The sequence below is a fragment of the Myotis daubentonii genome, chromosome 8 (assembly GCF_963259705.1).
Source record: "Myotis daubentonii chromosome 8, mMyoDau2.1, whole genome shotgun sequence".
Classification (NCBI taxonomy): Eukaryota; Metazoa; Chordata; class Mammalia; order Chiroptera; family Vespertilionidae; genus Myotis; species Myotis daubentonii.
This window is the reverse complement of record NC_081847.1, coordinates 17,380,414-18,414,957: the sequence shown is the minus strand read 5'-3', so window position 1 is coordinate 18,414,957 and position 1,034,544 is coordinate 17,380,414. Positions and strand designations below refer to the sequence as shown.

Below are 1,034,544 nucleotides of genomic sequence, written 5' to 3'. Positions count from 1 at the left end.
TGGTAATAATAGTAACCATGCATTTGGTGATTGTAGCACATGGATAAGTGAAATGAATGTCAGTAATTCATAAGGCTTGGGAGGGAGGAATTGAAAATATTTTGTTGTATATTACCTTCACTACATGTGAAGTGGTATAGTGTTATTTGAAGGTGGACTTAAGATTAGTTTAAAAATCTAGGGAAATTACTATATGTTTTCTATAAGAAATCCACTTTAAATATAAATACTCTGAAGAGTTAAAAGTAAAGGGATGGAGAAAGATGAACCATGCTTACATTAATCCAAAGAAAGCTGAAGTAGCTATATTAATTTCAAACAAAGCAGACATCTGAACAAGGAGAATTATATGGATAAAGAGGGCCACTGTATAATGATAAATGTGTCAGTTCTCTAAGAATACATAACATTAGATGCATGTAACAACAGATCATCAAAATGAGGCAAAACTGATAGAGCTAAAAAGAGAAATAGACAAATCCACTATAGTCACTGGAGACTTCAACATCTCCCAGTCAGTAATTGATAGGTCAAGCAGGCAGAAAATCAATAAGGATAAAGTTGACCTGAATAGCACTCTTAATCAACTTGATCTAATTGACATTTACTGAACACTCCATCTACCAAAACAGAATACACATTTTTCTCAAGCTCACATGGAACATTTACCAAGATAGACCACATCCTGGCTCATGAAACACACCTTAACAAATTTAAAAGACTAGCAATTTCAGACCACAGTGGAATTAAACTAGGAATCAATAATAACAATACTTGGGAAATCTCTCAAGTAATTAGAGAATAAACAACATGCTTTAAAATAATTCATGGATCAACAAAGTCTTGATAGGAATTTTAAAATATCTTGAACTAAGTGAAAATAAACATGCAACTTATTAAAATTTATGGGAGGAAGTAAAAGCAGTGCTTAGAGGGAAATTTATAGCATTATGTGCATATATAAGAATAGGAGAAAGAGCTAAAATTAAAATATATATATTCATGTCCTCCCCCCCCCCTCCCCCGCCATACACACACACACAAAGTACAAGCAAGAGGTAGCTCCACTGCTTGGAGAGATAATTGCGAAATAATAGTAATAGTGACATCAACAACAATTTGGTGGTGGTGACGATAATGACTGACAGTGATGATGATGGTGATGATGATCACAATGGTGATGATGATGACGGGTGATGTCTCCATAGTGCTCTTTGTGTGCCAGACGCTGTAATAAGCAGTTCTCATGTACTCGGGCATTTAGTACTTAAAATAGCCCTTTGAGGAGAGTACTGTTAGAATCCCCACTTCACAGAGGAGCCACTGAGACACAGAGCCATTAGGTCTCTTGTCCAAGGGTACATAGCAACCAAGAGAAGGAACCAGGGTTTGAATGAGGCCATCTGGCTCCAGAAGAGGCAGAACCATTCAATTCCTGTTCTATCTGCCTTCTCCAGAAGAACAGTGGCTAGAAAAATGTATGTAGACCAGGAATATGAAAGGATAGAAGGGGGAACCTAAGATGCAATTACAGGGTATGCAAGAAATAAAGATGCTTTTTTTGACCTTTGAGCTGTTGTTAAAGTTTGAGAAATTATAGAGGATAGGCCTGCTGCCAGGAGGTTTGTGGGAGATAAATTCTGCACAGGAATTTGCTAGGGGAATGCCACGGGTCTGTGCTCCAGACAGCTCATTCATCAATGTCTTGGATAAAGTCACGCTGATCAAGTGGACTGATTTGTAAAGTGGAAAGGCAAGAGAGCCCTGAGCAATGCCAGAATCTGGAGACCACTTCTAATCTAATCCAATGATTATTTGGGTAAAACAAAACTTGCAAAATTTAAGCAAGACGGAACCTAGGTAAAGAGGAGTTTCTTCGAAAATGAACTTGGGGTTTAGCACACCTCAAGCTGCAAATGAGCTGCAAATGTGATACAGCTGCCGAAACATCTGGTCTGTACCCAGCCTCACTGAAAGGGATCTGTGAGCTAGAGGTGCTCGAGCTGGACACCACATCAGAACACTTTGAAAATTTTAGATGCTTGTACCCTACATCGTGTTGGGGTAGGGCAGAAAGAAAAGCTGAGAAGGAAGGACAAGGATGTGAATATGGTATGGCCATTTGCTAGTTCTTAAAGGAGATCGGGCTCCCATCAGGTTAATGAAACCATGAGGCCAGGAGCAGGAAAAGACAATATTCAAAGGAGGCTGAAGAGATCTTAGAATGGATTGAAAAAGAAAATATCTGTCAATAGCTAACAAGAGGTCATAGAGGGGTGGAGAGAGAGAGAGGGATTAACATAACAGAGGCCACAGCTAGCAATTAAGTGAAGAGATTTTGTGACCTTTAGTAATATCTCATGAACAATGGACTACAGCATTGCTCCTGGTTTTAGGAAGCAAAATAGGAAGAAATTTCAAGGTTGACTGTGAGACCAATATGGACATTAAACAATTTTCAGACATTGGCAGGGAAGAGTCTGGTTATAAATATATATCAACAATGTCATGATTTTGCCATGGATCATCTCCAAGAAACGGAATCGGCCTCCCACACATCAACAGAAGACCGCTAATGGTGTGGTTGGCTATTGTCCCTATGGTGACTAACACTCTAAGAATTAATTAGGACCCAGTGGTTTCTGGATGTTGCATGCCTAGCTGGCTGGAGCAAGTGGGCCCTTAAGTTTATTTAGAGCTTGTGCACTATCTCATTCACACTCACAAACTTGTGAAGTAGGCAGACAGTATATTATGCACATTTTGTGGACGAGGAAACTGGAATTGGGGAGGTTAAGTGGCTTCTCCAACCCAGGCAGCTGCAGAGACAGAACTGGAATTCAAGTCTCATGCTTCCTGGTATCACCAAGGCCTCTGGTTTCTGCTCTGCTGCCTCCCAGGCCAAGGCAGGCGCCCAGAGGTGCTCCTATTTCAGTGGCAGATGCCAGAAGGAAGTGCAGCTGGAGTCCACTTCATCTTGAGTCTTCCTTTCCACACACACTCCCATGCCCAGCCGCACATGATGTTGCTGTTATCGTGTCAGAGCTTCAGTGGTTGCAGGGTCCTGTCCTCCCTTATTGATCAGTTGTCGATTGTGTTGGAAAAAACCCACTGAAAACCTAGAGGCTCATTCTCCCTGGCAGACCCTGAGGACGTGAGGGTTTCTTCCCAGCTCTGCTGCCTCCCTTGACTTCAGAGGCCTCTTCAACACCTTCCCCCGGCGTCCCACAGAGTTTGTACTGGCCACTTCCAAGCAGCAACAGTGGTCAAATGGTGGACCCGCTGGAGAAAGTGGAGCTGCAGATCGGAGACCCAGCACTTTCATTAACCAAATTTCTTGAAGCTACACCTGCAGTATCAGCTTAAGAAGAAGAGTTTGCCTTTATAAGTACAGAAAATGCGTGTTTTCTGAAAACATGGTGGGGCCTCCTGAAAGAAGGCTATGATTCTTTGAAGCCCGACTACAGATTTAGCTGTGGAATAACTCATACTTCTTCACTTTCGATATTTGCACATGTGCCTTCTGTATTGGATAATCTCCAGTAGTTCTGTGTACTCAAAATGATAGTTTTCTTGTTTTTATCTTTCATTTTTGTGAAAGCAGAATACTGTTATTTTTTTTTAAACGTTTTTCTTTTCTATTGATTTCAGAGAGAAAGGGAGAGGGGGAGATAGAAACATCAATGATGAGAGAGAATCGTCCATTGGCTGCTTCCTGCATGCCCCCCACTGGGGATGAGCTCACAACCCAGGCATGTGCCCTGACCAGAGAATTGAATCCTGACCTCCTGGTTCATAGGTGATGCTCAATCACTGAGCCACACGGGCCAGGCCTGATGTTATTTTTGATGCTGGCCAGTATTTGTTTATCTTACATACTTCCTATCTAAACTTTCATAGAATCTTTTATGGAAGTTAATTTTATCAGTAGATAATAATATCACAGAGTTACCAGTAGCAAACTAGGTAGAACATCATTCTATTTGATTTGCAAAAAGATGCCAAGCATGGAAGAGTTTGAAGTTGAGCTTCATTTTATGGACCACGGAAAATAACTTGCAGGTTAGCAATGTTAGATCATGTTCCATTGGGCTAAGTTCCCTAAAACCAACCAACCATTATATCTATCTACTTCCATATTCCCAGCACCTTGCACAATCACTAAAAGTTTGTTAGATAAAATAGTTGACAACATAATTTAAATCTATTTTTTCTTCCTGTTTTTAGCGTGAAGGTTAAAATTGTTTCTCTAGAAAATATTTGAGTCAACCTCATTGAGTTGAAGGAAAACATTCTTATTTTTAAAATGGAGATTTGAACTTTAACTGATGAAAGCTTTTTAAAACAGATGATAAATATGTTTTGCCTTTCTATGGCACTTTTTAAAAAGGCTTTTCAGAAAATGAAAGCATGCCTGGGAAGAATGCATATTTTTTCCCTATTTGTTTAGAAGGTTGACTGGTTCTACAGAAAATACTTCTTGCATTAGATGTTGTTGTATATTTGACTGCTCTCTTTGAAGTGCCTTATCACAGGTATGGCTCTGCACTACTACTTTTGGAGCTTTGTAAGTAACAATTCTAAATTCTACATATAATAATTCTAAAGAAGTTACTTTGTTTTTAATGTATCAAATTTAAATGATGTAATTGTTTTCATATTATTTTACCTTACTGATACTATTCTTTTTTTCCTTGTCTTGCATCTTATGTTTCTCTCTCCCTCTACCCACAACCTCTCTCTGGTTTGTGTCAAGCCAACTAACTTTCTACTATATAACTCTGGACATCTTTGATATGGCATCTTAATTCTTTGTAGATATGGAGATGTGTACAGAACTATATTCAAAAGCTCTACTCTGGGCCTATGAAAGGGGACAAATGAATAGTCAAAGAATAGTTTTGTTTAGCACATTTGGTCATAGTTCTTGATTAATTATTTTAAGTTAAAGATAATACATATGGTATGTTTCTGTACCAAAGAAATGTGTATTTTGATATTAGAAAAATATTTTTCTTATGTCACAAAAACTGCAATTTAAAAATGTACAAAAATAAACTATTCTTTAAAAGCATAAAACCCCATACAAAGCCTTAATGGCTTAAAATAATAATCACTTATTATTTCTCACAATTCTATGGGTCAGAAATCTGGGTAGTTTTTTTGGGAGTCTTGCTTGGGTTCATGCATGTGGTGGTGATCAGCTGATGACTAACTAGCCTGGGGCTGAAGAACCCAAGATGCCCGAACTCTCATGTCTGGATGTTGACGAGACACCTTGGTTCTTCTCCAGTGGCCGCTAACCCTCCTGTAGGCCAGACCAGGCCTTCTCACCGCATGGCAGTCTCAGGGTCCAAGAAGGTGAAGGGGGGAGCTGCAAGCCTAAACTCATGAAACCACACAGCCTCACATTCACCATATTCGATTGGTCAAAATAAGTCAGAAAGCCAGCCCGGATCTCAGGGAAATGCAGAATAGACTCCATGGATGGAGCTTTGAGGCAGGGACAGCAATATCCCATTGCAAAGGGGAATGTGCTCACTGGGGCCATTATTATAATGATCTACCATACGCCATGATCTGGTAAACAAGGATTGACCAAACCATACCCTTAATAGGACAAAGTAAGCCTCTCTGTGACAGCACTTGCATATCAGCTAGTGATCTTCGGTGGCAAACAACAGAAACAGACTCCAGTTAACTTAAACAGAACAGTTGTATATTTAGAAGGGCAACAAAAAGCTCAGACTTGATGGAAGCATTTTACAATGAAACCTCAAAAGTGATAGAAAGAGGGCAGCTCTAGGCATCTTTGAAGCAGGAATTGTTGGACACCCTTTGTAAGGAACTAACCACTGGAATGACTCTGTTCCAGCTGATGCATGCACGCCCTCCTGTGTGTGTGTGTGTGTGTGATGATTCAGTTTCCTGGGGAGCTGATTTGGAGCATGTTACCAGTGCCCAAGTGGGTAGTGGGGCACCTTGATGGATTGGGCCACGTGGAGTGGGGATGGAATAGTATTCCAGAAGAAACGTGCAGAAAGAGGGAGAGGTTCTAGGTAGGCAAAAATGTCAGTTGTCTACTGATTTCTAACCACTTCCTGTGGGAACTTCTTTGAAATGGGGGGGCACCTGATAATGACTTACGTATGAACAAATCATTCTATCTCAATGCCTCTGCTCCCCCCCCATAATTAAAACAATCATTAAAAACCCCTTTCCCTCTCATTCATGAAAATGTATTCTTAGATGAACTTTTGTCCCACTGGACCTAACTTCTTTTTTTAAAAAAATATTTTATAGACTTTTTACAGAGAGAAAGGGAGAGGGATAGAGAGTTAGAAACATCGATGAGAGAGAAACATCGATCAGCTGCCTCCTGCACACCTCCCAACTGAGGATGTGCCCGCAACCAAGGTATATGCCCTTGACCGGAATCGAACCCGGGACCCCCCCAGTCCTCAGGCCGACGCTCTGTCCACTGAGCCAAACCAGTTAGGGCTGGACCTAACTTAAACGCAAGTGTTCCCAAAGAGTCTGTCATTTACTGTTTTATACTCAACATCGTATCTGAGGCATGTTGTCCCCTATGCTGAAAGCAGTCCTCACTTCCCTGCAGGTGACTCCTTTGTCTCAGGCTCTGGTATTGACCATTTCCAATATCCTGCGGGGATTCTTCACCCAAATCCAATGGACTCAACCTGCTCTCACTCCCAAAATATACTATGGTAGCTACCATATAGGGGCTCACTCAGCACAAATTTCCGTCGAGTCTGGAAAGACAAAAGTAACATTTTAAAACCCCTGTGCAGCCTGGGAGCCACACTGGATTGACATCCACCAGGCAGACCCCCCACGTGAGGCAGGAGGGGCAGAAGTGAACCAGGTAAGATGATGGGGCTCTATGGGAATTGTGTGGGTGGCCATGTGGTACTTGCTTTTTCTGGGGCAGCATGGGACCTTCTACTGTCCCATCTTCTGAAGTCATCGGCTGTGGGTGGTGGCCGCAGTGGGGTTCTGATAGAGCATTCCTGTAAGGAAGTTGGACATATCTCCTGGCTGCATTGCTTCTGGCCATGTACCATCCCCCAGGCTTGGTTCCTGTAACTGGGAATTTTGTGAGATACCTAGTGGAATGAACCTTTTCTATTTAAACTAGTTAGAGTGGATTCTGTTGTCTGCAGCTCAGAACCCTGCCTGATAGAAACACGAGCTTCCCAGTGCTGTAGTGTAAATCATGAGCCATACTCTCTTTGTCCCCCACAAAACATGAGCCCTGAATCATTTTGCACTTCCATGGGTAGTATGAGGCATCCAACTGCTTTGTCTTCTTGCAGGCACCTGGTTTTATAAGCACTTTATGGATGCTGCTGAAAGAAACAATGCAATTTTAAATAATATTTCAGTATCAAAATATGACTTTGGATAGAGGACAAGATATTAACACGTTATATACATCTAAAAACCTTTTATTACAGAAAAGAAGTGAAAGTTTTTTATTAACCCTGGCTAGGTCTTTTGAGTTCAACTCCTCACTTTTGTTGACCTATATAGACACAGATGAAAAATTTAGGGACGTCTTTAAGGTATTGTTTGATTTAAACTAGAAAAATCTCTCCAAATTTATAGATGTAGCTTCCCTAATTATTCGGTCTTTTCTTCGTGTGGGTGAATGGACTGTGGACAGAGCGGTCTCATCATTGGTCCAGGACAAGTTTCTTCACATCCCTCAATGCCCTATGAATGGGAGAGGCGACTATGAATAAAATGGTCCAAGTATGGAAGTTCAGTTCCAGGACCAGTAATTTAGTCATCATTTTCATGTTGAATTAGGAGGCACATTCAAAGACAAGAAGCATATGGTTAGCAGCTAATTAATGGCCTTAATGAAATTCTTATCAATTCAGGAGATGGCACTGATTTGAAATCATTGCCAGCTCCCTCTGGTAATAAGTTGTGCTGTGTTGTCCCCACCCATTCCTCAAACTTCCTCCCCAACTCCCCATCTGTTGCAGAACTAGATGAGGCTTTCCACCTACACACCAGCCAAAACGCAAATCTTGTTTGGGTTGGAATCTGACTTCAGGACCCCGACTTCAGTTTTTCATCTACAGGAAATTTTATTGTTTCCTTTTCCAAGACAATGTTCTCAGCACATGATCTTGGACATCCAGAGAACCCTTGACTATCATTATCAGGGTCTTTTGCAAAGAGACTAGGGCCAATGTTGTGTTATGTTCTCTGGTTGGTGCGTGTGTGTGGTAGGGCCGGGGAGAGGCAGAGAGTAAGATAGGTTGGGACGCAGAGGGTGGTGAGTTCATTCATCCCAAAGAACCAAATAAATTACTCCTGGACAGTCCACAATTTCAACATTTTTCTGGTGCCTTTTCTTCCCTCCTTAGTTCTGATGATGGGTTCTGGTGGCGGGAGCAGGGCAGCCCTTGCCGAACTTCTCTTGTGGAAGCGTCTCATGCTCTCTGCCTCTTACACAAGAATTGCATTCGTTATCTTGTGCTGTACTTTTGAGGCTTCTAGAAATAGGATATTTGCTGTAAAGTCTCAGTAGAGGGAATCTCTTCTCCTACTAACAAGAAACCATCAAAAACAGCACCCCATGGGGCTGCACAGTGTCCTTATTGTAAAATGTTAGACTCAGCCTGTGTCCTGGTTTTAACTAACATGCCAGACTATGGGTATGGCTGCAACTCACTCTTCCATGACTGCTACTTGGTCTGGCTTCTCATTTGTGTATGATTCTTAGGTGACAGATTTGATTCCTTTTTGATTCCTCTTCCCATCCAAGGTTTGACCCAGTGTATGTAACACGCCACTCCAAAATGTAGTGGCTTAAATAATACATATTACTTTTAATAGCCTTTATTTTTTAGAGCAGTTTTAGGTTTACAGTAAAATTGAGGTACAGAGATTTTCCATATACCCCTGCTCCCCACACATGCACAGCCTCCCCCAGTATCAACATTCCACACCAAAGTAATACATTTGTTATAATTGATAAACCCACATTGACGTATCATTATCATCCAAAGTCCATAGGTTCACTCTTTGTGTTGTACCTGAGGGTTTGGACAAATGTATAGTGACATGTATCTACCACTATCGTGTCACACAGAGTTGTTTTTCTTCTCTAAAATTCCCCTGTGCTCTGCCTGTTCATTCCTTCCTTCTCCTAAACCCTGGCTCCCACTGATCTTTTCACTGTCCCTGTAGTTCTGTCTTTTCCAGAATGCCATAAAGTTGGAATCATATAGCATGTAGCCTTTTCAGACTGGCCTCTTTCACTTAACAATATGCATTTGAGTTTCCTTCATGTCTTTGCATGGCTTCATAGTTCATTTCCTTTTAGCACTGAATAATATTCCATTGTTTGAATGTACTACAGTTTATTCATCACCTACTGATATATGTGTGTGTGTGTGTGTGTGTGTGTGTGTGTGTGTGTGTGTGTAGAGGATCAGAGGCCACGTGGTGGCTTCCAAATTTTGGCAATTATGAATAAAGCTTTGTACATTTCTGTGCAAGTTTTCATTTGAACATAAGATTTTAATTCATGTGGGTAAATACTAAAGAGCTGATTTCTAGATCATACTGTTAGGTGGTCATCTGTTTAGTTTTGTAAGAAATTGCCAAACTGTCTTCCAGAGTAACTGCACTTGCCCAACTGGTGTGACTCAGTGGTTGAGCGTCGACCCATGAACTAAGAGGTCACTGATTTGATTCCCAGTCAGGGTACATGCCTGGGTTGCAGGCTTAATCCCCAATAAGGGGCTGCAGGAGGCAGCCGTTTGATGTTTTTCTCTTATCGCTGTTTCTTTCTCATTGATATGTCTATCTATCCCTCTCCCGTACTCTCTATAAAAAACACAATAAAAACATTAAACGTTATTTTTTAATTTTAAAAAAGTAACTGTACTGTTATATATACCTACCAACACTGAATGAGAATTCCTGTTGTTCTACAGACTTGCCAGTATTTGGTGTTGTCAGTTTTGGATTTTGGCTATTCTAATAGGTGTGTGGAGGTAGCATATTTTTAATTTCTCAAGATTCTTTGACTTGTCTAGGTAGCTCTTCTGACAGGTGACATGTATCCACCACTATGGTCCCGGAGGATCTCACTTCTATTTCTGGTGCCTTGGCTGGGATGGCTGGAATGGCTGGGATGGCTGGAGCCTTTCTCCATGTGGTTGCTTATCCTCCAGTGAGCTAGCCAAGGCTTCTTTACATGCTGGTAGAGGGATTCCAATAGCAATAGAGGGCATTCCAGCACTTTTCAAGCTTATCTTAAGTTTGGTACAACCCATTGTCTAAAGCAAGTCACATGGCCAGGCCCAAATTAAAGAGATGGAGGAGTTGCAAAATATTGTACCATATTTTCCCCATCGATAGCAATTGGAGACTATGATGTCTAACTCAGCAAGGGAATAATCTCTGACATCACATCAAACCACTCTAAATCCCCACCCCAGGTCACATACAGAGAGCAGTGTCTTCAGTTAGTTCAGGGAAATATTATAGAAAGGGGATTAGATAATTTCATTCTTCCTTTCTGATTACCTGGTTGGTATTATTCCAAAGGGGCAGTCATTTCCTCAGACCTCCCAACCTCTAATGTGCCATAAAAGAAAAGCATTACATTTAGTCTTGTCTTCATTTCTTTATTTAAAAAAAGATTTTTTTAAAAATTGATTTTAGAGAGGAAGGGAGAGGGAGAGACAGAAACATCAATGATGAGAGAGAATCATTGATTGGCTAACTCCTGCATGCCCCCTACTGGGGATCGAGCCTGCAACCCCAGGTATATGCCCTGACTGGGAATTGAACTGAGACCTCCTGGTTCATAGGTCGACGCTCAACCCCTGAGCCACACTGACTGGGCTTGTCTTCATTTCTTAACTGCTGAGAAAGACGTTATTAAGGTTAACAGGTAATAAGTAATCATTCCTTTCCCTTCCATCTTTGGAATCAGTTGAAAAAAACTAGAGATCAAAGTAGTACCTCTGTTGCTGGCTGCTATCAGGCTTCCTGCTTCCTGCTTCCTGCTTCTTCCCCTCAACACAGACTTGGGATGCCCATGGGAAGGGAGGTTGGGTGTGTAGAGCAGGTCCACTCCCCTGGCCAGACAAAAGGAGCATTGTTCTTCTCACCTTTCAGGTCATGGCGGTCAAGACAGAAGGATCAGGGCAGGGATGACACAGGGGAGGGGGCCACCCAGGCTATGGTAGTTGTGGCTCCTTCTCCCTCCAAACCCACCGTCAGCGAGGAGTGAGTGGATGGAAGGTTGCGTGGAAGTTCTCCTCCAGCACTTTCTACTTTGACTTTTGTGTATGTAATTTTTTAATATGCATGTATTTTAAAAACTTTTTGTTGAAGCATAATATAAATATAGAGAACACACGACATGAGAGTATGGCTTAGTACGTTTTCACAAATAACGCTCATGTAACCAGAACCGTGATCAAGAATCAGAAAATTATCAGCTCCCTAGAAGTCATATGGACTCTGTTTTTGTGAGGGGGCCTGACTTCTTTTGCTCAAAATTATGATTGTGAGCTTCACCATGTTGTGTGTATATGTCGATTGTTAATTCTCATTGCTGTTAGTATCCTCCTCTGTAAATACTCTGTACTTTATGGATCCATTCTACCCTTTGATGGTTGTGTGTGTAGTTGCCAAATCTGGCTCGTTAAAATCACTGTAATATGAAAAATAATTTTAAAAAATTCTAATATGTGTCTTTTGTGCAAATATGCAGGTATTTCTGGTTGATATGTCCCTAGAAATATCCCCTGGGGCCCAGTGATTGCACTTCTAGAGACACATCTAATAAAAATGCCTAGCAATTTTCGATACCGAAAACTATTTTCCAAAGTGGAACTGTTTGGTACGCTCACTGGCAGTATTATGAGGATTTTAGTTGCCACCTCCTTGCCTCTTACTACTTTGGAAAAGGCAAAATTCTATAATCTGTTCTATAGGTGAGGGTGAAATACCAAGACAGGCAGAAAATGAGTCCCCCTATCACTGAAATGGGAAGAGTTTTTAAAAATGCATCAATTCATCTTATTTTTGATGCATTTTAAAGTTGCAAACAATTAACAGGTGGGATCTTTATAGGTGCAACAGCGTCCTACGATTAGGAGAGTGATCTATGATCGATCCGACTTTAGAAACTCAAGTCTCACCCAACTCAGTGGAAGAAGGGTTCTGTGGACAAAACATTCCCTCCATGGAAATTGTGACAAAGTACCAATTAGTGACTGTATAAACAAAGTGGGAGTGTTTAACTTTTCAGGAGTGCCGACAATGTGCTCCTTAATTTGAAAATAGGGTACAAAGTGTTAGCAACTGAAGAATAGTAATCAGTCATCACTCACCTTGACATCCCTCCTCTGCATCAGAGGCAAGAGAAGGGATCCTCTCGGCCGCACTTATTCCGGCTTTGGTCTAACTGCTCTGAGAAAGGACAGATGCTCTAATGAGGGGTAGCAGACACTGAAAATATCTGGAGGCCAGGGGAAAACATGCTGACAGCTTTCCCAGCAAGAAGCCTACCTTCCCTCTGAGCTCCTCAGAGCACTTTACGTGCAGAACCCAGCGAGTCTTATTTCCCTTTTGCAAATGGCGGGCAGTGGTGCAGGCAGGCTAAAAAGGCTCACTCGAGACTACATGGGAAACCAAATGTTCATCTCAAAATAGAAACCAAGAGCCCTGGGAAAGGCGGACAGCTTGAGGAGGTCTGTTAATCTCCGAAGCCTTCTGTGTCTTTTCAGACGATAAGCTTTTCCCTCCCCACTACCGACAGGCTGCCACCTCTAACCTCCAGGATATTGTAAAAAGGTGACATTTAACAGTGGAAAATGAAACTCTAATTGACTTCTCCTAAAGCAGAAAAACAAGTGCCCTGGATTCCTTCTCTTGGCCAGGTGTTTGCAATTGTCCTCTCGGGCTTCTACCTCGAGGGAAGCTGCAGAGGCAATGTGGGGCAGTGCACTTGCATTGGTGTAGGAGCATGCTCAAGATTTGTCGTCGCTGCACAGTGGTAGACACGGAGAGGCCCTCCAAGCAGACAGAGGCTTTGGGAAGAGGGTTCTTTCTGGCTCATGTCACTAGCCCCTGGGACCAAAGCAGCCCCCAAATCTCCTCAAGTGATAAAAAGCTGGAGATGATCCCTCCATTTCCTGATCTGGGTGTGTGGAGGCTTGTGATTATTTGGATTAGCTGTGTTACTTGCTTTGTTGTTGTTGTTGTTATTACTACTACTATTATTATTACTTTTAATCCTCACCTGAGGATATTTTTCCATTGATTTTTTAGGGAATAGAAGGGAGAGGGAAAGTCAGAAAGAAATATCGATGTAAGAGAAACACATAAATTGGTTGCCTACATACGCCCCGACCAGGGCCCGGGCTGGGGAGGAGCCTGCAACCAAGGCACGTGACCTTGACCGGAATCGAACCTGGGACCCTTTGGTCCTCAGGCGGACGCTCTATGCACTGAGCCAAACCGGCTAGGGCTGTGTTACTTGCTTTGGCTAATGGATTTTTATCAGAGACAAAGTGAGCAGTCTTGAAACGTAATTGTGCAGGAGGTCTTGCCTTCTTGTGCTGTGGTCATCCTCCTGAGAAGAGCATGCCCCACGGAGCCTGCTGATCAAGGAGGATGAGAGACACGTGGAACCTGGAGGCTAGCTCAGTCTAGATTGCCAATCCCTAGCTTCTCTGCAAACATGTAAGCAAGAAATTCTTACTTATTGTTGTGAGCTACTGAGTTTTGTGGTGGTTTGTTATGAAGTGCATTATGTTATAGCTGACTGATACAGGGCCATTGGAAGAGTTGGTAGAGAGCTTCTTAGTGTGCTGTAGACAAAATTTGCAAAACTGCTCAGCTTGTTGTATAGCAAGTACCTAGTAACTGTGAGAGGAGCTGAGTTTAACGGGGTGATTGCATTTAATATATTTAAAAAAAGAATAGAGTGAACCACATTATGTGTTCTGCATGTCTGGCTTGCCTGTTGATATCTTCCTCTTGTCCTTGTAAGAACATCCAAACCTGTAGAGTTTTTATAAGTGTTTATTTGAGCCCAAATTGATGACAGTTGCCAGGAAGCAAGATCTCAAATGCTAAGGAAAATGACAGTTTGCAGTTTCTTTTATGCATTTGGAATTAAGGGGGGAACTCAGGAAAATTGCATGAGAGTGGGAAAAAGCAAGGAGGGGGATTGGATTTCAGGAATGTTAACAACATTATATGCTCTCCTGGGGGTGGTTATGCCTTTGAGGGGTATGGAAAAGAGGGTCACTTCTGACATTTCAAAGGCATGTTAACCTAGATACACAAGAACAATGGACAGGGCTGGTTTAAAAAGCTTTCACTAAAGGAGTCGTAGGCCTGGGGCATGACTAGTCACCATGACTACTCAGTTAGGAATGTGTGATCAGATCACCCTGTGAGGTTACTTTCTCTTATGTTTATTACAGCACCCCTTTTTTCATCCCCACTCTTAATTGACTATAACTTTTATGAACCCTTTCCTAATGGTTTCTTTGCCAGATTTTCCTTAGTCAGTATGTTGACATCTGTCCATGACTCAGTCCTGGGCTGAACCATGAACACCCATACACCTCCTCCTCCCCTGCCAACCTGGATTCTTCAATGAATATTTAGCTATATTTGTTTTGTTACATGCCTATCCATCCTTCTAGCCATCTTATTTTTTGAAGCATTTCAAAATATGTCTCAGATATTAGTATACTTCACCCCTTTGGTGAATTTTGACAAATGCATATACCCATCACCCCTGAAAGTTTCTTCATGCCTCTTTCCAGTTAATCCATCCCTACACCCCAGGGTAAAGAATATTTTGATTTTTTTCATTATCGATTAGTTTTGCCAGTTTTAGAACTTTATATAAATGGAGTTAGTAATCTTTTGTGTTTTGCTTCTATTTGGCATAATATTTTTGATATTCACCCACAGTGTTGTGTCTATCAGTAAGGATCCTCATTTAAAAAAAATCTTTATTGTTGAAAGTATTACAGATGTCCTCTTTTCCCCCCATTGACCTCTCCCCCCTTACTCTCTCACCTGCCTTCAGCACACTATTGTCTGTGTCTATGGGTTATGCATATACATATATAAGTTCAATGGTTGATCTCTTCCCTCCCCTCTCCTTGCCTCCCCTGCCTTCCCTCAGAGGTTTGACAGTCTGTTGGATATTTCTATGTCTCTGGGTCTACTTTTGTTAATCAGTTTATGTTGTTCATTAGATTCCACATATGAATGAGATCATGTGATACTTACCTTTCTGTGATTGGCTTATTTTGCTTAGCATAATGCTCTCTAGGTCCATCCATGCTGTTGCAAATGGTAAGAATTCTTTATTTTTTACAGCTGCATAGTATTCCATTGTATAGATGTACCACAGTTTTCTAATCCACTCATCTGCTGATGGGCACTTAGGTTGTTTCCAAATCTTAGCTATTGTAAATTGCACTGCTATGAACATAGGGATGCATATATTCTTTCTGATGAATGTTTCTGATTTCTTGGGATATATTCCTAGAAGTGGACTCATTGGGTCAAATCACAGTTCTATTTTTAATTTTTTGAGCCTCCAAACTGAGGCTGCACCAGTCTGCAGTCTCACCAGCAGTGTATGAGAGTTCCCTTATCTCTACATCCTTGCCAGCACTTGTTGTTTGTTGATTTGTTGATGATAACCATTTTAATAGGTGTGAGGTGGTACATCATTGTCATTTTGATTTGCATCTCTCAGATGATTAGTGACTTTGAGCATTTTTTGATATGCCTTTTGGCCTTCTGTATGTCCACTTTGGAGAAGTGTCTATTTAGGTCCTTTGTCCATTTAAAAAAATTGGATTGTTTATCTCCCTTTTGTGAAGTTGTGTGAGTTCCCTATAAATTTTGGAGGTTAACCCCTTATTGGATGTATCATTGACAAATATATTCTCCCATGCAGTGGGCTCTCTTGTTATTTTGTTGATGATTTCTTTTGCTGTGCAGAAGCTTTTTATTTTGATGTAGTCCCATTTGTTTATTTTCTCCATAGTTTCCTTTGCTCTAGGAGATATATCCATAAACATATTGCTATGAGAAATGCCTGAGATTTTACTGTCTATGGTTTCTTCTAGGATTTTTATGGTTTTACATCTTATATTGAAGTCTTTTATCCATTTTGAGTTTATTCTTGTATATGGTGTAAGTTGGTGGTCTAGTTTCATTTTTTCACATATATCTGTCCAATTTTCCCAACACCATTTATTGAAGAAACTATCTTGACTCCATTGTATGCTCTTGCCTCCTTTGTCAAATATTAATTGAGCATAATGGCTTGGGTCAATTTCTGGGCTCTCTGCTCTGTTTCATTGGTCTATATGCCTGTTCTTGTGCCAGTACCATGCTGTTTGGAATGCAGTGGCTTTGTAGTATAACTTGAAATCTGATATTGTGATCTCTCCAACTTTTCTTCTTTTTTCTCAAGATTGTTATGGCTATTTGGGGTCTTTTTTGATTCCATATAAATTTTTGGAATATTTGTCCTAGGTCTGTAAAATATGCCATTGGTATTTTAATGAGAATTGCATTGAATCTATAGATTGCTTTGGGTAGTATGGCCATTTTAATGATGTTAATTCTACCAATCCATGGACATGGTATAGTCTTCCACTTGTGTATATCTTCCTCGATCTCTTTTTTTCAATATCCTGTAGTTTTCCGACTGCAGGTTTTTTTATTTTTACCAAGAATTGTAATTTTTAATTGAATAATTAGACAAGATCTTTTCAGATTCTCTTTACCTCAAAATGTGGGGTTTCTATAATGTGTATACTGTTACAGTAAGTAACCACTGTGAAATAATGTATCTGAACAAACATCTGTCTGAAACAGGCATCTCTCCTGCACATCTATCAGAGATTTTGCCCTTTGGTTGTCACCCTGCCTCCCCCTCCCCACCCCCATGTCTTTTAGAATTGATAAATTTTTCAGAACTGCTGAGAGAATTTACCCAGATTGGCCCTATGGGCACAGGACTTTTGATTTACTGATTTCAGTAAAATGTAGAGGCTGACTGAGCTCTTAAGATAAACTGCTTCTGACTTTTCCCCAAGAGGTCATCTGCAGTGTCTCCTTCACAGACCTCACAACAGTGTGTCCAAACTCAGTTTTGGGAGTGATGGAAAGACTTGGGAAGTTGTCCTTACCTCACTTTGGTTGGGCGACTAGAGTTCATAGCAGTGAGTGGGGGAAAAATGAAAGAAAATAAGAATAAAAATAAGAATAAAGCTACATTTTCCTCCACAATCGCTAAATGCCATTGGATCACTTTAGCCATTAGACTTAGCTTGAGGTTTTAGATTCTTTCTTAAAATCAAAGCCACACTCATTGTGGCTCCTGGCTTTGCTACAAATCAAGTTAGCTAAGCTAGCTCTACATTTCCCAGAATTCCCTTCCCTGCAGCCTTCCACCCAGCAGTGACACAACTCTAGTCTTTCTACCCTGGGAAGGTCTGTGCTGGGAACTGTTACAGCTCCTGGGATAGTCCCTGATCTGCTGGCTCACCTTGTGGGCGTTGGGCAGCATGCAGCTCTTCCTCTAGCCTTTCTGACTCCGGGGCAGGGCTGAGGGCCTACAGGAAGGTCTGCCACATCCCACCACTGTCAGCTTTCCTGACTTCTGGGCCAGGCTGCCCATCCTGCTAGACCAGCACTGGAGCTGTGTAACCAGCTACCATCCACAAATGTACCATATAAGGTCACATCACTATAACAAATGCCATATTCAATGTCATTTTATGTATGTATGTATGTGTGTATGTATGTATGTATGTATTTGAGATAGAAAGAGAGGGAGGTAGACAGAGAAACACTGATTTGTTGTTCCACTTATTTATGCATTGACTGGTTGATTCTTGTATGTGCCCTGACTGGTGATCGAACCTGCAACCTTGGCATATCAGGACAACACTCTAACCAACTGAGCTACACAGCTAGGGCTTCGATGTCCTTCTTAATGCTGTCTCTGTGACTGAATCCAAGTGGGTTCACTCAGTGATAAACATTCTCCTCTACAGAGGATGTGCAGTGTTCCCTGCCGGTTCTTCTCTTTTCCTCCCTAACATCCTTACTTGGTTCCCGGATCCACCCTCCTCAAGCAGCCAGGAGATTCAGGAAAAGCTTGCTGAGCCCAGTAGGAAAGGTGACTCGATGAACCTAAGCCCACCCTGGTGAGGATAATGGGCCCAGTCCTTTCCAAATGAGACGGGGAGGGGTCACTGAAGGGCTTCCAGAGAATAGGCCCTTCGGATAAAGAGATGAGCATGGGAGAAAATGGCTTTATTTTTTTTAAAATTAAATCTTTATTGTTGAAAGTATTACATATGTGAGAAAGTAGCTCTTTTTGTTGCTCTATTGGATGTTGCTCCAAACTACTGCTGCCACAGGGGCCCTGGTCGTGGAAGAACATGTCGCAGGAAGATAAAAGGAAGGGACCTTGGATCATTGAAAACTCATTGAGCTACTCAAGGAAACAAATAGCAGCCAATTTGTCCCTGTTTGCCTGGAACTTTCCACGGTGTTAGCCCCGAAGGTCCTGTGTCTGGGGAAACCCCTTAGTCCTGAGCATGCCCTGTGGTTGGTCACTCTAGCCCTGCCTCAGGACTTTGATGGGAGGTCATTCTCTTGTTTAAGCTGGATGAGTTTTGCCTGTTTTGGGTGCTCATAGCTGAAAGTATTCTCAATGGTATGGGGCAGTTAAAAATGTGCCTTTTGTTTCTGCCAACAGTTATAAAAGAGAGATTCTATCAATTGTTTTGAGTAATGTTAACATCATTTTCATCATAGGCAAGAATAACATACATTTTACCTAATTAAAAAAAGTTAATACTTGGGCATGTGTGTAAGGAAAGATAAATATAGCTGTTCTGTTTTAGGTATTTGCATGTCTTTGTGCCTTTATTTAGCTTTGTCTTAAAATAAGTGCCCTTACATGGGCCAATGATGCCTTTGGAGCCAAGGGAAGGAGAATCTCTGTTTTACATACTTAAAAGTCTCCAGTAAGTTACTGGGATTTTCATATATGTTTGTACATGAGTTTGGTGTGGTTCAGTAACTTTTCCAGAAACAAAGGCTTTCTGGACTTAACACAGTCTTCCTGTGAGTATAGTAGATAATTACACTATTGACCTTTGCCCTTTCCTGTATCTACACTTGTCTTTGCTTGGGCTACTATAACAAAAATGCCAAAAACTGGATGGCTTACTAGTATAAACAACAGAAACTTACTTCTCAGTTTTGGAGGCTGGAAGTCCAAGATCAGGGTGGCAGCATGTTCAGGTTTTGGTGAGAGTCCTATTCCAGGTTTCAGGCTTTGAGTTCTCCTTGTATCCTCACATGGCAGAGATCCAAGAGGCAAAGCAGGCTCTCTCATGAATCTTATAGGGCATTCATGAGGGCTCCACCCTCATGACCTCATATAATCCTAATTACCTCCCAAAGGTCCCGCTTCCTAACACCATCACACGGGGAGGTGGTAGGGTTTCAACATATGAATTTGGTGATTATATTCAATCCATTCTGCCCCTGACTCCCCCAAATTCATATCCTCATATGCAAAGTACATTCATTCCATCCCCAAACCCCCAAATCTTGTTCCAGCATCAACTCTAAAGTTTGAAATCCAAAGTCTTATCTAAATACTAGAGGCCCAGTGCATGAATTCGTGCACAGGTGGGGTCCCTTGTCCTGGCTGTCAGTCGGGAGCATCTTGCCCAGTCCCAATCAGGGCTGATAGGGGCTAGCCAGCTGGGGGGAGGGACCGTGGGAGGTTGGCTGTGGGAGCCCACTGACCACCAGGGGGAAGCTCCTGAGTCAAGCGCCTGCCCCCTAGTGGTCAGTGTGCATCATAGCAACCAGTCAATCAATTCAGTCCACCTGTCATAATGGTCACTTAGGCTTTTATATAAATAGATCATCTAAATCAGATGTGGGTGAGACTCAAGGTATGATTGAGTTATGCTAAGTCAGCTGTGAACCCATGGAGCCCAAACAAGTTATGTACTTTCAAAATACAGTGCCAGGATGGGCATAGGATAAACACTTTCATTGCAAAAAGGAGAAACGGGGAAGAAGGAATGGGGCATGGGTCCCAAGCAAATGTAAAACAGCAAGGCCAACTTTATGAGATGTCAGGCTTGAGCTTCATGTTCTTTGGTGTCATGCTCTGCTCTTCAGCCCCCCTCAGGGGTGGCAGTCCCATCTTCTAGACCTGTTGGGACAGAGGTGCTGGATCTCTAACAGGCAGGATCTTGCCTCAGGGCTGCTCAGTGGCCCCACCCCACAGCTTTGGGCAGATGCCACCTGGCGGGTTGAAGGCAAGGCAGTTGTACTTTTGAACCTAAGGAGGCAGTCTTGGTGACCTCTGAATTACCTTCAGGTTATTCTTTTTTTTTTTTTTTATTGCTTAAAGTATTACAAAGGGTATTACATATGTATCCATTTTATCCCCCCGCCCTAGACAGTCCCCTAGCCTCCCCTATCACCCAGTGTCTTATGTCCATTGGTTATGCTTATATGCATGCATACAAGTCCTTTAGTTGATCTCTTACCCCACTACCTCCTGCCCCCCAACCCTCCCCGGCCTTCCCGCTGCAGTTTGACAATCTGTTTGAGGCAGCTCTGCCTCTGTATCTATTATTGTTCAAAAGTTTATAATGGTCTCTATTGTCCACGAATGAGTGAGATCATGTGGTATTTTTCCTTTATTGACTGGCTTATTTCACTTAGCATAATGCTCTCCAGTTCCATCCATGACGTTGCAAATGGTAAGAGTTCCTTCCTTTTTACAGCAGCATAGTATTCCATCGTGTAGATGTACCACAGTTTTCTAATCCATTCATCTACTGATGGGCACTTAGGCTGTTTCCAGATCTTAGCTATGGTGAATTGTGCTGCTATGAACATAGGGGTGCATATATCCTTTCTGATTGGTGTTTCTGGTTTCTTGGGATATATTCCTAGAAGTGGGATCACAGGGTCAAATGGGAGTTCCATTTTCAGTTTTTTAAGGAAACTCCATACTGTCTTCCATAGTGGCTGCACCAGTCTGCATTCCCACCAGCAGTGCACAAGTGTTCCTTTTTCTCCACAACCTCTCCAGCACTTGTCGTTTGTTGATTTGTTGATGATAGCCAGTCTGACAGGTGTGAGATGGTACCTCATTGCTGTTTTGATTTGCATCTCTCGGATGATTAGTGACTTTGAGCATGTTTTCATATGTCTCTTGGCTTTCTGAATGTCCTCTTTTGAAAGGTGTCTATTTAGGTCCTTTGCCCATTTTTTGATTGGATTGTTTATCTTCCTTTTGTTAAGTTGTATGAGTTCCCTATAAATTTTGGAGATTAGGCCCTTATCAGATATGTCATTGGCAAATATGTTTTCCCACACAGTGGGTTTTCTCGTTGTTTTGTTGATGGTTTCTTTTGCTGTGCAGAAGCTTTTTATTTTGATGTAGTCCCATTTGTTCATTTTTTCTTTAGTTTCAAGTGCCCTAGGAGCTGTATCAGTGAAGAAATTGCTTCGGCATATGTCTGAGATTTTCTTGCCTTTGGATTCTTCTAGAATTTTTATGGTATCCTGTCGTACATTTAAGTCCTTTATCCATTTTGAGTTTATTTTTGTATATGGTGTAAGTTGGTGGTCTAGTTTCATTTTCTTGCATATATCTGTCCAATTTTCCCAACACCATTTATTGAAGAGACTATCTTGGCTCCATTGTATGTTCTTGCCTCCTTTGTCAAATATTAATTGAGCATATTGGTTCGGGCCGATTTCTTCAGGTTATTCTTGTCTTGTCTTGAAGAATGAGCATGTTCTCAGCCAAATAGCTCTATAGCTCAAAATCGCTCAACTAGCTTCTATAAAATCCAAGAAATCTGATGGCCTTCCTACATTCCTTCCTATCTTCTTCCTCTGCAGTTCAAATTGGCAGTTTTCCTTCTGGGGTGGCTAAGTCCATGCATGGTTCACACCCATACTAATTTCACTGTCAATGATAGCTTGCCCACACGTTTAGCGTACTTATTTTTTCAAGTGTGGATAGGCTAAAAAATTTCCAGATCTCTAAGGTCTGATTGCTTTTTACTTAACAATTCTGTCTTTAAGTCATTTATTTCTTCTGCAAATTTTACTATAAGCAGACAGGAAGAGCCAAGTTGCACTTTCAATATTTTGCTTAGAAATCACTTCAGCTAGATATCCAGTTTCATCAATTTAAAGTTCTGCCTTCCACAAAGCCCTAGGACATGAACACAATCTAGTCAAGTTCTTTGCCATTTTGTAATGAGGTTGGCCCTTCCTCCAGTTTCCAACGGCACAATCCTCATTTCTGTCTGAAACCTCATCAGAATGTTTATATTTTTATCAATGTTCTGTTCAGGCTTATTTAGGTTTTCTCTAAGAAGGTTGAAGCTTTCTCCATAGCTCTTTTCTTTCTGAGTTTCTACCAGATTAACCTTTAAAGTTCTGTTTATGGAAATGTAGTGGTTTTTTTTTTCTCTAGCATAAATCTCAAAATTTCTCTGGGTTCTATCCATTACCCAGTTCCTGAGCTGCTTCCACATTTTGTTTTTTATTTTAAAAATATATATTTTTATTGGTTTCAGAGAGGAAGAGAGAGGGAGAGAGAGAGAATCATTGATCAGCTGCCTCCTGCACACCCCACACTGGGGAATGAGCCCGCCCGCAGCCAGGGCATGTGCCCTGACTGGGAATTGAACCATGACCTCCCGGTTCATAGGTCAATGCTCAACCACTGAGCAACACCAGCCGTGCTGCAGTTTTAGATACTTATATAGCAGTACCCCACATCTCAGTACTAATTTTGTGTCTTAGCTCAGGCTTTTATAACAAAAATAGCATAGATGAAGTGGCTTATAAACAATAGGCATTTATCTCTCAGTTCTAGAAGCTGGAAGTCAAAGGTCAGGGTGGCAGTGTGGCTGGGTTGTAGAGAGAGCCCTGTTTCAGATTGCAGGCTGTCAACTCATTGTGTCCTCACATGGTGGAGAGCAAACAGGGTAAACATTCCATCTTGCGACTCTTTAATAAGGGCACTAATCTCATTCACGAGGGCTTTACTCTTATGGCTTCATCTAATCCTAATGACTCCCAAAGGCCACATTTACTAATACCATCATAGTGTGTGTGTGTGTGTGTGTGTGTGTGTGTGTGTGTGTGTTGGAGGGTAGAGTTTCAATAGAGTTTGTGGAGAGAGACAACTTCCAGTGCATAGCAATACCCTTTGCCATGTAGCCTGGTGGTGCCCTCCCGCTCTGACTCTGGGTTTACCCCTGTGATATTATTGGGATAATAGGTATAAGCAGAGGCTGGAAAAAGCACTCATGTAGTTTAGATTGTTTGCTCATGCCCTGCCCCCACCATGACAATGTGCTTAGGTTAGTGTGGGGGAGAACTAGTGTCACATGGCCCAGGCACCCAGCTGACAGTCAGACAACTGCCAGGCTTGTGAGTGAGCCCAGAGGAGACCAGCAGGATCACCAGCTGAATCCATCTTAAATTGCTGGTCCATTAATTCATGAGCTAAAATTAGTGAGTAGAGGGGAGGTTTGTTACACGGCATTGTTGCAGTAATTGATAACGAAGACATCTTTTACCCATCAGGGACAATTTGGAAGGCCTGTAAGAAGGAATTAAATGTCTTGGCTTTTAGGCAATCATACCTTATACAATTTAACTTAGAAGTTATCCACTAATCACCCACTTGGACATGCTTATGTCCTATTCAAAGATAAATGTAACAGTATTATTTTAAGTAATTACGTGTGTCTTTAGACTTTTAGCTTTGTCCGAAAATGCGGTGCTCTCACACATGGACCACATCCCACCAATGGGAGCTGGTCTCTGTTCCACATGTGTAATAGTCTCAAGTTCATTAATTGGGGGCTTTAGGAATAGATTTTTATATGAGTTTGGTGAAATTTGGTGATTAAAGATGGAAGCAACACCCCTTAGAGGCCCATGTAACTTCCTTATAGTGGTTAGGATGCTGATGGAAAATCACATGTGACTATTTAACTTTACTACAACTAAATAAAGTTAATTCAGTTCCTCATCATACTAGCTGTATGTCAAGTACTCAACAGTGGCTAGTGGTTACAGCGCTGGACAGCACAGGTACAGACATTTTAATTATCTCAGAAAATTCTAATGGGCAGTGCTGGCCTCAGTGCTTATTTTCAAATTTCTTATTTACAGAATCTTTTCTGTCTAAACTTCTAGTTTCTGCTGCCCATTTGATTCTGACAGCCTCTCACCCTGTTCCCTCTGGGAAAAACATGTTATTGCTGTCTAGGTTGTTTTATCAAACTCAAGCTAGCCTGTTTTGACACCTACATTGTTAAATATTCTCTTTGTTTATAGGCCACAAAGCTAACCATTGAAGCAGAGTCATTATTTATCACCTGTACGGACAGGGGAGTGTTCATTCCACCAGGGCAGAGAGGTTTGGGAGGGAGGGAGGGCAGCTGGGAGAAACCCTGGTTTGAGTTATAAAAACCCCAACAAAACATGAGGGGACCACAGACACAGGCAACAGGGTAGTGAAGACCTGGGGGGTATGCAGGGTCTGGGAGGAGGGAGTAAAGGGGAGGGGGATGGGAGATATTTGTAATACTATTAACAATGAAAATATATTTAAAAAGAAAAAAAACAAAACAACCCTCCCGCCCCCCCCCCCCAAACACAACACCCAAAACCAAAATAAACAAACCTGAGGTGGGGGTGGGGGGGGGAGGAAGAAGAAACAAAAGCACAAAAAGAGACTATTAGTTAAAATCGTGCTCTATGAGCAGGCTCCCTGAATTTACCCTCCCACCCCACCCCACCCCACCTAGAACTAGCATTTGTTTTGAGGACAGGGCCTTCTCCATTCTCTGGTTTCTTCAAGGAGGGATTTCCCTCCAGAGTGATTTCTCCCCAAATCACTCCCGGACTCTCTTCACCTCTTTACTCGCTTGGTTGAGGTGACTTTTTTGAGTGGCAAGTCTGGGAAGTATAAAGTGAGCTTCTTCGTGCCCAGAATTTCCCCTGTGAGGGCCCCTCCTGACCAGCCTCACACGCAGAACCCTCCCAGGAGGGTGGCTGAGAGGTAGGTGGGTCACTCTGCTTTGCATTGTGGGGTTTAGCTGGCGGCCCACCGGGGTCTCATATAAGTCTTTTGTTTGATCTATGGTTCTATCAGTGATAAAGGCAACATTTTGGTTTCTATCTGCCATTTCTTATCCTATTTCTCAATTTCTTTAGAATTCAAGGAGGGGAGAGAAATGCTGTTTATTGGATGCTCCCACAGACCCCATAGTGCTTTCTGAGGCTGCCCCATGCTCATTTGGGGCTGCACTTGTGCACCTGTCCCCAGTTGAGCATGTGCTTGACCCCCAAGAATTCTTGGATACAAGCATATCCAACTAGATGTTTGTGTAGATTCTACTACATGGTGGTGATGGTGGGCAGGGGACTTGATAGAGGCTGACACAGTTTAAACTGAGGTTTGAATTAAAAACAGAGTTTTGGATAGAATTAGAGGATAGGATACAAAAGCCTAGATCTGGGAAGCTGAAAAAAGTTCAGGAGGGGAGTGTAAAGCTCCCTTCAGCTGGGCTCCTGCAGGGACATGAGAGAAAAGTCTGGAGATAGGGATCACCAGTTGGTGCTATTTCTCTTCACCTCAAAATCACTCAACATCTTTTTTAAATTGAGGTATAATGGACATATAACGTTATTAGTTTCAGGTGCACAACATAATGATTTGAAGTCTAGATAACATCCATTACCATACACAGTTACAAAAAACTATTTGTGTGTGATGAGTCACTGTAGTTTTAATTTGCATGTCCCCAGTGACTAATGAGGTTGAGGACCTTTCCATGTGCATAGTCGCCTTTCATACTGGGATTCCTTTTTAAGTGGAAATACCACTGATAAAAGATAGAAACATGAAGGTGACATGTATGGGTTATGGAACTGTGCTCCCCCCTGACAGTCTAAGGCAGGAGTGACAGACCATTTGGGGACCTATTTGAATAATGTGGAAGGGCCAAACCCTCCCTTGAGGAAAAGCAGATATGGGTGGCGATGGGGCCCATTTTTCTGTGGGTTGCTCACAGTAAACTTACTGGGAAATTGCCTGCCTCTTCTTTTATTAAATCCTCACACCCAGGATATTTTCTCTAGAGAGAGCAGAAGGGAGGGAGGAGGGGGAGAGAGAGAGACACATTGATTGGCTGCCTCCTACATGTGCCCCAACCAGGTCTGGGGAACCTGCAACTGAGGTATGCACCCTGGACCAGGAATTGAACCCTTAACCCTTTGGACTGAGGGCTGACACTCTAACCATTGAGAAAACCAGCTAGGGCTCTTGCCTCTTCACTTTAAAATTTCTATGCAGATATTGTCTATACCTGGCGCTCTCAGAATAGACTTGATTTCGGAGGCCACTGGGTTTTGTTTAACTGCTCCATATTGATAATACCAGCTCATCCATCATGTACCAAAGAAGATGTGCCAAAGTCTTTTTTTAATTTTCTGCATTCCTCCCAGACAGAACAAAGCTATCAGCAACTCCATTTAATGTATCTTCACTTCTTATAACAGCAGTATGGTGAGGGAAGGACACAGGCACCAGCTGGATGGAGCTTCCAATGACCAAATCTGGGGCAATTTGCAAGAAAACAAATAATGAGGATAATAGATTATGACCCACAGAATAAAACAAATATTCACAAGTTCATATTGAAACAAATGCATAATTGAACAAAGAAATGGGGGATAAGGCATAACTCTTCCTTATAGTCGAATTCCAATCATGAAAACTGAAGGGCGTGACAGGAATAGAAAATGACCTTTAGCACACATCACACGGATGGACCATGGGTGGATACAGAAGAGACTGAGCTGAAGTATGATATGAAACAGGATATTTGCAAAGTCTCAAAGTATCTCCCCACAAGATACTTACTCATTACAAAGGGAGAAACAGTAACTACAGTGGAAAAATCTAGTAGATACCACCTTGTCAAGTGATCAAGGTCAACATAACCAGCAATGGGACATATTGACACCACATCCCCCTGACATATTGCACTGAGAAGGGCACAACAGCAATTCAGTGACATTCCTGCCCCAAACTCCTCATTCTAATCATGAGAAAGCATCAGATAGACTAAAAGTGGGGTCTAGAGTGATTCCACCTCTGTTTAGACATTGCTACCCTACTTACTAACTATGTGGCTTTGGGCAAATCATTTCTTCCTGCCTCAGTTTTCTTATTTGTAAAATGGGGACAAAAAGTAGTACCTTCCTCAAAGGGCTGTAATGAGGATTTAAAGATGTTAACACAGCCATGGTCAGTGTGATCAGTGGTTAGAGCATTGGCCCTCGTAGTAAAGAGTCTGGATTCAATTCCTGGTCAAGGGCATGTACCTGGGTTGCAGTTCGATCCTTGTCCCAGTTGGGCGCATGTGGGAGACAGCCAATAGGTATGTCTCTCTTACATCGATGTTTCTTCCTCTCTCTCTCTCTCTTTCCCCAACCTCCTTCCCTTTTACTCTCTCTAAAAATAAATGGAAAATATATCCTTTAGATGAGTTTTACAACTACAAAATGTTAATACATGTACAGTGAGTGCCTGGAACAGTGCCAGAGTAAGGATTATATTATTACCTGCAATTATTATGTTAGACCAGCAGAGTCTTTTGTTCATCTTAGGGATATTTCTTTTTTATTTTTTCCTCCCTCTCACTGTGCTTCTGGAAGCTATCTGATTGATGCAGGCCCTGTGCCGATTCCTTCTCCAACCAGCTCTTTTGCTCTAAAAGCATTTCCCCCTCCACCAGCAGCCAGCTAAAGCCAAACCCAGCACCACAGTCTGTTGCTTGAGGACTACCCACTTTTGAAGGAATCAGAATAACTGCTCTCTCAGCTAAGGTTGCTACTGGGAGACGCCTGCGTTGTAAGGACAGAGCTCGTGTCACCAAAGAACCTTCTGGGGTCAGTTTTCCTTATTCCCAACATGGGGTCCAGACCCTTCTGAGCTTGTGAGACCAATAGCCCTGATTGGTTTAGGGCTTGGTGGTGTGGCTCTGCCTCATAATTACCTGTCTGAGCCCTCACCCCATGTCACATGTTAGCATCTGATGAGCCAATAATACTGCAACACACACAATACAGCCTCATTCCCTGCTTGGGCCTTACCTTTGATGTCACAATCTGACCTGCAGCTATTAATCTGGCCATAGCTGCTCCCAAACCAGATGACTAGGTCAAGAGGACCAGCACAGTAAGATGTGGAAGAGAACTGACCATCAACCCAAGATCAAAGCCGGGGATGGACCTCAGGTGGGTCAGTTCAAGGACCTGGGTTCAGCTCCGAAACCTGCCATGCCACACCCTCTAGAGCTGCCGGAATTCCAGAGCTTCCTTGTGTTTGAGGACATTAGCCAACACATCAAAGAAGCGGGGGCCCAAATGGTAAAGAAAGTGAATGCCATCTTCCAGCTGGACATCACCAAAGATGGGAAGACCATCCTGCAGAGGACCATTGATCTGAAGAATGGCTCTGGGGACATGTATCCAGGATCTGCCAGGCTCCCAGCGGATACCGTCTTCACAATCCCGGAACCTGTCTTTATGGAGTTGGTTTTGGGTAAAATAAACCCTCAGAAGGCTTTCCTTGCCGGCAAGTTCAAAGTAAGTGGCAAAGTTCTGCTTGGCCAAAAGCTGGAGAAGGTTTTCAAAGACTGGGCAAAATGTTAAGCATGAAAAAAATACCAAGAAAATGATCAGAACTTCTCTTCAGTTAAAATGTTGAACGGAAATCATGCTTAAACTGAAGATTAAAAGAAAAAGTATCCAATATTTTTACTCTAATTCTTCCTATTCAAATTTGATTAATTTTCCTGCTAATATGTAAAATTGCAGTGAGGGTTCTAGAGCAGTAAAGAGTATTGGAGTGGTGTATCACTTAAAATCTTTGTCTTTTTCTTTTCTTAGATTCATTTATGTTGAAATATGCTAGGGTAAAAGCCACATGTAGAGAAATGGGTAGTTTTGACAGCTGGATTTAAAAAAAATCCTCACCTAAGGATATGTTTTTTAATTTACAGAGAGAGAGAGAGAGAGAGAGAGGTAAGAGATGTGAGAGAGAAACATGGATTGGTTGCCTCCCGTACTTGCCCCAACTGAGAATCAAAACTGCAACCTAAGTAAGTGCCCTGACTGGGAATTGAACCCACAACCTTTGGTGTGTGGGACGATGCTCCAACCAACTGAACCAGGGTGACAGTTGGATATAAATGGTTCAATGATTGAGTTACTGATTCCTGAGAATTTTTTTTTTTCTTAGTTTGGTGTTTTGGGGAAATAGTGATGACCATCATGGAGTAGGTTTATATTCCAGTTGGTAACTTGGTCTTTGAGGAGATTGACGGAATTCTAAGGGGGTTGCAGAATTCTAAGAGGGTGGGCTCCGCAGCTGTGTGGGTGGAACAAGGCAATAGAGGTGACGGTGTATCATGACTTCTGATGTATTTAATTCTGAGTGAGTCGAAGGGCTTGAAAGGTCACTGTTTCTTAAACTGGAGCATGCATCACATCACCTGAAGGGCTAGTGAAAGCCCAGAGTGCCAGGCCCTGACCAGAGTTTCAACTCTGAAGGTCTGGGCTGGGGAGAATGTCCATGTCTAATAAGTTCCCAGGTGATGTTGATGGGAGCATCCCTGACGAACCCCTGCTCTTCATGCCACAGCTTTCGGTATTGATCGAAACTGTTCTATTCTAGACCAGTTGTCCTTATTTAAAGGCTCTCCCGGAGAGAGACTACATAGCCCTGGTGGGGGCCATTTCTAAAGTGTCAGGAGCTTGTGCACTGAATATTTTACAAAGTTGAAGGTCATCCTGGGAGATTTTCCCCTCTGGAAGCCCACTCCAGATGTTGGGAGGACTGGAATGAAGCTGTCTTCTGATGTAACTTCCTCATGGTTGAGTATGAGTGTCATTTGTTACTGTGTGATCTGTGTGTACCTTTATTTGGTAGGCTAAATATACACAGTGCAGACACTCTGAAACCCACAAGGAAGTTTTATTAAATTGGTCATGCTCAAGCGCATGCCTACCAAATGATCCAGCTATTCCATTCTCAGATATTTTCCCAAGAGGAAAATGTACAAGTACAAAAATCTGTTCATGCTGTCATCGTCCCAAACTGGGAATAAACCACATGTCCATCACAGGTGAATGAATGAACAAATTGTGTTATGTCATACCATGGACTACCACTCAGCAACAAAAAGGAATGAAACACTGATATGTGCACAATAGCACAACTGAATGTCAAAATAATTATGCTAAAAGAAGTCAGAGAAAACCAAGTATGTACAATATGATTCTATTTAAGTAACATAGTAGAAAATGCAAACCCTAGTGACAGGAAAAAGATCAATTGTTGCCAAGAAAAGGGGATGGGAAGTGGGAAGGGTGAGGGGGTTTACAAATGGCCATGAGGTGATGGATAGATTCATTATCTTGATTGTGGTGATGGTTTTATAGGTGTATATAGGTCAAACAGCAAATTGTACACTACGTACACATATGCAGTTTATTAAGTGTCCATATAAGCTCAACAAGGCTGCTTTAAAAATCTGCTGCCCTCCATTCAAAATGAAGGCTTTATAAAGAGGACCTAAAATCCTACCCTTTCGGCACAAGGATCCTCTGACCTCATTATGTGCCTGCCTTTCCAACTCCTTACTGATTTGGGTGGCTCTGCAGAGGCCTTCCTGAGTTCTCCAAGTCAGAAGGAGGCAGAGGGAGGGCTCTGCCAACACAAGATCATCCTCTTAGTGGGAAAGGAAGAGACCTTTTGTTAATTGGCATTCAACCTCATGGCAAGACATTGCTGAGGGTTTGTGAGTGGGGACATGGAGCTCCCCGGTTTCTTTGCTCACCTGGGTCATTATGTAGGTGACCCATGGTGTTCCTGCCAGTGCTCTCGCAGGGCAGCGGTGGGTGTCTCAGAGGCTTTAGACTGATTTTTTGTACTGTTGCGAATGCTTTCTTTGTCTGGCGCAGGCACTCCACTCCAAGCCATGTTTATGAGTATCAGGCAAGGCTGGGCAGGTGTTCAGGATGCTGTTTTTAAGAAGTGGCTTCCCTGAGTGGTTCTATTCATACCATGAGTAGCCCTTGTGAATTGACCCTGAGACATAAGTTGCTTACAGATGGTCGCGATCCCTTTGGCGGTCGAACCACCCTTTCAAAGGGGTCGCCTGAGACCATTCTGCATATCAGATATTTACATTACGATTCATAACAGTAGCAACATTACAGTTATGAAGTAGCAACGAAAATAATTTTATGGTTGGGTCACAACAGGAGGAACTGTATTTAAAGGGCCAGAAGGTTGAGAACCACTGGATTAGAGGGTGGAGCAGAATGGGACGGAGGGCAGGGTTACAGAGGGTCATGCCTGGGCTGTCACCTGACCAAAGGGAGGCCCACCCCATAGGCTGGCCAGTGATCCATTATGACTTGGGACAAAAACATGACCTGGACCAATTAGATTCCTTTCTCAGGAATTTGGAACTGGGAAGCTGAGAGACTGAGCTATATGAGCAGTGGGGTTGGAGTCTGAAAGGCTGGGATGTACAAGGGGTGAGGCAGGTGCTGTGGGGATGGATGGGCAGCTACCATGGTGGTAGCTGAAGAGCAGGAAGAACAGACGCCTTGAATAAGGAGAGAGCGCTGGTTAATTGAGGGAGAAGAGGCCAGACAGACCTTGTGAAACACAACAGAAAACCCCTTTTCGATGAAAAGGATGAAATTGCTTGGTGGGGGATACCATATGAAGTGGATTGTAGAAGCAAACGTAGTTTTGACCCATTGTCAGCACTTCACATCCATGTAAGCACAGGCCATGATTGAGCCACTCTGCACCTTAACTGCCTTGCCTGGAAATGGGGCCAGCAGCCCTTATAACATCAAGTTGTTGGGGATCTTCAAATAGGTCACGTCTGGCATAGTCCATGGGTTTTCCATGAGTGTGAATTCCCTTTCTCTTTTGGATGAGAGAAAGGGAGGACTTTCACTGGCTCCCTACTGTCTCCTGAAAAAGCCATACTCGGCTTTCACAGGGTTCTGGAGACCTTTTGCCTTGTCTCTGACACTCAGTTGATGCCCTAGCCTAGAAGGTCACATATAACTCAAAACACACATCTCTGTCTTACTTGTTCTGCTCAGGGTCGGCCAGCACAGTGTTTATAAAGTTTGAATGAGGATATTTTATGTAAGAATTCAGATTTCTGGGTTCTCTTGAAAAACTGGATTATTTGGCCATACTGAGCTCATATTCTTGCCAGGCAATAGTTTGGGGGACACTCCATTCAGGCCACCCGCACCGCCCATGCTGCCTCTTTGACGCCCAGCCTGGGTCAGTGTGGCCCTCCGTAACTGAGCTTACTGCTGTTCCCCTAGCTGGGTCTGCTTTGCTGGGCCCCATAGGTATTTGCACTCATGACCACAGCTGCCCCTTAGCTAATCTTACTCTCCTCCCTAACTCAACTACCCTGTGTTAGTTTTCCGTTTCTGTGTAACAAATCACCACAGATTTCGTCCCTTAAAACAGCACCTGTTCTTCGTCTCACAGTTGCTGCAGCTCAGAAGTCAGGGTAGGTTCAGCCGGGTTCTCTGCTTTGATCTCACGGCACAGCCTGAAACCAAGGTGTTGGCCTGGCCGGGCTCTCATCTGGGGGGCTGAGGGAAGAATCTGCTTGGAGCTCATTTGAGTTGTAGCCTAATTTACTTCCTCGAGTTTATGGGACTGAGGTCCCGTTTCCTCATTGGTTATGAACCAAGGATTCTCTTTCAGCTCCTTTAAACCATCAACTGGTCATGTGGTTCCTTCACTTGCAAAGCCAGCAATGGCATGTGGGGCTCTTTCTCAGGCTTCAAATGTCTCTGAACTCTTCTGCCTCTACTTCAAAGGACTTGAGTGATTACATGGGGCCAATCAGACAATCCAGGATAATCTCTCATTTTAATGCCAAATGATTAGTCACTTTAATTACATCTGCAAAGTCCCTTTTGCCATGTAAGGGAATGCTGTTGACTGAATAATTATGCCCTCCCCCACCCAATTCATATGCACTCTTTATTCATCATATGAAGATATAGCAAGAAGGTGCCAACTACAAGCCAAGTGCTCTCACCAGAACCTGACCAAGCCATACCCTGATCTCAGACTTGCAGACTCCAGAACCAGAGAAATAAATGCCTGTTGTATAAGATATCAAGTCTAAAGTGTTTTGTTATAACAGCATAAGCTGATTAAGACAGGCAATGCATTCATGGGTGTGCTATATCATCTTATCCGTAGTCCTGGGGGTTGGGGTTAGAATCTTCTTGGGGGCCTTAAATTCTGCCCTCCTGAATCTACTATCTAAATCCCACCTACCCTTTAGGTCCTCCTCCATGAAGCTGCCCGGTTCATTTGTCATCTTCTCCCACAGTTTTTATGCCTCTTTCTCCCAGTGCTCTGATGGTGGGTGGGTATTAAATCTTGGTTTGCCCAGGACAGTCTCATTTTACATTGCTGTCCTGATGTTCAGTTAGTGGTGTCACCTTCCTCAGAAGGGTCTCAGTTTGGATGGCAGGTTATGTGGCTCAGCTATGTACCTCCCAGTGCCAGCATGCTCCCGAGGGCAGGCGTCAGTCAGGACCTTGCCTGGTTTTGCTTTGTCTCATTCTCTCAATGCTTGACATTCACTGTATACTCCACAATTGTTGAGTGAATAAACAAACTCCTTAAATTTTTTTTTTTTAAAAAAACATGCTCATGGAAAACAAATCCAAATAGTACAAAGAAGTATACTGAGAAAATTCAGATTTTCATACTTCTTCTGACCCCCTTCTCCCATTTTTGATCTCATGTCACAGCCTGAAACCGAGGCATTGGCCTGGCTGGGCTTTCATCTGGGGGGTTGAGGGAAGAATCTGCTCTGAGCTCATCTGAGTTGTAGCCTAATTTACTTCCTTGAGTTTATAGAACTGGAAGTCGCCCACAGTTACTGGCTTCTTGTGTGTCCTTCCAGTATCTACTCATGGGCCCCAATGTGCATGTTCCACCTCTCACTTTTTTTTAAGTTGACCACAGATACTATTTTCCACCTTGCATTTTATCTTATTCCAAAAAATTAGGGATATCTTTCCTCTTCCAAGAATGCCTGCCTGAAGGGTCAAAGGGTAGACTTGATTTATACAACAGAAACTTCCCAACTTTCCTGTGTCCTTTAGGGAAAATCTCTTGACAGACTGCTTTATAAGAGGAGGGTGCAAAATAAACCCCTCTTATTTGGAGATGGGATTTATTTCTTCCCCTTGTGAGAGCAGTCCTGCCAGTCCTTGATGTCCCAGGAACATGCCTGTGCCCATGTCTTCTCCTGACTCTCTTGTGCTCTGGGCTTCCATCTGCCCAAGGCCCAACAGAGAGTGCTTGGTGTGATGGGCCTGAGCTGGAGGATTCTGAGGACCCTGCAGACACTGGGATCTTTCCATCTGGGACCCTCAGGGTTGCCTGACATCTGAGATGGAACCTTTGCTTTATGCATAACCTGTGGACACAGAAAATGGGGTGGTGAGGGCTGGGGGGAGGATGGGAGCGGGCTGGAAGAGGTTAATGAGGGAAAAAGAGGACCTATGTAATACTTTCAACAATAAAGATAAAAAAAGACAGACTTCAGACAAATTATTAAAACTTAAAAAAAAGTAGGAATCAACAGATAGAGGTATAGAACAGACACCGAGGTAGGAGAGGGTGAGGCACTCTCCTGGATCCTACTCCACTCACAGGATCCTGTTTCCTCATAGCCATGTATTCTATCATTTGCCTGAAGCACAAAGGAGACAGAAAACCTATCCTGATAAAGGATCTCATCACTCTCCTGTTAGAGGCGCAAGGAATGCTCTCCTGGGAGACTGCTCCCTTCCCCAGTTTTATGTGGGTGTTGATGAAACCCACACTTGCCAGGTTTTATTGTTTTGCTTTTTCGTGGGAGGAGGGAATCAGCTCAAAGTGATGACCGGCCATCAACACCTGGGGCTTAAATGAGGGGCTCTTTCCAGGGACCAACTCAGAGGTGTGGATGCCAGTCCACATGCCGGGCATCCTCTGAAAATAACTCTCCATCTACTATTTGTAGCCTCCTTTACACCTTTGATGGGGACTTGCATCTCTGATTCAGGGGAAAGCACAGGGGAAGTATTGAGTGCAAGGCCTGCGTGCCGTGGTAAGAACTTCCCTCAATGCAGTATTGAAATGTTTGAGCAGTTATTGCCCATCTTCCCTGAGGGGGCTCTGTGCTAAGCATTGAGATGTGATGGTGAATGAAGTACTTCCTCTCAGTCCAGGAAGGCGACTTCCAATTGGACGACAATCCTTACGGCAGGAACCTGGGGTTCAAGAGAAGCTAAAAGCACCTTGAGTCTAGGTTGGTGAAAGGAGCTAGTGGCTGGGCTTGGGACACCACCTCCGCTCAGAAAAAGGCTTAGCTGTGCATCACGGCCTAGAAGAGATGGAGCAAATGGCTCATGGCCCCCTGTACAGGTTTCTCTGAAGTCCCCTGCCTGGATGTAGACAGATCGAAATTCTCGGGCAACTGTTAGGGCCCCCACTTCCTTGCAGCCGATTTCTCCATTCCTCAAATGGGAAACAGGGCAGTCTCAGCTCCTACATGAACCCATTCACACGTGTTTAGGCATGAGGTTCAGGAAGCACCATCAATGATGGCAAGCTTTCGATTCTGGAGGGTTTAAATTAGGGCAGATTTTGGGTTTTTAGTAGTGAACTGCCATATTTCCTTTGTCCATTGACTGATTGATTGGCCCATCTAACAGATATTTATTGAAGATCTATCATATGTTAGGTGTTAATGATATTAAGCTGCTAAATACCAGTTATTTATGAACCAGGATTCGCCCAGGGGTGTGTTCTGGTTGGTTTATCCTTCACCATACTCATTATTTACTTTTTAAAAATATACTTTTATTGATTTCAGAGAGGAAGGGAGAGGAAGAGAGAGATAGAAACATCAATGACGAGAGAGAATAATTGATCGGTTGCCTCGTGCATGCCCCACACTGGGGATCGAGCCCACAACCCAGGCATGTGCCCTGACCGGGAATTGAACCTGGGACCTCCTGGTTCATAGTCAATGCTCAACCACTGAGCCACCGCAGCTGGGCTATTCTCATTATTAAACACCTGGACATCACTGCTGGTCCTAAGTGCTAGGGGACAGTGGCAAGCAAGCTGTGGTTCCTTCTTTCCCGGAACTTTTATTTTCAGATCAGGATATACGTGGGCAGTGAGGAGGAAATAAATGATAAACAAAAAACAAGGTAATTTCAGAAAGTCAGTATTGGCAAAAGGGAAGGCAGCGGAATGTGGCTGAGGAGAACTGGGCAGTCAGGGAAGCGCTCTCTGAGCAGAGGCTGCATGGGACTTGATGCTCCAGAGCAGACCCTGGGGCTCAGCAGTTTACTTGGGTTCGATTCCCAGTCAGGAGTTTAGCCTGTGATGGGTAGAGCTGCCTGCTTTCTCTTTCTCCTCACCAATAAAGAAAAGAGCACGTTTGAGGACATTATTCAGACAAGGGAGTCTCCTACTTTTCAGCTGAGAAAGTTTCTTATCTGAATCCCTGAAGGCCTGCAAATCAGCATTGGAACTTATTATTGGGGGATGTGAGACCAGGCAGGGAAGGGAAGAGATTCAGGGTTTGTAAGTGAGAGGGTTGCTGCACTGGGCAGCTGGGCTCAGTCCCATGGTGTGCGTGCGTGTGTGTGTGTGTGTGTGTGTGTGTGTGTGTGTGTGTGTGTGTCGGGGGGTGCCTTCCAGAGGTGCTGCAGAACACACCTGGAGTTATATCCTTAGGGAAGAGGGAGCTGTGGCATTTTAAAACCAACTCCAGTCAGTGCTGGGGGGAGCGCTGCTCCTGGGTCAGAGGTTGTTGACTCCCAGGCAGAGTGGGCTCCAGGCAGAGAAGGCCCTCAGGCAGCTGAGAGCCGGAGTAGACAGTGAAAGTGAGACCCAAAGGAGGACCATAGGGGGGTTGTGTTCTGGCCACCACAGCAGGGCTCTAATTGGTGGGGACAGCGGGACATTGGCATGAGACCTTGGACCCTGGAACCAGACTGCCTGGGGGTGGGTGTTGCCCCGGCCACTTCCCAGCTGTGGGACCTCAGGCAAGATGCTTTTACTTATTTTTTTGACACACACTTTCCATAGAGAGAAGTCAACAGATCCTAAGGGTGCAGCTCAGCAAACTTTCCCAAACGGAACAAACCCCTGTCACCAGCACCTGGCTCTAGAAATAGCCCATGACCAGCACCCCGGGAACCCCTCTCCTGCCCCCTCCTAGTTACTCTCTCCTGGAGGGTCTCCATTATTTGATTTCTGACATCATAGATTTTAGTTCTCAATTTTTTATTTTCTTCCACTCAGCATTCTCTGAGACTCACGTGTACTGTTGTGTGTGGTTACGCTTCCTTTGTTTCGCTGCCGAGGGGCTCCCATTGTATCTGGATGGTTTCCAGAGTGCTGCAGTTTCAAACAGTGCTGCTGTGAGATGCTTGTCTGTGTGATCAAAGTCCCTTTCTGTCACTTTGCATTTGTTAGCCAAGGTGTGGTGTCTTGCACACAGTAGGTGCTTCATGAATGTTTTTGACGTGGATCAAGAAGTGCGGCAAACCCAGGGGCAGAAAAACAGCCCATGTTGGGGTTGTTGTCTGACTCGCTGGGCCTCTGGCCTGCTCCACAGTTCTGGACTTTGGGCCTGTGGGGGCCCTGACCAGAGTGTGCCAGAGGTTAAAGGCCCATTTGCCATATGCATGCAGGAGGGCAATGACTCCCTTATATAACCTGCGTACGTTAATGTAGCGTGGACGTCACTAATTGGCATGAGGCCTCTTTTCTTTGAGCGTGGATATAAGTTGCCATTGACCAGCCAGTGTGTGTCTGCTTTGTTCATAGTAAAGCATGTCCCACCTACCTGCTGTCACCAGTGTGTTCTTCCAATTTCCTGCACCCAGAGGGGTCAAGGCCCTGGCCGAGGAACTTGCCCCTAATAGGGCCCCACTTGCTGGGTTTTGGAGAGAAACGGACAGCAGGAAGGAAGCCTGCCGAGTGCCCGTGCTCACGCATGTCATGGAGTCCTCACAGGCAGCACCGGCAGATCCTCTCTTTTACTTTCCTTTGGGGGAAAAACACACACCGTTCTTTCAGACCTGTGACTTGCTTAATCACAAGTAACATCTGTCACCTCCTAAAAAAAATCTGCTTTTTACCATGTTGTGGAGCACACTGTTTATATAGCCCAGCCGTGTAATTAAATGGCTGTTTAGTTAACTCTTGAAAAACAGCTGGAGCCTCCCAAAGCCCAGGCAGCTATTTGCAGGCAGCCCGTGATATGGGTGATATGGCGGGGAAGGCGGTCGTTGGGGATGTAACTGCAGGCTTCTGATGGAGGTGGGACCTGGAGGGGCCGCCGTGCTGGGGGCAGGGTGAGCGATCGGGAGAATCCTGTGATGGAGGGCTGCTGGGCCTCCTGGGGCAGCTGTGACGGTCTTTCCCATGGTCTGCCTGGCAGCCTCTGGAACTTTTCCTACTGAGGAAAGGGTTTCCCTTAAAGAACTGATCAGAAAGTGCCTCACCTCAAAGTGGCATTTGTTGTTTTGTAGCCTGAGGAGGTTAAGCGGGGTAATGGTAGATTTTTCTGGAGATGTTCTTGCTTATTTCCAGGGAGTCACATATATTAGTCAGGATTTTAGCCGGTGAAGGCACAAGGGCACAAGGTCAGGGTGGAACTGGGAAGTGAGAATAGGTTTGTTTGACCCCAAATGTCTTATTGAAAGCAGTATAGTGTCTCTGAGCTCTTCCCATAGAATAAAATAGTCAGAGGTGGACAGGACTTTGGAATTCACTCAATCCAGAGTTTGCCCATTTAGAGCTGAATAAACTGAAATTCAGAGAATGCAAGACCATGGTTGCTGTGATTCCATGGACTTCACTAGTTTCCGGGGAAACTGCTGAAGGGAGACCTGAGCTCTGTTTCAAGCTGGTGCTGAGTCTCACAGTGTGACCACCAGGAGGTCACTTGCCCTCGCTGGGCTCCCGTCTTGCCTCTCTGGGGGTATCAGATGAGTTGGATTGGGTGTACTCTCACACTCCTTCCAGCTTCACATTTCTCTAATTCTGATGCCAGTGTCTTCTCATTGAACTACTTCTCATGTCTCTTGGGGAGGCAATTGGGGAGGAAGAAGGGGAGCCAGCTCCGTAAGGGATGGAAATCAGGAATGCAGAAGCAATCATTTTTGTAAAGGAAGTTTAATAAAGGGCAAATAGAAATTTATTTTTCTTTTCTCCTTTTAAAAAAAGAAAGAGCCAGTACCAGAGCTCAAGACAACTGACTGATGAGCTTTGATTGTTTTTCATTACAGAGACTCACTCAGAGATGCTCTCCCGTGTTCATGCCCACACAGCACACAGGACACACAGTGTGCCTACACATCACATCCGCTCTGGCACTCAGGCACACAATGAACTGACATCAGTGAGCTGCTTCGAGGCAGCGAGGCCTGAGCAGGACTCAGGTAGTGGCTTCGATGGGAGTCTGGAGAAATCAGTTCTGTGGGGTTCATGGGCACAGAACCTTGGAAAATTTGCTGAGCAGTCATTGGACAGCTTGGTTGACATAAATTGTCTCCTATTTATGTTTTCTCCATCTTGAGTAGCTCTCATATATGATTAGACATATGGCTTTCTCATCTCTCCCAAATATTCTTTCTGAAGGTGGGTCCAATGTCTTTTTTTTTTTTTGAGCGGCAGTGTGCCATGTACTTACAGCCATGAAAATACTGCACCACAAGCTGTTTGATCACTCTGTGTCTTAAGGTGAAGCTGACTGATTCTCATGGATCTGCAGGTTGACTGTGGGTCTGCTCACCTAGGCTGGGCTGACCTGGCTCTGCTCCTTCCATGTCTCATCCCTTCTTCCTCCTCCTCCTCAGACCAGCAGGCTGGCTTTGCCAGGCATGCTTTTCCCATGGCAACAGTAAGGAGAGTAAACCAGGTTGTGCAAGCCTGTTCCAATCTTGTGCACACATCACTGGGCTAACACCCCACTGACCATAGCGAGTCACATGGCCAAACTGAGGACCAGAAGGTAGGGAAGTGTATTCCATCGTTACAAGTGGGGAAGAGAGTGAAATGTTGGGACAGTAATTATAGTCAGCATCCACTATAATAAAGTATAGGTTGTGGTGGTTTTAAAACATGCAAATTCTTGGACACTCCTCCCATCAAGAGGTAGAATGTAGGTCCCCTCCCTTTAAACCTCCGCAGGCCTTTGTGACTGCCTCGATGAACAGAATGTGGCAGATGTGATGCTGAGGGGCGTCCTAGGCTTCTGCTAGTGTCTCACAGACCCACACTCAGCCCTGCCACCTGGAGGTTGCTGTGTGCAGGAGACTCCATGCGGGGAGACCAGAGAGATGCGGGGAGACTCCAGATTCTTAGTGAGGAGTCCTTGGAGGTGAGCGCAGACACTGAACAAGGACTGCTTAGCCAAGACTGAGCAAAACAAAGGATTGTTCTTGTTTTAAGCCATTGTTTTGGGGTGGCTCCGTATGTGGTATTAGGAAATGGGAAAATCAAGATTACAAGTATTACTGACAAGGAGTGGAATTGCTCTACCACTTGCTGCCTAGTCGGTGAGCTTGGATAAGCCCTATGACCTCTCTGAGCCTCAGCTTCTTTGTCTGTGAAATGGTCTGATGCTGGCCTCATACAGTTGGTGTCAAATTACATCAAACAGGTAGCACAGTCGTGGGTCATGCAGGTGTTCAGTCAGTGTCAATCAAATAAATAACCACTTACTGTTAAATTTGGCTCATAGAGTATGGGAGGAAGAGGGAGAAAGACTGGTTGGGGAGAGACTGGGGATCACAAAATGGGCAAATGGAATGACTGCATAAGAGCTATGGTATAGTCTAGACTACAAAGGATGGCTACCAGGGGCTGTTGAGTGCATTGTGTGTGTATGTCTGCATGCACACACATACACACAATGCATATGCTTCAACTCTTCCTTTTAAAAAAAACAGCTGGCCCTGGCAGGTGTGCTCAGTGGTTGGAGCATCGGCCCATGCACAGAAGGGCCACAGGTTCGATTTCCGGTCAAGGGCACATACCTGGGTTGTAGGCACAATCCCTGGCATCCTGGGTAGGGCGCATGCAGGAGGCAACCAATTGATGTCTCTTTCTCTCATCAAAATTTCTCTCTTTCTCTATCCCTCTCCCTCTCCCTTCCTCCTTCCCTCCCTCCCCTCCTCCCCTCCACCATTTCTAAAAAATCAATGGGAAAAAATATCCCAGGTGAGGATTAACCGCCCCCCCCCACTGCCCCACGCAAAAAAAGGAAGCATATAAGAGAGTCGATCTTAAAAGTCTTCATCAAAAGAAAAAATTTATAACTATATGTGGTGATGGCTGTTAACTAAATGTATTGTGGTGATCAAATCATTATGGTGCACGCCTAAAAGGAATGCAATGTTATATGTCAATTATATCTCAGTAAAACCAATGGGAAGAAAAGGAAGCCTATATCTTTCAAGCCTTGATTGAAGTGTGTGAAATTTGCTTTCGGGGGCTCTCAAGGGAGCGCTTTGTTTTGTTTGCTAAGCTGTATTTCATTAAGTTGTCGTGACAAGCAATATGTAATTTGCTTGGCGCGATGTTTTAGGCAGGCTGATGAAAGTGGAGGCTAATGAATCCGTGTAGTCTCCGTCCTCCAGATCCTGTAGCCAGCCTGCTTCTCTCCAATTTCAGCTACCAAAGAAGTATCCCTTTTAAAAAAACCTTTTCATTGACAAACAGCATACATACATGCAGAAGGTGCACACACATCCTAAGTGTGCGCTCAGTGAATTTTCACAGAATGAACACCCCCATATAACCAGCATCCATGTCAGAAAAAGACTATTCCCAGCACCTCAGACACCCCCTTCATATTCCCTCCTGGTCCTTACCTGGTCTCCCCACTAAGGGAAACCACAATCCCTACTTAAAATAACTTTGTTTCGTTTCCCCAGTTTTTGCTTTTTATATAAACAATCTTACCTTTAGTATGTTTTGTGTCTGGATTTTTCTGCTCAACGTGCTATATACAAAGTGCATGAGTTTCTTGTATATACTTTGGCTCCTTCACCATCTTTGCTATGTTATTTTATGAATATACAGCGATTTATCTATCTATTCTACTGTTGGTAGGTCGTTTCCAGATTTGCTTCCCATCTATCTCCCTATCTCCCCAGTGTGCAGATTATTAAACATTCTTGAAACACTTAAAACATTGACTTACAATCTGATGGCAAATTTGAATGCATTCCCCTCTGGTTGCCCACACTGCCCATGTGTTTTCATTGCCTATTCTGGCCTCTCACTCACTTGGCCGGATTTCAAGGGGCGGATGGTAAAAACCCATTCCCTCAGCTCCTTCACCCTTCTTCTGACCTCTAATGCCTGAATGCCCATGTGTATAATTCCCACAAGAACTAAAAACCGTTGGCTTTGGGCTCCTAGGCTGGTTTTGCAATTCTGGAAAGCTAGCCTTCTTTCTATTCCTGCTTTGAGAGGCCTGCCAAACACATATTTTACTTTCCTCTCGTCCCTTCCCGGCCATGTGCTCCACTGTTGCCGCAGCCACTCTGCAAGTTTCGACGTGGTGTTTTAGACGCTGGAGCATGGGCAGGCCACGGCTACTGTTTGACTGCTTCCTAGAGGAAGTGGCTATCAGGGGCCTGTGATAATAAAACGAGTCCCAGTCTCAGAGCTGTTAGGGTAGGGAAAAACGTCTTAGAATTAATGTAATGCCATAGACCCACAGCGACCTGCGGGTCGGCTCTAAAACTGACCATCCAGAACCCTGACCGTCCAGAAGTCTGCTGCCTCGTCACGGGTTGTAGCCTGTGTCTGAATACTTGGCTTTTCCTCATCTTTCTGAAATATCGTATGTAAACTGATTACATTGCTCCACTCCCCACACCCCGCTAAAGTAAACCTAGTGACGAAACTCTGTCATTTTTCTGGAGCAACAGCCTTCGGACCAGGAGAGCTGTGGATGTGTTAATTGTCTAGTCACGAAACGATTCAACATCAAAGTGGCCCCAAGGAGGGTGAGGCGGTGCTGCCTCCCGTTTCCATCCTGGCCTCCTTCACACTTAGCCTCTGTGCAGGGGGAGCCACGCATCAGGGCTGACGAGAATGAGCCTGTGTCAGAGCAAAGGGTTAATGTTCTGCCTGATTTCCCCAGTTGGCCCAGGGATACACTTTGGCACCAGCGATGGATGCTCTGGTCTTCATTGCTGCTCCATTAAAGTGCTCCCCCGGGACCCCTATAAAAATTTATTTTGTTGGTGTTTTGGACAAGAAGTCCATTCAGAAAAAGAGTCGGCAATTCCCCAGGGGAACTTTACTCTTTATTTTTAATGACTTCGGAGCCTGGAGGTTCAATATTTATCCCCCCTACCCACGACTTTAGAGCTTGCCTGAGAAAGGGCTTGGAGGGTGGAAAGGCGATGGCTTATTTTTCTTTCTGGAGTTTCATAGTGGATGGCTCAGCAGCATCATGGCCAGGCTCTGCCTGCGCTACACATTGGTTCTGGACAATTTTGGTTTCTTAGCAAGCTTTCTGGAGACCATAGGGAGATAGTCACTTTCATGGAGCAGATGGTTTGAACTTTGGAGAGGAAAACAAATGTGAGGCTTGAATAAAAAAAACTGTTCTGCTGAGGTGGAGGGAAGGGTTTTCCTGAAGCCCCTGGAGAGAAGTGAGGTGCAAGAGGAAAGGGAAGGTGGTGGTGTGAGGCTGGAGGATGGCAGGAGACCCAGCTGTGGAAGTTTGAATATTTAATTCCAGTTCTTCCCTCTCCTCCAGGATTGTGTACCTATATTCTCGCCATGGCCTAGTGCAGTGGTTCTCAACCTTGGCTGCACATTAGAATCACCTGGGAATCTTGTGAAAATCCTGATTTCTGGGCCTCATCATTAGTAACAAAGAAACAGAATTTCCGGAGGATGAGGCCCAGAAGTCAGGATTTTCACAAGATTCCCAGGTGATTCTAATGTGCAGCCAAGGTTGAGAACCACTGGCCTAGTGGATGGGGCTGAGTGTTCTCCCCTACCCCTTGACTTTAGGTTTTCCTGTTTAACTTGATTTGGCCAACGGGATATTAGCAGATACGACATGGGTAGAAGTTTGAAATGCTCTTGGGCAGGGATTTTGCTCTGTGTCACACCTCACTTTCAGCCTGGTAAAAACATGCTGGGGGTATTTGTAGGACCAAGGGCCATGAGGAACACACAAAGAACTGAATCCAACCCACAGTTTGTGCCAAGCACACCATCCACGGACATGTGATCAGGGAATACATTCTTATGTTGTATGGCACTGTGCTTTGGGATTCACACAGCACCTGTGGCAAGAGCTAATACAGAAATTATTTTACCCTCACAAAACTTTAGTAAAGTCACTAAACTCATAAAATAACTGAGATAAATGATTTAAAAAAAAACTAGTGAGGGGTTGGGCTTAAGTCTGAATTACAAAGGAGTGTGGAGGGAGAAAGTAGCATTTGGAAGAAAGCTTGGATGAAAGGAGGCCATAGGGAGAGCTTGGAACCTCACATGGACATGGAAATTAGGGCTGGGCAAAGTTTCACCAGCTCCCTGAGAGGTCCAGTTTAAGTAAGAAAGGACATGCAATTATGGACATCTAAAAGTCCAAAACCTACAGGCTGGAATCAGAAAAGAGCTGAAATTGTACTTCAAGTCCTGACAAAATTCTCTCTTGCTTGGGGGAGGGTGATATTTGGTTTATTCAGGCTTCAGCTGGTTGGATGAGACCCATCCACATTATGGAGATAAGCTGCTTTTCTCACAGGGCACCCACTTAAATGTTAATCTCAGGCAAAAACACTCTCACCAAACATCCAGAATAATGTTTGATTACACATCTGGCCAGTGTGACCCAGCCAACTTGTCACACAAAATGAACCATCACAGTGGGCTTTCATTGTTCCCTGGCCCTGAGAAAAAGAGACCCATTGCTCCTTGTTGGCAAGACATTTGACTGAGTGCTTTTATGCACTTCTCTATTGTGCCCAGTGGAAGTGGTGGGGCTATTGTTGAGGAAGTTTTGGGCTGGACCTACTGAATTCACCAAGCTTTGTCACAAATATCATTTCTAACATCCTTACATTTTTTTTCTACTGAGTTACAAGCATATATCCACAATGTGCACATGTCAGTACAGCCTGATGAATTCTCACAAAGTGACCCAGAACATCATGAGCACCCCAGAAGCTCCTCTCGTGTTCCCTTTTAGCCACCACCCACTTCCTAGGGTAACCAATACCCCTCTGAGACCACAGATTCATTTTGCCTGTTGGGTACTTTGTGACAGATGTACTTTTTAAAGATGGCTGCATTAGTATTTTTCACGCCTCTTTTGACAATGTGATGCTGATATTCTTTCACTGAGAGTCAGGGTCTCTTTTCCCTCCCTTTAAATATGTGTGCACCAGTGACTATGGCACAAGGGACACTGTGTGGCTCCTGGGGCTGGGTTATTATAGGCATTACGACCGCTCCCTGATCTGTTTGGGATGCTCACCCTTGGAGCCCAGCCGCATGCAAGTCTATGAGCATGTATTCCAACCATAGCCCCAGAGGAGGTCCCAGCTGACAGCCAGCATCCACCAGCACACAGGTGAGCAAAGAGCCTGCAGATGATGCCGCCTCCAGCTTTCCAGGCTCCTCAGCGGCCTCGGAGTACAGTGGAGATGAGCTGTCCCCTACTGAGCTCTGCCCAAATACAGATTCATGAGCCAAAAAATATTGTTTTTTTAATATTTTTATTGATTTTTTACAGAGAGGAAAGGAGAGAGATAGAGAGTCAGAAACATGGATGAGAGAGAAACATCGATCAGCCGCCTCCTGCACATCCCCCACTGGGGATGTGCCCGCAACCCAGGTACATGCCCTTGACCGGAATCGAACCTGGGACCTTTCAGTCTGCAGACTGACGCTCTATCCACTGAGCCAAACAGGTTTCGGCCCCCCAAAATATTGTTGTTTAAACACACCAACCTTTGGAATCATTTGTTATACAGCAAGAGATAACTAGAAGATAATTTACACAGATGGTATGAGTCCTTTACTGACATTCAGTATTATGTCTGTGCGATTCTTCCATGTTGTTGCATGTAGTTGCATATTGTTCATTTTTATTGCTTTAGAGTACATGATTACATGAACAACATACAATTTACATGTTCATTGTATTGTTGACAGACATTAGTTGTTTCTAGTTCAAGGCTATTAATAAGAGCCAGACATTCTAGTACATGCCATTTGGTAAACAAAGCATGTATTTCTGTTGGGTATGTACCTGGAGTTAGAATTGCTGTGTTATAGAGTACATCTATGTTCTGCTTTCATAGTTACTGTCAAAAGATTGCTAATATTTTTTCTAAAACAAATATTGAAATCACTTTTCCAGACTTGTCTGTGGACTGACCTGGAGTTTAGGGAGGGAGGTGAGATCAGAGGTGTCCTAGTTGTATCTAGAAAAGACTCGAGGTCAGAACTGTTTGACTTATTCGCTCTGTAACCCCAGGGCCTAGGAGACTTGCAAGGAACATAAACTTTAACAGCATCACTTTGCAGAATGGGAGCTTTCTGGTGGAACCTGACCATGAAGAAGCCCTTTGTGAGATTCCTCTCTCTGCTTTCCCTTTGACTTATCTGTGAAGACACAAAAAGTAAAAATTTGGCTTTATCTTTAGAAGCTATCATTGCCACAGTCAAATGAAGTTTCTTTTCTTTTTTCCATGTTCATTGACTGTTTTATTTAATTTTTTTTCAATGTGGTTAATTATATTTATTTATTTATTTATTTTTCTGATGCCATCTTAAATATATATATTTTTTATTGCTTAAAGTATTAAAAAGAGTATTACATATGTCTCCTTTCCCCCCCCACCCCCCACCCTTGACAATCCCCTGGCCTCCCCTACCCCACAGTGTCTTATGTCCATTGGTTATGCTTATATGCATGCATACAAGTCCTTCGGTTGATCTCTTACTACCACCCTCTCCTGCCCCCAACTCTCCCTGGCCTTCCCACTGTAGTTTGACAGTATGTTTGAGGCAGCTCTGCCTCTCTATCTATTTTTGTTCATAAGTTTATAATGGTCTTTATTATCCAAAAATTAGTGAGATCATGTGGTATTTTTCCTTCATTGACTGGCTTATTTCACTTAGTATAATGCTCTCCAGTTCCATCCATGCTGTTGCAAATGGTAAGAGTTCCTTCTTTTTTATAGCAGCATAGTATTCCATCGTGTAGATGTACCACAGTTTTCTAATCCATTCATCTACTGATGGGCACTTAGGCTGTTTCCAGATTCTAGCTATGGTGAATTGTGCTGCTATGAACATATGGGTGCGTATATCTCTTCTAATTGGTCTTTCTGGTTTCTTGGGATATATTCCTAGAAGTGGGATCACAGGGTCTAATGCGAGTTCCATTTTTAGTTTTTTGAGGAAACTCCATACTGTCTTCCATAGTGGCTGCACCAGTCTGCATTCCCACCAGCAGTTCACGAGTGTTCCTTTTCATCCACATCCTCTCGAGCACTTGTCGTATGTTGATTTGTTGATGATAGCCAGTCTGACAGGTGTGAGATGGTACCTCATTATTGTTTTGATTTGCATCTCTCGGATGATTAGTGACTTTGAGCATGTTTTCATATATCTCTTGGCTTTCTGAATGTCCTCTTTTGAAAGGTGTCTATTTAGGTCCTTGGCCCATTTTTTTGATTGGATTGTTTATCTTCCTTTTATTGAGTTGTATGAGTTCCCTATAAATGTTGGAGATTAAACCCTTATCAGTGATAACATTGGCAAATATGTTCTCCCATGTAGTGGGCTTTCTTGTTGTTTTGTTGATGGTTTCTTTTGCTGTGCAGAAGCCTTTTATTTTGATGTAGTCCCATTTGTTTATTTTCTCTTTAGTTTCCAATGCCCTGGGATCTGTATCGGTGAAGAAATTGCTTCGGCATATGTCTGAGATTTTGTTGCCTTTGGATTCTTCTAGTATTTTTATGGTTTCCCGTCGTATATTTAAGTCCTTTATCCATTTTGAGTTTATTTTTGTGTATGGTGTAAGTTGGTGGTCTAGTTTCATTTTCTTGCATGTGTCTGTCCAATTTTCCCAGCACCATTTATTGAAGAGACTATCTTGACTCCATTGTATGTTCTTGCCTCCTTTGTCAAATATTAATTGAGCATATTGGTTGGGGCCGATTTCTGGGCTCTCTATTCTATTCCATTGATCTATATGTCTGTTCTTGTGTCAAATGAAGTTTCTTATAGGTGTTCCATATTAAGAAGATTCCTAACCACAGGCTCTGCCCTCTAAATATCCCAGTGAAAGTAGGAAAAGGCTAAAGTGCCCTTTTATGTGCCCTTTAGTTTACATTCTAAATGAAAATTCAACCCAACAGGTGTAGAACCCTGAATGCACATTTGAAGTGATCACAGTATGAGGAACCATGACCAAGACCACACAGCCCAGGCAAACACAACCATGTCACCATGGCTGCCTGCCCAGTAACAGATGTGAGGACGCCTGGGGCCTTGACTTCAGAGGTGATGAAATGTGAAAAAAAATGTGCATGTTAGAAGTGTGACAACATAGCACTTTGAATATCACTCCCAGCCCCAACCCGATCTATGAGGGCAACTTACCTATGTATCTGGATTGTACGTGCTGACTTTTAACCTCAACTTAGATAATTAAAAATTAACTTGAATATGATTCCTGATTTCTGTTAAGAGCTTGGAATAAGTATTAGGACTTCTCATTGTCTGAATGTCAGAATTTTCAGATAGTCAGATGGTATTTTCTGAGAGGTAACAGGAAGAAGCATTCCTTGTCCCATATCACTGCCATGTCAGAGAGCCCCTGCATGCTCCTAGCAGGGTCTGTACCTTCAGGAATGAGGTCTTGGATATTTGGGTCTGCACATCACTGCTGGGGCTAATGATGTCCATGGAAGCTGCTGAGAGGTTTGAGATGTTGACAAAGGAGAGAGAGAAGAACCTGGGAGAGAGAGAGAGAGAGAGAGAGAGAGAGAGAGAGAGAGAGAGAGAGAGAGGGAGAGGGAGAGGGAGATTGAGAAGAGAGAAGCAATGAGAAAGAAGGGTAGGAAGATGTGAAAGAGGACAGAAAGTGGCACCTCATAAAGATTGGTCAGCACCTCAGTGCATCTCAGTGGGTTGCTCTCATGTACTTCAGTTATATTCCATAAAATAATGAACTTGAAGGGTTCTTATGAGCCTCAGTTTCCAATTTTAGAAAATAATCCCATTTTATTATCATCTACCTCCTTATGTTATTATGAGAATTCATTGAGATGATACCTGTAAGGTCCTTATATCAGCACCTGGGGTAGTGGGGTGGTAAGTGCTTCATTAATGTAGTGAATGTCAAAATTCTACACAGATAGTGATCTAGATGGTAAATAAAAAATCTTCATTTGTGCTGGAAACCAAGATCAACAGTAATTAATATAAATGTGAGGAGTCCGGCAGAAGGCTGGCTGGGACTCCTTTTGATATTCACAGAGTGAATATTTACATTTTATTACCTAGTGCTGACTCAGTGGCCTAAAGCAAACTCCCCCAAAACCTGACAATCTTACTGTTTACTAAACATTACCATTGCTATGTCTGTTTGCATTCCTAAAAGGCAATTGTGTATTCTAGTAAATAAAAGCAACTGGGAAAGGAAACTCAGCGGAACTTGACTGCTATGGTCCAGTCTTCCCCTGACTTCCCCCCATAATTTCAAAATTAATATTTTGTCTTGTGTATCAATTTTTGCATCAGCTCTTTCTCCAAGCCTTTGAACCCAAAAGCCATGCTGGCCGTGGCCTTTCACACATCTGATCAACAAATAACATTTTCCTCTGGAAAATGTTCTCGCTAAAATTTTTCGATGCTACCGCACAATGTAATTGTTGCAAATACGGAGGCATATGAGACATTCTGGAATCCTGCAGAGCCCCAGGGCAGGGCTGGGGCCACCATTTGCCATGGGCAGGGGAGTCTATTGGTCAGAAGCTTATGCTGTGCTGGGGTTCTAATCCCAGCTCTGCCACTTGCCAGCTGCATGACTTTGGGTGAGTTCCATGCCTCTCTGAGCCTCAGTTTCTCATCTGTAAAAGGAAAATGATAACCGTATCCATGAAATAGAGTTGTTGTAAAAGCTAAATATGGTTAGATAGGTGAAAACTTGGCTGGGTCTGGGCACATAGCTAGCACTCAATACTTGGCCATTACATTTGCAGTGGAGGGATAGATCAAAGTCATGTTCATAGGGAACTCTGGTTAAGTGAATGCTGAAAACCATTTATTCCAGGTCAGACCAAAGGGGATGTAATGTGGATTAATACATCTTCCCTGTCCCCCAAACTCAACCCTCATTGCTGATGGCATGTATCAGGATGAGACAGGGGACATATGGCTCATCTTGGGGAGGTTGTAATGAGCACTGAACACGGCTGTCAGGCAGTGGGAGGCAAGCCCTCATGCCAGGATTTGGTCAACGGAGGGCAGCATCTTCTGAAAGATTTGCATCGGGCGAAAGATGAATGTGTTCTGGTTTCCCAAGGTCTGTGTCACCCCAGCAGAGTGTTGCCTAGTTACTTTTATGTCCTTATTTGTCCTATCAAGGGACCATTTATGATTCTTTTGAAGAATGGCTGCTCCCTCCTAGTGTCCTGGTAGCCCCATTCCCACCAGGGAACCAGGAGAGACCAGCAGGTTGTGAGAAAGTAGGAGAGACTCCTGAGAAGGAAGGACCTGGACGTCTGCAGTTGGGTTCTGACTCAGAAGCCACTATCACAGGCTCCACTGTCCATGTGAGATCTCAAGGTCAAGGTGGAGGGAGTGGTTGGGACTGGCCTGCTGCACACAGTAGACCTACAGATGCCCAAAGGGCTTCTCCTTGGCTGCCCCGCATTTGCACCCCCTCCTTTCTTGGTCTGGAGAATGTCCCAGCTTATTTCTCTTGGTGGAATACAGAACTTATCTCCCAAATATACTGGCTTAAAAAAATATGGGATGCCAGTGTTCCCACCCTCCTTTGTAGGCAGGGTGCAGATGTGTGCCTCAGAGCCAGTAAGCTCAGAGCCACCGCCTCCCTGTTCAGACTTTCTTACAATGTGACTTTACACCTCCTCCCATTGAGAGGGGAGTCTGTTTCCAAACCTCTTGCACCTGTTTGATTTGCTTTAGTCAATAGAATGAATGAAAGATGATAGCGGGCCGGTTCTGGGCCTGTGCTTTAAGAGGCCATGCATGCTTCTGCTTGCTTCTTCCACACCTCTGCCTCCACCATGTGATAAGCCAGGGCTGGGGGAGGAGAGCTCTAATGCCCCTGAGCCAGGATGTCCCAGTTGAGGCCCATACATGTGACAGAGCCCAGACAAGATCAGCACAGCCCCTTTGCAGCTGGCTACAGAAGCATGAGGGCATCCAGTTGAGATGAGAACTGCCCAGGTGAGACGAGCTGACATTTCTGACCCACAGACTTATGAGCTAAATAAATGATCATTTAGGGACTTTTTTTTTGCAGAGCTATATCCAATGGATACACTGACCTTTGGGAGGCCCAGCAGTAGCTCCCAAGGGCATGGTGGGTGGGTGGCCATTTGGGTCACATTGGGCTGTTCACAAACTAATCCATCACCAACCTCATTTTTGTTAGGAAGGGCTGAAGAAAACCTCTTTGCTATTGAGCGTAATAAGGGAAAGAGGGAAGTAGCCAAGCAGCTGCTTTGGTCCTCAGCATCGTTATTGGAGCTCAGAGCCGACATTTGTAGTTTCTCTGGTACCACTCCTCTCTCTGCTCTGCTTCCTCTGTCCTGACTCCTCTGTTGCTTTTTCTATAGAAGCAGCTGCTCCCCAGCTTCTGCTATGTCTGTATCTCCAAGCCAATGTTGTTTCACAAAAGGCAACTGCAGAAGCAAAGCATTCCTGTCTCTCCCCTGTTTAGCTGGCTTCGGAGTCATCAGGAAGCAGGGGGAACCCGCCTCCTTGTTGCTCTAAATGAGAAATTAGCAAACACAGTACAATAAAATTGCCTCAAATTGGAAGGATTAACACAAGGATGTGAGATGGATGGGAGCAAAAAAAACACACAAAAAACCCCCCACAAAAAAACCCCCAAAACCATAATCAGGAACAATGGCAGGCGATGAATGAGGGGAAATGAGAGCTCTCTGGCTGGTACTCAGAGCCCAGTCTTGCTATTCCTTCCCCCATAGATCCCTCTCCTCCAGGCTTTCTAGATGGTTTTGTTTATCAAACACTTCCTTGCACTGCTCCCAGCCATAGGGCTGGGTGAGCTCTCAGGGGCAGCAGTCCCCTTGCGCTCTGGGCAGCACAGGCCCATAAGGTTTCTTAAGGAAAGGATGTTGCAAACCCAGGCTGACTCCTGACTGGCTCACGCCTTCTCTCCTAGATGACTTGATTGCTTTTGGAATCCCTACATCCTTTAACTACAAAGTAACCTTAGTGTGAATTCAGTGCAGGAAACAACTTAGGTCGATGTGCCTCTGTTATCGGTCAGGTTGGAGAACTAACAGACTTGTTTTAACCTCAACCCCAAGTTAGAACTAGACTCCTCAAGAGGCAATTTCTCAGGGACTGATAGCAGTTTTGGGGTGGTCTGGTTTCTTGCAGATCTGTGTGACTTGCTTTGGGTGGCCGTGACTATGTTCAAATGATTCAAGTGAGATATCAATGGGTATGCAAAAGCTTTGAGATATACTCAAACTACTCTCTAGAAAGGTTGACACCATGTGGCCCCTCTAAATATGTGTGAGAGAGCTCATTTATCCAGTCCTTCACCAGCACTGGGATCATCATGAAAACGATAGGTGGGAAATGGTACGTCATACTGATTGCATTCTTTGATTACCAGAGAGAATATATTACGTTTGATATTTGTGTTTCTTTTTTTGTACATTGCTTAAGGTTTTTTTTTTTGTTTTGTTTTTGCTTATTTGTCCTTTTATCTTTTGTGTTTTAAAAATGGATATTTAAAGAAACATGCGTTATCTATGATTTTTTAAAAAATGTTTTCATTGATTTCAAGGAGAAGGGAGAGGAATAGAGAAGTAGAAACATCAATGATGAGAGAGAATCATTGATCGGCTGCCTCCTGCACGCCCTGCACTGGGGATTGAACCCCCAATTCCAGCATGTGCCCTTGATCAGAATAAAACCTAGGATCTTTTAGTCCGCAGGCCTACACTCTAGCCACTGAGCTAAACAGGCTAGGGTTTAGCTATAATTTTTATATTGCAGACTATCTACCTGCAGGCAGCACCAATTAAAAGGAAACTTGTTAGTTCAGTTATCTATAATAATAAAAGGGTAATATGCTAATTAGACCAGATGTCCTTCCGATGACCTTCCAGATGAAGCCGGTGCTGAGAGAGAAACCTGGGTCCTGGGTGCCTGCTGGCAGCTGGAGGGAAGCTCAAGTCCTGGGTGCCAGAGGGAAGCTGGTGCCAGCAGCCAGGGGAAGGAAGGTCTACTCTTGCATCAATTTCGTGCATTGAGTCTCTAGTCTTTCAATATTAAAGCTATCAAACAATTGTTTCTCCTGTCACACATCTTTTTTAATTGGTTGCATTTAACATTTAGCTTTGTGTGTATGGGGTATATTTTTGCCATTCAAAAAACTTAAACTTGGCATAATTAGATTTATCTCTTCCTTCGCAGTTTTTTTCTTTCAGTGCATAGGTAAAACTCCTCCAACTAAGATCAGACAGATTTCTACTAATTCTACTGTAGTTTTTTTCTCTTACAGCTAACTCTTGAAGGCAGCTGAAATTTATTCTCACTTTAATTCTAGAAAATAGCATTTAAATGCTTTGATAAAGTCATAGCCTCAAACCTCCTCTTGGCATCAGGAAAATGTTGCCCCTAACCATTGTTGGCATCTTGAGAGGCTGAATGAACTAGAAGTCTGGGCTGCATTGACCCAGGGCATCCTCTGGGGGGAGGGGCCAGGTGGACATGCAATTATCCGTTGGCTCCTTGTTGTCTTTCCAGACCATTTCACCAGACCAAGATCTCAGAGAACTGCTCCAAGCAGGATGACGGTACATTAATCATCCATGCAGAGTAAAAGGCAGCACCATCAATTATGCAAGACCACAGGCACAAACTGGGGTTTTGCCAGGCAAACTGAAACGCTTTTACCCTACCTACAGGGGACTGGCTGTCCCTCCTCTGATGATTGAGGATTGACGTCTGCTTCATGCAGTGACAGTGGCATCTTGGCAGCTCACATTACTGGCACCCAGCTTCTGGGCAAGCAAAAGTTGACTGGCCAGACTCTTTGACAAATAAATATGTCTCTTTCCAGAGAGGAAGTAGGAGCAGGAGAGAAGTGAAGAAGAATCAGCATATGTCCAGTGGAAGGTACATTATTCCTAAGAGAAAGGAGGCTTGAAAACACATCACCTTTGGAAGGGATGCTGGCTAGGGGCTAGTTATAGAGGAGGTTAGTTATATATGAGGAACCAGTTTGCACACCCATGAATCTCTGCTACTACTGAGTCCAGTGACTACGTTCCTTGAATAAGAATGGCTTCATTTTTTTTTCAGGAAAAGGATGATCTGGTTGGTTTTTTAAAAAAAGGCGACAGACATGAATATTTCCCTCCCGTTTCTCCCCTTTCAGCACCAGAGCACAACAGCCACAGGTGCTGAGACAGGATTGGCTGTGCAGGGATTTAAACAATATCATAGTCTCTTGCAGGCTTGAGGAGCGACATGCCTGTTTGGGTTTTTCTGCAGAAACGTTGCTGCTGATTGCTCTCTCTGTGTGTGTTGTTGTGCCCCTGCTGTTTCACTTTATTGGATGAAGGTGGGGTTGGCGATGGCATCATCATGTTTGGGGCGTAAAGGAAAATAAAGCACGCCCTGGGAATAGGTCCCTGCTTTGAGAGTCAACTATCTCATCAGGGGGCAGTTAAAAAGACCTTCTGGCCCAGCTGGTGTGGCTCAGTGGCTGAGCATTAACCTATGAACCAGGAATTCATGGTTCAATTCCCAGTCAGGGCACATGCCCAGGTTGCAGTTTGATCCTCAGTAGGGGGCATGCAGGAGGCAGCCAATCAATGATTCTCTCTCATCATTGATGTTTCTATCTCTCTCTTCCTCTCCCTCCCTCTCTGAAACAAAAATATGTATTTAAAAAATACATTTCTGATTGAATCAGAATAAGGAGGGCAAGATTTCTTCATGTCAATTGACCAGGTAGTGGAAGTGGATATAGTCGTTGACTGTGCTGCCCAAGACCTGCTACTCAGGGTTTACTTACTGCTTCAAAGGATATAACTGGAAAGTGAGCACCCTATCAAGAGGTAATGGCTCTACAAAGAACAAAAGGTCTTACTGGTTTCCTCTAGCTGCTGTGAAAAATCATCACAACTGTGGTGGCTTAAACAACCCCAGTTTATGATAGTCCTGGAGGTCACACATCTGAAATCAGTCCCACCGGGCTAACGTCCAGGTGGCAGCAGGGCTGGTTCCTTCTGGAGGCTCTGTTTTCTTGCCTTTCCAGCTTCTGGAGGCAGCCTATACTCCTTGGTTTGCAGCCCCTTCCTCCACTGTCAAAGGGCATTGTTGCACTCTCTGCTTCTCCCATCACAACATCTTCTCTGACTCTGACCCTCCTGCCTTCCTCTTACAAGACCATTATAATTACCCAGATAGCCCAGGATACTCTCCCCATCTCAAGGCCCTTAACTTAATCACATCTGCCAAGTCCTTTTTGCCATGTAAGGTGACACTCACAGGTTTTGAGGATTAGGATGTGGACATATACAGAGTTCATTATGAAGCCTACCTAAGGTCACTTGGTTAGCCTTTTGGAAATTAACTTATGCATTTGGTCAAGGCCAACGGCTCCAAATACACCATTTCTCCTGGCTCTTTGAACTTGACAATGTATTTCCTAATTTATGAGAGGAAACTTGGAGGCAGTAGGCCCCAGAATAATGCTCCTTGCAGCTCCTAAAAGGCCAAGCACTTTACAAGCCAATATTGATGGAGGTGGAGGACATGTACACAAGCAGATCACATCATCGGATAACATGTCCAGAAGAATGTTTATAGAAAACAAACTCCCAGATGTCAATTGAGTTACAGATCATGGAGAGAGAAATGGAAAACAGGGCACATAAAAGGTAGCCAAAGGGAAGCAACCAGATGGAGCCCCCAGAGCTACTGGGAAAGACTTGCTGCTTCTCCTACAACACAGCTGTGGGGTTTTCGGGGGTCCCAGCTGGTTGGTTTTCTCTCCCAGCTTCAGAGCACCAGAGTGTCTTCTTGCATTCTGCCACTTGCTCCACTGTCTGCAAATGTGGAGGGGGTTTTGCATGAGCCGTGTCAGAGGGAATTTCACATCTGTTTGTGCTTGGTTTACAGCCAGCAGACCAGAGGACAGCACATCCAGGTCCTTCCAGCCCATGGATGCTTTCAGGTGTGTGGAGACAGGCCTAGGGTATGGCCATTGAGGGACAGAACGGATCTGCTCCCTTGATATGGCGGACCTGGGGGACCTGCTATTTCAGGATAGGGCTGAGAAAGCCCATGCCCTGACCAGATAAATGAAAATAAAAAATGTGCAGCCACTATGAAAACTAGTATGAAGGTTCCTCAAAAATTAAAATTGAAATTACCATATAATCTAGCAATTCCACTTCTAGAAAATGAAATCACTATCTCAAAGAGGCATCTGCAGCCCCATATTCATAGAAGCATGATTTACAACATGCAAGACATGTTTGGCTGACAGATGAATAAATAAAATGATATATGTATATATATAATGAAATATGTTCAGCAATAAAAAGGTATGAAATTGTGATACATGATACAACATGGATGAACCCCGAAGACACTATTCTAGGTGAAACAAAGCAGAGAAAGAAAAATACCTTGTGATATCACTTATATGTGAAATCTAAACAACAACAACAACAACAAAAACAAATTCCAATACCCAAACTCATAACACACAGAACAGATTGGTGTTTACCAGAGGTGGGGGGTGGTAAGAAGTGTGTGAAGTGGGTAAAGGTGGTCACAGTTTCAAATTTCCAATGATAAAATAAACAAGACATGGAAATGAGCATGGTGACTATAGCTCATAATGCTGTGTTGCATATATTAAGAAAGTAAATCTTAAAAGTCATAAGAAAAATAAATATATGTAATTATGTATAGTGGTTGTAGACAATGTGGTGATCATTTTGCAATATATACATATATTGAATCATTATGTTGCACACCTGAAACTAATATAATATTATATGTCAATTATATCTCAATAAAAAAAAAAGTAATGTGGCAGAAAGTAAAGCCTCAAAATCTTGAAAATCACAGCTCCATTTGGGGCGTAAAAGAAGAAAATTCTGGGCAAACTGACTAAAGATGACTGAGTGGGTGCTTTCATTGTTGTTTCATGCCCCCTCACCCTTTTGATCATTCAGGTGATCATAATTGAACATGTGGAGTAAAGAGAATATTACTTTCTAAGTAGGCAGAGTGGGAGAGTGAAAGCCTAGAGTTGAATTCTGGTCTGAATCTCCCTTAGTAAAACCCCAAGCCTTTATGGACTATCCATAAAATAAAAGCTTTCTCTAAGTCAGTGATTTTCAATATTTTTGGGTATCAGGATCTCCTTCAGTTGTACTTTTTAATGGAAAGACTTTATAAAACCAGGGTGCCCTGCTTGTGTCCTACCAAAAGCAGATACTTTGAGACAAGGGCTTGAACACTGGGAGTTTATTTGGGAGGTAATTCCAAGGAAGCCCATGTGAGGGAGTGGGGAGATGAAAAGAGAGAAGCCTATGAAGTGAGTGTTGATGAGCAGGGCTGCATTCCACTGAAGACCCCCAGAAGAACTGCTTCTCACAGGTGGCTCCCTGAACGGACAGCATGGGCATCACCTGGGACCTTGTTAGAAATGCAAATTCTCAAGTACCCACCCCAGACCTACTGATGGGAAGCTTGCTCTGGTAGTGGGCTCAGCGATCCTTGTTTTTCAAGCCTTGCAGGTGATTCTTTGGCACACTGAAGTCTGGGAATCTCTGGTATAGAACATGCCACAGAATTGTCCCTTGAGAGGTTGTGGGATGGTGAAGCTGGAGTGATTGTCCATCCATCCATTCTCTTATTGGTTGAGATTGCTTGGTGACCTGGGTTCCTTAGCACCTGGGTTCCCCTGAGCACAGCCTGAGCAAGGTCCCCTGGTGCTGGAGAAAGTTCTCAGAAGGAGAAGCTGGAACACACGTGTACTTCAGGTGGCTTGCTGCCAGTGTACACAGGAGCTGTCCACCACAGCTACAGGTCAACTCAAGAGGTAGCTGAGGGGCTCTGAGGTGGGGCAGCAACAGAGTCTGCTGTATGTACTAAAAGTTCAGTAGCATCTATACATGTTTGCAAATTGAGATGCATTTAGGGTGTGCATAGCTACATTCATTAGATTATGGCGAGGGACTAGTTGGAGGTGGAGAGCATATTTATGTTCTTTGCGTATTTAAATCAGTACATCCATGGATTTACTTGTCACATGGTGTGAAATGATGTAATTTCACCGTGTCACTCATGTTGTAACTTGTGTGGAGAGACATAAATTTTATTTTTCTTGAAAAATGGTTCAAGAAAAAGTCATCAGCTAGTGTTGGTCATGTAGATGAGAGAAGGTGAAAGTTCTCAGTTGGACAAGAGAAACTATAGGCAAAGGTGTCAGACTGTGGCTTTTTCAAATGTCCAAGTCTGTTGGACTGTGCCCTTCTTGCTTCTCACTGATTCTACCCATATAACACAGGGATGGGGGTTGGCAAGAATCAGGCAGGGTCCCAGCTCGATATTCTGGCACACAAGGCACAGGCTTTGTTTTAATAGAACTGAACCAAATGGGAAACTGAGGAAAAACCCAGTTGTCTGTTCCAAGTCATGTGATAAGGATTAGGCAAGGATTGGTGGACACTGAGTTGTGGGTAAAACCCATTCCAGGCTTACAATCCCAAGACAAAGTGCTAACCTCTCTGTTGCATGGTAGGGTGGGAGTTTCACAAGGCTGAATGGTAGTGGGAGTGACCTGAGCAGTGTTCCCGTTGCCTTATCTCCTTGCCCTTCCCTGGACTTCAGCTGCAGCAGCAGGTGGGATTCTCTGGGAAGTAAATGCTAAATCAGAATTAGGAGTGCAGAAGTTCACTGGGGAGTAACAGCTGAAAAGGGAACAAGCAGAATTGGGTAGGGGGAGTCATCAGATCCAGTGCAGATCTGACACAGTCCATACCAGCCAAGCCTGTCCTTTAGAAGAATCCCACACTGCGTGGAAATGTCTAGGCCCTTCCTTGTCTCACTGTCTTGCTCAGTAGCTGGCTGGACACTGCTTCAAGAAGAATGTGAGCTTGGCCTGATAGTCAAGGTGGACCCTGAGGAGTTAAAGCTATCAGCAAGGACCAGCAACATAATTTGCAGGGCCCAGTGTATAATGAAAATGGGGCCCCTTGTTCAAAAATTACTAAGAATGTCAAGATGGGACAGTGGAGCATTAAGCCTTCTATCCCTGGGGCTCTGTGTGACTGTATGGGTTGCACACCCCAAAGCCAGCTCTGGCTGCCGCTGAGCACACTGCGTGCACCTACACAGCAGGTCCTGGGTGGAAGGGGATCTGAATAGTGCACCCCCATTCTGCCACAGATCTAACTTTCTGTGAAGTCAACCTCTCCCTGGGTGTCACCCACAGGGGTGGGGCTATTAACACTACTGGCAGCCCTCAACCCAGAGGGACAATTCTAAGGTGTGTTCTCTGCAATTCCTCAGAGGGATCCCACAGTGATAACCAGCTCAACGAAATGTATTTTATTGGCTTTCCCTTCTTCCCTGTCCCAGTCTCTTCACTCCTTCACCCCAGCTTCTCAGGATGATTTTCCAAATAAGCCACCTGCACCCAAGTGCGTTCTCCAGCTGTAAAATACATGATCTTGGTGAGGACTAACCCAGGAATTGGTGCCTCTAGCTCAGTGGTCGGCAAACTGCGGCTCGGCAAACTGCAGCTCGCACATGGGCCACGAAGTTTCAATCGCATTGTACGTGTGTGCCCGCACATGATATTTTGTGGTATTTTGTGGAAGAGCCACACTCAAGGGGCCAAAGAGCTGCATGTGGCTCGCGAGCCACAGTTTGCCGACCATGGCTCTAGCTGAACAGGGCTAGAGAAGGAAGAGCTGATGTTGTTCACAAAAGTAAGCAATGTTTTCTCAACTTTGTGGGGAAGACTGAGAGAAGTAACTTTCGTTTAATAAAGAGCTAACACCCATAGCTGGGAGACCTGAAGGCATCATTTTGCTTTGGCTACAATGTGCACCAGTCAGAGACCCACATTCTCATGGAAGGCCACCCTTGACATCATGGAGACAATTGAGATTAGTTGCTTCTCAAATTTTATTTTTACTGATTTTTAGAGAAAGAGGAAGGAAGGGGGAGAGAAACATCGATGCAAGAGTGACGCACCTATCGACTGCCTCTCACATGCCCCCCACCAGGGATCAAGCCACAACCTGGGCATGTGTCCCCATGACCAGGAATCGAACCAGCAACCCTTCAGTGTACAGGACGATGTCCAACCAATTCCCCCACCTCCCATTCCCTGCCTCTGGCAACCACCAATCTGAGCCACACCGGCCAGGGAGAGACAATTGAGGTTTTGTTGTTGATGTATTGACCATCCCCCCTACATAATGAGGGAATAACATTCTCTTCAGAGAATGAAAATGGACATGGGGCCTTTCCAATGAAGACACTGAGTTGGTGTGATGACATCTACATCAACAACTAATTTGCAGAACACAGGGGAGAAATTTCCAAAAAGTTATTAAAGTTATGGCTGCCCTGGGTTAATTTCTCCCCAGTTTTATTGAGTTATAATTAACACATAACATTGTATTTGTTTTAGGTGTACAACATAATGATTTGATATATGTGTATATTGCAAAGTGTTTATGACAATAGGTGTAGTCAACATCTATCACCTCGCTTATTACAAGTTTTTTTCTAGTGATGAGAACTTTTAAGGTTTATTCTCTTAGCAACTGTCAAATATAAAATACAGTACTGTTAAGTATAGTCATCATTTTGTGCCTTACATCCCAAGAACCTATTTCTCTTATAACTAGAAGTCTGTACTTTTTGACAGCTTTCATCCAGTCCCCTTACCACCCATTCTAGGCCTCTGGCAACTACCAATCTGTTCTCTGTTTCTATGCCTTCTTCCTTTTTTAAAGAGCCCACATATAAGTGAGATAATGCTGTACAGTATTTTTCTTTCTCTGTCTGACTTATTTCACTTAGGATAATTCCCCAAAGGTTCATCCTGCCATTGCATTTGTATATACACTGCATTTTCTTTTTATCCATTCATCCATCAATGAACTTAGGTTGTTTCCATGTCTTCACCATTGTAAAAATGCCGCAAATGAACATGGGGGCGTAGCTATCACTTCAAGATTATGATTTTAGAATATGTACCCAGAAATGGAATTGCTGGATCATATGGTAGTTCTACTTTAATTTTTTTGAGTAACCACCATACTATTTCCATGGTGACTGCACCAATTCACATTCCCACCAAGAGTGCACAAGTCTTCTCTTTTCTCCACATCTTCACCAACAAGTTAATTTTGTCTTTTTCATAATTACTATTCTAACAGGTGTGAGGTGACACCTCATTGTGCTTTTTAAATTATAGTTGATATACAATATTGTATTAGTTTCAGGTATACAACTTAGTGTTTAGACATTTATATACCTTATGAAATTATCACCATAATGTCTAGTAACTTTCTGGCACCATATGTTACTATAATGTTAATGACTATATCCCTATAATGACTATATTCTCTATGTGACTTATTTTATAATTGGGAGTTTGTACTTCCTTTTTAAAATTTATTTTAGTTTTTTCAATTACAGTTTACATTCAATATTATTTTGTATTAGTTTCAGGTGTACAGCATAGTGATTAGGCAATAGTTTGTACTTCTTAATCCCCTTCTCCTTTTCCGTGCACCCCCCTATCCACTACCCATCTGGCAATCATCAGTTTGTTCTCTGTACCTATGTGTTTGTTTCTGTTTCATTTTGAATGTTCATATGTTTTGTTTTTGAGATTTCTTATTGTGGAATTTGATTTACATTTCCCTGATTGCACTGACTTAATTTTTATTTTTACCTGTATTTATATATTCACTAGAGGCCCAGTGCATGAAATTCATGCATGGGTGGGGGGTGTCCCTCAGCCCAGCCTGCAACCTATCACAATCCGGGGCCTCTCGGGGGATGTCTGACTGCCAGTTTATGCCTGATTCCTGTGGATCAGACCTAAATTGGCAGTCAGACATCCTTCTCACAATCCGGGACCACTGGCTCCTAACCTCTCACCTGCCTGCCTACCTGATCGCCCCAACCACTCTGCCTGCCTGCCTCATCACCCCTAACCACTCTGCCTGCCTGCCTGATCACTCTTAACCACTCTGCCTGCCTGATTGCCCCTAACCATTCTTCTGCCTGCCTGATCACTCCTAACCACCTCTGCCTGCCTGCTTGATCACCCCTAACTGTTCACCTGCCTGCCTGATCACCCCTAACCACTCTGCTTGCCTGCCTCATCACCCTTAACCACTCGTCTGGCTACCTGATTGCCCCTAACCACTCTGCCTATTTGCCTGATCACCCCTAACCACCTCTGCCTGCCTGCCTGATCACCCCTAACCACTCTGCCTGCCTGCCTGATCGCCCCTAACTGCCTTTGTCTCGGCGGCCACCTCTGCCTCCCTCCCACCATCACGGCTTCATCCAGAAGGCTGTCCAGAATGATGTCTGGAAGGTCGTTCAGCTGTCCGGTCTAATTAGCATATTACATTTTTATTATCATAGACTAGAGGCCCAGTGCACGAATTTGTGCACCTTGAAAGGAACTGTGGGTTGCAAGGTTGTGGTAGGCACAGGGGTAGGTCTCGGCCCATCCTCTGAACTCCCCCCAGCTCCTCCTGCCTTGGGCTCCTGTCCCTTCGCTGCCGGCAGCCCTGCTCCTGCTGCTGCTGCTCCCACCACTGACAGCGCCAGCTCTGCTCGCACTTGCTAACGGCACCAGAGCTGCCACTCGCACCCAGCCCCACTCAGGAGCAGTGGGAGGTGGAGAAGCCCTCAGGGGCCATTGAGGCTGGCAGCCTCCATTCGCACCCACTGACAGCACCAAGCGATCAGGATTGGTGCCGGGTGCTGGCAGCGGGGGTGAGCAGCGGGTGCGAGTGGCGGCTCTGGCGCCAGCTGTGGATGCAAGTGGAACCGGCACTGGCAGCTGTGTGAGTGTCAGGTGGGACTGTGGCATTCAGGAGCAAAGAATTTTCAGTAACCACCAGAGGCTCATCCTGATGACAATGACCGGCATCCTGCCTTGGTCTGGCACCTCCGCTTACCTGCTCCACCATCCCGCTGTGGCTGACGCCCACCATGTTCCGCGCACGGCCTCTGGTGGTCAGCGCATGTCATAGTGACCAGTTATTTGGTTGTTCAGTTGTTCCGCCGTTTGGTCTATTTGCATATTAGTCTTTTATTATATAGGATTATTCACTTAACAGGGGAGTGTCAGGGAGAATACTATTATTTGTAATTATAAGTGAAGGAGAGTGGGTTGGGTTCATGATAAAGAAATGAGAGTCTTTGTTATAGCTTTGGAGATTGTAGCAGATTCTGTGATGAGCTGTCCAGATCCACCTTACAAACCCCAATTCTTCCAGTTTCTGAGTGCTGTGCGCAGACAGCCCTCAGCTGTTAGCCCATGTCGGGATTGGCTGGCTGGAGGTACAACCTCCTTCCAGGAACATCCTGTATCCAATGACTGATCAGTGTGGGCTGAAGACCCAGCCCTTCACCCTTCAGTCAGCTCTGAAAGCCACTTGACTCTCCAGGGAGCCAGATGAGACAGTGTTGTAGCTTAGCTTTCCTCCTGCTTCTTTCCCTTCCATTCCACAAACACTGATCCCTAGAGTCCTCACTAAAAAGTCTCCTGCAAATTCATCTTAATCCAAGAGTCTGCTTTCCAGGAAACCCAACCTGTCACAATAACATTATCCATGACATTATTCTATATAATAAAAGGCTAATATGCAAATCAACTGAAAGGTGGAATGACCTGTCACTAGGACACCCACTGACAACCAGGGGACAGACGCTCAATGCAGGAGCTGCCCCCGGTGGTCAGGGCACTCCTACAGCGGGAGTGCCACTCAGCCAGAAGCTGGGCTCATGGCTGGCGAGTGCAGCGGAGCCTCTCCTACCTCTGCAGCAGTGCTAAGGATGTCCAACTGCCAGCTAAGCCATCAGCCAGATATCCCCCGAGGGCTCCCGGACTGCAAGAGGGCACTGGCCAGGCTGAGGGACACCCCCCACCACCACCACCAAATTCACGGATTTCGTACACTGGGCCTCTAGTGTGTTAATAACAACCCTTGGCTGAGTAGGCTCTTGGCTGTGTCTTGACAAATTGGGTTTGTCCTAAGCTCAGAGTTTTCTGTTCAATAGCCCTTCTTCAATGGTGGTTCCAAGAAGCCTCTGATGTTTAAAAGGCTGCTGTTCTTAAATTCCCAGTGACATTTCTGTTCTGTAGCTAGGGCAAGTGTTTTTTGTTGTTGTTTGTTAGGTTTTTTTTTTTTAATTAAGGCATAACTGCCTGGTCAGTGTGGCTCAGTTGGTTGGGCATCATCCCAAGCACTGAAGGGTTTGCAGGTTCCATTCCTGGTCAGGGTACATACTTGAGTTGTGGGCTGGATCCCCAGTAGGGGGCATGCGGGAGGCAGCCAATTGATGTTTCTCTCACATAGACGTCTCTCTCTCTCTCTCTCTCTCTCTCTCTCTCTCTCTCTCTCTCTCTCTCTCTCTCTCTCCTTTCTGTCTCTCTCTCTGTCTCAAAATCAGTAATAAAAATTAAATTGTTTAAATTGAGGCACAACTTATATACAGTAAAATGCACAGATTTTAAATTCACAGTTTAATGAGTTGTGACAAATGTTTATGCCAGTGTAACCAACACCCCCAGTATGATACAAAACATCTCCCTTCCCCGCCCCCAGATTTTCTTGTGCCCTTTTCCAGTCAACACCTTCAGCACTACCTCCAGGGGCAACCTCTATTAAGCTTTGTATGGCTCCTTCTAAAATTTCACATGAATGGAATCAGATGGTATTACACTCTCATATCTGGCTTCTTTCATTCAGCAAAATGATTTGAGATTCATCCAATGTCTGTTAGTTTGGGCTGCTATACAAAAGTATGATAGACGGAGTAGCTTAAACAATTAAACAATAGAACTTTACTTCTCACAGTTCTGGGGGCTGGAAGCCTGAAATCAGGGTGCCAAAGCTTGGGTTCTGGTGAGAGCCCTCTTCCTGGCTTGTAGATGGCCACCTTCTTGCTGTGCCCCCACCTGATGGGAGAGAGAGAGAGTGAGAGGTCTCCTGTTCCTTCTAATAAGGGTATAAATCCTATCATGAGGGCTCCACCTCATGACCTAACTACCTCCCAAATGTCTGGGATTTCAACTTATGAATATTGAGTGGACACAATCATTCAGCCCACAGTATCCAATTTGTGGCATCTATTACCAGTTCTGTATTTTTATTGCTGAGGCATATTCCATTGTTGGGATGCAACACAGTTTATCCATTTTCCTGTTAATGGATATCTGGGTTGTTTCTAGCTTTTGCCTATTATAAACATTCATGTACAAGTGTTTGTGTGAACATATATCTTCATTTCTCTTGGGTAACAAGGAGTTGGGGGGTCACAATGTAAATACATGGCTAACTTTATAAGAAAAACTGCCGAACAATTTTCCAAAGTGACTGTATTTATTACCTTTTCCAGGGTGAGAGATTGGCTGATTGTCTTGATTCACTGACTCAGGCAATGTTGAGACCAGGTGGCAATATTGGAGTTTCTCACACTTCCCTAACAAGTCCCTCTAATGTTGGGAGAGGAGCAATCACAGTGTGGGGATGGAGAGTGTGACTTGAAGTAGGAGCCGCGTACCAGGATTCTCGTGGTTTATCCTAGAGACGCCCCCTGTTCCACTTCCCACCTTCATCCCTGGGGCAGGTGCCCTCAGGTGTATCTCTGGGGGAATTTAAGCCTGTTGCTGAGAAGCACACATCTAGTTACTCCATTCGTTTTGCAGATTGCAACTCAGGTGCAGGGAAGCCAAGTAGCTTCTCTAAGGTCACATGACTAACGAAACAGCCAATGAATAGAATCCAATTTTCTTCACTGGGAGCCAAGAAAAATAAAAATTTACAGTGACCCCTGATCACTCCCCCTTGTTCCTCAAGTTAGGGCAGTGAGAGATTTGGCTGAATGCTTTCTTCTTGGCCAAGGGGCATTTTGTAATGTTTGAGACTGCCCCCCCTACCCCCCCCCTCACCGAGTCCCCATTGGAGCTTTAGTTTTCAAAGCAAATAAAATCCCAGCTTTCACTTTAAGCAGTGTCAGAGCAAGCACACATGAAATTCACATGGATTAAACTGTTAATATTCCAATGCCAGCAAGTGGCAATAGCGATTAGAAACACAAGCATCAAACTGTAGGAAACTGGCCCAGAATAGCAGCCTCCTCCAGCTCCCTGATGGGGAGATTAGCATGTAAGAAGGAAAGATGACGATAACAACGGAGACATCTGGCTCTGTGCTCTATCTGTTGGCAGAGCAAGTGTCTCTTCCCATTTTATGCAAGAAGTTAGCAGGGCGCCAGCCAGACCCACACCTCGGCTGGATTCATACCATGGCAGCTAACCTGCAGGACCCTGCTACGTAAGGCCCATGAACTGGTTTGTAAGTGTCCACCCAGACACCAGCCCTCGGCAGCCCCAGTGCGCAGAGAGGGGTGAGTGCCATGCCATGATGGTTTCATCACCAAGCATCTTGTGATGAAGACATGAATTCTTCATTCCACCCTGTGTCTAATTTGCCATGAGCTGTGTGACTTCGGGCAAGTCATTCCACCTCCCTGGAACTGTTCCTCATCTAGAAAAGAAACGATTGTTTACTTACTCATTTATTCTTTCTCCCTTGGTACTCAAAAGCAACTCTTAGCACATACTATGTACGTGGCAGAGTGATAAGCTCTGGGGATAGAAAATGATTAAAACAGGACTCATAACCACAGGGGTTGGGAAGATTGTGTTAAAGTCTCAGTCTTCATTCTGCCCCATGTCCAATCTATCCTGCTTGTTTTTGATTTCATAGCCCTCTCATTAAAGAGTGGAGTCTATTTGACTTTGACTTTGGGGTAGACCCGTGGTCGGCAAACTGCGGCTCGCGAGCCACATGCGGCTCTTTGGCCCCTTGAGTGTGGCTCTTTCCTAAACCTTAGGAGTACCCTAATTAAGTTAATAACAATGTACCTACCTATATAGTTTAAGTTTAAAAAATTTGGCTCTCAAAAGAAATTTCAATCGTACTGTTGATATTTGGCTCTGTTGACTAATGAGTTTGCCAACCACTGGACCATGTGACTTACTTGGGCCCATAGCATATGGTGGAAATAACGGTGTGCTGATCTGAGTCTAGGCTTTAAAAGACCTTGAATGTTTTCTTCTTGGCCTCGGCTATCGTCATGAAAACTTCGTGCTCGGGCTAGCCCGCTTGTTCCAGGAGAAGGAGAGACACCTGGAGCAGAGCCACGCCAGCTGAGGCTAGCCTAGACTAGCTGGTCCCCGGTGAGCTCACAAATACCTAAGTCAGGCCAACATCAGTAGAGCTCCTTACCCCACATCAGCCTTTCCTAGCTGTCCTGTTTATCAAGCAGCATGTTTGGGGCCATAATGAGCTGTACAGAGCTCCCAGGCAACCAGACCTTTCCATACCGTGGGGTGAATGCTCTGATAGAGGGAAATAGGGAGTGGTGGGCAGGTGGGCTAGACAACTGACTCTTGAACAAACAAGGGATTAGTGGTGTCCGACCACTGATGCAATAAAATATGTGCGTATAATTGCAGTCGGCCCTCCACTTATGCGGATCCCAACTGTAGATAGAAAATATAAGATAAGCACAGAGTCCCACAAGATAAGTGGGACTCAGAGAGGGTCAAAGAGGAGATAAAACCTTCACTAAGTCTTGGATGGTGAGTAAAAATTAGTCGAGGGAAGGGGAGCTGTACTAGACTAAGGATAGAATACTGGCTACTTGGAGTTCGAATATGATCCTTAGTAATATTTTGGTAGATATGTGCCATGTTTTAGCACTTTTAAATTAGTTGTCAACATTCAAAAATAGGAATATTGGTTATTAAAATACAGATTTTGTATTTTCTAGAAAAATTAGAAAGTCTGGTGACACTGGGCCTACTTCCTTGCTTGGCAAAATGTCATGCAGGTGAATAGCGGATGCCTCTTTGGAAATGAGTCCCTTCTAGTTCACTATGATACCTTAGTCATTCCAGTATACATGTTTAAGATACTGCCCACTCCTGCAGGCATCTGAGTCTTCACATTTGGACCAGATCAGGGCCATGCTGGTTCAACTTCACTGATTCACATCAATGTGCTTTTCCCCATGATTGTATTATTTTATTTCCCAGACTTTGAATCAGCCTTTTGATATGCATCAGTTCTTTTTCATCTTGCTTTCTAATTGAAATTTTAATTTTGAAGTAATTGTAGATTCACATGCAGATGTAAGAAGTAATATATAGAGAGAGCGCCTATGTACCCTTTACCCAGATTCCCTCAATGATAATATCTTGCAAAATTATGGAACAATATTACAATCAGGATATTGACATTGATACAACTCACCCATTCATCTTGTTTAGATTTCCCCAATTTTACTTGTACTCATTTGCGTGTGTGTACTTAGGTCTATGCCATTTATTCACATGTGTAGGCTTGTGTATTTACCAATACAGTTGTGATACACAGCATTTCCATTGTCACAGAGATTTCTCATGTTGCTCTTTTATAGCAATAACCATTTTCCTCCCATCCCTCTTCCCTCTCCCCATCCTTACCTCCTGGCAAACACTCACCTGTTCTCCATTTCTCTAATGGAATCATGCAGTAGGTGACCCATGAAACTGACCTTTTTCACTCAGTATAATTCCCTGGAGAATCACCCAAGTTGATGTGTATATCATAGCTCATTTTTCTGCATTGCAAGTACATTCCATGGTATGGATGTACTAGCGAGTTTAACTGTTCACCTGTTGAAAGACATCTGGGCTATTCTCAGCTTTTGGAGAAAAGCTGTTATGAATAAAGCTGCTATGAACATTTATGTATAGATTTTTGTATGAATATAAATTTTCATCTCTCTGGGATAAATGCCCAAGAGTACATTTCCCGGATCATATGGTAATGGCATATTTGGTTTTATAAGAAGCTATCAGACAGTTTTCCAGAATGGATGTATCACTCCGCATTCCCACCAGCAGCGTGTGAGTGGCCCAGTTTCTCCCGTCATTGCGGCCATTTGGTGTCACTTTTTTATTTTAGCCATGTTGATAGATTTGCAGTGGTATCTCATTGTGGTCTTGATTTACATTTCCCTGATGGCTCATGATGTAGAACATCTTTTCATGTGCTTATTTGCCATCTGTATTTCCTCTTGGTGAACTATCTATTCTTAAGGGAGCAGGTGGCTTGATTCAGCTTCTGGAATCAAGCCGGGTTCAATTCTTCCTACCGTCTTCAGCCCTAAAATTCTTGATCCAGCCAGCAGTAGGCTACTTCCTTTTGGACAAACCCCACCCCAGCTCTTGGCTCCAAGCAGTGAACCTGGTTTGCCCTTTTGTCTCAAAACACCTTTATTGCAATTACCCTACTTGGAAAGTCCCAAACTGTGCCTGGGAAAGTCCACACTGAAACCCTTCTTCTGTGTTCACCCATGGGTCTCTGGTTCTTTACTGCACAGAACCCCTCTCTTTGTTTTCCAGCAAAGCATGGATATCGACTCAACCTCATTCTGATGTGTGTTTTGCAGGTCTGGCCCATTGGGTGTGGATCGTCAGGTGGAGAATGCTCTGCATGGAGGTGAGGAGTTAGGTTGTATGAACCTACTGGACACTGTAGTTAACCTGCCCCAGAAGCAGCCCTCAACCAAAGGGGAGTGGGACTTGGTAGATGAATACCCTGATTCCTCTACCCTCAGTGGTATAATTTTGAGGCATGATCTACACAGACTCACAGAGGTTCCCAGGACCGAGAATTCTGCCATGTTAACTTATGAAGACCTAATGCATCAAGAATAGTACAAAAGAAATCTTTTTACCCCAAATGTTAATGATGATAATGTTTGCTTTATCATTCTCTCTCTTTGACTTCCTCTCTCTCTTTCTCTCTGCTCAAAACTTCAGTGTGTATTTCCTAAAATACAAGAAAATTATCTTACATATCCACAGTACAATTGCCAACATCAGGAAATTAATATGGGCACAATACTGTTTGCATATTTAAATTTTGTCAATAATATTTTCTACATCAAAAGAAAAAACATTTTCGGTTCAGGATTCCATCCAGAATCATGTATTGCATGTAGCTGCCATGTCTCTTTAGTCTCTAATCTGAAACAGTTTTTCAATCTTTCTTTGACTTTCATGGAAAACTTTAACTTTTCTATTTTTATTTAGAATGGGCCAGTTCTTTTGTAGAATGTCCATTGATTTTTGTTTGTCAGATTTCCTAATGATTAGATTTAATTGATGTGCTTTTGGCAGGAAACCCCAGAAATGATGTGTGTCCTCCCAGTGAATTATATCAAGAGGGAGATGACTCCATTAGTTCCATAATTGGTGATGTTAACACCGGTGCCTTTTAAAATAGGAATGTGTGAGGAAGTAAGAGCTCTGTGTTTTATGTTCTCAAGTGGAGAGTCACTCAAAATGTGTGTCATAGCCTGGTGGAATCAGATCTCCCTCCAGACATTCTCTCATTCATACCATCCACGTCGATGACTCGTGCCTTAGGGCCAGTCTTCATACATGGAAGGTGATGGATACACTCACATATCAGGCCCCAACTCTGGCCTCAGGTGTTGTGTAGGATGAGAATTCTGTTCTCCTCCCCAGCCTTTTGGATTCAGAGGCAGCTGGGGAATGAGGAGATGGGGTTGATCCCTTAGGCATAGTCTGTTCCACCCAGTGGTGGTCTAGACATATCAGCCTCAAAAATCTGGTGGGCTCTGTGCCCCTTCAGGTAGGTTTTGGCTTCATTGACTATAGGGTAGCTATTTCAGCTGGACTTTCCTGGGCAGAGTTTGGGACTTTCTGTACGCCACTGTGTTTGTTCTTTTCTAATGCAGCATTGCCCACAACCACGCTTAGCAGAATATCATGTGAATTTGGACAAGTTCCTTAAACCCTAAAATCTAAGTTTCTTCACAAGTAAAATGGCAATTCTAATACTTACCTTCTCTAGTGGATAAGATGATATAACTGAAATAAAATGCAGCAGGTGCCTGGAGCACATTAAATGCTCAATAAATACTATCTATTACTGTAAATGGTAATGATTGAAAAGAAGTCCACACTGGAAGTTAGGAAATCTGAGTTGGAACCCAACCCAACCTCTTCCTAGCTGTGTGACCTTGGGAAGCATAACCTCTGAGCTTGACTTCCTTGTCTGTAACCTGAGGATAATCATGTCTCCTCTGGCTACCTCACTGTACTGTTGGAAAGATGAAGTGATTTCCAGTGTGTGAAAGCCGCTTGTCTAGCAATGGATTGATTATGTAAACATGAGTGGACCCTGCTGTTCTATCCTGAGATGACATCCAAGGGCTGTGCATCCACCAGGAGGAGCTGGGGCTACATCATAACACTGGTGCTGGAAATGACCATTGGCTCTAAGGCCCACCAGGGAAAACACTGCAGAGCCTGCACTGTCTCTCCCCTGAGTTCTGACCCTAAGTTTGGCCCTCAAATGGCCCTTAGGATGTCTTTGGTGGCCCCTGACCCCTTGGTGGCTGCCTGCTGTGGCATTGTGCCTCTGCAGGCTCATACCCTGTGTGGGTGGCTGCAAGACCATGGGGGCCTCTGGGCCCTGCACATCTCAGCCTCCGACATTGGCTTGGCCATTCTGCTGACCCTGGGGTGGAGTAGAGACCTCTCTTCATCTGTGTAATTGATACCATTAGGGTTCTTTACAGTCTTCCAGAACTCTTGTATCAGTTTTTCTCAACCATTGCTGCACATTGACTATCACTGGGAAACTTTAAAACACACTGGGTGGGACCCAGACATGAGGCCTTTTGGAGTTGTCCCAATGATTAAAGATCAAGAACTACTGCTCTAAACAATATTTTTCTCCAAGTCAGAAATTTAAGCCTGTGATGTCTTGGACCTCTCTCCATCCTGGCTGCAGTTGGACTATATGGTTAGCCAGGGAACCAGCATGGTAGAGGTGTGAGACAACACCTTTAAGGGCATTGAAAAGCAGTAACTAATGCACCAGTTTTTAGGATGTTTTGACGCTACATGATTTTGACTTCTGGCTTGACTTTGGAATATTCTGTCTATAACAGTGAGGCTCTGTCACACAAAGTAATTCAATCCCTCCCATGAGCCTATGAGGTGGGACTCATATAAAACTCACTTTGCAACTGGAAAACTGAAACTCAGGTGATGGTAAATAGTTCAACATCATTAACTGCTGAGTGGCATTATGCCCAAATCTAGGTCGTACTACTATAATTTTTTCATCAACTACTCACATCTCATCTCCAACTTTTGTAATATTTTCCACAACTTTTGGTATAAACTGGGCATATGGTGGATATTTATTATGATTGTTAAAAAGCATTTTATCAAACCAGTCAATATTTGTAAAGCAGCCTATTGTTTTCAAAGAACATTCATATCCATTCTCTCTCTATTACAATGTGTGCTGAAGAGTTATGAGTAAGTGAATGAGCACATAGTTTTGAAGCAAGTTGGATGTTGGTACTGAGGCAAGACAGTAAGAAACTAGCGAAATTCCTTGGCAAGTGGAATAAGGGAAACTAAGACAAAATAATTAAACAAGGACGGAGCAATTTGCAGCCAGCTAATGAATCACAAGGTTTTATCTTCCATAACCAAGGACACTTAGGAGCAAATGGTTTGCACATTCCAGACTGTTCCAGAGCAGATGGACCTCGGTCACAGTCCCTCTTCGATGATGTTCTTTAAAAAGAAAACTAACCAGAAAATAAACCTGACCCCTCTATACCCACATTTTGATGAATCAACATATTAAAGGACACACCTGGAAAGCTAATTAATATTCTGTGAAGACTCCCCTGAGACCTCCCCTAGCATTCCCATAGGCTAAAGAAAGATAAAAAGCTCCACGGACCCACAGCAAGCTCTCACTAGAGCATGCCCACGCCTTTCTCCCTTAGGCATGCATCTCTGCTGTCTTTCTCCTAAGCTCTAAGCATTCCCATGAGACTTGCAACCGGGGGGGGGGGGGGGGGGGGGCGGGCAGCTGGCACTGGCTGCTCATCCTGAGCTTTCCCCCTGAACCTGTCTCCAAGACTCCCTTTACTCTGATTTTCCAGTGAAAACAGCAGCACCGCCTTGGCTTACCTCTGTCACTGTGACTTTTACTTCTCAGTGAGTTCATGCAGCCCAGTGTGGCCCAGTTCTTTCCTGTAACGTTTCTAAAAAGCCAAAACAGCCCCACCTCAGCTCTCTTTTGTTGCTTCTTCTATCCCAAGCCCTTCCTTTGTTGCACTGTCCCCAGCTTTACCAAACATACTCTCAAAATCACTTGGACTCATGTTGTGAAATCTTTCCTGCATGAAGTCAAGAACCCACACACTGCTGGCTGGCCCGAGGCAGACCTGCTCCAGGCTAGTCTCCATCTGATAACAGTACTAGCATCCTGTCCAATTCCCTGAACACTCAGGAGGGCAGTTTCATGGACAGCCTGCATCTCTAGCCCAGTTAGGCTCATGCCTTGGTTCCTTACCCTTATGCCCTTCCTTTCCAGCATCCACTTGATGGCATCTCGCAGAGGTGGTAAATCTACATCATAACTAGATGCTTAGGAAACTCTCGGTGTAGTCTCGCCTCTGCCACTGACTACCAGTGTGAAGATCGGTAAGTAATTTTTCTGGGTTTCAATTCCTGCCTGTGAAAAAGGAGAGAGCTGGACTAGGCTCTAGTTAAATGAAAGTATATGCATCCCTCCTCACCATGCACAAGCCAGATCCTGCTAATTGTGCAACTTCTCCCCTGCTGTGCTTGGATGTAGTCTCAAAATCCTTCTTGATCCAGAATGCCAGGCAAGCATTACAAATGGACTGAAGTTAGCACTGAGGATGAAACCGATTAGTCATTCTGGCAGTGAATAGTCCCTGAGTTCCAGCTCTAGTATTTTTTTTTGTTTTCTGGTTTTAAAAGGTCAGGAGCAAGCAGGGAGCGTCTTGCAAGTCATTATGATCCGAAAGGTGGAACTGGGCATTAATGGGGCTCAAAGATTTCTTTAAAGCAGTGGTCCCCAGGTTTGGCTGCACATTAGAATTACCTTGGCACCTTTAAAAAACAAATTGAGGTAGAGGCATATCACACAAACAGTAGAGTACCAACATCACAGGTGTGCAGCTTGATGGATTTTTACATAAAAAATGTAACCGCTACTCTAACCAAGATACAGAACATTTTTAGCACCAGAGGAGACCTATGTCTCTTCCTATTAATATCCTAGAGGTAGCACTATCTGTTTTCTATCATCACAGATTCATTTCGTCTGGCCTTGAATTGTATACAGTGTGTATTTAGTCTTTTATGCCTGATTTCTTTTGTATAACTGACTGCTTTCAAGATTCATCCATATTGTTGAGGGAATTGGTGGCGAGTTCACTTATATTGCAGATGAATATTCTATTGCATGAATATATCACACATTATCTATTTTCCCATTGCCGGATATGTCTGGGTTTGCATATGAAGAAAGCTGCTCTGGACAACCTGTACTTACATTTTGGTGACATACACTCTCACTTCTCTAAGAGTGGAGTGGATTGCTGGGTCTGAGGGAGGATGTACAGTAAATCCTCATTATTTATAGATTCTTCATTGTGAATCTGCCTGTTTGCTAAAAGTCATCTGTAGTCCCCCAATCAATACTGAGCACTTTCCCACTCTTTCACAGACACATGCAGAGCAATGGGAAAAATGAGTTGCTTTCCCAGCTGAGGAAAAAAAAAAAAAAGGCAACACACTGCTTTTTATTGCAGCTCTTTAGTGTAAACAACTGTCCTGTTCACTATATATTTACTGCCATGTTGTTGTGGGTGTTTTTTTTTTTGTTTGTTTTTTTTTTTGCATTTTTGTGCCTTTTTATTTTCTTTGTGATTTCAATGTTTAAAATGGCCTGGAGCCTAATGCTAAAGTGCTGTCTATGTTCCTAAACTCAAAAGACTGTGATATGCCTTGTGGAGAAAATATGTGCGTTAGATAAGCTCTTTCACATCTGAGTGATAGTGCCTTTGGCCATGAGTTCAATGCCAATGAATCAACAATGTATAAAAAGCAAAGTGTCTTTAAACAGAAACACACATAAAGCAAGCTTAGGTATTGATTGGCTGATGAAAATTCTGTGACCAAAGGCTTGTGGTAACCTAACTCTGCTAAGTCTTCACTTAACATCCTCCATAGATTCTGCGGCATTAAGCAAAATAGTCTATAATGAAACCAATTTGCCATAGACTAATAGATATAAACAAGAATTAAGTTCAGACATCTAATCAATATTATAATGAAACTAGAGGCCCGGTGCATGAAAATTCATGCACTGGAGAGGGAGGGGGGTCCCTCAGCCTGGCCTGCTCACAGTCCAGGAGCCCTCAGGAGCAGGAAGTGACCCAGCCATCAGGGGAAGGCAATGCCCACATCACACCTCTGCTGCTGCCACCGCTGGCAGTGTAAGCCTTAGCCGGCCCTGGTTATCTGAGCTTCAGAGGGCCCTTGGTGGCTGGGCTGCCACCATCTGAGGTTTGCCTGCACCTCAGGCATTGGCTGGGCAGCTGACATTTGAGGCTTGCCTGTGCCTTGGGCTGGCCCTAGGTGGCTGGGCAGCTGACATCCAAGGCTTTCCTGCACCTCGGATGTTGGCTGGGAAGCTGCCATCGAGGCTTTCCTGCACCTTGGATCAGCCCTGGGTGGCTGAGGGTGGGTCCAGCCACACCATGTGCCTGCCGCCTCCCCACCCTCCCCCTGCCCCCCCATCCTGGGCTGAAAGGACTGTGGGACTCCGGCAGCAGGAGCAAGGAGTGGCTGGACATGCTGCCACCCCCAGTGGGGTTGAAAGGACTGGGGGACTCCGGCGGGGCTGAGGGGACTGGGTGCCGCCATCTTGTGGCTATGGGTGCCACCATCTTTGTGATGCTGTGACAGTCAATTTGCATATCCATCTTTATTAGATAGGATACTGTTAAATGATACAAGGTTATTTAAGGACCTGCTATATTTCCCCTAGGAGCAGGGGTTCACTATTGATTAATTCAGTGTCTGTGGCAGCTTTCTAGAACAGAACTACCATGAATAGTAAGAAATTGACTGCATTTTCAACTTTAATAAATACTATCTAACAGTTTGCTAAAGTGATTATACCACCCGGGGAGCTTTATTTTATTATTATTTTTTTAAAATCTTTATTGTTCAGATTATTACATTTGTTCCTCTTTTTTTCCCCCCCCATAACTCCCCTCCTCCCAGTTCCCGCCCCACCCTCCGCCCTCACTCCCCACCCACTGTCCTCTTCCATAGGTGCACGATTTTTGTCCAGTCTCTTTCCGCATCTCCCACACCCCTTTCCCCCCCAAGAATAGTCAGTCCATTCCCTTTCCATGTCCCTGATTCTATTATGATCACCAGATTATTTATTCACTTGATTCTTAGATTCACTTGTTGATAGATGCATGTTTGTTGTTCATAATTTGTATCTGTACCTTTTTTTTTTCTTCTTCCTCTTCTTAAGGGATACCTTTCAGCATTTCATATAATGCTGGTTTGGTGGTGATGAGCTCCTTTAGCTTTTCCTTATCTGTGAAGCTCTTTATCTGACCTTCCGTTCTGAATGATAGCTTTGCTGGATAAAGTAATCTTGGTTGTAGGTTCTTGGTATTCATCACTTTGAATATTTCTTGCCATTCCCTTCTGGCCTGCAAAGTTTCTGTTGAGAAATCAGCTGACAGTCGTATGGGTATTCCCTTGTAGGTAACTGGGTTTCTTTCTCTTGCTGCTTTTAAGATTCTCTCTTTGTCTTTTGCTCTTGGCATTTTAATTATGATGTGTCTTGGTGTGGTCCTCTTTGGATTCCTTTTGTTTGGGGTTCTCTGCGCTTCCTGGACCTGTAGGTCTATTTCTTTCACCAGGTGGGGGAAGTTTTCTGTCATTATTTCTTTAAATAGGTTTTCCATATCTTGCTCTCTCTCATCTTCTGGCACCCCTATAATTCTGATGTTGGTGCGCTTGAAGCTGTCCCAGAGGCTCCTTACACTATCTTCGTATTTTCGGATTCTTTTTTCATTTTGGTTTTCCGGTTGGGTGTTTTTTGCTTCTTCGCATTTCGAATCTTTGACTTGATTCTTGCGCTCCTCTGGTCTGCTGTTGGGTGTCTGTATAATATTCTTTATTTCAGTCAGTGTATGTTTAATTTCTAGTTGGTTCTTTATCACAACATTGAGGGTCTCATTAGATTTCTTGAGGATCTCACTACATTTATCGGCGGTCTCACCAGTCTTTTCGAGGGCCTTACTAAGTTTATCGGCAGCTTCTAGACAGTTCTTAAGAGACCTTAAAAGTGTGGTTCTGAACTCAATATCCTCCATTGACAGTTTTGTCCTGTTTCTTTGTCTCCGCATTTTTTATGCTTTCTTGGTACACCCCCTAGTGGTCTTTGTGCGCAGTCTTGTTGCCTTTAAGCCTTGATTGATGTCGGCAATACCGGGGGTGATTTGACCTCCAGGCTAACTGGCTATGAGAGTCCGCTGTGTCTGCAGTGGGAGGGCTTCTGTGCTGGATCTCTAGGGTGGTGCTAATCTAGCCTTTGCCTGAGGCTATCCGGCAAATGGTTCTGTGCAGGGCTTGGGCGGGGCGGGTTCCCGGGGATCTACAGGGCGGGCAGAGCAAGCAGTTATGGCTGCTCTCAGTTCCTTCCCCAGGGGCTCTGCCTCTCAGAGTCCCAGCAATGGCTGCAAACCTCGGATAGAAAGCTGCCTTCGAGTTCCGACCGAAGCCAGACAGTCCCGCTTCTCCCGTTTGAGTCTGGGTCCCCAGAGACTCGCCCGGATCTGGAGCTCAGAGTCTGAAACTCCCTCCCGATTGAAAACAACAACCGCGCCCTCCGCCGCCAGCCCGCTCCGCGCGCGCACTCCACACCTCAGTATTTCACTTCAGCACTGCGCCTCCTCTGAGTCTGGGTATGATATTCTCTTTCCTCCTAGTTGTAGAATTTCCACTCAGCCAGCCTTCCTGTGGTTCTGGATGCTGTCTGTTCTGTCCTTTAGTTATATCTCTGAAGTGGTTGTTCGAGGCAGCAATCTCCGGCGTTAACCTATGCTGCCATCTTGGTTGCCTTAACGCCAGTTTTGATGGTCACTGATAGAAGTGCTAGGAGAGAATGCAGAGCAATCACAATATGGAACACAGCTTGTGTGTATAACTCTTACTCAATAAATAACTGATTTCACTTGAATGTGTTCTTTTAGGTTCTTTTTATTCAGTGTTTCTTTCTCTTTCTTGTTATGTATGCATGGTTTGTGCATATAAAAACATACAATCACTGGGAAGAAGCAGTCACTCTCCTGGAAAACAAGTGACAAGAACTACCCCCATAGTAATTTACAACTCTCACTCCCAGGACTTGGCTTGATGATAAAGAGAAAACAACCACTTGGCAAACAGAATAAGAAATTACCTGCATACATGCATCTCTCAGCACCTGTGATCTTGAGCACAGAGAGAGAGGAAGCCACAGAGCAATCAGAAAAACTCTGCAATAGGAAACCAAGGTGAGGATTGATTTCCAAATGCAAAAGAACAGCTCCTTGTTATCAAGAAATCAGTATTCCTTTTCAAAGCCAGCAGTGCCAATTTCCATAGTACTCTGCACAAACATAGCCAAGAAAAATCAGATTTGCAATGTCCTAAGAGGATTGGCTCTGTTGTTGAAATTATTATAATCAATCAGATTACATGTTAAGTTTGTAAGATCTACCTCTCATTCATCAAGACAGCCTCGAGCCACTGAGGACACTTTACCTGGCCTTTGGGAACCACATGAAGGTATCCATGTATTCGCCTCTTGGGTAGGAAGACCTAATGATTAGGACTCTTGTTTGAATTGGAAATTGTTGAGGACATCTGAGTTGTTCAGCAGTTCTCAAAGGGTGGTTCCCAAACCACAGCATCAGCATTACCTGAGAACTTGTTAGACATGTTCTGGACCCACCTACCTCAGTAGGGCAGCCATCTGAACTTCAATGTAGCCAAATAACACTGAAGTAGCATCAAGAACATCTAGACCTGAAGGAGCCACTGATGGGGACAAAGAATGTCCCATGGAAATGTATTAGTATGTGGACCAATGAATAATAAATGCTCTTCTGTGTGGAGATGACACCAAGCCCAGTAATGGCACTAACCTTACCATCTCTCTCCAACTTAGGTGTTATTCTGGGAAAGAGGAATTAACCCCAAGTTGACTGGGGTAAAGTTTCTACTATCTAGGCTGAATGGGGACTTGAAATAGAAATGATAGGAAACTAGAGACAGTTGTCTGGCTCACTTGTGTCGGGAAATATTTTAGAAGACTGGAATTGGTGAAAAAGTTCCCTGCATGTCCTATCTAGGGAACTTTCCCAGGCTATCTGTGCCTTTCATTGTCTTTGGTCTATCTTACAGCTCTTTAAGTTATAGCAAAACTATAGTAATTCGACTGATTCTTGTCCATAGAATCACAAATAAATTGTGTCTGATGGAGATGCAGTTATATATTGCCCAGTGGGTTCTGGCCAGTTTTCTATCTGTTTGCAGATTTATTTCAGGATTTATATTGTGTCTTTACAGGATGTCCCAAAAAAATGTATACACACTTTAATAGCTGATAGCTCAATTTTGAAAATGAAATGGATTTTAATAACCCAGATGAAATGGACTGATTCCTCGAAAGACACAATCTGCCAACACACACACACACACTCTCTCTCTCTCTCTCTCTCTCTCTCTCTCTCTCTCTCTCTCTCTCAAACACGCAATCTGAATAGGCCTCTATCTATTAAAAAATTGAGTCATTAATTAATAACCTTCCAAACAAAGCACCAGGCCCAGATCAGTTCACTGGTGAATTCTATCAAATATTTAAGGAAGAAATTATACCAATTCACTACAATCTCTTTCAGAAGATAAAAGCAGAGAGAATACTCCGAACTCATTCTATGAGGCCAGCATTATCCTGGTACTAAAACTAGACAGACATTACAAGAAAATTACAGACCAGTATGAACATATATACAAAAATCCTCAAAATATTAGCAAATGAAATTCATTAGTATATAAAAAGAATTATATGCCATGACAAAGTGGTATTTATCCCAAATATGCAAAGCTGGTTCACCATTTGAAAACCAATTAATGTAATCCATTACATCAACAAGCTAAAGAAGAAAAATTATATAATCATATTAATTAATGCAGAAAAGCAGTTGATAAAATCCAACACCAATTCTTTATTTTAAAGAAAATCTCAACAAAGTAGAAATAGAGGGGGAAATTCTTCAACTTGAAAAAGAACATCTACAAAAAAATTACAGTCAACATCATATTTAATGGTCAGAAATTAGATGTTTTCTCAGTAATATTGGAGCAAGGCAATGATGACCCCTCTCACTACTTCTTTGCAACATTGTTAGGAAGTCCTAATGAATGCAATATGACAAATTAAAAAAATAAAAAGTATACAGATTGGGAAGGGATAAATCTAGTCAACTGAGGTACAGACGTGTGGGCTGGGCACACAGAAATGATATATTAGTTTGCTAGGGCTGCCAACAAAATATACCACAGACTGGGTGGTTTATGAACAGAAATCTCTTTCCTCACAGTTCTTGAAGCCGGAAGTCCACGATCAAGGTGCCAGTGAGGTTGGTTTTTGGTGAAGGCCCTCTCCTTGGCTTGCAGACATCCACTTTCTCTTGATGTCCTCATTTGGCCTTTTCTCTGTGCCCACTTACCCCTAGTGTCCCTTCCTCTTCTTATAAGGATACCAGTCATATTGGATTAGAATCTCACCCTAATGGCTTCCTTTAACCATAACCACCTATTTAAGGCCCTATCTCTAAATATAATCACATTGGAGGTTAAGGTTTTAACCTATTGATTATTTTTGGGGGGAGGATAATTTAGTCTGTAACAAATGGCAATGAGCCCCTGAGGCTGTCTGGGTGGAGACCCAACAGCGTCTCTGCAGGCAGATACCTCAGAATTCAAGTTGAAGCCTCGCTGCGTCTTCTTTGGTGACCACTTCACATTGTGGGCCCATAGTGAGCGCCTTGTCACCAGAACTTCCAAGACTTGCATAAAATCTGTGCCTATCTTGTGCCTGCACAGTTGGCCATCACCGTGCTCCCAGTCTTCACTCATCTTTAGGGATGGGTCACTTCCTTAGAGCTGAAAAGACTTCTGAAAGGGCTGAGTCCATGGTTTCATTTTTCAGGTGGAGGAAACTGAGGCCAGCACATGCCAAATGCTTCTCTGAAAGTCTACATCTTCGTGATAGAGTTGGGCTTGGCCATCCAGACTTCCAGACTCAGCAAGGGATGCTTTCGCTGGAAGCTGCTGCTCTTTCTGTGTTGAAGAGTGTGTGGCTTGTTTCCTCCCATCAGATTTGCAAATTTGCTTCTGGCCGCTGGGGATACAACCTTTCTTCAGGGTTAATGGAATTTACAGCAGTCTGCGGCCCAACTGGTGCTCTAGACTCAGTCTCTGCAATGGAGCTGCTCTATAAGCAAACAGGAGGTGATGGAACTTTATTGACAGGTTGAATATTTATAAACACGCTTATCTTAATTAAGATTGCTGAGTGTCCAAGCTGGAAATGTGTTTTCTCTTTTTTACTCAGTCTTTGAGCTGGGAGGTAACTGGCAGTCAGATTTCTCTGACTGCAGACAGGAGAAGATTTGGCGATAACTCTGGAAAGAAGCAGCATGTGTGATAAGCAACATTGCCATTCCTGGCTGCGGTTAATGGGGCTTCTGTCTGGCGGGGAATGGAGGTTTGTTATCTCAGCAGAGGGACATCTTTCCGTCCTCAATCCATTTGATCATTTCAAATACTCAGTGGGAATCCTTTGGGTTTGCCAGGGACGTTTCCAGTTTTACAACTGACAGTTCTACATCTAGGAAGCCCCCTCGGCCCTGATTGGCCACTCTACCTTTGGGCCAAGAAGAGAAAGCTCTTTTCACTGGAATGAAGGCCCATTACATCTCAGTGTCCTCTTGATTGTACTTTAGCTGGAGGTCAAGGCTTTCACAGAGTGACCACTTCTATCTATCTACAGCCATGTCCTTCATAGCATTGCTTGTAGCATAAAGGAAACTCCTCCCCTCTGACCATCACTGTCTTCCCTACTCCCTGGATGTCAGCTGGGGCTGCAGAAGTGTGGAGGCTTCTCTGGGTGGAGTCCAAGACGGCTTCTCATAGGCCATCAGCTGGAAGCTGAGCTGGGTTGCTGGCTAAAGTGCCAGCAGGTAACCTCTTCAGCTCACTGGTCTCAACACAGTTGACTTTTTAGGTGGTGGCTACCCCCTTCAATTCCCCAGAGTGAGTGTCCCAAGAAGACTCTTTGGATCTGCAGGACCTTTCTGACCTTGTCTGGAAATGACTCAGCACCTCTTTTGCTGCATCTGACCAGTTTCAAGGGCAGGTGCCACAGACCTACTTCTGTGGGAGGAGTCCTGAAAAGTTTGTTGACCCGTTCACAAGCCATGATAGCAATGGTATGAATTTTCCATATTCTGTGCCTTCATAGATAGTTTGGTGGAAATTTGTAGAAGCCAACCAAATGCTGTTTTTAACCAGAGGAGAAGCCAGTTTTATCATAATGTTTAGGGGAAGGATCATCCCCCTCCTGGTTGTTTGTAGGATCCTGGTGTGCGCTCCTCATAGTGAAAGGGAAGCCAGGTACAGGCCACAGTGCAGGGCGTCCCCTTAGCCAGTCAGACACCCTCAGGGGACACAGGAGAGGTGGTTGGGGGCATGGTCTAAACAAGGACTTATTACAGTCTGAAGTGGACCTGAAATTCTGCATTTTAATGAGTTGCCAGGTGATGTTAATCATGCTGGGCCACTGGACCACACTTTGAATAGGATGGGGCTAAACCAGGACTGTGGGCCAAATCCTGCCAGCAGCATGTTTTGTATAAGCTGTAGGCTAAAAGTGGTTTTTATATTTTTAAAGGGTTTTAAAAGAATAGAGAAGAGTGTATGACAGAGACCATCAGTGGCTTGCAAACCTCAACATATTTACTATCTGGCTCTTTACGGAAGACATTTGCTGACTCCTGATGGTCCAAACCATACAGAGTTGTGCTGAATGGATGGAGGCATGGCTTTTCTGCTCTTCGGTTTGTCTCAGCTCCAGTGATGGGTATGGCCCTAATCTTGGATCCTGAGGGTACTACCCACTTAGATAGCTGCGAGAACCCTTCCTCTGCTCCCTTTGATTACCTTTGAAGTTTCATCCCTTTGATCCCCTCCCTCTGATAGTCCTCCCTCAAGTGCTCAGCCTTCAGTGGGAATGTCCAACCATTAAGCTTCCCCAGCCCAGTGCAAGAAAAGGGTTGGGCTAGGGGTGGGGTGGGACTGCTATGATCTCCAGTGCAGAGGAGGCAGGAGGAAGAGGCCCATCTCACATTGGGAGTAGTGTCAGAATGATAAAGCTGAATTTTCATTGTGCCAAGATTAATTTCCTACACTTATATCTCTTATATGTAGCTGTGTTTGTTTCGAAACAAGGCCCCCACAATTCTTTTATACTCCTCCCATTGAGAGGTAGCGCCTGTGCTCCCTTCCCTTGAATCTGGGTTCTGTGACATCTTAATCAAAGAATACAGCTGAAGTGACATGGTGCCTGTTTTCAGACCCAGGCAGTTTCTTTTTCCTGTCTTTTGGGGGCTCCCTAGTAGAATCAAGCTGCCATGCTGTGTGGAAGCCCAAGTGTCCTGGGAGAAGCCACATGGAGAGGATCACAGTGGCTGGCCACAACTGCCTTAGCACCCAGTCAACAGGCAGCCCCACCGAGACAATGGGAGTACTAAGCTGTGACAGTGAACCCTCTACCCCAGACATGGGGCAGACATGAGCTGACCCACCACACCACACACCTTGCCCAAAATGCAGATTGGCAAGCAAAACAGTTAATTGTGGTTGTTTTAAGTTACTAAGTTCTGGGATGTTTTGCTAAGTAACAATTGGTAACTGGAGATTAACCCTGAAAGATCATTTCTTTCTGGAGCTGGGATCACATGATAAGGTTCCTAAATGCTCTTCTAGGCCTGGGATGTGTCAGGGCCCAGGAAACTTAGGGTGACAGAGAGAGAACACAAACCCGTCCTGCAGCAGCTGGATGGGAGGGATCACTTTGAGATTACTCACATATGTTTTGTAATTTTCCCCCTGCCGGTAGCAGCACTCAAAGGCAAATGGAAGATACATTTGTCATAAAAAGAGACCAACCCCCCCCCCCAAAAAAAAACCCCAAACCAAACCAAACCAAAACAAAAAACCCCACAAAAACCCCACCAAACAAACACCTACCTAGAAACGATTAGGTAGATTTCATCTACCAGTGTCCCAACTAGTAACAAATAATTTCGTATGGACTGTTTTTCTCTTATAAATAGACTTGTGTAGTAGGGTTTTGCAGGAGTTTGGTTGTAGATCAGGGGTGGGCAAACTTTTTGACTCGAGGGCCACAATGGGTTCTTAAACTGGACCTGAGGGCTGGAACAAAAGCATGGATGGAGTGTTTGTGTGAACTAATATAAATTCAAAGTAAACATTACATAAAAGGGTACGGTCTTTTTTTTTTTTAGTTTTATTCATTTCAAACGGGCCGAATCCGGCCCGCGGGCCGTAGTTTGCCCACGGCTGTTGTAGATGCATTTGCAGGTATGTTTAGAGTTGATAGTGAATACTTTAAATACCCTCCTTTACCCACAGGGGTGACCTGTAACAGCCTTATTCGTCCAGTATGACCCCATCCCTCAGGGCACAGCCAATTGGATTGGGATGTGTGTGTGAATGTGGGGGCAGCTGGGCTTTGAGCCCCAATGTGCTTGTCTTTGTTTCTGAGGATTGTGGGGAAGCAGGGAACGTCTGATGGCTCAAAGGGAAGGATGCAGCCACATGCAGAGAGAAGCAGGGGGTGGGATAAAGAGAGAATCTGCCAGGGCTCACCAGGGCTTCGTTTCAGCCATTTCTGGCCTGACTAGCATTCTTGCTCAGGACTCCCTGGATCCTAATGCTTTCACTCCAGCATTATTAATGCTGGCTTGAGTCCATTTCTGCTATTTTTCAGCAGATTGTCATGTACAGAACTGATTTTCAGCGTCACTCTCCTTAATTTACAGATGGAAATGGGCCATGAGGCATGATCTGGGACCACATTCTCCCATATTTGCTGAGCCCTTGGCTAGGTTGAGGGGAGACAGAGATGAGCAGCACAGGGTCCTGCTATGTGCTCCATCTGCCCAATCCCTGCAAGTCTGCAGAGAACTGCATTGTGGGAAAATCCCACACCTCATAGAATAAGAACCATGGCAACCATGGATGCCAGGTTCCAAGTCTTCCAAATTTCAATTCTTTTAGTACCAAAAAGTAAAGAAAAAGCCACCTAAATTTGTTTTCTCCCCTCAAGGTTATTTTTTGTTGAGGGAAAAATAACTGTCACATAATTCTATTTTTGTAAGACAGATTTGGGGACATAGAGTGACCTTTGAGTGAGTGAATAATACTCTAAGAGTACTGGATGAGGACGAAGTAACACTTTTATTTAAGACTAGAGGCCCAGTGCACGAAATTCGTGCACTGGGGGTGGGTGGGGGTCCCTCAGCCCAGCCTGCCCCCTCTCACAGTCCGAGCCCTTAGTGGATGTCCTACTGATGGCTTAGGAGTGGGCCTAAGCCACAGTCTGGCAGCAGAGGCTTGGAGCAGGCGCCGTGTGTGTGTGTGTGTGTGTGTGTGTGTGTGTGTGTGTGTCTGCTGGGGCCTGCCCCCAGCCATGTCGGAGGCTTAGAACAGGCACCTTGAATGTGTGTGTGTGTGTGTGTGTGTGTGTGTGTGTGTGTCCTGACTGGGGGCCTGCCCCCAGCTGTGTCGGAGGCTTGGAGCAGGCAACCCGTGTGTATGTGTGTGTCCACTGGAGGCCTGCCCCCAGCCACTCCGCGGAGCTTGGAGCAGGCGCCCTTCTGTGTTGATCTCTCAGGCTCCTGGCCATGCCTACGTGTTGTTCTCTCCCTTGAGTGGCGGCCAGGGCGGGCAGGAAGCTTGGCTTCCTCCATCGCCAGGGGGCAACCCAAGCCTCCAGCTCTGTGGCCACCGCCATCTTTGTTGGGTTAATTTGCATAGCTGCCCTGATAGGCTGGTCGGTGTAGCAGAGTGACAACAATTTGCATGTTTCTCTTTTATTAGTGTAAATGCCATCACAAAAGACTCCAACTAGCACAGTGATCTTGAGAAAGAAGAACAAAGTCAGAGGATTCATGCTACCTAATATCAAACTATACTACAAAGCCATAGTAGTAAAAACAGCATGATACTGGCATAAAAAAACAGATGTATAGGTCAGTGGAACAGAATAGAGAGCTCAGAAATAAACTCTTGCTTCTATAGTCAATGGATATTTGACAAAGGAGGCAAAAACATACAGTGGAGTAAAGACAGTCTATTCAATAAATGGTGTTGAGAATATTGGACAAATATGAGCAGAAAAGTGAAAATAACCTACTTTCCTACACAATTCACTAGAATAAACTCAAAATGGAGTGAAGAGTCAAATGTGGGACTCAAAAACCATAAAAATTCTAGAAAAAAACATACGCAGTAAAATCTTAGACATTTCTTTCTTTTCTTTTTTTGCTTTGTTAATCTTCATCTGAGGATTTCCCCCCATTGATTTTTATAGAGAGTGGAAGGGAGAGAAGGAGGCAGGAAGGGAGGGGAGAGAGGGAGACAGAGATACAGAGACACTCCCACAGAGAAATATCAATGTAATGTAAGAGAGACACATTGATTGCTTGCCTCCCACATGTAACCCAACTGGGGCTGGGGATCGAACCTGCAGCCCAGGTATTTACCTTTGATCAGGGAATCAAACCCGCGACATTTGAGTGTGGGGGCCAACTGTCTAACCACTGAGAAACACTTGCCAGGGCTCTTGGACATTTCTGGTAGCAATATTTTTTTTCTGCTATATCACCTAGGGCAAGGAAGACAAAAAATAAACAAATGTGACTACATCAAGCTAAAAAGTTTTTTTCACAGCAAAGGAAACCGTCAACAAAATGAAAAGACAACCCACTGCCCTTTCCCCCTGAAATAGGTCATAAAACTCCCATGTGAAAGATTCCCTCCTATACCAGGAGAAAGAAATACATTCTTATCACCGGAAACAGAATTTGGGAGCCAAGAAATCCATACAAACAAAGCTTGTGAAGCTCACCTTTATCTTCCCAGTTACTTCTTTGTAACTACTCCTAGCCCAAACCTCTGTTTTGTCAACTCTTCACAAATTTATTGTTTCTTTGACTACAAGGTATAAAAACTTCAAGGTCATTTCTTTGGTTCTTCATTCTCTTGAGAAGGCCCTCTGTGCATGTAAAATTCCCCCCCCCCCCCCTTAGGGATCCTAAAAGGCATGAGGAAAACTTTTTCCTCCCCTACAGGTGCTGATACCATTTATAGAAATCCTGAAGACTTAGAGGATGACTGGGAGGCTTCAGAATAGTGATTATACCTGTGCAAGGCCACAATAATGTCCAAGAGATGATGTTGGGCTGTATACACCAAAGGGAGGACACAAGGACAGCTATAATCCTCAGAGGGCTCAGAAAACCCAACTGTCAGAGCTTGCAAATCTTTCAGTGAAACAGATGGGCTTAGTACCCTGTCCATCTGCCCTCATGTTCACTACTCAGTGCATGCTGAGGGCTTCCTACTGCAAATACCTCCAGCTCTCCACCTGAGGGTGTTCTTCAGCATGTTTGGTCAAAGATGGGCAGGTGGGAGGTAATGCCTCCGGGGAATAGTCCTCAGCTAACTGTGGTATATACCCCATTTCCTCACCCCTGTTTCAAGGGTGGGACAGTTCTGTGCCATGTTCTATGATGTCTCCCAAAGTGCCCAGGTTAATTGATCCTCAGCTGCCCACAGTGGCGTCCCGAATCAATTAGATATCCCTTATTGGCTGGCTTCCCTTCCCTGTCTTACATCTCCATTTCTCTAGTGGTGTGCCTTGGGACCACCTCCCAAATAAACTACTTGCACTCAAATTCTCATTTTAGGGTCCCAAGTCTCATGCCTGCCGCAGCCCACCACCTTCACTTAGAGCAGTGGTTCTCAACCTTCTGGCCCTTTAAATACAGTTCCTCATGTTGTGACCCAACCATAAAATTATTTTCGTTGCTACTTCATGACTGTAATGTTGCTTCTGTTATGAATAGTAATGTAAATATCTGATATGCAGGATGGTCTTAGGCGACCCCTGTGAAAGGGTCGTTTGACCGCCAAAGGGGTCGCGACCCACAGGTTGAGAACCACTGACTTAGAGTGTTGGCGTACCTTCAGATTTCTATCACTCAGGAGGACCTTCAGGGACAGTCTGTGAGAACTGGCTTTGCACTATTTGGCAGCTCTGTGGATGGAAGAGTGTGCATGGTTGCTGTGTGGCATTTGGAGGCAAGGCCAGATCTAGGGATGGCGGGTAGGTGGCAGCAAAGTCTTGGTCATATCCATTGGAAGTTAACGTCATTTTTTCCTTAAGATGTTGGAGATGAATTTCAGGCTCACCACTCCAGGGGTTTGAAAATCTAGTCATGACTCAGTTTTCCAACAATCTGACATCCCCTCATTGAGCCCTTTACCTTCCATAGGCATAGTGTTTCTGAACTGTTTACACAATCAAGTTGGAAAATTTAAAGCCAACAAAGGAATGATTCTAATGAAAACAAATAAGAAAGAACCCTTAAGTCTTATAAATCCACTTGTCTGCACATCTGAGGCCAATAACTTTCAGTGCATGTGAGTAAAAGTAATTTGTTAATTCCCATTGTCTTTTCTTAGTTCCTTTTTCTGAGCCTGACTCTTCTATGGTTCCCTAGAGAAGAAAGTCATGGAACTGAAGTGATTTCTGGTAACTGATCCCCAAGGAGGCAAAGTAGACCAATCCAGAGGACCTACAAAACATCAAATATGCATCAAAAAGTCTTATAAGACATAGTTCTGAATTTTGAAGATCAAAATGTGATTCTAAATAACTAGAGGTATCAGTACTATTGCCCTTTGGGTAACACAGTCGATTCTCAAAAGACCTGTCAGGGCATTTTTCTTGGTAATTTTAGTCCCAATAATGTTTTGAAACTTTTCTGTAAGGTCATACATAGTTGAGCTCAAATCTCAGCTTGAGTATCTAAAATGGACCTTTGTGACTGCAGCCATCAGCGAGAAATCTTATCTATTTCTTTTCTATCTCTCTCTGGAGCTATGCTGATTGAGGGGGTGACTTTAAGGACAAAGTTAGTGCAGCAACATAAATAACCAGCTCATCTGTAGCTTTTATGATGGGGCTCAGATAGCCTTTTCTGCCCCAGAGACCCCAGTAGAGTCAGAGAATATGTCCAGCACCAGAAGTTCTTGATAACATGCTAAGAAGATGAAGGAATTCCCCTTGGGGAGGTGGCATCTGTGATGAAGGGGTAAAGATGACTTATCTAGGAGAGGAGGGGGATTGGTTAAAGGTACCAGATTGAGCAAACCTGTGAACCATGCCCCCTTCTGCCCTAGATCTCTAGAAATCACAGAAAAGGCATAAAACATTCATTACACTTCTGTAATATTGCATGCATTACCTTTTATGAACCAGAAATTATGAGGAATGCATGAAAGCCAGAAGGGAGAAGAAATCAGGTCGCAAGTGGGGTTCAGCAATCAAAACATGTGCAGCGAGGATTCTTTAAAAGGTGGGAGCAGTCCAGGGGTGCTTTGTGAGGGCTCCAGCAGAGCTCTAAGCTTGAGATAGTAGAGGCAGAGAAGAGTCACCTGACCAGGTGATTGATGGGATATGTTAGAGCAGTCAGGTGGGTTGCCACATACTTTCATCAAGTAGCAGCAGGCAGGTGTGAGCAGTAAGCATGGGTACTTGGGAAAGAGGGCAGTGTACCAGGTAGCTGCTGATATTAGGGGTTAGCAAGCTGCTGACACATCCAACATAACATGTTGATATGAAGCATCTACCAAACACCTGCAACATTTCCATCAAAATTGGAAACAAGACAAAGACAATCATCACTACAATTAAACATTATACTAAAGGCCAATGCAATTAGGGAGGTGAAAATGAGATATTTGGAGATGATATGATTACTTGGAAAATCAAAGAAAATCAAGGACAAGTTATTAAAACTGGTTGGATTTCTATAAAGTGATATAAGATCAACATAAAAAGTCAAAGGATTTCTTAAACTTTAGCAATAATACATTAGGAGGTGTGATGCAAAATAAGATTTTATAAGCCACAAAACTATAAAATAGGTAGTAATACATATAACAAGAAATATGCAAAATCTACATGAAAACATTTCTAATCCTTATTAATGTCACCAGTAGAGATCTAAGTTAGTGAAGAGCCATACTATGTGTCCATACTGTCTATCTGTCAATTCTCACTAAATTAATCCATAAAATACAAACAGGATTTTGAAAGACTGTAAGATGAAGTGCATTATAGGGTTCTTGCCTTATTGGCTATAAATATATATTTTAGATATGTTATATACAATAAATTAAAAGCAAAATGTATAAGTTGTAACTATAAAAATATTAGAAGAAAATATAGGATGATTTAATAATTTTGGGATAGGAAAATTTTCTTAAGCAACACACAAAATGCACTAGGCATAATTGATACATTTTGATAGACTACATGAAAATTTAAACTTCTATATAACAAATGGTAGCATATAGCTATTGAATTACAATATAATAACCAGAGAATATTTTTAACATATGGCAGTTAAATGATTATTATCCAGACTACATGAAGTCTTTAAAAAGCAATCAGAGAAAAGATAAAACAATGCTATACAAAACGAGTGTGGCTGAATTACACAATTACCATGTATTCAGAAGTGCAGATGAAATATATTCTAATTTGCTTCTCCGTGCTTGATCTTCTCTTCTCTGGTGTACACTCTAGTGAGCTTAATATAAACTAATACATTACGTGGTTTCATTTGTTGACTTCTGGATTGTCCCGCATGTCACCTCAGTCCATGGATTGGTAATTACCCAGGTGTCATCTGTCCCATGCCCACATCCTCCATTTCCATTGGCATCTGAGGTTGAGGTCTGCATCAATGTCTTGGTTCTGATTTCTTCCCCAGCTTGGTCAACACCTATGGCTCTTTCTGGCTGGTTAAGTCCCACTGCTGTCCTCACTATTGTCCCCTATGGTCTATTTATGCCCCTGCCATGAGGCCCATCCTATAGTTCTTACCTATTAGTGAGTTACCTCTCCCATTGCAGTGTCCTCCTGCCCCTTTTGTGTGCTCTCCAGCTAAGCCACCCAGGTTCCTCTGCACCTGAAGAGGCTGCAGGAAACTCCTGTTCCATCAGTGCCACAGGTAGGGTTCCCAGATAAAATACCAGATGCCCAGTTAAATTTGAATTTCTGATAAATGACAATTAATTTTTTTGTATAAGTATGTTCCAAATATTGCATGTCTCAAATATTGAATGGTGCATAGTTACACTAAAAAAATAATTGTTTACCCAAAATTCAAATTTAACTGGACAGCTTGCATTTTTATTTGCTAAATCTGTCAATAGAAGCCACATGGGAGCCAAGGTTCTGCTTGGGAGAGTTTGGCTCAGCCCTCCCTTCTCCTGCCTGGCGCTGCTTCTGCCACCTTGCACTGGGTTGTGCTGTTTGTGTCTACACCTGCTGGGGCTGGGGCAGGTGAGAGGCCATCCCCTTCCACAGTCTGGATTCTGCTGCCTTTTCTTGTCCCTCCATTTAAATACACGCTTCCACTCCTTCAACCAGAGCTATTGAACTGGAGCTATTCTCCTCTGTTGGCAGGCTGCTGAGACTACTTTGTTCCCTTCCAGATGCTTGGTCGTCCTTCCTTAGGTCTTTTAGGCTCTTGATATAGTAAAGAATAAAGATAAAGGAATTTAGAAAATTTCATTCTCTCTGCACAAAGCCTGGATTTAGAGCCCATTATCTTGCAGTGAACTCAAACCCTACTTTAAATGTCAGAATCTGAATATTAATTCTTAGCATCCCTGCTATAGATAAATTTTAAAATTCCTCTCTGGTCCTCAACCCCAAGGGCAGCTGAACTCCTCTGGCTGACTAAGGGAAGTCTGTTAGGGTCTACTTTTCAAGAAGTTAGAAACACGGTTCTTATACAAATATAAAATGAACACGTGTCAAAGATTTCATTTAGCTCATTAATTATTAAAGGATTCAGTCAGTTGTTAAAATAGACTCAAATCAGAATTTAAATTACAGAGAATTACATTCTCTCTGGGATAAATGTATTTCCATTGCTATGGATTGGAACTATTCACAGTGCTACTAGTGGTCTTCAGTTTAACTGCTACCCTACAGGCATGTAAAGTAGCCCAACAATGGCAAGTCAATCAAAGGCACACACCTGTATAGAATTAGAGAACCCCTGGAAGGTTCCCTAGGCAATGCTCAGATCTGCTACTGAACGGATACCCAGGGATCTCTTTTGTCCATTCTTGGACAATTTTTTTTTCTGAAAAAGTATAATATTTTCAAAAAATTTTAAGCTGTTATAAATACTAAAAGATGATAAGTGCAAAGAAGAGGAGATATAAATGGCCAATAAATACAAGACTAAATGTTCATCTTCACCAGCATATGGGTGAATACCCATATTAAACCCACATAAGAGTTTTTATCAGTTAGCATCCAGGGTAGGGAAGCAAAGACTCTCATGCATTGATGTTGGAAGTGTTAATTGGTTCCTTTTTGGGGGAGCATATTTTGGTAATATCTACTGAAATTTTAAATGCATGCATCTTTGATCCAATAATTTTACTTATAGATATATTTCCTAAAAAATATTCACAAACATGCAAATAAATAATAACGAAAGCATTACTTTATGTACCAAATATTCACAAAGCATCTACTGTACCCCAAACTTAGAGATGGGGTAAATCAGCAAACAAACCAGGCAAAGAAACCTGCTCTCATGGAACTTGTCTTCTCATGGGGATAGATAGGAAACAATTAATACGAGGACTATATAAATTCTCTAGAATATTAGAAGATAATGAGTATAAGGGAGTGTAGGAGAGGAAAAAGTTTCCTCAACTCTTCTTGGGTCCCTGGCTGGGTCTGAAAATCACACTGACAAAGACTAACAGAAGAGCACACATATTCATTTAATGTAAGTTTTATGTGACACGGAGCCTCCCTAAGGAAATGAAGACCTGAAGAAACAGTTAGATCTGAGTGTTGTATGCTGGGTTTGATGTAGAGTGGGCAGTTGTGGAGGAATATGACAGGTCAAGGAGTAGGAGATAAGCATAAGTTGAGGAAGACCTAGCAAGGCCTGTGTGTTCAGATTCCTCTCTGTGTCCCTTTGTCTTTGGAGATAAGAATGCTCTTTCATCCGGGTGTGGGGAGGGTTTTATGACCTGTGGGAAGGGTGGGGGGGAGTTAGAAGACCTTTCTGCTTCTTTTCCCCCCCAAAATCCTTCAGCTTAAAATATTCAAGAAGCCAAGGTGCCATATTTTGGGGTAGCATGACCTGAACCCCATCTGGAGAATGAGAAGTGCTTAGAGTAGGGGTTAGACATGGGAAGAAGTTTTCCATATTAAATAAGGTGGACAGGAAAGGTGATATTTGAGCAAAGTGAGGGAAAGAGTCATGCAGATATCTGGGGCAGAGCAAGTGCAAATGCCCTGAGGTGGGAGTGTGCTGGCCGTGCTTGAGAAATAGCAAAGACTTGGAGCCAGGGGGAGAGAACTAGGAAAGGAAGTCAGAGCTGGTAACAGGGTGCTCAACTTAAGGGGCCTTATTGGACATTGTAAGAACTTTGGTTGATTCTGTACATAAAATGGGGAGATTTGTAGTATTCTGAGCAAGGGAAGGTACACCATCTGATTTATATATTCCCAGAATCCCCCTGGCAGCTATGTAGAAAATATATGGTAGAGGCAAGAGGGTGGAAGCAAGAGTACCCGTGAGGAGGCCTTTGCTGTGAGCCTGGACTAGGTGAGAGCAGTAGAGGGGTTAAAGGTGGTCAGGTTCTGCCAGTATTCTGAAGATAGAGCCCACATAATTTCCTGACATTGAATATGGGGGTCAAGGCTGACTCTGAGGTTTTGACCTGAGCAACCTGGCTGTCACCTGAGATGAGGAAGTCTGAGGGTGGAGTAGGGGTCCTTTCTGGGGTGAGTGTGTGTGTGTGTGTGGAAAGGTAATCAGGAGTTGAATTTTGAACATAAGATAATGAGGCATTTTGGGAGGTAACAGCAAAAAGTTGAAAACAGCTTAAATAGCCATCATCAGGGGAATGATTATGTAAACTGTTTTACATAATGAAGCAGAACCATAATTCAGCATAGCAAGATCTCTCAAATAAGCCATTAAAAAAACAGTGTACATTAGGATATTATTTGTCTGCAACCCCAATGACAACAAAAACAACAACAAAAGCATTGTAGATGTCTATGCATACTCATACAGGCGTAGACAAGTCTCAGAAGCAAGACCCTTTCTGCCTACAAAGATTTCTAAACAAAGTCAACTTTTAGGTATTGGTTATATAATTTCAAAAATAATCTAGCCCTAGCCGGTTTGGCTCACTGGATAGAGCGTCAGCCTGGGGACTGAAGGGTCCCAGGTTCGATTCTGGTCAAGGGCATGTACCTTGGTTGCGGGCACATCCCCAGTGGGGGGTGTGCAGGAGGCAGCTGATCGATGCTTCTCTCTCATCAATGTTTCTAACTCTCTATCCCTCTCCCTTCCTCTCTGTAAAAAAAAATCAATAAAATTATTTAAAGAAAGCAAAAGGAATGATGAGTAATCTTGTCTTGCCTAGGCCCCAGGTTTCCTCATCTACAAAGTGACCTGAAAGGTCCTTCTACTTCTAGGGACCTGTGTTCCGTAATTTCATGTGAACCCGGGTCCTTCCTAATTTGAAGCTGAAGTGTGTATATTCTTTTTATACAGCAGCCTCATTTCTGGTGCAGTCAGACCTGGTTGTGACCAGAAAAGGACAGAATTTGATTTTTCCTCTAAGAATGAAGTTGAGGGATCACTTTTGAAGAATGACTAAAATTTGAAAGCATGTTGGTTTTCAATTCAATTTCAGATAAAGGTTAAAGCAAATAGCTGCCTAGAAAGTCTTTTCCTGACTAAGAGGTCTCTTAGAAGACACTGGTGAAATGTGTGGTGTTCATCAATGTCAGCTCAAGTTGGAGAGTAGTCTCGTGACTGGGCAGTTGGGGACATTAAGAAATGTTTATTTTTGCTTTACATGGTTGATCAACCCTCATCTATATTCAAACAACCCAAGAATTCATCTTACTCATTTCCTGACTGTATCTTCTGTCCCCTTACTGCTGCTCCTGACAGTTAGCTCTCTGATCAGGTTACTGATCCCTAGTAGTGACTGTCACTGGCCAGATGGATATTTGAAAATATGATTTGGGCAGAGCATGATCCTAAAGGCTAATGTATTCCTGCCAAATGGCTGGATCCACAATCAATCCCTGTGGACAGGGCATTTCTTCTCCATTAAAAAAATATTTTAAGAAAGTTAAGAATAAACATAAAATATTTTATAGCTATGACTATTGACTCCTGAAACTCCACATGCTAACACTTTCATTTCATTTTTTTAAATTATAAAAAACAATTTCCTGTAGAGATATACAAGAAAACTTTTAAGTGTTCCAAAAAGTATAAAGTCAAGTACCACCCACAGATCATCAGGATTCATATTTTGGTGTATTTACTTCCAACCTCTCCCTCATATATATACTGTTAAAGAAAAATTAACCAGATACTTCTCAGAATGGTAAGGGAGACTTCATTCAGGATTGTTGCAATAGGTGACCAGACACAGTAGGGGACAGAGATTGGATTCAACATCGAGTACAGCAAAGACAGGTGGGAAATTGTAGGCGACAAACAGAAGGAGAGGGGTCAGTGGTGACATCAGGGCAGGGGGATTATTGCTCAATCCATTTAGCAGGATTCTTGATGAAGATAGGCCAGGGTGATCAGGTATCAGGTTGGGGGAATCTTGCTAAACTGACTTAGCAGGATTCTTGCTAGGACTATGCTATGTGAGCCAGGCAAACACAGGGGCCAACGTGAAGCCTGGTTGAGAAGAGGACTCAGAGGAGCCTTACTAAAGTTTGGCTAAGGAGAGTCTTTGTCAATGTGATGGGGACAAATAGGATATTTTTCTATTTATGAAAGATAAATAGTAGGACCATTGCTCCTACTCCCATGTCTTACTCTAGTAGCCCTCCCCAGCAGAATGGGAAAGCAGCAAGATGAAAGAGCAGGGGTAGTAAAATCTAAGTTCTCAATTGGTCTTGAGGAAGGTAATGGAAGCTGTGCAGAGGACAAACACTGCTAGCTCCGAGCAAAGGAGAGAGGGATGTGCCAGGGAAAAGGGTGGGAGCCTGGACATCTGTACTAATAAAAGCCTTGGGGCAATCAGGCCTGCAGGGGAGCAGTTAGGCCTCAATTAGGTCTGCAGGGGAGCAGTTGGGGCAATCAGGTAGGCAGGCAGGCGAGGAGTTAGGAGCCAGCGGTCCCAGATTGTGAGAGGGATATCCAACTGCTGGTTTAGGCCTGATCCCGCAGGGGTCCCAGATTGGAGAGGGTGCAGACCAGGCTGAGGGACACCCTTCCCCCCATGCACAAATTTTGTGCACTGGGCCGCTAGTTATATATAATTGTCTCAAAGTACCTCTTGATAAAAAGTGAGGATACAACACCAGGTGTCAGTATTGTTATGGTTTCCCCAGGAAGCACTAATTTTGACAGATAATAGAGTAGGAAGTTCCTAGTTAGTGCCTAAAGAAGCTAGTCCTGAACTGTTCAGACACAAGGTCACCGTGGTGTTGTGAGGCACGGGCTCTGTGTTTGTCCTTGTCCTGGAACCTCTCCACTGTGTAGCCTCGAGCAAGTCAAATGCTTTCCCAGGCTTTCGTTTCCTTACCAGCAGGTAAAACGAATGAGTGGAAGTTGTCTATTTGTAAAGTACAGTGACGGACAGTCTGGTCCCATTTCACTTTGGCACACAGATGTGCCTCCCATTCCTTCAAAACGGTGGCTGCTTTTTGGCATCCATCTGGGCCCGTGTTCTCCCTGGGAAAGTTCCCCTTGTTCATTCATTACACCAACCTCAAGGCGCTAAGCAAGAGAACGCTGGTGATTGCCCGGATGTGCCATGGTGTTAGGAAGATTGTGAGTCTGGACTAGGTGAACCTGAAGGAAAGAACATTTTAGTGCCTTTGCGTGGGCAGTGAGATGAGTCATGTGATGGTAGGGAGGACTTAATGGAGATGCCTCCTTCTTCCTCCCCTTCCTTCTGCTTTCTCCACCAGGCCTGCTCCTCTCCAGATTGTTCTACTTAATTATGTTTGCTGATAGAGATTAATGGCGATCCTTCAGCTCATGAATGAGTAGAAAGAGAAATTATCTGAGAACCACCTAGGGTCCTTTTCTAAATCTTGCTGGAAACTCAGCTGTGTTTTTTATGACTTCTGTGCTTTGCAAGGACTCTCATTTCCCCTGTTGGCGAGCATTATGGTGCTTTATATAGAACAGTAAAACCGCATGGCACATTAACCTTTGCAAATGACAGTCAGACGGTGCCTTCCTAAGCAGAGGGCTCTGATGCAAACATGGGCATGAGACACAAGTTTAGCTCTTTTGCTGCTTTGCATAGCTTTTCCCCTGTGGCTCGCGTGGCACTGTTGAAACAATGTAGATCATGCCAGCTTTGTCCCTAACTCTCGAAGGTAGGGAGAGGGGCCACAACAGATGGTCGGTTTAGATCAGGATGGGGCATCTGACCAGTGGTCACTGCCTCCCCTGCTGTCCTCCTGCTCTGGGCCACCATTGTTTTGCCCCTGGATTATTGCAATAGCTTTGTAACTAGGGTTCCCTGTTTCTACGACTTCTCCCACAGTATACTTTCGAGTTAGCAGCCGGTGGGATCCTGTCACTGCTCCTCAAAGCCCACCCAGGTTTCCCATCTCAGGATGCATAAGAGACAAAGTCTTCACAATGTCCCGGATTCTCTGCCCCTCTCCTGGCTCCCTCTGCCTAGAAGGGCCTCTCCATGGGCTGTTTCCTCTGCTGGGAATTCCCTTCACTCACTTTCTGGAAGACTCCTTCCCTCACCTCCTTCAGGCTTTCATTCCAATGCTATCTTTTCAGTGAGGCTGTTTCTGCTCTAAAGATGCAAATTTATCCCCCACACTCCCTTCCCCCTTCCCTGGCGCTTATCAGCATCTACGATGCTATTTTTAAATTTAAGGCAAACAGCCTACTGGTTACAGGTTGTTTTCCAAATCACCAGTTTTGCATACTATATTTAGATAAATGAATAATAAACATAAACTATTATGCTTATTTCTATCATTATTTACTGTTTATCTCCCCCAAGTGAAATCAGCCTCATGAAGATGGGGCTTTCTGTCTGTTTTGTTCCCCATTCTTGGGATTATATCCTCTGGATCAATGCTTCTCAAATTTTAACATGCCCAGGAATCTCCTGGGGATCTTCCTAAAATGTAGATTCTAATTCCGTAGCTTTGAGATGGGACCTGAGAATCTGCATCCCTAACAAGCTTAGGTGGCCCACACTGGGAATAGCCAGGTGGCGTCCCCATGGGTCCTCAACTAAAGGCAGGACCACCAGATGTTTTATTCCCAAAGCCAAGTTCAAAAAGCCAGGGCTGGGCTGTCAGTATTAGAATCAGGGAGAGCTTTCACAAACAGGGTCCTGGTGCCTGCCTGGGAAGCTGTGATTGACAGGTCAGAAGCAAGGCCTAGGAGTCTTTTCTTCTATAAAGTGCTCCAGGTGATTGGAGTGTGCAGCCAGGATGGGTAACTGCTGGTGCAGAGAAAGTAAGAATTTCCTGCACGTGCCAATGTGATTCTGACTGTGCCAAATTGTCATCTACTGAGTACAAAATGAAAATTGACGTCTCGATTGAAAATCAAAAAATTCTTTTTTGCATCATTTGGTTGGCTTCCAAAAGAATAATAACTTCAACAGAGAAAAAAAGACAAATGTGTATAATCAACTCAGAATATCCCCACTCGTTGCTTTAAAATTCTATTTAAGTATTATGAAAATAATGCAAGCACATTGTAAACAATTCAAACAGGAAAAAGTTATGCCATGAAAACTGAGCTTTTCTTCCTTCCTGGATTTCCAGTGTCACTCCTTGGAGGAAATTATTTTCAACGATATTTTTTGGTAAATATTTAGAGACCATTTCAACACACACACACACACACACACACACACACACACTTTATTTTTTATTTTAAAAAATTATAAAAAATCTTTAATGTTTTTTCTTTTAATTCTTTATTGTTGAAAGTATTACGTATTCCCCCCCCCCCCCAAATTGTCCTCTCCCAGACTGCCCTGTCTCCCAGCCCCAGCTTTCACCCCCGCTATTTGACTGTGTCCATTAGTTATGCTTATATGCATACAAGTTCTTTGGTTGATCTCTTACCCCCCACCCCCACCCCACTACTTCCCTCCCCTGCCTTCCCTCTGAGGTTCGACAGTCTGTTCGATGATTCTGTCTCTGGATCTATTTTTGTTCATCAGTTTATGTTGTTCATTATATTCTACAAATGAGTGAGATCATATGATATTTATCTTTCTCTGACTGACTTATTTCACTTAGCATAATGCTCTCCAGGTCCATCCATGCTGTTGCAAATGGTAAGAGTTCTTTCTTTTTTACAGCAGCATAGTATTGCATTGTGTAGATGTGCCACAGTTTTTTAATCCACTCATCTGCTAATGGGCACTTAGGTTGTTTCCAAATCTTAGTTATTGTAAATTGTGCTGCCTGTGCTCTGGCAGAGGGTGGGCACCTGGAGCTGTGAGAGCAGGAGCCAGGACGGGGGACTCGGGAGACAGAGCTCAGAAGGCAGACATCCCAAGTTTCCTGGGCTGAGTCATTCCTAGGCTTTTTCTTTTATTATTATTTTAAAATCTTCACCCGAGGATATTTTTCCACTGATATTTAGAGAGAGTGGTAGAGAGAGGGAACATTGATATGAGAGAAACACATCAATTGGTTGCCTCCTACAAGCCCTGACCAGAACCTGGGCCAGGGAGGAGCCTGCCACCAACGTATATGCCCTTGACCAGAATCAAACCTGGGACCCTTCTATCCGCAGGCTGACACTCTATCCACTGAGCCAAACTGGCTAGTGCTCAGGCTTTATCTTATTATGGTGTGTCTTGGTTAACCATATATAGAAGACTGTATTTTCTAAGATGGCTGCAACCCTAAAATGCCATCAACATCTCTTCTATTGAGATATGGGATTTATGGTCCTTCCCTTGGAACCTTGGTGGGCATTGTGACTATATTGGGACTGGCACTGTGTGACTTCTGAGGCTAGGGCATAAAAAGCGATACAGCTTCCCCTGGTCCTCTTAGGATGCTTGCTCATGGAACTCAATCACCATGTTGTGGGGAAGTAGACAGACCACACAGAGGAGGCATGTGTATGTTTTCTGACCAACATCCCCAGCAGAAGTTCCAGGCTACAGCTAGCATCAACCTACAGAAATATGTGTGTGTGTGTGTGTGTGTGTGTGTGTGTGTGTGTGTGTGTGTGGCAGGGATGGGGGGGAGGGTGATTCCAGCCCCCAGCCTTCAGGATACTCCAGCACAAAGCAGAGATGAGCTGCAAAGAAATCAGAGACAGAATTTCCTGATGTTATTTAAGAACTACACAGCTGGAGTTACAGGAGGATGGTATAATCTAAGTGTCATTCATGGGTGACCTTGAGCCAATGCCTTTGTATAAGTTATGCTAGGCTAGGAATGCTGCAAGAGCAAATAAATTTTTGAATCTTACAACTTCGCATCATCTATGTTCACTTCTCACTCACATTGCAGTGCAATGAAGGCCAGGTGGCTCTCCACAGCATGATGCAGGGACCCAGTTTCCTGTCATGTGGAGGCTCTTCTATCTTCCAGGGTCTCCTTGGAATCCTTTACTGAATCCTCTTCATTTAACTGGTCTACCAGTAAAGACAGAGAGCATGGAGAGCAAACATAGAAATCATTTGGCTTGCCTGTAAGTGAGTTCTATTACTTCTGCCCACAGTCAATAGGCCAATAATCAAATATATGACCACATCCTAACTGCAAAGGAGTCTCGGAGAGGTGGTTTTCTTTTAATTATTCAGGAGAACATTTAGCCAGCTTCTGCCACACACTGCCTCAATTTCTTCTGTATAGGTGGGAATAATAACAATACCAACTTCCCCAGGAAGCTGTAAGGATCAAAATGTAAGAAGTTGTCTCATCTCTGAAGAAATTGAAGGAACCATACACATTTTAGAAATATACTGTTTCTCATCAGAGAAAGATAGCTGAGATGATGGATACTTTTTATTATCATTCTGGAGTCCCCATCAATAATGGACAATGATCAGTCATTGTCCCTCCCCTGGACTGTCCTATATCTAACTACTGGAAACCACTGCCCTAATACCAACAATGATTTCTTCAGGGGAGAGAAAACAAAAAGCAGTCCACCCACATGTTATTCAAGTTCAAAGAAAGGAAAATCAGGAACGCAGTTGGTCCCTCACCAGGCAACATTCAAGTGGGACATTAAGCAGAGATGCACTTATTCTGTCTTCAGTTTTGCACTGTGCTGGTGGCTACCTGGACTATGTTTTCCTAGCAGTGTGTAAACTTCATATAAACAAGAATAAGAAAAGATTAAGTTAAAGAAAATGAAAACAAATAATGCCAACTCTTTTAGACCCTGACTGTCCACAAGGTTTTCTTATTCATTTCATCAGTAAGACACTTCAATTCTGGGAGCTCAGTCTTTTCATCTGTACAATCTATATATATAAAAGGCTAATATGCAAAGTGCCCCCTCAGGAGTTCGACCGGGAGTTTGATCGCTTGCTATGATGTGTGCTGACCATCAGGGGGTGGCGTGGAACAAAGGAAGGCCTTGGCCGGCAGCTGAAAGGCCCTGATCAGCCCAGATCACTGGTCGGGCATAAGGACCCTACCTGTGCACGAATTTCGTGCACTGGGCCTCTAGTGGGGATAATAATACCTGAGCTGCCTGGTTGTAGAGAGGATTGTTTAAGGAAATGCCCCGGAGGGGACTTTATAAACTGTGCTGTAAATAGGTGCACAATGGTGCTCCTCTAACTATTGCTTGAAAAGCAATGGGCAACAGCCTTATTGCACAACTCTAAAAAAAAAATCACAGCCACTTTTCTGGTTATAATTTTTCTGTATAAAACTTGGAAAATATAGGAAAGTGTAATTATAGCTTCTGTTTATTAAATGATTTTTATGACCAACTGATTTAATACTCATGGGATGGGCAGTAGCATTACAGACAGCTGAGCAAGCCTATTAGAGTCGAGGTAGTTTTTCTGTCCTGCTTTATCTATTTCCAAAAGTAGCAGCTCAGCAGTTTCACCACGTGCCAGGGAACTTTAAAAAAAGTTCCATTTCCTTTTGCCCCATAAATCTCTTCCTAGCAATCTTTCCTGAAGATATAACCCTAAGCACAGCCCAGATTTATGGCCAAAGATCCAAAGATGGTCACTGCAGGGTTATTTATAAAAGTGAAAGGTTGAAAGTGTAAAAACCTGTCATTAAAGTAATGGTTAAGTAAATCATGGAGCATTCATGCAGTAGAATGTTATGTAATCCCTAAGAATAATGTTTATGTTATACTTTTAATGATACAGGAAATTATTACATAAATATTCACAGGATGGTGAATGTGCTGTAGAGTTTTATCTCAGCTGTGTTAAAAATGCATAGAAAAATCACAAGAAAGAAATAGGCCAGCCCTAGCTGGTTTGGTTCAGTGGATAGAGTTTTGACTTGTGGACTGAAGGGTCCCAGGTTCAATTCTGGTCAAGGGCACATGTCCAGGTTGTGGGCTCGATCCCCAGTAGGGGGCATGCAGGAGGCAGTCGGTCAATGATTCTCTCTCATCATTGATGTTTCTATCTCTCTCCCTCTTCCTTCCTTTCTGAAATCAATAAAAATATATTAAAAAAAGAAATATGTCAAAAAGGAACTGTATTGCTTCTGGATGGTAGAATTATGTTATTTTTTTTTGTGCTTCCCCAATCCCCACTTTTCAATAGTATTTTAAAAAGTTTCTGCACGCAGCAAGATTTTTAAAAATAAACTAAAATACTGAACATTAAGTTCAAAATCTCACAAATCCCCTTCTAAAATGGATTTTTTGGTATCAACTCCATTTGTCTCATTTGTTTACAGTTTCATTTGCTTTTTCTTATAAATGCTTACATTGCTGTTGGTGCCACAGCGCTAGATGGAATTCAATTCAAAATATGTAAAAGCTGAAGCCACCCACTTACCAAGCCTTCTCTGCTAAGTGAAGCCTCAAAAGGACTGAGAGAGAAGTGATCCTTATATTAAATTTCCACCTCCAGCACAGTCCGGTGTCTTCTATGATGCCAAGTGTATCATGTGTAAATAAGATTAAGAGAAAAAGGAACTATTATCATGGATCCAATTATAGCTGCAGCCAGTTGGAGATGAATCTCCATGAAGAATCAGGTCAATTTAGAGAGGAAAACTTTGCTGAGGAAACAAACACATTGGGTTTCCTTTAAATTTGACGATTTCTGTGAAGGCTCAGGGGAATTTTGTGTGAGGAAAGAATGAATGTTCCTTTAAGAGGTTTGCATTGAAGATAGTCAATGAAAACAACTTATAGGTAGGATTTCCCATCATCAGAAAAGGAGTGCCCATATAAGACAGTGTTTCCAGGGTCTTCTCATCTCCTTCACCTGCTTTAGCCAAAGCCCTCTAGAAGATTAAGTCACATGTGGAGTGACTTCTGAGCAGAAATCGACGAAGTCCCATGCGTACCTAATTTCATGCAGGGAGAGTATCTAAGTGTCAATATTTCATGAGGCCTCTCAGAGCCCTTGACAACTGGAACCCTAAGATTTCACCCTACATCTTTCCTGGTGGGGAATATGAGTCAATCATAGATTTATTTTATTGGAAATTGCCTCAAAACTCAAAAGAAAGCTTGGGTTTTGTTTGGAGAGTAGGCTCAGTGAAGGCAGTGGTTTTTGCTGATTCCAGGAATCTCAGTGACATCCATACTATAAAGCAGCGGTTCTCAACCTGTGGCGGTCGAATGACCCTTTCACAGGGGCCGCCTAAGACCATCTGCATATCAGATATTTACATTACGATTCATAACAGTAGCAACATTACAGTTATGAAGTAGCAACGAAAATAATTTTATGGTTCAATCACAACATGAGGAACTGTATTTAAAGGGCCAGAAGGTTGAGAACCACTGCATTTCAGGTTGTTGCTCTCTTATTTTTGGTTTTTGGGGACTAATGCCAGACTTCTGTCCATATATCAAGTGGGGCTGGTAACTAGTCTATCATGTAGCCTCAAACTTTTCTGGGACCAGGAGTATTTGTTAAGGAGGATATTATACATGGGATAGTCTAGTTTTGAGATTCAGCCACATTTCACTTGTACTGGTAAGATTTTCATTTCTTTGCATCTCATGATGTGGTTCCTGGTCTCTAGCTTTTGCATCTCTCTTCCTCTGCTCCCATGAGGGGTTCACCAGCTCCCTTTACCTTCCTGGGCTCATTCTTTAAAAAAATGTATTTATTTTTCAATTACAGTTTAAAGCCAATATTATTCTGTATTAGTTTCAGGTATACAGCAAAGGTTCATTCTTAAATTTTCCTTGCTGTCTGTTTGACCAGTTCTTGTAAAAGCACTGCCCTTCTTGTTCAGAGCCCAGAGTTCTTATATAGGTTCTGCCATGTCCATGTCATGGAGTCCTGCTCTGGTGACCTGACTTGTACCCCTGCACGCTCCAAGTCCTGGAAACCAGCTCTGCCCTTTCAGGATCCCTTCCCTTGAACCTATCTGGAGGCTTTTCTGCTGGCAAACACTTCTTAGTCTCACCATCTCTCATTCCTTCCTGCTGGGAGGTCCACAGAATGGTTGTCACATCTCCTACTTCACTCTGGGTTCCCTGCTTCTGCTACTTTTCTGAAGTTCAGCAAGCTATTGACCCACCCTGAGGACAACTGTACTAATAAATTTCAGGCAGTGGCTGATTTAAAAAAATTGGGACAATGACAACCTTAATTCTCTATCTGGGAAGTTCAAGTGCACATTCCCAAATTTCTACAATTATTGTATAAGTAGAGGCTCAGTGCATGAATTCATGCACCAGTGGGGTCCCTTGGCTTGGCCTGCAGGATTGGACTGAAACTGGTTCTCCGACATCCCTGAGGGATCCTAGATTGCTAGAGGGTGCAGGCCAGGCCGACAGACCCCACCGGTACACAATTGGGGCTGGGGAGGGACATGAGAGGTTGGCCAGCCAGGGAGGGACTATGGGAGGACTCTAGGGCATGTCCAGCCCATCTGGTTCAGTCCTGATTGGCTGGACCCCAGCAGCAAGCTAACCTACAGGATGGAGTGTCTGCCCCCTGGTGGTCAGTGCACATCAGAGTGAGCGGTTGAGCAGCCTTAGCATATCATTAGCATATTATGCTTGGATTGGTTGAACGGACCACCAGACGACTGGACACTTAGCATATTAGGCTTTTATTATATAGGCATTCCCAAGTATATTTGACTCCATCAAGGCAAGCAAACTTGAGCTGATCTGCAGAAGCAAGAAAGAAGTATTTGCCCTGTTATTAGGGTCACATTTTTGCTTGCACCATCATCCATTTGACCCACTGCACTCTCTTCTTTACACATGGCAGTGATCTGAAATAACAGTTAGACATTGGACAACTAAGGACTAAATTTTAGGCTTATATTTCCCAGGATGAAACAGATGCATTCATGGTCTACCCTCAGCAACAGGCACAAGATCCTAAGCTAGGGAAATGTTATCTTTCTATATAGCTCTATGGAGGAACATGCTGAGGGATCTTCACTTGCAGACCTTGGTCAGTAGTTTAAACAACTTCCACCAGCTCTGCCAAAGATATGCATATTTCTTCCAGCTCTCACTTGGTAGTTTATTGTTTCCAAAACCGGAAGCAACCTTGGCCAAGTGGCGATTTGGCAATAGCTGAGTGTGTCCACCTGCAATGTTTAGTAGCAAATTCAGGTTTGAGTTTCAGAAATGTTTTTGATAGATGAAATCTGCAGTGACTCAATTAAAACTGTGATCCAACAGAAGGCACCATTTTGAAGTATGTGTGTTTCAATAGGGCTAAGGAGGGCTGAGTACAGAAAAATAAAGACATCTAGATGAAAATAAAACTCAATTATTTTATCCCTCATGTATTGATTTTTTCTTTTTTGGGCCCAGCCAGTGACCTAGAAATTCATGGCTAAGAAAGTGATATTTCAGTATGCTTCTGAATAAAATAATTTTTAGTAAATATTATAATCAAATACAAGTACTATGCTAAGCATGGTACAAATGCAAATCTGCTACAGACAGCCTATCTTAGATGAGCTTACAGGAAAGATTAGTTCATAAATAACCAGGATATGCAATGATACGAGTAGAAGTATTTGAAGAGGAGGAGCCATGACACAATGGGAATTGTCAGAACTCCATAAGAAATTGCACAGGAAACTACAAGCTCAGCTTGGTTGTGAACTAGGTTGAAAGGGTCGATTGGAGTCCGAACCTGTTGGTGTTGTTTTTATCACAGGCTGGGACAACATTAACTTTTTTAAAGCTAACATGGACTCACATAAAAATATTGAGCTGTTGGAGGCCCCTGGTGGTCAGGAGGCTCCCAGGAGGCCATATCCCAGCAGGACTGTCTTTGGAAACTTTTGAGACATTTGTTGAACACCTCTTATGCTAAAAAGGAAGTACAAGAAATGCTGGAATCACTTTGAAGTATCTTGAAGCGTAGAGACAATGATAAGTATCTTAAGAGAGGTGCAAGGAAAGAGAAAATAGATGCTGAAGATACATGTGATGAATGTCAATATCTGTGTCTGATAAAACTCTTTAAACTAGCATGAGGAGGATGGATCCTTAATTTGATGAAAATGATTACAGGGGACACTTACTGTTTGGGATCATTCCAAGTCTGTTTTCTAATTGGCCTAAGCCAGTTAGCATAACCTGTCTACTTGGCCATAGTGGCTTGGTTAGGAATGAGAAAGTGACTGTCCATTGGGCTGAGGTAACATAGGGATATTTCTTCTGGCTCCTGGGAGAGCAGCTACCTGGAGGGAAGTTCTTTTGCTGTTAAATGTGAGTAAGAACAGCCATCTTGGGAGCAGGAGGGAAAAAGGCTTTAGAATAAAGACTGAGGGGTGATTGACTGGAGCGAGCTTTGCCTGAACTTGCTGTGGGACTTCCAATGTACTTTATAGTGCAGCTTGCGTTTAGTTTTCTGTTACCCAAAACAGGTGAAAGATTGCAAACCTATTAAAACATCGATTTTAAATTAAGAAGAAACATCACATTTAATAGAGAAACATTAGAGACATTCTCATTAAAGTCAGAGACAAGAAAAGATTGTCACAGTGCCTCCTATAATTCAATATTGTACAGTGTATTAACCAATAATGAGAAATGATTTTTGGAAAGGAAGTCTTACAGATGATATTATTATCACTTACAAATCATTTTCTATTTAGAAACCTTAAAGTAGTCAACCAGAAAACTACTGTAAGAGAGTTTAGAAAAATGCCTGACGATCAAATATAGGTGGAAAATCTGTAATTCTCATATATACCAGTAAATAGTTATAAAATACTAGTGGCCCGCCTTGGCCTGGTGCCGCCGCCGCACCTGTTCCACCATCCTGCCGCGGTCCTGCTCTTGTTGGGGCCCATCCAGGGCAACAGTGCCTCCACTGCCGCCCGCTGCCAGTTCACGTTACCTACACCCGCCTTGTTCTGCGCCACCCCCTGGTGGTCAGCACACATCATAGCGAGCGGGTGAACTCCCAGTCGAATTCCCAGTTGAATTCCTGGTCAAGGGGACAATGTGCATATTAGGCTTTTATTATATAGGATAATAAAAAATGAGTTTGCTCACAATTGTAACAATATTTAGAACCCGTACTTTAACAGGATTTAACAGAAGGCAGACATTTCAGAAATATATTTGAAAAACCCACATGTTAGTGGGGATGCAGGCCCACTCAGACATTGCTATCAATTTTAACAAAAATGGTATATTCATTTTTAGAGCTCAGTGAGGCAATGAATACCAAAAGCTTCATTTCCTAGCTTAAAAACACTTTCTTTATTTCCTAGCCTTTATTTGTGCAATAGTTTATCCTAAGGAAATTACTTTGATCTGTTGAAAGATTTAGTTCCAAGGATGTTCACTGAACTATCTTTTATAAATACAGGAAATCATTAAAATGTAGTACAAAACAATTAGGTAAGTTAATTCTGGTATATTTGTTCTCAACAGGATAGTTTGCAATTAATGAAAACATGCTATAAAAGGATCTTTATTGGTACAAAAAGATATATGTGATATAGTAAATGAAAAATAGATCACTAAGAACTATGTACAGTGTAACCTCATTTTAAAGCAAAGGTGACATGACAGTAGGTAGGGATGGGGAGGAAAAGACTGGACTATATGTTCTAGGGATTGGCACATTTCATAGAGGCCACATGTGAGTCTCTAGGTGGCAATTCTGAAAGGAAGGACTTCCAAAGGTTTCACTTCCAAGCTCATTCATATGGCTATGGGCAGGAGTCGTGATGTGAGCAGCCTGATGGCGAGACCAACATGGTGAGGAACTGAAGCCTTCTGCCCTCTGTCATCATGGTTCCCTCCGAACCCTATCTTCTCCAACTCTCTCTTCTCTCCCCGTAGCCCCCAATGGTTCTCCTGGTTTTCACACCCTTGTGTAGTTCCCTCCCACATTGTAACATTGTGCCAAGGCTAGTATGTGTGTCCAATAGTATGTCACTTCTGAGATTGGGTTATGAAACACACTGGCTTCTATCTTGGGTTCTCTCTCTCTCTCTCTCCTTCTCCTGTGGCAACCACCATATTATTCTATATATCTATGGGTCTGTTTCTATTTTCTTTTGTTTATTCATTTATTTTTTGTGTTTTTTTTTTAGATTTCATATATAAGTGAGATAATATGCCATATATATATATATATATATATATATATATATATATATATATATATATATATATGATGTGTTTTTTGGGGCAGGGGGTAAATACCCAGAAGTAGAATTGCTGGATCATACAGCAACTCTATTTTTGATTTATTTGAGGAATCTTCATACTATTTTCCATAGTGGCTGCACTAATTTATAATCACACTGACAGTGTACAAGGGTTCCCTTCCCTCCACATCCACTTCAGCATTTAATGGCAATAAATTCCATTAGTTTTTGCTTGTCCAAGAAACTCTATATCTTTCCTTCAGTTCTAAGTGACAACCTTGCTGGGCAAATTATTACTCTAGGTTGTAGGTTCCTTTCTTTAAGCACTTTAAAGTTATACTGCCACTCCATTCTGGCCTGTAAAGTGCTGGTAAGAAATCAGCTGATAGCTTTATAGTGTTTCCTTTGTATGTAACTCATTTTTCTCTTGCTTCTTTCCAGATTGTCTCTCCATCTTTAACTTTTGTCAATTTAAGTACAGTGTTTGGAATTCTCTGTGATTCTTGGACCTGGACATCTGTTTCCTTTCCCAGATTAGGAAAGTTTTTTGCCATTATTTTTTTTTTAAAAAAAAATGTATATATTTTTATTCTCACTCAAGGATATGTTTTTGAAAAAATATTGACTTGAGAGAGAGAGAGAAAAGGTAGAGAGAGAGAGAGAGAGAGAGAGAGAGAGAGAGAGAGAGAGAAACATTAATGTATGAGACACCAATCGGTTGCTTCCCATACATGCTCTGACTGAGGATTGAATCTGCAACCTAGGTATGTGCCCTGATTGTGAATTGAACCCACAACCTTTTTGGTGTACAGGATAACACGCCAACCAACTGAGCCACAGGCCATGGCTCAGCCATTATTTCTTTAAATAAAGTTTCTGTCTTTCTTCTCCTGGGATCCCAATAGTATGAATGTTTGAGTGCTTGATGTTATCAGAGAGGTCCCTTAAACTATGCTAATTTTAAAAAATTCTTTTTTTCTTTATGCTGTTCTGGATGGTTGAGTTCCACTAGTTTGTCTTCCAGGCCATTGATCTGTTATTCTGTGTTAGCTAATCTGCGGTTGATTCCTTTTAATGTGATTTCCTCCCCCAGTTATTGTATTCAGGTGTGCTTGGTTCTTTCTTATACTTTCTAACTTTTTGTTGAAGTTCTCCCTAAATTCCTCTATTTCATTCTTGAGTTTGATGAATGTCCTTATAACCTTTTCTCTGAATGTTTTATCGATCAAATTAGTTATTTTTGTTTCTTAGGGGTATTTTGTTGTTGTTTTGTTTTTCTTGTTCCTTCACTTGAGAGATAGTCTTTTGTCTTTTCATTTTGTTTGACGTTCTATTTTTTTAATAATATGAATTAGACAAAATAGCTGCCTCTTCCACTCTTAAAAAAGTGGCCTTATGCATAAGTGGAATCTGTGTAAACTACATTCAGGGTGGTTTTGGCAGACAGGTTGGAGGCAAGTGGCTGCTTAAGACATCTGGGACACTGGCCTATTGAGCCAGTACGGTGACCTGCAGGGAGGCCCAAGTACCTGGATAGAGCCCTCATCCACCCTGTGGAGGTGGAGGGGTATGACAACAATGCATTCACAGGCTCCTCTAACACTGGAGAGCTCCCGCAGCATCCAGAGGGCTACTTTGGCTTCCCAGCCTTCTCTATTCAGTCTTTTTCTCTTACTTGTTGTCAGAAGCTATTCATCAGTGCTCAGTTGTCTCTCAGGAGTAATTGCTACCTATATACATATATTTTTCCCCATTTTAATTTATATATATTTTAATTAAAATTTTTTTAAATTAAATTCTTTATTGTTGAAAGTATTATGTATGTCTACTTTTACCCCATGCACCTCTCGCTGCCTGCTCCTGTCCCCCAGCACATGCCCTCACCCCTCTATTGTCTGTGTCCATTGGTTACGCTTATATGCATCATACAAGCCCTTTGATTGCTTTCTTACCCCGCCCCTCCTTACACCCTTCCCTACCTTCCCTCTGAGGTTTGACGGTCTGTTTGATGCTTCTATGTGTCTGTATCTATTTTTGTTCATCAGTTTATGTTGTTCATTATATTCCGCAAATGAGTGAGATCATGTGATATTTATCTTTCTCCGACTGGCTTATTTTGCTTAGCATAATGCTCTTCAGGTCCCTCCTTGCTGTTGCAAATGGTAAGAGTTCTTTCCTGGAATACAGCGTAGTATTCCATGGTATACATGTACCAAAGATTTTTAATCCACTCATCTGCTGATGGGCACTTAGGTTGTTTCCAAAACTTAGCTATTGTAAATTGTGCTGCTATGAACATAGGTGTGCATATATCCTTTCTGATTGGTGTTTCTGGTTTCTTGGTATATATTCCTAGAAGTGGGATTACTGGGTCAAATGGGAGTTCCATTTTGAATTTTTTGAGGAAACTCCCTACTGTTTTCCACAGTGGTGGCACCAGTCTGCATTTCCACCAGCAGTGCACGAGGGTTCCTTAGGGTTCCTTTTTCTCCACATCCTCACCAGCACTTGTCATTTGTTGATTTGTTGATGATAGCCATTCTGACAGGTGTGAGATGGTACCTCATTGTCATTTTGATTTGCATCTCACAGATGATTAGTGACTTTGAGCATTTTTTCATGTCTCTTGGCCTTCTGTATATCCACTTTGAAGATGTGTACATGTATTTTTTTATTTGCTCACACACAAAGCGAGTTCAGTGTTTTCCTTATGCCATTGCCATCTTGGAACGCCAGTCAACACCAGTGTTAGGATTAATGTACTTCTGTGACCCTAAGGCCCATAAGGAAAGGGAAACAAGTTAACTGAAGGAAGGAGTTCCACATGAAGCAGGTGTAAATGTTTCTAGTGAAGCAGGAAGGAGGAATACTTGGCCTTAGTCTAGGAACAAAGCAGATGGTTTTGTATAGGACAATCTTTCAGTTGGTTATTGTTTCTACCCCCCAGGCAAAATATTTGCACTTTAGCAAGTCTTTCTTGATTGATTCTAACAGTGGGGATTTTGGTGACATGCAGACTAATGGGGTAATCTGTTAATTGAATCTTTGAGCTTCCTTCATGTCAAAATGCTGAGCTGGCCACTAGCGAGGTGGAGTTAATACCTCTCTTTGTTTTCCCTCAAGATTTGTCATCTATTGAGCAAATATTGACTTCTTGAATTAACTTGTAATGTCTCCTGCCAACAAAAGTCAATATTTATTTGATAAAATATCCGGTGACTGAGTGCAGTGAAGTGAATTGTCTACCCATCAACTGGATGACCCATGATGGAAAGCCCCCTTTTCTTTTTTTTCTTAATGTTAATAAAAGATTTTAATTCATTATGTACAAAATACCATTTCAATATGAAATCAATATAAAATTATTTAGATATTTAGCATTATTTTTCTAATTAAATCTTTTAAAATCCATGTGTATTATAACTATAATATAACACAAATTTTTAACTTTACTGAGAAATAATTGACAAATATAATTGTATATATTTAAAGTGTATGATGTGATGATTTGATATACACATACATTGTAGAATGTTTGCCAAGATCAAGATAATTAACACATCCATCACCTTACACAGTTGTGTGTGTGTGGTGAGAATGTTTAAGATCTACTCTCAGCAACTTTCAAATATACAACATTGTATTATTAAATAGAGTCACCATGCTGTACAGGGGTGAGCAAAAGTAGATTTATAGTTGTAATACAAGTAAGTAATACAATAATTAATTAATAATAAAAGAATAAACTCTGTTTCTTGTATACACAACTATAAACCTACATTTGCTCATCCTATATGTTAAATTCTTAGAATTTCTTCTTTATAGAATTAAAAATTTATACTCTTTGACCTATATCACCCCATTTACCCTTCTGCTTAGCCCCTGGCAACCACTATTTATTCTCTGTTTCTATGAAAAACATCTTTTTTTTTTTTTTAAGATTTCATATATAAGTGAGATCATACAGTACTTGTCTTTTTCTGTCTGCCTTATTTCACTTAGCATAATGCCCTCAAGGTCAATCCATGGTGGTGTAAATGGTAGGATTTTCTTCTTTATCATGGCTGAATAATATTCACATGTACATATTTGCCTCTTTTCATCCATTCATCTGTTGGTGGACACTTAGATTGTTTACATGCCTTGGTTATTACAAATACTGCATCAATGAACATGATAATCATGAGGTTTAGATATGTCTTTGAGCTACTGATTTTATTTCCTTCAGATATATACCCAGGAGGGGGATTTATGGATCATATGGTAGTTCTATTTTTAGTTTTTTGAGGAAACTCTATACTGGTTTTCATAGTGGCTGCACATAGTAGATACATTCTTATCAACAGTGCACAAGGATTGCCTTTGCTCCACATCCTCACCAACACTTGTTATCTCTTTCTTTTTCTAAATTAACTTTTTTTTAGGTAACATTGGTTAATTATATTATATATATTTCCGGTGTATGACTTTATAATACAATAGCTGCATAATCTATTGTGTGCATACCACCTAAAGTCTGGTCTCCTTCTGTAACTGTATATAGAGTGTTCCCCTCAAAATGTATACATACTTTAACAGCTGATTACTCACTTAATTTTCACTCCTTTTCAGGTTTAACTCATTTGAAATAATGGGGGAAGCCAGACTAAGCTTTGAACAAAGAAATTTATCCTAAAGTTCCACTAGATTTTTTTTTTAATGGGAATACATAAGAGATAAAGTTTCCGGTACAAAACCGGTAGCAGTTGACAAATTGAGGGTGCATAAAACTGAACAAAATGATTCTTGATGTTTGTGATTTCATTGCTTCACATTATCAACGAAGTTCTTAGACCAGAAAGGTTATTAGTTGAAAACAGGCATTGACAAAAAAAATTATCATACCCTGGCTGGTTTGGCTCAATGCTTAGAGCTTTGGCCTGCGGACCAAAGGGTCACGGGTTTGATTCCTGGTCAAGGCACTTATCTTGGTTGCAGATTCCTCCTGGGCCTTGGTTGGGGGGTGTGCAGGAGGATGTGTCTCTCTCAAATTGATCTCTCTCTCTCTCACTCTCTCCTCCCTCCTTTCCACTATCTCTAAAAATCAATGGGGGAAAAATATCCTCGGGTGAGGATAACAAAAATTCTTCATTTCTGTAGGTTCTTTTAAATTTTGAAAATGAACTATATGTTAATAAACACTGACTTTATAATCCTCCAAAGTGTGTATATATTTTTTGGGACATCCTATATTTGACCCTCTTTACCTTCTTTTCCTCCCCCAATGCCCTTCCCTTCTGGCAGTCACCATATTGTTGTCTGTATCTGTGAGTTTGTTTGTTCATTTGTTGATTTTTGTTTTATATCCCATATATGCATGAAATCATTTTATTCTTGTCCTTTTCCATCTGACTTATTGTACTTAGCATGATACTATGAAGATCCATCCATGTTTTTTTTCCTTTGTATTTTCTTTCCAAAATCTTTTTTTTCTTTATTGATTAAGGTATTACATATGTGTCCTTATCCCCCCATTCCTCACCCCCCCCCACACTCATGTCCTCTGTTGTAGTTTTTTTGATAACCATTCTAACAGGTGTGAGGAAATATCTCATTGTGGCTGTAAGCCTCCTTTTCTTTTATGTCAGATGTTCCCCAGTTCACTGAGAGAGGTCTTCAGAACAGTAGGACTAGCATTCCGGGCCACTTTTTGGAAATGCAAATTCTTGGGCCTCACTTCAGTCCTGCTGAATCTAGAGCTTGGGCGGCGGGGGCAGCCTATGGAGTGCAGACAAATGTTTAACATCCGTCTCTCTGGGAAAAAAGCACATATTTGTGTACATAAGTTCATTACAAGTTTTTCTGATAGATAGGATATGCAGCACACAATTTACCAATTATAATATGAAATATTTAATCTGCCTTGTTATAAATTTTATGTAGCAAGTTTATTTATAAAGGACACTTACATTGGTCTTTGGCAAGTTTTTGTATCAGAGACAATCTATGGTTGCAACTAATGAATGAATGTAGTTCCAACATGAATGCTGGTTGATATTTTTGTTTATATTAAGGAGTAAGATGAAAGTGAAACAAATAAAGATATATATTGTGTCAGAATGTCATGCCAATGACATGAGCAACTTCTTTGCTGAATCAGACAATAGTTTTCATATACTGGAAAAATATTTCCTCAGAATTATTTTTTCTATTTCCAATTCAATAGCTACAGGCTGACATATTTAAGTTTAATCATATTATTAAAATTTTCTCTATTATGTTGTTAAGTCTAGACAATCAATAAAATAATAAGCCAAGTTAAAATTTGTAGCATTTACCCATTTCTGTGCTGCAAATACTTCTAACATGGCCAATTTCAAGCCACATAACAGCACTGAGTGAGGAGTTAGGAAGAGATGTGCAGAGGCACCATTTTATACTGTGCCCATCACACCGGTGCAATAGACAGATATCCTCAAGAGCAGACATAATAGAAACATGTAGTAAAATAATTGAGAAATGCTTTTAATGTAGCTTGTTAATAACCTTTATTGTTTTAAGTAGTTTTAGGTTCATAGCAAAATTGAGCCCCTTAATACCCACAGCCTCCCCCATGATCAATATCCCACATCAGAGTAGGTAATTTGTTAACAATTGATGAACCTACATGTCATCATCATCCAAAGTCAAGAGTTTACATTAGGGTTCACACTTGATATTGTACATTCTTTGGGTTAGGACAAAGGTATAATGACTTGTATTCACCATTATATGCCATACAGAGTAGTTTCACGGCCCTAAAAATCCTCTGTTTTCTGCCTGTTCATTCATCCTTCTTTCCCCTCGAACCCTTAGCAATCTCAGATATCTTTACTGTCTTCATAGTTTTGTCTTTTCCAGAAGGAATTCTGTAGTTCTAAAAAAACACAATTTATTTAATTATACATTTTAATCATTTATTTTTTAATGATAGCTGTGTTTCACAACTGGCTTGCAAAATTTCTGAAAATTTAACAATCTACTCTCATGAGGCGTTACAAATTGCTCCAGTACACCCTTGGGTCCAGTAATGTGTGTTTCAACAAGCCTTCCAGGTGATTCTGAGAGTGCTAAATTTTGAGAACTGCTGCTTAAGCAGATGCCGAGGACAAGAAATGCATTTAGCTGTAATGAACCTGCTGCCACATGCCTGGGCCTGGCCAACCAAATGCTGAACTTCAATGCTGAGGAACATTCAGATTTGGGGAGGAAGAGAGGAGTGTGTTTAAAGGGGAAGAGAGGAATGAGGGAAGGTTTTAACTGTAAATCTGATTTTTTTTCTTTCAGATTTGATAAACTATTAATAGATATCCAAATAAACCCTAGGCCAAATTATGACTCAGTTTATCCTCTTGAAACAAAATGGCAGCTGATGCAACTGCTCAAATAATTTGTCTTCTTGAGTCTAAAAAGTTGGTTGATTTGTTCATTAAAGTACTAACTAAACATCTATGATGTACCAAGCACTGTTTTGGCTGTTGGTGATACAGAGCAACATAGACAAGGACCCTGATCTCAGGAGTTTATGCTTTAGGAGGAAGAGAGTAAAAAAACCAAGTAAAAGCCAGGTAATCAAGGCAATTACTGGAACTATTACATGCTACAAAGTAAACTGAAGAAAATTATGTTCTAGAGGGGGATGGGTGAGAAGGGGCTATTTTGGGGTTGGGTGGTCAGGGTGGGGCTCTTTGAGGAGGTGACAGTTCAGTGAAGAACCAAATGGTAAAAAGAATCCAGACATTGAACTACCTGAGTGGAGAGCATCCAGGCAGAAAGGACAGCAATTCCACAATTGTAAAGGTCTTGAGGTGGAAACAGGCTTGATGTGTCTAAGGCCTGCCTGGCAAGGAGGCCAACATGGCTGGAACAGAGTAAACCCGGTGAGCATGATGGAGATGTCAGGCAGACAGGCAGGGCCAGATCAGGCAGGGGACTTTAGGCCATGGCAAACGTTCTGGATTTCATTGGAAGTGATGGGAAGCCTTTGGGAGGCTTACTGCAGGGGAGTCACTGGCCTGATTTCTGCTTCAGAAACATCATTGGCTGCAGAGTGGAGAAAGGGCTGTAGGAAGCAAGAGTGAAAGCTGGTAAATACACCAGGAGGCTGTGGGAAGAGTTTTTGGGGCAGATCACCCAACTTGGAATAGGGGTGACCAGGTAGGAGAGGCATTGGGAGGACAGCAGATTGGACTGGTTGGGGGATTGTAACAGATTCTTTTAAAGGACAAACTGGACCATTAACTCTACCATATTTAAGCAAAATGGACTAAATTCTTTGTTTATACCTGCTAATATCTTACCCGCGTGGTCGATTGATCAGTTTCTACCTTTTTACAGAATTATGTGTACAGTGTCTTAGGAAAGGACTAGCCTCTTAATTAGGTGGGCGACTAAGGAGATAGCACTCAGAAGACACTCCAGGAAGATGAAATATAATCCTCTCAGTCCAACATGGGCTTAGATTGATAAGGGCCAAACAGAAATTAAAAATGGAGCTCACCCCAACAATTCCTTGTACCTATGTGCAGGTGGGAACAACTATTCCTAGTGGGCAGCTGTAGCATTCCCACACTGCTTGAGCTGGGCAGGCGAGCCCCCTGCAGAAATGCACCTGGCCAAATTTGGTGTTTGCCTTTTGCCAGGAGTGGGCTTGGAGGATAACTCCAAAGGACTCTGGGCAGCAGGTTGCTTAATCTCTGCTGTTTGGTCAATGTCCTTTGATGTCTATGGAGTAGGTGCTGTCACTGGACGATTCACAGGGATTCTCCATCTGATGCTAAGGTCATTGCTATGATGCATAGTTTGTAAATTGTTCAACATAATGACTTGTATTCAGTGACTTGAAAACCCCCCACAAACCCAGAACCACCTCACTTATTCAGTACAAGTACACTTTGTTTATTTCACTTCATTTTATTGTACTTCACAGCTGTGTTTTCATGAGCATCGAGACAGTTACAATTTGCTGAAGGCTCAGAGGATGGTTAGCATTTTTTAGCAATTATATATATATATATATATATATATTTTAACTTAAGGTATGTAGTTTTTTAAAAAACACAATTTTATTGCACACTTAATAGATTACAGTATAGTGTAAACATAACTTATATGCACTGGGAAACCAAAACATTCATGACGCGCTTTATTGTAATATTTGCTTTGTTACGATGGTCTGGAACCAAACGCACAATATCTCTGAGGTCTGCCTGTATTCTCTGAGAATATGGCATTTCATGTAGATGCACGAATTATATAAGCCTTTAAATGTCAAGGCCATGTGACATTTTTGAGCATTTTGAAGAGAAATCTTTCCAAAGCAGGTGAGACTCTTCATTAGAGTGTCTACATGGTTAAACTTCCCTGGTGACTCTTGTTCACCACTGCGACCATCAACTACGCCTTCATACTATAAGGCTGTGCCCACGACTCCACGCCGAATGAAGCTGACTATCGTGTGAATTCCTTCATTCCCTGACTAGACCCTCTGCCCAGTGTCTTATATCATTAACACCTACTAATCACACTCAGGGTGAGAGTATTAGCAATGGGGTCACCTTTGACTGTTCCTTGTTAGAAAACTGATGTTTTTAAGAAGATGGTTTTGCTTGGGAGGTTTTGTTGAAGTTGCTAGCCTGCTGTTACTGGAGGCAGGAGTCTCCAGAAGCTACGTTTATGTTTTTCTATCTATCTGACTAGTGTGCACTAATGTAACCCCCCACATTTGTGTCAATACAAAACTTTTTCTCATTGGTCCTGGTTCATATAAACTGAAGAATAAAGATGAGTCATCAGGATGATAAAGTAAGATGCCTCCTGGGCCATCCAAGCAGAAGTCAAAGGAAGAAATGTGACTGGCACAGACCGAGACCCCTCTCCCCCATGTGTGAAATAATATCAGTGAGACCGGTGACACCAGTCCCACTACTGGGGCCACAACATCCTCTCCCAGCCACCCATTGGGCAGGCATGAACGACGCTGATGGGGAGCGTTGGGGCAAACAGTCACAGCTGTAATGCATTGCAACTTTTCTTCGAATTGGTTTGTGTACTAAAAAGAACTTGGCTCCTCGGAGAGCTTACATCATGGAATCTTCTAGCGCTCCCACTACCCTGCACTAATGTGTAAGAGCTGCCTTGCTCCAGAATTTGTGACAGGAAGCATTTAATTTACATGAAAACATAAATGATGTCTTTTTTCCAGTTCCTGGATTTTGGCAAACGGAAGGTTCTTTCTAGTGCACTGTGATGGATGCCCTTATCTTTAGCAGCAGCTAAGCCTCCAACAGTGAAATTACAGGCAGCAAAAAGACAAGTTTCTCCTGACGGGCCAGTCACCAGAAGTGTAGGTGGGAAGCTTCAGGGCTGTCTTTTGAACCCAAACAGAAAAGAGATGAACCAAGAAAGTGTCTGTGTTTTCCCTGCTGTTTGTTTCCTTCCTTTGGGGAAGTACGTAATTATTTTGTAACTGTTTATAGACAGATGCAGGTAATTTTTCTTTTTTTTTTAAAGAGAGAGGTTGAAGACTGTCATTGTGTCACCTCAAACTGTAATAGCTTCAGCCCCTTCCTCTGTGTTTCTGTGGTAACTGGCTCAGTGAGCTACAAGCAAAGCAGACATGGATTGAACAGAAAGAGATCATCTGGGTTTGGGCCAAGTGTGCTTCCCAGATTGGGGGAGGAACGGGATTGCCTTGGGCTGTTGGCTCTTCCTTGAAGAGAAATCCATGATCGAAAGATTCTTTGTTTCTTGTTTTTCACCTACACACAAGGGACAAGCACCCCACCTGCCCTTTAGGGGAGGCAGTGGGCAAAGTCAGTTCCCGTAAACTGTGGAATTGAACCTCTTCAGCCATTACTGATATAGGTTTATCATCAGTAATAAACTCATATCTCTGCTCAAGTTAAGCACAAGTTACTTAACTCACGTGCTTGGGTTAGGGTGATGATGCATAGGATCCATGGGGCCATCCTTCAAAGGGCTTATAGTTTGGTTAGAGACACCAGAGGAATGCCTAAAAATTAAACAGGACAAAACTAAAATAAAATAACCAAACAACCAACTAAACCAACAAAGTGCCCCCCTCCCTGCCCCCAACAGCCACCGTCACACCATTCCTTCCCTCCCTTACCCTTGCAATGTAAGCATGTTCATTTCATTGCTGATATTTTTTCTCTTACATGAATATTTGTTTTTGTTGTTGGGGTCAAGCGCTTGTGAATTTCTTGAAGTGGAGCTTATTCGTGCAGAAAGCCCAGTTAATGTGGTCAGATCTGTCTGTTTTCTAGGTGCAGGGAACATTGCCTGTCGATCACAGCCATCCAATGAATGCTTTGCAAAGAGTTTTCGAACACCACATTTCACTTATAGAGGGAAAAATGCCTGCATTTAACTTCTGCTCCTAATCTTCAGTTGACAGAAACCAGGAAACTGCTCAATTTCATATGTTTACTTCAAAATACCCCATCTTAGCCAAGTGTCTGGCTGCTCCATTCTGTAAATGCAAGGCGCCACCATCATGCTTCATATGTTTTTCCTCTCTCACTGTGTTGGCTGATGCTTAGGTCCAAAAGGCAGGCTTTCAACAAATTGCATTCTGATTGACTGACCTGGATTTCTGCTGGGGAGCTGAATACTAAAGCCAAATGGATTTGACCAAAATTTGTTTTGCTAGTTTTTTTTTTTGTCTTTTTCAGAAGCAGCCTTGGACATATTTTATGATAGGGATAAAGAATATTATTTAAGAACAGTGGTACCAGCCAGAATCACAGTAAAGAGGGTTTTAAAGTTGGATGGAATCTGAGGTTATCTGTCCTATGCTTTTACCTATTCAAGAAGACTTGTGGTCTTCTTTGGGCAATATCGCTGAGAGACCAAATGTCTAAGTGAAAATCATAGGCCCCTGAGTGATTAAAGCTTGTTTTTGGACTGTTCTGTTCACCTGGATATTTGTCTTGAGCTTCAATCTCATAGCCATTTTAACCTGTCTAACCAAGGATCCTTGTATCCAAAGTGAGATGAGGTCCCTGAGAAAGGCAAGAAATGGATTTTCCCCTGAAGGAATGCAGCTAGGCTGACCTGATGATTTTAGACTTCTCACCACAAGTACTGTAATAGAGTAAATATGTGTTATTTTAAGCCACTAAGTTTGTGGTAATGTGTTGCAGCCGCAATGGGCAATTAATAGAATCTGGTATCTGGAAATGCAGTGCTGCTGTAACAGATACCTAGTAATGTGGAAGTAACTTTGGAATTGGATAATGGTTAAAAGCTGGAAGAATTTTGAGGGCCATGATAGAAGAAGTCAAGGTTGCCTTAAACAGACTGTTGGTTAGAAATATGGATGTGAAAGACATTGCCTGTGAGGGCTCCGGAGGAAGTGAGGAGCATGACAGAGCAAGCCTGCATTGTCTCAGAGACCACCTATATTGCCATAAACAAAACATTGGTAGAAATAGGAACATTAAAGATTCTTCTGGTGAGGGCTCAGATGGAAAGAGAATCATGTTCTTGGAAACTGGGGGAAAGGAAATCTTTGTGATAGAGTGGCAGAAAACGTCCCTGAGTTTTATCCTACAGTTGTGTGGGAAGCAGAACTTATAAGTGATGAACTTAAATATTTACTAATATCTAAAGAGGTTTCCAAGAAAAGTATTGAAAGTACAGCCTTGTTCCTTCTTGCTGAAAAGAGAGAGGTAAATTGAAGGAAGAATCCTATATAATAAAGAGGTAATATGCAAATTAACCCTCATGCCCTCACAAAGATGGCTGTCTATGACCAGGCTGGCCAGGGGGGTTAGTGAGGGAAGACCAAATGACTGAACAGCAGGCTGCATGGGGTGACCAGGCCAGCAGGAGGGTTAGTGAGGGATGACCAAATGACTGAACAGCAGGCTGCGTGGGGTGACCAGGCTGGTGGGGGGAGGCCATGAGGGGTGACCAGGCTGGCAGAGGGGGGCATTTGGGGGTGACATGGCTGGCAGGGGGAGCAGTTAGGGGTGACCAGGCAGGCAGGCAGGTGAGCAATTAGGAGCCAGTGGTTCAGGATTGTAAGAGGGATGTCCAATTGCCGATTTAGGTCCGGGATCAGGCCTAAACCAGCAGTTAGACATCCCCTGAGGGGGTCCTGGATTGGAGAGGGTGCAGACTGGGCTGAGGGGAACCCCCACTCCCATGCACGAATTTCATGCACCAGGCCTCTACTCTCTCTATATAAAAGCCTAAGCTACCGAATGACCGAATGGCCGGTTGACCGGTTGACCGGTTGCTATGATGCTCACTGACCACCAGAGGGCTGATGCTCAATGCAGGATCTGCCTCCTGGTGGTCAGTACGCTCCCACAGCCAACCTCCCGTGGCCGGCCAACCTCCCTTGGTCCCTCCCCCAGGGCCAGCCAACCTCCTGTGGCCCCTCCCCTTCAGAGGCCCCCCACCATCGGCCCTGATTGCCAACCAGGCTGAGGGACCCCACCTGTGCACCGGGCCTCTAGTTATTAAATAAAAAGGAACAAGTTACTTAAAATGTGAGAAATTCTTACTTTAGTCAGATTGCAAAAGACACCAAAATTAGACGGTTGTCTGTTGGGATAGTGTGCTCTGGAGAGAAATCAAACCTTTGCTAGTGCTTCAGGAGGAAGAAAAGAGCACAGTGTTTAGTCACACATAGAGCTATCTGAATTGATTAGGTTTGTGACTCATGAATCCCCTCAGCTATCTCAGCAGGAGCCAAACCTAGACGTGGAATTATCCAGGAAGGATCTTTAGAAGTCTCCTGTTAATGGAGTAAATCCCCATGACATGCCTGGGAGGACCACCGGTTTTTGAATGTTATGCCATCAGAAACACCAACAGCCATTATGTTTGTGGTGATTTGTTTTGTAGGAATAGGAAAAGAATACACCTACCCAATATCCATATTTCCCATCTTTGTCAAAGTGCATTTTTTGTTTGTTTGTTTTTTTAAGACTTTGTTTAAAGCACTTTAATGCTTACAGCAAAATTGAGGGGAAGATACAAATACGTCTCATATATCCCTGCCTCCACACATGCATAGCTTCCCCCATTATCAGCATATCCTACCAGAGTTGTACATTTGTTACAATTGGTGGACTCATATAGACACATCATAATTACTGAATCCATAGTTTACATTATGGTTCACTCTTGGTGTTGTACACTATATGGGTTTGGACAAATATATAGTGACATGTGTCTGTCATTATAGTGTCATACCAAGTATTTTCACTGCCCTAGTTAGAATTATTCAGTATGTGGCCTTTTCACATTCTTCTTCGAAATCTTTCCTCAGAGCTTTGTAGTTTTCATCATATAGACCTTATATATATTTCTTAGATTTATACCTAAACATTTCATTTTGAGGAAGTGCTAATGTAAATGATATTGTGTTTTCAGTTTCAAATTCCATCCCTGTATCAAGGTATCCTCTAACCTTGCTGTAATTGTTTATTAGTTCCAGGAGGTTTATTTTATTTTACTTTTGGTTGTTGATTCTTTCAGATTTTCTACATTGATGATCATGTCACCTGAAAACAAAAACTGCTCTATTTCTTCTCACTTTATATACATTTTATTTCTTTTTCTTGTCTTATTGCATTAGTTAAAACTTCTAGTCCAATCTTGAAAAGGAGTGATGAGAGGAAATATCTTTGTCTTATACCTGATCTTAGTGGAAGGCTTGAGGTTCTCACTGCTAAGTATGATGCTGGCTGCTTTTTGTTTTCCCTGTCCCCACTCCCTCAGATATACTTTATTAAGTTGAGGAAGTTTGTCTTTGTTCCTAGTTAACTGAGAATTGTTTTGTTTGTTTTTTAAACAAAAGCCAAGCCCAGCCAAACCCAGCCAAAGTCAGTCATACTTAGCTAAAATGCAGGTGCAAGAGTGAGAAATAAATGCTTATTGTTGTATGCCACTATGATTTTGGAGTGTTTGTTATTCAGCAAAAGCTGACTAATACATAATTCTTATCTATTCTCCCCACTGCCAAAGACTCCACTGTGAAACATAGATTTATCTTGTTATTGGTATACAATGCCTGATTCTTCCTGCAGGATAAAATTCCAAACATTTATCCTGAGATGTAAGCCCTGCCTTGCCCAACTTCAGCTTCTCATTCCCATCTCACTCTACCACAAGCCTGACTCATTTGCCATCCAGAATACTTGAAGGTCTGAAGCATACTTTTGACTTTGACTCCTTCATACCTTTGTCTTCCCTTTCCTTCTGTCTGCACTCATCCCATACCTGCTTTATCTTTTCCTACTTACTCTTCAAGACCAGCTCAAATGCCACCACTCTGTGAGACTTTGCAACCTACTGGCACATCGTAGGTAATGCTGTAAGAGCACTCATTTCATGGATTTGTAACAAATTGTGTCTGTGCCCTGGCCTAGGCTGGTAGTTTTAGGAAAGTGACTCTATTCTATTCATGCTTGTGTCCCTTATATCTATGCCTAACTAATTTCCTGGCACACAGTAGATGCTCAGAACAGGTGTAATTAGTACATTTTAAGGGGCATCATTTGTCAGTCTGCCCTTCTAGGCAGTGCAATGAGCTTGTGGAGAGCAGATTAATTTTGAGGTCTCATGTAAGCAGCGTTCCTGTGGTTCTCAGAGAAACTCTGCCAGGAAAGGAGTTATGCTTGGCAGAATCTGTGTTAAAGACTCTACCTGCTCTGTTCCAGGACAGATGGGAAGGCAGCATAATGCTATAGTTGGAGCCTGGTTCTTAGAATCAAGAGAGACAACTTAAAGCCCTGGCCCTGTTACCGGCTAATCTCCTTCTCTTTGAGCAGGTTCTTTGGATAATGAAGCTGTTAGATTGGAGAGTCTCTCCAAACACTCCTGACTCCAATGTACAAGTGTTGCATTCTGTAGGAGTTGGAACACGAGGGGTCCCTCCAGAATTCCCAAGATCCCCAGGAGACATGAAGAGCTGTGAAGGATGGGACAACTGGATTATGGGAACCAGCCCTTTGCTGTGGGCAGGGAACTTGGTTATCTCTCTGTGTATCCTGGTTATCAATTTGTTGGATAAAAATGGCACCAAACGTGGTGGCTTACAGCAAAAATTTATTATTACTTTTCATGCTTCTGTGGAGTGGCTAGGCTTATCTGGGCAGATTTTGCTCTTGTGCAGGTGCTGGCAGATGTGGTGGGGCTGCAGTTATTTGAGGGCTTGACTGGGTTGGACATCCAAGGTGCCACATCCATATGGCTGGCAGTTGATGCTGGCTGTCGGCTAGGGCTATCCCTGGAGCACCCATGTGTGACATTCCCATGTTGCTTGGGCCTCTCACGGTGGTGGGCAGGTTCTGAGTGGGAGCATCCCAAAAGTGAGAGTTCCTAGTGAGAGCCCCAGGCAGAAGCTGTGAGACTTCCGATGACCTAGGCTCAGAATCCTGAGAATACCATTGTTTGCCACTTTCTTTTGGATAGGCAAGTCACGAAAGCTGGTCCAGATGTAAGCAGTGGGAAATAGTCCCCACCTCCCCATAGGAGGAATATTGAGACATTCGCAACCATCTTTAGTTCAGCCTGGGAATGTGCTGAGAAGGATCCTGGGATTGGAAAATCTTCTGAGACTGGAAAAAGCCCAGGTGAATGCAGGTGAACATTTTGGGGTGGCTTAGGAGCTATCCCAAAGACTGAGAAGGGATTTTAGATTTCATCCCATCTTTAATCAGAGCATCTGTCTGAGGTTCAGCTTCAGATGAATTTTTTTAAAGAGCTCCATGGCTCTTAAGGGTAATTTATGTCTGGGGTTTGGGGTGGGTCCCATGCATTAGCAAATAAATGTATATTGAATAGTTCCTGGGCACTCCTAGGCCAGCAGAAGACAGAGATGCAGGTGTGGCCTGACCACATAGAAGGAGGTGCTTTTTTAGATTGGGGCTTCCCAGGAGTATGGGTAGAGCTTAGAGAGAATCCTTCTATTCCCATAGAAAAACACTGTGGGCCTTGGTTAAATTTCTCACTGGTCCATAGTCTCTTAGTGTCTGTTGTTAAAATTAAATAAAAAATGGGGATTAGGCTTGAGAATTCCTGAAGTAGACAAAACCACTTAAACCACATAAGTAAACTAAATTTATTTATGAATATAAGTGAAACTTAGGTTATTTCTTATAAATGCCTCTGATAATCATTAAAAAAATTAAGTTATCTTCCTAAAAATGGTATGAGATAATTACTTTTAACCAATTCTCTGGCATCTGGAGATTCCTCTTTTAATAATGAATGATTGTAAAGGCTAACAACTTCCTCATTCTCACCTTCTAAGCAATCCTCTAACATCATGCCTCGGAGCTTCCTGGCAGTTTTAAATTTTAAAGCTCCCAGGTCACAAACTGCTCTTATATGCCCAATAAGCTCTTACTAAATATTATTTGTTTACCTGATGGTTTTAATGTTGCTGTTTTTGGATTTTCGACACTGTTAACTTAGTTTTCCACTTGTAAGCTGAGTCCCCAGGGGCACTTGTCACACTTCTATCCTCCAGTGTATCATGAGTTTTAACAGGAGATTCTGAGCCCTTTGTGAAAGAGCCCAACAGCACCATCTTTCTGAGCTGTTGAATTGCCATTTGCCCCATGAGACTGAAATCTCATTGAGGGTAGGAACTGTGTTTTCTTCATCTCTGTATCCCACTGATGCCTATTTGCACAGAAAAAGTTCTCAATGAGGTTTAGAGCTGGGTCGGAGGAATTGAAAGCTTCAAACTGTCCTACTGATGGTTTCCTTGGGAGTCTCAGAGTGGCCATAAAATCAGTTCTTTGAAGATGTTTTGCTCCTAAAAAGGAGAAAGCTGACTTTTCTCCTTTGATGGATTGGTTGCCAGGCTACAGAGAGGAGAGGTGACTCACCATAAAGGTCGGGATGGACAGGGAGGGGAGGAGGTCTTGGCTGGCCTTGATGCTGGGGGAACCACTCCACGGCGGGGCTTGTCATGTTTGCCTGTTTTTAGTCATGGGGTCATTAGGTTCTGTGGCATGTGGCCCTGACTCTCAATTCTTAGAAGCATGGAAAGATGGGTTAAAGGCTATCCAGGTCCAAAACCTGCCATAAATTTGTCATGATCTGATTTCCCTTTTTAGGCACTGCACCATGTATATTTATTTGTAGTGTCCCATGGAGGCCTGGGAATTAGATAATTTGAAGACAGTTGGCTAATCAACCACATGTTCTTGGCTCCTCTGGGTGCTAATGTCAGTGGAAAAAATGCAAAAGCATAACTGGTCCCTTGTGAAGGCAGCATTCACTCTGCCCCTTCCCTCTCCCTGGAATTATAGTTGGTCCATCTCTTTAAAATGACCAAGTGGAATGGTTCTTCCTGGTGGGACTCATGGCATCAGGAGTGGATCTTTCTGAACTGATGAACCCAGACAGGGCTGAGGTCCTGAGCCTTGAATAGTGGAATCTGTCTTAGTTTGACTTTCTTTCAAAAGTAGTCTGAAACCAGGGCTTAGGTGCTGGTAGTTTTCTGGTAGGTGACCCCAGGAGGCATGAGGGAGAAGCGAGAAGGATGAGACAGAAAAGGAGAAAGAATACAAATGGAGTGTTACTGTGAGCAGCAGGGCTCAGTTTTTAAGACCTCTGAGAAGCATAGAGAATGGCCTCCTATAGGATGAAAATCTGGGCGCTTACCCATTGGCTCCTCATTCTCCCATTGGCTGTGGGTTAGCCCCTGGTTGGCTTCCCTGCTATCCTGGCTGCTCTTGTGCTGGGCTTAGGAGGCCCTGCAGTGTTGTAGAAGGAAGAAAGTGGAAACAAAGGTGGGATGTGCTTGAGGTGGGAAGCAGTCAATGAGAGATGAGGTTGTGCTTTCAAGGACCTGTTCATGAAGCAGGCTATAATCAGAGGTGGGCTGAGCATACATGATGTAGGTCACCTACCTTCAGTGGGGACTACTGATGATGTCTTGAACCAGTAGGAGTAATGGGCTCTTGGGACTCAATTACAAGGCACAGGAGCAACGAGTTAGATGGGGGCTTATAGACTTATTATTAGTTAGAAGACCCACTACTATCATCTACTCCTGGCCCCACTTCTACCAACTTAAGGTGTTTTTCTTATCTGAGATCAAAAAGTATTCACCTTTATATTTACCTTTAGGCTTACCATTTTCACTCTTTATTTCTCTAAGTAAATAAAAATATTTGAAATATTTGAAGATATAATGGCCAAGAATTATCTAAAATTAATAAAAGGACCACAAGCAAGCGGCTCACTGTACCCAGTTCAGGACTAATATAAAACACACACACACACACACACACACACACACACACACACACACACACCACAGTCAAACTGCTAACTCCAAAGATAAAAATTTGAAGGCATCCGGAGAAAAAAGAAATATTATATAAAGAAGAATAAAGTAAGAGTATTTCTTCTCTTACATTCTTTTTCTCTTTTCTCTTCTTGGGACTTTAATTACAGGTATGTTAGACTGCTTGTCCCACAGCTTGTACAAGTTTGTTCTATTTTCCCACACTTTTTTTGGGAGTGGGGTTCAGTATGTACAATTTTTATTGATCTCTCTTCAAGTTCATTGATTTCTTGCCCAGCTGTGTCCAGCCTGCCGAAGTCCAAGGAATTAACTTCTGAAATTGCTTTTTGTATTTCTAGCATTTCTATTTGACTCTTTTTGACTCACTGCTGAAATTCCCTATCTGTTGGTTCATATTACCATTAGATTCATTAGAGCCATGTTCAATTTTCCATTAGATTTTTTAACATAGTAATCATGGTTATTTTAAAGTCTATGTTTGACAGTTCCAATATCTGAGTCTTCTGAGTCTGGTTCGATTGTTTGCTTTCCTTCCCTGCATTGGGCTGTTCTTTCTTGTGTATCCCAAGATTTTTGATTGCATTCCAGACATTTGTTGTAGAAAAACATTAGAGACTGAAGTAAATAGTATTACACCCAGAAAAGAGCATGCCTTTACTATCAGGCCAATTAACATGGGTGGCTGAGTCAATCTACTTAGGAATCCAGCTGGGTTTTGATTATGTCTCTGTTATCATTTCCTGGAGTACAGCAGAGACTTCAGATTCCTCTATCAGTGGGCTGCTGTTATCTTTTGCTTAATGTGGGAGCTGGAATGCATGGGAGTTGTTTTGGTGTTCCTGTTTCATACTCAGCTTTCAGCTGTACCTGTGTGATCAATTTCTCCAACATTTTGACACTCCCCTGTAATAGACTCTGTTGCTTATTATTTGATGCTTATGATGGGGACTGGGGAGTGTCTCACTTTTCCTGGTCTGGCCTTAGGCTTCGACATTGACTGTGCACCTGAGTTTCAGGGATAGGGATGTATCAGTATATTCCAACCCCCAAACCCCCACCTTGGACATCAAACTCTGCAGAGTTTATCTATGTTGGATCTTGGTTGGGAGAGAGTTTTCTGCTTCTTCACCAGTGGTAGAAAACCCCTGCTTTGTATTGGTGCAAGTTCTAGACCAGCCGTGGGCAAACTACAGCCCGCGGGCCGGATCCGGCCCATTTGAAATGAATAAAACTATTGAAAAAAAAAGACCGTACCCTTTTATGTAATGATGTTTACTTTGAATTTATATTAGTTCACACAAACACTCCATCCATGCTTTTGTTCCGGCCCTCCGGTCCAGTTTAAGAACCCATTGTGGCCCTCGAGTCAAAATGTTTGCCCACCCCTGTTCTAGACTCATTTTCTTCCCCTACTCCAGCAGTTTAAGGCCATTGCACCTTCTGAAGGAAGCGCTGGGGAGTGGGGAGGGTGTTGTGCCTGCACTGCAGTGACAGCAAACCTGCATCACCTTGGAACACTCATTCCAGCCCCTTCTCTTGCACCAGTCCTTCCCAAGGGCTCCTGGCAAAGGCCCATGGCAAAGAATTTGTGAGTGACTATGAATTCTATTTGTGTTTGGAACTCCAGTAATTCTAAACTGATATGCTGGCCCACACTTAACTTTTTAGAATTCATTGAAATTTTAGCTCATTTCTTCTTTCCTACTTCTGTGGTGGCTGCCTCTGCAGGCTGTGGTGCTCTGACAAAGGTGAAATGGTTTGCATATCCCATCTCTCCTCAAAGAGGCTTCTCATCCTTTGGAATTTAGTTCATTTGGTTGCTTTGTGACTTCAGCTCTTTGATGGACTCAAAACAGTTATGCTTTTGTAATTCCTGGCTTTTCCTCATTGTCAGGGTGGGAAGAAGTATTCTGTGGATTTTTACATCTTTTGTGGAAGTGGGGCAACTATTATTTGAATATCTGTTATATGCAGGGAACTGAGCCCGCCCCCGTTTGTCAACTATGCACCATGACTCATCCCTTTTGACCAGTCCCGCTGAGATGAACAACTTTTTGGCCACCTTTTTGATTTGGGGACAGTCACCACATCTATTTTGCCACCTAAGGGCAGTGCGGTAAAGTAGGAGGAGATCAGGGATGCTGTCAGAACTGCTAATGCCATGAGAGTGTTGACCAGGTATCTCTTCAGTTGCGGCTATTCACTCTCTCCAGTTGTGTGACTTTAAGCAGGTCTTGGCTTTCTTCTCTGTAAAATCAGACTTTGAGCTAAATTCTCCAGACACTGGTGGGCTAATGATTCATGGGGCTTTGGAATCTATATGCACATATGCATTTTGTCACTCAGCAGGTAATGAAAGGGTAAACACTATCTTGTGGGGTTATGAGAAATGTTCTGTGTTACAATCATTGCTCATATTTGGGAAGGAGAAAACCACTGCTAAGCTTCTGTGGTTTTCAAACAGCATTTCCACCTCTATCTCCCACCATTTCATCCAGGACGGCTCAGACTTCACATAGCTTATTTCTTGGGCTTGCTCTCAAGTGTCTGCTTGAAGTAAAAGTTTTGTGAAAAAAAATCAATCCACTCAGAAATCAGATCAGCGGTTGCCTGGAGGCAGGGGTTGGGGAAGGAAATGAGAGCTTTTGAAGATGGTAGAAGTGTTCTGTGTTTTGATTGTGGTGGTTGTTATCAGGGTGTGTTGTGTGTATTTGGTGAAACTCATTGAGTTGTGTATTAAAATGGGTGAAATGTGTGGCATGTAAATTAAACTTCCAGAAAGTTGATTTAAAAATGGAAAACTTCTGCCTCAGATTAGTTTGTCTTAAATGTTTAAATATCCATGCTCCTCTCGATTAGACTAAAAACCTCACACTGTTCTTTAGTTACTTAGAATTTCAAAATAAAGTAATTACAGCAGGAAAGAGTAAATAAAAACAGAGGTAATTTTAGAATATGTTCCGTTAACTTGAAGATAAGAATAATAAAACAAGTACCTGGTTTCCTACTACTCAGAATTTGTATTTGCATTTTATATTTTTAACTTTAGGAGTTTGTGTGTAAGAACAAAGTATATTGATGCATTTGAAGTTCCCTTGGCTACTACCATTTCAGCCCCATCTCATTTCTGACCTCCCTTTTGCCTTTTCTCCCTTTCTTCCTACAGGCAATAGTACAAAAGTTTGGTATTCCATCTTCCAGTGCATTTTGACATCTTTTTCACGAACACATAAATAAGAACAATACATAAAATTTTTGTGAACTTTTATTTATAAATTTATGCATTTGGTTTCAGACTATACAGATCATTCTGCAAGTTGCTTTTTTTCCATCAACATTATATTTTTTCCAACAACATATTGATATGTATCTAGGTCTAGTTAAGTTTTCTTACTGCTGTGCAGATTTTGACCATACTAATATACCACAATTTAGTTTTCAATATCCTTTTTTGGTTATTGTGAAGAACAACGTGGTCATCATCTTCTTTTTACATGCAGAGCATTTCTTCAGGTTATATCTACAACTGGAATTCCTCGATCATGGGGCTAGACCGCTAGAACATGCTTTTTCAACTACGCAATACATCCCAGCTTTCCCCCCAAAATTCTGATGGTCACATTTTCCCTTCTATTACTTTGGCTCTATAGAGAATCATTGTTCTAGAACAAGAGTTGGCAAATGTTTTCTTAAAGGGCCAGAGAGGAAATATTTCAAGCTTTGTTGGCCGAGAGGCAAAATCGAGAATATTATGCAACTATTGAAATGGTTATTATGTAGGTAATTAATAGGTGATAACCATTTTAAAATGTAAAAGCCATTCTTAGCTCTCAGGCTGTGAAAAAACAGTAGCTGGATCTGGCTCATGTGCTGTAGTTTGCTGACCCTGCTCTAGACTTTTCAGGTTCTAGAGTCTAGACCATCGGTTCTCAACCTGTGGGTCGCGACCCCTTTGGCCGTTGAATGACCCTTTCACAGGGGTCGCCTAAGACCATCCTGCATATCAGATATTTACATTACGATTCATAACAGTAGCAACATTACAGTTATGAAGTAGCAACGAAAATAATTTTATGGTTGGGTCACAACATGAGGAACTGTATTTAAAGGGCCAGAAGGTTGAGAACCACTGTTCTAGATAATCTTTTAGTTCTAGTATAAATTTACTAATTGATAGGTAAATTAATATAGGTGCACACACACAGTATAAGAAGTTAGGGTGTTGGTACATGAACACTTTTGATTGAGGAAATCCCCAGAATAAATGGTGCCCATGTCCTACAAAGCCGCTGCCCTTGGTTTTTAAGAGTAGTGGCTCAAAAATGTCTCCATTTTCAACCCCAGGTGCCTCCAGCTCCTGTGCCCTCAGTGGGTGGTGTGCCCCTTTCCTTGCTGAGCGAACACACAGCAGCGGTGCTTCTATCTCCATAGGGATTTGTAGTTACGGGAACACAAGGGCCCAACTCTTCCAAATCCCAGTGCTTCTATCTAACATTCTGTTCATCCCACTATATGTGGATTCATCCAGTGCACAGTCTCCCTGTCCCACCATCCTCCCTGCCTCTCACGTTCCACCTGTACCGATTATAACAACCCACCTTGTATTCCCCTCCAGCAAGCATAGTCCCCCTCCTGTCCCAGCCCCAGTGTTTGACAGCTCAGAGAAGGCGTGACAATGAACAGAGGAGGGCAAATTTGAAGTTCTTCAAGACCAGTCTCCCAAAAGGGCGGAGAGGGGACACCTGAGTCTCTTCCAGGCCCCACCCCTGAAGGATGGGGCTTGTGCCACGGCTGGGCGAGGCAGCCCCATGAAGAAATCAGCTGGAATCGTTAGAGCTGGTGGACTAGTGAGGCTCCTGGCTTTCTTTTCCAGAACTTTCTACCTACGCCATCTGTCCTTGCAGCAATGACTGCGTAGGGTCTGGGGTGGATAGCTGGTGGGGTTGGTAATCAGGTTCCGGTTTCCAATCACTGGTTGCATGATCTACTGACGCAAGCATTCTGCCCTTTACCTAGAGCAGTGGTTCTCAACCTTGGCTGCACATTAGAATCACCTGGGAATCTTTTTAAAATCTTGATTTCTGGGCCTCATCCTCTGGAAATTCTGTTTCTTTGTTATGGGGTGGGGCCACAACATTAGTAACAAAGAAACAGAATTTCCAGAGGATGAGGCCCAGAAACCAGGATTTTAAAAAGATTCCCAGGTGATTCTAATGTGCAGCCAAGGTTGAGAACCAGTGACCTAGAGCAAACGGCTCAGCAATGAGCACCGGATTCCTGGAGCTCAAATGTGCTGCTGCCCGCACAGAGGGTTAAATCGGACTGTTCGCACCTGGGTGAAAGTCCTCTAAATGGTTCTGTGGATCACATTGTTTATCCCCGGCAGAGTTGGAGTGATGCAGAGACTGAGGAACTCAGAGGAAGGGTTCCATGAGAAGATAAAACTCATTAGTGAGACCACTCACAGTTTAAATATTTATCTCCTAGTTTCCGTAAATATTCTCAGGATCCTGTATTAATTCCCACCGTATAACATGAGGTTCACTGGGGAATCTTTTATCCCCTCTGGCCTTTGTAGATGCTGCTGCTTGAGCCAGACAAACCGTCTCTCTCTTCCAGTCTTCCCCCCGGAGAATTCTTAGTCATAGGCTTGGACTCACTCATAGTGCCTTCCTGGGCTCCTGCAGCACTGGACACCCTCCCCTCCCCGCCGTAGTACTTGTCACAGTGGGTTGTAATTGCTTATGCACTTATCAGAACCCTCCACTAGGTCAGAAATAGCTTCTTCATTGCTGTCCTCACAGCCCAGCCTGTGCCTGGGACCAGGCTGAATGGAGCTGAAACAGCCTCTAAAATAGCAAAAGACACAGACTCCCCCTTTCCCCCTGGCCCCAGGAGAGTCAAAGTAAGGAAAGCAAGAGTAGTTGTCAAACTGGGTGGCACATTGACAGCGCAGTGAAGACAGGCAGGAGGTCAGAGCTGAGGACATGAGGACCACATCTTGGGATGGGTTCCCAGTGGCTGGAGTTCCAGAGGCTGATTATGCACCCTGCCAGAGTGCCCAGATGCATTCTTTGGCTGCTGGCAGAAGATGAGGAGGTCAGGCAGGGGTTTTGAGGTGCTGGGATGGGCCAAAGACTCTGCACTGGGTATGTAGGGTCCAAAGCTGGTTCTAGAGGTTCAACGTGAGAGGTACCTGGCCAGCCTGCAGGGCAGGTCAAGAGCATGTAACAAGCTCAGGAGTGGCTCCAACATGGAAGCTCCAACAACTCAGACATGTGAGACAAAGTAGGAGGTGCAGGACACCAGCAAGTTCAACTTCTAGTGAGGTGGATCCAGGGCCAGTGATGTGCCCTGCAGGAGCCAGGCCTTGAGGTGGGAGAAGATACAAATAGGCGGACCTCAGGGTCTAAGTGGAGCTCAAGAGAAAAAAATAACATGGCTTTTTATTAGGCTGAGTCCCCCAGAAGCAGACCCTGAGACAAGGATTCCAGGGCAAGTGGTTTATTTGGGAAGTGAAGGAAACAATGATAGGAGAGTGGAGCGGGGACACAGGAAAGGGACAGCATCTGGTCAAGTGTTATAAAATGAGTTCCGGCTGTGGGCACTTGGAGCTCTGTCTTGCTGGGGGGTGCGGGTGGGGGGCTTTGGGAGCCAGTGAAGAGCATAGCCAGAGCCATCTACATGAGGAGTGAGGGAGCTTGGGGATTTACCCACCCATTCCCATCTGTCGTTGGTTGAGTTCTTCTCCCTCATGGGTGGTGTAAAGTGACTTCAGCACCAAAGCCCACAGGCAAAGAGTGCAGAGCTGGCAGTGGGGCCTTGGGAGTAGTGTGCACTGAACCGATGAGGACAGAGGGCTGGGAGGTGCCGTAGGCATCTGCTACAGGCTTTTTAAAAAATGTATCTTTATTGTTGAAAGTATTACAGAAAGCTCATCCCTGAACCAGCAGACGCCAGGGCCAGTTTTGAGCAGCTGCACCTGTGCCAATGAGTACCCTTGAGCTGGCTGCTGACATCCTTCTTGCCCATTGACCTCAGGGTGGCTGAATCTGCAGGTTTCCCACTCACTGAGCCCCTTGAGCAGAGAAGCCCAATCTTGATTCCTCTACCTCCCCCCTATCTCCCTGGTCTGCTGTGGAGAAGACCATTAAGAGCTCTGGGTTGAACAGAACTAAAACCCAGCTTGGGAGGGTCAGAGAGGAGAGGGGACCAACTGCTCCCTTGAGGCCCCTGAGATGCCTGCCTCACCTTCGAGCAGCAGCAGCAGCAGCAGCCGTAGCAGCTAATATCTACAGAGGACTTTCTATCTGTTAGAAACTGCGCTTCACTCCTTACACACTTTGTCTCATTTGGTCATAGTTACCCTCGGTTACAGCATCCCCATGCACAGATGAGGAAACATTGAAAGTCCATGATTTCATTTCTCCCGAACCTCTATTTCCACTTGGGACATTTACCTATTACTGTGAATGGGCAGCTTGTGCCAAACCCAGGTTTGGTTGTGCCAGGATGAGCTCAGAGCAGGATTCTTGCACTTTGAAAAACAGAGGTGGCCAGACTCAAGATCTCAACATAGAGTGTGTGGAAACGCCTGCTCCAAGGTCACATAGGCACGTTAGAGCCCCACATCCCACCCTGCCCAGGGCGGGATCCCAAGACCAGAACTTCATTCATTCCTCCTTCACACTGCCTCTCCTGCTGGTAGAAGGACACCTTCTTTCTTTCTTTTTTTTACATAAAGAACTTTTATTTTAATTTACTATACATGTTTAAATTTTAGGAAGCTACTAGGTAGATGCACTTTCATCTGCAGGTTTAGTTTGATCTTCAGTTACCAATTTCCGAGACCTTTCCAATAGCTTAGTCCATGTCGTAAAATGTGCTCTTAAGTGAACAGGTAAAGAGAGACCCTGGAATCTTCTCGTACAAGACTTGACCCGGTGGCCTGCAGATTGTGAACTGCTGACACTTCAAACTGGGAACAAATACTTGTTCTTGGAATAAGAGGGCCTTCAGTCACATCAATGAAGTCACCACATCTGTGCAGCTTGACTATTCTCTCAGGATTCTGAGATGCTTTCTCTCCTATGAGATCTACTTTATACCTGTTGTGTTGAAATATTTCTAATGCCACTTTTGCATCAACTTCCAGAGTTTCAAATGGGAGGTCTTTATAAATTAAAGTATTAACATCGTTTGTGAAAGAACGTGGGTTCTCTTCTGTTGGCATCTACTCATCAAGTCTCTTATCCAAAACTACATCATAGCAGAAGGCTCCAGCGATCACAGGCACTTCTGGAGCTCTGACCAAACGACCAAGTATTTGTCTTTAAATGCCCTCTCTATCACACAGCCCATCATCAGGGCACAAGACCGTCAATAAGCCTATTAACTTCTCCTGGATCAGGATCTTTGAAAGTAAGAAACTGAATTTCACAGGGTTTGGTCAAAGGCTTATACATGTCCCACGGCTGTTCATCCACAAGAGCCAGAATGGACTTCTTGCAGCACCACTCACTTAAATGCATGGCACAACTGTAGGGCATCGACATGTTTTTATTCATCACAAACATGGTGCCAGGGTCTGTTTTCCCAACGAGTTTAACCTCGATCTTCTCGGTCCGGGGAGTTAGCGATGACTGCCTGTCTTTCTCTTTATTGAAGACATTGTTCTGCATTTCTATCAGTGCGGTCGGTGACAGCTGAGACGCTGTGGATGTTGCTATACATCTCCAGCCAGCGCCGCCACCGGGGATGGCGTGCCAGAGCCACGACCCCCAGACTCCCACGGCCACGGCCATCACTTCCGTCCTGGCCCAGAAGGGCACTTTCTAGAATAAATTTGCTTATGTAGCCCATTTTCTAGGTATTTTCCCAGATGAGTGTGTGTGTGTGTGTGTGTGTGTGTGTGTGTGTGTGTGTAAGTGGATGTCTTATAGAATTGTCCTACAATGCCAAGTCTAGGAGAAAAGGCTAATTTTTGGCAAGAATTCTGTGGCTATTAGAGTTTCTTGACTGGACAGACCAAGGGTGGACCTTGAGAAAGAACACTGAGGCAGCCTGAGGCAGCCCTGCCCTCGAGTGTCTGCAGCTACTCGAGGCTGAGGTGAGATTGGCCTGAAGGCAGGACTAGGAGGTGCCCTCAGTGGCCTGCTCTGCCCTGTTCCCTGGTTCACATGTTTTACATACTTAGTCCAGTGTTTAGGGTCTTGTCCAGGAAAACGATTTTGACTGCTGCTGGAAAGGATTTTCTTCCCAAGATTTTTGGATGTGTTTCATTTTCCAATTTTGAAAAGTGAGAGCGATATTTTCCCACTGAGTCTGTGGAGGGAAGGAGTAGGGTCATGGTCACTCTCTGGCTGCTGTCCTTCCTTCTCCCTCCCACACACTCATCTCTGCTGTTGGCCTGGGAGAACCCAGGTCCTCACTTGGCTGCCAGCCTTCTCCTTCAAGGCCCTCTGTCCTTCCGATACATCCTCCCTCAGGCTTGGGTTCCCAAGAAGACAGAAAACATGAGTATCACAAGTCTGTACCTTCTACTTGTCCACATCCAACATGAAACTATTCTGTGGTTATTTTTCCTGACTGCTCGCCAGTTATCATCTGTCCCTGGAGTTCATATGAAAAATGCCAAACCTTTCTGCCAGTCCTTGGGCCAGACCAACATTCCAGGCGAGACCTTATTTGCTCTGGGAACTGAGCACGAGTCTTCCTTCTGGAAGGGTCCCACTGGAGTCATCCCTCACCATGCTCCACTCCCTCAGCAAGGCCACAGCTGTGACATCTGGAGGAAAAGGTAGTAAGAGGTGATGGTGATGCAAGTCAATGCATCATGGTTTGCCAGACCTGACTGTGCCATCAGAGATATGCCTGGAGGGTTTACAAAAATGATAGAATTTTGAGTTTTGTATCAGTTAGCTTTGGCTGTGTAACAAATGCTTCAAAACTTAGTGGCTTAAAACATCAGCCATTTATTTAGCTCATGATTCTGTAGGGGTGTGCTTTTGCTCTGAACCTGCTCATCTGATCTTGGTAGGATTACTTAGGAACCATGGTCTAGAATGGCCTCCTTCACAGGAGGTTGGCAGGCTATCAGCTGGCTGCCCAATGCAATTAGGCCACAAGCCTCTCTTCTTCCAGTGGGCCAAGTCAGGCTCATTCACATGAAGCCACAGAGAATCCAGGAGCAGCTGGAGGGGGTGGGTTTCTTTCAAGTCTCTGCTTGTGTCACATTTACTGAGGCCCTAATGGTAAGTCACATGGACAAGCCCAGAGCTGTTGTGGGACAGGATCACCTAAGGGAGTGGGTACAAGAGGTATGAACCAATTGTATTACATTACAGCATATCCATCATGGATTTTTACTCCAGGCTCACTAAATCTGACTCTGGGGGGTGGCACCCCAAATCCATAATTTTAATCCGTTACTGAGTAATTCTCACACAGCTGGTCCACAGAAAGTCAGCAGGCCACTGAGAACTATGATGAGTTGTGAACTCAGAAGCCTGCAGAGGCCAGGCATGCTACATAAACATGTGACATCACAGGTGTAGGATGACAGGGAATGCACAGTCTGGGCAAACTGGACAGTCACCGAATGGAAGAAATTCAACTTCAGTTTTCTTAATGTATTGACCAAGCCAAACCCCACATGTGCCCAAATGGCACGTGGCTGTAAGCCAGTGTCTCTCATAGGCTCAGTTTTCTTAAGACGATTTCCCAAACTGTTAGAAAGAGAGCTGGCCCAGATATGAGGGGCCATACGTCAGTCCACAAAGAGCCCTACTCTCATCCCAGCTGTCCAGCCATTGTTGTTCACACAGGGCAGCTGGCATCCAGGAGTTCTCCCTTCCTTTCCATCTTGGACTTAAATTCACCCTCCTGCTGGAATCTTCCCTGATAATCCCCTATGTTATTTTCCTCTTCAGTACTCATCACCATCTGACATATGCTTTCTCTGCTTATTGGTTTAATACCTCTCTCTCCCACAAGAATCTAAGCTCCATGGACTCTTGTCTGTTTTGTTCATTTCAATGGGCACTTAAGGAATATTTCTTCAATGCATGGAGCTCCCTTGCTATAAGTTTTCATTTTGATTATTTATTTTTGCTGGCCAGACTCTGGCCTCAGGAATGGTACCAGCCTGGCACTGAGCATCTCTCTATGTTTGCTCTGTGGATTGAAGTCATGTTGATGGAATAGGTTCCTCTCACATATGCCCATCTTCCTTCAAATCCATTTGCATCGAAAGAATGTTCTCTCACAGATGATCAGAGGTGGATGAAATTGAGCCAGGGGTCACCTGGAGGCATAGCAAAGAGGGAGAGAATGCAGGACCTTGGAGTAAGAAGGTGTTGGACATCTTTGCTTTAGATGCTACTCCACATGGCATTTATTACTAATTTAATTGATGAAAATATTTAAGTTCTACTCTCTTAGCAAAGCTCAATTATACAATACAGTGTGATCAACTATAGTCACCATGTTTTACATTAAAACCTCAGATCTTATTCATCTTATAGCTGAAATTTAGTATCTCTTTACCCTTATTTCCCCTACACCCTAGACTCTGCCAATCACTTTTCTACTCATAAAAATTAGCTCATGATTCTGTATGGGGGTGCTTTTGCTCTGAACCTGCTCATCTGATCTTGGTAGGATTACTTAGGAACCATGGTCTAGAATGGCCTCCTTCACAGGAGGTTGGCAGGCTATCAGCTGGCTGCCCAATGCAATTAGGCCACAAGCCTCTCTTCTTCCAGTGGGCCAAGGAAGATGGGCATATGTGAGAGGAACCTATTCCATTAACATGACATGAGTCAATTTTTATGAGTTGACTATTTTTTAGATTCCATATGTAAGCAACACCATGCAGTACTTATGTTTCTCAATCTGACTTATTTCCCTTAATGTTCCTTATAATGTCCTCCATCCATCCATGTTGTCACAAATTGCAGGATTTCCTTCTTTCTTGTGGCTGAGTGATATTCTGTTGGATGTATGTACCATATCCTCCTTATCCATTCATCCACTGATGGACTCGTAGGTTGTTTTCATATCTTGGCTCTTGAGAATAATGCTGTACCACCCAGCACTTAGAATGCAGACCATCAGGACTAGAAAGACCATAGCTACAAGAGAATGAAGATGGGAGAGGTGTTTGTGTGGTCAGAGTGGGGCAGGCAATTCAGCACATTACTGGGCCCTTACTTACCAGGGGGATAGGGGGGCATCTGAATTTGCTTCAGAGAGCTGCAGTAGTGTTAGGAATCTGCCACAGACCCCTGAGTCAATCTGAAACTCCCATTTCCCACTTATCAGCCCACCAAGTTCCCACCACACCATTCTGCCCCATCTTATCTTAGAAGCATGGGCAAATCAGAGTTTCCGTACCAAACCAAATTCTGCTTTGTGTAGCCTGGAAGTGAATAAATACTTGGCCCTAAGATGCTCTGAGAAAAAGAGGAAAGAATGTAAGCGTTTTATAAAGACAAAGATAAACTCTCAGGAGTCTGGGGTTCAAATTGTTCAAGAGAGAAGCAGAACTTTTGATAAGTCCTTTTAAAGTACGGGGGAACAGGGTAACAACATGGCAAGACCCAGGCTTCTCAGTCAGAGAAGAAGTGGAGTTGGTGGGGAAGCTGCTGCTCATGTGTCTCACGGAGGTGATGCTTCAGCAGCACATACTTGGTTCAGACAGAATCATCCAGCTGCTTGTTTTGCATCTTGCTGGAGGCAGGTGTGAGCAGCCCAGTCTGCTTTAGATCACTGTTTACAGTCTGGAGAAATTGTGTGCTTCCAAGGACCAAATGCTCAAGTCAGACATACTGTGTTCCTCTTCGGAAACTGGGGACTTCTTGGAGAATGGCTCACATAAAACATGGAGATTCAGCAGTTCCAAGTATGAGAGAAGTTGCAGATTCAGGTCCTTTCCTGATATGCCTCCAAGTACATCCATCTGCTGGAAAAGGCGTGTTGCTTTCTGATGCCAGGAGGCTGGCCTGCAGGGGTCTCCCATAGTCTAGTTCAGGGGAGGTGCGTAGTATTGCTAAGTGGGGCTGAACCCAAATGATGCTTGATCCGAGGAGATCTGTGCTCACTTGCTTCTGTGCTTCTTTGTGAGACATTGAGTCCCCCCCCATCACCCCTTCCCAGGAGCGTGGCAGGAAGGGAGGCTGGTCCACCCCTGCTACAGCATCCCAGAATGGAACCCGATCTTTGGATTGGGCCCCGCATTGCACAGGAACAGTGTTTGCTCATCTTGGCTTCTGCCTCCCGGAGTGTCCCTGGCTTCAATGTTGAAAGGCCAGCGGCAGAGGTCAGTGGGATGCTGACTCTGCAGAAGAGGTGGTGGGGAGTTAAGATGCCTCTCAGAGGTGTCAACAGTCCTGTAGGAAGCTCCTACAAGACAAGTCTGAGGACAAGAGACCAAAAGGAATAAAAAAAGGAGAAACAGTGATATGAGCAAAAGCCCTATGTCTGAGAATTTGGGAGCTGAGAAGAAGTGGGTACTATTGCCCTGCCAAAGGAAGTCTAACTGATTGCTGAAGACCAAGACAGGAATCCTATGGAGCTGCCAGTTGGGTTCATAGTCAACTTTAAAAACAATCATTTGAGCCCAGTGATGATCACCAAAGGAGGTAGAGTCACCACCAGCTTCAAATCTCTATGTCCTGTGTAGACTTCAGAACTGAACTCCAGGTTTGTCTGCCTACCTGGCATCTCCACTCTGATATCTCGTAGGCACCCCACATTTCACACATACAAAAACAAGCTCCTGACCCTTCCTACCCACACCTGCCCCCCCCCCCATCTTTTCTGTTCCTCTCAATGGCAAGTCCTCCCTCCCAGGAGCTCAGGCAAACATCTTCCAGTCACCACTGACTCTTCTCTTTTGTTTACACTGTACATGAAATCCATCAGCAAATCCTGGTGGCTGGACATTCAAAATATACAGAAGCTGTCAATTTTTTAATGTATATTTTTATTGATTTCAGAGCGGATGGGAGGGGAGAGAAATATAGAAACATCAATTATGAGAGAGAATCATTCATTGGCTGCCTCTTTTTTTAAAATTAAATCTTTATTGTTCAGATTATTACATTGGTTCCTCTTTTTTCCCACCATAACTCCCCTCCACCCAGTTCCCACCCCACCCTCCGCCCTCACTCCCCACCCACTGTCCTCATCCATAGGTGCACGATTATTGTCCAATCTCTTCCCGCACCCCCCACACCCCTTTCCCCCCTGCAAGAATAGTCAGTCCATTCCCTTTCTATGTCCCTGATTCTATTACAACCACCAGTTCATACTGTTGATCAGATTATTTATTCACTTGATTTTTAGATTCACTTGTTGATAGATGTGTATTTGTTGTTCATAATTTGTATCTTTACCTTTTTCTTCTTCTTCCTCTTCTTAAAGGATACCTTTCAGCATTTCATATAATTCTGGTTTGGTGGTGATGAACTCCTTTAGCTTTTTCTTATCTGTGAAGCTCTTTATCTGACCTTCAATTCTGAATGATAGCTTTGCTGGATAAAGTAGTCTTGGTTGCAGGTTCTTGGTATTCATCACTTTGAATATTTCTTGCCACTCCCTTCTGGCCTGCAAAGTTTCTGTTGAGAGATCAGCTGACATTCGTATGGGTATTCCCTTGTAGGTAACTGATTTTCTTTCTCTTGCTGCTTTTAGGATTCTCTCTTTGTCTTTTGCTCTTGGCATTTTAATGATGATGTGTCTTGGTGTGGTCCTCTTTGGATACCTTTTGTTTGGGGTTCTATGCGCTTCCTGGACTTGGAAGTCTATTTCTTTTACCAGGTAGGGGAAGTTTTCTGTCATTATTTCTTCAAATAGGTTTTCAATATCTTGCTCTCTCTCTTCTTCTGGCACCCCTATAATTTGGATGTTGGTACGCTTGAAGGTGTCCCAGAGGCTCCTTCCACTATCTTCGTATTTTTGGATTCTTTTTTCATTTTGCTTTTCCGGTTGGGTGTTTTTTGCTTCTTCATATTTCAAATCTTTGACTTGATTCTTGCGATCCTCTGGTCTGCTGTTGGGAGTCTGTATAATATTCTTTATTTCAGTCAGTGTATGCTTAATTTCTAGTTGGTTCTTTATCACAACATCGAGCGTCTCACTAGATTTCTTGAAGATCTCCCTACATTTATCGGTGGTCTCACCAGTCTTTTCGAGGGCCTTACTAAATTTATCGGCAGCTTCTAGACCAGGGGTGGGCAAACTTTTTGACTCAAGGGCCACAATGGGTTATTAAACTGGACCGGAGGGCCGGAACAAAAGCATGGATGGAGTGTTTGTGTGAACTAATATAAATTCAAAGTAAACATCATTACATAAAAGGGTACGGTCTTTTTTTTTTTTTTTTTTTTTAGTTTTATTCATTTCAAACGGGCCGGATCCGGCCCGCGGGCCGTAGTTTGCCCACGGCTGTTCTAGACAGTTCTTTCAAGACCTTAAAAGTGTGGTTTTGAACTCTATATCCAGCAGATTGCTTTCCTCCATTTCTCTCATTTGTGTCCTGTTTCTTTGTCTCGGCATTTTTTATGCTTCGCTGTGTCGATAGAGTGGCTTTCTGTGCTAAGTGTCCCAATTACCTGAGGTAGACACTCTTGGTGCACCCCCTTGTGGGCTTTGTGCACAGTCTTGTTGTAATTAAGCCTTGATTGTTGTAGTTATCACTGGGAAGAATTGACCTCCAGGCCAATTGGTTGTGAGAATTAGATGTGTCTGCAGTGGGAGAACTTCTGTGCTGGAGACACCCCTCTGGGGCAAGACTTGCTTCAATGGGGCTTTGGTGCTCACTGAGTCTGCCCCCTGAGTGTGTCTTTTATGGTTACACGGAGCTGCAAACTGGATGGTCCCACTCTGACCTCTGGGCTTCCTGGCTCATTGGCTGCCTCTTGCAAGCCCCACACTGGGATCGAGCCCACAACCTAGGCATGTGCCCTGACCTGGAATCGAACCATGACTTCCTGTTTCATAGATCAATGCTCAACCACTGAGCCACCATCCTGGTCTGAGCCATTGCCTCCTCTTGTTAGCCATATTGTGGCTGTCTACTCCTTATTGTCTTTCTTCAGCACAACAGCTAGAGTGAATCTCTTAAAAGGTTAGATGTGATATTTTGTTCCAAGCTTTCCCTTTTACTGAGTAAAATCCAAAGTCCCAGCGTGGGTCTTACATGCTCTGGCCTGCTACCCCCTCTCTGACTTCCTTTCCCATCCTGGGAGGCATCTAGCACAGTGCCTGGCACAGAGTTGGTCCTCAAAAGTGTTAGATGTTACTATAATTAAGTCCATCACTCTTCAGTGTCCTCCCAAGTCCCATCTACTCAAGAAAAACATTAGTAAATAGCTAACATTTTGTTAGTTTTCCACTTTAAACCTCTCTATGCTGGTATGAATTAGGTGCATTTCCCCCCCTATTTTACAGTTCAGGAATCTGGGATTGGAGAGGTAAAGTGACATTCCTCACAATTGTCAGTGATCCGTTTAACTCTAGGAGAGAATGTGTGCAATGTCAGTGTTCATCATTCGGTAAACTCCTCCTTGAGCAGAGCTGCCTTTTTGAAGAATCAGCAGAGATGACCCACAGAACTGGGTAATGCCTCAGGGGCACTGTTGGTTGTCTGGGTGCTTGTGACATTTCTGAGGAAGGTGGGGACCATTTTTGGGGGGTTCAACCTCATTTTAGTTTTTAATTGTAAAAATTGTATAACATAAAATTTACCATTTTTAAGTATATATCCAGTCATATTAGGTATAGTCACACTGTTGCAAAACACATCTCCAAAAATTTTTCATGTTGCAAATAGGAAATTCTATAAACATTAAACAAAAATTCTCTCCCTCCTACTCCCACACAGACACTGGCTTCTTTCACTTAGCATAATGTCCTCAAGGCTCATCCATGTTTTAGCATGTAACAGGATTTCCTTCCTTCTAAGGCTACATTATATCCCGTTGTATGTATATGGCACATTTAGTTTATCCATTCCTCCATCGATGGACATTCAGTTTGGGAAGCATTTCATCGCAGCCTCTCTGACAACTAGGCAGACAGAAGCCAACTCTGTTGAAGAAGCTCCATTGAGCTCAGCCTGATAAGGGATAACTTGGGCCAGGCACCGCCTATAAAAAGGAAGGCAACTCCTAAAAGTTCTTTCACTATCATTGGGAGAGATCCCGTGAGGAAAGAACAGTAGACAAGGTTTGCCACATCAGGGCGAAAGGAAACGAACAAAGCTCATGGTAAAAATGAACCCAAACCAAAGGCCAGGTTTTTTCTTTGGTTGATTCAGGGTATGGCTCTGGCACTTCATTTGGTCTGGATCCACGTTCTTCTTAGTCAGTGCGGAGCTGAAGGAATGCAGGGAGTTCCTCTGGCCAGACACAAACGTTTGTTGTGTCCTCTCAAACTCCATCACTTTGATTCTCTTTCCACATTTTCCCCGCGATGCCAATGACAGTGGAAAAGGAAAGTGGCTTGAGTTGATTGATTTTTCCTTTGAATGTGAGTGTTTTTGCTCTTGGGATCTTCACTGTGAAGCAGAGCTCAGTGTCTGAACAGCGGCCATCCCTGCCCTGGTGTGAGGTTAACACTTGGTGTTGGGGGGAGAGAGGCTTTTGTTTTCTTCTGTCAGCAGTCAAATCATGATGGCTCTGCCAGGGGTGCGCCTGTGTCTGGCATCACTAACTTATCTAGAGGATTGTTACATGGACAGTGCAGAGCACCCTGGGAGGAGAGATGGACGACCACACACACACACACACACACACACACACACACACTCACACACTCGGCAAAGAGTGGTTTCCTGTTCACAGCTCTTCAAACCTGATTTTTGTATGTATCTAAATAGATGCTTGAAAGATGGTATCTGTGTGGCAGACATATTTTCAGTCTTCCTAAGACTGCCAGTGTGACTTTGAGTGAGTGATTTAACCACATAGATCTTCATTTTCCTTAAGTATTTGGGGGAGGGGTGCGGCGGGTGGGCAATGCTATCCAATCACAGCGTGTGTAAAAGTGCCCAGCACACAGTGGGCACATAATACATTTTTAATTCCATCTTTGTTTCTTCAACACGAATTTCCTTTCCAACAACTCAGGGATGCCTTTCAAGTGGCTACTTGTAAGGACAGTCATTGTCATCTGTGCTGGTTTGATTTGCAAGCCTTTTTTAAAAAGGCATCCAAGGTCATCTTCTTAGGAAGTCTAAGAGACAAACCTCAGCCTGTCTTCATTCTTTTCCAGATGGAAAATGGAAAAATGTGGTCAAGCATCCAAATGTTTGGTCTGTAAAACCCTCAAAACCTTCAGATGTCTGGTGTTGGGAGGACAAGATGCCATCTGAGCATGTGAGTATTATAACATCACAGCTGGCAGTGCCATTGGGACTTTTGGTTTTAGCCAGGTAACCCGGGAGAACAGCCAGCCTTTGTGCTTTAACTCATTGCTTCTCTTTCTTAGGGAAATTCCTAATTTTTTTTTGCACTCCAGAATTTTTAAAAGGTTGCTTTGAATTAGTTGATTTGTAGTAGCTGGATGGGGTTTTTCAGAAATTGTATAAATATCTGACTTTATGAGGATTTAAATTTGGATACCAGATCCTTATTTAGACCAAACTTGGTCCAAAGGAATCTAGATTTACTTGAGAGAGAAAAGAAAATAAATTACTTGTTTGCAAAATTATATAGTTTTTAAATAAAAGCTAGATCTCATCTACATATTAACCAAAAATTTAGTTTTATTTTTTATCTTCCTTAGAATATAGGCTTATTTTCAATGCTATTTACAAACAAAAGTCATAAAGTTAAATGTTTATCTGAAAAAAAAAAAAGTAAATCTCACCATCGCATTGCCTTCATCCAGGTGGTGGAAAGAGTGCTGAATGTAAACTCCACGTGTTAGGTTGTTTGCATTGATGGTCTCAGTTCTTTATTCTGCCCCACTCCTTAATGCTCGGCTTAGCCATGTGACTTGATTTGACCAATGGGATGTGAGCAAGTGTGGCATGTGACATAGCAGAGGCTTTGAACAATACTTTACTATGCGGCTAGCTCTCTCACAATGACCCCAAGGACACACCTCAGCTAGCTTGCTGGGGTATTACACATGGAACACAGTCACATCTTCCCTCTTCCCAGATGAGGCCATCATGAGAGACACGAGAGCCCCGCTGAGAACAGCCAGCCAACCCACAGCTGACCAGATGCACGAGCAGCCTCACCAAGGTGGGCAGGATGACCCGCAGACTCAGGAGCAATAATAAGTAGCTATTTTAAGCTTCTGCGTTTTGGGGTGTTTTGTTCCAGAGCACTGTTGTGGTAACTGATATCTCATACACTGCTGTACATGCCAGCTCGTGGTCTGAAAGCAAGTGGACCTGTTTCATACTAGCTGTGTAACAAGGAGCAGCCTACTTCATCTCTTTGAGTATTGTTTTCTTCATCTGAAATATGGAGAAAATAATTCCTATCTGGTAAGAGAATTGAGCAGGTGGATATGGACTATCACTGAACAGTTAATAAGTAGGGTGTATGAGTGCCCTGCCTTTACCTTTATCAAGAGCAAACAGAGTGAGCCAGGCAGCTGATGTCTGGTTGAGCCAGTGTGATTTTTACTGACTCTTGTTGAAAATCCCTGGGATAAACCCACCCAGAAAGAAAGCCCTGGGGTGTTCTGATTGGAAAACAGAAGGAATTTTGCTGTCAGGCAATAACCTTTGAATCTGGAGTATTCTTTTAGCCTCTGTTTTCATTGTTGATCTTTGAGAGAGGATAAAGTAAGGATTAAGGAAGCCCCCAATTATTTTTAGACTGAGTTAGTCTTTTTAATCCTGAAATTTTGGATAACTATGTAGGACTCGCTGATTATCTCTTAAGCATGGAGAGTTGAGTTGCAGAGGGAAACATATAGGGTGTCCCCCCAAAATGTATACATACACTTTGAATAATTATAAAGGCAGTGTTTATTAAAATACATTTCATTTTCAAAATTGAGCTATCAGCTGTTAAAGTGAGTATACATTTTTGGGGACACCCTGCATACAGTTTAGGGAGAGAAATTCCAGTGCTTTAATGTGTCCGTTGAAGTGGACACAAGGAACTGAGCATCTGGGGCCCAGTGCCTGGAGTTGTGGAACTGTCCTGTGAGGTCCATTCTGTATTTATGTTCCTGGCTAAGAGATAAGACAGCTGACCTATGAGAAATAGGCCATGTTTCCACTGTGTTCTATGATGTTTCCTTGCTATGTGACCTCTTATTCCAAAAATACTGTTCAACAGAAGTCTCAACACCTCAACTTTCTGTAGAGTTCACTCAGTGTTAGAGCCTCACTGAACATGTAAATACTTAATAAATGACTGCTGGGTGGCTAATGAATGGACAGATGAACTCAGCCTTGCCACAGGAGGGTGGTCTTCTACAGGAACAGATGAGACCACTGAGTAAGCAGGGTTAAAATCCTAGGACATGCACACTGAGAGGGGTTTCAGGAAACGCTTTGTTCATTTCTCTCAACTGATGAGGAAATAGTGGTGGAGACATGAAGTAGGCTGTTCTGAGTCACCCAGGCAGTTATGTGAGGTGTGCCCAGAGCAGGCATCCAGCTCTCCCAGCTGCCATGCCAGCATTCTTTCCATTCTGGCCTGCTGGTCTCTCAGCCATTATTCCCCTTTTATATGCCAAGTTATAACATGTGGCCCAGGTAGTGTGCTGGTCCCACATTCCTATCATTTTAATTTCATTGTGTGTGTTGTTTCCTTTAGGAAGGTCCTTAAATTATTGGAATTTTCCTAACGTCCTGGATTTAATAATTATATAGTTATATATATATGTCATCTATAAATGTGTATATATAATTATTATGATATCTATATATATATAAGAAGCCAGTGTCCATAACGACTGGAACGATAGATGACCAGTTGCTATGATGCCCACTGTGGCCAGTGAACTGGCCTGATCAAGGGGTGGGGCCGGCCAACCTCCTGCACCCCTTCCCCTGTCCGGCCCGCCCATGATCAGCCAGCCCCACCATGATAGGCCTACATCCCCTCCCCCAGGTCGGCCCCGCCCCTGATTGCACCCCCCACCACAATAGGGGCGGGGCTGGCTGGCCAATCGCTCGTGGCCCCTCCCCCCAGCCGGCCAGGCCCTGATTGGGCCCTGATCAGGGCAGGTCACCTGGCCAACCTCCCACCAGCTCCTCCTCCGGACAGGCCCAGCCCTGATCTGCCCTGATTGGGGCCAGGCCGGCTGGACCCCACCTGTGCACAAATTCATGCACTGGACCTCTAGTAATATATAAATGTATACACACACACACATAATATCCAACCATTGCACAAAACGACTTTCTGCTCAGTCAATTAAGCTATGCCCTACCCCAGTGGTTGGCAAACTGCAGCTCGCGAGCCACATGCGGCTCTTTGGCCCCTTGAGTGTGGCCACGAAGTTTCAGTCGCACTGTACATGCGCGCCTGCATGTGGTATTTTGTGGAAGAGCCACACTCAAGGGGCCTCAGTTTGCCACTGAGCTACCCATAGGAGCCTCTTTGTTTCCATGGTAACTAATGCACTGCAAAGTAGGGAGTGCAGAAAGGAACTTGGTAGAGGACTGAAAAATGATACCATATATGAGACTAAATAAAACGTGCCACCCAATGAATAGGGTGTGGGAGAGGTCTGTACCTTTATAATTGATGTCTGCTTAGGGAACCCCCATATCTGTCTCACAGCATTGCTGTTCATGACAATCAAAATCTGCAGCATCCAGGGCACCACATGCTCTCCACTGGTGCAGAGCAGCAGAGAAGCTGTCTGGTACCTGTTACTGACAGAGAGTTGAAGGAAATTTTTGGGTTTCCAATTTTCCATTTGCCTGGAGGCTTCAAAGAATGCTAGGAGATTCCAGCTTCTGCCCCTGAATGACCTTGCCTGGTAAACCAGTTATGCAAATAAGTGCCCTACCACATGCCTGGGGCTTCTTAGAAAGCAGGCTAGACTCAGACAATGAGCTGGTGAACCGCAGAGGACTTTACAGAGCTGCACTCCCGGGCCCCACCAGGACTTATTTCTATCCCTTCTTTCCCTCCCTCCCTTCTTCTCTCTCTCTCTTCTTCCTTCCCTCGCTCCCTTCTCCCTCCCTTCTTCCCTCTTCCTTCTTTCTTTTCTTCCTTCCTTCCTTCCTTCCTTCCTTCCTTCCTTCCTTCCTTCCTTCCTTCCTTCCTTCCTCCCTTCCTCCCTCTCTCCCTCCCTCCCTCCCTCCCTCCTTCCCTCCCTCCTGATTTATTTGTACACTGGCATTCTTCTTTTTCTCTTCTGTTTCTCCCTTTCTTTGATTTTTCTTCTCTGAGAATGTTTGAGCACCCACTTCCTTGTGAACACCTCCTTTGTGTCTGGGTTGCCCAGATGGCGGTTCTCCCCCTGGATTTTGTTGCTGCAAGCACATGGCTTATCCTCCTTACCACACCAACACTGCTGGCGGACAGCAGCTTTGTCTTCTCCCAGCTCCTACCACAATGAACAGTGGCTGCCTCATGATTAGCCTAACTCAGTGGTCCTCAAATTCCAACATCTATCAGAATTGCCTGTGTTGCTGGGCTCAATCTCCATAACCTCTGATCCAGTAAGTCTAGGATGGGACAGAGACTGAGAGTTTGCATTTCTAACAAGTTCCCAGGAGATACTGCTGCTGGTCCAGGGGGCACACATTGGGAACCATTGACCTAGATCATCCATGGACCATTGATCAAAAGATATCTTGGTGATTCATTCTCTCTCTCCCTTTCCTTTTAAAGCAGAAGTGGCATCATGCCAATTTTTGCATTCTGTTGGTTTAACCTATCATTACCCTGTGGTGGGTATTCTCCAAGCCCCCATACAGACCTGCTATGAGAAGTTAAACCCCACTTGAGGGCAGTGGTAATGGGAAAGAGTTTTAGTTTCTCTGAATCAAGTCAGAGAATTTCTGGGAAGTGAGTGTGAGAGTCCCACTGAAGAAACCATGCTTGCTTAGGCGGGTTACACCAATCTGAGCTCAGGGACCAAGTTGAGGCACAACCCAGCTCCTGAGGGCGTGGCCATGCTCCAGCTGGGCTTTTCATGCTGATGAGCTGAGCTACATCCCAGAGGACAGCCAGGGCCTGTGGTCCATCCTGCAGACACCCCCTCAAGGGAACAAACTGTATTGTGGGCAGGCAGAGACATCCTGGATGCTCTAGCCCTGATCCTGGAGCTTGGAGGGGCTGGAAGAGGGGACTCAGTCAATGCTGGTGTGTGAGTTGAATATAGAGAGGCTGGTGTGAGTATGAGGAATGCTTCCTGAGATTTTAAATTGTACTAGTATACACAGGGGTGGGCATTTCTGCATGAAGAGTGCCAAAGAATCGCATCTCGATTTTCCATGAGATTTTGGACAACAAGGTAAATGATTTTAAGGAGAACATCCTTGAAAGAGCACCCTCAAGAGCGCAAAGGCTCATGTCTGATTTTAGATACCACTGTGGGGCACAGTCCATGTAAGCTTTAAGAGTATAAGCACATACCATATTTGTGTGTGCATGCATGTGCACACGTGTGTGTGTGTGTGTGTGTGTGTGCATAGGAGGGGGTAGTTAATGCTCCTAGAACAATTCTCACCCGTAGTGGTCCAGCCTGAGGATAAATGCCTAGCTGCCCTTTATTCAGGCAGATAGTTCTGAGGGGCATGTGTATGGTTCCCAGTGGGGTTGAATTCCCTTTTCTCAGCAGCAACCTCCATACATGTCCTTACTCTTGGAGGAGTCCAAAGTAAGAGAGGGGACATGACTTGATCCATTTCTTCTGGCAAATGGCCATGATCCTCCATTCTGCTGGGCCATTGTCTGATCTGCAGACATATCCCTGAAATCTCCTGAAAATCTCTGAGTGAGAGAGGAGGATGGCAAAGTTTAGGTCACAGGTTTGAACTTGGAGCTGAGCGTTCCACGTAAGGGTGCAGGATGTGTGGAGGAGTGAGAGGCCACACATTTGGCATCAAGCAGGGCAGCTCTTTGATACCTGTTTGAGATATGGGCTTCTTAAGTCAGAAACTTCAAAACATGATTCTGCTGCTAAAAAAATGCTCCAAAGCCACTGGGTTAGGGTTGAAAGTCTGCCTTAACAAAAAGGGAAAGCTTTCCCCCAAAGCAGGTGTGAGCAATGCTCTCCTCTTCACGTATCTGCTCTTATTTGTGCTTCCCTTGGCCAGAGGAAGAGGGGTGTGCTGTCTGGGAGGGGAGTGGGAAGTTGAGCCCTGAGCCTCAGGACATCTTTCTGATGGAGAGGGAGAGAAGGCTTGGGTCCTGACATTGGCCGTACACTGGGCCAGCCACCTCTTATGTGAGCCCAGGGAAAAAAAATCATACAATACCCTGTCCAACAGTATTCTTTTTTATCTAAAACCAGGATAGAGCAACAGGGAATGGAGATGTGGCAAGCTTCTTAAATTGGGTGTAGGGAAAAGTCCAAATCCATCAGGCAGGGAAGAATTGGTACTTTGACATAGTGGGTTTGCTTTGTTTATTTATAAATGTGCAGAGTAGGAAAAAGAAAAGATACCTTGACTGTTATGCAAAGGATGTGAATGGAGTTGAAAAGTGTTGGCCAGAGACCTATCTGTGAGTCAGGTGTAAACACTGACATTTCTAGATGCAAAGTTCCTTCAGGGCTGTGGTTCTCTGAGATTAGCAGGAGGGTCCTGGGCTGGCTGCCTGGACACCGCTGGAGAGGAGCATTCAGAATGTCTGGGATGGGCCCTGGCATCTCGGTGTTTGTACATGCTCCCCAGGCTATTTGACATGCAATCAGGCTTGTCAACTGTCACCCCATTAGGCTGTGCTGGTCTAGCGGGTTGTTCACAGCAGGAGCCACTGTGGCTATTCTGGCATCTTAAAGGTTGTGGGGCAAGAGGCTGGGCCCACCCTTCAATCCAGTGCCTGGGAACCACAGTGGCCCTTGTGCTTGCAATGCAGGGACGAGGTCATATTTCTCTGACAGGAGCTTCCCACGCTGGGGACAGAGAGCTGGTTAAGGCCCAGATGGGACAGAAATAGCTGCCAGTGACCTTGCCTGCAGCTCTTTCCCGTCAATGTGAAATGTCCCAAGTTCTAAAGTTCCTCAGGGGAGTAATCAAGGCAACCCACCTCCTTTCTTCTGCAAAGCCCTGTATCATCCCTCCTCCCTGATAAGATGTTCAAGGACACATCTACATTTAGTCTTATTTCATCCTGGAGAGAATAGAAACATGGACTGAGGTAGGCTTTGCTCGAGGTGGAGGTGACACTCAGGGCTTGAAGAACTTGGAAAGGAGAGGGAACGGAAGGAGAGGGCTGAGATGAGAGATGTGGAAAGAATGAAATGGAGAGAGAAATGGAAAAAGACACGAAGGGAAGGGGGCATAAGGCATGGAGAAGTGGGAGGCAAATGGCACTGTGGCTTATTCAGGGTTCCAGACAGCTGCTAGCAGAGCAGGTGTGGTGCTGGGCCCAGGTGGGATGCCATTACCTGCCATTTCCTCCAGCTCATGGGGCGGATGGAGCTGGTTAGTGGGACCTCGCCTGTCATACACAATACCTAGGTGCTGGGAGGCAAAATGGAAGGAGAGATGTGGGAGCACCCCACTTTTTAGAGAAAAGGCAGAAATAAAACCAGAGTACAGTCATCAGAGCCACTGCTGGAGCCTATATAAACCAAGAGGGTGGAAACTCTACATGGACTAAATTGATGGACAGTTGACCTCTGCTCTTCAGGATTCAGTTACTTCCTGTGGGACCCTGCTCCTCTCTTGGCATTTGGTTCATTTCAGGCTAAAAGACTATTTGCTTGGGATTAGCCTTGGTAGCATATTCATCTCTTTAGTGCTGATTATTTCTGATTGATTCTTTACATGTTCTTCTGCTCTGCATTAGTATCCATCTGATCTAGCTGGTTCACCAAGGGCCCTGGGCCATTGCTGTTCGTTCATTCATTCATTCATTCATTCATTCAAAGTTCGTTCATTCCACACACGTATTGAGCATTTATACATCTCAGTGTTGGGTCAGACACTGTGGTATTACTGAATACTCAATAATAAACACATCTCTGCTGGTTAGGTCTACCATGTCAGTTCTCACCCTGTCCACACATTACAGTCACTTCAGAATACCTTTGTCCAGGACCTCTGTCTGACTTACTGCATCAAAATCTCTGAGCTGGAAGCCCAACTGATCCTGAGGCTCAGCCAGGCTCAAGACCCACTGGGAAAAGGCGCTCTCTAAGCATTGGTATTGTTTGGGCCCTTAGAATTCCACTGCAGTCCCTCCACGGGGACAGGAAAGGCATCCCATTTCCCATCTCAGCTCTGAGCAGCATTTCCTCCATGGCTCTGCTGCTGCTGGACAGCTCCTCCTTCGGCTGCTCAGGACACACTTGGTTTCAACTTCTGCAGCTTCAGCAACACCCTTTCCTCTCCTTGTCTCTTTATCTCTGAGGGTGGAGTTTCCTCTAGCCCCACTGACCTTTGTGTGGTTTCTTATTTCATCCACCACCCATGGAACTGATCTTTTGCAATGAATTTCCTCCATTTGAAATGAAGAGTGGTTTCCGTCTTCCTGAAGGGACTCTGACACAAAGTGTAAGGCAGTGGAAGGCATCACTAACGTGGCAAGGTTCCCATCCTTTGTGTACAGGGAGACAGAGGCTGAGGTTGCTGGGAAACGGATGTTCACATCTTGCATCTGATTCATCCAGAACAACTTCTAATCGGTGGCTCCTGGGCTACCTGTATCCAAACCACCTGGGAAGTGAGTGGTTCCTGGCTGTCACCTCCAATCTGCTGAATCTAATTCTCTGGCTGGGGTCAGAAATGGTCAATTGAAAGAGGTTCCTCCAGGGGTTGATCTGTATCCTGATGCGCATGACCAGGCTGCTAGAGAAAGCCGAAAATGACCCGACCCTGACCCTTTCAGAAATGGGTGTGCTACTTCAGGGTCCAGCCTCAGTTCCACCTCTGGCTCGTGACCTCTTCGAGCCGGACAATGCCCTCTCACCATACAGGGCAGTTCCGTGAAGCACAATTGACCCATGCAGGCAAAGCACATGCATGTCTCTCAAATATCACAGTCTTTTGGAACCAGAGTAGAGGTTCCGTACATTAAAGCAGTGTGACTTGACAGGCATGGATCTCCAACTCTTTCAGGCCTGTGCTAGGTAGGATCCAATCTCAGGAATCTTGGCTGTTTACTTAGCCTCTAAAGATCTTCAATACTTTGACAGTAAGCTTTCCTTGTAGGGTAGTTGTGAAGTGTAAAGGAAACAGCAGCAATCAAACTCCCAGCACATAGCAGGCATCAACAGCATTTGGCTGTCTTCCCTCTTCTTCCTTCCTCCCCCAACCTGACATAAGAATGCGAAAGAGGAGAAATACTGGGGTTCCCAATTGGCTTAGTTATTCTTTCTTCTCTTTTATCATGATAAACCAGGGATCCTGTTGCTTGCTATAGATATTTCTTTCTTATAAACTCCAATGACACATAATATTATTTTTTCCCTTATGTGTTTATTGTTTCTTTATCTAAGCTCCTTTGAGATAGGGACTGCACTTCCCATCGTTTAAATGCATCTTTATGAGCACATCACAGATAGGATAGTCAATAAGTGTAGATTTACTTCTATTACTCCTCTAGGGATTACTACAACATACAGGGTTCGGTATGCAAGATACATGCCCTCAGAAGTGGAAAAAGTTCTCTCAGGTGCTATGCCTGCAATTTGAATAGCTACCATTAGGTGGCAGTATAGCACTGTGGAATGCTAGTGATGTATTTGCCCATTCGGCAGGCATAGGAAAGGGATGTGACACTATCCATTTGATCTGGTGGGGAGGTGGTGGAGGTTGGGGAGTAGAAGGGGAAGACCTGCTACCAAAACAACATTGTAAAACATTTAGCTAATCATCAATTAGCTGCATATTCTGTGATTGTTCTTACTACTTTCTTTTGTCTAGCATTTGATATTTTAAATTACATCTTCTCATCCTTTTCTTCATTTACATTCCATCCACATCTCCAAATATCTCTTACCATCCTGTGGCTCTTAATTTTTTATTAGAACACCTACCTGCGTTCACTTATATTTTAGGGTGCAGTCTCTCTCTCTCTCTCTCTCTCTCTCTCTCTCTCTCTCTCTCTCTCTCTCTCCAATGTGAATCATTTACTAAGGATTCTGCCTCCTTTGGAATAAATGTTTAATTACTCAAAACAGTCATATTCTTTCATTTTTCTCTAAGAAAATTCCAACTTCGTAGGTATACAAGCTGCACCATTCTCTGTAGGGAGGCTCTTTTCCTTCCTCACTCTTTGAAACTGAGCAAACCAGAATATAGAAAGAGAGCTTTTAAATATGCATGAGCATGGCTTTCTTCATAGTGGTCTCATTATAAATTTGTGTGGATAATAAAACACAATTGCAACTGTTTTCCTAAGAGTTAGATAAGATTATGACTACCAGGAAAATTTCTCTGCCCATCAAAATTAAATCTAAACTTTTTTTTAGTGTGAGAAGGTATATGTGTGAAGATGAAGTTCAAGTGCAGAGGTCAATGTCTGCCCATCAATGCCCTTATGCCTTATGGAGCCCTTTCCTTATCCTGCCAACCCTTGAGTTCTGTAGCCTCCCTACATCTGCTTTTCTTTGGAATATCATGTCTAAGAGGAGAAACAGAATCTGTAGCCTGTGCATGAAAACAACACAAACATTATTGAAATGATGCCTAACAGAAAGCCCTGGCCTGTTGAGAGAAGCTAGTAAAAAATACTAGTGGATATAATAATATCAGATGCCATTTTGTGGCAACTGTCCTAGGGCTTTTATATGCGTAATAGCAAAGCCCCTCTTACCAGCCCTTTCTGGTTATATGTTGCTGTGTAACAAAGCACCCCATAACTTAGTGGCTTAAAACAACAATCATTTTCTTGTATCTCATGATTGTGTGGATCAGAAATTCAGGACAGGCTCAGCTGAGCAATTCTTAAGTTCTACACCCATCAATTCAGGTCATTTGGTTGGATTTAGCTGGTGTGTGGGCTGGTCTGAAAGGCCCAGTTGGATTCAGCCCAGAGCCCGTGTCTCGGTGGGGATGGCTGGTGTCCTGGGCTCAGCTGGGCAGGGGGTCAGAGCACCTACACATCACCTCTCCAACATGCATGTCGGGCTCCTAGAGAGAGTGTCCCAAGAGACCCAGGAGGAAGCTGCAGCTCTTCTTCTGATCTGGTTTTGGAATTCCCAGATTATCACTGTCACACTCTCTTGGTCAAGCAAGTCACTAAGGGAATTCCTGCTGCAGGAGATGGGAATTAGTGTAGCAAAGAATATGCAGCCATTTCCCCTCTAGCTCACCTACTTTACATTCTCTTTTCTGTAGCAATTATCCCCTTCTACCATATTATCTGATTCATTTAGTTATCAGGTTTAATGCTTACTGTAATCTATCTACATTTGAATGTAAGCTCCACCATAAGGATCTTTGTCTATTTTCTTTACTGGTGTATCCTAGTGCCTGGAACACAGTAGGTGCTCAATTATTAATTGCCGAGTGCTGAAAGAATTATTTCCACCAATCTTCTCGAAGACCTTTGAGAAAGCTACGATTATCATCCCCATTTTTACAAATGAGAAACGGAGGCCCAAAGAGGTAAAGCCACTCATTTAAAGTCCCACGGCTAGGGAGTGGCAGAGCCAGGGCTTGAACTCAGGTCTCTCTGATGCACTTTTGTAGATCAGAACTGATTCTGTGCCAGCAAAGAAACTCAGCACACAAGAGGGCAAGCAAAGAACTATAATCATGGCCTTTCCTGGCTTCTCCGGCCACATGAGTGACTGCCTCATGGTCTATGGTTTCCCTTTGCAATGGTTTATCTTAGCCACTAGCTTTGCCTCTTTTACCAGAAGGACCCAGGGGACGACTGCTAAGGAAAATCCAGTGCATGATGCGCTTTCCGCCCCTCTCAGCCCTGCTGGCGCTGACAGTCAGTAAGGGACTCCTGGATGTGGCAGTGCTCCTTGCTTGATTGTCAGACCAGCCAGGCTGAATGGTAATGCGCAGCAACTTTCTCTGCATTCCCGTCGGATAGTTCCGTGTTTCATCCTCCTGGCTATATTTAGATGTGACACCCGGTCTCCGTGTTTGTTAAGAGGATGACGCGACCTAGGGGACAATGTGACTAAAGTCACTCCATGCCGGGGGAGGCTGATGGCTGCAATTACACTCCCCCCACCCCCCTCCCCGCCTCTATTGCAAAAGTCAAGCTTCCCAAGGTCTCCAGGGAGGCTCCCTGGATGCTCTTTTATTTTGTCATCTCTGGAACCGCTTCAGTTAAATGACATCATACGACCTTGTCAGATCCGGTGAAATCTTCTCAGGTGTGAATAGAAGTATTTTGGCTCATGTGGGGGATCAGGTTCGGGTTGTTGGAGAAGCTCTCTATGGCTTGGCATTCGATGCTCCCTTGTCCCAGCTCTGGGAAACCCCTCCCTCACTGTCTTCTCTGCTGGGATGCAGCCCCGTCTAGGGGGCTGGCCTGCAAGTGACCTTGCTAACTGGTGATGCTGGGCCCCTGCGGGAAGAGGCTTGGCAGAGCAGAGCTGGGCATTACCGGGTGGAGGATGGAAACCGTGGCCCCTGGGGGTGTGTTGTAGCTCAGGATGGCGAGTAGGACTCGTGGGAAGTGGCAGAGAGATACCCAAAGGCGGCGGGATCCAGAAAATCAACGACGGGGGGCAAAGCTCGGTGAGGAAGGAGAAACTTCCCAACCTCTGACTCACCCTCTGCCGAGGAAGCTGACTTGCAGGCTGCAGACAGAGGGCTGCAGGGACCACGTTTCCCAGAAGGTGTGGCTGAGGAGACCTGAGTGTGGATGTGGCTGTGGCCAGACATCAGCCTGACCTGGGATCCCACTGGCCTCTGTCCGGGTGGGAGAAGGCCTCCCTGGAGCATTGGTGCCTGTTGCAAACTCAAGCCACTCAAGCCTGTCACAAGGGCATCCTAGGGAAATTCGGGAACACCCAAAGGCCCTGGGCTTTGCCAAAGCAGAGGCCCTGACACTGGCTCCTGGGGCTGGTGCCCATTCCCCCACGCCCACACCCACACCCGCACCCACACCAGTGTCAGAACGGTGTGGCTTCATTTTCCGCCGACAAACTGTGAGCTTTTCTTCCTCAGGAATCAAATGGGCTAACATTTATCCAGAATGACTTGCTGCTGGTGTAGATCATGTTTGGAGATAAGAACCTTTCTGAGAAGAGCCCGGAGCAGCTGGGGAAAGGATGTCTGGTTGCTCACCTTCAGCAAGGGAAGCAGGGAGTGACTCCGGCAGCACCTCTCCGGAGGCAGGAAGCCTCCCCCAGGGCCAGGGTGTCAACAGGCTGGAACTGGGTGGATGAGATGGGAGAGGGAGGGGGAAGGGGCTGGATGCTGAGGCTGCAGGAGCCTGGCCAGACATGTGGGTACCAGAGCGGGAGGGACTCACACAGACCTCTGAGGAGGCAGGATGGGCAACCTGTCCCAGTGGGGCATCTCCCAGAGCTGGGCTCCTGCCCATGAGTCAACCTCTAGTCTGCGACTCCCATTTTACACAGTCTGGGCAGTGAGCACCTACTGTGTGTTCCACACTGTGTGAGAATCTAGGCATCTTAAATGAATGCAACCCCAGAGACCACAAGGGTCACTGTAACTGTTAACTTTACTACAACTAATGTAGTATGATAGATAGCATATGCTGGGCGGATGACCTTTTTTCTCACTGAGACTCTACAAGGTAGGAATGCTACTGCCTACATTTTATAGAGAAGACATTGAGTTTCAGGTGTTCAATAATTTACCTTAGGTTACAACGAGGACAGAGAGGCTTGGGGAGAAAAAAATCCTTAGACCAGTGCATCCAGTAGAAATAGAGTGAATCACATGAGCCACTTAAAATTTTCTGGCAGCCATATTAAAGATAGTAAAACAAAACAGCTGAAATTGATGTCGATAGAATATTTAACCCAATATATAAAAATATTAGTATCTCAGCATGTAATTAATATAAAGATTACTAACGAGCTATTTAACATTCTTTATTTTATTATACAAAATGTTGAAATTTGTGCATTTTACCCTTAACAACACATCTCAGCTGGGACTAGTGGTGTTTCAAATGCTCAGCAGCCAGGTGTGGCCTGTGGTGGCGTAACTGTAGGAACGTCACGTGGTTTTATGGAGCCGGGCAGGGGCACTCCTGTGCAGGCCACATGCAGAGATCATTTCAAAGGCAAAGTCCCACCTGACCTGGACGTGGGATCATAAATGCCACAATCAGGGGCCAACTTCAGGGGACGAGCAGCTCAGTTCAAGGGTGTGCCAGCAGCAGGGATCATAATAGGATGAGGGAACAGGGGAAGGTGAGGTGGGGGGAGGAGGGAGAGCAGGTTATGGTGGGCCTATGGGCCACCCCAGGAGTCTCACTCCTTCTGCTGCTCCTGTGGAGTTGTGACAGGGGTGACGTCATCGCGAGCTTGCATCTCAGTAGATGGCTCAGGCACGGCATGCGGGCTCGGCTGGGGGTGCGGAGACAAGGAGACAGGGAGGGGACTCTGGCGTGAGCAGGAGAGAGATGTCTGGGAGCTGACCTCGGGCAGGGACTCACATGCAGCCGAGACCAAGGACTGGACTCTGGGATGCCTCAGATCTGGAGTAAGGGTGAGGGGAGACTCTAGCAGACTCCCATCTGCGAGGGTGTGTGGCTTTTCTGCAGACATCCTCAGCCTCCGGGGGCAGAAGTACAGGCCTGGAATTCGGACACACCGGCTTCCTCAGATAGAGATGCTGATTTGAATCAGGAGGCAGCTGGAATCACCTTCCAGTCTCCTTGGCACCTGCGTTACATCCCCCTGCACCCCCCAACCCCAGCACAAATGATCTGCCTCCCTCTGTCCTCTCGTGAACGTGGCCACTTCTGTCCTTTTTTATTTCTCCCGATGGCTCTATTGTAATGGGAACACCTTCCTGTGGGATGCACAGAACTGGGGGATCCCCTGGAGGCCTGTCGTCCAGATGCCTGTGGAGGAAGAGGAAGCCACAGCTCCAACATTGCTCCTTCTGGCTGATTTGCCATCATTTAATAAATATATATTTTATTGATTTTTTTACAGAGAGGAAAGGAGAGGGATAGAGAGTTAGAAACATCGATGAGAGAGAAACATGGATCAGCTGCCTCCTGCACACCCCCTGCTGGGGATGTACCCGCAACCAAGGTACATGCCCTTGACCGGAATCCAACCTGGGACCCTTCAGTCTGCAGGCCGACGCTGTATCCACTGAGCCAAACCGGTTCGTGATTTGCCGTCATTTAATGACAGCTACGGTCCCACGAACACCAAAGCATTCGCTCGCTGGGAGGGGCCTGGGGTTCTGCGATTCTAACAGATCCAGGGGGGCCTTTGCTACTGGCCTATAAACCGCCCTGGGAGTAGGAGGGGCAGAGCTGGGGTTCTCAGCCTTGGCCACTTTCCAGAGGAGCACCTGGAGAGACGGAAATTCCCGGTGCCAGGCTGCACCCCAGACCAGAGAAAGGGGCCCTCTGGAAAGGGGCCTGGCCCAGCCATCATAAATCTCGGCTTCTGTCTCCTCGGAATCCATGTGGAGGAGAAGATACTGTCCAGCTGAGGAGAAGGGCCTGGAGGATGAGATGCCATGTGGGGAGAGAGAGGCCACAGGGAGGAGGACCCAAGCTCAGACGTGGCCGCCCCAGCTGAGAGCTCAGACACGTGAGTGAGACCATTGTGATCCTCCAGCCACCCAGCTGCCCCCCGACCTTGGGGAGCAGAGGGAGCTGTCCCCACAGAGCCCTGCCTGAACGCCTCACCCACAGCATCACAAGTTGGCATTTTGAAGCCAAATGCTTGTGGTTTGTCAGCCACTAAGTGTGGGCTGATTTCTTATGGAGCAATAGCTTAGTGTTACAACCCATAGGACCCTAAGTGCCTCGAAAGTGGGACCCATGGTGGTTCGTATTTATAACCCTTACATACTTAGTGTTTAATTAGGGATTCAGAGAACACTGGATAGATACTGAGTGGCAGGGAAAGGCCAAAGTGCAAATCACAGTGCTGTCCAGGCCAATTAAAGGGGAAGAAAAGATTTGTTGTTTGGACCTGAGGTCAGTAAAAATCAAAGCGAAATTGAGGAGGCTTCCCCTCTCCCCTGGATGAGCATCAACCTTCGGCTGGCCTGGCTGGCTCTGCCCGCTGCCCCGCCCTGCTCAGTGCTTTCCCCACGGTCCTGTCCGGTCCGGCATCGGGACCCAGCCCAGCTGCTCAGAGCAGTGCTCAGCGAGGGGTTAATGGCTCAGGGAGCTCTCTGCAAGGTGCTTGGTCTCAGCCTGGCTTCTTGTGGCTTCTCCAGGGCAATTCTGGCTCCTGTGGGTGTCCCAGGGGCTATCGCTCACCTGTTATTGCCAAAGATGCCAGGACTGAAGGCGAGGGATTGAGTGCCCCAGGGTGGCCCAGGAAGGAAGCTGCTGAGAGAGGGTGGGAAGAGGAGTGTCTGGGGCCCCAGGCAGTTCTTGCAGTCACAGGGGAGCAGCTCCTGACCAGTCAGGCCTGGCCCTTTGGGACATTGGCACAGCTGAGGGGGGTAGAGCTGGGAGCTGGAGAGAAATGTGGCACAATGGCTGCTGCTCCCCTCAGGGGGTCTTGTCAGGGTTCCTCCCTTAGCCCTGTGCCTGGGCCACCTCCAGAACTACCTGACCTGGTTGTGGAGGAACAATGCTCTGAGGGCTGGGCTGAGAGGATGTGGAGTTGTGACATTCATTGCCCACAGATACCCAAGCAACGAATGCAGGAACGTTAAGCATTGCAGGGCGCTTCTGATGTGGAAGACCAAGTCACCCCCTTACTTGACGCTGTAACTTTGAGTAAAAGGCGACTTCTGTCTCAGTCCCCAGCTCTCTCGTGTCCTTATCTCCCCAACTCTGTCCTTGCTCACATACTTGCTGGCTGCTGCTTCTCCAACATGCCAAGCCCCTGCCTGCCTGTGGGCTCCACGTGGCTGTCCCTGGGCCCGGATGGTTCTGTGCTCATCTTCCATGGATCCTTTGGCCCATTTGGGTCTGAGCTCACATGTCATCTCCCCAGAGAGGGCTTGCATGACCACATAAAATGTCACCTACCTTCCTCCATCTGCCCCTCCACTGTCCCGGCCCTGGCCCTTCCCTCTTACATTCCCTGCTTTAGGTTCTTCATGGCACTTGTCACTCTCCGCCTTTACTTCCACCCTTGTGAGCACGCTCACTGCTGTCTGCCTCCCTGGGATAAAGGAAGAGGGACCGAGTCTGGCTTATTCCCTCCCGGATCCCAGTGATCTCTCCCATGGTTGGCATGTGATGACTTTGGTGGAACAAATGATGGGTTTGAAGACAAGAGGCCATATTTCTTTTCTGTGGCTGCTGTTAATAAATTACCACAAACTTGGTGGCTTTAAACCAAATAAGTTTATTCTCGCACAGTTCTGGAGTCCAGAAGTTTAACACCAGCTTCACAGGGCTATTGGTGGGGCTGCACTCCCCGAAAGGACCTTCAAATGTTTCTCGCCTCGTCCAGCTTCTGGTGGCTGCTGGTGTCCTTGGCTTGAGGCTGCATCTGCCCCTGCCTTCGCATTGTCTTATTCTCGGTGTGTGTCTGTATCAAAACTTCTCTGCCTCTTTCTCCTAAAGATGCAGGTGATGGCATTTAGGACCCACCAGGATTGTGCAGAATAAGCGACTGCTCTCAAGACCCTTAACTGAATCACACCATTTGCCATATGAGGTCATATCCACAGGTTCCAAGGATTAGGAGTTGTACATATCTTTGGGGCTAACATTCAGCTCACAACAGATGGGAATCATAATACATGCTTCACTCACTGCACAAAATTGTTGGAAAGATCCAAGGTCATTTGCTATAGAATATGCATTGCAACTGAATAATTTCCTTCAAATGTTTGTTGTTGTTGATCTTCTTTTTCTTCTTCTCTTCCTTTTCTTCTTCATACTCACAATCATTTATTTCTTAGTGTGAATACATTGATTTTATTCTTGTGGCCATAGATGACACAAGTTTACCCCAAGCAGGATCATTCCCAAATAATTTTCCTAGTGGCCAATTAATAAAATCTTTCTTCTTAGTGACTTCTAGAAGAAGGGAAAAGGAAATATAAAGGAGAGTTCTTGCACTGATAATCAGATTCTTGCATGTATGACACCACTGAGATACGGGATGGTGCAAGGGACATTTGTTCTGGCCTTGGTCCCCTGGGTGTTGCAGGCTTGTTGGCCTCTCTTGGTGTCACAGCCACACTCTGACAGCAGCTGCTTGAATTTATGGGTGTTTTGCTAAAAAATTAGACAAGACTAAAACAATCTGAGGGCTGTAGCTCTCTTGCAGTTTTGCGTGCTCAGCAAAGATAACCAAATTTGCTTTGTACGCAGAATACCATTCTCTCTCTGGCATGAAGCCCACAGTTTCTTCCCATTAGGAGCATCCAGTGTCCTACTTAATGGCAGAGGAAAAGAAGGGTCAGGCAGGGACCATTGAAGGCTGTGGGAGGGAGGTCAGGAGAGACAATAGTGAAGATTACGGTGGGCACTTCCTGGTTCTGACAAGAATCACCTGGGTGAGTTTTACTGTCCTGACACACCTGGGCCCCATCCAAGAGCTTCTGATGTAAATTGGTCTGGGTGTGGCCCAGGCATGGGAGAGATTTTAAACCTGTCGGGATGATTTTAATGTGCAGGCCACGTTCAAGATCACTGTGACAGGCTCTGCGTAGGACCAGGTTATAACTCCATCCAGCCATGGCGAACGGAATGGTCTCAGGTTTGAGGGTTCAGCTAGGTCATTTATTGGGGAGAGGGCAAATTGTGGGTTTGCTTAGTTCTGAAGATACGCAGAGCTCCACACACAGGTGATTTATATATAAAACAGGAGCACCCAATTTTCCATGGTTGTCTGGATTTGGGGAGCTGAGTATATGGCCCCTGGAACAACCTTGGGTTTGAGTAGGTTTTTATTCCCAGCCCCTGCTTAGGTCCTGCCAGATCTCACCTACCTCAAACTTTAAAGTGCACATGAATCGCCTGGGGAGGTTGTTCAAGCACAGATTCCGATGAGGTGCTCTGGGGTGGGGCCTGAGATGGTGCATTTCTCAAAGCTCCCAGGGCTGCTGCTGGTCCCCGGGCCCCGTTTTAAGGAGTAAGGAGCACAAAGGTGGTCCGCTCTAGCTTTGCCCAGGAAACTTCTGAAACTCAGAGGGGCTACTTCTAGCTGGGATTCCAGTGGCCTCTGGAGATGTCACTGCTGCCCATTGTCTCGGCTTCCTGCCCAGTCATAAAGTTACACCACCTGGCGCTATGCCCTGTTTTCTCCAAGGCGATGACTCCTTAGAGCAGTGGTTCTCAGCCTTGGCTGCACATTAGAATCACCTGGGGATCTTTTGAAAATCCTGATTTCTGGGCCTCATCCTCCGGAAATTCTGTTTCTTTGTTGTGGGGTGGGGCCACAACATTAATAAGTGATTCTAATGTGCAGCCAAGGTTGAGAACCACTGTCTTAGAGCCATAGGTCTCAGTTCAACCTGAACATTAGAATCATCCAAGGAGCTTTAAGCAGTACTGATGCCCATACATTAAGGCCTGATTTAATTCATCTGGGTACAGCCTGGGCACTGGGACTGGGACTCTAACAGAAATCCAGGCTCCACTCAGACCCACTGAGGCAGGAATCTGGGGTGAAACCTGGCAATCTGGTCTAACTGCACCCCAGGTGATTTTGATGCACCTTGAGTTTGAACGGCTTTCTAAGGATATCGAGGCAGCATAAAGCTTGTTTGCAACCCGAGCCCTGCAAGGGTGCATGGGAGATGGGACACAGCTGAGGTTTGTTGGGAAGCTCTGAGTAAATGGGTTGCTCTTGAGGGGGCTCCTAGGGCCCTGGCATGTCAGTGTCTGAGAGATTGTGCAGTGATTCAGTGCCTTTCTCCGGCGCCCACCCTGAGGGGACTGCTCTGGTGGTCAAGGGCCACCTTCCAGCGCCAGATACACCAGCTATTTAAAGTCTCAGCTGAATAATATTTTCCGTCACGTGGCACAGACTACTTAGGAGTTCCTCAGAGCTGCCCAGGGTCATGTTTCTCAGCTTATCTATGGCTGTCTGGACCTGAGTCCTGGGACAGATCACTTGTCTCTGTTTTCCCTCCCAATTAAGGCCTAATTGAAGGGGTGGGGGCGGGGAGGAGGAAAGAGGGAGATGACCTAGAATATCTCGTCTTTGCAGTAAGCCTCCCAGAGCACATGTAACCATCACAACCCCTCATTCTATGTGAGAGGGTGGCTCAGAGAGGGTGAGCCATTGTCCAAATTCACACAGCTTGTCTGTGACAGCCCCAGGTCTCACATATAAATCTCTGGGCCCTGTGGGCTCATTGTCCTGGTCCCACTGTGTTTCAGGGGAGGCCTCTTGATATCCCCCCTTTTCCCTCACAGGCTATGAGCCTGCTACCTGCAGGGAGATTTCAGATGTAAGGTTAGGTGACTACTTGCTATTCACGGTGTGGGGAGTGGAGTAGGCAAAACACATCCTGAGAGTCATGGTGCCCACCACCTCCCAGCTAAACGGGGAGAAGCCCAGGCTGCCCCCTATCAGGCTCCTAGTAGCAGCCAGCGGACAGCCCCTCCCAGACCAGGAGGAAGGGAGCCCCTGCTGTGGGCTCCCCGAGGACCAGTCTGCTCAGACACCTGGGCAGATGGACTGCTTTCCAGGAAGCCTCAAAGAAGGACCACCTGCACGCATGATCGCTGTCTCCGTAGGAACCTGGGACACTGGTCTGAGCTGGAGGCAGCTCTCAGGTACAGCCCTTAGGGGCAGTGGGATGGGCAGAGGGGGCACTTAAGTTTCTACCTCATTATCAACAAAGGCCTCGGCCAGTCTCAGGGGGGCTTTGGGCTCTCCTGGATGAAAGGCTGACGCTGGGCTTTCTTCTCCCACCGTGACCAAATGGGCAAAGGGTGTAAACCTGGGTCAGGAGAGGCAGGCAGAGGAGAGCTTTCAGCCGGAGAGCGTGTGCCTTGGCTGATGGCGGGGTCTGAGTGGACACAGGGCCCCACCACAGCCACTCCCAGTGAGCCCAACCCAGTCCCGGCTGGGCACGAGAGGGCTCTGGCTGAGGGACCGAGTGAGGCAGCAGAGCCAGCGTGGCTGTCAACAAGGCCCGAAAGCGCCTGGGCTGTACTGACTGTGGGGCTGCGGAAGCCTGCGTGATCGATCGCGCTGGGACTCTGTTTCCTCAGCTGCAGAAGGGAAATGCTGTTAGCACGTATTTGGTTGTGAGGATGGAAGGGACGATCATGTGGAAAGAATTTAACTCAGTGGTTGGCAAAATGCTTCATAAACAGCATTTTGTTCCTGGAAAAGGGCTTCGTGTGCTGAGGAACATCCCTGAATACAGAGAATACCGAGTTGAGGACAGATTGGGACTTTGGGATAGAAAATCAAGATTGTGGCTGTATGTGTGCACAATCCTTCCTTGTGCACACATATAGGCACATGCGCGTACACACCCCTCCCCTCCCCCCCGGGGAAGGACTGTGGTGGCAGGAATGCAGAGAACCACTTAGGTGGTTAGGAATCCGAGGGCGGGGAGATCTGCCCAGGCTGCCCAGGCAGGGGTCCCCCGCGGTGCACCACCGAGGCTCTGCAGCCCTCAGGAAGACATCGGTTCTGAGGTGTCCTTCCAAGTGCCCTGGAACGTTTCCTGGCCCCTGAGATGCAAGCAGATTTGATGGTGTCCTCAGTGGGAAGGACATGGACCATCAATGCCAGGCTGCTGGGAATGTGGCCGAGAAGCAGGCCAGGCAGGGATGTGTGGCTCCGTAGATACCAGAAAGGGCAGATGCCAATCACAGTGCAGAGACACCTGGATGCTGCATGTGCCCACCTCCCCACCTGCTCTGGTTTTATAAGCTCCCCATGGGAACAGGAGAGGGAAAATTTCAGGTGAAATCTGACATGGCAGTGTATTCTGTCATTGAGGTTGATTAGGCTTCCTCACCCCCATCAGGAGGAATGGGGGTACAAAACAGTGACTAAGTTACATTGTTATAGAAACCAGGTTACATTGGTGCCCCTGTGTTCTGGACTTGGATGTCCGCACCTGCCACCTTTTCATCCTCTTTAGGTCTCTTGAAACCCACCACCCACCTGGCATTCCCACTTCTGAAGGTTTCTGCAAACTCTACCCAAAAGATAGAGAGCGGAGCGTTTCAAAGGTGAGAGCATTTTATGAGTGTTAATGCACCGTACAAATATAAAAATGGTAATGCACACAGTCTGTCCCCGAGGAGAAAAGGATTAAATGCAGAAGGCGCTGAGCCGGGATTATCCTGAGAGGGTACGTTCCCACTGCTGTTTCTCATTGTTCCCATCACGGTGCCTCACAAAGCCCTAAGCGCCCTTCCCTTCTCTGTTCTTATGCATGATACAGGTGATTAACTAGCTCTTGAGCAAGTCATATTGGCTAATTCCTCTAATTGCAGAGTTTTGTTTTGTTTTATAAAAACCTTTTTATAATGTTAGAATATTATGTTTCCAAATCCAACTTTCCTTCACAGAGGAGGAGGCTGGCTGCTTTTCTGTGCTGGACTTGGCCGTTTGAGAACACCCTTCAGCCTGCAGGTGCCCCAGCCTCCAGTGTGGTTCCTCCCTGGTGACTGAGTCACCCCTTGCTGGGCTCCGAGGCCCATCTGGGGACCTTGTCATGCCTCGGGATTAGGGGAGAGATTTAGAAAGTTCAGGCCAGTTGAAGAAGTCAGACAAAGAAATCTGGTTTCAGATCCCTGCGTAGCCACAATGTAGATGACCAGCGCAGGTTATTCCAATTTGCTCGGTTTCCTCGGGGGAGAAATGGGGATGTTGATAGTTCCTCACTCAGAACTCTGTTTTCAGTGGGGCTGCCCAGCTGACAGTCCAGGTCGCCAGTCACATTGTCTACTACGCACCTCATTCTCCTGGAGTATGAGAATGGTGCCCCCTGGAGGGTACGACCTGGTTGGCCTGGTGGTGACGATAAGTGAGAGCACGCACAGAATGCTCACAACACAGCGCCTGCCTGTTCCGGACTCCCAGCTGCCCAAGGGCAGTGTCGCTGCCGGTTCTGCACTGGAGACCCATGGCCTTTTATCACTGGCACCCCTGGCTGGTGGGAGGACAGGACTGAACCATCCCACAGGCTTTCAATCCTGATGGCATCTTCCATGGGGGGCTGTGCTCTCAGTCACAGTTCTAACAGGTGTCCATCTCAACTCTGATGGTGTCATGATGGGGAGAAGGCAGCTCCTTGGGCACAGAATTGAGTCTCAGAGTTGGAGTCCAGGAAGGCATTCAGGCATTTCAGAAAGGAGAGCTGTCATTCCCACTCCCAGCTGAGATGGAGAAGAAAACAGTTGGCTAGCCTTGCCACGTCTCCTGAAGGAGACACAATCAGAGGAAAGTAATACTGCTCTTCTCTGCTCGGCGCTCAGTCTGAGATAGTTTGGGGCCCCCAGCTGGCTGTTCCTCACCGATCGGTCATGTACAATGTGGCTCTCCCGTGTGAAGATGTGCCACACTAGTCATGGTTCCGGAAGACTGGATCTGCCCATCCCTGCCTCTGGGTGAATGTGGCTCAGACGCTGTGGGAATCCTGGGGAATGATAAGAGATGTGGTCTGCAGTCTCTGTAACCCAGGCTTCACGCATGCTGCTTACCTCAAGGGAACACTCTGCTTCCAGTATCCACATTCCACTCATCATTCAGGGCCCAACTAAGTCTCACCTCCTCTGTGAAGCCTCCCTGATTTCTTGAGTTCTCTGAACTTAGCTTAACCCCTGTACCCTGAGCTCAGCACTAAAACATTTACACTGCTATGCATTTTAAATTTCTTTTTGAGAACGTTGTCTCTGCTCCCAGAACATTGTGCCAGCACTTCTATTTAGCAATACTTTTATTTTGTCTGTATCAAAGGTGTTTAGCTATGGCTTCCCCTCTAGATTATGGGCGGCTTGGGAACAGAGAAAAGGTCTCTGTAACCTTTACAGTGCCAAGAACACGCCACACATATTAGCTGATTTGATGCAATGATGGTCTTTAGTCCCTTGTGTATAATATGTGATCAAGGACCCATCATGACTACTGAACTCCTATCACATTCATGTAGACACAGGCACATGTGTCCAGGGCCCCCTCAGGGAAGGACTTGCTTCCCAGTTGTAGGGAATATGGTCAGTAGGCAGCCTCAGCTGCAGGGTCATCTGGGGTCACACCCACCCAGGGATAGCCTACATCTAATGAGAGAGTATTGTGGGGATATAGAGGCCTGTCCGTTTCAGCCAGAAATGGGACAGTTCTGAAGGCAGTGTATGTTCCAGAACTCCCTGCCAGGTTGGCTTGTCTCATGGTTTTATTTCTCCTCCCCAATGTTACTTCTTCTTCCTTTCTTTTACAGTATTGATCTCTAATAAGCCTGTTGATTACTAATAAGCAAATTCCATCTCAGTGACTGTTTGCCCTGTAAAACTGAACCGATGGCAACATCTTCCAGGGAAGGAGGGTGGTAAAAACTGATTTTATATCCATTCATGAGTAAATATTGCCTGGAAAACACATGTGCATGATAAATGCCCAAGTGAGGAGGTGGTGCCCCTTGGCGACTCCTCCCTCTGGGAGAGCAAAGGTGTAAGAAGGCTACAATCAGTGTGCTCTTACCTCAGGAGTTCCCCTGTCTGGACACTTCCCATGTATCAGTTAGCTATTGATGAGTAATAAGCCACTCCAAAACTCAGACTCTTCACGTCACGATTCCTCAGGCCACTTGTTAAGGGGGCAGAAAGGGCCTTGGTGGAGGGAATTTCTATGGGAGAGGAGTGTCTGTGTTCACCATGATTGAGGTTCTGTTGTTTTGGTTCACTTTCTATTTCCCTTGCACTCTGTATGTTACACACAGAAGGGTGGAAGCGGGAGCCTTCCTTCCTGTTCTCCCCCTCCCCCAATACACCACAGGCACCAGAGAGAGAGCCATGAACACAGGGTCCAGGAGCCCCTTCCACATTTCTATCAGCCACAGTGGAACTCTACTGAGATGTAACCATGGCCACCACCTTTCCTTCCAACTTCTGGTTGGCCTGAGCAGTCACATGATCTTACTGCATGACATCTAGCCATTTACCCTGGAATTTTGACCATCACAAAGCTTACCACATGGTGGCACCTTAGAGATCTCCTACTCTGTAAGTCTGTGTGATCTGAACATCCTACTTACAAGTTGCCTTTGCTTTCCCGGGAGAGATTCTGACCTTGGAGCTGTTATGTGAATTCTCTTCCCTTCCCTTTCTCTCCTGGATCTTTTTATTTTTATTTTAAAAAATTTATTTTGCTTTTATGTATTGCTATAAACTTTTTTATTTCAATTTTAAAATTAACATACAGTAATATTGACTTTTTGGGCACAGAATTTGACTGTTTTGGGCATACAATTATATGAATTTCAACATGTATATAGATTCATGCAACTACTGCCATAATCAGGATAAAAAATAGTTCCATCACCCCCAAACTCCCTCGTGCTACCCTTTTATAGGCTCATTCTCCCTTACACCTAAGCCCTGGCAACCACTGATCTGTTCTTCATCACTAGTTTTGTATTTTTGAGAATGTCAAGTAAATGGAATGTTACATTATGTAACTTTTCAAGACTGCCTTCTTTCACTCAACATAATGGCTTTGAGGTTTATCCAAGTTGATGCAAGTACAATAGTTCCTTTTTTTTCTACTGATGAGTAGAGTTTCATTATGTAGATGTACCAGTTTGTTTATTCATTCACTCATTGGATTGAATTGCTTCCAGTTTTGGGGACTTTGAATAGAACTGCTATAAACATTTGTGTGCAGGTTTTTATGTGAACATAAAATTTTCATTTCTCTAGTGTAAATACCCAGAGATGGGATTTATGGGTCATTTTTAACTGGGTACATGTTTAACTTCATAAGGAATAGCCAAACTGTTTCCCAGAGTGTCTGAACCATTTTATATTCCTCCCTGTAATGGTCTTCCACATCCTTGCCAGCACTTGGTATCATCAGATTTTTTTTAAAAAGCAACAGCTTATTGAGATACAGTTCATATATTATACAATTCACCCATTTAAAGTGTGCAAATTTAATGGTTTTAGTATATTCATCAATATTTGCAATACCATTATCATAGACAATTTTAGAGTGCTTCATCACATCAAAAAGAAATCCTATACTCATGAAGTCTTTATCACCTTCCATTCCCTCTATCCACCCTCTCTCACTTCTCACCCTAAGTAACTATCAATCTACTGTGTGTCTCTATATATTTGCCTATTCTGGACATTTTATATAAATGAAATCATGTAATATGTGGCTTTCTTTCACTTAGCATAATGTTTCTGAGGTTCATCCATGTTGCAGCATGTATCACTACTTCATTCTTTCTTATGGCCAAATTATATTTCATTGGGGTTGTATCCAAATTTTTGCAAGTGTGAATAATGCTGTTGTGAACATTTGTGTACAAGTGCTTGTGTGCATATGTTTTCATTTCTCTTGGACGTATATCTAGGAGTGTGATTATTGGGTCCTGTGGTAATTCTGGGTTCAATCATTGGAGGGACTGCCAGAATGTGTCACGAAGTGGCTGCACTATTTTACGCTCCCATTTGCAGTGAAGGAGGAATCTGACTCTCCACATCCTTGTCAATGCTTATTACCCAACTTTTCGATTATAGCCATCCTAGGTGAGCGTGAAGCAGTACCTCATTGTGATTTTGATTTGCATTTCCCTAATGATTAAAGATATTGAGTATATTTTCATGTGTTTGCGGACCATTTGAATATCTTCTTTGGAAAACGTTTATTTAAGTTCTTTGCTTGCTTTTAAATTGTTGTTTCTCTTTTTGTTGTCGAGTTGTAAGCATTCTTAATATATTCTGGATACAAGTCCCTTTTCAGATATATGATTTGAAAATATTTTATTCCATTCTGTGGGTTATGGTTGTACTCTCTTGAAAATAACCTCTGATGCACAAAAGTTTTTGATTTTGATGAAGCCCAAACTACCTATTTATCCTTTTGTTGGCTGTCCTTTTGGCATCATATTTAAGAAACCATTGCCAAATCCAAGGTCATGCAGATTTAATGCCCCCTAGGTTTCTTCTAGGAATTTTATAGTTTCAACTTTTAAATTTAGGTCTTTGACCCATTTTGAGTTAATTTTAATATGTGGTATAAAGGATCCAACTTTATTTTTTTGCATGTGTCCAGACAGAACCATTAGTTGAAGACTGTTTTTTCCCCATTCAATGGCCATGGCACCCTTGTTGAAGCGTAGTTGATCACAGATGTATTGGTTTTATTTCTGCACTCATAATCCTATTCCACTTATCAATATGTGTTCTTATGCCAGTATGACACACTGTTTTGATTACTGTTGATTTGTAGTAAGTTTTTAAGTCATAAAGTGAGAGTTCTCAAAATTTATTTTCCCTTAGATTGTTTTGGCTATTCTGGGTCTCTTGCAATTCCATATGAATTTTGAGGTCAGATTTTTCATTTCTATAAAAACACTCCTTAGAATTTTATTAGGGAAGGCATTGAGTCTGTAGATTGTTTTGGGAAGTATTGCCGTCTTTACAATATTAAATCTTCCAATCCATGAACATAGGCTTTCTTTTCACTTATTTAGGTCTTCTTTAATTTGTTCAGTTATATTAGCTTTTACAATTATATACTAACTTTTACAGGTGCTTTTTGTTTATTTGGACAAAAATTATTCTCCATTAATGTTTGTTGTAAGAAGAATGTGCTAATAACAAACTTTCTTCATTTTTAATGTGGCCATGACTTCATTTGCCCTTCATTTGGGAAAAAGCTTAGCTATTTTAGGCTTCTTCATTGATCGTTTTTTCTTTGAGCACTTTGAACACATTATCCCACTGCCTTCTGACTTTCATTGTTTTAATGTAAGTCAACTATCTGTCTTATTGGTGTTCCTTTGTAAGTTCTGTCTGTCTGTGACCTCCTTAGTACTTTTTTGTTTCATAGGGTATCCCCTTTTTAGTTCTCCAAACAGAAACTTCTCAGTTTGCTCGCTACTGTTTAATTTTCAGAGTCCTTAAATAGATGCTCCATACATCCTATACAAATTATAGCTCCGTTCAGTGGGAGCAAGAAACTGGAGTATACATACTCCATCTTACACAAACTAAAACCTCCTCTGGGTCCTTTTGGAAGTTACTCCCATACCTCCTTCATCACTGAAAACATCCTTGTGGCCTCTCCTCCTTGTACTGCTCCTATACTCTTCAGGCATCCTCCAACAACGATTAGATTCAACTGAAAGTGTCTTCAGTCTCTGCCCAGAATGGAACAAAAGACCCAGCCCCTTCCCCTATGGCTATTTGTTATCCAGGTCCTAACACCAACATTTGCTGAACAGGAATTATATAATAAATCTGATACTAAAGTTGGAGGTCTTGTTGACCACTGGACATTTATCATTTTTTGTATAGATGATAGGAGCAAGATAAAGATGATGGTAGGATACAGTTGTAATAATATGCCTAATCAGAATGGTAGGAGAGACATAGCCAACCAAATTAATAGCAGTGCAAATTGGTATAGCCTTCTTAAAAAGGAATTTTGGGGGGAAAATTCCACAAGAAATGTTAAAGCATTCATACATACTTAGGAATTTTTCCCACGGAAGTAACTAAAATAAAGCTACATACTAGTGAAAAGGTACTTATTAAAGGATTATCTCTAATAGCCAGGCATTGGACACAACCCCAATGTACCCAAACTAAAAAACATTTCATAAATTATGGTACATAACTAGTATGTTATGGGTAATAGTCATTTAAAATAAGTATTTTGAATATTGTGTGGGAGCATACAAAAATGGATGTTATTTATTACTGTATAATTTTAACACTTAACTAGAACAGATTAAGCTTGTAGTTCTTGAAAAAGACCAAAAATCTATGGATTTTCTCCAAATGGAAGGGATAAAAAAGGAAGTTTCAACAGAACATTGTTGAAGCCTGTAATTAGATAAAAATAAAAAGCATTTCAGGTTTGTACTCCACCCAGCATGTTTTTAAAAAGTCCACCAGTAACATTGACATTTATATCACCATATTATTCAATCCTCATTAATTTTAGTAGTTATTTTGTGAAGGGGCATGTTTCTAAGTGTACAAACATAACCTCCAAGTGAAATTAATATAACCTCTTTAATATTATCCCTGAGTATTTTGTCTTATAGCACTAAAAGAAACCTCCAAAGCAATGTTGAATAATATACAAGCATGCACCACAGAGCAGTGTTTCAGTCAACAACAGACTGCATTTGCACATATGATGGTAGCCCATCTATAATAATAAAAGTGTAATATGCTAATTAGACCAAACAGCTGAACAACCTTCTGGATGTCATTCCAGACGTCATTCCGGACATCCTTCTGGATGAAGCTGTGGTGGCAGGGGCCAAGGCAGAGGCAGTTAGGAGCAATCAGGAAGGCAGGCGAGTGGTTAGGGGCGATCAGGAAGGCAGGCGAGCGGTTAGGGGCGATCAGGCAGGCAGGCAGGTCAGCAGTTAGGAGCCAGCAGTCCCTGATTGCTAGAGGGCTGTCTGTCTGCCAGTTTAAGCCTGATCCCACAGGGACAGGCAGGCAGAGGCAGTTAGAGGCAGAGGCAGGCAGAGTCCTCAATTGCGAGAGGGTGCAGGCCAGGCTGAGGGACCCCCCCCCCCATATGCATGAATTTTGTGCACAAGGCCTCTAGTAAGATTATAATGGAGCTGAAAAGTTCCTATTGCCTAGTGATGTCATAGCCAACATTTTAACAACATGTCATAGTGCAACATATTACTCATGTATTGTGGTGAGGATGGTGCAAACAAATCTATCATGCTGCCAGAACATAAAAACACAGCACTTACAATTATGTCCAGTACATAATACTTGATAATAAATGACTATTTTACTGCTTTATGTGTTTACTATATTATACTGTCTATCATTATTGTACAGGATACCCTTTTTACTTAAAAAAGTTTTCTGCAAAACAATATGCTGTCTGTTTTACACCAGCAGCAATCTCATATATCTCGTGTTTACTGCATCTCTTGATTGCATCATTGTATCCTGTGCTTGGATTAATCTTGTGTTGTTTTGTAGAGTAACATGCTGTACAGACTTGCAGCCTGGTAGCAGTAAGCTCTACTATAGAGTCTAAGTGTGTAGTGGGCTATACCGTTTATGTTTGTGTAAGTGAACTCTAAGATGTTTGCACAAGGATGAAATTGCCTAATGACACATCTGTCAGCAGGACATATCCCCATTGTTAAGAGGTGCATTACTCTTGTGATATAAGACAATTATTTCCTATTCTAGAATCTTTAACATTAATTATTATGTGAACTAATGTAGGTGAGAAAATAGGATCATAGCAAATCATATTTAGCAAATGCTGAAAAGACATTGAATAAAATTCTATATTCAATCCTTATCAAAGTTCTAATCATAAATGGAATAAGAGGGTACAAAAATGATAAAAGAAGTATTTCCCCAAAACTACTAACAAATATCCTATTTTGTATGTCACTGAGAAAATATATTAAAATAGTCATTGATGATGACTGTATACGTATACCATATGGTACCATGTTTATGAAATCGTCATTAATTGCAGGTCATGAAAATTCTCTTCTGTACTTTCTTCTAAAGCCTTATAGTTTCACATTTTATACTTAGAATTATAATTCATTTTGAGTTAATTTTTGTATGTGGCATATGATTTAGGTTGGGGTTCATCTTTTTGCATGTTGATTTCCGTTTTTTAAAAAGATCATCCTTCTTTCATTGAATTGCTTTTGCTTTCATTGAATTCAATTTTGCTTTTCTCAGTCTCTCAAAATTCAGTTGGCCATTTTTGTGTGGGTCTAATTTTGGTCTCTCATTTTGTTTCACTGTCTTAATTACCAAAGCTTATTAAAAGCCTTAAAGTCAGTGTGATTCCTCTAATTTATTCTTCTTTTTAGAAAATGACTTGGCCATTCTAGTCCTGTGCCTTTCTCTATATATTTTAGTATCAGTTTGTCTATATCCACAGAAAATTCTGTTGGGATTATGATTTATATTGCCTAAATTCCATACAATATCAATTTATCCATCAAAAAAAGTGTTATTAATCTGGTAACTAAATCATCTTTGCATTCCTGCAGTTGTGGATTATACTGGTAGATTCAGCTTCCCAATATTTCACTTATAATTTTTCTTTATATTCATAAAAAAAGTTAACCAGTGCTTTTCTGAGATTTTTTTTTGCACCCTATATAAGATTTTGCCAGTTTGGCTAAGGTAGCTTCATTGAATGGACTTGGAAAAACTTAAATCTTTTTTCTATGTTCTGGAATAGTTTGATATAGGAATTATCTGTATTTTTCTATAGACTTTCTGAGTCTCTGCATATCTAAAAATATCTTTCCTTGACAAGTGATTGATTTTGTGAGTGGGTCTAGGATTCTTTGACTACTGTCCTCATTCAGTCACCTTTAAGCCTTTTCCCACAGTCTGACACGTCCAGTATTGTAGACAGATGTCTGATTTTAGCCCATCTTTCTTCCATTGAAAGTCATCTGCTGTTTTTTCTATAAACCTGTAATATTTATTTTTCCCCATAATTGGAATTCAGGAATTTCATGAGGAAATATTATGGAGGTCTGGGTTTTGTTTTATTTTAAGTATAATTAATTTTACTTGGGGCTCTCAATCCGTTAACTTGAAGATGCAAAACCACTCAGATCAATTTTCTCTTATGATTTTCATGTTACTTCCCATCTGTTCCCTTTCCTCTTCTTGTAAACTTTTATTATTCACATTCACATATCCTGGTTTGTCCTCCCCATTTCTTATGAATTCCATATCATTTATAAAATACCCCTTCTGCTTGACCTTCCAAAATAGTAATTTGGTTCTCAACAAAGAATAGTGTTGCCTGGCAGGCTTAGCTCAGTAGTGGAATGTTGAGCTATGAACTAGGAGATCACGGTTCGATTCCCAGTCAGGGCATATGCCTGGGTTGTGGGCTTGATCCTCAGTGCTGGAGGCAGCCGATCAATGATTCTCTCTCATCATGTTTCTCTCTCCCCCTCTCTCTCCCCTCTTCTCTGAAATAAAAATATATTTTAAAAATTATAAAAAAGAATATTCTCTTCTCAGGTAGTCTATTGAACTTGTAATTTCAGAAATAGTATTGTAGTTCAAGAAAATATCTTGTGCTATGTTGAACTGAATGTCTTTGGGAATTCTCATTTGCTTTTTAACTTCATCCGTCTCTCCATTAGCTCTAGTATCTTAATAGTAGTCATCTGTTCTCCCTGTTACACTTAGTTTTCTACCTCAAGCTGTTGAATTTCCTTAATCCAGTGGTTCTTAACCTTAGCCACACATGGGAATCACTCCTGAGAGGTGTTCAAAATTCCAGTGCCCAGGACACAGTGAAGCCAATTAATGAAGAATCCCCAGGGATGGAATTGAGATGTTGGTGGCTTTTTAAGCTCCCCAGGTGATTCCAATGTATCAGCCAAGAGTAAACACCTCTCATTTAAGTCTTAAATGGCTCTCATTTTGTTTATCTCTTTATGGGCAGGTATTCCCTTAGAATTTATAGATGTTGTAGCTTGGCTGTTTCAACTGGCAGATTTTGGTCTTAAGAGGTGGTGGTAAAGAAACCTGGAAAACTGTTCACTATGCTGCAAAATGAGAGCAACCTCTCTGTTCTGAGGCTTACTGGGGACGCGTGACAGCATCCCCCCATCCACAGGGGCTGGTGTCAGTGCATTTCACCCCTCCAGGCTCACAGTAATCTGTGGACTGGCTAGGCTTCCTAAAGGCCACTTGTAGTGAGGTGAACAGGAACAGGCAAACCCTCTTCTTTGAAGGTAGTCTTTGGTTGTACCTTGCTAATTGTGTTATTCCAGATGGAGAGATGGAAAAGGGAGGTGAGTAGCCATGCAGGTCAGCAGCCACCTCTCCAGAATTCTCTCTGAGATTCTTCTTGGTCATTAAAACTTGATCACAATTAAATTTTTAGGATCAGGTGATTAGTCTAAATGTCAGCTGTCCACAGCCTAAAATTGAGCTCAGAAAAAAATCTCATGTACACAAATGCAACAACATGGATGAATCTTAAATGCATTATGCTAAGTAAAAGATGACAGAGTCACAAGGCTACACATAGAATGATTCCACTTATATGACATTATGGAAAAGATAAGCAATAGAAATAGAAAATAGATCAGTGGGTGCCAAGGGCTGAGTCAGGGAAAGGGACTGGCTTTCTTCTAAAGGGCACTGGAGGGAAATTAGGGGTGATGAACATCTCCTATAACTTGATTATGGTGGTGGTTGTTACATCATTATAGTCATCTGTCAAAACTCAGAACTGTGCACTAAAAATGGTACTTTTTTGCATGTAAATTGCAATAAACCCTCTTGGGGAAAAAATCTCATGTACCTCCTTCATTGTACTAAACTTTTCGCAGATTCCCCCAAAGACTCCTAGGTCTCTCAGCCTTTGTCCATTCTATTTAGTTTGACGAGAAATTCCCCTTTAACTTGTATGTCTTGGGTTAGATGCTACCTCCTCTGGGGAGCCTTTCACAGTTGCTTAAGACTTTCCTTTGTGCTTCCCTAACACACACTGGTTTCTGCTACCCCAGGCCTCCTTATGAGGTGTTACAGGAGCAGGCCCATGTGTTTGTATTCCCTGATAGACTCTAAGTCAGTGAAAGCAGGGAGTTCATCTTTATCATTTTGTCCCCATCGCCTAACTCAGTTCTAAGTAATAGTTACCTATAACTTGAAAAAGGTAAGGTAACTACCACCTAGTAGGTACCTGTTCACCAGAAACGTGTGTTTTCAAGAACCCTCCAGGAAGCCCCTAAAAATTAGGAAATGTTCCCCAAATTACTTGCAAAATCCTGGCACTTGAACATGTGTGCTCAGTGGTAGATCTCACAAAGCAGGTGGACATGCACTGAGTTTTCAGTGGGTGGGTACCTAGAGAAAGATATTTTGAGAAGACAGAAGTGAGTTTCCTGAAAATCCATGGTCCATAGCATCTCATTCATTTTTATAGCTGCGATCAACAAGAACACTTGTTCTATTTGCTTTCCTTGCTTGACAGTATAATTTTGGAGACTGATGAAAAATGTTTTCAGCCCTAGAATCAATACTTCTGATTACAGCTGCTTTTGTGCTCATCTCTCCCCAGTAAAAACATCTCCAGGAAAGATGGGAATCTATATAGAAGATCCATGATCCTGATTTTTTTCAGTGTCAAAAAGCTGTATTTTCTAATCAAATGCTGCATTTATTTTGAATAATTTGAAGGCCAGGGTAAGGGTTTGAGAAGAGAAATGACAACTTTGAGGCCTTTTACTACAAAGCTGTTGTACTTGAACAAATATGAATTTCTACCCACTCTGCTTCAGAACCACATTTTTATTTCCTTCAAATTCCAACACAAAGTTGTCTTTTAACAGCTCTGAGTGTAGTTGAGAGATGCCCCATTGTCCTCCCAGTCTATACTCCCAAGGAATTCTTGTTCAAGCTGGAAGAAGAAACACCTCCATTAGGAGCAGGGGCCTCCACTTCCTCTGAGGCTGATCCATTGAAACGTTGCAATGGCAAGCCACATCCTTGAGCAAGACATGCAACTTTCTCTACTTGCCTTTAACTGAATTAATTTCTCTTCTGCATTTGGCTGGGTGGTGGGAACTTTCTCTTGGACATTTCAGGGTATCTCTCCCTTTTTCTTCAGGATTGCATGTAAGTTCTGGGACAGCAGAGGGCCAATATGTCCAGAGGTGAGAGGTGAAGGGCGGTTTTAATGCTGTGATTTATAATAAGAAGTGTATATATTGGTCTCTGCCCTTGGTTTCTAACACAGAGCTACTAAAACCTTTGTAAATTCCTAAGTGGTAAGAGCACTGGGAGCATCTTTTGTTTTAATATTTGGTCTTTGATTCCAGCTCCTGAAACCCCTACAATTTCCTGGGTGATAGGAGTGTTTTTTGTTCTATTGAGGTGACTCTGGTTGGGCTCCTGGATGGCTCCTGGGTGAGGGCTGGTCACTTGAAAGGCCAAGTCATGATGAAAGGTTTGGAATTTTCAGCCTCTCCCTCACGCCCCGCACCCCCCCTCCCCCCACCGCCCCATTCTCTTGAGAAAGGAGAGGGGCTGAAAATGGAGTTAATGATTGATTATGCCTATGTGATAGAATCCCAAAAGTACAGGGTTTGAAATGCTTCCATATTGGCAAACACTTCCACACTAGGAGGGTGAGGTACCTCAATTCCATGGGGACAGAAGTTCTTGCACTCAGAACCTTCCCAGACCTCACGCTCTGTACCTCTTTATCTGGCTGTTCATCTGTACCCTTCATTATATTCTTTAATAAACAGGTAAGTGTAAGTAAGTGTTTCTCTGAGTTCCGTGAGCTGCTCTAACAAATTAATTGAACTCGAGGAGGGGACTGGGAATATTTTATTTTTTAGCCAAATTGGACAGAATTTAGGGGTAAACTGGGGTCCTACTACTTGCAGTTGGCATCTGAAATGATGTGGGGGCATTCTTGTAGGACTGAGCCCTTAACCTGGGGCATTTGACACTGTCTTCAGGTAGATAATATTAGAATGGAGTTCAATTGTAAGCTATCCAGCTGGTGTCACAGAGCATTGCTTGGTGAGGGAAAAGCCTTCACACATTTGGTGATCGGAAGTGAAGTGTTTTGTGTGAACAGTAAAAGAGACACACAGGAAAGAAAGAGATAACAAGGAAGATCTGGTTTCCCCCAACACCAGAGGAAAGGTGAGTTTTTCCTTTTCAGAGCATATTTCATTCTCCATTGTTCTCATTTATCCACCATGTACTCCTATTTGGCCTTTGGTCATGCAGGTCATTGCCTCCCAGACCTCAGACCTCCAGTTCCATAGCCTTATCTTTCTTCAACCCTACTGCTGGATCTCTTTCTCTCAAACACTTCAGTTCTTCCTGTCATTGAGCAAGGGGTCTCTGAGGCTGTCTTGGCCTGTTTACTTAGATGCTCAGAGCTCTTGTGTCTCTTCCTTTCCTTTTCTTATAGGAGCGCTAATCCCATCATAGGGTCCTACTCTCATGACCTCATGTAAACCTAATAACCTTCCAAAGGCTCCACTTCCAGATACCATCTCAGCATGGTATTTGGGCAGAGCGTGGAGCAAGTCTGTGCAGTTTCCAGGTCCATCAGGAAGTGAGGCACACGGTTCTGGTCTCTCTGGAGTTCCCGTTACTATCCCCAACTCCTAATTTACCTGAGCGGAGATGTCCTTGTCGGAGGGCAGCCAGGAGACACTAGGCCACTAGCTTTCACACAAATATATAGTCAAACTATGAAATTGCCAGTTTTACTGGCCAAAACTGGTATCAATTGCATACTACGTTGAACTAAGTAGAATAAATACAGTGTGGGCCATTCTTACCAAATCACAATACATAACTTTCAACCTGTTTACCAAATTTGTAAAGATTTTTGTTAAAATGTTCCTCCTTGATGATTATTAGTTGTTTTTGCAAACTGATCAGAAGGTGGTGTGCTCATATATTTTGAACAAATTGTTTCTAAGCCACTGACACTTTTCATTTGGAAGGTTGTTTAATAAGTTATAATGTGTTATTTCCAAGTGTTTAGAGTGTGAAGAGGTTAGATTTTATAGAGAACACACCCGATTTTTAAGAAAATCATATAATGTTGGGGACATATCCAAACTTCTTTTATAAAAATATCAACTTCATAACATACATTTCTTTAAAACAGCAGTTTCTTTTCATTCTTTGTTTAAATGTCACTTTTACCTTGAATGGACAGGTGTGGCACTTCTTTTAAAAAGAAGTCCTTGTTAGAACGGTGACAGCCACTTCTCATCTCAGGAAAAGTCAGCAAATATGAAGCACTTGTTTTTTTTTTTTGTAAAAGATAAGTGTATAAGTTGTCTTTAAGTCTGCCTGATCTTTTAAGTACTTTTCTATCAGATAACATACAAATCTATAAATTGGAACAAAGAAGTGTCACAGTTAGTCCCTTACTCTGCTCAGGCTACTGTAGCAAAATACCAAACGACTGGCTGGCTTAACCAACAGAAATGTGTGTCTTACAGTTCTGGAGGCTGGGAACCAGGTGTGGATGGCCACCATCTTGCTGTGGGTTCACAGGTCTTTCTTTGGTGGGTGCTCATGGAGAGAGAAAGGGATCTCAAGTCTCTTGTTCTTCTTACAAGGGCACCTCCCCGATCATGAAACTCCACCCTCAAAATCTCATCTAAACCTAGTAACCTTCCAAAGGCCCTACGTCCAAACATCATCACATCGGTGGTTAGCACTTCACAATATGAATTTGGGGGAACACAAATATTTAGTTCATAACAGTCTTCTTCTGTCATAAAGTGTCGTAAACATTCTACTTGATCTTAAAGGCCTTCATCTTATAAACTTGCCACCATTATTGACATCCTGTAGTCCTTGGCATACTTCTGAGTGTGACATATTTGCTGGAAGAGTGTGCCCATGACTGAGACAGTGAGTGTGTGTGTCTCACATGTAGTGCTCTCTTGGAAGCCTTACTGCTAAATTCTTATTTAGACTCCTGAGTCCTCGTATTTAATAAAGAACTCAATTGTTGAGATTATATTTTCCCTTGCACATCTTTACTATAGTGACTCACCGAAAGTACTTCTTGTGGATTTCATTACTGAAACCAATCTGGCAAATCTCATAAGCTAAACCTTGTTAAAAACATCTGTACTTAATCTTTTTACTACCTCCCGCGCTGCATGCTTGTTCAAATGGTTGTTTCTTCACAGTGTGTGCGTGTGTGTATTTCAATGGTGTTTGCTAACAAAAGGGGTGCAGTTTAGTCTGTTGCCATATTGTTTTCTGTGCATTATTTTAGTCATTTTTTTTTATTGTTGTAAAGATGAGTGTTCTTACAAAGTTAAGTGACTTTTTGTCCATCACTAACATATAAAAATATTTTTGAAACTTTGTGAATTCCTGGATAGAAACCTTAAACATCAATGATAATATATCAAATTTGTCTTCTTATTTTTGATGCTTTAAAAATGTCTTGCTAAACATGATGGCTTCAATTCAGCCATTTTCAACTTAATTAAATTCCACAGACAATGATTTGAGTAATTTTTCTGAATTCCTCCCCCAAAAGGTACAGAGATAGATAGTACTATTCTAGAAGCACAGGGAGAAAGCAATCCATTACATTCAGTGGATATTTTATGGCATTAGGACATAATTTCTTGAAACTCCATTTGAAAAGGGCTCCATAAAGCTTAAGACAAAATATAATTTGAGGTTACGTCCATCAATAACAGTAGATATAAATGTTTATTTTAAGTAGGCATATTTAAGCTAAATAAAAATCACTGCTAACCCATTCTTCAAGATATCCGGGAACATGACTGCCATATGGATTTACTGAAGACCCCATGTTGTTCCACACATAACTGTGATGCCAATGTTGTTGTGCTTGATGTGGTCCCAAAGGCCCCTTAAACTATTTTCATTTGGGGGGATTCTTTTTTACTTTTGCTGTTCTGATCAGGAATTTTCTGCTGCCTTATCTTTCAAATCACCGATTCAGTCTTCTGCTTCATCTGATCTACTATTGATTCTGCCTAAGGCATTCTTCATTTCAGTTACTCTACTCTTTATTTCTGCCTGGTTCTTCTTTATGGTTTCTATTTTCTTTTTGATGCTTTTGAAGTTTTCACTAAATTCCTCGAGCATCCTTGTAGCTATTGTAGCTATTTGAACTCTGTATTAGGTAAGTTGTTTGCCTCCATTTTATTTAGTTCTTTTCCCGAAGATTTCTTTTATTATTTCATTTGGGACATGATTCTCTGTCTCCCCACTTTGGCTGCCTTCCTGTGTTTGTTTCTATGTATTAGATAGAGTGGTTATACCTACCAGTTTTACTAGAGTGGTTCTTTGTAGTTGGTGCCCTGTGGGGCCCAGTGTAGCTGGTCACCTGAACCAGGTGCTTCAGGTGTGTTCCTTGTGTACGTTGTGTGTGTCCTCCTATTGTAGTTGAGTCTTGATTGTTGTTGGCACATCAATGGGTGGGATTAACCCTCAGGCTGATTGGTCGTGAAGACTTGCCGTGACTACAGTGGAGGGCCTGTTGTGCAGGGGCTGACCTTATGGAGTAGGATTCTCTTTAGCAGAGTTCTGGTGCCTGCCAAGTCTGTCCTTTGAGTATCACTTGTGGATGTGGTTGGGTGGTACTCTGGTGTGGTCTGAAGATAAATACTGGGGGTGTTGGTTTTGGGGCCTCTTGGTAGGTGCAGGCCAAGGTCAGTCTGGGGCCATCTGGTATTAGCTACAAAGAGATCTGCAGATGGGTGACACTTGTGCTGGGCTTGGACATGCCTGAGATAGGCTAAGCTGTGAATTGCAGCTGGCTGCTGCTATTACTGGGCTTGCGGCTACTTAGCAAGGGATGCAGGACCCACTGAGGCCAGTTTTGCTTGTTTGGGGTTTTTGAACCTCTGAGAAATCTTAGGAAAGTTTATAGCATGAGCCAAGACAGGCCATTTATATGAAAAAGCCACTGGGTTGAGTCGAGATCTCAGGGAATCACCAGGGCAGGGTGAACAGTGTTAGCTTGATAGAGACTTAGATATGGCACCTGTCTTCACCTGCAGGGAAGTGCTCAGCAAAGGAACAATAGCTACTGCCAGCACTTCTGTCTGGGAGAAAGCTGCCCCTCCAGCCCTCTCCCTGAAGGCATATGTCCCTGCTACCCAAAGTTGAAGTTCAGAGGAGTGAGTTCATCAGTGAGTAAGTCTGAGCATAGGCCCTTTAAGAGGAATGCCTGGGGCTCCAGAAGCCCTTCATTCCCCTGAGCCACAATCTCCACTGGATTTCACAGCCAGAAGTTATGGGATGTCTCTTCCTGGAACTGGAATCCTGAGTAAAGAGGCTGGTGTGGGGTTGAGACCCCATGCTCCCCAGCAGGCACATCTATAGCCAAGATATTTCCCCTGATTTTCAATCTCCACACATGGGTATGGGACCAACCCAATCTGCATCTCTGCCCCGCCCTCCAGTCTCCATGTGGCTTCTTCCATATATCTGTAGTTATAGGACTTCTTTTCTGCTAGATTTCAGGTGGTTCTCAATGACAGATGTTCTGTAGATTAGTTGTAGTTTTGATGTGGTCATAAATGGAGGTGATTACAGTATGTACCTACTCTACCATCTTGACCAGAAGCTCAGGGTCTGTGTATTTTTTTCTTATGGATTTATTTTTCCCAATACTACTTATAAATTTGAAGAGCATTAGTGGTAATACTGCCTCCTTTAAATTTCAATACCTTTGCATTTATCCAGGGCTTTTTGAGATTTTCAAAGGCTTTCACCCTCATTGTCAAGAGGTCTCCAGACTATGTAAAAACATTGTGACAAAACCATAAAAGACAGATGCACAGAAAGCCTGAATTTCCATCTGTATATCTAGCATTCATTAGGCACCCATCATTTCTAAGTCATGTAAAGAAACTTGGAAGACACACCCTAGACTGAAGGTGCCACCTAAAAGGTAAGACATGCAAATGTATGCACTACAAATTAAGAGCATGAAAGTACTGTGCAAACAAGGCCTGCCTAAAACATCCTGGGAACCAGGCAAAGGCCAAAAGTTCATTCCCACAGTTTTCTGCCTTAATAATAATAATCCCTTTTAAGTGTGTCATGCCATCGAGTTTCCAGAACATTTCAGATTTATTCCTAAATTTAATCCTTAGAACACACACACCCCACCATCTGCTCCTCTACTTCTTTTTTTAAAATTTTATTTTTTAATTTTATTGTTTAAGGTATTACAAATAGTAGTATATATGTCTCCTTCCCCCCACCCCCGTTGACCTCATCCCAGCCTCCCCTACCCCCCGGCAATTGCCCTCCCCCCGCTAGTGTCTTGTGTCTATTGGTTATGCTTATATGCATGCATACAAGTCCTTCGGTTGATCTCTTACCCCCTGTCATCCCCTACCTTCCCGCTGTAGTTTTACAGTCTGTTCGATGCTTCTTTGCCTATATCTATTTTTGTTCAACAGTTTATAATGTTCTTTATATTTCGCAAATGAGTGAGATTATGTGGTATTTACCTTTCACTGACTGGCTTATTCACTTAGCATAATGCTCTCCAGTTCCATCTATGCTGTTGCAAATCGTAAGAATTCCTTCTTTTTTTAATAGCAGCATAGTATTCCATTGTGTAGATGTACCAGAGTTTTCTAATCCACTCATCTGCTGATGGGCATTTAGGCTGTCTCCAAATCTTAGCTATTGTAAATTGTGCTACTATGAACATAGGGGTGCATATATCCTTTCTGATTGGTGTTTCTGGGTTCTTGGGATATATTCCTAGAAGGGTATGTGTATTTTTAAACAGGAATTTTTTCCATGCTCACGAGAGTAATTTTATACAGAAGTTTGTATCTGGTTTGTCTCCTTGACTGCAGGCAGGACTCCATTCCAACCAGGTGGAGGACTATCTTTTATGTTATTCATTTAAAGATTTAGAAATCTCCTAAATTTGCTTAGGAATCTGATGAAAATAAATGAGATGGGACTAGACATTCTTGCTGCAGTCCATTTCAAACATCATATAACCTCCCTGTGAGCTGAAGGAATATTTGCATTTCAGAAAAGCATCTGTTAGTTTGGTCTTAGGAATGTGCTTTCATGCTCAATCCCATTCAGTCTGCATCTCCCAGCTTCTAAAAATACAATCTTATTTTTGCTTCCCTTACAACTTTAAATGGACATCGACCATTTTCACACAGAGGCTGTCAGAGGTGCTGGGAGAAAAGCGTGTTTAATCTTGAGAAGGAAATAGAATGTATACACACCCATCAAACTGAAATGTTTCACCTGGGCTTTGGCTTCCACCAACCCCACATGTGGTAACAGCTCCCAGACTTCGCTGTGAATCCCCATCATCATCAGAGTCTTGTTGATGGAAATAATTGCTAAAGCTTTCCTGCTCTGTAGACATTAGTCCAGCCAAGCTACCAAGTAATCATTGTCTGGGCTGCTGGTTCAGTCCTGTTCGCTGACTCAAGATAACTATTTCCTGACCAGTTTATAGGGAGTAGGGAAAAAAAATGCAACCTAATTTTTTGTTGGTCTCTTTCATCTTCTACTGGCCTTATTTGGTCTTTGGAGCATGGCCCAGTCACCAATAGTTTCCACTGGTCCCTGGAATGGCTTGGTAGTTGATGGCTCACTCACTGCAAAGTCATCTCTTCTTAGCCTATAAACCATATCACTGGTGCTGCCGTGGACTCCAGGCATGGTGTTATTTGCTGGAGTGGTGTGTTTCTAGCAGAGTCAGAAAATCCTATAATTATCATATAATTTACTATTGCCACCCCCTCAGATGTAGGTAGGCCCCTTCCTATACCAAGAAACTGTGCTTTTCCCTCATAGCCTTTGAGAAAGGCCAAACCTTGTGTTATATTCACATATATACCCAGTGACCTAAAGAGGGAAGAGAGGCCATTTGTACACTTTTACATGGTTACTGCTACTAGTTCCTCCTCCCCTCTCCTCTTCTTCCTCCTCTTTTCTCCTCCCTATACTCCTCTCCTCTTCTCATCTCCTTCCTTACTCCCTTCCTTCCTTCCTTCCTTCCTTCCTTCCTTCCTTCCTTCCTTCCTTCCTTCCTTCCTTCCTTCCTTCCTTCCTCCCTCCCTCCCTCCCTCCCTCCCTCCCTCCCTCCTTCCCTCCTTCTCTCCCCCTCTCTCTCCTTCCTTCCTTCCTTCCTTCCTTCCTTCCTTCCTTCCTTCCTTCCTTCCTTCCTTCCTCCCTCCCTCCCTCCCTCCCTCCCTCCCTCCCTCCCTCTCCTCCTCCTCCTCCTCCTCCTCCTCCTCCTCCTCCTCCTCCTCCTCCTCCTCCTCTTTCTCCTCCTCTACCACCACCACCACCTCTTCCCTTTTCAGTGATTTCTGTGTTAAAAACTAAAAAGTCCATGGACTCTCTGAACACTTGGTGCATTGTGTAGTTACATATAATAAGAAGGCACCAACAATGCATGAGAGTCCATGGTCTTTGAGTTTTTAGGAATAAACCCAATAAGAATGCATATATTTGTGCATCAAAAGACATGTACTAGAATTTTCCTAGCAACATTATTCATAATAGCCCAAACTGGAAATAACACAGCTGTTCAACAGTAGAATTGATTACTAATTTGTGCTATATATACACAGTATAACAGGACAGTAATGAAATGCACAAAATACAACTACATACAACATGAATGAATCTCACAAACATAATGTTGAACATAAGAGTGCATATTTTGGGGCCTGACTCCAATAACATAAAGTTTGAAACATTAATTTATGGTGTTAGAAGTCAGAGTGGTGCATGGTCTGAGATTGAAAGGGGCATAAGGAGGCTTTGGGAGGGGGTGCTGGCAACGTTTTACATCCTGATTACACTTGTGTCCAGTTGATGTAAGTTCATCAGCCAGACACTAATCATTGTGCTTTCCTATATATACATCTTACTTTAATAATATGAGAAATATGAAAAATAAAAAGATAAATCCCATGAAGACTGAACTCCCCCCCCACACACACACACATTGGCTATCATAGGACTTGTTGATAGGCACCACACTTTCTTACTGTACTTGGTAGTATCCTTTGGCCAGTGGGTCCCACCTCATCCCCCAGTTCTCAACTCCAAACTCGCATTTCTTCCCTCTGTCTAGTCCCACCTTCACAGATGTACATTAACCTCTCATCCAACTTTTCCTCTCTCCCAGGATTTCTGAGACTTTGGACCCATTGCTCTGACTGTTCAGTTCAGGGCCTGAACAGGGCTGGCCTTATGCATCAGTCACATGTTGAGGGCTCAAAGCAAAAACATAGCTCTTGCTACCTCTCCATATTCTTGTGGTATCTGAACTCCCAATATTATTTAACTCTTTTGGATGATGACATTGAGCATTCCTACTTAAATGTTAAAGTGGAAGAAGCATACGAATACTATTTTATAATCGCTTCATCAGTTTGACTTTTCTTAAGGTTTCTGGGAGATAGAGAATCTGCGGCCAACACTTCCTTGGGAGTAGTGATTGGACATTTGACCTTAAAAGTTTATTTTTCTTTTTAAAAAATTTTTATTTTTTGATTATAGTTTACTTTTAATATTATGTATTAGTTTCAGGTGTTCAGATTATTGGTTAGACCAGGGGTCCTCAAACTTTTTAAACAGGGGGCCAGTTCACTGTCCCTCAGACCGTTGGAGGGCCGGACTATAGTTGAAAAAAAAAACTATGAACAAATTCCTATGCACACTGCACATATCTTATTTTGAAGTAAAAAAACAAAACGGGAACAAATACAATATTTGTATTTACATGTGGCCCGCAGGCCATAGTTTGAGGACCCCTGGGTTAGACAATCATCTACTTTGCAAAGTGTTTCCTCTGATATTTGCAGTAGCCACCTAGCACCTTACATAATATCGACTATATTCCCTATGCTGCACTTTACATCCCCGTAACTATTTTGTAACTACCAATTTGTACTTCTTAATCCCTTCACTTCTTTTACCCTGACCCCCATTTCCTCTGGCAACCAGCAGTCTGTTCTCTGGATTTATGATTCTGTTTTAATTTTATTTGTTTATTTATTTTGTTCTTTAGATTCCACATATAAATAAAGTCATATGGTGTTTCTCTTTCTCTGACTGACTTACTGTATTTCACTAAGCACAATGAACTCTAGGTCCGTCCATGCTGTTGCAAATGGTAATATTTCATTCTCTTTCTATGGTGAATAATATTCCATTGTATATATGTGCCACTTCTAGATTATCCAATAGTCTATTGATGGGCACTTGAGTTGCTTCCATATATGGCTATTGTAAACAGCACTACAGTGAATATGGAAGTGCATATATTCTTTTGAATTAGTTTTTGGGTTTCTTTGGATAAATCCCCAGCAGTGGAACCGCTGGGTCATAAGGCAGTCCCATGTTTATTATTTTAAGGAAGCACCATGCTGTTTTCCATAGTGACTGCACCAATCTGCATTCCCACCAACAGTGCATGAGGATTGCCCTTTTCCACATTCTCGCCAGCACTTGTCATTTGTGGATTTATTCATGATAGTCATTCTGACAGGTGTGAGGTGATATCTTGGTGGGTTTTATTTGCATTTCTCTGATGACTAGTGTCATTGAACATCTTTTTATATGTTTATTGGCCATCTGTATGCCCTCTTTGGAGAAGTGTCTATTCAGGTGTTCTGCCCATTTTTTAATTGGATTGTTTGTTTTTCTGGTGTTAAGTCATATGAATTACTTATAAATTTTGGATATTAACTGCTTATCAGATGTATATTGGCAAATATATTTCCCCAGTTAGTAGGTTAGCTTTTCATTTGTTGATAATTTCCTTTGCTGTTCAAAAACGTTTTAGTTTGATGTAGTCCTATTTGTTGTTTTTTCTTTTGTTTCCCTTACTATAGCAGGTACATTAGGAAAAATATTGCTATGAGAAATATCAGAGATTTTATTGCCTATGTTTTCTTCTAGGAGTTTTATGGTTTTAAGTCTTGCATTTAATACTTGAATTCACTTTGGTATAAGAAGATGGTGTAGTTTTTATTTATTTATTTTGCATGTATATGTCTAATTTCCCTAGCAATATTTATTGAATAGACCAATTTTACTCTGTTGTATATTCTTGCTTCCTTTGTCAAGTATCAATCAACCATATGGGTGTGGGTTTATTCCTGGGCTCTCTATTCTTCTCCATTGATCTATTGGTCTGTTTTGATGCCAGTACCATGTGTTTTGATTACTATAGCCTTATGGTGTAGTTTCATATCAGGTAGCATGATACATCCAACTTTCTCAATATTGCTGGGTCTTTTAGGGTTCTATATAAAATTTTGGATTATTTGTTCTAGTTCTGTAAAATACACCATTGGTATTTTTATAGGAATTGCATTGAATTTATAGACTGCTTTGGGTAATTTTAATGTTAGTTTTCCCTACCCATGAATATAGTATATGCCTCTAATTTTTTCTATCTTCAATTTCTTCAGGATCTTATAGTTTTCTGAGTATAGGTCTTTTTTCTCCTTGGCTAAATTTATTCTTAGGTATTTTTTAATGCAATTGTAAATGGGGTTGTGTTCTTAGTTTACTTTTCTATAGTTCATTATTAGTGTATAAAAATGCAACCAATTTATGAATACGAGTATTAATTTTGTATTCTACAACTTCAATGAATTCATTTATCAGTTCTTGTTGTTTTTTGGTGGAGTCTTTAGGATTCTCTATATACAGTATCATATCATTTGCAAATAATGACCATTTTACTTCTTCCTTTCCAGTTTGAATGCCTTTTATTTCTTCTTCTTGCCTAATTGCTGTGGCTAGGACTTCCACTACTATGTTGAATAAAGTGGTGAAAGCAGACATCCCTGTCTTGTTCTTGATCTTAAGGGAAATGCTTTTAGTTTTTCCCATTGAGTATGATGTTGGCTATTGGCCTTATGTGTTTGTCATATGTGGCCTTAAAGTTTTGAAGAACAGGCTAAACATGTTTTTGTGTTTAATAACTATATTCTGTTCTTTCTTAATATAAGTTGTAGATGTCAGAAATTTGTCTTGTCCAGTGATGTTTCAAACTGCTTTAACACAATCTTCCAAAGGCCTTCAAACACTGCCTGAATTAGAGGCATAAACACTGAAGACATATTGGCATAGAGTCACTGGGCAGCAGGGCCAGGGTTTTCCAGAGCCTCTCAGATCCTCCCATTGGTCCCAGTGGTCAGGTCAGCATGGGGGTATTAAGGAGCTCAAATGAGAAGGCCAGGCATCTTGTCCAATCACTTCATTTTACAGTTTTGGGAGAGTGAAATGATCAGCTCACGGTCACGCTGGCCATAGTGACAGAGCCAGGTTGAGAATCTCTCCCTTCCAAACTAGAAATTTTATCTCTGCCACAGGAGAAATTTCGTTTTTTGTTTTGTTTTGTTTGGGTTTTTTTTTTGGTCTTGCCTCAATATTTGCAATTTACATCTCCTTCCCTGCTTTTGTTTTGAGTTCTTGAACTCCAACTTCTCCTCAGACATCTGTTGTCCCTGTTTTAGGCCTACAACAGGTTTGTACTGGAGATAGGTGCTAGAGAATTAGCCAGGTACTGGTGCTTTCCTTAAAGACCTTGAGTGTTGGCCTCAAAGTTCAGGGAATCTGGAGTAGGTTAAAGGAGAGGAGAGGACCAACTGAGCTCAGAATCCAGGAGAGAAGTACAGCTCATCATTTTCTGAATTAGTTGAATGATGTTGGTGAATTTGATGAGTACAATGAGTTTCATCTTTGAGTACACCATTTAACCCTTTAAAATAGTGTGTGTGTGTGTGTGTGTGTGTGTGTGTGTGTGTGTGTTGTGAAAGCCCCATCAGCCAAAGACTTCAAGAGCACACCTAGAGTCAAACAAGGTCAGGTTTACGTAACTTTCCCCAAATTTAGGGCCCCTGCTCTGAAACCTCCTAAGTTTATGATGTTGTTGCACTTCTGGGCTTTTGTGGTTGCCTTCTCTCCATCACATGGAGACCTCCTAGTGGTCTGTTCCAGACTGGAGGGAATATAAGGTGCCTCTTGCACTTTCCAGGAGTGTTTGCATTTTAACGTTACTGTTTAAAGTGCTACTGTGTTAAGTAGGGCTCATTCCTCTGCAACCACAATGTTGGACCCCTGGAAGCAGAGATTGTTATTTGATTTGATTTCTTGCCTCTTGAGAGCTATACCTGAGGTAGCTGGCTTACTGCCCAGGTGGGTGTGGAAACCCCACAGAGAAATTTGAGGGAAAACTAGTCTGTAGCAATTTTTGGGAATTTTCCATAAGATGAAACAAGGAGGAAGAGCATGGCTCTGGGGTCTGCAAGTTCTGGGTCCAAAGCCACCCTCTGGCTTTGATTCTGGGCAAGTTAGGGACCCTCAGGGAGAGTTAACTTTTCTCTTTTGTAAACTAGGAACAAGAGCGACTACCCCCTGGGGTTCTGAGGAAGTTAAAAATGATAGTGCAGGTCATTTCATAGTGAGGCTCCTGTGGACATCACCTGAGCTTCTTTAGTCCAGTGCATTGCTCTGTGATACACCAGACCCACCAGTCATTTCTGCATCTTCCCAGCACCATGCCAAACTGCAGAGTCAATGGTTATGTATCTGGTTAAGGGGTCCCAAGGTCTGAGCCTGCCCAGAGGAAGTCAGGCATAAAAGAGCAGTGTTGTTAGGTAAAGCTGGCTTTTTATCACATCAATCTGTGAAGATGTGGTTCATTATTGTCAGAATGATGCAATTAGTTTTAATGACCTGCAGTTACTTTCAGCAATGATTTTTAAAAAAATCATCTTTTATTTTAAAATGCAGTTGACATATGTTATTATATTAGTTTCAGGTGCACCCCAGTGATTAGACATGCAGGACTTACTTCAGCGGGGCTCTGGTGTCTGTTGAGTCCACCGCTTGAGTGTGTCACTTTTGGAGGTGGTTGGGTGGTGATGTTTCAACATGGTCTGAAGCTGTTCACTGGGTGTGCTGGCCCTGGGGCCTCCTAGGAGGTACAGGCCAAGGTCAGTCATTGCCTATGTTCTGCCCGGGGCCACCTGGCATGAGCAAAAAGAGATCTGCAGATGGCTGCTACTTGTGCTGCTAGTGACAGTCCTGGGGCTACTTATCATGAGGCACAGGGCACACTGAGGCCAGATGCTGCTTGTTTGAGTGAATTAAAGAAGGTTTGAAGCATGAGCCAAGATGGGTCATTCATATGGAAAATCCGCTGGAAAACAGCTTGGCTGGGCCTACTTGCGTGGGTTGGGGTTTCGGAGAATCACCAGGGCAGGAAGCCTGGTTAATGGAGACTCAGATATGGTGCCCACCTGCTGGCTCTGTGAGCAAGTGGGGCCTCGGAAAAGGAATATGACCTCTGCCAACATTTCTGTCTGGGAGAAAGCTGTTCCCCAACTCCTGTCCTGATACTGGACAATTCAGTTCCTTCCCATATGTCCTTGGTGCCTTTTGAGCTAGAGCTGTCTCCGCCCTACAGCTCAGAGGAAGTGAGTCCGGGTTAGTTCATGCACAGGACCTTTAAGAGAAACTGCCTGGGACTCCAGGAACCACAATATCCATTGGTTTTTCCCAGCCAGAAATTATGGAAACTTCTCTTCTGGGCACTGGAACCCTGAGCTGGGGGACCTGGTGTGGGGCTGGGACCCCTCACTCCTCAGTGGAGACCTCCACAGCCAAGACATCCCTCCCAACTTTTATCCACCACAGGTGGGTGTGGTATCAGCCAATTTGCACCTCTGCCTCTCCTACCAGTCTCTAGGAGAGGAAATATCCTTCTGCCTACATTTGGATGGTATATGTGAGGATGCAAAGTAAGCTATCTAGTGACTAAGAGGGAAAAACAGAGAGAATCAGAGAAGACATAGCAGAGTCTTGACATGGTTCAGTTGATGAATGGAAGGAGCTGCCCACCTCTGAACATCCTGTTACGTGAGATAATCAGAACCCTATTGTACATACTTTCAGTTGATTGTGGCAGATAATGTTGTTCACCTGTGCAAAAGTATTCATTCAGATTTCTTGCTAAATGAATCATAATTGTGTTCATTTGGGAGGAGATCCTCTCAGCTGAGGGGGCACAAAAACTGTCCCGGACAGTGGGATGTAAAGGGAAGCCTTCCGGAGTGCTTCCAGAGTAAGAGAGAAATATGTGGGCAAAAGGTCTGCCACCCTGGTCCCCTTTGAAAACAGTTGTTTCAGGTCATGTTACCTTATGATTGTGGCTGTTTTCCTAGGACCACAAGAAGATGGAAAGAGAACCATAGAGGAGGCACCCCTCAGTGGCTAAGCTGACCCCAACCACCTTCACTTAGGGTTCTCAATAAAAGCCATTTAGTACCATTTGATTTGTAGCCATCAGTTGGGCTTTTTTCCTTCTAAAGAGGAGTTGAAATGCCCAAGCTGAGTCCAGATCCCTAGAGGGCTGGCCTGGAAGACAGGTAGATTTTCAGAGTGAAGCAGATTATTTTCCAGTCTAAACAAAGGGGATGAATTTCATGTTTTTAGAGGGAAAGTGAGGAATGAATCAAAATACTCACTCAAGTGAGAGAACTGTCCTCATGGCTAAGAGCTTACCAACACCTGAAATCCAAGTCTGTCTGGGACTGTGATCTGGCCATGGGATGTGGCACAGGGGAGGGATGTGGCCAGGGCCAGTACAGAGGATTCAGCACAGCACCTTTTGACCTGGTGCTACATTATAAATGGTGGGAAAGAGGAGGCACCTGTTGTCCCCAAGAGGCTGGCTACAGCCATCTTTCAATTTCTGTGATTTACTGGTAAAGGCTAAGTCAGTTGCTGATTTATCAACCAGGTCCAAAGCCCAGACTATACCACCAGACAGGTGTGGTTTGAGGAAATGGCGGATGCTCCAGTTTAGAAGTGCCTTAAAGCCAGAAAATGTTAAATATGTTTCTGTGACTACCCTATGTGTGAGCCTCAAATACTTGATTTTTTAACTTAATTCAACAAGTATTTGTTGAGCCCATATTTTGCCCCAGGCACTATGCTAGACATTGGGGATTCAGCAATAAATATTTATGCAAGGAGGCTTGTATGAGTCAATGCAAGCCAGCCCATAATAGATGGGGGTGTACCCACTAGGCGGGCCTCTGTGCTGATCTGTCCCAACCACTAGAGGGCAGATAAGGAGGTCCTTTAGCAAGAGCCTGTGTCATCCCAGGAGACATTGCCTGGAGTCTGAGAAACCAGGCTCTGGAACCCACCTAAGACCTAAGCGGAGGTGGGGCGGGGGAGTGTTGGGAACAGTCTACTCCCTGTCATTATTTCTGAGTAGTGTACTTGGGATTGGGTTTTGCTTTTACTTTCTTCCCAAGGCTTTCTGCAAATTGGAAAATCACTCAGTCATGCTAATTGTGACAGCGTGAGACCTCTGTAAATCACTGCAGTGCCTGTGCTCTGAGGAATACTGCCTTTTAAGCTGCAAAACGTCTACAATAATGATCTGTTCCCAGCATGAGAATGCACTAGGGCAGTGGTCAGCAAACTACGGCTTGCAAGCCACATGTGGCTCTTTGGCCCCTTGAGTGTGGCTCTTCCACAAAATACCACGAGCGGGCGCACATGTACAGTGCGATTGAAACTGCGTGGCCCATGTGCACAAGTCGGTATTTTGTGGAATAAATTCAGCAGCTTCTCCAGGTGTGTCCTTTCAGGGTTGTGTTTTCCACTGATTGATTGGCTGGTCCTGATGTCGCTGTGGCTGCTTTTGTTGCTCATTTGGGCCTGGAGCTGAAATACAATTGAGGCCTAAATGTTATCTTTAGGGAGGAAAGGTCAGGGGTCCAAACAGCATGACCAGTGGTAGGCTAGGGGAGGAAAAGTCAGTGGGGGGCAAGGTCCCACACTACAATTGATTGTCCATTGCTAGGCACTTGGGGCTTTCTATCCTGATGATGTTCTGAACCTGGCCCATCGTTCTCCCTCTGCTCATGTCTGTGTAACTGTGCACAGCATCTTCATCATTTTGTTCTTTGTTAAGGCCGCATCTCATTGTGCCTCCTGTCCCCTCTGTATTTGCCCAGCTCAGAAACATTGGGACAGTCTTGGTGTCTATCAATAGCTCTGCCTTCCCTTTGGTGTCTCTTCTCATAGGGACACTAATCCTAATAGATCAGTGTCCTTCCCCCGCTTCTGATCTATGTAACCTTAATCACCTCCATAAAAGCCCTATCTCTAACAGTCACACGGGGGTGAGGGCTTCAACATTTGAATTTGGGGAGATGTAATTCAGTCCATAGCACATGTGTATCACCAGAACCTGGATCAGGATTCAGAATCCTCCTAGCATCCCAGAAGTTTCCCTGGTTCACCCTCCTAATCTCCCCAACAAGAAACCACTATTTTCACTCCTAACCCCATCAATTAGTTTTTCCTGTTTTGAGCATCATATAAATGGAGTCATGCCAAGTAGGAACTTTTGTGTATGGCTTCTTTTCCTCAACATGTCATCATGTATACTTATAGTTAACTTATTTTTTTATATTTTCTGTGTAACATTTCATGATATAAATGCACCCCAATGTATCCATTCTCCTATTGATAAACCTACTATGACTACTCTTGTATATGAATTTTGTTGGACATAGGTATACTTTCTCTTGGGAACATAGATTTAAGATTTCCATGCAGTTAACTTAAGCATGTTTGCATTGGCAAAACAAGTAAGTTTTAGCTATCAATAAAACATGAATGTCCCAGGTTTCAATCAATTGAAAGTACAAATGGAACTTCATTAATGTCAAGGAGAGGTGATCACTACAGACTCCTGGCCTTGAACCTTTGCTCTGCCACTTAAGTAAGGTAACTTAAGCCCGCTGTGCCTCAGTTTTCTCATCCATAAAATGTTGACAATGATAATAGTACCTACTTCCCAGGAGTGGTTTGTCTATTTAACACCCAGAGAGGGTTGTTTTTAACACCGCCTCTTCTACCAGTACGTGACAAAATAATTTTCAGTCTTAACCATGTAGTAATCAATGAAAATCATTCATTCCTAATTTTTTTTTAGTTTTTAAAACCATTATGAACTTAAAAAGAAGAACTGAAATTAAATTTTAAAGATAGTATTCAAATTTGGTGAACATTTCATGTAAGAACTAAAATTTTCACTTACCAAACAAAACTATCGTTCTGAACCTCGCGCTCACTGTCACTGTTTTAAATTTTAGTCACATATGAAAACTCCAAGTTGTCACACAGACACAAAATGACTAAAATTCTGTGTCTTGGTCTTCAGACTCACTGTGCTGCCTCACTTCTTTCAGATCTTTGCTACAGTAGGCACATGTGGACCCACAGAAGCTTACTAGTTTTGAACTAATTCTGGAAGTGAGCGTACGTCCTGTGTGCATGTGTTGCAGGCTGGCTCTGAAAATGTGAATTCTCCAAATTGCCTTCCATGTGGAGTACAATGTCAATTAAAGGGGAAGTCATGAAAATGTGGTAATTTGAAGCTTATGTGTATATTACTAAAACTCAACAGTAACTACAGCAATTATTTCAAACATAGACCAATGCTGGGGAGGAGTATTTTATCACTGAAGCTGTTCAGAATGGCTGGCTCATAGTAATAATAAAAAAGGGAGCCCACAACCCTGGCATGTGCCCTTGACTGAAATCGAACCTGGAACCCCTCAGTCCTCAGGCTGACACTCTATCCACTGAACCAAACCAGTTAGGGCAGTGTTGGTTATTTTTATAGTTATTAATTTGTATTGTCTACCTCTACTCATTAGAATGTAAAATACAATGAGAGCAGGAGTTTTTGTCTGTATTGTTCACAGCTGTATCTTCGTGACTAAAATAATGCCTGGCACATAGTAGGTGCCCAGTGACTATGAGTGGAGTAAATGAATGAAGAATAAAACATATATAGTAGGCAGTTCATTTTCTGTTACTTTGCAAATGAAAGTCTATTTTTATGGTGTGTTTTTCATATTTTAAACAACTTCAAGTAATAAAGTAGTTCATTCTAATTGAAATTCAAAACTATTCAGAAGAATACACAACAAACATAGTGAAAATTCTTTTCATGTCCTCCTCCTCCTTCTTTCTCCAGAGGTACATACAATTAAGTTGGCTTTGTATCATTTTAAAGACAATTTAATAACATATGTATGTCTCAAAAATATATTTGGTTTTATTTAATTTCAGATTTAAATAGGTAGCAAACTGCAGGAATTTGTAGTCTTTATGTAGTCAAATATATCAACCATTCCTTCATGACACTGGAGATTTGTGTCTTGCATAATATTTTCATAGCCCTTATATTCTGATTTTTTATACATTTTTTTTCCTTGGGAGCTTTTAAAATTTTCCTATTTATCTTTAGAGCTTAGAAATTTACCAATATAGATCTAGATGTGATTTTAAAGTTATCATGCTTAGTAGTTTTTTCATGCTCAAGATGCCTTTCTGTAGTGCTGATAAATATCTATTCATTTTATTTGATTATTTCTTTCTTTGCATTTTCTCTGATCCTTCCCTCTGGAATTCCTATCAGACCAATGTTATGCCTCCTGCATTTTTTCTACAGTCTCTAAGCACAAGACTCTTGTCTGGTTGTCTTTCATTCTTTGTTTTGGCTACAGAGAATCTACTAAAAAAGAGAGTAAATAAAAACATTTACTGGTCTGCTGCATGGCTTATCTACTCACATACAATGTGTTTTGTGGGGTGGGTGTTAATCAAGAAATCAGCCATCTCTTGATCATGGGAAGACTTGAAGTTAGCAGCTGTAGCCCATACCACTAGTCCAGGTGTCGAGAAATCAGTGTGGCAGTCAGCTCATTGTCAGAGTCTGGGAGGATTTTCACAGACTAAAGGCCACTAGACCTGGACATACAAATACAATTTCTGGGAAAGGAGGCAGGAAAACCCTTTATCACAAGCCTACCATAGACCCTCTGGTTCAGAAATGTGGGGAAGCACGGGACTTGGTTGGAAAGTCTATAAGAAGAATTCTCCAAAAGGTTGGAGGCCTCTTGCCAAAGGTGACAGACCCTGCCTTGACTTTTCCAAACAAGTCTGAGCCCCTGGGTATTTTACTAAAATCTTTATATTTAGACTTCAAAATGGCCTTGTTTTAAAAAACACTACAAATACATATATTTTCTCAAGAATACTTACCCTGCTGGTAGTATCTAAAGGTTAATTTTAATTTAAACTATTACTACAATAAAAGCCTAAAAAGGCAGATAAATGGCTGTCTGGTTCCTTTAGCCAGGCAGTCCCTTATCCCTCTCTTTCACAAAAAATGTATGTCAAAATAATCATTCATCCATCGCTCAGGGTCTGCTGGTCTGTCCTGACACAGAAACTCATACATTGGCTCATAGAAAGCCAGGTCCTCACTTCTTTGCTGCGTGGGCAGATCTTGTTTGTGACCAATATCATTGGTGGAATCCATCCATTTCTGGGTTGATAGTACACAACTGTTTCTTGTTACTGTTTCTCTTGCTTGTTTTAGTTTTGTATTTGTTTTGGAAAAGAGCCAATTCAAAGGAAATAAAATGTTCACTTGATGTAAAAAGTATAAAAGACTTCATGTCAGTTAGGGCCTCCTGGACCTTGAAACTTATTTAAAATTTACTTTGAATTTCAAATTCATGGCTTGTTGAAGTGCCAAGACCATCCCAAGATGTTTATGCATTCCAGGGTGTTCAAATTCTGATGTCCCCCCTGGACTGAAGTAATTTACTGTGTTGCATAGAATATTTTTCCTCCATGTGCTTGTCCAGGTGAGAAACTCAATCCCTGCTTCAGTTTAAGAGTTATGTTCTCACAAAATACTGTATGATATTTCTTTAAGAGCTGGGGGAGATTGCCTAATGGATCATACAACAAATACTTTAATCTGTCATATCTTAATTCCTTTTATTAGTCTTTCCAAACTGTCGGCCCCCTATATCTCCTCTGTGGTCCCCTTTCCCACAGCTTCATTGACTCCTCTTCCTCGCCCTCCCATCTCCCAAATTCTTCCCCTCTGTTAGGCAGGGCCTTCAGTGGCCTTCAGCTTCTGCTTCTAAAGGAACTCAACACAAAACATTTCTGCCTCCAGGGCAAAGCACTGCTCCTAACATGACCCGTTATTTTATGAGGCACTTTGGGGTGTCAGTAACAATATTTTGTTCAGTTTTACATAGCTAGAAACTATGCCTGGTGATTCTCTCTGAATTATTTTAGTATTTCAAAGATGGAAGGGACCTTAACATTTTTTAGCAATCTTAATGCAACTATGTAGATGTTGCTTTCTAACCTCCCTCCAGATTCATTTTTGACCTATCATAGAGCACCCCATGCATAGCTGACACACCTAGGCAGTTTTTTACTATTTATATTCCACCTAACATTTGGCTTTTTGTTGTTTCTAGTTTTGTTTTTTTTTTCTCCAGAGAAGTAAACATTGATAGTGCTTGGTGTGCCACCAGCGATGAGGAACAACACTGTGGGGAATGACAAAGACACTCAGAGGTTCTCTAGTTGACTGGGAAGATGGTGTGTCCATTAGGAATTACATTTGGCTTTAAAAAGTAGGCGTCTTTTTGTCTCATGTGTAGAGGTGGGCTTCCCAGGCTAGTGCAGCATATGTAGACATCACCCTTGACCCAGTGTCCTTCCCTCTTTATGCTCTTCCCTCCTTAGTGTGTGTCTCTGGTCCTTACCATTGCAACATGGCTACGACAGCTCCAGCCATCACCTGCTTATATCTCGTTGGCCAGAGGCATTTGCATGACTACTCCCAGCAGTGAGAGAGGCTAGGAGATTGAGTTTTTAGCTTTCATAGATTCCATTGTAAAGGCCAGCAAATGAGAGGGGGCTGTAAACGAAATCTGGGTGAGCTAAGCCACGGGGTCTGCTATGCATTGCAATGGCTCTTTGAGATGCAGGAGGAAGCACATGCTTTGGTGGGGAAGGTAGGTTTGGTTTGGACCATATTGAATTCAAGTTGCTGGATTACACCCAAAGACGGGTGGTTGAGCCTTCTCCAGCCTAGCACATTTTACTGCTCCTTATTACAGAAGTGGCATAGCTAGCAACCCTTGATTTGAGCTTGTCTGTAAACAGTACACAGGACACACCAAGAAGTGAAAAAAGAAGTCAAGACACAGGTCAGGGTGATCAGCTGGTTGCATCTCTTTGACCCTCATAATTGGTCAAACAATACACACACATGACCGACAGAGCACTGATAAGACTCAGTTCTGGGGCTTTTGTGGACTATTGGCAAAGGGAAACCTATTTTCCCCCTGGATTGTCGATAGCTGGGGTATGAGTAGAGCAACTGGTGGCCACTTGACTGTTATATGGCAAGAGGTGCTGACAAGATGATGCTACGCGGATGGCCCTGCATCTGCCACATGGTCAGTGGAGCGGACATGATGGCATGAGGGATGAGAAGGCAGCGTCTCCAGGCACAGCTGGTGGCTGTGAGACTGCGCTATGAGCACTTGGCTTTCCTAAAGCAGCAATGTCAAAATAACAAGAATGAATACTGTTTAGTTAGAAATTCTATAATGCCTTCCAAATATGTAACTATTTTTACAGAAGCCAGATGCCAAGATATGAGAAAAAATATTAGGCAACAATAGATACCGAAATGTAGTTTTTAATAGCAAAATCTGGCACAATGTAAATACCTAACAACAGTAAAATGGGTAGGTGAGTTATGGTGCATGTTCATGCATGTAGCCTTTAAAAACTATGTGTCAAACAATTTTTATTGACAATAGAAAGTACTCATAATGTAATGTCAGTAAAAAATTATCTAAACAGTATAATTCTGTTATTTTTTTCCTAAAACATCTTAATTTGCAGATAAAACAGATTGGAATGAAATATAGCAACATAAAATGTTTTCCTCTTGGTGAGACTATGAATGATTTTGATTTTCTTCTTTATCCTCCCTGTGAGTTTTTACTTTTCAGTGAGTTTTTACTTTCATTATCAGAACAAAATATTTGTTTAAAAATAGAGAAAAAGAAGCAACCTCTTTGGTCATCATTACAAATCTATCCTCCACAGTCACCCGTCCTTCCCTCCTCATGACACTCGGGGCATTCGACTATGAACTAGAGCTAGCCTAGATCCAAAGTCATTGTCATTGCTGGATTATGGGCTCCTTGCTGGTGGGCACTAGCCCTGGTCCTTCCTGACCCCATGCTGTCCCGTACACACTTGGAATCGGATACATACTTGCTGAGTTGAATTGCCGAGTGCAGCCCAGGCCTGATATTAGTGCCACAGCAGAAAGAGAAATGAAGAGACAAAAAAGTTGAGAAGTCATCCTAAAGATGGTGCTCTCTGGGCAGGGCGTGAGGGCATTTTGCTTTGCCTCTCTGTGCCTCACTTTATTCATCTGTGACATGGGAATAACAGTAGCACTTTGAGCACACAGGAAGCTGCAGGAGCCTCGTTCCTACTCTTAGATGCTCTCCCTCAAACGCTGTCTCCTCCCAAGTGCCTGTCAGCCCCATGGTGGGGACTGTGTTCCGTGTGCTCTGTAACTGTACTTGAGCTTGTGTTTGGGCACCTCAGCCCCCTCCCCACATCCTGCCCTTTTTCAGCTCACCCACAAACTTCATTACCCTCCCGGATCACAAAACCCTGCAATCAGGGATTTATTAAACTTTATATTCCCTTCGATACATTGCACCTGGCAGGTACCTAATAAAGCACATTTAATTAACTTTAAAATAATGTGGTTACTTTTCCTCCCAGGTGCCCTATTTTTTTCTTTTTAAATCACAGCATCCTTTAAACCCCAGTGTAAAAACATTCTCTGCACTTTATGGAGCAGTTCCCAGAGAAAGGCACCCTCGGCTCTATGACAAAGGCCCAACTTCGGCCATTGAGCAAGAGGCCATTTGTCCAAGGCACACAACCAGCAGGGGCCCCCTCACTGTTGGCCCCCCAGAAGCTAATCTTTAATATAGAGAGGAAAGAGCACACTTCTTGTTCCTCATTCCCAGCCGCCTGAGGGTGGGTTAGCCATGCATGTGCTTAGCTCCTGGGCTCGCAGTACATGTTCTCCTGAATGAGTATTTATTTATCATAAAATCATTCATGGCTCCAGGCAAGTTACCCTTGCTCTAGTTCCCTGGCAGATTTGTAGGGAATAAAAGCCAATGTTTGCAATGTTCATAGTTCTAGAGTTCCATTTGAGGTTACTTTCAGAGAAGTAGTAGGGAGAAGCCCGAGCTGCATTCCAGAGCTAGAATCAGGAGCTGAGCCCAGCTAAATACAGATAACCACTCGGGAGATGTTCATGGAGCGCAGCGCCAGCCCCACATTTGAATTCTGTCTGAGTCAGTGATGTGTTCTATCAGGCAGCCCCGTCCATTTGCTGGGCCTGAATGTTGTCCTCCAGCCCAGGGAGAACTCAAGCAAGGTGAGAATTTACATGTAAATGATCCCCAGCATTTTTGGAGCAGAAATGCAAATTGGCAATAACCATTTGCTCTGTTGATGTAGGAGCCTCTGGAGAAGGCTTTCTGTTTAATCTACGAACAACGTTTCCACATTTGATCATGGGGCTCTTGCCATTTCATAATGGCATTGGAGCGTACGTCTTGCTGGTGCATGACTCACAGGCTGAGTTGCCTGCCACCGGATGCCACAAATAATGCTGTTATTCCAAAGAGGAGGGATGCTATCAGCGGGGCTGAGAAGCGATTTTTTAAATTAAAAACCTTATTTATGTGTCCTCCAGAATATTCTAAGCCCTTCCAGGAGGAGATACAGTGTTCAGTGATTAGCTGGTGAAGTGGAGGAAACAAAGCCACATTATGTGTAATATCCCTGAAGACAAATTACAATATTTACCTCCTCGCTTGATGTGCATAATTATCTGTGCTTAGAACAGAAAATGGAAGAAAAGGTTCAATGAACACCCACCTGGGTGTTATGAATGATGTTGTCCCAAAATAAACAAACGGAAAGGAGGAGGGCTTGCGGGGAGGGAAGGAAGTATGGTAATTAAACATCCTTAGGCAAGGAATGAGCGAGACTGCAGAAGAATCACCTGGACCGTAAGATCTCTCTTGTCCATCCCCTGGGAGATGGGACATCCTTAGCAGTCATGCTATTTCCCCCATGAGCCACCACTGTGTCCCAAGTGTTCAGGATACAACAGCTCTGCCACAGAGAGGCAAGCTCAGGGAGTATCCAGAGTCCTGGGGCCTAAGGATTAAGGCTAATTCTCTGGGAGGTGTTTCATTGTTGACCGTGAGTGGGGAGCTGGTCAGGCGCACTCCACATTGCAATATGGTAACACAGGAACCCTGGGGCTATCACCCTAGTTTTGAAGAACTCAAACCTCAGGTTACCATATGTAAACTTGGCCCCTAAACCTGAGCCTTGAAGAACTTGCTATGCAAGTGCAATTCAAATTTGAATCATAAATCTAGATTTTTTAAAGCCCAAAATTAGAAGGCACAAATTAGGAATTATGAGAGCAAAAAAATGACAAAACAATTTGAAGCTGATGTTATTCTCATGGCACTGACCTCTCTCTTCCCAACATTGAATCTGTGCAGGTGCCTATCTTTCCTGTCAGACTATCTGCTCCTCAAAGACAGGCCTTTGCTGTATCCCCTTCCGCACCCCAGGGAGCCTAGCTGAAGGCCTTGTACACAGCCAGAGAGCAGCCATGTCTGCTCCTTCTATGGCTGTATGTTCTGGGTCTTTGTGCTCGTGTACAGGGCTTTTTGCACCTTCCCTCACTGTATTTCTAACTTATGCCTTCTAATTTGTGGCTTCAAAATTGCCATAGGCAAGAAATCAAAAATTAAAATTGAGTGTGTGTACACATACACACATGCATACACACATAACAGTCAATTCTCATTATTTGTGGTAGTTATGTTGTATAGAGTTCACCATGAACATTGAATTTACTATCAAACCATTGTTCCTTGAGGAAATATGGGGTTAGGCTCCCAGAATCCCCTAGTCCAGTGGTGGTGAACCTTTTGAGCTCAGCGTGTCAGCATTTTGAAAAACCCTAACTTAACTCTGGTGCCGTGTCACATATAGAAATTTTTTGATATTTGCAATCATAGTAAAACAAAGACTTATATTTTTGGTATTTATTTTATATATTTAAATGCCATTTAACAAAGAAAAATCAACCAAAAAAATGAGTTCGTGTGTCAACTCTGACACGCGTATCATAGGTTCGCCATCACTGCCCTAGTCACAACACAGAACAATCCAGAGCCAGGCGGGTGGTCTGACAACATAGTTCAAACATGATCTACCCCTGGACATTTTAAATTTGTGAGTCAGCAAGAAGAGGCGCCTTTTTTGTCACTTCATGTGAACAAGTCCTGATTAATTTACCCACTAAATAAAAAATGCCTCCTATTGTATTCTAGAAATGAAATACAATCAATGCTGTTTTATCTCCAATGACAGGAAGCTCTCCACATTTTTCATAAGACAGCTTTTATGCAAGCAACCCCTGACACACAGGCACACAGAAACATTTATTGAGTACCAACTATATACCAGGCACTGGAGTAGGCTTTGGAGATTATAAAATGAATATGACAGCCTAACCCCGTGGTCGGCAAACTACGGCTCACGAGCCACATGCGGCTCTTTGGCCCCTTGAGTGTGGCTCTCCCACAAAATGCCACGTGCGGGCGCACACGTACAGTGCGATTGAAACTTTGTGGCCCATGCGCCGAAGTCGGTATTTTGTGGAAGAGCCACACTCAAGGGGCCAAAGGGCTGCATGTGGCTCGCGAGCTGCAGTTTGCCAAGCCGCAGTTTGCGGACCACTGGTAAACCTTCAAAGGCTTCATGGTTTTAACGCTTCAACTTTTAAGAAATTGTTCCTCTTAATGAGGGAAAAATAATTTTCCTCATGCTTCCTGTTTTCACTTAGCTATTGTTATAATAGTGCTGCATAAAAAACAACCATCAAGTCTTGGCGACACACAATAGCAATCTGCACATGGGCTTGGGGGCTCTGAGGATCCCAGCGGATTCACTCTTATGTCTGGGGTTTGTCTGGTCTAGACGGTGCTTTCTGGGCACCTCTGCTTCCTGCAGGTGGGCCGGGATGGCTCAGCCTCAGGCTGCAGTATCTCTCATACTCCTTAGACCAGTGGGCTAGCCATCCATGTCCTTCTCACGGTGACAGCAAGCCAGGAGGAAATAGGTGAGGCCTCCTAAGACATAGGATCTCTTCCCCCTGTTCTACTGCCTGAAGCAAGTCACACTGACAAGTCCAAAGTCAAGGGAACAGAGAAATAATCTGCCCCTTCATGGGAGATGGCCAAGGCACATAATAAAGGGCATGAATATGGAAAGGATTGAAAAATTGGAGCCAATAATGTAACCTACTACACTCATTTGTTGGTTTTAGGTCTGCCTTCTAGTAATCCATTCTAGCTTAACTTGAGGATCACTTAAAGATGGCTCCAAGATGAACCTGGTGATCTTGCCATGTTCTCTCCTCTCTAGGCCTCACTTCCATCAAACGGGGAGGATAGCAGGAGCCATCTGTCTGTGAAAGGGCCCAGGAAGCTGCCACTGGTACCTCCATGAGGTGCTCTTATCATGAGCTCTCTGGAGGCATGGCTTTGTATCATTCTAAGTGGCACTCTGCAATCTGCTGAGTTCCGTAGAAGCCGGTATTAATGGGAATGCATTTGGTGTGAGGTTATCTTGAACTTGTGTACTTGTTTCCACCTGGAGAAACCGTTTGCATCAGGCTACTTTTGGTCATTCCTTTGGTAGGACTACATTCTGGTAATAGGATTGCACAGGCTTCTTTATTGCCTTGAATGCCTTGCTAGGGAGAGATTGATTTCCTGGAAGTGAAGTCTGATGCACCCTTTATATTAAACAAATTTAACTGCATAGACCAGGAAGGCTATCAGAAGGAGCAGTGGTGTGCTGATATGTGCTCTGGAAGAAAAGCCCTGGGTTTTGGTATTTGCCAATTTCTGTGCTATAAATATTCCCACCATTGTTGCTTTCAAGTTGCCAATGTGGTGAAGTCTCTGAACATGGACTTGGGAGGAGATGCACCGGGATGAGGCTGCTCCGCCCCCACACGCCTGCACGGCTGTGCTGTTGAGAGGGAAAAAGCAGACTCCTTTCCTGGGTGTGCCGAAGGGGAGAGGAGATGACCTTTGTTTCCGATGTAGACTTTCTCAGAGGTTCAGGTCAGCACTGGATTGTTCTGGAAGAACTAGAGTTCTGGCAGAAAAGGCTCTCTCTGGGACAAGGCTATTCTTTGATCCTTGAATTTGTGATCATTTGGAGAATTTTATTTATATCTGATCAATTTTATTAGATAAAATACTAGCCAGAAAATGCAAGTAACTAATTCATATTTATTTCCCTAAAAAAGGAATTATTTCTATATAAAAGAACCATAATCCCTATTTTACACAATTCAGATAAAGACTTGTTTTATCATGCAAATGGATATTTTAATAGGTTTTTATTATTGCTTTGTTTATCCCAATTCACTTTGCAGCTTCATAAAAAAAAATCAGTGTGGATGTTTTATTTTCCAAAGTTGATTTAAGCAAATCTGGACAGTGAATGGTCTCCAATTCTATGTACTAAATTTTAGGAATGTATTGTTTTGCTGTGCTGGGCAGAAAATAACTACTACATAAAGTCATTCAAAGAAGCCTAAACAGTATTCATATTAAAACTAAGTTGCGGAGAACCAAGATGGCGGCATAGGTTAACGCCGGAGTTTGCTGCTTTGAACAACTACTTCAAAAGTGAAACGAAAAAACAGAAGGGACATCACCCAGAACCACAGGAACGCTGGCTGAGTGGAAGTCCTACAACTAGGAGGAAAGAGAAACGCACACGGACACTCAGAGGAGGCGCAGTACTGAAGTCAAATTCTGAGGTGCAGAGTGCGCGGAGCGGGCTGGCGGCGGAGGGAGGGCGCGGTTGACGTTTTCAATCGGAAGGGAGTCGCAGACTCTGAGCTCCAGATCCGGGCGAGTCTTTAGGGACCCAGACTCAAACGGGAGAAGCGGGACTGTCTGGCTTCGGTCAGAGCGAGTGCAGCTTTCTCTCCCAGCTTTGCAGCGGGTGCTGGGACTCAGGCAGAGCCCCTGGGGACAGGACTGAGAGCCGCCATAACTGCTCTCTCCGGCCCACCCTGTTGATCCTGTGCGACCGGCCCTGCCCAAGCCCTGCACAGAGGCATTTGCAGGATAGCCTCAGGCAAAGGCTAGATTAGCACCTCCCTAGAGGACAGAAGTTCTCTCACTGCTGACTCAGCTGATTCTCATAGCCACTTGGCCTGGAGGTCAAACCCTCCCTGGAATTAGCTACAACAATCAAGATTTAACTATAAGACTGCGAACAAAGACCACTAGGGGGTGCACCAAGGAAGCATAACAAAATGCGGAGACAAAGAAACAGGACAAAATTGTCAATGGAAGATATAGAGTTCAGAACCACACTTTTAAGGTCTCTCAAGAACTGTTTAGAAGCTGCCGATAAACTTAATGAGATCTACACGAAAACTAATAAGACCCTCGATGTTATGTTGGGGAACCAACTAGAAATTAAGCATACACAGACTGAAATAACGAATATTATACAGACGCCCGACAGCAGACCAGAGGAGCGCAAGAATCAAGTCAATGATTTGAAATGCGAGGAAGCAAAAAACACCCAACCGGAAAAGCAAAATGAAAAAAGAATCCAAAAATGCGAGGATAGTGTAAGGAGCCTCTGGGACAGCTTCAAGCGTACCAACATCAGAATTATAGGGGTGCCAGAAGATGAGAGAGAGCAAGATATTGAAAACCTATTTGAAGAAATAATGACAGAAAACTTCCCCCACCTGGTGAAAGAAATGGACTTACAGGTCCAAGAAGCGCGGAGAACCCCAAACAAAAGGAATCCAAAGAGGACCACACCAAGACACATCATCATTAAAATGCCAAGAGCAAAAGATAAAGAGAGAATCTTAAAAACAGCAAGAGAAAGAAACTCAGTTACCTACAAGGGAATACCCATATGACTGTCAGCTGATTTCTCAACAGAAACTTTGCAGGCCAGAAGGGAGTGGCAAGAAATATTCAAAGTGATGAATAGCAAGAACCTACAACCAAGATTACTTTATCCAGCAAAGCTATCATTCAGAATTGAAGGTCAGATAAAGAGCTTCACAGATAAGGAAAAGCTAAAGGAGTTCATCACCACCAAACCAGGATTATATGAAATGCTGAAAGGTATCCTTTAAGAAGAGGAAGAGGAAGAAAAAGGTAAAGATACAAATTATGAACAACAAATATGCATCTATCAACAAGTGAATCTAAGAATCAAGTGAATAAATAATCTGATGAACAGAATGAACTGTTGATTATAATAGAATCAGGGACATAGAAAGGGAATGGACTGACTATTCTTGGGGGGGAAAGGGGTGTGGGAGATGTGGGAAGAGACTGGACAAAAATCGTGCACCTATGGATGAGGACAATGGGTGGGGAGTGAGGGCGGAGGGTGGGGCGGGAACTGGGAGGAGGGGAGTTATGGGGGGGGAAAAAAAGAGGAACAAATGTAATAATCTGAACAATAAAGATTTAATTAAAAAAACAAAAAAAACAAAGAAGCCTAAACAAACAAACAAATAAATAAATAAATAAATAAATAAATAAATAAATAAATAAATAAAATAGGAATACTGCTCCCCCCCCCCACCCCCCACCCTCCCGTGCCGGTACATTAGGCACTTTTCTCAGTGTGCCTTCACACAATCACTCCGTACCACAACTTTGGGAGGTAGGTGCTGTTGGAGAAGCTGAGGCCTGAACAGTTAAATGGTGTGTCTCAGGCCACACTAATTAAGTAGAGACTGAGATTCAAACTGGAGTCCTTGTTTGAAGTTATGAAGTTCTCCTGACATCCACTTGGAACCTGGGAAGCTTAAAGTTGGGACTGATGGTTCCTACTTGCCCTCACACGCACAACTCCTGCTACCTGGTTGCCCTTGTTTACCCTCCCCATTTGGCAAATGATCACTTCCCTTGCAAGACACAGGAATAAGAATCACCGTCTCCGAGGATGGTGTGTACCTGCCTGCCTGTGCTATGACTGGCACCTGTGGCCCAATCACAGGCTGTGCAAACAGCTCACACAAGCTGTTTTGTAAGTCTTCAAGAATTTTGGAAGCCAATATTAAAAATTTAATTACAAAAACTTAAATTAAATATACTTCTTTAAAAAATAAATTGAATAAATGCTCATCACTCATAACTTCCCAATTATTTTACTACAACCTATGCTTTTAGGGTTATTTTTTATGTTTACTGCACCCATATAGTGGGAATACCCATCTCATGGTGGCTATTGGGCATCTTTTCCCAAGTCTGTGTTCAATGACATAACATTGGCATCTCGAAATTATCTGTTGGGAATAGTTACACCATAGAAATAAAAAAAAAAGCTACAAAACAGGGTTTGGTGTGCTGTTTTGTTGATTGGCTAGACTTAGGAAAGTGATGGAGAAAATATTACTAAGGGAGATTAAACTTAAACGTGTGCTATGTCTGTATTTGTTACATTTTGAATAGCATAAAAAGACTGTTCTCAATATTTGTGAACTATGATTTATTTCAGCAAAGCAATCATTCACATCATTGATGAACAAGTGACATTCTAACATACAGCTTTGTATCACTTTGGTCTAACTTATTGATGTGAACACAAACATCAACAGCATTCATAATAGAACTACACTCATTTGTCAATGGCTACCACAGGTTGGCTACAGATACAACCGTTAGGCAAAAATCAATGAAAGCAGCTTTTATTTTTCAGCCAAGATGGAGGAAGAGGGACCAGACTTACTCTCCCACTTGAAACAACTTAAAAAGAAAAAAGGGACAGTATATATGGGAAATGGTTCTCAAGACACTCAGGCATTGAAGGACAGTGAGAGGCAGGAAACAAGGTGAAATCCATGATTACCCCACACCCTCCAGTTTACTTGTCTGGGGAGAGTTTCAAGGTGATGAAACAGGACATGGCTGGTTGGAGGAGTGGGGGACAGACAGAACCTGGGGGACTCCCTGAAGAGATGGAGCTGGAAGTCTGGAGTAGCTGAGGTGGTGTCACAGCAGAGTCCCAGAGGTGGGAGAGATGCTCAGTGGGAACCCTTCAGAGAGTTTCTCTGCAGTGTTCAGCTGACTACTGATCAGCATGACAGCTGTGCATTATCTGCTCTTTACGTGGCTCAGGATTATGCATAAGTAATTGTTACAGCCTCTCTCTACATCAGTATAATGGACTAAAATGGAGTCATGTATAGTTTAAGATTGAATGGCTCCTTGCACATTTCAAAATATGGTAGATTATATTTATGTATAAGTAGACACCCTTTTAAGTAATTTACCTGGACAATAAAAGAACCAGACTTGATTTATTCATAGCACATCTGGGATGCAGCTAGACTTAAGGAGAGAGATAGACTGCATGAATTACTTTGCAATGTATCAACAGCTAATGAAAGCCTTTCACACACACATACACATATGCGTGGATGCGCAGGATGCAAGTGTTTATATACATACATGGTATCAGCCTTGGTCAGGTAGCTGGAGCTGAGCTTGCTATGCCTCTAGATTCAGGCACGTGGACAAGCTGGACAGAATTATTATTTTTCATGGTATATATTTAAAAGTGGTTTTTGAGACTTGCAATGAAGAAGTTAGTGTGCTAACCATCAGGCCGGATGGGAAGTGAAACGGACAGGGACAGACATGGCCACTAGGGTTGGGAGCAAGCACATTGTCCCAGTGCTGTAGCATCTGAGCGTGGGAGGGAGAAAGTTGGCCTTTGTCATTTCCCTGGAATGTTACTCTGAGTTCCTGCCTACTAGAAATTGTGCTTCTACATCGCTTCTAAATTTTAGTAATCAAATGTGTGTGTAAAGGGGCAGAGAGGCACAAAGACTGTAAATCCTACTGTTACTAAAACTACCTTTTTGCAGGTTCTGTGTCAATTTGCCACATGCGTTTTCATACATCATTCATTCATCTCAGTTAATAGGGGCTATGTGGTCCCTTCAGATGAAAATGCAGGCTCAGAAGTAAAGCCATTTCCCAAGATCTCCCCAAATCTCCTGGTGATGACTGTCTTATTCCAAAGCTTGCATTTTTAATTTTCATGTTACATAATGTTTCTTAAGGAACACTACTGTAAGCCATTATTATTCTTATAGTGCTTTATTGTTTAACATTTACATCATATGCTTTAATCATTTGCACACTCCAAACCATCATGTGGCAAAAATATCTTTAACCCCTTTGTACAAGTGAGGTGCTGGGGTCCGAACCCAGCAGGTCCAGGGGTCCCCAAAGGTGTAGACGGAGTCGGCGAAGAAGGAAGGACACAGAGGCAGCGTTCAGTTGATCAGCAGCCTAGCCAGGATCTCTAGCCAGGATCTCCAGCCAAGTTCTGGTCTGGATCTCCAGAGAGGTTCTGCTTCGGATCTCCAGTGAGGTTCTGTAGCCATGTTCCCTCGCTAGGCTCTCCAGCCAGGCTCCGTCCAGGCTCTCCAGCCAGGTTCTGTCCAGGTACTCCAGTCAGGTTCAGTCACCAGGTTCTAGTCAGTTCTCTTGCCAATTTCTGTAGTCAGGTTCGGTCCAGGATCCCTTGCCATGTTCTCCCGCTAGGCTCTGTCTCTAGGCTCTGAGGCCAGTCCCTCTCCAGGATCCTCCGGCATGCTCTCTCCAGCGAAGTTCTTCTGTCTCTAGGCTCCGTGTAGGTTCTGTCTTCTTGATTCTGTTCTAAGTTCTGAGTGAGTCTGTCTTGTTACAACTGTATTTATACCAGTTGATTCAATCCTATCAATCTCTATTACAAAGGTTAGGGCGTTTCTTATCTCCATTCCAGGGAGAAAAGATTATGTAGTTTAAGCATGATTGTTCATAGTTAAAGGGATTAATTACCCGCCTGGCACTTAGATGAGGGGTTTTATTCCCTCCCTAACTTCAGGGGAAAATCCCTACCTGGGGATTCAACCTTTCTCGGAGAGGTGACCTTGGTTAAAACACAGCGCCAAGAAGGTGAGCAAACATATTAAGAACAGTATGCCATATATGCCAGGTGCCTTGACAGCAAGGATGGACTGGCTCCCGGCAGTGAGGAAACCGAGTTTTAGGCAGGTTGTATGTCTATCTGGAGGCATGTGGTATGTGGCAGACCTGGAATAAATACTCTGGTATTTTTACCTCAAATCCCAGTCTCTTCCCATTCTACCATAAGGAGAAGAATGTTCTTACATACAAGACCAGAGCAAGTTTGGTGTTGTTTATTCAGAATAATAATACTATGCAGAGTTATTCTTGGCAGCAGTTGAAGGATGGGAGAGGTTATTTCACACTCTTTACAATATTCTCAGTACGGTTATCACTTCAGTGAGCCACTTGAAAGGAGCCTTATCTTACACCATACACAAAAATCAACTCAAAATAGATTAAAGACTTAATTGTAAGACTGGAATCTGCAAAACCCTTAGGAAAAAAAAAAGATAAAAAACTTCATGACATTGGCCCTTGGCAGTGATTTTATGGATATGACACCAAAAGCACAGGCAACAAAAACAAATATAAACCAGTAGGATTGTACCAAACAAAAAAGCTTCTGCACAGCAAAGGTAATAACCAATAGTGCACAGGAAACCTATGTGATGAGAAAAAAATATTTGCAAACCATATAGGTGGTAAGGGCTGATAGCCAATGTATAAGGAATTCATACAAACCAACAACAACAGCAACAAAAAAGATAACAATGTGGGCTAGGAATGTGAATAGACATTTCTTCAAAGAAATGGTCAACAACTATATAAAAAGATGCTCAACATCACTAATCATCATGGAAATTAAAATCAAAATCACAATGAGATATCATCTTTCACCTGCCAGGATGGCAATTATATATAAAAAAAGACAACTGTTAGCAAAAATCTAGAGAAATTGGAACCCTTGTACATCATTGGTGAGAATGCAAAATGGTTCCCCTGCCATGGAAAACAGTATGGAAGTTCTTTAAAAAATTAAAAATACAATTCAGCAATCTTGCTTCTGAGTACTTATCCAAAAGAATTAAAATCAAGATCTCAAAAAGATATTATTATCCCCATATTAATTGCAGCATTATTCATAATAACCAAGATGTGGGACAACCTAAATGTCCATAAACAGTTAAAGAAAATGTGATATATATAAATACAATGGAATACTACTCAGCCTTAAAAAGAAGGGAATTCTGCAGCATGCAACAATATAGACCAGTGATGGCGAACCTTTTGAGCTCGGCGTGTCAGCATTTTGAAAAACCCTAACTTAACTCTGGTGCCGTGTCACATATAGAAATTTTTTGATATTTGCAACCATAGTAAAACAACGATTTATATTTTTGATATTTATTTTATGTATTTAAATGCCATTTAACAAAGAAAAATCAACCAAAAAAATGAGTTCACATGTGTCATAGGTTCGCCATCACTGATATAGATGAAACTTGAGGACATTATGTTAAGTGAAATAAGCCAATCATAGAAAGACAAATGTTGTACGATTCCATTTATCTTAGGTATCTAAAAGAATCAAATTTGTAAAATCGAAGATTGGAACTTGGGGAGAGGGAAATGGGGAGTTATTTATCAACAGGCATAAAGTTTTCGTTAAGTTAAGATGAATAAGCTCTAGAGAGCTGATGGACAAATTGTACTTACAGTCAACAGGATAGCTAGATCTCATGTTGTGTTCTTACCAAAATAAAATAATTTTAATGAAAGAAAACAACACCCTTGACCTCTCAGAACAAAGCCAGAACGAAAAACAAAAACAAAGAAAAAAGAAGGGAGGAGAAAAGGACTTACATACTCACATCTGGAAGGTTTTCTTTGGCCCCAGGCTTAAGAGCTGGGCCTTCAGATTCAGATGATCTGGATTACAGTTCTAGCAATACCCTTTATGGGCTGGGTGACTTGAGGCAATTTACGTAACTTCTTTGAGCCTCAGTTTTTCTACCTGCCAATTGGGAATAACCATGCCTCACAGGGATAGTGTGAGGTTTAAATGAGATGATCCATCAGATGAAACACTTCATGTGGCCACTGTTCACAGAAGTGTTTTTTCTGCAGCACATTAAGGCTGAGCAGAGAGAGCTCTCAGGCAGGGTCACCTGCTGTCTCATGCACGGCTCACAGGAATGGTGAGCTCTGAGGGGATATGGGGAGGAGCCGGAAGCATGCTCTACAGCTGCGTACCTGTACCCCATCAGGTGATGTGGATGATGGGGGCTGCTCTCAGAGTCGTGTAATCCTGGGAGACTGGACTTCTGCAAAGCTGACAAGTGTGGGTGTGGAGGATTGTCACGTGGGGTATTAGTGCCACTGAGTCCTAGCCTTCCCAGATGGCTGACCCTGCGAGACCTGGACTACATCTCACTGGGGTTATGCGGTGCCCGAGGCTCTCTCCGTTTCCCCACACCGTTAAATATCCTAGATTTCCCCTCTGCTTTCCCAGCCTCACACGTGGTCCTCATTATTTTAAGGAGTGAAATTATTCCGTTAAAATTTATTTGGAGAATTTTGCAACTCTGAGGCGTTGAAAAACCTGAATAGGGAATCCCAACTATTTTAACTCGAAGGTAATAAAACTTTAGGTTTTAAAAATACTCTACAATGTAAAAACTTTCCATCTTAATGGGCCTCAAGCCCCAGCACAAACATGTCACAGACATTTAGAACCTGCCAGGGAGTACGTGGTATCTTCACATCCTATTCTGGGAACCAGGGTCCCTGAGTTCTAATGATGATCCACTCCCTGGTGTCTTTAGGAGAGATGCTAGACCTCTGCACTTAGTCAAAAGGAGGGGCTTGGGACCACCTGTTGTTTAATCACCACTTCTTTCTTAACTTACAAAAATTTAAATACATGCAAAATATTTTTTAATATGAGCGGTTACAAATGCATGAGCTTCTAGGTATACTCACCATCCAGCTTAAGAATTAGAATAGCGCCCTAGCTGGTTTGGCTCAGTGGATGCAGCTTCAGCCTGCGGACTGACGGGTCCCTGGTTCAATTCCAGGAAAGAGCACATGCCTGGATTGTTGGCTTGATCCCCACGGGGGGGGGGGGTGGGGGGGGGGTGAGGGGAGGAGGGGAGAGGGGGAGGGGGGGAGGGGGAGGGGGGAGGGCATGCAGGAGGCAGCCGATCAATAATTTTCTCTCATCATTGATGTTTCTATCTCTCTCTCCCTCCCCCTTCCTCTCTGAAATCAATAAAAATATATATATTTTAAAAAGAATTAGAATAGTAATAATTCCTGTGAAGCCCCTATGGGCCCCCTCATCCTATCCCCCTCTGAGGTAATCATTGTCTTGATTTTATGTTTATCCCGACCTTGCTTTTATATATAGTTTTATTACAAATATAAATATCCCCAATCAATATATCTAGTTCTGCATCCCTTTTAACTTTAAAATTTGATTCCTACTCTACATATTCTGCTGGAACTTGCTTTTCTCTTCAACATTATGTTTTTGAGGTTCTTGCATTTCGTTTTGAGTTGTGTGGTTCACTCATTTGCATTGCTCTGTAGTTGTCCATTGGATGGTTATGCCATCTATTTGGGTTTTCTTTTTTCTCTATGTTTGCTTTTTTTCTGTATTGTTTTTCTTTTTCTTTTATTTCATTTTTAAAAAATAATTCGTTATTGTTGAAAATATAACATATGTCCCGTTTTCCCCCCCTTGGCCCCTTCTAGCTCACTCTCCCACATCCTATTCCCCACCCCCCACCACCACCCCAGGCCTTCAGCACCCTATTGTCTGTGTCGATGGGTTCTGCATTTATGCATATAAGGTCTTTGGTTGATTACCTCCCACCCACCCACCCTCCCCTGCCTTTCCTCTGAGATTCCACACTCTCTACCATGCTTCCTTGTCTCTGGATCCACTTCGTTCGCCATTTTATTTTGATACTTAGATTCCACATACGAGTGAGATCATGTGAACTTGTCTTTCTCTGACTGACTTATTTCACTTAGCATGATACTCTCCAGGTCCCTCCATGCTTTTCCTTTTATTTCTTAAACGCCTTCAATTGGTCTGGAAGTCTTGCACTCCATTGTTTATGTCTGTGACTTGCTGTTTTTCTGTCTGCCAGAGAAGTCTCTCTGCCTTTACTGGCTCTTGGGATTAGACCAGACCCACATGGATAATTCTCTATGTTGAGGTCAATTGTGCCATGTAACATAATATGATGATGGAAGGATATCTGATCATGCTCACAGGCTCCATGGATTGGGGCAGTACACCTTGGAAGCATCATATTAGAAATTGTACCACAGCTTGTGATAGTTATACTGACACAGTATGGCAGACATGCCTCTATGTGACTTCTGAGGCTGGGTCACAAGAGCTACATTCGGACAATATTGCTTGGAGCCCTGGAATGCCAAGTAAGAAATCAACTCCTCTGAGGCCTTCATGCTGAGAGGAAGCCATGCCATCCATAGCGGTCATGGGTAGGCACTCAAGCTGATAGCCCTAAATTCCAAGGCTCCCCAGCCAGGCTCCAGTGCTGCAAGGGAACTAATCTTCGATGATCTAGTCCCTGCTGCTCAGACATTCCCAGTCTTCACATCTCCCCAGCTGAGGTCCCAGACATAGAAGAGTGGAAACAAGCCATCCCCTCTATACTCTATTCAAATTGCTGACCTGTGAATTGGAGAACATGATAAAATGATTGTCTTCGTGTCTACTTTGGCGGTAACCTGTTATGCAGCCATAGTAACTGGAACAAATCTAATGGTAGAAAAAACAATTACAATTGTCTCTCTGATCTTTATTGAAGAGCTGGGTGTGAGGGTGCCACTGGACTTCTAATATGTGATGAAAAACATAAGGGACTAAATTCATTTTTAACATATTTGTTATTTACACTTACCCTGTGATGGACAGTAGGCTTTGTGCCGGGAACACAGGTGCTAGACATGGGGGTGATATCCCTTCTCTCCTGGAGCTTAGAGGCTAATGAGGGGTAATTGACAATGGAAATCCACCTGTAAATACAGGGTGCCCCCCCCCAATATATACACACTTTAACAGCTGATAGCTCAGTTTTGAAAAGGAAATTTATTTTAGTAAACACTGCCTTTATAATTATAATTAAAGTGTGTGTACACATTTTTCGGGGACCTATATTGAAGATAATTTTAGATAATGATAATTCTTTTTTTATAATACTCATTTTTAAAATTATTATTAAATCTTTATTAGATAATGATAATTCTTACAGGGCAAGTGAAACAGGGTGGGTGTTGAGCCCCCTGGTGGTGGGAGAGAGGCCCTTCTGATTGGGCAGTGAGTGAGAGGTAGCCCTGAACTCCACGTGGCAGTTCTGTTATCACAGAACTTGTTTTGAAAGTGTGGATTTATTCCAATGTGATTTAATATTAAGAAACAAGTTTTGAATTTTCTCATGCACAATTTCACCTTCAAACATACTAGATAAATACAGAACATTGCACCCAGCTCAACTGAGCTGCGGGAATACACCAAAGGCATATGCTCGAACGTCTACCAGCTGCCTCAGTTCAACTCGTGTGCGGTCAGTCACACCCGTCCATGTCTAGTGATCCACCTCTGATTTCAGATGACGTCCTTCCATCCCATTCACAACAATTCACAGGCTGCAGCCCCTCGGCATCCACTTCCACAAGCAAATGCTAGGCCTTTTTCAAGGTAAAGCGATACATTTATTGTCATATGGTGTAAAACTATGCTGCCATTTTTATTAGGTTTCAATCATTTAAACTTTTTATTGGGTTCTAATCTGTTTTAATGTGTCACTGACATTTTTTAATGCTGTGCTCCTTTCCCCACATTCCCCTCACAAGTGGTCTGATTTGCAGGATTCTGCACAACATGGTGATTTTTTAGGGACACATGTGTTTTATTGTTGCAGAACTGGCTGTCCAAGGACTATAGGGATCCTGTGAAGATTTTGGAGCAACAAGAGGCAGAATCAAACTCCATGTGAATGAGGAACAGGGTGAATGCATGGGCATGGCCAGGGAATGAAAGGAGATTAAGGGAGACAGTCATGAGGTCATGGTGAGCAGTTCATATGGGATGGGACACAGCATAGGGGTTAAATACATATAGCATCAGTCTTGTTACGGGAGGAGCTGGATTGGAGAGGAGCAAGAGAGGGGAAAGGGAGATGGTCAGCTGTGTTCTCACCGATGCTTTCCCTTCTGAGTGGGTGAGTGCCAGTCCTCTCCGGAAACACCATGATGGAAAATAGGTTTCCTCAAGCAACTTGAATTCGCTTTTTTCACATTGCACCAGGGCCTAGGCCAGTGCCTAGGGGCTGACTGGGAGAAATGTGGCGTTAGTTCTGAGTGACATCTTCACCATTACTGGTCCCACCTCCACTCTGAGAGGGGAGTGACTTACCTGTGTGCGTAGTGGCAAAGCTGAGACTAGAAACCAAGTCTATTTTTGATTGATTGATTGATTGGTTGGTTGGTTGGTTGGTTGGTTGATTGGTTGGCAGTGGATGAGGGCACACCATTTTTATTTCTTGGCGGAGCAATGTTTTACATTCTTAAGTATTCCATAATACTCGCATTGAAGGGATTTGAAGAAATCTTTTTCCTACCAGTATCTCTTCATAGTGTTAAGGATTTCTTTGGATGAATACTGGAAATTTTCAACTGTGACATTATTTCCAGTCATAAATTTTCTGCAATAAGCACCTTTCCCTTTGGAATAAGAAAAAGAAATAAAAATTACTTAATAGAAGATAAAATGCAATGAAAGGCTGTACTTCCTTAAGGAGAAACTATTTTTTTAGATCCCACTGCAATAAACAATTTTGGCCTTAAATCCTATGTGGAAAGGTTATATATCTATATATCTATATCTATATCTATATCTATATCTATATCTATATCTATATCTATATCTATATCTATATCTATATCTATACCTGAATTGTGTGCATGTAAAAATTGGATTACTAGTCGAATTATAGTGAATAGCTTTTTAGGTTGAGCTACTCAGGAGGCAATAGTTTATTTGAGAGGTGATACCAGGAAGTAGGGAAATGAAAGCGAGAGTACAAGAAAGCCAACAGTATGTAGCTTCTGGGGCACCTGGGGTTCCATCTCACTGGGGACCTCCGAGAGAGAGAGAGGAGCATGCCTAAGAGTTATCCTTCCTGAGGCGTGAAGGGGCTGGACACTTGTTCACAGCTCCCTTCTGCTAGTGGTTTAAGGCTGCTCCCCGAGGGTGTTAACTTCCTGGCATGTCTATCTTCCATGTGCTCAGAGAAGGCTCTTGGTTAGGCAAAGATGCACGAGTGCTTGCAGTTGGAAGGCATTGGGTTGACACACACAAGAATGATAAGCATTGAGAGGATGTGGGCTGGATATCCATAGCATCCACTGAAATTCTGCCTTTCTTGATAAGTACCACCCACCAGCTTTTACTTGCATTTCTCTTCTGGTGGGCCTGGGACTGTGGCAGGAAGGGAGCAGGAGTGGTCTAAGTGTTGAAAGCCCATAAGGGAAATTCTATGACTATGCTTATTGCTCCCCTATCACCTAACAAATGCTTGAGTGTTCACTTAGAAAGCTGACCTTCCCTGGTGATGCTGGGAATATTCAAAACAAAAGTGAAATCCAAGTTTCAACATTAACCCAGTATGGCCAGCGAAATTGAAGACTGTAGCATGAAAACATGATATCAAAACTCAGAGGCATTTACTTAGGCGTTCACAAGGCTTCTTTCTTTATTTTTTATGATGCGTTTGAACTATTCTGCACACGAGGCTAGATTCCATCAACCCAAATCTATAAAATCCCTCACAATTCATTTTATGATGTGCTTGTAATACTGCAAGCTAAATTATTTTCATGATTTATTCTTTCATTTTGACCCCTCGGCTGGGGATTGTCCTCCCAAAATAGAGTTGCTAACTTCTTGGAACCTGTGACCACTGCGTGTTAAATGTCAGTGCACCATGACAAATAAATACTATTTCCGGGCCAAGTGGATAGTTGCAGAGTTCTGGACCTCAGGAGCCCTAAGAGAAACATAGACTTTTAGAACTAGAATCACAAACTTTTTTCATTTTATGATTCAGGTTACTGAGGCCCAAGGTCACCCACCTTGTGTGAAGTGGAAACTAGAGTGAAACTTCACCATCTCCTTCTGTGAAGATTGATTGGCATGAGTATTGATTGGCAGCCCATACTGGTTGTCTGTGGAATGATACTGATTCTATAATTCTGTGATTCATATGAATTGTTCCATCAGACCACAGGGTAGACGTTGATGGGAACTCCCTCTCCTTGGTCACTAAGACTTTTAGTGTAATGTCACTCTCTGCCATTTTCCTAAGATTTTTACTTTTCTCTTCCTTTGCTCCTTCAGGAAACATTGACTGATTACTTAAGGATATTGCCAGTCAGCTAGGACAAGCCTTATATAGCAATTTTGGAGAGTTAGGAATAGAGATAGAGAAGAGATGGCTGGGAGCCAGAACACTTACATTCTGGCCCCGTCTTCTTCCCATCACAGTGGAGGCAACTTTGAGGAGAAATTAAACAGTGCATGTGAGGAAACCACTCTATAGTGAGGTTGAGGTCATCAGAGATGAAATGTTCAGAGGGAATAAGGGAAGCTGAGTTCTTTGAGGATTCAAGAAAAACATCAGCTTTGAGGTACAATGTGCCAGGGCTACCTGCTGGCTGGTCTAGGAAGGCAGGGGCTTAACACCAGGTAAGCACATGGTGGGTGGTTGTTCTGGGGCCTGTGCCTTGGCAGTGCATGTGCAAACAGGGCTGAAAACTTATAGGCCATTAAGCTAAGAAAATAACATTTTCAGCCTCCAGGCATTCATTGGTAAAATGGAAATAATTTTCATTGCCTTTTTATTTCTTGGATGGATTAATTAGGATAAAATAGAAGTACATAGAACAGTGCTCTGAATGTAGGTGTTCAACAGATGTTATTCGTTATCTATAAATCTATCTATCTATCTATCTATCTATCTATCTATCTATCTATCATCACCATCAACAGTAATGACAAAGTTATGACCAACAGACATAGTTTCCTGTTTCATCTCTTGCCTGAGACTTGAATTTTCATCATCACATCTGGCTTTGTGCTCTTGCTTTCCAGGGAATTTTGAGCAGAGTTTTAGCTCACTTTCCATATCTGCTCCTTTAATCTGCTCTGCACCCATGTAGACATAAGGTTCAATCCCTCAATCTGGTTCCCATCACCCAACCACTCAAACAAGGTCTTTTTATGCAGACTTTACTGAAGGTTCAGGGTTCCAAGCAGCAGCAAAACTATGCTAGACCAGCTTAGTTTCTCACGTTAGCCACTCCCTCTCCTTTGTTAATTATAGAACCTCAATTTTGTTTGTGGTGATAACATGCTCAAGAAGTACTCACTCTCTCAGGCTCCCTTGTAGCTATGAGTGTGACACAATTCTGTCTAGCAGGGTAGGCCTTTGCTTTCCTAATTTAGACTTCTTTCTTTGTTGTTCCTGCCTAGAAGGTAAATGTGATGCTTGGAGTCACTCTGTGACTGTAATTTTTAAAAAGCACATGCGGAAGAAGACAGGAAGCTCTTATGGACATTATAGGGCAGCCAGACCATCCCTGAATTGACAACTTTGGACTTACTGTCATGTGAGAGAGAAAACAAAACAAAACGCTTCTGTCTGCTTAGACCTGAGTCAAATGCTATCCTAACATGAAGGCAAATGCTGTGCTACATCAGAGACTAAATTTTCTGTTTTCTTACACTGGTCTCTGGCTATTTCTCTCTGTGTGGGATCCCACTTCTAAATACCTTTCTTATCTTCTACACCCAGCCCCACTCTGACTAGCAACTCTAAATTTTCACATATTGTTATCCAGAGAAATCCAACACCATTCACACCTTTATTTCCCAGTTCCTTTGTTCCCTAAAGATTCTATAAGACTTCAAGGTAAAAGGAGCTGTGCTGACATGAACTAGGACACTTACTTTATTTTCCTTTAAATTTTTTCCTATTTATTGAGTGTTTTGTGGTGTCATTTTGGTTAACTCTGGTTAACAAAATTATACAAATTTGATGTGCACAATTCTAAAACACATCATCTGTACACTGTATTGTGTGTCCACCACCCCAAGTCAAATCTCCATCCACCATCATTTATTCCCCGATACTCTCCTCTACCACCGCCCCCCGCCCCCAAACCCCTCCTCAGATAATCACAACACTGTTGTCCATGTCCATGAATTTTTTTCTTTTTTCCTTTTAGGACACTTACGTTAGAAGAGAGAATTGATTAAAGCCAGTATTATTCGATGTTGTATATATTATATGAACTAGCAAGATAATTTATTGCATGCACATTTTTTATTTTTAGGTGAACTTGCTCCCTGAATAGACAGGCAATATATATATTATAGGGAAAAAGGATCAGAGTAAATGAGAGGACTAAGGAAGTATTTTAATTCTTGACTCTAATAAACAGCCAAGGGAATAAAAAATTTTTCTTAAAAGAGAGAGAGAGAATCCACTACATCCTTAAGCAGAGCACGATAATAGCTGTGTTTGAAAACCAAGACACACACTCAGTGGTTCATACTACTTAAACTTTGCTCCACTGTGCATATAATTAGAAATGATCATATCAGTATATAGGATTCTTTAAAAAATATTTGCAGTTTTCTAAGTTCATTATAGATTATATGTCTGCTCTTAATTTCAGAGTTCACAAGAAATCATTTAATTTCAGGGCACAGGAGTGGGTAGTAGACACCTCCGCTCCCAGGATGAGAGGAATTCAGGGGCGAGGGCGGGGCTGGGGGTTGGGGGCTGGGGGTTCAGTTCACTCCACAGGACTGGCCTTTAGCTCCATTGACTGCTGAGTCATCATCAACCTGATGTCGGAAGGCAGGCTCTGTGTGACTTCTGGGGCTCATGACCTCCTCGTCCTGTTTATTAGCATTAATGACAGTAGCAGCTGCTTTTCCTGAGCATCCAGAAGGGCCAGTGAACTTGTGCAGGCCATGACTCGAGTCATTGGTAGAGGGGCCTAAACTCAGGTCTGCCAGATTTTAAGGCTTCTTAATCACTATGGTGTTATGATATATTTCTCTTTTAGTTTTATGACAACCTTTTTAAATGTGCAGAAAAGTATGGGAGGTTAGTTTCCTTGTGGCCCCTCCCCACTCCTCTTCCTACGTTGTCACTGTTTCCCTTTTATTTTTTTCACCTTTGAATTCTAGGTTTCACCTTTTATACTATGAAAAATAAATTCTTTCTTTCTCTGCATTTTTTCCCCTCTTTTATTTTTTCTCTAACCCACAGCCTGCTGGTCCCTTCTTGTGAAGGGGAAGTAGCATTGAAACATGGGGACTGACTCTCTTTCTTAACTCCTCTGGCCTGGGAAAGAGGGGAGATGCCCAAGCAAACCAGACAAACAGCCTCCCGTGGGCTCTGCCAGCACCTTGTGGGCACACAGAGGTCTCTGCCATTAGGAGAACCCTGGGGAGTTTTCCAGTGAGAATGCCAACAGGAGCCGCTTTTCTGGAACAATACTGTTTGCTTTAGATTATTTGTACCAACTTTTCAGCTGGAGACAAAGATGTGTTCGTGAAAGCTAAAATAAGTAACACCACTTTGTTCTTATGTTGTTTATATAAAATGGCAAAGTTTGTTAAGGACATAGGGACTCTTTGTTTTGTTAGTCCTCACTGGAGGGTATTTTTCCATTGATTTTTAGGGAGAGTGGAAGGGAGGGGGTGAGACAGAGAGAGAGAAACATCAACGTGAGAGAGACACATCGATTGGTTGCCTGCAACCGAGGTAAGTGCCCTTGACTAGAATCAAACCCGGGACCTTTCAGTCCCCGGGCCGATGCTCTATCCACTGAGCCAAACTGGGTAGGGTGCATGGGGACTCTGTCTTCTGCTGATGCAAGCAGGCACGCATGCACAACGCTTTGTCTAACAAACTCTGGAAAGAGGTAGAAAACTAGACTGTGGACATCATCCTGGTGGCCGACACAACTCTACCTCTGAGCAAAGAGGCCATTGTATTATTACACGGTTATTTTCCCCATCCCGCCCCTGGCCATGTGTCAGTCACCGTCCCCAAAGACAGCCCACCTTTTTGCTAGGTTGGGATCTCACGCAATCACACGTGGAGTGATGGGCTCCAGGCAGAGGGAGCTGCTCTGGCTCGGGGACACATTGAATTCATCCTACAGCCAGAAATGCAGTCCATATCCTCATGCCTCAGCCGGGCACCCAGGCTTTTCCTAGCCTATGGATTGTGTCCCACTCCTGTGTGTGTGTGTGTGTGTGTGTGTGTGTGTGTACTCAGTTGTGGTGAGAGAAGGAGTCTGCTGCCCACCACCAGGGCCTAGGAGCAGGGATGTACACAGAAGGGAGTTTGAGTAGGGAATGTAACAATATGATATTCTTAAAAATGTGTGAGTTTAAGGCAACTCAAACCTTAGGCTTTATAGGACAGTACCCTTCCTTCTAGGCCATTCGTTTAGGAACAGTAAGGAAAGTCAGGAGATTGTCCAACGTGGTTTTCCCATCTGATCACACTGAAACTCTCTTATCTCTTCCCAGGAGATAAGACAGTCCTGTTTTCTTACGTTCTGCCAGCGAGGGGATTCTACTCTTTCCCTGCTCCGCGCTGTGGTATTTAGTAGTAGTTCCCTAACAGTCAGCCAAACCAAGAATGTCTAAAAGCTTTCCCTGGGCAAATACCAGAAACCCATCTCTGTGGGGCGCATGGGGAAAACCTCGTGATTGGAAATGTATAACAGCCTTCAACTGTCTCCTTCTACTTCCTTCTGGAAATAGAACTTGCCCACTCAACAAGTAACCCAGGGGTCCTCCCATGCCAATTCCCACAGTGCTGCTTGTGGGCGGAAACCCCAGCAGGTTTAACCTGGAGAAGAGCTTGCAAGACAGCCAGCAGGGAAGGCTGAGCCAGACTGAGCTAGTTTTAAACCAGGCTGCCAGATAAGTGAGAAATTCGCATGCACCTGTGTGTGTGTGTATGTGCACATGCACATATGTGTGTATGTGCATGTGTGTGCACATGCACGTGGTGCTTGTCTCCAAAGGGCATCTGTATTTTGATGGAAGCATGTGGAGAGGCAACAGGACTCAGGCTTTGCAGAGACCTCCTGGCTTGGGGTCATATATGGTCAACTTTGGCGTCTGCTTCTGTTCTGTTGTTCAGGTTTGGGGACTACTTGTTTAGCTTATTTCCCTTTTTCCCTTCCTTTCTCCTTTCTCCTCTTTCCTCTCTCCACCCCTTCCTCTCTGTTCCTCAGTAAGTATTTTAGATGGGCTTCTAAACACCAGCCTCTGAAAAGCAACTATGCTCACAGAACACATGATCATCACCTGCAGAGCATCTGCCACATGCCAGACCCTTTACATCAGTGGACAGAAACCACACAGCCTACAGAGTGGCACTGGTGACAGGTGGTAACTGAGGGATTAATTGTAGTGGATGCTACTATCAGTGCTCCACTCATAACCCCTAGGGTCCCTTCACCAATTCCGTGCCATCCGGCACACAGTCACCCCCAACAGCCAGCCCCTACGGACCCCAGGGGAAGTAGACAGGACTTGATGGAGCCACCGGGCCAGGAATGAGAGACATATGAGGAAAGGGCCATGGAACTGCTCCAGAGTCTTGGTTACAAGCAGAAACTGAGCTCAGTCAAATTAAGCTGCAGAAGAATTTATTGACTAATAAAATCAAAAGAAAAGCATGGAACCATGGTCAGAAAATGGGGAGATGCTCAAGAAATATAGGAGGGTGGACTCTTAGCCAAGGTCATGTAAAGGGGTAGCCAGGGTAGGATGAGATTGGGTGCTAAAGGTTGCAGTCAACACTGAGACCTTGAATGCATGAACTGACACCATTGCCATTCCCATCCTGGAACTGGAAGGCATGAACTGACACCTTTGCATCCATGTGGAACCTGGATGCAGGAGTTCATGTTACTGCCACTACCATCCTCAAGGCCTGAATACTTAGGCTCCACCACTACTAGGTTGCATCTTATGACCACGCTGGGACCCTGACTGCTGGACCTGGCCCTACCCACCACTGCCACCTTAAATGCTGGATTGCCCCTGGCATCGGCACAACAGTGAACACTTCTCTTTGGCTTTTCTGAAGTCAGGCTCACACTTCACTTACCAAAGAGAATGAGCACCTGGTATTCTACAATTTACCTACTGGGAGACAGGTCACATCACACAGTTCAGGTTTTCAGAGAGAATGATGGGTACAAATGCTGGTCAGAGCACAGAACACCAACATTCATTATGGTCACTCAGGAAGCTTTGTTCAAACACTAGGAGACAGGAGCTGCCACCACATGCTCGCCTCCATTCAACAGGCATCACCCATCACCTGTATTAGGGCTTTTGTTAACTGTCCTTGGATGTCCCCCGAGACTTTCCCTCAACCACAGCCAGCTGGTCCCCAGGTGTCTACTAGTTGGGACTGGTGCCTGCTTGTGCCCAAGGCTCTGTTTGGGACCCACCTGACTTAGGCCACCTACATGGACTGCTCTCCACTTATAAATCCAAGGGAGTTAAATAGGGTCCAGGAATCCTAATGGGGTGATGGTGGTGGTAAGGCAATTTCTATCACCTGAGCCAGGGAGGTTTGCCTGAACAGACTAGCTAAATATTTTTTATCTTTTAATTATAGGGAATATTGAATATACAGTGGTCCATGGATAATTCTCCTTCTATACTCCCATCCATATACCCCAGGCATCATATAATTTTATTTATAAATAGTGCAGTATGTATCTCTGACATTTGAAGGCTGACAGTATACACAAGACCATCTCACTTCTGACACCCACTGCAGAATTACAAAGGGTACAGGGCTTCTTACAGGCAAATAATTAAAATCAGCCAAGGGCAGAAGTGCATAGATTGGGACCCAGGAAAGCTCCACCCGTGGAGCTTCCAGTTGTCTTCTTTCCATAGTCATGGACAACAATATGCACAGAGCACTGACAATGAGGGACGTTCACCTGAGCCTTGGAGTTCAGGATCATCCTTGAGGCTCCACGGTAGACTGCCCACATGGCTGACCTATTTCCTGCCCCTCAGAAGGTTGAGTTGATATTGCATGTGTCAAAGCCCCACCAAAAATCACAGTAGGGCAATGGTCTACAGACCTTTGTCTCAGCTGGAGGCCTCAGGAGTTGCTATTTCTGTCCCTAATACTCCTCTCTTTGCCCATTTTCTCAGAAAAATGCATAGTGGATCATGCCGCAGATGTGTGACTTTATTATACTAAAGGCTAGGAAGATTCTATAACAGGGAAGTATAGGAGGACAGAGTTGGCTCCATCCCGCCCTCATCCTGCACAAAGGCCTTGTTGACCCAGCCTTCAGAAAAGGGCAACCAAGGGTGCCCCCCTCTCCCAATCTCCCACCCCTCTCTGCAGACCTCACAGTCCTTGTGTCCCATCTCCTTCCCTTGGGAAATCCCATCTCCTCCTGGTAAGAGGAGGACATTCAATCCCCAGGGCCCCCTGTGACTTGCAAACCCAAGCTCCTCAGCTTCACCTGGGTGCAGATGTGGCCTCTCCTTGGCCTGAGCACTGTCCTCTCTGTAAGGGGGTAGGAGAGGTAGGGGCTGTAGGGTGGTGCCTCCACCTCCAGTTCCATACCCCCAGCTGATTTCCTCATTAGTTACCTAAGAAGCAAGTGCACTTACTCTTTCCTGCCCAGAGACAACAAAGTCTAGTCCAGCGGTTCTCAGCCTGTGGGTTGCGACCCCTTTGGCGGTCGAATGACCCTTTCACAGGGGTCACCTAAGACCATCCTGCATATCAGATATTTACACTACGATTCATAACAGTAGCAACATTACAGTCATGAAGTAGCAACGAAAATAATTTTATGGTTGGGTCACAACATGAGGAACTGTATTTAAAGGGCCAGAAGGTTGAGAACCACTGGTCTAGTCCAGTGGTCAGCAAACTCATTAGTCAACAGAGCCAAATATCAACAGTACAACGATTGAAATTTCTTTTGAGAGCCAAATTTTTAAAACTTAAACTATATAGGTAGGTACATTGTTATTAACTTAATTAGGGTACTCCTAAGGCTTAGGAAGAGCCACACTCAAGGGGCCAAAGAGCTGCATGTGGCTCACGTGCCGCAGTTTGCCGACCACGGGTCTAGTCCCTTACAAAGAAAGGCGTTTCTCCCTCCTCACTGGACCAAGCAAGGATCGTTCAGCCCTTTCGGAGCCTGGCTTACATTGTACACCCATCCACACAGCTACAGCAGCCACTCTTATCTATGTGAGACCTGTAGGCCTAACCTTGGAGAGCTTCTTTCTCACAGAAAGAGCGGGGTTCTGCCTATCTCACTGTTCTGCTGTTTTAGAGTTGGAAACCTAAGATGATGCAAGGTTAAGCACTTGCCCAAGGTTACACAGCTGGTAGTTAGCAAAGCCAGAATTTTCACTCAGGTCTGTCTCTTCCCAAAGTCTACTCTCTCTCCATCCCCCACATCTTATAAAATAAGCTGTAGACGCCTGAAATTAAGAAGGGGATTGCAGGTCAAAATCGTTGACTTAGTGGTTTTTATAAAATGTATATTTAAAAGGCAGGCAGGCTAAGGCAGAGGTGGCCTGTGTGAAATAAAATGTAAATGATCAAACCTGGAGCGGCAGGGGGGATGCTGCTCAAGGTGAGTGGCCATGGGAGGCGGGGCAGGGATGCAGAGCAGAGTGGGGGCCGTGAATGATCCAGAGGCACGCCCAGCGGTTAGGAGAGAGAGAGGGTGGGTGTTGATTCAACTTTACTGTTGTAAAAAAAAAAATACATTTTTAAAATTTGTAGCCTGGGAAAATGAAACATGGTTCAAACAGAGAAAACTGAAAATTCAGATTTATCCTCTTCTGTGCCACCAAGTGACAAAATGAAAACCAGCTGCAGTGAGCATCAGACTGATTGATTGTGTTCACAGAATACTGATCTTTAAAGACCCATGAGGAGCTCTAGGCTTTAGGAACACCTAGCAAATGTACTTACACATTGAATTGTGCTCCTCTGCAGTCTACTGGCTCCCCAACATGGGGATTAGCATCATGCTGGGAACACAACTGGCCTGCCTTCCACAGGGTTTTGTGCTGATATCCTCTGGATGGGCAGAGCAAGGAGGCCTCCGAGGAGGTGTGAGCAGGTGAAGACAGCCCAGTGGCTGGGATGGCGGACCCCTGAGTGAGGGGCACACTTATAGCTCTCCTGGAACACTGCACAGTTGAGAGGGTTGGTGAATGTGTAGGGAGGGTGTGCTTGGGGTGGAGGTGCTAAAATATGTTTTATTTATCAAAATGAAACTATTGAAGAGAATAAATCATTCTTTTGGTGGTAAAGCAATCAGGGTCTTTGATCCCAGCTTCATTATTACTGATATTCTTCTGGGAGAATAATGTTTTAAAAGTTAAAAAAACCAGTAAGAGTCTGTTTTATCTTTATTGTTGAAAGTATTACAGATGCCCTCCCCCCCCCCCACACACACACAATTGACCCCCTTCACCCAGTTCCACCCTGTCCCCAGGCCTTCACCACACTATTGTCTGTCCATAGGTTATGCATATAAGTTCTTTGGTTATTCTCTTCTCACTCCCTTCCCCTCTGAAGTTTGTCAGTTAGTTGCAGGCTTCTATGTCTCTGGATCTATTTTGTTCATCAGTTTATTTTGTTCATTAGATTCCACATAGAAGTGAGATCATGTGGTACTTGTCTTTCTCTGACTGGCTTATTTCACTTAGAATAATACTCTCCAGGTCCCACCATGCTGTCTCAAAGGGTAATAGATTCTTCTTTTTTATAGCTACATAGTATTCCATGGTGTAAATGTACCACTTGGGCTGTTTCCAGATCTTAGCTATTATAAATTGTGCTGCTATGAACATACAGGTGCATCCATTCTTTCTGACTGGTGTTTCTGGCTTCTTAGGATATATTTATTCCTAGAAGTGGTATCACTGGGTCAAATGGGAGTTCCCTTTTTAATTTTTTAGGAAACTCCATACTGTTTTCCACAAAGGCTGCACCAGTCTGCATTCCCACCAGCAATGTATTAGGATTCCTTTTTCTCCCCATTCTCACCAGCACTTGTCATTTGTTAATTTGTTGAGAGTAGCCATTCTGACAGGTGTGAGGTAACATCTCACAGTCATTTTATTTTGCATCTCTTTGATGATTAGTGACTTTGAGCATTTTTTCATGTCTCTTGGCCATCTGTATGTCCTCTTTGAAGAAGTGTCTATTTAGATATTTTGTCCATTTATTAATTGGATTGCTTGTCTTCCTTTTGTTAAGTTACATGAGTTCTTTGTATATTTTGGAAATTAACCCCTTATCAGATGTATCATTGGCAAATATGTTCTCTCAGTGGATTCTCTTTTCATTTTGTTGATGGTTTCTTTTGCTGTGCAGAAGCCTTTTATGTTGATGTAGTCCCATTTGTTTATGTTCTCCTTTGTTTCTCTTGCCCTAGACAGTGGTCGGCAAACTCATTTGTCAACAGAGCCAAATATCAACAGTACAACGATTGAAATTTCTTTTGAGAGCCAAATTTTTTAAACTTAAACTATATAGGTAGGTACATTGTTATTAACGTAATTAGGGTACTCCTAAGGCTTAGGAAGAGCCACACTTAAGGGGCCAAAGAGCCACATGTGGCTCGCGAGCTGCAGTTTGCTGACCACGGCCTAGGAGATGTATCAGCAAACCCACTGCTATGAGAGATGCCTGAGATTTTGCTGTCTATGGTTTCTTCTGGGTTTTTTATGATGTTACAACTTACATTTAAGTCTTTTATCCATTTTGAGTTTATTCTTGTGTATGGTGTAAGTTGGTAGTCTAATTTCATTTTTTGCATGTACCTATCCATGTTTTGGCCCTTTAAGAGGGTACCTGCATTTCATGCCATCTCTCCCTGTTGGACAGAAACCCCACTGCTTTCACAGCTAGATGTTATGTGAGCATATTTCCCAGTTCAGGTGCTCTTGGCTGGGGAGCCCAACATGGGGTTCCCCAGAATACTCAGGGGAAAGTCTGTAGGTGAGATATCCCTCCTGAATTTCAGCTGCTGATGGTGGGAGCCCCATCAGCCCTCTGGCACCTCTGCACTCCTTACCAGTTTCATTGTGGCCTCCTCTTTTCATCCTTGGTTAATAAAGGTTCTTTCCAGCTAGTCTTCAGTTGGTTATTCAGGATTATTTTTCTATGTTTTGGTTGTAATTCCAGTTTATTCCTGGGAACATATCATTGTATCTTCCATGTAACCCATTGCCATCTTTGATCCTTACTGTAGCTTTTGATATTTGTGTTGATAATTTGTGTTTGATAAGGTTTGATTCTTTAAGGCTGATTCTAATTTCCTATTATTGTTCCTTGCCTCTATTTAACGTAGCCTGGAAGCCAGTGTTTTATAGCCTTCAGTTTCAGAGACAGTCACAGTCGTCAGCTCCACGGGCTCTTTGCTGTGCATGGAATTGGCTGTCTCTAAAGTCCTTTCAGATGTCTGGTCTGTAGGTCCCCTATACCGTGGGAGCTGCAGATAGCCTCTACACTCATTGATGCCCCTCCTCTCTCATAGGTGTGATGGGGGTTCAGGTACCAGGTTCCTCAATAATATTTTTATTACTATCCCTTCTATATATTTTTTAATTTTTAAAAATTCATTTGTAGAAGGAGGAAGGGAGAGGGAGAGAGAAACATCGATGTGAGAAGGAAACATCAATTGGCTGCCTCCTGCATGCACACCACTGGGAATGTGTCCTGACTGGGATTCAAACTAGCAACCTTTTGGTGCATGGGACGATGGCCAACCAATAGAGCCACTCTGGCCAGGGCTCTAATCCTTACACAGCAGCCATTTTGCAAAACTGACCAGGTGAAATGGGAGGTGGAGCTGTTCCTTTGGGAAGGAAGCTGTGATGTAAGGATATTCTGAGTGACAGGAAATAGAAATAAAGGCCCCCAGGGAATTGTTAGAAGAAGTAGTGATAGGGAAACATGGTGCGATGTGTATATCCTGACCCTCTTCCTGCACTAGGTTAGGGGATAACTCAGAATCAGAGGGACATTGGCCATGTTTCCCTCTTGGAGTATGAGGTCCTCTGAGGAAGCAAAGAGGGAGAAGAGAAGTTAAGTTTGCACTTTCAGGACCCCTTGGTTCCCATGTGGCATGGTAAGGATCCAGGCAGACCCTGGAGCATCCCAGAGTGGAGAACCAGTGATAAATACTTGGGACCTTGAGAGAAGTATTGCTGTGTTGAGGCAAAGTGACTTGTAGACAAGAGCTACAGGGAAGGTCACTCAGTCTGGGGACTGAATGTGAGTCCCAAACAGATTTCAGCATCAGAGAAGGCTGGGTTGGAAGACCAAGTCTGGAGGACAGGACATCAGACTCTGATGGGGCCCAGAAGCTGGACCACAATTCTAGCCTGCAATGAGAACAGATGGGCGAGGGGCCTCTCCAAAGAGGGCAGAGGAGGCACAACTCTTCCTGGATCTATGTACGTGGATCTGAGATCCTCTCTCCTCCATCTATAGGAAGTCCCCTCCTCATATGCACATAACACCTGAGAAGGAAGAGAATGAGAAGGCTACACATTCATCCAAAACATGCAGGGATAAGGAGACTTTTGGATGTATTGGTTCAAGAAGTCAATCAGATTAGACCAAATATAATGTAACCCAGACCTGGAAGGACAAAGCAGTGAGATGATAAAGAAAGTACATTTTGTTTTAATGTGAATTTGGAACCTTATTACATGGGAAAGCAAGTGGTGTGACATGAATATCCTGAATTCTTTAAAGGTTGAAGGCAAAACTGAAAACTGGGGGCATTTGCCTCATTTCCCTGGAGTTCTGGTGTGGGACTTGTACAGACAGGACCCTTTTGTACCTGAGCTCTGCCATGCATCATAGAGGCCGTGGGAGTAGACCAGATGTCTTCTATTTAATGAATCTATGATAGGTAACACAAGCTTCCTTTTAAAAAATGACCTTCAATGTTAGTTTAATTATTGCAAACTGAAAAGTCTGCATGCAAGTAACAAACAAGTGGTGTATATTGGCCAGAGTGAGGCACTAGGGACTTGTGGTGATTGTGGCGAACTGAAGACCACAAGGCCTGAGCAGCAATATTCAGATGCATTTTTAAAAAATAAAAAGACACTGTGCTCACTCAACAGAAGTGACTGTGGGCAGCCAGTTTGTCACCTCACTTTAACAGCTAGCGTTTTAGAATGTTTAAGGCATATAATATAGAAATAATTTTTAAACTGCTTGCTGTTAGGGAACGATTTCTTTTCATATTTGTCACTTCATGAGCCATTTTAAAGCTCCAAGTGGTTTGGGGATCATATGAACCTCAGGTTACCTGAGGAAAGAATGAGTTACTATTAAAAGCCCAGCCAAAAGAGAGGTGAGTTCACAGCCTTTGAAATTGCAGCCTAGCATTTTCATTCACCAGGAGACATGGACTGAGAAACATTTTTATAGGAATTAAATTAGAGTGCTCCCTGTTGATTCCTGAATGCAGTAAAAAGCAGAAAGAGAATCATCAAGAAAAAAAATTGTGCTTAAAAAGCTCTCAAGATCAGAAAGGCCACTGGGTGAATGTGGACATTCTCCTTCCCGACCCAGACTGCCTTGAGCTCTGTGGGCTGTCAGGGCCCTGGTTTAAATTACTTAGAGATGGACACAATGACACTTGAGACTTCGGGTCTCCCCATCTTGAGGAGAGGATTGGGGAGTCCAAGTTGTGTGAAGAATAGTTTCATCTTTTCAGGTTCACACATAGAGTTGTTTAGCTGATGTACAGGATGTATGTAGGAGGCTGTATGTGGAAACTGAGTCGCCAAAGGGGTGGACTGTGCTGGTCACCAAGCTACTGCCCCCCAACTCCCAACTCCCCCTTCTATCCTCTGCTCTATGGGCTTCAGCTGAGACCCATCTCTGCTAGGTCATCTGTTAGGCCCTGTCATTAGGGGCATGAGGGGAAAATCACAGGCCAGAGAGGGAAGGGACCTGCTCTTTTTTGTGCTTCTTGCACCTGTCAGCAGTGCCCCACCTTGCATCTCCACAGGGGCATCGACAGTTTGTTGCTATAGCAGCAGTTAGAGCTAGTTTGTAGTTCCAGCACTCATAAAAACAGCCTTATTCCACCCAACTCAGAGACACCACCACCCCTTCCAAGCTCAGCCAGCCACCTGATGTCCCCTCTTTGAGTTTTACCTGCATGGGACCTCTTCTCTGAGATTCTGTATTTTAATAATTCCAGCCTCTCTTCTGTGTTCCTCCAGTCCCAGTGGTAGTCACTACTCCCTGTGGTCATTACTTTCATGACATCTTCATGTTCTCTTCTTGCTTTTCACTTCTCCAATCCCTACTTAACACCTTTTTATACCAAGTCGTTTTCATTTAGTGAACCAGTTTCTATCTCCTGGTGGGACCATGACTGATAGGTAAGCGTTCAGAGGTAAGGGAAGGATGGACAATGCAGAATTGCTTATAATTACAATACTACATGTGTCTGTGCCTAGAGACATCCAGCCCCAGTGTAGGTTCATCGTTGGGAGTGTTAAAATAAAATTAAAATTACAATGAAAACCGGATTTGAGGATTCCCTGAGCAGCCAAAACCATTTAATAAGTGAAATTTAATTTAGCTTATGCTGCAAACCAAGTAAAACTTAACTTGAGCTGCTTCTTGTAAATGCCTCTGACAGTTATAAAATAAACGCGTCATGTTCCTAAGAATGGAATAAGATCATCGCTTTTAACCAATCCCCTGTCACCTGGAAACTCCCACTGTAATTGCTAGTTGTTGCAAAGGTTAAACAACCTCTTCACCTTCACTTTATAAGCCAGCCTGTAACACCGTGCCTCTGAGCTTCGTATCAGTTTTAAATTTGAAATCTCCCAAATTTAAAACTGTTTGTGAACTGTCTGTATGTACGCAATAAGCTTTTACTAAGTACTGTTTATTGATTTGGCAGTTTTTATGTTGAAATTTCTGGATTTTTGACAAGGGGTACTTGGTGGATGTTTCTCCACCCTGCTCCCTATCCACTGCCGACCTGAGGGGCCAGCTCACTTCCCCTATGGGAACACCCTCTACTTCAGGGGTCCTCAAACTTTTTAAACAGGAGGCCAGTTTACTGTCCCTCAGACCGTTGGAGGGCCGGACTATAATTAAAAAAAAAAAACTATGAACAAATTCCTATGCACACTGCACATATCTTATTTTGAAGTAAAAAAACAAAACGGGAACAAATACAATATTTGTATTTGCATGTGGCCCGCGGGCCGTAGTTTGAGGACCCCTGCGAGTCTACTTGCTCAGCCAGTGGGCACCAACAGGCACATGGCCCCAGAGTGGGAAGACGGTTTCCTTCTCATTCCAGGGTAAGACCTATCTTCCCAGGTGGCGCCCTCTGACAGGCCCCTCCCCGGTGGTGTAAAGTGTGAACCCCCTCTAGATAGACACTCTCTCTATCCACAGGAGTGTGAGTTTACTGCCTGCCTCTCACAAGACCAAAGTGCTAGAACACGGTAGGCCAGCATCTGGACTCACTCTGTTATCCAGGCTTTGGAATCCCAGGAGATGATGGATGGACCACCCAGAATATGTTGGGATTCCCCATCCCCACTCAGTTAATTCTCGGTTTTCATGTAGTATGAAGTAAAAGCAGGCTTGTATGCACACATTAACTCCCCCTGGCCTGCTCATCAAAAACTACACAGAACTCCAGATGCATAGCAATAAAGAAGGAGCAGCTTAAAGCCGTACTGAGAACATGTGCATTTCTCTCAATTAAGCAGCAAATCCTCCAGGCACAGCTCTGCTAGAACATACGTAAACTTTACATCCCCAAGAAGAACACTTAACCCCTCGCTCCCATCATCAGCACTCAGGTTAACAGCGACCCTTTCCCCTTAAAAACACTGGGAGGCACTTGATTTATATAAGCCCAACTTAAAGGGCCATGATATTGATTTTCTCCTAAGGGTGAAATCACATTCTATTACTTTTGAGTCAGAGAGTGATTGAGGCCTTTAAATCACTTTTTCTCGGGTTATGGGGAAAATAAAAGTGTTTTTCTCAAATTTGGCTACAGTCTGAGCCACTTACTAGTACCTTAGGATAATGGCAGAATTTCTTTCAAGGGAGAGCCATTCTGTAATTTAATTAAATAATAATAATGGGTGGATGTACTGTGTCCAATGATGTTCACTAAAATTCATGACCACCTGGAGCCTCAGAATGTGATCTTATTTGGAAATGGGGTCTTTGCAGATGTAATTAGTTAAATTAACATGAGGTCATCCTGGATTAGGGTGTGCCTCAATCCAAGGACGGGTGTCTTTATAAAAGAAAACGGTTGTAAAGGGAGAATGCATGTGACAATGGAGTGATGGGTCTAACAAACCAAAGAAATGCCAAGAGTTGGTGGCAGCCATTAGAAGCTGGGAGAAACAAGTAGGTTTCCTCCACTAGAGGCTGGAGGGAGTATGGCCCTGCTCACACCTTGATCTTCAGAACTGTGAGAGAATAAATTTTTGTTGTTCTAAAAATTCTTTTATTGATTGATTTTAAGAGAGAGAGGGAGAAATGTGAATTTTCGTTCCACCTATTCATGCATTCACCAGCTGCTTTCATGTATGTGCCCTGACGCCAGGGGATAGAACCCACAGTCTTAGCACATCAGGACAACACTCCAACCAACTGAGCCACTTGGTCAGGGCGATTTTTGTTGTTTGAAACCGCCTAATTTATAATAATAATTTTCAGCAGCCCTAGAAAACTAATAATATGTTTGACTTTGAAAATAGTTGAAAGTTTCAAGAACGTTTCAAGTTCATAAACTTTTAAAAAGTTTGCTTTTAATGTAAAGTTTAAAAAATTTAGAGCTCTGCATAATAACGAAGTAGACATTAAGGTTTCTTTGGTAGGTGATTCAATAAAGAAGGTGAGAAAGAATTCAGGCAGGAAAAAATGTGGAAGGACAGGTGACCACTGGGAGATAAATGCAAGGAGAAAATCTTCGCTTTCGCTTTCTCCTGGAATACCCCATGATTTTCAGTTAGTTTTTCAGTTAGCGACGTGAAGAGTAGATTTTTGAAAATCATGGTATTGTGACCTTTTGCCAATGATCAGAATCAAGTATATGCTATAAAAGAAACAAGGAAACCAGAGTTGCTAACTCAAGGCATTTGGGGACCACATGTTACATAACCATGTCTAGAGGGGAAAATATTTGTCCAGACCTCCTCCATTCCCTCTGTTTTGCTGAGTGTGTTTGCTGTGGGAGAGAAGCTACTAGATAAGTGTGGGGGCACGGTAATAAATCTAACCAAACGTAACCTCACAGCATGGTGATCTGATTATAAATTCCTAACTGGGCAAATCATGGTGGTAGTCATGCGCCAGGCAAATAACTTCTTCAGTGAAAGGTTCATCTTTGCCTTAAGTCCTGTCCATTGTTTTTGTGCAGCTAGGTTAACACACCTTTGAAATGCCTTTTTTTGTTTGTTTGTTTTTTTGACCCTTCAGAAATATAACTAACCTCAAAGCAATAAACTTGTTAATTATCCTGTAATCCAATCCCTGCCTTGTTTTCTCCCATCTTCCCGTAGTCTTACTCATGTTCCCTCATTATTTTCAGATGCATAAAAGAAACTGCAAACTGTCATTCTCAAAAGCATTTTTCTCACTCTGTTGAGATCTTGCTTCTAGGAGCATCCTCTGTTCAGCTCAAATAAACTCTAGTAAAGGTTCTTGCATCAACATAAGCAAATTGGAAATACAATGCACGACTTTGCTGTCTCTCTTTCTATGCACTTCTCAGATGTCCTGCCAGCATCTATATACCCAACCTCCAACCCAATCTTTGAGTAATGCCTCCATCACAGATGCCCTAGTCCCCAGAAACTGTGAATATTACTTTACAGGGCAAAAGAGACTTTGCAGATGGGATAAGATTGAGGCCCTTGACATGGGAAGACTTTCCTGAATTATCCAGGTAGGCCCAAGCTACGCACACCCATCTTTAAAAGCAGGCATGATTCCCAGCTGTGGTCAGAAAGCTGGAGGAAGAGCCACGGAGTGCGTGAGCCAAGGAATGCAGGCAGCTTCTAGAATCTGAAAAAGGCAAAGAAACCTGGAAAAGCAGAAATCAAACAGCAAACAAATGAACATATTCTCCTTATATTAGTCTGCTCAGGCTACGATAATAAAATACCACAGGCTCAGTGGCTTGAACAATAGAAATTTACTTCTCACGGTTCTCAAGGCTAGAAGTCCAAGATCAAGGTTCCCCCCAAGTCACTTTCCGATGAGAGTCCCCTTTTAGGCTCGCAGGTAGTGCCTTCTCATTATGAGGTCCTCACATGGCCTTTTCCTTGGTATGTGCACACAGAGTGAAATAACTTTCTCTCCTCTCTCCTCTCTCGCTCTCCCTCTTCTTATAAGGCCACCAATCCTATTGGATTAGGGCCCTACCCTTATGACCTCATTTAACTTTATCTCCTAAAACCCCTATCTCCAACTACAGTCACTTTGGAGGTTAGAGTTTCAACATATAAATTTTTGGGTGAACACAGTTCAGTTCTTAGCACCCCCTAGAGTCTCCAGAAAGGAATGCAGCCCTATTGATTTTAGTTCAGTTCCAGCGGTCCGCAAACTGCGGCTCAGCAAACGGCGTCTTTCGAGCCACATGTGGCTCTTTGGCCTCTTCAGTGTGGCTCTTCCACAAAATGCCGACTTCTGCGCATGGGCCACAAAGTTTCAATCGCACTGTACGTGCGCGCCCTCACGTGGTATTTTGTGGAAGAGCCACACTGAAAGGGCCAAAGAGCCGAATGTGGCTTGCGAGCTGCGGTTTGCTGACCACGGATTAGACCCATGTCAGACTTCTGACCTACAGAAATATTAGATAATACAATTATGTTGTTTAGCCACCAAGTTTTTGGCCATTCCTTACAATAGCAACAGAAACCTAATACACATCCTTAGTCCCTTTTATGGCATTTTTTTTTTCATCTTTCATGAACTGGGTTTGCAATGCAAACCGAACTACTATGTGCTAGGCATTGTGCTACATACAATGTTGCTTGTCTTTCAGCACCTGCAAGAGGCCATGGTTATATCTACTATAGACAAGTACTGTAGGCCCTTAGAGGATGAGAATTATGTTGATCATGACTCTGCTGTGTCCAGTGCTTAAAAATGTAGATGCTCAATAAAATTTGTCAAATGAAGAAAGGATAGACTTTGATGTTCAGAGAGGTTACATAACTTCCTCAGGATCAGGGAATGATCTGTCCATCTAAATGAAGGCCATATACTTCCTACCACAAGGTGTAAGCCCCCAAATTACAGTACTTTGCATGTAATAGAAAGAGAACATGCATTTATTCAGTTCCCACGGTCACAGATGCTTTTCATGTGTTTTTTGTTTGTTTGTTTGTTTTGTTTTTGGTAAGGACTGGTGATTTATTTTATTTTAGTTTTTAAAATCTTTATTGCTAAGAGTATTACAGATGTCTCTCCCTCTCCACCCCCCCCCCGTCTCCCCTTCCCCCTCCACCCTGCCATTATCTCCCTCCACCCAGTTCCTGCCCCACCCCAGGCATTCACCACCCTATTGTCTGTGCCCACAGTAATGCATATATACATATAAGATCTTTGGTTAACCTCTTTCCACCCTCCCTCTGCCCCTCTTCCCTGTGAGATTCATCAGTTTGTTCTATGTTTCCATGCCTCTGATTCTAGTTTATTCATCAGTTTATTTTGTTCATTAGATTTCTTGTTCATTTATTTTGATTTTTAGATTCAGTGGTTGATAGATATATATTTGTTGCTATTTTATTGTTAATCTTTTTAATATTTTTTTTGTTCTTCTACTACTTCTTCCTCTTCTTAAAGAATACCCTTCAAGATTTCATGTAATGCTGGTTTGGTGGCGATGAAAGCCTTTAGCTTTTTCTTGTCTGTGAAGTTCTTTATCTGACCTTCAATTCTAAATGATAGCTTTGGTGGGCACAGTATCTTGGTTGTAGGTCCTTACTGTTCATCACTTTGAATATTTCTTACCACTCTTTTCTGGCCTCCAAAGTTTCTGTTGAGAAACCAGCTGACAGTTATATGGGCACTTCCTTGTAAGTAACTAATTGCTTTTCTCTTGCTGCTTTTAATAGCCTCTCTTTGTCTTTAACCCTTCACATGTTAATTATGATGTATTGGTGTGGATCTCTTTGGGTCCCTCTTGTTTGGGACTCTTTGCACTTACTGGACTTGTAAGTCTATTTCTTTCACCAGGTAGGGGAAGTTTTCTGTCATTATTTCTTCAAATAGGTTTTCAATATCTTGCCCTCTCACTTTTCTTCTTCTGGCACCCCCATAATGTGAATGTTGGTATACTTGAAGTTATTCCAGAGGCTCCTTACACTATCTTCATATTTTTGGATTCTTTTTTCTTTTAGCTCTTCTGATTGGATGTTTTCTGCTTCCTCATATTCCAAATTGTTTATTTGATTTTCAGAATCCTCTACTCTACTGTTGAATCCCTGTAAATTACTCCTTATTTCAGTTAGTGTATGCTTAATTTCTAACTGGTCCTTTTTCATGTCTTTGAAATTCTTGCTAAGATTTTTGTAAGTCTCACTGAGTCCCTTGAAGCTCTCATTAAGATCCTTGAGCAACCTTATAACCATTGTTTTGACCTATGTATCTAGTAGTTTTCTTGCTTCCATGTGTTTCATTTGTGACATGTTTCTTTGTCTCCTCATTTGACTGCTCCTGTGTTTGTTTCTATGTATTAGTATATTTGTTATATCTCCCAGACTTGTGTAGTAGGTATCCTTTAGGGCCCAATATCTCAGCCTCCCCAGTCACCTGAGCTGGGTCCTTTAGGTGCTCCCCTGTGTGGGCTTTGTGCAGTCTTGTTGTAATTGAGCCTTGATTGCTGTTGGTGTCACTGTCCAGGCCAGTTGGCTGTGAGGACCAGCTGTGACTACAGTGGAAGCTGCTGTGCAAGAGACACCCTATGGAACACCCTATGCTTCAGTGGGGCTTTAGTGTTCACTGTGTCTGCCTCTTGAGTGTGTCACTTGTGGATGTGTAGAGTTGTAATATGATATGATTTGAAGCTGTGCCCCTGTGTGCACTGTCCCTGGGGCCTCCTAGGAGGTGCAAAGCTAGCCATTGCCTTTGCGCCACCTGGCAGAAGCTACAGAGAGATCTGCAGGTGTCTGCTATTTGTACTGGGCTTGGAATTGCCCAGGTAAAGATAGGTCTTGGGCCTCTTTTTTTTAAATATATATTTTATTGATTTTTTACTGAGAGGAAGGGATAGGGATAGAGAATTAGAAACATCAATGAGAGAGAAACATCGATCAGCTGCCTCCTGCACACTCCCCACTGGGGATGTGTCCGCAACCAAGGTACATGCCCTTGACTGGAATAGAACCTGGGACCCTTGAGTCTGCAGGCCGACACTCTATCCACTGAGCCAAACCAGTTAGGGTGGTCTTGGGCCTCTTATTGATAGGTTTGGGGCACACTGATGCCAGCTGCTGCTTGTTTGAGAGATTTTAGCAAAGTCTGAAGCCTGAGCCAGCACAGCCTGTTCATATGGAAAAGCTACTGCAAACAGCTTGGGTGGGCTGTAAATTGGATGAGGCAGAGTCTCAGGGAATCACCAGGGCAGAAGGAACAGTGTGGGCCATACTGAATGAAACTCAGATATGGCTGCCAGTCCCAAGGGAGGTCCCAGCATAGGAACAATGACCTCTGCCAGTGCCCCCGTCTAGGAGAAAGTCACCTCTGAGATTCGGCCCCAATGCCAGATGATCCAGTTCCTCCCTATATGTCCCTGGCTCCCCCTGAGCCATTGCCCCAGTACTGGAGCTCAGAGGAAGTGGGACCGTGTAAGTTCATGCACTGGCCCTTTAAGAGGAACTGCCTGGGTCTCCAGTAGACTCAGTCTCCCTCAGCCACAATCCCTGCTGGTTTTTGCAACCCAAAGTTATGGGGACTTCTCTTCCCAGCTCTGAAACCTTGGGCTGGGGGTCTTATGTGAGACCCCTTGCTCCTCACAGCAAGCCTCTGCATGGATGATTTAAAAAGAAATGGTACTGTGGGTATTGGATCAGCTCATTCTGTGCCTCTGTCCCGCTCCTACCAGTCTCAATGTACTTTCTTCTTTACTTGTAGGACTTTCATTCAGGCAGCTTTCAAGCATTTCTGAATGATTGTTGTTATGTATTTTAGTTGTAATTTTGATGAAGTTGTTCCGGCGTTTACCTATGTCATATCTTGGTTCTTTCTGTTGATGTATTTAAAAGGAGAGAGGAGTAATTTTCTCCTCCTGATCTTGGAATCAATTTGGTGTGTTTTGTTGTTCTTGTTTTTCCTTTAAATTTATCTTTATTGTTGAAAGTATTACAGATGTTCCCCTTTTTTCCTCATTGATGCCCTCTACCCCACACCCACTCCTCCCAGGCCTTCACCACACTATTGTCTATGTCCATGGCTATGCATATGTGCATATACGTTCCCTGGTTAATCACTCCAATTTAGATCTTATGAGGCAGGTATTAATTGTATTCATTGGATGGGTGAGAAAATCAAACTCAGAAAGGTTAAGAAATGTTCTCAAAGTTTTATGAGTACATGTGGAAGAATGATTTAAAAACCCAACTCTGTTAGGCTTTTGTGAAGTCAATGTTTATTCCACTGCCTCTCATTGTAAATGCACTATTTATTTTTATTTGCTTGTGTTCATAAGTTGCCCTATGAAAGTGGAATCTATTGTTCTCTTTTAACGTTCTAACTGTTCATTGAACCCAGGACCTTTGAAAGGCAGAAACCATATCTACTGCTTTCCTTTTATTCCCAGGGAAGCTCATTTTGAGTACCACATCACACATGCAGACCACAGTTCCTTTCAAAGTGCATAAATTCATGCACTGGGCCCCTAGTTTTGTTATAAAGAGCCACTCAGACTAGATGTTTTGTGTGTAAATGTCATACAAGAGACATCATATGGGGGATAGAACAAAATCAACCTGGAGGCAGACCATCCACATGGTCTGATGGTTAGGTTCCAGGGCCCTAAAGTCAGGCAGGTTTGGCTTTGGCTCCCTGGGCCACAACATTCCCTAGCTGTGGGACTTGGCCAAGGTATACCACTTCTCTGAACCTCAATTCCACGTCTCTAACAATACTTCTTATTCCCAGGTTTTGTTTGTTTCTGCTTTGATTTCTTTAGCTCTTTTGGGGGTAAAGATTAAGTAATATAAATCTGAGAAGCTGTTAGCATGAAGCCTGGGACATAGCACATGTTTATTAAGTGTTAGCTAGTATTATTATAAGTCCAAAATGTAATATGTGTAAAGTACTTATTTGTACAATGTCTGGTATATAATGAGCACTCAAAAATACCATATGATATTTCAGGTATACCTCATTTTATTGAGCTTCATTTTCTTGTACTTCACAGATATTGTGTTTTTTATAAATTGAAGGTTTGTGGAAACCCTGAATCCAACAAGTCTGTCAGTGCTATTTTTCCAATAGGTTCAAATGATGGTTAGCATTTTTTAGCAATAAAGTATTTTCTAATTAAAGCATGTACATTGTGGTTTTAGACATAATGCTACTTCACACATAATAAATGACAATATAGTATAAACAGAACTATTACATACACTGGGAAACCAAAAATTTCGTGTGACTCACTTTATTACAATATTCACAGAAGTTTGGAACTGAACCCACAATATCCCTGCAGTATGCCTATATTAATAAGATGTGTTCACTGGCATTATGAAACATTAATCCAGATAAGAGATAAGACTGACATGTATAGATTTAAAAGCCTTAGAGTGAGACTTTCACTTTCTGGTCTAGCATGTTAGGAGCTTGGCAATTTTCACTCCTATCTTCACAACATGGAAAAAGCTGAATAAAAAGAAAATTAGTAACTCTTCTTAGATTCAGTCACAGGGCAACTTCCCCCCAGCCCCCAAATTGGAGAGACAGACAGATGGATACAGCCAAGTATACATGAAATTTCACACTAAATGCCCATTTACTTCAGTTCCTTTTACCAAGTACATTATGTCCAACTTTCCACAAAAAAATTATGAGGCATACAAATTCTTTTCTACTTTACATGGAACATTCACCAAGATAGACCACATTCTGAGACATAAACACACCTTAACAAGCTTAAAAATCATTCAAAGTATGCTCTCAGATCATGATGGATTTAAATTAAAAAATTAATAAAAGAAATAGCTGAAATTTATAAAACCCAATAAAACTTGGAGGCTGAAACCCATGCTTCTAAAAAACAAATGAGTGAAAGGAGAAATTTAAAAATATTTTGAGATAAAAATAAAGGGAATTCAACTTATCAAAACTTGTGGGTGTATGCAATGGAAGCAGTTCTTACAGAGGAATTTTTTTTTAAAATATATTTTATTGATTCCTTTATAGAGAGGAAGGGAGAGGGATAGAGAGTTAGAAACATTGATGAGAGAGAAACATCAATCAGCTGCCTCTTGCACACCCCCTACTAGGGATGTGCCCGCAACCAAGGTACATGCCCTTGACCAGAATCAAACCTGGGACCCTTGAGTCCGCAGACCGACGCTCTATCCACTGAGCCAAACCGGTCAGGGCTCTTACAGAGTAATTTAAAGCATTGACTGATCCTATATAATAAAAGCCTAATGTTCAAGTTGTCCCCTCAGGTGGTCATTTAACCAAGAGTTTGACCGGGAGACCAGGAGTTCAACTGCTCGCTATGATGTGCACTGACCACCAGGGGGGGGGGGTGCAGAACATGACATGGTGCTGGCAGTGGGCAACAGTGGAGGCGCTGGCGGCCCCAATAGGCCCCCATGAGAACGGGACTGTGGAGGGATGGTGGAGCAGGTGAGCGGCTGGCATCAGGCCAAGGCAGGTGCAAGCGGAGCCCAGGTGCTTCCCAGGGCCCAGAAGTCAGCTGGGACCTGCTCTTCCATGCCAGACACTTGCACTTTGATTGCAGGCCAGGCCTAGGGACCACACTTGTGCACATATTTCGTGCACCAGGCCTCTAGTTATATTAATAAAGAAGAATCTAAAATCTATAATTTAAGCTTCCACCTTAGAAAACCAGAGAAATAAAAGCAAATTAAATCCAAAGTAAGCAGAAGAAATGAAAAAATTAGAATAAAATTAACAAAATTGAAAACAGAAATTTGATAGAGAATATCAACAAAATCCAACATTGATTTGTTGAAAAGATCAATAAAACTGATAAAACTTTAATCAGGCTAACTAAGAAGAAAAAGAGATAAAACAAAAAGTTTAATATCAGAAATGAAAGAGGGGTTATCAGTATTCCTATGGGAATTAGAAAGATAAAAGAATATTATCAATAACTTTATACTCACAAAGTTGATAACTCACAGATTAAGTAAAAATAAACCAATTTCTTGAAAAACACCATCTATCACAAGTTACACAAGAAAAAAAAGATAATCTGAATAGGCCTAATAAATAAAACAAATAATTAATAAGTTTCAAAACAGAAAGCATCAGGCCCACATGGGTTTGTTGGTAAATTCTACCAAATATTTAAGAAAGAAATTATACCAAATCTTTACAATTTCTTTCAGGAAATAGAAGCAGAGTGAATATTTCCTAAATTAGTTTATGAGGCCATCATTACCCTAATATGAAAATTAGACAACATATTTCAAGAAAGGAAAACCATAGACCAATATTTCTCATGAACATAGACACAAAAATCCTCAATAACATATTAGCAAATTGAATTTAACGTATGGAAAAGAATTATACACCATAGTGAGTGAGATTTATTCCAAGTATGCCAAGGCTAGTTCAACATTTGAAAATCAATTAAAGTAATTAATCAAATATACAAGTTAAAGAAAAAAAATATGATTATATTGATAGATGTAGAAAAAGTGCTTGCTACTATCCAATACCCATTATGATAAACATGCTCTGAAAATTAGAAATAGAGTAGAACTTCAACTATAAAAAGAATACCTACCAAAAATAGCTGACATTATACTTAATGGTAAAAAACTAGATACTTTCCTGCTGAGATAAGAACAAGTAAAGGATGTCCACTCTTACCACTCTTACTCAACATTATATTAAAAGTCCTGGTTAATTCAAAAAGACAAGAAAAGGAAATAAAAGTTACACAGGTTGGGAAGGAAAAAAATAAAACCATCTTTTTTTTTTTTTCAGATGAAATAATTGTTTCTGTAAAAAATTCCAGTAAATCAACAACAACACCATTTTGCTGTGATATAAACATAAACAGACTTTTCCAAACTTTTTTGTTTTGCAAAGACTGTATTCCTTGTCATGTATGTTCATTAAAATCTCTATTCCTTATCTGTGTTCAGCTAGTGTTTTGACAGTGATTTCCTTGAACTCCAGGAGAAAAATAAAACAAAAGAAAAAGAAAAAAGAAAAAAATCCCATCTCTCCTAGTCTTTACAAATTGTCTCTGCTCCAGGCACTCCTTCATCCCTGATCCAAACTTGCACCAAGCCTAGGAATTTGCCAAAGGTTGAAGCTCTGGGTCTCCCTCAGGCATATGCATGACATAGGTTTCTAAATTACCCCTATACCCATGTGCTTTTGAAAGTCATAATTTCCTAATGAAACACTCCCACAGCTTTTCTTCCTGAGCTTTAGGCAGTCTATTGTATGTCTCAGTTCATAATCTATTACTCCAGGCATTTGTGGGTTTTTAGTTGGTCTTGCAGTGTTTTTGAGCATTCCTGCTCTTTTCCAGCCTGGGTTTCACAGAACAGAGGTGATTGCCTTTATATTTTATATAACTACTAGAGGCCCGGTGCATGAATTTGTGCATGGATGGGATCCTTTGGGGTGGCCTGTGGGGATTGGGCCGAAACCCGCAGTCCAATGCCACCTGCAGTTCCTACCTGCCACTCCCGCTCATCCCGGCCCCACTCGTGCCCAATTAGTCCCAATCAGGAGAGGCTCATGCTGCTGCCTCAGCAGCACTTGCCAGCCATGAGCCCTGCATCTGGTGCTCTCCTGAGGGGAGTGACCTGTGGGATAGGGCCAAAATCAGCTCTCTAACTTCCCCCAAGGGGTCCCAGATTGAGAGGGGCCACAGGTCAGGCTGAGGGACCCAACCAGTGCACGATCAGGGCTGGGGAGGAATTGAGGGAGGGCTCCAGGGCATGTCTAGCCCATCTCATTTAGTCCTGATCGGCTGGACCCCAGCAGCAAGCTAACCTATGGATCAGAGCATCTTCCCCCTAGTGGTCAGTGCATGTCATAGCAACTGGTCAACCAGTCGATTGTCTGCCCCCTGGTGGTCAGTGCACATCATAGCGAGCGGTTGAGCATCCTTAGCATATCATTAGCATATTACCCTTTAATTGGTTGAACAGTTGACAGGTCACCAGATGACTGGACACTGAGCATATTAGGCTTTTATTATGTAGGATTAAATTAGCCATGAGAGTTATCTCTGACATAGTTAAGTTTGTTTAGGTTTACCCATATTGTCTTTTCTCATTATTTCATGCTGCATCTCAATACTTCCTTCTGGGATCATTTTACTTTCCTCTGAAGCACATCTTTAGATATCACTTTTCTGAGAGTCTCTTAGTTTTTTGTTTTTCAGAATGCTATCCACCCCCATCCCCATTTTCTTTGCTTTAATTCATGAGAGATAGTTTCACTGAGTTATTTAATATATCTTGAAGATAGGATATTACTAACTTCTACTTTCTTTATTGCTTGTGAGAAGCAGCAGAGGTAATTTGTAAACTAGGAAAGGTGGAGTTTAATTTCTGTTTCTTCACCAAGAATCTGTTTTTTATTTCCTGTGTCTGGGTTATGCCTTTCTCCCTACTATGTATCTATGTTAGGTTGTCTTTTATTTATTTTGTTTGGGATTTAATATCCTATCTGAATATCCTTCTTTCTTTTTCTCTCTGTGGTTCAGTCTGTATAATTTCTTCATTTGTATCTTCCATTTATTTAATTCTTTTCTATTTTGCTATGTCTAATATGCTATTTCATATGTCCATTGAATTTCAAATCTTTATTATTTAATTTTTTCTTTCTCTCAGTACTATTTAATCATTTAAAAAAATTCAGCTTAATATTGATAGTCTTATGCTTCTTTCCTATTGTTTCGTAAACGCTTTTATATCTTTAAATATATTAAACACTAGTGGCCCGTTGCATGAAGATTTGCGCAATAAGCCTTCCTTCCCCTGGCTGCTGGCACTGGTTTTCTTCCCGCACCCGGGACCCAGGCCTTTGGTCCGGCCACAGCAGTCAGGCTTGGCTTCTCTGCTCCGGCTGCTCCCAGCCCCTCCTTTTTTTTTTTTTTCCAGCTCCTCAAGCGGAGGCCAGGGCTGGCTGGAAGCCTGGGTCACCCTTGGTGACCCAGGCCCCCAGCCCCTCCTTGAGCAGAGTCCAGGGCCAGCGGAAATCTTGGCTTCCTCCATTGCCAGGAGCAACCCAAGCCTCCTGCTCGCTCCAGCTCCATGGCCACCACCATCTTCAGTCGTCTTCAGTCTTCGTTTGGCGCCTGCATATGCAAATTAACCGCCATCTTTGTTGGGTTAATTTGCATAGTCACTCTGATTGGCTGGTGGGCATAGCAGAGTGACACCCATTTGCATGTTTCTCTTTTATTAGTGTAGATATTTGTTATATATTTGTCCATATCTGATAACTCCAATATCATTAGCTTTTGTGAGTGTGACTCTGTGGTTTGTTGCTTTTGTTGGCTTTTTCTCATGACAACTTTTGGATTTGGTGGTGGAGGTGGTGGTGCTGGTGCTGGTGAGAGAGAGAGAGAGAGAGAGAGAGAGAGAGAGAGAGAGAGAGAGAGAGAGGTTTTCTGTGTAAATTCTTTGAGGCCAAGTTTTTAAAGGGATTCATTTAGAGAAAATTTTCCTTTGCTCTGCAATGTGCCTAGGTATAACCACCAACTTTGAATAACTTTTGACTAACTTTTTGGCTTCAGCCAATTTTTTTTCCTATCACATAAGTTTAGATCTCATACCCACAGAAAATGGGGGGATTATAGTTGGTAATTCTCAAAGTAGAGTTCCTTTTTCCCTACTCTGGCCAAAGCCAATGTTGAGCTAGGCATGACATATTCATGCTCCCTTCTCTGCAGCAGAACTAAGGAAGGAGGTCTTAAGTCATTCTTGGAGGATTTCAGGGTCCTATCTTTTTCAGTGGTCTCCAGCACAACCTTTCCTCTTGCTTGGGTCCCTTACTTTCCCTTCTGCAATCATAAGGTGCAACTGAAATGAGCAGATCTACCAGAGGACATCCAGCTCCTAGATTTGCATATTCTCCTCATTTATGACCTCAGCATTTCCATCACTAAAAGAGTCTCCTGGATACTCCCTCAGCTAACTCCTCAGCCCAAGTAGGATGATCTTCTCTTCAGGCACAATAGCCTCTATACTTTGCCTATTAAGACACATTGGTGTGTATTCAACAAGCAACATAGAATAGCTACACTCAAAGAATTATCTTGCTTCTAAACTCAGTTTGGCATTTTAAAATATGCTTCAATATTTTTCCCAGAATTTTTAGTTATGCCACATCCATAAAATTGTTTATCTACATATTAATTGGAAAGCCAGAGGAAAGCACTTTGAAGAGAGTCCAAAAATAGAGGCAAAGGGGGGGAAAAGAGAAGTAATGCAAGAGGTGGAGAATAAAAAGGAGAAGGAAGAGGAGAAAAAATGAGGATAAGAAGGAGGAGAAAGAGATAAATATAAAAGAGGATGAAATCGAGCAGAGAAGAACACATGTGAGCAATAGAAAGTGATGGCTTCCTGAGTTCACTATAGAATGTCAAAATCTTGCTCTTGTGATTGCTAGTTTTTGCCCTTGTAATTTGGGAGATATATGGAGCCTTTATATACCTCTTCATATTTGTTTGTTTAGACATCTCAACTTAGTTCCCATTATTTATCACCAAAAGAACTTTCTGATACTCCATCTACACACTTCTGAGACTAAGTGGGCTAGACTCCTCTTCAGGTGGGTGGGCTCTCTACTTTGCTGTTAAGATACATGGGATTAAGATACATGTTCAACAGGAAATATTAGAAGGTTGCTCTCTAAGCCCTAGCCACAGTGAATACTGTCAAAATGATCAATAGCTTAATTCAGAAAAACAATATTCATTGAAGATTGCTTAAAACATTTATACTCCTGGATTAAATCATAACTAAAGAAAATTGAGGACTCAGCATCATTCTGGTTCTTCCTGATGATGATTTTACTACATAGCACTTTGATTTGGTGCTACAATCTATATTATTGCTTATTATAAAAAACTAGAGGCCTGGTGCACAAAATTTCATACACTGGGGTGGGGTGGGGAAGAAGAGGGTCCCTCAGTCTGGCCTGCGCCCTCTCGCAGTCCGGGACCCCTCGCTCTTACTACCTGCCTACAGCAGAGGCTGGAGAGGCTCCCGCCACCACCACTACACTTGCCAGCGGTGAGCCCTCAGCCAGAAGCCGGGCTCACCGCTGTCGAGTGCAGTGGCGTTGGCAGGAGTCTGTCCCACCTCTGAGGCAATGCTAAGGAGCAGCAAGTCTGGCGTCTGATTGAGTGGCATTCCCCCTGTGGGAGCGCACTGACCACCAGGGGGCAGCTCCTGTGTTGAGCATCTGCCCCCTGGTGGTCAGTGTGTGTCATAGCGACTGGTCGTTCTGCCATTAGGTTGATTTGCCTATTAGGGTTTTATTCTATAGGAGAGGGTCTATGTGGTTAATGGGTACCATGCTTTATTGTTATGGGTTCAGTTCTGTTTCCCCAAGATTTATATGCTGAGGTCCTAACCTTCAGTAGCTCAGAATGTGACCTTATTTGGAAATAATATAGTTGTAGCTGCAAATATTAGTTTAATTAATTAATTAGTTTAATTAATATTAGTTTAATTAATAATAATTTAACTAATTCAATACGACTAGTGCCCTTATTTATTTATTTTTTTTATAAAAAGGAAGTTTGAACAGGGACATATACATGGAAAATGTCATGTAAAGATAGAAGCAGAGATTGGGTGATACAAACCAAGGAACACCAACAATTGCCAGCAAACACAGAAGGTAGGCAAAAAGCAAAGGACAGATTTTTCTTCACAACCTAAAGAGGAAGCAACCCTGTCAATACCTGGATTTTGGACACAATAAATTTTTTGTTGTTTAAGCCACCCAGTTTATGGTACCTTGTTAGGGCAGCTACATCAAATAATACTGTGAGTCCATCAACACTGGCTCTTGGTGCTCCCCAGTATAGACTAGTGCATGAATATTGCTCTCTCCAGGCACAAGTGCTCACATGCATGACTTTTTATGACCTGTTAACTTGAGCTTAACTTAAGTACACTCATGACTGTACTTAATATTGCATTACTGCCGCTCACTGGGAAGGAATAGTTCAGGTGTGCCAAGAAAAACACCAATGACTCATCTGTAAACTTTGTGTTATTTTAGAGATGCCAATGGGAGGCTGCCATCCCCCCAAAAATCTAGTCATGCCTGCAGGGAGGCCTGTCCAAAAAAAATGGTTGAGAGGTCACCAGATTCCTTGGTGGATTATTTCCCACTCTCTTTAATAGTCAAAGTAGTCATTTTCCATCTTCTCACAGAATGCATGGCAAAATAATTATTTGTGCTAGAGAGGGACTTCCAGCAGCCCTCAGAGGGTAAGAGACGTGTACTCTTATCATGGCAGAACACAGCTCTAAGCATGCTCTGGTGTAGAAGAAGTGTACTGTTCTCACAACCATGTTCTTGGGTGGCACGGTATATACTATGGTTGGGGTATGGTTAACCACAATACCACTCCTTCAGTTCCTTTCATACAGTGGATTTTTAAAATTACTTTTGTTAGGGTGGGCCTTAATCCAATCTGATTGGAGTTCTTATAAGAAGAGGAAATCAAGACACCAACATGTGTAGAGGGAAGACCATGTAAAGACCCAGGATGGAAAAATGGCCATCGACAGGCCAAGGTAAAAAATAACTTTCTATTGTTTCAGTTACCCAGGCTGTGGTGCTTTGTGATGGCAGCCCTGGCAAACTAAAGCAGCACCAGTCGATCAGCAGCCTCAGGGCACTGATTTTGACTGGTCCTTGTCAATCCGGGCATTCATATTCTTGTGAAAACAGTGGCTGTGAGGGCAATACTTGTTTCACTTTAATCTTCACCTGTATTAATGCCTTTATCATGGCTTCACTGTGGGCAGAGTATACTTTCCTGCCCCTTGATTTCAGCCTTAGCCATGTAGCTTCCGTTGCTCAGTAGCATGTGGGCAGAATTAACACTGCAAGCTTTAAGCACAGGCTTTCAGAATTTTTCTGTGTTCCTCTCTTACACCCCTCTTTTTTCTATGACAACAACATGACACACCTGGTCTCAGATCCAAGGAGGATGAGAGACAGGCAGAGCAGAGCCTTCGTAGTTTGAAGTTGAAACACCCAGTCCACCCCAGCCTAAATCAGCTCACCCACACCCAACTGAAGACATGTGAGTGAACCCAGATGACATTAGCAGAGATTCCTCTAGACAAACTTTGCATACCTCAGTAACATGTATTGTTAAGTGGCAACAAAATAATGTGGTTGTTACACAGCATTTAGCGGCAATAGCTAACCGATACAATGAACATATGACCTGAGATTATTTAATCAAGATGAAAGCCCAAGATTTTTTTTTTCAGTGTTGAGAAGAAGTTGTCCTTTTCTCTGAAGGAACACATAGCTCTGGAAGTTTTTGGCCACCACCTTGTGCCCAGAATGTAGATGATAATAAGGATGCAGAACAGGGAAATGGGAGAAATCTGTTCTCTTATTGGCGCTGATAAGCGATGTGCACCAACCAAACATAAGACTTGGGCTACCTTTGAAGTTCCTAGTCATGTGAGCAGAGGCATCCCTTGATGTTTAGGCCCGTGTGATCTAGATTTTCCATTACTACAAAAATACAGATGCAGAACTTTTGCTTTCAGCTGCAACATGCAAGACACTTGGAAAGTGATCACTCTTGCTCTTAAAAACAAGGAAAATATTGAACAAACTGAAAATAAAGAAAAGTTCTTAGACCCATCAGAGACTTGCGAACAAAGAATGATGCCACCACCTCCCAACACCAAAGCTGGTGCGACAGTGAAGACAGAGAATCTGCGTGCTTAAGAGCAGAAGCTGCTGGAGCCACAGATGGGGAGGGACATGTGGTAATCTGATGGACTGTAGACTGAGTGTGGACGAGCAAGAAAGTGAGAAACTTCTGGAGTCTTGAGTCTTAGGGGGAATCCCACACTTCCATGGATCTACTTCTAGGAAGCTTACCAGGTTCTTATGGTGAAAAGCTAAGAAAGATTCCCTCAGTGGCAGCAGCGGGGCAGGGGGTGGAGAGGTGGGGGAGGAGGAATCATTGTGAGATATACCCAGATAGTTCTCCATAGTAAATGCTTAATCTCCAGAGGGAATAATTTTTTACAAGAACCTAAAGGGGGGGGGGGAGGTAAGAAACGCTTGTAAAGGTCACAGCCCAGGGAAATTGGTCTATTAAAGACAGATTTAATCATACAATTATAGAATGCTTCCTCTCCTAGACACTTTACCACCACATCAATAGGGCTTCAGTAGAATAGCATTGGCTTACAGCTAAAGAGCTGCAAGGTACAAACTCTATTTAAGGAGCCCAAAGGCAATAGGAGAGACAAAAACGAAGACATGAAGTAAATTTGAAGCCTCTGACACCTACCGTTACAGCAAACATTGAACACTTAGACAAATTAGCATAAAACTTTGCACTAAAGGCTTCTACCTCCTTTCTTATGACCCAATGCATCATGTCCAGTTTGCAATAAAATTTTACGAGGCACACTAAAAAGCAAGATAAAACACAGTCTGAAGAGAAAAAGGAAGCATTAAAACTGGACTCAGATATGGCATAGATTTTGAAATCATTAGGAGGGGAATTAAAAATAGCTGTGATTAATGTGTTAGGAGCTGTAATGGAAAAAGTAGACAACATGCAAGAATAGATAGGTAATGTAAACAGAGAAATGGAAACTATAATAAATAGTCAAAAGGAAACCCTACAAATCAAAAGCACTGTAACAGAAATGAAGAAAGCCTTTGATGAGCTCATCAGTATACTCAACAGAGGCAAGGAAAGAATCAGATAGGTTAAAGACATGCCATTTAAAGTTCCCAAGCTAAACAAAATAAAACAACATAAAACAAAGCAGAACAAAACATCCTAGAACTGTGGGGAATTTCAAATGGTATAACATACACATAGTTGGAATGCCAGAAGAAAGACAAAGGAGAAAAAGAAATATTTGAAGTAGTAATGACAGAGAATTTTCCAAAATTAATGACAGACACAGGACCACAAACCCAGGGCTCAGAGAACACCAACGTAGTTAATACCAAAAAAATGTACACCTACGTATATAATATTTAAACTACAGAAAACCAATAGCAAAGTCTTGAAAGAAGATGTGGGGTTCCTATCTAAAAAGAAACAAGGGTAAGAATTAGCAAAAACTTCTCATCAGAAACCATGCAAGCAACAAAGAGTTGGTGAAATATTTAAAGTGTTGACAGAGCCCTAACCAGTTTGGCTCAGTGGATAGAGTGTCGGCCTGCGGACTCAAGGGTCACAGGTTCGATTCCAGTCAATGGCATGTACCTTGGTTGCAGGCACATACCCAGTAGGGAGTGTGCAGGAGGCAGCTGATATATATATATGAAATACCAGTTTTTTTAAAAAAAGTGTTGACAGAAAAAAGTATAGCATTCTATATCCAGAAAAATTATCCTTCAAAAATGAATAAGAAATAAAGATTTTTTTTAGTAAAACAAAAATTTTTTTTGGTAATTCATTGCCAGCACATCTGTCAAGAAAAAGTATTTAAAATTTTATGGAGAAGGTAAATTATATAGGTCAAAAACTTGAATCTATATGAAGCATGAAGAGCGTCAGAGAAGGAATAAAAAGGTAAAATAAAATATTTTATTCCTCTTTACTTAAAAGAGAAAGTTTAAAGTAATAATGGTAACAATGTATTGGGCGGTTATTGCATATGGATACAAGAAATTTAGGACAGCAACGTCACAGGAATGAGAGGGAGTAATGGATACTCTGTTGTTATAAGGTAGCTCTATATTATGTGTCAAGTGATATGGCGTTATCTCAAGGTGAACTTAGATTAATTGTAAATGTATATTTCAAACTTTAGGGAAACCACTGAAATTCTTTTAATGGAGTATAATTTGTATGCTAAGAGAGGAGAGAAAGTGAAATTATATAAAATGCTCAATTAAAACCAGAGAAAGCAGTAAAGAGAGGAAGAAAAAAAAGAAACGAAGAACAAATGCAATGAATAGAAGAACAGTTATAAACATGGTAGATATTAATTTAAGTATACCAATAATCAGTAAATATAAATGGTCTAAATACACCAATTGAAAAACAAAGATTATCATAGTAGACCTAAAACAGGATCCAAATAAACATTGCCTACCAGACACTTTCTTTAAATATAAAGATAAAGGTAGGTTAAAAGTAAAGGAATAGACAAAGATATATCATACTAACAGTAATAAAATAAATTAGAGTAACTACATTAATTTCAGACAGAAACTGACTTCAGAACAAAATATTTATCAGAGATAAAGAAGGGCATTATGAAATGATAAAGGGGTGAGTTATCCAAGAAAACATAACCATCCTAAGTATGTACGCACCCAACAACAGAGCATCAAAAAATTGTATAGCAAGAACTAATAGAACTTCAAGGAGAAATAGACAAATCATTATTATATTTGACGACTTCAACACCCCTCTTTCAGTAATTGATAGATGAAGCAAGCAGAAAACCAATAGATAGAGTTGATCCGAACAGCACTATCAATCAACTTGACATTTATAGAACACTCCATCCAGCAGCAGCAGAACACACATTCCTCTCAAGCTCACATGGCATTTCCACTAATAGTGACCACATATACTGGCTCTTAAATTACACTTTAATACATTTAAAAGAAGAGATATCATACTCAGTGTATTCAGAGACCACAATGGAATTAAATTAGAAATCAATACAGAAAGATAGCTGGAAAGTTCTAAAATAGTTAGAAATTAAAGAAAAATTTCTAAATAACACAAGAGGAATTTAGAAATATACTGGACGAAATGAAAAAATTATCAAAAAGACATGCTCCTCACTTGACACATCCATCAGGTTAGTTTCTTAGAGAGTTGCTGGTGCTCTTCCAAGATGAAGGGTTCTTCTTCAGTGAAGCTGGACCCAGTCCCAGTGAAGCATCTGACTCAATCACAGCAACGATGAGTTCCACACTGAAGTGTCTAGGGCAGTGGTCAGCAAACTGTGGCTCGCGAGCCACATGCGGCTCTTTGGCCCCTTCAGTTGGCTCTTCCACAAAATAACGGCTCTTCCACAAAATACCGACTTCTGCGCATGGGCCACGAAGTTTCAATCGTACTGTACGTGCCCGCCCACACGTGGTATTTTGTGGAAGAGCCACACTGAAGGGGCCAAAGAGCCGTATGTGGCTGTGAGCCGCGGTTTGCTGACCACAGGTCTAGGGCAGTGGTCGGCAAACTCATTAGTCAACAGAGCCAAATATCAACAGTACAACGATTGAAATTTCTTTTGAGAGCCAAACTTTTTAAACTTAAACTATATAGGTAGGTACATTGTTATTAACTTAATTAGGGTACTCCTAAGGCTTAGGAAGAGCCACACTCAAGGGGCCAAAGAGCCTCATTTGGCTCCCGAGCCGCAGTTTGCTGACCACGCGTCTAGGGCATTCAGATAGGCTTCCTTGGGCCTGAGGGGCAGGGACACTGTGATTAAAAGCTTCAGAGAATAAGGTCTTGGAGAAGGAAGGAACTCATCCACATAGCTTATTCACACAGAATGTTCAAACATTTTTGTTTTTTTTATTATAGATACCCTAACAAAACTGTAAACCTGTCCAGATCATAAATTTAAAATAATCTAACAATGACATTGCATCCCCAATCAAGATCAGTCTAGTTGTCATTTAGGCATTTTGAATTTAATTGGGTTCAACAGGAAGCGCTGGCACAAAGCATACGGATGCATTAAAGTTTAGCTTTTGCCTCAATATTGTGCTCTACTCTGCCGGTTAGCTTTGCCTGACTTCAGTCTTTAGAAGTCCAAATAGCCTAATTTGCCTATTTCACCACTCTATTTTGCAGCCCTATCTTTTGTTGGATCAATAATATGTGATTGCATAGGGAATACATATCTAATTTGAAGCAATCTCAGTAACAGAATAAGACATGTCTTTTAGACTTATTTTTAATATTTGAACATTTACTTCCAAATATAGGCAAGCATTTTAGATGTATCTTGGAGTGAAAAGTTTCCAAATTTTAAAATTCTATTAGTTAGCTGAAGTATAAATATATATTTATTCTTACCAGAGTAAGGTATTGTACTAATTAATGATGATTGTGAATCATTAAATGTATATATAAAAGTAGTACTTTCAAGGCCTAACCGGTTTGGCTCGGTGGATAGAGCGTCGGCCTGCGGACTGAAAGGTCCCAGGTTCAATTCTGGTCAAGGGCATGTACCTTAGTTGCGGGCACATCCCCAGTAGGGGGTGTGTAGGAGGCAGCTGATCAATGTTTCTCTCTCATCGATGTTTTTAACTCTTTGTCCCTCTCCCTTCCTCTCTGTAAAGGAATCAATAAAATATATATATATATTTTAAAAAGTAGTACTTTCAATATTTTAACAGAGAAAGAGATGGATACTTATTATGACTATTTAAGAGAGGGTACTAGCTAAGTACCTGTAATATGATCTACCATCTCACCCCTTCTGAGCAAAGAAATATTTATAAAAATTTGAAAAATAATTGTGTTAGTCTTCTCAAGCTGCCATAACAGAATACCACAGTCTGGGAATCTAGACCAACAGAAATGTCTTTATTATCTCTTAGTTCTGGAGGCTGGAAGTCCAAGGTTATTAAGGTGCAAGTTTCCAGTGCGGGCTCTCGTCCTGGCTTGCAGATGAACACTGTCTGGCGGTGGCCTTGCATGGCCTTTCCCCCCGGTGTGTGCTCCTGACGTCTCCTCCTCTCCTTATGTGGGCACCAGTCCTATTCAATTAGGGTCCCATTCTTATGACCTCATTGAATCTTAACCACAGGCACACCTCACTCTATTGTGCTTCATTTTATTGTGATTCTCAAATATTGTGTTTTTTACAAACGGACGATAAGACCCGCTACCAGCAAAAAGGTTATGATTCACTGAAGATGGTTAGCATATTTTTAGCAATAAAGCATTTTTTAAATTAAGGTATGTACACTTTGTACACATAATTCCACCCCACACTTAATAGGCTATAGTGTAGTGTAAGCATAGCTATTATATGCTCTGGGAAACTAACAAAACAATCCTTGCTTAGTTGCGATGGTCTAGTAACTACTAGACTCTAGTTCCTTACAGATCCCATCTCCAAACACAGTCACATTGTGTGTTAGGGTTTCAACATATGAATTTGGCAGACACAATTCAGTCCATAATAGTACAGCAGATCCTCAAATCACATTGTTTCATGCAACGTCACTTTGTTATATTGTGGATGAGGAAAAAAAATAGGTTTCCATCCAGGGCTACTGTCTGTGGGGAGTCTGTACATTTTCCCCATGTCTGTGTGGGTTTTCTCCCACAGCCTAAAGATGTGCACGTGAGGTGCCTGCATGTCCCAGTCTGAGTGAGTGTGGGGGTGGGAGTGGCCTGGCAGTGAGGAGGCATCTGTCCAGAGTGCGTTCCCACCTGCGCCTGAGCGGCCTGGACAGTCTCCAGCTACCAGAAACCCTGAGCTGGAATAAGCAGTTTGGGAAAATAATCGTACTTGTTTTTATTACTCTTTCTTTCTTTTTCTTTTTTACAAATAAAAAGTAACTTTATTGACTGTTGACCTTACCATGAAATGCCTATAAGAATAATTACAAAATAATGCAAGTTTGTTTTTTTACACACTTTTGGTATCATCCTGATATGGCAATCCTTTCACAGAAAGGATTCTTTACAATGTGTGTAGATAGAAAGCCCACTGTTGCAAATGCAAATGTAGAAGCAGTGCGTACCAAATCGGTACACTAACTTAGCATTTATTACTCTTTCTTAAATGTATGTATAGCTCACATTTATTTCAATGTTTAATATCAGAAGTGTTTTGGACCTTTATTTAGAAGTTTGGTGATGTTTTTATGAGCAGAGATATGCTATAGGAACTTAATTTAACTTTCACTTATATCAACTACTTGTGGTACACATGGTTTCATTAGAAGTCTTTAGCTCACAGGCACAATTTGCAAGAACCTTTTGATGATAATGAGGACTTCCTGTAATATCATAATAATGTTAGGTAAAAGAGTAACGATATGTGTTTAGTATACTAGCATCCATCGCATTAAATAAAATTAACTATATGAACTGTATTAATTGTTATTTAATGCCTTATGAGCTATAAGAAAAAGTGTTATGTGGGACTTCACATCTCGTGACAAATTAAAAGCAGAACTTCAACTTTGCCACCTCAAGATTCCACAAGAAAAAGATCCAAAAACTCTGTGATAAAACATTTTCAGTCCAAATATAATAAAAAGAGAATGAAGAAATACTTTGAAGACTGTGTAAGAGCAAATATTTTGTTCCTACTTGTAAAATTTAACAACAGAATTCCAAGTGCTTTTAAGAAGAAAATTCTTCATAATTTTGAGTTAAGAGGAGCTTAAGTTTTAAACATAAAAATAATTGTTTTAGGTTGCAATCACTCTTGGTAGTTGTAGATGAAGCTATGGATCCTTTGTGCAAAATTTCTTCTAACAATATGTTATAAAAATCTTTTACTAAACTCTACAATGCTATCCTCAAAAAGGGTAATAATATTTAATGTGCTGCTTTTGTATTTTGCATCAGGCATTTGGACATGTACAAGAATGAGGGATTTATTTTTATAGTCGATAGCAATGCTGGATGGCTTACTAAGAGATTTTTCTGTTTCTGTTAGTTAACAGGGGAATCTGCTAAAGAACTATTTATAGAGTGAAAGTTCAGTGCAGGAAAGACCCATGCAGCTGACGCTGGAACCTATGTAGCAAAAGCCAGGCATGAATAAGAAGCTTACAAACCTGTCAAGTTTTGGGCCCATCCTCCAAATGTGTTCAAAAATTAAGGAAGTAGTAGTGTGTAATGTAAGAGAATTATTGGTCACCGTAGACTGACTGTGGGCAGCCAGGCCCATCACCTTCTTCAACCACAGCCAGACTACAAGACGAGGAGATCACGGAGCTGTCTTGTCAGATGCTCACACAAGACATTCACACCAGCCCTAGCGGGTTTGGTTCAATGGATAGAGTGTCGGCCTGTGAACTGAAGGGTCCCAAGTTTGATTCCAATCAAGGGCACATGTCTGGGTTGTGGGCTCAATACCCCAGTAGGGGGCGTGCAGGAGGCAGCCAATCAATGATTTTCTCTTATCATTGATGTTTCTCTCTCTCCCTCTCCCTTCCTCTCTAAAAATCAATCTATAATAATAAAAGCATAATATGCTAATTAGACCAAACAGCTGAACAACAAAGCCATGGCAGCAGGGGCTGAGGCAGAGGCGGTTAGGGGCGATCAGGCAGGCAGGCAGGTGAGCAGTTAGGGGTGATCAGGCAGGCAGGCAGGCGAGTGGTTAGGAGCCAGTGGTCCCAAATTGTGAGAGGGTGCAGGCCGGGCTGAGGGAATCCTCTCCCCCGCCCCATGCACAAATTTCATGCACCAGGCCTCTAGTAAAAATATATATTTTTAAAAAAGACATTCACACCAGATACAGATCAGCTGTGATGTGTTTAAAAGACTGCTTGGACAAGTAGAAGCTTTAGCACTGCTTTTTGAGGTACATAAAACCAACATAGAAGGAAGCTCTAATGACAGTTCACACATACAAAAAATCTACCACATTAAAGTATACTATTCAGCAGTCTCCAGTATATTTAGAGAGATATGCAAGCATCACTACTACCCAATTCTAGAATGTGTCATCATCCCAAAAGAAATCCCACACTTATTAGCACTTCCTACCCTATTCTCCTCTCCCCCTAGCCCTTGGAAACCACTAATCTTCCTTTCAGTATGGATTTGCGTTTTCTGAACATTTTATATAAATTGAATCATAAAATATGTACCCTTTTGTGTCTGACTTCTTTCCATTGGCAAATTTTTTAAGGTTTACCCAGGTTGTAGCATGTATCAATACTTCATTACTTTTGTTAAAAATATATTTTTATTGATTTCAGAGAGGAAGGGAGAGTGAGAGTGAGATAGAAACATCAATGATGAGAGAGACTCATTAATCAGCTCCTTCCTGTATGCCCCACACTGGGGATCAAGCCCGCAACCTGGGCATGTGCCCTGACCAGAAATCGAACTGTGGCCTCAACACTCAACCAGGGAGCCACACTGGCCAGGCAACTTCATTATCTTTTATTGCTGATTACTACTTAATTATAGGAACAAACCATATTTTGTTTATCCACTCATTAGCTCATGTATAATTGGGTTACTTCTCCCTGGGGCTATTATGAATAGTGATGCAATAGACATTTGTGTACATGTTTTTGTGTATACCTAGAAATGGAATGCCTGAGTCCTATGTTTAGCATTTTGAGGAACTGTCGAACTGTTGCTCAAGGCAGCTGCACCATTTGACATTCCCTCCAGCAATATAATAGGATTCTGATTTCTCCACTTCCTCATTATTATTTTTTATTGTCTGCATTTTAAAAATTATAGTCATCCTAGTGGGTGTGGAGTAACATCTCTTTGTGGTTTTGCATATCCCTAATGGTGAATGATATTCAGCATGTTTTCATGTTATTAAGGGCCATTAGTATATCTTTATTGAAGAAATGCCTATTAAAAATGTGCCCATTTTAAAATTATATTATTTGTCTTTTGAGTGTTGAGTTGTAAGAGTTCTTATCAGTTATGATTTACAAATATTTTCTCCTATTCTGTAGGGTTTTTGTTTTTGTTCTTTTACTTTCTTGATATTGTGCTTTAAAGCACAATTATTTTTCATTCTTATGAAGTTCAATTAATCAATATTTTTCATTGCTTGAGCTTTTGTGTCATATCTGAGACCAGTGTCTAATACAAGGTCATGAAGACTTAGAAGCAATTATAATTTCTTCTAAGAGCTTTATCATTTTAGCTCTTACATTTAGGTATTTCATTCATGTTGAATTAATTCTTGTATATGCTGTGAAGTTTGGGTTCAAATCCATTCTTCTTCATGTGGATATCTGGTTGTCCCAGCACCTCTCGTTACAAAAGCTGTTCTTTCCCTATTTATACTACTTGCCACTCTTATCAAAATTAATTCACCATAAACATGCAGGTCTATTTATGGACTCAATTTTATTGCACTCATCTATATGTCTACCGTTATGTCAGTACTATATAGTATCAATTTTGTAGCTTTGTAGTAAGTGTTGAAACTGGGAAGTGTGAGATCTCTATATTTGTTCTTATTAAGGTTGCTTTGGCTATTCTGGTACCATTCGTTTCCTTGTGGATTAAAAAAGATAGACTTTATTTTTTAGAGCAGTTTTAGGTTTACAGTAAAATTGATGAGAAGATACAGAGAGTTTTCATATATCCCTTGCTCCCCCAACACACTCAGCCTCCCTTTCAAAATCCTGCACCAGACTGGTACATTTCTTACAATTGATAAGCCTACATTGACACATCATTATCACCAAAGTCCACAGTTTACATTAGGATTTATTTTTGGTGTTGTAATTTCTGAGTTTTAACAAATGTATAATGACATGTTTCCACTATCACAGTATCAAACAGAATAGTTTCAGTGCCCTAAACACTCTGTGCTTTGTCTATTTTATCCTTCCCTCCATCCTGACCAATGAAAACCATAGTTTTGTCTTTTTCAGAATCCTATATATAAAAGAGTAATATGCAAATTGACGGTGGAATGACTGATTGCTATGAAATTAAAAGAGAACAAACTTTGCCGAAACCGGTTTGGCTCAGTGGATAGAGCGTCGGCCTGCGGACTGAAGGGTCCCGGGTTCGATTCCGGTCAAGGGCATGTACCTTGGTTGCGGGCATATCCCCAGTGGGAGATGTGCAGGAGGCAGCTGATCGATGTTTCTCTCTCATCGATGTTTCTGGCTCTCTATCTCTCTCCCTTCCTCTCTGTGGAAAATCAATAAAATATATTTAAAAAAAAAAAAAAAAAAAAAAGAACAAACTTGGAAGACTGACCACCAGGGGTCAGGCGCTCAATGTAGGAGCTGCCCCCTGGTGGTCAGTGTGCTCTCACAGGGGGAGCGCCACTCACCACTCAGCCAGAAGCCGGGCTCACAGCTGATGAGTGCAACAGTGGTGGCGGGAGCCTCTCCTGCCTCCACAGCAGTGCTGAGGACCCCTCGGGGGATGTCTGCCTGCTGGCTGAAGAGCCGGCAGGCGGACATCCCCCGAGGAGTCCTTGACTGAGAGAGGGTGCAGGCCGGCCTGAGGGACCCACCTCCAGTGCACGAATGTCACGCACCAGGCCTCTAGTGTAATATAGTCAGAATTATACAGTATGTAGTCTTTTCAGATTGGCTTCTTTCATTTAGTTTTATGAATTTAAGGTTTCTCCATGTCTTTTCATAGCTTGATAGCTCATATTTTTTTTATTGTTGAATAATATTACATTGTTTGAATATACCACAGTTTACTCATTCATCTGCTGAAGAATATCTTGGCTGCTTTCAAATTTTGGCAATTATGAATAAAGTTGCTATAAATTCAAATGCAGGTTTTTCTGTAGACAGAAAGTATTCAACTTTTGGGGGTGGGGGGTAAGTAGTAGTAAGGAGTATGATTGCTAGATTTTATGGTAAGACTATGTTTAGATATTTAAGAAACTGCCAAACTGCCTTCCAAAGTGGCTATACCATTTTGTATTAACCCCAGCAATGAAAAATTGAAGTTCCTATTGCTCCACATCCTGGTTAGCATTTGATATTGTGAAGGTTTTGGGTTTTGGACATCCTGTGTAGTGGTGTCTCATTGGTGTTTTAATTTGCAATTCCCTAATAATGTATGGAGTGGAACGTCTTTTCAAATGCTTATTTGCTATCTATATTTCTTTGGTGAGTTGTTGGTTCAGGTCTTTTGCTGTTTTTAATTGGGTTATTTGGTGTGGTTTTGTTGTTGTTGCATTTTAAATGTTCATGTATATTTTGCATAACAGGTCTTTGCCAAATGTGTCTTTCTCAAATATTTTCTCTAGTCTGTGGCTTGTTTTCTCATTTTGTTCACAGTGTCTTTTGCACAGCAGACATTTTTAATTTTAATGAAGTCCAGCTTATGAATTATGTTTTTCATGGGTTATGTCTTTGGTATGACATCCTCTAAAAAGCCCTAGCCATACCCAAGTGCACCTATATTTTCTTCTATGTTATTTTCTAGGAGTTTTACAATTTTTATTTTATATTTAGGTCTGTGATCCATTTTGAGTTAATTTTTGTGAATGGTGTGAGGTCTGTGTCTAGATTTATTTTTTTATATGTGGATCTCCAGTTGTTATGGCACTATTTGTTGAGAAGACAATCCTTATTGCCTTTACTCCTTTGTCAAAGCAGTTGAATATCTATATATCTATATCTATATCTATATCTATATCCATATCTATATATCTATATGCCTCCTATATCTATATCATCTATCTATATCTAATCTCTCTCTCTCTCTCTCTCTCTCTCTCTCTATATATATATATATATATATATATATAACCTATCTATATCTATATCAACTATCTATATATAGATATAGATATATTTCTGGGACTTTTACTTTTTCCATTGATATATTTGTCTATTCTTTGCCAATACTACATTGTCTTGATTACTGCAGGTTTATAGTAAGCATTGAAGTTGAATAGCATCAGTCTTCCAAGTTTGTTCTCTTTTAATATTGTGTTGGCTATTCTGGCCCTTTTGCCTCTCTGTACAAACTTCAATCAATTTTTTAATATCCACAAGAAAGCTTGCTGAGATTTTTTTATTGGGGTTGCATTGAATCTATAGATTAAGTTGAGAAGAACTGACATCTTAACAATATTGAGCTTTCTATCCATGGACATAAAATATCTTTACATTTATATAGTTCTTTGACATCTTTCATCAGAATTTTGTAGTTTTTCTCACATAGTTCTCATACATATTTAATTAGATTTATACCTAAGCGATTTGTTTTATTGATTAAGGTATTACATATGTGTCCTTATCCCCCTCATTGCCCTCCCACCCCCGAAGCAATTTTTGAGTGCTTCAAATTGTTTTTCACTTCATTTCACTTGTTCATTGCCACTATACAGAAAAAACAATTGAATTTTGTATATTAACTTTGAACACTGAAACCTTGCTAAGTTGCTTATTAGTTTCAGGAGATACTTTTATTTTCTGCATAGACCATCATGTCATCTGCAAAAAAAGGCAGTTCCTTCTTTGCTTTTCATTCTGTTTGCTCTTTACTTCCTTTTCTTATTTTATTGAAGTAGTTATGATTTCTGTGTTGTTGAAAAGGAATATTGTAGGAAAGCTAGTTTCTCATCATTAAGTGTGATGTTAGCTTTAAGTTTGTAGATATTCTTTATCAAGTTGAGGAAGTTCCATCCTATTCCTAGTTTACTGAAAGTTTTTATAATGATTGGATATTGGATTTTACCAATATTTTTTCTGCATCTATTGATATGATCATGCAATTTTTCTTCTTTAGGTGGTTGATATGAAAGATTATATTAATTGATTTTTGAATGTTGAACTGGCCTTGAATACCTGGAATAAATCCTATTTGGTCATGGTGTACAATTCTTTGTATACATTCTTAGGTTTGATATGCTAATTTTTTTTTTTTAGAAATTTTGCATCTATGTTCATGAGTAATATTAGCCTGTAGTTTTCTTTCCTTATAATGTTTTCATCTGATTTTGGTATTCTGGTAATTCTAGCCTCAGAGGATGGTTTATAAATTATTCTTTGTGTTTCTATGTTATGAGGTTATAGAGAATTGGTATAATTTTTCCTTATATGTTTGGTAGAATTTATCAGTTAATCCATTTGGGCCTTGTACTTTCTGCTTTGGAAGGTTAATATTTATTAATTCAATTTCTTTGGTAGATATAGGCCTATTCAAATTGTCTACTTTCTTCCCTTGTCAATTTTGGTAGTTTGTGCCTTTCATCTATGCTATCTAATTTCGTGGCATATAATGTTTTATAGTACTTCTTTCTAATTTTTATTTCTGTGGTGCTGGTAGTAATGTCACTTCTTTCATTTCTGATTTTAGTAATTTGATCTTTCTCTTTTTACTGGGTCAGTCTAGCTAAAGCCTTGTCAATTTTGTTGATTTCTTCAATGAGTGGAATTTTTACTTCATTGAGTTTCCTCTATTTTATTTCAATTACTTTCAATCCAATCTTTATTATTTTACCTGCTAGCTTCAAGTTTAGTTTCTTCTTCTTTTTTATAGTTTCTAAAAGTGAGAGGTGGGATTATTTATCTTATTTTTCATTTTTTTAAATATAAGCATTTACTTGTGTACATTTCTCTCTGAGCACTATTTTAGTTACACCTCATAAGTTTCAGTAGTGTGTGTATTTTCACCTCAAATTATTTAAAAATTTTTTGTGATTTCTTCTTTAAACTATTTGTTATTTAGCAGTGTGTCTTGTTTAATTTTTATGTATTTGAATTTTCCCAATTTTCCTTCTGCTATTGATTTCTAGGTTCATTCCTTTTTGGTTGGAGAACATACTTTTTATTATTTCAATTCTTTTAAATGTATTTAGACTTGTTTTTATCCTAATGTATGGTCTATCCTGGAGAATGTTCCAGGTGTACTTGCAAATAATATATTTCCTCATATTACTGGGTTAAGTGTTCTACAGATGTCTGTTAAATATAATTGGTTTATAGTGTTGTTATAGTCTTATTTACTTGTTAATTTTAATTCTAGTTGTTCTGTCCATTATTGAAAGTGAGCTATAGAAGTCTCCAACTGCTACTTTTTACTTGTCTATTTCTCCTTTCCATTTTGTCAGTTTTGCTTCATGTATTTTAGGTTCTGGATATAGATTTACAATGATTATATCTTCCTGATGGATTGATACTTTTTGCCATTATTAAATGTCTGTAACCATTTTTGTTCTAAAATCTATTTCTTTTGATATTAGTTTAGGCACTCAGCCCTTTAAAAAAAATCCTCACCCGAGGATATGTTTTTATTGATTATAGAGAGAGAAACACTGATCGGTTGCCTCCTGTATGCACCTGGACTACTAGGGATTGAACCTGCAATCTAGGTATGTGCTCTGACTGGGAACTGAACCTGCAACCTTTTGGTGTACGGGATGATGCTCAACCAACTAAGCAACCCAGCCAGCCACTCAGCCCTTTTGTGTACTGTTTGCATGATATATTTTCCCCATCATTTTAATATCAATTTATGTGTGTTCCTTATAGACAGTATATAGTTAAGTCATGCTCTGTTTTCTTCCATTCTGTCCTTCTATGATTTTGGATTGGATTGTTTAATCCATTTCCGTTTAATATAATTGTCGATAAGGTAGAAATTACACCTACCACTTTGCTGTTTGTTTTCTATATGCCTACATTGTTTTGTTTCTCTGTCTTTCATTGTTGTATTTTGTGTTAAATGTATATTTTCTAGGGTATTATTTTAATGTTTTTGTTATCTGTTTTACTTTTTAAAAGTTATTTTTTTAGTGCTTGTTTTGAGGACTATAATTAACATCTTAAGAATGTGTCAGATTGGAGGAAACCAAGATGGCGGCATAGGTAAACACCGGAAAGTGCTGCCTCCCACACAACTTCAAAAATACAACGAAAAGACAAAACGGACATCATCCAGAACTACAGGAAGGCTGGCTGAGTGGAAATTCTACAACTAGAAGGAAAGAGAAAAGCACATTGAGACTCACAGGAGCTGCGGAAGTAAAGTGCAGAGGTCCGGAGGCTCGAGCGCATGGAAAGGGGCTGGCACCTGAGGATGCGGTTGTCTTTTCAAATCAGGAGGGAGTCACAAGCTCCCAACTGCTCTAAAATCCAGTTCCTGGAAGTCTCTGGAGACCCAGGACTCATATGGGGAGAAACTGGACTGTCTGGCAGCGAGCAGAACTCGGAACTCGAGGGCAGCTTTCTCTCAGAGGTGCTTGCAGTGATTACCAGGACACTGAGACACGGGGCCCCTTCGGGCAGGGCTGAGGATCAGCCATAGCTGCTTGCTCCGCCCTGTTGATTCCCTGAGACCCAGCCCCACCCAGGCTTTGGCAGAGGCTTTTGCATATGAATGCCCTGGCCCTTTGCAATCTGAAAATTACCTAACAAATTGCAGCTGGGCCAGACAGACCCAGAACTTCCAAGAGAAGGCCCAAGGCCCCACAGCAGCTTGCATTGCTTCACAGCTGGGCCTCATCTGGGCACCTCCAAACCCCCCAAAAAGAAAGGGGAATCTGCAGATCTCTTCGTAGCTCCTGCTGGGTAGCCTCAGGCAGAGGCTTAGATCCAAGAGTCAGTGTACCCAGTGGTCAGAGCACCGCCTTAGATCCAAGAGTCAGTGTACCCAGTGGTCAGAGTGGTACCATCCAGATTACAACTCCTCAGATCCATAAAGGACACACTCAGGGGGCAGACTCAGTGAGCACCAAAGCCCAACTGAAGCAAGTCTTGCCCCACAAGGGTGTCTTCAGCACAGAAGGTCTCCCACTGCAGACAGAGCTGATTCTCACAGCCAATTGGCCTGGAGGTCAATCCCTCCCAGTGATACCTACAACAATCAAGGCTTAACTACAACAAGACTGTGCACAAAGCCCACAAAGGGGTGCACCAAGAGTGTCCACCTCAGGTAATTGGGGAGGCTGAGCCACTGGGCCCTATAGGACACCTAGCACACAAAGCCACTCTACCAACACAGGGAAGCATAAAAAATGCGGAAACAAAGAAATAGGTCACAAATGACAGAAATGGAGGAAAGCAAACGACTGGATATAGAGTTCAAAATCACGTTTATAACGTTTTTCAAGAATTTTCTGGAAACTGCTGATAAATTTAGTGAGACTCTGGAGGATATGAAAATGACCAACTAGAAATTAAGCATACACTGACTGAAATAAAGAATAATATACAGAGATCCAACAGCAGACAAGAGGATCCCAAGAATCAAGTCAAAGATTTGAAATACAAAGTAACAAAAAATACCCAACCAGAAAAGCAAAAAGAAGAAAAAAATCTAAAAATATGAAGATAATGTAAGGAGCCTCTGGGACAACTTCAAGCATACCAACATCCAAATTATAGGGGTGCCAGAAGAAGAGAGAGGGCAAGATATTGAAAACCTATTTGAAGAAATAATGACAGAAAACTTCCCCTACCTGGTGAAAGAAATAGACTTCCAAGTCCAGGAAGCGCAGAGAACCCCAAACAAAAGGAATCCAAAGAGGACCACACCAAGACCCATCATAATTAAAATGCCAAGAGCAAAGGACAAAGAGAGAATCTTAAAAGCAGCAAGAGAAAGAAAGTCAGTTACCTACAAGGGAGTACCCATACGACTGTCAGCTGATTTCTCAACAGAAACCATGCAGGCCAGAAGAGAGTGGCAAGAAATATTCAAAGTGATGAATACCAAGAACCTACAACCAAGATTACTTTATCCAGCAAAGCTATCATTCAGAATTGAAGGTCAGATAAAGAGCTTCACAGATAAGGAAAAGCTAAAGGAGTTCATCACCACCAAACCAGCATTATATGAAATGCTGAAAGGTATTCTTTAAGAAGAGGAAGAAGAAAAAGGTAAAGATAAATATTATGAGCAGCAAATATATATCTATCAACAAGTGAATCTAAAAATCAAGTGAATAAAAAATCTGATGAACAGAGTAAACTGGTGAATATAATAGAACCAGGGGCATGGAAAGGGAGTGGACTGACAATTCTTGGGGGGAAAGGAGTGTGGGGGTGCAGGAAGAGACTGGACAAAAATGGTGCACCTATGGATGAGGACAGTGGGAGGGGTAAGGGCAGAGGGTGGGGTGGGAAGTGGGTGGAGGAGAGCTATGGGGGGAAAAAGAGGAACAACTGTAATAATCTGAACAATAAAGATTTAATTAAAAAAAATGAATGTGTCAGATTAATATCACCTTGAGTTTAATTGTATAAAAAAAATTTTGCTTTCATATAACTCCATTCACTTCCCTCCTTGATGTTGCTATTGTCATCCAAATTACATCTTTATACATTGTGTGATCTTTAATGCAGACTTATGACTATAGCTTTATGCAGTTGTTTTTTAAGTTAGTATTTTAAAAATAAAATAAAACACCTCACATTTATAGTGAACTTTATATAACCTATGTAGTTTTTTCCTATGATTTTTATTTCTTCAAGGGAATTTGAGTTACTTTCTAGTGTCCTTTTATTTCAGCCTAGAGGACTCCCATCAGTATTTCTTGTAGAGTAAATCTGCTAGTAAATAAAAAGTTTTTTTAAAAATCTGGAAATGTCTTAAATTTTCTTTATTCTTCAAAGAAAGTTTGGCTGTTGTAAAATTGATTCACACAATACTTTTCTTTCAGCATTTTGAATATGTCATCCGCTGCCTGCTCGTTCCATGATTTAGGATGATAAATTAGCTATTAATCTTATTGAGAATCCCATCCCCATTTATAATCTCACTTCTACTGTTGCTTTCAACATTATTTTGTCTTTCAACACTTTGATTATAATGGGTCTACATGTGGATCTCTTTGTATTTATACTGCTTGGAATTTGTTGAATTTCTTGGATGTGTAGATTAATATTTTTATCAAATTTCAGAACATTTCAGCCTTTATTTCTGTAAGTATTCTATTTGTTTCAGTATTCCCTATCTGGAATTCCTATTGTGCATATGTTAGTACACTTGATGATGTCATAGGTCTATGAGGCTCTATTCTGTTTTCTTCATTCTCTTTTCTTTTTCAGACTAGGTACTGTGAATCTTCAAATTTGCTAATTCTTTCTTCCACCTGCTCAAATCATTTGTTTAGACCCTCTAGTGAATTTATTACTTCAATTATTGTACTCATATTTCTTATACTTCTCTTTAGAGTTTTAGACTTTTTTAGTTCATTTAAAATAGTTGATTCTGGGAAGAACCAAGATGGCGGCATAGGTTAACTCCGGAGTTTGCTGCTTTGAACAACTACTTCAAAAGTGAAACTAAAAGACGGAAGGGACATCACCCAGAACCACAGGAACGCTGGCTGAGTGGAAGTCCTACAACTAGGAGGAAAGAGAAATGCATATGGACACTCAGAGGAGGCACAGCGTTGAAGTCAAATTCTGAGGTGCGGAGTGCGCGGAGCGGGTTGGCGGCGGAGGGCGCGGTTGTTGTTTTCAATCGGGAGGGAGTCGCAGACTCTGAGCTCCAGATACAGGCAAGTCTTTAGGGACCCAGACTCAAACGGGAGAAGCGGGACTGTCTGGCTTTGGTCAGAGCGAGTGCAGCTTTCTCTCCAAGCTTTGCAGCGGGTGCTGGGACTCAGAGAGGCAGAGCTCCTGGGGACAGGACTGAGAGCCGCCATAATTGCTCTCTCCAGCCCACCCTGTTGATCCTGTGCGACCCGCCCCGCCCAAGCCCTGCACAGAGGCATTTGCTGGATAGCCTCAGGCAAAGGCTAGATTAGCACCTCCCTAGAGGACAGAAGTTCTCTCACTGCTGACACAGCTGATTCTCATAGCCACTTGGCCTGGAGGTCAAACCCTCCCTGGGATTAGCTACAACAATCAAGGTTTAACTATAAGACTGCGAACAAAGACCACTAGGGGGTGCACCAAGGAAGCATAACAAAATGCGGAGACAAAGAAACAGACAAAATTGTCAATGGAAGATATAGAGTTCAGAACCACACTTTTAAGGTCTCTCAAGAACTGTTTAGAAGCCGCCGATAAACTTAATGAGATCTACAAGAAAACTAATGAGACCCTCGATGTTATGTTGGGGAACCAACTAGAAATTAAGCATACACGGACTGAAATAACGAATATTATACAGACTCCCGACAGCAGACCAGAGGAGCGCAAGAATCAAGTCAATGATTTGAAATGCGAGGAAGCAAAAAACACCCAACCGGAAAAGCAAAATGAAAAACGAATCCAAAAATGCGAGGATAGTGTAAGGAGCCTCTGGGACAGCTTCAAGCGTACCAACATCAGAATTATAGGGGTGCCAGAAGATGAGAGAGAGCAAGATATTGAAAACCTATTTGAAGAAATAATGACAGAAAACTTCCCCCACCTGGTGAAAGAAATGGACTTACAGGTCCAAGAAGCGCGGAGAACCCCAAACAAAAGGAATCCAAAGAGGACCACACCAAGACACATCATAATTAAAATGCCAAGAGCAAAAGATAAAGAGAGAATCTTAAAAACAGCAAGAGAAAGTAACTCAGTTACCTACAAGGGAATACCCATACGACTGTCAGCTGATTTCTCAACAGAAACTTTGCAGGCCAGAAGGGAGTGGCAAGAAATATTCAAAGTGATGAATACCAAGAACCTACAACCAAGATTACTTTATCCAGCAAAGCTATCATTCAGAATTGAAGGTCAGATAAAGAGCTTCACAGATAAGGAAAAGCTAAAGGAGTTCATCACCACCAAACCAGGATTATATGAAATGCTGAAAGGTATCCTTTAAGAAGAGGAAGAGGAAGAAAAAGGTAAAGATACAAATTATGAACAACAAATATGCATCTATCAACAAGTGAATCTAAGAATCAAGTGAATAAATAATCTGATGAACAGAAAAATAAATAAATAAATAAAATAGTTGATTCTATGAACTGCTTTTTTTTCTATTATAAACTATACATTTTTTCTTTGTGTCTCATAATTTTTTGTTGAAAACCAGTCACATTAAGCAAAAATAATGTGACTATACAAATAAGATTATTCTCTCTCTTTAGAGTTTGTTGTTTCTGTGTGTGTGTTTTCAGTGACTTTTCAAAACTAATTATGCAAAATTAGCATTTTTTTTATCATCTGTGGTCACTGAAATCTCTGCTTGATTAGTATACTGGTCAACTATAGGTTTGTTAAGATTTCCTTACATGCCTGGAAATAACAAGTCTCCTATTCTTTGCCAAGGGGCTCAGTATACGTGTATTGGGGCATGACTTCAAAATTTAGCTGGGAGTTTACAAACTGTCTTAGTCTTCTCTTTTCACTTATTCATAACCTCAAGTCTGTCAGAAGTGAGACCTTACAGGGCCTTTAGGTTTTTCCTTTGTTTGGACACAGCCCTGGACATGCACAACACCCCATTCATGTGTGTGGCTTTCTAGATTTCCAGATATCAAAGCACCCAATGGAGATCTCAGTCTCCTTTTTTCATTTTCAAGCTAATTGATTATCCTACTGTTTGTTCCCTCTGTTATTTAATGTCTCATGCAGCCATGATGCTAAATAATTTTCACTGATTATTTTCAAATTTCCATAGGCAAAAAACTATTTGTATTTAATTTACTCTAAGCCAGATTAAATAAAGAGACATCTTTCAGAGAACCACAAGGCATATCAAATAAAGACATTCTGCCCCTTCCAGTGGTTACCAGGCTGCTTGTTTTCACTATGATTGTGAGTTATTTGTTTTCAAGGATACCATGGTACTGGGAAGTAGGGGTGGGAATAGAGCAAGTTAAAATGCCATAAAGCTTGCTGCTCTTACTTAGCTTCAGCCATTTTTTTTTTTTTTTTTTTGCTTGAATAAATGCCTCTTCATTGCAAGAAGTCTTTGGTTAATTTTCAGAGTCCTGAAAATGTTGATTCTAACTATTTTCCTTAGTGTTCTTGTCATTGTTGTTATGTAGAGAAAGACTTTTGAGTGTTCTCACTTTTCCAAAACTTTAAAGAGACAGAAAACATTGCCCACGTGGGATTTTGTAGCAATACAAAACATCTCAGTAATCACCTCACATGTGACAATTACTATAATGAAGAACTCACAAAGATCAAAAGCCCAAGTCTTTATGCCTATAGTAACTGCGGGAGGTGTTAGCAATTCCTCCTACCAGAAAGTTGAAATTCCCTGATGATTGTATATCACTATGAGTAATGATGTGATAGCTTGCATCTTAGAGAGAGTAAAGAATCTAGGGTTTTTATAAATGAGGAAATGAACTGCCTGGTGGTTGTGACATTCTCCTACTCCTGCACCTCTGGAAAAGCCAGAATTAGCTCCTGGTTCCTTTGAGGCCTGGTTTTGTAAAGGCAGCTTGGGCAAACAGCCTGAGTTTTGGTGCCCCCTCAACCTGTATGCTGATGCATATGCTTGCTAGCCTATAATTAAGCTCCAACCCCCTTCCCGCTTGTGTCCTGGCCTTGCAAAACCTGTTTCCCTGAATGCTTATCTTGCAGGGGCCATAACAGCCCCACAGAAGATTAACTTCTGGCGCCAGATGTGTTGGTTGCTCGTAATCTCCCTTCCCCCTTACAACCTTCATAGGGACTGCAAAAGCTAGTGAAAAGCAGACAAAGAAATTTAGGGCTATATAAACAGACCCCCACTGCATTGGGCCGCTCAGCTTTGGAAGCTGATTCCCTTGAGCCATGCACCGGTGCTCCTGCAATAAAGTGTTTTTTCTGAATCTTCGGAGTGCCTGGTTGTGTGTCCTCTGGTTGCCTGGTAATTTCTGCAGCAGTTTTGGCAGAATATTCACACACGGTTATGGAACCAGAGATTATTGTCTAGGAAAAAAGAAAAGTGATTTGTTGTGTGGAGCAAGGAGCTCTTCAGTGTCTTTGAAATTCCTCATAAATACAAAGAAAGCAGACTTCATGGTTTAAGGAAAACAAAATGCAACATAACTCAAACTATGACGTTTTGAAGTTGGTGGCCACAAATAGCCTAATACCCAATATGTCTGACCTCGGGTATATTCATGAAAATGATTCGGTCGGGCTCTTATCCCAGCATCAAGAAGGGTTCAGGAATCTGGAGAAGGCTGTGCGTAGATGTTAAATAGGAATCCAGAGACTAATAAAGAGTCCGGAGACGAATCATAATTTTGAAAGGCATTGGGGGTCAGAGGAGCTTAGCTAAAGGAGCTAAGATCTAAGGTCTTAAGCCTAAGGTCTTAGGTTCTCCTCGTCCCCAGGACCCCATGCTTTTTATTAACACAACTTGTCCTGAGGAGAGGCAGAGATATACACTTCAAAGGGTCAGGGTTTGGTACAGAGTCCATTGTCAGAATGGGGGAATTAGCCTACGGCTGTTCAGGTGTTTGGCCAGTAGGAGGCAATAACATGTAGATTAAGATGCCCTGAGCTGTCTGGCAGCCACAATCACTTTTTTTTTTTTAATTAAATCTTTATTGTTCAGATTATTACATTTGTTCCTCGTTTTTTTCCCCCCATAACTCCCCTCCTCCCAGTTCCCGCCCCACCCTCCGCCCTCACTCCCCACCCACTGTCCTCATCCATGGTGCACGATTTTTGTCCAGTCTCTTCCCACATCTCCCCCACCCCTTCCCCCCCCAGGAATAGTCAGTCCATTCCCTTTCTATGTCCCTGATTGTATTATAATCAACAGTTCATTCTGTTCATCAGATTATTTATTCACTTGATTCTTAGATTCACTTGTTGATAGATGCATATTTGTTGTTCATAATTTGTATCTTTACCTTTTTCTTCCTCTTCCTCTTCTTAAAGGATACCTTTCAGCATTTCATATAATCCTGGTTTGGTGGTGATGAACTCCTTTAGCTTTTCCTTATCTGTGAAGCTCTTTATCTGACCTTCAATTCTGAATGATAGCTTTGCTGGATAAAGTAATCTTGGTTGTAGGTTCTTGGTATTCATCACTTTGAATATTTCTTGCCACTCTCTTCTGGCCTGCAAAGTTTCTGTTGAGAAATCAGCTGACAGTCGTATGGGTATTCCCTTGTAGGTAACTGAGTTTCTTTCTCTTGCTGTTTTTAAGATTCTCTCTTTATCTTTTGCTCTTGGCAATTTAATTATGATGTGTCTTGGTGTGGTCCTCTTTGGATTCCTTTTGTTTGGGGTTCTCCGCGCTTCTTGGACCTGTAAGTCCATTTCTTTCACCAGGTGGGGGAAGTTTTCTGTCATTATTTCTTCAAATAGGTTTTCAATATCTTGCTCTCTCTCATCTTCTGGCACCCCTATAATTCTGATGTTGGTACGCTTGAAGCTGTCCCAGAGGCTCCTTACACTATCCTCGCATTTTTGGATTCGTTTTTCATTTTGCTTTTCCGGTTGGATGTTTTTTGCTTCCTCGCATTTCAAATCATTGACTTGATTCTTGCGCTCCTCTGGTCTGCTGTCGGACGTCTGTATAATATTCGTTATTTCAGTCCGTGTATGCTTAGTTTCTAGTTGGTTCCCCAATATAAGATCGAGGGTCTTATTAGTTTTCGTGTAGATCTCATTAAGTTTATCGGCGGCTTCTAAACAGTTCTTGAGAGACCTTAAAAGTGTGGTTCTGAACTCTATATCTTCCTTTGACAATTTTGTCCTGTTTCTTTGTCTCCGCATTTTGTTATGCTTCCTTGGTGCACCCCCTAGTGGTCTTTGTTCGCAGTCTTATAGTTAAATCTTGATTGTTGTAGCTAATTCCAGGGAGGGTTTGACCTCCAGGCCAAGTGGCTATGAGAATCAGCTGTGTCAGCAGTGAGAGAACTTCTGTCCTCTAGGGAGGTGCTAATCTAGCCTTTGCCTGAGGCTATCTGGCAAATGCCTCTGTGCAGGGCTTGGGCGGGGCGGGTCGCACAGGATCAACAGGGTGGGCCGGAGAGAGCAGTTATGGCGACTCTCAGTCCTGTCCCCAGGGGCTCTGCCTGAGTCCCAGCACCCGCTGCAAAGCTCGGAGAGGAAGCTGCACTCGCTCTGACCAAAGCCAGACAGTCCCGCTTCTCCCGTTTGAGTCTGGGTCCCTAAAGACTCGCCCGGATCTGGAGCTCAGAGTCTGCGACTCCCTCCCGATTGAAAACAACAACCGCGCCCTCCGCCGCCAGCCCAATCCGCGCACTCCGCACCTCAGAATTTGACTTCAGCACTGCGCCTCCTCTGAGTGTCCGTATGCGTTTCTCTTTCCTCCTAGTTGTAGGACTTCCACTCAGCCAGCGTTCCTGTGGTTCTGGGTGATGTCCCTTCCGTTTTTTGGTTTCACTTTTGAAGTAGTTGTTCAAAGCAGCAAACTCCGGCGTTAACCTATGCCGCCATCTTGGTTCCCACAATCACTTTAATGTATCCTATTCAGGTTTGGGGAAATGCCTTCAGCCATTCCCAACAGGTGACTACATGTGTGACTCAACCCTGTTGAGTCCCCAAGTCTCATCAACCTTTTGATGAAACTCTTGAAATTATGACATGCTGGAATTGGTCTACGGCAGATTCCAAAGAATCAAGGACAAAAATGGTGTCTATCAAAAGAATTTTTTAATACTAATAAAATATGGATGGCTTAAAAAATGCAATCCATTTGATTGTAAATAACTTCCTCATTTTGATTTATATATTTTAGTAACACTAGATTTCGGATCATATAGAGAGTTACTTATTTTTCCGCTCTTATTCTTTTAAAGACACAATTCTTTGTCTTATAATTCTTAACTGGTAGATTCATATCTATGGAAAGGTTGTGAAATTTTATCCATGAGGTCTTGAAGTTGGGTGCTGCACTGACATAGGCAGTTCGTAAGGATACCAAGATAGGATAGAAATATAACCTATAGAGGGGTCCTTTTATTTTCCTCTTCTTACGCCTCACTTTTTATTGTTTGAACACAGATCCCTTCCCACCTAATATTCCTAGCTGCTCACACACACACTTAAGGCTCCTCTAGTAGTTATTCAATACTTTAGGCAAATGGCAAATAATGTTTTTATAAAACAGTTGAATACCACAGCAATCATTGTTGTGGACAAGATCTACCAATGGATGCTAAAATTAATGTGTGAAATTTTGTGGAGAAACAATTTTTGCTTAGTTATAAAGTATCTCCTTAAAATATTAACTCCAACTGCTCAAATTTAACAACCTCCAAATAAGACATACTCACATCACAAACCCACTGATATGATGCAGTGAGGACTTAGTATAATTTCATTGCCAAAAAAGCATAACCTCTTGTAAATCATGAGAAAACATTAGGCAGAACTAAACTGAGGAACATGCTAAAAAATAAACTATCGGTGCTTTTCAAATGTGTCAAAATTATAAAAAATAAGGAAAGGCTAAAGAATTGTCAGAGATTTGAGGAGGCTAAGGAGAAATAATCACTGAATGCAAAGTGGGATCCTGGATAGTAGACCTGAACAGAAAAAGGACCTCAGAAGAAAAACTGTTGAAATTTCAATAAAGTCTGTAGTTTAGTTAGTAGTATACCTATGTTAATTTCCCAGTTTTGATAATTTTACTATAAATATCAAAGGTGATATAACATTAGGAGAAGTTCATGAGGGGTTTATAGAAACTATGCTATTTTTGCAGTTTTCCATAGATTTAAAATTATTTCAAAATTAAAAGTTAAAAAATTATTGCACTCAGTTTTTAACATTTCAAAGAACTATTTTTTATTTCTTTAATAATATTTGTCATCCCATTCAAAAATTTGATATTTTTGGAATACTTTTCTGAGATTATGACTAATGCAGAGACAAGGGGTGGAAACATTTTGAGAGAAAATAAAATTATACCTAGGCAGGGTTGTATTTTCAAATTCTCACACTGCTTTTTCAAACGTTACACCCTGTTTTGTGTTTAAAATGCATTAAATTGGTGGTGGTAAACTACCAGAGATTACAGCAGGTGTGGGATTTAACTTTGAAATTCTTCTTTTGAATATTATCTGGAATGCAGACACTTGCTATTCACAGCTAAATGTTTACTTATGAGGCTGGAATTCTTATTCCTTGGGGACTTTAGAATCTATTGCTTGTAGATTACTTTTGTGGGTGAAAAAAAGGCCACGCCCTAACCTGATAAGCTCAGGGAGGGACCTGCATGGCGGTTTTGCAAACTCAAGGACCTAAAGTAATGACAAAGCATGGTCTGAAATTAAAACTTGAATTAAAAACAGTTTATAATAGGTAGTCATGTCCTAGACCAGTATCTTCCCTGATAAAGGTCATCTTTACCTTAACTGAGCCTATTATTGTCTTTTTGTTATCTAAGATAACATCCTTGTGAAATGTCAGGGTAACTTCTAACTTCTCTTTTTCAGGACCCCTCAGGGCACAACCAAATGCACCTGGGCACCAGACCAGAGACCATAAATTCCGTCATTGTTATTGTTATCATGTTAATTGTTGACTGGTAATTATCCTGCACCCACCTCAGTAAAAGATGTGTCTCTCATTTTACTTTTTATCCAATCCCAGAAGTTTCCCTGCTTTGCTTTCTCCCGCCTCCCTAACCTACCACCAATGGATTTCATGTAACTCACTTACATCTCCTTCTTCGATTGTAAAGTACAAAACAATCCATTGAGATTCTGCTTCCTGGCAATTGTTGACAGTTTGGCTCAAACTCACAAAAATTCTTTACAGGTTTGAATGTTTTTACGTTAACACTTTCAGTGGTTCTCAACCTTCCTAATGCTGTGACCCTTTAATACAGTGCCTCATGTTGTGGTGACCCCCAACCATAAAATTATTTTCGTTGCTACTTCATAGCTGTAATTTTGCTACTGTTATGAATCGTAATGTAAATATCTGATATGCAGGATGTATTTTCATTGTTCACGACCCACAAGTTGAGAACCACTGCTTTAAATGCTTAAACATAGGGAATTTGGTTTTGTTGCTTTTCCATATTTAAAAGGTGTTTAAAAGCAAATGAGATATAGGCATTTTTTAAAAAATGGTGCATGTAGTCTTGAGTGTTATAATTTATAGTTGGCCATACATATGGGTAGTTATGAAGACCTAGTCATCTCATCTATGAGAAAGTACCAACCAAATCTGTGCTTCTTAACCTTTAATGCACATAGGAATCTTTTGTGGATTTTGTCAAGATGCTGATTCTGAATCTGCAGGTGTGCTCTGGGCCTGAGATTCTGCATTCCTAAGCAGCTCCCAGGAGATGCCATAGTCTGGCCCATTTTGAGTAACAAGGACCTAAAAGACTAGAAGAGAATGCTATGAATGAGTCCTGTCTACTTCAGGTGTTAATCTTCAGAGTAAGGGGTTAATTTTAAACAAGTGAAATATTTAAGTATCTTAAAGCAGTAAGGCTAATAATAAAAATTTGACGAAATTTCTCCACTGAAACAAACACTTGGAAGCAGGGAGTGAGGCATGTGGTGCAGCAGTCATTTCAATGTTAGACATTGCCTAAGAAGTGTCAAGGGATGGCTGTTGATGCAAATTCAACACCAACAGGAATCCACAGTTTGGGCTGTGGTGAAGAAGGAGACTTTATTCAGTGCAAATGGCTCAACGCAGATATAGCACAGCTGTGAGAACAGCACCAGGGTGGAACAGCTCAATAGTGTTACAGATCAATTATGGAGCAGCATGTCTGTGGGCCAGGCCAGGCCTCTCTCTGGTTACACAGCTCTGCTATGTTCTGCTCTGCATTGGTCTGCTCTGCTCCCCGCAGACATCTTTGGTGTTTCAGATACAGGTGGGGAAATACAATCTTCAGCCTTCAGTTGAAAGGGAAAGTGGGCTCCCAGAGCCAGTAAGAAGCTGACTTATATAGACAGAAGTCCCCATCACTGATTCCAGATTGGTTCATCTTCATGCAAATGAGGACTCCAAATCCTAGCAGTTTGATTGGTCCAGAAGGTACAGTCCTGTTTGGTCAGAAGGGAGCCTCTCTGATTGGTTGGTGGAGATGTTGAGGGGGGGGGGGGGATATATTCAGCTACACAGCTCCGATTGGATGGGGAGAGCTTCAGTCTTATTGGTTGAGATAGAATAGCATGAACTCTTCTGTGAGGGCTGGCTCAGAAAGCAGGCAGGAGTTCAGTGCAGGCAGGCAGTTCAGTGCAGGAGGCAGGCAGCTTAGTGCAGGCTTCTCCTTGCAGTGCAGTTTGCATGAGAGGACCCTATGTAGAAATGGCTGCTTCGCTCTGTTTTTAAAATTTGAGCCTAGTTAGCCACCAGGAACGCTTTTTAGTAGGTATCTTCTTTCTCAGTAGAAATATGGAAAGAAAAGAGACTGAGGATTCAGTTTGAAATTAAGCTGAACCAGTCACCAATCATGGGGGGGGGGGGGGGGGCGTAGGGTGAAGGAAGCACGTTTAGGCACCAGGAGGATGTCTACCACTGCCACCAGGGGGCGCACCACCACAGCTTTTCAAGGTCGGCAGTGTGAACTATCAATTTTCTCTTTGGGGCTCTGGTAAAAGCTGGGTACAACAACGTGGGGCCCTCCCACTCCTTTAGAAAATGACCTCAGCTCTCCCTGTGACTGGGACTTGGTGATGGGTCATATGTTTACCGCTCTTAGAAAGTTACAATTGGCAGCTGAGCTGGGCTTGAATTGAAAGGGATTCTAATCAGCATTTAGGTTCCAGGTGTTGGGGGAGAAGCGCTTGCTGCAGTTATTCTGGTAGGGATAGCACAGGATTGTTGAAGTGCGAAAAGCAGCTGACTTTGGCATCTCTTTCTTTTGCATGTTTTGTATTTTCACAATGTTTCATAGCTGCAAACATTCTTCTGAGGAAAGGTTGCTGCCATCTTTCTAGTTAACCACGAGGAAACTGAGGCACAAGGAAGAAACGGCTTGCACCTTAGATCAGTGGCTAGATGACAGTCAGAAGTCCAGCTTCCTGCTGTAGCCAACAAAGGCAGCCAACCGCCTTCCTGACCTGCCCCTCCCCTGCAATCTTACTGCAGCTCCTTAGAAAGGAGCCTCAGGGCACAGCGCAGCCACCAGGGAAATGCTGGGCAAAGTGGCTCCCCTCCCTCCCCCCCTCCTCAAAGTTAACCATGTTAATTCCTTTCATTTAAGTCAGTGGTTCTCAACCTTGGCTGCACATTAGAATCAACTGGGAATCTTTTTAAAATCCTGATTCCTGGGCCTCATCCTCCAGAAATTCTGTTTCTTTGTTATGGGGTGTGGCCACAACATTAGTAACAAAGAAACAGAATTTCTGGAGGATGAGGCCCAGAAATCAGGATTTTAAAAAGATTCCCAGGTGATTCTAATGTGCAGCCAAGGCTGAGAACCACTGATTTAAGTCAACTTGTCTTAACGACTTACACCTGCACAGATTCTTTTAATTTTCCCTAATTTTTAAAATTAGAATAATAGGACATGCTGGTGCCAGCAAAATAATTCTAAAAATATAAAAATATAAAAGAAAAATGGAAAGTTCTGCTTCACTCACTGATCCCACAAATCCTATAATACCATTTCCATCTAATATATATATTTTTATATTATATATGTAATTTATATAAAAGTGTATTTATTTTTTAAAATATATTTGCATTGATTTCAGAGAGAAAGGGAAAGGGAGCGAGAGATAGAAACATCAGCGATGAGAGAGAATCATTGATCAGCTACCTTCTGCATGCCCCACACGGGGATCCAGTCTGCAACCTAGGCATATGCCCTGACTGGGAATTGAACCAAATCCTCCTGGTTCATAGGTCGATGCTCAACCACTGAGCCACGCTGGCTGGGCTATATATAGTGTGTTTATATGTAAGTATGTACATATACAGATGGAAAGACACACACACAGGATTTTAACTTGAAAAAATATTATAAAATTTATAATACAGCTTACTTTTACCACTTAAGATGTATACCATAATTTACTGGGATGAGGTTTTGAAATTTAAAAGTGATAAAATATTTAGAGATCAATTTTCTTGATTAAAAACATGGAATTTCCAAGCTTAATATTTATATGTTAATATAAATAAGCCTCCAGGGTCCTCCTTGGGTTTTCCTGTCACACTGGGCCCCCTTTCTGCCCAAGTTCACATCAACAAAATAAAATCAGTGGGGTTTATGTGTTTTCTTTCTGAATGATTCTGATAGAATGAACAAAATTGCTTAAACTGTGAATTCTAATTTTTGGCCTCTGAGGATTTAACATTTTAATCTCTCGATTCTTTCCATGCTCTGGATTATTATTTTTTTCTCTCAGAGTTAAAAAACAACACAGAACTCATGCAAAACAGGAGCCAGATACAGCCACAGGTGTGGGGTGTTTGCATACTCTGTCTTTATTTCTTCCAAACACCCACAAAAGTCAATTTAAAATATTGACCAAAAGGGGCTAGCTAGATAATATGTTTTTCCCTTTTAGATTTGCCCTTCAAGATCCACCAAAATACATGCCAGTCTCTCTCTCTCTCTCTTTCTCTCTCTCTCTCTCTCACAGATCTCAAAACTTAACACAGAAGAATCCCTGGGAGTTTGTGAAGAATGCAGGCTCCCAGGCCTCCTGAATCCTGTTTCCTCAGGATGGGCTTGGTCGTGGACATTCCTAACAAGCTCCCTTGTACTTTTAGTGTCTGTCCACGTTTCACTGAAAGGATGCTCCGTGGCTCAGCCACGGACTGGGTGGGAATCTTTCCTGATGGCACCTATTCCCTTTCTTCTCATTTAGAAGGAAAAGGGGATGGAAAGAATGCACAGGAAATGGACTGTGCTGACTTTTTCCACTAAAAGCTGCCTCCAATTTTATGCACACTTTGGAATTCCTCTATGCTTGTCTTAAAAAACTTGACCCCCTAAGCCTGCCAGTTGACCTCTTGTCCTACAGTTACCCTTGGGCCCCTCCTCACACAGTGTAACCAGTTTGAGAAGCAGCGGGTGACTGGTTCAATTTCAGTTGAAGTTCCTTATAAAACTAGTTAATCTGGAAGGTCATTTGTATCTGATCCAGCCGCAGTGGTTGGGTTATTCTTGGCTTACACTAAACTTGGAAGGGAACTGAAGCATCAGGTAAAAAAAAGAAAAAAAAAATCCACACTTAAACGCAGCATGAAAATGAACAAACCCCAGCTCTACACACCATCCCAGACGGATTCCACCGAAGCAAGGCTGAGCAAAAGTTCCCCCGCTTCCCTGAAGTTCAAGGACAGGCAACAATGACCTAGGCTGAAAGAGATGGGAAGAGGGGCTGTACTGCCTGGTGAGGGGTTGGTAGGAAATGTTCTAAGTCATGATCTGGAACCCATGTAGGGTGTATACACATAAACAACGTCAATGCTTAAACTCTATGCATTTTCCTGCATGTATATGATACTTTAGTAAATTTAAAAAAAAAAGATGATGGGCAGCTGTGAATATGACAATGGTTCACTAGAAAAAAGAAATCTACAGTCATATCCATGTAGTGAGTCAAAATCACCAAATAAATGCAGACAGTTGGGCAAAAAGAAAATAAAAAATTGGCAAGTACTATAAAATAAGCAGTTTCTTTGAACTCTAGTTGTAAACTGAACACTTATACTAACAGGAGCCCCAACTTGCAGACCTGGTGCCCTCAAATGCCTCATGATGTGGAGTGTGGGATGAATACACTCATAGGAGTGATTCCTTTGTGTCCTTCGAAATACCCACAGCTCAGAAATTGGCCGAAGGAGCAGTTTTACAGGCTTTTTGATAAAGGCAGCAAACAAGAATGCGAAAGGAAATAAGTTGTCAGGCCTTCCTGGATGAAGTTGGGGTTCTGTCTAGATCTGGGTGACTGTGCATGTGTAGGATGACACGTCAGGCGTGAAGAGCAGCGGGTGAATTTGTTGTTTCCCGAAGCTAGGCCATGACCAATGGGGTGAGGCCTGGACGTTGAAGTCTTCAGGCATGCCCGGAAGGGGGACTGCATCTGAGACCATTCCAGGAACAGTCCATGGCAGAGTTCCTCCCTTTTATCCCCCCCAGCCACCAACACTTGGCCTTATTGTATTTAAAGGTTTTTTATGAACATCTATTGGTCTTTCCTCTCTTAGGTTGGGCTACGTTTCCCTGTTGTTCCGGAATATCGTGACCAGGAGGCATCTCACCAAAGCAAGTGGCTTCTCTGATTTTTTTTTTTTTCTCCTCCCTCCTTGAAGAGTGGTTTATCTGACACAAGTGGCATTGTTTGGTGTTATGGAGACACAACCTTGCTTTGTTATAGGAACTGCTCTGTCAGGTCTGGGTGCTGTGGGTGAGGGGAGGCAGGAGACCTGGACATTCTGCAGGAGGGCCCAGCAGATGCTGGTTGTCTAGGCAGAGATAAAGCCCCACTCTGCTTTCTGGTTGAGAGCTGGCCTGGGCTGAGTGACAGTGAACGTGGTCATGGAAGGTTTTTTATTCTTTATTATATAAAGCAGAGGTTTGAGAAAGATAAACCACTACCACGACTGCACATCAGGCCCAAAGTCTTTGCACAGAACTGGAATGTTTACGGGAGGTCAAAACAGGGCCATGAGTGGTCACACCCAGCACCTAGCCCAGAGATGGAGACATGCCCCGTAAACACGCCTGCCTCATTTCCAGATTGGTGAAGGCCTGAGCACATCTTGGGGTGATAGCTCTCTTTCCAAGCTAATGCTCAGAGTATTAGGGGTGGAATTTTCTCCCTAAGACACCCTGGACAAACTGTGACACCAAACAGATTTAAAAAAAAAAAAAAAAAAAGCAAAAGCTACCTTTGGGTTGATGAGGATCCTGATGGTGAAGGATAAATAAGTAGCACATTAGTTATGACAGGTTCTGTTTCTAACAAAATTCAGTTTCCTGGAGGAGCTTCCTGGGAGAGACAGGGCACATGTAACTGTTTTCCTTGGAAAAGGAGCCCAGTGACTGGGGTCTGGCCCCTTTGTCCAGTGATGACCGAAGACTCGAGGGCCTACTTCCCACCAAGCACACCTATTGGAGGGAGGGGAGAAGAGGAACTTCCTGACCAGAGAAGGGCCTTCCCTGTTGTTCCTGCAGAGGAGCATGGCAGCGAGGGGCCAGGAGCCCCCAGCCTCCATGCGGTCAGACTGCCGACCAGAAGTCCCTGGTTTTCCTCCCTGGGCAGTGGTTGGCTCCTCTGGGGTCTTTATCTTTTCTGTACTTCAAAACACCCCTGCGCTCTGAAATCTGTCAATACTGACTAAAAAACTTTCTATGTGCCAAGGAGCAATCTCTCTCACTCTCCTCCTCTCCCCCTCCTCCCCGCAGCTCTTTTTCCCTTTTACTGCAGGTACTGAGAGAATTTCCAGGGAATTGCCAATCCTTGCTTTCTCCCCCTTCTTGCTCCCTTCCTAAGGCTTCTCCCATCACCAGATTACACAACTCCTTTGCCTGTGGCAATTTTCCCCTGAGCTAGTGTTCATTCTCTAACCCAATTAGTTCCAGATTCTCTCTCTCACTTTTATTTTTCCTACGTACACTAGAAAAAGCCACTCCAGTGTATTTCCTGGTTAGTGGGATGAAAGGCAGAGTATTCTGAGCTCCTACACTTTCATTTCTGTGTCTCCGAATGTTTGATGAAGGTAATGCAACTGGAGAATCCCCTCCCCTCCCCCCCCCCGCCCCGCCCCCCCCCCCCCCCCGCCCCCCGCCCCTGACCATACACACACACCAGCTGGGATGTACTTACAGATTTTTAAAACCCTTCTCTCTACCTGGTAATCAAAGCAAAGGGACAACCACATTGTGGGACATTGTAGAAAAGGTGCGCTCTGTGTCTGGCAAGATGCCAAGCTGAAAACAGGAGTAAATAAGTGATACGACCGGGAAGCAAACGTCTTCCAATCTTGTAAGGTTAAAATGGCCTCTCTGTGGAAGGGAAGCCACCTATGTCCCCAGAAGCTGTCATCTGGGAGGTCACCCAGGTGGGAACACACTTGGAGGCTGTGGGTTCTCCCAGTGGGGGAGTGGAGAAACCTGTACAGAGGTTCCCTCCTTCCTTCTCACCTCCCTAGATACCTGCAACTAGATACCCCCATGTGATCAGACTCCGTGGAGACACTTAGACACCTGGTTTACAAGCCATCCTCTTATTGAGAAGCCCTTTAAGTTTTCAGCCTCACCAAAAATGCATCTCCTTCTCAGGGCTGTATCCGCCAGCCATCCCAGCCAGCAGCCCTAGGCAGGCACCAGGATGAAGCCAGGAAGCCTGAGGAGGAGGGTGGGGGTGTCTGACATGCTAGGTGTCCACTCTAAATGCACACCTTACCTTCTGCAGGGCTGTGGACCTAGCCAGGCCCTGGGAGAGTCAACACCTTTGAGGCAAGGGAATGGGGGTACTAGGGCTTTGACCTCAGAGTTAGGGGCTCACTAAAGCTCCCTGAGGAAAGCCTGAAGCCTAGGAGCCTCCTCCCAACATTGGCCAGGGACCCCCAGGCCGCCTCATCCAGGGACAGTGCCAGCTGCCCCACTTCCCTGGCCCCAACTTCAAGCTTTATCAAGGAGTGAAGTGCGGGCCGGGGCCAGAGGGGGGAGCCAGGACACCCCCAGTGAGCCAAGAGCCTCTGGGGAGCCCTGTTCCAGGTCCGGAGACTGGCGTGCAGGGGGATCCCCACAAGGGGGCGGAGGGAAACCCAGGAGGCCCACAGGAGGAGGCGAGGCGGATCGCTGGGCGAGCGCAGCCAAGCGCGCTGCACTCGCGGCGCCCGCTTTCTGGGCAGAGGGTAGGTAGGAAGCTCAAGAAACCCTGGTTTCTCCGAAAGTTTCCCGTGAATCCATTTTCCTGGTGACCGGCTTTTCAGTGGCGGGTTGGGTTTCCCTTCCCCTGGCGAGAAACGATTGAAGGCTTGCGCACCGGGCTCCCACCTCAGCTGTCTCCTCCCCACGCGCCCCCTCTGCGCGGTGCTGGCCAGAGCTGGGCTACGTCCCACGCTGCCCCCCGCCCGCGCCCGAGTCCCTGTGCGTTGCAGGCTGCGGGGAGTTGCGCCCTCCGTGCTCCCGCCTCGCTCGGTGCTCCCCGCGCGCGCCGGCCCCGCTCGACCCCAGCTCCCCGCGCGCGGACCATGGAGTAGGCGGGCGGTCCCGTCCAGCGCTCCTGCAGCCGGTGAGGCCGGAGCCAGCCCGGGTGGCCTCGCCAGCCGGCAGACTTGGCCAGCGGCAGGGCCTCCTCCCGCCGGTCCGTCCCTGCTCCTCCTCCTCCTCGGCCGCCCCCGCCTCCCGGCCACCCCCGCCGCCCCCACCGCGCCGCCGCCCGGGGCCGAGCGCGGACGCCGAGCGTGGGAGCCATGGCGCGCGAGGAGGAGAGGGACCCGGAGCGCCGGGAGGCGGCGGCGCGGGCCCGAGGCGAGGAGGAGGAGGAGGAGGGAGAGGAGGGACTGAGCGATAGCGACGACGAGGACCAAGACCAGAAGACCGGCAGCGGCGAGGAAGAGGCAGAGGAGGCTGCAGCGGCGGCTGGGCGGGAGCGCAGCGAGAACGCGCGGCTGCAGAGCGCAGGGCTGCCTCCCGCCTCCGTCCCCGCCGCGGCCGCCCGCGACCGGAGCGGCCGCCGCCCGCCGGGGCCCCCGCCGGGGTCGCTGCCCTGCCTCCCGAGGATGCCGTCGCCCGAGGAGGAGGATCGCGAGCGTCGCCGGAGTCGCCGGAGGGACCTTCTGCTGAGCCAGCTCTGCTTCCTGGCCTTGGTGGCGCTGCTGCTCTGGTCGCTGTCAAGCATGCAAGAGCATAATGGTGAGTGCTCGCCGCCTGCCCGGAGTGGGCGCTGCGGCTCCAGCGGCTCGGGGCTCCCGGACTGGGCACGGGCGCGCAGGCTGGGCCAGGGGCACGGGCGCCGGGCACGAGGAAGCCCACTGCCCCTCCGTGGGGCTCGGGCAGAGAGGGCTCTGTAGGCGAGCGGCGCGCACAGGGTAGTTAGCACGCTGGGTGCTTGGCTGGCCCTGGGAACCCTTACCGGTGTCTTTTGGAGGGACTTAGCCACAAGCTGGAGAGACTGTCAGCCTAAGCAAGTCCCCCAATAAAGTTGACATGGTAAGATTCGCCACCTGTGCAGGTAACCACCTGTACACGCTTTGGGTTGAGGACGTGAACGGGGCTGGTTGACTGGTGAACACATAGTTGCCAAGTGTTCTCCATATGGAAGAGGCACAGGGTGGACCAGATAGAAAGCTCCCTACCGGCCTTTCCAGAACAGATGCTGGGAACTCCCAGATAAGAAAAAAGTGTTGGCCATTGGCTGGGGTTTAGGAACGGACTTGTTCTCTTAAACTAACCAGTCACTGGGAAGACTGATCCGTTCTGTGGACTTGCCGTTCTGGAATAAAGGGTTTGGACTCAGCTTTCATGCTGCCCTGCAGTGGGGCCACCTTCTCACCCACAACTTTTGTTTTATCTTTGTCGTTGGCCTTCCTTGCGCTGAAATAGCTCTTGTGGAGAAATGTGCTCACAACAGTTGTCCACCGAAAACAATTTGGACCGTGGGGTGCAGCTGTCTAAGAAACAGAGGAAAGACTTGGAAGAATAATTGTTGTAAAATGGTTTTATATCCCAGCCAATCAAGCGGTATGTTTCCTGGGAAAATAGTAATAGAATAATTGTGAGAAAAAGCTGTTACAAATAGTGCTTTGGTGTTGAGAGAGACACAGCTTTAACACAAGTGTGTTATGAAGTGCACAATAAAGGCATCTGGATGTTGATGGTAAGATGTTTTTAAAGGTGCCATCAATTAAGGGATTTCTCCCAAATTGGCTGGTCTCGTGCTTCGTGGGGAGAGCAGATGGTCCATCTTGGTTCAGGCCTTAGCAGACCTGTTGACAGACTTCATCATATATGGTAATATGAGAGCCGGTTCTGGTCTTCAGTGAAGCTGCTAAGATTCCACTCCTCTCCCTATCACTCCCGATTCCCAGGTCATCTGGCCATGGGGACTGACATCAGGTAGGGTTCTGTGCTGGGTGAGCAGAGTGGACCCCTCTCCCAGGGCAGAGTCAGACCTGCCAGTTCTCACCAAGAGGGTTTTTATGAACCCCATTTCCATCTTAATTTCTCTGACTCAAAGCCAGTCTGTACTTCATGCCACCTTTGGAAAGGGCCATTTCAAGTCACGTACATGCCGGCCATTTTTCTTGCATGTCTGGGCTCTATGAGTCATAGAGTTCCCACCACTTTCCAGGATAGGAAAGACCTTTTTCAGGATGGGGAATGTGACCCATACAACTACATCCATCAGTGGCAGGGGGCTGCCTGGGCCGCGAGATACCTGGGATGTTCTGGGGGGGGGGGGGGGGGGAGGGGAGGGAGTGTTAGGCTGCAAACTGGGAACCTGGTGACTGGAATGTCATTTTGAAATGGTTTCCCTAGCAGTGACATTTCTGTTCAGGTGCCAGTGACTCAGATTTAGTTCCAAAGCATAGCCCTTCCCCCCACTCCTTCCCTTGATCTCGCTTCTTCGTACAATTCATATTCTCTTGTCCTCTCTCCACCCCCTACCATAAATGTGGGGCTTAAGAAGACCCTCACACCAAGCACCTGAAGATAACAGAGAAAAGCCGGCAGTGTTAAGGAGGTGCCATCCCACCTCCATTTATTTCCCCCAAATGACATGCTCGTCATAATCCTGTGTCGAATCACCCTTTTTTTTCCTGTTATATATTGGTAATTTCATTGCATGATGCACAGCAATATTTTGCAGCAAGGCACAGGTTTTTTTTGAGATAATTTCAAAGATTTTCATTAATGCGTGTGAACCTGCAAGTGATTATTTTGCTTGGGAGTTTGTCATTCAACGTACCTTAGGCATTTGAATAGTGAGTATCACCCTGGAAACTTGATGCTACTCTACTTAAGGGTCCTTTCAGGATGGAAAAAAGTTTGGAATTTAGCATTTTTAAAAAGATGCTGTGACTTAGGCTGAGTGATTCGCTTAAGGTCACACAGCAGTTGATGAGCAGAGGAAGAAACCAGCCTGAGTGGACCTGGCTCTTTGATGCCACCTCTGTCCCCTGGTATTCCTATCACCATGTGGTGCAGCTTTGTAATATTTATGTAACCCTATAGGGGGTACCTTCATAAGGATCAAAGGTAATATTTTGATTTATTCACCTGAAAGCCATGCACTGATTAAGGGTAACTTCCCAGAGAACTCTTTTCTAACACATACTGACTTTTTTTTTAAAATAAAAGGACAGTCCTTTACTAAACCTAAGTAGAGATTTGTTACATAATGTTGTATAATATTTCTAATCATATGGAATCTGAGATCCCTTTCTTGACATTTAACCAAACTCAGTATTGGTTCTTTTCTGCTGCGACGAAACAGGAGCATTGTTAAATTTAGGTCGAAAGGGTTAGTGCTGGAATCAAGAAAAAAGTTAATTCTCACAACAACAAAGGAATAATGATAATCGGAATCTGGTGGGCTCTAAAGGCAGTCACTGTGCTCAGTACACTGTATAGGCATCACCTTATTTAATCAACAAACACTCTTTACAGCTGTGTGAACCTTCAGCAGCGGAGAAGGAAAGAACCTGGGTGCCCTATTTAGTTGCCCCGATGGAGATCTCGGTTTTGATCTCCGTTTTCAAAGCCAATTGAAATAAGTTGTCAGATTTGCTAACAAGAGTTTTCTCTTTCTTTCTTTTTATTTTGGCAGTGGGGATGGATTACTTTTGTATGTTTTGAGTTTTTAAAGTGTTTAGTTATTCTTTGAAGTAAGGAACCTGGTCATCTTATTCTAGAAGTGGTGTGGATAAAGCACAGGGGTTCTAATTCAGAAGTAACCATTCCCTGAAGAATGTTCCTGAGAGGTGAATAGTGAATAAGAAAAATTATACATCTATCTATCTATCTATCTATCTATCTATCTACTTTTACATATACTAGTACATACACACATACTTTGAGATACTTTCTCTTCCAGTTACTATTGCTGCGTAACAAACCACCCCACATGTATGAGTATAAAACAGTTATTTTATTTTTTTGCTCATGGATAATTTGGCGCAGACAGCATAGTGAAGGATGGCTTTTCTCTGCTTCATTATGTCTGGGACCTCAGCTGGAAAGATTGAAAGGCTAGGTGACTTGACAGCTGGGTCTGCAGCCATCTGGCGACAATATCACTCCCGTGTCTGGGGTTGATGCCAGCTGTTGGCTGGACCCTCAGCTGAGATGTCAACCAGAACACTTACATGTGGCCTCTCCATGTGCCTTGGTTTGAACTTCCTCAGAGCATGGCAGCTGGGTTCCAAGAGAATAAGGTAGGAGTGCATGGCATGTTTATGTCTTAGCCTCAGGAGTCCCATGGTATCACTTTTCCTGTTGGTCAAGGCAGTGAGCAATGTCAGCCCAAGGTCAAGGAGATTGATAGACACTGTCGCTTACTCAATAGAGGCGTGCCGGGTACGCTGTGGGAGAGCATGTGCAATGGGAGATACTGGCGTGGCTGTCTTCGGAATACCAGGGATCCAAAGGCTTAATAACTTACAGGTAATTGCAGGTATTTCCCAAGGTGGTAAATGGTGAGTAATAAATGCACTTCCACCTTATTCTCTTGGAACATCCGTGTGTATGTCATTTTTGGAATGCCTTGCAATCATGAAAACATTGCTACTCATCTCACTGGTGTGGGATCCAGCGGCGAAAAGCGGGCGGCCGTGGAGTTTTATTGCGAATGTCATCGGCAGACCTGAGAGCCCATCGTTCGCTTTGTGGTTTCCCATTCTCAGAGGACCGTGACCGTGACCTTTCCATCCCTCGTGTAGCTTAGAGGGAAGTCTTACCAGATTCTCCAGCTTTATCTCCCCTTCCCATGCTTTAACGCCCTGGCCTTTCTTCTGTTTCTCAAAAGGCTGACACTTCTTCTGGCCCAAGGCCTCCAGCACATGCTGGTCCCACTGTCACCACGGCCGTAGTTAATCCTTCATCCTTTACTTCCTGGCCCAGGATCTTCCTGACCAGACTAGGTTCCCCATTTTGCTCTCTGAGCAGGCTCTCTCCTCCCTTCATAACATTTATCACAGTTGGCAATTATGTATTTCTTTAGTTATGACTTGAGTAATATCTCCTCTTCACCAGGTTCTAAGGTCAGGAGGTCAGGGCCACTGTGAACTTGTCTCACCTTTGTCACATCTGTCACCCAGCCCATAGTAGCTGTTCAAAAGATCTTTGTTCAACTAAAAAAGCTCTTTTGATTTTCAAACTACAGAGTCTGTGCTAGATCGAACTACCGTGTGTTAGGAGCCCACTGGCTGGCACACACTTTATTTTCATGATTTATAATTCTGCCCCCAATCCAGCAAATTCGATGCTTTTATTCATTTTTCATGGGCTAACAGTGAGTTGCAGAAAGGTGAGTGCCTTGCCCAGTGTCCCTTCATCAAGGGGCAAGATTTGAACCCAAGCCCACCTTGGTCAGAGCTGCATGCCGCCGTACTCCCTTGCCAGGGCTTAAGGGGATGTGCATAGAAAATGGGAGTCACGCTGCCTTTTTCAGTCAACCGGAGAGTAAAGGAGTAACAGAAGGTTGCTTTCATAGAAGCAGCATTTTAGAAACATTGCTTTTCAACTTCTTCTATTTTCTGCCTAAACATATATAGATGTGTGCCTTTCCTCCTGGCTTTTCTTAGTTGCTCATCAACCCAGATTTTTCTCGGAGATTTCCTCCACTTGAAAGCCTCCAGCCCTTGTGGGAAGGTTTTTTTACCCCGGAGGGTTGGCAAAGCCAAAAGAATTGCAACACCAGCCATTTGTTGAGAATTCCACAGCCTGGTGGAGGTTGGCTGATAGGACACGATTTTGGCATCTGTATTTTTCTTTAAGGGCATTTCTTTTCCTTAAGCAAAATAATTTTTGGGGGGAGGGAATAATAATAGTACATATACTTTTATAAAGGGGGCACGGAGATATGAGGAGTTCAGAAAACATCTCTGAAATCCCACAGCAAATGGGTGATTCTGCTGGGAAGGTAATTCTAGTTTTTCTGGCCTTTTCTTGCCTTTGATTCCTGTGGAACTCGTTTCGCAATGATGTTGTTTATCATTTGCAGTGGCTTGAAACATGGTGTTGTTCTGTAGGATTTAGAATTTGAAGTATTAAGGATTCAAGTGGAAGAGGTTTTCTGTGAGTGAGGTGGTGATGGCTCACAATTTCTCAGACTTGGGTGAGACCGCCTACACTCTCCCTGGTGGCTACAGATCTCATAGGGTCCACCCGCCTTTCACTCCTCGCTCTCGGTGTTTGGGAGTGGTGATTCTCCTCCTGACTAAGTGTCCTGGGGGCTTCCCCGTCTGTCATTGGTTGTCTCAGTCTGCAGCCACCTTTACAAATGGTCCGTTTCCGAAACTCTTCTCAGTGGCACACCTCGAGTGGGTCTCTGCCTGGACCTCACTGATATAAAGACCCAGGGGACTATGTTCACTCATTCCATACACACCTGTGGCTTTTTGCTAGTTACCGAGGTGACAGAGAGGTCAGAGACGGACACCCAGAATATCATCCTAGTGGCGCACAGGCTTTAGTGGGAACAGGGACGTTGAGCAACTAATTTTCAAGCACCGTGAGAGATACAAATGAGAATACAGTGTGGCGTGGAAGAGGGGGTGGTCAGCAGAACCTGGAACGTGGGGTAGAAAAGGAACCAGGTTGGTAAGGATGGGGACAAAAAGGCAAACTCGTAGAAAAATGGGCAAAAAATACAGACAGGAAATTCACACAAAGAAAAGCAGTTGCAAGTGGCCATTAGATACAAGTGAAAAATGCTCAGTGTTCATAGTAATCGGGGATATCCACATTTTAAAATGATGAAGTACCACTTTTCAAGATTAGATTGGCAAAACTGAAAACATGAGAATATCAAGCGCTGACAAAGGTGCAGGAGAGTCTCATATACTGCAGGTGGGCTGGTAAGTTGGTACCTGGACACTATCGGAAATGGCAGCATGATCAGGTTTTAGACCAGCCGGGGGCAAACTACGGCCCGCGGGCCGGATCTGGCCCGTTTGAAATGAATAAAACTATTGAAAAAAAAGACCGTACCCTTTTATGTAATGATGTTTACTTTGAATTTATATTAGTTCACACAAACACTCCATCCATGCTTTTGTTCCGGCCCTCCGGTCCAGTTTAAGAACCCATTGTGGCCCTCGAGTCAAAAAGTTTGCCCACCCCTGTTTTAGACAGAGACTTCAAATGGAGCCATGGCCTTTTAATGAGATTGATGTGTAGAAAGGATGGAGGTGGGATTAGAATGGCAATACGTAGATATTTGAGACTGTCCAAATCAACCCAAGGTGCTGATGTGAATCATGAAACCTAGCTATTGTTCCTTGCTTGTCAATCACTGTATTTCTAGGAGAGGGTGAACAAATAAAGTAAGCCATCTGTGACCTACTTTGGGGGAATTTCACATTTGCAACTTTGTGTTTTTCTCCTCATTTTTCCCTTTGTGTTTCTGCGTTGTTTGACCTCAAGCAGGAGTCATTTTCACTGTAGTGAGGCAGTCAGCTGGGGAATCAGAGGGTGTGTAGGGCAGGAAACAAGCAGTTTTCTAGAGTAGGACTTTGACGTAAGAACAAAGTGGGTGAGATGGGGCATGGGTGACCAGGAGGAACGGGGTGCCATAAGTTGACACTAAGAAGTCAATAGCACCAGTTTAGTGTGTGTGTGTGTGTATAAAATAATTATATATATAATTAATAATATATATATCGGCTGCCTCTTCATATAAACAGTGCCCAAGATATATATATCTATATATAATATATATATATATGTGTATATATATATATATATATATATATATATATATATATATATATATATATATAATTTCAGAGAGAAAAAGAGAGGGGAAGGGATAGATAGAAACATCAATGGTGAGAGAGAATCATTGATAAGCTGCTTCCTGCACACCCTGCACTGGGGATTGAGGCCACAGCCTGGGCATGTGCCCTGACCAGGCATCAACTGGTGACCTCCTGGTTCACAGGTCGACGCTCAACCACTGAGGCATGCCAGCCGGGCATTAGCACCACTTTTAAGTGAGAATGTGAAGCATTTATTAATGGAATTTTGACTTCGATTTCTGGCAGGGCGTTTAGGTAGAATATAGTGAACTGTGGAAAGCCAAGATTATGAGCAGTTGCAGCTACACATAATCTGTGAGTAGGATGCATGAGGGTGAGAATTGTACCTTTGGTTAGCTCCGCGGGTCTCAGTCTTCTCTGCACATTGTGATCACCCCAGTTTATAACTTTAAACCTTACTCTTGGCTGGGTCCTGTCCCCCAGAGATTCTGATGGGATGCTTAGAGGTATAGCCTGGGCATTGAAATTGTTAAAAATATATATTTTTATTGATTTCAGAGAGGAAGAGAGAGAGAGGGGGAGAGAGAGAGAGAAACATCAATGATGAGAGAGAATCATTGATCAGCTGCCTCCTGCATGCCCCTTACTGGGAATCAAGCCCGCAACCCTGGGCATGTGCCCTGACCAGGAATCGAACCAGCTACCTCTTGGTTCATAGGTTGATGTTCAACCACTGAGCCACACTGGTAGGTCGGCATTGAGATTTTTTAAAAGTGAGGCAGATGGCTCCAGCATGCAGCCAAGACTGGCACCACTGGGCAATGTCAGTGTTTACCTTATCATAGCCACGTCGGTGGTGTTTGCTTAAAGACACTCGGCATAATTTTTCTGTCCTGAACATGAGTTAATATTGGTCTGCTTAGTTTTCTAAGACTTTACCACTCATTGAAGCCCAAACTTTCCTCCAGTCGCCTTCATCTCCTCTTCATATAGACAGTGCCCTTAGATACTCTGTCTAGTTCTCTTTCTGAAGAAATCTTTTCCACATTCTCTGGCCTGGTCTAGTCTGGAGAGGTTGCTGGTGAAATCTGCTGCCCAGTTGTCACCTTGAGCTCCCCCTCCAGCCTCTTCTGCATCCCTTCCCCCCAACACCTTCCCTTCCCCCTGCTCTCCCTATGTTGAAAGCTCCGTTTCCTAGAACTCATGTATTGGTCTTCCCTGGTTTTGTGGTATACATTTTCGAGGATCACATATTACACACTGTAAGTACCTCCTAAGACGGGGGTGGAAATAACGAAACAAAGGTTTCAGACGTTGTGGGTTTGAAAATATATTCATTTTACCGCCACACTTAGAGGACAGTTAGGCTGGATCAAGAATTTCAATTAGAAAACATTTTTTTTTTTTCCCATCAGAATTTTGAAGGCATTGTTTTGCTGTCTTCTAGCTTCCAGTGTCACCTTGCCTCTGAGAAGTCAGATGCTGTTCCAGTTTTTAATTTTTTTTGAGTGAGATTTGTTCTTCCCTCTAAGGACATGCATGCTCTTTGCTTTGCTCATAATGTTCACCAGAATCATGTTTATGACTAGTGTGGTTCTGTTTCATGCATTTTCTTGGCCACTCACCTGGTTCTTTTAATCTGGAAGCTTTTGTCCTTCCTATCTGTGAACTTGTCTTTTATGATTCTCTCTGTCTTAAGTTCTCTTTTCTCTCTTCCTGGATTGTTTATTATTTGGATATTTGACTTCCTGGGTTGACTTGATTTTCTTATCCCTCTTATCTTGTGTGTTTTTTTTTTCTCATCCTTTTACTCTAATGTCTGTATTTTCTTAATCATATCTTCCAATTCTTATATAGAGCTTTTATTTTCCGCTGTCATATTTTTTATTTCCAAGAACTCTGTTTTCCTTTGGAAGTTATTTTTAGTAGCATCCTGTTCTGCTTCAGTGATATAGAATCATCTCTTATATCCCTAAGTTATTAATAATGCCGTTGAAGTTTTCCTTGCTCTGTATAGAGTCTGTTTCTCCAAGTTGCTGTTGTCTATTTACTTTGTTTTGATTTTCATATGATGTGCTTTCTTTGAATGTCAAGTGATCCTCGGTGTCTACTCATATTTAAGTAAGGCCATTAAAACAATGATTGGAAACTACAAGGAGGAAAGTCTGTTGATTGTGTTTCTGTAAGCTGAACTGACTGGGCCATGTCATTGGGCGTCCTCTGCATCTCTAGTTTTAGTTCTTTATCAGGGAAGGGCCAGATTTCCCAAGCAAGAGTTACCCACTGCCCTGTCTTGAGGGAAAAGACATGGTTACTTCTAATAATCCAGTGGGAGAGGAAGCTGGGGTAGGGTAGGTTTCTTTTTTTGTTAAAAAGAAACACACTCCTAGACTCAAGACCTTGTCTCAAGGACAACTATGAGTATGAAAAAGCTGGAAAAAAATTTTTTTGTTAATCCTCACCCTAGGATATTTTTCCACTGATTTTTAAAGAGAGTGGAAGGGAGGGAGGGAAGCGAAGAGAGAAAAAGAGAGAGAGAGAAAGAGGGAGAGAGAGAAATACCTATGTGAGAAAGACACATAGATTTTTTTGTCTCCCACACGTGCTCCACCTTGGGCTATGGATGGAACCTGCAACCTAGGTACCTTCCCTTGACTGGAATCAAACCTGAGATCCTTCAGTGCTCAGGCTGATGTTTTAACCACTGAGCAACACTAGCCAAGGCTGAATAATTTATTTCGATACACTGCACGACCATTACAAGTTATTTCTTTCCTTGTCCCTTCCTGCCTTCCTTCCTCCTGTCACTCTTTTAGCTCCTATACACATGAAACTGGTAAGAGTTGTTGCCTCCTGGAAGGACTAGTAGGTGGAAGGTGAGTTTTCATCATATCCTTCTTTTTAACTGAAATTTGTTTTGAGCTAGTTGTGGATTCACATGCAGTTGTAAGAAACAGTAGAGAGGGATTCCTTGTAGTTTTTCCCATTCCCTCCAATGGTAATATTTTGCAAAATTCCCATATCCTATATAATAAAAGAGAAAAATGGTAATTGGCGTACGACGATACCCTTTTCATTGGCTAATCAGGGCTATATGCAAATTAACTGCCAACTAAGATTGGCAGTTAACTGCCAACTAAGATTGGCAGTTAACTGCCAACAAGATGGCAGTTAATTTGCATATGTAGGCACAATGCAGGGAGGCGAAAGGGAAAGCAGGAAGAAGCCCCCTGCCACTGACAGTGATTGGAAACCCAGGGGGGAGCTAAGAGCTGGGGGGCAGGGCAAAGGCGGCCCTGGGGCCGCCTTTGCCCTGCCCCCCAGCCATGATTGGAGAATCAGGTGCCTTTTCCGCCCTGGCCAGTGATAGCAGGAAGTAGGGGTGGAGCCAGCGATGGGAGCTGGGCACGGTCGAAGCTGGCAGTCCCGGGAGCTAGGGGCCCTTTGCCTGGGCCTAAAGCGAAGCCCACGATCACGGGGCCGCTGCAGCTGCGGGTCCCTGCTGCCCGGGCCGTCGCCTCGGCCAGAGGCGTCAGGCCTGGGCAAGGGGCCGATCCTGCGATTGGAGGGTGATGGGGGTCAACGCCTGAGGGCTCCCAGTATGTGAGAGGGGGCAGGCTGGGCTGAGGGACACTCCCCCCCCACACACATACCCAGTGCACGAATTTCGTGCACCGGGCCCCTAGTAATATTATAACCAGGGTAGCGACATTGATGTAATCCACTAATCTTATTCATATTTCCCCAGTTATATCTGTACTTGTGTAAGTTCTGTACAATTTTTTTTCTTATGTAGGTTCTCCCAACCACCACAGTCAAAATGTTGGACAGGGTCAGCATCACAAGGATAATGTGTGTTGCCCATGAATAACCACACACTCCCTACATACCTTAACTCACTCCTATCACCTATTCCAAATTAAGTTAATTTAAAAGTTATAGCTTTAAGAATGAAGTAAAATTCCACCACCAGTAATGCTGCTCTACACAAAAGACTGCTGATACGTTGGCAGCAGGGACATGAGTGTAGGTCAGTGTACACCAGTGAAATTGGGACATGGAGAGTTATCTCAGTCATTGCAGTTTTATTACTTTCAGGTATTGTAACCGGAGCTAAGTGCTAGATAAAGGTCAGGCATGGCTCGGTAATAGTTTCTCTAATGAACAATTTTTTTCTGTCATTTACACAATATTTCTGAATGAATCCTCCGTGAAAATAGTGCATTTGTTCATTTAAGCAGTTTAGCCATGCTCCTTGCAATATTACATTCACTGTGATTCATTTCCTAGAACAGTGATTTTCAACCGATGTGCCGCAAGAATTTTTAAATCATGCAAAACCTGATTATTTAGTCCGGGGCACTGACCTCTTTTCCCTCAGATTGTCAAATAAAAAAATGACAACAGCTAACACAACAATAGCTGTCTGGTGTGAATGAATAAAAATTATACCTATTTTTTTTGTTAGATTGGCAAAAATATATTTTTTAGTGTGCCACAGAATTTTAGTAATTGGTTTATGTGTGCCATGAAATGAGAAAGGTTGGAAATTGCTGTCCTAGAATATTAGAGATGGAGGAGATGTAGAGACCATTGTATCTTATCATCTGATCCTGTGTTTAAGGAAACTGATGTGAAAGAGAATTGAAATTGGGGTCAGAACCCAGGTTTTCTGACTCTGTGCTTAGTAAATACTTCAGAAAAAAAAACACAGCAGAAAATTAAGGTTAGAAATATATTTAATGCAAACTGTCAGTGAAATTATTTTAAATTCTGAAACGTTTCTGAAGTGCTGGGATCTTGCTAGGAATTATTTGGTATGTGTAGTCACTAGATGGAGAAAATTGGAGAATTTCAGGGTGAAATACTTGTAAAAGATGAGAGATTTGTTTATCCAGACATACTGGCTTTTAGGATATGCTTAGCTCACCTTAGGAGACAGTTAACATTGTTGACTTACCTTCTACCTGAGCAGTTACCTCACTAGCATGAGAACGGTTGGCCATTTTAAAAATGAGTGCCCTTTAATTTTTCTTGTTATGGGCCTTTGAGCTTACAAGATTTTAAAATTTTAAGTTGCTAGTATTGCATTTCTAATCTGTTATCTGAACATCACTTCCAAGGAAAGCAAAGTTTCCTAGGACCTACTAACCCAGGCTTTGGAATTTGGTGGTAATGACCTCTGAGTGGGACTTCATGGTGTGTGCTGGGGTTTGCGCAGAAAGAAAACTCACTGTACCTACTTTAAATAAACTTGGGCATGAGGTCAGGCCAATTCCAGTCTTTCCCAACATTGCAGTATATGTCCTTCCTTATGCATTTTTAAATTGGTATCCTACTATATGTAATGTATGAGATCCTGCTTTTAAAATTTTAAAAAAATTAACCCACAGTAAAATTAACTGACAGGATACAGAACAGAAATCCCCCCCACCCAAAAAAAAAAAATCCTTCGGACTATCTCTTTGTAATCACACCTTCCCCATCCCTAATCCCTGATTTGTTCTCTTTCACTATAGTTTTATCCTTTTGAGAATGTCATACAAATGGAATCCTATGTAATATTTTGATACTGGCTCTTTCACTTACCATCATGCTTCTCGGATTTATCTACATTGTTGCATGCATCAGCAGTTTATCCCTTTTCATGGCTAAGGTGTATTTCATTATACAGGTGTACAGCAGCTTACGTATCCATTTACCTATTGAAAAACATCTGGGTTGTTTCTAGTTTTGGTATTTATGAATAAAGCTCCTATAAACATTCAGATCCAGGGTTTTTAATTTTTTTTTTTTTTTTTTGCCTTATTGCATTGGCTAAGACTTCCGGTACAATGTTACGTTTGAGTGGACATCCTTCCCTTGTCTCTGATCTGAGAGGGAAAGCCTTCAGTCCTTCAACATTCATTATGGTATTTGCTGTTGGATTTTTTACATGTCCTTTATCAAGTTGAGGAAGTTTCCTTCTAGTCCTAGTGTGCTGACAATTTTTATCAGATGGATAGCGAAGTTTGTCAGATGCTTTTCCTCCATCAATTGATATGATCTCGTGGTTTTTCTTCTTTAGATAGTTAACGTGGTGGGTTACGTAGATTGGTTTTCAAAAACAGAATCAGCCTTGCATATCCTGGATAAACCCCATTGATCATGGTGTGTTTTTCGCTTGCTGGTTTCCTGCATTTGAACTGATCATATTTTGTTGAGGGCTTTTGCATCTGTGGTCGCCCAGGGTACTCATAGTTCACTTTTCTTGTATTATCTTTGGGTTTGCTGGCCCATAAAATGAGTTAGGAAGTATTCCCTTTTATTCCCTGGAAGAGATTGTGTAGAATTGGTGGATTCTGCTGTTTAACTTATTATAAACATTTCTCCATGGCATCAAACTTAAAAAATAATTAATGTCTGCATAATAATAATGATATATTACAATTATAATATATTTTTAGTATTATACCAAGTGGCATTTATTGAGCAGTTAGCTTGTTTTAGGTACTTTAAGTGCTTTACCTGTATTACTCCTTTAATCCCCACAATATCTGATGGAGTAGGTACCATTATTATCTCCACTTCACATTCAAAGAAAAATAAGACACAAAGAGTTTAAGTAACTTGCTAAAGCTCACAAAATTTCTACAGGGCCAAGGAGGATTTGAAGTTAGGCTGTTTGATTCTAGAGCCAATGGACTTAACTATTACATTATATCATCTGATTATGTCCTAATTTATTTATGCAGGCCTCCACTTGTGATAATTAGGTATTTTCAGTATCCTCACTATGATGAATGTTCTTGTGTTAAAATCTTTGATAATCTCTGACATTTTTTTCAGGGTGGGTTCCTAGAAGTACTTACTCGGTGTCAGAAGTACATGCCCATTGTCAGAGCTAACACATACTTTCCAGGAATCTGAACAAATGAGAGATTCCAACAGCAAGGGTTGAGGGTGCTCAATTCAGTGTTCTCTGCCAGAATTGAATAAGTATGGTTATTTTACATATTTTAAATTCAGTTTGATTGCAGAGAAATGGTTTCTCAGTGCTTTAGTTTGCCTTTCTTTTTTACTAGGGAAGCTGATATTTGAAAAATGTTTATTGGTCTCTCATATTTCTTTGCTTGTGAGGAAAATTTCTTCATTTTTTTCTAATGGGGCAACAGTATTTTTATCCATGATTTGTAAGAGCTATGTTATATATATAAATATCTTATCCTAGTTCAGAAGTTTTGCTTTATTCACTTGGAAGCAGAAGGTTTTCATTTTTATTTAGTGAAAATTATATTTATATTTCTTTTCCCTTGTATTTATTTTTTCATTGTGTTATTCCTAGATCCAGAATCTCGATTATATATTAGTTCCATATAATCCTTCATGTCTTTTCCCTGTTTTATGGTTTAATTAAAATTTTTTAAACTCTTTGCTCATTTGGATTTTATTTTAGCATACAGTAAAGAATTGACTTTAAACAGATGAGCAGGTTTAACAGTTAAATTGCTTATTTAAGAATCTTTCCTTTACCCACACATTTGTAGTACCACCTTTATTTCATGCCTGTGTTCTTATGCACAGAAGCAGTTTTGTGATGTCTAATTTGTTCTACTTACCCATTAATTAATTGTTGTAGTTTATTAGCTTGTTAATTATCTCATAGAGCAAGACTCCTCTTGTTTTTGGGAAGAACACTATTTGCTATTATCATTTGTTTATCCTTTTAAGGGAGCTTTAGAATCTCTGTCAAAGTTTGCCCAAATGCCTCTGGGTTTTTACAAATCTATTTTGTGGAAAATATGGCATTTTATTTATTTTTCAAATATATTTTTATTGATTTCAGAGAGGAAGGGAGAGGGAGAGAGATAGAAACATCAATGATGAGAGAGAATCATTGATTAGCTGCCTCCTGCACGCCCCCTACTGGGGATTGAGCCCGTAACCCCGGGCATGTGTCCTTGATCAGAATGGAACCTGGGACCCTTTGGTCTGCAGGCCAACGCTCTATCCACTGAGCAAAACCAGCTAGGGTGAAAAAATGGCATTTTACAACATAGAATCTTCTCATTCATAGTGTGCTTTTCATGTGATCCAAGGCTAAAAAAATAATCAATGGAGATTCATGATTATTTCCCTATCTATATTTTACATTTGTTTGTGAAAGTTAATCTGGTATTAATTCTTTATTGTTCTTATTGTTTTATTCTTTATACATTCTTTTAAAGATTTCTTTTAAATTTATTCTTAATTTTATTATTCATATTTTAATCTTAAATTTTAAACTATATAATAAATAATTAAAACACATTTATTATACAAACCAATATCTTGAGTTTTCCAATAATTTGCAATTATAGGGAATTTAAAATTCAGGCTGTAGTTGAATAGCTTCTTACTGTTGGCTATTAAGTTGGTTACTTTCATTCTGCTGTGGAAGTTTTCTTTAATTTCTAGTTTTCTAGTTTTTTTTTTTTTTAAATTAGAATGGATGTGGTGTGTGGTCAAATGCCTAATTAACATTTATTGGAGTGTTTTATATAACATAATGTAAATAAATATCTATTTTGAGCTGCCCCTGAAGTAAACCCTAGATATATACTTTTTAAAAAATAATGTTGGATTTGATTTGTTTGTATTTTCTATAAAATTTTTGCTTTTATATTCATGGCAGATATTAGCATTACACTAACTTTACAAAACAAATTGATGATTTACATGCTCTTCTGTGTTCTGGAATGTTTTATGAAGCATGGTAATGACCTGTAACTTTAAAATTCAAGAGAACACTTACAGTTCTTCTTGGCCTGTATTCTTGCAGCTAATTTTGGACAAACTTTTCAATATCTTCCATTGAATATCTTTTCTGTTTGGGTAATTTGTTTTCCCAGGGAAATGCCAATTTCATTAAGGTTTTTTAAATGAACAAAAATATGCGTTGCATTTTAAAATTTTAACTTGTTCTATAATTGTGATTCTGTAACATTTTCCTCATTAATAACTTAGTTGTTTCTCTTATTTTCTGGATGAAATTTGACTGTATTTTTAATTTAATTTTATTATTTACCAGTTTTGCTCTTCTCCCTATTTCCTGAGTCATCAATTATAGCTTTAACTAGAGGCCCGGTGCACGAAATTCATATGCTCAGGAAGGGGTGGGTCCCTCAACCCGGCCTGCACCCTCTCGGAGTTCAGGAGCCCTCAGGGGATGTCTGACCCAGGGAGTGGGCCTGAGACGTCAGTCGGACATACTTAGCATTGCCACGGAGGTGGGAGAGGCTCCCGCCACTGCTGCTGCACTCACCAGCCGTGAGCCCAGCTTCTGGCTGAGCAGCGCTCCCCCTGTGGGAGTGCACTGACCATCAGCAGGCAGCTCGTGCATTGAGCGTCTGCCCTCTGGTGGTCAGTGTGTGTCATAACTACCGGTCATTCAGCTGTTTGGTCTATTTGCATATTAGCCTTTTATTATATAGGATAGTTTTTTTTCAAAATCATCTCTAATTACTTTGTTTTCTTTTCTAATATCTTTACTTAAGTGCTATATATATATGTGTATATCTAGATATTTTATTGAGAATTTTTAAAAAATATATTTTCATTTATTTCAGAGAGGAAGTGAGAGGGAGAGAGAGAAACATTAATGATGTGAGAGAATCATTGATTGGCTGCCTCCTGCACACCCCCTACTGGGGATCAAGCCCACAATGCAAGTATGTGCCCTGACTGGAAATGAGCTGTGACCCCCTTGTTCATAGGTCTGTACTTAACCACTGAGCCACACCGGCTGGGCTATATATTTTTGTTCTTTCTTGCTAATGATGCATGTGCCTTTAAGGGCCACTTTAGACTCTCCTTATAAGTTTTACAATGTCATGTAATCATTATTGTATTTTTCTAATAGTCTTGTAATTGTAGGTTTATATTTTCTATGCAAATAATTATTTAGGAGAGTGATTTTTTCATTTCTAACTTGTCAGGTTACTTTTATGTGTATATTTGGAAATACCATTTCTAATTTTCTTTCATTTTGTCCAGAAAATATTACTTTTGATTGTGTTTTTGCTTTTTTATTATGTTGGTAACTATTTTTTCTCCCTGTTCATTATATAATTGTTTTAAGCATTTCCTCTTCGTATGGTTTATTTTACTTATTTTATTTATAATTAAATTTATTGGGGTGACATTGGTCAATACGCTATATAGGATTTAGATGTGGGTTTCTATTTTACCAGATCTGTATATTGCACTGTGTGCTCAACACCCAAAGTCAAATCTTCTTCTGTTACTATATATTAGGACCCCCTTCCCCACCTACCACCTTCCCTCTGGCAACCACCACACTGCTGTTTATATTTATGAATTTCAGTTTTATATCCCACATATGAGTGAAATCATATGGTTCTTAGCTTTTTCTGACTGACTTATTTCACTGAGCATAATATTTTCAATATACCTCACACCTGTTAGAGTGGCCATTATTAACAACACAAGCAATAAATGTTGGAGAGGTTGTGGAAAAAAGGGAACCCTCATTCCCTTCTGGTGGGAATGTAGACTCCTATAAACGCTATGGAAAGCACTCTGGAGATTCTTCAAAAAATTAAGAATAGAGTTACCATATGACCTAGCAATCCCTCTCCTGGGTATATCCCTGGAAAACTTGAAATGATGGATTCGCAAAGATGTGCACCTCTAAGTTCATTGCAGCATTATTCACAGTGGCCAAGACATGGAAACAACCAAAGTGTCCATAGAGGACTGGATAAAGATGTGTACGTATACACAATGGAATACTACTTAGCCATAAGAAAGGATGAAATACTGCCATTTGCAACAACATGGATGGACCTTGAGAATATTATGTTTTTGCATTTGTTTTGATTGTTTTTCTTGGAACATGAACCGTTTGTAATTTCGATAGCCATTTGTATGTCTTCCATGTCTATCACCTCTTTCATCATTTCCCTTTTTGACATTTCCCCTTCATTCTATGAGTCTCTAATTTTTTTTTTCTCCTCAGTAATTTGATTTCAGTTCTTGGATCTGCTCTACTGCCTTATTTTCCATTTAGGTTTTGTTCATGCATTTCTTTTTTTTTTGGTGCTGTTTTTTTTTTTAACCATTTCATATCTGGTCCACTTCCTTAGCTTTGTCTTAGCCTATCTGTCCATTCAAAATTTTTCTTCATATGGTCCATGTTTTCTTGCATCATTGAGACTGCAAGATAGATTCTTTCTAAAATTCTACTTTCTGTACTAAATTATTTATGGAAGTATAAGGTTTTTCATGTTTATGCTGCAGAGAATTTTAAAAGTGTTTTTGAGTTATCTACCTTTGAGAGAAAAGATCCAGGTTGTGGGGGTGCCTGTTGTGGGGTGGGGGTGGGGGGGTGGGGGGCAACTTTCCTCTATCCCTCTGGATTCTTGAGGCTGAGACACTGCATACATGAGAGGTTTGAGAACAGAAAGTTAAAATGAGATTCATATGACACTCTGAGCTAGAGATGAGGTAAGGTGCCTTGGGGCTTCAGAGAGAAGGAAGGTCATTGTAGGATGACAAGAAGAGCAGATGTTCAGTAATTAGTAGTTTTCCCTGCCCTATAGATAAGTCATAAGAAGTTATTTCTGGTGACAACTCTTATTGTGGGCAAGGCCCCTAATTTGAATTAAGGAAAAGGTAAGAGCTTTTCTCATGAGTCTGCAGGGTCTTTATTGCCTTCAGCTCAAAGTAACTCCCATGCCAGTTGGCACGTTTTTGGGGAGGCCTGTTCTGAACCCCTTCGCTGTGAACAGACTGTCCGGTCCCTGCAGAGCACTCACCTTGCCGCATCCTTTCAGGTTACTGTTAGCATATCTTCAGTTCAAGGTGTGGTTGTTGTTCATGGTCCTTGGCTAAATTCTGTTTGTGTTGTGTTTTCTGGGGTGCCTTAGCTTGCCTAAGAGGGGGTCTCCTGCTTCTGCTGTCTGGTGGTTTGAATATTTAGATGGAGCTTTATTCATATAATTTCAATCATTTCATAGTTCTTCCTAAACTTCGATCTAAAGACAGTACATTAAACTCTGCTACCCCAGTTTGTATCCTCCCCATGGTTCTTTCCATCTCTCTTCCTTCCTGTTATTCTCCAAAAGCCAGTGTACCCCCATCCATCCACCCTGTTTCCTTGGTTGAGATGCATTTCCAGGAATTGGGGTCTCTGAGTGGATGGATATAGAAAGATGTATTCACGGGGTGGGAGTGCCCTTGAAAGCAGTTCCTTTCAGCAGTGAATTTCTGAGATAGGGGTTCACACCCGGGGATCAGTGTGCTCTCCCACAGTCCACATCCCACTCTTGTGTTTCAGCGGCTCATCCACACTCAGCCTCTTTTTATGCATTTCTACATTTCTTTCAATGGGAACGCAGGAAAGGGTGAGTCACATGCCACCGGGCAATTACCACAGTGTCGCACGGAGCCTGCTCAGATATTAGCCTGAAATTTTTAGTTTGTTACAAAGAAGAAAACATTTAATTCATGGTTAAAGAGATTCAGGAACAGCTAAATCTATCTAATATTAACTAACTGGTCGTTGTGTTTTCCAGGTTCACACCTCTTCCATGCATTTTTACCTCAATTATCTCCATAGAACCATGGATCAGGTATTATTAGCCTCCTAAAGTGACTTTCCCAGAGTCTCACAGGTAGACAGTGGTACCCTTCACTGTGCTAAATCATCTCTGAGGAAAGAGATTACTGAATGTTTCCTATCAGGGAGTTCAAGAGGAAGCTCCTCCCCCCCCCGCCCCCCGCCCCACCAGGCCGTTGCAGAACCCAGACACCTTTGAAGCTCCCCTCAACGGTATTCAGGTCCTAATTCCTGCAACCTGGAAATGTTATGTTACATGACATGTGGGAATTAAGGCTGCAGATGGAATTAAGGTTGCTAATCAGCTGACTTTGAGATGGGGAGATTACCCTGGGTTACCCAGGTGGGTCTCTTGTAATCACAGGGATCTTAATAAGAGAAGGGAGAAGGCAGGAGGGCCAGAGTCGGGGAAAGTGATGTGATGACAGAAGTAGAGTGATAGGGTTGCTGGCTTTGAATATAGAAGGGAGCCATGGGCCCAGGAATGTGGGCAGCCTCTTGGATCTGGAAAAGGCAAGGAAATGGATTTTCCCTCTGGAGCTTCTAGAAGGAACACAGCCCTACTGACACTTTGAATTTATCCCGGTGAGAATCCAGTTGGCCTTCTGACTCCTAGAACTGTAAGATTTGAGGCTGCTTTAAGATGAGTTGGTGAGAATTTATTACAGTAACAATAGGAAACTCATACACTCAGTGTATCAGATAGTGGCCATGATCTGACTCTGGAAAGCAGAAACTGGAGCAGGCGGGCATTTCTGTGAGGAGTTACTGGGTTAGAGTTTGATGTGCTTTATATTCATTTTCTCCCTGTGTTGCTGTTACTCTGTCCCAGTGAGAGTGCCAGCTCCCGGGAGCAGGAACTTCATCTGATGTGTTCACTGCCTTATGCCCAGTGTTTGGAATGGAGGAGAAACTCCATAAATATTTGTTGGATTATTACTTTCTGCCCAAATGACATTGTACCAAATGAATGGAACCTAATTTGCATCCTAGATGGAATACTGCCAACTATATTAGTTACAGAAATAAAAAGAAAGAAGAAAAGGAGTTAAAGTTATGCCACCCTCCAAGATATGTTGGGTCATATGCAAAATATTTTTATATAGGTAGTTCATATTCCTCAAACACTGAATGATCCTTTCATAAAATAAATAGGTGATCTTCATAAAAGAAATATGATGTTGTATGTTGCATTTTGACTTACAATATGATGTTGCATGTTTATGACTGAAACACATTTTACTTATTTATTTATTTTTTATATATTTTTATTGATTTTTTACAGAGAGGAAGAGAGAGGGATAGAGAGTTAGAAACATCGATGAGAGAGAAACATCGGTCAGCCGCCTCCTGCACACTCCCTAATGGGGATGTGCCCGCAACCAAGGTACATGCCCTTGGCTGGAATCGAACCCGGGACCCTTCAGTCCTCAGGCTGACGCTCTATCCACTGAGCCAAACTGGTTAGGGCTAAAACACATTTTAAATACATGTTTAACTGTCAGGTTTTTATAAATACCATTTCACAAGCTGGTTGGCATTCCTGACTACGTAGAACACAGATATATTCAATATATAATTAATTATTTGTTGTTGGTTATTTAAAATACTATAGGTTACTTAAAATATTTGATGGCCACTAAGTAAACTCCTTTGTGCTCCGAGTCTGTTACAAGTCACTGTGACTCTCTGGTGATCACTGTGTTTGCAGTGATCCCGAAGGCCCAGACTAACTGGCAGAGAGGCTGAGCATGTTTGTGGAGTTATGGGGCTGGCGATGGCTGTTTAATCTGTGCTCAGCCTATGCATAAGGCATGCCCTGCCTGGCATCTGTCCCCAGTTTATTTCTTCAACCTCAGATTGCACTCCCCCCTAAAGTACTCCTCCTCAGAAATCTCTAGAAGCCCTGCAGCAAAGGGAGGCAAAAGCGGAGAAGCACCAACTTGGAAAGCAGACCAAGAGGGTGATGCGTATCAGAGGGAGGCATCTCCTTAAAATATTGCACGTGGTGACCTACACTTTTTTTAAATAGACGTTTTGTTTTTCTTCTCTTCTTGACAGTTGTTTCAGTTTTCCTTCACGCTGACTGCTCCTCTGATAACAGGATAAGAAGGAGAAAGCAACTTGAACCGTTAACTCAGTTTCTCAAGAGCAGTGAGATGTCGGGCAGTGGGGGCGGGATCTGCCCGTGCTCCCTCTGGTTGTACTGGCCAGCCGTGTTAACTGATTACAAACAACAGTGCTAAGCCCGGGGGAAGGATGTCCACCCCGAGGCAGATCTGGACAGTTGTTTTGCCTAAGATGGCAAGAACATCATCATCTTTCAATCCAGAGCCAAGAAAACCATAAATGGACACAGCTTGTCCTGCCTGGGAAGAGATGCATCTGGAAGCTTCTGGGGTGCATAGTGTGTCTTGATGGCTCTTTCACCCGGTGTTTGCCTTTTCAGTGTTTTTTAGTCCATTGGGAAGTAGGGTAGGAAGGGAAGAAGGAGAATGGGGAGGTGAGAAGGATGCTCGCCTGGAAGTGCTCTCTTCTGATGAACTTTCCGTGTCAGCACAGAATGAGGGTTTATTTTAGGAGACACCAGGAATGAAATCTTTTATGTTGATACTGTGCAGGACTGCTCCGTGTTGTTCCGCCACAGAGGACAGTAAAACTTCACGAGCCTCCTGCATCTTTATAATTTCTGCCATGAAAATATTCATGGGTTCCTGGAAACTTGGCTCACACTGCTCGTAATAGGAGTATTGGACAGTGAATCTCGAGGCAGGGGTTCTAGTTCCATTCTTGCTGGTAACCTGCATGTCTGCTTTTGTTCTGTTTTCTCATCTGTAAAAATGTGAGCATTTACGCTTCAATTGTCTTTACCTTGGCAGCACTGACACTTTTTAATTTTATCATTAATTTTAACTCGCTAGCCTCCTGGAAGATGTTGGAAACATGCTTCCCACTCATTTACAGCCAGGCCAATATAGTTTTGCCTCAGAGCATGCCCTGAATCATTATTCATTTTTGTTTTACGAGAATTACTCTTACAAATGTGATTTTCTGTTGGTTTCAGAGAGCCATTGAAATTGTACAGCTCGATGGACTGCCTCTGCATGTCATAAATTTCTGCTTGTAGTAGAAGCCAGGGATTTTCAAAGTGAGATCTTTCGATCAGTTATATCAGTATCACCTGGCACCGCCCGCTGGTGAACTTGCTGGACATGCATAGTCATGGCCCTACCCCAACCTGCTGAAACGGAGTCATTGGGGACGGAGCCAGGAAGCCTTGTTCTAACGAGGTCTCTTACTGCATGTGGAAGAAGTTTGAGAAGCAGGGCCCTGAGCACGGCAGCAGGCAGGTGGTATGATGTTGCCCTCTGTGTGTGATGAAACCCCAAGCATATTGTTTGCTCCTTGAGTGACTACTTCCAAACGACCTAATGGGCTTCATTTGAGATGCTAAGATAGAGACCCTTCGATGTGCAGGGAGCTACTGCTGCTCTGTTGAGAGGGGATGTCGGGGTAGGAAGGAGGATGGGATTCCTTTCCTTGGGGGATGGTATCTGTCCTCCTTTCTCCCCCAGGCTTGTTCCCCTCAGGCTCCCAGCGATGGTACCTTTGCTGATTTCCAAAGGAGCGGCAAGAGGTCCAGTGGTTCTCATTATCAGTCACTGATGCAAGAATTAACCACAGAACTGTAATTATAGCCATTTCTTAGTGTGGGTGAAGACACATGTGCACGCACGCACGCGCTTGCGTATTGTGATCATCCCTCCCGGTAGAGGGTGTCCTGAGGTTTTCACTGTTCAGCCTTAGCTGAAGTCCAAGATAGAGGCACCAGCAGATTTGGGGTCTGGTGAGAGCCCTCTTCCTTCTTCTCACTGTGTCCTTACCTGGTGGAAGGGGTGAGGGAGCTCTCTGAGGTTTTTTTCTTTTAAAAAAAAATATATTTTTTTAAAATTGTTTTATTGCTTAAAGTATTACAAAGGGTATTACATATGTGTCCTTTTTTTCCCCCCTGCCCTTGACAATCCCCTGGCCTCCCCTACCCCCCAGTGTCTTATGTCCATTGGTTATGCTTATATGCATGTATACAAGTCCTTCGGTTGATCTCTTACCCCCCTCCCTCCTGCCCCCCAACCCTTGATTTCAGAGAGGAAGGGAGAAAGAGAGAGAGATAGAAACGTCAATGGTGAGAGAGAATCATTGATCTGCTGCCGCCTGCATGCCCCACACTGGGGATTGAGCATGAGCCCTGACCAGGAATCGAACCGTAGCCTCCTGGTCCATAGGTCAATGCTTAACCACTTATCCACGCTGGCTGGGCCTGAGGTTTTTTTTTTTAATCACTAATCCCAATAATGAGGGCTCTACTCTACTGACCTGTGCACCTCTCAGAGGCTCCATCCCCTTATACCATTACCTTGGGGGTTGGGACTTAACACCTGAATTCTGGGAGGAACACAAACCTTCAGTCTATAACATAAAGTTAGATGAACCCTGAAGCCGGCACTTTCAAGGTTCCAAACTTTGGCTGCAGCCTGCTTCAGAGATGGAGAGCCAGTTCCACAGTCCATAGGGTCAAGGGTGCATATGAATTATAAGTGAATTTAACACGATGGACCACTGGGTGACAAACTCCGTGAAGTGACAGCTCTGCTTATTCTTTCAGCAACAGTTGAGTGCTAATAGTATGACAGGCTCTCAAACATCTAATTACACCTTTTTTTAAAGGCCTGGCTCAACTTCCACATCCTTGACCCCTTTATTCTACCTAATGGTGAACTTTTCTTTTTTGAATTTATCTGTAATTTAATTTGCTGTAATTGAACCGACATGTTCGGTGGAGATTTTATGTTGGTGTCATATGGAGCTAAATAAGAAACAGTCCCTCCTCCCCGGAGGCACCTAGAGTCTATTAGGGAAGAAAGGCATGTGTAAACAATAGATTTAGTTTCTGATGCCACCTGAAAAGTGCCCTTACAAAGAGCCAGGGGACTCCTCAGGAAGGAGACACCAGTTCTGGCCAGCAGTATTGGGATGAAACACATACCAGACCTGGCTCAGGCATTTACCTTTTAAAATTAATTGTTATTAGCAAAGTAATTCCAGAGTTACTTCCTGCTGGTGAAATTTAAGACATCCCAGATACTTCCAAAGTTCTCTTTGAGTACCCATGGCTTATCTGCATTATCTATGGCCCTGTCCAGAAGCCACACCATAACCAGTTGGGCATGTCCCCATTTATGTACATTTTTATATTAAATATGTGGTATTTCATTGTGGTGAGATGGTATCAATCTGTGCACTTAATTTGTATTTTTCTCATTCAACAAAGTATGTTAGAGATTAATCTGCCTTCTTCTTTATAATGCTGGGATACTATCCCAGGAAATCTTGTGCACCCTCAGGATAGTCCCTGTTCTCTTCTTACCACAGGGAGCTGCCTTTCCCAGTTCCCCTGCCCTCTCGCTTCCAGGCAGTTCAGCCAATAGGAGGTACAAGAGGGGGAGAAAAAAAAAAGGCATCTCCTTTCCCTCCCCACTCACTTTCCCTCCCACCTCATTTCATGCAGCCTCCTGGCTGTGACTGCATTCCTGCTGGAAGTGCCTCCCTTCATGGCCTGCTAACAACATCTTCTCCCTTTGCCCTCCTCACTCAAGGGATGCTAACAGCTGCCTGCTGTAGCTATTCTCTGGGTTGCCCCACCAGCCCATTTGGCTCCTAAGCTATTTATTCTATCTGTACAGCCAATCCCGGCATTAAATTCCCTCCATTGGAAATACCTGGTGTGGCTTGTTTTCCTCACTGGTCTCTGATGCGTTCATATGCTCATACCAGAGATGACTTTGCTTTTTAGCTTTTTCCTTGTGGTGGGCAATTGAGGTGTTTGCATTCCCCCACTCTGTCATCACAAATAGTGCTGGAGTTGAGCCTTCTTGCACACAGCTCCTGTGCCCAAGTGTGACAGGAGTTTCTTTAGGTGACACCAAGCAGTGGGGTCACCATATTAGTTATTCACCTTGAAATCTCTTCAGGTAGATTCCGAATCTCAAATGCCTCCACTTCTCTGCAGTATGTAGTGAGTTGCTCTGCAGAGAGAAGGTTTGTTACGTAGCTTTGAGTGAGTGAGTGAATGAATGAATGAATTTCTGTTAGGGCCAGAAATACAATATTGGGGACTAACTATTAGAAATAAAATAAGAAATAATAATCATGCTCTGTCAACCATGATTGTTTTGTTCTGATTAGAAAAAGCACATTCTAACCTGGCTGGGAGTTGTATGCCCTCAGACATCGGAGCTAACGTTGGAATGCAGTCCATCCTCCTGTCCCAAGAACTGCTTATCACGGAAAGATTTACAATCTCAGGCTGAAATAATCTAGTCCTGGAGGCACCAACTCTTTACAACCCCCCAGCCCCTATTGCCTGTAATCTGGTCCCAGGGTGCCTGGAGGCGCCCGCCCTCTATGACCCTCACCCCCAGCCCGCATGACTTGTAACCTGTAATGATTATCTCATGCCTACTTGCCCATGCCTGTAATTCCTACTTCCCCATGTAATCTTTGTCCTTCTGCTCAATATAAGCAGCTGGCTTATGGGGAGAGGGAGAGGAGTATTTTTGTGGATGACTTGCTACTCTCCCATACTGCCGGCATTTATTGGAATAAATACACATATATGATTCAGTCCTCTCTCTGCTTCATTGGCTGAAGTAGTGACAGGCAGCCCGGACCCATTGGTTGTCTGGTTACATTTCCACTCCCGATAGAGAAAACCATGCCTAGTTCACCTCAGATAAAATGCTTTCAGGCCTTTTGACTCTGTTCCATGCGCTGCTCACCTTGAACAGAAACAAGTTATTTAGGTGGCCCCCTGCCTTAGATAAGTTGATGTAGAATCCCGGGTCTCTAGTTTTTTGTTGTTGCTGTTGCTTTCTTAAACAAAAGACATTTATTTTCTCTCAGTTCTAAAGGCTGGTAGTCCAAGACAAAGGTTTTGGCAAGGTTATTTTCTTCTGAGGCCTCTTTCCTTAGCTCGTGGATGGCTGTCTTCTCCCTGTGTCCTCACATGGTCTTCTCTGTGCATATCTATCTCTGGGTTCACATATCTCCTTTTTATAAGGTTACCAGTTGTATTAGATTAGGGGTAATCCCATCCTACTCCCCTGTGATCCCATCTTAACTAATGACTTCTACTATGACCAACCTTATTTCTAAATAAGGCCACATTCTGTGGTACTGGGGGTTAGAACTCTGACATGCAAATATTGGGGGACACAGCTCAGTTCTTAACACTGTACAAATGTCTGGAGAAGCTTGGGGTCTCCAGTTCTTCCTTGAGAGGCAATAGGCTGCTCCATATTTCATTATATGCTTCTATACTCTCCTTCCCAATGCCTTTAGATTTAAAAAGATCTTAAAATGATCATCAAGGGCACACAGAATGTCCATAGACAGGGATGGGTGTGTGGAGAAGGAGGAGGGAGGGTCTTTTGGGGAAAGTGAACATTTATAGCTCAGCGTCTACAGGTTTCTAAACCTTACATTTTTGGTTAATAGTTGAGCTGGTAGAGTTTTCCTCTTCTTCCCTAGGCTTTCATTCCCCAGGGAACTGCCCAGGCTCCTGATACCTCCCAATCCAGCAATTAACTTTAAAAAGCAATATTAGTTATACTGTATAGCACTTGGCCTAAAATGATGATATGAGAAGTTAGGGCAATGCCAGGAACATTTGAGGGGCGAAGCCCTCCTAAACACACATGGCAGGGGTCTCATTGTACCCCCTTACAGGAGGATTCCTTAAACTTTGAGTCCAGAGATGCCCCAGGTTTCTCTAGTTGCAGATGTTCATTCATTTTCCTTTCTCTCTCAAAGCGAAGTTCTCTCTGGGATGGAAGGAGATGATCAGCACTAGGAATTATAGAGCCTGCTATTGCTGCCCAGGCAGGCGCAGGTCGGGGTTCGACAGTGGATGGAATGGTCAGGATTTGGTGAGCCAGCAGCACCATCTGCTCTTCTCCTGCCCCAGCTGCCTGCCTTTGCCCCACTTCACCATCTGTAAGTCACCCTGAAAAAAGATTTCATGAGAATTACCGTACACAGAGGCCTTGCCTGGGGTCCCATCAAAGTCACAGCAATCTGTACTCTCTAGGGTTCAATGTCTGCTTGTGGCACATGCAAGCTCAGCTTGACTCTAGTCTCTGAGGCACTCAGACACTGGCAGGGCCTGGCTGGAATTGGGGGTGTGAATTTGATCCCTCACACATTCCTTTTGTGTGGTACCCAGGTTTCTGTTCTGCTGGAAGCTGGTCCATCCTTGCTGCTTGACACAGTCGCTGTAGGGAAGAAACATCTGCACAGCATATGTTTCAAGGGACCTGGGGTATATGGCATACTGTTCTTAATATGTTTGCTCCCCTTCTTGGCGCTATGTGTTTTAACCAAGGTCACCTCTCCTAGAAAGGTTGTTTCCCCAGGTAGGGATTTTTCCCTGAAGTTAGGGAGGGAATAAAACCCCTTAACTAAGCGCCAGGTGGGTAGTTAATCACTTTAACTACGAACAATCACGCTTAAGCTACATAATCTTTACTCCCTGGAATGGAGATAAGAAACACCCTAACCTTTGGAATAGAAATTGATAGGATTAAAATCAACTGGTATAAATACAGATGTAACAAGACAATAAAACACAGAACCTGGCTGGAGATCCTGGCTAGAACCTGGCTAGAGAACCTGGCTAGGCTGCTGATCAACTGAACGTGTCATTCCTTCTTCGCCGACTCTGTCCACACCTTTGGGAACCCCTGGACCTGCTGGGGCTGGACCCCAACACTGTTCTGTCAGTACACATGCATCAGCATGCGAATAAGATGTCGACAGCATGAGCTTCAGTGTATGGCTGAATTCAGCTGGATTGAGAATGGCCCCAGTGAGAGAAAAGTTGGGCAGAGTGGAGAGATGCGAATCAGACAGCTCTCACTGGGTTTCGGATTCAGTCTTCTAACCAACTCCCTCCCCCCACCTCAAATTTCCCTCCCACCGGGCTTGAATCTTGCTTCCCTTGATTTCACTTAAAGAGCCTAAGCCCCTCTCATATTTTCCTGCTGCCTTTTCTATTTTCAACCCAAGGATGGTTTTAGTACAAAGAGAATATGATTCATTTTGTCACTTTTCAACACCTTTTTTTGAGGTTTATAAATAAAAGTGCCTCTATCATAAGTGTATAGAGCTTGGTGATTTTTCATAAACTAAACAGTAGCTCCTGATCAAGAAGTAGTGCAGGACTTGCACCCCTGAAGCCCCTCATGGTCCTTTCTAGTCCCTCCCCCCCTGAGAGCGATCAGTGTCCCAGCTTCTAATGATGTAAGTCAGCTTTGTCTGTCTGTATGTTGTTTCAGTGTAACCCATACATATATTCGCTCGCTGAATAATACTATGCTTGTGAGAACCACCTTCATCATTTTGACTGGTTGTAGACTATTTATTATTATCATCGAGTGTTTTATTGTGAGAATTGATGGACATTTGAGTCATTTCCATTGTTTGATGTTATGAGTCGTGCTGTTCAGAACATTCTCATATGTGCCTTTCCATGGCCACATGTGAATTTCAGTTAGGTCTGTACCCCAGCGTGGATGTCTTAGGATGTGCCTGTGGTTCGGCTTTAGTAGATCCTAGTACACAGTTTTCCAAAGTAGATGTATGTATTTGAACTGTAACTTGGATTTTAAATCAAAGTGGATAATTGAGTTTGAACTTCGTAGTCACATCTGTTGGATTGAAAGGCTTCATGGGCAAACAAACCACAGTCAAGAGAACCCAAGCCTTTGAGATGGAGAAGTCGCCTCACCATTTGTCTCCACCCTTGTTGGGTGTCAGGTCCATGTAGCAGGCAGGGGTTGTCCAGATAGGAGACACTCCAGAGGCACACACCCTGCCCTCTCCAGGCTGAAACAACAACCACCATTATTTGTGTTATTCATCCTCCTTTATTCCTGTTTCTGCCTCCTCCTCCTAGAGTTCTTTTTCCCTCCCTCAGATCATCCCTCCCCACTCCCGAGCCTCCCTCCCTCCCTCACACACACACACAGCCTTGTGTGTGGGAGGACCAGCTCCTGAGGTAGTAATGCAGTCCTGGAATCACTGCGTGCAGAGAAGTGTTAGTTATACGGGTGAAAGTGTGATCACAATAACTGGAGTTCCGTAGAGGAAAGTGTATTTAAGGAAAAGAAATGCAGTAAGAACAAGTCTTTCCAGAATCCCTGTATCTGCGGCCAGGCCCAAGAGACAGCCCTCCCACACTCAGGTTCCTGTGTGGTGTCCACAGTCAGCCAAGCCCGCAGACTGAAGGGCAGAAACAACCCAGAGACCCTCGGAGAGTGTTGGGGTCCAACCCTAACAGGTTCAGGGGTTCCCAAAGGTGTGGACGGAGTCAGCGAAGAAGGAATGACACGGAGACAGCGTTCAGTTGATCAGTATAGCGAGGTTCTTCCTTTATTTTCCTGTTACATCTGTATTTATACCAGTTGATTTTAATCCTATCCATTCTATTCCAAAGGTTAGGGCGTTTGTTATCTCCATTCCAAGGTCACTACTCTATTGTTCTGTTAAGCTACAAGGAAGTAACTGAAGGAGATTATCCTAAGTAAAGATTGTGTAGCTTAAGCGTGATTGTTTGTAGTTAAAGTGATTAACTACCTGCCTGGCACTTAGTTAAGGGGTTTTACTGATTCCCTTCCTTAGTCGTGTTAATCCCTAACTCTAGGGAAAAATCCCCACCTGGGGAAACAACCTTTCCCAGAGAGGTGACCTTGGTTAAAACACATAGCGCTAAAAAGGGGAGCAAACATATTAAGAACAGTACGCCATATATGCCAGATCCCTTGAAACATATGCTGTGCAGATGTTTCTTCCCTGCAGCGACTGTGTCAAGCAGCAAGGATGGACTGGCTTCCAGCAGGAGAGAATGAAGTCATGACACCTTTTCCAAGTAGCAGACTGCCTTCCTAGCCAGCACCCCTTTGAGTGGGGTTCACTCTGCCAATTCCTACAGCTCAGGGCTCCACTCAAGGCCAAGATCCTACTGCTTGAAGTGGAAGGCCAGGATCTGCCCATTTGGCTGCCATCCCCATCCTCCATGAGGTACCATTTGGGGATACTTTCTCTGGGAGTGAAGGCTGCATTTCAAGTGACTGCTCATGTGGGGTCCCATGCCCAGATCCCATTCTCATATGTGCCTTTCCATGGCCATGTGTGAATTTCATTTAGGTCTGTACCCCAGCGTGGATGTTGAGACTCAGTTCTTGGCCAGATCCTGAGGCTCCTGCTGCCACCCCGGAACCCCTAAGAGTCCTATCATGGTGGCTGTGTCTCCTGGAAGCCTATGAGTGAAAGCATCTGTGGGGAAGTTGACTGGACACCACCCTGGAGTCCTGCAGGCAGCCTTTCCACTAGTCCAGGGTCCTGAACACAAGGGGGGGTCCCGGAGAGATGCCAGCCTATTGGGAGTGAATGCACAAAGCAAAGGCACGTGGCCGCGTCGGCCTGGCCATCACCTCCCCTTTCTACCCTGTGGCCAAGTGCAGCCCTTGCTCTTCTAACACTGCTATCCCCAGGGCTGGGAAGCTCCCCCTCCGTTCTGTGGCCTGAGCCTTGGATCCTGTGGGGCACTCTGGGCTCTGGTCTGGGAGGCAATTTGGGATCATCTTTCATCTCTTACCTGCCCCACCCCAAGGACCTAATGGACACAGTCAGTTTAACAAGGTGTGAAAATGGTGGCTTCCAGTCCCCGCCATGCTATTTACTTCCATCCATCTCGTGTCTTAGAGGATTCTGTTGACCATAAAGCCATATTAGTAAAGCATTAATCAGTTTATTTCCCCCTGAAAATCATCAAAGACCCATGTAACTGCTGTTTTGGGCTTTCAGTCACCTGCAATGACTGGAGCTGCCACCTGAGCTTATTCATTGCAGCTGAAAGCAGAGGCTGGTGGCATTTCCATTAGCCGTGACTGCCTTAATTCAAGTAGATCTGAGGGTTCTGTGATTTGGAAATAGCATGCAGATCCTCAGTACCACATTGTCTGTCCTACCGCTAGACATGCGGTGGCTCTGAAAGGTGCCTTTGCATTATAAAAGCGGATTCTTTCAGGCACTTTCCCAATTCTGGGTTGCTTCAGGACAGTAGCACTCTGTGGTGGGCTGAACTGTGTGTGTGCCGACATGCAGACAGGATCCGGGAGGCCAGGGAAGCTGGCTTCGCATCGGTGCTGCCTGCAGCAACTCCTCCTCCTTGGGAAGGTGTAAAAGAATAAGGAAGCAGAAACCTCTTTCTGCAGGGTGTCCGCTATCTCTGCTTGGCAGAGCCTGATTCCTAGGCAAGTGAATTATTGAGGGAGGGAGGCTAGATAAAGCAGGACAGATGCGGAATGAAAGCTAAGCTAGGATGTCAGCCGATCCCACAGGGAGCTCCACAGCACAGCTACATCCCAGAGTTGATTCTGTCTGGGGAAAATGGGCTTCCTTTTGTAGCCCCAGTCAGCCACTCACTGGCCACTTGCTGCCCGTGGCATAGGAGGCAAGTGGCCTGCCAGATGGGCAGCTTCTCTGGAGCAGAGGCTGGTGAGACCATTAGCAGCCAACACTCACAGCACTGGGGTGGTGTCCTTGAGATGAGGGGATCTGGGCAGGCACCGGTAGTGATCACCGCCCTGCCCACCTGTGGGCCTGGCTGGTGACTGGCCACTGCCTCTCCCAGCTCCCGTCTCTATAAACAGGGCCCTTCTGGACCCACCAGTTTGGATCATGTCACTTGAACAGATGTGTGTGGCCCTGCTAGGGCCTTGCAGTAGGTTTTGGGATTTCATACTAATTGGATCCAAGAAGATCATGCAAGTGGGCAAAACTGGGCTTCAGAGCTGTGGCTGTGTGATCGGATGAGTTTGAGGGATTTCAGTCGTTTAGGGAAGCATTCCTATTTCCAAGGATGACTTGGTGTTTCTACTCAGATGGGCTTAGTCCGTGTGCTCTGAGGCAGCAGGATCTGTGCATATGCCAAGCCCTGTCAGGTACCACTAGAACCACAGCCCCATGCTGTCAGTACCTCCCTCCCCCACTTCTATGCTGTCCTCTCTCTCATGATGGTCTGGCTCCTCTTTGTGCCACTCCATTTCTCCATTGTTGTGGTGAGGCTGTTAGGCAGGGAAATCTCACCTGGTCTCACTCAGGTGGAGGAAGGCATACCAGGTCCGAATTCCACAAAATGGAAAAGGTGCTTGAGAGTAGGTTTACAGATCATGCCCAGGATTTCCCAGGGCTGGCGCTGATGAGTGACTAACAATGATTTATACCTCCCACTTCCTTTGGTCTTGTGTCAGTCCTGCTTGTGGTGTTTTTGGCTCTATCCTTTCTTCGCCAAGGTGCTCCTTCCAGACGCCATGATGGCTCTGCATTCAGAGCTTTGGCACATTTCGCTCTCATCGAGAGCAATTGTGATGAATAGTGAATTACCGTCTCCAGACAATGGGGGCCATTTTACTTCAGGATGGCAAAAGGGTGCTGAGAAATGAATGTTAAGGGCTGTGGAAATGCTGAATAATAAGTGAACTTGATCCCACCAGGTAGCAAGGTCTGAAAGGCTCTCTCTGATTGACCCAGTTATACCTTCGAGGTCCCTAGACTGGCGCTTTGGAAAAAGTGATTGTCTTAAGCATCGCTCTCTGTGCCTCAACACTATCAGATCCCCTGCATAGACTGCCATCTCAATAGTGAGTTTAAGTTTTTAGAATAATAACTGAAAGAATTTCCCGGTAAAGGCAGAAGAGGGGAGGTGACCTGTGGGATTGTGAAGGAGTGTACTGGACACCCAGATCCAAGAGGAAGATTAATTTATAACTCAGAAGGCAGGGGCGATCACTTAATCTGAAACCAGTCTGCATGGGCCCTGATGGGAGTAAATAAAAACCCCAGGTTTTGTAGGTGTTTCAGCTCCATTCATTCATTTACTCATTCATTGAATCAACAGACAGGTGTGGGATGAGGTCAGTGTTACTGGTGTTGGGTTTGAGATGTCCCATATAGATTGGGGTTTGGACCACAGCAGTCTGCACTGTGGGAAGGGACAGCTCCTCACTCTTAACCCAGGACTGTCCTGCAGACAGCAGGGATTGCAGCTGGCATTTTCCACATTTCAGTGTTTGGAAAGTATGGGTCTGTTTTTTATTTCCTCTCTTATTCCTCTTGGGGACAAGTTTCTTCGCTCCTTGTTAAACAATAATTTTCAGAGATGGTACACTTTAACTTCCATGCAAATATAGAAAGAACACATTAAAGATTTTATTTAATTCACGATGGATGAGGAAACTGGTAAGATGTTACAAACATTTAAAGGATAATCCAAAAACCAGACATGCTTATAGATCAGGAATATTGCAATGAATGTGCAAATTTGGTTTCTTCCACAGTTTTGGAGAGAAATCCATTGAGCCTGCTGAACAAAATCTGCGTGTATAAAGAACAAGTATCAATGTAAAGAACTATAAAATAGCTCAAGGGCAATGAAAAGTCAGACAACCTGGAAAGGTGTGTCCTAGAAAATGCTTAGTTTTTTTATTGTAGTGCAGATTTTCCCCTCTACTCTTCTTTTAAAAATACAGTATATTCTAAGCATTAAACTTGCTCAAAATGGCATTTTCTCTCCTTTTTAATATACAATTAGCAATGATAAAATGTGTCTTTTTGGGTCATTTTGGGATACTTTGTATCTGTTTTTATGATATTAAAGCAAGGTTATTACTTTCCAAATAGAACTATTTGGAACTATTTTGGAAGAGAATTCTACCCTATGTAGTTTCCCAGGACTTACATTAATGTGTAGAAAGTATGATTTATAGGGTTTATGTATGTGATTTATAAGATCCCTGATATCTGAGTAACATTGGAATAGTGAATATGTGGACCAGAAATGAATTGGCTCAAACAACACATTGTGGAGTGGGGGATGGGAGGTAGGGGAAAAGGATGCTTGTAGGTAAGTCCAGAACACAATTCCCCCCAAAATAATTGGGAGTTTCTTCATGCATTAATTTTTAACCTCTGAAAGTTTTGAATAGTTAATTTTAGCTGATGTTTTTCACAGTTCAAAAGAATCTGAAATCCTCCAAGCCTCTATCTTACCTGCCATCCTGAAGTTTATCCTGAAAAGGTGTGTAGTTGCTATGAACAATGGGAGGACTGGGGAACTTAGGGCAGGATTAAACTTACAGAGCCACTTCTGGTTTATTGTGAAAACATTTCTTCTAGATCACCGCTTCTCAACCTGTGGGTCGCGACCCCTTTGGGGTCAAATGACCCTTTCACAGGGGTCGCCTAGGACCATCGGAAAACACATATAATTACATATTGTTTTTGTGATTTTTTTTAATTAAATCTTTATTGTTCAGATTATTACATTTGTTCCTCTTTTTTTCCCCCCCATAACTCCCCTCCTCCCAGTTCCCGCCCCACCCTCCGCCCTCACTCCCCACCCGCTGTCCTCATCCATAGGTGCACGATTTTTGTCCAGTCTCTTCCCACATCTCCCACACCCCTTTCCCCCCCAAGAATAGTCAGTCCATTCCCTTTCTATGTCCCTGATTCTATTATAATCAACAGTTCATTCTGTTCATCAGATTATTTATTCACTTGATTCTTAGATTCACTTGTTGATAGATGCATATTTGTTGTTCATAATTTGTATCTTTACCTTTTTCTTCCTCTTCCTCTTCTTAAAGGATACCTTTCAGCATTTCATATAATCCTGGTTTGGTGGTGATGAACTCCTTTAGCTTTTCCTTATCTGTGAAGCTCTTTATCTGACCTTCAATTCTGAATGATAGCTTTGCTGGATAAAGTAATCTTGGTTGTAGGTTCTTGGTATTCATCACTTTGAATATTTCTTGCCACTCCCTTCTGGCCTGCAAAGTTTCTGTTGAGAAATCAGCTGACAGTCGTATGGGTAGTCCCTTGTAGGTAACTGAGTTTCTTTCTCTTGCTGTTTTTAAGATTCTCTCTTTATCTTTTGCTCTTGGCATTTTAATTATGATGTGTCTTGGTGTGGTCCTCTTTGGATTCCTTTTGTTTGGGGTTCTCCGCGCTTCTTGGACCTGTAAGTCCATTTCTTTCACCAGGTGGGGGAAGTTTTCTGTCATTATTTCTTCAAATAGGTTTTCAATATCTTGCTCTCTCTCATCTTCTGGCACCCCTATAATTCTGATGTTGGTACGCTTGAAGCTGTCCCAGAGGCTCCTTACACTATCCCCGCATTTTTGGATTCTTTTTTCATTTTGCTTTTCCTGTTGGATGTTTTTTGCTTCCTCGCATTTCAAATCATTGACTTGATTCTTGCGCTCCTCTGGTCTGCTGTCGGGCGTCTGTATAATATTCGTTATTTCAGTCCGTGTATGCTTAATTTCTAGTTGGTTCCCCAATATAAGATCGAGGGTCTTATTAGTTTTCGTGTAGATCTCATTAAGTTTATCGGCAGCTTCTAAACAGTTCTTGAGAGACCTTAAAAGTGTGGTTCTGAACTCTATATCTTCCATTGACAATTTTGTCCTGTTTCTTTGTCTCCTCATTTTGTTATGCTTCCTTGGTGCACCCCCTAGTGGTCTTTGTTCGCAGTCTTATAGTTAAATCTTGATTGTTGTAGCTAATTCCAGGGAGGGTTTGACCTCCAGGCCAAGTGGCTATGAGAATCAGCTGTGTCAGCAGTGAGAGAACTTCTGTCCTCTAGGGAGGTGCTAATCTAGCCTTTGCCTGAGGCTATCCGGCAAATGCCTCTGTGCAGGGCTTGGGCAGGACGGGTCGCACAGGATCAACAGGGTGGGCCGGAGAGAGCAGTTATGGCGGCTCTCAGTCCTGTCCCCAGGGGCTCTGCCTCTCTGAGTCCCAGCACCCGCTGCAAAGCTCAGAGAGAAAGCTGCACTCGCTCTGACCGAAGCCAGACAGTCCCGCTTCTCCCGTTTGAGTCTGGGTCCCTAAAGACTCGCCCGGATCTGGAGCTCAGAGTCTGCGACTCCCTCCGGATTTAAAACGCCAACCGCGCCCTCCGCCGCCAGCCCGCTCCGCGCACTCCGCACCTCAGAATTTGACTTCAGCACTGCGCCTCCTCTGAGTGTCCGTGTGCGTTTCTCTTTCCTCCTAGTTGTAGGACTTCCACTCAGCCAGTGTTCCTGTGGTTCTGGGTGATGTCCCTTCCGTTTTTTGGTTTCACTTTTGAAGTAGTTGTTCAAAGCAGCAAACTCTGGCGTTAACCTATGCCGCCATCTTGGTTCTCCTGTTTTTGTGATTAATACATACATAGTGATGCTTTAATTATGTTCAATTTGTAACAATGAAAATACATCCTGCATATCAGATATTTACATTATGATTCATAACAGTAGCAAAATTACAGTTATGAAGTAGCAATGAAAATAATTTTATGGTTGGGGGTCACCGCAACATGAAGAACTGTACTAAAGGGTCGCGGCATTAGGAAGGTTGAGAACCACTCTTCTAGATCCTTCTGTAGCCCTTGACTTTGCTGACCCATCTCTCCTATTGGAGAAGCATTCCTTCTTTCCTTGACCATCTGTAGTACTTGGTTTTCATCCCTGGGGCTGTTTTCTGTCTCTTTCACTGGACCACTTCTACTCTCTCAGTTTTTTCCTAGGCCGCTGCTCCCCTGTTTCTTTCTCCCACCATTACTTTCCCCTGGACACAACATCCTTGTCCAGAGAATCAGCTCCCACCTCGGTTCAGATGATCACGGTCTTTATTCTGCTTCTGAACACCTCGCCGACATCTCCAACTGCCCCTGGACATTTCCAGCTGAATGATCTTACACGTCATGCTCAGTATGTCTAACATGCAAACAATAAAATTTCTCCTAATGAAATGTAGCTCATTTTTGAACTTTCATCTCACCCACTTACCCTATCAGTTCTTCTCGATAGTTCTTCTCTCTGATCTTTCCTGTCACTCAGCTGTTCCACCATAATCCCGGCCTTCGTCCCTTTATCCTCTCATCAGGGAGCCTTTGCCATAACTTCTGCATCAGTCCTAATCCAGTCAGTATTCCTTTAGTGCCCTGTGAGTGGGTACCATGAGCCAGGCCTGGACCCAGCTGTTAGGGTTCCAATGAGGAGAGTCTGCTGAGAAAACAGATATCAATTAGTTACTCACACCGGCAAGGGTATAATCATACACGGAAATAAGTGCTAGAAGGAAAGTGCTGCGAGAGCATGTAATGGGAAACCCTAATTAGTCTGGAGGGCAGACAAGACTTATCTCAGCAAGTGATCACTGAGGAAGCATCAGAGGTGAGGTGGAGGGGGCGAGTTCGTCAAGTGAGGAACCTAGTGTTTACCAAGTCCTGGAGATCGTTGGAGGCATTAGAGAGACTGAGCATGAAAGACCAACGTGCTACGGGGATGTGAGTGAGGGGCACAGTGATGTGGGATGAGCTGGGGGTGGGAGAAGGCTAGGCAAGCTGATGCTAAGTTGCAATAAGAGTTCAGGTGTCTACCTGGATGGACCTTGAGGGTGGAGAAAAAGATAAAGTCAGAGAAAGACAAATATGGTATGACCTCACATATCTAAGAAAGCTGAGCTCATAGAAACAGAGGGCAGAATGGTGGTTGCCAAGGCCTTCGGGGGAAGGGGAAATAGGAAGATCTTGGTCAAAGGGTATAAGCTTCCAGTTAGAGGACAAGTAAGTTCTGGGCATCTAATGTGCAGCAGCGTGACTATAGTTAACAATTCTGTATTGTATACTTGAAAGTTGATGTGAGAGTAGATCTCAAATGTTCTCATCATACACATAAAAAATAATTATGGGAGGTAATTGGAGGTGTTAGCTGGTAATCATTTTGTGTATCAAATCATCACATTGCATACTTTAAGCTTATACAGTGTAATATGTCAATTATATCTCAGTAAAGCGGGGGGGAGGGGGGGGGGAAATAATGTAGGCGTGTGTCCTCAGAGCAGAGGAGAGTGTTTGAAGGCTTTTAAGCAGAAGGGAATAACATGACCAGATAATCCTTTTCAAAAGCTGTGACTTTGGTGTGAAGTCCACAAGGCAACCTGAAAATCCTGATCAAAGGAACAGGAAACGCTGGGAAATATAGCCCGCTGAACTTATTAGGAAGTAAGAGGTTTCCTTGGAGCTGTGAATAAAGAGAAAGCTGCATGCCCCAAGAGCGTGGTCGCTCTGGCTGCTTCCCCTTCCCTGGTGGCCAATGCCCATCTCATTCAACAAGGGATGAGTGTTGAAGGACCACACAAGGGCAGAGGGCAAGGCTGGAGGTGTAAGTGGATTGGGGAAGTGATTTGAGACCTTAACATGAAAGAGGAACCCTTCAGTCAGACCGTACAATAAATCTACTCACCACAGAAGAAAATGCTAGGAAGTTTGTCTCTTTTGACCTGGGCTGTGGTTGGGGCTAGGGCCGTTTCCTTTAAAAATATCTTATTATGGATGTACCTCAAGTGGGTTTAAGAATCTTCTTTATACTCTTTCCTGGTCCTGGAAGCCCAGGCCAAGAAATTAACATAATAATGAGTCCCACCCTGGGAATCACCCTGGATTCCTAGAAGAAGCATCACAGTTCTCTCTGAAATACTAAGTAGAATTAAACCCTAAAGAATTTCACATAATAGTATTCCATATGATATATGTACATGTATATATAAGTTTGAAAATCATTTAGATTGTATAAAGCAATATTAGTTGTATAAATATAGTTATTTTGGGCAGGTGTTCAGAAAAACAATTCCTCTTTACTTTTGCCAAAGACAGTGAATATAAGGTGGTGCAAAAGTAGGTTTACAGTTGTGAGTATGTGAAACACAGAGTTTATTCTTGTATTATTATTTATTAATTATTGTATTATTTTCCATATGAACAACTGTAAACCAGCTTTGGCCCCACCCTGAATATTGATTACAACTTAATTTTATTAAGTTAAATGTACATGTTGAAAGTTATAGGGAATTGATGAAATAATAAGAATAGGAAATATGATTTCCAAATTGATAGAGGGGAAAATTAGTATTCAAAAGCCAATCAAAAAAAAAAAAAAAAATGGAGAAAAGAGCCCTAGCTGGTTTGGCTCACTGGATAGAGTGTCAGCCTGTGGACTGAAGGGTCCCAGGTTTGATTCCAGACAAGGGCACATGCCGGGATTGCGGGTTCAATCCCCAGTAGGGGGCGTGCAGGAGGCAGACTATCAATGATTCTCTCTCATCATTGATGTTTCTACTCTCCCTCTCCCTTCCTCTCTAAAATCAATAAAATATATATATTTTAAAAACGTAGAAAAGAAAAAATAGAAGAGAAAAAGAAAGATAAATAAAAGATACAAAATGAGAAGGTAAAAATAAATTCAAATATATGAATAATAATAAATATAGATAGACTAAAATCATGTCAAGATTTTGAGGTTAGATTAAAAAAAATCATTGATATGCCATTTGCAAGGGATAGATCTACAACATAAAGACACAAATGGTTGAAATTAAAAGGATGGGAAAATATGTAGAATAATATTACTCAAAAGACACCTTTTGGTTAGATAAGATTGCACAGCCTATAAAGTAGATTTAAATACAAAAATGATTATTTGGGATAAAAAGTCAGTATTTAATAGTAAGTGATACAGTTAACTGGGAAGGTATAACAATTCAACTAAGCACTTTGTAAGGTAATCTCAAAATAACATAAGACAAACTGGCTTTTCAAGAAGAAACTAAAACAAACATACATGTTAAACCATATTGAGATATAATGATGTAATTTTCTGAGTAATTCACAGATCAAAGAATAAAAAAATCATTAAGGAGATAGAGGATTTGAACAAGTTTGAACTTATTGACATATAGAACATTACACAACAATATGTAATAGACATTTCCAACATATGTAAAATAGAACCCACATAAAAATTCCTCTTGTACCAGGCCTTAATACAAGTTTGAAAAAAAGAGTCTCAGAATTGACATCACACAGATTAAATTCTTTGATCACAGGAGACATTTCTAACCTTGTTGTGATTAGACAATCATATACTTTACAAAGATCCCCTCGATACATATCCATGCATATATTATTGACTATGTTTCTGTGTTGTACTTTATATCCCCAGGACTATTCTAAAACTAAAAATGTGTACTTCTTAATCCCTACACCTTTTCCATCCAGCCCCCAGCCTCCCTTCCCTCTGGCAACCATCAATTGGTTCCCTGTAGCTGTGAGTCTATTTCTATTTTGTTTGCTTGTTAATTTTGTTCTTTAGATTCTACATATAAGTGAAATGATGTATTCATCTATCTCTGTTTGACTTCACTTATCATAATACCTTCTAGAAACATCCATGCTATAGTAAAAGGTAAGATTTCATTTGTTTTTTATGACAGAGTAATATTCCATTGTATATATGTACAACCACATTTTTATCCCCTTGCTATGGTTGGGCATTTGGTTTGCTTCCATTACTGGCTATTATAAATAACACTGCAATAAACATAGGGGTGCATATAGTTTTTCAAAGTAGTGTTTTGGGTTTCTTCAGGTACATACTCAGAAGTGGAATTGCTGGTTAATAAAAACTATTTTTTATTTTTTGAGGAACCTCCATATTGTTTCCATAATGGCTGCATCAATTTATATTCTCAGCAACAGTGCACAAGGGAGGGTTCCCTTTTCTCCAAATCCTCATCAACACTTCTTGTTTGTTGATTTATTGATGACTAGAGGCTTCGTGCATGGCATTTGCGCACTGGGGAAGGGTCCCTCAGCCCAGCCTGTGCCCTCTCGCAGTCTGGGACCCCTCGGGGGAATGCCCCCTGACCCCAACCAGGGGTCCTTAGTGCTGCTGCGGAGGCAGGAGAGGCTCCCACCAACGCCTCTGCACTCGCCCAGCCGTGAGCCCAGCTTCTGGCTGAGCGGCACTCCCTCTGTGGGAGTGCACTGACCACCAGGGGGCAGCTCCTGTGTTGAGCATCTGCCCCCTGGTGGTCAGTGTGTGTCACAGCGACCGGTTGTTCCACCGTTTGGTCGATTTGCATATTAGCCTTTTATTATACAGGATAGCCATTTTGACAGGTTTGAGGTGATATCTACTGTGGTATTAATGTGCATGTCTCTGATGATTAGTGACATTGAAGATCTTTTCATATGTCTATTGGCCATCTGTGTGTCCTCTGTTTGAAGAAGTGTCTATTCAGATCCTCTGCAATTTTTAAATTGGATTTTTTTCTAAGGATTGAATTGTATGAATTTTTTATAAATTTTGGATGTTAATCCCTTACCAATAATATCATTGGCAAATATCTTTCCCCATTAAGTAGATCAAGCATGTCGAACTCACAGCTGTGAGTTCAACATGCTTGAGGTTGTCTTTTGTTGATGGTTTTCTTTGCTGAACAAAAACTATTTAGTTTGATATAGTCCCATTTAAAATTTTTTTTCTTTTGTTTTCCTTACCAGAGGAGCTATATCAGAAAACATATTGGTAAGAGAAATGTCACAATTTACTGTGTTTCCTTCTAGCAGTTTTATGCTTTTAAGTCTTAAATTTAAGTCTTTAATCCATTTAAAGTTTATTCTTGTCTATGGTGTAAGAAGGTGGTCTTACTTTCATTTTTTTGCATGTATCTGTCCAATTTTTCTAACACCATTTCTTGAATAGAATCTCTTTACCAAACCATTGTATATTCTTGTCTCCTGTGCCATACATTAACTGTCCATATAGGTGCAGGTTTATTGCTGGGCTATTTCATATATCTGTTTTTGTCAGTATCATGCTGTTTTGATTACTGTAGCTTTGTAGTATAGTTTGAGATCTGGCAGCATGATACCTCCAACTTTGTTCTTTCTCAATATTGCTGAGGCTATTTGGGGTCTTTTGTGGTTCCATATATATTTTAGAATTATTTGATGTAGTTCTGTGAAAAATGTCATTGGTATTTTTATAGGGATTGCTTTGAATATATAGATTTATTTGTGTAGTATGGACATTTTAATGATGCCAATTCTTTTTATCCATGAGCACAGTATATGAACCCATTTACTTGTATCTTCTTCAATTTCTTTCTTCAGTATCTTATAATTTTCAGTATAGTTCTTTTATCTTTATTTAAATCTATTCGTTGGTTTCTTTTAATGAAATTGTAAATGGGATTGTTTTCTTAATTTCTTTTTCTGACAGTTCATTATTAGTGTATAAAAATGCAACTGATTTCTGAATATTTATTTTGTATTCTGCTATTTTACTGATTTCATTTATCAGTTTTAGTAGTTTTTCTTTGTGTGTGTGTGTGTGTATGTGGAGTCTTTATGATTCTCTATATATAGTTTTATGTCATCTGTGAATAATGACAATTTTGTTTCTTCCTTTGCAATTTGGATGACTTTTTTTCTTGTCTGATTGCTTGGCTAGGACTTACAGTACTATCTACACTAATAAAAGACAAAGATGCTAATTGACCATACCGTCACTATGCCCATCAGCCAATCAGAAGAGTATGCAAATTAACCCAACAAAGATAGCCGTTAAATTTGCATACTGCAGGCGGGGCAGAACAGCACGATCTGCTGCTCGCCCACCACCATCCGGGCCTCCCTTGGGCGACCTGGGGCAGCGCGATTGGCTGCCCGCCCCACCGCCATCTGGGCCTGCCATCTGCGACCCAGTGCGGGATCCGGGCCTGCCATCTGCGACCCGGAAGCGGGCCTAAGCCAGCAGGTGGTTATCTCCCGAGGGGTCCCAGACTGTGAGAGGGCACAGGTTGGGCTGAGGGACACCCCCCCTGCCAGTACACAAATTTTTGTGCACCGGGCCTCTAGTCCTATATAATAAAACCCTAATATGCAAATCGACTGAATGACAGAATGACCGGCAGAATGACTGGTTGCTATGATATGCACTGACCACCAGGGGGTAGATGCTCATTGCAGGAGCTGCCCCCTGGTGGTCAATGTGCTCCCACAGGGGTAGCGCTGCTCAGCCAGAAGCTGGGCTCAGGGCTGGCGAGCACTGCAGTGGTGGCAGGAGCCTCTCCTGCTTCTGTGGAAGCTCTAAGGAGCAGTGAGCCAAGTGGTAAGGAGCAGCAGACAGGTAGGAGGTAAGGAGCAAGGGGTCCCAGACTGCAAGAGGGTGCAGGCCAGGCTGAGGGACCCCCCCACCCCCCATGCATGATTTTTGTGCACTGGACCTCTAGTTTTAAATAAGGGTGGTGCAAGTGGACATCCCTGCCTTGTTCCTAATCTTAAGGAAAATGCTTTTAGTTTTCCCGCATTGAGTATAATGTTAGCTGTGGATTTGTCATGGATGGCCTTTATTATATTGAGGAATGTTTTCTCTATTTCTACTTTGCTGAGAGTTTTATTATAAACTAGAGGCCCGGTGCACGAAGTTCGTGCATGGGTGTGTGTGTGTGTCCCTCAGCCCAGCCTGCACCCTCTCCAATCTGGGACCCATCGATGGGATCGGGCCTAAATGGGCAGTCGGACATCCCTCTCACAATCCAGGACTGCTGGCTCTGAACCACTCACTTGCCTGCCTGCCTAATTGCCCCTAACCACTTCTGCCTGCTAGCCTGATCACCCCCTAACCACTCGCCTGCCAGCCTGATTGACGCCAAACTGCTCCCCTGCCAGCCTGATTTCCCCTAACTTCCCTCCCTTGCAGGCCTGGGTCCCTCCCAACTGACCTCCCCTGCAGGCCTGGTTGCCCCCAACTGCCCTCCTCTGCCAGCCTGGTCCCTCCTAACTGTCCTCCCCTGCAGGCCTGGTTCCCCCCAGTTGCCCTCCCCTGCAGGCCTGGTTGCCCCTAACTGCCCTCCCCTGTAGGCCTGGTCGCCCCGAACTGCCCTCCCCTGTAGGCCTGGTCGCTCCAAACTTCCCTCCCCTGAAGGCCTGGTCCCTCCCAACTGCCCTCCCCTGCAGGCCTGATCACCCCCGACTGACCTCCCCTGCTGGCCATCTTGTGGTGGCCATCTTTTGTCCACATGAAGGCAGCCATCTTGTGTGTTGGAGTGATGGTCAATTTGCATATTACCTCTTTATTATATAGGATTGGTGCTGTATTCTGCATCTATTGGTATGATCATATGATTTTTACTCTTCATTTTGTTTATGTGGTATATCACATTGATTTGAGGATATTGAACCATTCTTGCACCCTAGGAATAAGTTCCAATTGATCATGGTGTATGATCTTCTTAATGTTTTGTGTCTCTGCCCTTCCTTTCAGTCTTGACCTGGTTTTCTTCTGTATGTCCTTAGTTGTAAGACTTATATTCAGCTAGTCTTTCAGTTATTCAGGTTGATTGTTCTATAATTTAGTTGTAGTTTTGATGTAGTCATAGGAGGAGCTGAGTGTAACCTCCACCTACTCTCCCAGCTTGGCTCCCCCCATAAGACAGACAGTTCACAGTTCTGTCCAACATGGTAGCTAGAGCCACATGCTGTCAACTGAGCAATTGAAATGTAGAATTGAGGTGTAAAACACTAACCAAATTTTGAAGACTTCGTTAAAGAAATGTAAATATCTCAATAATTTTATGTTAATAATGTGTTGTAATAATAATAATTTTCATATACAGTTGACCCTTGAACCATATAGGGGGAACTAATACCTTTGCAATTTGAAATCCATATTTAACTTTGGGTTTTCCCAAAATTTCAGTTGTTCCCTGGTATCAATGGATGACTGGTTCCAGGACTCCTGCAGATATAAAAATGCTTAGATGCTAAATTCCCTTACATAAAACTAGAGGCCCAGTGCACAAGAATCATGCACTGGGAGGGTAGTCCCTCAGCCCGGCCTGCACCTTGTCCCAGTCTGGGACCCCTCGGGGGATGTCTGCCTGCTGGCTTAGGCCCAATCCCCAATCCCCAACCCCCCAAGGACAATCAGACATCCTTCTTGCAGTCTGGGGCTCTCACAGTCTGGGACTCCTCACTCCTTACCACCTGCTGTGCTCGCCAGCTGTGAGCCTGGCTTCTGCCTGAGCGATGCTCCCCCTGTGGGAGCTCACTGACCACCAGGGGGAAACTCCTGCGTTGAGCGTCTGCCCCCTGTGGTCAGTGCATGTCATAGTGACCGGTCATTCTGCTGTTTGGTTGATTTGAATATTAGGGTTTTATTATACAGGATGGTGTAGAATAGTGTGTATTGTCGGTTTTCCACATCTATGGATTCCCAACCATGAATTGAAACTACTGTTGGGAATTTGTGGATGCAAAACTGGGGGATATGGAGTGCCGACTGTATATTTATTGAAAAAAAATCCACATCTGAGTAGACCTGTGCAATTCAAACCTGTGTTGTTCAAGGGTCAACTGTATTGGATTTATTAAAATTAATTTTCTTTTCCCTTTTTAATTTCTTAATGTGAATACTAGAAAATTTGTTACATGTGTGGCTTGCAGTTACAGGCATTTTATTTCTGTTGTTCAGCACTGTTATAGGTTTTTAATTCTAATTGTGTGGTTTGGGATTAGTGCTTCATTATCTCATAAGCTCAGTTTTCTCCTTTATAAAAAGGGGTGCTAAATGTTTTGAGTACCTTAGATAGTTGAGAGCATTCAAGGGAGAAACCCATTCCCCAAATGAGTATTTGATGAATGGTAAAACTTTATACTTACACGGTTGATTTTATTTCTCACTGGAGGCCTGGTGCATGAATTCGTGCATGGGTGGGGTCCGGCTGGCCCCTCCAAGTGGGGGTCTATTGGGTCCAGCCAGCAGGGGGGAGGGGCCACGGGCAGTTGGTTAGCTGGCCCCGCCCCCAATCGGGAGTTGGGGGCTGATTGGGGGCTGGGCCAGTGGCGGGGGGCAGGGGCCCAATCAGGGTCTAGATCAGGCTGGTTGGCTGCTGCAGCGCACGTCATAGCCACTGGTCGTTCTGATCATTCTGGTCATTCCACCATTCCAGTTACTGGGCTTTTATATATCTAGATTTGTCCATTCATTTTTGTTTTGAGCACAGTACAGTTCCAGAAATAGAAAAAAAGGGCTTGGTAAAAATTGACCACATTGCTGGCATCTTGCCTATTTTTTTGAAGCCAGAGAGCAGGACCAACCTCTAGGCAAAGTTTTATTGATCTTCTTTATGGGTTGTCCCTTTAGAATTCTGTGTGCCTGGCATCTTTTTAATCTCACCATGGTTGTACAGAATGATAAAAATGACCATGCAAGGCCGAAACCCTAAAACAATCTTAATATTCAATGAGAAAAAGTGTGATGGTTTTGTGAACTTTGAAATTTCCAGTCACATCATTAAATACAATTTTATCATTGGTTATAAATGTGTGGTGAAATGAAAAGTAGTAAAACTAATATTTATTTAGTATACTTAATTAGAAACATTAGAGATATCAAAAATGAAAGTGTTTCATTTATTTTCTTTTTCTTTTTTGTTGTTGTTAATTCTCACCTGAGGATATTTTTCCCCCATTGATTTTTTTTCTTTTTTTTTTTAGAGGGGAGAGGGAGAGACACACAAAGAGAAACACTGATGTGAGAGAAACACGACTGGTGCCTCCTGCATGCATCCCTACTGGGGTCAGGATCAAGCCTGCAACCAAGGTACATGCCCTTGACTGGAATCTTACCCACGACCCTTAAGTCCACGGGCCAACACTCTAACCACAAACTGGCTAGGGCAAGTGTTTCGTTTCTTTGTAAACAAAATAAACTTACTTAGGGTACTTTAGTACTTACAGTATGGACTGAGCACATTTTCTTGGCCCTGGCTAGTTGTACTGTTACTTTCTGAGATTGGATCAGCTTCCAATACTTTATCTTTTACACTTTCAGTGTGGTGAAGTAGCTCCATGGGTTCCTTTAATGTGAGGTTTTTTGCAGGAGTCACTTTTTCTGGGACATCTTCATCTTTTTTTTTTTTTTTTTTTTGTCATAAACACTTTTTTTATTTGTGCCCATAAGTTTGTCTTCACTGTGTTCATCTGGCTGCACATCCAGAGTCTCAGTGTCTTCTCTAACTCCATTTATGCTCCAGTTACGTTTCTCTTCCAGGGTCACTGCTTTCCATTACTTTCTTTCACTTTTATCTCGTTGGCCAGTTCCTTATTCATCTCGTAGAATGTCACATGGGTTTATCAGTGGGCAACACAGCCACATGACTGCAGTCTGTTGTTCACTGAGTCCCTGATGCAGTGACCAGTCATGGCAGAATTTGAAAACATGGATGTATTGGTCACCAATCGTGGTGTGCACAGTATTTACATAGTGATTGTGGACTGAGGAGCTATCAGTGAGGTTTGTTCTTTAGCAGTTTGTCCCGGTGAATGCATCATGAACCCTGTTTTGGGGGCCCTAGTGGCACCTGAAATTAGTGCCTCTCAGACACTGCAAAGTGAGGACTGCCTGTTTTCGGCAAGCTTGGCACAGACACAGCACCCCCTGGATCTTTAACATTTGTCCCTTGTCTGATCTGAAAGGCAACCTTTCCTATTTCTGGTTCTCAGACATTATCTTGTGGGCATGCCAAGTGTCCTGGGGAAATGCATGGGGGCCAGCGTTCATTAAGTCATTCGACAGCTATGTGCTCCGTATCCATCTGTGCTGGGCATGTGCTAGGCTCTGGCATGTTTGCTGGCAACTGAAAGTATCTTAAATTGCTCTCATTTTTGTTTTTTGGCAGCTAACTTTCCAGCATATTTTCCAAACCACCACTTAAACCATTTGCACAAGGCTTTAAAGTGACTTCTCACTTGCACAAGTTTCCACTGTGTCAATTGCTGGGATACACATGCTTTCAGAAGCATCAAGTTCCTGGGATTGGGATGTAGTCTGAGTCTAGGCATGCCATATGGGACAGTCCCTTTTCTAAACAAAACAATCAACTAGTGGACACTGTCTAAATTTGCATAGTTGCCGGTTAATTATTTAAAGCATGTGTCATCAAAGCCAGTCACATTTCTCGCTTTTCCTTCCTTCAGTGTTTTGAATAAACCTGGGAATTATGGCCACCATAGTCTAAAGGGTGTGTTATGGTTTATGTAGGATCCAATGTCTTTGCCTGGAGGGTTAAATTTTATTGAAAAACCACTTCAACCAAAAGAGAGGTGTGGCGGGAGAGGGTAATGATCATAAAGCTTTAATAATTTTTTTAATCCACTGGAGTTATTTGCCATTAAATACATTAATTAGTCTTGGCAAATAATGTATTTCGCTTAAGAGATCCAAAACACTTTTGATAAAAAAAACTTTCTGGCTTCCAGTGGTAAAGGGAACCAAATGCCTATTAAATTAGAAGTGTGCCAAGAGCTGTCACATATCATCATACACAACCTCATACTAGCCTTACAGGTTAGGAACCAGGATCTGCATTTATAAGGTTGAGGAACGTGAGGCCTAGACAGGTAAATTAAGATGCCCAAGTTGTTCAGTGTTAGAGATGAGTTTTGAGTTTGTCTGATTCCAAAGTCTTTATCCTTTCCCATATAGCAATGATTATAAATGCCTGGCATACTGGCTACCACTCTTTACCATTACAGACATTACTAATCGGTAACCTATTTATTCTCTTGCCTTATACCATGTTGCTGCTCATGAAGAAGCTGAATGGTGCTCACAATGGAAAACCCATTTAAGCCCCTAAATGAAAGGTAATTTGAACAAAGAGATCTTAGGGATGTCTGGACGAGGGAACACTGGTACAGCTGTTGGTGGGCAGCTTTTAGGCCAGGTTGGTCACTCACTACTGTTGGTCAGAGGCATCCCTCCCTCCTTCTGCATTTTCCTGTGGCCACTGTTTCTATATTTGGGTTACTAAGAGAAAGCTAACGTGCTCCCTGTGGAATATGCCACAGACAGGAAGAAAAACAATTGTGAATTTAAATCCTGTCTGTTTAGCCTCCGTCTTGGTTTGGTTTTCCCAGAAAGCAGACCCTTAGACATGGACTTGGGTGCAGGCGGTGATCCAGGACTTGCTCCAACAGAGGGAATGAGCAAAGTGAGACAAAGTTGGGGGCGGGGAAAGACTGATAAAAAGGTGCCTCTTAAGCAGAATACTGCCATGGGCAACTGGAGTCAACCCTAGATCTCTGAGACACCATGTGGAATGCCTCAGAGACAGGAAGCTTGGGTATTTATCCACCATATCCAGCTCCCTACTGGTGCAGGGCTGTTCATATTCTTTCCCTTCTCCAGAATTAAATCTTCTGTATCTCTCAGTTGCTTCTGTGCTGGTCAAACCCCATACCCTGACCCCGGTGCTGGAGAAAGCCCTCAGGAGGAGAAGCTGGGAGATGCAGGCACTGGGGTGGGGAAGCTGTGAGCAGGATGCTGCACCAGGGGCGCCCACTAAGGGTCCTAGAGTGGGGCTTCTCCAATGTCTGACCTAGCTGGCTTCTCTTGGGTGATTTTCCCAGGTGGTGGGCAGAAAGTGAAGCTGATTCCACTTTCCTCACTTTAGAAAGTTACCCAGATTCTTTCTATTTTGAACGCCTAGTGCTATGGGATGTACAGACTTCAAATAGCCTTTCTCTGTGGCCAGGCTACAATATTAGTGGTCGCAGCCCAATAGTGTGGATTTGAAATTTATGGCGGTGGTTGATTCCATCAAAGACAACACAGAACGCTGTGCATAGCTTCTAATAAATTCCTTGTTATCTTTTATAACCATCTCGGGCAAGCATTGTTTCTCTCGGCTCAGCGGGCTGTGTCAGTCAGAGCAAATGTTCCCCCAGACAGCCATGGCTTGAAGACTGAAGAATGTTGAGGCCAAAATTACTAGCTTTGAAATGGAGCCAAACAGTTTTCAACAGCAGAAGGGGCAGCGTGAAGTCAGATGACCTTTGCAATGAAGAGATCCTGAGCTTTGGGAGGTCCCTGAAGTTGTGGGTAGCAAGATCTTTGCCACCAAAGCTTGGAGCAAGAAGAAAAAGCAGTGGTGGTGACAGGGGAACAATATATTTGCAGTAATAGGCGCTAATTAGCCCTGATGGCTGATTTTAATTATTGCTGTCATCTGTTGAAATCAGCAAGCTGACAGAGTGGGTCAGTTTCATCTTTTCCAATAGGCGGATACTCAAAACTGTTCTCTTTCCCCTTCCTACCTCTCCTTTTAGCTTAAAAAGAAGCCTAAAATTAGAGTGGGGGGCACATTTTTTGAGAACCTCCTTACAGTTTCCCTTGAAGTTGTCTTGGTACATTTTTTTTGTTTGTTTGTTTGTTTGTGTGTGGCTTTGTCTCCCTGGATTATGTGAACTTGGCAGAAAACAACTACACGTTTCTTATTCAACCTCCCATGATAAACTTCTTTGGGTCTTCTAGTAGAGTTCCTATTATGAGGGAGGGGTCACCGTATATTTAGAATAAATGTGTTGATAGCTCTGTGTTAAATTCTGAAGAGATAAACAGAAAAGGTTGATTTCACAGTCTAATGGGAGGAGCTGTGTGTGCATTTAGATTTATAGAATTATGCAAGAGGTACTCTGCCTCTTGGAGTTAAGCAAGGTCATGTGGAAACATCTGGAGCAATTTCTGGATGCTTGGTCTCCCACGGAATTAAGCAATAGTGCTGGTCCTAATATGCCCCCGGGCAGCAGACAGAATGGTAGTATCACTTATAGAAGGCATCCCGGCGTTTGCCCCAGTGGTGTAAGGCCTCATCTGCCCTTTCCTATAGGAGTAGGTGGAGGAGGGGAACAGACCCGAAGCTTCACATCCCCTGGGGGTCTGTCCGGATGTCCCAGGGCCCAGGTCATGTCCTGGAAATTTCAATCAGTGACCCAACATGTTGAGTGTAAATGACCTGCCGTAGTTGGTTTTAGTCATCAGTCACTTTTAAGGTGTTTTCACTACAGGAAAATCATGAAATTGTTTCAGATTCTAGGATCTAATGCAGGTGTGCATGGCACATACTAATGGATCCCTTGCCACATGTCATCCTGGCACAGCCCCACTACTGCCCCTGGGCCTGCACTCTTCCAAGCAGTCAAGGTGAAATCCTCCAGACTCCACCTAAACCAGTAATGGTGAACCTATGACACGTGTGTCAGAGGTGACAGGCGAACTCATTTTTTTGGGTTGACTTTTCTGTGTTAAATGGCATTTAAATATATAAAATAAATATCAAAAATATAAGTCTTTGTTTTACTATGGTTGCAAATATCAAAAAATTTCTATATGTGACACGGCACCAGAGTTAAGTTAGGGTTTTTCAAAATGCTGACACGCAGAGCTCAAAAGGTTCGCCATCACTGACCTAGACCCTTAAGCTATATAGTCTGGCATTCACTTCTCTGGTTGTTTCCTGGTGGTTGAGTCATCAGAGTCTTTAAAGGAATGCCGTCTATACATTATCCTCTGGGTCCTTCCAAGGTCCTGGCACGGGTTTGACCAGCAAGGAGCTGTGGGAGGTCATCGCCTCTGTGCCCTTCATTCTCCCCATCTTCCCCTCCAGGCTCTCATCCTCATGCCACATCACCCTTGTTGAGTACCTACTATGTGCCCAACCCAGTTTGGCAAGAAAAGGAGCCAAGAGAAGTGTATGAAATGTTTCTTTCCTCAAAGAGCTTCTGGAATAGATGTAGAAACGAGGCATTCACATGTGAGAGAAACACAAGATCACACATTCCAGAGTTAAATGTGAGCAAGAGCAGCCCAGAAGCAGGAAGGCAAAGAAGAAAAGGGACTTTGAGTATAGACAGGGAAGGTGTCACAGAACAGGAGGATGCAGGCCAACCACAGCTCCAAGTGTGGTTTGAATGTGGCTTAACGGGAAACAGTATGTTGCGTGATAAGCCAGGGGCCTCACCGATCTCCTCCCACGGCCAGGTCCAGTGCATGTGCTCTGTGTCTATGCCAGAGGGCCTGGTGAGAGAGTAGGGAGTGGTGGGGACTGTGGTGAGGACAAGGGAGCTTTCCTAGTCCAAAGGATAGTAGATCCTCTCCTAAGTGTCCACCCGGCAGGAACTCCAGCCCATTTTGCCAGGTCTTCTGGTTTTTCAAGAGAAGCTAGCTCTTTATATGAAAGTGGGGTGACTTTTACAACACTGAACCAAACTAAACATGTCTGCACCAATCTCTAGCATGATTGTGACCTCTCTGGCCTTTGCCATGCCAAAGTGCTCCCCCTACAGAATGACATTGACCAGGCAGCCTGATAGCCATCCACTCCCAACTGGACACCAGAGCTAGTCTGCCTTTGTGCAGTCACCACTGATGGCGCAGGGGCTCCCAAATAGGTCATAGGAACCCCACCCCATCTCCAGTGAGTAAAGGCTGGGGGAGAGAGCTCACCTGTGGGGAAACTATCTTTCCCAAACTCACTGGCTGCTTGCTGTCTTGGGCTAGGATTTCTGAGAAAGCATTTGAGGCAGCTGGGTGGGGATGGGGGCCATGGTTTGGGGGACAAAGCAGTGAATCTAAGCACCGTGGCGCCTGCTATTCCTCAACAGCAAACTCAGCACCTTTCCTTCCAATTTCATAAATCCAGACCCTTGTGGCTCATGCAACAAGCGTGATGACAAGTAATAATAACTCATAAGAAAAAGGGAGAAATTTTTTTGTCTTCCTGACTCATGCCTTGAGCATGGGAACTCTAGGCATGGGTGGCCACAGGTGTTCTCTGGAGCCAGAGGACATGATTTCGGAGATCATGATGCATGGGCTGGGAGGGCTGAGGGGGTCTGTCAAGGAGGAGGAGACCACATGGGGTGGTGGACCCTGGCTTTCTAGGATGTCCCAGGCTTCTCAAGGGTGATCAGGAGCCTGGGCTCTGGAGCCAACCTGCCTGGGTTCAAATGATTGTTGTGCTGCTTACTAGCTCTGTGACCTTGAATAAGTTACTCAATCTCTTTGTGCCAAACTCTTGTTTTAAATACAGATAATAATAAAAATGATGGTACCTTCCATACAGAATAGTGAGAAATACTAGTACTAGTAAAACTACTGCATATAAAGCACTTAGAAGACTTTTTGGTGCATAGTAGCTGTCACAGAAGTGTTTGCTATTATTATTGTTGCTCTACTGCATACAGAAGAGAGGGTGCATCTGCTCTTTCCCATATGTAGTCAATGCCTTTGGTTCACTGGGTTGCGATCCACATGGCAACATTATTTCCAACGGATGGATGCTCACTAATTCTTATTAACTCAACAGGCCTCTCTTTCCCAGGTGAGTCTGCATCTCCTCTCTTGAGCACCTCATGAAGTCGGGGACATATGTATCATCCCATCAAGGGGTCTCAGGGAAGTTGAGTGGCTTACTCATGGTGACCCGTCAGTTAAATTTTTGTTGCCTTTCAGCAGCTGCTGTTGTCAGGAGTCAGCTGGTCTGGAGGGTGGAAAGGTGCTTTCTTTCGGTTGATTATGGCTGGGTGCCTCACCCCTTGTCCCACTAAGCCTGTGCCCTGATTAAAAACAGAATGATGGCCAACCAGGTTTGGAATGTTGTTGAGGGAGAAGAGAGGACTTCCATGTCTGAGTAGCCTGATGGTTTTTCATCTTTATGCTCCTTTCTATGTGGCCCAGAATGTGGGTGAGGAGGAAGTGTGGTGCTATTAGATGGGCCCAGGAATACTTAGGTTCAAGCTCAAATGTTACCACTGACTGGCATGTGATTTTGGTCCAGTAATTGTTCGTCCAGGGCTTTATTTTGTTTCCTAAAGAGCTGTGACTAGATCTGCACTACTACCGAGCTATGAACCACATTTGACCACTGAGCTCAATTGAGATGTGTAAAATACAATGGCCTTTGAAGGCTTAGTACAAAAAAATGTAAAATAGTTAATTAATAATTGTTATCCACACAATAGAATATTATTCAGCAATGAAAAGGAATGAAGTACTGATGTGTGCTATAACATGGATGAACCTTGAAAACATCATGCTAAGTCAGAGAAGCCAGTCACCAAAGACGAGATGGGCTTTTCTTTCTCTCCTGGCCTTGAGGGGGCTGCTGTTCAGCCCCGCATCTCTGATCAGGCCCAGAGATAGGCCTGGAGATGCTGACTGGCATAGGAACTGACCAATCAGAACCAAATGTGGGTGCTGTGAAGAACCAATGGCTGTCTAGGAGGAGGAGCTTTCTATGCTGACTGGAATAGAAACCGACCAATCAGAACCAAATCTGGGTGCTGTGGGGAGCCAATGGCTGCCTAGGAAGCGGAGCTTTTGACGCTGACTGGCATAGAAACCGACCAATCAGAACCAAATTGGCCAACAGTTGGGGGTGAGACCAGGCCTGCAGGAGAGGGCAGTTGTGGGTGAGATCAGGCCAGCAGGGTAGGTGAGTTGGGGGTGAGATCAGGCTGGCAGGGAAGGCAGTTGGGGGCAACCAGGCCGGCAGGCAGAGGCAGTTAGGTGCTATCAGGCCAGCAGAGGAGGGCAGTTAGGGGTGATCAGGCTGGCAGGCAGGAAGGTGAGCAGTTAAGAGCCAGTGTTCCCAGATTGCGAGAGGGATGTCCAACTGCCTGTGGGATTGGGCCTAAACCGGCGGTTGGACGTCCACCCAGGGGTTTCCAATTGGAGAGGGTGCAGGCTGGGTTGAGGGAACACCCCATTCCATGCATGAATTTCGTGCACCAGGCCTCCAGTATATATATAAAAGCCTAAGTGACCAGAATAACCACAATGACCAGAACGACTGTTCGCTATGACACACCCTGACCACCAGGGGCAGATGCTCAATGCAGGAGCTGCCCCCTGGTGGTCATTGTGCTCCCACAGCCAACCTCCCCCGGCCAGCCAACCTCCTGCAGTCCTTCCCCCCTGGCCGGCCAATCTCCCGTGGTCCCTCTCCCTGGCCCCCGGGCTGGGATGAGGAACTGGAGGTGGGTGGTGGCAGATGCAGCCCCTTTCCCAGAGGGGCCAAGAGCCGGATCCCTTCTTGGGGCCGGCGACCAACCTCCCGTGCCTTCCTCCCCCTCCCCCTGGCCGGCTGGCCCTGATCAGCCCACTGCCTGCTCCCCTCAGTGGCGACGAGGGAAGAAGGAGCGGGGGAGGCGGGGAACTGCACAGTGGTGATGATGGCGGCATTGGCGTCTGGCATCTGGTCCTTCTGCTCCCAGCCTGGCGACCGTCGCCTCCTCTCTGGCCTGGCCCTGATTGGCCCTGATCGCCAGCCAGGACTAGGGACCCTACCCATGCACAAATTTTGTGCACGGGGACTCTAGTATTTCAATAAAGGTGAAATGATAATATTTTGGATATATCAGGTTAAGTAAAATATATGATCAAAATTAATTTCACCTGTTGCGTTTTACTTTTTTAATATGTCTGTGGGAAAATGTGACCTTGCCTATGTGGCTTGCAGCATATTTCTTTTGGACCGCCCTGTGCTGTATACTCTCGAAGGACCTTCCTGGTTCCAAAATTATATTCTTCCACAAAATGATTCCTAGGTTTGGACTTCTGATGACTCATTTGGTAACATGGCTAAAACCCAACTTGAAAAAAAGTTCATTTGCAAAAATAGGATTCTAAAGAGAAATCCTGAAAGGAAGCACAGAGTCATATAAGGTGAGCCTGAGAGCCGAGACCGTTGCTTTCTCTTGCCCTGTGAGCCACCCACATCCATCTGTAATTGTGGACAGGGCAGTTTTAAAAAATTTATAGTCTGAGCCTGAACATTGGTTTTTCTCAATCGATCCTCCTCTTAGAAGGTTGACTCTGAGACTGCTGCTGCCCTGAGGAACAGGCTGTAAATCCCTGGTTGGCAAAAGTGCTTAACAGGAGCCTGGCTGAGCCCTGGCCTGGATTCCTCACGTCCTCGTGGCCCAGCTGGAGGCCACCAGAGTGTCTTTTATTTCCCAAAAGGCTCCGTGTCAAAATGCAAACCCCATGGCCCCCAATCTCACCTCCTGGGAGGGCTGAAGATGATCCTGGGAAGTGCCATTTTAACTCAGTCCTCCAGGAATTATCCACTGAATATCGTTCTGTTTCCTGCTTTTTGTGGGGTGCTGTGTAGGGTAATTCAGAAGTCCCAGTTCTATGGCTTTGCGGAGAGACTTGCCTCCTGCAAGAACTGGGCAGTATCAGTGTCCATTAAACACACACACACACACACACACACACACATACGCACACACACACACAGCCCAGCCAGCATGGATCAGTCGTTGAGTGTTTAACTATTGAACTAGGAGGTCGAGGTTTGATTCCTGGTCAGGGCACATTCCAGGTTGCGGGCTCGATCCCCAGTAGGGGGCATGCAAGATGCAGTCGATCAGTGATTCTCTCATCATTGATGTTTCTATCTCTCTCTCCCTCTCCTTTCCTCTCTGAAATCAATAAAAACATATTTTAATAATAAAAAACACACACACAAACCCCTGCCTATGGCTTGCATTTCCACTGTGAGGCGGGCCTTCCTCCTTTGCTGAGGGGTCTCTGAGCCCTGGCGCCAGGAGCTCTTGTCAGCCTCTGCACTCCTCAGCACCTGAACTTGGGTAGTTCCCTGTTAGGAATGTTGTCCCTAAATGATCATAACTCTCTTTTTACTGTTTTCATTTAAACAACTGGTACGAGTGTTCACCAGTTGGGGAGGCCCAGCTGCAGGCTCCTGGAGGCGGGCACCATGGCCTACCTGCTCTACCAGCTGTCACCCCACATCTCTAAATGGGCTGCTTCCTGTGTTGTGAGCTCTCCTCCCCCAGTTCAAGGGTTGGGCAAGGGCACGGGGACGTGAGGGCTTTCGGTAAAAGCCACTGTTAACATTCCTGCAAAGAACAAGACAAAAGCAAACTCCAGTAGTTCTCGGGCTTCTTTTTAACTAATAATCATATTCACAGAGGAAGAGTAATGGAAACAGTCATTATAAGGAAGATGTGAGAGTGAACACTTTCCTATCGCTTATCCACTAAATGCAAGCTTTCCCGAGAACAGTGAGCAGGCACAGAGCTTGCATGGAGTGAAAAAGCACAAAGGATGGAACACTCGACAGAGGCCAGGTCTGCAGAAATCAGAGTGGTTTGCGGGGACACTAAGCGAATCACATTGAGGTCCTGTCTCATCCCAGCAATAATTCATCCAAGATGTGGGCCGTTTCACCGGAAGATTCCCATTTTTAACATTAGCGCAAGGATCGGGCCTGTTTCACAATGAAATGAGAGTCAGGTGCATTTTCCGGGAGCAGGGATATCTGGAGGAGGGACTGAGAATAGAGCTGCTCATGGATCCTTTGTCTCTGAGCCAAGTTATTTCACATATTTCCCAGGAGAAGGTGGCTTGCTGATATGGCTTTGCTCCTGAGGGGAAGCCCTCCAAACCCTCCCATGAGAACGTAAGTCACACTGTGGTTCTGGAAGAGGAAGCGAGTGTGCGGCTTGAGAGACCATGAGGCGCTGGGGTGTCCTGCCTCCCACACGTGACGTCTCAGGAGCGAAGGTTCCGCTGTTCACGAGTGTTGGTTCTGGAAGGGCTGCTTCCACCCGCCGGACACCACCAGGAGATTCTCCTCTCCAGGACTGGTGTGTGCAGTGCACTTGGCTGCTGTGTGGGTACCACGCCGCTGAGGGTCTCGGAGTAGAGCCCTGCTGGGCGGCAGCCCCATCATGTTTTGGAGCCAGCGGAGTTGTGACCACACGGTGGCCATGGAGCCAGCCCCATCCGGAGGGCTTCCTGCACACAGGGACCTGGGCCACATTGCAGTTTCTTTTTCTTTCTTTCTTTTTAAAATATATTTTTATTGATTTTTTTTACAGAGAGGAAGGGAGAGGGATAGAGAGTTAGAAACATCGAAGAGAGAGAAACATCGAGCAGCTGCCTCCTGCACACCCCCTACTGGGGATGAGCTTGCAACCAAGGTACATGCCCTTGACCGGAATCAAACCTGGGACCCTTCAGTCCGCAGGCCGACGCTCTATCCACTAAGCCAAATCGGTTAAAGCTGCAGTTTCTTTATATCACTCTCAGATACTATAGGGGGGTTATTTTTAAAAAATACATTTTTATTGATTTAGAGAGAGGGAAGGAGAGGGATAGATAGAAACATCAATGAGAGAGAAATGTTGATTGGCTGCCTCCTGCACACCCTCTACTGGGGATCAAGCCCACAACCTGGCCATGTGCCCTGACCAGGAGGGAATCCAACCATGACCTCCTGGTTCATGGGTGGGAGATCAACCACTGAGCCACACCGGCCAGGCAAGGGGAATGTTATTGATATTCATGTACTGCTGGGACCTTCTGCAACATTATTCCCCCTTACCATTTATATGAAAATGCTCAACCAGACGGAAACATGGAAAGAACTGTACAGTGAACACTGATACCCACCACATAGGTTCTACCATTAATGTTTTGCTAGACTTACAACTTTTTTTTTTAATTTGGCCAAGGTAAACTCTCTTCATGATTCTCTTGTCATATTTTCCTTTTGAAAACCAGCCCTATCCCTCCTGCGCCTCAGATGGAAACATGGAGGAAAGATTAGGCAAAACAACTTCTTCCTGCAGCTGAGGGGAGAATTCAGGCGAGTTTAAGGCAGATAAAGGTAAAGGGAAGATTTCTGGAGTGGGGACTAGAAGGTGGGGTGCTAGGCCAGACTCTGTTGCTACAAAGCCTGTGTCCCTGAAGGGGACCACCTTCATTTTGCCAGGATAGTCCTATGCCTGCAGTCTGGCCCAAGGCAGTGACTGGACACATAGCTGGGGGCCAGTGGCTGGCCTAGATTCTGAGCTCCTGGTTTCTCATCTGGGAAGTGGGGACAACACCCACCTCACAAGGCTACTGTAAGATTAAATGAGGTATTGAGATACAATGCAAGTGCCCAAAATGATGTCTGGCCTGAGGTGGGCATACACAGGGTGGAACATAAGTGCACCTATAGCTTTGTAGGGTGTCCAGCTGAAGATGCATCTGTCTTGTATTTAGGAATAAGAATAGTAGCAAAAGCAGTCATTATTGGAAAATTTAGACCTGAACCGAAGACAGAAAGAACCAGAGATAAAATTTCTCACTTCCCAACCTGACTATCCTCCGCGTGTATTTGTGGAGAGAACTGCTATATTTGCCTCTGCGGATGAAACATTTCTGGTTTATTGCTTCCCATAAAAGATTGAAGCGACGAGAGCGCTGTGCTCTGCAGCCCTTTGGAGAAGGCGTGCGGGGCAGTGTAGCCATAGGCTCACTTGTCTTGCAGGGTCGGTCACTGGAGCTCTGCCCTCCGGTTCAGGGATGGCCTCTGACATGCACAGATGGACAATACGGTCCTCTTACTCAGTGACTTCCTGTTTGTCATCTGGCAGTAGTGACAGCTCACGCCTGTCATTGGAGAGGATGGGATCAGATCAAGTCACAGGTGCAGAGTGTTTCCAGTTGGAACCAAATCAGGCGGCCCTGGATGCAGAAGCGGTGAGGCAAGGCTTTCCACAGCACATCGGAAGCCTCCAGTCCCTCATGAGGCTCATCGCAGGCTTCAGGCTCCTTGTAAATCAGCTTCGTTCCCAGCGCCTTTCATGGCTTCACTGAACTTCTCTCCGGCTGGGAATCTTCTTGAAAGAGATGGGGGTTTGTCCCAGTGACTCCTCATCTTTTCCTGTGCTTATCTATTGCTGTGTGAGCTGAGGGCCACTAGAGCTAGCTGCTAGGCTGCCAGGATGGGGTACACGGGGACCAGTGAGAATGTGTCGGGTGTCATCGCTCCCACTACAGAGTGAAGGAGATTTGACCTGATGGATAGTGGATCCCTGGGAAGGGGGATGGGACACCGTGATGAGCTTTCACTGCCTGTATTAAAAAGCTTTGTGTCCTGGTAGGGCTAATATGTGAAACCGTGTGCAACCCTAAGGCAGTTGTAGGAAGGAGTTATGCAGCAGTAAGGCCCCATAGGTTAGAAAGTTGCAGACCAGTAATCTGAACAAAAATCTGATGTTTCTCATTACAATACTTATATCTTCATAACAAAAGGTTTAATCTCATCAGTCATGGCACTTCATGCCATCAAATAAAACAAAACAAAACAAAAAACACAAGTCAGAGTGCCTAAGGCCTAGGGCAGTGGTTGGCAAACCGCGGCTCGCGGGCCACAGGTGGCTCTTTGGCCCCTTGAGTGTGGCTCTTCCACAAAATACCACGTACGGGCACCCACGTACAGTGCGATTGAAACTTCGTGGCCCATGCACAGAAGCCGGTTTTCGGCCTGGGCGAGTCTATTTTGAAGAAGTGGCGTTAGAAGAAGTGGGGGGTGTTGGTTGGTCAGGCGACGGGAGACGCGGTGCAGGCAGTGCAGGCGGGCCGCGGGATACGCAGCGCGGGGGAGGCACGGGTGATTCATGCACGAGTTGAGTGAGCCAGTCAGTCAGCAGTCTCATTGTGCAGTGGTTATTGCTAGTCGCGTCTGCAAATCGCGCGTGGGTGACAAAAGTACCTACTCGAAGCATATAGAGAGGATGAACGGAAGGAGATAGACGAAACAAGTATACAAGACCAGTGCGGATGGGAGAGCTGAAAGGGGTTGACCTCAGCGAATGTACCTCAATCAGATTGAGGATGTTTTTAGCAAAGGCCAGCTTAGGAGCACCCTAATTATGTTAATAACAATGTACCTACGTATATAGTTTAAGTTTAAAAAATTTGTCTCTCAAAAGAAATTTCAACCGTTGTACTGTTGATATTTGGCTCTGTTGACTAATGAGTTTCCTGACCACTGGCCTAGGGGGATTTAGTGGAGGGTATTTCTGCAGGTGGGCTAGTGTGATCCATGGGCCAGCCATGTAATCAGGATCCAACTTTCTTCTCTCCCTTTCCTCCCTTCCGTAAGTGAGCTTCGTCCCAAGGCCATGGTGGCAAAATGGCTGCAGAGGCTCCAGGCATCCCCTCTTCACACAGCAGGAGAGAGAGATCTGACATCAGCAGCTTTCCCTGGAAAGTGAGAGGCCTTCCCTCCCAGAAAGTGGGAGCAAACCTCTGCTCACATCTCACTGATCTGAATGGGGCCACCTGCCCCTTCTGAACCACTCCTTCTTGCCATGTTGAAATTATGCGGGCCCAACTCTTTTTGCACAATGTCCTGCTGTCACACAGTGGGCAAGAGACGAAGGGATCTTGTGAAAAGGACCTCAGTGTCCCTGCTATCTACCATGAGGGACATTTACTCACCCCACCCTCGGTGTCTGTGACCCATCTACCCTTTCACTGTCTGCTCGTCTTTCTCCCATGTTCGTGATTTTGGAAGAGAAGGGCAGGCTCCTTGTTCCCAGAACCCCTTACTCCACTACCCCTTCTCGGCATGTGTGTGTGTGTGTGTGTGTGTGTGTGTGTGTGTGTGTGTGTGTACATGAACTTCTCTTCCTTGTTTCTTACCTCTTTTAGAAACAATGGAAGAGGCCTTTCACTTTTCTTTCTTCTTTCTGGTTCCTGTCAAAGGACTAATGACCTAGGCTGGCAGAGACTGTGAGGGACAGGGTCTCTCTCAATATTTGGCATGAATGGCCTCGTGGCTTTGGGGAGAGAGAGTGAGGCCTGAAGGGAAGGGAGCAGACAGGCATGTGAGGAGCAAACTGCATAGAGGAGCCCTCTGCTAGAGGCACACAGCAGGTCCTAAACACTGAATATTGATTATGGTTTTCAGCAAGTCTTTTCAAGCGGGGAGTTACTGGCAGTCTACTCATGCCATTACTCTAGAAAAGAAAGCCTGACTCCTTAGGCAAATCCCAAATCTGTAGAAATGCACCTGAGAGCTTCACTGGGGATTGGAGCAGGGAGGTGCTCTCTCTGGACAAAAGGTGAGAAACGAAGCTGCCATGACCCAGGCAGCCGCCTGAAAGGTCCTTCGTGCGTCAGCCTATCCCCGATGGCCCTTCCTGTACTTGCTCCCCGTCTTCCCTTTCCTGTTGATGCATCTGTGACTCAGGACTGAAACCTGAGAGGACATGGATCCTATCTTTCTTCCCACTCAACCTGGTGACTCTCCTGTGGCTAGCTTCGGTTTCCAACTTGGAAAGGTAGGAGCAGTGGGCCCCAGAGTAGGAACAAGTGAAAAGGAAGTGGCTTTGTGTGTAAATGGACACCGCACTGCAGTCCTCATTCCTGTTCTCATTGTGAAGCATCCAGAGGATACTTTAGTTCTGGTGTGAAGTTCAGTGGTGAGAGATGAGGGGAGACAAGGAAAACATGGCTAGAGACTCTACATGCTCATGGTATCTTCCTGCTTGCTTCAGGAGGCCTTGTTTCCCAGGTGAGGCCAAAGTTACCTTCAGTGGCTGGCATCATTTGGTGTCCCTTGAGACGGCCCCTCAGCCCTCTTTGGGCTCCAGCTCCAGCCACATTGGGCGGTTCAGTGTGAGTGCAGACTCTGTTGCCCTGATGGTGCCACCTCAAGCATGGGCTGCGTGTCCTTCTACTTCCTGGCCCAGGGTCTTCCCCAGGTGGGAGCTGGCGTGGCCCATTAAAAAATGCAGCCTGGAATTTGGGGAAGCTCCTGCTCCTGGGGCAGATCTCAGCTATTGGGGAAGGGAGCCACCGCCCTTATCTTTCAGGTGGACTATTTTGCATCCCTGTGCTTCCATGGGAACTGAGTCCCAGTTGCCAGCAGCAGCCTCCTTAATGCCCCCTCATTGTTCCTCTTTCTCTTTCCCTGTCTTGCTTCCCAGTCTTCCTCACTCCTTCTTCCAGGCATCCCTTTCAGGATAAACTACTTGCATGCAAGTCTTTTTCTCAGACTATGCATTTGGGAAACCCAAACCAGGATAGTTCCCAACATTGCAGACTGCCATTGTGAAAATCATTACTACAATTTCACAGTGGCATTGAGGTTTTTGTTTGTGTGATCGGGCCAGTCTCTGGCTGCTGTCATATGGCCCAGGATGGCAGGGTATTTGGAGAACCTGAGCATAGATTGTCTCTCTCCACCATCAGGGAACAACCATCACCCCTTGCAGACTGTACTGCAGCTCCTTATGCCCCATAGCCATCTTAATTCCGACACAGTGTTCCCAGTCCTCTTGTAGCTTATTACTTTGATTGATAGAAGGCATTTGGGAGCCTGTATTTTCATGGTGGGGTGGGGGACATTTATGCGGAGAAAAGGAAGAGCTCTCTGCTCAGTAGTGTGCCTGATGGACGCAGTGAGGATGAAGGCAGGTTGGTTTGGGGAAGAGCTTTACCGGGCTGCCACATTTTACATGGGGTGGGATAAAAAGTGGGAGCATGTATCAGCGAGGACTCTGTCAGTTTCTGTTAGATAAAAGCCAACCCCATCTGGCTCAGGCTAAAAAGGGAATACACTGAGTTGTGTAATGGAAAGGCCATGATTAGTCCGGCTTCAGGTACCCAGGGGCTGGAATGTGAGGTCTTTAGGACCTGAGCTCTATTTGTCTCTTGGTTTGGCTCTGCTCACCTTGGTGTGTTACTGCATTCTTGGTCTCAGCCTCCAGGCTCTCCTCCTACTTTTAAGCCCACTGAGAGAGAGGAGGGGTGAGTCTCCTGGGATCTCTGCTTTGATTGGCTTGGCTCAGTTATGAGCACATCTCAGAACCAATCATCTGTAGGATGTGGGGCTTTGTTTGGCCTGGCTTTTAGTGAGCCAATGGACCTCACCCTGAAGAGGTAGATTGGGTATGGAGAGGGGTTATTTCCCAAATGAAAATCTGAGGTTGATTCAAATGAAAGGAGAAGAGATGCTGGGAGGGAGGAGTGTGGGCACCAAATTTTAGTGTAGTTTTAAAAAAATAATTTTCCAATGGAGATTTAATGAATTCCTCCTCTATGCAAGTACTGGGGGCTACTAAGAGAAAATTGCTGTTAGATAGCTACAGTCTAATGGAGGAATTGAGAAAGGTATGTATGTAGCTGGAATAGAATGTACCATCTGAAGCAGTAATCTCTACACTGTTCTTATGAATGTAAATTTATTTAGCAATTATGTATAATAAATACTATAATATATTTTGTATTCACATATACTTCATGTGAATATAAAAATATTGCTTGTATCTAATTTTTTATTTATACTATATTTTTCTGTTTAAAAGAGGGACCCCAACATTATATAAGCTTCAAGCCCCACCAAACTTGAATTCACCCTTGATTTTTAAATACCAAGAAACATAACCTGGCTGAGTAGCACAATTGGTTATAGTATCATCCTGATACACCAAGGTTGTGGGTTTGATCCCTGGTCAGGGCACATACAAGAAGCAACCAATGAATGCATAAATAAATGGAACAACAAAATCGATGTCTCTCTCTGCTCTCTCTCTCTCTTTTTCTCCCATTCCTCTCTCTCAAATTAATTTAAAAAATATAAGTTTAGGAGGAAGAAAATAAACATAAAACAAACCATTTAAACATTATATTTGTTAATAGAACAGAACAGGGCATTTTAGTTTTATAAAGTATTATAATTATTAATATTGTTGTGTTCTTTGAGTACCATTTTATTGAGGAAAATGTGATTGAATATACTTAAATCATTTAAAAAAATATTAGTTCCATATTTTGAGATATAGCTAATTGTCTGTTTATTTTAACTTATTTTAAAGTTCAGTTTAATAAAGTTTAAGGGCTGTTCTCTCAGAAATAGAGAATTCACCAAGTTACATAGATCCAATGAAAGAAAAACTGTGTTAAATCAAGATGTTAATTTTTCCATTTTATCTACCAGTTATGCATAGACTTTTGCTAACACCTTCCCATTGTTCCTGGTTTCATTTGATTAATCTTGCAACTTTTGAAAGGTGTTATGTTTACATATTTTTAATAAATAGGTCAAAGTTAGTGAAACTCTATTTGAAATGTTTTTATTCAGATTAGATAATTCTGCTTCCAAGTTTTAAGGTGGAAAATATGAATGTTTTATATGCTGCTGGTTTTTCTCATTTGGGGAAGGGAACAACACACTTTTTAAAATATGTTTTTTCAAAATGCTCTCTTCATAGAACAATTTTCTGTAGGAAAGTTGCACTTTTTTACCTGGTTGATAAAATATTACTTTAGCGGGTGTGTGTGTGTATGTGTGTGTGTGTGTACACATGCATGTGTTCTCTGAATATATCTGTTAGGTGCATACTTAGCTGGTGGCCACATCTTCTCAGAAAAGGTTAGCATATTTATGGCTGTTGTCTTTTTATAAAAGAGAAATGCATAATTCCTCTTAAAGTTCAACAATTTAAAGAATACTCTTGCCAAAATATAATCGGTGGACATCTGTATAGTATAAAAAGGTTTTATGATTATGTCCCCATCTCATTTAAAAATAGTGTAAAGATTTCATTGTTTCAAAATAATATCTTAAAATCTGCTTAACTGAGCCCATATTAAGTGCACTATGTTGCAACCTCTGAAAGCAAGTGAACTCCGAAGGGCTCCTGTTCATCCTGCACTCTTCCTTCAGGCCTCTTACCTGCCGTGAATGAAAGTGCCTTTCTGTTACATTAATTATGGGATATGTTGGACTCAGGGTGGGTGCTACTGTCAACCCATGTTGTAAATATTAAATGAATATGTACTTATTTTTAGATTGGCATGTGATACAGATATGAAGGTTCTAATATTTTTCCCCCCTGCTCTCTAACATGGCCTTTAGCTCACCCACCCTCAGGACCATGTCAGCCTTTGCTTACATGACTCTACTGTACATTTTTTTTTTTAAAGACTTAAAATCTAAGTTCAAGGGACTTTAGAGATCGATCATGCATTTAACTTGCACATATAGCATCTGAGATAAAGTGATTAAACTTCAACAGCCCAAAGCCAGTGACAGATCTGGCACTAGAATACCGTCACCAAATGCCAAGATGGTGACCACCCATGACCATATGCTCAGCTGCCTTCCCATGTGGATCTCACAGATTTTTTGAGCAACTTGAGTTGTTTTTCTTTAAATTCTACTTTGGGGGCCTGGCTGGTGTAGCTCAGTGGTTGAATGTTGACATAGGAACCAAGAGGTCGTTGGTTCAATTCCAGGTCAGGGCACATGCTCTGGTTGTGGGCTCGATCTCCAGTAGGGACTGTGCAGGAGGCAGCTGATCAAAGATGCTCCTCTCTCATCGATGTTTCTATCTCTCTATCCCCCTCCCTTTCTCTCTGTCTAAAAATCAATAAAAAACACATTTTAAAAATAAAAAGAGCAAAGAATAAATTCTATGCCAACAGAGCAAGGTCACTTTTCCTCTTTAAGAGGGCTTGGGACTGGTTTTTAGTATTGATGGTTCTTCCTAATTTCTTCTACCAGAACTACTGACAGTCTTCCTTCTTCCCCAAGAAGGAAGCCAAAAGAGAACAAAAGCAGACAAGCCCACCTTCTTCTGTGTCTCATTAAAATGTGTGATCACCTCTCTCTCAAGGCCATTGCCTTTTCCTCTGTTTCCCTTGACCCTGCCATGTTTTGACAGAATTTGGTTTCTGCCTGGGTTCTTGACCTTGGAACAGGGATATTCTACTTATGTGATTAGGCCTGTTCTTAGTCTAGTCACAGCCACATGTGGCTATTTCAATTTACATTAATTAACATGACAACAGAAATTAGATTTCTTTTCTGGACTAGCCACATTTAAAGTAGCCACACAAGACTGGTGGCTACCCTATTGGGCAGAGACCATGTTGGGCACCTCCATCACTGCGGAAAGTGCTTTTCCATGGCACAGATCTAAATGGACCACTGAGGTACCGGGGGGTTTCCTGCTTTTTAAAATGTGGGAAATTATCTTGGGGAGCATTTTAGAAGTTCCTGTGTCTCCAGTTAATTTCCCAACGTTTCTTGACAGGTTGGGTATTGGGCCAGATGGCTGAAGAGAAAGCCTCACAGAGCATAACAAGTAGCATTGAAAGAGCCACCACTGTCTGAAAGGTGATTTCAGTTTTGGAGCCAGGCGTCCACATCACACCCATTGGGTTGTAGGTGCACAGAGTGCCATCTGTTCCTGTTTTTCTCCCTACTTCCCCCTCTGTCCACCCCACCACCCCTTGGAAAACGCTTTTGTTGTGAGGCCCATTGCACAGCCACCAACACGGATTTCGGTGCCGAATTGGCTTCCTGTCTTTGAATGTGCAGGTGGGATAATAAGAGCAGGTAGGGCGTGGGTTGATACGATCCCCCTGCTGCCTGAGAAATGAGGCTTATTTCCTCCCCATCTTCAGGTGCAGCGGGCACATGACTTCAGTATTTGCTCCTGAGTGCTGGGTAATAGTGAGACCCCGCGGGCGCCCACTGATGATGGGGCTTAACTCTAGGTCTGAAGAGTTTAGCCTCTCTGACCTTCATTCTCTTTTTCCTGCCAGAAGGTACCCACAGCGGGTCAGATCACCATCCTCTTTACTTCCAGAGGCATCTTGTCCATTGAGGCTGCTCTGGATTTGCTTGGAGCTCCTGCAGAGTGCACTGCCTGGGACTCCGGCAGTTTCCTTTCTGAAACACAGCCCAGTTGGGATGCACATTGGCATATGGTGACTCAGACCCTTTCATTCATGTGCGTCTTCATTGAAAAATGTGTAATGAAGATCCTTAGAGTGTTGTTTGGACCGGCAGCACTGGCATCCACTGGGAACTTGTTAAAAATACTGAATCTCATAGACCTACTTCTCAGAGTCTGCATTTTAATAAGGTCCCTGGGTGATAGGCATGCACATTAAAGTTGAGAAGAAATCCCATGTTGAATAGTGTGTGTGTGTGTGTGTGTGTGTGAGTGAGTGTGTGTGAGAGAGGGGGTGGACATTGATTGATTGATGGAGAGAGATCTAGAGGAGAGGAGAGGGGTCCTCTTGCTTTCTTTCTGATGAGGCCAGTGAGGAGAGACCTCCAGGAGAAGGCGGAGCTCCAAGTTACTAGGGATTGTGAAATCTGGAAAGGGACGAGGCAGAGAGGTTGAAGGATAGCCTTTCTGGTGCAGTCAAGGGCAGGGGAAGCACTGCCAAGAACTAGGGCTGACTCCTGCCCCTGATGTGTGTTTAGATCAGGAGGGGAGCACTCCTGGGGGTCAGCCCCTGAGGTCCTTGGAACAAACCCCTTTGCTTTATTTAGGGGAGCAATGAAGAAAGGTGGAGCTGTTTTGAAAAGAGGGAGCTCTGAAACAGGCTGCAAGCCGTTGAAAGGTGTCTGAAAGGGTGCCGGTGAGGCAGGCGCAGGAGGACGTGTCTCAGGCGGCCAGGCAGCACTTTGCATGCGGAAGCCCCACCTCTGAGCGGGCTGCAGGGCTGTGTGGAGCTCAGAGAGGGGTCTTTCTGGTCCCTGAGACATTGAAGGGTCCTTGCATTTCGGACTTAAGAGACGGAGAGGACAAGCTGAGCACTGTGCTGGGAACTTTGAAGGTGCACATGTCTGTGGACACACGAGGACGAGGTCGTTAGTGTGGGGTAGCAGAGATGCTCAGACTTTGGTGGGCACTTGAGCACCTATCAAAATGCAGTCCCACGCAGTAGGTCTGAGGTGCATTTCCAACAAGTTCCCAGGTGATGCCGATGTGGTTGGTCCAGGGACCACCCCTTGAGTAGTAAGCTGTAATGCAAACAGTTTGGTCCAGGAACCCAGAAAATCTGGATTCTGGTTCAGGTTTGCCACTAAAATTCCTGGGCCTATTATTTAAACTTAACCCCTTCGTCAAGGTTGAATCACCTGGGATCTTCCCTGGAGATTCAGCTCTTCCCTTGCAGATCCCAAGATTACTTCCCAGTCATACCCAAGTCACGGCTCGAGTGAAACACTATGACACCTTAGTTGTAGAGCATCCACTACGTTTTAGGCCAGGGAAGCACAGTGAAGAGAAAAACACAGGCTAGGCCCTCCTGGAGCTTATGACCTGGTAGGGGGTGGGGAGGATGTCATAATGAGAGGCGGCCTGTTATTCTGTCTGTGATATGTGCTCCTTCTCTGGGAGTGGAGGCTACTGGGGGGCCTGGGAAGGCTGCCTGGAGGAAGGGCTTCCCTCTGGAAGCAGCCAAGGGCTGGGTGGACTCCCTCACCTTTGCCTCTGAGTCACAACCAGACCTGTCTTGTTTTGCCCAACAACCGTGGCAAAATCTGCACTTGGTGCCAGATGGGACTCTTGGCTCACGCTTGTAGGTTGGGTGCTTTGGGCAGTCCCTTGTTCCCAAGGACGGTCTTGTAGGGGCTTGCCCAGCCTCTGGGGGCTGTGCAGGGGTCAGTGTCAGGATCAAGGGAAAGGCAGCGGCAGCAGCAGGGATTTGAGGGAAGGAGGTGGTTGGGCCTTTCCTTTCCCCTCCATAGGTGGGTTTGCATGGGTACTGGTGATGGGGCCAGTCTTTCCGGATGCGCGGGACACATGAACATCACAGGTCACACAGCGAGCCTGGAGCCCCAGCTGCCTCATGATCCCTCTATCCCTTTTTCTACAGAGGCCCCTACTCCCCCCACAACCCCCCCTCCCCCACCCACCCAGCAGCAGCAGGCCAGGCTCATCTCTCTGGGCCCTGGAGTCTCCCTTTGCAAGTTCTTCCAGCAGGACTGCCCCAGGGGTCTGGAGACTCCAGTGTGCCCCATGCAGATTCGGGCTCCACCAGCCCTGAGATCTGCATTTCTAACTGGCCCCCAGGACTTACCCCTGCTGCTGCTGGGAAGCAACACAGAGCAGGGGACAGGGCAGCAGAGGCTCTGCTGGCTTCAGTGGGGCAGGGGGCTGGGGTACTTGTCCCTCTCCCCTCTGAGTAAAAGGGAGGCCCATCTGAGGGACGGAAAAACCTCAACGTTCAACAGGCTTTTCCTCTTGACGCTGGGATGTGTGCTTTGTTACGGGGATAATGTTTAAATCTGGCATGAAGCTGCTGCCTGTGGTGCCATCGCTGAGTTGGAGAGCATGACAGGGACACTTGGGCTCAGTCCACTGGGGTCTTAGAGTAGCTCCCACTGGACAGGGTGTGTGAACAGCTAGAGAGGTGGGGACATTAAATGGGGTCTGTAGCCTCTGCAGCTCCGAGCTCCCTGGATCTGCCCTTGTCCGTCTTCCTGGAGCTCTGAGTCAGCGGAGGGACCCATGCACAGCCCATCTAACCTCTGGCTTCCTCCAGTCCCTGTGGGTGTGGAGAGCTCGCAGCCTCTACAGTTTGTGCTTCTTGTCAAGGACCAAGAGCAATGCAGAGGGACACGCCTGTTTCAACTGGAAAATCCGTGTGTAATGCACATGCAGAAAGCCAGCGCCTCCTGTGCTGCCCCTCTTCACCCACCCAGAGGGAGAACCACCAGGCGCCCCTTCCTGAGACTCTAGGGGTGGGGTCAGGAAGGGGGCTGATGACAGAATGGTGTGGGGGAGGCAGATTCGCCCCTGCTCACTGGTTGCAAGAAGGCAATCTGCTGGCTTCAGGCTTATGCAAAACGGACCGCCGACCCCAGGGTGAAGCCCAGGGTGCAGGAGTGGAGACAGCTGTGTAAACCACGGGGCGGGGTATTTATAGCCTCGTGGCTGAGCCTGCCTCAGAGCCAGTTACTTACTGCTTTCACTGGCTCCGGCTTTTGTGGTGTTAACTGTGGTGCATTAGGCATTGCGAGACTTAGTTTCCTCATCTGCAAATGGGGCCTGTTGCCCTGGTCCTCTGAGTGTTTTAGAGGGGTGGTGCCCGCCACCCCAGGTTTCAAGCAGAAATGCAGAATTCCAGTTCTCAGGGAGGGGACAGTTAATAGGACCTCTCACAGTGAGCCTGCTGACCCCACGGGGCCACTTTCCTGGGCTCCCAGAGATCTGGGGCAAGGTGGGACATGCATACCTGGGCTTTAGTGTCAGATCTGGGCTTGAGTCCCAGCTCAGCCACTTAACCCCGTCAGCAGTGGCAGTCAGATGACCCAAACACTCTGTGAGAGCAGGGAGTGGATGGACGGTGCAGGCAGGCTGCTTGACACAGAGGTGAGGGGCATGCAAGGTAATTAGGATGACACTGCAGCAGATCCGCCCATCAGCTGCCTGTCCACCTGTGTGAAGGAGTTAATTCCTCCTCAGAGAGCAGGCAGCCCCACTTCTCCACTGATTCTGGGGCTGGTATTTGGGAAGGGTGGACGCCTGTGGGACAAGGGTGCACAGAGGAGGTAGTCTTAAGGTGAAGGCTGGGACCTTGGGCACTCAAGGAAATCCATTCTTGGTGTCAGAAATCCTTGGGTTTTCCAAGCCCCAGTTACAAGGAGAATTAGGGGGTGAGGGGGTGGGGCAGAGAATGAGGGAGGAGGGGGAGAGAGAGAGAGAGAGAGAGAGAGCGAGCGAGCAAGAGAGGGTGAGCAAGCAAGAGAGGGTGAGCACACAGCTCTGTAATGGAAACTTGGCTCCCAGCCTCCACTTTCTTTCCTTCCTTAGCATGTGGCTCAAGTCTCGGGTTGAGAACTTCTTCCCCTTCTAGCAGGCACCCTGTGCTAGCTCCACGGCGTACTCCTGCCCCACCCTGCCCCCTCAGAGACTGCAGTCCTACAGGCAGCCTCTGCTCACCAGTGTGGGGCATGGAACATGTGAGCCTGCTGCCTCCCTCTTTATGCGCCCCCCCCCCCCCGGGCTAATTAGGCCAACATGCACTTCCAGGGCCTGGCAGATGAGGAGCCAAGAATGCAGTGGACAGGGGCCAAGTGTTTTTGTTGACATTGCTCAAGTGTAGCTTTGTGGAGCAGTCTCTGCCATAGCAGAGAAAGTCCGAGGAAGCCGGAGATGATGAGGGGAGAGCAGTGGAAAAACCACGTGTGGCCACCTCTCCACATCTTTTCTGCCTTCCTCACTGCCCACCCTCTGCCCCACTTCCCTAAATCCGAGAATATAACCCTCATGTCATGACCAATGGGACTAGCTTAGCCTCTAGGAAATCCACACTCAGAGGAGCATTATGTGTCCAGTGGTGTTTCAGAACCATTTCCTTTGTTCGTTGAGATGCTTTCATGGGGCAGTGTCGTGCTTGACTGTGTTCTTAATAGTTGCTGAGGAAACACCTTCTTGAAAATAAGTCCAGTAAGACTGTCCTCACCCTAACCTGTGTAAGGCGCAGTCTGCATTGCTCTGGCTTACTGTGGCTGAATGACGCAACCCACTGAATTCTGTCCTTTTCAGGACCTACCAGACCTGGGTTCAAATCCCATTCTGCCCCTTCGTGCTCCCTGTGTGACCTTGGTCGAGTTTTTTTAACCTCTCTGTGCTTCAGTTTGGAGCTAGTAGCTCACAATAATACTGTTGTAAGATGAAACATGGTGAAGAAAGGAAAATTCTTTGCACATAAATAGACACTCAGTAAGTGGAAGCCATGATAACTATTAAATGGTAGTTGATGTGACCATGGATTGGCTCCGCTTGACTTATTTACTCTAAAAAAGGCAAGTTGACCCCAGAACTGCCTCTTCCTACCTCACCAGGAATTTTGCGAGAACAAATGAAATGGGATATAATATTGTCCCACTTGGCTCAGTGGGAAGCGAATGCAGTGCTTAGTTTTCATCATTCTCATTTTCTCAGACTCTGATCTCTGCATTAGTGGTCAATGGTAAAATATATTTCTGTTGAGATAAAAGTTTGTAGGTTTTGGAATCCAGAGGTACTGCTTTAATAGTCTCTAATTCCTAAAGATATTGAATCATTCTGTAAAAAAAATAAAAATCCTCTAATTTTCTGCTACAATAGCTGGCTTTATTTATACATCTCTTAATTGGTATCAGCTTTTCTCTCACAATTACAGAACCATGGAAACTTGGCCTAGGAAAGAACTTTGGAAGTCATTGGAAGGGACACCCTTGCTTCTTTGCAAATCTTTGCATTGCTGTGTCACAAAGCACTTTTCTTTGACCCAGATTACGAGCACAGCAGAATGGCCAGTCTGTTGGTCCCTAGCACAGCTCTGCCTCTGAATCTCCTGCAGGCTGGCAGATGCCTTTGGTGCCCTGCCCACATCACTTTGTTCTCCCCTCTTCAGTGCACACTGGCGCTGTTCAACTGTTAGCACCTGTATCTCATTGTCCAGGGCCTTTTTCCGGGCACCAGCACCTCCCTTGGACATGTGGCAGGTTGAAAGTGCCAGGGAATTAGTGTCCCTGGGAACAGCCTGCAGCCAACAGCAGACCAGGAGTAGGTAGATAAATACGTAAGCTCCTCACCCCTTGGGTGTCTGAGATACATGTCTACATTGGCACCCAGAGCTTTCAGAGGGTTCAAACTCTAGTTGATTCATTTTGGCAATGCGCATGACATGCACCCTCTGTTGGCTGGCTCCCTTTCCGTCTCATTTCCCTATTCCTAGACCACCCCTCCCCCGCACCCTATAAACCATCTTGACTTGAATCTTTGCCTCAAGGGCTGCTTCTGCAGAAACCTGGCCTGAGACAAATGGGATGTCTTTCTCCACACTTTCAGATTATTTATGATATTATGGTATTAAATTCACATTTTAGGGCAGCTTGTTGGATTTTAAGGTTACTGACCTTATTGTTTCTTCGTGAAATTTTGAAAATTTTTTCTGTGCTTGTCAACAGTCTTAATCATAAGAGTTAACCATTCAGGTTAACCAGACTACACAAATGCCTGCTTTATCCTTGAATTATCTTTGGTATTATCCTCACATTTTTGGTGAAACTGATATAACTACCATGTAGGTTTTATATTTCTGAGTCTACAGTTATCATTTATTGTAGTGAAGTTAGTTAAGTTCCACTGTCTACTTTTTTTTCTTTTTAAGAACATACTTCAGGGCTGGCCAACATGCATAAGGTTTAATTAGATATCTTAATAATTTTACTTCTGGGAACAGTTTCCCTTTGACTGTGGAAAACCTCAATGCATGAGAGGCTGACATTTTTGAGGCTTGTTGGTTTAGGTGAGATGTCCACAAACATTGTGATTTTTCAGAAACTTCTGTGTGCTTCACTTTATCCATCCACAAAATGGGAATAATTATTTTGATATGTGTTTACTGAGCATCTACTCCGAGCCAGCAGTCATTAGGTGTTGAAGGAACAACAGTGGACAAAGTAGACAATGTTTGCGCTCCCCCTTTCGTTCCCACATGATGTCATGAAGTAAAAATTCAATAATGAAGGTGATATTATTTAGGAAACTGAACCACCATGGAAATAGAGAAATGCGTATGATGACCTTCAGCTTTTAATGGACAGTTTCAGAACACCACAGTGATGTGGCTGGATGGGGTGTACCCTCCAGTCTTTTGTGAAGGCCATTGCACATTAGGCCCTTGTCTTATATTTAAATCCATTTTCTGACCACCGCAACTCTGGAACTCAAGAGGTTGCCATTGTGTCATGTCATATCTTTACTTAGTGCCACCCCACTGGAAGGAGTCACCTTGGCTTGCTGTTTCCATCTTCCAGTGACCCCTGATGTCCAGCTTTGTGGTTTCTTTGCCTCTGTCCTCCTTGATTTGTACATAGTTGTCAAGGCTATTGGCCACTCTTTCTGTTTTGGAATTCTCTGTCTGCTCACCTTCTGTGGCACCATTTTCCTTGCTCCTTTTCTTCCATTCATGATCCTTTGATGGCTTCTTTTCCTATACTTGCTCTCTGAAAGAATCTTGAGTTCCCCATAATTTCTTGTTCCATTCCCTTCTCTTTAGTTCCCTCCCCTCCTCCTCTGGGAGACCCCATTCATACATGTCTCATACTGTGCCCTGTTTGCTTATGACTCTGTCCCCAGAGGCGTTTGCACCCGTGTTCACATAGACAGCATGCCTCCCTTGCAAAGCTCCACATGCAGTTCAGACTCAACGTGTCTTTAACAGAGAACACACTGCATTCTCCCTCTCATGTACTTTTCAGTCTCTGTTGTTTCCTGGCACTTCCATCCCCCGAGTCATCTCAGCACTGTGCAGTGCATATCCCCTTCACATAATCAGTGGTCTGCTGTTCCTCATGCCTGCCTTCGTCTCTTGCTTATGGAACTCTTGCTAGGTGGTATTCAAGGCCTAGGCTCTTGGATGTCAAAATGGTGTCTTAGCTTGGATAACCCTTCAGAACCCTGATCAAGTGTTCAATTGCAGGTAGCTTTTTTTGGGAGGTAGTTCAAGGAAATGCTGGTAGGAGAGTAGACGCTGGTGGGCTGGAGCCAGTTATACTGACTTAGTGGACCTAACTGTGCCCATCTCTTCCTAAATTCATGTTCAGCGAGGCCATGTTGGTAGCTTGAAATAGGCCATAATGGGACTATTTACACCACAAGAATTGGCCCATGGCCACAAATGAAGATTCCCCATCCCTCACCCCAAGAATTGGTTGTTAAACATTTCTCAGTATTGTTTTGGGAGCAAGGAATTAAAACAGGGAAGGGCAGAGTTGGTAAAGTGGCTTTATCATAAGAGTTACATTGTAATATAAACAACTAGAGTGGGATTCCAGTGAAGAAAACTATGGAATTCAGGTTAGAATATACACCTCAAAGTCATCCCACTGGAGCAGTGAGGTATTAATATACTACTTCCTACCAGTTACTGGCTGAGGGCTACCCTTGGGGCCCAGTAGGATCCAGTAGCCAGAGGAAGTACAACAGTAAGGCCTAAGGGGGTACAGGTGGGGCTGAGCACCAGATGGCTGATTAAGACACTGAGCACCCAGATTAGTAAAGGCTAATTAGTGATGTGTGGTTATTATCTTTTTCTCCCCAGACCTTGACTTCGTGGATCTCATAGGGGAAGACCGACAGTGGACGCTGGGGAGGAAGTTAATGCAGGTGAATGACACTGTGACTTCAGAAGACACAGACCTTCGGAGCAGCAAGAACTGCACTGAACCAGGTAACTGACAGCTGCACTCTGGGCAGTGGCTGCTGTTTTCTCTGCTTTTGGCTAAGGAAGAGTTGGATGCCATGTTTTTTCTTTGAATTCTAACCCAGAGAGACTTTAAGGACATTTAGGGCAAATGTCTAAGAAACTCAAAGGTGAGACCCCAGGGGACTATGCAGGTGTGTTTGTACCTCTTTTCTTAGGGCATCTGAAGAAAAGGTAAGTCAAAGTCATGGGAAATACAGTGATAGGGAGCCCCGTCATCGCCTTTGTTATGGGAAAGAATGGAGTCAAACGTGATAGGGTGACCAGCTCTGGGGTGTTGGGTTCACTATGCCTGGGCCAGTGTGATGGAGGGCTTGCTTCTGTTCGCTGGTGTTGGAGCTGTGGCTTATGGAGGTGAAGTGGTCTCTCTGTGAGTATCATTGCTCACTGTATCAAGAAATGCCTTTCTCATAGTGACAGATATAGAAGAATAAAGCACATTAAAAGCCACTGCAAGAGAGGAAATGACTCAGTTTACAGGTAGAAAGGAAGATGTCCAAGTTTTTATGAAGAGCATGAGCCCAGCACCTGCTGGTGTTGGCAGGAGTGGGGGCTGGGAGGACAGGGAAAGGGAAGAGAGGAAAGGTTTTATGAGGGCAATGGGAGGAGTAAATAAAAACTCACCATGTTGTGTAGAGCTGGTCCACGAAGAACAAGGACCCAGCAGGCACATTCTTGAGGTCCTCATCTGTGGACTTATGGGGACTGGACTTGATTTCTGGGGCCCTTGGCTCTGAACCAGATTTTGTAGGGAAGGCGATCATGCTTGAACCAGGAAGGGTCTTGTTCAATTCCTAACATATCCAGGGCCTGCCTGGAGCCTTTCTCCTTCACTAAGCTGCTTGGACCAACCCAGATGGCTGTGGCCATTCTGCTTTTGAATTTTTTTTTTTATGTAAAATGTCTCTCACTGCACTGTTTAACATGGGCATTCAATGGTGACTTAATTAAAATGAATTCAAATTAAATACAATAAAAAATCCAGATTCTCAGTTGCACTAGCCACACATCAAATATTTAAGAGCTGTTTGGGGCTCATGGCTACCATTTGAACAGCACTGATCATAGAGCGTTTCCATTGCCTATTGGATAAACTGGTCTAGAAGGCCCATTTGTCTCCCGTCTTTCTAGCTCAAGGATATAGTGTGGATGTGTAAATCTCAGAGCCCCATCTCCAATCTGGGTCTTGGGATCACACTCACCTGGGTTGGAATACTGGCTTAGCACCTTGGAAGCTGTGGGCTTTGGGCAAAATAGTCAGGTTCTCTGAGCCTCTGTTTGTTTCTCTGTGAAAATAAAGTAATTATTCTATCCTTTCACATTTGCTGTGAGAATTGGCAATGAAGTAATAAAGTATTACCAGCTTAGTGCTCTGCGTATGGTAGCTCCATAGGAGGAGTTCACTCAGGAATTCCCACTGTCGGCTTGGGGCACCCCTCCCTCCATTGCAGGCAGGTCATGAAGTTACATTCTCCAGCCCCTCCTCATGGGAATGGGCAGATACTGCACGTCTGTTCAGTCAACAGGTCACTTCTTCGGGTGGCCCAGGTCTGGGCAGTCAGCTAGGTGTGCAGAGAGGCTCAGGCACCACCTTCTAACATACACAGGTTGGAAGATCTCACTCAAGGCACCTCTGAGGAATCCCCTGTTTCTATAAGGATATGATCAAAACATTGCCGCAGACTCACATCACCACCAATTGTCTTGGTCTTCTTTCCAGAATACTGTCGCAAGACTCCTTCTCGGTGTTCACGGAATGGATATTTTATGAAAAAAGTTGAGAATCAAAGCACTCGTGAGATCTTGATTTAGAATCAAAATTTAATAGTATTCCTCCTCTTTACCTCTTACTGACGATAGGGTGAGAGGAGTTGGAATGAGCCAGTGGCAGGCCCATTCTCAGCATGCTGCCCAGTTTCCCTGGAGAGGCCAGAGCGGCCCTGTATGCAATGGCTATTACTTCTGCTGGTTGAATGTGGTGGTGTCTGCTCTCAAATGTCTTAAATGTAGGGACTAGGAAGTGAGTCAGGTGGATTTTAGATGACCTTCTTCCTCTTTGTGATGATGTCAGCTGAGCAGTCATGATGGTGATGCATCAGGGTGCCCTCTGTGCGTGAAGGGTGGCTATTTACTCAGGACCTGAGCCCTTGGGGTGCCAGCATTTGCCGTGACCAGGTGAGTAATGGTGCCAGGTCACAGGAGTTAATTAGGCTCTTGTCATAAAGTGCACCTAGTGCTACTTGGGATGTCACAGGGCTTCTCAGACTATTCTTAGAACCCCTGGCTTTAGATGCCATTAGAGTAGGTAAAGTGGATTCTCTGGGGGATGGGGCTGGTTTGCTCCCTAGATGTCAATTTCCTCACCTATGAAATAGACCTGCAACTAGTTTATCTCTCCGATTCCTTCCATTGCACAAATTTAGTTATGCAAGAAATTTCCAGAACAGAATCACAAAAACTTCCACCCAAGATACCCCCACTCCACTTGCCTTAATAACCTCTTTGTGTTTCCATGTCATACCACAGTCCTCCTTTTATTCCCTCTACTCCTCACCCTCCTTCCCTTTCCCTCTCCACCTCCACCTTCGCCTCCTCATTTCCATCTCCTTCTTTCCTTCTCTCTCCCTCTTCTTCTTTCTGAACACGGGAGTTCCAGCACCCGGCCAGGGAACGGCAAGGATGCAAGATGCAGGGTTCCCTCTATAAAGTGCCAGTGCCACCTTGTCCCGGTGGCTCAGTTGGTTGGAGAATCTTCCCATACACCAAAACGATTGCAGGCTCAATTCCAGGTCAGGTCAGATACCTAGGTTGTGGGTTCAATTGCCAGGTGGGACACGTACGGGAGGCAACTGATCGATATTTCTCTCTCTCACTTCCTGCCTTTCTAAAATCAATTACAAAGTATATCCTCAGGTGAGGATTTAAAATAGATAAGGTGGCAGTGCTGTGTGTAGTTGGTGTGGCAGCACTGAGATGGCACACTCTCCATGTGATAGCTGCCACTTTAAAGACATGTTGCTTTGTACAGTTTGGATTTTTGTTTTAAATGGCATTCTTCCCTTGCTGCTAAAGGCATGGTTTTGGTGGAAATTTGTAATTTTTGCCGCCAGAACTGCATGAAAAAGGCTGACCTCTGGGCTCCAGTCTTTCTGCAATTTTTCTTGCCCTCTGTGAAATTTTAAGGCTGTTTTCTTAGCCTCATTGCCAATTCCATCTGAAGCCTGGAAACATTGTTTTTTGGTAAATAACACTTGAAACTGTTTACTCAGATGACCTATTATGAGAAATTTGACTGGATAAATTTGAGTCACGGAAAATTAAGTTAGCTAAATGTAGTACTGAGAGTGGTGGGTAAGTGTAGCAAAAATGAATATTTTGTACTACTTATTTGTACACTTTGCAGAATTTTATTTATGCACTTTGCCGTCTGTCTCCAGAAAAATCTATCATCTTTTGGTTTTTAGTTATTTGATATTTTAAGGAAATGAGCTTTTCCTTAGAGTGCCTCTTTCAAATAAACTTTGGAAGGAAAGAAGCTGTTTAAAATGATAGCCTTTGGCAATGGCTTCGCTCTGAGATTACTGGAGTCTCCTGATAAAGAGCTCTGCTTCCTGTACATGCCTGGCTTAGTTGGATCTAAGGTCTTTGAAGATGGAAAGACACGCTGGGTCTGAGCAGCAGGACCAAGCAGATGCTGCCAGGGATGTTCACCGGATCAGGTGTATACTGGAATGGCCACAAACCACATAATCTGTTGAATGTGCATAGAGGAGAGAAGCCAGAGGTCCCTCCAAGAGCAGCGATATGGGGCAAGTAAAAAAGATGAATGTGGCCCATGAACAAGAACCGGAGGCCAGGCACAGGTTGGCAAGCAGGGCAGACTGGTCTAGGGTGCAAGTCATGAGCAAAGTAAGTGTTGGGATCCTACTGTTTTTGAATGTAAACCATCACATCAGCATACATATAAAGCATGATGGGTCCAACTCTCTCATCTTTTACATGAAAAAAGAGGGATCCAGTGGGGATAAGTGCTCTCCCATGGTCACGGGGCTTGTCAGAAGCAGAGTAGGGTCCCCCCCTACCACACGTAGAAATTCAATGTATATTGATAATTAGATAGAAAAAGGTGAGCTTTGACTGATCTAGCGTAGTACTATCCTGTGGAAACATAATGCAAACTACAAATATAATTTTAAATGTTCGAGTAGCTTTATTTAAAAAGTAAAAAGAAGCAAGTGAAATTAATTTTAATAATATGTTTTCTTTAACCAAACATATCCACAATAGGAGGAATGACACATATCCGTCACCCCAGTGTTTTATCCCTAGGTTTGAACTCAGAAAGAACTAAGGTTTGTAAAAAAAGTTGTAAAAACCTCTGCTTTATTATACTAGCTTATATCACTTTCACTAACTTCCCTCTGCACTTGTGATTTTCATAATGATTCAAATAATAGCTGCTGACATTAGGTGGAACGAGTTAGAAACTCACTGTGATCTGCTCTTCAATTTCTATCTGATTTTTTACTGAATTAGTTAGACAAGGTAATAGTAGCTGCTGTAACAGATAAGTCCTTCAGATTTTGGAGTTTAACACATACTAGTAAGAAGTTTACTTTTTTCTTAGGTAAAGTTCTGATTGATAAGGTGGCTATGTTGCAAGAAGTGGTCCATGGACTCAGGAGCCTTCCATTTTGAGGTTTTTCTCATCCTTACACCTGGTTTCCAAGGTTGCTGTGCTTCTCTGCGTTAAGAGGAAAGAGCTTGGAGGATTTCGAGTAGCTGGATTTTATGGACTGGGCTCCCACTCCTGCTCACATTCTATTGGTCAGGACTCAGTCACATGACAACTTCTAATTGCAAGGGAGGCTGGGACATTTCCATTAGCAGAATGCCCCGGAAGAAGAGAAGGCAGGTTTGGTACCACAGCTACATTATTTCCTCCCAAACTTGTTCCTTTAAAAAAACACACACAAATATTTCCATTTTCCTTTATACTTATTACAAAAGCAATCTACTCCCTCTAAAGAAAAATTATAACCCAAATTTACATCTTCTGAGACTGGCTTAGCTCTTGGCTTAACCTTAATGATTTTCACTTGGTCAAAGTGACACAATTCATTTTTTCTTTGCAGTTGGTGAGGGTCACAAGTGAGGTAGAAATTGTCCCAGGTGGGCCTGTTTGCAGATTTCATCTTTTCTTTGTATATACAAGAAGTCCAGGAAAATAATGAATGTTTGAGTCAAGGTGAAGTCATTGGCAATAAGGTGGAAAGAGCTTAGGCCCACAGTAAATCCTAAATCTCAGTTCCATCACTTTCTGCCTGTGTGATGCCCGGTGAGGTTCCTAAATTCTTTGAACCTCATTTCCACTATCTCTGAAGTGCAGATTGAAGATGCCTACTTCACAGAGTTGTGGTACTCATGAAGCGAAGTTAGCTTTGTGAGAGAGCTGGAACCTCAATTATAGTCTGTATTTAATAAATGATAGCTAATTATCTTTGTGATCTGAAATATAATGGAGGGTAGACCAATGGCGATCATTTACAGGGACTTGCCTACTCTGAGGCACACTGAGGGATTATGAAGAGTGTCTTAAGGATGGACAGGTTACGTAGTTCAGCACCCATGCAACATTCTTACAGCTGTGCGAAGGTCACATACCCAGGGATTAACTAGGCAGCGTCTGACAATGCCGTTTCCTGGCTTCAGAGGCCACTATATAGACAAGCAGGATGAAATAGGAGTGCAGGACTTTGTACTTTACACTGAGAAGAGTTTTAGAGCCTCAAGATTCAGAAGAAAGGCCCAGACACTATTTAATTTCTTCCAGCTTCAACATCCCTTTAGGACTTTTTTTTTAATTGAAGCATTCTTTAAAACCCTGTTCTTTTAAAGCAGCTTAGGTAGCCTAACCCAGTGAACAGTGCCTGAAATCTTCCTGAAATGCAGGTAAAGGATCGTAAGCTCTGCTCTCCTCTGCTCTTAGATGCGTCGGTGAGCCTGCCTGTTTGCAAAGCACTTGAGACTTTTCAAAGCAGTTTCATAGTCATTAACTCACTGGAACATATGTGGCCCTTGGGATAAAAATATCTGCAGGTCAGGAATAACCATATTATTGACAGAAAGTTAGACTGAGACCACAGCAAGTTGAGAATTCATAGTCATAAATGTGGAAAGAAGTTTAGGAATTATTCCTCTATGAAGGCAGAGCTGAGTAGTTGCAACACAGACCACAGGGCCTGCAAAGCCTAAAATATTTACTCTGTTGCCCTTTATAGTTTGCTGCTAGTCCCTGTTTGAGGTCCCAGGACTGGTGCCTCATGTAGCCTGGAGGGAGGTTGAGGCAAGGATGACATTTCCACTCCTCTCTCTGCCCTCCCTGACCCTCCCCCCAGACGCTGCCTGGGCCATATGAAAACGACGGTTCTGTGTGACTCAGGTACTCCACTCTCCTCACTCCCACCCCCACACGCAGACACACAATAAAAAACCTTCAACATTTGTCTGTCCACGTGTTAGGGATTTGTTTAAAAAAGAGTAAATACTCATCCCCTAAAACTGCTTGAAAACCAGTGGTCTGGACTAACTTCTTATTCCAGACCAGTGGTCCAAGCCTCTATATACCTTGGAGTTGCTTTCCTTTTGGGTCAGAGGGTGAAGCATCTTCATTGAGTTGGGTGCAGGTGAGCACTGTCAGCCCATGTCACTCATGGGTGGTTTCTCCAGGGCTCGTTGTGCAGGCGCTGAAGCAGCGAGCAGTAAGCTCGCTGTGTGTGGAGGCCACGGGCTTTGGAACAGCCGCCACGGGTCAGCTCATGGGGAACCCCCTCCTGGCCCCACTGCACCCCGTGGCTGATCTGTGTGGCCTATGACAGGGATGGCTGCTTCTTCATTGAGCAGGTGTGGCTTTGGCTGAGTCTGCAGCCCAACTTCTCAGTCATTCCAGGAGCAGCAGTGTGGATGGAGTGACTAGGCGCTCTTTCTTGAGTTACACATGCAGAAATTGTCCTGTTCCACAGATAATCTTCTTTCACCAGGCCCAGGCCTAGAGGTATGAGTGGGCCTTTGTCCCCAGGGACCAGCACTTGCATTTCCAGACTCTCCAGCCTCTGGACCCAGGCTGGGCTGTGTCCCCTCATTTTGTGTGTGGTGTCGGGCTCAAGTCACAAGTGCAAATGGGGGTCGCACATGTGGGCACCTCTGCCCTCATCTGCGTGCTCCCAGGTAGAGGCAGGCAGCAGTTCTTGGAGTGGGACAAGCCAGCGGCAGCAGCCCTGGGAGCTTGTCAGAAATGCACATTCCTGGGCCTGCCGAGAGCCTCGGGGTCAGAACCTCTGGGAAGCGGGCCCAGCCACGTGGCTTCTCACAAGCCGTCCAGGGGCTTGTCAGGAGCACTCAAGTGTGAGGAGCCCCGGCTTAGCTCTTTCGAGTCACCTGGCCAGATTTTCAACCCAGGTCCCACCCCACTCAGTCAAGAGACCTGAGTCTCTGGAACTGGGAACTGGGCCCCAGTGGTTTGAAAGTCCCCCGGTGATACCAGGGCTGGGACCACCGCTTGAGACCCCCTCCAGGCGCTGGCTGGCTCTGCAGAGCTGGCCCTGGGAGTCTGGTGGAGAGGAAGGTAGCTGGGACCACAAGCCAGTCAAAACCCATCTCCTCCTGCCACTTAACAAACAATGTCAGTGCAGTGAGTCACCAAACCTATCAAGCTGTCGGTTCCTTATTCATTCAGCACTCCTCATGAGCCTCACTATAGTCATTTAATTTTAAACTCCATCTGGGGGCGGGTCTCTGGGTTTTTTTCCTAAAATTTTCCCCCTGAGAAACACTAGGATGGAGTTTCACCCCGGCTGCATTTTAATATGCATGTGAGTAGATGAGAGTCCGCTGGGACGTTTCTGCTTCTTCCTACCAGTGGAGCTAAGCTTGCCTTCCAGAACTTGTTGATTGCCCAGCACTCACCTCTCCCACTTATACCCTCCCTCCTTCCCAGAAGCCTGGGCCGGCCAAGGTCCAGGGCTGACACTGGGCCTGAGGGCAGGGCCCTGGGGAGCTGACCGCCTCTCCCTGCAGCACTCTGGCCCTGACTATGACTCTCCCAGGCCTGAGGTGGACTCTGGGGACCTCAGAGTAGGTTGAGGGCCTGGCCTCTCTCCCTAGAGGCACGTGGCAGCCTTTCCAGCCCTCAAGCTTTTTAAAATAACCTCCACGGACAGTCGGGGCAGTGTGTCTGAGGGAAGGGGAGGGCTTGTCTGAGTTGACTCACTGAGTATGTTTTCTACAGACTACACACTTGGACATCAGTCACCAAGCCTACTGCTTCCTTTTACCTGCAGGATCCCCATGACCTGGGCCGCTGAGGGCCACTCCTCCAGTCAGCATACCCTGGGGCAGGCTCCATCTAAGCCCATGACAGGGTTTGCATTCCACTTGGGGAGTAAGTTTAAATAAGTGCATCTCTAGATGATCATATTGGTGCTACTCAGGTCCCCGATATGGTATTACACCATTAATTTGGCGGAAATTTCTCTAACAGAACAAATAAAACCCCTGAATTAAAGATTAGCATCTTTTTTTTTTTACAAGCCAACTCAGAACAAAATGGACATCAGGCCAGCCCTGCCGCTTGTCCATCCCTGCCAAGGCCTGTGTGCAGAGCCTAGTCTGGGCTTCCCAGCCCTGAGCCTGCAGTGAGACCTCAGGCTCACCCAGCATCTGTGCCACCAGGATCAAGGACCCTGGGCTGAGAAAGGAAAGAGAACAGATGACAGACTACGGGGACAGGCCACTTTGGAAGGAGCAAAGGACTGGGGTCCAAGGAGTCAGGGTGGACTCATTTAAGCCTCTGGTACCTCAGTTGCTAAGTGGGTACCCTGCCTTGGGGTCGTTGGGAGGACCAGAACATGAGGGTTACCCACGTTTTATAACTGGAAAGTGCTTCTGGGTGTAGTTAGGGATGCAGACCATGGTCTCACATACTTGGAGAGGAGTCCTGACTTTAACATCCATGGGTTGTGGAACCCTGGCCCAGTCATCTAACATCTCAAGGCCTTGGTTTCCTCCCCTGTGAAGTGGGGATAATTCATGGTATATGCAGAAAGCGTTGCCATAAAGACTCAGCAGAACAAATTGTGTGAAGTTCTTAGGGCACAGCAAATGCGCAGCAACCCGTGACTGGATGCTCACTTCACGAGCTCCCACTATGTGCTCCTCCTGAGGGGTCTCACAAACAGGGCCCCAATTACTCATGTGTAGGAGAGTGTGATTATTACTCATGCATGGATTAGGGTGTGGAGATTTTACTGTGGGAGAAGAGTAAAACAAATCTGACATGTACTAATACATAAGTAGAAAGTACGAATATTTTAATTGTCAAATCATACGTGCAGATCACAGGAACAGCTCGTCAGCATCACGTAAGCCTCCTGGTGGATCTTTCTTTGAGAATGGGAATTCCACTTCTGCTGAAATCTTGTTTATCTGTCCTGGGAAAATCCATAGGAAAATCACTGAGGATGGGAATTTTGTTCATTTAGACGGAGTATGCAAGGTTGAGTGTACAGAATGGATCTCAGCAGAAGCAGGAAGAGGAAGTGGAAGGGCAAGGAGAATGGTGGAAAAGAAGTGGGGCTTGTTCTGGGCTCAGTTCTGCCCCCTTTCACCATCTGAAGTCTGCCTTTTGGATCCCCTCAAGTCAATTTTTTGGCAAAAAGATGACCATGGGCAATTGTCCTTCCATATTCCAGAAACAGGAGGTTTTCCCACTGCCGGCTCCATTGTAACCACAAATACAAAGGAAATTATATTTTAATACAGAGGAAGTAAAGTTATAGCACAGCTATGCCTACCCCTCCGTGAGGTGTTTTTATCCAGTGACCCTAGTTTTAAGGGCCCCTTTGCAGGAATCATTTGTATGCATGGCTCACAAAAGGATGTTTCCTTTAATGGGGCCCAGGCCAAAGAACTTGGTGCCCGGTAGCTCTGCTTAGTGGTCCCCAGGGGTGCAGAATCTCTCAGTAGTTGCCATTATGAACCTAGAATTATTGTCCTGTCAATGCCACAATTTCATGGGCTGTTACTTTAAAATTTTGCATCACCTCACTCCCCATCCAGTCTCAATCTTGTCTTTATGTGCCTTGTATATTTTTTTGCTCTGCATTTTATGAACATTTGCAAATTCACAGAAAAATTGGAAGAAGTATACAGTGAACAGCCACAGACTCAGTATCTAGGTTCTGTAATTTCCATTTTATTATACTGGTATTACCGCATGTTTACTTATCTGTTCAACCCTATACCCATCCATCAATTTATCCTATTTTATTTTAGTGGTGGATTTCAAAGTAATTTGCAGAAATAAATACGCCCCCTCTAACATACTTTAGCACGCATATCTTTAACTAGTTTATTGGGGTTCTTTTTTGGGTGGTAGCATTTATAGGCAATGAAGTGCAAAGGTCTTATATGTACCATCAATGAGGTGTGACGTATGCATACACCAGTGCTCCCAACCCTTGTCAAGATAGAAGGTATATTATCACCTCAGGAAGTATCCTCATGCCCCTTCTCAGGAAATCCCCAGCCCAGTCCACTCTCCACACAACCACTCCTCCAATTTTTATCACCATAGATTAGTTTATGCCTGATCTAGAACTTTAAATACACGAATCATACAATATATACTCTTTATGTAAGCCTTTTTTTTTTTTTTCTCAGCATGCTGCTTTTGAGATTCATTCAGGTTTTTGTGTGTAGATACATTCTTGACCAGGGGTCCTCAAACTTTTTAAACAGGGGGCCAGTTCACTGTCCCTCAGACCGTTGGAGGGCCGGACTATAGTTTTAAAAAAAACTATGAACAAATTCCTATGCACACTGCACATATCTTATTTTGAAGTAAAAAAACAAAACGGGAACAAATACAATATTTGTATTTGCATGTGGCTCGCAGGCCGTAGTTTGAGGACCCCTGTTCTTGACTATACACGTACACACACATATAGACATCTGTGCATACAGTTTACATATACAAGTATGTCAAGTGTTAATACGTTGGGTGAATTTTTAGTTGGGATTTTGGTCACTTATCTTGGATACTTATTTTGGTCAGCTTTCAAATAGACCTTTGTGCTGTCTGGAAAAGTAGCTTGAGCTTTATTTGACCAGACAAAGGCAGTCATCCTTAACTCCTCCCTCACTTCCCTCCAGTGCAGAAGCATGAACTTGACTCAGGAACCTTGTGGTTGGTTGTGGGAAGGGGAGAAGAGGGAAGAGTGAGAAGAGGAGGGAAGGGGAGAGAAGGGGCGATCTCCTTCATCTTTCTATCATAACCCATCAGGCCACTCCAGATGCAGCACTGCCCATTCAGTTTTTCAGTTATAACAAGGAATGGGAGAAGAACTGAGCAGGTGGAGAAAATGACCTGAGTCACTGAGGAAACAGTTGGCTGCGTCCTGCTGGGGGAGCTGCTCTCATGGCTCAGGAGGACCCTGCAACACTTCCCTGCTGGAGCTGGGCATATCCTTGTCACAAACGCAGCGTCAGAGAGAGCAAGGCATTGTCTCTCCAAGCACCTGCATTGGGAACCGGAGGCCTGGCTAGGGAAGGGGACCAGCCCCACACTAAAGTGGGAACTGTGTGTGGGTTAGGGTCTTGGAAAGGGTGAGACCCTCATTTTCCCAAAGAAGCTCTGTCCAGGCAGAACCCTTTGTTGGCACGGGGTCTTCATTTATTTCCCTGTGTTCCTTGTTTACCTGTCAGTTCCCAACACACAAGTCAATTGAGAGTAGTTAATTGTGATGCACAAACAACTTGTACAGTGAAGGCACACCCTTGGCAACCATTCATTTCTTGCTGTGATCACCATGTCTCTTGACTCACTTTTGGTTCTCTTAGAAGCAGATGCTGAGATAAGAATCTGGGTACATGTAGTTTATTTGGGAGGTAAGCCCAGGACATACCAGTAGGGCATGGAGAAGTGAGACAGAGAAGGAGGGCAGGGCAGCCAATGCAAGGTGTGTCATCAGCCAGTTACCACTGGGGGCAATGGGGCTTACCCTCCTGGGGCCCCTGGGATCGAGTATAGAAGAGACCTCAGAGTTCTTCCACCCACAGGTGAGGGAGCTGGGCTACGTATACATCAGCATCCCTCAGTCTTTGGGAGGGTTGATCCCAAGGATGGCAATGCCCTGGCACATCCAGCTTGTTCCTCCTGCAGGCAGAGTAGCACCCATGACCAGAGACAGCCAGCAGGTGAAGGAGTGCAGGTGCTGGCAGCTGGAATTCGGGCCAGTGTGCACCGCAGAGTTAGGGCGGGGGGGCGGTCAGTGAGGTGTGGACAGTGTTTGCTAAACACCTACTTCCCCTTTCCTAACTAAGTGATTTCTGTGTCATCTCAAATAGGTTGGAAAGTGCATCCTAACCCAGGAAGATGGGTAACAGCGCTCTGCACTTCCTCTGTGTGCGCGCATGGGTTTGTCTTGCCAGGCAAATGCATTTGGACTCACCCCACTAGTTTTCACTGCCTTGTCCTGTGTGCTTGTACAAGTGCTGATGGCTCACCAAGCCGCTGTGCTGCAAGCAGAGGGCTTAGGCTGGGTGAGCTGAGGAAGCCTTTCAGGCCAGAGCCTGGGAAACATTCCTTCCCTCCTCAATCATCTTTGACTGCCTCCATGCATGTGGGGGACTTCTGGGGACCCCAGGGAAGATCAGAACCTGTCATTGAAAATTGAAAAAAAAGGGGGGGAACACTAACAAATTCCTGTCTAAGCTCCTTCTGCTCACCAGGCAGGGCTTACCAGGCAAGTGTTTCTGGGGCCAGGGGCTTGGAACTTATTTAAACTCAGGAAGAAAACCCAATTTGAGTCCTGAATATAAATTGGGGAAGTGGGGTGTCACTATAAACGTGGGGTGCATCTTTTAGCCTCTGACATACGTGTTATTTTAGGAGTACACACTGGCTTTTCTGGCTCTGGCATCAAAAGCAAATGTGTCCATATTTTTCCCCTCACTGGGCTCTGTCTTGTGTGAAATGAAATCTGTATCTCACATAAGTCATCTTTCAGAGTGACTAGCTATGTTTAAATTAGAGAACCCTTTAGCCCTGGTATTTAGATCCTACATGCTTTCATATTTCCAGAGCCCCCCAAATGTGCGACTTCCAAAAGCTTCCAGAAAAGACACATCCAACTTCCTGATGTTCTTCAGCCCAAAGCCTGGCACAATAGGAGGTAATTCTACACTGAAACTGGAGGCATCTAGACCCCTTGAAGGCTATGGAATACAATTTGTAGCCCTAGAGGAAGGATTGTATCCTAAGGTGTTCTAAAACCCCCCCACAAGCACATTGATCTTTCTCTCAACATGAAATGGCTCTCATTCTCCTCCTCTTGACTATGGCTGGCCTTCGTGACTCATTTCTAACAGATAGACTGTAGACATAGATGTTGTGTGATTTCCAAAGCTGGGTCATGAATGGCCATACAGCTTCCACCCAGCTCTTTCTCTTTCTCAGGATGGTTGCTCTTGGAACCCAACCACCATGCAGGAGAAAGCCCAGATGTCATGGAAGGCTACTTGTAGGTGTTCTAGTCGACAGCCCCTTCTCCCCTCCAAGGTCCTAGCTGATAGCTGACAGCCAGCATTGACAACCAGGCATGTGAATGAAGACCCCTTCTAGATGACCCTAGCCCTAGCCACCATCAGACTGTCACCACATCAGCCCAAATGAGAAATGCCTAACAGAGCCCAGTCACCCCCAGAGCCAGGAGAGAGAATAACAAAAACGATGGGTGCTGTTTTTGCATTGCCAGTTTGTGTTGCTTTGTTCCGCAGCCATACTGACTGGTACGTGCATACACTCACAGTCATACTGCTGAAGAACTTCTGGGCCAGTTAAGGATCTCCACTGCTTATCGCTCACTCTTTTTGTCTGGTGCAGTGACTCACTTCTTGCTTCCTAGGACATCGGTATGTGGGGAGAAGAGACAAGGGCAGGCATGTTTGTCGGATTCCCGGAGTCTCCAGCTGGCTTGCCAACTTGGCGCCCTAGAAGCCGTATGAGGTTTCTAGCTGTTTTGACTTGAACAGGTTGGGGATTGAGGGCCTGTTTCAGGTCTGGCTGCAAGCAGTAGGGACAGCAGCTGCCTCCTTTCTCCACTCAGAGTTACAGCGGCGGCGGCGGCAGCTATGGGAAGCAATCCTCCATGTAGTTCCCATGCACTTGGCTTCTGTGGCTGACTCTGCACACCTAACTTGCTTTTTTTGTCATGACATCTAAAATCTGTCCTCGGCCTGAGGAAGTAGCTGGCTGTGGGTTGCAAAGGGGGGTGGCCCTTCTATCCTTTCCAATGCTTCGGTCCCCAGGAGGGCAGGTCCCTGTGCGCCCAGCCAGGGGTCTCCTCTCTCATGTCGTTAACTGCACCTCTCTTCCTTCGGCCCAGGAGTGGCTCCACCACTTCTTCACTGTCTTGGGGAGAAATGTGAAAATGCCTGGGAGAGAACTTTGAAATCTGCAAAGTTGTTGTAAAAATGGAAGGTACTGTTAAGGGATTAGTAAGCAATTACTGGGTCCAGCAGGAACACTACACTTATGTGTCTGTATTATCTTCTCTGAAGACCGTAATTTAGAGTCTCAAACTCTCAGCACTCAGAGACTGTACAGAATGACGTGAGCCAGCAGCCCATTTAATGCCCGAGTTCCCTTTGCAACATCACCTGAAAGTGGTCCTCTGTCATATCCTGGATAGCCTCGGTGACAGGGACTCTCTCCCTGCCTCCTTTTAGAGGCCTTTTATTCCCTAGGCAACTGGGATTATTAAAGTTGTCTTCCTTGTGCTGAACCAAAGTAACCTTCCTTTTAGTCATTCTGAGTTTCATAAACTAAACCTTATTTTTTTTCCACGTGGCGTACCTTTAAGGTCAGTTATTAAGGTCTTCCTTGGTCAGGCTTCCCTCTCTTTAGTTTCTCAGCTTCCCATGCCCACCCTATATGACATGGTTTGGAGACCCCCTCACCACTTCAACTCTTAAAAACCAGTCTCCTGTTATTGTTTGAACAACACGTGAAATAATTAGACCTGATTCAACCCATGCTCAGTTGTTAGATATACTTATTCCAGATGCACACCCAAGATTTCTGAGGTAGGACTTACATCCATAGGTTTTTTTCCTAGGGACACTATGAAGGGACAGGGCATTTGTCACATGTCTTCTTGGCATCGGGGCTGGGCTAAGTGCTCTACCTTTAATGTTGCCTTAATTCTCCTAACATGCTCATGAGTCAGACAGTCCCTGGGCACCCAGGGAGGGCAGCAGAACTGGAGTGAAAACAGCCACACCTAAGTGCCCCTTCCCAGCACCTCGCTCCTCCCTAGGCTGAACCGTAGGCAAGAATATGAATTTGATGCATGGTTTCTGCAAGGACTGGTCTTTGCCTGTAGGTGAGAAACCCATTGTGGGCAGGCACACATAGGGTTTTGCTCAGTATCATATCCCTAGGGTCTAGATGTCACTTGGAAAATGGTAGTTGCATCTTAAATAGTTACTGATGTTAAATCTTTGTTCAATGAATGATTGGATGAATGAATCCTACCAGGTTTCTTTTTTAAATACAATTTATTTTGAAATGACCCCAAATACAGAAAACTACATGGGAAAACATAACAAACTCCAGTGTATTTACTCTCAGAATTAATCAGTGTTAACTTTTTATTTGCTTCTAATCTTTTTCTCTTTATAAAAAATAAAGCATTGCAGATCAAGTTGACATCTTTTTTATTTGCCTCATCGGGTCTTCTACCTTCAGAAGCAACCAATATCCTTATGTTGGGGCATCTGGCTCCTGTTTTATCTTTTTGCCTCATGCATTTGTATAAATAATAATGTTAGGTGTGTTTTCAAATTTATAGAAGTGCTATTTTACTATATTAATATTCTGTAATGTTTTTTCCACTCATACTCCTGAGTTGGATGTGAGTACACTAGTTCCTTCATCTGAACTGCTGCCTTGTTTTCCATTGTATGACCCTATTGCCATTTATTTATCTATCCCCTCATTATACCTTTGTGGGTTGTTTTCAGTTTTCTACTTCAGGCAAATCATATTCGTGTCACCCTTGGTATTCAGGCCAGGAAACTTAGAGCTAGCAGTTAAATGACCCATCTAGGTTGTCACAGTTTTCATAGGTAGTAGAACCAGAGAAGGAGCCCATATCTTCTGTCCCGGGCACCGGTCTTTCTCATTGCACCACAGTCCTCTCCCTTCAGGAGAGGAGATGGTAAGTTGGAGGACACATTGGTAGGCTTCATCATTTAAAAGCTTCAGGAGGGAAATGACCACTTTTAGATAAGAGTTCCAAAGGAGGTCAAGGAAAAGACCTTGTATGTGATGGAGGGTTTTTCCTGACACCTGGGCTTGTCTCTGTGGTCACCATGAGGTATGAGTAGCATTGTTACTGAGGCATCTGCGGGGTAGCTGACCACTCGTTCTTGGCTTCCTGGGAAAACAAGACAGGATAAGTGTTACAACCACTAAAAAGCTGGCCCCAAAATCTCCTAACTCAAGGGAGAGTTCTATCTTGGAGGCTATTTTTTTTTTTTTCATTTCAACTCAATATAGTGTCATTGTAAAGCAAGTTTTAAAACCAGTTTCCATAGAAAGAAACTAATCACCCAGCTGCTGTGGCTCAGGGGTTAAGTGTTGACCCATGAACCAAGAGGTCACCAGTTGGCTTCCTGGTCAGGGCACAGGCCCAGGTTTTGGACTTGATCCCCAGTAGGGGACATGCAGGAGGCAGCCATTCAACAATTCTCTCTCATCGATGGATGTTTCTTTCTCTCTGTCCCTCTCCCTTCTTCTCTCTCTAAAATCAATAATAAAAACATTTTTTTTAAAGAGAGACTAATCATTTTCCTTATTTCTCTTTAAAAATTTGGGCTTGGAAAACAGTAATCAATTTTTACCAAAAGATGATCAAGTTCCGGAGATAATAAAGACCTTCTTTTCCCTTCTCAAGGGATGTCCGCTGGCCTCAAAGCTACCTGGCTCTCTTATTTGCTGTGGAGAGGCCCGGGCAATCGACACGACTTCTGAGCTTCAGCTTCCTCATCTCACAGCGGATGGTATTGACACCAGCCTCACTGCTGGGACAGGTTGAGGGGAGTGTGGCCTCAGGGCTGCGCACTGGCAGGGGCCTTCCAAGCCCTCTGATTTGTATTTGTATGTGGCCTGCTTTTTCATGAGCAGGGTCCCCCCAGTGGATAAGCTTCGGCTCTGTAAGCCCTGGATTCACCTCCTTGCACATGCTTGTCAGGATACCTGCTGTAAAATCCGTGCTCAGTGATAGTTAGCTGTTGTTAGGATAATTATTTAAATCAGTGATTTTTCAAGCAGTATGCTGCAAGCATTTAAAAGTATGCAATACCTGACTATTTATTTAGTCAGGGGCACTGACCTCTTTTCCCTTAGGTTGTCAAAGACAAAGGTGACAACAGCCAACACCACCATAGCCGTCCAGTGTGAATGAATAAAAATTGTACTTATTTTTTTTTTGTCAGATCAGCAAAATATATAATGTATTTTTTGGTGAGCCGCAGAATTTTAGTAGTTTGTGTGTGCCATGACATGAAAAAGGTTGACAGTCTCTAACCAATTGACAGCATGCACCATGAGTGTAACCCTGTTTCTGGAACCAAGTGGGGCTTAATGAATGACGGCTCTGATTATTCTACTGTCAAATTCACCCAGGTTCAGGTTTCTTTGGGTCTTCCTCTTCGGGAAAAAGATGAGGAGGACCAGAAGTACTCACCCCTGCCGGTCTGCTGCCACAGACTTTTTGTGATAGAATAAACAAAAACTCTTTCTTTCATTCCTTTAAAGTTTTCCCTCACATTTTCCCCCTCCTGTTTTCCACCACCTGAATGGTCGGGTTGATCCCATGCCCCATGGTGAGGCTCATGGTGAGGTGAGCAGTCAGCTGGGCAGGGACATCATGAGCCCGTGTCATCTTCTCTTTTGCTTTTCTCTCTTCCTCAAAAAGCATGGATATGAAAATCCCTCGACTAAAAGCCATTGGCCAAACCTCTCACAGGAAAAAGTTAGAAAAGCCTAGGCGATAATGCTCATTGCCAGCAGAAGCCAGAAAGCGTGTTTGTGGAGAGGGTCGGACTGCGAAGGAGAGGGCAGTGGTAATGGAGTTCATTACCGGTGCCTGGCTTCTTCAGTAATCGCACCCTGAAAACTTGGGCCAGAGTATTTTGGCCCTGTCTGAATTGTAAGACCCGATGAGTTCTTTTTTTCTTTCCTTCTTGAATGCAATGTGACAGTTGTGTTTCTAAATTTAACTCTTCCTGTTGGGCCTGCTCACAGGAAACCTGTGTGGGGTGGGAGCTGCTCTCCATAAATGACCCCTCCCGTGGCTGTCATATCCCTGGAATAAAACCCGGAGAGGGAGGCTCTTGGATGTCACCTTTCTTTTCTCTCCAATGAAATACATACAGTCAAACCTCGGTTCTTGAACGTCTCCCATCTCAAACAATTCGCCTCTCAACCCAAGCACCCTTTCATGCTGATACCTGTATGATCAGTCAGTTACCTGTCTCTCAGGTGACAGATGAAGGAGAGAATGCACGAGTATGAGTCAGTTTACCACTAAACCTCATGTTAACATCCCAGGAAAGTGTGCTGTGACTATTTTCATGTTTTATTGCTGCTTATTATTATTATTATTATTACATTTTCATTTTTCACTGTACATTTTATTTTCTTTTATTAAATTTTCATGTCCTTTTTGTTTTTAAAATGTTTACTTATAGATTAAACAATGCATTAGACAGGTACTGTATATAAGAAAGGTTGAAACGGGGGATCATTTGGGAGTCTGGAATGGATTAATTCAATTTACATTGCTTCTAAGGGGAAATAATGATCCGGTTTTCAAACAGCCTTTGGAATGAGTTAAGTTGGAGAACCGAGGTTCCACTGTATATATATTTCTCCACCAGGGTAGGTTTCTTTGGCATTCTGTTACTCAGCCTCCCCCGTACACCCCTTTCTCTTAGGAAGTCCCAAGCACCGTCTCTTTCATGAGAAAATGTGAAAGATGGTCATTCTGTGTAATTCTGAAAGCTGTTTCCACAATCGTTTTCCACTTTCTCACCTTTTTGGTTATTTTCTCAGCATTTTCTCCGCCTGGGTAGCCAGAGTATTTATAAATGAGGCACCTGAACCACAGGGAGGGTAAGGATTTACCCAGTTATGCAACGTGCTGAGAGTGGAGGCCAAGCCCTGACTTGTGTGGCTGCTGCTCTTGCTTGGACCTCTGTCCTTGGCCTTGCTTGGCTGTTTGCACCCGGCATGTTTACATCAGGATGGTTTGTGGGTTAAAAATGGTCTCATGTCCCACAGCATTTGTGCCAATGGAGGTGTTTCCTGCTGACCCTTTACTGACCTTTCCTTTGAGAGACATCTGGGTCTTCCCAGAACCAAGTCTCCTGAGCCTTCCTCAGGCTCTGGCTGTTCTCCGCTCTGGTGAGGATTTGGTAGTGGTGGGGTAGGGGGAGAGCTGGGGGTTTGGGAACAAGTCCTGGGGAACGATTCAAAAGACTGGTGTAGAAACAGCATGGAACTGGATTCTGTAAACTAGATTTTAGTCATGGCCTTTCAGTTAATCATCAGAGGGACACTTTAGTCCCTTCATCTCAAAATGGGAACATGAACTACATCACTGGGTTATTAGAAAGAGTAAATGAGATAGTATTTGTAATTGCACCTACTTATATTATTGCTTGTACAATAAATGCTCAGTCAGTGATCACCTCCTAGTAGACTAGATGGTTTTATTGTTAAAAGGAGATGTAAAATCTGCTTTTATGTAGATGAAGGGCTTCCATAGATTAGAAAAGATAGGACCCCCAGGAAAAAAAGGGCCTCTTATTTGTGAAACACTTTGCAAAGAAATATTCACCCTGGGACCCCATCCCACCCGCCACCCAGAGGGCAGGTCTTGGTCTGGCCGTTCCCTGCTCTCTCCCAGTACCTAGAACAGCCTTGGCGTGGAGCAGGCCACTTTGCAGCAATCCCACCTGACTTGGAAGACAAAACTGGGTGGAGGGGCTTCCATGACTCACTAAGTTTAGGAAACAGAGCAGCATATGCCTGGAGAGACCTAATACACTTACATCAAAGCCTCTGATAACTGCAGGAAGAAACCTATTTGAACTTGTTTAAGCCCTTGTTTCCCAAGCCAGTTAGGTAATGGAACCCCTTCCTGGTAATTCTTGTTGCGTTCCTAGCAATCTAGAATGTGTAAAACACACTTGGGGACGTGCTCCTCCAGGTGGATATGAATTATGTTGCACTCATGCTTTTCATTGAAGACATACAATTCCAACTGTTTTCAAAACCAGGTTGTGACCTTCTGAAAGGTCTCATTCTGGGCAATCAATTAACATTTCATAGGTGCATCTTTAGTGCCCTGGGAACCTCTGAACCAATCATACATCCGTGGTGACCAAGCAAGTGCTGGTTTATTTCACCTAACTCAGCATGGAAATTCTTGCATTTTTCTTGTGCCCGGTTTTAATGGAAACAATGAAGACTTGAAAGTGAAATGTCCTCTTTATTTATGATACTTACTCTAATGTGTACATGGCACAGAGGTCCCTCCACAGGAGCACAAAGAGAGACCTTGGGGAATAAATAGCTGGAGGTGAGGGTAGATGAGTAACAGGTTATTAATGTTTTTCTTCTGTCAATCTGGCCATTGTTTAAATCGAGGATGCATCATATGAAGCATATTTTACTTCCCTGCCGTGACGTTTTCTAATGTATGAACAAAGAAGTGCTTTGAAACAAGTCTCTTCAGAGGCATATTGGCCAACCTTGATGTTACCAACATCTTGACTTTCCGTTTCTTCAGCTCCACTAATTCTTGTAAGAATTTCTCAAATCACCCTTGCAAAAAGAAGGCTCCTATGTGGATGGGGTGTGGCTTCATTTTGAAATTGCGAAAGACTAAAGACACTTTTATATTCTTACACATTTTGAGAGTCCAGAAATCAGACGTACCAGTTCCCCTTGCGGTCCCCAGACTGCTAGCTCCAGGGAGGTGGCATCTGCGACATCTTCCAAAGGCAGATGTTGGAGAGCTAGGTTGCGCCAAGTCCCCTGTCCCATCGCCACATCGGTTGAGGGCTATCAGGATAGAGTTTGTACTTGATGCACTTTGCAAACCTTTATTGAGCTAGGTTTTTATTAAAATGTCTGAAATCAGTGGTGTCATTTGGAACGTGGGATGGAGAAATACGAAACTGGGTTGCATCAAGGTGTTTGTTCTATTGTTAGGGAGCCTGTATTATGTCCCGAGCAGCTCATTTATCTGGCATCATCGAGAAATCTTTTCCGCACAAGTGGCTGCTGCTGCTAGCACAGTGCCTTGCACATCTAGGAACTCAGCAGGTGTTTGCTGAATGCGTAGTTGAATGAACTAAATGAAACATCTCTTCAAACACAGACCATTTTAAAAAGTGATAAGCATTTAAGTGATACCATTCTAGAACAGTGGTTCTCAACCTTGGCTGCACATTAGAATCACCTAGGAATCTTTTTAAAATCCTGATTTCTGGGCCTCATCCTCTGGAAATTCTGTTTCTTTGTTATGGGGTGGGGCCACAACATTAGTAATAAAGAAACAGGATTTCCAGAGGATGAGGCCCTGAAATCAGGATTTTAAAAAGATTCCCAGGTGATTCTAATGTGCAGCCAGGGTTGAGAACCACTGTTCTAGAGTAAATTCTATAGGTTCCTGCTTTGTGAGGTCCAGTGCACTGAATACAGTGGGTTGTTGGCCTTTCTCGTAATAAACTGAGACCATCGTATTGTTGAGGAAAGAACATGAGCTTTGGTGCCAGGCTGACCAGACTTAAAATCCAGACACCCCTTTTCTAGCTGCGGACCTGATCACATTTCATAACTGTGATGACTGGCTTTTTCATCCATCAGGGGGAGACCCTGTGCCTGGCCCGTCGGCATGGCTAGGGCATTTAGTCAACTAGTGCACATGAAGTGCCTAACCCAGTGGCTTGCACATTCTCTAGCCTGTCCTTACTCAGAGTGAGGCCTGGGGACCAGTGCAGCAGCTTCAACATATCCTGGGAGCTGGTTAGAAATGCAGAATCGCATACCCCACCAAACCTGCTGACTCAGGCGCCCTGGGATTCCCAAGCAGGTTCAAATTTGAGAAGCATTGGTCTGGAGCTTCCCTTTTATCTCCTATTTGGGAGAGAAAGCAATAAGCCAACTTTAGTAGCCAAGGCCATCCCATGGACTTTCTGGAAGGGTGCTGGGCCCTAAGCATCATGGGAAGTGACCTAAAAAAGTGACCCAATTTTTTTCCCCTGTTTTTTTTCTCCATTTGGTAGGGTTAATTTGAGATATTGTTTGTTTCTCAACCTGTGCAGAGTCATCATTTGGGGGAAGTAAAGACAAGGGAGTCCTTCTTCCTGTTGGGGCTGACCAGCAGACCCTGAGCAATGGATGAACAGATTACTCCGACACAGCTTTCTGTGAAAGAGAGGGCTAAGGGACTCTTTTACTTCAGTAGTAAAAGCAGTCCTGTTCGCCTGCCTCATTGGCTTTTTATTGGAGCAACAGCTTGAACTCAAACTAACCTCTAGATACAATCAGTAGGGTAAGTATCCTTGAGAAAGTATATGTTTCTACAATGTCAGGTCTTTAAAGACTAAACATAGAAATTCTAGCAAAACACCCCAGGGAATCGGACTTGTTTGGAAAAGTCAAGGTAGGGGCTGTTGCCTTCGGCAAGGTCCCCTCAGAGGCCCCCGACCTTTCAGAGATTCCTCCTTACAGACATTCCAACGAAGTCCCGTGCTTTCCCACATCTTCCCTCAGGAGACCTGGGCTTTCCCACCTCTGTCCCATGGACACAGGTGCCCTGGGAACAATTCAGGTCATCGGGCTTGGCCAGGAGGCGGAGCATCACGCTCTCTCGGCTTCCAATGTCCGACCTGTTCCAGTCCTGACCCTGCACAGCATGGAGTGTCCAGCTGACCCCGAAGGCCTGATAGAGCCAAGTTCAATGCAGAGACAGGCCCAGGGGATGAGCATGGCCTGCTTGTTTCTGGGGAGCTGGATCCACTTCCCAGTGACCTTATCTAGGCACCTTGGCATCTATTCACTGATATTTTTGTTTCTTGAACAGATGGACCCAGGCTTTCACACTGCCCCTTCTAACATTTTTCCACCATATTCTCTACTCTTGCTACTCAGGTGTAGTGTGAGGTTAGAAGCATCTGTGTGGCTGAGAGCTTGTTGGTGACCCAGAAGCTTGGGTCCCCCTGGACCCACAGAATCTGCATGTGAATTTTAAATGTTCCCAGATGATTCACGCGCACAGTAGAGTTTGGAAAGTGCCAGGCTAGTGTATGCTCAGTAAATATTAATTCTCTCTCCTTGGTTAAACATTGTGTATAAAATAAAAACCAATAAGGCTGTGTGTGAGAGCTTGAGAAAAGAGGAGGGAGATTTCACAGCAGGGATTTCCTGAGAACCATTTCTTCCCTCTTTCGTCCAGGCCTGTTCTCTGGAAGGCTCGGGCTGCTCCAGGACAGACCTGAGCTACCTGAGGAGGGACCTTACTGCTCTCTGCCACTTTTCTTCCTACCGGGCGGGCGACTGTGGCCTCGAAGCCCTCACTGGAGACAGCCACCCTCTGTGTTGCAATCGTCCTGGCAGCAAGAATATAAACAGAGCGCGATGCCGCATTCAGCCTCGTTACATAACCAAGCTCTGGAGTCATACTTTCCAGATGTTATGTATCGACATGCTCCCCGCTTCTTGCACTACCTGTTCCTTTAGCTTTTCTGGGGAAAGGTCAAAGATGGGCTCTGAGGATAGCCAGGTGCTTTACATATTCTGGGAAAAGGCCTTTTTTGAGGTCATTCTGAGTTGTGTTTGCTTTCCTGGAGTCTCTCTGAGGGAATTTTTCTATCTCTGTAATCTCCCTCCCTTCTTTCCCCCTGCCTCCCTCCCTCTGTTCTTGAAGAAGCACAGTTTAGGGCTGTTGGAGCCTCAGTTTTGTTGTGCACAGGTATGTGTAGAGTTGAGTTCATATCTCTGCGGAATTTGGGTGTGGACCTAACTCACGTTCAAGGGCCAGGGCTGGGAGAAAAACCCCAGACTTGCAGCGAGCAGCTCTGAGCCTGCAGGGCCCACAGGCACTTCCTCCCCACGTGGTGAATCACTCCAGGACCAGGTGATGACTTACAGACGTGTCCACTTTCCCTGAGCTTTCCTGCTGGTCCCTGCACTCCTGGTGGAGGGAGGCGTGGAAATAGAAAGGACACAGTTTCAGCCCTCAAGGATCACACTGAAGGCAGGGGGAGGGGGAGAGAGATCCATAGAGTGATGTGCAAATGGGGCTTGGTGGAGCCCTCAGAGGGTCAGGGTGCTGGTAAGGAAAGGCTTCCAGGAGAAGGTGGCATTTGAGTGGACAAGTGTTTCCAAAGGAAAACAATTAAATTATGTCACCCCTGGGAGGATGATGGCCCTCATCTGAGAGGTGGGACAGTGACACCGTGCAACCTGCTATACATACAGCTTCCTTCTTCCCACTCCGGTTGGCACAGAATTCCCCTTGTGGCCCTTGCTTCTCCTGCTCATTAGAATACATCTTTCAGGAGGACCCCACAGAAGAAGTCATCCGTGGCCCGTCTCAGAACATGGCTGCCTGTGCTCCGGTTGTCTTGTGAGGACTTTTCCCTGTGCATTCTCATGCTCTCATCTGTCCTGAGCAATGAGTAGTTTCGCACTCATTTCTTGCTCTCATTCATGTTCCAAATGCTGGAATAGCAAATGAAAGGGAGCCTATAAGAACAGGAAATTCAGGGGTAGCGCAAGGAAAACTGGATGTGAAAATTGCCATTTGAACCAAAATGGCACTTGCTTAATTCATTAAGGTGACAAGGTTATTTTTAAGTGGCCATGGATGTCCCTCAGTTAGGCCACCGTGTTTTTGAAGAGTTCTTTTATTTTAAAATATATTTTTATTGATTTCAGAGAGGGAGAAAGATAGAAACATCAATAATGAGAGAGAATCATTGATCAGCTACCTCCTGCAACCTGGGCATGTGTCCTGACCAGGAATTGAACTGTGACCACCTGGATCATAGGTCTATGCTCAACCACTGAGCCACACTGGGTGGACTGGAAGAATTCTTTGGGAGTATAAGACAGTGTAAGATGCAGGGCTTTGCTTTCTCTTTAGTGAAGGGCTTCATTCTTGCTTCTAAGAAACGTGTGTGGGATGTAGGCAGGCTGCCCAGCTCGGGGACAGGTGCAGGGGAAGACATCCCATGAATCTGCCCAAAGCTCAATAATTTGGAAGTTTAGGACAGCTTGAGTGTATGTAGCTTTTATGTGCATATCTTTGACTTCTTATAATTGTAAGAGTCATTCAGGAATACATGCTTAGCTTGGATAACTGAAATTCTGTGTACTGAACTATAAAGAGTAGAAAGTTAAAACTCTCCTGCACTCTTACCTCACCTCCGCCCTCTGTGCTCTGGGAAGACAGCCACTGTGAACAGGGTGGCTTAAGGGTGAGGTTTATCATGAACTTGTTTTATTCACTCACAAGTGCCCATTCCTAAAACACAAACTGGATACCTTTGCCACTTCATTTTGCTACTGGCTAAAGTTGTACTCCTGATTTTGTAAACATTTGTGTGGTTTTGTTTTCTGCACCCCATGTTGTCTAGACTTTATGTTGACATGTGTGATAGGGAAAGGCCTTGGGGTTCAGCACTTGCATGAACTAGGGAGTTGCCCCATGCTCCTGGGGCATGTCCGAGCTCCGTGCGTGGGCCAGCTGCCTTTCTGCTGCAGCAGTGTGGGTGTTCGTGGTCAATGGCAACTGCCCGGTGTCCCAGGAGCTGGCACCGCCTGGCCAGGCAGGTTTCCCCTGCCTCCGAGCCCTGCACGTGGCCACCGTCCTGCAAGATCCCCCCAGTGCTGTACACTCAGCAGCATCAGGAACAGCACGAGTCGGGGGGCAAGCAGCAGTGTTCTCCAGCGTCTTCTCTTATTCCTCAATTTTTCTTTGCCTCCCTCCCTCCCCCCCCCAACTCTGTCCCCTGGGCAGAGACAAGTACTTTAGATGCTGCTCCTGTACTCCAGGGTGGAACCAATTCAGAGCCTCCCCAGGAAGAGCAGGGGTGGCTGGCTCCCCTGGTCTGCCCTGGGCTCTGCCCCTGAGTGCCACTGAGTAGGCCCAGAAACACAAGTGAGACTGGAACCCAGACCTGTCCTGGGTCCTGGCCCATTTCAGCTCTGAGGCCCAAACTTGCCTCTCTGATGCCTTTCTTATCTGACTTGTCAGAATTTGAGATTTAATTAAGAATCTGAGGCATTGGATCTGCTGTGTTCCCAGCTGCTGATCCCAGGGAACACACAGCGGCTTCTGCTTTCAGAGTGGGTCCTGGGGATTACCGTGATGTGGGGCCAGTTTCTCTCATGGTTGAACCTTTTCCTTGACCCTTTTCAAGCTGGTCACAGGGAAGTGCTTTGATGACAAGTTTAATCCCTTTGGGCCTTAGAAACCTGTGCGACCTGCCCCCGCCAGCCCATCCAGAAGCAGGGTAGGCAGAGGGACGGGTTGATGCTGGACACATGAGTGGGTGCAGGAAGGAAACCTCATTCTGTGAGCATTTTTTGGTGTAACTCACAGAGGATTTCATTCATTCATTCATTCATTCATTCATTCATTCATTCATCCAACTCATGTTTGTAGAACCAGGGACTGTTGATGGATGACAAATCCTTTAAGACTTGAAAATTCTCTACCCCAAGTTTTCCTGTGGTTTCATTGCAGGGTCACGGGGCTGCAGACAGGCGTCCTTCCAGGACCAAGGTATTTCCGAGAAAGGTTGAAATAAAGGAGCAGCTACTGCCTGGTCCAATTCTAAACCATCTTTACTGGCGTTTTGGACACTTAAGTATTCTCACTCAAGAATGAGGGTTTTCACCCAGCCAGTGTGGCTCAGTGGTTGAGCACTGACTTATGAACCTGGAGGTCACGGTTCTATTCCCAGTCAGGGCACATGCCCGGGATGTGGGCTCAGTCCTCAGGGTGGAGCGTGCAGGAGGCTTCCGATTAATGATCCTCTCTCATCATTGATGTTTTTATCCCCCTCTCTCTCTCCCTTCCTCCCTGAAATCAATAAAAACATATTTTAAAAAAGAATGAGGGTTTTTCTCATGTGCAGGGTGAAGGGAGTTGCTGTGGAAGGTTCTTGGCTGTGCAGGCAAACTGGTCCTCCTGCCACATCAGCATACGGCCCTCCTCCCGTCTTCTGGGAGGAGAGTCAGCAAAGGCTTGTAATAACACACCTTGCTGCCTACCGGCATCAGCCTGCCAGTGTCTGGACATGGCCCGGAGGCCTGTGGTGTCAGATGTGTGATTTACACGTGGTGTCTGCGCTACATGGAACTACAGCATCACCCTGTCATCTGAAATCACCACCTTGTGTTTTGGCATTTGGTCAGAGGCCACACATAATAAGTGCTGAAGGAGGCGTTTGCAGTCCAGTCACCTGCTTCTGGGGCACCCACATTCTGTCCCAGCTCAAGGAGATCATCGGTTTTGTTTTTGTCTTTTTGCAAAGAACAGGTCCTTTGTGTCGCTGTACTCAGATCTGCTCACCCTCACACCCATACCTGTTTCTAGCACTTTCACGCATGCAACGTTGGTTTCTTCTGTGCCAAGTAGACCTGTTTTTCCTTCCTTTCCACTAGACCAGGACTGTTTCAAGTGAGAAATGGGGAGGAGGTTCTGGGCAGCAGCCTGGCCGTGTCCCCAGTGTGGGTTTTCCAGAGTATGACACTCTTAGAACACTTTTCTGGCTGGGCCTCAAAGACACCCACTCAGGTGTGCAGGAGGGGGCCTGTATTGGAGGGATTTTACATCCAGTACCAAATAGGAATGAAATGGAACGTTCTGGGAGGAGGTGGGGTCAACCAAGTGGGTTGAGTGGCAGGGGGCTGATCCTTTACCTTGCAGGGCTGAGGCCTCCTCCTCGCTGTAGTCACAGCAGTTACATGATTGTGCACCGTGCTCGGGATTTTACCAGGAACCCACGTGCTGGTGAGTTTCATGATCTGCATTGGGTCCTACGGCTCTGCGGGTAGAGGGGCCATCCTCTGCTAGAGAGTTATAATGCCGTGACCAGAGCTCACAGGCACGTGAACACCTGGAAGCACTAGTGTCAGGGCTGAGCACAGAGGAGGCCCCAGGTCCTATGTGTAGGCACTGGCTAGGTAGCTGGAGAGAGAGGCTCAGAAGCCATCAGGGGAGGTAAGCACGTTCCCAGGGTTTACATGAACAGCCGAGGGAGGGAGATTGCCTGCAGCCATCTTGGGGGTGGGTGGGCTCTCAGCTATCAGCGTTTGCCCCTCACATATGCATGTGCGGTGGTCCATTTGACAGGAGAGCATTTCCCTGTTTAATCTGGGCTGTGGGTCCTAAATCAGTCAAATGAAAAAATCCAATCTTGAAAATGTCTAGCAGTTCAAACACGCTGGGGTTAAATGACTCCAGTGGGAGCCGTAAATCAGCCAGAAGCTCATTCATTCTGGTTTCCTTGGGCAGGAACAGGGGAGGGTGCAGGCCACCATGTTTGGCTGATGGGGGAGGGGAGGAGGAAGTCACCTGACCGGAGGTGGGCCTTGCAGAGGTGACAGTGAGGAGAGCCTGAAGGTCTTTGCCTAGGAGGCAGACTTCTTTAAGTGTTCCCATGTCTCAGCACAATTTTAAAACATGGAGTCTCCCTGATCTCCAAGTGAGTGAGCAATGTGGCTGGGTAGCTGCCTTCCTCAGGGATCTCAAATCTCTCCTTAATCACCAAGTGATACTTTCATTTCTACTTTGCTTCCCAGATGAGACCTGCTGTGTTTACAGAAAAGAAGCCAAAGGGAAAAGGGTGCTTCAGGGCAAAGCAGCCAGGCAAGGCCCAGAGCCACGCCCCTCACTCCTGTTAACACCCATGGTAACATAGATTCAGATCCCAGTCACAACTAGGGCAAGAAGAGGCAGGCGGGGACTGCCTTTCCTCCCTGAGCTGCTGTGACAGGGATACTCCACATACCTTTTCGGGTCTCTTTTGTTCTCTAACAGCTCTCCTCTTATTGGGGAATAGAATTGTTTTTCTGGGTGAATGGTCATGCCTTGTGTTTAGCAGATACCTCACTTCCGAGGAGTGCAGAGCTTTTTTCTTTGGGGTCACCAGGCACCCTCACTGGGGCAGTGGTAGCTGCATTCTGGGTGTTTCAGGATGTGAATGTTGCCCAGGCCCTGCTCATGGTTCCTTTGCTCTCCCACTCAGTGCACACAGGCCAGTCTCCACCTGCTTGCTTCTGCCGAAGACTTTCCCTGGAGTCAGTTCACGTTGCTCCCTGAGTGGCAGACTGAAAGGTTAGGGAGTCAGTGAGCCCTGGGAACAGCCCTCAGCCAGTGATGGATGGGGTTGGTGTATCGCCTCTCAGGTAGGTGCCCATAGTGGTCCCTGCTGGTAACACCAGCTTGACTGGCTGCCTTCCCCATGTGTGTCTCAGTTCCTTCATCCAGATTAATTACTTGCACCAAAAAGCGTTCTTTTCCCCGAGTGTCTGTTCTGTGGGATCTTTAGGTATCGGCTGATGGGGTGGGGCAGCTGTGCCCTCAGAGTCCCTCCTGCATGCGCCATTCACAAGGCTATAAGCCACCTACCAGGGGAGAGATATTGTCTAACTTCATGCTGTGTGGTGTGGCCGCCTTGGTCTCATTTATCCTTTAGGGGAGCACTTTCTTCCACAAAGTCCTTCCCTTGTGTCCAGTGTTTCCCAGACCAAGGAGGGCAGTTGCAAAAGGATCCTGCTCTGGGGATGTCAGTTTCCTCACATGTGTTCCAGAGCATCTCCTTTTTTTAAAAAAATTATTTTCATTGATTTCAGAGGGGAAGAGAGAGGGAGAGAGAAATAGAAACATCAGTGATGAGAGAGAATCATTGATCGGCTGCCTCCTGCATGCCTCCCCACTGGGGATCAAGCCTGTAACCCGGGCATGTGCCCTGACTGAGAATCTAACTGTGACCTCCTGATTCATAGGTCGGTGCTTAACCACTGAGCCACGCTGGCCAGGTAGAGCATCTCTCTCTTGTTGCCTATGGATGTGTTTGTGGTTCACCACACGGCTCTTTCTGCCTTAGACTTTACAGTTGGTTTTCAGGCATGCGGGTCAGTTTCCTTTAGTGAAGTAGGAAAAGGCCAAAATGAATCTGGAGGATCCCTGGGTTCCACTGTCCTGCGAACATGTGGTGGGAGATACTGTTGGGGACAGAATAGGATTAATTCTTCACTCAGTGTGTGTGTGTGTGTGTGTGTGTGTGTGTGTGTGTGTGTGTGTGTGTGTGTGTGTGTATTATTGTTGAACTGTATTGCAAGTAAGCTTTTTCCATCCGAAATGCCTTACAAAGAAATCAGCACCTCAGGCTCAGCACTGTTCCTGGGACCAACACCTAAAACGCAAATGCAGTTTGCTATCTCAGCAATGCCCAGCCACCCACCCTCACTCATTCACAGGCAGACCTGCCTCCTGGAGAGCCCCTGTTGTTCCTCCTGGATGCATTCAGCACTGTCAGAAGTGCTGGGATGCAGAAATGAATAAAATAGACTCCCTGCCCTAGAAGAACTGGCGTCTAGAAGGTGAGAGGGTTTAAAATATTCAACAGTGACAAAGTGCAAGCACTGACAAGTCAGAGATGGCTGCCTCAGTGGATGGAGTGTGGGTCATGGGGACCTGGTGATGGTGGGGACAAGGTACAGGGGGAGGGCTCCGAGGGATACAGGAGGAGGTGCTGGAGGGGTTTGGGGAATCAGGACGGCGAGTTTCTGGGTCACTCACACCTGAAGAATTGATGCACTGAGCTTGTCAAAGGCAACAGCTCCTTCCCCAGGCTGGGGGGGGGGGGGGGCGGGGATTCCCAGAGCTTCCTCCTACAAGTCTCGTAGGGGATTCTCATGGGCTTGCCTTGCTCCTGGCAGCTGCAGGCGTGGATTGGAAAAGGGGGTTCACCCAGCTTGCTCACCTGTAATTACCATTGCTTAAACCTGTTGGCACATTAAGGCTGCACCTGGAGCCACATGTGTTTAATAGAAGCTGGGCTGGAGAACCGCCGACACCCGTGCCCTGTGCTGCAGTCATTCCATGGCTTTGTTTTCTGTGGGGCACACATAGGTCAGGTTTTGTCATTGGGAGAGATGGTGTGCATGAGTGTTTTTTGTTTCAAAATTTGATGATTTACTGACATCATAAAGGTCAAGCTATGAAATTAACATAAGGGATGCCTGAATGGAATTTAAAAGATTGTTTCCATCTTATTTAGGAGATTGTTGCTGAACTGTTTTTCCAGAGTTTGGACATCTGCTCATTTTTCTGGCAGAGATATTGTCCCTCATTTGGCTCATGCTGTGGTCATTCTGCCTCAAGTGGGCAGATCTTATCCACACTGTGTGTTTCTGGCTCTGTGTCAACATCCTACATAGGGGGTATCACACTTGCTTCATCTCTCTCTCTCTCTCTCTCTCTCTCTCTCTGGACACACACACACACACACGTGTGCATTCCTATGAGTGTTTTCCTATACCACCAAGCAATTCTCCAATTTTCAGTGGACATTGACTCAGTGGACATTGACTCCTTGGAATTTAATTCAATTTTGACAGTATTTAGCTGGAGATAGCATCATGTAACAGAGGTTAAGGGCTCAGCCCCACAAAGACTGACCCCCATCCCACTTCAGATATCAGTTATAAGTCCAGGTTATTACCCGTGCTTCTGACTGACTATAAATTGGAGGTTCTGACCGCGCCCCCCCGCCCCCACCTACCGCCGGGTTTGATTAATTTATTAGAGTGGCTCATAAGAACTCAGGCAAATACTTACTTAACTTTAAGGTTATTCTAAAAGCTATTATATATGTCAGTTATATCTCAATGAAAAATAAAGTATACTGTCAGGGATACAGGTGTAGCCAGGTGAAGGGTTGTCCACAGGAGCTTCTGTCCCCGTGGAACTGGGTGCACCATTCTTCCGGCACATGACTGCCTCCACAGCCTGGAAGCTCGTGCGCTCTTGTTCAAGAGTTTTGATGAAGATTAGTCTGCAGCCGCCGCCTTCCCCTGCCCAGAAGTTGGTGCGTAGGGTTAAAAGTTTCGACCCCTCGAATCACTTGGACTTTCTGGTGACCAGGCCCATCCTGAGGCTATCTGGGGGCTAAGTCACCTCATTAGCACAAACTCAGGGAGGCTTGAAAGGGGCTCCTTAAGATAATAAAAGACACGCTTATCACTCAGGAAAGTTCAAGAATTTTAGAAATTTTGTACCTGCCATTAGCATACCAAGAACAAAGACTAAATATATTGCATTGGACATACTATTATTGTTAGTAGTAATACACACACACACACACACACACACACACTTTGTGGTTCATTTTTTCTTTTCTTTTCAGAATCATTTGAGAATAAGTTGCAGACAGATAGCCTCTAAATACTTAGGGCTGATCTCCTAAGAACAAGCCATTACATTCATACCCATAAACACAATACCACTCAAGAAATACTCACAGGAAATGGAACAGTAACTGTGGAAACTTTTAAGGCAATGCAAATGCATTTTTTTAAAATCAAAATAAGACCTGAGTATCAGAAGCATGCCTGTTAACTTGTAAAATTATTAGTAATTTATTGAACAGACATTACCTAAGTCATCAACATGTACCAATCACCGAGCTTGGAACTAAGGCAGCACACATGGGACAGAGGAAATACTAAGTTAGTGTAGATACTGAAAATATGTGAAGGGCAAAAGAAATTTTTTTATAAAGAAGTTCATGCTAGAAGACTTAATCTTGGAAAATTAAAAGTCACGGCTGGCTTCATTTTGGGGTTCAGCCCATCTGGTCTCCCAGATGACCTAATAAATTTATAAACCCTTTAAAACGTCACATTTATTTACAGGCTCTCAGATCATTCAGAATCAATACAGGCTATTTTAAGGAGTAAGATTATCTTATTATTTGGGTCTCTAAGACATTTGTTACATTTAAATATGTTTAAAATAACTAAAGATATATGTCAAAAGACAATGTGTTAAAGATGCTGTAAAGTTTTGTACAGTTCCCTTCCAATATGTTAAATAAATAGTTCCATTTCTGGTTTAAAAATTCAAAATAAAAATGCCTATATTGATGTTTTCCTAATTTTTCCCGAAAGTCTTTTATGGTTTTATGTTTAAAATCTGGGGTCTAGTCAAGGTTCATACATTATGTTTCGCTGAGTCTCTTTAACCTGCCTTATTTTAGAACACTTTCTTGCCTTTTTTTCTTTCTCTTTCCTGCCACTGACATTTGATGAGTGCAGGCCTGTTAACTTGTAAAATGCCCCATGCCCTGGATTTGTCTGATTGTCTCTCCCTGATTAGATGCTGGCTGAACATTTTCAGCAAGAATTCTGCACAAATAGTGTGGTGTCTTTCCCAGTTCATCACATCGGGAGGCACACAGTGTCACTGTGGGTCATGATTAATTTTGATTAGTTGGCTATGGTATGTCCACGAGACTGATACTTTGCATCTGTGTGGCTATCCTGTTTCCCAGTAACCTTTGTCCTGTGCCTTTAGCGTCCGTGGATCATCCTCACCGAGATCAGTTTTTTGTCAGGGTTTGGAAAACGGTGATTTCCCCATTCAATCACTTCTACATTGGCTGGCATTCCTCTCTAAAAATGAGCCTTCCCCTTTTCGTGTCACTATGGATGCCTTTTTATACTTTTTGATAATTAATCATTATTGTTGTTATTGCTATTGATGCCCAAATTGTCCCAGTTTTGGCCAGGAGAGCCCATTCAAGCTGACATACTCACTAATAACTTTCCAGACTGTCCTCACCTTGTTTTTCCCCATAGGGCTTTTTCAAAGCCCTGAGATTTCTTTCTAGCCTGCACCTACCTGTTCTTACACTGTGCATTCCATATCCAGCAGGTTCACCAGGAGGCTAGTATGGAGTTTGAGGCTTAAGGGGGTCTTTTACTACCATTCACACATTTTATGGTACAAGAGGTGCTGGAAGCCACATTTATCCCCGAGAGAAACGAAAAGTTAGTGCCTCATTTCCCAAGATGGCTGAAGAGTTGGTATTAGCTGAAAAATTGCTCCTTCCCTCTGCTCAGTTCTTCTTTAATTGAATTTATTGGGGTGACATTGGAAAACATAATTTTATGGTTTTCAGGTGTACAATTCTAATAGCATTAGCTGTATATTGTACTGTGTGTTACCACCCCAAGTCAAATCTTTCATCACCATTTATCCCCTCTTTACTCTCGTCTACATCCTATTAAGTCCTTATCAGATGTATTACCAAATATGTTCTCCCATTCAGTAGGTTGCCTTTTCATTTAGTTGATGGTTTCCTTTGTTGTGCAAAATCTCTTTAGCTTGAATCAGTCCCATTTGTTTATTTTTTCTTTTGTTTCTCTTGCCCAAGAAGATATATCAGAAAAAATATTGCTTTGAGAAATGTCAGAGATTTTATTGCCTATGTTTTTTTCTAGAATTTTTTATGGTTTTGAGTCTAACATTTATCTTCGATCCATTTTGAGTCTATTCTTGTGTGTGGTGCAAGAGGTGGTCTAGTTTCTTTTCTTTCCTTTTCCTTCCTTCCTTCCTTTCTTTCTTTCTTTCTTTCTTTCTTTCTTTCTTTCTTTCTTTCTTTCTTTCTTTCTTTCTTCTTTCTTTCTTTTTTTTTTTAACATATCTGTCCAATTTTCCCAGCACAATTTGTTGAATAGACTGTTTTTCCCCCATTGTAGATTCTTGCCTCCTTTGTCAAATATTAATTGGCTATAAAGGTATGAATTTATTTCTGGGCTCTCATTCCATTCCATTGATCTATATGTCTGTTTTTATACCAGTACCATGTTGTTTTGATTATTATGGCTTTTTAGTATAGTTTGATATTAGGTAGCATGACTCCTCTAACTTTATTCTTCTTTCCCAAGATTGAAGTGGCTATTCAGGGTTTCTTGTGGTTCCATAAAATTTTTGGAATATTTGTTCTAGCTCTGTGAAATACATCCATTATTTTCTTGACAGAATTTGTTTTGGATAGTATGGACGTTTTAATAATGTTAATTCTTCCTATCCATGAACACTTTATATGCTTCCACTTATTTGTGTCTTTTTCAATTTCTTTCTCAGGGTCTTATAATTTTCTGAGCACACATCTTTTTCCTTGGTTAAATTTATTTTTAGGTACTTTTTATGCAGTTGATGTAAATGGGATTATTTTCTTAGTTTCTCTTTCTGATAGTTCATTATTGATGTATAAAAGTGCAACTGATTTCTGAATATTAATTTTGTACCCTGCTATTTTACTGAATTTCTTTGTCAGTTCTCATGTGTTTTTTTTTTTTTTTTTTTTTTTTTTTTTTTTTTTTTTTTGGTGGAGTCTTTAGGGCTCTCTCTATACAATATCATGTCATCTGCAAATAATGATAGTTTTACTTCTTCCTTTACAATTTGGATGCCTTTTATTTTTTCTTCTTGTCGGATTGCTGTGGCTAACATTTCCAGTACTATGTTGAATGAGAGTGGTAAAAGTGGACATCCCTGTCTTGTTCCCAATCTGAATGGAAACACTTTCAGTTTTTGCCCACTGAGTATGATGTTGACTGTGGGTTTGTCATACATAGCCTTTATTACACTAAGGTATGTCTCCTCCACTCCAACTTTGCTGAGATTTTCTTTTATCACATGCTTTTTTGGTATCTATTGATATAATTATGTGATTTTTATCCTTCATTTTGTTTATGTGGTATATTGCATTTTTTTATTTGCAGATATAATACCAACCTTGCATTTCAGGACAAATACCATTTGTTCCTATTGTCTGTTATTTTTAATGTATTGCTGGATTTGGTTTGCTACTATTTTGTTGAGGATTTTAGCATCTGTGTTCATCAGTGATATTGGCCCATAAAAATTTTTTTTCTTTGTAGTAGCTTTATCTGATTTTGGAATTAGAATAATGCTGGCCTTGAAATTAAACTTGAGAGTCATTCCTCCTCCTGAATTTTTTTGGAGTAGTTTGAGAAGGATAGGTGATAGCTCTTTGAATGTTTTGTGAAATTCACCTGTGAACCCAAACTTTTGTTTGTTGGAGTTTTTTGATTACTTATTCAATTTTATCAATTGAATCTGTCTATTCAGATTCTCTGATTATTCCTAATTTAGTTTTGGAAGATTGTGTGCTTCTAGGAATTTGTACATTTTGCCCAGATTGTCCAATTTGTTGGCATGTAATATTTTCTTAAAATTCTTTGCATTTCTGTGGAGTCAGTTGTTACTTCTCTTTCATTTATTTTCCTTTTTTTTTTTAAAAAAAAGTAAATTATTGTTTAAAGTATTACATGAGTCTCCTTTTTCCCCCCACTGACCTCTCCCTGGCCACTCTCATCCCCCAGCACATGCCCTCATCCCCCTACTGTCTGTGTCCATTGATTATGATCATATGCATACATACAAATCCTTTGATTGATCTGTTACTCCCCCCCGCCCCCCAGGCCTTCCCTCATAGGTTAGACAGACTGTTCAATGCTTCTATGTCTGGTTCTATTTTTGTTCATCAGTCTCCTCTTTCTGATTTTAATTTATTTGGTTAAAGGTTTGTTAATCTTTTATCTTTTCTAAGAACCAGCTCTTGGTTTCATTGATGTTTTGTTTTGTTAGACTCCATTTCATTTATCTCTGCTCTGATCTTTATTATTTCCTCTCTCCTACTGACTTTTGGCTTTGTTTTGTCTTCAAGTGTTAAGTTAGTTTATTTGAGATTTTTCTTGTTTCTGGAGGTAGGCCTGTGATTTATGAATTTCCCTCTTAGTACTGCTTTTGCGTGTCCCATAGATTTTGATTTGCTGTGTTCTCATTTTCAGTTGTTTTTAGGTATCTTTTGATTTCTTCCTCGATCTCATTGTTAACCCATTTATTGTTTCGTAACATCTTATTTAGACTCCATGTCTTTTTGTGTTTTTCATGTGATTGATTTCTAGTTTCATGCCATTATGGTCAGAGAAGGTGTTTGATATGATTTCAGTCTTCTTAAATTTATGGAGACTTATTTTGTGTCCTAACATGTGGTATATCCTGGAAAATATTCCCTGTGCACTTGAAAATAATGTGTATTCTGCTGCTTTGGGGTTAAATGCTTTGAAGATATCAATTAAATTTACCTTATCTCATTTGTCATTTAAGGCTGCTGTTTCCTGCTTGATTTTATGTCTAGAAGATCTGTCCTTTGATCTTAATGGGCTGTTAATCCCCTACTATGACTGTGTTACTGTCGACCTATCCCTTTATGTCCATCAATATTTGTTTAATATATTTAGGTTCTACTATGTTTGGTGCATAAATGTTTACAAGGATTCTATCGTCCTGTTGGATTGCTTCCTTTATCATTATGTAGTGTCTTTCTTTGTCTCTTACTAGAGCCTTCGTTTTACAGTTTAGTTTGTCAGATATAAGTATTGCTAACCCAGCTTTTTTATTGTTGTTATTTCCATTTGCATGAAATATATTTTTTCTTATTTTATTGATTTTTTACAGAGAGGAAGGGAGAGAGATAGAGAGGTAGAAACATCGATGAGAGAGAAACATCGATCAGCTGCCTCCTGCACATCTCTCACTGGGGATATGCCCGCAACCAAGGTACATGCCCTTGACCGGAATCTAACCTGGGACCCTTCAGTCCGCAGGCCGACGCTCTATCCACTGAGCCAAAAACGGTTTTGGCTGAAATATTTTTTCTATCCCTTTACTTTTAGTCTGTGTGTATCTTTCATTCTGAAGTAGATCTCTTGCAGACAGCATATATATGGGTCTTGTTTTCTTATTCATTCAGCTACCCTATGTCTTTTGATTGGGCCATTAAAGCCATTTACATTTAAAGTGTTTATTGATAGGTACATATTGCCATTTTATTCTTTTAATTATGTTCCTCTGTTTCTCCTTCTCTTTCTCTTTCTCCTCCTCCTCCCTCCTTCCCCCATAACTCCCCTTCTCCCTTTTTCCTCCTCCTCCTCCTTATCTTTCTAACATGTCTTGCAATACTGGTTTGGTGGTAATGAACTCTTTAGCTTTTCCTTGTCTGAGAAGCTTTTTATATCTCCCTCAATTATAAATGATAGCCTTGCTGGGGAATATAGTCTTGGTTGTAGGTCTTAGCTTTTTATCACTTTGAATATTTATGCCAATCTTTTCTGGCCTGAAATGTTTCTGTTAAGATATCAGACATCAGGCTTATGGGAGTTTCCTTGTAAGTAACTAACTATCTTTCTCTTGTTGCTTTTAAGATTCTCTCTGTCTTTAACCTTTTGCATTTTAATTATGATGTGTCTTGTTGTGGGCCTCTTTGTGTTCATCTTGTTTGGCACTCTCTGCACTTCCTGGATTTGTGTTAGGGATGTTTTCATTCTTTTTTTCAAATAGATTTCTTGCTCTCCTTCTTTTCCTTTTGGTACCCCTCTGATGCAGATGTTGTTATGCTTAATGTCCCAAATTCCCTTAAACTTTCCTCATTCTTTTTAATTCTTTTTCCATTTCGCTGCTCTTCTTTGTTCTGTTTTAGGAAAAAATTTGTAGCTCTACAAACCATTTAATTGAAATTATTACCAACACCATCATTAGCATTTCAAACAAGTCTACTAAATTAAGAATATCTGCTTTCTGGTGTGTCATAGAGAAGAAAATTTGCCTCCCAAGGTCACTGAGAGGCAGATGAGTTCAGGCACAGAAAGCTCCTAGTAAGAAGGTGTAGGATACAAGCTCAGAAAACATTCATTGGTTGTAATTATTGAACATACTTGGTGGCTGCAATGATCTGGTGTTGGGACGTTTCAAAATAAAAAATGCTTTTCCTTAGTCACTAAATAATTCCTCTTATTTCAGTCATTTGAAATCTCCTGGTTGTCCACTGTGGTGTATGATAAGTTACAAATGGATGTCAGAGAGCAAATTTGACTGCCCTTTTCCCTCATTAGAGCAGGGAAATTAGCCAGAATGCTGCTTTTCATGGTGCTAACACACCACTCAGATCAATTTGAAACCATTTTTAGTTTTAATATTTTCTGATGATATCTGCAGTGAGATTAGGCTGCAAACATATTATCAGGTCTAAGTTAAAAACCCTTTGTCATTTTCACTGCTCTAATTGATGGGTGGGAAGTTCTGCTTTTAAGAAAACGGCTGTCTTGGATTCCTACCAAGAGGTGTTACAGTCTCACAGCCCTGAGTTCACAATCCCTCCTGGTCACATGCTCTGTGGCCATGGCTGCATTGCTCATCACCCTTTCCTGATTCCATACCATGCTGGCTTGACATTTTTACCCATCCATATAATCAGAGAAAATCAAGTTGATTCATTAATGAGATGAATCTTTAGGCTACGTCTATGAAATGCCAACTATATAGCTGGAACTGGGGGAGAGTCAATTATCTTGTTTTGTTTTGAAGAGCTCAACACATCTGATGTTTACATGAATATTGTGACACATGTTGTCTTTGGTAATGTGTCAGACTTTTGTTCAATGAGTTAATTCTCCCAATATGTTCACTTTTCTATCTTCACCCCGGCAGTTGACATTGGAGAAGCACAGCTTTTCTCTGTTATGACAGCTCATGGAGGTGAATGGAAGGTGAACTTTTGTTTTGAGATGACACCTCATTCTTACTCCTGCTCCTCATTCCCTTGCATTCCTAAAATAACTTAGTTGGCCTTTTGGTCAAAGTGCCATCACCCCATAAAAAGAGAAGGAACCCATACTGCAGCCCTGAGCACTGACCTCAGGGAACGGCCCCTTCCCGTTTTCAGAGTTGATGGCCAGTCTCCTCCAGAGCCCTGCCCCTTCCTGACCACTGCCTTGGGAGAGGTGGGCATGGCTGCCAGGGCCCTAGCAGTACTTCGATCTCTATCTGGTTTTCTTCTTGGAACATGAATTCTTTCTTCAGCCAGGGTCTGGGAAGCAAAGGATAATACGCTCAACAGTGATCAGGGATAGTTTCATGAAGGGTCTATTTATCAAGAAGTGGTCAGGATGAGGGAACCAAAAGAAACAGACTAGCTATAGTGAGGGGTCATTGCCATCCCTTTGCCTGAAGGGGCAACAGAGGTCAAGGCCACCCCCACTCTGTGTGCAGTAGAGGGGGCACTTGACAGGAACAGTGTGCCAGGAAACAAGTAGGGGAATAGTACCATGCTCTCTCTCCTCCTGCCCTTTAGCCTCCTGCTGTTGGCCAAATCCACCTGGTAACCAAAGGCCCTGGGAGCCAGATTTGTTCTTCTGGGGCACAGAGCAAGGGCGGTGGAGTGGGGGTCATGTGGGTTGAGGGACAGAGGGAGAATTTCCAGCACATTCAGTTTTTCTTTTTTGACATAGAACAAAGCTTGTTTCCTTTGTTTTACTGAAATGGATTCTTTGGAAAGCCAGGAAAAACAAATCCTGCCAATAATTGGGTACTGTTTAGAGATTCATTAAAACCAGACTTTGCGCCAGGAGAGAGATTGGCCTGAACATTTTATGAAGGTTCACTGTTCCCTGCATTTATTTTGATTAGCATTTCTTTATTTTTATTTTTAAGATATCCATACATATTTAAGTACACCAGGCATTGGATCATTTTGTTCTGTGATGATTCACATAATGGGAAGAGAATTTTTAAAGCCCTACCCTTTTGTGATTCCTGGAGTGGTAGATTAAGGGACATACCTTGAGATGCTCTAGCTTCTGAGAATGTCATTGTTGACCCCCTGTCTCTCCTCACTCCATGGCTGGGGTGGAGAGCAACATTGCAGCAGGGAGCCACAATTTTTTTGTTCCCAAATACCAAGGCACATGGTCACCAACAGAAAGATTTTCTTTCATTTACCCATGCAAGAGTGCCCCAGATAGAGATGCCAATGGGTGGAATATATAAGATGACTTGGGTGTGCAAACACACTATCTGTTAGCTGCACAGACTTCTGCAGAAGAAATAAGAAAAACATTGGTGTGTGCCTTACTTAGATGCTCCTCGGAGCCTTAGTGGGACACTTTATGTACTATAACCTTGGACTTTACTAGTGTCCTCTACACCTGGCCCCCGAGTGGAGCTCACTTCAGGATATCTTGTTCTGCCTTAATGACTATCTATTTCACTTACATATGGTCTTTATCATCATAATGTTATTAGGATGTACTGATTTGAATGTGTCTGCTCCCAGCCTCAGGACCCTCTACTGATCTAAATGTGTATCCTTATTCTGTCCACTTTTCTGCAAGGTTGTGTAGAGCTGCGTTCATTCACTCAATATATATTTATTGGGCATGCACTGTGTGTCACCCATTATGTGTTCTGGGACATAAGGACAGGAACAAAAAAGCCAAAGTTTCTACCCTCATGGAGCTGCCATATAGGGTGAGAGATGGGTGGTGAAGACAAAACATGCTTAAGTAGATGTAAAGTATGCTAGAAATTGATACGTGATAGATGAAAAAAAATAAATGTGGTAAGAGGGATCAGGAGTTGGGGGAGTATAGGGTGAGTTGCAGTTTTAGATCAAGGTAGAAGTGAGATGGTGACATTTCAGCAATCTGTGAAGATCAGGAGGGAGTCATGGAGATATCTGAGGGTAAGCATTCCAGGCAGAGGGTATAAGAAGGGCAGGAGCCCTGAGATGGACACATGCTTGGCGTGTCCTCCGATGGTGCAGTCAGTGTGGCTGGAGTGAAACAAGGAGGAAGGAGGGAGGAGCGGGAGCAGGTCAGAGGGATATGCAGAGCCAGGTCACTTAGGGCCTTGGAGGCCAATGGAGGTCTTTTTTCTGTGGGTGGAGGGCCACTTCTTGCTCTAAGAAGTGATATAACCGGAATCAAACAGAACGTTGAATTGTTAATAAAATGTAGGGAATATAGGTGGAAAGTAGAAGACTTTGGAAATTATTAAGTGGTTATGGCTCAGAACAAGGAAGGGAGTGAGAAGACATTAGGTCCTGGCTACAGTTTGAAGGCACCTTTCCTGAAGAAATAGAAGTGAATGAGAGAGAAATAACAGAATCCAGGATTCTTGACCCGAGGAAGTATAGGAGCGGGTGAGGCAGCTGGTGGAGCAGGCACTATGGGGAAGAGATCAGGTATTTCATTTCAGAAATATTAATTTTAAGATGGGTACTGGGCATCCAAGTAGAAATAATGAGTAGGAGGCTAAAGTGTGCATCTGCAGTTCAAGTGACAAGTCAGGGGTAGAGTTATGAGCTGGGAACTCTGCAGCATCTAGAAGCTTGTAGTTATAGGCATGAGATGGAGGAGATCCCCCTTGGAGCAAATGAGGACAAAGAGGGTCCCTGTAGACAGCCAGACAAGAAGACATGGAGGAACCTCCAGCGGCAGAGGAGGAAGACCAGAGGATGCAGTCAGACCTGGAAGCTGGCTCTCGGAAGGAGGGAGAGAGCCAGGAGAGTTGAATGCTGCTGACACAGATGACTTTCAAGCCATTGGTGACATGGACTAGAGCAGTCTCGGTATAGGTGAGTGCATTGGAATGGGTTTAAGAGAAGATGGGTGAGGAAGAAATGGAAGCAGGCCCTGTGGGCATCACTTGGAAGGGAAGAGAAATAGTTCAGTGTCTCATAGGAAAAGTTGGATATGAAAGTTTTACTTGTTAAAGAAAACAGTAATGTCTTTGTGTATGCCAATGAAAATATATTTGTTCAATATAATTGAATTCAGAGTCTTTTTTTTTTTTTACCTAATACATTTGTTCCACTACTTCATTCCAGAAGTGTGCCTTCCCTCTCATTAGTTGATCCAGTTTTATTCCTATAGGAAACACACAATAAGATGTCTTTGAGTGCAGTTTTAGTTCATCTGTTCATTCGGCATAAATAAACCATCTATCGGTGCTCAACAAATAAGCTTGTTATATTACTTCAGCCATTATAATATTTGATTGTTGTATTCCCTTATATAGCTCTGAAGGCTATTCTGTTATGCACTGTTATTGAATTTGCTATTTAGTTTACAGGGTAGTGGGAGGTGTGGTAGAATCATTGCTTGGGGAACAGATAAGATTCCTCTCTCTAGATCTTCTACTCCAGACATAATTCTTCCCCCTCATTGCTACATGCCTCAGGTCAGTTAGTGTGTGGTTGAAAGGTGTTCATGGATTCTGAGTTTGCTGTTTGCTTTATCCTGTCTGCTTAATACACAGTGAGTTCTGTCCTTTCACCTGTGCTATTTCAAGGTCAAGGATTAGACCTTGGCAGTATGTGGAGGCCCTCTGTGGTCTGACATGTGTGAAATCTTGCTTGTTCCAGCTTCAAGGCCTCTCACATTACTAGACATCTTAAACTGGTTGAAACCAGTGTTTTAATAATCTAGAGCAGTGGTTCTCAACCTGTGGGTCGCAACCCCTTTGGGGGTCGAACGACCCTTTCACAGGGGTCGCCTAAGACCATCGGAAAACACATATATAATTACATATTGTTTTTGTGATTAATCACTATGCTTTAATTATGTTCAATTTGTAACAATGAAATTGGGGGTCACCACAACATGAGGAACTGTATTAAAGGGTCGTGGCATTAGGGAGGTTGAGAACCACTGATCTAGAGTCTCTCTACATGACTTTTTGAAAAGGGCTACCTCACACATCATAGACTATTTTATACTATGTCTCTTTCGCATGAATCTTAGGCTAACCAGGTCACATGCTCATGTTCTGAAACATAAGTATGCCTTAATGAGGAATCAGCTTAGCTGTCTTCAGGGGCAAAGTGCTGGTTGGTGTCTCTTGGCCAGTGGTTTCCCTGGACAGGGAGGGTCTGTTGGGCTCTGGTTCTGACCATACTCAGACTCTGCAGGCTGGTTTCTCTGCCCCAGAGGAGGTAGTCAGGACTTTTGTAGAACTGTGGCTGGGTCAATTAGATGGTCACCAACTGTCCAGAGACTCAAAGTGGGGTGCTATAGATTGCATGTCTGTATCCTCCCAAATTCATATGTTGAAGCCCTGATTAGGTTTAGATGAGTCCATGAGGTTGGAGCCCATGATGGTATTAGTGCCCTCATAGTAAGACGAGAGATCAGAGCCCTTCCTCACAGTGGGAAGGTGGCCATCTGCAAACCAGGAAGAGAGTTCTCACCAGACACTGAATCTAACAGCACCTTGACCTTGGATCTCCAGCCTCCAGCACTGTGAAAAATAAATATTTGTTGGTGAAGTCACCCAGTCTATGGTATTTTGTTATAGCAACCTAAACTGACTGTGACGTGGGGGAAGACTCATTTTTCCCTTAAGGCAAACTATAACGAGAAGAGGCACCTTCCAAACAACCAGGACCTTACGAATGTACTTAAAAATAAGCTCCTTTTACATAAGGTCCAGCTTGAAGGGCTCCCACTGGCCACATTTGGGACAGTTTGAGCAAAATATATATATGGACAGGAATGACGTATAAACTTTGAAAAAGTAAGAATCCGTGATTCCATACTTATGAGAAGTTTGGAATATATACGGATTACTTTATATAATTATAAGATATTAAGTATGGAATAAGAAACATAGAGAAACAAATGGGAGAGAGGGAGGGCTTTGGTGGGCAGTAGAATGCTGAATACTGACTGGTAAATGTAGAGAAGAGGCTGGGTTGGGAAAGTCATAACTCTGCACAGATCCCAGTAAGGACTGGTTCAGTAAACATCATCTGTAGTTAAAAAATGTCAGGGGGGAGGGAGGATTTTGATGAGGAAGAGGGTATTTGCATAGTCTTAAATGTCTCCCCATAGATTGTTTATAATTAGCAAGAGAAAAACTAGTAACTATACAGTGGAGAAACCCAATAATACATTGACTGAAATTACCTTGATCAAAGTTAACATCACCGAGACCAGGTGGTTATGGTACCTTCAGGGGTGATGCTCTAGAAAGAAGGATGTACCTTTGTCTCCAGGATGTTCTGGTCAGGAGTGAATCTAATTATGAGGAAGCAGCAGAAAACCACAAATAATGAACATCTCATGTAAGGGATTGTGTTCTTCAAAAATGCCCATCTTATGAAAGACAGAAAGGCTGAGGATACTGGAGAGATGGGCCAGCTACATGCAGATCTTGACGGGGTTCTGAACTGGAGGGAAAAAAATATTCTACTACATGTTATTGGGTCATTGACAAAGTTTGAATATGGATAGTAGGTTAAATAAAATAATTACATCAATAATAAACTTACTGAAATTTATGTGTGCTGTGGTTATGTAAAAGAATGTCTAGTCTTGGGAAATAAGCGCAGACATTTTAGGCCATGACATAGGTAACTTACTCTTGAACAGTTCAGAAATAATGATGGACAGCTAGCTAAGTACTTATCAGTAATAGTAGCAATAATGATTGATACCTAGCTAGGTATAAATTAGATGGATATAGATGTGAATTAGATAGATAAATAGAATGAGAAAGCAAATAGGGCAGAATATTGATAATAGGTGAATTTGGGTAAATGGTTTATGGGAGTTCCATATACTATTGCATTTTTCCTATAAGTTTGAAATTTCTTCTGAAAACAACTTTTGTTTTAACAAAAACAAAACCCATTGCTGACTGATTGGTTGATTCACCCACTCATGCAGGATGTATTGAGTGTGGGTCCCGGTCAGGCCCCATCTTCCCTGCAGTGAGCCACACAGACATGCTGCTGGTTCTCAGTGAGCTTCTGTTCCAGGAGGAGGTGCAGTAATAAAAGAATAACACAAGGAGCAATAGGAAAGCGTCAGATGGTACTCGTATTACAGAGAAGGGAAATGGGTCATAGGGTGGTGATGGGGGACGATGGGAGAGGTCTCCTTAAGTCCAGGGAATGGAAACCTGATTGAGGGGAGGAGTCAGCCCTGACTCCACCCAGGAACAGTATTCCAGGCCTGGGGACCAGCCACTGCAAAGGCCCATCAGCAGGACAGAGGAGGGCTTGCTTGAGGAACAAAGAAGGACTTTGCCACTGGGGTGAGGGAGTGGAGGGAGTTGGAACCTTGGGCAGGACCGGAGTATCTACGGCCTTGTCAGCCATAGTAAGGAGTTCTGATTTTATTCTGAATTGGAGAAGGAGTCCATGGAAGTTGGAAGAAAGGAAGTAACATGAATGTTTTCAAAGATCACTCTGGTTAGGAGTATGAATGGTAGGGGTACCCTGAGTGGGAAAAGAAGCCAGCAGCCTCCACCAGGCAACAGGAGAGGCTGCCCCGTGTGTCTCCCCACCATGTCCCACCCTCCCTGGCCCCTATTGGTATGAATGTCTGTAGGACAGGATGGCAGTAAAAGCACATTCTGTTTTGTCTTTTTTAAAAAGTATTTTTATTGATTTCAGAGAGGAAGGGAGAGGGAGAGAGATATAGAAACATTAATGATGAGAGAGAATCATTGATCGGCTGCCTCCCGCACACCCCACACTGGGGAATGAGCCTGCAACCCGGGTATGTGCCCTTGGCCGGAATCAAACCCAGAACCCTTCAGTCCACAAGCCGATGCTCTATCCACTAAGCCCCAAACCAGTTAGGGCTGTTTTCTGTCTTTTATACCAAAATATATCTTTAGTGCAGTCAATCAGTGCCTCTCAGCAACTCTACAAATTGACTAGATTTCTTTTTCCAACATTAGTTTGACAAATGGCAAAAATGCATTTTTCTCCTTTTTTTATTATTTTGCTTTTGAGCTACTTCCAGGCCTGAGTATTGGGGAAGAATAAATAGAAACCACAATATGTCTAGAGAGGCCCAGTTCCACAAGGAGAAACCCACCCTGAGTACCCAGAGAGGCATTTGCAGAATCGTTGGAACCCCTAAAATAGGGGTGGGTGATGGGGACATCGGTCCTATGGACATTCTAGTGCTACATGGACTACTTTAAAGGAAATATAGGCTATAGTTTTTCTTGCTTGTTAATGCATTGTCGACTCTGTGTCTACCCTGTGCCAACAGCCACCCTTTTCTAGAATTTCCAGGGAGCCAGGGCAGTTTGGGGAGAAGACTGCAAATAGCTCTGCTTCTTTCATCTCTGTGTCAGATGAACTGAGGTTTTCCTGAGGCTGAGGGGGCCCGGTGACTGGGTTCTTGTGGCTCCTAGAGGGGTGTTTTGTTGAGGCACCATCCTGCCATCAAGCACAGGGAAGAAATGTGTGGGTTAGAGAAGGGTCCTTCACAGCAGTGACTGACTCTTCAGAGTGAGCAGCTCATGTAAGACCCTTTGAACGTCAGGCCGTGTGTGTGTGTGTGTGTGTGTGTGTGTGTGTGTGTGTGTGTGTGTGTGTGTGCGCGCACAATGGGACAGTGGGTGTCCCTAGAAGACAGCAGTTTTAGTCAGTTATTTTGATGGTTATGAAGAGTGGTGCCCTTTCATCTTCCCCTTGGATTTACTGTTCACTGCTCTAAAGCACTTCTCTCTTGAAATCTGGAAGCTCAAATTAGGGTCTCTGAAGCAGATTTTGTTGGGGGCTTAAATGGCCCCAGACAGCTGCCAGGTTTCAAGGGGACAGGGGGGGGGGACTTGGCCTGTTGCAAAGAGCAGTGTGGGGAGAGGAGGGTTGTATTTCACCAAAGTGGTTTGTGGCATCAGTAATAATCAGAGAACTGGGGAGGAATGGAATTTTTTTTTAAAAGAATACATTTTTGTGTGTGAATTTGCATTTTGTCGAGTAAACAAAAATGTTACCGTTGAATCCAGTCCTGCTAATTTTTTTGCAGTGTAAATAGGTGAATCAATAATTGAACATGGTAATTTTAGAAAATGCGAAGAAAGAAAAGGAAGCAACATCAGCATATGTATTGTTTATTCTTTTGTATACCCTTAGTGGTAGTAAATGATCCTCCCGTGAACATGACTTTGATTTTCAGATGTAGTCACAAGGTCGTCGAGCAGAAACAATGTGTTTCACTGCCTATTACCATTTATGGTGAAAGAAGCAACAAAAGAGGTGGTTGCCCAACTCTGTGAATGTACTAAAATATGTTGAATTGTACACTTTACATGGGTGCGTTGTATGATATGTGAATTACATCTGAATTAAGCTGTTAGAGAAAAAGGCAGACAGGTTTGACTCTGAAAAAATCAAGTTTTAGAAAGTCATACAGGAAACAAGTCATACAAATGTGCGCACATCGTCTTCCTGGGATGGTCCACTTATTGAATGATATTCCATTGGCCAAAAGGTCCTTAAGCTGGACTGAGGGGATAGCTTCCTGAACCAGGAATATATTCTTTCAGGGTTTCCAGTGGGGTCAACTGTCTGTGGAAGGTGGTTTGATTTTGGAAACCACTAAAATGAGTCAAAGGTAGGTTTGGTGATTAAGCAAATCAAGCTGAGAAATATCGACACAGTAAAAATAATGGCAATGCTATAACGTAAGGCAACAGACATTTTCTTTTGGGAGATACTGTATACTCCATAAATGATCATCTTCTTCACCTCTGAAATTAGCTAGTTTTCTCACACCAAGATTCAATGCCGAGGTAAATGTGACTAACTTAAGATTTGCGAATGACCCTTTTGGTTGTCTTAGTTGCGTTCTTCTAGAAGCGGAACCGAGTCAAGCCAATGAAGGGAGTGTTGGCTTTCAGGTGACCACTGGGGGCAACCAGGACTCTGTCACTGGGCAAGTCTGGGAACCTCTGTGGCACATGCCTCAGAGTTACCCAAGCCAGGCGCTAGGAACCTGGGGTGTTCGCCCACCGATTCCCACCTGTCATTTGTCAGCACTGTGTCTGGGGGTATTGGTTGGCCCTGTTGGCCTGCCCTGCATGTGGGTGAGTGTGTCCTCCCAGCCAAGAACAGAGCACTCGGGCACAGTTAGAGGTGTTATCACACATCCTCTGCTGGGGTACCTGGGAGATACACTCAAGGCACTAACAGCATCCGCTACTTTAATCTAAATCCTTGCTGCCCAAGAGAGCCTTCCTTGATAATGTTTTGTGCTACTGGACACTTGAAATATGACATGTGACTAATTAATTGAAATGTTGATTTTTTAAAATTTTAATTGATTTAAATTTAAGGGACTACATATGACTAGTGGTTATCATCATGGACCATGAAGGTCTATAAACATATTTAAAAAGGAACCCCTCGGTCTCCTAGTCGAAAGTCACAAAGTTAGGTATCAAGATGACTGGAATAACATGGGCGGTATCGCTAAAGACGTATTTTCGTTTCCTCTTAAATCTTCATTTTTGTGTGTGCTTTAGTTGGATAGATTTCTAGCTTTTCTTAGTCAATAGGTAGGGTTGGTGTGCTCAGCTGAAGATAATTGCTAATGAAGGCAGTTCAACAAGTTTGTGAATGACTGCTATAGGAAAGTCTCCAGCTCTGATCACAGAGAAAGGCAATGTGTGGAGTCTTCATTGATAGCAATCCCTGCCTGTAGGACTGCCCAAGAGCTTGACTTGGTCCAGGGCAGTGGTCGGCAAACTGCGGCTCGCGAGCCACATGAGGCTCTTTGGCCCCTTGAGTGTGGCTCTTCCACAAAATACCACGTGCGGGCGCGCACGTACAGTGCAATTGAAACTTCGTGGCCCATGCACAGAAGTCGGTATTTTGTGGAAGAGCCACACTCAAGGGGCCAAAGAGCCGCATGTGGCTCGCAAGCTGCAGTTTGCCGACCACTGGTCCAGGTCAAGGCTGCTAAGGTATACTAAATACTGTTACAAGGGGATTACTCCAATTATTTGTTTGGTTTGCTACCTATAATTAAAAACAGTAGTGGTTAGGCAATCTTGTTTAGTCCCTTTAGCTTCATTGTATTGACCAGCCCGTTACTTTCAGTATATGATTGAAGATGTCCATCAGACCACTGTGCTAAGGGCATTCAGAAGATTATTCATGGCTGTTTCTGAAAAGCAGACTGAATTATCAATGGTCAACTTTTATTGAAAACAGGTAGCAACAATATAGAGCATAAATGACAAATGTATGGGACACTTGACTTACCTCATGCCATCTTTCTCCCCTCCTTTCCCAAGGAAATAGGCTTCTATGTCTCTGGATCTGTTTTGCTCAACAGTTTATTTTGTTCATTAGATTCCACATAAGAGTGAGATCATGTGATATGTTGCTAATCAACCACAGCGCTCTTGCTGTGGACCCAATAGAGCCTCTGGGTCATTCGTAACACAATACTCCTGGCAGATATGGCAAGCCAATCAGTATTAGTATGTTCAGCAAGAAACAATGAGTCATTTCTTTTGTTTTCTTTTCTTTTTTTTTGGCATGTAAAATGTGGAAGGTATAGACTTTATTTTATTTATGAACTATAGCATACTATATATTGGTACCAGGAAATGTGGTCCTAAACCATTTATGTAATATATTTTTTAAAATTTATCTTTATTGTTGAAAGTATTACAGATGTTCTTTTTTTCCCCATTAACACCCTTCACCTCACCCCTGTCCCAGGCCTTCACCACACTATTGTCTATTATCTGTCCATGGATTATGCATATATGCATATAAATTCTTTGGTTAATCTCTTCCCACCCCCTCCCTGCATTCCCTCTAAGATTCTTCAATCTGTTTCAAGCTTCTATGTGTCTGGATCTGTTTTGCTCATCAGTTTATTTTGTTCATTTGATTCCACATAAAAGTGAGATCATGTGATACTTGTCTTTCTCTAACTGGCTTATTTCACATAGCATAATACTCTCCAGGTCCCTCCATGCTGTCTTAAAGGGCAAGAGATCCTTCTTTTTTTTTTTTTTTTTTTTTACAGTTGCATAATATTCCACTGTGTATTTCTGTCATACCTGACAGATAATATTGGGTGACGTAGAGATCACCTACAAGAGGCTTGTAATAGAATTTTTGTTGTATTTTTCATTGACTCTGGGGATTGAGAGCACTAACAATATAGCCTATTTCCCCTCCCCTAGCCTTATCTTTTAGGCTACAGCTTGGCAAACCATTCCTGTTTTTGCAAATAAAATTTTATTGGACACAGCCACATGCATTTGTTATGCGTTGCCCCTGGGTGCTTCCTTGGTATAACAGCAAAATGGAGACTGTGTCATACAAACCCTAAAATATTTACTAGATGTCCCTTTATAGAACAGTTTTCTAACCCCTTCCCTAGACTCTTCTTTTGACTTTTGTATAGAAAGACAAGCTCTCCTTCCTGTTGGCACAAGGAACAGTGTTACTAGTAGATTAGTCGGTACTTGCCCTCACCTGAACTGGGTGAAGCTGGTGAGCCTTAGTGCTTGGGAAATTCCAATCTGTAAAACAAAGGGTGTCCAAAAAATGCACACACACTTTAATAGCTGATAGCTCAATTGACGTTTCTTTCTTTTTAGATTTAACCCATTGGAATTAATAATTATTCAAAGTGTGTATACAATTTTTGGGGGACACCCTGAACTTGATATATGCCCACGGTGCAAATTTTTAACCCCAGCACATCACAGTTAATTAATTGCCGAGACAGAATTTCTTAAGCATACTCTGTAATCATGTGAGCCTGGGATACGTTGGTATTGGGGTCACATTTTGGACAGCACTTAGCAAGTGGTCTTAGTCCACTTGGCCATTCTGAGTCTCTGGTTTTCCATCATTAATATGAAAATATTACATCACAATCCTTATATGTGTCTATTGAATTAACATTGAAGCGAGGATTAAATAAGGAAATGGATTAAAAGGGTTTATCCTAGTGTTTCACACAGATTAAACGCCCATACATGGCAGCTGTTCTTGAAGCAACATGTTTTACTGAGTAGGTGATGGACTAGTAAAATGGGTGTGTTCAGAACAAGCAAATATCTGCCATGTGAGTATCTTGGGGAAAGAGTCTCCATTCATACTTAGGGAGCAATAAGCAATAGCTCTGTAACGAGGAGCCCCCAAACTCAGTTGTTTGAAACAGTAAGCATTTACTATGGCTCATGAGTCCATGGGTCAGCTGGGCATTTATGCTGGTCCGGCTCAATTATCTCAGCTGAGCTTGTGCACGTGTCTGTGATCATCTGACGGTCAGCTGGGGGCTGGCTGGTCTAGGGTGGACTCATGTGCCTTGAGGTCTATGATAAGAAATGACACAGCATCAGTTTTACCACATTCTCTGGCCAAATCAAGTTACAAGGACAGCTCAAAGTCAAAGGACAGCTTCTCCAAATAATGGAGGAGCTGAAAAATCAGATTGCAAAGGGCGTGGACAGGGATGAACACAGAACTGGGAAAATGGTTTTGCAATTCATCTATCACATTGGCTCCTTCACCAAGATGCGAGAAAATAAATGAAGAAATCACAGGCACTATGCCTTTTATTCACATGAATCATTAAAGTCAGGTATCCAAATATTTTTAGCTACAGCCATTTCCCTTTATAAAGAAGACAATGAAGACACAATCTTTACATCTATTAGAAAGAAGCTGTGGAATGAACCTTTTGATTTAGGAAGTCCACATGGCAACCCAAGATCCCCCTTGCTCTGTCATCCTTGCTACAGACTTTGGCCAGCAGAGCCTTTGACGTGACAGGATTTAATTTGGGGCCTGCCTCCCACAGTTTGTCTGTCATGTAATAAGGTCAGCAAACCTCAGGGCCTGTTGCATATTGGATTTCTTTCTCTGACATTTTTACAAGCACCACAGATTCCTTTATGAAGGAGCCCTCAAGCCCCTACGTCTCAGACTTGCCAAGTCCCGCGAGTCTGTCCGTACGTTGCCACCGAGGTCACTTGAGAAGTGAAAATGGTGACTGCGCGGTGTGCTGTCTTGGCCTCTGAGGTCAGGCAGCCCTGGCTGACCTGCCGGTTGGATCTCATTGGTACTCAATTTCAACCAGTTGTTTGGGGTGGGACTAACTGTTGACAGCATGAGGCGTTCAAGAGTGTGGGCTCTGGAGTCAGATAGAACATGGAAACCTGGCTTACCATGTGCAGGTATGACCTTGGCAAGATGCTGAGCTCTGAGGCCTCCGGTTTCACACCCAGTCTTTTCTGCGGTGCTTATGATGTGGGGCAGCGGAGATGGCCGGAGGTAGAGCTTGTGATGCATCCACTCCAGGGTGTGGAATAAACACTCACTCGATGACTACTATTATTATCAGGATTGTTTGTATGGGTCCGACGGCACTTTAGTGAGCCTCTTGGCAGTTTTAAAGTCCTTGTTATATGCCTGGCTCTGCCTTTTCTAGGGGGTCTCTCCACTTTCTTAGGCTGGGTCTGGAGGGCCCAGTTTTGGTGGAAACATTCTTGGATTGCCACAAAGATGTCATTTCTGATTTGCACAGGGGTTTTTCACATTTTGAAGGGGATAGCTTCTCCTCAGCAGAGGGACACTTGCCAAGCTTCGAAAGACTCTAAACTTGCTGAGTCGTGGAAAGGCATTCTTGGACACGGAGCTCCCAAAAGAACCAGACCCTGTTTGTAATGAATGTGACTGCCTCCAGAGCTTCATGTTACAGCTGCCCTGCTGTATTCTCATCGGCCTGTAGCTACGGTTCGAATGACTGTGTTCAGTCCTCTTTTTAATCACGCCAGCCAAATTTTAGTGGGGGCAGTTGTTTTTCTATCCCCAGGTACCTGTTTTATTTTCTCTCTGTTCAGCATCTGTGTGGGCGTTGGCACCACAGAAGGGAGCTTGTAAAGAAACACATTTGATGAAGAACCCATGAGAATATTGATTTGTAAGCTATTCCGGAGTCTGTATAATAATTTACAGGAGAACAAACTGCCATTTTACTTAATTCACTGTTTAAAATTCTGATATTTCATATTATATAAGGAGAAGCAAAAGGAACAGGTCAGGAAAACTGAATAAAGATATTGCATTATTAGAAGAAACAGAAATTGTGTTAAGTAAATGTTGGGAGTTCACATTTCTCTTGGCTTCTACCTGGTGTTTCAGAGAGACCCACCCTGATCTACCTACTGGGTAGAGCTGTGTTCTTAACCCATGGCTGAGAGGTTTGCCAAGCACCAAGAGCTGAGGGTCAGAGACCAATGGGGGAAAGGACAGAGCTGAGCTGGAGACAGCCTTTGTCAGGTCCTGAACATGAGCCCAGTCGCTTGGATGCAACTCTGCATTAATAACACTTCAACTGTTTATCAATCATGTTTAACCATGAGTAGGTTGGATAAAGGGGGCAGAGGAGTTCCAGGCGGAAGATAAGTGAATTCTGCATAATCTCCAAAGGACTTCCTTCTGGTGGTTTGTGAAGCAAGGGATGTTTGAAGGAGTGACAGTCTCACTGGGACCTTGCACCTGTTTTGCAGCCCATCTCTGTCACTGGGGCTTGGGGCATGTACAGGATACAGGGACTAGTCTCAGATCTTAATGTTTGGGATGGCATAGGTTGAGTTGTGTTCCCCCAAAAAGATATGTTGGCATCCTAAACCCCAGAACCTCAGAATGTGACCTTATTTGGAGCTAAGGTCTTTGAGATTAATCAAGTTAAAATGAGGTCATTGCGGTGGGCCCTGATCCAGCACAACAGGTACCCTTTTAAAAGGGAGATGCTTGGATACCGATGCACATGGGGAGCATGCCATGTGAAGATGAAGGCAGAGATTAGGGTGATGCTCCCACAAGCCTAGCAACGCCTAAGATTGGCAGCAAACCACCAGAAGCCAGGCAAGCAGCCTGGGACAGCTTCTCCTGCACAGCCCTCGGGAGGTCCAACCCTGCTGACTCCCTGATCTTTGACGTTTGTCCTCTAAAACTGTGACACAATACATTTCAGCTGTTTAAGCCACCCAGTTCGTAGTATGTTTTTGAGGTAGCCTTAGCAAACAGCTCCAGCTGGCATCATGATAGAGGGCATGGGTATTCTCATTTGTCACCCTACTGGACAGTTTACACCATCCCCAGGCATAGTAGATCAAAACTTCTAGGGGTAGAGTCCAAGAGTTATTCAAAAGGTCCAGAGGTCACTCGAGATCTTACAGGTTTGGGTTCTAGAGTGTGTTTTAGAGGTGTTGTAGGCCAGGTAGCTCTCAGTTGTCTTCCTGCGAAGCCTGTACTGTAATACTGTTAACACTCTAGCTACTGGCCAAGGGAGCATGGATGTCTGTTCACTTCAAAGATTGTAAAGATAAATGTTAGAGTATAACACAGAAAGGATCTGGAACTTAAAGATGGAGTAAATGCACCTTCATTCAAAAACTCCCAGCCATGCAGGAATCCTGCTTTGGAATTTTATAGTGTTGTAGAAATCTGCCAAATGGAAGCAGTTTCCCAGTCCATCAGCCCATAGGACAGAGCCTTTTTGACATAATTTGGCTGATTTATTTATAAGTTTTACATATGAAGAAACTGAAGCCCATAGAGCACATGGGCACCTATCTAATCCCTGAGAAAGGAGGTCTGGGATTGCAGGCTCCTAATGCCAAGTGTGGCATTTTCCTCTTTGTCTCTGTGTTTCTGACAGTGTTCCCATTTAGCTACAATGCACTGGCCATACCCCTAAGAAATCTGTGTTCATGATTGGGCCCGTCCTGCAGGTGTCACCAGAATGTGGTGATAAGCAAAGCTGTTGTTGCCCACAACCTATGCTAGAACCTAAGGGAGTCTACCCATCAAGAGCAAGAGCATGTTCCACAATGCGTGGGGTAGGGCAAAGGGAATCAAGGTTTCCATTAAGGATGTTCTATGGAATGAATGGCATGGCCTTCTCTAGAAGGTCACCCACACCACCCTGGACAGCTTCTCATTCTGCATCCTATAGACCTGTGCATGTCATCTTGCATACATCAGGGGCCCTCTGTCCTGGGGTAGTTCACCATTCTCTGTGGAAAAATAGTCCTTGAAGATATAGAATTATATGATAGAAATGAGCACATTTGGAATTGGAATCCTAAGGTCTACATCTTAGCCCTACCCATTAATTCTAGGATCAACTGGTTAGGCTCTCTGGGCTTTGATTTTCTCATCTCTAATAATATCTACCTTGGGGGGTCTTTGTGAAGAGTAAACTAGATAGTGAGCATCAAAAGCACTTTAAAGCTTTACAAAATATTAGTTATTATTTTTATTATTGTTACTATTGTTGGAATGTTGGTCTATATTAGGTTGATATAGAAATGCAAGGTGGGACATCAACTTTGGTTTGTACCTACCTACAAATTAAGTGCCAATTTCTATTTGTGGGTCTGGCTTTCTTGTGCCAGCCTCCAAATAATTTAGTAATATAATTCCTTGTACAGTGAAGTAAGCTGAGTAGCTCTCTATTCTCCTCAGGCTTAAAATCCAAGGCAGAAAATATGGGCAGTGACCAAGGTGACTGGGCCATTGGCCAAAACAGGTGCATTAATTAATCAGTCTTTACATCTCGCCCAAGTTCTGTGGGAAACTGGAATGGAGCCATAGCACCTGTACCCTGCGCCATATACCCATCATGATCAATGTCTGCTGAGTTGATCATGTTAATATTTGAAGAGATCAGATGATCAGATTTAAGATCATATTTAATTATAGGACAAAAATACATTAGAATATTGGGCAATCATTTAAAAATTAGGTTGTTGAATATTGAGTGACATGGGAACATATTGATGATAAATGTTTTTGTGAAAACACATTATAATATGGAAATATATGTATTAAATATTAACAATGGGTTTCTAGTGGCAGAAAGATGGTATTTTCATTTGTTATTAGAGGGAAGGGGGTATGAGGAGAAGGGGGTCCTAATATATGGTGACAAGAGAAGATTTAACTTTGGGTGGTGGGCACATGGTGCAATATACCTATCTTATAACATAGAAACCCACACCTGAAACCTATATGTTCATGTTGACCAATGTTCAATAAATTTAATAAAAAAGGAAATGATAATTCTATAAGATGAATGTGGCTTCACAGAAGAGGTAACACTTGAGTTGGCTCTTGATGGAGGTGTAGGATCTTGAAAAGGCAGAAGAGCCATCTTGAGAGATGGGAGTAGCATTTGTGGAGGCGGAGAGGAATGAAAGCCCATGTCCTGTTCTAGCAATAGCCAGCAGTTCAGGCGGGACCACATATAGATGGTCGACCAGTTTGTGTTTGCTGGGAGGTCTGGCTGGAACAGAGGGAAGGACTTGTGAGTGTTGGGATGCAGTGTTGGAAAAGTTTAGTGAAGCCAGAGGTGGAAAACTTTATAGGCCTGAAAGTAGATTTCTCTCCCATAAAAGAAAAGGGGATTTGGACATGATTTTACAGGTGTTACATGCTTGGTCATAATATTGGAGCTAAAGGTTACTTGTCCCTGCCATGTGTTTCCAAGTTGTTGGATCATAGATTTTACTTTTAGCCAGTCATGATCTGAAAGTATTTTGGACCTCCATTTTGCCATAGTCATGAAAATAAGCCCTGGTTTTTAAGCCTGGAAAGAATTTCATTTCTGAGCATTGGTTTTTGGGTTTGGGAAAACAGCTGAGTGTCTGTGGACTCCTCCTTCTCCAGTGACTAAACAGGACAGTGGTCAATGATGGAGAGAGCAGTGAACATAAGACAAAATGTATTACTACATCATCTAAAAATTGTGTTTGCCTCTTAATTTAATTTTTTGTTACCTCATTATTTTTGATGCTTAATAATATGGTTGAGATATATACCTGACTGAGTGCCTAGTGGACCCACCAGTTCATCTCTAAACAGTATTTGCAAGCATTCTGAATCCTAATTGATACATCTGTAGATACAGTTTTTGAAACTAGTTATAGCTTTGTACATGGCTTTTTCTTGGGCTAGGTTTCCCCAGAATCAGACTTTAAGAGCAGATTTGAGTTCAACTAGTTGATTTGGGAGGAGTTAGCAGGAAGCACTGGTAGGAGAGTGTGAAGTGAGACAGGCAAGGGGAGGAAGCCAGCAAAGCGTACAATAATGAATAGGTCATTTATTTGGGTAATAGGGGTTCAATTACCCATTGGGAATCTACAGAGGGTACATGCAGGGTTGTCTTCCTTAAGGGCCAAGGACACCAGGAAGCATTTATCAACTATTGTCCACCATTGGTTGAGGGTTACTTCTAGGGAATTAATTCCACAGCACTTCTGGCCTTCTCCACATAATGGGCTGAGCTTGCTCTGTGGCCAGAGAAAGCCCTCAGACAAGGAAGAGGATGTGCCAACAGATTTTGGGTAAAGCACCCACTACTTTATGTCACATGACCACTTAGCAGTAAAAGTAATGGTGAGAAACTAGATGCTTTTCCCCTCAAGATCAGGAAAATGGAAAAGTTGTCCACTCTCACCAGTCTATTCAACTCATACTGGTAGGTTCTGGACAATGCAGTAAGATAAGAAAAGGAAATAAAAGTATACAGATTTGAAAGGAAGAAATAAAATTGTCTTTGTTTGCAGGTGTCATGATTCCCTGTGTAGAAAATCCCCCAAAAACTGACTAAGAAAAACACTCATGGAACTAAATGATTATAGCAAAGTTGCAGGATACAAGGATACAAGTCAGCTGCTTTTCTATATATTAGTATTGAATCATTGGAATTTGAAATGAAAAGCACAACACCACTTATAGTAACAGCAAAATAATGAAATACTGAGATAATAAATTAATAAAACAGGCACAAGATCTATATGAGGAAAACTAGAAAACTTACGAAAGAAATCGAAGAACTAAACACATGGAGAGATATTTCATGTTTATGGATAAGAAGATTCAATAGTGTTAAGATGTCAGTTCTTCCAAATTTGATCGTGACTGGATTCAATGAAATCCCAACCAAAATACAAGCAAGTTATTTTGTGGATATCAACAAAGCGAGTCTAAAGTTTATATGGAGAGGCAACAGACTCAGAATCGCCAACTCAATGTTGAAGTAGAACAAAGTCAGAAGACTGACACTGCATGACTGCAGGCTTTACTACAAAGCTACAGTAATCAAGACAGTGTGGTAGTCACGTGAAACTAATATAATGCTTTATGTCAATTATTAGCTTATTGAAAGAATAGGCAAATAGACCAATGGACCATTATAGAAAGCTCCCAGATTGGAAGTAAGCAAGATGTCCTTCAGCAGGTAAATAGATAAGTAAACTATGGTACACCCATATGATGGATATTATTCAGCAATACGGAATGAGCTGTCAGTCTACAGAAGGCCGTGGAGGAAGGTTGAAAGCATATAGCTAAGTGAAAGAAGCCAATCTGAAAGGTTACATACTGTATGATTACAAGTATATGACATTCTTGAAAAGGCAAAGTTACAGACAGTAAAAATATCTGTGGTTACTTGGGGTGGATGAAGGAAATTATAAACAGGAGAATAGTTATCCGCCTGTATAAAATGTTTAGGGTGGTGAAACTATTCCATATGATACTGTAGTACTAATAAACTGTGCAACACAGAGAGTGCACCCTTATGTAAACCAAACCAGTATTGATGATAATATTGTATCAATATTTCTACATCAATTATTACAAATTACTGCACTAATGCCAATGTTCATAGGGGGAAGTGGAATGGGGGTGGTGAGGGGGAACATGGGAACTATCAATTATACATTCTGCTCATTTTTTTTCTGTAAAACTAAAACCTTTCTTTAAAGTCTGCTAATAATAGAAAGAAAGAAAAAAACAGAAACAAACCTTTATATAGATTGGAGTTCTTTTAAAAAATACTATTTGTGAGTAATTAACTTACAAAATGAGTTAGAACAGAGTCCAGAGTTTGCCCAAGAACTGATTTTAGTGTGAAAGATGAAAGGGTGATGTTATGGTCACCAAAAACACTGTTTTGGGGGACTTACATGAAGTGGTGGGAATCACTCATGCCCGAGACCATTCCAGCCTGTCTCTTAGGAGCTGTTGGACTTGAGGTAAATTATAACCCAGCTGCAGACTTCTCATCTACAAGGTGCAGGTGGAAAGACCTACTCTGTGGTGTTGTTGTGAAGGTGAAGGGAGGTAATGTCTGTGAAGGGGTTAGACAACACAGCACATGGAGCTCAGTCCCTGCTGCCTTGCCCTGCCTCCAGACCTCTCAAGGTCTGTACAGAACGTTTCTATTTGATTCAATCACAGGTTGCATCATCTTTGGCTTATGTTCTGTGGCTGGGCTGCCAGTGGATGACAGATAGCTACTCAGGCAGGTCACAGCAAGGTGATAATTGACTTGGCTCCCCCCAGGTTCAGGCTCTGCTAGAAGCCAAGGGCTCCCCATGTGGGGTTTCAGTTTCACAATGAGGCACTCTAAACACTCTCTATGGGCTGGCCAAGGCATTTCACACTTCAGATGGGCATCTTGAGGATGTTTAGCTTTCTACAAGGAGAATTGGGAATTCCCAGCTGATTGGAAGGTTCTGTTCATTCTCATTTTAGCACTTCAGATAGACTCCCGGGCCTGCAGACAGCCATATCTGGACTAGCCATTTGTCACTGATTTGGACAGTGGAGGTATGGATTATTTCCATCATCTCATAAAGTTCTGCCCAACAGCTTAGGTAAGGAATATTCTGTCTCTTTCACTAGCTACATTTTTATCTCCTGCTTACATCTCTTCTTTGCTATTTGTTAGGCAACTACTCAATTCTGGCTCTCAGTGCTGATAGATGGATGGAGTTGTTTTTTAGCAACACTAGCATAGGACACTATACCTCTGACTTTTCAAATGGCAGCACTACTCCTCTGCTTGGGCCTCAGGCCCTCACAGGACTCCAGCCCACCTGTGCCATGTATCTCCTCCATTCATTCCCCAGCACATGCCCAGAGTACCTGGCATGTGCACATCAGGGAACTTGGTGTTTGGAGAGCTCGTCAGTGCCAGAAGCCGGTCCATCCTTGCTGCTTGACACAGTCGCTGCAGGGAAGAAACATCTGCACAGCATATGTTTCAAGGGATCTGGCATATATGGCATACTGTTCTTAATATGTTTGCTCCCCTTCTTAGCGCTATGTGTTTTAACCAAGGTCACCTCTCCGAGAAAGGTTGTTTCCCCAGGTGGGGATTTTTCCCTGGAGTTAGGGATTAACAGGACTAAGGAAGGGAATAAATCAGTAAAACCCCTTAACTAAGTGCCAGGCGGGTAATCACCTTGACTACGAACAATCACACTTAAGCTACATAATCTTTACTTAGGATAATCTCCTTCAGTTACTTCCTTGTAGCTTAACAGAATAGTAGAGTAGTTACCTTGGAATGGAGATAACAAATGCCCTAACCTTTGGAATAGAACAGATAGGGTTAAAATCAAATGGTATAAATACAGATGTAACAGAGAATAAAGAGAGAACCTGGCTAGAGAACCTAGCTGGAGAACTTGGCTATGCTGATCATCTGCTGCCTCTGTGTCATTCCTTCTTTGCCGACTCTGTCCACACCTTTGGGAAACCCTGGACCTGCTGGGGCTGGACCCTGACACGTCAGTCCCCTGCATGCCTCTGTGCTGGGCCTCATTTCATTCTCCACTCTTGGTGTAGTCTCCTCGCCTCCATTTGTCTTGGTCAAAATCTCCTCCATGATTTGACACACTTCTCAGATATGACCTCCTCAAAGAGGTCCTTCATGATCACCCAGCCAGAGATGATGTCTCCCTCAGGAGAACTCCCTAATACCATAGGTTTCCCTCCTTGTGCCACCTGACACATCCTGTTTTGTATCAAGTTCATCTATTTGCATTACCTGTCCTCACTTCCTACCAGGAATATATGTTCCTCTTAAGGACAAATACTCCATCTCCTTCATCTGTGAAGGCTAGACCAGGGCTTTGCTGAGCAATGCATATTTGGTGACTGGCCGGCCCCTCTTGTAAGAAACAGACTCCAGAGTCGCTTGTCCAAGTTCTTTCCTAAAACCACAGGAATGGCCAGTACACACAGACCGACTCCATGTAGGCAAACCCTGCAGAATCTGTGCCTCAGTTCCCTGTCTCTGTGCCCCTGCACCAACATTTAACCACACTGGACACTGGTCATGTGCTCCCTTCTGCAGACTGAGGGGACTGGATTGTGTGGCAGACACTGCTGATGCCCAGCCACACCCTGTCCCTCAGGTCTTGTTATTAAGAATGGGTTACTCTTCTCACTGCCTGAGCCTGAACTGCTTTGCCTGGGGTGTTCAGAGGTTCTCCAAAGCCTGGAAAGACCACTCAGCCTGCCCCACAAAGCAAACCAGGCATTCTAGGGAATGAATGCCCCCGGAACGAACAGTCCTCACCCAAGAATTGAGGAGAGTCCCTGTGTAAATAGCCCAGCACCCTCACCCTTCCAGTGGGATGGCTGTGGGGTACATGCTTTATATAGCCTCCCAAGAGTTCCCCAGCAGGATTGAACCTTAGTTGCCCACAGATAACTTAACCCTTTGCTGACTGCCTTCCTGCCCTGTCCCACTTCCTTACTATTGGGGTTCCCTCCACCTCCTAGCAAACTAGCTGCCTTGAATTTTGTCTCTGGTTCTGCTTCTGGAAAATCCAAATGAATATGGAATGACTGCTCTGTAAGCTTTATTTCTGATATTTTTTGGTTTTGTCCTCCTTCTATTTGCTGTGGTTGGTGTTTTGTCTATGCAGTTTGCTATCTGGGAAGCATGCATCCCTAAGCTCTTAGCTGGAGTGATTACCTCATTCATTTTACAGAGCTAATGCTCATAATGACATGTTCAGCCAGGGACCCAGCAGGATGAGGAACATTCTTTGAGAGTGTGAGCACTGTCGGAGGTCCCGGGAGTTCTGGAGAAAAAGGTGCAGAGAAGTTGTTGGCTTCAGTGGCTCGACCTTTAGCGAGGGATTACTGAGAGTTACCAGCTCTGCTGTTCATAGGTATGAATTCACAGCTGGGAGTTTCTGTATGAAAAGTGGGAAATACTTTTTTATTTTATTTATTTATTTATTTATTTATTTATTTATTTATTTATTTATTTAAATATATTTTATTGATTTTTTACAGAGAGGAAGGGAGAGAGATAGAGAGTTAGAAACATTGATGAGAGAGAAACACCAATCAGCTGCCTCCTGCACATCTCCTACTGGGGATGTGCCCGCAACCAAGGTACATGCCCTTGACTGGAATCAAACCTGGGACCTTTCAGTCCGCAGGCCGACATTCTATCCGTTGAGCCAAACCGGTTTCGGTGGAGATACTTTTTTAATGTTAAATTTCATTTTGCTCTGTAGTTGGTAAAAAGAACATTTAATTAAAATAGAATTGGGTAGAAGAGATTAAAGTTACTTTGAAAATTTTCTTTTACAGATTTATTTCTATCTGAATTTGCTCCCCCTATTCCCTCCTTAAATTTTGCTCTCCTGTCCCCTCTTTTCATTCTTTTCCTTCCTTACTCTCTGCCACTTCTTTTTTTTAATCACTATTTTTGTGCTGTTATATCTAGACAGTGTTAGGTGTGTTTTTTCAATACGTATACAAATCTGATTTGAACATTTAGTATTTGAACTCATTAGATGTTTCTAAACAAAAAATGGACAAATCTGTGGCAACATATTTCCTTCACTGCTCTTGGCAGACATCAACAATCAATCACAGAGCTCATTCTCAACCCAGAGCTCCAGGAAGCCATTGCCCATTGATTGATCTTAGCACAGGAGGTGAAACCTTTATGATTATAAGTGCATGATTAGATTGGGTAGACCAGTTTAGGCAGGTACTTAATATGGCTATTTCTTCCACTTATCCTTTGTTAGGAGAATATAGGAAGCAAGGAGAGTTCTAGGACAGCTTGTCTGTGAGTTCCTTGGGTTGTGAGTCAGCCTTGGGTGAAGCTTTGTGCTGAGTTTTTCATCAGCTTGAGGGAACTCCAACAAAGAGGAGAGCCACAAGCTGAGTTTTCCACTCGCCTCTGCCCAAGCCCCAGTGGCAGCTTAACAAAGAACTTGAACAATATGTACAAGTGGGATCCTTGCCCTTTCACTCCTCCCATGGGTCATATATATATATATATATATATATATATATATATATATATATACACACATACACACACACATACACATATACATATATATACATATATACTAATGCCACTCACTCTCCCCATGAACTGGCTCCCAGTTTCTTTGATCATTGACATCATCCTCCCTCGGATGCTTTGACGCTTGGCTGCCTCTGTGATGGTCATCAAGGCTCAGATCCAGCCTGGCCTTGAGAGAGTCTTCTGAGGGAGGCAGAGAACAGACATTTTCCCACACGCATGCCTCATGAGTCTTCTCCGGAAACCTGGCCTTGGCATTGTGGGCATCTCTCACTACTGCTCTGCCAACTCCTCCCATGGGTGTGGGCATTCCCCCTCCTGCCCACTTTTCTAGTGTTGAAGCTCATTCTAGCTATTTCCTCTCTATCTCATCTCTGCATCATGGTTCAGACCTGGGCTGGGCAAACTTTTTGACTCGAGAGCCACAATGGGTTCTTAAACTGTACCGGAGGGCCGGAACAAAAGCATGGATGGAGTGTTTGTGTGAACTAATATAAATTCAAAGTAAACATCATTACATAAAAGGGTACGGTCTTTTTTTTTTTTTTTTAGTTTTATTCATTTCAAAAGGGCCGGATCCGGCCCGCGGGCCGTAGTTTGCCCACGGCTGGGTTAGACAGTGTCCGGGCCAATGTGTGGGGCTCAGCTGCATGTTCTACAGTCCGGATGTGTGAATCAACTGGACCCTCCTCCCTCTACTCTTTGGCCACCATCACCCTTCCTGGCTTCTCCTCCCAACTTGTCCTTATGTCTCAGCTTGAAAATCACCTTGGAGAACTTCTCCAATGTGTGCTGAATAACCCAAGTGATTGGCCTCTAACATCCTTCTCATGGCCATAGACGGGGATGGTAACATTTGTCACTCCCAACCTCCCTAAAATTCCTCTCCTGGGGTGAGTATCTGTTGGTGTCTTTTTGCCTCTGACACTCTGAGCAGAGGTTTAGCTTTGTGTACCTCTCTTCTGGACACCTCCTAGGGCTTCAGAAAATGCCTCTTGTTTGATTGCTTGGCTATCAGTTTCCCCCAGCTGATTGGCTTAGGGCAGGCTGAGCACTATACTACCCATGGGTTTAAACAAGCACAGAAGGTGTGGAAAACTTCTCCAGTGACTCTTCACACTCTAGTGACCAGAGAGCCTGGCTTCAAAAACTCTTATCCTTTGTACCATGAATGCAACAGGAAGGAAACGGTGGCCCACGTGCCGCTTTCTGGGTCTAGGATTCCTGGAAGCAAGCCTGAGATGGGGATTCATGAGCACATGTTTTATTGAGGAGAAGCAGGGCATGGCAGTGGAAAGGGCCGAAAACAAATGCCCTATCAGGGCAGGTTCAGCCTTACCTGGTCCAGTGCAGGGGAAGTTGGTCCTGTAGCTTAAATCACACCCAAGACTGTCCCTGTGTGGGTCAAGGAGCCTGATAGTCTGTGCTTCTATCAGCCAGTCATTGAACACCTGGGGGATGCAGGGAGTACAGCCTCCAGGGGGTAGTTCTGTGGACAGAGTCCCGTCTTTAGCTCCAGCAGCTGGGGATGCAGTACCAGCTGCTAAAGGAGATCGGGACCAGCACCAGAGGCAGCGAACACCTTGCTCAAGGAGAAGGAAGCTATCACTCACTGAAAGGCTGCTGTGAGCAGGTGTGTGGACAGCTTCCACATCCGCGTCCTCATTTAATTCTTAGAACACGCTATGAGCACAGCATTGTTTTCCCTCAGCGGGGTTCAGGAGCTTTCTAAGGTCTGAGGAACAATGAGTGGAGGAGTCAGGGTTTGAACCCTGATCCTTTTTTCTTGGTTTCTCTCCCCAAAGCCTCAGTTCTCTTCATTGACTCTCACTGCTAAACTGCTGACTGCACCTGGGACTCCTGTTACAGCGTGGCTTCTCAGCCCTCATGGGGAGAACATTGTATAGGAATCTCCTAGAAAGTTTTTCCAAAAATCATCTTTTAAAGTCTTTAAGGCTCTCCTTCAGGCTTATACAGTTACACGTTTAGAAGTTAAAACAAACTTCTTTGCTTCTCGAACAAGCCCACAGTAGATTCAAATCACCAGTTTGGGAAGTGGGCCATCTACAGGCAGGGGGAAGCTGAAGTTCTGATATGAAGGGAGAGAGAGTTTAATCACAGAAAAAAAAAAAAAAAGAAAGAAAGAAAAACGCAGTCTTGGTCCATTCAGTGCAGTAACACCTAAGCTTAACACTGTTTAGTAGGCTCTAAGAATGTCATATTACATCCCAGAATTAACTGGAATTCATTTGCTCATTTATCAACTTCTATTGAGTGCTTACAATCTGTCAGATACTATGCTAGAGACATGGCCCTTGTCCATAAAGAGTTTTCATTGTAAAAACTGTTTCAAGAGGAAGCAAGAGACAAAAGCAAGAGCCTCTCCTGAGAGGAATCTTTTATCATATTTAGAGGATGAATAAAATTATATGACCTGATGAACTCATGAAAAGGTGTTCCACACCATTAGTCATCTGGGAAATGAAAATTAAAACTACAGTGAGATACTACTGCACACTCACTAGAATGACTCAAATTTAAAAACTGTCAATGCCAAGTGTTGGCAAGGATATAGAGTCACTAGAACTCTAATATATAGCTGATAGAAATGTAAAATGGAGTCACTTTGGAAGACAGTTTGAAAGTTTCTTATAAGTTAAACATATACTTATCAGGTGACCAAGCCATTGCACACTTAGGTATTTACTCCAAGAAAATGAAAAATACACTTACAAAAAAAGACAAGCACATGAATATTTATAGCAATTTTATTCATAATATCCTCAAACTGGAAAAACCCAGCTGTCTACCAGCTGGTAAATAGATACGCAAATAGGGGTGCATCCACGTGGATAAATAAATAGGGGTACATCCATGCAACTCAACAGTTTGAAGGAATGAACCACTGAAACCCACAACAGCATGATTGGATCTCAAAAAATCTCCAACTAAATGAGAAATGCTGAATACAAAAAGAATACATACTGTATGATTGCATCTGTATAAAATTTTAGAAAATGCATAATACTCTTTAGGGGCAGAAAGCAGATCAGTGGTTTCATGGGGGCCAGGTGTAGAAGGGGATGCACCACAAAGGGGCACAAGGAAACTTTTGGAGTGATGGAATTGTACACATATTTATTATTTTTATGTGCTTTTGTTTTTAACTGAAATATATTTGACATATAACATTGTGTAAATTTAAGGTGTACATGTTGATTTGATACACTTGTATATTTTCATGATATCTATTGTAGCAATAGTTAGCACCTCTATCACCTCATATAATTATCATCTTTGCAAGTGGTGGGAATAATTAAGATCCAGTCTTTTAGTGAGTTTGATGATTATAATGAAATATAAATGGCTGCAGTTTATTGTGCCTAGTGTATACTTCAATAAAGTTGATTTTAAAAAGCACCTAACAGCATGCTTGGCACATAGCAAATGCTCAACAAATGATGGACTTAATGAAAGTAACCACCAGCCTTCACTCCTAAGATAAGCCGCTGCTTTTCCATGGGCAGTAGTGGCACACAGAAACTCCCCAAGGTCTTCCGTGTTGGGCAAACTCCCCTTCTGGGTGGGCTCTGAGCTGTGGAGAAGGCTCCTTTCTGCCGGAAGCAGTTATGGTCTCATTTTCATCTTGGCAACTTTATGACTCGGGTTCCGACTTCCAAGGCCTGGCCACACCTTGGCCTGGGCTGAGTCAGGAAACCAGCTGGCTCCCCACACCTCTGCTTCCCCCGGGCATCTTTCTGGCCCAAAGGTAGGAAATGCATGTGGTTCCAATCACCGAATTATAAACTCAGCCTTCACGTGGGTTTTGGTTCGGTGTAGAGGCCTCCTCTGAGACTTTATCCACTAGTTCTCTTCTTGTGTTACATTTCAGTCTGAGTTCAGAACACTTCACAAGATAGGCCTGATTAAAATCCAATAGAACGAGACACAGAGATGGGGTAAGAAGGCTGGCACATTGGAAAATAGCTCCCCTTAATTCCTGGGCTCTGCGCCTTCATCTGCTAAGATAAACAAGTGCAACTTTCTTTTCCTCCTTAAATTGAGAGCTAATGTTTATCTCTGACCTCTGGCCTGGAGCTGTGGGGCCACTGACTCAGCTCCTTGAGAACTGCCAGCCCCTCTCCTCCTCCAGGGGTACTTCACCCCCTTGACAGTCTGGCGAAGGATACTGCTTTTAAATACATAGGATATAATATACTGGGCAGCAAAAAGTATTTCAACTATATTGAAATAGTTACAGTATAGTGAATAAACAGCCTGTGATGGAGTAATAACCTATGTACTTCTTTATTCGTGCATTCAATAGCAAGATCTGGTGGTGGGTCTAATAACTACTGTCATTTTGAATTGTCGATGAGCATAAATGCCATTTGGAGAGCCCTGCCACACCGTAAAGGGCTGTAAAATACCTGACAGCTATTGGTGATAAAGTCAGAGAAATTGCTTATACCATGTGGCTTACTGCCTACTTTCATAGTGGAAGTAAATGCTACATTTCAGTTAGAAGTTAATTTTTTTTTTAAAAAAAGGATTTCCTCATCCCAGTTTACAGGTTCCCTCAATTTTATCCATAAACCCCTTGGTAAAAAAACCCCTGGGACTAAGACCAAAGTCTCCCTTCCTGCCCCCCATCAGGCTTTCCCACTGGGGTGGTGATCATCTGTCACCACCACAGACAGCAATATACATCACCTCCTAAATTAAAAAAAAGTGACAAAATTCTTCAGACATAAAAATATAGAGGGATTAATATAATGAACACCATATATCTATCACCCACGTAAGAAATAAACTATCGCAAATACATGGATTTCTTAGAGCTCACATTTGATTCCGTTCCCTGCCTCCCAGGGACAACCTCTATCTAGAATTGGATGTGTGGGATTCCTTAATATCTTTAGGTTTTCACCACACATGTATGTATCCATAAATAACACAGGTATCAGCTGCATGTTTTTATATATATTTTAATTGAATTTATTGGGGTTACAGGGGTTAGTAAAACTATATCAGTTTCAAGTGTACAGTTCTATAACACATCACCTGTCTATTGTATTGTGTGTTCACCGCCCAAAGTCAAGTTTTCTGTTACCATTTATTCCCACTTTAGTCTCTTCTACTGCCCGCACCACCTTCCTTTCCCTCTGGTAATCACCATACTGTTCTCTGTGTGAGTTTAAACTCAGTACTGTCTAAGCGATTTTGCAATCTGTGTTCTTCTGCAACATGCTTTTCTTCCACGATGTAATGTTTGGAGGATTTATCGATGTCAATGTATGAGGCTCTATTTCACTTACTTTCAAAGCCACGTAGTATCCTGTTGTGTCATCGTATTTCAGTTTAGTTACCTATTCTCCTGGTGCTGGCTGTTCTGATTGTTTCCAGGTTTTCAACATGACATTGCTACACTGAAGGCTCTTGTGTCAGATGTATTTCTCTAGCAGTGGAATGGCTGGATCATAGGGCATGTGCATCCTTAGTTTTCATGGATTTTAACAAATTGCTCTCCAGTATGGTTGTGCCAATAGATTTAGACAGTTGCAGGAGAGGTGAGTTCCTACTGTTCTCCATTGTCATACATCCTTGGTGTTGTCAGACTTTTTAATATCTGCCAGTCTGATGATGTGTCTCAATGTGGTTTTAATTTGCATTCCCTGGTTACTGGTTGGAGTGAGACAAATGGTAGGCACTCTCCGAAGATATCAGGTCCTAATCCCCGGAACCTGGTACTATTACTTGACCTGGTAGTTTTTGCAGATGTGATAAGTTAAGGAGCTTGAGATGGGAACTTCACCCAGTGCCCTTATAAGAGAGAGGAAGAGGGAGATTAGACCACACAGAGGAGAAAGCTCGGCACAGGTGGAGGCAGAGACTGGAGCAATGGGGGCAGAAGCCAGCGAGTCCAGCAGCCTCCAGGAGCTGAGCAAAGCAAGAAACAGATTTCTCCTCTACAGGGAGGGCAGCCTTGTGGACACTTTGACTTAGGACTTCTTGCTTCCTTCCAGAACTGAGAGAGGATAAATGTTTGTTGTTTCAAGGAACCCAGTTTGTAGTAATTTGTGACAGCATTTGTAGGAAGCAAAATACACTAGTCAAGTCCAGCGTCTGTTCATGAGTTTATTGGGCATTTTTATGGTCATCTCTGAAAATTGCTTACTCATAAGCTTTGCCTGTTGTTTTTTTCTTATTAGCTACTAGAGGCCTGTTGCAGGAAGATTCCTGCAAGAATAGGGCTTCCTGAGGCTTCCACTGCCTTGCTCCCTCCCCTTGCTGCTTCGCCCTCGGCTCCCTCCCTTCTCTGCCGCCTTGGCTCCCTCCCTTCTCTGCTGCCTTGCTCCCTTTTCCACTGCCTCACTTCCTCCCTTCTCCGCCACTTCGCTCCCTCCCGTGTCCGCTGCCTCAGCTCCGCTCCAGTCTCTGCTACCTCTGATCCGTTCCCTTCTTCACCACTTGGCTCCCTTCTGCAGTGGTTGGCTTCCTTCTACACTGTCTTCGGTCTTCGCTGGGTGCCTGTGTATGCAAATTAACTGCCATCTTTGTTGGGTTAATTTGCATACTCTTCTGATTGGCTGGTGGGCATAGCGAAGGTATGGTCAATTAGCATCTTTGTCTTTTATTAGTGTAGATAAGAGAGCTTTACATATTCTGAGTATCAATTTTTTATTAGTGTTATATTTTGTCCATGGCTTGTGTTTTCTTTGTTTGATGGCGGTTTTGATACACAGAGATTTTAAACCTTAATGTGGTCAAATGCATCACCTTTTTTCATTTATGGTTTGTACTGTGCCTTGTTTAAAAAGTCGTTTCCTACCCTGCAATCAGAGATATATACATATCCTGCTATAATCTTCTAAATATCTCCTGCTATTTGGGAACATGGTCGCCCCTGTCCTTGGGGTGAGAGATTCCAGCTGGGAACGGGTCATGTCACTCTTCAGACAATGGGCAAAGCCTCACAGGCATTCCAGCGAGCCTGCCAGCGAGCCTCGGCCTGGAAACTGGTGTTGGCTACCTTTTTCAAGCCTTGATTTTGCCAAATGTCCAGGCTAATTATTTTGATGTTTAGCTTTCAGGGTATGTCCTGTACTTTTTAATCATCACTTATCATTCATCACTCTTCAGTTACCACTGTGGGGCCAACTAAGGCAAATTTGCCCCTTCAGCTCGGCTATGAGTTGCCAGCTCTTTTCTCCCTCCTGCTCCAATTCTGTCTTCATTTTTGGTTATTATTTGCAGTGCCTAAAACTCTAGTAGTGACAATTTTATTCAGTTTTTTCCTATCAGTAATCCAGACCAGGGGCCATGACCTTGAATGCCTTTAGGGTTAGGTAGGTGATGTAAGAGGGAGAAGTGGGTGTGCAGCCTCAGGGGTGGCTATGTGGGGCGAGGTCCCACCTGAAATCTGGTATTGGCCACACACATCTAACCTTCTCACGACACCTGGGCACATCCCACCTGAGCACCACACCTGGGCTCTGGCCTCTGTGCTTTATGGCCTGTTATGGACTGCCGCCATGAAAACTTTGCTCTCATTTTGAAAAAATGTTAAGTAGAACCTCCAGGTAGACTCCCCTAGTTCCCTTTGCAACCTTGCCCAGATTTGGATTAACCACTCTGCATCTTTCTTGAGCTTTCTTAGAAACCTCTAAGGCCACTTCCAGCTTACAAACGTATCTGATGACACTTAAGACTTCTATCTTTCATTTTTTAATTTTAAATATATATTGTTATTGTTGACAGCATTACAGATGTCCCTATCCCCCCTTCGTCCCCTTTGCCCAGCCTCTACCTGCCCCAGACCTTCACCCTGCTATTGCCTGTGTCCATGGACAATGTTATGCCTTAGTTTTTGTTTGAACAACTCTGTGGTCAACTTAATGAGGAACTGCCAAATTATTTTCCATAGCAGTTGCACCATTTGTATCTTTCTTGATCCATTGTTTCTCCAAGTTAAAATTTTTTCAAATTGCCCATGTTCTAAAATTCTTCTCTCTCTGTAAACATCCTTCATTTATGCCCACCCAGAGACTCGAGGAGGCATTTGCAATGAAAAACTTACATGGAGTTCCAACATCTTCTCACCCCACTGAGGGAACTATACTGGGAGTTCCCCCCTAAAAGAAAGCTGTCAGTCCCTGCTGCCACTGACTGACCTGGGCAGGATGGATGTCCTAACTGCTTTTTGACTATTTGGATACAAGATTGGTGCTTTGCAGATGGCTTAGTTTGGGTTTCCACCAAAATCAGAAAGAAGGATTTGGGTACAAGTAGATTGTTTGGAAGGTGACCTCAAGAAATACCAGTAGGGGACGTTGCCACTGAGGACAACGGAAGTTCGGTTATTGAGGACCCTCTGGGAGATAGTGTTGAGCCACTGACTGGAGAAGGAGCTGGGGTATTAATCTCCCAAATCTCATCTTGCATTGGTTGAGGGTCACTCCTGGGCTGTAACCCCCCAGCATTTCTTGCCTGCCTGTATACAGGTTGAGCACCTACTTGGGGCCAGAGAACATCCTCAGGCAGAGAGATACAGGATGTATAGGCATGAATGTAAGCTGTCCGTGGAGACCTCCGAGGTGGCGCCAACACTCTTTGCTGTGGGGAGAGGAATATGGAAGAAGGTTGTTATCAGATACTGCTTAGAAGGAGGCAGTATCTATATCTTGGGCCTGGATGTCTCAGCATTTCAACATGTGACTGTGACAACATCTGAACCTGTGACTGTCTCCACAATCTTAACATGCACATGTCTCAGCATTTTAGCAAGCAAATGCCACTACAACTGAACCTGTGAATTGTACCTCGACATCTCAAATGTCACAGCGTATCAACATGCCATGTCTTGGCATATGAACCTGTGCATGTCTCAACATTTTAACATATGATTGTCTCAACATCTGCATCTGATTGTCGCAAAATCTCAACATGCATATGTCTCAAAATCTCAACATGTGATTGTCAACATCACAACATGTGAATATCTTAATATCAGAACACACGAATGTGTCCACAACACTACAAATCTAATAAGTTGAGTGAGCCGTTATCTTCCTTCCAAACCCAGTCCCTCAGGACTCTTGTGAAATACTAACCACAGACATTTTAACTCCTGTAGAAATTCTGTTATTTTCACAGATCAACACTCAATCTTACAGACAGGGAAATATCTCCAAGCTTTGTGACAGTCCAGTAGCACTTCTTTTAGGTGGAAATCAGGCTTCTGACAATATCAGGTATTCCCAGTCTTTTCTTTTTTTTTCGGGGGGCGGGGGGCGGGAGGAGGGGCTCTCAGTCTGATAGGAAAGACAACACCAGACCCATGTGTTTTTCTGAAAGTGGCTTTAGAATTACTTTTATGATCTCACTCAGATAATTGCAGATAAAATGAGGTACAAATTAGAAACAATATCTCTGACACTTGTAAAGTGACATTGGGCAGGGGGAGGAGCAGGAAGACCTGTAGAAAGTGGGCTTCCTAGGGAGTGAGGGTGGGATTGACTGAGAGGTGGCACCAGGGAACTTTCTGGGGCAGTAGTAATGGCCTGCATCTTGATAGCGCTTTTGCTTACACATTGTGTATTCATTTTTCAAAACTCAGTGAATATTCACTTAAGATTTATACATTTCATTGTATGTAAATGGTATCTCAGTAGAAAAATATGGCCTAGTCAATTTGGCTCAGTGAATAGAGCATCGGCTTGTGGACTGAAGGGTCCCAGGTTCAATTCCAGTATCGAGGTTGCAGGCTTGATTCTGACCCTGGTGGGGTGCATGCAGGAGGCAACCAATCAATGTGTCTCTCTCATCATTGATGTTTCTATCTCCCTCCCTCTTCCTTCCTCTCTGAAATCAATAAAATATATTTAAAAAAATACCATAAACAAATATTTGTATGATATGCATGCTGAAGTATTCAGGGAGAAGTATGCTGATATTTGCAATATACTTTTCAATGTATTAAAAAATACATTGATAGAGGAATGGATAGATCAGTGCATGTGTGACAAAACAAGTATTTTGCAATCTTATGTTGGAATCTAGGTGGTAGGCAGCCATTTTTTAACTTCTCTTCACATTTGAAAATTTTCATAATGTGATATTTGGAAAGAAAGTAGGCTGGGAAAACTAACATGTCCAGGCATTTGGGGCTGCTTTAAACCACATCACAGACTCTGAGAACATTGCCCAATTGTATCTTATTTTGATGCCTGATACTCATTAATGTCCTGGATTATTTTTAGAAATCTCAAAATACTGTTCCATGTGTATTCAAGACAGCAAAAAAAGAACATAATTACTTTTGGAAATTTTCCATTAAAAAAAAATCTCTGCATTGAGGGGAAAAAAGGTTGATTCTTAATTAGGGGCAAACCTTGGAAACCTGGAAAATCCCACTTAAGTGAAATCTCTCATTCCCTCACTAGGCAGGATGAATGAGATGTCATTTTAATTACCATTTCTGGTTAGCAGATGATCACATCATTTTAACTTTGACTTAGCTTCAGCATTTTCCGGGCAATTTTACATGTATTGTCTCAGGGTTTTAGGGAAAGGCCTTCTGGTCTAGAGTCATCTGAGTTTGGATTCTATGTATTTCACCCACTTTCTGGGTATGTGATCAAGGAGGCACTTCTTGATCTCTTTGAACTTGATGCTTTTCTGTAACAAGTAGGAATATAATACCTAAATATAGGCTTCTTGTAAGAAATAAATCAAACAATGCAGGCAAAACACATTAAAGAACCTGATACATAATAGGTTTTTCATCAGGTGGAATGCTTAGCTTCAGTTCCTTTCATGACATTCCCATGACATCTTTTTGAAGGAGAATGAATAATGTCATGTGCATTTCCCAGAGAAGATGACGAGTATTTAGAGAAGTCCATTACCTGCAGACCTGAACAATATGGTTATCCCAAAGTAGCTGGAGCACTCGGATTCATATTTGTGAGCCCGTTGCTGTCTCTACTTTTCTTCAGGAAGGCTGAATGAGGGGCATGAAGATGAGCTAAAGTGGAATCTCCTTTGGTCTCAGGACAAAAATGATTTTGCCTCACACTGTTGAATATCAAAAAGAATTTTGCTGAAAGTTATTAACATCCGTGTTGGGATGGTAAAAAGACAGGCTATACAATTACTTAGCAGACTTGCGCGGAACTTTTCAAAATCTTTCACTATTTGAGCTTCACTAGTGTCACCTGGGGTCGCTTGGACACAACAGCCAATAATTTGATGTCTTCCCATTGGCACCAACTGATATCTTCCCATCCCTGTGAGCTCTCCAGGTATGAGGAGGCCCCTGTGTTAGCTGATCCTGCTGTCTTCACTCCACTTCATTGGGACCTGCACTCTGTTCCCCCACAGCCTACACTTTCCACCTGGGACCAAGCAATGAATGGTACGCAGGTTGAGGGCACAGGTTGAGGGCGTTAGTATTTGGGAAAGTTCAGTTAATCACCTGCAGACCCTCAATGGCATGGGTATCCCAAAGTCATTGGAGGACTCACATCTCTGAGTCCACTGCTGTTTCTACTTCAGCTAGGAGGAGTGGGTCAGTAGGGTAGCAATGGCCTTCCAAAAGGCCCTGGGTCCTTTTCAAATGTGCTTTCCTCTTCCTTCCTTCCTTTGGCCAAAATTGTGGCGTTTCCACACCCAGCAATTGAAGAGGAGGTGAGGTGTGTCATTCACCAGACCATTCCCCTGGGACGTGAGATCTACCTCAAACCTGGTGGCCTTGGGCAGCCTTATGCCAGCTGTCTGAGTTTTAACAAAGGTTTGCCCATTTTCCTAGGTTCATCATTCAGAATTGGCTACTGGCCTTGCTTGCATCATAAAGAAGGAAAACATTGTCCATTTGAGAATAATGTCAGCTGTTTGAGCTCCATCAGTGCTGAAAGGGAGAGACCCGGAGCCTGGCCTGGCATGTGTGTCCAGCCCGGGGTGCCCATTCCGGATGCTCTGTAGCATGACAGAGACTGTGGAAGGAACAAAGTATAGTCAAACCAACTGGGGAGAGAAGCGATGGCCAAAGAACATACACCCTCATGGGGCTCATTGTTTTCAGAGCATGCTAGGGAATTACAACAGACTGCTTGGAGCCTTAACAATCGCTTATTTTGTATTGGATGTTTTAGAAAAGCAAAGGATTTTTTTCTTTGTATGTTACATGTATGCCAGGAAAAATAGTTCCTGGAGAACGAAAACATCTCAAGGGTCAGTTTACAACTTGAGAGGGGCCCTTGGGCCCCTTTGCAAATATGTTATTTTCTCCCGAGCGATGAATGTCCAGGGAGGAGACAGATGCGGTCAGGCGGATGGGCTGACGTCAGAAGGTTTCCTGTCTTTAGTGGGGGCCCAGTTGGGTCTTCAGTGGGAGCTGCGGGTGCAGTAATGACCTTGCCCCTGGCCAGGAGGGACGCGGGCTCCAGAACAGCCTGCGTCCAACACCTAAGGGGGAACATGACGATTGAAGCTGATGTCCCACAGCTTGTCCTGGTATCCAAGCAGGGCTGTAGGTTTCCTCAAGAGCAGTTCACTTTTAAACCACATGGTGCCTCAGCATCTACCCCCCCCACCCCACCCCCGCCCCCAGATTGGCTTAGGAAACCCACCCAGACCCCAGGTTTCCTCTGAGCAATGCTGTCATCTGCAGGCAAGAACCTGCCAAGTCAAAGAGTAAACTCAGAGGAACAGCAGGAGAAATGGAAAGGACATAGTAGGAAAAGCTTAACCGCATTGGGCAGCCTCCCTGTGGACCACAAAGTGGGGCTCTCAGGGCTGTGCACAGTGTCTGCTGAGAATGACGCCCTCCACACGCTCCAGGCAGCCATGCAGGTGCTGTGCTGCAGGCTCACAGATGCTCTCCCAGGGGGACTTGCACTTGCACCAGTGACAAACAGGAGAAGGTTGTTCCCACCTGGCCCCTTCAGCTTGACTTTCCTTCCAGCGGACTTCTGGGAATGACAGGAATCACTAACGCAGGGAGTGTTTTTCAAAGAGCCTGTGAGACCAGCAGTGTGGGTCAGTTTCTTGGGGAGCAGGTGAGAAATGCATGTTCTCCCGCCCTGCCCAGGCCTACTGAACCCGGAGCTCCTGAGTTTCCCCAAACCCTCCAGGTGAGTCCCTAGCAGCACTCCTAGGTGGAGATGCACAGGTGGAGAGGAAGCCAGAGCTCCTGCAGAAAATGGGTGGGGGTGGGGACACCGTTGTGAGGCCCTTCTTTAGTTTATTTCACATTCTGGATTCTCACCATGGGCTTTAGTGGGGCTTCTAATGGGAGGGCCTGTAGGAAGATCTGAGGCAGCTGTCTGGCTGGATTGGGGCATGGGAAGATTTCTCATGAAGCTGTTATGCAGAAAAGCATATGGCTACTACTTAAATGATACGTGATAGGTCAATAAAACCAGTAGCATTTTTCTAATGATGCTTTCATTTACACTTGACATAAGAATGAGAAGATAGCAATGGTTTATTTCAGGGCTAGTATTAGTAGCCCTTGTGCCCAGAGGGTTGTGCTAGAGCCCCTATCCCCAGCCCCTCCTCCAGGCTCCCTAATGACACTGCCAATAGCAAAGGTGCCTGTTCTGTGGTTCAGGACATTGTCCTATGAAAATGAAGATTTTTTTTTTCTTTCTGACTTTTCCCTGACATGTGGGTCCAGGTATTATTTATTATTGGGTTTTGCTCCCTGCCTCCAGGCAAGGACTATAGTTAAGCCAACACAAACTTTGTGAGTCTTAAAAATAACTCTCTTTGCTAACCCCTTCCAGGTTTGGCAAGGGCTTCCTTCACACAGGAAATCCATCTCTTTCTACCTGCCCAGCTCTCATGATTAACTCATCCATGATCTGTTCTTATTTTTTCAAATTACACGTTGACTCAGTCATTGTGTGGGGAGGAGACGAGGTGGGAAAGGGTCCTGTTTTCCCTTTCCATTACCCATGGTTCAAATTTTAAGTGTGGAAGGATAACTTCTTTAACACAAAACAGTCATCATGCCCCTTATATAGTCATGCCTCTTTAGCTAAGTGTACCTAACAGTTACCCCAGCATTCTGGGAGTGAACATTACTGTGAATGTTTTAAAGAGCGACTTCTACTTATTTATTTTTTTGTGTTCATTCTGTTTCCTAAGGTGTTTTTTTTTATTGTTTAAAGTGTTACATATGCCTCGAAAGAGCAACTTTTAAATACCACATGGCCATGGCATACATTTAAGCTGATAATTATCTCAAAAGTGAATTACTTTTAGGCTGAAAGGAGACCTCTGGAGAGTTTTCTTTTCTTGTAGTTCCTTCATTTTCATGGAGTTTTCACCGTGATTGTGGGTCCCGGTCTCTCTTCCCCTACTGCCTCCTACGCATTCCTAATAAGCAGGGTCTTGGGACTTTTTTTTTATGTCCCACAAAGATTACCGCAGTTAACCTACTCTCCATCCCTGGAGGAGCCCCTGAAACCATGCCTCTCTCTTCATGAGACCCTGAGCAATAACGAGTGGGAATCGTTGATCATAGAGAGACCTTGATAGGATCAAACTGACTTTAAAAGTTATGGAAAACATAGGGACCAACAATCAGGCTCCATATTGAGGGGAATGTATCCACTTGCTTAGCAATAAAGAGTGGCAGTATTTGGAAGGGGAAAGATCAGTAGGAGAAAGATGGTTAAGTGCCTCCCATTCCCACCTCCCCACCCCCAGGTGTACCCTGCACCCCACCATCCATGGGTGTGAAAGGAGAGAGTGGTCTGTGAGGTCCCTGAGTGCTCTGACCCCTGGCTCTCTCTCCTTTGAAATGGGGGCGGGGGAGTCCATTGGCCAGCCCCACTCGCCTGTAGAACTCCCTACGACTGACAGAATGCCCTCATTCTAAGTCACCTGAGCACTTGACATGTTTGTGCCTGGTGCAAGGGAGGAGCTAAGTTTTGAATTCTGTTTAATTCTATTTCATTTACATTGAAATGGCACATGTGGCCAAAGGCTGCGGTGCTGGGCAGCACAGAGCAGGAGGGAAGGGAGAGGATTTGCCCAAGCAGTACCCGCTCTTTCTTAGCCACCGATAATTCCTCTGGACAGTAATATGGAGCAGACTGAGTCCCCAAAGAGGAGAGTCTCCCCAATTTATTAAATCTGGAAGCTGAGAAAGGAAAAGGTCTTTGTTTTGAGAAGAAATTGAGATAATTGAGCCTTGAAAATTTCAGTGAGGTGAAAGGTTTTTTTTCTTTTCTCTCATTATTAACAAATAGGCTTGGGAAATGAAAGCAGGGAGCTAAAGAGGAAGTCCCACCATTTTCCCCTTGTTTAACCGTGCTTCGTCCACTAGGGACAAATTGTTGAAAACACTGTGTCTATGGGCTGTCTTTGGCAAGGAAAAGGGTAAACAGTTGTCTAATTAGATGCCCAGGTCTTCAGACGGATGGGGTCTGCCTCCCTTCTATTTTTTCATTGGCTGAGCCACACTTCACCTGGGAAGGTAGAAAAGGTCAGGAGTGAGAACCAGCTATTTTGCCTTGCTGATCTTGTTTGGGAGAGGGCCTGGTGGGAAAGCACGTGAAACATCTCAGACTCTGGAAGATCCCAGCTGGTCCTGTGCCCAGTACTTTGGCATTGGCCATGTTTATCTGAAAAAACTAGTTCTACTTTGGGATGTTTCTTCTTTAGTGATGATCCACCAGTGTCCATCTCTGGATGTCTGCTGAGTAACAGGCTCCGTGTTTTATGGTGTGAGATTCAGTTTAAGAAGCATCACTTAGTACCACAGCCCATAGTCCCATAAGGTGGATAAAGTATCACTCATGGAATAAATGGCTGAAATGGAAGTTATTGAAGTGTCACTCTCTCAGTAATGAATAGGAGTGTGTGTGTGTGTGTGTGCACGCGCGCGCGCTCGCGTGCACACACATAGGCACTCATTTAGCTAACGTATTGGTGGCAGTCAGTGGGTCAAAACTTTGTTGTTAGAGGGATGTTGGGTTCCTTTTAAACTGTCAATCATCTTGGTTGGTGTCTCTACTGAGAAGTGGCAATAACGAATGCTGACACTTTAAGATAGTCAAGGTCCAGCCAGAGAGAAAACGGGGCAGTCAGAGTTAAAGCACTGAGCCATGGTCCAAAGACTGCCCTGGGAACCTGGCACCACTTGCCTGTCCCTCCCCTCGATGTTGGCTCCTCACCTCGGTCCTTCTTGGCACATCTCCACTAGCAGGACTCTCTAGCTTGGCTTTGGCTTCGGGGCTGGTGTGTGTTCTCTGTCCCTACTCTGGACTGGCACCTCCAGCAGTGGGCCACTGCATTCAACTGAAGTCTGGGCAGTGGCCCTCCTTCCTGGGTGCTCAGTGAGCACCACCCCATTCCCTCTGCAGTCCCAGGCCCATCTATTTCACCTCTCTCCCTGGGGCAGGCCGCCATGACAACTGTTGGCCCCAGCACCCAGCACTGTAGCCAAAGGATGCTTTGTTGAAAGAAGAGCATTGAACACAACTTAAATCAGAAATGGGGCCAATGGTCTCAGCAGCCAGGAGCATTTCTCAGTTCTGACATGTCAAAGGGACACAGAAGCCAGCTTGAAGGAGCACTGGCCAAAGCCGGGACAGTTTGAACATTCAAATGAGCAATGACAGTACCAGGGTCTCGGATAAAATAAGAATCTGTGAGGCCACATTTGAATAAATGAATGAATGAGATGGGAATAACTCTTCCTGTGAGTGGGAGAAATGATGGGATTAGAAAAGTCACCATATGGCAACCATCATAGTTGTTTTAAGCAAGAACCATAAATTAATACTAAAAGTAGTGACTAAATGCTTGATAAACAGGGCATTTACATGGTGTCTATTCTTATTAAAGGGTACTTATTAATTACAAAGGAAATAAACAGTGACTCTAGAGTGAGGAACCTGGATGACTTGGCTCTACTGGCATCCTGCCTCCTGACGTGTTGCCCTGGGAAGCACACATCACTTCCAGGCAGTCTGTCGAGAAATATCATCAGGCAAATTCCAACCAAGGGGTGTTCTATGAAGTAACTGGCCTGCAAGGGCACGAAAGACAAAAATAAGACTGAGGAGCTGTCCCCGTCCGGAGGAGACCAGGGAGATGGGACAGGTGAGTGCAAAGCATGAACCTCGATTGAATCCTGTGCAGAAACATTTTCTTTTTCTCTAACAGACATTAGTGAGATAATGAGCAGAATGAATAAGGCCTGTAGAGTAGATAATAGCATCGTTAATATTGTTAATTTCCACATTTGGCAATTTTGCGGTGCTTATGTAAGAGAATGTTCTTGTTCTTGGGAAATACACTAACCTCTGAGGGTGTCCCGGGCATTGGCCGGATGGGGCACAAGGGAACTGTCTGGCCATGGCATTCTCTGCCTCTCGGTTGAGTTGTGGGTTACAAGGCTGTCTACATTTGTTGAAATATACCGAGCTGTAGGCTGACTCTGTGTGTTTTCCCATTGTTAGTTATGCCTTGTTGAAAAATTAATCAGAAAAAAATAAACTTTAAAAAAAAAGACAGTCCAAAACTGTTTAGTGTGTCCAGCCATTGAAGTGGGTGCACAGGTGTGCAAAATGGCTACTTCGACATTTCAGAGTGGTCTCTGATCTAAGCATGTTAATTACTTTTTCACAAGTCACTATTTCATGGTCAAATACTATTTCCCATCATAGCAGTTAGCATCGTATTCCACACAATAAATATTAGCCAGGTGCTTGATGATTGATATCTCAGACTTTGTAACAAACACACTGCCTCCTCCCGGAGACCTGGCAGACAGGAAAGACGTTGGTGTTTCCATGGAGCAGCAAAAAGTAAGCCCAGATCAGAACTTCCCAGGCACTCACCCTCCTGCCATCTAACAGGCCAGCTGCCGAGCTGTGAGCTTGTGGTTTGGAGCCTGACAGTTTGCTTATTAGTGTTTCCTTTTAAAGGACCCCAGCCAGCTCCCCTACGTTGTTCACAAAGGCTGGAGCATGTATTTATTGCTATTGTAATCACCCTCCCATGCCAGGAAGCTTTAGGATGTTGTAATCCTTCCACCTCCACTTCAGATGGAGTAAAAAGTTTCATGCCAGCCTTGCCCAGTGAGAGGCTGAGGAATGCAGACGTGAAGTCGGGCCTCTGAACCAGGAGCAGAGTTCCTGTCCAGGAAGCAGGGTCAGGATCTCACCGTGGCAGCATCTCACTGCACCGTGGTTCTGGCTGCTCAAAAACAGACACCTAACTCTCACATCCGGCCAGCTCCGGCCTTCAGCAGCCTGGCAGGTCACCACGATGGGCCTGTCCTTCATCACACACTGGAGTTCCCTGGGCAGCATCGTGACCCTTGTTGCAGATGATGAAACTGTGGCTCAGAGATATGAAATCACTGGGACCTGGGCTTTCTTGTTTCTTGTGAGGTTCTTTCCAGGATATGACACAGCCTGTCTTAGTGTGGGTTTCCCCGGAAGCAGCTCCTGAGCAAGCGCTTGAGTATAGACCAGCCGTGGGCAAACTACGGCCCGTTTGAAATGAATAAAACTAAAAAAAAAAAAAGACCGTACCCTTTTATGTAATGATGTTTACTTTGAATTTATATTAGTTCACACAAACACTCCATCCATGCTTTTGTTCTGGCCCTCCGGTCCAGTTTAAGAACCCATTGTGGCCCTTGAAGGTGACTCAGGGAAGATGGCAGCCCTGGTGGCACCTTGCCTTACTGGGGACTCTGGAAAGCACTGCCCCTCAGCACTTTCTCATACCTGGTGGAAGGGAGCAGAGGCAGGTCTACACCAAGTCTCATTAGCAGTCGGTTGAGGGCTGCTGTGATGGGGTGGAGGAGGTGTTAATTCCTGAGACACCCTGTCCATCACACATTGGGCAAAAAGATGCGGATGTTGGTAGGTGGAGTTGAGGTGGCTAGGACTGAAATCGCAGAGACTGAGGAGGTGTGGGGAGCGTGCCTACAGTGTCTTCCAGGCTGCCTTACAAGTGCTAGACCATGTCGGTGAGGGGGTGGGGTGAGGGTGGGGGGGGTACTGTGGAAGTTTGAGCAGGAAAAGAGCATTTTAAACTGGACTCTGACCCAATCTTGGAATAGGATCACACTGCCCAGGGAGTCAGTGGCTGGGCAGTGACTGAAAAAGGCTGTGGAAGTGGGAAGGACAGGATTCGCCAGTTCCTTTAACAGGCCTCCGAGGTGCCCATCATTAATGATAACTCTCACTACCCCCTGCCCCCAAATATGGCAAAATTACCCCACACCTCTCTCTGTATGAAAGCCCCAGGCTGTCCATGCTTTTTAGTGATGTAGTTCCCTAATCTTGTGGGATGCGACCCTAGATCCAGTTCTAATCCCACATTTGGAACTCCCTAGCTTTGTGACATTGAACGAAGTTTCTAACTTCCTGTGTCTAGAATTTCTCGTGTGCTGTAGTCTTATTTCTTGGCATCTTCTATCTTAGTAGCAGAGGCAGAAGTTGAGGGCAGACCATGAAAGGAAGCATTGCAAGAGATGAGGCCCAGGAGGACAGGGATAGCATGACCTACTGCTGTTCTTACTCAGTGCCACAGCTCACCCAGCTATGTCAGCCCTCTGAGGTTGAGGCATGCTCTGAGGATAAAGAGCAAATTGAAAACAAAACAGACAACTTAACACCAGAAAAACAAACAACCCAACTAAAAGGTAGGCAGAAGACCTGAAGAGACACTTCTCCAAAGAGGACATACATATGGCCAATAGATGTATGAAAAGTTTCTTAACATCACTAACCATCACAGAAATAGAAATTAAAACCACAATGAGATGTCACTCACACCTGTCTATTATCAATAAATCATCAAACAACAAGTGCTGGGGAGGATGTGGAGAAAAGGGAACCCTAGTGCACTATTGGTGGGAATGCAGATTGGTGTACCCACTATGGAAAACTGTGGAGATTCCTCAAAAACTTAAAAATAGAATTGCCTTAATACCCATGGATTACACTTCTGGTAATGTATCCAAAGAAACCCCAAATACTAATTCAAAAGAATATATGTGCTCTGGCCTGTGTGACTCAGTTGGTTAGGCATTGTCCCATGTACTGAAAGGTTGCAGGTTCAATTCCTGGTCAGGGCACATGCCTGGGTTGCAGGCTGGATCCCCAGTAGGGGACATGCAGAAGGAAGTCAATTGACTTTCTCCCTCTCCCTCCCTTCCTCTCTCTCTCAAAATCAATTTAAAAATCTTTAAAAAAAGAATATATGTACCCCTATGTTCATTGCAGCATGATTTACAATAGCCAAGATATGGAAGCAGCCCAAGTGCACATCTTGGGTTGAGTGAATAAAAAAGCTGTGGTACATATACACAATGGGATGCTACTAGGCCATAAAAAATGAACTTTTATCTTTTGCTACAGCATGGATGGACTTGGAGATTATGATGCTAAGTGAAATAGTCAGACAAAGATGAATACCATATTATTTCACTTATATGTGGAATCTAAAGAACAAAATAAAAATATGAACAGACTCATAGAACAGACTGACAGTTGTCCGAAGGGCAGGGGTTAGGGAGCTGGGCGAAAAGGTGAAGGGATTAAGAAGTACAAATTGGTAGTTACAGAACAGTCACAGAGATGTAGATTGCAGCATAGGGAATATAGTCAATAATCCTATATAATAAAAGGCTAATATGCAAATACTAGTAAACAGAATGGCGGAACAGAACGCTATGATATGCACTGACCACTAGGGGGCATGTGCAGAACATGGTGGGCATCAGCCACTGCAGGATGGTGGAGCAGGTGAAGGGGGGGGGCGGGGAGGATGCTGCCAGCGCTCTGTGCCTACCTGATCTTCATTCAGGGCTTCTCAACCTCCCCCTGCTCCTGAGGGGCGATCGGGCTGGCAGCTGCCTCTCACACCCAATGGGGGCGCCAGCCCTGCTCACACCCACTGCTAGCGCTGGCCCCAATCGCTCTGCGCCACCAGTGGGTGCGAGCAGGGTTGGCATCATTAGCATGTGGGAGCGGTGGCAGCGGTAGCAGGGCAGCCGGCAGATAGGGGACTGGGGGCCGAGGTGGGAGGGACCAGGCGGGGGTGCGGAGGATGGGCTGAGACCTGCCCCTGTGCCCACTGCAGCCTCGTGGCCCACAGTTCCTTTCAAGGTGCACGAATTCATGCACTGGGCCCCTAGTATTGTGATAACTCTGTATGCAGCCAGGCAGATACTTAAAACATCAGGGAAACCACTTTGATTTTCTGACTACTGTTCTATGCAACTGAAGCTGATGCAAAATAGTGCTGACTGTAAACTATAATTGAAAAATAAAAAAAAAATAAAAATTAAAAACATAAAGACAAATAGAGACACATAAGCAACAAGAACAACAAAAAGGCTCCTAGGAATAATGGCCATGACCTTGGCTTCATTAGTGCTATCTGGGAGCAGACTCAGTTATGTCATTCATATGGTTATTATGAAAATGGTGAAACAAAAACCAGAGGGCAAATCAACAAACAGAAGAAGCCAACCTTGGAGAGGCTTCCTGTTTATTAGCAATGGAACCCTATTGGAGTAAGACAATAGGGGTTCCTTCATCTGAACCCCATTGATTCCCTGCTATTAAGAGAGACACTTAGACTAGGAAGAAAAGGTCCCCAGAGAGAAACAGGAAAATGTTAGTGAATGCAAGGCTTTCACTCCACGTACTTAACACCATTGAGTAAAGGACACAGGGAACAGCCAGCATATTTCTCCCTTTCTCTGTGGTAGTCAGGATTAGATTTAATCAGGTGGCATCAGAAGGCAAACATTTGGACCTGTCTATGGAAAGTTCTTCTGCTTCTCCATTTCCTGTGGTGCCTGAGGTTGGTTGGGAACCACAAGTGAAATGAATTATATAGAGAGGACACATGCCCGACTTCGTTACAAGAAAGGAAGAAAGAAATCCTTTAGTTTTGTGATTTTTTTGTTGTTGCTTTTCATTAAAGGGAAGTCCTGACAATTAGTTCTGGATGGGGGAGTACAGGTTGGCTCCCTGCCCTGGTCCCACTTTGTCTTTTCAAACAAATGCTTTTGGTCTGGTTTTTGTTTGCTGCTGGTATTTAGTTCCTGAGAGAGGATCTGACTTATACAAGTTAATTTCTCCCTCGGCAGACCCCAAAGGGAATCAGGCCAGAAGCAGAGGCCTCTGGTGTGGCCATTTCTCTGCTTCAGCCAGCAGCAGCCCCACTGTCACCTCCTTTGCAAAGCCAGGGCCCTGAGCTGGGCAGAGCTTCTCATGAACCTGGCTGACCGTCAAATGGGACACGGGTAGTCTGGAAGAAGCAGTGCATAATAGTTTATGGTATCAACATTCAGAAAACCAGAAAGGCATGGAACTCAAGAGAGAAAAAGGACTCCCACTTTTCAGAGAAGAAAGGGGCAGGCACTGGTAGGAAAAGTCCTGGTAGGGCCTCATGGTCATCACCCTCATCTCCAGATCACCACGTAACGTTGGAAAATAAGCCCAAGTTTCTGCACCTTGTTTCCTCATTGGGAGAATAAGAGCACAGGGCACCCTCAGTGCTAAACCCTAAAAGGGGAACCAGGGGGAATGGGGCAAAGTCAAGGGTCCAGCCCCCTTTTCTCTGTCTTGGTGATCAGAACGGCCCATGTACTTCCCGGTGTAGATCATTGCCAGCTCCATGCATTTCCCAGACATCATTTTTGTCAAGGATGGTGGTTCCTAATTCTTGAGGGACACTTCCCATGTGGAAGTTCTGATTATAACAGCTTTACATTCTGATTAAGATTTAACACAGAGTTTGAGGGCACTTAGGTATCCCCTTCAAACTTATCCAACAGACACCTAGTCCTAGGTTAAGAAGACTTTGTCCTGAGGGACATGGGTGAGGGGAGAAATTGAGTGGAGGGAGAGCTTTAGCTGCAGCTAGTTATCATTTTTCTGGAGTGGGTGGGCTTCTGGATTTGAAGGCATCGCTAAGGGCATGGCCTGTTTTAAGCTAAGATAGTATGGAACAGTTGGAGGTGGTGTGTATCTATGTGCATCTCCTAGATGCTTGTTACGGTTAATCACATCTTGTTTCAGGTTCTTCTTGAATGGGCTGAATACTTGGATTAAGTTGCAAGGATTCCTTATTCGTATAGTTGTCACCTAGCTACTAACATCAGATTTCAAATCATCATTCTGGAAGGTACCATGGATACTTGGATGCCAAAATGTCTTTGCTTAAGAAGGAATTTGAGATGGGGAAGTGAGGAGTGGCTTGTGGCCAGAGGACAAAGCAGGGAACTCCAACAGTGCTTCAAAATTAGAACAGTCTCTAGTTTCTCTGCTTGCCCAACCCCAAGGTGTCACTCAAATGTCACCTGGGTTAGACTGCTGCCCCTCCCACTGCTCGAGTTGCCTTTTCTTCCTGGTCTTACATAAGCAACCCTAACCTTGTCAAAATGCAGTGATGTTTCCCCTGAGCTGGGACACTGGGGAAACAGGCTGGATTCACTCCCTCAAAAATTAGGCAGAACACCTGCCCATTGCACCCTCAGACAAGCAGGATCCTGACCATGGAACGTACCTCCTCTTCAGTGCTCAGTGCCAGACCTGGAGAAACAAAGCTTGCCCTCCTCTCTGTCTCTCCTGGAGCTGTGGGCACGTGGTGGGCTCCCAGCCATCTCTGTGGGCTTGGGAGAGCTAATGACTTTACAGGGCTTTATAATGATAATTTGCACAGTTCTTTCAGAGGTATCATCTCAGTTCATTCTCACCACAAGCATGGGGGTAGGTACCCTGGCACTGTTTTCCAGATGGGGAGCTTAGATGTGGGTCCAAGGAGTTGAGGAATATGTCTTGAGTCGAGTTCTGATTAGCAGCAGGACACAAGATTCAGAGACTGTTGTGGCCCTGCCCATATCCTTCACTTGTACTGATGAGGACACCTGTGTTCTCTGCCTAATGGCCTTTTCTGGCCACCTACGTGTGCTTTGCCTGCCTTGGTGGTAGACCAGAAGCCAGAGGAATGAGTGCTTTCTGGGGATAGATGGGAGTTGGTGTATAAATACCCCAGCTCCCTAAGATAACACTGAAGTACATGGTCTATGTATTTTTCCCAGAGTTCCCCTGAGGGTGGGATTAAGCCCTAGTTACTTAAAGTGAGAACTGCTGGCATTCCTCCATCTCACAAATTAGTCACTTGCCCCAGAATCCTTTTTCTCAGAGTTTGCTTCTGGGGAACATATACCAAGACCCAGATCCTTGGGCACCAAATCCTGTCTCTTCCCATCTGGGCATCAATGTTTCCTCTTTTCCTTCTGGGTGTAAAGGCTTACCAAGCTCCTAGACCAGTGGTTCTCAACCTGTGGGTCGCGACCCCTTTGGTGGTCGAACCACCCTTTCACAGGGGTCACCTAAGACCATCCTGCATATCAGATATTTACATTACGATTCATAAGAGTAGCAACATTACAGTTATGAAGTAGCAATAAAAATAATTTTATGGTTGGGTCACAAAATGAGGAACTGTATTTAAAGGTCCAGAAGGTTGAGAACCACTGTTCTAGACAGAAGTCAAGCTGTGTTCTGAGCTTAAGAACAGCGTGTCTTAATACTGTGGTGCATGGTGAGTAGTTAAGGTTGGTGGATCCTTCTCCTCCCCTCCCCTCCCCTCTCCTCCCCTCCCCTCCCCTCTCCTCCCCTTTCCTCCCCTCCCCTCCTCTCCCTTTCCCTTCTCTTCTTTTCTTTACCTCCCTCCCTTTGACCCTCCCTTACTTTCTTCCTTCCTTTTTGTTTTATTCTGAGAGAGAAAAATGACCAGCATACCCAGGTACATGCCCCTGTCCATGTCCCAGATCAGCACTTTTTGTTATTAATAAGGGAAATTGCCTGAAATGGAAACAGGGAGGCAGAGATCCAGGAGAAAACCCCTCTGTCAGGATTTCTGGCCTGGAAGACAGATTGGTCACAGAGAGGTTGCAGAGTTCACCGAGCTCCTGCACTTACTCTGCACGTTGCCTTACATTATGTGAGGGGAGGACCAGCCCCTTCAAACTGCAGGCAGAGGCCATAAATCAGGAGAAGTGGGCTCTGGCCACTTCTGCAGTGTGGCTTGGCAGTGCAGCCATCTGTCAGCCCTCCCTCCCCTGGGCTGTGCCTTGGTGAAGAGGAGGGGTGCCACTGAGGTATCCCTGAGTGTGGGATTCTGCAGCTCCTCTGGATACCCTTGAGAAGCTGAGAAAAGCAGGTCAAAATTTCCTGAGAAGTTTTTTCTGCATTTAACAAAGGTGAGCCTAGAATGTGAGTGAGGAGGGACTTTTTAAATAAAGCAAGGTCTCCACAATTCACAAATCTGTCTAGAAGCTTCTCTCATGTGTCTTGTAAGAGACTGAAATAAAGTGATGTTGAAGACAGCCTGGCTTCCTTATTCAAAATTGAGTATTAAAGTTCGATCATTGTAACCCTATACTAGATGTGTGTGTGTGCGCACACGCATGCAGTATGTGGGCAGGTAAACCTTGAATAAAATACATAAGGGTGAGAGAAAGGGTGGAGAAAGACACCTCGTGGACTTCATTCTGAACCCCGATTTATATATGTTCTATAATACTGCCATTTTATTTGTAATTTTATTGAAACTGCCAGTGTGGGAACAATTTTAGGTGGTAGGTGTCATTTTCAAAAAGAAATAAAAAAGTGCAAGGAGAAGTGGAGGACTGTCTGATCGAGCTTGCTGCCTGCTGGTCACACTGGGTGAGTGACAGTAACAGAAACGTGAGGTAGAACAATAACTTAAAGCAAGCAGACAGAATGAGGAACCCAGATCATCTCTGGGTCGCAGGTTACCTGCTTCTATCTGTGTGTCCTTAGCGTGGATCACTGAGGGCAGGCTGGACACCTAGCCTCAGTGGGAGGCCAGTTCCCATTCATTATTGCACTCTCCACCATGAGCAAGCCAAGGGAGAAGATGATTTCCAGAACCAGAGCATTCCAGGCTTTCTGAAAGGTCATTGCCACTTTTTTGTGTGTGTGTGTGGTAGCTTCCAGCATGACAGCAATGCTTGGAAGTCAACCCTGTCTCCTTAACCGCTGCTGCAAGCTGACTACATTTATTTGAGATAAAACTTTCCTCCTGGTCCAATCACATTCACGCCTGACTTGGCCACGAGACAGAGGACCCTGTGTCCCTAATTATTTCTGGATGAAAAGTCCCGCAGGCGAGTGGAGATTCAGGCCGAGGATGGCCAGGTGGAGCAGTCACCAGTGTGCAGTGGGTTGTAGAAAGGGAGAGATAATTAAATTAAGAGTGCCAGGTGCAGGCATTGAAAGATAACCATGGGTGTTAATTATGCAGTCCGGCTTCGCAGTCCAGCGTTAGCCGAGGAAATGCCACGGGCCTGTCCATCACATGGCAGCTTGAAAGGATGGGGAGAGCCACATTCATGGTTGCTACAGAATGTGCCAGGGCTGCCTACTTGGGATGCTGGGAAGCAGGGGTTATTAGTTGGAGTGTGTGCATGATTTCTATTTTACACTGATCCAAGGTGGGCATTTAGCGGGCGGGGGTTAACCTTGATTCACATGGAAATTTGGTATAGTGAGGATAATAGTTGAGTATTTTGTTCCCAGCTTAGGCACTTCTGAAAGTATTTATTCTCTTTCTGATTTGAAATGAATTTGATTGGAGAGGTTTGGGACACTGTGTCCCTGTCATGAAGAGGACGGGATAAATTGTGGCCTATTCTTACAGTGGGCCACAGCACAGCTGCCAAGCGGAGTGGACACAAAGAACTACAGCCCCGCACAGCGAGATCACACACCACATACCGAGTGAAAGGAGCCAGACCTCCAAGTCCATTCTGCCTCCTTTCACGTTGGTGAAGTTCTAGATCAGGTTCAACTGAGCTATGGTGATGGACGTCCAAGGGAACTTTCGAGGCCAATGGCCATGTTCTTTCTTGGGCTGAGGGTTACATAGATAGATGCGTTTTTCAAAATACATTGGGTGGACACTTAAAATCTGTGTATTCATGGTACATACACAATGACATTATGAAAATTAAATCAATGTGAAAGGACCTTCCGAAGCTTAGCCCTTATGTGGGTTTTGAACCCTCATCAGTCTATCTCAAGTTTCATGTTGGTGATTCATTCTGCCCCCCCAGTTGTTCGGAAAAGCTTTTTATTAGGAAGCCATGTCTATTACAGGAATGGCAGACTGCAGCCCTCTGGCCAGATCTGCACCCTGAGTTTTGTACGTACTGTTGTGTTAGAACAGAGCCACTCCCATTTGTGTGTGTGTCCTCTGTGACCACTGTCAGGACAGAGACCAGCTGAGTTTTTGCTACAGAGATCACCACCCCACATGCCTAAAACACTTACTGTCTGTCCTTTTACAGAGAAAGTTTGTGGCAGCTTGGTCTAAAGCAGTGGTTCTCCACCTTGGCTGTACGTTAGAATCACCTGGGAATCTTTTTAAAATCCTGATTTCTGGGCCTCATCCTCCAGAAATTGTTTCTTTGTTATGGGGTGGGGCCACAACATGAGTAACAAAGAAACAGAATTTCCGGAGGATGAGGCCTAGAAATCAGGATTTTAAAAAGATTCCCAGGTGATTCTAATGCGCAGCCAAGGTTGAGAACCACTGGTCTAAAGCAGTGGTTGGCAAACTGCGGCTCACGAGCCACATGCGGCTCTTTGGCCCCTTGAGTGTGGCTCTTCCACAAAATACCGACTTCTGCGCATGGGCTGCGAAATTTCAGTCGCACTGTACATGCGCGCCCACACGTGGTATTTTGTGGAAGAGCCACACTCAAGGGGCCAAAGAGCCGCATGTGGCTCACGAGCCGCAGTTTGCCAACCACTGGTGTAAAGGATCACCTCTTTCAAAAAAAATTTTTTTTTTAGTTTTCTCAAAAAATTAATAATGGAACTCCCTTTTGACCCAACAATGCCACTTCTGGGAATATATCTGAAGAAACCTGAAACACCAAATCGAAGGAATACATGCACCCCTATGTTCATTGCAGCGTTATTTACAATAGCCAAGATCTGGAAGCAGCTCAAGGGCCCATCAGTAGATGAGTGGATAAAAAAGCTGTGGTACATTTACTTTATATGAACCAGAAATGCTGTACTACTGAAATGGAGTGCTACTCAGCCATAAAAAAGAAGGAAATCTTACCTTTTGTGACAGCTTGGATGGACCTGGAGATTATGATGCTAAGTGAAATAAGCCAGGCAGAGAAAGGATCACTTTTTTTGGAACTTCTCACTTCAGCTCTGTGTGGGTGGGGTCTTGGACAGAATGCTCTCTGAGAGTGTCAGGTACAGCTGTGGGGTTGCCATAGCTTGGATAGGCTGATGTTTATCCCCTGGAGCTTGCTGACCATGCATGGTGCAGTGGCTATGCAGTGATATGGCTTAGCCTATATTGAGTTTTAAAAATGTTTGCTTATTTCGCATAACATAATACGCAGGTCCATCCATGCTGTCTCAAAGGGTAAGAGTTCCACAGCAAATATCACATGATCTCACTTATATGTGGAATCTAAAGAACAAAATAAACTGACGAACGAAATAGGACCAGAGGCACGGATGCCTGGGACAGACAGACAGATCTCAGAGTGGAGGGGGTGGGAGGGGACAGGAAGGGATCAACCAAAGGACATATATGCTTATATGCATAGCCCATGGGCATAGACAATAGAGTGGGGAAGGCCTGGGGAGGGGAGGGGCAAGGTGAAGGGAGGCATGGGGGTGGGGGAAATGAGGGACATCTATAGTAGAGTCAACAATAAAAACAAAACAAAACAAAAATTTTCTGGTCACTGTTGTAAGAGATGTAAATAAGGCCTGGAAATCATCATGGCCATCGAAAGGCCCCTGTTTTAAACCCCGCCTTCGGCTGTAAATGATCCCTGCATGGAAAATATAACTCAGCTAACTGATTTTGATAAAAGTGACTGTAGCCCAGTGAGAGTCGGTCAGTGTGCTCAGCTGTGTTTGTCAAGTAAATGAAGGAACAAATTGAACAAATGAAACTGATGTCACAATTTAGGTTTGAATTTGGGGCTAAATAATCTGTTTTGTTAAAGACCCTGTTCATAGTTTTTGTTTTGTTTAAAACGGTTTGCACTTCCTTCTCTCTTTTACCTTCCCTCGAAGATCACTGCTCATGACCAGGTGGGAAGTCTCTGGAGGGTTTGGTGGTGTGGCACTCGGGTCCCAAAGTGTAGTCTTTCTTTATTTTGCGATTAGTATTTATTTCATCTGCTAATTTCTCGTTCAGTGGTCACCAAAATAAAAGTTTCAGAAGAGATCAATCTTTTTTTTTTTTAAATGAAAAGAATGAAATGTGATCAGTAGCTCCTAAGCCTGAGTAGCAAACCTGTTCTCCTTAAAAAAGAACATGTATATGTATACCTATGTACTGACCCCAAGCCCCCTAATTGGGAACTTAAAAAATCAAGGCAGCACTTCAGTGTTACATTAGGCTGTTTCTTAATGGCCCCAAGGTTACAGTGGCCGCCAGCAGGTGAGACATAATTGTTAGAACTGGAAAATTACTATGTAACTGAGAGGATTTCAGAAACAAGGAGCTGAATCGTGAATAATGGAAATGCATTCCACAGAATGGAGTAGTGCTGATTTGATCACATGACCCGTGCCTCTTGGGTGGGATCTTTCACTTAGCTAATCACATATATTTGGAGCCTCTCATCTGTCAGGCACTGTGACAATGCCATGTTTGACTTTGATGGGAATGAGGGGCCACAGGAGCGTGTGCTCACACTCACACCCTCCTCACTTACCTTTGTTAACTGTAAGATAGTAAAGGGTTATCTGATGCTCAACTGAATGAAGTTAGCGACTACTTTTATAGATTTGGGATTGAGGGAGAATATGATTTTTCATACTTCCAGAAAGTATTTATTTTGTAACTCTTATAGAATTACAGTGACCCTGTGATACAGGCACTGCTGGGGACTATTGAGTGTGCATTTGTTCTTCCACCCATTCATTAACTCATCTTTATGGAGTACCCTGCCTATGCCAGGTGCCATACTTGGAGCGAAGGAGTAGATAGTGAACAAAAACAAACCATTCCTTGCCCCTAGGGAACTCAGAACTTCATAGGGGAGACAGGTGATGGTCAAATGATATTCAAATCTGTGCTTGCCAGTTTAGTAAAGTATTGTAAATGACACAGTGCCATGAGGTCACAAACAGGTCTGGTGGTCAGGGAGAATTCACAGAGAAGAAAGTGACACCCAGGCTGGAATCTATGGGAAGAATACTGAGCAGGTGAAGGCTGGGGAAGATGTGCAAAGGCTCTTGGGTACAAAGGAACAGGGCACGTAAGAGAAATTGAAAGGAGGCTGCCGCGTGGGAGAAACACTGTGGTAAGATGTCTCCAGCGTGGGTGGAGTCATTGGCAGTGACCTTGCGTAATGGGTTCTTCTTGGTCATGTTAAGGAGGCGAACTTGATTCCCAACACAGTGGGGAGCTGCTGCAGTGTTTTAATCAGGGTGGGTTTACATTTGGAAAATGTACATTTGGGTTGAGATTTTGGAAAGATCCCTCTGGTTGAAGTGCTGGTGTGGACCAGAGGGACCACTCAACTTGGAGGGATGACTTTCTGTGGGTTTGTTTTCCTTCTTTCACTTTTCCTCTGGATTGTGGGGCTCTGGGCTCATTTAGTCTCTGCTTATTTCTGAGCAGAAGAACTGGTCCTGGGTATTTATTAAAGGAAGGGTGGGATATTCCAGTAGAGTATTGCTTGGAATGTGGAATGAGTAGGAATACCATATACCAGCAGCAGTGGGTTAAACAGGGTTAATTACGGTGCTAACAGGTGAACTGATGTCTGAAATGGCCAGTAAACCTTGGCCATGAAGGTTAAGTTCCTATTTTAAACTAATTTTTGCTTAACATCCAGAATAAAGTGTAAGGTTTCCCTTGGCAGCAAATCTTAAATGACGGGGCACTGGGGAATAATTTCTGACTCTTTGCAATACTCAGTCAGGCTAAAATCAAAATAGGTAGGAAACCTGGGTGACCAAGAGGCTAACTGTGTGTGTGTGTTGGGGGGGATATGAGTGTAAAAGTGTTTAACTTTGTGCCCCGCATAGATGTTAACTATTATTATAATGGCTGTTATTAATATCAATACCACTATTACCAACAGGAATGATGTCATTGCTCTTCCACCATTTTATATTTATTTATTTATTTATTTATTTATTTATTTATTCATTCATTCATTCATTCATTCATTCATTCCATTCAGCCTTTCAATATATGCTTATTGAGCACCCACTTTACCAAGTATTATTATATACAAGTGTTGGGGATGTAACAATGAGCAAAACTACATCCCAGTCCCCATGAAGCTTATACTCTGAGTTGGGTAGCAAATAAATAAAAAAAACAAATAAATAAATGCATTATTTGGCCAATGGGAATAAGAGCTAAGAAGAAAAATAAAGCAGGTAAAGAGGAAGAAGAATAATGGATAAAGTGGTCTGGGAAGTTCTGTCTGAGGAGATGCTGTTGGGCCAGCATTAGAGTGGAGGGTGTGGACTATACAGATGACTGGCAAGATGGAGCAGCAGGTGCAAAGGCCCAGGGGCAGGAGGTGCTCTCAGGATTTCAGGAGGGGAAAGGAGGCTAGCATGGCTTGGGGAGTGCTCTCCAATGTGTGCTCCAAGCGTCTGTTATTACTGAACCACTAATCACAGGAGTGGGTTCCTCTTCCAAACGGCTCTGAGAGAAGTGACTGGCATCTACTTTCAGTTTTCTTTCTTTCTTCTGAGTTCACCTCCTTCCCACTACTTTTGCGCAGGTCAGGTGAGCAGCCATTCACATTCTAGGCGAGCATTCCCAGAAGGAATGTCTAGAGAGTGTTAGCAATTCAAAGTATTATTATATCATCTTTCCAACAATTTTCAAGATTGACAAAAATCCCCATTTGTTTAGTGACATGGTGAGTAGAGGGACAGGCGTCCTGTTAAGCATGGAACACAGAAATAAGCCCTGGGAGTTGACATGCTGAAGTAGAAATTGAAGGAAGCATATCTTTGGATGAAACAGAACCACTCAAGTAACATTTTAAATGTCATCTCTGCATTCGATAGATGTGTTCTCTGCCATGAGTATCCCTTCCGACATTTATGGGCTGTCTACCATGTACTGGCTCTCTTCTGGGGACTGGGAAGCGTTCTTCAGCGTGTCAGCATCTTGGTAAACGTGTCAACAATTTGTGTGACTCACTACCCGTGAATAACTGCTATGGATTTGGCTGATCGATTGTTATCCAGGGCCTGCCAATGTGGGAGAGAATGCCACTTCCTGTCTGTGGGCGGAAATGCAAAAGAACACAAGTTCCCTCCTGGACCATAATTTCACATTAAACAATCTCAGTCTATGGAAAGTTCCAGTAACTTAATTACTGTTGTTGATGATAATATGATTAATTAGAGCCACATAGGAATTAGTCTAATTTACTGCAGTGGAAGGAAGAAAAAAAAGGTTTAAGAGGAAAATGAAGTGAGTTCTATTATTTTATACCTAGCAGTTATAGTGATTAACATTAAACAGCTTCCTCATCGTTTTAGAGGAAAACCCAGAGAGGCTATTAACTTTGCTCTGGGGGCCTGGCAGCTGCCAGGCTTGCATTGTAAACTCACATGTCCTTCCTCACCCAGGAGCTGCCCAAGGCCTACGTGTGACCAGAGTGTCTGTGTGGTGCCCTTCTCTCTGGCCTTGCAGGCAACACAGAAACCTCCCCAGTACACTGAGATGAGGGCCCCAAACTGCACAAATGCGACGGGAAAGGAGAGGGTTTCATGACAGCTTTCCTCTTTTGCCTGTTCTGTCGTCTCCCGCCCAGAAATTAGTATGTGAACAAACACAACGTATCTGGCACGAAGAGGATCAAGCAGGAGGCTGTTTGGCTGCAGCCGGGCGAGGCGGTGGGGTTGCAGTTTGCTAGAATGTCCGGATACATCCACTCGAGTGGCTGCCCCCATGTCTCTGTGACAAAGCCTGCAAAATTGCAAGCATTCAGCTCTTACAATTACCTCTGACTCGGCTGCCAAAACATATTTTCCGTCCATTTCTGACAGAGGCTTCTGTTTAAATAGAGAGGAGAGGGGAGATTATCTCTTTTCAAAGTGATTCCAGGCCGATTCTCCGAGTGCAAGTGTTAAAGTCACCGAGTGCAACTGGAATGAATTGATTTCTCTTCTTTGGCAGCTCTGATCAGCATTCTCCCAGGAGGCTGGGCTATAATGGGAGGTAATCATGATGATATACATATTTCTCAGGATGCTGCTTGGCTAATCCAGTCCATTTTCCATAGATATTATCACTCCAGGAAGCTGCTATGCCATCACTAGTCTTGAATTTTTTGTTTAGCCCTGTTTTCAAGATGAGAAATCTGGTGGGGGTGATAGTAAGGCAGGCAGATTGCCATAAAAGATAGAGGAACACTCTTTCCTTAATGTATTTCTATAGAAGTGCAGTGTTTTTCTTTCACCCAGACAAAAATTGCATGACCATTTGCCCTGTGAAATGACATAACACATGCACAGCAAACACATAGTAACCAATTCACGTGCATAGTCCCAAGTTCTGTGTTGATATGTCAGATCTGTGGAGCCTCAGGTTGTCACTTTGCATGTTTTGCTCGACTCACTGGCTTAGAGGTTCATTAGGGTGAAACTTGGCGTGTTTTCTTGACATCGTCATTACCTTGCTGACCCCTACTTAGAAACCTTGAGAGCTCTTTGCCTTTTGACCTGTTTTACCCTCTATCTGCTTTCCTCGTGAAGCTGAAAGCTTTCCTCAGGCATTGCTGATTAATTTCTTATGACCTCAGCACTCTGAACTCTTCAGTGCTTTGTCTTCACTTTCCTTTTCTACCTGTCAGACCTAAAGGTTCCACAGAGCTTGGGGTGGTATCCTAATCCATCTCTGTACTTCCCCGTTCCTGACAGCATGCTCAATACAAAGCCATGAAATCAAACCTTTGTCCTTCCCCAAGGTGGCCCATGGCTAGTGCACCCCACAGAGGTCCTTTCCTGACCACCCTGTTCAAGATTGCGGTCCCCACCGTCACGCACACGCCTTCTAGTTCTGCTTTGTATTGCTTCATGGGCTGTCTCACCACTTCTAGCAGCAGACATTTATCTGTTAGGTTTTCTCTTTCCCCTACTGCAAGCTGTAGGAGAATAGGGATAATAGGGATTTGTTTTGCTTAAAGCTGAATTCCCAGCTTAGGATGGTGTCTGAAATACAGCACATACTCAGTACATTTCTATTCAATGAAAAAATAGTGCTTGATTAATAGAAAACATAAAAATCACCCATAGCCACAACTAACATCATACTCTATGGTGAAAGATTGAAAGGTTTTCCTCTGAAAGATCAGGAGCAAGACACTTCCATTCAACAGAGTACTGGAAATCCTAGCCAGAGCAGTTAGGCAGGAAAAAGAAATAAAATGCATTCAAATTGTAAAGGAATAGTAAACATTTTCTTTTTGCAGATGATAGATCTTTATGTAGAAAATCCTATCTCTCTCCCACCCCCCCTTTCTCTCTCATACACACACACACACACACACGATGAATTCAGCAAAATTGTAGGATATAAAATAAACATATACAAACTAGTCATGTTTCTATACATTAACCATGAATAATCTAAAAAGGAAACTAAGAAAGCAATTCCATTTATAATAGTATCAAAAATAATGAAATACTTATGAATAAACTTAACAGAAAAGTCAAGAGATTTGTACACTGAAAATTACAAAACATTACTAAGAGAAATTAAAAAACACATAAATAAATGAAAACACATCCCATATTCATTAATTAGAAGACTTAGATGTCAATACTACCCAAAGTAATCTACAGATTTAATCCAATCTCTGTCAAAATCCTAACAGTGTTTTTTGCAGGTAGTAAAATTAATATGAACTCTCAAGGGTCCATGAAGAGTAAAAAAAAAAGTCTTTAAAAAATGTTAACAAATTGGACACACTTCCTGATTTCAAATTACAGTGATGAAAAGAGTATGATACTGGCACCTCGACAGACATTATAGACCACTGAAATAGAATAAAGAGCACAGAAATCAACTCTTGCTTATATAGTGGGTAAATGATTTTGACAAGGGTGCCAAGGTCATGCAATAGGGAAAGGACAATCTTTTTAACAAATAATGTTGGGAAAACTGGATATCCACATGCAAAAGAACAAAGTTGGACTTGTGCCTTACACCATATACAAAAAAATTAACTCAACATTGATCAAAGACCAAAACATAAGACCCCAAACTATAAAACTCTTAGAAGAAAACATAGGGCGAACTCTTCACAACACTGGATTTGGCAGTGATGTCTTGGATATGACACCAAAAGCATAGGCAGCAAGAGAAAAAATATGTGTGTGTGTGTTTGCCAATGTGTGCCCACACACACCAATGCACTGCTTGTTGTGTTGGCCTGACGTGCTGTAGGCACATGGAGAGGATACAAATGAAAGGAAACAGACTGTTAGGAAATCCAATAATTAGTGAAACCTAGCTGTGCTGAGGGTGTCTGAGCACTGTGGGAGCAGAGCAGCATGATTCTTCAAAGAATCATATGGTGATAAGAAAATATGCATTTATGTTGAACAAGTTGGGTTTCAAAGTATGAGTAGGAGCTATACAGGCAGAGAAAAAGGATTAGAGCATTCCAACAAGATGGATAGAATGTGGAAAGGAATGAGTTATTAAGGCTGCGTCAGTTTGGAAACAGTGAAGGAGTCTGCATCCCTGGTGAGAATATGAAGGGGGGCGGGCACTGGTGGTGTCTGCCCCCAGAGAAGGTGCTTTGGGGCCAGAACTTGGGGCTTCTGTCTTCTAGCTGTCAGATAACAGAAGTATTCCCCTTCCTGCCTGAGAGGTGAGGGCTTGTTTTTTAATAATGAAGATGACATTTTGGCTGCAACATAACATTAACACGGTCACCAGGAGTCTGTTGACACTGCAGAAGTTGTAGGATAGCCCTGGAAGAGGACCATTTAATGCTCTGAAAAAGTAAGTGACCCATATCCTGGTGCTCCAGAGGATGAAATTTAGTGTGTGTGGGGATTGTCTCAAAGGGTGGTCTTTTTCTATCTGTATACTTGAAAGTAGACCAAGCAGTGAGTCCAGGGGATTTATTAATCTTTGCTGTCTAGAATAGTAATCTCTGATAGCAATATAATGCAAGAGACATATGTACTTTTAAATTTTCTAAAGGCAGTAAAAAGAAACAGTTGAAATGAACTTAATATTTTATTTAGCCCATTTTATTGCTTGTTGAAATAATATTTTGACATGTAATCAATATAAGATTCTTAATGAGGGTGTTTGCATTCTCTTTTTATACCTAAGTCTTAGAAATTCAGCGTGTATTTTACACTTAGAGCACGTCTCAAACCAGACGAGCCACATTTGGAGCAGTCGGTAAGCCGCGTGCCATTGGCAGCTACCTTGTTGGACAGAGCAGGTCTAGAGTATACAATAGTTCAAGAGAAACACATCATAGTCATGTGTCCTCTAACTCTTTGGTTGGAATAAACCATGATCAGGATCAGGACCCTGTCTATAGACATAACTCACAGCACAGATCAAATTACTCCTCTGGCATTTAGGAAGGTTTACGCTGATGGAGTATAATTTTCACTGACACTTCCATTTGCCAGGATCATATGGTGTCTAAAAAATATGCAGTTATGTCAAAACATGGTAATTATTCCCAGAAAAAAATCTTGTCAGGGATGTGTATGCAGACTGTATCACTACACCTCCGCTTGCCAGCCTTGCATACAGATGTTCTTTTGCGTTTTCATCCTTGGCAACAGAAACAAAATCGGCTTCAGGATACATTCACGTGGCCTGTGTTAGTTTGGGTGGGATTGGAGTTAGAAGATAATTTGGTTTGCAGGGTAAACGAGAAAGTGATCACTAATGTCACTAAATATTTGAGGTAACAAACAACAAGCATGTATTAGACACTTTGATATGTGTTAGTGTGTGTGTGTGTGTGTGTGTGTGTGTGTGTGTGTGTTTCAACCCAACTTAATAGATTTAATGCTTTCAGTCTGAATGTAAGCACATTCTACCCACTTTTCAAATTTCCCCTCATTCCATGTCTTGTATGTTTTAAAAATACAGATTTGGAATTCTCATTTCTCACATTACCTTTTTTTTTTCATTAATAAAATTTCTTCCATAATCCATACATTTTCTTTCCCTCAAAATACAAATGATTTGGTTTTTTATCATCACCGATTAGGTTCTTGTCAAAGGTATAAAATAATCATTTGAGGTGCATATCTTAAAGCTCAGCCTTCTAATCAAAATAACAAACTAGTTGGAAACCAAGGGCAGCTGGAAAGAAAATAAGACCTAAACCCAGGAGTTTAGCAGTTTTCAAAATGTGAACAAAAACACGATCTTAAAAATAACTTATTAGACAACAGATATTTATTGTCCCCATAAAAGGACATTTATAGCTCTTATTTAACTTTATCTTGAAAATATTAAACTTTTTCAAAATATAAGTGGTTTTCGAGGGAAAGATTGTGCTTTTAAAAGTCGTAATTGAACAGTGAAGGGGAAATGAGATGACTAAAATTTGAGGCTGGGAAAAATAGTGAAGATATTTGTATCTGTTATATAAATGGGAAGCTTTTGAGAAAGAACATAATCTGGAGCTCTCTTTGTAATGCTGAAAGGTTGCTAGTTCTTGATGCAGTCTTGTGAGAGTCTGGAGGAGGAGGAGTATTACAAGCTTGGCTCTCTGAAGACCTCCAGCAACAGGAGGTAAGATTCCAATAGGAAGTGACAAGCTAATAGGAAGTGAGAAACCTGGCTCATTCTCCCTGAACCTGAGCAAGGGGGTTCACCTGCATAGGAAATCAACACCACTTCCTTAAAACTCTACCTTGTACAGGTGTGGGTGTCTTGTACTTCTTTCTTCTACCTCAGCCCCTTTTGCTTAAATCTATTTATTTCAAAAACTGAAACCTTCTCTTTTCTCCTATTGGTAGTCATTTCCTTTTGGCTTATGATTTAACTTCTAAGACTCCTAATGTATATGCCTTCATTACTTAATATAATTTTAAAGCACCATAACTTTTTTCTTCCTCTTTTTCAAAAAAGCCTGTTGGGATTTTGATTGGGATTGTGTTGAATCTGTATTGAAGTTGGAGATAATTGACATCTTACCAACAATGTCTTCCAGCACATGAACATGGGATATTGGCCTATTTATTAGATTGTTAATTGAGCAATGTTTTGTAATTTTCAGTGTATAGATCTTGCACATCTTTTATCAGATTTATCCCAGATATATTATATTTTTATGCTATTGTAAATGGTATTGCTTTTTAAAACTTCTTTATTTTTCGTATTTTTTTTAATGTCAGGCTTTGATTGTTCATTGCTAACGCTTAAAAATACAATAAATTTTTGCATATTGAGCTTGTATCCTGCAACCTTCTAAACTTACGTATTAGTTCTAGTAGCTTTTTGTGTATTACATTAGATTTTCTACATAGAGGATCATGTTTGCAGACAGATGCAGTTTACTTCTTTCTTTCTAATTTGAGTGCCTTGTATTTATTTTTCTTGCCTTATTTCACTAGCTAGGACTTCTGTAATTTTGAACAGAAGTAGAGAATAGACATCCTTTTCTTGTTCCTTATTAGAGGAAAAACATTCAGTCTTTCACCATTTAGTATGGTATGAGTTGTAGGCTTTTTCTAGATGTCCTTTACCATTAAGTGAGGTAGTTCTCCTATATTCTTAGTTTGCCAAGAGTTTTTATTAAGAATAGATATTGAGCCGAAACCGGTTTGGCTCAGTGGATACAGCGTCGGCCTGCGGACTGAAAGGTCCCAGGTTCGATTCCGGTCAAGGGCATGTACCTGGGTTGCGGGCACATCCCCAGTGGGAGATGTGCAGTAGGCAGCTGATCAATGTTTCTCGTTCATCGATGTTTCTAACTCTCTATCTCTCTCCCTTCCTCTCTGTAAAAAAATCAATAAAATATATTTAAAAAAAAAAAGAAAAAAAGAAAAATGTGGTTCTTTTTTTTAAAAAAAAGAATAGATATTGAATTTTGGCAAGTGCTTTTTATGTATCTATCAAGATGATCATGTGGTTTCCTGGTTTTAGTTTGTTAATATGGTGGGTTACATCAATTGATTTTTTTTTTAATTAAATCTTTATTGTTCAGATTATTACATTTGTTCCTTTTTTTTTTCCCCCCATAACTCCCCTCCTCCCAGTTCCCGCCCCACCCTCCGCCCTCACTCCCCACCCACTGTCCTCATCCATAGGTGCACGATTTTTGTCCAGTCTCTTCCCACATCTCCCACACCCCTTTCCCCCCCAAGAATAGTCAGTCCATTCCCTTTCTATGACCCTGATTCTATTATAATCAACAGTTCATTCTGTTCATCAGATTATTTATTCACTTGATTCTTAGATTCACTTGTTGATAGATGCATATTTGTTGTTCATAATTTGTATCTTTACCTTTTTCTTCCTCTTCCTCTTCTTAAAGGATATCTTTCAGCATTTCATATAATACTGGTTTGGTGGTGATGAACTCCTTTAGCTTTTTCTTCTCTGTGATGCTCTTTATCTGACCTTCAATTCTGAATGATAGCTTTGCTGGATAAAGTAGTCTTGGTTGTAGGTTCTTGGTATTCATCACTTTGTTTTTGTTTTTTTTTTTTGTTTGTTTTTAAATTAAATCTTTATTGTTCAGATTATTACATTTGTTCCTTTTTTCCCCCCCCATAACTCCCCTCCTCCCAGTTCCCGCCCCACCCTCCACCCTCACTCCCCACCCACTGTCCTCATCCATAGGTGCACGATTTTTGTCCAGTCTCTTCCCACATCTCCCACACCCCTTTCCCCCCCAAGAATAGTCAGTCCATTCCCTTTCTATGTCCCTGATTCTATTATAATCAACAGTTCATTCTGTTCATCAGATTATTTATTCACTTGATTCTTAGATTCACTTGTTGATAGATGCATATTTGTTGTTCATAATTTGTATCTTTACCTTTTTCTTCCTCTTCCTCTTCTTAAAGGATACCTTTCAGCATTTCATATAATCCTGGTTTGGTGGTGATGAACTCCTTTAGCTTTTCCTTATCTGTGAAGCTCTTTATCTGACCTTCCGTTCTGAGTGATAGCTTTGCTGGATAAAGTAATCTTGGTTGTAGGTTCTTGGTATTCATCACTTTGAATATTTCTTGCCACTCCCTTCTGGCCTGCAAAGTTTCTGTTGAGAAATCAGCTGGCAGTCGTATGGGTATTCCCTTGTAGGTAACTGAGTTTCTTTCTCTTGCTGTTTTTAAGATTCTCTCTTTATCTTTTGCTCTTGGCATTTTAATTATGATGTGTCTTGGTGTGGTCCTCTTTGGATTCCTTTTGTTTGGGGTTCTCCGCGCTTCTTGGACCTGTAAGTCCATTTCTTTCACCAGGTGGGGGAAGTTTTCTGTCATTATTTCTTCAAATAGGTTTTCAATATCTTGCTCTCTCTCATCTTCTGGCACCCCTATAATTCTGATGTTGGTACGCTTGAAGCTGTCCCAGAGGCTCCTTACACTATCCTCGCATTTTTGGATTCTTTTTTCATTTTGCTTTTCCCGTTGGATGTTTTTTGCTTCCTCGCAATTCAAATCATTGACTTGATTCTTGCGCTCCTCTGGTCTGCTGTCGGGCGTCTGTTTAATATTCGTTATTTCAGACCATGTGTGCTTAATTTCTAGTTGGTTCCCCAATATAAGATCGAGGGTCTTATTAGTTTTCGTGTAGATCTCATTAAGTTTATCGGCAGCTTCTAAACAGTTCTTGAGAGACCTTAAAAGTGTGGTTCTGAACTCTATTTCTTCCATTGACAATTTTGTCCTGTTTCTTTGTCTCCGCATTTTGTTATGCTTCTTTGGTGCACCCCCTAGTGGTCTTTGTTCGCAGTCTTATAGTTAAATCTTGATTGTTGTAGCTAATTCCAGGGAGGGTTTGACCTCCAGGCCAAGTGGCTATGAGAATCAGCTGTGTCAGCAGTGAGAGAACTTCTGTCCTCTAGGGAGGTGCTAATCTAGCCTTTGCCTGAGGCTATCCGGCAAATGCCTCTGTGCAGGGCTTGGGCAGGGCGGGTCGAACAGAATCAACAGGGTGGGCCGGCGAGAGCAGTTATGGCGGCTCTCAGTCCTGTCCCCAGGGGCTCTGCCTCTCTGAGTTCCAGCACCCGCTGCGAAGCTCGGAGAGAAAGCTGCACTCGCTCTGACCGAAGCCAGACAGTCTCGCTTCTCCCGTTTGAGCCTGGGTCCCTAAAGACTCGCCTGTATCTGGAGCTCAGAGTCTGCGACTCCCTCCCGATTGAAAACAACAACCGCGCCCTCCACCGCCAGCCCGCTCCGCGCACTCCGCACCTCAGAATTTGACTTCAGCACTGCGCCTCCTCTGAGTGTCCGTATGCGTTTCTCTTTCCTCCTAGTTGTAGGACTTCCACTCAGCCAGCGTTCCTGTGGTTCTGGGTGATGTCCGTTCCGTGTTTTAGTTTCACTTTTGAAGTAGTTGTTCAAAGCAGCAATCTCCGGCGTTAACCTATGCCGCCATCTTGGTTCTCCCATCAATTGATTTTTGAATGTCAAACCAACTTTGACTCCTAGGATAAACTTCAATTTGGTCATGATATATTATCCTTTTTACATATTGTTGGATTCAGTTTGCTAAAATTTTATTTAGAATTTTTGTATCTATGCTCAAGAGGAGTATTAGTCTATTATAGTTATCTTTGCTTGGTCTGATTTTGGTAGTTAACAAAATAATACTGGCTTTATAAAATAAATTGTATAGGAGCAGGAAGAGTTTGTGTAGGATTGGTGTTATTTATTAAGTATTTGGTTAGATCTTACCAACGAAGTCATCTGGGGGTAGAGTTTTGTTTATGTTAAGGTTTTTAATTACAAATTTAATTTATTTGCTATATATAGATCTATTCATTATCTATTTCTTTTTGAATGGGCTTAGTAGTTTGTGTTTGCCAAAGAATTTGTTCATTTCTTTTATGTTCTCAAATTTGCCATATCCAAGTTATTGATTATGTATGTTTGTTCCCCCCACGTCCCGCGTGTTTCAGGGTTCAGGATCTGGAAGAGGAGCTGCACACAAATGAAAGAGAAGAGACAAGAGATAATTTGGAAATACTGGGGGGCCAGGCGGGCAAGTCTAACTCAAGGGGAAGAACTTCCACCGGTGCCCAGGCCTCGCCAGCCTTTTATTCACTTTGGTTAAGCATAAAACCCTTAGGCAGGTAATTGCAGTAACAGGCTATCTTAAAAGGTCAGTAAATATTAGGAGGATTTACTCTGAGACTATTTGATCAAGAAATAGCTTAAGCCCCCATTATCAGGACTAGATAATCGGTGCATAACTCAGGCCCTTGCCATAGGTTCAAGGGTCACCAGCATTCCGGGATCCTTGTTTGCACTTCTCTGCTAGTGAAGATAATGGGCAGCCTCCTGCAATTGATAATATTACTTAATATCCTTTTAATATATGTACTGAATCTATATTGATTTTATCTCTCTCATTCTTGCTCTGCTAATTTTATTGATAATCTGTAGAACCAACTTTTGGCTTCATTGATTTTCTCTGTTGCTTTTTGTGTTTATTTGTTTTCTATTTCATTAATTCCCACTCAGATCTTTATTATTTTCCATCTTGTACTTGCTTTGGATTTAATTTTTAACTACTGTATTGAGGTATGATTGACATACATAAAGATGTACATATTGAATGTAGTGGGCATTGATGAGTTTGGAGGTAGTATACATCTTTGAAACCATCACTACATGACATAAGCATATCCATTACCTCCAAAAGTTTGCTCCTGCTCTCTTTTATTTACTATTATTTTTGTGTGATAAGAACACTTAATGTAAAATCTATCCGTTTAGAAAAAAATTAAGTATACAATATAATATCATTAAATATAGACTATGCTCTATGATAGATCTCTAAGACTTACTCATCTTGTTTTACTGAAACTTTGTATCCTTTCACTAATAATCCCTGTTTCTCCTCCCCCATACCTGGCAATCATCATTCTACTCTCTGCTTCTATGAGTGACTGTTTTAGATACCTCATATAAATAGTACCACCGAGTACTTGTTCTTCTGTATTTGGCTTATTTCACTTAGTATAATGTCCTCTAGGACGGTTCATTCAAGTCATTGACTCGAGACTCTTTTTCTTTTTCAACATACAGTGCTATTTCTCCTTACTTGGGGCATCCACCTAATTTGGTAAGGTATTTTTACTTTAATTCAGTTCAACATGCTTTATAATTTCTCTTTGCATTCTTTTTTTGACATATGGATCATCTAGAAATGTAATAAACAACAAATATTTTGTTTCCAAATATTTGGGAGATTTTTTTAGGTATCTATCTATGATTGATTTCTAATTTTATCCCATTGTGGGTTACAGTAAAGTCAAACTGTGTATGACTTGATTTGTTTTACATTAATTGAGACCAGTTTTATGACCCAGATATGGTTTATTTTGATTCATGGTTCCCGTGCACTTGCGAAGAACATGCACTCTGCTGTTGTTGGGTGTGGTGCTCCACAAATGGCTGCCAGGCCAAGTTGGTTGACAGGATTGTTTGTTTTTTCACTCACTCTCTGTTTGTGATAGTAATTGTTGAGAAAAGGGTGTTGAAATACCTTTGTTCTCTGTTTTCTTTTGGATAGTTTCTATTACTATATGTTTAAGGTCACTAATCCTTTCTCCTGCAATATTTAATCTTTCATTAATCCTGTCCAGTATATTTTCATCTCAGACATTGTAGTTTACATAGAGAAACTCAGTTGGAGTCTTGTTACTATCTTCCATGTCTGTACATAACGTTTTGAACGATAGAATACAGTAATGGCAACCGTTTACTGCCCTTGTCTGCCAATTCTAACATCTGTGTCAGTTTTGGGTTGGTTTTCACTGATTGATGTATCTCCTCATTGTGGGTCCTATTATCCTGCTCTTTTCATAACTAGTAATCTTTGACTGGCTCTCCAGACATTGTGAATTTTACCTGGTAGGTGTGGGTATTTTTATATTCCTATAAATATTCTCGAGCTTTGGTCTGGGATTCATTTAGGTTACTTGGAATTGTGCATCTTTGTTTCAGCGTTGGCTTCTGGAGGAGCCCAGAGCAAGCCTGGCAGCTGCAGGGGATGGTTCACAAACATCAGGAGGGGCCGAATCAACACAGGCAGAAATCCCTCTTTAATGTAATGTTATGAAAGAGGGAAGACCGAATTGCTGCTCTAAAGCTCTCATCTAAAGATTAGATGGAAGCCTTGGAGGAAATGATCACAAAATAATCAAATCCATGATGATCTCAGTAAGAAGAAGCCAGAAAATGAAGAGTCTGTTTCAGGAAAGCAGATTTGCTTAGGTTTTCTCTCCAGCTATTTTTTTCTCGACCACTAGCTGAGTAGCGACGTATGAATGCAGATATTGGAGCTATCATTGAACAGCTGAAAGTTTTCTTCAGAAACAAATGAACCGGGGTCTTAGAAGGACAGAGATGATGAGAAAAGAACCAAGGACTTAGCCCGGGCTTCAGCAGTGGGCACATAGAGAATGAGGCCAGCTCCTCAAAGATGAGTGCCATGAGACAGCCAGCGACACGGGTGATTTTGAGAGGGCCAACTTTGAAAGGAAGTTGTTGCCAGCAAAGGGAGTGAAAATAATCAAAAAACAAACAGAACATTTTAAATCTACTGGAAAGGATCAGAGAAGTAACTTTTTCTGACAGATGAAAGCTTTTAACATCTCACTTCTGTCCTTTCAGAAAAGATCAGCAGTGAACATTCAGCTACAGCCAGTGCTGGTTATTGATGTGGGGAAGGAAGGCAAAACCCAGGGAGGGAACGATGTGGTCCAGGATGACCCAGAAATATGGCGAGTGCTGAGCTAAGCAGGGGCTACCACAGTGCTATCCAGTAGAACTTTCCACGTGGTGGAGATGGCCTCTGTCTGCACTGTCCAGAACCACACTCACTGGCCACGTAGGGCTGCTGAGCACTTGAAAAGTGACTAGTGAGACTGAGTAACCGAATTTTTGACTTTATTTAATTTTAGTCACATGCGCTAGATGCTTCCATATTAGACAGCCCAGGCCTGGAGTATTCACCCACAGGTAATTTGAGCTGCTATGGAGGGTCTGCTGGCCCGTCGCTTTAAGACATCACAGAGGACAGAACCAGAAAACTGGGAAGGGCCAGTATTGTTTTCTACTTTTCTATGAGAAGTGTGACCCTGGCTCAGGCTTGTCCAATGTCTTACGGTATGTGGGGAACGGTAACTACACCATAATTAACTGTTATGCAGCGTCTTATTTAGCTTTAATGTAACATCTTATGCCTGTAAAATTTGTCATCATTTAATTTATTCATTCAAGAAGTAGTTATTGAGTAAAACATATGAGTTCAGTTCTTGGGACCAGGTGGTGAACAAAACAGACGCAGTGTCTGTCCTCATCTTCATGGAAACAACAGTCTAGCCAGAGGAACAGACATGAGACCAATAATCACGTTGATTTATTTGATTTGAACTATGAGAAGTACTATGGGGAGGGGGTAATCCTCACCTGAAGATATTTTTCCATTGAATTTTAGAGGGATTGGAAGGGAGGGAGAGACATAGAAAGATAAGCATTGATGTGAAAAACACACGGATTGGTTGCATCCTGCATATGCCCCAACCAGGGCCGGGGATCAAGCCTGCAACCAAGGTATGTGCTCTTGACTGGAATTGAACCTGTGACTCTTTAGTCTGAGGGCTGACGCTCTAACCAGCTAATGCGAAAAGTACTATTAAGTAGAGTGCTGTGAGCACAAATAATGGGGACTCAGAGTAATCTGAGGATAGCAGGGGCGCTTTCATGAGAAAGTGGCCTCTAAGTAGGAGTATTTCTGGTGAAGATGTAGCCACAGGGGGCCAGGGAAGGGCATTCCAGGCAGAGGGAACAGAGGTGGACCGGCTCTGGGCGGGGAAGGACTTTCAGGTGTCTTCGGAACCATGAGATGCCAGTGGAGCTAGATTTAAAGAATTAGGAATATTGTCAGGAGGCTAGAGTCTTTAGGGGCAAAGGACTCAAGTGGTCTTTTTCCAACTCTTTATTATTAGCAGTGGAAACTTCTAGTCAATACGATATTATGGGGACCCTCATAATTGAACAAACGAAGGCAGTTCTGGTGCATGTCCTGCACAGAGCACCTCCCCCAAGCTTTGTTGCCCAAGGTAACAAGCTGGAAAACACTGCTGGCCTCAGCTCTTCTCTTTCCACAGATGAGAAAGCCGAGACTCAAGGCGAGTGTGTGACGGGGAAAGGCTTGATGAGGGCACAGGGAAACTAGCACGGTGGTCTTCTTGCCCCCACTCCCACTCTACCATGTGGTCCTTCTGCTTTACTGCAAAGAAAAATCCTGAACCTGCCACCTGGGATGCCTGGGCACCTCTTTCCGAATTCAGTTCCATTCAACAAATACTTCCCAGCACCTACCATATGTGCCAGGTACTCTCCTGGGAGCTGGGGACATTTCAGTCAACAGCGCGGGCCATACTTCCTTGTGGAGGTAAATGTTTGTAAGCCTCTATTCCAGGGGTGGGCAAACTTTTTGACTCGAGGCCCACAATGGGTTCTTAAACTGGACCGGAGGGCCGGAACAAAAGCATGGATGGAGTGTTTGTGTGAACTAATATAAATTCAAAGTAAACATCATTACATAAAAGGGTACGGTCTTTTTTTTCAATAGTTTTATTCATTTCAAACGGGCTGGATCCGGCCCGCAGGCCGTAGTTTGCCCACGGCTGCTATTCAGACACTGGAATATTGGGCTGGAGAAGCCAATGGCCTTTCTATTTGTGGAAATCCTTAGTTTCTTATGACATAGCTGTGGGCAAATAAAAATGTCTTTATCCACTTGCCACGGTGGTGTAGGTAAAGGTGGAAAAGTAAATGGTCACTGACAGCCACCGAGTACAAGGTACTTAGTAAGTAGACTTTACTTTTTTTTTTTTTTTTTTAATCATGTATGAGTGTTTACTCCAGTAATGCTGGCAGTATGGGAGAGCAGCAAGTCATCCACAAAAATCTGCTCTGCCTCTCCCCATAAGCCAGCTGCTTATATTGGGTAAAAGGACAAAGATTACATAGGGAAGTAAGAATTACAGGCATGGGAAAGTAGGCACGGGATAATCATTACAGGTTACAAGTCATGCGGGCTGGGGGAGGGGATCACAGAGTGCAGGTGCCTGCAGGCACCCGGGGCCAGATTACAGGCAATAGGGGCTGGGGGTTGTTAAGAAGGTGCCTCCAGGACTAGGTTGTTTCAGCCAGGAGGTACTAAATCTTTCCATAATGATAAGTAGTTCTCGGGAAAGCAGGATGGACTACATTCCAACGTTAGCTCCCATGTTACAGGGCACACAACTCCCAGCTGAGTTAGAATGTGCTTTCCATCTCTATGGCATCTCCACTTTTCCTCCTGGGTTATCAGGGTTCTCTCCAACGAGTCTTCAGTTGATTATTCAGGGAGTTTTTCTGTATTTTAGTTGTAATGCCAGTTTGGTCCTAGGAGCGTGTCTGTGCAGCATCCACTTGATCCGCCACCATTTTTTTTATCTCCGTAAATGGAACTTTGATAGGAATTAGCAGGAAACAGGATTCTAAAGGGGGTCCTCATGTACCCCGGTTCTTTCCCTCAGCTTCCATCGGCCTCCCTCCTTGTGCATTTTTGTTAAATTTGCACCAGCTCAAGCTGGTGACTTGGGCATGAGTTTTAATCCAGTTCCTTGCAGACTCCAGTGCAGGCTGGGTCCAGGGATTGCGTTAGATGCCCTGAGGACCAGTCATGTGTGGCCTGTGGCAGGTACAGCCAGTCATCTTGCAGTGCATCTGCTCCTCACAAGAGTGTTGGCACAGTTGGCGTGAGCTCTCCCCTCACTGAGCTGTAGCTCTCGCACTGGACTCCCTAACCAGATGCCCTTGTACTCCTGGTTTCTTTCAAACCTATAGGCTGAGGTGGTTTTATCTTTTTAAGATCCCACTCAATTTCCTTTCACCTCCCCTCTCACAGTACTTAGGACAGAGACAACAGACAACATGACATACCCCAACAGGCTCCTTCCCCAGTGACCCTAACCAGTTCCCAGGTGTCCTCTAGCCTTAGCATGGGCTTTTGCTGGGCATGGCTATCTCTGAGAGTCAGAAATTGCCTTTGTCCCCACCTTGAGGTTATCTGGAATCCTAATTCTAAGATCTACTGTATTTCTCCGTAGTCCCTGGTCACCATGTCACCGAGAAGGCCCACTATTGGCATCATCTCCAGCATGGGGGTAGCTGTGGGTATCACTGAACCCAGGCCCTGGGACTCCCCCTGCACTGCTTCTTCCACCAGGTTCTGCAGAAAGCCAGGACCCACCAGTGCCTAGGCCACCAGTCTCAACTCCATCTTACCATTCCCTCTGCAAAGAGTGGCAGCCTGGCTTAAAGCACATTAGTGGGAACCAAATTACAGCTGGATTTACCGTTGGTGTTTCCTCTGCCTTGTCGTTGAAATTCCTCCTGACATAAATAACTTAATTCCTAGGAGTACATTTGACATCAGCACTGTTTCCAACCAGTTTAAAATAAAATCCCAACCCTTGAAGCGTTCGAAGAATTTAAATTGTATTTTTACTAAGGGAACTTACTAAAAGGTGCAGCTGCCTCAGCTAATGGGACTGTTCACACTGCACAGTGTAAAATTAAAGTGTTTTGTTTTGTTTGTTTGTTTTCTGGAGAGACTTTAACACATGGATTTAGGAATATATTTATGTTTGTTCACTGAATGGTTTCCTGTGCTGAAGGATTCTGTTAATAAAGTAGTAACTATTGGGTCAGCAAATGGAATTTCAGAAAGGCCCTCTGAAAATCTGATTGTGAAGTGCCTCATGGAGCTTGAATCTTGTGCCTGCCCTTTCTTCTTCATTTGATTGCTTTGGAAAACTTAGAATTCAGTCTGAGAGGCTTAATGGCTTCAACAATATTGGGGTGGTCCAACCCAAATTACTCAGCATTTTATTAGAATCTCTAGTGTTCTGAAATATATATGATGGGGGGGAGGGGGCGGGGAGAGGGAGGAAAGGAAGGTTGGAGAGAGAGAAAATGAAAGCATTTGAATGTTGGTGCCAAATCATACCCCATCTGGAAGATTCCATTTTTTCTGAAATTCCATGTATCCTTGTTCTTACACTTGAGAACAATTCTCAAATTATAGAGGACTTGCAAAGTTGATTTACAAATGGAGTGGCTGGAGTTCAATCTTATAGCTTTTCTGCTTCTCCTTTCCTTTAATGTCCATATAAGAGACTAAGAGAATTGATTTTAAATTTTCATCTAGGGATTCAGGCCAATTTCATTCAAAAATGTTTTTGAGAGGCCATTCTGTGCCAGTCCACTCTGAACAAACAGGATGTGATTTCAACCTTAAAGGAATCTATAGTCCTGTGGGGGATGAAGACACGATTGACAAAGTTATTACAACACAGAGTGACCAGTGCGGTGAGAAGAGGAGGCACAAGGCACAGGAGGGTGGTAAAGAGTGAACGCAGCACAGAAGAGGTAAAGGTTATACTTGAGGGTCTGGGGATGCATCAGGGATCTGTGGCAATCTCTGTGTCCTCAGGGGCCAGTTCACTTCCCCCAACTGAAAGATACCTCGCCTTGGCTTTGACATCCCAATGCAGGGATGAGGTTATTTGGCTGCTTTTTCTACTGAATGTGAGAGAAACCTCCCACCCTACTTATGAAGTACAAGGTTGCAATGATACAGATACAAGCCTTGGGGTTCGATCCAGTAAGAGATGCCGTGGGCAGACGTGGGGACTCCATGGTCCCCCTCACAGACAGACATCACCAGTCAATCGCACCCCTCTTTCTGTTGTTCTCTGACAAGATGGTGAAGCAGGCCATTTCTACCAGTCGGTGAGGGGTACCTGTTGACTATGGCCAGAGGGTCTGTTTCTAAGAGCTGCGTAGGGAAGTGGGGGCTTACTGGGTTTATTGGTCCAGGAACAACAGAGGCTCCCAAAGAGCAGAGCCAGTTCTAGTCAGCTGGGGGAGCATTTGGGCAGCAGCGCTGAGATGCAGCCCAGGAAGGTCCAAGGTAAAGAAAGAGCTAGGGGAGCGGTTCTCAACCTGTGGGTCGCGACCCCTTTAGCGGTCGAACAACCCTTTCACAGGGGTCGCCTAAGACCATCCTGGATATCAGATACTTACATTACAAAATAGAGTGACCAGTAGCAACATTACAGTTATGAAGTAGCAACGAAAATCATTATATGGTTGGGTCACAACATGAGGAACTGTATTTAAAGGGTCAGAAGGTTGAGATCCACTGAGCTAGGGGGTCTTTTGTGGTGATCAGCTGAGAAATGGAGGTAGGAGATTTTTGGATGGTTGCATGTACCCTGCAGATGGATAGTATTCATCATCTTTAGTTTCTCTGTGTCCCAGTGCCGTGGCCCAATTTCTGCCTTCCTCCTGGGAGTCAAGAGAGGGGCGGGCCGTGCTCTGATGGTGCGCCTCCAGCTGCTTCAGGCGCCGAGGGAGGCCACCTGGCAAAGCGGAGCTGCCTTTCATGTCAGAAACACAGAGGGGAAAATAACAACAAAGTTTTCCTGGCTTTAGAAGAGAACTACAGGAAAGAAGCAGCCAAAAAAGATCTTCAGGGAGAGTAAATGAATCACAAAGGTGTCTATTTTAGGAGTCTAGTTCCTGGCGATTAATCTCAGGCCAGGGAAGAAAAAACAGGAAAAAAATCTAAGCTAGGACAACAATCACAGTGATCATTTATATGTGTGCGCGGTCCATGTCATATACTTCCTTCCCTTTCTCCATCATATTGATTGCTGAACCTTCGAGAGTTTGACCAGGAAATGTTGGCAGAGGCGTGTTTCTGTGATGGTGCCTGCACCCTCACTACCTAAATCACCCCAAAAGAATGTGGCGTCAGTGAGATGGGAGCAAGTTTCTATGATCCTTTCTTCTTTGGGGGTCAGGGTGCCGGTGCCGCAGGGGTAAGGGCTGCTGCCAGTTCCAAGGGAACCTAGTGGTTTTATAGGAGTAAACCTGTAAAACTGGTTCCTCCTGTGAACATTCTGTAACACTTAAAAATACCTACTGTTTGCAAACCACCTCCAAGAATAGAAGAGAAGGCGGAGACCTCAAAAGAAAAGTGGGAGAAAAATATGGAGTACAAATACCTTTCAACTGAAGACACTGGAGAATTTTTATGTTTTACTTTATCTGCTGAAGAAACATAGTCTCATGGAAGAGAATTTGTAAGACACTCAAAGTATGAAGAAATATGTCATTCTAATTCTATTACTCAGATATATACCATTAATGTTTGGTACATTTTTTTGATAATTTTCATGCCGTCAAAAATTCTTTAAAAACATGCTTTTTAGTGGCTGCATGATATTTCACCATTTAAGTAAGATTAACACATATAACGATTTTCCCATTTTTCTCTATATTAGAGTTGCTTTCTTTAATATTATAAATAGTATTCTGGTGACCATTTTTTGCAAAACTGATGTCTCCTTTCCTGTAAATGTCATCAGGAAAGATCCCTTGAAACAAAACACTGGCTAAAAACTTAGGATATTTTTAAGATTTAAGATATTCTCTGATATAAAGTTCATCCATATAATGTAGCAAATGTCATATAGAATAATTCATCAAGGAAATGATATTGATGTTCATGCTTTCATTCATTTGTCCATCACTCATTCATTCAGGAAACATTTATTGAGCTCCTGCTATATGCTTTCACTGTTCTGGCCAAAGAACTTATAGCAAAAAAAACCCCAGGAGAAACAGTTTGGCTGAAGGCGAAAGAAACCCATTAAAGATACAGATATTTTCAGGCACTTGGGTGAGGAGCTCAGTAGTCCAGGGAAATGGCTTTAAGAATGACTGGTGTGGCTCAGTGGTTGAGCCTCGACCTATGAATCAGGAGGTCATGGTTCTATTCCTGGTCAGGGCACATGCCCAGGTTGCAGGCTCCATTCCCAGAGAGGAGCATGCAAGATGCAGCCAATCAATGATCCTCTGTCATCATTGATCTTTCTCTCTCTCTTTCTCTCTCTCTCTCCCTTCCTCTCTGAAATCAATAAAAATATATATTTAAAAAAGAATGACTGATGGGGAGGGGAACACATAGCTTCTTTAAATTGTCAATCCAGAGAGGCCTTTCTGAGAAGGTGACTCACAGGTGGGTCCTGAACTACAAGGACACCTTGCAAAGACCTGAGAGTTGACCCTTCCAGGAAGAGGAGCAGCAGGTTCACGGGCCCAGCCTGGATCCTCTGTGTGAAGGTGAGGGAGGGCAAGGCAGGGCTGGAGGGGCAGCAGGGCCAGGCTTAGGGAGTTAAGGAAGCAGGAACACGGCTCAGATGGTGATGCTGAGAGATCTGGAGGCAGGATGTACCCCGTCAGGCGAAGACCAGGGTGTGAAGCCTTGGCCACTGTGCCCTAAGAAGAAGGAGGACGTTCTCTGCCTGTCTGACCACGAAATTGGAAACGGTTCAGGGCACATTTGTGGGCGAGCCACTGAGTCAGAAGATTACAGCCCTATTAAATCTAAACGTCTGTGTGCAGAACAGGTTGAGGGGAGATAAATTCCTTGTATAACTATAGCAACAAAGGAAAAACAACCCAAGTGTCTGGCTAGGAAATGATGCAGTAAATTAGAGTAGGTCCATAGTGTAAAATATTATGCTACTATTTAAATCATGGTTGTGAAAAATTTTAATAACATAGGAAAATGCTAATGAAGCTATGTTAACTTAAAAAAATATCTAAAATTAGCCCTTGGCAGTTGGCTGAGGGGGTAGAGCATTGACTTGAGGACTGAAGGGTTCTGGGTTTGATTCCAGTCAAGGTCACGTACGTTGGTTGCAGGCTTGATCCCTGACCCCAGTTGGGTACGTGCGGGAGGCAACTGATTGATGTGTCTCTCTTGCACTGATGTTTCTCTCTCTCTCTGGCTCTCCCCCTCCCTTCCACTCTCTCTAAAAATATCCTCAAGTGAAGATTAGCAAAACACCTCTAAAATTGTATGTAATAACACAGTTATATAAAAATACATACATGCACAAAATATATATGGACTAGAGTGGTCTCAAATGTTAACAGTGGATGTCTCTGCCCAGTAGGACTATGAGTATCTTTAATTTCATCTTTATACTTTTCTGCATCTTCCACATTTTGAAGGATGTATGCATTACATCTCTGATAGGAAAAGTAAAATAGATTGATGCCTTTTTGAATGCCAGAATCCAATGAAATTCATCCGGCAGATATTCAGTTGCAGAACAAGGGACAGGAGTAAGAGTAGGAGCCTTAGAAAACCGTTAAAAGGAGCCTGGGAACAAAGCAAGCGCCTTCCAGGGAGCCAGGAGATTTTGTCAAATGCCTTATTAGAGGCCTGGAGAAAGGACTGAGAAAGAAGAAAAGAGACGTGGTTCCCAGAGGGGGGAAAATAAACTACCACCTTGACAAAGAGGCATTAGACAATGTTCTTGAAGAAACTGACCCACTCTGGCCCCCCGAAAAGATAAGAGAGTGCAAGGAAAAAGGGAAGCAATTGCATTGCTTTGCCTCTCAGCACACAGTTATAGAGAAAAAGGAAGCGCTGTGCTCTTTCCTGAGCTGTTAGATGAGACTAAGGCCATTTCACTGCCAGGAAGATGAGTCAGAGGAAGAGGAAATGCAGGTGCGTGGGAGAGGAGACAGCAGTGGGGTGGGAGGGTGAATATTTATCACACCCATCAGGTGCACAGGCTCTCCATCTTTACACGTAAGTGAAAAGCACAGAGAGGTCAGGCCACTTGCCCAGGTCTGATGTCAAGGCCCAGAGGGTTAGTCCATCCCTCCTGGGTAGCCTGGACAGTGAGGTGCAGTCACCCCCTTATTCACATGTTGGAGTGCCTCCCATGAGCCAGAAACTATGGAGTTTGGACTGTGGGAAGAGTGATGGTCATTTGAAGACAGACTTAAAAGATGAGAAAACACTTGGCCTGGGAGGCAATAAGTATATGTCAGATCCTGAAATGATCAAGGGGTGGAACTGCAGGTAAGTCTGTCTTTGGATTTGCAGAACCAGATCCAGTTTTTCTCTCCAACACCAACAACTTGCCAGGCATAGGGTAGGTGCTCAGTAAATGCTGAAAATAAAGGAATAAAGGAACCCAGTGAACTGTGGATTGAAGATACCTTATGAGTTGACACCATAAACATCTTCACTCACAAATTCACTCATTCTTCCCTAAAAACATTTATTGAACATTTTTTATACAAGGCACCATCTTCAAAATAAAAACAAGTACATAACAAGTTTGAAGAAATCAATGTGCCTGCATTGGATTGTGAAAGGGAGTCGAGGTGGGAGATGTTAACATCTCTGCCCTTTTGAGATGGAGCCTAGGGAGAAGCCACACAATCCCTTCCTGCATCCCTCGGTACCTCAGAATGGCTGTGCATGTATTGCTTCGGTTCTGGAATCCAGTCCAGTTGACCGTTTCCTCTCTGCTGCTTCGGGCAGTGTCCTGAACAGAGCAAAGATGGGCCATCTGCTGGCTGTGGTGGAGGGAGCCTGTTTGACCCGAGGGTCACCATGGTGTCAGTGCTCCCAGATCACTCTTCTTCCTGAGGTAGTGAGCTGCCCTAGTGTTCAAATTACTTCTTCAGCAGAGAGGATGGTGTTTCTGAAGGGAACAATACCTCTATACACTGACAACACTATCTCTCTAGTACAAGTCTTCAGAATCTTATGGTTATGTTAGTTGTCATGTTAGTTGGCAAGAAAATAAAGTCAATATTTGGGAAATGTCAAAATATCTTTGTCCGGCTGGTGTGGCTCAGTGGTTGAATATTGGCCCATGAACCAGGAGGTCATAGTTCAGTTCCTGGTCAGGGCACATGCCGGGGTTTCGGGCTTGATGCCAAGGAGGGGTCATGCAGGAGGCAGCCAATCAATGTTTCTCTCTCATCAATGTTTCTCTCTCCCTTCCCCTCTCTAATATCAATAAAAATATATTTTAAAAATATAGTTTAACATTAAAAAAAAACTTTGGACTTTGCCTTAGCCATCATTGGTCTGATGATAGCTTCAGATCAATTCTAGGTCCAGATATTTCCAGGGCATCCGGCAGCAAGCAGAGAACTGGATTTCTCAGGCAGCTCAGGGCTCTGGCCTTTGGAACAGTCTCATTTTGATGCGGGAGTGAGTCAGACAAGCTTGAGGTAGAAATGACTTAAGAAAAAGAAATAGGGAGCAATGGAGGGGTCCCTAGACAGCATCTCATTTGTTTCCCCCCGAAGCACTGGCCATCTTTTTATCTGTTTGAATAATAGTGGGTTATGGTTTTGAGAAGTGAAAACCCAAATGTCCCACTTAACACCTTCTGATGGTCATGAAGACACTGAATTTCCCTTGACACTTCCAAGAGACTGGAATTTGTTTGTCACATATTTGGTGAACTTACATTGTGTTCATGGCAGGGCCTATCAGGGAATAATAAATTCAGAGCGTGAGCTAAAGAAGGGTTTCCCTGTAGCTCCCTCCCCCCACTTGTCCTTCATCATATTTTAACGGTGAATAGACACAGGGTCATAGCCACGCCTTCTTCTGCAATAATTGAAGGAGTTGAGCACTAGGCCCATTTCAAACCCCAGAACCTAGGAGTGTAGAGAATTTGGCCTGCGGATTTATCTCATGTTATTTTTGTTCATATTCCTTCAGTGCATTTTTGTTTCAAGCCTAATGAAATTAAGCCCTAATAAAATTACTCAGGCAGAGGGAGTGACCCAGAAAGATAAATGCCCTGGTTGGGGGGCAGAGAGGGGCCGAAAGCTCATGGAGAAAGCCTTCTTATAGGATAGGGATGGGAAAATAACAAAGATTGTGACCATTGAATTGCCCTCGTGGATGAAATGCCAAATTAGAAATGAAAAAGGGAAGGAGGATGGGTGAGGGAGAAGGAGGGGGAGTGAGAGAAGAAGAACCACCCAAAGTCAGCAGCATGGCTACCTGCCCGATGAAATTATTTCAGGATCTCTCAGAGCACAGGGTAGGGGAGCTGATTTTGGATGCTCTTTTTGTCTTAATATCTCTCAAGGAAGGGGGAAATGGGCTGTTTGCTCATGGCCTATATCTCCTATACTTCCCATATGTAGAGTAGCAGCCTAACATCTTGCATATCATCCCCTGATCAGCTTCTAGTCACTAAACTGCCACTAACTGCTTCCTTCTCTTCGACATATCTCTGATAAACACATTGCAGTGTATTCAGGATAAAAGCAAGAGATAATCAGAGTTGGAAACAGTCTCTTAAAGGGGGGAGAGCATTCTGACTTGACACTTGCTAAGGGAATGCATCGGCTTGGTACAAATGCTCTAATTTAGGGAGGTCTACACATGCCCAGCTGGGACACTCCCACAGTGTGTTAGCTCCTGAAGTAAGGTTCAGCCCTTTTGCCTTTTGGCCACCTACTTAGTCACTGAGAAAGGCCAAACCCACAAGTGTAAGGCTGTGGAAATGGGTATGGCCCTGTAGAGAGTCATGTTTTCCTAAGTTGAGTCCCTTTTCTGAAAACAAAGGAAGAACATGGAAAAATGAGAACATGAGTTTCTGATGCCTCATGGAGTACCTTGGGCAAAGCCAAGATGCAATGAATATTTGTTGTTTAAGTAAATAAATGGTACCAGACATTGAGGTTCCCTGGTTTCTATGACACTGGAAAAGTGCAGAAGAATTGGACAAAATACTGAAGCGTTCGAAAAATTTTCCAACTCCTCCTCAAGGAGATCATTCTAGGTGTATTTTTTGAGCTGCTTTCTAGAAGTCCTGTCCAGGAAGATGCCTGAAGTTGCAAGTTGCAGCTACAATGATTGCCTCCTCTGATTCCTGGTTTGAGTTTCTGTCAAAAATTCTGACACCCTTTAATTACCTCTTACTTCACCCTCAAGCCCACTTTTGCAGCACAGACTAATAATGATTATGTTCTCATTTGCAACTTCCTGTTCTGAAGCAAGTGAAGAGAAGGAAAAGCAAAAGTCTCTGTGACATTCTACTGTCGTGCCCTAGAACAGGGGTATTTTAGTAAAGCTCTCTGCTGGAATTGCTTAATGGAAATGCACTGGAGAAAGCACAGTGACGGTCATCAATAGGTTTGACTCCATAACATTTTGAAATTTCTCCCCATAATGCTATCCCATTAACAAAATTAGCAGGCAAACACCAAGCTGGGAAATGTTTGAAACAAATAGGACAAAAAAGATTAATATTCCTAATATATAAAGAATTCACACAAATCAATAAGAAAAACATGAAGACCCAAAATAGATACCAGGGTAAAGGACAAACAAATCTCCAGAGAGGAAATGCAAATGGCAAATCAACATATGATAAAACGTCCAGCCTCACTGATTTTTAACAAAAGACAAATTGAAATAGCAAAGGGACATCATTTCCCCTATCCACTTAGCAAAGATTCTAAAATGATGGCACGGAAAAAGTTGCAGTGACATAGACTGTTATGTGCTACTCAGGAAAAGCAAGACTGTCTAGAAAACAAGTAGCCCATACAAGGCAAGAGCTTTAAAATGCTGATGCCCTTTGACCTAAGAAGTCTGCTTCTAGAATTGTATCTTGCAGAGGTTAAGATACATTTGTGTACAAAGACCTTTATATAGAAGGACATTCTTAATGGGCATTTGGTTTATTTAATACTTATTATTAAAGAGCCAAAGTGTCCAAAATGGTGAGAATGTGTCAATAAATTGGCTTATCTGTTCCATGAAATACAGGGCCATTAAAAATGATATGTGTAAAAGTGTTTCATGACATAAAAAAAATTCTTATGATAGAACAGTAATAGAAAAGGTAAAAATATCAGTACTTGTGATTTCGTCTGTATTTTTAATGTGTTTTTTTTTTTACTGATTTTTAGAGAGAGAAGAAGGGAGAGGGAGAGAGAAAGAAACATTGATGTGAGAAACACCAATCAATTGCCTCCTACAAGCCTTCTACTAGGGATCAAGCCCAAAACCCGGTCATGCGCCCTAACCTGGAATTGAACCAGAGACCTTTTGGTGCATGAGATGAAGCTCAACCAACTGAGCCACACGAGCCAGGGCTTGTTCCACTTATTTATGCATTCAGTGGTTGATTCTTATATACGCCCTGACTGGGAATTGAATCCACAACCTTGGCATAGTGGGACAATGCTCTAACCAACTGAGCTACCATGTCAGGGCTAATGCCTGTATCTTGAACTAGAACCACTTCAAGTTCTTTTTATTTTGAAAATATAAATTACATTATATAAATAAGCAACTACATTATTAATATACTTAGACATGTTTGTGAGGTGTAGGAGTTAATGGAAAACATTGAACACATTTGAGTGTTTGTGGTGTGTATGTGTGTGCTCTGCTCCACAGTTTAAACACAGTTGGTTTTAATGTGCTGTCCAGCAGGAGGGATCTGTGGGAAGTAGTGTAAAGATCCTAGTGATGTTGGGAGTGTGCAGTCTCATGCATACACTCACACACACATATACACATGTGAGCACACATATGCCTGTTCTCGTGTCAGAGCACATATGTACATATATGCACACATATGTGCGAGTACACACACGCACACACATGCTGCTAGACTTTCATTCTGTGTAAAACATAAGCCTCAGGCCACACCCTTTCCTACCCTGACGTGCTTTGCCTCTTCAGAACTGTGTGGACTCTGGGCCGAGGCTGTGCAGTTAGTTTATGGAGTGGATTGAATGACAGAAGTCACCTAACAAGCCTTTTCTTTATTCTTAGAGGAATTCTTTGTTTACTAAGTGAGGCAAAATTTTATTATGGACCCTAGGGCCCACTCCCATGCATCGCTACAAAAAAAACTGAGGTGGAAACGGATGCTTCAGCCATACTATTTGTTTCTCTGGAGACAAGCAAAAAATCTCCGTAAGTATTCAGAATTCCACTTTAAAAAAAAAAAAAAAGCTTAGGATTGAAACAACCTGTCAGAACTAACTCTGGGGCCCTGTCCAGGGACCTCTGCCCTCTTGAGGTGAGGCATTGTAAACCTATGTGCATTTCAGAGAATTTGCTCTATCAAGTGAATTCTGTTGGCATAGTCTATTTCCAAGAGGGGAAACCTAGCGTGCACAGTTTCAACCTCTTGGTAATGTATTCAGTTAAAAGGAAAGACCTCCAGCCTCAGTCCATGAGGCTCAGTGGGCTGAGCAGCATCCCATACACCGAGAGGTCACCGGTTCAATTCCAGGTCAGAGCACATACCTGGTTGTGGGCGAGATCCCCAATAGAGGGTGTGCAGGAGGCAGCTGATTGATGAGTTTTCTCTCACATCAATGTTTCTCTTTCTCTTTCTCCCTCTGCCATCCTCTCTCTCTCTCTCTCTTTTTAAATAAATCAATAAAAACATTTAAAAACAAATAAAAGGAAAGACCTGCAAAGCTCCATCATGTTTTGGATCTTTTGTACCTTCCCTTCTACATGTGAAAGGTGATATACCATGATACCAAGACACAGTTTTTTGGGGTCAGGCAGGCCTGGCTCTATGGCGTTTTTTAAAAAAATATTTATTGCATACAGCATGATGTTTTGATATGCACATGCAGAGGGAAATAATCAAGTCAATTAACATATCCATCTCCCACATGGTTCCTTTTTTGTTTTGTTTTTTGTGGTTTTGTTTTGATGGTGAGAGGACCTGAGATCTACTCCAAATTTCCCACATAAAATCCAGGATTGGTAACTTCAGTCACCGTGCTGAGCCTCAGGTCTCTAGAACGTGTTCATTTTGTGTGACTGGAACTGCGGACCCTTTGAATTGAGGCTTTCCCACTTACTTGGCTCTGTGAGCTTGGCAGTGACATTTAACTCCTCTGAGCCTCAGTTTCCTCATTTGTCAGTATAAACAAGAATAATAGCTAATGTGCTGCATGTTTACTATGTGTCAAGGGCTGGGCTGAGTGTTTTAAATGCATTGACTCATCTCATCTCCCACCACTTCACCAAGGTGGGCTTTACAGGGACTTGCGCGGCAAATGAGGAAATTTAGTCACAAATAGGTGAAATCATTTGCTAGAGTTCACAGGGCTTGTAAGTGGCAGGGCCTAGATTCCGATTCCGGAAACCGGCCCCTGGAGCCTGTGTTCCGACCACCCTGCCTTGGCCGGTACATCTACCTGGAAGGATTCCCCTGAGGCTTCGCTGAAATGGTGCAGGACAGTGACTGATGCCCCTCCACCCCCAGTTCCAGGAAAGGCAATGTTATAACACCCTCTCCGCAACTTGAATAAGGTCTAGTTGTCAGTCAAGTGTTGCCCTAGAAAGTCCAAAGTTTCCATTAAGCATTTCTCTACAGAGGACTGTAAGAACTTGATTGCCCTGTGATAGGCTAAAAACAACAACAACAACAAAAACCTCCCAAGATACAGTTCCTAATCATCAGAACCTATAAATATTACCTTTACATGGCCAAAGAGTGAATATTCCCAGAGTGGCAAAGAGCTAATTAAGTTAAATGGCCTGAGAAGGGATTCTCCTGTTTTGTCCAGGTGGGCCCTAAGTACCTTCCCAAGGGTCCTTATTAGAGAGAGGCGGAGGGAGACCTGACATGTGCAGAGGAGAAGTCGAAATGACAGAGGCAGAAGTTGGAGTGATGCAGCCACAAGCCAAGGTATGCCTGAAACTGGGAGAGGCAGGGGGTTTCTCTCCTGGAGCCTCTGGAGAGAGTGGCCCTGGTGACACCTTGAGTTGGGACTTCTGGCCTCTAGAACTATGAGAGGATACATTTCTGTTGTTTTATGCCACTCAGTTTGTGGGACTTTGTTACAACAGCCCCAGGAAACTAACTCACTACCCTGCTGAGCTGAGGGTGTTTCCATCTATTTCTGCAGCAGCAGCCATAGTAGTCCTCCCAGGCTTCGGCAGATAGTAAAGGATTTGCCTAAGCTCTTATGAAAAGTACCATCCTCAGAAGGGTGAGTGGCAGCTATTGTAGAATTAAGGTGCTCAAATTGTATTATGATGTAAATTCCATAAAAGGTTTTGCCTTTCCATTGTGGCTGATAAGTGTTACCCTCCCTCACAGATAGGGAAACTGAGGCCAGGAGAGTGGACTTGGCCAAGGACACCTGCAAGCTCGCATCCTGTCCTGCTGATTCCTAATTAGACCTCTTTGCTTGGTGCTATGATGCCTCATTGATGAGACCAAATTGATGGGGCAAGAGAAATTTAAGGAAAATAATGAGATTTGAACAATTCATTACTAAGAGCCTATGATTTAAATAAGGAGGAGAGGATAATAGGAATTTTAGGTTTGGAAATAAATGTTCACACATTCCCTTGCTTGGCGATTCTACTCACATTGAGCATATACTCCTTCCTGGCTCTGTGCTAAGTACTTCAAAACAGACACAAGGAGTCATTGAAGGAGATTCCAGTCTAGTGCAAGAGACATACAGATACAACAAATACAATGAGTGATCTAACAGAGCTCTGCGTGGGGAACTGTGGGAACACAGAGGAGAGGCTGTCAACCCAAAACCCACAGACGTAATCTGGGAGGGCTTCTTGGAAAAGGTGATACCGAAGCATAAACTTTCAGGATGATCAGCAATTAGACAAATGAGAGGAGATGGGAAAGACAGCACTGACTGGAAGGACAGCATGCACAAAAGCCTAAGGCAGAAGAGAATGTTGGGGTTTGGGGAACAATAAGTACTTTCACATGTGTTAAACTGAAGAGGTAGGTGAGGGAAGAAGAAAAAACAGACCCATGAAGGGCTTGAAATATTAATAAATTGGATTTTATTCTGAGGACAGCAAGGAATGGCCAAAAGCAAGTAACATGATCGGATTTGCATTTTATAAAAAATTTCTTTGGCGACAGTTTAGAAAATAGATTGGAGATGACATTGGCTAAATATAGCATATTACATGTATGTTTTTCTTCGTTCCCTCACACAATCCATGGACATAATGTTAGCATAGATTAAAAAAGCATTAAGTCACAAGTCAAAGAGAATGGAAGAAGAATAGTCAGCAGATGGGAGAGGTCAACACAGTTCTACGAGCTGCTGAGTGGATGGATGAGGGACCTGACTTTGAAGGCCAGAGAAAGCTGGACTCCCCACTCCTGCAGAAAAAGCCAACTAGAAAGTAACTCATTCACCGTGAAGAACCCTCGAATGGCTCAGGCATCAAGGTGCCAAGTATCTCTGTAGGCACAGACTTGGGAAGGGCTAGTCGTAGAATCAGTTGAGTGTTTATTAGAACAGTAAAGTAAACTTGTAGATATCCTCTCTTCCCACATGACACAGTCAGGAAACCAGCCCCCACCACAGCCCCAGCAGACGACTGAAGGAGCATTCTCTGAGTTGGCCCTGAGATGTTCTGACTCAGGTATCAGCCACGCTGAGGGTGCTGGATGCGGCACCCCATATTACAATGCAGTGAAGACTGGATACTGAACAGCAAGATCCCTGTTTGGCACCCAGAAATGGAAGCCAGACCTGTACTCTCCAGGCAGGAAATGGGAGGAGTGGAGGAGTCTTTCGAAAGGGGTTGGTCAGCTACTAAAAGCAAAGACCCTCAGTGTAATTTTGACTGAAAGTCTGTCCCCTGAGGACTTGCTAGGTCCCTGCCTGATCACTGTGCATTGGAGCCCGAAGGAGACAGCTTCTTCCCCTGCAGAGAAGCGCTTTCCCTCGGCACCTCAGCACCTTTTTCACCTAGGAATGAACAACACGTGTCATCAGACAGTTGAAAGGGAATGTCAGAAACCAAAGTGAGAAAGCAGGACAAAAAGGAATTTGCAGGAATCAGAGACAGTGTGGAACATGTATGAACATCCAGAAAATGATGTGATAGCCTCGGGTGTAAGAGAAGTTAGGGCACCCACAGAACAAGAACAGCATGCCATAAAAAGCAAAGTACTTTGAGAATATAAAAGAACTGCTGGGAACAAAATGAATAATCAAAAAGCAAAAAGTTCAATACAAGAATGGTAATAGAAAGTTCAGGAAATCTCCAGGAAAGTAGAATAAAACAAAAATGGTATGGAATGAATTAGAAGGAAAAACATTAAGAAAATTAGAGAACTCGTCTGTGAAATCTAAAACACAGATAAATGCAAGTTACATAAAGAAAACAAAAAGAGAAAATGGAAAAGGAAAAGAAATTAACAAAGAAAAAATACAAGAAAATGTCCAACGCACAAATATGAGCTGCCCACTTTGAAATGTGCCATTGAGTGGCCATCACAGTGAATTTAGAAAGATTTTCATCTCTAAATTCCATTCCTCTTCCTCATTAAAAGAACCAGAGATCCTTGGAGAAACAGTTGATTGTAGATCTGGAGCAGGAAATGTACAAGATGGAACCTGTGTTAAACCAAACAGCAAAGTAGTCGGCCTGAATCTGTTTGAGTCAGGTCAGTAGGACTCAGGAGCCAATTTGGAGAGGTTCCCACTGGCCAAAGATGTGATGATTTGATCCTCACTTAGAATAATGACTGCAGTGCATCGAACCACAAGTCCATATTCACCTTTGGAAGATGCTAGGTAGCCAACTCATTAGTTTGAAAGCTAGTAAATAACAAGAGCGAGCCAAGCATTTATTTTTATGTTTCTTGTAAAGCAGTACTGCAGGCAACCCCTTGATGAGAGGTTTCTCTTTACAAAAGAATTTCAGCTAATAAGCAAAGAAGGAATTAAAAAATGAGAACACCATGTCTCATTCCCCAGTGAAATGAAGGATCCAGGCTAAGATCATTGGTTTTCACGGACATCACAAAAACAGTGACAAGCAGACTTGATGTGCCTCCCAATAGAAGTACACACCGCCACCTGGGAGGTGGTATTGCCAATTCCCACCTCTGTTGGCACAAACCAGACAGTCAAAGGCCAGTTTCTCATTTTCCTGGCTCCTTAAGACAGACGAGAATATTTTAGGCTGAGGCTTAGTTTACTCTGAGCACAGGGACTGGGGATCTGGCATAAAGGCTTTTGCAAGTGATTGATTTAATTATTTAATGAGCTACACAGTGCCTCTAAGCAAAAGTTCCTGAATCTCTGCCCAGGAGGAATTTTGGCGATTTAACCATCCATCAGGTAGACCAGTGTTGCTGCCCCGGGAATCCCCTGGGGGCGGGATGTAAAGGAGCTGGAAAACGAGAGCTCAGCCTTGGGTCGGGCACCCCAGCAGCTGACCTTTCCTACCCAAGGTCGAAGCTCCTTATGCACTGTCTCCTTTCGCTTCCACGGGCTTTTAGAGTCTGACCAATCTGGGCTCAGAGAAGTTAACTCAAGGTCTCATGGCATCTTCGTTGGGGCTCCTCCAACAGCCTGAAGGAGGGTTTGGGTGTCAGGGTGAGGAAGGAAGGAAGCCAGAAAGGAGTGCCCATGCAGGATGCCTCACTGAGCCAGTTACTGCTCTGGGCAGCTGGGCTTAGTGCCGCTGGGGACCCCCAAGAGTTGTCCCATCAAGGGAAGAGGATGTGGAAGTATTCAACCTTTGATCACTTTCCTCCATTGGCTGAGGCTGCTCCTGGGGTGCTCACTCCCTGGCTCTTTTGGCCAGTTCTACTGAGCATGCTCTCTGGCCAGAACCCCTGCAGACAGGGAGACTTGGTGAACTGACTCCCTGGAGGGCAACTGTGATCTCAACTTTAAGTTAAGGCCAGCAGAACCCGGCCTTCCTGGTCCCAACACTGCTTGTGACCACTGCCCGAAATTGGTCTTGGGGTCTTTTATTAGGTGCAGACCTCGAACTTGGGGAGAGAGGACAGGATGACACCAGCTGGACTTGCCTATGTGTCAGGAGAGCAGGCACTTCGGTGGCTGGACTATGCACAGGTGACTCTGACATTACCCACCCCGGGAAGAAATAGAGACACTTTTCTGCTCAGTACGCAGGCAAGGACCTGGCTCCTGACCTGGCAGGCCTCCCTCGTTCAGCATCTTTTACTCGTTGACAAGGTAATTCTGCTCCTCCCCTGGCAGCTTTGGTGGAATTGCTTCCAGTAGTTCTCAACCTTGGCTGCACCTTCTGGTCACCTGGGAACCTTTCAAAAGACAGATGCCTCTGCCCCATCCCCAGAGTGACGGGAGTAATTGGTCTGTGGTGAGTGCTGGCACAGGGAGCTTTAAACTTCTCCCCAGGTGTTTCTAATGAGCAGCCACAGTTTATAAGAAAGTTCTAAAAGCTTAAGCAGGAAGTCCTTATTGCAAGCAAGAATTATTTTAGCAATTGGGAAGGAATTTCTCACTTCTTTATGAAACCCCACTCACCAAGTTGGGGGGAGAATGATACCAGCAGAGGGATGCATGAGGGCGTCCCTTCTGCCCGCAGGCCTCTGGTGGTCAGACAGTCCATAAGTGTAATCGATTAGTGGTTGATTGATAAGTTGTTTGGAGAGATTCACTCTTGGAAGCCCCTGTTCCCGTTACCTCGTGCCACAAACGCCTGCTTACCAGCTGTGTGTCTTCAATTCCCCTAGCTTCAATTTGCACATCTCTAAAATGGGGCTATGCCTGTTGCCCGAGAAAACGCACATAAACTGTGCGCACAGGGCATCCGTGGGCAGACCGGGCTCACATCGAGCTGGACAGGCCGAGGGTGGTTCTGTGTTCTGGGCCGCAATGAGGCTGCTTTAGCGGAGCGGGGGATGTTAGTTCCTCTCTGCAGTGCCCTGTGGGAGACATCTGAGGAGCCAAGCTCAGGAGGGAGATAGACCTTCCTCCAGCTTTTTTCTACTCCGCCTGCTCAGCCCCAGCCACAGAAACTGGAAAGCCAACAGCAGGGAGCATGCCATGTGATAAAAGACCTCCACTTAGTCTGAAGGCGATGGATGGCTGTGGTAATTAGGACAGAAGAAAACGTAGCCTGCTCACTTATAAACTTTGCAGGATGTGTTCCCTCGTTCCCTCCCACAGATCAGCAAGCAGGAGGCCTGGAGGTGTTTCTAATGGGCCTGAGCAGCAGGGGGGCTTGTAGAATTGTTTTCTCTGCTCCCAGGGGTTCAGTTTCTGTTTCCATATGGGCACTGAACAGTATTGGTCTTCGAGAACCCGGTTTGTTGTTGTTAATAACACAGCATCATCCAGAGCTTGAGCAAAGACAGGCAGCCAGGGAAGCAGGCATCCTGCTATTTTGAGGGGCATTGTGTTCAGAGATATCCTTACCCAGCTCCCATTGTCAGTCAATTCTATAGACATCTGGGGGTGCCAGGTCGAGATGGTGCAATCAAAATTTGGAGCCAGTGATATTTTGGGAGCTTACTATTTAGTGAAGGCTGCCCCGTACATCAGCAGTTCGTTTCAGTATTGCACGGTGCACAATACAATGGAGGTAGGCAAGGAGCCTGGAGGGACGAGGGGATGTGCAAAAAAGGCATTTGCCCTGCAGAGTCTTGTCTGAGATGAGCTTAAAGAAAAAGTAGTTTAAGTTTGCACAGGAAGAAAGGAACCCTCAATGGTGAGAAGAACTGCATGAGCCATGGTTGAGCAGGGAGGAAAAGCATTGTGTGAAGGAGGAACAGCAATGGTGTGGCTGGAGCACAAAGTGCAAGTTCAGTGTGTGAGAGGGGATAAAGGGGAGGGACAAAGAGAGAGAAAGCTAGGAGATTAGCAGAGACCAAAGGCCAGAGACCTTTTGCTGGGTTAGAGTCCAGACTTGACTGTGAGTGACCCAGATGAGAAAAGACTTCCTTTCCAATTTTTTATTTTGAAAATTTTAAACCTACAGAAAAGTTGAAAGAATAGTACAATCAATAACTGTGCACCCAACACATGGATTCCCAAATTGGTAGCATCTGCCACATTGGCATTCTCTCCTTCTCACTGTATTTTGTCCCCCAGAATCTTTGAAAGTAGATGATAGACATCATGACTACATACTTGAATGCCGGTTTCCAGGAAGATGGAACATTCATCTTCCTGCATAACTGCAATGCCATTATCGCATTCAAGATTGAGCATTAACATCCCATCTATAGTTAAATTTCCTCCATTTTCCCCAAAATAAACTTTAGCTCTGCTATTTTTTATGTAGAGTCTGGTCAAGGAAAACACATTGCATTTGGGGACACTGGTTCTTTAGTCTCTTTTAATGTAGAATGTTCCCCACCTTTATGTTGTTGTTTTGTGTTCCTTGACATTTCTTAAGAGTGCAGGCCAGTCTCTTCACAAAAGGCCCCTCAGCCTGGACCTGTGTGTGATTGTTCACTCATAATTAGGTTAAGCTTCAACATTTTTGGCAAAAGCACCACAGGGAGCCCTTTGCATCACGTCAAGAGGCCCAGGATGCCAGCTTGACTGATGTTGCTGAACTAAACTGTCCGCTTGGCTGTCACCACCATCTCTCCATTTTACAGAAACATCTTACCCTTTATAACTAAAGGTGATTTTGCAATTCCCCTTTTCCTTCTCCATTTGTAGATTGGCTTTCTCTCAAGAAATACTTCCAACACACCCCACTTTACAAAATCATCACTTTAGGCCCATGAGATTCATTTTTTTTAATCCAGTGTATTAGGAAATACTATTATGCTTGTTGATGCCCCAAGTGTCCTAAACAGGGCCGGTGGGGGCCCATTTGCCAGCTGGTATGTCCTTGCTAGGTGCCTGCTTGGCTTTGAGCACTCCCGGCTTTCTGCCTCACTTGGTACTTTTGTGCCTCAGACTTGGAACTGACCACTTCTCTGAGCTTCCCTGGTTCCTTTGAATGATAATTGGAAACCATGGTCTTGGTTGCCAACCTTGCTCCATCACTACAGAAATACCATTGCCTCTAGAACTTTGAGTGGGGAAATGCTAGGGAAAAAAAATACACACACACACACACACACACACACTAGTGACCTGGTGCACAAAATTTGTGCACATTAAAAGGGGATTAATTAGAGGAAATATTTTAATATTGATATTTGCCCTTTCTCTATAATAGAAGTGTCAGAGATGAAAGAAAATTAGTAAAATGCATATGAAAATCTTCCTCCTGTCAGAGTCTGGGACTCGCCACGGGAACCAGAGTCAAATCCTCGCCCACCCACGTGTGCCTTGAAATCGCGCGAGACCCAGACCCTGCCGGACCCACCCCCATTGTACTAGATCCAGACCTGGCTGGCCCCACCCCTGTCAAGCCCTGCCAGGTTGGGGGGACACAGCCTCAGGTTGCCTGGCCTGGCACCGGGGTGGAGGGTGTGGCCTGAGGTCCCCTGGCCTGGGCCCGGGGGCGAGCCTTGAGGTCTCCTGGCCCAGGCCAGGGGGTGCGGCCTGAGGTTCCCCGGCCCAGGCTGATGTGGGGGGCACACCTTGAGGTCCCCCATTAAGCCCTGCATGGCGGGGGGCGCAGCCTGAGGTCCCCCAACCTGGCTATAGGGCAGGGGTGTGGCCTGAGGTCCTCTGTCAGCCTGACCAGGCAGGAGGCACAGCCTCAGGTCCCCTGCCCTGGCCCAGTGCCACCCAGCCTCAGATCCCTGCTGATTGCTCCTTAAGGCTCATTACAGGAACTCAGCCTCTGCTGTGGGCACAGCCATCTTGTTATAGCATGATGGTCATTTTGCATATTCCCTCTTTATTAGATAGGATATATATGTATATGTGTGTATATACATATATATATATCCTCACCCAAGGATGATTTCCTTGATTTGAGAGAGAGGAAGGGTAGAAAGAAAGAAACATCCGTATGAGAGAGAAACAATAATCAGTTGCCCTGACCAGGTACGTGCCCTGACCAGAAATTGAACCGGCAACGTTCTGGTATGCAGAATGACACGCTAACCAACTGATCCACCTGGCCAGGTTATAAATGTATATTTTTAAAAGCTTACAAGTTTAAACCATAAGGTCCTTACTCACTTCCTCCCACTTCCACATCCCCACATTGGTTCCAAAACACATGAACACATTTACTAATTTGCTGTGTCCTACGATAGAGACAAAGTCAATCTGGATTACTGTACCAGGGACAACACCACCAACAGTGACTTCTAGGCAAAATGTAGGATTTCTTTGCAGTTATTTTCCTTTTCAAAAAATGTATCCCACTAAAGATGTGTGATCAGAGTAACTGAATTTCTTATTTGTGTGTCTGGTTATGTTATAAATGCATCCAATTAAATTCATTTGTATACAATTTAGGCTTTGTTATTTCATCTTCATTTTTATTTTGGGGAAACATAAAATACTTAAATTTCAAAAGTCAATATCATATAAAATTGTTTATCTAATCAGTCTCCTAGGGATGGGCACTTGGTTGCTCCCAAGATTTTGCTACCCTATCTAATGGAAGAGTAATATGCAACTTAACCATCACTCCGTGACAAAGATGGCAGCGCCCATAGAGGCCGGGGCAGGAGGCTGGCGGTGTCACCTCGGCAACGTGAGCCCAGCAGGCATTGTTGTGGCAACCTGCGAGAAGGCAAGCGCGGCTCTCAGGCAGCACTCAGCAGGGCCTGCTTGCCCATCGTCATGGTGTGGAGCAGCCAGGCCCCGCAGAGAGCAGAGAACCACGGGGAGCGGGCCTAAGCTGTCAGTAGGACATCCCCTGAGGGCTCCCGGATTGGAGAGGTTGCAGGTCGGGCTGAAGGGACCACCCCCCCCACACACACAAATTTTGTGCACTGGGCCTCTAGTTACAAATAATGCTGTGGGGAATAATTTTGATTTATGGGTGTGTATCTTCCAGGTAAACTCCTGGAAATGGAACTGCTGCATTTAGGGGCACATTCACATGTCATTTTTGATGATGCCTTGTTCCCTTCTGAATGGGCTGTACCATTTGAGTTTTCAATAGCTTCTGTCTGAGAATGGATTGAGAGGAAATGAGGTCGGACATAGGAGGTAACCATGGGTGTCCTGGCTAGTGATGGTCAGTGCCTGTGACAGTGAGACCAGGGAGAAGGGAGACGGGGGCTGGCTGAAGGGCTTAGCTCTTGATTAGAAGTGGGTAACAAGGGAATAAAAAGAACAGACGAACAAGGGAATGAAAGGTGTCTGGGCTGAGGTCAGGAGGCAGTTTGGTGTCCACACTAAGACAGGAAACAGGAGGAGGAAGATGTGTATGTGGGTGTGTCTGTGTATGACTGTTTTGCATGTGCATGTATATCTGTGTGTGTGCCTGTATTGTGTGTGTGCCTGTATTGTGTGTGTGTGTGTGTGTGTGTGCATGCGCGTACACGCACATGCCCATGAACCAAAGTAGGAAGTAGGTGTGCAGAGGCCTGGGGCACAAGGTGGGCAGGAGCCAGCAGCAGGAGCTCCTGGCGTGAGGAGGACAGTGAAAGCCATGACCACAGCTCCAATCAATACACACACTACTGAGTGCCCGCAAACACTGACCACACAAGGAAAATGGGGGATGGATCTCACTGTTCTCAGATGTCCAAGTGGACCCACCACTTTAATTTAGAGGTGCTTCACCTGGAAGGGCATCTGAAGGTTGAGGAAAAATATAGTGAGAACCGAATGTAAAAATGTAACTAACCACTGTCAGAATAAGTGGATCTGATGATGTTTACCAGTTTCGTGGACACCATACATGCTTTAGGAGCCCCCTCGGGGGCAGGTGGCCCCAATAGGAGGTGTGGTCATTCTCATAGCTGCTGGCGGACCTGGTGAGCAATGCTGTGGTGCTTCTGTCTGTTCAAGCCAGTCCTGTCCTTGTCCTCCTACCAGGCCTGCCCTCGGCTGCCCCAGAGGCAAGAAAGATCTCTCTCAGAAAACGTATTTGCCGAAGGGTGGGAATCATGTCACGGATGTGCTCCTGTGGGGCCTAGGAGGTTCCCTGTGAAGGAACTTTTATCTCTAGTTAGGGTAGTTCACATGTGGCTAATGTGTGGCCCTGTGAATTCATGCACAACTTTTATAATGTGAATAAATCTCCATTGAAAAAGCTTATATGTCTACTCTCCGCAGACATATAACAAACTGTTCCTTCAAGCACCAGTTCCACAACAATGAACCCCGACCCTCACTGGTTTTCATTTGTTTCAGTGCTATCTTTTAGAAATACTCTCTTGCCATCTTACACCGTGTCTAGGTCCTAGGCTCTAGGACACCTCACTAATCACTCAGTGGAATTCACACGGGTATGAGCTGGCCTGGCTGTGAGCATTCCCGGTTCTGCTGGCTCTCCTGAGGGCTGGCTGCCAGCTGCACCTTCTGGTCCCTCCTGGTTTGCTTCTAAGAGTTCTTTGCACATCAATAAATGTGAATGCCACTCTCGTATTTGTTTGCTGGCTTGAACGTTCAGTGGGCCTGGCTGCAGTGACCCATTCTGTATAGTGTTCTAGTGTTCGTACTGCGTGTTAAATAGGAGTCTGACAGACTTCTCAACATCCAAGCCCGGTGAGGGCTCATGGCACCAGGGGCAAAGGCTGAGAAATTCTCATAGACAGGGAAGATGTGGAGAAAGTTCTACTTCCAAGTAGTGGAGCCTTACCACTGCAGTTGCATACAAATGTTCCTTTTCTCCAATTTAACTGACCAAAGGTAAGCTTCCGGTCTATTCACTGCTGCGATTCTTTCATTCGAGTGGGCAGAGCTGGCAGAGGTCATCCTGAGTCCTTGTCTGGGAGACAAGCGAAGAGGCTGTCCTTGAGGGTTCTGAGCTCTTCTTCCCTCCAGATTCAATCACTTCTTCCAATAAGTGGGTGTGGGAAAGAGTTGGATGCTCCTTCTCTATGAATGGAGCTGTCACCTGCCTTGTCCAGGTAGTGACAGCCAAAAGGCTTTAATACAAGCAGTGCAGTGCACAAACACACAGTACCCTTATCTGCACTTTGGGAATGCTTTAGATGTGTGATTTAAAGACAAGTGGTGGAATACCAATTGTGACTTTTCTTTATTAGCTGTAGCCATGGGGGGATCCTTTCTTTTCATCTTCTCCAGGGCTTATTTTACCTCCCTCTGCCCTCGCAAATTTTAAAAAGAAACATAGTGCTGATTTTTAAAAATATGAAATGATGTCGCCTGTGGTGGGCTTGCACGGGTCAGCCACCAGTTCCCTTTCTCTGAAGGCTGCTCCGTGTAGGAAGAGGTGGAACCTGCGTGCCCAAAGCCAACCACTCTCCATCCCCCACTGTTCTTATCTTTACCGCCATCATCTTATCTCAAGAAAAGAACTGAGGGACTTTGGCTTGAGGCTGATGGTATTTGACCATTTTCAACATGCAAAAATGCCAGTTTCCAGTGGTTTAACCTAATGATTTGGGGGGCAGAGAATTGCACTCGTGGTTTAGGGTTATTCAAGCAGTATTGCACCTCTCATTTTTATGGTGAAAGGCCTAGGAGGTTAACCTAGGGAGCGTCACGTAAGTAAATGTGAAGGTATTAAATACACAGCATCCCTATTACTCTGTTTTCCCAGATTCAGGAGCTGCTGCTCTTCCGTGAGTCGGGTTCTGTCCCGGATAAAGACACTTGCTCATGTGGATGGTGGCAGGAATTGGACTTGAATTTACCATGTCATTTTAATAGGCTGCCCCCCATGACTTGACAGCCAGGTGAACTGAGGAATTGAGGACTGTCCTTTGAAGCGGCGCTGATCTGTTAAATAAATAATGCCCTGGGCCGGCAGAACCCATAATCATCAGTTCATGGAGCAGCTCATAAATGTGTTGTTGCGGGAGAGTGGAGTGCAGTCACTCCACCTTTACTTCCCACTGACCCATAAAAGGCGTCCTCGGAGCTGCTGATTAGGCGCGCGTCATCTGGTTTGAAGTTATGTCACCCCAAAGCAGGGAGAATTTCCTCCCAATAAATCTCTCCTTTTTAATTCAGAGCTGCAGCAGGAAAGCCTGTCTGCGCAGCTTAGAGAGAGGGGGGTGGAGGCGGGCTAGACCTGTGATTAAATAGAGTGGAAGATGGGAAAGCAGCCCACTGCTCCTGCTGCAAGGCACTCTGGGAGTGCCCTGGGGTCTGAGGTGGAGGGAAGGAGGGGCTTTGTTCTGTCTCTCTTCCCCTCCCCTCCGCTTGCCACCCACCCCATTCCACCAGTCTCCTTTGGGCTAAGACTTGGAGGTGCAGGGTGAAGCCCCTCTAACCTCTGCTGCCACTGGTTTTATAGACACGGGAGGCACCTGGCTGTTTTCTGGGTTCACCAAGGAGAGGAAGGAGGAGTAAAGCAGAGAAGACAAAATCTAAAGAGGGATCTTCCTTGGTTCCCTGCTCATGCTGGTGCCTTCTCAGACCAGACCAAGGGCCTGGTGCAGAAAGAAAGGAAATAAAAAAAGGAGGGCAGTTAGAGAGAAGGAGGGAAAGAAGGAAGGGAGGAAGAGAGGGATGGAGGAAAGTACAAAAAGAGGGAAGGGAGAAAGAAGAGAAAGGGGGAGGGGAAGGCCATTCTCCCCGTTGATTTGCATGGAAATTAAAAGCAGAACTGTACTGGAGGATTTCGGCAGCCTCCAGGGAGAGTTAATTGGAAAATAGTGCAGAAAAACGCAGCTGATCCATGGTAGCAGCCCTGCTCCCATATGTTCCTGCCCCAGCCTGTGACCACACAGACATGCACATATACTCCATACACACACACAGGCACCCGCACAATTACACACAGGCACACTTAGGCAGGTACACATACCTGCATGCACATGCACACATGTCCACTGTATCACACTCACATACACACATACATAGATTCAATCACACCCTGCTCCATTCTTCCTGCTTTGAGTCTTGGCATCCACAGTTGTCTTTGACCCTGACCCAGTGGTGGGGTCTCTATGGGGCCTGGTCCTCTCACCCTCTGTCTGCCATCAGGACCCAGCCTGTCATGTATGTCTCCTGGGATGAAAGGAGAACCTGAGGCTTTGGGGTCTGGGAGAGTGGCCTGTATACACTGGTGATGGTTTTTACTGGCTGGATGGTGGCAAGAAGAGAATGTTGTCAAAATCTGGTGAAGCCCTGGATTGTGCCCTCTGCTCAGCTCCTGGTGGACATCCAAGTTCATTGTGGGAGCCTCTGAGATGCAGCTGCCAGGACAGGTGCAACATGCAAGGACTTTACTAGGGTAATGCCTGGGAAGAGGGAAGAGGGTAGGAGAGCTAGGGAAGGCAGGGAGAGGCAGCAGCCACTGCACCGTCCCACCCTGAGTGAAGGAGGGAGGAGGGGAGGAAGCGTCCTCTAGGACTCATTGCCACCCAGGGGAGGTTCTGCAGGGCCACCAGGAAACCACTGAGCCAACCGCAGGCATGGGGGACATCCTGCGTCTGGGGGACGGGCGGCCTTAGTGTCCCCACCAGTGTGGCCATGGATCCAGTCATGGTCAGTGGGTGAGATATGTCAGAAGTTACCAACCGGTGAGCAGCCATTAAGTCCTCCCCGCCCCACTGCACTGAGCAAAGAGAGAGGGGTCAATGGAAACTTAGCCCCAAGTCAGAGGCAGTGACCCACTCTCTTTCATACTGGTTTGAAACAGAAAACTAACAAAAATTCACTGAAAAAAAATGACTTCACGCACGTTTTTTAAAATTGATGTTTGTGAGAGAGGAAGGGAGAGGGATAGAGAGATAGAAAAATCGATGAGAGAGAGACATCATCCGCTGCCTTCTGCAATGCCCCCTACTGGGGATCTGACCGGAAACTTGGTCCTGTGCCCTGTCTGGGAATGGAACCGGTGACCTCTGGGTTCATGGGCTGATGCTCAACCACTGAGCCATACTGGCCTGGCATAGCTTTACTTTTTAAAAAAGATAAACTCAATCAAATAATCATTTGCTAATAAGGTGGATATCTGTCTAAATTTACAGAGTTTTCTCCCAATGTCCAGCTGAGCAACACACAGGCATAACTGTTATCGGCACCGCGAAATGCCAGGATTTTATGCTGTGATGGAGTATCTGACTTGGAAATGAGGAGGATATTCTGGATGCTGATGGGAGCTTTAAACATTGCACAGGGTTATAGAATCATTTTGTTTCAGAGCCTGTGAAAATCAGGTTTCAATTCTGTTGTTTTGAATGACCCTGTCTGAGGGGAGATACTTTGTAGTCCTAATTTCCCGAACTACCCCAAATGTCCCCCAGCATCAGGTTGGGTTCTGTGGCAGACATTGATGGGGTGACAAGGTCTTTGCATTGAGTCTGAGGAAGTGCATTAATGTATAAATATAGCACTTAGCAAAAGCCAGCCCCCAAAGCAGATATTCTGAGCAGAGTAGTCATCACCTGGCATCATTTTGACAAAGTCAAACAGGTTTATTTGTAATCTTAATAATCATCCTGATAAACAATGGAAAATTTCAGAGTTAAAGAAGCTCAAGCAATCATAGAAGACAAGGAAAAGTGCTTGGATATTTTTAACATCCTCGTTGCTCTTTTGCCAGGACCACCTCTAAGTTAGTCTGTGGAGCTTTCTCACGCTGCCCATAATAACTCAAGTAGAGGCAAGTGACCCCACGGAGAATTCCAAGTTGAAATCTGATTCCACCGCTACACGTGTATCTCAAGCCCCAAGACATTCATAAGTGAAGACAAAAATCCAGCAACAAAAGTGGAAGGAAGTCTTCAGTTGGGAGCGTGGGGTCTCTCATCTGACTGAGGAAAGCGCATGTAGTATTACACTGCAGGGACCCACTCCGCCGTGCTGCCTCGGCCAATAAAGGGAATGATGGCCAGCTCTTAGTAGCCAGAGGCGTTATTTAGTATGTGTTCACCAAAGCATCTTAAAACACTGGACTAGTGCTGTAAATTGTGAGAAGTATACATCCATCACATCCATGGGACTGTTTTGAGCTTTTGATGAACCTTCTTTGAATCACGGTGGTTGCAATGGTCTGAATCATTGTGAATAACTTTAGAAGGAATATAGTTCATTCTTCAGCCAGTTCCAAGGTGTATGTACAGCATGTCCTCAAATACCACCGTTTGGTACGATGTCGTTTGGGTATAACGTGCATGAGATGCTGCAGGCACTTACCTGTTGTTCCTATCAATTAGTCTATGTTAAAGTTGCTTTCTTTATACGTCCTTTCATTTAGACGCGAAAGCTGTTGAGGATTTTAAATGATGGTTTGCTGTATTTTATTCATTGCAAGTAGCTATCTCTACAGGACGTCCTCCCACTCCAGATTTAATGAAGCTGCACTTCCTCCAGGGTATACCCTCTGGGGCATTTCTAGTTATGCGAGGAGCAGTATGGCCCCATACTTTATTAGTGGACTAACGACACATGACCAAATCCTTATACAGAAAGCATCCATATTTTATTTTCAGACTTTGGGACTTGAAACTGGGTCAAATCACAGAGAGATTTTACAGAAACTAATGAGGTTACAAAATCCAGAGCCTCAGAAATCATGCTTGTGGTGGCTTTAATGAAAGTTCCACAGGGAAAACGCACCAAGCTTTTCGTTTGAATCAGGCAGTGACTAAACTTAGGTCACTTTAGGTAAAAATTTTTCCAATGTGCAGAATATTAAACTTGTATCTGCATATCTTTGATTCTTCTATTCTTTTTTTCCCCCAAATCACAACTGTTGGTTTTCCTCTTTGAAAAGCAAGATAAAGACGAAGCCACCCACATTTTCTGCTGCCTTGGTGGGCTGTGGAGTAGAAACTTCCATCTTGTTTTAAAATATAATGTATTGCCCTGGCCGGTTTTGTTCAGTGGTTAGAGGGTTGACCCACAGACTGAAGGGTCTTGTGTTTGATTTCTAATCAAGGGCACATATCTCGGTTGCAGGTTTGATCCCCAGCTCCAGTGGTCAGGGCACTCGAGGGAGGCAACCAGTCGATGTTTCTCTCTCTCTCTCTTTCTCTCCCCCACCATCCTCCATCCCTTCCTCTCTCTCTCTAAAGATTAGTGGAAAAAATATTTCAGGTGAGGATTAAATATACAGTGGGGCCTTGAGTTACAAGTGTCCCGACTAACGAGTTTTTTGAGATACGAGCCGTCTCTCGGCCGATTTTTTTGCTTTGAGTTGTGAGCTAAAATTCGGGTTATGCACCAGCTTCAGATACCCCACCGCTAGTTGGCGCAGCGAACATCACAGTGAACACCACAACATCAGCCCAGCAACACGTGTCATTGTAATGGAGAAAATTGATTTGACATACGAGTAATTTGAGTTACGAGCTCTGTCACGGAACAAATTAAACTTGTAAGTCAAGGCCCCACTGTATATGTATATATACATACATACATATGTACATATATATGCATATATATGACATATTATTAGAAAATTTGAGGTATGGTAAGGCCAACCTACCAGGAGATGACTGCTAATGCAAACACAGTGTTCCTTATAATTCGTACAAGAAAAGGACATGCCATGTCACTCAGAGAAGCACCAGGGTGAGTCAGGAGGCAAAGGTGAGGGACAATCTGTCCCCAAAGCCTTCATTGTGGTTTTCATGGAAGGAACAGGCTTAGGGTTGGCTTGTTTGACTAATTTCAGTGGGCTCTGGGGTAGGTATAGGAGCTCTTCCTAGTCATCTGGTTCCTGGCCCTGGGACCATATTAGGGCAGATAAGTAATGGCCCAGGGTGAGAGCCCCCTAGCAGAGGAGGTGGTTGGGGTGTGGACTCTGGATCGATTGGTTTGTATTTGAGAAGAACACACATTGTTCATTATCTCTAGGATTGGCTAACACTGAAATAGGCAGTTCCTCCAGGGTCAGCAAGCATTAGAATTCAGAAAATAAAAGACATAATTAATTTGCATCTCCAAGCCAACATTCCAGTGGTTTATCAAACAAGATGAGTTAAGATTTAGGGCTACATTTGTTTTTGCAGAAACCCCCATATAAGGGAAATTCTCATGTGCATTGAAACAAATAAATCACAGAACTTTATTCTCCCATGAAGTACACAAACCCGGTGTTCATCAGTCCCTGCTGGTCACTGTGGAGAGAGGCTGTGGAGGGCTCTGTGGAGAGCAGATAGCCAGCTAAGGTGTGAGAGAGAAGGCACACACCTTTAAGTTCAGTGCATGGCGGAAACAAATTTAAAAACATTTTTCAGGTTTCTAAACCTCAGCCCAAAAAGTTTACACTGTAGGAATAGCATTTCAGTTTTTTTTAAAATATATATTTTATTGATTTTTTACAGTAAGGAAGGGAGAGAGAGAGAGTCAGAAACATCGAGGAGAGAGAAACATCAATCAGCTGCCTCCTGCACATCTCCCACTGGGGATGTGCCCGCAACCCAGGTACATGCCCTTGACTGGAATCGAACCTGGGATCTTTTCAGTCCACAGGCCGACGCTCTATCCACTGAGCCAAACCGGTTTCAGCTCAGTTTTATTTTTGAGAACTTGCCATTTGCTTAGAAAGAAGCAAAGGTGAGTTTTCATAATTCCTGCAGCGTAGCATGGTATCTATATTCTTTTCTCTGCATTCCTTTAACAGGTTGCACAGGTGCCTCTTGGTGGTTATTTGTTCTTGGCTAATTATAGGGAAAAAGGATGTGATAGTCTGATATATAAGAGCTCACCTTTCTTTTCCTAGAAAAATGGAACTCATGTTGCCCTCGTTGGTTTGGCTCAGTTGATAGAGTGTTGGCCTATGGACTGAAGGGTCCCGGGTTTGATTCTGGTCAAAGACACATGCCCGAGTTGTGGGCTTGATCTCCAGTAGGGGGCGTCCAGGAGGCAGCCTATTAATGATTCTCTGTCACCATTGATGTTTCTATCTCTCTCTCCCTCTCCCTTCCTCTCTGAAAACAATAAAAATATATTTAAAAAATAGAACTCATGTCATCTCGTGCCATGCTAATTAGAGATGGGTATGCAAGAAATAAATGCTTACTGAAGGAAAGAACCCTTTCCTTTCTTGCTAGCATCATACAATAATTCAGTTTCTTAGCTATAGAAGCCACAAAACAAACAAGAGTCATCTTTCCTTTGTGCTGCTGCTAGCTCTGGGGTACTCTGCACCTTTTCCAACAGGTACTTTTGATCAATTGAACCAGTTACTCTGGTGTTGGATTTTGCCAAAATGATAAGATGCTTTCCTCTTTATTTTGGAATAGTCTGTAATGGAGAAATAACAGATTCCCAAGACAGTCAAGCCCAGGTTCAAATCCTGGCTGAGCCTCTTACCAGCTGGACAAACCTATGCCATTTACTGAACTTCCCAGAACCTGAATTTCTTCCTCTGGGAAATGAACATAACAGCACCTACCTCATAGTTTCACAGGGACATCAAATGGTTCTGTTTGCAAAAGCCCCTGCCAGATGGTAGATTTCACTTTTCCTGTACTATTGCAGTAAAGACAATTTCAAGGAGAAATAGTTGGGGACCTTAGTCATCTGCCACTGAAAATGTTAAGAATCCAGAATGATCTCTTTGGCTAGATGTTGTATTCACATTTGGGCACTAGACATTTGGGTGGTGGGCAATTTATGTGTGCTTAAAATACTCAGTCACCTTTTCAGAGCTGTTTTCCCAGGCACAGGGTGACCCGGTTGGAGTCCCCAGTACTGGCAGGCACTGCCATGTGGACTCAGAATGCAAAGATGACTATAGTATTTTCATGTGTCTAGTGAGATTCTATGTCTGCTTTCTTTATCTTCAGCGTCTCTTCCAGCTGGAACAGGATAAACTTAGAACAGAGAGAAATGTTTTACCCCACTTGTTTACTAACCTACACATTGTAGTGGTTGGTTGCCCATACTGGTTTAAAAAATGAATGGAATTATGACCCAGATGTTCGTTTTCTTGTCTCTCGAGTCTAAAGCTTGATCTACCTGAGACCCCCTGTACAGAGTGACATTCTGGAATCCCCTTCTTACAAATGCTGACCTGTGCTTGGTATGAAGACTGGCTTGAGGTCTTCCTTGGTTCACATACAAATAAAAAAATCATAATAGCTAACATTTATTAGGTACTTACCATGTGCCAGATAGTGTTCTGAGAATTTGATGCATTTCAAATGGCTGACAAACACCAACATATCAGCCCACTTAATCCGCATGCTCTATGAGGAGAGGACCATTGTTATTACACTGTACTAGAGGCCCGGTGCACGAAAATTTGTGCACTGGGGGGTGGGGCTCAGCCCAGCCTGCCCCCCCTCACAGTCCAGGAGCTCTCAGGGGATGTCCTACTGACCGCTTAGGGGAGTAGGCTGAAGCCACAATCTGGCCTCCCTCTGTGGGAGGCAACCAGGCTGATCAGAGGAAGGCACCACCCCCATCACCCTGCTGCTACTGCCACTGTCGGCCCTTGCAGCCGCCACAGCTGCCAGCTCTCCTCGGCCTTCGCAGCCACTGCAGCTTTGTCCAGAAGGATGTCCAGAAGGACGTCCAGTCTAGTCTGTCCAGTCTAATTAGCATATTACCCTTTTATTAGTATAGATACTAACACAGTAGTATTTCTGTTTGCCCAGATGATGAAACTAAGGCCCTGAGAGGGTCAGTATCTGGCTCTAGTTATAGGGCTAGGGAGGAGAAGCAGCAGACATGGATTTGTGCTGAGCCACTCATGGGTCTTCTATTTGACCTCTGATCCTTCAAAGATTGGGCATAGTCTCCTCTGATCTCCAAGCAAAAATACCTGAACAGAATTCCATCTCATGCTCTTGTCACTCTGTAGCATGACCCTCTGATTTCTGTCTCCAAGACCTCACATATGAGTGTGAGAAAACGCCTGCTCTCCATGTGAAAGGGACCCAGTGTGCTCACTTTGTTTTGGAGACCCTGGTACTTAGAGGGGCCTCTCCAGGGCATGTCTTCCTTCCAGTCTCTGGCTGGATGCTGTCAGGAGGTATGTGACTGGTAGACAGCTGCTGGAGCAATGGGCTCTAGATGGTTGTATGGTTGCATCTCTCATCTTATCGGTCTTGTTCTCGCCTGCCACATTCCCCAGTAGCTGGGTCCATGACCACTGCTATACCTGTGCTGCCATTCTTACAGCCTTTAGAAAGAGGCCCTTTTCTTGGCTCCAGTTAAGAAAGTTTTGCTGTTGGGCTATAGGTGAATCCCAGAATCAAGAGGAGGTATTTAAGGGTATGTGTGTTGGGGTGGATCGGGAGCCCAGAGGAAGTGTTGACTCATACACCCCCAGCTCTACTAGTCTTTCTTCTGTTCCTCAAAGTAGCTGAGCCTTCTCACCACAGGGCCTTGCATATGATGTCTCCTCTTTTCAAAACGCTCACACTTTCACACTAGCCACAGTTGCCTCTTTTTCTGACTGCAGTGTAAACATGACCTCCTTAAGCCATTTCTGAGCCCCTGATCTAAGTCAGGTCCTTCTTTATTCTTCTCCTTTGTAGAAACCTCTTCCTTCAGAGCACTTGTGATAAATTTTTGTCACTCTTTGAACTGTTTATGTGTGCCTTGTCTGTCTTTCCTGTGGACTGTGCCTATTGGCTCCCCTGTGTAACTTCATTGTCTAATGCCCAGAACTCAGTAGGACTCAGTAAATATGGGAGTAATAATGTCCTTCTGTGAGTGATGGTTTTCTGGGGAGATCCAAAGCAAATGGGCTATGCCCATGTGGGGAGGAGAAAAAGGAGAGAGGATACATACAAGCAGGACAGGAGAGTCTGAGAATAAGACAGAAGAAAGAACAAGAAGTGATTTGCCCAACAGAATGCTCTCAAGACTCCCCGGAGGTGGTGGGAAGAAATCTCGGTTTCCCATTTCATGTGGAGTAAGGGGTTATCTAGAGAAGTTTATTCAAACATTCAGGACGATGATGCCAGTTGTCATCTGGGCTTTCACAGGATGACACTGCTCTGCGTGTCTCTGTAGCTCCCATGTGTCTAAGGAAAGATGGGTTTCAAATGGCTGACAGACACCAGTGAGCCACCGTGCTGTGTATAGTGTGTGTTCTGTTCCCGTCTCCAGCCTCCTGCACCTTCTTCCCTCGGCTGTTTGGGCATAGCCATTGGTCATGCTTGAGTCTCACATCATGATTCCTGAAAATTCCCCACAGCTGATTCCCCACACGACCGTGAAGGCACGTTAATGAGGCCATTGTAGGGACCTGCTGTATTTTCAGAACAATATTCTGTGCACGAGTCTGACTCCCAAGTGAACTCATGGAGAACAGTGGTTTCCCCTGAAAGGCTCTGGCCTCAGTGCTCTCCTCACTCCAAGGTTCAACCAGTGACCCTGTGTTTTCAAAAGGTGAAGTAATTATTGAGAAAAGGAAGATAATTGAGCTTGGTGAGTTCTCAGCCTCTGGGCACCACGCACTCAGCTGTGACAGGGAAACGCTGGCCTTTGTACATACAAAAGGCCTCTGACAAAGTTAGAAGGAGGTGGCCTTTCACCACTTTCAGGAGGATAAGTTGAACTTTTAAGAGGAGGCCTTGCCCTAGCTGGTTTGGCTCAGTCGATAGAGCATTGGCCTGTGGACTGAAGGGTTCTGGCTTTGATTCCGGTCAAGGGCACATACCTCGGTTGCAGGCTCAATCCTGGGCCCTGGTCGGGAGCATGTGGGAGGCAACCAATTGATGTGTCTCTCTCACATTGATGTCTCTCTCTGTCTCTCCCCCTTCCTTCCACTTTCTCTGAGAATCAATGGGAAAATATCCTCAGGTGAGGATTAACAACAACAAAAATAAATAAAATATAAATAAATAAATAATAAAAGTAGGCTTTTATTTCAGAGATGCCTGGTCTGCACAGTGACAATTTCTGATGAAAGATGATCTCGGCTCGGTCAGGGTGGCTCAGTGGTTGAGTGTTGACCCATGAACCAGTTCTATTCCAGGCATGACACATGCCTGGGCTTTGGGCTCAGGATGTGTGGGAGCAGCCAATCGATGTTTCTGTTTTTCTATCCCTTTACCTTCCCCTCTCTCTAAAATCAATACAAACCTTTTTTTTTTTTTTTAAAAAAAGAAACCATTGCTAATTCAGTCATGGATTTTTAAAAAATTTTTGGAAAAACAAAAGGAAAGATGATCTTGGAGATCTTAAATACTAAGTTCCCTCTAAGGCATTGCCTGTTGGGAGTGAGCAGGAGGCAATGAGCCGTGTACCCAGCAAGCCGCTTCTTGGCCTCTGAACTCTGCATCCCTGCAGAGCAATTTCCTGCCCCTTTCATCTCCTGGCTGACAAGAGCACCCTAATTCATGCCCAGAGTGAATGTACAGCCTGGTGAAGACATCCTTTGGTTGTGTTTTTCTGAAATTCGAAGCAGCCTCTTTGAAAATAAGGCTTACTGCTTTCAACTTGGCACCCCTCCCACTGTACAGACATTCCCATTCAACTGCTGTGCTCATCTCCACTGAGGCATCTGGGACAGTGGTCACCAGCAGGCCTGACACCCCCTGGGCACACTGTGGCTGTAGCCAGTTCCGTGAACCCATCCTGCACTGAGCAGGATGCGTGATGTCACTGGGAGCCACCCCAGCACTGGGGATCAAGCAATGTTCTTTTACTTTTAAGGCCTGTGAGAACCTAGAAGCCAATTTTTTCTTTGTCTTTTTGCCTGGTTTTATTTAATGTTTTTCTTCTGTAGAAAACAGACACAAAATCATTTACTGGGGGAGTAATATGGAACCCCCAAAACACATTGGTTTAGTTGGATTACTCAGCTCAGAGGTGTTCTTGTGCGGCACTGGTGAATGACTTATGTTATATAATTCTATACAAATTATTTTGGCGTATGTGTGACTCCTGAGGACCCCATCAAAATAATAATCAGTAATAGCCCGAATTCACGAAAAAAAGAAACCAAAACTCATTTCCTTCCAAGGAATTCCAAATCTCTTGCATTCTTCCTTTCCATTTGTCTATAAATTATGTCTGTGTAGTGGGCAAGTTCAGAGGTCTCCAGATAAATAATAATCTATTAAATGGAATGCCTCACTGACCACAGAGTTTGACTTGGTAAAAGACATGGTCTTTCCATGTGGACATGACCAATGCCTTTTGGAGATCAGAAGAAGAGAGAAAGGTTGAAGCATCATTGGTTTTGCATTTAGCCAGGCTTGGGTGGTGCGTAGGTTTCTGATTGGATGTAGGGTGTCACTCCTACATAAAAAGCACATATCCCTATTAATTTATTATACTGGGTGGGCCAAAAGTAGGTTTTCAGTTGTAAGTGTGCAAAACAGAGGTTATTCTTGTATTATTATTTATTAATTACAGAGGCCCGATGCACAAAATTTGTGCAAGGGGCTAAGTCCACGCAGCCATGGTGGCTTGCCTTGGCCCTTGCAGCCCTGGCTTCGTCCGGAAGGTCGTCTGGAAGGACGTCTGGAGGGTCATTTGGCTGTCTGGTCTAATTAGCATATTACACTTTTATTATTAAAGATTGTATTATTTTTCATACAAACAGCTGCAAACCTATTTTTTCCCCACCTTGTATTTAACTTGTTCAAATATGGGGAAAAGAATCAGACATAACCTTGACGATTTGTATTTGCTGATGTACAGTGATCTGAGAATCCTTGGGCACCAAAATCATACATCACTCTAGAATCCACATTTCCTTCCTGTCTGGGTAAATCTAGCTTATTTCAAAGCTCAAAGACACCAAATGTAAATTGAAGAGTGAAACTATGCCCCATACTGTACTTTTACCTTACTAGTCCCATCAGACCTCTCACCATAGCTGCTGAGTACCTGTTCGTCAGTTAGGTGCCGGGTGGTGTGCAGAGATGAAAGGAAGGCTCTTGTCTGTCATCTAGGAAGGAGCTGGTAAGGCCAGGGATTGAGGGGGAGGCAGAGAGAAGATGTGTCAAAAGAGAGATATTTCACCTCTGATTGTTGTAAGTGCCTTCAGAGTTATATGCCACAGAGCTACGGGGACAATAATAACATCTGTGGCGTTCGCTGCTGAGGCACCACTGACTTGGCTACCAGACCATAGGTCAGAGAGAGATGGTGGCCACAATTCCCATTCCCGTACTGTTCTAACCAGAGGAAATGTACTTACTTGGAAATATCTAGAAATAGTTCCTGCGGGAGAGGCCTGGCTGAGTTCCTCTTTAAAGAATGAGTAGAATTTCAACAACCAGAGAGAAGTCCAGATTCCAGAAACTGCGTCAGAAGGGGTAGAAAGAGGCAATGGCACCTGTGTCCAGGACTTCACCAGGTTTCTGAGGGGCATGAATGGAAGGCAAAATTTGAGGCCTCGGGTGGAGGGCACTGGGGCAGCGTCAGCCTTTGAATCTGTGGGGACTCAGGGCTTCCTTCAAATGTGGCTGACAGGGCGTGCTAGATGGATGCACTAAAAGCAAAGGCCTTTGCTCTCTGAGCAGGAGGCAGGCTAGATTCTGAGACTCTGCAGTCACTGGGATTCCACATCACACACCCACAGCGATGTTTCAGACAAGACTGAGAAATAATGCCTGGGCCAGACCAGTTTTGAAATGGTGGCTGGAAACCATTATCTTTCCTGCTGTTTCACCACACCAGGGATTTTGATTGGGATTGCATCAACTCTATAGATCAAGTTGGGAAGAACTGACGTCTTCACTCTATTGAGTCTTCCTATCTATGAACATGGAATATCTCCCCATTTATTTAGTTCTTTGATTTTTTTTTCATCAGAGCTTTCTAGTTTTCTTCATATAGATCTTTATATTTTTTTATTCGATTTATATCTCTGTATTTCTTCTTATTGAAGCTACTGGAAATGATATTGTGTTTTAATTTCAAATTCCAATTGTTCATTGCTACTACATGGGAAAAAATGACCTTATATCCTGTAACCCTGCTATAATCACTTCTTAGTTCCAGGAAGATTTTTTTTTTTTTTGTCAATTCTTTGGGATTTTCTACATAGCCAATCATCTAATCTGTGAAAAAAAATTAAAACACCAGTTTTATTTATTACTTCCCAATCTGTATTTCTTTTATTTATTTTTATTGCCTTATGGCATTGGTTTGGACTTCCAGTATGTTGTTGAATAGAAATGGTGAGGGGACATCCTTGTCTTATACCTGATCTTAGGGGGAAAGCATTTAGTTTCTCATCACTACTTTTACTGTTAAGACTTCCATGGGACATGAAGTAGTGGATGCTCCACCCTTATCCCCTTAGCATCCACTCTTCCTTGTCTGAGGGCTTTCTCTGGTCACAGAGCAGGCCCAGCTCATATGCAGGGAAAGCCAGGAGCGCTGGGGAGTTAATAAAGGATCTGTTTTCTTACCACTAGTTATGATGTTAGCTGTAGAATTTTTGTAGATGTTCTATAGACTTTTTGTAGATGTTCTTTACCAGGTTGAGGAAGTTCCCTCTCTATTCTAAATTGCTGAGTTTGTGTGTTTTTTTAAAAAAGATATCATGAATTGGTGTTGAATTTTATCAAATGCTTTTTTGGCATCTATTAATAAGATCATATTATTTTTCTTCCTTAGCCTGTTAATGTGATGGCTTACATTAATTGATTTTCAAATGTTGAGCCTACCTTGTGTACCTGGAATAAATATAAATCCCACTTGGTTGTGATGTATAATTTATTTTATATATTGTTAGATTCAACTTCCTAATATTATGTTGAGAATTTTTGTGTTTCCATTCATGAGAAATACTGTGCTGTAGTTTTTCTTTCTTGTAATTTCTTTGTCTAGTTTAGTATTAGATAATACTGGCCTCACAGAGTGGGTTAGAAAGTATTCTCTCTAATTCTAATTCCTGGGAGAGATTATAGAGAATTGGTATAATTTGTTTCTTAAATGTTTGGTAAAATTCACCAGTGAACCCATCTGGGCCTGTGCTTTCTCTTTTAGAAGGTTATTAATTATTGATTCAATTTCTTTAATAGATATGGCCTATTCAAGTTGTCTACTTCTCCTATGTGAGTTGTCTTTCAAATAATTGGTTTATTTCATCTTAGTTATTAATTGGTGGGCATAGAGTTTATTTATGATATTTCTTCATTATCTGTTTTATGTCCATGAGATCAATAGTGATAGCCCCTCTCTCAATTCTAGTATTAGTAATTTGTGTCTAATCTCTCTCTCTTTTTTTTTTTCTTCATATAACCTGGATAGAAGTTGATCCATTTTATTTTATTTTATTTTATTTTTTTATTTTTTATTTATTGCTTAAAGTATTACAAAGGGTATTACATATGTGTCCATTTTTCCCCCTGCCCTAGACAGTCTCCTAGCCTCCCCTATCCCCAGTGTCTTATGTCCATTGGTTATGCTTATATGCATGCATACAAGTCCTTTAGTTGATCTCTTACCCCCCTACCTCCTGCCCCCCAACCCTCCCTGGCCTTCCCGCTGCAGTTTGACAATCTGTTTGAGGCAGCTCTGCCTCTGTATCTATTATTGTTCAAAAGTTTATAATGGTCTCTATTGTCCATGAATGAGTGAGATCATGTGGTATTTTTCCTTTATTGACTGGCTTATTTCACTTAGCATAATGCTCTCCAGTTCCATCCATGACGTTGCAAATGGTAAGAGTTCCTTCCTTTTTAGAGCAGCATAGTATTCCATCGTGTAGATGTACCACAGTTTTCTAATTCATTCATCTACTGATGGGCACTTAGGCTGTTTCCAGATCTTAGCTATGGTGAATTGTGCTGCTATGAACATAGGGGTGCATATATCTTTTCTGATTGGTGTTTCTTGTTTCTTGGGATATATTCCTAGAAGTGGGATCACAGGGTCAAATGGGAGTTCCATTTTCAGTTTTTTAAGGAAACTCCATACTGTCTTCCATAGTAGCTGCACCAGTCTGCATTCCCACCAGCAGTGCACAAGTGTTCCTTTTTCTCCACATCCTCTCCAGCACTTGTCGTTTGTTGATTTGTTGATGATAGCCAGTCTGACAGGTGTGAGATGGTACCTCATTGCTGTTTTGATTTGCATCTCTCGGATGATTAGTGACTTTGAGCATGTTTTCATATGTCTCTTGGCTTTCTGAATGTCCTCTTTTGAAAGGTATCTATTTAGGTCCTTTGCCCATTTTTTGATTGGATTGTTTATCTTCCTTTTGTTAAGTTGTATGAGTTCCCTATAAATTTTGGAGATTAGGCCCTTATCAGATATGACATTGGCAAATATGTTTTCCCACACAGTGGGTTTTCTCGTTGTTTTGTTGATGGTTTCTTTTGCGGTGCAGAAACTTTTTATTTTGATGTAGTCCCATTTGTTCATTTTTTCTTTAGTTTCAAGTGCCCTAGGAGCTGTATCAGTGAAGAAATTGCTTCGGCATATGTCTGAGATTTTGTTGCCTTTGGATTCTTCTAGAATTTTTATGGTTTCCCGTCATACATTTAAGTCCTTTATCCATTTTGAGTTTATTTTTGTGTATGGTGTAAGGTGGTGGTCTAGTTTCATTTTCTTGCATATATCTGTCCAATTTTCCCAACACCATTTATTGAAGAGACTATCTTGGCTCCATTGTATGTTCTTGCCTCCTTTGTCAAATATTAATTGAGCATATTGGTTCGGGCCGATTTCTGGGCTCTCTATTCTATTCCATTGATCTATATGCCTATTCTTGTGCCAGTACCAGGCAGTTTTGAGAACAGTGGCTTTATAATACAACTTGATATCTGGTATTGAGATCCCACCTACTTTGTTCTTTTTCAGGATTGCTGCAGCTATTCGGGGTCTTTTTTTATTCCAGATGAATTTTTGGAAAGTTCGTTCTAGATCTCTGAAGTATGCCGTTGGTATTTTAATGGGAAGTGCGTTGAATTTATAGATTGCTTTGGGTAGTATGGACATTTTAATGATGTTGATTCTACCAATCCATGAACACGGTATGTTCTTCCATCTGTTTATGTCTTCCTCTATATCTTTTTTCAACGTCCTGTAGTTTTCTGAGTAGAGGTCTTTTACCTCTTTAGTTAAGTTTATTCCTAGGTAGCTTAATTTTTTTTGGTGCAATGGTAAACGGGATTGTTTTTATAATCTCTCTTTCTGAAAGTTCACTATTGGTGTATAGAAATGCCTCAGATTTCTTGGGGTTAATTTTGTATCCTGCTACATTGCCAAATTCATGTATTAAGTCTAGTAGCTTTTTGATGGAATCTCTAGGGTTTTGTATGTATAATATCATGTCGTCTGCAAATAAGGACAGTTTTACTTCCTCTTTTCCAATTTGGATGCCTTTTATTTCTTCTTCTTGCCGAATTGCAATGGCTAACACTTCCAGTACTATGTTGAACAGGAGTGGTGAGAGGGGGCATCCCTGTCTTGTTCCTGTTCTTAGGGGAAATGGTGTTAGTTTTTGTCCATTGAGTATGATGTTGGCTGTGGGCCTGTCATATATGGCTTTTATTATGTTGAGGTATGATCCTTCTACTCCCACCTTGCTGAGAGTTTTTATCAAAAATGGGTGTTGAATTTTGTCAAATGCTTTTTCTGCATCAATTGATATGACCATGTGGCTTTTTTCTTTCAATTTGTTTATGTGATGTATCACGTTTATTGATTTGCGGATATTGTACCATCCTTGCATCCCTGGGATAAATCCTACTTGGTCATGGTGTATGATCTTTCTGATGTACTGCTGGATCCGATTTGCTAAGATTTTGTTGAGGATTTTGGCATCTATGTTCATGAGGGATATTGGCCTGTAATTCTCTTTCATTGTGTTGTCTTTACCTGGTTTTGGTATTAGGGTGATGCTGGCTTCATAGAATGAGCTTGGAAGTGTTCCTTCCTCTTGAATTTTTTGTAGTAGTCTGAGGAGGATAGGTTTTAGTTCTTCCTTTAATGTTTGGTAAAACTCCCCTGTAAAGCCGTCTGGTCCTGGGCTTTTGTTTGATGGAAGCTTTTTGATGACTGCTTCAATTTCTTCCATAGTTATTGGTCTGTTGAGATTTTTAGATTCTTCCTGATTGAGTTTTGGAATGTTGTATTTTTCTAGGAATTTGTCCATTTCCTCCAGGTTGTCTAGTTTGTTGGAGTAAAGCTGTCCATAGTATTTTTTAACAATCATTTGTATTTCTGTGGGGTCTGTTGTTATTTCGCCTCTATCATTTCTGATTTTGTTTATTTGGGTTGATCCATTTTATTGATCTTTTCAAAGAACCAGCTTTTGGTTCATTGATCCCCCCCCCGCCCCCCCCTTGTCATCCAGTTTTAAATTTCTGCAATTGATTCCTGCTCTAATTTTTAGTATTTCTTTTCTCCTGCTTACTTTGGATTTACTTTGCTTTACCTTTTTCAGTTTCCTAAGGTGGAAGCTTAGATTGTTGGTTTTGAATCTTCTTTTCTAATATGCATGCTGTGCTATAAATGTTCTTCTAAAGACAGGATATTTGCTGCATCCCACAAATTTTGACAAATTGTACTTTAATACTTATTTTGAGATATTTTTAAAATAAGTACAAAGGTAATTTAATATATTTTCTTTGTGTCTTCTAAATAAAAGCCAATGCAACACTGCATATAATATGGATGTCCTCTCCCCATCACCAGTCCTAATCACCCCTAACCCGCCATTCCCAGAGACTACCACTGTCATGGAGGGTGATATGTTTCTTTCTAAACCAAGTACCTCTACTGACTTAGGTAACAAACTCAGTTCTTCCTACATCACCAGTGTGGACCTCCTGAAGCTGGATGGAACAGTCAGTACATTGGAAGACAGCAGAAGCGGAATTCATAGTCTTCTAATCTGGAATGCACAGATGTGTATTCATACACAATGCGTTTATTTGTCTTCGTTTGGGATCTCCTAGAAGCAGACTTGGGGGCCAAGGGTTGAAGGAGAAGTTGTTTGGCAGTGCTGGTCAGGGAGCAGGAAATTGAGACAATGAAGGGAAGAGAGAGGGAAATTGTAACTGTGGGCGACTGTAGCTCAGTCCCTCTTGGGACCTGGGAGGCAGCAGAGAGCACACAGGAGACAGGAGGGAGTGAGGTGTTCATCCACAACTCCCATCATTTGTCGGCTGATGTGTCATTGTGTCCCTAACATTTCTGGGCATGGGCAAAGTTGGCTCAGAAAGAGCCCTCGGGCAGAGAGGTGCAGGTGCCGGCAGTCAGAAATCAGGCAAGTGTGCATCGCACTGGTCAAGGATGTGGGCAGCCCACTGGCAGAATCTGCTAAAATCACTTGTAAAAAGTTCCTTTCTAAGCTTTAACTTATTTAATAAATATGTAAAAAGAAAAAAAATGTAAGAGCATATGCTGTGTGCCAGGTCCTGGGATCTCACTGCATCATTATAGAGCACACTGCACCCTTTTTGTGAGGAGGCTGTTTATCCCCTTGTCCAGATGTGGAAAATGAGTCTAGCTGGGCTTCAGCAGCTGGGGGTGGCCGGCCCCTGCATTAGGACTCCGACTCACCTGTCAGGACCCCACGCTGCCTGTGAGAGTGGCTCAGGAGCTGTGAGAACCTTCAGGAAGGAAAGAAAGCATATGCTGAGCCAACTTTTAAGCGCAGCACACAGTGAGTGCTGGGAGCCTTTTAATTAAACATAAAAAAGCACAGGAGATTGAAAGTAAGCTGCTTCAATGGGAAAGCTAATATTTACAGATAAAAAAATAAAATTCTGGAGATGCAGGTCTCTCGTTAGGTGTAATATAATTACCAAGTTTCCGTTTCTTAGCAACAAGGACAGAGATGTTAATTCTTAGTCCATCGGTGTGCCTATAGGCGGGTCTTGGATTTGGTTGCTGGCTGAAGCATGTTGCCAAGAGACATGTCTTTAGTGTTTTGTTGGAGACAAGTGTGCCAGGGAATTGCTCCGGGAAGGACAGAGTTACTCTTATTCTCTGCATTCAGATGACTTCGATGAGCCATCTGAACAGCAAATGTCCAAAAAAGAGAGTGCCCTCTATGTGACCTTGACTCCTTCTACCAAAATTTCTGCCTACAGGGGAAATTCCTGGACTTAAGAACAAAGAGACTTCAGCTTTGCCCATAACCAACCAGCTGTCGGACTTTGGACAAGTCCATGGAACAATCTGGATTAAGTGATTTTCAATCACAGCCTGTTCAGCTCTGTTAACTGCACATGGCAGACAGGTGAACATGTCAATAATCAAGTCTGTGTCAAAATCCCTGCACATGTGCCCACAGTGCTCGTGTTTGCCACCAGCATCGCCACTAGCTCATGCCACCTCATGTCATTAAGTGGGTCCTCCCTACTCCTATGACTTTGATGGGGGCACTGAAAGCAGAGCCCGAGACAGGGACTTTTGTAGTTTAGTAGGGGAGTGATGCCAGCAAATGGAAACGAAGGGGCGTGAGGCAGGAAGGAGGAAGCACAGTGTTGAGTGCAGACTGACTTGGGGAAAACGGGGGCCCATGGCACTAGAACGGGGTAGGATGCCCCTCCAAGTTGTCTCTGCAGACATGGCTGCGGGGAGCGTTCTCCAGCAGCCCCCGCCCCAGTGGCTGAGGGCCAGCCTCCCTGTACTTGCAGGGCCTGAGCAGCCTCTCAGGCTTTGGGAAAGCCCTAGACAGAAGGCTGAGAGCTACTGCTGGCTCAGGCCATGGGACTGTGCCTGGAGACTGGGATGTGCCCACAGCCACAACTGAAATAAAGGGCTCAGAGGATGGCAGCCTCCCTGCCCCAGGAGGGGCTCAGGCTCCAGGAGCCCCTAATACCCTTTTTTATTTATTTTTATTTATTTATTTATTTATTTCCTTTTTTAGAAGAGCACTCAGATGGTGTCCTAGGCTGGGGCCTTGAGTCAGGAACTGGGGGAAAGCCTTGGCCTCCATCAGAAAAAACGGAAGGTCTCAGGTCTTCCCGCCCATGATGCTCAGCCCAGGGGGATGCTTAGGCCTCCGGCTCCTACACTGAATCTTCAGTCTTTCACACAGTGCTGATTCTCTTCCTGCCCTTGAGCTTGAACATTCTGTTGACTCAACAGTGACTGACAGATGAGATGAATGAGAAGTTCATGTTTGCAAACCTTGGAGTTTTGGGGACACAGGAAGAATACATTTCTACTGTCGGTGCTCTGATGTGAACCTCAACTTCCGACCATTGTTCTGTGATAAGGGATCCAAATCTGAAGGGCTGTAACTAGGCAGAGAATTCCAGATAGTCTTTATGTGGAAATGTTATTGGACAGGGACATTATGGACAAAATAAGGGAAAATGAAGCACCTTTCTCTTTTTGTAAACTTTGTATTCATTCATTCATTCATTCATTCATTCATTCATTCATTTAGCTTTTTGTAAGTATCCCCAGTTTTTGTTAATGAACAGAGCTATGGGGTCCAGTCTTCAAGGCATTACCAGTTTGGGGAGAGAGGCAGAAGGTTGTGCACTGTAGAAAGAACCAACAATGGAACATCAATCGCAGGTCCAGGTCAGAGCACCATGGTTCAGAGGGGCTGGGTCTCTACCAGGTCATGCGGTCACAGCACACTCCTTCCCTCTGGCTAAGGAGACCTCAGGTGAGGAAGCCTCAGATGACCTGCACCCAGGTCAAGAAATAGGATCCTAGCAGGACCCCAGAAGTGCCCCCAAAAATACACCTTTAAAAATTTGAATCAGGGTGCCATCTGTTAACTAAGCCAATATGCACAAGGGGATCTCTTCACTAAGCAGTAAACTGGACTCAACCTCCAACATTCAGACAGTTGCCAACTAGCAACATTGAGACTTGAGACAGCTCTCAGTGAAGCTTGTTATGTTATCTTTCTGTCCCCAAGCATTCAGGTGCCCTCTCCCCTGCCCTGATAATGAGAGGGCTTGATATTTACTGTGGGGAGAAGTGGCAGAGGAGAGGGAGAGAGGGGAAGTGTGGACACAGGAAGGTCTCCCTCTGGGCAGTGCCACCTGTCACCTTTTGCTTCATAGCATTCTATCTCTGTCCCATCCTCCTCACCATATGGTAAGGGCTTGGGGATAGTGCTCTCCTGTGTTGAGAGACCACTAGTCCATAGAACACTTTTGTGCGTACTTGAAAGGGCGCCCCTTGTGCGCACTGGCTTAGTGAACAGATGGCACCTTGATTTGAATTTTTTAAAGGTGTCTTTTGGGGGGTACTTCTGGGGTCCTGCTAGGATCCTATTTCTTGTTGCTCTCTTTCTAATTCTTTGAGTTGTAGAGTTAGATGATTTACTACCATTTTTTCTTGTTTTTTGAGATAGGCCTGTAGAGCTATAAACTTCCCTCTCAGGACTGCTTTCATTGTGTCCCATAGGTTTTGGATTGTTGTGTTTTCATTGTCATTAGTTTCCAGGATGTTTTTAATTTCTTCTTTGATCTCATTGGTAACCCAATCAATATTTAATAGCATGCTATTCAGCTTCCAGGTGTTTGAGTATTTTGGGTTGTTTTTATTGTAGTTTATTTCTAATATTATGCCATCGTGGTCTGCGAAGACGCTTTTTATGATTTCAATCTTCTTGAATTTGGGGATACTTTGCTTGTGACCCAATATATGGTCTATTTTTGAATATGTCTTATGAGCATTTGAGTAGAATGTGTATTCCCTGGCTTTGGGGTGAAGTGTTCTGAAGATGTCTATTAAGTCCATCTGATCTAGTGAGTCATTTAGGATTGCTGTATCTTTGCTGATTGTTTGTTTAGAGGGCTTATCCAGTGCTGTCAGTGGTGTATTAAAGTCTCCTACTATGATTGTATTGTTGTCGATCTCTCCTTTGATATCTTCCAGGAGTTTTTTTATGAATTTGGGTGCTCCTGCATTGGGTGCATATATGTTTACCAGGGTTATATCTTCTTGTTGTATTGATCCCTTTAGTATTATGAAGTGGCCTTCCTTATCTCTTGTTATGGCCTTCACTTTGAGGTCTATTTTGTCCGATATAAGTATTGCTACCCCAGCTTTCTTTTCCTTTCCATTTGCCTGAAAGATATTTTTCCATCCTTTCACTTTCAGTCTGTGTGAGTCCCTTCTAATGAGGTGGGTTTCTTGTAGACAGCAGATGTATGGGTCATGTTTTTTTATCCATTCAGCCACTCGATGTCTTTTGTTTGGAGCATTTAGTCCGTTTACATTTAAAGTTATTATTGAAAGGTACTTGTTTGTAGCCATTTCTTTTTTTGTGTGGCTGTTTTCTTTCTGAGCTTTTTATTTCTTATTTTTATACCAGTCCCTTTAGCATTTCTTGCATTGCTGGCTTGGTGGTGACAAACTCCCTTAGCCTTTTTTTGTCTGTGAAGCTTCTTATTTCCCCTTCAAGTTTGAATGATAGCCTTGCTGGATAGAGTATTCTTGGATTCAGTCCTTTGCTTTGCATCACTTTGTAAATTTCAGTCCATTCTTTTCTGGCCTGATGTGTTTCTGTTGAGAAATCATTTGACAGTCTAATGGGAGATCCCTTGTATGTAACTTTCCGTCTCTCTCTTGCAGCCTGTAAGATTCTCTCTTTGTCCTGAACATTTGCCATGGTGATTATGATGTGTCTTGGTGTGGGTCTTTTCGGGTTCACCTTGTTTGGGACTCTCTGGGCTTGTGTGACTTTTTTCTTCCCCACCTCAGGAAAGTTTTCTGATATTATTTCTTCGAGTAGGTTTTCTAATCCTTGTTCATCCTTCTGTTGTTCTGGTACTCCTATTATTCGTATGTTGTTTCGTTTCATGTTGTCCCAAAGCTCCCTTAGGCTCTCCTCCTGTCTTTTAATTTTTTTCTCCAATTGCAGTACATTTTGGGTGTGTTTTGCTTCCTTGTCTTCTAATTCACTAATTCGGTCCTCCGCTTCTCCTAGTCTACTGTTGATACTTTCAATGGAGTTTTTCATTGCAGCTATATCACTCTTCATTTCTTCTTGGGTCTTACTTAAGTTGTTGATTTTTTCATCTGTTTCTTCTAGCTTCTTCCATATGTTATCGATTTTTTCATCTGTTTCTTCTAGCTTCTTCCATATGTTATCGATTTTTTCATCTGTTTCTTCTTGCTTCTTGCAGAGGTTGTCGATTTTTTCCTCCATCCGGTTTATGCACTCTAGGACCCTTATTCTGAATTCTTTATCTGTCATGTTGCATGCCTCTGTATTACTTAGCTGCTTTTCTGGAGAGTCCTCCTTCTCTTTCCTTTGGGGGTTTCTTTGTCTACCCATGTTTGATCTCACTGACATATCTAGACGTTGAGTCGTTCAGTGGTTGCTCCCTTGGTGGCAGTGACTCCTTGGTCTGTGGTTGCTCTTCGGGCGGTTGTGGTAGCAGCTACTCTTCAGTTGGCAGCAGCTCCTCTGGTGGGTGCTGTTCACAGCTGTGGTGGCTCTTCTGGTTGGTGGGGCGAGGTTTCACGTACAGCTGCTGTTCCTCAGCAGAGGATGTGGTGCTCAGGAGGTTGCTGTTGCTTGGATCTGCTGCGTTGATTTAAAGGCACAAAATACAACACAACAAGGCACCACGTACCAGGCACTATACACAAATATATTCACGATATTAATAACCCCAAATAAAGGTGACCACCTGAATTAAGAGAAATAGGGGATAAGGAAGAAGGAAGAGAAAAAGATAAAAGAGAAAAAAGAAAAGTAGGGACCAAAAAAAGGAGTGCAAAAATGAAATTGGGAAAAAGGAGGGGGGAAAATAAAAGCGAGAAAAGAAAAGAAAAAAAAAAGAGCGAAAAGAGAGAATGAAGTGGAAGAGGGGAAGAGACTTTTTATATGAGGAGAATACTCCTATAGAATAGCCATTAATCCCAACAAATTCCAGTAACAGCTCCCTGGATATGAATGCAAACTAGAAATAACCAATAATATAATGATGCAAATAGAATGGAGAACACTAATCCCAAAATAAAATAAAGAGAAAATAAAATGGCACTTTAAAAAATGGTAAAATGGTAGCAGTAATAATACTGGTTAAAAATAAGAAGGTAGTAATTAAAAGGGTAAAATCAGGTGATGGAAAAAGAAGAAAAAAAAAGAACAGAAAAAAAAAGAAAAGAAAAAAAATTGGTTTCTTAGTTAAAAAGTGAAAAAAGAAAAAAAAAATTGCAGTAGTGAAGGTCCTTCGGTTCTTCTATTCTTTGGTGTGGCTCACCTTAGACCTTCCAGGTATTTAGGAGAGTGTTGAGTTTCCCTGCGATATACTGTTCCTCTGTGTTGTAAACCACAGTCCTTATTTTAAAGCATGCCGCATTTATTTCCCAGACTGCCTTATTTTGTGTTTAGCAAAGAGTCAGTTTGTGGGTCAGCCTCTGGGTGGCAGTGTTCTGGGGTTGGCCTCTGAGGCTATAGGGCCTCTCTGTCCAGTGGAAGTTCACTGCCCAGAGCTGACTGCGTAATAGTTAGTTACCGGCGCTATGTTGTTGCTGGGATTGAAAATCCCTCTATAGGCCAGACCCTGTTAACTCCCAGGGACTGATCAGGTTATCTTAATCCTTGATCTCGTACAGGGTGGAATCTGGGTGTGGCTGTGCTCCTTGCCTGGGGGCTGGGGGGAGGAGTCTCATTCTCCGGAGAGGATGGCTGCCCCAGTCCTGGGCTCAGGGGTGTCTCAGCACTCAATTCACTGCCACCTCTCCCGGCTCCCCCTCTTTCCCCAGTCTCTCCCCAGATTCCACTCCTCCGCACACTCTCCCTCTCTTCAGCACAGGTGAGTGTATCTGAAATGTCCCATGAACAGGATTCAGTGAAAACAAACAAACAAACGCCGGCCACGGGAACGGGGAAGGCTTGGTTTCTGTAAGCTTCTTCTCTTACCGGGACTGCATGGTCAGGTCAGCTCTTCAGGCTGCCCCCTTTAGGCTCAGTCCTCCGTGATCACAGAACCCAGCTCTCAATTTCCCTGGCGGCGCCAGGAATCCCGCGGTTCTCCTTTCCCCCCCGTCAGGGGCTGTGCCTGTCCCAAGGGACGCGGCTGTCTGCCACGCGGTCTCCCTCCGACTCTCTGGGCTCAGAGGTCTGGCAAACTTTCCTGCCCAAATCCCTGGTTTTTTTTTACCTTTCCAGGGGAGTTCTGCTCTTCCCGGCTGCAAACCCTCTCACCAGCTGAGCAATTTCGCCAATTCGGTGTGAGTGTTACTAGTTTCAGCTGCTCACTCCATTTGCTCCGGGACACGACCTGGGACGCGTCTGCCTATATCGCCGCCATCTTCTGGTCTCAGGATCCTATTTCTTGACAGGGTGCTGATTACATGGGTCTGTTCAGTTTCTGACAATTCATCAAACCTGGAACTTGTGATTTATGCACATTTTTTATATGTATGTAATATCTCAATGACATATACCCCCAAAATTAAAGGAATAAGAAAATAAATATTTTAAGATACCCTTTCCCCCAGCTTGGCAAGAGCAGCTCTCGCCGGCCACCCTTGTGCCTTGAATATCCTACACTCCTGTGTGTGGCCGCCCTGACCTTACTCAGTGCCTTAAGTCTCCGGGTGCTTCCTGTACCTGTGCCTTGGCCCCAGCAGTCACATTGTCAGTGGGTGTCCACTCCGTGTATTCATTCGTCATGTTGAGCCTCAGTAGCTCTCTGAGCAGAGCCAGATCTTTGCCTCCTGCATTGCTGATGACAACTCAGCTGTGTGGCACTTGTGCAAGCCCCCTGCTTTTGCAAGAGCAAACCAGAAGGTTGGCCAGCAGCTTCCAGTGGCAGAGGCATTTTGAATGATGGCTGCCAATGCATGTAGGATTGGGAGATTCTCAAGGTCATTGGGGAGGTTCCATTTTCAGCTGTTGATAAATAACTTCTAATGGGTTTCTTACTGACTCTGTCCCTTTCTGGCACTGTTTCCGTTTTCCTCTTCCCTGCATGCCTCGGGAGTGGGCCACCTGGCCTTTGCCGTGCAGCTGGAATCTCAGATCTCAGGCTTTCAAAAGGGAATCAAACTTTGTCTCTGTTTTTCCTTTCCCTAGCAGCGTTAGAGCAGGCTTTCAGCTCCAGTAAAGGGACGCAAGGACAGATTCCCCGAGAGCCTCCCTCCATCCATACTTGCTTTTCTGACCCGCCTAAATCTGTCCACATGTTATAAGACAGGATTTTCTGTGTGGCTATTTTCAGGAGCCCCGACCACATCTCATCACAGCACAAGAATATAACTCAAAGAAGCCCAGTTCTGCTCAGGAAAGCATTGCGTGTGAGAGATAAGACGCTCGGGGCTTACCCCACAAGTGCGGTACTTCTATTTCAGCCACAGACCATAGTTGAGCCTCCAAGGGGAAGAAATGGTGTACTTTTTAAAGAACAGGGTTATAATTTTCCAAAGGGGGTTACTAGTTATCAAAGGATCACATCAAAACCTACTATCTGGCTATCAGGCTCCCAGCAGTATTTCTGTCCTAATTGTATTTACTGTTGTCAAAACTCGTCAGTGGTAAAGTTTAAAAAAATGGAAAGCATGTGGCTAATGTGAGGCCTGAGGGAGTGTGTGTGTGTGTGTGTGTGTGTGTGTGTGTGTGTCTTGGAGGAGGAGTGGGGGGAGGAGGATCATTACAGAGGAAGGGGGATGTGGCGAGTGATGGGATACTCTGGGGAAGACCAAGGTGCTCAGTGGGTTGGGAAATAACTGGAGGACACAGATGTCACCCTGTGAGCGGGCCTGCCAGGCGCATCTAACTGCCCTCACACAGGGCATCACTGGGATTGAGGGTAGGAGATCTTTTGATCACACACCTGGAACCAGCCTTTGGAGACGAGAATGGATCGGTGCTCACAGGGAGCATACTGTCACCCACTGGGGTCCTTTGGGAGCCTAACCAAGTTCTGGAGGTCCTTGGCTTCTGGTCTCAAATGAAAAGCTACCACGTATCCAAGGAGCCATGAGGTATGGTTGGGGGAGTGTGGTCTATGGGACAGGGGAGGAGCCTGGAGGCAGAGGTGGGTGGGAGTGTTTAGGTTCAGATTGAAGTAGATTTGATACATTTGCTGTTGATGCTGAGTCTCCTTATGTTACCTTGGCCATGAGCTCTGGCCCCCTCTCATGCCCCAGCCTCACCTTTTCTTTATGAAAGACCTTGCATATGCTCATCTCCAGCTGAGCCTGCTCCCTGGTCATTGCAGGTCCTGCCCGCTGATTGGACAATGAAAGCATCGAAAAACAAATGTCCAGGAGAGCATCTTCAGGTGCTGAGCGTGCTCCCAGGCTACCCTGTCTGCCTTTAAAAGGACTAAATACATACCCAAAGGTGTCACTTACTGCAAGCATTTGGGCAAAGGATCGCCAACAGTGCTGACAGGACTGTTTTCCATTTTATAAGCTGCTGCCTCCAGATTTTAATGAATTATTCCCAGCTTGGTTGCATTACCATCTCATTGTTCAAGAGGCAGGGATTTAGAGACAGGCTGGTTCTGATGTAATTGAATATTTATGGACCCATGGTGCGGGGAGCCAACATTACTACAAGGTCAATTCTCATCCGACAAATGAGGTCAAGACTCATCAATGTTGTGTTGTCCCCAACTCCTGATCCATGATGGATTGAAGGTTTGTTGAGGACATCTTTTGCACTGGCCACTTATTTATGTGTGTTTTTTGATAGAATGTCCAGACTGGTAATTCAGAACAATGAGATAGATAGAGTGGGTCTTGATTTCAACATAAGATCTGAAGAATCTTGTGACTTCGTTGAGGCCAGTCAGATAACTGGGCATGGATGGGATAGAGCTGGGACATTAGTAGCTGGTTGAAGAACTACTTCACAGCTGTGGTCACTGTCCTGGGGCAGGGGAAGGTCCTCTATAATGGCATGCCTGCACATGACCCCAGCAAGTGCAACGTTTTTACACATGATAGTGAATTAGAAAAGGCAAGCCATGAAGAATGTCAGCGAAGACATAAAAGGCATAATTATCACATTTTCAAGCGGCCCAAGGTTTATAGTAGTAACCACAGAGTGTAATGCAGAACCAAGATTCTGGGCCATCTCCACAGCCTGCAGACAGAGGAGATGAAATCTAAGTGGGATAAGTAAAAAGCCCCACACGTACATTTCCAAAACCAACTGCACAGATGCAGAAAGGTAGACCCTAGCTACAAAGAGTTTCTCTAGCGAGTGTTGTATCATCTGGTTTTGTTACAGTCAGTGTGATCTGACATGGCTGAGGATGTACATGAATAGCATATAGGGGATAGGATGGTTTTCAGACCTCCCTCTCTCCTTCTTGCTGTCTGCTTCTACCAGCAAGGCAGCATTTATATGCCCCTCTTGAAGACTTCCTCCTCCTATTTGATGCCATTCCAGAGCCATGTATTTGCAAGGTAACTGGAACCACCATTACTAGTTACTAAATGCCTGGCTGTGAGAGAACTCACCTCCAGCGCAAAATTGGGATCCTGACAGAAAAGAAGGAGAGGCGAATGGGATACTTACTGGGAAGACGGCTGAAAATATCAGCTACTCTAAGATTCTCTAGTTCTTTTTTATTTTCCATAAAGTGTGGTACAGTGTTGGGTCATCAGTAGGTTGATTGATTAACTAATGGATTCTTGCACTGCTTTCCCTCATGGTGTTTGTTCTCTGGCCATGAGCCTGTGCTCAGCCTAAATAAGGAACATCTTTGGCCAGTGATGTATAGAGGCTGGTGGATAAGTACCAGCTTCTCTGCCAATTCGAGGAACAATTCAGAGGTGGTTCAACATTGTCTCCCAGAGCATCCCCGGTGCCATTGAGCCCTTGTTGCCCACTGAGGTCACGTGTTCATGACTACTTCCTATATTGTCCTCCTCCCCTCCCTATCTCAATTCCCCCCTCTCTTACTGCTGCCTCCTGGTACCACACCCCAAATAAACTTACTTCAGGGTCCACTTCTAGGAGAAGTCAAATGTAGATAGAGGCTGAATAATTAGACCTACTTGGGTGGGAGACGAAAGTGACAAATCAGTTTCTATATAGCACCTATTCGGCACCTGTTGTGGAAACTGCACTCTGTGTTGGACATGTTTACATGGATGAGAGAGCGTGAGCATGTAGTGTACCTCAGAAGGTCTAGTAGGCACTTCCTGCCCAGAAAGTTCTCAGTGCTGCCAGGCAGCGCAATCTTCTCCACAAATCTCGTGTACTGCTCTTCTTCCTCATCTATATCTCTAAAACTGTTTCTGAACTTTCAAAAAAAGATCTTTTCAAAAAAGGGATTGCTGCTTTTGGGCCCCCAAATTAGGTAGCCTTTGTAGGAGGACCCATGGTGAGAGATAGGTACTAGTACATGTTCATTCCCCCTTGGAGCGAGCATCCATCCCATTCTTCAAATCCTGGCACATTGGCTTGAGATGACCAGCATTTCAGTGACTAGAGCCAGGGGTGGGCAAACTTTTTGACTCAAGGGCCACAATGGGTTCTTAAACTGGACTCAGAAGAAGGAGCTGCGGCCGTGTTTCCCGATGTTGTCATGTTGACACTGCTGCTGGTGAAGGAGCGGAGGGGAGAGCAAGAGAACCCTCCACTCTTTTGGCTCCGCCAGCCGGATAGAACAGCCGAACGGGCCGTAGTTTGCCCACGGCTGGTAGACTCTCCCATAGACTGCCCCTCTGTAGCCAGGAGTGGCTCAGAAATGTGTGGTCAGCCCATGAACCCCAGTTCTGGGCACCAGGCAAGGCAGGCTGGCAGGGGCAGGGAGCAGCTATGGGTGTGACTTCAGCATGCGGGGGCTTTGACCTGGGATCAGTGCAACATCCCAGTCTGCAGCCTGGGCAGGCAGCACTCACCAGTGAGCAGGTACTTTGTGTTCACAGAGACAAAAGACAATACTGTGACTTTGTGCACAGAATCCCTGTTAATGTCTTGGAAGCTTAAATATTAGAGTTTGAGTTTTCTCTTGGGACTAATATAAGAGGAGGCATGTGCCAGATATGGCTCTTCCATGAGCCCTCTGATGCTATAAAAAGAAACAGTGTGTTTCTTTACTGGTTATGCCCCGTAAACAACTCCCAAAGGGCATGCCCCCAAAAAGTCTGAACCTAAGAAAAAGATGAGTAATGAAATACTTACCAACATGTGGCCTGGGATGTAAAGGGAAACCCTCATGCCATAACCCCACATCTCCTTGGAGTTTCGGATTTTATGACCAGAGCCTCTAGTCTTGTCGGGGAAAGTACAGGGGAGGACAGGGTTCTGGCTTCAACTCTGCCTCATTTGCTGTGTGACCTGGAGCCAGTCAGTTAACCACCCTGAGCTTTAACTGTTAAATAAAGGAATTAGACTTCTGGGTTATTTTCAGTAACACTTTTTTTTTTGAATGATACAAATTCAGACTAAAATAAAGGTTATTTATGGCCTGCTTTTTAAACTCACAATAAAAATGTTTTACTGAAATCTGAGATAAAATGAGCATTCTTAGAATTTAGATGATTTACTCTGCTGAATAAAACACCAGAGGAAAAGTCACCATTGCTCGTTAGCCTCCGAAATGTTAATAACTGGGTATATTGGAGAGGTGGAAACCATGTTGGAACCTTTTCACTGTTCTGCTTAAAGTGATCGCTGGACTGTCTCATGAAGTCAGGCCAGCCCTGTAGTCCTACCGGCCCCAGATCACTCCCTGGGGAACCCAGGTCCCACGACGGACTCCCCTTTGAGGACAAGCACTCCCTGGGCTTGTGGCTCTGGACTGCTGTGTGTCCCAGCTGGAGGAAGGTGAGGGAGTGGGCGGGAAGGCCATTGGAGCAGGCCCAGAGAAAGAGCCCCTGGGGCCGCCCCAGGAATTACACGCCCCCCCCCCCCCCCGCCCTACCGCTAATCAAGAGCAGCAGCTCCAGCTCCAAGGCTCAGAGGTGGCAGAGCCCTGGCATTGGGTGCCCCAGGTGAATCACAGAGCATCTGGGGGCCACCAGGGATTTGTCCCCCAGCCTTTCCCCCCAGGAAGTCCAGACGTTACACACCCTGCAGCTACCTAATTATCCTTGCACGCGGGACCTCTGCACACCTGGCTGGCAGCACTGGGTGGGAACTGAGATGCTCTGTGGGTCAGCACAGCCTTTGGGTTTGCTCAGCCTACATCCTGCAAAAAGGCTGGTTCCAGGCCTGTCATCTTCTTTCCATGAACCCACACATATGTGCATACATGTACACACAAGTGCCTCTGTACATATGTCAATATTCTCTCTTTCCTTGGCTTTACTTGAATACAGTCAGGCAGAATTTGTACCCTGGCCTTAAAGAGGTGCTATGTAAAAAGCACAGTTAACCAATTCTAGCCTTAGTCCTAGCTATGTTGTTCTTAATTTCAACAGACCCAGAATTGTGGGAAAATACATATAAAAGTAACATCTTAACCATTTTTTAGTGTCTGGCGCAGTAGCCTTAAGTACATTCACATCGTTGTACAAGCATCATCACCACCATCCATCTCCAGAACTCCTTTCATCTTTTGCATGTTCATCACCCAGCGTCTTGTTAACGGAAACTCTGTCCCCAGTAAACAACTCCCAACCCTCTCCTTGGGGCCTCTAGCAACCACCGTTCTACTTTCTGTCCCTGGAGTTGAGGACTCGAGGCACCTCATGTAAGTGGGATCATACAGTGTTTGTCTCTGTGACTTGCTTCACTCCAGCAGAGTCCCCAAGGTTCACCCATATTGAGGCATGTGTCAGAATTTCCTTCCTCTATAAGGCTGAGTAATATTCCATTGTACAGGGTGGGGCAAAAGTAGTTTACTGTTACTACTTTTAAAATAATACAAAAGTTAATAAATGCTAATACAAGAATAAACCCTGTTTTTCATGTACTCAGATCGTTAAACCTACTTTTGCCCACCCCTGTATGAATATGCCACATTTTGTTTCCCCCAGACTATGTTTTTCCCAGCTGATTGAACAGTCTGCTTTTGTTGTTAATATCTATCCTGTGGTTTTCCATATTTGAAATAAGAATGATATTTAATGCTGTGGGGACAGAGGGAAATTGTGTGGGGGTTCTTTTTTATTGTGAAAGTTTTGTCAAGTCTTTTACTTTGATGGACGTAAGAATTGTGACCTGTCGACACTTGAGAACTTGCAACTGCTTAGCACACTTGCCTTCGCCCTTACGGTGGTTAAAATAGCAATGCCATGGTCATATTTGCTCAGAACTCGCTCCTCCCCTTCAGCGTGAGCCTGGGAGTCCTTGGAGTATCCTGAGATTTTAAAGGACTGAAGTCCAGAACCTGTAGGCGGCTCCAAGCATGGCATGTGACAGAACAGTCCCGGTGGACTTGAACTGGGTGATTGACATGCTTTCTGAGTTACGTTGCTTTCGATGGAAAGTACATGCACTCGGATATATTTTAAAGAGATACTGAGCACAACTCTCAACATTCCAGGCAGTCTTGTTAGCGTCCCCAGCACCTTCTTCCCATTCAGTGCTCCTTAACATCACCCCCATCTAAGGCTCCATCAGGTCAAATGGCCAAGTAGAGGTGGGTTTCTTGCAATCTGTGAACCTCCTCATGTTAGTAACCTGCTCGCTGCCAGCCTTCGCATCGCTCAGTTGTGGAAGGAGCGGGGACTTGGGCATGCGCCTGACATTGTTCTTTCAAGTTCTGGATACGCCTGAGACACCATGTGAATATGTATTGATTTGTATTGCACAGACTGCATCGACGTAATACAATATTAAATAGGCTCTCACTACTGGATGGACCTTAGAGGGTGGTTGATCCTCCATTTAAATACCACACGGCTTTGTTAAATATTTAATGAATGGCCAACAACTACTTCTATTAATGTAATCAATGTGCTGTCCCTCCGGAAGCCGCACGTGGATTTGTGATCTCAGGATAGCCCTTGGATTATCCTCCTCCCATCAATACCAGTCACCCCCTAGCACCACCGAGGCTTGGAGTTGGCAAATGCCAGGGGAGCCTGTCATTTCTGCCATTCCTCGGCTCTGCCAGCCCTCAAATCTAATATGTTTTTGCATGTGGATCACCCAGCATCTTGTTAACATGCATGTTATGACTCAGTAGGTCTGGAGTGAGACTGGGGCTCTGCATTTCTAACAAGCTCCGGGTGCTGCTGGTGCTGGGCATGTGTCACTCTGCCCAGCGAGGCACCTGGGAGCCTCGTCTTTATAAGGAGTGGGGCCAGTCTCACCAGATGCTCCAACGAGGCATCTCGGGCACAGAATGGCAGGGGGCGCTGGCTCCAAGTCACCCACTGCATCTGGGGCAGCTCCCTCTCTGGGTGGTAGAGGTGCAGAGTGGCCTTGATCCCCAAGGATTGGCACTTCCTTAAATTTTGCACCCTGGGTGCCTCCCTCAGCTCACCCTGGTCCCAGGCCTGGAAGGAGCCTTTAGCTCCAGGGCATTTGGGATGAGTGCGCTGCTCTGAAGGAGTCACCCAAGAGACTCCTCGTCCTTCCAGCTCCCTGAGCCAACCCTGGACAGGCACCCAGGCCCATCCAGTGACCCCCCAGTTCATCGGGTCAGGGCAGGACTCCCACAGCTCAGCCCACACTTTAACCGCCTGGGAGGTGCAATGTTTTTTAAAAAGAATGTTTCTAGAGTGTTTCCTTCTAGTACTTTGTGATGTGATGTGCGCCGTGCCCCTGAAGCAGTGAGAGAGGGGACACGGAGCGCGTCAGCAGTGGGCCATGACTTGAACCCGAGCAACCCCCTCACTCGCTAGGCCTTAACCACTTGCTCAAATGAAGCGAGGCTGCTGGAGCAGTCTCGGGCGAGCTGTTTTATTCTGACATTTTCCCCTCCAGGGAGCTTTCTGTGGATAATTTTGCTCTCCCCCTGGTTTCAGCGGTGTGAGGAGAGACTGCAGAGCCTCTGCCACTGGCATTCCCATCTTCCTTCCCCTGCTTCACTGCCCTCTCTGCAGGTCTCGAACTCTCCAATAAAATCAAAGTATTAAAAGGGGGAGAAGAGAGGGACAGCCCTGGCCCGGTGTCTCAGTTGGTTAAAGCATTGTCCCATGCACCAAAGGGTTTCAGGTTCGATACCCTGTCAGGATACATACCAAGGTTGCAGGTTCAATCCCAGGTCGGGATTTTGGAAGGGATGTGTGCTGGAGGCAACTGATTAATGTTTCTCTGTCCCGCCCCCCCCACCCCCCCCCCCCACCACCTCTCTCTCCATCCTCTCTTCTTACTCTCTCTCTCTAAAAATCAATACAGACATACCCTTGGGTGAGAATTAAAAAAAGAGAGAGAGAGAGGGTCAGTTGGTGAGCCCAGCAATGACAAGGCCTCCTCCAGGCATGGGCTTTCTTGTGCAGTGGGCCCGGCTGGGTGGAGGTCTTGGAAGGAACTCAGTGTGGATTGTACTTTTCTTGTCCCCCCATGGCTCTCCCAGGTTGCTGGGAGGCAGCCTGGGTCTGGAGTGAGGTGCCCGGGTAGGTTCTCTGTCCACTGTCACAGCCCTTTTGAAATTAGAAGGCCCTTCACACAGGGCATCTCCACGCCTGGACGCTCACGCCTGACTTGCAGAACACTGAAACACACTGTCACCAAGGCCACTGGGAAGTTAATGGTTTTCTGTTGACCTTTTTAGAGGTTAATAGAACCTATAAAAAGCTGCTGCTGCTGTGAAAGGTCCTTCATCACAGGGGCTTCCAGGGCCCGCCCGGCCTCCTGGCTGGCACTGGCTGCTGGGGGCAGGCTGTCCTGCCTGCTCAGAGCTGGTTCTGCAGCCTACCTCTGACTTCCCCACCCGAGGCCCTCAGTTCACATGCACGTGTGTGCACATTCATGCACACGTACACACACACTCAAACACTGCCTGTGGGTGGGTGTGTAGTGTGAGCCCTTTCAAGTGTGTGCTCACAAAGAGAGGAGCGAGGACAGAGATGAAGTCAGTGGGGGGCAGAATAATCCTGTGAAAGCTTCTGGTTTAGAACACCAAATGGAGAACTCGTGTGTGCTTGCTCACTTACTCAGTAATTTTTCCTCCTGGGCCTGGTTTCTGGGGACTGTTTGTTAGTACTTAGTACTTAAGATTAACAATAATATGTACATGGTACATTTATCTCAGGAATTAAAGTCTACCTTCTTTGCGAGCCTTTAAATATACTGAAGCAAAGAGAAAAGGGAGCGAGCGTGCCCATTATACAGATTAAGAAACTAAGGTCCGCAAACACACCATGATTTCCCCTTTCCCAGCAGGTGGTGGGTTATATGGAGGTTTGAACTTTGTTCACTTTTATAGCTCCCTGTCAGTGTTTCTCCAGTGACTTTTAAAAAATATATATATTTTTATTTATTTCAGAGAGGAAGGGAGAGGGAGTGAGAGGTAGAAACATCAATGATGAGAGAGAATCATTGATTGGCTGCCTCCTGCACACCCCCTACTGAGGATCGAGCCCACAACCGGGGCATGTGCCCTTGACCAGAATTGAAGCTGGGACCCTTCAGTCCACAGGCTGATGCTCTATCCACTGAGCCAAACCAGCTCCAGTGGCTTTGGTGGGGATCCTGTAGGTCTGGAGCAGCACTCCCCAGTAGAACTTTCTGAGAAATTATACCCATATATATTCACCTTATATAGAAGTGAGGCTGTTCTTGAACATAGGATCCCACATGATAAATCTGAGCAGAATTTCTGTAAATGTCAAAGGATGACATTATTTCAGACTCATTCCCAACTCCTACTTCCTGTAATAGTTCTTTTGACCCAAATGTCTCATTGCGTCAGGAAAAAGGCCGCAGACCTCACCTAAACGAGGATTTAAGGAAAATACATGAAAGAAAGGAGGACAGTGAGCAGCTACGATGCCTGAAGCCACAGGGAGAAAGGAATGAAGTTAGAGCCACCTCTTCAGCTGACATGAGCCTGTGGCCATGGGTGTGCTGTGTTTGCCGTGGAGAGCAAAGCGCAATCCCTGCTCCGCGGGGAAGCCTCTGAGGCTCCTGGAATGTTGCCCTGGTCATCCTCCCCTCGCACGGCCATAAAATATGTGCCTTCACTGATTAGGAGCAAATGTCAAAGTGTCCACCATGATGGAAGTCTCTGGTTTCCAGGGCTCTGAGCATGCGGCGGGAGCTCATGTATCTTTAATAGGTGGCCTATATTTAGGGGCTTTCAGTTTCCGAGGGCGATCAAAGGCTCTGCAGAGACGGAGTTCTCCCAGGGCCCTCGCTTCTGCCAGGACCGGAGTCTATTTAAAGCACATCTTGCCTTTCTAGCATACAGAGATTCTGCTGGCCACGAGAAACTGTCCTGGACCTGCAACTAGATTACAAGACCTTCCTCAAAAAACTGTTGATTAATTTATCAAAACGTGTGGTGATGGCTGTCTACCAGGTGCTAGGCACAGTGCTGATTTAGCCGGGCCCCGTCCTCTGTGCCCATATTCTAGTCAGGAGACAACCATCAAGAAAACAAACGATCAAGGAAATTACAGGTTGTGATAATTGCTGTGAGAGAAATAAGCAGGATAGCGTGACATGTTTTAAGCACAGAAGTGGCATGACCTGGTTTGCATTTTGAAAGATCGCGCTGGCTGCTGGGTGGGAAGATGCGTTGGAAGGCGACAAAAGTGAAAGCCAGGACACCACTTAAGGGACCAGTTCAGTGTCAGGGAAGAAATGGTGATGGTAATAGAGGTGGAGAAAAGAGGGCAGATTTGTGATATAGTTAAGAGTAACATGGAACTTTGGACAGGATAGCAGAAATAAAGGATGCAAGAAAAACTCCTAAATGTGTGGCTCAACATGCTGTGAATTGTTGTGACATTTCTCAGGACAGGCAAGATGTGGACTGAAGGGGCAGGTCTGGTGGGGGGAGGTGGGGAGTAGCGAGTATACTGTCATCTAAATGATCTAGTGTGGATGCCATCTATGTGTGGATGTGCCTGCAGTTCAGGCAGGAGGTTCAGCCTGGAGCTATCCATTTGCAGACGTAAGCTTATAGATGGTGTTTAAAGCTATGAGCTGATCTGGAAAGACATCACCATTTAGAATCCAGTGGAAAAGGTACCAGCAAAGGAAACCAAGACAAGTGGCCAGTGAGAAAGAAGAGAACAACGTCCCGGAAATCACTAAGGAGGGAGCGAACGCCTCATTGGAGAAGCCTGTGTGGAGATGTCTGACCATGGAGCATGTAGCGACCTTGACAAAAGCAGTTTTAGGAGGAGGTTAGAAAGTGGAAAATGGGTTGAATGAGTCAAGGAGTAACTGAGTCAAAGGCTAAGGTGAGATCGTGGAGTTTAGTTTTGCAAGTGTTTCTTTGAAAACTGAGCACAGAAATGGGATGCCCCTTAGATATAGGATGCTGAACAAGGAAGGGATTTGTTTTTAAGAGATTTTTGGATGGAAATTCTTTTTTATTCTCTTGTTACTTTTTTTATAATTCTTTATTGTTGAAAGTATTACATATGTCCCATTTTTTCCCCCATTGGCCCCCTCCAGACTACCTCCCCCTCCTCCCCCAGGCCTTCAGAACCCTACTGTCTGTGTCCATGGGTTCTGCATATATGCATACAAGGTTTTGGGTTGATTACCTCCCACCCACCCACCCTTCCCCACCTTCGCTCTGAGATTCTGCAGTCTGTTCCATGCTTCCATGTTCTGGATCCACTTCGTTCATCAGTTTATTTTGTTACTTAGATTCCACATATGACTGTGATCATGTGATACTTGTCTTTCTCTGACTGATCTATTTTACTTAGCATGATATGCACCAGGTTGCTCCACACTGTGTCAAAGGGTAAGATATTTTTCTTTTTTATTGCTGCATAATATTCCATGATGTAAATGTACCACAGCTTTTTTTATTCACTCATCTACTGATGGGCACTTGGGCTGTTTCTAGATCTTAGCTATTATAAATTGTGCTGCTGTGAACATAGGAATGCATACATTCTTTCTGATTGGTGCTTTGGGTTTCTTAGGATATATTCCTAGAAGTAGGGTCACTGGGTCCAATGGCAGTTCCATGTTTAATTTTTTGAGGAAACGCCATACTGTTTTCCATAATGGCCGCACCAGTCTGCATTCCCACCAGCAGTGAATTAGGGTTCCCTTTTTCTCCATATCCTTGCCAACACTTGTTATTTGTTGATTTGTTGATGCTAGCCATTCTGACAGGTGTGAGGTGATAGATCATTGTTGTTTTAATTTGCATCTCTCTGATGATCAGTGACTTTGAGCATTTTTTTATATGTCTCTTGGCCATCTGTATGTTCTCTTTGGATAAGTATCTATTTAGGTCATTTGCCCATTTTTAATTGGATTGTTTGTCTTCCTTTTGTTAAGTTGTATGAAATTCTTATAGATTTTGGATATTAATCCTTTGTCAGATGTATCCTTGCCAAATATGTTCTCCCATAGAGTGGGCTCTCTTTTTGTTTTGTTGATGGTTTCTTTTGCTGTGCAGAAGCTTTTTATTTTGACCTGTACTTGGAAAACTACAGGATGTTGAAAAAAAGAGATAGAAGAAGATATAAACAAGCGGAAGAATATACTGTGTTCATAGATTGGTAGAATCAACATCATTCAAATGTCCATACTACCCAAGGCAATCTACAGATTCAATGCAATCCCTATTAAAATACCAATGGCATATTTCACAGAGCTAGAACAAATACTCCAAAAATTTATATGGAACCAAAAAAGACCAGGAATAGCTGCAGCAATTTGGAGACATGAAAACAAAATTGGAGGAATCACAATGCCAGATTTCAAGTTATACTACAAATCCACTGTAATCAAAACAGCCTGGTACTGGCACAAGAACAGGCATATAGATCAATGGAACAGAACAGAGAACCCAGAAATTGACTCAAGCCATTAAACTAAATTAATGTCTGACAAAGGAAGCAAGAACATACAATGGAGTCAGGAGAGTCTCTTCAATAAATGGTGTTGGGGAAATTGGACAGATACATGCAAAAAAAATAAAAAGAAAAAGAAAAGAAACTAGATCACCAACTTACACCATACATAAGAATAAACTCAAACTGGATAAAAGACTTAAATATAAGTCATGAAACCATAAATATCCTAGAAGAAACCATAGGCAGCAAAATCTCAGACATCTCTCATAGCTGTATGTTTACCAATACATCTCCTAAGGCAAAGGAAACTAAGGAGAAAATAAACAAATGGGATGGAAATTCTTTAGAATATGTGTTTGCTGATGGAAATGATGGACTAGAAAGGGAGACATGATGTTTCAGAAGCAGAAGGGAAAGCTATGGGGGTAAAACTGTCCAAATCCGGGGGTGGGGGGCGGGGATGGCACTCAGAACAAGTGGTCACCAACCCTCCTTTTAAAGCAGCAGGGACATTTACACTTTAACAGTGGGCGAGAGAGAATATGGGTGTAGATTCAGGGAGCCTGATGGATTTGGTGGAGGAAAATGAGAGCCTGATTGCTCCTATTTTCTCCAAATAGAAGGCAAAGTGATGAGCTGATGAGAGGATGCATTTGAGGACAGAGAAGGAAGTAGGAACCCAGAGCAGAGAACAAGTTTACATAGAAAATGTCATGAGATCACCCAGCTCCCTGGGTGTCCCTTTGAGTTTTGATGGCCCCTTTGAGGTGAGCCTGCTGGCCCAGATCTGTCATCTTTTATGACCACGTAAGTTGCTCAGGGGCTCAGAGTTGGGTTTAACCACAGTCCAAAGTTTTGTCGCTTCAGTATCGCACAAGAGGAGAAGGGCGAGAAGGTGGGGCATTTGAAGAGGAATAATTAGAAGAACCGATGATAAAACCTAATAGGCAACAGGGAAGGGAAGTAAGGAAGATGATGGATAGTTAAGAAAGGATTGTAGCAGTGGGGGTTCTAGAGTAAATGACCTGGACAGCTGCAGGGGGGGGGGGGGTAATGGTCAGAAAAGCTGCTTGAAACCAACACATAGTGACATCACTAATGACACAAGAAGACTCAAGGCTTAGGAAGGACAGACAACATGAATGTTGGAAGTAATAATATCAGTAAGGTGGAAGGTTAGAGCTCTTGGTGGTCATGCCCAGGGATGTTGATGTCACCATGATTTTGACAGAAGCGGGATGGAGAAGCAGGGATCAAGCTGGAGTTCAAGAAGGAAGAGGAAATATCCAGTGGCAGCAGTGGGGAGCTTTCATGGAAATGAAAACTATCTGGAATGCTTGAGTTTTCTCACTGCTTGGGCCTGGAGCCAGTGTTTTACTTAGTGCTATAGAAGCTTCTTGGAGAACGGCATGTCCCCAAACTTGAGGACTCCTAACTGCCCCTGACCAACCTGCAGTGCAGGAGAAATTAGCACAGGCTCACAGTGCTGAGCAGGGGCATTCCACCTAACTGTGTGCATGCGGAGTGGCCACGTCCGTATTGCATGGTGCATTCACCTGGGGACACCAAGGGACCTGAGTACCAGCCCAGCTCTGCCAGTATGTCCCTGTGTAACTTTGGACACATGACATCACCTCAGTTTGCTCATGCATAGCACAAAAGAGTAAATGTACTTATTGATCTAGCAGCGGCTCTCAACCTGTGGCTCACGAACAATGAAAATATATCCTGCATATCAGATATTTACATTATGATTCATAACAGTAGCACAATTACATTTATGAAGCAGCAACAAAAATAATGTTATGATTGGGGGTCACCACAACATGAAGAACTATATTAAAGGGTCGCGGCATTAGGAAGGTTGAGAACCACTGAATTCTAGAGCCATTCTTCCTCTAGCTTTCCATGATTCTCATTGGTGTCTGGCCTGAGGTCTCTCTCCATTAAGTCTAAAAACTAGCAAGCCTCAATTTGTTTGCATAGATAAAGGACACTATCAATTTATGAATATTTGCAAACTAAATTATGTTGTCACAAGCCCATCCAAGGATGTCAGCTTGAAATCTTCAACTCTTCAAACCTGGGAGTATTCCCAGGAAAAAGGGACACCCATTTGGTGGTAAAGGGGTATCTGTCCATATTGACCTCCTTCCCGCAACCTTAGAGGTGCTTTCAAGCCCACCAGGGACACCTGCTTGAGGAGCACCCTGCAAGCTCAGGTTGTTCCCACAGTCTTAAGGCTGTGTGGGTGTGTGTAGAGAGGCCCTACAACCCTTGCCCTTGCTCAGTACCTTGGAGAGTTCAGCTCTACCTGTCTTATCTGCTAGGGATTCAAACTAGGAGCCAAAGTCCTGACCACAGTGTGTCATCCAAACATCATTTCTCTCCTGCCTGCTGTAGAACTGCTGGATTTATTGGCTCCCCAAAGCTGAGTGGCTTAGAATGTGGTTCAGAGGTAACAGTGCCCAGGAGGCCTGGCTCAGATCTCAATGACTTTAGGGCTGGACTTCCTTCTCTGAGAAGGGAGTGGAGTGGAACTAAGAAGCCAGGCTGCACTACCCAAGTGTCAAGAGAGGGCTCTTCTCTCTCCTGAGTAACATTTGCTCAGAACCTAAACTACAGACACATCATAGTCTGGGAAATGACTGCTCAGATGTACAAGGTTAAGTTTGTGCACTGAACTCTCCCCCCTCCATTGTACACACATACACATGTACACATGTAGACACAACCAGTCTTGGCTAACACCAAGTCAAGGAAATTAGAACAAACTAGACTGACCCACACTCGGCTCACCTCTGCGTCACCTGTGCCTAACACAGGACTTGGCATTAGGGGGAGTCTCTGTGCTGACCCTGTATGTGTCAATCTGGCTGAAAGTGTCTGTAGTGTGTGGCATTGCCATGAGGTCCTCACGGATGGGAGATTCTAGATTTGCCGAATCAGTGCTCTAATTTACTATTTCCATCACTCCATGAATGTGGGTCCTGGAATTGCTTCAGATTTCAACCTTAATGAACATGCCACGAATATCAACTTTGGCACCAATTTCTTCCTATGGGTTCATTGCTAATACATTTTTGCTTTTGTTCTGGTGGTTAAAAGTACAGATGCTATCTCTGAGAACGTTTCTAGGTGTTGATTTCATGTATGTAACTAGGGAATGGGGCAGGGTCGGCCCCGTAAACAAGCTGCCTGGGAGGGAAGAAAACCCCAACTTGTCACTTGTAGTCCTAGCCGATTTCTGTGGTGTGAATTCACCCACAGTGGCCAATAGCAAGACAATAACAATTTAACCGCTGGCTTGTAAAAGCCCTGAATGTTTAACACGTGGCTTTAGGAGGCGGCACCCGGTGGCCAGGCCCATCAGCTTGTGGAAGGAGTGGGGATGAAGAAGTAGAAGCATGCAGAAGGGGTAGCAGCGTTCCTCCCTTGATATCCTGGGGTCACTCACAGCACTCTGCATCAACAGTTGCTATTTTTTAATTTTAAAAAATTAAACTGAGTGAATGCAGCCAGTTTATATCCCTGTGCTCTAATTTCAATGTTCCTTTAAACTAGAGCAAGATTTGAAAATTAAAAATATATAAATAATAGTCTGCAAATCTCTGCATGACAGAAATTATTCTTTACAAAGGAATTTGCCATGTATTTCTTTAAAGGCCAAGTAATCTTGGGGTTTTAAATTATTCTACTTTTCAAATCTTTAACGTACTATTTCTTAAAAACATTCCTCTTACAGAACAATGGTTCTTAATTCGGAAGGACCCACTGGGGTGAGAGTTGAATGCTTTGAATTAGTGCTCGTGTGCTTTTTCTGTGGAGATGGTGTAGCTTTCAACAGATTCTGAAGTGTGTTCATTACTTAAAAGGTAATGGCCTGTGCCACCCATGAAGGGGCCCTATGTCATGGGCGTCATAAATATATGTGTGGTCGGTTCTGTGGGTCCCGTGAGGTGTTTCAGCGGAAGCACACCTGAGTGGTGCAGACTTCCTCTGTATAAGGGTCACCTTTACCTGCCGGAGAGATCGGGCTTGCCTTGGGCAAGCAGGTGGCATGGGCTTTGTTGGGAAGGATCTGTTTTTGATGATGGCGATGATGATGACAACACTTAATGCTTTACATTTGTGGGGAAGGATACCGAGAGAAACAGAAAACCAGCCAGAGGCTGGGAGCTCATTACCTCGCTTTCCCAAACCCAGCTCACTCTGCCTGCGTCAGTTCCTGGGTGTTATGCATGTTCATTTCACCAGGGCTATGAAAGACAATCTTCCATGACAATATTAATTGCGGTGGAGGGCGTCTCTCCAAAAATTGATCTCAGTTTACTGGTTAATGGGGGAAGCAAGGTCTCTACCCCTGGCCTTGCCGAGGACTGCGAGGTTTCCTGCTGGAGGGAGGGGAGTGTGTCTGGCTGTCCCCCTTCCGCTGCTGAAATGGCAGGGCCAGTTATGGTGCAGTGCACCCCCTCAGTGGTGCCCATGAGCACACAGACTTCCCAGACCCTCCCAGGTCTCCGGGTCAGCTTCATTTTCACGTCTGTGTAGGCCCCGGCTGTCAGCCGTGGTGGGAGCTGCTCCTAAGGACCCCAGGGAGATTGAGGAGGAAACGAGGAACCTTCAGGCCATTCATTGCACAGAGCATGCAGCCGCCGTGGCCCCTACACAGGTGTTGGGGGCTTTGTATTAAAATGGCCAGGCTTGGGGGCCCCCTGTATCTGGCATCAATGTTGGTACTCCTGAACTTCCCTCCACTCTCTAACGCCCAGAAAGTAGCTTTGCCACTTTCAAAACCAAGGATACCACTTCTGAGATTTGGCGCTGAGGGTGTTACTTACACGTTTGCTATAGTTACACATTGGGCAGTGTGTGACACCTCACCTCCACGGGACTCTTCAGGATTTTAAACTCACGTTCCTTAGAATTCTGAAGAACAGGATCAGCAGAAACTACTTATTTACATGATAGAGGTAAGAAAACTGAGGCTCAGAGTTTATGGAACTGACGGGTCAGAGCTCCACTTTCTTAACTCACAGTTTGCCCCTGTTTCCCCACGAGAGATGATAGCTAAATGGTAATGGCAACCATAGTCATAACAACTGACTTTTCATGACCATCTCCTGGAACTGTGCTCAGTCTTTAATGTGGCTTTTCTTCCTCCATCCCACAGCTGTCTATGACATACGTTGAATACCATTAGTTTTCCCATTTCCGAGGTCACACAGTGAGTTACTCACCCTCAGCCATGCAACTGGGGAGCCGGGATCTGAGCCAGTTCTCCCTCACCTTACTAACCGCCTTCTGGTAGGTTCCATGTAGTCCTTCTAACACCCTCCTGGGGGAGCTGTCATTGCTTCCACGGAGGGCCTGGTGGCTCCTTTGCAGATGCTGGCGAAGAGCTCCGGAAAGTGTCCCAAAGGAGGCGTAGCAGAGCTCGGGCCGGCGCGGGCCTTGGCACCAGGACCTCTCCCTGTCCTTTCCAATCACATCAGTCTCCAATTTGGTGGTTGGGTCTGCAGAGACTTCTAATTAAAAGATGGATTTTTTTAATGAACTTTTATTAATTCAGCAATCTGCCTGGATGCTGAATTGTCATTTTTGCTAATAGAGAAAATGGTTTGGTTTATTTTCCAGAACAGTGGAACTCACTCAACTTAATTAAACTGTCTGAGGAGATTTTTCTACTTGTCTTACTCCACCTGGGCCGGGGAGCTCGCTGCATGAAACTGTCAGCCATAGTGGCAAGTGGAGTCTAGCTTGTCTTTTGAAGTCGGTGGATTTGGTGTCAGGTGCTTCTGCGATCCCAGTGGTCTCCAGGGGCACAGCCCGAAGCAAGGCCCAGCAGGAGGCACCTACACTATGTGATTCAGGTTTTTGAGAAGGCCCCCAGGTTCATGGGGCTCCTCTGCCTGGGGCCAGGTAGCCAGGGGGCATGGGGATAGTATCTGTTTCCCAATGGCTTAGAACTTTGTCATAACCCAGACTTTAAAACCTAGCACAGAGCATCCTGAAAAGAAAATTATTTGAAATTCAAAACTGCTAAAAAAACAACACATTAACTAAATTTGGCAGTAGATTAAAAGAAACATCTCTCAGGAGCAGGTAAGAGTTCATCTTTGTGCTGCAGACTGATTGATAGTAGAGTACCTACCGTTGTCATACATCACAGAGACGTGTCTCTGTGGAGAAAAACACTATATATAAATGTTTATGTTGATAGAAGAGAGTCTCCCAGTGTCAAAAACACGTTCTCTCTCTGACACCAGCAGTCAACAATAGAGGTGCTGGAGATACTCGCAAGCCCATGAAAATCACATCTGTGACAGAGAATGGCCCCCACTGCCATTTTTATCTCACATGCTTGCTTCAAAGGATCTAGTGAACAACTATTTTAAATATGATTATCTGCAAAGAAAAATCTATTGATAAACTCTCAACATTAATAAGAAAGTTTTAAATGGTCAGGTACAAGAAAAATATGCAGAAATGAAAAGGCTTTCCTAAACATTGAGAGTGACCAGTTAGAAGATAACACTGAATCTTTTACTTAGAAAATAACAATAAAGAAAGCAGTAATGAAATAACTAGAATTGAGTTGGACAATGCACGACCTGTATAAAGGCAACTTCCACATGTATCTAAATATATATTAAAATATTTTAACAATAAATGTTCTTGGGTAGAAGATTTAAAAAAATGTTTTAAATTTAATTTAAAAGCCTGTAAGATTTATTTTTGGATTCACCTGAGTGCCAAATTGTATTTTGAGGAAGAGCAATGAAGTGAAGGAGCATTTACTCTATGCTGAAATATATCTTACATCTTATTGACGCTCCAGCATTAAACCAGACTAGATGAGTGTACACAGTAGATATCCAGAAATGACATTAGGACATGAGACTAATTTTTAACTAAGGAAACAGCCCTGAGGAAGGCAGAAGCGAGGGGGGTAGGGAGGATTTTTAGAAAGTGTGTGGGAAAACTGGTAAATTACTTGGGAAGACTCAAGTAGGATTTTCACCTCATCTGGTATATACATTAGTCCCCCTTACCCACGGTTTCACTTTCCACAGTTTCAGTGACCTGCAGTCAACGGCAGTCTGAAAATACTAAACGGAAAATTCCAGAAGTAAACAGTTCACACATTTTAAACCGTGTGCCGTTCTGAATGGCATGATGAAATCTCACATTGTCCCACTCAGCCCTGTCCTTTGACTCATCCCTTTGTCCAGCTTATCCACACTGTATACACTCCTTACTTGTTACTTAGCAGCCGTCTTGGTTATCAGATGGATAGTTGGAATAGCCCAGTCTTGAGTTCCAGTAACCTTTATTTTACTTAAGAGTGGCCCCAACGTGGAAAAGCAGGGATGCTGGCAATTCAGATATGCCCAAAGGAAGCCGTAAAGTAAAAAGATATACACGTAGGTATGGAAAAAAAGAAACATTATACAGAGAGTTTGGTACTATCCCGGTTTCAGCCATCCTTGAGGGCTCTTGGAATGTATCCCCCTCAGATAAGGGGACACTACTGTGCAGTCCTCCTTGCTCTCTGACCGCTCTGTCATACCCAAGCAGTCCACTCATAGCCAGGGGACTATAAGCCATCTGCACCCCCAGCCGCTATTTTGCTGACCTTGCAGCCGGTTATATGCATACACCCAGAGGTTTATTTTGATGTGCAGTTGCTATAAACCTAAGATGTTGGTGATTAAATAATAAGTCTGAGCTCGCCTCCAGTGCAAATCCTGGACTTGATTAAAAACAGAGATAAAAGGAAGCCCTGATGTTTTTAACTACTTGGCGCATGACTTTGTTTTTCTACTGTGTGATATCCAATAGACGCCGAAACGTAAAATACAAAACTATAAAACTCATAGAAGATTACTTAGAAGAAAATCTAGGTGGCATTGAGGCTGGCAATGTCTTTTTGGATACAACACCAAAAGCACGATCCGTGAAAGAGAGAAAGAAGTTGGACCTCATTAAAATGAAAAACGTCTCACTTCTTCAAAAGACACTGTTAAGATGAAAAGACAAGCCTGGGAGAACAATCTTTCCAAAACGCGATTTTGATAAAGGGCTGTATCCAAAATATGTAACATTAGACAAGATCTTGCTGGAGAGAGCTAGCTGTATGCTTAGAGGTGGCTGCAGCAGACAGGGAGGGAAACCCACTTGAGCAAGGAGGGTGTAGCAGGCAGGATGTCATCGCCCATGGTTATAGGAATCCAGACAAGGGTCCTGTCCCAGAGTGCACAGAGTTCCAGAGGCAGCCCCTCGAGGTGGGATGCCAGTAGCACATGCTTGTTAATCCTCCCTTTCTCTTCCTGTACCACTGTCCTGACTCTTCTGGGCACCATGTGGGAAGAAGTGAGTGGGAGAGATTAGAAGAGGAAAGATGACACAGAGAAATGTGCTTGTCATGGCACCAGTGCGGGGGGTAGGGGGGTGGAGTGGGGTGGGGGCTCCTAAGACCTGCCCCTGTGGCATTGTGGCAAAGGAGAGCTAATGGGTAGAAGAAACGAGGCGGGATCTGGCCTCTTGATTTGGAAACTGGCTAGATGTGATCCAGGTCATGTGTAGGGATGGTTCCAGATCTTCTGCAGCTGTGTAGGTGCCGCTGCCATTTGCAGAAATAATAAATGCAGGAGAAAGAGGCAGGTGTGTGCAGCTGGAGGGGTCTGCAGGGGCCAGATTTCCAATATAGTTGAAGGCAAACTTAGTCCACAGAAAGGAGAGATGTTTAATAACAGATAAATGAATTATCCGGAAATATTTTTGAGTTACAGAGTCTGTCTTCAATGGTATATGTGTGTGTTAAAAGAACTCTGAAGAGCAAGAACAGCGCTCGGCCTGGAGTTTAGCATCACAGATACCGTAGTCCTTGGATGAGGGAAGTGTTTCAGCCGGGGGCCAGCCGGCTCCTCCTGACCATGCTGGCCTTGCCTGTCAGGAGAGTATTATGTGCCCTGTGCCTAAAGAGCGGGTGTTGGTGATATTACAATAAAGGCAAGTGGCTTGATTAGGTTCTTGCTTTCCTAGCAGTTTCCCCCATTTATTGACCTTATGCATAAACTCTGTGTATACTGTGTATAGTGTCAGACTATTTAGATTTGATGCCAAGAAGAACTAGATGACTAATACTGGCTTTGAGGATGTTGGAAGTGAAGGAATGTGGTCATCAATTTCACAAGAGACAGCCTAGATAGGGGGATTAAAAACAAAACAAAACAAAAAACCTGTACAGAAATAGCACTCCAAAGTCCCTGGACATTAATTCCCTCCCTTGGAAGGCCTGAGGAACCCCATCCATGGTGTCAGCAGGAAGCCCTCAGTTGCTCTTGCCATCTGTCATCTTGATTATCTGTAGGGAATTCATGTAGTGATCTGAACACAGAGGTCATCCGTCGGGGTTGGGAGCCAGGGGATGACCTTGTATGGCTGCGTCTGGTCTGGCCCCAGCCTTTCAGCAACTGATAAATGGCCCGCCTGTCTGCCCACCCCCAGGGAGAAGGGACATGCAGGCTCAGGGCCTTATGGATTGCCCGTAACCACAGATGCATCTTGGGGGCTCTATTTTTATTTCAGAAGTGGCCTTCTGACCCAACTCAGGTCTCTAAATCAGCTGACAAAGCGTTTTGCTGCTGCTGTTCTTGGTATGACCCTTTATGCTGTGGCTTTTCTTATATTTGACCTGGAGAATATCCTTGTGATCCCAGAAAGCATTGGTGGCTATTGGGGAAGTGACACGGAGAGAGAAGGAAATCGATACGAGGTATGGTACCAAATGAGGAGGTTGCTTTGTGGGCTCAGTCCTGCTGGGGAGCTCCAGACACAGTGTAGGAGGAGGAGGCTGAGGCTTTAAACCTCCAGCTCCATCCATCCTTGGCACCCCCCCCCTGCTCTGGGGGGCGGAGGGAGCAGCCTCCCAGCTCTTCTGGTCTGCCCCACTGTCCCACCTGCGGGATGAGAGAGCCCTTGAGTGGAGAGTCTCAGATACTCGCATCACATGAGGACCTCGAGTGCTCAGGGTACACGGCTGCGATGCTACACTCAGGTTTTGAGAACCTTGAAAGAAAATTTCAAGGGGCTCTGGCTCCAATACCTGCTGTTCAGCCGACTGGGCAGACTCGGCTCTTCCCAGTAGAACAGGGCCGGTTGTACATATTCATACGCTGGTTGCAAAACCCAGGAAATGTATTCAAAGAGCTTAGCACAGGGTCTGGATGAGAAAGTATAACATATTTTACCCAGTAATGGTGTTATCATACTGGTCTTTTGCCACTTTTTTTAACGGAAATTTGTTCAATACAATTTGATTTGCAAAATGTGCAGTTACTAGGAGAAGGGTCTTAGGTCTCTGACTTTAAGATCAGTGAGCTAAGAGAAGTCATGTCGCCTCCCTCGGCCCGTTTTCTCACGTGGAAAGTTTGGACTAGGGGAGAGGCTCCAATCATTGATGACTATGAAACAGTTACAAAGAGAATGCGGTGCTTTATACCCCGTTGTTCTTTTTGCTTCCCAAACCCATTTTCACACACCTTCGTGACCTTGCCTTTGGAACACATTTACATTATTGGAAATAGCTGCCTGAATTTTGCTTTTTTTAAAAAAAATAATAATGCTGCCCAATTTGAAGTACATTCTCTAATTAGGGATTGCCTAGCAGGCTGTCTAGCTGGGAGGTGGTGGCGTCCTCAGCTCTAGATCTGGTTCTGTGCTTTTTTCAGACAACTATCCCATTTAGGTCACAGAGGATTCCAGAACATTCTCAAGTCACAGAGTATTCCAGAACATTCCTTAGACCACAGAGGATTCCAGAATGTTCCTTAGATCCCGTATTACTTATCCCCACACTCAGCTAAGGAGAAGATTCTGTATGCTGCTGATCTTGGAAAAGAGAAAGTACCAAGGACAGTTGACTTCCCTGAGTTCCCTGGGTCATGGGCTTAATCTGAGAACTGTGTTTAATGTTCAGGAATCTTTGGATCCTGGGAGACCTATCTCTCCTGGCATTGGGGCTTTGGTGTTCTCCTGGAAGGCTTTGAAACAATGCAGCTGAGTTTAGTAGTGTAAGAAAAACCCCATAGAATGCAGCAAATGCATATTGACTACCCCTTTTAATAAAAAGCCTCTGAAAATACTTTGGGTTCTTGATTGGAACATTATAAATGCTCATTTTCCCCACCACCTACTATACTAGTATGCTTGGACTCTCAGAACTTCTTGTGGCTGCATATTCATTGAAGGAACCATCATTTATGGAGCATGCTCAGGGCAGTGTAAGGGAAATTAGGAGTCAAATATGAATGAGAAACAGCTCCTGTGTGTGAAGAGTTGCCAATGCAGAGGAAGAAACAGACAGCTGAGGTACTGTTCTCAGGAGATGCTGCTACATTGCCGCTGCTTGGATGTTAATGTGCACCAAGTATGTTGAAAGAAATAGCAAAGTCATGACAACTAACATTTATTGAGCAGTTCCTATGTGCTGGATACTAGTTTCAACACTTCACATGCATTATGGCTTAGTTTTCCACAGCTCTATGAAGTATAAAAGGCAGCAGCCTCAATTTTAGATGAGGAAATTGACACCTGAGGTTGTCCAATTGGTGAGTGCTAGAGTCAGAATGAGAATCCTGTGGGCCTGGCTTCAGACCTTACTGAAAATCCATTTTGTTAATACTAGAGGCCCGGTGCACAAAAATTTGTGTACTCGGGGGAGGGAGGTCCCTCAGCCCGGCCTGTGCCCTCTTGCAGTCTGGGACCCTTTGGGGGATGTCCACCTGCTGGCTTAGGCCCACTCCCCAGGGGATTGGGCCTAAGCTGGCAGTCAGACATCTCTCTGGCAGCCCGGAAGCCCTCAGGGATGTCCACTTGCCAGCGGGGAGCAGGCCTAAGCTGCAGTCGGACATCCTTAGTGCTGCTGAGGAAGCAGGAGAGGCTCCCGCCACCACCGCTGTGCTGGTAGCCACCAGCCTGGCTTGTGGCTGAGCAGAGCTCCCCCTGTGGGAGCGCACTGACCACCAGGGGCAGCTCCTGCATTGAGTGTCTGACCCCTGGTGGTCAGTGTGTGTCATAGTGACCAGTCATTCCCAGTCGTTCTGCTGTTAGGGTCAATTTGCACATTACCCTTTTATTATATAGGATAAGAGGAATCTGATAGTGTTGGAGAGGAGACCCGGGAGGGCTGAGTCTGAGCCAGGGGGCATCAAGGTTCAGGAAAATTCAGACTGACTCCCATTTTTCAGGAGGTTCTGGGGAAATACTGGTCCTAACAGTGGTCCCAACAGTCCATAAAGAGGATGCAGGATGAGAGCCTGAGGGGTAGCTCTGCGATGGGGAGAACAGAGTGAATCTGAGTTGGGATACGGGGAGTAGATGTGGGTGGACTAGCTGGGGAGAGTGTCCGGGGAGGCTCCTGGGAAGTCAAGGAAGTCAAGTCAACCTTTCATCCCACCCAGAGGTAGCCCAGTGAGCGTTCATGGGTGACCCTGCACATGGCCCTCCTCTCCAGAGTGGGTGCTAGGGCCTCCACTATTTGACTCCTGCCCTTGGGGTTCTCCTGTGAGCCCTAGACCTAGGTGACACCTCCTCCTGGGAGCCACATGGTCTTCACACTCCCTATGTCCAAACTGACCCCTTTACCATCCCATAGACCTGGTCCTCCTCCTGGGTCCCCATTGTCTGTGTCCAGCCCAACGCCTCCCCCCTTTGCTGAAGGCAGAAAGCTGGCCTTCCTCCGAGACCCAGCCTGTCCTTCAAACCTCATGCCAATTCCCTGATGAGTATGCTGGCTGTTCCTCCGCATGAGCTCTAGGACCTGGCCACACCCACTCCACAGGAGGGCAAGCGCTGCCTCCTCTCTCCTGGCTGGTGGTGTAACTGCATCGCTTCTGTCCCCACCAACGCTCTCTCCACATGACAGAGAGACCTTCCTACAAATTTAACCTAATGCTGCACCCCCTTTTTAAAAAACATAAGTGACTTCCCATTGCTCTAAGGGTAAAGGCCAACACTCCTAACCTGGGCCACTGGCCTGCATGATCTGCCTCCCTCTCCACTTCACCTCCTCTCACTCTGTTCTTTTCTCTCCCCCAGACTCACTCTCCTTCTTCAATTGATTAAACACCCTGTGGGCCTCCCTCCCCTGAGCTTCTCGAGGCTTTTCGTTTTCCCAGACAGTTTTTTCTCTAACACTTATCCCTTATCACTCCTATTCTTCTTACCTCCCTATGCAGGCAGGGGCATCACAGCCCGCCTTCCACAGGCTCATAGGGCCCAGGAAGTATCTTCTTGGTGTTCATCATAGTTGAAAAGTTACATTCATTAGTGAAGCTAAGTTACTAGACAGTAATCCTCCTGTCCCCAGTGCCTAACAGATAGCAGACACATAATAGGTGCTCAACAAATGTTACATGAATGAATGAATGATGAATGAATGAAAAGAAATAAAAGAAAAGAAAAGAAAGAAAGAAAGAAAGAAAGAAAGAAAGAAAGAAAGAAAGAAAGAAAGAAAGAAAGAAAGAAAGGAAAAGGAAGGAAGGGAAGGAGGGAGGGAGGGAGGGAGGGAGGGAGGAAGGAAGGAAGGGAGGGAGGGAGGGAGGGAGGGAGGAAGGAAGGAAGGAAGGAAGGAAGGGAGGGAGGGAGGGAGGGAGGGAGGGAGGGAGGGAGGGAGGAAGGAAGGAAGGAAGGAAGGAAGGAAGGAAGGAAGGAAGGAAGGAAGGAAGGAAGGAAGGAAGGAAGGAAGGAAGGGGAAAAGAAAGACACAAGCCTGGAACAGTCTCACTTGCTTTCCCAGTGGAGACTGTTCTTGCTTTGGTGAGGGCAGATCCCATACCTTGCCGAAATGTTCTGGACAGTGAGATCTTCTGCTGAGAGTTTTCCTCCAACCACTAACTTGGTGGGGGTCTCAAAGATCTCAGGAAGGACCCCTGGGCAAAGTTTGGGGACACCCCAGCACATGGCTCTGTCAGTACAAGGCTCTGCAACTGTACGCACTGAATTGAATTGCAGGGTGTGTGGTCCAGTGCAGAGACCAGCTCAGCAGATGGGAAAGTGTGCTGAGTTACAGAAACACACCAGGGTGTCGCTACGGGCTTTCCCACTCTGAGGCCTGGCAGGCCAGCACAGCTGGGCTCACGTGGCAGCACACCTGTCTCCACTGCAGGGATCGAGACTGTGCAGCAATCAATTACCTACTAATGGTTCGCTTGTTTGCTTGTAATTAATGGCTGCTGAGGCCAGGCAGACCCGGACCAGTGATCAGTCCTGATTTACTGGTCAAACCGCTCCACTGACCAGGGACTCCAGGAGGCACCTGCACTCAGTCACCAATAATCCTTCTCCTCCCTGTGCAGTGGAGGTTGACAATTAACAAGCACTAGCTCCTTGGGAGATTTTTGACTGCACTTAGCTTTCCAAAGTCGTGGTAAAGGGGACCAAAAAAGAGAGTTCTTTGCTATTAAAACAAATGGAAAAGAAATTCTTGAGGCAGCCAGCCTAAGACCCTGGACACAGAATTTGGCTATCACATTTCAGTGGCTTCTGGGGTTGTTGAGTATATGTTTCAACCAAACCTAAATTTAGGGTTTGGCATGTTTGGCAAGGTCTTCAGGGTAGGTGGCATTGTTGCCAGCTGTACCAGCTGGTTTTCTTGCCTTTGAGGTTAACTCATGCTCCAAATGCCCAAAGGCACTGCCTCCTTGGTGTGAGCACTGGGGTCACGGCAGCTGTGAGCGGAAGAGGAGCCAGTAGGTCTTTGGGCCAAGCGCCCTGAGGTCTGAGAACAGGGGCTGCTGTGTTGGAAACTGAGAAGGGGCTGCCTCTGCTCATCGCTCAGCTTCTCACAACTGCCCGGCCAGGTTGGGTTCACACTGCTAGAGCTGGTTCTGGCTTCATTTTAAAGCCACACCGGGAGGCAGATCCCAGAGCATCAGAGGGAGCTGAGGATATCTTCAGGGATGAGCTTGATGGGAGACAGAGGCTTCCTGGAAAGAGGTCCTGGGTGGTGTTTAAGGGTCAGCTGAAAAGAAAATGGCATTAAAACACACTAGAAGAATTAGAAATAGAATTACCATATGATCCAGCGACTCCACTTTTGAGTGTTTATCCAAAAGAATTAAAATCAGGGTCTCAAAGACATATTGGCACACCCATTTTTGCATTATCCATGATCGCCAAAAGGTGGGAGCACCTAAGAGTCCACCGATGGGTGAATGGATACACAAAATGATTATATATATATATATTCCAGCCATAAAGAGGAAGGACATTCTGAGATATGCTACAACAGAGATGAACTGTCAGGGTATGAGGCTGAATGAAATACGCCAGTCACACAAAAGAGATGACAAATACTATATAATTGCAGTCACACAAGGTACCTAGAGTCTAATTTAGGTACAGAAGGTAGCATGGTGTCGGCCAGGACCTGGGAGGATGGAGATTGGGGAATTGTGTTTAGTAATGGGCATAAAGGTTCAGATTTGCAAGATGGAAAAGATTGGTTTTACAACAGTGTGAATGAACTCAACACTACTGAACTATATACTTTAAAACAGTTAAGATGGTAAATTTTATATATATTTTACCACACTTAAAAAAATTGAAACAAACTTTTTTTAAAACATGAAAAAATCATCTTATCAGTTATAAGCAAAAGTGCAAATTAAAGCTACACTGGGCACCATTTTAACTGCTTCATAGTGGCAAAAGTCCAGACATTAGATAATTTGATGTGTTGGCAAGGGTATGTGGATCAGGCACTCTCATACATTGCTGGTGGGTGTAAAAATTGGTGCAAACCCTTTGGATGGCATTTATTTCTAACAGAGTTTTAAAATGTGCATTGCTTTTAGCCATCTATTCCTCCTCTAGGAGTTTATCCTCTAATTGTCCAGGTGCACAAAGAGATGTACAATAATGCTGCACAGCAAATGAGTGGAAACAATCTAGATGCCTTCCCCAGGGCACCAGGAGATGGTTCGTTTCTTCACTAGTACACCAGGCAGTGGATGAGGCTGCTGGATTGATGTGCCCATGCCAAGAGATTTCTGATCTTAAATGGAAACAGCAGCGTGCAGACCACTGTGTTATATTAGCTACCATCTGTGCAAAGAGAAGCGAGGCTGTATTCATGCCTACGTGCTCATCTGGGCACAATAATATTCATGCCAGGGCCCAAGAGGGGCAGCACTATGACCAAGTAGGATTTGTTCTAGAGATGCAAGGTTGTACAATATCCATAAATCAATTAACATGATACACCACATAAACAAATGAAGGATAAAATTATCTGATCACCTCAATAGATGCAGAAAAAGCAATTTGACAAAATCCAGCACCCATTTATGATAAAAATTCTCAGCAAAATAGAAATAGAAATTAAAATTATGTTCCAAATGCCCAAAGGTGCTGCCTAGAGCTGGTTCACACTGCTCGAGCTGGTTCTGGCTTCATTCTAAAGACACACGGGGAGGCAGATCCCAGAGCATCAGAGGGAGCTGAGGATATCTTCAGGGATGAGCTTGATGGGAGACAGAGGCTTCCTGGAAAGAGGTCCTGGGTGGCTCTAGCAGTGTGAACCCAACCTGGCCGGGCAGTTGTGAGAAGCTGAGCGATGAGCAGAGGCAGCCCCTACTCTCAGACCTCAGGGCACTTGTCCCAAAGACCTACTGGCTCCTCTTCCGCTCACAGCTGCAGTGACCCCAGTGCTCACACCAAGGAGGCAGCGCCTTTGGGCACGTGGAGCATAATAAAGGCCATCTATGTGACAAACTGACAGCCAACACCATACTTAGCAGGGGAAAAGTAAAAACAATTCTTGTAGATCAGGAAAAAGACAGATGTGTCCCCTTTCACCACTCTTCTTCAACATAGTACTAGAAGTCCTAGTCATAGCAATCAGACAAGAAGAAATACAGAGTATCCAAATTAGACAGGAAGAAGTAAAATTGCAATTATTTGCAGATGACATGATACTATATATAAAGAACTCTAAATACTCCACCAAAAAAACTACTGGAACTAATAAGTAAGTAAATTCAGTAAAATAGCAGGATACAAAATTAATATTCAGAAATAAATTGTATTTTTATAAATCAATAATGAACTATCAGAAATGGAAACTTATAAAACAATTGCATAAAATAATACCTGGGAATTAATTTACACAAGGAGGTAAAATACCTGTACTCAGAAAATTATAAGATCCTGAAAAAAGAAATTGAAGAAGATACAAGTAAGTGGAAACATATACTGTGTTCATGAATAGGATGAATTAATATCATTAAAATGTCGATACTACCCAAAACAATCTATAAATTCAATGTAATTTCTATCAATAAACGAGTGGCATATTTCACAGAACTATGATAAATAATCCAAAAATCTACATGTAACTACAAAAGACCCTGAATACCCACAGGAATCTTGAGAAAGAAGAGCAAAGTTGGAGGTATCATGCTACCTGATAACAAACTATACTATAAGGCCATAGTAACCAAAACAGCATGGTACTGGCATAAAAACAGACATATAGACCAATAGAACAGAATAGAGACCCCGAAAATAAACCCACACCTTTATGGTCAGTTAATATATGACAAAAGAGGCGAGAACATACAGTAGGATAAAAACAGTCTATTCAATAAATGATGCTGGGAAAATTGGACAGATACATGAAAAAATGAAGAAACTAGACCTCCTTCTTACACCCTCTGCAGAGTCTACAAAAATAAACTCAAAATGAATTAAAGACTCAAAATTGTGAATTTCCTAGAAGAGAACAGAAGCAGTAAAATCTCTGACATTTCTCTGAGCAATATATTTTTTTATATATCTCCTCAGGCAAGGGACACACACACAAAAGAACAAGTGGGACTACATAAAACTAAAAAAGCTTTTGCACAGCAAAGGAAACCAACAAAATGAGAAAACGACCTATTGAATGGGAGAACATATTCACCAATGCTACATCTGATAAGGGGTTAATATCCAAAATTTACAAATAACTTGTGTTACTCAACACCAAAAAAATAATAACATTAAAAAAAAAAAACTGGGCAGAGAGCCTGAATAAACACTTCTCCAAAAAAGACATTAAGATGGCCAATAGACATATGAAAAGATGCTCAATGTCACTCATTGTCTGAGAAATGCAAATTAAAACCACAAGGAGATATCACCTCACAAAGTCAGAATGGCTGTTATCAATGAATCCGCAAATGACAAGTGTTGGCAAGGATGTGGAGGAAAGGGAACCCTCATGCACTGTTGGTGGAAATGCAGATTGGTACAGCCACTGTGGAAAACAGTATGGAGTTACCCCAAAAACTGAAAATGGGACTGTCTTATGACCCAGCAATTCCACCTCTGGGAATTTTGAACCACTTAATGTATTACCTTTCCCAAGTAAATCAAACAATATTTAGAAAGGAAAAAATGAAAGTAGTCATTAAATAATTGAAGAGAAAAAGAATTTATTTAATCAGTGGAACCAAACAAGTCTTTGTCAGCAAGAACATGGTGCCTGGGTCAGCAAGATACCTAGACCCAGCACAAGTACAGAGGAAATACTGGGCAGCTTGAAATTCTTTAGGTGAAAGGAGAGAGGGAGGGCCTGGTGGAGAATTTGAGAGGAATCTAAACAGAGGTCATATAATAAAACCATGCGAGGGAGGTGGTCTAGTGGGGGATGTTAAATTAACAGAAAAGAATACACAGCTGATGGTAGCAGGATTGACATGGTCAGGCTCGGGGAAAGCTTGCCAAGGAAGATGATGACTGAGCTGAGATCTAGAGCAGTGGTTCTCAACCTTGGCTGCACATTAGAATCACCTGGGAATCTTGTTAAAATCCTGATTTTAACACGATGTTTGGGTGGATGAGGGAAGCAATACTATATCTTGGTGCCAAATCTGAATGTGGCTTCTTGCTGTCTGTCAGTTTCTAGGGCACGCAGCCTGGACAGCAGTGTGTCTCGGGCTGGAGCATAGCTTGGAACAGGAGGAGCTCGAACCACTGGTCCAGCTCTGGGCTGCAGTGGTTTAGAGGGAGGAAAAGAGGCAAAGCTTGCTCTGGTCACCCCTGAGTGCACAGGGGCCTGCCTCTCCCAGTTGGTGTGCATTTTACATTTCAATGAGATGCCCCATTTCATTGGGGGATTGAGTGCAAAAGCCAAGCTAAGGGGTTGGCTCAAGTTGGGTTTCCCCCCCCGGAAAGATTCTGGACCAGTGATTTGCTGTTGGAGAGTTCTCAGAGAAGGGGAGTGAGAGCAGCAGGGTCAGGCAGGAGGAGCAGTCAGCAAAGATGTGTTCTCAGCTGCAGATGGGCCCGGGGCCCGTGGAGAGTGGATGGCACCCTCAAGTTGTTCTTCCTTGAGCAGGGGATTGGCTGCACACCCCCTTGGAGTGAAGACTTGATCTTCCAGACTTTCAGTGCTCCTGGACTGAGGGCGGTTCTTGGGAAGAGAATGCAGTCTGAGCCATCACCAGGCAACATTCAAGGCACTGGGTGATGGGTGCACCAGCCCAGTGAAGGGGATCTAAGCAGGCACCTCTGCAGGGGTACAGGTCACACTGCTGTCCTCTTGACTTCCCTGGGTGTGATAAAACTGCAGGGTCCTGTCACCTTTATGAAGATGCTTATTCATCTGTCTGTGAGAGGTTCGCTTTCCCATCCAAGCCTTTATGCCCTAGCAGGTTTTAGACATGTTTTACAGAGGGATGGGAGGGGTATCCGCATAAGCTAATGTAGCTCGTCAGATATTCTCACTCTCCCCTGTCTACAGCCATGGACAGAGCCACTCAGCCATTCAGCCAGGCTCGTTGAAACTGAGGGCATAAAAAGAGCTGATTTCATTCACGTTATGGAAGTGCGGGTTCTCCCAGGAAAGGAAAGGCTGTCCAAAATGTGTGTGGTGCATACCTTTGGTGTGGACGTTGTTTTCAAGACTTTACTCTTGTATAGGCCTAGTCTTGTCCCTGACCACCATTACCCGTGCTACTTGTCTTTCTGTTATTTGGAAATGGTCACCAAAAGTGACAGCCTTTGCCCTCCCCCACCCCCCACCTCCCACCCCCCCCCCCACACACACACAAACACACCACCACCACCACCACCACAGTTGCCATTTCCTTTCATGCAGTGAGATTCTGATATTCAGCATTCTCCCCAACAACACCCCAGATTTGAGGCTGGACCTTCTGTCGTCACCTGAGTCTGTTGCTGCTTCCAACAAGCCAAAACATAACCACACATTCTATCTGTTTGGCTATTTGGATCTGAACTTCCTGGTAAAAAGAGGATTTTTAAAAGTTATGTGACAGGAGAATATAGAAACTTCTGGGACGTGTTCTAAACCAGTGAAAGCACAGAGAGAATGCTCTCCCTGGTGCCTCTGCATTCAGACCGGTCAGACGTGCCCCTGGGACACCCTGGGCTCCCATCAGCTGGCATGGGGAATGGAAACTCTGGCCACGGGCAGTTCTGAGGCTTCTCCACTCCCTGCCTCACCCGGTCCCGCCCCCCCCCCCCCCCCCCCCCGCTCGCCGACAATGTCTCAGAGCAAGTCTGATCTCGCATCATTCCATCCTAAACACCAGCCAGCCAGCCCGTCTGCAGGCAGCAGCAGACCCAGAGGCGTGACAGGATCTCAGGACAGAGAGTGCTTGTCCGCTGTGCACAGATAGGCCCCTCAGGAACGGATGGGCTGCTGAGTGATGAGTGTGGCTCACTCAGGACACTGTCATTTGAAGGGAAAGTGTGGAATGCCAGACCCAGACCCAGGGGTGTGGGTAACAAGCTGCTGCCCACCACCCACCCTCCAGCCTGCACTCATGTGGTCTGGATCCCAATCGCTGTGGTGATTTAGGGCAGGATTCCTTTGGGGTGATCCAGGGAATATTTGTGGGAGAAGCAGTGTTTGTGTGGTTCCTGGGTTAGCCTGGGTTCCCAGAAGCTGAGCCTGGCATGAGTGCTCATGTGAAAGTGATTTTGAAAGTGCTCCCTGGAAAGGCTGTTAGGAGAGCGGACACCAGGACCAGGAGAGATGGAGGGGAAGGGGCAGGGGCAGGATCAAGCAGAGGCTCACAGCTGGCACTTCAGCTCCTGGAGCCCTGGGTGCAGACTGTTGGGTGTGACAGCACCTGGAGCTGGCATGAGGAAGGTGGTAAAGGGATCCTCGGGGAAGCAGGTGGGGCATGGACGGTAACTACTACACAGGGCACTTCTTTATACCGATATCCGAACCTTGCTCTGTTGTTAGTTAGGACTTTTCAGGCGCCCTGGTACCAATTCTTTCTGCCTTACCCTTGTGGGTCCCTGTATCCCAAGCACACATTGGGGTACAGCCCACTGTCATGAAATGTGCAAATGATGAAATGGGGCCTTGGGGCACAGACAGAGTCGCTGCAAAGGTGTCAACATGCATTCCATCAGGCATATCTCAGGAAACAGGAGAATCTGAGTCAGCTCAATGTCAGCCCAGGACGAATGTCAAGATGCAAGTAGACAACGCCAGCACTTAAATAGGCAGGAATTCCTTTTGGGTGGAAGGAGCCAGGACATTGCTCCTGCGTGGAGGGGACCCCCAGACTCCTTGCACTTCCAGGCTGGGTTTCTCTTGCCCATGGCTTAGTCCAGGCTAACCAGGAGGACTGGCCAACTTCAGTCTTGGGTCCCATTCTGGGCTCCAATGTGCCATGAAGTTCAATGCAATTCCACATGTTCTTTTAAGTTCGGGGTGAAGTCTTTTCTTTTGGAAAAGACAAAGCTGGGGTTTTCATAGCAGGTACTTAATCTCTCTGAGCCTGGGGGGAAATGTGAACTGAGCTCTGACTAATGTTGGGCCCAAGATTTCTCCTGGTTTATGACAGCAAATACATGCATTTGCATACTGTGGTTGAGAAGAAAGGACACTTGACTGAGAAGACCTGTGCTTGAGATCACACTTGCTTTGTGAACTAGGCCTCAGTTTCTCCTGCTGTAAAGTACAGAGAGTCAGAGTAGCCGTGAGATCAGGTAAGGGAAACACATTAGTAGCTACGCCTGTTCCCACTGTCGAGCTTGGCTGTTTGTTGAAGACGAAGCGCATCAAAGAGTACCCCCCACCCCATGAGAACACAGAATGCTCCACTGCCCCCCCCCCCCCACATCTGGCCTCTCTTCCCACTCCACCTGGAGTACCTCCACTATAGCCACCTATGCCCTCCCTCTTCAAGACCCCTCTCAAGGCAGACTTACCCCAGCTGCCTTTACCGCGGCTTTGGCCCAGGCTGATCCTTTTCTTCCTGACTCTGAATGCCACTCCCTGTCTGATCCACATGAATACGTCTAGATTAGTTATGAAGGTAGCTCTGAAAATAGTTATCGTTTCAGGTAGAGGCGAATAGCAGCCGATTGCATCTTCCAGAAAGGCCACAGCAATAACTCCAGGACCCTGTGCTCTTCCAGAATCTTGCCCTTTCCCCACCCCTCATCAAGAGGTAGAGTCTAGTCCCCCTTTCACATGAGGCCGGTTCAGACTTTTGTAACTGCCCCAAGGGACAGAAGGTGGTGGAAATTCTCTGCGTGACTTCCAGGCGAGGTCACAAAAGGCCATACAACTTCTTCCTGGCCCTCTGCCTTGTGTCTCTGAGCCTCCATAGGAGAAGTCTCCATGCTGAAGAGATCCCAAGAAAAGAGCACATGGAGAAACCACACTGAGATAGAGGCTTCAAGGAGCCCCAGCACTTCCAGCCCCTGTTTTTGAGCCTCCTCAGCACAAGTGCCATAAAGGCAGGGAGTGAGCAAGTCTTCACATTCCCAGTCCCAGCAGCTGTGTCACTGAGAAAGGACCACCTAGCTGGGCCCAGTCAGCCCCCAGAAATGAGAGACATCATAAAAAAAAAAAACACATTAAAAACGTTATGGTTGTCTTAAACCACTATGTTTTGGATAGCTATTATGCTGCAGATATATGTATGATATACACATGTAATACACACATGTACACATCCATATATAGCCTGCCTTCTACCATCCTGCACTCTGTGTGGTTTGTGTGCTTAAATACGCCTTCTCTAACTGGGTTGTAAACTTCAAGAGGGCAGGGCTGTGTTCTCTGTTTTCTAGTTATCCTCTGCCAGTTAGAGCAACATGACGCATGTTCATCCTGCAGTTAAATTGGTAGGGAAACTGTGTGCCTGCCTGTATCCCTGAAAAGCTTGCTTTCATGATCGGATGCAAACGTAATCATAAAGAGATCAGAGTCCCTTTGGTCCTTGAATCTTTCTCAAAGGAACCCTGTATCCTTGGAAAGAGTCATTTACCTGAATCGCTGAGAATAAGCCACGGGGTTTGCTTCTGTGTCTTGGATTCAGGAAAAGATAAGGCGGCTCTCGCCAGCCCTCCTACCTGTGGGCACTTGACAGCCTATCTCTTGGAGGTGATTTGGCTGGACCTTGTTTCCTCAGTCCAGGACCCCCACGGGGTTTCTGCTTTTATCTTCAGATTGAAAAACAGCCCCTTTGCCTATCTTCCCACAGAGTGTTACCTAGGAGACTGCAGGTTTTATGCACATAAGTTTGACGGTCTGATCCTACTTATTTGAGCTATACATGAAAACTTAAACATTGTAGTCTCTCAAAGAATAATAAAGTTTTTCTGTGCCTATCACCCAAAATATCACCTATCTCAAGCACTGAAAGGATCATACTTTGAAGGAATTATTTTAATAGATTTTCTCCATAGACCTACCTACATGGGGTGCCCTGAAATTCAATGTTTATTTGAGAAAAGATCATAGGAAGTAATGCTATGAACATCTTTTCCACCCTTTGAAAGTCTGCCAAGTCGCTTTACCTCACACATGGCAGGAACTTGGTGTCCAGCATTCCAGGTGACCTGCACACCAGCATCTTCAAGGACATCTTAAACCAGTCCTTGGACTGTGGGGGTGACGAGGAGGGTCTTCATTTTATTTGAACAGCCTTTTACCCAAGTGAACCCAAGACTTTTCCTGGTTTATAGCAGCAAATGCATACATTTACATCTAGCCTCTGTGACCAGATGACCGAGTTATTCCATCACAAAGTTTATGTTACTACCATTGCCTCTGCTTTTTTTTTTTTTTTTTGGAGGGGGGGGGGATCAAAATAATTATGTTGATTTCTTTAAGGATTTCTTTGAATGTGTTATAACTCCAAGCAATCCTGCAATGAAATATAAGCACATAGACACAAGCTAGCCAGCAATGACATAAAATCCTAAATTCTGAGGGGGGATGGGGGGACATGCAGTCATTGAGTTGTAATGGGGAATATGATGGGGGATAGTAGGGAATGAGTCATTGACTTGCATTGGGAGAACAAGGTCATTGACATATAATGGGGAATATGATAGAGCTGACACAGAACCAAGTGAAACCTTTCCATCCTTTTTCTTGTTGCATTTTCCTCTTCACTTTTTTGTAAAATCTTTATTGTTGAAAGTATTACAGATGTCCCCCTTTTCCCCATTAACCCCATCTAGCCTGCCCCACCCCAGGCCTTCACTACCCTATTGTCTGTGTCCATGGGTTATGCATATATACATACAAGTTCTTTGGTTGCTCTCTTCTCACCCCCACCCCCCAACCCATCTCTGCCTTCCCTCTGATCCTCTTTACTCTAAACGCAAATTGTGGTATTTGTTATTTTGATCTCAGCTAATTCGAGTGCCAATCAGACTTTTCCTTCACTTTCTTTTTTAAAACATTAATACTTGTATGTGCTTGAGGTAGTGACCAGATTTAGTCAAAAGTTTTGTTTGCTGCCTACCTTTCTTTCCTATTTCTAAAGCTTCACAAATTTGTCTGGACTTGAAAAGCATTTATTAAACACCTTCCTTTATTGCTGTGAATTTCAATTTGCCAACTTCATGAGGAACGTCAAAACCTGAGACTTATGGGAACATGGAAGAGAACTTCCAGATTCCAAATGAAAGCAGAACCCAATATCAGTCCCTTGGCTGTAACTGGTTTCCAATATCATTTTGCCTCCTAATGCACTTTCTTGCCTCTAAGCTTTCGGGCATCACCTGTCAGACACATCAGAACCGCCACATATGCTTCTTTGGATTGCCTTAACTTTGAAATAGATACAGTTGAGGGCTGTGGAATACTGCAGCATCTCTTCCTGTAATCTCCTGTCTTGAGTGCTCTTTCTAGCCAATCCTTGGTTTATACATATAAGTGCCTATAAAATGAGATGACCTCCTAGCCCAGTGATGGCGAACCTATGACACGCGTGTCAGAGGTGACACGCGAACTCATTTTTTTGGTTGATTTTTCTTTGTTAAATGGCATTTAAATATATAAAATAAATATCAAAAATATAAGTCTTTGTTTTACTATGGTTGCAAATATCAAAATATTTCTATATGTGACACGGCACCAGAGTTAAGTTAGGGTTTTTCAAAATGCTGACACGCCGAGCTCAAAAGGTTCGCCATCACTGTCTTGGCCCTTCCATCTTACCCGCCAGCCCCGCCAGTCACCTTAGCTTTCCCCAGCTTATTATTGACTATTTGGCCACACAGTTATTTCAGGCTGCATTAGTTTCATAGAGGATTTACGGTGGCTAATAGCAAGTTTGGGGAACCTGTAGCGTTAGTTTACTGTAAATTATCTGCAGGATGTGATGACCTAGAATATATTCTGGACTTTTCATTTTCAGTCATCATAGAGTAGCTTATATTGGATTAATGTAGGAATGGTTATAGACTGGACAAACCAAAGAAAAACAATTGTGTAAAAGCTCTGGCCAGTGAATAAAGTAAGTAAAGACTTTGGGGTATATGAACCTTGAAATAAGGAAACCACACTGTGTGAGAGCCATGCCAGTTGGCCTTTTCCTTGATGAACCTCCCCTGTATGTGCAGTGCGTAGGGGATAGAGCACAGCCAGAAAGCTGTGATCTTATTGGGGTGAGGCACCAGAGAGTAGAGTTTGGAACTCCCAGAGCTGGTGGAAATTGCGGGACATTCCAGAAAGGAAGAAGTCACAGAGGGAACCTTAAATCCTTGACTGACACCTAAGTTGTGCATGCTTTGGGACCAACTCCAAGCACCCCAGGGGAAACAACAGCTGAGAGGCTTAAATTGCTGAGTAGGCACTTTAGTAGCTCCTACCAGCCCATTGGAGATACAGAGTTTGTAGTGCAACACCCCCAAGTCAAAGGGGCTTACTAAATCGCTCAAACTTTCCATTGAAATCCTATAAGACAGCGGTTCTCAACCTGTGGGTTGCAACCCCTTTGGCGGTCAAACGACCCTTTCACAGGGGTCACCTAAGACCATTCTGTATATCAGATATTTACATTATAATGCATAACAGTAGCAACATTACAGTTATGAAGTAGCAACGAAAATAATTTTATGGTTGGGTCACAACATGAGGAACTGTATTTAAAGGGCCAGAAGGTTGAGTACCACTGCTTGAATATCAAGAATTCCATGCCGAACTGGTTTGGCTCAGTGGATAGAGCATCGGCCTGCGGACTCAAGGGTCCCGGGTTCGATTCCGGTCAAGGGCATGTACCCTGGTTGCGGGCACATCCCCAGTGGGGGGCATGCAGGAGGCAACTGATCGATCTCTCTCATCGATGTTCCTAACTCTCTATCCCTCTCCCTTCTTCTCTGTAAAAAATCAATAAAATATATTTAAAAAAAAAAAGAATTCCAGGACCTAAGCATTATTAGAACAGACTTTTGTCAGAAGAAGCCTAAAACCACCACTAGAGATGACCCTCCAGTAATTTAACTTCCTGCTCAAACAAAAACTCGGCACTCTTTGAAGGAAGACAGAATCCAGAGTCTTCTCAGGGCATCATCCATAAAGTCAAATATACAATAAAAAATTACTAGACACATATCAAGTAGATTCTAAACCTCCTTGCTTTGATCTGGCCTGCTCCACACTGTGACCAGTCTTGCTCTGATAATTGTAAGAGAGCACAATGGCCTTCTTAGAATATCTTCCTTGTCATCACTTCCTACTCTTGGTCCATCATCTAATTGGAGACCAAAGCATATTGTAGAAGCAAAAGGCATTTAGTCTGTCTCATTCAAAGCTATAATGTGCCACCATTAGAGCCCAGTGATGGGCCAAGAAAATGGAGAAAAATGGATATAAGAATTACTTTTTATTGTAGATTAATTATATTCTTTTAATTTTTATTCGGATTCAGTGACAGATGTTTTCCAAGAGATGTATGTACCCATGACATTTGGAATCTAAACATTTGGTGAACAAACTTCATGTTCAAATAAAAAAGCCTTAAGCTTAAATTTACCCTTAAAAGAGTTGCAAGTGTAATTGGAAGATTCTTTGAGTGCTTTGACCCAAAACCGTAGGTGAATGGTAAAAAGGGAAAATGATTTCCTAAAAGTAACATCTTCATTTTTCCCTAAAGGAGAGACCAAAGATCACCAAGAACTAAATTGAGGCATAAGCACAGCTTGAGTTTTATCAGCTGGATTATACAATAATTTGTCTGTTTATTTGCAGCTCTTCCTACAATTAAGTGTGAGTTTTTTTAGATATTTAATTATTTATAGAATAAATTTCAAGTTAATGTTTTCTAAATGGGTACATCTGCTCAAATATATTTGGTATTTTCAGGAAGTCATATAGAAATATTTTAATCTTCCCCTTTTGTAATGGATTATACTCTAAAAGAGGTACTGATCAAAGAAACTATGACAAGAATTACTATTACCAGGCATAAGGAATTCCAGTTATTCTTTTATTTTAGGACTTTTTCAGGAAACTTTACTATAGGGAATTAGGCCACCATTCCCACTCCAGTAACTATGGTAGACACTGTTAATGGATCATGATGCTCTGCCCCACTTGTTGTAGAAGACTGGAGAAAAACCAAGCAATGCTTTAGAGAAATGGAATTACACAGTTTTATTACGCCAGCAGACTCAGCAGAATAATTTCCCAAGTCTGAGCAAAGTAACATGCAGGGAGCTTCTCCTTTATATTTCCCCCCAAATATGGATTATGCTTCCTGTCCTTTCGCAGGCTTTGCAAAAAAGGCCCAGGTTTTGGGGGTCTTCAGACCATATCTAATGGTCTGGCCTGGCGCCAGCACTAACACCCTCCCCCCCTGGGGCTGTGGACTGTTGATAGTTTATGGCCTCTGTATTTAGGTAACATGTCTTACAAGACCAGTTTCTGGGAAAGAGGCAGTGACTTAATTATAGGTTACCAAGAATGTACACTGGGCTTGCTGGCACAGATTCAGATTGCTAGACGCCCCCCCTCCCCCCAAAAAATCAGGGTTACATTGGAATTAGCCTTTTAGCCTTCTCATACTGAGCCCCATCCACGCCTCAGCCTAACAGTCATTACTAGTCAACTGATGAACATATAAGATAAAATCTATTTTCTACCCCTGAAATTGATGACCATGGAATAACATTATGGAGACAAAGGACAGATATTCAAAGAAGCAGAAGGAAAACTTAAACTGTGCTTCTAACCAGATCCTTCTGTCATTACTTTTCCATTTCTAGACTAATACTAAAGGTAACTTCCAGCTCTGAAATTTGGTGAATTGTCATTTTTTAAAAATCGCTGATTTTGAACCCTTTAGTCTTTTATCATGCATGCTTCATCTTCTATAAAATAAATTCTCAAAGAGTAAACATTCTTAATGTAGATTCCTGTAGGGGATTATTACATTCAAAACAATCTGTTTTCATTGCATTTTTCCAAGGAGGAATGGGCATTCCTTCTTACCACTGAATGTCCTCTTAAGAAGCTACTTAGTGGGTTTCTGCATACATCAGCTTGTTGGTTTGAATTTCTCTGGATCAATAAGCAGACTTGAGAGCATAGCCATGTAGCACTTGAGTCAGACCCAAGTTCATCCATCTAAACATTCTGCCTCTGACATTGGCACCAAGGGACATTTTGAGGACCAGAGCAGGCCAAGAATGGCATAAATTTCTGAATACTACAGGGCTATTTACCATAAATATTTTATTTCCTTTAATGAAAATTCATTATTGACACAGTCATGGTATTCCTACAAGAGTAACAAATGCAAGTTGGAGGCTCTTGCCCCTGCAAATAGGCCTCCTTCTATATATTGCCATGTTTGTGGGTTGAGACCACTACATTATTCACTGGATTTTCTACAGTAGCTACTGGCTCAGAGCCATGAGCAACACTGATGCCATGGCTTTTTATTATTGATAAAGAAATATGTTTCTAGTTCGTCAAATTATATTTCAGTGCTCTGCCAGGCCATAAGTCTATGTAACTAATGATTGGGATTCTTCAGATGCAAAGAATATCTGTTCCCTTCCAGGAGAAAAGCTTGTGGGATGATCGTGTGAAATTTTCTGCCAATATGGAAATGAGAAAAAGAGCTCTGAAGTGGAAACCAAAGAACTTCTCATAGGTGTTGGATCAACTTCAGCATCAGGAAAAGGGGGCAGAGACAGTCTACCAACTTGCATCAGGAATGAGGTGGCTCTTGTGCTTCTGTTGGCAATGCTGGATGCATCATTTCTCTATAAGTACACAGAAGGGAGGCCATTGAGGGCTGTTGCCATTATTGGGTGGAAATTCAACCGAATGTGAATGAGTCCTTTGCTAGAAAATGTAACCCTTGTTGAAATGGAGGGGTACAAAAGTGCGAAATTCCTAGCTCCCCTTGTGTAAATATGAGTTTGCCAGAAATAGACTCTGAGGCAGACTCAAGTACAAGTTTACTTGGGAGATGATCCAGATAGGGGAGTCCAGAATTGAGACAGGGAAGGGAAGGCAGCCAGTCAAAGGAATGTTAGAAAGCCACTCGTCACTGTGGACAACTAGAGCTTGATCCTGCTGAGAATTGGAACCTCAGAGTTATCACACTCAAGTCGGGAGGGAGCTGAGTGAGGTTGAGGGCTTCTTCAGATGTTGGTTGAGGGCTTCTTCTGGGGGAAAGAGCCGTATTAAGTCTTCAGCATATCCAGCCTTCAGTATCTGGGCAGAGCTCCCTTTCTCAGCTTTGGAGATACAGGTGTGGCAGTTGCTTAGCATGAAAGGGGTCAGACCCCAGGAATGTGGGTGGGGCATTGATGTCTTGGGAAACACCCCTTGTCCATATTTCTCCCTCTCCAATGGAGCTAGCATTTAATAATTAGATACCTGATACTAGGTATTGCATATTTCATAAGTATCACAGTTAATCCTCTTAACCACGTAAACTAGTATTGTTTCCATTCTCCCATTTTGCACATTAAGACTGAATGAGGTTAAGGAATTTCCCCGAGGCCACAGCACTCATGAATAGTGAAGGAGGGCTTCAAATTTAGGTCTTAGGGCACTAAGAAAACCCTGGCTGCCTGTGGTAAGCAAAAGTCACCACATTAGTATATTTGGCTGAAGCAACCTTTCTCAGCAAATTTGATTGGTAATATTTGTTTGGCAGTATTTTTTTAAATCCTCACTCGAGGATATTTTTTCATTCACTTTTAGAGAGCGTGGGAGAAAGAGGGAAAGACAGAAATATCGATGTGAGAGAAACACATCGATTGGTTGCCTCCCATATGTGTCCTGACCAGGGTCCGGGCCTGGGAGGAGCCTGCAACTGAGGTACGTTCCCTTGACCGGAATCAAACCGGGGACCCATCGGTTCGCAGGCTGATGCTCTATCCACTGAGCCAAACCGGCTAGGGCAGTGATGGCGAACCTTTTGAGCTCAGCGTGTCAGCATTTTGAAAAACCCTAACTTAACTCTGGGGCCGTGTCACATATAGAAATTTGTTGATATTTGCAACCATAGTAAAACAAAGACTTATATTTTTGATATTTATTTTATATATTTAAATGCCATTTAACAAAGAAAAATTAACCAAAAAAGTGAGTTCATAGGTTCGCCATCACTGGGCTAGGGCTTTGATTGATAGTTTGATGAGCCCTCTCTTGAGGTTCTTGGTTACCATGACCTATGGTTCCATCTTCCTTCACAGAGATGCTACTCATCATCTTGTTTCCACGTACACATCAATCCATTTGAATCCAGAACTTCGTTTCTGGCTTTTGAAGGGAAGGGCTGTGCCCTTTAACAGGTTGGGGAGGAGGGAGTCAGTTTGCCCTTTCCAATACAGGAATCAACGTACTAGACATGTAACCCCAGTTATGATCTCACTCCTCCCCTACTATCTGTGTGAACTTAGACTGGTTATTTGCTTTCTTTCGGCCTTGATTTACTTATCGGTAAGTTAGGGATAATGTTCCATATTATGTAGAAGCAATGAAAAAGCAATAAATATATATTTACAATACTTGACAAAGATGAGTTCCATCCTTAAATTCAGGAAACTTAAAATTATTGGGATGATCTCAAAGAGCGTTGAGGCTTCCCTTGCCTCCAGCCGAACCTTTCACCCACTCAACTTGTAACTCCTCAGTGATCAGGACTGTGTACCCTGGTTCTTTCTGGAACTAGAGCTAAGTATGGTGCCCAGCACATGGTAAGAGCTGAACAAGTGTGCATTTTTTTTTTTTTTGCATGTGATTGATTTGGTAATACGTTTTCCAGTGTGAAAACACAGTCCTTAAAATGAGACAACCTCCTGGCAGGCAGCAGTTCCCCCGGGCACCCTGCACCCTCCCACTGCCAGACAGTCTCCCTCTAGCATTCCTATGGCTTTCTGAACCTCACTGAGCCTAAGAGGAGGGCACTGAATTGTCTCTGAAATGTTTCCAGGGACTAAATATTTAAAAAATGAAGTTGTGCCTATATCCATTTTCACACAGATTCTTTTGTGGATGATTCTGTTCAGGGTCTTCAGTCACGACAGATGCATACATCTGATCAACAAACACTCATTAAGTGACTGCTCCATGCTGGCCACTTAAACAGGCATTGAGGACACAGAGGGGAATACATTTTCTCCAACCCTAACCACCGGTCTAGTGGAGAAGACAGAAGAAACCAAAATTGCTGGAGGCAAGGCCTCATGTACAAAATGCTGCTGCAGGGCCAGGGACTACAATAGTTATTGCATTACTCAGGGTGGGCTTGGATATGCTGGGTAACAAACAGCCCCCAAATCACAGTGGCAAGAAGAAGAATAAAAATGTTCTGTCTTACTTATGCTACATGTACAAAATGTACGTATTAGGGGTGTGAGCTTCTGATATCAGTCACTCAGGGATCCAGGCAGATGGGAGATTCACTCCAACATATGTTTCTTTGAATGCTTAGACAAGAAAATGCAAGCCTGTCCAGAAATATGACATGTTGTTTTACTCACCTTCTATTAATCAGAGCAAGTTGCTGGGCCCCACCTAGCCTTGAAGGGCAGCCACGGGCACACTCCTTCCGGGTCTCTGGAACAAGGAGAATGGGGTATTTGTGAACTGCCTGCATGGCCACCCAAGTTGGAATCCAGTTGTTGGGGAGATTACTGGAGTGTCATTTCTCAGCCAATAAATAATTCTGTGTTTATACAAAAACCATTTCTTGGGAGAAAGAACCGCTGAGTACATTCACACTTGTGTTCACTTTCTCTTTCATCAACCCTGGCCTGGTGGGCACAGGCCATGGGCAGAGAAATGGCAGAGCTCCTGTCCTCAGGGAACTGTCAGTCCAGTTGAGTCAAAGGTACAATAGGCAAATGGCTGCAGTTTGGTTGGAATATCCTGTGTCGAGTGCTCACGCAGTACAGGAGGGCCACCATAGGAGTGAGGAAGGCTCTGTGGGAGGCTAGCACTACACCCACTGGCAAGGTTTCCCCAATGTTCATGTGAGGGGCAGAAGGAGCAGCAGGCTTTATGGGGGAGCACAGGACAGATGAACGTGTCTAAAGCAGAACTGTGAAGTCACCCCATCGCTGCAGGGGACGAGCTGGGCAGGGTCAGGACTCCAGATTCTTGGGGCAATTCCCAAGAGGCAGTCAATCAAACTCTCTAGATATTTTGGTATGAAAGCCCTCTGGGATGAGACAACACACCGCGATTACCTGGCTCATATTCCTTCTGCTCAGATGTGCTAAAGGAGCTGGGTGTTAGCGTGTGTTGATCTTCATCTTGGCTGCTTCATTTGATCAATAGGCAATTAGTCTGTCCAAAGATGCCATGAATGTCCCTGCTGCAGGTGTGTGTTTTTTTCAAAGAAAGCAGAAAGCACTCTTCATCTCCAGCAAACCTCCATTTAGATTCATCAAACCGAGGCCTCAGGAAAGCAGCCAGGAGAGAGGAGCGGGCCGCTGATTGCTGTTGCCTTGGCAAGGGGAATGCACTGGGTTCGGGCTCAGTGGTTTCTATGGGAACAGCACTGCTTGCCTTTGCTGGCCCCCTGGGGCTAGTGAGATGTACTGAAAGGAAAACTGAGTGGGAGAAAGAAGAAAGAGTTCTGGCTGGTGTGCTCAATGGTTAGAACATCAGCCTGCGCACGAGAGGGTCTCAGGTTCTTCCCAGTCAAGGGCATGTACCTGAGTGCAGGTGCGATCCCCGCCTCTAGTCAGGGTGCATACAAGAGGCAACCAATCCATGTATCTCTCTCACACATCAATGTTTCCTCCCCCACCCCCGCTCCTCTCTCCCCACTTCCACTCTCTCTAAAAATCAATGGAAAAAATATCCTCACCCATTGGGTAAGGATTAAAAAAAGAGAGAGAGAGAGCAGTAGAAAGAGACTTGGAGGATTTTGAAGGTGTTCAGGGGAACCCTCAGCCAGACGTGGTCCCAGAAGCCCGATCATGGGAAGCACCTAGGACAGTGGTTCTCAACCTTCCTAATGCCGCGACCCCTTAATACAGTTCCTCATGTTGTGGTGACCCCCAATTTCATTGTTACAAATTGAACATAATTAAAGCATGGTGATTAATCACAAAAACAATATGTAATTATATATGTGTTTTCCGATGGTCTTAGGCGACCCCTGTGAAAGGGTCGTTCGACCCCCAAAGGGGTCGCGACCCACAGGTTGAGAACCGCTGACCTAGAGGATGTGCATCATGCAGCTGCCTTGGACTAAACACAGTCCTGAAGAAACAGGCGCCAGTGCCAGGCAGTCAGGAATTGGTGATAGGTGACTTCAGCCCCAAGAGAGAACGGAATGTGTCCTGGGCCCCCTGCCAGACCAGCATCCCATTATGTTATAATTACGAGGAATGGTGATACACAACCCAGGAAGCGTGGCTAGAGGTGCTTCACATACACTGTCTGCACCCTCCCCAGCAAGGATGGCATCCACACACCTATCCTGCGGATGAAGGAAGTGGGTTCGGAGAGGGGGAAGAATAGCCTGGGAGAGGTGTAGGTGGGGTCTGACCCTGGCTTGATTCCCCACCTGGGCCCTTATGCAGAACCCAGTCAACAACTCAAAGCAATTATTACCTTCTCAAAGATGGACGAGCATCCTAGCTCTCACCCCTTGACTAAGAAATGCCGCTGGTTTGTGTGGGCTTGGGTATGAGGAAGCATACCCAAGTGGAGGGCAGCTGGGGGGCATCAGCACCCCATCAGCCTGTGGGAGGCACTAGAAGCCCCACCTTGTTTTAAAGATGAGAAAACTGAGGCCAGAAAGCGCTGGGCAGAGCCTTCCGGTCCGGTGAGCTACCCAGCTTCCTCCACATGCTCTTGTCTTACACAGCTGCGGTTCTTCTGAAAACACCATCTCCCAGATGTGTGGTGGCTTGAGTCTGAGTCAGCCAGGTGGGGAGCTTGCTGGGTCCTGGGGAAGCAGCTCGGTGCTCTGGTAGCTCTGTTCTTGAACCATTGGGCAACTTGGGCAAGGCTGACATTCTCCACCCCGGTCAGTGCCCAGGGTCAGCTCTCTTCAGCATTTTTCACCCCACGGATACCTGGTAAAGGTGTCTGCTGCGTGCACTAACTGCTCTCTGTGTTCCTGGGAGTAGTAAGGAGGAGCTTCGGGCCATTTGTCAGATGGCCAATAGGCAAACTGAGGCTAAGAGAGGAAAATACACGCCACCAAAGGCCAGCCGTGGGAGTGCTGGCATCGAGCCCCGCATCTCCAGATGCCCAACTGAGGAGCCTTTCCTCGACCCCAGGCTGACCCCTTCCTTAGGAGGGTTAAATACAATCATTCCAACTGCTTTGGAATCTCAGCAAAGCAGCACTTCGTGAAACAGCAATATGTGCATTAGGCTGTGTGGATAGTGCCTAAACAGGGGCTGATGAGGTCAGAAATAAGCATTAGGGGCCTCCCCCAATGAAGCCACTGCCCAGCGGGTCTCCACTGAGGGCTCCTACATTCTCTTAATGAGCCACCATGCTTAATATAACAACGCATTACAATGTCGCTAACTAGGGTGGAAATCTTAATATCCAGGCCCTGCCATGCTGGGTTCGGAATGCAAATCCCAATAGCAGTTTATCCAGGCCTTTAAGCTTGGCCCAGGGTCTCCCTTCTGCCCCCTCCACCCCACGCCCACTGCCATGTGCGGATGCCAGTTATGCATGAGCAAGTTATGGTCTCTCGTTCCTACTCATTAAGGCACCCTGCACCTCCTCTCTCCCAGTTCCTACACAAGCGAGGCTTGGAAGATGACAGGGGTGGGGGACACAGGCTGTAGTGGACACTGGGCATCGCCACGCCAGACACGTGGAGGGTTTCCTGAGGCATCTGCGGCTCTGTCCAGGCCCTGCTCTGATCCCAGGAGCTCACTGGACTTGGCCAGTGCAGGCTGGATAGTAGTTCATGTATTTTCTCACTGACACGTTAAGTAGCGACCTTGACACCACCCTGCTGTCGCAGTGCTGAGTGAATGCGTGGTATGCCGAATGGATCATGAAAACGTCTTTTGGGGCAGAGTCCCGGGTGCTTTAACACAACTGTAGTTGGTTGCCTACCTTCTGATCTGCAGGAAACACTAATTTCCAGTTCGAGGTCTGTGAATAGAAAGATATCATTTTTTCTCATCCAAGTTCATGGACCCCCTCTGAACATGAGGACTGGCAGACTGTCCCGACCCCCAGCACAGACAATGCTGTCACCTGTACTGAGCTGGTTTTCTCTCTCTTTTCTTCAGCCCTGCATGAGTTCCCCAGGGACATCTTCACCAACGAGAAACGGAGACAGGGAGCAGTGGTTCTCCATGTGCTCTGTGTAAGTACCTTCTCGTGGCTCGGCTGGAGGGTCCCAGGGGAGGCCTGGCTGGGGGGTGGGCAGTGGTGCCCGCACCGGCGGCATCGCCCCTCCCTCCTGTTCACACACCTGGCGGGGGGTCCTCGGAGCCTTGTGGGGGCAATCTCTCAGTGTACCCTCTTTAAAAGGCCATGGGTTCATAAGCTGGCAGGCATCTGTGTGCATTCTGTTCTTGATATCCCACCCAAAGTGTGGACTCCAAGGCCAAACAGACCTACTCCACACTCCTTAACTATGCTTGCTCTCTCTGCTCAAATGTCACCCCCTTGGGGAGCCCTTTCCTAACCAGCCTTTCTATTGTTATATGATTATTTGCTTATTGTCAACCTCACTGACATGTAAGCCTCAGGAGAACTGGGACTCGGTTTTGTCTGCTACTTAGTTTCCCCACCTGTTCCCGGTATGTGGCAGGGGCAGAGTATTTGTTAAGTCAGTGGATTAAGTATAATGGCAACTGATACAGTGCCTGGCATGTAGTAGGTGCTCAATAAAGTTTGTTCTGGCTCTGAACATCACCACTGCCCTAGCACGTCCTCTGCAAACCCAGTGGGCTGGAGGCCTGTGATTTCCCTGGACCCCGTGGGAGAGTTTGGAGAGGGGGTGTGTGGAGATATGTCTGAGGAGCGGCGGAGAAGCCGAAGGACCGGCCGGGTTCTGAACGAGGTGCGGCACTGTGCGCTTTCATCTCCAGGGCACCCACCCTCCCCCGGGATGCTATCATCTGGTTATTTATTGCTGTGAAAAAAATTCTTCAAATTCCGTGATGTACCCAATAACCACTTTACGTTGCTTCTGGGTTCTGTGGGCCAGTCGTTAAGAAAGGGCCCAGAGGGAATGCTGTACACAGGGTCCGGGCCTGGGTGAGTCGATGTGATGGCGGTGTTGACACCCACGGCTGGGGCTGGGGCCACTGCTGCTGGAGGACCCCCCAACCCCAAAAGGGCTGTCCACGCTCATGCCTGGGGTCCAGGCTGAGCACTAGCTAGGCTGGGACTGTTGACCAGAGCACCTCCCTGTGGCCGCTCCAGCGTGGCTTCATGGGGGGGCTCTGGGAGAGGGGCTTACACTGAACACGGAGGGAACCTCACGGCCTGTAATGCCCAGGCCCCTAAGTCACAGGCATCTATGACTCAAGGGGAGGGGACAGAGACCTCACTTTTCAGTGCACACCTGGACTCTGGAGTTTGACCAATCACGGGCTTGGAGCCAGCTCTGCTGTTCTCACTTTGCATGTGGCTTCTGACAGGATATCTAACCTCTCTGGGCCCCTAGGCTGCCCGAAGCCTGACCCCCTCATGGTGAAAGCCATCAATTCTTCAAGTCTTTTCTCACTCACCTCAACCCCCCAGAACCACCTCCCCTGGGGAAAAAAAAGGCATGAGAAGTCCCTTTTAAGCAAAGATAATCTCTAAAAATACCAAGTGATAAAGTTGGCGCTCTGCAGTCCGCCTGCCCGTTAGGAGAGCCCATACACAGAGCGACTAATACGGATGCCAGCTGCCGCCCTCGGCACCAGGGAGGCTCCCTGTCGAAAGGCTGAGGAGACCCAGGCACTGAGCTGGTCCAGAATTCCCTGGGAGCCGTCAGCACCCTGTGCCCCGACATCTGAGAGATGAGACATCTGAGAGATGAGGTTGCTACTCTGGGCACAAACAGTGCGAGCTCCCTCCTCCCGGGCCACGTTGCCGCCTGCAGCTGGCAGGGCCCTTCCTCCCACTACCCCGAGCCCCCTCTGATGCCAGCCCAAGGCAGAGGACGGTGTGTTTGCCTTGCTTTTCATGACGCAAAGATGCCTGAAGTCTCATCTGCCTGTGACCGCGCATTCCCAGGGTGGCATGAAGGCCAAGTATACAAAAACCCTAACCCTAATCCTAATTCCCCCTTAGACACTTCCCTAGAGAGTGGGCAGAAACCTGCAGCTTAGCACTTTGTCATCATTGGTATCTAATACTGCACTTAGCCCCTGCCCTGGGCCCTGCATTGAAGAAACTGCAGGGCAAGGAGTCTAAGGGCCAAAGGCAGCATCCACTCCTTTGGGACCATGCTCCAGGCACATAGAACTTCAGAATTCTCCACCCAAATAGGTTGGCCTGGGTAGGCCTCCTCCATGACCCACCTCTGAGAGTGAAGAGACCAGGTGGAGAAGCTTGAACCTGCTGCCCGGGGCATCCACAGGCATGCCCATGGTGCAGGGAGGAGCCAGGCTCAGACCAGGAGGAGGGCACCTCCTCTCTGTGGCAGGGGCACAGGTTACAGTGGGCCTGCCGGTACCCGCCCCAAGGTCAAGGACCAAATCTTGCCTCATGCTTTCCGCAAGAGCATTAAGTTCCCCCAGTAGGACATGAGCCTCACCAGGGAAGCCCCTTTGTACAGTGCCCGGTGCCTTGACCAACAAACGCTGCCCAGTTTAGTGCAGGGCTGAGTGACACTTTTCACCCCCTTCACCCACCACGGTGCCCAGCGCATTTGGCGTGCTCAGGAATCGTTACATGCACCTGTGGATGTGAGCAGACCCGCTGCCAGGACTAACCTGTAGGAACAGATGAATGCGTGAGACAGAGCGGGAGCTGAGAACAGATTTCCTGCACTCAGCCATCAGAGGGCCTTCCTGAGCCCCTGCAACGTGGGAGCACTGGGCTGGTCCCTTCTAGAGGCCCGAGAGGCAGCCTCACCCGCAGGGCAACCTCACCCCATTGCCCTGGGGGGACCCACTAATGGACACGCCAGCCCCGAGCTAGGTGCTGGCCATGCATCGTCTGTGCCGTGTGATATGGGAATGCAGAGAAGGCAAGTCCCCTGTTGGGAGGCAATTGCATTGAACTTGAAGACTGGGTAGGCATTTTCCAACAATGACAGGAGCAAAGGGGTTCCAGGCAGGAGCAGGACACCTGTGATGAAGGATATGGAGACTGGGGAGTCCCTGGCACTTGGAGTAAGCAGGAACCAAGGACCTAGAGAGGGGTAGAGAGGTTTCGGGGAGGCTGGGCCTCACCTGAAGGCATCACAAGGTGGCTCAGTTGCTGAGTTAGACGTGGCAGGAAACAGATTCTGGATCTCGCCACCCCTCCTTGCTCAGGAAGCAGGGTCAGCCATAGCCAGAGGGGACCTGAGTGACCAGCCCTCCATCAGGTGAGAAAGACCTAGGCCCGGCCACAGAGAGATGCTCAGGGTGGCCACAGAGAGAGGGCAGGGCTCCCTGAGGAAGACCCCAGATCTGGGAGGGGGATGAGAAGGGGAGAAGGGGACTGAGCATCATCCAGCGTCTCTAGGCCCCTGAAGAGCTATGTCTGCCTCCTCCAGGGGAGGGAGGGTCTCAGAGGTGTATTCTGTCACCCTGGGCTGCCTCAGAGAGGGCCGCAGGCTGTTCTTTCATGGGATTAACTTCTGTCCTTTTAGATCTCAAGCAGAGAGCAGAGTCCTTTCAAATCGTACTCTGAAACCTGAGCATTGGTACCCATGCTCATCCTTCCCCTTTCCACCTGGGCCCCGTGAGTGAGCTGTTCCTGTGAGGCCCCATAAAGCCGTGGCCTTCAACCTCAGGCGTGCATGGGCCTTTGGACGCCCCCTCTCCCCCCAGAACAATCTTAAAAAGCCAAGCCTGCCTCTTTTTTTCTTTCTCTTTTCCATACAAGTACTTCCTTCCTTTGTGTATGATTTGTAGAAATCACCCATTTCTGGTTAAACTTTTCAAACACCGTAGATTTAATTTTTCCTTGAATCTTTCTGATGTTATCAATTTCAGAAGCCCTAAGTCCTGGAATTGCACTAAAGAAAGATTTCTATTCCTTCTGACTATTCTTTACACATGGGCTCCCGACTAGAGTGGGTAGTTCATCATCTGTGTAACTGTCCACAATGAATAGCCCCAAGGAAACACACTAGTCTTTGGGCTTGATTGATAGCCGATCTGTTATAATGTTGAGACACTAAACGCAGTGTTTCCTGTTTCTGAGGAAATCCGCACCCCGTAAACTCGGGGAGCTGACCCCAAAGAGAGGAAGAAGCCTGTGGATAATTTTCTAGGACCATGGTTTGTTTGTGATTTCTAAGAATTTTGTGAAATTTCGCTAATTATCCCGCATGTCCATAGCTGAATCATTGAGATTATAAGCCAATTTATACACTTTCTCTTCCAGTAAAAGCAGCTTTCAATAATCAGTGTTTGAAATTCTTCCTCAAAATGGGTCTGTTTTTAATAAATCAACCTCCACAGAAGAAATAAATGCCTTGTCTGCTTTGGGAAAGGACTCTTCCTAGCTTCCAGCCTTCTTTCCAGGTGTTTAATGTGATCCCTCTCTTGCGGTCGGAGGATGGTTCTGTGTGCTTGTGTGTGAGGTGGTACCGAGTGAAGGTGCAGTCCTTCTGAAGGCAACGTCCCGCTAAGTGAGTCTGTTTGGAAGAAGGGTCCAGCCACTGCTTCAGCAACTCGGACCCATCCATGGACCAACCCAGGAAGGAAATATTAACCAGAAAGTTTCCGGTGTCCATCTTCATATTCTAAAACCTAGACAGGCTCTGAGGAGCCCACAGTAAACTCCAGCATTGACTCTGTGTGTGCAGAAGGCTCTTCTTCCTCCGGGGAGCAGTCAGGGCAGCCACCCTCGGGCCCTGTCAGGCTTCCCAGGGTGGCAAAAGTTTCTTGTGGGCCATAGGGAGGTGCCTGGCCACCTGATCTGAGGCCTGCTCTGTCCGGCGGTGGGGACTCCCTTGTCCACAACTCCATCTTCGCCGCACCCGGTGTACAGTGCCCACTTTAGGGGCTCGCAGGTACTAAAAAGGGGTGGGCTCCACACAGGGTGGGCCATTTGGGGAGTTCAGGCAGGATTCTTGTGCTGGGCCATCAAACCAGGGCTCCAGCATGTGGAAGTTCTCCAGGGATGGCAACAGGACCATAGCTGCTGATCCCTGTGGCATCCCTATAGGTGATGCCCAGGGCTGGACCCCAAGGTTGGTGGTCTCCCCAAATCTCCAGCTCCTGTCCACATTTCTCTCCCCCAAACCTCCAGCTCCTGTCCACATTTCTCTCCCCAAAACCTCCAGCTCCTGTCCGCATTTCTCTCCTCCTCCTCCAGCCCAGTTTTTAATCTGGTCAGGAAATTGGGGAAATTCCCTGTGAGCCTGCATCCAATTCTCTCTTATTCCCAGATCAGCATTTTAAAGTCAAGAATTTGCTAATTCCTGTTTCATGATTCCACTAAGACCCCCTTGCTCCCCAAAGCCGCAGTGGAAACCAGTCGGCATTGGAGGAAGGCCCTCGAGTAGAGGTGATTGGGATGTGAGGGGGAGGAAGGAGGTTATTCAGATATCATCCTCCCCGTGGGATTGTGGGTTTTCTAGGTCCGTTCCCTATTTCCTCTCTGTGGCGGTATTCCCAGCCAAGCATAGTGCCTCGATGGCCTAGACGTCCCTACCCACTCCCCCCGCCCCCTCCATCTCCACACAACCTGCGCCCCATGCAGGCCCTGATGCTGCCTAGTATCCTCGGTGCACCTGCTCTGCGTGCTCGCTCCCTACCTGTACTGTTCACTGTTTCTTAGTTCACAGCCCCAGACGCGTCTAATGGGCCCAGCTCATAGGTTTCCTGCCGGAGGTGCGTCCCCAGCCGGCCTATGGGTTGACCTCCCCTGGGTCAGGTCCTAATCAGTCGTTGTGATGGAAGGACAGGGCTTCCTTCAGAAGGTGCAGGGATGGCCGAACTCCTGATGGGGAGTCTGGGCTCCGCCACCCCAACCCCGAAACTAACCCCTCTACCCTGCGTGACAGTGAACGCTAATTTGGATGTGTTCTTGGAGAAGGGAGCTGGTCTGGGGAGAGCCCACGTCCCAGAAGGGAAAGGCTACCTTACTCCTCTGACCTTCCAGTTCCCCTTTAGTCCTGGGGGAGAAGGCTCTCTGGAAGGGCCTCACCAAGGAATCCGTTTCCTTGGGGCCTGAGCCTCTCAGTTATCTCTGCTGTCTAATTTAAATATCTGGAGGAATGGTTGTTCTGGGCAGGCTCCCTTCCCTGGGGTCCAGATTGCTTTTGTTAAGAGCCAGAGAATAAACTACTTAATGCAATAGCTGGTTCTTAGGGGCAGAAGGGCCAGGGTACAAGCAGGAGGTGGAGGAGACTCCTTCCAGCTTCACCCAGCCCCCCTCCCCAGCCCTGGGAGAGGCAGCTTTGCATATCAAAGCTCGCCGGCCACCTCAGCCCCAGGGGTTGTGTTTGTCTCTCCAGGGGCTGTCCTTGGTCTTTCTGGACTTTGAGACTCTACTTCTATGGCCCAGCACTAATGGAACTTTCTGTGCTGATGAAAGGTTCTCTGTCTGCACTCTCCAGTGTGGTAGCTGCTGGCCACCCATGGCCACTGAATATTTGAAATGTGGTTAGTGTGACTGAGGAACTGATTTTTAATTTCATTTCATGTTAATATAAATGTAATTAGCCACATGTGCCCTAGAAAGCATAGTGATGAGTTCTAACTTCGCCCCATCTTCCCTCCCTTTGATTATGTTCTTAACTTGAAATCAAGAAGCAGAGATGGCCAGGGAAAAGGTCACTAGCAAAGGAGGCAGGGAAGGCACCTTGGGGCCACCACTGTGGGATGTGCTGTGAGGAGAAAGGACGCCTCGGAGTGAGGAAATGTATGTCCCTAACCAGCTCCCGTGCTGTGGAGCGAGTCACAGGACTGCTCCCAACCTCAATTTCCATGTCTGTAAAGTGGGAGCACATAGTAGGTGCTCGGTAAATGCTGGATTTTTTTAGTCTTCATCTTCTCCCCACCCCACACCCCTGTACGGGCAGCTCACTTTTGCTTAACCCATCCCCAAACTCCTCCTGTCTGGGGAGCAGCGTCAGGTCCATTGGGTAACAGCCAGTCCTGTGAGCTACAGGACAGGGGTCACAAGGCCTCTCTGCAGCTGGCATTTCTGCCACGCCCAGGGCTCTGGGCGAGGGGCTGCTGCAAGCATTTGGAGTTTTAAGGAGACCTGCGTGATCTGGTCAGCAAGGTTTCAGCAACAACTCACTTGCTGGGCAGACTTGTTTAGTGTTTAGTTAAGGGATTTCACCCTGGAAGAGAAAAATGATTAGAAGAGCTTGTGGAATTTGCTGTTTACTCTTGGAAAAGTGCTGAGCATGTCCTTAATTTGTCAGTGTCAACACAAAGCTAAAACCGGTGTGCAGAGAGGATTAACACAGAGAGAGTAAATTGTTCTATTTCGATAGATCTTAGTTACTCCCGCCCCTCTTTGCTCCCGAGACTTCTTTCCGAAGGCCCCGGCCTGGCCATGAGGCCCCTGCACTGCACCCAGGCTTGCTGTGGATGGACTCCCCAGGACCCCCGAGCTGGAGATAAAGTGTGATCCCTTAGAGCAAGCATGTCAAACTCAAAGGCTAACATGGGCCAAATAAGGTTTAAGTTTATGTGGGCCGCAAAAAAAATAAAATAGCTTCAATTTTCATAGAACCGTAGGTTTATTTCGGTAGAGACATGCTGAATACAAAGGGCTGAAATAAATGAGTAATCATTAACATAAAATAATAGGACATTTTAATAAAAATTAATATTTTTTCTTGAACATTAACTTACCAGACACTGCATAACTGCACAAATTAATAAGTGTAACACAAATAAATCTATTTTTTTTGTTCTCTGAAAGCGAAATATTTCCTTTTGCACACAAAAAACAAGTCAGTTTAAGATGAATGACATGGCAATGGACTGCTAAAATATTCGCTGCTAGTATTATTGGAGAGAAATGGTGCACCTGTGTGCAACACGATTATAATAATCAGTCATTAGCAAACATTGTAGTTCATTATTAATAACTAGAGACCTGGTGCACAAAATTTGTGAACGGGTAGGGTCCCTAGGCCTGGCTGGCAATCAGGGCCAATTGGGACTTCCTGCTGCCCGCCGGGGCCTCCCTTCATTCTGCGCCACCCCCTGGTGGTCAGCACATGTCATAGCGAGCAATCGAACTCCCTGTCTCCCGGTCAAACAATTTGCATATTAGGCATATAGATGATAGATAGATAGATAGATAGATAGATAGATAGATATAGATATAGATTATGTATAACAGGATATTGTAAGAATTAAGTTATGAAATTTTTATTAAAACATTTCTTACATACCGTTATATTGGCTGGGCCACAAAAATATTCCTTGTGGGCCGCGAGTTTGACATGCTTGCCTTAGAGCAGTGATGGCAAACCTTTTGAGCTCGGCGTGTCAGCATTTTGAAAAACCCTAACTTAACTCTGTTGCCGTGTCACATATAGAAATTTTTTGATATTTGCAACCATAGTAAAACAAAGGTGTATATTTTTGATATTTATTTTATATATTTATATGCCATTTAAGAAAGAAAAATCAACCAAAAAAATGAGTTCGCGTGTCACCTCTGACACGCGTGTCATAGGTTTGCCATCACTGCCTTAGAGCCTGCACTGGAACAAGACCCATCTGAGTTTCAGCCCTGGTTTTTCCACTTATTAGCTACATAGCCACGGGCAAGTTGCTTGGCCTTACTGAGCTTGTTTCCTCACATGTCCCTGGAGATACATACCCACTTCGTCAGGTTGCACCCACTTCATCAGGTTGCTTTGAGGAACATGTAAAGACAGATGTTCCAAGCTCTTAGCAACGTGTCTGGCACTGCGTAGATAACACCCCACCTGTACCCCTTAGTTCTTGCAACTTGTATGGGCCTGCCTGACTCCTGCCTGACTCCCAATATCCAGCCCCTGTTACTTGACTTCTCCTGGTCCCTAGAATGCAGGACAACCCAGAAGTAGCCCTCAGAGAGGAGGTGGTGGATAAATACTTCAGTTCCCTGGTGCCTCAGTTGGGCTAAATGAAACACGTGTTCCACCCTATCTCCCAGAGTTGCGTGAGCAGGGTAAGTTGAAGGTGCCAACCCAGTACCTTGTTTGAAAGCATCTTGATTAGCTGTCTGATCTTCTCCAACTCATTTCCCTGCCGTCTCCTGCTGTTTTCTGGGGTCTTCCTGCCCAGTGAAAGGACTTGCACTGGAATCTTGGTATCCAGTTTTCTCCTGAGACACCAAATGCATATCACCTACCATTATTATTATGCCCATTTGGTCTCTCTAGAACCCATGAGGCTAAGGAGATGCAAGATTCTGAGTCTCCCGTTCCTTCTAGACATCCCCAGACCAAGGTGTGACTGAGTTCACCTATAGTCTCTGTGTCCTCATGCCTTGACCCCAATGCCATACGCAAGGAAGCCAGGGACATGGGCTTTGGAGCAGACAGTTTTCTGATCTTATGAGGAGCCCCAGATGGTGATGGGAGAGAGTATACACATTGTTTAGATAATAAACGTATTCTCTTGGAGACCAGCCACCTGCAGGGTGCTGTGTGTCCCTCTCCATCTTATTTATCTAATTTGTTTCTTGGTCCACCCATCCCTACTCTGTGTATTTTTTTTAATTCATTTTGTTTATAGAAGATAAACTTTGTGTTCCTCTGAGATGACACTGCCAACAGCCACAGTTTGTATACAATAGCTATGAATGAACTACTTATACTTTTGTAGCATTTTCTCTCTGAAGAGTATACGTTTAAAAGCTAAGTAAACAATGAGGTAATGCCAGTTGGATTCATCACATGTCCTAGCTTAAAGAACTGGTCTTTAGCAAATATTCAAAAAATCAATCTGGATAAAATAGTCAATTAAATGCTCTCATTTATCAGAAAACACGCCATGCATTTTAAATGGTGGTGCTCAGTGGTTTTGCTCAACGGTTTCCTGATGATTCTGTTTTATGGAGAACCTTATACAAGACCTGCTATTTATCATGGTTCCAGACGTCAGAATAAATGCTCTCCAGAGGGAACTTTGTGTCCCCTCTATTTATTATCCCTCCTACCTGGTATAGGAGTTCTAAGTTTAACAAAAAACCTGACCTTAAAGCCCAGAAGCTTCTGTACCCAGGGATGCAGCTCTGCAGCCTGTTCCACAGTCTACGGAGTCATTTCCTCCCTGCAGATCGGCACCGGAAGAACTCCTGTGGCCGGGGCAGGTGTCTCAGACGGGGCTCCCCCAGAAGCCGGCCTGAAACAGGGAGCCAGGCCAGGCGCTTCCTTTAGGGCAGTGGTTCTCAACCTCTGGCCCTTTAAAACAGTTCCTCATGTTGTGACCCCCAACCATAAAATTATTTTCGTTGCTACTTCATAACTGTAATGTTGCTACTGTTGTGAATCGTAATGTAAATATCTGATATACAGGATGGTCTTAGGCAACCCCTGTGAAAGGGTCATTCGACCGCCAAAGGGGTCGCGACCCACAGGTTGAGAACCACTGCTTTAGGGGATGGCCGCAGGAAGCACCCTGCAGAGGAGGGCAGAGGAAGAAAGGCAGCCCATAATGGCTGTGTGGTAAGGCCAGTGACCCCTGAGCTCAGGGCTGCTGAGCTGATGCCTCACCCCCTGGACCGGCACATAGTGGAGAACATGACCTTCCACTGAGGAGCCCCGCGGAGGTGCAAGGGACCTGCAGCGTGTAGCCCCGCCTCCTGTCAGTACAGGCAGAAGGCTGCTTCCATGGAGGCCAGCTGCTCCGAAGCCCTCCGGCCCACAGATGGAAGTTGTCCGGTTGTCATGCCAGGAACATGAGTGCCAGGGACGAGGGTGGGCACTGCCAGTGCCTGCCCGACACATACCAGCTGGGCTGCCCCAAATAGGAGCGGACTTGCACCTGTGCCCACCCCTTGAGCTCATCCTGGAGATCCTGGATGACGACTTCCCCTGCGTCTTCTCCCAGTTCCCCCTTCCACACACAGGCGTGGTGTGTGTGCTTGCGGTTCAGATGCCACCAGTGTCCCCCGGGTGAGTTCACCCGTGGGAGCTCCTGAGGCCAACTCTCCTGTAGTCCACAGTCTGTCTGAACCGCCTCGGGGTGGGGAGTAGAAAAAAGATGGCATCCTCTCATCCAGTGAACTGCGGGGAGTCTGCAGCTGCCCAGCTCCCACCCCCAGCATGGAGAACTGTGCACATGCCCCCCCCACACACACACACACCCCAGAGGACTTTTCTTCCTATCCAGCCCTTCACATTTCCTTTCCGACCCAGTGAGGCGAGAAGAGCAAAGGTCTTGTCTTGTCCCAACACCTTTGTCTCCTTCAATGTGTTCCCTCCAGTGCTGCATCCGACTTTGGACTTGACAAGTTCTATTAGTTCTTCCATTTCTCAGGATTAGGGTGAAGGTCAAGGGTGCAAGCCCTGATTGCCACCTACTGCCTAGGTGGCCTCTAATACTCTGGGCTTCTGTTTCCCCACCTGGGTATTGGGGATGAGGCTAGCACCTACCTCACAGGGAATTTATTGTGGGATACGATAAAGCATGTACTATCTCAGTCCGGTGCCTAGAAAATAATAGGTACCAGACAATGTTAACTCCTGTTATTTTCATTTTTCTACTCTGCATCAGTCTGTGGGCACCTTTTGTCCAGCATCCATCAAGGTGATCTTCCTAGCTCATGTTCCCTTCCAGTCCAAAGCAAGCCCTCCTAGCACCAGATCAACGTCTTGAGTGCAATGTCCAGGTGATGCCTTGTTCAGACGTCTTCCTCAGCAATGGGTGGGGTGGGGGCGGGGGTTCCTAGTCAGACTGTTGGGTTTGAATGCCAGCCTCACCTGTCTTTAGGAACATTGCCTTGGAGCAGTCACTTGCTTCTCTGTGCCTTCGTTTTCCTGTAACGTGAGGATAATGACAGGATGTGCTTCCGCGAGCTCTCCATGTGGGGGTCAGAGAAATCAGTCCTACCAAGTGCATAGAGCACAGCCTGGCACTCAGGACGTGCTCAGTAACTGTTAGTCATTGTCATTATTGGCATTTCGGCGTCCCCACCATCCATGTGCTAACCATTTTTTCAGGCTCTTTTTTTCTCTTCTTCTGTATACCCATATATTATAGACTAGCAAAAACAGATTATTCTCCACCCACCAATAAATGTCAGGGCCTTCCTGACCCCAGTTCCTGGCCAGGTCCCCCTCACCTTTGGCCTCCTGCAAGCTCCAGCTTGATGCCTGTCCTCCTTGAAGCTTTCCATGACTTCCCATAAGGAGAAGTAGTTCTTTACACTCGCTTAGATATTCCCCTCCTCTAAACTCCCACCTTCTTGTTCATCTCCCAAGGAACTTCATGCAAGCTGCCCTCAGTTGTAGCACACGTCTTCCCTCTCCCCAGATTAGTATTGGTGAGCTGGGACCATGTTTTGGTCATCTTTATGTTCCTGTCACAGGCTGCACGGCACCTTGCATGCAGGATTTGCTTCTTGAAGATGTAGTGCAGCGGTTCTCAACCTGTGGGTCGCGACCCCTTTGGCGGTTGAACGACCCTTTCACAGGGGTCGCCTAAGACCATCCTGCATATCAGACTTTTACATTACAATTCATAACAGTAGCAACATTACAGTTATGAAGTAGCAACAAAAATAATGTTATGGTTGGGTCACAACAGGAGGAACTGTATTTAAAGGGCCAGAAGGTTGAGAACCACTGGTGTAGTGTGTGAGTAAATGAATGAGTGAAGTGCACTTAATAGCTTATCTTTTGAGCATATACTCAGTATCAGCTGGGAAGAGTTAAAAATGAAAGAGGTGAGCAATGAAAATGACAGTGTTTTCATAGGGCTCCAGGGGTTCCCTCAGTCCTGAGCATAACAAGATGACCTATTGGGGATGGACCGTCATTGAGAGAAGGGTCCTGAATTACATACTCAGGATACTCCTCCCCCTGCCCTCACCCCCACCCCCGTGCACAAGGCAGACAGAGCAAGTTAAAGCAAGAGCGCAGAGGCCACCTGCTTTAGTTACATACCTTGGCTCTCCACCATGTCGGTGCTTCCCAGGTAGCTTGGGCTTTGCAAAGATCCAGTGGCAGCAGATACCTACCCCTGAAGAGACGAGTCTGTTTCACAAGGACTCAGAGGCCTTTCCAAAATCTACACAAAGATGTAGCACCTAAAGGAACATCTTCAAGAACAATCACAATGTTCCCTGACTCCATTAAGGTGAATTATTTCTCCGGAGGGTTGGTCTCTATCTACTGAGGTATTATTTCAGCAACCAAAAGGCAGTGCTCACATACGAAAGGCACCCAAACATGTGATTAGTAAAAGATCGGCATAGGTGGGTGTGGGGGCTGTACCTTTGGCTTCCTAAGCTCGTTTGGCCTGAGGACCAATGACAGGAAAGGACACCGGCCTGTTTGTACCAGACTCCGGGACTTCACGAGGACCCCTTTCTCTTCCCGAGATCCCAGGAGCTTCTTGCTCTCTGCAGAGGCTCTGGAAGGCTTTCCAGGGCTGTTCTTATTGCCAGTGCTCTTGTTCTCTCATGTTAAGGAATGCCAAGGACCCCCCCAAGTGCACTTGCCCTTTCAATTTGCAACACCTATTTCATTGGGGAATTTGGAACCAGTTTCTAAGAAGCTGGTTCATAGAACATTTTGATTAAACTGCCAACCATCAACCCTCCCACTTGCTATAGGATGGCGCCCAAGATGGGGCCCACTTACCCAAATCTTTACTCTCAGGGCATGTGTCCTTGACTACCTATGGTGCTCCTTTGAGAGTTTTGCTTCCTGGGCTCTCTTTGCATTTCTCCCAAGAATTCTGGGAGCACATGGGTTTCTTAGTGACATGCTCTTCCACCTAGAAATCTCAGAGCAAGTATGCAGATTAGATCCAACTGTGGTCCTCATTCTTGGGCATTTGGTTAGTATGCCTTTTGCAAATTCTTGTGATATATCCTTGGATTACTGAGCACTCCCTGATCCTGGCCTATAGGTCATCATGGAATCTGCCTTGTCAGCTATTTTATTAGCGCTCTGGTGGTTCTTGTTTTATGCAGAAAGGTGGAAGCCTGGTCATCTATTTTTTCTTTTCTGGAACTTGCTAGAACTGCCTTTTCATCTGTGCTGTGGATGCAGGGATGGAGGCAGACGTGTATCCTTGGCCGTAACCATACTTTTCAGCATCTGAAGCTGTGACAGAACCAGCAGTTTTGGCTTGTGCTGGACCCTTAACATTCTCTCCTGGACACAGGCCTAAATTCATTTGCTGGCATCCCTTTTTCATTTTACAGAGTTGGCTGAGGCAAGATCTGTTACTCCTCTGTAGAGAGCAGGCCCTGGAGCATACTTTTATCCCCACGCTTATATGCACATGCAATACATGAATGCACATGTTACACACACATGCATGCCTATGAATGCTATAATCCTTTATTTTATTTTCTGTTATTTTTCCATAACCATTTATCCCCTCTATGCCCCCTCCCATCTCCACCTACTTCCCTTCCTCCTGCAATCACCACACTGTTGTCCATGACCATGTGTTCTCTCTTTTTTCTTTTTTTGCTTGTTCTCTTCACCCTCCTACCCCCCAACAGCAGAGCTGTCTACCTGCTCTCTATCTATGAGTCTGTTTCCATTTTGCTTGGTTGTTCAGTTTATTCATTAAATTCCACATATGAGTGAGATCATATGCTACCTGCCTTTCTCTGACTGGCTTATTTCCCTTAGTTTAATAACCTCCAGGTCCATGTATGTTGTCCCACGGGGTAAAATTGTCTTCCTTTTTACAGCAGAGTAGTATTCCATTATGTAAATGTACCACAGCTTTTTTATCCACTCATCTATATACTTATATACACTTAGGCTGCTTCCAAATCTCGGCTATTGTAAATAACGCTGCAATGAAAATAGAGGTACACATATTCTTTCAAACTCGTGTTTTGAGTTTCTTTGGATATAATCCTTGTTTGAAAGACAGTAGGAATGATTTTTAATATATTAGGCACAACTACTTAAAGTGTGATTCTGAATAAGTAAAGGGTGTGTGTGTGTATGTGTGTGTGTGTTCGCGTGTGAGTTCGTGCCCGTGCGTATATGCTTATGTGTGTTTGTTCTAAATATCTCCTTTGGCAACTCAGCACTCCACTGAAGAGAGAGGGTGGGTTGGCAAGGAATCAGTTGTAGTTTGAAAAAGAGCTATTTGTTTTTAAGACAGCAACCTTTCATTCTTCCCTGCAAACCCATTTATCTCTTAATTATCTCAGCAATTATCGCCACCATTCATTGAGTTGCTCAGGCTGGAATCTCAGGAATCAAACTTGATTTCTCCCCCTCCCACCATACCCATCAATAAGTCCTGGCCAGTCCATCTCTCTCTTCATCCGCTGGCATGAACATTATCCAGGCCACCATCATCCTTCCCCTGGATCAGGATCTCCCCCTCTGGTCCATATTCCATGTAGTGGCGCAGGCAATCCTTTAAAATCATATGTGGAGATCAGGACAGTGTATTCTAGCTCTGCCTGCCTCGACAAACTCATTGCCTACTTCCCCTGCCTGCTGCCCACTCCTATCCTTCAGCTCTGCAGACCTTCCTGCCCTTCCTGTTCCTTAAACATTTCAAGAACATCCCACCTTTGGTCCTGGGTACACACCCTTACTTTAATTACGTGTTGACCTTCGATACTGCTGTCTTGTGCAGCTTGCTGCACACTTGTCCATTCTCACTTGTGTGTGAACACTCGCTCACAGCCTGCCACTGGAGGCTTCGCTTCACTCTTTGTTCTGCTAGCAAAGGAACCAGATTTTCCTATACCAAAAATGGTAAAAAGTGAATCTTCTTGTTTCTCATCCTATAGTAAATAGACAAGTCAGCTTAGAGAGGAATCTGTTTAAACTAGGAAGTGTTCAGCGTGACGAAAGAGATGATTTATTGTGCCATCTCTTGTAAAAGTAGCTGGCCCTCTTTAAAGAAAAAAGTACTGTTGGGAAGGAAAGGAAAGCTCTTCTGTGAATGTATTCCTATCGCCTAGATTCTGCAATGGTATTGACATGGAGACATGGCATGAAAAGGGAAGGGAAGGGGTGTCCAGCACTGTCAGACATGGCAGAAATCCCATTGTGATATTTCTAATAACAACATACAAATAAATCATGTGCGCTGGGCATCCACAGGGCAGCCATATGCTTTGAATGTCTCCAAATCAGTCGAGTGCTGAGGGCCTCTCTCTGTCTTTGGGGTTATGGCCCCAGACCCATTCACCAAAGGAGAAAGAGTGGCTGGGTGATGGTGTCCATATCTTAAGCTGTTGATTTCCGGGATGGCTCAATGGTGGCGGGTCCTTCTGTCCCAGAACCACCACTGCTCCAGTTCTCTAGGACCTTGAGTATGTCACTTGCTCCTTTGGATCTTGGCTTCCTTACCTTTAAATGAGGAAAAAAATGTTCTTAGGGCCCACTCTGACTCCAAGATCCACATTTTGTACATAAAATATGAAAGGGCTTCTAGGAGGCTTCAAGCTTCTATCCCTGGGCATCCGAGACATTGTCCAGTTCCCCAGGACACAGCCCCTTCCAGGAGCCTGGAGTTCCTGGACACACACAGGAGTCGTGATATTGCACACTTAAAACTCACCTGGGGAGCTGGAGCTGCAGGTGAACAGGCAAGTCTCCTTGGCCCTGGGACCAGATCAGCTCACATGAGCATGTGGGCAGAACACAGGCCTGCAGCTGCTCCATATAAGGATGGGACTCCTGTGGAGAAACAAAAGCCTCTGCCCACAAAACAATAACGTTAGTGGCTAAGGGCAAGATCAGAGGGGGCTTGTGTGCAGCGGCTCAGCTGCTCCGTGTGCTGCATTTGCAACAGTTCACAGGCATCAGGATGGGAGCTGAGCAGAGAGATCGCCCGAGGTTTGTGGCTCCCCTGCCGTAAGCTCACCACCCGGTTAACAGGCCACAGATGCTCTCATTTCATTTTTCAGCCACAAATGGACCCATACGTGGTCCAAGTACATCAGAGGGTTTCCCTGAAGTTCAAGAATGCAATCAACCAAGTCGTTGGGAATTTCTTCTCTCCTGCTAAGATGCTTGTACGGGAGAGTGGGAGAAAGGGAAACATGACCTATGGGACTAGATAATGTACAAGTGCAGCTGCCCATTTGTCTTGCTCCCAAGTCATGAAGAGAAAGGAGGGAGAATGGCTAATGGCTGGAGTCTGCTGTGACTCTCCTTAAATCCCCCACCTCTGCAACCCTCCTCATATAAGTGAGTAACCTAGGCCTGGAGAAGTACCTAGTCCAAGGGAACAAGTTGCTGATGTCATTTTTAGAGCTATGCATGCATAAATGCCTCAAGCAAACCAAGAGGAGTTTCTTGAGACCAGTGTGAATGAGAAATGCAGAACCAAGACAGGAAGGGACAGATAAGCATGGTTCTCTCTTCCCAGGAGTCTGACAGCGTGTAAGACTCGAACTGGGAAACATTACACCGGAATGGAAGTTGCAAGCAGACTTCTAAGTGAACGTGGATGATTAAAGCTCTGACAGTTAAATGACTTGTCCCCTGTGATGTAGGTATTATTTCCCCCATTTCACAGAGAACACTGAGACATGGAGAAATTCAGCAACTTGCCCTGGACACACAGCTCGTGAGTGACCGAGCTGGGGTTGGACCCGGGGCCATGGCCTCCAGAGTGGGAGCACAGGGAGGGAGGCCCATTCCCATACAGTGACTTGAATGCTGACTTCAGAAGGGTCTGGGGGCATGTTGTTGGATCAGTTTTCTCAGTTTTATTCTCAACCCAGCTCTAGAAGCTACTTTCCAATTCCCATAAGCTGCCAGAGAACCCAGGGCAGCTGTGGAGCCATAGTCATGGGAACTGTGGCCATGCCTGCTCTCAGGACACTGTCAGCAAGCCTCAAGTCCAATGCCAAGGTGGACTGGGCATTCTTGGACAGGCTTCATATCCAATCCCTGAGTGACTAAGTCTGTCCGCACTGCTCCTTCGTTCACCACCCCAAGGAGAGGGGACACTGGGTAGACCCTGGTCATGGCTCAGGCCTAGGCCATGCTCTGGCCCTTCACTCTTGTCTGAGCATCCACACTGGCGTTTGCACAGGGCCAGTGGGTGTTTGCAGGCTCCTCTGGCTCTGTCTGCTACCCTCATTGTTCTGAGATTCCGGAAGCCTCTGAATAGCACTCATGATAATTACAGAATTCCCACATATATTGATGAGAAACAGCTACACAAATAGCACGACTTGGTATTTACGAAGTGCCAGTTTCCTGTAAATACAGAATTTTGGCAGTTACTGCCAAGCCACTCGTCCACCTTCTGGAGGCAGCACTTGTCTTATTTCAGCCCTTTACAGGGGACATTTGTGTCCCTTCCACCTGCAGCCAGTCTCATGACCTCAACAGATACAATTCCATGAGGCAGCCAGACAGTCTGAAACCAAGAGCAGTGATCCCCAATCCATTTCAGAGTGTGGCGACTCTTGTTTACATTCAAGGAGTGTTTGACCATTCCTCCACCATCTAAGCATAGACACCTGACCCCCATACAATAAGTCAGGCCTCTCCATGGATCTGTTGTCTGCAGAGTGGAAACCATGGCTCATTTGTTGATCTAGACTAGCATTTCCCTAACTGTTTCCTGAGGTGCTGCAGAAAGAAAGATCATCACAGGTATTTTGTGAAAAATAAAGATTCTTTAAGTGTTTGAGAAATGCTAAGTTATTGTCTAAATTCAGGGTTTCCCACAAACTTTGAATATGCTAGCATGGACCATGCCTCTCCGTATGGGAAGTATATTGGCAGGGTTTGCCAAACTGACCGCAGAACTCTCTTTTTCACAGAGTACTTTACAGGCACTTGCAAAGCATCCTACTTTGGGTAAAATGACTAACCAACTGCAGCTCTCATAACTGATTTCAGCTCCGCTCTCAAAGGGCTGGTATTGTATCAGTTAGCTTTTGCTGTATAACAAATGACCCTGTATTTTAGTAGCTTAAACCAACAGCCATTTATATAGCTCCTGGTTCTATTGGTTGGTGGTTTGGGCTGGGCTCAACTGGGTGGTGCTTCTGGTCTTAGCTGGGTTTTCTCATGTGTCTGTGGCTAGCTGTCATCAGCTAGACGGTTTGGCTTTGGACAGATGACTATCAGCTGGGGCAATGAAAGCCACATGCTCTGTCATCCTCCATTAAGCTAACCCGGATTTTTTTACATGGCAGCTGGACAGGGTTCCCAGAGATCAGTCGGAAGCTGCACTAGGCTCACCACTGGCACAGCATCGCATCTGCCACATTCTGTTCAAAGCAGTTCACAAGTGTAGCTCCCATGAATCCTAAGCCAAGGGGACTTCCAAATTTCTAGGTTCTTGAGAGAGGTGATTTTCCTGGGAGAACAAAGCTGAGGTTTTTGTTTAAGCTCTGTTTGCATAAAAAAGTAAAAGAGTTTTGGATCAAGGTTGCATGTTTATTTGGGGTGCCTGGGGGTGGGTGCAGTGCAGGGGGCTGAACAGGACTAAAAGCACCTGAGGTCCACTTCTCCATACCTGCCATCATCCATAGAGCAGAGTTCGATTCTTTAGCCTGCTGCAGCAAGGGAGGACATGCCCAGTGGAGCATTGGGAGTGTCTCTGGAAAGAGGAGGTTTGCCTTGGCTGCATGACTCTGAAGAGGGGTGGCAGGAGAGGGAGTAGGCCCGGACTGTATGCTGACAAAAAGTGGGTACAGTTTGATGATTGGATATCTCCATAGTGTCTGTCCAGGAAGACGTAGGATGTCAGCACTACTGTGATTATCATTGATCAGGAGGCAGCAGCAGTCACCCCATAGGCAGGCTGGTGATTGTTTGGGGTTTGGGGTTCAGCTTTGGTCTATGTCCTGTTAGACACATTACTCAGGATCTCTTGGCCTGTGGAAATGTCAGAGTTCTGTTGGGAACATTGAGATTTGGTCGCCAGTATGCAGATTTTTTTTTCCATCACAGGCCAGCATGGGGGTTAGTCAGTAAGAAACTCCACCATGTGCTTGCTCCATCCAGCCTTCTGCTGTTGGTGGCCCTGGGCTGCTTTAGACCTGTTGGAGGCATGGCAACCTCAAGAATGAACTCTAAAATTGGGCAAGTAATGGAGCCAGCAACTGGCAGCCTGGACCCTCCCCTGGTAATTCCCTCTGACTAACTAAAGACGATTCTTTAGCCTAGATCAGTCAACAGATAATATGTATTTGGTCCTCTTTGTTCACAGATTTTATATTTGCAAATTTGCCTACTTGCTAAAAAAGTAGTTGTAACCCAGAAATCAAAATTCCTGCTCACATACGCACACAAAGTGGTGACTCCGCACGCGTGTCCCCAGCTGAGGTCCAGCCGGGCAGCGCTCTGCCTTCTTGCCTCAGCTCCGAGACTGTCAGCAAGCATCCTTTTCACAGTCCACTTAGTGGCAACATTTGTGCATTTTTGTGCTTTCTGTTGATGATTTCTCGCTTTAAAAGCGCCTCCAAGCATAATGCTAATGTGCTGTCTAGTGTTCTTAAGCCCATGAAGGCTGTGATGTGCCTTGCGGAGAAAATTCATGTGTTAGATAAGCTTCGTTTAGGCCATAGTTATAGTGCTGTTGGCTCGGAGCTCAGTGTTAATGAATCAACAGTGTTAAGTAAGGTGTCTATACATAAAATAAGGTTATGTATAGATCATTTGTTGTTGCTCAAGGCTTCTAGGAACCAAATCCCGTATTTCCTCTAGGAGGATGGCAGAGTACTCACTGATTCGCTATTTGTGGGACACAGTTATGGTATGTAACTGCCGTGCGTGGTGAGAATTCCTGTGTTTGCAGCAGAGATGTAGGGACCATCCATTTTACTACAGCAGGGTCTGTAATTGTAGGTCAAGCCTTTCCATCAGTTTGAGACAGGTCTGCAGAGCATCAGAAATGTGGGCTCCAGCGTCAGCAGGTCTGTGCTAGAATCCCACCTCCACCAGGGCCACCACTGTGACTGTGCATTTGCTCTGTGGTCTTCCTGAGTGAGTCCTCCCTCTAAGATAAGAACATATGTATCTAGAACAGGGATCTTCAACCCATGTCCCGTGGCAGGCACACTGATGTGCCTCAAGAATTTTTAGAAGACTATCTTTACTCCAATGTGCATTTTTGGCTCCTTTGTCAAAAATTATTTGTCCATATATATGTGGTTTTATAGCTGGGCTCTCTATTCTGTTCCATTGATCTGTGTATCTGTTTCTCTGTCAATACCATACTGTTTTGATTATCATAGCTCTGTAGTATTTTTTGAGATCAGGTAGCATGATACCTTCAGCCTTGTTCTCTCTCTTTTTTTTTTTTTTTTTTTTTTTCAGGATTGCTTTGGTTATTCTGGGTCTTTTGTGGTTCCATACAAACCTGATGGTTTCTCCTTCTATTTCCTTAAAAATGATATTGGGATTTTGATGGGGATTGCACTAAATTTGTTTATTGCTTTGGGTAAAATGGCCATTTTAACTATGTTGACTCTTCCAACCCATGAACACGGGATATTTTTCCATTTCGTTGTGTCTTTTTCAATCTCTTTTAATAATGTTTTGTAATTTTCAGTATATAGGTCTTTCACATTCTTTATTAAGTTTATTCCTAGGTATTTTATTCTTTTGGTTGCAATTGCAAAGGAATTGTTTTCTCCATTTCTTTTTCTGAAGTTTTGTTGTTGGCATACAGGAAGGCAATGGATTTTTGTACATTGATTTTGTAGCCTTCAACTTGACTGTATTTTTTTATTGTTTCCAGTAGTTTTTTGGTAGAGTCTTTAGGGTTTTCTATATACAGCATCATGTCATCCACTTCAATAAATGGTGCTGGGAAACTGGAAAGCCACATGCAAATGAATGAAACTGGATTGCAGTTTGTCCCCATGTACAAAAATTAATTCAAAATGGATCAAAGACTTAGACATAAGACCCGAAACAATAAGTCACATAGAAAAAAAATATAGGTATCAAACTTATGGAAGTGGGTGGTAGAGAACATTTTATGGACTTGACCCCAAAAGCAAGGGAGGTAAAGACAAAAATAAATGAATGGGACTATATCAAACTGAAGAGCTTCTGCACAGCAAAAGAAACGGACCACAAAACAAACAGGCAGACAACCAGATGAGAGATGATATTTGCAAACAGTAGCTCTGACAAAGGTTTAATTTCCAAAATATATAAAGAACTCATAAAACTCAACACCAAACAAATAAACAATCCAATCAAAAAGTGGGCAGAGGACCTGAAAATACACCTCTCCCAAGAAGACATACAAACAACCAATAGATATATGAAAATATGTTCAACCTCACTGGCAATCAGGGGAATGCAAATTGAAACTACAATGAGATACCACCTTACACCAGTTCCAGTGGCCATTATCAATAAGACAAACAAAGACAAGTGTTGGAGAGGTTGTGGAAAAAAGGGAACCCTCATTCACTGCTGTTGGGAAGGTAGACTGGTGCAACGTCTATGGAAAGCAGTCTGACGATTCCTCAAAAAATTAAAAATAGATCTACCATAGGATAATTCCACTCCTGGGTATATACCCAAAAAACTCGAAATCATTTATATGCAAAGATATATGCACCCCTGTGTTCACTGCAGCATTATTCACAGCAGCCAAGAGTTGGAAACAGCCAAAGTGCCCTGAGATAGAGGACTGGATAAAGAAGATGTGGTATATATCCACAATGGAGTAGAGTACTACACGAACATAAGAAAGGATGAAATAGCATCATTTACAACAACGTGGATGGACCTTGAGAACATTATGCGAAGCGAAATAAGTTAAACAGAGAAAGCTAAGAACTATATGATTTAACTCGTGTGGAATATAAAACTAAAACTTATGTACACAAACAGCAGTGTGGTGGTTGCCAGAGGGAGGCGGGTGGGGGAATTAAGGGGTCCTAATATGAGGAGACAGGAGAAGATCTGACTTTGGGTGGTGGGCCCATGGTCCTATATACAGATTTTGTAAATTAGTAATCCACACATGTAACCTACATGTTCATGTAGACTAATGTCACCCCAGTAAAATTTAAAGAAAACAAACAAACATGCTATACCTAATATCCTAGCCGGGTAGCTCAATTGGTTGGAACATTGTCCTGTACACCAAAAGGTTGCAGGTTTGATTACCAGTGAGGATACAAACATAGGTTCAATTCCTGGTCAGGGCATTTACAGGAGGCAACCAATTGATATTTCTCTCACATAAATGTTTCTCTCTCACTTGCTCCCTCTCCTCCTTCCTCTGTCTCTAAAAATCAATTTAAAAACATATTCTTGAATAAGGATTTTAAAAAACATGCAATGTCTGACTATTTAGTCGTTGGCAGTAACCTTTTATTCACTTAGGTTATCAAGTAAAAAAAAAAAAATGACAGCAGCCAACACAACAATAGCCAGCCATCCAGTGTGAAAGAATCAAAATAATACCTGCTGTGTGTCTTTTGTAAGATCAGCAAAAAATATAACATATTTTTGATGTGCCACAGAATTTTAGTAATTAGTTTATGTGTGCCATGAGATAAAAAGTGTTGAGAATTGCTGATCTAGAACGCTGCACAGTGCTGGAATTCAGCAAGTCCTAAAAGAGTACGGGCTGTTAATAGAGAGATGATACTGGTCTTTCTCAGTGGGGAACGGAGAGCAGGAGAGAATTGGAAGTATACCTGGTGAGGTCATCATTGTATTTCAAGCATTTCTAAATTTCTTGAAAGGGAGATACGCCTGTATTTGACACCATGGTGAAACGAAGACACATTCAAGACCCAAACATTAATGCATTTGGGATTATCTGTATTAATATCCCTCTCCGTTAATGCAACTCTGGGAGTTAACAGTATTTTCATTTGCATTGTAAATTTTGAAACTGGGTCTCTTTTTCGTTAATACAGGCTAGCTTCCTGCAGGAATCCCATAATGATGTGGTATCCTCATAAATATCAGATCTCTGTACAAGAAAGGCACTTTTCCTTCTTTGTTCCTTATCCTTAATCATATTTCCAGGGCATCCGTACAGACAGCACCTGAGACAGACACAGGGCCACTCCAAAATGTGACATGTGCTCTGCACAACTCTTTCTCCTTCTTTGGCTAAGTTAGAAGCACCTGTATTTTACAGGTTATACCAGATTTTCTAGTTTTCTAATTTCTCATCTGAGTCTGCATCTCCTCACTCTTCTTTATAGTTCCTTTTATAGCCTATCTTTTTTGACTGGCGTTCTCAAGGAACGGTTTTGCTATTTTCCTGCTTTAATAGCATGACTTCTATTAGCCACAAACAAAAAAAAAAGTACCAAAATCTTCAACTGTCTGTCCCAAAGACCTCCTGACCTACCACTTCTCCTCTTACTCTTCTACATGTTCCTGTCCTCCTTCAGGCTCAGGATTCTCTAAGCAGAGAATCCAGTTCCAGCTCTGCCCGTCCCTCCCCATCAAAGTCCCTTTCCAGATGTATCCCTTTATTTCCCTTTCATAACTCTTTACCCAGTGGAACAGTCCCAAGACTAGCAGGGGTTTTTTCAAATTATAATTGTGTGTGTGTGTGTGTGTAAATAAATTACAGGTCTATAAGAAAAAGGCATACAACCCCACAGGAGGAAAAAGGTTAAATATTTAAATAAGCATGTTATAGATGAGGAAATTCACATGGCCAATAAACACATGAAGAGTTGCTCAACTTGGTCATCAGGGAAATACAAATGAAAACTATAAAATGGTATCACTCCACATCCACCTGTGTGGCTAAAATGAGACTGGCAATCCCAAGTGTCAACAAGAATGTGGAGCTACTGGAACTCTCATCTGCTTCTTGGGGGAGGAGGCATAAATTGACATAAACCGATGAAATCACTTTGTAAAACTATTTGGCAGTAAGTGCTAAAGCTGAACAGCAACATGGGGTTGCTCTGTGACTCAGCAGTTCCAATACTGTGTAGCAACAGAAATGCACACGACGGAAATTATGTGTGTACCAAATGTAATAGAATGTCTGTGGAAGCACTGTTTGTAATAGTCAAACACTGGAAACTACCTGAATGTCCGTCAATAATGAAAAAGATAAATAAAGCATGCCCATGTCAAACAACAGAATATGACGCAGCAATGGTAATGATCTCTAATGACCTACAACTACATGTAACAGTGGGGTTGCATCTCACAAATACAGTGTTGAACCAAATACAAAAGAGTGAGGACTATGTGATTCCACTTAAAATAAAGTACAGAAACAGAAGCCAAGATAATGGTTAACCTCAGGCTTTTGTGACTCCAGGCCACACAAGGGGGCTTCTGGGGTGCTGGTCATGTTCTGTTGTTTTTTTTATCTGGTTACTGATTACATAGGTGTATGCAGTGTATATAAAAAGGTATGAATGCCCGGGTGGCAGGCTGGATCCCCAGTAAGAGGAGCATAAGGCAGCCGATTGATGTTTCACTTTCAGATTGATGTTTGTCTCTTTCTCTCTCTCTCCCTCTCCCTTCCTCTCCTAAAACCATTTTCAAGACAATCTTTTTAAAATGTTAAGCTGTTCAGTTATAATGCATCCATTCCAATAAGAAAAGGAACCTAAAATCGGAACCCCTGATTCTCTGGTGAATGGCATCTCCAGCATCACCTGCCCTGCTCAGCTCTGGGCAGCAGCTTGGAGGGAAAGCCCAGGCTTGATTTCAGCTGGATGCAGGGGCTCTTTATACCAAGGTCTGAGAGCTCTCTGGATCTGCTCCTCTGTGATTTCAAGTTGCCAGGACATGGCTGTTAGCCTCGTGGCATGAACAGAGAGTTAGCCCAGACCTTGGAGCCAGCCTGCCTGTCATTCCACTTACAACAGTACAGACACAGTAAGCACCATATGGGTGTTTGCTTTCATCTGCTCCATTTTACAGAAGAAGAAAAGAGGGCTCAGAGAAGATGGATGGCCTGTCCAAGGTCACTCAGGGCACATGTTCAGCATGGAGCTAGAATTGGAACCATGGACTCCCAGACTCCAGAACCTGAACCTGCCAGGAAGCAGAGATCCGAGGACTTGATGCTCCTGGGGAGGGTACTGTCTGGCACAACCTGATCAGCCCAGAAGCACCCTGAAGCTCTCTATACAAAGTTCTCTGCCTGAGCACTAATTTAAATGCAAATTAATTCTGTAATCTGCCTTGAAAATGCAAAAACTGTTCCTTTACACAAATCTGAAACCAGAACGTTCTCAGAAGCCTGCAACACCAACTCCTCCACGTCATACATGGGACGAAGCCAGCGCCAAAGTGAGGAATAAGCATCACATGTGTTACGTGTGGTGGTTAATATTGCATGAAGACTAGTGAAGCGGATTTCCTGACATCCTGCTTCTACTCTAGTGCTTCAGAGATGGTAGGGTTTTCGTTTCATTTGCTTTATTTTTTCCAAAAATTACTTTCAGAAATGCTAAAGGAGGCTGAGAGGAAAAAACAAAAACCTCTGGTCTTCCTTCCTTTTATAGGGTAGTCCTAACTCATCTGTTACAATTACCAAGATCACTGTCAAGTGTGAATGAAAAGAAAATCTATCTGAATGACAATGGCACTTTAAATGTATTTGAAATATATAAATTTTAAAGTAATTTTAAAATTACAGATAATTTAGTACTAATATCCTCCCATTCCCTGCTTCTGATTCTTGTGGGATAATCTTGCAAAACTATTTGTGGTAAGAACATGAGATGCTGAATACTTGAAGCCAACTGCTTCAAGAAACCCCCATACATGTCCCTCATATGTGATTTTAAAACAGTGTTTTACTCTATTCTTCCTTTATAGTGAACATGTTTTTTTTTTTCAGCCTTCCAGCAAAATGTACCTTTCAGGTTAAAGCCATGATGGAATTTCAGACAGAAAAGAATAGCTTGTATCAAAGGCTTAATAATTGTAATAACTATGATGATGGCAGTGCACTGAGGAGACATCATTAGAAGATATTGGAGCTGCCCTAAACCTCCTCCATCCTCCATCCCAGAGCACACTCCCACCCAGCCCTCTCACTTTCTCTGCCCCTACTTTCTTTCTACAGTCAAGTTAAAATGCCATTCACAGTATCATTGTTTAGTGTTTGCTATCCCTGGTAAGATAAATCTTGAAGGAAGAAGATTTGGAGGTGTAATCCAAGGATGTGGAACATCCTCCCACCCCATACACCTGAAATCACAGACTCCTCATATCTCAATATTAGTCTTAGGATGCATAGTCTCATTCCTTATGAAAGTCATTTCTAGGGAACTAAGTCATTATTTTCAGAATGTCCCCATTAAAATATAAAAATATCACCAAAGATCTAAGCTATTTTAGCGCCATTTAAATAAAGGGGAGCTTGGGGGGCATGTTAACCAGTTGTGACTTTTAGCAAGCTCACCTATGAGATGGGAACTGTATGTGGCTGACCTATCCCAGTCCCTCCTCTCCCATATTCTCCTCATTTGCAAGTCATCAGCTGTGATGAACTCATTAACATGCATTGTGATGCTCCTACTACATGCAGGTTACCAGCTCTGTTTAGGGGGGAATAGTGGTTAGGATGAGGAAAAAGCCTCCACTCCTACCTCTAAGAGCTGCAGTCTGGCAGGGATCCAAACCAGTGGCGATTCCATATGAAAATGGAGGGATTCCCACCTGGCAAAGCATTATCAAATCAATCAGTTGGGGCGACCTGAAGCCAGACCAGAAGGTGAAGTCAGAGAGGAGAATTGCAAGGAGGCAGTGTTAAGAGGCAACACTCAGAGGGAGTTTTAAGATGGCTGTGGAGTAGGTAGAAACTATACTCACCTCCTTGTGCCAAACTGGATTTACAGCTAAATTATAGAGCAATCAACCTGAATGACCAACTGAAGGACAGCTGAACAGGAGTATTATATCCAGAGACTTACAGAAGAAGTTACATAGAGCCTGGTAAGAAGGGAGGAGATGGAGCTGGCACCCATGTGTGGAGGCTGATAAGCCAGAGAGATATCTCAGCTGCAAAAGTCAACCCTGGGGAGTGTAGGGTCTCAACCCCAAAAGGGACCCCCAACCAGAGCCCTGGGGCTAGGAAGTGGAGCCTACATAGCATCTGGCAGTGATAATCAGCTGGGACTCAGTCCACCAGGAAGAGGAGGGAGGCTTCTAGAATCCCAGGTGCTCTCCTAAAAGGCCACAACACACAGGAGCTTGCTGTCAGGCACTCACCCAGGGCTCCAGTAGAGGGAAGGCAACTCAGGGCATATGGGAGTCATAAAGAGAAGACCTGGGTAGCCTGGCCCCGAAGAGAGATCTGGAGAGTCAGCTACTGAGGTCCTGGTCCTGAGTCATATCCCACACTGCCCTCAAGCACCATCTTCCCAGGGTCAGGCATTCCTATTCTTATAGCACAAGCCTGGGGAGTGCACTATCCCAGTCCTCCAAATACTGGCAATACCACCATGCCAAGCTAGACTCCGACAGAAAGGACTGGTGGCTGCACCTAACAGGGATCTTTGTTGTGCTTTTTCGTGGAAGAAACTGTAGGCAGACACTCAGACAGACATATAACTGTAAGGCTTTGGAACAATGGCCAGTCTCCCCGCCCCCCCCCCCCCCCCCCACACACACACACCTATAGTCTCAGCCAGCACCACCCTCAACAGGAGACTGTTTGCTCTATCTTCCCAAATCCCCATGGCCTTGCCCTGCTGAGCTTAGATCTATAGGAGAAAGGAAAGGCCACTCAGAGCTAGGACCTTCAGAACTCATCTCCCTAAGAGGCTTCAGTTGGGGGTTTGAACAGACATGGCTATGCTGCTAAGGGGGAGCATAGAACTCACTCCCCTCCAGGGGGCTTGGCTGGTGCCACCCCAGTGGAGGACTAGCTTGTTCTGTTTTCATAAGTCCCAGTGGCCCTGCCCTGCTGAGCTCGTTTCTGGAGTGGGGACAACTGACTGCACCCAACCTAAACCAGTGGTGCCCTCCTCCTGGGGGAGTCAGAGTTGGAGACTCTAGCAGAGACTGAGTGGTATAGCTATGGAGTAGGGGCCACCTCCTCCCCATTGAGTGCCTGACCAAACTGCCTCCAAGTGGGGGATCCACTAGTCTTGTCCTCCCCATCTGGTCACCCCACCCTACCAAGCTTGTACCCTATGGAAGGGGCAGGGGGCCAATGTACAGTCTTTCTTCAAAAGGTTCTGGAGGAAGTCCAGGCAACCTCAGGGAATAGGGGAATAGCCAACAGTGGATGCCAACTTCAGAAATTCTTGGACCTTTTATTGATCTGCCTCCAGGGCAAAGCTGCAGGAAGCTGACCCTTGTGCACAGCTTGGCCCCTCCCATGCACACCCAGGCCCAGTAGATACAGCCACAGTCAGTGAATAGCAGGGTAGCCCAGACAGGTATCCCAAGGCCATTTATACACAACATCTGACACTGACCTGCACCAGAACCCCGTCCTAGTGGGCCTAGACCCAACACAATCAGTGGTGGGCTTCAAACCTCACCAGAACATGACCCACTAGCCACACAAATGACACAGCCAAACGGGGACTCCGGGCAGGCATCAGAACCTGCCAGTAACAACTCCATCTCAGGGTGCAGCCCCTGAACAGTGATTCATACATGGGGAACAAAGTCTGTCCTTAAAGTCAGCCAGCCTGCAGGTTAACTCCACCCATGAATGGGCCAACAGCATTCAAGATTCAACTACAACAGAAGAGGGTACATAACTCACACAAGAAACATTTCTGGAGCACCTCACTCAGGTGATCTAGAAGATTCTGCCACTGAAACTCACAGGAAGTTTGATCAGAAAGCCCTCATAATAAACTTGGAAGTCATAGCAGATCTATCTAAAATACAGAGTCAAACACAGAAAAGCAGATAAAATAGGGAGACAAATAAATATGCCCTAAATGAAAGGACAAGAGAAATCCTCCTCCCCTCCCCCAAAGAAAAAACAACACTAAATGAAATGGAAGAAATCAAGATACCAGATGCAGAGCTTAAAACAATGGTTATAAAGATGCTCAAGGACTTAGGGGAAGAGTGGATGATCTCAGTGAGAACTTAAACAAGGAGAGAATAAGCATTAAAAAGGACAAAAACTATTTAAAAAAAACACTCATACCATATCTGAAATGAAGAATACACTAGAAGGAATCAATGGCAGGTTAGATAAAGCAGAGGAATCCACAGCAGGCTAGATAAGGCAGAGGATCCAATCAGCTATTTAGAGGACAAAATAATAGTAACCAAGTAGAGCAACAAAAAGAAAAGAGTATTTTAATGAGGAAAGTCTAAAGGACTTCTGGGACAACATCAAATGTAACATCATCCACATAATACGGGTACCAGAAGTAAAAGAAAGTGAACAAGAGCTCAAGAACTTATTTGAAGAAATAATGGCTGAAAACTTCCCTAAACTGATGAAGAAAAGGGTCACACAAGTTCAGGAAGCACAAAGAGTCTGAAACAAGATTAACCCAAACCAAAACACATCATAATTAAAATGTCAGAGGTTAAAGACAAAGAGAGAATCTTAAAACCAGCAAGAGAAAGACAATTAGTTATCTACAAGGGAGTTCCCATGTCAGCTGATATCGCAACAGAGACATTCAGCCCAGAAGGGATTAGCATAAATATTGAAAGTGATAAAAACCAAGGACCTACAACCAAGACTATTCTATCCAGGAAGGCTATCATTTAAAGTTGAAGGCAAAATAAAGAGCCTCCTAGACAAAAATAGCTAAAGAAATTCATTACCACCAAGCCAGTATTGCAAGAAATGTTAAAGGGCCTGCCCGAAGAAGAAAGAAAAAAAGAAATCAAGAGAGGAACATAGGTATAAAGAATAAAATGGCAATTAAAAGTACCTATCAATAATAACCTTAAATGTAAATGAATTAAGTGTTCCAATCAAAAGACATAGGGTAGCTGAATGGATAAGAAAATATGACCCTTATATATGCTGTCTACATGAGAGCCACCTCACATAGGTTGAAAATGAAGGGATGGGAAACAAACATTTTGTGGAAATGAAAAAACAAAACAAAACTGGGGTAGCAATACTTAAACCAGACAAAATAAAATTTAAAACAAAGACTATAAATAAGTGACAACAATGTACATTGCATAATGAATCAATCCAACCAGAGAATGTAACTCTTGTGAACATATATGCATCCAACATAGGAACACCTAAATATATTAAGAAAATCTTGGCGGAGATTAAGGGAGAGATCAACAGAATATAGTCATAGTTGGGGATTTTAATACCCATTGACATAAATGTATAGATCTTCCGGACAAAAATTCAACAAGGCAAGAGTGACGTTAAATGACACACTGCACCAGATGGACTTCATTGATATATATATAGAGAGAGAACATTTCATCCCAAAGCAGTAGAGTATACATTCTTTTCAAGTGTACGTGGAACATTCTCTAAGATTGACCCCATGCTAAGACACAGGATAAGTAAGCCTTAATAAATTCAAGAAAATTGAAATTATATCAAGCATCTTTTCTGATCACAATGGTATGAAAGTAGAAATCAAATACAATTTAAAAAACTCAAAATCACAGAAACACTTGGAGGTTAAATAAAATATTACTAAACAATTAATGGGTTAATAATGAGATCAAGGAAGAAATAAAAAGTTGCCTAAAGATAAACAAAAATGAGCACACAAAAACCCAAAATCTATGGGACACAGCGAAAATAGTCCTGAGAGGAAAATTCATAGCATTACAGGCCTCCTTCAGGAAGCAAGAAAAATCTCAAATAATCTAATCCTACACCTAAAAGAATTAGAAAAAGAACAAGTAATGCCTGAAGTAAGTGTAAGGAAGGAAATAATAAAGATTAGAGTGGAAATAAATGACATAGAAGCTAAAAAGGAACCTTTGAAAGGATAAACAAGATTGGCAAACTTTTAACCAGGCTCATCAAGAAAAAAAGAGAGGACCCAAATAAATAAAACCAGAAATGAAAGAGAAGTAAGAACTGACACCACAGAAATTCAAAGGATTGAAAGGAAATATTGTGAACAATTATATGCCAAAAAATTGTACAACCCAGGTGAAATGACAAATTCCTAGAAACATATAATCTTCTGAAACTGAATCAGGAAAAATCAGAAAGCCTGAATAGACCAATTACAATTAATGAAATTGAAACAATAATCAAAAAACTTCCAGCAAACAGAAGTCCTGAGACCAGAAGGTTTCACAGGCGAATTTTATCAAACATTAAAAAAACTAATACCTATCTTCCTCAAACTATTCCAAAAAAATTCAAGACAAGGGAAGACTTCCAATCTAATTTTACAAGGCCCGATTTTATTGTAATTCCAAGACCAAATACAATACAAAGAAAGAAGATTATAGGCCAATATCTCTGATGAACATAGATGCTCAAATCCTCAACAAAATATTAGCAAACTGGATCCAGCAATACATTAAAAAGATCATACACCATGATCAAGTTGGATCTATTCCTGGCATACAGAGTTGGTACAATATTCACAAATGAACAAATGTGATATATCACATAAACAAAACAAAGTATAAAAATCACATGATCATATCAGTAGATGCAGAAAAAGCATTTGATAAAATTCAGCATCAATTTATGATGAAAGCTTGCATCAAAGTGGGAATAGAGGGATCGTACTTAAATATAGTAATAGAGGTCATATTTGACAAACCCACAGCAAACATCAGTGGGCAAAAACTAAAACGTTTCCCTTAAGAACAGGGATGAGACATGGACATCTGCTTTCATCATTCTTATTCAACACAGTACTGGGAGTCCCAGCCACAGCAGTCTGACGAGAAGAAATACCAGGCATCCAGATTGGAAAGTAGAAGTAAAACTGTCATTATTTGCAGATGGCATGATACTGTATATAGAGAAACCTAAAGACTCAACTAAAATACTACTAGAACTGATAAATGAATTCAGTAAAACAGCAGGATACAAAATTAATATTCAGAAATTGGATGCATTTTTAATACACCACAATGAACTATCAGAACAGAAAACATAGGAAATGATCTCATTTACAGTTGTGAGGCAGGCTGGGAGAGGTCAATGGGGGGAAAAGGAGACATATGTAATACTTTCAATACAAAATAAATTCCAATGTAAAATAAAAATAACTTTAAGACAAAAAAGTACCTAGAAATAAATTGTTTTTCACATTTTAAATATCTTTTATTTGTAATTATGATAAAATAAATATAAGAAAATTTACCATTTTAACCATTTTTAGTGTCAAGTTCAGTAGTGTCAAGTATATTCCCATGTTATGCAACCAATCTCCAGAACTTTTTCATGTGACATAATTGAAACTCTATAGCCATTAAACAAAAACTCCCTATTTTCCCCTCCCCTCAGCCCCCTAGTAACCACATTCTACTTCCTGTCTTTTTGAATTTGACTACTCTAGGTACCTCATATAAGTGGAATCACATAGTATTTGTTTTTTTGTTATTGGCTTATTTCACTTAGTATAATGTCATTAAAGTTTATTCATGTTGTAGCATGTTTCAAAATGTCCTTTTAAGGCTGAATTAAATTCCATTGTATGTACATACCACATTTCTTTATTCATTCATCTGTCAATGGGCATTTGGGTGGCTTCCACCTCTTGGCCACCCAAATGCCCATTATGAACATGCATGTACAAATATCTGAGACTCTGCTTTCATCTCTTTTGGGCACATATCTTGAAGTAGAAATTTTGGATCTATTTTTTGAAAAATTGTCATACTGTAGATAGAGTTTTCATAAACATTCCCATTTTACTTTCCCACTAGCAATGTGTGGGGTAGAAACTCTTTCTAAAGAACAGTTAACATGGAACAGAGTTTGAGAAACACAATCTAGTCCAAATCCATCATTGTGCAAATGAAAAATGGAAGCCTAAGAAATAAACAAGTGTGATATTGTGAGTCAATCAGGGGCTCAGAAGGACACATGGGCCACTTAGTTGAAATTTTGGAGAGAGTTTAATGTAGGAATTACTTACAGAGTTGTGGGTGGTATTCAGGGAAAGCGCAAGAAGTAGGAAGAAACTAGGAAGAACAGTGAGAAGCAATTACTACCCCTATACCTAAGAGTAAATTTAACTAAGGGGGTAAAAGACCTGTCCTCAGAAAATTCCAAGATCCTGAAGAAAGAAGTTGAAGATAAAAATAAATGGAAGCATATACTGTGTTCATGGATAGGAAGAATTAACATCATTGAAATGTCCACCCTACCCAAAGCAATCTATAGATTCAATGCAATGTCTATCAGTATACCAATGGAATATTTCCTAAAACAAATAATCCAAAATTTATATGGAACCACAAAAGACCCGAATAGCCATAGCAATCTTGAGAAAGAAAAAACAAAGTTGGAGATATCATGCTACCTGTTATCAAACTATATTACAAGGCCATAGTAATCAAAACAGCATGGTACTAGCATATAGATAAATTGAACAAAATAGAGAGCCCAGGAATAAATGCATGCCTTTATGGTCAATTAATATTTAACAAAGGAGGCAAAAACATACAATGGAGTAAAGATAGTCTCTTCAATAAATGGTATTGGGAAAATTGGACAGGTGCATGGAAAAAAATGAAACTAGGCCACCAACTTACACAGTACAAAGAATAAACTCAAAATGGATTAAAAACTTAAATGTAAGTCACAAAACCATAAAAATCCTAGAAGAAAACATAGGCAGTAAAATCTCAGACATTTCTCATAGCAATATTTTTCCTTTTTTGAAACATGTTTTTATTCATTTTAGATTGAGAGAGGAAGGGAGAGGGAGAGAGAGAAAAACATTGATGAGACAGAAAACTATCCATAGGCTGCCACACACCCCTACTGGTGAACAAGTCCTTGAACCAATGACCTTTTGATGCATGGGATGATGACCCACACTGACCAGTTCTCTCATAGCAATATTTTTGCTGATATATCTCCTTTGGCAAGGGTACAAAGGAAAAAATAAATAAATGGGACTACATCAAACTAAAAAGCTTTTGCACAGCAAAAGAAACCATCAACAAAATGAAAAGGAAATCCACTGAATGGGAGAATATATTTACCAATGCTACATCTGACAAAGGTTTAATATCCAAAATATATATAGGTATTATACAACTCATCACCAAGAAAACAAACAATCCAATTTAAAAATGAGAAAAGGGCCTGGATAGACACTTCTCCAAACAGATGGTCAAAAGACATATGAAAAGATGCTCCATGTCACTAATCATCAGAGAGATGCAAATTAAAACCACAGTTAGATATCACCTCATGCCTGTCAGAATGACTGTCAACAAATCAATAGACAAGTGCTGCTGAGGATGTGGAGAAAAGGGAAGCCTTGTGCACTGCTGGTGGGAATGCAGACTGGTGCAGCCACTGTGGAAAACAGTATGGAGTTTCCCCAAAAAATTAAAAATGGGACTGCTTTTTGATCCAGTGATTCCACTTCTGGAATATATCCAAAGAAACCAGAAACACTAATTTGAAAGAATATATGCACATTTATAATCATTGCATTGGTATTTACAACCATGATATGTCAACAACCCACGTGCCCATCTGTAGATGAGTAGATAAAAAAGCTGTGGAATAGTACTTGGCCCTAAGAAAGAAGGAAATCTTACCTTTTGTGACAGCAAGGAGGGATTTGGAGAATATATGCTAAGTGCAATAAGCCAGTCAGAGAAAGACAAATAACATATGATCTCACTTATATGTGGAATCTAATGAAAACAATGATTTAACAAACAAAACAGAAACAGAGGCATCGATAGATAGAACAGAATGACAGCTGTCAGGAAAGTGGGGTTGAGGGGCTAGGTGAAAAAAAGGTGAAGGGTTTACGCAAAAAAGAAAAAGAAAAAATACATATATAAATTCATACCATAGACAATAGTATGGTGATAGCCAGAGGGAAAGGGGGTGGAAGGAGGTGGTGGCAGAAGGCAAAGGGAGGAATAAATGGGGAGAGAAAAAGACTACTTACCATTTGCAACAGCATGGATGGAACTGGAGAGCATTATGCTAAGTGAAATAAGCCAGTCAATGAAAGAAAAATACCACATGATCTCACTCACTTATGGATAATAAAGACCATTATAAACTGATGAACAAAAATAGATACAGAGGCAGAGCAGCATCGAACAGACTGTCAAACTACAGCGGGAAGGCCGGGGAGAGTTGGGGGGGGCGGGGGTAAGAGATCAACGGAACGACTTGTATGCATGCATATAAGCATAACCAATGGACACAAGACACTGTGGGGTAGGGGAGGCTGGGGGAATGTCAAGGGGGGAAAAAAGGAGACATATGTAATACTCTTTGTAATACTTTAAGCCAGGGATCCTCAAACTACGGCCTGCGGGCCAAATGCAAATACAAATATTGTATTTGTTCCCATTTTGTTTTTTTACTTCAAAATAAAATATGTGCAGTGTGCATAGGAATTTGTTCATAGTTTTTTTTAAACTATAGTCCGGCCCTCCAACGGTCTGAGAGACAGTGAACTGGCCCCCTGCTTAAAAAGTTTGAGGACCCCTGCTTTAAGCAATAAAACAAAATTTTAAAAAAAGACTACTTTGGGTAATGGGCACATGTTGCAGGGTGGGAGATGTTTTGTCGAGTTGTACACTTGAAATCTGTATGGTTTCAAAAAAGAGGCAAGACCCAGAGGAAGAGACACACCTGAGCTGGATGCTAGATGATGAGGTCCCAGTAAAAATTGCATTGCAATCTATACAGAAATCCTGGAGCATGTGAAGTTGAAAGACTGTGCATATATGCACTTATTAGGCACTGAGAATATGTACATGAGCCATTGCAATGTTTGGTATCAGGATAAGCTGCTGGTCATCTTTTTGTAAACTAAACCTTCTGTTTTCAGACTTTTACTGAGAATCCAAACCTTAGGGCAGGTTTCCTGCATCTGGGATGGAAAATGAACTGGATACCAGGACCATTGCTTCCAGGTGAAATCACCTGTGTTTTATTATTTTTAATATTGTTTTAATATTGTTTTAATATTGTTTTCATTGATTTTTTTTTAGAGAGTGAGGAAGGGAGAGCGAGATAAACATCAATGTGAGAGAGAAACATCGATTGGTTGCGTCCCCTATGCTCCCCAACCAGAGATCGAACCTGCAATCTGAGTATGTGCCCTGACTGAGAATTGAACCAGCGACTTTTCAGTGCAGGGGACAATTCTCAACCAACTGAGCCACACTGGCCAAGGCACCTGTGTTTTATTTTTGAAGCTGCAGAGATTTGACTTTTCTTCCCTGCTTCTTTTGTTGTTGTCATTCCTTAATTACTCAAAGATGAACATTAGAGTTTGGGTAAATTCTAAGTTCCCATTTTTAAATCAGAATAATCACTACAGAAGTAGGGGTGCATCCCACAGCATCCCAGAATGTGCAAGAAATGTTTCAGGACCTAGATGTCAAGTGATGTAAGTCTTTGATACTGTCATTTTTTAAGAACTGAGCCCTTATTCAGGTGGGCCTGAGGAAAAATGAGAGAAGGAATGCACTCAAGAGACGCTTATTGATTAATTGAATGGGGTGGAGGAGAGGAGCTGAAAGGAACCTGAGGTCATAAGCCAATGTGTGAGAAGAACCACCCAACTCCAGACATGAATTGGGCAGTTGATCTAGCACCCCAATGAAGATCTAAGGAGTGACCCTGAAGGTCAAAGCCTTCTTACAGAGTGACCCATAGGAATTACTAATGTCCCATCTGCTCATTTTTCGCATCTATAAAATGGGGATAATGACACCTCCCATACAGCCTTAAAGAAAGAATCAAATTCTGGTATGTATTTAAGGCACTTAGGACCATGCCTGACACATAGTAAGCTCTCAACAAATGGATGTTTACTATAATCATCATGACAGCATTTATTCTGCAAATGAGCCAGGGAGGTGCATCTTTCTCCACTCAGCACGTTAAAAAGCAAAGCTCCATTACATGAAATCCTTCTTCAGAGTTATGCATCTATTGGGTGACAATAATGACACAGGTCCCAAGCATGTCGAATCCTCAAATGGGTGTCCCTCAAGGGGAGCCTATGGCAAGGAGGGGGAAACTGGATACTGGTGGCTTCCTGCAGAGAAAGCAAGCTCTGATTTGAAATGGTGTATCATAGAAAAAAATGTTGGGATGCCAATGATACTGGGCTACAAATGTGAGCCTCTGAAGGACCCAGATCACAGAGCATTTCTTCAGCGAGTGTTTATTAGGTCCAATAAAGTGCCAAGGGGTGCTGGTATGAGGTGGCAAAGGGGAGTAAACGGGAGGCAGACACAGGAGGCTGTGTGATAGGCCTGTCTGCAGGAACACTGGGGAGGGGTTGTCCACCCACCTGGGTGGGATGGGAGTCTGCACTGGCTCTGAGAGGAAGCACTGCATCTTGTGTTCAAGGAAGAACTAGGCGCCATGCTTTGTGGGTAGCCAACAACCAGTAAATGATTGATAACCTAGCTAGGCTTTGGGGGTCAGTTATCTGAAGGTAGTGTGTGTGCGATTCTTTGTAAGGAGGATAGCAGAACCCTGCGCATCAGAATCCAGTTCTGCCTCAGGAACAGTCTATTGCTGTAAATAATGAGGTTTATTTTCACATACAGTTCCGGATGTACTCATTGAAGAGAGCTGTGCCCTTTTCCAACAGTATCCCGGGAGGCCACACTTTCATTCCAGCGATATTGCCGTCATCCCACGCGTCCTCTGCACTCTTCATTGTCAGGTGAAGAGCGTTGGTGTTTATGAGCCCCCTAGGAAATCCAAGGCCTTATGTTACGTTCACACTTTGTTTTGACCACAAATATGATTACCTGGGCTGGCCATACTCTTGATTCACATATTTTGCCTCCAGAGGGTTTTTGTCCACTGCCCCAAACCAAATCACCCACCGAGGACCTCATTTGCCACATTTGAAGTTGGCAGAAAAGACAAAGTACTGGCTTTGAAAGCATTTCCAAGGGACAATAGCAATATCACAGAAACCCTTTATTAAGGGGTCCCGAGAGGCGTTGGCTTACATTTGGCCCTAGAAAAACCCAGTCAGGTATGAGGACTCCTTAATTTCCTGAAAAGAGGTGAGATCAGAACAACCTGGAAGGGGGACGTTTCTCATTCTCTGCCTTCACTCTGAGACTCCAGACATCCAGGTGTGATGCAGCAATAGCATTTACATAGACCTTGAACGAAAAACAAAATCAAACTAAGCATAAAAAGAACACGTATAATTTTAGTGCCTGTGCATAGTTGTACAAGGGGAAGTCTACCCTAGTTAGAGCACCAGGCTAAAACTCAGTCATATCAGCTACTCCTCCTGTTGGGGGCATCTCAAAGTTAGGAATTAGGCATGCATCTGATGATACCCACCTGTGCAAAACTCTGAGGAAGTTTTCTGTATTTCCATGTGCAAGCTCAAGGTTCAAGTGTAGTTACCTTCTCTCTCCCCACCATTTGTTTAGGTGGCCCAGGTGCCAGAATGAATCTGATTACATACTTGGGACTTGAAGAAAGGGACATGTGCAGGCCATTTTGGTTTTTTTTTTGGTTTTTTTATTTCTTTTTTTTTTTATTGCATAAAGTATTACAAAGGGTATTACATATGTGTCCATTTTTCCCCCCGCCCTAGACAGTCCCCTAGCCTCCCCTATCACCCAGTGTCTTATGTCCATTGGTTATGCTTATATGCATGCATACAAGTCCTTTGGTTGATCTCTTACCCCCCTACCTCCTGCACCCACCCTCCCCGGCCTTCCCACTGCAGTTTGACAATCTGTTTGAGGCAGCTCTGCCTCTGTATCTATTATTGTTCAAAAGTTTATAATGGTCTCTATTATCCATGAATGAGTGAGATCATGTGGTATTTTTCCTTCATTGACTGGCTTATTTCACTTAGCATAATGCTCTCCAGTTCCATCCATGCCGTTGCAAATGGTAAGAGTTCCTTCCTTTTTAGAGCAGCATAGTATTCCATCCTGTAGATGTACCACAGTTTTCTAATCCATTCATCTACTGATAGGCACTTAGGCTGTTTCCAGATCTTAGCTATGGTGAATTGTGCTGCTATGAACATAGGGGTGCATATATCCTTTCTGATTGGTGTTTCTGGTTTCTTGGGATATATTCCTAGAAGTGGGATCACAGGGTCAAATGGGAGTTCCATTTTCAGTTTTTTGAGGAAACTCCATACTGTCTTCCATAGTGGCTGCACCAGTCTGCATTCCCACCAGCAGTGCACGAGGGTTCCTTTTTCTCCACATCCTCTCCAGCACTTGTCGTTTGTTGATTTGTTGATGATAGCCAGTCTGACAGGTGTGAGATGGTACCTCATTGTTGTTTTGATTTGCATCTCTCGGATGATTAGTGACTTTGAGCATGTTTTCATATGTCTCTTGGCTTTCTGAATGTCCTCTTTTGAAAGGTGTCTATTTAGGTCCTTTGCCCATTTTTTGATTGGATTGTTTATCTTCCTTTTGTTAAGTTGTATGAGTTCCCTATAAATTTTGGAGATTAGGCCCTTATCAGATATGACATTGGCAAATATGTTTTCCCACGCAGTGGGTTTTCTCGTTGTTTTGTTGATGGTTTCTTTTGCTGTGCAGAAGCTTTTTATTTTGATGTAGTCCCATTTGTTCATTTTCTCTTTCGTTTCAAGTGCCCAAGGAGCTGTATCAGTGAAGAAATTGCTTCGGCATATGTCTTAGATTTTGTTGCCTTTGGATTCTTCTAGAATTTTTATGGTTTCCCGTCGTATATTTAAGTCCTTTATCCATTTTGAGTTTATTTTTGTGTATGGAGAAGAAAGGGACATGTGCAGGCCATTTTGAATGAAGCAAACTTCCCACCTGTAATGCATGCCCACTAGTAATTTACACTCTGACCTCAGATTAGCTTCCTTGTGGGAGACCATAAGGCAGAGGTTCTCAACCTTGGCTGCACATTAGAATCACCTGGGAATCTTTTTAAAATCCTGATTTCTGGGCCTCATCATCCGGAAATTCTGTTTCTTTGTTATGGGGTGAGGCCACAACATTAGTAACAAAGAAACAGAATTTCCAGAGGATAAGACCCAGAAATCAGGATTTTAAAAAGATTCCCAGGTGATTCTAATGTGTAGCCAAGGTTGAGAACCAGTGCAATAAGGGTAATGAGCAGAGAACAGAAGGAAACATGTGAACGAGGTATGGATGCTCCTCTAGATCCAAGGATTAAGGAAAAATAAGGCTGAGTGGCTACATTCATGTGCCGCGCTAGCACGGCCAAGGGTGAACCTGAGTGGGGGCGGCTGAAAGGCTTAGAAAAGACAGACAAGAGAATGAAAGCTGGGTCTCCTTGGGACGCTTCTCTGAGAGACAGCGACGATGCCCACAAGCCATGTCTTTATTTTATAGCAGATGCCACGAGGCAAAGTAAGGGCGAGATCAAGTTGTTTACAACATTCTCATGGGTTTCAATCCTACTCAACTACATGCACCTGAACTCTATCAAGCCTACATCACTCAGGCACATGGCGCCACGTGTTTGGACCATTGGTTCAAGCTTACAACTACATCTGTTGGCTATAATTGTGCTGGGAGGGCTCTGCCCTCCAAGCTGGGACTTGCACGTGGCAATGAGAGGACTGTGCCCTCTCATCAATCCAAGGCTTGAACCTGTCCAAAACACTGTAGCTGCTCCCACACATTCATAATAAAAAAAAAAAAACAAGACCTAATAGAAGAGAGACCACATGGGGTTTGAAAACAATGCAGCTCATTTGTTATGGTTTGGATACTTACTGACTCAAAGCAGGAGATACTAGTATATATGAGAACTATCAGTAGTGGATCCTTACTCAAGATGCTTAGAATGTAGGTGGGAAGACAGTGCATCCTATATAATAAAAGGCTAATATGCAAGTCGACTGAACGGTGGACCAACCGGTCGCTATGATGAGCACTGACCACCAGGGGGCAGACGCTCAATGCAGGAGTTGTCCCCTGGTGGTCAGTGGGCTCCCATAGGGGGAGTGCTGCTCAGCCAGAAGCCCTGAGCTGGGCTCACAGCTGGCAAGTGCAGCAGTAGTGGTGGGAGCCTCTCCCGCCTCTGCGGCATCACTAAGGATATCTGACTGCTGGCCTAAGCCGTCAGTCGGACATCCCCCAAGGGCTCCTGGTCTGTGAGAGGGTGCAGGCCAGGCTGAGGGACCCCCACCCTGAGTGCACACATTTTGTGCACCAGGCCTCTAGTAATTGCAGAAAATTTCTGAACATGTTTGAGCTAGTGAGTAGTTGAGACAACAGAGTGGACAGAGACAACTCTGGAAGAAGGGCCATCTCTGTTCCATATGGATGACGGGCAGGTCTGAATGCTCAGTTCCTGCCATCAGGCATCCTCCCCCTGGCATCATGATGCCTGGGAGTCAGCTGGCCGGCTGCTATACTTGTACAGAGCTGCTCCCTCTATGCAGATTGTGTTTAATTAAGACCAGATAAAAGGGCTTCTTTCTTCTGACTCTTGCTCCCATGTGGAGTTGAAAGGAATCAAACATCTAGGTCAGCCACACTCCCTGGCCCTGGAAGGGAGTGCTGTTATTAGAGGTCCCTCTGAGACAGGGTTGAGGGGCAGTGGTCTGAGCCCTGTGCTTTGCTTCCCCCACTCCCCACCCCCATCTCTCGGTGTATTTATGAGACCACCTGCTCGCACTGGAGGGAATCTCACAGGTTTTCTGCAGTGATGGGGCAAAATGCAATTACCAATGGGCACGTATGTTCCTTTTCAGGTTCCTGGAGGAGACAGCTGTTTAAGATGTATTTTCATTTTTACTGATACAGTTTAATTGATTAGGAGGATGCTTTCATGTCCTTGGAAGTAAACATCAGTCCTTAAAACTCATGAATCCAGTAGTTGGCCTGAGACTCCCTCCCTCCCCCAAGACGTGGCTGGGAGGAGCATTTTGTGGCTGGCGAGGAATCTTTATCCACACCCTCACTGCACCCCTGAGCTTGTGCAGGAACCTGGAGCCAAGATTATCAGAGCTGAGAAAAGACTTTTCTGTAACCGCCAGAAACCAGGCCACATTCCCTTGATGACCACATGATACCAGACCCTTTAATTTCCCCTCCAATCTTTTCTAATTTTTTTTAGCAATAGATTATAAACCCTATCTCATCAATGTATAAAAGAGAACTGCTTCACAATGTTGGCTGAAAGGACCCAAGCCCTGCTCTCCCCACCCCATCACTCCTCACGTCCCATCCCACTCCCACACCCACCCTGACGAGGCAGCTTCAGGAACAGTGAAACCTGGAGAGCATAGTTTGAAAACCACTGCCTTCATGCTCAGGGATTGTAGACTAGTGATTTTTAAGGTCTTTTCCAACTTGGCTGTTCTCTGATTCTCTGTGGCAGAGTCAGGCAGCTCTCCCAAGCCATCTGCCCACAGAGTAAAGCCAGGCCTCGCCCCCAGGCCTAGTTGCTCTGCTGCATCTCCTTTCTCTGAAATCAGAGCTGCCCTTCCTGCAGTCACGGAATCCACCTGGTACCATCTGCCTTGCTGAATTCACCACCAGGTCCTCTAGGTCCTGGCTACTCAAAGTGTGGTCCAATGACCGCCAGTATGGGCGTCACCTGGGCATGGGATACAAGGCAGAATCTCTGGCCCCACCCCAAATCTAGTGAATCAAAATCTGCATTATGTTATTAACACCATCCCCTGAAAACACCTGCTCACGTTACACTACGAGAAGCAAGCGCGTTCAGCAATATCGACTTTCCATCTCTACTGCCCACGCACCCATGGGCTCTTCCTGCGGTGCTGCAGCCGCCTTGCCTCCGGGTGGGACAACACTCAGGTGAATTCACAATCCAGAGTCCTCCAAGGGATGAGGCTAAGGCTGGAACCCCCAGATTCTACCCTAACCACCCACCCATGCACCCCAGTGTGCTCCAACAACGCTGACCTTCTCCCAGGTGAGAGACACCTGTTTTCTCTCTTTGGAAGGATAACTAAGATCTCAGCTGAGAGGTCACCGCCTCGCTGCAGCGTCCTCTGACCCAGGTCAGATCATATCCCCTACCTGTGTGAGCTCGAAGCACCCATCCTGTGATAGCTATTATCACAATGTATATTATACATTTATTTGTAAGTTTGATTAACATCTCTCTCTCTACTAGTCTCTAATGTCCACCCCAGGGCCGAACTCAGTGTCTGACACATCATGGATGGCCTCATAGGCATTGTAGAAAAATTGCAAGACATCCTTCAGCGGGAGCAGGTGGCCTGGTGAATACACCAGGGGATGGGAGTGGTCGCAAAGCAGCAGGCATTAAACTGAGTGAAAGAAGCCTGGTACAAAGGACCAGATGCTGTCTGATTCCATTAAATGAAATTTCTGGAAAAAGCAAACGAAAGAGACAGAAAACAGATCATTGGTTGCCTACAGACGGGGTAGAAATAAGGACGAGCTGCAAACTTTCTGGGGTGATGGGTGTGTTCTAAAATTGGACTGTGGTGGCCTGGCCAATGTGGCTCAATGGTTGAGTGTCGACCTATGAACTAGGGGGTCATGGTTCAATTCCTGGTCAGGGCACATGCCAGGGTTATGGGCTCAATCTCCAGTGTAGGCTGTGCAGGAGGCAGCTGATCAATGATTCTCTCTAATCATTAGTCTAGAGAGTTATTCTTCCTCTGTGAAATCAATAAAAAGTATATATATTTTTTTTATTTATTAATCTTTATTTGTCAGGTATTTATTTATTGAATACATACACATTACTAAGGTCTTGGGGAGTCATAAAGGATAATTAGGTTATAACCTTTTTATTTTATTTTTTTAATTTAAATTGTATTACATAAGTCTCCTTCCCCCCACCCCCCCATTAACCTCTTCCTGGCTGCCTCATCCCCCCCTCCCATCTGTGTCCATTGGTTATGCTCATAATGCATGCATACAAGTCCTTTGGTTGATCTCTTACCCCCTCACCCCCCACCTTCCCTCATAGATCGGACAGTCTATTCTATGCTTCTATGACTCTGGTTCTGTTTTTGTTCATCAGTTTATGTTGTTCACTATATTCCACAAATGAGTGAGATTATGTGGTATTTGTCTTTAAAACTGGACTGTGGTGGTGGCTGCACAATCATATAAAGTTTCTAAAAACCACCAAACTGTGCAGTTACAATGGGTAAACTTTATGGCATGTAAATTATACCTCAGTAAAACTGTTCAAAAGTAATGAGATAAAATGAAATGAACCGGGATCTTCCAGGTGACTCCGTGGCCAGGGCTGCTGTCATCCCCCCACTCGCCTTCTTCCCAGGAAGAGACCTGCCTGCTCAGCAGCAGCTGGTGGATGACCAGGCCAAAAACAACTCCCTCCCTCCCAGCCTCGCCCTGAGCTGAGCGCGGATGCAGGTGCTGAGGCAGCATTTCCTTTGATGGTGTCCCAGAGCCAGGGCAAGAGGAGATTCATGATTTCTAATAACCCTCGGCCCTGGTGTAGCTTCCTACTCTCTCTAATTAGACAAGTCTCCTTTGGGCACAGCCCAGAAATCAGGACAGTTCTGCAGCTATCACTGCAGAGTGTAGCCAGATAACCAGGTATTGGGAACTGTGATACAGGCTAAGATTTTTTTTGACATCCGCACCCCTGATCATCAAAAATGCCCAGCCAGTTTTAGTTCTATTTAAATTCTTCTGAGTGCATTTTCTTCTCTGAATTGACATGGCTTCCTCTGAATTGACATGGTTTTCTCAGTCACCATGCAGCTTAGTTCAAGCCCAGTGCATGAAAGAATGTGGCCCTAGCAGGAAAGGGGATGCCTTACAGACCAGGCTGACAGTCAGCCCTTCTCCACCCTGATTGGCTGGTATCTCTTCTGATGAGTTGGTGCTCACCCTTACCTGGTGTTGCTTATTTAGAATCATTCCTCTGCTTATAAGGAGCACATTCATCACAAATTAGAAACCTTTGCCTCCAGTGTCAGTTCTTCATTTTCACACACACTCACTCTATACATAATGGCCTTACAAAAATGTGTCATTCATTAGAAGTTTTCTTTATCACTCATTTTTTTAAAAAAAAAATATTTTTTTATTGATTCAGAGAGGAAGGGAGAGGGAAAGAGAGACAGAAACACCAATGATGATAATTATTGATTGGCTGCCTCCTGCACGCCCCCTACTGGGAATCCAGCCCACAACCAGGCATATGCCCTGACCGGAATCGAACCCCGGACCCTTCAGTTCGCAGGCTGACACTTTATCCACTGAGCCAAACCAGCTAGGGCTATCACTCATTTTGAAAAATTTTAACAAGAAGATGATACATGATATGTAACTCTAAAGTAAACAGGGAAATGTACAAGTTAGGGTGGAGTGGTTGCAGTAGCAAATAGACCCTGTGCAAGTTTTCTCTTGCTGTGTAATAAATTACCACAAACTTAAATGCTTTAAACAATATCCATTTATTTTCTCACAGTTTTTAGGTCAGATGTCCAGACATAGCATGGCTGGCTTCTCTCCTCTGTCTCACAAGGCTAAGATCTAGTGGTTAGCCATCAACAGAGAAGAACCCCCAAGATAAATGCCTCTCCCTTTAAGTTATTGCACCAAGAAGAGCCCAATCTCATTTATAAGCTGTCCACACCTGCCTCTCTCGTGTGAGGAGAGGCCGTCTGCTAATCTAGATGTCATTAAAAAATTGGACACCAAATTGTTCGGGTCTTTAGGGGAAAGCTGCTCCTCACTGTGGCCACCCTGCTTAGATGCTTAGGAAGATAGAGGATGGGTTCCGACTTTCCCCAGTTGTGACATTTCTTTCCATTATCATTCCTTCACTGTGTACTAGCTGCATCTCTGAGCGCCAGTGAAGAGGCTGAATATGATTTCATTATGAAACAGCATCTGATTTCAGCTGATTCCATTCACTTTTTAAGTTGATGTTAAGCATTTCAAATTATCCTCTTTTCTTCTTCCTGCCTCCTCTTGCCATTCCTTGCTTCGATTTTTTTCACTGCATCCATGCTCCCTAGCCTATAATCCTTACTGACATGGAGGCTCCCTCCCCAACTACCTACAACATCCTTTTCTATGAGCAAGAAGGGCCAGGATTAGGTGACGGTATGCACATTTGTCATTTGCTTCATCAGAAGAAAGAAGAGGGTACATACTTACCAAGGTTCATAGATCTACAACTAGCAGGGATTTGTCATGTGCAGTGTGACAGTTGCCAAAGGGTGCAATTCTCAAAGCTTGCAAAGACTCCGGACTGGCTTGCCTTGCCTTTCCTCACTCCCCCTGCCTCCTTCCCTTTCTTCTTTCCTCCCTTTCTTTTAATGTCTAGAGCAGTGGTTCTCAACCTTCCTAATGCCGCGACCCTTTAATACAGTTCCTCATGTTGTGGTGACCACCAATTTCATTGTTACAAATTGATCATAATTAAAGCATAGTGATTAATCACAAAAACAATATGTAATTATATATGTGTTTTCCGATGGTCTTAGGCGACCCCTGTGAAAGGTCGTTCGACCCCCAAAGGGGTCGTGTCCCACAGGTTGAGAACCACTGGTCTAGAGAGTTATTCTGCCAAATTATAAGCAATTTGCAGCAAACAGGTAGCCTGTGCACCTGTGTGTGCTCCTGTGTGCATGCACCTGTATGCATGTGTGTGCACCAGTGAAGAGTGGAGGTAGTGGCTGGTATTGAGAGAGCACTTAAAAGCTACAGGGAGATGCTACGTAGAATCCAGTATCTGTCTGGTGACTCACTGCATTGCAAGAAAGCAAGGCGACTTTCATGGTAAGAGGGATGCAGTCAGCTCAGAAAATGTGAAATCTTGCCCATCAGTGGGTAGAACACAGCTGTGTAAACTTCACGAGGCTGGAGTCCAGATGGGAATAATCCTTACTTCTCCTTCAGCCCCTCAGAAGGTGTTTTTGATATTGTGGGTACTCATTAAATAATAACAGGATGACTGGGGGGGGACATAAAATTAATACTGATAAAACCATTTACTTGCAGGGATGCCAGTCACATCAGCTGACTGGCATGGTGATACCAAGCCTTTTAAACGGGGTTATGGGACTGAAGCTGACACCCAAGGCTGAGGGCATGAGTATATGCATTGAACACACAGGCTGCCTTAGAGTGATGCCAATAGTGTACACCATGGTAATATTAAATATTTGCTACCGAAAAGAGGGAACATTCAGAGAACCAGACCAGCCTGTGCACCTGTGGGTGATGTTATAAAGAGCTAGTGCAGGCCAGGGGGACCATCTGAGAATTGCAGAAGGCAGGCAGTGCAGGCCAGCAGGCAGAGTGTGGGGGAAAAAGGAGGAAAATAATTTGGAAAAGTCAGAAAGTGAATCTAAGGTGATGAATGCAGAGTAGGAGAAATGGATCCAACCACAACAGTGTGGTTCAAGAAGAAATAACCCAGAGACTGAAAATTGGGTATTTCCAGTGCACTGTCCAGCACAGTGGGCACCAGCCCCTGCCCCTGGAGCATGTGAGAGGTGGTGAGTCCAGGCTGAAATGGGCTGTAAATGTGGGACACGCACCAGCTCACAACACTCAGAATGAAACAGAAGAGTGTAAAATATCACATTAATATTTTTATATTGAATACCTGTTGAAATGGTAATATGTGCATATATTCAGCTAAACGGGACAAATGATAATTCATCTCACCAGTTTCTCTTTACTGTTTTTGAAAAAAAAATTGCTTCAAAAGTAGAAAAATGTAAATTGCACAGGTAGCTCATATTATATTCCTTTTTGACAGCCTGTTCTAAAAGTGCTTTTAGTGAAGTTTTTAGGAAGAGAGGAGAAAGGTTGGAGAGGAGAGAATGTGTGGGAGTAGAAATCAAGTTGGGCTTAGCCAAGTTACATAACTTTGATGAGCCTCAGTGTCCTCATCTACAAAAACAGTGCTTGCTGATGGTGTCTATTTCATGAGGTTGTTAAATCTAAGTAGGAGACCATGTAGAGCAGCGGTTCTCAACCTGTGGGTCGCGACCCCTTTGGCGGTCGAATGACCCTTTCACAGGGGTCGCCTAAGACCATCCTGCATATCAGATATTTACATTACGACTCATAACAGTAGCAACATTACAATTATGAAGTAGCAACGAAAATAATTTTATGGTTGGGTCACAACATGAGGAACTGTATTTAAAGGGCCAGAAGGTTGAGAACCACTAAAGAGCTTCTAAGCCTAAGGGAATATCTTGCATGTAGCAGGAGATCCTCAAATAGGAGTTTCATTATGCCCTTACTGGTACTTTCCCCCACCCAGAGTAACAAGGGGCTACAGAAGCAGAAAGGTGGGACTGAAATTTCAGCAAATTCTGAATGTGTATCTCAACTCTCTGAATGCTGTGGTTTGCAGCAGACCGGGCAACTGAAAAGAGGGGTAGAAAGTCCAATGGAAATGCTAAAGGGAGGTGAGAAAGGACTGTACCCAGCCTGTGGTGACAGAGTTATCCCCCAACTGTGAAGGGAGGATGGGACTGCAATAGAGCAAGAGTCCTGAGAGTTAGAAGGGCTTAGAAGTGCCCTGTCCAGTTTGGCTGAAAGCTGCTCTTGGATTAAGCATATCGCTTTGTTCCTATTAGGTAAAGGTGCCCGATCTTCTAATTTTTGGCAATATTGGAAATCCGACTTTGAGTTAGACATAACCTCAGCAATCTACAGCACTCATACATTCCCAAATAGATCTTAGCATCCCCTAAAAAAGACAGTAAAACTCAAGCTTTTTGTTCAGTGCAGAGTCATAAAGAGAAGAACCCATGTACTCGCTACTTATAAATAAGCCATCTGCTAAAGAGACACCAGCTAACAGTGAATGTCCCGTGATCCTGGTGAGACTCAGTGGCAGCAAAAGCAAATTATTTTGGAGGCTCCTCGCCAAAGAACACTGATGGATAAGAAATTGTCATCCAGTTCCAATCTGTCGGATTCATCGTTCAAGAAGGGCCATATTTCTTCTTCCATTAGTTAGTCTCAATGATGGGAAAGAAAAATAGATGCCTGGCTACACTGGAAAGGTAGATTATAACCTAATTACTCCAGGCAATATTCTAACAATTACCACTGTAGAAAGATTTCATGAGACCTGCTCCATCTGCAGTGGCACCTGTGACTGGCTCCATCCTCCTCCTACCCCGCATCTAGTGACTCTTCAGTGGGCCTTCGTTTCTCATTTATAAAATGAAGATCATTCGTGCATGAAAGGACATTGTCATGCCAGTTCTCTTATTTTATGCCTGGCAGGCAAAGGCCCCAAAATTGTCCTGTAAATGCCTGGTTGGGGGTTGTGAATTGCTTTGAGTTTTAAAGGACTCCTCTCCTCCATATGCCACACACAGCACACCAAGGTTTCGTCAGCCCAAGTGGAGTAAATGCTGACAGCCACAAAGACACACCATGGGCATCCTCTCCTACACTATGTGCCTTAGGCATAAAGAAAATCCAAAAATAAAATGCCTTATGTACTGGCAAAGTATTCTAGTGGGAAATTGGTCATGGTGTTAATCACCAGTGGGTCTGATTAAATTGCTCTCTCCCCTGCCTCTATCACCCAAATTAGTAGAGTATTCCGAGTCAGCTGAATCATTTCACCATTGAGATAAGCCACTTAATAAGTGTGGGTTTTCTTCTGGCAAACCCTAAATAATTACGTTGCATGGAGAAAGAGGCATTGATTTTAGCTGGAGTGTAAAATGGAGTAGCCAGTCATTGTGTTAAAAAATAAACAAAGACAGTTTCCAAGCTTAGCAGCTCAGTTCAGATGTAACTCACTTCTACAACAGGCCTGTGACACCTGGTTGGGACACCTTTGCCCAAGAGATCAGGTTCATGTAATTCTCCCTCAGGGTAGTGTTTTCTCTCCTAATGCATAGACAGGGCTTTGCTCCATCCTGACTGACCTCAAAACCAAAATTTACAGAAAAGGAAGTCTAGTTAGAAAACAATATCAGGCAATCATTCGGTCCGAGAATGGCTTATGGGAGCTGAATAATCTCTACAATTCTCAAAACCTATTTTTTTAAAAAATAGTCTTTACTTCATTCCTGGGGGCCTAAGGTATCTGGCCTTCTCCACAGTCTGACTATCCATTAGTCCACTGCCGCATGCTGCCAACGGGATGCCCGGCTCTCTGGGCTTGTCCAACACCCCAGACCTTTGGGAGTGTGCAGGCAGTGCTCTCCTCCAGCACAGCATCCTTCCATTCAGGCCCGGAATCCCCAAGGCGGCTTTCACATTGTGTGGGCTCCTCTTCCTGGCTCTGGTGCTCTGGGCTGGGGAGCCCAGCTGGGGTTGAGACCCCTCGCTCCTCAGGGGAACCTTTGCAGCTGGGATATCTCTCCTGACTCTGAGCTGCTGCCCTTTTTGCATCTTTGCCTTTCTTACCAGTCTTAATGTGGTTTCTTCTGTAAATCTTTAGTTATAAGACTTCTGTTCATCTAGTCTTCAGTTGGTTCAGTTAGTTATTCAGGTTAATTGTTGTATATTTTAGTTGTAAGTACAATTTGGTCCTGGGGGGTGGGGGTGAATATAACTTCCACCTACTCTGTCACCATCTTGCACCATCCAACTTCCATTTTTCTTAAACATGGGTTTCCTCTGAGAAAAACACCTCAATCAAATGTGTCAAAATATAATCCTGTTGTTGAAATTTTTAAAATTCTTAGTAGTAATATCCCCCCTTTTGAGTGAAGTCATAAGTAGAATAAATCTGTGTATGTACGTACACATGCATATATAACGGAAAAGAATGGAGTGGTTTTGGTGAGGCGTGACCTAAGGCAGGGGGTAGGGGAGAGAAGGGAGGATGGAGCATCCCATACTTTCCATCTCCTCACTTCCTGGCTCTCAGAGAAACATCAGATTCTCTGGGTCACCGTTTGAGAAATGTGGACCTGCTTACTTTTCAATCACCTTTACTGAGATATAATTTGCATACAAAAAAAAATCATCATTTTAAATAACCTTATTTTGAAATAATTTTAGACTTACAGAAAGGATGGAAAATAGTGCAGAGACTTCTCAAATACCCGTCACCTAGCTTCCCCTAATGTTGACATCTTATACAACCATAGTACAATGATCAGAACCAGGAAATTAACATCGCAATACCATTAACGAAGCTACAGAACTTATTTGTTTTTCATGACCTTCACCATTTTGAAGACTCTGGGCCCATGTGGGTTTGTGTTCTGTTTTCTCATGATTTGATTGAGGTGATACCTGTTCAGCAGGAATACCACCCTGACCTTGTACTCTTTTCAGCAGCTCATATCAGGAGGATGTGATGTTGCTATGTCTTATTACTGGCGAAATTAATCTTCAGCCGAAACCGGTTTGGCTCAGTGGATAGAGCGTCGGCCTGCGGACTGAAAGGTCCCAGGTTCGATTCCGGTCAAGGGCATGTACCTGGGTTGCGGGCATATCCCCAGTAGGAGATGTGCAGGAGGCAGCTGATCGATGTTTCTCTCTCATCGATGTTTCTAACTCTCTATCTCTCTCCCTTCCTCTCTGTAAAAAATCAATAAAATATATTTTTTTAAAAAAAGAAATTAATCTTCATCCCTTACCCTTAATGCTTTTAAGATCCATCCATGTAGTTGCACATTTTGTATATTCAGGGAGTTTATTCCTTTTTGTTGCCCAGTAGAATTCCATTGTGCAGGAATTCTTAGCTTATTCATTCACCAGTTGGTAGACATCTGGGTTGTTTCCACTTTGGGGTTATTATGAATAAAGCTGCTGTTCTACAGATGTTTTCATTTCTCTTGAGTAAATACCTGGGAGTAATATATGTTGAATTGTCTAAGAAACTGCCCAACTTTCCTTCAGCATGTCTGTACTTTTATAAATTCCCACCAGTGATGCATGAGCATTCCTCCATGTTCTCCATGTTCTGACCCAAACTGGGTATCATCAGATTTTTAACTTCAATCATTATAGTGAGATTACAGAGGTGTCTCTTTGTGGTATTTATTTACATGTCCCTAATGACTAATAATGTTGAACATTTTTTCATGAGCTTCTTCCTCATTCACTGATCTACTTTGATGAAGTGTCTGCTCAAATATTTTGCCCACTTTTAATTGGTTGTTTATCTTCTTTTTTTGAGTTGTAAGAGTTCTTGTATCTATTGATTACAAGTACTTCAGAAAGTTTATACTAGTATTTTGCAACTATTTTCTCCCAGTCTATAGCCTGACCTTCCATTTTCTTAATAGTATCTTTGGAATAGCAAAGTTTTGTTGTTTCTGATGTGCTCCATTTTATTTTTTTTCTTTTCCGGTTTTTCCTTTTCTGTGGTCTATCTAGTAAATCTTTGTGTAGCCCAAGCTAACAAAGATATTCTCCTGGGATGAGTTTCAAGTGGCAGTTGCACCTAGTATTTTTTCTTTCAGTTTCTCTACCTACTCCCTTAACTGTAAATTTAGAAATAAATTTTCCTCCACCCATGAAGAGCACTAAGCCTTTGGCCAGTGAAGGAATACTTACAATAATGATGGCAAATTGATTCCTTAGTTACCCTAAATCAGGGGTCCTCAAACTTTTTAAACAGGGGGCCAGTTCACTGTCCCTCAGACCATTGGAGGGCTGGACTATAGTTTAAAAAAAAAACTATGAACAAATTCCTATGCACACTGAACATATCTTATTTTGAAGTAAAAAGACAAAACGGGAACAAATACAATATTTGTATTTGCATGTGGCCCCCGGGCCGTAGTTTGAGGACCCCTGCCCTAAATGCTTATGTGTTGGCTTCAATGGGGTACCTGCTACTCACACTCATAGTTTGGGTGCTCCTGGAAACAAACCCTGAGATAAGAACTAGAATGAAGGCAGTGGTGTGCTGGTAAATATGTAACAACTGGTTCTCCTGGAGGGTGGGGGGCGGGGAGACCTGATTTGAAGCATTTTCTTATTTCTGTGCAAAAATTCACACCATGACCAGTCTTAAGCTATCAGTACTTCAGTGGACTTGCATATTTCCTAAAAATTTAATAATTGGCCTTTAGTAGTCGTTAAGAGCCTCCACCGGCACACTACCAGGTACAGGAGTTTATTTGAGGTCATGCCCAGAAAGCAGACATGAGGGAGTGGGGGAAGCAAGATAGGGAAAGGAGGGGAGCCAACAAAGGGGGCATTATAAAGGGGGTTAACACTGTGAACAACTAGGACTCATCCTTTTGAGGATGGTGTAGTAGACCCTGATTCAGAAGTGCCCCGGTGCGGGCGGTGCAGGCTGGTTAATGATTCATTGACACTTTCTCTTTGGTTGATGATTGTTTCTGGGTTGTTAAAACCTAGACACTTTCAAGCTGCTCAGCACATGGGTTGAAGAAAGTTCTCTGGCACTGAGGCTCCTCGGGCAGAAAGCAGAGCCACAGGTGAGGTGGGCAACTGTCCTGAATAGGAAGCTGCCAGTGTGTCTTAAATTATCCATTGTTCGACGTGGATCAGGGAGCATCCACAGCATGTGCTTCCTGTATCACATACTTTTTCTAAACCCTGGATTGCCAGCAGTCAACAACACCTCCCATTACATCCACAGTCAAAGGCACAATCCCTGCCTGGTGCAAACTTGATGATAACATGTAACTGAAAAGAGGTACCTTCAGCCCTGGCCAGTGTGGTTCAGGTGGTGGGTTGGATTTTACCATTGCATTCGCCGTCCTGTTGGCTGCTCGGGAATCCGTAATCATGCATTTGCTGGAATGTGAATCTTGGGTTGGGTTTCTTTGAATGGGCAACAGAAAAGGAAACCACGCTCATCCTCAAACTGTTCCTGTGTGACTACTTCAATACATGTGACCCCACAGATGCAGTCAAAGAGAGGAATAAGCCTGCACTGAAGAGTCACAGGTTCTATTCCCAGTCAGGGCACATACCCAGGTTGTGGGCTCGATACCTGGTTGGTGCATGTGCAGGAGGCAACCAATCAATGTTTCTCTCTCTCTCTCTAAAAATCTAAAAATCAATAAAAACATATCCTCAGGTGAGGATTAAAAAAAATAAATTTAGATTGAAGATGGCGGCATAGATTAACGCCGGAGTTTGCTGCTTTGAACAACTACTTCAAAAGTGAAACCAAAAAACGGAAGGGACATCACCCAGAACCACAGGAACGCTGGCTGAGTGGAAGTCCTACAACTAGGAGGAAAGAGAAACGCACACAGACACTCAGAGGAGGCGCAGTGCTGAAGTCAAATTCTGAGGTGCGGAGTGCGCGGAACGGAGCGGGCTGGCGGCGGAGGGCGCGGTTGGCGTTTTCAATCAGGAGGGAGTCGCAGACTCTGAGCTCCAGATACAGGCGAGTCTTTAGGGACCCAGGCTCAAACGGGAGAAGCGGACTGTCTGGCTTCGGTCAGAGCGAGTGCAGCTTTCTCTCCGAGCTTTGCAGAGGGTTCTGGGACTCAGAGAGGCAGAGCCCCTGGGGACAGGACTGAGAGCCGCCATAACTGCTCTCTCCGGCCCACCCTGTTGATCCTGTGCGACCCGTCCCGCCCAAGCCCTGCACAGAGGCATTTGCCGGATAGCCTCAGGCAAAGGCTAGATTAGCACCTCCCTAGAGGACAGAAGTTCTCTCACTGCTGACACAGCTGATTCTCATAGCCACTTGGCCTGGAGGTCAAACCCTCCCTGGAATTAGCTACAACAATCAAGATTTAACTATAAGACTGCGAACAAAGACCACTAGGGGGTGCACCAAGGAAGCATAACAAAATGCGGAGACAAAGAAACAGGACAAAATTGTCAATGGAAGATATAGAGTTCAGAACCACACTTTTAAGGTCTCTCAAGAACTGTTTAGAAGCTGCCGATAAACTTAATGAGATCTACACGAAAACTAATAAGACCCTCGATCTTATATTGGGGAACCAACTAGAAATTAAGCATACACGGACTGAAATAACGAATATTATACAGACGCCCGACAGCAGACCAGAGGAGCGCAAGAATCAAGTCAATGATTTGAAATGTGAGGAAGCAAAAAACATCCAACCGGAAAAGCAAAATGAAAAAAGAATCCAAAAATGCGAGGATAGTGTAAGGAGCCTCTGGGACAGCTTCAAGCGTACCAACATCAGAATTATAGGGGTGCCAGAAGATGAGAGAGACCAAGATATTGAAAACCTATTTGAAGAAATAATGACAGAAAACTTCCCCCACCTGGTGAAAGAAATGGACTTACAGGTCCAAGAAGCGCGGAGAACCCCAAACAAAAGGAATCCAAAGAGGACCACACCAAGACACATCATAATTAAAATGCCAAGAGCAAAAGATAAAGAGAAAATCTTAAAAACAGCAAGAGAAAGAAACTCAGTTACCTACAAGGGAATACCCATACGACTGTCAGCTGATTTCTCAACAGAAACTTTGCAGGCCAGAAGGGAGTGGCAAGAAATATTCAAAGTGATGAATACCAAGAACCTACAACCAAGATTACTTTATCCAGCAAAGCTATCATTCAGAATTGAAGGTCAGATAAAGAGCTTCACAGATAAGGAAAAGCTAAAGGAGTTCATCACCACCAAACCAGGATTATATGAAATGCTGAAAGGTATCCTTTAAGAAGAGGAAGAGGAAAAAAAAGGTAAAGATACAAATTATGAACAACAAATATGCATCTATCAACAAGTGAGTCTAAGAATCAAGTGAATAAATAATCTGATGAACAGAATGAACTGTTGATTATAATAGAATCAGGGACATAGAAAGGGAATGGACTGACTATTCTTGGGGGGGAAAGGGGTGTGGGAGATGTGGGAAGAGACTGGACAAAAATCGTGCACCTATGGATGAGGACAGTGGGTGGGGAGTGAGGGCGGAGGGTGGGGCGGGAACTGGGAGGAGGGGAGTTATGGGGGGGAAAAAAAAGAGGAACAAATGTAACAATCTGAACAATAAAGATTTAATTTAAAAAAATAAAAATAAATTGAAAAACATTAACTATATGATTGTGTTGGTAATAATCAAACTAATGTTTATTGAGCATTGAAAATATGTGAAACAGCCCTGACCAGTTTGGCTCAGTGGACAGAGCGTCGGCCTGCGGACTGAAAGGTCCCAGATTCGATTCCAGTCAAGGGCATGCACCTTGGTTGCAGAAACATCCCCAGTAGGAGGTTTGCAGGAGGCAGCTGATCGATGTTTCTCTCTCATCGATGTTTCTAACTCTCTATTCCTCTCCCTTCCTCTCTCTAAGAAATCAATAAAATATATTTTAAAAAAAAAAATTTAAAGTCCTTACCAGCCCTAGCTGGTTTGGCTCAGTGGATAAAGCATCAGCCTGCAGACTGAAGGGTCCCAGGTTTGATTCCAGTCAAGATTACATGCCCACGTTGTAGGCTCGATCCCCCAGTGGCGGGGAGGGGAGGGGGGAGGGGCCAGAAGCAGCCAATCAGTTATTATCTTTCTTCATTGATGTTTCTCTCTCTCTTTCTCTCTCTCCCTCCCTCCCTCCCTCTCTGAAATCAATAAAAATATATTTTTTAAAATAATAAATAAGTAAGTAAGTAAATAAATAAATAATAGAGTCGCTACCTGACCAGATCCAGTGACACTGGCATTCCAATAGGAGCCAAAATGTTTATTGGCATGTCTTATTTAGAAAGTGAAAAGGGAAATTACTTCTTAGTTCTTAAAAAGATAGGTAATATAAGTATTAGAAATAGAATTCAATAAAATAATTTACTCACCAGACCACTTAATTGGAATTATATATATGGGAGGAGGGCTTGTCTTACAGATCAATAGACAGGTTGTATTCAAATACTTTCTTACTTTCAGACTGTTACTTGTGGTAGCATCTTGAGCTTGAGTAGCCATCTACACCCCTGAGGTCAGCCCACTGACCTTCCCTTGTTGGATGTCTGACCTAATGTTTCTGTGGTTATGAAGATCAGAGGAAATCCTATCATGACAAATAATAAGATTTTTCTTAAATGCAGAAGTCCAGTCTTTCTTGGGGCAAAAAAAAAAAATAAAATAAAATGGTGATGGCTCTGTCTTCTCCACAGGGAAAGTTCCCACCGACAGGGGACAAATGGTCCCAGATTTAGATACCGTCTGTGTTTCTGTTGTAATTAACATCGGGCCCAGGGGTGGGTTGGAGTATACCATTGCGTTGGCCACCCCCACTGACTGCTGGGGAATCCTAAATCGTGTGTTTGTTGGAATGTGAAACTTGGGTGGGGTTTCTTTGGATGGGCATCAGGAAAGGAAACCAGGCTCATTAGCAAACCATTCCAATGTGACTGCTTCGATACAGGTGGCCCCCACAGATGCAGTCAAAGAGAGGAATAAGCCAGCTAATCTTTTCTTCTGCTTTTGTAAAGAAGAAAGTATGAATGATGTCCTAAGTCTATTTCAATTCAGTTGGTTCCACTTTTCTAACAAGTTGATTAAAATAATATCCAGTGTTATTCAGCATTTATTGAATGCTTTCAACAGTCCACTTATTATGCTAAGAATTTTGCATGCATTATCTAGTTATAAGATAACCATATCCAAGGGCGGGGGGGGGGGGGGGAAGGCGACATATGTAATCCTTTTTGTAATACTTTAAGCAATAAAAAAATAAATAAATAAATAAATAAAAAAGATAACCATATCTGGTAGGAACTAGTATTTTTCCCATTTTACAGACGAGGAAAACTGAAGCCTTAATGAGGTTAAATACTCATCTCAAGTCACAAAGCTGAGATAAGGACCCACCAACTTATTTACTCCAGGCAGAGCAGGAGTAAGCAGCTGGCAAGTTCCTTCCATTCCTGTTTTGTAAGTTGCAGAAGAGAACTGAAGAAACTCAAAGATACCACTGTTTTCTAGTCCTTTATAACCTCAAGGGAATTTGTTTCCCTTTTGCTTCAGTGTGCTTTGCCCCATGCCTTTTGATCATCGCCTGTGTTCTTATTTGCAACTCAGCTTCTTGCTTTTTCTGACCCCCAGGAGAGGTAAGTGAAAGCATGATTAAATTTTAGCTCTCTGTAGAGCCACAGCTCCTAACACTGGTGTCAGCCTCTAAAACCTACATTATTATTGATCCTCATTATTATTAGTGACATTGTTCCCCCGAAAATGGAGAGGCCCTAGCTGGTTTGGTTCAGTGCATAGAGCATCAGCCTGTGGACTGAGAGGTCCCAGGTTTGATTCCAGTTAAGGGCACTTGCCCAGGTCGCTGGCTCGATCCCCAGTAGGGGGCGTGCAGGAGGCAGCCTATCAATGATTCTCTCTCATCATTGATGTTTCTATCTCGCCTCTTCCTTCCTCTCTGAAATCAATAAATATATATATTAAAAAATCAATCAATGAAAAAAAATGGAGAAGATTTTTAGTAGATGGTATGAGAGCATCCCTGTCTTAAACTTCCCAAGGGCGCACCAGGTGAACAGAACATAAGAAGAACATCACGAGACCAGCAGTCATTTGTACTATTGTCCAGGTACAAAGGATTCCTTGGAATATCTCTGAACATGAAGCCATTCTAGATCAGCCAGGAGAAGGAGGCCATGGGCCCAGCTAAGCTAATTGTCTGTTAAGAGAAGTTTTGAACTTCCTAGTTAAAAGTTCATAGTAATCATCTGGTAATTGTTTAAGTGGCTTGCCATTGAAGTGCAAAGTTGGAAATACTGTAATGTGAAACTTTGGTCTAGCTTCATTAGCTGCAGTAGATCTTAAGCAATAAAATGAAGGTCAGGATTTAAAACCCACACAAGCCTATTGGCTTTGTTCATTTATACCAGGGGTGGGCAAACTTTTTGACTCGAGGGCCACAATGGGTTCTTAAACTGGACCGGAGGGCCGGAACAGAAGCATGGAGGGAGTGTTTGTGTGAACTAATATAAATTCAAAGTAAACATCATTACATAAAAGGGTACGGTCTTTTTTTTTTTTTTTTTTTTTTTTTAGTTTTATTCATTTCAAACGGGCTGGATCCGGCCCGCGGGCCGTAGTTTGCCTACGGCTGATTTATACACATAGCCCCAGACTGGATTCCTACCCACAGCCACCCAGCACCAGTCACAAGCAGAATCAGGCCAGGGACCCTGGATAACCCAGTGTCGCCCTTCACCACTAATGGGAATCCCCTTCCACTCCAGGAGCACAACCTATGATACTCGGTCTGTTTTGTTCATAGAACACAGTAATGACATACAGTTAAAGAAGTGGTCCGAACCCATGGACATTGGCATGACTTTCAACTGGGTACCAAAAGCTATATTGTCGGGTGGCCATTTGACCTTCTCAGGAGGCCTAACTACCGGAACTCCTAAAAAACATCAGTATAATAAATGGGAAAGACCCGGCCAGCATGGCTCAGTGGTTGAGCATCGACCTATGAACCAGGAGGTCCCGGGTTCGATAAATGGGAAAGATGGTGTCACTTAACTTGGGTTTCCACACAACACATAAATTGATCTCCTCCACCTGACCCAAACAGCCACCTGAAATAGAAATAAAGAGGATCTTCCTGCTTTTTGCTATTCCAGCCTATACAAGTACTTTGTTAGCATTCACATCATCCCATGCCTGAAATTTTAAAATTGAACAGTACTTAGTATTTATCAACTTTGAATAAAATGTTTCACTATCTAAATATTAACTATTCAAACTTTGAATTCACCAACAAGAAGTTGCCTACTTTAGAGTAAGTAGTTCGTCTTACAAGAGAAACTTGAAAAGAATAACAATTACAGAAAAATGGGGGAAGATTTTGCAGAACATTTTCCAGAATATTGACTATGTTTGCATCAGTAGAAATGAAGTAGTAAGAGGCTTAATTTCTATATACATTTTTTATTACTAGAAGATTAGTTTTCTCCTCCATCCTCCACCAAATAAATGTTGAATAAATATTTAAAGAACATGGGTTTGAAGAGGCGCCAGATTACGAACCTGCCTGGAGTGCCTGTGTCTCAGGCCGATTCTGTTTTTGGAAGTCCTGGTTGCTCACCCATATTGGCTTGCAGTTCTACTATTTGATGTTATCTGGCAGCTGTGGTGCCCACCAGCTCCCAAGACTGTTTGGAGAGAGAATAACAAGAAAAGGACGGAAAGACAAGAATGCAAATATCTTAATAACTTTAACCAGCTTGGTGTCTTTCAAAGGCACAATACTATGCAATAAACTTACTCTAACTCTGGCATGAAAATTTCTAATTGATTGTGCTTTTCCTTAGAAAGGCTCAACTCGGGTTTCCAATAAAAACTTGGAGGCAAGAAGCAGGCTTCTCACCAACCTTGAAGTGAAGAGTTCCACCATCTTACAGATAGTTGAAACTTCAAGTTTTCAAAGTCCTCCAGAGAAGTGAAATTCTGTACTATTTACAATACATTCCTAGTGTAGACGTCATTGTCTTCGTTTTCTCAAGCCTGAAGAAGAAAGGGCAGTGTTGGCAAACAAGTCTGTTGTCAGGCAGTCTTTACATGAGATTTTGAGGAACCCTACAGAATATGCCATTATTGTTTAGTGGGGAGAGATGGGCAGTGTCATTGAGAAGTGGGAGAGGAAGAAAGGGAAGGAATAAGTTAAGGGAGAATGAGAGGCCATGAAAAATCTTCAAGGCGGTGGGCATTCTGAGCCTTTAGACCAGTGGTTCTCAACCTTCCTAATGCCGCGACCCTTTAATACAGTTCCTCATGTTGTGGTGACCACCAATTTCATTATTACAAATTGAATATAAATAAAGCATAGTGATTAATCACAAAAACAATATGTAATTATATATGTGTTTTCCGATGGTCTTAGGTGACCCCTGTGAAAGGGTCGTGACCCACAGGTTGGGAACCGCTGTTTAGACGATTCCTTCTCTCTTGCTGAAAGCAGGTAATGGGTTAAAGCCTGAATTCTGGCTGGGATTGGAGACATGCTGATATTCTCTTGGGCTTATATTCTCTTTGCCTCAGGTTTTTGTCTTTAAAGTGGGGATAACAATAATATTTACCTCAGGGTATATTTCAGAGAAAAACTTCAAGGCGGTTTGAGGCCCATGGTTGCATTCAATAAATGTTAGCGGTCATAATTATCATCATCATTATCTGTCTCATTATCACCATCATCATCATTATTGTCTCTATTATGACATCACAGTGTCTATCATCACCACCACTGTCATCATCATCTTCACATCATCAAATTATTATCCCCCACCACCATCTCCCTCACCATTGTGACCATCATCACATCATCATTATCATCATCACCATCATCATCTTTTTCCCAATCATCACATCACAGCCACTATCATCACTACCACCATCATCATCATCATTGTCCCCTTCATCACATCACAATCACTAGCTTCACCATCATCATACCCATTAAATCAAACACCATTACTGCCAAAGTTCGTGTTCCAGCATCTAGAAGGGTTCAGGAAATCTGGAGAAGGCTGTGCGTAGATTAAATAGGAGTCCAGAGACAAAGCATAATTTTGAAAGGCATTTGGGGGTCAGAGGAGCCTAGTTTAAAGGAAACTAAGATCTCCTCATCTCAGGACCCCTTGCTTTTTATTAACACAATTTGTCCTGAGGCAAGGCAGAGATATACACTTCAAAGGGTCAGGGTTTTGAAGAGTCCATTGTCAGAATGGAAGAATTAGCCTACAGCTATTCAGGTGTTTGGCCAGTAGGAGGCAATAACATGTAGATTAAGATGCCCTGAGCTGTCTGGCAGAAAACAATCATCCCTTTTCAGGTTTGGGGAAATGCCTTCAGCCATTCCCAACAGGTGACTACATGTGTGACCCAACCCTGTTGAGTCCCCAAGTTCCATCAACCTTTTGATGAAACTCTTGCAATTATGACATGCTGGAATTGGCTTCCAACACATTACCATCATCAACCCATTTTTATCATCATCATCATCATCATCATCATCATCATAAGTTTTATCTAGTAGAATCAACAGTGATTTCCATTCAAGAAAAATAGTCTGCACTTATGCATCCAAATATCTCAGCCTGGAATACTAGAACCTCCCAAAACGGATCTTAGCATATTTCTGCAGCCTCATCTGTCTCTACTTTCTCACCCACAATAGTGAGTAATTTGTAGTTTTCAGCACAAACCATGCTAATTTGGGACACCATGCTTTTATTCATGCCATTCCCTTGTCTAGACAATTCTTTCCTGACTTCTTTGCTTGGCTGATGCCTGCTCATCTTCTTGGACATGATATAAGCATCAACGCCTCCAGAGCATACCCTGCCCTCACTCTCTGAAGCCTAGGTTAGGTGTTCTCCCTTTAATCTCACATAGAATCCAGTGACTAGCTCTATGTTTAGTTTTAATGTCAAATGCTATGCTTACATATTTAGCAGACATGTTGGCTCTTCATCAGATAAACCTGAGTCCTCCTTACTAGTTTGTGTGCCTAGCCAATAATTTTTGTGCACTTTCATTCTCATGGGTCTCCTTGGTGACCTTCAAATAACTATCTCAGGCTGCTGGAGCCACTTCACCAGGAAACTGCGAGGGAATTTGTGTTCTTAATACATTAAATAGTGTCAGGTCTCATAACTGCTTATTTTGGAAGTAGGCCTCTGCAACACTGGTAATCTGATGTAAAAAGTCTGTGATTTCCACTCGGGACAGGTTCCCAAGTCTTGCCAATGCTTCTGTGGTTTATTGTGTGTATTCATAGTAGAAGGAAATACTGAATTCTGCTTAATGTTTAGTGAAAACAAATACACAGGTTGTTCCCATACAAATTAACAAACTCCTTAAGTCTTTTTAAGTACTCCTTGGGGAGTTGGGGGTGCAGGGACCTCAGGTCAAGAGCCTCCACCTCACCGGAGGTCTCTGTGGAAGGAGAGGTGGGGCTTGGCAGGGGTTAGAGGAGTAGAGTTACTCCTCAAATAGAACACAACCAGTCCTCCTGAGATGGTGTGTGGTGTGATGGTTAGGAGCACAGATTTGAGAGTCAGGTCACCTGGGGTCAAATCTGGCCTCCTCCAGCTACTAGCTGTGTGAGCTAACCAGGTTACTGAGCTCGGTTCCCACCTGCGAGGCTAGATTAAGCCCAGTGCCCCATCCTGCAGCTGTTGAGAGGGTCAAAAGAGAATGCATACTCCTGGCACCCAGTGAGGTCACGTCAGCATCATCCCAGCTACATAAACCTGTCCCCAGAACCTTCCTTCAGTGTGTACTGAGGGGAAGTGGCAATTATCACCCCCATGTTCTTGAAACTGACAACCGATAAAGCATTCTTCCCACTGAAATATTTCTCCAGAGATGGCAAATCTCTCATTCCCAAGGCTTCAAAACAATGACCCCAATATGGTGGCCTCCAGGAACAATGACCAGACATGAACCTCATCTGGGTAGATTCCTTTCAAGTAACATAATTATAGGACCTATGCTAATGGAGCAGGTACATTAACAGGTTCTCGTTTCCTTTAGTGCTTGGGTCGCCTCAGGAGAAACCTTTTCAGTTGGCAGTGGTTCCCGAAGACCTTCACAGCTGACAGCATGACCATGGGGGAGTGGGACTAAGGGAGAGTCCTCCATAGACTGGCGGAAAACAGTTGTTTCTACAAGTGGCCCATTTTTATAAATTGCATTGCATTCCTTCCACAGTCTTCCTTAACCAACTTCCCTCATTTTAAAGTGGTCATTTGTGGGGTGGAAGAAAACATCAGTAGAGGAAGAGGAAGTGAGACAGAGAAGGAAAATTGCTAGTAAAAGGTATTTGCTCGAGGTTGCAACACTGTGGGCACCTGAAGCTTAATTCATTGGGGAACCCAGGGAGACAGTGCAGTTATCCCCCAGGGAATATGGAGCTGGGCACTCACACACCAACTTTCAGGGGCTCCCAGGGACAGTAACACCTCAGAACTTCTTGACTGCTTTGTGAAAGGCTAAATCAAAAGTCTTCAAACAAATGGAGATAGATCCTGACATTTGAAAGGCAGTGGAATGCTCTAAATTAATAAGGCCTAAAAATATGATGGGACCAGGGGCACCCAATAGCCACCTGCTACATTCCTCTTCCCTGCAACTACCTCCGACTAGATCCTCGTGTTCAGAACCCTAGTCTGGCTGTGTGGCTCAGAGTTTGTCTCTTCAGTCATTAGCTGTGGTATTTCCAGTCGAATGATGTCTGCAGAGGTAGCAGAACTTGAAAGTAAGTGCCTCAGTCAGTCCCCAACGTGGCATCATGGAACCATTGGATACAGAGCCATAATAGGAGGGAATTATTTTTAAAGAATTAACTTTTTAAAAAATCTAATCAAGTATGATCACTTGAAACTATGGGGGGAAAAACAGAGAAGGGAAAAGAAGGAGGATCTTTTATGGTTATTATTCAAGCCCCATTCCCTGGGAGATTGAGAACAATTTCCACCAAGACCAGAGTTCTACAGATCTTCCCTAGGAATTGCATCTCCAGCACCACCTTCGTTGAAATTAAAGACAGAGCCACATGAGTGCGGATGATGTAGTAAAAGGAAATTGCCTGTGAAAACCGCTGACTGGAGATGCCACATAAAACAGCAGGGTTAATGTCGTGCTGTTCAGATACATTTGCCCTCACAATTCAGAAGCCCTTCTGTATATCGACATTTCAGCTAGAGCCTGTTCACCTCCATTAAGCCACAGGCCACCATAATTTCCTGTTACCTTAGGCATTTTTCAGTTTAACCACGGTTGCCAAAGTTTTCTAGTTTTATTAGTCCCAGTCAACCTCTGAAACTGCCTGATGAGACAGTATTTATCTTTCAAAATCCCGGATTAATAGCCACTTTCCCTGTGAAACCTTCTCTAACCTCCTTCACTACCCTTGCCCCTATCAGAGGCACGTAGGTAGCTGCAAGTGGCAACAGAAGCACGGTGTGGGGGGCGGGGGGGGGGTGGTCCTTTTCTCACACAGTGAGAAATATGGAGGGAAACGATTTCTGGCATTAGATCAGCTGGTGAATGGCATCTTCAAGGCTCTGCCACCCTTAGCATATTGCTGTGCATCTTCATGCTGGTTGTCTCATGGTCAGACAACAGCTGCTGCCATTCCACACATCACAACCACGTTCAAAACAGGAAGAAAGGGTGACTTTAGTTAGGATCTGTCCCTCATTCTCATCGGCCAAAACTGTGTCACATGGCCATGGCTAGTTTCAGGAATACTAGAAAAGCTGAGGATATTGTCAGGCCATCCCCCCCTCCCCGAAAAGAAAAAGCCCAGAAAGTCTGTTTTCTTAGAACTTCTTCTTATTGTTGTTTTCTCTGTGGCTCTTTCTATCACCTTGGCTATATCTGTTACCTATTGCCTAAATGATGCTGTGTAACAAATGGCCTCAAAACCTCAGTGCCATACAACAATCAACACTTACTTAGCTCCTGGGTCTTTTGAGTTGAGTTCAACTGAACCAGGTTGAGCTTGGCCAGTCTCAGCTCGCCCGTGTCCTGGGGATAGCTGCCTGTCAATTGAACCCTGACAGCTTCACTTAAGACAGCGGGGGTGATTCAGCTCCGCTTTATGTGTCCCCAGCAGACTAGCTGGGGCACGTGCTTCTGGCATTGTCATCGTGTCATGAGGTGCTTTGCTGTGTTCAAACCTTTTCTTTCATTTGTTTCTATTTACTCCCCACAACAGCCTCGCATGCTAACTAGAGAGCACGTGCGATTGGTCTCGCATTGAAGGCTCCACTGGGTAGGGAGAGCTCGCTGATCAAGGTGATTCAGCCCAGAAGTCTCAAGTCCAGGATTGGATGTGAGGTCCTTTACCCGCCCTGGGCTTCCTCCATGGCTCCAGGCTGCCTGTCTTTCAGCAGCTGCTTGCCAGTCAGTGCTACTCAGGCATTTCCTTTGACAGCTTCCAAAGGTGACAGCAGCGACTCTGTGAGCACCACCCTCCACGGAATCCATTCACCTCATATAAATGGGCCCTTATTCTGAGCAAGCCACCCTGAGGTGGTGTGGAGATGAATGTATGAAGGACTCAGCTGCTGCCCTTCCAGAGAATGGAGGCCAGGTACACGGACATAAAACATGGCTCATGGTCCATGTAGCCCACAGTCAAGGGCCCTGATAAGTTATGAGGGGAAAGGAGATCCTGTGGTCACGAGGCTTGAGTTGTAGCTCAAATAGACCATCCCTCTTTCCTAGACACCCCTTATTCACCATTTCTAGAAGGTGTCCCACATTTGCTCCTTCTGTATCCTATAGCCTGGCCCCGGCTTGGATTCCAGGGTGCACTGCAGCACATTTGGATTGTCCCAAGGTACTGGGCCAGTTTGAGCGTTTTTGAGATTCATATCTGTCTTTCATTTTGTGATGCACCTTGTAAAAAAATATGATTTAAAAAGAACATCACCCAATAATTCCACATCTGGAAATGGATTCTAGAAATAGAAAAGGATATAGGTTTAAAGATTTTCATCACAGCAATGTTCATGGTCCATTCATTTATAGAGGAAAATAGGGAGCCACTAAACATAAAGAGGTATCTAGCGTTCACACAGGTTCATACTGAGCACAGTTATACATTTATATCTATGGCATGTTTGTATGTGAGCAGGCAATCAAAATAACTTTTAATAATAAAAATAAAAAACATCAATGGCTCTGACCAGCAACCCCTAAAAGTGGGTGGCTGGGGTTCTGAAGTTGTCCCTCCTTCAGTGTGGTTGGGTAAGACAACTTACTAATAGGCACTCTGAAAATAGAAAGTGGCAATTGGCTGGTGAATCAGAAGTGACCTCTGTATGGGAAGGCAGCCAGGCTCCTTGAAGGCTCAGAGAGAGTCATGAGTTCAAATCCAAGCCCTGCCATTGGCTAGCCGTAAGTCCTTGGCCAAGATACTATACACTCCTTGAGTTGTCTGAGAAATGGGGCCAGTAATCCCTGCCTCCCACAAGAATTGGGAGAATTGTATGAAATAGTATTTGCAAAGTACCTAGGCAGTGGTCGGCAAACTGCGGCTCACGAGCCACATGCGGCTCTTTGGCCCCTTGAGTGTGGCTCTTCCTAAGCCTTAGGAGTACCCTAATTAAGTTAATAACAATGTACCTACCTATATATTTTAAGTTTAAAAAATTTGGCTCTCAAAAGAAATTTCAATCGTTGTACTGTTGATATTTGGCTCTGTTGACTAACGAGTTTGCTGACCACTGACCTAGAGCATACCTGAATTCCTGGACCAATAAATAGTGGCACATATCATTATTATTACTGTTATTATTATTATTATTAACATCAGTGATAATATATCCTTTGGAATTATAGGAATGGCCAAATTAATATAAAAATGCTTCACTCTCTAAAATACCTGGGTTAGCTCTTTGATAGTACCATCAATACTAGTAAGTTTTCTGCATCTTTTTTTTCCCTCCACATCTTAAAACTTGTTTGTACATTTGTTTTGTTTTTGTTTTACTGGTGGTAGTAGACTCCTTAGGAGCAGTTTTAGGTTCACAGAAAAACTGAGCAGAAAATATAGCGTTTGCTTATTTCCACTGTTCCCCTTCCACATGCAGAGTCCCCACCCCCACCAACATCTTGTTCAGTTTTGTTTGTTTTCCAGTGGGAACCTGATTTCCAGTGGGTAGCATGGTGGAGTTAGAGCTGAGTTTCTTGAAGTAAAGTGGCAGACCTGCCCTTAGATGCTAGGGGGTGGGTAGGAACCCCATCACCTGGTGGGCCCCTCCAGATGTCCAGAGGAAGGTGCCTCAAGGTGTCTGACTGAGCGTGGGAATCCCCACCTCACATTGCCTTGTGCATAAGAAGTCATGTGGCCTTCTTTCTTTTTAATTTTATTTTTCAATTACAGTTGACATTCAATATTATTTTATACTAGAGGCCCGGTGCACAAAACTTTGTGCACTCAGGGGGGAAGGGGGGGTCCCTCAGCCCGGCCTGTGCCCTCTAGCAGTCTGGGACCTCTCGGGAGATAACGACCTTCTGGCTTAGGCCTGCTCCCAGGTGGCAGAGGGCAGGCCCAATCCCTAGGTGCAGCCCCTGGTCGGGCTCAGAGCAGGGCTGATTGGGGAGTTGGGGCGCCGCCCCGTCATGCACAGAGCAGGGCAGATTGGGAGGTTGTGATGCCACCCTCAGTCACGCTCAGGGTAGGGCCAATTGGGGGGTTGGGGCACCGTCCCCTGTCACACTCAAGGAAGGGTCGATGGGGAGGTTGCGGCGCCACCCCCTGTCACGCACAGAGCAGGGCCCATCAGGGGGTTGGGGCACCGCCCTCTATTACCCACAGAGCAGGGCCGATCAGGGGGTTGGGGCGCCGCCACTCTCACACTCAGGGCAGGGCCGATGGGGAGGTTATGGCTCTACCCATCACACACAGAGCAGGGCCCGTGGGGGGGGGGAGCTCCCCCCTATCAGGTACAGAGCAGGGCTGCTCAGGGAGTTGGGGCCCCGCCCCCTGTCACACACAGAGCCGCAGGGCGATCAGGGGGTTTGGGCGCTGCCCCCTGTCACGTTGATCCCGGTGCCGGGAGGCATATTACCCTTTTACTATATAGGGTAGAGGCCTGGTGCATGGGTGGGGCTGCCTGGTTTTCCCTGAAGGGTGTCCTGGATCAGGGTGGGGGTCCCCACTGGGGTGCCTGACCAGTCTGGGTGAGGGGCTGAGGGCTGTTTTCAGGCTGGGAGTGACTGAAGTTCCCAACCGCTCCTTTTTTTCTTTTTCTTTTTTTTATTCTGGGCCAGCTTTACCTTGAGGCTTGGCTCCAGCTCTTAGGCCTCTGCTGCTGAAAGTAGGTTTCTGGCCTTTGCTTACAATGTTGCGAATCTGCTGGCTGAAGTCCGGCAGTATTTGTTACAATGTTTCTTAAACTGCCCACTCAGAGGCCTGCAGCCGCAGGCGGGGAACGTTGGTTGCCTCCAACGATCCTCCGTCACTGAGGCAAGCAAGCCTCATCTTAGTTTCAAGCTGCCTGGCTGCCGGCCGCCATCTTGGCTGACAGTTAATTTGCATATCTCGCAGATTAGCCAATGAAAAGGGTAGCAGTCGTACGCCAATTACCATGTTTCTCTTTTATTAGTGTAGATTAGTTTCAGGTGTACAGCACAGTGGTTAGACAATCAGATACTTACAAAATGTTCCCCCTGACATTTAAGGTACTCACCTGGCACCATACATAATTATTATGAGTGGATAAAAAAGCAGGGGTACAGATACATAATGAAATACTGCTCAGCCATACAAAAGAAAAGAATCTTACCATAGCACGGATGGACCTACAGGGTATTATACTATAGGAAGTAAGTCAGACAGATGAAGGCAAATATCATATGATTTCACTTATATGCAGTATCTAAAGAACAAAATAAATGAATAAACAAAACAGAAAGAGACTCATAGATATAGAGAACAAATTGATGGTTGCCAGAGGGGAGGGGAGTTGGGGGGCCGAATGGAAAAGGTGAAGGGATTAAGAAGTGCAAATTGGTAGTTACAAAATAGTCACGGGATGTAAAGACCAGCATAGGGAATATAGTCAACTGATACAACTCAGCACCAAAAAACAAACAATTCAATTATTTAAAAATGGGCAGAGGCCCTGGCCAGTGTGGCTCAGTTGGTTGGAGTGTCATCCTGTACACCGAGGGTCACAGGTTCAATTCCCAGTCAGGGCACATACCTAGGTTGTGGATTCAGTCCCTAGTTGAGGCACATCTGAGCAGTAACCAACCAATGTTTCTCTCCCAATTGAAGTTTCTCTCTCTCTCTTGCCCTTCCTCTCTCTAAAAGTCAATAAACATATCCTCCGGAGAGTGTTAAAAAAAAATAGGCAGAAGACCTGAATAGACACTTCTCCAAAAAAAACATACAGATGGCCAATAGACATGTGAAAAGATGCCCAACATCACTAATCACCTGAGAAATGCAAATTAAAACCACAATGAGAGATCACTGCACAACTGTCAGAATGGCTATCATCAATAAATCAACAAGCAACAATTGCTGGCGAGGATGTGGAGGAAAGGGAACCCTCGTGTACTGTTGGTAGAATTGCAAATTGGTGCAACCGCTATGAAAATAGTATGGAGGTTCCTCAAAATAGTTAAAAATGGAACTGCCTTATGAACTAGCAATTCCGCTTCTGGAAACATATTTGAAGAAACACTAATTAGAAAATATATTTGCACCCCTATGTTCATTGCAGTTCTATTTACAATAGCCAATATATGGAATGTGTCCAACAATGGGTGAGTATATAATGTGGCTTTCAACAGTCATCAGTCTTAAAAGCACAGAGAATCTGGTAGATCTGTTCCTTTCTCATCCCAGTTCAAGCATTGATATTGTGATGTGTTAAATGGGGCTTCTTGCCTTGAAATAGGATCAATACGAAATATTGGAATGCAGTCTTTGAGAGATGGTTTGTGGACTTCCAAATGGCATTGGCTGTTTTAGTGAGTTGAGTATGTCAGCCATGAATGGCTTATTTAGGTCTTGGTTAATTCAAAGGCGTGCAATCCTATATTCCAGTTAATGCATGTGTCTGTCCTTTCAGAGTTTATAATAATATCTGCATATCATTGAATCAGCCAAGTCATTATACAAAAGAGGATTTGAGTCCATTGCAATTTGGGAATGTGTGCTCTGACTCATCTACAAGCTATAAAATACAACATTAATTTTTTAATTGACATATTAAAAAATACCCCAAAGGCAAATAATTTTATGCAGATTATGAACAAACCAATAAATAGAAAGTTATTTTTAAGGCTTTTGTGCATTCCAGGCTTCTTAGCCTCCTCAGAGAATAGTAAAGTGTAAAACAGAGTTGCTACTTCTCCAATCTCCCACCACCTACAAAAATCACACAGGAAATCCAAATTCAAGGTAGACAAATCAGAAAATATAGATAGGAATTATAAAATACAAGTGGAGTCACACCAACCAAGGGAGAAACTATTTTGATTTATGGCCTTTCAAACCCTTATATGCAAATACACTTATATAAGTATGCATATATGTATGCATTCTTATACATTATTTAACAAAAAAGAGATTGTACACATTATTTTATAATATTTTTCATTTAGCAATGTATTATAAGTGCCTTTCCTTGCCACTGAATACGGATTTACATAATCTCTTTTCACAGTATGTCATTGATTGATGAATTATAGTTTACATAACCCATCCCCTATGGGATATTTTGTTAGGTTTGATCATTTATTATAGTCAGCATTTTGAAACAAATACCCCTGGTTTTGTGCACTTGTCTGATATTTCCAGACTCAGGTGTTAAGATGTACTTGAGAATCTTACAGTCTGGTTGTAGAGACAAAACACAATGCAAAGAAAGCAAGCTCATAAAGGGAGGAGGGGTGTCTAAATTAGTTGACAGCCAAGAGTCAATGGCCAGAAAAACCATTTCACACTTAGGTTGCTATGTAAGGCTTCATGAAGGAGAGTTGTAAGTGGTAGAAACTTTAATCAGCTTAGGTGTAAAAAGTGTATGACCAGCCCATGAAATTGCAAGTTCACTTTGATTTCAGACTGAGCTGGGTCCAGAGTTCACTTGATATTACTGAGCACGTGTGTGTGTGTGTGTGTGTGTGTGTGTGTGTGTGTGTGTGTTTTCTATCTCTTGGTGTGAGCTGCATTCTAAGCCAAGCTCTTTCTCCATGGCAGCTGCCTCCAGCAGCTCCAGACTCAGGAGGTTTTTATATGTCATAAAGAGAGAAACCCTCTCTCCCAGCTTCTCTGTTAATAATCCCTTGCAGAACTTTTGCTCACCCGCCACTGTATAAAGGGAAGTTGGTGTCCTGGTGGCTACTTTGGGTCATGTGCCTGTGCCCTGTGGTGAGGAATGTGGGCAGGGTGTGACTGAAGGCCCTTCCCATGGAGCAGTTCTCAAAAGGCAAAGATGCTGGATGGTGAAAAAATGAGAGGACGCTGGAACTTGAAGGATGAGCAACCACATCCATTAGATGCTTTGGGCTGCAATTAACAGGGAAACTCCAAATCAAACTGGTCTGTTTACCAATATGTTATGTTATGAAGTCTGGAGGCAGAGTGGGCTCTAGCACCACATGATCCTGGCTCAGTGATGTCATTAAGTTGACTGAGGGTCAACTTCATCTCAAATCAGATTTCCCTCAATATGGCTGCCAATGGCCATCAGGACTCCTAGCCTCTTTGTCCATGGCCAGCACTTGAGGGTGAAAAATAGCTCCCTCTGTCAAGAATTATAAGGCTTTTCCTGCCATCTGATTGGACCAGCCTAGGTCATGTGCTCACCTCTGAATCAATAGCACACTGACTCTGGAGCTACTGGGGACTACTACACACTGATTGGCCAATTACTATCTACTCCTGGAGGAAAAGGTGGGGTTACCTTCCACATGGAATATGGTAGATATTTGAATGAAACTGTAGTACCATTAGAAGGATTGGAGGACACACACTGGGTGGTCAACCAGCAATGGGATCCAAATAAGACTTCATTAGTTAGAAAGGAAATATGGAGTTGGATAAGAGAGGCAATTTATGGCCTGGTCATAGCTGACCAATGATGTGGAAACAAGATTACAGAGGCTGTCCTACAGGGAACAGGAGAGTGCACTAGTTCATTTGGAAGTATTCATTTATTTATTCTTTTATTGCTTATATATTTATGGAGCACCTACCATGCACCAGGCCCTATGCTGTGGTGAGTGCTGGGGATAAATGAGATAGATATAGTTCATACTGCACATGAACTTCTAGTGGGGAAGACAGCAGACAAATGAATTTCACAGATAATATGTCAAGAAAAACAAAGCAGGGTAGGAGGATAGAGAGAAAGGGAGGGAAAAGAATCCAAGGCCTCTTGCATAGGTTGACATTGATCCAGAGACTTGAAGGACATGATGAAGTGATACAAGGTGATCTGAGAGAGTGTATTCCCAGCAGAGGGAACAGAAAGTGCAAAGGCTATGGGACAGGCATCCATGGCATGTTTGGGAAACAGTGAGGTGGGCAAGGGGACAGTGGTAGGGAATCATGTCAGAGAGGAAAGGTGAGATCACATGGGACCTCGCAGGCATTGCAAAGACTTTGTTCTTACCCTGAGTAGGATGTTGAATTCATGAAGACAGAGGGTGGCCAGACCCTCAGCCCATGGCTTTGCCCTGACTGATTTAATCCTTTCTCCTCTCCTCTCTTCTAGGCCATGTACATGTTCTACGCACTGGCCATTGTGTGTGACGACTTCTTCGTCCCTTCCTTGGAAAAGATTTGTGAGGTACGTGCCGTTATTCTCAGCATTTCTGAGCTGGGCACTGGTACTGCTCCAGCCTGCTCCACGGAAGTCCTGGGGAGTACTCTATGCAACCGGGGGGGGGGGGGAACACCGGATATCAGCATGCTTCAGAGTGATGAGCAACATTAGCATAAAAGCGCCATCAATCTGCTTAGAATTCCAGGACGCCCATCTATAGTCGGGCTTTAACACACACATGGCCAGTTTTCCCTGTCCATTTGGCTATAATTCATGGTACTTACTGAGTTCTGCTTCCAGTTTTCTTTTCCTCTTTTAAAATCTGCTCCTCCATTCTCCTTGTCACTCACTCCCTCCTCTCCACCATTCCCTTCTGCTTCAGTAACCCTCCTTTGGTGATTTGTGGGGTCCTTGTCAAGTGAGAAATCTCCAGCCACACACACCCATCACCCTCCTTCTGTGTCTATGTATAGAAATGCTCCAAGCAGAGGCCTGAAAGGGGGGAAGATGAAAGAATTGGCCACAGAGACAAGGGCATGGACTCTGCTCAAAATCTGCCCAGTGACACCAGGCTGAATACCAAGTTAAATCCCTTTTATCTGAATTTTCAGCATATCTAGAACCCTTTTATACTCTTGCCTCCTTCATCTTTTTCTCTGTTTTGAAATGTAGTTCCTTTATCTGGAAGCTTTCCATTTTATTTTATTTTTAATTCAGATGCCTTTCCAGAAGGGATCTCTACCAGATGCCTCTCCTATCTAGAGCTCAAGTTTCTTTATGTCATTCTCAAACTTCATTGTCCCTCCCCTTTCCTCCCTCCTTCCTCCCAAGTGTCAGATTCAGTAGGTCTCCGGGGCCAACAGGGACCAGAAGTTCTATTTCTAATAAGTATCCAAGTGCTGCTGAAGGTACTGGTCTGAAACCACACTTCGGGAACCACTAACTTAAGCAGTACCTTCTATATCCTGGAAGTCTGTTAATTTTGTGTACTTACAATAATAAAAGAATCAAGGCCTGGGAGTGGGTTCCTTATACCATGGAAGGAGGATGAGGAAGAAATGAGGTGGACTGTGGACAGGTGTGGGAGGAAGGCCTTTGTTCAAAGTGAGGTAACCTTAGAACAGGGTTGCCTCATGGGAAAGATAAAGAAGCTCTGAAGCCCTTGTAAGTGGGGTCATTTGCAATCTCTAAAATACCACGGTTTGGTGGTTTGTTTTTCATGCAAAGCAAACTACTCTCTCTTTTCCACACAACTTAAAAAAAATAGTAAGACCTTTGTAGGGAGCAGCTATAGGGTCAAGCCTCAGACTGACCTGTGGCAGAGCCACATACAAGTCCCAGCTTGGAGGGCAGAGCCCTTCTAGCACAATTAGGCTTGACCCTATAGCCGCTCCCTACATCTGGTGAGATGTTGCCAGGGCCGAAGTGAATTAGGAATGAAAGAAGAGGGGACATAAGGAGGTACGGAGGAAGAAGCCAATGGAGTGGGTGAAGGAGAGAGAGAGGAACTGGAGATGATCCAAGGTGTGGACTCCAGAATAATCCCCCATCGGGGAACCCAAGCTGGAGAAGACCCGGCAATGCAAGGCTCCCAGCTTGCGGCAAGTCTTGGCAAACCGCCCCAGGAGTGTGAGCTCTGCTTTAGGCGACCTTCCCACAGACTGCCGGCTCCCCCTGAGACAGGATGGCAGGGTGCCCTCACAACCACACCTTTTAACTTGAGGTATCAGCACTCCATCTAAGGTCTCCTCGGGACCCCATGTGAAGTTTAGCTGTTCAGTCGAGAGTGAGGAACCCCAGGATTCTAGATGAAAATACCCCATTAGGGCTCCTGCAGCAGACTTGCTGGTTGGAGGAGCCAGTAGCCTACGCCAAGGCCATGCTGCCCCTCCATGGCTGAGCAAGGGAGTGCAGCTGCTGATGTCACTGGGAAGAGGATCATCAAGAAGATCTGGCACACCAGGAGGAACTGGCAATTTACTGATGGCCAGCAACTCACTTTTTGAGTCATGACTGAAAACAGAAAAGCTAAACATGCTAACCAGCCTCTAATGCAGGGGTCCTCAAACTTTTTAAACAGGGGGACAGTTCACTGTCCCTCAGACCGTTGGAGGGCAGGACTATAGTTTAAAAAAAACAACTATGAACAAATTCCTATGCACACTGCACATATCTTATTTTGAAGTAAAAAAAACAAAATGGGAACAAATACAATATTTTATTTGCATGTGGCCCCCGGGCCGTAGTTTGAGGACACCTGCTCTAATGTGTATTTGTCTTGTCTTCTTGCAAAACACCTTTGGATTAACCAACAGGGTGACCTAGAGAGTTTATTGAATAGAATATCTTAGCAGAGCTGATGCCTCGGTACTTCCTACTCACCCCTCACTCGCCCTACCCCAGGGTTTCAAGGTTGCATTGTGGATGGAAAGTGGGTTTCAGGAGGATGACCCTCCTCACCCCAAAGCCTCCATAGCCTCTTAGAATCAAGGCTCATAAGCTGGTTACCATGAGCCTGATTTAGCCTTAGATCAGCATGGTAGTGAAAAAAAATCAGGACATTTTGCATTTTAAAAAAATGTGGACTTTTGGCACCTCAAAAAAAAAAAGATACTTGGACGGAAGGAAACTAGACTTCAGGTGGTAGGCACACAGTATATAGTAGAGTATATACTAGTAGATATTGTATTATAAATATAGACACCTGAAACTTATATGATGTTATTATTAACCAATGTCACCCCAATCAATTTACTTTAAAAGTAGAAATATTTTGGAACTCAGAGGGATCTGAGTGGTCTGATGTTAGAAAGGATGTGAATGCCTACCGTGCCTCACACTGGCCACTCCACTCCTCCCTGTTTTCTGCACAGCCCTTGGGGCATTGGGATTGGGGACCTCTAGATCTTGTAAAGAGCCTTGAACTCAAGTGGACCCTCCTCCCGATCCTGTCCCTCAAGGGGGACAATGAGAGGAGCTGTGGCCCAGCCAGGGCAGTCAGGCAGCAGTGGCCGAGCTCTGGGAGGAAGAGAAAGGACCAAGCTTGAGACCTGAGAGTCACAGGGTTCCTAGGGGTAATTGGACTCACCTGTGCTTTGTCCTTGCTCCTCTGTAGCGCCTGCACCTCAGTGAAGATGTGGCTGGCGCCACGTTCATGGCGGCAGGCAGTTCAGCTCCAGAGCTGTTCACATCTGTCATAGGTAGGTGACAACCTGGGGACATCTAAGCCCTGCCCTCTCTAAAGGACCTGGGCTGGGTGGTGGTTGTTCATTATTATCAGTGCACAAATTCGTGCACCAGTGGGGTCCCTCTGCCTAGCCTGGGGTTTCGGGCCAAAAACGGCTCTCTGACATCCCCCGAGGGGTCCTGGATTGTGAGAGGGTGCAGGCCAGGCTGAGGGATCCCACTAGTTCACACTTGGGGCCAGGGAGGGACGTGGGAGGTTGCCCAGCCAGGAGGGGCCACGGGAGGGCTCCAGGGCATGTCCAGCCTGTCTCGCTCAGTCCTGATCAGCCAGACCTCAGCAGCAAGCTAACCTACTGGTCTGAGCATCTGCCCCAGGGTTGGGCAAACTTTTTGACTCGAGGGCCACAATGGGTTCTTAAACTGGACCGGAGGGCCGGAACAAAAGCATGGATGGAGTGTTCGTGTGAACTAATATAAATTCAAAGTAAACATCATTACATAAAAGGGTACGGTCTTTTTTTTTTTAGTTTTATTCATTTCAAACGGGCCGGATCCAGCCCGCGGGCCTTAGTTTGCCCACGGCTGTTCTGCCCCCTATTGGTCAGTGCATGTCATAGCGACTGGTCAACCATTCGACTGCCCCTTGGTGGTCAGTGCACGTCATAGCGAGCGGTTGAGAGGCCTTAGCATATCATTAGCATTATTACGCTTTGATTGGTTGAATAGACGACCAGACAACCAGACACTTAGCATATTAGGCTTTTATTATGTAGGATTAAAGAAATGCTTTTACTTTGCATGGATGTGCTCCAGCCCCAATGCCACTGTTCTTGTGGGACAGTGTCCCCAGTGCAGATTAGAGAGCTCCCTCCAATGCTCGACTGCTTCCTGCATACCCTCTGTGATCAGCCTAACACTTAAGAAAGTTCCTCTGCACACACCTTGGAATACGACCCCCACAACAGCCAGGCTGATGCTGGCTCTGTGTTTCAGGCGTCTTCATCACCAAGGGCGACGTGGGAGTTGGGACCATCGTGGGCTCGGCGGTGTTCAATATCCTGTGCATCATCGGAGTCTGCGGGCTCTTCGCTGGGCAGGTAGGAGTGATGGCAGAAGGTGGTGTCTGGGAGGGAGGGCGTGGAGGTGAGACAGCGGCCGGTCTGGCAGGAGCAGAACCAGCATGAGGACCAGTGGTCTTGGACAGTGAGGATGTGGGATCTCACGCCCCAGGAGGCTGGCTCAGCTAGACCTGGAAATTGCCAGGCACCATCCTTTGGTCTCCGTGTTGATGGAATATACACTGAGTGGCCAGATTATTATGACTGGCCAGATTATTATGACCACCCCATCAGTACTTCATTGACACTTCCAAAAATACTGAATATTGAAAACTTCCTAAGCAAATACTCTCAAGGTTTTATTCTTATTATTATTTGCATAACTAATTCACTTCATTGTACTGATGGGGTGGTCATAATAATCTGTAGAGTTCCCAGGTTCATGTAAGTAATTAACCAGTCTGAAGATATGGGCCACGAATCTGAAGGTGCCATGCTCATTTTGATATATTGATCTGAATAGGAAAACCTAAAATTTTAGGTATGGTGTTGCCTCAATGTAAATAGAGTAAAAATAGAGAGAAGGAGGCAGGAAAAGACAGGTGTGTGTTTTTCTGCTAAAAACAATTTGCATCCATCACAGTTTAGGACACATCTACAGTTAGGAAACATTTTATTTACATGTTCCCTTTAGTTGACTTTTGGGGTCACCAGGCGTTTTGCATGCCTGCATTTTATCTATGAAGACTATGCCACTGCCGGGGGGTGTCGTGGGGTCTTTGTCCTTTGTGAACTCTGGTGTGCATTTTGGAAAATCTTGGGAAGACACCCCAAAGTCACCAAAGTGTGAGGCTTTCCGGCATCCATGGCGTTGCAGGGGCAAACAGGGGCTTGCAGCCATCCTGCCAGCACTCATGTCCTAGTTTCCTGGTAGAAATACCCAGGACTCTGAGTATTATTTAGGAAAAGTGACTGCTAGAAGCCCATCAAGGGTGTCCACTTGCAGTATTGAGGTACCTGGTGGTCTGATCCAAGGTCCTGATAGAAGTGGCTGGTGGTTTGAAGGGCTACAGAAAGCTCCTGGGAATTTTCTCCCACGCCTTTCTGTGGCCCCCTGGGTCATTCAGTCAGCCGGCCGGGGGCACCCAGTGCTGCCCGTCTCTTGAATGCAGACTAGAGAGTGTCTGAAGCAGGATGCACTCCAGCACACCACCGCTGTTCCCCACTGCTTGCCTTTACCTCCATCATCTTCGTACCAATTTATTTGTCTGGGTAGCCTGGTGAGTTTATTACTTCCGGTGACAGGCAGGACACCTTGATCTCATCAAGAATCAGCTCCAGTGCTCACAGGTGAACAGTTACTTCTGAGAGGGGACAGCTGTGTCCACATGTGGTTATTGAGTTCTCCCCAGCTTACTGGACTGAACATTTTCTTTCTTTATCCTTTTGGTCAGTTCTCTCTTCGTCTTAGATTTTGTGGACCCACAATATAGTGTTTTGTCGATCTCCTATACATGTAGTCAGTACCCAAAAACAGCCTCTGTCTTTGCCTTCACTTCCATTTGTACTTCACTAGCTCTCATCTGAGTTGGAGATGAACAGTCACATCCTGCAGAAGTCTGTTGCTATTAGCACTCTCTTAATTAGCATTGCCACCATTAGTGGTACGGTTATTCGCTTGGCGGTTCTTAGTGTTGTCATTAGTTCATTAGTCATTTGTACCTGAAACTTGATGTGAAGGCAAGCCCAAACAGGAAGAAATAAAGCAAGCAAATGAAACAAGCGACGGGGACATAGCTAGTAAATGCCATGCAACTAATTACATATGAGGTGGCTTGAATGCATTTGTGTTTCATAATTTATTAGCAATGCAGGAAATCACTTGTCTTGTTAGAACAACTACTTAGAAGACCAATTGCTTCCTGAATGTTAGCAAGTTCTGGTATCAGTCACTTTACCTTCCAGAAACTCTTTGCCAAGCTCATCTCACAGCCCTGCAACCATTGTGGAGAGGAGCAACCTCGATGATATTAGAATGAGCCCAAATGATGATTCTGGGTGCCAGCCATCCCTCCTGTCTTTCTGTGTCCTGTGCCTAAGTGGAGAGTTCCAAAGCCACACAGTTCTCTTCTTCAGGACTTTGTAAAATCCTCAAAGTCTTTGCAGGAGGAGCAAAATGATGTTTTGGGAATCCGTTTGCCCTGGGTTTGAATCCCGGTTCTTGCTGGCTGTGGAGCCTTGGAGAAGTTGTTTCACCTCTTTAAGCCTCAAGTTTTCTCATCTATAGAGTAGATACAAGTGCACTTACCTCCTAGCATCGCCTTAGGGATGAAACATAACATGTTCAGCAAACAACACCAGCCCTACACAGAAGATGCTCAACAAAAGTTAAACACCATTATCAGCTCTCAGAAGAACAGGAATCCCTGGGTCTCTTGCCTCAAAATTCCATGCTGGAGCCCTAGCCTGTTTGGCTCAGTGGATAGAGTATCGGGCTGCAGACTGGGAAGAGTTGTGGGTTCGATTCCGGTCAAGGGCACATACCTGGGTTGTAGGCCCCATCCCTCATAGGGGATGTGCAGGAGGCAGCCCATCAATGATTATCTCTCATCATTAATGTTTCTATCTCTCTCTCCCTCTCCCTTCCTCTCTGAAATCAATAAAGATACATATTTTTTAAAATAAATCCCACACTGGGTCACTACAATAATTTAACCAACCAGTGGGAGGAACTTAACAACTAACTTGTGGAACAGCAGCCAGGTGTCCGGTGGCAAGGGCAGGGAAGGTCAGGGAGAGGGTCTCTATGTGAAATTCCAAATGAGGAGAGGCTGATTAGAAGAACCATCTCAGGGGACTGACTGGTCTTGCCTCTGTGCTGTCTGATCAGTGGGAGGAAAAGAAAAATCAGTACGAAATGAACGTGCCTGGCATCCTGAGCCGCCCTCCCAGCTGGTGGAGCCTACGAAGCAGCGTGTTCCAGCAAAGGACGGTTATTGGCAATTGAACTGATTAATAAATTCAATCACGGGGCTCACTTAGCATTGTTATTTATGTTGCTCCGCACTTTCATTTGGCTGTGAGAATTACCAGCGCGTGCCCATGGGGCTCTCTCTAATGTATTCCTGCGTGAAGGGCTGCTCGTGACCAAGTCTGTTACCCATCTGAAATTAAAGTAATTAAGCCGTAAGGTTTGAGTTCCTGTCTCAATTAGGGTTTTGATGAATTTTATGTAATTAAATGTCTGCTGTATTTGCAGTTTGCAAACATACCCAGTGCTTCGGTGTTCGCCTAAGGTGCTTTGGGGAGTTTTACGGGACAAGAAGGAAATTGCTTCTTAGAAAGTGGCTTATAGAATGGTTCTTGGCATCCCCGCAAGACATTTATAGGGCCGTGGTCTTACAAGCTTTTTTTTCATTTAAAAACAAAAAATAACAACAAAGAGAGAAGGCCAGTTTATTTCCATCTTGTGAAACAATGCACTTATGAATTTAAATCCACCATCCAGAGCATGTTAAGCTTTAAAGACATAACCACAAATAGAGAGTAAACAGTTTAACTGCATTCCAGGTTAGGACTTTCATATTCCAGTTATTACAGGCCTGCAGATGGCCCCTGTTGGTAATAAAGAGCTTCAGCATCAGCTCTCCTGGCATCCTCCAAATGTACCTGATGTTCATTGGCGAGGTCCTTCTAATCGTGTCTGGGTTTGCCTTGCTGTTCAGGCTGGCCTCTTTAAACAAGCCCGAGCAGTACCCAGAGGTCGTACATCAGAATTGAAACCTGCTTTCAATGTCACTAATCATCAGAGAAATGCAAATTAAAACCATTATGAGGTATCACCTCACACCTGTCAGAATGGCTATCATCAATAAATCAACACACAACAAGTGCTGACGAGGAGAAAAGGGAAGAGTCAAGCACTGTTGGTGAGAAGGCAGACTGGTGCAGCCACTGTGGAACACAGTATGGAGTTTCCTCAAAAAGTTAAAAATGGGGGGACTGCCTTTGACCCAGTGATCCCACTTCTGGGAATATATTCGATGAAACCTGAAATAATACTTTAAATGAATATATGCACCCCTATGTTCATTGCAGCATTATTTACAATAGCCAAGATCTGGAAACAGCCCAAGTGCCCATCAGTAGATGAGTGGATAAAAAGCTTTGGTACATTTAGCGAATGGAATACTACTCAGTCATTAAAAAGGATATCTTACCTTTTTTGACAGCATGGATGGACCTTGAGATTATTATGCTAAGTGAAATAATGCAGTGGCAGAAAGGGAAATACCATATGATCTCGCTTACATGTGGAATGTAATGAACAAAATAAACTGATAAACAAAGTAGAAATAGGTATGGATACATGGAACAGACTGACAGTTGTCAGAGGGGAGGAGGGGATGGGGGTCTGAATGAAAGAAGGTGAAGGCATTAAACAAAATTATCTATAATAATAAAAGCATAATATGCTAATTAGACCAGACAGCTGAACAACCTTCCAAACGTCCTCCCAGACCTTCCAGATGAAGCTGGGGCTGCGAGGGCCGAGCCCCTTGCACAGATTTCGTGCATCAGGCCTCTAGTATATATATAAAACTCATAGACACAGACATCAGTGTGGTGATAGCCAAAGGGAAAGGGACGTGGCGGGGTAGGTGGAGGTGGGTAAAGGAGGAGGGAAAGAAACGTCGCTTGGGGCAATGGGTATACAATGCATTGTGCAGGTGATGTTTTACTGAGCTGTACATTTGAAACCTGTATGGTTTTGCGAATCAATTATCACCCCAGTAAATTCAACTGAAAATAAGATAGAAACCTGCCTTCAGTTGGGTTCCCCTCTCCTCCTAGAAGGAGAATCTAAGCAATATTCCAAGTTCAAGTATATTTAAAAGGTGATCCCAGGACATTCCAGCCTAGAAGTGGGGAAGTGAGACAGGGAGGAGAAAGCAGCCAAGGAAAGCATGTTAGCGAGCAAGCTATTCCTATGGGCAGCTGAGATATACTTTTGGGGAACCAGGTGGCGGTGTAGAACATGGGCCTCTAAGTTATCTCATTCACGGGGAAGGGAGCTGGAGTATTTAAACACCAGCCTCCACCAATCATTGGGTAAGGAGTGCTCCTGAGAAACATTAACTCCCTGGCATTCCAGCTTGCTGGGCCCAGGCAGAGTGAACTTTGGGGCCCAGGGAAAACCCCAAGCAAAGGACAAAGGGGCTGGAAGCTAAAAGGACCTGCAAGAGTCAAGGTGAGGAGATATGAATGGGGCCCATGAAGCACTTGCTACAAAATCAAGACTAAGCCTTTAAAAATAAGCCACTTTGTGGGTCTCTCTCCAGCTCCCTTGGATGAAACACAAGCATTATCACCAGGCTGACTATTAATTCAGAACCAGGATATTATCTTAAATGGGGAAAGAAGGGAAACTAAGTGAAGGGACAGTTAATTTCATCAGAGAAATAGAAAAAAAAAGAAAAACCAACTAGAAATGGCATATTAAAAAAATAACAACAACAGCTACCATTTATTAGCCTCCAATCTACAGGCACCACACCAGATGATTTATAAATATTTGTAGGAATATACCCACTGAGTTTTCAGATAGTATCATCATTTACAGACAGAAAATGGGTACCTGGGGACAGGGAGAGTGCCATGAGGTGGTTAGGTCTGAAGTTGAGCCCACATCTGGCTATAAAAGCCATTATTTTCCCACATAAAGAAACCAAGATTTAAAAACCTCTAGATGTTATTAATGCATTATTACATTTATTCCTAGCTTGTGTGTGTTCTTTAGAGGTGTTGAGTGTTGCTGCTGGGGCAATGCAAAGAATGAACACATAAGCACAATGGTGGTGACTCACGATGAATAATGGAAGTACTCAGCCCAAACAGTGCTCGGCTAGAAGATTCTCTTATAGTCAGAGGGCATAGTCCACCATTGGACTTGCATTCTACCAAACAGATGGAGGAGTCAAGCTAATAAACACACTGAGAGACCCACAGACCACTCAGTTTATCCTGTACACCTTGGTTCCTGGCTTATTGTTCCCCTGACAAAAACCCAACACATCAAAGAAACTGTGAAAGGTGGGTTTTGTTTTTTTTTCAATTTAAGTATAATTGACATATAATATTATCTTAGTTTTAGGTATACAATGTATTTATTCAATGTTTATATACCTTACAATGTAATCACCACAATAAGTCTAGTAACCATCTCTCACCACACAAAGTTGTTAGGATATTGACTGTTCTCCCTGTGCTGCACACTACATCCTCATGACTTACTTATTTTATAGCTGAAATTTTGTACCTCTTATTCCCCTTCACTTTTTTCACCCATCCATGCACCACTACCTTTCACTCTGGAATTCATCAGTTTGTTCTCTGTATCTGTGGGTCTATTTTTGTACAATAGATGAATGAATAAAGAGGGTGTAGTATCTATGATAAATGGAATATTACTCAGCCATACACACACACACAAAATGAAACTGCTACTTGTGACAGCATGGATGGGCCTAGAGGGTATTGTGCTAAGTGAAATAAGTCAGACAGAGAAAGACAGATACTGCCTGATTTCACGTATGTGTGCCAAAAGTTTTTCAAAGTGGTTGAACCATTTATATCCCCACCTACAATATATAATATATGATTCCAGCTGCTCTGCATCATCACCAGCTCTTGGTATTATCAGTTTATTTTGCTTTCATTTTAGACATTCTGGTCAGCATGAGTAGCATCTCACTGTGGTTTTCATTTTCATTTCCCAAATGAGTCATGATGTTGTGCATCTTTTCAAGTGCTTACTTGCCACCCATCTAGCTTCCTTAGTGGATATTCCATTCAGATCTTTGCCCAGTTTTTAATTGGGGATTTTGTTCTCTGATTCCATTTCAGGCCATCTCTATACCATTACACTTGACTTCCCTCCTGAGACAGTCTTTCCAATTCATTCTGTTTCCAAATTGATAAAGACTAGGGCTGTTAGGTATTATATTAAGTGATCATGGTAATGTTTTATTAGTTTTGTTTGGTTTGCAAGAGAGCTTCTCAGAAACAGCATTCTTCAATTGTGTGGGAGAAAATGAAGAAGTCACTGTCGGTGTGACAGTCCTGAGATCTGAGGTGCATCCTTCCAGAAATGGGAGCAGGAAAGCTGAAGTCCCTGGCAGCCGGGGATGAACATTTCTTCCATGTAATTAGGTCACATTGCTCCTTGAAAGTGAGCAAAGGGGATGGATTTCAGGTCACCGTCTGTGTCCTTGGAAAGGCTGTTCTTGGCGCTGGCCATGACTTTCCGTGTTCAGGGATCCCAGAACCTCACAACTGCTGCAGCTGAGCATCACCCTATGAAGGCTTTCAACATTTGGGGCACAAATATCATTTCCTTTCATGATCATGCCCAGGCAGACACAGCAATCTCCATGCTGCCCCCCCCCCCCCAGTAGATAAGCCTGGGGTGAAAAGGTAATGTAATGAAGGACAGAAGCCCATCTGGCAGATGCTTGTTTTTCTTTTTTCTCCTTAACAAACCCATCTCTAGTCTTTACCCTGTGCCAAGCAATGTTCTCAGAGCCTTACAGACATTAACCCCTGTGATTCTCACAGTAACCCAACTAATATGAAGACTCTGGTTCCAGGCACTGTCTTGGACATTCGGGTCACTGAGCAGAGGGAACATGCCATTGTCCCTGGGACACTGTGAAAGATTAGTCTGCGGGCCTCTCAAGCTAGAGTTAGAAAACAGCAATGCCAAAGGCAGTAGGAAGAGGTACGTGCAGTGACCACTCCCATTCCTACCAACTATGAAATGCATGAGGAGGCTACAGAAGTGTAGGGAACCTCTTTTCTGCTGGGAGACAATCGTGTGGGCTCTCTGAGAGCCCAGTGCATCTCTGCCTGTTTCCACTTATCCACAGCACCAACAGAATCACCCCATGCAGTAAGCGCTCAGTGGATCTTTGATAAGAGACTTCCTAACTGATAGAATGCCCTTCACATGGGTAGAGGGAGGACCCATTGCCTAGCTCCAACGTGCCAGGAATTATTTGATGGTTACCTGAGGAGTTAGATGAATGCACAACTTGCCACCAGGTACCTAAACGCTAAGGTGAATGGAAGCAGCAGAAACTCTTTGGACATAACCTGAGACACAGTCATAAAACAGAATTATCAACATTATGTGATTTTAATTCACTGCCTATTATGTGCAGGCACAGGGCACACAGAGGTGAACAAGAGAAGTAAAGTTCCTGCCCTTCTAGAGTTCATAGACCAATGGGGGAGCACAGGCAAAGAGCATGGAAAACAATAAATGATCAAATAATAATACAAAAAAAGTCCTTGAAGGATATGCGCCGGGCAGTGGGATGGGGGATGCCAGTGGGGAAGAGGGAGGAGCAGCCTTGGCCAGCGTGTTCAGGGAAGGTGTCTCCAAAGAACCTCAAGTCATGACAGCAACATCATATGCGACCTGGGCAAGAAAGTTCCAGGTGAACAAGTAGTGGCGTTCAGACAGGAAAAGGCGTGGCATGTTTGAGGGCCAGAAAAAAAGGTGGAGCCTCTTGAAGGGAGAGTTTGTCTGAGAGAGCTCTGGCAGAGGCAAATCATGGTAGGGATTTGGGTGCACTGGGAAGCCATTGGGTAGTTTTAAGCTATAAACTAAGTAACATCTGATTTATACTGTGACAAATTCATTCCAACTATTCTATGGAGAAAGGTACCCTAGGGCCATGGTCAGCAAACCGTGGCTCGCGAGCCACATTCGGCTCTTTGGCCCCTTGAGTGTGGCTCTTCCACAAAATACCACGTGTGGGCGCGCACATACAGTGCGACTGAAACTTCGTGGCCTATGCGCAGAAGTCGGTATTTTGTGGAAGAGCCAGTATTTTGTGGAAGAGCCACACTGAAGGGGCCAAAGAGCCGCATGTGGCTCGCGAGCTGCGGTTTGCCAGCTGCGGTTTGCTGACCACTGCCCTAGGGTAACGACATGGTAGGAAGACCAGTTAGGAAGTCAGTGGTGAGGCATGAGTTGAGCTCTGGGCAGTATAACAAAAGTGGTTGTTGGATTTGGAGTATTTTGGGAGGTGACTCCAAGAGGGTTTGTTGATATTGGAATTAGAATGAAAGAAATCACGGAAGACTGGGATTTCTGTCCTGAGTAATATAAATGGGTCCTGGCTCTACAAACAAGTACAAATTGGTCATGAGAAACTAGGAGAGATTGTTTTCAGAGACCAGCTAGCCTAAGATCTAACATGTTCTGAAGTCTGCCATGGTGTGCCAGATCCAGAAATTTGCTAGGGTCACTGAAATACATTGTGAAACTTTATTTTTTAATTGGAAGCTTAATCACCATCTGTTATTCATTGACTACGTTGCTGGACAGTTTTTGTCAGTAATAGTCCTCCCTAACCTCACTGATCAGCTCAACTCTCTTATGGAGCCACCTCTCCTACTGGTATCCCTTGTGGCGAGAGCCCTGATTAGCTACTTCTGGTACCCCAGATACAGTGGTATCCGAGTCCTGGGCAGTGCTGCTCATCACGTGTCAGCGGTAGTCTTTGTGACTTTGCAGTTGGCCTTTAGGAGTAGTCATGATTTTGCATGTGGTAAAGCCAGATCAAAACTATTAAAATCAAAGCATTTACAATGACTTGACCCATCACATTCCCTATCATCTGTCCCTTTCCCCCAGCTTTCCTTAGATCCCTGCAAAGCTGGGTATTTTATCAGACCATGCTAGGCTACAGTACCAAGATACTGTCTTTATTTCAGGTTCTCTGAGCTGCTGACAAGCCACAACTCTACTTGCTATTTCATCAGGCAAGAGGGGCCGAGTGTGCAATTTTAAAATGGAGAGGAAGAAGGGGCTACCGAGGAAATTATTTTGTTCTTTTTTTAAATATAACAGAACACTTTTCTGACCCACTCTTTTTTATTCTGGCCAATCTCCTTTTATTTTTGTGAAATAAGGCATCTATGCCCTCCTGTTCCAGCTGCTCTTTCCTGCAGGGGAAATATCACTCTGCATTTAAATGGAAACCTTAAGACTGGACCACAGCCTGAATCCCCAAGTGAGAAGGAAACAGACGTCATTAATCTTTCCAGAGAGTGTGCAGACTGTTCAGGGCAACGGGGGAGCTCATGGACCAAATGTCTGGCTTTTACAGGCAAAGTGAGATGGAGCAGAGGTTGGCCTGAGGCCCCTCTCCCTTGACTCAACCAAGGGACTACTTATTTTCACAGGGCAGCGAGGGAACTCATCCTTCCCTGGAGATGGGAAAGAAAATAGCCTCAGATTGCTTTATTTGTTTCTGATTTTTTTCCCCCCAAGATCAAACCATGGCTGTAATTGGGGCATGGAAAATTAGAATTAGGACACTTGATGCGGTTGCCAGCAGCTGGGAGACCGGAGGGCTAGGTGCAGCTGTTAGACAGCATTAGATCCCGGCCCTCCTCACGCTAAGATCTTGGTCATTATACAGTAAACTTTATTTTTTCCACTCTCTTGCTCTGTCCTTGACACTGCAACATGCAACTTCTAAAAACATGGATTCTAGGCTTCCCATAACATCTTTGCTTTCCCCCCCCCCCCTTTTTTTTCCTAGCAATATATAATAGTCTCCTGCTCCCAGTTACTATCTACTTTTATTTGAAAATAAACACAGTTTTAGTATTAATAGCTAATCTTTATTGGGGCGGGGCGGGGGGGGGGGGCGTTGTTCTCAACTGAGTTACTACAAAACGCTATATATTAGTTCCTTGAATCCTTACGTTAACCTGATGATGTAACTACTGTTTTTTCATTTTATAGATGAGAAAGTAGAGCCCGGAGTGGGAGAGGGAGAGACCTGCTCCATACGCATCTGGAATAGCAGAGTTGGGCTTTGGAGCAAGGCCGCCTTGGTCTGGAATTTGTCCCCTTAATCTCTGTGGGGCCAAACCCAGCAGAGCAGAAAGATGCAGAGGGCCCTCCCATGTGGAAGGTTGTAGACCACATCTCCTGGCTGAAGGAGGAGGCCATCCTAGGTTGTCAAACAGCTTTTCTCTCTGGTCCAGAAGCCTGCATGTATGGGGTATCCTGGGACCTTTCGTTTTAGAGCTTTTCATAGAGTCTGAGCCTGGCGACTCAGGAGGTTGTCTCTGAGGGAAAAATGAGACTATGTCTCTTTTTAGAAATTGGGACTCTATTCTGAGCTACATTTATATGTGCCCCGAGTGTCACAGGTATTGAACTGGTATGGGACTGAATGGATTTTAAGGCCCTTTCTAATACCAGTGCACTATGGTGCTATGACCTTCTACAGCATGAAGCAGCAGAGGGCTCACCTTTCCATGTCGATGGGACTGTCCCTTGGTCTCAGATGAACTTGTCCTGCCCATTCTGCCCTTCACCTCTATTCTGTCTCTTAGGGGAGTCCACTCTGTTTCAGGGACAAGGAGGGAAGATTGAGAGGACAGCCAGGTGGGTTCTTATCTGACCCAGGGAAACAAAGTTCAGGAGTGTCCCAGGGAAATGTTGGGTTTCTTTTCAGAAACGCATTTGTTTCTGAGCCCTTGGATGGCTTGGTTTTGCTCCTACTACCTATAAGGCCTGGGGCTGAGTTGAAGGCTCAGGGGAGCCATTCTGAGAGCAAGCCTCAGTGCTCTTCCCACAAAGCTATGAACCAAGTCGGGGTTGAAAACCTGTTGTTTTTTCCCCAGTGATGGGTTCATCTCTCAGCCTCTCCTTGCCCCTAGTTCCAGCCTCCAGGCCCTACCAGCTCCACCTGGACAAACCCTACTTATAACTTAGAAGCAAAAGAATCCTTATGAATTATCATGTCTCTGGCCCTGATTCAGCCAGGGTTGGGGCTAATGTGACTGAGTCCCAGTCCTGGGCTTAAATTTTGTGAGGTTTTGGACTGAGCATCCTGGGCCATATCACCCCCAGCACCTTCCCTCTGAATCTCCCCAGTGGTTGAGCGAGGCCACTCAGTGGGGAGCAATGGTGCTCACTGACGCTTTACATCTCCAACTTTGTGGCCCCTCATTTCTCTCCTTGCCCAAGGAACAGAGAGCAGTGTGGAGGGAGGGTCCACAGTGGATATAGCTGAGGTTGTCTGTGTACTTGGGTGCTCAGGTATCAACAGGCCCCATCAGGGATGAAATCAATGGGCTCCTTAAATAGTCCAGAATGGCTTTGTACTGTGACCAGATCCTTTGGGGGTTCCAACACCTATTCACCCAGCAGGCTGGCCATTGTCAAACTACTGAGCCATCTTTTCAAAACAAAAGTCTTTTTCTTTCTCCATTAGAAGAGAGAAGAGGTTTCCTGGGACTTACAGGGTTTGGGTGCATTATTTTCTTCAGTTCTTTCTTTAATTTGTTAAATTGTTTGTCCACTTTGGAACTAAGTGTGCTGTCACCAGCCTTGGAACCATGTATGCCCATAATAAAATAAAAAAAATACTGCAACTTCCTGGGGTGCCAGGTGTAACCGTCCTTGGTGCCCCAGTTATACTGCATGAGAGAACAGACAAGCCTTCATCTTTGTGGTTTCTGGGTCTGCGCTGAGACCCATCATTTCAGATCTGTGCGAGGATTTCCAAGGAGGCCTGGGACTACAGTGGCCATTATGCCTTGAAGGGCAGCAGAGGTCTTTACAAGACCCAGACAGCACCGAGGTGCTCCAATCACTTGCTCAACCAGTGAGCTCCAGTTCTAGTGCTTGGGGAGATGATGCAAGACAGGGCAGGCCTGAGCTCTCGTGTTGCTTAGATTCTAGTCCAGGGAAGACATGGTAAACAAAGTACACAGTAGATCAACAAGGTAGTTTCAGATAGCAGTGCTCACTTACGTCCTCTAAATGGCCTGTTTCCAGTTAGGACTTCTACCTAGGCTTTCTCCACAAAACTGGTTTTCTCTTTTTCTTTTCTTTTTTCTCTTTTCCATCAAGCTGCTCTTTTCCATCTCCTTCCTTCAGTGATCTTTTTCTCTTTCTTCTTTCATTTTTCCTTTCTTTTTAATAAATTGTAGCCTTAATGCTAGGATTTAATAGCAACATGTGAGTTTCTTAAGCTGAGATCAACCAATTCTTATGATTTTGAGTAATTTATATTGACTGCCAGTAAGAGATGAAGGTCCAACCCCACAAGCCTGCCATGTGAATTATCTCAAGATTTGCTTATCCAGTGCCATACATATGCTGCCGTATGTTTGGACATATATTTTTTACAGCCTAGGCTTTCTGACATCTACCTGCAGAGTTTCTGGTTAGTGATCTGATTTTTCAACATCTTCCCCGGCAAGTCACAACCACCGAATTGTTAAAGATTCAGTTTTTCCCACGAATCATGCATTGAACTTGCCAAACCAGAAGAAAACTAGTACAACTTAATGGCTTTGAAAGGAAAAAGGAAATTCTAGCTATCAGGCTGCTCTTTTCCAGCTCCTTCACTCAGTGGTGGCTAGAGGTTTGGAGGGGTGTCGGGGGAAAGGCAGCCCCTCACCTGTTCTCCTTGCTCCAAACAGTAGCGCCCTCTTTCCGAAGCCAGTTCTGACACCAGCTCAAATTCCTAGACGGGGATAATCATTCTACAGCTTGGATTCGTCCTTGGGTTAGGCCTCATGATGCCCTCAGCTGGACTTGCTGTTTGGCCAGAGTGAGTGTTTTAGCGAAGGAACGTGGACCAAACTAGCCAGCCTCCCATTCTTTCTCTCCCTGAGGGAAGGTGGGCCTAAAGCAGCATGACAGAGCCCCATGCTCAACACTCTTCCCGCTGAAAGTTATCCTGGGGTGCAGTGTGCATGGACTTGTCCCATTCTAGTTACTGCTTGCTGAGTGCTTAGGGCTTCCAATACGGGGGAGGTTGACATATCACTTAACTGAGCATTTTACAGCAAAAATTATTCTGGTTGACATGGTTCACACAGGGCCGGTAGAAGTAATAGCAGTTGGTATTGATTTTATTTTTTATTACATATATCAGAGTGTGTAAACATTATCTGGTGCTGAAATGAAGAAACATAGTTATTGTAAGGGGATTTTTAAGCTCCAATAAAGCTCTAAGACCTCTCACTAAATTTGGACCTGAACTATTTATTACTTCACAAATGGTATTCATCTGACTTTGATGAGTGAAATTTTAGAATCCAAGGAAGTATGCTAACTAACCTCCTCTCTGTCCATAAATATAAATAGAAAGCATTTGTGCATCCCTCTTGTGTAGGAGGGAGATCAAAGGGGCATGAGGAATGTAGGAGTGAGGATGGAGAGGGAAGAAAGCCAGGGGAAGTCATGAGCAACAGGAGAATGACCAGGGCATCTGAGTGGACTGATGTGCAGAAGGGGGTGTTGCCTGTCCACGCACACAAAGCTGGTAACTGTCAGACATGAACTGAACCCGACTGCTGCCCTTCAATTCCTGCCTCCTGTGGCATTTCCAGAGTGTATGTGAACCATGTGTGACCAAGCTGTGCTTTATACCGCGTTCACCTATCAGTCCAGGCTCCTTCGTGACTAATGAAGAGACATGTTGGCATGAAGGGGAGATGGACATGTTGAGTGAGTGCAGATAGTTATCTTTAAGGAAGCCACCAGAAAGATGAGACAGCATGAAGATGTTCTTTGAGGACCTATAAGAGAGGACTTGCCTCCTACTCCTGCCCCCACTCCCCAGTTGGAACCAATTCTTCAAGCTCCCCCAAAATTTCTTCCTGGACACGAATCTAGTGAACAGTTCTCACTGAGCAGGCTTTTCACCTGCTCTACTACGTAAAATGCTTTCTTCCTTCTGAAACCCCTCTTCTCACACCCCCCAAATGGAGACATTTCTCCCCCCCAGAGCTCCCCTTAGTCCATTAGTTCTCAACCTTCTGGCCCTTTAAATACAGTTCCTCATGTTATGACCCCAACCATAAAATTATTTTCGTTGCTACTTCATAACTATAATGTTGCTGTTATGAATCATAATGTAAATATCTTATATGCAGGATGGTCTTAGGCGACCCCTGTGAAAGGGTCATTCGACCGCCAAAGGGGTCGCGACCCACAGGTTGAGAACCCCTGCCTTAGTCCCATCTCCCACCTTATATGGGACAAGTTCACCTGATCTCATGACTTAAGTCTTCATTCCTGGCCTGAGTTGCTCAGAGGAGAGTACTCCCATCCTCAGGACTTAGTTTTTAAATGGACTTTCAGACCTTTCCAACCTGGGTCTTCTGGGATGGCCTCCCACTCAAGATCTAATCTTAAACTAAATTCTCTGTGCATTGACACACTGTATTTATTTGTCTGTGTTCTCCAGAGAATAGGACCAATAGCATACAGCATAAATATATGTGTATCTGGATAGATGGATGGATAGATAGATAGATAAAATAGATATTGATTGATTTACTCTAAAGAATTGGCTCACATGATTATGGAGGCTGACAAGTCCGGAGATATTCAAGGTGAGTCAGCAAGCTGGAGGCCCTAGGAAAGCTGATGGTACAGTTTCAGTCCAAGTCCAAAGGCCTGAGAACCATGAAGGTACTTGGTATAAGTTCCAGTTTGAGTCAAAGTCTGAAGGCAAGCAGAGAAAAGGAATTCTTTCTTCCTCAGCCTTTTATTCTATGCAGGCCTTCAATCAATTGGATGAGGCCCACCACATTGGGGAAGGCAATCTTACCCAGAAACACCCTCACAGAAATGTCCAGAATAACATTTAACCAAATATAAGAGCATGGCATGGCCCAATCAAGTCAACACATAAAGTTAACTATGACTTCATCCCACCTGAGTTCTTCAGGCATATTGAGTGCACCCCGTGTTGTCTGTCACTTCCACTTTAAGTTTCAGTCTCATGGAAGCTACTCCATATACAGCCTGTTGTCATATATGATCAATTCTTCCATCCCAGCATTTCTTGTATCTGCCCATTCTTTTCCAAGCCCATTGACACCATTCAATGCTGACCTTCCTTCACTCTTGGTCAACTGGACTACCAAAGTCCCCTTACCCATCTTTCTCTTCATTCTCTCTTCCTCAAATTCATTTTCACATTTATTAAACTTTCTGCACCTTCTTTCTGACATCATCTCTCACCTGCAAAGCACATCTTCCATGTTCATATCCCAGGAGCTATTTCCCATTTCTAGCCGTATTACACCTGTGCCCATTCACAGCAGAACTGAGCAGCTCACTGTGTCTGTCCCTCTTTTGCTTACCTCTGTACAAGTGCTTACACATGTGTTGTTCCTTCCAACTGGAATGTCCTTCTACATCTCTGTTCACTCTGCACCATCTCCCAATTTTGAAAGTGTAAGTCATCTTTGTTCTGTAAGGCTGTATTTAATGTCACCTCTTGCAAGAAACTTTCCCAGATTTCAACAGGTGAACATAATCTTTTCTTCAAACTTCTTTGTCAGTCTTTCAGTTCTATTTTGTTATTCATGTTTGCAGATGATCATCTCTAGTAGACTCCTAGACTTATCTGTCCAAACTGATTCTTCTGGTATTTGCTTCCTTTGGTGAGAATGATATGGAGAGTGGAGGTGTAGAGAAAATACATAAACATGTGAATATTAGTGGTATAAGAGTTAAATACATGTGAAAGCAACAAGCAGTGTGAAATTACAGGTTGGTAAACTATTCCTGCCAAATGATTTGTACAGTTTTCATGATCCCAATGCATTTTTCTACAATGTGAACTAAAGTTGGTCCTTTGGTATCTGTACCATTCCCTGGTATCGTCTCACGTCAACACAGTTCTTTGAAGAAACATAACTTCAGTGCCAGTAACTTTGCAGATTAACAACACTTGCTTCATTTTTCAGGTGTGCTTTTGTCGTCTCTGTAGAATCACCATAGCACAAAAGGCTTTTAAAAATAATAACATCATGTTTTTTAAGTAGACAAAAAGAGAGTATAATGTATAATGGAGCCAGGGGTCCTCACTGATCTGTGTTATCTGAGTCCCTGCTGTTAGCAGGTTGCATAGGGAAGCAGAGTTGTCAACACACACAACATTCACTAATGAGCTGAGCGCTTGAAAAAACTGGGCCCCCTTCATACATCTTTCCCTGCTAAACAATAGCATCTTTTCCCATCTATGATATCAGTCTCTTTGTCCAGTTTGTGGCTATTTGTTGGATGTTGTAACATTCCATAAAAATGCAAAGTTCATAAAGGTGACATGTTGGAGAATGGCTCATACCCCATACACAAAGGCATTAATAAATGTGGAACTCACAGTTGATAAAGAAAATAAGACAAAGATGATGACACAGGTCCTACATCCTTTCCAACAAGAATGATTTGAATACTAAAGGAGTAGAACAGACTTGGAAAACTTGATGAAACCCTTAAATATTCCTCCAAAAAACTCTCTTTATGACTATGGGAAAATAAAACAGGAAGTGGGGGAGTGTTATCTCATTAACTTCTACCATTTTATGGGGAAATTGCACCAAGGAACAATCAACACTTTATTCTTCCCTCATTCATCATAGCAAGCAGGGTGTTGCTCTTAGAACATACATTTTTAAGGAAACATTACAGTATATCCATATATTTCAAGATACAATCTCAGTGTAACCTTTCTTACTTATGCAACTTTTCTTCATTTCAAGGAGTTTTCATGAAGGTAATGTTTTCCTCTACCAGCTAATCCAATGTTTATTATGTTGGGAGAGGTTTCTTTCTCTGAAAAAAATGACTTTTGAGATAAAAAAGCATTTGGTTTGGGACTCTATTCCCGTGAGTTGGTGAAAACAGTAACTGGAACTGTGCAGTGTTTGCCATTAAATTGAATAAGCATTTTTTCATCTGGGTCATAACCGCGAATCCACAATTTATACCACGGAGTCAACGTGCTAGTGTTGAATTACATGCCAGGGAACTCAGGGAGAAAACTGCTCATTTGTGTTTCTTATGAACTAGCAACAGTCCATTGTCCCAATCCCAATTCAATAAAGCTTTTTTTCCCTGAAGCTAGTGCTTTTTTCTTCTTCTATCTTTCCTTTTTCTTCTGTCTTCCTCCTCCTCCTCTTTCCCATTGTCCTCCTCCTCATCCCTCTCCCATTCTTTTTCTTCTCTTTTTTGGTTTTTGTTCTACTTGTTACCAAATATTTCATTTACACAGGGCTGCATTGAGATCTTCTGGCTACTTTTTCTGTTCTTCATGATGTAGAATATTAGTGCTGAAATGTACCTTAGAGATGACCTAGCCCACCCCCTTCATTTTACAGATGATGATAAGACTTCGGCTAGAGGCAGAAAGTAGAACTAGATGGGGCCTCCACTCCTCACAACTCTAAGCACCATAGGCAGCTAGCTACCTGCCCTGCCTCCTGGTAGGAATGGCCATGACGAGGAAATGATACAGACACTAGGGACACCAGACCTAGGAGCCTTTCCTCCCATATCCAGGTTTTTATTCCTCAAAATTAGACCTCAGACAAAAATTTGAGAGCAAGTAATTTACTTAGTACTTGATCCCAAGAAACCCTGGCAGGAAAGTGGGAAAGAAAGACAAAAGAGACAGAGAAGGCACCCAAAAGAGACAGAGAAGGCACCCAAAAGTCAAGTAGATGACTACTCCGGACACCTGGGACTCAGTCCCAGGTATGAATTGACATGGGAATATACCTTACTGCTGCTGAGCCTTTGGTCAAGGCCATACCTTCTCCAAAGGCTTTTCTGACTTTCAGTAATTGAGATAATTTATTTCACTTCAACCACCCTTCCACAAGCCAGACCTTCTTCCAAAATTAAAATAAGACTGTAGAATCTTAAGGTTGAAAGGGAGATACTAGGAATTTTTCAGTCTAAATTTGCTTTCAATATGGTATCTTTTGAATCAGCTCTTGATCCCACTTGAATTAGGCTTATGCCCCTTTGCTTCCCTGCAACTGTTCTTATTAAAGTCACAGGGACCTCTACATAGCTAAATCTAAGACTGAGTCTCAGCGCTCTTTCTACTTTATATGATAGCAGCACTTGGCATAGTTGTTCACTCCTAGAAACACTTTCTTTCTTGCCTTCTGGTATCCACATGGTCCTGGCCCTTCCCCCACTTCCCCACTGCTCCTCCTCAGCCTCCCTAATTGGTTTATCGCCGTCTCCCCATTGGACTAAACACTGGAGCACTCCGTCTTCTGACCATTTAGCTTTTCTCTCCACGCTCACTTCCAGGCTGTGACGTTAAATACCATCCACATGCTGATGATCCCAGCCCCTTCCCCCAATCACCTATAGGATATCTCAAATATGCCAAAACCTGAACTCCTGACTATTCCCAAAAATCTGCTTCTCCCACAGTCTTATATGTAAATGGTGTCTCCATCTTTCCAGTAGCTGAAACAAACCCTGGAGTCATCCTTGGTTGACTCCATACCCCATATCCTATGTCTGAATTATCAGGAAATCCTGTTAGATCTATCTTAAAAAAACATCCAGAATCCAACCACTTTTCACCAACTCCACCACTGCCAGCTGGCCAAGCATATTCATTCCTCCTAGGGATGTGGCAGTGGCCCCTGATGGTCTGCCTGTTTCTTTCCTCATCCCCTTCAGCTCTATGCCCCACAGAGCAGCCAGTGGAACAGGTGAAGGTCAAAGGTGGAGCCTATCACCACCCTGCTGAATCCCTTCCTTAGGGCCCCATCACACTCAGAGTGAAAGTCTAACATTGGCTTCAAGGGCCCTCTGACCTTATCTCCTACAACTCACCCCTCACTCTATCCCCTCCAGACTCACAGACTCCTTGCTGTTTCACAACCACACCAAATGCTCCTGCCTTTGCACTGCTCTTCCTTCTTTCAGGAACACCCCTGCCCAGACATCCATGTGCCCACTTGCTCATGCCCTCAGTCTGATGACCCTGATGGAGGTTACCAGACTGAAAAGTTCACACACATCCCCACTCAGAACACTCATTAACTTTTTTATGTCTTATTTTCCTTCATAGTACATATTATCATAGAACATGGCATGTAACTTAATATATACTAGTATTTTCTTATTATACACCTCCCTGCAATGGGATGTAAAGGTCATGCAGGCAGGCAGGTTCATCAGTGTTGGTTCCTGATGTATCTCCAATACCTAAACAGTCCTGGGTGTCCATTGGGAAACCAAGTGATAGAATTAAAAACATGTTCAAGTCTCCACCCATTGGCAATGGTTTGTTATTCACTCATACAGAGTTTACCGTTTTGCAAGGCGCTCAAATCTCCCTCCCAGGAATGTGTGACAATTGGTCCCACTTCTGCCTTCTCTGCCAAAGCAAAAACACATCTGTTTCCTGCTTAATCAGTAATGAAAGCCAGATTCAGATGGACCCTCAGGTCTCACTTCCACCAATGAGGGAAACTCTTCTCCCAAATGCTCTTCCAGAGCTTCACCTCGACACCTGTCCCTTCCCGGGATGTCCCAGATTGGTCAATGTCTCCATCCCAGTGTGGGGTCCAGACCTGGGGATATTGTTTGCTAAGTATGTGATGACCAGTGCTGAGCATGAGGAGATAAAGACCTCTTTGCTCATCGCATGAAATACCCTTTCAGGGAACTAGAGCTTGCGTTGGGCTGTGTAGCATTTGGCTCATAGGAACTTTTGAACACCTCCAGTCTCGAGGTATTTTTCCCATGCACCACCTTGTTCTATATTTAGGTGTGAGGTTCTTTGCATTCATCTGTCTCACACCGCCCTTATTTATCTTTGCACAGGCTGCTGACATGGTTTTTAATCAACTGTCTCATGCAGTGCTTTCTCTCTGCCTCCCAGTCAGGCATGTCCACCGATCTGATAAGCAGCTTCAATAGTGTGATGAGGGTGGGGGCAATTTGCATCTGGTGAGTTTTCAGTGAAGATTGGTCTTTCTGTAAATTGGAGAGATGAGTGCTGATGAAAATAGGACTGGAGCAGGCAGCCCAATGCCATCCACCATGAGTGGTGATCATCGTTGGGTATGCAGCATTGTGAGAATTTGCCGCTCAGATTTCTGAATTCAGGACGGGTGATTGACACACTTCCCTGGCTGCTGTATTCTGAAATCCATCACAGTACCTGGGCTAGGGCTATGCCTCCCACAGGCTGCTCCCAGAACACTGAGTATTCCTGGGAGAAGTGGGACTCCTCTCACCTGCGATTTTGACTGAGGTCTCCCCTACAGCCAAACTCTCTTAGAACTTAGACTTAGACTTGAACTCAGAACATATCCTGCCACCTAAGATGCTTCTGCAACTCAGAGTCCACAATATTCCCCTCAGTCTGGTAACCTCCATCCGGGTCTTCAGTCAGGCAGAAAATTGGGTTTTGTATTCTTTGCCATTTCTGTAGAACTGTAGGGGTTGACAATACTGGCATCGTGAAAAGATTATAATTGAGAGGATGATTAAAAGCTTGCAATTTGGAGTCAGACTGTTGGGACTGAATCTTATCTCTGCCACTTGCTACCTGAATCACACTGAGCAAATTACTTACACATTCTGTCCCTCCATTTCCTTATCTATAAAGTGGGTTAATAAGAATAGTTTTTATCTTGTGGGGTTGCTGCAATAGTGACATGAATTAATACATGTACTTAGAATGACAACAGGTACATAGAAAATGTTCAGTAAAAATGACCTATTACACTGTTGCCTGATGCCATATCTTTCGCCTAGAGTACACTCCCTGCAGGGCCCACCACAAGCCCTTCCTCTCCTGGCAGCTGTCCCTGACTGTCACAGGCTCATAGACTCTCCTGCATTCAGACATTGGTCTTTACCACAGAACCTGGGTTTTGATCCCATTCTGCTTTTCTTACCTGTTTTGCACATGTTCTTCTAAGTCACCAAGTCAGCCTACAGGCAGAGAGAGAGAAAGTGCTAAGGTGTGGGCTTGTGTCCCAACCAGTGCATAATGCCTATCAGGCTCTTAATAACCAAAGACCCAGCGCCAATTGTGGAATCAGCAAAGTGCAGTCTGTGACTGGAGGGCCCCTCTGAAGGCCATGTGGATTCTAATGAAAATACCAGCTGCCTGTGACCTTGCTTCTGTTGACCCATGACTTGAATCACTCTGTTACAAACACTAAGACTGATAATGAATAATAAGGCTGAATTAGTAGACGTGTCCAAGGAAGATGAAAAGTTCCACTGGTTAAAATCTAACAACCCAAATTGAAATTTGCTGGTGGGGTGTGTGTGGTATGTGGTGTGTGTTTTGATTAGTAAACCTCATGTATTTACTCATCATCCAAGCCATAATCCCCTTTTGTCAGCCATAATCTCTTAAGCTTTAATTTCACAGATTATGTGGTCTTTAGCTTCATCCTTGAACAGACCTCTGTGGGATGAAGGATCTTTCCACCAAGTAGATATTTCCTTTTCCAGTTGGTTTTATTGTTGTAGTTTGGTTTAGCTTGGTTTGTGTTTTGCTTTTATCTTATTTTGTTAAATTTATCAGGGAGAGAGAAGTCAGAGTCTAGAAGTTTTAAATGGATTAATTATGTGCTGCTATCAGTTGAGTTTTCTGCAAGCAGACCCTGAGACAGAGTTTTTGGTGCAAGATGTTTTGGGGGGTCCATACCTGTGAAGGGGAGGAAGGTGAAGTTGGGCTGCTTCCATTCCCTGCTGGCTGGTGGTGAAGAGCGGTTGGAAGAAGAGACAGGATGTATGTCCATGGCTGCCATCGTCCTGGGGAATTTGAGGTGTCCAGTGAAGCTGGACCTGGCATTGAGGTCTTCTCACATACACACATGGGTCACCAACCATGACATTTGTTTCAGGGCAGATCTGGGAGATCAAATGGTGGTGAAACATCTGCTGTTCAAATCAAGACTGACTGTGGGAGGGCACTTCGGGACCCTCTCTGAGGTCAAGAGCCAGGGGCTGTCCCTGGGGAGTCTATATCCTGCACCACCTCATGCCTGCATATACTCACTGCACCCACCGGAGCCCCATGCACTTTCTGTAAAAAGAGATATTTCAGAAAAAGAGCAGTGGTATCAAAGCGGGGATTTTCGGTCTGCGGTTCAGGCGAGGCCACATGTTACATAACTGCAGGGTAATGAAGGCAGGGAAGCTCCGAGGAGGCGTGGGATTTTTTTTTTATCTCCAACTTCCAAGCCAGATCCCAGGGAGCCTTCAAACTCCCCTTATCCTATTTTAAATTATCTCATTTGCAGTGATTTTTCCTTCCTCACTTTGAATTGGCTTCTCTTCCTAACAATTCCACTGAGCATCACCTTGAAATATTCAGGGTTGGAGTACCAGCCTGCTTTAAATCACACTGGCTCCCAGTGATGGGGAAATTAGGGGAGAGGGTCACTGGTGGAGACTTCCAAAGAATGCTCTGTCACTCCCTAGCCCAGGAGTGGGATGGGTAAGAATGCAGACCAGGGTCGGCTCGGTTCAGACACCAATAGCATTTTTGCTGTGTTAGGCAGCTGGGGCTGCCATAACAAATTACCACAGATCGGGGGGACTTCGACAACAGAAATTTATCTCTTCACATTCTGGAGGCTGGAGGTCTGAAGACAAGGTGTCAGCAAGGCCAGTTTCTTCTAAGGCTCCTCCTTGGCTTGTACATGTCCATCTGTCTTCCCACTGTGTTTTCCATGGTCTTCCCTCTGTGCATGTCTGTGTCCTAATCACCTCTTCTTAAAAGAACACCAGTTACAATGCATTAAGGGTCCACCTGTATGACCTCGTTTTACCTTACTCTCCTCTTCAAAGGTTCTATAGCTAAATTCAGTCACAGTCTGAGGTCCTGGGGGTTAGGGCTTCAACATACGAATTTTGAGAGGACACAATTCAACCCATAACAACTATGTACTAACCGTGTACTAACTCGGCCATCTTAAGCAAGTATTTTTTATGCCTCTTGTGCCTTTATTTCTTCACCTGAGAAACAGGCACAGTAGTAATGCCTACCTCATGGGCTTGTGATGAGGATTAACTGAGTTAATATCTCATGAATTAAGTATGAGTTAGGACAGTTAGAACAGGAATAGTCATTATTTCAGAGGGAAGCAGAGCAAATTATCAAGGTTCAGTGCTTTCATTCTAGTGATCCTTGGGAGCAAGGCATGCCTGGCTCCATCCTCAGGTTCAGAAGGGCCTACGGTCAGCTATTTTCACTGTCTGAGAATGCAAATGGTTAGGATTCCTACAAACCTAAAAGTATAACATGGCAGATGGGTCACTGGGGCACACTAGCTCTCACAGTCATCTCCCCATTATTGCTTTCCAGCACCCACTCCTCATTCCATTCCTACCCAACTGTGTGGCTTAAAACATGGCAGCAGGTTCCTCAATCCTCCTCCCATCAAACAATGGAGTCTGGTTACCTTTTCCTTGACTGTGTGTGCTGGCTGGTGCTGCCCTTTTAGCATATACAATGAGATCCGAGTGGCATTTTGTGGCTTCCCAGGCTGGATCATAAAAAGCAAAAGGGGTCCCCGGGCTCTCTCTCACTTTCTCGGGTCATGGACCTTTGGAGCCCTGAGCCAGCATGAAAGAAGTCGGGCTGCCCTGAAGCTGCCATGCTAGGGAGACCATACAGGATAGAGAGAGATGCCTGAGGAGCCCCAGATTTCCTGCCTCAGCTGTTTGGATGTTTGCAGCCCAGAAACCAGACATGAGAATAAGCAATCTTCATAAGATTCCAGTCCCCAATCCTCAAGCCACCCCAACCGATGTTAACTAGAGCAAGATGAGCTTTTCCGCGTGGACCCCCAGAATCTGTGAGCATGAGAATGGCTGGTTTATACCATCAGGTTTTGGAGTAACTTCTTATGCAACTGAGATAGCTGGAGCACCAGCTCAGCTAAAATCCAACCACTTTGGGACAGGCTTTGTGGGGTGCTTTTTAGAGCTGCAGTCCTTCGCATTGAGACATTAGGTTGTAGATCAATGATAAGGCGCTCTACAACCTTTTAATGATTGTGTCACATTTAAATTACAGAAGAAACGTTTGTTTAGAGGCAGTGACAGTTGATCGTCTTTAAAGAAGACCAGTTCTGGTTATGGCTTATCATGTGAGTGATAAGTTAAGGGTGGCTCAGGGCTCCAAATGTGTCAAGGGGAAGTCTTGCTAGAGGAAGGTTAATCAAAAGAAGGAACAGATGGAGAGTGGGGAATACCTAGGGTTTTAGGACACTTTATTCTGCAGGGGAAAAATACTTAGTACCCACCAAAAGGGTCACAAGTCCACCATCCCACCCCAGAGGCCCTCCTTTGCATATTTAGAGGAACTAGACCACTTGTATTCCTTGGTTGGCCCATTCCATAATCTCCAACATTAATTCAGGAACTGGGAACTCCACCAAAATCTGCCTGTCCTGAGGGTCTTCCAGCACATTGAGGCTATAATCCTACAAAGAGTCCACATGTCATTTTTATTCTTTAAGCAGATCTTTGTATCTTCAGGGTAACTTTCGGCATGTTAGAAATAAGATTAGATGGTGATTCTGTTCCTTTTGGGATAAAAGAAATGATGATTTGGGAGGCTTAAGAGTCTGGAGGTGGGGAGGAGCCAGATAAAGGAAAGTGAAGGGATTAGCCAAAGAACATATATGCGTAACCCATAGACACAGACAACAGTGTGGTGATGGCTGGAGGGACAGGGGAAGGTGAGACACAGGCGATTGGGGAGGTGGGCAAATAGTGTAATAGTGTAAACAATAAAAATAAAGCAGAAAAAATCCTTTCTTAAAAAAAGAGTGTGTGCTATCAATATTGGGGCGGGGGGGGGCGCTTGAAGAGACAATGATTGCAATTAAGCATCTCAAGTTCAACGCTCTTTAAAACCAGTGCATGCTGAAGTTCTCTGTAATGGGAAACTTTATAGATGGTGAGAGAGAAGGCGTTCTTGAGAGAAAGAGATGGGAAAAGTAAGAACTGGCATTGCCAAAACCTTAGCTGTTTGACGTTAAAGGCAGAGGTTCATCTGTGGGGCAGGCAGCTGCAGTGTCCACACCAGCTGTCTGTCAGATGTCACTGGGACACCCAGCACATGGATGGGGAAATGGGATGAGACCCCACCTGCTGGAACATTATGGAGTCTTCTGTCTTGTGTTTGCAGAGCAGCTGGATGAGATTTGAGCATCTGTCCTTGGATGAGAGATGGGAGAGCAGAGCATTTGTTGAGCTGGAGAGAGCTGCAACCCTGACCTCCTTTGGAGTCTGCATTGCAAAGAGAGAGGGAGAGGACGTTGGGCTCTCAGCTCTCATTACATCTGCAGAGTAAATGTTGGCAAAGCCCAAAGACATTTCTCAAGTGACCTACCTTAGTGTCCTGCAGAATGAAAATATTACTGGCTCTGAATAGGCTTCTTACCTGAAAGATAAGGCTTTTGGAGTGCCAGTCTCTTTCAGGTATGGGTTTGATTTGAAAGATGCCTTTCAGATTTTCTCTTTCCTTGCTTTAGTGGCCAAATTGGATTTCATTTTCCAAACTCTTCATCCTCACCATCTGGAGGTAATAAAAGGAGGCAAATAACATAATTTCTAACAATCCCTCCAAAATTCCACCAAATATCCTGTCTTTAAGGATCCCTCTTGATTGACATCTGCCCACAATGCTTCCTCTGTCAGGGCAGCAATCATGTAGGGACAGGGATGCTTGAGTGGATTTCCAGAGATTGACATTATTAAACCAATAGATTCAAAATAGGTTCATTTTCCCTAGATCTCTTAGCTCCTTGAATAGTTACCCCCCACCAGCCCATCAGCAGTATTGGTAGAGGGTTTTGTTTTGTTTTGTTTATTTTTGTTTGTTTGTTTTTACTAAGGATGTTTAATATTGTTCATTCATGTAAAGAACTGGATTTTGACATTCTTTCTCAGAGCATGTTGGTCATGGTTTCTTCAGGGATAATATCTAATTCCCAGACATGAAGTGAAGTGCTCCTGTTTAGCAGGTCTTCCATCTCTTAGGTATGTCCCAGACATCTGTTACTTCTAGACCAGTGTTCCTCAAACATCAGTGTGTACGTGGATCACTGGTGATGTAGAATGAAGTTAGAATGAAGATTTTGATTCAGAAAGTCTGGAGTGGGCCCTGAGACCCTGTACTTCTAAACATCTCCTAAGTGAGGCTATTGCTACCGTACCCCAAACCACACTAAAGAGCAAGGCTAGGCCACATGCAACTTTTCAGTCCTCTGCTCTTCTGTTCTTTCCATCTTTCCCAGAACCACCTGCTCCACTCCTTCCCATCAGAAACTCTCATCTGGTCTGCTCATGGCAGATCATTATCATGAGTCATGAAAGCCCATACATGCCAAATCTCCTGATTGCAAATGTAGACGTGGCACTCTCTTCAGCCCTCCAGCCAACATCAAGAACCCATTGAGCTCCTTTTCTGTGTGAACATCAGGCAAGATGCAGGGGTGTGGTTCTGAGAAGCTCTCCTCAGGGAGCACCTGCCAAGTCAGGGACCCATAAAGAGAACCAGATGAGAAAGCAAGAGGAGTCCTGGAGCGCAGGATGCACCAGGCCAGTGCCACGAGCCTTCGGGGAACTGAGAGGAGCAGTGGGAGGGGCTTGATGCGGGATGCAGAGCTGGGTGCTGAAATGTGTTGAGGAGGAGGAAGGTGGGACCAGAGTGAACACAGACTCATTGAGGGATGAGATGGGGCCAGTAAGAGGCTCTCCTGATGATAGCTAAAAGTCAAAACGGGTTTAAGAGAACACAAAATGGGGAAACTGAGGCAATGTGGCTATGTAATGCCTACAGGGCCTCTGAGTGAGCTGGTTCCAGTGCTTAAAAATAGTTCTCTACTTTTCATCAAACCAGCAGCCACAATTCACACCCTTTGAGGAAGGGTTTCTGATCAGAAAGAGCTAAAAAATGGAAAATCTGTTGGAAGGAGCAGTTAGGAATGTTTTATCACTCATTCTTGCAGTCTGTATCCATCTAGGCCATTCGAATGCACCACGCTCAATGACTTTCCAACCCTGGAGCATAAGATGAGTTCACATGAGTTCAATTGAGATTGTTCTTTGGTTTTGTTTTGTTAAACAAGAAAAGCTACCAAACGCAGTGACTCAAGTTCTGAGTCTTTAATAGCGGGGGCGGGGGGGGGGGGATAAAAGGAGGAAGTTTCCCCTGAGCGGCTCCTGCCTGCTTTGTATTTTGGAGAATTTGCTCAGGAGTCTTGAGAAACCACAGGTCTACTTTGCTCTTGTCCATTTCATTCTGATGGTGGGAACTCTCATGTCATAAAATCTTTCTCAAAATGAGTGTTTCTTAGTATTAGAAATTTAAGCTTTATAGCTTTGTGTCCTGAGAGTCAGCGCCCAGCATGCTCAGCTCTGAAGCAGGAGCTGCAAGGACAACAAGCCTATTGCCATTTCAGCAGAGGCTGAGCCTTTCAATAGGTTTCAATTTTAAATGTATAACATTTATTAAAGTTCCATAATCTAGTGGGCTTGGCCAACACACTGCCCTCTAGAATTGTGCCCTCCAGTATGGTAGCCACTGGCTACATGAAATCCAATTAATTTTAATTAATTAAAATGAAATGAAATATGCCTGGTCAGTGTGGCTCAGCAGTTGAGTGTCGACCCAGGAACCAAGAGGTCACTGGTTCGATTCCCAGTCAGGGCACATGCTCAGGTTTCAGACTTGATCCCCAACCTGAGGGGGCATGCAAGAGGCAGCCGATAGATGATGTTCCTCTCTCATTGATGTTTCTATCACTCTATCCCTCTCTCTTTCTCTCTCTCTAAAAATCAATAAAAACATATTTTAAAAAATGGAATTAAATTTAAAATTCAGTTCCTCAGTCACTCCTGTTAAATTTCATGTGCTCAATAGTCACCTGTGGGGATCCATATTGGATAGTGCAGATTATAGACCATTACCGTCATCACAGAAAGCTGTCTGATGGCTGCTCTAGAACCTGAGCCAGACGCATTGTCCTAATACCCAATGGTGGGAGGAAAGTGGGCCTGCCAGGATGTGAGCAGAATATTTGGAGAAGAGCAAATATGTGTCCCTAAGAAGAGAGACCAACCTGAATCGCCCCAGGTGGACTGAGTGACATCCCTATGGCTCCAGAAGAAGAGAGTGAGTTGAAGAGTATACTATATTCTCCACAAAAGCCGTTTTTTTTCTAAACCATCCTAACAATGCTATCTCTTGTCAGGACTCAGGATTTAGACCTCCCACAAAAGAGCCAAGGCCTCAAGAACTCTTTTCAGGTTTTCCCTCCCATTTTCTTCAAGAACTTAACTTACTTAGTTTGGGTGCCTCTATCTCTTGTTGGGAGGCCTCTGTACCTGGCATTTGCCTTTCTGCCCAGTCCCTTTTCTCTGATGCTTTGATTGGATTCTGCTTGGTTTGAACTTGCCTTGGCCTCTGGAGACCATTTGTCAAAGTCACTCAGTGACTGCCTGCAGGCAATGGGCCCAGAATCCTGAACCCAGGCCTAGAATAGTGCCTGAGATACTTGCTTATCTGAGAACGAGGTAGGGACATGTTGGCTGTGTCAAAATAAAGCTGTATGTTTGAGTCAGCTATTGCTATGTAACACACAGATCCTAAGTCTCAGTTATACACAACAATAAGCATTAATTTCTCAATATCTGTTCATTCTGGGGCCCAGATTGAGACAGCAGCAGCTCCTCAAAGGAAGGCCTTTTCATGGCGATGGCAGAAACACAATAGGGCAATGAAACATGCCAGACCTCGGAATTCCAGGCTCAGAACTGATGAACCATCACTTCTTCTCTCATTCCAGTGTCCAAAGAAAGTCACATCACTAAGTCCTTTGTAAAAAAAAAAAAAAAAGCACATTCTAACTTTTATAGGAAGAATTGAAAGTTATGTGGATTAAGGTGTGTATCCCGAGTGACGAACCAGGACCAATAATTCAGTCTGAAATACTGTTCTAGACCACTTACCCGGAGAAGAAAAGTGAGCCATCCTACAGCTCAAACTTACTGAGTTCTGATTGAGTGAATGTGTTCTGGATAGTATTAGTTATCTATTGCTTTGTAACAAACTATCCAAAAGTTTAGTGGCTTAAAACAACAACCATTTTATATTAGAGGCCCGATGCACGAATTTTGTGCAAGGGGCTCGGCCCTCGCAGCCCCAGCTGCCTTGTGGCCCCATGGTCCCGCCCACTGGTCTTTCCAGAAGGTAGGTCCGCTGTCCAGTCTAATTAGCATATTAGCTCTTTATTATATAGGACTAGAGACCCGGTGCACAAAAATTTGTGCACTCGGGGGGGGGGGGAGGGGGCGTCCCTCAGCCCGGCCTGTGCCCTCTCGCAGTCTGGGACCCCTCGGGAGATAACGACCTGCTGGCTTAGGCCTGCTCCCGGGTAGCAGAGGGCAGTCCCAATCCCTAGGTGCAGTCCCTGGTTGGGCTCAGAGCAGGGCTGATTGGGGAGTTGGGGTGCTGCCCCCTGTCATGCACAGAGCAGGGCCGATCAGGGGGTTGGGGCACCACACCCTGGCACACACAGAGCTGCAGGGCGATCAGGGGGTTGGGGAGCTCCCCCCTATCAGGCACAGAGCAGGGATGATCAGAGGGTTGGGGTGCCTTCCCCTGTCACGAACAGAGCAGGGCGGATAGGGAGGTTGTGGCCCCGCCCCCTGTCACACACAGAGCCACAGGGCGATCAGGGGGTTTGGGCGCTGACCCCTGTCACACTGATCCCGGTGTGGGGAGGTCTCGCGGCTCGGCTGATCCCAGTGCTGGGAAGCATATTACCCTTTTACTATATAGGATAGAGGCGTAGTGCACGTGTGGGGGCCGGCTGGTTTGCCCTGAAGGGTGTCCTGGGTCAGGGTGGGGGTCCCCAGTGGGGTGCCTGGCCAGCCTGGGTGAGGGGATGATGGCTGTTTGCAGCTGGTCACACACCCTTCAGGGTGGGGGTCCCCACTGAGGTGCCTGGCCAGTCTGGGTGAGGGGCTGAGGGCTGTTTTCAGGCTGGCAGGTGACTAAAGCTCCCAACCACTCCTTTTTTTCTTTTTTTTTTAATTCTGGGCCAGCTTTAGCTCTGAGGCTTGGCTCCAGCTCTAAAGCCTCCGCTGCTGAAAGCAGGTATCTGATTTGTTTGGGTTCTATATTGAAGCACTGTTTCAACTCCAGTTCTGAGATCCCGGCTGGCTGAAAGCAGGTTTCTGGAGTTTGTTTAGATTCTATACTTGTAACAATGTTTCAAACTGCAAGCTCAGAGGCCGGCAGCGGCAGGCGGGGAACTTTGGATTCCTCCGTCATTGAAGCAAGCAAGCCTCATGTTCGCTTCAAGCTGCCTGGCTGCTGGCCGCCATCTTGGCTGGCAGTTAATTTGCATATCGCCCTGATTAGCCAATGGGAAGGGTAGCGGATGTACAGCTAATTACCATGTTTCTCTTTTATTAGATTAGATAGTTGATAATTCTGTGGCTCAGTCATTAGACTTTAATTCAATGAGATGGTCCTTTTAGTATGGGCTGTTCTTGCCTGTGTTTAATGTCTCAGGCTGGGGGGCAGGGGCCCTACATCTTACATTCTCCAGCAGGCTAGCCCAGGTTGGTTCATGTGGTGGTGGAAGAGTTCCCACTGAGAGTCAAGCTCAAGGCCTCTAGAGGCCGAGACTTAAAACTGGCACCCCACCGCTTCTGCATTGTATGGCTCACAGTAAGTCAGTCTAGTTTTAATTGTTTCCACCTCTTAATGGGAGGAGATTCAGATAATATTGGATTATTTTTTGCAATCTGTTAGATGGATCCAGAATATATATTCCGAGATTAGAAATAAGAAGATAAGGTATGGTTCTCATCCAAAATTTACCATATAGGGGCAACCTGAGGAGTGAAAACTATAAGTGCAGGTAGAGTTCAGAGAAGGACATGTCTCTTTCCTCAATTTCTCCCTTTGCCCTGTCTTACTTGATGAGACAACATTTAAAAACATGTTGATGTCATAGAATATATTATGATAACAACCAGTTATTATTAATCCAATATGATACCAACAGCGAGTCACTGGATCTGAATTTACCAAGATAATCCCCATGGATGTCCATCCTCAGCCAGTGCCACCTGTCAGGTCTTTTTTAAGGGATGGAGTTGCAGCTGCTAATAACAGCTGTCAGCAACAGCTGTAGCAATAACATTCAACCCCAAGTTTCTACAATTTCATTCTTCCTGGGAGCCAAAGTGACTACAAACATATATTGTGTCATTTATCCCTACGAGGGTATAATTATTCAGGAACAGTTGGCCACAATTGAATGTAAGTAGTAACTCCTGAAATATATGTTCTTTCCATGGAGTCCCAGTTTTCCATTTCATCCCAATAAGAGTTTTAATACAACACCCTCCTACTTTAAATGCTTCGTCTGATTCAAATTTCTTTTGGATTGCCCTTTTTCCATTTTTTACTGAATTCTAGTTTTCTTCCCATTTATCTAGGGGAATAGCTTGTTCATTTTCCATCACTTAAGCCCACCTGACCATAATTTTCTAGGTTTCTGGTGAATTTGTTGTATTAATAGTTATTTTTACTATTACATGGGTATATAAAATATTTAAACTTAATAATAGTCACCTAGTCCAGGAAAAATCCATCAGAATTTAGAATGAAAGGGAAACTAACATTTATTGGATGCCAACTACATCCAAGCTTCACAATAAGACTTGACATTGTCCTGTTCATCCTCATGTCAGTCCTAAAAAAAGGCATATTATTCTTTTCCTGTTTCAGCTGAGAAAGCTAGGGCTCAGAACAGTGAAGCACCTTGCCTAAGTTCTAGAATGAGAGTGAAGAAGGGCAAGAATATTATTCATTTCACTTTTTCTGATGACACAGATGTGATGTAAGGTATATATAAAGTAAGTCAGAAATTCCAATAATTTTCTCAAAAATATCTCTTTTTGTACTTTGTTCATAGAAGGTGACGAAAATATGGGTTTAATGGAACAGAATAAAGTCTATCTTTAGGGTAACAATGCAACTTAACTTCAAGAGTAAATGATTTTTTGGTCCTACCCTCCTACATTCTAAGCAGCTCTTCCCAGGGAAACATAAAAGACATTAGGCTTAAGTAATTAGTGCTTCCTTGTAAAACTGTTATTCCTCAAATCCAGCACTCTGTATACACCACAACCTGAAAACTTTACATACAATTACTCTGAGAGTCTTGCTTCACCCCATAACTATTCTAACCATCAGGCATCAGCAGTAAGAATAAACAATGTAATGTACAGAGAAAAAAACTCATTTTCATGGCTTAAGTCCCCAAACTCTTAGGAGTCTCAGAAACACAAGAGAGAGAAAGGGTCAGAAAGCCTTACTTGAAGAAATAATGGCTGAAAACTTCCCAAATTTGAGGAAGGAAATGAACATACAAATTCAGGAAGCTTAAACAACTCCAACCAGGATTAACCCCAAGAGACCTATGCTAAGACACATTATAATCAAACTGTCAAAAATCAAAGAGAGAACCTTGAAAGCCACAAGAGAAAAGCAACTCATCACATATAACAGAGCCCAGAAGATTATCCACAGATTGCTCAGCAGAAATCTTGCAGGCTGACCAGGTAGCTCTGGCCTTGTTTTGAAAGAGGTTGTGCTGATAAAAATAAATAACAACGTAGGATCAAGGAGAGCATTTTAGAAAGAAAATAACCCCAATTCTGGTTTTAGAAAGAATCCCAGAATAATAAAATATAACTGTCCCAAAGTGTTCTTTAGCTGAAAGATATTCTATTCTACAACAGGATTGCAGTTATCCTTTTCCATTTGACTCAGCAATATTTAACCTAATTTTATAATTTCACTTCACTTCTATATCTATGACATAAGCCAAAGTCCGTTAAACCAAAAGCATTTTTAAAGTATCTAATCAGACTACAATGAAAAGCGACTTTATACGTAGGGCTGGCCAGAAAGGCATTCCCCAGGGTGAAAATGTGCCCCAGAACCAGAACAGCAAGGAGGGATGGACTTCATAGGTGGCTCTTTGAAAATAGCCTCAGATAGCTTAGGTGCTGGTCCCCCAGGAGCTAATTGTGTGGATGGAATGTGTTAGAAGTAAAAAGTAATTACATTAACAATTATGTAGAATGAAGTCACCATGTCCATGTCAGTATGTGTATAGAATATGGATTTTAAGTATTTTATTATAAAAAATATTGACTTATGAGTTAAAACATTGTGTTTCACAAAATGAGGTAAGCATATATCCATTGTGGAATGTTTAACATAAAGTCAAAATATACCAACTCTTCCTTTGTATTGTTTTCTGTTCTTAGAGTACTGACTCCTGTTGCTTCTCCCTATGTCACATTTTGGACGATCAGAAAGAGCAAAGGAAATAAATGTGGAGGAAACATCATCTTTGTGTTAGGGAGATTTATGTACAGGGTGGGTAGGTTGACATTATGAGCTTAAAGAAGGATTTTGCAATTATCTTTCATTCTGTTGCAATTAGTAAGCATTTCTGTGAGCAATATAGGGACTGTTTTGACCACACTCTAGGCTCAGAATTCAGTATTACAGTATTCTGTGGGACCATGAATCAGTCCTCAGCTCCTGTAAATTTGGGTTGTGAGTACAGAGATGATCCAAACAGCCCCCAACCTGAGCCATGTTGAAGCCTTCCTGTGAGTCAGCAGGAAATGCTGCACAGGTTAAAAGTGTGGGCTTCGAACATGGACGAACTTTGAGGACAATGTGCTCAATGAAATAAGCCAGACACAAAAGCACAAATATTGTATGATTCCACTTATATATATCTAGAGTAGCCAAATTCATAAAGACAAAAAGTAGAATGGTGGTTGCCAGGGAAGGGAGGAGGGAGAGTTATTCTTTTTTTTAATGTATTTTTATTGATTTTTAGAGAAAGAGGAAGGGAGATGGAGAAACATCAACGATGAGAGAGAATCATTGATCGGCTGCCTCCCGCACGCTCCCTACCAGGGATGGAGTCCAAAACCTAGGCATGTGCCCTGACTAGGAATTGAACTGTGACATCCTGGTTTATAGGTTGATGCTCAACCACTGAGCCACGCTGGCCTGCCTGGAGAGTTATTCTTTAAAGGGTACAAGGTTTCAGTTTGGGAAAACAAAAAAGTTCTGAGGACGGATGGTGGTGATGGTTGCACAACAATGTGAATGTACTTAAGCCACTAAATTGTACACTTATAAACTGTCAGGATGGCAATTCTTGTTATGTATATTTTGCCATGATAAAAAACAAAATAAATGTGGGCTCAGACTCTGGCAGCGTGGGTCTGGACCTAACTATGCCACTCTCAGCTGCGGGACCTTGGGCAAGTCTCTCCACTGTACTAAGCCTCCATTTGCCTCTCTGTAAAATGGGAGAAACCAGGTACATGTGCACAGGATTGTTGGAAGAGATGGAGGATGTGGCAGATTTATTAAAGGTACCCCAACTCCCTCAGGAGCAGTGCTTTGGGGCCCCAGTTGGCCTAAGGAAAACAGAACTTTTCTTTTTTTTTAATTTTCTTTATTGATTAAGGTGTTATATATATGTCCTTATCCCCCCGTTGTCCACACCCACCCCCGCAACTCATGCCCTCACCCCCTTAGTGTCTTGTCTATTGGTTATGCTTATATGCATACATACAAGTCCTTTGGTTGGTCTCTCCCCCTTCCCCCCACCCTCCCCTCCTTCCCTCTAAGGTTTGATGGTCTGATCAATGCTTCTCTGCCACTGGATCTGTTTTTGTTCATCAGTTTATGTTGTTCATTATATTCCATAAATGAGTGAGATCATGTGATATTTATCTTTCTCCAACTGACTTATTTCACTTAGCATAATGCTCTCCAGGTCCATCCATGCTGCTGCAAATGGTAGAAGTTCCTTCCTTTTTACAGCAGCATAGTATTCCATTGTGTAGATGTACCACAGTTTTCTAATCCACTCATCTGCTAATGGGCACTTAGGCTGTTTCCAGATATTGGCTATGGTGAATTGTGCTGCTATGAACATAGGGGTGCATATATCTTTTCTGATTGGTGTTTCTAGTTTCTTGGAATATATTCCTAGAGTGGGATCACTGGGTCAAATGGCAGTTCCATTTTTAGTTTTTTGCAGAAACTCCATACTGTTCTCCACAATGGCTGCACCAGTCTGCATTCCCACTAGCAGTGCACGAGGGTTCCTTTTTCTCTGCATCCTCACCAGCACTTGTCATTTGTTAATTTGTTGATGATAGCCATCCTGACAGGTGTGAGATGATACCTCATTGTTATTTTGATTTGCATCTCTCAAATGATTAGTGACTTTGAGCATGTTTTCATATGTCTCTTGGCCTTCTGTATGTCCTCTTTAGAAAAGTATCTATTTAGGTCCGTTGCCCATTTTTGATTGGGTTGTTTATCTTCCCTTTGTTAAGTTGTATGAGTTCCCTGTAAATGTTGGAGATTAAACCCTTATCGGAGATTACATTGGCAAATATGTTCTCCCATGCAGTGGGCTTTCTTGTTGTTTTGTTGATGGTTTCTTTTGCTGTGCAGAAGCTTTTTATTTTGATGTAGTCCCATTTGTAAATTTAACAAAACATTTCTTACCTGTGGAAAACAATTTGAACCATACTCTGATTCAAACACAGACAGGAGATTGGCAGAGGTCAGTATCACCTGGTACATGAAGTTTCACAGTAGGACACAGGCGTATCCATTTCCTATTGCTATGATCAGAAAGTACTACATACTTAGTGGTTTAAAAAATGCAACTTGATTTTCTTGCAGTTCTGGAGGTCGAAAGCCTAACGTTAGAGTGTCAGCAGGGATTCAGATATGGACATCCTGGGGGCCCGTTATTCAAGCAACCGCACCAGCGATCTGTTGTTTGTTGTTTGTGTTTTTGGAAGACCATTAAACAGCCTCTTTATGTTGCCCCTGGGCCCACCTCCAGGGATGAAGAGCAGTTGTACTATAGGTTAGGTCGGTGCTGGCAACAGCTGGTCATGTTCAGCGGCTCTGGTCACACGGGCCTGGAGGTCTTTCCAAAAATGCTCAGCCTGGCCCTGCAGCACCCTGGGCGGTATGGCTGTGACTGCTGGGCCATGTAGACTTTGCCTGTCGTGCAGTTTGTCTCGACAGTGAGTGGTAAGTTCCTACAAGATAAGGACCCACCATCCATTTTATTTGTATTACTTGCTCCAAAAAGTGGCTTTTTAATATAATGCCTGTGAGCATGAGCTTTTGAGTCAGTCAGTCGGCTTCATTATTGGGCATACAAAGCTGAGTAAGTTAGCATGGCCCTCAGGTTTCCACATCTGTAAAATGGAGATGACATTATGTAGCACTGCATCAGTCTGCAGTCTGGGTGGCTAAAACGGTAGAAATTTAGTTTCTCACACTTCTGGAGGCTGGGAGTCCAAGCTAGAGGTGTTGGCGCAGTTGATTCCTTCCGGGGCCTCTCCCTTTAGACGGCCCCCTTCTCCCTCTGTCTTCACATGGTCTTCCCTCTGTGTTGTCTGTGTCCTAACCTCCCCTATAGAGACGCCAGTGCTATTGCATTAGAGTCCACCTTTGTAACCTCATTTTAACATAATTACCTCTTTAAAGCCCCCTATCTCCAAATATATATCCTGAGATTCTGGGAGTTAAGACTACAGCATATGAATTTTTTTTTGGGGGGGGGCGGTTAGTGGAGGAGGAGAGACAGACACAGATCAACCCATAACAAACACCCATCTTAAAGAGTTGTGTGAGAATCAAATTGATTAAAGCATCTAGAGAAAAGTCATTAGGATGGTGTCTGGCACTCGTAAATATTCAATAAAATATTCCTGCTGCTGCTATTGTATTTAAAGGAAGCTGGCCAACACTCCCTCCCACCCCTTTCTCTATCTGCTATAAAGTAGTTCACATGTTTAAAAGGAAAGAAAAACAAAACTTCCCGTGCCTCCCATTTTCTTTCGAGTTCCCTAACTCCGCGCTTCTTATAGGCATGGCCATTCCTAATTACTAAGACATCGCCAGTCAAAGGCAATGTGTCTTCAGTCCTTTGCTCTGTGGTGGTGGTATTTATATGCTATTTAAAGGGAGGCTGCTTATCTCTTTGAAATACTTATTATTGAGACAGTCCCTAGTCACCTTTTCAGTGCAGCAATGCTGGCTCTGATTTTCACAGACCACTTCTGATTTGGTTAGCGCATCTCCTCGAACTCCTGGGGTTCAGAGTGCTATCATTCTTAGAAAACCCGAGAAAGTAAGTCTCTCATTGATGGGTCCCGCTCACCCAGCTGGCACCAGGAATTCTGCCAAGGGGACTCTCCTTGCACTAAGGAAGAAACAAAGGACTTTCCAGTATGTGGGTCTACCATATTCATTCAGTGTCCATCAAAAGACTTAGACCAGAATGGTAAGAGCAGCTTTAATCATAATACCTCAAAACCCAAACATCCATCAACAGTGAAATGGATAAACAAAAGGAATACTTTCAGTTATAAAAAAAAAGGAACAAATTACTGATACACACAACATGGACAAAGCTCAAGAATACACTGAGTGAATAAGGCAGATGCAAAAGTAGACATACTGTATGACTCCACTTAGATACAGTTCCAGAACAGTGAGAACTAATCCATGGTGATATAAGTCAGATCAGTGCCTGACTGGGTGAGGATAGATGGCATGATCGACTGGAAGGGGAATGGGGACACATTTATGGGTGATAAAAATGTTCTATATCTTGACAGGGGTGGTGATTACATGGGCATACAAATCTGCTTGTACCTCATTGAGCTATGCATTTTGAATAGATGCATTTTATTGCTTATAAATTAAGCTTCAAAATTTCTATTTACAAACTAATCAATAAGTAAAATAACCACCAACCAACTTAGAAGAAAATTAATATAATCAATTTCACAGCCTGTGTTGATTTAGGGGGAAAAAAAGACATTTGACCATATTTTTCATATTATTGTATGTGTTTTCTCATAGACACCACCTACTCGTAATTTATTAATGGCTATGAAATGTGCCAGTTTTTGAATGGAGGATCTATCTCTTCATCTGAACATGCTTGGTTTTCAGGAGGGACATCTACCTTCCCTGACCTCAAGCTTGTTGAAATAACAGCTGTGACACCCAGAGGGAATGAATCCATCATGTCCCAGAGACTAGGAAGGCATGCCAAGAGTGATCCATACATTTTTACAAATTCCTAGAGGTCAGAAATCAGATTTGATTGTATTGATCCAGAGCAGGGAAGGCCTCAATCCACAGAACATGCCAGAAGGGTCAAAGTCCACTTGAGGGATGTCATGAGTCCTTGAGGATCTCCTAGAGCTGTGGTTCTCAACCTTGGCTGCACATTAGAATTACCTGGGAATCTTTTTTAAATCCTGATTTCTGGGCCTCATCCTCTGGAAATCCTGTTTCTTTGTGATGGGGTGGGGCCACAACATTAGTAACAAAGAAACAGAATTTCCGGAGGATGAGGCCCAGAAATCAGGATTTAAAAAAGATTCCCAGGTGATTCTAATGTGCAGCCAAGGTTGAGAACCACTGTCCTAGAGCTTTAAGCACAGAACCAGAAGGTGTGGTGCAGAAGGAGTAAGTAGGGTAATTAATTAAAGGACTATCTTCGTGTGCCTCAAGCATCTATTGCTGAGTAACTAGCCTCCCAAACTCAGTGGCATAAAAACAAACACCATTTAATTCTGCTCAGTGAGTCTGTACTCCAGGAATTTGGACAGAGCATGACAAGGATAGCTTATCTCTATTTCACAATGTCTAGGAAATCCTAGAAATATTAGGAAATACTCAGGCAGTTGTCGCCAGAAACTCTGACTGCCTGGAGGAGAATTGAATGGCTGGGCCTGGGATCACCAGGAAGATTCTTCACTCACATTCTAGCCCTTGAACTGGGGTGACCTGAAGCTGTGTTCAGCTGGAACTGTTGTAGGAAGCCCCTAAAGATGGCCTGTCCATGATGGCATCCTCGGGGCTCTCAAGATGAGTATTCCTGGCAATAAGGAAGACATCACATAGCCTCATATGACCTAGCCTTGAAAGTCATATAACACTACTTCTGTCATTCTCTACTGGTCACCTGGATTCAAGAGGAGGGGACAGAGATCCCCAGTTCTTGATGAGGGGAGTGTCAAAGAATTTGTGACCATGTTTGAAAACCACCCTCCCCTTGAAAACAAGGGCATCACTTGGTTCATTTCCATTTCCATTCACTGGCTAGTGGTTTTTCCAAGACAGAACCAGAGAAATGGTCCTGAAAGCAAATGAAAACCTGTCTGGGGAGGGTTGTAGCTTCTCTTATAGGAGTTTGTGGCGGAGAAGGAAAAGTCTGAGCTTTCTCTGCCTGGAACCATACAACGTCTAATATCATAGAGGGACTCTACAAGGAAGGACACAAAAGTGTGACATTCTCTCGTTATTTTGCCTTTTGGAGCGCCGAAGCTCAAAACACTGACCATGCAGCCTAAAGTGAAGCTTGCCTGTCTACACACCCTATGTCCCTTCACAGAGCTAGCAATCGGCTCTCGCGTTAGAGGAATTTGGAGAAGCAGGCCTATAGACCTGCAAAGAAAACTCAGGTTAGTCATCATATTACTTAGCCACTGGTTCAAAAATATGAGCATGCTCCCAAAGACTACAGGGCGTTTGAGGATCCTTCCCAAAGGAAGGCTCAAAATGAATAAACAGAGCAGCTCTTTGCCGAGTAACCAACGATAATTCAGGTAATACAAATGAACTTCTTAAAAAATTTAATTAGTTTCCTTAAGACTTTCATAAGGATATTAGAGCCATAAAATCAGAATAAGGATGCTATTTTTAAAAGCATCCCTATTACTGACTGTGGGGACAGTCAGTAAACAAGGAATTCTTTAAAACATTTAAATGTGACTTTCAAAATGTAAAATTGCGGACCAGTAGTTTTATCGCTAGCTTTACCCAGTGGCCAGATAAGTTTCTATTGAACAAGTACAGAAAACGTTTCACATAAATGTTAAAGGCACGCTTTAAAATTAAATGCCCATTGCATTTTGAAGTTATTTATTACATGTTCTTACAAGCTAATATCTTTTTAAAGTATGGTACTTTGTAAATGCTATAGCTGGCTGTGAGAATTCTCGTGATCCTTCCACAATGTGTTAAAAGAACTGATTCCACAACAAGTTTCCGGTACCCTTCCCAGCCTCCTGTGACTGCTGTTGGTCCCAGTAGGGATGCCCCAGGCAGGGAGAACACCATCTAAACTTCTCTCAGCACAGTGGTCAGTGACAGGCTGAGATGGATGGTGGATGAAGGAGAAATGGATCACACCCAGGCAGAGCTCAATGCTTTGCATATAACAGAGGAAGACCTGAAAAAAAAAAAAAAGGTCTAGTAACTGGAAGGGGTGGTTTAGATCAAGAAGTAGCTGAGGTTGATGAAAACATAGAACTTTTCAGAAAGAAGGATGAAAACTCAGTTTTGCTCTGGAGAAAATGGGAAGTCAGTCTTACTGATGAAGTTATCATTTCCACAGCCTCACTATACACACAGACCCTAAGTCTGTAGGAAGAGGAAAATGCTAGAGAAGACACAATTTTTTACCTGGGAGAAGGCTTGAGGTGGGAGTAATAGAGCTGGGTGTCTTCCTAGAGCATGTACGCCTTCTGTTGTGTGAACAGTTCCGGCTGAGAGCACTAATGCAAAAAGCAAGCAAGAATGCCAGCCTGTGACCTCGCTGACTTCTCTGATACAAGTTGGAGATGGAGCTCTTCTTACAACATTCTTTCCTTCTCTTCCTTTCTCTGATCAGTAGGTGTCCAATATTTTGCATCCAAGTGCAAAATATTTTGAATCAGTAATATGTTTTGGTTTTCTTTTGGTAAAGACTGGCTTTTATTAATGCACTTTCTATCCTCTGTAAACTTTTTGCGCTGCATGTTTGGACTGCCTATGCTAAATGAAATTTGTTTCATTGAGGGGGGAAAAACTGGAATAAACAATAAAATTATTAAGGTGATGACCAAAATAGAAACTTGAAAGACATAAGCATTCAGCATTCAGAGCAGAAAGAAAAGGTGATGAAAAATATGATAGACAAAGTAAAAAAGATGGATGATCAGTCTGGGGGCTCTCCTCTGAAATCTAACTGGAGTTCCAGGAAAAGGGAGTGCAGAAATTGGAAAAGAGGAATTAAACAAATATATACTAGGATATTTCCTCTGAGCAGAAGGAAAACATAAGTCTATATATTAAAAGAGCTGACACAGTGGCAAGCACAGGGAATGAAAATAAATCTATAGGTCTAAACATCTGCATGAAACTTTGATACATGAAAGCTAAAGAACCTATAATTTTGAGAAAGGAAACAAATCTTGAACAAAGGAATAGAATTGGACTAACTTCAGACTTTAATTGCCAATACTAAATGCTAGAATACAATAGAAACATACTTTGAATGTTAGGAAAGACACTGAATTTGAGCCCAGAATTCTATAGTTGGCTAAACTAGCAATCAAATGGTAGATAAAATAAAAATATTTTCCAGCAAACAAAAGCTTCAGAATTTTACCTTTTACCTAACCACTTTTAGGAAGCCACTTAAGAGTATACTCCAGCAAAATGAGGGTAAAACCTAAAAAAAAAGAAGTTGGTAATATTAACACTGAAGTCCAGTGAGAAGAAATCACAGTCCCTGGCTGATGTAGCTCACTTGTTTGGAGAGTTGTCCATATACCACAGGGTCGCCAGTTCGATTCTCATTTAGAGCACATGCAGAAGGCAACCAGTTAATGTCCTCTCTCACATCAATGTTTCTCTCTCTCTCTCTCTCTCTCTCTCTCTCTCTCTCTCTCTCTCTCTCTCTCTCCCAGTAAGCATATCCTTGGGTGAGGATTTTAAAAAAGAATGCACAAAAGCCAGCTGAGCAAGCACCTCTAAAAAGAAAATTCTCCAAATTTTCAAAGAAAGAGAGTTCTAAGGTCTCCAAGAAGAATAGAATTAATTGCAAGACATGTAAAATATATAAGTATCTTCTCATGTTGTTATTATAAGAAGATACACGTTGAGTCTTCCAACAAGGAAAGAAATGTAGTTTCCAACTCCAAGACCAAAATCTACACAAGAAAGGTATTATGAACATGTAATGCAAACTAAAATGTGAAATAATTTTTCAAAGGATGATGTTTGAGATAATAGACTCATTTTATCTTGACACAAGAATATTATATTTTGAATGACAAGTGGGTCATGACATTAAACCAATAAAAGATTATATTCCTAGCACATTATTTGGCTCTCCAGTGAGCAATATTCAATTACTAATAGTAATAATATAAATGCGATTTATTGTGTTTTTTTCACGTTTAGACCCAACCTCTAGATAAAACAGACAACTAAAAGAGGTAAGAGGCTAGAATGTACATATTTTAATGTTGACAGTACAAAAATCAAGTTATACCTGACAGAAGTTTAAAAGTAGAAGGTGGAGTGAGGAGGTGGCTGGAGATAGAGATATGAACACTCTTGTTCTGCCAAATATGGAATCAAGAAGTAGTTCCAGAAACTAATGGGATGTGGAAGAGAGGAGGAATACTTCAAAGATAGACTAGCCCTAATAATAATAAGTTTCAAATATTAGGAATGAAAGAAAATGTAGAGAATAACATTAATGAGCTAAATTCTCATTTTTTATAGAGGGATTCAATAAGTGATGTCTAAAGTGGATAGATCTAAAAAGATTATGATCCCTTTGGTCGGCATTTTAGAAATAAGAACTAAAAGAACCAAAAATGATAATTAAAAGTGTGTAACGCTGGGAAATAGGAGGGATGAGGCAGGATCTGTTGTTTTTCATTATCGACTCAAGTACTATTTAATGTTTTAATATGTGCAATTTCATTTTCTTAATATGAGTATAAATTCATTAAGATAACCAAGTGATTTTCAACCTTTCTCATCTCATGGACCACATAAGCTAATTACTAAAATCCTGCAGAACACCAAAAAAATATATTTTGCCGATCTGACAAAAAAAAAACAAAAGGTATTAACTTTGGTGAACAGCTATTGTTGTGTTGGCTCTTGTCATTTTTTTGTTATTGTTCTTAATCCTCACTGAAGGATATTTTTTCCACTGATTTTTTTAGAGAGAGTGGAAGGGAGGGAGGGAGGGAGGGGGAAAGAGAAATGTTGATGTTTCTCATCCATTAATTGCCTCTCCCACACGTCCCTATCAGGGCTGGGGATCGAACCTGCAATCCAGGTACATGCTCTTGACTAGGAATCGAGCCCATGACCCTTCAGTGCATGGGCCAATGCTCTCACCACTTAGAAACACCAGCCAGGGCTGTTGTCATTTTTTCATTTGACAATCTAAGGGAAAAGAGGTCATTGCCTCTGACTAAATAGTCAGATAGCTGTTTTAAAAATTCTTGTGGCACACCGGTGGGAAATGGCTGTGATACCCGCTAGAAGAACTAACTCTAACATCCAGGAGAGAAGGAGGGGAAAGGAAAAGAGAATCTATGTGCCCCTCACTTATTATACACATAGATAGACTTTATCATGTGCCAGGCAGAGTTCAAATCCTCTTTACATATACCGATGCATTTGAGCCTCATAATAACAATTGAGGGGATGCCTTTATTACCCGCACTTTAAAGGTGAAGAAACTGAGGCACAGATGTGGAATGACAGCTTGTCCAAGGCCATATGGATAGTAATGTTGGGCCTGGGATTTGAGCTCAGGGATTCTGGCTGGGGTCCTCTCACCATTCTGCAATCCTGCTATAGCAATGCTGGCAGGAGTGTGTCATTTCCTCGCCGGTCTTCATGACAGAGACCATGACACAGAGGTAGAGGCAAATTATTTGGTGTTGGTCTGTGGCACCGAAAATAACTAAGGGCAGGAACATTCATGCTTCCCTCTGCTGAGTAAGCCTGGGGCGGAAGGGAGGCCAGGGGAGCAGGAGACTTACTTTCATTCATACTCAGTTGTAGTGATTGATTTTTTAAAACCATAATCATCAATTTTATGTTTTAAAGTTTGTTATATAAAATCTGCAAATTTCAGTGGACTTTTAATTTAAAATCAGATAGAAATAAGAATATTTATGAAAACTCAATGTAGGACCCTAGTTTCTCCCAACATCGGAGGTAATTTGTATAAATATGCATAACTTATGCAACCAGATGCATGTTTAATTTTATGTAAACATTTTTTTAAATATATTTTATTGATTTTTTTACAGAGAGGAAGGGAGAGGGGTAGAGAGTTAGAAACATCGATGAGAGAGAAACATCGATCAGCTGCCTCCTGCACACCTCCCTACTGGGGATGTGCCCGCAACCAAGGTACATGCCCTTGACCGGAATCGAACCTGGGACCCTTGAGTCTGCAAGCCGACGCTCTATCCACTGAGCCAAACCAGCTAGGGCTTTATGTAAACATTTTATTATTTTAAGGTTTTGTGTGTTTTTTTTTATCTGTAGGGAAACATTAAAACATTCCCACCAATACTCCTATCCGACGTAAAAGCTCCAGACAACGGTTAGGTTTTATCAGCCTTGTGACAGTAAAGGGATGCTATGTGACGTCTCTGGCCAGAGCATAAAAGGCTCTACAGCTTCTGCCTGTTCTCTGGGACACTGGCATTTGGAGCCCTGACCCCCACTGAAGTTGTCTACCTGCCCTGAGGTGAGGCCTCCTTCCCGTGAGGAAGCCCGGACCACAGGGAATGGCCGTGGTACCCTTGGCCAGGATCCCCAGCGGAGATCCCAGCTGAGTCATGTGAGAGAACAACCCTTCTGGAGATGCGGGCCCCCAGCCTTTGAGTCTTTCCAGCAATTAAGCTAAATCCAGCAATTCCACACTTCTTGTTTTATACTGATGTGGCTCTCAAAGTAAATTTTAAATCCAAGAGAGATATTAAAACAGATCTATTTTATAAGCAGAGTACTGGATGGCAACGGTGCTGGTGTATGAACCCACGGTGCATGGGGCGAGTGCCAGGTGGTTTCTCGTTTCTGACTACCTGGACCCCTCGGTCTAACAGGTCGTAGCAGGTGGGGCAGTGCTTTCAATCCCTGCTGGATGGTAGAAGCGGCTGGGAAGCTTTGAAAAATCCCAGTGGCCAAGCCACAGCCCAGCTCAGCTAACTCAGCGTCTTGGGAGTGGGTATCTTGGAGAGGACTCAGGCATGAGTGTCTCATGGAGCTTCCAGGTGATTCCAGTGGGAAGCCAAGGTTGATCATTTCCAAACTGTGAACCTCATGAAGCCTTAGTTGTCTCGTCTGCAAAATGGGAATATTAGAAGATTGTAAAGAACATGTAAAGTGCTTGGCACCATGTTTGGCACATAAGAACCAACTTTAAGATGTCGGCTGGTTTAGGGAGGGGCTCCCTCACAGGCCATGACCTCCTGGGAAACAGCTTATTACCAGGTCCCTGGAGGCCCCAAATCATTCAGAGAGGCTTTTTCTTTCATGGGCATGAGAGGGGGCGCTCCAAGGCAAGGCACTATGTAAATGTGTACATGCCCAACATCCCCCCCCCCCCAAATCGTAGGGACATTCCTGCCTGGGTCCTTACACACTGCTGAGGGGGTGGTAGGGGGAGGGGGTGGTATATTTTCATTCCTGGTGGGAAACTGAAATGTGGAAGAGCATAGGCCATGCTCCCGATCGCACAGCACATGAAGGGGGCAGCTGGGGAGAAGCTCTGCAGATGGGGGGTGGGGCCCCACACCCAGGCCCAGGCCGCTGACCCCAGAGCTACCCTTGACTCAGCGTCCCCTGCGCAGGGAAAGCACGTGCCCCCGGTGCCTCACTTCCCCCTGCACTTTGATGACATTTCTGATCCCCTGAACAGCTGAGGTACTAACTACTCTCCCCTTACATGGTCATTTGCAAAATGAAAAATTAATGTAACTACCAGGGAGATAAGCTCTCTCCATGCTCTGGGCTCAAAATGAACTGGCTCTTTGGGGAAAGGGTTTTTGTTGTGCTGTTTGCCCTGGCTGCAGAATTGATTCATGCACGTCACCTGCTGTCCCCACCTGAGTCACAGGAATTACTTAAAATAGATTGCGCGACAGAAGAACTGGGGCCGGATGAGCCACACAGACATAGCAACCAGTGTTTTCAGTATGACTGCACGCGCCTGAGAGCAGAGTGTGACTCTGCATCCACCCTGAGGGGGGCAGATACGTTTCTTCCAACCCACGGAGATCCCTCGTGTGGTGGCCTCCCACATTTCCTTTGAACACTCACTCTGTTCTAAGTCACATTAGCTCCTGATATTGCAAAAATCCTTTTCTTTCTTTCTTTCTTTTTTTTTTTTTTTTTTTTTTTGGTCAAACAGTAGAGAGAAATCTTAATTTTAAAGGTGCACAATCCAGGTTTCCTCTCCTCTAACCTGATGAAGCCAGAGAAATGTGGATCCTTCCAAGTATGAAGCAGACACTTCTAAATTTACATCCAAGTCCGTGGACTGACACACAGCTGGCCCTCCTATTTTCCTCTCCCCTGTATCATCAGCATTTTACTTTTCAGAGAGACTAGAGCAGCGGTTCTCAACCTGTGGGTCGTGACCCTTTTGGGGGTCGAACGACCCTTTCATATGGGTCGCCTAAGACCATCGGAAAACACATATATAATTACATATTGGTTTTGTGATTAATCACTATGCTTTAATTATGTTCAATTTGTAACAATGAAATTGGGGGTCACCACAACATGAGGAACTGTATTAAAGGGTCGTGGCACTAGGAAGGTTGAGAACCACTGGACTAGAGGGAAATGGAGCATCGATGCCCAGCTCTTCATTACTGGTTTTCTGACAAAATAATAAACATAAGTTTCTGCATCTGGTAATATTATAGACACCAAATTCTAATGTAATAATGAGTATAAGTTTACAGGGTCATACTTGCAGAAGCTTAAACTCACATACATGGTCTAGCAGTCCGATCTCTGAACTCACAGGACATGGCAACACTTCAAACACAGAGAAGCCACGCATCATTTTGGAGATCCTTTAATGGACACCGAAATGATCCCTCCAGCTTGAGACTGTCCTTTTAGTTTTTCTGGTCAATTAAATGAGGACATGTTTGCTTCTGACATTTATCCCGATACTAACCTGAAATGGCATAAATTTAAAAATAAATTTAGCACCCTCTGACTTGCATTTCTTTTATACTGGAGTAGAGAACTCGGAAAAGAGCAGTTTTCTGGCAGGCTGCTCTACATTGTGCAAAGGGATGGTTTCCCCAGCAGCTTAAGCAGGGTTGGTGCTAGAATTGGAAGTAGGAACTCCCATACACGCATTGCTTCTAACTGGCAACTGCAGCTCCAACACACCCAGTTGCAAACATCCTAACTGGCTGCCCATGTCCCCCCACATCAGGTCCAGACCACTGCCCACTGCCACAGACCACCTCACCAGTCTCTTTCTCTTTATATTTCAACTAGAGGCCAGGTGCATGAATTCCTGCACAGGTGGGGTCCTTCTGGGTTGCCTGCAGGGATCAGGCTGAAAACCCGCAGTCCAATGCCACCTGCAGCCCCTACCTGCTGCTCCCGCTCATCCTGGCCCCACTGTGCCTGCCACAGGCTCGCACTTAATCAGTCCCGATCTGGAGAGGTTCATGCTGCCACAGCAGCAGCCACCAACCATGAGCCCTGAGTCTGGCACCCTCCCAAGGGGAGTGGCCTGTGGGATTGTGCTGAAACCAACTCTCTGACATCCCCCGAGGGATCCCAGATTGTGAGAGGGCGCAGGCCAGGCTGAGGGACCCCACCGGTGCACAATTGGGCTGGGGAGGGACCACGGAAGGGCTCCACAGCGTGTCCAGTCCCCAGCAGCAAGCTAACCTACCAGTCAGAGCATCTACCCTCTGCTGGTCAGTGCACATCGTAGCAACTGGTCGACCAGTTGACTGTCTGCCCCCTGGTGGTCAGTGCACATCATAGCGAGCGGTTGAGCAGTGTTAGCATATCATTAGCATATTACACTTTAAATGGTTGTTCAGTTGTTCTGCCGTTCGGTCTATCTGCATATTACCCTTTTATTATATAGAATAGGACTAGTGGCCCTGTGCATGGAACATTAAAAGTAAATAAATTAGAAGAAATATTTTAATATTGCTATTCGCCCTTTCTCAACATAACCCATGGCCGAAGGTGGAATCACGTGGCCTTGTGAGGAATTGGGCTCCCTCCTCTCTGGTTCCGAAGTGCATCACCTGAGAACCACGATGCCAAATCACCACAGCTTGACAGCTCTTGAGTTGAGCGTCTGCCCCCTGGTGGTGAGTGTGTGTCATACCTAGCGGCCAGTCGGACAGTCAGACAGTCTCTTAGCCTTTTATATATATAGATTCCACAAGAGCGACTCACACTGGGGACTTTTGTCCTCTAAGCCAGCACTTCTCGCACTGCAACGTGCACCTGGGGGTCTTGTTAAGATGCAGGTTCTGATCCAGCGGGTTGAGAGTGTGGTCTGAGAGGTGCATCTGTACCAAGCTGTCCTGGCCCACAGGGTAAATAGCGAGTCGTGCAGAGCAGCTCTCCAGCCCTCAGAGGAATGGCTCCCATTCTGCACTTACCAAGCTGAGATAGGAAAGGATGTTGTGAGCCACTTCAGTTCTTCCTGGAAAACTGCATAAATATAACAGAGTTTCTCTCCATAATAATGGACAAAACAGAAAGTCCACAAAATTGAAATCTAAAGATAGCCCCAAACAATGTTTTTGCCTTTAATTTCAACCTTCTCCATCCGAGTTGCTATCACCGTGCACAGATGGACTGAGAGCCACCTTCCCTCCCGTCCCCTTTCTGATGGAGGGACAATTAATTAAATGACTCAAAGCCAGGAACTAAGGGCGAGAGCCTCAGGGCTTCCATTTCCAAAAACTAGATTAGGGGGTCTGTAAACTTGGATGAGAAAAAAAATACATCTTTATTTTTACTAACCACTGACATTTAACATTTCATTTCATTATTCATGAGGCAGCAAATCAGAGTGACATTGGCAGTACCTAGGCCTTTGTCTCCAATAGAAATGTGAGGTACTTTTGTACTGTATTACAGTGATTGCAGAAACTTCGGCTCTCTCTCCATTCATCATTACGTTGAAATGATTAACTCTTATAATAAGGAATTTTCCTGGCTCTTAGTCATAGAGAAACACATGTATTTACTATATCTCCATTTCTCAAAAGTTTTAATAACTGGATTTCAATAAGTTGGTTTCTGTGTAATTTTTTATTGATCGTATGCCTTTTATTACACAGTTTCATAGAGTGTAAAGGGCACATAGCACAGAATGTTTAAAGTTTCTTCACAGACTGTGAAGAAATGGCAGCTGGTGTGCTCAGCATTGTCAACACTGATTAAAGTTGTTCTTTTACATCAGGGACCACAAATGCATATTCCTGCAGACCCGGGTCTACCAGATAAATGAGGGAAGTGGTCGGGTCTCAGGAAAACAATAGCAGAAAGTAAGCAGACTCTGGCCTTTGACGTGGGGGCAATAGAGTGCAGGGGAGTGTGGCACCCTGAGGAATGCATGTCCTCCCTGCACAGGGCACCGCTGACAGCTCCATGTGACAGAAGACCCCCAGGCTGCCAGGTCTTCAGACTTTCCAAGAGAAGCCTCTAAGAGTCTTGGTGTTGTGGGAAAGTACCCCCTCCCCCCAAAAATACAATGTAGATGTTGGCAGTTTTTGCAATTAACAAGAAACAAAGGGGAAAAAATCTCTGAGCAGCCCAAACAACCAGAATAAAACAGCAGGCAGTATCTAGAATGAGATCAGTAGGCAACATAGAAATGTCCAGCTTTTCCTTTGTATTAAGAGTGTTTACTCCAGAATCACTAAACTTCCTCTCTTGTGCATATCCAAAGAAAGGCAAAATCCTTTTCTTGACCAACCCCCGAAATCTAATAAGTAGGGTTAACCAAATTTAGCAAATGAAAATCCAGGGCACCCAGTTACATTTCCATTTCAGAGAAGCAACCAATATATTTCCCAGGTGATATCTGAGATTATACTTATATTTTAAAATCACTCATTGTTCCCCTGAAATTTAACTGGGTGTCTTGTATTTTATCTGGCAACTGTACGAATAAGTCAACTCCAAGTCGTGATAGGGTAGTTTAAGTTACTATTAAAATTAATATGTAATAATAACATTAACACCCAACCTTGTAATTGCATTTTTGTTTTGTTTAAATAACATTTTTCTTGAAGGACTACCTATACTCAGAAAAGTGCATATATCGTAAGTACAGCTCAATGAGTTTCACAGCTGAGCACACCCAGACTGGAACCCTGATCAACAAACAGAAATGTCCTAGCCTCCAGGCGCCCTTCTACCCTTTCAGACTCTGCCCCTGGTCCGAGGGGGACACTATGCTGGACTTACAACAGCCTCAGTTAGTATGTCCTGCTTTCAAACTGTATGTAGAGAGGATTGGGTTGCATTTTTAAGCTTACAAAATTTGGGGTGGGAGGTGGAGAATGGGGGATTATCTGATTATTGGATTACTGTGTAAATCCATGTCTGGGGGTAGAACAGACACTGCCTGTGGCCCACTTGTGGCCACTCACCCTTACCATTTCAGTTCCAACTAGCCTGACCTCCAATTGCCAGAACCTGCGTTTCTCTGCCTGAGGGTTCTCATTAGTCACTGCCCCTGGGACAGCAAGTGCCAGGGAATTAAAACTCCAGGTGCAGCCCTCAACCAATGAGTGGGAGTGGGTGGGTAAATACCCCAGCTCTGCCCTAGCCGGTTTGGCTCAGTGGCTAGAGCCTTGGCCTGTGGATTGAAGGGCCCCAGGTTCGATTCTGGTCAAGGGCACATGCCTGGGTTGCAGGCTCAATCCCCAGTAGGGGGCATGCAAGAGGCAGCCAGTCAATGATTCTCTCTCATTATTGATGTTTCTATCTCTCTCTCTTCCCCCCTCCCCCTGCTTCTTCTCTGAAACCAATAAAAATATATTTTAAAAAAAATACCCCAGCTTCCCCTCCAGTTAAGTGAGACAAAGAGAGCTGCATGTTCTATGTGATCTCCCAGAGCTCCCCACCAAGATTGCACCCCAGTTACCCTGCTGTAACTTCCTTATTGTTCCTGCCTCACTTCCCCCACCCACTAACAATGTTTCCTAGAATGACCTCCCAAATAAGCCATGTGCCTCAGGCTCAGTTTCTAGAGGAGTCCAAGCTAGCATATCCGGTTACTTGAATTTATCCTAAATACCTTACATTTACTCACCAGACTCGTACCCCGTGCGGGTACCTAGTGCTGCTCAATGCAGTGCTGGGTGCTGGGTGCTGGTGCAGCAGTGCCTGCCAGTGAAAGTAGAACGTCCTCCCAGAGTGAGAGGCGGAGTCCCCAGGAGCATGGCAGGCCACAGTACAGCGTTTCTTCCCTAAGGCAGAGCTGACCCCCTGTGACATGTACGAGGACACTCTGAGCTACCGAATTGTGAAGACCTCGCAGGCGATGTTTACATTTAGCATGAAAACGACAGCACATAATGTTTTGGAAGATAGAGAAGGCACTCTGAGTCCCGGGCACTCCGGGCCATTATGAGCGTCTGTGGTTGTTGTTCAGCACAATCAATGAAGAGCAGTCAAGGGATCAACATCTGTACGTCTCCACTGTCCCGATGGGGCCTCGGTTTTATTTAAGTATCTCTCCAGCAGCAGCTTGTTCACTTGTCACTTGTTTTCTTCACACAAAACGAGAACTCAGAATGTGATTTCTTCGAAAAATAAAATTACAAACATGAACTCATTTGCATGTTTGTGAAGATTAATAAGCAGAAGTTCATCGTGTTTTGTAAAAGCATGTGGTGGTCTTTTTACATGGCCTGACTATTACTCTGCATTTCTGACAGTAAACGTCTAGAAAGCAGGAGCCATTTGTATTTTAGAGAATTTTCCCTGGATCGGAGGATTTAAAAGGTGTCCTTGAATAAAGAGCAGACAGTAGTGCCAAGACTTCCCCGTCGGAGGGAAACGCAAGCCAGACCCTACCTGTTCTGAACCCTAGGGCCACTGTGACTCGGGTTCTGTGGGGGCATCCCAGAGCCCCATCCTTGCTACACATGGTGTGGTTTTCTTCCCTGAGATGAGAATTGGCTATGGAAACTGTGTCAGCTCAAAAGCTTGGAACGAAACTCATGTTATGATTTTTCAAATCCCTTTTCCATGAAATCTGTGTGAAATAACATTTCTCTTAGACTATAGCAGTTTACGTTTTCTGTCATGTAACTATTAAAGTGTTCTGACTGCTTCAGTGGTTTTTTAAAAAAATGCAAACTGCTTACAATTTTGAGGATATTTGTGCTTTTTAAAATGCCTGCAATGTCAAATTCGGTTCTTCACCAAGAAAAATAATCATATATATTATATTGTGTTATATATACACTATAAATCTCCATTTATGGGATTTGGCAAAAGTAGATTACCGTTGTGAGTATGGGAAACAGAGTTTATTCTTGTATTATTATTATTATTTATTAATTATTGTATTATTTCTCATACAACTATAAACCTACTTTTGTCCCACTCTATATACTATGTTTGTATATTATCATATTATCATATACTAGAGGCCCGGTGCACAAAATTTGTGCATGGGTAGGGTCCCTAGGTCTGGCCAGCAATCAGGGTCGATCTATGGGGTGACCAGCAGGGTGATCAGGGGGGCCCCTGCTGGCACCCACCTTGGCCAGCCTGGTGCCACCTGCTCACTGTCCCTACCACCCCTAACCCCCTGCCCCCGCTGGTTGCCTCCCTCTGGGGGATGACTGGCAGGGCGATGGAGTGTCCCTGCAGGCTGGGGGCAGCCCCTGCATTGAGCATCTGCCCCCTGGTGGTCAGTGTGCATCATAGCGACTGGTTGTTCTGCTGGTAGGTTGATTTGCATATTAGGCTTTTATTATATTGGATAAATAGATATACGTAGGTTTGCAATACATATCCACATACAGAAAATATATAGTTTTATAATAAACAATTACTTTCAGCCTCTTAGAAGGAGTCAGAATTTTAAAAGATTATCACTCAACATTAGAATAAAGGAGAATGTTTTCCTCTGTTTGAGAAGTGTGCAGATTTTTTTGGTTTGTCTCTTTGTTTTCTTGTTGGATTGTTTTGTGAGGGTTTTTTTATTTGTTTGTTTGTTTTCTGCGTTTTGCCCCACTGAAACTAAATGGAATTATAAGAAGGAAACTGAAGCTGCACATTTCATAGAAAAAAAGTGTGAAATGTACTCCAGAAATAGAAAAGAAATATGAAGATGAAATCCCAGCTGGGAGGGATTCCTAGTGCTAGCGAGGGGAAATCGAGCCTCTGGCTTTAATTTATGGAGGGGTTTGCCAGCAGATGGCCCTTTGTAATCTGCACCATCTGTATTATTGATTAATGAGGTCAAGGGCAGAATTACTCACTGTTGGTTTTCTCCCAGGACCCTTCTTTTGGTCTTTTCACCAGCATGGCTTGTCTGTCTTCCTTGCAGCCATTTTACAAAGAGCTGAGGAAGCACCATGTTCTTCTCATCACTGTCCCCCCTGCTCTGGGTTGGGGACACCTGCCAACAGTTGCCAAAGAGCCTCCATGTTGATGCAGAGGTGCGAACATGTTCCTCTCTGCCAATAAGTATGTTCAGGGTCTGCGTCATAGAGTTGCTAGCCTCCTTCTCGAGATGAAAGACCCTTCGCTGAGAAGCAAAGGGAACCACTTAGCCCCCAAGCATCAGGATTTTCACGTTTGTGGGGAAAAAACATCCAACCACCAAACAGTGAGCTATATTGGTGTTGTGTTGGTGTTCTTTTTTAACTAATATGGCTAAACAGAGTAATTTCAGGTTCACTGACTCTCTCTCTCTCTCTCTCTCTCTCTCTCTCTCTCTGTCTTAGGATGTGTCCATACCATAATCATATCTGTATCTATGGTCCTATGGCAACTATTCTGCTTTGGTCGCTTGCCCTAAGTTTCTTTAAAGCAGTATATTTTTTAAAGGAAGCTGTGGTCACTGCTTTTTTTGTCTCTCACCTTCAACTCTTTCCTCCTTTGGCTACTGTCTCCAACACAGCTGCCTAATAGCTTGAAGTCATGGAGAAAAGAACATCTCCAGGAAGCCCTCACAAATGGGTGCCTGCTTTTCATCCTTGTCCTCAGTGAGCACTGTAGCTTAATATATGTGAACAGGGGCTTGAGACTCAAACTTCCTGAATTCAAATCCCAGCCCCTCCCCGCTATTAGTTGTAGGATCTTGGTCAACTCCCTCAACTTGGCCAAACCCGTATTGCTGGCCAATGAGGGAAGCAGTGCCCACCTTATTAGGTTGCTGTAGGATTGAATAAGATAATCCTTCTGAATTCCCTTACTTTTAAAAAAGTATCAGATATGTTTTCTGGTTGTGGACAAATAAAGCAACAGGGGATGCATTCAGGGCTGCCTGTGTGGAGTGAATGGGGTACTGCTGTGTGCCTGTGGGTCTGCACCACTCAGAGAGGGCACAGAACTAAGCAAAGTGCAGCTACGTGCATATACGAGGCTGCCCTGCTGGATCAGAAGGGCACGGAAATGGAAGCCACCAGGCTGCCTACCCAGAACCCACTTCTTCAGACCAGGTAACACACCAGGCACTCCAAGCACCCACTCCAACTACAAGCAACCTGCAAAAACCATCCAACACAGTATACAGAGACAATGTTTCCAAGATTGGGAGAAATAGCTATTCTATCTAACTCATATGAACAAACACAAAAAGTCAAACAAAATGGGGGAACAAAATAATATGCCCCAAATGAAGGAATAAGAAAAATACTCTGGAGAAAAACCCTAATGAAATGGAAAGTAAGTAATTTTCCTAATAAAGAATTGAATAAAAAACAGCCATAAGAATGCTCAACAAACTTGAGAGTAGAATAGAGGAACTCAGAAAGTACTTTACCAAAGAGATGTAAAGTGTAATAAAGAACCAATCAGATGAAGAATACAATAACTGAAATAAAGAATACATTAGAAGGAATAGACAGCAGTTTAGTTAATGCAGAAGAACGAATTGGAGACCTGGAAGACAGAAGAGTAGAAGACACAAGAGCAAAATGAAAAAATATTTTTTTAAAATGAGGATAGTATAAGAGATCTCAACATCAAGTGCCCTGACATTCCTATACACTCAGATTATAAGAATTCCAGAAGAAGAGAGAGAGAGAGAGAGAGAGAGAGAGAGAGAGAGAGAGAGAGAGAGAAAGGGTCAGAAAGAATATTTGAAGAAATAACAGCTGAAAAGTTTCCTAATCTGGGGAAGGAAATAAGCATCCAGGTACATTTCAGGTAACACAGAGAGTTCCAAACAAGATTAACCCAAAGAGACCCACACCAAGAATATCATAATTAAAATAGCAAAAAATAAAGATAAAGATACAATCCTAAAGGCATTCAGAATGAAACAACAAGTCACATATAAGGGAAACCCCATAAGGCTCTCAGCTGATTTCTCAGAATCAACTTCACAGAACAGAAGGGAATGGCAGGAAATAGTTAAAGGGCTGAAAGAAAGGAATTTACAACTTAAGATACTATATCCAGCAAGGTTAAACTCAGATTTGAGGAGAGAGAAAGATTTTCCAAAACAAGCAAAAATACAAGGAGTGCACAACCACTAAGCCAGCCTTTAACAAGAAATGTTAAAGGGTCTTTTTATGCAGAAAAAAAAAGGTCCATAATCAGAAATAAAAAAAGTACAGGAGAGAAATATTTTTCACTGTGGCGAGTGCTGGTCACAGAAAGGTAAGGTAGAGGTGGAGATGAGGTCATGGTCATAGCCCTTACTATAGAGACCACAGAATCATCAACGCTTTAACCAAAGGACTTGTATGCATGCATACGAGCATAACCAATGGACACAGACAAGAGGGGGGTGAGGGCATGTGCTGGGTGTGGGGGTGGCCAAGGAGAGGTCAATGGGGGAAAAAGGAGACTTATGTAATATTTTAAACAACAACGAATTTAAATTAAAAAACAAACAAAACCAATGCTCTCTAGAGCAGTGATTTGTTGTTGTTGTTGTTGTTGTTTGTTAATCCTCACCCGAGGGTATTTTTTTCCATTGATTTTTAGAGAGTGGAAGGGAGGGAGGAGGAGAGAGAGAAACATTGATGTGAGAGAGACACATTAATTGGTTGCCTCCCACATGCAGGAAATAAACCTACAACCCAAGTACATGCCCTTGTCCAGGAATTGAACCCGCAACTTTTCCTTATGTGGGCCAATATAGAGCAATGATTTTCAAGAATTTTTAAAACATGCAATATCTGATTATTTAGTCAGGGACACTGACGTTTTCTCCCTAACCATTCCCTTGCCAGCCTAATGGAATTCTCAGATAGTCCATTAAACACAGCCATCTTCCAGCCCCCCCCACCCCCCCACCCCCCGTTAAAAAATGGCTACAGCCAACATAATAATAGCCATCCAGTGTGAATGAATCAAAATTATACCTATTTTTTTACATATAGGCAAAAAGGATAATGTATTTTTTGGCGTGCCTCGAAATTTTAGTAATTAGTTTATGTGTGCCATGAGATGAAAAAGGTTGAAAATTACTGCTCTGGACTGTGTAAAGAAATTCTTCTCTGGTTTTACTCTGTCTTACTTGTCCTCTAGTTTATTGGTTCTATAGAGAAAATAATTGGTATTGCTAAGTGTGGGTTCTGAATCTGGAACTGATATTTGATGACATTGAAAGCTATTCTGTTTATAAAGAGATAAACTATTTCACTATGCATCCAGACTTCACATCTTAGACCTAGTGCAGTGTTATTTCTTTACATAGTAAATCTAAGTGGATAACTTGTATCATACTTTCTTTCTATTTTAGTTTTTATTTTTATTAAAGTTATATATGCACAGAGTTTAAGGAGGCAATCCGATCTAGAAGGCTTATTCAGAAACACAGCCATCTTCCAGCCCCCCAGCACCAATTTCCCACTCTTCTGAGGCGAATATTTCTCATTAGATTGGTTGTTCCTGCTACTTGCTCAATATCTCTAAATAACTTTCTTTGACAGAAATTACTTGATTTTGTAGTTTCAGACATTCTCCAGTGAACTCACAGTATGGAAGAGAAGGATTTAGGTCTATTTTAGCACCACCTGCCCTTTCTGCCCATTCCTCCATTCTCCCCAACTAGTAATATCATAAATTTGGTTACACAGTAGTCTATGCTTAGTTTACTATGACTCTGTGACCATTATTTATAGCTGAGCCATTAATACTTAATAATTCATCTTCCTTTCCTGCACAAGTCTGTTTTCCCTGTGGTTTATAATTACCTTTTTTGTTATTCATTTGTTTGCTTAGTTTTCTATGTTCTGTTCCCAGAGCCCTCTAGTATCCTTTCCATGGGTTCAGAATTCTCAGATATTCCATTAATTTTGTGCTTTCAGCCTCATTACTTCTGAGTCTTCTGACCTCTAATCTGGCTAGGTTATTTTCTAAGCCTGATAGAAAAGTTTAATTTTGGAATCTCATTTTTTCTGTTTTTTAGGATCTTCCTTCACTATTCTGAAGTTTTTCCTCACGTATTATTATAGACTAGAGGCCCGGTGCACAAAATTCATGCATGGGTGTGTGTGTGTGTCCCTCAGCCCAGCCTGCACCCTCTCCAACCTGGGACCCCACCGGGATCGGGTCTAAACAGGCAGTCAGACATCCCTCTCACAATCCAGGACTGCTAGCTCCCAACCACTCGCCTGCCTGCCAGCCTGATCACCCCCTAACCACTCCCCTGCCAGCCTGATCAACACCTAACTGCTCCCCTGCCAGCCCGATTGCCCCTAACAGCCCTCCCCTACAGGCCTAACAACACCTAACTGCTCCCCTGCCAGCCTGATCGCCCCAACTGCCCTCCCCTGCTGACCCAGTCACCCCTAACTTCCCTCCCCTGATGGCCTGGTCCCCTTCAACTGCCCTCCCCTGCTGGCCTGATCACCCACAACTGCCCTCCCCTGCTGGCCATCTTGTGTTCACATGGGGGCAGCCATCTTGTGTGTTGGAGTGATGGTCAATTTGCATATTACCTTTTTATTATATCAGATTCTTATTAGCTGGTATGATGAGTTATTGTAACATATTTTTATGTAACAAGTGGTTTACTCCCTTATTTTAGTGGAGCACATCTTCCAGTAGCTTTTTGAGAAGGGATGCATGAAAAGTAAAGTTTTTGAGACAAGCTCTTTTTATTTTTTAATCTTCTCTCACTTTTAAATGAACAATTGGTTGGACATAGACTCTCAAATATCTTCAAAATTATCTTCTAGCTTCCAGTGCTTTTGTTCAGAAATAAAAAGCCATTGTGGTTTTGACCCTTTGTATATAATCCTGTCTCTCTCTCTCTCTCTCTCTCTCTCTCTCTCTCTCTCTCTCTCAGTTCCTAGAACCTTTCTGTGCCCCCATATTCTGAAATTACTGATGACATGCCTTGGTGTACAACTTTTTTACCGATTGAGCTGGACACTCAGAGGGCCCTCTTCTTACTCAGAAAATGCACATCCTTAACTCCTAGAAATTTCCCTTGAATTATTTATTTGATTATTTACATTTCTCTGTTTTCTGGAACTCCTGCTCTGCAAATGCTGGGTATCCTGTTTTCTGTTAAGGTGTGGGGTGTGCAGCCACTCATCTGCTTGCAGTGGTGGAGGAAGTCTAGGTACTAGGTTCTTGAGCAGTCTTCCAGTTACCCTGTTTTTATGCTCACCTTCATCCATACATCTAGAGCTTTGCCCACTTCCAGCTGAAGGACTATTGATTCTTCTGTTTTTAAATTTCCAAAATTTTGTTGCTCTAATCAGCTCTTCTGTTCTTTTTCTTGCAGGTTTATGTCTTTTTTTTTTCTAAAAAAAAAAATCCCTTTACTATTATCTTACTATGATATAATGAGAAACAGCAAAAGTAATATGTGTCCAACCTGCCATCTTAAACTAAAAGCCCAAGTGATTTTTTTAAAGAAATGCAGAGTTGTCCAGCCAGTGTGGCTCAGTGGTTGAGTGTTGACCTATGAACGGTCCGATTCCTGGTCAGGGCACATGCCCGGGTTGTGGGCTCAGTCTTCTGTGTGAGGTATGCAGGAGGCAGCCAATCAATGATTCTCTCTCATCATTAATGATTCTCTCTCTCTCTCTCTCTCTCTCTCTCTCTCTCTCTCTCTCTCTCTCTCTTCTCTCTTTCTCTCTCTCTCTTTCCCTTTCTCTCTGAAATCAATAAAAATATTTTTAAAGAAATTCAGAATTTATACTTGCTACATGTTTTAACTCCATGTGTCTAATTTTAATGAGTTGAGTGAATATTCACAATCTTTTGTGACCTACTGGAAAGTGAACACTATAGTCCAGTTTAATCCATTCTGTGGCTGGTGAAGGAGGACCATCGGTTCTAAGAGTTGACAATATAAGGAGAGAATATAAAAGGGTAAAAAAAATGCTTTATATTTGTTCTAAAGTGATTTTTGTAGCACCCGTCCTCTTCTTGACAACCCCATCATCTGTAATTTAGACCCGCAAATATGAAACCTAACAAGGTAAAATTAGCAACAGAAAATACCTAAGCGTTCGTATAACACGTGGAAGAACGTGTTAATGGAAAGCGACGGGACTCATTATTCATTTATGGTTCTATTTAAGTCATAGCTCTCATGTTATTTGAATCCAGAAAGCCTTCTCGGGTTTGACATTGCTGGTCTTTTCCGTATAGACTGACACAGCAGCCAGGGAGAGAAAAGGCACCAAAGGTTGCCTTGTCCCTGGAACCCCTTTTTCCTATTGTGTTTGGTACAGCATGTGCCTGTCATTGGTCCAGCTGAGTGTTGGCATTTGCTTTGTCCTTTTTCACTTACCAGGCCAAGCTCAACGACAGCCAGCTATATCCTGTGGCCAAGGGGTAGCTGACACTTTTCTAGGGAGGCGGGAGGAAGTTGTAACATCCCAGGGAAGTCATGGCATTATGGAATCTCCCCAATTCCTTTGTGAGGGTCTGAGAGCATAGACCTACATGCAAAGCAAAAAAAAATAATAATAATAATAATAATAGTAGGTATTCCTCAAAAAGAGATATTGAAGAACATATCAAGGAGACATGATTTTTCCTTCAGAATAAAAGTCTGACCCTGGCACCCCTGACTCCCTCCCCTCCCCAGTCTCTTCTCTGTGCAGTGCCCAGCCCTGGCTCCTCCACTCTCCTTTGTCATACCCAGGGGCCTCCTTCTCCTGAAGGAAGTGTGGACACAGCTGCCTGTCGGCATCAGCTCAGCAGAGCCATGGTATCTTTAAAGGGACATTTCCCAACTGCCTAAGGACCACATTTTCTCCAGATCAATATGCAAATTGATCTTTCAAACTTCTGACTAAACCAGGGGTCAAATGCCAACGAGGCTAGGCATATAATAGAGATGAGAATAGAGTGCCAGGAGAGGAGTGCCCATCGGGCTTGCCCATGTCCCTTCTGAAGGACAGCTTTGGGTCTTCATTCCACACAGGAGCTCGGGCTGTGGCAGATGTTAGAGTGTTGACAAAGGACATGGGATAAGATTGCTGATCCCATCGCCTTATGGGACATTAGCGATGCTAGGGCTGACCGGCTCCTGGGAAACACGGGACTCCTCTGACAGGTGGCTGTGCACCAAAGGTCCCCCTCAGTCTTCCTGAACCCTCCTCAGACTGCCCTGCCGCCTGCAATGCATCCACCCAACCTTCCCATCTCCTTTACACGTCAGACCCGAGCCATGTTGGGTGGCACTCCCAGCTTGCCTGACTGCTTCCCCATTTTCTCTCACAGGCCGATCCCCCTAATAAAATTGGGGCAGGTGTAATCCCATCTTGGCTTGTGCTTTCCAGAAGGTCCAGACTGATACACCTAACGATCTTCAATAAATTCATATTGACTGGCAGATTGACTGGTCAAGGACAGGAAAGAGAAATACTAGCCAAGTTTTCTCCTTTGCACAGTTGGTTGTCCTGCTCCTTACTGTCTTTCCCCCGCTTTTCCTTCAGGTTGTGGCTTTGTCCTCCTGGTGCCTGCTGAGGGATTCGATTTACTACACGCTGTCTGTGGTTGCACTCATCGTGGTAAGTGTGTGGGGGCCACCTCGCCTGAATTCCCTTACATTGAGCTCCGGACCACCCTTCCTACCACTCAGGGTTATGTGCGGCTCCTCTGCATGGAGCAGGTTTGAGGTGCCTGGTGATAGACGAGCGAATGGGTGTCCATGCCTGGAGACGGTCTTTCTCTCTCCCAGCGACTTTGATCAGCCAGCACCCCTCGCCTGATAGTTGGAGCTCAGAATAGGAGTGTCACCTGTGGTTATCTGGTTGCATGAGAGCCCCTGCTGTTTTTCTGTGATCTCCTGATGTTCCCGCTCACTTTCCTCACCGGCTCCTCTGTAACTCCCTTCATCGCCAGCGTCCCTGGATCTGGACCGTACTTCTCCCTCTCACTCAGTACGCACTCCCAGGACTGCCCTGCTCTTCCCCCAGCGCCCGTCGCCGTTAACACCTTTGTGCGGACACCCCTACACTGTGCTCTTAACAGCGGCAGCTCCCTGAAATTCAGCCATGGATTAGCAAACTCTCTACTACACATCTTCATCCGCCAAACTCAACATGTCTCTAAACTGACGACGATTTTCCAAGGCCGGCCCTCTTCCTATGTCTCGGCCCCCATTCCTATCCTGCCACCCACCCTGGGAATGATTAAACTCACCTTTCCCCCACCTGCCACTATGCTCATTTGGCTTACTTGTCCTGTGGATCTTCATCTTGCAAAAATCCCCCCAGTGTGTTCTCCTTAACCCATCAGTTGAGGCTTTTTACATCTCCGGCCTGAGCAGATCATCCCAGGTCGGTGTTGCAATGAGTAGTGTCGCTGCCCCCCTCCTCTCACTGCTCCCCCCAATCCATCCCAAGTGCTATCTTCACAAAGAACACCTGGGAATGGGTCCCTTGTTTCAGTGGTCAGTGGCTCTATGTCTGCTGTGGGGGCAAACCAAACTCCTCAGCGTGGCAACCATGCTGTCCCAGAGAAGGCTGGCAAGTCAGAAAGAATTGAAATGGGAGTTGGGAGATCTAACTTCTAATTCTGGTCCCCCCCCCCCATCCCCCGCCCTTACCAGCTCCGTGTCCCCGGAGAAATCAATCTCTCCGGGTCACAGTTTTCTTACCTACGGATCACAGTGAAGGTCTTGGGTTAGAGCCAAGTCCCCTCATTCCGGGGCCATTGATAATGGGGAGCGGGAGGCCCACCTGAAGGAGAGCTCACGTGGGACCTGAAGACGCTGTTGAGCCCCTGGGTAGGAAACCTAAGGACACACTTGACTCTGTGTTCTTGTCCTCAGTTATAACCCATGGAAAAGGTATGAGCACCCCAATTCTAGAAGACTCTTCTGCTCCCCGCGCCCAGGCCTGTCTGACACTCCCCGCAGAGGTGCAGGAACCGCGCTGATCACGTGCGCTGTGCTCTTCCATCTTGGGGTATTTTAGGATATTTCTGCAAGTTACTTTTTAAAAGAGGCATGGTTAGGGGGTGGGGTATGCAGCTTTCTACATTTGCTGAATTCCAGAAAGAGATGACCACGCTCAGAAAGACAAGGTGATGAGACCAACAGCCCTGGCCAACGTGGCCAGGAGCACAGACCTGGCAACGTCCGCTCCCCAAAGCAGACGTGCGGGCCTCAGCTTAGTCCTCAGTTTTCAGCATTGACACCTCCTGGTCTGCGTGTGAAATAACCTGTGTTCTGTACAATTCATCCTGACACGTCCGAGATGAATCAGAAGCACTTGTTGCTAATGAGGTGTTAAGTGAGGAAGTAAAGCCGTTTTGTGCTTCAGGCTGCAGGTGCCATTCGCTGGAGCGGGGTCTCTGGGCCCCCATGTGCGGGGGCGAATGGCAGAGCTGAGCAGACACTCAGGCTGACGGCAGCTCTGCATCCCCCCTCATGGCAACAACGTGCAAAAGCAAGCACTTCCCGGCAGTTCCCTGAAGGTGAACTGTGTTTAAAGACCAGATGTCAAGAGATTTGTGTTTTGAGAAAAATTGCATTTCTCCCTGTTAGGAAGAAATGGGGAAAGGCAAGTTCGGGTCCTCAGGGCTTGGGCTTGGTTCCTGGTACTTTAACTGGCGCTCCTCCAGCTTCAGTGTGCCCCGGACATGCCCAGCGTGCTTACTCAGAATGCACAACCGGAGGTCTTAATCCAGCGGTTCTGGGGCAGGACCCAGGAATTTGCACTTTACCCGGACCCTCTCCCCATTCCCAGGTGATTCTGCTGCTAGCACCACACTGCACTTTGAGAAGCTGAACTTCAAATACCATTGGACACCATTTCCTCCAGAGACCTGGATAGCCAGATAGCTGGCTGTTGCATGGCCATGACCATTTCTAGAGTAAACTTTGAGATTCTCAAAAGCAAGGCATAGTGGCTGCTTGGCTGTGAATTTCTGACTGCTGCCCATCCCCAGGGTCATTATCACATGAAACGTAAAACCATCATGAAAGGTAGAAGTCTTATACCCAGAAGACAGTGCTTAGTGGCACTTGGCAATGGAGGTTTCTCAGTATCCCCAAATCTGTCCCATGCCCAGCGCTATGCTGCTGCTGCTCACGCATGGTGTGTCTTTTTGTCAAGGTTTCCTGGTCTCCTCTTTCTGTGTTCCCCTAATGTCATGGTGACAAAATCACTTTCCTTCTGGCCTTCCTATATAATACTAAGCTTCTCTACAGGACCCTGCCGTGTGCATTTAAAATTCCTGTATTTAAAAGCCTTTCCTTCTATCCACAAATAATTACCAATCACCTGAACAATTTATTTTAACAATTAGGGTTCCCCAACCCCTTCTTCCCCTTTTTATGGTTCTGAACTGTTCAGAAGACTGGACTGCCGGTCCCCTGAGGTGATACAATGAAGAGTGAGTTTACCCAGAGGGCAAGTCTGCACTAAATGAGACCAGATGCCACTTTTATCTATGTCCCTGGGGGCAGTCCTTCAGGCCCAGCAGAGGATCCAAAAAGCGGGAAAGATAACTTCTCCAGGGATGCTCATGGCCACTGGGCCAGGAGGGTGCTAATGGAGTCGGTGCTACCTGAATCCTGAAACAGCTAAAATGGAAATTGGTGCAGATGGACCCAGCCAAGAAAAAAACCATGAGAGTACGGCAAATGCGTGCATTCTGAAACCAGCAGAGCTTAACAGCTCACTTTGAGACGAGGGACTCAGTTCACTTAGGTAGCTGCTCTGTGCTGTTTTCTGGTGTGCTCACTGTTGGTTTTTAGGGAGAGAGGGAAGAAATTAAGAAGATGGTATTGCCTACGGCAGTTATCATTTCACAAATGGACAGTGCGTGCCTCGGAGCCTTTCCCCTGCAGCCCTGATGGCGTTCTCTGCAGGGAAGCTTCCGGCCCTGGAGAAGCAGGATGTGGCCGGGAGGGTGGCCCGTAACTGTGGTCTCTAGAAGAGAAGTCTCACCTTTCAGACCTGGGAGTATTCTGGGCTCTTTGGAGTATGTCCCTTCATGCATCTACCCAATAAATAGTCTCCTCGTCCTCAGGGACCCTCCTGCTGCTTCTCTCCCTCCCCCGTAACTCCCCACTTGGACTTTCACCACAGACAGCTCCAGCCCCCACTCCTATCCTTGCTCCAAATTCCAGCAGGCCCCGCAGTCTCTCTTATTGAAATGTTACTGTAATTTACATAATCATGCAATTTACATAAATGCAAATGATTCATTACATCCTCGGTCTAACAGCTGCCCTAAAAGGAATACTTTATTTTTACCCTTCATCTCTGCTTTGAGACTGGGGACGTGGGCCTCAACAGAAGGGAAACCTCCGTGGAGTCGATAGGCCTCAGACAGCTTCAGGATAACTTGGACAGGGTCAGGATCCAGACTGGGGAGTGCTGTCTCCCCGGAGAAGGGCCAGGTGAGCCATTAGCACCAGTTGGGAGGCCATCAGGGCGACCGGAGCAAGATACAGCACAGCAGTGAGGCTCATTTGAGGTGACACTGCTCTCTCTCTCTCTCTCTCTCTCTCTCTCTCTCTCTCTCTCTCCCCTTCCCACCCCCCCCAGAGGGCTCATTGCAATCTCCCCTCTAGAGGGAATTCTGTGGGGACAAAGAGAGATGACTCAAGTGGCTGCCAGAGGTGGCCTAGCAGCACAGTCCAGCATGGCAGCCACTAGGCATGTGGCTACTGAGCTCTCAAAATGCTGCTAATGAGACCACAGGCCTAACATGTTGATTTAATTCATTTACATTTGTGTCGCCATAGGTGACTAGTGCCCATCATCCTGGAGAGCAGTTGTTAGAGAGCAAATTCTCCCATAGAAAATAGACCTACATCGTCACAGCATCTGTAAGTGTTAACAAGCATAGCCTCCATGCTTAATACAGGATTGAGAGCTCTGTTAGGTCTGTTGACGATTTCCCAGTTCAATACTCCAGACAATACAAGCTAGCGACTACAGGAGCCCCATTTCAGAGATGGCAAAACCGAGGCTCCAGAAATTCAGGCATTTGCCAAAAGGTCAGGTTTACCAGAGCAGGTGTCTAAGATGATACATCTACACCACCCCGGCAAAGAATTCGGATTTTCTCTCCAATAAAATCTGCCTTTCTGTCTCTGAAGTCATCCTGATGTTACTTCAGCTACCACGCAATCCGCCCTAGAGAAGCATGTCTGCGGCACTTACCCTTAGCTTTTTAGATGGAAGACAAGAGCGTCCACCATCCCGCTCCTGGAACTCTTTCACCGAATGTAACACCATCCAGAAATGTTCTCATCTTGGCCTTTCTTTGAGAGAGAGAGACATCTTATGGTCATGTGGATGGTCATCCTTAACGCCCCTGGCCTCCATGGCCCTGCGCCTCTGGCTCATCACCCTCTGAGCCTCCTGCAGCCCCATCGCTGTCAAGTCTGCCTGCCAGAGGTGCTCATGGCCCAACTCCCAACACCCTTTACCCTTCCAGTGTAAACCATCTCGGTGCATAGCAGCAGCTCCCCAGCGTATTCCATCTGACTCCTCCTCGGATGGAATCGCATTGGCTTAGCTGTCTACACCCCTGGCCCTGAAGCTGAGGAAGTCAGGACTCCGTTAGGGCACATCTGAGGGTGTGTGTCTCCACGCTGTCGTGGGTAGGGTCTGGGGGGGAGAAACAGTTATATCTCCAGTAAAAGAGAGGAGATTTTCCAGGTTCCGAAGTCTCTTGAAAGAGAATGATGGCGTCGAGTTCTATTATTTTCACTGCTTAAAATTCTAACGGCGCCAGTGATTATAATACCAGTTACGCAATCTTAGCTTCAGCAGTGCAGCCGTCCTGCTCCATGGTTACAGCTTACCGTGAGCAAAACCAGGGGTGGCGTGCACCACAGGGACTGCCACCTGCCGCCCTGCACAGAGCCCGGCCGGCCTCTCCACTCCTGCTCCCTCACCTGGGCGAATCCTGGCTCGTCTTTTCCCTACTGTGCCATCTTGAATGTGCCACTCCCTTAGCAGTTCCCTGGGGTGTTCTAACATCCATGGATCCACCTGCCTGATGGCGGCCCATCTCTCTTAGAAGGCTTCTAGAGCAGACACCAGGTCTGAAAAGCTCATTTCCATGGAACCCAATTGTTTCTCTGACGCCCGGAGGAAAAGAGAAATGCACTCCTGTTTGTTCCCATTTAATTCATCTGTGGAACACGTGCAAAGCTCTGGGCGAAGCCAAAAGAGGCTTTGGATGAACCACGGGTGGGTCAGAGAGCAGGTGCTCTGACCAGCCATGTGCAACAAAGCTGGGATCCAGGTAGCAGTCAGCACTGCCCACGTGTGGCCACAGCGGGCAGACCCAGTGCCTGGCCCCAAACACCCCCAGCAGAGCTCACAGAGCTGCTTTCCCAAGGCCTGTTTTCAAAACTCTGACTGGGAAAAGAGCGGGTCAGTTCTGAAGGGACCCAGCTGGTCCCTCAACCTCAAGGCATCAGGGGAACTGAGCGTTGGCATAGGATGAGGGATCCACCTGTCCCCAGTTCAGAGCACCAGGCGGGAGCTGCCTCCAGAACCTCACCTTGCCCTGCGACAGCAGCGGATTTGCTGAAGGCCCCTCAGGAGGCTGTGTGCCTTGAGGTGTTTGCCCTCCTTCCAGGAGATTTAATGGGCTTGGACTGACTTCATTTCAAACCTTGCTGCCTTGGCAGAAAGACAAGCCTGAGGGCTGTGATGCGCTCGCCATCTAGTGGTCACTGGGTGGGACTGGGGCACGGTTTCTTGTCTCAGGACATAAAATTGATTTCGGGTTGTCTCCTACCCTAGTAATACCGCTGGAAGGGATGGGGGAAGTTATTTTGTCTTCTTTTAGTCACAGAGAGAGCATGATGATACAGAAGGATATGCAACACTTGTCTTAAAAGAATAAAATAGCCGAAACCGGTTTGGCTCAGTGGATAGAGCGTCGCTTGCGGACTGAAAGGTCCCAGGTTCGATTCCGGTCAAGGGCATGTACCTGGGTTGCGGGCACATCCCCAGTGGGAGATGTGCAGGAGGCAGCTGATCGATGTTTCTCTCTCATCGATGTTTCTAACTCTCTATCTCTCTCACTTCCTCTCTGTAAAAAATCAATAAAATATATTTAAAAAAATAAAAAAAATTAAAAAAAAGAATAAAATAAAATCTGTAAGGAATAATCCATTCCTTAACCATCAGCACAATCGAGTGAGAGTCTCCTGCCCTGTCATTTTAAGAGTTTTCAGACGGGCTGATTCCAACACTTCTGAAGGATGTACTTGCCTGGGGGGACACTCTGTGACCAGTGCCGATGTCCTCATTTTCAGCCTTTGAGTGACGATCATCTGATGCTCGGAGGCAGCTCATAACTCACCTTCCACTCCTCTCTCACCATAAACAAGCCAATTTCCATTTAGATTTCCATAAAGGCCTGGTTTCTAGTTCCTTTTATCCATTTGATTGTTCTTTTTTGAGTCCTTTCTCGTTTTTTTATCCAGTTCTTTTAAAGTAATGGGGTAACAACCACACTGTGTGCTTATTAGCCACAGGGCAGCGAAGGCCTCCTGGCTGAGTGGTCAGGGGTGAGACATGGCTGCATCTGTTACCTGGAGGACTCCTCATTGCACCACTTGTCAGTACTCTAGCCAGATCATCTGCATTTCTCTTCCTCTGTCCGCCTCTCTGAACCACATTCCCCCATCACTCCCCGGCCACAGGTATTACCTGGACGTCAGGCCCAGAACACTCCATCCTTAATTGCGTGTCATGTCCTGTGTTGTCCAGATTTGCCCCGCTGTTTCTATGATTTATGGTTCTCCCATAAATTCTGTCCTCAGTCTGGGATCCATTGTACAATTTATTCCATTCTGATTTTTTTGTTGTTGGTATGATCCTTGAAAGAACAGCTAAAGATGTATTGCTCTGTGCCCCCATGTCAGTCAAATCACACATAATAAGGGCTTCCTAAAAGCTACTTTCCTACTATAGAGGATGGCCTGCCTTCCCTGAGAGATGGAAATCAAATTGGTGCTCTAATAAACCCTGTACCAGCATCCAGTGCCCTTCTAAGTGGCTATGAATTGATTGCTCCAGCCCACTGCTGAAGACTGATATTGAATTAACTTCAATTAATAGAAAACATTTTCCAACTTAAATCATTGGTCCTGTTCCGTGATTTCTTGAAAGCAATTCTTTTAAAGCTAGCGATTATACAGAAGCATCCGTGACCGGCTTCCGAGAGCGGATCCCAAACCATCCAGCCCGGGCCGCTCCATCGCTTCTTTCACCCCCTTAGTCCCCTTCCCATTCCAGTTTGACACTTTCATCCAGTGTCACTCTGTTGACACTGACCACAACGACCAGAGTCACCGACCTGGCGGAGCCAACATCTTTTTCCATGTCTCTGAGGAAGAGCGAGTTGCAAATGAGTGTGCCCGTTTCTCCTCACCCCTCTCTCTGCACTTCCGGGGTCCTTGGGGAAGGGTCCTCTGACGTGCCTCTGCTCTGTACCCTGCACGTCTTTGTGGTGGTTTCCTCTGCGTCTCACAGCAGACGGTCACTGTGGTCGCTGGGGACAGAAGCCAGGCCCACATCGCGAGCGGAGTTCATCATCTCCCTGCAGTAATGACACTGTGCAGCCAGCCTGTCCTGCAGTTGTCTACCTTGGAGTTCCCATTGGCCGCTGCCCCTGAGCGAAAAGCCACTCGGTCGTGATCACACTCCAAGCAGTCATGTCAGTGAGTGTAGGAAGGAAGAGCTGCGACCAGCCCTCGGCTCCTGCTTGAAGGAAGGACAGGTGCACCCATTTCGTTTCAGCAATGTGCTGTCTGGGCAGATAAGTCAGGTGGAGCACACTGCATTAGCAGCCAGGTCTGGGTTCTAGAATGAATGCCGCAGCAAATTCAGCAACCCCAGAACAATGTTCCATGTTCTCTGTGACTCCATTTTCCTGTCGAAATCACAGGACTTAAATTATATCAGATTTTTTGCCCCAAAATGAGAAATGATTTTAGATGATATATAGTCTAGGGCAGTGATGGCAAACCTTTTGAGCTCAGCGTGTCAGCATTTTGAAAAACCCTAACTTAACTCTGGTGCTGTGTCACAAATAGAAATTTTTTGATATTTGCAGCCATAGTAAAACAAAGACTTATATTTTTGATATTTATTTTATATATTTAAATGCCATTTAACAAAGAAAAGTCAACCCAAAAAATGAGTTCACATGTCACCTCTGACACGCGTGTCATAGGTTCACCATCACTGGTCTGGGGCTTAAATCAATGCAGTCCTATTATGTATTCTCTTTGGATCCTAACTAACTGATCAGGAGAAGTCTCCACTTGGTACTTGTGTGTCTTCCACTGCTCAACCTTTGCTAACCTCCTTCTTCAACAAAAGGGCAGGCCTGTGACCCAGAGCCCGGGCAGCCAGGATTCCAGTCACTGTTGTCACGCATGTATTTTTACCCTCTGCACGTGGTGACGCCTGGTGCTGATTCTCTGGCTTCTGGCTGTGATGTAAAGTTTCCTTTGAAAGTAAATTCTTCTAAGGATATAGGTCAACTGAAAGAAAGGTGTTGAGTACAAAGAATTCCAGATGTTTGTGTAAAAGCTTGAAGGCGCTGTACAGTGCACAGAGACAGGCACGCGTCTCACAGGTGGCCCAGAGTAGCGGGTGTGTGCGAGCCCCCGCCAAGCGCCTACATCCCTTCCAGACGTAAAATTCTACAGTGCGTCCTGCTCTACACAGCAGGCCGGTCATGCTTCCCTCACAATCCATGGTTGGACAGAAATTGCAGGAAGGATGGGATGACCTATTGCTTCTCCCCTCCCCATCGTGTCCATGCCAGTCTGCCAACAGCACCTCCTTCCACTAACACTAGCCACAGACTAAACCAGCAGGGAGGGGAGCTTGCCCACAGGCTTCGTGTGCCAGGCCAGCCCCACCCCAATTCTTACCAAGCCAGCAGCAAGGGCAGACCGTCATAAAGCATGCGTGTTTGGGCATTGCGTGCACATGTGCGTGTCTAATCTATACTTTTTCCCCCCACAGTTCATTTACGATGAACAAGTTTCCTGGTGAGTACCTCTGTTTCCCTTCCAATGTTCCTTGTTATGTTGCAGAGCCAAATATATGGGAGACCAGATTCAGGGTTTAAGGAAGAAAGGGACATGTCATGACGGTTTGGAACAGCTAGCGTTTCTCGGGAACCCTCTGTCCACTTCCAGAAAGGAATTACACAATCCCAGCAACAACACAGCGCTGGTAACTAACTATTACGCAGCCAGCTCTGGGCAGTGAACATCCACTGGACAGAGAGGCCCTATAGCCTCAGAGGCCAACCCCAGAACACTGCCACCCAGAGGCTGACCCACAAACTGACTCTTTGCTAAACACAAAATAAGGCAGTCTGGGAAACAAATGCGGCCTGCTTTAAAATAAGGACTGTGGTTTACAAAACAGAGGAACAGTGTATCGCAGGGAATCTCAACACTCTCCTGAATACCTGGCAGGTCTAAGGCGAGCCACACTGAAGAATAGAAGAACCGAAGGACCTTCACTACTGCAATTTTTTTTCCTCTTTTTTCACCTTTTAACTAAGAAACCAGAAAGGAATTACATTAGCTGCACAGAGAAGAGGGCTTGTCATGGGCTGGGTGGTGGGTTTCCACTCCTAATATCCCGTGTCTTCGTCCTCCAGGTTAGATGCGTGACTTAGCTGTGCCTTTCTGCACTCAGCCCTTGGCTGTGCCATAGTAAAGACCTGACTAATCTTTCCAGCTTGTGTCCAGACCTTGTTGGCATATTCCACCTGCTGCCTCAGAACCCAGAGGTGGAGGCGCTTCAGTGACCTCCAAACCATGAAAGTTCTGCCTGGCATTTCAGAAGATCTGAGAGCTCTGAAAAGTCAGTGGGTTTTGTTTTGGATAGACTTTTTTTTAAAAATTGCCCAAATTAAATACCTGGGAACATTTGTATTTGGGCCAACTCTCCAAATCCCCATTTTTGAAATGGGTTCTGAGCAGTCAAATCTATTTGAAATGGAAATGGAAATTGGGTGTGTTGTGCATTCTTGTTATTTTTTAAACATTTGATCTATAGAAGTAGAGTAATGTGGAATAACATCTTAGGAATAGTTAGGGGTGGTACTGTGTTATTTAAAGCTAAGAATGAACTAGAAAACAAAGCACAGAGTTTGCCAGGCTCCCCTCCCAGCAAAATGGGTGCTAATGCTTTGTTAGAGTGACATCTCTGTGTCCTGGGGTATCTCTGTGACTTTCAGAATTTGGAAGTGGGGACAAGGAGAAGTGGTCACATTGATAGAAAATGTTATACACTAGGTCAGGGTATTAAGATACTTTTGCCAACTCTCTTCTCTGTCCAGGAAGGGTGAGGAGAAGATACCTTGGAAAACTTGCTTTAAGACACATACATAACCTCTATATTGGCCCATAAAAAATAAGAAGGAGGTCCTCTTTGAGTAACAGTGATCAATAGGCTGAAAGGGATTGAGACACCCAGGAGCACATCAGTTCAGAGATCAATAAGTCAGGGAGAACCTTCTCATGGGACCCATCTGGACATGGTCACCAGATGCAGTGGTGACATTTCCCTCCTCGTCCTTGCAAAAGATTCTCACTGCAACCGATGGCAGGGGCAGCAGAGCCACCGCTCTGCCTTAGCAAACAGTGCTCACATGTGGCTCAGTGTTGCTGCTGTCATAAAGACAAACATTATGATCACAGTCGATCTCAGAAATGTTTCTGCTGCCTTTGTGTGGGAATCCTTCAGAAAGGAGATTCGGGAGGGGTCTGCTGTCTGTTGGTCTTAAGGAGCTCTCTTTGCTGCATCTCCCTGGCCTTGCTGATGGCCACCATGGAGGGGAGATGAAAGCAGGGTTCATGCGAAGCCTGTTTCAGTCCTTGCCCTCAGAACATCTTTCCAGATATTTCAGATGGGATGGAGCAAGAAAGGGACCATCTATTTCCTCTTCATTCCCAGGGCTGACCCCCCTGTGATGTCAGGTGACCCCATCCTCAGGTAGAACTCAGAGCCTTGCAGCAAGGCTGCTGTACATGGCATCATGAGGAAGGGGATGGGAGGCCACAGATAAGTGAGTTCCAAATTCCCAGTGTGTTTTCTTCAGCCTGGAGTGGGTTCGCATTATAACTCATGCACAGGCATAGCTTCAGGAAAGAAGTAGAGAGGCTTTCATGGCAGCACAACATTATTTCCAGATGCCAGCCTATTATTGTTATTATGTGGATGGGCTGGCGAAGAACATTTTTCACGTGAGTGAGGCTGAGAAGTTCATGTCTGCGCTCCTGGCCCATAGCTGCTTTGGAAATTCCAGGGATTCCAGCTCCTCATATGAGAGAAAATTATATTGCACTTTAAGATAGTTGTCACTGTCCACACCTCAGCCCTTATTACCCAGCCAACCATGAGCATTTATTTTGCTGAGAGGGTGTGTCTGAGAGTTGATGTCTCCCTTTGAAGCCAGATTCATCAATCTGTGCAATGAAAGCACAGTCATATTTCAGTGATACTGCAAACATTGAATTCCATTCCTTGTTGCCAAACCTCCCAGCCTGTCTAGAAGTTTCAAGGAAGGTAACCAATCTACCCCAAATCTGCAGAAGGAAATGAACTTCATTTGTGTTTCATTTGAAACTAGAGTTCTCTTTAGGAAGAAATGAACCTCGTCAAATACAAATACACAAGGACAGTATCACCGTCGTACACAGTTGAGGTTCCTTCGCTGCTCTGAGGCGGCAGCCTGCAGTGAGTCACACTTAGCCGACAGCTGGTACTCAGAAGGCTTTTAGTAGCAGTAACAGGAAAAACCAGCGACAGCAGATTAAAGAAATGCTGGTTTATGTTTTTTACATAGCAAGTACCCCAGATGCGGGTAGGCAATGGCTCTCCTTTTCTCTTGGCCTTTTCCTATGGTCCCAAAAGGGCTGCCGCAGGTCCAGCCATCAAGTTTGGATTGAAGACAAGAAGGAGGAAGGTGCTATGTCTACCTTGCATCTCTTTGGTCACAGTTGGGTCTGCCTTGACCAGTAAGTGGACAGGGAGAATGGAATTATAATTTTAGACAAATCATTATTTATCCTGGGACTGGGCCCACCCTCCTTGAGATTGAAGGGTTGCTGCCTCAACATAGTGGGGTTTGATTTGCAGGCAAAAGGCAGGGGAGTATCTGTTGTGTGCTTTCTAGTTATGTACCTGCCGCAAAAGACATTTAAAGTACAAAGCATCCACCTGTTAGGATGTATGTTCAGCCTGCAGAGCAAGGCCCATGAACCCATGATGACGGCTCAGCAAGGCCCACGATGTTGCCAGAAGGAATCTAAACTGTGGCTTCAGTGAGTCTGAAGGTCTAACAAGAAAATGACAGGGTCCAGGGTGGTATTTTCATTTCTCCTTTGAGCCTCAGGTTGTGAATTAGGGAGAGAAAGGAGAGCCTGAGAACACAACCTGGAGACTGTCCACCTGTGTCATGTGGAGACCAGCCTTCGCTGTTCTGGACTATAGTTAGGGAAGTGGAGCCATGCCCCCCAGGCAAGAACAAGGACTGGCCCTCCAACACAGAAGGAACATTCTTTGGCAGGAGAATCAGGGCCAGCTGAAGGTGGTTCAAAACAGAAGTTTGGGGGAAGGGAAGAAACAAACCCAGATCATACCACAGGACCAGGTCCTCCGAGGACAGCGGGTGGGCTGTGTTCAGAAGCAGATGGAGAAGAGCATCCTGGGGAGGAGGGGGAGGAGAGCTGTGAGCTTTGAGAGGTCTGCAGGCAGTCAGTCAATTCCACAGCTGTTCCCTGAGCACCTTCCGGGTGCCAGGCTCTGTTCCAGAACTAGACACAACACAGAACCCAACTCCTGAGCTCTCGGGGCTAGAGGGGAGGCAGATGGGTGACATGTAATTAAGAGTCATTTGGAGACATGCACAGGACATGGGGAGGGACCCCAAGAGCATTGAGCCAAAACTTGATCATCAGACACTCAATCGGGCCCAAAAGCAGAGGGAATGAATGGGAGATGCAGCAGCACAGAGGCCTCAGAGACCCCGGTGCATTTTGTAGGGGAGCCCTGGGTGAGCCCTGAATCTGGGCACAACAAAGCAAACCTGAAATGTCAACAGAAGCGGGGAACCCCCATGTCATGGGCATCCCTGAACTATGACAGAAGAGAACTTTACTCGAATATTGCAATGAAAGGGCATGCTTAGAGTGAAAAGGAAAAGATCTAAAGGAATTGGGGAGTATAACTCTTTAGAAGGTGCTGGACTTAATTCAACTTAACAAAGACATCATTGATGTTGGTTCATTTTCTGGTGACCCCTCACTGAGTCTATTAAGATGTACTGCAGCAATTACATGACTCCCTTCAGATCCTGGGTATCTCTTCTCTCAAAATGAATGCTGTGAATAAAACCTCACTTTTCCCAAATAAGTTGATGCTGCATCTATGTTAGTTTCAATGATTTCAATAAGATAAGAGCCCTGTTCAGGCCATTGGAAATATCTTGCAACTGAAAAGCGATGTTTGGAAGTAGTTCCACCCTGCACAGAGGAGCTGAGGGGAAGAGGAGGTGTGTCCTTGCTGGGAAATCAGTTGTCCAGCAGTCTGTTTTAAGTGTCTGAAAATGAGAAACCATATAGCTGAGGTAGGGGCTAAATGTGAAAACTGCTATCCAGTGGCTGCTACAAACAGGCATTATATATTAATAAGTCATGAGTAAATAAGAATCACAGTCTGATCAGAGGTCTAAAGAACATAAGCAAAGTCTCGTGATAGAAAGTGAAGCAGGGGTAGGCAGGATAGACTTCGTGGAGGAGGCAACATTTAAGCTGATATTTGTAGAATGAAAGGGATCAGCCAAGGAATGAATGGAAAAACACTGCAGAAAGAGGAAACAGTAATGGAAAGGCTCTGTGGGGAAGGAAAAAGCTTGAAACATGCAAATGAATGGAGGCCAGTATGGTGAAGCAAGACAGGGCACACTATGATTTGGAGAGGAAGAAAACAGAACCAGGATTTGCACGTTTTTTCTCCTCAAGAACTTTGGAGAGCAATTGAAGAATTTTAAGCAGAAGAATGACATGACCCAGTAGCATCAAGGAAGCCAGTTCGGAGGCTAGAGTTAAGGTGGACTAGGGAGGTAGCAATAGAGAGGAGACATCTGGACATAGAGTCCTGATGGACATGGGTGAGGGTAAAGGAGGGCTCCAGGCTGATTTCCAGACTGAGGCCGTGACTGAGCAGGGAGCAGGACAGTGTGCTAAGATGGCAAAGCTCAGGGGAAAATGAAGCTAGGAATGAAGAATTCCGTCTGAGATGCATTGAGATTCTACGTGGAGAGGCCATACTCACAGCTGGATACATGAGCCTGGAGCTGGGCAGAGGTGTGGGGTAGATGTGTCAACTGGTCTTCAGAGCAATAGAACAGGATGACATCACCTAGGGCAGTGATGGCGAACCTTTTAAGCTCAGCGTGTCAGCATTTTGAAAAACCCTAACTTAACTCTGGTGCCATGTCACATATAGAAATATTTGATATTTGCAACCATAGTAAAACAAAGATTTATATTTTTGATATTTATTTTATATATTTGAATGCCATTTAACAAAGAAAAATCAACCAAAAAAATGAGTTCACGTGTCACCTCTGACACGCGTGTCATAGGTTCGCCATCACTGACCTAGGGAGACCGTGTGGGTAAAAAGAGAAGAGAGTCCCGTATTTAGAGGCTGAACTGAGGAAGTGGAGGAGGCAAAGGGGCTGGGGAAGGAGAAGTTAGGAGGGGAACTAGAAGTGTGGCCTCTTGGAAGTCAGGAGCAGAGTGTTTATGAAGGAGGGCAGGTAGGTAACTCTCAGATGCTGTAGAGAAGTTGAACAGGATGACAAAGAACCGGCCCTCTTTAGCCATCCCCCTCTGCAATACTTTCCTCAGCAGGTGCCCTTGACAAGAGTTTCATCCGTCAAAAGTTGCATTGACAGATATAGGAGTTTGACTAAGAAAATGAAAGGTGCTGGAATGTAGTGTAACAAACCTTTGAGAATGTTTGCTAAGAGAGAAGCTAAGATACATAGCAGAAGTTCAAGGGATTTGGACGCCCTGATTTCTTCTCTCAGTAGCATAACAAGCACTTTCTAGAATAAGTAGATAGGCATTTGATAATCATTCTTAACTGTTGTTGGTAGCCCATTGTATGAACATACTTATCATAGCATATGTATATAAACATTTTGCTTCCTTCCAACACTTCACTTTTATAAATACCACTGCAACAAAAACCCTTGTATGTGCATTCTTTTTTAATTTAACCACATATTTATCTAGGATCAATTTCTAGACAAGGAAAGGAAAAAGGAAGGAAAAGGAATAATCTACAATTTCTTCATAGACCATTCTATAAGAACTTTTTCTAGAAGCCAAAATTACACCCTCGGTTGGTTAATTTAATTCTACAACTAAAAGGAAGCCTAGATATCAAAATCCCTTGTTTTTCAGTTTGAAGTTACTAAAATAAGACAATGGAAGTTTTCAAATTATCAGAATTTTAAGGTAAATTTCAGTGGGTTTCATTATTTTTTGTTTCTTTCCTTTGACCATTTCCCCACTCATTCATTCTTATCTTTCCTGTTGGCATCTTCCCTGCCAGGTCCCTCCCTCCCTCCCTCTCCCACTCTCTCTCTTCTTATGCCTTGCTCCTTGGTTGTCCCTATCCATTCCTCTCATTTGCTTTTGGTAAATATATCTAGTTTTAGTGAGTAATTAAGCTGTGGACAGATTTATAAAGATAAGCCAATATTCAGCAATATTATGGAAGGCTTGCTGCATTCCAGGAAGGAGTTGGGGTAAGTGAATAGCAGAGGAAGGAGCATTTATTTCCCTTTCAAGTACAAAAGAGAAAGGTCATTGAAAGCTGTATGCAGTCCGGAAAACATCTTCGACCAGGGAATCTTTGAAAGCAGTCTGCACGTCTGCCTTATCCTTGCCATGCTTGGCAGGTTTACTGCCGTTCACGTTAATTACATTTTTAAAAATAGGCTGGTGTGTTGCAATCTGCCTATGGTGACTTGCTTTAACTAGCCTTTCTTGGTGTGTACACAGGTGGGAGTCTTTAGTCCTTGTGCTGATGTATTTTATCTACATTGTCATCATGAAGTAAGTACAATGCTTTCTTAGTTTCCTTCCCAAGACTGTTTTCTACATTCAACACTATGTGATAATGTGGAAAGAGGAACAGGGAAGAGGGCAGGGATCTGGCTGGCTTTCGCTCCATATCGTCACAGGCTCATTTGGCTCCCTGGACAACCTGCTATGAATCACTGCAGCTCTGGTAGTAGCCATAGAAAAGACCCTTCTAATTCCTGTGTAATGATAGAATCAAAGCTTCAGTTTAATTTGAGAAATCTCTCAAGAGAAAGCTTTCTTCAAGGCTTGGCAACCTAGGTTTTGGCTATTTCTTCATTCTCTTTCATAACAAGAAAGGAGGTAAAACTTAATTACTTATGCTTCTATATAGGATGAGAGAAGGGACCAGAGATAATTAAGAGATCACTAAAACCATGGTTGAAATATCTATGGACTTCCATTATTTGCCTGGTTATCTAGGGCTGTGTAACAAATGATCCCAAAATTAGTGTCTTCAAACCACAAACATGTACTATCTCATACAGTTTCTGAGAGTTGGGCACCCAGGAGCACCTTGACTGGAGGGTCCTAGCTCAGGGTTTTTCATGAGATTGCAGATACGAGATTGGCTAGAGTGGCCGTCATCTACTTGATGGTGCTCCAAGGTGGCCTGCTTGCATGGTTGGTGAGTTAATGTTGGCTATCGGCTGCAGGCCTCAGCTCCTCACCCCATGGGCCTCTCCTGAAGGCTACTCGAGTGTCCCACACAGGAGCTCCAAGAGAGAGCAAGAAGGACCCTGCAATGCTTTTTATAATCTAGTCTCACAAATCACAGGCCATCGCTTTTGTCATATTCTGTGTATTAGCAGCAAGTCACTAAGTCCAGTCCACACTCAAAGGGTCTGCTTTGCCTTGTAAAAGGAAGAGTGTCAAAGAATTTGTGGATACATTTTAAATCCAGCACATCATATGGTTTTTTTCCCTCTTAGAGTTTGGATAGCTTACTATTTATATCAAGAATTACACTGTAACCCGGCCAGCATGGCTCAGTGGTTGAGCATCCACTTATGAACTAGGAGGTCACGGGTCAATTCTCGGTCAGGGCACAGGTTGCAGGCTCCATCCCCAGTGTGGGGTGTGCAGGAGGTAGCCAATCAATAGTTCTCTCTCATCATTGATGTCCCTATCTCTCTTCCTCTCTGAAATCAAGAATATATATATATGAATTGCACTGCAAATGTTCCCCATACTCAAAGGTAAAATGTAAGCACCAGGGTTGTGAACCTGCTGGTTCATCATTTTGCCAAGTCCCATTGGGATGAGGAGCTTAAAAATAGTACAGAGATCTTCGGTGCTGCAGCTGCCAGCCCCCATGGGAACAGTTTCTTTTATTCTAAATTAGCCCATACTTTCCTCAGCATATGTGACCGCAGGAGTGATTTCCTTCTCAGGGGGCAAGAAATTCGAAGGCTTTCAGAAGCTGCCAGTTTGGACATGGCAGGGAGCAGGCTGGAACTGGCAGGTCAAGGTTTTCTTGCTCTGAGGCCTGACAGTAATTAGTCCAACCACCAGTGGCTGCGAGCTCCGTTCAGAGGAATCAGTGTGGCCTCTGGCAAAGGTCACCTGAACCGTGAAGGTAGGATCTGGCTTGCCTATGTCTGCAGGCCTGCCACCTACCACTCAATGGGGAGTCCAGGCTTCACCTCAGGAGCTGCCCGTGGTCAGTGCAGACCCAATGTCTGGGTCTTGTTACCTGAAGAAGGCATTTCTAGAGTGTCATGGTGTAGAGTAACCATGAGATGACTGACCAAGAAATCAGGGGCTTTTATCAAAAATCACCTTTCATTTACAAATACCAAGAGGTGGGCTCCCACAAAAACTAGAGTTGGCCCAAAGGCTCTCTAACATATCTAGATTTCAAAAGAAAAGCCATTCAAGATGGGAGCATCCATCTTGCTCCTCTTTCTCTAAAATAGCAAAGTTATTAGGGAATCAGTGCCACAGTGGACAGGCCTCAACAATACACGTGTGTTTCTTCATTGGTTTTTATTTATTTCCCTTTTTTTTTCCTTTTCTTTTTTACTTTCTGTGGTTCTAAGTTTTTTTTTACTTTCTGTGGTTCAAAGAGTCAAGAGCCCTTTTCTTCCTTTTAGAAAAGGCATTTTGGTCAGTTTTTCCAAAGAATTGACTGCTATATGCCCAGCAACTCTAGCATTTTGAATTGAATTTAGATAAAAGCATGCCCCACACTGAATTCACTGGGAGCCTCACAGAATAAGCAGGTCTTCAAAACCAAAGCTGGTCTACAGGGAAGCTGGATTGAGGGGTTTTACTAGTCCCCTCCTGTGACCACTGCACCCCTCTGCCAGGCCTTCACCAAGCCCGTGGGCTGCTGGCGGGGCGTGTGGACGTTAAGAGAACACAGTGAGCGATTTCTCTCCTCTCCTCCAAACCATACCCAGTGTGAAAGCTGATGAGGTGTGTTTCTGCTGATGCCTCAGCTTCACTAGCCTTCCAGATGTTCAGACCAGCAGGAGACAAATAAAACCGGGAATGGCGGCCACTGTGCTTGCGGGATTTTCTCCATAAATCCTGGTCCTAAGTTCTAAATTGAAATCTCTGCTCTTTAGCCATCCCCCTCTGCAATCAGAGGCTTTAATCATTGGGTTTTATAAAATCGGATTTATAAAATTGCATGCTTCACAATAAAGTAGCTTCAGGGTGCAAGCACAAAATTTAAAACACTCAATTAAAAATATAAAACAGAGCGGCAGCAGTTAAAAATGGCATATATTAGAGCCCTCAACTGCCTCCTGGGTAGGTGGCTTTAAATGGCATTAAACATTCTGTCGGGACGTCAAAGAGCCACTTACTTTGGCCAGAAAGCTCATGGGAACATGAGGCACACCTGGCCTCGGCGAGGACTGGTTTCTGCACCTCTGCATCACTCCCCTGGGATGTGGTCCCCAGATGAAGCAGTATGGTCCGGAGGCGAAGATCAAGTCCTTCACTTCAAACCCTGGCTGCGGATCCCACCCCGCCACTGACTAGCACGGGGACCTTGGCCAAGCTGTTCAGGCATTTATGAATCTCGGTTTCCTCTTCTACAAAACAGGGTTAATCATACTTCCTACCTCCAGTGTTTTTTTGCAAGGATGGGGTGTGACAGCATAGTTATTATCCAATATCTGGTTTCAAGGAAGTTCTCATAATACAGTGGGGCCTTGACTTACGAGTGTCCTGACTAACGAGTTTTTTGAGATACGAGCCTCTCTCGGCCGATTTTTTGCTTTGAGTTGCGAGCTAAAATTCGGGTTACGAGCCCGCTTCAGATACCCCACCGCTAGTTGGCGCAGTGAACATCACAGTGAACGCCACAACATCAGCCCAGCATCACGTGTCTCACTCGTTCACTTTAAGATTTGACATACGAGTAATTTGAGTTACGAGCTCCGTCACGGAACGAATTAAACTCGTAAGTCAAGGCCCCACTGTACTATCCATAGTGTCGTATCCTGTTACCCAAATCCAAATAAATATATAACACAGAGTTGTACTTTAACACCAAACCCTCATGCAAGTCAGTATTTCTATGTGGAGTATGGATTCGGGGTCAAGATGACAAGAACAGTGCCCCTCTCACCTGGCTCTATTAGTTGGGCAAGGCACTCTTGTTGAGTCTACAATGTGGAAAGATCTTTCACTAAGAAGAATGTTGAATATAGACAAAAGTTAACAGAATAGTGCAGCAATTTTCAACCGGTGTGCCACAAGAATTTCTAAACATGCAATACCTGACTATTTAGGCAGGGGCACTGACCAAAAGATTGTCAAATAAAAAGTGGCAATGCCCACACAATAGCCGTCCAGTATGAGTGAATCAAAATTATACCTTTTATTTTTACCAGATTGGCAAAAAATATCATCTATTTTTGGTGGGCTGCAGGATTTTGTAATTAGTTTGTGTGTGCCATGAGATGAAAAAGGTTGAAAATCTCTGGAATCGTGTGATGGATCCCATGTGCTCACCACCAGCCACCAGCCACCCACAGTTGCTCCATCCACACGCCTATCAATTTCCCTTCCTCTCTATGATTTGAAGTCTCAGACTTCAGGCCAATTCATCCATAAAAATCTCAGTATATGAGATTTTTAACATAATACATTATTATCATACCTAAAGTTAATGCTAATTTTCAATAGAACTGAGGATCGAGTCAGTGTTCAGATTTGCAATCATCTCTTAAACATCATTTTTATAGGTTTAGTTTAATCTTATAAATGTCATAAATACTTTTGAAAAGCAGAATCCAAATAAATTCCACTCATTACAATTAATTGCTCCATGTTTTGGCTCTCTTTTCATCTATAAATCCCCCCTCTGTTTACCTTTTTTTCCTTCTTTCCATTTATTCTTCAACAAAGTTGGATTGCTTGCTCCACAGAGGTGTCCACAGTTTGAAAATTGGTGTAGTGTGGCCTGCCCCTCTGGCCTCTGTGTTTCCTCCATGTCAGCCATCAACCTGATTCAGGTTAAACTGTGTCCCAAGTGGTGGTGCATCCTCCAACCAGCAATCATGTTGTCTCTCTGTGATCTCGGCAGCCACTGATGCTCAAAATCTGGCTCCATTATTGCTCTAGGGTTGCGCAGTAGTAATGTTCTGCCTCTTATAAGAAGCCCTGGCTGGTTTGGCTCAGTGGATAGAGCATCAGCCCATGGACTGAAGGGTCCTGGGTTCGATTCCAGTCAAGGGCACTTACTTTGGTTGCAGGCTCAATCCCCGGCCTGGGTCAAGGCACATGCAGGAGGCAACCAATCGATGTGTCTCTCTCACATCGATGTTTCTCGCTCTCTGTCTCCCTCTCTCCCTTCCACTCTCTCTAAAATTCAACAGAAAAATATAATATCCTCTGGTGAGGATTAACCAAAAAGAAAAATGATGGCATAAGAGTAACAGAGAATCACAGGATGCCAATCTGTGACCTCAGGAAACCCAAGACAGACAGAGACCTAGAGTGCCAGCCAACCTGTCACGCGTAGACCATGACACACCAGGTAGCAGCATGGAAGATACACCTCTCCTTTCCCCAGCAAGGTGTCCCTGACAGCAAAGGCCCTGGAGACGTGGCCCAGAGAAGGTAGACGTGGCCGTCCCACTAAGTCTCATCCGCGTCCTTCCATGCACGGACTTCAGGTCAGGGAGCTCAGTCTCAGAGGTGCCTCCATGGACAATGAAGAGATTGCAGAGAAAGCAGTTTGTCACTATTTGTTTATGGAAAGTTGATTTCATGTTCACATATCCTTACATTGGAAAATGGGGCAGGTTGTATATTATGAGGGGAACTGCAATGACAGAATAATAACAATAATAATTATTGTTATTAGTAATAACAATAATAATTATTATTATTGCGTCCAGACGGCAGGGACACTGGGTGGGAGTTGGGGGATGGAGGAACAGCGAAAGCTGATGGGCTCTCTTCCCCTGTTGCTCTGCTCAGATATAACGCTTGCATACATCAGTGCTTCGACAGGAGGACGAAAGGTGCTGGAAACATGGTCAACGGCCTGGCCAGCAATGCCGAAATTGATGACAGCAGCAACTGCGATGCCACTGTGGTGCTACTCAAGAAAGGTAACCAAGGAGAGCCAGTGCCCAGGAAGTAAGCACACAGGGGGCACTGCAGCTGGCCTGGAGAGGGCGCTGCTCTCTGAGGGAGAGCAGGCTCCTGTCCTCCCTCCCTCCCTTTGGCCACACCTTGGGGCAGGCTCATACCTGGTGATGCGCTGACTCGGAAAGCCCCATGCAAGTTCTTGGGCAAAACATTTGCTGGAAGTGATACAAGGTGATTAGGACAGGATGGTAAGGGAGAGAAGACCATGGGTTTCGAGCTATTGATTCTATCACGTTTTGGCTGTGTGACCATGAAGCAAGACACTTAATCACTCTGAGCCTCAATTTTCTCTTCTGCAGAATGGGGATAATTTTTGTAATGAGTAAAGGAGATAAAGTATGTAAAATACTTCATTAATGATAGTTGTCATTAGTATATTTTTATATCAAAATTCACTTCCAGGCTGCATTACCTCAGTTTCCAAGCTGCAGCATGATATAGTTAATGACCTTTTTTTAAAAGTAATTTTCATATTTAATAGATTCTTGTTAATCAGTTTATATACTTAGACAAATAATATAATGCTCTCCAATAATGTTATTTCTTAGAGCAGTGATGGCAAACCTATGACACCCGTGTCAGAGGTGACACACGAACTCATTTTTTTGGTTGATTTTTCTTTGCTAAATGGCATTTAAATATATAAAATAAATATCAAAAATATAAATCTTTGTTTTACTATGGTTGCAAATATCAAAAAATTTCTATATGTGACATGGCACCAGGGTTAAGTTAGGGTTTTTCAAAATGCTGACATGCTGAGCTCAAAAGGTTTGCCATCACTGTCTTAGAGGAACACAAAAATTACCAATTACTTTTGCCTAGAATATGCTTCGTTTTTTTATTTAATTTTTTTAACTTTCCCCTTGAAATACGTGGGCTTATTTCTTCTTGATCCCATATGGTTGCTTTGCAGGAAAAAAAACAAAAAAGAAACTAGAAAATCTATACGTTCTTTTCAAATGTATGCCTGACTTTGGAATCTGTTGGTAATTATGAGAATTTTAAAATCAACCAGTTGGTAGACTTTCCTAATTATGTGCATGTTTAACTAAAGACTTAGGATTATTCAGTGCCATCCCACATGAGGATATCATTTACTTTTTTCTCTCTGGGTAGTTTATAACCATAAAAGGAATACTCTTAGGGAGGCAGAGAGTGCTACCTAATATTATTTAGTGTTTCCAGAGATCATTTCATGGTTTAGTGGCTTGGAAACAGGAGTGAGCACTGAGAGAGCCCGTGGCTAGGTACCCGTGAGCTATGTGCTCATGTTGCACATTCCTAGAGAGGGGCCTTGGTGAAATTTGTTTCCAGCCAGTCAGCAAATTGTTACATAAGATTTGCCTGAAATCTCCTTTGGGCCTTGGGCCTCTGTAACGTGGCCACTCGCCCACCTATCAGCCCTGCTCATAGGCTGGGCAGCAGCAGTGTGTCCATTTCTCCACCGTGTCCTCCACTTAGCACTAAAGTCAAGTCTGCTGAACATTGTCGGCATCTGAAGGGCATAAAAGCTTACTAAAGATTATAGGGGTCTTTGTTATGCCCCAGATCTGAGTTATTGGGGGGTGGGGGGGGGTGTTTCTTTGAGGACAAGGAGGAATTCTTATTTATTATCACTCACTTTTTTCTGTCAGTGAATGATGCTTAAATTGTTTCATCATTTCAAAAGAGCTATCAATGAGCCCCACAAAGCAGACTTTGGTTCTTCCCCCAATTTTGCTTACTACAGCCCTCCCTAGATGGGTGGATAGATGGATAGGCAGATAAGGAGGGAGGGAGGGAGGGAGACAGACAGACAGACAACTGGGAGCATAAGAGGGAAGAAAGAGGAGAAAGGAAAGGAAGACTGACTGAATATCTGTTTCCAGCTCCTAGTCTCAATATTTTTATTTTGTGTTTTTAATCTCCCTAGCCAATTTCCACCGCAAAGCGTCAGTGATCATGGTGGATGAGTTGCTGTCAGCCTACCCACACCAGCTGTCTTTCTCTGAGGCTGGACTTCGAATCATGATCACCAGCCACTTTCCCCCCAAGACCAGACTCTCCATGGCCAGCCGCATGTTGATCAATGAGGTATCTGGGAAAGCACAAGCCATTTGCCGCCGGACAGGGATGGGAAACTAGGAAGGAGAGAAAGTTTCTGGGTCTGAAAGTAGCAGCACCTAATTCAACATTTAACACAATAATATCCCTCAGCCATTTTGAAACATCATTGCTCGCTGGGCCAGCTGTGCATCCTGGTCCTTGCTCCTCCCTCCACATGTTGACAGACATGGTCCGGCTCCCAGTTATACAGGAAAAAAACCTCTCTGATCCTTTTCTATGTATCTTTTTCTTTACATCTTCCAGTTGAATGGAGCTCTCTCGTGTGAATGAACTTGCACAGAAGTAGTTTCATACCAAAATTGCTTTAAAATAATGCTGAGACTCTGACCTGAATTTTCCTATGTATTCCTTTCTCTGGAACAGCAGCCTTACTGGTACACTAGTCCAAACACATTTGTGTGGCTTTCCTAAAATTTGGAGAAGAAAGTTAACATCACAGTGCACAGAGGATCAAGAACCCTGATAGAAAAGAAGTACACATCTGAGCAATGGGAATTTTCCTCTAAAGCGCTTTACAAATTCCAGTTGGAATGAAGGTTAATCCTTCTTCCCAGAGGAGGTTTTCTGAGTTGGTTATTACTTTGAGGAATCCCTTGAGACTTGTCTGCAGTGTTCTGAAAGCATCTCCTTGTCAGCTGCCTGGAAGAAATCCCAATAGCTGCTGTTCTGAGTATAGGGATGTACAGTCCATCTTCCCGTGGTAAGAATGTGCCTTTCTCTTTCCAGAGACAAAGACTGATAAACAGCAGGGCTTACACCAATGGAGAATCCGAAGTGGCCATCAAAATCCCAATTAAACACACCGTGGAGAATGGGACAGGGCCCAGCAGCGCCCCAGACAGGGGCGTGAATGGGACTCGGAGGGATGACGTTGTTGCCGAGGCTGGCAATGAGACAGAGAATGAGAACGAGGACAACGAGAACAATGAGAATGACGAAGAGGAAGAGGAGGATGAGGAGGATGACGAAGGACCGTACACACCGTTCGACCCTCCCTGTAAGAGGTCCTATGTCTGGGCTGTGGTTGGGGGCTCTTTTAAGGCCACTGAGTAGATGCCCTCCACTTTGATTATCTTCCTGCCACTCATTTCAAATAAATATCTCTGTATGAGCATAGAAATGTTTATATTAACATCTGCAGCAGGCAAGACTGTTGCGAGGGTCCAGAGATGAGCAGGACGGCAACACATGTTCACTGGTTGCAATGTAGGCTCTTTGGCCAAGTTTATAATTGCGGAGGCAGTCCCTCTCTCAGCTGCTCTGTGGCCCTTTTGGTGCTAAGGAGGAGAGCACATGCCCCAGGCGTGTCAGCAGAGCAGCTTGGGCTCACGAGAAGTGGCACTCCACCCACCTTCACCCATCCCGTTACGGCTGGCAGGGGTTAGCAGGGGGTTGTCCTGCCAAGGCCAGCCCTGGGTACATGTGCCGCCCTCCCCGTTCGCCTTTGTTTTTCTTCTCACTGCTGCCCCGCACCCCATTCAGGTGCTTCCTCACCCAGCACCTGCTGCTCCCAGGGCCGGCACCACAGGAGATGCACACCTGGGCACAGAGCATCCTGGCCCGGGTAAACCTCGCCCAGTGGGCTGCTGAGGACACCCCTCTGGTACCTAGGGGAGGAGCAAGACAGGGTGGTGTCCCTCTCTCCTGACTGCTGCCTCCAATGAAGACTTGTCCTTCCCAGTGACCTTGTCCTCACCCACCCCACCCATTAGTGGGACAGGAGGACCGAGCCCTCAGAATTCTGCCCATTTTCTAGACTTGCCAGAGGCTTCCGATTGTTTCAGGAAAGTGTGCACGGGTCGGACTCACTTTCACTGTCAAGTGGGTGGGGCTTAATTAGCATGTGTGTGTCTTCTCCGGGAGGATTGAATCTCTAGGAGGACTTTAAACTCTGCGGAAGGATTGCTTGGTCCATCTGAAAGGCCTTTCCATGGTGGGACATGGAGGCGGAGCCTCAGAGCCGGGTTTCAGGGCCAGAAGCCAGGTCTCTGTGTGCTCCTTTCTGTGTTCAGGAGACAGCAAGTAAAACGGACTAGAACTGCTCCTGGGCCCCCTCGGGGCTCCTGAGAGCTCAACCTGGTCAAGTGCTTGCCAAACTAACCAGAAAACGTCACCCTGATTCCTATGCCCCACCCGCTAACTGCCCAGCCAGAGTTAAATCACTATTTGTCAGTAGGTAATCTTTTTTCTTTTTTTTAAATATATATTTTTTTATTGATTTCAGAGAGGAAGGGAGAGAGAGAGAGAGAGAGAGAGAGAGAGAAACATCAATGATAAGAGAAAATTGTTGATTGGCTGCCTCCTGCACATCTCCCACTGGGGATCAGCCCACAACCTGGGCATGTGCCCTGATCGGAAATCGAACCGTACCTCCTGGTTCATAGGTGATGCTCAACCATTGAGCCACACCGGCTGGGCAGTAGGTAATCTTGGTAGAAAAAATTAGACTGTGTCTTGATCCATTTTGCCACCTGTCACTGTATTTCTTGGCAACCTTCTTTCCTATCAGCCAGGACAAAGGCATTTTAAGGATTAACACGTTAAGTGCCCAGTCAGTCACCGGTGACTGACGCTATACTTTCTGTCGGGAAGACAAAACAAGCTGGGCACTTAACATGTTAAAGGACCAGACACTCCATTCATCCCTTGTAAACTCCTGTGTGCCTTCTCTGTTGCTGCACACACAGCAGGTTATCACAAGTTTAGCCACGTAAAACGACAGCTGTTGCATAGCTCTCTGTTCTGTAGGTCAGAAGGCTGGCAGGGCCTGGCTGGGTTTGCAGAGGCTCACTGCTCCAGAGGCCACCATATTCCTGGTCACGTGACCCTTCCATCTGCAAACCAGCAACAGTGTGATGGGTCCTTGTTACCTTTCTAATCTCCCTGGCTGCCCCTTCTGCTGGGGAGGGTTCCTGTGACCAAGCTCAGCTCTGCCATATAGCCAAGCACCCTGCATGGAAGTTCCTGAGTCAGGGCACAGAACTGGGGCTGCCCATCTGGAATCCTACCTCCCAGGCCTTGTTTCAGAGTCTGCCACTGGCAGCTCCTAACCAAGCTCCAGAAATGCTAATTTTGCTAAAGTCATTCACTGAGTGAGGAAGCAGTAGGCCAGGGGCTGTGTTGTCCTCCCAGAAGCCCCAAGTACATCCCTCCAGGCAGACACATAAAGACACGTGTGTGAGACCAGACATGGTGTCCAGCTCCCACACGTGACTTCATGACTTAGTGGGATTAAGGGCCCTTTTAGATCATGTGTCCACATTTCCCACCTGGACGAGGTAAGTGCCAGGCCTGACTGTGGTGTGAGGTGTCTCCTCATCTCCGAAACCAAGGAGGTGAAGGGGCTCCAGGGCTTCCAGCCGTGTTCCTTCTTCCTCGTGTGACAGGAGACCTGGCTGCAGGCGTGGGCTCAGACCCACCTCAGGCCCCTGCATCTTTCACAAGCACAGGCCCCAGAGGCCCCAGAGGAGAAACGGTGCTCTGTGTGGGCCTGATACCCGGGGTCTCTGCTTTGTCCCAAGGCCCTGCTTCATCCCAGGGCCCCGAGCAAACAGGTCCCAAGTTCCTGTACACCAGCCCTTCTCACCAGGGCTTCCTTGACAAAACGCAGGTTGATTCAGAAGGGCGGGGCCTCAGAGTCTTCATTTCTAATGAGCCCTCAGGTGATGCCAGTGCTGTTGGTCCACAGGCCACGCCTGGGAGAGGGAGAGGCTGGAGGCCTGGAGACACTTCGGTGACTTCAGTCCTCCTGAGGCTTAGGGGAGCCTGATTCTGCACCGGGTTCCACCTCTGAAATGGAGAATGGCTTGTCCAACTACGAGCCTCAGTACTCCTCCACCAGCTGCTGAGATATCTCATTCCTGGAGCCAGGAACTTCATTTGAGGCTCAGAGGCTGTGTCCAGCCAGGCCCTCCCTGAGGCAGGCCTCCTCGCAGCTCAGGGCAGCCTGAGGGGGCCTCAGGCCAGCAGAGGGCACTGGAGGAGTCAGAAGGACAGTCTGGGGGTTCCTCTCAGGCTAAGGGCCCTTGGCCTGAGAAAGGTCCGTCCACACAATGAACACATTTTTCTTCTCTTGACCCTGTGAGGGCCAGGCTCCCCCTGTTCCAGTTACCCAGTTGCAGGGCTTTCTTCTCGCCAGGACTCGAGTGGGTATAATCAACAAATAAGTAATTATGTGGAAGTATATAAATATAGGGATAGATATGACACATTTTTTATATGTGTATACATGAATATAGGTGCATGTACATATATTTATGCACATGTATGATCGATATAATTAATCTATTTATATAGCATGTTTGTGTACTGTACAAATTTAATATATTGTGTGTTAATATACATGTATGTACACATCTTTAAGGTATTGTATATTACATAATGTATACACACATTAACATACAGGAGTTTTTATGTATACATATATAGATTAAATATATATAATAGACACCTATGCATAGTATATCTATATATGTATACATACATATAAATTATACATTTATTCTTTTTTTTCTTTTTTTTAATACATTTTATTGATCTTTTACAGAGAGGAAGGGAGAGAGATAGAGAGTTAGAAACATTGATGAGAGAGAAACATCGATCAGCTGCCTCCTGCACATCTCCTACTGGGGATGTGCCCGCAACCAAGGTACATGCCCTTGACCGGAATCAAACCTGGGACCTTTCAGTCCGCAGGCCGACGCTCTATCCACTGAGCCAAACCGGTTTCGGCTATACATATATTCTTATCTCTTGTGTAAAGAAAGCCTTACTATTGACTGAGAAAAACAGAAACATTTGCATGTTCATGTAGATAAACACACCTTCATTTTAAAAAATGAAAAGAAATATACCAAAATATAAGTATGTTTTTGTAGTTGGGATTATTTTTTATTTTCTCTGCTTTTTTATTTTAAAACAATGTACCTTTTAGTTGCCTATATGATTAGAACAAATTTATATATTTAACTTTAGGTCTAAAATACTGAGCAATGAATGACTTTTTCTCCATCCAATAGAGTTAAGTGTCCAAAAAAGCTTAAAAAGAGCTATAACTTGGGAAGAAGTCATTTGCTTTTTAGAGCCAGCGATACTGACCAGGGATGTTCAGAGCCCCTGCTCCATCTCCCACTTGCGGGCTGATATTCGAGAAATCACGTAACCACTGGTGCGTCAGGTTTGCGTGCAGGGAATTTTGTTTCATTCAACTGCTGCTGTATCTGCAGGACCTGGGCGTGCCTGGCCAGAGGGGCAGGGTGGACCATTCCTGCTCCTCAAAACCATTGAAAACACACATTTCTACATCGCTTGATTTATTCAAGAAGTTATATTTGTTATATTGCATTTAAAGGTATACCTTGGATTTCTGCTTTAAATTTGTTGTTCTTACAATGGAACTGTAACTCAAAGAAAGCATCTGTAGCATTGTGGATGACAGTGAAAACAGTTTTCAAGATATAATGTTTTCCCAGTGTGAAGTCAAAATTTTTTTCAGTCGAGAGACCAAACTCAAACTCATTGCTGCTAGCTTATATTGCTGCTGGCTTTGCCTAATGTCATTTCTATGCCCTTGCAGTCCTAAGTCCTGACTTCATTTTTCTTATCATTTTTATTTCCTAAAGAATGACAAATAGCCAAATTGAAGTCATTTCTCGACTCATTCATGTGTTTCTTTGTAACTTGGATTGGGTGTGTATATTAAACTCTCTCTCCCTGGGAGGGCATCTGGGAGACTACATGGCCAGTAGGGGATGCCAAGGCGCCCAGACTGATAAGTCACTACCACATTGCTGGATTTAGGGACGTGCAGACTTCCAGGATGCATTTGGGATCCAAAAATCTGGCCATAATCTAGATTCTGCAGCGTTTGAAAACCCCTCAGAAAACAAATCCTCAGGCAGTCCCCTTGCTTTGTAATCCAGCCAAACAGTCTCAATGTTCTCCTCATTCACTTTGCATCTCCAAACCCGAAATCTAACAAGATGCTGCTAATCGGAAAAGACGCCCCGGGCCTTTCTTCATCTGTTCTCTTTGCTCTATTCTGCACCTGTGAGTGGGATACCTTTAAAACACACACACACACACACACACACACACACACAAATACTATTCTTTGGTCTGTCTGCTTATATTGTTCATAGCAATGTTATTACTGTCGATATTATCAATATATATATTGATCATGTGATATATGCCCTGCCCTGTTCATGGCATTTAAAGTACAGTACTGAGCAGGCTTGAGAAAACAACTCATTCTTATAGAGTTTATATTTTAGTTTGGGGCAACTGAAAACAAATGAGAAAACAAATAAACTTGATACTTTCAGACAGAAGTAATTTTCTATGAAGCAAATAAATGAAGGTGATGGGAAGGAAGTGGAGTAGGTGAGGGTCTTATTTAGATTGGTGATCAGCGGGGTCTGGGAACACTGGAGCTGTGCAGTGGACTGCCTGACAGCGAACTGCAGATGCAAAGGCCCGAAGGTAGAAAGAAACTTGGTGTCTGAGGACAGAGAGCTGGGGCAGGGGGATGTGTAAGTAGGGAGAGTGGTAAGTGGGAGCCAAATCATTTAGGACCTTGTCAGCCATGGTGGGAGATATCATTTTTCTCTGAGGGCAGTAGAAGGTTCTAGAACATTTTACTTTTTGAGACTCTCCTCTGGCTACTGATGGTGAGCAGATGGATGTAGAGCAAGTGTAGGAGCAGTGAGTCCCTTAGGAACTCGGGTCTTCAGCCAGGTCATGGATGGAGGGCCTGCCTGCCCAGGGGAAGGCCGTGGGAATCGTGAGCTGCAGGCAGACTGAGGGTGCCCTGGGCAGGTTGCTAGGGTTGGTGTGGGGATGAGAGAACGGGGAGAGTCAAGAATGATTCTGAGGACTTTGACTCCTGCCAACTTACGTTGTCCCAGCCCCATCCTGATATCCCATGTAATTCTTCCAGCTACTCTGTGAGTTCAGTGTTGCTCTGTCCACATTTCACAGATGAGGAAACTGAGGCTTAGGGGATGTAAGTAACTGAGACTCTTGATTCAGGCAAAGTGGGCACCGGAGCCCCACTCTTCCTTTAGTGACGACCTTGCCATCCAAGGGAGACTGGGGAGCCAAAAGTGATGTTGTGTAACTTTGTTCTGTGGTTTTAAGAAAATATTTGGAGACTGGCAAGTAATATAATGAAATAAGTGCTGGATACTGGTATGAAATTATGAAATAAATTTTGTTAAACCTTTCATAGTCCCTGTTCAAAATGTAATTTAAAAATACATTTTGTCTTTTTATGTCTGGTGGGTATAGAAAACGGTACAATCATTTTTAGAAAACTGTTTGGTAATTTTTTATAAAGTTAAGTAAACACCCACCGTGTGACTCAGCAATTCTACTCCTGGGTCTTTGCCCAAAAGAAATGAAAACATGCCTCAAAAAGACTTGTACAAGAATGCTCATAGCCACTCTCCTTGTAATACCTGAAAACTGGCAACAACCCAAATTCCCATCCACAGGAGAATAGATAAACAAGCTGCGGTGTATTCACAGGGTGGAACACTGCACAGCAATTAAACGGAATGAATCCGTTACACATGAATGAATCACACACAAAAAACACATGCTGAATGAGAGAAGGTAGACAAAAAAACATATGATTTTATTTATTTGAAGTTGAAGAACAGGAAAGATTAATCTATGGTGGTCGCAGGTGGGAGGATGACTGGGAGGGGGCACAGGGAGCTTTCCGGAAGAGGAGATTGCGATTGAAGAAGGGAGTACATATGTCTATATGCGTAGTTCTTTCCAGAGGTGAGTGAGCACTGAAGCAGGAAGGTTATAAAGGCCAAACAAGAACTAATATGTTTTCAAATCTAAGGCAACAAGGAAATGATGATCATATAGTGACCAAAATAAGCATGTATGGGTGTCTCTGAGTCATAGTCCTCAGGCAGCACAGAGATGGGAGGATCAGGTCATCACTGACAAATCCGCCGTCTTATTCACGCCAACAGGTAGTTAGAGAAATAGAAAACAATGATTCATTTGTAAGTCCACGTCAGTTTAGGATACAAACACTCAATGCCCTGTTTTGACAACCTTGAGAGCTTTCAAATCATCTTTCAAAATGTCAGTGCATTGGCAGACGATGCTGAGAGATTCCAGTAGATGGCGCTATGACCACTGACGCCTCACAATCTGGAAAGCTATGGTGACCTACGTGTCCATGGGGAGAATAGACAGCAGAGGCCAATTGATGGTTTTCCTAGCAACACCCCGCCCCCCAAACCTCTACCCCCACACACTTCCCTCACCCATTTGTGTCCTGCGAATCTTCCTCATTCTTTTGCTCCTGGCCCCATTCGCCAAGCTATCCCCCCAGCCTTGTATGATTCGGAAGTGACTCATCCTTTCATTGTGGAGGCCTACCTAGCAGGCAGGCCGCAGAGAAGGTTGGTATTCTGCTCGGTTTTGTCCGTCAGGTTTTGTTGGTGATGAAAAGCCATTGGTGTCTTTTAGGGAAAGAGCAGCATAGTAAGGTTTCTTTCACAGGCCATCAGTTAAGATGTAAGTGCCTGGGGAATGCAGTACGGAGAGCTGGTGAAGCAGAGAAATGAAGCTGACTGATTTGTGTGTGTGTGTGTTTTGTCTTTTTTTTTTTTTTTTTCCCCAGCTGGCAAACTGGAGACAGTGAAATGGGTATTCACCTGGCCACTGAGTTTTGTCTTATACTTCACTGTACCCAACTGCAACAAGCCCCGCTGGGAGAAGTGGTTTATGGTGACATTCGCTTCCTCCACTCTGTGGATCGCAGCCTTCTCCTACATAATGGTGTGGATGGTGAGTGCATCGAGGACCCCACGGCAGCACGCGACCTCTGTAGAGAGAGAAATACACTCCACCAGAGGGGAATACGGGTTGGGGTTTCAGCCCAGAAACTATAACAGTCAGCTGTTGCAGCAATAAGCTGCATAACAAAACACCCTGCAACAGTGGTTTAGAATCACAAGCATTTGTCCTCTTGCTCACATCTTCAGGGTGACTGTGGTTGAGCTCATTTCAGCAGGCACTGACGGAGCAGCTCTGCTTCAAGCCACAGCATGGTTCCATTGATTCAGGCAGCAGGCGGGGTTCATGTCTAATCCATGTGTTGGCCCATTTTCCTGGACCAGTGGCTGCCTGGGGAATGCTCTTCTCATGGTGGATCACTGGAATGCATGAGGGCAAGTGGAAACACATGGTGTCTCCTAGGGCCTTGGCTGTGACTTCCACTCACATTCCATCATCCCCAACATCCATGGGGATGGGGGGGCCTATACTCAAGAGCTAATAAAATGTTCTGGAAGGATTATTTTGGAGGTAATAACAAATGTGTGAACTTTGGCACAATTAAATCATAATTATCCCTTGCCTCCAACATCATGGAGAAACAGGTAATTTTTTTTTCAACCTAAATCTTATAGCCACAGGTTTCTCCCTTCTCCTGTCCTCATTAACATTGTTATTTGACATATTTCCTGGATGCCATCTCTGTTCCAGGTTTGGGGACTGGTGTTGGTGTCCCTGTCCTCCAGGTGCTCAGTGGTTTTCTCCCAAGTCCACCTACAGGCAAACCCACCCACTGATCTGAGGTTTACCCTCCCTCCGTCGGACTCCTGCTCTGGTGGAGATGCAGCTCTAAGAAGTCCTGGAAAATGGTGGGGATAGGGAGCAAACAGGAAGCAGGAGACCCCAAGACTCCAGACTCAGCCACAAGCATCCTAATGACACCAGAGGGTAGGCCAAGCCCCAGCGAGACAAACCCAGTTCCCATAGAGACCTGGCTGAGGGCTATTAGAAAGGAAAGCGAGGTTTGGCCAGGATGCTTGTAGTGCCATATCTCCAAAGCCTCCTCAGAACAACAAACAGACATGCTGTGTGTTTCTGCATCCCACTTTCCTCCTTGGAGAGAGGAAGACAGAAACCCTCAAGGCCACCCCAAGTTCAGTTCAGCACTGAACAGAAATGAGGTGCATTCTCCAGTTTAAAAGGGGGCCAGCCAGGCATCTCAATGTAACTAACTTCCCACAAACCTTTGGGCTGAAAAGGAGCACCTGTGGCCTTTGGAGGAAGTCAGGATGCATTCATAAGTGTCTCCTTCAGTCACTGGCCGGGAGGAACTGTGAGAATGTGCTATTTACAGTACAGTGGGGACCTTGACTTACGAGTTTAATTCGTTCCAAGACCAACCTCGTTAAGGAGCTCGTTAACTCAAATTACTCTGTCAACTCACTGCAAAATATTGGCCGAGAGACAGCTGGTATCTCAAAAAACTCGTTAGTCGGGACACTCGTAAGTCAAGGCCCCACTGTACATGATTTTCATTTCTTGTAACTTTGTAGGAAGTGAGGTCAAGTGGCATTCTGACCAATTCCTCTCAGTTCTTGCAAGTTATCCTCTCCTTAGGCCAACATATAGGAATTTTGTCTCTTGCCCACCCACCCCTCCTGCCACTTCTCACCGCCCCCACCATGATGTCTCACCACCTGCCTTCCTCTGTCTTACCATCTGGAATTCAGGGGCCAGAATGGGCTCATTTGCATAATGGAGGCACTGACTCAGGCTGAACTCCTCCTATGTAGACAGAGGTGCTATCTGTGCAAAGGAGCCTGCCTGCCAGGGTGGGAATGCCCGCCTCTGCCACTTACACGTGTGCCTCAGTTTCTGTATCTAAGGAATAGAGATAACGATAGCACCACTCCATAGGACTGTTGTGAGAATTAAATCAGTTAAAACACACAAACATCACTTAGCACAGTGCCCGAGTACTCAGTAAACATAATGATATGGTGCGGAGGGCAGTGTTGACAAAGGTGATGCTAAGCAAGCTTCCAGGGAAAAAGGAAAGGAATCAGCAGCTATGGCTTTTCCTACAAGATGGGAGGTGTGGATTCCCATCATGCAGCTCGAATTCCCAGCCCAACTTGGCAGCCATGAATTCTGAGTTTCCCAGGACCACCCTGAGTGTAAATATTCTATCCCAATATTGCCTTTTCCCCCTAGAGACTATTTTTCCTCTCTTAGGCCATCTGTCTCAGCTGAAAGGAACAAGTAAAAAAGGCCAATCTTTGATTGGAAAACATGAGCCCCATAACTGCACCCTGGTCCCCTGACCTGCAGCCCCAGCCTGCTCCCCGAGACCTTCTTCCCCTCTGTCTTCATACAGAGAGCCTACGCTGCCCGCTGGAGAGACTGCCTTTTCTGTTTCTAGGTCAAAGGATTCACGGGCAGGGAGGGCTGGAGGCAGCCTTCAGCTCACCACCTCTTCCTGCTTCTTCCAGGTCACAATCATCGGTTACACACTGGGGATTCCTGACGTCATCATGGGGATCACCTTCCTGGCAGCCGGGACCAGTGTGCCTGACTGCATGGCCAGCCTCATCGTGGCCAGACAAGGTGGGGCCACCAGTGGGCTAGGTAGAGGAGGAAGGAAGACCTCTCAACAAGGAGGGGGGGGTCCACATGGCAATTACCAGGGCTTCAAAGCCCAGCTTGGAAGGGGTGATGGGGGATTTCAGTGCCATGTTGGTCAAAAGGCTTCTTGGCATCAGAACAGGGAAACAAGCCAGAAGGTTCACCCTTGAGAAGGGCAGAGAAGTTTTTTTAGGTAACACCAGCCCCCCTTTCTGGAGGTCATATTACCATTTTTAATTATTAAAAATAGTAATAAATATATTGATAGCTAACCTTTGCTAAGTGCCTCACACTGAGTAAAGCAATTTAGGCACATTATCTTACATAACTTAAAGAATTCTATGAGTTAGGGACAATCATACACCCATTTTATGGATAAGGAAACTGAGGCTTAGAGAGGACAGACCCCCATAGCCTAAGGTTTACTCAGCTGCAGTAACCCTCAAGGTAGCAGTTGCCATAGGTCACTCTTCAGTGTGTGACTTCAAAATCAAGGTCACAGTAAACCTTCCCAGATGGTTGCCCCAGATGGCCATGCCCCTCCCCAGCACCCCTCTAACTTATATGCCTGATTTGTGCTAGAGGACCTTTGTTTTCAACAAAATGTGTAGCTATGACACTGAACACAGTGCCCTCTACAAGTCCTCACAAAAGTCTACTGGTTACATTATTTTTCTTAATATTGCTCAGTGGTTTAGAAGAATTGAATACAGTGTAAAACAGGTGGGTTTTACTGAAATGTATGGGTTGGTGAGATCATGAGCCCATTTATACAATTGTTATGCTTATTCCTTTCTATAAGGATGTATTCTAATTTATTAAATCATATTTGGATTTTTGAAGCACATCTGACCAGTGATCATGTTTGAAGTAAGGGTCAACAGTTTGAAGAATGTGTGTTTTATTCTATTCTCTTGAAAATACATATTCTATTCCAATGACTATGTATTTCACAGTCAGCATCATTCTATAGCAGTGATTTTCAACCTGGATGCCACAAGAACTTTTAAAACATGCAATACCTGACTATTTTGTCAAGGGTACTGACCTCTTTTCCCTTAGATTGTCAAATAAAAGACATGACAATACAACAATAGCCATCCAGTGTGAATGAATCAAAATTATTCTTACTTTTTGTCAGATCTATAAAAAACACATTTTTTTGTGTGTGCTGCAGAATTGTAGTAATTAGTTTATGTGTGCCATGAGATGAAAAGGTTTAAAATCACTGTTGCATAGTGACGGGCTGGGAGAGAACCAAATATGTGAGCTTGCAGACCTGCCAGCTAGGTCTCTGGCTGTCAGACCGAAGGTTTGGGGGAGTCCCTTGTGGGCACTCCCCTGAGATCACTTCCCTCACTGCAGTGACCTCTTGTCCCTGCAGGCATGGGAGACATGGCCGTGTCCAACTCCATCGGGAGCAACGTGTTTGACATCCTCATCGGCCTCGGTCTCCCGTGGGCCCTGCAGACTCTGGCTGTGGATTATGGATCCTACGTAAGTGGCTTTTCTCCATGGCTTCTCTTTAAATCCAGGGTGACAAGGACTCTGTTTTTAGTGGCCTTGGCCACTGGGACTTTGTCTCAAGGCTAGAAAGTGTGGAAATGCTAATGTTGAGCAGGAAACAAATTCTCCCCATCAAAGTCATTCTAAAGTGAGGCTAGTGGGATCATTCAGGACTCAAGAGCAGGGTTGAAAACTTTTTCTGTAAAGAAACAGAGGGTAGCTGGCTGGTTTGGCTCAATTGGTTGAACATCAACCCATAAATCAAGAAGTCACTGGTTTGATTCCTGCCCAGATTGTGAGCTTGATCCCCAGTAGGGGGTGTGCAGGAGGCAGCTGGTCAATGATGTTTCTCTCTCATTGATGTTTTTATCTCTCTATCCCTCTCACCTCCTCTCTCTAAAGATCAATAAAAACATATTTTTTAAAAAAGAGAAACAGAGGGTAAATGCTTTAGGCTTTGTGAGCCAGATAGTCTTTATCTCATCTACTTAGCCCTGCTGTGATAGCCTGATCAGCCACAGATGATATGGAAGTGAATGAGTGTGGCTGTTTAAATACAACTTTATTAATAGAAACTGAAATTTGAATTTTGTATAATTTTCACATATTATGATTCTCTCATTTCTTTTCAACCCTTTGAAAATGTAAACACCATTCTTAACTCATAGGCAATGCAAGTCCTGGTGGTGAGCTTGATTTGGCCCAGGTTCCATAATTTGCCAACTCCTTCTCAAGTGTATTTATTTTGCATGCAAAATATCTTTGTATGTGAAGGAAGGGGCCCAAAATACAAGAGTCCCTCTCTGCCAGGGATCTGGTGACTGTCAGACCCTCCTGTGACAACCTCCATGCTCTCCCTCAAGGTTAAGCGGATTATGGCTTCAGGTGGATTTGCGGGTGGGTGACACAGGTAGTCCAGGTGGACCTCAATGCTCTTTCCCAACTTGCCAGAATGTCCCCCCTCTGATACAGAGCTTCTGCCCCAGACACTGTCCAAAGACTAAGGAAGAAACTGTGATTCGTGATTTCTTCCTGTACCTGGAAGAAGCATTGTGCCTCTGAAGCTGTTACACCTGCCCAGTGCTCAGTGCCTCTCTAAATGGGCTGCTGAGCATGACTTAGTTTGTCTGTACTATATGTTCTAAGGAATTGTTTATTTTGAAGAAAATGCTGTAGTGCATTTTATCAAATGGTAGTTGTATTCGAAGTTGCGTGACTAATGGCTGTTTCAACTAGGAAAGGTGTATCCAACCAGTTGCAATTGTTGGGGAGAAGGGTACCCTGCTTTAGTTCTTGTGGTTGGACTAGGATGAAACAATAAAATTGACACAAGGCTGCGTTCACAGGAGAAAAATCAGTTTAATACGTGTGCATGGGAGAATCACAATATGATGCTCAGATCATAAAATGAGGCTCAAAGAAATGAATGACCCAGTCACCTTTTTATACTTTTTAGACAAAGAAACGATGAATTTGTGAGAAGGGGACAGGACAAAGAAAGCTGGTGCTCATTAGAAAGGAATCTAAGCAAGGATTGGGCTTGGGTAGTAAATTAGTAAAGGCAGTTCAACGTTTGTTTATATAAGCTTTGGACTCTGGATTCTTTTCACTCTGTGGTTAGATCCTCTCTCGGCCCTCAGGAGCACTGAGGGTATCTATCACATGGGAGATTTATCGCTGCTTTTAGGGGGACAGAGAGGTCAGGGTTTCTTCTTGTACAGGCAGATTCTTAAGTAGCTTTAGTTTAAATTATCAATACAGATTAGTGTAGGGTATCTTGAGGCAGCCTACCCTGGGTCTGGACACAATGGAATTGGAATCCATACCGAAAGGCCATATGCTTCTGGCAAATGTGAAGTTACCTACTGGCTGAGAGGTTTCACCATAGGTCATTCTTGATCTTCATTTTCTCATCCCTCCCTCCCAGTGCTCTATCTCCTCTAAATGCAATGTTCTGTCTCTCATTTCATTTCCTGATTTGTCTTTATAGCCTGTTTTCATTGGGACCCCAGAATAGCTGGGGACGCCAATCTGTTGAGTTCATCAGCATCCCACCTGGTTTATTGCTCTGTCTCTTTCACCTTCCCACTTACCTCTTACCAAAGTTAAGAAATAAAATGCAGACCTGTGTGAATTTCAACTACTGTTTTTCTTCTCTGTAACCGAAGAACGAAGAACACGCAGCAAAAAGATAAGAAGAAATTACACTCTGAATAGCCTGGAAAATCAATCCATGAATAATAGATTTTTACCACATGACTCTCTCCAGGGAAGGATGGACAGGCAGGAGCAGGGGATGCAAATCCTTGCAATGTCCCTAAAATCCATTATGTTTCTTTTTCTTTATTGGGATTACAGGGTACAGCCATGGAAGGTGAAATCAAAAACTCAAAAACAAAACTCAGAACTCATCCTGGAAATAAACTAGTTTCTCTAACCAGCTTTGAAAACTTCCTGACAGAACGTGGATATCAGGCCTGAAATTCCAACTCAACTAGGCACGTTGTCTGCCACAAATAACCCCCTAAATGTTCTGCCTCCCTCTTCTCCTCTCTGACATGCTCCCAACACTCTTCAGGGAACAGAAAATTAAACAAAATTCTCATATCCGTAACTCCCGCAGCCATGAAGACATACCATTTCAGGTCCCAAACTCTAGTGGCAGGGTGACATCATTCAGGCCCTGTTAGAGCTTTGGCCCAAATTCCTGTTTTTCATCTGAGATGACGTAATTGGGTCACTCTGGTCATTTTGCTGGAATTGTACAAGGAGTACATCTGATCCTGTGGTTGAAGGTCGCCCTTATCCTTGAAATGAAGGAGGAAATGCAGAAGGAAAGGTGGACACGTCTGGTCTATGACCAAGGCAAAGCCACATGGGAGAGTGCTCTTAGGAAAGAGTTTGGGTTGGGAAGACTGGAAAAAATGTGTCACATTGCGTTATCATCCAAATGCTGCTGTATCTGTAATCAGGGCCAGAGAGATGGTAATTTTATTCCAGGGGATAGACATCCCGTGTAGCCCTCTCTTTTGAAAGCAGAAATTCATCAATATAATCAAACAGCTCATGAACCCCCGGGAAATCAAGGCCATTTCATTTTGTATATAGTGTGAGGTAAGGGATCATCTTCATTCTTTTGCATGTTGATATCATTGTTTCAGTACCATTTGTTGTAAAGATTTCATTTTGAACTTTAAAAATTCTAAGGAAAAAATTCTAGTTAACTTCTTTTTCAGTAATATTCACAACTTGCTTCTTGACCATTTGCATTTTAGTTCTGATTCAGTTAGAATGAAAACTTCCCCTGACAATGAGGATAATCACTACTTGGGAATGCAGGAGCCTAGAATATCCAACTGTAGTTGAAATATAATCATGGCAGTGATTCTGAGTCAGCAAGAAAAAGTTAAGAATGAAATATTTTCATTAAAAACAAGGTGCTGGTAGGGAGAAAGGTGGACTTTAATTTTCTGGACAACTTTACTTGTACAGAATTCCTCTTTGTCTAGTAATGGTAGACCAAACAAGATCCCCAGTAATTGGCCCAACCAAGCTTTATCTTGTGGTTTTCCTAGAAGTCAGGTGTCCCAGAAAGTGGCCCTGTAGAACCAGACCACTTCACAGAGGGGGTGAAGGGGCTCCATTGTCTCTCCAGCTCATTCTTCAGGTGTCAGCTTAGATGTCAACTGTATTCTCCCAGGCTTGGGTTGTCACTCCTGTATTTTTCCGCAACTCCCATGAAAGCTTTCCTTTGCCTCTTTGTCTGAGCCTCCCCCAGAGGCGATCTCCCTGAGAGTAGGAACTCTGTCTGTTTTATACGTTGTTTGCTCTGTGCCCAGCACAGGGCCTGGTACTTAGAATGCGCTCAACAAATACTTGCTGGTTGGCTGGATGGATCCTAAGTTTCCCATCAGCATCACCTCAGCCGGGGCGGGGGGCGGGGGGGGGGGGCAAAACATGTGAGCAGAGCAAAATGTAGGAATAAGTTGACCTGAGAAAAGAGCAGAGAACAAAACAGCAATAAGAAGAGCTGAACATTCACTAAGCACCTACTATGTGCCAGGCACTCTAGGGACACGAGATCTCATCTAATCCTGAGAACAGCAAAATTAGGCAAGGATTATTTCTTCAACCAGTGGTTATCATGCCTACTGTGTGCCAAAAACTTGGTGAGGCACTGGAAACACAGTACAAATGAGATGGACTAGACCCTCCCTCTTAGAGGGTGCATCAGGTTGGGGAAAACAGACGATGCATGAGTGACAAATACATAAGTGCGCTAAATTTGGAGAACAAAAGCCTATTGAAACCTATGGGGCAGGTGATGTGATAAAGAATGGGGGGCACATATCACTCTAGATTTGTTGGAAAAAGAGGTGGGTTCTGTGCTGAGTGGCAAATGACAAAAAAGAATTGGGTGTGTGGAGGGGACAGCAAGTGCAAAAACACTGAGGCGGACTGTGTCTGAGAACAAAAGGGCAGCCAGAGCAGCAGAATTGCAGGGATGAGGCAGGCTGAGTGAGGTGGGCAGGGGTGAGATGGTCTGGATTAGGTGGGCAGGGTGAGGTGGGCTGGGTGAGGTGGGCTGACAGTGAGAGAAGACAGTGAGATTTGCTTCTCTCCCCAAACCCCAGAGACCAACAGGGGAGGGAGGGTACTATTACCGCAAGGAAATTGTGCCCCAGCGGCCACCAGGCAGGGCTGGGGGCACCGACACACAAGGGTCACACTGAGGCAGAGCCATCCCTGAGTTTGAATCTTTGCCAGAAGAGAGGACAGGCTCAAATGAGCTCTTCAACTTCAGGTAAGGAAAGAAGGACCTGGAAAGGAAGAGACCTCCTGGGCCCTGAGTCCTGCTCTAAAAACCCCGCCTGCTGAAGTCCTCACTCTAGGGCTGTGGTATGTGACATGGCTACAGTGGGTTCTGCCTGAAGGTTGGAGGAACATTCTGGATTCTTCCATGAGGACTACCTGTGTATACAGTCCCTGGGTCCCTCCCTGGCTCTCGCCAGGCCCTCCAGTGCCAGCCCCCAGTGCCCAGCCACATTTGAGAGCATCACTGTCACCTTGTGCCAAGATGCATTGCTTGGAAAATTCGTGGCAGGTTCATGGAAAAGCAGACTTGGGGGCTTATTTGCCACAAGTATTTTTGTCTTCCCTCTTGTCTGCCCCCAGCTTTTCCCTGGAGAGAGGCTTCATTCCCAGGACACAAGGGGCGCCTTGCATTTAGCATGGCTGCAACCCTGACATCTGTCTGCGTCTCTGACATCAGAGCTGAGCAGGCCTTTTTGTGGGTTTAATGGCCTCCCTTGCCCTCGAAAGGGACCTGCTGACAATTCTGAAACCATTTTTCCATCCTGACCAGATGGGATTTCCAAGTCATAATTATTGGATAATTACCATCAAGACAGCTGTTTTCTGCATTTGAAAGCAGGGAATGAAGGCAGTTTTACAGATTTTGACATTTCTTAGCACTTGTGGCTTTCTCAGAAGCCAGCGAGCTATTTAAGTGCATGAAATAAAAAAAAAAAAACAAACATTTTTTCTAAAAGTCAGAGTTTGGAAAATGAGCACTTTTGCCCCATTTTGGCGAAGAGCTTCTGTTCCACTTGCTCAACAGAACTAAGAAAGCCACCAGGCAGGCTCTGGGAAGCCAGAGCAAAACTCAGATTTCTGAGCTCCAGCTTAGAAATGCAAAAGAAATCCTAGAAATAACAGAGGGAAAAGGAGAGTCTGTCTTTTTCTTTTTCCAAGTGAGAGCCCACCTGACTCAAGAATCCACAGAAGTGAAGAAGAAAAGGTGACCAGAAACATCCCCACCCCATGCTTTCTGCCCAGTTCCTTCTCTCTCTGGTTAAACATTAATTGAATGCCTACTGTGTGCTTAGCTGGTAACAGATGTTGAGGATGCTGCTGTGAGCAGGACAGACTCTTTTCTGTGCTCATGGAACTACAGCCCCTGGAAGGAGACAATCCAGACAATCCAGACCAAAGTGTGATGTGTGTCCTTCCAAGGGCTGGTGCAGGAATTCTGGCAGGTATGGCATTTTGTGGCAGAGTGTGGCATTTTGCGGCAGAGTGTGACATTTTGAGGCAGAGTGTGGCATTTTGCAGCAGAGTGTGGCATTCTGTGGCAGAGTGTGGCATTTTGTGGCCGAGTGTGGCATTCTGTGGCAGAGTGTGGTATTCTGTGGCAGGGTTTACTGGTCCTGGGATGCTTGTGAGGAAATGATGCTTCTTCTGAGCATCTAAGATTTTCAGAGCCAAGCAGGTGGGAGAGAGTGAGAGATTTTTTCCAAGCAGAAAGAACAGCCTGTAGAAGAAGGAAATGTGAGAAAGTTTCATACACAAGGGCATCTCCTGTGGCTGGGGGTAAGGTGTGGGCAGTGGGAAGTGACAGGAACAAAACAAGAGAGAGAAATCATTTGGTAAAGGACACTGTGAGCCATGATAATGGAAAGAATGAAGGGTATTAGAGAGGGAATGGTGCCTTTCACTATATGCGCCTTTAAGAAAGAAGATTCTGACTACTACATGGAGAATGGGTTGGAGCCAGACAAGACTGACAGCTGCAGGACCAGTTATGAGGCATTGGCAGGAAAGAGAAAATATAGTGACCTGGACTTGGGTAGTTGTATCAGTTAGCTATTGCTTCCATAATGCTGGGTAACAAACCGTCCCAAAATTCAATAGCCTAGTTTCATTAGTATATATTTCTTTTTCATACATTTGTGAGTTGACTGGTTGATCCAGACTTGGCTCCAAGCTTCAGGTTGGTCTGTTCCACGTGTCTCTTAACCTCTTTGAACCAGTGACTTCCTGAGACACATTCTTCTCATGATGAAAGGTGGGAGCATAAGAGGCCACCTCAATCATGGAAATACATTTCAAACCTGTGTTTGTGTTAAGTCCACCAATATCCATTGGCTAAAGCATATTACGTGGCCAAACCCAAATTCCAGAGGCAGGGAAATAGGGCTGCCCACCAGGGGGTGGACATATAACTAACACAGGGGAGGGGAATTGAGACCAACAGTTCACTCTGTCTCTGTAGTAGCAGTAAAGTTGGAGAACAGTGGAAGGTGAAGCAAGAGACTGCAGAAAAAGAAGCAGTAGGACCTGGTGATGGATTTCACATCACCCCCCTAAACATCTGCTAACGGGGAGGTGAGTTGGGGAAAGACAAAGACCTGGTCATCTAAGATTTTCTTGGCCATTGTGAAAAGTCTGGATTGTATTCTAACTTCCATTGAGGATTTTAGTAAAGTAATGGCATGATTCACTTTACATCTGATGATCAGCTTTGTAAATGCATTAGGAGAAGGCAAGGAAGAGAGGAGACAAGTTGGGAGCCGGTGGCAAGAGACATGGTGAAATGAGCTAAACTGGTGGGAGAATAGCCCAGGAAAAAAAAGATTTTTAAGGAAAAATTGATGAGATTTTCTGATGGATGCACGGAGGGGAAAAGATAAAGAGAAAAATCAAAGGTAACTTCTAGTTCTTTGCTTGGGTGTCATTCATGAAGATGAGGAAGACATCACAAGGGTTAGGGAACATATTTAAGAGGAAATGTCAAGGGTTCCATTTAGAACAGATTAAATTTGACATGTCTGAGGGCAATCCAGGTGGAGAGAGCAAGTAAGCAGTGGAATAAATGTGTCTGAAGATTAAAGGTGAGGTCTGGGCTGCAGCTATGAACTTGAGAGTAATAGCATTATATGCTTTTTAATGCATAAAGCTCATTAAGGAGGTAAATGTAGATAGAGAGCCCAGAACCATATCCTGATTTTAGGTAGGAAAAACCACCGAGTGAAGGAGACTGAGGAGGGGTCAGCCAGAAAGAGGGAGAATCTGAAGAAACAGGGTCCAGGGCAATGTTTCAAGAAGGATGGTGAAGCCCTAGCCAGTTTGGCTCAGTGGCTAGAGCATTGGCCTGCAGACTGAAGGGTCACAGGTTTGGTTCCAGTCAAAGGCACGTGCCCGGGTTGCAGGCTTGATCCCCAGTGTGGGAGGCAGCTGATCAATGATTCTCTCTCATCTTTGATGTTTCTATCTCTCTCTCCCTCTATGAAATCAATAAAAATATTTTTAAAAAAAGATGGTGAAGCCACATTTTTCAGGGCTTTTCCCAAGGTGCTTCTTCCGAGGCCAGCTCTGTCAGCCCTACACCCACCTCCTCCAAGAAGCCTACCCCCAGCCAAATGTCCTACTTCCAGAATCACATAGGGCTGCCATCTCTGATGTGCACATCTGTCCAGACTCTCTGAGGGCATGAACTGGATCCTCCTCAGCACCCAGGGGAGGGCCTCTGTGGGATGAATCAATGAACCAATCATTCTTGACGCCTTCCAGGTCTTGCCTTCTCACTTTTTTAGCAAGTATTCCCAAATCAGGTTCTCAAAGCCTGCACACTGCCCCGACTGCCAGGACCAATGGTTTTCTTTCTTCTGTAGACACCTGTCCCGACCCCCAGAGATGGGGCACTGGAGCCCGTTTGAACAGGCTCATAAGAAGTGATTTTGCAGCTCTTCCTGGCCCCACCTTCAGAGAGGCCACATCGGTAGCTTGTAGTTGACCGTGGGGGGAGTATTGACACCATAGAAATTAGCAGAACGCCAGAAAGCTACTGCCAGGGCCAGTCTACAAACTACTCCCACAGAACTTGGGCAGGTAACTTGGGGATAGTTGGATGACATTTTCATAAATGATTCTTCTTGAGGTTGTTCTGACAGAGCTCCTGAGAGCGATAGCGACACCATCTACTACCCTTAAGGTGAACCTTGACCGTTGGATTTTGGGTGCTGTGTCAGGAAAATTAGGTGATATTTGGGGGAAGGCAGGGTCCTCACAGGTCCCCTATGGAAGGGCTTACCTAAGTCACTAACCCCTGAAGTTGAGTCATCTCACTGTCAAAGTTTAGCTGCCCCAGAAATCATTCGATCCTGAGACAAGGACTCAGAGTGATGGGTTCATTTGGGAGGGGCAGGAAAGTCCTGGAGGAGAGTGGGGAGGGGAGGGGAGAAGAGAAGGCAGCCAAGGACAGGCAGGTTAGCAAGCCCTTTACTGCCGTGGGTGACTGGAGCTGAGTACTGGAGGAGCTCTGGAAATGGTGCAGCCCCCTTCCCAGAATAACCCTATCCGAGGGGCAGGGGAGCTGGGGTATTTATACACCCGCCCCAGAGAGTCATTGGTGGAGGGCTGCTTGGCACTTACATGGTTCAGGAAAAAGCCCTCAGTCACAGATGCTGGTGCCGGCTTTTAGGAAGCAGCTGGCCACCAAAATAGTAAGGGGGCAGGGTGCAGATGGGGTCCTTTCAGCATCTGCTACACTAGCATCTGTGTTTCTTACAACTGAGGACTCTTACAGCAGTGATAGGCTGGAAAGGCCCAGATGCCACTTCTGAGGGTTCTTCAGGGGTGAAGGGGACTCCGGCCTTTTCCCTGGGCCCTGCAGGTTGCAAGAAAGAGTCTAGAACTTACAGTCCAAAGTCCAACTCTACGTGCAGACTTGACCCTTACCAGCTTCCTGACTTGGTGCGATAGTTTGGTTTATAATAAGAAATATATATTCGGTCTTCATCCCAGTTTCTAGCACAGAGCCCCTAAACCCTTGGAATTTCCTAAGTGCTGAGAGGTATATTTAGTTATGTTAATGAGGTTACTTCTGGACCTCACCTATGGTGGAGGGCTGGCTGCCAGGAGAACTGACCCTGTGATTAGAGGGTTGCAACTTTCAGTCCCACCCCGATCTCAAGCGAGAGAGGCTGAATCAATCGCCAATAGCCAGTGATTTTATCAGTCACACCTGACTGATATGTGTGCAGCCTCCATAAAAACTCATAGGACAAGGCTCGGAGAGCTTTCAGGTTGGTGAACACGTGGAGATTCAGGAAGTGACTTGCTCAGGGAGCGTGGAAGCTCCTCACTCTCCCCATACCTGCCCTAGGCATGTCTTCCATCTGGCTGTTCCCGAGTTCCATTCTTTCATAATGAAGTGGAGTTGTAGTGAGTAAAGTGTTTCTCCGAGTTCTGTGAGCTACTCTGGGAAATGAACGCAACCCAAGGAAGCACAGGGGACAAGCTGGACTTACAGTTGGCATGCAAAGTGGGGGGTGGGGAGTGGGCGTCAGAGACAGCCTTGCAGGACTCAGCCCTTAACCTGTGGGACCTGACACTATCTGCAGGTAAATAGTGTTGGAATTGAGCTAAATTATAGGACACTACCTGGTGCCAAAGGATTGCTTGGAGATGAGGTGAAACACACACACACACACACACACACACACACACACACACACACAGGAATTGGTGACCAGAATCTTACCTTGGCTAAATGGTTAACGTCTTTGAGCCTCAGATGTCTGTCTCATCTTTACAGAAGAAAAAAAAACCCACCCCACTTACCTCACAGAGTTGCCACTGCAGTTCAGTGCACCTGTCAATGAAAGGTCCAACCCTATAGAAAATGTTAAGAATTTATTTGAGCCAAAATTTTGAGGACATGCCAAGAAGCAAGATCTCAGCGGACTGAGAAAATGCTCCAGAGAATGGCAGCTTTGCAGCTTGTTTCATGCAGCAGACTCAAAGGAGGAGACTTAGAGAGGGTTACATGAAATCAAGTGGTGGTAGATCAAGGAGGCAGGAGAATGCAAACCAGGGAAATCTCTGGGATTGGATAAAAAGCAACATGGAGAAATGCATGCTGCTTTTATCTTGGTGGGTATAGGATAGTTAACATTTACAGCACATAGAGATGGTAAGCAGGGGACAAGATAACAATGAGGGGTTCTGTGGTCTCCTGCTGGTAGCCTTGTGCTCTGGTACCTCAGTTGTGCCTTTGAGGGTCTGGAAAAGAAAATACTCTGACATTTCAGAGGTATATTATCCTAGATGCATCAGAACAATGGACAGGGCTCACTGAAGGTCAAGACTGACCTTTGCTAAGGAAATTATAGGTCTGGGATGTGACTATCCGCCATAGCCTGCCCAGTTAGGAATTTATGATCAGCCTCTGTGGTTACTTCCGGTCTCTGAGCTTGTCAGGCCTGCCACAAGCCTCCCCTGAGCTTGTGGGGTCTACTAAGTTGCCCTTCCATTCACACAGCCTGTGTGGGTGGGAGCATGCTGGGAAGAAAGGACATAGGCACCCACTGCCATCGAAGTGCTTTTGTTCTGTAGGTTTATTCATTTTCCTACCTCATTTAATTGTTCAAGGGAAGAGATTCCCACCCAGTGATATCTGATAATGTAAAGTCAAGGCTAGACACACCCATTTGGAACCTACGCCCACACAAATGTTCAAATTACCCAAATCTGACAATGCAAAGTGACGTACAACATGTGTTCCAAGTTATAAATAAATTAGCAAAAGTCCAGGGGCTTCTTATTTTTCTTAAAATAATTCGCTTCTTGAGTAGAGCAGATCTCAAACCACAGAAAGATTTTAAACTGTACTATGGGGAAGTCAGAGCCTTTGAGGCTGGGGGTTTTGAGTCCCCAAACTCTGTAAGATTCAGTTTTATGAACCACATACACACATGAAACTAGATATGAATGGGTCTCTGTATGTATCCTGTGAAAAATATACATACATCACGAGCTAAATTCCTGTCGACTTTGGAACCAGCCAGCCTTCCGTTCCTCAGCAACGCCTGCCAAGAGGGAATTGGAGAATGAAAATGCATAGTTTTGAAGGCAAGAGGCATGAAAACAATGCTAAATGTTGTGGTTGAATAACCCAGTTACACCTTGCCTGCTCTCAGGTGGGCATCGCCATGGAGATTTTCTGCCTTTGTGCTTGATGGGGCTTTGCATCTGTGATGCAGGAAGCAGGGAAACAATTGTTTATATAAACACTGCGCATGGTTGGAGCTCAAAGTCTTTTCCAAAGGGAGTCCAGAGATGTTGTCTGACTCAGTACACCCAACAAACCAGTTTTTAAGGGGGTTGAGTTCAATTTGCTGCCGTCAAGGAAAGTTATTGAGTGATGGAAATATTTTATATTCTCACTGAGATGTGGATTACATGGGTACATGCATATATTAAAACTTATCTAATAGTGCAATTGCTGGATAAAAATCTGTGCATTTGACTATATGCAAATTATGCCTCAATTTTAAAAAATGTGAGGCTCCCTCTCACTTTGCTCCTTGAAAAGATCAGCTAAAAGCCACTACTCACCATGGTCAGTCTCCCTATCCAATTTTCCACTCTTGCCCCTGGCCACCAGCCTCACTGCCCCCAAGGTGGGCGCACACACATACACACATACAGGCACGATCCTCATTTCCTGCAGATGAGTGTGTGGGGCAGGAGGAAGTAAGGTGTGTGGCATGAGGAAAAAATTAGGGCCCACGCAACTGCCCTCTGCACTGGGACTAGCTGGGGAGATTAAAAGGTGACTCAGGCAAAGAATGTGACCAAGATCAGCTTCAGTTAGGGGATAGGACCAGCAGGGGCCCAGCAAACGTATAAAAGGTGAAAGGACTTCAGGAGAGATGGGCTGAGTAGAGGTGGGAAAGAGGTGTGTGTCCCATCTGACTAGACAGAAGATCGCAAAAGGGAGATAGGAGTGTGCTGAGGTGGGAAAGGTGGACTGCAGTTTGGAGAGGCCCTGGGTGCCCACCCACAAACCGGATGCTAGGATGACAGAGACAGCTCAGGGGTCTCAGCAGAGTCCCCGGTTGTCCTTATTCTCTTCATTAATAGTTCTCCTGCCTGTGAAAAGGAGCCTTTATAGGTCTCTTTTCATTTTGTTTGTGAGTTATCAAGTCAATGCTGATAGCCCAAAGCTGGAAGCCGCCCAGATGTCCATCAACCAGAGAATAATTAGACACACTGTGAATAGTTGTATGACAAGAAATGAGCTATTGCTGCAATGAAAACCATGAGGGACTCTTTAAGAGAATTCCTGCATAAAAGAGTGCACACCAGTCATTTGAATTTTCTCGGGCTGGCTAAGCCAGCCTATGGGAGAGCCGCTTAGAGCAGTGACTGCCCCTGGGGCAGACAGAGGGCACATGAGAACTTTTGTGGGTGATGGAAGTGCTGAAAATCATGGCTGCATGCATTTCTCATAACACATTGAATGGTGAAATTATGATTTGTGAATTTCACCAAATGGAAATTTCATCTGAAAGTAAAAGACCCATGAACCACAATTGACCCCTATTTAACACGTACCAGATGCTGGTTGGAGTGTTTAGGAGTGAAGTGCACTAGCTTCTGCAGCTTACGTTGCAGTTCATTAAAAAAGAAGATAGTATCTTTCTTTATATATATATTTTTATTGATTTTTTACAAAGAAGAAGGGAGAGGGATAGAGAGCCAGAAACATCAATGAGAGAGATCGATCAGCTGCCTCCTACACGCCCCCCCAGTGGGGATGTGCCCACAACCAAGGTACATGCCCTTGACCGGAATCGAACCTGGGACCCCTGAGTCCGAAGGCCGACACTCTATCCACTGAGCCAAACCGGTTCGGCTTTTTTTTCTTTTTAATATATTTTATTGATTATTTATTTATTTATTTATTTATTTATTTATTTATTTATTTAACAGAGAGGAAGGGAGAGGGAAAGAGAGTTAGAAGCATCCATCAGCTGCCCCCTGTACACCTCCTACTGGGGATGTGCCCGCAATCAAGGTACATGCCCTTGACCGGAATCAAACCTGGGACCCTTCAGTCCACAGGCCAACGCTCTATCCACTGAGCCAAACCAGTTAAGGTATCTTTCAACTTGATTGAATGATTGAAAACTTTCATAATAAAATGCTGAGCAGCAACAACCAAAAAAAAAAGCAAACAAACAAAACAAACAAACAGCTATACACGGAATAAACCAGTGGGGCCAGGAGACAGGGAATGCTGGGCAGGGATTGCATTGTTTCTGGAACATCAGGTGCCCAGGGCCTGTCTGCTGTCAGCCTTCCTCTGACCAGTCCACCCTGCCCCACAGAAATGATGGCCCGTTTGTAAACCACAATCAAAACGCCACCTGGAAAGTACCATTATCCAGTCACCGATGACGTGTTAAGCACGTGGTCTGTGTTCAGCTCTGTGACAGGTGGAGGATAGTCAGACATGGTTCCCACCCTCCTTGTGTGCCATCTCCGCCGTGGAGCAGCCAGGGGTCCCAGGGAAGTGGGCCCAGGCAGTTCCTGAGTGAGTGGAGAATAATGGCCCAACCTTACTGAGAATTTATTCTACACCAGATCCTGTTCAAGCCTAACCGGGAGGGGCAGGAAAGTCCTGCAACCACCCCATAAGGTGGGAACTGTGTTATTCCATTTTACAGGTTAGAAATCTGAGGCTTGAAGAAGTCAAGTGCAGCACGTGAGTGACTAGACAGGGATTCAGAAACCAGGACGCTGGGACTGGGGCCCATGGCCTGAACTAGGGGTCTGCAGACTGTTTCCAGAAAGGGACAGAGAGGAAATATTTTAAGGCCATGGGCTGTGCAGTCTCTGCCCAACTACTCAAGTCTGCCATCATAGCATGAAAGCAGCTGTAGACAATATATAAATGATGAGCTGAGTGCCAATAAGATGTTATTTATAAAAACAGGCAATGGGCCAGGTTTGGCCTGTGGGTCATAGTTTGCCAACTTCTGTCCCAAACCACCCACAACTTCCAGTGCTGGGAGGCTTTTGAGTTGGACCAGAGGCAACTGAAGGAAACCTAGTTCCTAGTCCCTTCGTGTGGAAGTGTGAGCGTCAGACAGGAAGGAATCAATACCGGCTTTAAGAGCCTGGGTCTCTAATTAAGAATGGCGAACAATCCATCCCTGGGCAGCTCTTTACCAAAGGAAGCTGCAGAGAAACAGAGGAAAATACTCAGAAACCACACAAGAGTTGGTTGTATTTGGTCTTTAGAGCCATGTTTAGAATGTTAGCAGCACTGACTTCATATGAATGTAGAAAAAGTCAAGGTCAAAAGCCATGCTTGAATGTGATTCATTTTGAAAACACTTCGCCAAAGAATTTTCCTGCTTGTGGCTGTGCTGTCATTGGCTCTTGGTTTCTAAGGGCAGGAAATCATTTTACTCAACTCCTGTTGCTGACAAGGATTCGACCCTGGAGTTCAGAGGGTGCCATGGGCTGGAAGTAGATTGACTCCATACTTACAAGAATCCACGTGCTGTTAAAATTAACAGCTCAGAGGAGTTTCTGAGTGTGTTTTCCATTTCCGGGTGGACCCAAGGACCATGTGACAGAGGACAGCGCTGGTGGGCTGTTCCTCATTCCACGTGGAGCCACCTTCTTGCTCTGAGCCCCCCGCCTTTGACACTGGCCAGGGTCCATGTGGGATTGTCAGAGTCGGTGTGGACAGACTGCTTCGGGGGCAGAGACCCTCTTTCAGCACAGCAGTTGTGATGTACTTCTGCTTAGTAGCCTCTTTATCCCATCACAGCTGATGAAAGGAGGAAACGAACCACAGCCTGGCTGAGGGTCTGCCGGAAGTTCAGGTACTAGCTAGCCTGGGGTGGCTGAATCCTCATTTTTCCACCCTGAATTCACTGGGTCTAGCCATTGCTCTAGTGTCACAGAGATGAAGATGTGAGTCCTTGATTCTTAGGAAGGTACTTGGTGGCTGGGGCCAAGCAGATGGTTAGCTCACACAGACTGTGCAGGCAGAGGAGAGTCCGGTCTATTCCGTCGCTTATGGAGATGCTCACGGGGCCTCACAGAAAGGCCCAGCTGGCGTAGCTCAGTGGTTGAGCATTGACTTCTGACCAGGAGGTCACAGTTCCATTCCTGGTCAGGACACATGCCTGGGTTGCAGGCTTGAACCCCAGTAGGGGGCATGCAGGTGGCAGCTAATCAATGATTCTCTTGCATTGATTGTTTCTCTCTCTCTCTCCCTCTCCCTTCCTCTCTGAAATAAAAAGAAAGAAAGAAAGAAAGAAAGGATTGGCTGTTTCGGGCATGAGGATGTGGGGCCCCATCACCAAAGACGAACCAAGCACAAACCAAGCAAACCCACTTACGGAGTCATCCCCTTGTTCCCATACCTACACCGCAGGGGTGAACTGGTGAAAGGGTGGGAAGAGCTACCTTGAACTTTGTCCGAAGAACCCCAAACTACTCCTCCTAATAATCACCACTTTGTTCTCTAATTGACATGATCAACCTGCCTCATTTTTCTATGAACACAGCCGAGCCTTTGACTCCCAGTAGGACAGTGTACATTGTGGGTAGGGGGGAGGCTCTGGTCCCTAAACCTGGCTACACGTAAGACTTCCCAAGAGAACTGGTGAAAAATGAATGTCAAAGTCCCATCCCCAGAAGCAAATTTAGCCTCAGTACTTTCTGTAAGTCATTGGTTCTTAAGTCCCTGGAGGGCTTGTTAAAGCACAGATCGGTGGGCCCCGCCCTCATAGTTACTGATATAGGAGGTCGGCTGGGGCCCAAGATCCTACATTGCTAACCGGCCCCCAGGTGTGCGGCTGGTCCAGGGAGGTCTCTGTGAGCACAGCTGCTGTAAGACATGCCTCCAGTCTCAGGGCAGTGACCTCATGACCTAGGTCAGAGCAGGGAGGCATCCTCTCTACACCATGGAAGGAAAGCTAGGATCCTTGTCGGCCGGGTTGGCCCTTTAATATTCTCAACCTGCTCTGCCCAACACTACAGCCATTAATCCCATGTGGCTCTTTACATGGAAATTTAAATTTATTAAAGGTAAATTTAATATTTTGTTCTCTGGTTACATGAGCTCCTTTGCAAGTAAGTGCTCTCAGCCACATGTTCCCGACAGCTGCTACATGGGACAGCACAGATGCAGGACGTTTTGTCTTTGCAGAGAGTTCTACTGGACAGCGCTGTTCTATAAGAATTCCAAAAATTGCTGCTTTCTTTTTCTTCAAGATTTGGCTGTTAGCCCCATTTTTTTTCTTGGCTGTGAAAAAGAAACCAAACAAAATCCTTTTACATGTTAACTCTTTCCTCTTTGCTTGCTCAAGATAGCCGGCCTCACCCATCTCTTCATATCAAGTTGGGGTGACATTTTAATGCAAAAGGGATAAAAACGTTAGTAATTTTTTCCCAAAATATTGCCCCCATCACCCATGTTATGAAACCCCCAGAGGTGAGGTTCACAGGGAAGCCTTGCGGGCAAGAAGAATCAGGCAACACACAAGGAGAATTCACAGGGCGTGTGGCAGTCCAACAGCCACCGCCACTGGAGGGAAGCCTGGGACTGGGCTGAGAGTGGACCAGGCCTGGGCGTCCTCTGGGTGTTTTAGAAAAGTTCACATTCCTCCCACAAGCTGTAGAGGATGGCTGGGGAGGCCTCCTTTTGTTTCGCCCCCTGTAGGAGAAAACTGGGTTCACTCAGAGATGCTTGAGTGCCCCACATTAAACACAGGCCTTTTCGGAGAGCTAATTCTGTTTCATTCTTTTGTTACAGATTCGGCTGAACAGCAGGGGACTGATCTACTCCGTGGGCTTGCTGCTGGCCTCCGTCTTTGTCACAGTAGGTTTGCAGCTCTCTCCTCACTTTCGAGCTCCCATGTTTTCCCTCCCCCCCCCATCCCCCCCCCCCACCCCTGCCCCCCGCAGCTTTTGGCAACAGAGTTTGTTTGGACACCAGATGGGCTGGGCCTCCTGGTGGATCAGGACAATCAGCCTCCAGATGTTCCTTCTCCTTCGTAACTGTTTCTTCTAGAAGTGGATCCTAGCAACCCACTAGCAAGCCCTCTCTTACTGAAAGGAAGCGGCCTCCTCTCAGAACATGGCCCCATGGCATGCCAAACATAAATCGTTTCATTGAAAACAAGGGGAGACCTCACTTGTTCTGCAAAATTAGTTACAGAATAGTAGACTTTAATTAATTGTTCCAGGTTACTGAACATCTTCATGCATCCATGGATTTGACCATTACTCAGCAACTAAGAAGATATTTTATTGACAGTTCCCCTTTTATGCCATCTACTTTCTTGGCCATTACATCCCTTTCTATAATTTAACATTCCATCTCAACTGACACGTTTGGTGTAAACAAATTTGTACCAACACAGGGACTGACCCACATGAAGTATCCAGTAACATATAAGTATGCTATTGAATTTTCACATGAAACATTGAGACACAATATGTTTTTTCCTGAAATTTTCAAGGAAATATAAACTGAGTTATACCTAGCATGTTAACGTACATATGCTAGAGAAGGGGAATTCAGTAGGGCAGGCAGGAAGGAGGAGAGGTCATCTATGGGATCAAGAAGGAAGTCAAATGTCAAGGTTTTACAAAAGCAAATACTTACTATACAAAAGTGAAAATCTATATAATTTATTCTTTTGACGTTCTTCAGGCCATATGACTTAGGGTTATGATACTTGTAATAGCCACACACTGTGCTTAATAGTCTGAATATATTTTCCCATTTGGAGCTCACCACACCCCCATGAGCTGGTCACTAATATCAGCTCCATTGTGCTGATGACAATAGGGAAGTTGACACCAAATGATGGAGGAGCAAGCTGTCTGACAGGGCAAGCTTGTAGCACAGTGCTTCTCTTTACACTGTGTTGTAGTTGTACAATTTATAGGAGGTCGGTCTACTGCTCGCTGGGCTTTCAAAATGGGGCTGTGGGAAGATGGAAGAGAAGTAGGTTTGGGGAACAAGAGCAATTTCAAGCATCTTAAGTTTGCAGTACTTATTTGACTCTAAGTGGGGAGGCCAAGAGAGCCGTTGGAAAGATGAGTCTGGGTTCAGGAGAAATGTCCAAGCTGGTGACACCGGAATGTAGATGGTATTTAAAGCCATGCAATTGGATGAGTTCACCAAGGGAGTGAGCATAGACAGGAAAGAGAAGAGCCCTAAGATCCGAGTCAGAATGATGGGGATAACACCACAAAAGAAACAGAAGGAGCATTCGGAGAGGTAAGAGGAAAACCAGAAGAGTGTGGCAATGGGAAGTCATGTGGAGAAGGTGCTTCACGGTGGAGTGATCTGTGCTGTTGAGGGAGAGAGCCCCGAGTGTTGGCCATTAGGGTTAGAAATGTAGAGTCATCCGTGCTCTTGACATGGTGGCTTGCAGAGCAGTGGGGCAGAAGGTTGAGTGGAATAAGTTAGCGGAGAATGGAAGGAGAAAAACTGGAGGCAGCTGGTATTTACAACTCTTTGAAGTTACCTTGCTGTAAAGAAAGCAGAGAAATGAAAACCCAGGAAAGTGTAGATGAGTGAGATAGCAGCATTCTTTTATGCTAATTGGAATAATCCAAGGATGGGGTTGGGGAGTGGAGATGAAAGAGAGACAATTGCTGGAGCCATGACCTTAAGCAGTACAAGGAGGTGGGGAGATGTCGTGCCCACATGGAAGAATGGGCTGTGGACAGGGCTGTGGGCAGGACTGTGGGCTGTGGGTCATTAACCGAGGGAAGGTGGGCAGGTAGATGTGGTGGCAGGAGCTCCGTGAAATGGGAACAAGGTCATGAGCTGACAGTGAGAATAGAGAAGGGACTGTTGGCCACTTAAAGAGAGAGGAGAGGCCTGAAATAGCTATCTAAGAAAGGGAGAGATGGCGGACTAGGAAATGTGGATGATTGCCATAAGGCATTAATGGCCCACTTAAGGTTTGTGGTCTTAAATTTAAAGTGAGGCCCATCAGCCTGGCCAGCATTTTCCTCCAGCCCAAGTCATCTGCAAGGAAGCAGCACGGAGTACATGGAGGCTTGGCATGAACCAAAGGGCTATGGCTTAACCAGCAAAGACCACAAAGCTACAGATAGGCCAAGGAATGGAGGCGGATGCCAGGAGTGGCTGTAGCAATTGCTGAAGGAACTTGGGGTGGGGGGGTAAGGATGGAACAGGGTACAAGGTGGGTGAAGTACAATGAAACAGTGATGGTTTCAGTGAATTCTGGGTAGTGGGTTCTGGGAGTTGTAGATAGTTGAGGTACCAGAATGGAGCAAGCAGGAAAGACAGAAAATTGCCAGGAGAAAATGGGGTGTTTGAGTCAGGTGGTGTGGCTCAACGGTTGAGTGTCAACCCATATACCAAGAGGTCACTAGTTCAAACCCCAGTCAAAAGGCATGTCCAGTTTGGGTTCCCCAGTGGGGGTCGTGCAGGAGGCAGCCAACCTATGTTGATGTTTCTCTCTCATTGATAAATCAATAAAAACATATTTAAAAAAATAAAGTGGGATGTTTGACAAGCTCTATGCAGCAGGGATGTCCAACAGAACCCTCCACAGTGCTGGAGATGTCTTGTATCTGCTCTGGACAGTGGTCACTGGCCACCTGTGGACATTAAGCACCTGAAATGTGACTAGTGCAGCTGAAGAGCTCAGCTTCTGATTTTATCTGATTTACATGTAAATGTGGGTGACCATGTGTGGCTAGTGGATATAGCACAGGTCGAGGGTGTGGCGTGGGAGTGAGAGGCTGAAATAGGGTGGAGGGCAAGGACTCAAGAGACCTAGTATTGGGTAGGTCGCCCTGGTGGATCGTTAAATCACTAAAGGGACAACTGGAGTGCCTGCCGACCACAGGAGCGGCAGTGAGGGGGGACTTAGGGCCCTGAGGAATGACAGGAGTGCCCAGGGTTGACTGCAAGAAGGAAGGTACAGTGTGACTGTTGGGAGACTTTAGCTTCTAAGAGGAAAAAGGAAAAGGGAATGGAAGCAGCACAGGCACAGGGACTTGAAGAGGTGCAGCCCCCCCCTGCCCCTGTGGGAAGGAGAGCTAAGGTCAGATTGGGACAATAGGGTCAAGTGTCAGAACGGGTGATGCCAGCACCAAGCAGTACAGGGCTGGAGTCCAGGGAAGGCGAGGAGGCTGCTGTGACTGTCTTTGTTCCTCTCGTCCTTATGACTTTTTCAAGTGATTTTCCCACAGCCAGCAGGTTCTGACTTTCCCTCTTCTTGATTATGATGGTCTTACGTTCCACAATATGAAAGATGGACTTTGTGGGCCCAGAGAGAAGCCGTGCCCCGCCCCAGGGCCCCCCGGCTGCTGCCCGCTGACCCCTCTGTGTGTTGCAGGTGTTTGGCGTTCACCTGAACAAGTGGCAGCTGGACAAGAAGCTGGGGTGCGGATGCCTTTTCCTGTACGGCGTGTTCCTGTGCTTCTCCATCATGACGGAGTTCAACGTGTTCACCTTCGTGAACTTGCCCATGTGCGGGGAACACTGATCCACCGGGCCGCCCACCGAGGCTCCGTTCCTTCTTTTCTGTGCAATACAAGACCCGGCCACACCCCGAGTCATACGGGCCCCCAGGGCCGGGCTTCCATCTCTCCCTTGCTGTTCACAGGCCTCCGCTCCTGCCTCAGTGGCCCAGGCGCTCCCTGCCCCCTCCCTCGCCCCTCCGCCTCCTGGGGTCCTACCTGCCACCCAGCCTTTCTTGCCCACCCCTTCCTGCCCCCTCGGTGTGAAGACTTTTCAATATCCACATGAATTTTCAAGCTCCATTTTGAACAGTGACTGAGATTCTAGAAAAACTGGCTGCTAACTGGCCCAAGCCAGGCAAAACTTATTACAATCCCTCCTCCTTTTTTAAGTTATTGGACGGAAGACTAACCTAATGTATGGCCTGAGACTGTCAAAGAGCTAGCGAGGAGAGGGTACATTGATTATAGGGGATGCTTGGGATTTTGTTCTGTTTTCAGGTGATTCCTAGGTTATGGGTTTGGAGGGTTGAATCTCTTTGAAGGGGGCTCTCCCTTCTGCCCCTATTCTTCCAGAGATCAAGAGCTTCTCTTGCATCTTCTTCCCCTGGGCTCTGGATTGGTAGATGAGCTACAGGTTGTCCCCGCTGTGTCTTGGGATCAGATCCCAAGCGTGTTGGAGCATGCATGGATCTAGTGCTTAGTAGAGGAACAGTTGAGCCAGGCCACCGGAAAAGATGCATGACATTTCATACCCAAGGGTGCCCCCACAGGCCCACAGGAGTAACCTAGGGAGCACAAGGTTTTCTGAGGAAGAAGGCAGCTTCCCACATGTCCATTATGACCTTCACTTTCTCACTAGGTTCTTTCTAGTCTTTTAAGCAATAGTTCTAGCCTGCCTGAGGCCTTTGTCGAGGGTCCCTGGTTGAACATCTATTTGTGAGGTACCAGGCAGTCAGCAGCCGAAGCTTCCCAACCTGTGAGTCCCTGAGATGTGCTGTCATTGCTTGACATTTGGGGTGACAGGGAGTGACCCAGAGGCCACCACTGCTTTTTGTGCAGGAATTACAGACACTGGTTTCTTGGAAAATGGAGAGAAGCGCACTTTGCACAGACATCGTCAATAAAGTCCCAATTTGCCACTTGGTACTGAGTACACTGGACCCTGAAAGCTGGCTCTTGGGCCAGCGTCCTTCCTCCAGGACACCATGGCCAAGCTGCCCAGCTCCACCCGTCCCCTCCTGGAGGGATGGCAAGGGAAGGAGAAAACAGAACTGACATCTTTGAAACCACAGAATGTGCTAAATGCAGACAAGCTCAAGGGCATAAGTTATTGTGACCATCGTTGCCAATCACTGCTCAACAGCCCTGCTAGATTTTGTATGATGCTGAATTATTATGCAGACTAATTCCACCAGTTGAGACCCACCCATGCTTGTTACACGTGTATTTATTGAAACTGTGGACTCTTGCCCGTGCTCCCCCTATATTTACTTTAAGCACTGATCACTTATACTTCATTCGGTATGGTTTCCTCTGTCCCTTGTACTACACATTCTGGTCTGAATTGTAAAAATAACCTGCTACAAATTGGTCGAACGTCTCTGTCGAGGGTGCAAAAGGAGGCGAGCAATGGGGCACCTACCTGGCTGATGGAGGCCCGGGAGAGGAAATCACCAATTTGGGCTCTCAGAGCTAAGACACACTCAATGATTCTGTTGCACATTTTGCACTGGTTTATGGCGATTGTTTTCTTGGACGGTTGGTGTAAAATAAACTTCTCTGTTCTGTATCCTTTCTTGAGCAGTGCGCGTTACTTTCTCCTCGGAGTCTGGAGTGTTGCCTGTTTGGCATTGAGGAGATGCAATGCAAGGGGGAAAAATCACAGTCCCCATGGGGTCAGGTATTTCGCCCTTCTGTGTCTGGGTGGACTCACCTGGGAAGCTGGTAAATGTCTGGTGGATTACAAGTACGAAGTGGCAAATCATGGATCCCCTCTAAATCCGGAACGGTCTTCTGACCTATGGTCCTGTGGATCACATGTGACATTACGTTAGAGAGCTTTCTTTCAGCTGGACATGAGAGGAAGAGCATGCCAGTACTGATGACCTTCAGCAACACTCAAGGTCACCATCCCATCTGAAAACCTTGTTCTTGTCCTGCATGACTCTCAAGAAAGAATTAATTCCCCAGATCTGAAAGCAGACCAAGGTGAGTGAACAAGTCAGGTTTCCACCTGAAAGTCAACATTAATGTCTTTATAGGAACTAGGAGAAAAATATCTACCAATTCACAGCACCAAGTTTTATTTAACTGTATCTAAAAATGTATTCCCAGGTGATGGAAAAACACTAGGTACTTAGCTTTGTTTTGAGTGTTTACATTTAACAGTGTTTTACTGGCTTATTTGTGCATTTTGTACATATACTCTGGACATTGGACGGGGAATTTTCATCATGCTGATTAGTGCTTACAAAGCATAAGATCCTTTTACATGACATATTTTGTTAGACTAGTCTTAATTAGTTTTACTTAATTAGTTTTACTCTAAGCAAAGACATTTGATCCAATGTTTGATCTTTTTAAACACATTTGCTGTGAAATCTTAGTAAACCACAATTTTATGCTAGATTTCTCAGAGACCAAATTCTGGGATGAGGGAGAGTTTCCGTGTTTCATGCACAATGAAAGTTTCCTTTCTGAAATGAGCATTTGGCCTATTTCTGCTCTGATCTCAGCCATGCGTGAATTGTGTCTTTAGTTGTCGATTGAGAATGTGATTCTAAATGAGCTGGCCGTCCAGTGATGCAAAACTGCTGATGTTGCTGTTTGCCCTGCTTCCACATGCTGGGATGCACTTGGGAGGGTTTCAGATCAGTTTGAGGGAAGAACTTCTTATCAATATCCCAAACCTGGCAGTATGGCCACAGAAACTCTCAGCATTTTTCTGGGATGTGCTAGTTTCGGTAAATTCCCCAGCCTGTGATCTCATGCACAAGGGGGATATCTCTGTGGCTCTAAACAAGGGGAGGCACACACAGGAGCTTGCACCTCCTCTTAAACATATCTTAGTGGACTCCACAAGGAGGTACCTCCAGAGCATTTTCTTTTTCTGGGAATTGTGTTCTCAATCTGGCCCAGGCCTGCTGAGGGTCACTGTCCACACACATGCCCTTCAGGTGGCCTTGGATACACTGAGAGGCCACAGCAGGACATTTTCAGAGAGTTTTTCCCCATCCCAAAAGAATGGGGAGAGTACACTTCTTAGGGAGAGTCCACTTTTATAGATACACTAGAGGCCCCGTGCACAAATTTGTGTACAACTAGGGTCGTGCTGGCCCACCCTGATTGGGGCCAATCAGGCTGGGCCAGTCAGGGGGAGGGGATGGGGAAGGTTGGCCGGCCTTGCCCCCTGGTCAAATTCCCGGTTGAGGGGACAATTTGCATATTAGCCTTTTATTATATAGGATGTTTTGTATTTATCTACAAAAAGACCTGAAGGCTGCTCATTGTTTTCCTGAGTCTGTTGCTTCAGAACTTGTTGTTTACAATCAGAAATCTACAGGGGATTTGAGACCATCTGTATCCCAAGCAGCAAATTTGAACTCATTTTTAACACCTAGGCTTCAAAAAAAAGCCTAAAAGGAAGAAAAAAAGAAGTAAAAAAAAAAAAAAAAACAAAAACAGGAGGGCGGGTGATATTAAAGTCCAGACAGTTTTCACTTATGGCATATAAGATAGGAATAACATCCAACTTGCAATACAACTTGTAATTAAATGTAGAACTTTACCTAATTGTTCATGAAAATATTCAAGATAGGATAATTATCACATTAGGAGAATATTATCCAAGTATTTTGACCTATTTCTATCAATTATTTTGAAGTAAATGGGATATTTCCATTTTGGATTTTGAATAGTCTCGTACTAATTAGTCAATCTCATTTACTTTGATATTTTCTACAATAGCTGCTCAACACACACACACACACACACACACACACACACACACCACTTATCTGACACCAAAACTCCGTATGAAAACAGTCCAATTGGTCTTTTAAATTTTTCCAAATATCAAGCTGTTTATTATGATACATCTTCAAGAATGGGGTGGATTTAGCCAACTTTTCTTTGATAAATAAAAACCCACGTGTCCATTACATCATCATCCAGAGATGTGGGCGTCTGCAGAGATGTCAAAAAAAATTAGGAACTGAGGCCATGGACGAGCAGAGATTAGCCACGTGCACAAGATAAATTATGCCATCCCCTGGAATTGATTTCACATTGGACATTATGCTTAGTTTCAAATCACAGAGCAGAGTAATAAGCCTTCCCCCTCAAAAAATCTTTCAGATGGCTTACTGTTGCCCCCAGGACACTTATTTTCTTAACTAGAGTCCTAGTGCATGAAATTCGTGCACTAGTAGAGTCCCTAGCAGCTGCCAGCTGGGGCCTCCCTCCCTTCCCCCAGCTGGCCCACCCCCTGGTTGAACTCCTGGAAGAACTCTGGTCGAGGGACAATTTGCATACTATGCTTTTATTATATAGACTAGAGGCCCGGTGCACAAAAATTTGTGCACTCAGGGAGGGGGGGTGTCCCTCAGCCTGGTCTGTGCCCTCTCGCAGTCTGGGACCCCTGGAGGATGTCCACCTGCTGGCTTAGGCCTGCTCCCCAGGGGATTGGGCCTAAGCTGGCAATCAGACATCCCTCTGGCAGCCCAGGAGCCCTTGGGGGATGTCCACTTGCCAGTGGGGAGCAGACCTAAGCTGCAGTCTGACATCCTTAGTGTTGCTGAGGAGGCGGGAGAGGCTTCCACCACCACCGCTGTACTGGCAGCCATCAGCCTGGCTTGTGGCTGAGCAGAGCTCGCCCTGTGGGAGCCACTGACCACCAGGGGGCAGCTCCTGCATTGAGCATCTGCCCCCTGTGGTCAGTGTGTGTCATAGTGACCAATCATTTCCAGTCGTTCTGCTGTTAGGGTCAGTTTGCATATTACCCTTTTATTATATAGGATAGAGGCCTGGTGCATGGGTGGGGGCCAGCTGGTTTGCCCTGATGGGTGTCCCGGATCAGGGTGGGGATCCCACTGGGGTGCCTGGCCAGCCTGGGTGAGGGGCTGATGGCTGTCTGCAGCTGGTCACACCCCCTTCAGGATGGGGGTCCCCACTGGGGTGCCTGGCCAGCCTGGGTAAGGGGATGATGGCTGTTTGCAGGCTGGTCAAGCCCCCCCAGTGGGGACCCTCACCCCATGGAGGTTTGGCCAGCCTGAGTGAGGGGCTGATGGCTGTTTCCACGCTGGCCACACCCCCTTTAGGGTGGGGGGTCCCCACTGGGGTGCCTGGCCAGCCTGGGTGAGGGGCTGAGGGCTGTTTTCAGGCTGGCCAAGTCCCCCCGGCAATGGAAACTCCCAGCCTCTCCTTTTTTTCTTTTTTATCCTGGGATTTACCTTCTATAATGGAAACTTTGAAGCCTTGAGAGGAGCTCAGAGCCGGCCAGGGTGGGTGGGAGGGAAGCTTGGCTTCCTCCATTGCCAGGGCAACCCACTCCTGCTTGCTCCAGCTTTGTGGCCATGGCTGGCTGAAAGCAGGTATCTGGGGTTTATTTACCTTCTATAATTGAAACTTTGTTGCTTTGAGTGGAGCTCAGAGCCGGCCAGGGCGGGCAGGAGGGAAGCTTGGCTTCCTCCATCATTGGGGCAACCAAGCCTTCTGAGCGCTCCAGCCCCGTGGCTACCAGCCACCATCTTGGTTGGATTAATTTGCATATAGTCGCTCTGATTGGCTGGTGGGCGTGGCTTAAGGCATAGCAAAGGTACGGTCAATTTGCATCTTTGTCTTTTATTAGTGTAGACTAGAGGCCCGGTGCACAAAAATTTGTGCACTCGGGGGGGAGGGGGGGCCCTTCAGCCTGGCCTGTGCCCTCTCGCAGTCTGGGACCCCTCGGGAGATAATGACCTGCTGGCTTAGGCCTGCTCCCAGGTGGCAGAGGGCAGGCCCAATCCCTAGGTGCAGCCCCTGTTCGGGCTCACAGCAGGGCCGATTGGGGAGTTGGGGCGCCGCGCCCTGTCATGCACAGAGCAGGGCGGATCGGGAGGTTGCGATGCCACCCTCAGTCACGCTCAGGGTAGGGCCGATTAGGAGGTTGGGGCACCGCCCCCTGTTACACTCAAGGCAGGGTCGATGGGGAGGTTGCAGCGCCACCCCCTGTCAAGCACAGAGCAGGGCCCATCAGGGGGTTGGGGAGCTTCTCCCTGTCACGCACAGAGCAGGGCAGATCAGGGGGTTGGGGCGCCGCCACTCTCACACTCAGGGCAGGGCCGATGGGAGGTTATGGCTCTATCCCATCACACACAGAGCAGGGCCCGTGTGGGGGGAGGGGGTTGGGGCACCGCACCCTGTCACACACAGAGCAGGGCCGATCAGGGGGTTGGGGCGCTGCACCCTGTCACACACAGAGCCGCAGGCCAATCAGGGGATTGGGGAGCTCCCCCCTATCAGGCACAGAGCAGGGCTGATCAGGGGGTTGGGGTGCCTTCCCCTGTCACGAACAGAGCAGGGTGGATAGGGAGGTTGTGGCCCCGCCCCCTGTCACACACAGAGCCGCAGGGCGATCAGGGGGTTTGGGCGCTGCCCCCTGTCACACTGATCCCAGTACTGGGAGGCCTCGCGGCTCCGATGATCCCGGTGCTGGGAGGCATATTACCCTTTTACTATATAGGGTAGAGGCCTGGTGCACAGGTGGGGGCCGGCTGGTTTGCCCTGAAGGGTGTCCTGGATCAGGGTGGGGGTCCCCACTGGAGTGCCTGACCAGCCTGGGTGAGGGGATGATGGCTGTTTGCAGCTGGTCACACACCCTTCAGGGTGGGGGTCCCCACTGGGGTGCCTAGCCAGCCTGGGTGAGGGGATGATGGCTGTTTGCAGCTGGTCACACACCCTTCAGGGTGGGGGTCCCCACTGGGTGCCTGGCCAGTCTGGGTGAGGGGCTGAGGGCTGTTTTCAGGCTGACGAGTGACTGAAACTTCCAACTGCTCCTTTTTTTCTTTATTCTGGGTCAGCTTTAGCTCTGGCTCCAGCTCTGAGGCCTCTGCTGCTGAAAGCAGGTATCTGGTTTGTTTGGGTTCTATAATCGAAACACTGTATCAACTCCAGCTCTGATATCCTGGCGGGCTGAAAGCAGGTTTCTGGGGTTTTGTTTAGCTTCTATATTTGTAACAATGTTTCAAACTGCAAGCTCAGAGGCCGGCAAGGCAGGTAGGGAACGTTGGTTTCCTCCATCACTGAAGCAAGCAAGCCTCATGTTAGCTTCAAGCTGCCTGGCTGCTGGCCGCCATCTTGGCTGGCAGTTAATTTGCATATCTCGCTGATTAGCCAATGGGAAGGGTAGTGGACGTATGCTAATTACCATGTTTCTCTTTTATTAGATAGGATAAGCTATGCCCAATAGTCCATTACCTTAAGAAATTTTTATTGAACCTCAATTTAGCAACACTAAGTTGTGGAGATTTTAAATATAGTGACTAGTCATAGTTGATACTCATTTTGTTTTTGGTCTTCATTTTTGCAACAGGTAGGAGAGGGAGGAAGATTTAAGACTACAGTTTTGACAAATATGCCATTTAATGCATAAGTTATTGACATAATTGCATGCATATTTACATGAATCACATTTTTTCTTTATATAACCCTCAACTTATCCTGTTTACTCAAAGCTGAATTTGGTGATGTCATATCTTCTGGTTTGTTGGGGTAATTAATCCGATGACTGCTTCCAGAAAACTGCATTCAAAACCTGGAATTAAACATAACAAGGCAATTCCCAATCCTGCGGTTGCTTTATGAATACTTCAGAGCCGTGGCTACGTTATTGCTAAAATGCGATGGGCACGGGTGCGAAAGTGCTTCCCACATACATAAATTTAACATTTTTAAATTCTTACTCTCGTATTTTTCTCTTTGATACATAAGTCAGATGTTTTATCTCTCTCACATGACTGAGGAAGATGTGTTCCTAAAATGCTAGATATTAAGCGTGTGCTCTGGTCAGTCAGCATTATGCTAACCACGAATGGGTTTGAACCAAATGCCCACTGCTTTATTTTTAGAATTTATTTTGTCTACTGGTTAAAGGTTTCTAAAATACTAGTTTCAGTATATCTAAAAGTTTATTGCCATATCGGGTAGAGTTGTTTCCTCCAGCTGTTTATATTATGTTCGATATCATATAAAAATGCATGTAGTCATCTTACTGTCAAAATCAGTGTTTCCCAATTTAAGCATTACCTGGGGAATGTGTTACATACAGATTTCTAGGCCCCATCCCTGAGTTGCTGGTCAGTAGGTCTAAGGATAGAGCCAAGTACTGGCATTTCTCACCAACACCTAGATGCTACTGATGCTGAGACCCACTCTGAGAACCACCGATGTAAATAATGTCCTTTGCCCCTAAAGCCACATGTTTCCTACACCAGCCTCTACCAATATCTTTGGTTTACAGCTTATGGAAAACACACATTATTTTTTCTTTCTACTTCCCCTGAGATCTATTACTGCTAAAGTAGGAAAAGACATGTGGTCAGCTCTTCGTAATTTACATTCTCTATCATCCTGCATGTCTACTCCGAGTCAAAAGACAACTTTTAAATTAAAGCAGAACCAGAGCAAAGTAAATCATTTAAGATGAAGATGCAGGAAAGCCAAGATTCTGGGTGGAATTATTAGCTCAGTAGAGATGGGAGCAGACAACCACCAGTTTCATTCAAGGTGCAAACGATTTAGTTCTAAACTACAGTAAGAGAAAGTAACGGTGAATATAGGAGACATTTCCTGCACATGAACTCCTATTGTCACCTGACAGTCACGTATAGCTAACTTTTTAATCTAAACATGTTATTTTGATGCAAATCCTTCTGACAGAGTTGCCATGGCTCAGAAAAGAAATAAAAGGCCTTTACCTTTTATTTAACTTTGTTGAGCTGGGCTTCCTAGCCCAAGTGCTCCAGACAATCACACATGCCCGCACCATGCTCTTGCCTAAGAAATGAGAGCAGGATACTCCTCGCCATACATTCTTCCTGGGGCTCAGAAAACCCCATTGACAGGTGGTGGCCCTGGTCAGCTTCCATGTGGAAAATAGATTGCTAACCCCAGGTGAGAGTCAGGCAAGGGCATGATGCACGCCTGTGGCTAGACTAGACCCTAACTGTGGCTGGCGCTCTTGGTTTATCCACAAGGACCTCAAGGGACACAATATGCTGCAAAATGACATGATAAACGCCACATTTTTATATCCACTAAAAGTTTTGCCCAGAGTCAGAAGTGGAATTAGATATTGGTATGCAGAATCCATCAGGGAGGCAGGAAGACAATGGGGAAGGGAAATTGTTCTTTTCCAGAAATAAAACATATTATGCTTGGCCTATGCCAGTGTAGGGGTGGTCCACCCCAAGGCAATGAGATGATATGCATCCCTCCCTGAATCTCTCAAGCCTTATCTCCAACCAAGAAAGTGCTCTCACTTAGCAATGCTAATGTGAGACCCACTGTATCATGTTACAATGGGATGCAAGGTATTTCTTCCTGCTTCCAAGACCCCTCAGGGATGGAGGCAGCCTCTTTGCACTTTTAGGCAGAATTTAATCTGTTGCCTAAATGTTAACTAAAGATCCGTCTGAGGAGGAAAAAGAAGAAGTTTGAAGATATGAGAGTTATACCAAGAAATTCATTCCTCTGGTATAAAGAGGCAAACCTTCTATAAATGAGGTGAATCTATTCATTGGAGGCACTGGTTTTGAATGTGTCTTGGATGAACATAGTAACAGAATTGTATTGCTCTCAAAAGGAATCTACTACAATTTCAAATTTTAAACTCCCTTTTTTTCAGTATTTGTTTCAGAAAGGAATTATGCCTTTGACATGGGTTGACTAGCTACACAGAAAGTTTATAGTTTATGCATATGAATTCTACAACAAGACAGCCTTTTAGGGTGAGTGGTAAGCTTTCCCCTGCACCCCATCAGGAAACCGATGTCATGGATCACAGTTTCTTCTGAGTCACAGGTTGTGACTCAGCGCCCTGGAAAGTAACAAGGTCCCATCTCAACAGCTGCCCCACCCCCAACAACCTGATTTGGATTAGCTCAGTGGTTCTCAACCTTCTGGCCCTTTAAATACAGTTCCTCATGTTGTGACCCCAACCATAAAATTATTTTCGTTGCACTTCATAACTGTAATGTTGCTACTGTTATGAATCGTAATGTAAATATCTGATATGCAGGATGGTCTTAGGCGACCCCTGTGAAAGGGTCATTCGACCGCCAAAGGGGTGCGACCCACAGGTTGAGAACCGCTGGATTAGCTGGTCATCTGTGTCTCTACTGTGGTTCGGAACCATGGCTCACGGAACTCTACTCAGACCATTTGGGATATTCCTTGTGCAGATCCAAAAAGGAATGCTGAGTGTCCCCTAGGTCTTTGCAACTCAAATGTGTGGATGGGTCTCTAACTGTCAGCTTTGACTAGAAAGAGAGACTTTGGAATTCCTATAAAACAGAATTGCTGGTAGAACTTTCCGCAGCGTTGGAAACGTCCTATATCTGTGTGCAACCGTCAGGGACCTGTGGCTGTTGAGCACCTGCAAAAAGGGCTCAAGGGGAAAATTTTTTTTAATCTTGTTGAACTTAATTTGCATTCCCATTTAAAGAGCCACAGGTGATTGCAGTATTGGGCAGAGCAGGTAGAGAATATTAAAGGGCCAGCCCGGCCCACAAAGGTCATAGCGTTTCTTCCAAGGTGTAGAGAGGATGCCCTTTCTGCTCTGACCTAGGTCACAGGACAGCTGCCCTGAGCCTAGAGGCATGCCTTACAGCAGCGGTGCTCACACAGCGCTCCCTGGACCAGCAGCGCATCTGGCTGGTTGGAAATGCAGGATCTCGGGCCCAGGTAATGTTTACGCAAGCTCTGCGAGTAGATACCTGCTCTGCTCGCCAGAGGACACCCTTTCCTAGGAGATTACTCTGGAGTGTCACTGGTCTCCGTGTATTTTTGAGGAATTGCAAAACGGGGCAGGCACAGATGATGGTGAGGAGTGCGTTTGAAATTGGGGATGGGTTCGTGAGTTTGGAGGACAAAAGAGTCATATTTTAGCTCCAATGAGCCCTCATTTGGGTAGGGGTAAAGGAGTAACCACTGAAAAACTAAATACAAGACCAAGATCTAACTCAGGATGTGTCCCACCTAATTTTCACATTCTCTCTACATCAGATAGCTGCCAGATAGCGTACTGATATTGGAAATCCCCATGTTTTGTTGATAAACTAACCAGGTCTGTCTCATTTCCATGTTGAATTGGGAACTGATTCTACGCTTTTCCTTAAAAAGCCCCACTGAATTTTGCCTCACTTGCAAGACTAGCACTTTCTCCTTTGAGACTATGGGGGGGGGGGAAAAAGAAAGAAAGAAAGAGAGAGAGAGGGAGAGAGAGAGAGAGAGAGAGAGAGAGAGAGAGAGAGAGAGAGAGAGAGAGAGAGAGAGAGAGAGAAAGAGAAAGAGAGAGAGAGAGAGAGAGAGAGAGAGAGAGAGAGAGAGAAAGAAAGAGAAAGAAAGAAAGAAAGAAAGAAAGAAAGAAAGAAAGAAAGAAAGAAAGAAAGAAAGAAAGAAAGAAAGAAAAAAGAAAAGATAGAAAGGCCAGCCAAAAAAATCATCGCATCTAGCCAAAGGGGGCAGAAAACAAAACAAGGGGAGAGGGGCTTACATAACAGCAATTTTTTGTAATAAGCATGGGGACAGGTCCCACGGGGAGGACATTTAGGCTGTAATTTTTGAAGGGATAATTGGGACCCAGCTGGACGGTGGTTAGGTTAGAAGGCAGGGCCAGGAATTGGAGAAGCAAATGACTTGGTCCCCAGGATATTTCTTCACCCAGGGAAGCACCAGCAGTCATCTGTTGGTGGTGGTGTTATGTAATCATCTTAGTGTAGTCATCTGAGTGAGAATGAAAATCGGTCCTTGTGCAGTTCATAGAAGTAATTTACAGCTCTCTGCACCCCAAATTCTGGACACTTAGCACCAACAGCCCCTGAACTTTCTGTAGGGTTGACTGTTCCTTTCCTAGGGACCTCCATTCCCAGTACTCCTTTACTTTACACCGCCTACCCCCCCGCCCCCCGCCCCATCCAAATACAAAACAAAATAGTATATTGGTTTGTTTTGAGAATTTGTTTTAAATGCCCCTTTCACAGCTGTTCAGGCCATTGCAAGTACCTTGGCAATTGAATCCAATTATTTGATTGATACTAACATTCATCTCCTCCTCTTCTTATACAAAAGCTGTTTTTTTAAACATTCATTACAGACTTTCAGTTGCAAATAAGCACAAGACGAAAACAAATGAGGTATTTTATTCTGGCATTTTATGTGACCCTACCCACAGGCGAGAGCAAAGCAGTGTGGGGATTTGTCCGTGGCCTCCTCTCGGGACCAGCAGGGGCCTGGCATCACAAAGCACATTACTGGCGCTTTGACAAATAACTTCTTCTATTCCACTGCCAAAACCACAGTACAGATTAAAAGTCCAAACATGTGTCAAAGTATATATTCAAAAAGTTTTTCCAAATGACTCTCATGCAAAAATAAGGCAATAAGTATAGATTTAAGATTTATTAACTAATTATGGAAACCAATAAGATGGTGAAGCTGGTTCAAGGAGCACTTTGAGGACCTGGGTATTTATAACTATATGCAAGGACAGTGAAAAAATACTCCTAGATTTATGGCTGGTTAATGAAGGTCAGGGCAACCAAACCACAATCTACAGTGATCTTTGTTACTTGACAGAAGTTGTCTGTTTCAGACAAGACCCACAGGTTAACATTCTGATTCCTTAATCAATAATCGTGAATCAAAGAGAGGTACACATCCCCTAGATCACTCAACAGTCCTCAAACAATGTCAAAGGGTGACAATGAAATGACCACCTCACCTTAACCGTAGACCCTCTCTTGGCCTTATTTTCAATTATGTGAAACTCCTATTAGTTTCAATCACAATCATTCACTATATATGCATGTTTGCAAGTGATCAGCGAAGCAGGCCTAAAATCCCACTCGTTTCCTGGAATTTTCATTAAAAGCATTGCCTTTTCCCTTTCTGAAGTATCTTCTTTTGAAGTTTGCCCAAATATAGGATATCAATTTAAAGAAACTTAATGAAAGTAGCTGATTCCTTTAACCTGCAAACATGCCTTTTTTGCTGCTGCACAATATCCACATTTTCATTTTCAAAAAACACAGAGCAGGGACAGTTGAGCTGAGTGTGTGTTCCAGACATGTCAGGATGAAGCAGGAAGGCTTTGCTGGGTTGAATTAAAATTTGTGTTTCATTTTTCAGATAAATTAAAGTTCTGTGATGCTTCTCATTTTAGTACAACACATGCATGAGGCAGTGTAAAGTCAAAACATTTATGTGACATGGTGTTCATTACTACTTTGAGAGATCCTACAATTTAAAAAAGAAAAAAAAGAATTTAAGAATTATGAAGGTAGAGGTTCATTCTCAAATATTATTTTCCCTTTGATGAGATTTGACACCTCAAAATAAGATAATGTAAGAGACAAACTGGTTATTTTAAAAGAGAACTGGGTTTTTTCATACTTGTATTAATACGATATTTCTATATTTGTTTTGCCATTTTTTTATAGTGGACTACTTGTCTTTATCACTGGTTTCCCACTTGCATGCGTTAATTAGGAGTTTAAGAGAGGTAAGAGCATTTATTATTCTATTTTCACTAATCTAAGTATTTATAAGCCAGTCTTTTATATTTGAAAAAATTATGACTTTTGGTAAACCTGCGGCAATTTTACAACTGTAATTCAAAGAATAACAAGAAGATTTGTTGCCTTTTGACTGGTGTAGCCACTGTGGAGTTTCCTCAAAAATTTTTAAATGGAACTGTCATTTGACCCAGAGATCCCCCCTCTGGGTTTATATCCTAAGAATCCTGAAAAGCCGTTCAGAAAGAATGTATGCAACTCTATTTTTACAACAGTGTCATTTACAATAGCCAAGATCTGGAAACAGCCCAAATGCCCGTTGGTAGATGAGTGGATACAAAAGCTGTGATACACTTACACCATGGAATACTATGAGGCTGTAAAAAAGAAAGATTTCTTACCCTTTGTGATAGCATGAATGGATCTGGAGATTATTATGCTAAATGAAATAAGCCAGACAGAGAAAGGCAAATATCACATGACCTCACTCATATGTGGAATCTAATGAGGAAAATAAACTGATGAACAAAATAGGCTCAGAGATATGGATGCCTGAAACAGACTGACATCTTGGGGGGTTGAGGGCTGAGATAAACCAAAGAATTAATGTGCATATACTATGCATAGCCCTTGGACATAGACAATAGTGTGGGGAAGGCCTGGGGTAGGGCGGGGGCTGGGTGGAGGGGGCAAAAGAGGGGAGAATGGGAGACATCTGTAATACTGTCAACAACAACAAAAAAGATTTGTGCATTTCGTTTTCTAATTGTCTTTTAGTTTACTTTGATAAAAGTAAATTTTGGTTGTGGATTGAATGTGTACACCGCCCCCGCCCCCCCCCCCCCCCAAAAAAAAATAAAATTAGTTCAAGTCCTATCCCCTGCTACCTGTGATTTGGACCTTATCTTGGAAATAGTCCTGGCAGATATAATCAAATGAAGATGAGATCACACTGGATTCAGATGGGCTCTCGTTCAACAACTGGTGTCATAAGAAGAGGGAAATTTGGACACGACTATGAGGCAAAGACTGCAGTTATGCAGCCATGAGCCAAGGAATGCCGAGGACTGCCAAAAGCCACGAGGGAGCTAAGAGCGAGGCACAGATTCTTTGGGACCCCAAGAAGGAACCAATCCTAATTGATTTCAGACTTCTGGCCTTCAGAACTGCAAGAGAATAAATCTGTGTTGTTTTAAGCCACCACGGGGTAATTTGTCACGGCCACCCTATGAAACTAATTCAATGATGATTCAGATAGCTACACTGAAATAACACCAAGTTTATCAACACACCAGGTCTCTTCGATTGGACCTTAACTATTTTACAGGAAAGAGTTGTAACTATTGGTAAACATGGGAAAATTGCACACGCTTTTTAAGCCCTCTGTGTCCCTTTCCAGGTTGGGGCCATAGTACAAAAAGACAAGTAGGACACTGCAAGTTTGCCACTTCTGAACAGTGTTTCTGTGGGAAATCCATTCCAGGCAGCACTTGGAGAGGCCAGGGCCCCAAAGCCGCTGCCCAGCACCTACACATAAACCCTTCCAAAGCCCCCACGATGGGACTGGATACCTCTGTGTTCTGCCAGAGGTGGGGTTGACCATGGGTTTATGGGATGAGGTTTAGTCTAGGAGTTCAGGGGTCACTGACTAATGGGGCTAGGACACATAAGAGAGACGCAGACTTCTGCAACTTCTGCTCCAGTTTGCACTTATGTGAGGGGCTGAGGGCCGAAGCCAGTGGGGCAAACAGAAGGGGCGGGGAGGGCGCTCCCTATGAAACATCATGTCCAATAGGGACAAGCAGCCAAAGATCCTTTGGAAGGGGCAGAGCCTGGGGCCAGGGGAAGCAGACTTCCCCAAGGTGTATGGAGGACAATCACACTTCCAGCCTTTTGACATCGGGAAGCCAGTAAAGACACAGAGCATGTGGGTGCTGGAGTGTACAGTGGCCACTTCTCACTCAGCTACGCACCAAGTGTCCACCCAAGGGGCTTCCTGCTTGAGAGTACCACCGTCCTCAGTGATCACTTGCTGCATGAGCCATGTTTTGGGATGCCGGGAAAAGAATAACCAGCTGGTATGATTCTCCAAAACATGGCAGACCTGCTCTCATAGGAGACCAGGGAGGAAACTGTTAATCAACTCAGTCTCTCCCATCACTGCCCCAATCCACAGCCTGGGGGATGGATTCGGGGAGGTATCTGATGCAGGGGTAGCGTTATTTATTTTCTCTGGCATCTGCTGGCATGCCCTCTTTCTCTGCTCTTCTTCATTGGCCCATGCAGGTCCCTGCTGCCACCCAGGGAGGTGTGACGAGTCTTTGGAGTAGTCTTAGGTTCGTGTGCCTCGATCCCTCATAGCTATTTCTCCTGATCTCACATCATGTCAAGTGAAGGAGGACCTTGAAGTCTTCCCACTTCACTGGAGAGGAGATGCAGAGTCCCTTCTACCCTCAGATCTTCATCCTGTAGAACAGGGAATCTATAATCCCTCCTGATCATGACTCAGACTTACCAGGGCCATTTGCGCCTTTCCTTCAGAGGACTTACATTTACACAACGCCTGGTCAAAACCATCATAGGTTGATTTTTTTCATTCTTCCATACTCAGATGAGTAGCATCATTTTTTAAAATATATTTTATTGATTTTTTACAGAGAGGAAGGGAGAGGGATAGAGAGTTAGAAACATCGATGAGAGAGAAACACTGATCAGCTGCCTCCTGCACACCTCCTACTGGGGATGTGCCTGCAACCAAAGTACATGCCCTTGACCGGAATCAAACCTAGGACCTTTCAGTCCGCAGGTCGACACTCTATCCACTGAGCCAAACCGGTTAGGGCGAGTAGCATCATTTTTAAGTTTAGGATGCATCTTATATGCCAGCTACAAAGTGCACTGGAATGTAAGAATTGCAAGATGTGCCCACTGACCAGCACCAGGTACATTCCAGAAGTGTGGGACACTTAGAGGTCAAACAGTAAGCTGCCTTTATTTTTCCAACTTCACTTAGGACTCTGAATACACATGGGCCTAATGGAAATAGTCCAGAATATATTAGAACATTCCCAATCATTTCCTTTCACTGGAAAAGTGATGTCATAGTTTATTTCAGAACAGAACACATAGTCACCTGATGTTACCTCTCTGGGCCACCAGTGAGCACTATGAGAGCTACAGTTTCTCCATAATGTAAAGTAAGGGTCTCCCAGTCCTTCCATCTTCAGGGGTCCTCCTTTCCTTTAATATCCAAATGATATGTCTGTAGAGTTCCAAATGGCAGACCAATCACATGCATATACTCCCCTACCCATCCTAAGTCCCCTTAAAATGAAAGTAAAGGGATACAAGAGGAATCAAATCCACCACAACAAAGAGATCTGTATGACATTCATCAGAAATTTGAACTTCCAATAAAGTTAATGAAGAAAAAAGCAGATAAGAGGACACTGATGGATAAAATGGACGAGAGCAATGGATGAAAGATCCAGCTCAGACATATTCCTATGAATTTTACAACTTGGAGGATCAAGAAAGCCTTCAAATTAAGAAGGAAAGTATTGAATCTGCAGGGGTGGGCAAACTTTTTGACTCGAGGGCCACAATGGGTTCTTAAACTGGACCGGAGGGCCGGAACAAAAGCATGGATGGAGTGTTTGTGTGAACTAATATAAATTCAAAGTAAATATCATTACATAAAAGGGTACGGTCTTTTTTTTTTTAGCTTTATTCATTTCAAACGGGCCGTAGTTTGCCCACGGCTGATCTAGAGTGTCTGTTAGTCAAAATATCAGTCAAACATGAGGACAAACTAAATATGTTTTCAGCCATACACACTCTGAAAGCCTCCCAGAGCCCCTCCTGAGATAAAATAAAACAAACTAAGAAGACCTGAGATCTAGAAAACAATTGCTCTACCTCAGAAGTACAGAGAAAAAGAGCCTCAGGAGTATAGTTCCCAACAAATGTAGCAAGTAAGCAATTGATATGAAAGCAGAAATGCAGAAGTCTCTGAAGGCACAGTTTTCTGAGAGAAAGTAGATTCCCTGCAGCAGTTACTGTAATTGAAAGACTGGATGTTTTTAAAGATCTGGGGTGGTAAATGTTTTCTGTTGACAACATAAACAAGAAAATTTATTAAAAAGAAGAAAGGAAGGAAGAGAGGAAAAGGCAATTAGAAAGCTTAGTTGGTAGGAGACTATGTAAGAAAAGACGGGTTCAAATATGAAGCAAACTGAAATGTAGCATGATCATGATTTTGAGGAATGGAAGTGGGGTCAAGAAAAGAGTTCATCGACATTGATTATGGAAATATTTTCCTTTAAGTGTCACAGGAATAGTGATGTTGGATTCACAAAAAAGGAAAATTAATCTTAGCCAATTATAAGGCTGTACAGTGAACTCTGGTTATGATGATGTTGATGTGTTTTATTGGTATTTAGTCTTTAGAATCAATCTATAAACAAGGTCTAGAAAATCCTTTATAATAAAAGGCTAAGATGCAAATCAACCGAACAGTGGAAAGACAGGTGGATATGATGTGCACTGACCATCAGGAGGCAGATGTTCAACGTAGGAGCTGCCCCCTGGGGCTCAGTGCACACCCACAGGGGGAGTGCTGCTCAGCCAGAAGCCTCCGTAGCAGCGCTAAGGACCCCTCAGGGGATGTCTGACTGCCGGCTTAGGCCTGCTCCCCTAAGAAACCTTGGTTGGAAGGAGACTATGTAAGAAAGTAAGGGTTCAAATATGAAGCATGATCATGATTTTGAGGAATGGAAGTGGGGGCAAGAAAAGAGTTCATCAACCTTGATTCTGGAAACATTTTCTTGATTCTGGGGAGCGGGCCTAAGCTGGCAGTTGGACATCCGCCAAGGGGTCCCAGACTGCAAGAGGGCACAGGCCTGGCTGAAGGACCCCTTCCCCTCCCCCCCCCCAGTGCACGAATGTCATGCACCGGGCCTCTAGTTGAATTATAATTATAGAGCAGAATACACATGTAAAAGTAAATATGTAATTGATAAAGATGATGAAGAAAAAAGTTCTATCATGGAGGTAGTCAGAAAATGCTTGTCCTCATCACAACCTCGTCTCTCCTGGATCTACTGAGTTATGTTTTCAGGTGGTGACGCCTTGCACTGTCCCACCTCCATATTTTGGCCTTGCCATTCCCTCTCTCCTCCTCCAGCCCCGCTGAGCCTGCCTTTAGACTCCAGCTCATGTCTCCATGTCTCCTCTGTGCTCCATGCTCCTATACCAGTGATGGTGAACCTTTTGAGCTCGGCATGTCAGCATTTTGAAAAACCCTAACTTAACTCTGATGCCGTGTCACATATAGAAATTTTTTGATATTTGCAACCATAGTAAAACAAAGACTTATATTTTTGATATTTATTTTATATATTTAAATGCCATTTAACAAAGAAAAATCAACCAAAAAAATGAGTTCCCGTGTCACCTCTGACACGCGTGTCATAGGTTCGCCATCACTATCCTATAGCAGCCTCAGCCTACAGAAATCTCACTGTACATATGGGAACCACTTGACAAAAACTCAAATGGACTTACCAGACAAATGATATAGAGAACATTCTCTTAATGCTGCTTATAAAATAAAAACACATGCAAAATATGATAGCAAAGGGAAATTTCCACTGCTAGCTTGGAAAATCTTTCTAAAAGCAGGAAATCTGATGTATCCTTAAATTAATATTTTTGATTATTTCAACTTTCAGAGCAAAAGCAATCAATACAAATCCTTCCTATGTTGTACCCATAGTTTCTATTAATCACACTTAAACTGGGGACCTGCCCCTTTCCTCACAGAGAAGGGAGGAGTGAGCCCCATTCCCTGGGAGCACCTTGCTACCTGGATGTAGAATCCGTGGTTCTCATCAGGCCTGAGCGCTGGCATCACCTGGGGAATGTTTAAAAGTCTCAATGCCCAGACCATCCTGCAGACCAGTCACATCAGATTATTTGACTCCCTGGGCCAGTTGCTATAGATAGTGTTGTGGATCTAACCAGGAGGTCACCGCTTAGATTCCCAGTCAGCATCATGTCATTAGAGCTGGGGCCAGGTCACCAGAGGTTTGTGTGAAAAGCTTCCAGGTGGCTCTGGTGTGCAGCAAGCCTCAGAGCCGATTTAAAGGCTGCAGCTTCCGACAGTGACTCTTCTAGAACCTCGGCCACATATTAGAATCACCGGGTAGCTATAAAGCTGCTTGTGCCTGTGCCCCACCTTAGAGACTCTATTTTAACAGCCTGAGGTATTACCTGGGCATCGAGATGTTAGAAAACTCCAGGTGATTGTAACATACAGCCAAGGTTGAGACCTCTGCCCTAGCATATAACAGAGCAGTAATGGGGAGAAAGAAATAGGTGCAAGACCCCCAAGGCAGGAGCTGCCCCCCCCCCCCCCCGACACACACACACAAAGGAAGCAGTAGAAGTTCCTTACCCACAGAAATCAGCCACAACAGCCTGGATGCAGGTGTTAGAGGATATTAGGGCTGCACAAAAGTCTGCTTCAGTGGGAAGTCATTATTAGAAAGAGGCTCCCGGAGACCAATGGCCCATGGGCATTCCTTCGCCCAGACCCTAGAGCCAAGCTGGAGTGATCAGCAGTGTTCCCCAGGGCCTGGGACACTGCTCATGGCTCATCCTCTCCCACTGTGGTAGACAGAATCCTAAGTGGGAGGCAAAATGCCCTATGGTGTCTACCCCTGGAGTCGTGCCCTATCATCTTCTCCTCTCCAGTTTGGATAATATTCCAATGCTTCTAGCCAATGGACTATGGCAAAGGTATGATGCCACTCTTGTGAATACATAATGACATATATAAAAACTCCATATTACTAGAATGCATGAGAGTGAGAGAGACACTTCACTGGCCCAGAAGAAGTAGACTAGCATGTTGTGAACAGCCTGTGGAGAGGGCCACGTGCTGGGAGATGCAGCCTGTCTCTAGGAACTAAAAGACTGAATATGCAAAGGAACCTTATATAGACATAGAACTCCAACCCACATTCTGCAGTGAGCAGCCCAGGAAACCAACCCATTATCTACAGTAACCAGCCCACAAAGCCAGTGCTATTAGTATTTACAGTATAAGACAGACTTGTGGGAATTCACAAAACTATCTATAGCAACTGGCCCAGGGATCAAACGATAACCCTTGTAATAATTGGTCCAAAAATAACCAGAACTTGATTAATAACTGACAGCTTCCTCACTTGGTCTCCGTTTCCAACTAGGGGCCAAATATACTCCCCTGACCAGTCACGTAGAATCCTGGCTGCTAGGGAGCCTGCTTCCAGCTCCCCAGGCCAAAAGCTTCCAATTACGGCGCATGTGAACTGACACCTCCCTTCTCTGCTGTAAATCTTTCCCATTCCTCTGCCTGCCTTTGACTCCCTGCCAAATGCAAGTGATGGTGGCCTCCTCCCTTCTTGTAGCAAGCTCTGAATCAATGGCTTTTGCTTGGTCATTGTTTCCACCGGGCAAAGAGCCTCACTCACACAGCTGTAAGGAAGTGAATTCTGGGTGAGAGTTCAGAGGTCCTGGCTGAGGCCTTAGCCCCGGCCAACACCTGGATTGAAGCCTTGTGAGACCCTGGGGCAGGGAACCCCAGCTAAGCTGTACCCAGACTCTTGAGCCATGGAAGCTGTGAGATAATAAACATCTGCTGTTTTTAAGCCACTACATTTATGGTAATTTGTTATGGGGCAATAGAAAACATATCTTTAAACTCATGGGGAGCAACATGGATGGGAGCTAACCTTTGACATAGACATATGCCAGGTGGAATAGTCAGTAACTTCAGAGTATCGTCAGTTCTCCGGCCAAAGTACCATATGCCTGAGGAGCACCACAGCCAAAAATGATCTAAAGACTAAGGTCAAACAAGAAATCAAAATATTAAATATCTAAATTCACTTTTATACTTCTACTTCTAATTCTCTTTATACGATTTTATATATAAAGTTAATGTATTTTCTCTAACAAAGTGATACACTGTTTTAAGTATTCAGACTGTTCATAAACATACTACAACTTGAAAGATTAAAACCCCAATAATCGCACACTCCAGAGATAATCACTGACTCCTTTTAGATTTTGAAACAAAGATAAAAGTAAATAAATAAAATATGTAATTGTGCCAAATGCCCTTCCTGCTAAGAACCACCTCCCTATGCCCAGCTGGTGTGGCTCAGTGGTTGAGCATCAACCCATGAACCAGGAGGTCCCTGATTAGATTTCCAGTCAGGGCACATGCCCTGGTTTTGAGCTTGATTCCCAGGAGGGGGAATGCAGGAGGCAGCTGATTGATGTCTCATCAACATTTCTATCTCTCTCCCTCTCCCTTTCTCTCTCTCTAAAAGTCAATAAAAACATAAAAAAAAAAAAAACCACCTCCCTCTACTCAGTGGTTCTTAACCTTCTGGCCCTTTAAATACAGTTCCTTATGTTGTGACTCAACCATAAAATTATTTTCGTTGCTACTTTATAACTGTAATGTTGCTACTGTTATGAATCATAATGTAAACATCTGCTATGCAGGATGGTCTTAGGTGACCCCTGTGAAAGGGTGGTTCGACCGCCAAAGGGGTCGCGACCCACAGGTTGAGAACCGCTGCTCTACATGAACCACATCTTTGGAAAAGGAAATGGGCATTTCTAACTACCACCCAACTACTAGATAAGTCCTAACACTAGGAATTAGTTAACTATCCACTGATATTCTTCACCTGTCTCCCAGGGTTGCTATGGGAATTGAGCAAGGTAATGTCACCAGGACCACTGCAGACTAGTAAAGAAAGAATCACCATAATTACTCTGATGATGATTTTACAGCTCAGACCCTGGAGTCTAAAATCCCTCTTTTCAAGTCATTATATGTGCACAAGACATTCACTTCTACTTGCCCTGCTCAACAGAAGAGAGAAATCGCTGCATTGACAGCTCCGGGCAATGTTCCTGTAGCCAATGCTGCTGGGTTTCCTTTAGAGGGGAAATGGCTTTATTAGAAATGACATCTCTTGGCTAGCGGGGCCTCAGCTGACAATAGTGCCCCTAGAGCACTTGTGATCTCTGTGGCTGACTGGAGTGCCACTTCAGGCTCCGGGAACCCTGGGGTGGGACGTCCAACCTGCCAAAAGGGAGCTAAGTCTGTGAGGTCCAACATGCGTTCTTTTCATGTTGTTTTTATCCTCTGAGTTTTCTCTGGATAAAAACAGAGAAAACTGTTTTATTTTTTAAATATATTTTTATTGATTTCAGAGGGGAAGGGAAAGGGAGAGAAAGATAGAAACATCAATGGTGAGAGAGAGAATCATGGATTGGCTGCCTCCTGCATGCCTCCTACTGGGAATCGAGCCTGCAACCCGGGCATGTGCCCTGACCAGAATCGAACCATGACCTCCTGATTCATAGGTCCATGCTCACCCACTGAGCCACGCCGGCTGGGCATGACCACCTGTTTTAAATTGTGGCCTCTGCACCACCTGCTCTTTCCCTTCCCGGGTTAATTTTTCTCCATGGCAAGTATTTTGCATGTTTGTCTGACTTATTGCCTCTCTCTTCCTGTTATAATCTGAATTCCATGACAGTGTGGTGTTTTGTTTTTTGGTTCACTGCTGTAGCCCCAATTTTGCCTGCAATAGTACTTGGCACCTAGTAGCTACTCAATAAATAATTTTGAATGAATAATCCCAACCCATCTCTACAGTACAAGATGTTTTCCTCGGGGAGGAAAGGGCCAATGGGCCCCAGTCCTGGAACTGATGGAACTTGTGGGGACATCCATGGGGCAATGTTACCAAGATAAGGAAGTTTTTAAGAGGGTGAATGGAAAGAGAGAAAGAGGAAGGCACGGGAAGAAGCAGAAACCACATAGTTTCAGCATTTACCTGGGACGCTGTCTATCAAATTAGATTCACTGTTAGGCTGAAGAAGGGATAAAAGAGGGAGGGAGGTGGGGCCAGGTGTGCCTCTGTTCACCTCTTCCTTTCACTCACATCTTCAACTTTGTAGGAATTCCTGTTAGTTCAAAATAGAGTCATGCGCTGCAGAATTATGTTTAAGATGCTGGTCTGATAACAGCTGAAAAATTCTTATGGCCCCGTTATGTCATAGCTGTCTTAACATCATTGCGCAAAGGTTGCAAAAATCAACAAGGATGTGGTTAATGGTAAACAACTTTAACGTGAGTGTGGTGAGGATGACATTGAGGAGCTCCTAGAGGTGGTTCCTGCGGTTTTGACTAATCGGAGTTCTTGGAACTGGAATAGCAACGCATAGGTGAAGAAGAGGCAGGAGAAATTAAACTACAGGAGAAGTAAAGAAAGAAGTCCAAAGAAAATTCAGTGAAGGGTTTGGCAGAAGGTTTTACAGACCTCAACAAACTTCTTAAAAAGTTTGAAAACATCCTGTGAACTAGAAGGTTGCTGGTTCGTTTCCAGTTAGAGCATGTTCCCTGGTTGGCGGACCAACCCCCTGTAGGGGGCATGCAGGAGGCATCCAAACCATGTTTCTCTCTCATCAATGTTTCTTTCTAAAAAAAAAATATTTTTTTTCTTCTGGGAATATATCCCAAGAAGTCAGAAACACTAATCAGAAAGGACATATGCACCCCCATGTTCATAGCAGCATTTATAATAGCTAAGATTTATAATAGCTAAGATTTGGAAACAGCCTAAATGCCCATCAGCAGATGAGTGGATTAGAAGACTATGGTATATCTACACAATGGAATACTATGCTGCTATAAAAAAGAAGGAATTCATTTGCAGCAGCATGGATGGAACTGGAGAGCATTATGCTAAGTGAAATAAGCCAGGCAGTGAAAGAAAAATACCACATGAACTCACTCATTTATGGATAATAAAGAACATTATAACCTGATGAACAAAAAGATAGATACAGAGGCAGAGAAGCATCGAATAGACTGTCAAAGTACAGCAGGAAGGCTAGGGAGTGTTGGGGGGGGGGGGTAAAAGATCAACCAAAGGACTTGAATGCATGCATATAAGCGTAACAAATGGACACAAGACACTGGGGGGGGGGGAGAGAGGGGAGAGGGCATGTGCCGGGGGGTACGGGAGGCCGGGGGAAGGTCAATGGTGAAAAAAAGGAGACATATTATTACTATTTGTAATACTTTAAACAATAAAGTAAAATTAAAAAATTAAAAATAAATGAGAAAAAAATTTTTTTTAAGTTTTTAAACATGAACCTCCAACACTGAAAAGGTTTTCTTTAATAGAGAGGAATGTTTATGGTGCATTATCTATTCACAAGCAAATCCTATATAATAAAAGGCTAATATGCAAATAGACTAAATGGTGGAACAACTGGTTGCTATGACGTGTGCTGACCACCAGGGGATGCACGCGGAACCATGGCAGTGGGCGTTGGCAGCAGGCAGCAGAGTGCAGAACATGGTGGGCACAGGCTGTGGAGAGATGGTGGGGCAAGTGAGCGGGGGCACCAGACCAAGGTGCCGATTGCTGTCATCTGGGCAAGCCCCTGGTGGTTACTGAGAATTCTTTGCTCCCACACTCCAGGGTCCTGCCCAATACTTGCACTTGCTGTCATCTGTGTGTGAGTGGAAGCGGCAGGAGCAGGACTGCCAGCAGACAGGGAACCGGGCTATGGCTGGAGGGGCCTTGGCAGGAGGGCAGGGGCACGGAGGATGGGCTGAGACCTGCCCCTGTGCCCACTGCAGCCTCGTGGCCCACAATTCCTTTCAAGGTGCATGAATTCGTGCACTGGGCCCCTAGTCTATGATTTAAAAAAAAGGAACAAAGCAAGGAAACCACCATGGACATATTTCTATAAAGAGTGACACCTCCTTAAGAAGAGCCTCAGGAAGGTTCTTCAGGGGTTATTCCAGAAAAAGCCATTGTTATCATAGGAGATGACCCCTCCATGCATGTTAAGGCCCTGGAGACTTTCCAATGGGACCAGATAATGGAGGTGGAAGTCAGCGATACTGGTGATCCTGACCCTGTGTAGGCCTAGGTTCATGTGTATATTTCTGTCTCAGTTTTTAACAAAAACGTTTAAAAAGTAAAAAAAAAGATAAAAATAAAAAAATAAAAGAAAAAGAAATATTTTTAAAATGGGAAAAGCTTACAGAATGCTATAAAAATATTTTTGTACATCTGTACAATGTGTTTGTGTTCTAAGCTAAGTGTTATCATAAGGGTCAAAAACCAAAAAGTTTATAAAGTAAAAAAGTTGCAGTGAGTGAAATAATTTATTATTGAAGAAAAAAACTTTTTAAATTTAGTGTAGCACAAGTGTATAGTGTTTATAAAGTCCACAGTAATGTCCAGTGATGTCCTAGACTAGACCTTCACATTTGCTCACCACTCACTCACTCAGAGCAACTCCCAGTCCTACAAGCTACATGCATGGTAAGTGCCGTATACAGGTGTAACAATTTTTATCTTTTATACCATATTTTTACTCACCTTTTCTTTGTTTAGATACACAAATACTTACTAGTGTGTCATCATTGCCAAAAGTATTCAGTACAGTAGCATGTTGTATGGGCTTGTAGCCTAGAAGCAATAGGCTATATTACATAGCCTTGGTGTGTAGTGTCAACATAAAAAATGTCCAAACCTACCCTGGTTGGTTTGGCTCCGTGGATAGAGCGTCAGCCTGCGGACTGAAGGGTCCTGGGTTTGATTCCAGTCAAGGGCACATGCCTGGGTTGCGGGTTCACTCCCCAGTAGGGGGCGTGCAGGAGGCAGCCCATCAAAGATTCTCTCACATGTTGATCTCTCTGTCTCTGTCTCTGTCTCTCCCTCCCTCCCTCCCTCCCTCCCTCCCTCCCTCCCTCCCTGTCCCTTCCTCTCTGAAACCAATAAAAAAATATTTTAAACAATGTCCAAACCTGTAAGAATTTTTATGAGTTTATTTGAGCCAAACTGACAATTTCTGGGAAAAAAGGAAATTACTTTGACATTCCAAAGGTGTGTCATCAGGTATGTTATCATAGATGCAAAGATTGACCGCTGTTAGGGAAAAATTCCAGCCAAGGACGTGACTAACGCCATGAACTGCTTTTAGTTAGAAAGTGTGTATGCACACTGATTGTTTGCAGCTGCCGGCACCTGCCCCCACTCCCCTCCAGAAAGTCGGCCCCACCAGGGCAGGAAGATCTTTCTGTTGCCAGCACGCCCCAAGCATTGACTCCATGCCCGGAGCATAGCAGGTGCTCAATTATTGATTGAATGAGTGTCTTGGAACAGAACCCTGGGCGCAGTGGGTGATTTTCCCGCGAGCTGAGCTGATTATAAATGATAAATAAATCTTGGTATTTAGAAGGCAGGGTTCACAAGAACTAACACCAATAAAAGTTTTTTTTCTGCTGCTGATCTAAAGAAGAACAAGAATACTTTCTTTCTCCGTTTTTTTGTTTGTTGCTTCTGTCCAAAACAGGTGTCCTTGCTCTTTTTGCAACACTGGCTTCTTCGGTAACTCTACCACTGCCAGCAGTTTCTCCCCCAAGGAGCTCTCCCCCTGGGCAGGTGGGAAAACTCGGCAGGAAGCGCAGCAGGGACCGGCCCGACTCGGTTCCCGGCGGGGGCAGCTCCCAGCCTCCCAGCCCGTCCCTGCCCCCTCCCGGGTGTGCCAAAGGTCTCCCAGCGCAGAGCAAGCCCATCCCGCCGCTCATTCCCCGAGCCCGGCGGGGCTGGGCGGCCCCCTTCCCCGCGACCACGGAACAAAACACGCAGCGGCGGGGTCCGCGGCCGCCAGGGCTCCCGGTGCGGGTCGGAGGCGGGACAAAGGGCCGCGCCGCGCAGGCCTCCGCCAGCCGCGCGTCCAGCCCCGTCTGCGGGGGGCGGCGGGCGTCCCGGGAGGGTCCGCGCGCGTTGGCGCTGCCCTACAATGAGCGGGAAGGAAGGAGTCGGGCAAGAAGCTCCGAGGAGAGAGCGGCGGCCGCCCCGCGGGAGTGCAGGAGAGGGGGGGCTGCGCCCCGAAGCCCGCCAGGCCAAGTTTGCTCCGGGTTAGTAAACTTCTGGGTCCCGGCTCCCCCGAGTAGCAGCCGGGCTCCCGGTCCCAGGGTGAGTGCGGCGGCTGCACCTCGGGAGGGGCGGAGAGTGCGCGGCACTAGGGGGGGTGGCGGGACCCCGGGTCGCGCAGGCGCCTTCACGCCCCTCACATCACCCCCTCGAGGTGCTGGGGGTGGGGGACGGCTACTAGCGCTGGAGCCGAGGGAGGGCCGGAGGCTGACACAAAGCCCTCCCCTCCCCTCCCCTATTCCCCTCCTCCCTTCCCCTCTCCTCTCTTCTTCCTCCTCCCCCTTCTCCTCCTCCCGCTCCTCCCCGGTGGGGAAGCCCAGCCCCGCGCTAGTCCGCGGGGCTACCGGTCTCCCCGGCTTCCCGGACCTGCGGGGAGGTCCTGAGCGAGGTAAGGGGCGGCGGCCGCGGAGACCCCACCCCTCGTGCCCGCACCCAGCGCCCTGGAAGACGCCGGGGTGCGGGCGGGGTCTCTGCGGGTTTCAGGGCGCGGGGTGCTGCTCTTCAAACTCTTCTCCCCTCCGGGGCGACCTGGGGAGGGAGCAGCCGGCGGCCTCGGAGGTCGTGGGGGCCGATGGGGAGGAGGCGCCGGGGAGTGGGGGAGCCGGGACGGGGCAGGGTGACGTTACGGCGCTGCGAGGCGGCCGCTGCTCCGGGCCGGGTCATGGGGAATCCTCAGCTGACCTTTGCGGGGTGGCGAGCGGGGCGGCAAGGAGGTGGCGGCGCGGTGGCCCGAGGAGCGGGGTGTGCGTGCGCGCGCGCGGAGGAGGAGGAGGAGGTGGGGACCTTTGTGGAGTTCTACCTGCGGGGACGCCTACGGGGTGTCAAGTGCGCGCGGGCGGGAGCGGGCGTCGCACAGCTCCGGTGCGGGGCGCGGACCTGGTCCGTGCGCCCCGCCTGAGCGCTAGGCGGGCTCTCTGGGCCGATGCTTGCTCCCTCGGGAGTTAGCCTCAGCAGGAGGGGGTCGGTGAGTCCTGGCTGGGGGCGATTGGGCTGCAGCGGTGAATGATGGCGCTGCCGGCGGAGGAGGAGCAGGGTTCCTGCCTGGAAGGGATAGGATAGGGCCACTTTCCCACTTTGAGGCCTCCACCCTTGGCCTCTATTCCCACGGCTCAGCATCCACCCACCCGTCACAGGGCGCCCCTCGACGGCCGGGCGACTGCAGGGTTTGCAGAATTCGGCTTTAGAGCCTCTGAGATGTTGCCAAGAAATACAGGGCAATACCGGCCCCCTGGGCCCCAAGAGGCTCCTCTCAAAGCTCTCAAATCCTCAGGGCTTTCCGAATTCAGCAGGAGGCCCACGCTGACCTCGCTGGTTGTGGAGCCGCACTTGCTTGCAAGCCTGCGAGTTTCAGGCTCGCTGGGGTTTCTTAGGAACATCCTGTTATCAACAAGGAAACCTCAGCATTCTTCAACCAGCAGGACTGTGTAAATATTGCAGCAAAAATAAACACTTGGCGGTTCTCAGTAATTAAGATAAATAGTATTTTAAAGCAACATTTTAAAAGTCAAATATAATGTAAAAAAGCCACGATGAACAAAATGCCAACTTTTAAAAAATATATATATATTTTATTGATTTTTTTTTTACAGAGAGGAAGGGAGAGGACTAGAGAGTTAGAAACATCAATGAGAGAGAAACATCAATCAGCTGCCTCCTGCACACCCCCTATTGGGGATGTGCCCGCAACCAAGGTACATGCCCTTGACCGGAATCGAACCTGGGACCTTTCAGTCCGAAAGCCAACGCTCTATCCACTGAGCCAAACCGGTTAGGGCAAAATGCCAACATTTTAAATAAAGATGGGTGGATGTGATGAACCTGCATCCTGTGCAATGGTGAACAGTCATTTCCAAATGCCCTCCATGTGTCTAGTCCCCACTTGGAGGGTTATGTGGGTTAGGACATAAACATGCAACAGATGCCGTGGGCAAACTACGGCCCGCGGGCCGGATCCGGCCCGTTTGAAATTAATAAAACTAAAAAAAAAAAAAAAGACCGTACCCTTTTATGTAATGATGTTTACTTTGAATTTATATTAGTTGACACAAACACTCCATCCATGCTTTTGTTCCGGCCCTCCGGTCCAGTTTAAGAACCCATTGTGGCCCTCAAGTCAAAAAGTTTGCCCACCCCTGGATTAGGCAGTGCTGACTTTCTATACAGTCAGGTTTTTTGACTGTGCAGCTTTTATTTACTTTTTACCTAGTTCAAATACGGGAGAATGTTTTGTTAAGTGTACAGAGAGGCACACATTTTCCCTTTTGCCTCAGGTTCCAATTTGTCTCTCCCACATTGGTGAGTTCCCTGTGCTCTTGAACCTCCCTGGAGGGTATCAGGAGCCAGGGATTGGGAGGGGCCTGGACGGTGAGAGGCCATTGCCTTTGGGACTGGAGAAGAAAGCTGGAGACAGTAGCCTTGAGGTTTAAGAAGTCTGCTTTCAGCAGTTGGAAGCTGGGGACATGAGAGAAGGCCCAGCCTGCTACCGGACTTCCTTGTCTAGTGACATTCTCCTGCAGATTAAGCAGAAAAAAAATTAAAATAGCCCACACTTGACCCTCATGCAGGGGTAGATGGCAGGAACTTGACTCCCTGTAGGGCTATGGTATGTGCTGGTTTTAGAGATAACTTCCCAACAGCCTTCTTATCTCCACCCAATGTCCCCCAGCCTTTTTAGGGGTCACTACTCCAAAGAGGAGTTCTACTCTCAAGAAACAACCTCCTTACCGAGCTAAGTCTCTTCCTCTGCTTGGAAGAGACAGATAAGTTATTTCTCCTCCTTGCAAGGGGGCCCATTCTTCACATACTCCCCACATGATATCATTTTGGCATTATGTCCCACTCCCCCTATCCATCCAACCCTCCTAATGATCCTTCAAGATTCCTAAGATTTCAGCTGGGAAGCTTTCCCTGACTTCCCTCCTCCTTTTCCTGGCCAGGCACCCACTTCAGAATCCCAGAATTACTTATGTCTGCATCTCTTATGAGCAGTATGCATTGGACCCCACTTGCCCACTGTCTGAATTTCCTAAGGTCGAAAACCAGGTCATAGCTCTTCCTGATTAGCACTCAAAGAATGGGTATTGAAAGAATGAACAAAAATATCCCTTTATAAATGCATTTTTTAAAAATCTGCACCTGAGGATATGTTTTTCATTGACTTTAGAGAGAAGGGGAGAGAACACTAATATGAGAGCGTAACATGTATTGGTTGCCTCTGGCATGAACCTGACCAGGGATCAAACCTGCTACCTGGGTATGTGCCCTGACTGGGAATCGAACCTGTGACTCTTCAGTGCACAGGACGATGCGCCAACCAACCGAGCCATACTGGTCAGGACTATACATGCATTTTGAGGAGCTACACAACAAGAAGTATATCATTAGCAGGGAATCATATTTTTATGGCACTTTATAAAGTGCTCTTACTGAGGATGCCTCATATGTTTCTCAAAACAATGCTATTAATTCCATTTGTAGGTGAGAAAACAGGGGCCTGGAGAGGTCCCAGTACCAAAGCTAAAACCAGGGCTTAGATCCAGTAATCATTTCGCTGTACCACAGCTGACTCGCTAGAGGCGGTTGTGCTCAGAGGAGAATTTACCCTGTTGAGTTTTAGGATGAAACTTTGCTAAAGAATCACTAAAGAGTCGCAGTGGTGAAATACATTTATGAGAATAAACTAAGGTTTCTCCAATGTAGGATTTTCAGTGCCTTTTTCATTAGACTGTCCATTGGGGGTTTTTAGGATGATGCCATGATCTGGAATGTTTGCCAACTTCATTTGGCCACAGAACACTCTTTCTTGTGAAGCATCTTTTGGAGCCAGCGTTCCAAGGGGTCCACTTTGGGAAATTTTTCGTTCGCCCAAATGGTTTTTAGTTCACCTTCCAACATCTAGGCAGTTTCTGAAAAATGTTGGCACTCAGGATAGTAAAATATATATTGTGGACATTAAACCTAATCCCCTCTCGTAAATCTAGAGTGAATTTTTGGTCTGCCAGTTTCTGTGACCCTGGTTAACATGAGTCGGTTCTCCAGGTTTGAACAGATCTGAGGGAGCTGAGGAGGAGTCGGATAAAAAAGGCAAACAGGCCCTAGAGCTCTGTCTTCATGCTGCCCAGAGGCCCGCAGACCGCACTCAGCCTCTCCTGAGAATGCCTCAGATGCAGCCGTGTATGTGGAATGGCATTTAGGGGTTCTGAGACAGATGGCTCATTGGGTTGATCACCTCCATTGAATGGGAAATACACCTGAGTTTTCATTTGTCTCACTTCCTCTCTCCTGGGGAGCTGGCAGTGTGGATGGTGTCAGTGTCTGTTCATGACAAGGTAGCAACAATCCCTCACTGGGTGACTCCGGCCTGGAACAAAGGGCTGCTGATGGTAGCCCCCAGTTCATGTGCACCCATTGTTTAAAACCAGGTGTGTGTGTTTTTTTAATTTATTGGGGGTGACATTGGTCAACCTGAACAGACAGTTTTCAGGTGTAGGTTTCTATGTTACAAGATCTGTGTATTGCGCCTTGTGCCTACCAGCCAAAGTCAAACCTTCTGTTTTTAAAAAGACTTTGCTTACAACCTACTATGGTACTATCAGGCACTTTCACAGATCTGTAACTCTGGCTGTTAAGGCTTTATTGCATTTAAGAGAGGAAGTGAACTGGGGAAGCTGGAATTCCTATTTCAGGAGTTCAGTGAATTGTGGGCTAGCAGAGGAGCGGAGCCATGGGAAGTAAAACCGTAATCTGTAGCTGGGTGAATTTACTGTCCACCTGCAGTTATTTCTCCATCTCCAGTGCTGAGCAAATTTATCTCTAGATTTGTCTCATAGAGTTTTCTGAAGTGTGAAAAGTGGCCGCTGATATCTGTATTGAATAGAGTGGTGTCATAGAAGTCAAGGAAAGAAATGTTTTAAGAAACATTCACATACACACCTATCAGATGGTGTGTATGTGTGTGTGTGTGTGTGTGTGTGCGCACACACACGATTGCACACTCACACACTCCTGCATTTGTGGCCAGGGAAGAGAATGGGGAGGAAATACCGAGTGTGATTTTTAACCTGTTGAGTTTAAAAGTTATGTATGTTATCCAAATAGAAATTTTCCATAAGTAGCTGGAGACACCGAAGTCATTGAGACACAGAAGCTGTCTCCAGTTGATGAACTTACCCAGAGTGAGACCACAGGAGGAGCAGAAAGATCAAACCAGAACTTTGTTTGGATATGGATCCAGGGGCAGGGAAGGAGATTGTGAAGCCAGGGAGGGGGAGGAAGAGCCTGCACTGATGAGCAGGACCATCCAGAACCTTCCACCTGCTAGCTTATGGCCAGCATCTGTCGTGATTGGTCAGGACCCAGGCTGACCCAAGTTGTGAATTTTTTTTAATATCATCCCTGAGAAGTGCTGAGTGTCAGCTGAGAGTGAAAGGAACCATACAAGTTAGTACAGTCTCTAGTAAACCCACTCAACAGCATTATCAAATATTGATTGATTGAGTGTATGAGTGATTAAATGACAGTGGTTTTTGGAGTAGAAACTATTTTATTTTTGTTAATCCTCACCTGAGGTTATTTTTTTTCCCATTGTTTTTTTTTTAGAGAGAGTGGAAGGGAAGGAGGCAGAGGGTGAGAGAGAAACATTAATGTGAGAGAGACACATTGATTGGTTGCCTCCTGCACATGCCCTCATTGGGACTGGAGATTGAACCGTGGCCCTTCAATCTGCAGGCCAACATTGTAAACACTGAGAGACACTGGCCAGAGCTAGAAACTAGTTTAATGGTTTCGTGAAAGTCTAAACAGAGCCATTTTGTAGAAGACTCTCAGAAAATAAAATTGGATTTTGGGGGGAGTGGGATATGAGGCTATGGACATTTCATCCTTATTCTGGACAAGAATCCTTGGTGGCAGCAACTCTTGTCAGTAACTTTGAATACTACTGAGAGTTGTAGGAAAAGTTATAAAGGTATGCTGATTTGTATTTCGAAACCATCTGTAAGATTGATTGAAATGATGTGGCCAAGCTTTATAGTGTCCAAATGAGAAGCAAATTCATGAGGTGTTCTAATTGCTCCTGTGAACTTCTCTCCCATTTTTATTTGATCAAGTGGTAGTAAATGATGAAGATATTAATATGTAATTACCTGAAATTCTGAAAAGTTGAGCATTTTAAAAATCAGATTTGTTGGAAACATTTGTATTTTACAATTTTTAATGAGTTAAGTCTATTTCAGTTGAGTAGGTTAACCTACTAAATGAGATAAACAGACATTTTGGTTTTCACATATATGGTTTTATGTATTTGGTCAGGAATACAAAATATAAAAGTCCAAGCCTTTAGCTAGTTTAAATAGTTAGCTAGATAAACTTGATTTACTTAATAAAGTACTTTTTTCCTCATTGAAGAAATCACTATAGATTTTTTTCCAAATAGCTAATGCCCCATTGCATTTAACTTTGGTTTGATTGCAAGAATAATTTTTAAAAAATTAATTGAGGCAGACATCTCTCCTGTATGGTAAACGAGGCCCTCCTTCTCTGGTAGGATTGCACAGGAAGGGTTGAGTGCCCCCAGGTCAGCCAGATTTCCACGCCTCCTCGCAGGGCTGACCCCAGAGGCCCTGTCTGCTAAGACCAACCTGGAGTGTGTCTGACTTCCACACGTGGTGCCAGGGGAAGTGGAGGGCATCTAAACCACACTCCTCGTTTCACCGTCCAGACGTTTCTTGCCTAAGTGCCGAGGGTTCATGACATTTTGTCATACAGAACCCAATATTTTGAGTAGTGGAATGTTCATACTTGTTCTTTGGATTTCTTTAATGGCTCCTGTGCTCAGAAAGCCTTTCTTGTATCCATAAGCAACTAGTCACTTAATCTTTTCTTCTAATTTTTATGGACTCAGTTTTACAGATTACTGTTTAAATTCATTTAGAATCATGTGATGGGTGGTTTGTGAAGTAAGAATGCTACTTAATTCTCTCCTTCCCCCAACCTGCTTCTGCTCAGGCCCAGCATCATTTGGTGAAAAAAACTGTTATAAGTGGAAGTGGAGTTCTTGGGTTGCCATGAGGAAACGAATTTCCTGAGGCCCCCAAGGGAGGATGGGATTTCATGGAAAGCTTTACTGGTGATGTAAAATTAAGGGAGTCCCCCTCCAAGGTCCCATCTCTGTCCTCCCACCATGGAAGAAGTCCGATCTGGTCTTCAGCTGGGCCAGAGTAAGGGCCACTGCCCATAGTTTCTGCTCCATGTTAAAGTCCAGTCCAGTTCAGTCCAGCGTCTGGCTAGCTTGGCTTCTGTTCCCAGCTGCACTGCATTGTGTGTGAGTCCGAATGGCCATGGGTTACGTGGCTGCTTAAGGCCACATGGCTGTGGGGAGACAACAGGCGAGTGCAAGGGCAAGTGCAGGTCACAGAACAAGAGAGTGAACAAGGGGAGAGGGAAGTTTAACCGTCCTGGGGAGTTTAACCGTCCAAGATTCCCTGTGCTTCTGATGGGATCCACCCTCTAGCGAATTCATTTTTCCCCAGGGTAGGCTGACAGGCAAGCACCTTCCCTATGTCACCGTGACTTCTCTGCACATGTGCCCATCTCCCTCTTTGTTCAATCCCTTCCCCCAGTGATCTGCAGGGAATGGACCGAAGCTGCCCAGATGACCATGTTTATAATGTCCGGCCTCCCCTTTGCTCTCTTCCTATTAATATTAACTAGCTAATTATGACGATCCCAAACCCACCTCTCCCCAGCTCTGGAATTCATGCAGTATTTGGCAGGGCAAGTTCCACTCTACTTTCTGTCCTTTTATCTTTTTTTTTCTTCCTACCTGCCCAATTTTCTAAGTAATGCTCACCATTAATTCTTCCAGTCAGCTTTTATTCCGTGGGATTTGTTAGGAATGATATTAAGCCTAGACACGGATTTGGGAAGACTTGATAGTTTTTGATCCTCTTTTTCTAGTAAACCATCGATTGAATGAAAGCCTGCAGGGGTGGGTTGTGCATATTCAGACTCTTGCTGGTAGAAATGGGGTTCTGTCTCGGGATTGCAAGGCAAGCAGGAGACCCACATAGGGGAGGTTGACGTTTCCTGGTCAGATTCACTGGAGAAACAAAATCAAAAGCCTGCCCCCTGGGTTCCCAGTGTCTCATCTCTGCCCGTCCTGCCATGGAAAAAGTCCAATCCCGTCTTTATCAAGCCCAGTACAAGGGCCACGGTCCAAAAGTTCTGCGACATGAGTTCAGTCTAGTTCAGACTGTCCCCATCCAGCTAGCTTAGACTGTTCCTGGCTGTCACTGTGCCCAGGCCTGCACTGTGTGCCACGGGCCCCAGGTGGCTGCTAGGGCCACATGGCTATGGAGAGAGAACACACAAATGACGGGGGAGAGTGCATGTTACTGAGGGGAGGAGGGAGGGAGGGAGGAAGAGAGATAGAGGGAGAGAGGACTTCTTTGTTAAGCTGATTATATTATCTTGGGTTTGGGAAGGACCAGGCGCCTTTCAAATTAACCAATCTATTTCCCAAACCTTTTGCAGGCTGGTGCTGGATCCTCCCGCTTACCAATCCATTTTCTAAGTCTTGTGGGTTCTGTGTCCTTATCCAATCTGTTTCTTTGCCCCGGCTAGACAGACAGGCCTCTATGGTCCCCATTTTGGCTCCTATTCTGCATGCCTCAAAGCAGAAGCACCTCCCCCTGTGCATCTTGACGTCTACTGGGCATGTGCCCAGCAGGAATGTTTCCTGCTGTTTTCATTCTTCCCCTGGTATGCCAGGTTCAGGGGGATTAGGTCCTGAGGCAGAGGATGCCCTGGGGAGTGTGAGAAGCTGTAACTTCCTAGTGGAGCAAGCAGGCTCAGTGTCCGATTCAGCTCCCCAGGTTATGAGGCTGCTTAATGTATTTTGATTCTCTTTGTTCCCTCTTATTAATAACTAGCTACCTACCGACCACATGTATTGACCCGCCAGCAGTGCCAGGGAAGAAAACACTAACTGGACTGGTTTGGCAGAGTCGTGGTGGGGATGTGGGATCCTGGCAGAGTCCCAGGGACTCCAGGTCCCTTTGTGATCTGGCTGTCAGGTTCCCCTGTACAACTCCTAGGGAGACACATGTGTCAAGTTTGAACTTGAAAACCTCTAATTAAAGTTCTTTATTTTCCTTTGCAATTGTTTTTTCCCCTTGGCAATTTAGCGATCTGAAAGAGAACAAAGACAGAGGCTTGTGTCTTTTAAAAGGTGTCATTTTAAAATCAGCACAGGGAAGCGGGTGTGGATTGCAGAGACTCCTCTGGCTCCTGGCTACACTAGCATGTGAAGGAAGTATGCCTGGCTCCTGAGCAAAGGAGCAGAGGGAGGGAGGGAGGAATGCAGGGAGGGAGGGAGGAGAGAGGGAGGGAATAGGGTCCAGTGAGCAGACAGGAAGGCTCCCCCCCACACACATTGATGAAGGTGCTCCATTTAGAGTGGTTTCCTCAAAGCTTCCTACTTGCTCTGTAGGATGGTCTGATGTTTGAAGTACAGACCCAACAGTTCCCTGCCCCTCTCCCAGGGTGGGAGTCTTCTGCTGGCCATCTGTCCATGCCCTCCCACCCCATTCTATCTGTGTTCTGGGATTCTTTTCTCAACACATACCTAATACATATTTGGCATTACAATTTTCCTCTGGGAAAATTCCTCTCATACCCCAATTATGCCTAATATTTTAAGCTAATGTCTTTCCCAAAACAGTGTATAGGGTGACCTTAGGCTATGCAGACGATCTAAACAATACAGGTAACCTCCTACATTTTAATATGGGCGTGGGTAAACTCGTCTTCACTTGTACCTACTAGAGGCGAAGTCATTTCAAAGAGTGGGGGCCAGGAAAGGGCAGAGTGATCTCTGTCTATTCAAGGGTGACGTAGTTGCATGTAAAAGAGGTACTTTGTCCTGTCCCCGTGTCAGAAAAGGATTCTGGCAGAATCTGTCAGAAGGAAGGGTTAGGTGGTGATAGCTAGCCAATCACAGGAGGCTTCAGTGATGAAGCTCATTGTTACCATGGCGTTAGAATTTACCGCAATGCTGCCAATGATACACCACCAGTAAGAATTCTGTGCATCTGCTATTCTGAGCATGCAGTCGCTGGGATAATGGTTGAGACAGAGAAGCCAAAGTCACATGGCAGGACCATGTGGAATCAGATGACATTTTAAACATTATGGTCCAAGATCTCAAGATCTACATCATGGTAAGGTCTTATTTAAACTATGGTGGAAACCAATCTCTCTTTTAGTTTTTCTAAGGTATTTTTCATTTAGCTTAATAATCAAGAAACCATTAAAATAATTGCAAGAGAAAAATGATCAACAATAGGGATAAAAGAAGATGAACAGTACAAGCAGAAAGGGCAATACGTTAGCTACTATTTTCCTATGAGTCCATTTAAACTTCTGGATCTTAGCTGGTCTTTAATATTTGGAGGGATTCTCTATACAATCCATGAAAGATGGTTCAGTGAAAGTATGAAAGGCTGGACTCAGTTTGTCCAGAGAGAGAAAAAGAGCCTGGCCTGAGAACCAGGACTTCATAGTTCTCAGGGATTATGATTCTTTGATAAAATAAATATCCTTCTATAAACATCTAACAATTAATAAACACAGTGAAGGAGTTGTTGAAGGTTGGCTGAACTGAAGGCACTGTACAACTCTATGATTACGTAATACAGTTTATTTAATTTAAAACTCTTCTTGAGGAATTTTTTTGGGTGAGTGCTGGAAAAAGTAATCAAGATATGACACCTATTGACTTCAAACATTTTCCACACCATATGAAATGCCTAGCAAAGAAGCAGGGAGAAGGCCCTCTGATAAAGCACTTCCAAAGCAATCATTTAACAGAAAATTTCTGTGAATGAACATTGGTGAAGGAACATAATTCGCCTTGCTCTCAGTCTTGAGGAAGACATGTGAAATCTTGTTTTTCTTGGAGATTTGCTTGGGCTCAGCCACCACCATGCTCTGTAATCCATTGACCTGCCTCCAGGTCGCTGTCCCTCTTTCAAATCACATCCTCGCCTGCCTCCTTTCCAGCTCAGATTCCATGGTCTGCGATCCTAACCCTTCCTTTGCTGGTCTCTTTCAGGGGGCCCCCCTGCTAAACCCAGCCCTGGCTGAAGCATGTTTCCTCTGGTCTATGCCTGTTCCAGGCTGATGGGCATGGCTGGAAAATCATGGGCACATTAAAGGGTTCATGGCCATTGATTTGTAGGGGGCCTACTTCATTTGATTAGTCCATCCACTTTCCTCTTCAGATCAGTCTTTGACTGCCATTTACTACTGCTAAATATATCTCTATCTCTATCTATAACTCTATATCTATATCTATATCTATATCTGTATATATGGTTAAGTACAGTTTTGGTTTATCACTTTGATTTTTTATTATTACTAGAGGCCGTTGCACAAAGAGATTTGTGCAATAGGCCTTCCCTTCCCCTGGCTGCTGGTACCGGTTTTCCTTCGGCACCTGGGACCCAGGCCTTCGCTGCTCCAGCAGGAGCCTTCAGTCTTCGCTCCGCTGCTTCGTGCCTATGTATGCAAATTAACCGCCATCTTTGTTGGGTTAATTTGCATACTCTCTTGATTGGCTGGTGAGTGTAGCGGAGGGATGGTCAATTTACATGTTTGCCTATTATTAGGTAAGATTACTCTGATATTTCCTTTTAATTAGAAGAACTTCCACAAGCAGCCCTGCACCTGTATTCACATGCTCTACCTCCCCTCCTGCTGTAGCGAATAAAACACCTCCCATGCTCTTCTGGGGAGTCAACTTCTTCGCTTGTGCAGTGGGTCCTGACTTCTCTCACATACTCAAGGGCATTGCTCCAACAGTTGCCCCCTCTCCATCCTGGACCACCAGTTCCCCCTTTCTGTTGGGTCATTTCCATCCGAGTACAATCCAACTGTATTATCTCTCATCTTTAGACAACCTTCCCGGGTCCCACTTCCACCTCCAGCTCCTTCTTCTTCTCAACTTTGCTTTACAACAGAGCTCCTCACAGGCGTGTCGGTGCTCCTGGTTTCCAGTTCCCCTCCTCCTGTTTTTCCTTAGATCCACTTCCATCAAGATGTTGCACCTTAAATTGATCATGCCAAGGTCACCATGACCTCCATGTGTTCAAATCGAGTGGTCAGTTTTGGTCCCCATGCCCTTCCATTTTCCAGCAGCATCTGACACAGGTACCTGCTCTTCCTTCTTACAAATACATGGCCTTCAAGACCATGCTTCCTCTGCTCTTCCTGCCTCACAGAGGACTCCTTCTCAGCCTCCTTTGCTAGTTCCCCTCATTTCCTTGATCCCTGAGTATTGAGTGCCTCAGGGTCTATTCCTTGGATCCCTTCTCTTCCCTGCTGAGACTTCTGTTAAGTGAGTCATCCTGCCTCACTGCCTCAAATACCACCTGTGTGCATATACTCTCCAAATCAGGCTCCTCCCTGAACTGCAGATGCATTTGGAGATTCAGTGGCCTTTTTAGTATCTGCATTTGTTGGTCTTATAGGAATTTTCCAGCTGAATGTGTACAAACAAACTCCTGTTCTTCCTGCACAGCCCTGTTCCTCTCCTCCTCATCATTTCCCTTGTCTCAGCAAAGAGCACTCCATTCTTCCAGGTTCCCAGGCTCCATGCCTTGGACCCCAAGCCTCCAACCCCCATGAGTATCCAGTCTATCCGCCAGTTTTGTCAGTTCTGTCTTCAGAATATATCCACTATCCACGATCTGACCACTTCTCACCAACCCACTGCTACCACCTCGAAGCCCCCACCACCTTTCACCTGGGATTTTGCAGCATCTGCCTAACTGATGCCTTTGCTTTGTTCTTGTTCCTGGCAATGTTTTTCTCCACAACAATCTTTTTAAAACGTAAGTAAGGTCCTTTCCTTTTCCTCTAGTTTTCCTCTCAGAGTAAATTCCACATTTTTCCACAGCCTCCAAGTCCCTTTATGATCTGGGCTCTCCGTAACATTCTCCCACCCTCCCACCTGCCCGTCACTCACACGGTCCAGCAACACCAGCCTCCTTGATTGGGTTAAAAGCCTGCTCCCCTCTGAGCCTCTGCACTGACTCTTCCTTAGCCAGATATGTGCTCCCTCCAAATATCCACATGACCTGCTCCTCACTTCCTTACTCCTCTCGAATGTGCACTGCAGAGATATTCCTGACCACCGCACATAAAATAGCAAACCTACCACCTGCCCTCCTGACCTGCTCCACTCCGTGCCCTGCCTTGTGTTCCAAGCATTGTTCTCACCTGGTATGTATTAGGAAAGGCAGGGTTTTGTGTGTTTTGCTCCAGGTTGCCTCCTCAGCACCTGCCGAAATGCTAGCGTATGTATGTATGTATGTATGTCGATATTTGTGGAATTAAATAGTTAAGGCAGAAAGATTCCTGAAGGCTTGGGTAGAGTGAATGGCTACAGAGGCCAAAATATCCCTTTGGGCTAAAAAAGAAAGTATGCCTGTTCTGAGAAAGCCCTCAAAAGTTCCAGTAGGAGACAGTTCACTCAGTTACACTGGCTCAAGGCCCCATGGCTCCCACTGAGGAACGGGAAGAAAATGAGCTCTGGAATTCCCTTTATCCTGTTTCCCACCCCTGAAAAACTTTTCTGCAAGAGAGATTTTTTTAAAAGTACGTGTGGTGCTCAAATTAAGTTAGAGATAAAGACATCTGGCAACTACAAAAAGAGCTAAAGGATGGTGCCGAAGAGCCAGCATGCAGACCAGGTCTGTCAAACACTGGCACTTATACATATACCCTCATATATTATATACATACTAGAGGCCCGGTGCACGAATTCATGCACAGGTGGGGTCTGGCTGGCCCACCCCAATTTGGGCCAATTGGGGCCTGGCCGGCAGGGGGGAGAGGACGTGGGGGTTGGCCAGCTGGCCCTGCCCCTGATCAGGGTGGGAGGGGGGCGATCGGGGCCAGCCCGGGGGCGGCAGGGGCCGATTGGGGCGGCAGTGCACGTCAAAGCAACCAGTTCCAGTTGTTCTGGCATTCTGGTCACTTGGCTTTTATATATAGAGATAATATAAAAACAAAAGAAATACACTTAGCATCTGCCCTACAATATATCTCCATAGTATCTTTATATGGAAATAAGAGGGTGTATTAGATTCCTAAGCCTGTTATAACAAAGTACCACAAACAGTGGTTTAAAACAATATGAATTTATTGTCTCATATTCCTGGAGACCAGAAGCCCAAAATCAAGGGCCCTGTTCCCTCAGAAGGCCTCTCTCCTAGCCTCTGGCAGCCTCTGGTTCCTTGGCTTGTGACACTCTCTCCAGGGTCTGCCTGTGTCTTTACATGGCAGTACCCCTGCATTTCATCACATGCATGGTTGTCTAAATGTCCCCCTTTTATCAGGACACCTGTCATATTGGATGAGGGATCATTGAATGACTTTATCTGAACTTGACTAAGTCTATATAGACCCTGTTTCCAAATAGGGCATCCTGTGTGATACTGGGGACTAGGACTCCCACATATCTTTTTTGGGGGGACATAATTCAGGGTATACAATATCATCCGAGACTGATCAAATGTCCAAGAAGTGTGAGCAGTGAGCACACAGAGAAAATAGCTGGGCATTCTCAGTAGGAAATGGTTATTCCTTGATCAGAGTGTCTGAGTGAAATCTCCCCTCTCCTGCCTTTTTCTGGCAGGGCAGGAGGTCCTTGCACCCTCTTGGGAGTTGGAGAAAGTTGACAAAGGGAGCTGAAGGCTTAAAGAAATGGACAGGTGAAGGGAGTGGTTTTGACTATTGGTTTGGGGAGATGCTGTCCATTAAACCACTGGGGCTGGTTTCAGTGACCTCTCAGTGACACTCTTAGGTGCAGGGCCCCTGAGAGGGCAGCGTGTGATGAAGCACAGCTTCTTTCTGCTGGCGTAGGCTGTGCTAGAGGCCAAACGACCATATTTGGGAGATGAACAATAGAACTTCAGTATTCTTAATAATACCGTTCTGATGGCAGTTGCCATTAAAAATAACATCATAGAGGGTGACAATAAAAATGTTAAAATATATTCTACTAGAGGCCCGATGCATGAAATTTGTGCAAGGGGCTCGGCCCCCGCTACCGCGGCTTTGTCCCGAAGGACATCCTGTCTAATTAGCATATTATGCTTTTATTATTATAGATAATATTATAGAACTATCATACTATACTAGAGGCCCAGTGCATGAAATTCATGCACAGGGGCGACCCTCAGCCCAGCCTGCACCCTCTCCAATCCGGGACCCCTCAGGGGATGTCCGACTGCCAATTTAGGCCCCATCTGGGATGGGTTCTAAACTGGCAGTCGGACATCCCTCTCGCAGTCCGGGACCGCTGGCTCCTAACCTCTTGCCTGCCTACCGGCTTGGTCACCGCCTAATGCTCCCCTGCTGGCCTGATGGCTCCCAACTGCCCTCCCCTGCTGGCCTGATCGCCCCTAACCACCTCTGCCTCGGCCCCCACCACTGTGGCTTTGTCCGGAAGGAAGTTGGACGGTCGGAAGATGTCCGGTCTTCCAGTCTAATTAGCATATTACCCTTTTATTAGTGTAGATGATATGCATATAATATAAAAGCAAAAAGAATACTAGTACATTTAACTTTATGTCAAACTCAGGGTCATGTCCTTGCTTCCCCCCCGACCAGTACCAGTCTCCCTCCATGGCCTTGAAGGCTCCCTCTTTCCGACTCCTGGGTTCTGTCCTGTGGAACGGTTGCTCTCATGCCTGGGCAGGAGTTGGAGGCCTCTCCAGGTTGCCCTCTTTTTTCCTCACAGAAAATTGGTAAAGGCAGAATTCGGGTTCCTGGACTCAGCTCACATAATGTGTCTAAAACTGACTCCACTGTCAATTCCCTCTCCTTCCCCCACGCCCAAGCACAGTTCACTGAAGCAGGAGGGAGACCTTGGGATTGCTTCAGAGAATGGGGTGGAGTAACAGGAAGCACTCATCAGAACCAACTGTGATTTATGTTGCCACAGAAAGTCAGATAGGAATGTGGACTGGGCACATTGTATTTTTCTTGGAGCACTGTGTGATAAAAGCGATATTTTTGCAACTAGAGAAGAAATGGGCAAAGGACCAGTTGCCAGAGATTGCAGATGGGAGAGGAACATTTAGCAAGGAGAGGCTATGATTGCTGCTACTAGTCTGCTATTGTGGCATGTGAAGGAATTGAACGTGCCTGTAGAAAAGTATTTTACTCTAGAAAAAGGAACAAAGCATTGAAACCCTTGCATGCATTCAAAGTGCTATTGAGAATCTACTATGAGTGAGGTACTGAACAGTGGGGTACCCACTGTTGTACTGCCTAGAATCTTCATGGCCATCATCCCCACCCAGGCACCATTATGTCTTATGAGGAGGCTGATACAATAGACTTTTATCTTGAAAAGATCACGCAGACTGCTGGTTACAGAAAGGATTTCAATGGAACAAGGGGGACCTCAAGGAGACCAGATGGGAGAAGAGAAGACCGCGATCCTTCAGAGAGTGAGCTTTGGACTCGAGGGAAGAATTAGAGACAAAATTTAGAGAACGACCCAGCAGAGCTCAGTAATGATTTTGATGTGAGGGTTGTGAAGAGAGAGGCATCCAGGATGACCTCGAGCTTCCCGCAGGACCACTCAGGTTAATGGAGGAGCCATTGAAGGAGATGGTAAACCTGGGAGAAAAAGAAGTGACGACAAAGAGTTTTAATTTGTATAGGGAAACTCTGAAGTACTTTTGAGAACCCAGCGGATGTGTCAAGGAGGCTAGTGCCAGGATCCGGAGCCTAAGAGGGAGCTTTGAGCTGCCAGTACATTGTTAGCCATTTTCAGTATATGGAAAGTCAGGGGCGGATAAAATTGCCTAAGGAAAGGGTATGAAGATGCTGCCCTAGGGTAACTTACGGAGCAGGATGGTAACACGTGCAGACTTTCATGTGTCTAAATATGCCATCCAAAGTCTGAAAACGTTGCCACTTAAGGATTAGCTGCTGGTTCAATTCACTTAGCTGCATATGTTCCTTGCAAATGGCCCTTTTGAAGTTGGGACTTAAGACATTCACATGTGGCTCCCTCTACGAGTCTGGTGGAGATGTGCCTTGCAGCAAGGAGGCCACTGGTTTTGGGGAAGAGACTGTTGATAGAGTGCTGAGGGGTGATAACACCGGCAGTCATCATGAGAGCTAACATTTATGGAGTACGTGTGTGTCATGCGTAGGGCTGGTACGGTCCATGCAGCATCTTATGAAATGTTTTTCTGTGCCAATCTTGAAGATGGGTACCCTTATTATGCCCGTTTTATATTGGGAAAACAGGCTTCGATAGCATAAGTAACCTGCTCAAGGTCCAGCTAATCAGTGGTGGGACAGGGTTTGGTCTCAGGTGTATCCAGTAACAGAGCCAAGCTCCTCGTGCCTGGTCAGCAGCTTAGGAACATTCCTATCGCTGCCCCTCTGTTGTTTAGGTGGGTGTGGGACTCAGTACATGTAGCTGCTCATCCTCTCTGGGTCCTCCAAGCCTCCAGCTCAGCTCCTGCCACAGCTATAGAGAAATGCACACAACATCTGGTTTTAGTTTCCCTCTGAATTAGAAATAGAAATACTAACACCAACAAATATTTTTGTGATACTTATAGTTTATTAAAGACTTCCCCAGGCATTCTCCAGCCTCAGTCCTTTTTGTGCCCTAATACCTATCATTAATTCCTTTGTACTTAATTGATGAAATAGGAAGGAGGTAGAGGTGTGAAGGCGCAGGTCACAGAGGGAATGTTTTATTCCCCCTCTCTCACTTTAACGATCTTCTCTTTTATTTCTATGGCTATACTGCTGGTGGACCACCAAAGTCTCATCGTTCTTTAGCAAATAAAGAATTTCAACTAAGAGATTGATTATAGGTTTTTTTCTACCTTTTATTATTTTTATTACTTTTTTATTATGACAAAATTTACCATCTTAACCATTTTTTAAGTGTGCAGTGCAGTGGTACTCATATTGCTGTACAACCATCACCACCATCCATCCACAGAACTCTTTTTCATCTTCCCAAACTGAAACTCTGTATCCAGTAAACAATACCTCTTCATCCTTCTCCCCAAGCTCCTAGCAACCACCATTCCACTTTGTGTCTCTGACTAGTCATTTAAGTGAAATCATATAGTATTTGTCTTGTTTACTGGCTTACTTCATACATCATACTATATATATATCTATGAAATGAAATGCCGTCTTATTTCACTCAGCATAATGCCCTCAAAGTTCAATCACGTTATTATATAGGATGGCCTTGGCACCCTTGTTGAAAATCATTTTACTATGTAGCCCTGGCGGTGTGGTCCAATTGGTTGAACAGTGTCCCATGCACCGAGAGGTCACAGGTTCAATTCCCGGTCATTGTACATGCCCAGGTTTCAGGCTTGATCTCCAGTGGGGGCATTCAGGAGGTAGCCCATTGATATTTCTCTCTTCCTCTCCCTTCCTCTCTCTCTCAAATAAATTTAAAAACATATTTTGAAAAATTATTTCACTATATATACACGAGTTTATTTCTGGGCTTTCTATTCTATTCCATTGGTGTTTATGTCTGTCTTTACACCAGGTTTGAAACTAACTTACTACAAAGCCACAGTTATTTACTTACTGCAAAGCCATAGTAACTGGTAGTAAGTTTTGAAAGTGTGAGTCCTCCAGCTTTGCTCTTGTTTAAATTGTTTTGGCTACTCAGAGCCCCCGGAGATTCCATATGAATTTCAGGGTGGACTTTTCATTTCTCTGCCAAAATGCTCCATAGGTTTTTTTTGATAGCAATTTCATTAAGTCTGTAGATCACTTTGGGTAGTATTGACATTATTAATCCATGAATGCTGGATGTCTTTCCATTAATTTGTGTCTTTATTTTCTTTCAGCAATGTTTTGTAGTTTTCATTATGCAGGTCTTTTTACTTATTGGTTAAGTTTATTCCTAAGTATTTTCTTCTTTTTGATGTGATTGTAAATGGAATTATTTTCTTAATTTCCTTTTCATATTGTTTATTGTAAGTGTATAGAAATGTAATTGATTCTTGTGTGTTGATTTTGTATCCTGCAACTTTGCTGAGTTATTTTATTAGTTCTAAGTTTGTTGGTGGAATCTATAGGGTTTTTTAAAAAAAACATACAATGGCATCAGTGAACAGAGATCATTTTACTTCTCCTTTCCAACTTGGATACCTTTTTTTTTTCTTGGCTAATTGCTGTGGCTAGAACTTCCAGTACTATGCTGAATACAAGTGGTGAAAGTGGGCACCCTTGTTTTGTTCCTGATCTTAAAGGACAGGAGGGAATGTTTTTTATCATCTTTTCTCCATTCTTAATGGCAGAGTGTTTAGAGTTTTCTGTTTGTTTGTCTGTTTTTTAAGTGCAGAGGCTGGTAGCCTCTGTGGAAATAGGAGTGGAAGGACTGGGAAGGGAAGAAGGGTGATGGGCCAGGGCCTACGACTGCATGAGGGAAACTGCAGGGATATAGGGAGGCTGTGACTAAGACATGCCCCGAGGAGTGGGGCTTACACTGACCCCGGGTGACCTGGTCCACATGACTCCTTCCTCTCTAAGCTGGGAGACCCTCTCTCCATCCCCACCCTATCCAGTTCCTGCTGCCTTTATGGCTCCCTGCTCACCTGTCCTGTGGGGGTCTTTGCCCCAAGTGCTGACGAAGGGAGCGGGTGTCCCACAGAGTGAAGATCCAGGGTCTGATAGCCCCACTCTCACGAAGGAGAAAGATATTGTGGAACCTTAGTTCTCCATTCTTTTTTTTAAAATCCTCACCCAAGGATATGCTTTTATTGATTTTTAGAGAGAGAGGAAGGGGGAGAGAAAAGGAGAAGCATTGATGTGAGAGAGACACATGGATTGGTTGCCTACAGACCAGGAATCAAACATGCAACCTTTTGGTGCATGGGACGATGCTCCAACCAGCTGAGCCACTTGGTGCAACAACCAGGTCCATAGCCAGTTCTCCATTCTTTACACATTTTCCACTCAACACAGGAGTTTAAAATCCCACACTTCAGTTACCCTAGAACTGCATCACAGGAATTAGGCTTTTATAAATTGCTGTTTAAATCTGATCCCCACATAGCCTCCAGGTTTTAGGAAATGACCATGTAAAACTAAACTGTCAATGAAACTCTTTATCTGACCTTCAGTTCTAAAGGACAGCTTTGCTGGGTAGAGTAATCTTGGTTGTAGGACCTTGGTTTTCATCACGTTGAATATTTCTTGCCCCTCCCTTCTGGCTGCAAAGTTTCTGTTGAGAAATCAGCGGACAGTTATATGGATGCTCCACTTAAAGGAGTTCATTACCATCAAACCAGTTTTACATGAAATGTTAAAGGATCTTCTTTAAGAAGAAGAAGAGGAAAAAAAGGATCACAATATGAACAATAAAATGGCAATAAATACATATCTATCAACAATTGAATCAAAATAAACAAACAAGGAATCTAATGAACAAAATAAACTGATGAATAAAATAGGACCAGAGGCATGGAAACAGAACAGACTGACAAATCTCAGAGGGAAGGGGGTGGGGGTGGAAAGAGATTAACCAAAGAACTTATATTCATGTATGTATTACCCGTGGACACAGATAGTAAATAGGATGGTGAAGGCCTAGGGTGGGGTGGGATCCACATGGGAGGAAGCAATGGGGCAGAGGGGAGAGGGTGGCATCTGTAATAATCTCAACAGTAAAGAATGAAAAAAGAAAAGAAAAACTAAACTCTCAAATAAACTGGGCCTTCTTTACAATAAACATATTTCTGAATATTTTCCCCCAACTGTATATGTTTCCAGCTGAAAATCGACCTTTTTAATAAGGGGGTTTCTTATTTACATGGGATCTTTCCTTTCTCTTTTATTTAATAAGCGGGATTTCCTATTCACATGTAATCTTTTATTGCACTTTGCATTCCATGAATTAAAAAATACTATGAAAAAGCAAACAGAAATGCAATGCCCAGATGAAGCAGAGCCTTGCTTTGTGGTATCCCCGCATTTTTACTTTGCTTTTTCTAGAGTTAAATTTCACTCTTTTAAAAACAAACATCATAGCCAAAACCGGTTTGGCTTAGTGGATAGAGCGTCGGTCTGTGGACTGAAAGGTCCCAGGTTCGATTCCGGTCAAGGGCATGTACCTGGGTTGCGGGCACATCCCCAGTAAGAGATGTGCAGGAGGCAGCTGATCGATGTTTCTCTCTCATCGATGTTTCTAACTCTCTATCTCTCTCCCTTCCTCTCTGTAAAAAATCAATAAAAAAATATATAAAAAAAAACCCCCAAAAACCAAAAACACAAACATCATAATTAAATGCTGGGAGGCTTGGGACTCATGATTATAATCAATACATACTATAATCCAGTCTCACAGGATTTTCATCCACATCTATTGAAATTCTTAGAAAGGCAGATAATACTATAGAAAGGCAAATAACTATTTTCAATGGGAGAAGAAAATCATGTTTCTGTTTGGAGTCTACCTGAGTATATTTTTATTTGTTTGGGAGGGACAAATAGTTTCCTTTTATAGAAGATATAACTTTAGAAATGCAAGGTTATTTTGCATTTCATAAATGTCCCTAGGGACTTAAAAAATATCTACATGAACATGCTTCATTGCCAGATGTTATTAAAAAAAAATGGGGTGTTGGTAGACCTCGGCTGGGTGGCTGGGTTGGTTGGAGCATTGTCCAGTATACCAGTACACCGGAAGGTTTCAGGTTTGATACCTGCTCAGGGCATGTTTGGGAGGCAACCAATCAATGTTTCTCTTTCTCTCTCTCTTCCTTTCTCTCTCTCTAAAAATAAATAGAAGTATATCCTTGAGTGGTTATTGGAGGGAAAAGGTGTGGTATTTGGTATTCAAACATGATAGTGAGTTAAAGTTGTGTGAGCATTTATATAGACAGAGAACTTTATATAACAAGTAGAAGCCTGGTGCACAAATTCGTGCACAGGTAGGGTCTGGCCGGCCTGACACAATCAGGGCCATCAGGGCCAGGCCTGCTGGGGGGAGGAGCTGCGGGAGGTTGGCCAGCCAGCCCTGCCCCCGATCGGGCCAGTTGGCCTGCTGCAGTGCACCTCATAGTGACTGGTCATTCCAGTCATTCCAGTAGTTCTGGTCACTTGGCTTTTATATATATAGATAATACCTTAAAAATCATTGAATGCTACCACCTAATTTTACATCAGTAGAAACGGAGTTTTAGAAAGATAAATTATGTATCCAAGTTCATGTAGTTCACACACTTACCATTTTAGCACTGTTAGCTGTGTGCTAGCACTGTGCTGTGTAGGTCATTGGTTTAGATGTTGCTGGGGTGAATAACAGTTATGTTTGATTTTAATCTCAAATCATTAGTTGCTTTTTATCATTCTGGGGAGAAAACAGTCTTATCTTAAAGGAAAGACATTTAGTGTTTTTGTTTACTTTTCTGAAATGTGATTTTGTAAATTATATTTTTTAACTGAGTCATATTTAGCTATATGGATTTTGGGGTTGGGGCTTATTGCCCCCAGTTGCTCTAATTTCAAACTGATAATTTTCTCAAATAAGTAAAAATTTAAGGGGGGGCGGGGAACCAGCATCCTCTATGCTCTTTATGTTCTTGATGTCATGGAGGACGGTGTTATATGGAACAATCCTGCCCATAAAACACTGAGTACAAAAGTGATCCAGAAGAGTTGGACTCTGAATGTGAAGTTTTAGAGACTTTAAGCAATTAATCTTGTTTTTTAAAAAAAACAATGTTTTTTATTGCTTTTAGAAAGAGGAAGAGAAAGTGGGGGAGAGAGAAAGAAACCAGTGTGAGAGAGAAACATTGATTGGCTGCCTCCCTCATGCCCCCTACCCGGGATTGAGCTCACCACTTGGGCACGTGCCCTGACTGGGAATCAAACCAGGACCTTTCAGTGCATGCGACACTGCTCAACCAACTGAGCCACACCTGCCAGGGCCGCCTTTTTTTTTTTTTTTTAATAATGTGGATAACTATATAAGTTTAAGGCTGCATTATGCCTAAAATTTTGTTAAAAGGAAATCATTAAAATGACATGGAAGCGGTCAGGACCTGTTTTCGGAGACAGCTTCCCATCATAGTCATGAATTTATGGATTTTGAAGAGGCAGTACCTCCCTAAAAATACAATTGTAGTGGGAGACGGTGTGTTTCATTCTCTGCTGAGACACCACATGACCTGCCATCCTCTGAACTCGGGGTGTACTGAGTCTCTCTTGAGGAGACCACCGTGACACGCGGCAGTGTTAGTCCAAGTGTGCGGTGCTCCAGGAAATGGCTGGTGCTGAAACCAGAGGCCGGTGGAGAGGCGGTGCAGTGCGGTGACTCAGAGCTTGTGTTCTAGAGCTGTAGGGCCTCTACCTACAAGCAGTGGATAGCTAGGCAAATCAATTCACCTCTCTGAGACGCAGATTCTTCCTGTGTGGAGTGGGGATGAGAACAGCCCCCGCCACAAAGGAGAGTTATCAGAAGAGCTGCATGTGTAATACTTGTGGTGTGCACTCAGTATTTGTTCTTGTGATTCTCACGTGCAATAAGGACAATAACAGAAGTCTCCAAATGGGGAGCAGGGTCTTTGTCCATTTTCTTTCCTAGTGATAGAGAGATGGGAGAGTGGCTGCAGCCTGACCAGGTGGTGGCATTTGTTAACAAATGAACCCCAAACTTTCAGGGGTTTAACACATAAAGGTGCATGTCTAGCTGATGTGGGTTGGACGGCTCTTCTCCAGGTGGAGACTTAGGGACCCAGGCTGTTTCCATCTTGTAGCAAGTCACCTGGAACACAGAGGGAGCTGGGGACATATGGGATGGGTTTAAATGTCACGCCTGAGGGTGGCAAACATCACTTTCCGCCCATAGGTAGCTGGCAGAAGCCAGTCACATAGGCTCTCCCCAAATGCAGGAATGTCAGAAATAAAAGGTGCATATGTGTGCTTGGTGAGCAGCCATGGCCTCTGCCCCAGGGACTGCCATATTCTAAGTAGTGAAGTATAAATCATTTATTACGTTATTGTCAGAGGAGAGAACACTGATCATGACTTTCAATAGGTGACTTTCTGGAGATTGGGAAAACTTGTGTCCTGCCTTTGGGGATCTGTTTAGAAAAGCAGCAATGTTGCATCATCCTGGAAAATCTTATATCTGCATACCCTGCACTACGCTTTTACAAGACTACAGAGAAAGATGACATACTATTTTGATTTCTTTTTTCCAGAGAAGGTGCTGCAGGTACTCATCTTGGGCAATCTTCCTTAAAACTGTGCTTGCACTTATAATGCAGTTTGTCTCCTGATAAGCTGGTTACTCAGGTAGGGTGAGTTAGGTAGGGTGGTTTAGAAAACATTTTAAATAAAGCCCTATAAAAACCTGTTTAATTTTTTTGAGTTTTTAATGAGCAACTGATTAGCCAATCCTTATTTTGACTCTGACTAGAACCCATAAGCTCACATCAGACAAAGTAGATATTTATTTATTTATTTATTTATTTTTATTGATTTCAGTGAGGATGGGAGAAGGAGAAAGAGATAGCAACATCAATGATGAGAGAGAATCAATGATCGGCTGCCTCCTGTACGCACTCCCAGTGGGGATCAAGCCAACAACCAGTGCACGTGCCCTTGACTGGAATCAAACCCAAGACCATTCAGTCCGCAGACCAACGATCTATCCACTGAGTCAAACCAGCTAGGGCAGACAAAGTAGATATTTACAGGAGGATTATTAATAGACTGTTTAGTGGATTGATCACACTAGATTGGCCTGTCTCTCTCACTAAACCCCTTGAGGGAAGGGGGCAGGTGGAACCTGCCTGTTCTAACCTAGTGCCCGGGACAAAATACGCATTTATAAATGTTGATTATTGTAAAATAACAAAGTTTTAAAATAACTGTTGATTTGATTAACTGATCTTTCCAAGAAATCAAAAAAGCAGTGATTCCACCTGTAAGTGTTCATCTCTTCTGCATTCTAAATGCCTCCCTTGCTCATAGCAGTCAGGAGCTTTGCATGGCCTCTTCTAAAACATCGAAAACCTGGCTTCTACAGTCAACCCCGGTCGGCCGACCTAGCCTTCATCATTAGGGTAGTCCCTGTCTGCTGCACAGATGTATTTGTTCACAGCCACTCCATAAGTATTGGGTGGGGCCCCGGCACCATGGGGTGCTGGGACGGCAGCTCCCACCTGTATCTGAGGGGAACCTGGGGTGCCCTCTAGGTTTATGGCAAAATGAGGGGATGGTGACATGAACGTCCACCATTTCACCTCTCCACACATGACTATTCCTTCTATATGCGCCCTCCTCCAGGAGTTCCCGCCAGAGACTGCCGGGGTCGGGGGTTGGTTTTCTAGAGCCCCCACGGTGGCAGCGGGAGGACTTCTGAAGAATTCAGCTCCAGCTCATTCTGGTGTTCTTATCTGTCTATCACATCGTACAGTAACACATATGTCCCTGAGATTAGAGTGTTAACTGGAAAAACCTGCGTGCGTATGGCAGCGTTTATGTTAATGTGGTTTTCTCCAACGTAATTCCTTCTCATTCATTCATTCCGCAAGTGTGTACAGAGACGTTACTATGTACACAGGCCTTTGTCATGGAATGCAGAGGCTCCGCCTCATCACTGCCCCTTTAAATTCTTGGCCCTGGTCACAATAGAGGCCCTGGGGACAGAGGAGACTGTAGACTCTGCTCCACACACTGCCATTGGGATCTTCTCATGAGCTTCCCTGGACCTGTGGGTGTGACGTCCAAGACCCCTCTCCTCCTCATCCTGTTCCGACTGGTGACCTGTTTGGGGCTCTCTCCCTGGTGGGTGCTCCGGGAGGCTTAGTCTAGATTCCCTCAGAAGCAGGCCCTGAGCAAAGAGTCACATGTAAGTAATTCCCTTTATGGGGCAAGGGGTGTGATTCCAGGAAACACCTGAGGGGCGTGGGGAGGGGAGTCCGGGAAGGGAGGCCGCTGATGCCCCCTGTCGACTAGAGCTTACTCAGCCTCAGTGTAATCACCCACTCGGTTATCCTGCTGGAGGGGTGTGGAGGGAGGGGCCAGGTACTCCTGGGCCAGCTCCCACAGCCCTGGATGAGGCCTTTAGAGTGGGGATTAATTCCCAGCACCTCAAACCCTTTGGGCTCCTGGAAAGAGCCTGCTTCCATAGTCGGGGAAATGTTCAGAAACCACGTGTCTGAGCAGGGTGGCACCGGGACCAGGAGAGCGCTGTGGGCTCCGTCTCAGGAAGTTACTGACTTTAGGCGGGGGCTGTTATCCCGGGAAAACTCGAATCACACAAGGCTTTCCAGTAACTTACAGCCCCTACAACTTCATGCCAGGGGGCAGATGCGATCGGGTGCTCTGCCTTTTGCTGATATTCAGGGCAGGTTCTGGTGATGGCTGATGTCATTTAGGTATTTTAAACACTTGGTTTTGTGTGTGTGTATGTGTGTTATTACAAAGAGTTCCTTGTTAAAGTTATATAGACAGCTGCATCGAGATATTTCTGTATTGCAGAGAGTACATAGGTTTGAGTAAAATGGATAAATGAGTAAAAAGCGGTAAATGGCATTATTATTTAAACACATAGAGAGCTCTCTGAGTTCCAGTAGAATAATGGTGGCTTCTTAGATCCAAATCTCTTCACATAACTTCCCCCCCAAAAAAGTCACCCAAATCAACAAATAGAGCAAATTAAAATCTCCCGCAGTATTAGTAGGAGACAGTTCCACAAACGTTAAGTTACTTATAAGGAGCGGAATAAACACCCAGGTCCTGCCAAGTGGCTCCGGGTACCACAGAGGATACATGGAGAAAAGGACATGAGTGTGGGGAGCCTGGGGTGACCAACCTAGACATCACCCCAGGAAAGACACACCTATCCCCAGTGGAAATACTTGAATGTGTGTGGGACCCAGGAAAACAGTCTTCAGAAAGACGGGTTCAAGATTGAGAAATTTGGAAGGGCACTTGCCCCTGGGGGACTGGGCAATGTGGAGAAAGAATGGCGAAAAGTATAAAATTAAGTCCTGCAGAGATAAAAGAATCATAAAATCACAAGAAGCAGCACCATACAACAGACTGCACTTCACCTTATCAACAGTAGAGGGTGCGATTGAATCAGAAACCTAGTTAGCCACTTCAAGCCCTGACCCTCTTCTGCATCAACTTCATTGCTGTCCAGAAAAGAAAATCTGTTGTAAATGGAGCAGAAAGTGACAGACACCATGCAAGCAACACTTTAATCAGAAGAAAACAAAGTTTCAAAATCAAAAATTTCAAGATTTGAATATTCCTACCCCCTCTAAATATTTTTGTTGATTTCAGAGAGAAGAAGGAAGAGGGAGAGCGGGATAGAAACATCAATGATGAGGGAGAATCATTGATCGGCTACTTCCTGTACGCCCCCCACAGGGGATCTAGCTTGCAACCCGGGCAAGAGCCCTGACCAGGAATGGAACCATGACCTCCTGGTTCATGGGTTGATGCTCTACCAGCCGGGCCTCACACCCTCTAAACACACACACACACACACACACACACACACACACACCCCAAAATGGAAGAAAATGGCAACATAATGTTCCAACATTAACTATTTAAGTATCATGAAATAAGCATTTCATTTATATAATCTTGAATCAAAATTTCAAAAAAATATTAAAAGTAAAATGGATAAACCCAGGAAGAGTGAAAGGAAAGTTGGCTGGACTCAGAAGAGGAAATTAGGAAGATCCGAAATGGCAGTTGAGTAGGTAGCAGTCACACTCAAGTCCTCCCAGGTCCAACTGGAATTACAACTAAAATATAAAACTATCAGCCTGAATAACCAACTGAAGATTAACTGAACAAAAGTCTTATAACCGAGGATTTACAGAAGAAGCCATATAGAAACTGGTAGGAAGGGTGGAGACAAGAAAAGAGCTGGCCTTGCACTCATGTACAGCTGTTAAGAATCCTCAGGGATATCACAGCGGTAAAGGTATCAACCCCCCACAGAGCTCCCCAGCCTGGAGCACCCGTGCTGGAAAGAGCAGCCCATATAACATCTGGCTGTGAAAATAGGTATGGATTCTGCCCACTAGGGAGAGACTGGAGTCTGCTGGAAACCCAGATACTCTTTTAAAAGGCCAGCCCACAAAATCTCATCCATAGCAGCTCACCCTGGGCTCCAGCAGAGGGAGGGCAGATTGGAGAGGAGTAGAGTTGTGCGAGGACAGACAGGGCTGCGTGGTGCCCGGAGACAGCTGAAGGGACAGCTGCCAGAGTTCCTGTTCTGAGTACCTCTCCCTAACTTCCTGCAGATGCCACCTCTCCATAGAGCATCATCTTGGAGGACCACACTAGCCCCACCCTGGACTCCTTTCCGCCCTGCCCTGTGGAGCTCATGTCCTGCTGAGGAGTCAGCAGCCTGGGCCCCTGATGTAGACTTTCTTGGAGGGCTCTTGAGGGTGAACTTGGGATGTCAGAGATTGAATTGTGTGACTCTGAGGCAAGGTCTATTTTTTCTACCTTCCCACTCACCAGATCTGCCCTGACACCCCCCAACCCCCCAATAGAGATCCACTAGCTCACCCTCCTATCCCTCCATGGCCCCACACTGTCAAGCTCATGACCTACAGAGGAGTCATCTGTGGCCAGCTTGGGCTTTTGGTGCAGACTCTCTCTTTTTTCTTAACCCTCACTCGAGGACATGCTCATTGAGAGAGGGGAAGGGAGAGAGAACATGCTCATAGAGAGAGGGGAAGAGAGAGAGAAACATTGATCAGTTGTCTTCCCGAATTTTGGAAGATACTGGACATACTGTAAACCTAGATCATAGTCACAGAGAAGCTCTAGAAATCTTGCAAGAAAGAAACCTGTTTTAATCCTTGTAACTCCACATTTCCTAATTAATGCGATTATGGAACAGTGTTTTCTTTTAACACTTACTAAGGTTGGGAAATCAATTGGCATCCTGTTGTCTTCAAACTGATTTCACCTTGAGGGGTTTTAAATGTTGTGTAAGGGCTCCAGAATTTCCCCGGAAAATAGTGACTCAGTATTTCTCAAAGCGCATTGCATCTAATAGATGCTCAAGCAGTATTTGTTTAATTAATGAATAGGTGTAATCATGACACCTCCCATACATTAGTTTTCCTCCATAGAGGAATTATAAATGAAAACGTATGATCATTTAAAATTGTGAAGGTTAGAAACACTTTAATATACCCTGGAGACATTTTTAGTCTGCTGAGAAACCGGTATGTTTGAAATGAATTTGCATTTCTCTTAGGAAAATAACCATGTTGAAGTTTAATAACCAAATTGAAAACAGATGCCCTCTCTGAGGAAATGCTTCTGTGTCCACATGCTGTGAGTCCAGTCCACAGGGTCGGACCGCTTCCCAAGTCGTTCCAGCTGCTTCGCCCCGGCCAAAGGGAAGCCGCTGTCAGTCCGCTTCGCTCTTTCCTATACAATTATGTGTTTCTTCTATAAAGACAGTCTTTATGGTGCTGGTGTTTTAAGGTTCTGTCTGTAAGATTTCATAACATACACCATATATGTCAAATATAAGCTCAGTTTAGTATCTCTCTTGGTTGGTTTGGGTTTGGCTAGTTATTATATTTTTCAAAGTCAAAACCCCTTTGGAAGTTGACGAATAACATTTTGCCTGGTGGGTTTTCCCCACGCTGCTCAAAAAACCCTTTGTCTCGAACACTTAGGGATGCAACTGCAGCAACATTAGTGAAAATTGGATATTGGCAGGGACATTGAATTCTGTTATTCCCACATGGTAAGAGGACTGGATAGCTAGAACTATAGTCTGATGTTAGAAGCATGGTGACTATTGAGAGACTGCTAGTGATGGCAAACCCGTTTCTTTGGAAGGCCAGATATACTTAGCAGCTTCCCTAGTGTACTATTTTGTTAAATCCAAATTGGAAATATGTACCAGAATGCGAAAACTCAGTCAACAAGTATTAGTGCAGATGCTTGCTTCATGGTCCATCCTGTGTGATGCCCACGGTGCATGGACAAAGAAAAACATAAGACCAGCACCCCCTGAGCAACAGAGTGAAACAAGCTCTGAGGGGGTGTCCACAATGTAGTCATGTAAGGATTATCCAAATAGTTGAAATGTTGTGTGATAATATAGATAGGAAATAATGACTAGTAGCAAAGCATAACATACATCATATGTACACAAAAGTGGAAATGTGTACATGAGTTTGACCTTTTGTAAAAATGAAAGATTTGGGAGTATGATAAAGATGTTTAGCCCTAGCTGATTTGGCTCAGTAGATAGAGCATCGGCCTGCGGACTGAAGGGTCCTGGGTTCGATTCCGATAAAGGGCACATGCCCGGTTGTAGACTCGATCCCCAGAAGGGGGTGTGTAGGAGTCAGCCGATCAATGATTCTCTCTCATCATTGATGTTTTTATCTATCGCTCCCTCTCCCTTCCTCTCTGAAATATATATATATATATATATATATATATATATATATATATATATATATACACACACACACACACACACACATACATACACACACACATATTTTAAAGATGTTCAAAATGGGGGCCTGTAAGTATGAATTTGTTCTCTGGGATTTGTTTATGCTCTTTAGTTTTTGAAATATGTTTTTACTTTAAGGATAATGTTTAATAACTAGGGTCCCTCAGCCTGGCCTACAGAGATTGGACCGAAACCAGCTCTCTGACATCCCCCGAGGGGTCCCAGATTGTGAGTGGGCACAGGCCAGGCCAAGAGACCCCACTGGTGCATGATGGGGGCTGGGGAGGGGCCGCAGGAAGGCTCCAGGGCATGTCCAGCCCATTATGCCCAGTCCCGATCAGCCGGACCCCAGCAGAAAGCTAACCTATCGGTTGGAGTGTCTGTCCCCTGGTGCGCATCATAGCGACTGGTCGAACAGTCAGACGGTCAGACACTTAGTATCTTAGGCTTCTATTATATAGGATTCATTTCACTATATTCTGGGTCATCTAAGAAAGTATTTTTCAAACTGTGGGTCATGACCCCCTAGTGGACTATCACCCATTAAATAAAAGTGAGTAGAATGAAAAAACATGAGAATGCTTAGCTAGTAATAAGAGTTAAGTGTTGTCTTATTAAAATGTTTGTTTTTGTTTGTGTGTATGAATATGGGTCATGATGTGAGATGTATTTTTTAAAATATATTGTTATTGATTTCAGAGAGGAAGGGAGAAGGAGAGAGAGAGAAACATCAATGATGAGAGAGAATCATTGATTGGCTGCCTCCTGCACACCACACACTGGGGATCGAGCCCGCAACCCATCATGTGCCCTGAACTGGGAATTGAACCATGACCTCTTGGTTCATAGGTCGACGCTCAACCACTGAGCCACGTTGGCTGGGCTGAAATGTATTTATTATTATTATGGGCAGAAATCAAGAGTTTGAAAGCCATTAATCCCTAGGTCAGTGGTTCTCAACCTTTATTGCAAACTGGAATGATCCAGTGGGCTTTGAAAATCAGGGCTGCAAAGGTCCCACCCCCAGACATTTTGCTGTGATTGATTTGAGTGTGGCCTGGGCCACATAAACCTTCTCACGTGTGCAGTCAGGGGTGAGAGCCTCTGAAGAGGTGAGCCTTATAGCCAAGTTCTGCCAGGGGATTTCAGTGTCCACCTGTGGTTTGTGGCTATTTAATCTGCCTTGGGACCAAGTCATCCCACATATTGGGATTGTTGCAGGATACGAGGAAGGAGCAGAGGGGGCTGAGGACATAGACGGTGTCTGTGCCCCAAGTGAAGACCAAATGCGGTGCAGTGGGGAGGAGGAATGAAAGCCTCACAGTAGTTCAGATAGAGAAGTGTTGAGGGAGTATTCAGAGTCGAACAGAGATGGGAATAATCTGAATTGTGTGAGCGATTCCACCTGCCCTTCTATTCCATTCAGTGAGTGAATGCCCCAGAGTCTGCATGATGTGGGACACCACAGGCTCCTGTTTCCCTACATGACCTTTTCACGGTGCCTCTCCACACAGCAGATTAACTTTAAGGATAACTCCTGCTTTATTCTCTTACGTCAGCACTTCTCCTCCCAGAAGATGCAACTCCACTATCTTCATTTTTCAAGGAGTGACTTAGTTTCAGTACAACATCATCATCTGTTCAATAATCTTGTTACTTTTTTCTTTCCTATTTGTCAGCCCTTTTTGTTAATTATTTTTGGAGAGTTGAGGAAAATATAATCTTACAATAGAAAAGAACAATGCTGTGGATTTAAAAATACAATAAAATATTTATAAATAGTTAAATGTACAAAGTCTGTTGAATACTAAATAAAAGTATAAATCTTTTCTTTTTAATGTAAATACATTCAAGAATCTTCCAGCAGTCTCTTGGAGACATTTTAAAGGGACACAATGGGTTTTTCCTTGACATCACTTTTTTTTTTCAAAGGACATTTTATTTTTAGTTTTTAAAAACATTATTTGGTATTAGTGTCAGGCGTATAGCACAGTGGTTACATAATCATATACTTTACACAGTGTTCCCCCTGATGTTTCTAGTACCCACCTGGCACCATACATAGATATTACATTATTATTGGCTATATTTCCTATGCTGTACTTTGCATCACCGTGACTATTTTGTAACCGCCAATTTGTACTTTTAATCCTTTCTCTTTTTTCACCCAGTCCCTCAACTCCTTCCCCCTCTAGCAACCAGTCCACTCCCTGTGTCTGTGACTCTGTTTCTGTTTTGTTTGTTTATTTTGTTCTTTGGATTCCACATACAAGTTAAATCTTATGGTATTTGTCTTTCTCTGACTGACATTTCATTTAGCAAAATATCCTCTAGGTCCATCCATGTTGTTGCAAATAGTAAGATTTCATTCTTTTTTATGGCAGAGTAATATTCCATAGTATATATGTACCACTTCTACATTATCCAATCATCTGTTGAGGAGCACTGGGTTGCTTCCATATCTGGCTATTATAAGCAGTGCTGCAATGAACACAAGGGTATATATTTTCTTTTGAATTAATATGTTGGGTTCCCTCAGATACATATACCAGAAGTGAAATCGCTGGGTCATAAGGCAATTCCACTTTTAATTTTTGGAGGACCCTCCTTAATGTTTTCCGCAGTGGCTGCACCAGTCTGCATTCCCACCCACAGTGCATGAAGATTCCTGTTTCTCCCATCCTCGCCAACACTTGTTGTTTATGGATTTATTGATGGTAGCCATTCTGACAGGTGTGAGGTGATATCTCATTGTGGTTTTAATTTGCATTTCTCTGGCAATGAGTGAAGTTGAGCATCTTTGCATATGTCTGTTGGCCATCTATTTGTCCTCTTTGGAGAAGTGTCTATTCAGGTCCTTTGCCCCTTTTCTAATTGGATTGTTTATTTTTTTGATGTTGAGTAGTATGCATGCTTTATAAATTTTGAATATTAACTCTTTTCAGATGTACCATTGGTGAATATTTTCTCCCACTCAGTAGGTTGTCTTTTTGTTTAGTTGATGGCTTCCTTTGCTGTGCAAATTGTCTTTAGTTTGATTCACTCCCATTTGTTTATTTTTTCTTTTGTTTCCTTTATCCACAAAGCTATATCAGAAAAAAAATATTGTTAAGAGAAATATCAGAGATTTTTACTGCCTATATTTTCTTGTAGGAGTCCTACATTTAATTTTTAATCCATTTTGAGTTTATTCTTGTATATGGTCTAAAAAGGTGGTCTAGTTTCATTTTTGGCATGTTGTCTGTCCAAGTTTTCCAACACCATATGTTGAATAGACTGTCTTTACATCATTGTATGTTCTCTTGCCTCCTCTGTCAAATATTAATTGACCATATAGGTGTGGGTTATTTCTAGACTCTCTATTCTGTTCCATTGATCGATATGTCTGTTTTAATGCCAGTACCATGCTGTTTTGATGCTTATGGCCTTGTTGTATAGTTTGATATCAGGTAGTGTGAAACTAACTTTGTTCTTCTTTCTCATTGTTGCTGAATCTATTTGGGGTTTTTGTGGTTCCATATAAATTTTTGGATTACTTGTTCTAGTTCTGTGAAATACGCCATTGGTATCTTGATAGGAATTGCATTGAATCTATAGGTTGCTTTGGTTAATAGGGTCATTTGTGTGAGGTAGGTTCTCAGTGAGCCTCCAGGTGCAGGAGAGTGTTGTTCACCAGACTGGTACAGATTCAAACCACACCAGTGCTGGGACTGAAGCCACTCAGCAAAATTCTCTGAGTATGCAAAGGCCAGCTGCCACTTGCAGGGTGTCCTCAGACCTCTGTGGTGTGGCGGGGCCTCAGGAAGTCATCAGGATGAGGGCATCAGCATTCATCAGGTCCAAACAGACCAAAAATGGGCCGTGTAAGGGAGGACTCTGCACAGAATCTGTAGTGCTGGACGGATGTGCAAGAGGAAAAATGGCTTCTGCCCTAGAGCCGCACAACTCAGCCTCTCACTGATTCTGCTGGGACCTCCCCATAGCCTTCAAGGAGAGTCTTCCCCTAGGGCCCAGGCTGATCACAGCCTGCTGACTCCTCTGCAATGCAAGAACATGGCAGGGCCCCCAGGGGGTGGAGTCGGGAGTCTGGGGCTAGTGCATCTCTTGTGGAGACAGAGCCCTCAGGACATAAGGGGAGTGGCCCCCACCTCAGATCCGCATAACGCAGTCTCTGACAACCCCTGAGTTCACCCTCCACACTCCTCCCAGAAAGTCTTCCCCAGGGGCCCAGGCAGCTAACTTCTGGGCAGGGTGTGAGCTCTGCAGGGCGGGGCATGGGGAGTAACAGGGAGTTGAGAGGGTGGGGTTATTGCATTTCTCCAGGATGTTGCAGTATGGGAGGGAGTCCTGGGTCCAGTCTGTGGGCAGTGTGGGATTGGGACTCAGCACAGGCACCGTGGCAGCTTTCCCTTCTGCGCTCTCCTTGGAGCCAGACAACAGTCCGTCCCACAACTCCAGTCCACTTCAGTCTGGCCAGGTATGAGATTTTGTGTGCTGCCCCTTTAAGAGGGCACCTGGGTTTCTAGTGGATGCCAGTCTCAGAATCCTGGCTGATTTTGTTTGTTTGTTTGTTTTTTTGTTAATCTTCACCCTAGGATTTTTTTTTCCCCATTGATTTTTAGAGAGAGTAGAAGGAAGTGGGGGAGACAGAGAAACAGATAGATTGGTGGCGTCCTGATGGGGGTGGGGATCAGAATGGAACCTGGAACCCTCAGTCCCAGGGCCAAAGCTCTATCCACTGAGCCAAACCAGCTAGGGCTCCCCGCTGATTTTTATAGCCAGATATTAGTGGGCTACTCTTCCTGGCTCTCGTGCTCTGGGTGTTGAGACCCCTCACTCCTCAGGGGAGACCCTTAAGGCGAGATATTTCTTTGGTTTTTCAATGGCCACATATGTGTGCGGGGCCAGCTTTTATCACATCTCTGCCCTTCTTACCAGATATGGTAAGAAGGCTTCCTTGGAAAATCCTAGTTTATAAGACTCTGTTCATCTAGTTTTTAGTGGTTATTCAGGTTGATTGTTCTACAGTTTAATTGTCATTCCAGTTTGGACCTGGGAGGAGGTGAGTGTAACTTCCAAATACTCCGCCACCATCTTGGACCCCTCTTGTTACTTCTAAGTGTAGTATTTACATTTTTGTTCTTAGTTCATGTATAAAGTTGCTTGGTATAATTTTACAGGTTCATGAGAATGAGATATTTAGTTATTTTATGTGTGCATACTTATTTTATATGATAATATAAACAATGTAATGGAGGAAGCACTACAATTTTTGTACCTTAGAAGGAGAGCCTTCCTTTGCTTCTGGCTTCATTTGCTCTGTGTGACTGCAGCTCATCCCGAGTCCAGAGAGCAAAGATGAGAAGACATTGTGAAGTAAATCGAACTTAAAGTTTATAGGGATCATTTTTAGTAGTCCTATCTACATGTGAAGTAGAAGTTCAGGGGAAAATCTGAATTAAGAAGACATTGGGATTTAAATTATTATCAAGAGAAATAAAAGGTGATGATGATAATAATGACAGTGACTGATGTTGGTGATTTATTGAGCATTTAGTAAGTACCCTGCAGTGGGACTATGCTTTCCATGGATTATTTTATTTGATCCTTAGAATAACCCTTTGACGTAGGTGCTGTTACAGTCATCCCACTTAATACACAGGGAATCCAAGTGAGTAAAAATTAAATACTTTTTCTGAAATTCTCAACTGAGATTCAAGCCCAAGTATGTTCCTCTGGGCCTGAGAGCTAATCTTCTCAATTACAGAGGGACAGGGAGGATATCCTAGGCCAGAAATTTATATCTAGAGAATGAAGGAAGAGATGGAATGTGTGTAACACCGGCCAGGGAGTAAAGCAAGGGAGGAAGTCAGAGTTCAGTTATATGGCCTGATGGAGGAGTTGAGATTGTGAAATATTAATCAGAGTTTTTTAAAATGAGATCATCGTCTTACCCTGATGTAGGTATGTGTGATAAGACATCCTGTGAGTGCAACAAACAAGGTGCAGGATGACACACATTAAATATTTCTTTAGAAAATAAGCACACACATTGAGGGAGAGATATTGAATATTTGAATGCACAGATCTGTGAAGATATAATCCCAAGTTATAACAGTGTTCACCTCTGACAAGGATCCTGGCTACAGGTATTAGTGATGATCATTAAAGGAACTTAAGCTTTGATCTTATACTTGTGCTTGCTTTTCTTCTTGTTTGCAAGTTAGATGACTGCATTTATGTACTTAATTTTGAAGGGGTATGGTATTGATGCAAAAAAAAATGAAATAGGGGATCATTTTAGAATTTCATATTCAGGTTATTTCTATCTTTAAATCCTAGACTAGAAGATTGCAGGACTGTTTAAATTTGTATGAGCTAATTTGATGCAAGGGGTAAAGGAATACACAAATTGTCACTTAATTGAATGAAAATACGAATTGACTAACCATTGCATATTAGTACCTTTTTTGTTTGTTTGTTTTTAAGTGGAAGACTATTTGGAGTTTTAGAAATCGGAGCATTGGCATAGGGATTTAGAGAATATTCTGTAAAGAAGGTCCCTCTTCAGGCACCTGGCTCAGAGGTTGGGATGAGGGATCAGAATAGGATGGGAAGCCATTCACTGCGCCCCTGTCCCTCAGGGCCTCCTCTCAGGGCCAAGTGAGGAGGCAAGTCCTCTGTGTGGTGTTCATGGTATTTTTTTAAAATGCATTAGAAACTCTAAATATCTGATTCTTTGTGTTGTAGATGGACACAAGAGATCCGGACTTCTGAACTTCTACTGGAAAAGATAAAATGTGCAAGTCCTTGACGATGTTGGGGAGGTTGGAGCTGGACTAAATTGGGAGACGAGAAGAAATGCTGCTGTGAAGGGTATGTAACAAATTATAAAACCCAGTGTGTGGCAACCAACGATTGCTTTTCATTGCCAAGTTCTTCAGTAGGATGGGAATACTGTGTGCTCTAGCTTAGTTGTGTTGGTGTGGGTGTAACTTCCCCAGTCAGAGGGCTGGATGCGTACCTGTTTCCAGGTTATCGGAAGGATTCAGTTTGTAATGCATTGACCACAGGCCAAGCCAAGATCAGGAGAGTTCAGGAGCCCCAAGAACATAAAATACAACTGCTCACATTTATGGAGCACTATGTGCCAGGCACCACTCTAAGCACTTTAATGGATTAATTCATTGAATTATCACAATAGCACTATGAGATAGGCAATGCTGTTGCCCACATCCTAGATGGGGGGATACCAGGAGGCATGGACAACTTGGTCAGTTACTGAGAGTGGATAGTCATGATTGTGGGGCCCCACCCCACCGTGAAAGCCTTACTCCTCTTTCTCCCTTTGTCATATATTTCCTATTTACCTTTCTTCTCATCCCCAATTTTCATCTATTTTTTTTCATATAATCATAGATCTCCACATTGAAAGGGAATTAGAGCATGAAAGGGATATCAATATAGGTCAGTAGGACAGATTATATTTCCCAAATATGGCCACAGAATTATTGCTGCTCTTCCAGAATCTTCCCACACCCCCTCAAGCCAGGAATTTTACTCTTTCTTCTCTTGGTGGAATCTGTGTGGGACTCAGTGACTGACTTGACAGAGAGAATGGGCAGAAGTGGCATGAGTAACTTCAAAGTGGGGATCAGCATAGGTGACATGGTGTCCACCTGGCTCTCTCATTCTCTTGGGCCACTTGCCTTTGAGACCAGCCACCCTGATGTGAGGAAGCCCAGGCTCCATAGAAAGGCCATGAGGAGGTACTCCAGCCGACAACCCCACTTAAATCCCACTGACCTGTGAGTGCAGCTTTGGAAGGCTCCAGCCCCAGCCTTGGAGCGGCTCCCATTCATGCTGAGTAGAGCTGGGACAAACTGGCCTTGATGAATCTTCCTGCTGATCCCTGCCCCCCAGCAGATTCAGGAGCAAAACAAACATTGTCATTGTTTTGAGTGATCTCATTGAAACCCGCTACAGCACCACCTAAGGTAGATGTCATTACACTCATTTACAAATAAGATGAAGTGACTAAACCATGGCCACACAACAAGATGGGATTTGAACTTAGGGCTTGTGAGATCCACCCCTACCCCAACTGCTCCCTCCTTCTGGCCCAGGAGCTGGGGACTTTCCTGCCCCTCAGACATAACTGTTCTTAGAGAAAGCAAACCCATTTGGGGACAATAGAGTAACTTTGGAGAAATTTGCACAGTGTGTGTTGGGACTCTGTTTCCTTAATTTGAACCCTAGGTCAATGTGGTTGGTATTGGTTTAAACATGCAGTTCTCTTGCCGAAACTGGTTTGGCTCAGTGGATAGTGCATCGGCCTGCAGACTCAAGGGTCCCAGGTTCATTTCTGGTCAAGGGCATGTACCTGGGTTGCGGGCACATCCCCAATAGGAGATGTGCAGGAGGCAGCTGATCGATGTTTCTCTCTCATCGATGTTTCCAACTCTCTATCTCTCTCCCTTCCTCTCTGTAAAAAAATCAATAAAATATATAAAAGTATATATATATATAAAAATAAACATGCAGTTCTCTCAGGAAGCCATCTGCTTTCTCTCCATGAGTTTAGATTCTGTGGTCTCTGCTCTGGTTACAGGACGTATTTTCTTTTCATATCATGTAAAGTAATAATCATTTGTGAATTGAATGTTTCTATATCATCAATGTTTCTATTTTTTTTTTTTAATTAAATCTTTATTGTTCAGATTATTACATTTGTTCCTTTTTTTTCCCCCCCCATAACTCCCCTCCTCCCAGTTCCCGCCCCACCCTCCGCCCTCACTCCCCACCCACTGTCCTCATCCATAGGTGCACGATTTTTGTCCAGTCTCTTCCCACATCTCCCACACCCCTTTCCCCCCAGGAATAGTCAGTCCATTCCCTTTCTATGTCCCTGATTCTATTATAATCAACAGTTCATTCTGATCATCAGATTATTTATTCACTTGATTCTTAGATTCACTTGTTGATAGATGCATATTTGTTGTTCATAATTTGTATCTTTACCTTTTTCTTCCTCTTCCTCTTCTTAAAGGATACCTTTCAGCATTTCATATAATCCTGGTTTGGTGGTGATGAACTCCTTTAGCTTTTCCTTATCTGTGAAGCTCTTTATCTGACCTTCCGTTCTGAATGATAGCTTTGCTGGATAAAGTAGTCTTGGTTGTAGGTTCTTGGCATTCATCACTTTGAATATTTCTTGCCACTCCCTTCTGGCCTGCAAAGTTTCTGTTGAGAAATCAGCTGACACTCGTATGGGTATTCCCTTGTAGGTAACTGCGTTTCTTTCTCTTGCTGCTTTTAAGATTCTCTCTTTATCTTTTGCTCTTGGCATTTTAATTATGATGTGTCTTGGTGTGGTCCTGTTTGGATTCCTTTTGTTTGGGGTTCTCCGCGCTTCTTGGACCTGTAAGTCCATTTCTTTCACCAGGTGGGGGAAGTTTTCTGTCATTATTTCTTCAAATAGGTTTTCAATATCTTGCTCTCTCTCATCTTCTGGCACCCCTATAATTCTGATGTTGGTACGCTTGAAGCTGTCCCAGAGGCTCCTTACACTATCCTCGCATTTTTGGATTCTTTTTTCATTTTGCTTTTCCGGTTGGATGTTCTTTGCTTCCTCGCATTTCAAATCATTGACTTGATTCTTGCGCTCCTCTGGTCTGCTGTCGGGTGTCTGTATAATATTCGTTATTTCAGTCCGTGTGTGCTTAATTTCTAGTTGGTTCCCCAATATAAGATCGAGGGTCTTATTAGTTTTCGTGTAGAGCTCATTAAGTTTATCGGCAGCTTCTAAACAGTTCTTGAGAGACCTTAAAAGTGTGGTTCTGAACTCTATTTCTTCCATTGACAATTTTGTCCTGTTTCTTTGTCTCCGCATTTTGTTATGCTTCCTTGGTGCACCCCCTAGTGGTCTTTGTTCGCAGTCTTATAGATAAATCTTGATTGTTGTAGCTAATTCCAGGGAGGGTTTGACCTCCAGGCCAAGTGGCTATGAGAATCAGCTATGAGTGTCAGCAGTGAGAGAACTTCTGTCCTCTAGGGAGGTGCTAATCTAGCCTTTGCCTGAGGCTATCCGGCAAATGCCTCTGTGCAGGGCTTGGGTAGGGCGGGTCGAATAGGATCAACAGCGTGGGCCGGAGAGAGCAGTTATGGCGGCTCTCAGTCCTGTCCCCAGGGGCTCTGCCTCTCTGAGTCCCAGCACCCGCTGCAAAGCTGGGAGAGAAAGCTGCACTCGCTCTGACCGAAGCCAGACAGTCCCGCTTCTCCTGTTTGAGTCTGGGTCCCTAAAGACTCGCCTGTATCTGGTGTTCAGAGTCTGCGACTCCCTCCCGATTGAAAACAACAACCGCGCCCTCCGCCGCCAGCCCGCTCCGCGCACTCCGCACCTCAGAATTTGACTTCAGCACTGCGCCTCCTCTGAGTGTCCGTATGCGTTTCTCTTTCCTCCTAGTTGTAGGACTTCCACTCAGCCAGCGTTCCTGTGGTTCTGGGAGACGTCCCTTCCGTTTTTTGGTTTCACTTTTGAAGTAGTTGTTCAAAGCAGCAAACTCCGGCGTTAACCTATGCCGCCATCTTGGTTGGTCTCAATGTTTCTATTTTTTGTTTGACCTCAGGCTCCTTGAGGTCAGGGCTTGGCCTATGTCTTATGTCCCTCATTTCTTATAGCACAAACTCTAACCTGTGGTAGACAATGAATAAATGCCAGTTAAATAAATACCAAAGAGCAGTGTATGTGATTTTTTTTTTTTTTGAGGATGATGTTAGAAGTGCAGAATTCTGGGCATAAGACTTACCTTGATGCCAAAGGTTTGTCTTTGGAGGTCAGAGGTTTCTCCTTCACTTCCTCTATCTTCCCTGTTAGATAAAACATCTTTGTGTGTGACTGTTATAAATAAGTAACTTCAATAAAATGCAACAGCAAACTAAACAATACCAGGAACTGGCAGGGCTCTGAGACACTACTTTTCACTAGCTTGTTATCCAAGTGGATGTTATCCCAGTGGAAAATATTTTCAGATGTGAAATTGGAGAATTGACTTTGATGTGAATGTTGAAATATGGCATATGTAACTTCTGCGTACATTCTGGTCAGCCTTTGCCATAGGATTGGTGGCACTTGTCTTTCACCTTATATTTATGTATGTGTGCCTGTCATGACAGCTGCTTGAGAACTCTGAACAACTCTTTACATTGTCTACGGTAAAATGTCCAATACTTTTCCTATGCTTATTAGGTACTAGAGGCCCGGCGCACGAAATGTGTGCACTCGACGAGGAGGAGTCCCTCAGCCCAGCCTGCACACTCCCGCCACCGCCACTGCGCTCTCCAGCCATGAGCCCGGCTTCTGGCTGAGCGGCACTCCCCCTGTGGGAGCACACTGACCACCAGGGGGGGCAGCTCCCGTGCTGAGCCTCTACCCCCTGGTGGTCAGTGCATGTCATAGCGACTGTTTGTTCTGCCATTCGGTCAATTTGCATATTAGACGTTTATGCCTGCAGGATCAGGCCGAAACCAGCTCTCCGACATCCCCTGAGGAGTCCTGGATTTCGAGAGGGTGCAGGCCAGGCTGGAGGGACACCCCACCAGTGCACGATTGGGGCTGGGGAGGGACACAGAGGTTGGCCAGCTGGGAAGGGACACAGATGTTGGCCAGCTGGGGAGGGACTATGGGAGGGCTCCAGGGCATGTCTGGCCCAGCAGCAAGCTAACCTACCGGTCAGAGCATCTGCCCCCTGGTGGTCAGTGCATGTCATAGCAACTGGTCGACCAGTCAACTGTCTGCCCCCTGGTTGTCAGTGTACGTCAAAGGGAGCGGTTGAGCAGCCTTAGTATATCATTAGCATATTACGCTTTGATTGGTTGAGTGGACAACTGGATACTTAGCATATTAGGCTTTTATTATATAGGACTAGAGGCCCGGTGCACAAAAATTTGTGCACTCGGGTGGGTCCCTCAGCCCGGCCTGTGCCCTCTCGTAGTCTGGGGCCCCTTGGGGGCCCCTTCCCCTGGCTGCTGGCACCAGTTTTCCTCCGGCGCCCGGAACCCAGGCCTTCACTCTTCGCCAGGAGGGGCCAGCGCGGCGGGCAAGGGGCTTAGCTCCTCGCTGCTCACTGTGTGTGGGCCCCGGGGGTGTGGCGGAGGCCGGCGTGGCGGGCCCCCTCTTTGCTCTTCGCTCGCCACGCTGGCCTCCCTTGCTGCTCCTGCCCGGGGCCAGCCAGCTTTGCTCCATTGCTTGGCGCCTACGTATGCAAATTAACCGCCATCTTTCTTGGCAGTTAATTTGCATATCGCCCTGATTAGCCAATGGGAAGCGTAGCGAAGGTCCAGTCAATTATCCTTTTTGTCTTTTATTAGATAGGATAAGGCTCCAATAATAATGGATGCAGCAGCAGGACTAGAATATGAGGATTCTTTTAAATTGAGGATAAATAAATGCAGGCAAACTGTTAGATAAGTATAATTGCTTAATTATATTTATATTGCCTAATCTACCAATTAGCTTTTGCTGCCTAACAAACCACTCGAAACCTTAGTAGCTTCAAATAATAGCCATTTATTTAGTTCATGATTCTGTAGGTGGGCAGTTCGGGCTGGGCTCAGCCGGTCTAGCGGGTCAGCTGGGCTGCCTCTCGAGTCTTCAGTCAGCTTCCAGAGCTGACTGGTCGGGGATGACCTCAGTGGGATGGCTCCTAGCTCTACGTGTCTCTCGTCCTTCAGCAGGTTAGTCAGGGCTCCAGCAAAGTGAACATGCATGGCTTCCTGAGGCTTGAGAATAACACAAGGCCATTTCTGCCGCATTCTGTTGGCCCAAAGCAAGTCACAGGCCAGTCCAGAGTCAAGATGAGAAATAGACTCATCTCTATTGATATAGACTTGTCTCCCTGGGAAGGAGGCCTTGTTGGGAAGAGTTGCAAAGCCATCTTGCAAAGAGCAGGCATTCAGGGAAGGTGGCAAACTATGGCCATCGCTGCAACCTACAACACCAAGTAAAATGCAAATATTGTGCTGGGAACTACCATTACAATAGAGATTGGGGAAAGGAAACCATTTGCATGATTTATAACAAGAGAAAACGAACTGGATTGAGAAGAGAGAACAAGATGCCAAGATGGACACAGAGTAGAGGATCATGAGACCCCCCGAGAGGCCAGGTTTGAGCACCCTATTTCACAGTACCCCAAGGAGTGCTCTGATAGTGTCTGGAGCAAGCCTAGTCCTCTGCCCATCAGACCCAAACAGTACTGGTGTTGGGGTTCTTGGGTTCCACAAGATAGAAATTGAGAGAAACCCCCAGAGAAATTCCCAGACAGATTCTATTAAGCTTATGCTTGAGCACTCAGAAGCTTGCTTTGCTTTGCTACTTTTATAAGCTGGGACAAGGTGGGCTTGTGTGGAAAAGCAGGCTTTGAAAAAGGTGGTCTTGCAAGGGGTTCTGGAGTGGAAATTTCCACGTCAGGATGGGGTTATTTCCTCCTCTGTCCAGTTGCTTGGCAACTGCCTTTGTGCCTGTGGGCTGTGGGAACAAGATGGCAATGTCACTCATTACCACCACCCCAGGAAGATCATGTATCCACCAAATCTTGACCAACTGTATGTGTGGAAAAGTGGTTTCCACATCTGCTAGAAAGTGGTTAGAGACCGGCTGGCGTGGCTCAGTGGTTGAGCATCGACCTATGAACCAGGAGGTCATGGTTCGATTCCCAGTCAGGGCACATGCTCGGGTTGCGGGCTCCATCCCTAGTATAGGGCATACAGGAGGCAGCCAGTCAGTGATTCCTCTCCCATCATTGATGTTTCTATTGCTCTCTCTCTCTCTCTTTCTCTCCTCCCTCCCCATCTTCCTCTCTGAAATCAATAAAATATATTTTATAAAAATAAAAAAAGTGATTAGAAGGTAGATAAGACGTTTTTCCTAGGGAGCGGAGGGGAGATACATTCTTGTGGTTGGCTTATTGGTGTCCCTGTGCCGCCTCACAAGTCCTCTGTCACTGCTAAGCCCATTGGAAATATTACTCACTCAGGCAGTTCCTCTGGAAACCCCTCCCATGCTTAGTCACCTGCACCAAGAAGCACAACCCCACCGGCTTTTTCCCCTTAGACGCCCCTCCTTTTTCTCCTCGGGTCCTCAGGTGTCTCCTCCCTCCATGCAACAGAACGTCCCTAACCAACTATAAATTATGGAGAATGCTTCGCTTTAGCTTTTGTTCTCCCTGTTTACTGTTCAGTTAGGGGTCGGTGCTGCCATCAGCTGACTGAGATTTAAGTTGGTTTCGCGAAGATGGAATTCATTCCTTTCCTCCTCATTCTCTCTTTTTCTCCATCCACCTGTTCTTTCCAACACCAGCAGGTGCAGCTTAGAAGTCTGATCATCACAAGGAGAAGCAACTCTTGCTTGAAAGCAGCAGCGTTTATCGAAAGCTTGCTGTAAGTTGGGTCCTGTCTTAGGCACGTTACATGTTCTTTCCTCACAACAGCACTTCTTTTGTCCCCGTTTTATAGATGAGGAAACTGAGGCATGGAGAGGTGAAGTCATCTTTGTGTCACAGCACCGAGCACATTGAAATGCTTGATACATGTTCATTATGTGTAAAAATAAGCTGTGTCTGAGTTGAGTCAAGAATTAGGGTGCAGGTATTTGTATGGGCAGTGATTCCCGGAAGCACAGTGAGGGAGTTGAGGGATCGGATCGGGAAGGGAGGAGACAGGCCATACAGGTTGTGACAGTGAGCAGGTGACCACTGTGGGCGATTGGGGTCAATCTTACTGGGATCTGTGACAGACTGCATAGGATACATCCTAGACTTGTCCCACTAAGGGACACGGAAGTTGGGGTATTTATAGAGAAATCATGGGGGCCTTTTAAAAGTAATTGTGAATTTCCTAATTGTGTCCTGCATGTTGCCACCCATTTGTCCAGGGAAGGAAAGTGGAAAAACCTGTTGTTCACTATTCCCCTGAGCTTCCTGAGCTTCCCATTTGTTTTCTGCATCAGTTCTTTTCTTTTTAAAATATATATTTTTTGATTTTAGAGAGGAAGGGAGAGGAGAGAGAGATAGAAACACCTCTCTCCCATGATGAAAGAGAACCATTGATTGGGTGCTTCCTGCATGCCCCCCTGGGGATTGAGCCAGAAACCCAAGCAATGTGCCCTTGACTAGATTCGAACCCAGGGCCCTTCAGTCCACAGGCTGACGCTGTATCCTCTGAGCCAAACCTGCTAGGGCTCTGCATCAGTTCTTGCTGTGCAACACACCACCCTAAGTCAGTGTGGACATTCATAATAAGCATTTATTTAGCTCACCAACTAAAGGTTGGCTGGGGTTTGGCTGATCTGGGTTGGGCTAAGGTACGGAGGGGGACTGGCTGATCCAGGCTGGACTTAGCTGGGTGACTCTGCTTCCTGCACAGGCCCAGCGAGACTTGGATTCTTGCCAAGGTCTAATTTCAGGCCTGCTCCACCTGCGAACATTCTAAGTCCAGCTGTGGCTGAGGCTACCGGAGGGAAGCTCTTATGACCATGGCAGAAGCATAGGGTGCAGACGGAAACCCGAGAAGCTTCCTCACTGGCACTTTTTCGTTATTGCATTGACCAGAGCCAGTCACGTGGCCAAAACCAAGCCAAGAGGCAAAGAGGTATATTCTGTCTTCACTGGGGAAGTTCCTGTTGTTGGCCTTGGCTTCGGTTCAGAAAGGCACTCTGCGTGCTTCCTCTGCCTTCTGCCAAGTTGGGGGAATAAAATGTGAAATGTAGAAATCTTTACCAATGCCAGTTTTAGTGACCACTTTGGGCATAATTCCAATTCCTTGATATTCTAGGTCAGTGATGGCGAGCCTATGACACGCGTGTCAGAGGTGACACGTGAACTCATTTTTTTGGTTGATTTTTCTTCGTTAAATGGCATTTAATATATAAAATAAATATCAAAAATATAAATCTTTGTTTTACTACGGTTGCAAATATCAAAAAATTTCTATATGTGACACGGCACCAGAGTTAAGTTAGGGTTTTTCAAAATGCTGACACGCCAAGCTCAAAAGGTTCGCCATCACTGACCTAGGTTGTTATTAATGGGGCGGACATGGTTATTAAAAGATGCACACCACTTTGTTAGCTCGGACCTCAGCTGGGATTGGTGCCTTATCGCGTCCCATAGCTTCAATCACCGTGGACTCGTGAAGTGTGTGGAGTTGTTGAGCTTGTCCTTCCCACAAGGACAACTTGTGACCCCCTTGGCAGCCGCCTCCATTGGTTAGACGTGGCACCTGCGCATACCAGTTGCTCATGCTCGTCGGAATGAAATACGAACAGCATGTGGGATGAATAAATTGTCAATTGCACTGATGTGTTTATTTTCCTACACTTTAGGAGAAAGATCTGAATTCTGTAAGAATGTCATTTCTTGCTTCTCTCAGAACCTTGGCTCTGGTGTCTGGAAGGAGAAGAGGCAAAAGCTTTTATGCGGTTGGAATTTGCTGTCATAAATCTACAGGACTTTTCCAGGTTAGCATGGAAAAGACTTGCAGTTTTTATGCTTTTGGTGAGTTATAAGTCATAAAGCATATGCTGAGGGGGGCTTGACTGTTGTGTTCTTAGCCCTGTGGCCTGTGGAAGAAACCTAAGCCTCGAATGATTAAATATTTTTCCAAACATTTGTAAGTTATTTATACTGTGTCCATGCATAGGCCAAGCAAGCAAGCAAGTGAACACAGACCTTGATGCTAGCATCTTAGCAGTGGCACCTTATGTGCCAAGTAGAGCAGGGGTGGGGAACGCCTGGCCTGTGGGCCATATAAGGACTACAAAATCATTTGGTCTGGCCCTGCCAAGGCCTTAGGGGTGAGCTAATTAAATGTTTGACCAAATATAGCAGGCTAATTTTTAAGTTGATACTTTTGTCTGGCCTGAGAATGATGTTATAAATATCCAAATGGCCTTTGGCAGAAAAAAAGTTCCCCACTCCTGCAGTAGAGCATTCTAATTAGCCCATCAATGAAACCATATGCCTTATTAGTACTATTAATTGCCTGTGGACTTAGTGGCTTGTTGCCATCTTTATAAATGCATAAGTTTGAGCAGGAGGTACCAGATGTATGAGCTAATAAGATTTATTTCTTGGTGGCCATTTACTATGAGATCCCCTCAAAATAGACCCTGAAACAAGGATTTAGGTCCAATAATTTATTTGGTAGATGATTCAAGGCAAAATCTTAGGAGAGTGGGGAAATGAGACAGGAAAGGAAAAGCAATTGTGTGAATGAGCAGATTACCACTGTGGGCATATTTTAATTCTTTTTCATTAAGTTCAAAATTATTTCCAAAGAAATTTTTTAAAAGTCTAGCCCTCATCACTTCCCTAACACGCCATCAGAGTGGCACACTCTGGAATTGTTTTATAGTATGGACATCTTCACCAAAAGAATTAAAGGGAATAGTGAGATCAGATTATAAATCTTTTGCCAGAAAGAGGCATTGTCTGGTAAAGACACAATTGGCCTTTATTCAATCAAGACATACTTCCTTGACCACTTTTGCTTTGTGAATGGGAAACTGGGGAAAAAAATTCCCAGATGTTGACTAAAGAAAAACATGAAAGGGCTTATATTATCTTCCTTTCTTCAGTTACTGCAGAAGTTCCTCAGCTTCCTCTTGGGTATGGGCTAGAGGCAGTTGCTCTGTGTCCACCTGACAGTGTATGCCAGACCTTGAGAGCAGAGGGACGCACAGACGTGTTCAGACACCCCGTTGTGGCATGAGCATGGGTACGTGTGTGCTATACAACAGCCTTTCCCATTCTCATCCACTCCACATGGACCCTGACTGGGGCCCACTCCGTCCATTTGTGGAGTTGCCTCTCACTTCCCACCAAATCCATGCTTTTATAATGTCTCACATAATGAGTGAACCCATATAGATGCCTATAGCTAAATTTGATGAGTTTAAACAGAAAGTAATGGGCTAATTTAGCCAATAGCAAATGGAGCAAAGAACAATAAGGTGGAAAAGAAAGATGTTTCAGTGCACTTGCCCTCTCCATGACTCTGGACAGGTTGGCTTGTACTAACTGGCTTTCTTTTTATTCAAATATTTAGTGAGTACCAACTATTGAGTCTTTCATTCATTCATTAAATCTTTATGAACTCTAATATGCATCAGGCACTGTGTGAGGCTGAGGGCATTAGTGGTATGCAAAGGTGGCGAAGTGCTTTCCCCCAAGAGGCTTTCTTCACCATGGGAGAAATAGACAATAAATAATAAAGCAAACAAATATACAATACATGTCAGGTTAGAATAAGGTTTATGAAATGAAAAAAAATAGAGGTAGAGACAGATGGGTTCATAAAAATTCTGGAAGGATGTACTATAGAGGATTAACAATGGACCTATAGTTTTTAAATTTTTTATTTATTTATTTTAGTAATCTATTTTGTTATACTTCTATAACAAACTTGTATTGCTTTTGCAGTGAAAAAAGAAAAGTATTCTACATTTACCAAAACCATTAGAGTTGAATGTCCACATACTTGTGTCATAATTTTATAACCAAAAATATTGAAAAAATTTAACTGGAAAATAATACATAGTCTTTATTACCTGGGGTTTGGTTTCTGCACATCTTAGGAATTTTGATATTTGGAAATAAAAGATAAATAAGTTATAGAAAATTTAAAAATTTTATAAGATGCCTTCCTGATGGGTAATTTGAAACGATGACGAATCTCTTCAAGTCTTGGCAAACTGTAAGTTTTGTTAAATAGCTCAGAATAGAAAATGGTAGCATTATCTACAAGATCTGGAGACCAAAACATTTGAGACCAAAATGCTTTTCCTGACATTGTTTTGTTTGGTTTGTTTCGGTTCTTATTGGCAAATGGGAGTGCAGATGTGTGTCAGAGTTCACACAACAAAACATAAAGTGGAGATTTCAGTCATTTGGTTCACTCAGCCCAAGAAGACTCCACATTGGAAAATCCAGACAAAAATAAAACATTTTAAGGCCTGACCCAGGCTATTTGTCTGGGGGCTCAGCTCCCTGGAAGTATGCATATGTCTATGGGGTGTGTGTGTGTGTGTGTGTGTGTGTGTGTGTGATTACACTGCCTATTTCTACTTTTCTTCCCCCTGCTCGTCTCCCTCCCCAGTGCTTCCACACACCAGACTCTGCCTTTTCACTGACCTGTGCCATTTTCCAAAAAAGGTGACATTTTATTCCCTAACATCACCACTGATTGTAACAACAGTTCACAGCAACTGGTGTGGTCACATAACACCCCCACCCAAAACACCCACTCTAAACCTCCCTATCCCACACTGTCAGATCATTCAATTTCTGGTCTATACTGATTTTACAATTTAGTTGGCCAATCGAGTGCTCAAATAAACCAAATTCTACCCAAATATTAACTTCATTTTATGTTTTGTAAACCTGGTCATGTTTTCTTGTAACTAACCAATTCAAATTCCACACAAATTCAAAATTTGTGTCCACATGGATTATTAATAGGATCTTACTTTAAGTTCTGTGGCTCTACTCATCTCCTTATTTTCAGTGATTGATTCCAGTAGATTTGAAGCTTTTTCTTTTGTTTGCTTGTTTAATTTTTACTTGCTTGTTGATTGAATTCTGAGGAGCCCAACTTTCATTCCCGTGCTTTCCTAGGTAACTCATTATTGAGAAATGAAATGATACTACTTGAGAGGTTTATGATGAGGCAAGAATTTTCTCTGCAGGGATAGAGTGTAGTTTAAGCGAAAGTTTAGATTTTAAAGTTTATAGTATGCAACAACAATTTAAAAATATATATGAAGGACTGTTAAAGATTGAGTGAAAAATAATAAATTGGCTCCCCTTTTCTTATAACAAATACCAACTTCACTGAAAATAATTCATGCCTTTTTATGTAACTACGTTATGCATTATAGTGGTTCAGTTTTTCCATAGACTTATTAGGCTTTATTTAGAAAATTTGCCTTTTCTTTCTTCTTTGAACTTTGGAAAAGCAGAAGCTACGCTGGCACGCTCAGTGTGGTATTTGCTGATGCGTGAGAAACTGTGTGTATGGCTTTCATTATTAGTTGTTTATTCTCCTTCAACCTTTCTTTCAGTTAATGTGAATCACATTGTATTTTCCACTCCTGAGCCCTGTGATTCATTGCCATCTACTTCCTGCAGAGCTCTCTGGGAAACGTACGAGTCATGCTGAGCAGGGCACCTTGCATGCCTACGGTCCACTCAGCTCCAACTACTGTGTCCTCAGGAGGAGTATGAAAGTTGCTGTAGCATCTCCTTTTGGGGAATTATTATGTCCTCTGTTCGGGGGTTTGTAAGGTTTGTTGCAGTCCATCATTCACCTTTACAATATACAGGCACATTAGATGTTAAAAAAAGGCAGATGTTGCATTTGCTTCAGAAACTTTTCAGGCACATTCTGTTCTCAGGAAAATGGACATAAGAGTTGACCAGAGCCCCTGGCTGGTGACACATGCATTGTATTTGTGGATGGGTTGAATCTTCATGTGCAGGATGGGGCAAAAGTTGGTTTACAGTTGTTCATATGGGGAACAATACTATAATTAATAAATAATAATATAAGAATAAACTATTTGTATGTTTACAACTATAAACCTACTTTTGCCCCATCCTGCATCGATGTAGTTTTGAAGAACCTGGTTACAGATTCATTTGTCTCAAGCATGTCTTATATCTAACCCACTTGGATTTAATTTCAGAACATTTCAAGCCAAGTAATCATGTTTCATAAACCAGGCTTATGAAGACATTTCTAAAGTCATACCTTAATCATATCAATTATTGTTGCTACGTTTTAATTTGATTTAGCATTACTGATTGACAGCTTGTGACCTCTTATCCCGAGGGTGTAGATTCAATCTCACCTCCATTCGATAGCATTGACCTTCGGCTGCTATGGCGTCTGCCTCTGCAATCAGGAGAACCCTTTAATGTCTTAGTGAGTGTACAGCCTTTTCAAGTTTAAGGAACTAGAGCAGTTGAAGAGCTGGGACAAATGATCGGCCAGTTAGACAGGCTAAACAGGGTGTCAGAAGATCACATTCTCGTCCGAGCCCTGGGTGGCATTGGGAAACTATTTTTACCTTACTAGGCCTTAGGTTTCTTAGGAGTCTTTTACATGGGGAGCTACAAACAGAAAACAGTGCGCTCCAGGTAAGGGTTGGACATGGTTGACCTACAGTCAGAACTGGGTCCCCAAAACAAAAAGACTGACAGACAATTAGATGAACATATAGGAATTATAACTCCTTAACCTTGGCAGTGAAAGTAATCACCAGCTCTGTCTCACTGAGACAACGGAGCTCTTGTCTGAATATTTCTGCTCTTGCCTGTCTTGTTGATGTCTGGAAGCTCTAGGGAATACAGAACATAGTAACCCTCCTATTTGGAATAAGAATGTAGGTTTTTGGCATGCTGTTGGGAAGTTGACCTTCGGTAGGTAACGTAGCCTTTGGGCCTCACTTCACTGATGGAATCAGATTAAAGCCAGCTCTGCTTGAAGGTTGGAGTGGTGTATTGAAAAGGATTCTGTGGTACCCCATTGGGAAATAGCGCCACAACTGATGATCAATCCCCCAACGTCAGGGGGGAGGGAGTGCCCCCTACCTGCCGTCCATGCACTCGGTGATCTCAGCTTCCTCCCAGTGCTAACTGCACTCTAAAATGTCATGACTTATATGACAAGTCTAGAAGGTCACATTTGTTGCTAATGTCACGGATACCTAGCTAGTCTGAACTTGCCCAGAAACCTATAAAGGCCCAGAAACTCAGTCACCCATGAGGGGAGGCCCAGGTCTAGACTGTTTCTTCCGACTAGATTCACAGCTTGCTCCACTGTAAACCATAGTGCCAGGATATTGATCTACCCTGGGAGCCAGTGCCTGGTGGGGAATCCTCTCTGCTGCTTTGGAATTTGTAGGGCAAAGAAAACACACTGCTTTTTCAAAAGGTGCCTTTGATGAGCTTTGAATTAGAAAGAAAGTGAATGGTCTTAGTAGTTATTTTCCATGGTGACTGTTCTGCAATTAGAGGTACTGGATATCTGACCAGTCCCCTCCACAAACAAATAATCAATTTACGGGAACTCTGAGAAACTGATTTTCATAAAGTTGTTTTGTTTCAGTTTCCATTCTTGCTAGATTATTTGGTTTTAATTACGTTGTCTTTCCTGGCTGTTACAATGAGGAAGAGGAACTTATTTCAGTGGGATTCCAGTAATGTTTGCTCTCTGTTGCCTTTCATTTATCATATTTTAGCTATTTCATCCAACTCAATTTAGAGAACTCATTGGACATGGATTAAAAGATGTTTGAATAAAGGTTGCAACCACTATGGAAAACAGTATAGAATTTTCTAAAAAAAAATTAAAAATGGAACTGCTATTTGATCCAACTATCCCACTTCTAGGAATATATACTACAAATACCGAAGCACTAATCAGAAAGAATATATGCACCCCTATGTTCATAGCAGCATTATTTACAACTAGTGGCCTGGTGCACGGATTTGTGCACATTGAAAGGAAATTAATTAGAAGAAATATTCGCCCTTTCTCTATAATAGAAGTGTCAACCAAATTCACGATCGACAATGACAGATCAAAACACACGCATGCAATTGGCGCCAGCGAGAGCTTTATGTGTATCACACATGTGCAAGTCAACTTAGACTTTTATATATATAAAATAAACTTGCTTAATTAGATCTTTTTCCAGCCCAGTGAAGCACCCCAACTTCTCTTTCAGGTAATTGTCAGCAACACAGCAGTAAATATCAACACAAAGCAGATTATTATTGTAGATCATGTAGGTAGAACAAAGGGTAAAATATTGAACTGCAGCAGTGTTTGACTATATTCTGTACAGTGAGAAAACATGAAGGTCATTTTCAAGGTCCACCATTTCTTACTTATTTTCAGTTGGGTCATGTTTCTGAGCTTTCTAAATCTTCATCTTCCAGCTAATGAAAAGAAAATAGGGTTCCACCGAGTCTCCTATCTACCTACTCCAGGACTTCTGTGAGGACCAAATGAGATGAGGCACGGGAAAACTCATCACAGACATTTGGTTAAAGTGTGAAATGTTTCCACCTGGCTATAAAGTAAGTCATGTTCCTGGGCTGAAGAAACTGCAAGGAGGCTAGTCACTAGGGAGAGGAAGCCAGGCGTTGCTATGTGACGTCATTACCTGGCACCCACAGTGACCATTTCCAGGCTTGGCAGCGTCGGCTGTGATTTGATGGAGTGTCACTCTGGGGTGGTGGCGGGACCCATGTCCCACTTGGGGGAAGCTGAGTGTTGCTTTGTGGGCACCAGGTCGTGGTGCCATTTCTCTGTAAATGGCCAGTGCATGTCACAGCAGCTCCTACATTGAAGGCCTGCCCCCTGGTGGTCAGTGCATATCATAGCGACCAGTCAGATGGTTGGACACTTAGCATATTAGCCTTTTATATATATACTAGAGGCCCGGTGCACAAAAATTTGTGCACTCGGGGGGGATGGAGGAGGTCCCTTAGCCCTGCCTGTGCCCTCTTGCAGTCTGGGACCCCTCGGGGGATGACCACCTGCTGGCTTAGACCCCCTCCCCAGGGGATTGGGCCTAAGCTGGCAGTCAGACATCCCTCTGGCAGCCTGGGAGCCCTCGGGGGATGTCCACTTGCCAGAGGGGAGCAGGCCTAAGCTGCAGTTGGACATCCTTAGTGCTGCTGAGGAGGTGGGAGAGGCTCCCACCACCACCGCTGTACTGGAAGCCATCAGCCTGGCTTGTGGCTGAGCAGAGCTCCCCCTGTGGGAGCACACTGACCACCATGGGGCAGCTCCTGCATTGAGCATCTGCCCCCTGTGGCCAGTGTGTGTCATAGTGACTAGTCATTCCCAGTTGTTCTGCTGTTAGGGTCAATTTTCATATTACCTTTTTATTATATAGGACAGAGGCCTGGTGCATGGGTGGGGGCCGGCTGGTTTGCCCTGAAGGGTGTCCCGTATCAGGGTGGGGGTCCTGCTGGGGTGCCTGGCCAGCCTGGGTCAGGGGCTAATGGCTGTTTGCAGGCTGGTCACGCCCCCTTTAGGGTGGGGATCCCCACTGCAGTGCCTGGCCAGCCTGGGTGAGGGACTGATGGCTGCTTTCAGGCTGGCCACAGCCCCTTTAGGGTCGGAGGGTCCCCACTGGGGTGCCTGGCCAGTCTGGGTGAGGGGCTGAGGGCCGTTTTCAGGCTGGCCAAGCCCCCCGGAAACGGAAGCTCCCAGCCTCGCCTTTTTTTATTTTTTATTCTGGGATTTATTTACCTTCTATAATTGAAACTTTGTAGCCTGGAGTGGAGCTCAGAGCTGGCCAGGATGGGCTTCCTGCTCGCTCCAGCTCCGTGGCCACAGCCGGCTGAAAACAGGTATCTGGGGTTTATTTACCTTCTATAATTGAAACTTTGTTGCTTTGAGTGGAGCTCAGAGCCCGCCGCAGCAAGCGGGAAGCTTGGCTTCCTCCATCATTGGGGCAACCAAGCCTCCTGCTTGCTCCAGCTCCGTGGCTGCCGGCCGCCGTCTTGGTTGGGTTAATTTGCATATAGTCGCTCTGATTGGCTGGCTTAAGGTGTAGCGAAGGTATGGTCAATTTGCATGTTTGTCTTTTATTAGTGTAGATAGACTAGAGGCCCGATTCTTGAAATTTGTGCGAGGGGCTTGGCCCGCACAGCCCTGGCTTCATCTGGAAAGTCGTCTGGAAGGACATCTGATCTAATTAGCATATTACGCTTTTATTATTATAGATCAGTGGTTCTCAACCTTGGCTGCACATTAGAATCACCTTGGAATCTTTTTAAAATCCTGATTTCTGGACCTCATCCTCCGGAAATTGTTTCTTTGTTACTAATGTTGTGGTCCCCACCCCATAACAAAGAAACAGAATTTCTGCAGGATGAGGCCAGAAATCAGGATTTTAAAAAGATTCCCAGGTGATTCTAATGTGCAACCAAGGTTGAGAACCACTGTTATAGATAGTCAAGATCTGGAAACAGCCCATCACTTGAGTGGGGAAAAAAGCTGTGGTACATTTACATCATGGAATACTATGCAGCTGTAAAAAGAAGGATCTTTTATCCTTCTAGATAGCATGGAGGGACCTGGAGAGTATTATGCTCTATGAAATAAGTCAGAGCAAGACAAGTATCATTACATGATCTCACTTATATGTGGAATCTAATGAACAAAATACACTGACAAACTAAATAGGTCCAGAGGTGTGGAACCATGGAACAGACTGACAGATCTCAGAGGGAAGTGGGGAGGGAGAGTGGGCAGAGATTAACCAAAGAGCTTATGTGCATATATGCATAGCCCATGGACTCAGACAACAGTGTGGTGAAGGCCCAGGGTAGGGTGGGACCTGGATGGAGGGGGGCAGTGGGAGAAAAATGGGTAACATCTATAATAATCTCAATAATAAAGATTTTTAAAAATACCCAAAACAGCAAAAAACTAAAGCAACTTAAATGTTCACCAATTAGTTAAGTGTTTTATGGCGTGCCTTTCAAATGAATGTAAAAGGGACAAGGTGGATATATTTGTATTAATATGAAAAAGTGTCCATGTTATATTATAAAATGCAACACACAGCTCATGGACAATATGTGTAATCTTACTCATTTTGGTAAAACTGTGTGTGTGTGTGTGTGTGTGTGTGTGTGTGTGTGTGTGTGTGTAAGAACACATTCTTACCGGTTAATGGAATTTGTCCACGGGTGGGAAAGGGTTAGAAAGTCTTACTCAGCCTGGTCTGCTATAACATAGTATCATCAACTGGCTGGTATATTTTCTCATATTTCTTGAGACTGGGAGTCCAAGATCAAGGTGCCAGCATGTTTGGGTCCTGGTGAAGGCACCTTCCTGGCTTGCAGACACCCCCTTCCAGGTGTGCCCTCATCTGGCTGAGAAAGAGAGCAAGCAAGTTCTCAGATATCACATCTTATAAGGTACTAATCTCATCATGAGGGTCCCACTCTCATGACCTCATCTAAAGCTAATTACCTCCAAAAGGTCCTTTTCCAAATACCGTCACACTGGGGGTTATGACTTAAACATAGTAATTGGGTGGGGATACAAATATTCAGTCTGTAACAGAAACAGACTCTTTCTGTTAATATATTTTTGTGTTGTTTTGATTTTTACAAAGAATATTTATTACTTAATGACCAACAATATGTTGAATATAAAAACATCTATAATAATAAAAGTATAATATGCTAATTAGACCGGACATCCTTCAGGACGAAGCCTGGGCTGTGAGGGAAACCCGGGTCCCGGGTGCCAGAGGGAAGCTGGTGCCAGCAGCTGAGGGAAAGAAGGCCTACTCTTGCACGAATTTCGTGCACTGGGCCTCAGTATAGGTAAGTGGCCAGAAATGACACCTAGTCCAATGACACCTAGTTCAGTTTTACAGATAAGCAAAGAGGTTTTTGGCTTTCCTAGGGGCACATGAATGAAAATGCAAACTCAAGATTTCTAATCAGGTGTTCTTTCTACTATAAAATACTACAAATTAACCACATAAAATATTAAATCAAAACAATGACATGATGCAGTTCTCATTCAATTAAAAAGGCCAAAACAACCTGAAATGTGTCCTCAGTACTCCAGGCAATTTTTGGCCATTTTCACATAGACATTAGTTTTCACTGCTAATTTCATTGGTGTTTAACCTTTGTTGTGATAAAGTAGTAGAGACTAGTAAAATCAGATTGCCAATATTATGATCACTTATTTGAAAGGTGAAACCAGAAAACAAAGCCTGATTCTAAGTAAGGTCATTTCAATGGTAAGTGAGAAGATGGCAGTTTTAACAGACTGTCCCAGCTTTCCTTAAAGTTTTCTCTTGGCCCTGTAGGGGAGGGGAAAATGTCCCCTCTTTTCTCTCTCATTTCTGGTTGGTTTAATAATAAAATTGACAGGAGACAGATTGACAGGAGAAAATAACCAAATGCAATTATATATGTACATACAGGGGTTCTGTAAGCCCATGTGAGTGAGGAGGGCTGAGGTTTATAAACCCTCTTGAGCTGGAGGATAAAGAGGGGTAGTGGTTGGGGACTTCAAAGGGAAGGTAGGCAATTCACATGGAATGGAAAAGCAAACGTTTGGCAGACATTGTTTGCTGGGCCACTTTCACATGGGACACAGAGAGCACTTAGATCAGAGGGGCCTGGCTAGCTTCCTCCCTGTCTGTCCCAGTGTTCATCTTAAACTGTAGTTATCTGTCACGAAAACTCCCTTCCTGGCGCATGTCCTGTTTATCTAAATTCTAAGCAGTTTGAGGGTAGGTCAAAGGTTCTTCCTGAGTCTTTTCTTTAAAAATGACCCGCTTAGCCCTGGCCAGTGTGGCTCAATTGGTTGGAGCTTCGTCCTGCACACCAAGAGGTGGCAGGTTCGATCCCCATCAGGGCACATTCGGGAGGCAACCAATCGATGTTTCTCTCACATGGGTGTTTCTCTCTCGCTCTCCCTTCCTTTCTCTAAAATAATAATAATAAAATAATAATAATAAAACAGCTTAAATTAATTAATATCCAAAGAAAAAAGGCATATATTGGGGTGGTAAACTCTGTTCCCCATCAGCACCATAAACCAAAGCAATGCACTGCAGACTCTTAAATGATCACTGTCCTCCCCAAATCTCTTTGAAGCTGTCAAAAAAAAAAAAGAAAAGATAATTTTAGATTTGAGGAGAGTGGAATAGATGACGGGGCTTGTTAATCTTACCACAGATTTAGAGAGACGTTGACCAGTTTTCAACAGTCTGCTGTTGTGTTCTGTGGTCTGGAACTCCCCTCCCCCACAACACACACCCCTCAAGGCAGGCCAGGGGTTCCCTGAGCAGCCCAGCCTCACATTTCCATCCAGTCCCAGGCCAGGCTGATCTTCCTGGGCTAGTGTGGACCCTGTGTTCCATGTGTCTAGTGTGGCCATTCTCGGCCTTTCCTTGGATCTGAATCCCCCACAGGGCTTAAGAAAACTCCCCCAGTTTCTGATTTAATAGGTCTAGGGTCCAGCCTGAGAATTTCCATTTATTAACAAGTTCGCAAGTGTGGTGTGTGCTGGTTGCCAGCTTTTTGAGTGGGGTGTGGAGAAAGCAGGCCTGATTTATAGTATTTGCTGATTTCTGTGTCATGTATATATTCCCACTAGGCTACCAAGGGTTTAACAACCAGCTTTCAAAATGCTCAAGTATTTAACAGTTGCCTCTTGTGTGCTGGTGTGAGCTGGCCCAGACCGTTGCTGCAGGTGATATTGATACTGCTGATCTAGAGCAGCCCTCAGGCTTATGCCATGAATTTCATCCATTTTATCTGTTGCCAATCCTGCCTCCTCTAGCTCTTTGTCTCCGCCCCTTGCCTGTGTGCTGAACTTTAAACTCATGTATCCAACTCACTCTTGGTCATCTCCACTTTGACAACCCATAGGCTCCTCAAACTCAGCTGGTCCAGAGTTCAACTATTTTATGTTTCTCCCACTATACCTGCTCTTTCTAGATGCCATGTTTTGGTGAATTATATCAAGTTTTCTAAGGATGAAACTTGAATGTTATCCCATCTCCCACATGCATCAAATCCTGTACGTCCTAAATAAATCTCAGGTAGTGCCTCATCCTTTATACTCATCTCACATGTATACTATCTCCTCCCCTCCCCAACCCACGTTGGTCCTCCACAATGCCACTGTCCTGCTGAGAAGTTTTCAGTGATGCCTGTCGTCCATAGGGGCAAGTCTAAATTCCTTTGCATCTTCAACAATCCCATCTCCCCTGTCCAGCCTCAATTTCCCTTCCACAGAGTACTTGGGGCTCTAGCAGTAGTGAGCAGTATTAGGTATGAGGCTTCCCCAAAGCATTTGCTCACCCTTCACTTCTACCTGCATTTCTCATGTTCTTTTCTCTGCCTGGAATCTCTTCCACGTCCTACTCATTCTTCCAGGCTCAGCCTAGAGGTTGCCTTCTTTGTAAAGCTCTTCTATTCTCCCCCAGAAGAACTTACACTTTCTGTCTTCTGTTCCTATTGCATTGGTCACAAATCTCAGTGTTTAACAGTGTGTCTGGGTGCAGAGGACAGCATTTTACTGTCTTTTATCTCACATTGCCTGGTATATTGTAGATGCTCAGTCCTGTTTGTTAAGTAGGAGAATGGTTGAGGAATTGTGGGCCAAGTATCATTCATTCTCAGGTCATAGGATGACAGAGGGGGCACTGGAAAAGTGAAAGCCAGACATAGAGCTGGCTCATTCCTCTCCCACAAGTCTTTAAAAGATATTTTCACACTACCTATGAATATGGTCTCCAGAATCTTCAGTCCCACCAAGTCCATTCTGTGTTCCAGCCTTTAAGATAGACCCAAGTATATTTTATTTGTAGGTGGCTCAGATGTCTGGGCTTCCTGGGAGACTTGCAGGGTAGAAACGGCGCAGGACAGGTAGACTAATTTAAAGCCTGGTAATGACTGTGCTGATGATGTATATCCTGCCAGTCATAGTAGGTGCTCACTGATTTACACTAATGAGAAAGAGATGCCGTGAGTTCAATGCAAAGTTGCCTGTGCAAACACATCAGCTTGTTGTGATTCTTCCCTCTTAGCTCTTTACTTACTTGTGTTTCAGAACCTTGTTTTCAAGAAATTCCCAACCTATTTGATAAGAAGGAGGACATTTTTTATAGACTCCAACTCACCTTAACCTTTTGGAAATCTCTGCTCAAACCATAAAATTCTCAGCTGGACTAGGTTTCTAATTCCCAGCGGCCGTGAACATAAAGATGACGTGAGCGTTTTCTCTCAAGAATGCCCATCACTTCCACTTTTCCCATCAGTTCCTCCTTGTTAGTTGGAAGTCAGTTGAGAATAGCAGCTCTCCCCACTGCTTTCTCAATCTTCTGAGGGCTGAATCTGTCAGCCAGTTACGTCAAGGGTGTGTCATATGCAGTTCTTATCACAATGATGCTATGAGAATGTATGTGGACAGTGAATCTCCCATCAGTTCTGTCTTTAATCGTTCCTCTTGATCTTTGTAGCAGGAATGAGTCACTCATTTCCCGCATTTGGCAGTGGCTGTGATAACCACTGTGGTCATTACAGTCACACTTCTCTCCATTATTTGCCATTGTGTATAGATGCATAGATTTATTTGTTCTTGACTTACGGCCCGTGCTTACTGTTTACATCCTTACTGCCTTAAGACAGCTTACTGCCTCTCTAAAAAAATCAATTTCTTTCGAACAGAACATGTAGTACGTCCTCCCTTTGTCATATTCTAATCGTGAGTCCCATCCTTGAAGTCTCACTGGCTGCTATGAGTTTCTGTTGACCTAATTATTTCCTCTACCATTCCGAGATCAGTTTTTGCCTTTTCCGCTTTGCTCTGTATTGCAACTGGACTGGCCCAACAAGCTACATTTTCTCAGGCTCCCTTTGCTAACTGGATTCTTGCTAGGTTTGGCCAATGTGAAGCACCAATGGATGTGGGTAGAGGGAAGGGAAAAGCCAGGACAATTCACCAGCCTTGGTGTATTCATGATTCAGATTGGTGCCTCCGCAAGATCACATATTACCTGGGGTCATTACTGGAGAACAGTTGCATCAGAAAGTGGTATGCCTGTGAAGGTTAGGGCTACTGAAATGACCAGTCATAGGATGTGAAAGACATTGGTGAGAGGTACCTGGAGGTTATAATTGATCTGGGTCTTGAAGAATGGGTGGGTGTTTTCCTGGCAGACAGAGTCAGGACCAACATGCTAGGAAGAGGGAAGAGCAGAGGAATGGTTTTGGAGACCCAAAGTTGGAGCAGGGTGTGCATGTGTGGTAGGCAGTTAGACAGACATGAGCAGAGCAAGGACGACGGGCCAGGTACAGAGGTCACCAGGGCAGAAAGTGCCCAGCAGTGGACAATTGTAAGGTGGCCCCTGGGATGACCTTTCCTCTCCTAGCATATCGCTGGTCATGTAGTTTAGACCCCCTGACCTTTCCTCCCTAGAGATAACATCTAGGCCTCAGTTCTAGGCCCAGAAAAGCAACAAAAGTAGCCACAGCTGAAGTCAAGACCAGCTGCATTGAATAATGACCCTCTGCCTGGTGACAGCCAATCAATCAGTGGAGACCTAGACCCTGAATGGACACACCTGGAAAACTGCTGAATATTCTATTAAGATCTTTCCCTGGGACCTCCCCTAAAATCTCCACCCTTAACACCCTTAAGGTGGAGGGCACAGTGTATGCTCCCTCCCCTGAACTCTTCAGAACCTTTCCCTTTCCCCTCCCCAGGTACATTACCATTACCTTCCTCACTCCCAAACACCTAGGGCCCTTCCTGTAACTCTATTCTATAACTTCTTTCCTAAGCCCATTTCTTCTACGAATTACTTTTACCTCTGTGATTTTATAAATAAACTAGAGGCCAGATGCATGAATTCATGCACGGGTGGGGGGAGGGGCGGCAGGAGGTTGGCCGCCGGCCCCGCCCCCATCGGGCCAGTTGGCTGGCTGCAATGTGTGTCATAGCAACCGGTCATTCCAGTCTTTCTGGTCGCTTGGTTTTTACATATATATATATAGATAGATAGATAGATAGATAGATAGATAGATAGATTAGAGGTCCGGTGCATGAAATTTGTGCACCAGTAGGGTCCCCAAGCCAGCAATCAGAGCCAATCGGGGGCCTTCCGTCTGCCAGCCAGGGCCTTCCTCCCTCAGCTGCTGGCTGCCGGCTGGGGCCTTCCTTCGTTCCATGCCGTCCTCTGGTGGTCAGCACACGTCATAGCGAGCAGTCAAACTCCCAGTCGCTCAAACTCCTGGGGGGACAATTTGCGTATTAGCCTTTTATTTTATAGGATGTTCTCTTATAGTTGGATTCTCTGATTTCTTTCCTAGCCAGAACTCAAGTACTGAGGTTGTTTAACCCAGGTCCTGTCTGACTCCACCAGTCTAACACATTCCTACAACACACGCAAATGGGGATTAATTGGGTAGGACTGTAAAACAGAAAGCAGGGAAGGAAGTGAAGTAGATCAAACTAGGTTGGGTCCAAGGTATGAAGGATCCTCTGTAATAACCTTGTTAAGGAGGTTTATTTTCTCCTATAGGTGAGATCATTGGAGCCCTATAGTGCTAGAATGAGGAGGGTTAAAAAGATCAAGCTAAGACAACTCTATTTATAATCTGCATTATATACCGGCTTCTACAGAATACTTTGTTTGATGAAAGTGTACTATGGCTTTAAAAGTCCAACATCCACTGTTGTGGGTGAAAGGAAATGCTTTGGTCAGGGTTTTAGCTGCATAAAGCTGACTGGCCTCTAGGTAGTTTATGCAGGAAGGATATTGAGGAACAGAGTTTTCAGGTTCTTGGGATGCGCCAAAGTGGGTTTTAGGCTGAGCTTCCCAAGTGATCCCCAGAACGGCACACAGAATTAGTCCTTCCAGGGTCAGGAAGCTGGTGAATCAGGAAACCCCTCCCCAGGGGCTCTCAGAGCCACCCCAGGTCTTTGGGGTCCAGGGTCACTGACCCTGCCTCTTTCCTGTGTCACTCAACTCCCAGCAGAGCCTTACAGGAGCCCTTCCGCTTGGCAGAACCTAAATCACACAACTGCATCCTGGCAGCATGGCTGCCAGGAAATAAGGGTTTTGTTGTTTTCTTTATGTTGGAAAGATGGGGGTTATCCTGCAAGACCGTAGCAAAGTGTGGGGAATACAGTACAAAGATTTGGGGCATACACAAGTGACAAGTGTCCATAGGAAGGCACTTAAGGGAGGGAGTATAGGGTGACATTTTAGCTTGTTCAGGGTATTATACGAAAATGCCAGTTATTATAAAGAACAGAAATTTATTTCTCACTGTTCTGGAGGCTGGAAGTCCAGGATGAGGGAGCCAGCATGGTCAAGTGAGGGCCTTTTCCCAGTCGCAGGTTTCTGTTGTTTCCTCACAAGGTGGACAGGACTAGGGTGCTCTCCGAGGCCTCTTTCTTAAGGGCTCTACTCCCACTTATGAGCAGTCCATCCTCATGATCCAATCACCTGCTAGGGCCCACCTCCAAGGCCCACCTCCCGATACCGTCACCTTGGGCTTTAGGTCTTCAACATAGGAATTTGGGGAGCACAGGCAGTAAGACCATGGGAAACGACATTTTTATTTTAAAATATCATTTGATGAGATGATTTGGGTTTTCAGCCAAGGCCAATCCTGATGACTGTGTATAAGGTCTGTGACTTCTGGTTTCTTTAGCTAGCTTCATGTCTTTTCTTCTCTTCTCCTCCTTCTCCATTTGTTGTTAATCCTCACTGGAGGATATTTTTCCCATTGATTTTAGAGAGAGTGGAAGGGAGGAAGAGAGGGAGGGAGGTGAATAGAAAGAGATGGAGAAAAAAACATCAATGTGATAGAGACACGTTGATTGGTTGCCTCCTGCACACTCTGGGGATCGAACCTGCAACCCAGGTACATGCCCCTGACTGGAAATTGAACCCAAGATGTGTGGGCCGATGCTCTAACCACTTAGCACACTGGCCAGCCCTCATGTGTTACATGGGGAAACCCTACTAATGTAGTAATGAGCCATAAATCTCGGCCCTTTGCAATGCCATTTCTCACTGGCCATAACATACAAGCAAATGTTTCTCACGGTCTAGTCCAAGTCACTAATTCAATCTGCAGGACCCCAAACCTGGTTTGGCTAGGATTTCCTATTGCTGTGGAATCAAGCATGTGTCATCACTGCAGGATGTGTCCCTAAAGTGAGTGAAGTGTCATCAGTCAGACACTGCTGGGCCACCAGACCTCCTTCAAGGAGAGACTTTCCCAAAGGTTCTGAGTGTGCTGACCACAGGCAGCCTTCAGTACCAGCCCTTTCAGGGAGGCTTCAACTGCAGAGAGCTGCCTAGTCCAAGGTCATGGTCATTCCCAGAGGGACCCATCCATTGACTGATGGCTGTGGGGTTAGGAAAGCCCAGCTATCTCAGCCCAACTCAGGACAACTCTGAACACTATTCTAACTCCCTGTGGGGTTGTCCGCACCTGCACCCCAACTCCATTTCTCCCTCTGCCACTCCTGCGTCATTCCTCTTGACCTCACAGGCATTGTTCTGATAGGTGCACCTTAATAAATCTGCACACTAATTTCTACCTCAGAGCCTGTTTCCTGGAGACCCCAGGATGGTGTTACTTGTTTATTTAATTTTATAATATATCTGAAACATATATTGAGTAGAAGGAGAAGGAAAAGGAAGACTTTATTCAGCAGTCCATCTTGAGGTGCCCTGGGCAAAGTGGGTTAAAGAACGAATGCATTTAATGCCCCACAATGATAATGCTGAGCATAACATAGATTTCTCTCCAGCCCCCGCCGCCCCCCCTTCAGTTCTCCCAGGTAAATTCCTATTTCAATTAATTAAAATTAGAGTGAGTTCATAAGTGTCCATTACCTTATTATAGCATCATACCAAAACGAAAAGGATTTATCTTCAACTCTCAAATCAGCAATTTAAAAATTAAAGTATGAAGAGACTAGTCATTCTCATTACATAATACCAATCTTTGGAAAAACCCTGATTTGATTTAACTTCATTTCTCACAGTTATGTGGGTGCTTTAGTTGGAATTACATTAAATCTCTGTTAAATTAAGAAGTGCTTTCATCTGTAGTATTTCTAATCTACCAACAAGGAGACAAAGATGTGCCTCTCCATTTATTTAAATCTTTCTTCATTATTCCCATTAGAATTACATAATTTTGAATGATTCTTCTAGTTACTGAATTACATAATTCTTATGATGGGGGAATACAGTGAGTTTCTGTTCTTTACTAAGATTACATAGCGCCATTAATTTTTGTGTTATAGGTAACATACTGTAATTTTGCTGAACCTAAAAATTTCCTCAAGGAATTTTTATTTTGTGCAACTTTACTGTATGCAGATCATAACATTATAAAAACAACTGCAATATATTAGAGCAGGGGTCTTCAAACTACGGCCCGCGGGCCACATGCAAATACAAGTATTGTATTTGTTCCCGTTTTGTTTTTTTACTTCAAAATAAGATATGTGCAGTGTGCACAGGAATTTGCTCATAGTTTTTTTTTTTTTTTTTAACTATAGTCCGGCCCTCCAACGGTCTGAGGGACAGTGAACTGGCCCCCTGTCTAAAGAGTTTGAGGACCCCTGTATTAGAGTCTTACAACTCTGCAAACAACAGACATTCGTTTTAGAGGAATTGGAAGATACCGAGCATCATAATGGAAACTCCCCTGTTGTATTTTCAACCACTTACGGCGTGTCATACGCAGATACTTCCCTTAAAGCTTTATTTGTTCCCATTTTACATGCGTGAAAACTAAGCCTCAGAGAGGTTAAGAAACACTGAACATAAACCACATGTACACATGTGCACACACACTCCTGTGCACACAAGGTAAGTTAAAGGGCTGAAGTTGTAACCTAGCTCTGGCTAAGCCCAAAGCCTTTACAGGTAATATCAGCAAAAAAGGAAACACTTGAGAATTAATTGAATTCAATAACTATGAGGAAATGTACAGAGAAAATTAAAATACCTCAGAGAATATTAAAGGCCCTGAGAAATCAACGAATATGAGCAGTACCTCGTTCCTAATCTTGGCTCATTTAATGAGTGAGAAACAGTCTCTCATTGTCAGTTTAATTTGCATTATTTTTATTAGGAACTTTCCACATTCTAAAATTAACCACATATCTTTTCTGTCCTGTGTTTGCTTTGCTTTGTTTTTTTTTCCTGTTCATAACTTCCCCTGATTTTACCATTGGGATATTAGAATACTTTATTTTTAGAATTAATTAAAAGTTCAGTGTATTATCTTTTGTGAAATTCCTAGCAGATGTTAAATCATCCTTTTCCTTTGCCTCTTAATTGTGTTTATGATATTATGATGTGTGTTAATGTACAGATACTTTAATTTTTAATAATTAAATTTATCAATCATTTTTTTTTTTTGGAAGGGGTGTGTGCTGAGAATGAGCTTTCCTATTGAGAGATGAGACATATGTATGCCTGTATTTTCATTTAGTTTTGTTACTTATTTATTTAATTCTGTAATATATCTGAAACATATTTTGAGTCGAAGGAGAAGAAAAAGAAAGAGTTTATTCAGCAGGCTGAAACAATCACTTCACAAAAAATCAGTTCTTTTTAAAAAACCTTTATTTATTTTTTAATCTTCAGTGATTTTAGCTTGAGAATAAGATCACATCTCTCATTGGGAGGCTATTTTGTTTTTCTTTTAATACGAAGTAACTTCTGTTAGTTATCTTTTAACTTACATTTAAACAGATTCTGCATTGTCAGTCTAAGATTAGTGTATTCTCCATAGGATTAAGATAGTGTGAGCTGAGCATGTATTTACTCTGAGTCTTAAAGAATAGAGGTATTCCTGGAGGAATAGGAACAGTGGTACTTAAGTAGTTTCCTCAGTGAAGCCTAACAGTGACTTTAATAGACTATTGCTTTTTTTCACTTAAAAAAAATTGTGATAAGACCCACATGCCATAAAATTTACCCTTTCAAAGCACACAGTTCAGTGGTTTTCAGTATATACATAAATTTTTGAAACCATCACCATTACCTAATTACACAACATTTCCATCACTCCAAACAGGAATTCCATCACTATTAGCATTCACTCCCCATTCCTCCTTCCTCCTAACCACTGGCAGCCAGTAACCTACTATCTTTTTCTTTGGATTTACCATTTTTTGTGTAAATAGAATCATACAATATATGACCTTTCGTGTCTGTCTTCTTTTGCTTAGCATAATGTTTTCAGGGTTCATGATGTTATAGCATACTAGAGGCCTGGTGCACGGATTCGTGCACCTGTGGGGTCCCTCAGCATAGCTTGTGGGGGATCGGACCAAAACCAGCAGTCCAACACTGCCTGCCGCTCCAGCCTGCCGATCCTGCTCCTCCCGGCCCTGCTGTGCCTGCGGCTGCTGCTTGATAGGCTTGTTGCCGCTCTGCTGTGGTCTCTGGGCTGTGGTGGCCAGCCGTGAGCCCTGTATCTGGTGCCCTTTGATCAGCTGAGTGATGCTCCTGCTGTGGGAGTGCACTGACCACCAGGGGGCAGCTCTTGCGTTGAGCATCTGCTCCCAGGTGGTCAGTGTGCATCATAGCGACTGGTCGACTGGTTGAATGGTTGACTGGTCAAATGGTTGCTTAGGCTTTTATATATATAGATATCAATTCTTCATTATGTTTTATTGTATGGCTATACCACATTATGTTTCTATTTTCATCAATTGATTGACATTTGAGTTATTTCTATTTTTTGCCTATTATGAATAATATTGGTATAAACATTCATGTATACGTTTTTGTGTGGACATGAGTTTTCAGTTCTCTTGGGTATATACCTAGGAGTGGAGTTGATGGATCATAGGATAACTCTGTGTTTAACTTTGAGGAATTGCCAAACTGGTTAGCAGTTGTGCTATTTTATAATCCCACCAGCAATGTGTGAGGGTTACAATTTCTCCACATCCTCCCCTGCACTTAACATATTGTCATTCCTTTCTTTGATTATAACTATCCTAATGTGTGTCAAGTGGTATCTCCTTGTGGTATTGACTTGCATTTTCCTCATGACTAATGGTATTGAATATCTTTTCATGCGCATATTAACCATTCAATTTATGTTTTTTGGGGAAATGGCTATTCATATCCTGGATTATTTTTTTGTTATAAGAGTTGTGCAAGTTCTTCATAAAATTTGGATATAATTGGTATCAGATATGTACTATAGCTTTGTACTAAGTTTTGAAACTAGGAAGTTTCAAATTTAAAGTTGAGTCCTCCAACTTTCTCCTTTTTCAAGATTGTTTTGTTTATTCTGAGTCCCTTGCATTTTAGGATCAGCATGTCAATTTCAGCAAAAAGGGTTCTGAAAGGGATTGTGTTGAATTTATGGATCAATTTGGAGGGTATGGCCATCTTATTTTCTTCCAACCCATGAGTATTCCTAAGTATTATATTTATTCCTAAGTATTATATTTTTTAAAATATATTTTTATTGATTTCAGAGAGGAAGGGAGAGGGAGAGAGAGATAGAAACATCAATGATGAGAGAGAATCATCGATGGGCTGCCTCCTGCATGCCCCACACTGGGGATCGAGCCCACAACCTGGGCATGTGCCCTTGACTGGAATTAAACCTGGGACCCTTCAGCTTGAAGGCTGACGCTCTAGCCACTGAGCCAAGCCAGCTAGGGTCTTATATTCTTTTTGATGCTATTATAAATGGAGTTTTCTTAATTTCATTTTAATTGCTAGTGTATAGAAATACAATTAATTTCTGTGTTTTAATCTTCATCCTACAAACTTGCTGTAGACATGTAAAAAAAATTCATGGAGTTGTCCACTTAAGACCTGTGCTTGTATTTCACATCTACCCAAAAATTAAAGGAAAAGATATATTCTGGAAAGATATATTTCAAACTTTCAATAGTGAGGGAGTAGAAGAAGTAGAACTATTTAGGGAATAAGATGGAGAATGTCACTGTGTCTAACCTTTTTTTGGGGAAATTTTTTTTCAATGATTGTGCATTAGCAGATATAAAGGATTTCTGTTTTGGAAAACTATTACATGAATAAATAAGCACCAGAGGAGGGAATGCATCTAATGGGCAATTTAGTATTAGAAGGAGATGAAGATGGTGTGGGGCGTCTTTGAGACAGTGGATGGTTGTGAAGGGCAAGGTAATTTCACACCAGTTAGGGAGGACTGAGGTTGTAGCCACTCCTTTCCCCGTTGGGCATCCTCCTGGGGCCTGGAGCTGGCTGTTTCCACTCAGGTCTCTTGCTCTAATGCTTGGGGCATATCCTAATCCCAAATGTGGTGAAATCTAAAGTGATGGCGTGGATACATCCATGGCAGACAGGTTTGTCACTGTTTGTTACCTGTGGGGTTGGGTGACCCTGAAGGTCTTGGCTTACCCACACTCCAGTGTTTGTTTCTCCCACTGTGGGATGTGGCTCTAGGCTCAGGGCTGATGCTAGAGGTGCCACCCGCACCCCCTACACTGGCTCCATGTAGACCTTACCTAAGCCTCCTCCTCCAGTCCTTGTCATCAGTGGCCTGACAACACAAGCTGGTCATCTTGGTGGGCCTGTGAAGCCTCTGTGATCACTTTTAATCTGTGCATGAATGGACCGACGACCTCTTTATTCAGAGCAGGATTCCCACAGGAACTGTTAGGTGAGATTGTTTTTGTTGGTGGTGGTGGCTTTGTTTGTTTGTTTTTTATTTTTGTGTTTTCTTTGCATTTGTCTGTGCTCACCGCCTCATCGATGTGCCCTGGCACTTGTTCTTAGCCCCGGGTCTGCTTTTAAGCTTTGCCTAAACACCACGTGTTAAGGAACAGGTTAACTGGTGAGAAAAGCTGCTGCGCAGAGTCCCTTTTGTGGGTCTATAATTGCCTAAATACTTGTGAAGGAAATAAAATAAAGGCAAAGGTAGGGAGGGACCTCCTTTCTTGTGGCAGTGAAAATAATACTACAGCTTTCATGAGCTAAATTCATTTTACTGTCCCAGCCAGACTTTGAAGTGGGGACTATTGTCTGTTTCTTACAGATGACGAAATGGAAACTCGGGAGGTTCAGTCACCCACTCAAAGGCACAAAACCAGTTCCATGATGGAGCCAGACGCGTCTCCTGGCTCCTGGCCTAATGCTTTTCCTCGACCAAGGATCGCTCAACCTGCGCAGTGTCAGCTGTGTCACAAGCAAATTGTTTGACTAGAGCAGCAATGGAGCCTATTTTCTGCCAAGGGCTATTTGGATATTTATAACGTCATTCACAGGCCATACAAAATTATCAACTTAAAAATTAGCCTGCTCTCTTTGGTCCAACATTTAGTTAACTCATTCCTAACATCTTGGCAGGGCCAGACCAAATGATTTCGCAGGCTTTATATGGCCCGTGGGCCGGACATTACTCACCCCTGGACTAGAGAAATCCCTGTTCTTTCTACTCCTTCTAGTCTCACCTGGAAGGTCTAGTTCAGCCCTCACCCCTGGCTTCTCTCCTGGGCCTTTTCTTGCACCTTTGCATTCCCCCCCCCCCCTTCCCTACTTCTGCTGTGATGTGGTTGGCAGGGCCCTTCCCTTTCCACTCAGTGTCTGGATGAGTCATGTATTATAAACAATGAGCATGTATCATTTCCATAACCAAGGGAATAAAAATGCTAAATGCTAACACCACTGTCAACCTCAAACTTCATAAACAAAGGAACTGAAACTCAAAAAAAATACCTGGTCCAAGGTTACATGATGTGTTCCCAGTGGAGCCGGCCAAGTCCAGGTCTCATGGCTCCTGTCTCTTCCCCTAGTGCGAGACCTGGTAAGACAGGAAATCATCTGCACTTCCTCAGGCAGGAGTTTGGGTTTTGTTGTTGTTCTTTTCTTCCTGATTTTCTTCTATGTGACAATATGCAGGCAATGTCTAGGAAGACAGATATTGAAACAAAGAGACATTCTCTGTTTGCTCTTAATGTACAAGTACACATCATTTTCTCCCCATAGAGAGCCCTTCTCCACAGCTTATAGGAATGTTCTGTAATTATTGACACAGCTCATTCATAGGTTCCTTTCCGAGAGTTAAGTTGCCATGCCCCTTGGTGCAACCCCCAAATACCTCTGATAATCCAGGAGATGTCTTTATATGTCCAATCACACCCTGAGTTGCTGGGAGCGCATCTTTGTCCAGGATGAGCAATGAGTGATCAAGTTTCAAATACATAGAGTCGTATTCTCTGGGGCCCACAGAGCCTGTGGATTTCACAAGGTCTTTTCCTGGGCACCTCATTGTGTGTGGGGTTGTCCAGGGCAATCCATTAACAAAAGACTTTACTCTAGGAACTCACAGGTTTAAAATCTTAAAACCATAAGATTAAGCTTCTTTGTTGTTGAGACTTGAAACGTAAGTCAAATTCAAGAGAGTTCCTGTCATCTCCAACAGAAGACCTTTGTACCACTTCCTTCTTCGGTGCCTCTCATGCCCTAATAGATGTCTATTCATCAGGGAGCATGTGATCATATCGGCCACGTTCAATCCTTCCTACGTGCCATTAAGGACTTTTCTCAGAGGACTTTATGTGTGTGTGTGTTTTGGGGTTTTGTTTTGTTTTGGCATTGCTGCCTTGAGTTGGTTTTGTTCTTTTGATTCTGCTGAAGTGAATTGGTCCATAACTTCACCTGCAGCTGGGAGTAACAAATGCAGCCTCACAGGCTTTGCCAGCCTGTGGAATAAAACGGTCACTCTCTGTTGAAACGATGATTTGAACCATCAAGACAGAGGCTTGTCTTTCTCTACTAGAAAGTGTTTATATTTATTTTGGAAGATGATCTAGGTGACCTCAGAGTGAAGGGGCCTGTCATGTGGTGGTGACCTTTGCAAAGATCAAAAGCTTTGAGAGCCTCCCATAGTGGAAAGTCAGGGAGAGGCTTTGGACTCAACATGGAAAGTAGGGGGCCAGTGACGGAAACACATGAGCTCAGCTGGTGTTTATGAGGCCCTCCTCTGTCCCTCCTGCAGGTGGGGTCCTGTGAGGATGTTTGTCAGCTCTCTGACAAGGTGGCTGTAATGTAAGTGCTTCATGGCTGAGCGGGGAATTGGGGAGAAGCTAGAAGGAAGGAGCACAAAGTGCTTGAGGAAGCCTTCTGAAAAAATGGGGGCTTGAGAAAGCCCTTGCCCAGGGAGGTTCAGGAAAGCAGAGAGGCGTGGTGGGGAGAACGAAGGATGGCCCAGGGCCACTGAGGTACCTGACGGAGGTGTGGAGAATATTGTGAGGAGAGCGAGAAGAGTTTGTACAGTCCTGGAGGGTCAGCCCTGCTGTCCTGCCCAATTTTAATATTGGATTCACTTTACAACCGGGAAAAATAATGAGCCTGTCCTTCACCAGTTGTCTTCAGACCAGTTAGGGCTGCCTGTGAACAGAGTGAGGGGTGTCCCAGCTCAGGACCTTACACTCACCCCTTCCATCAAGGCTGCTTTGCCCTTTCCTGGTGAACGTCACCTAGGATTTCACTTAAAGGATCCTAATGCAAATTTTAAAAGCTGGAATCTGCCCTGACCGCTTTGGCTCAGTGGACAGAGCATCAGGCCATGGACTGAAAGGTCCTGGGTTTGATTCCAGTCGAGGGCATGGTTGCAGGCTCGATCCCCAGTAGGGTGCCTGCAGGGGACACTTGATCGATGTTTCTCTCTCATCGATGTTTCTAAATCTCAATCCTACTCCCTTCCTCTCTGTAAAAAATCAATAAAAATATACTTAAAAAAAGAAGTTGGAACCCACCAATGCAGTCTATTCACCCCATGTTAAATACAGGGAAACTGAGGTTCAGAAGACTGAGTCAGCGACTTTTTAGATTATACAGCTAGTCAAAGACAGCCTCTACGAGGTCTGATCCAGGCAGTAATCTTTACACGACCACACCCACCAGCATGTTCAAAACTAAAATGTCAACCAACATCAAAGAACAGAGTCACTTTCTCTGAGTTTCTTTTGAGAAGAACCAATGTTGTTGGAGGTAAGTTATTCTGATGAAATACCTTTCAGTGCTCAGAATGTTTTAAAGTAAAAGATGTTGACTTTATAAAGAATACATTTTATAGTTCTCTAAAACATGCAGTGCCAGGGCCCATGAGCTATTTATAACTTTTAATACAACATGATTTGGGTATATTAACAAGATTCAGGGTACAAATAGCTTAAATGGAGATGCCAGAAATCATATGTAAGTCCTTAAGTATGTCAAACTCCATTGCCACAGTGATTTAATAGAGAATGACTCTAGAAACCATGTCCCTGGCGTGTTTTTTCAGCTTGGCTGGTGAGATTGGAAATAGTTTGTAATTGTAATCCTGTGCTCTTGGTTGCTGCCCATTCAACACTTCATTGTCTCCGATATTTAAAGGATTAAAAAACATCACTTGCCTCTGAATCTGGGACCAGTTATTCTACCAAAATATAAACTAAAGGATCAAAGCCCCTTGACGTTTCACTGAAACCACTAGACTATACGCTTGATAAAAAATAGTTTCACTTCTGCTGAAATTTTTCCTATTGCCAATAGCATGTAACTGTATTACTTTCAACATTAGCCTATCATAATTCCAAAAAGTTGTTTTGTCACCTCAAGGTTATGTCTACCGCAGGGGACATAAACGCAAAAACCAGGTAGTCTTGGAAACAGGTGTGTGACTAGTGTGTGGCAACTGGGAAGGGTGCGGACTGTGACCAACTAGAGAGCAAGACTTCTGTGGGGGAGCGGGCACCTGCTCTTCCATCCCTCTGACTGCTGTCACGCGATCATGCAGCACCTGTGTTCCAGCCCTTACAGTTTTTCAAAAGACGCCAGAAATTCAGATTTCTAAGTGGTCTGCTTTAATGTTTAAACATCAGCAACTATTCAGTTTGTCTTTTGTTTGTTTAATTGTTTTGTGACATTGGGTAGATGAGATATTCTTTTACTGCCAAATAGAACAAGGACAGGGCTGAACTGCTGGAGATATTCTTAAGAGATGATCATCAGTTCCACTCTGTTCCTCTCTTCCTTTCATCCTTTATCTAAAGCATTTAGCATTCGTTGCTGTTTGTTTGCTTTAGCTTGTTTGTTAGCATTATTTTTTCCCTAACAAAAGTCCAAGGAGTTCTGTGCTGCTCATCACCAACCCATCTGCCCTTTCTTGTGAAGCTGTGAGTTTTCGGCAGTTCCTTCACTCTCTTTGTCCTAGGGATATGTTATGACTAAGAGTTAGTTGTAGGATCTCAGAATGTGATTTTCAGCTCACATTTTAAAGACTTGGGGAAGCTCACTGCAGAAATGTGCCTGTGGTTGCAGGGGAGGAACCCAGGCTGGCAGTGGGAGTGCCAGCCTCAGAGCCAGAGGCTGTCCCAGAACCCTGTTGTCCAACACAGGAGCCGTGCGTGGCCACCAGACTCTTGAACACTTGGAGCGTGGCCAGTGTGAATTGAGATATGTGTAAGGGTGAAATACACACCGAATTTGGAAACAGTATGAAAAAGAAAAAGATTTCATTTTAAAATTCTTGATTATGGGTTAAAATGATATTTTAGAGATAATTGCGTTAAAATATTTAAATTATTTTTACTTTTTAACCTGGCTACTGGAAAATTTTAAATGACATCAGTGTCTCTGATTGCATTCTACTGCACAGTGCCGCCGCTTCTGTAAAGGTGCCGATAGCAAATGCTTTAGGCTCTTCAGGCCATATGGACTTTGTTGCAACCGCTCTGCCATTCTAGTGTAAAAGCAGCACTGACAGTATTTAAAGGAACAGGAATGGCTGTGTTACAATAAAACTTTATTTTAAAAAACAGATACGGGCAGAATTTGCTGACTCCTGCTTGATGAGAAGATAGAAGTCACTAGAGAGTGGACAGGGCGCTTCTGAGGGCCTGGTGGCTTTTGTTTCTTGGTCTGGGTGCTGCATAAGTGGGTGTGCTAACTTTTTGAAAGTTCATCAGGCTGTTTATGTATAATTTGTGTATTTTTCTATATGTATGCTGTACTTCAATAAAAAGCTGTCTTGCAAAGAGCAAGAGATATGTATCAGATCTTGTCAATCAGTGACAATCCTCTTTCCACTTGTGTTAAAAACAGGACAACAGGTCAAAAATAGAGTCTCTCTTATGCTAAGATCCCTGTCAACAAACCCAGACTTAACATAATTATAGTTTTAGCACTTTCAGAAATGGAACTGTTTTTAAATTTTTTTATTATTATTGATTTCAGAGAGGAAGGGAGAGGGAGAGAGAGAGAGAGAGAGAGAGAGAGAGAGAGAGAGAGAGAGAGAGAGAGAGAGAAACATCAATGATGAGAGAGAATCATTGACTGGCTGCCTCCTGCACGCCCACCTATTGGGGATTGAGCCTGCAACTGGGACATGTGACCTACCTGGGAATTGAACTGTGATCTCCTGGTTCTTAGGTCAATGCTCAACCCCTGACCCACCCCAGCCAAGCAGAAATGGACTCTTAAACCAGTCAATTAGGAATCGCCTGATCAGTACTAGTTAGGTAATCTGTTTGGTAGGCTTCTGCATCCCCTAAAGGAAAGTACAGTAGTATCTTCCCTGCCTTATCCGTGGTTTCAGTTATCCATGGTAAACCATGGTCCGAAAACATTAAATGGAAAATTCCTGAAATAAACAATTCATAAGTTTTGAGCAGCACACCATGCTGAGTAGCGTGATGAAATCTCATGCCTTCCCGCTCCATTCCCCCCAGGGCGTGAATCATCCCTGGGTCCCTGTATCTGTGCTGTATGAGCTCCCCATCAGTTAGTCACTTAGTAGCCGTCTTGGTTATCAGATTGACCATCGTGGTATTGCACTGCTTGTGTTCAAGGAACTCCTATTTTCCTTAAAAATGGCCCCAAAGCATAAGAGTAATGATGCTGGCAATTCAGATATGCCAAAAAGAAGCCATAAAGTACTTTCTTTAAGTGAAAAGGCATGTGTGTGTGGGAAAAAAACGAGTATCTATAGGGTTCAGCTATAGGGTTCAGTACTATCTGTGGTTTCAGGCATCCACTGGGGTTCTTGGAACCTTTCCCCTGTGGATAAGGGGAAACTACTGTAATCTGGCTTTTCCCCAAGTATCTATACTAATAAAAGGGTACTATGCTAATTAGACTGGACATCTTCTGGACTTCCTTCCGGACAAAGCCGTGGTGGCGGGGGCCGAGGCAGAGGCACTTAGGGGTGATCTGGCTGGTAGGGGAGGGCAGTTAGGGGGCGATCAGGCCAGCAGAGGAGGGCAGTTAGGGGGTGATCAGGCTGGCAGGGAAGTGCAGTTAGGGGCATCAGGCTAGCAGGGGAGAGCAGTTAGGGGCATCAAGCTGGCAGGCAGGCAAGTGAGTGGTTAGGAGCCAGCAGTCCTGGATTGCGAGAGGGTGCAGGCCAGGCTGAGGGACCCCCCCACCCCCGTGCACAAATTTCATGCACTGGGCCTCTACTCTGTAACTATGCCTTACTGTCCATTTGTTCTGTACAATGGTCACTACCTCTGGGAGAATTCAACAAGGACAAAAGTCAATCTCCAGGCTACTTTGGAGAGTTGTGAGGGAAAAGGATTTACTGCATATCAAGGTTTAAACTGTGTTAAAGCTGCATATGCTTAAGCCACTAGGTTTTGTCAATTAAAGAAAAAAAATTCGTTCCCTGTGAGCTCATCTTGTCTGCAAAACGAATAAATAGGTTTTAATATTTTGTCATTTTAATATAGACGGTCAGAAAATAAGACTTTTCCTCTGGACCTCATTGCCGACCAACGATGGCAGCACTTGTACATGCATTTGTGCTTAGATCTAAAGAGAGAACTGGACAACAGGGGCCAAGGTCTGGGCACAGGAACTCAGTCCTCAGCCAGGTCCTAGGAGCTGAGAGGACGTCTTCCTGCCCCTGCTCTTTGCTCCCGCTCTGCATCGAAGTTGCAGAGAGAGGGCTTCCAGAAATGGAAACATTTTTAAATGCCTTTTAACTTTTCGCCTGTGGATACAGCTGCGTTGACACAAAGCCACGTTTGAGGCACGATGTCGCCGAAGCCTGGCACCAGGTCGTGTTTTTCTATGGGGACCCATAATGGCTGGCCTGTAAGAGTGGTCCTGTGTTCGGTTTTATCAATGTGGTGCTTGAACCGGACTTTCAGCTGACCTCCAAAAGGAAATAGTTTTAAAAGGAAGAATTTGAAGTCTGCCAAGAGTCAGATAATGGCACAGCACAGAAAAAGCAAGGGTTTTGTGGTTTTTCTATTAAAATACAAGTCTCTTAATGCCTCAAAACAGCAGCCTCCAGAAAATGTGAAGTTTAATCTATGAGGCTAGAAGAAGCCGTTTTAAAGATCAGCTTTTCCCCGCTGTCCCTTGTGATTTATCGGAAAGGAAAGGAGCAAGTTCTTTCTCCTGAACCTCCCCCACCTCTATTTTTTGGTTTTCTGCAAGTGACTGCTCTATTAAAGTAAATTTCAGAATTCTCTGCAGGCGCCCATGCTGTGTTCATGGCCTCAGACCTGAGGAACTTTCAGGCTGGATGCTCCGAAAAAATGTGCCCAAGGACAAAGGCCCTTAGCATTTGGTTACGCCAGCACCATCAATTATTTTCCCCAAAATTACCACCAAGAGGAAGCCCCACTGTTTGTTTTCTGAGCAGGGTCTTGCTGTCTTTAGCTCCCCCTGCACATCCCCCCTTTTTGCCCACATGTAACGGAATGAGAGCCTGTAGGACAAGGGGGAGGTGTGTTCGCTGCCCCCGCATAGTCTGTCTCTGGCTCAGTAGAGGCTGTCATCTCTCCTGAGAGGGGTCATTTGTAAGGAAAAGTGCTGTGCATCTCTCATCAGTGAGGACTCGCACTAGATCTAGACAGGGACGGAAACACTTGTGAGTCAGTTCCAGGGAAATGCCACCTATAGCTCTCACAGACCGGTTGGCCACGATGTCATCTTACCTTCTGTTTGCAGCGGTCACACTGGTAGATGGGGCTGTAAAGAACAGCATAGGCTACTAAAGGAGTTTGGGGAACCCCGAACTCAGTGGCAATGCCACCTAACCTTTATCAGCGACACATGCTCCTGGAGCAGTGGGTCCAGTTATAAAAACAGGTTCCAAGGGCATGCACCTGAGGTTAGAGATGGCTGAGAGAGGGGGTCTGCCTGGAGTGTGATGGGGCACTGACCTCCAGGCCTGCGGGAACCAGGGCAGGGAGAGACAGTGCAGCAAGGAGAAAAGAGGAAACCTGAGGCAGATGAGATGAAGGTCCAGGTGGTACGGACCTGACACTCAGCTAAAGAGGATTTTCCCCGAGAGGAAGGAAGGATTTGCAGTTTCAAAATTCCATTCACAGGTGAAGCTTGGAGCCAGATATACTAGGTGAAGGGGATCAGGACACATTTCCAGCCACCCCAGGGGCTCCTCTCCCCACCAGGCGCCAGGGATCCGGAGGGACAAAGAACCCCGCGCTCCCAGTGGGGTGACTGCACGCTGTGGGTGGGCACTGCGGCAGCTGCAGTGAGATTGGCTGGAAGGTGCATCACTTAGCTAGTCTCAAAAACACCGCTTAGCAAAGCACCCCCAGACTCAGAGGCGTATCAGCACCAGCATTTCTTTCTCGCTCTCACGTCTGCAGGTTGGCTGCCGTTCAGCCATCTAGGCTGGCTCAGCTGGGCTTGGCTCCAAGTGCTGGGTTGGTTCAGGTCTACTGCCCGTGTCCCTAAGCGTCCTGAGCTCTCTGGGATGTGTTTTTCTCATGGCGGAGGCAGAGGTAGCAGAGCACAAGCCCCACTGCAAAAGCACTTTTACATGCATTTATTCTGTTGGCCAAAGCATTTCGTATAACCAAGCCCAACGTCCATCTTTGTCTCTCTTGAGGGGAACTGCAAGTTCATGTGGCCAGAGCGCGGATAGATTGGGGGTGAAGAATCGGAGGTGGGTAACATAATCAAGTTGATTTTTGTGAGAATGTTCAGGTTGTGTATGATCACAGCCCAGAGTGGGCTCCCACTAACTAAACGCACATAGCTGATGCGTAAGCCAGGATGCTGATTTGTTTATTTGCAATAAGATACCTGAACGTATTGTAGACTAGATAATCATCATCCACTCAATGTATTCTTTTTTTTTTTTTTAGTAAGAAAGCTACTTCGAGAAGGACAAATACCATGGGATTTCACTTACATGTGGAATCTAAAGAACAAAACAGAGAGTCAGAAAGGAGGAGGTTGGGAGCTGGGTGAAGGGATTAAGTGCAAATTGTTACAGAATAGTCACAGAGATGTAAGTTACAGAGTAGGGAATATAGTCAAGAATTTCGTAATACCTATGTATGGGGCCGGGTGGGTACTGGAAACATCCAGTACCTGATTTACAGTACATGGTTTTCTAACTACCAAGCTATACATCTGAATCTAATACAGAATAATACTGAATGTAAACTAAAATTGAAATACACACACACACACACACACACACACACACACACACACACACACACTAGAGGCCCGGTGCAAAAAATGTGTGCACTCGGGGTGCATCCCTCAGCCCAGCCTGCCCCCTCTAACATTCTGGGAGCCCTCACACAATGTCCTACTGATGTCCCTGTGGGGAGCGGGCCTAAGCCACAGTCTGGCCTCCCTCTGTGGAAGGCAACTGGCCGATCAGGTATGTAGATACTTTCTGAAGGCAGCACAGACTCCTTCCTTATTTCTTTCCTCTGTGGTTGGAGAATAGGGGACTAAAAGGTGGAGACAGAATTGTGGCTGGGCCTGAGGCTCTTGTAGGCAGCAGAAAGAAGGAGAGGTCTGGGGAAAGTCTAGACACGGTTTTCTTCAATTGTCCTCCCTTCCTCTGGGCCCCTCGCTCTGTTCTTTCCTTGTCGTGGTGGATGCTTGGGCCTCGGACTGACAGGAGCCCAGCGACAGTGGAGTTCAGCCCCCTCACTTCTCAGCTGAACATACAACCGCCTCACATTCCAAGTGGAGCTGTTTTCAGGTGGCTAAAGTGCTGGCAATTCATGCCTCCCCGCCTTTCCCCTCTCAGGTTTCTTCCTTGGGTCAGTTGCAAACTTCACCGAGACACCGAAGCAACTCTGCCCTGGTAGTTCTGCACCGTCCCCTGCCTGGGCACTCTTCCTTGAGGTCTCTGGGTCCACAGTCTGAGCTCAGGGAGGTCACCCAGAGCCCATTCCCCCAGACAGGTGGGGCAGGGGGGCTAGCTTGAAGAGCTGGAGGAAGATGGCAGAGTAAGAGTTGGTATAAACCAGTGCCTGCTTAGCCAGACTTCCTAAGCTCCCACCAGGCCCAGGCTGGGCCCCTTCCCCATACCAGGAGGATCCCAGCTGAGGTCCCCTCCCTGCACCCAGTGCTCTCCTCCCTGTTCTCCTCACCTGCTCTGGACCCTGCCAACCTGGCAGGCTGAGGCACAGGCGGTGCAGCCTAGGGTGCTGGTGGCTGCTAGCCTTCTTCCCCTCTCTGAAGTATGGGGTAGGGTTGCAGCAGCTCACAGTCGCCCCTGGGCACCATGCGTGGAGATACCGCTCACCACTGAGCCACCATCTGCCCAGGACCTGTGTGAGTTGGGGTGGCCTCGGGCTCCCACTGGCCCCACTGAAGCCAGACTCGGCTTGGCCGGCCACCCCCGCCACCCGAGGGCTGCGCATGCCCCACGGGCCTCATCACCCTCATGAATCGCCGTGGTCTGGCCGTCCCATCCCAGGAAGTGGCCATCCTGCTTGCCTTGGCTCACTCCCCGGTGCAGTTGAGCCTGCCCAGCAAGCATGTAGGCAGGAGCTGGGCCTCTGAGGGGAAGGAGGAGGGATGCGCGGGCCAGGGCAGAAGTGGAGAACTTGGCGGTGTAAACACAGCCCCCCCCCCCAACGTCATGCCGGCCCCTCGCGCTGCATTCCCGAATCCCTGGGGGCCCCTGCCCAGCACTCTGCTCTCGGGCCTGGGGTGGGGGTGAGGGACCTGGAGCTGCGGCCTGAAGGCAGCCCTCACTGGCTTGGAATTGTAGTGTCTCCGGCAGGCAGGCAGGGGCTCAGGCGAGGCGATCGGCATTGCTTGCCTTCGTCTGAGCCCCCTGGTCACACACGGGAGTGGGCCCCGTGTCCCCGGTGGGCAGGTGGAGCTCAGGCGAAGGCAAGCAATGCTGATCACCTCGCCTGAGCCCCCTCCCACCCCTAGGTCACACACAGGGGTGGACCCCGTGTCTCCGGCGGGCAGGTGGGGGCTCAGGCAAGGCGATCGGCATTGCTTGCCTGAGCCTGAGCCTCCGCCCACCCCCGCCTGCCCCTGGAAGTGGGCCCCATGTCCCCGGCAGGCAGGCAGGGCTCAGGCGAAGGCAAGTGATGCCGATCGCCTCTCCTGAGCCCCCACCCGCCCCCGGGTCGCACACGGGAGTGGGCCCCGTGTCTCCAGCGGGCAGGCGGGGGCTCAGGTGAGGCAATCGGCATTGCTTGCCTTTGCCTGAGCCCCCTCCCCCAGGTCAGGTCGCACATGGGGCCCTGGATGGCGGCTCACACTGTCCCGCCCTGCCTGCAGTATGCACATTAGCCACCATCTTTGCTGGCGGTTAATTTGCATATCACTCTGATCAGCCAATGGCGGGCATTGCGAAGGTATGGTCAATTACCATGTTTGTCTATTATTAGTGTGGATATGGAAAAAATAAAGAAAGTTACTTAGAGCACCAAATCATAATTCAAATTGTGCTTACTAACATGTAAACAGAACAAGGGGCATTGGTTGGCTGGTCAAAATGGCTTAAATTACCCAGTTCTGGCTGCTGGAGGGCTTCATATCCACAACAGGAAAATGCCTGCCAAAGGGGTAGTGGGCAGACCACCCCTGTTAGGTGGAGCCAATGCCAACTTATTTTTTGTACTGCTCTTTTCTAACCTCTTCTCTGATCATCTTTAACCTGCGTTCTTTCTTTAGGTACAAGGTAAGTGATTCCACTATAGCATTCGAATTAATATTGAAATTATTCCTCTGAGACTACAGGATGATCGCCATGTTGAGAATTAAGGCATTTGCAAAGCTCTCCAGTCACCCAATTACTTATCCCTTCAGAGAAGATGCTTTACATTTTCACTAGGGGCTCTGAAATTGCGATGGGTATTACAACTGATGGCATCTTGCAATCCTGTTGCCCATGTGGTCATGAGGTGGCTGTCATATTCTGTGTGTATATGAACTTGCTTATAATTTTGAGGGACCTGACTGGATACCTGTAGCCCCAGTGTTTCAGTCACCAAAGCATTTACAGACCACTTGAGGAAGGAATAAGAATCTAAGTCAGGGGTGGGCAAACTTTTTGACTTGAGGGCCACAATGGGTTCTTAAACTGGACCGGAGGGCCAGAACAAAAGCATGGATGGAGTGTTTGTGTGAACTAATATAAATTCAAAGTAAACATCATTACATAAAAGGGTACGGTCTTTTTTTTTTTTTTAGTTTTATTCATTTCAAACGGGCCGGATACGGCCTGCGGGCGGTAGTTTGCCCACGGCTGATCTAGGTTGTTGTCTGAAATCTGGGTTGTTACATGGACCTCTTCTGTAAGAGCAAGAGAATGCCAGCATCAGACGTGCGTAGTTGATGTCAGAGGCTAGGAGGGAACCCCAGAGATAGTAGTGGGGCACAGTAATGTTCTTGAAAGATCAGACTCTGGCCCTAGCTGGTTTGCCTCAGTGGATAGAACATCGGCCTGAAGACTGAAGGCTCCCAATTTTGATTCCGGTCAAGGGCATGTGCCTTGGTTGTGGGCACATCCCCACTGGGGGGTGTGCAGGAGGCAGCTGATCAATGTTTCTCTCTCATCGATGTTTCTAGCCCTAACTGGTTTGGCTCAGTGGATAGAGCGTCGGCCTGCGGACTGAAAGGTCCCGGGTTTGATTCTGGTCAAGGGCATGTACCTTGGTTGCGGGCACATCCTCAGTAGGGGGTGTGCAGGAGGCAGGTGATCGATGTTTCCTTCTCATCGATGTTTCTAACTCTCTATCCCTCTCCCTTCCTCTCTGTAAAAAAATCAATAAAAATATATTTTAAAAGAAGATCAGACTCTGTATATGAAGAAGTTTTAGGACTATATTAATCAATTCACTTTGCTTATATTTTCCTTGTAATATGTGCAAGAAAAGTATATATGATAGCATTGTATGTCTAAATAAGCCTTCCAGCCTTTAAAGGCTCTTTTATAAGATTAAAATAAATTCTAAGGGATAAGAAAGCATTGTGTCATGACCTATTTGCCAGTGTTTGGCCTACTAGGTGGTGCATAAAATAATAGTGCTGCAACTAATAGTGGCTTAGATGCTATCAAATTTCATATTTCTCCACTGGTGCATCTCAGTGATTGGTCATCGGAAATGGAACTAGAAACATGAGTGGAGTGATTACAGACCCTGCAGGGTGGCTGGAAATGAACAAACAGGAAGAGAGACTGCTTGTTGTGTGGCCTTTTAAAGCCTTTATGTATATGTATACTGGAATATCTTAGTCTCTATCTGCCCTCATTTTAAAAAGTTTTATTATTATTTAGGTGTATTTCTTATGCAGTAAGATTGAAATGTTTGATGTACAGCTCAATGAACTAGATGTATACACCCTTATAGCCACCACTCAATTCAAGGGACATCCCCATCACCCCAGACAGTTTCTTTGTCCGTACCACCTCCAAAGGAGGGTGGTCACCATTCTAATATCTATCAGCATGGTTTTGCCTAATCTATGGCATAAAACATACCCTTTTTTGGGGACTGGTCTCTTTTGTTCAGCATAATGTTTTTGAGATTCATCTATGTTGTCATATATATCAATAATTTGTTCCTGTTAATTCTTGGGTACTTACCTATTATATGAATATACCGCCGTTTGTTTATCCATTTTCCTCTTAATAAATACTTAAGTTGTTTCTAATTTCAGCTATTATGAATTAAGTGGCAATGAATATTCTTATACATATGACTTTTTGTTGACACACGCACTCATTTATCCTGGATGTAGACCTGAAAGTAGAATTCCTTGTTATAGGGTAGACATAGATAGATATTAGTAGATATTCCAGTTTTTTAAAGTGGTTGGACCAAATTTTACTCATACCAGCAGTGTGTAAGAGTTCCAGTTGCTCCATATCTTTGTCAACACTTGATGTGGTCAGTCTTTTATTTTTATTGTTTTTTAAACTTTATTTTTATTGTTGACACTCTTAAAGATGTACCCATTTCCCCACACACACACCTTTGCCCACCTCCACCCAGCCCTTGCCATCCCCTTCTTTCTGGCCATAACCACTCTGTTGTCTGTGTCTATGGGCTATGAATATGTTTTTTGGCTAATCCCTTTACCTCCTTTTATCCAGTGCTCCCCTATCCCCTCCCCTCTGACAGCTGGATATGGTCAGTCTTTTAAATGTTATTCATTCAGATGATTACAGGGGTGAATCTCATTGTGGTCTTATTTTGAGTTTTCCTGATGAGTATTGTAATAACATTGAACACCTTTTCATATGCTTTACATTTGTATATTCTCTTTAAAATATACTTTTATTGATTCCAGAGAGGAAGGGAGTGGGAAAGAGAGATAGAAACATCAATGATGAGAGAGAATCATTGATTGGCTGCCTCCTGCACGTCCCCTACTGGGGGGGGGGGGCGTGGGGGGGATCGAGCCCACAACCCCGGCATGTGCCCTTGGCCAAAATCGAACCTGGGACCCTTTAGTTCGCAGGCCGATGCTCTATCCACTGAGCCAAACCGGTTAGGGCTCATTTGCTCCTTTTAAAAATTTGTTTTGCTTTTATTGGTTTTCAGGTTTGCTAGTTTTCTAAAATATATTCTTGTCATAAGTTCTTTGCTAGGTGTATGTATGTAGAATATCTCCCACTCTTTGGTTTGTTCATTCACTTTTTAATGAAATGTTTTGTTGAATATATTTTAACTTTAATGAAGTCCAATTTATCTCTTTCTTAATTGTTTATCCTTTTTAAGTGGTGTTTTTTTTTTTTAATTGAGATGGTTCATGCTTTTTACTTCCTGTTTAGAAATCTTCGCCTATGCTTCAATTCCCTGGTCGGATAACCCCTGTTTCTCTTGCCAATTCAACCGCATGCCAAAGTCAATATATTTTCTTAGGTAGGGAGAATGGAAATCGGGTCAGGCTAAATCCGGGTGAAGGCAGGATATGTGTCAGAGGTTAAGGTAGGAAGGTGAAGTCTGCAGATTTGCAGAACAGATTGAAGCAAGAGGCCTAACACTATTAGATTTTGGTCCAAGGACCTGAAAGAAAAGATGTATTCTAGTGGCTTTATGGTTGGGTAACTGGACAATTATTTGTGTTGCTGTCCAGCTCACACTGTATCTTTTGGAGTATTTTGCAAGCTTTAACTTCTTTATAAAATCAAACTCTTTTTATGTTCATAGTCCCTAAGTTATTGCCTAGAAACATTAAACAGTCAGTGAAGCCCTGGCAGGTGTGCAGGTGTGGCTCAGTGGGTTGGGCATTGTCCTGTGCACAGAGAGGTCACCAGTGCAATTCTCAGTCGGGGCACATGCCCGGGTTGTGGGCTTGATCCCCAGTGGGTGGTGTGCAGGAGGTGGCTGATTGATGTTTCTCTCTCCCTCTCCCTCTCCCTTCCTCTCACTAAAAACAAAGAAAAAAAGTCAACTAAGTTCATATTTTAGGGACATTATGTTAATGTCTAGTGACCATAATTTTCCTTCTAAGTGCTCAAAAAACATCATTTTAATTATCTTTTCTTGACCATATTCAGGAAATAAAAACCTTCCCTAACATTTACCCATCCCTAATTTGCTGACTCCCCCCCTCCCGCCATTCTCCATAAGTTTTCCTAAAAAAGATCAATGTCAATAATTCCATGATCTCATCTGTTTTCCTACAGTCCAGTGTAAATATTTGGGTCTGCTTTTCATAATGAAACCATGGCAGGGCCTGGACAGAACTGCCCAGACCGTGGGGTCAGAGCCAAGTGGGAGTTGGTAGGAGGCACATGGGAGGCAGGGAGAAGGCAGGACCACTGTAAACTCTCTGGAGGACAGAAACTCATGTCCTTAGATCAGGTAGGAGCAACTGGGTTGAAACTCCGGGCTTGGGAGATGGGCCCTCTGGAGGCCATGGGACCATGAGGCTTTCTTGGGAAGGCAGGATGGCTTGATAGTGAGAACATAGCTTCATGCCAGGCCATCCCAAGAGTTTGTTGGGACAACAGGACTAGAGCTGGGTCTCCTGAGAGATCGTAATTGGCAGGAACAAGGTGGGAGTAGCCACTTAGCTTCCAAAAAGGTGAATTGATGAGGCTGCAAACATGCTCTTGGGTCTGTCCCCTCGGGCATGGGGTAGATGAGCCTGGTGTAGTACAAAGAGAGGGCTCTTGGAATTAAACATACCTGGTTCTAGTTCTGGCTCTACCAATTACTAACTGTAAGACACTAGGCAAGGTGAGTCTTCCATCCTATGATTGACAAGAGGATCAAATAGGATTGTACATACAAAATATTGTTTCCCATTTTTCTCCCATTGTTTTTGGCTCTTCCTTCCTGTTGCCACACCCAGCAGATAGCTTTCAGTCTTTGTCTTTCGGGCCTACTTTGCAGCACTTGCTCTGTTTTACAGTCACTGTGTTTTGAAATAAAACCTTCCCTTGGCTCTCATGTAGATCCCTCTATTCCACGACAACAGCTACCATGTCGTATTAGTCTGTTAGAGCTGCCACAACAAAAAGGCACAGACTGGGTGGCTAAAACAACATGAATTTATTTTTTCACAGTTCTGGAAGCCGGAAGTTGAAGATCAAGGTGCTGGCAGGACTGGATTCTTCTGAGGCTTCTCTCCTTAGTTTGCTGATGACCACCCTCCTCCAGTCTCTTCTTGGTGACTCTCTCCCTGTCTGTCCTAATTTCCTCTTCTTATAAGGACACTGGTCAGATTGGATGAGGGCCACCTAACAGCCTTTTAACTCAATTACCTCTTTAAAGGCCCTATGGTCAACTACTGTCACATTCTGAGAGTAGGCAATAAGGCTTAAACAGATGAATTTTGGGGGACAAATTCAGTCCATAACACATGTATGTGCTGACAGCTGCCACACTTGTATCTCCAGCACATCCCTCCCCCAATCAAGAGCCAGATCCATTAATATACCTGCCTCTTGAACTTTCCACATGGAGGTCCTACTGATAAACTCAACAATTCCAAAATTCACTCATTATCTTTTTTTTGAATCCTTCCCCCTCTTTGTCAACTTATATATGTATGTACGATGATTCCAATCTCATATGAGTTTTATCAATTTGTTGAATCAATTCTAATAGGAAAAATCAATACGAGCAGCATGTATATGCCAGGAAAGGGCAGTATACATTTATAGCATGGTATTAAGCATGTGGCCTCTGGAGTGATCCGTTATCTCTATCATTTACTTTCTGTTGAGTTTGCACCTCATTTCCATACCTATAAAATTTGGGCTAATTAAGATGCCAATCTCTCATGGATGTTGTGAGAATTATATGAGACCATGTATGTGGCCCAGCCCTGTACCCTATCATTTCAGCTCATACCAGCCTGACTTCTGGTTCCTAACATTTGCATCTCTCTGTCAAAAGAGAGCAGGAGCAGGCCTCAGACAACAAGTGATGGGGGCTGGTGTATAAATATTCCACCTCTCTCAGCCTTTTGGGTAGGGTACTCTGAGGTTCGTGGTTGACATTAGTTTACCAGAGTTTCTTTGTGGATTAAACTCCAGTTCACAGTGGTCATGGGCTTGAAAACTGTCCTCCCTCCCTGCTTCCTCCTTCATTCCACATTCACCTACCGGTATTTTCTGTCCTCCCCTCCTCCCCAATCATAGGCTGAAATCCTCATGCCCAAGGTGATGGCATTAGAATGTGGGGCCTTTGGGAGGTGCTTAGGTCATGAGGGTGGAGACCTCATAAATGGGATTAGTTCCTTATAAAGGAGACCTCACAGAGTTCCCTCTCTGCCCGTGTGAGGACACAGCAAGAAATGTGCAACCAAGTACAGGGCCTCACTCGACCTTGCTGGCACCCTGTTCTTGGACTTCCAGCATCCAGATCTGTGAACAATAAGTTTCTGTTGTTTGCAATAGCTGTGGTATTTTGTTATGGCAGCTCCAGCAGACTCAGACCCAGTATGTGAAAGCTTGGCTCGGTGCCTAGCATCTAGCAAGTGCTCAGAACTGTTGTTTCTTCTGCTGTTATTGTTGTTCATCGGTAGAAAGCAAAGATGCCCACAGGCAGGAGCCCAGCCTTCTCATTCTGTGTTTATGTCCATGCTGACGGGAGAAACCTTGCGTGACATCAGGAGGCTGGAAGAACTCAATTCATAATGGTCAGTGTGTAACATGCATTCTTAGTGGGAGCTTTGGCCCCAAGGAGCCAAAAATTACTTTTGGAAGGGACTAAAAATCTTACTCTTTTTATCTGTAAATTACAGAGATGTATATGGCATATAAACAGATATACAGCATATCTGTGGTATTAAAATGCAACGGGGAGTCACTTAGAATTAAGTATCTGAAAGGCTCCTGGAAGGGGTGCAATAGCAATAACAAAAGCCCCGCTGGTTCATCATAAGCAGGAAACGTTACTGTTGATGTTGCCCTGGCTTTGGACCATCCTGGGTGGCAGTGCTTAGTTTGCAGGGTTCATGTCCTCTTTTCTGGAGTGGGGTGTTCACAGTTGAAGTCATAAAGTTGTTGGGTTAAGTTTGCCCAGCGCAGCACCAGACTTTTTGGCAAAACATCCTTCTGTGTGTGGTTAAGATTTTCCTGGTTCTTATTACAACCAGACTTGGTTGCATTTTGAGAACCATGGAGCTTTGGCTCTGATGAACAAGACGACCAGCTCATCCAACACGGGTCCTTTGAATCTTTGCTTCCTGACCTCTTCAAAGCTGCTTCTCCTGGCTGACAACACTGAATTTGGCAAAAATAAAAAAAAGAACCGAATTCTTTAGTTCCAGCCCATACTTCCTTTGTCAAAGTATGATCGTTAAAGAGTTTTTTTAAAATAAAGTTCTCCTATGGACATATAATGAGCTTGGCTTAAAGGTTTATTTCACCCATTAAGAAGGCATCAGCAGAATGGCCGAGCTACTTAAAAGTAGGATACAGGGGGCTGATGCATATAGTATTTAATCAGCTCAAAGCAAGGCTGCTGAAATACACTCGCTAACTGGATGCAGAACTGGTTACCATCCTGCAGGGCAATCAAACCATAATCTTTGGAGTTGTTCTCTACTGGACAAATATAATTTGTCTATTATATCTGGATACTTTGGGCAGTTGTTCTTATATTATCACCAAGATTCATCTTAACATTTTCTATACCAGTCTATCTGGGCTATGAAATCTTGACAAGCTGTAGTTCTTCCTTTTTCCTTTTGAGAATCTGAAAGACTAATGAAAAACTTTCATTTTTCTCTTTTATATCAAAATCATCTAGGAGCTAGGTACATTCATTGATTTGTTGTAAATATTTACAACACCCTTGTATGTAGCACTTGCCTATTCCCATGGTGTCAATCCTCCAACCATGGTGAATTTCAAACTACCCATGTAACGTCATTGAAGGCAGAGTGGGAAGAGTTGTATACCATCGCTGTTGTGAACCAGTATTTTCTGGTTCCAGCACTTCATTGTGTGTGTTCTGTGACATATACTTTATGGATTGTAGTCATGGTATTCAAGTTATTTCCAAGGACGTAGAATCATGGTCACTAGGTAGATATCTCTGAAGAGCCTGAAAGATCAACCGATCTAATGGTTCTAAAGCTATAATCCCTGGGACCTTAGCAGTCTTTCAGGCTCCATCAGGAGTTACACCAACTTAATTCAGAGATACATTTTTAAAACCTACAGTGAAAGTATACACATACATACATATGTCACAAACACAAAAAGAAATATATGGGACTGATGAGTACCAAGTGTAAAAATCTTATAACTTCTGAGAGGAATCCGAGGATATGATATGACGGGCTGGGAAGTACAGAGGTGTGCGATTCTGCTTTTAAACTTTTCTTGCATATCTTAAATATTGCATAATAAACAAAACACACGCCCACACATGCATTTTATATCAAATTTCAAAACTTTAAAAAAACACTAACATCAAATTGTGCTCCCAGGCTTGCTTACTTTGTACACATGAGGGAATAAAGTGTTTCCTGTCCTGTTTAATTAAACATTTCCCAGTGTCGCATGGTGAGCTGCACAAAGGCGTTAAACTGTTCACTCAGAATCTTCTTTTACTCTGCGTAATGAGGTGGTGGAATGTGCTTTTAAGTTTTAAAGCAATTTCACACTTAATAAATGTTACAAGTATAGTACAAAGAATACTAGTATGACATTTATTTATCCAAATTAATAAATTTTAATGTGTCACCACATTTGTTTTTATCATTCTCTCTTACACACACACACATCTTTCTAAATGATTTGAGAGTAAATCAATGTGTCATGTCTGTATTACTTAATACGTCAGTGTTCACTTCTTCAGAACCAGGACATTCTTATGTTACCACAACACCACAGTTGTCAAATTCAGGAAAGTTAACAATAATGCAATAATTTTATTGAATTTATAGTCCACAGGCCAGTTTCACCAATTATCCCGATATTGCTCCTGATAGCAATTGCATTTTTTGCTTTTTAGATTCAGGATCCAGTCGAGGATCACGCATTGTACTTAGCTGTCATTTCTCTTTAGACTTCCTCCATCTGAAACGGATCCTCAGCCTTTCTTTGTCTTTCAAGATCTTGATATTTTTGAAGCGTTCAGGCCGGTTGTTTTTGCAGTGACTCAGCTTGCTGTGTCAAATGCTCCTCTCAAGTGGATTCAGGCCATGTGCTGTTGGCGGGAATGCCACGGAAGTGCTGTGTCCTCTGTGCCTGATGTCAGGGGGCACATGTGCAGGTAACTGATGGCCGGTGAAGGTGGTGTCCTCCAGGTTTCTCTGCAGTGGGAGTTTTTAAAAATAGTTTATTGAATTTGTTTATTTATTTATTAAAGTGTATATACTATTTTTTTAATTGTTGTTGTTGTTCATCCTCACCCCAGGATATTTTTTCTATTGATTTTTAGAAAGAGCGGAAGGGGGAGAGAGAGAGAGAGAGAGAGAGAGAGAGAGAGAGAGAGAGAGAGAGAGAGAGAGAGAGAGATGAGAGAGAGACAGAGACATTCATTGGTTGCCTCTTGCACATGGGGATTGAGCCTGCAACCTAGGTATGTGCCCTTGACCAGAATAGAACCCAGGACCCTTCGGTCTGCAGGCCAACACTCTATCCACTGAGCCAAGCCAGGTAGGGCAGTTTATTGATTTTTAGAGAGAGAGAGAAAAAAAAATATCGGTCAACTGCCTCCTGTACGTCCCCTACCAGGGGTTGAGCCTGCAACCGAGGCATGTGCCCTGACTGGGAATCGAACCAGCAACCTTTCCATGCATGGGATGATGCCCAACCAACTGAGGCACACCGGCCAGGGCTGCGGTGGGAGATTTTTAAGAGCCATTATTTGGTGAAAAATAAGGGGTGATCCAAGGGGGATTATTTGAACCTTTCGGGGTGATGGCTCCAAAGTGGCTCTGAAAATGTCATCTCGCTGGGTGAGTCAGGCTGCTCTCTGAGCTTTGAGGCATTTTTGTGGCCCGGAAAGGGCAGCATCAGCAGCCCGGTCTGTGGTGGGGGATGCAAAAGCCGTCGGTGTCCGCATGTCTGGTGTGCGGCACCCTGCTGCGTAAAGAGCCGAGTTAAATTCTGTGCCAGGAGCTGACACCTCCCTGCTGATTGCTGAGTGTGCTTGTCCCCTGCCTTGGTGACGTGCAGTGCGGGTTTCTTGAGGTTTCCTCACTTTCCTGTATAAAGTGAAGACGATCTTGCTTCTTAGCCAGGGCTGCTAGCGTGCTGGGCCACAAGGGCATGGATTGCCTGACCCAGGCCGGGACTGCAGCCTCTCAGAGAAAAACAGGAAATTAGGACACATGCACTCTCCACATATTGGCTCAATTATGAGTTTCACAGTGGTTCCATGTGGCTGGAATAACAGGGCAATTTTCCTTTGGAGAGTGGAATACCCAAACTAATGAAGATGTATTTTATTGAATAACACTTTATTGCAGTGAATTATGGAGTGCCCAGCACGATTTTAAGTACTGTCACAGATTTGCTCATGAATTCATTCCACAAATTTTTACGGGGCGGGGAAGCGTGCGGCGCCGTCAGGGCAGATGTTACGCGTTTCTCCACATTTTATAGAGACGCTGGTAACACTCTGAACACCAGACAATACCCCGGGCCCTGCCCTGCAGAAATGACGGCTGGTGGGCGGTAAGTAGAAACGTGGAAATAAATCTTTGAGTCAGATATCAGAAGACTGTGCATTATACGCTACAAAATGAATTGTTTTTGGGTTCAGTAAAACTGTGGTGAATTTTTTTAAAAAAAGTTTGGACTTCATGTTCTGAGTAGCAGGGTGTGTTGAATAGAATGAGTGTGTTAGAGTAGGGTTGTTCAAACTTGAGGGGAGGGTATCTGGCAAGGAAGACCCCCACTCACCCTTCGGAGGGAGCTGGCTTATATCGAGATGTGTAGGTTTGGTTGTGACGCCTGGAGCCGCCACAGACATTTCAGCGCTGGCCACACTGACGACGGGCCGCACTGCTTCCGGGAAGGCAGAACCGGGGACAGAAATAGCCACAGAAAAAGGAACTTGTTGACATCGTGCAGTCCCTGGTGTGGACTCCGCCACACCCCTCAGTCACTTCACTCCTTAGTGATTAAGTTTCTGTCTTGAAATAATTTCACTTCCAGAAAAGTTCAGAGCACTGCCGTTTGCCATTTATGCAGATTCACCGATTGTAGCTTTTTGCCCATTTGCTGAATCTTCCCTGACCCAGCTGAGAGCAGGTTGCAGACATCAGGCCCCTTTACTTCTTCCAAATGCAATTCTTGGGAACAGGGATGTCGCCCGGACAGTGCGGTTCAGTTGGTTAGAGCATCATCCCATGCAGCAGACGGTCATGGGTTCCATTCCTGGTCAGGGCCGTGCACATGCCTGGGTTATGGGTTTGGTGCTGATTGGGGTACATGAGGGGGTGGTCAATTGGTGTGTCTCCCTCGCACATCGATGTTTCTCTCTCCCTTCCTCCCTCTCTAAAAATATATATATATATATATATATATATATATATATATATTTTATGTATATATATGTATATATGTGTATATATATGTATATATGTATATATATATAAAATAAAAAATAGGGATGTCCTCTTACATTCCCACCATCCTATCATCCAAGACTGGAGCTTAAACTTTGATAATGGTATTTTTTTAATCTAAATCACAGATACCAGTTTTTCACAGTTTTCTTGTTAAAAAAACATACTAGATAGTGTCCTCTCTAGTATGTTTCTTTCTTCAGAATCATGTCCTTTGCAGTGGGGTTTGGTTCCCTTTAATCTCTTTGAGCCTGTAATGTTTACTCAGCATTTCTTTGTGTTTCATTACGTTGATTTTCCCCCCCAAAATCTAGGCCAGCTCTTTTATAGAGTCTTCCTCAGTTGGGATGTACACCTCTAGCCAGAGTATTCTGTGATTGATGTGTTCTCGGGACATGACGTCTGGAGGAACACAGCATCTGTCTGCCCTCACTGGGGATATTAATTTTGATCACCTGGTCGAGTTGTTGTCTGGTTTCTCCAGTGTGTGGTTACTATCATTCCTCTTGCAATTAATAAGCAATCTGTATGGAGACATTGCTGTTTATTTTTAAGCCAGTTTGAATTGGCTCTTCTGTTACTTGAAACATAAAAGCTCCTCACTGATTCAAGGGCTCATTGATATTGTGGGATTAATTGCTGATTACCATAGAGAAACAAGTAAGGGATTATAATGAGAAAAATAAGAGGGGTTTCTTAAAAGCTTTCTTTGTGGTCAAATGGGAGCAGAGCTGAACCAAAGGGCATGGCTATCCTAAGAAGTCTAATCAGTTAGTGATACTTCTTGGTCTTTAAATGTATCTTGTTAGGACTAGAACCCAAAAAAAGATTCTTTATTAATAAAAATTGCATCCTCTGTTCAAAATAGTGTTATTACTTGCACTGAAGGGAACATAACATTTTCTTTGCAAATTTGCAACAATTTGCAAAAAAAGTCTTTCCTTTCTGTTCTTTTTTTAAACACTCTTTACTGGATACTGTTGGTTACACTCATAAAGGATGGTGGTTGTTTACAAGGACATAGAAATATTCATTCAAAATATGTTTGTTTGCTTTTTTTTTCTGGCAAAAAATGTTTCCATTCACTGTAAGTGCAGTAGCCGTTGACCAGGATTCCTAAGAGAAGCAGTGAGCCAGACTCTGGGGCACAGATTCAAGTCCAAGTCATTTATTGGGAGGTGATCTCCGAGGAAGCCAGGAGGAAGGAGGACGGGAGACAGGCGGGGGGAAGCAGCTATTAAAGTGCGTTATCAAGTGCGCGAGTGCGTGCGAGTGTGTGTGTGTGCGTGTGTGTGTGTGTGTGTGTGTGTGTGTGTGTGTGTGCGTGTGTGTGATTGTCTGGGTTTGCGAGCTCCAGAAGCAGACCTTGAGATAAGCAGTCAGGTGCAGATAGTTTTGGGGGGAGACTAGTAGGAGAGTGTGGAAGTGGGGAAGGAAAGGCAGCCCTCACTGGGGTGTCTGGAGCCTAATCTCCCTGGGGACGCCTAGGAGAACACGCACCTCGGAGCTCCCCACCTGAGAGCTGAGGGAGCCGGGTCAAGGTGAGACAAGCAGTTGCGCAGTGCATGGTGGCCTTCAGATCTCACCTGCCCGGCACTGCCAACTCCGGCCACCTTCCACTCTGGCCCGGGTTTGGCAGTGTGGCCGGGAGGAGCCACAGCATGCACGTGTCACGTGTGAAAATACTCAGCAAGGACGGGGGTGCCAGTGGGGATGCTCTCTGCCTCCACTTTTGTGGGATCTCTGTTCCGGAGGAGGCAGAGCCAGTCTGCACACACATCACTGCTGAGATTGCAGCACTGGGTTGGAAACAGATCATAAAGGGGCCCTGGGTACCCCGCTAGAGCAAATACATATTAAATCCTAAGAAATGGGGTGTGAGCCGGGCAGCAGAATGCTGGGGAAGGACCGTTGGTGTGGCCTGTGGGACGGAATGGAGCTGACACCGGGTGGCGATGCTCAGACGTTGGGAGCTGCTGAAACCATTAGGGCTGTGGCCTTCTGAGGCCTGGCTGGACGTGGAGAATGGAAGGAAGATGAGAGACATTTGAACAGGAAGACTCTGGTGTTGTCATTAACGGGAGAGCAAGGACTTCAGGGGAACGGAATGTGAAGTGGAAAGTCAGCATTCGAAGTTACCTTTCAGAGGAAGAAACCAAAAATGAGGGCTTCTTTTTGGTCTTTTTTTTTTTTTTAATAGACAGATATTTCTGAGTTTAGAAAAAGACATAGGAAAGGAGGAAGAGGATGCCACAAACACTGGGTTTTGTTTTGCTTGTTGTTGATGTTTCTTTAAAGTGGAATAAGACAGAATAAATAGTTGCAATCCAGACAGCCTGCCAAAGGAATGATTTGACTTCTGTCTACTCTCTCTGTACACCTCGATGAAATAATAAAGGGATAGAAAATAATCTGAAAAGGTCAGGAAGGGAAAGGCCTAATTGAGAGCAGGGTCTGTGGAGAAAACCTTGGTTAAAATAGAAGCCCCAGCTGTAGGGGATCCTCGCATTTGTAGACAGAGGTGCCAGGTAGCCTGCGATGCCATAGCAGGCAGGTGAAATGGGGCTATATGGAGAAAAGCCCTTTGTAAATCAAAACACCGTATGCCGACTGGGTCGCTGTCCCCAGAGGAGTGAGGCGTTAGCTCTCTTATATCCAGACACCTCCCCACCCCCATTTGGGTTATGCCACTGGGGACTGTGAGAAGGTTGGTTTGGCCCAGTATTGAAACAGACAACTATCTTTCCTGGTTTAACAAAAACACTTTGAGCCTTCTGGAGAAGAACAAGAGGGTGAGGTCTTCAGGAAGATGAAAGCGTTAACCTCTCATCTTCCTCTTTGCTGGAAACGTATTATAGCCACCCAAAGAGAGGGGGTTTTGTTTTTGCAAGATAATCATTTGGGGGTGGTGCTCAGGCATGCAGTCTGCTTTTATCTGCAGTACCTCTAGGTCAATAGAAATTAATTTTAGAGGGTCGCAAAAGAGGGTCACCCCAAGCAAGTGTGCATACGAGGGCCTTGATCTCAGACACGGGGCTAGGGGGTTTTTCAGTGCTTACTGGGTGTGTTTTGCTCTTCAAGATGGGGAGGATGATGGGAGGGAAAAGCAGCTGGTTTAGGATTAAGAGAGGATTGGAGGAGGAGGTCTAAGATGGTGGGTCCATACTGAAGGGGGCTGTGGTGTTTTAGAATAGCCAAAGCAGGAGAGGAGGTGGAGGGAGGGGCACAGTAGCTAGGGTGCTTTAAAGGAGGGAGTATGACCTCTTAAACTGGAATGAAGAGCAATAACAAAATTAGGATGCCTTAGGGCTGTCGAAGACAAGCCCATCTGTTTTCTCCAAGTGCCACAGGAGCGTAATCAGGGCCTCTAGAGACTAAACCTTACACTCATGCAAAGCAAGATTGATGAGGCTGGGAGAACAAAAGCAGTGGTGGAAGCTGTGTCCATTCTCTCATGAGCCCTAAGATAATCCAGCCTGCTCACCCAGTAGCACCCTAAGATCTGGGTAAGAGGGACCTCGGCCTAGGCTATGAACTTGGTCCCACTTCAGCGTCAACCCTCCCCATGGAAAGAGAAGTCAGTGGGCCAAGGGTTGTGCCAATCTGGATCCCATGTTCTCCTCCCCGTCTTGCTCCAGAGTCACACACTCTGGAATCTGCCCACATGTTCAAACCTGCTTGCGCTGCCTACACAGGCTGGAAGGCTTGGGAGGGAGTGCTTGGGCAGGAAGGCTGGGGCGGCCACAGAGCTGCTGGAGGGAAGAGAAGGGTGAAGCCGTGGGGCAGGTTCAGAATCAGAACACTGACGAGTACAGCACATAACACTGAAGAGTCTGAACATTTTAAATTGAAATTGGGCCTTCCAGTTCCTTATAAAGGTACATTCGTCATGGTAGGAGACTAGAACATATTTAGTTAACAGCTCTGTTAACATAAGAAACCATTGAAACCTGTAAAGAATTTTGTGAGTTTATTTGAGCCAAACTGTCGACATATGCCGGGAAGCAGAACCTCAATGAATTGAGATAATGCTCCAGAGAATGGCGGGTTACATCTGTATTTATACATTGAAATCAAAGGAAAGGGACGTAGGTGGGTTTCATGAAATCCATTGGTGATAGACTAGAGAGGTGGGAGAAAGCAAAGCAGGGAAACCTCTGGGATTGGATAAAAAGTAAAATGATAGACACATACTTAGGTGGGTGCAGGGATAAGTAACATAATAATGAAGGAATTTGTAGTATCTGTCCTGGTGCCCAGCACATTAAGTTGTACGGCAAGGGGTCCAGAAAAAGGGAAGTTACAAGTTACCCAGACATTTCAAAGGGTATGTTATTCTGATGCAAAAAGACAGATAGGCTCAGTTAAGGTAAAGGTTGACGTTGTCAGTGAAGATACCGGCGTAGGATGTAATTATCCACCATAACTGCTTTTAGTTTAAGGTTTAATTTCAGACCATCCTTTGTGGTTACTTTAGGTCTCTGAGTTTGCAAGACCACCATGCAGGTCTTCCCTGAGCTTGTCAGGTTAGCATGTGGCCCCTTTCGTCCACAGCTCATAGCCAGACGTAAAGTAAATGAGCCTCCCTTTGTCTTCTTGCTCCAGGCCCTGCAAATATCAGTGTCCATCCAGCATCCCTTTGGGAGGCAGGAGAAGGTCAAGTCCCCCTGTCCACTCAGACCATCCATCTATGGACCCATTGACCATATCTCTTTGCCCTTCTTTTTTTCAGAAGTCTCATCCCAAGGCTATCTTTATGACCTGAGCAATCTCCCTCAGATGTGAGTTTATGCTCACCCTTAAATACTCTTGGTGGGAAAGGGCTGACCCTGTTGCCTCCCCTGCCCCTTGGCCTCGATTCTAACGGTGCCTTCCCTGTCTGGCCTCCCTGCCATAACTTAGGATGTGGGGGCAGACAGAGAGGAAAACCCCGAGTCAAAGAGAACCTGCAGAAACTATTTGGTTAGATGAAGCTTGCCCAAAATTGAGGATGAAACTAGATTTGTGAAATACCTCAGTCATATGTACTTGACTCCCCCAGAAAAAGATAGGAATGCCATTGGTCAACAAAGAGTGACTTTTAAACATGCCTGAACTCCCGACGCACAACTTTTGGGCCCAAAACCCACCTTTTTGGTGATGGCAGCAGATATCCCTGAGAGCCTCACTGAGCTGTGTGGGTTTCTCTGACTCTTTTGTGGACACATAAAATACTCAAGTATCTTGGAGATCAACTGTTTCTCTCTTAATGCATCTCCCTTGATAATTTCTGGGTTCTGGCTGCAAGATAGTAATACATGTAATAGGGCATTTACTATGTATAGAAGGTGTTCCATTTTGCTATTTTGATATTGGATCATGTGGTTTTACTGACTGTCCCACATGGAATCTGCAGCTTAGAAGGAGGTGTTCTTCAGAGGAGGCCCAACCATTTCATTGTTCTCCAGCCCACTTCTTACAAGCAGGAAGGGGAATTTCAAGGCTCTATCCCATATCACACAGATGCACGCACATGCACAAACACACAAAGTCCATTTGTTCGGCCAGTTATGTTTCATTGGGAGTTTTGCATCTGTCTGATGGATTTTTGTTTTGTTTTGTGGTCTCTAATGAAAATACGATGGCTTGGAAACACACCTGGAAACCTTTCCAGAATTCTGATTTGTGCATAAATGAAAGAGCTGAGACACATGACAGCTACGGACTTGTAGAGAACAAAGTGGGTCTGTGTGTCATAGAGAAAGGAAAGGCCTCCAGATCACAGACTCCATAGGGAAAATCCAGCTACCAAAAGAACATGTATTTCAAAGTGGTGTAAGAAATGGTTTTCCAGCATGTATCTGTGTTCCTGGCATTTGATCTTATTTTGTCATTCTTGAAGCTCTGGTTCTTTCTGTCATCTGATGCTTTGAGGAAGCCATCCCTTAAAAACCATTCCTTAATGGAATACTATGCTGCTGTAAAAAGGAGCTCTTACCATTTGCAACAGCATGGATGGACCTGGAGAGCATTATGCTAAGCGAAATAAGCCAGTTCGAGAAAGATAAATATCACTTGATCTCACTCATTTGTGGAATATAATGAACAATATAAACTGAGGAAGAAAAATGGAGCCAGAGACACAGCAGCATCTAACAGACCATTCAACCTCAGAGGGAAGGCAGGGGAAGGGGGGTGGGGGTAAGAGATCAACCAAAGGACTTGTATGCGTGCATATGAGCATAACCAATGGACACAGACATTAGGGGCAGGTGAGGGCATGTGCTGGGGGATGGGAGTGGCTGGGGACAGTTCAATGAGGGGAAAAAAGGAGACATATGTAATACTTTAAACAATAAAGAATTAAAAAACAAACAAAACAAAACAAACAAAAAAAACTCCTTTCAACCTAGAAGACTTCTCTGTAAAATCTCATGCACTGCCGAAACCGGTTTGGCTCAGTGGATAGAGCATCGGCTTGCGGACTGAAAGGTCCCAGGTTCGATTCCGGTCAAGGGCATGTACCTGGGTTGCGGGCACATCCCCAGTGGGAGATGTGCAGGAGGAGCTGATCGATGTTTCTCTCTCATCGATGTTTCTAACTCTCTATCTCTCTCCCTTCCTCTCTGTAAAAATTCAATAAAAAATATATTAAAAAAAATCTCATGCACTTATCCAACCAGCTTTTACTGAGCACATATGCACAGATACTGTGTAAGGCATTGGAGATACTACTCTGATAAGGCATATAGGATCCCCAATGCCTGGTTGGCTAAAGGAGGATCTTTTATTCTCTTCAGCTTCTAATGAAATGGAGCCTACTAAGTCCGAAGTAACAGACTGAACATACAGCTTCCTTCCAGTTGCCCTCATGGCATCATCTAACTTGGTTAAGATGCTAGCCAGAAATATTTCACATCTTACTGGGGACAAACAATGCGGTTTCATGGATAAAGTATTGGTTTCGGTCTAGAGATCTAGTTTCTTACTTTTATTATCTTTTATTACTTCAGCGTATGAAGAATCAAATAAAAGCAGCCTCTTCAGAGGCCTTGTGGTTTAGAATGGGTGAATGAAATGCAGTGGTGAGCTGGAGTCCGTTCTCCCTGCTCACTAGAGCTGATTGATACATTTTCATGAACTTTGCAAGCCCGTTGATGTCACCTCGGTGATTTGAAATTGCCCATGATGGGAGTGTTTACACCACAAAATAGGCAGATGCTAAAACTTTGGGCTTTTACTCTCCCCAGAAAGCCAGTTGTTAAACATTTTTCGGTATATTCCTAACTAAAGGGATGGGTAAATATCCTAATGGTGAAGTGGAAAGTTTGGAAGGATAGGAACATATTAAAAGGCAGGACTAAAAATGAAGGAAAAAGTAGCAAATTAGTGCATGAAATTCCAGGCAACATATGCCCTAGGAGGCTAGTTTATTATGTAGGAATGATGCCCCTTTTTTTCCTCATAGAGGTGGTTGTCATGACATTTTGGCCTAGGACATTTTTATTTTATTTTATTTTATTTATTGTGGTAAGAACACTTAGCATGAGATCTACCCTCTTAAACAGGACATATTTATGTAGCCATTTGGACTTTGTGTATGTTCTTATTCTTTGCTCTATTAACAACATAGGCTGTTAGTTAACCAAACAAAAAATATTAATAAAGAGGCTGTGGGGACAGTGACTCTTTGGAGGAGTGGCTGGCCTTTTGGGGATACACCTGCATGTCTTTCACCATCTGCTCCAAACGCCTGCGGGCCACAGATCAGCAGGGGTGTCCTGGGAGCTCTCCCTGGGAAAGGAGGAAAGGGTCAGAGCAGAACCCTCAGGAGGCCACGAGGGTGGGGGTTCCACAGGAGAGAGTCAGGCCAGGTCTGATTCTCATCCCTGCTATAAACTACCCAGCCCTGGCACGTCAGTCTCCTGGGCCTCAGTTTCCCCATCTGTAAAGGGAGGAGGTTTAGACTCAATTTAAGCCTTTGCTGCCCGAGACAGCAGCCACCAGCCACATGTGGCTGCTGAGCACTAGAAATGTGGCTAGTCTGAACTGAGATGTGCTCAGTGTAAAATACACCCTGAATAATAAACTATTCCTAGAGTCTCTCATTAAATTAACCACCTGGCCTTTTGCCATCATGGCCAGGGAGCCTTGGAAAAGAAAGCTCTAAACTCAAGTGCTCACGGGTCGACAAGCAGACCCTGAGGAAGAAGTGCGTAGCTTCCTGTCCAGGTTGTCCTCTGGGTCCAAAGAGCCAATACGGCTTATGAAGCGTCTTCATTGTAGGCCTGAAGTCACATGTGTAGGGAGTGACCACTTATCACCTGGAGCTTTCAAGTGAGGGAGTTGGAAATGACACACTTCTGAAATGCCAAAAGAGGGTGCTTTGAAGGTAACCCCCCCTTCCTTATAAACCCCGTTCCTGATGGGCCGAGGGCACCACCCTGAGGCCAGCGCCATGCTCAGGAGAAGCTGCCACTCAGGGAGGAATAGGGACGTCTGCTGGGATGTGGAAGAGGGACCACCTCCGTGCCAAGGGGCAGAATGAGGGCATTGGGCGGTAAGAGAAGAGAGGCAGTTTCCCATCCAAGAAAAGAAGGAATTTCTAGCCGGCGGAACTGCCCACCTATTGCCCAGGGCTGTGTTCAGTGCCCTCGGTGGCAGTGTCCACCCCTCGGTACCTGGGCACCACTGAGCTGCTGCCAGTGGATGAGGTGAGTGTCTCTGAGACACCAGTAGTTCAAGGAGGGAAGGGATGAACCTCCACCAGAATTAGCCCCATTTACAGGCCAATCCTGTCAACAGCAGACATGCACGTTTCACCTCTGAGCACTTTTCTTGAAAAAAGAAAAAAGAATACTGGGGATGGGAGGGGGTGGGGGGGAGGGGGTGGATGGGGGGAGGGGGTGAATGGGGGGAGGGAGAAGGGGACATCTGTAATACTTTCAACTATAAAGATAATTTCTTAAAAAAAGAGTAGAGAAGCAGATTCCACCTCTAAGAAGTGTACATTCCAACTGAAATTACTATTCTTGATTATTCTTGGAAAAAGCCAGGTGCTGAGCATGTTCCTAATTCTTTTTAAAAACACAGCTAGTGAGTGAGGGGACTGGGAGTACAGTTCTTGGCTTCTGATTTCTTCCCACAAATTAGTTTCTCTTTTGATTGAAGAGTTTTCATGATCTGTTTTTGTTTTTCTTTTAATTAAAAAAAAAAAGTTTGAGAATCAGTGCTGGATAGCGATGCAAGCTACTTCAAAAAAGAAAAATGTAAAAATTCGCATAACTTGAATTGTCAAACCAGAGCCTGGAATAGAGTTTTTCTGTCCAACTTCTAAAAGCTGTGGTAATACATAGAACATTATGAAAATATTCAGAGACATGCCCTGGATCCAGACACACAGCCGCCCCACTTGCTTCTACCTCTTAGTAAAGACAAAAAACATTTAAGAAGGAAGACTTGCTGTCATCCGGCAAGAAGGTGAAGTGTATTTCTTGGGATTGGCCTCGACCTGACAGGTCCCCTGGGGTGAGTCACTTTCTCCTACTCCAGTAATTTGGCTGTAATGTAATTATAATAACGAGATCTTGTTTACTAAGAACTGAAGTTCACTTTGTCTCGCTAGAAAGAAGGAAAAAGGTGGTGATGAGAAAGCTTTTGTGGCAACTCTGTTGGAGGTGACTTGAATAAGCTGCATTTCTTTTAAATTGAACTTGGGAGTGGTGGATGCCAGTGTAAGTTAGGGCTGCTTCTCCCAGGGGTTTGCACTTGTGATCTAGGGCAAATAAAATAGGAAGGGTATAGTTGGACTAAATAAATCAGGGTGGAGGGGAGGGAAAGGGAGAGGAAGGAAGGATGAGGACACAACTCAGACCCTCTATCTCTCCAAGATCTGGCCAGTGGCCAAGAAGAGCAAAGGCTGGAAGAGTGCCCGCGACTCAACTCAGCTCCATTGATCAGCGAACTGGAAAGTGGGCACCCGGTGTTCCTAGCCCCGCCCGCCAGCCTGCAGCCAAGGGCCAGGCAGCGGAGCCTCGGTGCCTGTCTTTGGGGGGCTCTCTGTAGAATGGGCTGGAGTGTCAGCCTCGGACGGTCTTGCTCAGCGGCAGTCAGGGCCGCCTGGAGCCTGGCCAGGTGACTCAGCGAGTCCTTTATGCTGAGATTTCAGGACAGACCTTCACCTCAGCAGTAGCTCTTGGGGCACCTGCGAAGCCACAGCGAGGTCTCAGACGGCAGAGCCTGGTGTTTCTGGAGAGGGAGGTATAATCACTTCCTGCCTTTGTCCTTTAGCAACTGAAGCAACCAGCTCGTTTACATTCCTTCAGTGGTGTTATTGAAGAGGCTTGGCAGCTTCAAAATGTTTGCAGTGTCCTTTAGTCCCATGAGGACTTTTTTTTTTTTTTTTTTTTTTTTTGCTAGCTTTTAACCAGCATCTGGAATGACCCATTGGATGCATTGGGCTGATGTGTCAAGAATCCTCTTTACCACTTCAGGGAACCCGGGAAAGCAGCCGCTCCCACCGCTAACTCGGGAGGAATTTTGCAGCCTCTCGAACTATGGTACTTTTTCTGTTTCTTAGTCCGTCCTGATATTGGGGTGGTTTTAGGATGGAACTACTGGTGTAAACCCTGGGAGAGCCGGGGAGGGGGGCGCGGGGGGAGGAGTAACCACGAATGGGAAGAAGTAATCGTTTTAAATTCTATTAAATTTCTGTCGTATTGAGCCAAGGTGTCAGAGGTTATGGTTTGGGAAGGAAACTATTGCTACAACAGGAAAGACGCTAATCCAGAACTTCTTCGGGGCTTTTAAGAACTTTCTTTTGAACAATTAGAATAATCTGTGATGTGTAGTCCACTTGGATTTCCTTCTGTGGGAAGGACCTACCATGGCACTAGGCAGCGTGTTCTTATCGCCTCCTGGCATCTCCATCCTGGCATAGCCTTGGGAGGAAGGGGTGGATGCAACCTTCATCTTCTTAAAGAAGCGTGATGGATCCGCCTGCCGCCCGCTCGCGGAGGCCAGAGTGGAGGTTTCATTGAGGACCACGGAAGCTGAAGTGCACGCCCGCGTTCTTCGGGCAGCTTACTGAACTATAAACGTCTGGAATCCAAGCTGCTCCGTCGCTATAGGCAAAATCCCCCGCCTGCCTGGCGCAGCAGAAAGGGCTTGCATACAGGAAATTTCTGAACAGAACGGAGAGACGCAGGTCTGGCTGAGGAATGAAGTCTTGGCTCTGGCGGAGCCGTTCCTTAACTGCTGTGCCCTGTCAGATCTCTTGCTGAGAAAACGTCTGAAAAGAAAGGAATTACAGACATTCGGCCTGGTTTCAAGACGTGTACTTTCGTGTGTGTGTGCGCTTCTGGGTCGAAGCGGTTACTGCGCGGTCCCCTTTCCGCTCTTAGTTCTGCACACGGCACTGTTTTCTTTCTGGAGTCGCTCCGGTCTGTGGACTTGGTTAATCAGTGATGGACTTCAAAGGTCGTGGGGCCGGGGCTCCAGTAAATGGCTGAGCCTGAGGACCTGAACCTCTGAAGTCAGCAGAACGGCAGGGGGAAGCGCGCTGCCCGGCCAAGGAGGTGTTTGGAAACCGGCCTGCTTCCAGCGGGATTGCAAGTGGAAAGAAACACCGGGAAGACACCTCCGAGCCTTTAAAGTGACCGAGCGGTGGAGAACTGACTAACATAGGTGAACGTTCTGGAAGGTAGGGTGGGTGCGCACTGCATTCTTAGTTTTTCCTGGATGGAGTCCCACAGGTGGCAGCCCATTCCGGATGTGGACGGAGCGGCCAGGTGTGGGGCTGACACGAGCCTCTCTCCGAAGAGCATCGCTCACTCGCAGGGACGCCGTTCTCTGCAAAGGAATTCTGCTCTTCTGCTTGTTGAAATGTCCCCTTGGTGCTGCTGGCTCTCCGTCCCCCAGCTAATAATGAAATAGCCTCAGCAAACGGGAAGCACGACCATGGCTTCGGTGTCTCCCACTCCATCCCCATGGCTGAACCCCTTTTTATAGCTTAATGTCGCAAGAGATGTTTTCACTGAAAACACGCTTCCTTTATGGCCCTCCACCTGTGGCTTGTGCTTAGGACCAGCCTCACCTTGTGTATGTGGTGGTGAGCGGGCAGGGAGGGCGGCTTTATAATTGCGGCAGCTCCAGCCGTACTGGGCAAGGACGATTTGGGGACGCTCCCCGGGTCTCAATGCACACTGGCAGGCATGGGGCCAGCTGCCTGGGTGTGTGTGTGTTACTTACAAGTGGACATTGAAGGCTTTGTGGCCGAGAGGAAAGAGTATTGGGTTTTAATGCTCAGATAAGGGAAATTCCGAGCTCAGATAGCCAGGGATATGAATCAGAATCCTATGACGCCTTTAAATTTCCCTCCACGGTCCAAAGGGCGCCCCCACCTGAGGTTATCATGATGCTGTTTACTTTTGTTGCTTACACAACTTGACCTTGGTAAACAGGGACATGGAATTTCATCCCGATCTTTGATGTCTATGGAGAAAATAGAAGGACTTATTCCCAGTGCCCTTGTGTTGACCTTGCCTCGGGGAGAGGGTTAGTAGAACTAAGGATGACTTTATCCCATCCCAGTAGGGATTCTTGGGACGTGCACAGCCTCGTTCTTCCGCTGTCCATCTGTGATCAGCCACATGAAGTCCATGAGCTTTGGGGCAGAGTACAGTGACATCTAATATCGGTGCCTTCGGGACTTGTGCGTGAGGTCAAGCAAACACAAAGCCATCATTATGCGTTCTGTAGTCCCAGAGACCTCCTGCGTCAGCTGGAAAAGGGGGAGGTGGGGCAGTGAGGTGGGGCCGAGTCTAGGATCTGTGCTGTCGGAGGCAGGAAACCAGCCTGAAAGGGGATGGAAGGGCTTTGGTGGGAAATAAATGGCACTATGTTGTTGACGGAAAAAGATCTTGGCAGGACTGTTGTTGTGAGTGTTCTGTGGCTTAGAAAGGAATTTCCTACAGGCTGGACTAACCATTAAAAATGTCTCTACCTTCAGGAGTCCCCGGCGTGCAGTAGAGCCTCGCTGGAGGAAATGTCATCCTGGACCATGGGTACCCGCAGCCCGGACAAGCGAGGAAGTTTCTTTAAGGTAAAGGAAGCCTTCATTGAGATCGCTCAGCTGCAGCTTGCTCCCTTTGCCGGCTGGGCTGCGTGGGGAGCTGCAGGCTCTCCAGCAGCCCGGCGAGCCGCAGGGGAAGCCTGCCTTCTGAGCCAACTCTGGCTGGGGGAGCGTGCCTGAGCCCAGCTGCAAGCTGTTACCAGGTTTGACAGTGGTTGGGATTTTTGTGAGCTTCAGGGCAGGCCCAGGACCCAGGCACCAGGCACCAGGCACCAAGAGATGCCACCCTGTGGAAGACAGTTGAGGTGATCTTTAGTTGCCAGCCTCCCAGCTCTTCCGTTTTTAGTGGGATGGTTTTACAATGGAAGCTGGACTTTGCATTCCAGTGAATCAGGGCCGTTGGTCTTGGGTTTTACCCTTTGCTTGATTGTATAAATCACTTGTGCTCATTTAAAAAACAACAACAACATCAACAACAAGAAACAGAGTCCTGGGCCTCAGCCTAGACTGACTGTTATTTATTGGTGTATTTTATCAAATTCCCCAGAGGTCTTTTATGGTCAGACAAGGGTGAACCAAGGCAGCATGATTAAAACTGTACAACTTCTCTATGTGCGTACTCATGTTGGTGCCGTGCAATTACCTTGCTAGCTTAATGAGATGAGACTCTAAATGGATATTTTATATTCTCTGTGTGTGTATGTGTTTTCAGTTAAGACTTGGTGGTCATTCCTAATTTACACTTGGAAATTAATTCCCTTCTTATGGCTTTTGCTCTGTGTCCTTCTGCCCACCCTCAAAATAAAGCATCATAATTGTAGAAATTTTGGAAAATACCGAATCGTGTAAAAGAGTAGAAAAATGGAGGTAAAGTTTGCACTTGAAATCTGTCATAGGCAGGTGTTCAAACATCAGATCTTTCCTCAATAGGAGAAATGGTGTAGAGTCCTCTTAACTTTATTACAGAGGAAAACTGACAATTTTACTAGATTTCCCACCCTACTGGGTTGTAAGTACATATTAACTCTCATTTAAATGTGTCCTGCTTCCAAGAAACCAAACCTGATTTATTGTGTCAGTTAGAGACTCCATATGATCCATTGAAAGAGCCTGCTGATAAAAGAAAGCTAAGTTCAGTAAACTGACCATGATAAGGGACGACACAGGGCCAGGACACAGTTGGTGTCTAAGCCGGGGGAGGTCAGGAGGTGTATGGATAGGGTGTCGAGGTCTAGATCCATGTCCTTTTAGCTATATTTTTCAAGGCAGAGAAGTGATTGGTTTCAGCAGAGTTTGTGACATCATTGTTCGGGATTGGTGGGTACAGCAAGACAAGGGTCTTTTTTTTTCTTTATTGATTAAGGTATTACATATGTGTCTTTATCCGCCCCCATAACTCCCCCCCACCACCACCCTGCTCATGCCCTCACCCCCCCTCCCTAGTGTCTATGTCCATTGGTTAGGCTTATATGCATGCATACAAGTCCTTTGGCTGATCTCTCCCCTTTCCCCCCACCCTCCACTGCCTTCCCTCTGAGGTTGACTGATCGATGCTTCTCTGCCACTGGATCTGTTTTTGTTCATCAGTTTATGTTGTTCATTATATTCCATAAGTGGGTGAGATCATGTGATAATTATCTTTCTCCAAGTTCACTTAGCGTAATGCTCTCCAGGTCCATCCATGCTGTTGCAAATGGTAGGAGTTCCTTCCTTTTTACCGCAGCGTAGTATTCCATTGTGTAGATATACCACTATTTTTAATCCACTCATCTGCTGGTGGGCACTTAGACTGTTTTCAAATCTTAGCTATTGTAAATTGTGCTGCCATGAACATTGGGGTGCATATATCCTTTCTGATTGTTTGTTTTCTTGGGATATATTCCTAGAAGTGGGATCACTGGGTCAAATGGCAGTTCCATTTTTAGTTTTTTGAGGAAACTCCATACTGTTCTCCACAGTGGCTGCACCAGTCTGCATTCCCACCAGCAGTGCACGAGGGTTCCTTTTTCTCCGCATCCTCGCCAGCACTTGTCATTTGTTGATTTGTTGATAAGACAAGGGTCTTGAGTCCTGGCAAGTAAATCATCATTGATATGCAAGTTGTTTTCTCAGGTGAGCAAACTGTTTTTCCAGGACTGATTTTTCTGTAAAAATTTTCTGCAGCAAACAGAAAAGTTATTTATTGGTTTACAGCCTTAACTTCCTGGGCAAGAATATCCTGGAAGAAATAGTTATGTTGACACAGATGGTCTTGATTCTCAGCCCTCATAGCTAAGGTATGTGAATGTAGCATTTGCAATTCTCAGGCAGTTTACTCAATTTGAATCAAACTTGCATAACATCCACCGTCCTGAGGCCAACAAGGGGTTCCTCAAGTCTCCTGTAGACCAGGCGCTAGACCCACCAGGCTCCTGACTCAGCTCCAGTTCCAGGATTCTGTCGTAGGATGATATATTTATTGCATCCTGCTAGAAGGGAAGAACCCAACCCCCTCCTTAACCCAAAGCAGCGCCTACATCAGCCTAAATACTGGCTAGTTCATAATTACCACCTTATGCTCAGGAAGTGTAGTGGGGCTGACTCTTACATGGTAGTTAGATATTAAATTCAAGACAAAATGAGAACCTTGAGTTTAGTCAAACTTGCCTTTGAAAATTCCTTAGGCAGGGGCCTTTTGGACCCAGTTTTTCCTACAGTCCTGAGGAAAATCTCTTTTTTTTTCAATTTTCAGTGAAAAGCAGGTTAAAGGTAATTACTTTATATTTCTGGACTGTGTCCTATGAAAGAATCAAGCAACAGGTGAGAGCCCTGCTGGAACCTGCTGAGGCAAGCTCTGCTTGTCTCTCTCCTGAGTTGAAGGCCCCTGAGGAAAATGTAGGCAAAGTGACCTGCACTGTTTAACTTGGGTTTGCCTGTTTTGTTCTTGGTTTTGTTTTTGTTTGTAGAGCTTCAATTTATTTGTTAGATGCTCCATGTAAATGATATTTGACCCTTAAATAACAGGGGTTTGGACTGTGTAGGTCCACTTATATGCAGATTTTCTTCAATAAATATAGTCACCCCTTTGTATCCAGGGCTTTCCAAACCATGGATTGAAAATACTGTTTTCCATTCAAGGTTGGTTGAATCTGCAGATGCGAAGGTCCAACTGTAGAGTCAGCAATTACATGCAGATTTTCGACTGCTCTGGGTCAACCCCTCTACCCCATGTTGTTCAAGGGTCAACTGTATTTTCTTTCTTTCTTCTTCTTTATAACCATTGTTATTCTTTACTATGGTAATCCACAGTTTGTTATTATGGGAAAATATTATTAATCATAATTTAAATAAATGATATTAGTTATTAATTATTTCATAATTTAGGCATGTAGTTATCTGCAAGGATGAAGTAAGCTGCCCTTTGGGCATTTCATATTGGCTCCTTAGAGGTTCATTTTTAAAATGCTAGAGTTCAGTTGTTGAGATGGTTTGTCACTCAGCACATCCTGGAACCCACTGGGCCTTCTGTTATTCCTTGTGCTTTTATATTTTCAGTGTTGAGCGCTTTTGATTAGCCAGGCTCTGTACATGGCACAGGGGAGAGAAAAACCAGAAGCCATCCCTGACCTCACAGAGGTTTCAGTCTGGTAGCCAGAAAGATATTAATCAAATAATCATGACACTGAACCCATACTAATAAATCATAAGAGAAAACAGTGCCTCGTGTGAGAAATAAAAGGGGCTTTGAGACTATATAACATAATGCAGGGTTCCAGAGAAATCTTTCCTGAGGAAGTGGCTTTTGGTTTGAGAGCTGATATTGACTCTGTATTATCCAGGGATGTGGGTCGGGCTACATTTCAAAGAGACTCTTCAGCTGCTGCAGTGTCATTCTCCACACACACCATAAAGCATGAACATTCTCGGTCATGTTCTTGGCTCACAGCTGAATTCCACATGCTTGTTATGCTTTTCTTGCTTATTTGGGCTCCTGTGATTTTGTGTAAAGCGTAGATAACTGAGAGGCAATCATTGGGCCTCTTTTACATCAATGTGTCCCCCCATCCAGCTTCTGGTGTATTTAAACCGGAGTTGCTAACCACTAGAAGCAAGCCTTGATTTGTGGCTTCCCATCTGTCCTGGCTCATGGAAATGACTCAGATAAGTCACAGGACACAGAGTCGTGGATAACGCACTGATGGTCTGAGCGTTCTGGGGTAATGAGAGTGCCCAAGGCTATTGTTCATGGAGAATTGCACCCTGGAACCCTGGCCACAGAAATCCTGTGCTGCTGGGCCACCCCGTCAGAGCCCTTGCCAGCGCCATTGTTAATTTCCTCCACCACCTGTGGGAAACAGTATCTTCCTGCTCAGTAAGGTCTCTGTGAAAACACACGGGAGAGGCCAGCGATGCTCTGGACAAGGCAGCCCGTTACCTGCCCCTAAGTAAGGGGGTGGACACCTATTGCTGTCATATTTCAAGGGTGCGCTGTGTAAAAGGGATTGTGTAAGAACAACATTGCCTAGGCTGGTAGAGTTCTAGACCAGCGGTTCTCAACCTGGGGGCCGCGACCCCTTTGGGGGTCGAACAACCCTTTCACAGGGGTCGCCTGAGACCATCGGAAAACACATATATAATTACATATTTTTTTTGTGATTAATCACTATGCTTTCATTATGTTCAATTTGTAACAATGAAAATACATCCTGCATATCAGATATTTACATTAAGATTCATAACAGTAGCAAAATTACAGTTATGAAGTAGCAACGAAAATAATGTTATGGTTGGGGGTCACCACAACATGAGGAACTGTATGAAAGGGTCACGGCATTAGGAAGGTTGAGAACCACTGTTCTAGATGGTCCTGCACTAGGGCAGAGGAGCTCAAAGTAATCTTTGATCCCTCCTTTTCCTGAACTCCACAGCTTCCTCCAAGCCACCCCTGTGCCCACACTACCCAGGTGCCCAGTGCTGGCAAATACCCCTCAAGTCTCCAAAATCTACACCCTTCCTCCCTTTCCTACATTACCTCCCTACTTGGGTTCTCATTCCTTCAGTTGTGGGCACGGATGGGCAATGCTTGTGACCCATCTGCACTGTCCCCGAACATGTGTGCTTGCTTTATCCCGAACCACAACACCCATCCCGTTACCTCCTGCAGACTCAGGCTCCGTGCTGGGCCCAGCACCAGGTCTGCACTCTCCCCCTGCAAGGACTTTCAGACTTGCTTCCGCCTTCTCCTCAGCTCTTCCTCCGAGGGTCCTCGTGGGTCTGCTCCTGCTGATGCCCACATTCTGGGCTGTGCCCACCTGCCTCCTCCCTCTCACCCTCCATCTCTCCCCATCAGGCTCCCACTTACCTTTCCAGGCTGGCGTACACCCATTTTATTCCCCTGACAATGGAGCTCTCATGGCGAAGCTGGTATCTACCTTTACTTTTGTCTAAAGGTTAAATTAAATGTTGTGCATGAAGGCTTAGCTGTGGCCCCAATGTAGAGCCAGGAAGTAAACCTGAACTCTGAACTCTGCCATGAGGGGATTTGTGTTGTCTTGTTGTTGCCACATTCCTGACCCCCTTATAGCGGGGGAACAATGCCAGGAAGGATCCGTGGGGATTATCCACATAGCAATTCTAATTCCTCCCAGGAACGCCTGGGACAGCCTGCCCTCAGCCTGCAAGTTGGTGGAGTTCCTCCTCTCTGAGTGCCTGCTTCCTGCCTCCCTCTGCCTCAGTGACAGGGAAACAGTTGGTCTTAGCTGACCAGGAAGAAATGTGTTTTGATTATAGGGACCTCGCTCTCCTGTGCCTCCAGACCGCTCATTCAGTGGGGAGGCGACCTGAGCGTGGGTTCACACACAACCGGGGGTGTAAGAGGGCCCAGCTCAGCAGCAGAAGCTCAGTGTGAGGGACCCTCTTCTGGTCACTGTCCACAGCTTTTGTAACAGGCTCATTGTGGCTGTCTCAGAAACGGAAAGCCTCGGATCATGGGTCAGAGAAGCCAGAGGAGAGATCTCTGGCACATAAAGAACAGAAGTGCGGCTCATTTGAAGAAACCTAATTGCTAAAATCTGACTCCACAAAACAGATAAACCAGGAGTGATGATTCACTTTACCACAACAGGCTTCCTGTAACTATCAGACTCTCCTTGCATTTGAAAAGTTATTGTGCCTTCAAAAGTCCTATCTACAGGCGAACTTCCAGCCATCCACAACTGGCACCATGGCACATCTCGGGCCTCAGCGGTTTTGGCACCTGAGTGTTCAGGCTGCTCTTTCTGTGAGGAGCCATTTCTCTGCATGCACAGCCCAGGACAGCAATTCACTGTTGTGACAAGGGACGGAGATGGCAGGGGCTTGAAAAAAAATGGGTGGACCCCGAATCACATTTTACTCAATAATTTAATTGAAGAAATCCTTACATGGATCCACGGATGTTTAAAAGTCATAGATGTGAGTGTTGTGCCCTTGGTCTCCTAGCTGACGCCTGGACAGCGAGTAGACGTCACGTGCCATACCCAGTGTCCAGGGAGGCACCATGTACCAGTCTAGGACCAGGAAAGCACCTTGCAGTGGAAACAAAATAGTGATTAGAGGTTTGGTTACAACAAGTAACATATCGATAGCTATTCATAATAATATTTCAAAGCATACCTCACATCAGAGTTTGTGTGTCTTTTGTTTTCCACAAATAAGTTTTTCTTAGCTACTTCCTAGGCACTTACAGCTGGGTAGGCCTTAGCAGTGCTATCTCACAGAACTACAAAGTAAGCCACAGATGTCATTTTAAATGATCTAGTAGCCACATTAAAAAACAAACAAACAAAAAACCCAGCCTAGCTCGTGTGGCTCAGTGGTTGAGCATCAACCAATGAACCAGGAGGTCATAGTTCGATTCCTAGTCAGGGTTCAAGCCCAGGTTTTGGACTCAGTCACCAGCAGGGAGCATGCAGGAGGCAAGCGATCAATGATTCTCTGTCATCATTGATGTTTCTCTCTTTCTCTCTCTCTCTCTCTCTCCCTCTCCCTTCCTCTCTGAAATCAATAAAAATATATGTATTTTTAAAATCAAGTAAAAATGATTTAAATAATATGTTTTATTTAACCTAGTATATCTAAAATATTTTCATGTCAACATGTAATAAAATATAAACATATTTTAACTAGATATTGTACACTTTCTGTACCACACCTTTGAAAATCAGTGCATATTTTACACTGAGCATGTCTCAGTTCAGACTAGCCACATTTCTAGTGCTCAGTAGCCACATGTGGACTCAAGGCTTACATTGAGTCTAAACCTCCTCCCTTTACAGATGGGGAAACTGAGGCCCAGGAGGCTGACATTCCAGGGCTGGGTAGTCTATAGCAGGGATGAGAATCAGACCTGGCCTGACTCTCTGATGTGAAACCCCCACCCTCGTGGCCTCCTGAGGGTTCTGCTGTGACCCTTTCCTCCTTTCCCAGGGAGAGCTCCCAGGAAACCCCTTCTGGAGAGGCTGTGGGGACAGTGGCTCTCTGGAGAGGGGTTGGCTTTTGTCAGAAACACCTGCATGTCTTTCACCATCTTCTCCAAACACCCCCAGGACACAGACCAGGCCTCTAGGGCATGACTTTGTAGGGATGCCATGAACTTATTGGACAGCAATTCCTGTTCTTATTTCCAAAAAAGCAATGGATTTCATAATTTTAAGGCTAGTTTTCCCAGCACATTTTGGCCATCCATTTCTGATGCCACATGTTACCCATGGAGGCTCAACACATTCTCACTTGCTTCAGGCAACTTTGCTTTTGTGTGTGTGTGTGTGTGTGTGCGTGTGTGTGTGTGTTTTAAATCAGGAATGAAATAGATTCCTCTGGTTCTTCTCAACTACATATTTTCTCCAGGCTTAGTTGAAATTCTGAGTTTTTATAATTAGGAGGATGCACAGGAGGGAGTGTAGAGTTGAAGCTGTGTCAAATGTGTAATTTTCAAAAAGTTAAGACAGGACTCTCATAAATTAGAATAAACTGCTGTCAGACTTTATTCAAAACCAGGAAACAGGTGCAAAGCTAGTTCAAAGAGCACTTTGACAATTAATGACTTAGACATTCTGTGATAAGTTTGCCGAGTTAAAATCAAAACTGGTTAAAGTCCTAAAAGGCAATAAAAATAGCACATAGGAAAGTCAAACATCTTTAGGTGGCCAGCATTGGCATCGCCCAGAGCTTGGTAGCAAGGCTGCCTTGAGCCGTGGTTCTCAAAGTGTGGTGCCAGCTTCCAGCAGCTGCTTCACCAAGACATTTCTAAGAAATATAGATCCTTACATTCCGCCCCTGAACCAGTGAATCTGACACTCCGGGGGTGGGGCCCACGGGTCGCTTTTAACAAGCCTGCCAGGGGATTCACGTTTGAGAACTACTGTTCTATATATTTGAATGAGTGAACAGGACAACACAAAAAGCATAGAAATGCCTGCATTCTAGGCCTGGCTTCATGTCCCTGCCTGGACAATGGAGTAATAGCGCCGCCCCCGCTGGGCTGTGAGCACCAGTGTTCTAGAAGGGAAAGAGTTCGCCCACCCAGTGCTAGCAGAGCCAAACACTGGGTGCGGAGAATGGCAGTTGAAGAAATAAAACCCACTAACTTATTTTACTGATGAATGGCACCACCCAGGAGAATGGGAAGGTAAGGGTCAAGATCCATCCCCCTGATGGCGTGTAGGTTACGGATTATGTAGGGCAGAATCACAAGACACCATGGGTTAGGGGTTAGGGGTCATGCTGAGAGTTGTGAGGTGAGAGTGATGAGTCATTTTTTCAGGTCTTGAGGGCAGCTCTGAGGTCTTTTCTGGCATCCTTCTGTCTGGTCTCAGGGGAAAGTAGCTATGCGGCTATTTCACTCACCTTAGGGCTGAGGTGCAGAAACATAATTTAGGTCAAGTGGGCTTCTGTTCCCATGGTGGGGGATGGGAATTGGGGGGAGCTCAGGCTGCTCATTATCCTGGGGAAAAGTTACAGAAAGAGAGAGAGAGAGAGAGAGAGAGAGAGAGAGAGAGAGAGAGAGAGAGGATTCCTAGAGGTAGGATTCAAAACTAAATTTAATCAAAGTCATAAGAACCCTCGGTTTTACCAATTAGTTCATACATCGTACTTCAGTCACCTAGTCTCTGTAAGCCTTGGTGCTATTGCCACCATCTGATAAGATGCTCTATTTTTTTCTGTCTGCTTTCCCAACATCTCCACATTCTATTTGCTCACTCAGAAGTGGCTGTGCGTACACACACACACACACACACACACACACACACACCCCCTATGGAGATCCTTAGAGGCAGGGTGATTCAGTTGTGATAGACTGAAGCAAAATCTCCCCCCTAAGCCTCTCACACCTGATGAGGCCATTTACACACACACAGGTGCTCCAAGTGTGCCCCCTTCTGGCCAACCAGAGCAGTCCCTTGCAGATGGCTGCCTCCCAGTGTCCTGCCTCAAAAAGTGGGGATTGTTCTTCTCAACACCAGCAACAAGACATACTTCATCAGAATTAGGTTTACTAGCTTGCTGCAGCCTGGGAGAACACACCAGAAGAACCACGTGGGGGCGGGGGGAGGTCTCAGTATGTGGGAGTTGGGAGGGGCTTATTATAGCATTTGGGCTTATGCTGGTTAATTCTAAGGAAGGAAGGGCTGCAGATTTAGCAAACAAAAATACAGGACACACATCTGAATTTGAATTTCAGACATAGCATAAGTGTATGCAGTATTTGGGACATACATATACTAAAAACTTACCCACTGTTTACCTGAAATTCAAATGTAACTGGGCATCCTGTGGTTTATCTGGCAGCCATGAAGGAGGAGTTGAGTGTTATCAGGAAGTGAGGAGAATGCAGTGATTGGGTAGTTGAATAATTTTTATCTAGAATTCAGGTGGAGTTAAAGGATCCAGAGGCCTCAGTGGTAAAGCAGCAGTGGACACTCGGTGTGTGACAGAATGGGGCCGTTCATTTTTGTAGTCTGGCCTGTGTTCTACCCTGTCTCAGACCTGGTCCCTAGGGGCCTTGTGGAATCGCCTGTTTTCATTGTGTGCTCATCGTTATTTATGTTCAGGTGGGAGCATGCCAGGAGCCTTTCTCACTCACTCATTCTGCTTCCGGATTCTAGGCTTGTTTCTGTGGGGAGGGTGAGATCTCATAGATGCAGGTGACTTGGAGTTCTGGTCCAGGATGGCCAGTTAGTTCAGGCTAGGCTGCTAGTTATCTGGAAATATTTTTGGTTGTGACAACTTGGGTGGAGGTGCTACTGGCTGGCTTTTACAATGCAGGAGCAACTCCCACAACAAATTATCTGGCCCCAAATTTCCACTGAGGTTGACAATTCCTGGACTGAAATGGAAATTAGGAAGTGACCCATTTCTGAGGTCTCTCTGACTTTGGGGCAGGCCTTCCAGAAGTAGAAGAAATGAAAGCAAGAAAAGTGTATGCATGTATTTAGCATGCACTGTCTTGAATGTGTATCACTGGAACTAGCTTAGTACATGGCCTTTAATAATAGGGGTTCAATACATATGCTGAATGGATGAAGATATGTGTAATGCACATATAAGACTATTATACATACATTATTCATTTATTCAGTCTGTAATGACTCAGCACCTATAATGGCAGCACCTCTCCTGGGACTGAGAGTGCAATGATGGGAAAAATAGATAATAATTAGGGAAATCTGAATTTGCAGGGCTGCCTGAGTGGGTGATTGGGGAGGGCTTCTTGAGGAGGTGGCATTTAAGCATAACTCTTCAGGAGAGAGAGAGTCAAGGAGAAAACATTCCTAGGCAAGGGGGACGCACATGCAAAAGCCAGGGAAGAGTGCCCAAGACTCTGAAAGAACAGGGTAGGGAGCATACTGGACAGTGGGGGTGGGGACTGGCATGAAGTAAGGGTGGGAAGGAAGCAGGGGCCAGTCATGCCAGCTGGATGAGAAGTTGAGATCCCATTATTATTCCAGTTGGAAGCCATGAAGGGTTTTGAGGATGGGAATGACACAATCCAACATATGTGCAAACCTCACAAACCTTGCTGGGCATTAGCAAGAATTACAGCCGACCAAGAAAACCAAAGTACAATTTAGATCTTCCCTGTTGTCCCTCAAAGGACACCAGAGTCAGCCTCCCACCCAGCACCCTTGTAATCAGCTTGCTGGTCCTTCTCTGCACCTAGTCCAGGTGCCCAGCAACTCCCTCCAGAAATGTCCCTCTCCACTCTCTCAGAACTTCTCCCTGAGTCTTGCAGCCATCTCCCTTTACTCTGCCTCACCCCCTACCTTCTTGTCTTTATTGTGAGATCGTTTTGGCCTGTCTACAGTCTCAAGCTTTATGGTTTTCCTCTCTGCTCCTTGGAATCCACACAGCAAACACTTGGCCAGAGCTGCCTTCCTACCTGAAAGGAAGGAAGATTGTAAACTCTTATTTATTTGTTGTACAGGCCTGCCCCATGCATTTGAAATAACTACTGCACCTGAAATATGTGGATTGGATTGGAGGGGAGCAGCTGAAGGAACAAGACAATCACTTAAGACAGTCGGCAAACTGTGACCCACAGGCCAAAATCTGGCTGGGCACCTGCTTTTATAATTGGGACACAACCACACCCCTTCATTTATGTATTGGTTATGGTTGCTTCTGTCTCACAACTGCAGAACTGAGTTGATTCAGAGACTGTATTTTGCCCAAAGCCTAAAATATTGACTCTCTGGTCCTCTGTGGAAAAGGTTCGCTGCCCATTGACTTGGGAGCTAATTGCATTTTGTCACTGAATCATCAAAGGCAATCTTGGGTGTGGGTAGCAGTATCTCCAGTTTACAAATGAACACATGCCAGGGTCAGTAAAAAGTTGGGTCTCTGGGGGCAGGGGCCACTCTTTCCTGAATCACACAACCTGCCTCATAGAGTTCGTCAGAAATAGCTAGATTGAATACATTGGAGGTGGAGGTCTCAAACTCAGGTGCCTACAGGGGCCAGGTGGATACTGTAAATCAGTAAAGCTAATTCAGGGGAAAGTTGATAAATGGCAACTGACATTTGGGGTCCATATTGGAGCACAGCAGGGGATGGTGAGGACTATAGCAAACTGAAGAACAGATGTTGCATCTAAAGATGGAGGTATAGGTAAATTCGGTACTTGCATCCTCCCACAACCACGTAAAAATTAAGCTAAACTACAGAACAACCATCATCCAGAACCACCTGAAATCTAGCTGAATGGAAGCCCTACAATTAAGGATATAAAGAAGAAGCCTCTCAAGACTGGTAGGAGAGGCAGAGATGCCAAATGGGTTGGTCCCACTCCCACGTGTGGCGGGTAAAAATCAGGAGGAATATCTTGGCTGAAGAATGAGGGGTCCCAGCCCCACACCAGGCAATCCAGCCCAGAAAGAGAAGTGCAGTGCCAAAAATAGAAGTCTCCATAAATTCTGGCTCTAAAAATCAGTGGGATTGTGGCTGAGTGAGAAGGAGGGTTGCTGGAGTCCCAGTAAGTTCCTTTTATAGGGCCTGCACATGGACTTACTCAGACTCACTCACTCTGAGTTCTAGTCCTGGGACAACAGCTCGAAAGGCACCACCAGGGACATATGGGGAGGAACTGAACTGTATGGATCAGGGTGAGAGCTGGAGGGGCAGCTTTCTGTTAGACAGTAGTGCTGGCAGAGGCCATTGTCCTATTGATGAACCCTCCCCCAACAGAGCCAGCAGGTGGGTGTCATATCTGAGTGTCCATTAACAAGGTTCACACTTCTCTCCCTGCTCTGGTGATTCCCTGAGACACCTCCACCCAAGCTATGGGCCAACTGAAGCAGTTTCCAGTGGCTTTTCCTTGCGAATAGCCTATATTGGCTCAGGCTTCCGACTAAACTAAAATTTCTCAAACAAACAGCATCTGATTTCAGCATGCCCTGTATCTCTCGTATCTCTCACTAAATGACCCCAGGCCCAGCACTAGGGGTAGCAGGCCTTGGTTTGAAGCTTCTAAGCCCAGCACAAGTAGCAGTTATCTACAGATTATACCAGGTGGCCCTGGGCAGAACACAGGCAGTGGCTGACCTTTGCCTGTACCTCCTAGAGGTCCCAGAGCCAGCACACCCAGTAAACAGCTTCAGACCATGTTGAAACACCACACAACCACCTCCACAAGTGGCATACTAAAGGGGCAGACTCAGCAGGCACCAGAGCCCTGCTGAAGTAAGTTCTGCTCTGTGTGGTGGGTCCCTGCACAGCTGGTCCTCCACAGTGGCTTGGGTGAACTGGGAGGCTGTGCCACCTACTATATTATGCCACTCTACTAAGGCTAGGAGATGTAGTAGTGCTACCTGATACATAAAAACAGAAATGGGGAGGGTGCCAAAATGAGAAGATAAAGAAAAGTGTACCAAATGAAAGACACGAACAAAACTCCAGAAAAAGAACTAAACCTAATGGATACAAGCAATCTATTAGATGCAGAGTTCAAAACACTGATTATAAGGATGCTCAGTAACTCAGGGGAAGAGTAGATGAACTTAGAGAAAACTTCAACCGCTTAAAAAAAAGACTTGGAAACCATGAAAAAGAAGTGAGCAAAACTAAAGGATACACTAACTGAAATGAAGAATAATTTACTGGGAATCATAATACAGTAGATGAAGCTGAGAATTAAATCAGAGATTTGGAATATAAGGAAGCAAAAAATACCCAATCAGAACAGCAAAAAGAAAAATGAATTAAAAAAAATGAGAATAGTGTTATGAGACTCTAGGACAATTTCAAGTGTATCAACATTTGCATCATGGGGAGCTAGAGGGAGAAAAGAGAAGGGCAAGATATTGAAAACCTATTTAAAAAAATAATGACAGAAAACTTTCCTGGTGAACGAAATAGATGTACAAGTCCAAGAAGCACAAAGAGTCCTAAACAAGATGAACCCAAAGGGGCCCACACCAGGACACATCATAATTAAAATACAAATGACTGCCAATCCTTGTTGCAACCACTATAAGATCCTTGATGTGAGAAAAACTCTGAGAGCTTCAGAGAGTTTCTTAAAAGCAGCAAGAGAAAAGCAGTTAGTTTCCTATAAGGGAGCTCCCAAAAAACTGTGAGCTGATTTGTCAACGAAAACTTTGCAGGTCAGAAGAGAGTGGCAGGAAATATTCAAAGTGATGAAAAGCAAGGACCATCAGTCAAGATTACTCTACCCAGCAAAGCTACCATTTAGAATTGAAGGACATATAAAGAGCTTCCCAGGCAAGAAAAAACTTAAGGGGTTCATCACTACCAAACCAGTATTATAAGAAATGTTAAAGGGTCTTCTTTAAGAAAAAGAAGAAAAAAGATTAAAAAAACACAAACAATAAAATGGCAATAAGTGCTTATATTTCAACAATTGAAACTTAAAAAATGAATAAGTAGAAGAGAAACAGACTCATAGATACAGAGAACATTTTGATGGTTGCCAGATGGGTGGGGTGTTGGGGGATGGGTGAGAAAAGTTAAGGTATTAAGTAGTATAAATTGGTTGTTATAGAATAGTCATGGGATGTAAAGTACAGCACAGGGAATACAGACAGTCCTTGGGTTACATCGGACTCGGTGTACGTCATTTCATGGTTACGTCGCCATCTCCCATTTATATATATTAAAAGAAAGTTTTGTCATTTTGACATATGTACATATGTGCTTTATGTTTTTTAGTATTTATTTACCACAAGGTCAGGAATTGTTATCTTTCTTTTAAATTTTTTTACTGTTTCACTTCATTACTGCTGGGTATGTGCTCCATGTGAGTGACGTAGGTGCTTATGTAGGTGGGTTCTGACTTATGGCGAAAATCGCGTTACATCGCGCTGTAGGAACAGATCTCCGATGTAACCCGAAGACCTACTGTAATAAAAGCCTAAGCGACCATTACAGCAGAACGACCAGAACGAGTGGTCACTTTGACGCACACTGACCACCAGGGGGCAGACGCTCAATGCAGGAGCTGCCCCCTGGTGGTCAGTGCACTCTCATAGGGGGAGCACCACTCAGCCAAAAGCCAGGCTCACAGCTGGGTAGTGGCAGTGGCAGGAGCCTCTCCCACCTCCGCTGCAGCGCTAAGGAGCAGCAAGCCAAGCAGTAAGGAGCAGCAAGCAGGCAGGCAGTAAGCAGCGAGAGGTCCCGGACTGCAAGAGGGATGTCCGATTGCCGGCTTGGGCCTGATCCCCATGGGGAGCAGGCCTAAGCTGGCAGGCAGACATTCCCTGAGGGGTTCCGGACTGCAAGAGGGCACAGGCTGGGCTGAGGGACCCCTCCCACACACACAATGCATGAATTTTGTGCACTAGGCCTCTGATATAATACCTGTGTATGGTTTCATATGGGTACAAGATTTATTGGGATGATCACTTAGTAAGTTATATATCTAATCACTGAGGTATATACCTGAACCTAGTATAATAATGAGTGACAACTGTAATTAAAAAAATTAAAAAATGGTTTTAAATTAAAAATATAAAAATAAAGACAGCATCACCATGACAACCGTGTTTCTAATTTTCAACAAACTAGAAACCTTTGAACTTTTAAACTTGAGCTTGGGTTTTATGTGAGTCTCCTGATTTTTGCACAAAATATTCTTTATGTTTAAAAGATAGGATAAGCCCATGTGAGGACAAAGCAACAAAAAAAAAGTGAGTGTGTGTAGAGGCCCCCAGGGATCTCTAATATGACACACACATTGGAGACTGTCAGAGCCTTCCTCAGGAAGGGTGGGTGGCTCGGTATCCAGGTGAGGAGCAGGTCTAGATAAGGCCACCAGCTCTCACCAGGAAAACTTCCCCACCCTGGAAGCCCTGGCTTCTGGTCAAGCCTTCGGCTAGATATAGAGAGCAGCCTCATACTCTGTAATCAGCAGAGGAAAGGAAGCACTCAGGAGCCAAAGCAGATACAGAGATGCAGGAAGGCTGAGCTCAGAGGAGGGGAATGGGTCCCAGGAGAGCCCCGAGTCTGAGATGGAGCTGGTCAGTTCATCCTGGGGACAGCAATCAGAGCCTTTCCCAAAGTGCACAGGCCAACCTCTTCAAATTAATACGGCCCAATATTACTTTTAGTGCATCAAAGCTGAATGCCCCACCTGGGGAAATATTGGTGGAAAGGTCATGGGTTTATAACCGTGAGAACCCTGGCTGCCAATCCTTGTTCCAACGACTACCAGGTCCTTGATGTGAGAAAACTCTCAGAGCCTCAGTTTCCTCATCTATAAAATAAAAATACAAAAAGTCCCTGTCCTATCACCCAAGGACAGTGTGAGGACTAAGTGACACAGTGGAGGATACTTGCTGCAGAGAAAGCCATTCATTAAGTGGTAGCTACCGTCAGCTGAGTTGACTGGCAAAATGCATTTCTTTCCCTTTCCTGTGACATGTGATGTGGACTTCCTAAGATTTTCCCCAAGTTAGGACAGCTTCCATCCAGTCTGCTTATCACACCCTAGTGCTATCAATTAAAGGCCTGGCAAGACTCATCCAAGAAGCGTCATGTTATGTGCTAGACATAGAAACTTTAGAAAGATTTTGGACATCAAAGGGAATGGGTAAAATAACTCTGGTAACTAGAAGAATGCTGTGGAATGTGTCTTTCATTTCTGGCATGCAAATGAATGAGGGTTGAGAACAATTCACATAACCCAAAGAAGTCTTCATTTATTACTAAGGCTTCAACGTTAAAAATTCAAAGCTTTTCAGACGCAAGCTGGAGAGGCAGGAATTACTCCCAGCAGAAGTTAGCACTCTGCCTTCCCTTCTGTTCTGAGAGATTCAAGGTAACTTGTTAAATATCTATTATTTGAATGAGCTGAACTTTGGACGTGTGTGACCCAAAAAAAAAAAAAATGCACACAGAGAACACTGTGCTGCTCTCGTTTTTGCTAGTAACCTACTAAGGATCATAAAACAAATACACCTGTCACCAGAGCAGCCTGTTTTATAATCTTCCCTTTGAGCCCCTCACGGTCTCCTTCACCCCAACACTCACTCCATTATCCTTTCCTGCCCCACCCCAAGGCCACATAAAATGCCTTTGGAGTTTCCAAATATTAACAAATTTTGACCCACCACCACTGTTGATACATGAAGAAAAATAAATTTATATTTTTCTCAGGTGAAACACAAGTTAACTCTATGATGAAATTAAAAACTGTTTTATTTCTGGAAACTAGACAGCTAAGTGCTGACTGAGTCCATCAAAGATGAGCATTTGTATGTGTGTATGTGTGTGTGTGTGCGCGTGCACGCATGCCCCTGCGTGTTGCACCACACACAGCATACGCTGCACAGCCCAGCCACCACTGACATGGACTGATTTTGAGTGGGGCTCTGTGCGCGTGCTTGTGCCAGGTAACTTCCTTATGCTGGTTCCCTTTCATCCTCCCACCAAGTTCTCATCGCCTCCTTTACAGATGAAGAAACTGAGGCTCAGGGAGGCTACGGTCTTGCCCAGCAAGTCCCACAGGTAGCAGGAGCCCAAGCTGGCCTTCCAGCTGGGGCTACGAGGTTCAGGGCTCATCAGTGAGCTCAGTTGGCCTGCCTGGTGGCCACTGAGTGTTGGTTCCCCGGGGGCACTAGGCAGGACCCTGCTGGGTGTGGTTGGTGCGCTCAGGGGTCACAGCAGGGCAGGCCAGGCCTCGGAGCCCAGCAGCCTTAGGCAGGAAGAGGTGTGGCCTCCTGAAGCACGCTTCCTCTGACTTGTGTTCCAAGGACACAGGGATTCTGAGGACAAGGAACTGAGCTGACCAAACTTTCCAAAAGCGATATGTCCTAACAGTTAGAGTGTGCAGAGTGAGCGTTGGAGATGTGCTGGGAGGAATTAGGGAAGTGGCCCCTGGAAGCCTGCTTTTCATTCCTGTGTTCATGGTTTTAATTTTTTCCACCCAGGGGATGGGGGAGATGGTTTTTATTGATATAATTTCAAATTTACAGAAGAGTTGCAAGAATAGTACATGGGATTCCTTGTATTATATACTTTCATGTATGTGTGTACTATATCATTGCAAATTTCCATAAACGTTGCAAGAATAATACAAAGGACTTCTATATACACATTACTCCAGGTCCAGATTCACCAATTGTTTACATTTTGTCCCATTTGCCTTATCATTCTCTCTCTCCCCCTCACAACACACACACATTTAAATATGTAAATAGCCCATACATATATAAATTGTCTTTCTATATGTAATTATACACTGAGTGGCCAGATTATTATGACCACCTGACATTTGTAGGCAAATTAGCTATAATTTTGCACTGAAGTTGCTAGAGGGCCAGACCATTATAAATAGGGAAGCAGGTTGTTTACCACAACAGTAGAAGTGATTTTTTTCTGAAGATGTGGGTAAACAACGCGATTTAATAGCCTTTGAACGTGGGATATATATACTATATGTAATAGATTTTCTGATCCATTTGAGAACACAGTGAGACATTATGCCATTTAAATCCTTTGGCATGTATTTTCTACGAGGAAGGACAATCTCTTATATAATCACCGTAAAAGGATCAAAACCAAGAAATTAAACATTGATTCAAGGCTGTGCTCCAGTCCACGGTCAGTATTCGGTAATGGTTCCAGTTTAATTCTTACAGTATTTCTTTTCCCATCATCCTGGGTCCAACCCAGGTTCACTCATGCATTTAGGTGTGTTAATTCCTTTTAGTCTACCAATGGCACTGTTTCTTCATTTTATTTTATTATATGTTCAACTTTTTGTTGAAGTGTAACATGCACATGAAAAGAATTTGCATCAGCATCCAGCTTCACAAACAACAAAGCTGTACTGGTTTTAAATGGTACCTACATAAGAGGTCGAAAACATCAATCCCATGGTTACCAGAATAGATGGTTCTCAGGACATGAGCCCAGCATATGGATGTGCAGCCAGCTAGGGCCTTGGGACCAGGCCATATGGGATGACCGTGGCTTTGATTGAAGGTCTAGCAGGGATCGCTTTTAACTCAGCTTTTACTACCTCACCTGCACATTCCTATGGCCCCTCAGACCTATTTCAGAGTAAAAAACCCTGGCTATGTTTTGACAATTGAGTTAAATTGAACGTTAAAAGCAGATTCTGAAACTCCAGCTTTAACTGCAGAAGTCTTCCTCAATCACCCATTAACTAGACATAGATAAGTTTCTCATCTGAACCAAAATGCCCTGACCCAAAACCCTGGGGGCTTTCAGGCATTGCCCAAAGACACAAAAGAAAGACGTGTGGGGTTCCACCCAACTCTCCAGCTCCAGACCTGATCTCAGGTTTCCGGTTCCTATTGTTAAGATGTGTTTTTCCATCTCAGCCTAGCTGTTTGATCCCAAGGGGCTCATGCAACATTATAAAAATGCCCGGCATCCTTTGCTGGGATGGTCATTTTCCTAACCATCTTGGTGTGTGAACAGCAGGCCCTTCTTTTCCATCCTGAAAGTTTGATGTCATAAGGAAACAGAAGAGACCCCGGTGTGGGAAAGGCATGGCGGAGAGGACTGCATTTTTTCCCTGGCATCAAGAGGGTGCACCGTTGGGTCCTGGAAGGGGGCTCAGTTGGTTGGAACATGGTTCAAAACACCAAAAAAGTTTCAGGTCCCATACACCAAAAGGTTTTGGGTTCGGTTCCTGGTCAGAACATGTACCTAAGTTAGAGGTTCAATCCCCGGGGGGGGGGGGGGGGGGAGGAGGACATGGGAGGCAGCCAATCAATGTTTGCCTCTCTCTCTCTCTCCCTCTCTCTTCCTTCCTCTCTCTTAAAAAGAAAAATCAAGAAAAATGTATCCTTGGGTGAGGATCAAAGAAAAAAGAAGCACTACCTGCATCTGCTGGCCCAGGGTCAGCCCCTAGCCATGTATGTGGAATCAGTGTTGTTGAGAGGTTATGCCTTTTCACATTTCGGGCCCTCTTGAGCTTTGCCTCAGAGGACTGTTACCTTCCTAGGGGAGCCCAGGGCTTACAAGCTGGAGCTGAGTTATTGTAAATTATTTCCTCCAAAGACTGTCTCTATAGCATATATCTGTAAACCAACAACAACAAAAACACCTCTGATACCTCATTTTCTAACTTTTATGGATTCTGGCTTGTTTTTAATTGTGGTAAAATACACAATATAAAATTTATAATTTTAATCATTTTTAAGTGTACAATTTTGTGGCATTAAGGACATTTAGATTGTTTTGCATCTCCAGAACTTTTCCATCTTCTCAAACTGAAACTCTGCACCCATTAAAAAACTAACTTCTCACCCCTTACTCCCCCGGCCCCTGGCAGCCACCCTTCTATTTTCTATATCTATGCATTTCGCTATTCTAGGGACCTCTGGAATAGAGTTGGAATCATTCAGTATTTGTCCTTTCATGCCTGGCTTATTTCACTCAGTGTAATGCCCCCAAGGTTCATCCATTCTGTGGCATGTGTCAGAATGTCCTTTCTCTTTAAGGGTGATTAATAGTCCATTGTGTGTACAGACTACATTTTATGGTGGACATTTGGGTGGCTTCCCCCTTTCAGCTATTGTAAGCAATGCTGCTGATGAATGTGGCTTCTGTTTTTTTAAAAAAAAATATTTTATTGATTTTTTCCAGAGAGGAAGGGAGAGGGATAGAGAGTTAGAAACATCGATGAGAGAGAAACATCGATCAGCTGCCTCCTGCACACCCCCCACTGGGGATGTGCCCGCAACCAAGGTACATGCCCTTGACCAGAATCGAACCTGGGACCCTTGAGTCCACAGGCTGATGCTCTATCCACTGAGCCAAACTGGTTAGGGCTGGATTCTGTTTTTAAAGAACATGTTCTTAGTTCTCTTGCCCTGAATAAGAATACTAAAACTTCTCTGATGAGGGGTACATCACCCAGAAGGCATGTGTGCATGTGTGTTGTGGTGGGTGCACGCTAGAACTGAAGTTAAGCCTGAGTCTCTCTTACAAAATTCAGCCTCCCGTGATTGTTGGCTGGGCAAGGCGAATGGCTTTAGTAACAGTGTCGTCTCATCAGGACCAAGAGGGCTGTACTGGGATGTCAAGCGGGTTAGGTCAAGCAAATTAAAGTTATCAGTGCTACTGTGGTCTCTGACCACTCACCAGACGTGTGTTTCTTTTTATTTTTCTCTGTCTTATCTTCCCAGTCACATTGCAAGCCTTTGTGGGACAGGGACAACAATATATTATACCTCTTTTGGTGTCCACTTAGCCCAATACCCTCAAAGGAGCAGGTCTCCAATAAGTGTGAGCTGACAATGACTCGCATTCCAAATTTGCTTGTCCACCCATGTTGTGCACTGACATATATACTTTCCCACCATCAGAAGGACTTTGCGGGTTTTCACTAAACAGAGGCTCTTCCCTTATTTGCAGTTGGGCATCTGAATTAAATTAGTGAATTGCAGTAGCAACCAATACATATTCAGCACGCACTGTGCAGCCAGTTGGACGGGACACTGGATATACAAACTTTATGCAAAAGAATTGGCCTTGCCCTCAGGGCTCTCTCAGACCACGGGAACCTTGCCCCATGGGTGGGCTGTCAGTCAGCCGAGGAGTTTGTTAGAAATGCAGAACCTCAGACCCTACCCCAGACCTAGGCATCAGGACCTGCATTTTAACAAGACTCCCAAATGGTGCGTATGCACATTCCAGTTTGAGAAACACTAGTGGATATTATTCTGTTAATTCTACTAATAAAGCTGAGGAGGGTTGCAAACCTCTTTATCGAACTTGTTCTGTTTGTGTAAAGGAGAGATGAGGCCAAACTGGCACTGGAGCCCTGTGCCCAATTCTGGACACAACCTAAGCAGAGTTTCCAGAAGAGTCCAAGACACCCTGCATATACCCATTGCTTGGGAGCTCTAGGGAGGGGGAGAGGCCACGAGGGAGGATGAAGGCACCTGGCTGCTCAAGGTGGAGGATGTAGCCAGAGAGGTCTTGCTCTGAATTTATCGTGAAAAGAAAAACATTGATTGAGTTCCCCAGAAGCAGATTCAGAGGCAGGATGTGAATGCCAGGCGTCTGTTTGGGAGGTGATCACAGGAAGCTCGGGTAGCAGAGCAGGGAAGAGAAAGCAGCCGCTGGGGCTTGGTCCTGCTGGCGCCCCCTGGGAGGCTGTGTAGCGAGGTCAGAGTTGTCCCCATCAGGGCAATGAAGCCGGGTGCTTATGTCCCATCCAGCTCTGAGCTCATCCAGCCACCGAGCATCGCAGGCCTTGGGCAGAGACTCCTGGTGCTGGCAGTAAGAAGGCATCGCTGCGTAAGGGAGCAGTGACTCCTGGGGTCACAGGGAAGGCACTGGTAGTACCTGCCGCGTACCTCCCATCTGACATTTTGAGACCCGCGTGTCTGAGCAGACTTCTGCTTCAAAGCCCCGGTTCCTCCTGAGGAACGAACGCTTTGAGTTCTAGTAAGCTTCAAAGCCTCGGTGATTCATCCCCTCAGAGTTACTAGTCATCTTCACAAGACTGAAAATGGCCAAACTTGACATGTTTTAAAAATTCAAATTCCCTTTTCATAGTCCCTTTGCCTTCTTCCTTCCCTAAACTAAATATATGTGTACAGACAACACTGTCACACTCAACTTACAGAAAAGAAAATTTAATGGTCTATTTCAAAATTTTCATTTTAATGTTGCAAGTTGTAGATCCATGTCTCCTCTCCAGTCACTTTTCCTTTGAATCCTAACGCCATTAACTTGTGTGTGTGTGTGTGCGTTTTTAATTAAAAATGATATTACAAATGCAGTACTTAACCACCCCCCAGGGGCCATGCCAGCATTCCCTTAGTTAGGATTTCTTTAAGAGTTTCAGCTGGCCCGCTGGAGTGGCTGGGTTGGTTGGAGGGTTGTCCTGTGCACAGAAAGGTTGCTGGTTCGATTCCCAGTCAAGGCACATACTTGGGTTGTGGGTTCTACCCCCAGTTGGGGCAGGTACGGAAAGCAACCAATCCATGTTTCTTTCTCTCTCTTCTCTTCTCCTCCCAACCCCCCACACTTCCTCTCTCTAAACTTGTCCTCTGGTGACGATTAAAAAAAAAGAGAGAGTTTCTGCAGAACTCTGCTCCCCAGAATGGTCATCAACAAAAATTCGTGATGTCAGTAGGCCTGTGGAACCTGCAAACTTGTCCAGACTACACAGCACACGAGCATTTTAAAACAGGGGTGGGGAATGTCCAGCTTGTGGGCCGTAGAAGGTCCATGAAACCATTTGGCCTGGCCCTGCCAAGGCATTAGGGGTGAATTAATTAAATGTTTGACCAAATATAGCAGCTAATTTTTAAGTTGATGCTTTCGTATGTCCCAGGAATGATGTTATAAATATCCAAACGGCCCTTGGCAGAAAAAAGGTTCCCCACCCCTGATCTTAAAAGGTCCTGAGGAGCCCACAGTGACCTTGATGAATCAAATGTTTAACCCAGTTTCATTGGATGTTTCCTGTGCTATTTCAGTGAAATCATGCGTGTTCACACCCTACATTGCTAGTGCCGGGTGAAAAGCATTTGAGGAAATGCTGCTTTAAACACATACCCCAGCTGACTCAGTGCCTTTGAAATTAGTAGGCATTTGGAGTCAGTTGAGTAGAAGCAGCAGGTCACAGAGAAATTACAGCTTAGAGCTTATTTTGTTTTTTATAACTAGGGGGGGGGGAGAGAGAAAACTTTGTTATGTAACTGATGTTTTGGATTTAAGAGTGACTTCGATCCATATGGAAGTTAACCCCTGGTGTGTAATTGAGTATATTTGTCCAAAAAAAATGTAGACTGGATAGGTGAGGTGCAGCTCTGAATGACAAGGCCAAAGTTTTAGTAAGCGAGGAACATCTCATTTCCTTTGTTTTATCAAAGCCTGCAACAACCAAGTATAAGTATTGCTGGCACTTCCATTTGGTAAACTTCAGCAGCTATAGTCCAATTTTTGTCGCTGAACCCAGGAGCTCTGAAGAAAGCTTGTCTAATTGCTATGCTGATAATTCCAGGCTCTATGAGTTCCACCCATCAAATTATTCTTTTACTTTTATTTTCCCCCAAAGTGAAAATAGCTGTTTTTTCCTTTTTAAAAAAGTGTGTAGAAAGAAATAAAAAGTGTAAAGAAAAAGAATATCACCTGTATTGTATCCCCTCTCGCTCCACCCTGTGAGTATCTTGATGCTGATGCATCCAGAATTTTGCTCTGTTTGCATTTCTATTATATTATATAAATCCATAGATGCATGTTTTACATAAATAGGCTTTGAGAATACACATTGTTATTCAACTCTTTTAACACTTAATAATATATCACTATATATTTATTTTTTACTATATTGATATACGACATATATTGTGCATATCAATTAATATATAACAGGATCACAATGTTAATAGCTGTATATTATTCCAGTATAATGCTCTACCACACTTTGACGAACCCACTGTTAAATATTTAGTCCTTTTTTCATTGATTACTATTATAAATGATGTTGCCAAGAACATGCTTTTATACATTATCTGATTATTTCTTCGAGTCAATTCCTAGAATTAGAAATGCTGAAGCCAATAGTTTTCATACTTACATTGTTGAAATATACATTCAGATTGACTTCCAGGAAGGAACGAGTCATTATTTCTCCTCCAGCGCTTCTAGAAAGCCCAGTGAAGGAAACCGGAGGGGGTAAAGGGAAGTGAATGTGACTGCAGCACTCATGCCACTGCATTCCGGAAAGGCAAAGGACAGCTGGCAATTTCAAAAGTTTGAGCCAAAGGAGGTGTTAGAAACCTAACACTTGAGGAAAATGAAATCTACACACACACACACACACACACACACACACACACACACGGCCAAAGATACACAGTTGTCACGCCTCTTAGAACAGCATGGATATGGTTGAACTTCAGAGATCATTTTCAAAAAGTGAGAAATCATAATTCTTATACAAATGCATAGTGAATATGTATCAAAGAATTATTTAACATATTAAGGGGGAGATCAACAGGATGTTAAAGTCAATGCCAGATGGCAGAGACAGGTAAATACCCGTGGACAGAAGAATCCCATCGTGAGCCAGCTGTAACAGCTGCTGTCAGCCAGCTTGTGTGTCTAACTCTGCAGGATTAGACATAAGCTTGACATTGCTGATATTCAACCGTTTTTTACCTTTCATCACTGCAAGTTCATATACTTCAACCTAATACAAACTGACTACAGATGTACAGGGCCATCTTGTCTACCAAACAAATACCAGTCTTCCACAAGCTCTGCATGTGACTTTGTAGAGTCTGTGCCTTAATCAGAGAAAAGAATCAAACAAAATGACATCCCAGGTGACTCAGGTAGGTTTCCAACTATGACTTTGAAAACAAACTTGTTTTTTTGCTTCAAGTTTTGCATAGTTTTCTCAACTGTAGGAACCTTTTGTGTCTGAACCCATGTGTGGGTGGACAAGGTTATCTCAGTGGTGACCCTACCTACACTACATTGGTCTTGCAATTCCTCTAAATGTTTAAAGATTGAAAGGGCATCATAGCCAGGGCTTGGCTCTCATTTCCCATGCAAATTGCCTTCCGACTGTGTGTTTCCCAGAGACCTAGGGCAGAGGTGCCTGCTCACTGCAGGAGCCTGCTCCTGCCAGGCTGCCAGCCATTGTCATGGCAGAGTGCCTCCCGAAAGCCCTGTGACACCTGAGAGGGTGCCAGGTGGAGCTCAAGAGGCTGGAATGCCTGCTGGTCACCCCACTTTGTAAATTCCAAGATGCTAGTCTTCACGCAGCATGTTTGTCACTAAGACGACAGCAAAACAGGACATTAACAATTGACCAACACAATCTCAGACCCCAACTTGAGCTCCATGAAGACATAGGTTAGCACACTTCAGTCTAAGATGTTCCGATTGTTGTATTTTATCATCTATGAAATCATGTATATTTTATAATTAAGAGTGTGGTATAATTCTAATTGGGGAATCTTTTTTCTTGATGATATATAAAATAAGTGTATCTTATAATTGACCATATCCTAAATTTGATGGAGCACATTGTTGTGTTTGTGTGTGTTTTTTCAATGCGTGTGTGTGTGTGTGTGTGTGTGTTTTACTGATTTGGGAGAGAGAAGGAGAGGGAGAGGGAGAAGGGGAGAGAGAGAGAGAGAGAGAGAGAGAGAGAGAGAGAGAGAGAGAGAGAGATGAGAGAGAAACATAGACCTACTGCCTCCTGCACACTCCCGACTGGGATGGAACCTGCAACCCAGGTATGTGCCCTGGCCCAGAATCAAACTGGTGACCTTTTAGTGCACAGGATGGTGTTCAACCAATTGAGCCACACTGGCCAGGGCAAGCACACTGAGTTTTTGTTTTTCTTCTCCACTATAGACCTAAAGCTTTCTGTGTAATAAATACTCTAAAAATATAAAGAAAAAAATGCATAATCAAACGTAAAACACAAATGCTAAAACTAGCCAGGACTGTAGGAACATTAGTGCCAACTCTTAGGAAGAACTTTATTCTTCATGGGCTTCTCTCGTTTGCCTTGTTATTTAACCTTAAAACTCAAAGCCACGGGCAGTAATTTGGTGATATCTATGACTTCTGAGGTCATTGCAGAATCTAATACAATACTGGCCTCAGGAACTGACAAAGTAAATCAGCACGTTAGCACAATGACTGTTTCAAAATATACCACACTAGCTGCTTCCATATTTCATGTACTGAACTATTTTTTTAATCTATCTTCTATTTTTCCAAATTGAAAGTTATATCAGAGGGTTTGCTCTGCAGTATCATTGCAATATGGTTCAGAAAACATACACACACAACGAGCCTAGGCCTCTAGAAGTTGCATGGAGCCAGCGGCACATGTATCAGCGTGGTCCACCCGGCCTTTCCCAGCTGGCCAAGGTAGAGCCAAGTTGGTTTCTTCCATTTCAGTAGAGGCAGCTTATAAATTAATCACTGGGGGGCCATGTTTAAAGCCACCGGCTTCCACTCAATGAGAACTTAACCGCGGATAAGGAGAGCACAGCTGCACTCCGAATGTGCAACCACATTTTTGGTGGCGACTAACTGAAAACTTGAGCAGCCTGGCTGGCATGGCTCAGGAGGTCATGGTTCGATTCCCAGTCAGGGCACATGCCTGAATTGCAGGCTCAATCCCCAGTGTGGGACGTGCAGGAGGCAGCTGATCAATGCTTCTCTCTCATCATTGATGTTTCTCTCTCTCTCTCCTTCTCCCTTCCTCTCTGAAATATATATATATCTTGAGCAGTGCTTCTTTAATGGCTGCTACATCATCAGCTACTTCCCCATCATGGCCAGCCAAGGTCTAATGGACTGGTTGGCGCTCAACCCCCCTGTGTCCTGTCCTGACTTACCCCTGGCCTAGAAGGAAATGAACAGGGAAGTTACAAAGAGGAAGGTGGGGAAGGACGAGCACTCATTCATTCAATAACCCATCAATGCCGGGGCCTATCCTGAACTCAGAGGATGGAATGGGGAGCAAAGAGACAGCATTCCTGCTGTGAAGAATTTACATCCAGGTGGGGGCTGGTCGGGAGATCACCTGGCTTCAGGAATAACCCACAAGCACGACCATCCACCTCAGGCGGTGAAAGAGGGGGCCAAGCAGGAAGGTTGGGGCATCATGGCTCAGATTCTCCGAAAACAGGCCCAGAGTCAACAATTTTATGACAATGGATTATTAGGAAGTGCTGCGAAGAGAATTCCATAGTGGGGCAGAGCAGGAGCTCAGAGGAGGGTCCAATTTCAAGCAAAGTTCCCTGATGATAGCTTTGGGGACAGTGTAGATCTCACCTCAGAGTGGTCTCAGCCAGAGGAGAGGGAGCTGAAGTGTTTACTCCCCAGCGCCTGTCACTCATTGGTGGAAGACTCACTCTGGAGGCCCTTTGGGGTCTCTGCGCACCAGGCAAAGCAGGTTCTGGCTGCTGGAAAGCCATCCTCAGACAAAGGACTTGGGGCTGGCTGTGTAGGGCCAGGTTTCCTTCTCATGGCCGCTCTCTGGGGGCCTTCAGGCCCCCCTGTGGTGGAAGCCCTGGTCTCAAGGGACACTGGTGCAGTGCGATGTTTGCAGGGGTTTTCAAATCTGAAGAGGATCCAGGAAGCTAAACAGTATGGAAACCTGGTCCATCAACATGTTGAGATTCCCCCGGGGATACCAACACACACACACACACACACACACACACACACACACACACACACACAGACACACACGGCACCAGGTCCTGAATTTTTGGGAGCTTTCCTAAATTAAAATATTTCTACCCATTGTGAGTACATCAATGCTTATCAGGCCTCTAGCAAATCTCGTGGAATTCAAGTGCCTGTGGGGACATAGATGCGAAGGTCTCCCTCATCGGCGTTGCACAAGAACCTGGGTCCCCCAACAGACATAATTATCCAACACATGTACATACCCACACGTCTCACACCCTTTAAACCAGACTTCTGACTTTCACCTGTGGGTGGTGTAAACGGCTAAGCCCTCAGCCCACCAGCAAATACTAAAATACTAAAGAACATCGGCTGTGGGCTTTGCAGCATCACCTCAGTGAACTCTTATTAGGCAGCCCCTGAGGGGCAGGCCTCAGCGTAGCCTCAGTTCTGGGATCAGGATATTTAATGGGTCAGATGACCTGGTCGAGGGCACGCTGCTCGAAGCAGCAGAGCCAAAGGAATTCCAAGCCAGGCATTTAGCCAAAATTTTGCTTTTAAGTATTAAAGTATTCACATGTGTTTGTTTTCTCTAAATACTACTATGTACTACTTTGAGCTAAAATCAAAATTATTGACATCAAACCATTTCACTTAATTCAGAATATGGTATGGGGGTGGATAGAGAAAAAGTGTGTGGAACTGTATTGTAATTTTTAACTCAAATAGGGAAAGTAGGGTAAAAAGATAATGAATGTTGTTATTTGCTAAATAGGAGGGCTCTGTGATTAAGGGGACGTTTTGAATCAGCAGGGCTAGGTGAACTATTGCATAAATGCCGTTGAGCTCATTTGCTTTCCTTTTGGAATGAAAACCAAGGGCAGAATTCTACCTGCTGCCTCCTGGGCCACTCCCAGCCTCCAGGCAAGTTTGGAAAGGTTGCCCTATGTACATCCCTTGTCCTGCAGAAGGCACCTAGGCCAATAAAGCCATCTGAGAGTGCAGTGTTTAGGTTTGGGGAAACCAGTTCTGACCCTAATATAGTCACCCCTCACTCCCCCATCCTGACTTCACACCACACTCAAAATGACACTCCAGCCTGGCTGATGTCGTTCAGTGATTGAGCTCCGACCTATGAACCAGGTGGTCACGGTTTGATTTCCCGTCAGGGCACGTGCATGGGTTTCAGGCTCGATCCCCAGGAGTGGCTGTGCAGGAGGCAGCCAATCAATCATTCTCTTTCATCTTTGATGTTTCTATCTCTCTCCCTCTCCCTTCCTCTCTCAATAAAAACATATTTTTTAAAAATGGCATTCCAGGAGCTCCAGTGGCGCAATCGGTTAGCGCGCGGTACTTATAAAAATGGCATTCCAGCCGAAACTGGTTTGGCTCAGTGGATAGAGCGTCGGCCTGCGGACTGAAAGGTCCCAGGTTCGATTCCGGTCAAGGGCATGTACCTGGGTTGCGGGCACATCCCCAGTAGGAGATGTGCAGGAGGCAGCTAATTGATGTTTCTCTCTCATCGATGTTTCTAACTCTCTATCTCTCTCCCTTCCTCTCTGTAAAAAATCAATAAAATATATTTAAAAAAACAAAAAAAAACCATCCAAACCTGTAGAGATGTTTAAAAAAAAAAATGGCATTCCAGATGAATGAAAGGCCTACAAATAAGTACATACAATATATGTAAATAGGCAAAACACCTTAGCAAAAAGTAGACTGTTGATTGCTTCAAGATAAGAATGTCTTCTGAGACAAAACAGGAACCATAATGAACTTCTGACTCTAATAACCTTAAGAGCTTTAGGAATTTAAAAGACAGGAAAGCAGTATGAGGAAAAAGTCTTTTAAATAGTTGAGGCAGCAGATTTATATCACAACTTAAGAAAAAATAAGGAACCTCGAAATGGTCAACAGATAAATGAATAGGCAATTCCTCAGAAGAAATGCAGACCATCAGTCGGTATACAAACAATATAATCTCAACAAAGCACATTGAGACAATAAAGAGCCATTATAATCATCACGTTGGCCAAAGCTTAAAAGTGTGATCAATCAAAATCCTGACAAGTGCGGTGGATGCTCTCAAAGAAGGCGGAGACAGCAGAGATGGACACAGCCACCCGGAGAGCAATGCGGCATTTTCTCTGAGGTTTCACACGCTACACAGGATGTTCATCACAATACTGCCCGTGACAGCAAAACACTGGACACGACCTACATGTCTATCAAAATAGAATGGATATGTGGAATGTCCCTGGGTGGTATATTTCTATGATGGAAAACCATTCCCACTTAAAATGAACTAGGGCTTCCTTTACCAGTGTGGATAAATTCCACGGCCTTTTGTTGGTTATGATAAGCAAACTAGAGGACATCAATATGATTCCATCGATTCCACTGTGTAAAAAAAGCACAGGATCATAACATTCAAGAATGATACACACAAAACTGATAATAGTAGATGGAAAGGATTAGGGGCCGTGGTCCAGGGAGGTTAATTTGAACTACAGTAATCTGTTTTTCAGTGGGAATGCATTCATGCCTTTATGTTTGTGAATATAATTAAAATTTTTAAATGTACATGTAAACACCCATAGGAGATGTAAAAAGGGCATGGTTTTGAGATATTTCAGCATCATTCCCCAGACACTCCTCTACAAGTGAAGGGAAGAAGTCTTCATTACTTTTTTATTTCCATGGTGACAGTGTGAACGTTTGTAAGAAGCCCATTATGTTCCAGACTATTTAGACAAACCCCAGTGGGGTGTACCCACCAATCCAGCTCCTCTACCTCCGCGGAAGCAGACGGGAGAGGGAATTGCTTGGCCATGTGGTTTTCATGACCTGGAGGTGGGTCTAATCCCACAGAGTTGATGGGACTGTAAAGGCCAAGCTGATGCACTTGGGAAATAGAAACTCCATAGCTGAAAGCCAAGCACTTGACTTTTCCCACACCCTCGGTTTCAAGTCTCCCTCTATCAGCTACACAGCCCTTTTCAAATAACTGATAACATTCCTGAGTTAGACTTGGAATTTACAGTGTTGTATCACAACTTGCTCTATAAGCACTTTTCTCATTTCATTTTTACACGACCTTCAAGATAATTTTTCTCCTTTTATCTAACCCTAAAAGAAAGAAAAGATTTGAAGTCCCTCCCTCTCGCTCCCTCCAACCTCGATTGCAAACAGGGACTGCACATGGCGACGTCTCTCCCTCACCCAGCCAGGGAAAATCGACCTCTAGCAGGCAGATCTCAAGGTAGGAGACTTCTGGGCAGTCAAGCAGAAGATTGGGCTCCACAAACACTGGTCTTTTGTAGGCCCAGGTCTGCTGCTGGGGCTGACATGGCCCCTCTCCAGGTTGGAAGAGGTATAAGTCCTTTTTAAGTGTCCTTTAGCTTTATGGCCTCTCTGTTTCATAGCAATAATCACCATTAATATAAAGAGAGAATTTAAATAGGGAGAGGATTCTGGAGCATTCAGGTACTTGTTACAAAGTGTTTCAATCTCATTGTCCTTTTTAATCCTCCAACCCCCCTTGCCCCCAGAGTCAGCCGACAGGAGGCCTTGAGGATATTTGAGGGCAGGTCTTTTTGTACCCAGAGCTGGTATGCTCACCACTACTAGCTCATGCTGCCAAGCTACCAGGTAGTTGCTGCAAGCTAGACTGCCTCTAAACACTACAAGGCTTGAAGTGTGGCCCCCCAGGTGAGGTTCCTGCCTACTGGAAATTTACTTAGAATGATTACAAAATGCTGCAAATCGGGGTAGATATCTGTGCCAGGCTGGAGTATAGCAGGCTGAGTCCTGGGTGTGACCTCAAAGGGCCAAGAAAGAACCTGGAGCTTCTAGAATTCTGCCCTGGGCCTGCATGCCAGTTTGCATGAAAACCACCCAGGTGAGCACTCCAGGCTTCCTGTGTCATGCACAGAGGCTTACATGTTAGGGGGCCTAGGGCACTGGGCTTCTGAGTAGAAAGAGGGAGGGGACCCAGAGACTCAACGCCTGGCCTGCCTTCTTCAGGCTCCCTCTCTCTGGCCTCTTCCCCCTAGAGTGGCTACAGACCTTCACTTCCTGCCAGCAACACCCTCTCTCTCTGCACATATCCCTCCTCAAACCACCCCCCCCCCTTAGTTTTGAGTTCAAAAAGACCTGCCCTCAAGTACTCTCGTGACCTTCTGTTGGCTGACTCTGTGAGGGGCAAAGGGTGCCGGGAGCCAGTCCATCCTTGCTGTTTCAAGGGACCTGGCATTTATGGCATACGGTTCTTAATATGTTTGCTCACCTTCTTGGCGCTGTGTTTTAACCAAGGTCACCTCTCCGAGAAAGGTTGAATCCCCAGGTAGGGATTTTCCCCTGAAGTTAGGGAGGGAATAAAACCCCTCAACTAAGTGCCAGGCGGGTAATTAATCACTTTAACTATGAACAATCATGCTTAAGCTACATAATCTTTTCTCCCTGGAATGGAGATAAGAAACGCCCTAACCTTTGTAATAGAGATTGACAGGATTAAAATGAACTGGTATAAATACAGATGTAACAAGACAGAAAGAGACAGAACTCAGAACTCAGAACACAGAACTAAGGACACAGGGCTTGGAAGACAGGACCAAGAGAGACAGAGCCTAGGCACAGAACCTACACAGAACGTTCTCTAGAGACAGAAGAACTTCGCTGGAGAGAGCATGCCGGAGGATCCTGGAGAGGGACTGGCCTCGGAGCCTAGAGACAGAGCCTAGCGGGAGAACATGGCAAGGGATCCTGGACTGAACCTTACTACAGAGATTGGCAGGAGAACCTGACTGGAACCTGGACACTGAACCTGACTGGAGAGCCTGGACAGAACCTGGCTGGAGAACCTAGCGAGGGAACCTGGCAACCGAACCTCTCTGGAGAACCTACAGAACCTGGCAATAGAACCAGGCAAGAGAACCCAACCATGCTGATCAACTGAACGCTGCCTCCGTGTCATTCCTTCTTTGCCGACTCCGTCCACACCTTTGGGGACCCCTGGACCTGCTGGGGTTGGACCCCAGCAAAAGGGTATTGGAGGATTAAAAAGGAAGATGAGATTAAAACACTTTGTAGCAAGTTCCTAAATGCTCCCAATCCTCTTCCTATTTAAATTTTCTCTTTATATTAATGGTGATCATTGCTATGAAACAGAGAGGCCATTTCATCCCCAGCCGCAGAGCTGGACCTAACAAGCACAGGTACGCCCGGGCTTTCTCAGTGCGGCTCCGCTATGCCCTGTACGTGGCTGTCTCTTGGACTGAGGCCTTAGGTCACTGCTTGTGGAGTTTTCTGGAAAGAACACAAATGTTGCCTTTTGTTATAAGAACCACTATCTCACCAACTTAGTTTCCTGGAAATTGGTGTCCTGTCTCATTCTCTGATTGTACTGAATAACAGCCGCTTGCCTCTGTTGCCACCTCCCCAGATGCCCACACAGCCTTGGCAGCAAAACAGGGTTGTGGAAGCAGCGCTTGCTCACCAGCTTGGCGGATGCTCAGGCAGCCCTTCCCCTTCTTGTAGGAACTCAGGACAAGGACAGGGATGTGCAGGGGTCTTGGGTTGTATTCGTGGACCTTGAGAAACTTGTTAGCAGCATCAACTTTGGGAAAGCACTTCCATTGACACTGCTGTTGGCTCTGTGGATCCTGAAAAAGACACCTACCATAAAGGACTCCTGGTGGCTAACTTCTCAATTTTAAAAGGAAGGAAGGAAGGAAGAGAGGGAGGGAGGGAGGGGAAAGGAAGGAAAGGGAGGAAAAAAAAAATTGAAAAGAGCCTAGCAACCATTTCTACACAGGGGCCTCCAGGCTCTCATAAGCAACACTTTAGGGACAGGCCAGCACTGAACTACCTGACTCCTACACTGAACTGCCTGCTTGTACTCTGCTCCTGTCCCCTAAGCCAACCCTTATAAACGAGTTCCTGGAATTGTGTTTTAACCAACTGGACTGAGACTTTCCCCACAGAATCAGAGCTGTGCAGCTCTATCTACATTAGCATCTTAAGCAACCAATCAGAACAACTCCATTCTGGCCAATCAGGGCAATGCTTTTTGGACCAATCAAACTGCAAGGATTTGGAGCCCTCATTTGCATGAGGATGGACCAATAAGAGACTATAGAGATCAGTTCCCCCTGGCTTCCAGAGCATTTTCACCTTGCACGTAAAGGTAAGGGAGCTGAAACCCAGAAGACAGAACACCAAAGATGTCCTGCTGTGCCGGAGAGGAGAGGGCAGGGCAGAATGGAACAGAACAGAGTAGAACAGAGATGTCCAGCTGGAGAGGGCCCTCACCCTAAGGCTGCCTCACAACCATGCTTTCCACAGCCGCTGTTTCATTACTGAGCTGTAAAACTATCAAGCTGTTCCATAGTCACACTGTTCTCACCATGGCGCTGTATCACAGTTGAGCTGTTTGCACTAAATAAAGTTTTCTTCTTCACTGCACTCCAAATTGGGGGTTCCTATTGGCATTGAATTGGCACCCATGACCATTGGTTGACAACAGACCTGGACCATGGGAAAGTTGGGGTTACTGAGGGATGCTATCAAACATCCACAGGATTGGAAATGAACACAAATGTAGCTGGCGACAGTGCGGGGCAGATCAGGGACACCTGGGCAGACCCCAGCGCGGACTGTTGCTGGTGGAAGGGTATATAAACAGGTCATTCGGAGAGGCAGGCCTGCCTCTGGAACAGTAACCTCTGGCCCATTTCTCGGGTAAATCCCGATGTGCTGTGGGTGATGGGCATAATGGGTTCAGAGTGAGAGATGGAGGGGACTGAAAGACCCCTCATCCACCAGGAAGGGTCCCATAGCCATCCAGCCAGTCGCAGCCTCTGTTCTTGTCCACCTTTGTGACTTGGCATCACTGTGTCCCTTCTGCATTGCAGACAAGTGGTGTTACCTGTGATTTTCCACTGAGTGCTGCTAAGTGAGAACTGAAGTTTGTAGGTTTTTTGTGTTTGTCCAGGTATAGAGAAAGGAGCAATGGGGGGCCCAGGGCCTGGCGATGTAGCCAAAGTGTCAGCAGGAGCAGTGTCGGGAGGAAGCAGTCTGGCCGGAGGGGTCAGCGTCTTCTCCTGGGGAAGGCCACTGGGGATTTTTAGTTCAAATCAATATGGTGGCCGTGAAGGTGGCTGAGGGTGGAGAGGGTGAATGTACCCAGTGACCCTTCTTACTGCTGGGATGGGAATCTTTTAGCTACTGTAGATGTTTGCCTGAGCCTGCGGCTGGCCCTCCATCAGCAGGGCTCTCTGCTTCCCGGTGGGCTGTGCGTGGCTGTCCTGTCTGAGATCACAGCCGTGACCAAGAATGGGAGGGGGGACCCCAGCCTAGAGTGGTAGGGCTTTGGCTCAGACACTCAGACTCCCCTGACTCACCACACTTCCTCCCACTTTCTTAATCTCTCCATTTCCTCCCAGTTTTGTACACATCCATCTCTTTTATTTTTCTAAAACTTTGATTCTGAAGTATTTTAAACATACAGAAAATCCCATATAATACTAAAACAATCACTAGCTCTGTCAACTCTTATCAGTTTGCCATTTCATTTTAAGAAATAAAATCTCCCCCCTGGCTGGTGTGGCTCAGCTGGTTGGGAGTGTCAGCCCATGCACCAAGAGGTCGCAGGTTCGATTCCCAGGCAGGGCACATACCCAGGTTTTGACTTCCATCCCTGGTTGGGGTACATGGGGAGGCAACCAATCAATGTTTCCCTTTCAATATTTCTCTGTTTAACTCCCATCCTCTCTCTCTAAAATCAATTTTTTAAATAAAGTTTAAAAAAATAAAATCTCACATGTGTTTAAGCTCCTTTACCTGTAAATACCTCCATCTATTTCTCCTCCGGAGGGAGTCGCTGTCCTGGGTTAGGAGTGTAACCCCCACAGTGCATATTGGAGTAGTCTTTATATCTATGTGTGTATCTACAGACAGTTAGTAATACAAGTTGCGTGGTTTTAAACTTATACACTGAATACAACCATTTTTAGCTTCTCTTTTTTAAAGATATTTTTTCTTTCGATTTTATTTTTATTGGATTCAGGTATAAAGCTTAGTGCTTAGACCATCGGTTCTCAACCTGTGGGTCGCAACCCCTTTGGGGGTCGAACGACCCTTTCACAGGGGTCGCCTAAGACCATCGGAAAACACATATATAATTACATATTGTTTTTGTGATTAATCACTATGCTTTAATTATGTTCAATTTGTAACGATGAAATTGGGGGTCACCACAATATGAGGAACTGTATTAAAGGGTCGCGGCATTAGGAAGGTTGAGAACCACAGGCTTAGACAATCAGATATTTTACATAGTGTTTCCTTTGATACTTCCAGTACTCCAACTGGAAGTATAGTTATCACAATATTATTGACTATATTTCCTGTGCTTTACTTACATTTCGGTGACTATTTTGTAACTACCAATTTGTACTTAATCCCTTCACCTCTTTTTCCCAGTCCCCCAACCACCACCCCTCTGTAATCACTAGTCCACTCTGTGTCTATGAGTTTGTTTCAATTTGGTTTGTTCATTTATTTTGTTCTTTAGATTCTACATATAAGTGAAGTTATATGGTATTTGTCTGTCTCTGACTGACTTATTTCACTGAGCATAATGCCCTCTAGATTAATCCATGCTGTTGCAAATGGTTAAAGATTTCATTCTTTTTTATGACTGAGTAATTGTCTGTTGTCTTTGTGCATCTAAGATAACATATCTTTGAAGTGTCTAGACCCCTGAAGGCACAACTGCTGGCACCAGAGCGTGAGACCATATTATCTTGCAGCTCACATACCATCTCTATGTGCTGCTATCTCTATGTGCTATGAATGTTAACTATCCTGGATCCACCGAATAGCTCCATCATGAATGTCAAAAGCCACTTTACATAATGTAAAATAAGTATGTGTCTTTTCATTTTACTTTTTAATCCAAGCTCAGAGATGTCCCACTTTGTTTTCTCCTGCCTCCCTAATCTACCACCAATGGATTTCATGCACCCCTCTCCCCCTTTACATCCCCTCCTTTGATTCTTGTATAAAATAAGCTGCAGAACTGCCATTCTCAAGAATATTTTCTCAATCCATTGAGATTTTTCTTCCCAGCAATTGTCATCAGTTTGACTCAACTAAACTCTAAGACTTTTTCTTACACTGGATGTGTTTTCGTCAACACTCTGGTTCATTAATTTTAACTGCTGTATGGTATTCTATACCTCAGTTTATCCATTCTGTTGATGGACAAATAAGTGCTTATAATTTGGTTTTCTTAAAAGTAGTGTGCAGCAAATATTCTCATAAAGGTCTCCCTGCACCCATGTGCAAGAGTTTTTCTAGAGTGCATAACTAGGAGGTCGGTGTATCTTCAACTCTACAAGATATTGCAAACTCCTCTCCAGAGTGACTCTGTGAGCAGTACTCCCCAGCAGCATATGGGTTCCTGTTTTTCCATATCCTCGAGTATTATCAGACTTTTAAGATTTTGCCACTGGGATATGTGTAAAATGAGATCTCCTGGTTATTTTCTCTTTCAAGGCCCCAGTGCTTCTAAAAGCTCCACCCACAGCCCACACCCAGTCACACACAAAGGGGATGGATCAAGCATGGAAAACTTGGGAGGCCTTCATTCTGACCTCTAGGTATTGGGAGTGCACAGAGCTATTTGTGGGGACACCTTCTCCATCTACACTCTCCCCTTAGATAATCTCCCTGACAAAGGACTTGGAAATACTAACACATAGGCCAGTGACTTCTAAATGTATAAATAGCTCCATCAAGAATGTCAAAAGCCACTTAACAAATTTAATTAATTACTAGTACAACTCCATTAAAACTTAACCTGCCCACTGCCCAATTAAATTTCCTCCTCAACCCTAATTCTTTCCCATTTTTCCCCATCTTTCAATTCAGTTTCTATGTCATATTGTTCTTGGATTTCCCCCCTTCTTTCCAATTTCACTGCTGCTCTCACAACCTTGGTCCAAGCCACCATCATCTTTTGCTGGGATCACTGCAGTTGCCTCCTAACTGGTCTTGCTATTTGTCCTCTTGCCCTTACAAACATCTCTAGCCAGCAGCCAAGACGCTCTTTATAGAACATTAAAAAAATAAAATGCCATTCCCCTACGTAAAATCCCCCAATGGTTCTTAGTATCGAAAATTCAAATTCTAGGATACTGTAATCTAGAAGGCCAATGAGATCTGGTTCCTGCCTGCCTCTCCTTCCACAATGCCTCTCCAGCCTCTGGGACTTTCTCTATGTGAAGGGCTCCTCCCTTGATCTTTTCATGGCTTCCTTGTCATTCAGGGATCCACCACTTCTTCAAAGTTCTGTCCTGATCACCCCACCCTAGCTATATAGTAGTTCGACCCTGTAGCATCACCCTATTCTTTTTTTCATGCTGGAACTTCTTTTTTTTTATAATATATTTTTATTGATTTCATAGAGAGGGAAGAAGGGGAAGAGAGAGATAGAAACCATGAATGGTGAAAAAGATAGAAACATCAATGATGAGAGAGAATCATTGATTGGCCTCCTCCTGCATGCCCCACACTGGGGATGGAGCCCACAGTCTAGGCATGTGCCCTGACCAGTAATCAAACTGTGACCTCCTGGTGGTTTGTTCTTTAGATTCTACATATAAGTGAAGTTATATGGTAACTTCTGAGCCACACCACTAAACCACTGAGCCACACCAGCTGGGCTCATTCTGGAACTTCTTATTGCTAAGTGCTATGGTCTGTACCCCACCAGGATATCATCTCCATGACAACTGTCAACCTTACTCTATACTTGCAGTGCCTGGCAAGAAGTGGGTGGCCACAGAATTCTGTTGAATTAGTGAATGAATTGATGGGGTCAACAATTTAGAATAGCCTAGGGTCGGCAAACTCATTAGTCAACAGAGCCAAGTATCAACAGTACAACGATTGAAATTTCTTTTGAGAGCCAAATTTTTTAAACTTAAACTGTATAGGTAGGTACATTGTTATTAACTTAATTAGGGTACTCCTAAGGCTTAGGAAGAGCCACACTCAAGGGCCCTAGGCCGTCAAATGAAATTTCTCCCAGAGTCTGGGTGTATAAAAGCTGCTGGAGACAATACAACACGTCTTTAGCTAGAATTGTGATTCTGAAACTTTTAGTCCCAGGACTACTTCACAATGTTAAAAATTATGGAGGACTTCAAAGCCCTGTGTTCATGTCGAATATATCTACAGATATTTGCTGTATTAGAAAATAAGTGAAGAAAATGTTAAGATATTTATTTTTAAAAAATAAGCAATTACGTGTTGACATTGTAAATTTGTATAACATTAAAAAAAATTCGTGAGCAATGGCACACTTTAAGAGCCGCTCTACATATACAGTGCCTAATTATAACCAGGAAAGAGTCTGCTGAATGAGTGGATATATGTGGGCTCAAGAATTTAGACCAAACTTTAGGGACAGATGTAACCCTTGCCCAGCATGTGGGTAGAGGACAAAAGACCACGCCTTTCCCCCTCCATTCTCCTCATGGTTCACCCACCCACCCACTCACACACTTCCAGCCCAATGTAGCCCTCTCTTCCCTTTTCCCTAACAGTTTTCTCTGACCAGAAAAAAATAAAAATAAAGTGAGAAATAAGTTTAGTGTCACTGGGAATTGCTTTGCAAGCTGTGTATGTCTTTAAAATGTGCTTATTTCTGTAACCAGAATAATGATTGTGTAAGTTTTAATCCAGGGAATTCACCTTGACAGTATGAGTGTTGAGGCCTGATTTGACCAGGATTTGCTTATTCCTTTTTTGTGTTCATGTTGAAAAACCAAACTGAGTGTCATATTATTTTTTTAGGGCAGTACCGAAACCAACTTCTTCCTCTTTCTAAGAAGAAGCTGCTCCCTCCCTTTTTATTTCTTTCCTCTGAGTAGAGGAAATTCACAGAGCCATGGTAAAAAAAAAAAAAAAAAAAAAAAAAATGGTCATCTGCGTGCCCCTACTGAAGTGTCTGAAGCTCCCCAGGCCCTGGGCACGCCTCTTCACGTCCACTTCCTGACGTCACACTATTTTTGTCTTTGAATAGCTTATTGACACGATCGCCTCGGAGATCGGAGAACTGAAACAGGAGATGGTGCAGACAGATGTCAGCCTGGACAATGGCCTGGAACCCACCGACGCCCACAGGTGACCGAGGCGATGCGGCGAGACGGGAGCTAAGTGGACCCTATTCGTGTTGAGGACTGTGCCCTTTCCGGGGCTCCTCAAGTTTGGGAACTGGGAGTGTGGTGGCCGCTCCAGATGAAACCCTGGAGGAGGTGGGCGTGGCCTAGGAACCAGCTGTCTGCTTGTTTATTTTAATCCCTGCGAAGGCACTTGAACTTTACCACCTTTCCCTTCCTCCTGGCACCAGAACCCGGAAACCTAAAATTCTATCTGCCATATCCACCTACTCACAGTGATGGAAACAATAACGCAGCCGGATCCTCCGTGCGCAAAATAGAACTCAGTGTAGCCTGTATCAGTCTCCAGGAGGTTTACAGGGGAGCGCTCAGAGGATGGACTCATTTTGCGTTCTCAGGTCAGAAAACCCCCAGCACCCACCATAGCGGTTAGCCTGCGGTGCAGCCCCGCGTTCTGATAGTTGGATGTGATTGTAAATGACTAAGAAAGGGGAGGCAGTGTGTTGTCCTGGTTAAGCATGATATTTGTGAACGTATTTCATGGATCAGAGTAGGTAGTAAGGGACTGATCTTTATCTGGAGAATAGAGGTGCCAGATCAGGGTGGGGGTGGCAGGTTGGAGGAGCTTGTCAAACCTCATCCAGCTCTTGGACCGTGTAATTCATTGCTAGCAAAACAACAGAATATACTGACGGCTGAACGGCATGGACAGTTGGTGCTTGAGAGGCCAGGTTTGTGATCTGTGTGCCCTTTTCCCCAGGAAATGGGGTTGAGGCTGCCTGTGCAGGGTGAGGGTGAGCTTCACCCAGTTGGATTTGCTTGCAAGTCTTGAGACAGGCAGGAGTCGAACTGCAAAGGCAGGCAGGGGAACCAGCTGGGTTTGGTTGTCCAGGCAAATTTTAAACTGGCAGGACTTGTTCCCTGCCCTAGCCCAAGGGGAGAGTGGCAATCCCACTTGGCAGCTGTAAGGTGGTGCTTTAACTCCTATGTCTCTGGAGGAACTGTATTCTCCCGTAGCTGTGGACATTCTGCCTTACGTTTCCTTCTCCACAAAATGACAGGGGTAGACCAGGTGGCCCCCAAGCCACTTGGAGCGGAACTAGGCATTTTATAATTTCTCTTGATTTCAATGTGAATGGCTTTGATTGGTGAACTTTCCCCCCATAATCTGGACAAGTACACCATGATTTCTGATTCTCTTTCCACCTCCCATTCAGAGTAGTTTTAAACTCCGTGGAACTTTCGCCAGGGGATTTCTCCTTACCCTTTACATTACTAAGCTAAAAATAAATTGGGAGTCTCGGCTGATGACAAAAAAGTAAAGAAGAGAGAGTTCATAGCACTGATTTCCTACATCCAGGAAACATAATACTACAAGGTGAACCCCAGACTCTGCAGAGGACAGGACCCTTCCTACATATAAGCCATGGAGATGCTAGGCTTGCTGGAAGGAGTAATAATGTGCTAAGGGCTGGCAACAGCTTGGTCTCTGACTGCGTGGGCATTGAAGTGGGAGAGCTGGGCCTTCATTTAATCTTTAACATCGCTGCTAGTCTTTTCTTTTTAAATTGAAGAGTGACTGTAACTTGGTTTTATCAGGTCAATATGTATTCTTGAATGCTATGTTGGTTAACACTGATTGTATAAAACTTCAGAGGCATTTTACTTGGCACTTTCCTTGATGGGAAAGAAAGGGAAAAAAGGCAAGATTGTCTTGATTTAACAATGCCTATGGTGTTTACCACGTGCCAGTCACTGTTCTAAATGCATTACAGCTGGAACTCATTGAAGCTCCTAACTGCACTGTGTGACCCTCTTTCTGCTGATGAGGGACCCGTATTTTGTGGTAAAAGTCTGACTAAGAAGGCTATGGCTTCTGTGCTGGCGTCTCTCGCTGAGTTTTAGAAGCGTGGATTGGTGACTTTGCTGTCAGTTCCTCCATTTTGCCAATGACGTCAGGAGGGACGGATAACCCAGAGGAGGGGATGGAGGACATGGTGTTGTTTCCACAGTGAAGGCGGAGCAGAGCTGTGGGTGGTCGCAGGGAAGCAGGCAGGGCCGCCTCCAGTGGGAACACTGGAGAGAGAAGAAGCAGTCGGCCCCTCAGGACCTTAACTGGGCGTGTTCTGGTGGCTGCACAGATGCCTGGCAGTGAGGGGCCTTTTGCAGCCTCATGGTTGGTGAGTGTGAGCTGTGATATGACCTCACCCACTCCACCCACAGTCACCAGGAAGTGTCTGTGGTTCCCTAGTTTGTTGAATGCTGGATTAAGTGTCAGGCCGGTGCCCTAGGTTAGAAATCGCTGTTCCCCAACCTGCATTGGCTTTTCGTTGCTCTTTCGTGGTTAATAGTGAGATGAGCTTGAGATCTGACCTCTTCTTGTATTATGAACCCCTTTGCAGATTAATATTTTGAATGCATAAAGTAAAATATGGAGGACGAGGGGAAAACAATTATAGTGGGATACAATGGTTAGAATGTAAAAATGCATGGTTTCATAGCATTGGTGCTTCTTTATTAACACATCGAATGATGGGGTCTGGCAGTGGGACTAGGAGCCGCTGTCCTCTGGAAGCGGAGAAGAGAATAAGCAATACTTCTGCGCAGATCATGGAAACATCTAGAGTTTTGGTTGGGGACAAAGCTTCAGCTGCTGAGATTTTTTTTGCCTGCATTCAAAATGGGAGGGAGTGAATTTCAAAACCAGGTTAGCGAGAGTGCTGGTGTCCCTTTTTTCCGCCCAATAGTCAGTTCCCACTTCAGCTCACCTGACCTACCGGCATCGTCTGACACGGAAGACCCACCCTCCCTGCCTGGGACACTTGCTTGGCTTGGCTTCTGGGATGCCATGAGCCCTGGTTTCTCTCCCCTCACCAGCTGCTGCTTCGAGGCTCCTGACTGGCTCCTGCTTATCTTCTTGACCCCCTAACCCTGGAGCACCCAGAGCTCACTCCTTGAGCCTCTCCTCTTCACACATCTCCTCTTCCCTCCCCCACCACCCTCGAGGAAGACACAGAAGCATCTCTGCCTCGGTGAAGTGAGGATAATGATGGAACCTGGCCTCAGAGTTGTTAGGAAGATTAAGTGAATGCACAGCTGCGAAGGACTTCACCCGGTGCTGGCACGTGGTAAACACATGCATGGTTTACTGAAAGAGATCTCTAATTTCCTAGGTAATTTCAGTCAGTCCCGCGGCTTGAATACGTCTGTGTATCCGTGATTCCCGACTTGCATCCCTAGGCCTGTCCTCTCTTGGAATCCAGACGTTTGCATCCAGCTGCCCACTCAGCCTGACCTTTGGGAGCTCAAACTTAAAAAGACCAAGACGAACCCTTGGTTCCCTTCACAGACCTGCTTCTTCCCTGGTCTTCCTGTCCCAGTGACCATGCCTCCAGGTGCTTGGGCCCTCAGTCATCCCTGGTGCCTCTCCTTCTTTCCTGACGTCCTCCCATCCATCTCTAAATCCTGGCATCTCTACCTTTAACTTAGATCCAGGATCGGACCACTTTTCACCAGCACCACGACAGTAGAACCCTGCCTGTTGTCTCTACTTTCACCCCTCCCCCCTTCTCTGGGCGTTAGCTAAGCAGCATCGAAACTGATCTGACTTTAGTTCATTTAAATCCACGTCATGTCACTCCTGTTCAAAGCCCTTCAGTAGTTTTTCATTGAAAACCAAAATCCCCACCATGGCCTTCGGAGTCCCCACAGGATATGACTCACATCCCCTCACCATCTCTTCTCTTACCGTCTCTTCCCCTTCAGCGCTCTGCTCCAGGCGCGCCAGCTTCTTGCTAAGCAGCCTTTGTGCTTGCTGTTCCCTCTGCCTGGAATGCCCTTCCTCCAGGAAGCATTCCCCCTTGGACCCTGCCTTTCTTCTGTCACCTTAGCTGGCTTTATTTTTCTTTCTAGAACTTGTGCAGACCTGAAATATATTCACTTGAGTAATTGTGCATTTTCTGCCTCCCGGCACTAGAAGGTGGGCGTTTTTGACAGCACGGGCTTGGTCTGTGTCTGGTGCTGTTTTTTCCAGTGCCTAGAATAGTGTCTGTCATGTAGCATCCACTCAATCGGTGTGTTGATCGGACGAATGAAAGGTGCTAGCCCTTTGGATCTTCTAAAAGTATTCGAGCATCAGAAGCCTCTTGTATAAAAAAGACTTCACCCTTGTCAAGCAATTAGGGGATCCCAGCCAGTGCATTAAAAAAAAAAAAAAAAATTGAAATTGTGTGACAGGCCTTAAGCATCCTCCCTAGAAAAGAAGAGAGACCAGAATCTCTTTCCCCTACATTCAAGCCCCACTTCCTCATCAGTCCAAGTATGGAAAAGAGGAAAAGATTTGTTTTGCTGACTAACACTGATGAGGCACAGATACTGTGCAAGAAGACAAAATGCAAAATGATTTTTGCATCAATGACTTGAACTTGCTTCCTAATGACCTCATATACACTCCCCAAAATCCTTAGAAGAGTAAAAGTTGGTATAAATCAACAAAGAATAGTCACTTTTTATCTGATGTTTAAAAAGGAAAAGATGGGAAGAAATAATATAAAGTGACATTAAATTCTGTATTCAAAGTCACTGAAATGGAGGACATATTTTTTTTAATATGGAAAACTATTGGATAGATGCAGATTTATTCTAAGCTTAGAAGATTTAAGTTCCAAAGATAGTTATATCAGATTTAGGCACATATGTTTCTTAGTTATCATGCAGCTAATGGCCTTGACCAAACCAATTCATGGCATGGTGAATATTTCTGCATATAATATTTCTGCATATTGAACAAAGTAAAGCAAGCAAATCTAAAAGATGGGAAGAAATTCACTGGGTTTTGTTTGTTTTGCTATGAGTTTATGATCTAAGATTCATAAGCAGAAATATAAATAATAGAAGTACATATATATTTGTACTTTTCTCATAATTTCTAGGTTATTTTCTCTTTTCATCTCCTTCGCCCCCTGACCCTCGATAATCCTTTGTATAAAGTTACGGTTTCCATAAATATGAACCAGTGAACTGGCTGCTAGCTCAGAATTCCCATGACTTTAGCCTGGAACTTAGACTAGACATGTGAAAATTGTAAAATGATGCGCTGCTAAAACTGGAGAGTCCCCACTCCTGAGTCCCACAGCACTGAGATAAGTACTTGAGTCACAACATAGAAATACCTCTCTTCATTCATCATGGTTTCCAGGCATTAAAAAGACACACACCCAGGCAAAGAAATAAGAGAGCAAGCAAACAATCAAAAGCGGTTTTGTCTCAGGTGTGGGTTCATGGTCGTATTTAGTTTCATATTTTTGCATTGTTCTTTTTGCACAGTGTAAAGTTCTACTTCGGTAATAATAATAAAAAAGAAATCTTACATGTTCTTTAAAAACAAAAAACAAAAACAAAAAAACACACCTTCCCTAATATAATAGGTCTCACCAATTAAGACGGACCAAACAACCTCCTACCTGGAATGACCTGCTTCCTCCTCAAGGTCCCCAGGGCACCTAGTATATTCCTCTATTATGTACTCATTCCATTATAGGATGCTTGTTTACAGTTCTTTCTCCCTTAGGTTGTATAAAACTTCAGGCTCCACTGTCTAGGTCAGTGGTTCTCCATCTTCTGGCCCTGTAAATACGGTTCCTCATGTTGTGACCCAACCATAAAATTATTTTCGTTGCTACTTCATAACTGTAATGTTGCTACTATTATGAATCGTAATGTAAATATCTGATATGCAGGATGGTCTTAGGCGACCCCTGTGAAAGGGTCGTTCGATCGCCAAAGGGGTCGCGACCCACAGGTTGAGAACCACTGGTCTAGGTGTTTTGGCAAATAGCACCCACTCAATAAATATTTTCTTTAAGTTGAACTTAATTGTTGCTGCATTGGTAACAGTAGGAGCAAAGAGTTAGACAATCTCATAGAATCCCTTGAAATCATATTCCAAACACTCATATTCCAAACACTCCTGGTGGCTTGAAATCAGAAAACACCTTTCGGGCAATTGACCAAGCTAGTCACAGCAGACCGTCTTCAGTGGGCACGGTAGGAAAATGTCTTTTTGCAAAACTGTTTCCGCTACATAACCTCCTGGCTTGAACAAAGCGATGCCCACCCCTCCCCACTGGAGGAAAGAGCAGCCGTGTCTCTGGTGTGACTTGGGTGTTTCAGATGAGTAGATTTTCAGCTGCCTCTCCGAACACAATCCCTACCCAAGTCACAGAGTTTCTCTCTTCTGTTTCCCATCAGATATTCTTTGAGAAAGAATATGGACAGGCAGGCACCAACAAATTTCCAAGAATTATGGGACTGTACACTTACAGTTCTTAGAAATAGATCGTGTGCAAGAAGAAACAATAAACTTTGATAACACCAGACACTTTTTTCAAGGGGCCTGAGATACTGCAAAATATAATTGCTATTATGTAGCAAATGCTGTGAGCCTCTCCTGACCTATTGAACCAGACTGGAGCTCACAGGAAAGGAAAAAAAAAAAAAACACGCACACACACAAAAACCAACCTTTCGGACAGGTGCGAGCAGTGATGGCGAACCTTTTGAGCTCGGCGTGTCAGCATTTTGAAAAACCCTAACTTAACTCTGGTGCCGTGTCACATATAGAAATTTTTTGATATTTGCAACCATAGTAAAACAAAGACTTCTTTTTTGATACTTATTTTATATATTTAAATGCCATTTAACAAAGAAAAATCAACCAAAAACATGAGTTCATGTGTCACCTCTGACACGCGTGTCATAGGTTCGCCATCACTGGGTGCGACTGTCCCAGGAGAGTGGGCTGCTCTCAGATGCTGGGGGACCTTAGGATGTGCCCAAGCCCTGAGCCAGGGGCCTGTTAGCTTGTTGGCTGTCTGATTTCTTTGCCTTGTATGTATCCTTTCCTTGTTTTTCTGTGCATTTAAATGGTAGATCACACATGATTTCACTGACTTACCAGTGTGTGTGTGTTTTTAGCATCCTGGAAATCCGCAGTGTATCCTAGGCTGGCTCCCCTAGGTACACACAATTTTCACAGGGCGCACTCTAAGGTAGATCTATTTTACCCTTTACAGACCTTGCCTTGCTATGTTGGTAGTTGATTCTGCCACTAAATATCTGCTTGGTTAGAGTGCAGTACGGACTGAATCCAGCTATGAAATAACACCAGTGTAATCAAAGGCACTTAAAGGCCAACAATTGCAAATCCACGAAATGCTTGCCAATTTGTGAAGCCTGGTGCATGCCGCTGCTTAGGCTCAAGGTCAGTGGGCCAAGACTGGGAGCCGCCTGGCGCCTTCTCCTGTTTTCAGCTGCAGGGGTGCCTGGGACAACAGGTTCTTTGTTTCATTTCTTAGTTTTACAGGAATGAATGAAGGTCCCTGCCAGCGTTGGCTCCATATCTGCCCTTTTCAGCCTTCGCTGAAGAGTCCACGAGAGGAAGTTCATAAGCAAAAAAAAAAACAAAAAAAAGAAACAGGCACCAAATCTTCCTCCTCTTGTGAAAATGGCAGTGCCTTGTCCCCGGAGGCAGACACACATTTTTGTTCCCATTTCCGTGCTGTTCTCTCTTCCCAGCCCTCAGTAGACAGAACTTAAAAATCGCCGAAGGTCCTGAAAGTTTTTCGCAAATGCCCTGCGACATGGTTTTAGAAACCTTTTTTAAGAAGTCGAGGCCTCCTCCCTCCGAAAGCAGCAGTCCTTAGCCGTGCAGGAATAAAATCTGCGATGCGAAATATGTCAGTCATTTTCCTTTTGGAATTTAAGAGGACAAAAAAGGTCCCAAGGGATTGGCATATCCACTGCTGTGGGGTCAGTAAACTGCACAAGTCAGAGAAGTGGTCCCAAGCCCAGTTCTATCATTAATTTCTAACATTTTCACCTCAAATAGGAGATAGAAGGATGGCCTGTACTATCTCTCACAATGTAGGTAAACAGGCCAGGATCCTTACAAGAATATTGCCTACCCGAGACCTCTGCCCATTGCTTTTCCCATCTTGGGTGGTGGGTAAGTTTCCTCAACTCACCTGCTAATTTCTCAGCAATAAACCGAGAAACTAGCCAATGCCCCTTCTTTAGCCAGAATGAATTTTTACTTCCCTTCTTCTCCCAGTTTAAGTACTACACAGTAAGCGTGTAATTCAGCCTCAAAGATTCTAAAGAACTGTTTTCATGATTGAATGTGATTAAGAAATCACTGGACATCAACCACTAGGTATCTTTGAAATGGAAGGTTTTCTGGGAATTCTTTGTTTGCTCTGTGTATGTATATGTGTTTAACAAAAATTAGAATTGGTCCCTGTACCAGAAATTTTTATCAGACGGATCTCTTCAGTATGAGCTGTTGTTTTCTCTGTCTCTCTACATAAGAGGCCTTTTCTATTAATATATTTTCAGAAACCACTGATCACAGATCCATCACTTCTCTTCTCCCAGTCCTGGAGGCCCTGGATCCAGCTTCGACCCAGCCTGGCATCTTCGCCACTGCTTGCCATTTGGGCTGTGTTTGCTTTCTTCTTCCTGTATACACAAGGATTTACTGCTCCAGGACTCCAACTTCTGTCTGGTCCTTAGCTCTTAAGACACCTCTTCATTGGCCTCTTGTAGCTGGAATCCTGAACCCTCCATAGTAGTGCCACGTCCTGGGCTGCACCTTCCTGCCCTGGCAGCAGGTTGAGGCAGCGTCATGTGAAAAGGCTTCGTGAGGCTGGGACACAGCTGAAGGCTCAGCACCAGCAGAATGAGGAAGGGAGGCCCCAGAGAGGTGAGAGATGGGTGGGAAATTTTAATTTAAAAATATCAAGAGAAGTAGCCTTTCATTCTTTTTTCTTTCCATCTGAATGTTGAGGATGGCCAGCACCAGAGTATAGGTTGGGTCTAGATCTACCAAGGATGGAGATGGCTCCAGCCTCAAGGGCCTGCCAGGAGCCACCCTCAAAAAAGGTTGCCATTAAAATGACAAAACTAGCTCCGGAATTTTGTTTATAGAATAGTCTTCGTGTCCTAGGATGGAAACACATTGCTTTGCTTCGTTTTTATGGATTTCTAAAATTAGGAGACAATTAAAGAGACATTCTGGAAACTCTACTAAGCAGAATTTTTACTCAGCGTTCTCAAGATAGTCCAGGCTCTTAGAATCAGTTCTTTTCAGATTTTGTTTTAGTACCATATTCCCTTATTTCCCCAACAATAATCTATCTTTAGAGACGGGGAAACTGAGGCTAAATGACATGTAGTAACAGATCAAGGCCTTTCAGGTATCAGTAAGCAACTGAGGCTTTGATTCACGTCTGCCGACAGATGCTCTTTCCATTAGCCATCGAAGATTATGAGGCTGAGGGAAGACTAGAATCGGGGGTTGACTAGATGGAAACTATGACATGCCTTACAAAAGTTAGCTTTCTTTTGTAATCTCACCTGAGGATATTTTTTCCCATTGCTTTGCAGAGAGAGTGGAAGGGAAGGACAGAAGGGGGGAGAGGGGGGAGAGAAACATCTATGTAAGAGACACACATTGACACCAACTGGTTGCCTCCCCACTGGTCCCGATCTGGGGTGGGGAGTGAACCGCAACCCAGGTATGTGACCTTGATCGCGAATCAAACCTGAGACCCTTCAGTGAGTGGGCTGACACTTTAACCACCGAGCAACACCAGCCAGGGCCAAAAGTTAGCATTTTAATGTTAATGCATTTACATGTGCAGGAAATGAGAACTCATTGATAACTGGCTGCTAAAGCCCCCCACACCCACCCCCTTGTTGCTGGTGTGGTTCCCACTTTGGGTTTTTCCATACCTCACTCCCTGCACCTGCCTTAACCTAAGGCAGCTTTCCTGTCAGTACTATTTACTAGTACTCCTACCTTTTTCAGTGGTCAGCCGGCTGGTGTGATCAGTTCTTTTGTTGGAACCTAAATCTCATTGCCAATGTTGGAGCACTGATCACCAATGCCCTGTGTCAGTGGGCTACAGTTACAGTTCTAGGCTCAAACTCAGCATTGACTTTTATACCCAGAGCCACCCCTTGCTGGTTGACGGGGAGTTGGAGAGGGGCTGTGCGTAAAGGAAATTCATGAGCAAAGAGGAAGGAGATGCTAAAAGTTTGGATTTGTTGTTTTGGAAGGATTTGGGTTGCTTTGTTTTCTCACCCCAGACCTTAGGATGGCTCAAGGGTGGGGGGAGCACTTGGTAGCTGAGGGGATTTTTGCCACCCATGTCCTGATAAACACGGAGACAAGAACGCTTTGTCTCCTGAGACTGAAACTGAGCAGCCAGGTGATTCTATTGTTGGGACTTGGCTGAGGAAAGGCCTGAATCAGAGGTTATGGGGGGGGGGGGTGCAGAAAGGAGCTAAGGGAGACCCAGTGCCCACCATGTTTCTCTTTGTCCACTGAGCTTCTCCCCTTCTTCACTCGCAGGAACAAATCTGTTGTCTGCAGATCACCTCCTCCCCAGCCCCTGCTCATGTGCAGCAGTCATTTAATCAATGCCTGCCCTGGTCAGGCCTGAATAGAGCCAGGCTAGTGAGAGAGAGAAGCACATATATATAATGCCTCATAAAATGGGGTGAGTGCCCCAGAGGTGTAAACAAAATGGGTAAAAGAATTACCTGTGCCTAAAGTTCACTTGCAGCTACAGGAGACAGGGGAGGACACAGGATCTGAGCTTGATTTTGACAGGTAGGTTAGGGGCCAGTTATAGCAATAGACCCTCAAGAACAGCTTGAACACTGGAAAGAGGGGCTGAGCAGTGGCACAAAGATACATTTTTCAGGGCTATCTTCCCCCTGGAATCTAAGAGGGAGGTTTATAAACATTAATACAGGAAAAATATTATGTTCTAATCCAAATTATCTTATCCCAAATTTCCTCTGTTGTGTTACAGTTTTTCTTTTACTCATACAGCATCTTTACTGTTAATTGCCTATTTCTTTAAATTGACTCGCCATCTACATTTATTTTAAAAAGTAAATTCAGGCCCGGCTGGTATAGCACAGTGGTTGAGCATCTACCTGTGCAACAGGAGGTCACGGTTCGATTCCCGGTCAGGTCACATGCCCCACTTGTGGGCTTGATCCCCAGTGTGGGGCATGCAGGAGGCAGCCGATCAATGATTCTCTCTCATCATGGATGTTTCTATCTCCCTCTCTCTCTCTCTCTCCCTCTTCTTTCCTCTCTGAAATCAATAAAAGCATATATATTTTTTAAATTAAATCTTTATTGTTCAGATTATTACATTTGTTCCCCCCATAACTCCCCTCCTCCCAGTTCCCACCCCACCCTCTGCCCTCACTCCCCACCCACTGTCCTCATCCTTAGGTGCACGATTTTTGTCCAGTCTCTTCCCGCATCTCCCACACCCCTTTCCCCCCCAAGAATAGTCAGTCCATTCCCTTTCTATGTCCCTGATTCTATTATGATCACCAGATTATTTGTTCATTTGATTCTTAGATTCACTTGTTGATAGATGCATGTTTGTTGTTCATAATTTGTATCTTTACCTTTTTCTTCTTCTTCCTCTTCTTAAAGGATACCTTTCAGCATTTCATATAATCCTGGTTTGGTGGTGATGAACTCCTTTAGCTTTTCCTTATCTGTGAAGCTCTTTATCTGACCTTCAATTCTGAATGATAGCTTTGCTGGATAAAGTAATCTTGGTTGTAGGTTCTTGGTATTCATCACTTTGAATATTTCTTGCCATTCCCTTCTGGCCTGCAAAGTTTCTGTTGAGAAATCCGCTGACAGTCGTATGGGTATTCCCTTGTAGGTAACTGAGTTTCTTTCTCTTGCTGCTTTTAAGATTCTCTCTTTGTCTTTTGCTCTTGGCATTTTAATTATGATGTGTCTTGGTGTGGTCCTCTTTGGATTCCTTTTGTTTGGGGTTCTCTGTGCTTCCTGGACCTGTAAGTCTATTCTTTCACCAGGTGGGGGAAGTTTTCTGTCATTATTTCTTCAAATAGGTTTTCAGTATCTTGCTCTCTCTCGTCTTCTGGCACCACTATAATTCTGATGTTGGTACGCTTGAAGCTGTCCCAGAGGCTCCTTACACTATTTTCGTATTCTTTTTTCATTTTGCTTTTCTGGTTGGGTGTTTTTTGCTTCTTTGAATTTCAAATCTTTGCCTTGATTCTTGCGCTCCTCTGGTCTGCTGTTGGGAGTCTGTATAGTATTCGTTATTTCAGTCCGTGTATGCTTAATTTCTAGTTGGTTCTTTATCATAACATCGAGGGTCTCATTAGATTTCTTGAGGATCTCACTACATTTATCGACGGCTTCTAGACAGTTCTTAAGAGACCTTAAAAGTGTGGTTCTGAACTCAATATCCTCCATTGACAGTTTTGTCCTGTTTCTTTGTCTCCGCATTTTATATGCTTTCTTGGTGCACCCCCTAGTGGTCTTTGTGCACGGTCTTGTTGTAGTTAAGCCTTGATTGTTGTCGGCAATACCGGGGGTGATTTGACCTCCAGGCTAACTGGCTATGAGAGTCCAATAAAAGTATATTTTAAAAAATAAATAAATAAAAAGTAAATTTAGTAAGCCAGTCATGAAAAGACAAACACTGTATGAGTCCTCTTATATAAGGTTCTTAGAGTAGTCAAAATCATAGAGACAGAAACTGGAATGGTGGTTGCCTGGAATGGGAGGAGTGGGGAACTCAGAGTTATCTATAATAATAAAAGTGTAATATGCTAATTAGACCAGATGTCCCTCTGGATGAAGCTGGGGCTGCGAGGGAAGCCCAAGTCCCGGGTGCCAGAGGGAAGCCGGTGCCGGCAGTCGGGGGGAAGGAAGGCCTACTCTTACACGAATTTTGTGCATCAGGCCTCTAGTTGTTTAATAAGTTTAAAGTTTCAGTTTTGCAAGAGAAAACAGATCTGGAGATGAGTGGTAGTGATGCTTGTACAATGATATGATTATGTGTGATACCCCCAAACTGTATACTTAAAATGATTAAGATGGAAAATTGGGGGGGAAAGTAAATTTAATATCTCCACCATCCACTAAATACAAGTAACTATTAAAATAAGTCCTGGATATTCAAATAAAAACCATGCTCTCATGTACTGCCTTGGTATATGCAGCACTCTTTGAGAAATGTTGTCAATTTTTAATAGCATCGAGAAGTTATAAAATATTAGAATTAATCTACAAAGTTTCTTCACCTTATAGCAGCTCTTTATGTTAGGGCAGTGGTTGGCAAACTCATTAGTCAACAGAGCCAAATATCAACAGTACAACGATTGAAATTTCTTTTGAGAGCCAAATTTTTTAAACTTAAACTATATAGGTAGGTACATTATTATTAACTTAATTTGGGTACTCCTACACTGGCCTTTGCTAAAAACGTCCTCAATCTGATTGAGGTACGTTCGCTGAGGTCGACCCCTTCCAACTCTCCCATCCACACTCGTCTTGCATACTTGTTTCGTCTGTCTCCTTTCATTCATCCTCTCTATATGTCCAAACCATCTCACCATACCTTTCTCAACATCTTCTTTCACTCCACAACGTTCCCTACAATTAACTTAATAAACTTTACTTAAAGTTTTAAGTCAACTTTGCACTGTACGTGCGCGGCCGCATGTGGTATTTTGTGAAAGAGCCACACTCAAGAGGCCAAAGAGCCGCATGTGGCTCGCGAGCCGCGGTTTGCCGACCACTATGTTAGGGAGACAGGCAATGTGATGAAACTTAGCCGTAATTAGGTCCTAGGCAAAGGCAACTTGGAACACTGGGCTCTGCTTTTGTTTATTTTTGTTTTGCTTTGTTTTGTTTTGTTTTGTTTTGTTTTGTTGATGCAGTTAACATCCTATTGATAGTAATTAGCCCCATCAATTTGTCTTGATTTATTCTATGGCTGTTTATTAGGCATTTACCTTGTAAACAAGGAAAAAACTATTGGTCTTCTTAAGTCTGGTAGGCTCACTGGGACCTTCAGGGAACCAGCCCTCAGGCTGAAGAGCACTGAGTCTTTCCTAAGGGTTTTCAGGGACACTTTGCTGGAAATCCAGGTACAGCCTGGGAAGGTAAGGCTCGGGTGGAGCCTGCCACTCATTCCTTCAAATTCCAAATCCAGGGCAGCCCTTGTGGATTACTACTCAGTCCTGCATCCAACACTGGGATTGGCCTGGCTGGAGCAGGCGGCACAAGCAGGGATGCCCTCCCAAGAAGAGAATTCCCTCCCACACCTTTGTAAAGTCTGATATTGGAGACCAAGGGTGGTGCCTGGGGCCAGGCATGGGGAGCAGGGAAGGAGAAAGGGCCAGGCCAAGTGCATTTTAGGAGGCTGTGATGTTCTGCCCTCCACCCGGTTCTGCTGACTCAGCCAGCCAGCCGTCTCCAGGTGACTCAATCTACAGAGCCCATTAACTCCGCAAGTAGGAACAAAACAGAACAAGAAGGCAGTTCACAAATGTACCAGATTCCAGGGCAGATGGGATCGTGTTTGTGCTAAGTACCCACACCCGCACACGCACACACCGAGGGAGCCCGAGAAGCGTGGAACGAGGGTTCGGGGAGCATTACTTGATCAGAGGCCCCTTCCACCTGATTCAGTTCCAAGAGGACTTGCCACTCATTCTGTGAGAGGCTTCCAGAAGTTCTTAATTAACTGTACCACTCTCTTTAGTTGAACTTTGATCAGGCAGTCTGCTGTAGACAGGAAAATTCTTAGTAGGCAGTCTGCTGTAGACAGGAAAATTCTTAGTACTCTTTGCATATTTAATTGAAACCAGTCGTATCCTTCAAAAAAAATCAAGTACATCTTATCATGGCTGTGGATACAAATTGCCCACTTAAAATATATAATCGCTCAGCTTAATGAAGGTGTGTTTTTGACTCACGTGGAGAAGGTTTGGGGGCCCTACTCGTTTTGTCCCCGTGTCCTGACACTGAGCACAGAGCCATCCAGAGCCCTGTGCCAGTGCTAAGACCTTATACATGGACGTATACCAGCCTTGTTGATAGTAAGGACTTGTCATTTTGCTTTATATCTTAGTTCTCTTAAACTTTATTTTTGCTATTCAACAAAACAGGATTTTTATATACTGATACAATATTATCTATATATTATATTCTTACATAGAGAAGTTTGTCAACTATATTTAATACACCAGTGTTTTTTCCACAGAAACAACCTGATATCACAGTTTTATGTGTTTTATGTATCGCTTTGTCAATTATTAACTAGCGGCCCCGTGCACAAATTTGTGCAAGAGTGGGGTCCCTCAGCCAGGCCGGCCTTGGGGAGGGACAGTGGGAGGTTGGCCAGCCATGGGAGGTTGGCTGTGGGAGCGCACTGACCACCAGGGGGCAGCTCCTGTGTTGAGTGTCTGCCGCCTGGTGGTCAGTGCATGTCGTAGCAACCAGTCTTAACAGTTGTTTAGGTTTTTATATAGAGATTTGAAAAATCACACTGGCCAGTAGAGTCAAAGTCTACCCCTGCTGTGTTGTTTGGGATGGAGCCTGGGGAGAGGGGGTGGTGTACTGAGAGGTGCAAGGGAGCTTCCTGAGTACCTGGTCACGAGAAGCTGCATTGATAGATTACGCCATCCTCTGGAATTCTGTTTTAGAGCGAGAGAGAGCATCGTTTAGAAATGGCTGCAAGTTATTGGTTTCTCCGAGATGAATCTGATCCTGTGAAACTTACTAAAACTAGGCCTAGTGGCTTTCTGCCTGTCCTACTATTACTGGAAAGGGGACCTGGCCCTGAGCGGGGCTGCCTAGGGCCAGCCGGTAGTGTGTGGGTTCTTGACTTCGTGCAGGAAAGATTTCACAGCACAAGTCCAGGTGACTGAGAGGGAACGTTTATTCAAGCTGGGGATAGCGAAACAGGGAAGGGCGCAGCATAGAAGAAGCAACACTATAAGCTGGGCTGCTTTAGCTCACTGGGAAGTCAGAGGAAAGGGGGCCTTGGAGACAGGTTCAGGGGGTTAGCCTGGGACAAGCTGCTGCTGCCCATTGCTCCCCTGGTTGCAAGTCTCATGGGGATCCTTTAAGTTTAGGAGAAAGTTCGTGCCAGAGAAAGGAAAGGCATGAGCATACTCAAAGAGCCTGCGCTAGCATCCTTTGTCTTGAGGGCTTTATCTCTTTCTCGCAGGTGGGAATTTTAGGGGAGATCTCCAGGGAGGGTTTCAGCAGAATATTCATCAGTTTTCCAGGTGTGCCCTTTCAGTGACAAGATCTCTACTGATTGGTCAGTACCAGGGCCGAAGTTATTAGACAATGCAGCTGGTCCTAGCGTTGCCCACCTGCTTCTGCTGCTTTTCTGGGCCTGGACTGAAATGCAACTAAGGCCTAGATGTGATCTACAGGAGGTGACCTTCTGTAACTGTTGGTAAATTGCTCTGACACTTTGTTCAGCTAGCTGTCTCAGTTTCCCCATGCTACTTGCCAAGGAATTTCCCTAGCTTGTTACCATCCTGCCTCACTGCATTAGAATGCACTTTCTGCAGTCACTTCTTCTTGCACCTGCCTGGGCTGCCTACTAACACCTGGCCCTGGGAATGAAGGGAATGCAGCCTTAAACTGGGTGTGACCAGAAGGTAGCTGGTACTGGCAAGCGCTGCCCCCTGAGTGGGTGTAATAGCTTCAGATCCATGAGGCCTGGGTTGTTTGAAATGGGAACAGAGACAGTGTTTTCTAGTGTTTGTTCCCCGCCCCCAGAGCCACCTTACATTTGTGGGGCATTCTATGGCTTGCCGAGTATTTTTACATGTGGGTGGGTGTCTCACTGAATTCATACTTGAGCTTCATCGCCCCATGAATGCAGACCTAGACACATGAAAACAGGATTATTTTGAGAAATTTCAAGCATTCTTAAATGTTCCAGAAAAGTTGCATGAAGAGTACTGCTGTTCATTTAAATTGACCAGTTGTTGAAATTTTGCCACATTTTCTTTACCTTTATACTTTTACCTTTAAAGATAGAAAGATCAATGATGAGAGAGAATCATTGATCGGCTGCCTCCTGCACGCCCCACACTGAGGGTTGAGCCCTCAACCTGGCCATGTGCCCTTGACCAGAATCGAACTTGGGACCCTTAAGTCCGCAGGCCAACGCTCTATCCACGGAGCCAAACCACCTAGGGTACTTTTTTTTTTTTTGAGGGAGTGAGGGGGCTTAGCTTTTACCACTTACTTTCCAACATTTTCACACTGTGCCCCTAAATTCTTCAGTATGCATCTCTTAAGAACAAGAACCATATTAAAATGATCACACTCAGGAAAATAAACATCAATGTCATATTCCCTATTATCCATGCTTATTCAAATATCCCTAGATGTCCTTTATAGCTGTTTGTCATTCTTATGCCATATGTGATCAGTTCTGTGCTCACTATATCGTTAGTAATCATATCTCTTTTTTCTTTTTTTTTTTATCTATAGTCAGCCTTTAAAAAAAATGATATTGACATTTTGAAGTGTTCAGGCCAGTGGTTTTGCAGAAAGAGCATGAAGTTGGATTTGTCTGATCCTCTTGCGTAGGTTCAGCTCAAACACATTTTGGGGCAAGAAAACTACCCAGGTGATAATATAACCTCTGTTACCAGGCCGAACCCGAGCCGAATGCTCAGGAGTCGCCAGCCCAGAGACACAACTTCAAGGTGATTTTATGAGAAGGAACTTAATCATACAAGCCGGCCGGCAAGGACACACCAGGGATGGTTCCCAGAGCAGTGCCCCTGAACAGAGCATGGAACCCTTTATTAGGGAAAATCGTGCATAAACACAAGGGAGACTTCGTCATTGTGAGCGTAGGTGGGGACCTGCCAGTCCACTCGCGGTCAGGAAATGTGGCTGCGCATACAGAGCATGTTCAAAACTGGCAGAAAGTAGTCTCTGCCCCTGGGAGGATACTTGAGTTTTATGAAGGAAGTGCATGAGGAAGTCACTGGGGGGGGGGGGGGTCCTTCAGGCTGCTCCATTCACCGCCTGGTCCCGCAAGACTTCCTGGGCTGTTTCTGAAAAACAGTTCTGGCGGCCATTGACATCAGGGATTGCATGGGCATGGATAAACATCTCCCTAAGCCTTGGATTTCCTGTGAGACTTTGAGCAAATTACTAGAACATTACACAAACCTTCTAAATTTCAGAGTAATCTGAGTTAACCGAGGCTGAGTTATAACCCTAAACTAGCGGTTCTCAACCTGTGGGTCGCGACCCCTTTGGTGGTCGAACGATCCTTTCACAGGGGTCGCCTAAGACCATCCTGTGTGTCAGATATTTACATTACAATTCATAACAGTAGCAACATTACAGTTATGAAGTAGCAACGAAAATAATTTTAAGGTTGGGGGTCACAACACGAGGAACTGTATTTAAAGGGCCAGAAGGTTGAGAACCACTGCTCTAAATGAAGGTCAATCTCTGCTAGGCCACATGTCCAGCTTTGGCTACACCTCAGAGCATCGCAGCTGTGGCATTTTTGGAGGCTGATCAGTTGGTTCAGTTGATGTCTGCCAAGTTTCTCCATTGTTGGGTCCCCTTTCCTCTTCATGATAAGCAATCTCTGGGGTGACGTTTTAAGATGGCGAATGACCTGTCCCCTAACACCTTTCAGCGACTCATGTGAGCATCCACTCATGATTCATGCTTGCATCAGTTCTACCTGGTGGTGGGGTTTCCACGTTCAGGTTGGAAAGACAAAGCTCAGAAAGAGGTGGGTCTCTCATGAGGCCTTCCCACTGTGACTACGCCATCACACAATCTCTTAGGTTAGATCACATTGTTTCATCTTTTATAAGCCACTCATTCTTTGCCCTCCCTTATATTTATTTGCGACCAGACATCTGTCTTAGGGATTACAAGTTTCTATTAATTACAAGTTTCTATTTCTCATCAGCTTCTGTTTTAGGTGGAGTTCCCTAAGTGCAGAGCCTGAGGCAGGGAGGGATTCCTGTGCTGTGATCTATTGAGGGAGGCTCGGGAGCAGTGTGTGCAGGACTGAAGGATACAGGGTGGAACGGGAGGAAACCAGGCAGAGAATTGGGGCCCGCTCAAGTCTAGCCTCAGCCTGAGGGCAGGGAGCTCTGAAGCGTGAATAGCACCCCAGAGTTGTCCTACCCGTAGGCAAAAAGACCACTCCTCTACACCCTGTGTCATAGCAGTGCATCCGCTCCCAGGGGAGAGCATAACTTCCCAGGTATGTTCAAGAAAAGGGGGCAGCAGGGGCATGGATGCCCGATCTGATACAGGGGGACTGGGCAGGGCACCACCAGCATTCACTACAGGTTCAGCATTTCCTTCATTAGTTTTTTCTGAAGGCTGTCCTTTAGGCTGGCTGATAAAAGCCAATTTGTGCTGTAATAACAGGCCACAAGCATCAAAGAATAGCTAGCTGAGTAAAGGCACTTGCTTAGTCATTGGCAAAGACAGGGTCTAATTTATAGTTGCTTCTTTATGAGGCCCCATGAATCTTATTTACCAGCTCCCTGGTGAGACCCTGGCTCTTTAGGCTGAGGTCAGTTGTCAGAACAAAGTTTTTAGCTTCTTGAAACAACTGAGGTGTCAAGGGATGTACCCTCCTAAGGAAGGAAGACTGTCAACATGTTTACTCTCAGCACACCTGGGTGTCAGGGTTACTGTTTAGAGGTTGCAGAATTTGGTCTTGGTAAAATATCGCCAACTGGAGACGGCAGGAATAAAATGTTATTTTAATTGGGTTGTGAGTTCGCTCAATGTCATGTTACTGCCCCCCCAACCCCCCCCCCCCAAAAAAAAAAAACACAAAAAAACAAAACCTAATTGGATCTGAGTTCCAGTGCATATTTTGCACTTAGGTCTCAAGCAAGTGCTCCTCAGACTGGCAACATCACCCAGATCTTGGTGGAAATGTAGAGTCCCAGGCCCACCCCAACTCTGCAGGATTAGAATACGTATATGGGGCTGAAACCAGGAATCTGTGGTTTAACAAACCCCAGGTGATTCTAATGTAGGTTCAAAGGCTGGTCCAAAGCAGTGGCTGTAAACTTGGCTGCATGTCAGGATTGTCTGGGGAACTTGAAAAAAATCTGATGCTTGCATCCTACCCCATGTGTCTGATTTATTTGATCTGGGTGCAGTCTGGCCATCAAAATATTTTTAAGCTCCCCAGGCAATTTTAATAATAGGCAGCCAGGGCTGAGAATCGCTGGTCTAAAGTCTCCTCTTACCTTATGTGAAAGGAATTTTAACACCAGATTCATTTTGAAGAGTGTGTTCTTATTAGCTGGAAAGATTCACTTCAAAATACCCAGAGGCCCTGGAATGCCATATGCATAATGAGAAATTGCCCTTTCTTGTCAGATTCTCCATCTGGAAACAGGTAGCAGAGGTGAAGGGAAACACATATTTGAGAGAAAACTAAATGGAACTCTTGACATGAGTCTTTAGAGATGTAGAAAGTCAAGAAGGTGTAGGGGAGAAGTTAGGATGGGGTTCCTGGCCAGCCCACAGGCTATCCATTATGGGTTGTTACCCAAAGGAGACCCCAAAATGATCGCCTTGGATGGGCTTCTTCCATATTCAGTCCACCTTCCTCGGAGTGGAGAGGTCCACATGGAAATAGCACACCTCCTACCCCCAGTCTCACCTTACATTTGGAACCATCCCTCATCTTTTTCAGTGTTGAAGACTTCACCCAGGCTACACACTTGGGGATGGGGGCGGGAGAAAGGTTAGACATTTCAAGTCGTTTGAATTCCAACCTGAACTTGGCCCTTCAGACATGAAGGGTCAGGTTTGATGGTCCCGCTGGCTGCTGCAGGGCAGGAGTTGGTGACCAGCTCATTGAGAGCCAGGGAAAGTGAGAGTTCTGAGTGTGGGAGAGGGGAAGAGACCCCCGAGCTGACAGACTTGGCTCAGAATTTACACTTCCCTCTCTTAACAGAGCCATGTCCTTGAGCAAGTCACTCAGTCAGTCTGAGCCTCCCAGTCCTCTCTTTTTAAAGTGGGATCCTAGTATATTGCTTTCAGGACTGTTGAAAGGAGTAAATGAGAAAATGTTTGCAGAGGGCCTGGCCGGGGGTAGACACCACATAGGTACAAGCTATCCTGTGTTCATGATCTTACTCATTACTGTAGAGCTGGGTGAACACCAGACCACTTGAATTTCTAGTTCTGCCATCTCATGGCTATTTATAACAAAGGGCAGCTTGATAACTTCTTGGGCCTCAGATTCCTCATTTGTAAAATGAGGGCTAAATACTCAATAACGGGATTAATGTTGGGGTCAAAGGCAGCTGTGGAAGTCAGTGTGATATCTTTTTTTATTGAGCTTTCACTCATATAACATACAATTCAAAATCTAATGTGTAAGATTCAGTGGTTTTCAGTATATTCACACATCTCATTCCAGAACATTTTCATTTCATCAAAAGGAAACTCCATACTCATTTGCAATCACTACCCATCCTGCACCCCTTCCCAGTCCCGGGCAACCACTAATCTTTCTGTCGGTATATATTTATCTATCTAGATATTTCATATACATGAAAACATAGAATATTAGGCCTTTTGTGTCTGGGGTTTTTCATTCAGCATGATGTCTTCAAGATTCATCCATGTTGTAGCATGGATCAGTACTTTATTCATAAAAGGATGAATGAATATTATGCTGAAAAAAAAAAGTATGGCTATGCCACTTTTTACTTATCCATTTATTACCTGATAGAAATTTGGGCTATTTCCACTTTATGGTGATTATGAACAATGTCAATTTGTTCATAATTTTATGAATAGCATAGCAACATACCACTGTAAGGTTTCATTATAAAATATTAGTAATAAAATTCCTACCTGGGTGAAAAGAAATGAAATGCAATTCATTTGGACACAAAATGAGGTTGCCTGCATGTGAATGGTTTATTTTTGCTTAGAGCATGCCATGGTCATTCTTACGATATAGTCTCTTGAGCTTTAGGACTTCATGGTTCTCATATGGGATTTAGTACTTAGGGGTCTGTGCCCAAAGGAAGAAATGCTTTATGCCAGAAGATAGACTAAACAGCATTTAGGATGTTTAGAATCTTTAACAAACTGGGTTAGAAATAGAAGGTGGGGTCTGTTGAGTGTTGTTGAGTTTGCCAGTTAATATTGGGGCTACGGAGGGAAATACAACCTGGTGTTTGCCCTCAGGCTTCCATTCTGGAGGGAAGACAAGTAGGTGGTGATGACAAGATGGGGTATGTGCTATGACAGGACTAGCCTACGAGGTTGTAGAACCGTCTCTGTTAGGGAAGCTGTGCCGCAGCCATTTGACCCCTGCCGACTCTCTCTTTCCCAGCATGGTAAGACACAAGGACGATGGCTGTTCCCAGGAAAAGGATGTGAAGACCTGCCCCCGGGACTCTGGCTATGACAGCCTCTCCAGCAGGCTCAGCATTTTGGACCGGCTTCTCCACACCCACTCCATATGGCTGCAGCTGAATCTGAGTGAGGAGGAGGCGGCAGAAGTCCTACAGTCCCAGCCTCCGGGGGTAAGACTCACAACCTCAAGGAAACAGGTTGAGGCAGGCAGTGCTGCTGCATCCTTAAAGACAAAAAGACTTGGAGTTCTAGAAAGTTCTTCGCAGCCCGTAGGGAATACGGTTCCTGACATGTACCTGGGTTGCAGTGCAGGGAAATTCCAGAGGCAGCTCTCAGAACCCTTCACAATTTGTCTTTCTCTCTCCATCTGCTCAGTTGCCCCCAGGAAGTGCAGGACTCAGCAGGACAGCAGGGCACCTCAGTCATGAGGAGGGGCTGCTGCCCAGAGGCCCCAGGCCTGACTTCTTGAGACCAGACATTTAGGAAGAGCCTGGTTGGAGGGGTTTAGTTGTCTCTGTTGTTTTACTTTCATTCTGAGTCTGGGAACCCTTCCTGGGGCTCAACCATCTAACCTGGGACCTAACCTTCAAAAGTTCACTGTCCATAGACTTGTCTGCTCTGGCTGATGATGGTGAATTTTCTTGGGCTTTCTCAGTGGCTTTGCACATGAATCAAAGTCCAATTCAGTTTGTTCACCTACTCCCTACTCAGGTCCATCTCATCTTAATCAAGACCAGGCCACAACTCTATAGAACTTCCTTAAAAAAAAAAGTTATTCAGTGAATGGTATATCTTTTGCTGTCCAGTGTGGTAGCCACTTGCCCCATGTGGCTATTTAAATTTATATTTATTAAATGAAAGTCAATTAAAAATTCAGTTCCTCGGTTCCCCGAGCCACACTTGAAGTGCTCGCCAGCCACAGGAGGCTACCATACAGGACAGTGCAGACTATAGAACATTTCCATCATCACAGGAAGTTCTCCTGGACAGTGCTTTATGCAATGCCTACTTCCAAAGGACAGGATGACCACAACAAATCCTAGATAAAGTAAGACTTGAAGCAACACCTGGCAAGAGGTAGACATTCAGAAGTAGGGGGAAAGGCAAGGATAAAATCCATCAGTAACTGGCTGAGGAATGTAACAATTGGGCAGGAAAATAAACTTTTGCGTTTCCTTTCAGCCAGAGCCTGCCTGTTACCACTTTTTGATTTATAAGTGAGTCTTTGTTTCTCATCTGACAGAAGGCAGACAGGGCTAAGAACTCTGTTGGAACATGCTCAGGATGTCAGGCGCGGGATTTGATCATCTTTGCAGAGAATTCCTTGGCCAGCACCCTGGGTTGTTGCCTCTGGTTTTGGTCTGTATGATCAAGACCCCCTCCTGTGAGGCCCCCACTTGTTGAAGGTTGTGTTGTCTGCTCCTGTGTTTCTGCCAAAATGTTTAAAGAAGGCGGTGGCCCTGTTGCTAAGTAGCAATTCCCCTTCTGGAGTCAGGCACGTCCATTCCTGCTGAGACCTTGTGGGGAGCAAGTCAGGCAGGATGTCTCTAGCCACCTACTTGGTCCCTGGCCAGGGCCCGCCTGATGAGATGGGCAGGCTGAGGGCAGGCTGAAGGCAGAAGCAACATGGATCAGAAGAGGCCAGACGCGCTGGAAGAAGCTAGAATGCTGAGAAGCAGGTGCGAGAGGGAGATTTGAAAGGCAAGCCATGGTGGCATGGGTTCTTGGGATGCCCATCATCCTTGATTAATGTTCAGTTGAAGATGGGCAACTGTAGACTGTTTCTGTAAGGGGACAGAGTGTAAGTATTTCTGGCTTTGTGGGCCATACAGTCTCTGTCACAACCACTCAAGTCCGCCTCGTAGTGCAGACGCAGCCATAGACAATATTTAAATGACTGAGCATGTCTGATTCAGTAAAACTTTGTTCCTAAGAACAGGTGGCAAGATCGATTTGGTCTGCTGGCCATACTTCACTGACCCCTGATCTCAGGTTACAGAGACTCAGGAAATCAGCCTAGCAGGGGTGGGCAAACTTTTTGACTCGAGGGCCACAATGGGTTCTTAAACTGGACCAAAAGCATGGATGGAGTGTTTGTGTGAACTAATATAAATCCAAAGTAAACATCATTACATAAAAGGGTACAGTCTTTTTTTTTTAGTTTTATTCATTTCAAACGGCGGGCCGTAGTTTGCCCATGGCTGGTGTGCTCTCCCTACCTCCAAGGCTCAAAGAGATCCCCACCTGAATAAGGGAATATGACTTCTTTTCCACTCACCAACAGCTTCCTCTCACAGTGCTTTGGGCTTTTACCCATCGGGATAGTATTTAGGAAACATCTGCTTCAATTTTAGATTGTCCTAAAGACCTGGACTCCCAGAACTGTCTTCTAGATAAATTCCACAGCTACCTCCTCGTGGATGCTAGAAGGGAAGAGAGAACTATTTCACTCCTTATCAAACACCCCATTCCCATAACTTCCCCTGCAACCCCACCCCCCAAAAATGTTTCTTAGGAGCTATTGATTGGACATACAGACCGCAGTGAGGATCAGGTGGAAAACATAAAGAACGGTAGGGGAACGGACCCCGTCCCCTCGATTGTGAATGATGCAGAGCACAGCCTGAAAAGGAGTCGATGGCATACTTGCCTCTGCAGTGACGGAGGCCAGAGAGGTGTCCTGAGACATCAGTACAGCTTAAAGCACGTGTCTGAAGACATTAGGACCTGAGGGAGCTGTCGAAAGTGAAGTGAGTCAGGAGTCAATGGACCACAAGCCTTGGTGTTGGCCGTGATGAACTTCAGAGCACACCTACCCACCTTCCCATGGAGCCGTCATAGTTGGGCTCCAGTGGACTGTTGCCATGCCTGGTCTTGCCAAGTCAACGCATTTTCCAAGAGAAGCTAAAAATTCAGATTTTAATGTGAAAAAAACAAACACAGAAAAACTCCTGTCTTTTCATTGTTAACAACACATTCAAATCTCTATCACAAATACACCCATGAGCCAAATTAGTCAATGAATTCCCCATTCATCACCCATATTGTTGCCATGTTGCCTGTGTTTAGAATCTAGGTTTCATCAACCAAGACACCCTTATAAGGCCACGCCAGAGAATGTGTCACACGAAAACAATCACCAAACTGAAAATGCTTCTGCAGAGTAAGGGAGCTCTTACCTCCTAGGGAAGGTTCTGTCGAAGGGAGAGTGGAATTCTGTGGAAGTCAGCTGTTAAGGAATTTTATGGAAATCAGTTATCAAGGAACGCTTCATAACCTATGGCATGCTTGCTGCTGATCCCACCTTTCTTAGGGAGCAGCGTGTCCTGCATTGAGCCTTGCAGTTAAGCTATAAAGGGGGACTCTATTTGTTGGAGGTATGGAAAATCATATGCCCAGGTTCCAACCTTCTAGATGTTTCCTAAGCTTGAATTTTTTTTCCTCCTAGATTTTCCTGGTGCGTAAATCCACCAAAATGCAGAAGAAAGTCCTCTCCCTTCGCCTGCCCTGTGAACTTGGAGCCCCACTCAAGGAATTTGCCATAAAGGAAAGCACATACAGTAAGTGGCCACTGGATGGTTGGGTCCTGGTTGACATGAGGCCCTCAGGCCTCTCAAGCAAGTGGGAAGAGCCTGTGCTTTGAGAGAGACAGGCATGGGTCTGAGTCCTGACATTGCCATTGGTTCACTGAATGACTGGGTGGGTAATGTACCCCAGGAACCTCAGTTTTCTCATCTGTATAGTGGGCTGATAGTAACCTCAGAAAGTGGTTAACAGTTCAGTTTAACAACCTGTGTGCAAAGTGTGCAGCCTACTGCTTGGCATATGGCAGAGGCTCAATAGAGTTTGGCTTCCTCACCCGCTTCCCGGTTAAGCACAGCATGGATTTGGTGCCCAGGTTTGCTGATGACTAAGCTTCAGGGCAGGCTGTCTGTTTATAGGATCAAATACTGAAACATGTGTCTGCACATCTTTGTGAATAACCCCTTGAGCAGACATTTCCCTCCAGGCCATCGCTGTTCACTTTTCTGGGAAATGCAGCTAATCAGAGGCAGGATCCATCCCTTTGGAAAAATTAACTATGTTTTGAGGGGGGAGAGGTGTTCAGTAGCATTGGTATTTCTTCCATGGTCCCTGGAAATGTGACTCGGGGGGCCAAGTTTCACATTAAAAGGGAACACACAGTTCCCAGGTGCTGCCGGCCTCCAAGAAGGAGGGGGAGAGAGATCTGCACCCCAAAGGGAAAGGCTTCACTGAAATCGCAGGTCAGCAGGCTGAAGTGTGAAGGCAGGAGGAGCGCGTGGGGAAGCCTGTGGGCTGTCTCAGTAGCGAGGCTGAGACCAGGATTCTCACTTCTCAGTTTTGACCCATCTCTGCATCGGAAGAACCTGAAGGTATCACGGTCAGTTTAAGGGCAGGTATGGGATTCTCCTCAGACCGGTCTTCATCGTCTCACTAAGCCAATGGCCTGTCCCTGAGTCTGGAGGAGACATTTGCAGCAGAAACGAAACCTCCCCACCTCTGTGTGATCGGCCTCAAGTTCAGCAAGGCCCTGCAATGTTTTTCCTCCAGGTCTCCCGAGGTCACTGGTGCCAGGGAACAGCTGCCACGTGCAGGCACAGGAGCGGTCGTGAAACCTGGTGAATGATTCATAGTTTATTTACATGAGGAGGTGATCAGAAGATAGATTTCAAACCTACCATTTTAAAGATAATGAATTAAATACTAGGTGCAAAGGCAATGCTGAACTGGCTTTTGGAAGTCTGCCAGCCAAGAACTTGTTTTTAAATATCTTCTAATATCCAAGGTTAACCATGGTAAGTTAGTCTGGAAACCCCTTTAGTGGCTTTCTTGATGTTCATCTGAGGTCCCTCCCAGCTAAAATGTTTTCCTCCCTCTTTTGTCAAGACCTCTGTCACTTCCTTATTCCTTTCCAGGGGACTTAAAGTGGTTGAAAGAGCTATTTATGCACAAAACATTAAGGTGCATGAGTGCACCTTAACTAGTGACCACAGGCCTTGGTCCCGCTGTGATGGCCCCTTCCCAGGCCCTATTTTCTCCTGGAATTGAGGGTGAATTGGAAGAGGAACAACTTGTTATAAAAAAAAGATACTTGTTTTGTCATAACATTTAGAAAATGTGGTTTAACAATAAATACCACCTTATTTTTTTATAGATTGTTTTCACATAAATTACTCCATTTTTTAAAATTTCAGTTCCCACTACTACCCTGCTGGAAGACAATGAAAGCACTACTGTTGTCCATTTTATAGATGAGAAAACCAAGGCTCAACGATGTTCACCTACCCCAAATGGTTTCCTCTTATTTCACTCACTAAGTGTGGTGGGAGTGTGTGTGTCTGTGGGTCTCTCTGTTGTGGTGTATGTGTGGAGGCGTAGGTGTGTTTTGGCTGCCACAGACATGCTAAATCAGCAAAATAATACAACACAAGCAAATCACAGGCAAAATAAATGAGGATACGGTGTGTTATAAAAGGAAGAAAAACTCATTTGATTGAGGAAATGAGAACTCTTCCCAAACCTAAGGATGTCTGGAATGTTTGGGGAAGAATGACCGCATGAGTGGTGCCCCAGCCAACATGGTGTGAGGCGTGGTTGGCAGGCCCATGAACATTTGGAGTCCAAGCACAGGCTGTTCCATCATGCGGAAGACGTGCAAATGGCCCGCCATCTTGCCAGACATCTCTTTTCCGCTCGGAAACTTGTGCACTTGGTAGTGGCAGTGGTGGGGGGAGGGGGGGTGGCACTCTATGTAGATGGGTTTTAGAATTTTTCATACTGAATTCAAACAAAAGCCGCCTGACTCATGGAGAGCTCGTGTCGTCCTCCAGGCTTTGTGCTCCTTCTGCCCCGTGTCTTTACCGGAAGTGGCCCGTTTTGCTAAGGCGGTGTGTAACCCAGGAGGGCCATCTCAGGAGGGCCAAGGGCAGGGGGGCCTTGGTGTCCCCCAGCCCTGCCATATGCCGATGGCCTCTCTCTCCAGCCAGACTGGCCCCTTGACCCCTGCCCAACTTTGTATTCTGAACTTAAAAAAGAGGCAGGGGGTGGGGAGGCATAGTTGTGCAATTGGAGTGTGTGCCGGTCTGTTCACCAGGATTGGAGCCTGTGCTCCGAGTGAGCCAGGGACTGCGTTTCCAGGCCATCCACTCCGCACTGGCCTGTTTCCGGCTGGCGTGCACCCTCCTCTCAGCTGGTTCTGATAAGCCGCACAGTAGTGGTTTGAGAGCGCTGGGCGCTGGGATGGCCCGTACTCGCAGCAGGCAACAGTGCAGGCCGGCCTTTCCTTCCCAGAACGTGCTCAGGGACACTCAGCTGGTTTCCCAAATCTCTCTTTTCCAGCCTTTTCTCTGGAAGGCTCAGGAATCAGCTTTGCGGATTTATTCCGGCTCATTGCTTTCTACTGCATCAGCAGGTAAGGCCTCTTCGCTTATAATTTTCAACACCTGCTGGGGATGCAATATAATTGGGTGGAGGGATCTCTCAGGTGTACACCGATTAGATGTCACGGGAAGGACTAGCCACTGAAATAAAATGGTCGCCAAGCCCACTGTGCCAGGCTTCAGATCAAAATGATTGCCCTGGCCCCTCCAAATGTAGGATCTCATTCATTAGTACGATTATGTTCTCACGCTGCTCCCATGGCTCCTTTTACGGAGACCCGTCAAGCAGGGGAAACACAAACATTCACATACACGCACATGCACACACAGAGAGAAAGGGACCAGTGATGCCAACCGGTAACATTGAAAGATCCTTGATAAATTTCCCGAAAACCCTTCAAGGAGTGCAGTTCATTTTAAAAACGTGGGTTCCTTAACCCAGCCTATACATTGTGCGTCACCATCCCTCAGGGCCACTGGGTGCTCATGGCCTTTTCCTCATTAAAGCGACTGTCTCAGTCAACATGAAGTTAAGCCAAACACCACGAGGTTAGCAAGTGTCAGGAGGGTGGGAGTTGTGCAAGACCTTTTTTTTTTCTTTTCTCTCTAGCCATAACAGTTGTTCACATCAAGTGTTTTTTCAGCAATATAGGACCCTAGCTCTTTATCTGCAGCGATGATTGCCCCTCTGAGCTCAGTTGGCCTGTGCTTTTCTGTGTCTGTCGCAGTTGGAAGAGTGGTGACAGGCATGCGCTATTCATGGTGGTTTTCAAAGATCACTTCTCACAGCCTCTCTGAGGCCGAGAAGCTCACTTGGGATTGGCTTATTTTATGTGAATTTGAGGATCAGGCTATTTCTCCAGGACTGAGTTAGATGCTCCTTGTACCGGTTGGACTAGGCCTTTCAGGGGCAGGTACTAAACTCTTTGCTCCTGGAGGTCACCAGGCCAGGGGAACCCACACAATCGATGGCCTGAGGATGGGGAGACCCTTTTGGAGGGGGACCCTGGGCTGCTTCCCAGCAGGGAGAAACAAGGGGCTTCACCTAGAATTGGACCAGAGCCCTGTGAGTGTCCCCCAGGGCGCAAAACCTGCCAAGGTGTGGGCAGGCGCCCCTGGCCTGTGTGAGGACATCTGCTGCCCCAAGCCGGGAGCTGGCTCAGGAGCCTCCACCGTCCCCAGGGGACCACACCTGGTCTGGCTGGAGGCCGACCAGGCCCTGGGAGTGATTTTCAACACTAACATGCCAGTTAGAGGTGAAGTTGGCCAGTAGTTACTCTTCATAGTTTGCTTGTTGGTGACTGTGCTATGGTTGTGAAACATGGTTACACCTATAAACCAGCATTGGGCAGCAGCACACAAAAGATACCATCTCTCCTCTCAGTGTTCATAATAGACTGGAATGCCTGCTGTCCAGGGCTGTTCCATGATTGAAGGAGAATGCAAAAGCCTTTTATAAACTGCAAAGCATGATGGGAACGAATATAATAAGGTGCTTACAGAAAAATCCCAGCGTTGAAATTTTGTGACGAGGGAGACCTGCGATTCATTTTCCTATTTATTTCAAGATGCAAAGGTCCTTGATGTTTTTGTTTCTCCTTTCCATCATGTTACTCATTTACTTACATCTGTGTTCTTAATTGATTTGATCCAGTCTTACCAAAAATATTTTTGAAATGTCCTAGTTTCGTGGTCGGCAAACTGTGGCTCGCGAGGCACATGTGGCTCTTTGGCCCCTTGAGTGTGGCTCTTCGTAAGCCTTAGGAGTACCCTAAATAACAGTGTACCTACCTATATAGTTAAAGTTTAAAAAATTTGGCTCTCAAAAGAAATTTCAATCGTTGTACTGTTGATATTTGGCTCTGTTGACTAATGAGTTTGCCGACCACTGCCCTAGTTGGTTGTTAGTACCTGAATATATTCAGGTAGTGAAGGTGGCTGGACTGTCAGCTCTGGCATTCAAACAGAGCATATATGCACGTATGCACTAGACGAGAGAATTCACGGATCAGTAAGCATGTGATTTGCCACAGGGGGAGGGTATTGAAAAGTATAGCTAAGAATACAAATGGCAGTGCACAGGTTGGCCAGCGGTGCCTAGTAGCTCACTGTCGGTTGGTGTCATCAGTGAAGTGTAGGGCACTGCCTGGCAAACTTCTGCCAGAACCACCGGGAAGCTTGTTATAATGTAGACTCCGACTGTGGGAGTCTGCGACAGCGCCTGAGAGTCCATTTCCAACGAGTGTCCAGGAGATGAGGCCCATGCCACTGGTCCTAACCTGCACTTTGAGTAGCAAGAGGTTAGAGGAAATAATTGTCATGATTAATTATTAAATGTCATTGTCATTTCAGGGGCTTTCTGTATCTGTGCTAGGCACCATTCACACATTAGCTCTAATTCTCATCGAAACCCTGAAATTAGGATCATGAAGACTGTGGGTTGGCAAGAGTGAGAGACTTGTCCACATTCAATTAACCAGGAGCAAGTAATGGATTTGTACTCAGTCCTGCGTTGATACCAAAGCCCATATTTTCCCGCTAGCCAGCACAGATCCACAGGCTTGGGGTCCCACACACTTCATTTCACATCAGCTCTGTGAGTGGGTGTAGGGACCTATTCATCTGTGTTATCCTATGTTCCTGACCTATGGAAAGAGGGACAGATAACTTTTCTCCCAGGGTGTGTATGGGCCCCCCATGAGTTAAGGTGCTGGGTGCAATGCAATAGTAGGTGGTCAATGAAGTTAGTGTTCTCCCCTTTAGAAATACAACATGTATAGAGCAAAGTTAAAATAAAATAAAAAACTCTTGGGTGAAATGTTTATACCTAAGATGGCTTTATTTGATCTGTTATGCAAGTTTTAGAATCAGGGCCCCTTTACTTAACAGTGTGTAGGTGAGAAGGAAGTGCCCCCGTGTGTGTGTGTGTGTGTGTGTGTGTGTGTGTGTGTGTGTGTGTGTGTGTGAGAGAGAGAGAGAGAGAGAGAGAGAGAGAGAGAGAGAGAGAGGGCGCGCACCTGTGAGCATGTGCTTGTGTGCTTGGAGGAGATGCTGTGCTGGGCCCTGGCCGGCACATTGGGAGGGGACTCATGTACAACATCTAATTTTCTAGTAGATCAAAGCCTAAAACCACCCATTAGCAAATGGCAGATGTTGTTTCCTGTCATCTGTGTCATTAAGAAAAAACAAAAACAGTCATGTGATATTTAAGCTCAAGGTACTGCATTGGGCAAGGTAAAAGCTTAAAATAAACATAGGTTAATTGTGTTGTATGTAGCTTTTCTCCTCCAAATTGCCCAATGAAAGTAGATATTAAGTTGGTACAGCCATAAAAACATATATTCGCGTGGCTCTTAGGCGTTACAAAGTCCTGGTTCCCACTGATCTTCATGGAAGATTATAACCAGGGTCATGTGTCTCCCGGGGTCAGGCAGCAGCTATTACAGATGTTGCAAACCCCCTGAGGCTCCACCTGCTTCCTCTGGAACAGATGCAAGGTGACAAGTAAAAGGGAGGTGCTCACAGCATCTGGGGGCAGGTGAAAGAGTCTTCTGGAAGCAAGAGGTGACCCAGGCTAGACACCCCAGGAAACAGGAACCTCCTGACTGCCAACTTGTAGCATTTTTAAAAAAAATCTTTATTGTTGAAAGTATTACATATGTTCCCTGTTTCCCCCATTGACCCCGTCTAGCCTGCCTGACTCCTAACATTTTTATTAGCAGTGTGTTAGAGCCCTCGTGACACTAGTACATTTATTTATGTTTGGCTCTTTTCATTGACCTTTCTAATTTGTTATTCATTGTCAGCAGCTTCAAGGGTTCCAAAATTCTCAGTCATCCGGATTTAATCCGTTGCAGCCAAGAATGTTGCCTAATCTTATAGTAGACAACAAGTTTTCTTTTGTATAGTTATTCTCTTCAATGGAAATTTTCAGGGCATCTTGTATAGACAAAACACAAGCAGAAGCACCAAGTTTTGTCCCTCACTCCACCCCGGCCACGATGGCCTTTGGCTGTTCTCCACACATGCCACACCCTCTCCCACCCTAGGGCCTCTGCTCCTGCTGCTCCCTCTGCCTGGAGAGTTCTTTTCCTCACGTTTACTCCCTGGCCACCTTTAGATGCTCAATCAAACGCTATCCTCTCCTAGGGCCATCCCTGGCCAACTCTCACATGTGAACACTTTTTATTATGCCCCTTTTGCACTTTATTTTTATCCAGGGCACACATCCCCTTCTCATAGATTCTGTCAATTGTTTATTGCCTGTTGGTGTCCACTTAAATGAAGCTCCGTGCAGGTGGGGACTTTTGTCTGTTTTTTTCCCACCACCTGGAACAGGGTCTGGCACATCGTAGACGACTATAAACATTGGTTGAATTAATGAATTCACTATAAATCCAATACCACCACTAAAAAAAAAATAACACCATTGTATTGAACATTCATCCATTCATTTATTCAGAACACACTTTCTCCCTGTCTGTTATAGGTGAGGCGTTGTGCTGAGCCCTGTGAAGAACTTGCCAATGCTTAGAGCATGGCCCTCCCCCTTATATATGAAAATGAACATATGTTTATTAAGCCTGCCTTTACCCTTTCTGAGAAAGCAAGAGATCGTGGTCCATGCGTTTTCTAGGGGCAGAGCTGTGCCCTGGACATGGAAGCACCCTGGTGCCAGCTCAGCATTTTCTTGTTGGGCCTGTGAGTCTGCGTTGCTGCAGTGCAGTGTGTGTCGGACTACACATGGCGCCCGCATGCTGCGGGGTGGCCGGGATGTTGCACGAGGTCCTGTAGATTTGTCTTCCTACTCCAAGTGTGATCTCAGGACAGCAGCATGGCCTTGGAGTCTGGCAGAAATGCCGAATCTCCAACCTCACCCAGACCTTCCGAGTCCGAGTATGCAGTATAACAAGACGCCCCGGGGTTCATGTGCACTACCCTAAAACACAGGGGAACTCTTATGTCCATATTCATTGAGAATCTGCCACGTGCAAGGCAATGGAACAATAAATGTTGGTTTCAAATTGCACATTCCTGCCCTGGGAGTTGGGAGCCAACATTCAGAGCATCTAGGAAATCAGTAAGAACGTTTTATGTCTAGGATCGATCCACCGACAGTTCCGATATTATCCCGAGGTACATTGTAACTAACCAGGAAGGAAATCTGGTCCTGAGTGTGTTAACACAGGCAGAAGTTTTCCGGTTAGGCAGAATTTGATGTCTACTTAGGACACTTAAAATAGTTTAAGCTAAAATACGTCTAGGATGGAAATAAAAGTAAGAGATAGCAACATGACACGTGATTACACATATTCTCTCTCCTGAAAAATTAGGGACGTTCTGCCGTTTACCTTGAAGTTGCCTTATGCCATTTCAACAGCCAAGACGGAGGCTCAGCTTGAAGAACTAGCCCAGCTGGGACTAAGTAAGTGGGGGCCCCGGCCCAGGTGTCTTTTGAAATGACTCCATGGAGCAAAGTCAATGGTGGGCTGGCTGATGATTCATCAAAGAGTAATCCCGACCTCCATGGCAAAACTTCAGGTCCAAAAGGTTCCTGAATCACATCTTCTGAGAGTCTTTTCCTAAGTCAGATGTTGCACCAATCCGCAAAGGCCCCTGCTGAGTTTGTCTGGGTAACAACCCCCATGGCCCCGCAGCGTCTTTGCGTTTGAGCTATCCTAAGTGTCCTGATGTAACGCACAATTCCGCAGTGTGTCATTTCTCTCCTTTCTGGGGCATCGTGCTGGGGAGAGGCAGTGCCTGACAGAAAGGGAAACCCAGTGTGGCGCCTCTCACTGCACGGGTTTGATTCTAGAGGAACCACGGGCATCGGGCATCGATGGAACTCCTGACAGCACAGGCGTCTAGAGTAACATCTGTCGCGCTTCCTCTCTTGTTCAGTTCCGGTCCTGGTGTTCTGGGCCATGTCTCTTACGCCGCCAAGCATCCTTGCTCTGGCCGGCACTGGCTCCTCCTCCGGCCTCTTGGAGGCCCTAAACCCAACACCGAGCTGCTAGACAGTGGTTGACAGTGGGTCAGGACATACAGTTCACCCAGTTTCACTTCTTTGTCCCACTGTCCTGGGGATTTCATGTGGGTTGAACTTTTACAGAACATTTTCCCTCCTAGATGAGAAGGGAAAATTCTCAAGATCGTAGGGCTTCGGTCTGCAGATAACAACCAGGCCATAGTCTTTGAATGGAAGCTTGCGACTCCGAAGGGCAAGTGCTGGGATTCCTAAGGCCTAAGAAACTATATTTGACCCAGCAAATAAAAATGTATGTGTTGCCCCTTTGGCATATTTTTCTGTTAATATAAATTTGTTTTGAAGCCGATGTCGTTGCCAAGGGAGCCTGCATAATTCGTAGAGAAGCCGGGAGGTAGATTCAGATTCGGTTCTGCAACCCTGATTGCTCCAAAAGAATTGCCCAGCGTGTCTGAAGCCTGGCCATGGGCAGCGGGTAGTAGGATTGGGGAATAGAATCCTGCTAAAAAAATACCAGGGCTGTATAAATGTCCCCGCTGAAAAGCTATGCCATCTCCTACAAACTGAGTTTTACACACCTTTAGCATTTTAAACAGTTCCTGAATTTAAGTTAATATATCCAGCTAGACTGTAGACCCCTTGAAGACATGCATCAGGGCTCAGTTTTCTCTTGTGACGTCTGTCCCCATAACTCCTGGATTCGGGGTTCAGCGTGCAGTGTATGCTTTGTGCTGACGCAGAAGGACTGAAGCGTCATGGGCAGCAGTAGTGCCCTGCAAAGAAAAAGGCGAACATCGCCTGTGTTAGCCCTGGCTGACAGTCGGAGCAGTTCCACCAAGACCCACACTGGCCGATAGAAACACATAGAAGGCCAGCCAGTGTGTTATTTTTAATTCCCTAGTAGCCACATTAAAGAAAATTTAAAGGACATAGGTGAAATTAATTTTTATAATTTATTTGATGAAAGATATCTGGAATGTTATTTCAACATATAATCAATATTAAAATATTAATGAACTATTTTACATTCTTCTTTTCATACTAAGAATGTATTTTCTCCTTCCAGCATATCTCTGTTTAGGCACTAAATTTGCAACAGAAATACATGATGTGCATTTAGATTTCATTAAATTTACGGTTGAAAAAGTAGATTCACATACCCAAATGCCAAGCCTGCTTCACAGTTTTCCAGGAACTGAATTGAGCATCAGTCTTTAAATCTGAATTAAGTAAGATTAAATAAAAGTGAAAGCTGAGTTTCTCTGAGGCACGAGCTGGATCTCAAGTGCTCAACAGCCATAGATAGCGGACTGTTGGCTGTCGTGTTGGACAGCACAGAACGAGAGGGAGGGGAAGGAAGGATGCGAGAAGGCAGGTGACACAAGCCCCCGTATCAGGCGTGTTTCCATCACAGACAAGGCAGGGCAAGTGCTCCCAATATCAGTCTCTCCCCACACCCCATGACCAGCCATTCTGGGCCCACAAGAAAGAAACACATTGTAAGCAAACACAGCAAGGCAGAGCTAGAGAGAGAGAGAATGACCTATTCCAGATGGAAATTACAACAGACAGCACTGCCTTCCTCGATTCGCATGGAAAACTGAGACCCAGCTGGAAAAGGGGACTCTGGCAGTATGACCTGCAATAGGCAACATATACTGCTCCAAAGAGTGTTGCATATGTATAGCTCTGGGTGAGGAGGTTATAGGCTTTGGGGCGGATGGGCAGCAAACCACAAAGATAAATGGTTGAACTTGGACTTAGCATTTGCATAAGTTTGCTGTCCTCGTTTTTGCTGATGGGACCCATGAGTATATTTTTTCCTCCTTTTGGTGTTTTAATGCTGAACACGTAAAACCCCAAGCGGATTGTGTAACATCCCTCAGGCCCCAGCTGCCGCTCCTGCCCATTAAAGGGGAACTGCCCGCCCTCTGTGGAGGGCGTCCCAGGAGAAGGGAGTTGGGGAGGGTGCTGTGGCTTTGAGAGTGGCTTCGTTTTTGTAAAGTCAGGGAGCCCTCTGGCCTTTTCTAAGCTTATACTATAAAAAAACAAAAACCACTGTATCTGGTTCTTTTTGCCTCACCTGGGAGAAGGCTGGGCTGGCTTTGTATGTTGGCCACACCATTTCTCAAGGGCTTTGAAGGTGAAAATCCCTGGGGCCTGCCTGAGCCCACAGCTGGGCCTGCAGCATTTCTACCCTCCCAGTGAGGGAATGATGCAGTTAAAGCACACAAAACAGAAACAAAACAAAAACACACAAAACAAACAAACAACACCAACGAAAGTGCTTCCCCTTCCATTGTGATTGTCATGAAACTGTGCTTTTTTTATTTGTGAAGGAATGACCCCGTGCACTGTATTTACGTTCTTGTGTTCACTGATGATGACTTTCAGATTTTTGGAGCTCTCCAGCTGACAACAAACCCCCAAACCCTCCACCTCCCCATAGGACTCCCTCCTCAGACGGTGTTTGTCCCGCCTCCCGCCAGCTCTGCCTTATAAATGGAGTGCATTCTATAAAAACCAGGACGCCTTCGGAGCTGGAGTGCAGCCAGACCAACGGAGCCCTGTGTTTTATTAATCCTCTTTTCTTGAAAGTGCACAGCCAGGACCTCAGTGGAGGCCTGAAGCGGCCCTGCACAAGGACTCCCAACGCGAATGGCACCGAGAGGCCTCGGTCCCCCCCACCCAGGCCCCCGCCACCCGCTATTAATAGTCTGCACACAAGCCCTCAGCTGTCCAGGACTGAAACCCGGGCGGGCATGCCAGAAACAGTCAACCATAACAAACATGGGAACGTAGCTCTGCTTGGAACGAAACCAACCCCCATCCCTCCACCCCGGCTGAAGAAGCAGGCTTCTTTTCTGCAGGCGGGAGGCGGCGCAAAGACCTTGACCAGCAGCCAGCCTGGCGGGGACCGGGCTCGGGAGCTGCCGCAGGAGCAGGAGCCCAGCGCAGCTGGCAGCCCAGGTGGCGCCCCGCCTGCCGAGGCCCCGGGGGATTGCACAAGGGCCCAGCCCGCCTGCTCTGAATCACGGCCCCCGTGGCATGGAGGCAGACAGAGGCTCAGCGACATGAGCATTTCCACTTCCTCCTCCGACTCGCTCGAGTTCGACCGCAGCATGCCTCTGTTTGGCTACGAGGCAGACACCAACAGCAGCCTGGAGGAGGACTACGAAGAGGAGAGCGATCAGGAGACCATGGCCCCCCCCATCAAGTCCAAAAAGAAGAGGAACAGCTCCTTCGTGCTGCCCAAGCTCTTCAAGTCCCAGCTCCGCAAGATGAGCGGGGTGTTCAGCTCCTTCATGACCCCTGAGAAGCGCATGGTCCGCAGGATCTCCGAGCTGTCCCGGGACAAGTGCACCTACTTCGGCTGCCTGGTGCAGGACTACGTGAGCTTTCTGCAGGAGAACAAGGAGTGCCATGTGTCCAGCACGGACTTGCTGCAGACCATCCGGCAGTTCATGACCCAGGTGAAGAACTACCTGTCTCAGAGCTCGGAGCTGGACCCCCCCATTGAGTCGCTGATCCCCGAAGACCAAATAGGTAAGTGCCCACTTTGCCTTTATGTAGAGGCACATAGATGATACAGTAACCTCGTAGGACAGTGCATTCTGTGTTCGCCCGAATGAAGACGTCTCTGGGAGTTCAAAACATCAGCATACTCTGCCTCGCCCCAGTTTGAATGCCAGCTTAGCTTCTTAACATAGACCTCACAGGGCTGCTACCAGTCAGGCTGGAAAAGTGGGAGCTGCTGATGGGAACTGCAGAATGGTTCGGCTTGGGGATCCAGTTTGCTTTCTGAGCGTCTGGTTGCCGTCTGATGTTGTGCTGTGTGTGTGAGGCATTTCTGCTGAGGGTTTTCTGAAAGTGGCTCTCCACAGGCTGTGCACGCACAGAAAGTTATGTTTGCTGTCTTCGGGGGCGGGGGCAGTGGGTGTTCGGTTTTGCTTTGTTTGGGAAGGACTTTTTATTGAGGCATCGCTTACATTCAGAAAAGCGCAGCGATGACAGTGTGCAGCTCAGCAAGTAGCACATGGCCAGCATCCAGAAGACCCCTGTCACCCTGGTCCCCAGAAGACTTCTGATCTTACAGAATTCAGTGACAAGCACCGTTTTGGAGTAAGGGGGGGGGGGTGGAGTTTATTTTGTGTGCCTTTAAAAAATAAGTAATAGTTTGGAGGTCACATGAAAGGTGTTTTCTCCGAAGTCAAGGGGAAATACTTTCTTTATAACCTCATTGAAAGGCTGAATTGGTGGTTACTTTGGCCAAGGAAAATTTGAACTTGGCAGGCAGTCTTTTTTTCCAGGGTGAGAGTGTTGAAGGCTTTTTTTTTTTTTTTTTAATTTCAGAAGGTTGACTCTAAAAGACTAATTTCAGAAACCTCATTCACTGGGCAGCCACAGCCAAAATAGCTCTCAAACTCTTCCAGGCAGTTCAGAAAGCTAAACATAAGTTTCTTCTTTCTGATTGGGGCTGTTTGTCGAAAGTAGTACACAGTATATGGTAAGGAGTAGTGTCTCTCTCTCTCTCTCTCTCTCTCTCTCTCTCTCTCTCTCTCTCTCTCTCTCTCTCCCCCTCCCCCCCCCCCCCCTTTGAGTGAGTTTCAGCAGTTCTTTGATTTTCTCACAACGGAATCAAAGCCTTGTTTGTTTTTCTGTGGTTGGAGCCTGGGTCCATGAGGCGTGGTTAGAGCTGAAGACAGAGGCTGGGAGGAATGTGCCCTTGTGATGTGTCTCAGAATTGGAAAAGGCTTCAAGGAAAATCAAAATAACCACACAGACCACCTCTTCCCCCCATCCCACTGGATCCTGCTTCTCAGGGGAGACCTGCTCAGACGTAATAGTATAATAAGGACCCAGAACGTTCACAAAAAGCTTCCTCTGAGGCGGCCCAGGGGGAGAGCAAGGCAGGCGCTGATGTCAGCCCTGAGGTATGTGGCAGGCATCACCAAGCCAACCAGCCTACAGAGCGGAGGCTCGCAAGGGGACAAGGGCCTTCCCTCCCTTCCCTGCTGAGAGTGTAAACACCAGTCCGCATACTGGTCCCAAGAAGCTCTTCTTCCGGCTTGATTTTTTCTTTTAATCCTCACCTGAGGATGTGTGTGTGTGTTTTCAAATTGGTTTTTTAGAGAGAGAGGAAGGGAGAGAAAGAGAGAGCAACATCGATGTGAGAGAGGAACATCGATCGGTTGCCTCCTGCATGGGCCTCGACTGGGGATGGAACCCTAAGTCTCGGTGTGTGACCTGACCGGAAATGGCACCTGCATCCTTTTGGTGTACTCGCTCTTGGAGTGCACGACCCCATTTTCTCCAAAAATAAATATACACTTGGCGACTTCAGAAATATGCAGCTTTTAATTTAAAATCTAAGGCCCTCTACAAGAAGGGAGGCTGACATCTATGGAGCCCCTAATTTGAGCCGGGCGGCCTAATCAAACGATCTCAGTGAGTCCTGGCCTCCGCCGGGAAGCAGGCATGGGCACCATCCCTGTGGGGTAGAGAAAGGCAGGGCTTTGCCAGCTGGAGTCCTTTGTCCCGCGGCCACACCAGCTAGTAACCTTAGCAGGTGCCGCATTTGAGCTTCCTTATCAGATTCAAAGCCCAGGTTCTTCTAATTTACCCCCTTGCTGCTGCCTACATTCATATTTTCGCATCAGAAATTAAGGGGAATTGAAAAAAATTTAAAGTACATTGTACACCTAAAACTAATACATTGTTATATGTCAATTACATCTCAACTAAAAGTTAAGAAAAATTTTACATTAAGAAAGAAATTAAGGGAATTGGAATAGAAGCTGACCCTTTGTTGAGGCAGCTCAGACTAAAGCTCTGTGGAGATGGGGGTGTAACCAACTTAAGCTTTGCTATGATTTTTTTTTTTTATTGGTTTATTTGTTTTGGTTTTTAAAGCTTTTGCATTCTGGGTTGCAGGCTCGATCCCCAGTAGGGGGCGTGCAGGAGGCAGCCAATCAATGATTTTTCATCATTGGTGTTTCTGTCTCTCTCCCTCTCCCTTTCTCTCTGAAATCTATAAAAATATATTTTAAAAAAATAAAGCTTTTGCATTAAAGCAGGTACTTCACATCTGCTGCTTCCCCAGGAATCATCATTCTGTTTTGAAAGTACAGTGAATATGCTGGGCTTTTGAAATTAAAAGGAAGGTATACCAAGCAGAGGTTAACCCAAAAAACTGATTACAAGTCCGACTGGAGGGAAAGAGGTGACCCAATTTTTAGAAAGCCAATCCCCGTACATGCACAAGCTACTCTATTAGAACTGAGAAGAAAATGGACTTAGTCTAGTTGTCTGTTTTGATATATTCATAAATGAAGGGCTCACTAGTTTACTACAGGCTTAATAAATTGACTCCTTTGAGCCTCATAACCAAGTCAAGGTTGGCACATTTGTTTAAGTATTGTTTGTGGTTTGCATATTTATGAATGGAGGCCAAGATATATAAAGTGACATGCAGAGGGTTATACTACTGGTAAGTAGGGGAGCCTGGGTTCTAACCAGGTCTTCTCTCTCTGTTGTCTGCTCATTCTCACCACATCTCACTTCCTGGATGGAAGTAGTCACTTTGAATAGACTCAGTTGGATTGCCATCCCTAGAATCCCAAGCCTCAAATTTGTTCTGAACAGGTGTCTACTAATGCTTGTAAGGCTTTTCAGGAATGCCAGTTATGCCCTGGCCAGTGTGGCTCAGTTGGTTGGTGTGACTCAGAGTGTCATTCCCTGCACAGGAAGGTTGCTGTTTCAAGTTCTGGGCAGGGCACATACCTTGGCTAGTGGTTCAATTCCTGGTAGGGGCACATGCAGGAAGGAGGCAGTCGATCAATGTTTCTCCTCTCTCTCTCTCTCTCCCCCCCTCCCCCGTCTACTAGCACTGTCCCCCCACCCCCACCCCACCCCGCCTTGCCCGCTCTCTGAAATCAGTAAAACATATCCTTGGTGAGGATTGAAAAAAAAGAAGAATGCTAGTTAGGGTTCTCTACTTCTGGAAAATCTGGTCCTGTCCTTTTCTCCCACAATTTGTGAAGGAGATAGTTCTGAACTAGGAAGTGAGAGAATTTAAATTTAAAGCCTGGATTTAAGAATTTCCATCCTGAAATTAAGGACATTGAAGGAGGCATTTCGCTATCCACGTAGAATTAGAGTCATCATTCATATGTGAAAAATGACCATATGAATGCAGTTGTGTATGCATTTAGTTTATGGAGATAGTGCTAATCTCTCTTCTTCAGAGAGTGGTTCTTCAATTACAAAGAGAAAACCCAGTGGAAAAAAACTAAGTATTTCTTAGCCATTGCCACTTTGCCCATATGTTCCTATTATAACCCTTTAGGTCAGCACTTTCTAGGTGAGTACAAAATGATAGTCAATCTCCAAAATGAAAAAAAAAAAATGCTAACAAACAACAAGTGTTGGTGAGGATGTGGAGAAAGGGGAACACTCATGCACTGTTGGGAATGTGGATTGGTGCAGCCACTGTGGAAAGCAGTATGGAGTTACCTCAAAAATTAAAAATGGAACTGCCTTATGACCCAGCAATTTCACTTCTGGGAATATACCTGAAGAAACCCAAAACACTAATTTGAAGGAATATATTCACCCCTATGTTTATTGCAGCGTTATTTACAATAGCCAAGATTTGAAAGCAGCCCAAGTGTCCATCAGTACATGAGTGGATACAAAAGCTGGTACATTTACACAATGGAATACTACTCGGCAATAAAAGAGAAGGAAATTTTACCCTTGGCAACTGCATAGATGGACCTGGAGAGTATTATGCTAAGTAAAATAAGCCAATCGGAGAAAGACAAGTAACATATGATTTCACTTATATGTGGAATCTAATAAACAGAATAAACTAACAAAATAGAAACAGACTCAGGCTTAGATAACAGACTGACAGCTGTCAGAGGGGAAGGAGGTTGGGGAGCTGGGTGAAAAAGGTGAGGGGATTAAGCAAAAAAATAACACCTCATAGACACAGACAATAGTATCGTGATTACTAGAGAGAAAGTGTGGTGGAGGAGAGGTACAAGAGTGAAAAGGGGGGTAAATGGTAATGGAAGGAGATTTGGGATGGTGAACACACAATACAATATACAGATGATGCATTATAGAATTGTACTCCTAAAACCTATATAATTTTATTAACAAATGTCACCCCAATAAATTCAATAAACAAAAAAAGAGAAAACACGACCGAGAATCATTTCAGCCAAGATTCAATTTAAAATGTAGTTTCATAAAAAGAACTTATTTTTGAACTAGCTTTTGCTTACTTAAAAAGTAAGTGCACATCTTAAAATTAATTATAAAATACAGAGAAGTATAATGAAGAAAATAAAATCCCCTGGCAAGTTCCAGTGAGTTAAAACACAAACAAACAAACAAAAAAACACTTGCCATTCTACATGGTTGTGTCATGGAGAATTTGCAATTTCTTTGGCTGATTCTTTAAAGCACTTCCACCCCAAAGCCCTGCTATTTAGAGATTCTTGAATAAATATTAGTTGGTTGACATCAGCTTCACTCTTCTGGTTGGAGAATGAAGCCAATGAGGATAAGATGTGAGTTCCCAGGTGAGCCAATTCTCTGTTCATTCCAGGGCCATATACAGGGTTGGGCAAAGTAGGTTTACAGTTACAGTTGTGAGTATGCAAAACACAGAGTTTATTCTTGTATTATTTTTTATTAACTGATAATAATACAAACAGCTGTAAACCTATGTATGCCGCACCCTGTATTATGTTTCCCTGTGAACAGTTATCCACTCCACTCACCCCTCCCTCTCCAAAGTGGTACATGGAAGGACAAACAGATGCTTTAACAAAAAGTGCTCACAGTTTCGGGTCCTACTCAACAGCCCTGGGATCAGTAACTTCATCAACAGAGTGAGGAATACGCATCATTGCTGTGTCCCGCCCAGGGAACTACAGACAGGGTTTGACGTTCCTCCTTACCCCAACATGTGTTTCTCATTGGTGAGTGTTTACATCATACCACCCTTTTCAACCAATGGGAAACCAAAACTTCTGGTGGTAAAATCTCCACTTTGCAAAATTAGTTGCATTTTTGTGGTTAGTGTTTTTATTTTATTCAAGCAAAATAACTTTTTATTTCTTATTTGATGCTAATCTTGGGAAATCCCTCTGTTTTCAAGTCTTATTTCAAGAAAAGCAAAATTTCTGCAACTCCAAAAGTTTTACTAATCCCAGATTTTCTATCTCACTCAAACTGCCCACCACAGACTATCAACGATACAAAAAAGCCAACTATTTGTATTCATAAAAGACAATAAAGAAAAAAAGACAATCCTATTTTTTCTTTAATTGCTGTATACTAAAATGTGTAATTATTTGAAGAAAAGTATTCTTTTTTAAAAAATACATATATTTTATTGATTTTTTTATAGAGAGGAAGGGAGAGGGATAGAGAGTTAGAAACATCGATGAGAGAAACATCGATCAGCTGCCTCCTGCACACCCCCTACTGGGGATGTGTCCGCAACCAAGGTACATGCCCTTGACTGGAATTGAACCCGGGACCCTTCAGTCTGCAGGCCAACGTTTTATCCACTGAGCCAAACCAGTTAGGGCGAAGAAAAGTATTCTTAAATTGAATTCCCTTCTATTTCAAAAAGAGTGTCAATTTACATATACATATGTTGTTTTTTATTAAGCCATCTTATTTTTTTAAATTTAGAAAAAAATTAAAAATGTTTAAAACTTTATTGTTGAAAGTCTTACGGATGTCCCCCTTTTTCCTCATTGACCCTCCCCCCCCCCCGCAAAGGTTACATATGTTTTTATTAATAGAGAAATACTAAAATGTGGTTAGACACCAGAGACCATAGAATGAATAAGAAAGGGGGTTTGAAGAAATCTCTTAGGAGTTAAACAATTACAACTACTTTGCTCCAGATCACTTTTTAAAAAATGTGTATGTAAGTCTGGCTCAAGGTTTAATATCTAGTGTGACTTGTTTTTAATTTTTAATCCACAGTTGGATTGAAGCCCTTGAGTTATCTGTCCTATTTTAGATAGATAATCATTCTGAGAGATGCAGCCAGAGAGGCATATTAATGCCAAGTTGCAATTAAAACCTCGGATCTGACTTCTAATCTAGTCCATGTGACCATATTGCCAGGAAGAACTGAACATCCTTACACAGTTAACAAGGGGTAGAGAGAAAGGAGAAAGATTGGCCTTGCAGCTTATAAAAAGAATGCCTATATTACTTTTGAAAATTAGTTGAAATAAATAGAGGACCACAGCAAGAAGACCACCTCTCTTTCTTGTGGGGCATCATCTATATAAAGTTAATATGCAAAGTGTCCCTGCTGGAGTTTGACCAGTAGACCATGAGTTCTATCACTCGCTATGATGTGCACTGACCACCAGGGGGCGGCGAGGAATGAAGGGAGGCCCCAGCCAGCAGCTGGGGAAGGAGGCTCCAGCTGGCAGCCTGAAGGCCCCAATCGGTCCTGATTGCTGGCCAGGCCTACCTAGGGACCCTACCCGTGACAAATTTCGTGCACTGGACCTCTAGTTTCTTATATAATTTCTACTTTAGGGCATCAAAATTGGGTTAATTGTATTATCACAACTAAAAGAAGGTGGCTCGTAAACCTGGAGTTAAGAGTCTCTGCCCAGGAGCCCCCGATTCCATGGTACTCTCTACAAGGGAACTGTTAGCCCAGTAACTCAGAGAGCCCTTGCCAACTAGGTGGAAATTGGGTGTGGCGTCACAAAATAAGGCACATGGAGATATCTGTGCGAGAGTGTTTTCTGACTATAGAAGCTTCCATCTCAAGAGAGATGAGCACCTCCTGGTGCTTATGGTGGCAGGAAACACCACCATTACCTGGAATTGACATAGGAATTGAGAGCACGAGCCACTTGAAATGCTGCATTGATTGAAATGGAAGCATGACGTCTTTCAGGCTTTGAAGTACTCTACTCCGGCCAAAAGGACAGCTTGGATTGGCTGTCTTGGTGAGGGGAGCACTGCGTGGAGGAGTCCTCACTGTCCAGGGGGCTCACCCATCGCCTTGCCTCACTCCTCCAGCCTGTCAACAGGGACCAAGTCGTGTAGGCACAGCCCCCGCCCTCTCGCCTCAGGTTCTCGCTAATTGTGCAAGCCAGGGGCTTCTCCCAGAAGCCAGCATTCACAGCCCGCCTCCTGTCCAGTTAAAGAGTATGAATACATGCATAGTGTGTTTGTAATAGAACCAAGTAAAAGCCCCCATAATCCCCTCACCCATGTGTGGTTCCTGATGGCATTTCGAAGCACTTTTATGCATGGAATCCACTTAAATCTCCTTAATGCCTTGAGAGGCCCCACTTATTATCCTCATTTTTATAGACTTAGCGCGCTCAAGCCAGCATGCACCTGAGACTGAAATCAGCTCTTGTGGCCGGCTCTCCTGTATCTCAGGTGGGAGCTCCACTGCCTTTCTCATCTGTTATGAGGAGGAAAGACACACTGTGCAGGTGAAGTCACTCCGCAGCAGGCCACCTGACCCACGTGACTTAACATGGGTGTTGTTACTCTGGATCACCAGCCCGTGGTGGAGTCTGTCAGGTTTCTGCTCTGTAAAATTAATGTCCTCTGTGTCCACACTCTACTCTTCAGAAGCAAACAACTAAGTCCTGCCCACACTCCGGGGATAAGGATAGAACTGAGCTCCAATTCCTGAGGCCAGGGGAGTGACATAAATTACTTGGAATTTTTCTGTAAGGAGACTTGCTCTCCCCTCTCCTGCCTTTGTTTTTACTGACCTTTTACTAGAAGACACTGAAATTAATCTGATGGATTTCGTACATAAAATATTACATGAATATAGCCTATACTTCCTCCCCGCATTGGGTTGTTTATTGTTTGTTTTCGTTTTTCTCCCCCTTCCCCTTTTGTTGAATTTATTGGGATGGCACTGGGTAACAAAACTACACAGGTCTCTGGCACACAACTCCACACACACCGTGTGCACACTGTGTCGCCTGTTCACCATCCCACGTCAAGCCTCTGTCGATCACTATTTATTCTCCCTACACCCTCCTTCACATCCCCCAGCCCTGCCCCCCGAAAATTACCACACTGTTGTCCATGTCCATGAGTTTTTCCCCTATTCTTTTTTGCTCAGTCTCTCCACCACCCCAGTCTCCCCACCCTCCCCCCACCCCAGCTGTCAGCCTGCTCTCTGTCTATGAGTCTGTCTCTCTTTTGCGTGTTTTTCATAATGCCCTTCCTTGAAGCCCACCAGCAGAAACAATAATGCAAGCAAATCACCACCTAGTACTTGTCATTTTATTTTGGCACCATCTCTGCTGGGCTGGTGGGATCTTTATGGTTTATTATTAATGGGCCAAAGTATGCATTGCTGACAGTACTCAAAGCAAAGCCAGGTACAGGGCACCCCTGCAGGCGGACAGGGACTCTGCAGGACTGGGACTGGCTGCCCCACAACACCTGGGCCATAGCTGCATCACCAGAGTCACACCTGCTGAATTCTGCAGGGGTAAGGAGAAGAAACAGTTTCCAAGTAGCCTCCCAAAGGCAGGATTTGTAGTTCAATTCAGCAGTCACTTTTGGAGCACATGCTATGGCTGGTCCTTGGACTGGGGACTGCAGGTGGCTCACATCACAGCCTCCAAGTCTGGTGTTCAGAGGGCCTTCCTTTGAGGAGAGAAGTCTAGTTCTCTAGAAGTCTATGCCATGGCAAAGGCAAGGAAGAATGCTGAGTTCACAGGAAGAGGGAGGAGCACGAGGAGGGGGCAGAAAAGCAAGGCCTTGTGGAAATCCACATCAGGAAAGGCAAGGGGCCCACCAGACACAGGGAACAGCATGTGGAAAGGTGCAGAGGCACAGAAGGCTGCAATTCTGTTGGTTCGGCAAGAACACGGGCTATTTGTGGGAGATGTGGGGTAAGAAAGGCAGGGGCTCATCCCCAGGAAATGTCTGAGTCTTTAAGGAAGTGGAGAGCATTTTAGAAAGCTCACACCAGTGGAACTCTTTATCAATCTCTAGCTCAGGTACCAACCACTCAAATCAGACACTGGCCGTAAACACCTGCAGATCAGTGTGACCAGCCAGGATGCCAGGGGCCTGGAGTGGCAACATATAGCAGGGACAGCAGCGTGACCGGAGCCCTCCCCGGTTAGTAGAGCAAAACAGTCAGTGGTGAACCAAACCCGCCCTTTACCCCACACACTTTCTCATCTGAAATGGGGCTGGTGCTCTCTGTGCCCAGCACTTTGAAGATACACAGCTGCCCAGGATGTTTGGCTCACTTGAGTTAGGGACAGAATGAGGCTGTGACAAAACACTGGGGGTTTCAGGGCAGAAAAACCCAGAGGGCCAGACTTCAGATCTTCTGTCTTTGTACCTGTGGATGCGAGGGGCTGAGGACGAGTAAGAAGGCATGAGAGAGAGAAAGATGTACAGGAAACTAGGTGGCTTTTCAATTAATTTTTCAAAGCACTTTCAGTTCCCATTTCAAACCAAGCAAACCACAGTTAACACCGAAAAACCCCCAAAACAAAACGGGCCTGAACCATTAAGCCTGGTGTCCCTTTTCAAAGGCATATACCACACATTCAGAGGAACACGGGGAATCAATGGTTTCTGCCCACTGACTAGGTGCCCGGTGCATACGAGGTGCTCACTGTGTGAGCTCTCACCCAGCCCTCCCAACAGTCCAACTGGGAACCTCTGAGTGGACCCATTTCACAGATGAGGAATCTGAGACCTGGAAAGGTCATCTTTGAACTCTAAGGTCGCCAGGTAGGAAACGTCTCCTTTGGACTCACATCTGACCCGAGGCCACTGGGACACCCGGTGGTGTGCTTTATGAGTAGTTTGGACAGGAGGTCATCAGAGTGCTGTTGTGGCTGCCTGGGTGTCACATCCCAGCTGCACTGAGATGGGAAGGATCAGTTTCTGGGCTGAGAGGCAGGAGTGTGTGGAGGTTCACACAGCTGGGTTGGAAGTCCCAGCTCTGCTGCTGATGAGCTATGTGTACCTGGTCATGTCTTCACATATCTGCGCCTCAGTTTCCTCACATGTAACGCAGTGTCACAGACATCGTTGTGCTTGCCCCACTGACACTCACCTGTTTGGCTTCCAACTGCCAGTACGTGTGAAATGTTACCTGACGTGTTCTCGTGCCACCAGGACCCTTGTCCAGGGTGGATAGAAGTGCCCTCCCACAGGGTCTGAAGGGAGCAGGTGTATCAATGCCGCAGCCGCCTCTCCTCCGGTGGGACAGCGCTGAGGCGTGCTCCACACCAGCGGTCGCCAACCCGTGGCCCGCGGACCACTGGTGGTCTATGAGGTCCAAAAGGTTGGCGACCACTGCTCTACACCGTGTCTTGGACTTCTTAGCAGAGTTGAGCTCCAGCTGCCCCAGTGATGACTGGCTTAGTGAAATACTACAGCTGCCTTCCCTCTTGTCTCACTTCCACAGTCCACTGCTAGTGCTTCCTGGGCTCACCTCCCAAGTGAACTTCTCATACGCAAGCTGAGACAAAGAAGGATGATGTACTCATCTCAGTTGAAGGGGTGGGAAGTATATAACAGTGCTTGGAACTCACTGAGCGTCACCTAGTGTTCAGGTCTCATCCTTAATCCAATTATACAGCCAAACCAAAGTACTTGAGCACGTAAAGAAAAATCAACTCATTTTGCCCTTGTACAAAGGGAGGCCTATCATGTCATCTCCTGACTTGTTTGCAGCAGGAACAACCAGGCTTGCATTTCATTCCACCATCTAGGAAGTCATCTGACTTCTACGCCTCCAGCCCCTGTGCATCGTGGGGATGGCACTAGTTCCAACTTCAGAGCGCTCAGTGAGGCCATATATCTGAGCCCCTTCCGATAGGAACAGCACAAATAGATGCCCAGTAAATGTTAGCAATTATAAACGTTTGAGTTTCCTACGAAAAAGGCCCATCTCTTGTCATGAGCTTCTATTTGTACTGCTTTACTTTTGAAAATTATCAGAATTCTAGAACCCTCATCAACCAAGAGGCGATATCTTTGTCACATAACCTTAGGTTGCAGTCTGTACATTTTTGAATGATACGTTGTTTAGACTCTGGGTTCCGTTAGAATCCCCTGGAGAATATTTATTTTGTTTTGTGTTAGGAACCAATCAGGTGCAGACAGGTAGTTCTGTCTTGCCTTCTGTGAGCGATGATGCCTCTGGCAGTTCCGAAGCTGGAGGCAATGACAGTGAGAGCAGTGAAGTGACTTGGCCAAGGCTACTTAGAAAGGGAGAGTTGGGCTGGCTGCCAGGCCTCATGCTTTCTAAGACACACATTTTCTCCGGACTTCACCTTCACCTCTCGGGCTCTCACTTCCCCCTAGACAGCATTGGGCAAGCATGGCCCAGTCTTGTGATGTTTCCCTTCTGATGTCTGGCCCTCTCTGGAACCGGCGCTGTCAGTCAGAGTGAAGCAACAGGGCAAAGGCATCTGTCTTCCCTTCCTAATAGGGGAGTGATCACTCATAGCGCGGGAGGGAGACACACGAACCTTCTTATAAATAACCACATCAGGTCTCATTAAGGCGAGGAGCATTCGAGGAACTGCCATGCTCTGTACCATTCCCCTTACAGATGAGCACTGGGGACACAGACTGTAATTTACGAGAAATGTGACCCTTCCTTCCTGGTGATTGTTTGTTTTCTCTGAGCTAGTCCTCATTCTGAAAGATTTTCTGTTCCTTTTGTTTACTCAAATCACTTTCCCCTGATCCTTCCCAAACAGAACCTGTTTTTCTTATTAGAGAAAACCAGCTGGGCACCAGGTCCCTTGGACTTTAATATTCCATAGATATATAAGGATTTGGGGTGGGGGTTGGGAGTAAAGTCCTGAATAACAATGCAAAGAGAGCACTCTTATCTATAATAATAAAAGCGTAATATGCTAATTAGACCAATGACCTTCCAGACAAAGTTGTGGCATGGAGGGAAGCCCAGATCCTGGGTGCCAGAGGGAAGCCGGTGCTAGCAGCCGGGGGGGGGGGGGGGGGGGGGGGGGCGAGGCCTACTCTTGCACAATTTTCATGCATTAGGCCTCTAGTTTCTAAATAATGGCCTTTAAAACTGGACTAAAAGAAAAATCTAACACTGAGAAATTTGTTTTTCATTCTGAGTTTCAAAACAATAGGCACTTGGCCATGGGTCCTAGGTTTCAACCCTCCTTACAGATTTCCACAGCCCCATCCATGGGTAAGGGTGGAGTTTACGGCTCAGAGGCCGCCTAAGGGACCTACCTGCTCAGCTGGCTGGGACTGAGCTTGCAGCTCGTCTCCCCTAGGAACAGCACAGCGCCTTCTGGAGACAGTTTGTGTTAATGGTCTGACCCAGACATGACCTGGCTCGCTGTGATATTTACAGTTGCCCTTGGGGTTCAAGGAGAAAATCCCAGGCTGATCTCCAGCTGTTTCTGTTTGTTTGATGTGTACATCGTTACTGAAGTTTAACTTACATCCATAGAGAGTGCATATCTTAAGTGCTCAGCTGGACCAATTTTGACGTGTGCACACATGTAGCCACCACCCAGATCCAGATATAGAGCACCTTCACCCCCTGGAAGGGTCTCCCCACAGCCCACTTATTTCTCGGGGTAACTGCCATCCTGCCTCGGTCCTCATAGATTCCTTTTGCCTATTTTTGAACTTTATATAAAAGAAATGCTAAAGGAGATCCTCTTAAGTCTGCTCCTTCTATGCAGCATTATGTCTGCAAGGGTCATCCCGTTGCATCTGGAGCAGCAGTGTCCTGTTTTGCATGAATGAATCTTCCATTGTCCGAGTCCCACTGTACAAATATATCCTTGTATCCGTTCCATTGGGATGGGCCATTAGAAATGATGCTGCTATCAACATTCATGTACAGTCCTAGTTAATGATTGACATGACTTCCCTCCCCCTTGGGTGACCTCATTCTAACAGCGTCACTTATAATCACAAATGTAGCTTTTGGAACCTTTGGATAGAGAGGAATAAACTGGTGAATATTCATCAAGAACTTTAGAATTAAGAGATTACTTACTTTGAAAAGCAATAGGATTGGTTGTTTAAAATAGGTGTGCAGCCCTAACTAGTTTGGCTCAGTGGATAGAGCTTCGGCCTGCGGACGGAAGGGTCCCAGGTTCGATTCCGGTCAAGGGCATGTACCTTGGTTGCGGGCACATCCCCAATAGGGGGTGTGCAGGAGGCAGCTGATCGATGTTTCTCTTTCATCAATGTTTCTAACTCTCTATTCCTCTCCCTTCCTCTCTGTAAAATAAAGTCAATAAAATATATTTTAAAAAATAAAATAGGTGTGCAGCCTCAAGCAAGTCATTAGACATCTCCAAACCTCAGTTTTCTCATCCAGAAAATGTCTATAATGTCAATATTATGCAAAAACAATAGAGTTGTGCCTGGCTGGCATGACTCAGTGATTGAGCTTCACCCTGTGAACCAGGAGGTCATGGTTCAATTCCTCATCAGCGCACATGCCCAAGCTGTAGGCTCAACCCCCAGTGGGGGCGGTATACAGGAGGCAGCCTATCAATGATTCTCTCTCATCATTGATGTTTTTATCTCTCTCTTCCTCTCCCTTCCTAAAAAATCAATCAATAAATATATTTTTTTTAAAGTAATAGAGTTGTAAGAATTAGATGACATAATGAAATAAAGCACTTTGAGCCTCGCCCAACTGAGGGCTCAGCATTAATTGCTATTATTGACTTTTCATCGTAATAAAAAAAGTAAAGTCAAAGATGCTGTGAAGTTGCACAAGATTACTAACACAACATAACCAATGGAGACCAAGTAATCTGTTTTAATGCCAAAAGTCAAGTAAAAATGTGATTTTTCTTCTTACTTTATAACTTCTTCTGCTTCAACCTGAATCTCTCTAGTTAAATAAAGCTCTTTGTTTAAAAAAAGCGATCTCCTGAATTGGATATGGAAGTAGAACAGAGAAAAACTTGGGCTGGGGAAGCTGATTACTGCAGGGTCAGCATCAACTACAGGCATCCTTTAATTTAGGTTATGGGAAATTGTTTTCGGTGTTTGTGTGTCTGCCTTAGATTTCCTTGTCCTTGACCTCCTAATAATAGGTGATAATTTGGATTCCATGTGATCTAATCCAGTGTCAGGAATTCCAAAGGCCAGAGAGATAACTCAACCATCCCCAGTCATATAAATAAACGGATCCATGTGCTCCCAAATGAAATCACATTGAAGTGTCAGATACTAGGTGTGATTACTACCCAGGTAGTTTTGATGGAATAAGCAAACATTTGAGATTGGAAGGCTGATGTTGAAAGAGCAGAGAGCTTATTATTGTAGAAATCATCTTCAGTCTGATCCCCAGATCTGTGGTCCTGGTCATTTTGCTGTCGGCCAAGAAGGCTACTCCATTGGACGACCATTAAAAGGAAGAGAGAGAAAACATGCCTCCCACCTAAAGGTGTTTCCTAACTCTAAACAAAAACACATCCCAAAACCTTTTACTTTTTATTTTGAAATCATTTAAGACTTACAGAAAAGTTGCAAAAATGTACTAAGAAATCATGTCTTCTCTTTGCCCAGATTCCCAGAATGTTAGCGCCTTGTCACGTTCGAATCATTCTCCTTCCTCTCTCTGTTCTCCCCCCCCCCCCTCTCTCTCTCTCTCTCTCTCTCTCTCTTCATTTTTCTGGACCATTTGAGAGATAGTTCAGACATTGTGTCCTTACTCTACGTGTGTATTCCCTAAAAACAGAAACATTCTGTTAAAAATGACAGTAAAATTAACACTGCTTCAGTGTTAACACTATTACCTGATCTGCAGACTTGATTCAAATCTAATGTCCCACTAACATCCTTTATAACAAATGAAATAAAGAATTATTATTTCTTAGTCCAGAATCCAACCTAAGATAACATGTGTATTTAGTTGAATTTATTTCCTCAGAAAACATCTTAAGGGATCTTGAACCCTTGGTATTAGAAAATCCCTCCATCAAAATAATACTTGCTTACCTGTCAACACAGTGATCCATGGAAGAACTGGGTCAAAAGAATGTCTTCTAAAATATTTGCCTGTGCTTAGGGGGGGGAGGGGGCATAAAAGTAGTTAAAACAAATATAGTTCATTGCATTGATCGTATGCAAGAGAAACTGAGAAGGTTTTTCCTTCCTGGCTTTATGGAAGGAAAGGTGGAGTGAAGCACTGCTGCTGAGTTGTGTGGGTGCGTGGGTGTGAGGTTGCACCTGGCCTGCCCCCTGACCGAGGCACAGAGCTGCAGGTGTCCGTCCCCAGGAAGCAGAGCTGCGCTGCTTCTTTCTGCAGACAGTGGTCACAGTCGCTGCGCTTTCTTTGGCAGATGTGGTGTTGGAAAAAGCCATGCACAAGTGCATCTTGAAGCCGCTGAAGGGGCACGTGGAGGCCATGCTGAAGGACTTCCACCTGGCCGACGGCTCGTGGAAACAGCTCAAGGAGAACCTGCAGCTCGTGCGGCAGAGGAATCCCCAGGAGCTGGGCGTCTTCGCCCCGACCCCCGATTTCGTGGACGTGGAGAAAATCAAAGTCAAGTTCATGACGATGCAGAAGATGTATTCGCCGGAAAAGAAAGTCATGCTGCTGCTGAGGGTCTGCAAGCTTATTTACACTGTCATGGAGAGCAACTCAGGTGAGGCCGCCACGTCCCACCAGGGCCGGTGACCCGAGCTTTCTGATTCCCTGTTTCTCTTCCAATCTCGTGATTCTCACCAAGTGGCTCAGAAAAATACAAGCGTTACTCTAGTGCAGGGGTGGGCAAACTTTTTGACTCGAGGGCCACAATGGGTTCTTAAACTGGACCGGAGGGCCGGAACAAAAGCATGGATGGAGTGTTTGTGTGAACTAATATAAATACAAAGTAAACATCATTACATAAAAGGGTACGGTCTTTTTTTTCAATAGTTTTATTCATTTCAAACGGGCCGGATCCGGCCCGCGGGCCGTAGTTTGCCCACGGCTGCTCTAGTGTCTGGCAAATTAGTCACATGCATGCAACAGATGAATAGCACCAAAAGCGTAATCGAATGAGGGCAACAAGGTGTTTGCGATGCCAGTTTATTAAAGATTTAGTGTAGAGTAGCAAATACATGTGCAGTCTCTGGAGTCCCAGTTTAAATCCTAGCTTTGCAAGCGAGTTCATTAACTGGGGGACTTTGGCCGCCTTGCTTTGCCTTCTAAGGGGCAGTGTCTGCACCTGTTGTTGGCTGTGACCCTTTCCTTCATAAGGTGGGTGTTAGATGGGACAAGGCCTGCATAGCCCCGAGTGCAATGGAAATATTAGCGATGATCACGACTACATTTTGGCCAGTGAGGGTTGTGTTAAGTGATCTACAGCATGTGTCAGAAACACAGAGCATCCAGTAATGATGCAGTTTCATTACAGCCACTTCATTGGCTCTCCCTTCTTTGCCACAAGCTAAAGCAATGTCCTTGGAATTCCTATTTTAACTCTTTACAATGGGAAGGAAGCCCTGGGACTCCCCGTGCTGCCTCTTGTAGATCATAACTGAGACTCATACGCGGAGATCGAGCCCTACATTGGTCTAGGTCTTCAGGGAGCCTGTTGTAATTGCGTGGGTGACTACCACCTTTTCCTCTAATTCAGTGGTTCTCAGCCTTGGCTGCACATTAGAATCACCTGGGAATCTTTTTAAAATCCTGATTTCTGGGCCTCATCCTCCAGAAATTCTGTTTCTTTGTTACTCATGTTGTGGCCCCACCCCATAACAAAGAAACAGAATTTCCGGAGGATGAGGCCCAGAAATCAGGATTTTAAAAAGATTCCCATGTGATTCTAACGTGCAGCCAAGGTGGAGAACCACTGATCTAAGTGAAACTGCTTCTTGGAGAAGGACAGAGAGCAAACACAGGCCCTGCTAACCACGCCTCGTGTGTGTTATCATGGAAATGCGCGTGCATCCAAATTGTTGAGGAAACACTTAATGCCTGAGCTCTTGGGCTAGCCATGGTAGCAGATGGACATCACCTCTTAATTTCGCCAGCATATTTGACGTATAGAAAGTATATTTGTGTGGCTCATGAAATCATGTCTGAAAGATCCCAGAAAACACCTGCACAGGGTTCTGTTCTTCTGAAGCAGTTTCTCAGCCTCAACCCTGATGTCATCCTCACCGGATAACTCTTTGTCGTGGGGGCTGTCTGTCTCCCTTAAGTTTACCGCCGGATGCCATGTGCACCGCCACCCCCAGTCCCAACACTAAAAATGCCTCTAGATCAGCGGTTCTCAACCTGTGGGCCGTGACCCCTTTGGGGTTCGAACGATCCTTTCACAGGGGTCGCCTAAGACCATCGGAAAACACATATATAATTACATATTGTTTTTGTGATTAATCACTATGCTTTAATTATGTTCAATTTGTAACAATGAAAATACATCCTGCATATCAGATATTTACATGACGATTCATAACAGTAGCAAAATTACAGTTATGAAGTAGCAACGAAAATAATTTTATGGTTGGGGGTCACCACAACATGAGGAACTGTATTAAAGGGTCACGGCATTAGGAAGGTTGAGAACCACTGCTCTAGATAAAGCCAGTTTCCCCGGGGGCAAAGTCACACCCCATCCCCATTCCCACGCCTCATTGAGAATCACCACGGTCATGAAAAATAGCAATAAGGACTAAGATTTTTCTGCCATTTATTAATCGTGTGGATCTATGCAACACAGGCTGGATTCACACGTTTAAATGAATCAACCGTGTGTTCCCGTGGAGCAGAGAGCTACCTCTATTCCTGGTTTGAATGTGCTCCTGTCATGATGTTTGGGATTGACTTGCACAGGGAGCAGTAGGAAACAGGACACAAAGGGGTGACAAAATAAGCAGATACTCTGTACACTGGCTTGTGACATTACTTGCTGCAAGGTAGACGGTTTGAGGTTACTGGGTCCTATTGCATGACGCTGTAACTCCCGGTCGTGGGGAGGAAGAACACCTTTCCCCTGTTCATTGACTCCTAGATGCTCACGCTGAAGCTGTGAGTTGGGGCCGGTCTGGGACATGCGCAGCCGGGAGGGGTGTGGGCGACACTGGATTCCAGAAACGCCCACCTCTGCCTGTGAATAGCACATTGCCCCAGGATGACTCCCCACTGTCTAATAAAAGCAGCAAGCAGGAGACGAAAGCAAGAAATGCTGGTAAAAATATTCCTGTCTTCCCCTTTCCTCCTACTCCCAGGGAGGATGTATGGCGCCGACGACTTCCTACCGGTCCTGACCTATGTCATAGCTCAGTGCGACATGCTGGAACTGGACACGGAAATCGAGTACATGATGGAGCTCTTAGACCCTTCGCTGTTGCACGGAGAAGGTAGCGTACGTTCGGGAAGGTGGGAGGAACTGGGTGCTGAGGGGGGCTTTTGTCTTTGTTGTTGAGATGAAGTTCACGTAACAAAATCAGCTCTTTTAAAGTGAACTATTTGGTGGCATGTAGTACACTCACATGTTGTGTAATCCACCACTTTTTTCTAGCCCCTAAAATGTATCCCAAAATAGCCCTGGCCGTATGGCTCAGTTGGCCGGAGCATCATCCTACTATACACAAAAAGGTTTCGAGTTCGATTGATTATGGGAAGCAACCAATCACTGTTTCTCTCTCTCTCTCCCTTCTTCTCTCTCTAAAAATCAGTAAAACATATCTTCAGGTGAGGATTAAGCAATTTTTAAAGACATATATAACCCCCCCACACACACACAAATAAAACCCTGTACCTATTAAGCACTTATGTGGGAGCTTTTTAGAAATCCTAAGGATTAAGTCTAATTTTAATTTAAAAGAATGTGCTGATTTTTTTTCTAACAACAAAAGTAATACACAGTCATTGTAGAAAATTTGGAAACATCGGAAAAACACACAAAAAAATGTAACCCTGCCATAATTACACTTCACCAAGATTGGTTGATTGCAATAAAAAAAAAAATGTTGTTCAATAGAATAAATGGTATTTTGAAAAAAGAAATAGTTTCTTCGCTTTCAAGAGGAAATCGTAAACGTTTGTTAGAGACTATTTCCACTGTCAGGAGAATGTCCTGCTGTTACTTGGTTTTCATCATTTTTTAGCGAGTTGGTGTTCAAAATGAAAACAGCATTGATTTTCTTTTTCATTTAGAAAAATAGTGTCTGCTCTTGGTTAAAATAAAAAGGCAGTGGAGTTAAAATCTGGGCAGTTCGCTTTTGATTTATCTTGGCAGTTCGGTTTTCTTCCTGTGCCTGCCTGACACCAACGTGTCTTAGCAGACATGCCTTCTCCTTACACACGAGTTAGGTATTTTGCCATGGAAATAAGTTGGCTGAAAAACAGAAATAACTGGGACTCTTCTGTGGGCTTGTCTTTTTAAAGGAGAACCAATCAGGGCCTGCGCATTGTGAATCCGGGTCATCCGTTTCCATGTGTCCCCTGAGTTCTGAATTGTTACCTATACTTTTTTTTTTTTTCCGTCTTTTCTCCCGTGAGTTTTGGTCCAGGCTTGAGTGAAAAGGTCCAGGGGCTGATAGGATTCCCCAGGGAATGCGTCATACTTGCATTTTCCCCGAAGGAAACGTAAATGTATCGTCATCCCCACAACGTGTTGCTTAGTTTCCTACCGTTGGCCTTTCTTACCAGGCCTGTCCTCCTCCTGGGAGCCCATAAGGGACACCCTTCCCACCTCTCTAGGGCTCGTGCTGACTCAGGATTAGGGAAAATACCTTCCATCCCGTCCCTCCACCCTGGACAGATATGAATGAGCCTCTTTCATCCCTCTCCCCTCTTGCCTGTTTATCGCCCCTCATTTTCATTCACAACCTGAGCCACCACAGCCCTGCCTGGAGCTTTCCTTACCTGCTCTGCCCTGGGCTTTGATGGGTTGGGGGGGGGGGGGGGGAGTGGTTTTGTCCAGTGACCAAGAGAAGCACCCAGGCCATCATGCTTACATTTTGCATCATTATTACATATTGCAATATTTTTGGAATTTTGTGTGCATCCAGGTTTGTTGTTGTTGTTTTTAGCTCCGATCATGTTTAATTCTAGTGATAAGTATGTCACATTCTTGGCACTTTAGGGAAAGAACATGCCAGTTTCACTCAGAAAATAACCATTCCGTTGCTGACCATGTGTGCTTGGGACAGACATATGCTTACATCTGGTGGCCCGAGGATCTAGGCAGCCAATTTCTGCCACCTCTCCCAGCCTTTCCCCAAAGGAAGACACTGCCCCGGACACTGTGTCGATGACAGATGAGCAGGTTGCTGTCCTCACCTCTGGGAATCACACATGAGAGAGACACAAGGGCCCAGCTGGTGAACATACAGAGCAGCCTGTGAGCTCATGCCCAACTGGAGCCTGCCTCCACAGAGCTGTGTCTCGGGCTTCTTGGCTGCCTTCCGGGGGAGAGCAGGGCAGCCCAGTCGGCTTGGCTGTGGTTACAGACCAGGCCTGCGTGTCAGTGAACTGAAGCTCTGTGACCAGCAGCAAGAAGCTGCGAGCAGAGAGCCACATCACCCACCCCGCCCTCGAGGCCAGCCCAAGGCCCTTTGGTTTGCAGGGCAACAGCCCACATCTCTTCGGCTGCTTATGCGGGGAGTTTCATTGACGGAAAAAGCATCAGAGAACCCTTTTACGTGCACAGCTCTCGTGGTAGGGTTATAGTTTTGCTGAAATGTAAACTTTCCTCTAATTGCTTCCTCATGTTTCAAAGTGTGGTCAGTTTTGTGCTTCCAGCATTTTGAGTTTTCTCTTGTGGCCTGAACAGATCACAGCTATGGAGTCTAAAATTTTTTTTTCCCTTTTTCCCCATTGGCCTCTCCCCAGCTGCTCCCACCCCCCAGCGCATGCCCTCACCCCCTAGTGTCTGTGTCCATTGATTATGCTTATATGCATGCATGCAAGTCCTTTGGTTGCTCTCTTACCCCTGCCCCCCCTCCACCCCCAACCCTCCCCTGCATTCCCTCTGAGGTTTGGTGGTCTGTTCAATGCTTGTATTGTCTCTGGATCTATGGAGTCTAAAATTTGATTCCAAAGGAAACACCCTTCCCCCCAAACTTGATTGTAACAGTCCCTCCAAGTCCCAGCTCTAAGACACCTCTTTCTTGACTATTTAAGTCGATATTGATTTCTCCTGAAATTCTGTGGCATTTAAATGTACTACTGCATTTCACGGTCAATCATGTGCTGATTTGTTTTTAGAACAAATATTTAGTAAAAATCAACTACTCAACAGTTCTGAATTAGTGTGTGGAGCTACCTTGGGGAACTTACCCCCAGCTGGTGGGGCCATGAAACTATTCAAATAACTAAACAAAAAGCCTGACATGTGATCTGTGCATGGAAAGTGCATTGTTCAGAGTGGCCTACATGCTGCTCCCATTAAAAATTCCCAGCCCTGGCTGGTTTTGCTCAGTGAATAGAGCATCGGCCCAAAGACTAAAGGGTGTGGGTTCTATTCCGGTCAAGGGCACGTACTTCGATTGCAGGCTCGATCCCCGGCCCCAGTTGGGGCGCATATGGGAGTCAACCAATCAATGTGTCTCTCTCACATTGATGTTTCTCTCTGTGTGTCTTTCCCCCATTCCTTTCACTCTCTCTAAAAATCAATGGGGAAAAAAATATCCCTGGGTGAGGATTAACAAAAAACAAAACTAACCCCCAAACCTCCATCCGTGACCTGAAAACCACAGAGGTGTTCTCTTTCTCACGTTACCTGTCCACTGTGATTCACGGGGCTCATTTCTCAGGTGGGGGACCAGTTGCCATCTTGACTGTTGTCACTTGTTGAACAGAGATAGTTGTTTAGGATCTTGCATTGGCAGCTAAATACTTTGGCCATGAAGGTGGCACTTCTGCACAAAACTGATTTCACCACAACTAACTTTTTCTGGTTCCTGCATGAATAAACTACCAGGGTCCATTTATTTTAGTAAATTTATAAACTTCTGGAGAGCAGGGACTCAGACTCTACTTCCTGAAAATCCAGCCCCTGCTCTGTACGTGTCTTGGGCTCATGGTAGAGATTCAATTGTATGTTGACAAGGAATGTTTCTCAATTTAAAATGCAGTGTCCATGTGGACATTTACTTCAGCCAGTTTCTTCTTAAAGTGAAGAAAACTCTTTGTAAATGTCCTAGAGAAATATAGTAGCTTTCTGTTCACCCTTTGCAAGTGGAAAGGGTGGATCGTTCCTCTACTGACATATATGTAATTTTTACAGTGGGGGTGCCCAATTAGGGAATTTTTAATAAATATTTGGGGCGCCTTCTAGTGGTTCTAGAGCACAGTGCTTGCAAGTTTCCCAGGAGGCACCAATTTATAGTTGAGGACAAAACGATGAACATATTTCTGTGTATCTCACGGTGTTGTAGTCTTTTAACATTCCCCAAGCATAAAAAATCATTCGTAAATGCTGCAGAAAAGGGACATTACTTGCTTCTCCTTGTAAATTACTTTTTTCCTAAATGTGTCACCTTAGTTCCCAAGTAAGGGTAGGGAAAGGAGTTAGGAGGAAGTTCTTTTGAAAAACCCATATTATTGGGAACACACTTGTATATTGTGCAGTCCTTTCGAAGCATATATTTTACTTAAAATTTAGAAAATACTAATTCCTAAAAAAAAAAAAAGGAAGCCCCAGAAAGTATTGCCAGGAGATATGCGGACTCCTGTTGCTAAAGTAAATGATTCTGGCCTCATAGAAGTTGACCTCCCACCCACACATGCCTCCCCACCTCCCTCAGGGCTACAAAAAGGCTTGACCTTTTCTGGCAAAACATTTTCACAATTGCATTTAAATAATTGAGATTTTTGTATGTCTCGCCCATTGGAATGGGAATCCCACCAGTGAACACAGGCATTGTCAGCCAGGGCCATCAGCCAGGGCCGTCGGTGTCCCTGTGCCAGGGACGGGTCACCCAGTACATCCGTGGGGATGATGCGTGAATGGACAGATGGAGGCGCGAAGGACGCTCTCTTGGCTGTGTGCTGCTGTGGTCCCACGGCACATGCAAGAAAATACAGGGCACATCTTCTACAAGTCCCCTAACTCGTCACCAGAGCAGGAAACTTGGAGACTCACCCTCTGTGTCCTTTCCAGGGGGCTATTACTTGACCAGCGCCTACGGGGCACTGTCTCTGATAAAGAATTTCCAAGAAGAGCAAGCCGCAAGACTGCTCAGCTCCGAGACCAGAGACACCCTGAGGCAGTGGCACAAACGGAGAACCACCAACCGGACCATCCCTTCCGTGGACGACTTTCAGGTATGTGGCCAGGGATGATGAAGGGCGGGGGGGTGGGGGGGGGGAGCCGGGGAGGGCATGCTTCCTTGGCCCGCCACCAAGGCTGAGCTGGCTCCGGGGCACACAGAGCTCAGGGTGCCTGAGGTCCCTCTTTTGTCAAATCATCCGGCGGAAGAGATATTTTAAACCACCCTCTGACCTTGTTGTTTCACTTCTCTGTTTTGCTTATAGTAAAAAAAAATATATGTGGGTTTGGCCCAAGTTTTGCTGCCCTTAAGAAAACAAAGTCAACTTAAGGTGGGATTTCTAGCAGAATGTTCAGCATGAATACTGAGCCCTAAGCAGACAGGAAATCAAGGAGGAAGCTCTCCAGCACAGGTGGCAGGTTTCTTATTTCATCAGAAGACTGAGTAGAGCCCTGGCCGGGTAGCTCAGTTGGTTGGAGCATCGTCCCAACATGCCAAGGTTTGCGGGTTCGATCCCCAGTCAGGGCATTTTCAAGAAGCAACCAGTGAATACATAAATAGGTGGGACAACAAATATCTCTTTCTCTCTCTCCCTCTCTCCCTCCCTCCCTCCCTCCTTCTCTCTCTCTCCCCTCTCTCTTCTTCTCTCTCTAAAATCAGTAAATAAAAATTTGCCCAGCCGGTATGGCTCAGTGGTTGAGTATCGACCCAAGAACCAAGTGGTCATGGTCAGATTCCCATTAGGACACATGCCCAGGTTGCAAGCTCGATCCCCAGTAGGGGGCGTGTAGGAGGCAGCCAATTGATGATGTTTCTCTTTCATCATTGATGTGTCTATCTCTCTATCCCTCTCCCTTCCTCTCTCTCTAAAAAAATAATAAAAACATATTTTTTTAAAAAAAGACTGAGAGGAAATAGCAGGGTTAGGCCCTGAGGCCACCTGGCCTCTCTGAGAGGAGGGAGAGGTGCAGTAATGCCTTCCCTCCTCCCCTTTTTCTCCACCCTTCCCCCCAAAAACGGAAGATCCCAGAATCCCACTGGCAGCATCAGCTCTGGCAGGGCCCCTATCTGGAATTTTTCATGACAGTGGGCAGGTGCCCAGGCATGTGAGATTTCCAAAGAGCTTGTTTCTGAGAGAGGAGAGGCTGATTGGGGCGATAGAAAACCTTACCCAGCACAACCACCCTTGATTGGCTCATTGTCTAGGAAGTTACGAGTAAGTCTGCAAATGAGTTTGAATCATATTTTGCAAATTCCAAATCATATTATAAAACTCAACTGTGTTTTGTTTCTTGGTGCCACATGGTGAACTTTTAAGCAGGACAGATTTGTCCATGTCCGTATTCAGATTCACCTTCCTTGCCTTTTCTGCCTCCCAGTGCTCTGAAAATGATCAAAGGTACATGTGGTACAAAGTCAGCCCTTCCTGGAAAGGCAAGATCTTCACGTTCTTCTCTAAGATAGCAGTGTTCTCAGAAATTCCTCCCTGTGTACATACATCTAAAAAGCAACACATACCGTGGCCTCCCCTGGGCTGTTGAAGAGCTGTCCATGTGTTAAGTGGCTTTGCATATACAGGCCCTTGGGATACTGTGGCTGCCTGTCCCAGGAGGGGACTGCTAAGGCTGCCCACCCTCTGAGGAGAGGAACAGAAGAAATAAGAAAAGCTTATTCGCCCATCTCCCCACCTGCCACCAGCCCCTCCTCCCGCCCCCTCTCTCCATCTGGAGTTTCCAACCTGGAGATCCTCAGCGGCCACAGGGCCCCCTTCCCTCTGCACACTCCTTCCCACTGGCCCTGCTTGCCCAGGAGATGGAGCACCTTAAAATATAACCCAAGAGGGGAGTTGTTAGCACTCAGCTTGGATGTAAAAACAAAAACAGAGACGCAAAACTCCACTTGGAACTCCTAAATCGGGGGTCGCAGACACACACACACAAGTCTCCTCACTGGAGAAGCAGCACGCAACAGTGGTGAAGATGCAGGGTCTGCCACTCACTAGCTGTGTGACCTTGGACAAGTTGCTCAGCCTCTCTGTGCCTCGGTTTCTTCACTAGTCAAATGCAAAAAATGTAGACTTTCACAAAGTCCTCTTCCGGAGTCAATGAGTAAATGGATAGCAGGTGTGTGGGCCGGGTGTCGGGGTGGAGATAGGAGAGGAGGGGGTCGGTAATGTGGAGGATGTGTGTTGGCTGAGGTTCTAATTCCAGCATGTCCATTACCAGTGCAGAGCGCACAGTCCTTCCCGCTGATGGAGCTTGCCCTTCCAACATCCCAGTGAACCCACATGCTAACCATGGAGACGCTGCAGAGCAGGCACCACTTCCCTTCACTCCTGAGAAAGTTTAGAAAGGGAAACTGTTTTAAGCCTGAGAAGCCAAATTTAACTAGGTGTTCTCCATTTTCTCTGGGAACCCCATTCCTAAAGAAGAGGACGCTGAAGGAGTTATTCAGGGTCACAGACTCTCAGAGAGCCTGCTATGAGGGTAGGATTCTTTCTGCCTCATCCGGGCTTTGGGTCTGTGATACAGGAGGCTTATTGTATTTTGTGATGGCATGCACCTGGCCCTAGTCACAGCGCCCAGCCTGCAAACCTCTCCTCCACGCCCCCCAACACCACTGTGCACTCAGTCAGCTCCATCTCCAAAGCCTTTTGGAAGAACCGACATTTTCCTCCTGCTGACTTTTTCCATACTGCACGGAGAGCCATTTGTATTAAATTGAACTACATACAATTGCCATGTGGGGAGGTGGAATGGTCAAATATTGTCAGTATCCTGTGGTCCAACCTAGCATTATTGCCCCTGCTTACGCCTCATGGAAAGTTGTCCAAAACAAGTACATGTGCTCTTGTGTCCACGTGTGTCACACGTCTCTTCCTGCTGACTCCTGGCATGGGGCTCTTCCTCATAGTTTGTTTTTCAAGCTGGGAATCCACCCTGTATCGGATCCGGCTCACCCTCTTCACCAGGGATTTCTTACCCAGGGTTCTTGAAGGACACTCAGGGGTCAGACCAGCTCAGTGAACTTCCTGCTCCTTGTGTTTGTAAGGACTTAAAATACAACCACTCAGTCCATTGCTCCCCCACTGCCCACATTTAGCTCAGCCTCTGTGCTTGCACTTGGCGGCCTCGCATCCTGACATGATCTGGAGGAGCCGGAGCCTTGCTTGAGGAGTGGCTTGCAAGTTAGACTGCTCCCTCACATCTCATCACGCTCACTTATGGCTGCTCGTTTCCCCCTTCTCACCCGGCCCCCCACCTCTCTCTTCCCACCTGCAGAATTACCTCCGAGTTGCCTTCCAAGAGGTGAACAGTGGCTGCACGGGAAAGACGCTCCTGGTGCGACCGTACGTCACCACCGAGGACGTGTGTCAGCTCTGTGCAGAGAAGTTCAAGGTGGGGGACCCTGAGGAGTACAGACTCTTCCTCTTTGTCGACGAAACGTGGCAGCAGCTGGCAGAGGACACCTACCCTCAAAAAATCAAGGCTGAGCTGCACAGCCGGCCACAGCCCCACATCTTCCACTTTGTCTACAAGCGCATCCAGAACGATCCTTATGGCATCATTTTCCAGAATGGGGAAGAAGATCTCCCCACCTCCTAGGAGACACCGGACGCTCCCGTGGTTAGGAACCTCGCCTCCCGCCTTCCACGTGCTTCTGCTTGAAAAGCAGGCACCTCCTTGGCGACCCCTGGGTTCAGTGACTAAGCCATCCACGGGCGGACTTGACCAAGGGCATCTTCAGCCACATTGCCCAAGCCAGGTAGCTGAGGTTCATGACACAGGAGGCTTCTCCCTCAGAGATGGAGAGTTGAATTTGATGGTCTAAGGGTCCTAGACGCATTTGCTGCCGACCCGCAGCCAGGCTCACAACTATGTGTGTGTGTTTAATAAACATGTAAGGTACAAGCCCTTCTCTTGAGTTCATTCAGCAGCAGGTGTCTGACAGGACTGGCCGATGCAGTGCGTCAAGTACTTCTCAGTTCTGTGGATGGCTTCATCCTTTCACTTTTTTTCTATTCTTTCTTGTTTTTGTTTTTTTATTTTACAAAGAGCCTTTGTGTTTTTTATATATTTCATAGAAATTTTTATAGCAGTTGCAGGTAAACTGTCAGGATTGGTTTTTAAACTATTTTTGTAACTTTAAAATATTCTATAATTATGCATGTGATTTTAACATTTAATATTCCAAAAGAAATCTCTTGCTGGATTTGAGAGTATTGAGCATTGTCTAAGTCTCTCTTCTGTAACTGGATGTTTCGGCAACTTTGTGGGGAGAGACTGCTGGATTTCGTAAAGTGATGTATTACTGACACTGGCCACAGAATGCCTTCGGGAATCTGATGTACTGTTACCTTGTTCACGCTCTGTGAGCTTGTGCTGTTTTGTATTTTAACCAAGTGATGCTGAGGATAAGTAGAGACAGGGATGTAGAGAGAGGTCGAGAGAGAAATACGGACTCTAACAAAGGACTAAGGAGTTAGTCTGCTGGTTCAGGCTCCTTGAAGAAAGTGAGAAAAGAAGATGGAAGGAACCACCTATGCTGAGAATGCTATAAATAGTCAGTGAGATTTAGCAACGTTTTTCCATGTTATTTGCCTTTGGAAACAATTTTGAAAACTCCATGAGGAAAGAAAAAAATATATATAACACTTGTTTCCCTTTTACACGTAAGTCAAAATTAACAGCATCAAATTGTTTGGGGCAGAGACCAAGTAATGTGTACGGTGACATTCATGGAGTTCAGTAAGATGCTGCTTGGGAAAGAGTTTGCAAATGCACCAAAAGGCCATCTGCATTTTAAGAATGTGTGGCGAAGTAAATTCATGTTTTGTGAAACCTGGTTGGGGGTGCTCAAAGTATGAGGGTCTTGTATCCACGCAACACAGGTAGTTGCAAAAAACATGTTATTGTTCTGTGCAAAGATGCGTAGGCATCTGACTTGGTTGGCTTTGTACCTTGTCCCTTTGTTAGCTTTTGTGATACATCCAGAACCCTCAGCACATACTGTGTTATACTTCCTTTTGTAAATGATTTTTTAAATGGAATTTTGCACATAATACATTGTAATACTGTACGATAATCATGTGTGAAAATAATTTTGAAATATTCTTTGGTTGCCTTTTTTCTTTGAGAAGCAGGATATAATTGCGCGCCACATAACGTGATGTGAATCAGAAACCCACGCTGGTGTTTGTGGTTAGATAATCTGCAGAGAGGAAACAGAAAACTTTACCTCTTCAGCAGCTTACGTACTGATGTGAGGCAAAACCCAAGGAAAAGGGTGTTCTAACCGGAAAGAATACCCACTGTTACCTACACAGTAATGGGCGTGGCTGGACCTGGAGGACCGTCACAGTTAATCAAACGGGCCCTGCAGACAACCTGCCCATTGTTTCGCAACCTCTGAGCTGCCCTGGCTGAGCATCAGGGGCTCTCAGAATCAGGGCAGAGGCTTGGTCTTCTTTCCTGGTGCTTGGAGCCCCGCCTGGCAGCTGGAAGTGCTTGATAAGCCCTATGTCTGAGCAAACTTCCTAACCCAGTAGGATGGGTCCTTCAACCCCAGACGGCCTGCTCTTTGTATTTACAAAGAATCAAAAATGACAGTCCACCCATGTAGTCGTCCTCCCCACCCTCCAAGTTAAGGTCACCAAGTTGTTCTTGTCCTTAGAAATCCGAACTCTGCTGATTTAAAAGCAAGTCACAACGTCTGAATGGGAGGCAGTCTCAGAGGACAGCGAGATCCAAGCAGGAAAAGTTAGTGTGAGCAACAGAAAAACATCACAAGACAGCGCCTGGTGTTGTGTTGCCATTGGGCAACATTTCCCTGCTAAAATTACAACATCACATGTGTCTTCGCTTTTTCCCCCCACGCAGACATTTCTCAGTTCTTCAAATTGTCAGGAAACAGATTTTGGTAGTTTGGCAGGAATAGAAGGAGAGTAAAAATATACATGCTGGTGGACGGAGAGGAGAATGTATTTCCAGATCTAAAAATGTGTTATAAAAGTTGAATGCCGGCCAGAGGAAAGGAGTTTTTAAAAAATCTTGCATGCACTGCCAAGGATCCCCCCCGGGGACACAGAGTAGAAATAGAAACTGTTCGTGTGGTTTATGTCATGTGAAAGTGACAACTGGAGATCTATAAGAAAACACAACAGGCAGGAAGCCCAGCCATGAATGCTTTCATTCATAAATGTGCCTGCATTCACTGGCCAGCTCTCACCTCCAGTGACTTGGAATGAGAGAGCACTCGGATTATTAGCAGCACTGCCTGGGTACTCCTCCAACGTCTGAGAGAGATGTGTCGGTACCTGGGACACGGGTATTTTCATCATCTGGCAGTATCTGATAGTAAAGCCCTAAAAACCATGATCTTTCAGACCATATTCATGATGGTGAATTTGAGACGGCAACTCATTTACTGTTGCCCATTTACTTAGCCCTGATCAAGTGGGGGATCTGAAAAAATTCACTTAACATTGCAAAATTACAAACAGATAAGAAGATATGGAAGGAGGGAGAAGGAGAGTAGCGTTTTGTCTCAGAGAAGAGGTTCTTGCTTGAGAAAGATCTATTTTTCTCCGGTATCTAAGGACGATCAGCAGTTGACACAAGCGTTTGCCACGTTAACACTGACTTTGCCAGGAAAGGCCTCGAACATTGAAATTACTCAGAAAAGTCTGCTTTTGAATAAAGTGATAACCAAGCTGGGCCTTGAGATCTCAGAGCTCAGAGAAGTCTGCAGAAGCTCGGGTCCAAGTGCAGCAGCTGGAGGAATGGGAATAGCTTCTTCCTTTATTCTGATAAACTAACATTCCTAAGCAGACTTTGCCTGCATTCTGAGACTCCACATGATATTGAGAATAGCATCATGTACATGAATCTGAGCTGTCCTTTGACTAAATGCACTAGAACCACTGCAGTCAGCCCTCTGTGCTCAGCCTGGAAGGCGAAGGTGACCACCGACCAGAGGTGGCCAGGGCCAGACTCAACTAAGGCTGCGGAGTTCCTCCAGATCTGCCTCTCAGCCCGCCCGGGGTGAGGGCCTGGGGGTGGTTTGCGCCTCTGTAACCAGCCCTTGGTGTCCTGGGGGAAATAGCACCTCATATGGAGGCATTTTTTGGCTGTGGCTTCCCTTTCCCCTCATTTAGCTCCAACCCTTCCCTTTCTCTCACTTCTCCCCCTGACTGGAGGGCAGGTTTCCCTCACACTAGTTTTCAGTGAGAGCCATTACGAGGCTCTTTGCCAAAAGCAGGGCTCTGACATGCCACATCCTTTCCACAACCTGTTTCTCTAATTTCAACTAGAGATGCAAAGCTTGGGACAGACCCCACTGCAAACACTCCCACCTGCCCATCACCAGGACCGAGTCCACTGTTCCTATTTGGATCTGGTTCTCAGCTTTGGCCAATTCTTCAAATCACCTGCAGGTGTTTAAAGCTCCTGAGTCCCAGGCTGCCCAGACCGTCAGCATCTCTGCAGATGGCACCAGGCTGCCGTATTTACTAAAACTTCCAAAGTGATCCTACTGCGAAATCAGGCCTGAGAACCACCTGGGTCTTAAGATAGAAACGCATCTGGGAGAGGTAAGACCTGTCTAGGGCCACTAACACCTAACCATGTGTAGGGTCTCCATCTTATTTCTTTTTTTATTTTTTTAAAATATATGTTTATTGATTTCAGAGAGGAAGAGAGAGATAGAAACATCGATGATGAGAGAGAATCGTTGATCAGCTGCCTCCTGCAGGCCCCACGCTGGGGACCAAATCCGCAACCCAGGTATGTGCCCTGACCAGGAATTGAACCGTGACCTCCTGGTTCATAGATCAATGCTCATCCACTGAGCAACGCCAGCTGGGCTCGATCTTCTTTCTTATTCGGCTGGCAGAAGTACTTCTAGCATGGCACTGTTCTATACAAACATGCAGCAAGACACATAAGTCATTTTAAAATTTTATAGTAGCCACATTAAAAAAGGAAAAATGGGTAAAATCAACACTAATATATCACTATGTTACTAATCATTTATTTTAGTAATATACTAGAGGCCCAGTGCATGACATTCATGCAATGGGGTGAGAGGGTCCCTCAGCCCGGCCTGCACCCTCTCACAGTCCGGGACCCCTCGCTCCTTACTGCCCACCTGCAGCTGAGGCGGGAGAGGCACTGACCACCAGGGAGCAGCTACTGAGTTGAGCGTCTGCCTCCTGGTGGTCAGTGCGCATCATAGTGACTGGTTGTTCCGCCGTTCAGTCAATATGCATATTAGCCTTTTATGATATAGGATTAGTAATCTATTTTATTTAACCCATGATATCCCAAATATACTATTTCAATAATCAATCTAAAACAATAAAGAAGTATTTTACATTCGTTCATTTTTTAACATTGTCTTCACAATCTTGTGTATGCTTTGTACTCAGCATCTCACATTTCACCCTAGTCCTGTCCCCAGTGCTCATTAGCCCCACGTGGCTAGTGGCTACCATATTGGACACTGCAGTTCTAGCATATTAACTAGAAATGATTTAAAAAGCTAAAACAAATAATGATATCCTATATAATAAAGAGCTAATATGCTAATTAGCCTGGACAGCAGAACAACCATCTGGACCACCTTCCGGACGAAGCCGGGGCTGTGAGGGCCGAGGCCCTTGCATGAATTTTGTGCCTCTGGCCTCTAGTCTTTATATACAAAAGCCTAAGCGACCAAATGACCGGTCACCCAGTCACTATGATGCACACTGGCCACCAGGGGGCAGATGCTCAACACAGGAGCTACCTCCTAGTGGTCAGTGTGCTCCCACAGCAGGAGCGCCACTCAGCCAGAAGCTGGGCTCATGGCTGACAAGTGCAATTGTGGCGGCGTAAGCCTCTTCCGCCTCTTCCGCCTCCGTGGCAGCGCTACCAGGCAGCAGCAATGGCAGGCACAGTGGGGCTAGGATGGGCGGGAGCGGCACTGCTCGGTGCTCGGGCTCCTCCCGGGCCGCCTGTGGCTTCGTGCACTGCTACATTCCTTGGTTTCTTAAACTGGCAGTGCGACATCCCCTGAGGGGTCCCGAATTGCGAGAGGGTGCAGGCCAGGCTGAGGGACCCCACTGGTGCACGAATCTGTGCACCGGGCCTCTAGTGTGTAAATAAAATTACATCCACAGTTTACACCCTCAAAAAACACATGCATGCACACTGTCAAGCATGTACTTCTTATCTTGGCTCATCAGCATGCCATAAGGCCAGCATGAATGAATCCATGTGAAGTCTTCGAACACTACCTAGCACACCATGAGCACATTAAATACTAATTATTATTATCATTAGATAATCAACTTCTTTGGAACTTTCCCACTACTGTTTATTTCCACTTCCCCACTCACGTTAATCATCTGTTGGCAAGTTTTTTGTGTGAAATAGAAGAAAGGCAGTAGCAAGCATCAACGGTTTAAGAAAAATATATTGGGGTGGGATGCTCCGTGAGGGAGGATTAAAAATAAAAAGTGAATGCCACTGCTAAGCTTTGTTGTGGATGAGGGTGGTGGTGGTGGTGATGGTAGTGTGTTATGTCTAAACTGGGAGCATTTCCCCAGTATTCCCTCCTGGCCCAGCACATTAGGGCCCAGAGCCAGTGGTGACTTTTGCCATAGAGGAACCATCTCTGCCCTCGTGAGGGTCGACAATAGCACTTCCCAGAAAGGAGTTATTACTTACGGAAAAGCATAACTATAGTCAGTGATAATTCTGACAACTTTTCCTCTTTCTCTTTTATTATAGTCACTTATTTATTTAGATATTTACATATACATGTATAACAGTTAACAGGCTTACTTTTAAAGCATTGTGCTTTACCAAAACTAGGTACTTAGTGTGGTTTCCTTTGTCTTTGATGTCCTTGCTTCCAATTTCTTGCCAAGTCTACAAGTTATGAGAGTGGACTTGTATATCAGATTGCAGGCTCATTAAATTTTAACTTTCTCACTTTCTTTTCTCAGCAGTCTATCAGTGTACAATCTCATGCATAGCCGACTTAGGCCTCTATTGTGAACCTAAAGAAAAAAAACTGCAAAGAACGATGAACTACCAAAGACTAACCATATATAATTGAACTAACTAGGATATTGGATACCTTCTATGTTTTACAAGCACGTGGAAATATGACACTTGGCAAATTTCAAATTTCTTTTCAGATTGTGCACAGTTTAAAATTTTGCTGCTGAAAATATAGTCCATGGACCAAACATCACACTTCCTGGGGGCTGGTGAGACCTCAGGCCCCTCCCAGAACTGCTGAATCAGAAAGTGCATCTTAACAGCATCCCCAGGTAATCCACGTGCACGTTACAGTGTCATTGAGAAGTATTAATTAGCCCTGGCATATTGGGGTCAATGGCACTTGTGCAGCTGCTATAATTAAACAAATGTAGGTGTGCTGCGTTACCACAGGCTGAGTCAGACGGTTCTTTCTGTCTTGGCCGGCTGCTTGCACATCGGTGTGTGGTTGTATGCGTATGCCCACAGGGACATCATCATGTAGTCTGCATACTTAGTCACACTGTCTATATGTGATGTAGGAAGTTTACGAGCTTTTTTATTTTCTGAAAGGACAGCTGACTTCCTTTTAAAGGCATTTCATTCCCAGGGAATCTATTCGTTATATGGCCATTTTATTCATCAATTTTGAGAAACATGGAAGATATATTTAATGAAATGTATAAATGTATACGCACAGCTTCCAATAGGATTTGTGGTGCTTTACATTTAATTACCAATAGTTAAAAGTCACTGAACAGTTAAGTAGAGTCTATAACCCAAAAGGCAGAGATAAACAATCAAATAGAAAAAAAGAACTGTGATAAACAGGAAAAAAAAAAAAAACCACCACAGATCATACTATAATACCTACAGAGAGGTAGTTTGAGTTTTTAGCTAATAGTATAAACTCCTCTTCATTTGACACAACATTTAAAATCCAGGCTGTTAAGGCCATGAGAATAATTGTATTTATGGAAACAGTATATTGGCATGGCAGATTGTTATAATAAGTCAGTCTCCCTATGTCCACACCCTTTGCAATGTGACTTGCATATATGGCACAAAAAAAAAAAAAAAGAAAGAACAAAATCTTATAAAAATTACATTCAGAGGCAAAAACAAATTCTTGTAAATTGCAAATATGCTATTATAAGTAAAAAATGCAATAATTGAAGCAATGTCCCCAAAAGTATAAGGAATAAGACAAAGAGACAGGAAGTAGAAATTAAAGCTCACAGTAAGGGGGTGGGGAGAGCTGAATCTAGTAGATCCAATATTTAAATATTAGGAATCCCAGAAAGAGAAAACAAAAAATGGAGAGGAAGAAATAATCATTTTGAATGGTGAACAGATCCTAAAAACTTCTGGAAAATGATGAGGACCAAGGAATGAATTGGTTAAAACATATTTGGAGAAGCGAGCTCCTTAGGACTCACTAGCCAGCAACTGCAAAGGGGAGGGGTGGTAGCTCCTATAGACTCTTCTATTTATCCAGGCAATAATCCCGAACAATACTGAGCCCTCCAATGCTTTTCTGCATGGCATTGGTTCAGTCACATGATTTTGTTCTATCTTTTTTTGTAAAAAGGACAATAGCAGACATGATGCCAGTGGAGGTTTGAAAAGTGTGTGTGCATCGGGCTAGCCTTCACTTGCTTCTGAGAACCCTTCCATCACCCTTGTGTACAAATTCAAACTGGATTCCTAGAAGATAAGAGACTGTGTGGAGGGAAGTCCCAGCCATCACAGGAAGTCCCAGACAGTAAGCGAGCCAGTCTTAGACCATACAAACATCATGATTCCAGCTCAGACCAGAAGAACTACTGAGTCACCTATAACTTATTTTAAGTCACTAAGTTTGGATGATTTGTTACACAGCAGAAACTAACAGATACACCTCCCTTCCACTTTGCAGAAAGTTTTAGAATTTTCTCCTTATCCCTACTGTTCTCAAATTTCAGTGATGTGCCTCAATATGAATTTTTTTCAGCAGTTGTATTGAAGACTCAGTGGTCTTTCTCACTCTAGTCTATGAGTGAGACTCATAGTCTTTAATTCTGAGAACATTTCTTATATTTTTTAAATTAACATTTCTTCCTCTCCATTTTCTTTGTTTTCTCTTTCTGAAATTCCTTTTATTTGAATACTGGACCTGCTAGATTGAACTTCCCTCCCATCCTTTTATTGAGCTTTAATTTCTACTTCCTCTTTATTTCTTATTCTTTGGGGGCATTGCTTCAATTATTAAATTTTTTTATTTACAATCACGTATTTGTAAGTTCCAAGAATTTGTTTTTGTCTCTGAATATCATTTTAATAATTACATTCAATTACATAATGTTAGTTTTCCCCGTGAATGTAATATTTTCCTATCTTTCTGTGGATATTAGTTATAATAGGATTATTTTTTACTGTTTATCCGAATCCTGATTTTCTGTTTGATTGCTTTGATCTCTGCCTTTTGGGTTATAGGCGCTACTAAAATATTCTTTTAAATATGTATAATTTTAACTATTGATAATTAAATGTAAAGCACCACAAAGCTTATTGAAAGCTGTGTATATTGGGCAGAGTATGTGAATTGATGGTCTTCCCCTTTGGGTGACCATGTGGCAGCCCATTCACTTTATTGGAGAGCTGCAAAATGTGACTATCTGTGGGACTTTTTCTTAGGTCAGGCAGTTTCCCTGCAAACAGTTCAACATCCTACTGCGGGGTGCAGAATGGGGTGAGTCCAGCTGCCAGCAAACAGGCAATGGATGTGCAGGGGGTCATCTTGCAGAATGCCAACTTTCACTTACTCCCAGTTTTCAATGCAGTGTCTCGCCCTCCCTCTTCACTGCCTGTGCTCTGAGCTCAGGGACCCAGCTACCTGTGCCTCTCCAGGGAGAAAAGCTCTGTGTTCCCCCTTTATTGTACCTGGCTTACCTAACCCCTGAGCCTCACCAGATCCTGCCCTTGGAACCCGTTGCCTTGCTTCTTGACTTTTCCTCTAGCAGTAGCTGAACGTTCCGCTTGCTTCTGTCTGCTAAATGAGTTTACCAGCACCCATGATTTTGTTGCCAGTTCTCCTTGGCTATTATCTCCTTCATCGTCTTTGTTCCTACGGATTTATACCTTTAAGAAAAAAAATAATTTTCTTTTATTCTCATTTTAGTGAAGGCGGCAGATGTGTACCACCTGTCTTATTTAGTTGAAACTTGTGGTCACCCTTAATATGAATGGTTGAGTGCATTTGTACAACTAGTTAGGAAAACTGAAAATAGATTATGATATTGATGTTCAGAGTCAACATAGCTATAGATTGTCATTATTTTGTAAAAAATACATTTTTTTTGGTTTGGAGGCAGCCACCCATCCAAGTGGCTTGATTGTTAATCACATTGCCTAGGTTTTATAAAAATGTTTATTTACTGTGCACGTTGTCATTTGCACGTGAACTGAAGAAAAACAAAACAAAAAACGGAGCCGCAGCAGATGAAATGCCAAGCTGTTTGCTTGCTTAAATGTGGGATTTTGCCATGATGGATGTGATACTTGGTCAGCGCTATTTACAGAAGAGCACATGGTATTTTGTCTCAATGAGCAGGAAAATGTTTTTGTCATAAAATGTGGTAAAAGCTTGGAGTATTTTCCAACTAAGCAGTAAAAGGAATTATGCAATGTGAAATAATAAATAAAAGTTCTATGAGTCACCCTTAATGCAGGGAAATTGTGCAGCCAGGACAGAAACTGTGTTTTTCTGCATGTTAAAAATAAACTCTAATGAACTGAAATAGAGATCAATAACAGCATGTCTTAGAAGCCCAAATCACTGTGGGACTCTAAGGGCCTTAATGTAGTTCATGCTTTTCAAATAAGTTTATTGAAATGGTGGGGACAATGATGTAAAGGCTATGTTGATTCTACTTTTTTATTTTAATTATTTTTAAAGATTTAAAAAATATTTTTATTGGCTTTAAGAGGAAGGGAGAGGGAGAGAGAGAGGAACATCGATGTTAGAGGGAAACATCCATCAGCCGCCTCCTGCACACCCCATACTGGGCGTGGAGCCTGCAACCTAGGCGTGTGCCCTGACCAGAATCGAACTGTGACCTCCTGGTTCATAGATCGATGCTCAGTCACTCTGCTACACGGGCTGGGCTGATTCTACTTTTTTAAAAGTCAAGGTTATTAAGGCATAACTTGCATACGGTACAGTTCACTCTATTTAGTGTACTGTTCTATGCTTTGGGCAGATACATTCCGCCATGGAGTCGCCATCATGGTCAGTGCCATCAAACCCGTCAACCTCCGATCTGTAATTCTGCCCTTTCCAAAATGTCATATAAATGGATTCATACAGTACACAGACTTTCGACTCTGGGACTTTTGTCTGAACACACACTTTCATTTCTCTGGGAGAAATGCCCAGGAGTGAAAATGCTAGGTTATATGGTAGTTGAATTTTAGTTTGTGAAGAAACCACAAACCCCTTTTCAGAGAGGCTGTGCCGTATTATATTGCCACTGGCAATGTGAGAATGATCCAGCTTTGATTTTTAAAAATAAATTTCAGCCCTCGCTGATTTGGCTGAGTGGATAGAGCATCAGCCTGCAGACTACAGCGTCCCGGGTTGGATTCCGGTCAAGGGCACGTACCTAGGTTGCAGGCTCCTCCCCGGCCGGGGCCTTGATCAGGGCTCCTGCAGGAGGCAACCAATGGATGTGTTTCTCACACATAATATTTTTCTGTCTTTCCCTCTCTCTTCCATTCTCTCTAAAAATCAATGAAAAAAATATCCTCAGATGAGGATTAAAAAAACACACACACAATAAAGAAAAACTAATTTAAAAAAATAAAAATAAATTTCAGTGTTAAATGCTGAAATTGTCAGAGATTCACTACACTTACCTGTTAAGAATATTTAATTTCTGGAAGTGCTATGACCCTCCAGTAAAAACCAAGTCACCCACAAAAGGGAAAACAAAAGTCATGCTGGCCTTATTCTTTTCTCCCAGCAACGTGAAACCCACAAAAACAATGGAGTAACGATGTTTACAAAGTTCTCGTGGAGAGAGAGCATGGGACGCATGGGTCTCCAGCCAACATTCCAATCAGGGAGCTCTGAAGTGGAGGACAACCCCAGGAAAACAAAGCAAATCAAAACAAAGGAAGGAAAAAGACTGTAATAAAATCCAGGCAACCCATAAAAGAATCAAAAGGAAGAACGGAATGGGAAAACTGTAATAAAATATAGTGGCGAGAATTTCTTTCACTCAATAATACTTAAAGGCAAACACCTGGGGGATGCGTAGCTCTAACACGGATGTATAGATCCATTCTGAAAAGTAATAATACACGCAACATAATCAACAGGATAGGGTAGAATAGGCAAAAATTATAAGCAGTTCATCTTTCATTATAAAGAGACTGTAAATAGGGTCCTAAATTAAAATTTTTTAATTGTTTAAACGGTTCTCAACCTGTGGGTTGCGACCCCTTTGGGGGTTGAATGACCCTTTCACAGGGGTCGCCTAAATACATCCTGCATCTCAGATATTTACATTACGATTCATAACAGTAGCAACATTACAGTTATGAAGTAGCAACGAAAATAATTTTATGGCTGGGGGTCACCACAACATGAGGAACTGTATTAAAGGTTCGCGGCATTAGGAAGGTTGAGAGCCACTGGTTTAAAGTATTACATATGTCTACTTCCCCCCCCCCCATTGATTCCCCACCCCCCCACCATTCCCGCCTCCCAGGGCAAGACCCCGCCACCTCAGTGTCGGTTTCCATTGGTTATGCTAATATGCACGCATACAAGTCCTTTGGTTGATCTCTTACTCCCTTCCTCTCCCCACCCCCCATATTCTCTCTGAGGTTGGATGATCTCTTCAGTATTTCCTTGTCTCTGGATCTATTTTTGTTCGTCAGTTTATGTTGATCATTATATCCCACATATGAGTGAGATCATATGATATTTATCTTTCTCCAACTGGCTTATTTCACTTAGTGTAATGCTCTCCAGGTCCATCCATGCTGTTGCAAATGGTAAGAGTTCCTTCTTTTTACAGCAGCATAGTATTCCATTGTGTAGATGTACCACAGTTTTCTAATCCACTCATCTGCTGATGGGCACTTAGGCTGTTTCCAGATCTTAGCTATTGTAAATTGTGCTGCCATGAACATAGGGGTGCATGTGTCCTTTCTGACTGGTGTTTCTGGTTTCTTGGGATATATTCATAGAAGTGGGATAACTGGGTCGAATGGGAGTTCCATTTTTAGTTTTTTGAGGAAACTCCATACTGTCTTCCATAGTGGTTGCACCAGTCTGCATTCCCACCAGCAGTGCACGAGGGTTCCTTTTTCTCTGCATCCTCACCAGCACTTGTCGTTTGTTGATTTGTTGATGATAGCCAGTCTGACAGGTGTGAGATGGTACCTCATTGTTGTTTTGATTTGCATCTCTCGGATGATTAGTGACTTTGAGCATGTTTTCATATGTCTCTTGGCTTTCTGAAGGTCCTCTTTTGAAAGGTGTCTATTTAGGTCCTTTGCCCATTTTTTGATTGGATTGTTTATCTTCCTTTTGTTAAGTTGTATGAGTTCCCTATAAATTTTGGAGATTAGGCCCTTATCAGATATGACATTGGCAAATATGTTTTCCCACACAGTGGGTTTTCTCGTTGTTTTGTTGATGGTTTCTTTTGCTGTGCAGAAGCTTTTTATTTTGATGTAGTCCCATTTGTTTATTTTCTCCTTAGTTTCCATTGCCCTAGGAGCTGTATTGGTAACTAAATTTAAATTTATAACAAAAAATACAATTCCAGCCCGGCTGTGGTGGCCCAGTGGATTGAGCATTGTCCCATGGACCAAGAGGTCCTGGGTTCGATTCCCAGTCAGGGCACATGCCTGGGTTGTGGGCTCCATCCCCAGTGGGGGGTGTGCAGGAGGCAACCAATCAATGAGTCTCTCTCATCATTGATGTTTCTATCTCCCTCCCCCTCTCCCTTCCTCTCTGAAATCAATAAAAATATTTTTAAAAAAATACAATTCCAATCTCAATGATTTTCCTTAAAATGTTGAAATAATATTTAATATATATGAGGTAATGAAATACATACTTAAACTTTAAAGGAAAGCTTTAGGTATCCATTTAGTTCTCAACAATCACTTTAGTATTAAGCCAGTTCTCTTTTATTCTGTTATTTTACAAGATTAAATACAGTTATATTTAATATTAACATGTATAATCTGAGCCTCTTTTAAATAAGAGTATTTTTCTTACTCCCCTAAAACTACATAAAAATATGTCTGAAATTCTTCCAGTGTTAACATGGTTTATTCCTGGGTGGTAGAATTTTTAGTGATTTGTTGCTTTCTTCTTTGTACATTTCTACAAGTCTTCAATTTTCTAAATAATGTTCCTATATCACTTTCATTAAACAACAAATACTTTTTTAAAAATGTAGGGCCCTATGAAGTCTTTAAAAAAAAAATGAGTCATGCTGACATGTAGGCTTTTCTGGGTGGAGCAAGACAATAAGAGAAAGGGAGGCGGCTTCCAAGGACCTGTCCATCTCGAAAGAGCTGCTCACCAGGCCGGGACGATGTGCCCGCACTCCTGCACTGACTGCCAAGGGTGCCCAGGGGTTCGTCTCTCCCACTCTCTACATTTCAAAGTTTCAATCTTTCAAAATGCAAAATACTTCATTTTACTTATTTTCTTTTACAAACACTTAAATGGCAAGCCCTGTTCCGAGTGCTTTACACACATTAGCTTATTTAGTCCTCATAACAACACAATGAGAGGAATATTATTATTATGTACCATTTTCAGAAACAGAGGCACAGTGAAATAAGTTAGCTGATCACGTGAATACCTGTTTATAAACTACTAAGGCTGGCGT

General features: G+C 44.3%; 3 protein-coding genes, 1 non-coding gene and 1 pseudogene across 14 annotated transcripts; 4 read left to right on the top strand and 1 right to left on the bottom strand.

The window, feature by feature from the left end:
- The first annotated feature begins 28,395 nt into the window (after positions 1-28,395).
- Positions 28,396-28,873, top strand: SCP2D1 (SCP2 sterol binding domain containing 1). Its single transcript, XM_059707547.1, has one exon. It carries the CDS (start codon positions 28,396-28,398, stop codon positions 28,864-28,866), a length of 471 nt encoding a protein of 156 aa, XP_059563530.1. The 3' UTR covers positions 28,867-28,873.
- Positions 28,874-137,125: 108,252 nt separating this feature from the next.
- LOC132240149 (large ribosomal subunit protein mL39-like) lies at positions 137,126-138,195 on the bottom strand (annotated as a pseudogene).
- A 154,009-nt stretch (positions 138,196-292,204) lies between these two features.
- On the top strand, positions 292,205-781,886 carry SLC24A3 (solute carrier family 24 member 3). Of its 2 annotated transcripts, XM_059705440.1 has the most exons (18): positions 292,205-293,237; positions 293,928-294,065; positions 369,419-369,547; positions 581,237-581,313; positions 655,362-655,436; positions 658,528-658,612; positions 659,592-659,695; positions 721,629-721,703; positions 731,163-731,188; positions 738,239-738,292; positions 743,765-743,898; positions 745,854-746,014; positions 746,774-747,044; positions 754,701-754,867; positions 757,348-757,462; positions 758,865-758,977; positions 776,394-776,459; positions 779,971-781,886. In XM_059705440.1, exons 1-18 carry the CDS (start codon positions 292,796-292,798, stop codon positions 780,118-780,120), a joined length of 2,382 nt encoding a protein of 793 aa, XP_059561423.1. In that variant the 5' UTR covers positions 292,205-292,795; the 3' UTR covers positions 780,121-781,886. The 2 variants fall into 2 exon arrangements, with proteins under 2 accessions (XP_059561423.1, XP_059561424.1); XM_059705441.1 differs by lacking the exon at positions 293,928-294,065 and having other exon boundaries at positions 292,753-293,237.
- A 25,848-nt stretch (positions 781,887-807,734) lies between these two features.
- Positions 807,735-1,021,728, top strand: RIN2 (Ras and Rab interactor 2). 10 transcript variants are annotated; one of them, XM_059705433.1, is made up of 13 exons: positions 807,735-807,889; positions 845,212-845,337; positions 914,307-914,399; positions 954,601-954,701; positions 976,957-977,149; positions 980,428-980,539; positions 983,340-983,412; positions 988,714-988,805; positions 991,761-992,912; positions 1,008,746-1,009,051; positions 1,011,624-1,011,755; positions 1,016,507-1,016,670; positions 1,019,897-1,021,728. In XM_059705433.1, exons 3-13 carry the CDS (start codon positions 914,343-914,345, stop codon positions 1,020,218-1,020,220), a joined length of 2,706 nt encoding a protein of 901 aa, XP_059561416.1. In that variant the 5' UTR covers positions 807,735-807,889; positions 845,212-845,337; positions 914,307-914,342; the 3' UTR covers positions 1,020,221-1,021,728. The 10 variants fall into 10 exon arrangements, with proteins under 10 accessions (XP_059561416.1, XP_059561418.1, XP_059561415.1 ...); XM_059705435.1 differs by lacking the exon at positions 807,735-807,889 and adding an exon at positions 807,929-807,947; XM_059705432.1 differs by lacking the exon at positions 807,735-807,889 and adding an exon at positions 808,139-808,293.
- On the top strand, positions 1,015,487-1,015,615 carry LOC132240376 (small Cajal body-specific RNA 24). The gene has a single exon (XR_009454295.1). It is a non-coding gene; the product is annotated as a small Cajal body-specific RNA 24 (non-coding RNA).
- Positions 1,021,729-1,034,544: the final 12,816 nt, after the last annotated feature.

What these genes read in the sequence shown, in the direction of transcription:
- RIN2 (XM_059705430.1), top strand. Translation starts at nt 914,163, where the DNA reads ATGGAAGGGCTTTGGTGGGAAATAAATGGCACTATGTTGTTGACGGAA. An exon ending in AGCGAGGAAGTTTCTTTAAG is followed by an intron (nt 914,400 to 954,600) that starts GTAAAGGAAGCC and finishes GTCTTTGAATAG; the next exon opens with CTTATTGACACGATCGCCTC. An exon ending in GCTTTCTACTGCATCAGCAG is followed by an intron (nt 983,413 to 988,713) that starts GTAAGGCCTCTT and finishes CTGAAAAATTAG; the next exon opens with GGACGTTCTGCCGTTTACCT.
- SCP2D1 (XM_059707547.1), top strand. Translation starts at nt 28,396, where the DNA reads ATGTGGAAGAGAACTGACCATCAACCCAAGATCAAAGCCGGGGATGGA.
- SLC24A3 (XM_059705440.1), top strand. Translation starts at nt 292,796, where the DNA reads ATGGCGCGCGAGGAGGAGAGGGACCCGGAGCGCCGGGAGGCGGCGGCG. An exon ending in GCTGTTCACATCTGTCATAG is followed by an intron (nt 658,613 to 659,591) that starts GTAGGTGACAAC and finishes TCTGTGTTTCAG; the next exon opens with GCGTCTTCATCACCAAGGGC. An exon ending in CCTCATCGTGGCCAGACAAG is followed by an intron (nt 757,463 to 758,864) that starts GTGGGGCCACCA and finishes TTGTCCCTGCAG; the next exon opens with GCATGGGAGACATGGCCGTG.